At 41.0% G+C, this 1,054,044-nt stretch overlaps 30 protein-coding genes and 6 long non-coding RNA genes across 81 annotated transcripts; 18 read left to right on the top strand and 18 right to left on the bottom strand.

Annotated features, from left to right (window-relative positions):
• Window positions 1-9,567: 9,567 nt before the first annotated feature.
• Window positions 9,568-20,657, bottom strand: DMRTB1 (DMRT like family B with proline rich C-terminal 1). The gene is made up of 4 exons (XM_083846620.1): window positions 19,985-20,657; window positions 18,235-18,467; window positions 16,799-16,943; window positions 9,568-13,622 (listed from the first exon to the last, which is right to left on the bottom strand). Exons 1-4 carry the CDS (start codon window positions 20,472-20,474, stop codon window positions 13,516-13,518), a joined length of 975 nt encoding a protein of 324 aa, XP_083702746.1. The 5' UTR covers window positions 20,475-20,657; the 3' UTR covers window positions 9,568-13,515.
• A 3,472-nt stretch (window positions 20,658-24,129) lies between these two features.
• Window positions 24,130-31,546, bottom strand: LOC310903816. The gene is made up of 3 exons (XR_014587837.1): window positions 30,602-31,546; window positions 26,701-26,794; window positions 24,130-25,127 (listed from the first exon to the last, which is right to left on the bottom strand). It is a non-coding gene; the product is annotated as an uncharacterized lncRNA (long non-coding RNA).
• A 51,553-nt stretch (window positions 31,547-83,099) lies between these two features.
• On the top strand, window positions 83,100-256,158 carry LRP8 (LDL receptor related protein 8). Of its 2 annotated transcripts, XM_083846999.1 has the most exons (19): window positions 83,100-83,243; window positions 83,901-84,020; window positions 187,031-187,153; window positions 213,683-213,811; window positions 229,814-230,176; window positions 236,499-236,621; window positions 236,977-237,099; window positions 239,976-240,095; window positions 240,225-240,350; window positions 242,075-242,246; window positions 243,820-244,047; window positions 244,644-244,762; window positions 246,200-246,339; window positions 248,843-248,984; window positions 250,032-250,184; window positions 250,819-251,040; window positions 251,825-251,893; window positions 252,140-252,312; window positions 252,607-256,158. In XM_083846999.1, exons 1-19 carry the CDS (start codon window positions 83,174-83,176, stop codon window positions 252,643-252,645), a joined length of 2,754 nt encoding a protein of 917 aa, XP_083703125.1. In that variant the 5' UTR covers window positions 83,100-83,173; the 3' UTR covers window positions 252,646-256,158. The 2 variants fall into 2 exon arrangements, with proteins under 2 accessions (XP_083703125.1, XP_083703126.1); XM_083847000.1 differs by lacking the exon at window positions 236,977-237,099.
• On the top strand, window positions 84,027-149,344 carry LOC310903572. Its single transcript, XR_014587607.1, has 3 exons — window positions 84,027-131,542; window positions 131,782-133,975; window positions 140,677-149,344. It is a non-coding gene; the product is annotated as an uncharacterized lncRNA (long non-coding RNA).
• LOC310903573 lies at window positions 246,386-251,806 on the bottom strand. Its single transcript, XR_014587608.1, has 3 exons — window positions 251,252-251,806; window positions 248,864-249,061; window positions 246,386-248,524 (listed from the first exon to the last, which is right to left on the bottom strand). It is a non-coding gene; the product is annotated as an uncharacterized lncRNA (long non-coding RNA).
• A 1,668-nt stretch (window positions 256,159-257,826) lies between the features above and the next one.
• On the bottom strand, window positions 257,827-290,937 carry LOC310903209 (nardilysin-like). The gene is made up of 27 exons (XM_083845964.1): window positions 290,631-290,937; window positions 285,692-285,986; window positions 285,224-285,305; window positions 283,845-283,998; window positions 283,329-283,402; window positions 282,467-282,562; window positions 281,817-281,939; window positions 280,781-280,838; window positions 279,750-279,823; window positions 278,136-278,205; window positions 277,265-277,342; window positions 276,541-276,628; window positions 274,425-274,457; window positions 273,735-273,839; window positions 273,467-273,590; window positions 272,940-273,026; window positions 272,146-272,265; window positions 270,119-270,170; window positions 268,830-268,980; window positions 266,904-267,031; window positions 263,689-263,827; window positions 263,167-263,214; window positions 262,618-262,670; window positions 261,125-261,208; window positions 260,037-260,127; window positions 259,156-259,245; window positions 257,827-258,511 (listed from the first exon to the last, which is right to left on the bottom strand). The coding sequence occupies exons 1-27, from the start codon at window positions 290,792-290,794 to the stop codon at window positions 258,314-258,316; spliced, it is 2,859 nt and encodes a 952-aa protein (XP_083702090.1). The 5' UTR covers window positions 290,795-290,937; the 3' UTR covers window positions 257,827-258,313.
• Window positions 288,091-289,690, top strand: MAGOH (mago homolog, exon junction complex subunit). The gene is made up of 5 exons (XM_083847040.1): window positions 288,091-288,247; window positions 288,323-288,381; window positions 288,457-288,567; window positions 288,891-288,973; window positions 289,421-289,690. Exons 1-5 carry the CDS (start codon window positions 288,115-288,117, stop codon window positions 289,518-289,520), a joined length of 486 nt encoding a protein of 161 aa, XP_083703166.1. The 5' UTR covers window positions 288,091-288,114; the 3' UTR covers window positions 289,521-289,690.
• A 359-nt stretch (window positions 290,938-291,296) lies between the features above and the next one.
• On the top strand, window positions 291,297-299,986 carry CZIB (CXXC motif containing zinc binding protein). Its single transcript, XM_083847047.1, has 8 exons — window positions 291,297-291,556; window positions 291,653-291,736; window positions 292,367-292,423; window positions 293,192-293,273; window positions 294,950-294,981; window positions 295,504-295,581; window positions 298,860-298,925; window positions 299,743-299,986. Exons 1-8 carry the CDS (start codon window positions 291,551-291,553, stop codon window positions 299,818-299,820), a joined length of 483 nt encoding a protein of 160 aa, XP_083703173.1. The 5' UTR covers window positions 291,297-291,550; the 3' UTR covers window positions 299,821-299,986.
• A 1,181-nt stretch (window positions 299,987-301,167) lies between these two features.
• Window positions 301,168-369,678, bottom strand: CPT2 (carnitine palmitoyltransferase 2). Of its 4 annotated transcripts, none has more exons than XM_083847012.1 (7): window positions 369,479-369,678; window positions 335,771-335,905; window positions 310,567-311,147; window positions 308,600-308,680; window positions 308,379-308,485; window positions 303,067-304,371; window positions 301,168-302,172 (listed from the first exon to the last, which is right to left on the bottom strand). In XM_083847012.1, the coding sequence occupies exons 3-7, from the start codon at window positions 310,584-310,586 to the stop codon at window positions 301,841-301,843; spliced, it is 1,845 nt and encodes a 614-aa protein (XP_083703138.1). In that variant the 5' UTR covers window positions 310,587-311,147; window positions 335,771-335,905; window positions 369,479-369,678; the 3' UTR covers window positions 301,168-301,840. The 4 variants fall into 4 exon arrangements, with proteins under 4 accessions (XP_083703138.1, XP_083703139.1, XP_083703137.1 ...); XM_083847013.1 differs by having other exon boundaries at window positions 310,637-311,147; window positions 369,479-369,644; XM_083847011.1 differs by lacking the exons at window positions 335,771-335,905; window positions 369,479-369,678 and having other exon boundaries at window positions 310,487-310,578.
• Window positions 309,628-361,112, top strand: SLC1A7 (solute carrier family 1 member 7; the record flags this gene model as incomplete). Of its 4 annotated transcripts, XM_083847027.1 has the most annotated exons (12): window positions 309,628-309,745; window positions 311,056-311,120; window positions 312,174-312,253; window positions 326,745-326,960; window positions 339,221-339,263; window positions 339,872-340,091; window positions 342,937-343,036; window positions 344,042-344,275; window positions 350,895-351,089; window positions 354,196-354,330; window positions 357,992-358,091; window positions 359,795-361,112. In XM_083847027.1, the coding sequence occupies 10 exons, from the start codon at window positions 312,210-312,212 to the stop codon at window positions 360,029-360,031; spliced, it is 1,524 nt and encodes a 507-aa protein (XP_083703153.1). In that variant the 3' UTR covers window positions 360,032-361,112. The 4 variants fall into 4 exon arrangements, with proteins under 4 accessions (XP_083703153.1, XP_083703152.1, XP_083703151.1 ...); XM_083847026.1 differs by lacking the exon at window positions 309,628-309,745 and having other exon boundaries at window positions 310,980-311,120; window positions 359,837-361,112; XM_083847025.1 differs by lacking the exon at window positions 309,628-309,745 and having other exon boundaries at window positions 310,980-311,120; window positions 359,834-361,112.
• Window positions 369,679-372,024: 2,346 nt separating the features above from the next.
• Window positions 372,025-398,815, bottom strand: PODN (podocan). Of its 8 annotated transcripts, none has more exons than XM_083847017.1 (12): window positions 397,235-397,429; window positions 396,258-396,383; window positions 393,652-393,896; window positions 391,814-391,907; window positions 390,177-390,241; window positions 386,021-386,130; window positions 383,815-383,971; window positions 381,810-381,925; window positions 379,249-379,906; window positions 376,408-376,556; window positions 374,074-374,274; window positions 372,025-372,698 (listed from the first exon to the last, which is right to left on the bottom strand). In XM_083847017.1, the coding sequence occupies exons 2-11, from the start codon at window positions 396,292-396,294 to the stop codon at window positions 374,112-374,114; spliced, it is 1,794 nt and encodes a 597-aa protein (XP_083703143.1). In that variant the 5' UTR covers window positions 396,295-396,383; window positions 397,235-397,429; the 3' UTR covers window positions 372,025-372,698; window positions 374,074-374,111. The 8 variants fall into 8 exon arrangements, with proteins under 8 accessions (XP_083703143.1, XP_083703142.1, XP_083703141.1 ...); XM_083847016.1 differs by having other exon boundaries at window positions 396,258-396,450; window positions 397,235-397,428; XM_083847015.1 differs by having other exon boundaries at window positions 396,258-396,445; window positions 397,235-397,428.
• A 5,609-nt stretch (window positions 398,816-404,424) lies between these two features.
• Window positions 404,425-423,647, bottom strand: SCP2 (sterol carrier protein 2). The gene is made up of 16 exons (XM_083847028.1): window positions 423,513-423,647; window positions 422,113-422,167; window positions 421,474-421,545; window positions 420,251-420,382; window positions 419,728-419,792; window positions 418,584-418,710; window positions 417,663-417,726; window positions 417,337-417,423; window positions 416,865-417,015; window positions 415,987-416,134; window positions 413,153-413,260; window positions 410,803-410,956; window positions 408,140-408,233; window positions 407,420-407,549; window positions 405,929-406,008; window positions 404,425-405,323 (listed from the first exon to the last, which is right to left on the bottom strand). Exons 1-16 carry the CDS (start codon window positions 423,552-423,554, stop codon window positions 405,228-405,230), a joined length of 1,605 nt encoding a protein of 534 aa, XP_083703154.1. The 5' UTR covers window positions 423,555-423,647; the 3' UTR covers window positions 404,425-405,227.
• Window positions 423,648-423,738: 91 nt separating this feature from the next.
• Window positions 423,739-429,673, top strand: ECHDC2 (enoyl-CoA hydratase domain containing 2). The gene is made up of 10 exons (XM_083847031.1): window positions 423,739-423,870; window positions 424,684-424,751; window positions 425,358-425,445; window positions 425,986-426,072; window positions 426,640-426,732; window positions 427,270-427,326; window positions 427,716-427,903; window positions 428,332-428,382; window positions 428,670-428,717; window positions 429,378-429,673. The coding sequence occupies exons 1-10, from the start codon at window positions 423,750-423,752 to the stop codon at window positions 429,453-429,455; spliced, it is 879 nt and encodes a 292-aa protein (XP_083703157.1). The 5' UTR covers window positions 423,739-423,749; the 3' UTR covers window positions 429,456-429,673.
• Window positions 424,758-432,238, bottom strand: LOC310903570 (uncharacterized protein). The gene is made up of 4 exons (XM_083847049.1): window positions 431,408-432,238; window positions 430,821-430,922; window positions 428,010-428,146; window positions 424,758-425,231 (listed from the first exon to the last, which is right to left on the bottom strand). The coding sequence occupies exons 1-4, from the start codon at window positions 431,492-431,494 to the stop codon at window positions 425,177-425,179; spliced, it is 381 nt and encodes a 126-aa protein (XP_083703175.1). The 5' UTR covers window positions 431,495-432,238; the 3' UTR covers window positions 424,758-425,176.
• A 138-nt stretch (window positions 432,239-432,376) lies between these two features.
• On the bottom strand, window positions 432,377-454,181 carry LOC310903552 (protein zyg-11 homolog B). Its single transcript, XM_083847009.1, has 14 exons — window positions 454,042-454,181; window positions 448,478-448,643; window positions 445,252-446,006; window positions 442,880-443,020; window positions 441,379-441,555; window positions 439,776-439,840; window positions 438,980-439,079; window positions 438,842-438,892; window positions 438,058-438,219; window positions 437,902-437,949; window positions 437,096-437,293; window positions 436,954-437,006; window positions 436,196-436,293; window positions 432,377-434,058 (listed from the first exon to the last, which is right to left on the bottom strand). Exons 1-14 carry the CDS (start codon window positions 454,042-454,044, stop codon window positions 433,868-433,870), a joined length of 2,208 nt encoding a protein of 735 aa, XP_083703135.1. The 5' UTR covers window positions 454,045-454,181; the 3' UTR covers window positions 432,377-433,867.
• Window positions 454,182-456,402: 2,221 nt separating this feature from the next.
• On the top strand, window positions 456,403-458,250 carry COA7 (cytochrome c oxidase assembly factor 7). The gene is made up of 3 exons (XM_083847029.1): window positions 456,403-456,536; window positions 456,607-456,747; window positions 457,642-458,250. The coding sequence occupies exons 1-3, from the start codon at window positions 456,431-456,433 to the stop codon at window positions 458,088-458,090; spliced, it is 696 nt and encodes a 231-aa protein (XP_083703155.1). The 5' UTR covers window positions 456,403-456,430; the 3' UTR covers window positions 458,091-458,250.
• On the bottom strand, window positions 456,412-486,318 carry LOC310903575. The gene is made up of 6 exons (XR_014587611.1): window positions 485,629-486,318; window positions 475,237-484,134; window positions 473,103-473,213; window positions 462,006-462,133; window positions 461,287-461,432; window positions 456,412-460,545 (listed from the first exon to the last, which is right to left on the bottom strand). It is a non-coding gene; the product is annotated as an uncharacterized lncRNA (long non-coding RNA).
• LOC310903577 lies at window positions 481,055-490,521 on the top strand. Its single transcript, XR_014587613.1, has 2 exons — window positions 481,055-481,189; window positions 486,985-490,521. It is a non-coding gene; the product is annotated as an uncharacterized lncRNA (long non-coding RNA).
• On the bottom strand, window positions 489,882-507,136 carry SHISAL2A (shisa like 2A). 2 transcript variants are annotated; one of them, XM_083847044.1, is made up of 4 exons: window positions 506,773-507,136; window positions 498,340-498,479; window positions 495,488-495,561; window positions 489,882-491,273 (listed from the first exon to the last, which is right to left on the bottom strand). In XM_083847044.1, exons 1-4 carry the CDS (start codon window positions 506,952-506,954, stop codon window positions 491,118-491,120), a joined length of 552 nt encoding a protein of 183 aa, XP_083703170.1. In that variant the 5' UTR covers window positions 506,955-507,136; the 3' UTR covers window positions 489,882-491,117. The 2 variants fall into 2 exon arrangements, with proteins under 2 accessions (XP_083703170.1, XP_083703171.1); XM_083847045.1 differs by having other exon boundaries at window positions 491,136-491,273; window positions 495,488-495,565; window positions 506,773-507,131.
• Window positions 507,137-507,190: 54 nt separating this feature from the next.
• On the top strand, window positions 507,191-527,797 carry LOC310903571 (uncharacterized protein). 3 transcript variants are annotated; one of them, XM_083847051.1, is made up of 7 exons: window positions 507,191-507,411; window positions 507,866-508,284; window positions 518,130-518,279; window positions 525,916-525,996; window positions 526,401-526,702; window positions 526,910-526,989; window positions 527,661-527,797. In XM_083847051.1, exons 2-5 carry the CDS (start codon window positions 508,225-508,227, stop codon window positions 526,440-526,442), a joined length of 333 nt encoding a protein of 110 aa, XP_083703177.1. In that variant the 5' UTR covers window positions 507,191-507,411; window positions 507,866-508,224; the 3' UTR covers window positions 526,443-526,702; window positions 526,910-526,989; window positions 527,661-527,797. The 3 variants fall into 3 exon arrangements, with proteins under 3 accessions (XP_083703177.1, XP_083703178.1, XP_083703176.1); XM_083847052.1 differs by having other exon boundaries at window positions 527,368-527,710; XM_083847050.1 differs by lacking the exon at window positions 527,661-527,797 and having other exon boundaries at window positions 526,910-527,360.
• On the bottom strand, window positions 519,354-530,565 carry GPX7 (glutathione peroxidase 7). The gene is made up of 3 exons (XM_083847041.1): window positions 527,717-530,565; window positions 521,181-521,442; window positions 519,354-519,937 (listed from the first exon to the last, which is right to left on the bottom strand). Exons 1-3 carry the CDS (start codon window positions 527,921-527,923, stop codon window positions 519,774-519,776), a joined length of 633 nt encoding a protein of 210 aa, XP_083703167.1. The 5' UTR covers window positions 527,924-530,565; the 3' UTR covers window positions 519,354-519,773.
• Window positions 530,566-531,428: 863 nt separating this feature from the next.
• TUT4 (terminal uridylyl transferase 4) lies at window positions 531,429-577,640 on the top strand. Of its 4 annotated transcripts, none has more exons than XM_083846982.1 (30): window positions 531,429-531,575; window positions 539,894-540,569; window positions 542,330-542,493; window positions 546,011-546,127; window positions 548,361-548,538; window positions 551,739-551,827; window positions 552,836-552,887; window positions 553,662-553,731; window positions 554,843-554,969; window positions 556,034-556,153; window positions 556,507-556,728; window positions 556,880-557,054; window positions 559,033-559,772; window positions 560,210-560,360; window positions 560,785-560,871; window positions 562,288-562,391; window positions 562,762-562,819; window positions 562,914-563,017; window positions 563,636-563,725; window positions 564,932-565,045; window positions 566,158-566,235; window positions 566,601-566,778; window positions 567,061-567,108; window positions 567,203-567,285; window positions 567,741-567,856; window positions 568,201-568,361; window positions 569,301-569,398; window positions 571,860-572,385; window positions 574,977-575,150; window positions 576,189-577,640. In XM_083846982.1, exons 2-30 carry the CDS (start codon window positions 540,008-540,010, stop codon window positions 576,278-576,280), a joined length of 4,878 nt encoding a protein of 1,625 aa, XP_083703108.1. In that variant the 5' UTR covers window positions 531,429-531,575; window positions 539,894-540,007; the 3' UTR covers window positions 576,281-577,640. The 4 variants fall into 4 exon arrangements, with proteins under 4 accessions (XP_083703108.1, XP_083703109.1, XP_083703110.1 ...); XM_083846981.1 differs by lacking the exon at window positions 531,429-531,575 and adding an exon at window positions 531,674-538,163; XM_083846983.1 differs by lacking the exons at window positions 531,429-531,575; window positions 574,977-575,150 and adding an exon at window positions 531,672-538,163.
• Window positions 577,641-577,794: 154 nt separating this feature from the next.
• PRPF38A (pre-mRNA processing factor 38A) lies at window positions 577,795-583,303 on the bottom strand. The gene is made up of 10 exons (XM_083847030.1): window positions 583,034-583,303; window positions 582,779-582,938; window positions 582,147-582,268; window positions 581,590-581,675; window positions 581,308-581,418; window positions 580,786-580,898; window positions 580,246-580,272; window positions 580,071-580,168; window positions 578,375-578,423; window positions 577,795-578,129 (listed from the first exon to the last, which is right to left on the bottom strand). Exons 1-10 carry the CDS (start codon window positions 583,161-583,163, stop codon window positions 578,087-578,089), a joined length of 939 nt encoding a protein of 312 aa, XP_083703156.1. The 5' UTR covers window positions 583,164-583,303; the 3' UTR covers window positions 577,795-578,086.
• A 21-nt stretch (window positions 583,304-583,324) lies between these two features.
• Window positions 583,325-601,563, top strand: ORC1 (origin recognition complex subunit 1). Its single transcript, XM_083847004.1, has 17 exons — window positions 583,325-583,470; window positions 584,411-584,515; window positions 584,904-585,031; window positions 586,435-586,604; window positions 587,021-587,396; window positions 588,060-588,357; window positions 589,637-589,741; window positions 590,099-590,300; window positions 591,878-591,984; window positions 592,777-592,878; window positions 593,360-593,531; window positions 595,195-595,302; window positions 596,054-596,203; window positions 597,471-597,590; window positions 598,806-598,972; window positions 599,842-599,929; window positions 600,955-601,563. The coding sequence occupies exons 2-17, from the start codon at window positions 584,427-584,429 to the stop codon at window positions 601,147-601,149; spliced, it is 2,577 nt and encodes an 858-aa protein (XP_083703130.1). The 5' UTR covers window positions 583,325-583,470; window positions 584,411-584,426; the 3' UTR covers window positions 601,150-601,563.
• A 134-nt stretch (window positions 601,564-601,697) lies between these two features.
• CC2D1B (coiled-coil and C2 domain containing 1B) lies at window positions 601,698-632,721 on the top strand. 3 transcript variants are annotated; one of them, XM_083847001.1, is made up of 25 exons: window positions 601,698-602,148; window positions 602,650-602,754; window positions 605,634-605,775; window positions 609,277-609,389; window positions 609,651-609,770; window positions 610,885-611,022; window positions 613,013-613,286; window positions 613,795-613,919; window positions 614,081-614,156; window positions 615,262-615,372; window positions 615,665-615,798; window positions 616,417-616,489; window positions 618,687-618,799; window positions 619,601-619,793; window positions 622,114-622,286; window positions 622,938-623,063; window positions 623,546-623,604; window positions 623,859-623,975; window positions 624,259-624,332; window positions 625,019-625,077; window positions 626,136-626,187; window positions 627,356-627,455; window positions 630,791-630,881; window positions 631,432-631,563; window positions 632,553-632,721. In XM_083847001.1, the coding sequence occupies exons 2-24, from the start codon at window positions 602,689-602,691 to the stop codon at window positions 631,549-631,551; spliced, it is 2,649 nt and encodes an 882-aa protein (XP_083703127.1). In that variant the 5' UTR covers window positions 601,698-602,148; window positions 602,650-602,688; the 3' UTR covers window positions 631,552-631,563; window positions 632,553-632,721. The 3 variants fall into 3 exon arrangements, with proteins under 3 accessions (XP_083703127.1, XP_083703128.1, XP_083703129.1); XM_083847002.1 differs by lacking the exon at window positions 601,698-602,148 and adding an exon at window positions 602,189-602,395 and having other exon boundaries at window positions 615,668-615,798; XM_083847003.1 differs by lacking the exon at window positions 601,698-602,148 and adding an exon at window positions 602,190-602,395.
• Window positions 632,722-633,693: 972 nt separating this feature from the next.
• ZFYVE9 (zinc finger FYVE-type containing 9) lies at window positions 633,694-693,324 on the bottom strand. 3 transcript variants are annotated; one of them, XM_083846985.1, is made up of 19 exons: window positions 693,162-693,324; window positions 677,174-677,278; window positions 669,958-670,062; window positions 667,030-669,107; window positions 663,121-663,220; window positions 659,902-660,078; window positions 659,393-659,562; window positions 658,499-658,622; window positions 656,627-656,749; window positions 655,293-655,448; window positions 647,384-647,608; window positions 644,810-644,892; window positions 643,974-644,078; window positions 641,380-641,530; window positions 639,838-639,918; window positions 638,337-638,499; window positions 637,422-637,527; window positions 636,996-637,172; window positions 633,694-636,225 (listed from the first exon to the last, which is right to left on the bottom strand). In XM_083846985.1, the coding sequence occupies exons 3-19, from the start codon at window positions 670,025-670,027 to the stop codon at window positions 636,064-636,066; spliced, it is 4,251 nt and encodes a 1,416-aa protein (XP_083703111.1). In that variant the 5' UTR covers window positions 670,028-670,062; window positions 677,174-677,278; window positions 693,162-693,324; the 3' UTR covers window positions 633,694-636,063. The 3 variants fall into 3 exon arrangements, with proteins under 3 accessions (XP_083703111.1, XP_083703112.1, XP_083703113.1); XM_083846986.1 differs by lacking the exon at window positions 693,162-693,324 and adding an exon at window positions 692,435-693,101; XM_083846987.1 differs by lacking the exon at window positions 677,174-677,278.
• Window positions 693,325-712,563: 19,239 nt separating this feature from the next.
• BTF3L4 (basic transcription factor 3 like 4) lies at window positions 712,564-723,123 on the bottom strand. 3 transcript variants are annotated; one of them, XR_014587606.1, is made up of 7 exons: window positions 722,939-723,123; window positions 722,260-722,563; window positions 721,378-721,441; window positions 720,376-720,489; window positions 717,773-717,974; window positions 715,906-715,965; window positions 712,564-714,976 (listed from the first exon to the last, which is right to left on the bottom strand). XR_014587606.1 is itself a non-coding variant. In XM_083847042.1 (6 exons), the coding sequence occupies exons 2-6, from the start codon at window positions 721,429-721,431 to the stop codon at window positions 714,930-714,932; spliced, it is 477 nt and encodes a 158-aa protein (XP_083703168.1). In that variant the 5' UTR covers window positions 721,432-721,441; window positions 722,260-722,419; the 3' UTR covers window positions 712,564-714,929. The 3 variants fall into 3 exon arrangements, 2 of the variants coding, with proteins under 2 accessions (XP_083703168.1, XP_083703169.1); XM_083847042.1 differs by lacking the exon at window positions 722,939-723,123 and having other exon boundaries at window positions 722,260-722,419; XM_083847043.1 differs by lacking the exons at window positions 722,260-722,563; window positions 722,939-723,123 and adding an exon at window positions 722,012-722,034.
• A 66-nt stretch (window positions 723,124-723,189) lies between these two features.
• Window positions 723,190-735,724, top strand: TXNDC12 (thioredoxin domain containing 12). The gene is made up of 7 exons (XM_083847046.1): window positions 723,190-723,323; window positions 725,397-725,457; window positions 731,466-731,518; window positions 732,227-732,300; window positions 732,846-732,915; window positions 733,005-733,088; window positions 733,531-735,724. The coding sequence occupies exons 1-7, from the start codon at window positions 723,236-723,238 to the stop codon at window positions 733,608-733,610; spliced, it is 510 nt and encodes a 169-aa protein (XP_083703172.1). The 5' UTR covers window positions 723,190-723,235; the 3' UTR covers window positions 733,611-735,724.
• On the top strand, window positions 725,481-728,985 carry KTI12 (KTI12 chromatin associated homolog). 2 transcript variants are annotated; one of them, XM_083847038.1, is made up of 2 exons: window positions 725,481-727,191; window positions 727,261-728,985. In XM_083847038.1, exon 2 carries the CDS (start codon window positions 727,593-727,595, stop codon window positions 728,304-728,306), a length of 714 nt encoding a protein of 237 aa, XP_083703164.1. In that variant the 5' UTR covers window positions 725,481-727,191; window positions 727,261-727,592; the 3' UTR covers window positions 728,307-728,985. The 2 variants fall into 2 exon arrangements, with proteins under 2 accessions (XP_083703164.1, XP_083703165.1); XM_083847039.1 differs by having other exon boundaries at window positions 725,481-727,314; window positions 727,420-728,985.
• Window positions 735,725-741,116: 5,392 nt separating the features above from the next.
• On the top strand, window positions 741,117-798,019 carry RAB3B (RAB3B, member RAS oncogene family). 6 transcript variants are annotated; one of them, XM_083847033.1, is made up of 6 exons: window positions 741,117-741,567; window positions 746,453-746,532; window positions 752,411-752,638; window positions 785,609-785,727; window positions 793,907-794,031; window positions 795,835-798,019. In XM_083847033.1, exons 2-6 carry the CDS (start codon window positions 746,512-746,514, stop codon window positions 796,020-796,022), a joined length of 681 nt encoding a protein of 226 aa, XP_083703159.1. In that variant the 5' UTR covers window positions 741,117-741,567; window positions 746,453-746,511; the 3' UTR covers window positions 796,023-798,019. The 6 variants fall into 6 exon arrangements, with proteins under 6 accessions (XP_083703159.1, XP_083703161.1, XP_083703163.1 ...); XM_083847035.1 differs by lacking the exon at window positions 746,453-746,532 and having other exon boundaries at window positions 741,119-741,567; XM_083847037.1 differs by lacking the exons at window positions 741,117-741,567; window positions 746,453-746,532 and adding an exon at window positions 750,493-750,639.
• A 2,297-nt stretch (window positions 798,020-800,316) lies between these two features.
• Window positions 800,317-827,897, top strand: NRDC (nardilysin convertase). The gene is made up of 31 exons (XM_083846988.1): window positions 800,317-800,724; window positions 804,795-805,116; window positions 805,302-805,383; window positions 806,227-806,380; window positions 808,045-808,118; window positions 809,533-809,628; window positions 810,512-810,634; window positions 811,660-811,717; window positions 812,694-812,767; window positions 812,962-813,031; window positions 813,423-813,500; window positions 813,958-814,078; window positions 814,160-814,218; window positions 814,852-814,906; window positions 817,331-817,435; window positions 817,702-817,825; window positions 818,346-818,432; window positions 819,097-819,216; window positions 819,975-820,026; window positions 821,181-821,331; window positions 822,414-822,541; window positions 822,868-823,030; window positions 823,715-823,746; window positions 824,044-824,182; window positions 824,667-824,714; window positions 825,075-825,127; window positions 825,751-825,834; window positions 826,555-826,645; window positions 826,970-827,086; window positions 827,321-827,410; window positions 827,680-827,897. The coding sequence occupies exons 1-31, from the start codon at window positions 800,387-800,389 to the stop codon at window positions 827,875-827,877; spliced, it is 3,486 nt and encodes a 1,161-aa protein (XP_083703114.1). The 5' UTR covers window positions 800,317-800,386; the 3' UTR covers window positions 827,878-827,897.
• Window positions 827,898-828,648: 751 nt separating this feature from the next.
• On the bottom strand, window positions 828,649-891,148 carry OSBPL9 (oxysterol binding protein like 9). 4 transcript variants are annotated; one of them, XM_083847005.1, is made up of 24 exons: window positions 890,946-891,148; window positions 881,176-881,226; window positions 877,169-877,247; window positions 865,433-865,509; window positions 855,088-855,183; window positions 853,006-853,053; window positions 848,117-848,146; window positions 845,571-845,621; window positions 841,064-841,102; window positions 837,989-838,082; window positions 837,344-837,445; window positions 837,044-837,203; window positions 836,306-836,418; window positions 835,906-836,024; window positions 834,430-834,515; window positions 834,009-834,183; window positions 832,418-832,502; window positions 832,059-832,169; window positions 831,647-831,710; window positions 831,396-831,536; window positions 830,411-830,489; window positions 830,016-830,107; window positions 829,537-829,672; window positions 828,649-829,429 (listed from the first exon to the last, which is right to left on the bottom strand). In XM_083847005.1, exons 1-24 carry the CDS (start codon window positions 891,054-891,056, stop codon window positions 829,355-829,357), a joined length of 2,214 nt encoding a protein of 737 aa, XP_083703131.1. In that variant the 5' UTR covers window positions 891,057-891,148; the 3' UTR covers window positions 828,649-829,354. The 4 variants fall into 4 exon arrangements, with proteins under 4 accessions (XP_083703131.1, XP_083703134.1, XP_083703132.1 ...); XM_083847008.1 differs by lacking the exon at window positions 841,064-841,102 and having other exon boundaries at window positions 890,946-891,147; XM_083847006.1 differs by lacking the exons at window positions 865,433-865,509; window positions 877,169-877,247; window positions 881,176-881,226; window positions 890,946-891,148 and adding an exon at window positions 863,124-863,278.
• Window positions 891,149-894,570: 3,422 nt separating this feature from the next.
• Window positions 894,571-959,325, top strand: EPS15 (epidermal growth factor receptor pathway substrate 15). 10 transcript variants are annotated; one of them, XM_083846994.1, is made up of 27 exons: window positions 894,571-894,694; window positions 898,371-898,479; window positions 919,471-919,512; window positions 923,182-923,271; window positions 923,618-923,665; window positions 924,660-924,755; window positions 925,170-925,235; window positions 925,687-925,812; window positions 926,244-926,303; window positions 927,357-927,557; window positions 928,974-929,119; window positions 929,967-930,126; window positions 933,745-933,830; window positions 938,831-938,903; window positions 943,640-943,801; window positions 944,414-944,611; window positions 946,496-946,693; window positions 947,252-947,329; window positions 947,693-947,783; window positions 949,780-949,815; window positions 950,321-950,457; window positions 951,507-951,576; window positions 952,226-952,302; window positions 952,829-952,991; window positions 955,366-955,466; window positions 956,036-956,086; window positions 957,375-959,325. In XM_083846994.1, exons 2-27 carry the CDS (start codon window positions 898,426-898,428, stop codon window positions 957,519-957,521), a joined length of 2,757 nt encoding a protein of 918 aa, XP_083703120.1. In that variant the 5' UTR covers window positions 894,571-894,694; window positions 898,371-898,425; the 3' UTR covers window positions 957,522-959,325. The 10 variants fall into 10 exon arrangements, with proteins under 10 accessions (XP_083703120.1, XP_083703123.1, XP_083703115.1 ...); XM_083846997.1 differs by having other exon boundaries at window positions 894,573-894,694; window positions 956,050-956,086; XM_083846989.1 differs by having other exon boundaries at window positions 894,573-894,694; window positions 955,288-955,466.
• A 5,011-nt stretch (window positions 959,326-964,336) lies between these two features.
• TTC39A (tetratricopeptide repeat domain 39A) lies at window positions 964,337-1,010,545 on the top strand. 2 transcript variants are annotated; one of them, XM_083847022.1, is made up of 18 exons: window positions 964,337-964,556; window positions 975,078-975,182; window positions 981,374-981,505; window positions 982,174-982,250; window positions 982,744-982,811; window positions 985,765-985,829; window positions 988,239-988,338; window positions 989,087-989,152; window positions 995,470-995,578; window positions 996,237-996,304; window positions 996,435-996,494; window positions 997,268-997,429; window positions 999,136-999,227; window positions 1,000,272-1,000,392; window positions 1,002,697-1,002,808; window positions 1,004,728-1,004,842; window positions 1,005,531-1,005,647; window positions 1,008,641-1,010,545. In XM_083847022.1, the coding sequence occupies exons 1-18, from the start codon at window positions 964,531-964,533 to the stop codon at window positions 1,008,759-1,008,761; spliced, it is 1,716 nt and encodes a 571-aa protein (XP_083703148.1). In that variant the 5' UTR covers window positions 964,337-964,530; the 3' UTR covers window positions 1,008,762-1,010,545. The 2 variants fall into 2 exon arrangements, with proteins under 2 accessions (XP_083703148.1, XP_083703149.1); XM_083847023.1 differs by lacking the exon at window positions 964,337-964,556 and adding an exon at window positions 964,672-964,780.
• Window positions 1,010,546-1,015,781: 5,236 nt separating this feature from the next.
• On the bottom strand, window positions 1,015,782-1,050,292 carry RNF11 (ring finger protein 11). Its single transcript, XM_083847048.1, has 4 exons — window positions 1,049,836-1,050,292; window positions 1,020,774-1,020,943; window positions 1,019,992-1,020,211; window positions 1,015,782-1,018,684 (listed from the first exon to the last, which is right to left on the bottom strand). Exons 1-3 carry the CDS (start codon window positions 1,049,956-1,049,958, stop codon window positions 1,020,040-1,020,042), a joined length of 465 nt encoding a protein of 154 aa, XP_083703174.1. The 5' UTR covers window positions 1,049,959-1,050,292; the 3' UTR covers window positions 1,015,782-1,018,684; window positions 1,019,992-1,020,039.
• On the bottom strand, window positions 1,035,227-1,049,821 carry LOC310903576. Its single transcript, XR_014587612.1, has 2 exons — window positions 1,040,053-1,049,821; window positions 1,035,227-1,039,225 (listed from the first exon to the last, which is right to left on the bottom strand). It is a non-coding gene; the product is annotated as an uncharacterized lncRNA (long non-coding RNA).
• Window positions 1,050,293-1,054,044: the final 3,752 nt, after the last annotated feature.

Below are 1,054,044 nucleotides of genomic sequence, written 5' to 3'. Positions count from 1 at the left end.
TGCAAGGACAGGCAACAAAGTTTCAGAAGAGCACAAATTCCTATGGATCTTGCAAGGATCAAAAATTAGGACCTGCTTGGTCCCTTCCCCCGAGCAAATCCACATCCGGACATAAATGACTCACTAATCCTATTAGAAAACAGCGTCTTAGACCCATGATGCAGTCCAAGCTCCAACTGTATTCACAATAACGTAATTCAGGAGTGACACAGATTTACAACAGATAAACAGTGATGTAATGCTGGTGTGAGAGAATTACACCCTCATATGTATATATACACGAACAACCACATATATGTGCATATATACACAACAAAACCACGTCCATTTCTTAGAGAACATTGGAAACTCAAGTGGCATCTCAGTAGCAAAATAAAAGTACACACCTTGTTCTTTTCTGGAACATTAAAATGTTATTTCCTTTTAAACAAAAGAAATTCAGACTACGGTTGGCTTTATTTTCTCCACAGCTGATCAGAGTCACTGCACAGATTTTCAGAGGTCTTGGAAGCGCAGAGCTCTCGCTGGTGCCCCCACCGGGATCACTGCTCACAGGTTTGTGTTTGGACATTAATTTTAGAACCATTTCCAAGGATTTTTAACAGAGCACGAGGATGTGCCAAACAAGTGAAACTTATTACAGACCCAAGCTCCTAGAATGAAAGCTATTTGAAAGGGGGGAAAACAGCACTGCTTATAATTTACAATAAAGAGAAACAGCATTTTGGTTTCATTTTGGTTTCCGATATTTCAGGAACTGGAATTATTCATATATACCTGACCTCTGAATGATGCTGGTCTTGTTGAAGCAAATGACAACTCTGATATTTGCTAAATGATGTTTTCTGCGTGCTTATTTCCTCAGGTCTTTCTCATGCAATTATTTGACAGCTAACACTTTCTGGTAGTCCTGGGTCTGGCAACACTTTGCAGTGTGTGATGATAACCTGAGAGACACGGCCAGTACCCAGGCTGTGCTAAATGACACCCAGCACGTGTATCCAGACATCTCCCCAGACACAAGAGGACCCATGGAAGATTCCTGGGCTGTGCTGAAGGTTCATCTCAGTCCTATAGCCACCCCAAGCCATCACTGTTTTTTTTTTTTTTTTTTCCTTTTATCATAATCACTTGGGCTTCTGGGTAATTGGAACAATTAGGTTGATTAATTGCATGTTTGCAGTAAAAACAGAATACTGGGGAGGGTTATATTACAGGCTAAATATTTTCAGAAAACTCTATCAGCTGGTAGACATAACAAATGCGATCAGTCCAATGCAACATGAAGCTGCACACGTCGTGCAAACTGGTTTGCTCTGGAACTCAAATCTCCTTAAAAGAGGCCAAAGTGTTTAAAAAAATAAACTAAGTTGGAGTGCATAGGGGGAAAAGAAATATTGACATGTGAGGCCACTGTACTTCTAACATAAAGAAACATTGTTTTCCCTTTGGTCCTTTTATTGTCTAAATAGAAAGTGCAAAGCATGGGAGAAAGCACACAACAAGGCAAAGTGCACAAGTGAAGGTCATTAGCTTTTGCTTGGAAGTAATGAGTTACATTGAAAGGAAAATTAGAAAAGCACACAGTGGGATACCCACAATACTGACACATTCCTTAATGACAGCAAGAAGGCAAACTGACCTGCCTGCCACCGCAACACCAAGGATTTTGGAGAGGGATGTTAAACCCCAGAACAGAAGATATTCACCCTGAAAGTTTCATTCACTGAACCTTTGCTTATAGATCTGGGCTTCCGTCTTCTGCTCATCAGTACGCCGTTGAAATGCTGCAATACAGCTTCCACCAAAGCCTCTTTCTAGATTCTTTGCAACCACCCAGTCTCCAAAGATTCACTTTAACTAAACGGAGCTCCTGCCTCCCCTACAACCACGCCAGACATGGCTCATCTCTCACAATGTCATCATGGCCACCATCTTCCTGCCTGTCTTCTAAAGATGACGACTGCTGCCAGTGATGTGCGATAAGCTCAGGTGTGCTCTGCAGAAGGGGGACACGTCTCTGAGCAGGATGCGGCTCCACACTGAGGCAGGCAGACTGCTTTCAGTTCAGGAGCCACTGTTCTTGCTGTCACCACCACAGAGACATCTGCCCCACGCTCCACACAGATGTGCCCTGGGGCACTTCAGTCCGAAACGACTTTTAACACCCGTGACTATGTAGGATACTGCCAAACGTGCTCATCAGTTGTGAGACTTCCCTTCTGCCAAGCCTTTACTGGGCTATTCAGCGAGGTGCACTATAACATTTCTACATCAGTAAAAAGCCAGGTTCTTATATTGCCCGCTGTACCACATACCTGCTTCATTCCAAGGAGAAAGAAGTGAACAGTGAAAGGTTTTATGTTCCATTTGCATGATTGGAGACTTTGTGCTTTAACACAAGCGCGGGGTCACAGGGCAGGAACACCCTGTTTTCTTTCCAGTCAGCATGAAACTGACGTTTATTAGATGAGTGTTTTGTTCTATTTGTTTTAAGTCGATTACATTTTAACTCAGTTCAACAATGCTGGAAAACCTGACAGAATATTCCAAAGCCTTTAATCAATGTGAACTTATTAGAAATGTTTGACTTTTAAAACAAGAGTATATTGTAATATGTTATTTACACCAGCAGATCTGTCTTTTTGATTCCAGTCACTGCCACGTGCTTGCATCTCTACACCGGAGAAATCTGTGCTAAATATTTCTCTATTTGAGAAAAGTCTCCTCAAACATCAGTTTTTCCTGCGGCTTATTATTGAAGAAATTGCTTTTTATTTTTAACGGTGGAGTTTTTGTCAGACTCATTAAACAGGTAATGATTTTATAGTTTGAGAATAAGCAATATGAATGTGTAAAACGGGGGGGGGGGGGGGGGGGCAGAAGCATGCTGAGGCACACATCAGTGGTGTTTCTGTATATTACCTCCAGAAGGGACCTATTCTTTTATATGTGCTTACGGGTTTCATCACATTCCAATCAAACACAACCACAAAACAAAACAACTCGCTCTTCTGAAGGCAAACGCTTATGAATCCCAGCTAGGTTAAATGCCTTACCTAAACTTCTGAATGCATTTCCTGCATCCTCCCCTGGAGCCTCACCCATTGCACAAGGAGAGGTTTCTTCCTGTATTTCTCTTCTCAGCTGCATTAGCCCTGACCCACAAAGCAATTCAGTGCTGACACCACCTTCTCTGCAGCTAGGGACAGGAGGAGCTGCTGTAGCAGCTGAGGCCACCCAAAGTCACGCACTTCTGACAGCACTGACCAGCACCAAGGCTCCTAGAGTTGTGACACATCAGCACACGTCAGTGCTCGCTGGGAGGACCCCAGCCAGGCTGAAAGACTTGCTCTATCCTAATTGTCATCCAACCACATTTGTAACTGCTCAGTGTTACATCTGTCTTGTCTTTTGTTAGCTTTCTCATTGAAGCACAGTAATTAGCCTCGAATTTGCTTCCTTTAGCTACAGGTTGTTACTTCTAAACACAAACAGACTTGTTCCTGCTGAAGGAACAAATAAGGAATAAATGAAGGAATAAAAAGCATCTTTCTACAGGTTGGACCAAACTTTGCATTCAAATATCCAGTTTGCTATGGTGATACTAACTGCTATTAATCCATTTACATCTTGTAAAATACTCCTTAGCAAGGAATAGAAAGATAGCTAAAAATATTCTGCTTTTTCTGACTTTCATATGCTGTGAAATATACAGTAGCTCTGTTTAATGGGTGGTATTCTAAAACAATGAGTAAAACTGACTCCTTGATGTTGCTCAAACATAAAATGAGAAATAAACCTACAGGAGAAGACCTTGTCTTGCTAATCAGTACACCAAAAACAGCTTCTCCAATATGAGCATATGCTAACTCGAGCAGTACTTACTCATACAGGTAGTCTTACCTGAGGGTACCATACTTTGCTGAGAAAAGTAACTTCTGGTACTCCAGAAACTCACTTGAGTTGAGGTATCAGCCCAGCCTCTTCGCTTCAGTCACTGCTCAGGATGAACAAAAGCAGTCAGATCATCCCCTCTCAAAACAGCTCCATTACTCTACCTCCTGAACTTTTCAGTGCACTGAGGTTGTAGTTCCAAGCTTCTTTACTAACAGAGGTAGGAGTTCCAGTTAAAGTCTTGCTTTGATGGCAAGTGGTTGTTATGCTCAGACTGTATACAGAAACTGATAGTAACCAAAACACTGGAGGCAGCCTCAAAGCATGGTAACTTAGATTTAATCTGCTTCTTGGGTTGATGTAACACGGCGAGCTGCACTGTCATGATTCAATGGTTTCTCAAGTAAGACATAGCTGATGCACCAAAGTCAGACACTTCTGCACCGCATAACTTCTGCATGCATTTTCCCAGACTCAGTCTTGCTCCTATTGAGAAACTGTCCCTCAATATCATCGTACATGTGTGTTTTACATTTCTAATCAGGATTCTCCTTTGGAAGTTTCATTTCAGAATAACACTGCTGGAATATTTTACTAAACCTTATATGCTGTCATTTGCCAGAGAAAAAATGCCTATGGTTTTGCATTCTGGATCACTTGCTGCTTTTCTTCCACAGAACCAACATCTTGTAAGGTTCAGAGTCTGCATTCTGACCATAGTTCAATACATAATTTTCTGTACATTCTTCAGAGTTAGCATGGTTTTTGTTGCCTCTGGCTGAACGTCTCTCTGAAGAGAACTAAACTCAGTGGATTAAATACTAGCCCAAGTTAACTCCCTCCAACTACAGTCACTTTCTTTGCATGTTTCTGCTTTCTTTGTAAAATTTATTTCTCTAAATTGTGGTTCTCAATTTGATCAGACGCAAAAGCAGTAACATTTGAAGGGAGAAAAAGTCTTGTCTGGTATGGACAAAGTCCATATTCTAGAACGGTTGTGCTTGAATGTATCAGAAGAAAACAAACATTTAGAAAATCATGCTTGAAATACATTATGTTGAAAAACGAACTGTGACCAGTCCTAAATAAGTTTGTGCAGCTCCCAGCAGGTCCTCATTTTTCTTTGTAGGCTCCAAGCTAGAGTCATTTCCTTTATGTATCCTTATTGGAGTTCCTGCTTTATAACACATAGAATATGTATTCCAGCTCTTTATCTGCAAAGGCTCTTAATTTCTTCATTCTTCCACTCATGTTTGAAAACCGTGCCATTTATCTGGGTGGGAGGTTTATACCCTAGGAGAAAACAAAACAAAACAAAATCAAACAAAAAAAACCAACAACAACACTTTAGAATTCCTTAATTACAATCTACTGCTCTAGATCTCTAGCACAATAGATACCACACAAACCAGATCTGTACACATGCTGCAACTTCCACAGCTTTATATTATATAATTCTAGCAGATCTCAGGCAACATTTCAAGACCAAAAAAGGTCAGTAAAACCATTGATCTGATGAAACCAGGATAAGAAGAGAATTAGCTGCCTGACTTAACCTAGCAGGCCTGAGGTCAGGTACTGAGCAAAGCCTTCCTGATTCAGCTTCAACTACTATACCCCCCTGCTGCGTGAATCATCCATTAAGAGCTGGCATATTTAACATGTACTAGGAATCTACTTAAAAGCTATATGACTTAAGCACTGTAATAATTACTAATTACATTGACAAGCTTGAGCTTAGAGGGGGAAAGCTAGAAACAGAATAAAAGTATCTTTGACCAGTCTTTTCCCTACAGTAACACCAGGAAGTTTATTTCTTTATCTTGCTATATAAGCATATGCAACTCTAGTGCAGTGGGGTCCTCAACAACAATCTTAAATTGAAGGTCAAACTGTACCAAGCACCTCTGAATATGCTCTAGAGAAAAAAAAATACCATGGTCTGCCGTAATGAAACAAATGGGCAGTCCCTGCAGTGCATTCTCCTCTTTCTTGTAGTGCTCTTTCCTATAGTACTACCTCTTGCAGCAGGCAGATCAAGAATCACCTGCCCTGAAGGTACTGAGCTCTCCTGAGAGAGCTAAAAGAGCTCTTCCTGAGCTCTAATTTATTCTGTGATGCCAGGAGCAGTCATTATCCTCTGAACTATCCATTGCATGAGACTGACCACATTTCATTCAGAGTTCTTCAATACACCTACCTGAATTTCTTCTAAAGGAGCGTGCATACTTGTTTTAGACTTAAAATAATGGAAAATTCATGCCACCCTGTTGGTAATCTGTTGCATTGGCTTACTGTCTTCTAAGTTTCACTTTTGAACTTGGAAACTGGTAATATACAATCCAAATTAGTTTAGCTACTAAGAAGCACTGTGAAGATTTAAATTGGTCTGAGACAGGCTTCATTTGACCTTGAATATTAGACTGAGCAAATTTAACAGAAATATGCACAAGTCTCACAGAGCTAACATTCCGGCTAAATGTCCATTAGGGCTAAATTTAAGTCCAAGGAATCCAAAACCACTAACAACTGCATTGGCTTGCTTTAAACAATGAAGGTATTTTGGCTTAAGTCTTAAATGTTTTCTTTCCTTGTTTTTAAGCTACAGGGTTGTTTTTTCTTTTAGACTTTTCAAATGGTAAAAATATTCTGAAAGCAAGAACTTTTAAAATGGAAGTCAAACAAAGCTACCTCAAATACTGGCAAAATGCATGACAAGCTTGATTTTTACTTGTGAAAGCCGATGCCATATACGCCTTCCAAAACCTAGATATGGTAACTGACAAAGCTTGCAGGTGTGGGTTCAGCTGCTAGATGACAGTGCCCAACACAACTAACCTGCTAACATGCTTGAGGTCTCCTCCAGTGTCCCCTGGCACGGGCAGAGCTGGGTACTTGGTGTACCCCCAAGTCTCGCTCTTCAGGAGCGGTGGCAAATCACCACCAGGTCCCTGTTACCCTCTCAGCACAGGCAAACTTTTTTCTTGGGATTTTGTTGGAGGGCTAGCAGTTTGTTCTGCGCCAGTGAACAAACTGAGCTGCAGAAGGCAGGCCTCGCACTGAGCGTTGCCTCCTCTACGTGGGAGCAGCAGGCAAGGCCCACACATTGACAGTGCAAACCTGCAGCCCAGCCCAGAGTGCCCACAAAGGCATCATTCGTGCTCTTATCCCCCACCCCACACACACACAAGGCAACACACCGAGGAATCTCATGTCACACATGGCTACTGCAGGAGAACACCAAGAGAAGCAGGCCCTCAAACCTAGCTGAGGCACTCGATCTGCAGAAGTCAACAGGCAGACATCTCAGTGACACCCAGGCTGAGGCAGGGAGCCGGCCGAGCTCAGCACTGTGAGGCAGCCAGCCTCACAGAAGTGCCTCAGGGCACTCCGGCCTGCCTCATGGCAGCACCTCAGCCCACCTCAGCCCGCCGCCTCAGCCCAACCACCATCCCAACGTGCGTGTGTGAGGCGTGGCCACTCCTCTCATTAGTGCCCATTAACAAAGGGCTGAGCCCGCCTGCCCTGTGAGACCCCTCAGAGGTTCAAAGTGGGAATCCGCGGCCTTGCCAAGGAGACAGGGAGGATTTCCATCATCAACAGGGCCAGATAGGCTGGTACCAGCATGAGCAAACACTTAGGCTGAAATACTAACAGAGAACTTGCAGGTGGAACGCATCCCATGGAAAACAAAGGATCTTAACCAGGATGCCAAAAGCCCCATACCTCCTGTTGTCTAAAATTAAACAGATCTCAAAAAGCCTTTCAGCATAACTGTGCTTGGTGCACTCCATGGACTGAAGACTGGGGACAAGGGGACAATGAACTCTGGGACTGAAATCTGTCTCTGGCTTTCATGAAACCCTGCTTCTGGATAGTTTCCTGGTTTTCACCAGAAGTAAAATTTCCCTCTTCTTCATCTTTTGAAATGCATAGATTCATAGATTCATCTGCTGCTTATAAACATGTTACGAAAAACACTGTGGGTCACTAAGAGTTTGCGATCTGCCAGATACCTGCTCACGGCAAAATTCATGGGCTAATCCAGTCCAAACACCACCTAGTTTGTTTTTCCTTCTGTGTTTTTCATTTGTTTGTTTGTGTGTGTTTGTTTTTGCATGACAAGGTCATCATTTTGTTAGCATAGTCCTTTACATTCACAGCCTCTAAAATGTGCATTAGCTCAAGTGTACTGATGTGCTGCAGCAAAAGGCAGCTCCGTGAACTTCAGCTAATGAGGGCAATGAGCAAGGCTCGCTTGAATCCTGCTGCCTCAGGAAGGAGTGAGGGATCTCCCACTACACAAACGGAGCCATTGGACTTTTCTGGGTGCTGATGATGGATACCAGGTGGCTTTATCCTCTGTAGTCAGTCCCAAACCCACAGGAAACATGAGTCCAGGTTCTGATTCTCCATCTTCCACTACAACTTCTCCTTTAAGTCTTTTGTTTCCTTAGAAGAAAATTATTTTAATCTTCTCTATTTTGTTTAAGTTTCTCCCTTTGATTCATTTGTATGCCATCATTGCACTGGCCATGAAAAATACTGTGAAGTGTGTTGAGGAAAACAAAACACAGCTGCAGACACAGGAAAGTAAACCAACCAGGTCTGGCCTCTGCAGATCTCTATAATGCTAGGCAGCTCAAGGGATGGTATTACCAGTGTGCATGACATTGGAAAGACAGGCAGGAAGATGGCCAAAGTGCCTAGGGATATTTAGAGCAAATTTGTAATCCAAGGACTGAGGAACATTAGGAAGTACAGAACCATTTCACCACACGAGACAGTGGATGAGGAAAGGAATGTCAAAAAACAACTACTGCAGGTACGTGAGACTCTTGAATTATTTGAATATGAGTGAAAATTTACTGTAGAAAAGCATGAAGAACAGTCCATTTGCATCCTGATCAGAAGAACACTTTTCTTAATGGGAAGCAGAATCTGTCTTGAAAAAATAGGAAGGTTCTCCAAGGGAACTGTGCATGTGGCTGTTATTTAAAGCATGTTTTGTTAAAAAAAGTTTTGTATTGCCCTAGCTTATATGGCCTGCACACTTTTGAGTAGATTGTACCAAGACTATGTAGTTCTGGAAGTAATTAGTAAATGAGACCAGAAATGCCTCCACTAAAGAGAGTTTCATGAAATGAAAGTGGAAAGTGTGAGATCACAACTGGCCCACCATTAGAGCCCTCATTAGATCCATAGACTGCCCTATGAAAGTCAGTAGCAAGGTCGCCAGTGATGTTGCATTTATCATGTCCGAAGAGACAGTGGGAAGGGCCAACAGAAAGAAATCAGGAAGATGGTACCCACTGCAAGTGAAATTATTACCAAAATAAGCCTGTTTCTTGTTGTCATTGTTGTTGTTTTCCAGGAATGTTTTAGCCTAGGCTCTTCAAGCCTTACTGATGCCTGGTAAGAAAAACTTGTAAGGATACTCATGGAGGCAAAACGCATGAGTAGGTGAACTGGCACATCACTGCCTGGTCATCTGTGATGGATCTGGAACTCTTTCAATGGCCTTGGCTACAATAAAACAAGCAGTGACACTCATTTCAGGAATAGATTCCACAAAGTCTTTCTTTACATTTGGATTCCTATCCTACATTTTGGCAAGCTAAGTATAGACATAACTCTGTGACTAATGCTAATGTTGCAGTAGTAAAATATTGGGCAAAAAATAGGAAAACCAGACCCATTTACCCATAAGAATGATTTAATTAGTTTCCACTGTTCCGAAGTAGGTATGTTGCACATCATAAAGAATTTTTCTGTCATGAAAATTGTTTTTTTAAGGGGAGGGAGAATTTTGTTTGCAGCAAGCTGATTTTTATTGGTAGGCAATTAAAAATTTCTTTGGATTGCTGGTCAAAATTAATTACTCACTAATGTGGAAAAAACAGCTATAGTCTTACTGTGGATTAGAGGTTTCCAATTGGGTGCATCTAATTCCAAGAAGAAAAATAAATAAATAAAACACTAGTAAGACTGTCACAATCACTGTCACACAAAAACCTGCTTCAGTCCAGATGTGGAAGCCCACATCACAGAAATGTTAAGATACTGCAGTACGCTGTGGGGCAATGACAAATGTATCTTACATGTTTGCTGAATGGATGTTATTACGTGATCCTTCTAGAATCCCTTGGGTTTGTTTTCCTTTTTCCAAAGCTCCTACAGAAAATGCAAATCTACAGTAATCTGACATTTTGGACAACGTCACAGACACCTCCGTATAAAACTTGGAGCCTAAACTTGCATAACTAACTAACGTTGTCAACTCCATACTCTTGCAAGTAATTCCACTGAAAGTAATGAAATTAGTGGTGTGAGTAAACCTTAAAGACCTGGCTCCTTATTTTAGGTTTTCCCCTTCAGTGTAGAGTCAAAGCTTGTTGTTTTGTGATGACCCAGGGGCCTGCAGTGAGGATAGAGAGTTGTCCCAGGTGTCACATATTAGGAATGACATTTTTAGAAGTTCAGATTTAGCAAGGGAGTCAATCAGAAAATAGTGACATAAATCCTATGTACAGAATTCCTATTGCAGTGAGTAGCAGCTTGCATGCAAGAAGATTTCAACAATGGGTATCATAGCTAGTTTTCCTTTTTCTTCCCAGGTTTTATGAATTTGACCAAAGTCTATGTGGCTTCAGCCTTAATAAAAACCAATAAAATTCTGGGATGATTTAGGTTGGAAGGACCTCTGAGTGACTTGTCTAATCCAAATCATTCCATTTCAATCCAAAATGATTTCATTATCCCTAAGACATTTATTTAAATAAATGGAGTCAGAAGAGATCACAGAGTTTAATTATTGGAAACATTGGTTAGCACTAAGTTTGGAATGAAAATTATTTGCTTTGAAGTCCTTAAATGCACAGTATGACAATACCAGTTGTAAAGGCACATTTTTTTCTTGCTTAAAAAGGACAAGCTGAGCGTAAAATTAAGAATGAAAACTTGTCATATCTACATAAGATAATTCTACCTGTTAACGGAAAATTTATTCAATTTACGTAATTTACTTTTCCACACAGAGATAGGTGCAAAAGAACTTTGGGACAAATTTCTTAAAAGGTAAAAAACTGAAACTTTTGGTCAGACACCAAACCAAGCAACGGATATACTTTTTAAACTGTATTTGTCCCACTACTGATTCCCTAGGAAAGCCAATTGTAACTATCCACCTCTTTGCCTTAGACTGGGGTAGATGCCCATCATTTCATTACAGAAAGCAATCAGGCTGGTCAGGCATCATTTGCCCATGTCCCAGGTCACCTTCTTTTCCCTCACATGTATGGAAATAATAAGGTTTGGTATTGCATTATATATTTGCATATACTTTGGCACAGCTGTTATGATGTTGTAAAACTCAGTCATATCCCTCATCAACATTCTCCTCTCCAAAATAAGTCTCTAGTTCTTTTTAAGTTCCCCTGTAAGGCAACTGCTCCTTCTCCTTGTTCACTTTAGTTGCCTTTCTCAGGCTCTTTAAATTGCTACATTCCTCCTGAGATAAACACTGGTGTGCAGCAATGCAGTAAGAGAGATCCTACTGGAGTGTCATACCATGATTCAAAGCCAAAAAGTCAAAGTTTTGGTTCACTGACAGACAGTTCAAAATTGGAAGACAAGTTAAATAAGGAGTCTGGCCTGGCAATCTGGAGGTGGTGACTGGCACAGAATAGAGAGAAAACAGTACTGTATATGAAGTATTTCTGCAATGACTGTGCTTTACAGTCAGTGAAATCGGCTGGAATCCATCTTGCTTTGGAGATTTAAGGAGTGTAATACAACACTGAATATGGCTTTGGAAAAATATCTGGGAAGGAGGCTATTCAACTGTTCATCTTGTACATTACCATTTCCTTAAATCATTATATTGTATTTTAAAAAAATCAATCAACTCCATCCACAGAGGAACCTGCTTTGTGGGTGCTGATGGTATTTCTACTCATAGATTACTGTTTTTGAAAAGAGCTTTGCTCCATTCAAACACCTTAAAGAAGGATTCAGATTTTCCCTAGCACACAGAAGTTTTAAGAGGAGGTTTGGGACACTCCTGGGAGTGGAGATCCTGTTGTAAATCTAGCATATAACAAGTTGTACATCAGATTATTTGCTACAGATACATGTGTTTTTCAGTTTCTCATCTTGGCAGTCTTCAACTTGCCACTTTTACTTACTGTCCCCCCCAAACCGTGGCTGTGTGCTGGAAAACATTCATCTACTACATAAAAAAATAACTGTCAGTTTAGGATATTTTTTTTTACATCTTGCATCGAGCAAGGGATTAATAGTACAAGTAGCAGAAAAGAAGAATGTTTATTTTACTGCACTCACCTTTAGAGTAGCAGTCAAAAATTTGAGAAGAAAAATACTGAAGCCTAAATCTCACTCCAAACAGGTTTGTTACACCAGGCAACATCTGAAATTTAGCTAGAAAAAGTACGTGTAGATATGTAAGCCTCAAATCATCAAAACCAAACCAATGATTCAAAGTATCCTTTTTAATTACACAAAAGCCCCTCTCCCCCCCCAAATTCTTCAAACATTAACAACTGATTCACTTAATACAAAACCAGTTCCTTTAGGCAAAGCAGTAGAGGAATGCACCTTTCATTTTTATTTAAACAGTATTATTGAAAATTAGAATATGTATGGCTTTAACTAATTATTATTCTAAATGGTGTTTTGTCCCACTTTCCGAGGCAATCTCTTCACACCTTTAATATGCCACAGTGCACCTCCAGTCCACATGCATAAAGCCGTCTACATGAGTCCTTTAGAAACAAATGGCAGTTTGTCAGCCGCACTGAGTTACACAACAGTGAAATAAGGTATAAACTAGCAAAGGCACTCAGAGTCCTGAAGCCTGTGTGACAAGAGGCGATTCCAAATCAGACTGTCCCTATACTGAAGGGCAGGCACCTTAAAGGCAGTTCACCCAGAAAACAATGCAGAAGCACTGTATTTCAGCCTGTATCAGACCTTTCTGTAAATTCCTCCCATGCCCCTCTTGACAAGCGTACCAAGCACCTGTTGCTCCCTTAGCCTGCTAAATCCTGAGAATCTGGTTCTTAGACAGCCAGGTAAATCAGCAACCCGGACTGTCTTCCCATCTTCTCTCACTCAGTCTTCAGGCTCTACATAACTTAACTCTTCCATAATATTCAGAACTAGGTTTCCTTTACAGCAAATTGATATACAAACAACACATTTTTCATTACCGTCATGAACACGAGAAGGCTACAGAGTGTACACGGCTTGGAGATCTCACTCTAAAATCAAGGAGTCATCTAACCTCAGCAAAGGAACCAGAAATCAAAGTCATAATCCTTCCTGCTTCCACCTGCTTAGGGAGGATGGGATTTACCTTGGCTTTGGAAAACCTTTTTTATGAACAAACTTTACAGCAGAGGAATGAGAAGCTCCTAGGGAGCAGAGCTGTGAGGCTGGTAGCTCTAACATGATCATAAAGTGAGCAGGGGACTAATCCCCTTCTTTTAGCTGTTGTGGCTGCTCAGTAACTGAGTGCCAGTCTAGCCTCGTATCAACTAACACTCTCCTCAACAATGAAAATAATGCTGCCTGCCACTCAGCTTTTCTCCAAGCCATTTACTGTTTAGAATATACAGATTGATCTCCACTTGCTTCTTCTGGGGATGAAGATGGCTGGCTAGATTCACAAACCACCCCTGAATCCTGGCTGTCAGCTGCAGTAGCTGGGGAAAAAAAAAAAAAAAAAAAAAAGAGAGAGAGAGAGAAAGAAAAAGGTTGAACACGAACTAACAAACAAACGCCCAAATCCCTGTATTTCAATTTGCCTTAAACATATCTATCACACGTCCAGAGGTAAATTCCCAGTGCACTTTAAAAAATCTGGCTTGTTTTTCAGTGCAGTTAATTCAAAGGTGCTTCACATCAAGAGCTGCAGCTCTCCAAGCTGAGACATGGTACTTCAGACAGCACTCCATTGTTTCAGCTGTGCTTCAAGAAATGTAGCAAGAGTGCTTGCTTCAAGATGGCAAACACTGAAGCTTCACTGGAACAGAAGTTTGAGGCAGGCTCTTCTGCACACTTAACTGCAGCAAATCTATGCCATGTCTTTTGAACACTGCTATGAATTTTTAAAGGACTGGACTGACTGAGTAATTCTCTTCACATCTAACTAGGAACTTCTATTTTACAAATTACCTGCCGATTTGCTATTTTACAAATTACCTGCCTCATTTTCTCATGTGGCAACTTGGGTTTTTGTTTCTTTTTCTGTGGCTTACTCTTTTAGAAAGCCAACCACCTGCAATCAGACTTTATCCTGAAATCCCATACTGGCTGTTTACTGGACATACCTCGTGCTTATTTTGTCAAATCTCCATAACACTAAATACAGCTTGAAATTGTACAACAACATGGTCTATACCAAATCACCACTGTAAACCTAACTGACCTCAGTCATTCCATTCAGCTGCAGTGAACTATTGACTTAAATCTTTCTGGCAGCAGCTTCTAGCCTTGGAAAATCTTTTTTTAGATAGGAACTGCTTTTTTAAAAAATAAAAATAAAAATTGTCATCATCTCATATTCCCTTCAGAGACTGCAGATATTTCTTCTCTCCAAGTTATCCCCTGCTAGAATTTTCTAAATCCATTTTCTTGCAACTGTTTGGCCAGAGAAACCATTTCACTTCAATTCAGGTCTCTCTGGAGGAAGGATGTTCTCAAGTCCAATTGCAGATTTGAATCAGTCCCTTTCTTAGGAAAAGACATGATGTGACCCTAACACATCCCTATGTACCGAGTGTTACGGCTTTTCTCTTTTTTCAAGCATCTTGAAAACCAGAATCAAAGAATTATTAGTTTCACTGTAGCTTCCCTCTACATCTGTATCTTCTGCTGCAAGGCTATTTTGTATATGACCTCATACAGAATTATCCCCCTCACTGGGTCACAATTGCAAATTCCTACATATCCTGGAGCAAAACCACTATGTAGTGGAATTAATTTGTACCTCATCCCTGGCACTAAGAAAACTAGTTTGTTCTCTGAACAGCACAATCCATGATGCATTGTTTCCTATGGCTTTATGCCTGGGTTGTGATTTCCCTGGTGTGTAATAAGGGCTGAGGTCATTAGATGGCATTTTGCTCTCTAGGGGGGTGCTCTCATGACCTCTCTTCTCTACCCATTTGCCTGTTTTCACGATTGTTTGTCCAGTAAAGCTTCACTCTAATAATACAGGACTGTATTTCCTCTGTTTTCCTTATGCAATACCCCTAATTCTCTCCATGTCCCCTATGTTTGTCTGCTACTCCTAGTTCCTTCCCTTTTCCACGCACCCAGCAGAACAGCTGCAGTATCCCCCAGATTTCTTGTCCCCACTAAACAACAAAAACCATCAATCCTCACATACACTTTCTGCTTTGCCTGCCAGCCCTCAGCTTCCTGTCTTCCCCTCGAACTCAGCCCATGTTATTTCACCTCCAGCAGCCCAGTATCTCCTGCACTCTGCATTAAAGTCCCAATACCTTTATCAGTATCTTAAAACAGCTTCACGTTTCTGTGATGTCTGTATACCCCCCATGCATCCATATTCTTCATTTTCCTCTTGTCCACTTCTCCTTCTGATTTTTCCTTGGCTTTCCAGCCAGACGTGAAGCAGACTGCTCTGGAGATCCATGCCCACTGCTGGGCTGACTGGCAAGGACTTGGTTGTTGGCCAAGGTTCAAACACATCAGTTACGAATTCAGCACAAGCTGACTGCTAGCCAAACACCACATCATGGCTGCAGAGATGATTTTGTGGGAGGCATATGTTTCCCTTGCAGGTCGATATTGTGTAGGCCCATGATCACAGCAGATATGTTTGGCTGAAAATAACTGATCGGTTGAAGAGTTATGAGGGGACTAACATTAACAAAAATGAGACTTCGCGAGCCTTATTTTGTTGAGAAACCAAGTCAAAAAAACTCTCAACTTCTATTTTGTCCCACATAACCACCACCACCATCTTTTTAATTCAAATGATACAATTACAGTCCTCTATTTCTGATCCCTCTTATACAAGAGATTTAATTTTTCACTGGATGATGATTGTAATCTGTGTTCTAAACAGTCAGACTTACCATTTCTTATTTTCATATTCAGGAAGAGAAATAAAGTTACATTTATTTATCTGTATTTTCAAAAAGAATTTAACATGAAACTGGCTATTCACTCATCCCATACTAGTGGTTAATTCTCTGAGCAGCTCTACCCTCTTGTGGTCACAGCTAGCTGTAGCAAAATGAAAAACTTAGAAATATGCACAACACATGAAAGAGACACAAAAGAGAGGGACACACAAACTTATCTATGCCAGTAATTTAAAATCCTGTGAGATTCAATATAAACAATTTGAGATTTTGAAGAGTCAATCTTTCATCTATAGCAATTAAAATGTAGTATTTCCAGATAAGCAAGAAATTTCACATTGTTCATGCGAAGTGTTAGTCTGTATTTTTTTTAACATTTTGCTTAAATTGCAACAGAGCCAAACATGTATTTTTTTTAAATATGTCCTTCAGACTAACTATTTAGAAAAATATTTACATTTAGATCACATCAGAGATCGTATTCTGGAATGGCTCTGAGTCCTGCAGCATCCAATGTCTGAGTGAGATTGAGGTGCTTTTTGGCTGGAAAGACCAAGAATGTAAGGCTAAGTCAGTGCTGCCTAGAGCTGTACAAGCTGTCAGTCTATCCTGGGACTTCAGGATCTCAGTCATGACTCCATCATAGGGATCTGGGAAACCCTGAAAACTGAAATCTAGAATCAGGGTTTCTTGGGGGGGTCCACCTTGATTGTTAGGTATTGAAACTAGGTTATAACTGGATCTCCCAAGGCTCATCTAGTACTTACCGTGTGCTTCCTTGGTTGTTTCAGCCAACACGTTCAGCGAAAGGGGAGGTGGAATGTAATGAACCCCTGGCAGAAAACTTGGTGGGATGAACTGAGGCAGAGGAGCGTAGTATCCTTGATGCAAATCTCCACCTCCATCTGGAATCTGCAGAAACACATGGAGCAAAGGACCTTCATTTAGTGACTCTCTCTAGGACACATCTGCAGTATCAAGCAATTTCTGTTTGAATTTTTACCTGTGACAGTTCTAGAGTTTTGTCCATTTTGTGGCCATATGCTGCCATGTCTGTGCATACATTAGCACGTGCGAAGCCTGCGCATAGTGCAACATGCATGAACTGCGAGGTAGCAGCTTCTCAGACCATGTTTCAGCTGCAACTGACCTTATAAATCCTCGCTGTCCATTCTGGCATCTCATCAGAGCAGTGGGAGCAGTTCACCTTCACCTGCCACTTAATAAGTCTAAGAACCTTCATGCAACGGAGAGGCAATGTAGGAAAATGTTTCTTGCCATCACTTCCCTGATAGTTATGGATTCTTCTCTGAGCCCAGTGAAGTGAGTGGCTCTACCTTCACTGCAGGGCTGGTGTGCACCACAGCATGCCCAACAGACCTTGTCTTCTGTGGTTACAGGACTGCTCTGTTAGACTGCTCTGTTAGAGCATGCCAGAACTCATTCCCTGTACAAGAAGAGTCTTCCACCCTTCAGGAGCCATAGCATCAGAGAAATAGGAGCACTTCTCTGTTGGATCTGGCCATACATCCTGTGTCTCAGGGTACAGACAGAGATTGTATAAGACCTTTCTGTCTGTTTCAAAGCAGTTAAAAATTAAATTCAAAACCACATATAGTGGTGGTCTAGAAAAGAGATTTCCCAACCTGTGCGTATCTGGTCCACTGGGATAATTTATCTGCACTACAGACTGCTGTTAACCACCTTCTTTCTTAATAACCCCTAAAATGTGTCAGGGATTTACTATGTGAACAGAATAAATCTGTTAGTTTTGAGGCAGACCGCTTTGCCTTAACATGAACTGCTGAGCTGTACTCAATGCAGAGAGAATAGCACACGGCAGCTGCAAATCTAATAATGTGTCCAACCACGGTACAAAAATTGGACAACACCCATATAAATCAACATGACTGAAAGGAACTGCAAGTGCCTACACACACCATTACAAGTGACAGGCAAATTAGGATCTTGCTCCTTACCAAGTCTCTGTGATTTGAAGGTTGATTTGAATATAGAACAGACCAGGTTAGAATAGAACAGACCAGATTAGAACAGAACAGAACAGATTAGAATTGAACAGAACAGAACACAATAGAATAGAACAGAATAGTTTTACTTCAGCTGGAAGGGAACTTCAAAGATCTTTTAGTCCAACTACAGCAGTACTTCTAGAATTAATTAAAAAAAAAAAAACACTACTTACTGACACAGAAGCTGCATTCCCCGGCCCATAGTTGCTAGGAATGTGTCGGAAACCTTTCTGAAGTGATATCCCTGGAGGTGATGGCGCTCCCCTACAGCTTGGCTGATTGATGGCGAATCCCATTGGAAATGGGTGGTAAGGATACACCCCAGAACAGCCAGGGTACACTTTTGGAGGGTCTCTCTCCATGTATTCTGAGTTGACCATATATTCTGGAGGAAAAGCAGGGTGAGCTAGGAAACAATGAGAAAAGAACAAATAAAAGTATCACTGTAATTTTAAGGAGTTCAGAGATGTAACTGCAGGACCAAATTCCACTCTTAGCCAGGAAAATCTGGTTCTTTGGTTTCATGTTTAGCTCCTCATTAATTTATTTTATGATCTTTTAAGGAACAAAGGAAAAGTGCAACAGATAATGCAATGCTGCATAACGATCTGCATTATCTTCTGCCTTGTGCATTGTGAAGCTAGACCTTAGTAAAGCACTGTCTGCAGATGTCTTTCAGCACATCTGCAACAGCAAGAAAAAACAACTTACCTTAGCACTTTCAACTAGAGCAAAACTTAATAATATAGAGAAATAACAGGGTTCTAACTTCAGTGCTATCACTTGATAAGTTAACAGAGAACGTCCTATTTTTAGTGACCTTGACATACCCATGCAATTTCAAATGCAGGAATCAATTACTTCTTATGCTTTTTTACCTTGTGTCTGGGCTCTTATATGGCCCCTCTTAAGTCTTAAAAAACTATGTGGCTATTTGAATACAAATAGGCTTTTTCTTGTCTACACATCCTCCTGCTGTTAGACAAGCGGAAGAATTTGCATCAGGCTATGTCTACTTCTGGAGTACTGCAGTTATATTATCTGTTCCCAAGCCTTTTTGAAATTGGTCAACAGATTAAAAAAATAATTAAGGGAAGGACTGGTAGGCACTTATATAGCCAGCATCATATGCATCATTTTCTTAGGAAACCAAGCTTAAAAAAAAAAAAAAAAGAGCAGCTACTGACAGATTAGGTGGGAACTAGAGATGTCTGAAATGCCTCTTTCCTCCGGGCTTCTCAGACCAGCATTTTCTTTGCCTTGTAGACTGCCGTCAGAGGCCCAGACTAATGACTACTGCAGTCAGTAGGGATTTACATAAAATTACTATAGTAAATAGTAATAGTATGAAGTTACTGTAGTAAATAGTAATAAACAAGTTACATGAAAGACTCTTTTAAAAGAAGCAATTTAAGAGGTGACAGACCATACATTTTTTTCACGTGCAAAACCTATCCTCTGCTCTTAAAATCAAAATGTAGTTTTGCACCAAGTGACCTGACCTAAACTCAGTCTTTGCTGCATGAATTAAGGCCAAAAGGTCTCTTTCTTTTACAGTGCTATCATAAAACGCTTGCTCCAGGCAACTGCAGCAGTAACTTCCTCATTTACTTGCCATCCCATGTTTTTTAGCATTTTTGTTGCTGGAGGCTTGTGCCTGTGAATACAGTACTCTGAGAAACACGCACAAACACCTCTGCTGCAGTCCATCAGAGTTTGATTTCCCTCCCTAATTTCCCTCCCAGAGAAGAGCCGATTGCTTGAGCTTCAACCTTGCAACAAGCAGCAAGAGCTCCATGACCCACGCTGCAAGCCCCACGAAAGGAAAAAGAAACCTGGGGCTGCACATTCAACATGGGTACCTGCAATGAGGGAGGAAAGGAGGAGAGGCAGGAATGCCTTTTTGAGGAGCTGGAGCCTTACCGTAGTCCCAGAAGGGAGGGCCACCAGGAGGTGGTGGCAGCCCCCTGCGTGCCATGCCTTTGTCACTGCCACCGATGGGCTGGCCGTCCTTTGTCCCCTCATGGCTGCTCTGCTCTGGGGCAATGGCCGCTCCTGCAGCCACCCTGGGGCCTTCCCCCGGGGGAACAGGGCCCATGGCCGCCCTGCTCGGACAGTCGGGCACCTGCTGCCTCAGGGCCTTCTGGGCGGCCATGATCTTCTGGCGCTCGGTGATGAGGGAGCACTTGTCGCAGAGGCACAGCTTCCAGCGGCACTGCCCGGCGTGGCCCTTCACCGGCACCACGAAGCCGTGGTTACGGCAGCGGGAGCACTTCGGGGTCCGCACCGCCGCCTTCGCCACTATGGCCTCCCTGGCCTCCATTACCAGCTCCCCACACCACCAGCCCAGCACACACCAGCACAGCCCCACAGGGGCCTTATATATAGGGCATGGCCACCTCCACCCCAGCATGTAGCAACTGGGACAGGCGGGGCAGGAGAGCCCATTGCAGGGGTGGGGAATGCTCTGCTGTGTGGAGGCTGGGCATAAGGGCTGTCATGTCCTGCAGGCCTCCCCTCCCTGGGCCAGGCTCAGCTGTAGCTGCCCGCCTCCCCCTGCAGCCCCCCAGCAGGGCTGGAGGCAGACCTCAGCCATGGGGGTTGGAAAATGACACAGGGAGGGGGCTGCACCTGCAGGAGCACGGGGAAAAGTGGAGCACACTTTACTAAATTTCCCTGTGCTGGTGCACATGGAGATGGCGAGTTTGGGACTTGCAGGGGTGTGCATGGGAGAGAAATGCACCATCCCTTACACCCTTAAGTGACAGTTTTCCTTTTTGGCACTTTAATGTCCCCACTCAGTTTCGTACCTCTCATGCATTTGCTTTTAATGTGCACAGGATTTCAGTTCCATTTTGTTTCTAATTTGCAGTATACTTCTCATGATCAGGAGGAGAGTGACTGCTTCAGCAGAAAAAAAACTGTTTCGTCATTCTGTTTTTCAAAACAAGGTACTGAGATGAAGGCGGAAAGCACATGCCATTTGAAAGATCTGTCTCCTTTTCTCAGAATTCCTTCATTCCTGGAAACAAAGACAGGCTTACAATTAGAAAAAAAAAAAAAAAAAAGGGAATGCTCCAGTTCAAGTATTCGTAATAAAGCACTTGTTATTTGTTACTGCCGGTAGCTACAAAACTGTTGTTTACACAGTAGCCCATTTCTGGGCAAAACCTCTCCATTTTGCAATGTAAAATATGACATCACTAATTTTTCACACACATGCAAGAGCTAATTCTGTTTCAAAATCCTGATATCAATAATCTTTTCTGCATTAAAAAGAATAAAAATAAACCTCAGGTAGATATGAAAACATTTTTTTACCACTAAGTTTCAAGAGAACCATGTAGGGTCTATCTACTGCCCTGAAACAATTCTAATGTGCAACAGAGTATGTTTCACAGCAGCTTTGCAGAGGTCCTTCTGGTGGAGCAGGTCTTACTGCAAGACTTCAATGTCTTCACATCTGCAAGTCTTAAGTCTTGGGCTAGCAGCACCTTTAACACATCTGGTGACATTCTGGTTTGCTCTAGCAGTAAGCATCCAGCCACTGTGCTGTGCAAGCCCCCAAGGCTCCACCTAGATTCAGGCTCCTCACTTTGCAAAAGACCAACTAGGATTTTGCATCTGAGTCTCACAGACTTCCAGTAGGACTTAGGCTCTTGAGGATATGTTTTCAGGAGTGCAATACCAGCATACAAAGCCAGACTTGCTCTGGAAGCAATTCAAACCCAAATCCTCAACGCACACAAAATTCATTCCCTAGACCACCCAACTCAGCAGCAACCCCAGGCTGCAGATTTTGCAGACTGTGAGTTTCTTTGAAAGGTTTTCAGCCACAACTTTGCACCCCACGTTCAGGGGTGCTGTGCAGGAGCAGGACTGAGTCTGCCCAGGCACACAGCAGGTCATGGAGGAGAGACCACTGCAGCACTGTAGACACTGAGTGCTGGATTGCATGCACATCAGCAGCTCCTTTTGCAAGTGGGAGGCAGCAAAGTATGCCTGCAAATGTAGTCAGTGTCCTGTCCTCAGTTGCAGACCTTTTTTCTTGGAAGACTTCTAGAGCACTGGCTGGAAAGCCAGCTTCATGTGTATAGGCCTGTGTGCATTTTGGCTAAACGTCTTTGAAAATTTGACCTAAAGATGTTACTATTTGTTCCTAGTTCAGAAAAGTACTTGGTTAATAGGGCTACTTCTAAACACAGTCTTGGTGATGCTTGCCTGTGCCGGGGCTCTGATGTTTCCTTAATCATCTAGACACCGACTCTGTATTACATATAGACAGCTAATATGTTCCTAATCTTTTGCCCCCTATTTTTGCAGTATGTTCAGGATGTGCATATTTAGAATCAAAGAGCATAGATGACACATTAAAAAAAAAACAAACTATAATTACATTTTATTGTATATACACAATCCATGTTCATTTGGATACTAAAGCAGTGGAGGAGAAAGGTAGGCTACATACATTTTCCACAGTAGTTTTCTACTCTCAGTCACATAATACTAATATTCAAGACATTTACTCAAAAACGCTTAAATTCATCACTCTTCTGTCTAGAGAAAGGTCAACCAGCCATAGGCCTGGTAAAAGTTTCTCCATCAATAAACCATGTCTTTGAAAGTCGTGGAGATTTTTTTTGAGCAATTTTCACCTCAGCGTTCAGGATTTATTATACTTTCCATATACTTTGTTTCAAACAACTAGACATGCTTTTTATAGAAAAGTGAGCATCTTATTTTGCTAGTGAGGTATTTATTGCAGCAGACAGTTCAAAGAATTCTGCTACTTCAATCCTGTTATATGATTATATATACATTTGAGTTAGCTTATCACACAGCCATTAGCAAGACTACCACACAGAGAAGACAGAACAATTTCAAAATAAACTTTTGGAATGAGATGAAGAATTGCATAAGGACGCTGCTTCAAGTCTATTATAATTTTCTCTTTTATTTGTATTTGAAAGAAAATGAGGCATAATAAAGAGACTGTTTTCTCTATAACTTACTCAGTTTACTCTAGTATTTTATGTAACATATGGTGGGACTGTAACATAAACTGTATACAGAATTCTGTATTAAAATAGCATTTATAAGAACTATTATCTTGCCAAAATGAAAAGAAAGCAGCCCGCTGGTTTCATGTTATTGAAATCAATACCAATAATGTCTCTACTTCTTTCCAACTTCTGAATCATATAAAAGTACATGGTTTTGGTATGCAGGTTGCTTTGTAAGTGAAACAGTGGAAAAACAGCAATTCTACTAAAAGAGGGAACAAATCAAAAGACTACCTTTAAACTCAACAGCAGATTTTTTTTTTTTATATTTTTTTCTTCTCCAGCTAACATTTTATGCAGTAAATGCTTTCTGGCGAGGAAATTGTTCTGCTCAGATCTGACATTTCACAGAACAATAGCAACATAATCAAGAAATTTCCTCAGTCTGAGACCTCCATTAACAAATACTTGCAATCTTGCTTCAAAATAAATGCAATAATAAATAATAAATAATAATAAATAAATTTTCTTATGCATAACAATCAAGAATATCTTTTGAATTTCCAAGACATCACACATGAGGATAAAACCCTCTCTTCAAAAATTACCTTAGTGGTTTGGAAGTGTCCATTCTGTAAAGCAACCAAGTCAGCTTCAGATGCTCCCTTCCCCACCACACCCAGCACTCTTCTGTTACCTATTCTTAACAAATACCTTGCCTCCACCCATGGATTGGTAACTGATCTCCTGGCATCACTCACTTTTGGGTTTACAGGGAGAGCACTGTCACCCTTATAGCTTCCTGCACGGACTGATGAGTTCACAGGTTAATTTTCTGATCCATTACCGGGCATCTGAAGCTAGGTCTGGCCCACAGGGTGGCACACCAGGAGTGGTTATCTCCACTATTTGGCAATCATATATGTCTCTTGTAGTCATCCAAGTGTCTAGAAAACCAGACTTACCTTTACAGGTGAAACTCTGTGTTATGATCAGAGATAAACGGATGGAGTTCATACATACATTTAAAATCTTAAAAAAGTATTTTTAATATATAACAGGAAACATCAGTTCTTAAGTATTAACTATAGAGACTTTATTAGTATGACAAATGTTTGTTTATTGTAAGAAGATCTTTATTAAAGAGAAAAGCAATAATGATTATACTGAGAATTCTGTGACCTGGTTATTTTATGAGTACCAAAATGGCAGAATGGACCAGGAGAGAAATCAAACTTGAGTAGTCTGACTAGTCTGCAATACATAAGGATCACTGTATCTTTGAAGTCTGATTGTTTCCTTATATTACCCTAAGAATCTTATTATCCCTTCAGAAGAAATCTTTTATTTCTTTAGAAGGTCACCTTTGTAGACATTAATACAAAAGAGAAACTGGAAACCCAAAGAATTGTCCACTCTTTTGGTGCTCTGACAGCTGCAGGGATGCCTTAGTTACAACACCATTTTACTTCAGCAAGCTCCCAAATTTAGCAGGTTTTAGCCTGGATACCACTAGGTTTGTCAATCATTCTTCTGCCTGGAGAAATAAACACATTTTTAATCTAGAGTTCTGTTCTCCTTCCCCTCAGCTATTGTTCTTGTCATATTCTCTTAGACACGAATAACAAAATCACATTTGAATTCTCCCAAAGAGCAAAAAAGAAAAAAGAAAAAAAAAAAGATTTTATGCAGAAACAACCACTCTCATCACAGTAAGTGGGTGGCCTGTTCAGAGTCAACTTTGCTTAGCACCTATTTTGTACTGCAATTGTCATATTACCTTGTCAGCAAGCCTAAAGCAGTGCTAATGGATAGATAAGTCAGGAGACAGTTTAAAGACTACTACAGACATTGAGTGTGCTTGCTGTGGGCAGGATTCCATTTGTAATTGTCAGCGCTGGTATATATCCTACATCTTCTAGCTACATTTCTCCACCTCACATCTGAATTAGATTTCAGAATATCTGAAGTAGCTTAAACAATGCAAAATAAATAAAAACAGCTGCTTGCCATAATTTCTTCCTCATCAGCCTGGACTCTTCACAGATACTTCAATAAGACAACTGAAAATCAAATGACCAAATAGTAGTTACTTATCAACATAGCATGAAGACCATCATCAAAATGTTTATTTTATAGAGAGACCAGACAAGAAGAGTGATGATTAACTTCTGGCATGCATGCTAGAATTGTTTTCCGGTATTCATACCAATAGCGTATCATGTGCACTTTGGGTATAACTCTGGGGAATGATAGAATCCCAGTGAGATGATAAAGCCTTTTGCTGGCTCCTTAACCTCGTTTGTCACAGGCAAATGTGGTTTGTAATATGGAATTAAAAACAAACACTAGCAATGATGCATTTGCATTAGCTGATTCCAGCCAGGTACACTGAAGGACGCTGTTCAGAAGCATTCCTTCTCTTCTATGCTATTTGCATAAAATTCTCCTATAGACAATAACAACAAAATCTTTCCAATTTAGTTAAGCCTCCCAAATTGCATATATATGTAATAATAATTGAAGTATATTTTCACTGGAGAGGACACAAACTGAAAGAATGTCTGCCTGTCTCCAAATTGAGTAAGTAAGGCTCTCCTCCCTTGACAGACTTACTTTCCTGCTATGTTGTGAGAACTTGCATTTTTCTGTCTTTCCAACATGAAATGTGTTGATAAGCTACCTCAGCTGGCTCCTGAAGCTTCAAAGTCAACAAACACAGTGTGGAAAGTAAAAAAGTGGAAGTGAAAATAAAATGGATGCTTTGCAAAGGCACCTCCTTGATGCGGCAATAAAAAAAGGAGAGATTTATTCACAATGGACAGCAAATCACCTGCAGCAGCAGAGATTATGGACAAAGATGCAAAAATAGTGAACCAGCAGCTGCTGACCAGCAGCTCTGACAGATAAAATGATAGGAGGATGCTGGTGTGAAGCCATAATAAAGTAGTTTTACCATGGAAGCAAGAGGAAGAATAAAAAGGCATATTTTCTTGTCATTTCATCCTTTGTGATCATAAAATCAGACTGTCTTTCATCACAGTAAATGGAACAATTTGCAAGACAAGTTATTATGAAGCATAAAAATAACAGAATCAGACCAAAAGTTGTTACCAGCATTTTCTTAGCATCTAAAACAAAACTGATTTTAAGTCAGGAAAGTTTAGTTTGATCAACTCCAGAAAACAAATAGAAAAAGACAATGAATCATCTCACAGTTTCCCTGAAGCTGTGGGACTCAACTGTCACTAAAGGTTGCCTTTTGCTACAGGGTTGTGCTGTTGGAAAGCTTGACCTGCACAGCAGTGGCTCCTCCGGGCTGCCCCCAATCTAGTTTTTTCCTTAGCAGCGTGCTGTTTCTCTGGGTGACTGCTCTGCACTCAGACCCAGCTCCTCCAAAGCACCATGCACTGGGCAGCCATGGCAGCCATCAACACTCTCTGGATCTCAACTACTGCAGGAAGCAATGAAGGGGTAGTTATGCAGCAAATGTCCAGCAGCAGACCACACAGCCGTCACCCACCCAGAACAACAATGTAATGTAGCTGCTTGAAACCCTTCAGATTTAATTCATCTTCTCTCCTGTGATACACGTGAAATAAAAGGGAGTCAGCAGTGGTGGGAAGTCTTTGCTACCTGCTGGATGGTGGTAAGCGATGATCCCTGTTAATGATCCTTGGTCTTGGCTGAACAACTGCAGTTCTCAGTCCTTCTACATGTGCATCTTCACCTTTCAATCAACAACAACTTCAATATGTAATGGAACAAAAACAGTAACATGACTACATGCAATAAAAGTGAATTAATAAATTCACAGTAGATATTCCTGATAAAACCATGTATCACAGTTTACTAAAATTGCACATTTATAATATTTCTATTTTATTTAACATTCTTTGCCTCAGAACTTACACACAACCAAACAAGTAAGATATTTTTTGAGAATACTGTATTCATAAAGGCTAAGGTATTAATGATTGTTACTATTATTCGCAGCTGGCAGAAATGTTTGTAGAATATTCACTGGAAGACATCCAAAGGTTTCCTTTCTCTTTAATATAAAATCTGCACATAAAATAAACCTACAATTTGCATACTGTATTATAAATTATTAACCAGAGAGAAAAGAGTATGTATTATATGCACTAATTAGATACTGTATCTATCTCTTAAAAAAAGCACAGCTTTTTAAAAGAAGTTAAAAACAATGTCATTAGTTTTCTTCAATAAAGGAATATGGGAACATCAAAACTCAAGTAAAATATTTGTGTATATTCTTTATTCAGATGAATCGCAGTCACTGTATCTTAAAACTCTTCTCTCAAGAGTTATTTGTGAAGTGTTACAGATTTTTAAATTGTTAAAAAGCAAATAAAAACATCATTTTCTGTAGGAAATCTTAACTATAAGACTTCCCATCACTGTTAAAAATAGAGGTTATCATGAATATTTGTGTTGAGGTAGTAAATAAATTATGACAGGGTGATTACCCAGGGCCAGTAATTAGGCCCATCCTCCACAAATCATATATTTTAGACTCAATAGGCTACACTATCATGATAGTGAGCTAGTCAATAGTTTTGTGATTCAAAATGGTCAGCCAGTGAATAGTACAGACTGCTAGTGATTTGATAACTGGGGCCAGATGGCTATATTTTAAACAGCTGGACTATATTTATTATCTCAGTAAGATAAACTTTCCTGTTTTTCTAATGGTCCTTCTTTCCACCTGTCCCAGCACTCAAACATGGAGACTAAAATTGAATATTTGACATGAGATGTCAGGAATGCCTTATACAATGGTAATAACATCTTCATACACCTACTACCTACTAGTGATACCAAATCTAGTACATTTTAGGATTGTGCTTACCTTTTACACAGTTGTGTTCTCAGCAGCGGAAGCTGTGTTCAACTAATGTATCTCTTCCTTGTTTTACATGGTTTTCAGCTGCTGAACTCCTGATATTGGTTTCTCATACATACATTGTATGCTGTTAAATTTCATTCTATTTCAGTTATTCAGGTTGTCACAGTATCCATATCTATCCTAAATGAATTTTTAATCCTCTTTTATATTAGCAATATATCTCAGTGTTTGTTTTCAACAAAATTTCCTTAGCATACTCTTCTTGTGACACAGTCATTATTGAAAATATTAAACAAGATCTAATAGTGATCCTTTAGGATTTATAATAATATCCTCCCTCCAGACAGCAGTTCATCTTCTAGCACAACTAGGATTTTTTCCTGCAATAGCGTTTTCTTCACAACTTATCTTACAGAGGTCTAATAGATATCTACAGTGCTTTCTACTGACTACAAACAGTGGTATTAATCAACAGAAATATATTCATTTAACCTGTTTTGCTTTTTGCCAAAGTTAGGTTTCATTTTACGCCTTCTTACATTGTTGTTTTTCTTAAAAATACATTCTAGAGCCTTAAATATTGTTGAGGCCACTCTTACTTTTCTGGTTATCCTTTTTTCCCCTTTCCAAAATATAGGCAAGAGGCTTGCTTTTCAGTAGTGATATGCTACCAGTTGGCAGCTTTATTAAAAATCCTTGCTGCTGGACATGCAATTTCATGTGCCAGTTCTTTCAGAATCCAGGGACGGAGATTATCCCATCCCTCCAATTTCAGAGCTTTAAGCTCTCTGAGTTTTTCAAACTCAGATATGAAAATTTCCATTTCTATATCCTCATTCCATTTACATATTACGTTTCTCTTTTCTGGATAGTTTTATCTTTAATTGCAAAGTGCCTGGGAAAGCAATTCTTATTAGGTCTTATTTTCATAATAAAGGTCCTTTGATAAAACACAGTTCTATGTTAATTTGCCACAATAAATAAAAAAGACAGTTTGGGGGTTGGTAGGGGTTTCTACAGCCAATTCTATGTAAAAACTTTACAGTGAAAGGAGAGGAACAGTTATGCAACCATGCATGTAATAGTGCTATGACAATATTACCGCTATCAGACCATGCACTGTTTAGAATACAAATAACTCGCAAAATAGCTGGATTTGGGGACTGCAAATGGCAGAACTGAAAAGAAAACACTGCAATTAAATGATTTCAGGATCTTCAAGTCTTCTACAAGACTTTTTAATTCAGGAACCTCCACTGCATTCCTCTGATCTCCACAAGACAGAGTTAGGTTTGGGAATTACAAAACTTCACAGGTTGTAGGTTAGGATTGCGTGTAGCTTCTCCTGGTCTAAAGCGAAGTACTTCCCAGGGTAGGGTGAGTTCCTATGGGCTCTTTCAGATATGGTTAGAATTGGACTCTGAGAGTTTTCCAAGGTAAGGCCTAGGGCTATGAATTAGGACAGTATAATTTTTAGCAATTTGTCCTAACAAACTGACAATTGATAAACAGTCTGTTGCTTTTATAGTTGTTATATGATAACTAGCTTCTATCTTGTCCTACCTGTACTAGTCCTAGATACTTGAAAAGTATGTGTAGCCACTTGGCTGCTCCATTGCTTTGTGTTATCAGAGATCCTGATGTTAAAAAAAAAAAATACAAGCCTGGGACATCTTTTTTTTTTTTTCTTTTTTTCCAAATTGTGCCTGTATTTTCTGTGTGCAGATTATTGAGTAGCAATAATGGCAGGTACAAAAATTATGTACTGTATGCCTAATAACATGGAAATAAGGAAGAATTGCAAGACTCTATTGCCTGGCAGGAAGTTAGTCAAAGTAAGATCTAAATAAATAATATTAAAACTTTTTTTTTTCAGTTTGAACTCTGTGCACATATATGAAAAACAAATAAATGGTGTCTCCTTTCTAAACTCACTTACATTGTGAAAATGAGGTTCATAATGATGAAAGCAGGAAAAAAGAAAGAATGGAAGTTAGATTTACAGAATGGAGTGAAAATGAGACACTGTGCTCAAAGTTGTAGCCTGATTTTGATCAGTCCTACAGTAGATGGTTGATAGAAAAAAAAATAATTAGGTGGGATATTGAAAGAGGAAGGAATTTATATTTTTAATTTCTTTATACTCACTATAGCACTGTATTTTTAGTAAGAGATACAATAGGTCGTCCTAATTCACTGGCCTTTGGATCTCATCACATGGAACTCTGTAACAATGCAAACATTCTAGCAATTCATGAAACAATAGACTTTTTGCTCAGAAAGAACTTCCCTCTAAATCACACTCCTTGCTGTCAGAACAGAGCAACTGTCAATGCAATGCTAAATTACAGTCCTGGTGCTAACACTTACACATACAATTTAGGCAGTCTTAAACCTAGCAGAAGCAGGGATAAGCTTCTTCCAGTGAAGACTGGAAGTTTGAGCTGGTGGATATGCATCTCTTTCAATAAAGACTATTGGAATCAAAAACAATTAAAGCTAAAATCTGTCATTATTTGTGATGTATTTAGACTGACATAATGCAGAAGAAACTGCTCTGACTTTTCAGTACAGTGGGGAAAAAAAGGTCTGTGTAATTCAATGAAATTACTCTAAATTGATATCAGTGTAATCAACAGCAAAGAAAAAGTCATGAAAGAAACATACCAGTGTGTTTTTCCAGCAGGGCAGAATCTGGATCACAGATGTTCATGTTCAGGCAGATGGCATGCATACGTAATATGTGTATAGGACAGATATTCAGGCATATAGAGTGACTGTCCAAAGCATAACTGGACTTCCCAAAAGATTTAAAAGGGTTTCAGTATATACCCAGATGCTTTTTCAAAACTTCTGTGCCCCACAAAATCTTTTCAGGACTCGGAGTCACTTGACTGTAAGGACAAGGACCATCCTGAACCATGACATTTTCTGAAAGATAAGCCTCTTTTTATGCAAACATGGAACTGGGGCATAGATTAGAAGGAAATTTTAGACTAAACACTATAGAGGAAACCACAAGGGCATCTGGCTCCTCCTCAGATCCAGCCCCCAAGTTTCACTCCTCCTCAAATTCAGCCCCCTGTCACCTGGGGCACGCACAACCCCTGCTCTTCATGTTACTGCTTCATTGTTGGCATCCCTTTGTTCCCTGATGTTCTTCATTTTTGAACATTGGAAGCCTGGATTAAACAAACAAAACAAAAACAAAGTTATTTTCTTTTAAAGAAAACAGCACTGTATCAGCAGAAAGCCTTGCCTGCTGTCCCCATCTCCCTCATGGTGTTCCTTCTTTGCCCTGCGGCATGGCAGCCATTTTGCTGCGCAGAAGCCCAGACAATGAGGGAGCGCTCCCCCTGTTCCCATTGCCCTCAAGTGAGCCTCCCTGCTATCTGGGAGCTGTTGTGTGCCTTGGGACAGGGTGAGGGGGATTTTCATGGCCACTCTTGCAGTTGTGTGCAGGTTGGGGTTACTTAAAGATCCATGCATCCCGTCCTGCCCAGGGGCCTCCACAAGGCTTCTCTGCTCCCCGTCCTGCCCCTGCACCACAGCGAAGGGGCTGAGGCGGGAAAGAGAACATGGCTGCCTGAGGGGGAACACAGAGCCTGGTGCCGCAGCTTGGGTGAAAGAGTTGTAACAGCATCTCTGAAGAAAAAAATGCCCAGGAATAGAAGAAGAAAGAGGATAAAGGACACCAAAATATAGTATAGTTAAAATGGTCATTGCGTAATGGGGTGCTGTTAGTCACCCTCCTGTCTTGAGGTCTTCTGCCTCAGCCCAGTGCAGCTGGGTCAAGATAATAGCTCGGAGGGCCAAGCCGACACATCAAATAGCAGCTGCCATTGCTGGGGGAGCACTGAGGGAACGTGAGCCCATCCTTCAGAGGAATACTGCCCTAGGGGATGCACAACATGGCCATCCCTGAGGTGGCAAGAGAAGTACTCGCACCAGCCTGGCAGATGGTACGCGACAGCGGCACACAGGAGGCGCAGACGCAGCACTGGGAGGATCCAAGGCATCAGAGGAAGAAGCCGCTGAGGAAAAGGTTAGTTTTATTTAACTAAACAGGGTTGCTCTATGGCCCTTCTGGCACAGCAAGGGTCCCAGGTGCAGTTGAGAACTTGGTACTGTCATGGCACCTGCTATTCTTCTGGTATTTTGGGTTGTGGTGGCAGCTGGTGGCTCCCGTGGCTCCTTGAGACTGAAATTCAGAGGCAAAAATGAGGGTGAGAGTGGTGGCAGGCAGGTGCCGACACCCTGTGGGCCAAACCTCGGGAGTTATGTCTTTGTCCAGGGCCACCTTACCAGGTTTTGTGCCCCAGCTGGGGTCCTCCATGGTCTGAGATGCTGTGCTGCCACTTCCTCACTCTCATAACACATGACAAAATTTTATTAGTCATGGGTGATTCTAAATAAAGAATTCATGAAAAGTGTTTCTTTTTTTTTTTCTATATTTTTCAACAGAGTGCAGTTTCTAGAAATTCAAATTAAACTAGACAGTTCTGTCAAGAAAATGTAGCAAGCTTCTGCTAGATCTTATTCCTTCACACCAAGCATTTATGCTTTGTTTTTGCCATAGTGGCAGGTGGAAGTTTCATATGGACAAAAGTAGTCTTGGCAAGGACTGATTAGCAGGATATTAAGGACAAGGTAGGTGTTCCTTGTGCAAGGGCAAAACCAAAGTAAAACTCATAAGGCAAAAAAAAAAAAGGCTGCAGTGATGAATTTGTCAACACAGCTTTTAGTGTTTACAGTGCATCAGGCATATTAATAAAGAAAAATGTAAATGTGCAATACAGTTGGAGAGAATTTAGTTGAAAGTGCTGTTTCAGGAAATACAGCCAGGTCCAGAAGATAATTATGCATTTTGCATGCATTCTCTATGTACATAGCCCTGGTTTTCAGAGTACAGTGTGAGTGCCTGAGGGGCCCTTGATTTACTGGGTTCTTGTGATGGCTGAAAATCATCTAGTTAATGTCATTATTGATAGCAAAGGAAACGGATATTTAAATTGCTTTTCAGAGAGAATAAAACGCATAATTAAACATTTTTCAGACTTCTTTTTAATTATATGGGGTCTACTTTTTATCTTGAGCCCCTGAAATTCTTTGTCTTTGTCTGTGTAAACATACAATATGATTTTAATTAATAGCCAGTAAAGACCTCAGGACAGAAATAGTATCCTACAAAAAGATTTCTGTTGTGCTTTATTATATGAACAAATCTCCTAAGGAGACTTTTAGTGTCCTATTTTTTTCTTTTTGAATATTGAATTATTCCTCTGGGACAGAATCCAGTTTGGACAGAGGTTAGTGCATGTCTGGGTCATCCTGCTGGCACATACAACTGCACTTGCCTGTAGCATTCTTTCTCATTGTTGGTAAAATGGTGTATTTCTGATCCTTCACATCCCTTTTTCTCTCTGTTGTTAGCAGGCTGTGTGCAGCAGTAGCACAGCCAGAGAAATTCCGAAGATTTTCCTTCAGTGAATTCCTCATGAATCTCGGGGTCCAGCAGGGCTCCCCAGGCTATGGAGCAGGGTGTTGCTGCCATTTCCTCAGTTTGTACTGCAATGGTACATGTTCCTTTGTGGAGACAACTCAGGCTGTTTAGGATAGCAAAATATTAAGGCCTTTGGGCACTTTGCATCCCTATAGCATATAAAGCTACAGGGGTACAGGCAACTGAGTTGCAAACTGAAGCAGCTATCAGAACTTCTGTAGTCAGTGCTGGATGCTAGGATAGGGAAGTACAAGCCACATCTCATCCATTCTTCCACAAGAATAGGAAGTCGATAGGTTACATTTAGCCCCAAATCTCAGTATATGCTTACTGCTGTCTCTATGTAGTTAATTTTACAGAAAAAGTTTGTTCAGTCTGAAATGTTTATAGTGTCTGAAATCTCAGATGTATTCTATTTCCAAATGCCTTGTTATGACTTATACAGGTTTAATTTTCTTTGGTGTCTCTGTAAGTAATCCTGTGTAGTTTATTTGAAAAAACAATTCTTTTTAAAGAGAGCTGACATTAAACCTCTTTTGTGTGCTTTTCATACTGCATACCCAAGATGATGGCTTGAGTGACTTCTATTTTCTAAAACAGAGCACTGAATCTCTTTTTGTGGAAAAGATAGTGGGCCAAAGAACAATGGTTTTATTCTGCTAGCTCATTTGCTCCTACTGAAGTGAAGGTAGAACTTGAACTGTTTGAGTAAAATCTAAAGCAAAGATATTTGGCTTTCTGCAGAAGGAAGATCTATCTGTATTCATCTTCTAAAGATGCATGACAATACGTGACATACCTTATTTCAATTATAATGTGCTCAGTCTGTGCAGTGCTTTTCTCAAACTGGGAGGAGGAGGCAGGCTAACCCGGGAAAAGGTTGCTTTATCCCAGAAATGGGCAGAAAAAAAGATATTGCCTTGATGTCACCAGCAGTCCTCCGACTTGTTTATTTGGCCTTCCTTCCAGTGGGATTTGCCTTGATTTGAAACAGCTAAGACCTGTGTGAAGGCTGTAGGAGGTTATCAACGCTCCTTACAAGTTGTGCCACCTTTGAATCAGTAGATGGAGCTCCAAGATAAATCGTTCGAGCCCTGAAGCGGTGCAGTCAGTTGAACACACAGCTCTTCAGGGGAGACAGTAATTACAAGACTAAATGATATCCTTTAATAATCACTAGGGATTTCTACATCTTATTCTAAAAATCGTATCATGCATACATAGAGGCTTGACAGAGGAAAAAAAAAATATAAAAATCTGTGCCTTTCTGCCAGATCTCTCTGGTGTCTTTCAAAGACGTTAGAAGGGTCTGAATGATAGCCAAAGTCATATGTGTACTCTTGGCTTCCATGCCTTATGTGCAGTAGCCTATTACAGTCTAGTTTATAGAAAGCTGCTCATGATACTGCGCTTCAATTTTCATCTTGTTAAATTGATTGCACTACTCCCATAAAACATGAATTGTTGGCACTGACTTCCATGTATTTCTGCACTTGACCATTTTGGCCCTTGGTCTCCCAGCCATGGTCTATATTTGGTGCTGTAACCATTGTTCAAAAATCTGACCCTCTAGTTTTGTGGCACTTTCTATTATTCTTCAAATTGTCTTTGACCTCTACTGTTCACATATTTGCTAATTGTTCCCACAGTAGCTGAGTGCCTATTCAAAAATTGTTTTGAGTAAAAGAAAAGAACAATCAACATCATCAAAAAGAATTACCTCCTGAAATTGCAGTGCCCATAAAGCATGCTATTTTCCAACAATATTTTTACCGTGGCAGACAGCAGTAAAAGATAAGCTGTCAGAGCACAAGTATGAGTCAGAGCACAATGGTCTTAAAATTATTAATACATTATTGAGCACAATGGTCTTAAAATTATTAATAAAATGATTGAGGCTATGACAGGAATGACAATTTATTTTAGGCGAAGTTGAGCTTCAGAAATAATTGGCGGAGAGATACAAATTGGTTATAAAATAGCAGGAAGATTGCTATGCAGCTTCTTGCCAGGTAAGTGAAATTGGACACCTTTGTGGGAATGTTTAGGTGATAAGACTAGGCCCAGCTTTTTGGAGAGGAAAAGCAAGATAAGGAGTGACTCTTGTAAGAAACCTGGATTAGGTCTGAATTAATGTCTTCGTGTTCACAGCATGGGATGGAAAATACTGCAGGTTTTGTTTTGTATTCTTCTGTCTGATAACTTCATGTAGTACCAGTAAAGCCAGGACCACTATGTTAATATTCTGAGACTCTGTCTGCATCCTGGCAGTTAAATAAATCTGTATTTGCTTCTTCTGATGTATAAGAAATCCACAGAGGAGCATTAGCAGTATTATGTATTAATGTAAAATGAAATGAATAATGATATAAGCTAACAGGCTGGGCTCTGAACTTTGGCTGCAATGGGAAAGACTTCCTACTTGTTCTTCCCACGTGGGTAGAGGCATACTAACCTTCCAGTAGGTGACAGACAGATGCTGGGACCTTTAAGGTATTAAATCCTAGCAACATCAGCTGTTGGAGATGATGAGTTGGTGAGTCACACAGCTTGGGGACCTGGTTATATCTTTGTTTAAATTCTTTCTGGCAATTTTCCCGAGGCTGCACCTCTCACTGCATCCCCATTTATTTTCCTGTACCCCTGGAAGAACAAAATCTGGCTTTGCGGGAAGAACAGACGGAAATGGAAAATGATCAGACACAGATTTCTTATGAATGTTTCTTGCAAGGGACATGCATTAGAGTTTGAGGGCACTCCTGATGGCGAAATTTGTGATAACGTTTCTTCCCCTGGGACCTATGCTGAGCTGTAGAGGCCAGAGCCCCTCACTATGAAAATGAAGATCTGCAAGAAAATGCAGATCTGTAGCTTTCGAAGAGACTGCTGCAAAATGGCTCTGGTTAAGGGAACCAGCTCCCTCCCCTTCCACTGACCTGTGAGGATGCTGGAGAGTTTGTGCATATTAACGGCTGGCTGTAAGTTATGTCCTACAGAGTTTTGCAGAGGAAATTTTTTCTGAGGGTCTACAGAGTTGCCCTGCTGTGACCTCCTTACAATATTTATGAAAACTTTTGGCTAAGCTTGCGATGCCGTGTAAATCCCCAAGAGATCTGCATGCAGGATTTCCATTGATGCCCCTTGCAGTTAACTTTCACCAAAATCTTTGAGTACCCAAAATAAAGACCTCAAAAGGGAGTCCTTTAAAAAAAAAAAAGGAAAATAATTAGGTAGAAAAACGCTTTCTGTTGTTTGAGAATTCAGTTCCCTTTAACTGTCACCCTTGGTACTAAGAGCAGCAAGTTTAATCAGAGCTGTGGCTGATTTTTTTAGATATGCTTTGTAATGCAGTCCAGCTTTGCTACTAAAACCCACTCTTCCGTTATGCCTGGGAGGAGAGATGTCTCAATTGGGAATAATATGAAACATGTATGTTGGATTTCTTTTTTTAAAAAAGAGGTTAAAATAGCAATAGCAGCCTCGTCACAAAGCACTGACTGGGGAGCAGCTTGCAGGAGCTAATAGCCCTTGGCATTGCCTTCAGTGATCCAGTCTCACAGGTGGTTGTCAACTCCATGGAAATACTCTCAGTCTTGGTTGTTATTTTTAATTTTTAAGGTAAATATTTTTAGTTAGATGAGAGCTAAGAAGAACAGCTTTTCAGTTAAACTAATTGTCTGAAATATATTAATGGTGGAATGTCAATCTTTTCAAATCCTTTGGGATTTTTTGAAAGAAAGGAGAGGACGGACACATATCTGATAAAGTTTAAGTAAAGAAGCCATCGGATTTTGATAAGAAAGTGCTATGGAACGCAACCTGAATTCTTAGACCAGCACAAATGGAAATGAATTTGACCATGAACTCCATGATCAGAGCTAGTTTAGTCTCCACGTATCTACCGAACAGCACCTGCAAGGAAAAAAGTAGATTGTGAAATACTTTCTATGGAAAATATTTCATTACTTCAAGTTGGACCAAGTTTAATGAATTGGAGAAGTAAGCTGGGTGAGAGTGATATCAAGAAGTTTCACATGAAAAAGGGAAATACTGGATAAATCGTGAGTCTTTGACATTTCCCTTTACAGCTGGCATAAACCAGCAGAGTAGCAAGCACTCATTATAAGCAGTGCTCTAGGAGAAATTCTCCTGGAAAGATAATGAATGTTCATTTTTTACATTGCAACACCAGCCCCAAGGCCAAACCTGTCCAGAATTTTAAACAAGGAATACCAGGCTAAGGTGTTAAAACCAACTATACAGCACGTTTGGATATGGCTGTGGCTTCTCTTGCGTAGGTGCACTTTGCTCTCAGAGACTGAAGTTGCATGCTCACTTCCATGTGTTTATTAATGTAAGCACAAATTCTAGTATTGAGCCAAAATATAGTAGCATTAGGAGGGAAAGGATAAGGGGAGGGGAACTATGTGCCACTGATGAAAAAAAAAATACATTATGTACCATGTCCTTTCTTCTACATCCTATAAACAGGACCCATAGAGATTGAATGTTCTCTGGCCAAAAGGCAAGGAAGGCAAAGAGCTGTAGTACAAAACAACAAAACCATCACTCCCTCTTAATGCTTTGTCTTTCTGCAGCCTCTGTCCAGGAGCCCTGGAGCCCTCTGATCACTTCCCCATTTATCATCCTTCCAGACTGCAATCTCTCCCTGGAAAGGATTCAAAGGAATTAGGGAAGAGCAAAGAAATAAGGAAACGAATCTAGCAACAGAATTCCAGCTCCTCTGATGAATTACTTGCTAGCCTAAGCTTTAGCTGGAATTTCAAGGCAAATGTTAATGGTCTGATAAGGAGTCTTTTAAAAATAGAAATAGCATTGATAATACAGTGAATGATTCAGGAAATGATCCTCTTTACACTAAAACTTCAAAAATAGATAGGCTAGGTTCATTTTCTGGAGAAACCACCCATTTAAAATAATATGCCTGAAATCTCTCTGGCCACAGAGACATCTTATTTCAGAGAGAGTCATCCAAGACCTCAGCTAGTTCAAATCAGCATAGCTTGACTGATTGAATCCTGTAAAAACATAATTAGGCAGTGTGTCCTCCCCACTCCATTTTTTGGAGAGAAGTAAGGACAGGCCTAGTTCTTGGGGGCTACAAGGAGAGGAGCTGTCACAAGCAGAAGTCTACACTGGTGAAATAATCAAAAAGAAATAAATTTATCTGTGAAAGGATTCAATACAATTTGCAACAATAAAAATGCAATATAGCTGCTCATTTTCAGCAAAGTGTCACAAAAAAGCTGATCAAAAACTCCATCCCACTTTGCAGTACAAAAGATTAAGTAAAATGAAACCATTTTCAGTGGAAAACTGTAGAGAGAATAAAGCAAAAGACCTCAGCTCTCACTCTGCAGAGTAATTACTAAAAGATACCTAGTCAATAGCTTTGTTCTGTCAGAGTTCATGATAACGTACAAAGATAAAGCCAGACAGACTGGCTAGACGTCATTAATATAAACCCCATAATATAGAAACTACCTCTCCAGATTCACTCCAGATAGAAATCTGCTAATAACCATGATGCAGTTACATTCATAATAAGGAGAATTTCTTTCAAGCTGTATTCTGACTGGGCAGTATTTTGCTTTGTATGTCCCAAAGACCAATTGTGTGTGGCTATGCTATAGATAATGAATGTACCATACAAACAGGCTTAATTCAATCTTCAAGGGAAAACTAGCTCATGTTCTGCTTGTTTCGGTAAAAAGCCAAACTAGATGATTTATGGGACTTCTCTAAAATGGAGTTCTGCATGGAAGAGAGCAGGGCGATTATAAGCCTGGGTGGCAGCGTGACAGTGAGCGAGATCAGCCGTTGAAGAAATTGGTGCCTAATCTGATTTTGCAGCATGTCAGTCACAGTATGCTAATGCTGCGGTCTTCAGTGGGCCTCCACCAGAGATAGATTTGGCCCACTTAACTTAGCTAGAAGGTCTGGAAAGGGTAAAGTCCTAGCAGTAAATCCTGGAAATGGCTGGGAAGCATAAACTCATCCACTAACATAAGCCAGGACTTTGTAACTACCTTCTGTCGTCACAGCCACATGGATCTGCTCTAGGCAGCTTTGTTACCATGTCTGAACTCTGCTTTAAAATCTTCCCTTCCTGAGTTTAAATTAATTCCTACCCATCCTTGAGATGAAATACAGAGAAAAAGAGAAAATACAGAGGAAATACTAAAGCAAAAATATCCATATGGTTCAGAATCAATCTCTGCACCAGACTTCAAACAGTGAGCTACTGTTTTAATAAATACCATTTTGCAAGAAGATCAGTAAAAAGCTTTTACAAAAGTTCTCTCTTTCTCCTGGCATAAGCAGGCAAACCATTTCACTTTAGTCAGACAAGAATCATCGTATCAACGTCTTAACATTAGGGCTTAATTGTCATCAGACAACCTATCAGTCCACATTTCTCCCAGAAAATAACTAGGTTTATAAGTTTGGCCATAAAAGATTAAAAAGAGTGTGTGAGAGGGAAAAAAAAAAAAAAAAAAAAAAAAAAAAAAAAAACCACCTCTTTATTTATGTCTGTGAAGACCTTTTGTTGCCAGATACTTCAGAGCATCTTACTTTTCAGACTCTTTCCTGATGGCTTGAATCCTGATTGCTTGTCCTCAGGACATCAGTATGATATTAGTTCCACTGATCTTGTTGACTTTGCTTTCATGTGCAGTGGGTAACGCTGGGGAAAAGCAGACAAGATGGAGTCATTATGGATTCTGAAAGAAGTAAAAACAAACATCCACCACAGAGCACTGTGAAGAACATAGAAGACCCTGCAGCACAGCTCTGCCATAACAACCCACTCATCCCTGCAGGTTTTATCTTTCTGAGTGGAAAATTTGCATGGCAATACAGACAAGCCAGTGTGAAAGGTGCAGCCTAAGCCTCCAGGCACAAGCATATCAGTGCTTTCCAGCAAAAGAAAAGACAACTAGGAAATGTACGGTGCTGGACAGAAAATCTTGATGGATTCTAGCTCCCTGATCTACCCAGTCTTCAGGGAAATTGCACTCTAGGAAATCATCAGTCTCTGTCCCCATCTAGTCAGTCATTGGCCTGTATTGGAGTTTTATGAATCTGGTGTGTAGGATGGGCAATCCTTGTGGTGGTATTCAGATGCTGGAAACCGCAGTTAGGTAAATGGTCAGCTTTTTCAAGATGTCTATACGGACAAGATACTTAGTTTTGATGCAGATCAGGCAGGTCTTTCCTCCTAGGAAAAGTATGACACTGGATGCATATCTGTGTGTTCTGAAATGATTTTGAAAGTGTGATACTTGTGGGTTTTTTAGCTCAAGCTGCCAAGGTCCTTGTACTGAGCACTGAAGCTCCCAGGCTGGAGTAAGTAAAATCTGTTAATCAATGTTGATCAGTAAAGTGGCTATTAGGAAATACAAAGCAGACACACTCCCTCCTATTCCCATGCCCCTCTTATCAAATCCATGTAGAGCATGCCATGCTTATCTGCATGTCTTCTTATACCTAAGTGTAAAACATAAGGAGATACCTTCCCTCTGGATGTCTGGGATTTTGCTTACCTATTATGCCCTATAGGTTGTAGCAAATTTCATCTTTTTCAACTGTGAACTCAGCACTGCAGCCCATCTTCACTGAGGCATCCAGAGATTTCTTGGCCTGAGAAGGTTCCTGGCTGTGATCATTTTTAATCCACCGCAAATTAAGGCTGCTTTATATTGCAAAGGAAAATCTGTTTTCATCTCCAGCTTGCTTTTATATGTGAGATAGAGTGCAAGGGAGAGAACAGGATCTCTGGTGCTTAGGGAGGAGCATGCAGATGACCTTAATTTTGCAGATCCCCAAGGTATCGATAACATGAAGTCCAAAGATTTTGCAGCAAAACCATGGCATACAAGGTTTATGTAGCAGTGGAACCAAAGTTGAACAGTGCAACAGTTACTAGTTTTCCCTACAGAGTGCTAAAAAGCAAAGGCGCTGGCAGTGAAAAAACAGTATGGAATGTGAAAGAGGGAAAACACGCACGCATATCTCTGCGTGTTTCAGATGGTGGAACTGGAAGATCTTATTCACAGCACATGCTAGTCATTGCTATTTTGTGGCACTCCAAACTACATCAGGGCTTGCACTGAGGCATTTGCACATTGGTGGCTTTGCACTGAAGCGCAAAGATGCTGCTCTAAAAGCAGCATTTTCCCCAAAACCTATAATTGCAAAGGAGAGAGGTGCCAAGCTATGCTGGTACCTGGTTCTGCAAACACACACTGACATTCTTATGGCCCGTTCATGATTTTGTTGGCTAACTGCCGTGTGAAGAGATTGAGTGCCAGTTTGAAAGAACCAGAAGATGGAACCAAGTGCTTGGGCTTTGATACTTGTATTTGACAGCTGGATTCATATCCCATCACAAGATCTCTCTATTAAAAGATATTTTCAATAAGGAAAAAACAAACAAGCAAACAAAACAAAACAAAACAAAACCCAGAAAGACAAGGGCAGAACTTCCTATTGAGAAGAGAAAGGTGAAACAAAGACAACACAGTATTTTGCCTAGCTAACATACAGATGCAGTATAATTGGATTTGAGTTCAGAATGGTAACTCTACACGCAGAACTGAATGATCAGGTATTTTGGGGCTGATTTTTTCCAACCCTGGCTGTCAGAAAGACTGAAGCAGAAAGGCAGGTGTGTGGTCATCCTCACCACTGCGGGTACAGCAGCAATGAGGGGAAAACTGAATTTGCATTGCCTTGTATTTACTAACCCTCCCCAACCTGGCAGGGTTCCTCTGCTGAGTGTAACAGGAATATCTTTATTTCCTCTGAGAAATGATTTGAGGCTCCTGCAGAATTCAGAACAGCTGTGCAATGTGAAAAAGAGAAGGGACTGTACAAAATGCAAGGAAAAGGCAGAGTAAGTGAAAATAAAGCTGAGTGAGGTGATAGTGGGGAGCATAAGGAGATGCAAGCATGACCCTCACTAAGGCTGTGATCCAGAGCTTATTGATTTCTGCAGAACTTTCCCCTTGTATTCAAGGGGCTTTTAACCAGCTCCACGTTTGCATTTGGAATCAATAGAGCTTCTTTTTATTAGCTTCCCAGTATATAAACACTACTGGTACTAATAACCAGGAATGCAGGGCATAATAATGTTGTTGTTCCCTCACAGAGAAGTGCTCTGTGCCGCTGTGGAGAGCTGATCAGTCTGCTCAATGGAGATTGTGTGGGGTGTCAGCATAGCTGCACGTCAGGGAATGGAAGGACAGAGTGAGTTATTGAGATAGATGGGCAAAATTTGCTTGAAGAACTAACTTAACTACCCGATTCAAAACTGTTACATAGCAGATATGAAAGGCAAAGAAAATCTGGAAGCATACTGATAACCTGTTGAAATAAGGGCTTTTTGATGAGCAGCATGGATTCACCCCTTCCCCTGCCATATCCCACTTACCTGATCATTCTAGTTTCCTGTGAAAAATCCACAGAGAAGAAATCCAGAAATAGAGCAACTTTATGAAGACAGGACTCATCAACTAATGTGGAGAGGCTTTGTAACTGATTTAAGATCTTTAGCAAAAACAGTACCTGTTTTCCTGCCCCTGCCCAGGGCAGCTTCTGTAGAAGGAACTATCAAAGAAAAAAACGATGCTGGATTATTTTCAAATGGAGATGTACTTTTGTTAAAGGGGCCATATAATTCATAGGCAATGCCATTACTCAATTTTTGTAAGTCTCATAAAACTCAGAAATAGGGTTTTTTAGCAGGAGGTGTGAAAGTAGAGAGCTGCACTAGGGCAATTCACTGAAAAAATAAAGCACACAAAAATTACAGTGTTGTGTAGCAGCTCCTAAAGGGTCTTGCCCCTGTGGTTACAGTCAGCCAGGCGGGACTGTGTAACACCTGGAGCCTGACTTGCACATTTTGTGTTACCTTGCTGTACCACAGCTGCAGTCTCGGGGCAGAGCCATCTCAGGGCATGCGTGGTGCTGGCTGTGAGAAGAGGCACTGAGTGACAGGGGGCAGTTGCTGCAGAACCCCCCAGCATGGTTTTGCTAGCCAGTCACCCCCTAATGCGTCACCAGTCTTGAATATGGTTTTTGCCACCAAAACAATGTGATTTTCTTTATTAAGTTCTTTGTGTAGTGAGATACAGCTGTTATAAAGAGGGAGGGAAGAACTCCAAATTCATTGCAGCTGTGATACGTGATAAATCAGTCCATGAAGAGCAGAACTACAGGTGTGCAGTGCAAAGCTGTGTATGCTTACAGTGCATCTGAAATTACCTTATTAGGGACTAGATTTGGCCATGTTCTGCACAGCAGAGCCTGAAACAGCCCAATATCTGTTGTAATCATTCTTTAGATTAGGAGTAGGCACTAAATATTCTGATGTGAATTTTAACAAGCAGTATTCTGTGAAGGAAAGAGATCCTTCAGTGGTGGGGGTTCGGGGAAGAAAGACTTAACAGACAGTTCATAAGTCATGTGGCAATGGCACAGGCTTACAGCTCATAGTTTCTGGCTCAGTGCCTGTCTCTGCTGATTTTTGGTGTGAGCTTCAAAAAGCCACGACAGGAGTCCCTGAGAAACTCTTCTTTGACTCGCTGGAGCATTTCCTCCTGGAGATGCTCACGCTCACTCCTGTCTGCCTTGTCTGAGAAGACTGAATTCTCTGAGGTTGCAGCACTCGCTGCAGTGTATGCATGCTTCACTTCCCCCGGCAGGCCCTGATCTCAGCAGGGACCTGACCTGTCACTCCTAAGGAAAACTGTAACCACGGGCTTGGTGAGTGTATACGGGAATGGTCTGACCTTGTTTCATCCCAAGGCAGGGGTTATATTCGGTACTCTTCTTAAACATATGTGATACAAATCAGAGGCATGTGGTAATGTGAATTTACTTTACTTTGGGGAGAAGCCTTGATTTTTCTCTTCTCATGAGAAACATGTTTAACAAAATATAGACTCCTCAATCGTGCGTGTAACAAGCTGCTGCAAAAACTGCTAGGACTTCACTTTCCAGGAAAAAGAGAAGAGGCTGCTTTCCGTGAGACAGACTTGCATGCACAACAATTTGCAGTGACTGTCTCTTCTTCAGTTTGCAGCCCCTTTTCTCTGCTTTATCTCAGGTTTGGACTGACAGTACCACTGGAGTGCTATGGGGAAAGTTTTTCTATGTGCAGTCATTTTACCTGAAAATGACAGCACTTCACTTGCAAATGCGAGTACAACAGGAATACCTCATCAGTATGCACACAGTGGCTGATGTGCACAAATATGTATGAAATTTTGATTGTTGGTATTGAAATGGTGATCCTGAATATAAATGAGGAAACTTCCAAATTCATCAAATTTAAGTTAAATGGGAACCCAGTAAATACTGCATTTTTAAATTAGAGTTGTCTTCCATTTTAAAAAGGTAAACCTGATGTTAGTTGGTTCTTCACGCTAGCTAAAACCCTCTAGGGAATGTAAAAAAAAAATAAAATAATAAAATAACAGAGACATTTAAATTTGAAAAATAATTGCCTAGGCATAAGTAGCCTTTTATCATGCATGTGAAGCTTTTATGTCTTTAGATGTGGTTGAGATATGGCAGATAGGACATAAAAATGCCTACCTGTGCAATACCTTTCTATTATCTGCTCTGGGAATAAATTCTCAAATAAATAGATTATCCTAAATAAACGAGCAAAAAAGAACTAGACGGGGAGAGAATATGCTGCATCTGGTTCCAGCTACCACTCGTGAAGGATTTGCCATTTGCCTTTACAGCTTGCTTGCTATGGCAGCTCCCTGAAAAGCCTTTCTTGGACAGGCACTTGGCTACCCCAAGGCCCAGGATGTCAGTTCAACAGGGGACAGGGGCTCATCTTACTTTCCAGTCATCAGCACAATAGATTTGATAAGTCAGCGGCAGTTGATTAATGCCCACCAAATTAAGTATCTGATCGGCTGATCTGAAAGTTATATTTTGCAGTCGACTATACTGCAAAATTAAAACAGCTCACCTATAAAATGATATGAGTTAATAAAAGTCATCAAAATGGCAGTGAAGTCTATTTTTGTTAGCTAAAGGGGAAAATACTTCTGATATATGATAGAAATGTCCAGTTAAACCATTGGACATTTCATCTTCCCTCCCTGTATTAAAGAAGAGAGAATTCCTGTCATCAGAAATATAGAAAAATCAGCATCAAGTCTTCCTCAGTTCCCTTCGCACAGGACCTGAAATGCACCTTCCCTTTGCGTTGTCAGCTGCAGTCCTGTGAGATGTGTGGCTCATCACACAGCCCATGCAGGACCCCACATAGGGAAGATGACAGTAATGTTTTCTTGCTTTATCAGTCCTCAGTGTAGCAAACCCTTATTAATTAACCAAATGTCTCTATCAGATTTTTTTAATTCAACCAGTGAGCAACATTTGGATCAACATTACAATCTTTTGTAAACTATACTTTGCAGTTTTAAGACAAAGGTTTTCTACCATGAAAATACCAAGAATTATCTAGTAAGATCTCAGTGTTCCTCTCTATGCAGGAGCTGTTACTGCCTTCATTCCACATTGCACTTGAACAGCAAATCTGTTATGTGATACGACTTGCTGTGTGTTCAGTTGTGCTCTGTAGCTTCTGCGCATTTGCCTTGTACGAGAAACACACAGTATGTTCATACAGCACATGTTCAAATCATCACGATGTAAATATTTGATTAGGTATCTGCTCATCTTAAGCCACTCTGTTTAAACACATGAAATAGCTATGTTTTAATAGTGGAAAATGCAATGAGTAGTAAAAGAAATAACAGAAAAGCATGTCAAAATTTCAAAACCAGTCAGGAATAGCAGTTTAGAAGTCAGTATGTTACTGGTGGAGTATTTTGTCAGGCTCCAAAATAACATTGGTACAAGATGCACTTATGAAATAGAGCCACTATCTCTGTGGTGAAACTGGAAGTGTAGCTACTTAAAGTATTTGTAGCGTACCATTATATGAAGTGTATTAGGCGTGCGGTACAGCACTGTATCCTGCTGCTGTACATTTTGGATTGGGTATGAGCTGAGGTTCTCAAAAATGACCATCGCTTTCTGGTGTTCTCAGTTCTAGAAGCACAAAGGACATTGAGCACCTAGAGAAGCTCAGGTTGGGAACACAAACACTGATAAACCCAACACCTGCAGTTATCCTGACAGTCTCAGCTACAGCCTGTGGTTCTGCTGAAGACACTTCTCGGGGTCCACATGTACAGTGCATGTTATTGTTGTCCTTTACATGTGTTTGTTGTCTGACTTCCTGTAAACTCACTGAGGCCTGAGCATGTTGTTTGGTGTTCACAGATCAAGGTGTATGTGCGGCCACATGGCTGCACTGTGCCCTATGCAATGTTTATGTTGCATTCTGATATCTCCAACATGCCCCCATTTCAGCATTTAAATGTGAAACTACAGCAAGAGGAAGCTTCTTGGGATTTTGTTGCCTCAGAAACCCAGTCATAAAATTATAATCCATAAAACCAATCAATGAATGACTGACAACTGTCTGTCAACAATTTTGACACGACAAATAATCTTGAATCATATCGAGAAGAGGGAAATTAGTACTATTTTTACTATTATTATCTTCAACTGTCCTCCCAAATCTTCATCAGATTTCTGAATAGCTGTCAATGCCAATTATGCTGGCCACTGTCTTTTTGACCGGACATCATCTTCATTTTATTCCCATGGGCACCACAGCAAGTTACATGCTATGATCCTGACAAACATCCTGCCCTGGCTGCCAGCACAAACCTGGTACCTGAGTCTTCTCCTTGTTGCATCGGTGTACACAGAGCAACTCTTTGCGATATTTTAATTTGCCAATATTTTGTGACAGTGTAGTTGTTCTTACTATGCAGTTAAAAGAGAAATCAGGAGCCTTTCAAAAGGTGAAATATTTTGAGTGGATGAAAATCATACCTTTAAGAGACATGTACTTACAAATGCAAGTCCTGCTCATGCCCTGTTGAAAATTAGGAAGGACAGCAGACACATTGTGATAGCCATAGGAGGGACCTGGTATGTGTTTCTATGTGCTTTTCTTTCTGTAATAGTGATAATATTTATACAATCAGGAAGAATAGTTAAGAGGAGAAAGCTTGGGAAAAAAATAACACTTCAGTGGAAAGGTATTTCCACTTGCAGCAGACATAGTTAATGTTTTATTGATAACGTGATCTTGCTACCTGCTATACATAACCTTTGCTTCATTTCCTTCTCATGCTGCAAGAAGTCTATCATCCACATTTTTCTTTAAGCCTACATCTGTCTTACACAGTATTCTCAGTACATCGCACTGTAACAGCATCATCTCTCATATTAATAAGTTGACAGCTAAATGCCTGCTCTTCAAGCCCTCTCAGTGGGTAGAGGGCTGCCACAAAATTCTGGAGGTACATGAACATCTGAGACTCTTGAGCTAGGAAGGAAGAATTGCTGATAAGCTGCAAAAGCAATCAATTTGTTCTGTTCCCTTCGCCCCTTCCTTACCCAAGTGAAAGAACGAAGGTGCAGGCTGAACAGTAAGGGTGACAGAAATATTTGTGAACAAAGCAAAGTCACGCTTCTTTCCAAAGTTGCTAGGATGGATATCTAAATGCCAATGAAATAGTAGGTTCAGCACCTACAGTAAGTTGGCATCTATTCAATTAGCATAAACTTCACTTCTGTGCAAAGACCTATGCACTATTTCAGTATCCCTTGGCTTCACTACTGGCCCTTTTCATGGGAATAAATGTGTCCCTCAGTACACTTACTTCTCTTCTAATTTATAATTCACTGACTCACACTTCACTCGCCACACTCATCTTTTGTTTCCATCTGAGCATCAGAACTATTCCTTGCTCATACGACACTCATTAACTGACCTTTGTTTGCAACAACTGTAAAAAATACCTATTGTATTTTTGATGTGGGCATAGAGAGAAGCCTGACTTGCATGGAAAGGTGGGAATGGAGACCGAGATTTCTGTCACTGATGGGTAACTTTATGAAACCATTCAATAGACTTTGGTATTTGTGTGTATCCCTGTCACTCCAAATCAAAGCTCACAAAGGTGAATGTAGGCTCTCATTCTGGTTCTTCTTTAATTTGTGTATGTTATAAAATTAGCTGCTAATGTCATGTGCTTTAATACCATATCCTATATCTCACACATATTTTTGAGGATGTTAAAAGAAAAACCAACTTAGTGATGCATAAAATAGTAAGTAGAAACAGTTTGACAGAATAAAGCAATGTACAAACATGAAAGCTGCCCTGAGGAGGACCCTTAAACACATCATTGTAATAAATGCTTACAAATAGTTTTCCATGTCACTAAAGTCTATTGCTATAAAATACACCATCACTGAAAACTGGAAAGATGCCTTCTGGCAGAGTGGAATTGCTTAAGAGTATGGGGATAGATCACATCCAGCCAGCAAAAGACAACAAAGACATATTTGTGGCCGTTCTGGGTCACTACTGTTTCCCTGTCAGCCAGCACCTCCAAAACTTTCTTTTTTTCATTAGACCTGCATCCACAGTAAATTCTGGCTTTACTCATATACATAATTTTAATTCCATATTTGAGAAGTTGATCTGGTGGCTCTGTTTGTGTTCATTGTTGTAAGAGTACAGTTGCTGAGGTATGGTCTGATTGATGATCTTCTCTACAGTGCTTTCTTTGTAGAAATACATGTGAGTGTGTATCCGTGAGAAAGAGCAAGACAGCAGGTAGAGAAGGTGACCAGAATGGATTCCTTCAAAATACTTTTTACAGAAGTATAGCCCCTTTCCTCCAGAGTTTCCACCCAGCTTTACAAATAGGGGAATCATATTTTCCCCTTTGGAGACACAGAAAAATTGAGACACACACAGTTAATGCCCAAAGTTAGTCAGACGTTTCTGCATTTTTGTCGGCTTGTTTACCAACAAAAATCCCTCCCTCATCTAATCAATCTAACATTTCTACTTATGCAATAATTATTTTTGTGTGGTTTGAGCTGTATGTTGGCCTTAATATGTAATTCCTTTGGTGCAGTGACTGAGTCTTTTGCAAAAAAATCACCGAGGTGAACTGCCAAGTCAAGACTCAATATAATAATCACATCAGAGAAAGACTTTGAAAAAAAATAAATTAGCTGTCCTTGCTCCTAGATTTCTATTTGAATCTATACACTCTCATCCTTGGAAGTGCTAAGAATACTTAGTTATAAATTTTGCTTTCCTATTGCAGCAGTAACTTATCACAAACTGATATTTTAAAGCAGGTCAGTAAAACTTTGATCTTAAATTTTCAAGTGTAGCTATCTTTTGCCTGACACGCAGGAACTTAAAGAAGATATGATTTACAGACGGTGTGTGCTCAGCACTTTCTGAAAGCAAAGTCTCCCCCTTGTTTTTCAAGTTGGATGTTCAAAAAGAGAAGCATTTCAAAACATCCAACATGTTTTGGAAGTCAAAATAAATCTTTGCTACAGCATATTTAGTGTCACTGACTGATTTACTTTTTTTTTCTCTCCTTAGTTTCAGGCTTTAGGTACAAATATTACTAAGCCTTCCTTGTATCCCATGTTTGTGGAGCAGAATAGGTGGTGCTATAAAAAGAACTCTTGTACTTATGTTCATTATTTTCAAGATCCCAAAGCTATTTAAGTCTCTGTAAATAACCATTCATCAACATTAGAAGTTCTCCATGTAGCAAGTCTGCTCCATTACCCTAAAGCACCCAGCCTGAAGGAAGATGCCTGATCAAACTGTCATCTGCATCTTTCAGCCTTCACACCTGCTTGGAGTCAAGACAGTTTTCCATTCATAGACTATCCCCCCTCATCAGGCTGGCCAAAGCAATTCTTAATAGTAGTACTGAGTTGCAACAGCAGGTAATTCATACTTGTAAATAAAGGACCAGCTTCTACTGATGCAGATGCATGCAAAACAACACAGTTCTTACACTGAAACCTTTTCATTGCTAATACAGGCTCAAAGACCCAGTCTTACTTCCTGCTATAATATGCATTTACTCAGCTCTTTATCACCACAGAGCAAAAGTGGTTTTCACCTGTCACAGAACTACTGGAACTCATCTTCATGTGCCACTGGCATAAGGGTTTCTTTGAACATTTCATGGGAGAGCCATTTGCATGCAGTACCTTGTGGACATGCTCCAAATGCTGCTGCACCAGAGGCATACAAATGTAGGTAGAAGTCTTACAAAATAGGGCTTGCCATGTTAGTCCTCGAGAGGCTGCATATTGGAAAGAGAAAAATAAATGTCCCAAGACCATAGCCTTTCTTTTCTTATTGAAAGTGTGTCATTTGCCCTCCACTGGCAGTGTTAGCAACAACTTCACAGAGACCTTCACATGAAGATTCTCTGAAGAGACAAGTGGGAGCGTACAAGGACTTAAGGACTGATCTGGAGCAACTGCAACATTAGCAAATAAAACTTGTAAGACATTTTTCAGGAGATGCAGATATACATATTAGCATGTTTACAACCTAGCTTATGTCTAGTTAGTAATGAAATGACGATGTTGGGCAAAAAAGGGTCTTTGGAGACCCAGAAAGAACTTGCACGACCATATTACAGGACCCATACAAATGCAGAGATAAATGGACAGAAAGGCAGACAGCTGAAGGGCATACTGTACATTATCAGCATCTTGCTTTTCTGCTATCACATATCCCACAACTAGCAGAAATAACCAGCAGTGTGATTCATCATTTTGCTGAATTGTATATCCTATGCTTGCATCTTCTTTCATTAATGTGATAAGTAAAGCTTGGTGACTTCTGGATAGTTTATTTTCTATTCAATAAAATATGTTTGCTGTAGTCTCAAGGTATGTGCAAATAATAAACAACAATTAAAACAGAAGGACCTGACATATCAGTTCAAAATATGACTTCCCAGACAGCAGGGAAGACAAATGTTTGTATTTTTTATCACTTATCTAACTGGCGTAAAAATATTTTGAGTCTTTCTTTATCTCTTCCCTGTCTATCTGAGTGCAAATTCTCTATGGAAAGGCATTGGTGGTTCTGCTAAAGATGAGTCAATAGGAACTAAGTCTCTGCAACTGAAAAGGAGAGACTATTCCCTCTTCACCACTCACAGGAGCTGAGAAGAGAGTTTCTGAGTTAGGAATCTTGCACCATTTCCTGTGGAATATGCTTTGATTTGGGAAATCAGCCAAAGATTAAAGAAAAAACTCTTACCAGGAAGCGGTTTAAATTCGCCATACAGGGAGCCCCATCCCTCCGTCAAGCAGGGATACTCAAGCTGAAAATGTTGTTTAATAACATCATTAATTATTTCAGTGAGGGATTAGAGTACATGATGATTAAATTTGCAGATTAACACCAGGAGCGAAGGGTTGCAAGCACTTTGGAGGACAGGATTAGTATTCAAAGCAATGTTTACAGATTAGAGAAATGAACTGAAAAAACATGAAGACACTTTGGCAGAAACAAGTGCAGCACAGGTAGGAATGGTCAGCTGCAGCATCAGAAAATTAGAATAACTGGCTAGAGAGCGTTCTGTAGGAAAGAATCTGGAGCAAATGACCATGTTGTAATAAGAATCATTTTTGTTATATCTGTGTCCTGTCAGTCATGTTCTGGTATCACTGGACTTCTAAGGAAGTATTTCCTGACAGCAACATTTACCTCTTTTTGCCAGCCTACAATATAAACATATTTATGTCAGTTTTCTTGGCTAAATACAAATACTTTGCTGTTTATTGTTACCTAATAGGTCTTTAAAGTTGAAATTCAGTAAAAATGAGTGACTTATGGTGGAAATACTAAAGTTGGAAATAGATTTTTTATTTAACTGTCTGTAATAAAAGAGGTTTCCCATACTTACTCTCAAGTACCTTGCTCAGCAGGAACAGGAAAATTGTTGATGTTGTTAGTAAATAGCCTGTTAACATTTAATATTTATTTTCACTGTTTAATTTGTGTTATTGCTTAGATCATGCTGGAATCCACACCAGCTAGGGCATTCGTGTCTTTTTTCCTTGTCTTTTCCAGAAAAGGATGGACTAGGGAGCCTTTTAGACATAGAAGTGAGAGATGATCACAGTGTGCTTTGGACATTAGCATTTAATTCTCACCTTTAATAAAAGTAAAGCATTTACTTTCCTTGGTTTATGTCTCAAAACTAAGTACAGACTGCAGAAAAAATAGGAACACTGTTCCTCCAGCTCTCTTCTCTAGTAACTAAATAAAGGAAATAAATATTCCTGTATGGTAAGAAAGATTTTAAATAATGTCAGGTTATCAGAGAAGGACAGGAAGTAAATAGGCACTTTGGGCCTTTTTCATTTAACATGCCTGAGTGAGACTGTTACCTTGCAGATGAGAAATTTTAGGGTTAAAATGAAAGATTTTTTTCTTCAGGAGCTCACGCTGTTCTGAAGGCCTAGGCGGATGCTTGGCCAGACCGTCATAGTCATTTTGCCCTTGACCATTTTTATTAGCATGCACATATGGAAACATCTATGATTGTGCAGGTATGTCAAAAATTTTTAATGTTTTGTGTGATGTGTAATCCACTTAACTATTTTTCAAACATTAGCTGTTTCACCACCAAATCTCTGCATTTTTTGGCATTATCTGGCATTTAGAGTGTAAGCCCATGCAATATAAGAAGGGCTGCAGCTTGTGTCTGTCAGTGGCAATTGGTGATCCTCAGCCTCTTCTCCATTCACTCTTGTTGCAGGTAGTCTTACAACAATTGATTGCTTTTGCTTTATCTGATGGGCACTGGATTTACGTACAGGATATGTAGCTGATGTGTCTATATAGAAATAGACAGTGCCTTCAGTGATAAATTAGTCATTTATTCTCAAGGTTACTTAGTGGAGGCATAGCTAACACTTTTTGTTACGATGTTTTATTAAGAGCTGAGTCAAAGATTTAAGATTCAGACAGCTAAGGCTAACTAATACTTTGCAGGGCACCTCCAGTAATTACAGCAATTTTCTTAGAATAACATCCTCTTCTATGAAGTGCATCTGTAATTATTTATCTCATTAATTGGATAATCTGCTTTTATCAGCATGACCATGTGAAAATGTATTTCAACATACAGATACAATGCTAATGCCTTGTGTGTGTTTTTATTAATTTTTCAGGCTTTGAAGTATTAAAGTCTTAAGAATGTATCTGTGTAGTGAAGATACTAAAATAATTTTCTGCCACTATCCTAGGTCTAGTATACATATCATCATTACACAGGCATCTAACTTTGTATTCCTATAGTGACTTTGATATCTTTCATGCTACATTTACATGATGAATCTTTATTTTTCCTGATACTCCTTTTAGGGAAATTATTATTTTCTTACATTATGTTCTGGTTTGATCTTTCTCCTCCTTTTTAGGCTTTATTTGTGCTCATTAACTAACTCAATAATCTTCAAGAACAAAATGAATTTATATCTTGGCACTGGATCTTGCCTTCCTGGAGCTGAATCGGGTTTGGAAATTTTACATTAGCAATTGCTAGTTCTTCGATTCTTCCTTGAGAACATGCTCTGTGATATATTCACGGCTATAAGTGAGGCTGACTGGCCTATATTTCCCTGAATCCTCCTTTTTGTCTTTTTTATTGGTGGGGTTTGCCTTTTTCAAGTCATTGGGACCATAGGAGTTGTCTAGCTCTTCTCCCAGTGTTTCTGACACAAGAGGTCCTGGGAATTGGGTTGGCAGTGACTGGCTATTGCTGCCTCACACCAACCCAGGACCCTTGCTGGGATGATCTGGGATTACCCTAATTTTCTACAGTGAGACAAAGGAAGACTGCAAAAGAATCTGGTTCTTTATTTTAAATTATAAATGCATTGTGCCCCTCTGAATGTAACGAAGGGACTCATGAAACTCTCTTTTGCTGTGCTTTAGCTGAGGATCCAGCAAAGGTTTACACCCTGGGGGCAAACTATGCTTTATTCAACCAGCATAGTAAAAAGGAGATCAGTGTATATTTGTGGCTGCTGATAAGGATGTTAAAGCATGGAAGGAGATAGCAACACCAAGGGAAAAAAGATAGTAAAAGGCAGCTATATGCAAACTAATTTCTATTCAGACAAATACAATACTATGAGGGTAAGTTACTGAATGGAGCAGTAACATAGCAAAGTGGCTTGCTTGGCCACTTACAGAAAGTAAACTGAAAGGAACATGCCTGAACTATGGTGAACGATTTCAAGCAGCTGTGTTTCTCGTGTAAGATGCGTTAATATATTCCAAGGATTTTGCAGCTTTCTGTGTATGTGACGTAATTTGCTATGAATAGCAGTACAAGGGGAAGCCATAGCTACATAATACCAAACTGAGAAACTTCTGCTGAAATCACTGGAATCATTTTGCCTTAAGGTATGGAGAAAATGAGACTTCAGCATCAGTGTGTAATACCCTGTTCTGTTAGGAGGCCACTGTCCTTTATGTAAGGTTTTGTTTTTCAGAGGAGACAGACAAGACCAGAGACTATGGGAAAAGAAATTAAGAATGGGGAAGAGCTCTCTAAGCATGTGGTTATTTCTGGTTACCATATGGATCCCTGAATGTGCTCCTTACAGCCTCAGAAATCTGTGTGGAAGTGGTCAGAAACGTATTTAGCTGTGCTAACTTAAGCAGAGCAAATTCAACTATCATAATCAGTGATCGGTTCTTAATAATAATCAATAATAATACGGCTGTAGAAATAGGAATCATTACTCAGCTCAATGAACTATTAGTTGGACAGCTGTGAAGCAGCAGACTTACAAGGCGTTCGGCTTCATGCAATGTGCTGGTCTGATCTGTTAGACGTGTGAGCAGCCCTAAGGCCTCCTCATGTAATGTGCCCAATCCTCGAACCGCTCTGTGGCTCTGCGCCCAGCTCTGCCTTACAGAGCTGTGCAGGCAGGGCTAGGACAATGTGGTAGAGTTACAAACGTTGCAATTTTGGTTGGCATATTTAGGATAGCAAAATCTCAGGTGCGAATACATATTCCAAAACAAGAATGATTTTGTCAGCTCATTTCTTGTTTAGAGAGGTTGTGTGATTTCCCTTCCTCCATCTGGGATATCGGCTGGCAGGAGAGTGTGAGGGAGAAATAATTAAGGAATTGCACGCTATTCCGTTTTAGCAAGCAGCCTAACCAGGCCTGTGTGGGCTCAAAGGGTGCAACAGCCATTGCACTTCAAATTACTCAGAGAGATTGTTCCAGCAAATACCTGGGCTGCCTCACACAGACTTAGTGGTGCAGGAGTGGCTTCATGATTCTTGCAAAGCACTGCTAAAGGCATGCCAGGGATTTTCCTTCTAGCATTATTCCTGCTATCACACTGTATAAATTTGGTGCCTAAAGAGGGGCTTACCGTGTTGTTGCTAATGACTGAAGAAATACACAAAATGTTGTTCTGAAGTATTCTGAAGCAGTTAACCGCTGCTTTCTAATATGGCTAGGTTTGAATAGCTAAAATGTCCTTCACCAGGCTATCAGCCATCCAACAGCAAAGGAGTAGTATTTGCAAAGAGCTTTAGAGCTGTTCCTCATCTCCAAGAGCTGCTCCTTAGGAAAGCTCTGAATTTGTATCCTGGATGCTTGTCCACTTCGGCACTTTTTCATCCTTCCCTCTTTCCTCGTATCTTTACCTCACAAAACTAGTCCTACTGCAAATGAGTTCCTGTAAGGTGTATGCAAACCTGTCCCCAGTAACCCAGGAGGAGGGATTGGTACAGGAGACAAGGAAGCTGTGAGGGTGACTTGAATGGATGTGACATCTCTATTCTCCGCTTCTGCGTTATGGCTCTTATTTTCCTTGAGGAATGAGACAAATGGGGCTTGTTTCCAAGCTAGTGAGTATAAAGTTGAAGTAATTGCATCCGCAAATATGTGGTCATGGTTTATATGGTTGAAATAAATGACATTGTGTCTCAGTGTTCAGCGATGTAGAAAACACGGTTAGAGACAGACGCATCATTTTTTTCTTCTTTTTTCCTTTTTTTTTCTTCTTCTCCCTGATTAACCAACATGCTGCATCTTCCCTTCATCTGAACTCTACCTTGGGTGATGATGGGCAGCTGTGTGTTCATCGGGGTGGAATCTGCAGCAAAACACCTGTGACACAGACATTTGCAAGGGATTTTGATGGTGCCGCTCCAGTATTAAACATGGTCTGATTTGTTATTCACTTTGTGAAATCCTGAGTACACAGCACAAGGAGAGCATTTAAATTTATTGTGCTTTAGCAAACAAACAGCGTTTGTGAAAGATCCAAAACAAGTCTGCTGCTAGCCATGTTTTACATATAGGTCGGTATCTAAAACAGGATGGAGCTTTCTACCAGTTGGCTCCTGTAGAGCTTGCGTCAATGCTTTAGCAGTTAAGATTTATCCGCTTAGTATCTAATTCATAATTTGGCACAGCTCAGTTAAGTTAAATTTCAAAGAAAATTTACCTCAGTTTGGTTTGTTATTTTAAAGCAAAATTATTCTCATTTTCAACAGCCTTGTTACTATATTTGCTATTTGATTTGCGGCTGTGCTTTCAGAATAAAACCAACAATTCTCTCAAACTATATTCGGGTCGATCATCAAATTTAACTTGTATTCACGGGAAGGAGCCCTTAGACACTGGTGCAGTAAGATCAGCCTGCCACAGGACATGAGCTGCCTGCCACAGCAGCAGGCTGGGCAGGTCCCATCTTCTCTGTGCTCTGACACGTGGCCAGGGCATTCCTAGCGCAGTGGTTTTCAGCCCTGCTTGCTTGTTTGTACTGGTGCCGTGGGTACAAACACTGCTGCAATAGCAGCAGTGAAAATACTTTCCATCTTTTTCCTAGTCCAATTGCTAAAGACAGCTGCAGAGAGTGCAGCCCGGGAACCCTCAGCAGTTCTGCATAATTTTGCATTTAGTAATGATTAAAAATTTGCTTATTTACTGATTTCTAAGGAGTCAATTCCAGTTCAGCTGCAGAGAAGTTATTTTTCCAGCTGCATCAAAATGATTGTTTTCACATTTAGCATCATGATTAATAATTTCAGAAAGAACAAGAAAAAAGTATAGTTTTCATTGGCATATTTATAAATCTGTGAATCTGGAAACTTCCTGTAAATAATCTAGTTCAACCTTAATTTGTGTTGGTTTCTTTTTCTCCTTCGCTGCTTCACCTGAACACTGTAAAAAGGCTTCTAGATGAGTGCTGTGTGTTTAAGTAGCCAGTGCCCTAGTTTATTTCACTCATATGATGTAGCTCAAAGCAGACGTACCTTCAGTGCCAAACTGGAGTAATCCCACTATGATTAATGAAAGTACTCCAAAATGATACCAGTTTAAATGGGAATATGATACAAATCCAAAGCAAGCCAATTGAACTAAGCCCTTAAAGTAACCACCATAACTGGTGCTGCAGAGCTACGGCCACACAAAATCTGACCAGGTACAGGCAGGCAGCTGTAAGGTCTTCCCGGAGCCTTCTCTTCTCCAGGCTGATCATGTCCAGCCCCTCAGCTCTCTCCATAGGAGAGGTGCTACAGCCCTCTGAGCATCCTCATGGCCTCCTCCAGGCCTGCTTTAACAGGTCCGGGTCCTACTTGTGCTGGGGGTCCCATTTATTAATGGTGGCATTTTGGGGATAGCGTGTTACTTAACTTGTCCCGTACCAGGCAGCCATCATTCAAATAACTTCTTGCTTGGTTTTGTCTTAAAGTGTGCTCATCAGCAGGTGCACTAACATCATAAGGGGTTTTCTTTTGGCAGGCTGCAGGATAGGTCTTTCTTCTTGGGCGCCATCCCTTTATTTGAGCTGTCCTCCACTGCAGACAGAGTTACTCTGTTGGCAGAACCACTTCTGTAGATAGATAAAGGAGTTGTAGCTGATGATTTGTCTTCAAAATGCCCTGTTTCCTTTAGGAAGGGTTGTTATTAATAGATTTCTTTAGCAGATAATGAATCTTTTTATTGCCCGTTTCCAGTCTGTAAAAATCACTCATACTTCACCACAGCAATAGTCATCATTACCCTTTAAAGACCTTTTGTTTGCTCCTGTCATGTGCTGATTGTCATCAGCCCATTGATCTGAAGGAAGTGCACATTGTTTATCTCCATCACTGCTGCAAGCTGGTGATGAACACCGTCAGCCCCACAAATCTCGAGATGTATGAGTTTCTTTGGAAGAACAATGCCAGGGCAGGGAACAATAATGACAATTGAAAAAATAAAGGGCTGAGGAAAAGAAAGTTAAAATTTAAAAACTGGGTGTAAAATTGAATCTTCTGGATTTAAAAATCAGATTAAAATCTGACCGACTAAACTGCTGGTAGGTCCACTTTGAATTCTCTGAGGTCAGCGGGAGTTTTGCAGTCTTCCACAGGAGCAGGATCCCGTATGAGAAAGGGGGTACAGCTGTTACCAGGTAATTTCTCAGCAGGTCCAGGCAGAGCCCCTTGTGCTGGGTAAGCCCACTGACCAGGGTGAGCCTGCAGACCATGCAGCTGATCAGATACACATGGCAGCAGCTTGGTGGATTAGAGCCCAAGGGTGGGTCTAACCCACATCCACGTGCCTCATGTGAGCAAAACCAACATGACCCACTCTCTGGTGAGCCCTCCCCGTTCCCCCAGAGCTGTAACGAGGCTGATACGGATTTCATCCACGAAGGGAAGAGTGCTTTGGATACTTCTGTATGTTCAGTGTGTGTTTGGAGAGAAATTAAAAATGAATAAAAATGATGTTAGACTGCACAAATTGTTTCAGCGAGCCACTTTAAGAGCAACAGCCTTATTTTTATTGACAGCTCAAAGTGTTTAATGCTGATGCAGATGGCTCTGAATAGACCTTGGTACCGATGTGCTCTTCTGGGCTTGTTGCACTGAAGCTCCTTTTGACAAACTGAAGTGTCTTGTGGTTGCTACAGGAGAGCCACCTGGTCTTGCTTCTCAGAGGGTGAAGTACAATGCAGGAAAGAGTGGAAGAGCAGTGCAGAAATCCTTCACTGAGGTTGCTGTGAATATGCAGCGATCCCTCTCTGGCTGCAGAGAGGGGGGAAAAGCTTCTTTCACGTTTATTTTTAAGGACTGAATCATGTGAAAAACTTGCTAAAGCTGGAAATCTTAGGGTTCAGATAAGCTTTTCCAATATATTTCTTATCTCCAATGGCTGCTGATAATGACTGGCCTTTTCACCTGCGGAACTGCTCAAGAGCACATTAGAAAGTCAAGTGCCAAATAAAAGCGGGCAGCACATATTCATGAACGCGAGTGGTAGCTTATGTCCCAATTCCCAATGAGCAGTTTCATTTGATGTGACAGGAAGCATGCAAATTGGGATATAGGCATGAACAAAAAAAAAGTTTTTGTGCATATGATGTTAAAAAAGAAAGCATCAGTGTCTACATATATTAAAACTAATCTTCTTTTAAGGTAGTAATACTGTGAGGAACTGCTCTTCTTGCTTTCAGCATGTTAAAAACAGACTAAGTCCCAAACCACAAATTAGATACAACTGTCTGGTTAAGAACCCAATCTTAATTAAACACTGACCATTCTCTGCTCCTTGACCTGTTTTCACCTACTTCTAAAACCTTCACTGGTAAAACAAAAGAAAATAAAAACTAGACGCCAGGCAAATTCTGAAGGTTTTTTTTTCTTCCTAAAAGCTTATGTACATTTAAATGAGAAATGCCACTGTTGTCCTATTTGTAGTTTTCTTTCTCTAGGTTGTGTTCTCTGGGTTTGGAGGGGTGAAAGCTCTGCAAAACAGTTTTGCAAGCCTTGTCAGTGAGGAAATACCGAGGAACAGAAACGTGGGCAGGTCTGGTAGTTCCCCTTTCTTGATGCTTCTTTTGCTGCTCTATTTGCATGGCCTCTTCCCTTCTTCCTTGTGAGGCATATAATCATCTCAGTGTTGGGTGGCAAACGTAGCTCTTAGAGAATGAACTCACTGACTGGGAGAGAGGGATCTTTCTCTGTGCAGTAGCTCTTCTTTCTTCCTTTGGCACTGGTCAAAAGTGCTCGAGGGATCGTGGCGGTATGTTCAGTGCTCGGTGCATACGTAGGTCAGCTGCTGCATGCGGGGTCAGCGCTTCGGTGGCAGCTCTCCTTGCTGCTGGTGCTGTTAGCAGGGCTTTGCTGAGAGGCTCAGCCCTTTGTCCTGCTGTTTGGCTGTGATTTTAGTTTCCAACAAAATGGCCATTCTAACCAGTTTCCCTTTCTCAGTAGAATATCACTGAGACTTCAGATGACTTCTGGAGTAGGATTTGCAATGACAACTGTTTCTTGATCTTGGACCATCTATACAGTGATTCATTCCCTCAAATAAAGTCTGCCAGCTCTGGATTCAGACATACTCGGTTGTCTGTAGGTTGCTCTCTCTATCCAGCTGTTGATAGCCCAAAGTTGTGAGACTGAACTAAGTAACAATATTACTGGGGAAGGAAGAGGAAAAAAAGATGGCCTTCTAGTGGCAAGTGTAGTTTCAAGATGATACAGTGGAAAATTTGGCGTTTTGTCTGCAGAAAGTGTTTAAAAGTGGGGGGGAGGGGAGGGGGCAGGCTGGAAGCAGAAGTAAACTTCACATTTTGATAGCTTCTGTTCTGCAGATGGGTATCCTGCAAAAGACTAATCTTCTGATGTAATGCTGGAATATGTCCCAGATGGAGAGAATACAGTGAGCTGGCACCAGATGAGTTACACCTTGTTTCTGTAGGTGAATTGCTGGGCTGAAGGTGGAAGGGCTGGTGTGTGTGTGCTGCCAGACCAAGCCTGCTGCAGGCTGGGGACACCCAGATCCCCCCAGTGACTGCTAAAGCCAGAGGTGCAGCCAGGCAGGGTGTGCTGAATTCCACCTTTGTTAGATGTCTGCAGCAGATGATGTGATTTCCACCTCAAAAAGGCTGCAGTCATAGCACCCAGAAGAAATCAGGAAGAAAAAATGTTGGAAATATTTTTTCTCCTTCCTCAGTGTGTTTGATCTGTGCCCACTGTTTTCTCCTCATTCCTGGCAGAAGAAGTTCTTTACATTTGCTAAATGTTTTGTCATCTTTTTGCATCCCAGTTTTTTTTTTCTTTCCCTCTTCTTACAGCTTGAATAGTTCAATCAAAATTTTGGTAAGCACATTATTCTATAGCTGGTTTCATTTCTTCACTTAGCTTCTCGCTAGCAATAATGAAACCACAAGTACAAATTTTACAAGAAGTTTCGTGTAGTCTGGTGGCCTGTGGTCCGCCCTGGACTATGGTGCTTGCATGGTCTTTGTGTTTTTCTCCCCTGAGCTCGTTTACACTTTCAAATGGTTTCTTGCTGTCAGCTTCCTTATTCATCTCCTCTATTTCTCCTGGTCGCTTCTGCCAGCATTCTTGCCTGCCACCTATCGTAAGATCGGAGATGTCATCGCTTTTCCCTAAGCCATGTTTGTACTGAGCACACACATTTAAATATGGATGAGCCTGGATAGATTCCACTTTGTCTTTTGCCTGGCACTGTTATAAGCTTGTCATAAACACCTCCTAAAGGATTGCTACATTGAAATATTTAAGAAGCTGTTTAATCTCGTCACACTGATTAAAAATATTTAGTTCTTTAATGTGCCTCTCTTGCTTGCTTGTATTTGTTATATTTACTGGGGCAGTTTGTGAATTTGCTGAGAAAAAACTCACCAAATAATGATACTAATCTTAGCAACTTGCATGCTTTTGTCTTGAAAAGCTCATCTTTTGCCACTTTCTGCAAAGGAGGAGTTGGCAGGAAAGAAATATACAAAAGAATTCTAAATCTAAAATATTTATAAAATGTAAAAGAAATATAGTGGTGGAGGTGTTCCATAATTGCTTAGGCACAAAACAAAGCTATAACTGAAAAGCCTTTATATCATTTGATTACAGGGCTTCAACCTGAACTGCAGTACCAGTGGCAGTTATGCCACTTTTGTAGTTAGGGAAAACTTTTTACTGCCTTTCAATGTCTGGCAGAACCAACAGTTGTCTAAGAACTGTCAGATTATTTGTGACTTCTGTTCTGAATGTGGCAAGCTCCTGTTTTATGTGTCATTAGTTCAAAGCCAGTAAGGACGACCAGGTTCTGCCTGTTCTTTATCTTTTTTTCCCCTGGATAGCTTGCCATATCTAATAAATATTTTGTCACCCATCACTATATAGTTCCCCAATGCTGTCTTCTATATGAAATGTTTTAATCTATTTTGCTCTTTGTACCATGTGTTGTATAACTGGGTCTAGGCAGTAGACATTAGAAGCAGATGCCTCTGGTGGTAAAATGTGTGGCAACCATGTCCTGTTCCTTGCTGTGCTGCTCTGAAGCTCAAACCTCATGGTAAGACTCAAAACTCAGAAGCATGAAATAAAGATTAGTCTACAGAGACAGAAGTCTCCTATCATCACCAGCAAGTAGCAAGAGTCCATGTGACCTTGTTCATTGTTCTGTGAGTCAAATGAATTATGTGTGTATTGTTGGTGCTGAAGAAATAAATAATAGACAATAATAACAACTTTAAAGTACTGGCACGATACACGTTTCTTTAGAAAGCCATAGCTCTAGACTTGGAGAAGTCTTTGTGAGTTTGGAGGTAACCATTTAGAGCTATGGGGGCCTTGAAGTATTGGGCCAGGAGTGTCTCAAGGAAGAAGCTGCTCAGGAAGATTTTAAGATTCTGTCCTGTGGTTTTTTTTTTTGTTTTATTTTTGTTTTTGTTTCAGAGACTTATTTACTGCTGCATGTACTTCTCCTTTTGGTATAATATGACTGGGGGGACTGGGGAAGACACACAACATTCTCTTGAATTATGAGAAGAATAAAAAAACTGACATTGATCAAGGCTATTGAAAGGCACCTCTACAGTTTTTCCTACTTTGGGTAAAATTTGGCAGCTACCTGCTTATTCAGAATGACTCTGAAAATCTCTCCAAATGTCTTCCAAATGCCTTGTGAGATTAAGCTGGGTGCAGTTTCTGGAAAGTCTTGGCTGACATTACTTTTACCTAATTAATTTCTGATTCTTTGAATCAGTTACAGTTTTTACATGAATATTCCTCACCTACTTCACAGGTTTTAATTATAATGAGCTTATTTTATAATGAGCTTGTTTTATAATGAGCCCTGGTATTTTTTTTAGCACTTCCACATAACTGAAATTTTTGGAGCCAAATCTTCTCTTTCAGTTGAGAAGGGGAAGGGAAGAATGAATGGAAACAACTTAGAAGTATTTCTGCATTGCTGGGAATCCTTGGGATGATGCAAAGTGCCTCAGAGGTGTCTGTGTGCCAGCAGTCTCTGTGCTGCTGTCCTTGTGTGGGTGGTGGTGCACAGACCGGCTGTATGGACCTCTTAGAATAAGATCATTCATCTTTTTATTTAACTTCTCCAATTGGTGCACTCTCTTGTAGCCCTTTACAGGTGCTACCCCTTCTGAAGGTGAATTGTCCATTCACTATCACTTATGTGATTTTCCACGAGATGTTTGTGACTTAGCTAGAGCCTTAATCTGGATATTCCCCACCAAGCTCAGTGCTTTTCCTTTACCCTTGGGCATCTCGCAGCATGGGACGATGAGCCTGGCCAGCATTCAGGCTGATGCTGCCCCAGGGAATGCTTTCCTTAGGATGGCGCTGTGCAGATGGGTGCTGGTGCCCCCCACAGCAGGCCCTCTCAAGGTGTACCCCATGCGTCCAGCTGCCCAGCTCCCGGGTGCCACGAAGACACCAGCAAGTGCAGGCTGCCCTCCCTCCCTCCTGGTGCCAGGTGAGTCCTGTGCCGCAGAGCTCCCCGGGAGCTGCTCAGCGGGCAGGGGGCCAGGGGCAGCCTTCCCTGCCTGGCCCAGGGCTTTGCTGCTCTGGCAGCAGTGCTCTGGCCCCACTGCAGCAGCATTCAGCCCTGACCTGAGGGAAACACGGCGAGATGAACCTGAGTGTAGCCTGTGTGGTACTGCACGTGGTGTGGGCATCATCTAACCAGTCCTGGGCAACTCGGCAGTGATTTCATTTCCAGCTCCCTCCTCCCTCATTTGGACTGAAGGAGTTTGTGTATTTCAGTCTTCCTTGGGAGAAGAGTGTGTCAGAACTGAAATCTTGGAATATACTGCTTTGCAATCAATACAAATGTGCTTATCTGTGGCCTTGGGCTTGAAAAGCCCCCAGACTGCTGCAGTAACTATCTATTGACTCTCCTGTATTAGCTGACTAAAGTACTTTCCAAGAAAATGAGCAGAAGCATTTTGACCTCTAACTAAGGCTGTTACAGTGTGTCCTGTGAACTAGGCACCCTCACTCCCAGTGCTCAAAGACGAGGATGTTATCGCATGTAAAATCAGGGAGGTGCGTCCTTCACCCCGCTGATTCAGCCATCCTTCCTTGTGTCTCCAGCCCCTCCTCAGCCTGATGCAGGTCTGGTGTGTAGCTGGAGAACAGAATTGGAAACTGGTGCAAGTAACTGGGTTGTTATGATAGAAAAGCCGTTCCTTTTTTAGTTGGAAAAACGATCTTAGTTGAGGTGTAAGAAATGAAGGCCTCACTTGACTGAATAGCTTTTTGTCAGGGAAAACCACAATGGCAGTAGATTCCAGTCTGAGCTTTGGTCTCAAGGGGGCTAGAATGCCAAATTTTCTGTGAAGGGTGGCCACGGGGCCAGCTGCTTCAGATGGAGGAACAGAAACTGAAAGCCATCAGGAATTTTTTGTTTGTTTGTTTGCTTGTAGGGTCAGGTAACGGTTTCCTATGGTTGATAAGGCTTGAAGTCTATTTGAAGCTATTTATTTTTAGGAATCTGTGTAGCATGTAGTGACTTGTATTATTTTATCAGAAAAGCTATCCATTTCACAGTAGGGTTGAAATGTGGGTGCTATTATATGTACTGAAAGTTGATGACACTTTAAAACAATCTCCAGCTTTCAGAAGGTTTGGAGATCCATGGGATTGAACAGGGATTTAAACTTTTAATGAACATGGAAGGAAATGGCAGAGCCATTTAAACAGACTGGATAATAGCATAAAGGTGACTTGAGCAGGGTAAGGATGTCAGGCAGTGGCACTGGATGAAGGTGGCATTAAACCCTTTTGGTTCTTATACTGAAAAATATAATTGACCTCTTGGTTCCATGTGTTAGAAGCTGGGGCCCTGGTAGTACTGCTATATTTATTTTCTGGAACGAATATATAAATATATTATGAGCATAAAGAAGCCTTCTTTTGAAGCCCTTCTTTGCTCGGGGGAGAAGGCCATTTGTTAATGCTTAGGAAGGCAGATTTTACCATGTGTACTACATAAAAAGTTCCACTGCAATCAATTAGAGAATATATGTCATAAGTGACCATTCAGTATGAGTAAAGATGGCAAGTTTCTGGTCTTTTATAAAACACAGGGAGGAGAAAAGTCTGTCTTACTACTGCATATTTATAAGTCCTGCAGAAAATACAAGACAGATTGGTACAAACATGTTGCAGAAACTGAGGTGAGCAGGATTTCTTCTAAATAGCCAGCTAGGTGGGCTGCACCCTGCAAGATCGATCTGATGATGACTACAGAAATAAATTAATTAGCAGCATTTTCTGGGAGAGACCAATATTCTGCTGTATTAGCCCAAAGTACTGGGAACCAAAGAAGAAAGAAGCAGGTGAAAGGATGGAAAATAAAGGCCTCTAAAACAAAAGACAAAAGGAAAAAAAGCATTTTTGCCTCTAAACAGATTCCAAATGGGTGATTGACATAAAGGATCCTGGTATTGTCTCCCACCTTCTGTTAGGGCTGCTTTATGGCTTGAACTGAGGAAATCTTCATTTTCTAGACTGGTATAAAAGAAAAAGGCATCTTGAATTTCCTGGCCTGATGCCCTATTGAAACATCGATTCATATGCCATTTCAGAATGGGCCTGGCTCACAAGCGCTTCTGTTTGAATCCTGAAAAGCTTTCAAGGATATGCAGTGGCTGTTGCTTGGCAAACAGAGAGGAGCTGTCTGCTGAAACCCGTAGCTGGTGTACATCCGAAGAGCTGGACTGCCTGGAAATCATACCTGCTCTGCTTACATGTATGAAGAGATGAGCAGGCTCGTGCGGAAGGATGCGATACTAAGACAAAATTGGTGTAGTGCATGTGGTTCTGGTAGATATCAGCCAAAGATTGACAAAGGAATGTGTTTACTCTGCAGGTAACAGCAAAAGCCAAAAAGACCAGGCTGATTTGTTTCTGATTTAAATTTCATGATAATGACTGCTGTGATTATTGTACATCTGGGTGACTTCTAAACAAAAGAAAGCATAGCAGTAGTTTAAATTATTATATTTAAAGAAACAGTCATTCTTTTAAAGATATGCTAATAAAACCCAAGAATGCACATGCCCCACTAGGAAGAGAAACAAAGCAGAAAAGTAGATGAAAAAAATGTAGGAGTTCAGTCATGGTCTTGGAGACAAACATGAAAGAAGTTGTGTACTCACCAGAGTATATGTAGCCCTCATCCAACCTGTGGTGGTGGTGAGAAATTGAAACTGTGGTAGATGGTGGTGGGCACTGAGCAGTGCTGATGTGGGACAAACCCCTAAAGCCCCACGAAAGCCCAGGCAACCTCAGCCTTTGTGGTTCTTAAAGTAGGTTGGTAGAGGGGAGCGTGACGTCCGGCTGTGCACCACCGTGAGGATGCCAGTTGTGGCAGCGTAAGCAATGGGATGTGGAGATGTTGAAAGCTTTTCAGTTAAACATGTTAGCCTGAGAACAAACAGCTTTGCTCTGCTGGGTTTTTACACCCTGGCCGGGGTTCTGGCACTTGGGAGATACTTTATCACAGATGCAGTCATTCCTTTGTAGTCTGTCAGCTTTTCTGAGATGTCATTTATAAATTGAAATTGACCACAGCAGTTCTTTACATGATTGATAATGGTGCTGACTTCATCCACAACCACAGTTTTAAACTCTACGACTATATGTCCTGAGCAGTTTTTCCATAACACTTTTTAACAGAATAGCAAAAAATTATCTTGAAGTCTCCTTTGTGTTTTATTAGCATTATTAACATATTTTGTTTCCAGTTCAGTCCCATTAAAGTCATAACTTTGAGAACATTCACTGCTGAATATCTCATCATAAAGCTGTATATTTACAATCCCTGTTAAGAGCTTGCCAGTCATACAGTTAGATGATTTCCCTCCTTCAGAACACTCATTTTTCAGTTTATCAATAGCTCTGACAGTAGAAGTAATGGGTTCTCTATTCCAGACTGTTTGCTTCTACGTTACTGCTCCTTAATGTGTTGGACAGTAGTTTCATCTATCTCCTCCCTTCCTTTGCTTACAGCGTCGCTGTATGTGCATGTTTTATAGCCTCCTGTTCTGTACAAGTCTGGAAAAAACATGGGCCATAAAATCCACATTCTCTCCTCTTTAGGAAGACATGGAAGCAAAGTGTAGTAGTTTTTCATACAGAGGACAAAAAGAGATTTTAAATCTAAGTAGCTATGTGAGAAGAATGGATACTTTATTATTCCAGTAGGTAATTTGTGTGATATTCACATTGCTTTATCATCCCACTCCTTTATCACTTTTATTAATAATCATGTTTATTTTCTATTAAATTGTTCCTGGAACTTACATCCCTGGAGCCATAAATTGTACTGAAATATAGTGAGATTGTGTACATGTTTATGCAATTTGGCTAAAGCTAAATTGGATAACGATGGCTGAAAGTGATGCTCAGGATTTAATTCCACTCAATACTTCATGAAAAACATAAAATAATAGATTGTAATTAAATGGTGAAAGCACTGATTAATGCTTTGTGAAGCTGCATGTGTAGTCTGCCCCATTGCTGCTGTTTTCAGACAAAGGGCTATGACAGTCACTCGGTGCTTTATTGACTGGTGTGAAAAAAAACCTCTTGTTATACAGTGAGGCCACCTCCATGGTCATTTCACTGCTGACATGCTGATACAAACCCCTTAAGGGTCTAACAGAGATTAGTTCATCAGTAGAGTAATAACCTCATTAAGTGCCAAGGAAATCATAAAGCATTAATGATATCATGTATTTGGATTGGTGTCCTTATCATGTTGTTAAAACATTATTAATAATACTTATGCCTGTTTATATGAATTCTTATAAGCAATTTGAGATACTAAATGGCAGGCAGCTCAATAATACCCTATTTTATCAAGTGATGAAGACACAGGGACTCTCAACTTCTGCTCTCCTGTTACTGTGGGCCTCCTTCGCAGCAAGGGTGTAGCCACCCATGCCAGCGCAGTGACACTGAGACTGCCTTACCTCGTCGGTCTCTTTATACACGCACCAAGCCTTCCTATCTGTCCGAACCAATATAAAGAACTTCAGCTTTTTTGCTTTCCATGTAACCATTAAACACATCCGTAGCTGAACGTTATTGTCCTGTGACTCAGGTATAGCTAAATTGCACCGTAGGAAGGTGACACATCCAGGTTTTCACAGATGAGGTCATTCTCCATTTCCATAATTGTTTTGATTCCCGCTAAAGCACTGTGACAAGTGAGCTGAGTCTAATGCCAGGTATCAGGGCTGCAAGCGCGAGGGGCAGGTGTCCGCTTGCATCCACTCAGGAGCTGTTACAGCTGGTATTGCTGCCTAGGGCTTTAGGTAACATCTGATGCCAGCTGGCACCTAGGAAATGGTGATCAGTATCAGGTTTTTTGACAATTCAATAAAACAACATATTATTATATCAGCAGTGGCTCTTTTCACCATGTTTCTGGGTGGTGTCCCCTTAAAATCCACTGGTATATGTTGCTAATTCAGTGTAAGCTACTTGTGGAGATAATTTTACATGACATGTACAACTCTAATGCACCCCAAAGACATTTCCAACTCTCCCTCATAGTGTAACACCAAGAAATGTCAGAACCCTGTGCACTGGTGTGCTAAACTTTACCTGGACACCTGACACCCAACCAGGTTTTGTATTTTAAGGCACGCAAATTCATACAATACTCAGAAGTTTAAAGCTAGACACCCAGGTACCCAGAAGCTAGTTACACCATCAAGGATGCTTATTAGGACAGAATGCAAAGTCTACCTCATCTGCTTTGCTTTTTTCTTTTATTTATTATTATTTAAACAAAGTGGTTTAGTGTGTAAAGAGGACAGAACCAGACCCTCCTCAGTGGTCTCCAGTGCCACAAGACAAATGAGCAGGACCTGAGATGCAGGGGGTTCCATGTGAATGTAAGAACCTTTTCATGAGGAGGTGTTTGAACACTGGCCCAGGTTGCCCTGTTGGCTTTCAGAACCTGACAGGATACAGCCCAGGGCAGCCTGCTCTAGCTGACCTTACACCGAGCCGTGGGTTGGAGTAGATGATCTCCAGGTCCCTTCCCACCTCAGCTGTTCTGGGATTCCTCAGAGAACAAAAATTTGGTGCAGATGATATAATTTTGTGGAAACGAGGAAATATTAAATATAGCCATGGACAGAAGATAGACTATCCCAGAGGTACAGCAAAGAGAATTTACACAATTATTATCACATTGGATGTGTATTTGCACCTGGAGAGACATAGAACTTGCTGTCACCTCTGAGAGGAAGGCCAGGATGTGAGCTAATACTCAGCTCAGTGCTTAATTAACCAAGGAAAAAATATCAATAGAGGTGCATCTGAATGTCACAGATAATATGGAAATACAATTTCTAATTTAATGTAGTGAAGTCTCTAGACATGCCCATCCCATATAAATGAGATCTAGGCCGTTATTAAATAGAAAGGATGATAAAGCGAGGGAAGAAAGGCTAATCTGAGGCGGCTTGCTGCAGCTTTATCTGAGATGTGCCGATAGGTATCATCTGTGTTTCTGGACAACTATAATTTTAGTTTCATAAAAAAATGTTCCAAAGGAGTTAATCTGTCACTCAGACTTTTGTTACAAGTCAGCACTCCACTGTGGTTCAGACAAATGAACAACTTTCCCTCCGTTTGTTATCCCAAAGCCACTGGATTGATGACAGAGCTGCAGGGTAGGTGCGGCGAGGCTTGCCTGGCCAGCCCATGGACAGGGGCCCAGCCCCTGCTTGTGCCTGCACCAACTGCACCAGAACAACCTCTCGCTGCTCACTGCACATCTTGTGGTGCTCTGTTCAGAGAGTGGTGCTGGCACCACAAGGTCTGCTCATGGGGATTGACTTTGTGTTACAAAGCACTCCTCTTCTTTGATTTGATAAATCTCTGTAAGCATATGTTCCGTTCATGAACAGTACTGGGTAGTCGTGGAAACTGTAGATACTTTCCTTATCTGAAAAAGATAATATGGACAGTGATGATGGATATTCTTTCATGCACAGTGATCCAGAGACTTCCACAAGTAATGGTAATACCAAGTGGGAGGCAAAGAGTTTACAAGTTTGTGTTCTTTCCTAGTATCAGCGAGAACATCAAATCCCACTAATGCAGGGCTTTGTTCTCTGACATTACATAAATTAACAACTCCACTTACAAGTAAATCTGCTGGTGGTATTCATTAGAAGGAGAAAACCTGCAGACCAGGAATTCCCTGGAGTAGTGTTTGGCAGAAGTCCGTGTCGAGAAAAGCACCACGCCACATAGACTTTTTCCCCAAGCCTCGGCTGCTGACCACTGCTGGAAGCAGGACATGGTGCTGTGCAGATTCTTGCCTGGCCTGATGCAGAATTGATGTCCTCAAATCAGGTGCCTGCCGAAGATAACTTCTTGTTTCAAGTGATCTAAATTAATTTGAGCCAGTGATTTAATTTTTAAATGCTCCTTGTTCCACGAGTGTGACACATAGTTCTTTGGTTGCGTTGATGATGACACTACTCAGTCAGGACAAAGCGGTAAAAAGAGCAGCAAGTGGAAATACCCAGGGAAGGTGGAAGAAAAGTGGAAAAAATCGATATTTGTCAGCAAGAAAACACCAACACTGTAGAAAAAAAAGTCATTTTCAGATGCACTAGTAAGAAATACAATAACATAGAGATGCTTTTGTTCTCTTTTGTGAAAAGAAATGAAATATATAGATGGCTGGATCCTTTCAGTTAGGAGAACAAGGAAGCATCCTTCTGTAGCTCTTTCTTTCACAGCATGGAATTGATTTTAGCTAAATCTAAACCCAGAGAAAGTAATCCTTGTGTGAAAAATTCATTGGATCTAAGTGACTTCTTATTTCAACAAGCAGGTCAACATCTGTGCAACCAAATATTGTCCCAGGGAGGCATATACTGCAGGATCATGCTGGACAAGTACATTAGCTTCCTCGGAGTTTTGAATGAAGAGTCTGACTGTGCACTTCCACCAAATCCTGTAAGATTTTGTCGTGAGCTGAGTCAGGGCAAAATGACAAGCTCGTGGTGCACATCATAGGAGCATGAGCAGCAGTTTAAGGATGCCCAGAATTGGATGCTGCTTTTTGTGTGCTAAAGCCCCTTTCCTCTGACTGCCCCTGTCTGGAGATGTGACAAAGGCTCCTCCCAGCCACGCCGGGCTCTGTGCTGGTGGCCCGCTGGTCCCGTTTGCCTTCATTCTCCAGGCAGAGCACTGCAAGCAGGCTCTCTGGCACTCGTGTCCTTCTCTGAACACCCACTCCTCTGATCTTAAGCAACAACACCAACCAGCCTAACAGAGTGCCCTGCTGTGTGTTCCCTTCTTGTGCTTCTTGCTGGCTACTGGCCAGGAATATCTCATCACCAGGCACTAATGTTTCCAAGAATATGAGTGTGATTTCCTGGTGCTCCATGTCCCTTTATTGTGTGCTTGTATGCACAACAGCGTGTATCTGTGCGGTGCAGAAGGATGCATCCAGAATTCATTTTCTTTCTCATGTAATATTAAAGGTATTTCTAAAAGAGTAACTAGTGGAGTGATGACAATCCTCCAGGCTTTGAAGTCTAGGCTTTGCTCATGTGATTCGTTTAAGTAACTAGCTCGCAATATAGGGAAGTGGTATTGATGGGTTTGTTTTTTTTCACCCTGCCTCTTCTATTTTGAAATTTGCTATCTCCCAACATGTACCGTTTGGAGTAAGCTCAAAGCTGCTGTTGTGTTTCCCTACAGGAGCCCTCCAGTAATGTGCAGAGAGGAGCTCATTTGGCATTTCTGAGCCGTTCTTTCAGTTGCCCATGCACTGTTTTACAATGCAGGTGTTTGAGAAGATGGCAGTGGGAGTATAATATGAGCTTAGTTGGAATCTCTCCTTTCCAGAAGCCTAGGGCACTGCTCAAGATACATGCTTCTGGCTCATAAACTTAGACAATTGCAAATGCTTAACAGAGCAGATGCAAGTTGTCTATTCACTCAGCTGGACCTTTTCTGTAAGTTACTCAGCTCCTCAGGCAGTCTCCCACAATTCGGATTTATCTTTGTTTCCTCAGTCTCATCTCCTTTTTAACTGTGGAAGAAACAAAAAACTGCATAAAGTCATGATGTTCTCATTCCCAGATCCATGTTAAAAATAACAGCCTTAATTCTGCTATTTTACACACTTGAATTTTGTTAATCTGTAGTTATGGGATCGGACACTATCTTTTTTGCTTGGGACCTTTGCTTTAACATTAACAGAAACATTAACAGAATAAGGTGTGCTCTGGAGATAAATCAGTAGTCTGTAGTGAATGAGCACCACGGCCTTTCCTGTTGCAGAAACAGAAAAGTATATAGCCAGTGATGCAAGGATCCACAGAAGGAAAAATGACGTTTCTGTGATAGCATGCCATTGTGGCAAGTAAATAGCTGAGAAATAGATTTTATCTCCATTTGTGCCAGAGAACCCCTTTTTGATTCTGAGCATCCTCATTACATCAGACAAAGCTTTCCAAGGCTGTTTTCTAATTGTGAGTTTGTCTTTTCTGTGGTAAACAGCTAAGGTCCCAGGGTTGTAAACTGGGTAATTGTTGAGCAACCACAGTTCCAGCTGAAGCCTTTGGGATCATAATCCTGGGTATATGAAGCACTATATAATAGTCTGAAAACGCAGGTTTTAAGCAGCTTGTGTTAGATGCCCAGCTTCAGCTGGTATTTTGTACTCAGTTCATGTTCTCCAAAAATGGCAAAAACTATAACCTTAACATCTCAGAAAGTTTATAAAATGAATGCATTACTGTCTGAAGAATTCATACTGTTCTGATAAGCACCACAGAAAAGCCTATGAAGAAATGAATAATTCTGTTTTCAACGCAGAATCTGAATAGAGTGCAATAAATAATGCCTGGTGAGACCAAATAATGAAGGGAAAATAAACCATTGAAAGCTACACATTAGTTGAACATTGTTCATTCTGTGCACTGAATGAGGTAAGGATCTTATGAAAACGAGCATATGTGACAGTGTCATTTACAGTGATATTGTGGTGCCCGTGCACAAAGCACATGAATTACTGTTTCACAGGCAACCACACCATTTTATGTGCTTGATTAGCAGCCTTTATAATGTAAGCATAGCATAGTTTTTGTGCGCAATAAATAAGTTACATGGTTTTTAACTAATTTGGAGTCCCTACTTCAAGATCTGAAGCCTTTTCAGTTAAATGGTACCAGGGTTATTCTGTTCTTTCATGTGGGGGAATAATAGGAATAATATATTCTCCCTGCTTTAGTTCTTTGAAATATTTGAATTTTGTCTGAAACTAAGAACAAAAATGAAGAATCAGCCTAGTGCAGGTATCTCACATGATGAATTTTATTAACACTGTAAGTTGAAAACAGAATTTTATCATGCAAAGTACTCAGCAAGAACTAAGACATCCGTTGGTGGCTTTGACGTTTCCTGTCGTAGCACTGTTATTTAGGAACACGGCGGTGGTTCACACACCTCACACCAGTACTGGCTGGTCCTTGGAGCCACCAGTTGTGGTTATACATATGTCCTATACTGCTGTTTCTCACAGAAAGAAAAATATATCTGATTACCCATCTTTAAGGACAGAGCAGCAGTTTGGTCAACCTCCAGGTGGTGAGGATGAATTGCCTGGTTTTGTAAGTGGTTTTTGTAAGGAAATATTCGTTAACTCTGATAGGTTTTCAAGGAGACTATGCACCAAAGACAGCAGTGCAGTATCTGGATACCTGAGCTAGATGGAAGTGAATCACATGAGTTGTTTAGGTTGCTCACAAGGTTGTTGGGAGAATGGATTTGTATCAAGTTCACTGCTGCCTAGATAAATAGCATTGCTGATGATGCAGGAAGGTGTCAGAAGATGGTGGTCAGGTTGACTTCTCATATGGCAGAAGGCAGAGAATTTGGGACTTGCTGAAAGCCATAAGCTAAGCACAAGTGTTTCTTCCTTCTTATCTTGAGCTTGGGCCAGTATGACAAATGTGCAGCCCCAGGGTCATTAAGTAATAAGCTCCTCTGCTCACAGAAATAACTACAGAAAGGCTATTGTCTAAATTAATTTGTACTTTTCAGCCTTTTTAGAAGGTACTCTTCATTTTTTTACCACCAACAATTTTCCATTCTGCTTTGCAGGACTCAGGCACCAACTTCTTTCAAGATAAATTCTCTTAAGTACTGGTATCTCTTGCATCTGAATTCTTGTACACATGGGAACAAACAAAACAAACAAACAAACACAAAACCAAAACACACTGTGTTGCATTTAATTGCAGGAATGCTGTCTTGCCCTTTGAGCTCCCTCTGAAGGTGGATGAATACCCAGAGATGACTAAAACAAACGAGGGGGCTTTAACTGAACGCAAGAACAATGACAATTAAAAAATGTTATAAAGGTGCCAATCATGCTAGTTTCATTTTTGGTAAGTGATGAAGCTATGTTTCTGCATCTTTTATAAGGAGACTGACAAAAGAGCTTTAAAGCTCTTCAAAAGAGTTTAAGCTCCTCTAAACTTTTGCAGCAGGACTGTACTGCATTCCTTTGTTAATGGTGAAGATGGCTGAAGACTTTTGCTCAAGGTCAGATTTGTGCACTTCAGCTATTTTGGGGGGAAGCCGAGTTGTAACAGGAGACCTATCACCATCCACGCATCAGATACCATAGGCGGGTTGCATGGTAATAAGAGGGGTTGAGCTGATGAGGGAGGAATAGGGCTTTTGATAAGGCTGCAGTGCTTGTAGAGCCCTACCCACTGGCACACTCCCTGGCTGCAGGGCACTGCCACAGCCGACACCAGCTGCATCTCCCCTGCAGTGGACCACAGAGCAGTCTGACCATCTGCATCCTGCATATGGGGCCACAGATGGGGAGAGAGGTCACAGTGCGGAGCTGCTCAGGGATTTGCTACGAGGCTCCTTGTGGGGAGCGTGCAACAGGAGATAAGCACATTGCTCTCGGCTCCGTGGCTGAGATGTACAAGGCTCTTGGTTGTGTTTCGTGGCCTCTTCAGCCCTGTCTCATTTTTCTTGCTTCTCTAAAATGGGTCCTGCATAAATTTTCCTGGCCTGGCAAATTTTTGAGAGGCCAATAATGCTGTTAGACCCTAGATGAACATGAATAATAGCCTGTTTGCACAGCTGATAACTGAGCTGTAAAAATGAATCTGCTCCCAGATGAAACTTGACACGCAAAATTTAAGCTTGGGGAGCAATTCTTTGTACATATTATGAAAAAAATAAATGACTTGGACTGCTTAATTTTTATTCGTCCTTAAAATACAAAATCCTACAAGAGGGTCAGCAGAGAAAGCTTCTGTGTTTTGACATAGCACTTGAAATTAGCTTTAAGCATAAAATACAGCAAATGTTTAATCTGTAATAAAGTTGAATCTGCTCATTTTGGAGAATAACAATGGCCAAGGGTCGAAGCTTTGGGTTCTGCAGTTGCCAGATGGGATAATTTCCAAAAGGGAATTTGGATGGTAATCAGTGTCCGCTGGGATCCATGCCCACCGCTCCGAGTCCTCGTGCCACAAAGGAGAGATTAGGGGCAGAATGAGAATGTGCAGGGCTGGCACGAATCAAAGGGACTCCCTGTAAAACCTATTACATCTGTGCTCTGAAAAATGCATAGAGAAACTGACAGTCAGGAAAATGCAGTTTTGATTGTGCTTTGATGGCTGGGAAGCTAAAATTTTGTGGGTGGGTGGCTAAGTGTAACTCCATGTCCATGCCAGCTTTATTTGTCTGAGACAGTCAGAGTCAGGCCAGTTTTCATTGTCCTTTCAGGACTTTCAGAGCAGCAGGATAAATAAAGCAATGAAACGGGGAAATGAATTTATAGACTTTGGTTGTCAAATGATTAACAAAAGGCCCAAATCTTGGTGTTTTGTTCCATTGAATTTGTTTTGGCAAAGCAAAGATAATATTGCGAACCTGTACAAAGGGAGGTGCCTTTACTTCCCTCTGTGCCTTTGTGCTGGCCGGGTGACTTGCTGAATGCAAGTTTCTCTTTTGCACTAAAAGCAGGTGTTGCTCTCCACTGAATTGCGAGATACAGACACTATGCCATGGTTTAGGGACCCCCGGAGTTGGCTAGTATTAGTCCAGAACAGATGCCAAAGGTTTGGGTGGCAATGCCTGGGTGTCTTCAATGACTGCTTTCTAATGGTAAGAGAAACAAGGCACCTCACAAACTCAGCTTCAGGTGAGCTCCAAGGACTTGGCATGATCTCTGGGGAGCCCACTGCAGTCCCTGAGGCCCGTGCCCCCCAGCAGGTGAATGTGCCCGTGCTGTGGGGCTTAGCTCTCTAAACCAGCAGAAGAACGTGTGTGACTTCAACCTGATCTGGGCCTGTCCCGTTTTCCAGGGAGTGGGCCCAGCTGAGCAGGGCCATGAGGCTGCGAGCAGCCCTTCAGAGCACTGCTCTAGTGCTGTGTCAGCGTGGTGTTGCCCTTCTTCGAAGGACCGTGGGCCTCCTTCGCAAGTAGCAAGACCAGCCTGCGATGACCAGTGGACAAAAAATACGTGGTGATCCCACCTGGTGGCACAGGTGATAGTGAAATAGAGAAATGATTTAAAAAATAGCAACTCTGAGATTAGTGTAGGCAGGCTTGGAGAAGAACAGCTTTAAGCTTTCTAAAGAGAGGACGAAAGGGAGATAAGGGCACTGTAGCAGGAGCATCATGAGTAAGAACTCAGTGCTTCGGCTGAGGGCTGTGGGATGCACCTGTGGCAGTTCCACCTGCACGAGTCTGACCGGATCTGTGCAGACATGCAAATACACACTGTGCTTTGGCAGAGCTGTAGGAGAGCTCAGCGCTGAAGCACAAGAGCGGGAGCAAATCAAGGACCTGCTGAGTTAGCAGGAGGTTTGGGGGCGTTGGTTTAGACTACAAGTAACAATCTGTTTGTATCCTTTCAGGCCTGAACCATCTTGGTTAGAACTTAACATGTGGGGAACTGGGAGACACTTCTCTTCTTGAAGGAAGGATCGGGGGCAGGTATTTCGAGAAGTGTACTTGAAAAGCTAGGAAGAAAGGCTGTTTTGTGCTTCTGGAAACTATGTCTATAGGACATGTTCTGAAGTGCATCCATCACTTGATGCTTTATGTGATATGACAAAATGCCACAGGGGTTCATCCATCAGCTGCTGTTGCAGCAACACGATTTAACAGGCAGGAAATCTGAAAGGGCACGTTCTGAAACTTTGTTTAACAGAACCGTAGCTCTGGGAGCGCACATACATATGTCTATCACGTACAAACATTTTCAGCTTCAAAGAACCAAGTTTTTCCCAACTCAGAAATGTAAACCAGGCTACCTCTGTAATGTGTAATACAATTGTAATGTGGCTTTAATGTGTCTGTGACGAAGCTGTGCATAGAGACACCCAGAAATATGAATTTTATCATCAACTAAGCAAAACACCACGCAAAGTCAGGAGATACTCAAACATCAGACCCACCTTTGCAAGATGATTATTGGATTCTTCTCTCCTGGAAAAAAGATCTCCCAATTTTTCCCTCTCCTTCCCCTTCCTCCATTACATTTCGGGAAGATTTTAAAAACTAGCTTGATTTTATCCACTTTGAAAGACAAATTATTCCACACTGACCAAACTGAAATCTTTGGTCTATGCACAGTTCTCTTGTCAAGTAGGAATTGAAAGCAATGAGATGGCAATAGCTAATGGGATACCTTTGAAAAACATCATTAAAGACAAGCCAGTAAATCAAAAGAGAAAGGAAGAAAAACAACATTCAGAATGAGACCTTGAAATAGTTGCTCTTAATGATCTTTAACAAGGAAAAGAAATGTTGAGGTCATATTCCCTCTTAAAGAAAGCCAGCCTTGTCAAGCAGCTGTAAGAATTTCCAAATTCCACTTAGCATGAGGACAGAGATTCAGCACTATCTTGAGCGCAACATGGGTTTTAAAGTGTTCTGCTGCCATATGAAATCCATACAAATATAATGAGAAACATTCCATGCAGACGTCATCCTAAATTCCCATTTGGGTATTGTTTTCTCACTGATGTTGTAATTAATGCTAAAATAATTTGTGTGAGCTTTCAGGATGCTTAGAGCTTTCCAGAGGGCTGCTAGGAGCTGAGGGCATTTTGCACCTCATGGAACCAGCCCCTGTCCCCGCTTCTGCCATCCCCGCACAATGCAGCACTTCTTCGCAGAGCTGGGGCCTGAACAAATAAGGTGTGGAAGAAAAACGGAGTGAGCGCCTAGCTTACAGAATTTTTAAAAGGCAAGAAAAAATCCAGGCTTGACGCTGCTACTTGGTTTCCCTGTGTCTAAGCCCTTTGGGAGCCATACAGCAAACAGCAGGCTGTGGTACTAATCTGCTGCTTACAGCTTTGGTAGATGGTCACTGCAGAGTGACACGAGACACTGTCAACTTCAGTTTTGCTCCAATTCATGATTCCTTTGTTAGGAGTAGCAGGATAAATAGTTTGAAGTGAAACATCTTGAAAAAATCCCACTGTACTTGTTACTAACTGTGGCCTGAAGTCTGCATTTCTGTTAGCTTTCACGGTGATTAGTCACTGTACAGCAGCAAAGAGCAGATCAGTCTATAGGAGCGCTCCTCCAGCATGCAAAAGATCTTGCCAGACACCTAATCCTCACTTTTTTTCTTCTCAGTCCCTTCATTCTTATGCTCATTAAAATTAATGGGAAAGATCCCTATTGTGACTGTAGGTTTGGTTGCACTCAAAGATGTATTGTCTAGGGATGCTGCCATGGCAGGGCGTTCGGCCTTGGGATGGGAATGAAGGGCAGAAGCTTTCTGTGTTAACTCCTCTCTAGCTGAATAAAAACTTTCCCAATGGGCTGCGAACCATCTCTTAGCTTCCCCTTACTCCCCTGAAAGTAGCTCACTACACAGATGCGGGGACGAGAGCATGAAGTGGAAGAAGATGGATCTGAAGCCACACAGGAAAAGTCCTGTGAGTGATGGAGTGCTCTTCAGGAAGCCGGCTTCCCAGGGAGCTGCTCTTCTCAGCTACTTGGGAGCCTTACATGGGCACACTACTGCTGAATGGCACCGGTTAACGCTTCAGTTAAGAAAACCTGCTAAAGAAAACCTGGGGCAGGTAGGCGGCGGACCAGCTTGGGTTTGCAGTTAGGCAGACATACATAGCTTAAGTTCATGAGAGTGGTTCTAAGTCAGAATTGCTCTGAACACACTGAGAATGCATGAATCATATGCACAGCTGAGATACAGATTGATATCTGAGATACAGATTGATATCCTGACGTGTGTATACAGTTAGTGAACACATGATGCACAGTATTTTAGATTTAAATGGAAGCCCCGGTCAGTAAATGTTGCAGTCTCATACCTGGATAATAAGCACCTCTGAGATTTTGTTTGGCCAGCAGCGAGGCGGTGTTGTATCATACTGCTTCTTATGCCTGACTAAGGCATAGCTGAGTGACAGCTGTAGGACAGAGATCAGTTACGGCTATGGAAGTGAGAGATTCTGGCTTGTAGGAGACAGTTCTTGGATGATAAACTGATGGGGTTTGTAGTTTTACTTAAAGCTGATTGTGTGATGTCCTCCTTTTTCAGTAGACTGAACTAGCTAAAAATAAGGATGTCATTAGAAGACTTTGAGTATGCTAAGGGGGACTAAGCTGAACTTAGAACTTCAAAGAATGTGTATGCTTTTTCTACAAGGAAGGCAAAATTACTGGGTGTTTTTTACAGATAGTTTTGCTAATTAGTTTAAACGATTGTCTTCATTTTCAAGAGAGTGAAAGATCAGCTTTTCCCAATGTTAGTATAAAACTGGTCGTAAGTGTGTCAGTTTATGGCTGACCATCTTTCTTTTGTGCTTTACCTCGTAACACAGCAACACAAAGCAAAATGGAACAGAAAGAAAATCATTCCACAGCAGTCCTCTACAGAGCCCTGAGAAGGCCTAACTGTTAGAAAAAAACTTTAAAGAAGTTGTTCTTGTAGAGCTAAGTGGTTTTTTGCTGATGAGTTCTCTTACCATAGCACCTGCAAACAAAAGTACGTTTGCCCAAAAACAGCAAGGAAGATTGTGAAAAGTGATCGACATCTTAAGCACAGTAGGTAAAAACCAGGATCTGCGTAAGAGTCTCATGGACAAGTCCTGGTCAGAAGTGAGCCTGTATTTTCACTTGCTGGGTTGGTGACTTGTTTTGTTTTTTGCTTAGTAGAAGCAGCAGAAAATGAATTTTAGTTTTAAATGTAACCTGCAATACTACACATAGCTTGAAAATCCTAGCAGAGTTAGTTTATTATTTATCATTATTTAGTTACTATTAGAGAATTTTATTTATAAAGGTAACTAATATTGCAGGTACTGACTTAGATCATTTGGGAGTTTAAGGGATATGGCGGCTAGTACATTGGTTCAACCAACTTAATGAAAGGTTTGGGAGGGTGTGTACACACATACCTGTGTGAGTAAACAACTAAAGAACCCGATATACTGACACAAGCCAGCAGAGATCCAGCGTGCAGAATCCCAGTTGTTCATCGTGACCCTGAGGAGACTTCTCTCCTCTATTACGTGTAGCTGTCATGAGATACTTAGGGATCAAAGTGACAAACTGTTGAAAAATGTTAAGTATGAAAAAAAAGGGATGGGTTCTGCGTCAGAAAAAAAAAATCCAGCTTTAAAAATCAGTTTGACATAGATCAAAGAAATGGCATGGATGATGAAAGACACGGAGCTAATTGATGGAAAGTCCTTCTGGATGGATGGAGCTCTACTGCGATGTACCTCCTTGCACTGTCAGCACCAGGCTGATTTGTGTCAGCTTGTGGTGTTTAATGTTAGAGGTATGCGACCAGAAGTAGGAGCAGATTAGCAGCCTTTAAATACAGCAGGTTACTCGAGTGTTCCTTCACAGCCCCTCAGTATGAGCTGGGAGCCTGCTGCCCCCGCTTGTGCTTTGGGGCAGGAGCCATTGCTGGCTGGTCTGCATGAATGTTGAGGATGACTTTGAACATTTAGCTAGTAGACAGAGGTAAAACATACCACATTAATGCCTGGAAAACAGGAAGCTATTCCGGGCAAGCATTGCCATTGCTGGCTCCGCTCTTACAGGCTCATAGGCACCTGCTGCCAGCTGCAGCGTGGATCAGAAGGAGCTGGAGGGACCTTTGGTCTCACCTGCTGCAACCAGACTTGTGATGTGGGGACAGACAGACTTGTGTGTGTGTGTTAAATCTACAAATGAAGCCAGTCTCCAGCTAGCAAATGCAGTATATCTGACATATTTTGTGTACAAGGGTTACTAAATGCTGTGTATTTGCTGTTGGACACTTATTGTTTGGCCAAATACATCTGTGCTGTTGTTGCTTTACAGATTTCCCTACAGTCTGGCTAAGAGCAGCGGGAGCTCCCGTTCAGTTTGTGACTGCAGAGGTGTGCGCTTGGAAGTGATGGACCTTGGGAGGTAAATTACCAGTCTTAATTAATGATTTGAACATAATGGATACAACTAAATTTAATTTCTCTTACAAACCAAATGGTTTCCCTGGGCTAATTTTAGTCCCCCTTTAGTTTCTCTAGCTTCCTCCTTACCTCTGCAATTCCTTTGACACGCACACATCCAGCAGATGGTACTAGGCTACAAGCAGCCCTGCCGGGGAGGCCAGGAGCAGCTGCTGAATTGGCCGGCCAGGTGTCATCAGAGCGATGTATTCACGAGCCTGCTAACGTTGCTTTCTGTGAGTGGCAGGCAGGCCGAGTCAGCTTTTCTGAAATCAAATGAAATTCCAACATGGATTGGTACCAAATCCTTGCTGTGAGCAATGCTCTGCCCGCTTGCACCTGGTTGGTACTGGATAGCTCCACTGCTGTCCTGGAGCAACTTATAATTTAAAGTATTTCAGAAAACAGAAGAAGGAGGCCAGAAACTAGAGTAGCTTTACGAACCTGTATTTTGACACCCTTAAAGATGAGAAAACTCCCCTAACACATTACAAACGCTTCATTTGCTTTGGGCAGTTACCGTAATCCACCACACGAGCCCAGCCACCACCACCGTGCCTCCTTCCTCCCGCCCCACAACCGCTCCGACAACGTGCCGCAAATCCCCCGCCGGCTGCCCGCGGCGGGCTGGCCGCCCCGCTCAGCTCCCCGCTCTCCGCCCCGCAGCCGCGCGGTGCCAGCGCCGCCGGTGCCCTGCGGGCCGCCGTTATTGCGGGAGGGGTCGCTCAGGACTGCGGGGCCGCTGCGCTCCCCGCGCCCCCTGCGGGCGGTGGCGCGCGCAAACCAGGGCGCGCCGGCGCGGCAGCGCGCGGAGGGGGCGCGGCAAGGGGCGTGGCCTCCCCGGCGGCGGCGCGGGGCGGGGCGCAGAGCGGCGCGCCGGCTGCGCGGAACCCGCACACGGCGCGCTGCCACCGAGGGAGCGGGCAGCATGTGCCGGCCTGCGCTCGCCCGGCTGCTGCTGCTGCAGCTGCTGCTGCTGAAGCTGCACCTCGGCAAAGGTGGGGTCGGCGCGGCCCCCGGGGGAGCGCACGCCTCGGCTGGGCTCCCCCAGGGGATGGGGGAGAGGGTCGGGGGCAGCCCCGGGAGCGCCGCTCGTGGGGGTTGCGGAGGAGGGAGCGGGGGCCGTGCACGCGGGGAATGCAACGCGGCCGCTGGTGACAGGAGCTGCCACCTTTAATCCCTCTCTGAGGAGATTTGCGGCTCGGCAAAGCAGCGCTGCGACTGCAAAGCAGATTTGCCCCGTCCCCCCGCCCTCAACTTCATCGGGTCGGTTCCCTTTTCCGGGGAGCGGCGCCCGCTCCCCTCCTCCCCGGGTACCCGGCCGTTTCGCCCCGGTAACGGGCGCGTGGCGGTCCCAGCATCGGTGCGCTTTTTAATTTTTCTTTGTCTTTCGCGTTCGGGATTCAACCATTCCCCTGTCATCCCGTGCCTCTAAAACGACGCGGGGGAGCTCGGGAACGGCCCCTGCCATCCGCGCACAAAGCGGCTCCGCCGTGCTCCCGCTGCCCGCCCTAAGCCGCTCAGCCCTGGCGAGCCCGGTCCCGGCCTCGGCCCCCGCCGGCCCCGGGGGCCCTGCCCGGTGTCGGAGCGGCCCCGGGATGCTCCCGGCGGCGGAGCTCTCCCCGCTGACCCAGGCGCGGCCCCGTGTCTCGCAGGCGGCGTCAAGGAGTGCGAGGAGGACCAGTTCCAGTGCCGGAACGAGCGCTGCATCCCCGCCATCTGGAAGTGCGACGAGGACGACGACTGCTCGGATAACAGCGACGAGGCGGATTGCCGTGAGTGCCGGGGGGGCCCGGAAGGGCGCCGCTCCCAGCGCCTCTTTTTTATGAATGAATGAATGAAGTCGCGCCGGCCCCGGCTCCGGCGCTGATTGGCTGCCGGCAGCAGCAGATCCGTGACGCGGCCCCGCCGTGGCGCGCCCGGCTGGGCATCCCCCGCAGCGCCCCTCGCTGCCCGCCCCGGGGGGCTCGGCCCTCGCCGCCAGCAGCAGCCCTGCCTGGGGCATGGCACGGGAGCTGGGCAGGTGCCCGACCCCCTTGGGACCGCTACAGGTCCTCCCGGGAAAGTAGCTCGCTTTCCCACAAGGTGTGGGGCTGCTGCGTGGTTTGGGGTTTCATAGGTATTTGTGATCACGGTGAGGGGAAGGGGGTCAGCAGGCCGGCTGCTTGGCTCCTCGGCCACATAGCGCGGCCTGGTTCGTCAGTAATGTGAGGGAAGAGGGAGCAAGGAGATGTGTACTTCCTGTCCTGGGCAGGTGGCAGTCTTGCGTTCCCTTGTGGCGTGACCCTGGTGTGTGTGCGCGCAGCACCCAGCAAACTCTGGGTGCTTTGCAGGGCTGTGCCGTTATTACCTCTGTCTTATTTCGCTTAGTTAGAGCTTCTGACAGCCTAGGACAATGTGTGTCAACCCTGTAGTGTGAGAAGCATCTGTGAAAAGTTATGCACCCTGTAAGTCTTAAAACTCCAAATTAAAGATAATTCTCTGTAAGTTGCAAATATTACAGCAGACACCGCATATATCTCAAATTATCTTTGTAGGGTAATAGACATTGAACAACTGTCAGGTTGTAATTCACTGGACTCTTGAAAGTTTGTGGACCACAGGAACACATCAAGAAAAGTCACTGGTTATGTGTTCTCCAGTACGTGACTGTCCTGTTAGCAGCTTCACTGGTACACCTGTCTTGCAGTGAATTCTGAGTATGGAGAGTTTATGGAGAGCAGAAATTCCCAAGCTCTTGTTCATATGAAACTTGATGTTGTAACAGTAAGTCAGTAAGTTTAACATTTATATCTGATGCTTTTGTATTCAGAGGACTTGACAGGCTTTACACATGCATAAGTTTATGATATGGGCGGTTCAGCAGCGTTATTTAGTACAGATATAATAAACATGATTGATGTGGGGATTTTATTACCACATCTCAGACTTGGAATTTTTAAGATTGTAAGAGACACGGGGAGGCCACGGCTGACTGGGAACTAGCTTGGACTTGTGTGTAGTTGTACCTGAGAATATTTTCTCAGAAGTGTATGAGTTTCCAGAGAGAGAGTAACTGTGGAAGTGCCGGCAGTCTCGGAGCAGGCTGACCCTGGTATTCTTGGAGTCTTCTGGTTAAAAGCCACTCTGGGTACTGTTGTAGAGAGGCCTGGTGAGCTGCAGGTGGGCTGTGCTTTGGGAGCTGCTGTTTCAGATGTTGGGATGACGGCTGGGGGAGCATCTCGAGGAACTGATTCTGCACCCCGCGCTCCACGTTGAGTGCCACTTTAGGCTTGTGGCCTGAGCTTCTTGCCTAGCACGAGTCAGTCAGTTGGAACCCATACCTGTTTCTTCTCTTTTTCCTTGTGACCTTCTTTTGAAGCATCGTGTCAGAAGAAAGAATGTAAAACAGTCCTGTTGAACATCTGCTCTACGTGAGCTGGGCTGTGCTAGGATGGTTAGGTCAACGATTGCATCTGATTTGGGTTTGCTTCAGAGAGTGTTTACTGTTCTTTTGAGGGTGGTAAAAATCAAGTGGCTACATTGTGGTAGAATGCTGACTTTTTTGGTGTTAGGAAAGGGAATTTTGGGATGTGAAGACATCAGGAAGAGTTTTTTGCTTTAATCTGAATTTGGCCTTTATTAGTAGTGGTTGAGGAACATACTAGAGAAATTACTCATGGACTGTTCATTTAGTTTGTATATATACAGAGAGAGACTTTGTAGTTGCAATTGTTCAGACTGGTTAAAGAAGCATTTTTACATGCATTTTTCTCACATTGTTTCAGAAAGCTTCTTTCTTTTAAAAATGTATACCAGTTTTCAGCATATGTAATGTTTAGAGTTATACTCACTGGATGAAAGAGTATGTTCCACGTGGTTTTGTTGCTAGATGCCACCTCTGTCGTTGCTGTAATAAATAGCTATTCATTTAGAAACTACCTTATGAACATATGCTCAGGAATAAATTGTTCTGGAAAACTCAGCGTGCTGGAGTGGTGACAGAGCGAAATGAAAACGCAGGTAGCCTGCTGGTGCCAAGTACTGATGTGGTGTGTGATAACCCCTGTAATTACTTGCTGATGCTTTTTCTGAAGCTGATAACATTTGTTATCAATGTATCAACATATTTGTAGCCCACTGCTGTTTATATACATCCTCGCTTTCTGAAGAGACAGGATGGTCTTCATGCGCGTTAACAACCAGTTTGTGAAACATGCTTGTCCTTGTACATAGACAGTCTGTACACGCTGGAAGAGTTTGTAACTGAAAAGTTCTGGAAGGAGATGAATTGTTTTATTTTGTTTGTGGGCAAACGGGGTTGACAGCCTTGCAGCGCTGTGTGTGCTCCCTTCTGCAAGCCGTCCTCACGTAGGCTGCCGTTGTTGGTGTTTTGGTGGTGTTTTTTTTCTCCTCGAGAACTTTGTTGTTATAATATTGGCTTTTTTAAAGGAGACTTAGACTAGAAGGAGAATGTGTTGGCAGTCATCCCGTATCGTCTCCTGAGAATGCGCTTTCTGTTCAGTAGCTTTCTTTTGCCATGGTTGGTAGTTCTACCTGCCTAGTGTCTGTGCAGATGTGTGTGTGGCCAGCTCAGGAACTGACGCGTGATCAATAATCACTGTAGCACTTACACAGAGCAGGTTACTGCTTACTGCTTTGTGCGGTGTGGTAAGTTTATCTGAGGTTGCTCAACAGCCTTCTTATATATCATGGGGCTAATCCTTTCTTGGCGTGTAGCAGTTGACTTTCAAGGTTTTACGTGTGGGAAATGACTGATATAGTAGGAATCCAGTTTTGTTTTCTTCCTTAAAAAAAAAAAGTTAGATTTTTTTTTTCCTTGAATTTTAATTGCTGTTGCTGATGAAGGAAGAAGTTACAAGCTCTCCGGCCACATGGTTCACTTGTGAGAGCAGGCACTAGAAGCTAAGTGAATGTCAGAAGCAGGATTTGAAACGTCATCCCTTGGTCAGCCTGGTGGTGCACATTCCATTGCAGACTGGATTGTGTATCACTTTAAATGATCTTTACAATTTCAGCATGCTTCAAGAGGCATCTTTACAGTTGAAATTTTATGCCTTCTTTCTTTTGGAAGGAATCTTTTGGATTTCTTCATTTGAACAAGTATCAGGTGTGCATATGCTTCGTATTTCATACTGCATATTTCAGTGCTACCCTGTCAAATTAAGTCCTTTTAGTAATGCTGGTGATTTAAAACAAAGGGCCACTGTAACAAACAGATGACTCTTGCAGTATGGAAATAAATTGCTGGGAATTTAGAGAAGAGCAGGAAAATAAGGATTACAGAAAGTGCCATGCCTGTTAGGGAAGGGCAAAAGAAAGAGCCAAATAGATACAGGTAGCAAGTATGAATATAGCTGCTGCCTCACAAAAAGTAAAGGAAACAATTTCTGGTAGCAAAGAAAGCCGTCAGGAAGAAAGGAGACAGTGTTCATTTGTCTGGAAGTGTTAACGAGAAGGAAGAGATACTAATTTGTGTGTGTTGCAGAAATATATAAAGCTTTTCCTCTGTTTAAACGTTTCACTGTTGATAAGCCTTAGGTATGGCAAAGAATATAGCCGCAAAAAGCAAGCGGTAGCTTAACCAGTTTCCTAGAATGAAACGAGCTGTGAGGCCACATCAGCTTTGTAGTAATCTGCCTGCAGGGGGACACATCCAAATGCAGAATTACTTACTATATGTCTCTCAGAGCTCCATTTTCCTTCTTTGTGTTGGGATACTTTCTCTGTTGTTGCTTTCTGTTACTGCTGTTCGCAGGGATGTTTTATACTGGGCAGGACTGAGGCTGCTGAAGGTATGAGACAGTCCAAAGGGAGTCACTGATTTCAAGGCAGTTCTTACATGCCTGGAATTCAGGGCAAACACTCGGAGCATCAGCAAACTTCCCCCTACCTCAGCCCATGCCCTGCCTTGGGGCCCCACAGAATGTGACTGCAGAGCTGAGTCCTGCTTGCCTCGCTCTCCAGAGGAGGAAAGGCTCCTGCTCTCTGGCTGGCTTTGTGTGCAGGGAGTGTGCAGTTTGACTCCTGCTGCCTATGCGGAAGCCCAGGAGGCATCATGGTATTATTCTTCTTGCTTTTCAGCAAAAAATTTCATTAGAACTGGAATTTGGGAATAAAAATATATTAAAAGCCTATTTGAGAACTAAAATCTGGATCCCGTGAAGAGTTAAATATGTCCTGAGTGTAATGGTGTGCCGTGCTTGCAGGTGTTGGGATGGGACAAGGTAAGACAGCAGGTAGTCTCAATTGCCACAAACATTCTATGATTTTTTTGTTCTCCATTGTCTATTGCTCCAATTTTTCTTCGAGTTCAGCGTTGAGACGTTATTTTCTGTTCTGAGTAATTGCTGTATGTTACTCCAGAGATGTGTCTCTTTTATATTTATATATATATATATATCATACATTAGCATGTGGAGAATTTTAGGTTTCCTTGACATATGCACGATCATATGCTCTTGATTATGTAGGTGACAGATAACTGGGTTGGTGGCCAGCTTGCATGCTCATCCCAAAATGGGGAGCACTGGGAAGAGTGGTGCAGAGAGGCAGGACACGTTTGCTTGCGTGTCTGCCTGTGCCTTGACTGCCCTGGTTTGTACTGTGTTGGTGTGCGAGCTGGTGTTTGAACTAGTTTATTGATTTCTTGTGTAACATGGTGAGTCTTGTCACTCATTTATCTTCTTTTCTTCATTATATTCTCGTTGTCTGTTCTGAGAAACATAACTTGCTTATTTCTTTGTTTCTGTGTTCTTTCCTCTTCTGCATCGTTTATGTAGAAAATCAAGCATTAAGTCCAAGTGTGAAACAAGTGTGCCCTTCTGCTTTTCTTTACCCCCTGGCACATATGCTTGGGGAGTGTTATTAACTCTAGGTGCAGCGGCTTTCCAGGCCGTGGTGCTTCTCCATCACTCCTGCTCAAGGTCTGGGAAAGAAATGGAGATAGGACTGGAAGAGGGAACTCGGGTGCATGGGAACTGGGGACATTATGGTTACAGAGGGAAGAGAAATTGATTTTATGGACTGCTGCTGTGCTATGCCAAGAAAGCACATGAATAGCTCTAGCTACCATTACGGGAAGAAGCCGAGATCTGAACAGCTTTCCTGAGGTCAAGGAGAATGAGAAGATTGAAAATAATGATTAAGTTCAAGAAGGAAATGATGAAAGTGCAGTCAAAACTGACAGTGACTTGGTTTGTTTATCAAAGAGCTCAGAGCTCTCATTTCAGAGGATATAAAAATATTCTACATTTTGAACCAAGGTAGGCAAGCTTCACCCAGAGCATTTTAATGTATAAAAAGATGAAACAAAAGTCAATGTAGACCAGCTCTCTTTGTCTGCGGTATTACACACCCAGGATTAGCATGCGTCTGAGATGTGATTTCTTACTGATTGCTGTTGGAATGGAAGATACTTGGGATAATTTCATATTCATCAGAGGATGTTTAGAGATGAAGTGAATAAATGCCAATTATGAGGCTGGAGGAACCAAGTGGAACATGTTGGTGAACACGTTAATCTGATGCACCTGGACTCAGATTGCCCGGACTAGAGAGAATGAGGTTTCGTGACTCCATTGTCTCTGTAAAGAGACGTTAAATGCTTGAGGCTTGAAGTTTAAGGCTTGACAATGTCTGACAGCTATTGATCTGCTCATCTGTTTCTAATAGAGCAGATGCACAGCTTTTGTTGCAGCCAGCTTTTTTAATGGCACCAACTTTTTAAATTCACTGGCAAATTTACCATGTATTTGGTGTGCCACTGAGACTATGACATGCTCATGAAGATGTGTTCATGGTGGTCTTGATTTGGCATGAAGTCCTCCTCATCCTTGCACTGTTCACATCCAACATCGCTGATAGCCTTTTTTCTTCTCCCCAGGTTTTTCCTGCTAATTCCCAAAATGTTGCCAGCACACGTTACTGCCGAGTTCTGCTTTCCCGTGCCATCGCATGCCTTACAAATGCTGTAAGATGTCAGTTTTCCTTTCTGTGCTTTGCCCAGGAAAACAAATCAGTGAGCCGAGTTTGAGTGACGGGGATGAAGATTTGTGTTGCTGCTTGTTTTCCTGCGCGGTGGCATGTCCTTGGTAGAAAAGCAGGCTGCCTGTTCCAGCGCGCTCTGCTGTGAGTGCAGACAGCTGGTTCTAGCCAAAGGGAAGCCTCTGCTATTTTACGGCGCTTGTGCAGGAAATGTTAAAAATGTCGAGTGTAATTTTTCTAACTCCGTTTCCTGATAAAATTATTAGTATTTAGCTAGCCACGAGGGAAATAGAGGGGGTAAAAGGCCCTGTGAAATAATTAATGCAGATTTTCTGCTGTGTGAAGAATTCCATCTGAAATTCAAGAGATAACAAACTGATTAGATTTTAAAAGTTATAATAGTGCTGCGAGCTAGTTGAAAAATAAACCTAAGCCCATCCAAACTGAAATGTTATCAAGAACCAGGTTTCCAACCCAGAGAAGCTGGAAGACTTTAAAAGGGGGATTAGAGCTCCAGCTCTGATCTCTCTGTGTCGTGCCCTAATAATGCCCTGACGGCCCACAGTTCTGCATCTGGCAGGGACGTGACTTTTCCCCGGGAGCCGAGGCTGAGCTGGCAGCCCTGTGCCCGCCTCACGACGACGAGGTGAGTGGATGGTGTTGGGGCTGTCCTGCAGACGGGAGCTGGCGTTGGGGTGCCTCGTGGTCCTACAAGAAGCTGGCAGCAGAGCCAAGAGCGGCCGTGAGGTCTCCTCCCTACCAATCCAGTGCTAAACACGCTCAGCCGCGTTGCTCACTGCGGGGGTACCTGTTGAACTGGGGGAGTATTTCAATTTTCCTCCAGGCTTCCTGCCTTTTTCGGGCTAAGCTAAGGCCTGGCAGGCAGGTTACCTTTACAGGAAGTGCCGAGAGGGAGTGTTAAGAAGCAGGAGATAACGGGATTTATGGTTGCCTTACAGTAAGACAGGTAGCCTTTGGGCTGTAGCCATGGGAAGTGAACTTTGCTGCCAGATTTTTTTCTTAGAGAAGACGCTCTGTCTCTGATCTATCGGTAATATTTTTGCATTATTAATATCTATTAAATGCTTGAGAGCATGTGTGGCACTGCACCAGGACCAGAGCAGCCGGGGCTCAGTTTCCATGGCAGCAGGAGCACAGTCCTGTACTTGCAGAACCAGAAGGGCTCTTTTTGGCAACTGCTCTCTGTGCTCTGATTACTTTTTCTTTGCAAAGATAGATATCTAATTTAAAATCTAATTTATTAGTGCTGCAGAACCTTGTCTGTCCTGCGTGAGAATTTTGCCTACTGTAAGTTTCTTTATCTTTTCTGGTCTTCTAGCTTGGTTTCCGTAGCTTCTGTGGATGCGATTTCTTTTCCTTGCAAAACACTGAAGGGGGGAGGGAAGAGGGTGCATTTCAATCCACTGAAAAGATGGAAATCTGTTTATTTTCATTAAATTTGGATATGTTACTCTGTTTTAGACTCCTGTCCCTTTCCAAATAGCCTAGAGCACAGTTTTATCAATTTAAGAAAATAATGTTGAAGAGGCTGTTGTGTACAACTGACAGTAAACTCTAACTGTACTTCCCCACTCCCTTAGGTAACTGCTCCAATTCCAGGTTTTAAACTTGTTTTCTATTTTAACTGGCATTGTTTCATACTTTTTTAATGCTTCCTTCTTAGAGACATAATACATGTTACAGTGTACATTGAGGTGATATTTTACTTGATTTCAGAGGGTGAATGAAAAGTTTCTTTAAATCCCAAGTCTGCGTTCAGCGGTGCGTTACCCAGTACAGACTTTCTGTCTATCTTTGCTTTGCCATCTTTGTCCATGTGTAAAGTTAATGCAATTAATTTCTTTGGTGGCTTTTCAGGGTTTTTCTATTTTTGTTGATCTAGATGAATAAGATTTCCAGGTGTTTTGCATGGGTCTCCTACCATAGCAGCTGCTTGGTTTGCTGATGTAGCAGTGATTGTATACCAGTAAGGCTTGCTGGATTTGCTGGACCTGTTCTGTCCAGATCTGATGCTACTTGGCATGATCCAGGGAGTAGTTAAAGAGCATAAAAATCAGAATTAGCAGGAGCAGTGAATATGCTTGTGCTGAGAATAAGAGCAGGTGGCAGGTGATGTCTTTTTCAGATGTAAACTTGCAACTGTTCCCGTAGTCTCCTCCTGGATCACAATGGCAGCTACGCAGCTACTTGCAAAGAGAGAGTAATGCCCCAGTTTCTTTGATAACTAATGTCTGTGCTGACTGATATAGGCCAAGAATTATACCTCCTTTCTCTGTAACTGCGAGCTTCTATTCATACTAGCTAGTGGCGTTACGCTCATTACACATTTGTCATCTGATGGCTGGTTAGCAGCGTAGCTTTCTCTAAATCTTCATACAAGTGGACTAAGCATTATCTTATGGATGCGAAAAGTGGTGCTTAGAGAAGTTATCCTTTGCCCAAGGCTGTGGAGTGATTCAGCAACTCATTGTGAACACCAGTGACTCATGAAGAATGTTCCCAATTTCTTGTTTTCTGGTCCATTATCACATTGTTTTACACAGATAATCATGTTCCTTGGATTAAAGGACTGTTCAAGGGCTTTGCCTTTGCTTTTGTTGTATGCAGTTTGTCAAATATTCAGAAAAAACTCAGCGTTTAGATAACTAAAGATTTTACTGGTGGGTCAAATGCAAGAAGTGCTTCAGAGGGACTGCTACCTGTATTTCCTATCAAAGACACACAGCAAACATGAGCATTTGAGAATAAACATGGTACTTGTTTTGGTTTTAAAAGTAGACTTCTTTCTTCTCGTACATTCTAACGTATCCTAAAGAGTAACAGAGCACAGCCTGTATACAGGTGGTCATCAGTGCAGCCACTTCTTTAGCTGGCCAGAAGTCCTGGTTTTGAGACTGCTTATGGCAGGCTTTTTATTGCTCAAAAGGTTTTCTGTTTCACATGGGGACGCTGCCTCTCCTGGCCTCCTTTACCTCCGTACCCACACCTTGCTGCTACCTAAGCAGTAGCTATTGATGTAATTTATCACTGGTGCACGTTGCCTTAATGAGTTCTTTGTAACATATCCTTGGCTGGCAAGAACCAGGGTGAATAGGGAAGTTTAATTCACTATTAAGTATTTTATTGCTGCCTATCTTTTCTTTTTGCCTTTCATGTGTAAAACAATGATAGCATTTGCCTTGAATCGATCTTAAGTTTGCACAATGAAACTCATTTCTGCTAGCTTGGTAAGTAGGGCTGCACCCTTGCCTTCATGGCAGTGACAGCATTTACATCAGCTGGGTACTACTGGGTGGTCCCTTTGGGTTTATCCTACTCTTTAGGCGTGACTTTTACGGGAAGAGTTCTTTGGTGGATGATAACTAGTTTCAGAGGGAAGCTGTGGAGCAGTCTCTGCCAGGATCACATTGGTGTATTGAAATTGCATGCCCAACTTCAAGGAATTGCCCTTTGCTGGCTGATTTCAGTTCCCTTTTACATGAGAGCTCTTCAACGCAGAATTTTGTACAACTTTTAAAAAATAGTGTAATAAGTATATTTGCCCAAGGTCCCAGTGCATGTTGATTGCTGAAGTTAAATAAAGATTAAGGAACTGTGTTGTCAGGTGCTGAAAAGTCTCGCATCTGTCCAGTTCACTTACTGGAGGGACTGATGGTGGCATGGCACTTCAGAGAGTGTGAGTATGGAGCAGGGGAGAAATCCTGGGGCTTGTGGTAAAAATCCAGGTAATCTCTTCTAGGGAGTGTTGATAAACAACATAGTTTTCTTTTGTGGCTATAGATGAGCATGTGCCTGAACGCTGTGGAGCCTTTCCCAGGCTTGCAGTCAGCATCTCATTGCTCTGCTAGAGTCCTTTTCCTTCAAGTCCTTCTGCATGAGTTTAGCCATTAATTCTTGTGGCCCTGTTTCTCAGAGTGCATCCTCAGCAGCAACGCACAGAGCCTTTACTAACACCTTCTCTCGCTCAGGCAGTGAAGGAAACTGCAGAGCTTGGCTGAGAGCAGCAGGCATTTCTTCACATTTGATTATGCACAAAATTATGTGAACGCTGGCAGCCTGATTTTGTGCAAATAGTTGTAGAAAGGATTAATGGCTCCTGTGCAAATGCTGCTCACCCTGCCTGGATGCATTTAGCTTTTTTTTTTTATACGTTATTTTTAAACTTTGAGAACAAAAGTGAGGTTGAGGCAGTGCTGTTTAGGGTGACACTGCTGGAGACAGGAGTTGATGTGGAGCTTCACACGTTTACTGCTGACTCCAATTGAGTAGAGGGCAGCTGGACACCAAATCACCGGGCACGCTGTGAAATGATAACCTAGAGGATGTGTGTTCACAGAACAAGAGACATCACCTGTCACTGAGCCGTTCTGACCTTCCAGCTTTCAAGGTCAGGACTGAGATATTCAGCACCATGGGAAGTGTAGCATTCCTGCAGCAAGAGTCAGGTTTGTGCTGGGCTATCTGGAGCCCTCCGTTTATAGGGCTGGTGCCCTGGCAGCTTCACCTGTGCATGCTCAGCACACTGAAGAGTGTTTCAAGAAAACCTGAAACTGAAATATTTTTTTCAGAGGCAGTTTTTTTCCTTCCTTCTCTGTGCAAGCTGGATAGCTGTCAAAGGGATGTCCATAATAATAAGGTTTGGACAGTGATCTTTGTTATTCACAAAGGTTCATTTTCTATACCGTGTTGTGCTGGCTTCATTACCATATCACAGGGTTAATTTTAGGGTGTAAAAAAGATGCTTCTCTGGCAGTGAAAACCACAGAGTGGGGAGGAAGTCAGCTGAGTAGAGGACCTAATATGTGCCTTTTACTTCCTATCAGATTTTTTTTTCTTTATGTGGAGTGCGAGTTTGATTGTGGCATTAGAAGCATATTCAATGACTGGTTTAGGGCAGAATATGCTGTATCGTTTCTGAGTAGTGTTTTCTCCCTGCTATTTATTTTTGATGAAGTGTGGGATTAGGTTTCTTAAGGGAAAGAACAAGCCTGATGAGACCTAGAACAAGAAACTGAAATTCCCAAAAGCTTTTCTTTAAAAAAAAAAAAAAAACACGTCTGTTTTGTGACTGTGGTATACCTGAAAGCTTGTGTCATCTCTGCTTGAGCTGGCTGGGGGTGAATTTCCTATGGAAGAGGCTTTTTGGCGCATCAGCTTGACCTTTACCATAGGAAAAGGGCACGTGTAAATGTCATTTTTCTATGGTAACCAGCTAGGGACTATCTGTTAGCGTGTTGTTTTTTACTCTGCTTTTATAAGAGCAGAGATTTTTACAGCAGTTTGACCTATAAGGGTTTTGCAAGTTTCACTATCTGACATTGGATAAATTCCCATCGACAGAGGGAAAGGAGAAAAGATTCATACTTGTTACCTCTGAGAGAGGGGGAGAGAGAGAATTCTGTTTCTCATTGAGTAGGACTTGGAAGGTCCAGGATCCCATTTCATTCTGAAGTGTTAGCAACCAAAATATTCCAGCAGAATTACCTTGGGATTGGGGAAGATACTTGCTGTATGTTCTGCTCTAATTAATTGTGGCATTTGGCGGGGGTTTCTTACTTCTTTAGTCTACAGACGGTACCGTTCCCTGATGTTGAGACTTGAAGAAAGAAAACATTTTGTCAGCGGGGTGGCTCAGCCTGGTCTTGCCTCTGCAGAAGTCTGTGGAAATGCCGATCTGTGAGTTCACAGCGCTGGCTAACACCACGGCCCTGTAGCTTCATAGCACAGGCCTGACCTCCTCCCCGCCAGCGGAGCTCTGCGGGAGTTGGCATCTAGCTGGAAAATCTGCTGCTGTGGGCCCAGAGGGCTGAAAGGAGGCGGCTTCGTGTGGTTCTGCTGAGAGAAAAGCTCTGGTCGGCCTCGCTGAGCCCACGGGGCTGTACCCACACAGCTGTGCTGGCAGAGCCTCCTCCACCTCGTGTCCAGGCAGGGCTCACCTTGGGCACGTTTCATCTCCTGAGGTGAGCAGAATGAAGTAACCATGGGGGGAGAGCAGTGTTGTCAGGGGAGCATGCTGGATAAAATACCACATTTTTAACTGATGTTTCAAGTCCTCTGCTGTTTGGACACAGCTGTCCAAAAAAAAACCAAACCAACAAACCACAGACACAGCTGACAATGAGGAACCTTTCCAAGCTTAAAAGTCAATGTTTTCAGTCCGTTTTTTTTCACAAAAATGTTTTCTATGGTAGTTTTCACTAGGATATTGCCCTGTTTTATTTTAGCCTCCAGAAATACACAGCGTGTCATTGTGGGCCTACAGAAAGTCAAGGTCTGCTCCTGGTCAGTGATGTGCTTTCTGTAACTGTGCACATTGAGGTGGGTGTTACAGCAGTGCAGGCAGCAATGACGGTGTGCAGGAGAAGGAGCAGGCTTGCTGGGAAGATACTGTGTTTGAGGAGAGCTCCTTAATTGCAGGTAAGTGGTCAGTTCCCACCTGGCTACGTCCAGAGCAGACTCGAAGAGGGATGCAGCAACTTCTGGTCTTAACACTGCTTTGTCCCAAATGAGGATTAACTCCTCTCTAATTCTGCGTTGGAAAGGAAAGCACAGTTTTGTTCCATTCCTGATCTCATGCAGCTCCCAGCTATGCCATCGTGTGAGGACTTGCCATAGGCAAGCCACGATAGCGAGAGCTGATGTGCAGCCCCACAGCCACAAAGATGGAAACCATCCACACTTTACTGACTGGGCATTTGCTCTGTGTGGCATAGGGGTAGTGCGTGGACCTGAACTCTACACAGGGATACTAAAAGAGCAGGAAATATTTAAATTGTATTGTGAGCCCGTGGGTGGCAGTAAAGTACCCAACTGTAGCCTTCATTTGCCGGTGCATCTGGTGTTACCCTGCCCCAGACAGTGCACATAGCAGCAGTTACAGCTTCTCCAGGCTTGGCCCAGTTCACAGCCTTATCTGTGGCAGCAGGAATGGACCCGAAGGCAATGAGCAGCATTTCGGTCCCACAAAGCGGTGTGCAGGCTGTGCTTCTATCACCCCATCGGTTTGAGTACCCCAGGCAAAGCTCCTTGTGCTTCCTGCCAGTCTTGAATCCCGGCCTGACAATGGATGGGAAAACCCCAGTATTATTGCTTTAATCCACTTGCTTATGGAAACACTTGAAGTTCATGTTCTGTTTTATATGTTGCACAATATATTCAACTGACACACACACACACAGCCCCAAAAAAACCCAAGAAATCCAACCCTGAGCCATTTGGAGAGGCTGCTTCTCCTGCTAAGCTGCAGGCTATTAAATTGCACCACAGATCTCTTGGTGAGTTCAGAACAAGTTTATTGTCTCCGTGTGAGTATTTAGTGAGTCATTGTAAACTTCTGCAACATTGTCACATCAGTGTTGTAACTCCATCCTGCTTTTTCAGTTCCCATTCCCCTGCTAATATTAGAAGCATTTTCCTGTAGTATGAAAATACGAAAACACTTCCAGAATAGTAGAGTTTTAGTTTGGCCACAGCATGTGGCCAGGCAGGATTGCCAAATGTGAGCAAGCACTCTGTGTTTCTGTCCCTGACGTGCACTTGTGTATAAGTAAGTGTGTGAACTTGATGGAGATTTGTTTTGATGAGCTTTCGCCAGGTCTGACTTCTGCTCAAACAGCATTAAGTCTGAATAAGTGAACCAAATAAACTGCCTTTGTGTGTTCCAGCATTCTGTCTCTCCTCCACGTGAAGAGGAGGTAACAGCGGTTCAGCCCTGCCAAATCTATTATATTGCAAAGTTTTTCTAGGAAAGCGGCTAGATGGTAACATTGTACTGCTCTTGGAAGGATCCCTGTGTCAGGGGATGTTGCTCATGAAGGTGTCTTGCAGCTCTTCTGGGGACGGCGTTCAGGGGCCATGTTCTGGGGGAACACGCGGTGAGATCCAGGCCTGCTGAAGGGATGCAAAGCAGTTCTAGCTGTGGGATTTGGGGGCTTCGGAGAACTCTGTCAGCCGTTCTCCTCTGGAACAGTCTGCATCCCTGCGCAGAGTGCTTGTAGTGTAAACTTGCCTGGCACTGGAAGACAAGGAAGCCTGAAGAGAAATAAAATGTCAGCAGGGCTAAGAATGAGACCCATATGCACAGTTTAGTGAGCCAGCTGGAAACTCAGCCACATCTGAACTTTGTGGTTTTAATAAATGGAGTTTGTGATGCTGGTTGAGGAAACATGCCCAATGTGGAGAATCTATAAAGAGCAGAAGGAGGATGCGATAGAAAAGGCAGGCTGAAAGCTTGACAAAACGTGACCCTGTTTCAACAGGCTCTGTGGCAGGCTTTTCCCTCCTCTGCCAAAAAGGCTGTAAGCTTTTATCTTCAAATGTCATCGAGGGAAGTCCTCATCTGGAAATGAAGAGCTGTCTGTGCTCAGGCAGTGTGTTCCTTGGCCTCAGATCGCTGCCAGTAACTGCGACGGTGCGTTTCTCCATCACATAGACTCATCACATAGACCTCACCAGTTCTTTGGGGTTAGTAGCTCCCTGTCAGCATCAGATAGTGCCAGCTTGATCCCAGTTGTCAGTGCTGTAAAGGTGAGTGGCTTTCCCTATCTCACGACGGAGTTTGGGGTGACAAAACACACACCGAAACTTACCGAGCAGCAGATGTGCAACAGGAAAGCAGGAGACCTCTGCACTGATTTATTGTTGCTATTTCCTGGGGGACTGGCTTTGCATATAGAAAAGTACAGCTGTCAGCGCAGAGAACTGGAGGGATGTGACCAGATATCAGTAAGGTGTGTCTTCTGCTGCAAGAAGTAGCAATAGGAAAATAAAAATGCCCATGTTTCTATTCGGCTATTAGTGGGGCAGCTAGGCCCCAACAGTGATACTTCGGTTATTCAGTAGATGGCCTACTTTTTAAATGAAAGCCAGAAGTCTCATTATAGCCATGGAGAGATGCTGGGTTCTCAGCTCTTTTAAAATGTTATTCAGGCAAGGGCAGGGACTTGGTATAAAATGCCTTTTTATTTTATACTGGTCCCTTCCTAGGTTTGCACTGAGAAGCCTCCTCAGCTCTCGTTTCCCCAGTTTACACACTTGTGAGATGGGGAAATGGTTTGTCTTTATTTTTGTAAAATAATGCAGTCCGTGTATGGTCAAAAGAGTGGAATTAGGAGCTTGGTATTGCTATTTAGCTTAATGTGTGTGCTTGCAAACAAAATCAGCAAACTGGCATTTGGTCAAGAGAAGCAGCTTTCAAGTTTAGAGGGACGGGCTTTTGAATCCAGTAAGAATATTGAATGCAACCCAGATGGCATCCTGGAGGGAAGTTTTGTGGCATCAATTAGCTTGTAGGTGACCATGCTTCTAGCCAACTGTGAATAATTTGGCAGCTTGCCACTTGACTGTTAGCGCAAATTCAGAGCAATGAGATGAAAGAGAGATCCTCGGAGACAAAGAGAACGATGTCTTCACTTGAGGAAAGAGATTTGCGGATACCGTTTCTTAAATGATTTAAACTGTCTGCTCTTGTACAGCCACGTAGCTCAGCCTCATTTATATACACTCGTCTGCCCCATCTGTATAAATAAACCTGTTTAAAACTTTTCTTCTGTCAAATTTCACTTACTGTAATTTAATGTCAAGAAGGAATCTGAAAAGGGCCACCAGTAGCTGGACCAGTGCCCTTGTAGCTATTAGAAGGTGAACTTAATTTAATGTTTCCCTCTGGAAATATTCTTACCTGGATTTTAGGGCTTGAGTATTTCTACTGCAGGTTAAGACTAAATGAAGCTGTTACACTGTGGTCTCAAAAGGATCCGCAAAATCTCTGAAAAGCTAACTGTAGCGAAGTAGGTTGTGGTACTGTAGTTTCTTATCAGTCCACTGAGAACTGAGTCTAAAGAACGGTGAGAGCAAAGAGCCATTACGGGATAGCTGGGGGACTGTGACTTACCTGATGGGAGAACGAATTGGAATCGGTTCTTGTTGACTTGCAGAATGCACATCAGCTTACAGAAATGTTTCTGCAGGGCTTTTTATTATGTATTATTTTTAAAGCCTATTTTAAAGGGACTTAAAATCATCTCTGTGTCTCAGGTGCCAGCATTTCAGATGGCTTTTGCATCTGTACAATGAGGGATAATTAGGTTTGTAGAGCAGATGTTCTGGAAGCCTGCACTGCAGTATGCCTGGCTGTTTCTGGCTGCAAAGATTTACTCCTGGGTGCACTTGTTTCCTTTTTATGTAGGAGAACTGCAGATTCCTGAACAGTCTTTCTGTATCCAGTAAGGACATCAAGATCTCATACCAGATTTAATCAGTAAGTGCTTCACTAAGAGCTTTAGAAAGCAACAGTTTTGCTCCCAGGAATTTATTTCAGCTGCTTAATGCTGAATTTTTACTTTGCACTGAAACGTGTTGTGGCTTGTCAAAATGGGCAGAAGTGTTTGCAAAGAAATAATGATGGTGAAGACTTGCACTCCATTCTCCTGAGGATTAGCAATAAAAACAAACGAGAACAACAAAACAGGGAAAGTGGAATTACACCATTATCAGAATTGCATTCTGTTGTGCCACGCTGGCTGTTGGGGAAAGAAATGGATTTTGTAAATAGCCAGATAGGAACAAGGCCATGAATTGTGAATGTGGAAGTAAGCTAAGAGTGACCCAGGACTAGCCTGATAAAATACAGAATGTTCTTTGTGGAACTTTTTGGTCTGGAGATGTCATTTTGCTCAGCTTTATCACATCACACAAGGCTGCATGCTTCTCCCAGTGTCGCTGTTCTTAAAAGTGCAGCATTTTGCTTTTGAAAAGCATTAAATGGAAAAAGCTATTAAATTGAGTTTTTTTATCAAAAAGCTGTATCTGACTTTTTACTGAACAGATAAAATTATGTGCAGATGTGCTTTCCCTCTTTATTTTTTCTGGTATGCCTGTTTTTTTTTTCAGAGACGAGAGCTTAGGCAGGTGATCAGCCTTTCAAAAGCCACCAATTTGCTTCCACTTCAGAGGTGACAGGTCTCTTTCAAAAGTGGCTTTGCAATGTCATTCCTTCTGGCACTAGTCCAATACAGCACACTCATTTATTTTTACAACTTCAAAAAGATTTGCTGTGAGAAACAACAATAGCTTCAAGGAAGGAACTGGCGGCACAGCACTGGAAAAAATAAAAGCTTTCAAAACTTCACAGGAGTGCATATGTGGGAAGAAAAATGCTACACATTCAAAATGATTCAGTAGGAGACTTTCAGAGGTGTGTGCTTTGAACTGGGAATAAGGAAAGGACAGTAGTTCCTTGTTTCTATTTTACAGCTGCTGAGTTGGGCTCAGTTACCTTCCTATACCAAGCAAACTCATCTCCAGTTGTAAGTCAGTGGAAATTGCACGGACTTCCTTGGTGTAGTTCGTGCATTTCACGGTAACGACTGAAGAAGGAAACATGCACTCTCAGGCATTTTACAAGGAAAGCCAAAGCATAATGTTATTTTTAGATGTGATTTTTTCAGATGCCTGCTGAAAGAGCTTTCTCTCTCTCTGCTTTGCATAATAATGAACCAAGCAATCAGATCTTCATGTAAATAAAACTTGCAGCACGCTCAATCAATATTTTTTTTTGCTTGGCAGGTATAGAATAAAATCACAGAAAAGCTGGTTAGTTTTCACAATTAACGCTGATTTTGCAGCACTAGTCACCATTTTAAGAGTCACCTGAAATCTAAGTCCCTGCAAAATCCTGGTCAGAGATGTTTTTTTTTTTTCTTTCTCCAGAAGTTGCTTTGTCATGGCACTCTTCTGAGGACTTTAATTTTCATATCACTTTTGGCAGAGTCATGTCTGAGTTGCACATTTTTCTCTGAATGCTGCAGTAATTAGAAACACGTCCTAACAACATGCTGCCAAACTCAGCTGAGTGACTTTCCTCTCACACTCAGAAGGATGAATCCTTCTCGTGCCTGATGCACAGAAAGGTTCAATTCTTTCCTCTCAATTATTTTCATAGTTTATTCAGTGATCTATCAGAGAGAACGCAATCAATGCGGTAGAAGGTTGCTGTGCATATGCAATTTCTGTTGCGGGTGAAGTTCAAAATCTGTTTCAGTTTTCCCTTGCTTCTTTCCACAGAATCCATCCAAATTTTTCTAATATCTTCTCAGGGCTGTGCACAAGGGCTGCTGGATGAACTGTCCAAAACCGAGTGTGACAGTGCTTCCCCTGTGCTGCTGTCAGGAGGAGAGGGAATAGTGCACTGCTCCCTTCTGCTACCAACAGTGGGAAGACCTTGTGAGGGGCACTGTAATATTTTAGTATCTATTAGGACAGTCCATTTTCTTTTTAACTTGGAGGCAGAAAAGCCTCACAAAGTTCTAAGGCTCTTACAACTTGGAAACTTAGCTGCTTATCATCAGTACCGAGAGCTGAACTTTAAATCTAACGCAGCCAAAGGTGTCTGAGGCTAACACAGTCATTTTGGAGGTATTGGGCTGCTTTGAGAAACAAAATCATTAATCTTCAGAGTAGACAAGACCCTGATTTAACCCCTAGGCCCCCTACTATGTCTGTTGTGTTGATGTATCACTGGTCAGTATAAGAAGTCCAGTTTAATCCGTAGATAGAATTTGAATTTTGGCTTCCAGGTTTGGAAGCCAGAGCTGCTACTCTTGTGGGATCCATCTGCTTATTCAGGAGCTGTGAGGACAGTAATTTTTCCATTTCCATGTCGCAAACACTCATGTTCTTCCCTCTCTCCCCAAGGTTTCTGGCACAGTGCTGTGTCTTCTCCTAGTCATTGTGTTTAGGCTCACATCTTTTCCATACTCGTGGGACATTTTTAATTTATTTTTTTCAGTTTTACCATGGTAGATACTGCTCAGGGGTTTTGTTGTATGACAGATCTGAATTTAAAAAAAAAAAAAAAAGCTTTTTGTATTTTGTAGAAATGACAAAAGGAGGACTTGCCTCTTATATGCTGCTTTGGTGGTGAGCAACTTCGCAGGCTTACACACAAGCTAAGAATTCATTTCACGTGTCCCAGTGTGACCTGTGCTGGTAGGCCTGGTATAGACAGACCTGTGGTGCCTGTGCCATCTTCACCTTTACGTCTGCAGACGGAGGGGTGGTGACATCACTTCTACAGGCTTCGTTTAGCAGCACCAAAACTTGAGGAAAAGTGTAGTTTGTTTTCTATTCCTCTTAAAATCCTCCTGCAGAAAGAGTGCAAGGATGGTGGCAGAACTTAGAAAACCAACAGCTATTAGGTGTGACTGCTTTCCTCCCATAGAGGAATAATATTTTATGGTCAGTGCTTATGCTGACCTGAGACGAAGCAGGGCCTTGTGTGAAATGTTTCACAGGCAGTTACCAGACCAGAGCTATCCAGAAAACATTCCAAAACTGCCAAGATGCTCCCCAGCTTTCCAGTCCAAGTTGTATCACTCACAGCAAGCCTGCTTTTAGGATTTCTGATGGATTTCTCTTCCATTTGACTTTTGTATTTTGGAGTAAACCATACAAATCTTTGATCTGGTGCCTCATCTAATCACCTCCTGTACAGTATTTTTCTGAGATGAGTACCTGAACAGCATAAACAATCCGTGACACTAGTGCCACTAATTATGGCTAACGAGTGTTGTTTTTTTTTGAAGCATTCTCGTAAACAAACCCAAAGTCAGACTAGCAATATTTCAGGCTACTGCTTGTTTTTTATTGCTTTTTATATTTCTGCTAAGTTTAATTTGTAATGTTTCAAATTTGGCCATATACAATTGCCATTTTTGGGGGGGTCTCTGAGCTCCCTGGCCCTGTATGGAAATGTAAAAATCTTTCACAGATGAACACTGAGCAAATCTCTCCCATTTTACAAAACTTAAAAGGTATTTTCTGTTTGGGTTTCTGTGCTCATTCTCACGTGCTGCTGACTGACTGCCATCAAAGAGGAGGTATGTACAGGCTGAGATTTGCTTTCCATCAGTGAGGATGCTAATTCAGAGCTCTCTTTCACACAGGCTGCCACTCTTATAATCTTAATGAAGTTCCTATAACGATAATGATCTTTGAGACCTCTGCTTTGTTTTCAGACTTGATTGAAATTAATCAGCTAGTTTGATTAGTGGATGTTAGCAGGAGGTGGAACTGACAGAAAAACAGCATGATCACATTGGCCTTGTGTCTGTAAGATACAGCAGGCTACGAACAGTCCTTATTTCTGACTGGAGCTCCAGCTTTGTCTCTGCCAGTACCAGGGGTAAGTTACAGATCCGTAATGCAGACATCTAGTGGTTGAATTACATACTGCAAATAGAGGTGTTGGTAGCGTGTCGCTGGGGCTCCATACATCCATTTTTTCGCAGGAAAGATACTTCCAAAATGAGAGACCTATCAATGCTCACAGTTCTAGAATAACGAAAAATTGAACCTGTTTTGTAGGTGCAGTTGGTTGCGCTCTGCAGAGTGGGGAATCAATGCAGAAATCCCTGGGATAAGCAGGAAGCTGGTAGTTTACCAGTGGGAGCAGATTTATTGCTTACATTGCTGGTCTGTGTTATGGAGAAGTAGATGGATAAACTCAGGGCTTAAGGCTGCTGTAAAAATGCAGTTCAGAATCAGAGGAAGGCAATGAGGTTTTGGTTTGGGATATTAATTAGTTTACATGTTGATGCAGATATTCCTTATTTATTTTTCTGTAATCCACAGGCATTTTCTTCTGCATTTTATCTTCATAGTAGGTTTTTTAGTGTACATTTAGATGAAATTTGGGTTATCCCTGAAATGTGGTTGTCCACCTTGGCTCAAGGGACGCTCGTCAGGCTGCTGTGAGGAGATCCAGACTTGCTTTTGTTCATGCTGAGGTTGAGCAACTTTCTGGCCTTAGTCCCGGAGCGTTTGCCTTGAGGCTCAGACTCCGTGTCAGGGACACCCCTTCGGCAGCGGCGGCCTTGCCCAGGCTGTGAAATCTGTGCTGTTTCTCGCAGGTCTCAAGTTTGGCTTGTGGCTCGTTCAAGTTCACTTGCACTTCTATATTCCACTGTCAAGGTTCAATTTCTTTTCTTTTCTTTGATGCTGTTGATCTGGATTTCCTCATGGCAATCCGAATTCCTCAAGCTGTTTCTCCTCTCCATTGTGCAGATGAGGCACGGTGTGCTCTCCGTGGTGCTGCAGTTGGTGAGCGAGTGCTGGAGGCCTGCCTGGTCCTCGCTTTCATAGGAGAGACATGCCCAGTAACCTTCCCACTAGTGGAGCTTCTTCCAAAGGAAGTACAACAGGACAAGGACTAAGAATTCAAATTTTTGGTAAAGGAGATTTAGTTTTGATGTCGAATGGTGACAACAGTTCACAGTATGAACTGTTTAGGGGGAGTGTCTGTCACTGGTACTTTGTAGGAACAAACAAACTTGCATCAGGAGTGGCTCAGGTAGATTGATCCTGCCTTCGGGCAGGAGTTTGAAAGAGGGACACTTCAAGATCCCTTGAGCCCTACTTCATGTATTTCCCTTTGCTGGGAAGGAAGGTGTGTGTGGCTGCTTCCTGCTGCTTCTGCTTCATGCCCAAATTCAGAAGGGATGAACTGTTTTGCTCTTGGTTGAGCAATACTTTTTTTAAAAGAGCAGTCACAAAACTGACCATGGCTGTGGGAAGGGGATGTGCTAAAATAATGGGACTTATTCTTTGGAGACCACAGGTTATTCTGCAACAGCTGCCTGGGAAGCTTGCTTGCTTATGCTAAGTTCAACTCTTCTTCAGATGCTGCAAGTGCTGTTAGTGAGTGCAGTGTGCTCACTGAACAGAAAATCCAGCTGTATTTGAATCTGACACAGAGGCCCTGGTAATTCAGCTTGTAGGCCTTAATTTGGCTCTGCAAAAATGACCGGGTTAGTAGTGGTGTTTGCAGCTTGGGCCCACTGCTAGGCTCCATCTAGGGGGGGCTGTTAACTCCGTGCTGGGGTTTCCTGGTGTCTGTCGTGCTGAAATGTGCTCGCTGACAGAGACGGTGCTGGTGTCAGACGTCCACATGCAGGGTTGTCACAGTCTGGTTATTCTGCAAAGATTAGCTCTTTTATTGACATTGCTGAAGATTGACGTGCATTTCCTAAAGAAAATCTGGACACCCAGCCCTAAAAATAGCCAAAGACAACTGGCTGCTGAGTAGCTTGCAGCCAGTCTGTGGCCTTAGAGGAAACAAATCTGTTCATGAGCTTCTGGTGAGCCGATCCAATATGTGACTCTGTCCGGTCTTTTGCATGTTTTCCTAGCCCCGAGCTTTGATGCCTTCACTAAATCACCAGAAGTGCAACCTCTGAAATTCTCTCTACACATTCAGATAGGGCTTAAGAGGTCAGCTTGGCACTGAACCCTTCTGCTGGATGTGGCTGCTGCAGGTAAACCCCACAGCAGGATTTAGGATCTGCATCCTGTAGCCCATGGTTTGGCCTGAGCTGTGAAGCAGTTGACTCTCTGCTGGTCTGGTTCACAAAATCACGATGTGTCCGTGTAATCAATGAGAAAAACCAACAGGACTCCGAGTGTGCACACAAGTGGGCAGGATTGATGGAGGTATAACTCACTGTCCTGCGGCCCAGAGGAAGGTGCTAAGTAGCAGTGAGTACAGTGAGCCGTAGAGGTGTACATCGCTCGCAGTGTGTCTGATGGCTGCTGGAAGAAGTGGGACACAAACGGAATAGGAACGGTTGTGATGTGATGGCAGAGCCTTCAGGGAATCGAGGCGAGGTACCTGTGGGTTGCTGCTTTTCAGAAATTGGTCTGGCCTTGGCTGCAGCTGCGTTTTTATGTGACGTTGGACAAATTGCTTTACCTCTCTGAGCATCGTTGCTTAAAATGGAAGCGTCAATATTCTTGCCAGCCTTTGTGAGCCGACACTGGATTAATGGATAAAAATCTTGGTATAAAGCATAAGCATTACTTATTATGCACTTTATCTTGTTTACTTGCAAAGCAGCCAGGCCACCTTGAACTGTCACAGCTGCCAAAAGTGGCAGAGGGGACCTACCACATTTGCCTGAGTTGAGATTACCTATAAATTTGTATGTATTGGCTTAGAAAAGTATTTTAAACAGGGTTCATTTAGTGCTCAAAGTTTAATACGGTGCAGAAGACCACTTTTTCTGATGGTATTCTCAGCCGAAAGAACCCGTGGACATATGGGGCCGCTGGGGAGAGCAATGAGCGTGAGCTGGGGCAGCACATCCACGTACGTCCCTTGTACACTGCTGCTTGTGCTTGGCGGCTCTAAGCAACACCATGGTGCCATGCAGTCTATAAACACACGGCAAAGGCCTGGCTCTGAGGTTTTAATTCTCTGCTAGGTGCTGATAGGTGAGAAGCAGCACAAAGATAGTGTCTCATCTAGTAGGATACAGTAGGGCAGAACAAATTTCTTTGAGACTCGCTCCGTATCCTTGTCTGTGTGACCCTCTGCTGTCCTTCAAGCCTCGCGGGTGTACTGGTAGACCTGCAGAATCGCTGGAAAAACTTTGCAAGGCAAATGTGGAGTAGTTCGGAGGGCGGGGGGACCTGTTGAGATTGTCCCTCAAAAACTTGTTGAGGTTTGCTTGTGACCAAGGAGGAGAGAGCAGGGAGAGTCAGGGCAGGAAAAAATCAGTAGCTGGCGGTGTCGTCTTAGGCCAAGCACTGGGATTGCAAAGCCCCTGCACTGAGCTAGGAGGAAGATGTTGGGGTGTTCATTCTGATTCCGTAAGCCACAATGGCTGTCTGCTTTTGTTAGCAGGCTTCCCTGTTATCCCATAATCCCTTCAGACACTTGAATTTGTCCTGCTTTTCTGCCGAGGTGGTGGGGGGTGCTGGGAGGCTTCATGTTGCAGAGTCAGTTGTGGTCTTTGAATGCAACTTTTTACCCTAATGTGACAAAAAAGAGGCACAAAGCCAGAAATAGCGTGCTGTGCTGTTTATTGCTTGATTTATTTGTGGCCATGTCTGTCACACAGATGCCAGCATGTTTTATCTTCATTTACAGCGTGGCCCAAAATGTTTCACCTGGCCTGATATACAGTCGTGGGCCAGACAGGGGGTTTCCATGGGGAAATATTTCTTAGTGTGTAGCCTGTTGCTGTGATTTTTTTCATTTTTTTATTTTTTAACCCCAGCTTCCCCTTCTGACCTCAAGTTTGCTTGTGAAGCTGTGCATGTTTCCAGTGCGCAGTTTGGATAATTAAAAATAGCTGCTTGTGGTGCTTGGCTTCTGTGCAGTCTTTTATCAATAGTGCCTCTGAGAATACCTCGTGTTTGGATGAATGGTTTTAAATAGAGTGGTGAGAATTACAGGCAAAATAAATGAAACAGACTGCTTAACAAGCAAACTTTTTTACTCTCAAAGGCTTAAGAATTATTTGTCAACTGAAACCAAAACATGCCAATAGCTAATACTGAATATATCCTTGTCAGTCTTGTTTTCTAATTTTTTATTACTATTTATTTTTCCTTACTGGTGGAAAAGTTGTACTCACAGAAGTTACTCACCAGTGGGTCATTCTAGGGCTGGAGCAGGAGATGCAGGAGGTGCCTCAGGGACTCTGCAGCAGTGGCCCATCTTGGTTAGTCTGACTTATGAAGGATCCAGCATTGGGTGGGCTTAGAAGGATGGTGCCAGAAGGTAGTTAGAGAGCCAGCAGTGAAAGTTGCTTCCTAATCTCCTTCAGTGATTATCTAAGGCCCTGAAACTGAAGACATGGTATCCCATTAAAACTAGAATTCACATCAAAACAACTATGTATGTAGTTATGGTCAATACAATTACCTATTTTCTTTTCTCTGTTCCCTTCAGAAGCCTCCTCCTTCCTCTTACCCCAGCTCTCAGGGATATGTGGCCATGATTTCTACTAGAAACCCACATGATATTTAAAACCTTTCACTGGTTTATTTGTGACTCTTCAGCTTCCTAGTCTGTTGTGATTGATTTGTTGTGAGAGCTTGCAGAGTTCCTGATTTCCTTTTTTTTCTGTGCCATTTGCTTTAGTTAAATACTTTCCCATGCTTCTTCTTTTTCATCTGCTCTCTACATTAAGCAGTTCAGGCTTGCTGGAGGAAATGGGAAGACATGAATTGCTGTTGTCTCTGAAATACTTATCCTGAAAATGTAAATCATCAAAGACTGTATTCTGGTACATTTCATGAGCAATGCATTCCCTTAAATATAGGTATGTAGATGTAAAAGAAAAAAGATTTTGTCTCTTTACATGCAAGTTTTGGAACGTGTTATTACTTCTATGGTAATGCTCAGAAAAATCTCATGTGGGTCGCAGTATCTTACTTTTTAAAATAAATGAACGAATAAGTAAAAGCCAGGTGAGGTTCTTCTGAGTGTGCCATGCAGAATATTACGTGACTTTTTTTTAATGGGAATAGCCTCCTGGTAGAAGTGGAATAAACCTGTAAGTCAGTAGCATTGCATTGTAATCATGACTTGCAAATCTGCATGAGTAATCGTGTCCGGTGCAAAGCTTACTCACTTCCTAGGAAGCTTCTGTCCTGCAGAGCTCGAAATCAAAGGTGGTGGGTTTTGTTTAAGGATATACATGCATTCAAAAGTAAAGAACCTTGCTAGAAGTGTGTGGGGGCATGCTTTTGTGTGACAGGGGATTGAGTTATGTGTTATTGCAACATGGAAATGTCATCATTGACGGACTCAGGGATGAGTGAGCTGCAGGACTCATAACCCCATGAGTCCCGGGGTTACAGGTGGGTTGCATGACAGGTTTGATACTATCGCAAGTCATCTTGATCATCTTTTAATTTCACTTCTGATGCAGACTTAATTGATGTGTATTTGGGGGAGACTAGTAATGGATGTGGACTGATGAGTATTTGTGGAGTAGCTGCGAAAAGCTAGGAAAGCATGAAAGGAAAATAAATAATGAAGCCATAGTGTCTTGATGGCATTTTTGCTCCTTTTTTGTTCACACTCCTTAGTTTTGCAGTCACACTGCAGAGAAGTGAAATGAAAATTTAGTGGGTTTACAGCTGTGTATACACACACACACCGAGGATGTGGACTGGGCGATCTCCAAAAGCTTGTTTCCTACAGAAAAGTTCGTTGAAGTGTGTGTGTACTCGCTGGTGGTACAGCTGCCTTTTGGAGTGATCAGCTTCCTGTTACTGCTTACGTTAAAGAGCAGGGAGTAGAGTTTCAGGTTACCTCTGTGTTGACTCATTTTTGTATTAATTAACAGAGCCATCAGTCTGGGGTGTACATGGTTTTCAGTGTCAGCCTTTCTGGCTTCTCTTGTTGGTCTTGAATTTAACTGGGAGCTTCGTGTGTAATCGAGTCCTAAAACCCACTGTGCTGACATAGCGGCAGTGCCCAGCTCTTCTCCCAATCTGACCAGCAGTGTATAAAAAGCTAAATGAATATTAATGCATTCCTGTCGACTAGCAGCTTGGTTTACTTGTCTCTTTCATCTTCTGCAATGAAGTATGAGCTTTCTGGCTGGATCATTAATAAAACAGCTAGTGGGTGATTTATTTCACCCAAAGTACTAGTTGGCCATTGTGTCTCCGATGTCAGCAGTGAATGGCTTTTCCGCTGTTGTCATGGTCTCCCCTTTAGTAATCACAAGGATCCAGGAGAATGCAAAGGACTAATATCGATGGGAACTTGCTTACCACACGTCTTGCTCCTATTTGTTCTCATTGTGTAGTTTTCAACTGAACGCAAATCGTCCTTTCCTGGGAGACACCAAGACCTCCGAGGCCTCTCGGTAAGAATGCGGAGACCTTGTCACATCCCTTGTGGTGCAAGTCAGATTAGACTGCTGTAGAAAAGAATATATATTTTTTTCAAGACTGGTGAAGATGGACCGTGTGTGTCCTTCCAGGTCTGTCTTACTGACCACTTGTGTGTGGCTGATGTCATCATGGCTCCAAGTCTCAGCTTTGCTGGGCTGCCATGGGAAGAATTGCTGATTACCTGGCAGTCTTAGGAAAATACATTATTTAGAGTAACAGAATTGCTCTATAATCTCATTTAAGTGTTTAAAAACAAAACAATTTTGATTCAGTGAGCAGAAGAGCATCATCAGCTACTGTGAATATGAGATCTATTAAAAGAGATCTTCCTCTAGAGAGTCAGAAATGGGCTGAAGTTAAATGCTTTGCATTTGGACCCCAGTTTAGTTCAGTTAGCAGATCTAGTGTTAAAAGTGCTTCGTATTTACCAGGAGATAAATTGAACTTAGTTCAGTGTCCTAGGATGTCTGGATGCACTAACTGTGCTGACAGCACGTAAACTGTCCTGGCATATCTAGATGCAGCAACTTCTGAGGCTAGTCTGAAGTCTGTAATATATGTATAGCTTAGACAGATTTAATTAGAAAAATGAATTGGCATCTGTCCCCTGCTAATTTTGGTGTATAATAATTTTTACTACTTGTTTGTAATTATTAAAATAATAATAAGCTGCCCTGACTTTAGGGCATTCATTCCTTCTCCCATGGTTTTAGTGAAAACTGCACATACGTGTGCTGCTTCCTGCTGAACCAGCCAAAACAGACAAGCAAATTGTTGCTCATGGACACATCCCTGCAAGCAGATGATTATGGGTCTAAAGGGGCAAGCATACGCTCTCAAAGGCTTCTACGAAATGTGCATTTGTATGTTTGTAGATATTTTTTGTTTACTTGTTGGTTTTCCCCTCATTCTTTCTCCTCTCCTGATTTTTTTTTCAGGCATTTTTTTTTGGCATCTGCTGTCAAAAAGTTTGTCCCTTCATTAAGACTCCAAATTTAAAAGACACCAAAAAGCTGAAATAACCATTTTAGCTGATAGAAGCAATTACAGATTCTTCCAGACAGCAAAATGAAAACGTCAGTGAAGCTTGGACAATTGCTGCATAGATGTTAATCAAGAGGGACACAGGCAGATCCTGAATTATTAAAAATGAAATAATGTTTCTGAAGCTGTGATACGCCCTGATGAACTGTGCTCAGGGAACAGATTTTGGCCATCCGAAGTTCTCTTATCAGGTACGGTGGAGTAAGAACTGAGCATCCTCGTCTCGTTGCCTTTCATCAGCTGGAACATCTTTTCAGCTTTGAATTTCTGAGGCTGTTTTATTGCTTGTGCTGCCATTCCCCCTCCCACCCTCCTGCTTTGTTTGCTTGACAGGATGAAAAGGCAGAAAGTGAAGCAGGCAGCCACATTTCCATAAGCTTAGACAAACTATTTCTTTCTTTTTCTTTCTACCCCAGACAGAGTGCTTATAATTAGTCATTCCTGCTGTGGATGAAGCAGAGTTCTCAGAAGAAAGCTTTGGTGGTTTCTTACCAGCAAGAGTGAAAAATAAAACGAATGCAATTCATCGTTAATTTGGGGAATACTTGTTAGCCTCATAATCCAGGCAAATAATTTTCTTCAGCCGTGTTTGTCAGAAATGCTGTAGCAAAGCAGAGACCTTGTGGTACTTTTCCTTGTCATGCGGAGATCAGACAGTGCTGGCAGCGTTGGTGTCTTGAAGCTGAATGCAGAATTAAAAGCTTCTTAAAGAAGCCAGGCTATCAAAATGGCACCGAGAAAACTCGTTACACTGCTTAACGGTTGGCTGCGATAATCTGAGCTTCTCTATTTCTACATTTAATTAAAAATGGACCCACGTTGCAGAGTGTGGGTCTGGGCTGGGAGGATGTTTGTGGGGGTATTTTCAGGACTCCTGAAGCTGGCAGTATTGAGCTCCTGGCTTTGGCTGATGAGCATTTTTAGGGTTGAGATGGAGAAGAAAGAGAAGTGTTGAAATAAAACTCAAGCTATTTTACTCATTACTAGAGAAGCTTAGAGCATAAATGGTATTGCAGACCCCTCCTGGTAACAGTTGTAAAGCAACTGTTTGGTAGTAAGATGTGAAATGCATGATTTTTAGCCTTGTAGTCTAGGTGATCAAGACAAGTTATTTTTGTCACTGTTCTCAGTACGAGGTCATTTATCCTCTTTGTATAGAGGTAAGATGTGATATGGTCCTCTCTAACCCTGTAAGGCTTTTTCTCTTGTCCGTTTTTAGTAGAAAAGGAAAGGAAAATTACGGTGAAAAATAAGCGTATATACCCTGGCCGTGAAAGTTGCATTGCATTGGTGCAGCTGAAGGGATGAGTCCTCGGCCAGCTGAGTGTACAAAGCTGCTTGGGTGGAGCTCCAAACACAACTCTGATGTGCTGTGAATTCAGGACTTGTGTGTACATTGCAGAAAGAACTAGCGTGTTATAACTTAATCTATTAGAATTTGGGCCCTCACTGCATATTTTTGCCACACAGTAGATTTTAAGAACTGTTGATCCTAATAAATGTATATCCTAGTATATATAATATATACTATATATACAATTCATTGAATCTTTTTTTTTTTTTTTTTTTTAAGCAGGTTTGGTATTTCCTGTAGCAGTAAACATGAAATTGCATTTTAAGTTCTATTTAATTATTCTGGAAAATGAATTCCTTCTGGCAGCTTGTACCGCTGTAGAACTGAGAAATGTTTTAAGAATTTCTTGGTCAGAGATTCCAAAAATCGGCAGAATAACTACTGCTGTGCCCAATACTCCTTAGGTTTTACTGGGTTAACTGAAATTCTCTTTGTAAAGTCAGCTCACTCCACAACATATTTACCACTTAACTGAGTTTTAATTGACCCTTTTATTTTTATAATGATGGGGAATAATGCTCTGGTAAATGTATTTTCCAGTTGCTGATTTTCCTAATAGGAAAAACAGCCTTAGATTGTAAAAGACAGAGACTTGGTATCATGGAAATCAGCTGCCCTTCTTTTTTTAAAGATAACAGGGTCCTCTTTTAACCTCGGATGGCACTCTGACTTGCTTCCTGTCTTTTCTTCATTACATTGGCTCCTTGCCTTGAAGAAGAGATGGCTTTTTAATAAAGCCACTAAAATCCACCAACTCCGAATCTTTCAATCCAATTAGTATGGTAGATTAGTTCTTGACTCTCCCTCTCCAGCTCTAGCACTTGTGAATCAAGTGTTTGTTTTTCACTGCAAGGTTTTGCTAGATTGAAAAGATTTCTTTTTTTTTTTTTTCCCCTTTATGATTTAGCTTGCATTGTTATCACGGCTCTCAAATGTTAATGATAACAGTTTGACATAAAGCATCAGCTAGGCACCGACTGTTGTGCTTTGTAAGGTAAAGCTTGTTGTAAGGTTCTTGGAGACAAAGCAAGGTTCACATCCTGGAGCTGCGAACATGGCTGGGAAGGGAGTTATCTTGTCTGGTGCTGTAGCGCTGTCCGAAAGGGCAACCCCCTATGTCCCCCCCGGGAGTGGTAGTATGGGTACACCCCAAGCTTTGTATTGCACTCACCAGTTCGAAGACAAAGCGTGGAATGATAGATGTATAATTGTTGACCTTAATTACAATCTAAGAAGTACACTGTAAATTCTAAGGAAACTAATCTGGTCTGGAAAGGATAATGATTTTTTAATTCTAGAAATGCCACTTCTAAAATAGTTGTGCTTGGGCTGATGTAGGTGGCTGCTGAGCACAGGATACTGATTAGAAATTAACATGGGATTTTTTTTTATTTTTATTTTTTATTTTAAATTCCCAGCAAGTTGCTTTCAGTGTCCCCAGCACAGGGCGGGGAGGTTGGATTTGGCTGGATGGCATTTTTGTTTGTTATACTGATTCTCAGGTGGCACCAGAGCCAAGCAGATCCCTGGCGTATCTTTAGATGAGGGCTGCTCTCCTCCGTGCCATCTAGAAAAGTCTGTCTGCTGGCAGAAATGGCTACCTAACATCATCCTTGCCCATCTCTGGTGTACTCAGCCTTCTCCTTCCCTTTTCCGGCTGATGGCCTGTCCCCACAGCCATTGCCCTACACGTCAGCCCCAAAATTATTGAGCTGTACTTGAACATGACCAGTTTTGAGATGGAATACTCATTTTCTGTGGCTTCTATTTTAATCTCTAAACTTCGGCAGAGAACTGTTGCTATGAGAAATGCTTTACCTACCTAGAGATTTCTTCTAGTGCAGAAGACAGGTTGTGGTTAAGTGGACCAATTTTTTGCCTCCAAAAAAAGCCTTGCTTTTTGCTAGCCTCCAAATGGGAACTTGATTTCTCAGCCAGTTTCTGTTGCAATTTTTACTGAAAATTCTCAGACGTGGTTGGGGCTGGGTGTACTGTGAGTACATTAAACCAAATCCTGCATTTGTGCTCCGTTCCCTGCTACAGGAATTAAGCATCTGTTTTGATTGGAAAGTATCCCTCAGCTGTATACACACTTAGAACATAATGTGGGGGTTTGGACAAAAGAAATGCATGCAGACAAGCTCTGTTGTACATTCAGAAGCGTGCAAATATCTTTACTGCTTGTAATAAAAAGATGAATAAAATATGTGGAGGTTATGCTATATATCTTGGCGTGGGATGGCATTTGTACCAAGAGCAATATACTGAATTTGTAGCCTGCTGAGGATAAAGTTTTATAAACCTCTTTTGTTGTACAAGTTTAATAAGGATTAAATACTTAATGAAACAAGTAATTTGAATGCAGGCAAAACAGAGCTAGGATGGTTACCTGGTAGTGCTACATGTAGGTGGTATATTTTAGCCAAGGATTTTGAGACATTTTGTAGATATCTGTTATAAACTTCACCTCTACGCCCCTGTGAAGTAGAGAAGCTCTACGATGTGTCACGTATGGGCAGATAATTCCCGTCTGTGTCAGCTGTGCCTCTGGAGGTGGCATGTTACAATTAAAGCTGTCGGAGGGGACTTTGTTTTAGAGGAGTGGGCTGTTGGGTGCACTGAGGGCAGCCTGCAACCTCGCCATGTCTCCGAGGCCTTGCGCAAACAACAGCGCTCATCAGTTCTGCAGAACCACCAGAGACCCTGCCTTCTTCAAAGCGGAGTTTTTAAATCCTTCGTGGATTCTGCAGTGGATTATACCATTAAAAATGTAATGGGAATAGACGCTTCTAATCCTTCAAAACAGTAGTGTGTTCTTGAATCACTAGGCATAAATAATGTTTAAAACGTCTACAGCTATCTTTGGAAAAATTTTATAATGTTGATGCTTGGGTTGCAAATGTATCACAGTAGTTGGAGGAAATATTTTAAAATTAAGAATAAATTTCAAACAAAAAAATGTAATTAACAAAAGAAATCTTAATTTGAATATAACAATGCAATTTTTGAGGTAACTCAGTGATGCAAGACCATATGTGCAATTTAATTTCCAGTCTTTATACATATTTTTTGCACGCAGTATAAGCATAGTGTATGTTTAAGGTGTATAAAACTGTTTTTAAGCTCTATGCTGCTGTTTTGTTGGATGAACTGAAGCGTGCTTTCTTATTGCACACTTAAAGCAACTTGCCAAGGCAGGAGGCCTCCCCGAGTTTCCTTTGAGGCAGATTACAGTTCTGTACCATTTTTTACTCCATAGCTGAATCACAGCTGCATAAAAGCATGATTTTTGTAGCGATTTTTTTAATGCAACAAGGCACAATTCATTTCTGTATACACTTGATTAATCTAACTCACATGGAAAACCAAGCCCTTTCAGATTTTACAATGAAACATCATCTATGAACCGTCTCGCCTTGTAAGAGAAATATTCCAGCCATATCACCTTGACTTAAAATGTTTTATTGTATTTATACTGTAGATTAAGTTCCCATTTAAGCCTAATATACTGATCCTTTGTGTTCTGCTGCTTCGCTAAAATTAAAAGGTTGCTTCATATCTTTGAAAAATATTCATCTAAAACTCTGTCCATGCTCCCTTTATAAGGGAGAACACTGTATGTGGGCACATATATATGTATATGCACATATACATACACTAATCAGTCTGTTTTCAGAGTGCTATTATATTTTGAACACGTGCAATTCCTTATTTTGTTTCGCTTTAGCTTGTCTTCTTCAGGGAAGTCATCTTTACTGTGATTTTTCTCTATTTTGATGTTCCTAATGGCATTTATAAAGAGAAAGGCAACAGCAAGTTGATCACTGAATTATTTTCAAAGAGAAGAACAGTGAAAAGAAAGACAAGCAAATGAGCATTTGCACAATTAAATGTGTTTTTCAGATACTTCCAGCTTTTTAAGACCAGTTCAGCTCCATCAGAGCAGGGACTTTTGTTGCACACCATTGGTTATGTTATGCTACTTATTTAGTCTTGCTCAGCTGCTTAAAATATGATGAAGGAGTTGGTACATTAAGGCTCTCAACATTACCAGTGTGGAATTTTGAACAGTTGTCAACAGCAAAGAAAATATTGCACAACTTTCCCTGCTTCAAATAAGACCATAAAGGGGAGTGTGTTTTAAAATAACGGGAAGCACAGGCAAATATACGTTGGAGAGAAATCTGCTCTTTAGTTAGGATGTTACTACACTCTGTGGTAGAGAGACGATGGGTAGGTCTGCAAAATCTCTGAATAGGTATCTCGCTGCGTTCTTCTGTGTCACACTCAGATTTCTTTACCTCAGGACATAAACTGTCAATGTATGATGCAGGCAGAACGTACTCTCCTTTGAAAACATCTAGGGAAGAATAACTTATGTGGATGCATCACTGTGCAGTTACCATTATAATTTATGCCTCATTCTTGCTTCGTTTCAAGCTGCCTTCAGCTCCTCCTTTTGCTCCTCCCGTCTCCTTTGAGGCTTTGCTTTCAGCACGCAGTGATGGGGTGACCCAGATTCCCAGAGGTGTCTTGTGAATGCAGGGCTGATGCATTGCTTTCAAAGTCTTTTGTTGGCAACTCCTGTCCCTACTAGATGATCTTATTTTCTTTCCTGCTCATCGGTTTCTGACAGGTGCATCTACCAGTAGTGGTTTAATACAGTTTGCATTAACTAGCAGCATGTGTGCCTGGATATTTGTGTGAATACAAATGGCTGTAGCGGTTGGATGAGGGGATGGACAGGTGTGTTCAATAAAATAGATCAGTGGGGGGTGTGGGAGGTGGAGAGAGGGCAAAAAGCCTGCAGGCAGGGGAGATTTATGGTGGGGCCTGAGGAGCTATGAAGTCAGGTAAGATAGAGCTGGAAAAAAACAGTGGAAATGAGAGGAGGGGGTGGCTACTCCCTGGTTATGAGCAAGAGGAGCAGGGAGTGGGAACAGATGGCTCTAAATTGTAATCTGTGGTGCTCCGTGCCTTTCTGTGATCAAACTGTGATTGACTTCTTATTTGAAGGTGGAACTGAGGATTTTGCAGTCAATACATTGAAAATGGGGTCTCGAAGAGGCAAACATACAGTTCTGGTGGCTCCTGAAGAGGAGAAAGAGTTGGAGGGGGTGCACTTCTGTTGCAGGAGTACAAGATGTAGCTGGCAGGAATGGGGCAAGAGCGGTCATGAGCCTTTTCTGAGGGGCTGCTGTGTTGAAAAGACAAAAGTTCAGAAAACATGGCCTTGTCCCAATGCTTCTTGAGCACTGACACACTTGGGGTCAGGACTTCCCTGGGAAGCCTGTCCCAGTGCCCAACCACCCTCTTGGTCAAGAACCTTTTCCTAACACCCAGCCTGACCCTCCCCTGTCCCAGCTCCATGCCGTTCCCTCGGGTCCTGTCGCTGTCCCCAGAGAGCAGAGCTCAGCGCCTGCCCCTCCGCTCCCCCCGTGAGGGAGCTGCAGGCCGCCATGAGGCCTCCCCTCGGCCTGCTCTGCTCTGGGCTGAACAAACCAAGGGACCTCAGCTGCTCCTCATACATCTTGCCCTCCAGGCCTGTCACCGTTGTCGTTGCCCTCCTTTGGACATGATCTAATATCTTATACCCTCCTTCTATCATGGAGCCCAAAAACTGCACACAGTACTCAAGCTGAGGCCATGCCAGTGCTAGGTGTAGTTGCCTCGTCACCTGGGGCTGCAACCAGCTTGGACAGGGAACAAGCCGGTCATTTATAAATGAGTGCTTCAAAACACGCCAGTAATTACTGAATTTGGCTTCAGAGGAATATTTGCTTCCCTGCTGCTTGGCTCTACTCCTGTTTCTTTCTTCTTGCTTGACTTGTTGCCTTGTATGTTGTTAGTGAATCTGGCAGTGGCAATGAAGTGCATGTATCAGCGATAACTTCTTCATTAAGGTACTGGGTTTGGCTGGAACAGGGTTAATTTTTTTTCATAGTTGTCGGTATGGTGCAATGTTGCAGATCAGTGGTGGAAAATAGTGCTGATAACATGCTGCTGCTTTAGCTGTCGCACAGCTGTGCCTGCGAAGTCGGGGTCTCCTCACACTGCCCTGCCAGCACAAGAAGCTGGGAGGGGACACAGCCAGCGGGTAGCCTGGGGTAGGGGAAGAGAAAAGGGTGGAGGAAGACTACAGCCAGTTGGAGTTAACTAAGTAGTAGGGTCTAGTTTGTGAATACGCCACAGGTTAGACTGCTTGCAGAGCTTGCTTGGAGGGATTAAGAACTCGTCCAAGTGGTAGCTGCAAGACACCAGGATGGAGGGAACGGCAGCCTTCCCATCCCGTCCTTTCAGCAGGTGTGAAAATTGAAGGTGGTTATTTCCTTGAATGAGGCAGATTTGAAGAGGGCTGGCTTCAGGAGCCTGGGACCCAGTGCTCTCTCTGGCTGCGGTGTGCAAAAGGTCTCTGTCAGCCCCTTCGCAGGGTCGTGGTTGGTGTCTGGTTGGCTCCTTCTGTCCGCTGCTAGTGGGAGCGTCAGAGCCCGCCTAATGGAGCAAAGGGTCTGTGTCTGTGGGGCGTTTGCCATTGGCTTTGGATGTTACTTGAGAAGAAGCGGTATGTATTTATCTTCTTGGGGTTAAATTTTATTAAAAGGTGCCTGACTTTTTTTTTTCCCCTTCCATTTTTATCATATGTTCTCTGGCAGGATTGTGGTACCTACATTGTATATCCTGTATGCCTCTGACATGCATTGAATTCGCTTGAATTATTTGTGGCTTGTGTTCCTGAGACTGTAGCCAAGCACAGTGTTTTTGTTATCTGAGGAAAACAAGCCATGGGGTTTCATATACTGCTGGTTTAAATGCACTTGGCTAAAGAGGATGAAAGCCTCACTGCTTGGCAAGCAGCTGTGTGTTTGCAGCTGCCCAGAAACAGGGGTGCACAACTTGGGAACTCCTAGGCTGTGGAAGACAAGCTCATGCCTTCAGCCTGTGCTGGGATAAGTTGGCGTAACTCGACTGAAGTGTCTGTTGAGGATGGGCAGAGTTTTACAGTCTCTGCTGCTGTTTTCAGGATTGCTGATCTCTGCTAGGTATTTTTTATTCCCACCTGTCTTACGCTCTTGACCCTTCAGAAAGGGTAGGTATGTATCTGTCATAATCTGAGCTGTGATAAATACTGAAGGAATTTCACATCGTTGCTCACCAGCTCCTAACTCTTGAGTTAGCAGCAGCAGCTTTCTGGGCATCCCTAGGATGCAACCTGAGGTTTGACTGTTTTGGCTGAGCTTCGTTGCCTGGAATGTGATACTGGTGGGTTTGGAAAGTGTTGTAAAAGGACATGAAGTGCAGTTGGGTGGAAAGTGCAGAGGACACCTTGGCTTCATTTCATGGAGTCCATCACCTTTGTTTGCTGACAGATGGAGTGAATGGAAGCTGGCTGTGTCAGGAGACTGCTTGTTTTTGCAGCCAGAAGGAAATGTGATGAGACACACACCGCAGGACAGGAGCTGGGGAAATGTCAAAAGGTCTTTCATGTTGGAGAGGGGGGGACAGGTAGAGCCCTGTGGTGTTCGCAGCTCTAATTACGCATCTCAGGTTTGAGTACAAAATGATAGATCTTCTCTCGTGAAGCTCTTTGAGAATTAAAAAATTGCTTTTATGATGCTATGTTCTTCGTACAACTTCTGGCACTTGGAAACCAAACTGTCGTATGTCGGATGAAGAGCACACTGTGCCCGTTAGCAGCGGTGTGGGCTGTAACAGGTATTTATTTGAAAATCAGCCGTCTTTGAGGTCTGTAGGAGTAAATTCTTGAGTTTGAAAAAAACCCTTCAAAGTGTCAAACTAGCAGTTAAAAGACAAAGGGAACCTACTTGCTTTTATGTTCTTGGGACTGAGTCATTGTTCACTGTCAAATTGCAGCCCAATCTTAGGATTTACTGAAAGGAGTTTGTTCCAGGAAAATCCAGAGAAGATGGTAGCAGTGACGGTGTGGAATGCATGCTGATTTTGGATTGCCTGATGTAGCACGTCTCAAGCTGTGGCCTATGGAGAGCTCTCTGGTACTCAACTGTAACAGCAGAGAAGGAAAAACTGTTGTGGTGGCTGGACGGAAAAGCTGCAGAGCATTGCAAGTGTGCTGTGGGGAAAGCCAGCAGTATTTCCTCTGTTCCAGAAGCCTTCTGCTTTTCAACTCAACTTAAAGGTTTCCTGTGGTTTGTGGGAAGGGTGCTGAAGAACTTTCCCTCTTCCTCCGTTTGTGGCAGGCATTTGAAATCAGGAAGAAAGTCTGCAAACCAAGAAAGTCCAACTATAAAAACTTCTCAGGTTTTGTTGAGATAAAAGTTGTATTTTCCTTTCTTGTCAGGTTGTCCTATAAGACTAGGAGGATGTTTCTAAAATGCTGAACTGCATTACTGCCAAAGGAACAAAAACATACGTAAGCATGCCTGCCTGCTTGTGATTACTGCTTGCAATTATGTCTTTTCATATTCTGAGACTATGTTATTCAGTTGTGTGATGCATCTTGTTCTGCCTTATAAAAATCCTGTGTTCATTGCTGGAATCTTTTGGAAATGCAGGAGTGTAGAGCTAAGACTGCACAACTCTTGTGTACTCGACAATGCAACATGACTATAAATTAAAAAACAAACAAACATGCACAAAACCCCCAAATCTTTAGATAATGTAGAGCATAGTATTTATGGCAACACAAATGTTTCAAGATTATGCATGGAGCAGTGAGTAAAGAAGAGTTGCAAGAATTTGCAGATTGTGTCTTCCACCTTTGCATCAACAGCGCAGTCGTTTGATGCACTTACAGGAAGACTCATGGCTGGCAGAGAGCTGAAAAGAAGGACAATATAGGGGTGTACCTTGATATCCCTTGAAACTGGCATTTGAAAGCAGTTGCACAAAAGGGAACTGCATCTTTGGCAGGAACAACAAAATGGGCAAATTTCTCCACTGCCACTCAGAGCTGGAAGATGCTGATGGATTATGAGGAAGTGTGTGGTTAGAGGTGAGTAACACGAACAGCTGCTTTATTTTCTAGTTCAATTCAGTGTTACATGAATTAATGATAAACATCAAGCAACAGCTTCTTTGAGTGATGAGATCCACTGTGTTGAGAGGAAGTTGTAGTTGGCTTCTGGAGAACAGCTTGTCTTTCACTGGTGTTCTCTGCTTAGACAGTTCTTTCTGCTGGCATGTGAACTGCCTGAAGAAAGCAGAAGGATAAGAAGATGTGAACGACATTTTTTTCCTCCACCCTCCTGTGCAGGCTTGAGGTAGGGTAGAAGTTACAGCTGGGTAGAAGAGAATGCTGTTTCCCTACTACTGAGGCTTTGGAATATAGTGCTGAGCGGTGTAAAAATAAACTTGAACAAATATATGCTCTTCTGTCAAAAATCGCAAAGACATGCTCTAGATTTGATGAGCATTTGTCTAGGCATTGTAAATATATTCCTAAAAAACTGGGTTTGACAGACAGGGAAGGACAAGCGAGCTGTAGGATTTCAACATTTTTGAAGTCTCATTTTCATTTCTGGACTCTCAATCGTCTTTTGTGTGCATGTGTACGAATACCCATGCAGGCAGTGTTCCCATTATGAACTAGTTTCCAACTTGAGTGTTTCAGAATTCCAAAATTTTGCTGTTGGCATTTCAAATGATCTCAGGCTCACTGTGGCACAGGGGTACCCTAAGCAAATACTTCTGCTCAAGGTACCAGTACAGGTCAGTGACACTAGTATGCCTGGAGCGATATCTGCAACTGAGAGGCAAGATTTGGTGGGTAACGCAGAGTTTGCTCAGCGAAGGGGCAGGCTGTGTGTGTTCATGTGGTGGTTTTATGTTTGGCTGGTTGGTTAATTAAAAAAATACATCTATTGCAGTCTTTATTCCGGAATAAGTATTTTGGGAGAGCTATTTTGGTAAACTTCCAAGCGCAGATTACTTTGGAGCTTCTTATTTTCTTCCACCCCTAATTGTCTCGGGCTCCTGCCAGCAATTGCCCACCCCTGCATATGGAAGAGCGCTTGCGGGCAGGGGCGCGGGCAGATCTGGGCGGCGCTGCAACCTGCCCCCTGTGCCCCGCAGCCTCCCTGCGGCGCAGCCCTGCAGAAGGATGGGGACCCCACTGGGAAGCTCCACGGGGCACAGGCAGTGCTTTGGTATCCAATTCAGAGGATTAATCCCGCTTTCTGTTCCTTGGTCTCTGCAGCCAGTTGGCCTAGCGTTCATACTCAATTTGCCCACTTCTCCAGTGCACTTGTGTAAATCTGCTCAAGCGTTTAAGTCTGAAAGAGCAAACAAACGGGAATGAACAGACGGCTCTGCTGGCTCTGGAGGGGTCGCTCGCTTCTCTTCCCTTGTTCCCATGAATGTGGCTCCTTCCAGGAGACACAATGCCGTCTGTCAGCTCTCCTTTCCCAAATGAAGGCTTTGCTGGGAAGTGTGAAGTGCCGTCTGTACACCCAGCACCTCCGCTCCTTCAGAAGCATCCCTGGAAACTGGACACGTGCGCGGTCCCTTCCTTTCTGCTCGGCTCGCCTGTGGCTGTTGGGGTGCCCCGGTGCTGCGGGCAGTGGCTGTGTATGAACAGAGGGGTATACACCTGGGAAGGGACTACGTGCTCTATACAAAGTGGTACGTAGGGTTTTACCGAAGGATGATGCAGACCTTTGGCTGTGTTTTCAAATGCTGGGACCTGACCCACAGCCGATGGAGCTGTGCTTTGCTAAGTGCTGCAATGAGGGTTGGCCTGCTTTGCACACTGGCCGTAAAACAGAGCTATTAATCAAGCCAGGCTTCTATCATCTAATAGGTTTTCTCACACAAAGGTGCCGGTTTTGTTTTATTGTAGGTTATGGCTTGGTTTAATACATGCCTACGTTCTTTATTGCAGAAATCTGGCCACACTTGAGATTAAGGCATTTTTTCAGTTCCTTATTGCTTGTGTCATGTTGCAACCGTTTTCTTCATTTGGTGCTGGTCACTCAGCAAACCTCAATTGTTCTGGATGCTTTGGTGTCCCAGGTTATTATTGCAAGGGTTCTTCAAAATGCTCCTTCTCCTGCATCCTGCGATGGATTCTGCCTTATGCAGTACTGCACTTTCTGCGTTCTGGCACAGCACTTTGCAAATTACCCTGCTTGCTTTGCTGTCTGTATCCTCTTAACCCTCCTACTTCTTAGTCTTGTGCTAAATGCCCAGCTCCCAATTTGAGTAAATTAGAGAAAGCAAACTTTCTGACCAAATTCAGGTCAAAGTTTCAGGCTGGATTTCTCATGGGAAATTAAATTTTGCCTATTTTAAATTCCCATGCAAACACCTTAGACATGACATTGATTCCAGCCTCTAGGTCTTCTGTTGCAATGCCTGTCCTATTTTTAAAGGCTGCTGCAGTCCATCCTTGAGCACCTGGTGCTACAAAGGTTACAGGGCGTCGTGCAGAACTGGTCCTGACAGCATCTTCTCAATTGGAAGAGCCGTAAAGTCTGTAACTCCATCACTTAAATTCTGTGTTCTTGTTGTCAAACAAAGGAACGTCATGAGATGAAAAGGAAAAATATGTAGGACCTGCTACGTAACTTCACAGTAACTCATAATGAAGCCTGTTTAGCGCTATATAAAATACTTTAGCATTTGGTGACAGGTTCTCCCAAGAAAGAGAAGGTTCTTGTACTTCAGTGGCTGCAATGTGTTTTGGGGGCTCCCAGACAGCAGGTGTAAGAAAGGGAATCAGGCAGGCTCTCAGCACTTCTGTATATCAGGTCTGTTTCCTCTCTCCGTGCTCGTCCCATGAGTATCTGGTTTGGTGTGCCAACTTGCATCCGTGTCAAAATGTAGTTCTCCTAAACTGTCTGGTTCATTTAAAATCCAGAGCCTTGCTGGGAAGCCAGTTCTCCAATTTTATTTATTTATTTTTTTTTCAGTGAATCATCTTTCAAAAGCTGATGGACATGGCTTTTTTTTTTTAATCTGATGTACAATGTTTGCTTTTGCAGTGGAAAGTTAGTACAAAAGTGGCTCTCAAACTTCTCGTGTCCCCATTTTTGTTTCAAACTCTCCTACTACGGTTGTTTCATCTGACTTGTGATCCCACTTGGGATCCGTGCCCTGTTTTGAGAGCTACTTGCCTAGACGCTCGTAAGAGCGTATTGCTTTCTGCAGACCCCAGCAGGAGTTGCCACTGCTCGAATCCCAAAAGGCATTCTTCTGGGGATCCTTATTCTGTGGAATTATTTAGGAGCAGAAGACTGGGCCAGAATCACTCGTGGCCTATCTACATTAAAAGCAGGAACTTTGCTACGCTGCTGCTGATTCTTGTGTTATTACACAGTGTTTGGCTTTAGTTTAAAATGTCAACTATAATCAAACACACAGATGTTCCCTGTTGATTATACACAAGGATTCCTGCAAAAGGAGCTTATTTATAAATAATATTTGCAATTCCTGTTCAAGTCCTTTGTGAGCTTCAGTGAGAATATCGCTCCACTGATCCTTTCTGCCTTCCCTTCCACCGAGGTAAGATGTTTTCTCTGGTGTTAGTGCTGCCAGGCTCAGCCCTCCATCCAGTCGGCGTGCCCTGATGCTTTGCATTCATCCACGTTTCTCTCATGCTATTAAGCAGATGTTTAAAATGTCACAGAACTTGCCAGCTCGCCTGTTGCACAGTTCATTTATGATTATTTATTTGTCTCCTGGTGATCTTCTGCAAGACTGGAGAGGAGAGGAAGTGGATGAGTTGCTTAAGACCTAATGTCACCTCCCCGATGGAAGGTCACCGGCACAGCAAGCGAATTGAGAGAGCCTTCCTGGTGGGAGCTGCTGGATAACTCCACCAGCATGAAGGCATCTGCGGTTCTCTTGGTGAAGGGGAAGAGGCAGGCTGACCTTGAGGACAGGCTTCTCCTTTGAAGACCTCACAGTAGACAGGACACCCAGACAGAGGCATATGGTGTGGGACACTAGGGGACATTCTCGCAGAAGCTTTATTGGGCCAGGATAGGAGGGGAAAGAAGGTGGAAGAAGGACTTCAGGAACTACCCACGAGGTGTTGACTTGGAAATGCAAAAAGCATTCATAAGTCCTTGAAGGTAACCGGAGGGTGACTAGCATCGTGCCTCGATCCAGGCTCCTTTCCATCAGAGAAAGGCTTTTTCATTACCCTAATGTGACTCACTGCACCTCTCCCCTCCTCTTATTCATTTTTTCCCCATGCTGCTCTGAAATGGGAATGAAACGCTGTCCTCCAGTAGCAGGCCAGAACTCTCAGATCCTTTTTTAGTTTTTCAGGGGAAAAAGCAAGCTGCAGAGCTGATTCCTGAGAGTCCTTGGGAAAAAATAAAAAATAAAAAAATGGGCCTTGTAAAAACAAGTGATTTTACTTATTGCAATTGAGGAGTCAATTAACTGGCTAATTAAAGCAATTTCTCATTACATAATTGAATTCTGGTTCATCACCATTTCCACTCTGCAAGACTGCCCCAGAGAGCAGAGCTGTCTGAGCACTCTGTGCAACGAACAGAAGAAACAATCACTCTTCTAGCGGCATAAAGCTTCTCAGGAGTCTGGGAAAGGGAGCGATGGCTGGGTGGGACTTCCCTTGGTCGCTTGTGGAAATAAACAAGGGGATGACATCCAGCTGGTTTAATAAAAAAGCACTTTCCTCAGACTTGTTTCTAGTGCCAAACAGGAGCAAAAAGAGGAGGTGACGAATACTGGAGACCCAGCTGTTAGCACAGAAAACACGAGGTTTGGGATGCCCAAGGATGCGGGACTGGTTACACTCTGCAATATGTGAATGTCTCGGACTCCAAGCATTATGTGAGGTTTGGACATGCCAATGCTTGTCCAGTGCACTCTTAAATTGGCTGAGAGGAGAGGGAGCTTTTATGTTCTGGCAGCTTCCTCTGTACAGAAAGATAGAGTGAAGACGGAGTTATTTTTTAATGAAGGATGAATTAGGGAAGTGATAACGTGCTGAAATGTTTTATGGTATTTGCAGGTATATGAAAAAAAATGGATGAGAAGAGCTTGAAACAGTTTAAAATCTACAATATGGGGTTGCAGTGGGCATAAGTAAAACCAAGCGTGGTGTCAAGCCAGGCCATCGGAAGAAGACAACAGAGGGCCAGGTTAATGACATTTGTTGCTGTTGGGTCATGATTTGACAACAAGCGTGTATGGCAGGGAGGTTTTTGAAGTTAGGACATGACTGCTTCAAAGCCCAGAAGAAACTGCAGTTGGCAGCTGATGTGGACTTTGAAGACTGAATGAGACACGATTAAAAGAGCTGCATTTAAACCAGTCAGCATCCCTCACCAGCGTGGTACCTGGTGACTCTGAACGCCCCGATTGTGTTGTGCCTTGGAAGGAGGGCTGGCAGCAGAATCCTTCCTGGATTTTGGATCCTCACGGTGATGCGAGAAACTAATTAAAATAAGTGAATGTTGTGGATTTGATTAGCACATGGGTATTTTAAATGCCTCATTAGTGACCACAAATTGCTTGAGGGAAAATTAGCTTGTGATTTTTAACTAATGGTTTCAGACTAATGACCAGAGCTCCTACCTGTGTGTGACACCGTTTGGGTGCTCACTGGGCCCCAGGTTCTCATGTAAAAATGCATTGCCTCTGCTTCCCAGGGGCACTTTGGACACAGTCACTTGTGATTGCAAATCCCTCATACAATTGAAAATAACCTGATAGAAATAACAAGTCTTCTATAACTCAGTGGGAAATTTTCATGTTTTCATGTTTAGGACAGGAAAGATGCTTTGAGATGTTTTGAGAATGGCAATACTTAGTGGATAGGGCAGAGCGAGGCCAGGAAAGAAAAACAAAAAAAGGGGGACTGTGGGGGACATCTTTTGGTAATAGTCAACGTCCCTGGTTGTGGTGAAGGAGGGAAACAAGAAAGGGGTAACGATGACTTGACATGGTGGGGTATTTGGTTCCTGCACTTAGATTTTTGATCAAAGTGTGGAGTGGAAGAAAGGGAAGCACAGGAGGCAGATGATGGTATGAGAGCTGGGCGGAGGAATGGGAAGGCTGGGAGAAATAGAAACTGCCTGTATTAATGTGTGTCATGGGGAGGGAAGGAGTGGGTATGCTTCTGTGGAAAAAGCTACTCTACTAGTGGGAAGGCAAGTGGAAAAGTAGATTAGATTATTTATGAAATACATCATCAAGAAAAGGAACAGAAGTTGGGAAATAAAAGTATGCTGGTCTTGTATTTTAAAATATTCGGGCTGTAAAAAAAGCCCTAGGATCTGTTTCAGGGAGCTGCCTAGCACTGGTAGAAACAGATGTAGAAACAAATCTTTTGTGGGTTTAGTTTGGATGAATTTTGCTGTGAGTTGTGTGGTGTTGGGGTATGGTAGGAAGAGAAAGTGTGTGTTTTGCTTTGTTTTAGTATAAAGTATTTCACTCCAGACCACCACTGCTTGGTGTCACAGCTGGTGGAGCTCTCTTCATGCCCCTGAGCAGTGGCATCAGCCTCCATATGCTCCGGATGTCACAGGTGAAACGGGCATTCCTGCTTCCACGTGGGCTGACAGATGCTGGTTCTTACAGTGGCACAGTTTTTTCCTCTCCCGATCAAGTTATCGGCGTCATCACGAAGCTCTCTGCGTCTTTCAGCCTTTAGGGAAGAGGGGCCCAGTTTGGAACGGAAACCTGTGTGTGCTGGCAGCACAAGGTGAAACACCGTCGGGTTAAAGCCTGCTCACGTTCATCGTCCTGTGGGAAGCCTTCGAATTCCCAGGCCAGCACTTCTGACATATCTCAGGTACAGAATCATAAATAAACAATTGACATAGGCCAGGGAACTTCAAAGCTCTCAGTACAATCATAATAGGTTCTAGCTTGATAAATAAACCATGTTGATAGAGTCTAAAGGACTCTTAATCTTTTTTTCCTTCTATCTTAGATCAAAGCTTCCTCACTGAACTGCAGCCTGTCAACTCTCCCTACCCCTTCCCTCCCCATGCATCCCCTGCTCATCTCTCTGTATGAACATCGTTACCCCTGGGACTGGTTTCCTTGCAAGGTGCTCTGTATCTCCTAAATGAAATGGATCCTGATAGATGTTTGCATGTGAAATAGGTCTTAGAAGATGATTATTGATCACCTTCTTTTTTTTAATTGGCATACATAGTCTGGCTTACTAGGTAATGAGGATAACTTGTATTTTAGCTGTTGCAGTTACATCTTCGGGTAGCCTGTGTTGCAGCTTTGGACCCACACAGTGGTGTTTTATTCCCAGCAAGACTAGGACACAGGGAGGTGGTATTTGACAATGATGTTTGGGCAGCTTGAGAGGGTTGCTGATGCCTTCACCCAGACCATTTGTTGCACTTCACACCACTTGGTAGCTGCCTCACCCTCACCATTACCAAGCCTCTCTTTAAGATATCCTGCCCTGTGTTACTGGACTGAAAGCACCAGGGGTTCATCTGAATGTCTCATGAGTTGGTGACAAGTCCTGTGATAAAATTGCCGTGGTTCCACGCTCTGGTTTTTGTGTTGCCCTTTTCCTTTGTGTGTTGTCTGCAGCAGCAGCAAGCTGGCCACAGGGAGGTATGGAGGGGAGCAGGTGCCTACCGTGCTGCTCCGTGTATGCTCTGGGGCTCTTCAGAGACCACACATTGCATAGAAATATCGGGTCTAAGATACAGCCAACACCAAATTCAGCACTCGGTCTGAGAGGGCAAGGGGGTGAGGAGAGAGGAACGTTGCAGGGAGAGGCAGGCTCCTGGTGTCAGCATTTAAATGCTGATATGTCAGGAGCTGGGAAACTGCGTGATGGACAGTTTTGCTGTGACCTGAATCTTAAGGAGGTCTGAAACTTTTTTTTAGCAGGTTGATGTATTAATAACAAGCCTATTGTATATGGATGTGGGAGGGTGGCTGGTTTTTGCATGAAGAGGTCTTTCTGAAAGCCCTGTGTTAGGCAGGGGGTTGATGCACAAGCGTATACTGTACTGCCTCCTGTCCAGAGGAGGAAGCTGCCAGCATTAGCTGAGCTCAAACAATCCCCTTCTTCAAACTCCAGGCAGAAGCCACTGATGGTGTTAGCTTCTTAACAGCTGCATTTACAATGAATCTTGTCACTGAGGACAAATAAAATCTCTAGTGTTGGGCTCCCTTTGGTAATCCCATCTATGAGGAGCTTATCTTTTGTGGAGGCACTGAGACCTCCCTGGGTCTGCTGCAATAGACCCATGTAGAAATAGTGCAGAGCTTGTGCCTGGGTATTTGGCGCAAAGAATTCAATAAATATTTTAGTGTTTTGCACATCTTGTTGCCAAAAACTGAGTCTAAAACTGTCTTCCAGGGAAAGGGATCTTTATGCATGCTCATGTTTGATGCAAGCACTTGTTCTTGCTGTGTGTGGCATAAAAAGGCAAGCTTTAAAATCAATTCTCTCCTCCATTAGCATCCTCAAAGGATGTCTCTGGTCACATCAGAGGCAATCTGCTCTCTCCATCTCTTTTATTATTATTTGTTCTGTTTAAAACTTCATTGCCTATGAAATTGTCTGTCACCCTCTGCAGAGACCTGCCAGTGTCCTGTTGGTGTATCTGCCTGGGAAGAACAGAAGTTCCTTCTGTTGCACCCTGCCCGTCTCCCCCTGGGCTGAGGGAGAAGTGGGTTGTGTTTTTTATAAAACTTTTTTTTCTAATAAAAAGTAACGATTTAAACTACTGTGAAAGCCAGTAAGTGAAATATGGAACTGAGAGCAGAGTACTTCCAGCCAGCCGCTTCTGGACGGCAGGGGAGAACAGAGGAAGGAGGAATGGGGAAATTCAGTGCAAATAAAGGTGTGTTTGGTTAGGTTTCAGACAGGAACTTTAGAAACTTTGTTGGTCATGTAAGGACATGATACTCAGTAGCAAGGTCTTCATTCATGTATTTTACGTTGTTCTTCATGATGATGTGCTTTCCATCTGCACGGGAACTCTCTGGGTGATATTGCACTGCTTAGAAAGTAAGATAGTGTCACATTAATTCCGATCCTCCTGGGGTTTGTGTTTAACCAGTGAGCTGGACAATTTGGACCCCAGGCTGATAAACTGCTCCCATATCACAAGTTCCCTTAAAGCCTGCCCTCATCACTGAATACGTCTGAGAAGAAACTGGACAAAGTGGAAGGAGAATTGGCCAGGCTGGTACGGGAGTGCTGCTGCTGTGCTGATGGGCTGAGCACGCCACTGCTCACTCCAGCAAATCTCCGCAGTAAGTGTCTGGCTGTAAGCAGGGGCATAGCCCTAAACAAACACAGGGGAGCCTGCCGTGCTAAAAATTAAGTGCTCTGCTAGACTCCATCTGCAGGACTCGTTTCGGCTGTTTACCATTGAGTAAATCAAGCCTGTTCCCGTGGAAGTTAATGGGATCAATGGTGGTGTGAAAGCAGAATGAAACCTCGCATGCTTGAATCCTGCATGCTTAACACAGTCCATTTTTTCCTGTTTCAGGTCATCTACTCTTTCTCACATCTTGCTTTGCAAGTGCATTTCTTCAAATAAGTCACGGATCAAAACTATAAAATGTTATCTGTCAGTGTGGGTGCAATCTGCAATCCCTGTGCCGTTCAGGTAACCTTAGCAAATTGCCATTCACTTGGGAAATCGGGTACCTAGCCATCCTACTGATGTTACGGATTTGTTCTTGCTTTATTTCTCCAGATTATTACTTACATAATGAATGGGCTAATAGTTGCTGTATGGTTTCCTTATCGGTTTCTTTCTAGAAGCCACGTGTAGGCAGAAGCTCAAGAAGATAATACAGGATTAAATAATTGTAATACCGTGGCGTAGTGCAAAAACAGGGGCAGTTGCAGTGTTTGAAGGATGCTGTGCAATTAAACCAATCCAGGAGTGTTACAGGGTGGAGATGGATGGGTCCTCCCTAGCCCTTATTCTCTGCAGTTAAAATCTTCCCATGGCCCATTGGATAGGTTTGCAAGGACAGAGCTTTCCTGCTGCTGTAAGTTGCAGCTGGATTTATTCCAGTGTCACCGAGCTCTGAGCCTAGCTCACTGTGCTGGCATTTATTAATGCCTCATGATTGCGTATAGCTTAGTTTGGTATCCCCCATCAGTAAATTTGGCTAAAGTTTCACAAATTAGAAATGTTTTGACTTCATTAGCCCCTCTGGTCAGTACCAGCTCTTTAGATAAACACTGTGTATCTTTAAATAAGCATCCAAGGTCTGGGTTTGGTTTGTTGTTTTGTTTTTTCGGTATCCAGTGGAGCTGTTTGTGCCTCCGCTCGCTGTGACTCAGCGTGGGGTCTCGCTGCCTTCGCTCGGCAGCGCAGGTTTACTGCGCCCAGCTGGAAGGGGGTTGTCAATGGGAACAGAAAAGCATGGGGAGGTGCTGGAAAAATTCAGTTAACGTTTCACTGCAGTTAGGAAGGGGAAAATGAACATAAGTGTTAACATCATAATTCTCTAACATCCAGGATTAAACAAAAAAGAGGGAAAAGACAGGATGTGGTCCAGCAGGTTACAATTGTGGGTGCCTGTAATGGAAGTGATTTTCAAAGTTCCTGCTAAACACAGTAAGGGATACTTTTTTAAGCCAAAGCAACCCTTAAAGAGCTGTACTAAGTGTTTGTTTCCTTGTGGGCTGCAAGTTTCTGCTGTGAGAAAGGAGAAAGTTCATCCTCAACCCTCAGTGCAAATCTGCAAGAAAAAACACAGGTGTGGAGAGACAGGTGTGCCTTGTGCCTGCAAGAGCCTCCAGGACAGACTCTTGTCAGGGTGTGCCACGAAGTCCTGTGGTGGCTATCACACCAAAGGGGCTGCAGCGGCGCAGCCTCTGGGCTCATTATCTCTTGTGGACGATGCAGTGTGACAGCGAACGGCTGATGACATCTAACACTGTCCTTCCCGTTAAAAGGCAGCGTGGTGATTACAGCCATCCATTTCCTGGAGGCCTCCAAGCAGCAGGGATTAAGGAGAGCCAGACAGCGGTGCCGCATCTCCCGACCAGAGGCCGTGCTGCTGCGGGGCGTTGGGTTACCTCCCCGGCAGCCGGGCCTCAGCCCACAGGCTGTGTGGTGGCCAGAGCTTGCTGTCATCATGAGGTCTGAGGTTCCCTCAAAGAAACCAGATTGTTAATGTATACAGAGAGCAAGAGGGGTAACCTCAAAGGATTGAGTATGACTGAATGCGTGTGGTCAGCGGAGCTGTTTGTGCAGGCTGGGCACAACCTCGTGAGCTTCCTGCACGCAGGAGTGGGGAATTTGCTGGGCCTCAGATGCACATGTCATTCTGCAGTCCAGAATGCTGCTCTGATAGGTTTGTGGCTACTGTTTTATATTTGGAAATGCCTTTTTCTTGAGAACTGGAAGGGTTAACTCTAAGCATTAGTGTCCATTAGAGGTGTGAAGCCCAGCTGAAGGTCTGCAGGAATCTCTTGGGTTTTGTGCGGGGTTGTGGGGTGAGGCTCAATAAGATGCACCTGGGGGCAGGCAGAGCTTTGGTTGCAGACCTGCACGTGCTGTTGGAAGAGGCAGATAGATTATATCAAGTTAAATCTTGTTCCTTCCTCAGTGCAGCTTTTCCTTCACATGATTAGTCAGCTTTAGGACATATTGCCACGCTGCGAACGACACCATCTATGGCAATTACCAGAACTGGGCACTGCACTGTCACTGGAGGCAGGTAGGTGAAGCCTTGGTTAGCCACAGGCCTGAGCTGCAACTTCTGCCTTGCTACTAGGCAGCCTCTGTGGAGGCCCAGCTGATGTTCCTAGGGCTCTGGCTTTGTCAGGGGTTCTTTGTGAGACAGTTACGGACATCTCTTACGCTTGGAGCAATTCAGTCTTTGGTGATTTTAAAGGTACTTACTGAGTCCAGCGGAGATGTGTGTAAGCTCTCCATCCAGCCCTACCAGGGTGTCCAACGCTGACAGTTCCAAATCGTCAGCGTTTGCCTAACTGCTGCAGTCACCTGGTGCTGCCACGCTGTCAGTCAGGGGGTTGCTGACTCCTGAAACAAATGCTGTCCGTGTAATTAGTATGTGTAGCAGCAGAAGGTTTTAATTATATGGTTAAATACACAGGAATACGGGATTGTCATATGGGATCAGTCTATTGGCCCTTTGTGGCTGACATCCTGCCTCCAGCAGAAGCTAGTGCTGGATATATTAGTGCACAACACTTAATTTCTTTGTGCTGTCAGAGCAGCATGCGCATGCTGTTACAGAAAAATCTCCCTTCTTGCTTTGCTGAAGCCAGTTTGCAGTCTGAAGAATAATTCCTCCTCTGTGAACCCTTTCACTCTGCTGCAGTTCAGGTTAACCCACTGACTGTGTATTTGATGATGTTTGCTAGGCAAAGGATGTAAGACGAATGAGCTCTGTTATTTTTTCCCTGACTTTAACAGGAGACTTGGTCTCTGTAGAATTTCCTGAAGTTTGTTTGTGGTTTCACTGTGCCTTTCAGTGCTTCCCTGTACCTAGTGGAAATTCATTTCATAGGTGACCAAGTAGAGTGCTACCAGAGTATTTGTGTTCCTGTTACTCTTTCTTTTTGCCTTTTCTTGTGAATAATTCTTAAGAAAATCCATCTTGCAGATTTTGGTGATCATTTTAGGTTCAGTTTAGGTTAATAAGTTTTTTTTCCTTGTTTTTACTTCCCATTTAATTAGGCATTGACTGCTTGCAACTGGTTATACTGTTCTGATCTGGAGATGCCTAAAACAGTAAACACAAGCTGTGTTTTAGTTCACAATAGGTGCGGGAGGTCCTGTTCTGTCTCTAGCAGTGAGTATGAAAGGGATGAAGAGAGCAAAGCATTCTTCCTGGTGCCAAAACCCATGCAGGATGTGTGCAGCTCTTCATACTCCATAGTGTGGATGCTGTGTGGCGGGGAGAATTGTTGTTCATTTCCCACTGTGACTATCCTGCCCCCCTCTTGAGCAGGAGGTCATTGAGCAGGTGAATACCAGTCTGCGTAAGAAATTGTATCTGTGACTGTCTGTGAGCCTCAGACCAAAGCTCTGCAGCTTCAGCCTGACTCGTCAGGTGAGCCGAGGAGCCTTTGGTGTGGCTGTAGCTGTGGTCAGCAAACGAGTGTCTCTTCTGTGGTAGTTTCTGATAGCTCTTCAAGAGAAATCGGTGACACCTGCAAAAGCTGCGGTCTTAAGCTACAGCTTAAGCCTGTTCAACTGGCACAAGAGCTTTTTCTGAATAAAGCGTTCCCATAAAGCTGCCATGGCAGTTTTTGTTTCTCAAGTTATAGACCAATAACGTGTTTATCTCGAATTGGTATATCGAGCTGGGGGGGGAGTCATAAACCAGTGGCTGAAATGCATGTTATAAAAAGGGCCCTGAAGGCCTCAGGAAGCTGAGATGCTGGCGCCGCTTTGGATGCGTGCTCGCAGCTCGGCGCAGCGAGGTGCAGGACCTGCCTTCCTGCACCCTGCACGTCCCCGTCACTTGGTGAGCGCACGTTGCAGTGTGCCATAATTCACCTTAAGCGGGGGGCATTATCTTGTGTTTTCATCGTGAGTGCTGATAAAGGGTTTAGAGATCCCACTGGACTGAGGGATGAGCCTAGCAGGAATTTTCCCTGTTACTCACTACTCTTTTGACCCTAACTGGGTTGGAAGGAAGAGGGTGGAAAGAGGGGGCTCTAAAGGTTTTAGGTATGATTGGTTTAGATGTGGTTGTGGGGGTTTGTTTCCCCTAATTTGGGAGCTGTTGTTTAGGACTTGAGATAATAGATATTCTCAGTGTGTGAGATATGCTGGAGGCTAATTGATTCGTGGTCAAATTAAGCGTTGCATTTTCACAAGTGGAAAAAATGACCTTCAGAAGTTTGTCCTCCCAGGTCCACCCCTACGCTAACCCCACGCCTTGGTTCACAGCACCTTCCCCTGGGCTGCTGCAGTGAGAAATCACTGCCATGACTACGGGATTTGGGAGGGGGGGTGTTTGTTCTTTTTCTTTTTTCTTCTTCATAAAGAAGCAGCACTGCAGGAAAGGTAATAGTGTAATGTTGGGCTCTACCCTTAGCTCCATCAGTTTCTGTGAGAACTTTCAACAATGCTTGGTGAATTGTGCAAATGAAGCAATCATCCAGTACTGCAGACAACATCCTGACTTAATAGGTTAAGATAAGTAGGAAGGGGTAGTATTTAGGAGACATATCTCACATCCTGAGAATAAAGGAGTACAAACTCTTGCTATATTGATGCATTTCCTTCTTCAAGGTATAGAGACTTTTTTTTGAGGTGATGCATACTAAATAGATCCTGCTATTTAGTTATCTTGCTGGATATTTACAGAAACCCATGAATTACACAGCTGCGTGTATAAGTTTGAGGCTTTATATGCAGTCCACATACAGCTTTCCTGCATGCCCTCACAGGAAGGGAAGATGAGAATGAAAGCGTAATGAACATAGCTGGATGCTCAATTCTTATTCACAGCATTTTGTAGCTGTAATTCACAAAAGGTATAGAAACTACTTATCTTTCAATTTATTCTTTCTTTGCTCAGAGATTGGTTAACAAAGGCACATTCTCCTTCCCTTTTGTTTGGTTCGGAGACTCTATATCACAGCCATAGGTATTGTACTGGAGTAAAATGGATCTAGCAGAGGCGCTGGTTGTGATTAATTTGGTTCAAAACGTCCCCCTTTAAAACCCTGCTTTCAGTTGTCCCAGTTCAGCTCTCCAGACCCCAGAGTAGTCTGCATCTGCTTCAGAAGAGATTTTATTGATGAAGTGAAAGATAAGCTATTTATTAGAGACCTAAGGAAAACACCATCTCACCTGTGCATGTGTGTTTGGTCCTCACTGAAGAACTTGAGTCATTAATGACTTGAAATCAGGGATGGCTTTGCATTTGTGTTGAAGATGAGCTTTTAATATCCTCATTAAAATTTGGCTGGGCGTGAATCTTTGTGAATATCCCTGTAGAAGCATGCTTAGATTCCATCCTGGAATTGTAATATTCGATTTTTTATTTTTTTTCCCTCTCTCCAAATCCTGAGAATAATCTTTGAGGATTTCTGTTTAAAGGGCATTGAAGGCACAGTGAAGAATTGACAATAGGAGCTGTGTTTTGCAGCCTCTGATACTATTTTAATCTAGCTCTTTATCTGAACTTGAAATATCTTACATGTGATCTGAAGCTGGAGATAAAGCTCCCTGAGCTCTATCTCCGTAAAAGGGATTGTACTTTGCTAGAATAAAGAAAGTATGACAGATGATTTAGAGGAAAATAAAAATAAAAATCAAGACAGAATTTTTTTGACATTTACATTAGAACTGTACTGTAAAAGTGAACGTCTCTGGTCTGTGTTTCACCTGCTCGTGTTGGGAACAAGCAGGTAGCTCGTGCTTCTGGCCTGGTAATAGGATGAGTGCAAAGTCCAAAATCTTGTGGGTGGGTCCAAGTTGTAAAGAAATTTTAATAGTTCAGTGGAAGACTTTGCTTTTTTAATAATGGTTGATGTGATTTAAAACATCAAGTAGAGAACATATTGTGCATCGCTTTCATATAATTTTGACTGATGATGGCTTACAAAGGATATATCTAAATTAGGCTATTGTGTTCTCTTTTTTTTCTTTTTGATAAGCGGTGAGACAGCTCTTTGTAAGACTTTCTGCAGCACCTGCTAGAGGGTATCATTTACTGCTAACAAAAGTGATTGTTTGCTGTACCTCCTGTTGTAAGTACGGGGACTGCCGCACATCTTTGAGCAACGTAAGCGCAGTGCAGCAGATGTTGGCCATCTCTTCACAGGTAGTGCAAACCTAATTCTGGTATTAACACTTTCTTCTTGCAGTGTGATTACTCTGATTCCACAGTAATTTTTTATATCACTGTAGTTGACTACAAAATTAGGCCCCCTGTGTTTACTGATGAAATAATGATTCCCGAATACAGCTTTTTAGCTCTGCTGGTATTCCCACAGTTATCCAAACTCCAGTTGTTCGGGAACTTCTGTTGCGTTGGCATGTTCTTCTGTGCACCCCTGTTGCTGCTGTACTGAGGGACTGGACTGCACCAAAATGCATTTCACAGTTGCATCTCTTCCATGAGCTGCTGAACGTCTGTTACACGATGAGGATTTCTCATCTGCACTCACTCAGAGCTCCTCTGGCTGTGCACGATGCATGCTTAAATGTCAAATCTTACTGCCAGCAGCAGTTTGCTTGCTCTTATTTAGTTCTAATGGCAGTAACAGGTTAATTTGTGTATCTTATCTATGAGAGTTATTATTACTAATTTGTTCCATGCTATATTTAATTTTGGCATGGGATACTAGAAGTAACAAATCCAGCTAAGAGAAGTATTTCCACAGCTGTGGTAGTAGGATGGACCGGACCCTGACTACAGAGGTATTTCTGTAGCACTCCAACTGGCTAGAAATTGTGTGTTAGGAAGTAGTAGGGGAGACTTTTCCTTCATCAAACAGGGCCTGGGCACCGAACTGAATTTTGAAGGCGGATTGTGGTCGTACTCTGAGGCGTGCTTGGTCAGATGATTTGGATTTGGGTTTGGGAAAGCAGCTTAACGCAGACTCAAATCATGAGTCATGGATCGCGTGTCCGTGGCTACTGTGAGCCGCTGACGGTGCATGGTGCCTGCAGGACTCGGGTGAACTCGGGGAGGGAGAACACAGTTCGTGCAAGGGGAGGTGGGCAGCTCTGGCAGTGCAGGAACAGCCAAGAAGATGTTGACAGGAACCCAGAGAGCGAGTGCGGGTTGCCTAACCCAAGTTTAGGAGAAGGGGTTGAGGTTTTTGCACATCCCCGTCATGCAGGGTTGCAGAGGGCTAGAGAGCAGTAGGGAAGGTGGGGATGTGAGACAAAGTTGGATCGGTGTGACTTGCAGGAAGGCAGAGGGTGGAGGTTGAGGGGCTTCGTGAAAGAAGCAGGAAGAAAACATGAAAAGCATAATAATATTCTGAACATTGAATTCAATCTGAAACCAGCCTTCCAGACCTGGAGGCTCACTTTTTATGATCCCTTGGCTTTAGCCTGAATATAGTCAATCCTCCTTTCCTTGCAGAAAGCGCTGGGTTTTATATTGCATCACGGAAAGTTGATGACTGCTGCTGTGCCAAATACTTCGCAGCTCTTTGCGTTGGCGTAACAGCTTAATTCAGGGGTCACAGAAGTAAAAACAGTTTAGTGCCTCTGAGAGTAAGCAAGTAATTGAGGTGGTGATGTCCCCTAAGGCTAATCACATGGACTTGTCCCTGTCCCTTGCTGATGGTGAACCTGACGTGCAGCTGACCTCTTCTTTTTATTTTGGCACTGTATCTGCTGTATGTTATGTTTCCCTGCGCTAAAGTAATACCTGGTCTTTGGTTTGAGAGTTGCTTAGTGGCTGAGATGCAGATGAACCTAGTGACCAAAACCAGACCCTCGTGTGCCAGGGACTAGCCAAGTCATCTGGGTCCCTCTGAAACTCGTTTATCTTACCAGCATTACTTACTTACCCCTCTCCCGGTAAGTTTTAGCCCTGTTTCCTGGCTGAATGAGAGCCACTGTGGGGGAGGCATGCTCTGAGGTACTCACAGCACCCTCACAGCAGATGTTCACCAAACAGCTCCTCTGTGCCCTGGTTGTGCTCCCAGCTATCTCCTGTGCGCGCTGCAGAGCCCCCACACCATTTTGAGTATAACCCTTAATGAGCCACTCATTTGCCTTGTATTTTGGAGGAGCTCCTGTCGAGTTATGGCCCATCTGTGCTGTTCTGCAGACCTACTGCCTGCGGTCTCTTGCTCTGCACTCCCTTTTTTTGGGAGGTCAGGAAAGAAAGTGTGAATGGTTTTCTTGCTTGGCTCTTGAGACAGTATTATCTTATTGCCCTCTTTGTTGTACAGGGAATAAAGCAGGTGATTTTCACTTCGCTTTCCTGGCCTCTCCAAGCAGAAGACAGCTGGGCTTGCCTTTCCCTAGCAGCTGGGGTTTGAAACCTTTCACACTGTCTTAGTGACTTGATGATAACAAGTCCCAGGTAACACAGTGAAGGACACGAGCATCCCTCCTGAAAGCAGAGGCTCGTGTAGCTGAACTGCAGTTCCCGTTGCTACTGTAGATGCCGTCCAGATTTCTTGAAATCATGTCATGGGAGTGTTTATAAGGCAGAAATTGTCAGCTTGCTGTGAAGTTTCACTGGAAGTGTAGAAATAATAGAGTAAAAATGCATTATTAATACTGAGATTCCGGATACAAATGGAAACCACTTGACAGTTTTCAAGCGTGCTGTGAGTTTTAGGCAGAGAAAAAGAGCAGAAAACTGCCGGGGAGGGAGTGAGGGGGAGATGTGTAAATCAAGGAGACATCACAGGTTGTGGTGGTTACTGTGAAACAGAATTAAAGATGTGCTCTCTGCTTCAGGTGACAACGTGGAAGATTTGTGTTAATGCGTTACAGGCTCTTGTGCCACGGGCAGTGACCCCTTCCTGCCAAGAAGTGACAGCGAAATGCACCCAGGATGCTGACTGCCCTGAAAGGGATGCAGCAGACAAATGGGTGAGATGAGAGGGCAGCACCGCAAAGCATGTGCTAGGAGAGGAGGTGCAAGCCTACGAAAGACAATAGCAGGCCTCCGTAGGAAGAATGAATCTCGTCCGCCCTTTGATGATGCCCATGAAACATAAACAACTAGATGTTACCAATGTTGTGTGCAGAAAGGAGGGCGGTGGTTTTAACAGGAAACTGAAAGCAGTTGCTGTCCCACAGAACCAGCTGCAAATGCCTTCCACCCGTGCTGGTAAAGTCCTGCCTCAGAGATGCTTCCAGTTCTTTGTCGTGACAGCTCTTCTTTCAGTGTCTTTAAGACACTGCTAGAAGTGCAAAGATCCCAGTAAAAGCTTACTGCTGTGTTCCTGGTGTGCTCATGGCTCCTGTGAAATCCCTTTCATTCATTTCACGTGCTCTGCTCTCAGCTTTTGCTTTAACGTGGATGAAGGTTGAACGTTTTCTTCTTTCTTGCTATAAATTGCGACCTGGTGATACCCAGCACAGCTGGGAGACCAACCTCTTGGTTGGATGAGTTTCACAAGAACATTTGAGGTGGCACTAATGAATGCTGAGTAGTACCCCTAGAAACCAAGCTGGATTTCTTTCACTGGGGTGTCACTGGTGGCTTCACTGGAGCTTGTTCGTGATTTGCCCTGCAGCAAGTAAGAGCAGTCCTCAGCCTGAGAAAGCAAGCTGAGCGAAAGCCACAGCAAGAGAAAAGTGACCCTGAGAGAAAACTGCTAATTATATATTTTTACCCTGTTGCATTATAGATGGCATCATCCACATTAGCCACTATTCATGAGCGTTCCCCAGGGCCTGAATTGCTTCTGGACAAGGAGAAGAGTTTGGGGCTTTTATAGTGGCTGCTTAGTTAAGTTACAGAATGAAATATATGCCATGTAATGCTTTTGGACAAATTCAGTGGTTCTTAGCTGCTTTTGCCTGCCATTTGTCTTCTGTAGCCCTAAGTAACTTCTGTAGCAGACAACAATTACAAGACCAAAATAAAATCCTGGACAGAGGATGAGAGTGATCTGCCCAAAGAGGGCATGAGCGGAGCACAGCGTTTCCTTTGTGGAGGAGGAGGGAGGTTGGTCAGTGAATTCCCAAAGAAATTTGTTCAAGTCTTTTGCTTTAAATGTTGGCAGGTGGCTCAGTTGTCTGTGTGCACAACTGGGAGCCAGGATTAGTGTTGCGAAGTTGTTCTGCTCAGTGATCCTTTTAAAACATTATTGAGGCCCCAGCTCTTATTCTTTGGTACCTCTTACAAGGCGAGATTTATCCCAGATGAGAGCTGGTAACAGATCGAGCGAAGTCTGCTCGTGCTCCGAGGGTAGGAAGGGAGTGGGCAGAGGCAAGTGGGAAAAGAGGCGCTCTGAAGAAAGGCGAGAACAAGTTATTTTCCGTAACTCTTCTCAGATTAAATCAGCGCTGCATTTGAGAGCTGTAGAAGAGGTTAGTGCCTAGACATGAACATGGCTGGCAGCCTCAGACCAACTCAATGTACACCACAGCTTACCTTACTGTGAGAGGTGGTCTGTCTCCTGGGAAGGTGGTTAGGATTGGGTTTGTCATGAGGTGCATTCAGCTGCTTGGCTTTGTTTTCCTGGAAAAAACAAGACTTGCATGCGCTTCCTCCTGGCATATGGGCGTCTGGTTTCTTTAATTGTGCAATGATTTTACTGCCATTTGAATGAAGAATGGAGGTCTCAAAGCTGTAAGGAAGTAGGTCTCCTGCCTCTTCTTTTTTTTTTTTTTTTGTGGTGGTAAGGGTACAGATTCTGTGATGTCCCAGGGTGCTTGTCTTCAGGTCTCAAAACACTGAATTCATCTGTTGAACATCTGCACCAAATTCATTGGCAACTGAGCTCTGAGAAGTGCAGGAATCATGAAATTAATTCACTGTCACAACAAAGCAAAGTTATTGTTCCTGAGCACTGCTCCATGTCCCTGTGGTGAGCAATCAGTTTTACCCCAGTCAGATGTGAGCTCATTTTGCGGCGAGGAATGACAACGTTCTCCTTGGTCAGTCCTTCACCTCTGCTGCCACAAATCACAGACTGGGTGAGGAGAGCAGGTAGTAATGCACAGGATGGAGTGCTGGGCTTCCTTCTTTGGCATTGCCTATTCGCGACCTCCAAGACTTTGGAAAAGAAACACGTGCACGTAATACAAATTTTAAATTCAAACTGTAGCTGTGTGCCTTTATCTTTTAGGTGTTACACTTCCCTGCAAGAAGCCTGCAGAATTTGCACGTGTTAAATGCACACTGTCCTCGGCACTGTGATAGTGTCACAGGCTGGTCGTTTCTGGGGGTACCAATGCTGCTGTTTCTGTGTGTAAGGCAAGAAGCCTCACAGTGTGCCTTCATCTAACTTGTCATCAGTTCAACTGATTTTTCTAAGACTGCATTTTATACTGTGTTTTCAAACCTGGACAAAGCACAGATGCAGTTTAAGCTAATGCCTCATTTTTATTTATTTAAGTCCCATGCTGCCAACTTGACCCATTTTTTCCATTCTACCGACTGTTCAGATCTCGCAGATTAATTAGTCAAGGAAGGCACAGCTGATCCTGGAGCGAAATCCATACCCACACATTCTGCCTCTCTGTGCTCCAACCTCTTTTTTTTTTTTCCCTCCCTTTTCTGGGATGTAGGCTGCTGGTATTACACTGTGCTGTAATAGACCTGACTAGCCATTATCATCAGCAGTGGGTACCAGCTTAAAAACCCAGTCATCAAAGAACAAAAATGCTGGCAGCTAAATCGAGAAATCCAGCCAGGAGGAAAACGACCCAGAGCATCAGCCAGACGGCTGCTACTCCCTGCGCAGAAGAGGAGGACCATGCAAGACGAGTCAACTAAATGTTGTCTGACATTTAGAACAACTGTTCTGTAGTATTTGGGAATGTTAGAAAGCCCTGCCTAATGCAAATTGCTGTCAGTGCACCTCAAAATGACCACAAACAGGCTAAATTCCCCTGTCCTCTCACGTGTTTGTGTGCGTGTATACAGGCAGCTGATTGTTCCATGTTTTATGTGGGGGCCAAGTCTGTTTATCTGAGCCCTAGGAAGTCTTTAAGCTTGCTTGCTTAAGCCTTGGCAAATCCTGTTACACCTGAGAGTCATTGAACATGCCATTTGTGTTCACATCCCATTGAATTTCGTGTTTGTTTTTTTTTTTCTTCCCCTTTTTTTTGTTCTTTAAAAATGTTATTAACTAGAGCATTAAATGCTGGCCTCCAGCAGGGCTTCTCCATATGCTTACAACAAATGTTTTCTCTGTAGAAAGACGATGTACGTATGTATGTGAGAGAGCACGCGGATATAATGGGGCAGTTCCCAGCTCCAGTCTCCCTGGGAGGTGAAACCCAGGCACTTGGAAACACTTATCAGCTCAAGGAATTCAGATGGAAACAGATTGTAACATCTCCCGATGCACCTTTCACCCGTGGGGAGAGGAGCACTGCAAGCACGCAGCCGGATTTTTCTCCCTTGCGATGCGTGAAGATTGGCCTATCTCCTGGGGGAAGGCAGAGCGCTGCTGCGTGGGGCAGAAAGGTTTTATCAGGCAGGTTGGCCTTCAAAGCCAGTCAAATTGACTTGCCCCTCTCCACTCTTCAGCCAGTCCTGAAGTTCCGTGCTCAAATCGTGCTGCTCAGCAAGTCTCAGGTTGAAGACCGTCTGCCCTTAGCAGCCCTGCACATCTCTGCTTCTGGCCGGGGCAGCGTGGAGGGCTCTGAGGTTCCACTGCTAGCTCTGAGCTGCAGCGTTCCCAGCAAGCATCCCTCTCGTGTGGGAAGCAGGGTTAGAGTCAGTGAAAGCGGCTCTCCTAATGCTATTTCTATGATTATTAGTACCACCTGAGCTTTGCTCTGTGGTTCTCAAGTGTCAGTACTTTGTAGATTATAACTGTCCAGGTAAAGGCAGAGTTGACTGGAGCCGTCTTGAACTGAATGTAACAAATAGTAGTGATATCCCCATTTTGGCTTGTAAATAATTCATAAGCTGACCCTCATTTTATAGACACGTGGTCTTCACCACGATGTGCTATGAAGGTCTTATTTTTATCTAGCGTTTGTGCTCATCAGCTGCTTCACCTTCATAATTTGTTCTGCTGTGGCTGTCACCCAACAGTCTTGGCATTGTTTCTGCTTCCTGCTCAGCAATTGAAATTTAAATGGAGAGAAGCAAATAGAGTAACAAATAATATGCTTTGTTACACATTTTCATGAGGAATAATTGTTTGAACTAAAAGCTTTCAGGATTCATTAACCACTGGGCGTTTGTGGGAACGCTATCAGAGCACCCTTATGAATAATGGAAGGTGAGTGACTGTTGCACGCTGATCTCTGCCCCTTTAGACGCTGCGAGTGTTTGTGACCCTAATCATGTACAACGTAACATCTCCTGATTCAGCTCCTCACTATTGCAAGGAGGTGACTGGAAGGAAGATCATCTGATTCTTCCTCCTGCGGTGGTTTGTAAATAGATGTGAAACAGAAACAGTGCTTAAAATTAAATGTTGCACATACTATTTATTTATTTTAAATGGAAGAACTTTCCTCTGACTTTGCAGACTACCATAGCAAATGTTTTGTCTGACTTCAAGGTGGGGATGGGCAATAAAAGGTGCAGCCTGTGCTGTAGGCCATGTGTGAGAAATCTTTAGCTCAAACAATTTGTTTGGCAAAGCTGTAAATGATGGCAAATGCCATTCACAATCCGTACGCTACATCTGACAACGTTCGGGTTTTATCAACGTGCCTTCGGGAAAGCAACGCTAGTTAATACACTAACTATAAATTATGTAGGCCATCTCAAACAAGTTCAAGTAAAAATAACTCAATACTGTAAAATACCCACTTGTGTTCACAAGTTTTTACATATGTTGCAGAGAAACCGCCTTAATGTTCCAAACACATCGAAAGATGAGGCAAAATGTAACCCAAAGCTAGCGAAGTCTGCCTATATTTCTGTTTATCTGGGCGTTATTGATACTGTGTGTAGTTTTATTTCATCTTTCCTCAGCAATCCTTCTCGTTACCTTGTTAATAGTTTGCAAAGGCTGCCTGGCCTTAGATCTGAACCAGGCCACGCTGCTCCAGCCAAAATAGAGCTGGATTCTGCTCGGACCGGTGTCTGAGGAGGTTTTACAGCATATCTGGGGTGTTAACAATATCCTGGGGGGTTTCAAGCAGTGTGAAGCTGGCAGAGGGGCAGCAGAGCAGCTGAGGGGTGGGACAGAGATGACTCCTGCTCGTGCCCAACTCCAAGGCATGCTCCCCGTCTGCTTTGTAAGCGGGCAGAAGCTGTGTAAGAGCTGATAAAACCGGGACAACCTTTGGACACTCGTGCTCTTTCAGGATAATCCAGAAACTCTAACTAAGCTAATTGCATTATCTCTTAAGTTATTGTCAGATGTTACCAATTATTTTTCTTACGTTAACAGCAGCCTCTATTTGTCACCTCAGAACAGTCTCAGCCCCCTCTTCCCACAACTTGTCACTTCTGCTGTGTTGGTCCCATTGCGTTGGTGTGCAAGTACCTGAAGAGATTTGATTTCACCTGGGACACAATGCTCCTCGAGCCAGGGTCACTCGGGGGTGTTAGGGTTTGTGGCCTGCTGGGGGGGCTCTATGTCCTCGGTCCGGCCTTGTGTAACTCTGGCTCTGTAGCCTCTGCCTTTCAAAACAGTGTGTCAGTGCCACTCGGACTCTTTAATAGTTGATGGTCACTGTTCTGCACGATGCCTGTGGGGAAGCATTTTCATCTATTTATCTTCCAGCTCAGGTTTCTTGGCTGTTCTGACATGATAGACAGCGGATTCTGCTTGACAAGCCTAGCCAGGTCAGTGCTTCGCGTGATCAGGGCCTGTGCTAACCAGTTGGTCGGGCGCTTTTCCAGCGATCGTTTCCTGACTGCTTTGATAGCTACTTCGGTACGTCTCAGTATCTAATGGCTTACAAAGCACGTGAAATTTCATAACATCAGGGCTCATTTTCATAATACCAATTTGCAGTAGCTAGATAACTCTTAATTTTCTTTTTATTGCTCTAATAATTGTTCTAGAAGGTTAATAACTAGTCTGGCAGCACCAGCAGTGCATTAGCAAGTGTTTCTTGTCAAAGTGCCTGTCCTTCTGTCTGTCTGGGCCTGCTCTTGCCCTGTGAGCAGCCCATGGAGACAACACACGTGGAAGTCTTTCTTGCACATTTATTCTTATGGGTTTTGGTGCTCTCTTTGGTGAGAGCAGAGCTGTCACCTGTGTGATTGCATGGGATTTACTCTTTGTGTCACGGGTAGATAGTTCCCTTTCTCCCCCTTCCATCCCTTCGAAAGTCTGAATTTCATTTATCAGCTTAGTGTTGCGGAGTATACTGCCAGTCCTGTAGCAATGACTGCAGATTTATTTTCTCCTGGAAATGATGTTATACTTCTAGTCTGAACTTCGCTTCAACTTAAAGCCAATGGAGCATGGTAGTCTTGCCTGTTTTGCTCTTCACATCTTCACAAGCTGCAAAACCTGATCCTTCTTATTTCTGTAAGAAAATTATATCTGTATTTCTTGTAATCTGTTAAGGAAAGCAAGTTTATAAAAAGATCCCGTCAAATTAACCAACGTTGATTGTCTTAAAATGAAAGATGAGTGTGGTTCACTCTCTTAGATTAGTTAGAACTGATATCAGGTCGACAGATCAATAAGCACTAATTTATTGTTCAAATTCTGACATAACATTGGCTTTCTCTGAGTCTCCTGAATGATATGAGTATTCCAAGATTTAATGAAAATAAACAGTAATTCTTTTGTTGTCTCCTCTCAGCCAGTTCTCTTAAACTCTTGAGTATAGGTTGCTGCCCTAACCAGATTAAATTTAATAACTGCTCTTAAACATCCTTGTGACACTTGTTAAAATTGAAGTATTTTGTTGGCTTATGCTATGGAATTGAAACTGTTTTGGAGCACATCTACATTATTGCATGTTTTTAGCATGCTTTTAATTGTCGTTAGTCTTTAATTTTGCTGGAGAATTTCTTCTTGCATCATCTGGTTTTGAGTGTTGCTTTCAAGAGTTCCTGCCATGTATTTCCATGTATTTATCGCTATCAGCTTTTCTTTTTGCTGTTTCTCCCTTCTTTTTGAAATAAGTCTGTAGTTTTATTGACTAGGAAATGAACACGAACACCCGATAATGTTCTAGCCTTACATATGAGGCAAAGACTGGCTTGTTTTGGTTTGTAAGCAGCCTTTCAAGCAAACTGTGCTCTGTATTCTGAAGAAAGTTAATGCACGCGTTTGCTGTTAGCTGGCATAGAAGTAAGTGCTGCTTTATTATTAAAAACATGCTGAGGGTGGCGTGTATGTCCTATGGTTGCTAATAACCGTTTCATTATTAATTTTCCAGTGATGTGATTTAGTAACAGCCCTTTACCACAAAGATAATTTAGCTGATAAATTATACCTAATTTACGTGTGGTGTGCGCTTCCAAAATAGACAAAGTTGGAGCGTATTTTATAAAGAAAAGCCCATTAGAGAATAAAAGTTAGTTTAGTTCTTATGACTGGGGGGGGAATGCTTGTGAATATTCCATGCTTTTTCTTTATTTTCGTTGTCTGGTTTCGCACTGCTCCCCCCGCGTGTCACCTGGGCTCGCAGGGGTGTCGCTGACTCACTTCTTTGGGGGAGGTTTCTGAGCCGTGATTCTCGGTTATGGATTAAGAGATTTCGCTGCATAACTGCATCAGCATTGCTGAATACTTAGCAACAAGGAGAGCTCCTTCTCTCTTCAGTGTTTTTAATAAAACAGAAGTTTCTTGTTGCCATCTAATAGGTTTAAATACAATTAAGAAGAAATCCCTTCCATTTCAGTTAATCAGATTTTTGCTACCCGTGATAACGTAACCTTGCTAGTTCTGACATGTTCGGAGGGAGATGAAACCTGTGTGTTTAATTTTAAAAAGAAAGGCAGAAAAAATGTGCGGGAACTTCCCTGGTGGCTCATAAAAACAAGAGGGAGGAAAAAAGGCGCAATAAATTTACTTCCTTTTACAGCTCATCTTAAAGCAGAATGCGTAAGAAAAATACATGCAAATTCATACACAAACATGATTATATTTTCACTACAGTTTTTTTGCAAAATTTACTAGAGATATTTGTTTCTGATCTTATTTATTACTTTCAAGACCTATGGCAAGAATATTGTTTGACAAACACTATTTTTTTTTTTAACCACTTCCCTAAAGAGCACCCTGGTAACTCTCCAGGGATTTACCATACTGCTGACTGCAGGAAGAAATTTATTTGCAACCTAGGCAATAAGTTAAGAACAAATCCCAAGTGATTGTGGAAACTGCTGATGCTGAATTGCCTGGAAACAGCACGTTTGGAGCATTTGGGGATTTCGGCTGGTGGCATGTGGACACTGAGAGCCTGTTGGGTTTGGGAGCAGAGGGAGTCCGGTGCTCAAGAGGCTTCTGCAGCAAAAGCTGAAACTGTCTCTGCCTTGGGCGATCAATAGCTCAAGATTGGCAGGTCTCTTGTACTTGGCTGTAGTTTTGTAGCGAGGACTGTCTGACACTTCTGATTTTAAGACAAACTTTCCAGTGTTTTAACATTTACCAAACTGTGACCTTCTGGCCTGACCTTTTCTGTGTGTACTGTATGTGTTTTTCAAGTTTTTGTTTCTTTAATATGTACAGATTTTTAGTTAAAACAAGTTAGAGACTGTTGGGAGAGCACTATAAAATGTCACAAGTGAATTGGCAGCTTTGCATTCAGTGGAGAGATTGGATAGTGTTTGCTGAGGATCAAATACCAGGTATGGAATTAAAATGAAGGGAAATACTCAGTAACTCCCTGTTCTGTAAATGAGACACAGCTGTTAGGGAAAGAAAGTGGTCCAGGAATATTAAGTCCATATAATTCTGCAGATACACAGGGGAGCTCAATTAAGGTTGTTCAGGAAATCTCGCTTGACAGCTTGCGTTGACTGTGTGATTTTTATAAACTTGGTGTTCTTTGAGAACAGTAATTGTGTGTGTTCTGAAGCTATGTACAATGGATATCCTTGCTTCGGGGGAACCTGCGAGCAAGAGCCGTGCGATGCATTCAGCTCACGTTAGGACAGCTCTTGCAGGATGCCGATCTCGCTAACAGAGCAGCCAGAACAGCACTGGAGGGCAGCGTGGCCAAAATTCACACATTTGGGTGCGCGTGGCCCTCTGGCTTTTGGGAGAGGGCTCACTGCATGCTCCTCGATCCCGCCTGCTTCTTGCTGAGCCTCGTAGTCTCTGCATTGAACATTTTTAAGGCAGGACGATGTTCGTAGAAGCCTGTGGGTTGTGGGCAGTGGTGGGAGTGCAAAGCAGATGTAGATGCTGGGCTGTCTCTGAGACGGCTGCAGCCCTGTGGGTTGTTTGAAGGCTGCCCTGTCCTCCTTTTATAGGTTTTCTTAACCTGCCAGCTGGAAGGGTAGTGGGGGCGATAGCCTTCAACTTGTTAATGAGAGTTCTGCTACTATGGAATGACACCGAATGGCAAAAAAAGCATGGCACTGTGGCACCTCAAGTATTGTGCTGGGCTCTGTGGGACACAGCAGTAGGGAACTGTCCAGATTTCACTCTTGAACTCGCTTCATGAGGTTCTTTGCCACAAAATGGAAGTCAGTACTTGTATAGGTAGAAATACATTCATATATGTGTATTTTGAAAATGTAGGTGGTTACTTCCCTTAATATAATAGTTTTCTCCTTACATATTCCTACAGAGGAAAGTAATTTGCTTGTGATCCAGTTATGCACAATGTAATCTTTCAAATGGTTGCTTTCTTTATTCTTATTTTGGTTTGTTTTTAAAACTAGCATTTTGATCTGGATGCCAGTTGGCATTCGGCATGGGGGAACAGAATCATCAGCTTTGTCAATATTTTATCCTGATGTGTTTGTTCAATGTAAGTTGAAATAAATTGTCATTTTCTTTCCTCCACAAAACCAATTACAATTCTGTCATCTGTTTAGGATTAATATTACTACATTTATCCCCCTTTCCAGATAAGTATTCCATTTGGTACACAGGTATTCCAATTCAGGCTTATGTGTGTGCTGAGGTTTCATCAATTTCTATTAAATCACTGTAGCTAATTGTTATAAAAATTTGTGTACATCTCCTTAATTTGAGTTAAATGTGGCTTATATTGATCGAGCTTGAATAATTTCCTCCCTAGGCATAATTAAAATACTGCAAAATCAAGATTACAAGTGTCCAGTCAAGTGATTCCTCTCCTGTGTTTTATACTGAGATATTAATATGGGCTTTGTATAAACTTGTAAAACCCTTTAGACAGAAAAATGGTGAGAATTTTTGGTGACACTGAAGGTGGTAGGGATGGGGGAGATCAGGAACCTCCTCACACAAAGAGACTCGTACCTAGGTTTTAAATAGCAGCTACTTCTTGAATTCTGTGGGTACTTTGAGTGGAATGACTGTAGCGATGGTGGGAAGGGCAGGGTGACTGCGTACGTGCTCTTTTTCAAATTCAGCGTTTGGTTATGATTTGGGGGTAATAGGAAAGCAAATCTAAGCAAAGGCATTGAAACCAGACAAGGATTTCAAATGTCACCAGAGTCTGAGGATGCTGGGCTTTTCTTAATAACACAATGTACGTGCAAGTCGTGGGATTTGTCGCCTTCCAGAAATACCTCAGCTTGTCAGAGCTGCCACTAGTTGTTGTCCCCTTGTACCACCGTGGGCTGCACCATTTCTCCCCAAGACCTCTGAGATGCACGGAGCGCTAAGCAGGAATTTGTCCTATTATGCAGTATTGATTCATATAAACAGGGAACAGGAAAACGCTGAGAGACCCGAAGGCTTTCGCAAGGGCTCACTTCTGTCAGACTCCGTGGGGTTCTGGGACTTGCTCTGTTTTCCTTCTGGCTGAGTTTAACTCCTTGGCAGTTGCCTTTTTGTTGGGAGTTCACCACGTACGAGATGTGGCCCTCAGCCCCGAGTACTCTGCATTCACATAGAGTGTAGTTTTACAAGGTTGTGCTGTGAAGTGCCCAGTAATCAGTCTCGGTTACCAATGTTGAAGGTACTTGTTTTCTCCAGCTATAGCACATCAGCCATGGAGATCTTCCTTTTGCATTTAGCATGGTGAAACAAGAAGCAGGTAAAGTTTGCAAGAAAATAGCCAGATGTAGATTAGCCATCTGCTTCTAAAGCGATTAAAAAGTGATCTAAATACTGCTGTGAAAAGAGCAGCTTTCTCTAATCTGTACATGCATTGGAGAATACTTGTGTTTGGTTCAGGAAAGCACTCAGCGTGAACTCCAGCCTATCCAAACAGTCCGAGAGCTGGTGTTACACTGAACCGTTCATGTGGCAAATTAAAAAGGCTGGTGGACGGGTGATACGGTTCTGAGAACTCAATAAAACTTATTACATATGAGGCTCATCTTTCTATTCCAGTGACATACGTCTGGTTAATTTTGCAACAGCAGGAAGAGCTAAGGAAAAAAGAAATAGAATTTGAGTATTTTGAGGCTCTATTTTAGTGGAGCAAAAGAGCTAATTTCTGCTTCCATGTACGCAGGATTAAGTGGAAATCTCCCCTCCATCAGCCTCACAAAAAGATGTGGTCTTCCTGCTCGTAGTTGTACTTGTTATGCTAAAATGGTGATGGAGTCGTGAATATCTTAATGTAAAACCGTGAGAGGGCTGAATAAATGGGAGCGATGTGATTTGCATCATCAGGGGTATGAATTTATTGGTTTTACCTGGAAAAGAGCCTCCTTTCACTTCGGTGTAATAACAGTTGAGAACCGTACAGTGGGTCTTCCATGTGAGTTAGCTGATCCTATAAAAATTCTCAGAAGGTGGTTTAAAAACAGCAAGTGCTATCACGAATATTTTTTGCCTGTGAATTTTTTCAAAACTGGTTGGTGTTCACTCGTGATTCTCTGGGATGGGAAGCACTAGAAAGAACTTTGAAATCCCAGCGTGCAAAGTAAGGCAGGCACCTGGCTTTTAGGCACCTGGATAGAATTGTTTTGAACAATGACGTAAAGATAAGGAGAAGAAATGTAGTAAGTAACAGTGGCTCTTCAGGAGCGCTTGTCTGCCTCTCCTGCCAACCTGTCTTCCACGTGGTACCAGCTGAAAAGGTGATGTTCTTTCTCTTTTCAGGCTGTGTTTGGGAAATTTCTGGAATAGGAGCACTGACTCAAGTGCTGAAAACAGATTGGGGTGCCTACCTGCACAACCACAGCCAGAGCTGTAAGAAGCATGCATGAGGTTGGTAACATGAAACACCATCTCTCTTCCTATAGCGCTTTCACAAACGAATGTCAGATCGCTCCTTGAAGTCAAACTTGGAGCCTCTCTGGAGTGGAAGCCTGCAGAGGCCGGCTGCCAGCCTTACAGGAATTACAAGCGTCCTCCTGTTTCTGGGGGATAGTATCAGAGCTATCCCTGTTCTGTCTTTTAAAAAGTTCAGGGTGGAGGGGTAGATTGTTTTCTACTTGAAGGTCTTTTCCAACCTAAATGATCGCCAGAAGTCTTTTGGGATAGTCGTATTATTGTACATGGGAATTACACTATACTTATACATCCTAGAAAAAAAATCGATTTGTTGTCCTATTAATACAGGTTTATGCCCATGCTGAAGAATATGCTTTTGCACAAGTCATTTCAAAACAACTGTCAGTAACTGGTATGGGCCTTCAAATCAATAGGCACTGCAAACTCTAGGCAGAGTTCTCCTTATTTCCTTTACCACATGAGGCAGCAGTGCATGCACCCAGAGAAATTCTTTTTATACACAACTTGTGTTTCAGCATTTGTTCGATGCCAGCAGCACAACAGTATTTGTACTTGATCTTCCTTTTCTTCCCTCTGAGCCAAGGAGCTTCGAGATGTGGTTTGAGCTAATGATGACCATTTGATGATAACGACTGTGCAGCTCCGATAGCTCTCAATTATACATGCAAAATCATGAAGTGCAACGTAACAAGTATGTTTGGATGTCCCTTTAGTCTTGTTCTGTTCGTTTTATCCCCTCGTTTGCTTATATTGTCTTTGAAAGGATTTATTTCCTTCCTTTGACAAGTGGAGACGGCCTTCATTGCTGGATGCGATTCCTTCCATCGTGAGTTTTGCTCTTCAGCAGGATTTGCAGGTAGAGAATTGCCGTGCACGTGGCAGCAGCTGCTTTGCCACTGCCTTGACAGCCACACGTTTCTTTTCTGCTGGCTTGACTTTGAAGTGCCAAGTTCTGGTTTCTTGGAAAGTTGTGGGTGGTGTTGTTGTTGTTGGGTTTTTAGCATTATTTCTTGTAAGTTTATGAAGCTTTTCCATTCATATTCACTTTCTGTCACTGTCTTTGCATTAGCTGGTTGCAAGAGAGAGATTTGGGCTATTATAAATAATAGAGCAAGACAGATCTCTGCCTTGTCTGGTTCAGCAGAGCTCTTGGGAAGCAGCGTTTGTATGAATTCTCTTCGTTTGGCCGGTGACACGAGGAGGGGGCTGGCTGTGTATCGATAAGGGGCTGGCATTGTTGTGTTTGCGTCGGTTTTGTCTCGGTGTGTGTTTGTGTTGGGCAGAGAGTGGCGTGAGTATACCAGCTCTTACACAAGATCATTGTGGAAGCTGTTCATGTCTGTTAGCTGTGAACAGATGGCAGTGCATTATTTTTGGCACGGAGAAGGGAAAGGAGACCTCACATTGCATATGAATAGACATCTCTGGGGATTGTCATACCGAAATGAGGATGCAAAAGTAAAAGCAGAAGGAAACTCACCTGGGGTTTTGTGCCCTGCTTGGTAGGACTTCAGCCAGTCCCAGGTTTATCTGCTATTTCTGGAAGCTTTTCAAACTCGTGTCAGGTGCAAACGTTGTAGGGCTGAAAATCATTTGTTTTAGCCAGTGAAAAAGATGTTACTTGTAATTATGGGGATGGCATTAGGAATGGGTCGGTAGATGGGCCAGCAAACTGCTTGGGAGACATAAGGAGTAGCCTGGCTCTTCTAACATAACTTATGTCATTTGGGTTTTTAGAATTAGTGTGGTTGGGACTGGGTTGTGTTTTCTGTAATGTTAATGCAGAACAAAAAGACCATTTCTGCCAGAGGGGTTACAGCTCATTCATGGGGAAGCGTGAGGGGATGCTGCTGTGCTGATGTCGGTGTAATAACCGCTAGGAAGAGTTACACATTACAAACTTGGCTGTATTTGTTTGTTGTCGTTGTTTTTGGTTTTTTTTTCTTTGGTGTTGTAGAAAATAGCATTTTCCAGGAAGGATCTGACAGCAGTAATGTGGCTCCTTACTGCTACGAGCAGCTCCTGTGAAGCACAAGTGACAGTGTGAGGGGAAGGGAGATGGAGACAGCTCTGAAAATAGGCTGCAGCAAGGGACTAACTTGCACCTTTTCTCCAGTGTGAGAGGAGTGTGAACATGTTGGGGCAGGGATGCACAGAGAGGGCTGATGTGCCCAAGTGCTGGTCATTTCTCTTGCCATTTGTACCACTTCTTGGGTGGAGGTAGCTAACCAAAAGGGAAGGTGCATTTATTCACGGGCAGAGAAAAGGATCCTCCAGTGGCTGGGGCTGATGCTGCATAGAGAGGAAGGAATATGCCATGTGAGGTGCTGTTTGGGCAGGATAAACCAGAAAAAGATATCGGCCAAAAAATGAGGCACAAGACTGCAGGTGAACAGCACGATGTGGGGGAAGTTGCTGACTGACTGAGAAAAGAAGTTGCAGGGAGCTGGAAGTGAAGACGAGTTTGTTGTGGATGTCCAGGCTGTGGTGGAAGCCTGAACACCTGCAAGGAGAACCAGGCTGATGATTCTTCTTCCCCACAGGAGCCTTTGTGCTCCTTCCCCACCTCCCTGCTCCGTTTCCCACCCTATTCACGCGCTGGGCAGTGACCAGCAGAGCTCAGACTGCAGGAGGACCACAACACCACCTCCAGAACAAGCTGCGGAAAGAAAGCTCTCGGTGGGGAGCAAACCGAGGGGGTGAAGGAGCAGCCTCAGCTGAGACCGGGTCCTTGAGCATGCAGGATAAGTGCTCGGGGGCCCCTCTTAGGAGGTGAGTGCAGTCGGCAGACGGAGAAAGTCTGAGGAGTTGGGGAACTTTAAGAGAAAATGAATCGTGGATAGGATGTGTCCCTGTAGGTTCATGTGCTCCATAACTGGACTTTGAGCACAAGCTAGCGCTCCTCTGCCCTGTCTGCTGACGGCTCTGGAATCAAAGTATGAACTAGGACAGAAAACTGAGTATTGGAAACCTTTGTTTTCCTTCTGTTTAACAACTTGCATTTGGCTTCGAGTGCCAATCACTTAAGCTCCCCACAGCTTTCTCACAGACGGAGGAATTAAGGATTTGTGGGGAAGTGGAAAGCTCTTTGTATTCCCATGGAAAGCCCAGCCCAGGGCTGAGCGATCGCTGCCCTGCACAAAGCCTGGGAGATTGTGAGCTACGTGTGCTGCCTGGTTCCCCGTAGTGTCTTACTTGTCTGGCTCTGGGTTTGTTTAAATAAAACTTGACTTGCAGCATGAGAAAATTGTTTCTTGGATGCATTTTTAATGAGCTCCACTACAGTCGGTGGGACCCAGAGGTAGTTCAGAGTCTTCTGCTCGGTGCTGCTGATCCTGGTCAGAGATGGACAGCGCGTCCTGACTCCAAGTCCATTGGAAGTGCCAATTACATATTTTATTTTTAATTCCAAATGTTTCACGGTGGTAGGTTGGGCTGGTTTTGAATCGCTGCCATGTTGGGTTTGTGCTGTGCATTCCTTCGCAGAGCTGCTGTGGTAGCAAATGTTTTCAGGTCAGATCAGACTAATTAAACGCTAAGACGCGATTGTACGTGAGCGTCTGAGAAGGTCGGCTCGGAGGCTTGCCTTTCGCCTTCTCCTGAGAGAATAATTATGTTGTATCTTGCTCTTCGGGCAAAAGAGTGCTGCTCTGTTACCAAGCCGGGTCAAGTTAATCATGCTGCTCCGAGCAGCCGTGTAAACAAGGCTTGTGCTGTGTGTACAGAAGGCTTGGCTCTTGTTGTGAAGACCACTTAAATATAACAGCCCTCAGTACGTGCAGATGTCTGTATTAGATTTTGACACAAGTGTGCTATTGCCTTTTAATTCTTTTAGTGCATCATCGCAAGGCATCAGTATGCTAAGATGGCTTAAAAAAATGCTTTTATATTTTCATTACACTGTAATAAAAGCACCTATAAAACTACCTTCTGCTCTAAATGGTTTTTATAAATGATAAACTGTTCATTCTAAAAAATGAGGGGTTTGAGTCCAACTGCTAATGTGCAAGGTGGATTTACACTAACAGACTTCGTTCAGAAAACGTTCCAGTTTTCAAAGCAGGTATCACCTCCATGCAGATTTGGTTCACCTGTTTCAGGTCTGTGTTTGGCCTGGGTTTGAACTTTGTACAGTATTTGCCTGACGCTTTCTGTATTGAGTTAACTAAATGCATGCGGGCCTATGGCTGTCACTGGTACTGTGCAGGCAGACGTGTTTATAACTTGTTCCTTTTTCTATGCTAACTGAGAAAAATACTGGCTTTCAGTAGTGAGGGGAGGGGTAGATACTTTTAAGCCCAAATTCAGCTCAGTTGACCAGCTGGAAATATCAGTGGAGCCAAGGTGTACCGTAAGTCTCTCAGGCATAGGGGCAGAAGCTCTCTCCTTTTGTCTTTTCATTTTCCAGTTTCAGGCAAAGGAAGGGTCAAATTCTCACCTGGCATATATTGACACAGGCTCTGAAGTCAGTGAACCTTTCCAGTGATCCCTGATTCATGTGGTGTAACCCTGTGATAACTGCAGGCAAACACAGGTGGTAGTCATCACTTGTGGGGGCCCTGAGCTCGTGGAGTGGAATGATAGAGCTCTTCTTGATCTCTGGATCTTGAAGATTGACAGCAGTAACGACTGTGTCCGGACCCCCAGTGATAGTGGATTGCTGCGTGGCATCCAAAAGTTCCCCTGGATGTCCCTGTGGCTCTGCTCGCTCCGTGGGATTGGGCACTACTATCTTGGTTCTGTAGCAAAGAGACTTCAGGGTCTTTGTCGTGAGGACCTTGGAGTCTAAGAACACAAAGCAAATGAGGAAGTGAAGGACTAAGAAAGTAACAATGATGCAAATGTAAATTGATGTGATGGGAATTTACCTTCAGCAGATTAAACCCTCTTTTTATTTACATGAAAACAGAGAGCAGCAACTGAAAGCATTCTTCATGTCCGAACAGAGGAGGATGGCAGTGTCAGGGAGGGCACAGACGAGGCAATGACTTGCTTGGGGTGAGTTACAACATGACCCAGTACATTCAGTCTTTGAGAAAACTTTCCCAAAGAACTGGGATGCTGCAGACGGTCCATGGAGTGACACGGTTTCATCTGCAATCCAGAGGAAATCCTTTGGGAATTTCCTCTCCGAAACCAGATGAAGGAGTTTGTGTGCCTTGCCTGCCCGTACAGCAGCCACGCTGCGCCGCAGCCTGCGGGGCCATGAGTTTACCCTGGGGGAGACACTAATGGAAGAAGACTTGAAGGAATATTTGTGCTTGGGGTTTGCAGGAGACTTTAAGGTTGTATTGGTCAGGACTGACCAGCTGTATCGCAGAGGTGCCTTTGTAAAGGCAGGTGGAGAAACACAGGTCAGTGGCTGCCCTGGAGTAGGTGCAGTTCCTGCTCTGGTTGCTGGTCCCAGCTGCAGGTGTAAGGAGACGAGGTAACATTTGCAAAAGCCTCCACGGTCCATCACTTGGTATGTTTGTGCACTTCCTCTGAGCCCGGCCTGACAGTTCCAGCCCTTGTTTTAATGCTGTGCAGGCAGTCTTTGTGTTTCAAACTCGGGTTTAGGTTTTAACAACAGTTACTTCTGCAAGAACCAAAATCTATGTTCTTGCAGCAACTAAAATGTCAAGGCCCTTGGGAAATATGAAGCGTAATGTATGGTGGTCAGTACTAATTAAACTTCTAAATATTTCCTCTTGTGTCAGGATGGGGAAAATTGTTTGCTTTTGTTTAACTTGCTTTGTGATTTCCATGCTCTGATTATTCTTATTTTTCCTGGTTGCTTGATACATGCCAGAACCAGAACACTTGTTTCTCTATGTAGAAACCACAGCATTTCGGGGGGAGGTGCAGGATTTGTAACCAGAGCTGCTCTCTTAATTATTCTTGGGTTTTATTTTGACTGCTGTTGTCTGTGCTGATAATCGTCAGGTGCTCTGAATACTTGATGTGTAAGTAGGGAGCTTGTTTCTGTGTTGTTGGAGAGGGCTGCCTAACACAAACAGCAAAGCAATTCTTTGTAATCCAGCGTTAGCTTTGCAGTTGGTTTGCGCTAGTGGAACTGGCAGACTTATTTACAGCTTTGTATTGCTTCTTTTGGGGACTTTGGCAAAGACCGCGTCACTGGCACTCCGGGCACTCTGTCCTTCCTGTGCAGGAGGTTCATCTCCCTGAGAAAGAGCCCTCTTCCCATTCTTCCCTACAGCTGCTCCCAGCCCAACTTGCTCTTAAGCTCGTGGATCCTCTTTGAAAAGCCTGGTCACGTTGTTCAGAGCTGGCTGCAGGGAAGCGAGGCCATCCCGGGCAGCTGGCAGAGGTGGCCACCCCCCGTCCCCCTGCTTGGGAGGGCTGCTGCTTTTCCACACTGGGGATTCACGGGAGGGCCTGGGGAGCCTGCAGGTTTCCTCGTTGCTCCCCCTGCCGTGTTTGTTGCTCGCTTGGGAGGCTTGGAGGATTCAAGGACAGAAGTGTGTCATTGTGGTACTGCAAATCCATGTGTCAGCGCTGCGGGAGGACTCCTAGCGTGCGTACGCCTACGCTGCAACAAATGTGAAATAAAACGTTGGCTTAAATGTCAGGAAGGGAGCCTTAAGCACCCACGGTAAATCTTAGTACCTCAGGACTGCTGCTGTATCTGGTACATTTTGTTCCTGAGAGGTCCTGTAAAGGCCAAGAGGAAGATTTGGTGCAGCAACAGGGCAGGAGCTTCCCACGAGTCCTGGCTGCCATCGCCATAAAGGAGTCGAGTCATCCTCTTGCCCAAAATAGTTTTGAAACTGGGGAGTTGGGCCTCATGGAGTATGCTGGGTATCAGCAGTGAACACTGCTGGGATCCAGCACAAGCAGCAGCAGCAGCCCTGGTCTTCTTCGGTACTCTTTGAACTAGTCCTGAAAACTCTTCAGTGACTGCTAAATGAAACTTCTGGGCTCTGTGTGCGTGCCATTTATGAAAACAGATGGTGATTGAGTATAGAAATCCAAATACCCAAATGGTGTATGGGGGTCCTACAAGATCTTTTTAGGGAGAGGGATATATACGAGTGTGGAAGCTTAACTCTGCTCTTTCATGTACCTGGATAGCCGCTAGAAAATTGTTCTCTTCCAATTCAAAGATTTAGAAGCAATCAGTCTGTACTTGGGGAGTTTCAGTGAATCCAGATCTTCCTTCTTTGTGCCAGGGAAAAGGTGCAACGTTATTCCAAAGAAGATGGGTGCTGCAAGCAAATCATAGTCCCAGTGAAAGCCAGTCATTAAAATCCTTTTGCATCTCAGGAGCTCCTTTCTCGTGTCCATGCATTTGCACAGTGCTTCTCTTGTTATGCTGAAAGATGCAAGGAGGAAAACACCTCTGGTCTAGGGCAGTGCAGGCAGCACTGCCCTGGTTAGATGTTTTTGTCCTCATTCCTTTCCATCTCCCTGTTTTGTATGTGACCCTTTGACATTTACATATGGCGAGAGCCAGAGAAAAGATGGCGAAGGATTTAGCCTGAAGGAAAATAGACTCTGATAAGAAAATGCGACTTTGGGCCTGGGATATATGCATATAGCTGATGGGGGAGGCTGGTTGGCCCTGATTACTATTCACTGTGGATACGCAGGGCACAGAAGTGATGGTCCCTGTCTCAGGGCAGTGACAATGTGAAGGGCCCTTGAAAGACACATTTGAGATGGTAAAACGGCATAATTCATATCACAGTTTCCAGCTCTCATTTCCTAGAGAGTAAGATTTTTTCCTCCTGCTTTCCTCATGGGATGAGAAGACATCTCAGACATTGGATTTGTTCAGCCAAAGACTCAGGGTCTCCATACTTCTGGCTTCTAGCAGTTTTCCTTCGGATAATCTGGAAAGCATCCTTGTTCGTATTACACTGTCAAGGTCCTCCTGGGCTTCCTGAAGTCTTGGGAACCATTTTCTGGGCTCTGAGTCAGTAGCACAGTTCTCTAGCTTTTGATCCTTAGCACTTTCAAATTCCATGATTCAGACTAACATTTTCTGCAACAAAAACTCCATGACATTGCTAGGGTTCACTTAGGTGCAAAATGACACTGTAGATTAGAAAAAACAGTTAGGAAAAGGATTAAAACTGAAAAGGGTTGGCATGTTTGCATCAATTCTTCTTTAGTCTTGGTGCTACCCAAACAGAAATGTCTCCAGTGGCTGTGTCCCAGCAAAGAAAAAAATCAGTGTGTTCTTTTTGTGTTTTTTTTTCGTACAAGCACATGCAAGTACGTGCATGTACACGTGCGGTGAGGGTCATCGCTGTCCCAGAGCTGTGGTCCTGCTGGTGCGGGACAGGACGCAGGGACTGAATGACCCAGGCACATGGGGGTGCTGAGGGGGTGTAGCAGAGGAGGAGAGCTTGCTTAAAGCTGAGTTCTGTCCTAATCCCTGCACGATCAGAGTGATTTAAAGGAGTTCTTATACTGGTATTACGGAGGGCTTTAGAGATGATGCGAACACTGCTAGTTTTGAGCCTTTCCATGCACAGGCAGCAGCCTGGGAGAAGAAGCCCATGGTCATTATCCTTACTTCGAATCCCCAGCTCGATTGTTTCTTCTTATAACCTGTAATGCCTTTTCCATCTCACTAAGATCAGCTCTTCCTCCTTGCTTCCAGATTCAGCAGTGCGGCTGGTTTTGAAGCCTTTTTGCACTGCTGTGTTGTGCTAATGCACGGCTCTTCCTCCTCCGTAATATCCCTATTAGCTAACATCACCATCCATCAAAGTGGTGGTAAAAGGAGGCAGAATTGCGTTATGTTTCCATGTTTGGTGCAGAAACCTTGTTTAACTAATATAAATTTAGTCAATATATATATTTTTTTCTCTCTACACTGTCTACTACTAGCCAGCTTAATACCTTATACAAATAATCATTAAAGCAAAACCACTGGATGAACTCTTTGTATAAGCAAGGAATGGAAAGTATTCCAACCATTTAATGAATTAAATAGTTTAAAGAATAATTTCCAGAACCTTATAGCATATTAGGAAAGGCTTTGAAGTGAATAATAGATAGTGCTGCATATTTAAGAAAATATTTTTTCCTGGCATCAGGGCTGCATGCCTGATGGGATTTCTTTACGTGGGTATGAACACAGGGCTGCTCTAAGGGAGCACAGATAAATTGAGATTTGTAGAACTGCACATGCCACAGTGGAGTTGATCCATTTCATCTCCATAAATGTGCCTCTCATTTCATTTCTCACCTAAACCTTTCTCTTGAGTGGCATTCAGGGCTCCACTGGGTACCTGGTTCGTGTCCTAAAATACGTCTAGTTCTCAAAAGCAATTTTTGGTGCTGGGAGGCACTGTGGCATCTAGACTGAAGCTCCCTTATTTCCTTGTTCTTCGGTACTAAAGCTGAAGGGATTTTGCTTGGGATTGTCCTTTCTCAGCCAGCTCAGGAGCTGATACCTCCAATGAAACAGGAGACCCCCGACCCAGCAGGGAGAGGTGGCCAGGCAGGTTATGTGCCTCAGGGAGACAGGAGCTCAACGTAATGCTGTTGAAGGAGAATTAACACCCCGTGAGATGTGGGAGACACTCAGATTACTGGATATGAAGTGGGCTTCCGAGGTAAACCTGCCCTGGTGTGACTTGTCCAGCGGCTGACTTGTGGGCGATTCTGCAGATAAAGCTGGTAACAGCACGTAATGCATGCTGTTATTACCAGTGGGCTGGCAAAGTTACCATGCTGCTTTTGCATGACCTGTGCTGGTTGGTGATGGTATTGGAAGCTTTAGTGATGACTCTTTGAAAGCTTCTGCAGAAATAAACCTGAAGAAATAGTGCTTTGTCTTAAAACTCGTTCTTGAACTTGCACACGGTTAAAGGACTGGATCCTCAGCGGCAGTGAATGGGAACAGCTCTGATTCTTGTGAAGCTATGATGGTTTGCCCTGACTAGAGCTGTGACCTAAAATATTTAGGTAGGTTTAATGCAGTGTATTTGTCCAAAAATGACAACAGGTCTCTCTGCAGTGCCAAGAAAATTGTCCCACAAGCAGTGGAGCACACTCAGTACATCATGCCAGTTCGGTCAAGGCTGAATAGCAAACGACAAGCCCCAGAACTGGGTAAATGCCTCTGTAATTTGTCTTCTGACATTGTACTGCTTGCAGCTCTGCCAAGGAAATGGAAAAATGTAGAGAGAGCCCTGAGCAACCCGTCACAACACAATGAATCCTGCTTCCGAAGCTGTTGTAACTGGGATGCTGCTCTCCTCGCACATGCCAGCAGCCGCAACAAATTAAACAAAACAAAAGCAACCCCCCACTTCAAAAGACAGGGGAAAAAAAATCACATGATGTCATATTTTGTGCGAGTAGCATAAAGTTGGCAGTTTGTGCAGCAGGAATGGGTCAGCGTGTGAAAACAACAGGCAAGTCTAGATCCACATCACCTCCTTTCTCCAGTCCCCAGCTTTCATATGTCATCAGGAGCTTTGACCAGCAAGAAGTCAGAGCATACAAGCTCTTCCTTTTGGTCATGTGCTGCAATGTGTGCTTTCTGTATTACAGTAACATCTGAAGGCACAGCTTAGATGAAGTGGAACCTGCTGGAAGTGTAAGAACTGCTCACCTAGACAAAGCCTTTCTTGGTACCAATAGGTGAGGTTCTGACTCTGCTGGCAAGGTTCCCTACGTTACTGCCTTAAGCATGAAATGGGAGGAAGTCAAGCTTTTCTTAAAGCTTAGGAGCCTCAGAGTTCTGATGCAGTAGAATTGCCAGCTCTGATTTATGTCATGGATATGTAGGATTGCTCCAGGGATCCCGTAAACCTCCAGGGTGCCTTGGAGAGACAATGCAGCTTTCTGGTCCTGCCAGCATTGAATGTCTAGGATCTCTTCCTGTTGTGCCAGGTTTCCTTTTTTTTTTTCTTTCTTCTTTTTAGATGTTATTAAATACAATACTTTTTATATATATACAGTAGATTTTTCTCCAGATAAATACGTTCTTCAAACAGAACTAAATGGCAGAAATTTCCTGAGCAAAAATAAACCACATCTCTGTGTTGAAGCTGTGTTAGTCACAAAACATAGTCCTTTTCATCTTCAAAGCACTGTGCATACTTTAAATAGTGTTGTGTTGTTGTTTTTAACCCGGGTTGTGAAGTACGTATTCATGTTCCACATGAAAGATGGGAAACCAAGAAGAGAGGCTAAGTGATTCAGTTAAAGCTGGTGGGATGTGAGTCAGATAAGAGCATAGACTCTCTGGGCTGCCTGCCTGGACCTAGGCCACAAGATTTGTACTTGTTCACACTTCTGCCAGTCTGAGATCTAGATCTAACAAAACTTGCTGAAGTCAGTGAAGATTCACCAGAAATACATTTGTTCAGACTTACTCGTGTGCTGAGGTGCTCTACCATTGAGCAAAAGTTCTTCATTATTCAAAAGTAGGTAATAGACCACAGAAGCTTCCTGTGTGTTTCACCTACAACCTGAGATGGTCTGCATGTGCACCCTAACAGACTGAAATTCATTGTGTTTTATTTGTTGTAGCTATTTGGGTCATATTTTAAACTCAGATGCTCAGTGCCATGTTCAACATGGTAAAACTCCCAGTACGTAACCACAAGCGTGTACTATGTGCTCTGTGCAGGGGATAGGAGAGAAGTGAGTAGCTCCAAACTTGAGCTCATTTTCCTCAAAAAGGCTGGATGATTTTGGTGGTCTGATCTTTTCTGTGACGCGTTTATTTGCTTGATTTCATTCCTTTGGTACCAGATTCTTTGCTGTCTACAGTAAAGATATGGCTATGGCCGTGATGCTACGTTAATGATCAAAGTACTGATTTACAAATACAGATGAATGAACATGATGTGTTGCAAGTGTACAAGAATTCGTAATAGATACTAGTACTTAGAACATGAAAGTTGAAACAGGAGTTTATGGTGTCCTCATGGCTGTTAGGGTGGCTCCACATGCTGTGATGCTAAGGTCTATTTATTCCAAACAGAAGAACAAGCAGCATTATAAAGTAATGGTTTTATTTATTTCATGATTAATTTTTACAGATGTTACAAGGCAAATGGGAAGGAAATGTATCCCAGGTCTTACCTAATGTTATCTGAAATGAGAGACTTCAGTCCAAAATGCTATGCAGATGTCAGGATAAGAACAAAGCTATTTGAACCAAGAGAAAGACTTGCTGCTGCGTTGATTTGTATAAGTGACTTGTTTATATGCAGGTCACCAGAGGAGCACATTGGTGAAATAGGCAATAAATTAAGATGAAACGAAAGCAAGAGATGGGTTGAAAGGGTGAATGTGCCAGAGTAATTCAAGCAACACCCAGTCAAAAGGTCAGGTTACCGAGTGCTGGCTACTGCTCCCTTGGGGTTAGGGTAGGGGAAGTCATACCAGATGCTTCCCAATTCTTTGCTGCTGTCAGAAAGGTTTTCTTACTGAGGATCAGGATCCTTGTCTGCAATCTCAAATGAAAGAGAGATTTGGTCGAATATGCTAAATGGTCTGAAAACTGCTTCAGATATTGTTTTCATGAAGTGCTGCCCACAGCTGCAACTGGACCTGGCTGTCCTTGTCCTTCAGTGCCACACCAGTGTCTGCCCGTTGGTGGGAGCGAGGAAGTACTAAGCTCAGGTCTCCCTGGATTGCTCCAGGTTTCCAGTGAAATTGATTTCTTTGCTCAAATGCCTGCTGCCATTAGCAGTCGGGTGAGGCTTCTGGCAGCTCTTTTTAAAAGTAATTTTTAAAAATGAAATGTGTTGCTTGTGTGTGTTTGTATTGGTAAAAATCAAGCCACTTACTGCCTCCAGTGCTGCAGAAGGGTGGCGTGCTAGCGTGACTAGTGAGACCCCAATAAAGATTTTAATGGGGTGTCACAAAGACTGCGTAGTCCCACACACTCAGTACTGACTTATTTTGTGTGCTGCCATTTGAGTGAGGTTTGGAAAGTCAAAGAAGAGCATGCGTTTCTGTTTGTCAGAGAACGGCCTTGCTGAATTGCCTAGGAGGGTGTTGGAAGATATGGGAGCCTTGGGGGGCAGAGGTTTCTCTGCATGTCTTATATGCATCTTGGGGTCATAATTTTGCTCTTCTTGCCCACTCGACCTTAAAGGATAATTTTAGGTGGGAATACTGAAAAACACTGAATCAGTAAGCAGTAACAGATACCTGAGCATTATAAAGAGTGACCACCTGTGTGTTTGTAAGTAAATCACAGCTCTGTACCTGTGAGCAGCTGTGTGTTGCTGTTTGGATAAGACACCGCCTGAAAAGTTGGCACCGTTTTTTTGGTTAAACTCAACATCCGATTTGCCATGCCACCTTCTGTTGTTTTCGATTCAGTCTTTCAAACTAATCAGGGATGAACTAGTTAGTAATCTTCAAAGGAAGTCTCAAAAAAAAAAAAAAGTTATTGCTTCAGGAATTGCTGTTAAATGTTTGTTCTTCTCATCCTTTCCCCCAGGCAAAGAGGGTGTAGAGCTATGGCAGGTGTTGGGTCTTCAACACAGAGCTGGAGGAGGAAAGAGGACTGGCTGTTAATCTTACTCTGAGTTTCAGATGAGTGTAGTATTATTTCATCTCCATAGGCTGATCGGTGCTTTGGCCACTCAAACATGTTAGAAGCTGATGAATTTCCTGTGCAGGTGGATTGATTTCTTGTCTGTTCTTCACAATGCGTGTGGGAAGGTTTCTAGAGCATCCTAAAACTTTTGGATAAAGGGCTGTAGGTATTTAAATAACAGACTCCAGTGTTAGTTTTATAATACACATGAACTTAAAAACAGGTTATTTTAGAGCTAAATTAGAAATATTAAGGCATTGCCTTATTTAGCATCTCTCTCTTCTGTGCTTGACTTTGAATTGTTGTCCTTGACATGGAATACATAATAATTCCCCAGCTAGCATGCCCTTGCTGACCAGCCCTGTGGGACGGCCTGCAGCAAGCAGATGATTCCTAAAAGGCTTTAATAATATATGAATAGCATTAAAGTAAATGTAGTTAAAGTTTTGACCTTTTAAATCTGTAAAATTACAGACAGACACGTTCTAGAAGATGGGTTGCCAATCTAGAAGATTGGTGCCTGGGGGGTGGGTAGAAAGCGTTGTCGCTGTTTGAATGTGATGTTACGACACTCTTGATTTATTATCTTGTCATAATATAGGTTGCAAAGCGCTGCAGTGCAGGCATGACATCTCACCCTGCTTCTGTCCAGCACCGCGGAGCACCCAGCTGGGACACGTGCGGGCTGCCAAATGCATCTGGCTGTCAGCAGAGTGCTCAGCTCAGACACCTGGGGTGTAGCTACTCCCCAGGAGGTTTGTCCCTGCAGAGAGCAGTGTTTACACCAGCAGGTTATATATGAATCCTGTTACGGAAAAGTACAGAAGGAGGAACACAGAGGCTGGCTCCAATCCACCCTTCCAACCTCTGCATCTTGCAGGTGGCAACACATTGCTCCAGCAGAGCAGAGGCGGTGGGTTGGTGTGTGTGTGCTCACACAGCTGCTCCTTCTTCTGCTGGGATTTCTTCCTTGGGATCCCTGGGTTCTCAAAGGGGAGTGACCATGGGGGCAGTGCAGTGGTTAGAGGACAGTTTTTTATTTTTTATTGTTTATTTTTTTCAATTTCCTTGTTATAAAAATGTTATCGATGATTAAAAGATGATCACCAAAATGTAAGCTAATAATAAGCTCAGTAAGCTAAGCTGCAGACTAAAGCTTTACCCAGACAGCCTCTTTGCTGCATGAATAGAAAAGATTCTGCAGCGTGGCAAGTAGTACAGTAAAATCACACTGAATCACAGCAATGAAAACAACTAATAAAAACTGATATAAACATTCTGCTTTAAGAATGACTTCATATAAAGCAGAAAAAAAATCCATACTTTTCAAGGTGGTGGTTGGGAACGGAATGGAAATATCCCTGTAGGCTGCATGTTTTCCACAATTTTATGTTTACATAAATCAAATTTAAGTGGTCTCTTATTGATGGCTATGGAAAAAATATTTCGAATTGTAATTTTGTATGCATGTGTTTGCTCAGAATGTTTTATTAGTTTTTAGGTAATATTGAGTCTCTGAGGACAGGCCTGAAGCTGAAATAATTGCAGAGCAGATTTCTATTTCTCTGCTGTTTAAAAACTTGGTAACAGTTCTGATCTCACAGCAGAAAAGCTGGTCCAGAACAAAATGGACCGTGACTGCAATGGCAACAGAAGCTCTCTTTCCTCTTTTATTCTTGTTTTGTCACAGCTAAAACACAGAAGACCAGATTTTATTCTCAATTTGAGTTTAGGTAAGTTTAGATTAACCCATTGGTAAAGCTCTTCCGGGCCGTCTTTGGAAGCACAGTGTGACTTGGGGCAGCAGGAGGATACTGTCCTCTGACCTGGGTTTAGGTCAGCTAGGATTTCTTGAAAGGACGCAGTTTTGCCCAGTAGCCGTCGTCATTTCTTTTTGAAATATTGGTGGCTGGTCTCCACTGGGCGTGGGATGATCTGTGGAGAGGACAATGAGGGCTTAATTTAAATCTTGAGCCTGCATTTTGTTTGAGCTGGAGTCAAGGTAATACAACAGGGTAAAGGACTTGGTTTCTGTGATTTCACAGAGAACAGGTAGGAGCTTGAAGACTTTTAAGCGACTGCTTATAGATTCATCTCTCTCCAAAATAGCTTTGTACCTTTGTGCGCCCTGCACGTGGCAGTAGAGGAGTCGAATATAGTCTTCAGGGAACTGCCAGCAAACCACAGGTCCACTTTTAGCAGTCCTTAATTTGGATTTGGGCACTGTCATGTGTTGTAGCCTTAGACACGTGCCTTGTCCTCGTTAGCTCTGCAGCAGCCTTGCAGGGACCATGTGAGGCCCCTGTCCTGCATACGCAAGGGGCACAACTCTGCCCTGCCAGGGGTCCGATGTGGGTGGCAGGCCCAGAAGTTCTTACAGCCTGAGATTCCTTAAGCCTTCCAAGGCACTGAACACATTTTTACCACGTTTACCCCTTGGTAACAGCTATTCGCTGTTACCAAACCTTGGCTTACTTGCTTCCACGGGGGTATCAGTGTAAGGCAGCTCAATTACATAACCGAGGTTATCTGCAGACACAAATACTCTGAAAGTCCCTTCTGTGCTTTTCTATTCCCAGGGACAATCAGCTTATTCTCATGTTAACAGCTTACTATCAGTTCTGACCCATTTGAAATTCACCTGCCAATTGAATGGTATGACAGGACCTGGCTGACCCAGGAGCAAAGAGAAATGTTATCTTCGTAACGAGCTGCCACACACCTAGAGCCAAGAAGGGAAAAAAAAAAGACGAGAACGGGGCCAGCTCTGTGAGAAGCAGGACGTCCTTCACAAGGCAGGGGAAAGGAGCTGCCTTACTTAAAACATTGTAAGTGGCTTTGCTGTGCAAACTGTTGGCAGCTTCACATCCTTGAAATGCTTATTCTCGAGAGAGAAAGAAAGTTTGCAAGGTTGTGTGCATTCATGCGTGTACCCCTTCCCTTTCTGATAATTATTCTGCCAACCCGCTCCTCCCTTCCACCTCTCTCCAAGTGAAAAGCCCAAGGCAGAGCAGGGAGGATGGATCAGTCTGTTACCTGCTTCTGCTGGACGTACAAATGTCTCTGACCATCAAAACAGAAAATACCTGCTGGGCAGTGGCCACTGTGTCAAGGAAGAGGATAATTACACATACAGAAGGTTTGGAGGACCTTCTGCCTTCGGAATTTTCCCGCTGTACTTATTCCATATTTGATGTTGGTTTTTCACTTACTGACTTGCAGAGGGGATGTGAAACGTCCCGCATCCGTCACGCCTCCAGTCTGTGGTCCTGCGAGTGAAGAACTCGGCGTTGTAGGGTGAGAGGTGATCTGGCTGGACTCCTTCCACGTCCCTATATCGCGCACCGCTGAGCGTTTCATTACTGCACCGCTTTGGCTTCAGTGCCAACTGCCAGCACACACTTGGCTGCCCCAAATATGAGGAGTGCTCTCACAGCAGATTTTATGTTGTTCTTGTATTCAAGACGACGTTGAAACCATTATTTTTTATTTTGGCTTTAGTAGTTCGGTAACTCCATGAAGGACGCCAGCTAATTACTTGACAGCATGTTTTCTCCTCAGGGGCAGAGACTTCAGATTTTATGGTCTGAGGCTGTTGAACAAGTGAGAAAGTGAGCTCCCCAGCTCTCAGCTGCTCGTTGTGCTCACTGCAGCAGTAAAGCATTTCTGATTTCTGAATGCAGATCAATACTTGGAGCTATTTCTAGTTTCTTGTTTCTTTTCTCATATTCTAGGCGGCCAGGAGCTCTGGTGGAGTCTCACTTCACTCAGCTGGCCAGGAACTGCAGCAGAGCGTGGCAGGGCACTCAGCTGCATCTGCCTGGGAGCTTGAGTGGTTTTGAGCTTTCCGTTTAGACTCAGTACTGCTGTAATGTGTGGTGTCCTGTGAAACCAGGCATAAGTGAGATCAATGAAAGTGAGAGATGTGGCCAGACCATACTGCCTGGCAGTAACTTAAAACTTGGTTTGAAGTGCTCTCCATTTCAAGAGAGAGAAGGGGAAGTCAAGTTCTGAATCTGAAAGACCCAGTAAAGTTCTGATGTTTATAACCTCCGTGAGCTGCCAGATTGATTCAAAGACAAAACGATGGTGAGAGCTATTGGCAGGTTTTGAATATCCTGCTGATTGAGATATTCAGCCCCTTGAAAGCACCTGGCTGTGGTTAGGCTCATCCGCTCAGTGGGCAGCTTCTGACATTAATGAGCAGTTAGAAGTGATCTTTTGGGAGACTGCAGTTCTGCATCTCCAGGCTTTGTGTTATTTTTAAAGATAACGTCACCACCAAGGAATGGGTTGATTGCTCAGCAAATTTGTTCCAAAGCCTCCATTCCACTCGCCCAGCTCTGGAGATCACACGAGATAAGCCACGGACTGGAGGAGCTGCAGGATTCGCAGAGGAAGGCTGGTGTGTGTGGCACAGCGGGTTCAGCTCCTCGTCATCAGGACTGATGGCTGTCTGGGAATGCCCCTTACCTGCTCTCATGTTCCTTAAACTCCACGTGCTCCTGGGCTCATGGAGCCCAGCATGGCAGTTAGACCCCTTTCTGTTTTGTCTTGTCATTCGGATCCACCCTTACTGTCATGACGACCACCATGTGCTGGCATGACTGCTTCTCCTCACTCCTTGCGTGAGTGCCAAAAGCTCCAGAATTTGGGGAAATATTTGGGAAACTATTCTGCTGCTTTCGGTGTCCAATTGAAATCCAGTGACCCCGGTTTTATTTATTTATTTATTCGTTGTAAAATGATTTTCAGTCTCTGTCGTGTCTTTGACCTAGAACATGGAAGACTTTCTGATGAGCATGTGCCATGGTCTGCAGCTTTCTGCTTAGTGCACTTAGGTGTTTTCAGGCCAGCCAGCAAAATACACGGTATGCTCCACAAAACATTGGAATATTTTTCTGAACATTCGTATACCATTGAACATGCAGTTTTTGTGATGCACAGACATGAAGAGAGGTCTCTTGATTTTTGAGATAAATTCTTGTAGGAGTTAATCAATCGCTCCCAGCTGGGCAAGGAGAGGGCTAATCCAAGGGGGCCATACCCTGCTTCTTCCATGGAATCGATGTATCGAGTGATTGTAGCTGCTCAGAGTCCCCCCCAGATAAATTGTCACACTTTTACAGAGGCTCCTGCCTGGTCATACAGAGTCTCTGACAATAATTTAAGCTGGCAGGAGAATGAGAATTGTTAGCTAAAAGCTGCACTTTATTAATCTGGCAGAACGGACTTCACCTTACCAAAAGGAAAGGTGGAGCAGAGCCCTCAGACTCACAGTGCTTCCCTTTGGGTCTCTGCAGCCGAGCTGCTTGCTCTTGATACTTCAATCAGTAAATCCTCTTGTAGCCAAGAATCTGATAAAGTATCAGTATAAGAAGAGAAAAAAGGTGTGTGAACACTTAGCAACATCCAAGCAGCTACGTGAGCTGTAGACAGCAAGACTTCTGAGCGAGGTTTCCTTTGTGTGGGGGATCTGCAGAGCTGTGCCAGAGGGTCCGGACCTCCTGTCAGGCAGATTTCTAGAGTCTTGCTGGAACAATATGGAGCCTAAGAATAAAATTCGTTTTTTTTTTTTTCCATATGTGTAACATAAGTTAAATGGCTATTAAAGCTCTGGTAGCTGAGCAGTTTGTTTCACTTACCTCCTTTCTGTCTTTCTCATTCATCTTGCTCCACTGTTTGCTGTCAAGAAAGAGCCAGTTCTGCGTGCTCCCCCCGAAATGCAGGGCTTTGTTTTGGCACCTGGTAGGTGCCTGAAATTGAGGACACCACTGGTCCAGTTTTGAAAACCTGCTCCAGTGTTCTGGAACACTGCAAAGTGTTTGGGACTTTTCAGTGAAAAATGCTCTGCCAGGATTAAAATAATAATAATAATAATAATAATAACAAAAAGTTTTTTCCGCTGTAATGGAGAGTTCAGCTTTGACTGTGTTTTTTCCCCCGCTCATTCTCAGATTTTAATCTCTGAGCTTGTCACAGCTTTTAAACTTCTTAGTTACGTTGCCTAAATCCTTACAGTTATATTTGCTGAAGCTATTTACCGAATTTTACAGTCTGGTAACATAACTACTGTGTGCCTTGTTTATCAGCTTTTTTGCAGAACAGTTTTTGCATCCAGAGCATTTATTTAATATTCTGAGTTTTGAGCTTGCCTTTTGCCAGAGGCAAACATATAAATATATATATATATATATTATTTTTTTTCCCCAGAAATTAAATGATGGAGATGCATGGTTCCAACGTGGTTTATTCCTGGGCATCTCTCAGCCCCCAAAGCTGCCTGACTTTCTTGCACATAAAGCTTTGCCCCAACACTGGGACTTGTTTACAGTTGATATCCAGGACAAGAAGAAGTCAAAGGAAAAAGTGACGTTTCCTAGGGAATGAGAAGCCCTTGCCTGGCACTCGTGAATTACGAGGCTGAACTTTTTTATGTCTGTGTCTCCTCCTCCTTTTGCTCCGTTTTGTTGCCGCCTCCAGTAACATTTTTCCTGACTATAGCGCCATTGACTCCTGTGATAGTTTAATAGTTTCTGCTGTTTACACAGTTGCCACTTAAATGGTTGTGATTTAAATCTGCATGCAGGGCTGGTCAGCGCTGGAGTTTACCGTGGTACCCCGAAGGCAATTGGTATTCTGGTCGCTGGAGTCGTCTTGGTAACAGTTAGGTGACTGGAAACCATTTGCAGAGGGGAAGTTTCATTCTGATAGTGCTCCCCCATCCCAGTTCTGGTGGTGATGGGCTGGCCAGGGCTTGCTTGTTACGAGACCTTTTATCTCTGTCTCGTAGCTGTAGCCTTTACAGGGTCTTACCTGCGCTGCTACTTACAGCAGTTTGGAGGAACGTACGAAATGATTTCTCTGATTGTTCCTTAATTTCTGACATGCTGACCTTGGGGATAGTATTCCTCGTGCTGGAGGTGAAGTTCTCACCCCTGAATTTCCCTTCTTGCTTCTGATGCTGCTTTTAGTTCCTCGAGGGTCCTGGTTAGCTGGGGCTTCGGTCAGATCAGTCACGGCACTGCTGCAGTAGCCGCATGGTATTGCCAGTCTAAGTGATGTAGCAGACTTCAAGATAATTAAAAAATGACAGAAACTTCTGTGTTGCTGGGTTTATGGTGAATATTTCCTCTTCTGTTGTGCATTTCAGGTTGGAGTTAAATAATGCCAAAACACTATTGCAATACATTACAGCAAAAGAAGCTTTTAGAGCTAATCTGAGTCAGAGTGACTACAGCAAGCAGAGCAGATAAGCCTTTGCACACCAGCTGAGGGCACGGTGCAGGCGGGCTGGGTGTTGGGAATTACAGCCTAAAATCTGCAGAGCTGCTTCTGCATCATGCAAGTGTTCTCTGCTTTTTCCTTTCTTTCCTATTGTGAATGAACCACAGGAGAATATGCCCCAAATCCACTTTTGCATTGCTGGAAGAAAGCTGTTAGGCTTTGATAGTGGCTTGCTTTTGCAGAGGTTTTTCCTTTTAATGTCTCATTAAAGACACAGGTAAGTCAGTGCCCTCATAAAAATAAATAAAATTGTGAGAAACGCATGGAAAAAAGTAGTAGGAAGCATTGTGAGGATCGTGTGGGTGTCTTGGGCTTGTGGTACTTGATCTTTTGGCAGCGTTCATGTGGGACTCCTTAAGCAGTGAAAAGTTCCTGGTTCCACAGAACTTCATTTCCTTTATTCTCATAAAACACCTTCGGAAACCTGTCTTTGAACTGCAGACTTTGTTATGCTTGTCAGTCATACCTTCTAATGTATGTTTTAAAATGCTTTCTTCCCACAAAGTCAAGGGAATTGCTGATGAGTGTGACTGCTTAATAATGGAGTAGAAAAAGAAAAACTCCTCCTGAACGTGGAGAGGATCTGTCTGCAGCTGGTGCTGCCGTACGAGTGGCATGGGATTGCTCATTAAATAAGTTAAACCACGCTTCCTCTGGGTTTGCTTCTGGCTGTGGCTCACCTCGTTACTGATGTATAACCCCAAACCACTAATGATGGACTGCGCTGGACCGAAGGCAGGAGGCTCCATCCACATAGCCTGGTTACTCTTGGCTGGAAGGGGCTTTGCTTTTCTCCAGCGGGGGAAATCTCTTCATCAGCACCTCCTTGCACAAGGGGGAGGGCTGTTTGTGTGCAGAGGCAGTGGGCAAATTGGCTCCTCTTTGTCTTGGCCTTCCTGCCCCATCGCCTCGCGACTCCTCCATCTCCGGCGAGCGTCTCGCCGCTCCTTTGTGGCCTCCTGCTCATTTCCATGGCAGCCGAGTGCTGCACGGATGGACGGACGGACCATGGGGATGGGGGCGGCTGCGTGGGAGCAGGGGGGAGTGCGAGAGCAGGACGGGGCCTGTCGCCAGGACCAACTGCACGTAATCGCATAAATTCCAGCAAGCGCGTCCCCTGGTTTGGAGCCCCTGGAAGCTGTAAATAATGCGTTTTAATTAAGGGGTTGCCAGGAGCTCTGAAGAAAATGAGATTGGACTGAGGGCCGCAGAATTTGGCAGCTGTAGTGACTGGAGCGTACGTGTGGTTTGTCTGACTGCTGGTTGTTCTTTTTGTTTTAATCAAATGACTTAGCGGAAGGCTCCGGCCATCCTCACCTGGGTACCACTGACGTCCACGAGGCACAGGGCAAGGGAGCTGTGCGGCACCGGCCGGCAAGAACAGCAGAGCTGACTTGGTCTGAAAGCTGTTACCTCCAAGTCACACAAATCACAGGGTCTCCCGTATTGCATTTCTTTGTGTGGTCCTTGTGGTTTGAGTTTTAAACTTTCTGTGCATTCAGCACGATCAGCAGTGAACAAGAAGCCTTTCAGCCCTGTCCCGTGCTTGCCGAGCTGCAGGGCTGGTGGGTGAGAAGCGGAGGGAGGAGCAGCTGCTCCTTGCAGATGGGTAGAGCGGTTCGGAGCGATGTGAGCCGTCGCCGGGCTGTGGGAGTGCTTCGTGTGGCAGCTGGCATCTCACTGGCTGGCGAATCGAGCAAAAAGAGGGGAGGCTCAGTGTGAGGGCCACATGAAGTGTTTTTAATTCCTTTCCCCGTCAGCATCTCCCAGCAGGACCAGGATCAAAGCTGTCTCCTTGCCTTGGCTTCCCTCTGGGTGCACTGAGGTTAATGCTGTCTTGTGGGCGAGGAGGAGAGGAGGTGTCTGAGAGCTGGGAGCTACCCCAGTCGAGGTGAGAGCAAGGTGGGTGCCTCAGACGAAGGGTGACGATGGTCAGTGGTGTGGCCCGGGTCACCAGCAAGCTGCCTGCCGCTCCCCCATGACCTCAGTTTACAGCAGCCCCAGAGTAAAGGGAAATGTGCCCACGGAAAGTGTTGACATTGGTTCCACCATCTGCTTCTGCTGAATTAACTTTCCTGACTAATTGCATGTGTGATTCTCTACCACATGGTAGCTTTGTTCTTCCCATCAAAAGACAAAGCCTTCTTGTGTTTCCTGTGGACCTCTGAACCCTGCTTGCCATTGAAGGCCCTGTCAGTGTGACAGTAGCTGTTGATGTCTTCTTGCCTTGATGATTATTAGAGAGCCCAGAATAAGCGAGCTTGGTCATACTTGTTAACAGGTTAAAGGGCAGTGCTGCACGCATCATAATTTCCATGTTGTGCCCATTCATTTCCCATCCCCGGGGCACTCGTATTTAATATTGCGATGCACAAAAGCATTTGACAGCAGGCGATGATGGGTGAAGAGGTTTGTGCTTGAACGGGGGACCGGCGTGACCGATGGCCAGCTCCTGACCTGACCACTTCACTTCAAGCAATGTAAGAGCCCATCCGCTCGTGCTTCCTGGCAGAATATTAATAGACGTTTGTTTGGCACCGTTCCGCCGTAACAGACTTGGATCAGAGGATGAACCTGCTGTTCAGTCTGAAACGATGCTGGCTTTGGAGACGTTTGCAGAAATGCTTTTGTGTGTGATTCCCTACAATTCCTAGAGCTGTGATTCAGTGCTCTTAAAAGGTGAAATTCCTGGTGAATTAGTAATCCAGAGTCTCAGATGCGATTCGTTGTCTTTAGAGAGCAGGTAGCACAGAGCTGTAGAAAAGGTGTCTGCCCAGGGATGTGCCCAGGGAGCACCTGCGCACATCTGTGGCTCTGGGCTGTCTGAACATTAAGAGTTGGGGCCTACATTATTTTTTATCATCCTGGATGTCCTGATGTGTTGCTGTCCACTTAATTCAGGTTCCTATACCATTGCTATTGGTATGACACAAGTAACGTGTATTATGACACACATTTTTTAATGTCTTTTTTCATCTGTGACATACTGTTTATTACTTTTCATTTTCCATTTCTATATTTACTCTCTGAAGTGGTTAAAGAGTTCAAGACAACGAATGCATGTTCAGAAAGAGAAACTTTTTTTTTATTGTCTTAGGAATCTTTTTTTTACTCCTAGAACTGGCATGATTTTGCTTAGACACAAAACAAAAAGAGGAGAAAGCTGAAAATGCTGGATGAAGTCTTTAGAAAATTCCTTTCTCCTTTCACTGTTATCGACTATTTATTCTTCCAAGACTGTGCGCCGGGTATTTTAATTAGAGTATCGTAGCCTTCCTGAGAGGTAAGACATGGTGTGTGGGTTTTTCTAACTGTATAGAGTATTTGTTGTTTTTTTTTAATTGTGCAACTTATTGATTGAAGTAGGGAGAGAGGAAAAAGAGCAAACATTGATCCAATTTTAGGCAACTGGATCGTGTGCAGAAGTGTCATAAAACATGATCAGCTTCTAGTAAATAAACACAGCAGAAGCAAGCGAAGTACCTGCAACCCCAGCTGTTGGCGGCAGAGCAGCAGCCTCAGTTGTTGCTACAGGTGTAATTCCCACAGCAGCAGCATCTCCTGCACAGCTTTTCCCTGCCAGCCACCCACCCACCACAATTTGTGCACCAAGGCAGCAATGCTTTCTCCGTTACTCCAGACCTGTTGCTCTTCTCGTGCTCCCTCTCCTCATTTCTTGCAAGCAGAAGGGATCATTTTGCTTCTGAGATGATTGAGGCTTTGAGTGTGGGATTTAGGTCATTGATCTGACTGTTCAAGAGCCTTCACTTTATTTTTTCTTTTTTTTTCCTTTGGGTTGTTATGGTTTGTGAGTTTTGCATTGAATTCTGCAGTGTTTTCACTGTGTCATTAGATTTGGGTAATCTATATCACAGGTCAGATATCTGGGCTGCTAGCAATTAACACGTTTTGGGAATGTATAATGCTTGTTCATAGGAGTGTCATATGTGTGTGTTTTACGGCGCTTGCAAACACTGAGCGTGCAGGTGTAAATATCAGGTTACTGTTTTTCCACACAGTAACAGTATGCAGCCTGGACCCACGCCAAGTCCTGTAAAATAGGGCTTAAATGGTATGTATTTCTTCTGTTGTGTGTGTTTGTTTGTTTGTTTTAAGGAAATTTCTGAAATTTTGGGGACACCCAGTGCGTGATTGCACTGCTGTGCTTTCAGTGGCAGAGGTGCCTGCTGGAGTCACCGCTGCTCCTGGCATTGGGGCTTGCTGCTGCTGCGGCCCAAGCTCGCTGAGCAGCCAGGGCTGCAAAACGCACACAGAGCTGTGCAGGGGCAAACTCCAGCAGCAAAGTGGCAAACGTGCAGCCAGGGGTTGAAGATCTCCAGAAATGCCTTATGCTAACCTCTCTATGGAGAGTGATAGCCATTAATAATTTGGGGGTGTCAAGGGTTTTCAAGCACCAGGGGCCACGGGATCAACCTGGCAGAGTCCAACACTTGTGATCACTCCCAAAGCTTCAGAGTCTGGGGAGTTGCATGGGGTAGTTTTTTGGTTGTTTGGTTGTTTGTTTTTACTGTTTTCACCTTTCTGTCTAGGAACATTTTCACATCTCTGTGGCTGTCCTGTAAAACAGCAATATTTATTGGTGCCTCCTTGAGGCACATAACTGACTTAGGCTGAGGGTTATAAAACCTACATTAAGAACACACATCATAGAGTGTCATAAAAACATCTGCGCCCAATTTTGTGCAGAGATCAGTGAGGCCAATAATTATTCATGGACTTCGGTGGTTTTTCATCAGGGTGTAAAGCAGGGCCCCTAATGTTTAATTCCCAGAAATGGGCAGACAGAAAAATGTGAAATGTCTCGGGGAATTTGCAAATGGCCTTCGTTGTGAAATAACACACACAGGTGCCACCGAGGATCTTGTGTCTTGCAACAGTATTTTGCTGCTTGTTAAAAGCGGGCAAAACAAAAGCCAGAGCAGCAGACAAAGCTGGCACTTCTGACAGCCAGTCAGTCCGGATGAGCTTTAGTCAAAGAAATAGTTGGAAACAAAGTGGTAACTCGGAGCATACCAAATCCTTTGAAGAGGTCCTGACTGCAGCTGGGTGGAGTTCTGGAAACACCCTCGACTTCCGCTCAGAACCATGGTTGTTACTTTTCTCTGTAAAGAGGGAATTTTGTCTTGGGCTGGAGATACTCCGCTAGCAGACATAGCTGAAAGACGTGGGTCAGCTCCTTGGCTATGCTGCAGGATTCCTGCACGACTTTTGGCCTGTCATTTAATGGCTCAGTGTCCCTGTAACTGAGGATGTGCACGTCTTTTCCATGTCATGTTCTCTGCTCTCATAAGCAAGAGGAGCAAGCTTTCTGATAGTCCTTTGAGCAGTGCTACCTAACGTAATCTTTGTTGTAATAAAAACCAACATTTTCTGAAGCCTGACCGTGTCTGTACACTTGCCAGCATCCTTGTCACTCATGCTGCAGCATGAGGACGAGCGTCTGTGAGGTCCTGTTGGTGGGCATGGTGCCACACGAACGGCAGGTACAATACCTCACCTGCCAGCCGGCCACGTTGCGGTGAGGCTGCCTGATGGCATCCAGAGGTGACTGCAGCCTGGTGGGGCTGTCAGCCTGTTTCTGAGCAAGGCTGGGGTTGTATAGAAGATATTGGAAGGAAAATCTGACCCTCCCTCAACAGAAGCACGATTTTCCACTTTACAGGTAGAATGGGGGGAGAGATTGGTAGCTTGGTTTTGGTTTGCCTTTTTTCCTTTAAACCCCAGAGACTTGAACACTGAGGTAGTGTGGGCTTCTGAACAGTGAGAAAACTGTCACAAAACTTGTTTTTGTACAGTTTAAAAGACCACTGGAGCTTTGCATATGGATCATAAAAAATAAAATGAAAACTTAGAAAGCTAAAGGACAATCTCAGGTAGTGGATGTTCCTGTGAAACCAGGCAGCTCTCAGGTTCTTTCCCAGCCACAAAGCTCCCCCAGATGAAGCCCAAGCCCTGCAGAAGCCTTCAAACTCCCAAGGAGAACTTGCCTGGCATGCCCGAGCTGTATGCCATACAGATCTTGAATGCCCTCAAAGGAGCACACCGGTCTGTGGGTAATGTTGTGCTTGGAAATCACTTCTGGAATTACTAACAGAAAGTTTAATTGCCACTTTAACTACTAGTGAAACAGTTTGTAGGGATAAATACTGCATTTGTTAGACCAACGTGTGTATCTGGAAAGAAGCAGAGGAACTTCTGAGCTTACAGCCCCTTCTTGAAGTCTGAAATGCTGGCAGTGACCTGAGGAAAGGTTGGGGAAAAGATTTTCAGGGTTTTACAGTGATTACAGCAACAAGTCATGTAGTTGTTTGTTGATGTCACTTTACTGTCATACATAAGGACAAAATACAATCGTAGCATTCTGTGTTTTCCATAGCTTTTCACAGCTAGCAATTAGGTGCTGCCATTTTCCTCCCATTAAACTCGATGGTGAATGTAAAAATGTACTTAAAGAATTTGAAATCAGAGTGTACATGTTACCATTTAAAATGCACAAAGTTGGTACCTTTGATAGCAGTGAAAATCCCAGGTGACACCTATGTCTTTTTAATCTAATTAATCTGATTTGGTTGATCAGAGAGGCGAGCTTAGCCTCAGCAGCTGCATGTTTCTGACTTGGTTCCTGTAACGCGGGCGTCAAGGAGTCCCAAAGCCTCCGGCTGCACCCCTGGCGGTTGGTCACCGTTTGCTCTGGTTGGTTCGGGGATCGCAGGGAGAAGATGCTTTAAATGGGTTTCATGTGGGGTATCAAAGGGAATGTGGTCTGTGTCAGAGTGTCGGCTGTTTGAGGTGATCTGATTCATCTTGCTTTATAAACGTAACTGCCTGCTGAGATGGCAGCGTCAAAAAAAAGTGGCCAATTCAGAGATTGGTTAAATATTCCCTTTCATTACTTCAAGGTGTCCTTAGTTGTCTGAAAACCAGAAAGATCCAACAGTCTGCGAGGATATCCTGACATTTCAGCTCTTGGATCGTATCTCGTGCCATTTTGTGACAGTGAAGCAACGTGTTCTGGGATTTCCCGTGCTGAGGGGCTGGCAGCGAGGGCTGGCCGAGTGCTCCTGGGCCACTTGCAGCCCACCCCGCAGCCATGACAGGGGTGTTGCTGGTGGGGCTGGGCAGGGACGGGGCCGCTGTTTGCCCACCCGCTACCACCAGGAGATCATACCGAGGTGGATTGCCGTGCACACATTGTTATGGTCCTCCTGTGTGAACTCAATGCCACTTGAGTCTACAGCAGGACTTGAGAGTATTCAGGCCACAATGCTGTAAGATGTGGGTTAGGATTGTCAAATCTCCTTACGACAGTTAGACATCGTTTGGATATACAGCCTGGTGAGAGGTTTGGGGATCAATACCTCAGGATAATGATGATGATTATTTAGAAGGGCAGGGGCACTACAAAGTGCTCATTCTCCTGCTGATTTTTTTCTGGGTTTGGGGTACACATGAGGCTTGCAGTGAGCTCCACTTCACATGTTAAAAAATAAAAAATATTGTATCCCTGGAAATTCTTCTCTGGGAGTGTCATCTGCAATGCTGTGTGCCTGTGTTTGCGGTCAGGAGTGGACTGAATTATAAACCGAAGGCATCTGCTCACTGACAAGTGTCGGGTATCCCAGAGTGTCTCTCGAGCTGGATACCTTTTTCTTGGTAAGCAGAAAACTTAATTCAGACAAGCAAATGGTTCAACTGGGGTGAATTCCTCTCACTGATACTGAATTAATTGAGATCCTTACAAAGGGCAGTGAGCCCTAATAACAGTGCGTGCTGTTCTGGGCAGAGCCACCTCACGGCCTACCTCACGCTCAAGCTGCCGTTGGCACCTCCTGGGGCCAAGCGATGGCACGGAGCTGTGGTGAGCCCCTGAACTCGTGTCATGCTGCTTCTCTGCTCACATGGGGTCTTGTCAGCACCTCTGATAAGCCTCTGATCAAAGTTGCTATTGAAGTTTCCCAGCATGAATTGAAACCCTGTTTTATGAATTTAAATTTCTCTTTCTGGCCTACTATCAACTTCCCTTTCTCACAGGGCTGCACTATTTACTTCTGCAGAAGATTCGCTGCAAAATTTTCATTGGATGGCCTTTTATTCTATGTTTACAGCAGCTTGGGTGAAAACATTTTCCACAAAAAGGCTGAATACTGGCTGCAGAGGAGAAGAGTCCAGGTGACGGGCAGTCTGCTGTTGATTCAAAAGTAGAATAAGAGCAGGATCTGTGTAAAGGAACGAGGGCAGCAGAACAAGCAAAACCAAAGTTTTCAGTGGTCTTGGTGTCTGGGGGTTTTGAATGTTTTTAATCCCTAATCACCTTCTTCCCTCTGCAGTAGAGCTGCACTTGGTATGAGGTGCGGGAGCAGAACCACCCCGGCAGGCCGCTGCCAGCAGGACAGGCAGCGGCCATGTTCTGCCCTCATCTCCCCCTGCGGGGCTGTAATTTTGATTGTTCTCTGCTCAGCTTCCAGGTCTATGAAACTTGTAGGTGCAGACTTTTTCAATTTTCACTCCCCTTGCCTCTTTTCAGATGTGGTGGAAATTGGCCAGCGGTTAGTGAGGAGTAAGAGACAGTGCGCAGGGTCTCCTTGGGTTAACACCCGAGAACACTCTCATCAGCCAGGCTTCCTGTTTGAATGCACAGCCCAGAGTTTGAACGACCCTTCATCTAAAAATTAACTGTCCTTTTACAGGCAGGTTGTATGTGCTTTTACATCACTGCTGCTGTTCAACAGCTACACCTTTGCTCGCAGGGCTGTTGATGATGAGCGATGAAATACTTTCACTCTTCTCTTCAGCTGTGCTGGTTTGGGAAAATTAGGAGCAGCAAAACAAGCCAACAAGTGAACAAAAACTTCAGTAGTGTGGTGTATTGCTTAGTATTAGAGATGTGCAAAAGAGGAATAACCAGGGGGAATGAACTGGAACTGAAAGACTGAGGGACTGGTGTCTCATAAAGACTTAGTGTAAAGATGTTCCTATCCTATAAAGCCTCTAGAACCAATACAAGAAGTGAAGTGGATGATGGCTTTGGGAGAGAGGATTTCGGTTTTATTGGAAAGAAGATGAAAGTATCCTGGACCCGTTAAATTAGTGTTACCTGTTTGGCTTTAGAGTCAGGGATTTGACCTTTCATGTATTTTTGAAGTGAAGTCAGAAATCACATTTAATATCATCCAGACCCTGCTCCTTGCCAGTACAAGATTTGTTCTTTTCAGTCTATATTTATTTCCTCCAGTCATACAGTGATCACTTTTTCTTTTTTTGATGAATTCCTTCAGTAAATGTTCATATTCTAAACCAGCCTCCTCAATTTCTCTTTTTAATTTGCTCTAATCCTAAATCCTTACCTGCAGTTCAGGATAAGAAATGTGAGTAATGGAAAAGAAAAAGACATTTTTGCAAAATGAGGGACCGTGTTGGTCTGATGCAATTTTGTTTAAAATTCAGTGTGTTACGTTGTGTTTCTGTCATGGCTTCGTTTCCTCTCTTGTCTCTCTTCTTGGGAGAAGAGAAGCAGGAAAGAATTCCTTCAAAGCCAGCTTTCCTTTGGCAAGCTGCCCAAACCGGCACTCAGCCGCCTGGAGGCCGAGCCCTGTGGGCACCCAGGCACTGACTTCCACCCGGGAGCTCCTGCCGTATCTGTCCAGCTGCAGATGTGAGGAAGGAAAATCAGGTACCGAAGGCAAATCAAGCGAAAGTCAAAAGAAATGCAGTCTCTTTGGTGTCACTCCGTGTATCCGAGCAGGGGAGAAGATGAAAGGCTCTGTGTATGCTTCAGTAGCCTTCTCTTTTCTTGTTCCAGGTATCAGTTTGCCCCCCAAGGAGCAGAGGCGCGGGGAAGCTGTGACTAGTTACTCTTGTTTGTTTATGTTCATTTTGAAGAGATGTGAGCGGAGCTGTGTGCTGCTTACAGCAAAGGAAAGAGGTCTCGGGGGAACAATTAATTTTGCTTGGCTATTTCTGAGCCAGGTGAAACCATAAAATGAACCTGTGTCCTCCCCATTATCTAAAAGGGAGGTATTTATTTATTTTACATTTTAATGCACCGCTGACAATTTATGGTGTAAGCCTCAATGAATTTTTAATAGAGAATTGATAGAAGGAAGGTGTATAACATGGGAGATTAATAGAAAAGGTTATCGGATGTGAAAAAGAAAAGGAAGAAAATGACAGAGAGCTGATATTTTAATTAACTGCTCCCTGCCTGTGTTGTGATCCCAGAGACATGAGGACTGAGTGCCAGAAGGTGAATCTGGTTGAAAATAAAGTGATTCCAGTTCTGCATTAGAGGTGAGAAATGAGACAGGACTTCAGTATTATCATACTTTTAATAATCTGGGATGCTGTTTGCAACGCAAAGCAGAGTTTATTTTAATTAAGACAGTCTGGGGGGCCATGACCTGATGCATTGGAGAGTAGTAATGACAGTAACAAAATATATTGTTTAAAATATAAAAGCAGTAAAATAAGAAACGGTAGACATAAATATAATGATCGCAGAAAGGCTTGAGGGCTTCCCCCCACCCCTTAATCATGCTCTTTTGGGAGATCAGACAGTTTAGGTTCAAACAAAGGACCAAATGTGCTTTTATCCTGCTGATGGATCTGGCGCGGGCCTGTCCCACCTTCGGTGGGCATGTGGACAGGGCTGACCCCTCTCTCTGTGGTTGGGCCGCTGCAGATGGGGCTATACACAGCATTTTGCAAAGGGGAGCTGCACTCAGGGAGCACGTTCACACCCTCGGAAAGACGCCCTGGTACTGTCAGTAATGCGTTTCTCCCCCTTTTGTGAATCCTGGCAATCTATTAATTGCGCTGCCCAAGAGCAGCGTCAGGGGAACAAAGCAATCAGTGCCACCATCTGGCGCGAGCAGGTTGGCCGTGTTGAAGGGGATGCATGCCTGTTACGCTCCTTTCTGTTGCTGACCCTCGCTCACGCTTGCGTCCACATGTCCTGGAATAACAGGTCAGAGCGTTAGGCTGGTGGGGAAAGGGTGGTTTAGTCAGAGGTGGAAAACTAGTTGTGTCGCTGTCTGGTCCTCTTGGGAATGAGTCAGTGGAACAGAGATTTCTAATGAAAAGCAAGACTTGATGGTAATGAGAGACCTAGTATAAAACTAAATATGCTTTAAAATGAAGTTTCTTATATCTCTAGTGTTATGCTAGTCTCTGATTCCTGGGTAAAGACACTCTTGCTTCATTTGTAGGCGCCACAGCCTTCCCCTAACAGCAGCTGCTGGCACTTCACCCGGTCAGCTTCACGGCAGGCACGGGTGCGCTGACTTTTCTTATACATGCATATCCCCTCAGTATCTGCTCTGAGCTTCTGACCATTACGTGTGTCAGATTAATTGAATTAAACTCTCATTAAATACATCAGAAGTGACCCTTGATAGCCAATGGTACAAGTTCAGGTTTTCTATCTGGAGGTGTTCAGGAGGTCTGTTCCCTCTGATAACGGGTGTGCAATGTCTCAGGAAGATCAAACTGGTTTCTTACTATGACTGATCTCTTGTAAAACACTTGACCTCTACGTTTTTTTCTCAGTATTAGTTCACAATATCTGGTTCTGAAAGACTGAAGGGCAGATCGTCCATTTTATTCAGACTCTGGCTCATTTAGCAGCGGAAGGGGAGTAAATGTGTGTTCTCTTTATGAAGTGCATCCTGAGAGATTGTACAGCTGCTTCATGATGTTCTGCAGTGTTTTCCTGCTGGATGCTTGTTCAGGAAAGCTGCATGTTTTGTGTATTAGAAAATGAATGCTTGGCTTCAGCCGTGTAAACCTCTCCAGCACCTCACACAGCAATGCCCCTCGTTTCCTCCATAGGCACGTGACCTGTATTTAATGCAGCTCCCTCCCTGACAACAGCTGAAAAAATAAAATAAAATCAAAAAATCAAACCCTGGAGGGTTATTTGTAGTGTTTAATGCTTTGAAAATGTTTGCTGGAAGAAATACTGACGAAGCTATGATGCATACACATGACTTCTATAGAAATAGGTATCCAGCTCAAACCTCACCGTGAGGACAGTCAAGTGGTGGAGCAGATTGCCCAGGGAGGTTGTGCTACCTCCATCCTGGGAGGTTTTTAAGACCAGGGTGAGTGAAGCCCTGAGTAACCTGGTCTCACCTTAGGCTGGCCCTGTCTTGAGCAGGAGGTTGGACTAGATGACCTCCTGGGGTCCTTTACTACCTGTGATCCTATTAGGCTGTGAGCAGCTTTGCAGAGGGAAGAAACAAATCTTCTCCCTGCCACCACTTCCTATATAAATTGACAGGTCGATTGATGGGCTGTTTGGTCCAGTTCCTCATAGAAAAGCAATTAAAGTCACCATTGCAAAAGGCAGTGAGTGACTGGTGACCGCATGGGCACTGAGGCCAAGAACCAAACTGGCCAGATATCTGCAGGCTGCTTGCTTTCTGCTGCAGTGAAAAGATGTTCATGTGTCTTACGGGGCACGGTGCGCTGTGCCACCGGCACAGAGGAACAGACCTGTTAATTGCTTGAGCTCATGCCTTGCATCTTTTTAACACCCTAAATTAATGCAAGCAAAGCAAAGAGCATCGAGTGGTTGACATTTAATGAAATGGTTTTTTATTGTTTGAAGGAGTGCTTTATGATCATCTGCTATGGTGACAGATATACTGAAAAAAGCCATGAATAGGCTGCATAGATGAAAACATTGTTACTTAGATTGTAGTACTCCGAAGGCAAGACTTGTTTGTCTTAGCTGTCTGTAAATAATGTAGCACACTTTCAGTTCCATATAGGCAGCAGCATTTTGTAGTAAAAACCCTAGATATTTATCTTGATAAAAAGCATCCCTGGTTTTTGACTGCTTGGAAGAAGACAGAAAAGAGTTGGATCTGTTTTAAGTAAAGGATAGATAAGAGTTTTAGAGAGGATTAACACTCACCTTTGATACCTGTCTGACTCCATCATGGAGGGGCAATGATGAATGTGAAATGAATCCTTGATACAGGGAATTCGCTATTGTTCTTGGTGGGATTGGTTGCAACAAAGGTGTTCTACTCTGCTTATATTCACATCCTTTTTTTTTTTCTTGCAGCAAAGAAAACTTGTGCTGAGTCAGATTTCACTTGTGACAACGGCCACTGCATCCCAGCCAGGTGGAAATGTGACGGGGAAGAAGAATGTCCTGATGGGTCAGATGAGTCAGAAGCAGCATGCAGTGAGTAGCACAAAAAATGTGTTTCTCTGACACATTGTTTTACCAAAGCATAGAGTGTTATGAAATCGAAGGTATTATTCCTAACACTTGCAGGATGATGTTAAAACTTTTGCTTCTCTTATAACAGAAATAAAAGAGACAAAAGGTTTGGGTCATTCGAATTAGATGGCTTCTAAATGCTCAAATGTACCAGTTTTCCAGACAATGATACACGTAGAACTTTACAGTGTGTATTTCTTTTTGTAATAGAATTGAAAACATTTCTATCTCTATTACAGTTTGTCTGGTTGTAGGGCTCATGATCAGCAGTGGTGCGTGAAGATTCATGATGAATCTGCTCACTAAAGAGAACACTTCTAAGAGCTAAGAGCACCAAGGTGGATCAGAAGCTATTATTTAGTCCTATACCCACAAGGTGTACCATTCCTCCCTGGAGTATGCACTTAATAGTCCGTAAGGCTGCATATGAGTCATATAAGGTCAGAATCAAACACCATGAAATCTGTGCACCTGGGATCAGGCCTTTTGGAAACTCAGATTTGCAGCATTTTGCATGGTGGCATCTTGGGATTCATCACTGCAGACAGCACTTCTGTCTTTACAGAGAAACTTTGCAATCTTGGAGCTTTGTGGGTGGGTTTGTTGTTTTTTTGTTTGGTTGTTTTTTTGCCTTGGAGAACAAATGAAGAAAAAAGTAACAGATTAAAGATGAACAATGTAAAATAACTAAAGCTGAGGGTAAATATAACAGAAGTTTGGTGCAGGTAACACCTTTTTAAAATATCTTGGTTCAGTAAGTAAAAGGACATGCTTGATTTTTATGTAGATCATTTAATCTTGTTCTTCTCACTCTCTGAGGAGGCCCATCCACTCTCTGTTTTCTGGAACTGTGGAGGGTCGTCTGGTGCTGAGTTGAAGGGAATCCCAGGAATATTTTAATGAAAACGTTAGCTATTATGTAAACTTTTATTTGTGTGCTTGCTTACATCTGCAGATTTTTTCTTGGGCAGACCAGGAAATTTAAACAAGCCATTCTATTGAATTTCCAGTCATGTACTTCACAAATATATTCCCACGAGTCAGAAGCAGTGCTGGGGGAAGTGTTTTATTGGGCTTCACCAGAATGTGGCACATAGAGGGCTTCACAAATAACTATGCTTTTTTTTTTCTTGTGATCCTAGTACTAGTTCTCCCTAATTAAGAAAGATAAACGAGCTTCTCTTTTGCATAAAATGAATGGAATCATTTTTGCAGCCATATACAGGCTACAGAAAAAATTACCTCAGTAACTGCATTAACATATTTATGTACTGTAACTGGTGGTCTTTCACCCCGCATCATCCTTAGTCAAGAGCTGCCTTATTAATGCTGTTTCCACTACCTGATTGCGTGGAGAGGGGCTGCATAACTAAGCAGCTCCATTCCCTGTAGTCAATGTCTGTAAATCTCTTGTCAGAGGCCATAGCATGGATGGGGTGTGGACCATGCAGTGTTAAGTTCCCCGATGATTTTTCTTGATCATCTTTCATTCCTTTTTGTAGTCATTTCACCTTCCAATTTCCCCCCACTTATGTTCTTTCTCTGGGGAAATCATCTTTAAAACTTAAGTATTGTAAAGGGTACTTGACCTGAGCATTTGATTGGTACAGTATGGGACTGCCCTCCTGAGAGGAAAATCATTTGTTCAGTTTTGTGTGATTTTCTGCTTGAAACCTACTAAGAGACTGAAGTCTGCATTTCTGCAGTGGTTCTTCTCTTCAAATAGTATCAGGAGAATGATGGCCCTTGAAATGTCTTCCTGCTGCTAATGGGAGTAGGCCAGTGTCACCTTGATGCAGGGAGAAATCTGGTCCCATGTCGCAGAGTGCTGCAGCAGGTCGATCAAGAATTTGTTGTGAAAGTGACAGTACCTGAATGGGCCACTTCTTGATTTGGTTTGGTTGGTTTGGTGGTGGTTTGTTTTGTTTTTATATAAGAGTTTTCAAAGCAGGTCAAAGACTATGACATGTAATTATGACCTATAGCTATGGCATTTTTCTTCATAGAAGATAATGTCTGTCTACAAGTCAGGAAGGGTGTCTGGGCTTTTAGGTAAAATTGGCATGAGTGAGAGGTTTTCTCTGTTGAAACCAGAGCCTTCTGAAGCTCTGGCCCTCTCTGTTACCGATGAAGTAGTCACTTAGGACTTGGCTGTTGCATGTTTTTCCCATCTGGAACAAGATGGTCCTGACCCACAGTCCCAGTTTTCAACAACGGAAGATAAAGCTGACTCTTTTATCACTGAGCAGGGCCTCCAGCACACGTTGAACTGGTCTGATTTTACTCAGTAATGTTCTCCCATTGTGCCAGCCAGTTCTCTGCACTGTTAGAGTGCCCGGCTAAGGGTAGTTTGAATTATACTTTCCTTCTTCCTTTCATTTGTGTATAGCTGTCTTAAGCAGATTTGCCATGCTTTGTCTCAGCATAAGATATTTAATTTTTGTTATGAATTTGTGTGATGGATGCAAGATCTCTGTCTCAAAGTTCATAGGATACTTAGTACAAACCTACATCTGACTTGTGGCTGGCTCACAAGAGAAGCCAACGTTTCTTTCTGTACCAGTTAAAAGCTTGCTTTCTAATCTTAAAAGTATCTGCAACTGGAGTTTTGGAACTTCACTTGTTTTATAGGATTATTCAGATCTGAGGTTCACACTTAATCAGATGAAGATCAAGTACTTTTAATCTTATGGCTGTTGATAGCAATAGGCTTTAATTTGCATGGTAAGGACGTTCTTCCCAGATGTTTTATATCCTTGTCAGAGTACGTGTCATCTCAAAGGCTGATCCGATCTGCTCTGTAAGGAACCAGAATCAACCTGATAATGCATAAGCCCTGTGCTGGTTGTGAGGTTAATGCACATATGTTTGCAGATCTTCCTACTGCCACTGGTCAAGACAGCAGTGAGTGTAAACTTGGACTGTTAAGCAAAAACTGGAGCATTATGCTTTGCTTTTAACATGTACCTTCAAAGTAAAAGCCCTGGCTCTTTGTAAGTGTAAATGCCCTATCAGGGCAAGGAAGAAGCTGTAATGGCAGGCAGAAAATCTGGTGAGAGGCAGCATGTATACTGGGCAGTCTGAAAGACTTTATATAGATGGTCCTTCCCTCCAATCCTATCTTTTTTTTCCTCCCTGATGAAAGCAAGGCTGAACTTTCTCCCTCTGGTTGAGAAATGACTGTAGGCCCCTACGACGGTCTCATTTTCCTGTTCAGAAATGCAGCACAGCCCTTTGGAGGAGTCTGCGCTGTGGAGTTTCCCTAGGGAAGGGGCAGGTTGGGAAATGGAGATTTCTTTCCTCTGGCAAGATCAAACCGCTTTATAAAATCGATTGCTTTCGGACAGGCCACGTAATTGCCAGCATCTCTGCCAGTTTCCAGGTTTATTCCTCGATTAATGCAGCACTGGGACATTGTCCATAGCCCATTTGAGCTGGGGAGGTTAAGAGCATTGAAAATGCTGACTGATCAAAACAATGCAGTTCCTCTCAGCACCTAGCCACATCCTAAATGGCTTTTTATTTTCTGGATGCTTTTGTAGTGCCTTCTTTTTTAATACCCTTTGTGTGCTCTCTGTTTGTTACAGATACTTAGTTAAAGATAAAAGTTTGTGGTGTTTTGTATTTTTTTTTTTTTAGCTATACCACCTCTGCCCCCCAAGAAACAAACAAGCAAAACTACTTAGTTTGCTACTGGCTTTTTCTGTTTCCCAGATTGCTGTAGTTGCTTGGCTTTGTAGCTAGCAATATCCTCTCTGGGAATGTTACCCATGTCCAGGTTTTCAGGACAGCATGACCTGTCTCATGTCCGTAGAAAAAATGGCATCACAGCTTGCTTGGCTTCTGTTCAACCTATAATGTCCGGGGTCTTTTCTGCTATCCATACAATTTTATTTTATTATTTTTTTAACAGCATTTTCTTCAAGCCACTGAATGTGGCTGACAGCAGTAGCAATAAGGATATCCCATTGGATTTCTCAACTGATGGGATCTATAGGGCTTCTCCTTGTTGTGGCTTTTGGTGCAAGATGAAGATTGATCAATTTCTAGCATGGGTTGATTTTGGAGAAGGTGGTTATTTGGGCTTTTGGTTTGAAATGGGTTAATACAAAAAGAAAAAGCTGTTTACATTTCTTTATCTTTTCTGTGAGCTAGATCCTTACCCTAAACATGGTCTTACCATCCATAGGTTTGTCCAAGTGAATTATTCATGTAACAGCAAGTATCACCACTAAACCTCAGTGTTCTGCCATCTGTCAGTTTTCAGTGCTATTATCTGACTGCAGAATTTATTTTGTTTCATTTAATTTATATTAAGGCTTCAAAAAATAGTGTCCCTTTTCTGTGAGCTGATCTATTAATGTACATATTGTGGGCTGGATCTCTTTCTGAAGTCATCATTAGAACATAATGATGGGAGAAATTGGGAAAAAAATTGGATTATTATTTTGGTTTAGTTTGTTTTTGTATGGAGACAGAATGAGCCCCTAAATCAGGGGAAGCAAAACCATGAGAACTCAGCAATTAGTGCTATCCACAGAGGGCAGAAGGGACAAAATTCACAATTTAAGAGGTTGCATCGAATGAGGCTGGGGGAGGGAGGAGGAGGAGGAATTTAATATTAAAGAGAGGAAAGTTATTTTGGGAGACATAAGAAATGAAAAGAAATGGGTTGCTGGGTGAGATGTAGAACAAAGAAATGCCATTTAGCTGTGCAGTGCCACAGCTCCTGGTGGGGAACGGGAAGGGTTAGTACATTGGCATGTCACCTTCCAGCCAGGTCTTCCTTGACGAAGCCTTGTTAGATTCAGCGACTGCCTAACTTTCAGGAGGCCTCAGTTCAGGAAAGGTTGGCTGCATGTGTGTAAAGCAAATGAACCACTTTGGCCTTGCAGGATACGTACCAAGAAAACAGCCAGGGGAGATGCAGGCGTATCCTCTGTTTAACATAAGCCATTGCTGCTTCTCCCTGCCTACAGGAAGGAAAACCTACAGTAGGTGCAACACTGCCATCGTTGGAAGGTGTGCTGAAGTGATAATGGATTTCATCTCTGCTGTGCCAGCTTGTTAGTATGCAAGGAGCTCCCTGCAAAGCATTAAAAAGGATAGCGGAGTATCTGGAAGTAGTAGGAGTGGAGTTAGTGCCTCTCAGCCAGGCGCCTGGGACTCCCACGTACCTCCCCAGCAGCTGTTTTGAGATACACAAAACGTTTTGACCTCAGAGCAGGCTTGAACGCCTGAGGATCTTCTAATTGTTTGCTGCGAGGTTATGCAGCAGCGTACCTCTGCCAGCTGCGAGGAGATCTCTGGTGGGCTACGCATACTGTCCCGCTGGACAGCCTGCCAAGCTGGAGCCCCGGGTGTATTTTTTCATTAATCTCACTAGAAGCAACCCAGTGGGACTCAGTGACCACCCTAGAGCAGCAGTGCAGCCCCTGCTGTGCTGCACAGGCTTTGCTTATGCATAGGAAAGGATTCCTCGCTATTTCCCTATCCAGTTTTGTGAAGCTGAGGCAGGAGGAAGGGAAGTCATTCTTCTTCCCGAGCTAAGAGACCTCTATCGAAATGGATGTTATCCACCTAATACTGTTCCAACCCAGGTATTGAATCATTCTCCTTTCTTACAGGAAAAAAAAAATAGATTTGCCTCTGAAGTTGATTATTTAACTTAAAAAAAAAATCTCTAGAGAAAAACAAAAACAAATGCTAACAAACAGTAACAGCACTGAGGGGAACACAAATTAAAGGGAAAGAGCAAGTGAAAATCTGAGCTGGCAAACTCTTGCCTTAGGACATTGTATATATAATGAGATCGAGGAATGCAGGCAGCATAAACTCACCACTTCTTATTTCTTTATCAGATATGTGACATTCTCCTAGCTAGGAGCAGAAATTATTTTACAGAATGGTACAGGAGGATGTGATGAGGGAGAAAAAGAAAAGGGGAGACCTGAATTCAGATTGCATGTAATAAGGAATGGTTTAGTAGGTCAGGTTTAATAAGCAGCAGTCTTGGAAATAGATTTTTAATGGAAATGGAATATAAAATCAAACCGTGAATGTTGGTTTGAAATACAGTACCAGTTCGTGCAGCCCTTCTTGTTTTGAAGTACGTGTCACAAGTCATGCTGGGAGATGTATCCAAACTTGACAGTTTTATTTTTAATGGGTGTTTTCCAGGATCCTAAGCACTTTGTGTGCTGCTGCTGTGTATGCTGATCTCTTGTAATGGTGATCAGCATGTAGTGGTCCTCATTTTCTATTAAGTTGCATGAAAGCAAAATTCTGCATTTGCTATCGCAGACAATATTGCTCACCTCAAAATGCACACTCCTCTCTCCTAACTCCCCATTTACTCCAAAATTATGGCCATATTGTTCATCTTTGATCTAGATCTCCTGAATGTCTGGCTGAGTTCAGTTGCATTACCGTGCATTTCTGGAAAGTGACTTAATCAACTCTTCCATGCCCTTTGAGTATTTATTTATCTGAAGAAGGATGGATTGTCTCGCTCAGGCCATCACAAACACTGGGTCAATAACTTCAAACAGAGAAATGAAAAAATAATTAAAAAAAAAAACACACAAACAAACTAGGTCAAATCATCCAGGCGCAGCCAGATACCAAGTTTTAGGACCTGGGGCAGAAATAGGAAGGGTTTTTTTTTTTTTCCAACATGAAGAGCAGATCTTTGTACACATTGTGATATGATGGTGGGGAATTGCAAATGCAGTGGAATGCATAAATTAAAGATTATTCTGTTGGATGAACTTGGTACAGATCATTCAGGAGATTAAAGTAATGTTAATGTCAAGTGTACAGGTGTTCATTTTTACAGTACCCCAGCTACGCTAACTGGCTATTGCCAGCATAAAATAAAGCAGCTTAGATGGTCTGGTCTCTGTTCCCCTGCGATGTGGTGGGCCCATGGGAGCACTGCTGAACTACAGCAGCTGAGGACCACGTCCCAGGTTTCAGCCACCTCTGTAAAACAAATACAGCATAAGGTACAGGATATGGGAACACTTCTAGAGCTACAGGATCCTCCTGGTGATGAGGTAGTGTGGTTTTCCAGATGTCCAGGCTGAGGTTGTAGGGCTTATGATGAAAGCTTTGGTTTGCCAAAGTGGTCAAATTTATCAAAATAAATAATATCAGAATAAAATGAAAATTCCCCCTAGTCATCTTTTCATGAAGTCATAGAATAATTTAAGTTAGAAGGGACCTCTGGGGATCATCTAGTCCAGCCCCCTCTTCAAAATGTGTCCCTGTCCTCATGTTTGGCCACCTTTATTAATGAAAAAATCCTTAGATTTCACCAGAATTTGCTTTGTTGCAGCATGTGTCACTTTGCATGTCCAAGAAGAGTCTGATTTCATCTTCTGTAGTCCCTTCCTATTTCACAGTTGAAGGCAGCAATAAAATCTTCCTTTAGCTTCCTCTTCTGATGGCTGAACAAATGCAGTTCTCAGCCTCTGCTTGTGCTTAGTCTCTCGTTGTTTTGTTGGAAAATTGGAAGTAGCACAATTCTATAGCTAGGGTACAGTTTTTGCATTGTTCACTAGTCTCTGTGAAAGCTTTATCACATCCAACACATAATTTAAAAATATTTTACATCTTTTGTATGCTACTTAACTTTTGGGTCTACTTAGAAGGTTTCAGACTTAAACATTTTCTTCTGTGGTCGTGTTTAACAACACTCTAGATATGGACAAGACTTGTTAGAAGACCAGTAGTTCCCTGCAGATTGCGTCTTACAGTCTAGTGCAGATTTTTAAAAGTCCTTTTTATCCTAAGTGCATGTAACTCTTCAAATTTTCATAGAAGTACCTTCACTCCTGCTTTAATCATCTTATCTCAGCCAGTGTATACTTCCTTCACAAGTGCCTCTGGTTCCTTGATCATCGTAGCTGCTTTGAATGCTGCCTCCAAGTGGGTCCTTGTTGAGCAACCCTGAACTGACCTCAATATCCCAAAGAACACAAAACTGTAGGGACTAACACAAGAAATCTTTGACAAGGTGAGGAACCAAATCCAGCTTTTCCTGCATCCTGTTCCTTTTATTGAAGCATGAAATTATCCTTTTACATCAAAGGAAATTCAGCAAACCTGGCTGTTTATCCCCAGTAGTGGGATAACTATGTGTGGCTCTTGGGCAGTGAGTTATATCTTCTTTTTAATGATTACATGGCTTTGGTGGTCTTAGCATTTACTTACCTAGAGATGTAAATTAATTTACAGTAGGTAATGATTGTGCTGCAGTTCTACCAATGCTAAAAAGCTTGAAGTAATCTCGTCAAAAACAAAACATATTCTTCCTTTAAGGGGAGGTGGTTAGAGCTTATATCTCAGAAGTGACCTTTTCAGATGGTCTAGACCAATAGGATAAACGATAGAAAATACTTGTTAAGTCTTTTCTGATGTTTTTGTCGTCCTTTCCTTAAGCAATGTTACCTTGCAAGAAAGTCACTTTTTCATGTGGCATTGCAAGCTTTGGCATTTGCAGTGTTTATGTACTTCAGATTGACTCTGAGCTTTCGTTAGCTGACTGTTATGAAGATTTAAATGCTGGCATTTAAATATTTTTCCTGTTGGTCTAATGTGTTCTTGCAGTTCATAAACAGAAATGGTCATAAAAAGGTTTGATGCTGCCTTTTTATGGCTATAATTAATCTTGCATTTATTTCAATAGGAGAGAAGAGCAGGAAAATGAAAGGTGAGCATGTAAAGCCCTCTACGTGTAATTGTTTAACAGCCATAAATATTGAACTAGTAGAAACTGAAGAGATTTTCAGAAATACTCAGACAGGTTTTCATTGCCCAGTGCTTTCGTTTTTTCCATTCTCTTCCTGCTTGCTTTCTGAAATTCAGATTACCTGATTTTTACGTTTATATACATACATATATATATATATACATATTTTTATTTTTTTAAATAATGATTGGCTTACCAACTATGACTGAAGTGAGAAGAAAATCATTTCTGGGAATCAAAAGCAAGTCATAATTTGAGAACTGAAATATTTTGCTAACTGAATGAAGCAGTATTGTGCTGTAGGGGCACAGAAAGCAACCCTTCTCCATTTCTTAAGTGGGTGAATTATGGTGTGAGGAAAATATTTTAAGAAGTGAAAATGAAGTGACATTGTCTAACATTTTTCACATTTAAATGGCTTATGGTTTAATACTATAATGGATTTATTGTACATTGAAGCTGTGATTCCTAATTCCACCACTTTTACTTAATAGACAGTTTTCCTATCTTTGTTTATAGAGTTGTAGGATCATGTTTACATTCAGGACAAGCTCCCACTGAAATCATCTGCAGTTTTAATAAGGGTCTCGTGATACTCTATCCTGTTTCCTTGAGGATTAGGATCATGATTAAGACTTGTTTAATATGCAGCCTTTGCATGCGTTGGTAGATAATTTATGTAACTTGAACCTTGCACTGGAGATTTTCAGTTCTCTGAAATGTTTTCAGGGATATTGTGCTCGAGGTTGAGGCGTGGTCACTGCCAGCACTGCCTGCACGTGTGAGGGCCATGTGGCCTTCCCCCTGTGCGTTTGTAGAGTGCAGTGGGTGTCCGTAGCTGCTGAGAGCCTTCATCAGGGCTTTGCTGTAGCAAGAGCTTCTGGCTTCCTATCTAGGGACACTATTCACTGGCTGTTTGCAGAGTGATAGATTTCAGCTCACCCCTTCAGTCCTGGATTTTAACATACTGAACCATGTTAAGCACCCTTTGTATTAAAATACCAGAGGCCGTAGCTCAGTAACTTTGTTAGAGCACACATGCTTACGTGTTCTCATATGAATGCACTAATGCCAGTTATCACACCATTTTTCGGGCTTATACTGCTCACTAGTCATCTTACCATGCCATTTGAGTGCCTACAAGTTCTACAAGACTTTGGTTCTACAGATATGAATTCTCTGCTTTATGATACAGCTTGTAAATACTAGTCATTTTAGCATGAACATAAACCATGCTTCTCCCTTTTTTTGTAAGGTGAGAAGCATGTCTAGCGTGTTTGACAGTCAGCAATTTCTAGTCATTGTCTGGGCAATAAAACAAAATCATGTAAAACTATACACATGTATTTAGAAGTGCACGTACACATAAAGTAACGGTATGCCATTCAAGCATTTCAGCAGGTATTTTGGCACTGTATGGAATGTGAATGAGAAATGGTAATTACATTACTGAATCCTGCTAGAATTTATATGTTTCTGCTTCAGTTCCTGCATCTAGATATGTTGCAAGACTCAAACTTGGAGCTGAGTTGTGTGAACCAGCAGGACTATTTGTAATGAAGGGAGGGTATAGATGGTAAGGGAGCGCCTTTTTTTTTCTCAGCCACAGGTCTACACACCACTATTCTTGTGCAACAGCCTGAACAAATTCAATTAAAATGCCATCTAAGCTGTCTGTTCCATTCTCTGAAAAAGAAAATAGGTGGGGGTTTCTTTGTGTGTGTAGAAAAGATGAAATGTTCCCTCTGAGAAACACAATTATTTAAATAGCAGCGGGGCCTTAGCAGAATTTCTTTCTGTTTGCACATATAAAGGTATTTAAGAGCAAGGACATCTTAGACATCATTAAGTACACATTTGTCTACTGAACCCTTTTTCTGCCCTGAGTTCTTCATGTTTTATTGGTCCCTTTGAGCAGAGGAATTCATTTCATGATATCTTCACCACCTCAGAAAAGTTGTCACCTTAGTGTGGAAAAGCAATATCGTCATTTGGTATGAGATTGGTGATCTTGATGAAGCAATTGTCTCTGTGTGGCCGTGCAGATGATACCAGCACTGCTGCAGAATGATTTCCTTTCAGCTGCTGTGGATGCTGGAGATAGTGTAACGCAGTGTGACACCGTATGCCTTCACAGTGTGAATTTTTGGAAAGTCCTGGGTGCTGTCTGTATGCTCTGTCCTTTGACAGAGCAGAGAGGAGATGCTGTGATAGCAGACACCAGGTGAAATCCCAATGTTGCAGCATACTTAGGGAACCTTTTCATTTTGAAGTGAATAAGGTACGGATTTCAGGTAGCAGGAAAAAGCATTTTACAATGAATTCTGGCAGTTTCCTGAAGACCTGTACGTTTTTTTTCTTTCTACAGTTTTTATCACTCATCTTTGCAGGTTTAATTATGTTTGCTCATCTGGGGACCTTTTGTGGCTTTAGTTTCCCTGTTGATAAGAAGCACTTTTGCAGCCATAATCTCTTTTACGATGGATATGGTCTCAATGCTGCTTGGCTCCTTTATCCTTTGTATAATTTTGTCCCCCTAGTGTTCTGTGGGGCTTTTTTCTCCCTGTTTTGATTAGAATTGGAGTAATCTCTGTGAACCAGAGAAAGAAAATGAGCCTGGGCAGAGGGAAAATGAAAGAGCAGCTGCTGTGATACAGAGGCTCAGAGAGCCCCCCGGCTTTATGCTGGACTCTTAGCCACAGTTGAGAGACTTCTGCAGAGATGTGTTTTCACCGCTGTTTGTAACCAGCGGGCTCTCGGATCCCATCACGCAGTCTGGGAGCATTCCTTCCTCCTCACGCTCAGGGTACACAGTCACTTCATGGTTAGCCTGAGGAAGAAAGGGGAAGGACCCAGCGTGCCCGTGTGCACTCACACATGAGTTCCCAAGTCTCATTTGTGATATTGTGTTTCTAGAGAAGTGGCACAGCCTCTGCTGGGCCAGATAGTCTGTAATACTGGTCCGTATGTGGCTGCCCAGGGCTGGCACCGACTGCAGGGCACCCACGCTGCTGACCAAGGTGAGGTGTTTGAGGTGACTCGGTCAAGTAGCCCAACGTGGTAGATATATATATCTATATATACATATAACGCCAGCCGGGGATTCCTCCTGACGCCTCTGACCTCTTTGACCATGTGTATAATGATACTCCAGCTTCACAGAGCAGGAACTGAAAATCTGCTTATCAGTTACCTGTAAGTACAACTAACAGTGTTTCACTTTTACAAGTATTTGATTGCTGGCATGTTTAGAAATGGCATGGTAATCAGACTAAGTTGCTACAGCTGGAAAAGATTAGTAGGAAATCAAGATAAAATGCTATTGGTAAAATTTTCTAATCTTCCAGATTTATCAGAGTACACCAAGCTTTCATATAGTTTATGTAAAAAAAGACATAAAAAACCTTGTAATAATAGATTTAATTAAATTAATCTGTGAGGAAAAATTAACGTGGGCTTTGGAAGAAGCAATTCAGATCTCTCAACTAGTCAGATACAATGTTTTGTTTTTTTTTATTTTTACAAAGGAAAACATGTCTAAGTTTCTAGTAGGGCTTTTGATTATTTTAATCAATGGTTTCTTCCCAGCTTGCACAATATGTTCATTTATAAGAAACAGCACTGCTGTGGAAGATCACAATAGAACAATCTATGGGTGGGTTTTTTGCATAATTAAAGTTCCATTTTGTTTCCCTAATTACCTAACTGCTTATCTGATACAAAACTCACTGAAACAGTTCCTGATCCATTATACTGAAGCCAGGCAGCAAACTAAACTGCGTTAAAGGGATTAAAGAAATGTTTTCAACTTTAAAAGCACATTTTAAATCCTTTTTGCACTCAACTGCTCTATTCTGAGCCCTTTCTAAATTGTACTTCTATATGATAACCAGCAAGCACTTTACACACCGTGATTACGCTCAGTGATTATTGCAGCATCAAGATGTGCGTGAGGTGCTTCAGAAAGCAGCTCACACATGGGTCTGTTAATAGTGTTCACCATTTCCTTTATAATTAAGTAATTGCATTTGCTCCTGAGCTTTACTGAAGCCAGTGGGGTTCTGCACAGACCCGTGCAGCTGCTTTCTAGCACAGAGCTTACACCATGGGGAAGTTACTCCCGTGTGGGGTTTTTAGAGTGGATTTGTATTAGAGCAGACGCAAGTAAAGCAAGAAGACTAATGAAACAGAGGGAGAGCAGAAGGAGTAGAACAAAGATGATAGTAATAGGGTCAAAGGGTCCTTCATCTGAGGCCAGGAATAGCTTGATCATTACACTTACACATAGATTTATAATTCTCTTAACGAGATTATTGTAGATTTGGCAAAAGAAGCCTTCGAGGGTGATTTGAGGAAGAGGATGAGCAAGAAGTAGGACAAGATGCAAGGTGCAGGGGGCAGAGTGAGCCAGCAGCTGAGGTAGGAGGGTGAAAGGAAGGAAGAAACACAAGTATGGTGCCCGTGGCAGAGCACGGCTCTTCTGCTTTGCATGCTAAGGTACCAGTACAAAATGGGGATATTGGTACATGTTCCTCAAGGGGCTTGCATGACATTGCTGAGGAACGTTGCTGAGATGCAAGGGGGCTGCAGGTGAGTGATGTGAAGTGTCACCATCTACAGAGTGCTGTAATTTTGTCCAAACTGCTCACATTGGTGCCACCATATCTTACTGCATGGTTAGAGTAATAATGTATAATCTGCTGATTATACTGCTCTTTGATAGACACAGTTAATAGTAGGGCTATGAATTGTGGTTGGATTTTACCATTGGGATTAGAGGCTCTTAATTTAGGTACTCTTCTTGGTCTAATTTCTTGACAGATTTTTTATTAACTCAGTAAAATCTGACAACATAAGGACATTTTAAATTTTACATTGCTCTTTCACTATCCCTTACGTAATTTTTTTCATAATCCTTTAATGAACTTTTTTCTTAATTTACCATTTTCTACGAGGTAAAGGAAAGGAGTACAGCCTAGGCTTTCAGAAGTGCACAAAGAAGTATCTGTACAGGTTCTGGGCCAAGACTTCTGGAAAAGATTAGCAATTTTTAAATCCACCTTTTCTGAAAGCCTCAAGGTAGGCAGTTTCTTCTGAGCTGAATATCCTAAATTAATGGCTTCTGGAAAGCCATTTCTTTTGCAGATTCCTGTAGCGCTAGTGGGAAGGGAGGCATATGGCCCTGTCCATGCTTTAATATCATGTGTACATGCATCAGTAGTTTAGTAAGGGCAGTGAGGTGCACAGGCTCTGACAAGAATTGAGCTTCAGCAACTTCTTCAAATCCATCAGTGTGAGAGTTTAAAAAAAAAAAAGTTTTGAGTCTGTGTAGCCTTCAGGCACAGAGCATCCTTCCCATATGTGCTCTCAGATTTTGCATCTTGCTGTTCTAATCCATGCTGTGGGTGGACTTCATTGTCCTGGAATTTAAAGGTCACCGCTGCTACTTCCAGCTGCTGTTGGATTGTCAGGATGGATATTTGGGTTGTCTACAAGTTAGCCCATCATTGTGGAATAGCAGCGTGACGTTGTCCCAGTACTGGTTGCACTCCTTTTCTTCAGTGCATCGTGAACTATTCCTTGCTACTTTTCATGAGCCAGTAATCTCGGCTGTGACATTTTCAGGAGAAACGTTTGTGTGTCAGAATTATGAGGAAAAAGCAGAATTGTGATTGTTGTTCTTTCTCTTTACTTTCATTGCCAAATTTTGCTCGTATAAACAACACACCTTGTTTTATTTGAAATGCATATTTATCCTTTTAAAGGATACTTGCAATGAAAAATAGGAAAAGTAACTAATCTGAACAGTACTTACTGGTGGCTTCATATTGCTGGTGGCCTGAATTCTCGACACAGTTCTGAGTGCCAATATGCAAGATTTTGTTTTATGTAGTAGTGGCCACTGTGTTATGTTTATGTATACCAACTTTCATGCACACGTGTCTAAGTTCTGCCTTACAATTTCCTTCCACAGACCGGTGAGCAAGGAGTTTCCATGTGTGTAATTCTGTTTATGAGATGGGAGCCCGTTATATTTCCATAATCTGTTATAAAACATTTGTCATTTTTAAAAGCTGTCTTCAGGAGAAAGCATTTAGACTGCATTTAGTAACATAAATCAAAGTACTTTTCTCTTTACACATATTATAAGAAGCTGTGAGGAGTTGTTTGTGGTGATTTCTAAATACCAGGGAGATGACCACTATGAAAACATTTGAGGTAGCTTGAAGCTATAAAATAATGTTTAGAAAAGGCTAAAGTAAATCTAAAAAATAAAGATAAAAGGAAGCAATCCCTCTTATATGTAATAAATAGAGGAGCAATCTCTAAAATTGTGCACAACAAATATAAAAATAATCATAATGGGATTAAGGTTCCTGGGAGAAGTGTATTCAATGATTTTGGAAAATCAGGAAATTCACGACTGTGGGATAAGTTCTTTCTTTTTCATAGCCTAGCAACGTTTCTGCACATTCTTCCCTTTCACTTGGATTTTTTTATTTATCTCCTATGTTCCTGGCTTGGAAGAAGTGTTTTCTTCCAAAGAGTGTAAAACAGCTTCCAGTGGAAGCTGTTGTGTAACATATGTCCCAGAAGGAATGAATACATCCCTATCTGCTCATCAAATATTATGAGAAGTGGGGCTGATGTTTCTGGCTTCCAAGACACATTCTCTCTCCTACTGAGCCAAAGAGAAAGTGTTGATAGTTCAAACCCGCACATGTGCAGACTTTCTCCATACTGTAATTGCCCACTTTCCCAGAGATCCTTCGAGATCAAACGGACTGGATGGAGATGAAGGAGAGGTTTGAGAGAGGCAGAAAAAGGAGTATCAGTAGCACGCAGCTCTTTAGTGTGACAATGTGATGCACAATTACGGCAGCCGTGGGCGACACGCAAAGTACAGGTGCACAAATCTGTCTCTTAAAAATCACGTACTAGGCCTGGAGCTCTTGCACATGGCATGGTATATACGTGCTGCTGAGTAAAACCATGCTATGAACTGGGCCTATACACTACTGAGGCTGGGCAGAACAAGTCTGGTTGTTCTGTTAATTTAACATCCACAAGAGTACCTTGTATCCTCATTGTGAATATGCTTCCAAAATTTGCACGTGATTTTTTTTTTTATATATCCTGGTTCATTAACAATAAACACTGCTTCAAAACAGTGCTGGAATCACGGTGCTGGGATGACTTCTAGGCTGGTCTTATTCTTCTGCGTGGCCTCAGTGTTACCTTCACTGAAGTTACTGATGTCAAGAGACTGATGCAATCGGGTAATACGCTTGAATGTCAATTTGAGCACACTTCTCCAGGCACAGTCAGTCAGGATATTGGGGTTATTGCAAATAGTAAGAAATAGGTACTTGATTTTGCTGATTTCACATGGCTACTCTTGGGTTGTTGTTTTGTGTTTTTTTTCCCCAACAGGATGAAGAATTCTTTAGGTTTTGAGAAAGTTTTCATATTTCTGGTTACATTTTAGGAGCATGGAAGAGATTATTTCCTATACAGTTTGAAGGGTGTACAGATTCAGCTCAGCCTTCATTATTAACTCCAGCCTGGGATCATCAGAAGTGTGTGTTGTTCCAGGCTTAGGCTGTAATTGTGACACGGATCAAAATATCTGCCAGGCTGTCCTTTCCCTCTCGTAAAAGCAGATTAGCAGCCTGGCATCTGTTTTCTTCAGGGAAGGTGGCACAGATGCCTGCCCGTGCCGCAGGGAGCTCACTCACTGTGGTATAGCTGACCTTCCTGCACGGCGTAGGCTGATGAATGGAAGGTGCACACGTGCTTGCCTGTCATCCCGTGCCCCCGATCCTAGCAGGCAGGGGCAGAGGCTTCTTGCTCTTGTTGTTAACGTGATGCTGGGCTTTGGGGCTTCCAGCAAAGCTCTTAGTCTGTTAGATCCTCTCCCCATGAGTTCTGCTTGTCTCTTCTCCTGCAGTTGGCAGGTGGGAAACCTACATAAAGACAGCTCTGTCTCGTTGTTCGAGGAGGTTTTGGAAAGGTCAGGCACTGTTAGTGCAGTAAGCTGTTTAAAGTTCTGACATCAGACTCCCTCAAGTCTTAAGTGACTGGAAAGGAAATTATATCTGACCTGCATAGGAAATGAGGTGTGCTGTCAACTTGAAATGCATAAAAATTACTTATTTTAGACCAAATGCAATCTTACCTTCATACAGATGACAGAATCTTGTCTCAAAGATCTATTCTTCCACTTTTAAATAAGCTAGGTTAGAAAGAAAGTCTTCCTGCTGAAAAAGTTAAAAAGCCAAATAACCAACCCTTAAGACCCAGTATGCTATACTACATTTCTGTGAGCTTTTACCCCCCCCTTGGTATGTGGGTCAGATTGTTGCAAGTAAGGATAATTCAGTCTCACTGGATTAACAAAAAGTTTCATGAGCTAGATTTTGTTTGTTTAGCGTATAAACCTTGTTTCCATAGAAAAACAGCATAAGAAAAAAAATATCAAAAGTTGAAATTATTACCATCTAGGTACAAGGGGTATTCAGATAATAAAAGACATTGAATAAGGAAACCTGGAAGTATGCATGAAAAGTTTATGGTCAGCTATGTTAAGGATTATGAGGAATTCTTAACCATATAAAAAGCAAATCCGTTACCACCAGTGGTTCACTTGTCCAGAAATCTTTATCAATTGAAATCGTTAAATCAAAATAGATACCTGTCTTAACCAGATTATCTACCTGTCAATGTAGAAATGACAAACTTTTGCTGTGCATTTGGCTGGTTTTAATGGTCTCATAGCTTTTAAACGTGGGAATTTGTCTCAGCTGGTGCAAACAGACTTCAGCAAAGCTGCACAGTTTATGCATCAAGACATTTGGCCCAGATGCTGCAGGCTGCAGTAAGCTCTCCCACCGGCAGTTAGTCCGTCTGGGAATTCTCTGGGCATCCAGATCACTGGGAAGGATTTTTCAGGGCAAAATTAGCCTTGTTCATCTAAGGGAAAAGGGTTTGTTCATGGGTAGGGGAAAGCCACTCTCTTTCCTCCTCCCCAACCTCATCATTTGTAAATCACCAGAGGCAGTCAAAAGATGCTGTGACGGGACCCCGGGACCCTCAGTCAGCCAGAGCTTGTATGTGACGCTGCCTAGATCTGTCCTTGTATTTAACATCTTTTTTTTTTTTAAAAAAAAAAAAAAATCCAAAAAGGATGTAAGACAGAAGATCAGCTTTAGTTAACATAAAAATTGGTGTCAATAACAAAAGAGGAGAAAAAGTGTGTCAGAATAGACATTTTAAAAAGTATTAATAAACATGTTTTTTCTGCACACCGTGTCTATCCAGGACAGTTTCAGGCAAATGATTTCTGAGTAGCAGCTAACTCTGCATCCCTAAGAAGTTGGTTTTTTTTGTTTGTTTGTTTGTTTGTTTTTTGTTTTTTTTTTCAGCAGGCTGAGACCTGGCTCCTCACTCCTGTCCCTCCCCACAGCCTGCTGCAGCAGTGCTGCTCGCAGACCACACACTCTCTGCTAGTCCAGCCCTGTACTCTGAATATTTCTTTCTCTTAAGTGTGCATAATAACTCTGAAAGACAGGAGGCATCTCTATCTGCTTCCAAGGGATTCTGCCAAACCAGCTACTTTAAATATATAAATATATTTATATATAAAGATATGTATTAAGATATATATATATATATATATATCTTAAGGTTCATGAGGGAGAGATTATGGACAAGCAGGACCAATGCTGACTGTCATAGGCATCAAGAAACCTTTTTTCTGTTCTATGATCCTTGGCGATCTGTCTTTCCTAAAAAAAAAAAAAAAAATGGGAATGGAAACCAGGAAAAACCTCTGAAAGGAAACATTTCACATGGATGAAAGACGTAACTGGTGAGATTTTGCACAGTGTCAGCTTCTTGCCTGATAGGCAGATTGATGGCAGTGTTCTCATGGACTTAACTCCTGCTTGATGAAGAGCAATTAGCTAATATACAATGATACTTCTGTGCACCCTTAATCAGCACAAAATATCCCCAGAGATGGAAAGACACTGCTGTAGATAGAGGAAGGTGTTTTCTGCCACTGGCAGGTTTTGCAGGCAGACCTGCCTGAAGCAGGCGCACTGCCTGTCAGGATTGGGCCCACCAGGAAGGGGAAGCAGACAGGCACAGTAAAAGCAGGCTCCCCTGTCTGAGCAAACTCTGGCTCATTTTCTTCTGATCAAACGTTCTTGGTGAAAGGTGCAGCTTGGATTCTTTAAAGCTTCTCATTATAGGTTATATTTAGAAGTGGGAAGAATATATTATTAATTATAGGGATGCTCTAAAGCAGAGAAGCTGTTTAATCCATGCCCTTGATGAGCAGAAGACTTACTGTACTGAAGGAAGGTTACACAATTAACAGTATATTCGTTAGGAGTTCATCAGATATCAAACTATCCTTATCTTTACTACCCTAAATATCTGACATATATGCTAGTATATCTGACAATTTCTTCGTTATTGCTTAAATGATAAGAGCAAGAGACAGGAATTGCCACAGGAAGGTGTACGTAATACAGTTCACATATATATTATCTGCCAGATTACATAGATTGTTTTACATTTTAGTTTACAGACTATTCTCCTGCTGTCCCAATGTAAATCAGTGAGGTTTGCTGAGAAGAAATGAAAGCTTTTGCCACATCGGTCTTGCCTTATGTGTTGCTACATGGGTGCAAACAATGCATAGCCACTTACTGTGAGGATCATTAGAGCTTTTTTCATATTTTTTGTTCCCATTACACTCCTTTTATAAAGCTAGCTGGCCAATGGGTTCATCCCAGCATCGCTGTGCATGCTCACATTAATCTGTTCAGCACTTTCAAATCCACGGTCTGTGCTGTTCAGCATTTCTACAGCTAAAGTGATTTTTAGAAGTACTTTCAAAACATTTTAATATGATTTGTTCCTGTCTTCATTTTAAGATAAATATCTAGTACCAGATTTTTGTTAATGGTTTGATATAGTCTGATGGACTGTTATTTAAATTGTGCTTACAAGCCTGTTTTAGAGTTGAAGTTGAGCATTAGTAGGGTTCAGAAGTGAGGAAGGTAAGAGCTTAAGTGTGCCATAATGTGTGTGAAATAAGCCGCCTTCTGGAATCTGCTTCTGGCTTTGCTGTAATAGGACCGGAGCACTTCGGTATGTATGTTGTGGGGAATTCTAGAAATTAATATATGGGAAGAAAAATATATCAGTGGTTATCGGCAGCTTTTTAGCGTTCAGCTTCTCAGCCTTCTTAGCTCCTGCTGCTGTGCTCAATAACTTGTCTAAGAACTGGAGCAGTGACTGAGGTGGTGTTGCTGGTAGGTTTAAGTGCTAGTTTCTCTTTAACAGTTCAGGATCACAGTGCCCCAGAGTTGGAGGGAGGTTAGAAAACTCCTTATAATTTGTATCAGTAAAACAAAAACAGTCAAATACCATTTGATCCAATAAAAAGTAAATGCATCTCTTGTCTAAAATTATCTGTACAGAAACTGTTCCAAGATGCTTTCAGACTTCTGAGTTACAAAACGCACAGGGAAGTATGATTGATTTATTGGGTGCTGCAATCTGGAGGATTTTGTCACTGAATCTTTAGTGAAGAAGGTTGATGTTAATAAAGCTGCAAGATATTTAAACCTAAAGCCTACAAATAAAGACGTATTACTATGGATCGGGAGAATATAGGTATTGCCAGTGTTTCTGTAGAGAATATCTCTTCCTGCAGTCTCTTCTAAGTCACGAGGGATAGGCTTCATAAACCAAGGCTTCAGAGTTGGGTCTGGTGTGCCCATTGGATGCCCAGATAACGGGAATTAGGCTGTGCTGCTTACACCCACAGCTGACACTGCCAGCCTGCTACCTGAATAGATGACAAAAGACTTGCAGTAAGTCACACATTGCTGGAGGAAGGCTAAGGCAGTTGTTCCCCAGCTGCTCACCTTTGCTCCTCAAGGCCATCGTGGGCCCAGAGAGCTGTATTCAGCAGCTAAATGCATCGATTTGTCAACTGTGGGGCTGCGTGAGAAAGTTTGAAAGTTGTTCAAAAATCTGTTTGTCCACCAGGCTTTGGAATCTCTGATCTAGGGCAGTGAACAAGTTTTTCTTTCAAAAGTTGCATTTCTCAGGGTTAATTAGCTGACTTCCATTCAAGCCTAGCTTGTGCTGCCTTAACCTCCTGACTCTCATTTCTTCCTTGACACTCTTCTTTCTTCCCATAGCATGTCTGTGTTTGAACTTCACCGATTCCCAGCTATGTTGCTACCGGTCTGTGTGCTGGGTCAGCCATTACCTTTGAGTATTTTATTCTCCTACGGCTCTCCTGAATCAGAATCGCCTTGAAAGCATCATGCATCACTAATCATGGGGGAACACAGTGGATCACAATAAATTTTAAAGGCTGTCTACAGCCAGGCTCAAGTTTTCTAAGTAGGCACCCCTGGACAGGTTTAAAAACAAACCACAACTGTGCCAAGATAGCTCTGAACTTTGGTACAGAAACCCTTCATGAGCCATGCAGATGACTGAAGTCCCAGGACTTGAAGCTTGCTTATTTGTTACTATAATACCCGATGTCATTTGTCTTTTCAGCCCACTGTAGAAATATCTCACCTCATTAGGCTGTGCACAAATACAATTTTTTATAACCTATTAAAACTATTCTCAGGGCACTACCCCTGAGAATCACTTTCTTCCTTGAGGTTGTTTGCAGCATCTATGTGAAACATGCTTGTCCTGTAAAAGCCACCTCGCTTTTATTTTGGCAGTCAGTCTGTTCCAGCAATTAGAATTAATCCTGGGATTTTGAATTCCTGATTATTTCACTCTGATCTGAGAGATGATAATCGGAGCAAGGTACACGCTATCTATTCTAAACATGCTGAACCCTTTGTACACTAAGCCTATTTTATCCCTCCCATCTCTAAGGTAGAGCAGGAGTTGTGTGATTTTCGGAAGACTCCTAACCCATGCTATTGTAAGGGCTGTACTATGCAGTGCAATGGAGTTAAATCCATTTCTCTGGGAACTTCTGAACAGAAATCACTGTCAAACAAATTAGTCCACAGAATCTAACTTTTTATCAGGTGTATCAACTGTTAAGGCCATTTCCAATATGATTTCTTGACCTTTATAGTTACTTTTTCTTAGTAGCCTTTCCTAATTTGTCTTTTGAGTTGCTTATAGTAATTTATATTGTGCAGTCACAATGTGCTCTGTGCACCAGTGCCAAAGAAATTCCCGAGACGCATCCATCACAGATGTTGCTGCCCCCATGCAAGCCCTTCTCACTATAAACTGGGATCTTGTTTGATATGGTTTGGTTTGGGTTTGGCTTAACACAAGGAGGGGATAAGGGAGATTAACTAAATATAACACACATGTTTATATAACACTCTTTAGCAGAAAATCTGATGTCTTGTTGGGTTAAGTGAAGTAAACTAAGGAAACAGCAACCTGTTCTGAGCTAGAGGGAAGGTGTGGGCAAATGGAGTAGAAAGCACTTTTCCTAGCATCCCCATTGAGATGGAAGAAAAGGTGAGGGAAGGAAAATACAACTGCAGACTAAATGCACATACCTTCAGCTGCGATAGTAATTTAATTTACAAGATGGATTCTGAAATGTTTATTATGCATCCCAAAAACTTCAGTGGGGATGTATCAGATGCAAGTCAGTAATGAGTGTAGACTGGAATATACACTCATATATATGTATGTATGTGTATATATATATATTATACAATATATATGCAAATTTGTGACTGAGAATTTTTTTTTTGAACTGTAAATCTGCAGGAATTGGGAGCTCTGGGTATTGAATTTACCAAAACTCCCTTCCTCTCTTCTGAACAGTTGCTCGTTTAGGTGCTTGTCTTGGGTGAGAACATAGAACATACTAGTTCTGTACACAGGCAGTATGAACATAAATTTTGTTCTTGATATATCTCTGAGACATGACTGCCAGCTATGACAAAAGAAGATTTAAGGACAATATTCAAGGAGGGAAGTTCTTGTTTAAAATAAAACAAACCTTCTTTTAACAAACAACCACCAAACCATTCTTGAAGGTAATGGGGAGGTAGGAATTTTAAGGTCCATAGTAAGTGTAGCAGTGGAATTTGTGAAGGAACAATTCATTGGCATGTCCAAGGTGAATTAAACCACTTTAGTATAGTATTTTCCCTGTTGCAAAACGAAGTTTTAGCTTTTTTTTTTTTTTTTTTTTAATTTTTACTTCTGAAGAACCTTGGAAAATGAAGGAGGCAGTCTGGAGAGGATGGGAAGTTATTTCAGTAGAGGTAGAGTAACTGTTCAGACCTGTAAAACGATGTATTTCCACAAAGGGGGTTCTGTTCAGTCTGTTGATGAAAAGTCTTGTGGGTTTCCCACCAGTAGAAGCTGCTTAATTACATTTTGTGTATGCTCTTAGAGTACCTGTTTGGTGAGAACCTGACAAATGGTCTTCTGAAAGTAAATCAATTCTGTTTTCTTGGGCTTTCTTGAATATACATGATGTCCGGAGCCTGAAAAGCACAGCAGTGGCACAAGAGGAAGCAAACAGTGGGGCGCCAGTTAGGCTCTGTGGTTCTGTGAAAGACTTTGTAGCCTCATGTAAAGAAAAAGAAGAATGTGCCATTGGCGGTAGTGAGTAAATGGAACCTTCTTGTCTTCTTTGCTCTTGTCTCCTCATAAATAAACCCTTGTTGTCCATCCTTGGCATTTGCAGTTCATTGTGATAAATTGGTGTTGATGTGTCTGACATTTCAACCAAGTTGTTTAATGGTGCTTTTCTGAAAAGGCAGACCTTGCTATAACTCGAATTAGTCCAGTCAATATCCAGGGTAAGACCATTCACTCTCACGTACAACGCTAACCCTTTCCTTTCTGTGTGGGTGAAGAAAGGAGGAAGTAAATATTTTGGTCACGTAAGCCCAAAAGGTCTGCATTTGTGTAAGCGGCGTGCACAAACAGAAATATAAGTCTGGGTTGCAGCTGCTAAAAGCCTGTTACATAGCACAGGCAATGACATTGAGTCCACTTGCATTTCTGCAGTGTCTCTAGGTGAAAATAACAACATTGCTGAAATAATGCAGAAGGATTTTCCTCAGAATTTTGCTTCAAGTTTTATGTAAGATCCTCTATCTGTTATCTGCTAGTGCTTTCTCAACAGAGAGTTACTATGAGCATGAAGAAGGTGGTCCTACTTGTCATCAAAACACAATTCCTTTCCATGATTGTAGTCTGAAAAAGAAGAGCTAGAACAATTTTTTGTGGTGGAGACCAATAACGTGATTAACAAACGTTGTTGTGACTTTTTTGGTGTCCCATTTCTCCTGGTATGCTAATCAAATACAAACCTCACTCTCAAATGCACTACACAAATGCAGTGAAGTGAAGAGACAAACTTTCAAAGTGCAAAACCATGGCAATTCATTTGGAATGATAAATCTAGCAAAGAAAGTTACTTTTATCTCATGTTTTCCCCACAGCCAGTGGGGAAAACAGTGGCCTTGTGCCACTGTCACCTCCCAGGCCTCTTGTGCTGCCTCACAGACATGTAGCCTGTGGCCCTACCTCTCCCTTTCCCATCACTTGCTGTCCTCTCCTCAGAGTTCTCCTCAGTGGTCCCTCCTTCCTCCTCAGAGGTGCCTCGTTTCCCCTCAGCGGTGCCTCCTTTCTCCTCAGAGGTGCCACCGTCAGCAGTGAGGTGAGGCCTCTGGCACCTTCCCTCCCTGGCATCCGCTGGCCTGACCTGCTGGCGTGTTGTCTTTGATCATTATGTAGCTCTGTATGAAGGTCAAAAAGTTGTATTGACTTGGCTGTGTATTTTTATTTTTCCAAGTGGCATTCATCAGACTTGTAAGTGCCCATGGGAGTGCTGGATATCATCAGCAGAAGCGGTATGCTTGGGGTGGGAGCCCTCTGTGCTTGAGGGGCTGTGGGCCAAACAGACCATTTTTAGCTCCCCTTTTTCTTGTTTGAGGTGGCTGCTGGTTACCAACCAGTTGCCACAGAGTTTGTTTCTCCTTTTCTTTCCGTGAGTTACTTGGATGTGTTAAAGAAGGGAGGTGGGCCCCGGCATGCAGCTCTGGGGATGGTGTCCAGAACGGCCCTGTCTTGACAAGGCAAAGTCAGCTTCCTGAAGGGTGAGGGCAAGCCTCTGGTTTTACACCATTTTGTGCAATTCACAAGTGACCTGGTTTTCAGAGGTGCTGTCTGACTTCTCTGGAAGGATACAAGAGCTTGGCACCTCTGAGTGGCCTTGCAGTCATGCTTAGAGGGGACCAGGGCTGAGGGGAAAGCATGGGACGTGGTGGGACAGCTGTCCCTGCCAGTGGCAGCACACAGATCTCAGCTAGCAGAGGTGGCGATCCCAGTGCATTATTGCTGGAGAGCCCTTCTTGTGTCAGGTGATTTTTATTACTGGCCTGCTGGTAAAATAATAATTAAAAAGCCTAAGTAGGATTCCCTGACCCCACTCCCTGCCTGTAGATTATGGAATGTTCCTAAATGTTATTTAGGTCTGTAGTGAGCAAATTTCAACAAAAATGCTTTCTAGCCCCAGGGTTATAAAACTTCATTACATCTGCTATTAACTGTTTGTCTGTGGCAGGACCTAATTTTTCCTGATGTATTGGTTGCCCACAGGTTCTAGAAACTGCTTGTAAAAGTGCTTCAAGGTGCTGAGAAGATGGAGAAATCCTGGGATTAAATGACATTGCTTTCTAAGTGGCTGATTGATGCTTTGGGGCTGTAAGAGAGCCCTCTAAGGCCTTCTTCTGCAGGTGGAAATGGAGAGGTATAATTTTCATCCTCTCTTGAGCAGTACTTGGGAAGCAGACAGACTTTGCATAAATTTCTTTACCAGGGCAGAGTAAGGTGAAAGATTTTTTTAGTTATTTCAGAATTGAGGTTCCTCCCTTTTCAGAAGACCTGCAGCCATACGTAGCATTATCGTCATTAATACCAATGGAAATGCCATTTGAAAATGTGTAACTTTTTGAACAGATGAATTGGTCTGTTTAGTAGGCAAATCCTGTCCAACTGGGTGGTGGTTCCAGAATACTAAACAATTGTTGGAACAGTGGAACATTACACATTTGAGCAGCCTTGTCACAATAAATGTAGATATGTTGCTCTTTACACAAGTATGGAGAAAAAAAAAAAAAAGGAATTTTTGCAATGCAGAATAGTTTTGCAAGGAGACCTGATTCAAGAGGCAGCAGCACATTGTGGAGAGCAAAGCCACAGCATAAAGCTGAGCACTTCCAGGCCATGCACAGACTGAGATGGTAAGGAGAAAGTGGGAATGGGCAACCAGGCCACAAGAGCATGTAAAGAGCAGTGGGGCCTATGCATGGTTTATTGCAACACCAGGTCACTGAGATGGCCAGAAACAAGAGCCTGTCTGCAATGAAATGCTAAGTTCTGTTCCACTTCCCTCAATTCCTTTGAGTTTAAAGTTAAGGGGTTATGGGGTTCTTGAAATAACTAGTGTCTTTTTTTTTTTTTTTTTTTTTGCATATAAAAGTATTGTGGTCTCTCTTGGGGAACATGTACAGGAGATCTAAGCAGGCATACCTCAAAATCACAGTTGATTTGAGATTTCATTACCAGTTTTCTCAGGACTAAGCCATACAAAATCAAAATAACTTTTAAAAAGTGCAAACAATGTTAGCAACGTCTAGAAATATGTTAAACTTGTGTTTTTTTCTTTCTTTCTTTTATTCTAGCCAAACAAGTGTGCCCAGCTGAAAAAATTAGCTGTGGAGACTCAAGCAACAAATGTATCCCATCGTCCTGGAGATGTGATGGGCAGAAGGACTGTGAAAGTGGCATTGATGAGGCTGGTTGCACTCCTGGTGAGTTGGAGTAATACATTAATACATATGCAACATCTCCCCTTAGGACTATAAAAGTTCTAGAGTGACTATTACAAATTACATGTAAAAGGATGACTTTTCCTGCCAACAAAATTCATTCATTCTACATTTGCAATGCTAAGTAGTGGATTTTAGAAAAAGTGAGGAAAGACATTCTCCGGTTGGAGATGGCTGGAGAATGTGAAGAGAACTCTAGTGAGAATTAAGTATTCTTTTAATGCTGTAGTAGAATATAATCAGTTTAGAACATGATTATAAGGGCTTAATATCAGGTGATGTGGTAAAGACTTCAGTAACAATGTTCAAACCTTCTTCTCCAGTAGTTCAGCAGCTTACTGCCCCCTCCTTTCTCCTGCAGAATATAGCCCTGTGGGCTAGGTTAGCTTTTGCTGGGATATAATGGATAGGCCTGGACGTTTCTTTATAAATAGCTTGTTGATTTCACTGGACATAGAGAGAATGATATACTGTTTACTGTAACAGTTGTAAATTCAGTCCCTAAATGGCCATTGCCTTTTATTAGCCCTTTTTCTGCTGCATGAAAGAGCTCTTTAACAGTGTTTTCCTTCTGTGAAAACTCCTACACTGTGTAATCAAGTCATTTCTCAAACTGTCTTTTTGATAGACTAAACATATTTAGTTCTTTATGCTTCTTGTTGTCAAGTATTTTCTTTTGAATGAATGCTTGACTCATTTTTGTGGCTCTCTTTGATATCCCAAATGGTTTTCATGGTTTTCCAACTTTCTTTTTATACAGACCACTGGAACCTAGGGAATAGTCTTACCACTACTGTGCAGAAGTGAAATCACATTTCTATTATTGCTCTCATATAACTGTGTTATTAGAGTTCTATGTTGTTATTAAATTATTTGTTGCTATTAAGTGCAAATGGTCCCAGGCTACTAAGAATTTGTCTCTTGTTCTGTGTGATTGCCTTCAACCCTCTGTCAGTGTTACAGTCATTTCAGGTGATATCAGAAATGGTGTTTTTACTTGCAGATTACTGGTGAAAGGGCTTAATGAGTGCATGTAAACTCACACTGATGTTTCTTAATTTGAAAACTCAATTTTGGGGTCTGACACCTACCCAGTTCATAACCCACATTGTCTTTTCATTGAAGTTGTGTAACAAAGCTCGGTATGAAGGTTCAATGTGACTCACTAATTTGATGAAATACCGATTAGAGAGAAACTTTTCCAAAGCATCTCCATTCCATATTGCACTGACTCAGAGGTCCAAGGGTGATGGTAACAGGCTGCTGTGTGTGGGATGAGCTCTGGGCTTGCTCTAAGTTTGTGCAGCATAGTTTCAGTTGGGTTGGCTTGCAAGGAAAAGAAATAGGTTGCCTTACATTGCCTCCTGTTTCATGTGGAATTAAGTGCTTGTGCACAAACCATTCCTAATTTATTAATTATGATGATCTGGTAAGTTGGTAATGGGCCCTGGTCCTTTGTCCTTTAAGCTACTGATATTTTGGCAGTTTTCAAGTCTTTTTCAGCTTTCTGTATGAAACTCTTAGTGTTCTGTCTATGGCGTATGCTTTTTCTTTTTTTTTTCATTGAATTGGATTAAAGGCAAGTTCAGAAGAGAATAGTAAAAAAAAATTATTCTTTTCCCACTATGAGTTAGTGAAGTTAAAACAATTTTACACTGGTGGCTGCCTCCACTAATTTAATGCTGCTGCTCACATTAGTAGGAATTGTCTCATGGAGTTTTTTTATTTATAATAATACATTATTAGAAATTGCTTGCTTTGAATTTCTTTTTTTCAAGGCTCTGAGGTAGTCCCCAAAATGAATTTAGATGTGTTCTGAATGCCACATAATTTCAGCATGATGATGCTATTAATAGATTTAGAAATAGCTGAGTGTTTCCCTTCTGGATGTTTCAGCATCTCTAGCCTTGCTTATGTGCCATATTTTTAGTGCACATGTAGGTTCTTAAAATGGAAATTTAATCCAAGGACAAATTACCATCTTCTGATGGTTGTTGGGTAACTCATGTGAAATGAATTACTGATTATCGTTTAGCTCCTTGTGGTTGAGTGTCGTCCCCATGTAGGTGCCACCTCAGTGGGTGCAAATTGCTGGGGAGTCTAAACGTGGGATGGGCTCTTCTGTAGCCAGGGGGTGAGGCAGAAAGGCTCTGACAGGCAAACTTTGAGCTTCCTGGGTGGGTGAAAACATCAGAGGCCTTCAGTCCTGAGATCTGTCAACTCAGCACCTTTCAGAGGCATTAAATTAACTTTGAGAAGGAAACAGGAGATACTCTTGAATAGCTGGAGTGGGAGCATTTTTGATGAGGTTGCTTGTCAAATTAAGGTGTTTCCATCATGGATGAGAATAAATCCGTTAGCTGTTCAAACTCCTAGCACTTGTGGAGGATTGATAGCGATCCTCCCTTTTGTCCAAATCTGATAAAACCTCACTAAGCCTATCTACCGATACTCTCTGAACATTCCCATTTCTTCTCTGTTTAGAATCCTTTATCTGTTTTCTCTTATCTCAGTAGCAGACAAGATCCTGATTCAAAAAATTAAAAAAGAAAAAGAAAATGTCTGTTCCTAGGTTCAGACCTCTTTTTTTTTTCTTCTTTTCACCTCTGCATTCACTTTTTTGTTTTCATTTTAACGAAGCCTGTCAGCTGCAGCCCCTTGGCGCAGAGCACCATGTCATAGCTAAGGCTGCAGCTCTCATAGAGCTGACAAACTTGTCCACAGACAACACATTTTTCTGGATAAATGTTTCGAAGGCAGTTTATTTGTGCTCATGGTAATTTCTGTGCTGAGAGTTTGCACATGCAATCTCCTTTAAGCTTTGTATCGGCCACATCTTTGGTAGATTATCTTGCGTGAATGGAAAACAGACTGGTGTCCTACAGCCCTCTCTTTTTCTAGCGGTCACTGCTGAAGGTCAGCTGTTTTGACTGGCACCCTGTGTGATCTGAAGTGGATTTGTCACTGCAGAGCTTAGGATAACTTTGCTTCAGGAAAGGAAAGAACTTGCAGTCCTGTATGCTGTTCCTGCAGAGCCTCCATTAGACAACAGGTTCAGCTGCTTAGTTAGCAAGCTCTGGACTTACCTGGGCACAGGTATGTTGTTCACCCACAAATAAAAAAGGAAAAATTCCACCCTGTGGAAAAGCTTCCCCTGAGGAACCAGTGGAAGCTGTGTTATTTAACCTGCAGTGGATAAAGCATTGGTAATTAGGCATCCAGATTTGTGTCTGCACAGGTTGTAATTGCACCAGGGATTAACTGCGGGTACTAATCCTTGCATGTAGTTAGCTAAGTGCCTGTCGGCCTAAGTAACATACTTCCAGCAAGCTGAGCAGCAGGCTTTAAGTCCACTACTAACGTTCGGTGCACAAACAATTGCTGAAAATGCAAGTACCTACCTTTTTTAAAATCACTGAGTACATAAAAACAAAATAAACTTATTCTTGGGTTCTTTGGAGCAGAAGTAATCTGTGTCTTTACAATACTCAATGTGTTGTAGTCTTAAGTCTGGTTTGCTTCTCTAGTACAGATACCAGCAGTTCATAATGTAAGTACAGTCCTGAATTTGGTGGCCTGCAGGTACTGGCTTCCTCTTTCTGATTTCTGTGGTCAAGGCTGCCTGCTCCTGATGTACCTTAACTTTCTTCACAATAGATGGGAAAAGTTTAGGAACACGTTTACTGAGTCTAAAAAGAGAAATTGAATGTGAGAGACTGTAATTAAAGCATCACAGCTCAGGGTCAGTCTGGATTTCAATAACTACTGCAGAACTTGTTAAATCTCTGCTAAGAGAGACAATGACCACTGTTTTGTCAGCTGCTCAGGAATGCAGAGAGAATTTCAGCATGGCTTTAGAAAAGGAAGTACTACCATCCTGTCACAGCTGAAATGGGCATTTCATCCCTTTAATGGACATGTCTATTGTTCCTCCTGAGTGGGCTGTGTAGGATGGTAAAGAGAGAGACCAGTATACAGGCCCCGAGTCTTCTGATTGTGTTACTGGTTCTCTCCTGGACCAGTTTTTGCATCCAGTTAGAAATTGTGTCCTGCAGATAAGGAGCTGGAAGTGTATACAGTTTTCCCTTCTTTTGTAACACAGGCAGTGAAAGACTGTATTTGTTGGTATGTTGATAGGCTAATTTCCCATACCATGATTTATTCTGTTTAATTATAGCACAGAGATAAAGCACTACATGGGAACTTGTGCACATAAGAAAGGACATACTTAGACCAGTCTCTTAACATTGTGCCAGGGTGAGAGCCAGGAATTCTGCAAGAATCTCACAACAGGGACAACCCTGTTACTGAGAGTATCTTCTGCTGTAACTGAAAATAACTGTATTTGTGTTATATGAGACAGCAAGGTCTTCTCAAACATATTCTTGTGCATTTTTGCCTTTTTCCCTTTTCCATGTGTTTCCTCGTTCCCAAAAAGGCCTTTGTGCAGACATGCACAGCATTTATGAAATCCATAAATCTCTGCTTATGTGGCACTAAGTTGTTTGCACTTGGAGGATGTTCTTTTAACCTGAGCATGCTTCAGTGACTCACAGGTCTCACATCTTTAGATCTAATAACTGTGTACTTGTATCTCAAACCTATTTTTGCTGTGTACTTTGCAAGATCAGTTTGCTTTGCTCTCTGAACTTGCTGGTCCCTGCAGGTGATGCTGGTCCCAGCTCCTCTATAGCTTTATTAAATACACTTTTCAGTTACTAAGCTTTAAGCAAGTTAGGAATCTTTATGGATGTGGGTGCATGTATTCCTAATGCAGTGTTTGAATATGCTGCTTTTTCAGATATTTTAAGAAAAAGCACTAGAGCTGTGTTCACTGACAGCAGCAGAGACTGAGTTATGCCTTAATTTTCACATGCTAGCCCCCATTCCTATAATCTTTTTTATTTTTATTTTTTACTTCTTCCCCAGATTTCCTACTCATTTTAGTGATGAGCTTCATTTTTCACTTGTCTGATAGTCAGTAGGGAGACTTCTGTTGGCTCAAGTGAGTTTTGGACTGATATTCCAGCTTCCGATTGTCCGCTGTATATCTCAGAATTAATTCTGGATTTTCAGTCCCAAGAGACAATATGCCAGAAAAAAATTGAGCAAGCTGGGTAATATTTCTTAAATTAATGAGGGAAGCAACAGTAAGCACAATCTTGCCCAGCTGTAAGCCACATGTCCTTCCCATGGTAGCTCACAGCCTCCAAGTTTTCATGCTGTATATCATCTTTCAGCCCCTCAGGGCAGGAACTTTTCATTTAACTGCTTTCTGGCAAAGCTCCAGGCACATGTGTGATTCTCCGTAAAAAGCAGCAGTGCTTAGAAGCGCGTGGTCCTTTTCTTGGAGGATCCAAGTGCAGAAAAATTTCCGAGTCCACTCTTTGCAATAACCTGCACAATAGCGCTCACATCACCTGAGAGCTATTGGCAGAAAGCAGAACTTCAGGCAGACTAAAGCTGGCCTGATCCTTCCAGCAGATCCACCTGGTGATGAGCCAGCTGAATTGGGGAAGGCTGATTTAAATCCATCTTACTCTGCTCTGTGTTCCTGAATCTGTGCCCACAGGAATTAGAAAATGTGACCTTTCTGTTGACCAGGAAGTTGTCTCGTCGTGTAGCGGTAAGGAGCATCGTGTCATCTCATTATTTTCTTCTGGATGCAGTAAAGGTGCCTGTGTTTTGCATCTAAGAGTCACGCTTCCAGTGCCATCTATGGGCATTTGACCATACTAATCCTTTTCAGGCCAGCTCTACACAGATCCTAGAGAGAGAGTTTTACTTGGTGGTAATGTAGCACTAACTTTGTCTTCCTTTGCGGCATGATTAATACATGCTTTCATCAAAGGTAGGAAATGAGTTTGTTGCCTTCACTAACAGGTTAGGCACACAGCGGTGTAATGTTCCTCAGTCAGTTCAGAGGGAACTCAAACCCAAAGGATCAGATTTTGCCATATATTCTCCCTGAGAAACTCACCAGTTTTAATGGGGTTAAAGTTCATGCTGTTGCATTTGTGCTTAAAGAAGGAATATTTATCTAATACAATTATCCATGATTATTTCATCATGTGGTGAAAAGAAGCATGGCTAGCCTGAAATTCCTGGCATTTTTATAAAAGGTAACTTGAATACACTTGCCATGGTGGAGGAATCTACAATTATTTCCAAAAATGGAAAGAAAATTACTATAGATTTAACCAATGAAAGTCCTTCATAAGTAAGATAAGGTAGCACAGCAATGATATCTTCTGGGTTTTACATGATGTTTAATTACTGGACAGCTGGAGGGATTAATGCTTGTGCATTATGCCCTGGCTCTCAGAAATTAAACATGTACAGCTGCCACTTTATCAGTGCTTAAAGTATTAGAGCTCCTTCAAAAGCAGCAGTAATTGCAGAAAAATCCCCATTGTTACATTGGAAAAATCACAACCCATAATCATATTTGTTCTGAGTTCCTTTAAAATAAAACAGCAAGCAAAAAGAGCTTGGTAGTTACCTTTAATTGCATTCTTACAGGAAAAATGAAGGTAGTTTCATTTTTAATGCAATTGGTGCTTGTTGTAATTAAATGTAAAATCCTGTATCAAGGTTAAGGGTAAGATAGTTGTCATAAATGTCAGGAATTAAACCCGAAAGCTGTGGCCTGACCTGTGTCAGGGCTCTATCTGCAGAAGGATAGGGCAAAATGGCTTTGTTTTCCCTGATGCTGACTCTTTAGTTCAGGTGTAAGAAGGAAGAGACACACGCAGTGTTCTGCAAATGGAGTGTCCCAGTACTGAGTGGTGCCTCGCTCACCACAGCAGTCTTCGGTGGTTGCCTATGCACATTTGCACACTGCTGATCCCTCAGTTTCAGATAAATTGTCCGTATCGGTATGTTCTATGAATAATTTATCCTTTAACACATACTAGAAGGAAGCATAACACATAAGACAATTCAGAATGTACTACTTCTACAACGTTTTCCTGCAAAGGTACACTGAGAAAAAAGAGGAGATGCAAAGAGAACAAACTGCCAACACTCTCACACATGTGGGTACTCCTACGTACCCTAAATGATAGTTTTTTACAGAGTTGTGGAAGAGTGGTATGAAATACATGTTTTTATTAAGAATAAATAAATAAACGTAATGGTTAGCTAAAACCAAAGCTTAGTGCTACATGTGCACACACAAAAGCTTTATTCTGCTATTCTTTCTGGACTTTAGCTAGAGAAGTTGTCTCTGATCCTTCTTTCCCATGTCATAAGTCATACTGTCAAAGGAGCAAAATTTGTCCTGTAGTTGATGTTTATCTTCTGGGCAGATGTTTAGTTGATGCTCATCTTCTATCTATCTTTCAACAGTTAGAGCTCTTGGAGTTGAAATAGCCAAGAAATTGCATCTCTTATTGCCAGATATGATTGTGTTTCATGTCCCTAAAGTGCTTTCTTCGTAAGAATAGAGCTATAATTCTGAGCTTATTCATCCAAAAAGCAGGAATTTGTTTAGTTTTATTAAGGGAAATCTCCTGTAACTGTCAGTGCCAACGATTGTGTTATGATGGCAGCAGATACGTGGGTAGAAGTTCCATCCTTCAGTGGCCATGGGTACATATGCATTTCACTAATTAAGCAGTGCTTAACAGTTAAGCTTCCTGAGCATATGATTTTAAAACTGAATCAGAATCAGCTAGCTTGAACTCAGTACAATCCTACGCAGGAGAGGGTCATGTAGTGTTTGATGGGGAGGGGGGTTGTGAGTCATGTTAATGGATAAAACAGCATTTGAAAATCAGCTTCATAGCTGAAATACACCATTTCCAAACAGAGGGAGATAAAATGGTTGGATTCATTTTGCTTACATTTTGCAAAGGAATTTGTTTCTTTGATAAAATGTAACTGGGAGGTTTAACTCTCAGTAAAATACACTTAACTATACTTCTTTTTTTCCAGAAAGTTTAAAATAAATGCTCGTGCAGTACAATTGATTCACCATTGCAGCCCAAATTCAGCAAAGTACTGCCTCATTTCAAAGCAGTAGAAATGGAAGGGCAAATCCTAATGTCCCAGAAATCTCAATACTATTAAAGCAAGTGCAGTTAGCACGGCACTTACACTTTTAATTGCAGTGAGTGTCACTCAGTGCTTAAATTTTCCATATGAATAGAAAGTCTAAAGCATTTTTTCTAAACATGATTGCCATATTTTGGGGGGATTGTGGGTCTGTTATTTGGGTACACTACTTGCATCAAATCATAACTGTGCCCCTAGTATGACATAAGTAGAAATCATTAGATGGTTGTTCCTAAAGAGGCTGTCAGTCTCTCCCCTTCCCAAAACCACCTCAGTGGTCTTGTCTTTGTAGACGTGGTATATATGCTGTGTGCTTAAATTCGTAACCTTCAATCTGGCTACGCTGAATTCTGCTGCTTGTCTCGCTGTATCCTCTATGTTTCTTCTTTTAAGTACTCTTCCTTTCACATCAGGTGCCTTGCAAACTGTTTTATTTCAAAGGCATCGTTTTGATTGTTATTGCACCTACATTCAAACTCATTTTGGATCTCTGATCCTGGAGAAATGTGGGAGCCAGTTGGGTAAGCTGGGGATGTGAGATGTTACAGAAGGGTTTGTGACAGCTCCTTTGTTTGTGCTCCGCAAGAGTTAACAGTGCCATGTGGTAAATGCAGTGAATATTTAAGGCTAATAGGGAAGCAACTGCAATAAGAAGAAATATCTCCTCTTGCAGAGAATTCCCATTAAGCAAACTAAATCAGTGGAAGTGGAGATTTTATGGGGCTGTGACCTCATTGCTTGCAATGTGAGCACCGCTTTGTCCCTCATTACTCAGCTGAATTAAAACCCATGAGCCCTCACGGGTTGCCATCGCTGCCAGATCGTCAGGCTAAAGCCAGGCTTCTCTGTGCACCAGCTCTGCCTTACCTGTTTGGCCCACTGGTTCAGAAACATATCCTCCGGGTGGCCAATGTGGCTTTGCTCTGCTCTGTCCTTGACAGAGAGGCCTGTGCAATGATTCCATCAACTAGATGGCTTGTACCTAAGAATTGGGATTTTTTTCCCCTGCGAGTGCTTTTGAGATAGGCACAGTTATGATGACGTGAGAGTAGCTGTGCAAGCATAAGTAATGCGTGGAGCTTTGCAGTGTCATGTCACTTGCTGCTCCCTCGTTCCTTATCTGCATTCAGTAAAGCAAAGTATTGTGGATTGTAACACACTTCCAGGCTTCCCTTCCTAGGTGTGGCAGCGTAAAAGTCCTGTTTTTCCAACTGCTTCAACTGCTGCCATCTCTCTGATTGGGAATGTGTGGGTTAGGAGGTGGTGACAGGCCAGCAACATAGCTGTGTGCCTTTTAACTTTAAAGTATAGCTTTTAAGGTTCTGGTGCAATCCTTTTCCTGAGCTGGACGTAAGAAACCAGAAAGCAATGGAAAAAACAGACAGGTATGAGGGACACTGCATGTCTGTGCTAGCAGATGAGCACAGAGTGAAGTGCCCAATTGACAGAAGGTGAAATGTACGGAGTAAGCCAGTCCTGGGAAAGTATCTGTGATCTGAACTCGGCAGTGGCAAAATGAACCCCTGATCATGCAGAAAGATCTGTGCAGGCAACCCTCATAGCCACAGGGCGTCCTACAGAGGCATGCAGACACAGTAATGTGGGGTTTTTGTGTGTACTGTCACGGGATCAAGGCTGTGGCAGCAGTGCGCAGTTCTGCTTGCTGGGTACTACAGATATATCCCTCAGAAATACAGACTTTGTGTAATAATATCAGAGCAGCTGCTAGTTTCACGGATGTTATTAGATGTTTCTGAGGGATTTGTCAAATTGGTGTTAATTTGTAAAATTGCTTTTTTTAATAAATAAGTCATGTCTGAGGGAATAGAGGTGAGCGTGTCCCATACAGGTTCCAATTTGCAAAGTCAGAACAGAAACCCACTAAACACATCCCAGCATATCTTTTTTCCCGTTTAAATTTTGGCAAGTACAAAACATCTCCAATCTGATTCATCTGCTTATATCAGAATATAAAAGAGTAACGATAAGTCTTTATTCTCACAAGATCCTTGTGGGGTGTCTGTGGTTTGGGCAAAAAGCTGCCAACCTTAGGCATTCTGACCATCCTTTTTTTTCTGCCCTGCTCCCAAGCTGCTTTATTTTATGCCTCACTTGTTCTTACTTTGATATTATTTTCAATCATTTAGCCAGAATAAAAATGATAAACTTCATAACACTTTCCTAGTATGGAGTGAAGTTGAGGAGACTGCACATATGAGTTTAGCAGTCTTATTGCACACAAAATTAAAGACAGGAGAAATTCAGAGCGTACATATCCTTTGTACATAAGCTGATTCTCTCCATAAATTGTGGGGTCCTAATGAATTCTATTTTCAGAAAATTGAATCACTTGGAATGAATATATAATTGTCCAGAAATATATTCGAAAACAGTAAATACATTTTTGAACCAACCATTATTTATCAGCAGGGGCTTTGGCATCTGGTTGCTCCATTATAATTAACTAATACTATGCAAATACTGCTGCAGAGAGGGGGAAAATAACTCATTTGTGTTGGAGGGGAGCAGTGTGGCAAAGGCAGCAAGTGCATGCAAATATTAATTTGCAAGAGTGCGTGAAATGGCTCCTTAGCTCCATTAGTGATCTGAACAATATCAGGAATTACTATTCCTTCTGCAGTCTTCATCTATATGGGCTTTTCGGTATCAATCACCATAGCAACAACCACCGCTAGTAGTGAGACTGCAATTCAGCTGCATTATTCCCTCCATGGGAGGCCTGTCATTTTTTCAGAGCAATTCGCATCAAGGTCATCTTCATTTACCTCTGTCTCTTCTGCTGCCCTTCCTGGAGGGCAGCTTTCAACGGGAGACTTGTCCTTCTAGGCATGAATCTGCTCTTTAAAGACTGGTATTTAACCAAAGATCTGTATTAAATATTCAGATATGTGGTAAGCACACTGATTTTCTGCAGACAAAACAAAATATATAGAGACAATTAAGCCTGAAAATAAATACTGAGTCAATAAAACCCATGTGATGGCTGCACTGGTAACTGGCCTGGGAGCCCCAGCTTAATTCAGCCTGCCTGGACTCTGTGACCTCCTTATCTCCAGTCCCGCTCAGAGATTAATTTATGGGGGCTGTGGTGGCTGGATTTGCTCTCCACGCAGAATACCTGGGCAGATGGAGCTCAGGCATCCCACTCCTGCAGCCGTGAGGAGCTCAGATCCTAAACCTCGCAGCTCAGGGGTTTCAGAAGTCTCCTGGCCTCTCCTGCCAGTGTTCAAGCTGTGATAAATCAACAGTAGATCTCCGTTTCCCCAGTGCCAGTGTTAGTAGGTGCAAATCATCCTTTGCCTTCTTCAGAGAATCCCTGATCAGATTTAAGCAAACAAGAAATATAAGCCACGTGGTTTTTTTCAGTTGTCTTTGGGAGGGTGTCAGAAAACTGCAGCGTAATAATTCATCTCATTTTCTTCTCTTCAGTGTCAGTAATTGCTGTTATCCACTTCACCATAAATTTTACCAAATAATTATCTTTCTCTAAGCCATTCATATAATTTCAAGTGGAACTGAGTTTTTGGATGAAAAAGATTAATAAAATATCAGATTCTTACTGCAAATCCAAAAATCTTTAATTAAAGATTAGCAGGGGAAGCGATAATAGTCCACTGTACATCATTCCCAGCTCTTATTAATGATGGCTATAATGTTTATTTCACATTCTTATTTTTATACAGATTTGAAGATCCTTGCTTTGTACAAATGCCTGTTGTAGAAAAATTATGTACAAATATGTGGGTTGGTTTTTGGTGTTTTTTGTTGTTTTTTTTTTGAAATTATGGTTCTTAAAGAGTACCCTCTATTTTTAGAGCATTTTACTTTTCTTTATAAACACGTAAAAAGCATGTGGTAGAATTATCTTAACTTTTTGGTGAAGCACATGAGCCAAGGCTTTTGCTGCTACACCAGGCTATCCATTAAAGCCTCTGGTTAAATCCTGGCTCAGGGCAGAGGAAAACCAGCACTGTAACACTAACTCCACCACCACAATCTTTCTTTTCTTCCTTCCAAGGACTGCTTCTGCTGCACTCTTCTCAAGAGATGTGACAAGATTGCAGTGAGGCAAAAATTGTGGCGTTTGTGCTGTATGTATCAATCCTTAGTACAAGGCAGAAATTAAAGCAAAGTACCTCTGGTGTGTATTGTCTACAGGCCACTGCCTGTTAGATGTGATATTTTGCTTTCTAAAAGTGTGAAGAATCTTAACGGATTACAGTACCATACAAAACTGCTTTTGTAGTTATGCTCATATGCTGCTTTGAAACCAGTTGGTTAAACACTTCTTCTTGACAAACAGTTCTTCTTGACAATATTTCTACTGGGATCACTTCATATTTGCAGTAGTTTTTGCACCTGAGAGTATGTCATTTATTAATTTCTTTGGCACGAAGGAAAGCAAGCTAATATTTGTTTCCTTTGTTTCACACCAATAAGCTCACAATAGGACAGGTAGCAAAACCAGAGAATGCTAACAAATTGCTGGAGTCAAAAAAAAGATACCCTGGTGATAATTTAATTATTATTCAAGGCATTTCTGTTGAAATGCTCTGGAGGCAGTGAAATGCTGTAGCGATAGGACTGCGCAGGTACCCTGACAGATTTATGAAAGGAGATGCGAAGTAAACTGTCCCCAGGACTTTATTCCCCCATCCTCATCTCTCCAGCTGCCCATGTAAGATAATTTGTAGTCCTGCTTTTTATTAGGTTTGCCAAACCACACAGCAGAGGACCCAGGGAGCAGGAGCGCGTTGGCTCTTGCATGGGTGCAGCGGGATCGTAAGCAGCTTTTCTCCTCTGTTGCCTGTTTGTGCCAGAGCAAGTCCTCAAGTGGCTGGAAGCTGCAGACTGCTTTATCCATGCATGCCCCGTGGATTTTAGCTGTCAGAGAGGATAACAAAAGGGTGAGAGGAGCTGGGACAGTGTCTGCCTTCTGGGGGCCAGCAGGAGAGCCAGCTGCACACACAGACAGAGGTCTCTGCTCAAGGCACATGTGACCCCGAAGGAACTGTCCCATTTGAGCTGGCCTAAAGATGACCGTTCGGTCTGTAAGTGAAGAAAAGGGCATTTTCATTCCTTGAGTTGACCAGGAGGTGCCTGGAGCAGCCTTCTGTAGTGCTCCCCTCTGGCATCGCACCCTGAGGAGCCATCTCAGCAGCACCGTGTCTGCAGGTGGCCCTGGTGACAGCTCTGGGGCTGCCCGGGGGCCTCCCTGGCACGGCACGGTGACAGCAGCCAGCCCGTTCCAAGCAGGGCAGCTTCCCTGAGAAAGTCCTCACGAGAGGTTACAAAGGGTGAATTGCTTCTGTTTTCTTCTGACGGTGATTATCAGTAATTTTATACCTGGACTGGGATCTGTAGGTGCGGAGGAGGAGCTTTTGTGCAAACTTCCATTGTGTGTGTCCCACACGCGTTTATCCACCTCTAATTTGCCAATACAGCAAATTTCTAAACAGAAACGTGTACAGATGGAAGGAGGGGTGGAGGTGGGACCAAGAAAACACTGAAGGAAAAGAGATGGGCTCGTTACAGCTGGGGAGAAGGAAATTAATGCACTTCTGCAGCGTGCAAATCATAACCTTGCCCAAAAACGAGGGATCAAAGGACTATGGAAAATTTTGCTTGCTGGCATGTTTCTGAGATTGATCAAAATAATGCCAGAAAAACAATTTATTCTTCTCAGCCTTGATCTGTTACAGAAATTGGACGTAGACCTAGAAATATTCCTGTTCCTCAGTTCCTTTTCTGAATAGATTGGTAAGATGATAACTGTTACCTTAAATTTCCATTTGGCAGTTCCATATTATTCATCATCTGAAGAGATCATTAGGTCCCACAGCTGTGTGCTGATGGCTGGGATTAACAGAGCATTTTATTTCGAGTTATTGGGTAAGGATAGAAAAGTATGCTGAATGAAGAAAAAGAGCAGAACTTGTGTGCGGGCTGCAGCACTTTAATAGTCTCAATTCTGTCATGCAAAATGGTTTTTTAAACGCTTTTCCACCAGACTGCGATTGTATTTCAGGTCCTTATGAGAGGCATTCATCTCCTAATGTTAGCTGTCTGATCCCAGTTCCTCTCTGTTTGGAGAGGCGACAGGTTAGCCCCTCCAGGGGACAGTTCCCATCCCAAGGTGTGTGGCAGGAGTTGCTGGTGAGGGCATCTCTCCATCCCCAAAATACCCTCCTGAGTACAGAAGGAGCCTGGGCAAGCTGCCTGGTCAGTGTTTGGTGGCTAACACAGGCACTCCTTTGGTGGCCTCGCTCTGTGGTGTGTGATTAGTGCTGTGAGGCTGGGCACACAGCTGAGATTCTCTGTACCGTTTATCCCTGCTGGACGGAGCTTGGGCTGTAGCCAGTGCCTGGTGTCGCACCAAGGAAGGCAAACCTTTTCTTCCTCGAATTAGTCAGGTTGCTGCTCTGGCAGATGCAGGAACATCTGGAAAACCTGGGAGTAAACGGGACCGAGCGCAGGGCAGGAGGGGAGAAGTAGATATATTTCTTGTCTTGCTCTGGTGTCAAAATACAGGCTGCTTAATTTGACAGGTGAAGCCCAGCGAGTTCACAAGCTAGAACGTAAATAAATATCAGTGGACAACTCAGTAAATTAGTGAGTTAAGAGAACATACTCTTAATTGCTAGGTAAATAGTTCTGCTCCCAGGTATAAAGCAGGCTTATTTCGGTAGGGTACCGCTGGGTTCCCGTTGCTGGCTGTAAAGCTGGCATGTATCAGCTCCTTCACTGCGAGGCTGCTGCTGGGAGCTGTGCCGCCCCTTGCAGCTACCAGGACGTCTGAACTGGGGCTGTAGCAGGGGCTCTGCAGAAGTGACCGTAAATAGCTCTGCTGCTGAAAACAAAATGATTCCCAAATGCAATTAGAAAAAAATATTTAATTTATTTATATTGATTGTAGTTTATATAATGTGTAACTTTCCTGTAGATATCTGAAAGGGCAGAAGCAGAGATTTATTTATTTTTTTAACCAAAAGACTAAACTACATCTAATTGAAAGTACTTGAAGCAAATTTCTTCTAGGGTTTTGGTGCCCCCGGTTTCATTTGGTTGATGAAATAAAGTGAGGGCTAAGTGCACGTTATTGGAGTACCTGAAATTTTAATTTAAGCAGGTTTCTCTGGTTCAGCTGTCCATCAGGCTTGCAGACAAGAGTGCTCCACTCAGTGCTCAGCCTCATATCTGACAAACGTCTCATTTGTATGTTAATGCTGAGTTGTGATTTCCAGGGAAGGCATTCAGTGTGTTGTAAAGGGCCTCACTGGCAGATTGCAGCTAAATTGATGCTCGACTCACTAAATATTTACCCTACACATCCCACTTAATATGTCCAAAACCAGGCACACTGTGAAATCCTCAAACCTGATTCTGTGCTCGTGACAGCCAGGAAGCTGGTGGTGTCAGCGCCGAGCACAGCGCAGCGCTGTGGGTCCCCCCCGGCTCCTGCCAGCACACCTCCGACCCCCGTGGTGTGCCCCCTCTGTCCACCCTGGTCCCCATATAGTGGAGCTCACAGGGCTGCTCTTGCCTCAGCACCAGGGCACAGCTGCAGCTGGCCCCCCATTTTTCCTGCCTCTTCTTCTGCAGCGCTGCCCATGGCCCAGAAGGGTGGTGGGGAGGTTGAACTGGGGCTACAACTTGGGTCAGTGCGTTCCCTTTACTGCTGCAGGGCAGCACAAAGGCAGGGAGCACTCCAGGGCACAGCTGGAGCGATGTCCAGTGTGTTTTCACCTGCTGCTTGCCACGTAGTTTAGTTTAGGACAGCCGAGACAATGCGTTTGTGCCCTCTCCTTTCCCCTGTCTCAGACATTTGTAATGTGCTAAAGCCAGCACGGTGGCAAGGGGGAGGTTGGAGACCTTGCAGCTCACCTGCTTGTTTTTCTCCCCAAGCCTGTTCTCCCAATGAGTTCCAGTGCAGTAACAAGACGTGCATCTCCATCATCTTTGTGTGTGACGGGGACAACGACTGCGGGGACGGCAGCGATGAACGAAAATGCTCCCCTCTGACCTGCAACCCCAACGAGTTCCAGTGCAACAACAGCGTGTGCATCCCGGAGCTGTGGGTCTGCGACAACCAGCCGGACTGCGACGATCAGTCGGACGAATCCGTAGAAAAGTGTGGCCACGATGCCAAGGCCCTCAACACCTGCGCGGCTCACGAGTTCCAGTGTGGCAACGGCGAATGCATCCACCTCAACTGGAAGTGCGATGGGGACGAGGACTGCAAGGACAAGTCCGACGAGCAGGATTGCCGTGAGTGTGTGCAGGGGCTGAGGGCCCTCCTCGGGGGGAGAGGGCAGCCAGAAGGCGCCGTGGGCTGGGGTCTGAGGCAAGGCTTTGATGTGAGTTGTCTGAGCAGCAACTGTGTGTCTGACAAAGGAGCACTTGTGTCCCAAATGGCATGGCTGGGTCCCCATCTCAGCAGGGTCAGGTATACTCCAGACTCCTTTTTTGTTTTTTTTCCATGCAGAGAGGGGGTGCGGGAGCTGTTCAGTGGTTCCGTGCTTCAGAGGAGATCTGTTTTGCTAGAAAGGAAGGCAGTGGAAAATGGGAAAAAATTTCAAAGCCCCCAGACTGCACAATGGGGTCACAGCCTGGAGGTCAGAAGCCATAATGCCAAAGGGAATATATGATCAGCCGAAAAAAAAATAGTTAATTTCCTGCCTCTGAAGTTAGAGTGTACTGAACAAGGCACTCAAGAGCAGTACCTCTGAAGAATCCAGTTTGAAATGCACTTTGAGCTTGGCTTGTTACAGGCACAGAGCTAATAAATAATGGATTTATTTTCAGCTGGCTTTATGCATTTAACATGGTGTTGTTGGTGTGCGTGGTATTTTGAATGTTTCATCCATTTTTAGTCACTAAACTGTTCAAGCTGGTCACTTATCTGAGGAGGGAGACAAGAAAATAAGAGCAAAATGTTTTGCTAAAATATTCATAATCGCAAGATTGGAATAAAATAAAATATTTACATAGCTGTATCTATTTAGTAGCTCTGACATTGGGCCACCTCTGGGGAGGAAGGCAGCAACCAGCTGCAGAAAGCAGACATTTTTACAAAGGTGCATAAGAAAATGTTCCCTTTTTCCAGCACCATTTTTCTATAACCAGGCCAACGCTGAGTCTGGGCAGGTGACCTCAGAGCAGCCTGTGTGGGAGAGCTCTTCAAGGAGAGGAAGGATCAGACTCTTCTGGGCAGAGGTAGACAGATGTGAATTTGTTGGCTTCTTTAGCAATAGGAGGAGGCAGTAAGGTACAGTGTGTACACTGCTGTTTGCATGGTAGGAGAGCACCAGGGTGAGCTGTAGATAATCCTGGTGTGCCTCTAAAATTGCCAAGGACTCTTTTAAAAGGGAGGAGAGAGCAGAGCAGGAGAAGCCCAGCTTATTTTGTTAGGGAGCAACTTCACCTGCTGGGTACCAGGATATCGTCGCTGTCAGCCCCTTCCTATCCAAGTACGGATGGAGCAGGTAGGATGGCTTCTCTTCATCTCCAGGAGGAAGGTGACACGGGAGCTGACGTAGCTCCTGTCAGGAGGTACCCAGGCGGTGCTCCCAGTGCCCGAAGCGCTGTCAGCGCAGTCCTGGCAGACGGTGTTGCGGGGACAGTGGGTTCAGGAGGCACAGTTGGTTCCTGCATCCATTTCAGAGTGAAGTGACGGTAAGAAAGCCAGGCAGGAGCCTGTCAGGTGGAGGTGTGCGCTGTTATCTGGGACAACGTGTGCTGACTTGGCACATTCTGAGGCCTCCTGCAGAGTCCTGTCTTTGTGTCCCCTGTGAAGCAGGAGGCAGCGGCGAGGCCCTCGTTACAAACACAGGTAAGAGCTGGTGTACGGCACAGGGGGCTTCCAGCAAGAGAGCTGGTCTCTGCCCCCCAGGGTGCACTCCGTGCAGTGGTGGTGCCCTGGCAGGACGGCTGATGTCACACAGCTCAGGAGAGGGGAGGTGAGCTCCCTTCCATTTCCAAGTGGTGGAAGAGGGGAGCAGCTTCCAGATGGCACTTTCGATGGAATGTATCTAAAATGAGTTTTCAGGTCCTGTTGTTCAATTTGGAAGGAATTTTAATTCCCCAGCTTCTTTCCATGATCTGACAGACTCCAGCAAGTGCCAGCTGAGCTCAGATTGCCGAGGCCTAGGAGCACGGCTGTGACAGCAGCCCTCAGTTACAGAGCAGCTTCACCGAGCAGCACCTCCAGGTCCGCCAAGGGCAGCCTCTGTGGGGCAGGGGACACAGCTGGACGTGGCCGCAGCACGGCACAGTGCTGACAACCAGTGGAAGAAAGAGGAAATGTGGCTAGAGAGGGCAGAAGTGACTTGAGACCGTTATTTCCCTGACTAGGGTGCACTCAGTGCTTGAAGTTTTTGTAGAGTGTTTTTTTTTCCCAGTGAGTCTCAGTGCGGCACAAGATGCAGCTTATCTACCCAGGAGAAATGGGCATGGGAGCTGCTTATGCTGCCTTCAGCAGGAAGCCAGGAAACCCTGAGAGCCAAAGCCCTGTGTTTTAGTTACTGACGAGCTCCTCTGTACAGGGTTGACTGCTTTACACCTGTGCAAATTAGGAATCACCCCAGTGATTCCTAACTGAGAGGCATAACCCTGCTACTGCGTGCTCTGTGGGTAGGGGATCTCAGTTAGCAGCCAGGGGAGAGCCTGTGGCACTCAGTGCAGCTGTAGCCGATGGGTCAACCAGGTCAGAGTCCAAACTAACATTGCTTCCCCGTCCTATCCAAAGCTGTTGCTTAGGTGCACACGCCTGCAGTAAGGAAGTGGTATGTGAGTACTCTGGAAACACACAATCACTGTTCGCCTGTTGGAGTGAAGAGTGTAGGGACTGACCTTTATTATTTTTTTCCTCCCTTCCAGAAATTCTCTTTTAGATCCGTATTGCGTGGCACACAGGGAGTTGCAGCTGCCTGACACTGCTCCATCCCTGTACCAGCAGGAATGGCACAGATACCGCTGGGCTTCCCTCGGTTAAACCTGAGGGTACCAGCGCTGTGGTAGCCTCTTCTCTTGCGAAAGGGGATCATATGGTTTTTGCATTGTATAGAACAGAGGGATGGGAGCTTTAAAAAACATGTCATGAGGCCACCACCAGTTATTTGTTGTAATTATTTTGGGGTGATAAATGAGTGGAGCAGGAACGAAGGGTGACAGTTGGTGAACAGGTTTTGGCAGCAAAACCAGCAAATAAATAGGAGCGAAGGAGACATTTCAGGAAAGCTGTGTGAGAATGCTGAGTGGTTATTTTTTTCCCCAGTATGTATATTCAAAAAATACATATATGCATGTATAAAATGAACATTAGGTTTGATTTATTAGTTTCCAAATCTGGAATGGTTATATTTTAAAATATTCTCTGCAACTCAGGTTAGGGTATCCAGGAGGGAGAATAAATAATGCTTACAGCTGACAGCTAGAAAACAGACCCCTGAAGACCTGACCTCACACTTTCATGCCTCTGTCCCCCCATCTATAAAACAGGGTTGATGCATTTTGCAAATGCTGGGTTTCTCTTGAGCTTAAGTTAAATTTGGGGGGAAAAAAAGAGGGGGGGGTGGAAGACAGAAGAAACAGAGGCTCAGACTTGGAATCTGGAAAGTATCTGCTGAATTTGCGCAATACAGCTTTGTGCCCAGTACTTGCAAATGAAAAGTGTGTCTGAGTGTGCCTGTTAATTTAGCACGGCTTTGGTAAATTGTTTCCTATTTGATTTACAGAGTTGAGAAGATGACCATAAAACTGCTGTGATTCCATAATAAAATAAACCCCCCAAAATAGCAGAGCAGTTTTCTGAACATCTTGTGCGGATGAACAGCACAGCTCATATCTGTCTTTGGGATGTTGCCCATGGTGCTCAGCTGGGTTTGTGTCCCAGCTTCAGGATAACGATGTTCCTGGCCCTCTCACCTCAAACTTAAGTTCTCCGGGCCAGGAATAGACATAGCATTCTCCCTTCTTCTGTTGAAAAATGCACCAAAAGATAGAAGTGCTGTATATTCGTTTTAATATCTTTGTGATCAGTAAGAGCTGTCACTGTATCTGCTCTTTTTGGGTGTTGATTAAGAGGCTCAAGGGCCATTTCTCAAAGGTCTGAACTTCCACAGCCCTGCTGGAATGAGAAACGAGCCTTAAAGCCAAGCCTGTTTTCCAGTCTTCTGTCTCTTCTTGAAGCAAGAGCTTTGTGCAAAAATGTTAAAAAGTCCCACATCTGTGTTTTGCAGTCCCTTTAGCAACTGAGCTGGGACTGTGCAGTCATTTTTCTCTGTCTTGTGGTGTTAGTGCATTGTTATATTTGCAGTTCCTGCAAAGTTCTTAATTTGTTGTAGAATTAGAAACCTTTCTATTCTTAGCATCTAGCTATAACTGCTTTCTAGAAGAGCTTTGAGGACAATTAGTAGGATTTATAACAGCTGCCTTCCAAATCTGTAGCCACGTCTTGCAGGTGTACTTGATAAACTGGAGACCTGCTCCATGATCCAGGAAAGACAAGGCCCCCATTGGCTGTAATTACTTGTAGCATGTCTGTGGGGAGTTAAAACCTACAGTCAGAAATGGAGGACCATCCCGTCCTGTCTTCACATGTAGAAGTTGCTCCAGAAAGGGTGAAGTAAACTGGTTTTCATGTTGGAAGATGAAGAAAATAAGAAATTGTGGTAAGGGAATTTTAGGTAAGACAGTAGGAAAAGCTTTGCAACGGCCGAGGTTTAGTTTGGAAGAGGTTGGGATCGTGTATGGGGAAGGTGGTCTCTCAGGCAAGTGGTCGCACACTGCAGGAACGGTTCAAACAGCAGTGCCTCTGCCTCCCTGCAGGAGCACTCAGTGCCACTTCCAGGTCTGTGGTCTGTGCTTCTCCCAGACCACAGCTTCATTTCCTCCTCTCCTTCATTGTTCTCCATTTTGAGCAACAGCTCCCAAACGCTTGGAGCTGCTGTCCCAGATGTCCCACTGAGGTTTCCCATTTCTGCGTTTGGGTTTATTAGCTGAAATGTGGTGACACAGCTGGTCCCATAATTGTGCTTACTGCTTGGGATTTTTTTCTTGCTTTGCAGCTTTTTATGAATATAGTCCATATGGCTTTCCTCTCCAAGGAGCAGTGCTATTTCCTAACCTTTCTCCTGTGAATAGTGTGTATTTCTACGGCAGGAGTTCCCCCTTCCCCCACCAGCCCTGCAGTTGCTGCTCTTCCCGTCTCATGCCCTTCAATGCCTGTAGATGCACAAGAGCTCAGTCCCATGCAGCAGTTGTGAATCTGGATCCTGCACCCTATGGATGCTATCACCAACAATGCTGAGCCTTTGTGCATACCAATACTTGTGGTATTGATGCCAGCCCTCTGCATGTCCATGGCTCTTTGGGGTTAGCTGAAAGTAGTAGTTTTTGTATTAGAACCAGTTTGTCAAATTGTCGAGGGAAGTGTGCCACGTAGTGCTCGCCTCCCGTGTAGTACCCTCAGTGCTGACCTCCTCCAGCTAGTCAGAGGCAGTGATTTTCTGTCATATGGCACCAGGCTGCAATCAGCAAGATGGAAAGGCTAGAATCAAGAGCTCTCCGGGGTGTGCTGCCTTAATAGGATTTTAAGAAAACATCTGGAAGACAGTCTCCGTAGAAACAAGCCATGTAACACGTCCCAGGAACGAGGAGCCTGTTTTCACCAGTGAGCTACAGGCTACAGCCCTTCGCTGGCCAGCCACTGCCTGCACCCTTGTCACTGCAAGTCAGATCCCATCTAGGAAGGTTTAGTGTAACCTTGAGGAGGGAAACATAACTGCTTTTAGCATGATCAGTGCAGCAGCCTGATTTATTTTTTCCCCAACTTTGCTGTTCATCACATCTGTTTTGAGTCTGTAATAATCTAAATAGGGCAAGTGAGCTTCAGGCTTGAAGTCTGGCCTGACCCTGTGAAGATGTTTTTGGCCTGTAACCCCAAGAAACACCAAGCCACAGGGCAGCAGAGCTCTTCTGCCTTCCAGTGGTCTGTGGTTAGCTAATGGGCGTTCAGTAACCCAAGTGATTGTGTCTGTGTTGCTAGCTTCATCCCTGGTGTGATCACATTGGCTTTAGCAGAGACACTGTACGTGTATCTTGCCCCATGACCTTAGGCTGAACATGTTTCAAAACACAGCTTAAACACAGTTTTTTGGAAGGCAGAACTGAGGAGCAGTTGCCTTTGCATACCGAGTGCCGCTCTGCGCTCCTGTTTGAAATGCAGCCTGGCCTCTCGCAAGGGCTGAAGGCCCCAGAAAGGCTCCAGTGTTGAAAGTTTAGCTGCCCACTTGCTTTCTCGTGTCTCACCTGAGAAGCTTCACTGTCTGCACTGATTCTGTTTTGACTGTGTCTGCTCATGTGGGTTTTGGGGCTCTTCTTCACAAGGGTGTAGAATATGATCTGGGATGTCGGGGGGCACAGGAGGACAGTGGCTGAGGTAGCTGCTGCCTCTCCTGCTTAGTGGAAGCAGCTGCTGCTCTGTGCCATTTGCTGAAGGAGGGTGCAAACTCCACTAGTGTCAGGTGAAAAATGCCACACAAAAGCTCCCAGTCCTGCGTGGCTAACTCTTAAATGTGTTGTTTTAAAGCTCTGGTGACCTGCCAGCCGGATGAATTCCAGTGTGGGGATGGGACCTGCATCCACGGAGCAAAGCAGTGTGACAAGGTGCACGACTGTCCTGACAACAGTGACGAGGCAGGCTGCGTCCAAGGTACGTACAAACAGCGCTGCGCTCCTCGTGCTCGGTTGTGTAAGCCTGTGAGAGATCCGTGGCCGCTGCAAAGGGAGGAGGAGGCCTGTGTTGCTCCTCTGTGCCATGGCAGGCTGCTTCCTGCGGAGAGGTTTAAGCCGTTCTGGCAGCGGGGTCGCTTGGGAGAGATGGTTGTGCTGACCAGGCAGACTGCACGTCTTGAAAAGTTCCTTGCATCATACTCGAGCTTAATGTTCATTTGCTTAATCCCATCCCATTTCTGCTAATGACACCCTCTTGAAGCTCTGTGTCAGGCTTTTTGTTGTCATGAGCCTCATCTAACTTAGTTACTTTCCTCTCTTGCCCGACATGACAGAGTCAGCATGTGAAAGTCCCAGCAAGTTTCAGTGTAAGAGTGGAGAGTGCATTGACGGAGGCAAAGTGTGCGATTCACATAGAGACTGCAGGGACTGGTCTGACGAGCCTCTGAAAGAATGTGGTACAGTACTTGCCTTCTACGTGTTGCTCCTGTTGTAACTGCTTCCCCTCTCCTCCATCTGGTGCTCACAGCTTTGAGTGTAACCACATGTAGCTGCTAATTCTATTTCTCACTCTGCTTCTCTTTCCTTGCCTTTATTCTCTCTTCACCCTTCACATGAATATAATTAGTAGCCTAGTCTGATCATCTGCCAGTGTGAACTGTGCCCTTCTCAGTTCAGTTTTTATTCTTTGGAGGGATGTTTGAGCTGAGCACAGGACTTCCCAGACACTAGTGTCCTCCACAGCACGGACCAGTTTATTTAGCCTCACTGCTAACATTACCTGTGAATTCCTGTAACATGAGCAGAACATTATAAAGACTTAGCTTTGGTAACGTGCTCTGAAGGTGACAACACAGTGAGAGGCAGCAACCACTAAGATAAGACTTCAGCCATTTCTGGGTTTTGTGTGTTGTTGCTGCTTGCTGGAGAAATGGCAGCAGGTTTCTGTCTGCAGCATCCTGCCGGCTGTGGGCTACCGAGATCAGCCAAGCCATGAGAGCCTGGTCTGCTTCTGGGCAGGCAGGCAGCAGAACGGAAAGCCACAGGCCAGAGGGCTGAGCCTCTCTCACCCTTCTGCCTGGACATTGCAGGCATCAGCCCCAGCCTAGAGCATCACTAAAACACCCTTGTTTTTCCCTCATGCAGAAAGCCTCGGACAGGCTGCTGGGCTGTCCCTCGCCACGACATCATGGAGCACCAGTAGCATGGAGCTCAGTGCCTGCAGCTTAAATATCTCGCATTCACGGGGAGCTGTCGGTCTCTCCTCTGTGTCAGAAAAAAAGTGTGCACGAGCTCCCAGTAAGGATGCTCTTACCTTGTGCTTTCAGTACATCCTTGCTTTCTTCTGCACTAATCCACATCTCCCTGTCTTTCTGAGTGGGTGTTGCAACTTGTCTGTCTGCAGAGGTCTCACAACAGGGCCAGCAGCCCAGTTTGTCTCAGGAGACGGGGCAGCAGCACAGCTGGGCTTGGTGCTCAACCTTAACGGTGGTGCCATGGCTGACTGCAGTTAGTGTCACGTGAGCTAGGAAGCTGAGCAGAGAATAATCTCCAAAGGAAACACGTTTCTTTAAGATTGCAGAACGATGTGGATTGCTGTGAATGTAACACCCAACCCCAGGTAATCCACGCAGCAGCCCAGGAGATGCAGGGCATGCTCCTCATCTCAGTGTGTCTGTCTAGTTATGTGCGACACCCTGCAGTGCCCTCCAAGATCCCCCCCAAAAAGCACTGCAGAACACCATGTGTCTTATTTTAGGCAGGTGGTGAATATGTTGCCAATGTTTGAGTAATAGGGAGCAGCTGTCCAGCAGAAGGGCAGCAGGCTGACATCTTTGTCTGGTTCCTTCTCAGCTCCTGTTGAGAAGTACAGCAAGTGAACCAATGCTTGATTTAAAGACTAAATCCATTCCAAAAAGCACCTCTGAAACCAGGGGAATCATCTCATTGAGGGCTTGCTTGTTAGTTAGTTAGTTGAATTGTTTTTGTTGTATTTCGCAGAAAGCGGTTGTGCATGTTTATGATCCAATTTGCTAGAGGCCTTTGCAAGTACAGGAATAGGTGATACCCATTAATAAACATTGAGCAGTGATAACACATAACGTGACTCTGTGGACACCTTCTTGGAGCCTAGTGAACTTGCTCTGTTAATAATTTATTGATATCAGTGTGTGTGCATCTTTGATAGGAAGGTGAAGGCATCCCAGAGCTGAGCTGGGCTTCCTTTTGGCATATTTTCCAGGTCTTACTGACTTAATTGGCTTGTGGTTGTTTTCATTTTCTTCCAAGAGCACTGGTTTAATGGCTCAGCTGTGCTACTCACCTACAGTGTGCAAGAAAGCAAGAAGTAAAAGCTAAATTAAAAATTTGCCTTTAAATTGTGTTAAGGATTGAAGTAAATCAGTTTTGCTTGTTCCACTGAGCCCACTGTCCCTGAAATCCCACAGCTTCTGTTCAGCAGTCTCACTTAGGGAGAGCACTTTCTCTTCACCTTTCTCATAGGTTAATTACAACAAGAAATGTTATTTCTGATAGGAAATCAGCATTCTTGAACCTCATGCAGTTCTAGTTAAAAGGATATGTTTAGTCTGTTTTTCATTTCAGCTCTGGAAAACAGGATCAGAGAGGTGGCCTCGGATTAGAGGGGCCCGGGAGAGGAGGGGGCTGTTGCTTCATAAATTGCACACTTGGGCTGATGCAGGCTGCTAGCAAAGACTGTCATGTGGGAGGTACTTGTGGGAGGACTGTATCTCAGTGCTAATGGAGCATCTCTGACAGACTGAACTTCGGTGTTTTCTGGAATTGTCACACAGATCATTCCTTGGAGCTAGAGGGGAAAATAGTACAGTATTTCGAAATAGCTGGCCCCTGGGAGATGAGACTCCCCCAGCATGAATTATTAAAGCTCAAAGAGAGCTTTCAGAAAAGTCAACATTAACCAGTGCATGGGGAAGGAGGAGTCTCCTGGAGAGCACCCTTAGGTCCCTCGGAAGTTCCTCACGCCAGGTAGAATATGCTCAAAGCATTAGCTCTCTGATGGGATGAGATGCAGAGATGCAAACGCTGTATCCCCAGGGCTCCCTGTTCATTTTCCACCAGCTTTCAGTCCAAATGATCCTAACAGTGTTGGTTTGGAATAATAAAGAGCAAGGAAGAAATACAGTGATGGCTTCCTACCTGTGAAGTCACTCGTATGCTCTGTGTGGCCAGCTCCTGGCTACCAAACGGTGATAGCTATGGGAAAATTTCTGAGGACATTGACCACCCTTAACTTCATTCAGTCTTATGACTAAAATGCCTCCTTTATCATGGATAATCTGTATACCTCTTCCAGGTATTAATGAATGCTCTATGAACAACGGTGGTTGCTCACACATATGCAAAGACTTGAAGATTGGTTATGAATGTGAATGCCCGCCCGGATACAAGCTTCTGGATAAAAAAACGTGCGGAGGTAATTTACATGCAAACAGCAGTCCCTTGTGTTTCACCATACAGAGACGTGATTATATTCACTTCAGCATTGCTCCATCACAGATGGTTTGATTTCAAGTTATTGATGGGTTTCAAACACTCCTTTCAGACATAGATGAATGTGAGAATCCAGACGCTTGTAGCCAGATCTGCATTAATTACAAGGGGGACTACAAATGTGAGTGCTACGAGGGATATGAGATGGACACCCTGTCCAAGAACTGCAAAGCCGTAGGTAAGACAACCCCACAGGCACTTAAACTCTGATTGCTCAACATCACAACTCTGATAAGAAAACATGCTTGCAGGGCTGAGGCTGGAGGAACAGAGACAAAAGGAGACTAGCAAGCAAAGACATTCATTTCGAGCAGTGCAGAACTGCTGCAGCGATAGCAGATGCGTCTCTAGGCAAGAACTACTGATCATTCAGATCAGAATATTTTAACGGTGTGTAGAGCAAGATTACAGGCACTAGTTGGCTGTTTGAAGCTAAAACTAGAAAAGAAAGTCTCTTGGCAGGTTTTATTAAAAACAGTGCAGCAAAACATTTACTGGTAATAGTATTAAAAGGAAGATGACAACCCAATTAAAAGACGGTAGGTTAGCCACCTCTCCACCCTCCCAGCCTCATATGCAAATACCAACACGAACGCCAGCAGTTTACTTGAGCTCATTGCAGAAATGAATGTATTTGTCAGAGGGATAGAAAGTTGAATTGTGCGAGAACAGAGCGTTAGCCATGCTGAGGGTTCCATTAACGGAAATGGTGGGTCTCCTGGGGAAGGATGAATTACCTGTAATAGAAGATTGCCTGCCTAGTGTTATCCTGCATGTTCACGTAGCTTTTTTTCCCAGGTTCTATAAGATATGTACAGTGTCCTGCTGTCCTCAGAAAGTCTGTTAGTCTCACACCTGCAGTGGATTAGAACTTACCAAATCCTGAGACACTAGTCTACTTGTTGGTCAGAAAATGTCTTTGCACCTGAGAGTCTGTGCTCGGAGCCCTGCAATGCCATGTAGAGCTAGAACCTTGTCCTAACTCCTCCCCTCCAGTGCCATGTTCCTCAGTTCCTTTTTGCCTTTCCCAGTGGAAAGATGCTCTTCTCAAGGTTCTTTTATTGGCCGTTGTTGGAGACAGACTAGTCTAAAGGTCGTTCAGAGTCTCCCATCCTGTCCCTTCCTTAAACAGGCAGGTGTACAACCAGCAAACTGAAGCTTTAACTTTTTGATTTGCAGTCTATTTTAGTGGCACTTAGGAACACAGAGAATCACATGCTGTACTACTTGCAGATGGCAAGAATATGTACCTCTTTGTCTGAACCTACCCATGTAGGTGTCTGCCTCCTAGCATCAGAAATTGGCTCCCTGGAGCCCATTCTGAATAGCCAAGGAGGCTGAGGTGCTGCCTGCAAGTTCTGCATTTACATCATGGTCTAAAACGTCTTCCTGGCACTGAGTCCTGGCTTTGCTGGATTCAAAGTGGCTCTGTCATGCCTTGAGTCTGGCTGTCTCCCTTCCCTCCAGCCAGCCCAGAGGACTGTCTCTTCCTTGTGCTGCCCATGAATCACCAAAATCTGGCCCTTGTATTTATAATCTAAAATGTAGAATTGAAGGTAAAGACGTTCCCTAAAGTTTTGCTTGTGTCTTAGCAGAATGGGCAGAGTAAGAGCTGCTGTACATCTGGTGACCACAGAGGTGCTGTCGCCATCCATGTCTCCAAGAATCATTAGAAGGTTGGAAAAGACCTCCAAGATCACCTAGTCCAACTGTCCCCCTATGTGTTACGTGTTAACACAGAGTGTTAACTCTGTCTCTGGAAACCATTTACACTTGTTTCTGGCCTGCTGCAAAGCTTTCTCACAAAGCAGATCAGTGACTGGCGGGTGTTCACTTTGTTGTTGTATCAGGAATGAAAGAATCCAGCTGCTAAAATGACAAATGCACTTATTTCTGTGGTAGGCAAGAGTCCATACCTGATCTTCACCAACCGCCATGAGGTCCGTAAGATAGACCTGGTGAAAAGGGACTATTCTCGCATCATTCCCATGCTGAAAAACGTTGTGGCACTGGATGTGGAGGTGGCAACAAACAGAATATATTGGTGTGATTTGTTCTACCGAAAAATCTACAGGTAAGGGGCAAGAGGGAATGTGTGTTTCGGCACCTTTGTAAAGCTATGATTCAGTTTGGACCAAGTAAAGACGATCTGTAGAAAACAATGCAGGATCCAATGAACACAGTGAACCCAAGGGCTTTTATTCCCTTATTGGCTTACGTGTTGTGGCCCAGACTTTGCAAGCTTTTCAGGAATTGACAAAGAAATCAGGGGCTTGTGCAGTTACTTGGTTTGATAATGTAGGAAGGCTTTTCGTCAATAATAGATCCTGCTGCATTTGTGCAATTACACGGAGACTCCTGTTTACTGAATCACAATATTGCTAAGTGGTGCTGTGTGAGGCTGCTGCTGTGCTGTGTGCTTGCTGTATGTGAAACCTCAAAGGACTTAGCAGCTGAAAATGCAAAGGAGGCAAATGGTGGAAGTGAGGAAGTAGCAGCATGGACGCTGGTTGACCACTGTAGTCTCTGGTAGATTTAAATTTACAGCACTTGACCACAGACCATATTTCACATTCTGTAGTTTTTGTTCCCTTTCCTTTCTCAGCTGTTTTTATGCATCCATCACAGTGTTATGTACCAGGGCTTGTAAGTGTGCCTAATCAAAAACACACTTAATTTATGCACTGAAAATTCCCCATGTATATTCTGATTTGCATAGCTATTGCACCCTACTGGAACTCCTACAGCGATTTGTTTTGGATTTTAGCTAATGATCAGGAAAAAGGTTGATTGGTTTCAGAGCATGGGAGCCAAGCCAGGGTTTTTGCAGGCTGTGCTAGCTCCCATGCCACTGGCAGGGAAATTTGCCTAGGGTGTGCTGATTATTAACACTCCAGCAGTTAGGCAGGTACCCCGAGCAGCCCTGTGTAGCACTGAAAATGGGGAGATGGTTCGGAAGAAAGCAGGCTGCTTTCACTGTGTCTGACACTGCAGGCACCAGCAGGGTGGGTAAGGGCTTCATATCCATCCAGAGAATTTGAGACACTACTCCGTCTGCAGCTCTCTGACAGTGAATGCCCTGGGGCTAAGGGCTGAACAGCGTTCATACCCTAAATATGGCTGTACCAAGCCTGCTTCCTTTTCCAAACAGCAGAATTTTTCTCTTTCTCACTCCTGCTTGCATTAGCTTTGCTGTAAGTCCCATCTTTTCTGCAGAGCAAGCTGTGTAATCATCATTTCCAATGTCCGTGAATCCTGTAAAATTATACTATTGAAGTTAATGTGCCCTAAGTCAAACACACTCGTAACATATGTATATATATAACACACACGTTTATTTTTTAGTTTTGCTAACCTGTGCAGTTATAGCAGGAAGCAGGTAGCAAAATGGCAGTTCCCTGTCCTGCAAGTGTCTGCCATCCAGATACAGGGAGTTAAGAACAAATGTAGGAGAAAGCCGCAGAAGGATGCAGCATGCAGCCATAACGGTTTCTGTGTCCATCCTCGTGCCACGTGAGCACTTTCTCCCTGTGAGGTCGGAGTGGTGCTGCCCAGCACTCAGCTGTTTCTGAGGCCCGGCCCCATGCACATCTGCAGAGCCCTTCCTGTGCCGCGTGTCAGTCCAGTGACGAGTCTTGTCTTTGCAGTGCCTACATAGACAAAGCGAGCGACACAGCTGAGCAGGTGATTCTGATAGACAGCCAGCTGAACTCTCCTGAAGGGCTGGCAATAGACTGGGTTCATAAGAATATCTACTGGACGGATTCTGGAAACAAGACTATCTCGGTGGCCACCGCAGATGGAAGCAGGAGGAGGACGCTTTTTAACAGAGACCTCAGTGAGCCGAGAGCCATTGCTGTTGACCCCACAAGGAGGTAGGTGTGAAAACTACAAACATTTCCATTGCCAACAGGGAAATTCCTGTCATCTTTCTGCCTCTCTAACAAAACTCATAGGCACTACTCATTGCCATCAAGGCTTACGGATGCCCTTATCTTTAAAACATAATTAAATCCATTAATTTAAATGGAACTGCTGAGATGCTTCAAAGAGATGGTTCAGCTCAATCTTTGCAAGGCTGCTGCAGTTAAAGCTCTGAAAATAATACCAGGTCATGTGTCAGATGGGCCTGAGCTGGCTCGGGCACGCAGGTTATGTTGGGAAATAAATAGTCTGACTGGAGTACGGGCGACTTGGCTAAGTGGAGTCTACGGATCTAGCAGAAACACCAGGAGTTAGTTTGCATGGGATCAACAAGGTAAGAGTTTATGTTCAGGTGCAAGTTGTGTGGCAGAGTATCCAGTGGGACAGGAGCACGGTGGCTCTGCTAGGTGTGTATCAGAATGAGCTGAAGTGACTGAGGGACTTTGCAGTATCAAGCAGAGAACACTGCAACTCCTACTCAGATCAATCGCGCAAATTTCTTACGTTTGGGTCAAATTTACTGTTTTCTTGCATCTGTTTCTTTCAGGTTCATGTACTGGTCTGACTGGGGAGACAAAGCTAAGATTGAGAAAGCAGGCCTCAATGGCGTGGGGCGGCGAGTGCTGGTGGCTGACAACATCGAGTGGCCAAATGGCATCACGCTTGGTAAGTGCCCAGATTAGAGCTACACTATCCACTGTGGCTATTGTAAATTCATTTCTGTTAAGTAGGAAAAACAAAACTGTAAATTTGTAAAGGCACCTGCAGACAAAAATCCTGGAAATTCTCTGTCACTCAGTATTCTTCAACATGAGTGATTTTGGTTCAGTAGCAAGCATAGGTGGTAAGTGTTGCCGCAGTCCTCGTATCGTACCTCATAACGCGGCAGCCTTGAGTTGCTTTTAGGTGTGTTTTAAGACAAAGGGAAATTTTGGGAGTGGTTTCTCTGGTCTTGTCTCAGAGACAATGCCGAGGTAATTCATTGGACTGCTTAATGCATGGAACACCAGGAAAAGAGACCCAGCATACAGAACCTGTTCCCTGTCAGCGTGGCTGCCCAGCCTCTCAGGATGGGAGCAGTGAGACAGAGCCCGTCTCAGCCCATACCCTGCATCCTGCTGGCACACAGAGGGTCATTCTCACTGCTGCACCAAGCTGTGGAAGTGGAAAGGACATTTTCTTGCACTCTTGGGGCAGCAGGGGACAGCCTCATCTGGAGCTGCAGCCATATATGTTTAACACTGTACAGATATGAAGTTCTCTGCTTAATGTTTGAAAATTCTGGCCATAAAAAGGACATAGGATAAAATGTTACTACCATCACATATTGTTGAAGTGCTACTGCTGTGAATGAATAACGTTATCCTTTAATATCTAAGAAATTAATAGCTTGTTTAATTACAGAATTATGGTTTTTCTTTTTTGTTGTTGTTTGTTGGCACTCATCTACTAGCACTTAGTTTAGTGAATCTCATCCAAAATAACTGGATTTGTTCCAGGAAGAGAAATTAATTTCATAGCCTTCTAAGTAGCATCAGATCCTTCCCTCCTACTCTTACCTGCACCTTCCCCAAAATCTGTCTGGCTGTGGTAGGAATGTTCCCACCACCAGCATTCCCTCAGCCTGCAGCACAAGGACTTCTGAAACCCAAGACTTCATCACAGAGAATGTGTAAATCGCACGGCTCCCTCAGAGGGATGCTTCATTTGAATCTCAGACATCGTTCTCCAGCAAGAGGCCAAGAACTGAATAGCCCTAAGCGATGAAGCCTCTTGCTCCCTGAGAGGCACTGATGGGGCACCTCTGGGAAGCCCCAAGTGCTAGAAGCCCCGCTCCTCCCAGTAACAAAAGAACCTCATTGTAGAAAGCTGTTAGTCAGGCACACACACACACCAGAATGTTCCTCCTTTTTAATCTTACTTACAAGGTCTTATCCCAGCATATCTGGGCGCTGAATCAAAATCAGAACTAGTGTTAAAAAAAAAAAAAGGCCCAATAATAAAGAGATTAGTCATGCTGCCAGCAGGAAAAACATGCTGGGCAAGAGAAAAAGAGTTGCAGGAGCTGTGTGTAATTTTGTTTCATTGTGTTTTACTTCTCAGATTTGCTGAATCAGCGTCTCTACTGGGTAGACTCCAAACTGCATTCACTGTCCTGCATTGATTTCAATGGCAGCAACAGAAAAGTTCTCATCTCCTCCGTTGATGATCTGAGCCATCCTTTCGGCTTAGCAGTGTTTGAGGTAAGAGTCAAGAGCGGATACATAACAGACTGAGTCTGCAAGAGGTCTCAAAGCTCTTCTTGATTGAAAGCTTTGCCTTTTGCATAGCACAGAAAGCTCAGTGAGGGCGTTCGCTGCTATAGAAACCGATTAACCTGGTGTGGGTTCAGCAGGGAAAATTGTTTTCCAAAGCCCTTAATCAGGAGCAGTGCGTTGTCCCATGCTTTTACCTAATGGAGTACGAGTGAATCCGGGCAGGTGGTGCCCGGAGTAATGCCTCCCACGTAACTGGAAAATGGTAATGGCTTTCCCTTGATTTGAATTGAGCCAACTGTCCGTGCAAAGGCCAGAACTATTAGTGAGGGACAGGAGAAGGCACTTACTGTGATCAGCAGGTGGGCCGACCGTTCACTGAGTGCCATTGCAGCATGTCCTGTGTCTTTTGACAAGTGAGACTTTGAAAGGAGCTGCATGGGCTCAGAGCAGCCTCTCCGCCTGCTGCCAAGCACTCTGCTGTTCTCAGCATCTGTGTTTCACACCACGTCTGCATGCTTGTGTTGCGCTTTCCAGTGCTAACAGAATCCTCAGGGGAGGACGGCCTCTTAAATTTTGCTGCGTTGGCCTTGCAGGTTGATTGTTTCCATGTTCCCTCTGCCCATCTCAGTATCTGCAGAAGTATCCTCAGAAATGTGCTCACCTGTCTCAGGGGTCTGAAGGCTTCAGTTGGGAGTATCTGTGCCAGCAAGGCACTCGCCGGGCTCCCCCTGCAGTCACTGTGCAACAGTGCATTGCTGGGTTCGGGGATTTGGCATTAAAAAGGTGGTTTTGTTCACCTAGTTCAGGAAAAGTCAGATAATTCTCGTTCAAGCTGAACTGCTCCAGTTATGACACAAAAACCCTGCCACACATCAGAGAAATGTCCCTTGCCAAACAATTACAGCTCTGATCCTACAAAGACATACGCCTATTTTCACAAAGGCATTAGGCTTCCAGCCTCTGCTTTACTATATTGCACTGAAAACCCAATTACTCCTGTAGATTCAGTACTCTTGTACCATTCAGTGTCCCACTGCAGCCTTACTTGGCATTACAGAGAGTAATACTTAACAGCAGTGCAATATTTAAACGTTCAGATCCTCAGATTTCATGAGGGAAGAACTAGGACCTGAACCCACAGAAATCACTACATAAATAGGCTTCCCCACTTCTGCCAGTGGTTTACACACAGCTACCAAGTGGCAGGGCCCAGGGCTGCTTCCTTGCAGTTCCTACCTCATGCTTAAGATCTAAAGTGTATGTTCAAATCCCAGGAGTACTCCAGGGGTATGGAAGACATAACGCAAATCCCTGCTTTGCCTGGGTGGAAGCAGAGAGACAATGCAGCCTTTCTGCACCCTGGCAGAGGACTGCCAAGCACCACTGGCCTGGGGCATTGAAGTCTTCTCTCTTGTAGCTAAGCCACTTTGTGTGAATATTTAAATAATTACGGGAACAAAAGCTTGAACTTTGGCACCTAGCTCCAGGTAAGTTGTAGTAGGGAAAGGTGTCTGTTTGGGTCCCTGTTAAGGTGTCTGTCACAACCTCCTTTCCTTTTCTTTCCTGTCTTTTCATTTCACTGAACTAGGCAGGCTTTTGACACAGCAAAACCCTCTTCCTGAAACTCCTTTTTCCTCCTATGCAATGTGTGTGAGATCTAGGCATTTGGATTGGGGCACAGGTTTCCCCAGAAAGTTGCTGCTCTGTAGTTTTGTCCTGAATCAGCAGTGTTTGGAAGGACCTCTTGCATTGTTTAAGCTGTACGCCTTTTCTTATCTGAATGGCCAGTTACAATAACAGACAATCCTTTTGCTTTTGGTAATTTGCCCTTGTTCTCCAGCAATGTGTCTTTCCTTACTGAAATGCACGTGTTTTTTTAGCATGCAGCACAATATATAGATAAATTCTAACTGAGCAACTAATTACTGTTTGATAACTGCAATCCTGTATACCTCCTTGACCAGGTATTTTGCATCTTCAGTCACAGCGGGCCTTACCAAAGATACTAATACAAAAAAGAAATAGATACTTATCTTCCAGGTATGATCATAGGACGGGTTTCTTCACAGACACCCCTTTCACGCAGGTCTTATCTTTGTAAAGGAGAAAAAAAATCAGCACAGATAGCAGAAGTTTCTAGTGTAGCCCTTTGGTTCTGATTTTAGTCCACCTTGATTTAAAAAAAAAAAAAGGTTCAGAATCAGAATGGATGCAAATCTTGTGTGTGTAACCAAATTCCTGCTCCCTCATCTCAGTCTCATAGCTACTCAATTTACTGAGCACTCCTATAACCACTGTACAATTGCTGTGCTTTTAACCATTAGAGATAACAGTATTTGAAAGAAAAAAGCTGCAGGTAAAACTACCATGAATCAGAGGTGTCCCAAGGCAGGAGAGCAATGGATTGATTTTGTGATTACTGGAGTTTAATTGAGTATGAATTGGATTTGAGCAGGGTCAGGTCAGAATTTTTATGCATTTCCTGCAGGACAGAGTGTTCTGGACTGACCTGGAGAATGAAGCAATCTTCAGTGCAAACAGGCTGAATGGCTTGGACATCTCCGTTTTAGCAGAAAATCTCAATAATCCTCATGACATCGTGGTATTTCATGAATTAAAGCAGCCCAAAGGTAAGACATGTCCTCAGGGTCTCGTGGCCTTAAATCAGACTTATTTGAGCTAGTAAATGAAATGCTTCCTGATGGTTCTTGATGAGAGAAAAAGCACAGGTAACAATGTGAAATCAATGCCTGATGTTTGAAGTTCCTGTGTAATTATTTCCGCAGCAGCACTTATTGAAAAGCCTGCGATTTGTTAATAGCTGTTTAATTAGCATCTTTGGTAACAGAGTTACTCTTATCACTCTGATGCGTGCCATTCATTATCTGTTTGGGTTGTGCTGCAGTCTGGAAGTATTACAGCAAGGTGAGCATGAGGAGTGGCACTCACGGCCGGCTTCGCTAGCAGTAGCGGTGAGGCTGCAGTGGCACAGACTGCAGTGCAGTCTGGCAGCTGGGGAGAGCTGCCTTATTCCCTTGAGGTCCTCACAGCCAGCACTGAAGCTCTGGCCATTTTCACAGCACTCATTAAGTGAACTTTTTAGAATGAAGATTGTGTATATCAGGCAACACATGTTGTGTATGTGTCTTCAGAATCTTAAGCAACTGCTAGAACAAATTGCCTTAGAACAACAGGAAGCCAATTTCTGACACAGGATAACTGTGAAACTACATGAGAAAGTTCAATGAGAAAAAATGGCTTACTTCTGCCTGCTTTTAATTGTGAAAGGATGTACAGCTGGGCAAAGGCTGCTCTCCTAGTTCAGCAGCATCAGTCTGTGAATGTTCCAAATAATTACTAGTGGTAATCAATAAGCCATTCAAATGTCATCTCTACTGTATAGCATTTTGAACTATTGGCTTGTGAATGAGTACGTTTGAACAAGAAGGCAAACAGAGCCACATGAAGCCATTTAAACTTTTATTCACTAATCTCTCTTCATGGTTTTTATAGTAGTGTGTAAGATTTCACTCCAAACTGTAAAGATATTTAAGCAGACCAATTAATTGAGGTAGGGAGTGGAAGAGAGTCTTCTTAGAGGACCTCATGTTTCTTTGCCAAGAACAATAAATGAACAATTAGGAAAATAATTTCTCTTTTCTTCCATCTTTGAATAGCTCCCGATTCCTGTGAGCTCAGCCCCCAGCCAAATGGAGGCTGTGAATATTTGTGTCTTCCTGCACCTCAGATCTCTCCCCATTCTCCCAAGTACACGTGTGCCTGTCCTGACAATATGCGGCTGGGTCCAGACATGAAAAAATGCTACAAAGGTAAATACAATGACATTGCTGTTGTGCTGTCCTAGTAAAATCATACTTACAGTGAAAGTACACGTTCCTGATGGTGGAACACAACCATTAGCTTTTGTGTTCCACATAGTTTGACTTCTGAACACAGCACTGTGCTGTTCTTTATTGAAAACCTGCATTATTTTTTGAAAGCATAATCAGGAGAAAATAGAGTGGAAAGAGGAAAAAAAGTGATGATGCCTAGGACTAAAAGTGTGAATGGCCAATAAATCATAAAAATTCACCACATTAGTGCCCTATAGATACTGGATCTGGAAAGGCCACGTTCATTGCTGATGAGTCTGGTGATTACACTATAATTTTCCCTAACATGCAAATAGTTCCTGGTTCACTTCCCAAAAACAAGTTTTGTTTTTTCTTTTAACTTCTTAACTATCTTCTAGCCAAAGAACTTTATTGCTGTTAATAAATTAAGCTTGATTTCAGGTAGCTGCAGGTAAAGAACTATCAGTGCTCTACGTGGCAAACAGATTCAGAATTCTGTTTCTGTTCCTAACCAGTAAACATCACAGTATTCCCCAGATTTACATCACCATGTGTGATTTTCTTTGTGTATTTATTTTTACTAAATTTCATGTTTGTTTTTGCTTTTCAGATCTTCCGACTACTTCAGCTACTGTACTGGTTTCTACAACCACAGCATCGCGTACTGCCACTGCTTCCACCATGACCCCTGCTGGCAGTGCCAATACCACCACTGAAGTCATCCCCAAAGCTGTATCAGAAGCTACAGTTACCACCTCAAGTTTTCATCCAACCCCGTCCATCCTGATAGATTCTGAGATGACCACTGGAAACAGCAATTTATCGCAACACTGTAAGAAAATGAGATTCCTCTTTTCTTTTTCAATATATACAGTATCACAAAAACTAATGTACCATCAGAGACCTTACCTAGCAGCTGAGATGCAGACCCGTCCTGTTGTGTAGCAAGAGAATTAGATGTTCTTTATACAGACTCCTCTGTTACCATAGCTGATGTGATTCCAGTCGCTCAGGGATTTTAAGGGCAGGCTTTCAACCCATACCTGTAAAACTGACTCTGGAGATGAGGTCCTGCAAATTCATACTACTCCTTGCCCTGTTCCTGCCACTAGTTCAGCTTCGGTGTTGCTGGTAGTGCTGCACGCCTAAGTATGGATTCCATCTGGAAAACAAAAAATAAATCATCCCTATTTAACTAGGATGCCTATTTGGAGTAATAGTGATTCGGTACACTGTGTACTGCATGTAGGAAAGCAGAATCTGATTTCTAAAATTCATTCTCCTAAGTACTGTTTGTGCAAATATCCTTTCAAATGTATTAATTAACCAATCGGAGCTAAGTTCTTTAATTGTCTGTTTGAAGGTATTTAATGTGTTAATTAATAGGTTTTCATTCCTAAGAAGAAACAGCTCAGCCCAGCCCAGATTTGTGTGTACCTGCTTTTCTTTTAATCGTTCTCCCTGATTATTTTATTGCAAAATTTTTTGTAAACTCTTTGATAACAAAAACTTCCCAATAGGCAGAAAAACACAGTTACTAACATAAAACATTCTTCAGATATGATTTCAAAGCCAGTGAACAAGTGAAATGATCAGCAATACTTTTGTAATTGCAGATTCAAATAATGGTCAAGGCTTTGATTCAACTGTGACAGCAGCTGTTGTTGGAATTGTCATTCCTGTTGGTAAGCTGATTTGATTTTAATATTTCAGTATGGTCTCCTTCAAAGTTTGCGTAAATAGACTCCTCTGACTTTGAGGACTTGGGGGGTGTGAAGGAGTAGAGGAACTGCTGAAATGAGGCAAAGTGTTCCGGCCTTCAGACAGTTGTACGAGAACAGATACTTAGATGGGAGCATCCCAACAGATTCATGCTGTCCCCACAGAACTAGCTAACCTAGCTAACGGCAGTTTCTTTCCCCTTTCCTCAGTGGTTATTGGCTTGCTGTGCATGGGGGGATACCTCATCTGGAGAAACTGGAAACGGAAGAATACTAAAAGCATGAATTTTGATAATCCAGTATATAGGAAGACCACAGAAGAGGAAGATGAAGATGAAATCCACATTGGGCGGACTGCCCAAATTGGACATGTCTACCCAGCAGTAAGTACCTGGGGAACTTGCTGACAGTGATTAATTTTGTTGAGGGATTATATACAGAATTATCTCCAGCTGATTCCATTGTTGGTCATTTGACCTATAATGACAAAAAACAGAACTTTTTAATATTTCAATAATCACAGAATAAGCAGAAGCCTAGATTTATAGGCAGCATATGTAGCGTATGAGATTTTTAACAGGAAACCCAACTTAGAACCAAATTCTGATACTGTTGCTAATGCATCAAAATTCACAAGTCAAACCTTCCTCCTTAAGTGTGTTTTTCTTCCTTCACAGCGTGTAGCATTAAGCCTAGAAGATGACGGGTTGCCATGAGGATACAGTTGCTGCTCCAAACAGAACGCACTGAACAAATTTGCTTTGGATCACAAAACCTGCTTCTTCTTTTTAATCGTTATTTATGTTGCAGAAGGGTAACCACAAAGTTATAATGAACAGCAAACATCCAAAGGATGTGAGAGTTTTGTATGTATAATCTTTTATACACATTTTAACTTGTTGCACTACCCATTTGTGATAGTCAATAAGCAACTGCTGAGCTACTAACTCAATGTACATAACCAGCCAGGCTGAAGGTTCAGTAGCTATTGCTTTATTTTAAGACTATATTTATAGATATTTTGTAAATATATTGAATATGCTTTGTGGCTATCCATCAACATAAGTAAAACAAATTCTGTACAGGCAGTTTAGAAATATTTATTAACAAAACCTGGACTATAAGATCTGATCTGTAAATATAGTAGAGGGGTGAGAGTATTTATTTTTTTGTATGTTTGGCTTGCTGTGCATAGATTATCTGTGTATATCTATCTAGTGTAGATAGATATAGGCATATAAATATATACATATATATAAATATATACATATATTTTAAAACTACTATGTTTATGAAAATTAGGGATAATTGAATTTTTACAGGATGTTGGAAGTTTGCTTTGAAATCTAAAGACTAAGTAAGAAACAGCTGTACTGTAAGACAGCTGATAAATGAAGCACTCCCATAACAGAGCTCCTGTTTTCCAAGCTGGCTTGCAAGGGTTGCTTTTATATTTTCCAGTCTAGCCAGGTTCATCTGCAGTGCTTTTAACTTAAGAGCTGTTGCTTACAGCATTTCAGTCAGGAGGAATTCCTACAGAGCCCAGTTTTTTCATTTTGTATTGTTGCTTTTTACGGTTCAGTACAAATTTGGTTTAGCATATTTTTTATTTGTTTTTTAAATGTAAATCTAAATGCTTTTCCCCCCTGATCATCTTGCACCATTCAAATTAGCTTAGAATTAGTAGAATCAAAGATTAGCCATATACTTTCAGATACCTAAAATGAGCTCTCTTATCTGGCTCATCAGGAACAAAACACAATAACAGTTAATTTCTTGCCTCCTACTCTTACTGATTAAGAGTCCAAATTTAGAAGAGGCTGTGGGGTAGTGTCTTGACTCACCATATGTAGAACGTGAATGCTTACAAGCAGCCTGCACCATGGCAGATCTGATGTAACACAGAGCACTATGCAAGGAGGTCAAAAATTCACAACTTTGTCAGTAGCTGATTCCTGTAATTCAAAGGTATCTGAAAAAATAAAAAGAAATCATCACAGGAAGAAAAAGTCGTGAGCATTCTGCTACGTTAATAACTGCCTTTCATTCGCTACTGTTCCCAACTTTGTTTCTCTCTCCTGCCAGGCCTCAGTAGTACAATGCTGTGTTACCATCATCTCCCAAGACAAAGGAAGCTAAAATATGCACTGTTTCTCCCAAGATAATTACAATGAACAAAACACAATGAAGATCAAAATAGTTTACATAATCCTGCCTATTTCTGCAGCAGTAAGGGGTCAGGATACTTGTATTTACCCATTTATTGGTGCGGTTATTTCTTTTTTTTGGTCTCCTCCTGTTGAAGAATGTAATTTGTGCTTGCTTGTGATTCCAGGATACCGCTTTAAGGAGAAATACAGAGCAGCATCTCTCTTGCCATACACACTTCCCCTCCCTACACAATTGCTATTTTCTCAGTTCCCCTAGAACATTTAAAGTCTGCACACTGAGATGGAAGACCCTAGTAAGGCTTTGCATTCAGGTTCGAAATGCTTTCTATCAAAACCACTGCAGCTCTTTTGTCAGCAAGTGCTGTTCATCTACTTCAAAAGGTGGGTTCACGCTCAGGAAAAAAAATCATAGTATAATCTGAGCTCGACTATGCTTCTTGACTAAAAAATGGAACAAGGTGTCTAAAGACCTAGTATATGCATTACGATACATGCACTCAAAATGCTCACTTCATGGCCTGTGTAGACAATGTATAAACGATCAAGCATCCTTCTATTCAAATTTTATATTTAAAGGCAGTAACGAAAATGACTGAGAAATCCAGTTACTGTTTTAAGGTATGAAGCTCTGTTTCTGCAAATTCATGCACTGTGTGCATGACGAAAAAAGAGAAAAGGCTGTATGTGATAACACTGTAACTAACAGACATATGTAAATATATTTGAAAGTTCTACAGTTTTGATACTTTTTTAAGAACACATACACACAAACCTCTATAAAAGGCTGCAGGTTTGTGTTTTTTTTTTTTTCAAACCATTGTAAATGAACTCAGTGTGCAGTGTTGATTTCAACCTTTACAGATTTATAACTACTGAAAAGTCAAACACCAAATTTGTTTTTTAAGAAATTAATTATTTTAAATAACGGTTCAGATTGTTAGGATGATATTTAACATTGTAATCACTTCTGATCTCTGTCTTGTCAAGTTCTGTTAGAGTAAGTTCTTGCTTCGTGCCTTTTGTGTTTCAGTTTTGCTATGGACAAAAGGACCAGGGAGGGGCGGGGGAGGGATCTGCTCTGTGTAACATTTGCTGTACTTACATAAATAAGGATTACTGAAAACCAAATGAATACATTTGTAAAACAGTGCACTGTTTCTATAGAAAGATTAAATTTTTTTTTTATCTGGGCCTACTGAACTAATTCCATTATAGCACTTAAACTGCTGTCTCTTAGACCTGGTACTGTATTATAGTTTGGTCTGCATTTTCCTTAATTCTTAATTGCCCAACCTGGAAGCAGGACTTGGGAGCCATGTTGTATAACTTAGCTGTTCTTTTCAGTTTCACTCGCATCTTTAGTAGCTACAGCATCACAAGAAGAACACTGAAAGCAGTTCATGGATAAAATTAAATGAACAGACTGTTTTCTTCTGAATTATCTACCTCTGCCACTTAGATTTTGGCTACCTTCAAATCACATGAAAAATAGCATCTCATTTGTTATTTCCTTGAGCTAAACAATTATATCAATGATGTAATTAAAATAAGTCGGTAAACCTTGCAGTGCTACATTGGTCCTTACCCAGTTGAGAAGAACATTAAATTTTAACAGGAAGTCTTCTTTTTTCCTCCAAGGTCTTGTGATCCTATACTGTATTAGCAATATTTTGTTTCACTCTCTACACATAGTAACTATAATATAATTCATACTAATTCTGTGCCGAGTACTTTCCTTAAGAGGCTGTATCACTGCACTTAGAGATGTAAATCTCTTTAGTGTTCACATTATGTGTGCAGCCTGATTAGCTTTCGGCCTTCTGCTGGAGTACGTCCCCATCATTCCTTACACTGAGTTTGCATGCCATCAAAGGAAGCCTTCCACTTTGTGAAACACTTTTAAATGTCACAGCCTGTCCTTCAAGAAGGGAGCTAGAGCCATGGACTAGTGCAGGTTTTTTTCACTGTTCAGTACAGGCAGTTATAGAGTACAGCATACCTAGTGCTAATTTCAGTTGTCTCAACATTGGAGGGATAACATGCTGGCCAGCTCAAAACACTAATTAACAAATCACATGCTCACACTTACTTTGCCAGTCCCGGTACCTTCCATTCAAGCAGCTACAACAGGAGCACTTCATAGGCATGTGCAGTGACAGTGGATGCTCTGGAAACAGCACACTGGTTGATGAAGGTATCCACGGCGTCCCAAAGTGCCAGCTGCTTGACATTTGTTGTGGATTATCCTGATGACAGTAGCCAGGGCTTCCGCTTTGAAGCTGTGTGTTTCTACAACTTGCAGATGATCGTTTCCTGTGGTTTTCTCAGCTAGCAAGTCTAGTACATTTGAGGAGTCTTTTTTTTTCTGCCTGAACAATAGGACCTGATAACAAAAACAAAACAAAAAAGTCGTCTTTGCAGCAACATCTACGAGAAGAAATACAAGGCGGGGGGGGGGGGGGTGAGGGAGGTGGGGAGATATGTAACAAGCACACTGATGGCTAGTTAGGGTGTAATGCCAATTCTGCTTTGCAAGGAAAAGGGATTTCCCACCCCATTCCAAACCACACACACCAGAAGCACCAACAAGGGAAGTGCTGCAATATGCAGTTTAATAAAGATGGTATTAAAAGAGTTCGCCATGCAAGGATCAAACCTCACCATGAAACGGGTCACTTACCAGGAAACTTCTGAGCCAACTCACTGAGTAAATCCTATTTAGGGTTTTTATCTGCCAATCAAATAATTAATTAGTTCCAACTGTAGCAATTTATTTTTCATATTATATTTAACCCCCCACTGGGACACAGCTGAAAGCACATACATTCGTTTAATTTAGGACATTACAAATAAGGCATAATGGAAAATCTTATGACTGAATGTTCCAGAAAAAAAAAAAATCACAGAATCGATACAGTTTGCTACTAAGGCACAGAAATAAATAAGATCTAACCAAAGAGAACACTGCAATAATGCTTAGAAGATAAACTGTACTTGGAAAGTAATGTTTATGTATGACTTTTTATGACAGGAATTTGAAGTCAAATTTTAGACTTCCTGTAATAATGAAAATCTGACAAATGATTGGCAATTTGCATACAATTATTATTCACAATGTCTGATAGGCATCACATTTAAAAGCTCGGCCCCATGATTTGACCCTAAAGGCTTCAGTGGTAATAAAAGTAGAGAAGACATTTATAATAAAAACTTCTTTTTCAAACACATCAAAGGCTGGAAGCCTGCAAAGAGCAGGTGAGGTTAACAGAAGCTGTTGCTGTAGAGGAAATTCATGATGAACATGTATTTTTAATTTTGCATGCAACCTTGAGCTTCCCATCTCAAAAAAGGCCTAATGTAGCCAGAGAAGATACTGAGAAGGTCAACAAGGATAATCAAAAGAGCTTGTGCATTTTTCAAAGCCTCAACTTGGAAAAAAACAAAACTGAAAGGATATACAATCCCCAGATATACAATCGTTATTCCCTAACGCTTTCTCTGCACCATTAATTATTCCCCATTTCTCACAATACCAGAACTTGAAGGCATGCAGTAACATTTAATCAGATAGCAAGTTCAAAATACATGAAAGAAAATACTCCTCACAGAATGCAGAAACAAGTGGCACCCTCTGCAACACTACCCCTTGTGAGTAGGGCTGTCTGTGGCTGTGCTAAACAACATTTCAGCTGCACCTTCTGGATCATGAAGAATCCAAAATCAGAAGCTGAAAGCTGGGCACACAGCAAGCAAGGATACCCTATACACTGTGTTCTTGAAAGCTTTCCTAAGCATCCATTACTAGCTACTATCAGAGGTGAGAAAGGGTAGATGGAGTTTAGTCAGATCCAGTAAGACAGTCCTGATGATCAGAGAAATAACTTCTCCTATTTGCTTTTCTTTCCTTTTTGGTTACCTTATTTTTCTAAGGAATATATGGAAATTTGGTTAGAAAATAGAATAACTGAAGCTTATCAGAAACATTGTCCATATGAACAAAGCAGTTCATGGACCTCAGCTTTGATTCCATGGGGAGCCATAACAGACAACTGCATACCTTTCTTTCCTCTATTTTTTAATCTCTATAACATAGAAGAATAAACTTACCCAGATTCACTGACACTATATATTCCCTTATGTAACATAAATGATCTGCAATGATCCCAAATTAAAAATTACTTAACACTTTAGGGCACAGAAAAAGAGCTAAAATTTATTGTAAGATCTTATGATAAGGAAGAAGGTTAAGGGTTGATGTGAAATCTTTGATGTGCCTGATGAAAGCAGTATTTTTCATGTAGGAAGATGGGGGTAAGAATGTTAATTGAGGGTGCTCACCAAGCAGTGGTCCCTGTACATCTGAGACAGCTGCAAATTCTGAGTCCTGTTCTTGCTCACCATATCCAACAACCTGAAAAATTCAGAGACCAGACAGTTACCAGAAAGGCAACAAGAAATGGATGCTAAAAAATCCAAACTAAGCTTAGACCATACTTTATAAACCAGTTTAGCAAAACTGGAGTACAAATCAGTCAAATTTAAAATTCTGAATCTGTAGTCTAGGCTGCCTCCATCATCACCAAACAATGCTTTCAGGTAGTGTTTCAACCTCCCTGTCCTAACATGGGAGAAGTAGCCTCTGTCCACTCATGACAAAAGAAGCTTAACTACATGTCTAATGTTAAAATAGTTCAAGTTGATGAGATCAATCCCACTGCACAAAACTACAGGGATAAACGCTGGTACAGAATTTCACAACTTTCCTGCAACTTTCAGAGTTCTTCAGTTAAGGATTTAAGTAGCAGTGGGATTTCAGAGACTGATGTCCTCTGCAGATGACATTGTTAATTCCAGCATTTAACTGTTATATTTCAGAATTCTAAAACTTCATAACTGTTTTCACAGCAGAGCACTTTAAAAATGGGTAGTCAGAGCATCATAAAGAAGAAAAGAAAAGGTCTTGAAATTTAGTTAAGACAGTCAAATTGCATCTTTCCTAAAAAGAAATAATAAAGGAAAAGTGTCCAATATAGCACTGATTACAGGTGTACTTACATGTATACTGAGTGTTCTTCTATCTTTTCCCCTGAGAACTTGGAACCATTCAATGAGATCTTCTTTGGTAAGTGATTTTAATGCTTCAATCTAAAACCCACAAAAGAATATATAAGATACTGGTTTTTTAAGACATTGTTTTAAAAGCAAATGGGATCACTAACATTAAGGATCACTGCAAATATCTTTATAAGCCTTATGCTTTACAAGCTTCTGTACTCCAGCACCAAGTACAAGCCTCATAACTAAACGGTAAGGTCTGTTAACAGCATTCTCTGATAGAACTACTAGCCAGTGCTTAAGAAGAATTAACCTGGATTGCTACAAATTCTGTGAAATAAATCTGAATTATTACTACTATTCACCTGGAAACGCACTTCAAAAACCTAAGAAGCCCTGAACAGACCAGATTTAGATGTAAATTCTTTATACCATGCTGGCCATCATTTTGGTTTGCTTCAGCCATTTGTTGAAACAATATTACACTTCCTATTCAAAAATCGAAAAGGCTACTAATACATAACAATATGATGGAGTTAAATTAAAATCCTTACCTCACAGGTGAGCCTGTCAAAAAGATACTGCTGACTTACAATTTCCTTCCAATGTCTATCCATTTCTTCACCTAGAAAAGTATCTTCATATTCTTTAGTATTGATTAGAGAATGGGCTTGTAAAAATACACTTCTATTAATACTCATACATAAAGCCAAGAGCCCTGAAAAAGAACTGGAGTTCAGTCCCCCAAAGTCACAAAACAAAACTAGGGAACAGTATCACTTTTTCTTTCTTCCTTTCCAAGAGGGCTGCCTGGTTTGTTTGTCAATAAATCAAGAACAAAGAGCCTGTGGAGGTTTACTAGACTGCTTCTTTCTGATTACCTGAGCATGAAACGCATCTTCAGTTAAAAGTTTCATTTTTTCTTCAAAGTACAACAGAAATTCTTCTATTTTCTTGTCAACAAATTCAGAACTGAAGGAAGACAAAGGAAGGAACAAAGTTACAGACAATGCTGTTAACTTTCAGATTCAAATCTCTTCCATACCAAAACTGAGTGTTTCTGTGTTCTTTCAGTCAGGAGAGAGAAAACCTTCACAGTTTACCTCTCTCAGGCAACTTCTGACCACAAACCTTCATCTGTAGGCTGCTAGTAAGGCCACAGTACCACTTCTACACCTGTGCCTGGCTTTCTGTCCCTCTCATTTGCTGTGGTTCTTTCTGGAACATCCCTCTCCAGGAAACATCTAATATCCCTTGCTTAAAATGCATTATTCAGCACAGCCACTTTGACTGCACACTATTGGTGATCATGCCACTGTGAGCTGAGTAGGAGGTACTCTCTCTGAGAGCTGGGATGTTTAACTTCCACTCTTTCCTTAAGACAATTGTGTGAAACTGCAAAACTCACTTATGAAATAGTAGCAGTCTTCAAATCAAAACAGAAGTATCATCACCCAAAAAGATGCATACACAGTTGTTCAGGCACTAAAACTAACAGCGCTTAACAAACAAGTTTTTTTTAAAAAAATCAGTAAGTTAATAATTTCAAAACAGATGTTTTAGGTGGTTTTGTTTCTCACACAGGCCTGTTTACCATGAATAAGAGAATCTTAACAGAGCAAAAACAAACAATGCAATGAGAAAAAAATATCTTTTTACCAAAAAGGAATGAAAAAGACACTAACAGTCTGTGATATCAACATTACAATGAGTAAGCGCAGCAGAGATTGTAACCATGTAACATTATTTCCACTTCCAAAACTGACAGCTAAACATGCCTGTATCACTGTACCGTAAATATAAGCACTGTAAGAACAAGAAGTCTTAAATCTTAGTTGAATAATTTCATTGTGAGAGTTCTTGTAAAAAATGTCTTATTCAGATACGAGCAGATCTGAATCTCAAAGCTCTCAAAACCCGAAGATGCATACGCCAGAAATCCAACCACTGTAAAATCAGGAAGACTTACTTGTGCTTGGTTGCTTGTGTTGTTACACTAATGGAAAACCCAATAATCCCAGAATTATTTCTATAGGCCGGGTACACATGGTAGCTTAAATGAAAGAGATGTGGGGAGGGGAGACTTAATTACAGAAGCAAAAATCACTCAATATTCATAATTTTAACAACAAAGTAAGAATATTACCAGTGCTTAGACTTAACATTTCCCATAAGGATGCTAATACCAAATATTCCTAAAGGACTAACTTAAATACATATTCAAATACTAAGAGGCATAACCTTTTCTAAGTTCAGTCAATCTCCTACAGCTCTGCTTAACGTTTTATAAACAGGCTTAGATAATTACATTCTAAGAATTCCTGCAAATAAGATGCAAGATCACAAATGGTCCAAGTTGGGCTGTTATCAATCCAAATGAAACTATTTTTTAGGCATCTTTAATTAACAAATGCCATCACTGAAGCCCCGTCATGTTTCTTGCTGGTTAAAATGGACAACATGAGTGGGGCTAAGCTGCCAGTGCTCATAGATGAAATTTCTGACGGGATGTAATGTATGGACTAATTGAATAGCAAGTAGCTCTTTAAACTCCCAGGAACACCATAATTAAAAATCCTTTTTTAGGAATAGCATATTTTCTACTGACTCCACAAAGGATATTCATGTCTGCACCAAGAATACCCCTCTCACCACCACAGCCATTGACCTGTCTCCCAGCATCAATGAATAAAAAACGATCTGAAATATTCTTCCAGCAAAGAGTTGATGCTTCTTCAGTTGACTTTTGTTTATCAAGAAACAGGCCTTTTCTTTTTTTTTTTAAATGCCTTCAAATCAACCTTCTGATTTAGACACTAAGAATAATGAAAAGATTAACCTCTCCACGGAAGCTAACCTTGCTTGTGAACTTTACAGGGTTTACAGCCTGAGAAAAAGCACAAAATCTTTTTGACAGCACCTAGCATTTCCCATTCTTTTGGCTTAGCTACCACCATCAGCCCAGGACATAGCTACAAGTGAACACCAACATCTTAAGCATCACAGCTTATATGTGGACAATTGCTAGATGCAGAACATTTTGGTTTTTTTGTTCAGTTATTATCAGTTTACAGGAGGCTTCTTTGTGTAATTTCAATATATAGAGCACCAAAACAATTACAGTAGAGAAGGCAGGGTATTCACAACATGAACACTGGCATAGATCCAGAGTCTAAATATTACAGATACACACAGATTGCAATGCACCCCAAGCGTTTATGCAGTTACGTGCAATTAAAGAGAGGACATGGGCCCATCTGTAGACCTAGAAAAATTAACTAAGAAGCTGTGACAGAAACATCTATTGATAATGCTGTATTTGCTTGTAGTATATTACCCTGGACTTTCAACTACACTATTCCAGGAATTAGCTACAGTTTCCCATAGCAACAAGGTAATGGGACTGATTGTTCAGGAAGAAAACAGCTGAATGGGAACTATACCTTCTGACAGTGAGCTTACCCAAGTGTTTCTTTGGTTCGCAGGAAACTGAAACAAGGTTCCTCCATGTGCATCTGAAACACACCTTGAATTTATTCAAAACGTTCTCCTGTTCACAACATTAAACGTTTTACCACACCCACACTGTTTCAGACCCTGTGGACAGGCATGATCAAATCAACAAAGAATGGACTAAACCCACTACACCTCCCCCCAACTTCTCCTATCCTCACAGAGTTAGGAATAAATTAACACAGTTAAATCTATGTCCCCGCAACAGGGTAAGATGGGAAATTAACCTTCACAAGCACTGTCACTTTATAACAAATATATTTATTAATTCTTAAGTGAAATGGTGCATTGTTTGAAGTACCATACCAGAACAGTCCCAAGTACTTACACCATAGAAGTGCTAGTAGGCTACAACAATCATACACGTCACAGGAGTTAGCGCCTTATCGTAATGTTAACCATTACTTATCCATGTACTGAGCATTGCATCGTATGTAAATGCAGCCAGTACACAAACCAATAAGCCCTCACGATTTGTTAGAAAACATCAAAACTTACCACAAGCAAGTCTGTAAGAACACATTCTCTTAAACTCCTCGCCCCAGCCTAAAAACAAACAAATCCAGCCCAGATTGACTTCGGCATTAAATGCTCAGTAAGTTATCATACAAAGCAACAAGCCAACAATTTCTGTTTTTCTATTGTAAAAAGTAAGTAGTTTCAGTTGTTATCCGCTACATGGGTAGGAAGACTACATTAAAGGGTGGTGGTGGGACTTCAATTGCCAAGAAAGGTAAGAAAGGCGACACTAGCAAGACTGGATTGGATGGGATATGAAAAAGCAAAATACATACATTGAAAATAATCAGTCATGAAATAATATAGGCTGTAATTTCATCAAGGACTTTCACAGGTCTTGTGCAGAGGAACTGTGCTTACAAAATCACTATCATTCAGTTCTCTTTCCCTGCACAGCAATCACGCAGACTGGTTCTGCATTGATTGCTCTTTGAATTGTGCCCACACAGCAAATTACTACAAATAATACAAACAGCTACATGCAAAACTCTAATGCCCTACCTGGTAATACACTGTCACTTCAGAGTTGGCATCCCCTTTGTTGAAAGTTTTCACCTTGCAGAGCAGGTGTGTATTTGGCAGATCCACCACCCAGAACTGCACAGGGCAGGGGTGGGCCAGGGGAGTGAACTGGAGCTTTCTGAAGGGAGCACAAAGAGCAAAGTGTCAAACACCTGCTCACATCATAGCCAAAAACAATGAGCCAGGCTTCACAATCCAAATACTGCGGTGGTCAATTCACATCATTACCCTCCCCTTAAAACTCCTTCCTATTTAAATGAGCAGAAGAAAACCCATAAGCTTTCTAGAATGAAGTTATATACTTGAATGTCTTAAATCAATTTCAATTGTGCTTTCAGTTTTCTTCCCACCCTAGGTCACTCTTTCCCTCCAGGAAAGTGTAATTGAAGGGGAACTGTGCAGGAATTAGATAGTCACACAACAACATAACGCAGAAAACATTTTGCTTCCTAGGAAAGAAAATGTACAATTAGTTTAACTTCAGAGAGGAGAATTATTAGTCTTAATATACATGGCAAAATTCAGGAAGTTCTTGTTCCAGCACCCTTGACAACGATCTGTGAATCTTCAAGGCTCTTGAAGTTCTGCTCTCTTCTACTTTTCAGGGGAAAGAAAAAACAACAAAAAAATAAAATAAAAATACACTTCTCCAATATAATTTCTTGCTTTGGCATTTGTAGCCTTTCCTCAATAATAATGTGGCAGCAAAATGAGAACCCAGGGAAGATGTAGACAGTGTAATACAATTTGAGTAGAAAGGAGAACAGATACAAGCAATCTAGAGGAGGAACCTCTCTTGTATGCTCTGATGAAATACTTAGAAAGAAACTCCAGCTCCGGTTGAGGGAAAGGCAGCGAAAAATAGAACAGAAGACCACAAGGAGACAGGTGACTACATGGTAGGTATAAAGTGTACCCACCAGCACAAAACACAGCTTAACTCTGCGATAACTATGCCCTTAATCTTCAGCTTAACTTTCATGCAACACGCCACAAGAATAACTCAGAAATTACCAGAACCTCTACTTCCAATAATACTTCAACAAAAGTTTCCTCAAATCTGCTTCTTCATTGTTAAAACAGTAAGCTTATACGTCTAGTGAGAAGCAGAGGCAGCCTTGTACAAGTGGATCTGTGGCTAAACCTTGGCATGATCAGGTTTTTGAAAACTAAGACTTACGGCCTGTAGACAAAACTTCCACATGAATTATGATTGACAGACATTAAGCTGCACTGCTGAAGTCAATCTTGTCATTTGGCTGTATTACACCACAAATTTAGCAAGAAAATCAACAGCTACACATTTGAAATTCCACTCGAAATACAGTGGAATACTAGCTGTGCAAAGACTGAACAGCTTTTAACATTAACTGCAACACAGAAACATAGGTGAGAAATAGAACTATTACATGTCGTGTTTAGTCAATACAGGAGTAAAACAACAAGTGTCCTAGATTATATTGGCACTCTCAGACCACCTAGATCTGCCAAGACACTGGTGAAAAATAGGGCTGGCAAAATGGTTAGTAATAAGGAAGGAGTTATAGAAAGCACCCTAAAAAGTGTTTGCCTTCCTGAGTTACAGTGTCTTGGTAAGCCTCATTGCAATACAAACCAAATCAATAGGAAAATCAGTCAGTGTCACTACAGAAATGTTTGAAGTCAAAAAGCCAACGATTTAGAAAAATAACATTTTGCTGAGAAACTGCATTAGCAAAAATGATCCAACATAAGACAACCATAATATATCTTCCACTATACTGAATTTTTAGAAATGATATTTACCATTAGATTGCCATTTTGCTGAAGTTTATTTTTTAATACACAGTGGAATTTTCAGTAAACTGGCTAACTCAATAATGGTTTATACAATTATTTGATGCAGTTATCTCCCTCTTTCCTCAGGGACCTATGCACTGTTTGTGCTACCTATACAGCAGCCTACAAAAGGCTCAGTTTAATCCTAAATACTGGAGCAGAGCCTTTTAATCTACAGGTATACAGAAGTCTTTGAATTTCAGTTAGTCAATTCAAGCCAAACTCCTACAAAGACAACATAATTCGCAAATGACAAACTAATTTTACAAAAGTGTCAACAGCTATTAGTGATACGAAGGCTACAACATCCTTTAGCTTCAATTTAGTATCTGAACACTCTCCACCTTCATAACAAGAACAAGGCCAAAGAGGAGCAACCTCTAACCCCTCCTGCAGATCAGGAAACTACAGCCCTATCTCATTTTGATTAATATTTTCTCCTTTGAGAAAAAGCAGCACACAGTGCTAGCAGAATATTTACGTCATCAGATTTTCACAGAATATCAAACAAGATGTCAGATTATATTCATACAGTGCTAGCTACTGTCTTTTCTCTACAGATTATGCAATGTGGTTTCTATTGATCTATGGAAGAAAATTCTAGGTACCTTTTCTGCTTTTCAGCTACATAAAAGCTCTGACTCCAGTAAACTATCCTTTCCAAATCAAGCAGAAATTTTGCTGGCTGACACAAATCTTATGTAGTATCAGTTTTGTCTACTTATCCCTACCTGTGGGGCAGCAGACCTCAAGTATCTCCTCTTCTTTAACATTTTTTTCTTTTATAGAAACAAACAGAGGCTGTCTAACTGATAAGCAAAGTAAAAATAAAGTTTCCTTCTGGAGAGAATGAAAGAAGTACTGATAAAGATAGAGCATGAAATGTGAGTGACACCAATGGCAATTAGAAAGAAGCAAAAGGCAGCTGGGCTGAAACTCTGGGAGTGGAATGACCCCAGCTGACACTCATTCAGAAGATTTGGTAATCTAATGAGGAATTTTAACCTCAGAGTACATACACACAGGTGCTGTTGACAGAAAAAATGCAAGCAAATAAGAAAAAAAATATACAGGATAACTATTTTAATATGTGAATTCATGTCAGCTTTTGGCACCTGATCATTAGTCTTGGTACTTAGTATAAAGCAAAAATATTTGGCAGTTTGAAAACTGTGCTCACATTATAATTATTGTGCTGGCATTCACTATATTCAGCAAGAGTTTGCAAAGAACTGCATGGTAATTTCTGATAAAAAGACAGGCAACTCTTCAAGCAACTATATTACGCTACTATGACAACATAGGAAGAACAAAGATGATTGCCTTTTTTTTCCCTACCACTACCCTAAAATTAAGCCTTTCCCGCAGACACTCACTTGGCTAACACCTCCGATTTGATGAGCATAATGAAGTAAGTCTTTTTTAGTTCCTCTTTAATCATCTCAAAGACTGCTGGAGTAAAACTAAAGTCAGACAAATGGTCAATGATGAGCTGAAGCAGTAACTGTAAAGAAAATATTATTTCCTGAGCCATTCACACTATGAGAAAGACAACTTGGTTCTTTTCAAATCAATAAAATGCGAGACATAACAGAGCATTCAAAAATACAGTATTTAAACCTCCTATACTTTCTCCAGGCAACAAATTAATTATATGTATTTTCAAAAAGCAAAATCTTAAATAAATGTATCAATTATTTAAAAATAAATAATCCATTACCAGGACACATCACAGTCACTGCACATCAGTCAGGCAACAATTCTGCTAAAACCATACAAATCTTTTTAGCAAGAGTACTTACAACTGGATAGCTATCTCTTATTATAAAACACATTAATAAATTTAACTTAAAATAGCCAAGAAATTAAAATGGAATTTCTCTACTTGAAAATGGGGAGCCATAAAGAGAGAAACGACCTAGTCATACTGATGTGAAATATAGACAGTGAAATCTTCTCTTATAACATCCTGCAGAGTATACAAATATCTTGTTCACCTCTAGTCTTCCAATAAAACATTACAGAGGGATGAAAATTCATTCTGCTCCTTTAGTTCCTTTCAACCCTGTCTCATCGTCAAAATGTATCCAGGACTTCAGAGATGCCAGTAAACTATACCCAGTGCATGTAAAGACAAGAATCTCTTACATTAGGTTTTTCTCTTCCTATACTAAGATCTAAATTTTGTTCCCAAAGCTCCTAAAAAACTCCTTGTATCTGAATAATTAGTTGCAGTAGTCACTCTCACACAGTTTGACTTTTCTCTCAAGCAGCCAACCCTGAGATGACTGAAAAGCATCTGAAAACCAAATCTGATAATTTGGAAACTGAGAGTAAAACTGCAGTTAGTAACCAAAGTTCTATACAGGTCCATTAGTCCACAGACAACACATGGTTCTTGGTCTCTAGCTGAGATCATTCAGGGGCATGAGAATTTCACAGCCAGAGTTAGGTTCCCACACTATCAAAACCTTATCCATATTACAGACACATCTTTATTTTACTGATGTAACTAGAAGCAGTTGATCAGTGAACATATTTGCAACTGCTCCCTTCATAGTACCAGTTGGTGGAGATCCATCTGTGCCAATGACACTTCTTATAGACAGGGGAGGCTAGTCAACACGATTGTGCCTCTAGCGGTTACCATCTACTGAAAAATACAGAACTGAATAGCTATTAGGAAAGCACTTTTTAACAGCTGTATTGAAATTATTTGTCCCAGCTTGCTGTTGTGACTAATTATTCCTCCCCAGCTGCCTACCCCTTCCACCATCAAACATTATGCCCCACACACATATCTGCTGTTTGGCACTTGCCATGCTCCGAGTTCTTAGACCACTTGTGTTAGAGGAAGTCATGGGAGGCTTTCATATAATAAGCATAAGTTAAAATCAGATTTGTACTGAGAAGAGTTGCATTATACATTTCACATCGGATCTCAGCATTTTTAAGCTTGCATTTGATTTTCTTTCTTACTGCATGCAAAAAACCTTGACTTAGTTAAAACCCAATTGTTTTGTATTTAATCTTCTTTACTCCACACTCATTCTTTTTACAATTCACGTCATAAGGTATCCAACCTAAACCATAAGTCTTTACCTCACTAATCTTACAGCTTTTGAGGAGAAAAATGCACATGGTTCTTTACTACGTGCAAAACCTTTATCCCTCAGTAGACTTTAAAACTAGGTAGAACTATTAATTAATGAAAAAGTAAGCATTTCAGGCTTCTGACTAACAGAAAATAATGCTCAACATATGATTTGTTGAGCTCTATTAAGGATGACGTTAGGACTTACAGGTAGCTTATGACTGAATCCTTTCACTCTAATGATCAAACCATGCTCTCCAGCCACCAGTTTGTACTCCAGTTTAGCAATATCAGCTCCACATGCTGGTTCTGACAGATTCAGAGGCAGAATACTTACACAAATATCTAGAAGGACTACACTACATGAATGAAAAAGGAAGTTAGAGTGGGAATCAACATAGAAAAGAAAGAAACATTCAATCCAATAGTTCGAAGAACAAGTTGTTGTTCAAGGGTAAGAGCTTGAAGCACCTAGTTAGGTATTACACACAAAGATGTCTTCTAGGTTTTCTGGCATAAGACTCAGAAATGTTGTGTATCAGAGGAAGAGGAAAAAAACGTTATTAAAATCACAGTGTATGATAACTTGTAGCACTCTCTAGGATGTACAAGGATAACAACTACCTTGAACAAAGAATTAATTTTTAAGGACTATATTAACACTCAGTAAAATTTGTTTGCTATATACTAACAAGGCTAAAAAAATGTGTTAGAGGTAGCTGCAAAGACAGCATTTGGAAGATTCACAGCTATATCTGAAATGGAAGTGTCTGTGATGGAGTCAAAATAGGTATAAACACATTTTATCACTTTAAGGAATCTTTTATGATGGTTAAGCATTGTGAAATGCCCACCATATTAAAATCAAGCATTTCTGTTAAAATTTCAAAACCTACACTGTTGAGGCCTGGTGAAATAAAGGCTTCTGAAGATATTTGAAATAAATGATTCTCCCTTTCCTGAAGCTCTGTAGTGATCTTACAACAGAACTACTATCCATCTTGTTACAGCAGGCAGTCTTGATCAAAGGTTAGCAGGCATGCTGCACAAAGGGGGATACGATGTATTTATAGAGTTACAAGCAGAACTCAGTCATTTACACACTTTAGTGCTGTTCTGCATCAGTTTCTTTCACAGCTACACACTAGAGATCTCTCAGTTTGTTGAATGTGCTGCCCACAGTTGATGGCCCATTCCAGCAGTCTCTGATGAACTTTCTGTTCTAGCAGATTACTCTGATATAATTCTTATAACCGTAAGGGCTATAAGCTATTTTCATTCTGAGTCAGCTGCACTAACATCTAATATGCATTCCATTTTCCTGCAAAAACATTCCTTTCCCTACCTCTTCAAAATATAACTACTGAGCAACAGAGCAAATTAAATGAGAGGAATGGGATCTTTAATCTGTATCAAACATTTCAATTGCTACTACTTTATCAAAGATTTAATTTTCTGCCTGAGTCTGCTGGGCAGATGACAGAGAGATATTCTTACCTCTCTGCAGACCGTTGTACCTCTGGAGAAATTAGGTGGAAATGTACATAAGCTGAGAGGGGAAAAAAAAAAAGAGAGAGAAAGAAGGGAACAACTGCAGAAACAATGTCAGCTTCAATTCAAGAATGCAAATACTTCTGAATAGCTTTCTTCTAGACAGTTCCATTTTTTTCACCAACTTACATACTTTGAGCTACTTTTAAATTTAAAGAGAACTTGGAGTTGTAGTCACTTTGCATTAAGAACCAAAAAAGACACTCATATGGAGAAAACAGATTGTACTTATTCAGTTTTTAAATTGCTCAAGACTTTATCTGCTCTGATTTTCTTTATAGGCACTAATACCACAGAGGCACAGATATTTGACATAGAGAGTTACCCTTCTATGACAAAAGCAATAAAAAGGCCTCTGAAACAACAACAAAAAATACTCAGTATATACAGTATATAAAAAAGATACATCAAAAAGATTCTCAGTAAGAACTTAAGTATATCAGATATAGAATATCACTGCACTAATAGTGGTAATATAGTTTTATTTTTTTATTGTTTCAGTGACTCCAGAGAATATATTTTGAGTATACAGAGAAAATATAAATGTCTAGGGAGAAGGAAGGGTTGCAAGGTTCTGGGGTGGAGTTTCTTGGGAACTTTTTTGGTGTGTTTTTTTAAATTACTACCAGACTTGCAGTCCCCAGATTGGTTCCTTCCTTCCAGATGCTTTAACTCCTGAGAGGCGGACTTTTTTTTTTTTTTTTTTTAAGTTAGATCTGTATTAGAAAGCAGTACTTTTTTTTTTCCCTTTAAAAAAAAAGGGGGGGAGGGGGGAAATTGATTTATTAGAGGGGCTTTCAGTTTTTAAAGCAGCTTCATGTTGAGTCAGAGTTCAAAGAATCAACAAGAATGCCAGTACTTAGTCACAACGTTCTACTGACACTTGACTTTAAGACAGATCCTGCAATTCACTCCCATAAGGAAAGATAATAAAGTGGGAATTTCTTCAAGCTCTTGTACAGTGGAAAAAAAAAAACAAACACTGTGTTAATCTAAGTAGCACATCAGGCTAGCATAAGTTGAGACATTCAGGTTTCTATAACCCAAATAACACAACTGAGCAACAAAGCTCTGATCATAAACAGACACCTCTGATACACTAGACTGCATGACAAAGTACCCAGTTGGAATTGGGTTAGCTGGGGAAAGGTGAAGTTAGATGAAAACATGAAAAAAAAAACGTGAAAAAGAAAAACAAAACCAAAAAACAACACTTTAGCTTCAACAGAAATAATGCGGTTTTAATGGACCATGGAATAGCAGGTACCCACTAAGAAGATGACCTTTTCTCCAATACTGGAATAACGAAGTCATAAGAAAAAAAAATGGTAATAAACCAACTTCAACTTTACAAAATCAATTTATGTGAGAGTAAAAGAACAAAAGACATGACCTTTTCTTTACTATTAAATAAACCAATTCTATTGTACTGAAGTCTTCCTTTAGAACATAAGTTATTGCTTGACCTTTCCTATTCCACTGCAGGATACAAAGTGATTGGGCAAGCATTTAAGCTCTTTTCTTCTTCCTAAATCCAATATGCAGAGTTTTATGTAACCAGAGAGGACAAAATGTGCACACCTTTCCTAACCTCAGCATAGGAGCTTATGTAGTTACCAGCACAGGTCTGTACAACCTCCCTCAAAGTTGAGTCAAAGACCAGATAGGCTAGCAATCCACAGATGCAGGTGCTGGAAGATGAGTGGGTATTTGGGCTAGGGGCCCAGAGGGCAAAAGCAGTAAAGGCTGAGATATCACTGGCTATACAAATGAAACCACTGTAGTTCTGTATTAACATCTCTCTCCAAACTTGTCTTAGAAAAAGGTATTCCATATAACAAGCCATCTGCTTAACAATCTATTTAACAAAGGCAAAAAAATAAATAAATAATAATAATAATCAAAAGACTGTACAATGTTTATAGGAACCTGGAGAACACTTTGTTTTGCAAATTTGTTAATACGTTACTTACCTTCAGGTTTCCTGAATTTATTGTCCTTCCTGTACCACATGCATCCCTGTGGTGTATTCAGAACTTTCACTGGATAATCTACCCCGGGGAAATCAGGTGCCTTTAGGGAGAAGTCAGTGGCTAACACAGAAACACAACACACAGCTTGTTAACTTCAGATCCATGATCCAAGTATGCTATTTTCAAAACAGCCTTTTCCCCTCTCGTCTATGTCCTTATTAATTTATGTCCTTATATTAAATTAAGTTGTATACAACTCTTTGGACACAGAAATAGTTAATTAGGCCCCACAGCAATAATTTGACCAATATACCAATCTTCAAGCAAAGTGCAAAGAGACGTTTATTCAAAATAATGCTAGTATTCTTTCTGATTGTGCTATCTTTCTAAAACAGTGTGGCTGGCCAAAACCAATAAAGCAACCTCAGATTTTCTCTAACCAATTACAGATTATTATGAATGCATTAAGACTGTTTTATTTCACTTTGCCTTAAAAATACAGTAAAGAAGCAATTTCAGATAGAATAATAGAAAAGGAAAAAAAATACCTCTTTAAATAATAAAAGGCCTACACTGCCTTAAAAATACAGTAAAGAAACAATGACAGATAGAATTTGATTCAAAAACTGAAATTTGTAAAAACCTTGACCAAAATTTAACACAAATAAACATCTTCCTATAGCCATAGAAATACTGAAACCACACAGACCATTTTTCAGATATTACTTACTATCATGCAGAACAAGCTAGGGAATAAAACAATGACAGAATTCAATCAGGTACAGGTTTCTTACCTAGATATTCATTTTCTTCTGGATGGCGCAAGTCCGGATTTAACTCAAAGTCAAAGGCCCACACAGCAGCCCAGTATTGCTCAATGTCTGTGAAGCACATGAAGCCACTTTTAAAATTTGTTTTCAAACAAACTTCGAAAATCATATGCATTACCATTCTCAGTTACCAAAAAAATCTGCTATATGCACTGCTTGTGTTTTCATCTCTTTACTTATTTACTTAAGCAGAAAATTCTGTTCTCCCATATAGAAGATCCCTGGCCCCTAAGGTTAGGTAGGCTAATTTACCACAAAAAAATTTAGAAGGAAATTGCTACTGAACATCCACAAAAACACCCAGCCCCTTTACAACATTCATAGAGTCAGGTTAGCAATTAAAACTCATTTAGAGATCATAAAGGCTGACTAGTCAAATTTCTTTCTCACATATCTAGATGTGTGTTATTAGGCATTACTCTTTTACCTTTCTAATAGCTTTAATTTCCATTTGGAAAAAAAAAAAATCTAAATTCTTCAAAGGCTTGTACCTTCTACACTGTACTGCATCTCCAACCATCTCTCCTTTAGAGGGCACTTTCCCTCATTGTTGGTAGACAACAGACAAAGATTGGCTCTCTGAGGGCAGAACAGGTCAAGGGCTTCGGCAATTACCTATATCAATGATGAAGAAACTTAAACTTCAAATACACACACAAAAAAATACTTAGTAAAGATCCTTCAATTTCACTCAATACTCTCAATATACTAAATCTTTCTATCTCAAATATATATATTCAAAGCTGTGGGTCCACTCACTTCAGGTTTGTAGTCAAATAGGAGTTGATTTCCTGTCAGAAAGTCCTGCTTACAGAAAAGATGCATGTTTTCACAAATATTCTCAACATAATTAATTGGACCAACCTGGAAAATGAATAAATTTTTGTTTCATGTCATTAACAACTCAAACATCAATTTATTTTACATTTTTTGGTGCTATATAGAGCTTTTCTAACTTTGATTGCCCATTACATTAAGCAGCCACCCTTGCAACAAATCAAAGAAAAATTTGTAAGACAGGATCATTTTCTGCCCATGTAGTTAGGATCATATTCAAAACAAGTTTCTATCTGATGCTTTCATAACAATAATAGAAATAAAAAGATTACTTGATTATAGATATGTCCATAGGAAGATAAAAAGGATATGCTACTATGTGCCTTGGGAGGGCACGTCTCCCCCACTATATCTTCCCCACCTTCCCATGACCAAACTTCTAGTAGATCTCTGAAGAAGAAAGCACATGGGTGCCACAAAAAATACATTTTGTTTTTTCATACCTTCCAAATGTGTTATGAACACTTCCTCATGATTCTCCTTCTCCTGGTGCACATATAAATCCAAGAGCTTTCAGAATCTTTTTGCATGACTTTTAAAAGCACAAACACTTGTACCAGAACTGCCAAGATCCCAAGCCAGAATTTATTCCCACTACTGAAACACGCTTACTTTAAAAATGTGCTTTCCCCTCAAAGCAGCATGTCACAGCAACATCTGTGCTTGGGACCATTACAGAAAGTCGAGTTGTCCAACAAGGCTTCACAGGCAGATTTTTTATGATGCCAAGAAAGTTGGTATTTGCTCATATTTCAGAGCCCTACACATGAATTTCAATAAATAGAACAGCTATGAAGAGGTTAAGGAGAGCATAAACAATAATGCTGAGTGGGGAAAGACAGCTCAAGTAAGCCTTACTTGCTGACCAACCACACTAGTCAAAGACAACACACATGCACACACTACAACTACTATAAAAAGAGGTTGGATTCAAGCTGCACCCATGAATCCTATGGTTGATAAATAACAGTATCTGAAGAAGAAAAAATGTTGTTGTAATTTTCAGGTCCAACTGAAATCTTAATTCTGAGAGAAACTTAGAACCTTTATGAGCCTGATCAGCTCTGATTTTCAGCATGAAAATTGAAATAAATCACCTAATTCAACCTAAAATAAGCACATTAACTGCACGCTAGAAAGGTGTTCCATGTGTTAAAATACTTCTAGAAATTAATCATTGGTTCAGCAAAAAGTCAGTAAAAATTTGAAGTGTCAATTTTGCAAAAGATTTCCATTTCAAACTTTAATAATCCATATTGCAGGAACATATAAAATAATCAGCATTAGTACTCTGAGCAAGGAACCACACAGACACATGGTAAAGAGTGTGTGTCTCAGTAAAGAAACACAATAAATTTATAGAAAGCTTTACAGAGGAGATGACTTCTACTTGTGGAAAGAAACATGCACTGACACAAGAATGGAACGGACACAAGAATCTTAAAAGCTTAAAATTAGAAATGAAATGGGGAGGAACAAAACCCCACAAGAGTAAGATTCCTTTTGGAAAGTATCAGAGACTATTCAAGATGCATTATGAGGCATCTTTTAATAGAAAAGCTTTAAAAGTCATAAAGGCTATCATTTTTCTATCTTAAATGTGATGCTTTTCTGTTTAAGAAGTAATCTTTCTTCCAACATGTCTTTAAATGGAAAATTCTAATTCCATTTACTGTAAGAGAGCACACAGTGAAAGTCTAAAGTTACAGAATTAAAAAAAAATGTGTCTCAGAGTTGATATTCTTATACATAAGAGCTGAAAAAGAGCTAAGTACCTGATCCTGGAAAAAAAATTCATTGTCATTTATCTTCTGAATCTCTTTCCAGATTATGTAAGTGAAAAATTTTTATTCATTATACTGTTACATTTCTTTAGAGACAAATAAGAGGACAATTCTAGGCAAAAAAATGAGTATTTGAGTCAAAAAGTACCATATCTCTATTGAATACTTTCTTAAGGTAACACAAGGGAAAAATGCAGTATACTAGAAATATGCAGATAACTCCTTTCAGTCTGAAAGCTCAAAACACTGAAGATTTTTCAGACAGATCTAATTGTCCTATAGATTACTAGCTTCCTCCATTTTTTCAGAGAAGTAACAGTTAAATAGTTAAACAGAAAACATAATGGAAACAAGAACTTAAAACTTGTGATTCCAATTCAAAGTTATACCTACTGCCTGACTGGAAACATTTGAGATCACTCTCAGATTACAACATTTAGGGGAACCTTTACCAAACCCTTTGAAAATGAAATTTTCAGTTAGTAGTTTGGATTTCCAACTAAAGGAATTTTCGAAAATGCAGCTAAGCTAGCTGAAAAGATTACTGTCCTCAGACTATCCAAAGCCACTGGAGGTAGCTCTACAATCCTCTGTTGTGTTTCAAGCTACTTGCCCAAGATGCTCCTTTTCATTTTTTAACTAAATGAGTTACATTAGCAACACCTCTTTCTTTAAAGTTTTAAAGCTATTCTGTTCCCTGTTGGATGACCAAGCTGAGTTATCAGTTTTAAGTTTGGTCACAGTAGAAGCTAGTCTCTAGCAGAACATGGAAGATGAAAGAGCTGTAGGTGACAGAGGACATGGGGACAAGGGTGTTCCTTAGTACTTAAATAATACGCATCTAAGTGGAATGGATAGCCATATACAAGGTTAGAATCTTCAGTCATTTTTTTTTTTTTCTACTGCAATTATGATGATGCACTGGATTCAAGAGTTACCTTTTATCTGGGCCCACTTTCTGCAACATTTTCATATATTGGAATACAACACGTGCAACCTGAAGGTAGACAAACAAGTAGCTTCTTTGGAAATCTGCATGGCAAAATGGCAAGATATTGAAATTACAATGAAATTTACCTCATAGAAATGCTCATAACCTTCACTGGTCAAAGTAACAGAAATCTTAAAGATAGAATAAGTGGAGTTCTGCTCAAATCCTGTCTCAGCATTTCCTCCAGACAAGGCGACAGCCCAAAGCTTATTGAATAGTTAAATCCAGTCTTAATTACTCCAGTTAAAAACTTCCCTGAAGTATCACCTCATTGTTAAAGTTTATCTTGGTTCAGTGAAATCTGCTTTAAAATTTAATCCTAACTGATTAAGCCAAAGAGATGTTTCTCTCTACCATGTCAAATACTTTCAAATTAAAAATCTGCAATGCGGGCATCCTTCCAGACTACATTCAACATATCATAATATTAAATATATATTTTTAATTTAGAACAAGAGCAGCATATACTCATGAATATGTTAACAAAGTCAGAAAATCTTCCTGTTATAATTGTTGTTTTTAGAAGTAAAAACACATATGGTACCTTAATTGAGTGTTTTGCATCACTTAAATCACATAGTAATGGTAAAAATTAAAAGAAACTATGGACATTGCTTAAAATTTGGCAAATCATATTGTTTTCCCCACTGCACACTTTAAAAATACAAAATACATACTTTTTCCTAAGAAAAGAAAGAATGCTGTCTTTGCCTTTATGTCCTACCAGCCAGGAGATATAGCGCAGTGGCTTTACCCTAGAAAAATGATTAGGTAACAGTTACAATGCAAAAAGAAAAAAAACTCTTTGAAAATTTGAAAAGAATGAACATTTCACTTTTCTTTGATAGAGAACTTCTAGTGCCAGTCATCACTAATAGTTTCCAGACTCTAGATTTGGAGCTGTAGGAAAGATCTCACTTGCTGTCACAGTTTGGGTACATAACTAAGATTTCAGACATACAGTTCTGCTTTGTAGCTCCTGTTGGTTAGCTCTGTGTTAGTTTGGGTAAAAGTCCTTTGGATCACCCTGCTAAGGAGGGAACCCAGACCCCTAACTCCGGTTTTAATGGCCACTGGACGTGATTCAAACACATACGCTGCAGGTGTCAAATTGTGCCATACACCAAGCCCTTTATTTAGTTCCTAGTGCTTCTCAGTGGAAGTAATAATAAAATGAAGTAATAATAAATGGAATTGTCTCCAATATACTTCAGAAAAGTAGCATCTTTACTAGTATCTTTATTAAAGGTGACTAAAATCCACATAATCCTTGGTTCCAAAACAAAACCAACCAACCAACAACAACAAAAACCTTTTACCTTATTTTACCTTACTGAACACTATTTTAGATGCTATTCTCAAAGCACCAGAAGCATGAAATATATTACCTGAAATTATTCTGTTTTGTGGTATTACCATGAGATGAGTTCTTGATCATTTACTGGATTCCCAACACAAACTGTTTTATAAACAGCATGAAATCAATATATAATGTAAATTAACGATAATTACATAATTAATGTAATGACAGTCTAAACATCATTTTACCTGTAATTTCTCTCTTGTGGGGACAGTGCCCAAATAATATTCAACAGATGGATGTTACTGACCAGGACAACTGTAAAATACATTTATTCATCAAAAATAGAAATGTGTTATTATTTCCAATACTTTTAATCCCAAGAACCATCTGTTAGCAAGATAATTTGTTTGATGAAGAAAAAAATGCATATGCACTTGTGTATGTGGAAATATATAAAATATACACACTAATTCATTAAGCTGCCATCCACCGCTCTGTTAAACTGTCATCAATACGTATGGCTTATATGCTATCCCATGGCTTAATAGGATAGACTAATAGTCACAGTAATCCTGACTTTCTGCAAATAAAGTATAATTATCTGTGAGAGAGTCAAATCACTTTATTATGAGATCCATATGCAGAGAAATAACTCCCTCACTTCTGGAAGGGGATTAGTTTATTGCAGTCAATATCATCATTTTCATCTCAGTTTAGGTTTCCGTACTCCTATTTTCTTTTTTATCACTGAGAAATTGCCAGCAACGTGACACAGAACCAATCTGACAGCTCCTAGGGGCAGGTGAGCAGTTTTGCACAACAAAGCAGGCTCTTGCAAAAAGTGAACAAGAATCCTTTGCAATCAGGGAGAGTGGACTGAAGAGTAGCAGGACTGAGAATTGTATTATGTAGCTCTAAATAATAGTGCTCAAACCCCAAAATCTGAAGTTATATGCCCTTATGCAATATGGAAGGGGCAGTCTCTTGCCAAAAACTATAGCGATGGAGAAAATAAATAGTGGTATATGTTTAGATGAGGGAGGAAGAGCATTCGTGATCAAAGATGCACAAGAGAGCCTAAGACACTGCTAATTTGAGGCCTGCCTATCTATTGCTCCTAATAGCTATGAGACCCCTGAACAAAAGTGAAGGACGGGTATTGTGAAAGGGTGTGCTTACTGATAAAGCAATCTTTTTCTGGATACAGCAGAAAAGGTTGCCATGGCAACCCTGAATGAATTTAACTCATCGCCTGCAAATGAAGTCTCTCTGCAAGGGCTCTCTTGAAAGTTGAGCCTATGCCTGCTTCTTGCTAGGGAACCCTGAAAATTATACAAAGGTTTTACAAATAACGATTGCACAGGCAATGGGTAGTACTTCTGCATCCACCAGATCAAAGACTGCTTGAAGGTCCTATTATCTATGCATGAGAAAAGCAATGGATTTTTCTTGAAAGAAGTTTTCAAATGGCTGTAGACATTGGAAAATCTGATGCATGCGGGGAGCAAGGAAGGTCTGGCAGTTTTCTGTGAGAAGTCAGGAAATAACAGAGGTCTCTCTACCTGTTTGCTAATGAAGCCTTATGTTTGGATTTCCTAACCTAGTATACTAGTTTCCTTCTTACAGAATAACAGAAAAGGAAGGAACCATATACCAGAATCAAAGAAAAAAGAAATACAAGAACAATTAAAAGGTATGTAGACACACAGGTAAAGAAGTTTAAAAAGAAAATCCAAATTGGCTTCTTGTCAAAGCATGACAGAGAATGTGAGTGAGGTCCACTCAGTGCAGTATGAACATGTCTCTAAAGGTAAAATGTTAAAGTCTCTGTTAGGTATGCACTGTCCCAGGTCTCTCACCTCTATAAAGTCTGTGAAATTCTCGTGTGTCAAAATGGTCTGTCAGATGATCAAAACTTGGTTTCGGTAAACCACTTCAAAGAAAATTTAAAAAAAAAAATAGCACAATGTTTATTGTACACAAAGCAAGGCCACACGGAAGTAAGCAGTAGCTGCTTAGTCGCCCAGCTTCAAAGTATCATATTGAACTGTTTGAGAGAACTAAGATATCCTTTCAAGTGACATGGACCAGAACCTGGGCATTCCAATTAAAGATGTAATATTTTCAACACTCCTTTGACTATTTCAGATGTACAGCCTTCTTGTAGGCATAACCCTCCCCTACGGGAAGCTTGTGGGCTGAAGGTTAAATAAATACCTTTGCTCCCTGCCATCTGGGGGAACCTTCAAACAGTTTAGCAGATTTGTATAAACAAAATCAGCTTCCACAGAAATATGTGAATAGAATAAAGCCCTTAGCCAATTTCTAACTGAAGAGCTTGAAATGTGCATTGACATAAGATACCTCTTATGTCACACCAATATTTTGTGGGAACTACCTAGAGACAATTCACAAAGGCTAGCTTCAGTCAAGATGTGCCAGATTCTTTCTGTATCTCAGAAGAAACCACAGGAAACAAGCTTCCACGTGTTACAGTTAGACTTTATAAATAACTAAGATTTGGAAGTGAGAAAACCACACACATTTTTAAATAAGAGCAAATAATATTATGTGCAAGTTGAAGCAACAACTCCACCATGAAAAAAAAATAATTTAAGTAATATTTCATTTCTTAATTTGTGAAAATAAAATATAATGATGTGGATTCATTTGTGCCACATCACTGTTACTCTTCAAAGCTAGGAATTCTTCAAGCTTCCAGAGATGATGATGTCTTAATTTAGTCAGTGAAAATAGTTTCTTTGACAAGACGATCAATAAGAATCAAAACCTCTGTAGATGCAAGGAAAAGCAACTGCATACAATTTTGCATGCTTAGAACCTAGTTTCACAACTTACAGACATGAGAAATATCAAAAAAGAATCTTACTTATTTGGAATCTGTGAAAAAATTTCTGTCACCCAATTCTCCAAAGTGTTCAAAGTTTCTAGTGAGAAGAAAAAAAAAGCAGAAATACATCTTTTCAAAGGGCACGAGCATGTTTTCAGAAAAATAAAAGCAATTCATAAATCTTGCAAACTTAAAAATATGTTAAATTAGGGATCCAAAGTAGGGTTATTAGAGCTTTTGGCCACATACATTGACACAAGAAAGAACCAAATAGAAATATTCACAGCATGTTCATCTGATTTCTCCAGCTTCAACAAGTCCCATGGATACTTGTTCTCCACAGGTCAGTAATGAAAATCATGTAAATTTTGCTTCTCTTAGAATAAACCAAACCAAGCAAACAAACAAACAGTTACAAATCAGTATCAAGATTTGATATACATATTCTTATACTACAGCCCTTCTATATTTAAAGTAATAGTACTAAAAATGTGTGTATTTATACAGATACTGTCTTCAGAGACAGAACAATCACTTCTTGTATATGCTTTTAGCTGAAGAACTAGAACTACAATCCACATTTCTGTCTTTCACAAATAAAACCTTAAGTCAACACATTTAAATGTAGCATGACTTTTGATAATGAATGTGTCAAGATAACCCCAACAGTGTGTTAGCAATATGCTGTCTATTATAATGCCATCAAACAGGACATTTATTTTAAGAAGACAAAACACCTAATACCCACACAGAAAAAAAAAAATAGTAATAATTTATCTTGCCCAGAAAATGCTCTCATTATAAAATACGTTAAAATTGTTATACAGAACTCAGCCGGTTCCCAGCTCTCAGATACATTTAAATGCCAGTTCTCAGGATAACTTACATTCTGGTTTGATTTTCATTCCAACACAATAATTTAAACAACACTGCATTAAGCACTGGTATTCCCAAAAAGGTTTATAAAACAATTTAGCCAATTATGGTAGAGTCATTCTCTCATAAAAAGCTCTGGGCCTGAAGTCAAACCAGAAATTACTTAGGAAGAATATACAAAACTTATACCTGGTATTACCTTTCGATTGAACAACCAAGTTCATATAAGGAGCAGAATAATAGTTCTGCCAAAAATCCTTCAACCTTGTGTAAAAATCAATGTTACTTTTCTTAGGCTCATGTTTTAATGTCTCCGCATTACCTGTAAAAGATAAGAAAGCAATCAGTTAGCTATTTCTGTATTGGTAGGACTCTTCTGCTAACTTTTAGATATTTTGTAGAATGCAAATTCAGTAAAATAAATGGAAATCTAGGCAGCATAAAAAATGCAATTGTGAATGTTCAAGCCTGAAAAAGTAAAAAACATTTCACATTTATATAGCTACTACCAAGAGTCTGGATAAACCCATGAAACGCTGGTCAAGAAATCAGTATTTTTAACTACTTAATTTAATTATAAGGAACCCCTTGACATTCTAAGAGAACACTCTTTTCTTGAATGAATACACTTTGAATGAATACACTTTGGTTACTATCTATAGCCAGATAAGTGGGGAGAAGACTGGAGAAGAACTCAAAAATTTTACCAAAAATGTGCCATAATTAACAGAATGACAGGGAGTTTTATTGTGATGGAAAATATACAGGGAGCTTTGATTCAACAGCCCAAGCTACTAAGCCCAGCAGGGCAGGCATGCCTTTGTCCCAGTCCTTTTAAAAAGGACTTACCCAAGAAAAACTTTCTCATTGGATGCCCAGGTCTGGCAAGGCTTCCTAGAAGTACCTCCCATCTGTTTGCATCACAGGGCTTCGCTAGCTGGTACTCTGTTAAAGAATTTCAACAGTATTGTCATTGGTTTCAAGGCAATATTCCGATAAAAGGACAATGTAATTTTAACAAAGAAAAAAATGAGGTATATTCTGAAGTCAAATATATCTTCCAGTCAAACCTGGCCAGATTTAATATTTTCAGTATTCCTAACTGTAATGTACAATACAAGAAGAAAAGTGATTTAACATTTATTTTAAAACTGACACTCTTCAACCTCTCTTCGTATATTGTGAAACCTCAATAAAAAACATTTTACAATTCCTTTAGCGAACATCTTTAACCTATTGTTACTTCAGTTTGCCAAAATTCTGTCTTCTTTCATTAATGCCTTTTGAGGTGCTTCTGCGGAGTAAGTTTGCCTTACATCAAAACAAACAGTAATTCTGATTTTCTAACAGAATATACTATTGCTTTCAAGAAGACTGTCATCCCTGTCCATCCCTGGCCAATATTACTATCTACTCTTACTGCTCTACACTCACTACGTCTCACCATTCTTAATGACAGACTCTAAGTGTCCTTTACCACTAAAGTATGAATATGAGGAAGGCTCAAAGAAGTTCAGGGAAATCATAAAATTCCACTGACCCAAATGTTAAATACAAGTTACTTGTGCAGTGAAGTTCTAAATGTAAATGAGAATTTATAACATTGAATATGAAAGTATGCTGGTTAAATACTGTATTTTATATATAAATACTCAGGAACTTCAGGCTGAGAATCTCAAAAAAAGACAGATTACAGTTATATTACTCTTACCGTTGTCAATAGCTTCAACCTCACGGTTTATTGCATCCCTGATCATTAATGGATGAATGAAAAACTGAGCCCATCTAAAGCAGAAAGAAAAATGGTAATATTTTCATTTTGCCTGCTGGAAAGAGAAAAACATTATTACTTCCAACATACAAGAGATACTGGCAATGACACTGGCCTGAATAGAGGAAACCTTTACATCTGAAGACTTAATCACACGGTACTCATTGCTCCCCAGCAACCTAAGTAAACCCATATTTAAAAGGAACAGACCGCAAGAAGATTCTCAAAGTACCTCTCCACTAGGGAACTGAGAAATGTAATAAAGTAATATTGGCAATAATTAACCCCAAGAAGATGTTCAGAAGAATTAACCCCTAAAAAGATGTTCAGAAGTTCCGACTTAAATCTGACCAAAACATGGAAATAGAAACACCTAATTCAGTTTCTTTAAGCAAATACACACTGCCATAATGTATTTTAATCTAAGTAATGATTTATCTGATGTGATCACATTACCTATCAAGTGCTGCTTTAAAATATTGCTGCTGGATGTCAAAGTGGAAAACCGTTAGCTCACAATCAGTTGAAGCATTTCCACTGCCACCATGTTTCTTCAGGAACACATCAAACCCATTCTCATCTGGATACTTTAAACTCCCCAGAAATACCACTGAATGAAAGAAACAGGATTGGAAATTATGAGTAGTTCACAGCCCAGCTCTCCTTCGCTGTGTGCCTCACAGTTTGAACTTCAGTAAAAAGGGATTAAAACTCTTTAAAATCAAGTAAATTCATATTTAGATGGTAGAATTTGATTCCATTCATGGTGGTGAACAAAGTTACAACCTCTGGAAGACAATAATTATTTAAGAATACAAGAAACAAGATTTAAAATATTTTTTGTCTTACAAGCAGAACTGAAGCTTGTCTGTCTTGAGCTAATTTCCAGTATAACACTCAGGGAAAAAAAAACAACCGACCCAAGCAGATACACGTGCAAACATACAAATTAATATAATTCATCAAATCTAAAATTGAAGGAAGTCTAAGAAACAAAGAATTACTATCTCAGTCCATTCAGTGAAAAATCAAGAAATCATTTACAGATCAACAAGACAGGAAGAACTCATAGTCCTCTAAAATAAGCACAGAAAATCTGTGATAACATACTGCATCATTGCTCTGCAACCACCATTACCTGGATGAATGCCTAACTTCAAAAGATGGGCTGATGTCTTCACTTTTTTAATGACACCTGGCAGAACTCTGAAGATGTCATTCTTCTTATTATCTGTCAATAACTTCTGATTACAGATAAGAGGCTGAAATTTACTCTGAGCACTTAAGGGTGTGTGACTAGTACATGTTTCATACAAGGAAATTGTTAGAGATACTAGCAAGAAAGAAAGGTTTCAGAAGGACTTGATAGAGTAATTATTGTAGCCTTAATATGCATTTGATTTAAAAGGAAAAAAAAAAAAAGAAAGAAAACCACACACACAAAACCTGTGAATGAACAGGATTAATTTTAACAAAACTATTTAGAGTCTACAAAACCTTCACATGATATTTAAATATCATTACTCATCACAAATACAGAAGTGTGCACATTTCAGCTGAGTTGTATCTTACACATATGCTCATATTCTTTTTATTTTCATACATTAGAAAATTCAAGTTTATTTGACTATATAATCACTTTGTTATTCACATCAGGCCACTTTTTTTAAACACATCAAGCCACACCAGAATTAAAATTTGAGTTCAATTAAAAATTACACAAACAGCTTGATTTGTAAAAAATATTAAGATTACATCAAAACTGATACAAAAGTCAAAATCAGTGTGAAAGCTCAAAACTGAAAAGAAAGCCTAGCATGAAAAATGATACATACTGTCTTCAAGAAAGTGTGCTAGCCCAGGCAAATCTTCAGGGTCACAAAAACTGCCAACAGTAACACAAAGGGCAGCAGCAGACTGCGAAGAAAACACATTGTACATTGTTGCAACAACTTGTAAGGAAAATGTTTAATTTTATCTGGCAGGCAAATGATCAGACAAGGAAGTAACTGAAATTCAACCAGAAAAACAAACAAACAAACAAACAAACAAACAGGGGGAAGGAGGGCAGACAAAAACATTGTTAATTTATTGCCATGCTAGGGAAATCACTCAGCAAACAGTGAATCCAGGAACAAGAGCAATAAAGGCTCAAATCTGGGCAAGAAAGCTGGACACTGAACTACTAAAGAAAAACAGTACACTGACAAATAGGACTCCGGAATAGGTTATTGAGGTAGCTTTCCAAGCTGGGCAGTATTTGCAATTCCAAAACCATTAAAATCTGTAACATAAATATATACCATTTTCTCTGTACTTTCATCCTCGTCTTTCTTTCCTGTTGGTTCTGCCCATGCTTCTTCTACTGCTAACCCTTCTATTTCCATATCCAAGTCACTAGGACTCTCCTCAGGTTTAACTTTCTCGTCATCCTTGCTATCAGAATTTTCTCCGTCATCTTTGCTGTCTGTTCCTGAGTCATTGTCATTATCAGTTTCAATCTCAGACTCTGCACCACCCTCTTCTGAGAATTCTTCCTCCACATTGTTTATATCGGAAATAAGTAATGCATTCAAACCATTTTGTAGTTTGATATACCTGTGAAATCAATCACGTGGGCAATGTAAATTTTCCTTAAAACAACTAAATCATCAAAGAATAGCTGAGTTCTACTTTATCTGTAATTGCTCTAGACTACTGAATTATATCTTCTTTCTAGAACAATGTCACTGAAGATCTGCTAAGAATGAAGGATAACTTGAAAGGGGAAAAACTTTTTCGTCAAATTGTTGCTTTTTGTTGTTAATTACATAATTACATTTCCAAACAACAACATGTTACTGAAGGCAAAGAATCATATCAGGTGAGTAATTTAGATAAAAATTAGATAACAACAGATAAAAACAAATAGATTACTTCAATTTAATTATTTGGGCAGCATTGTGAAAAAATGTAGAATCTGTGATGGGCTCATGGCCCAAAGTAAAAAAAATAAAATAAAAATTCAGTCATTTGAAGATGACTCAGCTATTTAATTTGATTTGATTTTTGATTACTCGTTAAAGCTGCAGATATTTGTTCATTCCCTTCTGTCTACACCTGCAGGATAAAAGCAGTGTTAAGAATAATATAATTATTCCCCCTTGCCAAAGAACAGAAATTTAAAAATAATTAAATAAATCCATTTGGTATTTAAATTTCAGTGACAATGCTTTATTCTATACTGTAATTCCTCTTGGGCCACGTCAACCACCACAATATATATGCAATTTGCAATAGTAAACTAAGCAATACAGTTGAGATACATCACATTTTGAAGTCTTCTTTCAATGAAGGAACACAGCATTTATATTAAAGAGTCTTTCTCATGGGTATTTTGTCAGAAAACAAAATGACAAAGAAGTGCGACTTCCACATGTAACATGAAGCAACGTTTATGATTATCCTTAGTTCCTGAAGGAATTTCAGTCCAGAATCTCTGACCAGGCAGAAGGGATCCACAAAGATCACTGAGTACAGCTCCTAACATATCAAGTTCCATTCTGCCAATGTAAAGCAATCTGCAGCTTGAATGTTTAGATGATCCTTTAGATATTTCAGCCTCAAAAAATCCTTACTAAAAAGAAAAATTTGACACTGACTTCACACTGTACAGAAAGCACTGCAGGGAAAGGAAAACAAGCATTCTGTGTTTACCATGCTCTGTCTAAATGAGTGCATTTTACAATAACCCATTTTTTGGAATGTTTCTTTTGTTCTTAAACAGATGAAACCTGAACTGTTATGTGCACACAGTACATGTCATGTGCTGCATCCTACAGAAGAACAAACTGTAATACAAATTGAATGAGCACATGTATTAGACTTAAGAAAAAGTGCACTACATCATTTAGCTGGGTTGCACATATTTAGTTTTTAGTCTTTATTCACAAGTAGCTTTGTCCAGGCTATTATCATTGTCCCTCAATATCCTTCAATTCCCTTGGAAGAAAACAATACTAATAATAAATAAATAGAAACAGTCTAACCAAGACAGAGAAGACCTATTAACGCAGAGTGAACAGCACTAGGAGTCCATGATCACGTCAAGTGTGACCCTTGAATACTTTTACTTCTCAATCTCTTTTTTTTCCCTCTTACCTCAGTCTTGGTGAGCCTACAGTGAATTGTTCTTTATTTTGTGTGTGCCTAGCGACTAGCGTCTGTAGGTCCAAGCAAATAGCAGTTAAATGGGAAAACGAGGCACATTCTTTGCTCTGCTATGTTAGTCCAGCAAAGTCCTAAAACGCACCCCAACGTGGTACTTAACCCTCACAAAAGAGCACCTAGAGGTTACTACTTTACAGAAAACAACTGCACGGGCTGTTGCTGTGGTAAGTTCTGCACACAAACCGGTGTGTACCCTGGGGCTGAGCCCTGAGGTACCGCACTGCCCCGCCGGCGCTGAACAGGGACGGCGCCGAGCGACCGTTGGGGCGGCGGCGTGAGGGGGGCGCCCCTCACCTGTGCCGCTTCGTGTCGCTGGGTGCCTTGGTGATGGCGGGGTCGCCACGGTTGGGCTCGGCTTTAGGGGACCATGGCGGCAGCAGACCGGGGAGGAGGAGGAAGAGAGGGGGAGCCCTCAGGGCTGCAGGCGCCGACCCAGCCGCAGGGGGGCGCAGCGGCCGCTCCGCCGGGCGTCCGCGGCCAATGGCAGCGCGGGGCGGGGAAGGGGGACGCGGGCGCCATGACGCGCTCGGGCGGCGCCGGGGCCGCGCTGCGTGCCGGGAGCATGGCGAGCGACTTCTACCTGCGGTACTACGTGGGGCACAAGGGCAAGTTCGGCCACGAGTTCCTCGAGTTCGAGTTCCGGCCCGACGGTGAGCCGAGGGAGGGAAGGGGGAGAGACCCCCGGGGGCCGGGGCTGAGGTTAATGTGCGTCCTTCTCCCGACAGGGAAACTGCGCTACGCCAACAACAGTAACTACAAGAACGATGTGATGATCAGAAAGGAGGTGAGGGGAAGGGACCGGTGAGGGGGGTGGTGGGATGGGATACAACAGGGTTTTCACGCTGGGTGTCGCCTCCAGGCCTACGTCCACAAGAGCGTGATGGAGGAGCTGAAGAGGATAATTGATGACAGCGAAATCACTAAAGAAGATGATGCTTTGTGGCCTCCTCCCGACAGGGTGGGCCGGCAGGTCGGTGTCTGCTCTAGCTGCTGCTCCTGTTCTCATGTGTTATCTAACTGAGCTTTTCTGCCAGCGTTCTTTCTAGCAAAGAGGTGAATGAATGTTATTTTAAAACTTTTGTACCGTCTAAATCATAATCTCATTGTGAGAGTTAAGGATTCACAAACATAAGGCGTTCAGTACCCTTGTAATAAAAATGAAAAAGCCTTCGTCTTACTACTAAAATATTTCTTTAGCTAATAGCCTAATGTAGTAATTTGACATCAAAATATTTATTTCTGTAATTAATACCGCACCATACTAATTTGACATCATAATCTTTTACTTTGTAGGAGCTTGAAATAGTAATTGGTGATGAGCACATTTCCTTTACCACATCAAAAATTGGTTCACTCATCGATGTAAACCAATCTAAGTATGTATTCTGCTTTTTTTTCTGCCCTTTTTTAAAATGTAATTATCTGTGTTAGAACTTGCTAGTTACAGGTACTTATGTCACCCAGAACTAGTTTGTAGTTTGAAACAATATGAAGTACAAGTGCTCTGTGTTGCAGCATAATGAACTAAATGTCATTACTTGACATAACACTTTCAAATTCACTGAACAGCTAAGCTTACTATAAGAACGCCTGTTAGACATTCAGACTTCGAACTGTCATTGGCCTGTGTACGTTCTATGAAGACTTAAAACATTCTGCATTCCAGGTTTGTAAGTTTTATCAGCGCCAGGTGAAATGAGTCTGTTATGTCTAGGACTACCTCTGAAAAATATTGCTATGGGCTTTATATGTGTAAGTTCTAAAGGATGTTCTTTTAAAACTTGTCTTTTTTTTTTTTTTTCCCTTCTTGTTGTGCACTGCAGGGATCCAGAAGGCTTGCGAGTATTCTACTACCTGGTCCAGGACCTTAAGTGTCTAGTCTTCAGTCTTATTGGACTACATTTCAAGATTAAGCCAATTTAAATTAAACAAATTGAAGTTTGTATTACGGTGTCTGTACGGGGGGGGGAGGGGGAAGGGATGCTTTTTCAATTCCTTGCTTCTTCAGATCTGAAACTTTTATGTATGTTAGATTTTTTTTTTACAAACTGTAAGTGACTGTCGTAATAAAATGGTGAGATCTGTATTTTTAATTTAAGTTTCAGTGATAAACTGACTACCTAACACTTCTTTTATCCTGCTACATTCAGGATGTGTTATTTAATTTGTATCACAGAGCTGTATTTCATTTTTCTATCTATGCAACAGCAGACGATAAATTTGTTTTAATATCCAAATTTGGAAATCATGAGAGCCAGCTCACCTGTTCAAAAAAACTAAAGCAGATGATGACTGGTTATAGCAAAGACACAAACTGTAACAACCTCCTGCTGTGAGTGCCCGCCTGCCTTTAGAGCAAAAGTAAACAATAAACCATGCAAGGCCCATCCAGGCACCAAAACTCCATCTTCTTCTAACATCCAGCTTCTCTTAAAAATTTTAGACAAACTGAAGTTAAAAGTGTGGAATGTATTTAGTTAAGTTCTAGACTAAGTACGCCCTTTGTGCAGAACTGCTTGACAGAGGATCAAACATATGTCTCAACTTTAAAGTGGTAATTTTTGGAAAGCACTATAGGAAGCAGGTTGGATGGCTTTCATTATAAATACGATCTTGAACTGCATCTCTGGCAGTCTGACATCTGCTGGTACCCACCTTATGGGGAGTAAGGGGGAGCTGTCATGTTTATAACTTCCCAATTAAGCTGGAATGCAGAAGTTGCTGCAAGATTAGAACTTGGAAGCATGGTGAAACTTGTATAAAACTTCTAGCTGAAATAGGTGAGGCATGCTAACTTCGAGAGTGTTTCTTCCAAGAGATATTTCTAGTGTAACGGGCATCTTATCAAAACCAGTTAGGGATTTACTAGCACCTTTCCCTGTGACAGGGCAGCTCTAATTTAACTCTGGTCAAGCCTTTGCCCTGATAAGTGAATTAACAGACTTTTTCCAGCATAATATGTGGAACTTGAGAAAAGTAGTTCTAGTTTAGTAATAGTTGATATTCTTCAAGGACTACTTTTTGAAGCCTTACCTGAGGCATAAATTTGGTTCTGTGTCTGGTATTGCTATAAAGTATCTGGGTGCGTCCTCTATAGCTGAAATCCACGTTGCTTGATTTTTTTTTGTCTTAAAAAAGTAGGAACTTAACTTTGAAGCAAAATCCTGCATTCTGCTCAAAAAAGCTAAAGATGCCATTTCCTAAAAAAATAAAAAGTAGGGCGTGTATCTATGTTAATTATCAAAATTCATCTCACTCTTTCACTTCTCTACCAAGGATCTCTCACCTTTCCCTCAGCTGAGGCAGCTCCGGCTGCCCAAGTCCCTGCAGGGCCCTGAGGGTGCTCCCCACACCAGCTCTGCCGAACTGCGCCCTCTCTTACCTTAGCACCTCCTCCTGGTCTTCCTACGTCAGACTGTGCCCAAATGTCTTGGGAAGACCGAAACCACCTCACCCCATACCGTGCCCGCCCGGCCCCGCTGGCAGGGCCTCCTGGCGGCACCTCCCGCTTCCCCTCCTCTCACCACGGGCTCTGCTGGGGCACCTCCGCCTTTCTCGCCCTCCCCGCAGCCTGCCCCGCTCCTCTTCCCCTCAGCCGTCCCTCAGGGCCCGGCTGCCCGCTCCCCGGGCCCTGCCCGCCGCTCCTCCCGGCCGCAGCCTCCCGCCCGCGGGGCGGTGACGGGCCGCACCGGCCAGCGCCATCTTAGCTGAGGGCAGCTTCGGCTTCAGCCCGGCAGATAGCACCGGGAGGCGGCCGCCAGCTTGACTGAGGGCACTGAGGGGAGGGTGAAAAAAAAAAAAAAATCACTCCAAACACCCAAGAGCGGCTTTAAACCCGCAGCGGCTCCCGCGAGAGGCGGGACGGCGTGAGGGGGAGCTGTCGGCTGGCAGCGGGGTTTGCACGGCGGCAGGTCCCCTGAGCGGCGGGGGGCTGCCGGGCACCCTCCGGGGCCATGGGGGTAGGTAGGGGCCGCAGCGGGGCCGGGACAGGCCGGGTAGGGCCGTGCCGTGCCGTGCCGTGCTGACGGCCTCTGTCGCTGCCTCTCTCCTTGCAGAGGATCGGGCTGCAGCTCCGTGCCACGCTGGAGAACATCACCCGCCTGCGGGCCGAGGGCGAGGACTTCCGCTGGTACCTCAAGGTGCGGGGCGGCCTCGGGGTCTTCAGGGGCAGGGAAAAGCCCTTTTATCGCTAAATGCTGCGCAGCCAGCGAGCCTACCCAGCGGGGCGTCTGGCAGCGAGGGCCTCTGGCATTAAATGTCAGTCAGTTTCAGTGGGATCAGCATAAAAGGTGATTTATTTTTTTTTCCACACAGTGCAAGCAGGCTGCTACAAGAGCAACATATGCGATGGTGTAGGTGCATAGATATGCATTCATAATACACGCATAGCATTGCACACTAGTTTACAATAATGAAAAGCCTTAGTTTGAAGCGTTAGGGCCTCTATCGTTGAGGTGGTTGATAATCCTGATAACCACCACTGATAACTGCAGTAAATGGCAAGATGCGCTACTCCCACCTTTTATTCAGTGACTGTGCGTTGTACCACTGTTTGCACCCAGCGTGTGGAAGGACAGACCCGTGCTGTGGGCATACCTGCTAGGTTGACGCAGCCTGTGGGGCTGTGTGGTCGACAGCAGCTGACATCCACCTCAAGCTCCTCTCAGTCACCAAATGGGGGGCTGTGAATCTTGAGGGTTCACACCAGCTTCTTCAGCTTCCGACTCCCTACTTACTGGCAGCTTTACATTCTGGTTTTTGTTTTTCAGCTGAAATGTGGGAACTGTGGAGAAGTTTCTGAAAAATGGCAGTACCTGCGATTGATGGTATGTTTCCCTCTTACAACCTGCTTCAGAACAAAAATGAGGAAACAAACCCACCTCTCACGTGCAATGGACATTAGCATCAGATGTGACAATCCGCACTTTAGAAAAAATAGTAAATATTAGCTGTATGCATCCAGGAAATGCTGTCATGTTTCATATTCAAAAAATAATTGGAGATTTAATTGAAATATGCCATTAGAATGGTGACTGTTGGTGACAGTCTGCTTTGAAAAGCCTCCTTTCTGTAAAAATACCAATTGAAAACGCATTTTGAAGTGATATTAGAATAAGGTTGTGCCTGTAGGACACTTCTCTGATGCTGATGGAATGTTTATGGAAAAGTTTAGGTAATTCAAGGGGAGTTAAGCATGCCAAATGAGCATTTGGAAACTGAAAAAGCAGAATAAAATTTGTCAAGGATAGGGGAAGGTTTTGTTATTAGGAAGGATTTATCATCTTTGTTACACACTACTGAACGTTAAGAATGTATTTTGAGTTATTCAAACATGCCTATATATATGGACAGAACATAACTATCATTATTCAGGATTTTAAAGCTAGAACAGGATTATTCCTTGATAATCACAGCTTTCTGAATTACATCTCTCTTTAGTTTAAAAAAGCCTTCTCAATGCAATGTTTTTAAAATGTTGAGACCATTTTTGTAAAAACAAAACAAAAAACCCACCTATTTCAGCTTTGCCAAGGCTTCTAGTGGCTCAGCTAAAATACAATTAAAAATGGTGTCTCCATTGTCGTGGTTTGTAGGACAGCGCTCCCCTGAAAGGAGGCAGAGGAAGCGCCACTATGGTGCAGAAATGCAAGCTGTGCTCCAGGGAGAACTCCATTGGTATGTGCTTAAAAATTTAAGAAGCATCCACTTCATATTTTTTCTCGTAAGCTTATTTTTTAGTCCCAATTTTTGCGTGATAGGTGTGTTGTTTTTTTCCAAGTACACTGGCATTTGACCTCACAGCAGGCACACGCTTGCTATCATGCTCATGAAGGCGATAGCAAGGTCAGCTGGTCATCAACAGAAAAATGAAGTTGGGTCCACATGGTGGGACAGTGGGAACAATTTTGCAGCATATTGCTAGAAGTAACAATAGAAAGTTCTTTTCTGCTACTAACAGCAGTAATACAAGCTATTAAAATACTTGCTTCTCTAAATTTAATAGGCAAAATAATGTCCTTAATTGATAACATTAAATATTAGTGCTACTTTTGTTCTTCCTAAGTGACAGGAGCGAGATGAAACACTTCTCACTTTTTATGAGAGAAGGGGGCTGAAACATTTATGGAGTTAGTATCTGTCCAGCCTTGTAATGTCCTAAGCAGGAGTGGGTTGGGAGGTTAGAGGGATTATACCCCTAAGTAAACTGCATTTCCATTATCAGAGAGGTATTTCCTACCCAGTACGTGCTTCACATAGAAGTAAGCCTGTTTCCAGCCATTCAAGCTATACCCTTGAGTGCAAATGTATTTTACCTGTTACATAATAAGCTTTTTGCCTTTCAGTCTCACTGCATAATGGTCCTGTTTTTATGAGGGGCAATAATAAGAAAAGTATATAGACTTCACCTTCCCAAAGAAAAGAATCCCACTGGATTCTAAGTCTTAGCATCCTAGATAAATATTTTAAAATAAATATAAGGAATGATATTGAGACCTGCTGCTTGTCACAAGTATAAATTTCTATTATCACTGGTGAGCTTTTGTGAAATAGGTCCTGAAATCAAAGTCTCTTTTTAGATAGAAAACTGATACTGTTCGCAAATGGCTGGATTACTATTCCTTCTTCCTTTTGAGATTCTAGTTTGATTTAAAGAGATGCTAGCTACAGATGGTCGAGTAGCTTGGGCCCTCACATCTATTTTTTCCATTGCATTCTGTCCATTTCAGCCTTCTCTAATTTGTTTTTTCTCTCTATTGGGATTGAAGTGCAGCATTATAAAGATACATAAATACATATGATGGTAGCCTGAAAGGAAACATGTTAGAAAAATGTAGGATGGACTGACTACGCTACTAGTTAAAATTCCCACGAAATGCACAAAACAGTTTTGAGTTACTTGCAGGCTCTTTGCTACTCTGTGCCCTACATGCAATTTCTACAAAGGCAGCTTTGAGGGTAGAGCTGGAGATAACAGAGACAAAAAACTGTACAATAGTGACCTATGGTCTTGGTCTTGCAGTTGATGGGCTTTCAGACCTCCTGGGGAGCTTGGGTTTCTGCATGAACAAAACTTGTACCCTTAACGTCATTTTACAAAAGCATACATTGCAATTTCTTTTTCTTCGCATTGCTAGGGTAACAAAATGGTGTAAACTTCTCAGGAGAAGTAGGGAAAAAATGAATTCTACCTTTTAATGGATAACTCTAGGAACTGCTTGGTTACTTTGTTTCTATTACTTTTCATAAGGATTTTTTTAAGAAAGGAGAAGAAGCTGCTACTTGGTTTGTGCAGAACTCTGAAGACATTATGTCACTCACTGTTATACTTCTGGTATCTTTTTTTTTTATAGATATTTTAAGTCAGACGATCAAACCTTACAATGTAAGTTGTTTTCTCTTTTATATATTAAGTGAAAGATAAATAAGCATTAATGGTATTCTGAGTTTTTGCTGTATCATTACATTCCTCTTTTAAGAAAACGGAAGGTAGAGATGTTCACCTGATAGAAAATTGTCTCTTGTAGACTCCCGCACGCAGTTTAATGAAGGAGAAAAAACTGCAGTTAACAGTAGCTTGGTAATGATTTACCCCTTCCACTTTAGTGTCAAATACAGAATAATCTATGATGCATTTCATAAGCAAAACACAAAACTACCACTCAAATCACAGACAATTACATAATGTCCATATTTGTTTCCTTTTGAAGGCTTCCTTGTGGCAGATTAAGAAATTGTAGTTAATTGCGAACTATTAAACGAGCCCGAGGATTTTGCTGTCACTTGGAACATCAGAGCTGACAGTGCCGCAGTTTAAAAGCAGTTCATTACCAGACTAATACTTGTCACTGTCTTTCTCTGAAAACTTTTTAAACTGAAAACTAATGGTATTCTGACTCAACTACAGGCTGAAGACAGTGAGAAATTCAAGACAATAGTGGAGTTTGAATGCCGAGGTCTGGAACCAGTTGACTTTCAGCCACAGGTGAGTTCTTACTCATGATTTGTTTCTCAGTTTTAAGAGCACTTACAGCCTCTACAGTGATTAAAAAATACACTATTAGAAACACTGCTGCTCTTCCTGGAATGTCCTGGACCTCCCCAGTTTTCCTTCCTCTCCACAGTTCTTTTAGTTTATTCATCTCAAAAAAACAAACAAACAAAAAAAACCAGCTAACATGAACAACTCTGGAATTTTTTGTACTTGGGTTCCAGTAACTAAAAAAAATCTAAATCTAAAATGAAACTCCCCTTGGAGTGGTATTCCAATTACCTTACAGGTAACTCAGCACTGATCATCTGAACTGATCTGAAAGGTCTTCATTGCTCAGGGAGCATTGCAAAAGGGAGTCTTTCCAAACGGGAATCACAGGAGTGCACAGTCAGCTAGCCACTTTCAGGAGAGCTCCTCTTTGGTTATTGGTATGTTACAGAGAGTAAACAAAGTTCCAGTTATGAACAGTTTTCAGTATATGGCCTCTAAATTTTATTTGAGATTTGACATCACCAAACCTGTAGTTGAGCACTGAGTATTGGCATTTTTCTATTGGAAACTTTTTCATACCAAAACTGAAGATGGCAGTTAAAGGCTGTTGCAAAGCACACCTCAGGGTTTAGAGTTAAAGGAGTTCTTCATGGCCAAACCAGTCCTCAGTGATTCACTTGCTTGTGCATGGTCATGCTGTATGCAAGCTAACTCCCTGCTATATTTAACCTATTATTCCGGTCGGATTAGGTGTAAATAGACTGACAAATATAAACCTCTTTTATCCTTCCCTCAGACTGTGACACTATCCTAACAAACAGAACAAAAAAGATGATCGTACAAGGGATTAGGTATAAATGAAATCATCACTGCATTGTGCTGCAGGAGGAGGTCTTCATTTTTAATTTTTTGCTTGTTTGTTTCCCTTTGAGGAACAGAAAGGTTCTTAGCTTATCTATTTTTAAAAGCTTTGCAGCCAGACCTAGGAACTTGCACTTTGAGTAAAATCTGTGAAAAGTCTACAAGATGCAGGAGATGTTTACAGATCTGCGTTCTAACTGTCAATTTACTTTTATCTGCGGAACAAAGACTTCACAGCCGTAATAAAGCTTTTAAAATAATATTCTCAAAGTTTGGTCTGTGCACTCTGCTAGAGAGTACACTTAAATCCCTGAGCAAGTACTTCAGTGAATAAATAGACTCTGCAGTTCCTTACAGTTCTATAAACTGCTTTGTATTTCGCATGATCCAAGCCAGCCTGGCTTCTCTGCAGTCCTTGGACTGGCTCTTGACTAGCACTAAACAGGACTGGCCATAGCATTTATTTATATATATAAATATGTATATATTTATGAACATAATACAACCATATGTGAAGTCAATTTAGACTGCCTCAATACTTGCGTTTGTCTTATACAAGCTGGTAGTAGTTTTCCTAAAAAAAATCATTTGAGTCTAAAGAGAAAGTATCCTTTGATTCTCTGATTTGAAACCTCTTTTTCTATCTAGTTTGAACAACAAATTCAAACAAGGTACTTCTAATAATGGGCAAGAACATTTTTTTTCAGTTCCTTATCTTTCTTTTTAATGTGCTTACATAGATACATCTACTGTGAATTTGATATATAAGTATTGGTTTTACTTAAGGATAGTTTAGCTCCTTTCCTGTTCTTGTCCCTCAGTTGAATGCTTCAACTAAAAAACAGAAGTTTTATAAAATTTCTCTTAAGCCTTTTTCAGCTTCTTTGCTTTGTGCCAAAAATAATAGTTACATTGCTTTAAAAAAAAAAAAAGTGTGACAGTACCTTGTGTTTTAAAGTCAACAGCGATTTTTGCTTCTTCGGTGTTGATGCTTTAACTGTTGGTCCTTCGCCAGTCAGCAGAGGGCAGACGAGTCACTGCATTTCTCAGATCCCTTCAGCAGAGATTAAATGGGTCTGCCCTGACACCAAAGCTGTAAGAATGCAAGTCCCCCTGAGGGTGTCTGGTACAGGAGCCTGTAATTCCAGTCATATGGCTTCTTGTTGCTTGGAGTGCAGGTGGTTATCTTCAGGTAGAAAAAGCTGGGTTTCTTTTACTTTCCTAGTCTTTGTTCTGTACTGCAGCTCTGCATTTTTGTCCCCTGATGCTGATCTTCCTCCTAACCCATAGCAATTCCCTTGAGATGGGCTTCTGACAATTATATAAAGGATATATTCACACTGTACCTCGCAGATAGCTTTCCTGTTGTCACGTCTGCTACACTCCGTAGTCTGCTTAACTCCCAAATGCTTAACCTTCCACTCAAATCCCCAAACATTTTACAATGTTTTGGCTTACTTCACACGTTCCTACACAGTTAAATGTCTGGGGATTTCTTTATCAAAAATGCTCATGCAGATCCCTTGCAGAAAACCTTTGCTTTTTAGTCACTTCACATGAAAATTCTGCAATTAGAAATGGCAGTATACGAAACCTTCCTGTATGCTACCAAGGTGGTTGAGATATTTAAATTTACCTTTAAAACTAGTAGAATTTAATTTACAGCTTGATTACTGTAAGCTCTAATGTAACAGATGTTTTTACAGAAAATCAGAAAGAATATCTTCTGCATGTTATATACATCACTGATATGCTTGCTTACTTCCTCGTGCTAGTGCTATCCTTTCTTTCACCTCTTTAAAAACAGGAACAGTAGCAACAGTGATGAACTTTCCCCTTTAAAAGACTATTTGGGTATCCTGATCTGTTCAGTCAGCTGAACATCCTCCTTTCACTCAAGGCTTGCTAATCACTTTAGTACCTAAATGCACTACAGGCCACTTCCTTTTCTAGAGTGGCTTGGATTCTCATGATGTTTAAGCCAAAACTATTAACTTTTCCGTATGTTCTTTCTATTGTTTTCTTGCAGTGAGTTTATCACAAAGCTATTCCACACATAATGACTGTATAGATTCTGAACACAAATTAAAGCTGTTAGTAGTTGGATGCTGCTAGATGAATGTAGAAACTCAAGGTTAAGATTATTTATAACTCTTAAAAGTACCTTTTTGGTAGGAAAAATGGAAGAGCAGTCTTGTCTTATTTTACACTGTGGTTGCTTAGATCAAAATTGCTCACTTCACAGACAGGATCACCACCTTATACTGACCCTTGAAACAGCTTGGCTATTCTTCCTACCTAATCTAGAAGTAAAATAAAAATGTGCTGTGTTACTTTCTTTAAACATTTCAATGATCATACTTATTATTTTCTTGCTACAGCTTTTTCTTACAAACTTATTCCCAATGTGTTTGCAGGCAGGGTTTGCTGCTGAAGGTGCAGAGTCCGGTACACCTTTTAATGACATAAACTTGTTAGAAAAGGTATGTTGTCTTAGTTTCGTTAGTAAGTCTAATTATCTCGCTTCCTTTCTCTAGGACACTAGTCCAAAATATGTAACTTGCACATATTAGAGGCTAGTTTTGAGCTTTCATGTAGGTATGGGAAGGTTGTAACTGGAGAGAGAAGCTACAACAACTGTGAATAATCAGCATTACTAACAGCTTCATTTTAGAAGTACGTATTTTATATCTCAGGAGCTGACAAAGGTAGAAACGCAACTTATAAGTCATCAGAAATGTCAAAGAGCAAACACCTGCAATAGCTGGGGTGATTCAGAGTGGTGGACTGATTTTTCTACAATGTCTGTACTTTTTCCTCTGCACAGAGATCTTAAAAAGTAAGATAAAGACACTCTCCTTCAAAGCGCAGGATAATGACTCCAGCATTGCAAATCTTCCTTGACTGTGAGCAAGAATCTCAAGGTCAAATCTGTTCCCCTGTATCCTACTTGGCAGGGATCTGCTTGTCTGCTGAGCCACGTGACTAGGGTATTGTAAATGATAGATAATCCTTTCATCTGCCATGGTTGCTGTTTTGTCCGCTACAGGCTGTAGACTACATTAAAAAAAAAAGTTTAAAATAAAAACACTGATACTGAATTCCATTTAATTTCAGGGCAGTGCTCTTACTTCTCTCAGAAATTAGAAGGTAGCTAACATTTCTGTGGGAAGTACTGTGTAATCTCTAGGACCCACACTCTGAGTAAGGCTTAGTTTCAGTCTGAATTCCAGTCTGAGATTTAGACACTATTGCCATCTACCGTCTGTGACTAATACTCTGAAATCTTAATTCCTACAGGATTGGAATGACTATGATGAAAAAACAAAGGAATCTGTTGGAATCTATGAAGTTACCCATAAATTTGTGAAATGCTAACATCCATTCCCCTCATAAACCTTGGTATGCTTATTGATGAGGGAACTGTAACCATCAGAGACAGTTTCCTTGGCGTTACTTTTCACATGGCTGTACTTCAGAAATGTAAACTTCAGTAAGTTGTTCTTACTGTCCTCGGAACATCTAATAAAAGATTTTTCACAGAGCACTTTGAGATGGTCTTAGTACAGACTGAAAGTTGCGTATATGCTTAACTGAACTTGGCAATTTCCTTAATGTTTTTGTTTTTGGTAAAATGCATGGTTGAAATGGGCTGTAGCTTAACTAGCGCATCAACTATTTAGGCAACTCACTGCCTCAAAGTTTTAAATAGTATCACTGAGAAGTATCCACATTTGATTCTTTAACGTAAGCAAGTAAGTTATTTTCACCCACCATTCCTAGCATCAGGAAACGGATAAGAGTATTAGTAAAGGGATGGTGCTAAATGTTCAAGCAAAAACGTACATCTTTACTTGAACCAGCAGAAAGCTATTAAAGACAATGAAGTGAATTTACTGAGAATACTTAATGAGTTTGGCTACTACTGACGCTTATGCCTAGCTGTTACAACTTCTGAAAATCAAGTTACCTTTCTGTAGATAAACTTTACTCATTTCTAATTGCAGACAGACTTTCTACTTCTGGAAAGTGCTCTCACAATCTTGCTAATTGTTCTCATGTTCAAAAAAACACCAACTTTCTCTAAAGAACTTCATTCAAAGACTTTTGCTCTGATTATATTAGTTCCTTCACCCCCCAAAATGATCACTTTCCCTTCTTCATATAAATTGAAAGGATAATCATGGTAAGTCTGAGTCACGAGCACCATGAGGAACCCGTCTGCGCCAGTTTGATCTTGCATTCATGGTGTGACTACTTTAGAGTGATGTGTATGCTCAAGCTTTCCTGCAATCCTTCAGCATGTTTGGCTAAGCCTTAGTCTTTAGAACTTCTACAACAAACCCTGATGCATTAAAGATGCATCTCTAAGCACTAAAACTCTAGTATTTGGTACAATAAATGACATCAAGAATTGCAGCCGAAGGCAAGTACAAAAGTAAGGAGAAAAATAGAGAAAAATATTCTGGTAAGGTCACCACAGCAGGAGGAATATTGGAAAGAGGATTCCAATGATAAAGTTCAGTGACTTTTCTAAGGTGCAGGAGCACGTGTACACAGCAAAACAAAAGCAGCAGATTATTGGACAGACTTCATGTATGGAAGGTGAAAGACAACCCTGCAGCGTGCTTTGAAAAGTATTCTTTCTAACCTTTACAAGAAACATGAGATCCTGATAGAGAGACTATCCACACTGTATGATTTTGATACCAGTAATAAAATAACTTTGTGGTTATTAATATATAGTTTTATTGCATCACAATTGTCTTTTTGTCAGTAACAGCACAGTTGGCGACTGCAAGTTAGTTAAAGCCTCGCACTTCATTTTTTGTTTCTCAAAAAGCTGTTCTATTGGAAAGGCTTCAAACCGTTGAGGTACAATCAGTTCTGATGTTGATTCAAGTTTAAAGAGAAAAGTGTGACAAGTTAGTAAACAAGCTTACTGCAAGAGTGCAAATGTAACCACTCTTTCATATTTAAAACTATTGCATATATTATTTTAAAACCGAACAGTTTAAGGGTGGTTTCACAGTGCTGCTGTCTACCTGAACACTCATAGAACAAAGGTGTTAGAAGTCACAAATTTGGTAACAATGCTTTTTATTTTAAATGTATTTTAAGAACATGTGGATCTGTTTTAACAGACAGTTCTGCTACTTCATTTCAACATCATGAATGCTTGTATTTCCTGAAATATGCATTCAAGGTCTGCACTTGATTTCTTTAAAATAGATAAAAATTTCAAATTGAATCTACACAGTATTCAAGTTCAAGGAAACTAATTGAAGCCAATTGAGCTCATCAGTTTCAGCCGTGTTGAACACTGATTAGTAGGTACTGCCAATTAGACAAAGTCTGTATTCCCTACCACAACTGTAAAGTCTTCCATCCCTTTTGTCTAACTATCCAGCTTCTTGCCCTTTAAAACATTGAAGATATTTTCTAGTGACTTGTGTATGCACTGAAGGAATTCTTTACCATTCCTAGTTGGGTAAGACGAAACATTGCAACCTATCCAACCATCATGTACCTGATATCCTACTCCATAGCCATCAGGCACCACTGGGCCAAATCCTCCTAACTGCACAGCCGGGCTAACCAATGTGCTTGTAGAAATGATGTTGTAATTAAGTCGAGCATAGGCTTGGTCTTGATAGAAATCAGGCAATGCAATACCTTTGGATAAGGCTAAATAGCGCAACCCAAAGAGATGTCGGTCAAATCCCTGACCTGAAAATAAAATAACAAGTATTAGAGATATGACTAATTTTTGTGGGAAGCAAACTCACTTTTCAGATAACACTTTGCTTTTAAACCACAAAAGAAGTGGTCTGAAGAACTGAGGATTTTTGTATTAGCGGGAAACATTTTTCAGAACCTAGACATTTTTCTGCAGTTCTAGCGCACCTATGCTGAGGAATGATGGCTTGCTGTTTTACTGCTAGCCTCAACCAGGAATCATGATAGTAAATAAAGCAATGTTAACAGACAATTTTAATAATGCATCACATTCTTTAGCTTTTATCTGAACATTTCCTTTTTTTTTTTTCAAAAGAGAAAGGCTTTCCTAAAATTTATGGATCTAAAGAATATCTTGCATCAACAGGAGGCACATTTTAGACTCTGTGGGTAATGTTCAAGAAAGTCTTACTGACTTTACTGAAACAGTACAGCAAGTTATGCTTCTGGGAAGGTCGATTCAAAAGAAAGCATTTAGAAAAATACCAGGAGTAGCACAGCCAAAGAACCAGTTTGACTTGGAAGTCGTTAAAGCCTTTATACCCCTGCAGGGATTAGACAGCAACTCTTCAGTCATAAAGCCAAAGTTCTTAGTTGCCTTGGAGAGTATAGCACGCACTAAGTATTTATTAGTGCTTCAAACAGCCCAGCTGCTGTAAGGACAAAACTACAGTAGGAAAGAAATCTAGACATGTTAACAGTGAACTAGGAGCACAGAGGTATTTCCTCCTAATCAAGAAATGCATTTTAAACTGCAGCTTTCTGTTAAGTTTGCATTAACGTCAGACCTACATCAAACTTTAATTATTTACTTGTGAAGTAAAACTTTGATAGCAACTTCAACAAACATTTTATTGCAAAAAGAAGTGATATATTCCTACTCACCCATAGCAGCTTCTTTTGTCAAACGGCCATGGTATTTGGAGCACTCCACAATCAACTTCTGAAGCTCTTCTGTGCTATGTTTGGACAGTTCCTTGACAAAGGCCTCCGAACACTTCTTTGTATGAATAGAGGCAGGACGGATAGTTTCTGTGCGACCATGTTTGAAAGCCGCAGTACTACAAGATTCATACGTGGCAACAGTCTGATTGTACTGTCGAAGGAAAGCCATCTGGAAGGCAAGCTGAACCACAGCATCTGGGCTTACCTTCTTCTGCTTTAAAAGTTCCTTGCCCCCTTCATGGAACTGAATCATATTAATAGATAGTGCTTCTACACTGGCATCAAACTTCTGCTTTGCTTTGGTAATTCCTGCTTTTAAGGCATCATTCAGCTTAAAGTCAAGTTTCTGTACTGCTCTGGAAGAGTCTACGGAAGCAGGCTGCGACTGAGGGCTGACAGCTGGTACTTTGGTACTGTCTTTAAAGACTTCGTTCTGGAATCTGAGCACAGCCACACCATCACCCCAGGAATGTTCAAAATTAATTCCTGCAGTGCCGTCTTTAGCTATGATAAGATTAAAGGATTTGTCATACCAGCGGTTAGCACCATCTCCATGCAACATAGTATGGGACAAGTGCACAAAGTCTTTAATGGGAAAATCATCTAAACTTAGGCAAAACAAAGCAGAATCTACTTTTTGAAGAGCTTCCTCATTGCCGCTATCCAGTAGATTCTTTCTCAGCAATGCCCAAGTATCTCGGTTTTCACTGGTGAGGTAGCCAAGTGGGAAGTCCGGGGCTGGACTGTTGTCACTGAGGATGTATTTCAAGTGTGCTTGTATTTCTGAAGGTTTCACCATATTTCCATCTCTATCAATAACATCAAATACATAAAAATTCCCTTTTTTCATTACCAGTAAGTGTTTTGCCTTTTCATCTGTAAAAAGCTCATCTTTGTTGAGCTTAGGCAACCGTGTAGAATTGAAAAGCCTGAAGTACTGAGACATATCGAGGGGGTATGCATTGACCATGTAGGCACCAAACCAAGAAAGTGAGGAAGGCACAAATCGGATAATTTTCTTAAAGATCTCAGTGTCACTTTTTTCTGGATTGAGGTGAAAAACCTCAGGTTCAAGATAACCAGCCCTGAAGGTCTTCATAAAACGTACAGCAGAAACAGTCATGTTTGTAGCTCGTGTGAGTTGATCGTTATACTCAGATTTTGGATCAGGATTAAAAGACATAAATGCATTAAAATTCAAAACAACGGGGTCACGTGATTTTAGGTACATATCAAACCAGGGACCTGGAAACAGAGAGTTGAGAAACAGGTCAGAACATAAAAGCAGTGTACTGAATTAGACCAGAGGTTCATGTAATCAATATCCCGCCTCAAACGGTAATCATTAATACTTACTGAAGTGCAGATAAACTAGAAAAAAATGTGCAATAATTCCCTCAAGGACTCTCCCAATCTCCAATTACTAAGAGAGGTACTGCTGGCTAATTGTAAAAATACTGTATTTGGAGCAATCTATATGAAGATTCTCAACGTCACCAGGACTGAGGGAAAATTTCCATGTTTTCTGTATATCTCAGTGATAAATTGTACCTCCTGTGATATGCAATGCAGCTCCCTGGCACTGATTTTATTGAACACCTCACATTTAGACTAGAACACACCTTTAAGTACACTTAAACTATTAATTTCTTCAATTTTCTGTCACTGGGGGCATGCTTCTCTTTATAATCTTATCTTGAGGGTAGAGAAGCCTTGCAGAGAGATCTTGACAAATTAGTGAGATGTGCAACCACCAAAACTATCAAGTTTAACGAGCAAGTGCTGGATTCTGCACCTGGGAGGGGGCAACCCTGGATATACGTACAGGATGGGAGACAAGAGGCTGAGAAACAGCCCCACAGAAATGGATTCGGGGGTTTTGGTCAATGGCAAGCTGAGTATGAGCCAGCAGTGTGCCCTTGGCAGCCAAAGGGCCAGGCGAGTCTTAGAGTGCATCAGGCAGAGCACTGCCAGCTGGTCAAGGGAAGGGGCTGTACCACTCTGCTCTACACTGGTGCAGCCTCACCTCGAGTACTGTGTGCAGTTTTGGGCACCACAGTATAAAAAGGGCATAGAACTATTAGAGAGCATCCAAAGGAGGGTTAGAAAGATGGTGAGCCCAGAGCAGAGCAGTCTGAGGGGAGGCCTCACGGCGGCCTGCAGCTCCCTCACGAGGGGAGCGGAGGGGCAGGCGCTGAGCTCTGCTCTCTGGGGACAGTGACAGGACCCGAGGGAACGGCATGGAGCTGGGACAGGGGAGGGTCAGGTGGGCATTAGGAAAAGGTTCTTGACCAAGAGGGTGGTCATGGCACTGAGCCTGACAAAGTTCAAGAAGCATTTGGACACTGCTCTCAGACATAGGGTCTGGTTTTTGGGTGGTCCTGTGCGGAGTCAGAAGTTGGACTCGATGATCCTTGTGGGTCCCTTCCAACTCAGAATATTCTGTGATTCTGCAACTATTTCTGAGGCAGAGTTTCCCTCATTGTTTGTCCTCATTCCTACTGCTCTCTTCCTGGCAGCATTCCTCCACCCACATTTGCTGTCATGCATTTTCACCTCTTTCCTCCTTCTATCCACTAAAGCGATCAGCACTGAACAGAACTTTTGATACCGATGCATCACAACTGGGTTCCTAAGCTGGCAATATGATGAGGTTCAGCCTGGAAAAGAGGAGGCTGAGGGGAGACCTCATCGCAGCCTACAGCTTCCTCATGAGGGGGACTGGAGGGGAAGGCGCCGATCTATTCTCTTTAGCGACTAGTGATAGGACCCGAGGGAATGGTGTCAAGCAGCGGCAGGGAAGGTTTAGGCTAGACATCAGGAAGGGGTTCTTCACTGAGAGGGCTGTCACGCACTGGAACAGGCTCTCCAGGGAAGCAGTCACTGCACCAAGCCTGTCGGAGTTTAAGAAGCATTTGGACAGTGCACTTAGTCACATGGTCTGAATTTTTGGGTAGACCTGTGTGGTGCCAGGAGTTGGACTCGATGATCCTTATGGGTCCCTTCCAACTCAGGATATTCTAGGTTAGAAGGGACCTCAAGGTTATTATTCCAGACTGAGAACAGACTTCAGAAAGAAGAATAACATTTGACACCTACAGGTCTTTTACACAGTCTCATTTCATCACATGGCATGTCAGCATATCAAGAAGCATGAATGTGACACAAACATTTTGTCTGTGCTGTAATGAAGGAAGTCCATCATAGCTCTAAAATGCAGTCACACCTCCACATATGCTTATGAGTAAAACAAAAATCCAGGAGGCACAGCCATAGGCAGCGAAGGGTTGTTTTGTGTGTGTTTGGTTGTTTTCTTCTTCTTAAGTAGCATCTATTTCATCATTGTTAACAACTCTGAACTTGTTAAGTTTTGGTATTACAAGCTGTATGGAAGCAGACACCAGAAACAAGTGGAGACCAAGTTCATCTCAAGGCAGCTGATGAATGAAAGATTATTATTTCAAGCCTGGATCATTCCCAAGTAGGAATTTCTAGCTGAGTTCTAAGAAGGGCAACAGGTAACTCAAGTTCTGTCATAATTTTAATTCCAGTTCCTCACAGATGAGTGTAACTGGCATTCATTATGATTTTAAAAACACATTCCACATCATTATGTAGCCTTTTAACCCTGGACTCCAAGTCCATCCAGCACGGATGCAACTATACATATTTTCAGAAACCAATTTAAAGTAGAACAGGTCTTTTATGAGGCCTAAAAAGAATAATAACTAAACACAAAGGAAAACAAGCACCCTGTATTTCATTGACACAAAGCAGAAGCATGCTGGTTAGCCTTGACAAACACCATACAGTCAGCACCAGTTAAAACCTAGATACTGTACAAAGTGAATAGAAAGCATAAGCTAATAAACTGACCAGCAGCTTACGTGAAATAATCTGGTATTCTTTACAGAATTTGTGGTTGCTGTGCAACTTGTTAAGCTAACACCCTTATGGGCACTCTCAATAGACAGTGAGGGCAGAAATGTATTCACTGGAGGACATGCAAACTTCTACTTCCATAAATAACTGAGTATTTCCACCTTTGTTGCTATCCATCCAATACTTTCATAAGCAGACACTTGTATTTGGAAGCCAGTGGAAGCAACAATAAAGAATAACCTAAAAACTCCATGCACACTCTCCCTCTCTTAATTTGCTTTTCCTTATTCTCATCTTCCTTTTTCTGTATCTCTCCTTTTCTCCTTTTCTTTTGCTCTTTAAAAGAGTATTGTTTTGTAATTATTTTTTTTTTTGGGGGGGGGGAGGGTTGTTTCAAGTCCAGAGCACTGATTACTTCTGCCTTCCAAACCTTAGTCATATTTTCTGACCTCCCTCAAGGTTCAGTTTTATTTCTAAGTAACTTGGAATTATTTGAAAATGATTGCTTTAGTTTCCTTAAGGGAGCTACTAGTTAAGCTCCTCTATTAACCTAACATAATTAGATAGCAATGAAAAAAATAGAAAATAAAAACCATAAACTCAAATTTACACAAAGTAACTCATGAAAAACTAATCTTCGATATTTACCCACCTCTTTTATCAGCATAATGAGAGAATTTTCCCAAGAAACTATCGCTGCAGAATACTCCTACGAAGTTGCCCATCCTACGTTTTAAGAAGATCTACCCTTACGAAAGGATACCTAATTTTTTGTCATGATCTATTTCCCATCTATTTCCCCTTTTATGATGGCAGTGCAGAACGCAAAATGTTCCATTAGAAAAGACCAAACTAAAAATAATACTGTATGTCACAGAGAAATCTTGTTTTCAGCAATCTGATTTCAGAAAAATAATTTTACCTGCGTAATTAACTTGTAATAAAATATTATCTTTGTGGTTGACATCTTCCTTCCACAGTTTCTTTTTTTTTTTTGTAACTCCAATAGCACCACTGTTCTTTCCCATCCCTTTTGATTGTATTTTACTAGTGACTTTGGTATTTTCTACTCTAAAAAGGTATTTTCCCTTTTCTAAAAGAGAAAAATGTCCTGTGGAACTGTAATTCTTGTTAAGTACAATATCCCGCAGAATTCTGGTATATTTGAGTTACATGAAGGACCTTCTTCATTCCACCAGAGACTCAGAATTTGCTCAAACACTGTCACAGGTAGAATACACCAAATGTTATTCCAAGTTTATGGAACAGAGGGCTTAAGCTTCAGCCTGTTTTATTTGCAGCATTATGAGCTACGTATTATCAAGTACGATGATCTAAGGGCTCCTTCTATATTCAGTTGCTCAACATACCTGTGATGTAACTAGTATGCTTGTTCTGTTTGTCTTGAGCAACTAGTTGCTCATGCAGCTCTCTTCCAATCCCCTTTTCAAACTGATGAGCAAGTTCTTCAGTTTTCCTGCAGCAATCAATAAAAGATTTGAAATTCTGTCATAATTTATATTTTTGACATGAAACTGTGGCTTTGAAGCAACAAATGGTAACGCAGTATGTGTATCTTCTTTGTCCATACCTGAACTGGTCATCGTTTAAAAGAGGTTTCTGTGCATTCAGATATCTCTTAATTGTATCTTCTAGCTTGGGAACCGGCAGTCTGAAGGAAAGGGAACAAAAAGAGACACACACTTCATGTACACACAACAGTACCAACGAAGACTCAGTTTCTTACACTGTAGTCTTCTCTGTCTTCTTTCTTCCTTATCCTCCATACTATCTAAACAGTTTAAAAGTTTCTTAAGGAAGGAGAAGAAAGGGAATATATGGACATGTATCTTCACAGCTTAAGCTTCTTGTGAGAAGGAAAACAATGTAAAAAAAACAACTTGACTGTCCTGTTATAAAGTTATTGCAGTGAAGGGTCTTAGTACCTTGTAAGCAGCACGGGGTCACAAGGTGCAGCAAGGGGAAGCCGCTGTACAGGAGCATGGTGCAGCTCGGTGGCCACCTCCTGTACCGGATTACTGCTCGCTGGTGGGTGCTGAACATTTCCTTACAGATTTCCTACTCAGTACGTTTCTAAGCCTCCTCTAACTATAAAGTAACTCCATTATACATACAAGGGTTACTTTCCAATCTCAACTTTCGATAGTGGCTTTACAGTCATATCTGTGCTTTAAAGAACAAAATCATTCTTCTCCACGGAGTTTCAGGAAGAGAACACAGCACAACAAAGCCAGCCAGAGCAAGCCGCTTCCCTTCCCTTCCTTTCCCTTCCCTCCCGTGCCCTCTCCTCCCAGCAGACACCCCAGGGCTGAGGCCCTGCTGCACCCGACCTCTGCCCGCGTCCCCGCCGAGCCCGGCGGTACCTGGGCAGGCTCTTCTGGTAGTGCATGGTGGGCACGATGCTGCGGTGCAGGTACTCGGCAGCGCCCGCGCTGCTGTAGCCCCGCCGCAGCAGCACCAGCTGCCGCGCCGCCATGACGCCCGCCTCGCCCGCCCCGGCCCCGCTCTGCGGCCCGGCGGCGGCGGAGCCTCCACAGCTCCGGCCTCAACAGCTCCGGCTTCAACGGCTCCGCCCCTGCGGCTCCGCCCCGGCCGCGGAGCTCCCTGCCCGCTCGGGCCGAGCCCGCCCGCCGGCGGGAGAAAAATGGCGGCCGGGTCGCCTGAGGGAGCGAAGGGTTCTTGCCGCGTTTCGCCGCTGGGGAAGCGTGCTGTCACGGTAACAAAATTACCTGTTTTAGGAAATGCCTGCACTGAGCTTGCAGTATTAGTTCAGTGCTTTCTTACACATGCATTAATAAAAATTGATGGGATTCTCCTGACACATATGATCACGTAATACGATCACATATTATTTGATTCCCCTGACAGCATCACTCTTGTCGTACTGGTCCTACAGTATTCAGATCCTGCTTACAGACCATGGTTTGGTCTGCTCTCGTGAGTTTTTTACTCACACTTGAGCACGTAGCTACAAGTACTGCACTGCAATCTACAATAAAACAGTAAATAGCCACATTTGTTCTACTGTAATGGAATATTTTCCATAAAAATACTGAATAATCTTAGGATAACCCACACACTACAGTAGAGTTTCAGTAAGTGCAGCATGGTGAACAGTAACGGTAGTGTATTTTTATCAGATATTCATTAGCATAAAAATCAGTGTTGGGGCTGGATGCAGACACGGCAAAGGAAAGGAAAGCAATCCCTGTGGCTTAGTCTGGTAATCCTCTGAAAGTAAACTGGCCCTACTCTAAACAACATAGTGGTAGGAGAAAAAGTGAAATCATTTTGCTTCCAAGATAATAAATGCCAAATGCCAGAAGGTCTCTTTGCGTGTTTCAGTATACTGCAGTTTTCTGATCGATATGTGGCTCTTAGGCTACACATTCAGTCTTTTCTTGGTCTCGAAAACAAAATATCCAAGCCTGCTTTAGTTAATGAAGTTCAGTTTTACCTGGTTTGCCCTGTTGTGATAGTCCAGTTCAAAATGTTACCTGCTCTGTCCTGCACAGGAAAACGGTGCAGTAACATTACCTATATGCATTTGTATGCATGAATTACGTTGATCCCCAAATCCCAAACCGGGAAGACCAGGTTAACGTACTTAAACACCGCCTTCCTTCCAAGAGCATCAGTTTGTATTGAACCAGTCTTGTTTTAGAAATACTACTGCATTCTGTTCTAATTTTCCAGAGCCCCCTAATCTTCTTCCAGGCTCTTAATGATGTAGTCGATAATAGGATTATTGGTATTAATTTGGAACAATAATGCCAGCTGTTTGCTTGGTGGCGATTGGCAGAGGGGTGACCTTGCAGGTCAGCTAAGCAGAACTGGAAATGCTTTGATCTGATCTATACAGAGCTAGGTCTGTCCACTCCTACAGGAGGAGTGAGTGAATTCTCTCTCCGTGGGATGCTGATTCTTCTCCAAATTGCACGGAGGACAGCATGGCAGTGGCTTTTGATGCAATCCTCGCTCGGGTCAAGGATGTTTGTAAAAGAAATGGTTTGCTCATTCTCTCAGTGTTGTCAGTCACCGTGGGCTGTCTTCTCGGATTCTTCCTTAGGACGAGACGTCTCTCCCAGCAGGTACGTGTGGCACGGTTGAGTGTATCACTGCAGAGAAAATATTGTACTTAAGTAACAAAAGACATAGCATCTGTGGAACTTCAGGATGGACTTTTTGAGATAACAAGCATGTATGTGTATTTTTTAAATTTGTTTAATTTGTTTTATTTGTTAATCTACACACTGCTTCTTGGGTCTTTTCACACATTCTCAAACAATGTGTATTGCAAAGGGTTCTGGTCTTTAAAACACCTAGTAAATCTGACATAACTACATTGCAATGTTGTGAGTATAGAAAATAAGTTGAATGAATGTTAAAACAGTATGATATATTTGTTGGATTTTATATTACCTTGAAACGTGTATGTCTAAAGAAAACACTGGCAATAATTTTCACCATCAGATGTATGGAGGTACAAGTGTTTATATTATACCAATAGTATTTTATATTAATAAATTTAAGATCTCCTATCATTAACAGTCCACGTTATTTGAGTCACTTGGGGATTTCGCCTCATGGGTACTTAAACTAAGCTTTTTTTGCGGCTACTTGTTTCTTACTGCTGTATTGGTCTATCAGTGTACACAGGGCAACGTGCATTGCTGAATGCATTGTTTGAGCATCCAATATAAATCTCAATTAAAAATTATGGCCCTTAATAAACACAATAGTTAAAACAATTCTATGTTCTGCTACCACTATCTGCAGACTGAAGACTTTGTTTCCAAGCAGTAGCTTCATACACATCTAGCAAAACACAAAATGCAGAATGGAGATATTATTCAAGGCAGCCTATTAACAGTAGTCCCTAGGAGGTGGCCTATTTCGTTTTTGTCATCTTTGGCAAAGGAATGAAAAATCCTGTGTGTTTTGTTGAATTACAATACAATACGTAATTGAATGAATTTTAAAATGATCTCTTAAAGCCTAAAACCTTTGCTACCTTATATACTAGAGCTTGAGATTTTACCAGTGTTACCTGATTGTAACACTTGACGCACAGCTCTAGCAGGTCTCATGAAGGCAGATAGTTTTTATCTCAAAACAATAAGCATCTCTCCATGTATTTCTAGGAAATTAGTTATTTCCAGTTTCCTGGTGAGTTACTGATGAGGATGCTGAAAATGTTGATTCTCCCCCTGGTTGTATCAAGGTAAGTGAAGACAATGATTGTTCCAATAACTTTTAAAGTTTCATAAAAAAGAAATAGGATACCACTGCTTTGGTTTTGACTGAATAAATGTTGAAGTGCTGGAAGCATTACCTACTGCTGTAGATTCATATTGAAAGTGGAGCTATGAACTTCTTTTTTAATCAATAGGAACGTTTCCACAGTACCTCCTACAGGTTTTATTTGCTCAAAGACTATTTGTTTTTTTAATTGATGTTTTCTTCCTTCCACCTAATGGGAGGACTTTTTCCTTCAAGAGAACTAGAAGTTAAATGAATAAATACGCCACCATATCAAAAAGTCTGCCTTAAATCTAAATAATTGAAATAATACACCATGCAAGTAAGATGAAAAATCACTGAATCATACAATCACAGAATATTCTGAGTTGGAAGGGGCCCACAAGGATCATCGAGTCCAACTTCTGACTCCACACAGGACCACCCAAAAATCAAACCCTATGTCTGAGAGCAGTGTCTAAATGCTTCTTGAACTTTGTCAGGCTCAGTGCTGTGACCACTGTCCTGGAGAGTCAGTCCCAGTGCCCGACCACCCTCTTGGTCAAGAACCTTTTCCTAACACCCGCCTGACCCTCCCCTGTCCCAGCTCCATGCCGTTCCCTCGGGTCCTGTCACTGTCCCCAGAGAGCAGAGCTCAGCGCCTGCCCCTCCGCTCCCCTCATGAGGGAGCTCCAGGCCGCCATGAGGCCTCCCCTCGGCCTGCTCTGCTCTGGGCTGAACAAACCCAGCGACTTCAGTTGCAACTCACAGACCTTGTTCTCTAGGCCCTTCACCATCTTTCTAACCCTCCTTTGGATGCTCTCTAATAGTTTTATGTCTGTTTTATACTGTGGTGCCTAAACGTGCACCCAGTGCTCAAGGTGAGGCCGCACCAGCACAGACCAGAGAAGAGACCCTTCCCTTGACCAGCCAGCAGTGCTGTGCCTGATGCACCCCAGGGTGTGGTTGGTCCTTTTGGCTGCCAGTTAATAAAAGTACAGTTAATTTATAATCCTCTGTAGTTCTTTTGGAGATTTGCTGCAGTATGATAAATATTGAAAAAAAACACCTGTGTGTCCAGTGAATTACTAATGTATGCCTGGTTTCAGCTGGAAGTGAAAGTGATTTCCTAGTACATTAAAGGCAGAACCTTAAATAATGCCCCTTTATCAGTGGTGAATTAATGATCTAGATCTTGATGCTCACGTAGCTGTCTTTGCAGTGGGTTGGCCAAATTTAGGACAACAGTTAGTCTCCTGTAAATTTTTCTGTCTTACAACTGACTACAATAACAACCAAATACCAGTTTTATGGACAAAAGCCTTCTCAGCCCAGTGCTGACAGAAGAGATAAGGAGAGATGGAGAGTAGCAAAGCTAACTTTACCTTAACTGATCTGAGAAAAAAATATTGCAGTATTTGGTGCCTTTACTTGAAGCCTCAGCTTCTTTCTGGAACCCAATAGGTATGCCTAAAACTCATCTTTAATTTTAAGAGAAATATAATTTTCTAGACTTCAGGTCACGGAGAGTTACTGAAAATAAACACAATTGAGTGCTAATTTTATTTTTAAATCCCACCTTGGCATCTTACTTCCCATGTTTCTGTACAGAATGAAGCAGATTCATAGTGCTTGCAAGTCTGGCACTCCTAATATGACCATAGATTCATACTTGGTTCTTTCCCACACAGCTAGAAAACATCAAGACAAAATAAAAGATTTTTTGGAGAGGTAGAAGGAGAGTTTTCCAAGGAAAACATAATGTCACATGAGCAAGTGATCTACTAAGGACAGAAAAGGGTTGGAGTAAAGTCACGTACCTTCCCTAAAATATATAGTTCTTTAGATACCCTTGTGGTGTGTTTTTTTTGGGGTTTTTTTTTTGAGATTCTAGGAGGCGAAGCAGCACAATGGAAAAAACTGCTCTGACACAGCCTGTGATAGCTGTAAGTTATTTACAGATGTATAAGCAAGGAATCTCTGGGCCGTACTGTTAGAATTGATTAACTCCATTGTCTGAGGAAGGAAGAGAACTTAACGGGTTGTCAAAAGGATCTCGGTGCCGTATTACATCCTTTAGCCAGGAGATGGCTCTGTCTAGAAGAGTCAGGAACCACGAGTTGTTACCGGAGTGTTGGCAGTCACTCCAGTGCATTTAGGTCTTACATATACAGGAGGCTATCCAAGGCTTTTTCTAATAGTGTTGCCTACCCAGAAAATCTACACTTCCTTTCAGTGTAGTTAATGATAAACTCCTTTTCTTTTTTTTTTTTTACACCACATGTATCCTTCACTAGCAAGTAGTGCTTTCAGGGCAAACTGATTGTCCGAGACACCCATGCATCGCTTTGTTTTCTCAGGTTCTGAGAGCTTGAAATACTCAAATCTAATGTCAATGTCTTTGTGCTCTGCACCAAGCAAAAACCTGAGAGAGAAACAAAAGTCCAATTTTCCCATCAACATCTTCTCAAATTTGCTAATGATAATATAAACCCTCTGACCAAATATTCTCAGTGCCAACAGTGACAGACATGAGGGCTGGCTCAAGCGCAGGTCGGTGGCTCTGGCCGTCACTGTACAATAACTCAGGTGCTGTCAGCTCCCGTATGAGCATTTTTGTCCTTGTGCCCCTGGATCTTTGTCAGACATTGATAGTTTTACACTGATCGAAATCCAGTAGGCTGGAACTTTGATATATAATATGTATAACTGCCTTAACCCAAGTTTTTGGGGAAGGCTATTACTGAAACCTTATCTATTACAACTTTGTATCTTGCTGTGACTGAGGTTTTGAAGAAGATACACATTCTGAAAAATTTACAACTGCTGAAACTTTTATAATGCTTTCTTCTAGTAGGGAGAGAGCTTACAGTGTGGTATGCAACCCAGAAACAAAATTCAAGTCATCTTTTCTGTTCAAAACACACGTGCCAGCAACTCTGCAGGGGCAGTAGACACACTGGGCAATGTAGAGCTCAGTGCAGCCTGAATGCACTGGATTCACCAGGCTTCCTGCAACTTCAGAGATTAATTGCAGAACGCATATGCTGCAGGTCTGGAAGGCACATTGGAGGAGACACAGGGCTTGTAGCCCATAGTTCTTATTTCAAGATAACAGTAGAAAAGCACAGATCATTTCTTCCTGTATCCAGCCATTAGTTTTACAGACCTTACAGAAACTTAATTTTCTCATTATGAGCCTTCCAACCCTTCTGCATTGTTTGAGAGAAAAATGAATTAAAATGTTATTAGTAAGGGCTCACACGCACACCAAGTTGGACTGCATAAGCCTTGCTTCTTCAGAAAAGCACCTTAGTGCCAGAGTTACAGAGGTTTATGCCAGCTGAACCTATTCAGTTCTCTTTGTTTTGTAAGCCTACCTGTATACATAACAGTAAATTGCATCCTTTATTTCAGCACCCTTGTTTATATGATTAAGTTTTCATCTGGCAATATAGGTCCCAGTTTTCTAAGACTAGCAGTAAGCAGTGAGACAAGACTACTTATGGGAAAGAACTGTCCTGGCAGAATTTAATTGTTTGTCTGTGAATATTCATTTTAGAAAAAGCAGTTTGTTTTGTTTAAGCTCAGAATAATTATTACATTTTTAATTTATTTAATAATGACATTTTTCTGGATATTTATGAAATAATGTGTAGCAGAGGTTTGACTCTTTTCCAGTTGCAGAATCTGTCAAAGAAAGATCGTTCCCTTTATAGGCACATCTAAATAACTAATTTGATGAGGACTTTTAAAAAATTTAAAGCCCATTCCTCTAAGTATGTTGTGCCTGATACAAGCAATTATATGCTAATAAAAAATTACATTTATTTGAAGGTTCATTTGGGAATAGTAATAAATATTGATACTTTTGGGGGATTGTTGGCTGAATTAAATACGGTATGCTAAATATGGAACTGTCTGTCTTTAAGGGGATTCCTGTCTATAATGCCATCAGTTCTGGTAATCCCTTATCCTTCTGCTCAGATTCGTGAGCGGGTCATTCTTACTCATGCTGTTAAAGCCTGGTATTTAGTTAGGAAACTACTCCAGCATAGCACCCTTTTACCCATATTTTTTTTTCCAGTTCTCTGATTTGGGGAAAGCATTGGCCTTTTAACATCCCACTAATGAAAAATATTGCTCTTTCTGTTTTAATGGATTCTGTTCTTGTTGAGTTCTACTGTGCCATACCAAATTTTGTCTATTGGGACTTGTTAGTTATATTTGAAGATCTGACAACTGTAATAACTATGTAAGAGGATGTGGAGATACACTGGGTGCACGCAGATGTGAACTCGCTCAGCCTACGAGCCAAACTGGGCAGGCCTGCGCCAGCTGCATGCCGGAAGCCCATAGCCGCATTAGCATGGCTCTGCGCCCAAGCTCGTATGCGAAGGGCTGGTGTGGCTATATGGCTTCCGGACCAGTCTTGGCAGCTCAAAGTGAAGACAGAGGAGTCCATGTCTGTCTGCAGTTGTCTGCGCAGACATAGCCTAAATAACTTCAGAGCGATAGTATATTCTTTGAGAGTTTGGGGTTTAGTTAAAATATACTGTGAGACAGACCATTAGCTTGGGTAAATTGTTTCAGGCACTGTTTTGCTCACTGTTAGTGTAAACGAGACTGATAATACACCACAGACAGGAGATTATTTGTCTGTTTTACTACTAAAGCTTAACAGTTTGCTAGGGATGAAGAATTTGACCCAAACACTCAGAGGCTGCTACAGAACTTTGCAATCTGAAATGTCTACCATGAATGTAAATCTGTGGTAGATATGGGCAGTACCATACCTATTCTGAAGGGAGATACAAATCTCTAGAAGGACATGAAATGTCTTCTTTCTTATCATTAAATTTAAACCAAGTTGCCAGCCAAAATTCATTCACTTGATACTGGTTTTGCATGAACGACAGTATGTGCAGTGCTATTTCTTCTAATCCATTCCTGGTACTGAGAGAGGTTTTTTTTATATCATCTTGAAAAAACTCACGTAATTTAACTGAAGATTGAATGGGAAAGGATAGATAACAAAAGCTTCTCATCAGTTTTTGTTTGGCTCTTTTCTGCCACATATGAATTAAACTATCCCCTCTAGTCATTCTTTGCTAAATATCAGTCACTGTTCCTATGCTTATGCAGTTGCCAAAATGGGGCTTAATCAAGTGCAATCAAATTTAATTCTGTATTATCTAGTGAGGTGTTGAGGAGTGGCTGCAAAATGCTGCCCACAGTTCATGGAGGAGCCTCAGGAGTTCACTGAGGAGTGCTCAGAACAGTGTTTTGTCATGTCCCCAAAGCACACATATTTTCTGGTATAATTAAATTGCAATTGGAAACACAGGGCTTTTTATTCATATTATTCAACTCTGGAATTTTTCCTCTGTGTTACCTTGCCAATAGAAAAATATCAGCACTTAGGAACAGCTCTTCCCAACAGAGGAGGGTAAACATTCTGTTGGGTTAGTATGGGAAAATACGTGGGATGCCTGAATGGTAACATAAAGTGTGTATAGCGTCCCATTTCTGAATTACCTGTTATGTATCACTGTCATGGAAATAAAAACAGAAATACATTTCCCTCCAGTGAGAAGAAGCCCTCTCCTAGGGTATGGCATCTACTGTTTTATTGAGGTTGGTCTAGAGATGGGACTGTTAAGGAGATGACTCAAGAGGATAAATATATATACTTTTAGAGTGCAAAGCAGAACTACACTTGAATGAAAGTGAAAGGGGAGGAATACCTAAGGGTAAGAAGAACTGGGCAGACAGCAATCTCACTCAACACCATTAACTACTTTAAATTATCCATATCTCTATTATATTGCAGAACTGATCTCAGATTACCCCAACAGTTCTCCAAATGATGCTTGAAGATTGCCTGAGCTTTTAGAGGAAAAATCCATTCTACTCTCTTAGGAAACCTTCTTATGAATCTCCTCTCTGTGCCTCAGACATCTTCAGAGCTTTCACTGTTTTATAAAGTGTAACATTGTCAATGTTGTTCGCTGTGTTTAGAAATATAGACTCTAGTGGTCAGATCTAATAGTCTTGTGTTTTTTCTTACCTGTATAACCTAGAGTTACAAACTGTTTTTGGAGAAAAACAACATGCTACAGAGTTACGCATGTCATAATGACAAAATTGGACCAACTCAATACAAATTATTTAGGCATCATCAGTAGGGATCTAACGATGTGCAACAGACATCTATGGTCACAGACTGAATGAGTGCGGAAAGCACTGATGTGATTACAAATGGGATCTGAGTAGTTTGTGACTTTACATATTCTTTCTGTAGTCTTCTAATCACTCTAAAATACTTAGTGTCTTGCAAAAGAAAGAGAAATGGTATGTGAAGTTTAAGGGGCTGGCTGAATCCCTTCTGTTTCCTTACGATAAAAACATGTGTGAATTATAAACAGTTGAATAAATCTGACTTTTGTTTATACACCAAATTTGTCTTCCAAATCCTTTTGGTCTTTTCTTAATCTAAAAACACTTGAAAGAACTTACAGAACAGAAAATCAAGTATTATTAAGATTCTTGGCTCCTTCTGTGCTTTCCACAGATGTTAAGCTGCACATCCATATTTAATAGAAAATTTGTTTTCATTTGTTTTCATTTGCATCCTGACCTCTGCATTTAGGAAATGCTTTATCAGCACAGCTAAAGTCAACAGGTCAGCCTGAATTCTGCACATGCTATATTACAATGTCTCAGGTCTCTTTTATCAGTCAGTGATCAAAGGTTGCTGTTCAATCCTTCCAGCATTTATAGATGTGTCACAGTAGCCTTGTGTATTGGACTGCTGGAGAGGAAGCAGTGATGGAATAGCCATTGCACATTGATCTTCACTGTGAGCTAAACAAAATCCTGCCTTGTTTACATTAGTCCATAAAAACAGATTCCCTATAGCACACTAAGAAAATACAATGCGTGATGTAAGTTCTTGGCAGGCTTTTTGTTATATATGTTGGTTTATCATTAAAGATTACAAGTGCCACAGAATAAGGAAAAGGAAACCTCAACATTTTGGGTAAAAAATAAAACTCTTGCTATTTCATAAAGCATTATTCAACAGAGAAAAAAAAAAAAAACACAGCATCTCAGAAAGTTGCATGTTCTGATGTACTAGAAATGTAGAATTACTTGTTTCGGTTCCTTACAGCCTGGATGAAAAATTAAACACAAGCACTGCAAATAGTGTATTGCAGACAGGTAGATCTAGAATTTTTACTTGCTGTAGCTTGAAGACGAAGGGCCAGATTTTCCATCATGCTCGACACCTTTGAGATTCCACTGTCTTTATCAAAACAGTTGTATCCTGAGGCTCTCTGAAAAGTTAATTCACACTTTATGTGCTGTTTACAGCTGGTAATCTAACTGCACAGAAACTGCTGCAACAATTCTAGTTGTAAAACAGCTACCATTTTTTGTATTCACTTTTATGGTGCATAGACATTTTATTTTCATTGATGCCTAGATATCTAAACTTTAAAAATGCTGTTTCCTATTATTTGATTTTCAAATGAGATGAACCTTAGTAAGCCCCTGGCCCTTCAAGAGCATTCTAGACTACTCATCTTGTTTGAAAATCACACTGCAATACTACAACTTTTAATAATACATGCCATTAGATAGAGATCATTCATCTGAGTACAAGTGATCATGTTAGTTTCTTAGCTGCGCTTAGATCATCAGAAGTCTGCTAGTACACTGGCAGTCCCCAAAACTACTGGAATCTCAGTAAAGTTCACAGAGAGCCTAGGCAATGTTTTATTGCTTGTCTGGGCTCTATGTAAATGTACATGGAAAGAGTGGTCATCAGTACCAAATGGGCATCCTTCTACAAGTGCATGACACATACCTAATCCAGCTTAGTTCAGGGTATGAGCATGGTTTATTGTAGGATTTTATGTTCCCCTCTACTTAGACAAATGATGTCATGCCATGAGATGTCCTGGCATCACTTAGAAGTGGGTGGATGGGACTGGAAGTGTTGGGTGGCACCGGTTTCCAACCAAGATGCCACTTGATTGTCTGTGACATGTACACAGGTAGAGAGCAGCAGTGTGCTATCTAGCTGCGTTTGTGCAAGTCTGGGCAGGAGGTATTTCTTCCTGTGCAGTGTAACATGACATCCAGAGATGAAAAAAACATGTATATACTGTAAGTAAAGGTAGACCACACAGGGTGAAGCAGAGACAGAGATGGGCTACGGTGATCCCACTAGTACCACCGTCACTCAGGCGTGTGATGACAGCAGCAGCAATCTCCGTCACAGTCACAGCAGCGTCTAGCTCTGTAGGTATTCTGTCATGTTAGAAGAAAGCAAAAAAATATCCTGGAAAGAAAAAGTCGTGCCTATCCCTGCTGCTAAAATCATTTTGATTCCATTGGAAACTAAGAGCACAATCAAGCATCAAACTACAGAAAGAATCAGAGAAAGTTTCTCTTTTTTTCTCATTACTGTAAAGTTTCTTATTTTCATTGTTGCAACCTGTTCTTCCATAAATGGTACCTCCATGGAAGTGAAGCAGCCTGAGCACTGATGAGGAAGAGGCTGATGGTCCATCGCAGTACAGAGATAGCTTCAGGCTTATCATTTTCTCTGCAAACTGTTTGTATTTAAATAAGTGCCTTAATTTCTTTGTTTCCTTGTCTGTAACATGGAGATCCTGCCTTCCTATTTGATGGATTGTTATATTTGTGAAGCATTTCAAGATGATTAAATGGCTCGAGTTATGGAAATGGAGATTATTACCACGTTGAAACTTAAAGGCTCTGACCTTGACAAAAAGCTAAGAGACAGCCTGCCTGCGTGATCAGGCAGCATTAGTGAAGCCAGCACTTCACTTTCATGATGCTCAACTGTAATATAATCATCTCTAATGTAGCTGTTAGAGGAGCTTCCCAGCCTCACTGGGAGAACTTGCTCACGAAGGTCTTTTCTACAGCATGCAATTACAAAATGAGAATGCGAGGGAGGGTACGGGATGAATGAAAACAAACATGATTCTAGGACCAACTGTTGGTGGTTAATACTTGACCATTACTTCTTGACAGGATTAATGTCTTTCTAATCACACTAATCCTTTCTGATAACTTTATCCATAATCCATCTATTTCAAAGCAACAACCAGATGGCTTCTGGTGGTGAGGAAGACAAAATAAACAAGCAGAATGGAGCCTTAACAGCAGCTTCTTGTGCTTTCCATTTCTGGGGATCTAGGTTTGCTCTCGATGTAGGTCAAAACTTTGCTTTTTATCAGAAAGCAACAGAAAAAAAAAAAGTAGAGAATGGCAGAGAAGCTAGACAGTTCTATTTTTATTTGTAAATAAAATACTTCATAAATATTCTGATGCTTAACAGTAACAGCCAGAACAAGCCATAAGGGTGCTCATAAGGGTTTAATGACCTGTTTGCACGGGACTAATTAGATTTCCAGGATGTCAAAAGAATTCCCTTCCTCATTACTTGAAAATTGCTGTAATAATTTTTTTTTGGTGGTTGCAGAGGGGGGGTTAGGCAGGTTTTTATCAAAGCAGACGTAAGACATAGTATTTAATAGTTTAATTTGTTTGTATTATTACAATGTTTAATTTTTTATTTAGTCACATATAAAAATAATTCCTGGAGTTGTTGAGGTCTTTCTCTTTCTTTCCATTTTCCCCTTACGAACTTAATCTAGGTTTCTTTAATTCTTCCACTGATCCTGGCTTCCCTCTTCACATTTCTCCCTCAACAAGGACCCAATAAAGAAATAATTTATTGTAACCTTTCATAAATCGCATAGAGACTGTCCAAAAAAAAGTAAATAAATTTTAATCAAGCCATCCTAGACAAAGTAATTTAGCTGTTGTTTTTTTAGTAACTATAAACAATGAAACAATTGAAGTCTTAGTGAAATAATTAAGCATTAAATATCTGCCCCACTAAAATGCTGCAAGTAAATAAACTTTTTTGAATTGTTTTCCATTTCCAGCCATTGACCAAAATGCTATTTTATTTATTGGCTTCCTGACTCTCTTTCACCAATAAAAATGTGACTAGTTCAGAGAAGAGATAAGACAAATTTGGCTGCATGAAAAGAACTGCCAGGAAACAAATCAGAGTAGATTTAGAATTACCCAAGTCTAAGTAAAAAAATCTAGACATCTTTTAATTGTTATGAATAAAAATACAAACCTTAAATAAGCTTCTACTCCTTCAAATATTGTGGAGCATGAATTTTGCATTGTGCAGAGATCTTGAGGTCATCAAAACACAACTCTGAAGAGGCTTGAAAGCCATGGAAATATAAGGACCATAGGACAGATATTTACATATGTAGCAGATGCAACAGTTTTGGAGGCTATTCTTCCAAATTGTGTTTAGTCTCTGAGAATACACAATTTCATCCAAAAGCTGTTGGACAAACAAGATGGGAGACTAAAACAATGAAGCAGACTATTCTAGACAGCAAAAAGAAAAGCCACAGAAAGATAATTTTCACATGTAATTGGAACAACCTATGCAGGAGACAAAGAAGTCATGGGGCTACTCAGTTTATGATGATGTCTGCACTTATATCCAGCACCAGCTGTTTTCAAAGCAAGGTGCAAGAAACCTCTGTAATTGTAGTAATCAGGGATTTCACTTAAATCCTGCTCTGCAAGATTTAATATCTCATCTAAAACTCATTAATACATATTTTGGAAGCCTTATTCTCAACATTATATTTTTTCTATACAAACTAAGAAATGGTCCCTAAATAAGAACTTTTGTGTGTTTTTTTTTTTTTTCTTGCCAGACTCATTAAATGAGTGAGAAGTACTGTAATTATTCAGAAAAGCTGCAGATTGTTTTTTATTGTCTTAATCCTGTTTTGTCCATTTGGCAATCGTTAAAACATTTTATGGAAGCTATGCACAAAACATACTTGTGGAAGATACTTAGCTACATAGTAAGTCAGATGATTTTAACCTATGAATCAAATATCTTTCCAAGCCTAATCAGATGCTAAGGCTTGACAAGAATTAAAGGTATCCCGTTTTTCATTCCTTTGTGTTTCACGACAGTCTAGTACTGAATGGCATGGGAATATCTTTGCTCAGTCTTAGAAGAAGCTTGGAAGCTGCTGGGAAGGGTTTTATGTAGCCAAGCACGTCTGATAAAAATTATTTTTAAGGGAAAACCTGAATACAATACAGTGATCTTTAGTTAAACCATTTGGAAGCTATTCCTTCTGAATTCCCTATTCCCTAGGAAATGAGAAGAGTATTTTTTCTCATCTTTCTTCAGCTACACTATGTGAATGCTGGAACTCTAGGGATCAGCAGTGAGGAAATCCCGTGATGTAACTGTGCATTACTGACTTCATACAGTAGCTGTGATGCTCAGTATGTCTATTAATCTTGATGTCTTCTGTCCTATTCCTTCTGACATCAAATGTATCAAGCCAAATGAGAAGTAGTTAATGAGTGACTACAGTCCCTTACTAGTTACTGGCATTTCTTCCTAAAAATCAGTCTGAGCAATTGCTTAAAATGTTTGACATTACTCTGCAGATTCTGGAAAACTTCTTCCTCTTGTCCCTTCTTCAAACTGAGCTTTGTGGGCCATGAAGAACACAGGGCTTTATCTGAACCCAGACCTTTATTCATCCTTCATCACACCAGTTTCTCCTGTTGCGCCTCCATAGTTAATTACTTTTGAGGACTTTCTCATCACAGCATGAACTGAGCATGACTTTATCTGGTGACAGGATAATCTCATTACAGATGATGATCTTGTTAATGAATATCCCCAAGACAGAGCAATCTCATTATTAGCCCCCTCAGGATTTGCCACCTAAGAGCCAATGTATGTATGATTAGATTCTAGCAGCACAACATTCCCCCAGATCCCAACCACCCAACATCTGAGGCTGAGGTTGCACCCCCAAAAGCAGATGGCCCACTGGGCATGCTTAAGTAAGATTTTTGCCCCTAAGTTCTCCTGAACATACTTCTCAGGTGAACAAGAGAGAAGTTTGTTCTGTAGAACAAACACAACACAGTGGCATCAGGGACAAGAGAAACAGTGCGCCATTCCCACAATGATAATGGCTTCCAGGCAGTACCAGGAAGAAAGCTGTACTGTCTGTCTCCTCATTAGTGCCTTCTCCAAGTAAGCAGCCTGCATGGTGTCCTACCTACAAACTACAGATCTGCTTGGTCAAGGCTCAGCCCTTCGTACCACTGATGGCCATTTCCCTGTATAATACACCTATGATGAACACAGAAAATGATTACTATGAAAAACATCCACCTAGCTAGAAATCAACCTGATTATACTTTTTCTTTTTTTTCCTGGGGTGGTGGTATGGGGACCGAAGGTGGTGTGAAACCTCAGCCTGTGAGAACTGTGTGAGCAGTCCTAGAAACCTAAGTAACAACATAATGATTGTTTTACAGAAAAGTAATGCAGTATTTTGAGATACATGTAACATTTAACTCACTGTTTTAGAATATTGAGTCTCCCATATGGACGCATCCCAGGGAGATGCCAAGGAGCTAAGCATCATTGCTGCTACTGTTTTTTTTAATATGTAGTGCTGTGTTTGTAAACAATACTTTAAAGGCACACAGAAAGGTGGAATTTTTCTCAGAATGATAAAAGAGAGGGAAGAACAACGGTTAGAAGAGAGAGATATGGAGATACTCATTTTCTAAATGATCTGCATTACAATGCAATGAATGTTTCCCCTTGCTCCTGTAGTGTTAACAAAAAACATCCTAGATAAGAGATTGGCAGTGCAGAAAAGCAATGCATTTTCTTAATTAATCTAGAGGATAGCAGGAACCTGAGCACTAAATCCCACCCATTTGATTTCATTAAATCTACTATAAAGGTTAAGCTGCACTTTAGTATTGGCTCTAGACAACCTTACTGACCAGAGTGAGGTCAAGATCTTATTCAAGGAGGTGCAGCTTAGTACATGACTATTTATGTAGAAAAGCCCAATAATCGGTTCTGTTTTGATGATAAAGCCGGACCATCAGGTCACACCAAATAGCAAATGTGGTATTTTATTTCACCTGCAGTTTTCCTGACATGCATCCTTTGAAGAGATTACAGAGAATCATTCAAAGAAAAATCTCAGTGTAAAACCCCAGGCAACACTAAACTCAAATCTTAGCCTCAGACCACTTGGAAACAGCACCAGGATCTATGTCAGAGCAGCCTGGACCAAACTCAGGGGTCAAGAACTACCCTAATTTGCCTGTAAAAGAGGGCCAGTGTGAGTTAAACACTTGGTAGAGAGTTATATAGCTTAGCAGAGGTAAGCTTTATGAGGCCACTGACCATCCTCTGGCAGTGGAAAGGAGCCAAAGGGGAAAGATGATGGTGAAATCACCACAGCATTTTCTTTGCTCCCACTGCACAGCCACGCCTGCCCCTGAAGGAGTTTGTATGTCCAACTTGCCCCTTAGTATTTTTCATTTTGAAATCATGGTCCTCCTTCACACAGGAAGGAGTGAGGGGGCTGACCAGATTTCCTTCAGGGAACCCTTCTAACCTGAATTATTCTACAGTTATGTAGAATTATGTGTAGGGTTTCATACCTAAGTTTGCACGACTAATTATTTGCTATCAAACATGTAGGTTAGAATCACAGGATATCCTGAGTTGGATGGGACCCACAAGGATCATGGAATCCAACTCCTGGCTCCACACAGGCCCACCCCAAAACCAAACCATCTGTCTGAGAGCATTGTCCAAATGCTTCTTGAGCTCCAGCAGGCTCAGTGCCGTGACCACTGCCATGGGGAGCCTGTCCCAGTGCCCGACCACCCTCTTGGTCAAGAACCTTTTCCTAACACCCAGCCTGACCCTCCCCTGTCCCAGCTCCATGCCGTCCCCTCGGGTCCTGTCGCTGTCCCCAGAGAGCAGAGCTCAGCGCCTGCCCCTCCGCTCCCCTCGTGAGGGAGCTGCAGGCCGCCATGAGGCCTCCCCTCGGCCTGCTCTTCTCTGGGCTGAACAAACCAAGGGACTTCAGCTGCCCCTCATATATGTTGCCCTCTAGACACTTCATCATCTTTGTAGCCCTCCTTTGGACACTCTTTAACAGTTTTATGTCATTCTTATCTTATTGCACCCAAAACTGCACACAGTACTCAAGGTGAGGCTGCACCAGCACAGCACAGAGTAGAGCACGTCATGTGAAACTACCCGTTGAGCTTCAAGGAGCAGTCGACAGGATTCAGTCCCCATGTGGGCAGCCCAAGCTTGCAAGTTCCTCCAAGTAACCAGGATCCCACATGGCAAGCAGGAAATATTCTTTTAGACACGAGTGCTACAGCTTTTGCATTACCGCAAGCTTCAAAAAATATGCAGGCAATCAAACAAGAAGCAGGTAAACTGGAATAACTAGGAAATCGGGTTTTCTGTTGCATTAACATTATGCAAAAGATACCATATATCTTGTGTTTTCTTTCCACAGCTTAATGTCTGGGCTAGCAGCCCTGGATGCCAAGACTTCCAGCCGATTAGGTATCATAACCGTCACTTACTATCTATGGACAACATTTGTGGCTGTGATTGTGGGAATAATTATGGTCTCCATTATCCATCCTGGTGGAGCAGCACAGAAGGAGAGCACTGAAGAGGGTGGAAAGCCCATCATGAGCTCTGCAGATGCACTGCTAGACTTAATCCGGTAACTACATTCATTCTTTCCGTTTTCTGGAGGTAACATTTTGTACATAAACACATCAGGAATTGTGGCCTGAGGATAAGTTCTGAACCTAATGATGAACACTTTGTTTAAATTAAGAAAAAGTAAATTGCAGATGATTTTCAAGTTATCAGATGCTTATGCTGTCACTTCCTAGTAAAATTTAAATAAATGGACACCAAATGTAACAGAAATACTAACAACGCTGGTTTTTACACTCCCACAGAATCAAGTGCAGCCTGTGAAGCTCATCATGAAATCTATTATTAATATGAAGGCAGTATTAAGATATAATGTTAATTTAAATAAGGGCAGACAGTTGTAATATGAAAAACCTTAAATATACGGGCTGAAACCCACATTTTTCAGGAAATAATTCTTGAAAATACTGTTATAACTGCTCATAGCAGCTCTCAGATGAAGGATTTAATTAGAAAGACCACTGTTGTGACCTTTTTTTTCCTTATTTTTATCATATTACTTGTTCTGTTTTGTGGCGCTTTTTTTTGTTTGTTTTGCTTTGTTTGGCAGAAGAGAGGGTTCTTCTATTAGGCCAGCATTTGAAGCCTGAATAGGTATTTTGATGGCCTTGCCTGAATATCCCTCTTTGTATCCACATTTCAGGTGCTAGTGGGATGAGTTTCCTGACTGAACCCAGCATGTGCCTCAGATTTATTTTGCTCATGCAAAAAAATCAAGTTTTGCCTTTGAGTGATTCCTCAAGCCGGTGATCTCATAATATATTGGGCAAGGCTTTTAGACCCAGTGTGTGCCTGAACCACGAAGAATTCTCTTTGGAGTTTTACTTATTAAAATACAAAATGTTGGACAATCTTTCTTTCAAAAACCCAAGTTCCTGACCCAGACTGAGCATCAGCACACAAAGTACTTTCATTAGATTTACTGGGACCTCAAATCAGAAGGAAGTGGGATGAAAAGCCTACAAAGATCTTTTCTTTCTCATCCAAGTTGCACTTAGCCAGCCCATCTGAAAGCCGTATGTTTTTCTGTTGTATCAATGTATTACTGAGAAGGTGCCAAATTATATTAGTCATGGAGCAGTAGCTGAGAGCACTCTCTTTTGTAGCCTTCCACAAAACCACCACCTTCATCTGCAAGGGGAATATGCCCATGTAGTTGTATCTCCCTATCTCCCTGGTGAATTTGCTCTGATCTATGTGCAGTGGGATTCATGTGTATGCTTGTGACTAGTTAAATCACAATATTCTGCTTCTGCTGCATGAAGGACTATAATTCTCATAGGTGGAGGAAGGAACTGGAGTTTTAAATCTGAGAAAGATAGACATAAAAGGGAATTTAACAAAAATGTATATTTTTGATTATTATTTTCATAGTGTCAGTGTTTAGAAGCCTTTTCTTGGGTGTTCAGCTGTTTCCTAAGGCCTCATTCTTAAACATATAAATGCTTAGGGAGATAAATGGTGCAATGGTACACCCAAACTGGCCTTAAAGCTAGCTCTAGAAAGGGTCTTTCTAGCCATAGGTTCCCATCCCTTTGTAATAGCCTCATTGCTTTTTGAAAGCAAGAGTAAACCAGTTCATGGAGATGTCAGATGAAAAACAATGTGGGGTTGCAAAGTTTAAATTCAGTTCTATAATATTATACTTGCATCAAACAACTGAATTGCTGTATGACTAGAACCCAAGATCTTAATTATGATTTCACCCCCTCCTCTCTATCTGGCTGGTTCAGCTCCCTGTACGCCACAGATTCAGTGGCGAATGCTTTATTCTATTTGGGAATGCTTTATTCGGTTGAGTCTAATTGCAGGTAAAATACTATGTTGTGATCTAAGCATTTGCATCATCTATAATTTCTCTTCCTACAAACACTCACCTAAGCAAATTATAACAGTTTCCATGCCTATTTCGGGTATGCATGTTTCCACCCATGCATGTTAGTTTAGTCTTTGGTTTGGGCAAGTGTCAACAATGACAGGCCAATTAGCCACTCTTATTACTGAGGCTTGAACAGATAGACTAAAGCTCATTCTCCTGTTTCTGTGCTAGGAACCAGCTACAGCTGCATTCTCTTTCTACCCTGAGTGCACAGACTGATGGTTTTTATTCCTCCACTACAGAAATAACCACATTCACTAAATAAATAAATAAATAATAATACAACTGTGGGGAGTGGGCTTTCAGCCTAGATAAATACTATGGGTGAAATCCTGGCTCTGCTGAAGTCAGTTGCAAAACTCCTGGATATCTTTGTGGAAGTCTGGATTAAATGTAATGATGTATCTGCTGGTTTGAGCTAGAAAAGCTGATCCTTCAGCTCAATGATAAATCACTTCCATTCACAGCTGGAGACCATCTTTTTAGGCCCAGATTGGCTTATCTTCTCAATTCATTAATTTCCTCCCAATTTATCAATTGCACATGTGCACAGAAGTTCTCGCAAGAAACATCTGTTATTTTTCAAATAAAGAATGCTAAACATATAAGTGGAGAGATGATATACGTGACATAATTGTGGGGTTTATTTTAAAAGCATGAATCTTGGCATGGTGATACACCTATTCCCCCTCGCTTATTTCAGATTTGAAGCCATTTTGAAATGATGAAATGTATTATCATTTCATGTGATGTTGTATAGGACATTGCCAGGTTCGGAATTTTTGGCAGGGAGGAAGGATGTTGCTAGAAATTTAATTTCTGGAATTTTTGGGTGAGGATTCTGCTTCTAGAAGTGGTTTTAATAAATAAAACAAAGAACTGCTGCTGAGCCTCATCATCATTCTAAACATCCACAACATTAATCAATATTCATATTTCTGGAGTACGTGTGGGATATGGAGGAATAGCATAATGTACCATATACACAGTAGTATTTTGCAGGTGGTGCTTCCCCCATATATTTGCCTATTATGTAAAAGAAAACAATAACAAAAACTCGAGTGTATATGACACAATTAGGACACTGTACCACATGATTCTGAAATGACCCTAAACCTCACATCAACCAGGACATATGTTACCTGATTATCATACTGAATTTCCTGCCTTGAAACTTGTATCCACAAGTCAGCCATTTTTTGCTACTCTGAACAGAAGTATTTGAAAGGCTTCCTTTCTAAAGGAAACCTCCAGAGATGGAGGACAAGATCTGTGGATGTGAATCTGCCCCTACCAATTTTCTCCCGGATTCAGCCTGGACAGGAAGGCCACTGAATGCAGCATAATACACATGTTTTCAACACTCTACTTTCTAATGAAAATCTTTTGTGCTGTTTTGGCCTTAAGTGTCTGAATTTTGCTTTAATCTGATCCAACTTTAAATAAAATACATCTTTTGCTGTCTGTGGTTGACATCCATTTAACCAGCTAGTTCACTTTCACACTTGTGCAGGAATCTGCCCTTCCATAACTTGCCCCTCCTCTTTTGCATTGTGCAAGGATCTGGGCTGAGCACAAGTAATTCAGAAGGCAATTGTGAGTCTGAAGCTTTACAGAAGATGCTGTTCTAAAGATGCTTCTCTCTTTAGATGCCTCATTATTACTAGATTGAGACAGATCTACAAACCTGTCTTAATTATATTCAAAGTTTCTGGTATGGGCACTGCAAGGCTCATGAAATTGTATTTTCTTCCATATTTAAGACTATAAATCCTCAGGCTAAGGATCATCTTCTTGTACTCTTAAACGCATCAAAGCACCTCATGCCTTTTGAATTTTAATGCATTTATTCTCATGATGTGCAATACCTCTTTGAGGTAGGGATGATCCGTTTTCCTTTCTTACAGCTTGAGAACCGAGACATGAAAAAAAAAAAAAAGGTCACTGAGGGTCATTCAGAAAAATCTGTGGTGCCAGAGGAAATATTCACAGCTTGTATGAGACCTAGTAGGGGTCTTGTTCTAGGAATGTGGCTTTTGGGGCACCTCAATGGAAATAATAGCAATGGATCAACACAGATCTTTACCTTATTTTTTCTATGTGAATTATTGAAATTAACTGTACTTTTTCCCAAAAATAAGAGTGAATTTTTAGTGGTTTTTTTTGAGTTAAGAAATGAAGAAAGGCAAGATAACCATTTTTAAAAGTAATTCAGATCTCCAGTGTTTTGCCCAAAAGGACAAAAAAGGGCCACACTTGCAGGAATAACGTCCAATTTAAGAAATTCCAACTAAGGATTAATGTCGAACTTGGTTTGTTTAACTCGGAAACATATATTCACCTGACAAGCAGACTAGAAAATGCACATTTGTGAATCAAGATATATTACACAGGACCACGCTGTTTACATTAGCAGTTACTATTTCCACCACACTCCATTGCCATTCTCAAATACCTTTAATTTGTAAGGGTAAATTTTGTTGCAACTTAATTCATGCTACTTGCATTTGTCATCAATGGAAATAAAATTTGGCTGATGAGATAAAAATAAACAATCATACACTGTGAACATTCACATTAGGAAACAAATCCCAGCCAAACTGAAGGTTCACACTCCTGTTTTATATACAGCTGATCATGTGTGCAAATTGGCACCGAGAATATAGAGTTCACATATATTTTTAGTCTTTCTCAAGTCTAACCAGACAGAATGACCTTGTGAGCGAATTCAGCTTAAAAGCTCCAAATAAAACAACTCAGTGAATATTGACAGGATCAAATCATGCCTTATCCAAGCATGACACAAGAGTTTGTACACTCCGGAAGTTTACTGGAAGAATAAATCAGAGCAGTTTTTAACTCTGAATATTCAGGATTGCATCCAATGTAATAGACTTTGAAGCAGGTATCTGGAAACTAAGTTTGGCTGGCCAGCTTTAACCAAAAGAGGGCTTTTTGGTGGTGGTGGTATTTTTTGTTTTCTGTTTTACATATATATATAAATGTATATTATGTATATATATATATACACATACACACACACACCATTAATAGTTATAATAGGATATAAATATTGTAGAGGATTTATATTTTCATGGGAATTCTAAACAGTTTTAAATAATTTCCTTTCCCCCTTTTCAAGCTAAAGACTATTTTATTTTAAATACAAATTACATTTCTTCAAAACAGGGCAGGAAAAACCCAGTATCTGCTGTAGTTAGGAAAAAGTCCAGCTTGTGCAGAATGAGAAATTATGCTTAAAGAAGTTTACAGCTGAAGACTGAATTGTATATACAGGCAATAAGATATTAAAGAGTGCATTAAAAGACCCAGGGTTTAAACTATGAAAGAACTTTTTTTAATAACCTTGGCCTACATTCTTCTATCTTTTACCAAACGCCACTGTGTTACTTGGATAGAAATATTTATGTTTCCTATGGCAAACTAGCCTTTTTTATTAGTTTCAAACTGCCAGTTTTCTTCTATCTCACAAAACAAGCCTGGTGCCAGCACTGTTGAACACTGTAAGTGACCAGATGTTCTCTTCTGGTTAATTTTTAAGCACTTCAAGCTGCTCAGAATCCCGATCCTCAAGTATTTACAAAGGCCTCTGAAGCCCCTACATGTGTGGTTCCTATTTGGCATAAAAGGAAACCAACATGGAAAAAGAGATAATTCTGTTATGAAGATGATGACTGGGAGATGGAACACAAAGTGGACTTTTTTGCCCTCTGGTCACAGAGTGGGAGATACATGGGGGCCAGGAGTTAAAACTGCATTAGGAAATCTTCAGCCCTAAAGGGGAATAAATTGTTCATTCTCCTGAAAATTGGCCTGGACATGTTCTGATATGGATGAACACTTGTTATTAAATGATTTTGCTTTCCTGGAACAATAGTGCATATGTGTTGGGCCTGTCATGCTACTTTTGATATGATTCAACCTTTTCAAGATTCTTAAAAATGTGATGTACTTGTGTTTCTACCACAAAGAATGAGTTTCTTGGAAAGTTACAGCACTGTTAGAGCTGTGTCATGACCTTGTCTCTGAGAAGAAGCAGAGTAAGGAGGTTCACCCTCCAGATCCCTTCCTGGAACTGAAATGCCATGCAACAGTGTTACCTTCAGGACAGATAACAGGTCTATTTGTCAAAATGACTCTATAATATTAGTCCTGCCTTGATCTGCAAAAAGACAAGCAAGACACAATGGCTTAGTCCTTATTAGTGATTTTTGCATTCTGTTAGTATCTTTTATCACAATAATGAGGATTTAAATGCTTTTGATTTGCAGACGTGTACTTTGGTCCATTTAGCAGGGACTAGTGTGGTTGATATTAAGAACAGATTTCCTAGAGAGGTGGTTGATGCCCCATGCCTGTCAGTGTTCAAGAGGCATTTGGACAATGCCCTAAATAATATGCTTTAAGTTTTGGCTAGCCCTGAAGTGGTCAGGCAGTTGGACTCAATGATCTTTGTAGGTCCTCTCCAACCAAAATATTCTATTCTATTCTATTCTATTCTATTCTATTCTATTCTATTCTATTCTATTCTATTCTATTCTATTCTATTCTATTCTATTCTATTCTATTCTATTCTATTCTAATTCTAATTCTATTGTATTCCATTCCATTCCATTCCATTCCATTCCATTCCATTCCATTCCATTCCATTCCATTCCAATGAGATGAGGCACTGGAGATGATCACTGATGTGCAACATGCACATGGACCCTGAGATAGGTAATTTGTTCAGTCTTGCTGAATTGAATTTTACCCTTGATTTCAGGAGTGCAACTGACATCAGCAGGAAGCTATTTCAGATGTATTCCTATATGGCTGAGGGCATGATTCATGGCTTATGTGGTACAGTAACAGTTGTCAGGAGTCTACACAGTTGATGATGAAGTCATCCACAGGAGAGTAAATGCAAATGAATTTTTGAGGTTAAGGGAATGTCATTGAGAAGTAAGAGGCACCTGACATGAGACTCTAGTAAATAAGAACCATAGTGCTGTTCATTCTTCTGCAGAGCTGTAAGACCTGGAAACTTCATAGTTTTCATGTCAAACTATTCAGACTCCATTTTTACTGTCTCTGTACCCATGCTGTACTGAATACTGTCAAATATGCAGCCTTAAAACAATGTTCTTTCAAGCACAGCTATATTAGTTCTTACGTGAGAAATATAGGACAGAGAGCAGAATGTCCTAAACGGTTTTATGTCCAACGCAAATATAGGCCAGTAAAATATTACGAGGACAAGTACGTTGCAAAAAAAAAAAACAACAAAACAGGTGGCTTTAATTCCACAGCCCGGGAGACTGCAGCCAACGACTGCCTGGTGTGGCAGGGATTAAGTACTGATAACATCAAAGTCTGAGAGCAAAACCAGATTGCTGCTGCAGAGCAGAGTGCCCCAGAGGGAATGGGTGTTCTGAATCAAGGAAACAACATCTGCTATACCTGCAGCTGCTGGCCTAATTTCTTATTAAAAAGGTCTGTAAAAACTGAATGCCTTGAATCAACAGATGGTGTAGTCAGAACTCCAAATGAGTATTTCAGATATTCAGTAGTGTAATTGCAGCAAGAATTTTGCCTAGTATTTGTAATAGGAGTTATGCAGGAGCCATCAAACTATTCCGATAGCTGTACACTTGCGTTCTGTGGACAGTTCCGCTAAAAGCATGAGCAGTAGAACCGTGTAACAGTGATGACGACATTTGTCCCGCTCACTTCTCAGAGCCAGCAGCCTTCTGAAGAGAGACAGAGGGCGCCCACACACAGAGGGGCACAGGGGGCAGTGCCAAGGCATGGCCTGAGCTGCAAAAGGACTTCCTAAAACAATTCAGCTTCCTAAAGCAGCAGAAAACTAAGGGAGCAAAAATGAGTGAATAGTATTAATTGCTAGATTAATTGCTGGGAGACAATGGAGAAGGGAGAAAGACCTCTCGTTTTTGGCAGTGGCAAGGTACTACATAGTCCTATGTGTATTAAAAGGTGCACCCTTAGAGCATCTCCTTAGACCCGCTGCTGTCTGTACTCGCTACAAGTCTTCACGTTTTTCTTCAAATTCCATGGCTACCAAATTGCAGAGCATGTCTTGCCTTAGTCATACATACACATTTCTAACTCTTGATAGCTCCTTATGTCTGAATCCTCTTACCCCATAAAAGAATGAGGGAAGGGCTCCAAAATTTGCTAGTGGAATGAATCATCCTGTGCATCACAGCAGGATGTAGTCAAAGGAGGTGTTTAGTAGGTCACTTGTCTGCATATGCTGCTATCACAGCAAATGCAGGCCAGGCATGTCATCTGTGGCGCAACAGCTCATGGTCTGTAGAAAGTTCACTGACTTGATATTGAAATTTCATCTATGCTCACTCTTCTAACCTGTAGTGAACACTCCTGCTATCTCTGGCAGAATTCTTGAAGCAGAAGATGCTCTGGGAAATGCATCTTGTGTTCTTCCTCAGGGCAGACAGTATTTTGCTCTTAATTTTTTTATGTAACCAGAAACCATATGTCTGTTTCTGTTTTACAACTGCATCCTTGTCTTAGACCTAAATTTATCTACATTCCACACCAGCCTCACTCACTGTTATGTACCATGTTTAATTCCCTATTATTATGTGAAATTGTTTTTGCCAGGAATGTTGAATTGTGCCGCTGAGGTTAGAGACAATTGCTTGTACTACAGAAGTGAATCCCAGATCACTTTGTTTCACGCAGTGTTATTTTGTGTCCTATATCTTGTGAGCAATTTGAAAGCAATGGTGCAAATTTAGAAATATTGTATGTGCTTAGTTGTTTTAATTGAATAAACATAAGAGCATTTATAGGTGGTGACAGCAATGAGTACCTCTGCTTGAATTATTACTTTTTAAGTACTGACAGTGTCTTTAATTCAATATATGCCAGTGATAAACCAGTACCTGTTCCAAGTAGAGGGACGGCCTCACTTTATGATCCTGATACCAGATCCATGTGGGCAGATCTTCATCCTTGTGCAGAATCACAGTGAAGCTAGTAGGGATCTGCAGAGGCCAATTTGATTGCAGGTTGGATGCCTGGAAGACAGGCAGGCAAATATCAGCATGCAGCAAAATGTTCCCCTAAAGCCAGAATTCGTCAACTGTTTCTGAAGACACCTAACCGAACAAACAAACGCTCCCAGTCACCTCCCAGCTCTTTGTAGCAGTTTGATACTTTCTTCTCATCATTTGTTTTTGGTCCATTAGAGTTCTCTTCCACGAATTGCTCTCTTGAATGTTTTTAATTAACAAAACTAAATTTTGGCTAATACTGGATTTTTTCAATCCAAGTAAACCAGCTTAAAATAAAAAATAAGCCGAAGTTCTGGCAAACACATTCGGGTCAGCCTTCACTAGATAAATTGTGTAACTTTGGTAGGCTAGTCTCAAAGACCGGATCACAGTGCATAATATATTAAAAAATATTGGGAGAATTCCAGCATCCAGTATTAAGTGGGTAGTTGTAATTCCTGCGGGATAAAGAATGATAAAGAAACAAAATGCTTTAATCCTCCATGAATTTGTCTAACATTTAATCTAGCTACTAACCATATGATATTCCCTTTCTCGAGCAGTCTCAATTTGTTCTTAATTCTTCTAATTAAGACAATAAAACTGGGACAGAAAACAGAAATCATCAGCAATTAAAGTCATATTTCTTTGTAAAGCTTTGTCTCACACGTGACATTCACAGTCAGATCTAAGCAGGACTGCTCAGTGTGATCCTTTCTATGCTTTCAGCATAATTCACATTCTCACAGCAGGTTACAACACAATCATCACACTACCACTTTGTACTCCTACAGAACCTTTCTTCTGATCATCTCAAATCATAAAACAAATGTGATTTTATATTACTGAAGCCTTTAACGATGTCGAAGCAGAATCCCCTTACGAGGCATAATAAGGCAGTAATGAACTTTTCTCTTCCATGCTTCCCTCTCCTATAAACATCCTCTCTGTCTCTCCCAGGTCCAGCTCCATCCAGCTGTTCTTCCCTTAGTCCCCAGCCACAGCCAAGCTCCTGGGGCTCAGGCAGGAGGTTGTGTCTGCATCTGACAGGAAAGCGATGCACAGCTGGCTGCTGGCTGCCTTGATTTGGCTACAGATTTGACACTTGAACCAGGGAATGATCAGCTTTTATGGAAGCTTCGCAGAGATAACTCGGTCGACGGCAGCACAGCAGCACAGCACTGCTTACAATGGTGTAGGGAGCGTTGTTCATCGCTAACCGCATTGCTGCACAGTGAGTGGCTTAAACCAAGTCACTGCAATTAAATGACTGTGTACAGAGGGACTGCGTTCATTTAACTAAACCTTGCAAAGTAAGCCTTATGACAAGTTGCTTTCATGACTGCTGCCTTCTGATCTCAGGTCTCTATAGAGCACAGGCATCATCATGCCTGGGGCTCTTAAGCAGGACTGGTGAAATGGAAGAAGACATTGGCAGTGTACAACACAGCCAGGAGGTGCTGCGATCCCTCAGTGATGCCAGGTGGCCCATCAGGCTGCAAGGGATAGGTCTTCTCAGCTGTTTCCCCTTCACCGAGGAGAGAAAGGGCCAGGAGAGTTAAAACAAGAGTAACTGAAGTGCTGCGCATCAACTTCATAGCCTGCCTGTATAGCACTAAAGTTTGCCCTAGAGCAACAGCCTTACCAAAATGACGAATTATTTCTTTATGTGGTTTGTCTGCTCTCACATAGCAGGCCAACAAAACAACTCATTCTCAATCTTCTGCTTCAGTCATCAGACAGTACTGCTCCCCTACAACTCCTTCTGCTTGACCCTGCAAAGGGTAATTAATTATCTGTTTGTAGCAATTGCTCTGTCTGAGGATACTGAAAGATTCTCTCTCTTATACGTCATAATTTGAGATGCAACCATAATGTCACATTGTTATGACTTAAAAGAGCAATAAAATCATTCTTTCTAAGCCAGTGCTGCATAGGATGCTCTTGCCATGACTCCACTTGGCAGCACACAAATGCTGCTGCTGCAAGAGGACAGCAGATCTGCAAAATGTCTCAGGGCGGCATGCATTTACCCGTGTATGCATGCAGCAGTTCTCCTTGCAATGAGAACAGGCTTTTCACATATGCTTAAATGACGTCCTGTCTTGAGGCTTGAGTTGGAATTTCAATAAAAAGTCCTTTGGTTAGAGAATTCAGGATAATTCAGAAATTATTCTCTTTGCATAAGGTTCTGTATACGAAAGCACAGAATTGGGCCATAGGGTGTCACTGCCTTCTCCCTCTAGCTTCAGAAGCTTTGTGCTGAAAATAAGTCAGTTCTGTTAGGTCCTATTCGAGTGATCAGATAAATCTTGATTCCTAAACACTACCTGGAAATATATGACTTTTTAGCTTTTTTGCCCTACTGCACTATGATTCCTCTTTGAAGCCTGTAGAGGGTGTGCTCTCCATTTCAAATTAGGATCGAATGTCTTTCTACAAGGTAATAATCTAGCTCAAACACAAGTTACAAATTAGCTCCAGATACTATTGGGTGAAATGTCATGGTCTGAGATACACTGAAAGTCAGAAAAGGTAATAGCAAGAGTCCCTTTTGGAATTAAAAATCTATTAACCTCACTGCAAATCTCAGTGTATGTTCATTGTTTTCCATTGTAGCTCGGCTGTGAGCAAAGATGAAACTCTTTGCCTCACGTCAATCTCTTATTCTGAAGCCTCAGGACCATGTTAAAAGAGACTGTACAGCTGTAGTCCGAATTCTCTTAATCAGGGATCAGATCCTCTGTTTGAAAAGCAAACTGTTCTTGACCAAACCTCTGCAAAGTCTACATCACTTCTAACTGTGGTGATAAAAGTGTACCAGGACATACTGTAGTATGTAGTTCATGAGTCATCTCAAAGCAGTGATCAGAAGTCCCAAAGCAGATTACAGCACCCAGGGATCGCAGGAATACATCCCTAAACTCTGCCTCTGCCTTGAACAGCTCATTATCCAAATAAGCAAGACAAAATACAGAATAAAGAAATATTTGTCTCCACAGTTAGCAGACAGCGAAGGGAATGACAGCAATTACGTTGTCCCAGTTACGAGATGGAGACAGTGGCAGAGCCAGAAAGTGAAACTAGAGCTCCTGGGTCTCACTCCAGGTATTTCAAAGTGAGTTCCCAAACTTTCATTCTGAGGACCCGTCCCTCTGGTGTGCTTTGCTGAGTTAGTTACAACGGTGTGGCATGAGGGGGAGCGTGGCAGCCTTCCCCACCCATTCAGCCCTTGCTCTTTAGGAGGGTAAATAAGTAATGTATTGTGCTAGGCCTGAGACCCAGGGAACAGAAATTGCCTGCAGTCCCATAGAAATGATTTTATTTGTTCATTTCTAGGAACATGTTTCCAGCCAACCTTGTTGAGGCCACATTCAAGCAGGTAAGTGGTTACAGTTCTGTTACCAGTGAAGTGATGAGCCAACATCATAGAAGGATGTAGATGTATCTTTGTAAAGCAGAATCCAGATACAGACACTGTATTATGTCATATACTATTAGTACCTTGAGCATTTAGGAATTCATGAGTATCTTTCCATTATCCTTAGCAGCCTACAACTAGTAGGTCAAAGTTATTTGAATAGTCCAGAAAGGGAAAGAGAACCTCTTTACCTTTTTGCCTCCTCTTTTACCTCTTTGCCTCCCACCTGGAGCGAAGCTGTGGCATGGGTCAGGCAACGGCTGTGTTCTTTTGCCATTTGTTTATCAAAAGAAACCTTTAGGAGTTTACATTTTTGTTAGAGCATAGCACTCCAAGCTTTATTTTGAGATACCATGTAAACAGCAATTTTACAAGCCTCAAACTCTTTTGAGATTCAAAAAATTCAACTTTTCTTACAGATTTTAGCAGCATAGGGATAGGAGCTGTCTTTCTTTTCATGCTTGTCCCTCTAACATGCAACCTTATTTAACAAAGCACTTTGGAGGTCTCATTTAACTATTAGTTCCTGCTGGGATATTATAGTAAAAAAATACTTTGTTTTCTTTCAGTATCGCACCAAGAGCATTCCCATCATTAAATCTAACAAAGCATCATCTGAAAGCACAACTCGTCGCATTATAATATATGGAGTCCAGGATGAGAATGGATCCAACGTCCAGAATTTTGCCTTGGATATCACTCCCCCACCTGAAGTGATTTACAAATCAGAACCAGGCACTAGTGACGGCATGAATGTGCTAGGGATTGTGATATTCTCTGCAACAATGGGTAGGTTTCAGACATGTTTGGCTTGCAATAATCCAAGTATCCATTAAGAGAAAAAGACAGGGGTTGGTTGTTCTGTTTCTGGAATAAGAATAACCTGCTCCCAGACCAGGTCCTTCATTAAAGTTCCCCCCACCAAGCAGTAAATGATTTTTGCCCTGGAATCTGCCCTGTCTGCTGTTCTTATCCATTCTTAATTGCATTTTATCACATTATTAGCGTAGAACATAATCGTCACCTATGTTGAAGCACAATTCAGATTATAAGTCTCAGAGATAAGACGGGTAAGTGAGTTACAGACGAATAGTGTTTTATCAGTTTTAAACCCATGGATTCTCTCTTTGATTGGAACTTCTTAATTTTATTTTTTTTTCATCATGCAATACTTATAGCAATGTACCTTTCAGTAGTTTATCTCAGTGGACTCTAAGAGATTATATCTAGCTAATTTATTCAGTTTCATTTGCTGGAGGAACTCATTGGTCCCATGTTACTATGTGTGTTATATTACACTTGTGGATTTGGAAGAGGGAATTTAACCACTCCCTGAAATGTGGCTTAGTTAATGATGACAAAGGTAAGGTACTGATGATTATTACAAGAAAATGCTGATAAAATTTTCTTTATCTAAATTTCTTCTTGGAAGTTAATTTGGTCAGCAGAGGTAGTTCCATAAAACATCTTTGCCTACATTTATTGTATTACGGTTCATACCAGCAGAAGGGGTCAAAAATCAAGTCTGGAATTAGCAGATTTGTCTCTCTTTTTCAGTTTATCTAGCATGTGGTATTCCATATGCATCACTGCTGGAAATTGGCTGCCCCTCAGTTTGTAATATTTTATAGTTGATTCCCAAAGTACAATGTCACAGCAACCGATATTCCAGCCAAAAACTTTTGGATATGTATGAATTAATTACATGTGCTCATTAGGATCAAGGATGACTTTATACTTCTGAAAACCACTCATTGTCTTCCCAGAACTGAATGTATTACTGTTACCATGCCCCTCACTCCTGCTGGCCCAGGGATCAAGAGATGGAAGCTGAGAGACAGTTTCCTCTGGGCTGACACACAGAAAACGTTCTGCCGGTACTGCCACGTACACGACAGCCCTGGCTGCTGGGCCAGCTGCGACTACAGTAGCTGCACACAGACCTGAGACACTAAGTGCTCAAAACTTGTTGGACACTGGTGGCAATTTCAGATTGTCATTCCAAACAAAGGATGCAGCCAAGCATTTATCACTGCCTTCAGCTTTCTGCAGCTCTCCCCATCCAAAAAGGAAGCAATGGAACAGCAGACGTGGCTTGAATCTCTAGGAAAGAAGGGCATCCTTCTGAGGTTTTTATTTACAGCAAAAAAATGTACACAGGCCTTGGTGCTTGGTAACAGTTCTGCTCACTTCGTTTTATTTGCACAAAGGTCTTTTTACACCATTTTGGCATAGAAAAATGGCACTAGGGTGGGTATGAACTAGCTGATATTTAAGGTCCTTTCCAACACAAACCACTCTAGTATTCTGTGAGTTCTTATAATTTCTTTAAGACCCTTGAACAGCATCAGACTAGGATAAAGGGACTTCAGAACAACAGACTTGAGCCAACTGTCTTTTTCTTTTCCTGAAGCAGGAGCTGAACTTCTTAGTAACCTCAGTCCAGGAGTAAATCCTGTGCATGAATGACCGGACTTCTTTGCCAGGCATGCATTAAAATGGGGCACCTCTGGCAGGCAGAGTGTGAGGCAGAGAGGACCCAGGAAAAGCCCTGATGCTAGGCTGAGCTGTGACTAGCTATACTGCCTTGACTCACACAGCGTGCAGGAATTTCTGTTAGATGTTATGACAAGTGGATAGCAGTTGAAACATCTGATCTTTTTCTTGGAGGAGCACACATTATTTATTCACTGCAAGGAAAATGTTTGCACTGAAATGGAGGCTGGTACACCAGGGATGCACACCAGAGACTCCAGTCCTGCCCACTCCCCTGCCTGACCCCAGCAATAGCCACATGCTCAGATAGGACAGTGTTTTAAAGGACAATTTTCAGCTATTCCTGTAAAATAAAAGTGAAGATGTTTCTTTTTTTTTTTTGGCACTATACAGAATTAGTCATGTAAAACTGCCACTGACCAAGCAACAAGAGCTGAACTATATTTAACACCCTGCTAGCAAAGATAACCACTATGCTTAATAAGAGCGGTGTTTTCCAGTGCAAAAATCACAGCTCAGATTAATATTACCAGGTTTATAAGCCCTCTTGAATTCACTGCCATTGTGAAATCACTGGATAAGAGAGCCGAGAGCCTCCCTCCCTGCCCCTGGCGCGGATTGCCCTGGGAGCGTTACTGCCCGAGCCTGGGCTCGCAAGCACAGACGTGGGCTCCGAGGGGCAGAGCCCGGGCTGCCACGCAGGGCAAGCATACTGTGCATCCAGTGCAAGTGTCAGCACAGAGCCCGCTCATTGCCCCGATTCCTCATGAAACTCCCTTCAAAGGCATTTGGTGCCTCATTTGGTGCAGCTTGGTTTCAAAGTGCTTCCTCGAGCAATGAACTTGATCACTTAGAATCCTTTCAGGGAGTGACAGCAGAAGATTAACAGAGCAGTAAAATGATGGCTATTTATACACATTATTGGAAGCTAACACTGTCTAGAGAATATAGGGTTGGACGACACATCCCAGAGCTGTATTCTTTTCATTTCTGAGCATTGTCTATTCCTATGGCACGAAGATCTACATTCATCCAGCCACCCCCCATTTAGTTCACTTTGAGTTAGAGCAGGGAGTGAAAGCACTGGCGATTTGCATAAAGCACACGAGAATTTAAACCCAAATGCCTATGCTTGCAGGTATAATGTTGGGAAGAATGGGAAACAGTGGTGTTCCTTTGGTCAGCTTTTGTCAGTGTTTAAATGAATCTGTCATGAAGATAGTAGCAGTTGCTGTTTGGTAAGTAACAGTTTTTGTAAGAAAATATATATTTTTTTAAACAGTAAAGAAAATTTTGAGGGGATACACAGACATAGCATAAACTTATTTCCAGGGAAATAATGAGAGTGAACTATCCTTAGTTTTGTGGGGCCCCACCATCTGAAGGAAGATATATAGATGTACATCCTTTCCCTAGCTTGTTCTGTCATTCTCACAGAGGCACCCTGTGTATCACTCCCAAATAATGAAGCACAGCATAGCTGTGTGTGTGTGCTATACACGCTGGGCGATTATAATGCATCCAGCCCACACAAGGGAGTGTGATGAGCTCCTCGGGCTGGTACTCCCATACCTTACAGCACTGCTCCACTACAAATCCTAGCCTGGTTTCAGCTTGCTCAAGCTAATGAGCCCTCAGGAGAGGACTGGGCTCCTGCGCTGACCTGAGGGTACCGCAGTCAGTGCAGTTACTGCTAGCTTGGCTGTCTCTGAGTAAACACCACAGTTCAGAAACTAGGTAGTCCTCTGCCCTGAATCAAACTCCCATGCAGTCCAAGAGCATGTCTAATGCATATTGGTAATTCTCCGATGTCTTCCAAAGGCCGCATAAACATTTACTTAACAGCTTCCAACTAAAATCCCTGAACAATCACATCAGCACAAGCACATGAGCAGAGCTTGGGATTCATTCCCCTGCTGCCAAGGAAATGACCTGCTTTAAGCTACTCAGAGCCTGCTTCTGAACCAAAACATTTTAAATTCATTCCTGTTCAGCACCATAACCTCAGCGGTGCTGAGGGGTACCCCACACGAAGGGGTGTTCAGCCTGGCTCTTCGGGCACACTCCTTGAGTGTGAGACGGGGGCTTGACACTGGTCTGACAAAACAACCGAGCCCAACCATGCCACTTCTGGGCAGGCTGCTTCTGCTGCACTGCTAGTGGGGGTACAGGAGATTTCCATCACACACTGCTTGGTGGAACTCAATTACCTCCTAGTACTGACTGTCCTTCTTTTTGCTCAGGTACTTTCCCTTTGGAATTGTGTTCCTAATTGCGGGCAAAATCTTAGAAATGGATGACCCCTCAGCCATTGGGAAGAAGCTGGGTTTCTATGCCATTACCGTGGTGTGCGGCCTGGTTGTGCACGGGCTGTTCATCCTGCCAATGATGTACTTCTTTATCACCAAGAAGAATCCTATCGTCTTCATCAGAGGGATCCTTCAAGCCTTGCTCATTGCTCTGGCCACCTCCTCCAGGTATCACCCAGTTTCTGGATGTGTCTCTCAACATTTGGAAGTTATGAGTGGGAGCTATTGGAAGTAACGTTTGTTACATTGTTTTGCCTCAGTTTAAAAAATATTGGACAAAAATGTTTTTTCTTAGAGGACTAGAAAGGAACTAAGGGTATTTTTCCATAAAAACAACTACTGTGTTTCTACAAAGTTAATATATATTAAGGGACACACAGTTTGTCCAGACTATATTTTTGGCATTAGTTCAGTCATATGGAAACATTTTACACTTTCAACTCATCTTAGTCTTTGATTTTGGGTACATTAAGAAAAGACTGTGGTTGCAAGCTATTGTCCAGCACTGGGAAAATATTCCACTGTTCTACTCAAGGAACAATGTTTTTCACATCCTTTTTAGGGAGGGTGTGCAATGTGCTTTAACCATAGCTGAACAAAGGTACAGTGACATGGGAAACAGCTTATGGACTGGTTAAGAAACTGACCACCAACATGGATAGACTTGTGCTTAAGAAGTGCTTGAAAGGGCTGGAATTGATTTGTATGGAGTGCAGACAAGAATGACAACTAAAATCACATTTCCACGCTGCTGATATCATATAGACAGTGTCATTGCATCTGTGGCTGGAGGCTTGTTACTCTGAAATACTGAGAGCAGCTGTACCTGGCGATTTTTATGTAGTAATGAAAGCCCCAGTACAAGTGGAAAACGCCAGGTAAATAGATCTCTTTAGCACATCTTACATATTATTTCTACTCTCAGTTGTAAAGGAAGAGGGCTGAAGAAAGGAAAAGATACCTTTCTTTTATCTCAGCTTGATTTCCATTTTTGCTTTTGCATTTTTAAAGTTATCTTACAGAGAGGCTGGAAAACACAATTCCTACCCAATTTTGAAATGATGACAGCTAGCGACAAACACCTACCTTTGTCTACTTAATTTAGACTTCAAATTAGTCATTATTACAAAATCACTGATAAATTGTGAACATCTATTTGTAAAGAAATATATACTGAAAATACAAAAGGTTTTTATTAAACCAAAAATATTTATTCTTATTAACAATAATCATTGGGGAGTACTTCATCTAACTATACTTAAATGCTGATTTTGTCTTTCATCTTGCAATAATCTCTGTAATACGTTGAACTCTGATAACTGATACAGCTTTTATGGCAATAGGATTGTATCAGCTTCTTATCCCTTGTGCTTCTAATCTTAGTTTTCCTGGTCACTTCCCAAGCTCCTTGAGGAGGAATTCACGTAACCTCTCATCCTACAGCGGAGTAACCCACTTAGAAATAAAAATGCATTTGCAGTTGGTAGGATTAGAGAGGGAAAAGGCAAGTGTGACATATGGATAAAAAGTTCTGGGAAATGTTATTTAAATCAAAAGATTTAAATAACTTCTTTTTAATAGTCAAGTAAGGGCTATTATGTAATTGGAGCATATGGCTTTGCATAGTGCTGATAAATAATTACATGGGTTTTGCACAAACTCAAACTCTTCTGCAAATTATCTAAGTAAACACATACATGGAGAAGTAGTTGTATAAGTTCCCTGAACTCAGACTAGTTGATGTCATTCACTTTCACTATAATTTTCTGCCAAACATTTCTGTTACAAAACATTATCTTGCAATGCGGTAATTACAGTCAATGCTAAAAGAGCAATAATCTCTTTTTCACTGAAGGGACAATGCAAAAGAGAACACTAAAGTTGCACCAGACCTGTGCCAGACTTGGGAGGGAAAAGAACCTAAAACTTTTATCCCTGCTCCACTGACCTGATTAGGCTCATTATTCCCTTATGGTTCTAATGAGGTCCAACAAGGTAATTTGGGGCAGGAAGGACATATGCAGATGGCTCTTTCATGAATATACTTGCAGTGGTTAGAGAAGAAGTAAGCAGAGCAGAAGGAATATATGGGAATTAAAAGAAAGGAGAGGAGGGAGTGATTATTTCAGTATAGTTGGAAGGAACTGGCTTTCCACTATGTTTCGCTTAACAAGGTGTTTTCAAATTTAGTAGTTTCCTCCAAACTGACCTATAAAGAGCAACATACTGTGAGATACAAAGTTAAGAAAAAAAAATATGTGCTGGGTGGTGTTTTAAACTCTAATTAGGCTTAAATAATTAGGACAGGCTTTTTTATTAGAACATAAAAAGCTTGTACCTTGTGATGTCATCACATCCCCACAATCAAGTAAGATGTTAAGTTTACACTCGAAGATGTTAGTGTTGGAAAAGACTCGTCAGGTTCACGTTTGACACACTTGACTATCTGCTCTGCTCCTCTAAGAGTTCTGTTTCTGAAGAACCTTTCTGAATCCTTAAGTTTTTTCTCCATCCCTAGTTTGTTACTCTGCAAGCCGAGGTGCGAGTGCCTGCTCACAATGGGGAAGGCGCAGGGAATTCTCCTTTCCTGTACGCCTGCACTAGCTTCAACATCCCAGTGCAGACTGCCAGGAGAGAGCTCCTACCTCGGAGATATTGAGGACATTGAGACAGTGCTCTCTCCCTTTCCACCGTGCAAGGAAGAGTTGTGTATATGTAGGCCCTGAGCAGGTGTAGTCTGGGAACAGCTCTGGCACCAGCTGGCAGCTCGGCCTATCGGTGGACACCAGCAGGACTTGCTACCTGAAGAGATTTAGCACCTTTATCAGCAGAAGCTGATGTACCACCAAAGCTAAAGTGAGCCCTAGGAAACAGCTCTGAAATTCCAGGTTTGGGACTTGGACACCACTGACAAATTTAGCTTTTACCCTTGCTTACCAGTGGGTATATTTTGCAAATCCAACACAGGTCGAACGTGGTGGTTAATATTTTTCTTCTCAAATAGCAGTGTCTTGTCTAGAGATGGCTGAACTTTTCACCTTCGTTACACTGAAAGGAATGGATACTGCGCATAACTGAGCGTTTGCCAAAAGAACATGCACAAATAATTGCGGCTGGACAAGAGAGCTGCTTCTCCCGACAGTCAGCACATCTGCATTTGGTTAAATAACACTTGCCACAAGGGCATTATATAACACTCATAATGTGGGTATTGGATCTTAAGATCATCTAAGAGGAGAACAAAGAGCTGGTTTTAAGCATACTGATGGTTTCTTGCAGATGTTTCTGTGTCAGTTCATGTCTACGTTTAAAGATAGAAAGAAAGCCACAGATACAGTGTTCTGATGCTCATTCCAGCTAATCTGCACCTGTGGAAACCTTTATTTTCAAGCAAAAAGTTGCACTGCAAGGGGAAAAAACAGTACCACACACAAACCCCAAGAATGTGACACAAGGGAACCTGAAAGCAACTTAACAGTCATCTCATGGCAATGATTTTATTGAATTTGCACATTATTTAAACCCACTTCCCTTCAGTGAAAGGTTCTGCAATGCATTTTCAGGCTCTGTATCCAGAAATCCCAGTCTCACAGCAATGTTTTGGGCTCACACAGATGTCAATGGAGAGGTAGGGACAGAGAAGAAATCTCATATTCCTTTGGTGCATCTGTTTGGGACACAATGATCTCAGTTCATACTACTAGCACCAAGCATGGCACCACCAGGCCACCAGCCCCTGAGGCCAGAGCGCTGTGCACGGCTCCTGCTCACCGCATCCGAGAGGTGTGTGCAGCATGTGCTGGCATCGCCACCGCGCCCTGCTCTGCGGTGGTCAGGGGTAGCCATGGATTTTGGACTTGCACACCAACCCTGATCCTGTCACCTCTCACTGTACTGAAACAGCTGTATTTGGCCTGCAGACAGATTCCTCTTGTTTTTAGCTTTCCTCATTCCAATGTACAAGGGAATTTTATTTTTCTAGGTCACCTTTCCATACCATTAATGAATTAAAGCGGTGTCTTCTCTATGGCACATCCCATCAAAAAGAAGCAATTTTCATCTTCTCTGAAGACAAAGAATAAAACACGAGTTTTTCAAGGGTTTTGCTGCTTATGAAACACTAAGGTCTTGGCTATTGCACAGTGTAAATTAAAGGCAGATTTAGCAAAAGGGAGATGAGATCAGTTTGTTGATTTTTTGGAGCAAATATCAAAATGCATCTGAATGATAAGATAAACAGAGCAAGCTGAACAGCTGTTCTTCCACAGTGACTAGCTGTCTTTGTGGCTCACACTACTAAGAGCTTGGCCTGATCCAGCATTAGCTTATGTTCAGTCTCTCCAGCTGCAGCATTTTATCCCAAACAAAATTGAGATAAGACTCTAAAAATGTATTTTTAATTGTTAGAGTTAGCGCTTGGAGAAGATACCTCTCCTCTTAGTTGAAAGCTTTAGAAAAGTTTTTAGAGGACTTAGCAGATTAAGATCAGTGAAGCAGGTTCCCAGAAGGGAAATCAGGGATGTAAAGTAACGGTCTTACAAGAGAAAACTTCAAAAAGTCTGATTGTTTCAATCCAGGGGAAAAAAACTGATTTCTGATATTGCATGTTGTAATAGCTGGACTTATTTGTGCAAGAGCATATGCATAAAGCACATAGAAACAAATTTTGTGTAAACTGAAAATAATACATCTAGGTCAAAAATTAAGTTTCTCACCTGAGCAATGAGTTTGGGAGTGTCCTTCAGTAGGAGTAGTCAGGACAGATGCTCTGCCAGCTCTAAGATGTGGTGTCATAAACTTGAGTGAGACTGTATGGAATAGTTGTGTTAGGAAGACACTAGGATTTGTAACCTGGAAATGCACTTGCTTTAAATACCTTGCACAAATTTTTCATCATCATTGTACTTACATTCTGTCCATTTTTTTATGATAATAATTAATGAAACACAAAACCAACATCTGGTAATGTGCCCTAGAAATTTTACTTCTAAAAGCACACAAAATTAAAAGAATTACCCGTCTCTCTGTGAGATAATGCACAAGTTTGAAAGTTGAATTTTTGCAAAAACAGTCTCATACATTCAGCTTGTAGCAGTGGAAACAGATACGGAATTTGCTGGTTGTGCCATTGGTATTATGGGATGTTTTTCAGTCTTTTCCACATCCCCACCAAATCAGATGCCAGTCAGTTAAAATCTGCATGTTTCACAGCTCAAATCTCTGCCCTGAGAACTTGAAAGCATTTAGGTTTAAAATTCTGCTATGTCAAAGGGTGGAAAAGGACCTGGAAGATTAATTTTTCTCCTCTTTTTCCCACAAAGAAAATTAGACAGGCTTTTGTTACAGAAAAGGCAAATGGCCAAGGCAAGACTGTTTTTAAAAACAAGTCACCTACAATTGAAGCCACCGCAGGGAAGGGACACGGTGAATCCTAAGTTTACTAATTGCTTCCTGGCAATGCCGGCAGTTATAAGAACATCTACAAGTGTTACTGGGGTGGTCTGCTCCAGTTACAGCTCCACCAGGATTTTCTGTTCTCTATTACCTGGGAGCCCTCGTCTCACCCTTTTATTTTATGAATAGCTTATGGCAAACAAGACAGAGAATTTCAGTCATTCCCAAATGAATGTGTAAAAAATGACAAGCATGCCCGAGAGACAAGTGACATCTAGTGTGTAGCTGGGGGGTTATGCCTTGCTCCGTTTGGTTTTCAAAGTAAATATTCTTTAAATATTAGGACTGACAGAATGAAAAAGTTGAACATAACCCAGTTGCCAGAGGAAATCAGATTTTTCTTTACTTATTTACACATTTAGTGAATTACTTTTGCCCAGATTTGCGTGGTAGTGACTGTCTAGTAAATCGTTCACCAGCCAGACATTGTAAGGTTATAAAAACCAGAGATACTGTAATGAACACATCCTCTCACAGACTTCTCTTGTTCCTTTCGCACTTCTCTTGCAGGAAGCTACTTTTCCTTTCCAAACACTAACTGTGCCTTGCCTCAAAAAACAGCTTGCACAATACAAAATGACAGCTCCTACTCATGGAAGCTTTTTGCTAGTACATTCCTGAAACTTTGGGGTTATATCAGGGCTTTCAGAACCTCTCAGGACTTTGTAGCTGAAACGTAACAACGGAGAAAGAATTGTCAATCAAATGTGTTTGTTTTTTTCCCATTAAGAACAGATAATGTCCATTGTGAGATATCAGAGGTATGTTGCTGATGTGAGGCACACAACACAGTGACTGAACAATATGGACTGCCTAAACTACTGACAAGACACCTAAATTTCACTGCTGGAGGCATGTAGCTCACAAGACAACAGAAAATTAAAGACCTCAGTATCATGATACCAATATTTGTCCAATAATTAACTTATCTCCTTAAAGAGGTAACTCTGGAATAGTTTCAGAGATTGTTATTTTACATCTATTTCAATAGTCTCGGATACTTAACAATACATTACGTTCAATACCACAACAAGGAAAATATTTTGCCCCTTCCTTGCAATTTACAAAGCTTTAAAAAATGCCCCTTCATTCACATGATTGCAATCGAACCGCTCATGACATACTAATGAATGTGACACTGAATGGTAAAAGGCAGAATGCTACAAAAATAAAAGGCTGAAGAAATATAAATATGTTTGAGTACGTTGCTACTTAAAAATGCATGCGTCTTACTGAAAACAAGGAAATTTATGACCCGATAACATTTAATAATATTTCTGTTCTCTAGAAATAAAAGTAGTTTCAATGTGTGCTTCTCTCCGCTGTTTTGCAGTTCAGCCACGCTGCCTATCACGTTCAAGTGCTTGCTGGAGAACAACCACGTGGACAGGAGGATTGCCAGGTTTGTGCTGCCCGTGGGAGCCACCATCAACATGGACGGGACCGCGCTCTACGAAGCGGTGGCTGCAATCTTTATCGCACAAGTCAACAACTATGAGCTGGACTTTGGGCAGATCATTACTATCAGGTATAAACCTCAAATTCCACATGCCCAGAGTTGTTTGTCTTGTGTGATATTCTTATGATTCTCGTATCTTGCAATGTTCAGAACAAAACTCATCTTTGCGGTTATCAAAGGACCTATTTCTCATAGGATGGTAGTTTTTAAGTAATGCAAAGATCAAGGACTGTAAAAAGGGAAATTGTATTGATTCCATTAAATAGAAGCATGTGGACACCATTAAAAAAGGGTTTATGTTTGAAAATAACTAATTTTTATTTTTAGACACACCCTTGATCATTTACTAGAATTTGAACATTTTATGATTATTGTTGGCATTTAAAACATTATTTTAAATTTCAGAGTTGTTTTCAACTTTAACCCTAGTTTGTATCTTCACATGAGAGGAAATGTTAAAAGCTAAAAGTCCTACATCAGATAGAGGGAACAGTGGGTGTCAGGAAGCTCTGTCAGGCCTTGAAGGGAAGGAAGAAAGATGCTACTGTCAGGGCAGGTTTCCATCAATATGTCCTAGCTCTCAGGTATTTTTTGGATATCTTCTCTGCTTCTTGTTAAAGCAGAAACTGTCATAAATAACCACGCTCTCAGTGGTAGAGTGTGCTATAGCTGCATACTCTGTCCTTGAAAGGTCTGTAATGGATCCAAGAGAGCAGAAGATCCAGCTGAACAATTATTGCCAGAATAACTCCAGTGGCTGCCAAGGAATGCCTCAGGGACTGAGACCTGCAGGTTTCCAGCAGAGAACAAATGATTAGAAAAACATTCTTCATAGTCAGAGCCTTGTGCAACGTACTTGAGATCTGCTTACCTACCCACCCAGTGACCTCAGCACTGCCCCGTTTACTCTGCTGGGCCTTGCCCATCTTCTGCTGGACTTGAAGAGCTTCATGACAAGAGGAGAGTCCTGCAACTAAACCCAGATGACAGCTGGGCTTTGCCAATGGACTTTTGGCAAGATTTAGTAGACTAGAAGCAGAAGAAATAAAGTGTGCCCATATGAGCTCTTGCTTCATTCTCACTCTCTGAAAATTTTGGAAATTTTGTGATTTTGAATTTGGGGATGTTTTTAGAATGTGGTCCCAAAACACAGCTCAGACCATGGGCTGACATTACATGCACCTTGAAGCAGAGAATGGTGATTTGAAAAATTAAGGAGAAGGAGAGTGATGGTAGATGGAAAGAATGTAAGTTCTATCTTTCTCTTAGCAGAACCCTCTTTTATCTGTTTATTTTCACTGCCCATATTAAGTGCTAGTGCATAAGAACCAGAGAGAAGTAAAGACTGTAGAAGGAATATGCAAATTAAAATTAGAAAAATCCAAGAAAAGAAAATAAATAGAAAGACTGGTTTATGAAAGAGGGGAAAATAGGAATTCACAGTGGATCCAGTACCTAAACATCTGGATATCCGAAGGCCAATTCTAACTGTATTCTACGGGCCAAACCTGCCCTAGATCTTGATACCTTAGGAAGTGGAGAGTTGAAATTCAAGTATTCCTGAGTCCCAGAATATTTTTTTGCTGGAGGGGAAAAATGTTAGAAAAAATAATCAGCCTACTCGGTTCATAATTTGTAAAATCCAGGTTGACAGTTTATATCAATGTGATTATGCAAACCTAGATGTAGCAGAAGAAGAAAGTAAAGATCATAATATTCCCATCAAGTGAGACTATTACAGGAAGAAACATCTACATTGAGGTCAAAATGCAGTGGAGCAGCAGATGAGCTTGCCTGTACAATGTTAGTTAAACATTCCTATTTTTGCTCCTAATTAAGTCTTGAGACTTTCTAGCCTGAACTGACCTGGGAGGCAGAAGCAGTTCTAATGAGCTAGCCAGTTTAGAGCACTAACTGGAGAATCTTTTAATATTCATTATACTTAACTCTTATTCAGCTACTAAGCTTCTGTCCCTTCCTTCCTATCTATATTCTGCCTACTAAAATGCTCTTAGGATGTATACAAGCTAACTTTTTCAAAAATCAGTCTTAAATCTTTCTCTTCCCCCACCACACCCCCACACAAATGTATTTTTTTATTGCTGGAAAGGGCTCTAGTTATAAATACCTTTGCTGCTCTACTGGTACGCTGTACAGCTGTGAGCAAGATACTGGCTATCTCAGTGTCTCGGTTTCCATATGGGTGAATACTGTTACCCTCATTTTCCATCAAAGAAGGTTGATGAAACTTAACTGCCTGCCAAAAGCCCTGAAATTCTGGATCAATGAATGCTGTGGATTATCAGTGTATATGCTTTATGTCATCCTTTTACGACAGTCAACATTCATTTCTTGTCCTTATGCTGGATGGCCTAGCTCTTGGAATTGGCCAGAGAGGAGGAAGTAAATATATACAGTCACTTTTGCTTCTGGAAAAAGGAATGAAATCCCTCCCCTAAAAATAGCATTATGAAGAAAATGTTAAGCCTGCCAGGTCCACTCTTGCCCTGGTCTCCCATTCATTTCTGCTTGCCTGGCTGAAAAAATGGTGTGAAGGTCAAGTAAAAATACTTTCCAGAAACTGAAGAGGTACAGTCACATCTATGCTCGCTTCGTATTTAGATCCAAGTATGCAAAGCCACGTGCTGTGCAAGAGCTTCACCCCTGGCCCAGCCTCTCGCCCCTTAGCCAAACCTCTTTGGGATGGATTGACACAAAAGGCCCGAGCTGCAGCCAGCGCGGATTTGCCTGGCACAGGCAAACTCAGGATGACTCAGAGAAGTGTGCTGGGAGCTCTGCTGACAGGGGTGAAGCCACGAGCGGGGCGCTGGCAGGCACGGGGCACACAGCGCTGCCGAGGCTGCGCAGTGCCGTGACCCGCGAGGAGCTGGCATAGAGCAGCCCGCAGCCTGGCCCCCCTTCCTCCTCACTTGTGAGTTTACGAGATAAAACAGAACTTCCTCACCACAGCCAAGGCTGCAAAGGTGAGAACTTAGCACTGGGCAGGCCGTTTGGCCTATTCTCATTCTCCAAACTGGCTCCTGTCCACCAAACACTAGCACTGCTGTGCAGTGTAAGAAGGACTCTGGTTGAGGAAATCTGTAGAAACATGGCTTTGTTTCTTGCAGAGCAACCCATCACCAGTAAAACTTATTCCTTTCTCTCTTTGTTAAAGTATCACAGCAACAGCCGCCAGCATAGGAGCTGCTGGCATCCCGCAGGCCGGCCTGGTGACAATGGTCATTGTTCTGACCTCGGTCGGGCTCCCGACGGACGACATCACGTTGATCATTGCCGTTGACTGGGCGCTGTAAGTAAGGTTCAGCTTTCGAGGTGGCCAGGGTGGCAACACCGCTGAAAAGGGGCATGGTCTTCAGGGGTATATTAATATGAACATGCAAAAAAGGCATGGGGAGTAACTATTTTGCTTGAAACAATGCTAATGTGGTCTCAGGTGAAAGACTGCTGCAGTGAATATCAGACTTTAAAAAGACATAGACAGAGGTTTAAGGTCAGGCTAGACAAATGTCCGCCAGGTGCAGCTCTGGCACCTTGCCTTGGACAAGGACTAGAAGCTGGCATTCCTCAGAAATGTGGTTTGCCTGCACTCTGCTTCTCAGCCCCCTGGCGCTTCAAGGACATTACCTCCACGCAGCGACACTCACTGCAAAGAGGCCTGAGCCAGTGCTACAGCAAGCAGGTACGCCTGTAGTCCCGAGCACAGGCCTTGCAAGGCACTACGCTGGGACTGACAGCCTCCTTTTAATAGGGATCCTGAGGCAGTTATGCTCTCTCTGGTTTCAGTGCTGCCTTCAGCAGCAAATGTATCCCCTTCATGGAGTCTGTTTTGCAAGCACAGCCCCTCTGAAAAGAAGTTGCTTTGCAGGATCCCCAGTCACTGAGGATTTCACAGCAGAAGCAGAGGCTGAAACTTAACACTTGCAGGCTAACAGAGAGTCCTGTTACCCATGAGAAGAAATAGCTTAAAAATTCATAAGTACTGGTTTATTTGGACTCTTATCTTGTTATGTAAATGTCCATAAACCAACCAAACTATTTTGAATAGTCTAGGAAGATGAATTGTAAAATACTGGTCCCTAGCTCATTAGCATTTCAAATAATTACATAACTAGCATACATATCCACAAAGAAACAGTCCATTTTCTTGTTCTTTTTTAAATTTAATCTATATAAAATGTATCTCCATTGCCAATCTTAATGCAGTAGGGTTTAATTGCATCACGGTTCTGGATAAAAATTAAAAGCCGATTCCATTACGTTGCCAATTTGGTTCAGCTTTAAGTCTCTGAGATTTTCTACAAAGAACTGTGAGAAGGAATTCTTTACTTTCCTGTTCAGTGTAATAGAATATTAGTACTATTAATAGGAGTCATGAGAGTTGTGTTGTATGCATATTCTAAGAAGTATTTTATTTTACAAATACCAGGAATATTCTTATGTGAGTGATAGCTAACATCTGCTGTGAGCACCCAAACTTGGGAATGGCAGTGCAGATTTTAATAAAACAGCCTTTCTAATGTTAGTCACTGAAGCTCCATAGCTATGGAAGCACAACAAAAGTCAAAGTATTTTAAGCTGTATTACAAAAACCTTTTCCCTCTATATTGCTCAGTTTTCACCCAACTCTTGCAACATCAACATTTCATTGTTTTTCCAGTAAGTCTTCCAGCGTATATGGGAATTATGTTTCTTTTTGTTTAACAAAACATTTCAAAACAGCAGACAAAAACTCGTTCAGGCTGTAGTTCCAGACGGTATTAAAAAGCGAGCAAGAAACAGACTCAATTTTCTATCTTTTGCAGATGACCTTTCATGTAAAAAGTATATTTCAGTATTTCAGCACTTGGTTTCAAGAGCCTGCAGATGCAAAGTGTCAACATGGTTGACATGATGAATATTTTCAATATTAGTTTTGGAAGTACTGGAGTATGAAGAATGCTTAAAGAAGGCTGATTAGATGAGCTCACAAGACTGAAATACCCATTACAATGCATTGGAGGTCTTAACAACTCACTTAGGTAGCCAGAACATGTATGTGAACTTCATACCTTTAGCTAGTGCCTGGAGACAAAAGAAGAAAATTAAAATGTTTATCAGCTAATTTATTAAACATGAGGTAAATGTTCTGCATCTTTAATTACAGTAACCTATAAAGCTAAAATACCAGTGCAACACAGTGCAAGAAATGTCACTAGCAGCAGCTTGGCCTCTTAGTGGAGAAATGCCAGCGCTGTGCGGTGCGGTTCTACTCGTACGTTGTGCAGACACCTATGTGCACACAGGAACATGGAGCAGAACATGTCCAACAATGTGCCAGGCAACCCTTTTGCTTAAGAGTTTCAGTATGGTGCAGAAAAATTCTGCCTTCAGAACAGATCCAAATCAGAGCCCAAAACAGAGTGCGAACTCGTGAGCTCTGCTCATCCAGCTTCTCCTCCACCACAGCTATTTGCACAGTCCAAAACTAACAATCCAAAACAGCTTTCCAAGAACCAAAATCGGATGATCAACCAAGGAAAAAAAAAAAAAGCAATGTAACAGGAACACCTGTCCAATTTGTGCCGTTACAAGTATTATTCCCTGCCTAACACATTCTTGTGGGAATTTTCCTCAAGGCAAAACCCAAACACAGAACAACAGGTATCAGATAAATAGATTCAGCACACAAGTCTAGGACTGCGATCAACAAACATATTTAGGTACAGGCTGTGGAGTATTAGTGATGAAGTTACTTGCAATTGCATGTACAGTTTTGGTAATTGCCCAGGCAAATAACATTTCATGCAGGAACTGTTCCTGCTAATTAGGCAAGCAACTGCATAAACATTTGTATGCATTGATTACATGCTGAAAATATATATATATATAAAAAAAAGCAGAACACAGCTTCAGTTTTTTTCTATATTAAGATGCAGGATCAGAAATCTGGGCACTGTTGATATTGGACGGTCACTAACTTTAATAAGCCAAACATCTGGAGATTTCTGAGCCTCCGTGTTATAACCCACATTTATAAATTAAGTTACCAATATGACAGCTTTCAGATGTGTATGTTTTTCTTGGAAATTATGTGATATATTTCAGACTTAAAAGCTCTATCCTCTATTTGAAATCTCATCAGTTTTAACTAATAGATTCCAAGCAGCTTCAAGTGTAGCACTTGTCTATGGCAACCACTTTCTCTTGTGTTTTTACAGTCCATATTTTTATAGATTTATTTTTGAGATGGTGGTGGGTAGAAGACGTAAAATGGGGAAAAACTGATCACATAACTAAATGAAAAATAGTGAAACTGTATATATATGTGCAATATTGTCAAATATATGAAGTTGGATTGGAAAAAAAGGTAACTGAAAATGAAGGATCTTTAAGAGCCAGAGGTGTCATAGCCACCACAGCTTTTTCAGAAATGAACAGGACTTAAGTATGGTCAGCATCCCACCTAGTTTGTGAGTAGTTATTTAGCAATCTTCTTTTAATTGTGTTGTGCAACTTCTACCAATACACTGATCTTCTTGCTGAGAAGATTTCTTGAAATTGCAGGACTGAGCCCCTGATACCTAACAGAAGGTACTGGTTGTACTGGCTGCCCTTAACGTTTATGGAGCCCAGGCACAAGCCTCCAAATGAGGCCCTAACACTGGAGCTTAACATAAAAATACAGACACAGACGCAATCTTTATCCACTGTGTTAAACCTTTCTAGTGCTGAATCAGTGTGCACGCACAGGAAGGCAATAGCTGCCCTGGTTACCTCAGCTACAAATTAATGTGTGGCAGCACAGCGCACTAAGCTCCGAAAAGACTGGAAAACCCAGCCGAGCAGCTACGTAACTAAACTTCTGAACTTGTTAGCTCGTAAAAACAGCCAAACTGGCAGTCAGCTTTTATTACTGCAGTGCTAAAGCTGTAGGCATGCACCCAACTGACCATTACCATGTCGTTTGTCAGGGACAGGTTTAGAACGATGATCAACGTCCTGGGAGATGCCCTGGCTGCTGGGATCATGGCCCACATCTGCCGGAAGGAGTTCATCAAGGATGGCGATGAGGTAACAGCACCACAAGGCAGGGTGTGCCCACACAGATCCCGCAAACTCTCAGCTTCCCACATTTGTTTCATTGAGTTTACAAAAGGTGCTTCAGGCACAATCCCGGGTGTTTCAAGCCACTGCGTTAGCATAATCTGAAGCCACCATTTCAGTAATTTCCATTCTGGACTAACACAAACACATTGCTCCATTCTAGACTTCAACCTCAGGCAACTTCATGCCTCATACATTGAATACAAGCCCCTTCTTACAACTTTGTTCTCTATCTCTTAGTCCACACATCACTTGTGCCTCCCTTCCACTCCTATGCCCTTTTCCCTTTTTCTGTGGCATGCCTCATTCAGTCTTTCCTTACATCTGGAACACCTTCTCTACTATTCCTTCAAATCCTCGGCAGAGGAGATCTGTAATTCCCAAGCCCATCATGCTCGGAGGTGCTCCTCCCCAGCCACTGCAGCTACTGGCAGACCTTCCCCAGCTTCCTCCACAGGGACAGGACAGTTTACTCAGAAGGTCCTTCATAGGGACTGGCATCCACATGGCACATTTCATTTGTGTGTGTCACCTGTAGTATTCTACTCACCAGCAGAACTTAAAAACAACAGTACTAGTAGCAAACTTTTATTTCTGTTATTATTATTCCCATTTTACAGTCAGTCTTTCTGGTAAATCCCATTCTCGTGCCTTCCCTGAACATGCACTTAAAATTCCAGCTCTTTCAAGTTTTATAAAGAAAGACAGGTCTTATCCTCAGAGGTGCTTAGCACCTGCAGTAATTGCTGATGACAGGATGAGGCCTGAATACATTGGCTGCACACATAGTGTGTTACAGAAAAATACAACCTAATGGGAAGGTATCAGCAGCCACAAAGCCAGAAATGCAGTCTGGCTCCCCGCATAATGCAGGCCCAACGGTTCACTGCTGGATTTTGAACTGTCGGAACTCAAGAAGAGATGTTTCAAGAATATAAAATCCCTCCTAAGGGATTATTTAGTCATCTGTGATGAGATTTTTCTTTGCATCATGCTCTGTAATTGCATTAACATATACCATCAGTCTGCCGTAAGTTTTGGCTGCATAATTTGTGAGTTAGTAATGTATACACAAAGACGTATTTTGTCAGCTGCAAGCCCACCTCTTTTTTCTGCCAGTATTTATGTCTTATTTTCCCCACCAGAACTTCTGGTTTGATTTAAAGGACGCTTCAGTATTCAACTTATGAATCACTCAATAAAATCCTCTTTATTTCTTTAGAAATAGGACAAACTAAAAAGACAGGTGTTAGTTCATCAAGTTAGAAGAAAGGCAGGAGGCCACACCGAATGCCTTACTGGTCTGTGTAATTGCACTTAAGCACTGCCCAAAGCTCACCATACTGAGTCCATATCTTTTGAACCTGAAAGTCTAGACTTTATGTACACTACTTGTCACTGTATTGATGCAAACAGGTATCACCATGGGTATAAGTTAAATTAAAGTTGTGGTAGAATTTACATTTTTCCATACTTAGAGGCTGCCTCACTTTGTCCAGATGGTGCAAAGATGCTTTAGTATATATAAGAAACAGGTCTTGGAAGACTACGGGGGCCTAGATAATCCTGGTGAATGCAAAGCAGACTAGAGGATTTCAAAGTAAAAATTCCCTTCCTGTTGTATCCAGCAAACAGTGGCAGTATTCCAAATCTTACTGCTTTTCACATAGGTGCCATTGATCTGTGAAACTAAGCCTATTAACGTCCAGCAGATTGTGGCTTACCAGAGAAATGGCTGTGTGAAGACCATGAATGAATCCCGTGGACCAGAAACAGTGAAAGGGTTTCAGCACCACATACCTGTACAAGTGGAGCAAGAAGAAAGCCCAGTGGAGAATCACACTAAGAAATCCAACAGTAAAGACCACTGCACTATTGAAATAAATGAACTAGAAACAAATGTGTAACTGCTACACTCAGTGGTATCTCACACCCCAGTGACCTGATACCCAATCTCTACCTCACAGCTGGAAGAGGGACTCTGCCTTGAACAGAAAAAAAAAAGTGGGATTATCGCCACTCGGCTTGTACTGGAGCTAGGAGACCAGCTGTGAACGTCAGGAAAGGCACACAGCTTGCAAGAGACATGGGCTTCTTTAGGCGGAAGATCTTAATACTGAAAAATTAACTAATGGATGACTACTGTTTTATTCTGCACTCATTTGACTCCAACATAGTATCTGACACTCCTTTGGCTTCTTTTTTTAAGAGTTTCTTTTTTATTTGACCCTGTCTGATTTTTTAACCAAAGCCTTTTTGGTGACTCTCAGTAATTATGAGCACTGTATTTATATATATGTATATTTGCTGTGTGAAAATGTTTCACCGAAACTGCTAAAGATACTAGTTTTGTCTAATACTCATGAAATATAGAATACGTGCTTAGTTTTAGAACAGCAGTAAGAAGATCACACTGATTCCCTGAGCTCAAGATGTGGTGTATGTTACCAAACAACACCTCGAGCAGAGGTGAAGCAAAGTGTGTCATTTTGCAAGAGAGCATGTCAAGGTAATTCTGATGGGCAGCCTTCAGGGACAGGCACTCAGGTGTGATACGTAACACAAACAATCCTAGGTCACTGCAGAGCACAGTTTGCCTTCCAAGTGCCAGATTTATTAACCTTTTTTTAACCTATGTCTTTGGTAGAGTCAGTACCATGCACACACAGTGGCAGAGGCAGCGTGAGCCCCAATCCATGAGCACTGGTGCTAATGTGTCCTCCCCTGTAGTCTGTCGGCTCTTCTACTGTAAATATGTACACATTTGAAGCTCGAGCTCTTGAACCATGCACTTCATCCTGAGGGCAGATGGAACACCAACTGGAACCTGGTGATGTTGAGTAATATTGGGGTTCTGCGGGGAGTCTGCTGTGGAAACTGGATTGCTATTTTTCATAATTCAGTGGTTGAATTACGTTGAAGGTTTTGCCCTTTCCATAATCTACTGAATCTTTCAGTTCCAATAAAACCTGCTGAGTATGTTTCCAATGTTTGTGATAGAAAACATTTTTAATAAACCTGCCATTTCAAAAACAGGCTGTCTGTGCACTTCTACTATTAGTGACTTACTTCTGTGCCAAAAAGGATAGTGGAAGTGAGGAGACCTTTTCAAAAGTTGGGATTTGATCCAGGGATTGCGTACTAGCTCATGCCAATACAGTTGACATATTATATTTAGCTACTTGTGACATATCAGTTTCAGATAACATGTGCCTGGTATTCTAATATGCTGCTCCCGTCCATAGGAAAAAAAAAAAAAACAGTCAAAATGGACAACTTCTACACTTGCCAGAAGCAGAAGTGATTCATGCACATGATTAACAGTTTTCCTGCAATGTGTATATTCACCTCTTCTTTAAGGGTTCCTGTTCAGACCATTCTTTTATTATGCTGTCATTAGTTGCCTCAGAAGGCTGTAGCATAGGTAGCTTAAATTTCCAACGGCAAAGCCAGAATGAACAAATGCATTTTATTTGCCTGTAATTCCAGAAGTCCAGGTCCAAGTCCAAGTGATTCCGCTTCCATGCAATAGAGGTCTGACCTTATGACTAGCTTTTCTTTTCTCCATTTCGTAACGGTTTATGTCACAAGTCAGCAGTTTCTTATCACATAGGGGAAGATTTGTAGATATCTTAAATGCACTGATACAATTGTTGTTGTGCGGACACTTTGCAAGAGGTCTCATGTCTAATTCCACAAGTCATATAATGTACTTGCTCTACAGAGTGCCATTAAAATGTACGATTTTGGAGGGCTGAGGCTGCTCCGTGGCTCTTTGAAGGGGCAGGAGCCCTAGGCAATGAGCAGCATCTGATACTTTCATCACAGCAGCATGGGCAGCCCCCAGCTGTCTGTTCCTCCCTGTACTGCCTCCCCTCCTCTCCCAGCTGTACAGACCTAATTATTTATGAGGCCAAACAAATAATCAGATGAGTAGTTTTAATTCAAACCAGTTCACATATGTTTTTAGCACAGTCCTAACAAACATTTGTGTCAACACAAGTGAAGGGGTGACACGGGGACAAGAACAAGCATCCAGGGATGAAGCTGCATGAGCTCATGTGGAGAGGGCAGGATCTCTGCACACTGACTTTGCCAGCACAGAGAACATAATGTAAAGTTTCACCTTCACACAGTCATTTACAGCTATGTGAAGTGATAGTAAAATCCTGCCAGTCATCTAGCACTTTACAATCACTTTGAATAGACACAGATGATGAAGAAAGAGGTTGTGCAGATGCAAGAGTTAAAATAACTAGTTCTAACCTGGGAGGTTTTGGAGGAGTCTGCCCACGTACCATGCCAAGGTGCCTTGGTTTGCCAAGCAGAAAGCACTGCCATCCTTAGCACCTTCACACATTCTTCTCCAGCCACATACAGCTTTTGGCCAACTATAACGTGCAAACCCTTTTGCCTGCTTGCCTGAGCCAGCTATCCCAGTCTGACACTCTTCAGCTTAGCGATGTCTCAAGAGATGTAAGCCAACGCCGGTGCTAAGAAGCTATGCGACTTCTAAAAGGTGAACTTCGGATGGGATAAATCATCAAAGACCAGAAGGAGCTGGTTGTGCTACACAGTTCCTACACAACAATGAAAGCCGCAATTTTGCCCTTTACACTCTATTTAGCAAGTAGGGAATGGGAAGTCTCATGTGTTTGTAGAATTAACAGGCTATTTTAAAATCAACCTGCATTCAAACCCTATTCATAGACTGTCCAGTTTTGCTCTGCAAATTTGAAATGCATTATTTTTTTACATTATATTGTTTTATATACTTTTTAATTTGTGTTTTATACCAATATTTTTCTCCCATTCACCCTAAAAATTACACCATCTTAACTCACCATTATTTTAGTGAGACACTCCTCCTGTAGTTTGGAGCCATAGCTTGGTTTCTTGCATTTTGCTTTTACCTACTCCTTTTGGGGCAGGTTTATTTACGTTGATGCTGTCTAGTGCATTACACCAAAGCGGCAGCAGCAATGTGAACCAGCCAGGAGGAAAGCGGTGGGCCAGTTTCTCACCTGACCTTTATCACTTGTGGCAACAAATGCTGCTAACTAGAGGACTATGGCACTCTAGGGCTTTGTTCTGGTAAACATACGTGGTTCAGTGGAGTGTGCCCTTAACTGGAGCATCTGACTGCTACTATAGCCATTCTGTATTAGGAACATAAGACACCACTGTTAACTGTAGAGAGCCAAACGCTGAGGTTTTACTATAAGCTTTCCTCCATTTTAGCTTTTTTCTGCATCTCATGGTGCTTGTTGTCAAGCAGCTTGACACATGGTGCAGTTAGGCTAGCAGTAGGATCCATAACATATTTGCACGTATGGATCTGTTCACATTTTCCAGCTATAATCACGCTTCTGTACAACGAAAATAATGAAGCTGTTGACTGTTAAGTTGGAGTGCAAGCTTTGTGTTGGTAAATATGCTTCTCCTACTGTCAGAGCATTTAAGCAAGCATGTGACCCCTGCAGACTCAAAACGTTTATAGAAAAATCAATCACTAATTACAACAGTTTGCATGGAATACATTCAAGTATACGTGGGAAGAACATATTTCTTAACTGGCAACATTCAGTCATATTCTGAAGTTGCCTCCCCCTCCTGAGAGGAAAGGGAACTTAGCCATTTAGAGTATACTCACTACATCCTAGGGCAGTGTATTGGAAGGAGAGAAAACAATTCAGAAGGATGATGCGTTATATATAGCTCTAGAAGAAATAATTTGAGAAATTACCCAAATTAACACATACGTATCAGAGACACCAGTTTTATACTAGTTCATTTGCAACGGCATTGCTCCAGAGACACTACCAAGAAGAAAGAAGCTTCTGCAGACTGCTGTGGCATAAAACATCATTAAAGACATCGTAAAACAGGTCCTTGAGGATTTTGCTAATGCCAAGGAAGTTCTGAAGTGCTGAATTGCTGTAATGAATCCTTGTGCAAAAATTAGAATGGGGAGAAGGAGCCACAGCCAGGGCACTTCTGCATCCCACCAACTCCCAGGAGCTTCTGGCTGCCAACCCAAATATAGCTGCTTATGAAATTAATGCAGTTACTCATTCTCACCTAGTCTTAATTGCAGCTAAGTTTATTTGTGTCACCTGCATAGGTATCCCAACATACAAATAAGATGAGCTAAATAATAAGCTGAAACATTAAATCATATAGACCCTCCATGTTACACTAGCAATTCTAAAGTGCTTAGAAAACACAGTAGCTCTGTAACATCACCATTTGTTGAACTCTCTTTCAATACAACGAACATTAACATTGATTTTAGTCCCTCTTTAACAACAGCAGAAGTGATTTGTCATATTTTCAGAGCAGACAGAAAGCTAAGTCTTCAAGCCAGATGGATAGCCTTGAAAATGACCTCAGCCTTTCTTGTGCTTTCCATAAAAATGAGGTAACTACTAACAGAAGGTGGCTGCTCCGTGCAAGCAGAATGTGTAACCTATGTGGAGAACTCAGGCTGCCTTTGATCTTGCACAATGCTAAGCACTCCCGTGGCTGTGTCTCCACGGAGAGCCCAGGTGCACTTTGACATCAGGACAGCCACCTTTCAGTACAGCCACAGTGGTGAGGAGGAATTGCTGGTTTTCCCCTCCAGGCACTAAGCTGGCTGAGATCACAGCCTTCCAGCTGAGGACACAAAGCAATGTTTTTTCCAAGGGGATGCTTCTTGTACCTATCTTGCAGTGCAGGAGTGCATCTTTCCATAGTAATAATGGCTGGAAAATATCTGACTGCAGCACTCGAAAAAGAGGCCAGAGAACAGGCGAATTTAATGCATCCATTTGCTAAGGGCTGAGTTGCAAATGAAGTGCAGGTATCAGATTTCCCACTTTAGCCTATGATTTCATATACAACTAAAGAAGCAATAAAGAGGCAGCATATGCTCAAAATTACATCCCCTACTAACTACGTTGGAGCACACCAAATGACACTTCTGGAATTTATGAGAGAGTTTGTCCCACATAACCCCAAATGGAAGAGAGAAACAGACCAGGAAGGGTGGTCATTGCTGTAGTTCAGTTCGTTATTCACTACCTCAGACTCCTCATGTGATCCATGGTCAAATGACCACAAGAATGCAGGGTTTGCTTCCCATTTATAAACCAAGAAAAAGCAGGTTTTTTAATTCAACAGGGTGTTGCACAGCAAGGATAAATCAGCTGACAACTGAGGCAGTTGCATGACTCTTTAAAGGGGACTCATCTGATTACCCTGGATTAGCCACTTCTCTCTCTCTGGAAACACAGAATCACTACCCAGAACATTCACAGAAATTACCAGGCTCCTGTAGAAAGTGACAAAACCTCCGATTCCATCATTTATAAATCATCAACAGTTGCATCTCCATACCCTAGATGATGATGCATGGGAATGGATTTGGCACAGCTGACACTTTTAGCAGATTTGTGTCACAGGATATTTCAGATATTTTACAGGCTGTCAAAGTGAAAAGAGAGCAGTCTGTTACTGAGACTGGTATTTTAGGGAAGGAATAAAGAAGCCTTCAGGAAGACAAGATGGTGAGTATTGCTAGGTGAAGAGGAAGAGTGTTTAATCATTTCTTCCCCTGCAATAGCATCAGACCTCTTTTCTTTGCTGGCTCCAAGGTAAGAGGGTACCAACAGCTGGAGATATAGAGATGGACAAGCCACCCTTCTTCTCACAAAGCTTCTGCTTGTGAGAACTAAAGACACTAAAGACAAAGCAGACAGATTTACCAGTATCCACAAACAGCTGGGACACACTGATCACCCTGTCACAGCTAATTCTTTGCTACTTCTCACTCACTGAAAACTATTGGAACAGATTATACAGTTAATGGAACAACTCTTTTTCTTCTCATATGTGTGATAATATGAAAAGTTATTTGCATTCCCACAAAGACTTTTTGTGGTACGGCATTCTGTCCTTCCTTCCAAACTGGCATCAAGCATTCAGTCCAGCACAAGAACAAGCGAGTATTGTTGCTGAAGTTAAAAGTATTTTCAGTTAAAAGTCATTACAAAACCCTGGACTTCCCATGCCACTGGGAATTACAGATGTGCTCAGGATAGGTCTCAATTTTGCTTTTCAGGTTCCACCATAGGAGTTTTTCTTCTTTAAGTTCTGCATCTGTTTCTTTAAAAGCAGTCATCTTTCATCACAAAGAGGTATCTGCATTTCATTTAGAAATTAAACATATGTTGTACGCGTCTGCACACAACACTAGCTGAAAGCCAGAATTTGACACACCACATGAAACTTACTGTACTTAATTATTGTTTTTGAACTTTCCTGCTAAGGATATAATATCTCTAGTTGTTGTACTTTTTTCCCCCAAAGAAGGTTATTTTAATAAGATGGAAAAATAGGGGAAGCAAAACAAGAAGTGTTTTATGTTCACAGATATCTCACATTACATCTGCTACAAATACTGTATGGGCTAGATGGTAAAACCAAAAGAAAAACAAGACTGACCTTAAGACGTTTCATTATGATTTCATTGCTTCTAGTGGTTTTATTGGATTTTACCACTAGGCTATTAAAAACATGTGGAAATCATACAGAACTAAGTTAAACAGTGTATTTTCAACTCTAATCTTCCATCTTCTTTTCCATTTGAATACTTTAAATAGTTCTTTTATCTTTCATTAGTTTTCTGGAAAACAAACTCAATATGCTGAGACTTGGGCAGTCTATATTTTATTGATAGTTTACTCAGTAAACGTATGTTCTTTATTTAGAATAAATCATCCAATCTTCTCTCTCTCTCTCCTAATTGAAGAAAGCATTTCTCTGACATTAAATCCTTCCTAACCAAGTATCTGGGGAGAGGGGAGTCAGAATGGACAGGAGGGTATCAAGTCCAGCACTGTGGTTGAACTTAGCTGTAGCAGAAAATCCAGAAAGGAAGTCTCAAAGCTCTCCTTTGATAGAGAAACTTTCTACTGTGACTCCACATTCTCAAATGTTTTCTCACTGGTTCTGTACACAGGACTAAAGTATGGCTCTGTACGATACTTTTTGTGCAAGTAATCTGCAGCTCTCCAGAGGAAATTTCACAAAATCTATCACAGATTATCTGCATCCCAGATGTGTTCTTCCTCCCTTGCATATAAAGCAGGTGGGAACAACCTGGAGGACTCACTTTGGTTGTTCCTACTTGGTCTGGCATTGGCAAACTCACTTTGCTTGTTCCTATCTGCTTTAGAGAGAGGGTAGGAACAAACGAAGCAAGTCTTCCAATGCCAAATCGTTGCAGCTGTGGATGATGAGGGCACATCAGTGTGTAGCAACTCTGTGGTCTTCAGCATGCCAGTAAAGTGCTTTGGGTGTTATCCTGCTGCTGCATTTGAGTTAAACAGCCCCGACAGAGAGGTCCACCACAAAGAAGGGAAAAGATCTAGAGTTCTACATAAGTAATCAAAGTTCACTTTAATCCTGCAGAAAAGATATACCAAAAGTAAAATTTATTAAAGCTAATTACCTTGATGACTGTCAACAAACATACAATTATATCCTAAGTTAAAAAAAAGCATGAGACTCGCTCATTTCTCGTCTGCAATTAGAGCTGAGAATACTGTAAATCAATCTGAATTTTTATCAGAACCAACTTTCTTAACAATATGATGATCATATGCTAAAAACAGATTCTGGAACTACCATGGGGAAAACTTGAGATAGCCTGTACAACTGTGTATTAAAACAGCCTTAGCCTGATTCAAAACCATTTAAAGAAGGACTTTATTGATGGACTGTTTAATGTCCTTGGATACTACTGAAGAATTTTTATGGAAACACTGTATACTGCATTATTAGAACACATCTATCATCCACTGCCTCCACATACATCTCACAGCTGGCTGACTTTACAATAGCAGTATGAATCAGAGCTACAGGGCACACCAATATTTTCCTCACTAAAGGAAATGGAGTTCTTTAGGGAATTTACTCACTGTTTTTACATTAGCAACATAAGCAATTACAATTATCTCCATAGATAAACCCATTAGAGAAGGAAATGTCGTGAATAAATGAGGCTTAATTCATATTATATAAAATTCTAAATACGTTTATGTTTTTAGGATAACTATTCCCAAACCCAGTGAGAAAGATTTACCAATAACAGAGTAAAATCAATTAATAGGATATTGGACACAGAAGTTTTCCAAGAGACTGCATCCCATCAAAAATATTATTTGAAAAATAAGTCTTTATTCTTATTACTTTGTTGTAAGCAGAATTAGTGGGCTGGGTCAACACAGTGACAAACAGATCGTGAACTTAACTCTTGTTCACCATCAGGAACCACTGTCAAAAGACAACAATCGTGAAACTTAAGTCAGACACTGCCAGCTGGCTTAAGCCACCAAATGCACATAAAGAAGAGCAGATTATCTCTCTTCACAGAAGTGCAGACAAAGTATGCTCTTCTTTGTCTTTATCTAGCAAGGCTGACACCAGAAGCAATGGAGTGCGAAGGCAGTTTAATGAGCTACCCATAACATTTCTTTCTGCCACCTCCAAAGAAGTACAGTACAACCTATCTGACAGTGAAATACAACTTCCAGCCTGGCTCCATTCACTGCTATTCAGTCCATGCAGCCAGGGATAGCTGCAGGCAAACACTAAATTCAAGACAGCTCAGCTGCAGTTATGGCACAAAGGAAGAGTTGAGAAGCATGAGGAAGGGCAGCTGTTTGCAGACCCCTCCTGCCAACCCCCTATGCAAGGACCACTGAGGGGCAGGAGAAAAGGCAGCTGGGTCCCAGGGAGGACACTCACTGTTCTCACCCATTTTGTTAATTTAAGTCCATAGCCTCCCTCCTACACACACATAACTTCTGCTACTCCAGATCCTCATCCTTTTCAGGAAAAATTCCCTCTATCCCTCTTGCAAAGCAGCAGAAGAGCCGGTTTTGTACCACAGGCGCCTCACGAGCAGGGCTGCCAGCCCGACTCTTCAACACCTGCAGGAGTTGGAGGATTCTTTCCCCAACTGCCCTTTTAATGGACAATCCAGCAGTATTTATGGGAGAGAGCTAAGGAAAATAATCTCCAAGTCCCCAAAGCAGCTATTGTTTTCCACAGAAGATCCAGAAGACCTTCACCCCGCCATGGCTGGCTGACCTGGAGGCAGGAGGGTGCTTGGTGACCCTCAGGGGAAACGGCCCTGCAGCAATGCTGTGTCACTGCCAGCGACCAGCAGCTTATTATGGGCTGCCACCGCTCCTCTGAGGAGTGCCTCCCTGCCTCCATCCTGCCCCACCACATCCATATTCAAACGGGCAAAAGTTTCATCAAACATTTTCCCAAAATGGCCGCTGGTTCCCCTCACAACTCACCCCTCAGCGTTGCGCCACCTCCTTCACCACAGCGGAGCCACCGGGGGTGAGGCCTCTCCACTCCTCACAGCACACGGGATAGTGCCTGCTGCTGTTGGGGTCCTTTTTGTGTTTGGGGGCAGGAGCCCTTCGCTGCTGTGAATGTTGAGTGGAGGGGAATGAGCTCCCTGCATCCACTCGCAGCCCCGGCACCTCAGTGTGGGCCCTGTGGCCCCTCCCAACACCCAAGAAGGGAAAAAGGGGGAGACAAAACCTCTGGAGATGACACAATTATCCTTGGCATTTTTTTCCAAGAACCCCCCCCCTAGTAACAAGCCCTTAGGGTTACCCAGAGGGGAACAGTGCAGGGTAGGAGTGAGGGGAGGGCTGCAGAGGGGGGAGCAGGCCCTGGGCACCCCAGTCTTCAGAAGGGGACGGCCACAGAGGCGAGGAGGCTGAAGAAACGGGGACAAGGGGGAAAATGGCTGCAGTGCCCTGTCCGCTTTGCAGGCACGGCTGGGCTATGTGCCCACCATCTGAAATAAAAGCTCATTATCCAGGGGCTATTTTTGGCACACATTGAGTTCTTTATAGCTTATGTGCTGCATTTGCACTCTTCTTGCTGGGAAAATTCATATCCAGTCTCAGAAAAATAGCATTTTCCCCATTTTATGTAGTACCCTCTGTAATGAGGAAACATGGCCTTTGAAAGAAAAACAGCAAATAAACCCAGATCTCAGTTTACATACAGACCACACATGAATACCAAGCATGTCCAAATGCATACTTAGGAATAAAGTTGCCAACTGAATGTTTTATACTTCAACATTTCACTTTCTATAACATCTATGTCAGCATTAAATACTTGCTATTCCTCTCTTTCCTAAATCTAAGCAATTCACAGGAAGAAAGTCACATGAAAACAGTGGTTATGTTGTCCTTTTCTGGCCCAAATTTGCAGCCTAGGGAGATGCCAACTTCCCAGCTCTCCTCATTTTCAGTGAAGGCCATAAAAAAGTAAGACTCTGTTTCTGCATCCTGGTCTGCCATAGGTCTGGCTTGGACTTTGGGATTACAGGTTGAATCCACAGACAAGAAAAATATGTGGGCATAGTCCTGTGGACTTGACTCTTCCTCATCACCTCTCCTGGAGCCTCTTATCCCTGTGAAAGAATGAAACAAATACCAGCTTGGTTTGGCTTTACCAGGCTAGGGATGGGCGGGCTTTTTTGTTGGTGTTGCTGGGAAAAATTGTCCCCTCCAAAGGACAGTTCAGTGTGCAGGTATTAAAAAACAAACAAACAAACAAAAATGAAACAAAACAAGAAACTTGGAAAAAGGTTTCTTAACTGCATTAGTCTACAGTATAAGCCCCTTTGACTGTCAGGGGGTCTCTTTTGGCAGAAGTTGACTCTCGCTTAAAAACAGTATTAAACTTTCATCATCTTAAAATTTTGGACCTGATTCTAACAAAGTGCATAAAGGTGCTTAAAGGTGCTTTCACCACTTCATGCACCCCACCAGACTCTCAAGGAATTCGAAGGAGCTTGGGGGCACCGTACTTCTCACAGAATCACAGTGTAAGGCATTGAAGTTTAAAGATAAACAAACACTTCTACACAAAACTGTACAAATGTGCAAATTCTCAGCTTGTTCAGGAGTAAAATAAATAGGTCTATTTCACCAAAGACTAGCAAAACTGGTCACCGGGGTTTGTTACTAGAGATACCTCACTAATTTAAGATATATTCTGCAAATATTTCACATAGAAATCTGTCCCAGAAGTTAGTTGGAAGGTTATTTTATTGCTCAGCTGTATAGCTGATATTCAAAAATGGTTTTGGTTTGTTTTTTTGGTAATTGTTTAGGGCCAAGTTGTTTTTTTCAGGAAGCAATCTTTCCTTCTATGATTCCTGACCAACTTGGATCATCTAAATTAGAAAGTTTCAGCTCAAAATTACTGTTGTGCTACGAGAACCCAAAGGGAGTGTGGAACTAGATCTTCTCCAGCAGGAAAAACAGCTGGTAAAGAATCAGGCCAACTATGTTTCCAAGTAAATCCTGGAATACAGTATGCAAAACAACACGTGTTAAATCAGAAATCCTCAAAAGAAAAGACCATTTCCTCAAACAGATTAGCTACCTCAGATGAAGGACATTATAATCAAATAGGAACCTTGCCATCCAGGTACCACTGCAAATCTTCTTTTCCTTGGTTTCTTCATTTTCTGTAATTTGAACAGGAGCTGAGAGTACTCAACATCATAGAACGAGTGAGGCTTTAAGAGAGTATGACAGCAGGTACTGTCTCAAGACTTGAACTAAACAAAGAAATTTCTGTTGATGCTTAACAGTTTCTTCTTAAGACACCCCCACACTCACTTATCTCTTTTGCTTCATTAGTCTCACTTCTGGCTCTTAATGTAAATGATATACTATATATGAAAAATTCTACCACATATATCATACTGCATACCACTACTCAGTCTTCTGGACATATCTTCCAAGACATTCATACAACTGCCACGTGGACAAATAACAGCAAGACACAAACTATACCAAACCTCTGGAAGGTAGACATAGCTTTTTTTATATATATTCACAAGAGCAATTGTTTTATTTTAAAACCTTTCTAAAACAGGCATATACTGCAGGCTTTGGCAGTAGAGATAAAATATTTTGGGATCCAGCCTTAATTTGTTTTTCTCATCCAAATATACACATTGTTCTAACAGAGGAATAGTTTAATCCAGACATATTACTGCTGCTTGATGACCCAAATGCCTCATATACTGCTCCTCACATGAAACTACTGCAAATATTCATCTTGCCTGATCAACAACAGCTTCTTTGGGGTGGCAGAAAAGAAAAGAAGCATATACATGGTTCACTTAAAATGCAGTGACAAAAACAGCATTTGAAGGCATGTGTTCAAAACAGTCCCATATTGTTATTACAGATGGAAACAGTGAAGGAAGAAAAACAGAAGAAACAAAAGCCAGCTTTTGTGAGTTCCAGAGCAATCCCTTATGATCCTGGGTCTTGTATAAGATGATTTGGAAGCTTTGGAAAGGCATTCAGGGTCTCTCCCTGAATAAGGCACTGTAACACAGTCTTCCATAAGCCTGGTCCAGTGCCATAACAGTTTCTGCGTAATTCATTGCACGTTTTGCTAAGTGTTCTCTATATATCTATATAGATATATACACATAGACATATATGTAATTTTCCATATGCTTTCCTGCAAAATATCAGAAAAACAAAATAAGTTACATAACAGAATACAGAATAGGCTAAATTTAGTGCCTGCTGACAAGTTGCACATGCCCCAAACCAAACCAGCAATGTGCTGATAAAGAAGTTATATATACTCTAAGTTTTTAAACATAATTATTTCTTTTCCCACAAAGATTTGACACAGCCTAGCCTAGAGGTCTAATGTTTAACTTTCCAAGTAACTTCTGTCCTTTCCAACCTCCTTCATCTTTTCAGTGAATTAGCACTATTCCTAGCAATTCCTTGTGCTATTTCCCATGACAAAATGTGATCTGGGGCAAAACGAAACATTTCTTTCAAAGTCTTGGAGTTTAGCTCTCCAAAAGTAGAGGGCAGTATGTTGAACCTCATCATCCCTTTTGAATATAAAAGGCTTAAGATATGCATAAAGCAGATCCATATTCTTATGGAAAAAATACATACTTTTAAAATATAATTTTCCCTTCATCTTTTCCTCTGCATTTTAAAAGAAAAGAGGTTCAAGTGGCTGGTCAGATTGGTTATGGAATGCTGAGATTTTAGTATCACCAGTCTGGAGTCCAAGTCAGCAGCAATCATGACTTGTAACTGGCAAGAGGCTTTTCAGTGAGTCTTGGTGAAATGAGCAATGAACCCTTGTCAAGACTTACCGGTAGCAAAAGCATAGGTTGTTCTAAGATCTTAGGCATGGCTAACCTGGACCAAGAATTAATCCAGTCCTTCATAACATTTCCAAAAGTGACCTGAAGTGGATATTCTTTCCATAAGAAATATTCCAAGTACAGTATTATCTTCCAACCCACTTCCGTGGTCAGTGATTTAGAGATTGCCTGAGACAGAGGTTGCACCTTAATGCCATGTTTACAAGGTACTGCTGGGACTACCTCCCTTTAATTTATCTAATTTTTTTAAATCCACTTTCAGCTCACATGGTCTTCTGCATCAGTAAACTTTGGACTTTGTTCTTCGTTTTCCCTTTGAACTAGTTACTTAAAAATATCATGAAATACCTTTCTAAAAAAAAAAAAAAAAAACAACAGAACTGGTGAATAATGACCTCCATATTTATCTACTGTCTCTGCTGTGGCTTTAAGCCAGAGGCACTATGAAAAGTCCACTGCCTCTGATAAAGTAAAGGCATATACTGACTGTTTCAATTTAAAAAAAAAAAAAAAGTATTTTCAATCTTTTTTTAATTCTGCAATTCCTGGTCATGTTTTAGCAAAAGTCTTTGAATCTAGGGCTCAGACATCTACTTGTTATGTTTCAATCATACTTGTAATTGGAATTATTTACAGAGAGGAAATATTTACTGAGAGTGTAAGAACTGCACTCTGATTTAACTAAACTTCAGTTGTTACCTCCAACATGATGTTCTTGTGTGAGTTCACATTTTATCTCAGTTTTCTTCCTCTTCCTCATCTTCCATTTCCTCTTCTGAGTCATCCTTATTCTTTGAAGTGTTGCTGAATTCAGGGTTGCCTTCAATATCCAGTACTTGTAAGTACTTTAGGCTTTGGAAGAGACTCTCCTTCAGTGCTCCAACTGCAATCTTATTAAACCTTTAAACAAACAAACAAAAAGACCTTCCTGTTAAAATAAGCCCATTTTTATATCCAACACAGAAATGAAAGAAGACTACAAGAAAATCTTTCTGCAGAGTTACTCTGACTTTACTCTGACCCACAACAGCACTTCAGAGATGCCAGTCCTTGTAAAGAAAGCAGAACCGCTAAAAACGCTGGCATTGATTTCTCCTCATGTAGAACTGAATTTTGAAATGAGGAATATGGAAAGATGATTATCTTTCAAGTGTCTGAACAGTGTAGAAAGGTCCTGGCTGACAATAAAAAGTTGAAGCTCAAAATCAATGTTCCCCCCTCCAGACCCGTCACTTTTTGTTCCCCCCCCGACTGGCCACATTAGGTTGCAGAGTACTGACTCCTCTGGCCATAAAAAGACAGGGAAAGCAGGTACAGATTAGCAAGCAGGCAAACAAAGTGACTGAACAAAGCTTGCTGACAGCACTGCGTATCTTTGCAAAGGACCCTGCAGGAAAATACTGGGAAACGTTAAGTATCTCCCACTGATTTATAGTTCCCTGGTCACACTCTCAAAAAAACTCCTACTTTTCTCTACCCAGTCCCTGTTCCCTCCTCTGTAAAGGTATTCTGCAAGGAAAAAAAATTCATAATATTGAAATTCCTCCCCCACAAATTCTTTCTCTTGGCATTCTGCTTTCTCCTTCCCAGAGAGGAAAGGCATCTGCTCCATTGCCAACATTTCAAAGCGCAACTTGCTTTTCCACGAGATTCCATGTCATCCCTTGACAGTTTAATTCTTCTCCCACAATACATGAAATACTGGCACAAAGTATCCCTTTAAAAACATGGCAACATACAATAATTTTTCATGTTATTTTGGTTTCCAAGAATGTAAATAAACTAATATGAAGTTTCAGAACCCCTCACATTTCCTGCTTCGTTCCTTACTCTTGAATATGCTTAAAATTGTATTCTGTCTAATATTCCAGATGTATATTATTGTTTCACACTATTACATGGATTAATTGCCTCCCATTAAGAAATACAGCTTAATGTGGGTGGAGTTGCCTCCTAAATATGTCAGCAAAACTGTTTTGCAAATTTCTTTTCTCTCTTTATATAGAAATATAGAATGTGGTATGTGGTTTCTGGTTTGCATCCAAGCATTCACAAAAATCTCATAAATATGAGCAGCTGAATAGACAGACTGCTCTAATTTACACCAGACTTTTTAATTTTATTTGCTTGGTATGGAATCATTCATCCAAAAAGGTATGATTCAGAACTGTAAGGCAGTATTGTTGCATACAGACAAAACAAGGCCATATTTAATGTTGGCCAGCAGGCATTCTAGGCTTTTTGAACATGGGATCAGCTTAATCACGTATTCTGTAGGGTTTTGTATTTTACTTCTAAGCAATATTTTCAATAATGTTTTGTTACATTAAAATTGAATATATTACTATGCCAGATTCAGGCTTCACTTCTTGTGGTATAAATCCTTAGTAACTGCTTAAATCAGCTACTTCACTGTGACTTTACGTTATGTGTAACAAAGGTCAGTATCTGCCACCCGTAAAACGCAATTTAATAAACAAGGTCCTCATCCAAATGACAGAGTAAGAAAAAAGAAAAAAAAAAAAACAGAAAAGCTTTCTAAACTTAGTTACATAACTGCCACATTTGTGACAGTTGATTATGTTGTCATCTGTTTCTAACAGAACTATCAAAGAAATGTGCACGTCAAGATCAGTCATAGAAGCCCCATGACAGGTTGGGTTTTTTTTGTACAGTACCAAAATCCAGGGCTAACAGACAAAGGCAATGCTGAAGTCCTATAACTGGACTGTAAACTTGTAGTTCACAGCTAAATATTGGAATACGACGTAGTGTTGTTAAACATTAATTTCCCAGAATTTCTAAGGTGCCTAATCCATTCTAATAAGGCACGGACAATGTCTCTAAAGAGAAAAAGCATATTACGTGTATCCGTGTGTTTTCTGAACAGATGGACATAGCTTCATCACATTTCTACAAAACAAAGATGCTTATTTAGAAAGTTAAGATTTTAAATACTTTCTAAAAACTAAACAATTGTAAAGTGGATAAAGAAGAAAAACCGTGCATGTTGAAGTAGAAACTTGACCCTACCTGAGGTAAATTCCCTTTATTTTGGGTGTGGATTCAAAAGCATTCTCCGAAATGGTTGTGATCTTGTTGTTCTGAAGATACAAATATTCTAGAGATTCTGGCAGGCCTGGTGGGATAGAAAGCAGCTGGTTGCCAGCCATGTCTAGTGACTGCAAGGAAGAGACAACAAGGGGTTAAATAAATAATTGAATGTAAATATTAGCAGCACTTCACTGTTAAGTGAGCTTAACAACAAATGAGCTTTTAAAGGTTAGCTGTATAAACACGTACCCTCTCCTTTAAAATGTTATCTACTGCTTTTATGTGCATATATACATACATACATAAGGATATAATGCATGCATATGTGCATTTACTAAAAACTTAATATGGTAGCAGCACAGAAATAAGATGTTTAAGCAAAGCTTATCCAGGATTTGGGTTTGAAATTCATCTGGAAGCAAGCTTTGTTTTTCAGATGGTACTTTGGTGAGTCTGCTTCAGCACCTTTACCTCGTGAGGTCAGGAAAACAACAAATGCTGTGTGTAGAGTGGAAATTGTAAATTGTCAGCCATGCACAACGATTGAGTTTGATTTATTGGTGGAAAACTGAAGTGATATTGACTGTAGCATAAACTGATTTAATCTACTTCTAATTCTCATCAAGGTAAGCGCGGCTGTGACAATTCTGCTCTCTTGCATTACTATTTAACATCATGATTTCACATGCCATACCATGTTGTTTTGTTACGCAGCTGAACATTCCTTATGTCTGTCCCCACACTTTAGCCCATGACTATTACAGTGAATTAAACCAGACTGGGTTTCAGATATGCTTGAGAATATTCCTTGGAAGCTGTTATTGCAAGTGCTTCACTAGCTAAGGTTACATTAGATAAATTTGCACATAAAAACAGCTGAAAATATTCTCACATAGATCAATGGACAAAGACATTCAGGACTAAAGTCCGTGATACTTTCTTAGATGAGTTTAAGCAAGGAAATGGATCAAAATAAGTGTTTTGTTATCCCGGATCGTAGCATTTTCATAGCACCAAGCCAACATACTAGTTATGCGTTTTTCAGAGTTACAGTTCTGTGGATGATTGTCATGATTTCGGTGTTTTTATTCTCCACATAATCCCAGTCTGGCAAACAGTTATGCAAATGCCTAGCTTTGCAATTGCAAATAGATAGTCTTCAGTGATTTCCATGGAAACAGTGTGGACTGCACTGTATGCTAAGTACTTGCACAACCAGGATCTTATGTGATTGTTATCTGTCCAATCTCCTGTGCACTAACTCATTAACCAATTGCAGAGTTAAGCCCTTAATATTAAAAAATCAGATTCATATATACTATCATGGAAATAGCTAACAAGTAGTGAGACTGTTTAAGAAAAAGCCACAGCCAAAAATGACCATTAGTCTAACAGAATATTAAGTGTGTGCTACTACCTTAACCTTGTTTAAAATGAACAGCATTTACTGTGGGGTAGGTACAGTTGAAGGGCCCATGTTTGATTCAGCAATGCATTACTCTGGCTTGACAGTCACTACAGGGGAGTGACTGCAACATAAAAGTAACATGAAACTGCAATGAATCAGGCCTTTCAAGAAAGCCAAACTTGAAATTTTGTAGTTCCAACCAGTAGCTATAGCTGCCTAATGGGTCTCATGACCGATTTTTGTTTGAGGGATTAGAAAAAAGGCCGGTGACAATGGCTACATTTCATCAAGCTACTGCAGCAAAACATTACCAGTATCTGTAATTCTCATCACCAGCTTCCTTCCAAACTACATTCCATCTCAGATATATTTGCACACACATGCATGCACACACACATCACCGAGGCACCAAACAAATGCAAAATGTATCACTAAAATCACCAACCAAATCTATGGCTGATGCAAACCAACAGCACTACAGATACTGTTCCTGCACTGCTGATTTACATTACCTGAAAATCACGCTCATTTATTTCCAGAGACAACAGAAAGAGCAATGTTCACACAGATAAATGCCTGGAATGTCTGAAAACACAAGGGGGACCAGCAGGACATATACTCCACATTCTTTATCCCTGCTCTGCTGTCAGATGTACAAAGTTTGCTTGCACAGTGACCTAACCATGTGCACCCTAGATGGCTGCCATATGACATAGGTAATACCTCTTACTGCAGGACACAGGCTGCTGCCTAAAAAGAAATGCAGACAAATCCTTCAGCCAGTGTAACAATTTCGAAAGGTCATTTTGTACAGCACAAATCTGATTGTTTCTGCCTGCCTTATGGTTTGTGTTTAACTTTCTCCAACAATTAAGCAAATGACAAGACTGCTGATTGAATCCAGACCTCCTAACTGCTATCCAGGTGCCTTAGCCAGCTGAGCTGCTAAATCCTGCAGCTTGGCCTGTCTGACTATAAGCTGATGTGGGGGCTTTGAGAATTAAGAGTGTTTTTGTTTATGCATTCCTTCCTCTTGCTCTCTCTTCAGTGCTGATTTTAGATCTTTTGGGATACAAGCTATTTGAAACACAGTTTCAGTTTTAATGACAACATTTGTTAATGTTTAGCTGGAAATACAGGACACCATTAGGGTTCAGAAACAAAAATGTCTTCACATTTCCCAGAATTAGCAGTACATGGTGGACCACCACTTTGGTCAGCAGTGGGCGGTACTCACCTCTGGCACAACAGCACACCATTTTACTGCTAGAAACAGAGCATGCAGCACTTACAATGCAAGCCCAAAACACGAGCACCAAGCAAAGCTAGTACTGGTGCTACATAAATTGGCTTAGGCAGACAGATGAGGACATCAGCGTTACTAACATGATTAGAGAAGGTGATGTTTCTACCTGGAGACTGCTGAGTTCTCTCCACGCTCTTGAATAAATGGAATTGACTTTCAGTTTATTGTTGCTCAAATACAGTTCCCGCAGTTTTGTCATCCCAGACAAAGTCCCTTTGGGGATGATGCTTATCTCATTTTCCTTCAGTTTCAGAATCTGCAAGTTCTTTGGGAAGCCAAAAGGCACTGTGTTGAGATGATTTCCAGAAAGATCCAAGGACTTTAGTTGCCTCAATTTACGGAAGGCCTCCCGATGGATCTGGGGGCTTTTGAGCTTATTGTAGCTCAGGTTCAGCTCTTCAAGGAAGTAAGTGGTAGCGAAGTCATTCCTGTTAATCTCAGAGATCTGGTTATGAAGGATCATAAGTGTTTTCACTCGTCGGGGCAGACCACTGGGAATCCGTTCCAGCATGTTGTTGTACAGGTGGACAGTGTGCAGTTTCTTTAAGCCCTGGAAGGCTAGTGGGTGAATACCTCGGGCTTTTAATTTGTTATTGTGGAGCAGAAGGTACTCAAGGTTCTTAATTTGGGTCAAGACATCTCTGCCAATCACCTTAATTGCATTCTTCTCCAGGTGAAGGAGGACGATGTTTCGAGGTAAACCACTTGGGATTTGTGAGAGATTATTGCTGGACAAATCCAGATATTCAAGACTAGACAGTTTCCTTGGGAAAGCAGGAAAGAAAACACTCTCTGTTTAGATTCTGCAAGGTGAAATGATAATCAACTTCCCCTAGGATTGTACAATCTTTACAATCTTGCCCTGGCACAGCTCCTGTTACTGCCCTTTTTTGTCTCACAAAATGACTGATGCGGACAGCAAAACAGGGAGCTCCCACACTGCCATTAAGGACTAGGCACTGCCATTGCTCCCTGGCCACGCTAGCAAGAGAACGTGCTAGACTACACAAACACCCAAACCCTGCCACCTGGATGAGACGTGAGATGTTCTCTCATTTGCCAGTACAAATAGCAATGTGAACAATTTCAGTTCATCACAAAAAAGCTGCAATGGGATCACCATTAAAACATAATTTAGCTCTCAATTTCACAGAATCGTAGTCCAAGTAAGAGTATTTTTGTCTCTGAAATTGTATATTTAAACTGAAAAGCAAGCCTGCTTTTAAGATGATGAAATATTACTCTTATGGAAAGTAGAAATGCTAATTCAGTGTCCTAGACTAAGATACTGAACTTCTGACCCTCCAGCATTATGGAAGTGAGTCAGGGCTAGATCTGCTTTGTGTAAGCTACTGAATCTGGATTCCATGGACTCAGTTGAAGCTAAAATAAATCCTCAGACCAGCCACTTATACCAACTGGATGTGGATCAGTGGTATTATATGCCAGGACTGAGGAGCTCCTGCGAAGAGACTGATCTGCATGGCACTACATAACCCACTGCAGATGACTAGAAAGTTTTCAGGAAATACAAGAACTAATGCATTACAGACATTACTCACTGGTTACTACGCTGTTGTTCAGAGCTATCCAAGTATGTTCTGAATGAACAAATATACTTTCTGGGTAAAGCACTTCACTGCTGCAAGTTGTAATGCCTCCCCAGTTGGGTACATCTCCAATAGGATTATGCTGTGCTGTACAGTTAATATCACAAGAGCAGAGTAATATCCACCCCCTCTGCTGACTGTGACTGCTGCCTTAGCTGTAGCCACTGTACTCTGTTCATCAAAATCTTAACAGAAATGATATGTCCAACATTACCTGGAGGGTGACACAACAGAGCTAAAGTAAAATACTACAGGAGGTTTCTGGGAGTGGCATGTGGGAAAGGAAAGAAATTTTTCATTGCTGGAGATCAGAAAAGTTTACAGAACTCACACCAAGTTATAGGCAGGCCTGGATTTTCAGGTAAAACAAGGGCAGCACTCAGTGCAAGCAGAGACAAAGGTTAACATTTTGAAGCGCTAAGTCCCAGGCTAAATTTAGGACAGCCAAAGGCTTTTTCAGTTGCACCAGTTTCTAGAAAAGCTTTTGCAGCCATCTGGCTATTGAGCAGCACCACTGCATCCCCTCTTACTCCAGCAGTCTCTCTGCCCTGGGGTACAGCTGTGCCAGATGAATTCACAACTGTGTATCAGTGGCTGCTGCCTTCAGGTCACAGAAACAAAAATGTGGCTTAGCAAATATGAATGCCTGGCCTTAACTTCCAGTGAATTGCCCTGGAAACTGAGAATTTTTGAGTAGCCTCACTTCTGATTTGTTTGGAAGAACAGAGACCAGCCTGCACCATCATTCTGGGTTGCCTGTTCTCAGAGGGAAGTTACCTCGCATGACTGGGTATGTGGCCATCAAGAGCGGTGCGGTCTGATGTGCAGTGTTCTGTCTTTTGTATACAAGTACTCTGGAGTGTGAATTCACACCACTCACCACGACCTTTGCTTTTCAATGGCAGCATCTAAATCTACACCTTTTCATCTAGAGCTAGCAGAGAAATGCATAACGTTGTGCAGTTTTTAATAAACGTACTTTTAAGTAGATGGACTACTATACTAGGGGAGGCAGACAGACACAAACACAGGTGCAATCTACAGATGTGATTCTCACCAGAAAGTTTCGTTGTCCATTCCTTCATTAGTCAAGTAATTATTCTGTAAATACAGCTCCCGCAGGCCCGTAAGTTCACTGAAGGCTCCTTTGGGAATCTTCTCTAGCTTGTTGTTCTACAGTTACCAGAAGCACATAGCACGTTATTTAGCATGAAACAAAATAAGACATTCAGGTTCTGCTCAGCTAATACCAGGTAAATAAATTAAATACCAGGCAGGCACAAGATGTTTCAGGGCATGTTATAATTCTGCCTAAGAAATAAATACAAATAATAGCTTAAAATATTACAACTTCTTTTTATTGTTTTCCTATGGAATTTTTAGGTTGAGTTAGAATTTGGCACCCAGGGAGAACTTTATTTTGCATTCATAGTCCCTGCACCTATGTGAAAATCTACAATGTAATTTAGGCAACTAAAGCTTGGTTGGAAGCTGTGAACCAGACGTTCTTTTAGTATTCGACATTTGAAAAGGCACAGTTTCTGCAATGTAGATTCCAAAATAATTACTCCGTCCAAAATATTTATTGCCTTAGTGTGGCTTTGGAGTAGCCAGCAGGCAGATACGAACAAAATATGAAATTAAATTCCATTTAGGAATTCCATACAGGTACTGTAGGAATTATAAAAGGATATATAAAACTCTGAAACTGAATGTTAAACTTCCTATCGTTAAGGTATACACAATAATGTGATTGGCAGGCCACACGAAATACATGTCCCAACTAATATAAAGTGGATACCACCAGAGACTAATTCAGCTGGGTATCTCAATGAATAGCGAAAGAAAAAGAAAGACCTGTCACACCTATAGTACTTTTAATCAGTTTGGGCCCACTATTTGCCGTTTCCCATTTCTCACTGTCACATTTTTGTTTTTTCCCAATCAAAATATCAATTTAAATGTTACTATTGACAGGCAGTGCACTTGAAAACAAAATGCCTGTTTCTCTCTCCCACTTCTCTGCCCTTAACACAGTTGGTAATAGCGGGGAAGGATAAAAGTTCAAAGAGTCTTCAAAGTTGAGCCTTCTCTTGGGAGATAACAGTTACTTATAAATGCCAATAAAACCCAGGGGTTTAGTAACTCCACACTTTGCACAGAAATTCCAGAAATTTAAAGGATCAGACCCTTTGCCTTCTTCAAGCTACAGAAGCCCATTTTCTAGAAGACTTTAATGAGATTTAGCAGTGAAATCTTCAAGGGAAAAGAAAGCTGGGAGGCAACACAGAACTGCATAAGACCAGGGGCTGATAACAGACTTCAGTCTACACACGTCCAAGGAGCTGTCAACACGAGAAACAAACAGAACCAGGATTCCCCACCACTGCAGCTCTCCCATTGCTAACAAAGCTAAGAACTTTAGCACAGATATTATGAAGTGTTTTTATCAAAATCAGATGACATGGAATTAAAAATGCTGGAGAGTAGATAATACCACAACTTCTGCTCTTACGCTATTGCTGGAGAAGTTGTAGCAGTGAAGAATCACTGATCCAAACTTTCTCTGTGTTGACTGAATTGCCAGTTCAGTAGCAAACAAAAATCACTGATGATAGGGAACAGCAGTCTATGTGATAGGAATTAGCGAGCAAAGCCAACATCTAGGGGGTAAGCAGCTGTCAGGAAAAACACCATCATCAGTGGCAAACTCAACCAGGAAGCCAATTAGTGGATGGCCATGCAGAATGATCTACCTTCTTGTACTAGCAGGCATTAGTACGATTATACCCAACCAGGGTCCAACAGTGCTACGACATAGGCATTTGCCTTTCATTCTCCTGAAAACACTGAAAAGCAATTTTATCCCCTGTGAGCATTTTCGTGTTTTGCAAAAACATGCTATTACTTACAAAAAAGTAAGGAGATGGCTACGAGACTTACAACGGGCCTGGGAATGTGTTCAAGCGAACTGAAATCGCTTGGCTGTGCAGTTTGAATCCCATACAAACATAGTACTTTCGTCACAACTGTAAAGGAATACAGAAGCTTGGTGTCGTTACCTTTAAATGCAATTTGTATAAGGCTGGAGGGAGATTCTTTGGAACATATTTCAGGAAATTGCTGGACATTATGAGTATCTCCACATTATCAGAGCCATTGAACATGCTATCAGGTAACCCAGCATCTGAAAGTTTGTTGTTATGAAGATACACAGATCTGTCAGAAAGAGAAAAAAAGATGAAGTCAAACAGATACTTAGACCTATGTTTGTTTCTTTTACCAAAAGAAAGCTGTTTAAAAATTTTATTTTTGTCTATTCTTCTTTCCTTGAGATAATTAGAGTTGTTTTCAAAACATGCCCTTTAATTTAGCAAGGCATATATGCTTAGTCCAAATACTCTCCGAAATGTAGATATATTTAAATTCCAAACCTGGATGTGAATATGAATTTCACGAGTAGCTTCACCTTCTTAACAAGTAACAGAATGCAAATCTGGGATTGCAAAATGCTTTGAAATCTAAATTTCAGTTTTGTCATTTGGACCTAGCTTTGTACTTGGCTAAGAGGTACAAAACACATCAGCGTTGTGGCCTTACTCAAGAGGGTTAAAACGTGTATCTGTAAGAGTTTTGTTTTTTAATGACCCTTTAAAAGAGGGTTTCTTATTTTCCCTTTGCCCGTCTTGCTTTTAACCTTTAATATTCACCAAAGAGTTTCTCCAATCAGATTAAAAATAATTAAAAAAAACATTTAATCTTCCTTGCACAGGTTGTAATTCTCTTTAAAGCAACTGAAGTTGTTATGAAGTTATGACGTAACTATGAAGTTATGACTGGTTTAACTGCTAAATAAAATAATTTAACTTCTTTATAACAAAAGAAATTACAGGACTTTACTGATCGCTATTACCCCTTCATTCCCTGTGTGTACCCTGAGATGCAGCAGGCAGCTAAAATCATGGAGCCAGGTTAAAGCTGCAAAAAAGAGCACAGTGTAAAAGTGGGCTTGGACTCTCTACCAGTTCCAGAGAACTTGGCAACATCTTTCTGAAAGGAAGGAAAGGCTCAGAATGGAAACACAATAGTGTAATCACACACTCCAGGAGGTCCAGAGCCACATGAAAATAGAGCTCACCCTTCATGGTCAGCTGTACTTTTAACTTACAAATATTTGCCTTTCTGAAAATGCTGTTTTCCAAATAATCAGTGTGAGACCATGAACTGTGCTGGGAGCAAATAAACCAACTGAAACAACTGAAGTAGGATTTTATATCGGCAATTTCAGAAATCAATGAGTTATTACTCTGATTAAAATGAATGCTGTTGTGGGAGAGTTTGTAAAAATCACTTCAGAAGAAGTGCAAGTGTTTTAATATGAAATCAGAACGTGACAGCTTATGTAACTCAAATTAGGAAGAACACGTATAAATCTTGCTTCTTTTATGACGAGATATTGCCAGAAATCAATGCCTGATTCTGCCTTTTTAGCTACCAAGAGCCTCTGAGACTAAAGGCCTAATAAGTACAGAGTGGTTTCTGCTCTCAGTGAAATCAGAGGGAACTGAGAGTTCCTCAGTTCATCACATGACTGGGCTCTTGGAGCTCAACTGGGTCAGCTATTATTAAGTGCTTCCAAATTACTACCAAAGGAGCCTGAGATGTCTCTGCAGGATTTAGATACTGTAGTGTCCATATAAAGAGGTTACCCAAGAGGCCTTTGGAAAAGACTGTATCTCACAGGAGGTGTGTCTACACCCAGCTGAATTTGAGATGGACTAATGTGTTGCACTGGATCCAGCTGAGAAAATCACAACCTGAAACTAGCAGAGAGACCTCTGACACTAGAGGAAGGTAACTATGCTTAACTTCAACATGGTTGAGTCACACTCAACTGTATTGAGTACTGTACACTCAATGTGACTCTATTCTTTTTAATGGGTTATAAAAATCTGGCAATTTCTAACCATTAATCCCCATTTCGAGAAACTGAAGCTGTTCCTTTTAACTTGTAACTGAAGCATAACCAAAATGGAGACAAATTAATTTTTATCTATGCAAAAGTGTCTGGCAGCTAGTAAAAGCCCTTGGAAGGTATTTGTCTGAGAGGTTATTTGATCCTTCATGCTGAAATTAACAAGTAGCCAGCTTCTTTCAAAAAAGTATGAGCAGGCAATAAAATGGTTTAGCCAGATAGTGTCTCTAACTCACCAGCTACCTCCAAGCAGCAGCAGCACACTATTCTTGTTTCGCTTCCTGATCCCTTACCTCAAGTTTGGTTTCTGTCCAAATGTGAGTCCATATATCTTGGTGAGATAATTGGCTGCAAAATCTGCACTGATCAAGGTATTCGGGAGGAATTTTGGAGCCACTGTTAGCTGAAAAAGAAATATACGGGGCAATTCCAGTTAAATGCAACAAATGTTTTAACCAAGTATAAGGCCATCAACAAAACACTTGCAAATCTATTTTCTCTGAACAGGCAAAAGTAAATGAAACAGAATGCAGATTGTATGAACAAAAACAAATTGTCCTCACTCACTAATCTCTCCAGGAAGGAGACAGACTTTTGCTCCAAGATATGTGAATATTTGTTTTGGTTGGAAGAATCCTGCCTCTTTTTGGTGGAAGAAGTCAAAAAGTTGTTATTCTGAAAGCAAATGCATTGCTTATTATTGTTTATAATTCCTCAGTCTTCTGTGCCAAAAAAATCCAACCCACCTCACACTGGCCTACTGTTTACTCCCAAATGAAAGTATGTTGGTTGGGAGAGGAAGTGTCACTTCGCGTGTTTGTTCCAGTACTGCATCCATTTACAACGATCTCTTCAACAAAAGACCCAGGTTCCCAAAGGGCAGGGATGTTTCCGAGTTCAATGATGAAATATCAAATGGAACTTCAAAGCAAAGACCTATTGTATGGCGATACTTTGTTCTGATGAAGTGATGCATCAGAAACCAAATACAGAAGGGTTCGTGTCTCCAAAACTTTTTAGTCAAAGAGAAGTAGGATTTGGTCCTGCCTGCTCTTGGCCTACTATTATTTTCACCAGTGGTATAAAAAACCACTAGGAATGTCTGTATCTGAACAAAATCTGGTGGAGTGAAGACTAATGATTTTAAAAGCTCAGTTTTACAGAACATCCAGGTAGTACAATAGCTAGCTTCACACAGTGGCTGGTAATTGCAGTCATTCATCTAGCAACCAAGAATACAGGTTGCATTTTTCTAGGTTACAGGACAATTTTGTGGAAAACATGAACCCAGCAGACTTATGCATCAAGATTAATCCCTGGGAAACAAATTATCAACGTGATGCTGTGCTAGATATGATCCTTCAGTACATAAACAGAAGACTACTGAATTGCAGTAGGCATGTGCTACCACTGTGGTTACATATGTTAACTATAGTAGCAGTGAGACAACTGATAAAATATTTTCCGTACACTCTGAAGGAATCTTTTCTACGGAGACATTGATTTTTTTTGTCCTCTAAAGCTCTGAGATCAGGACTGAAAACTCTGGGCAATGGTAGAAATGTACCTTCTAGCTTGAAATTATTTGAATTTGTAAAGCTTCTTCCTCACAGCACTGTTATGTGAAAGAGCAATCGGTTGTTAATAATAGTGTAAGAACAGAAATATTTGGAAGATGAATAATGTATGAGACAACAGACACTTTAGTGAAGAACTACCCCAACACTTATACTATGTATTTACCTAAAGTAAAACCTCTGTGCTAGTTTGTCAAGTGTGCATTGATGTACTATAGCCATGAACTTGTAACTTAATGGACTCAAGATACAGCTGTATTTTTTTAAAAGGTAAAAGTACATTATATACTATTTCTTATCTTCACCTGTGCAATCCTTCAGCTGTCTTAAGTATTTAATGATCACAAACACAAGTGGAAAGATCTCTCAGTCCCTCCTATCTATATGTACAGATAGTACCTAAGCAGTGGAAATAAGAAGCATTTTGTGTATCACCACAGTTGCCACAGCACTGCCCTTGACTTTATTGGCAGTCTCTCACCTCCTGACCTGGGAGATATGATCTCATGGAAGTGCATAAGGACACTCATCTCCAACTAGGAAGGTCTGGCAGAACTAAGTCTCTACCACAACATAATACTGAGATAACAGACACAGGAAATAAACTTAATCACTTTCATACACAGTGGCACATTAAAGCTTTTCTCCTGAAACACAGTCTGTTGGGTCATAACTTTCATACAAAACAAAGCGAATGTCTAAGATATGTGAAATTAAAAACATCAGAACCACAGGAAAGAGAAAGAGAAGTTTCATCCAAAATGAGTTTTCACTTGCTTAGGACTTTGCTTTGGCATTTCAGCACTTAGTCATGAGGGTAATTGATCTCCACTGGTTGACTGCTTGAAGGATTACTGCTGGATTGTTGTAATTTAGCAAAATCAAAGGTGACTGAACAGTTTCATCTAGTGTATTGCCTAATAAGCAGCAATCTTCATTTCTGCAGCTGCAATTTTCTTGCAGCTTTACTTCCCATATGGCAGATAAGGTTTCTCCACTATTAACAAATAGTTAATCAATGAACTTGGAAGGATGATACAAAAGTTATTATCAGTTTGAAACAAATTTTCTTGCTTATCACAGGCTTTGGTATAAACAGAAGTACTGGATCCAGGTGAATCCCATATCACTTTGGGAATACTTGGGTATAAACCTCTGTCACCAAAATCACCATTTTACAATAAATAATAATGGCAGCTCAGGACATGGTCTATAGTTTGATGGGAGAGACTTCAGTTATTAACAAGGCTTACTGTAGCTACTATGTAATTAATATATATCATGAGTGTGATGAAAAATTCTAAAGGAAACTACAGCAACCATTCTTTACTTAAAGTACTTCTTACTCATAAGCCATTGCAGGATTTTAGTCTATTACAATATTTTGTTTCTCCAACCAGCTAAGCTCATTTAATGAAAGATAATACCTGGTGGGATCACAAGTGAAGATAAAGCATAAAAGATATTCCATAAAACAAGGAGCAAACTACCAGCAAATCCCTGCTCTCCTCCAGACACCACAGTTACTTGATCTGCATCATTTCCCACTGCAGAGTGGATGCAGTTTGAAGCCAATCTGGTTTGTCCTGGCTTGTGATTTATAAGGAAATGTGTTATTTTTGTGGGTCCACAACTTCTCACCATAACTAGTTCTGACATTCGCTGATGTTTGCATTTTCTTTTGGGATCCTTTTCTCTCTGCAGTAAAGCCAGAAAAACCAAACACTTTGTTTTGTCACACAGGGAAAACTGGAGTGCGAAGTTCTGGAATATTAGTCACAGTCTGGCTTGTTCCTTTTTATGGAGTTATTAACTGCCAAGATTGTTACATGGAAATGGTGCTTGAAAGAGAGAAAAGAACACAATGTTACTGTACTAAAGAATGGGTTCTATTTTCAATCACTCCACACAGAAATCCATGGAGTGATTCTGGAAATGTCTTGGCATGACTGAAACCTCAGTGTGGCCACATGTATATAAATGAAACATCAAAGGGTCACAGATTATAAGAGGATAATAAAAAATATATATACGGACACACATACAGATATGTAGAGAGAGAGAAAAGGAAGAAAGGGAAGGGTATTTGTAGACAAAAAAGCTCTGCCTGATTTTTAACTTATATTTTTTTCTGCGGCATCCCAGTTCTTTCTATAGCAAATATTTGTGGGGGATCACCAGAGAAAGAGAAAGCCATAATGGGAATCACCATTAAGGGTGGGTATGGTGGTATTATAAGGGTATGTGAGTAGGCATTTCATTTCCTTGCCTTGGCAGGAAGGGAAATGTGCTTCTGTCATGACAATCAACTTGGATCCCCCAGACGGGATCTTTTCCATTAAAAAAGAAATTCAACTCCTATCACTGCAGCAAAAAGAATAAATTCATTACCTGTTCAGCTTCACTGTGTGAGGGTATCCTCCCCCCAACAAACCTATTGAGAATGGGGGTCTGAGAAAACTGGATGGCATTTTGCAGATCTTGACAGCTCATACACAGGTATTAGGATGCGTTTATTCACCGGTATTTCAACCCAGCCTCATCCGATTGAGATATGCAGCATTTTACACCATTCCCCCAGAGCTTATTTGCATACAGGGGTAATTTATAGGTGCAGAGGCTCTCCATACCTCCCTACACACACACAAGGGAAAGCTTTCACCAACCATACAAAGAAATAAGCATTCAAAATATACCAGCATGTGTAGCCTCTAAGTTTTTGTCTTGACCTTAAATGAACCTTCATTAGAATATCACTTTTGGACAATTTTACATCCATAGGATATCTATTTTATAAAGAATTGAGAACTTGCTTGTTTAACTTTCAGAACCCAATTAGAAAAGAACTCTGAAAGCCTTGTGAGCCTCTTACCTTATTGTTTGCCAGGTATAGGTAATTCAAGTTCTCCAGATGCTCAAATGCTTCCTCTGGCAGCCCTTAGGAACAGGAACAGCTCTGATCAGTAACACTGGCATGCTATTGCCTCTCTGACTGAAAATACCAGAGGGTGTTTTTCTCTCTCTCAGAGAATATTTTAACAGAAGATTTAGATATCGTTCATTGGCACTGATACAATCTGATTCAGACCTATTGTTGCTTTTTTATAAAAACCAAACCAAATCAAGCCAACACAGACTGTTAAGAACAATGGCAGACTGTTAAAAATTATAAGCATGCATGGTTGTGGCCCACCCTGCTGACAGGGGTCACGTACAGAGCTGGTGTAGACTTGCTATACAGCTGATTATCAGTGCTTGCAGCAACCATGCTATCTGAGAAGTTTCTTTGGTAATTTTTTCATGAATCTGCAGATAACTTTTCTTGGCAGGACATAATCTGAGGTCATTTAATGATCAGATCAATCTGATCTATGACCATGAGGTTGCCAAAGTAACACCAGTAGCTGCATGTTGTAACTCTTCTCTTGTGCTGCTTCCCCACAATCCCATACAGCCATGCAGTAACCAGCTTAGAGCTAATCCAGCTCAGAGCTAATCGTCCTCCAATAATTTTTAATTTTCAGCTGAATCACTCCACATCCAGCTGATCACACAAGCACTACTGCAATCACAATGGAAAGGCTGCAAATAACACTTTGACCTGGCACTTAGAAAACTGAAAGTCAAAGGTGAAGCTATTTCCCATGTCAAATCTTATGTGAAACTTAGAGCTGCACTGAGGCTTGTGAAAGAAACATCACACCCAAAGGGTAGTAATATCAAGGTCTGAATCTATTAAGCAGACCTCCTTGTGTTATGTAAGAGTGATATGTTTTGGATCCCATGCATAATGTGCCCACATTCTCAATAAAGGCTATTTGCTGTCATTGCAACAAGGATAGTAAGAAAATTCAGAGCAACTGAACAAACAAGTTAAGAAAAATTGCATCCTTTGTATTGCATATCCTACTGTCTTATTATTTCCTCCAATTTCTTCTACTTTCTTCACTAACCAGTTGTCAAGTTTCTCTAATAAACACTAGACTTAGCAAACAAACCCTGCCTACATAAATGAAAATGCTTTTAGAAGGGGAGAAGTTGCCTTATTTGCAATATATGTTATATGTATTTATATTTAATTCAGCAAGGACTGAACTGGCCTAAACTGCATTGACTGACTGAACTAAACAAGTGAATTAAGAAACAAGGTCAGTCAGAAGGAAATCATTCGGCATGTAGACATTTCTGGTTCTCAAGTGCATTGCATTGATGTGCCTGAGGGACTGGAGGGAGTTTCCTGGATGAGAAGATCTCACGCCACAGTACATAGTGCTGCTGCCAGGTCTCCTCCACTGGTTCAGTAAGGCTGCATTCTTATACACTGAGTGTTATGTTTCAGATGATAAAGTGCCTCCACAATCTGTGCGATGGCTAAAGGAGTGATGCTTACAGCCAGCCACTGAGTCCGTCACTCCTCACGGCTTCCTAATCAGCTGCCACTGGGCCCACTGCACAAGCTGGTGTTGCTGAGGCTCTGTCTCTGTGCACTTCACGGCTCTTCCAGCTTACCTTTTGAAGTCAGCCTGTTGTTTTGCAAATTGAGAGTTTCTAGTCTGTGAAGACGAGCAAGCTCTTCTGGAAAGATTTCTTCTATCTGGTTATTCTAAGAAAACGGAGAGGATTAATCATCAGCAAAGTAATCCAAGAAGGATCCCAATAAAACCCAGACTATGAACTCCAGTAAAACTTGGAAATGAACCCACCATGTCAAATCACTGTCAACAGCCTTTTCTCCATAATGAGCCAAACTTGGATCTCAAAACCAAGACATCCAAACCCAGCAGCATTTGAAGGCCTGAAACAAGTTCTGTGTTCATCTCCATAAATATTCAGCTTATGGACTGGTAGCACACAGAGTGCAATCATGCCTGGCAAGGTTTATAATCCATCTGCCACAGCCAAACGTGTAGCTGCAGCAAAGCATTTGCTACAAGGTTGGCACTGTAGAGTTTCAGGTTTATTCTGTTATTTAAGTGTTGCTTTTAAAATGAAGAATTTTTGTCCCACTGCAAACTTGTCATGAGCAGGGAGAGTCAAATTGTGTTCAGTTTCACTGGTTTTATTGTCGGAAGCGACTGCCATCAGATTTTCATTAACAGGCTTACTAGCATTTAGGCCATTAATGAGTGATTCTAGCATTTTAGCATCTAAGGGACTAAAAAAGTCAAGGACCCACTGAGCTGGAAGCCAAGCTAATACACAGAAAGTGACAGCTGCTGCTTCAAAGTAGCTTCTCTGCTTTTGGCAGTAGAGGTGGGAGCCATGGCTAGCACATGCCTGGAACAGATCTGCTGAGGAAGGTGCCAGCTTACATTACGGTTTTTCTAACTACACAGCACTTGGATGGAAAGCTTTGAACAAAAACTGCATTTTAACCATTGATCAGAATTGGCAAACGGGAGCAGTAAACAACAAGCGATTGCTTAAGAGCCAAAGAAGCACTGTGGAGAAGTCTGGAACCATGACCACAGCTTGGAGGAACTGCCACGGCGCTGCCACACACCAGCCCTGCTCACGTCCTGAGGTGTCAGAGCAAAGGCAGGGAAGGACACCTGCCAAAATGCTGGTCATGGGGATCTAGGCACCTAACAGCAAAGCGTGTTGTGGACAGTCTAGGACAGGCTCCTACCTAAAGTTTGAATCTCATATTCCTTTCCCTTGTCTTGAAAAGACATGAAGTCTCCATAGCGCAACCAATGGCTGCGGTTGTGATATTACAGCTTCCTGGGTAAAACAACCCCAAAATCTCCTCACTGCATTCACCCTGGCAAGTGCAGCACCAGCTCTCACCCCGTGTTGACGCCATCCATCTCTCTGGTGCTGCTTCTAGGCCCGTGAGGGATGGTTTCAGCTGCACTTCAAGCACTCCTTGCTGCGTGCACATGCTGCAGGGAGGGGGCTTGAAGGAGACGGGACACTGGGAGCCACTGGTTGGCTCTGTGTTGGGACCAGCGTGCTGTGCTCACAATACTGTAATATGTTGAGCTGTCAGAGAATTTCTTATTAATGGAGCAGTTCAGTCCATACTTTTCAAAGACACCTCAGAATTGAAGGCCTTAGCCAGAAGAAAATATTACTTTGGACAAAAATTCTTCTCTTGGAGCTGGGAAGAGAATAAGGAGGGAAAAAATCTGATCTTTTTTCCTCCTTTGATGTGTGGAGAGAGAATTAGGGTGAAATGTCCCCCTTGATTCTGAGAGACCGCCCAAGCCTTTCCAAAGGGCTGTGTTGAGCACCAGGTCACTGCTCTCTGAGCTGTGTGGGGCCAGAGAGCGGGGATCCTGAGGGGGCAGCAGGGTGCTTTGGCCCCGGCCCAGGAGCCGGGCGCTGAGGAGCCGGGCCCGTACCTGCAGCGAGAGGTGGTTGGTGAGCTCGGGCAGCAGCAGCGGGAACTCCTTCAGGTCGATGCCGCCGCAGTCCACGACGCCCTCCTGGGTGCAGCCGCAGTCCCGGGGGCAGCCGGGGGCCGGGGCCGGGGGGCGGCGCCGCCGCTCGGGGGAGCCCTCGGGGAAGTCGGCGGCGGCGGCGGCGGCGCAGCCCAGAGCCAGGAGCCCCAGCGCCAGCAGCGCCCGGCCGCCGGCCGGCATCGCCCCTGGAAGCCGAGAGAGCTCGGGGTCAGCCCCATGAGGCCTTCCCCGGGGGGGGCCGGTCCCCCCGAGACCCCCCGTGGGTCCCCAGCTGCCGCCCCCCCCGCCCACGTTATTTATTGCGTTTTTTTTTTTATATTGAGAAACGCCAGATGATCCCGGAGGTTTATAGAGGAGGTTATGCAATGTTATTCGTGTGTAGCTGCTGGTCACGCCGGCCCAAGCAGCTCTGCACAGGGAAGCGAGAATCGATGTAAAGGGGGTGTGCTGGAAAACTGGCTCAGCCGCCAGGACGCCCCTCAGGGGCTGCTCGGGAGCACCGGCTAACAGGGTAACAAAACCTCCCCGCTACTGGAAACACAACGGGCTGCCTATGGGTTTTGGACGGCGCTGATCCGACCCTTAGAGGCCTGGCTAACGCTCAGCTTTTATCTTTCTGGCAGCAGGTTAGAATAATGCAAACAGAAGTTGGGTATCTACCAGATCATCATGGCCCTCATCCAGCCCCCCTCATCTTGTTTGTTGCCCTGCTCAGATTTCTACATAACAATTTGCAGTAACAGCCAGGGATGGCTTTTTTTTTTTTTTAATTTATTTATTTATTTTTCCCCCTTTCTACTATCCTTTGTATCCAACAGTGATGAGAAATTCTTATTTAGGCTGATCTTTTAAGGTCAACAAGCACGACGGATTCTTGACCTTGTGAAATAAATACTCCATCCACCCCTGCCGCTCCAGGTTCCCTTGCACGAGAAACAAGAACCTCCCAGAGCCCGGCTGGCACCTGTCAAGAGCGGCACAGCTCTGTTTGCATCCCTGGGATTTGCTGCTTTGCACCAGCTGAACTCGGGGGCTCTCGCAGACTTTGGGTGCTTAGGAAGCATTGGAGAGATCCTACTCTGGGTCACAGTCACGATAATCTTAAATGATTTCTTTAAACATTGACTTACACTTGAAGAAATGGGAGAAGGGTGGCACTAGAGGACAGAGCACTGGCCTGAGATATGGATGGGTTTGGTTTGGTCCTGGTCTTTGCTACCAACATGCTGGGTGATTTTAAGAATTTAACATTGTTTGCTTGATCCCTCTTCCCCCTGCTCCACTATTCCACAGCTTCCATATCTGTAAAAGCTGAATATAATGAAATTAATCTCCTTTATAAAGCATTCCAGAGATCAGATGGTGTTCCTTATATGGCAATATAGCTAGATATTAACAGTGAGATCAAAATTGGCCATATGAGTATGCCAACAAGGGATTAGTAAAATCCTTAGTATTTGGTGACCTAACCTCAGAAAATATTCCAGAAATCTTAGAGAAAATAATCTCAGAAAGTACAATAAATCAGATCTCTAACAAAGTTATTTTTTCCTATATATCAGCTTACTGTTACAGATATTTACAAACAAAACTGAAGAAAAAAATTAAATACAGGTCAAAGCAGCCCTGCTGTAACAATGCCAACATGATTTCGATAGCAGTTACATAATGACTGGCATTGGGCTCTATGTATTTGCAACATGCTGATTTTTCCATATCTATAGCAGAAATTATGTTAAAAAAATTAGCATGAAATACTGCATCTATTATTATGCACTAAAATTTCCCAGACAGTCTCACCCTATTGTCATCAACAGATAAGATTCTGCTACGATGCCTTTGAAGGGCATGCTGCTCTGGTGCCACAGGGAGACACTCCAGATACAGAAACATCTGCTTGCATCTGGAGAACAGGCAGTAAAACCAGACATGAGTTTGATTTTCTTTTAGTTCAAAGAAAGCCTGAAGTAACTCACTCCTTTTAAATTCATTCCCATGGGCCTGATCCAATGCATTATTAAGAAATCTTATTAAAGGGGTAGCTCGAAACCCACTAGAAAGAGCACTCTTCCCTCGCTGTCAGAGGGCTTTGGATCAGACTCTTCCACTCAGAGACTGAAGTTACACTGAAAGCAAGTTCAGGGTTCTCTGTGGTTGCATCTTTCTGAGTTCAGACAGAAGCACCACGGATTTCTGCACTTTGCTGCAGCACAGCCCCAGAGGCAGGGTGCTCCAAAAGGTACAGTCTCCAGAAGTAAACTGAAGTTTCAGGAGTTACTGTAGCTTTTCAACAATTCCAACTACCTCAAACAACAGCAGGCTCATGTTCAGAATATCTCATCTCTGCATCTGTTGTTCTCTACACGCATTTCTTACAGGACACATGCACACTTGAAAAAACATCCTCTCCTTCAATATCAACAGGTTAAGTAAATTTGTAGCTTACATTTGATACCTATTCTGAAAGCTATAGCTGAAAGGCAGGCTGCTGGATGATGTCTGACAATCCAGCATTTAAAAAAAAAATAAAATGCTGAGAAACTCACCTTTGCTGTCAGAGATCAGATGAATGGAGAAGAACATTTCTCTTGCCCCCACAGGCTCCCTCAGCTCATGCCATGTCAGTTACATGCGCTGAGCTCAGAGCAAGTCTCCCCTTTCCAAGCCAGATCCTTTCCAGATGTGAGCAGCAGAATTAGAGAGAGTAATAGGCAACCCTCTACCAACGAGTTTCCTGCACTTTCCAACGAAATCAGAGAGGAATTTTCCAAAGTCACCATATGGGAAAATGTGAGTAGGAAAGAGGAAGCAGCTATAGTCCGAATATAAAGACCTGGGCAAGAAGCAATCTCCCATTGCTTTTTGTCAACACAGTTTGCGAGATCTTTGAGAGGTGCCAAAAGCAAGCATGCTGGAATTGACAGACGCAGAGGCGGTGTGTGCTTTAGCATTTCATTGCAGGACACTGGAGCTGCACTATCTGATACTAGATCTTTCATTTCAGCTGCATTCAACACAAAATCTGAATTCCAGGTGGGAATGTCCTCCCATTCCCTGGGGGCCTGTTTCAGATTAGCCAGGAACAGAGAGATTTCCCCTTTAACTCCCCCCCCTTTTTTTTAACACATTAACTGATCTTCAGGGACCAGGGATAGATAGGCTGTGAAATGACAAATGACTTAGAGGCAAAGTCACAACATTTGACATTAACACCCCATCTACCCAATCTCTTCTATATTTTTTAAGCCCCATATTACAGCACTGAACACCAAAAAACTATCCCCCATCCCCTCAAACCTCTCCGGTCACATTTAGCCCAAAGTCTCACGTTTCCTATTTTTCCCCTCTTGGTAAAAAAGAGAGGAACATGCTGTTTATAACACAGTATGCTCTAAGTGCAGCAATACTTCCAAGAAAGCAACACAGCTGGTTATCACTGGCAGCAGAGTTAGGTTTTGCGTTGTATTTTTTTTAATATAAAGCCACCTGTTTTGTGAATGCCCTGCAGCATGCTGTACAGTACCTTCACAAAATCCGCAGAGGAGCTCTCCTCACCAAGAACACGACCTTCTTGCTGTATTCCTCCCCTTACCCCCCCAAAAAAAATCCCCACACCGATTCTTTCCTCTCGACTCCAGCTGAACTAAAGTCTAAAGCAATTAAGTTATTTCCTCCCTCTCTTCTTCCAGGCTCCTATCAACTGGAACTGATCCCTGTCTGTGCCACGTGTAAGTTTCAAAAGTTATTGTGGGAAGCGTGTTTCTACTGAAACAAAAATAAAAACAAAGCAAAGCTGGCTGCTTATTCTTACTGATTCAGAGATCCAGAATGTATTTGCCTGCTACCCTTTTTTTTTATTACAGCACCCTGAAGCCATACAGCAAAATTAACACCATGTTTTCAGGAAGGAGAAAAAAGTGTGTTTACTTTGGGAAACCACCTATCTTACTCCAGTCTGCAAACAGAGGAGAGTCGGGTGATTACCCAGCTCACTATTGATGCCAGAGCAGCCCAAGAGGGAGAAGTAGAGAACAGGATTCACTCTTCTCCAAAAGGGTATTTTTCTCTGTGTTTTTGTTGTGGAAGTATAGTACTTAGCTACCCCATTGCATCAGAGGTACTGCAGGACATTACAAAAAGAGGGGCATTTTGTCTCCTTCAGTGATGGCGAGACAGAGGCAAAGAGAAGTGTCATAGCCAGCTCAGGATTACCCAGCACCACAGAGCCGGTACAAGCAAACAAGATACCCCACGTGTGAAGGTTACACCCTTACTCTATGCTACAAATTACCTAAATAGGAAAACCAGAGCTGGATTCAAACCTACCCAGAGGTGTTCTTACCCACCACCAAGCCAAGGACTCTGCCCTAGCATGGTGTAAGGTCTCACGCAACCACTGTTTCTGTTACTACAGCATTCGGTTGCTTTCAGAGGAAAGACATCCCATTGCAGGACTCACAACTCAGGATTAGTTGCATGAAACACTCCCAGTCAAACCACCCTGGTTATCCTTGCTGTTCCCTGCTGACAAGCAACTGCGGTAGCTGCAGTCTTAACAAAGAGGCATTCAGGTTCAAAACCTGGAGCTGAAAATTCAGTTTAAATTTTGGTACAATCACTTCTTTAGATTACACAGATGGCACAAAAACAAGTCCTCAGACAAGCTGCTGGGGTACTTCGGTGAACAACTGGCAGCTATCACAGCTTCCTGCACCACAGCAGCTCACAGGGCCTTTGCAGTGGGCCAGGCACCCAGGGCACTGGGCAAGACCTACCTTCTGCCCTGGCTCCAGCAGAAAAAAAACACCAAACCAAACCAACCACACAAAAAAACAGTGGTGGTGAAAGACAGACTTTGCTAACCTGAACTCTTATTTTTCAGATAAGGTCTCTCTCATAGACCTCTGCATAAGGCCATGCCCAGGGCCAAGCTGCTGTACATGGTACATAATTATTACTGTCCAGAAGTAATAACTGAGAATTACGACTTACTGAAGTTACACCAAAGCTGCATCTGCCTCTTGGAACCACAGAGGATCAGGAAGCACAGAGGGAGCTCAAATCCATAAGACCTGCTCAGCTCTGACTCTGCAACTACTGTCACTGTCCTAAAGAGATTGCAGGCTAAATTTAGATGGGATATGCTAAACTCAAATAAAGCCCATCCCAGCCAAGCAACAATAAGAAAGAGAACAAAAGTTATAAACACATCTATTGAAGCATATTTGGGGAGATGCAAGAATGCTGGTTTGGCAGGCAGTTTTGCATCAGCTCACTTGTGATAAGCACAGAGTGAGGCATAAGGCATTCAGGAGGTTTTAGTTGCATCTTAAAATGTAATAAAACGTTCTTTATTTTCACCTTAACTTATCTGATTTGAAAAAAGACTGCAGAAACAACGACATTCCTCAAGGGTCCATTGCTATATGCTGATACTATGCTTTTATTTGAAAGGAGAGAACAAAGCCTATTAAAAATCTTTTAAGTAACTTGCTGTCATTCGGTTTAAAAATGAATAATCAAAACACTGAGAGTAAAAGGCTTTTTTGTCTCTAAGGCAGGAAGGGAAGTATTTTTCAAACCTAAGTATGCACAACAGAGCCTGGCCATGAGCCTATTGGCATCTGTGTGTTGATCCAAATGAATTTTAAGATGTCTGTTCTCCCAGAGGACGTGTACTGTTCAAAATAATAAATAAATAAATAAATAAACAAAATCCATGACTGCTTTTAATCTACCTGAAATATGGGACACAGACACAGCATATTTTATAGTTGCTTTATACTATACATTTTCCTTTTAGCTTGCTGCAGCATTATTAGGATTTTTCTGTTCCTCTATCTACAGTAAATAACTAACATTTCCCAGAGAACCCAGCCAGGGCCTTATAAAGCCATCTGCTTTTATCTTAGCAATGAATTCTTCTTACAGATACACGGTACAGAACAGCTCACACTGTCACTCCAGCAAATTATGCTGCTGTTTATTTAAGTAATAAAGGAATTTGTTCCAGTTGTGGGTTAGTCCCCCCCCCAGCCCCCAGCATTTGCTCTCCACATGTGGTTTGCTTCCTTAAGTGTTGATTTTTCATAGCTGTGAGACTTTTTCCTGTCTTTTATCCACCAAGCTAATTGCCTTCTTATTCCTTTCTGTTTAACGAGAGCTGACATTCAGCTCAGCGCTCTGTAAAACAGGAAGGGATGTAGTTCCTGTTCCAAGGAGGTAACAGTTTAAACTGACCTCAGATAAATTGGGCGTAAGGGGAACGGACAAATCCAGCCTTGTGATTATTTGAAATTTTTTTGTTGTCAGAGGGAAGATGTGGTCAAGCTCTTTTGCCCCGTCCTCCTGCATCCGAGAATGATCCATCTCCCAACGAGCAGCCCCTTAACCCAGCTGCCAGAAGCCATTCTCAGCTATTCACAGCCTCCTCGCTCAAGCAAACTGGTCTCTCTGCTGCTTGCCAAAGGGACCACAGGTCACCTCTTACTAGGGAGGACTTTCTTTATGCAAACAAAGTCACAAGGAGCCACCTGCCAGGTTCTCCATTCACCTTTTAAAAGCAACACAGGTATGAACACCTGTATTAGTTACTCTGTCACACACCCCCATGATAATGTAAGCCCCATCCAATAACGTACAGCTGCAGAAACTTTTCTTCCCCTTTAGACCACCTAATGAGCCCAGAGATATGCCCTCATTTATCTGCAGACAGCTCTCTTGCAAATCTCCCAGATCTGTAAGAAAATCCTATCTGTTAGTCTGAGCAACATGGGAACTGAGATTCCTTTAAGTAGCAGTTTTCTTAAGGAAAGGTGCCATTTCTGAACACCAACTATACTTACAATGACTAAAATTCATTATAACACAAGCAGCAAACATTTTAAAAAACAGATATGGTACAACATGCCTAAATTCATTTACTCCATTGTACCCATTTCTGACTAGACAAAGCAACAGTAGATGTTTAAAAATAAAATCTGTACTCCAAAAGCAAAACACTCACTCACATTCCTGCAAGCCAGATCTGCTGACTCAGGTGTCGCTCTGGTCTCTGGCTCCAACTCTGACAAACCCATTATGATTCTCTTGTAACAATGAAGCATGTGTTTTACTTTCTTTACTACGAAAATTGATATCCGAAAGAATTCCATGAATTTTACAAAAGAATGTAAAGATGACATATACCTGTCAACCTGACACCACCCCTGGTTATTTAATGATTAATACATCAATCACTCTTGGTTAATAAAAAAAAGAAACATACAGGTATACACCGGAGGGTATTCACCAAAGTCCTAACCCAAAGGGTATTCACCAGGGTCCATGAAGGGTTAACAACCCTCCTGAGCTTTAATGTCTAAAGCTGAATTTCCCCTTATGTGAGCTGGGAACCTGAGAGCACTGAATCCTCTGACTAGAGGGCTATTTTGTTTGTTTTCTTTACACCAGGCCTTTGCTGTTGACTTGTAACCTCTTTGGTACCTTTCTAATTCTGCCCTAAAGGAATCGAGTTAATGTAACAGAATTGCACTAGCACATACATTTTGCAATAAAGGTTGATCTGAAGTTACAGAGTATTTTAGCTGGAGAAGAGGTGCTTAAGCTGCTTGGTCAAGAGAGCATTACGGAGGTAGAAAAAACTTTCATAAAGAGATTTCTATATTGGTACAAACTTAGGTAATGCCTTATCTGAGTTAGCCAACAAATAAGTAAAGTAACAATTCAAAGAAATGTCAAAAGTTGCTCTGTATCACAGGGCTGTGCCTACTTCCTCATCATTACAAACAGGGCAAACAATTTCCATTCACTTGAAAAATTTTTATTCAAAGTAATCAGATTCTAAGACTGCAGAATATAAATAAGGGATATGAGATTTTTAGAAAAGAAACACACACAAAGAGAAGTAGAAAACACATTAGAGCATACTGAAAATAACCTCTCCTCTGAAGAAAGGCTGAGAGAGCTGGAGATGTTCAGCCTGGTAAAGGGAAGGCTTTGGGGTGACCTTATTGCAGCTTTTCCATACTTAAAGGGGGCTTATAAAAAAGATAGAGAGCAACTTCTTGCTCAGTCAGATAATGACAGGACAAGGGAGAACGGTTTTAAACTAAAAGAGGGGAGATTTAGGTTAGATGTTAGGAGGAAATGCTTGACTCAAGAGGACTGCACAGAGAGGTTGTGGATGCCCCGTCCCTGGAAGTGTGCAGGGCCAGGCTGGACGAGACCCTGGGCAACCTGATACAGTGGGTGGTGTCCCTGCCCATGGCAGGGGCTTGGAACTGGGTGATCTTTAAGGTCCCTTAAAACCCAAGCTGTTCTATGATTCTATGGAAAATAGAAGTTATAACAGTTAGACAAGTTATAGAAGTTATAAAAAGAAGGTGCTGAAAGTGAAGGAGTAATACAAGGTGTGTCTAAATGAGACATTAACTACTTAATCAGGTAAATATAGGCCTCCATCCCCTTGCTCTTTTAAGTATTACAGAAAGAGAAATACAGAATCTTACTCCCAAGCAGAGGAAGTAGGCTGTGCTCACCTCTGCATTAGTCCATCTAGCTAATATCGGTAAGTGAACTAAACATGTAACGCCAATTTATGCACCTTTTGTTATAACAACATTGTATCTGCAAGTGATCAAACCTGAAGATCCCGAGCCTGTACAAACCTACAGATTTCTCTGAAGGTTAGGATCTCGGACTTGCATGTTCTCTCTCTTGGTAGCAAATAAACTCCAAAGTTATTTCTGCACTGCCTCTCCCCTCCCCCTAAAAGAGCTATCACAACTTGCAGGTGAATTTGCTCTCATCCCATTACAAATGGAGCTAGACCACCAGGAACTCATAGAAATCCTTCTGTAAAATTGTTTGTCTGTACAGCGTCATAAACCACAGCATCAGGTAATTACTAGCTTTGATCAGCTCAAACAGATGACAGATGATTCGCCAAGAATCATAAACAATATGCAATATAAAATAAGAAACACTTAAAAGGCAACTTATTTTGAATAATATAATACTTTTTTTACCATGATATTCACTTCAGTGTTTTGCACGGAGAAGCAGTTTCTTGAACAGAATAGTTGAGATAGCTTTATTAATTAAACACAAGAGAAAGTCATGTCTGTGCTCAAAATTGTTGTAAAAGTTGGTTCGTAGCTTGTGTAACAGTGCAAGCTGAACAGATGTCAAAAGGAAGGCAAAGCTTGCTGATGAAAGGCTGTATATTCAACTCTGCGCAGAGGAACAAATTGTTTTCAGTATGGCAATAGCGCTGCAATCCCGTAATGCCTCTTCATTTTAGCCTACGAGCTAAATGGCTAAAATTTAGTAACAGTAGTGGTTGCTTTAACAAATGTTATGTTGTGGAGAGTTTGTCTGAGGCTTGACTCCTCCTGCCTACTACAATCCTTTAGGTAAGTCAATAAAGAAGTGTGCAACAGGAAACTTGATTCACATGACCTGACTTTAAAAAGTTTTCTGTGGAGAAAGGACACATCTGTCCTACTCAGTACCAAGCTAATGCCTTGGAAAAGGAGATGAGTAGTGAGGTGATACAAGCTGATTCATCCATATGTTAAAGACAAGGAACAAGTACAAGAGCTCCAGGCAAGTCTGTACACTGACAGAAAAAAAAAAAAAGTTGAAATTCAGGATAAATAAAGCAATGCACATGGAATGAAAAAAAAAAAGTCCTAGCTTCACAGTGCAGAAGTAAGCAATGAAGAAAATGAGACCTTAGTTATAAAGGAAGGATCTGTAAAAAAAGTCAGCTCAAAAACTAGTAGTGGTCAGAAAAGCAAATGAGAAGAATTAGGGAAGAAACATAAAAGGAGAAAAAGCATCACTGCTCTTGCATCTTGAAAGCTTTTTAACATGAGACAATTAGAATGTGATGTACGGAAAGGATACATGGGTGGCCAAAAGTTTACAAGGGGCTCTCCAGGAGGCACAGTTAAATAGACTTTTATCTTCTTTAAACTGTGAAGCCTGAAAGGGATAGGGCAAGGCTAAAAATCAGGAGTGTCATCAAGTTGTTCACTGTTTCTTCCGGGAAAACAACAACAAAACCCAACCACTTAAGAGTTGTAAAATAAAACCACAATGTGAAAGGTAAATAAATAAATAAATAAATAAATTTGACTTGGAATAACCTGTAGGCAAGCTACGGAAATTCTTGACACATGCTAAGAAGCTGTCAAGGACTTTAAGAGAGTGGATGAATCAGTGAAAGAGCTATCCACCAAGGACTTTAAGTACTGACGCACCACTTCTGGCTCAGATCTGTAAGCTGAAAAAAAATCAATGGCAGTGAGCAGTGTATTCTGGGTAGAGATGTTTAGGCCATCTTAATATTCTTTTCAAGGCGTCAACAGGCAGAAAATATAATGGGCTAGATGGATTTTGGTCTGATTCGGCATAGCCATTCTTACTGTTCAGCAATCTGACTGTTAAGCATCCACACCAGACAAGCAGAAAGACTGGCTTGAGTCATCTCATTTTTATTATGAGGGAAGTAAAAGTTCCTCAGTCCTGTCCCACGTATGTGAGGTGTACATAATGGACAGTTTACAGTTTAGGGAGTATCTATGGAGAGTAGCTGAGGAAGAAAAAAAAAAATAACTATGGGAGCCCTTAGCGATGATCCGCACCAAATACTCAATATATGAACATGACATCTGTTTATAAATCCAAGGAAGAGATACAAAGAAGAACAGGAAAAGTATATTTAATTTTCTATTAAACTTCCAACCAGAATACATTTTCCCAAAACAAAAGTTAAAGCTTTTACATTACTGATAAGAAATTCATAATGATCAACACCAGATTTTCCCAGGAGAAAACAGGTAAATATTGGTTACATTCCCTCTCTGCTCTCCTAGCAAACCATATCTTTACTCAGGGCTAAGTATAATCAAATGCTACGAATCTCAAAGCAACATTCTAGTTGCTACCTAATTTTGGGTAGTTTTGTTTTAATTCCAAACTCATAATAAGAAAAGTATCTTATAGCAAATTCATAAAGCCTATTCTAAAAAAACGTTGTTGGAGATCCCCGTTATAAGACCATTTTAATTTAAGCAGCAGCAAATTTGTTAGAATGTGAGTCTGAAAGCATTTGCATGACCTGCTATTAGTCTTTTAAAAATGCAACTTTAATTGATTTGTCAAACTATCTGTAACCTTCCTCACTCTCTTCCCAACTAACCTGAACAACAATAAGCAGCCTCATTCAACTCTAAGTTTTATAAAAAATTTTTTACAGATTAAAACAAAAATGTTGTTTCCATGATACCCACCATATACCATTTGCAAGAGTTAGTGCCTCAAGCTTAGCCTAAAAATCTTTGCCATATACAAACTGACGGAATTGATTAAGAGAATTAAGGTCTCTAACCAAAGAATTTAGGTGAGAGAGGTCCAATCAAGCCCAGCCTTTGCCATATTGTCTATGTCTAGTTTCATTCTAATCTGTTGTCAAGAGTATCAAGTACTGACTGTTTACTTTAGCAAGCTCAAAGTTTAGCTTTGCCTGGCTGAAGTTGTAGGTTCTGAAGTTTCATCGCCATGCCCATGTTCCCAGAAACCTTCAATTTACCTTGAAAGAAAGCCTAAAAAATAAATGAAAAAAAAATTCTATGAAATGCAATAGAACACGTTACCCCAAACATACCCCTCCCCAATGTTACAGGCTATTATACATGTGCGGGTCTTGGCCTGCAGTATTATAATTCTAACAGTTGTAGCAGACATCTCACCTTATTGTACAATTCTATCTTCTGACACTGAAAGGTCGAATAATAACCTCAGAAAGTTTATATTTGTGATACCTAAAGAGAATAAATTTGATAATGGCATTTTTCTTGCATTATCAGATAGCAGTCCAAAGAGAGGGCTGACATTCCTCCTTTCTGAAGTCACACTGCAAACACTAGCTTCCCCCTTTCTGTGCAAAGCAAGCACTATTATATCCGCTTCTGGATTACGCAAAGGATGTCTGAGACGATACTTGTTCAGAAGAGTAGAAACTGCTGAAGTCAGGCTTATCGAGAGAAGCAAAGACTGATTTATTCAGAGAGTCAAGAACTTTCCCGTTTTCATATCAGCCACGGCAGTTTTGGAAGAGTGGATTTATTTTTAAAAAATTAAACCTAAATATGCTCAAAAAAGCCCCCAAATATCAGTACTATTATCCCTTCATCTTTACTATACTTACTGTCTGAGGATTCATTTTGCCAGTCATCAGAGCTAATAGATCAGCGTCAGCCATTGTAATTGTACAATCTGCCTTCTTATCTGTAAGACAGAGTTGACAATGAAGATTCAAACTGAGAAACAGAACAGTAACACAAACTACAACTACCTGAACAATCTGTTGACACTACAGTTCAGCACTATGGTATATCAAGTACCTACAGGTAAGGGCCATTAAAAAGTATCAGGAAGAGGTCATCTACTAGCCAACAGACACCTGTGGCACCTTGCAGCACAGACCATCCCAACACTGAAGAAAGATGGACCTTTCTGAAAGGTGCTAAGCGCGTTTATTCATTACAAACAAAAAATAAAAATCTTGTAATCAGATAATGTTAATTACAAGTGTTCACAGTCATCTTAAGTTTTATCAAGCTTAAATTTTCTAGTATTAAGATCATCTCAGAATAAATGTGTTTTCCCCTGTGACACACAGTGACGATATTTATCACTGACATTTCATGCATTTCCTTCCCCGTCCTTCAGTGGGAATGTGCATTCTAGAAAATCGCATCTGAATTAATTCAAATCCAGAAGCTTCTGGCATCTTCTTACCAGAAATGAGCTTGAAAAGGTATTTTAGAAGCTCAGATGTAAGTATTAATACATGTAAAAATGGGCTAAAATCCGCACCCAGCTTTTCCCACAGTCACATTACTAAAGTCAAGTCTTTGATAAAATGTTGTATGAACAACAGAGAACAGTACTTTTCTTTCTATATCTTAATTAATGAATTCAAATCAAACCTCCTTTCACATTTTTAATTAAAAGCTTTATAAGCTTTATGATGAAGGTTCATGAATATGTAAGATTCTGAGGACAAACTGTTGTTTTTGTCTTTTTATTTACAGTTTATTAATAGGATGCAGGTATTAAACAAGACACTTTCACAGCAAGCGTTCAAATCGTCTGTTTCCAATACTTTTAATGGAAACCCACCAGCCCTTGGGTTTTATTTATGTCTGCCTTTTTTATGATGGAACTTGAAGTTTATGTCAGCTAGTGCAGTATTGAAATCCGTCATTTTATTGCTTAACTAGCTGCCGAAGAGAAGTAACTGGACTAGATAGACCAGCCTACCACCTACGAGAGTCTCCAACAAAGCACCTGAAAAAACAGGTAAAAATCACATTTCTGGCCCAAATTTTATGAGAAACAAAAAAAAAAACCTTTTGGTTTTGTATTCTAGTTCTTGCAGGAGTCACGTGACACATCTGTCTGGAGCCTCTAAGAAAACACACAACTAACCAAACAGAATTCACAGTAGAACAGATTTAAATCTTTATCTTAAAGGTCATAGATTAGAAGTATTGGAAATAAGAAAACTTTAAAATTAAGGTAGCTTTAACCCCAGTTTTGTTCAAGGTCACTACAGCTTTAGCAGAGTATGAATTGATAATCTTTACATTCATTTCATGTGTTTTCTGCAGTGATATAATAAAATAGCACTGACCTGAATTAACTGCCACAGAGCCTTTTCCATTTTTCACATCTACTACCCAAGTTGCTTCTTTTCCACCAGGACCATCTTTTATTTTGAAGGCAAAGACACCACCAATTTTCTTGACAAATTGCTCTCCTTCCTGTAATGACCACGTAATGTGCACATTATTCATTTTCTTCAGAGGAATTTAAAAATAGAAACAGAGAATACTTTAAAAAAATCTTTACTCTTTCTACTAACAAAAATATTTGTTTCCCTCTACTAGGCTTCATTTGAACATTTAAGAAAAAAAACACACGTATTATCTATCTCTATTAAAATCTGTCAAACAAACAAACAAGTGTCTTAACAGTCCTGTCTTGCTGTAGGTCTCACAAAATGCAATCTCTTCTTTTAATCACACTTACAAAGCAAGCAAGAGACACCAAACTTGTGTTAGTTAGCAAGCTCTTCAGATATGACCTAAACGTGCCTTCACTGAAATACTCTTATATAGTTAGGAGCTGTCTGAAAGAAATCCTTTATAATCATGGTACAGAAGATAAAGATTTTGGACAGTGAAGATTAAAGTTGTACTGTTTGTTTCAACATGAAGTACTAAGAAAGTGACTTATGCTACTGTATTTCCTTCAGGTTTTGCACATGTTCTGTCATAAATTAAAAGGTATTAAAGGTATTACAGGTAAAAGGTATTAAAAGGTATTACAGGTAAAAGTAGTAGACAAATACCTCTTCGAGCTTCTTTTCAATCTCTTTGAAGACCAAATGTGACTTAAATCCATCAACAGCTGCACTGAGAGGCACAGCTGCAACACGACCAGTGCTGAAATGCAAGAAAAAAAAAATTGTTTATGTATCTTTAATCATATTTTCAACACCTTCAAATTATTGTGAATAGGCCTAACACCACTGTGAACAGCCACACTGCAACAGTTCAAGCAATACAGAGAAACTACATCTTGTCCAAGTGAAGCTTACTTTCTGATGGGCTAGACAGTCTGCGTTACAATCACTTCAAATATCAGCCAACTCCATTGCCACGCTGTGTGTGAAGACAGAAACAGCATATGCACCATCTCAAGAACTATTTTCTTTTTTTTTTTTTTTTTTGACAACACGAAGTCCTTTAGGAAACGCATCCAGAAGTTTAGCCGTCATATTTCCTGAAGCGGTCCTCCTTTCTGACATCTTACTTAGTAACTACTTTTGGTCAAATTATTTCAAAGTCTTATTAAAAAAAAATAAAGTGACAGAATCACTTATAAAATGTTGCTAGCACTTATCTGTGTGGTACTAAGAGTGAAGTATCCCTGTAGGTGTTTGCTAGGTCAGCAATAGTACGCACTGTGTCATTTGAGGACAACGCACAGTTTTGCTAATAAACTAAGGTTGTAGTAACGGGATGTAAAACTGTAAGGTATCAACAAAAAAGCAGATTTGTTTTAAGACCTGATCCAAAATGAATCAAGTTCTGCTATCATTTACCATGATATAAATTCTTGGCAACTCCTACTAAAGCCACTAATTACAGGCTAGATCTCAATCTAATGATTAGGTCTGTGAGCACTGTTGTAGAAAAAAACTGTATGAAATATCTTCATAACCATAAAATGCCACCACCTTTCCCTTACTTACGCAATGCCCAACATTCAGTTACATAAGTGGGGTATGAACAGATCAGCTGCACTGTTTCATTCCAAAGTCTTTTGTACATTAGTGCAACTCCCTGTGCCAGGTATTTCCCGCATACAAAACCTTTGGGAGAACTGAAGATTTTTAAGCCTCATAATGTAAGAGACATTATTATTGCTAAGATTTCTCTGCACTGAAGAGTTAAGAAAATTCTCAATACTGATGAAGGCCAAGTCACCTGTAGTATGTAACACAATTTCTTCAAGAGAAACATCATCTATACAAGCAAAGCTTTTCCTGACTGACAGGAAGACGCTACTATTTTCAGTATCTCAAGGTTAATGGTGTACATATAGCAACAGATTCCCTGTTCTGTAGAGTTGTAAGTTTTTGTTTGTTTGTTTTAATGATAAAGCTCAACGCAATGGAAAACAGTGTATTAACTACAAATCTCCCTTCTGACTTAAAACTGTATACCAACACCCACTCACATTTTGTAAGCATGTTTGAAAAGACCCCATGAGCAGACCCAAGTTTTCCCCTATCACACACACTTCCTCACATGGCCTATCCTCTTACAGACCAAGGAACTGTCAGGATTAGAGCTTCTGACACTACACTACAAAAAACTACTTGATGCAGCCCCTCAAAGTTCAATTCCTGCTCTTGTTACCTACTCCACAGACTATACTGTCACATCCCAGAAACTATCCAGCTAAAACAGACATTAAAAACTTGAGTTGGGAGGGGAATATTTCTTTCTGGAAGCCCACCATGACACATTTTACCACTCACTGTTTTTTTTAGAAAATGTGTAAAATACTGGTATTAAGCTTTAAAACCCCAAACAAAATATCCACAAATAGTAGCTCCATTTTTCTAAACAATGTGCACAGTGAAAATGCAAAGGAAACTATGTTAAAAAAAGTCTCTCATGAAATGTTGATATATTTATAAAATTTTGTATTTTCTCTCAATTCCTGCCCATCTTAGCATACAATTAGAGCAGATTGTGAGAGAGCTTCATAGCAGTGTTCTCCCCTCCCTCTGAAGCAGGCTATAATTGCGAATAAAAATACTTTTGCCGGAAGTAGATGAGTAACATGCCTGAATTTTAACAGGTACTTAGAATACCCTGTGTAACACCTACAGGGAAGACCCAACTCGTCATGAAGTCAGACCAGTAACAATTTTAGCAGTGAAAGAATTGGATCACTCTATTCTGACAGATGCTGCACTTTTTTTTTTTTTTTTGACAAGGTCCTAGATTCAATTAATTCCTTCAAATCCTGTTTTGTTCTTAGAAGGGTGGTTTGGGGGTTATTTTTGCTTTTTATTTTTTCCTCCAAACATTAAATTTGTCCTTAATTTAAGGCAGAGGAAATCACGCAGGCCAGAAATGGGACATTTTGCTGTTTTTAGCCCATGAAGCTCACCCTGCGCATTGTCTGTCAGGCACTAACTCACAACCTCTGCCTACAGCTGCGGCGCTGCGGGTCCCTAACAGCTCCAGCTCTTCCTGTGAAGGAACAGCTTTCCTTCACAGCTCTTCCTTGCGGGGAGAGCAACGATAACCCTTAAACAAACCTGGGGTGGATACGCGAACGTTTGGAGACCCCGGGACAGAAAGGCGACGCTGCCTTACACCCCCACGGAGGCCTCGGTTCCGAGGCCAGCCCCGACCCCCGCAGCTCGGCAGGGTCTCGCTTGTCCCCCCCCCCTTCCCCGGGGCGGTGCAGGGGCCCGGGGCCGGGTCTCACCTGCGGGCCGGGGGGAAGCCCATGCCGTACAGCGTGACCACCGCCGCGCCGCCCAGGCCCAGGTTGTGCTGCAGCGCCACCTTCGCCCCCGGCACCTGCCTCCTGCCGGCCAGGCCGCGCAGCTGCCAGCAGAGTTCGGCGCACTGCGCCAGGCCTGAAAGATGGAGCACAGAGCGCGTCGCCGCCCCGCCGCCATCTTCCCCGCGGGGAGCGGCCCCTGAGGGGAGCGCTGCCCGCCTCGGTGCGGCTCCGGCGGTGCTGTGGAGAAAAGTGCTGTTTACACGCCCACACACACACGCACACACGAGCTATGCAGCTGGGTGGGCTCCAGTGTAACACTCAGGCTACGCACCTCTCACTCCTCTACCTGACCTCCATCCCTCACAGGAGTATCTTCTGGGCTGTCAGTGTGAGCTGTCTTAAAAATAATTATCAAGCACAACTCAGCACTGACTTTTGAATCTCCAAGAAATAAACGCGTGACAGCCATACCTATTTCAAGGCAGATACAACTGCTACCACATCCTTACAGCAACGCTCTAACATCTACCCCAAGTACCTCAGAAGCACACATTGAGCTCACCTCACCATCGTGGCATGCATCTCGGAGTAGAAATTTGAATTCATGTGCTAAATCTAACAAAAAAAAATGTGACAAGATCTTCTGAAAACCTTTTTTTTTCCTCCCACACTACAAATGCCTACTATTAAAAATGCCCATAACAAGTTAGCACTATACTACAACAGAAGAGAGTCCTAGAATACACAATTGTGATTAAAATTACTGCTGGGCCAAGCTCATTAATGTAAGGAAGTAACACTAACTGGTATGCTCTATGAACTTCCTTCCCTAATAAGATATTAAATGAATACATGCAGTATGATTTGAGAACGTGAAGTCTCTAGAGCTCAGCTAACTAGAAAGATTATTTTGGGAGGCTGAAAACAAACATGAATTCCTTTTCACTAGTCTTGATTTCAAGGTTACATTTACCTTTTGCTTCCCCCTACCATTCCATCAGCCATTTGTGCAATTCTCATCCAGTTCACATTTCTTCCTCCTTACCATCCACAGAACCCTGTCCCTTCCCATAGGCAACCACACAGTCCTCTGGGCAAGACAGGCAGAACCTGCATTTTATGCACTGAATTTTACACATTGCCAAGTTAAACGTTATGGAAGGGATGAGTAAGAAGTTTTATAATTCCAGTCATTTATGAGAGTTAGCAGGTTCCATACACGCACTCTTTGCTTCAAGGAGAGAACGTGTACCATGGGACATCCTGCCCTGGAGTGGTATGGAAAATTAAGATGACTTGTATGACCTCTGATTAGCATATAGCTATCCTCAAGACTGATTTACAGTGACATTAAGCTGACTGCCTGTAGACATGTAATTTTCTGCATTTTAATGGCTTTCCCCCTCAATCCATTGAAATAGAGAGAAGCACAAATACCAGTAATTGCCTCTACATTTATCACTGTAGAAATGACAAAAAATTAACACATACCTAGGAATGGAATTCTTATATCTAGTTACAGATTCCAGTTAAATGAGAACATGAGTATGTTCTTCTTCCAACATTTCCTAATACTCCCCCCCAAATTAACTAGGGATTATCTAGATATTACAGCTATTTAGGCCAAGGTTTGTTGTTTTTCAAGGTTTCTTCTCCAGCTTTCTGCCATCTAATCATTTGCAAGCAAAGAAGGTGAATTATCCTCACAAATCCAAACATGTTATTCAAGAGGCATTTCATGGAAGCATGCACAGATAGCTTAAAAAAGCACAGATAGCAAAAAAAAAAAAAAAAAGGAAAACTTATGTTGCTGGGAAACAGAGACTAACAGTGAACTTCTGTTGTAATAACATCAGATAAATATTTTGACATCCAAGACTTCACAGAAATAGCTTTATTACAGCTAACAATGGTACAAGCTATTCAAATGTGATAACTATCTCCAAAATCTGAATTTTAAAGGATGACTACATATGAAAATAGTTATTGAAACTACAATCATCAGAAGTTGTACCATTAAGCAATTATTTAGAGAAAAAAAAAAGCTGTTTTGTAGGTTGCTTTAATATCAACAGAAAAACAGCTCTATCAAATTACACAAGTACTAATGATCTAATTCACACTCCAAGTCTTTTGGTTTGAGCAACCCTGCATGGTCAACCTGCCCTAATGCTTGCATTAGTCACAAATGAGAATCAGCTCCAGAGCTCCTCCTAATCTCATCAAGTCCTCATTTCTTTCATACAAATACAAGTGGGAACCATCTGCCTGGTCAAGAACAGTATCTCATATCTTAATGGCATGACTAAATGAAGTATTTTTGCATTACCTGTAGCACCAAGTGGATGTCCCTTTGAAATCAAGCCACCACTAGGATTAACAACCCATTTTCCTCCGTAAGTATTGTCTCCTCTGTCAATCAGTTCACATGCTTTTCCTAGAGAACAGTATTTTTAAAAGAAAGAAACAGTATTTATAAAAGAAAAATGTTCATTATTTTATAAAAATTGTTTTTCAATTCTACTGGCACTAAGCAAAGATGCTGCAAATACTTTCTGTTAGTCAATAAGAAGTACAGATACCACAGATTTTACAAAGGGTAGACTGAAATTTGCCAAACATTAACGAGACTTGTTGACGCTGCTGGAGAAAGCATGCGGATTCCACAGTAATGTGGAAAAGAATTAAAATGGCTAGTATCTGATGGCTTTTTTTAATTAGCAGTTCAACTGTTTTACTGTTATACAGTAGTATGATAGAATCAACACAATGAAGCTATTCATTGCTTTATTAATGAAACTACAATGAACATCATGTTTTTTTGTAAAAGAAAGGCTAATTGTAATTTGCAACTGCTGTTAATATATTTTTGATTTATCTCCAATAGAGATTACTTGCAAGATTATCATCAACACTGGAGAGCTCATGCTTACAAAGATTCATCTGGGTACCATCGCACTTCACAAAACATTAAGTGCTACATTTTAATGTGCAAAATCACCCATATTTGGATTAAGCCACTTCCCGCCAACCAGCCCCTTGAATTCTCAGTTAGGCAAACGTGACACCTAATTGTTCATGGCCCTCAGAAATAAACTAAGCTAGACCATGGGTCTAGCAGTAATTTCTTGGGCAATATCCAACCCCATTAATACCAAAGGCAACTACATCATATGAAGATATAATGCAAATTTGAAGTGGTCAATGATCCTACTGGAATGCTGTCCTGGAAGCTCTACTCTAAGTACTTTTTTTTGGTTAAGGGGAAAAAAATAAAGTAGGGATACTTTTCAAATTAAATTAATTTTATAACAAGTTTGTATTTTGGTTTACTAACTTTAGTTCTTTGTTCTTTCTTCCTCTACCTCAGCTTAACATACCTTAACATATATAAGGGTAACATTGTGGGTGTCTGACATAGGTTGCCTGAGCAGGAAGAACAAGAAATGAGGCCTGCTACAGACTGACAGGAGCAACCTGATGTTTCTAGGCTCTGACCCTCTTGGGGGACCTCAGCTACCCTAGTATCTGCTGGAGGAACAACACAGCCAGGCAGAAGCAGGGACCGAAGTGACAACTTTGTCACACAAGTGTCCTGCTGGGCACAATGCTGAACATGACCCAACAACGTGCCCTTGCCACAATGAAAGCTAACTGTATCTTGGGCTGCATTAAAACATTAATATACCAAATAAAATAATCACGAAATAATCACTCATATGAGTAATACTTAGAATTACTTAGCATCCAGCCTATTAGTTCCCAATCCTTCAGCAGAAAGTTCTCCCCTTAACTAGTTCCTTGGTCTTTTATTCTTGTACCAGCTTCTTCAACCTACTTGATTAATGTCAAAGTCTAAAATAAAAAAAAAAAAAAAACAACACAACTGCTGCATTTCCTGTATTTACAACATACTTCTGCCCTTAAATGAGAATGTCAGGTTAGTCTTGCACATCTAAATCCACAATGTAATTTATACCATTCCATTAATCTCTAAGTCTAATTAGTCTGTCCTTCCAAGGTAAGTTTCACACACTTTGAGGTCAGACATACTGAAAGTTGGAGAGAATTGCACTATTAAATATTTACCAATTTACCATACACAATACTCATCAGTCAAATAGACAAGAACCATTAGAATTATACTGCATCTGTGATTAAAGGAATTAAGCTAAAATGCTTAAAGTATATTTAATAATGTCAATAATTCTCCATATTACTGAAGATACCATAAAAATTCAGCAAAGAAGGCAGTAAAGAGTAAGCATCCAAGGGCAAGCATTAGAAGACCTACAAACACATAAAAGAAACTTTCCTGAAGATCTATGAAGTTCTTTCATTGAGAATGCTCAGACTTAATGCAACACACCATCTAGTGACAGTATATGATATTTTCTTAAATTGCTTAAAAACAAATTGAAGAAAGACTGCATCAGATGATTATCTATGCAACACATGAATAATTTGGCATTTGAATAAATACTGAGGTAGCAGTGCAATGCATTATTTGAAATCAAACCAAAACCTCTTAAACTGAAAACTTCATTAGTTTGACTTATGTGCATAAAATTAATTTCCATTACACTAATTTAGACAGAAGAGCATTGTTACATAGTTCATTTTAGAACCTCTGCCAACAACTCTCTGTATTTTAAAAGACAAAGATGTTTCAAGATTTTTAAAAGACAAAGTCGGATAGCTTGTTTAGGCCCTCTATAGGTAATTCTTGTTTATTTTTAATCTTCCCCAAAAGGAAATACAAAGATGGGTGGAAATCTCAGGGTAAATAAGAACATATCCCTGAAAAAGGTTGTAGTTCTGAGAAAGATTAGAGTTCTTAATCTCCTTGTCCTGCTTGCTTAGAAGAGCCACTCCTGCACAAGCTAGCCATATGATTTTGTATAGCTGTCCAACACTTTAATCTGCCCTGTGTACTCCTCTAGAAGTCACATTAATTTGTTAAATGAACTCTACATTTATTGGTCTTCTTTATGTTACTACATTGCTAGCTTGCTTTTTCCTCTTAGGAAGTTAGCCGTAATATATTTAAATATATAAGATGTCTAGTGTACAACTCAAAGTTCTAATTATAGGAAGAGGCTAAAAAGATATTTTTAACCCTGTCCATTTTATTAAAACAACGATCTTCACTGATGCTATTACCTTCTGGACAGAGTCCAAGAGCTTCATAGGTAATGAGCTCATTAACTGAGAAACAGTCATGGAGTTCAATCACATCAACATCAGTAGGTTGTAGGCCTGCTTTTTCAAAACATTTTTCTGCAGCTTTTTTAGTCATATCATAACCAACCTGCAAGCAGAAGAAATCATAAGTTAAAATATCATTAAAGAAGTAATTGATTTCATTTCTATGCTTAATTTTTAATGTGCCTCTATTTATCCTGTAAGTGAAAATAACCTGTCACAGGTGGCATTCTAATGTGCTTTAATGGATCTTATATCATAGCCTTTAATTTCCATATAGTAGGAACTATATAGAAAGAAATAACACATTCTAAACGAGTTGGTGGCATGCAGAAACTTTTCTGGGGGCATTTCCTTTATTTTCTCAACCTTGCTTACTAGCCAAATTGCTCCTTTGCATGACTTTGTCTCAAGTGGGTATTCTAATGCTTTGACTTACATCCAATTATTTTGGTCAGTTTGCTGTGGGATTTAAATTTTGCAGTTCAAGCCATTCTGCTTAAATAATTGTGACTATACATGACATGTTATTTCAGCTCCAATACAGCACAGACATAAGTAAAATAGGTTCACATGAGACAAACTACATTTCCTTCTGTTCAAACTGTTAATAGGTAGCCTCTAAATACTTTTAAACTAGATTTTAAATACATATAGATTTCTTACTTTTATTCCATAACTGTACTGTTTGTCCACTCCACCTGTCCAAATGAGTCTTTTTACATTAATTATAACTTGTTTGCTTACTGACATGTAAATGTCTACAGGATCATTAGGACTCTCAGGTACTAAAAAGAAAATTCCAAACATCACAGAATACAGGATTTTATACCTACCATCTTCAAACAACTCTTCTCTTCAAATGTGCTTGGATAATCAGTAACCATCACCTGGGCTAGAATTTCCACAGCTTGAGACTGTAAATTATGCTCTTTCACAAACTCCTCATTAGCCAGAATTGCAGCTGCAGCACCATTTGTTGTTGGACTAATTGAAAGAAAAATAATGTCATCATTCTAAATTATTAATGTCAGTCTTCCATAGAAGTACATTTGAAAACAAAGAAAAAAAATATTTTGGCTGATCCCACTGAAACTATGGATTTCAGGAGTGTTTGCAGTAAACGTTCCATTTTTAATGCTACTTCAGTAATATTTATACAACAGTTGAACACTATGACGTCTAAAAAGTAGAAAATATTTAAAATGATCTGTAACTTTTGATTTAGAAGTAAACAAACTTATTTAAATAGGTGTGCATTTGTCAGAATATTAAGATTTATTTCACAATGCTAAGTCCTCTCCTTACCAACACTGTAAGACAGTCAAGTAATCAAAAATTTTGCGAGAATGCAGAACTTCATCTAACGAATACTCCTCTTGGAACTGGGAATATCTACAAAAAAAAAGATGCTATTTTTAGTTTCAGTATGACCCTTATTAATATATCATCAGGCAACTGTACAGCTGTTTTTACTAAATACAAGATATAGGATAAAGACTTTATTCTGAGTATAATTCCCATTCCATAATAAAGAATATACTCAGCTAGGTATTTCTAAAATAATATCCAATTTTACATGAATTTTGTAGCAGCAACATATGTTTAATATTGAGGTGGAGTACTTTACTCACGGGTTGTTGGTTGAATGACTATGATTCTTCCATGCAATTTTTGCAAAGTATTCTGGATTTGTCCCTGGAAGGAGAAAGCAAGCTGTGTTGAAATACCTGGTTTACACACACAGTGCTATCATAACTTTTTAAATATTGTATTAGTGTCATAAGAATTTGACCTTCACAAGCATTTTTACAAGAGACTCAGTGTATTGAAACTTTCTTTAAAGCTCAACAAGGTGTAAAAACTAGATAAAGACTACTAATACTGATTAAGTTTTAGCTAACAGAACATCCTACTTGGATATTTAACACTCACTAACCTAACATAGAGAAAATAAGCATGTTTTATTTGAGGTATTACTACATTGCTGGAACTTGAACACTCATTTTCATAGCAAAACAAAACAGCTGTGTTGAAATATTGAACTCCTAATTTTTTTCCATAAACTAGCCTAAACATACTTAACAGACTGGGCATGCTACCTGGGAGGCAATTCCCTTTTCTGGTAAGAGTGTAAGAAACGACAGTGGCAACGGCCTAATCCGATATATTTAATCAAAACACTCAAAAGTTTTTGTAACAAAATTCAGTCACAAGCCTACCTACCCATCCTAAGACAGAAGAACAGAATGCAGGAAGTTATGCAATCATACTGCACAGACCTTCCAGAAGCACAAGCAATACCATTAAGGTAACTAGCAGACACTCTATCACAGGCTTAATTTTATTTCCCAATCGTATTGTTTGCCTACCCCTGACCTACTTTTCTGCAGACAACCCTACATCCAGTACAACTATGCAGCTGTAGCGCTCATGTAAAAGAGAGAACACTGAATGCTCTTTTTTTTAATATGAAATTGTAGTGATGAAATTGCAATGAAATTTTAAATCAATTCATTAAAAGACGATAATGGAAAAATATATTTTGTCAATACCGTATTTCTCCATATGTTCTTTGCCAGCACTTGCAAACATCTGAGGTGCTACTGGAGCACTTGCTAAGCCATATTTATCTATCATGATTTCCAAATGTTTGTCCAGTGGATTAGTTCTGTCCGTACACTAAAACGAAGAAAAACAGTTAAAAAGCAAGTCATAATTTCCTCATGTTTACAACATCCCCACAAAAGTGCCATGGATTTCAAGCAAAATAGAGGTTTTTTGTTTTTTTTTTAATATTTTAACAATTCCACTGGACTATATGTTGCACTTCAGCAACATGTTTTGAAGCTTTCATGATATCCCAACTGTGAGAGTAAACAAGCAGAAAACGATTAGCATTGTCATCATGACACTGATTTGTGGCAAGGACCACCACTATCTGATTTCTATCACTGTTTTCAAAAGAGGACTTTGGGTATTTTTCACCTCAACTTAAAACTCTTATAGTTAATATACTCCCAAATTATAAAATTAATACTTCATTTTCAATCAAAGCTTAGATGAACTACTGTAAAGCATGTTAAGGTTAACTCTGACTCATTTGAATTAGCTGTTTAATTTAACATTTCTCACCCAAACGTCTGCATAGATTAACGGATTTCATAGTTCTGTACTTAAATGAGATATGGACTTGCCATAAGGCAAAACACAAGCCCCATACTTCTCCAATAAAAACAAGGAAGAGACAGAAAGAAAGGTTTACTGAAGCCCTAAGTTTTGGAGAAAGCATGTTAATTAGTCAACTGAGTAAGCATCAAGCCAAAAGTCTCGGATTCTTTCTTTAATTTGCTCTGTCATTTTGAGAAAGATGCATCAAATGCTCAACGCTTCAGTATTCTACCTGGTATTTTCATTATTTCCTATTAACCCCAACTTAAAAATACCTTTGTAAAGTACTAAAAGCCTGACAGACTACATAAAATTAGTTCTAAAACATACAAAATTTGCATATCTGAACTGTAATCACAGTCATAAAACTCATTACAAGTTTCTGTGATTCAAAAAAAAAAAAAAGGTTTCTTCTAATTATCTACAGGAACATGTTAAAGTGGCTGATACTTATAAGGATGTCACAGAGAATTAAGAGGTGTTTTCCGTCTACTAATGCAGTGAAATGTATAGTTTTCAGACACTTACACCTGCAGCAATGGATCCTTTTGCCATTTTCTCAAAGCCAAGTGCCAGAACACAATCTGCCAAACCTTAAAATGAAAAATTTTGGCTATTTGAAACACAACTCAGATGTAAATGACAATATGTACTATCAGTTATCTCGTTACAATAAATATCTATAAACATCTACCAGCTGTTCTTCCTCCCTTCTTAATTTTTAAAACCAAGTCAAGTTGGAGTGGGAATGGCATTGATACAAAAACATTGATACTGAAGATTAAGAGATCACTAGAGGGTTTGGGGTTATTTTTGAACAGTTCTCCACAGTTTGAGAGCAGTTACCTTAAATGATCAAGCACTTATGCCTCTGTCACAAGTACTAGAATAATCACGCCACATGTTACTGCACGTTTTGTTATAGAAGAATAAGGAATTAAGTGCAAGAAAGTATTAAAACCAACAAAGGAACTGCAGAAACAGAAGGAACAACTTGTATTTGTACAAGTAAAAAGTATGAACTACTGGGCCCTAGAGCAGAATAACTCACCTCCCTCTACCAGTTGTCTGGCCATGAACAAAGCGGTAGATCCAGTAGCACAGTTGTTGTGAACATTAATGATAGGAATGCCAGTTAAACCCAAAGCGTGGTAGATGGCCCGTTGTCCACAGGTTGAGTCACCTTTATACAGAGACATAACATAAAATGAGGTACATACTCAAGCTTCATTAGCTAAAAGAAATCCCACTACATGTATACAATACTACTGGTTAAACTGTAAACTTGAAATTTTGAACGGTCATCTTGAGCCTTTCTTAAGTATGCACAGTGCAAGAGCCTTAGAAACAAGATGGAAATCACCAGACCTTAAAAACAGAAGTTTGTCCTGCTTCTGCAGAAACTGGTTGTGAATCAACTGAAAGTAATGGGACTGGACAGAAGGGTCGCAGAGGCATGACTCGGAAGCTGCTGCAGGTGTCACAACTAATTAACCCTACTTCAGTTACCATAGTACAGCCATTAACAGAGAAACAGGAAGAAAATAAATGGAAAACTCTCTCCTGTATAGGTATGTGGACACCCCACTTTTGTCTACATCAGCTTTGAAGCATTAATTTGTAGCCATACTAATGTAATACTCTCAACAGGCTAACATGATACATTAACTCATGGTTATGTTTTTAATGTATCCCTGGGATTAAAACAGTTATGAATCTCACAGAGCAGAACTTAGCTATATCACTTAGAGTTAAGCCCCATCGTCTTCTATGCTCTCGGGCTGAAAGTACAATGATCCCCAAAATAACTCAAACTCAAGAGCACTGGATAAACAAACATACCCACTCTAGTGTACAGACTCAATGCTCAAATAAGAATTAAAACTATATTACAGTTTTCAAGTCTATTGCCATGAACAGTACATTAAGTAATTTTTCATCAGTTGAATAAATATACCACCAGACCTTGCGGATAGAGCTACTTGTATAAAACATATTTGCAAGACAGTTTTTTGGAATTCTTATGACCAGCAACTAGGACTGTAAATTCCACAAATAAACAGACATAGATCTATGCTTATTAAAAATAATGATAATTTAGAAAAAAAACACAACTTATGTTTCGGACAGTTCTACAAATTGACATGTGATTAAATATTATTATCTGAAAGTGATGGGATCCCCCATACTTCATCCACACAGATGTAGATAACATTTATCCATACGTCTGTAAGTCTTACAGAGGCCATGTCCCAACCAAAAGATGTTACTCACCATAAACATAACCCACACATGCCTGCTTCACTGCTGAATAGGGAATCCCAGCATCAGCTAAAGCCCTCTGGCCTAAAAAGTTTAGAAGTTGGGAAGTGAAGGAAAAAAAAAAAAGAGTTAAAAAAAAAAAGCAGCTACCAAAAACTAGGCTTGCTTGTTATGACTAGTATGCACAATTCATGCATCTACATAAAAAATAGAGGTTTAAAAATGCCTTACTGTATCATGTGAATGGTTAAAAAAGTCCTGCATCTTAACTCTCTTTAGGACAGTCTTGCAGTATTTTGAGTTCCAAGCAAGCTCCTTTACCAGAAAATGCTATCTAATCCATTCCGTATTTATCTGGTCCCAACGAAAATACGTTTCAGTAGTACAGACATATGAAATGATCTAAGCGTCCAATTCAATCCTAAGCTATCCTTTTAACTTTAGTACTGGAAGACAGTGATTTTAAGAGGTCAGTTACAGATTTTGTGAGTGTTCCTTCTTACCAGTTTTAGATTTGCTTTTTATATGTATCTACTTACTAAACAGTTGTTCCTTCATATGTATAATAATAAGATTAACTTTAAGATTTAAAATATGTGCCAGCAGTCAAACTAAATGTGTTGTGTTTTTTAAATTTTATTATTAAATTACCTGCCTCCTTAGCCAGGTCAGGGTAATCAAGGCTCTTCTCACTAGGCTTTGCAAACTGACAAGAAAAAAAAAAAAAAAACAGAACAAATCACAATGAAATTTAATACATCCTTTACTCATGTTGGTATGTTTAAAAGCTATATAGGTAACTCAGGAATAGGTTTGTGAACAGATTAAAAAAAATGCAAACAATTTAAGTGACCCAAAAGTGCATCCACAAAATCTGCACAATCCCCAGGTGTGACTACCAAGACCCTGCCGTGACTTAAAAAAATATATCATAGTCCAAGTTTATGGAAGCAGAAGACCATTTTTGCTCAGTCTTCGAGAAGATTCAGGCTTGTATGTCAATGGACAATAATGCTGGCCAAAGCCTGCGGATGGGACAGAGGACAACTGCCATCTTCACTGAAGCATTTCAACCCATGACTTTATCTTCTCAAAAGCGTTGATAAATACTTCCATTCTACTTTATTTTGCTCTACTCCTACTCACAATACTTATTCTTTACACTGAACTTAATTCCTCATAAGCCTCCCTTCCAAGCCTTACTCCACTTTGCTATGAATTCGAACATTGGACTTTGCCCCTCACGGCTGGAGTCCACCAACACATTTGTTTTCTTTTTTATGTCATTTACAAAAGTGTCACTGCTCAAAAAAATCATCTCTCTACTTACAGCTCTACTAATTATTTGATGTTCACTCATCATATAAAAATACGCTGTCTCCTTAACTCTTACCTCCCCAGCCTCTGCCAACACTTAGCCATACTTTCTGCTGTGCCGCCTTTCCTTAACTCAGGCAGAGAACCTTCATGCCGAAGGTCGTGAGAAATGTCAGTCAGTGACTCGTAAAGTCTGCACACGACCTGTTTTAATGATGTTACTGGAGCTAACGAAGAGGTAAAAAAGAGCACTGACAACCTCTCAATGCCCCTAACTGCTGTGACCCATTTCCAAAAACAAAGGGCACGGCCTGGGTGCCTGACAGCTGCATACGCAGCACCACTTTGTTCTGTGAGGTATGATCGTTTTAGCACATCACTCTAAGGTTTAACACTAGAGAAAGGCTACAATCCTAAAAGCCTTCATAATAAAACGCTTCAGATGTAATGTAATCTTATAAGTTTTACCCTCCTCTTCCACGCTACCATTCCTACCCGCACAGCAACAAAACACAGGTTTCAAGGCTGTCAATTTTGCTGACTACCGCGGAGCTAGGTTTTAGGAAAGCCCCTCAAGCAGCTGCTCGGCTTTGAAGGGCGCCAGGGGCACCCGCTCCGGGCTCCCCTCAGACACGCTCCGGGAGGGAGCCTGAGGCAGGGGGGAGCCGCCGCCGAGCCAGGCCCCGCGGTGCGGTGCCGGTGCTGGGGCCGGGACCGGTCGGGCAGCGCCGTACCTTGGTCATGCCAACGCCGACCACGAACACCCGGCGCTGCATCCTGGCGGCAGGACGGGCCCCGGCTTCCCTCACAGAGCCCCAGGTAGCGGCAGCAGCTGAACCGAGCGAAGAAGCGTGACACCGCCACCGCCCCCTTCCCACCCCTTCCTCCTGACGGCGCAGCGCCGAGGGCTCGTCCCCTCACTGCCCCGTCCCCGTCCCCGTCCCCGCCTCCGGCCGGGGCCGAGTGGCGCCATGTTACGGCTGGGGCCGGGGCGGGCTGGGGGGCGGCTGCTGCTGCGCTGGGCCCGCGGAGGGTCCCCCGCGGCCGCCCCGCGGCGGGGCGCGGAGGTGCTGGTCGGCGGGGAGGGCGGCGGTGAGTGCGGGGGGAAGAGGGGCTGGGCCGGGGGCCGCCGCCCGTCCGGCAGGGGGGTCCCCTCCGAGGTACCCCCATGCCCAGAGGGGTGGCCGTGGCCCGCGGAGCCGGCGGGCGGCAGCGCCCGTGGGTGAGGAAGGAGGCGGCCGCCTTCACAAAATGGTCGCAGCCCTGGAAACCCGCCCCGGAGCGCCCAGATCCCAGTTTACAGAGCACAGGTGCAGGGGGCAGAGGTAGATGTGGTCGAGTGCTGCCGCCTGGACCTGGCAACTTTGGGTAAAGTCCTGCCCTCTGAGGGGCTCGTTAGCCGTAAACGAAATGGGGCTGTAATTCCTAAGCAGTTCTGGAGCATGAACTGGGAGTTTGTGGTGCCCACATGCAAACAGCAATTAAAGGTGTTTTTTTTTTTTTTCACTAAGGAGAAAATTGAACACAGTAAGACTGTAAATTAAAACCCGAGATAAGTAGTACTTAAACCAGAAACCTAATTGTTTTTTTTTTTTCCATTCCTGCAGTGTTTCTAAGACATTCTTGGATGTCATGTTCATTTTTTAAACACCTGCTTATTTGTATTATCTGTAATGCTATCAAATCTTGTTGTCTTGCAACACTGGATTTCATAGGCAGTTTCTTGTCACTAATTTTCCTGGATTTTGCGGCACCTCCACTTTTAAAATAATGGATGGCATTAGAATATACTTACATGCGTTTTCAGGGAAGAGAAGATGCAGCATTTGCAGATATAGTTCCCAGTTGAATTACTGTGTCAGCATATTAAATGAAGTATAACTGAAATTGTCTCCTATTACTAAGGTATTGCTGAAATCCTAATGAACCGACCCCATGCGAGAAATTCATTGGGAAAAGTATTTGTAAATGAAGTGAGTATGGCCCTGGCCTGTAAATGTGTTTGGGATCATGATTGGTAACTAAATGTGATAAGAATAATTGTGGGAAATCGAAAACAAAGGCTTAATCTCTTGCTGAAAGTCAGCAGAGACTGCATTTGGAAGAGGCAGATTGTCGTATGTCCATATTGCAGTAGCTTCAGAAGGGGAGCAGACACATACTGCCATTATTTAAGGCAGCTAACTCAGATTCAAGTTAATATCATCACTTGAGTAATTAGAACAAAATCATACTCATTGTCAGACCATAGCAGAGCTTTGGCGCTCTGCTCAAGGTTGATACTTTCCAGCGAGAGTCTGGCTTGTTCCATGTCAGGCAGGAGGGTTTAAGGAACAGCAAGGGTTCATCTTGGACTGGCAGTGAAAAAGAGATGGGGAGACCTGTTTTTCTGAGGCTGTCATGGAAGGCTCCTGCTGGTTCCACATATGTGATTTCCAGGAAATTCCTGGCACCTGCAGAGGAATAAAAAGGGGGGAAAAATTAAAAAGGCATATAGATTAGGAGCTTGCTATAATTTTTGTATATACATCTATGTGCTTAAAGTTTTTCTTCTTTTGTTTGTACTCTTTCCCTCATAGCTTTTTAGCGCTCTGGAACAGCTCCGCTTTGATGAGAAAGTTCGTGTAGTGGTGTTCAAGAGCGAAGTGAAAGGCGTATTTTGTGCTGGTAGGTAACAGGTTCTGCAAACTACTATTAAAAAATTGATGGCTGCTAGGGTTGTGTGCAGATCGGATTGTGTAGAAAAGCAGCTGGAAATGAATGCTAAAAGAAAAACAGGTTAGCTTTTGAGTAGCAAATAACACATTCTCTCTTTTGCCTGTTCTCTCTGCTTCAGCAGTGAAGATGTGTGACAGTGAGCCACACAGGCTCTGTGGCTCACACCCTTTCCTCTCTGTGCTACCCTTTGTTTTCCATTTATAATCACCTTTAAGCCCAGGTACCTCAGGTATTGGCGTCCTTGTTTTCCAGTTTTATGGATTAGGATCAGACATCGGTGCTCCTCTGAAATCTGTTCACAGCGCATACCCTAGCCACTGCTCCAACGCAAATATCTACATTCCAGAGCTTCCTATGACCTTACTTAACCAGAATACTGCATTTCAAGACTTCTGAAGTGGTCTCTCCTGAGGGGTGGCAGGAGGGAGTACAGTTCAGACATTTCTTCCCTGTTTGTGGATTCTTACCTTTTTCTCTCATGCAATTTAGGTGCGGACTTAAAGGAACGTGCAAAGATGGATGATGCAGAAGTTGGACATTTTGTTAAAAGGCTGAGAAATCTAATGGATGAAATAGGTAAATGATTATCTCAATTGGAAAATTTGTCTCTGACTGGCTCCTCAGGTGGCTCCAGCTTAGACCTGATACAAAGAGCTGATTAGACCTAAATACCAACTATACTGCTGCCACTCCAAGGACAAGATTACATTTCAGTACTGACTTCTCTATGATGAAGAGCAGTGCACAAACATACGCATAAGTATCTGCTTTTAACAAAGCATTATATATAAAATTCTATGTAATCCTCGGGAAACAGTGCTAGACAAAATGAGTGACGTTGGTTGTCCCGCTTTTAATATATACTCAAAAGCACTCCTGATACTGTGCTGACCCAAAAACAAGGGACTTGGACCTCTGAATGTATTTGCTGAATGCCAGGTTTCTTATACCTGATACTTCCCACCCCTCACTTCTTGGGTCTCACTACGGAAATACCAAAGTCAAATCCGACTGATACCAGTCAGAACAGCAGGACAGTCAGAATGGAGAACTACTAAATGCTTTAGAATTTAGGCATTTAAAAAATTCCAGAAGTGAGTGCAACAGAATTCTGGGAACTATAATCTGTATTGTCTTCTCTAGCTGCCCTGCCTGTACCCACAATTGCTGCAATAGATGGCTACGCATTGGGCGGTGGACTAGAAATGGCGTTAGCTTGTGACCTTCGAGTAGCAGGTTTGTGTGTTGCTTAATGTAGGGTTCTTCTTGTAATCAGTGACTATATTTTAAAAAGAGCATATTCTTGTGATAGCTGACTTACTAGAAGCCAGTAGGCTAAGAGAGGAACTGACACAGTTCAGGAAATGAGTAGGCATTTGTCCAGATACTGTGATGCTTGGTTTCTATTGGGGAAGTAATTTCCTTGCATAAAAAATAAAGCCTATTTTTAGACAATATTACGATTCCTCCAGAAAACTGTTGATGGGATTCAATAGTCCTTATGTAGTATTGCATCAGTACTTTGGTTAGATCTAACACTTCCTCCTTAAATCAACTTGGAGCAAAAGCCTTGCTTCTTCTATTTCCATTCTTCTATCCATTATATTTCATCTACTGTGGGCCCCAGGTTCATTTTTCTATATAAAAATGCTTCATTAGGGGTAAGCAGCCATATTATACATCCCTCTTGAGACAGATGTTGATTAAGCAATTTCTAGCAACTTGGAAAAAAGTAACTAAACCCCATACTTTCTTTTTGTTGTTATTAAATAGCTTCATCAGCTAAAATGGGCCTTATTGAGACCACAAGAGGGCTTCTTCCAGGAGCAGGTACCTTCATTATATATTCAGTCTCTTTCTCAGCTGTACAGCAAATATTTTGCCATTAGAGCACTTGAAATGTGTTCTGTTTTGGTTTTGAGTTTAAATAACATCTTCTAGTGACCCAGGAAATCTCTGAATTCTGTTCCAAGTACTGTCTCTGACTTGCTGTCAACCTAGGAAAGTCCCTTTACTCTTTTTCCAATTTATCAAAATATTCACAAGGATGCTAAAGACTTTCAGATGCTTTGCAAATGTTGACGTGTTCAGCAAATAGTTAAAAGAAATACATAATCCCTTTATTTTTCAGACTTCCTTGTTACATAAAGAGACAAAATTCTGTTGCTTCTACGGGCATTTCTAGAAATGGAAAATGGTGTTTTTGCTCTTGTCATAAGGTGGAACCCAGCGTCTGCCCAGATGCGTTGGAGTAGGTCTTGCAAAGGAACTCATTTTCACGGGTAGACAAATTGATGGACAAGAAGCCTTCTCCATGGGATTAGTAAATCACGCAGTGCCCCAGAATGAGGAGGGAGATGCAGCTTACCAGAGAGCATTAACTTTGGCTAAAGAAATCCTTCCTCAGGTCAGTATGTTATTCGTATTGTCAATACAAAGAAGTAATTTCTGCTTCCCTTAAGAATGAACAAACAACTGAAATTCCATTTTGTGAAATATTAAAGTCTTGGTACCTGAAAAAGTCTAGTTCTGTCCTTTCTTGTGAATGCAGCTTCTGTAGGAACTTAGCATCCAGTTGCTTAACCCATAGGACAGCTTTACCTCCCAGACCCGCAGGACATTGACAGCTTGCAGTGTGTACATCTAATAACTGTAGATAATGACAAATTGGATTTTAGAAGTACTTAACTAACTTACTGTAAATTGCTATAGATAAAAAAAACTCAATTGGAGGTAGGGTAGTGCTACCACTATAACTACTGTTGTATTGTGAACCAATGTGGCTTCAATTATTTTAAAGTTTGTTGCTTTTTTTTGGTTTTGTTTTTAATAAAGGCTCCAATTGCTGTGAAAATGGGAAAACTGGCAATAAACAGAGGAATAGAGGTAATTTTTTTTTTAAATACTGAGGTAAAGGAAGCAGATAAGCAGCTCTTTGAAATTACTACAGTAAAAACATTTACAACAGATGAACTGTAATCCTTGTTTAAAAAAGGCATTTAGACCCTTTTCAGGGTTTTTTAAAGATTTGCTTTAAAGACAAAATTCATACAGGATTTTGTTCTACAGATTGTAGCACTCCAGTTCTAATACAGTAGTGAAGTTTCATGCCAGTCACTAAAAATGAATGTTTGTTTTGAAGGTGTATCTCTTTCCTTCCCTCTCGTCTGCAGGTTGATATTGCATCAGGGATGGCCATTGAAGGGATGTGTTATGCCCAGGTAGGTTACCTTCGGACTGTGTGCCCAAAAAGAGTAATTACTGCACATTTTCTAAAGACAGATATTCCCAGCATCCTATTGTATTTTCTCCTCTACAACAGAAGACAGCTAAACAGCTAAATCTGAAGCTCTGAGAACTCAAGTGCAGTTCCAGATGTCTGTATTATAGTGTTAACTGTTCATGCATAGCTGCCTCTCTCACACTGCCTGAGACCAAAGTCCATCCTTAAATAAATAACCTTCAGTGGGAAGTAACTGTATAATCCTGCAGTTTCAGCAGTACATTAATTACAGTGTGAGTTTTACTAACAGTTTTCATCTTAAAATTAGATTCCTCCCATAGTCGTTCTTTCTGACAGGTTTTGGGAGCAGGTACCTTTCTCAATTAACCATTTAACTGCTGTGCCTCAGGACTACTAAATGAATGGAAAACTTTTTCTATGTAATTCTCTTGATTTCTGATCTTGTCTTGGACATGTTGCTTGTGATTCTGCTACAACCTAGTCTCTTTATTTACCTAATAGCTTTTCTTTCAATGGTACATCTTGCAATCTGCAAAGGGTCTGAGACCACTACTGCCAAATTAATTTGTATTTTAAAATGACATTAAATTTGTCAAATACATGCCTTTTTTTTTGTTTGTTTTTTTAAAAAACACAGAATATTCCCACAAGAGACCGTCAGGAAGGGATGGCTGCCTTCAAGGAGAAACGACCACCTCGGTTTATTGGCAAATAATGCTTCCTAGCTTCTCCCTTCCTACCTCCCCAACACCCCTCCACCCCCTTTTTTTAATGATAAAGTACGCAAGTAGGCACAAAGAGGGACCTGCTCATTTCTTGGGATTATTTTTATGACTGCACTCTGTATACTTGGCTCCTTGCCCTGGACTGCATTTTTGAATACTCCACTGGATCATTTGCTCTTCTCAAATAAAGATTTAACTTTGTACATCTGATCTTCTTAAAGAACATACATCTTTCCTTTCCTTGTTCTGAAGGTGAAACAAGCTGGCACTAAGGCAGTACAGGGCCTCAGCTTGTTAACTGATTATTAATGTCAGGATAGACTGCCCCTACGAACCTCTGATTTATAGGTTGAATTCATGGCTCTAGCTTCGAACCTAATTCTCATGCATGCTGCTCAGTTCCCCTTTTGTGGCTGAGCTGATGACTGCAGAATAATGTGTGTGGGCTAGGGTGGGGAGCAGAGCTGCTGTTTTCGGAGGCAGCATATTCGCACAGCCTGATCAATGTAACTTTTGATGGATTCTTTTCAGCCAGCCAGCTCTGAGGAATGCTGAATTACAAACAGTAGTCTGGTGTTTACTGCAACTGAAGGGGTATAAAAACTATTTCTAAACTTTGTTCCTAACAGTACAGAGAGGCATTTAAAGTCTAAACATCTGAACCTAGCTTCCTTCTTAGAAAATAAGGGTTCAAGTTCTCCTTACAGAGGACTCACAAGCTGTGCTTTCCTCAGGACTAGCACCACTGGCCTTTACGATGAGACCCTGAAAGCAACCCAGTATTTCCTTAACAGTTTGTGAATGGCTATAACAACCATACATGTATTTATACCTGCAGCTATCCATTTAATTCGTCTTGTGGCAAGTTTAAGTCTCCATAGCACAAGGTATTTGAATCTAAACTAGTAGATCAGCAGGGGTTCTCACCATCAGCAGCTCTCTGGTTTTTCTCTTGTATTATATAAAAGCTGCAATTCACCTTCCTCAGTTAATGTTACATTACCTAGCAGCTGAAGTGAAAAATTGGAGAAGTTTATTTTAGGGAATTCCCAACCACTTCTGATTGCCCCTTTTCTGACCTAGGTTTTTATTATCTCTGCACATTTCCTTCCTTCCCTCAGTTCCATCATTCAGCATCTCTGTTGAAACATAAAATTAAGTCTGCTGTGGCAGCAAAAGCTCAAGAAAGCAAAAATTAATGCAGTAGCCATTCTAATTCACCTATCACTGTGGAAGTCTTATCTACAGGGCCTGATTTAAAGATAGAAGGTCCTGTTTCTCTGAGTTCAGAAAGAAAACCTCTTAATTCACAGAAGACTGAACAGAAAGAGACTATAAAGCAGCCATGGACTCACCGTGCAGATAAAAGCCTCATTTTCAAATTTTACTGCAGTTTTTTGGTGGTATTTTGTGTACAGGAAAGAAACTGGCCTCCGATGCCCACAAATATGCTGCACCTAAACGTCAACAGAATAATGTAAAACCTCCACACAGCAACGCTCTTCCAAGTAATCAGACAGAGCAAGCAGTATTACCTCAGAGCCATGGTGTTTAACTCCAGTCTGTCACGAGCAGTGCAAAACACTGCTATTACTCCACTCAGCTGAACCTGTTTGGTATCAATGCTTCAGAAAATGAAACATCAGCATGCAAGGCCTGAATGTGCACATACACATGGCTACCAGCTAGTCTATGCCAAACATCTCGGGCATGTCACCTTTCTCCCATCACTTTTTTCCCCTCTATTGCCCAACTGGACGTTGAAGCTTCCTTCTCCATGTTCTTAGAGGCTCTCCAGCACTCAGAGATGCCACAAAATTTAGCTCTACAGCTTCCAACTTTCCTGGACTGCAGCCTTCAAGCAAGAGTGAATTAATAGAGAAATAAGCTTTTAGCAAATACATTAAAAGTTATCAACATACACTTGCAAAATTCAGCTTACCGTATCAGAAACGGGCACCACTTTGTAACATGATGGTCTTGAATCAAACCACAACTTCACTAGTGCCAAAACCTTAATACTGTGCATGAAGTAGCCTTACCAGACTACACATGTACAAGTTTCCTACGTAAAGGTCTGCAAAGGTAAAGCAGAGTCATTATCTTCAGCCTTAACAAAAAGTTGACAAATGCCACTGGTGAAATACACGAGTTCAGAAGTTGCTTCCAGAATTACTCCACCTTAGCAGGAACTGCTGAAGCTGCCCAGCAATGCGAAGAGACCTTTCTGTAGGCGGCACACACAAGTAAATTGTTAGTTAAGTAGATTTACACCTTGTTGCCATTCATATTTTTCTGCTTAAAAGAGCTCTGCTCACTGTTTGCCTGAAGCATGTGGGAACAAAACAAGGGTATGGAAAATCATCTACAGTCTCTCTGGTTGCAGAATTTCATGAAGAAACATCTTCGCCATCTGGACCGGCACCAGCATCCCATTCATTTTGTGCAGCACATAGTAGCAGCGTTTTAGTTAAGATCCTTCACCAAGTTCTCCTGTTATTAGGAAAGAACAGTGTTGGAAAGAAGAGCTGTCATGTTTATTTTAAATTGTCATGGTACCAGCTGATTTATACGCATTCCATTAACACCACTGCTGACAGGCTGCCTGGGCCACTTCATACAATGGAATTGTCATGGCAGAAGCCCCATAGCAGACATCTCAGAAGGGTGGTGGATAAAAGCTTGCAGGCCATTTTTTCATGTTTTAAACCACCTTCACAATTCAAATTACAATCAATTTCATTTCTTTCTGAATCAAGAAAACACTATATAACCAGATACACATAGGAAAATTATACTAGCCAAATCATACCTTCATACAAACAGCAGTTACACAACATGACACTGGTAAAGGTACTGGATCAGTCCATTTTGAAATTGCTGAAAAACACAATAACTAGATTACTGAAGATTAGAGGTGATATTTTTATTTGAAGAATGAGAATTGGGGAGGGAGAGGAAGGGAAGGAGTTAAAAATAGTAAAATATGGTCATCCTGAAGAAGCCATCTCTCCTAGTAAGCTACCAAACGTAAGTTCTCTTTAAACTGCATCACCAATATATTTACAGAAGAGTCTAAGAATGTCAGTCAGTTGTCATGGAAATACGGACTGTAACCAGATAAACAGAAACAATGTTTGAAATAAAAGTGAATTTGAACCAACATGCAGTTTGCTTCCATCACTTGTATTTTATCAGGCATCCATATGCTGTGCAATACGTTTCATTCAACACATCATTTGAAACCCACAGGTAACCAAGAAAGAAGTGAGTTGTTACAATTAGCATCTTTATGTAAAATTTCACACTTCACAGAACAATGCAATTGACACAGGGTTTACATAGAACATTAGGCATTATTTTGCACTGTGATGACTTGGAAATATTATTCACTGCACAATACTGACAGAATATTTACAGAAAACAGAGCAATCATTAGTCTCTTATAAATAAGGTGACCAAATATCCTGGGCCTCCTAACTCAACATGCAATCCCCCTCGTGATGAGGACAGGTCAGTACTTTGCTCTTACGAGCCTTCTCTTTCCCTACCAGTCTTCCAAAAAGAAAAGAAAGATCCCACACACAACCAAAAGTAGTCAAACAACGGCAAAATCCCCTTCATGTTATCAAGTTTAAAATCTCAAGCTTAGCTCATTCTGTTAGAACTGTGGTTCCTATCAAATCTGTTTCTATTGCTTTATTTTAGTGAGTTTCCACTTTCCCTGATGCAGTGCTGATCTCAACCTTACTGAGAGCACAGAGGACTCAGGAGAGCTCAACTGCAAAAAGGCATCGTTCTAGCAGCAAGGAAAACAAAAGAACACAGCTTGCAGGCAAAAGGAAAAGGAAGCTGAAGTCCCCATTTGTGTTTAGAAGGATTATGAGACGATGGACATTTTGGTCGCCTTAGTTACAAGTCTCATTTGTAACTTGCATGCATGTACTTTTGTAATCTGTAGAAGTGTTGAATATCACAACCACACACAGCTCTATTCAAACACTGAACTGGTAACCAGTTTTATAAACAGCAATCATAGGGATGCAATAGCTTTCTGTCCCAGAAGTCACAAAACAAGATATTCCTAGGAGTCTTTTTTTTTAATTTTTTTTTTTCCTCCAGATGTGCATATTGATCTATTGATCTGTTCGAGTCCCATCTCTTTGTAGCCAGTAGTAACCCTACAGGTATGACCAGCTCAAGCAGTGACCCTTTACAAGTTGCATATGCGGTTGCCATTAAAGTTGACATTCACCAAAGGTTACCATACATGGTTCTGGGTACCACAATTATCGGCAAATCACTTTAATGGTGACCACTATATTACAAGTTACTCCAACTACACACACATCAGAAAGGATTATTACAGAGACAATACTTTACACTCTTATACCTGCAGCTTTCAGTTGGGTTTATTTTGTTGCTGTTTTCTACATGGAGGTGGTCTCCCGTGACGCATAATGTGTTTTTCCAAACTATCTAGGATGGCAATAGCAATCCTCTGGACGTGTGGATCAGTCTGGACGTTTTCCTTGATGTTGTATAAGTGCTGTAAGCCGCCTTCTTCAATTAACATGCTGCAGTACCTGGTAGCTGTAATAAGATAAAAAAGGTAATCCAAAAAAACGTATCTAGGGTGGGAGTAGCAGATATTGTAAACACTGATTCAAATCCACTTTCATCTCCTATGAGGCAGGCAGCATTTAAGACACTTCCTGAAGTCTTGTAGAGTAAATAAGAAACAGGCCCTTTGAAAACATTTTGCCAAATGCTACTTACATTGACTAGTATAGAAAATAGTTTAACTAGGATAAGTTGCTATGAGAGCCTTTTCAAGATAAAATTACACTTTTATTTCCATTTTTGTTACTGCTTTTAAGAAGTCTACATCAGTTGCAGTGTTATCACATGCAGAGATCAGCTATAAAAAGTCACAGCTGTAACGTAACACACAAGCTTCAGAAGCTGTCACAAAAAGGTCACAATGACTGTAATGGAGTCCACAGGGCATGACAGCAGATGTGCTTAACTACACCATTCACCTAAGTGATGCAACACCTGACCTGTTTAAATGCTGATAATAAACTTTTCACTGGGGATCACATTTGCTGTGGCGCTACTAACATTTTAGGTAAGTTAGCTCACTGAGGTGTGAAACAGCAAAAGGAGAAAAAAAAATTAATGCCATTAATTCCAGACCACTTTTCATTCCCACGTAAAAGAGGAGAGCAAAATAAAATGTATCTCCAATCCTGGATGAAATGTCATCGTGGTGCCAAGCTTAAGAATTTTCCCCATATAAATTTCATATTTCAGAATCAAATAATTTTTCCCTCAGCGTACATTATTACATTTGCTAACAAGCATTTAGTTTCTTTGCAACTTTCTCCAGAAGCTTCTGGCACCAATTGCCATCAGAACTAAACTTTAGGATATATATTCAGGATGTACATATATAAATATATCAGGGCTATACTTTTTTGATCTCAAATCGGGCATATGTCACCCAGTTATTCACAGCCTTTGCATTCTACAGTGCAGTTACTCACTGCCAGTACAAACCTCTGTGGCATGTTGAAAGCTCAGAGGTTAGGGCAGCACAAAATAAACGCTAAAAATAAATAGAACAAATAAGACTATACCGAGCTAACAGAGCTGAGGCACAAAGAGGGGAAGAAAGCTTGCTTTAATTTCATTAAGACAGGATTAAGGTGTCTTAATGAAAAACTGTTATTCAAAGTCTGATGACTAAAACAGCTTTGTCAGAACAGTCCTACTTCACCATAGGAAAAGTCCTTATGGGCCTCGGGACAGAGTACCCTAAGAACAACATCTCATTACAGTTCTGAGCTCTATAAAGAGCAGAAAAAACATATTTTATGTGCAGTTATATATCATGCCATGTTATCGCTTGGTCCTGAATAGATGCATTTTCACTGTAAAAACAGTGATTTATGGGACAGGGATAAACAAGCATAGAGATACTGCTGTCGGGAAGATTAAAACACTGGAACAGAAAATATTTTTAATACTGCAGAGGAAAGCTGCTTTATACATGGTAGAAGTTAATGAAAATATACATACTCATGTCATCTACATTTATATTTTTTTAAAAGTCATTAAAAAGTCAGGAAGGTTTGTCCAGCCTTACCCTTTAGGTATGCTCAGGGGACCAGGGGACTTATTTCCTTCCCCAATGCTTGTGCATTTCATCATGCACTACTACCAAAGCATTTTAAAAAGAAGATGCTGGTGTTCTCATTTTGCAGATGGGAAAAGCAGATTAAGAAATAGTCCTTCATGTAACAGCAAGTTATTGCAAAAAGGCGATTAGGGACTGGGATTACCTAAAACTTCTGTTCTCGTGGTAAGAGACAGCTACCTGCTGTAATCCTTGTTCTCGTTTAATTTGGAAGTAGTTTGTTGCCCATTACTAATATTGACATTTCTGCATAAAAATACCTGTGCAAGCTGCAAATGTAGTTAGTCTTCACATGTCTACATTCTGGAATTAATACTGTGCATTTAACAGTAAAATTCCATTAAATAAAATAGATTTATATAGCTTTTATAATTTTCTTTTCCTGCCCCATTTAGTAAAAGCCTCAGTGTAGTTTCTCCAAAGGATCAGGAATGAAAATAATAGGAATTCCTATTATTCCCACTTCATGCTAATGATTGATATGCTAGGAAATAACAATTTTAAGGGTAATTTTATCTTAATACATACGATTTTTGCTGCAGACGTGCTGCATGGCCCACACTGCCCATAACTGGACACCAGGTGTCATGAAACAGCCAAGTAGTGGAAAAAATGGATTAAAAGACCTATTTTTAAAAAAGAGAAAGAGAGAGAGCAGCATCTCAATCAGCATCTCACTTTGCTACCAGATATTACTTTTTCTTCACAGATCACATGTTGTCTACTCATTCACTGACAAATGTAACTGGGACAGACATTTGATAAACTGGAGTTTTAGATGTAAAAAGTGACTACCTTTTGATGTTTAAGACAATAACCAGCAAAAATATAGATAGCGGATACATGGTATGCTTTTACCATTGCATTTAGATGCCTCTTACACATTAAAAATAGGAGTAAACAGCGTAAATAATGATTAAATGGACAGTAATTATCTAGTTGTACTTTTTGGCCTCAAGTCCCTTTATCTAGGACAGACAGTGCTAACCCAGTGCATGCCAATATAATCTCAGTGGTTAATCTTTGTGTTTAAGACCTTTAGACGTGGATGCGAACATCTTTAATAGAAATGCAGGCAGAACAACATTACATTTATCTTTCACAGGAGTCCCTACCCTTCTTTGGTCAGAAAAGGAAAACCAGCATGCTGTGTATTTTGAGCTGATAGGCATTTTTCTGCTGGACAAAACCACATCTGGCTAGCAGCTCACTTTGCTTCAGAACAAGTTTTAAACTTAGTTCAATTCTACTGTATTTTCCAAACTCTAAATCAAGACAATAATTACCTGTAAGCCACCATCTCACACTCTGGAGTCGGCCAGTTCAAAATGGCAGAATGCTGCAAAATACAGAACAAAGAACTGTCAATGTTAAATACAAACATACAAAAATAGAAGAGCACGATAAACTGCACCGTCATTTCAGTACCAGCTGTTCGAGGAGAGAGGTCCTCTGGCTGCGACTTAATGTCCAGGCTTGCTCTCCTCGAGATATTAAATGAGCAATAATCCCTGCTGCAAAATAGCTGACTTCCACCTCCACGCTGTGCAATAATTTACTGATGTGGTCTATAAAGTCTTTCCACATTAATTCAGAATGGAGTTCTTTAACTTCTGCTATATTATTCTGGAGGGGAGGGAAACAGAGAGGGGAAGGAAAAAAAAAGAAAATATTATCAGGGAGATGAACATACGAATTTGAACTACATAGTGTATGTAAACACGTATAAACACCAGGATGAGATCTTCATATGTTCAGGTGACAGTCAGATACCAAAATGCTACTTCTGTTTTTAAAACTTTTCCAGTTTAATGCAGAAATTTGCCTTAGAATACAGAAGTTTTCTCCTAAGTAATTTTGGACCATTAACATGCAGATTACACTAACTTAAAGGCTACTTTTAACATTTCTCAAACACGGTCAATTTCAGTAAACTTCACCAGGTGCACAATTCTGAATTCCATTAATTTTCAATTAACTTTTGCATTTAGACATACATGAAGCCTCACTCACTGCCCCTTCATAAAAGCTTTTTGTTTAGTGTAATCATCAATTTCAATACAATCAGCTTTTGGAGAATTGACAAAACAGTCTGAAACAACGTCAATTGTGAATAATGAACACTCTCAAGATTAAATGAATGTAAAAACATTAGACAAATTTTCACATTAACATGGGGAAAAAAAAAGATCAAATTTTAACAATACAGATTTCAGACTTTTTGTTTATCTCACCAGAAGTCCAAGAACTTTCTGTTGGATGGATGATTCCGATGGAAAAGACTGTGGAAAAAAAGGAAGAAACTATATGTAACTGTTTATGCTTATTACTGAAACAATTTTAATTATAAACCTTGTCTGACAATCTGCAGGGAGAACTGTACTACTCACCTCTAAGACTCTCATGAAAAGTTCTAGTCCTTGATTTTCAATGAAGTGCCGACACGTTGTTGGAGATTCATCAGTGAGGTTCCAAAGTGCACTCAGTGTGAACTTGAGAGTAGTATCTACAAGATTCTGATTTGTTTTCTGCTTAACTATTTGTAAAAGTTGCTGGAAAAAACAAACAAACAAAATGAAATCCTAGTTATGATTGTATAATCAAAAAACATATTGGCTCCTCTGCTTGTTTCTGTGCAGACTTGGGTAATGCAAACTGCATTTATAAGCAGAATAAAGACCTAAACTATAAAGACACAAACTATACAAAATAAAATTGCTATTAAACCTTTTTTCCCCCCTTTTGAATATGATTGCATGCTTGAGTAATTCCTGTTTTCACCATAATTACATGTGTGATATGTATGTATGATTACTGATGGACACTGACAGCACTAACAATTTATTTCAAATATTCTTTTCAAGGATCTTTAGGCTTATAGAATGAATTTGAAGCCAAGAATTTATTGCTATTTTACTTCATATTAACTGTATCAAGTTTTCCCAGTTTGGCTTCTTTTCATCTATGCTATTATGTCTCATAACCATTGTGCCTGATATCATCTCTAGCAAATTCTCTAGCCTTTTCTGTTCCAAAGAACTTGCAGATGAATACAGGTTAATGTGTTCTTAGAATTCTATCTACTTATTTTTGTTTTATATCTTTAGGAATACTGTCAGCATGCATAGCTCAAGAGGATGGTATTTTTTACTGTCAAGAAAGTATTTGACTTACCCTAACAATGAAAAGCTCTGCACCAAGTTGGGCTGTTTGCTCTGTCGAAAGCTATAAATAAATAAAACCATCATCAACACTTTTTTTAAATATACTTTAGAAATACTATCTGATCATTTCAAAGTTTAAATTTTGTACCTTTGCAGCAAGAATGGAAATTATGGCTACAGCCATCCTTTGCATGTTTTGATCTTCATGATTACACAGCCACTGCATAACAAGTTTGGCTGCTTCAAATCTGAAAGTTAAACATAAGTTTTGTTTCCCCAAGTCTTGTAAGTCTTAACAAAAGAAAGATATACACAGAAGACACTTCAGATAGAAATGCATGCAAGACCAAAGAAACCAGAAGTGTGCCTTGTATCAAAAAGGTAGAAATACATCAGGAAATTACATGTATTGCATGAACCTCAGTCATCTTCAAGCTGTTTGCTTAGGATATCTTACTTCTAATTATACATCAAAGTGCACAGGAATTACTTCCAAAGAAGGAAGAAAAATTTGACACAATATTCTGAAACAGCAGACCAACATACTTTAAAGCCTTTGAGCAAAACATCCAAGTAGAAAAGTATCGGCAAAAAACAATCCCACAGTCCCCCAGAGAAATTCTGACTTCTGTTACACGATTAGTGGTAGACCTATGCAGGTGAAGCAAAAAATACCCGCATACCAGAGGTTTTTATTACAGACCTACAGTCAAAACTATTATGTATTACAGGCCCAAAATACCACAGGCCACACGAATTAACACATTAGAATGATTTAAACTGGGAAAACTGAGACCAGAAACAAACCCTGTGGTCATCAAGTCTCTAGAGCATCCATGACTTTCCAAAGACCAAGAAATCATAAACATACCTAAGTATTAAAAAAACAACAGAGAAAAATATCCTGCAATGCTACAGCTCATTTTAACTGACATAAAACTTGCCTGTTAAATGGCACATCCTGAAGGATTCTGTCACTGCACAGTGAAAGAAGACAATTCTTCTGCAGCTATAAGAAATGAAAAAGAATGATTACAGAGACACACATTTCAGAATACCTTCTTGCTATGAATCATTAAACATATTTCCACAAGCAAAATGATCATAACTAAAAAAAGAGTCAGTTTAACGGAAAAAAAGAACTTTAGGGTAAAATTATTCCTTCACCATGGGGCAAACACTCTCCTCACTGAGAAGATACCATAAAATTCTGTTTGGGCTTTGATTCTAATCTTTTGTCAAATAATAAGGAAGAAGTTTGATTTAAAGCTTTACAACCAACTTTTTACTCTTGATTAATATCTCATGTACAGGCTTGCTAAAGATGTCTCCTTCAAGTTAGGTCAGTAACAAATTAAAAGGCAGGCAAATATACCAATACAGACAGCAGACTGTATGACAACTTTGCACCTAAATAAATCTCTTTCCTCTTATATTTAAGTTTATGCACATACAAAATGAATTAAGCAGTTCTGAAAACACTACATTTTTCTTCAAACCTGTATCTCAAACAGAGAAGGAGGGCTAGCTGAATATTCAAGCCCCATTAAAGTTGAATGTGGAAGTAGGAATAAATAAATAAATAAAACACTACACACACACACACAAAAAAAAACAAAACACCACGATACTTTCAGACACTGACCAGAACATTTGGTAGGACATATATATAACTGTAGCTATAACTCTTGATATCTAAGGAAACCCTATGCAAGATACCAAATGAAGGCTCATTTACCTCCTATGATTTAACCTTAAAAATTGACGTTTTCAATACTGTGATTTTGGGCAAGTATCACTATGTCACTCAACACTGCCCAAACAGATGAGACTTTTCCTAGCGCTAGTAATATGGCATGCTATGTTATTGTTAACAGTAGCTGGATCAACGATAAAACTCTCAGACAACTCCAGCCACACTGCAGATCACTCAAAACCTTGCTTAGTAACTAGACACAATGGATTTCCACATTGACTCTTTGAAGGAAGTGTGATCCTTCAACACATCATCCGTTCTTTATTAAGCAAAAACCTTTAAATAATCTTAAGGAAATAATTTGTATCCACATATCCAAAGTTTGCCTGAAGAGATGTTTGTTTTTAAAATAGGACAGTATAACCACTGTGCATTTCTGCCTAATCCTGCCTGATAATGGTTTTGTTAGGGTAAAAATCATAGTTTTGCCAGATATCCAACATCACCTCTTGGTTTCCATTTTGCCACATGCAAGGAAACATTCACTCTTCTCAGCAAGATCGCCTCTAACGACGACCAACTCACCCAACAGTATTTTCTACTTTATTTGCAAGTTTAATTTCATGAAAGTCTTTTTGAGAAGCCACATTATGGTAACATTGATTCTATTAAGTACAGTCCTATAGGGCAGGAAGCACAAAAGGAAGTAATATTTACTTAAATCCTGCACAAATGGATCTATATGAGTACTTGCTTACAGCTGCTCTTGAGGTCATGAGATGTGGAGAAATCTCTCTTAAGATCCACAATACAGAGAAACCTACAGAAAATAAAGAAATTTCATCTTTTACCTGTTGATGATTTGGAAAATGTTCCATGGCCTTCAGAAGCAAGTGAGTGACATCAGCCAGAAGTCGCACAGGCATGCCCGCTGCTAAGTCTTGCTTGGTTAGGTTAAAGACACACGCACTTGCTGCTAACTGCACAGGCAAATTCAGGGGGTGATTTCTCATTCCAATAACCACAAGCTGAAATGCAAGAGTTTTACCCACATTACTTACATACACGTTTGTGCACATACCTCAAGAGCAATCCACTGTTGCTTCAGGCCACGACGATGACTAACTTCTGCCTCCTCTTTACTTAAATGAAAAAACTCATCTGGTATGATTTTAATTCTCAGAAAGAACATTTCCTTCTGCTCAATGACTGAAAGCTGACAACTTCTATTTCTCCAAGTCCTTTTGCACTGTCTGCAGCAGCCCCTCAGAGGAGATCATAGAATTGCAGAATCATCTAGGTTGGAAAAGACCTTCGAGATCACCAAGTCCAACCATCAACCTGACCTACCAAGTCCCATCACTAAACCACGTCCCTTAGTGCCACGTCCACACCTCTCTTAAATACCTCCAGGGATGGGGGTATTCCCACCACTTCTCTTGGCAGCCCATTCCAATGCTTAACCAACCTCTCTGTGAAGAAAGTCTTCCTCATATCCAGCCTAAACCTCCCCTGATGGAACTTGAGAGCATTTCCTCATGTTCTATCACTTGCCACCTGAAAAAAAAGAGACTGACACCCTCCTCACTGCATCCTCCCTTCAGGTAATTGTAGAAAATGATGAGGTCTCCCCACAGCCTCCTCTTCTCCAGACAATCCCAATTCCCTCAGCTACTTCTTCTAAGTCTTTGTCTTCTAGTCCATTCACAAGCTTTGTTGCTCTTTTCTGCACACACTCGAGCAACTCAACACCATTCTTGTAGTGAGGGGCCCAAAACTTAACACAATATTCAATGTTATTCTAGCAACATAAAGCCAATTCCTAGAATGGGTTTCTAAGGAAGTTTCAGGAATTGCCACTAGTTAGAGCCCAATGTATGACTCTAACAATTATTTGTTCATTTGTTCATGCTACCAAACTGGAAGATGGCAGTGGTGAGAAATATCCCTTCCCTATTATTGTTCTTTTGTACGTACCAGCAGAAGGCATGGTTGTACATGGGGAATAAAACCAGACAAACCTTTGATTTGACCCAAGATAGATATGTTCTAAAGACCTAATTCAGCACCTGAAGAAAACTTCAAATCATTCAAAACTACTAATGATGCTAATAAATTTAGACACTAAATTAGTGCAAATCAATTTTAGGTAACATAAAACACTATTAGGGCATCACCTCCATCATTAACTCATTGTTAATTTTTATCCATCATTAAAAATTTTAGCCTTAAAAATCACAACGGAAGTGTAAAAGTTTAAAAATAATTTTTAACAGGGTTTTGGGGATGGCCTCTTTACAATCAGTTCAGGAAACAATGCAAGACCTTCTCATCAAGACTATATTATTTTACCTTTAAAATTTCAGGCTTTGTTTTTTCCATCACATGTGTCAAGCTGAATAAATGAAAGAGTGCTTCTCTCACAAAGAAGGCCCGTTCACTGTAACGCTTCAGTGCTTCAGAAATCTGAGTCTCATTTGCTTCTCCTGACACCTACAAACAGAGGAATCATCTTTAGTTCAAGATATCATCATTTACTTTAAGAATTTTGTTCACAAAATTGCAAAGCCGCAGTTTCAAAAGTGCTGATGTTTCAGCCAAAGCCTTGAGTAAGCAAATGATTACATTATCTGCCCATATTAATCCAGAACTATGTGATCTTCAAACATTCTTTGTAAAGGATCCCCTTTATAAGACAGAATTAGGTTTCAGACACCACTATAAGCACATCCATATGAAACCACTAAGTAAAAGTAGCACTTTGTGACTAACAAAAACTGCTTATGAAACAGCAAATGCCTAAAAGTAGTATATGAAACTGAATGCTCTGTCAAATAAACTGACAAACATATTTTGGCTGATATCTTTCGCTCAGGGTTCTAGCTCTGCCAATAAAAAATATTTCCATTTTTTGTCTACATCAGGTTTCCTATAAGCTAGATCTGTAGCAATACCTTTCTAGCACTGTATTAAAGAACTAACTCATATGCACTGCAAAAGAAAACATTCTTTAAAAGTTTTAACATGGATTTAAAGTCTGCTAACACTAAACTAATTTAGGTGAATAGTGCATTAGAAGCTACTGACTGTTGACTAATATAAGCTTAAGTTTAGAATACTAAATCAGCAACTAGCTGAAAATTTTTCCACCTCTCAACCTACTGCATCTTCCATTTTACTGTATTTAACCTACTTTGTATCTGCATGTTGTGTAACCGTAGGCTTGTTCCTCAGTCCTACTACTTTTAGAATCATTGCTGCAAACACTGTTTTTTGGTTTTAATTCTCAGGGAAGCACACGGAACTTGTTCTACCTAATTTGTCACGTAAGGGAAAGCAAACGTTCACAGATGAAAGTGTCACTTTTCATGCATCTTGTATCATATGGAACCAAATTTTTCATAACTTGCTAGACCAGGAAGATATTACAGCCTTGAGAGAAGTGATACCATCTCGGACTTTGGTTTATGCTCTCTACCAACTAGAGCAGGGCAATCATATTTACTGACACGTTCTGCAGCCAGTTATATGCTACATGAAGAATTCCACTCAGCTTCATGGTTTCAACTACAATGTTTGTCTCGTGTTTAATCTCTCAAGAACTTTCTATAGCCAAATGATATAGGACTGCTGTAAAGATAACAATATTTTACTTTGACTGACTCCACAAGGGTTGTGTCCTGACTGTTCTTTAGTAGTATCGAGACTAAACAGACGAATAGTTCAGTACAGTCACTAATGAATTCCAGGTCACAAAGTAAAAAAGAAGAAAAAAAGACTGTACCTTTTCATAGCACAGTCATAGCATGTATTCTATACAGCTAATGCCTATTTCTAAGGATTATATTGAATTATTTAATACCAAATTTGAGGTTTCATTTCTTGATGCCATACACCGATCACGTCAAATGGGAACTTGCTTTCTCCAACAAATCTTTCAGCATTCATACACACTGCTGTCAGCTGTGACAACCAGGTACTCAGGAGACTTGGCCATTAACAATTGTCAAAAGTTCCAGGTAAAAATTATTATTAAAAAATTGTCATTGCTGTGTTATCTAATTTGCATATAACAAGGGCATTCTAACTTTTTTTAACTGAATTGCAAAACTCAACTTGCTTAGGAGACATATGGCCACATTATGCAAACTCTTCCTCGTTCCCTCTGCAGTTCCCTTTCGCGACCTCCATAAGACCTTTCAAGACCTTCAAAAGACCTTTCAAGGTAGGCAGAAATATTGTAATCAGGAAATAGAAGAGGTGATGGAACACAACAGCAGCTCAGTTATTAAGTTTTATTGTATCTGCTGTGTTAATCATGAACTGCTCAAAGTTTATGCAAATTGTAACTCTCCCTCTTACATATTGCTGCCTTATGCTAGACACTGGGCTGGAAACCCAAGAATATTATTCCAGTAAATGACTTGACTAGACCTAGTTCAGCTGTCTTAGATCTAGTAGGTTAAATCAGGACTCGATGCTCACTAAAATGGCACAGAAAATAGATGTTGTGTTTTTTTTTTTACAATAGTATTATTTAAATCTAGCAGTTTCTGTTCCAGAATTAAGTAGGAATTGGACATGAAGTCACTAATTACAACTCACAGTTAAAATACTAACTTACAGCCTCCTTCTGAAACACCTACATATATTTATTACAAATAATTAGTTCTATTTTTCCTGAACATTCTAATTTTTCAGCAAAATTAATTCTCCCACTTAACCTTTAGATTTCCTTCTCCTGTTAGGAATTCTGAGTAGCCGGCATCAGTAGCTAGCAGTCCTACAAACTGCATTGTTGGCCGTTGCTGGATAAATGCTTCTACTGCCTTATCTGTAACATGCTTCCTTCCAGAAATGTCCAGAGACACGAGGTTAGGCAAGATATCTTTCTGTTCCAGCAAACGAAGTGCTATGTCTGATGTGAACTGTTTGTCATCTGAAATATCAAGGTGATTCAGATATTTTAGTTCTCTTATAACATCCAGAATCTGCGTTGTGGTCATTTTCAAGCATTTCAGGTGGTGCATGGTCAAAGATTTCAGTCGGTCTTTGCAGGTGAGGAGTGCTGTTATGTCAGTAACAGAGGTGTTGGATATATCCAGACTTTCTAACCTAGGGAGTGATGCAACATCTGCCAAGTCCTCATTGTAGAACAGAACATTGGTAATACTTAATGCACGAAGCCCAGACAGTTGACTGAAGCACCTCTCGTATGGGTCTTCCAAAGAAAGAGTTAGTGAGTTCAGCACAAGGCATTGAAGGTTTTGTTGGATCCATTTATTGCTGCCAAGTCCGCTTATAATGTCCGTGATTGTTATATCTGCATTCACCCCAGTAGCATCAAGTTCTACTAGCTTGTGATGGCAGAACGCTTTCCGGAAAGCCACGGCAGAGATTTTGGCTTTGCGGATACAAGCTCGTTTCAAACGCATTTGGTTGCCTCGGAAGACGCCCACAGTTCCATCATTCAGAAGCCCTGTTGGAAAACAGCATTAGTGTTTGCTTCTAGCATCATACACCACTATTAAGAGCCCAAAGAGAAACAAGTAAGAAGTGTTAACAGAGATTAATTGCAAAATAGGATATTCTCGGATCACTATGCTGCTGAATTTTTTATTTGAGCTTCTGCTTTTGCGATTATGATCTCACTTTTGGATAATCTCAGGTCAAAGAATAGGACAGCTAAATTAAGACGTACTGGATACACAATGCACGTTTCGGTCAGAAGACAGAACACACAACAAAATAAAACGTAGCAATAATTTGAAAACATTCAGTCTACAGCCTGCATTTTCTGAATTTTCTCACTGGAACTGGTTAGAAACGTGCTAAAAACTAAATTTAAAATTTTCTTGAAGTTTTTCTTCCCTGGTCACAGTTCTGTTAACCTCAACATAGTGCCAGCAGTTAATGATCCACTTCCATCTTGCTTTAACTCAACTGAATACTATAGCATTCGACTGAATTTATAGGTAGGATCAATACACTATACTAAGCTGATTAAGTTATTTTATATGTCCTTCATGAAGAAGGTAGGAGTGTTGCTCAGAAACAAGCTAAATGTGAGAAAGAAACCTAGAAAGTGTTTCAAAGAGGAGAAACAGGAGGACAAGAGTGGGAAGGAGAGAAAGACAGCAGTGAAAAAAGGAAATACAATAGCCTCGTTTGAGATTATTATCTTCTGCTCTGTAGCAAGATGACTGCGTAAGTAGTCTTTTCCTGCAGCATACTGACAAAACACTAACTGAAAAATTTAGTTCCATGCACAGGATTATCTGAAATACATCAGAAACACCAAGATATCTTATTTTTGTCTCATCAATAGAGTGATTACTAATTTATAAAAAGCCCTGAGAGAAGGGTATGGGTACACAAGCATACACACAGAAGAAGTAGGAAGTACACGTCCTTCTAATTTTGCTCCAGAGGGTTATAAATGCCAATGTCCCCGGTTTGCATCTTCAGGCACAATGAAGATTGTAAAGACATTGAGAACACAATATATTTGAATAAAAGCATCATTGCCACTACAGTCTGTCTAGATTTAAGTCATGAGCTAGTAATTGCCTCTGTGATGAAGTTAAATTAATATTAAGATTTGCAGACCTTTCTAAAGAACATTTCAGACCAGGTAACATGTATCTTTTGTAGAGAAAGCGAACATATAATATGAGACAATTGGTACTCAGGAAAAAAAATAAAGTGCAATAAATAAATATAATTTGGTTCAAATATAACGAAATTACTTATCAAATATAACTAAATTACTTAGTAATTTTTGCTAATCTTTTTAATTACGGATCAAGTCAGGCTCTCCCACTGACCTACCTTTGCCACACACCATTTATCTAGAATCCACTTTTTTTTTTTCTTTTTTCTTTGACTTCCTGCACTCTGACACAGTGTTTGTGACGTTTCTGTGTCTGAAACTGCCCTCGTCACTGCTAGTACTGGTAATACATTTCTGTTCCTTGAATCCGATTTCTTGGGACTACTCTAAATAACTACTTATCAGAAAGTAATGCATGCTGAAGATGGAGAGGTTTGGGGAGTTGCATGTTTTGTTTTGTTGTTTTGTTTTTTTTTAGGACTATCTCTTCTGTTACACTCAGCTGGCAACAGCTGGAGGGAACTACAACACCAGTATCTGGACAAAGGCAGCCAGCCACATCTGCACCTACAGGATAGGGCTCTTGGTGTGTTTAAAGCAATTTTTCCAGTGTCACGTCTCATCTCTAAAGTCTGCAGAAATCGGTCTCCTGGCTCTTCTGTAGGATATTCTATACATTCACTGTCCTCATGCCAAGAAGCTTTTAATGACACATACTTAACATTTTCCTTTGTCATGCTTAAAAGTAAGCAAACAAGATGGCAGGTCTCTCTTCAAAAGCCTGACAAAACATACTAGGCCTGTAGTAACACATAAGAACACCACAAGGTGCTTTTCATACCTTTTATGCTAGTCTTGAAACTGACTGCCTTTTAGCAAAGAATTCCACTGCAAGAAAAGTACTAAAAGCAATGAAAAACTATTTTAATGAAAAATCAGAAGATTATTGCATAGTTTAATTGTATGGACACATAGTAAAGAAAACGTAATTCAGTTAATTGGTCTGCAGGAGATACTGAAATATGTGAGCACTGCTAGAAGTAGAATTAAATCTTTTAAAAAGTTATTGAAAGGTCTGTTAAAGAATGCTCACTTAAAAGAATATTTAATTAAAATCATAAACATGGGACAAAGAACTTTTGATTCAGAACTATCTATCCAGCAACATCCAGCTGAACCTGTGGCAAAACCAAAATAACAGAAATTCTCTATTCAGAGATTAAGGAACACATTTTAAATAGCTCCAACATCAGACTCTACTAGAAAACACACCCTAGCTGCAGTGCCACATTCCAGTAAAATATTTTCCACCGATGACCCACAAATAATTGTTTTACCATGAAATGCCATCGTCTGCAGCAATCGATCAGCCACTTCTTGAGGAAACATTCCTGGCTCCTGCAGGCACAGTGTTCCATCTTGCCTTTCTGTGCAGAACTTCTCTAGGTTAGCAGTAAGGAAATTCAAACAGATGTCAAGCAAAGAATAGGGAGAAGCTTCCTCCTGTCGTATGCAAAACACAATGAAACAAAGGCGATTTAGTCAAATCATTTTGCTGTCTATGTCTCCAACATTCCTCTACAACGTTATTTTTGGTTAAATCATTTTTTGTTAGTCTGACTCACATTTGAACGGGCAAATATTATACACGAGATGCTCTCCTTAGAACCGCAGTAAACTTGTGAGTTGGGTCACACAACACAAGACCTGCCAAACTGGGGGGCAGCCTCCTCCCACGGTCACCCCGAGAGCCACAGCCAGTCTGTCTGCTGTACGTAAATCCTGCATGCGTTCACTGGGCAATAAAAGTATTTTCCCAATTTCTGATGACAGAATTTGAATTTATGACATTTGCTGGTAATTAATCGATCAAGACAGACTGAAAGAACTATTGTTTTAATCAAAGATTACTTCTTGATATAATTGCTTTTAATCTTCCATTTAAATCTACCCACACTAGAAGTCTACCACAAACTTACATTAGGAATGTAGATAAATCTCATGTATGGTTAGGAGCAATTTCTGATACTGAAAAGTGCAGCTAAAGCTTCGGATCAAAAAAAAAAGAAAACTCAAAGATCCAAATTTTGTGCTGCAATGAAATAACAATTATTGCAGTATTCTTTCTGATAAAAGATACCATTTTCCACCCCTTTTTATGATAAGGACCTGGAAATTATCTATAGAGAACATTGGGCACAATGGGGACAAGGCAGAATATAAACTTCACATTTTCCTTCAGAGAGAGATTGCATATTGACACATGAAAATCTCAACTTTTTTTTTTGGTCGGTTGGTTTGGTTGTTTGGTTTTTTTTATTTATTTATTATTATTATTATTTTTTATTCAGCGCCTAATAATAGCTTACTGTTTTCAGTCTCCCAGATTAATCAACATAAAGAATGACTCGCAGCCCTGTGAATCATCCGCAGCGCTACACAAAAGAAGGCTGAGTGACTGGTACATACTCCCCCGGATAATTTTGAAAATAACAGCATCAACTCTTGCCACATCTCATCTGTAGGAAGAATTGTAGCTTGCCTTTTATACTGAAAGTTCTGGATAATTTCACCTTTCTTTGCTAGTTCATTTAACTTCTCTTCTGTTGCTTCACTTGCCTAATATTCTCATAGCAAAAGTAGAGAAATAGATAAAAGGTTATGTAGAAGAAATATAAAGAAAATGACAGAAATACATCTTCTAAAATAAGGTGCACCTATTTAGGGTAGGGCTGGAATGGAGCTTATCTTTAATGAATCGTGAACTGCCAACAAAGAGAGACTGCAGTTTAATAGCTCCTGAAGACTTAAGTACAGGTTTGGGAACTAAAAACTCCAAATTATTCAAATACAAGCTCTTTCTGCAGCTTTTGACATGCAACTTCCACCCCTTTGACTTGATTTCACTAAGTGCTTAAATTCTGCTCAACTTGATTGTTAAATATTATTGTTGAAGAAACAGGAGTTATTTTGTGATGTGACTTGCTCCCTTTACCAGAAAACAGCAATTTTGGCTGCCTCCCACCATAAACTGATATGAAGAGGAGGGACAGAATTTGGAGTTGTTAACATCTTTTGTTTCTTTACAACGTGCAATAATGCCTGAAATGCTTCTAGAGAGAAAAAAAATGGTTATTTTAAAATAATATATTTTTTTTAAGGAATAGAGAAAGTATTTTTTCTAAGCTGAAATTAATACACATGGCAAGGACTTATAAGACAGCTGCCGATTCAAACAAAAATCAGAATCCTTATTCAAAAGCATATGAAAATTATTCTCACTTAAGCAAAGACAGCCTCGTCTCTCATTAGCTCTTGTGCTTCTAATCTGATGCTTAAACATGACAAAAACCAGAATACAGGCTCTGTTCATTCCTTCTGGCACTGTTGCATAATTTCTGCCAGAAAAGCTAAAACACTTCCATATATCAGTGAGCAAACTCCGATGAGAATTTTTAGCCATGCAGATAGGCTGCTAGCATATGACTCAGAGAGCTATTTTTTCAGCCTATACCTCTAGCTAGCCAATCTAACCTGGAGATATTGTTTATTTTTTTTGTAATAAAATAATCACTTTAGAAGTTCATGCAGGACTCCCCTCTAGCTATAAAGGGCCAAAATCCACAAGCAGGGATCAGTCACACTTGGAACAGCAGAGTACCACTTCTATCGACCTCACTTATACCAGCTGCAGGAGACGTTTGTAACACTTCTTCAACATGTTGCAAAAGACTTACCAAACACACCTAGCAAAGGCTCTGGAGGTAACCTGGACAGTCAGGGGAAACATTTTTTACCTGCATCTAATAATATCCCTTGACAAGCACCATAAAAGTAATTTCCTAGGTTGTCTGCTACTGAAGTAGAATAGCTTGAATGCAACCTGCAAACCTTTCCGTGAGCAAGTGGCACTCCTTTTCTTAACTTCTTACTTTGAGAGAATATTGCCCAGTTAAGGAGCTCATAATAAAAGCCTGCAGTTGTATTTGAACACCTACAGGAGTACGATTTCAGTGTTTCCCTTCTTTACTTATGCTTTTGAATGTCAGCTTGAAAACAAAGCTGGCAGTTGTTTTTCAGTTCATTTCACTTTCTGGTTATTTCAATTTCAAATACTTCAATTGAATGCTGTAAATATGTGTCAACTACAGCTCAAGATTACTGTATTTCGTAAGGATCATTCAGAACCATTTCAGTAGAACTTTTACTGTCTAGATTTGACATTTTCAAGGCCATCTTAACCATCTGATGTTCCCACATACATAACGGTTTCTTTCATTCCATCAGACTAACTCGAGTGACCAGACTAAAGTCTCCAAAAGACAGGATTATGTGTTATATGACACAAGGCTGGGTGCCTTCATTCCTTTTACTAATATATGTTTTAGCTAATGTGACACATCTAAAGTCAACTAGCTTATGGAATAGTACCGGTAATGGAATAGTTGGGGATGGGATTTTTAATGCTTTTTTCTTTAAAATTTCTTTTAAAATCTTCCAAAAAAAAAAAAAAAGAAGATAACTTTGTAAGTGCTTAATAAAACCAAGGCAAACAAACAAACAAAGAGGCGGGGGGAAGGAGAGTAAAGCACATGGCCATTGGCATCTAGCAGTAATCCAATACACTAGCAGACTGAAATGCAATCCCACCCTTAATATGGCATTACCTAGTTCAGCTTATAGTGTACGTCACTAGTACAGTTGGAAAGGTTCTCACAAATAACACAATTCTTCATACTTTCTTTTAAAAACTCTTTGTATTGACATTAACTATTGCCAGACTATATCTACCTCTATATTTCAAAATGCAGTTACGAAGGAAAAGAAGAGCTTAAAGGGACATATTGAAGTACCTAGAATAAATTAGAGAATCTTAAGCCCAACTTTATGCCTAGATTAATTGAGTAGGAGTACCCAGACAAAATCCTGTTCTTTCAGAAGAGCATCATCATGCAACCACCTGCTTATACAACAGTAACAAAAAAGAGACAGATTTAACTGATGTTTCCCATCAGTAATTGCAATCTAACTTTGCAGGAAAACTAAATCCCACTGCTGTGTGGGCCTTTTTCACTATAGGCATTGTGATGATCCTACCAACTCCAGCCTGAAAGATCCAGTTCTTTCTAGCTTTGTGTCTCAGTCATTAAAAATCAAATCTTCCCCCCAGCCCCCCAGGTAGCTTTTGATCAGTTTCCCCTCAGTAAACCCGTATAAAGCCTTGGAAGACAGACTACAATTTCAGCTGCAGGAGAACTATTTCTAAGTCTCCAATTTTTGCACCCAATTACTGACTCAGTATGACAAGACTCCAGTGCAAGAGGTCACTGTATGCTCTGCCAGGCCCATCTGCTTTTCTTCCCTGAAAGCTCAAGGAAGGAGACGGGGGTACAGGATAAGGTGCTTTTTCAAATAGCGGCAATTATTTCTCTCAAGAAGTTAGCAGGACAATAAATGGTAGCAGAGCCTTGGTTTTTAGCCCTAAAGATTTACTTTCTTAAAATGAACATGCCTAAAATGACCAAGAAATACTAGCAGCTCAATAACATTCCTCAGAATTCTCCTGAGCACTAATAAGGGCGGTGAAAAATAAACAGATGGTTCAGTGATTTATGCTACGAAAAATGCTCGAGGATTATCCTACTTAAATTAACAGAATGAAACAAAATTAGGCAATTTATTAACCAGACTCACCGAATGATTATGCACAAAACTCAAATTTATTATTTTCATTAATTATTCTGGCACAAGTGGGATCATACTGATTAAAGTTGCTAGCGATACAAAGTTGGCAGAGGCCACAAGGCATCTAAAATTAAATAGTGTCACATTAAAGCTACATAATAAGACCATGTACTCGAAAACTAATATAAAGAACTTCCGATACGAGTTCATCAATTAGAAATGACTGGAGAGAACCTGAAGGGTTCGCTTAACCACAAGGAAACACAGGCAGCCAAAGAAGGTATCAGGAGAAGCATCAAGCAAAAATACGGAACTGTTATGCCATTTTCAAGGCACTAGCAGATCTCGTGGGGCCATTTATGTTAAGAGATATCTACACCACCTCAGTTTGAACCTAACAGCTACCAGAATATGCTGGGGGGGAAAAAGCATGTTGGGAGGAGGAGGCAAAACCAGCTTATTAGCCTCACAGATCAAAAGGTGAGAGAAGATATGAACGCTGCCTAGAAATGTGGCATAGGAAGGAACAAAGGTATGAAGGTGATGCACAATGCCGGCACGACAACAAAGGTGCATAGAGTCGCCATGAATCAGAGTTTTGCCACAGGTTTAAATGTCGGCACCCAGCTCCCAAAGAACCAAACTCGCAGTCCTCTGAAGACAACAACAGGCACGGGGGTACCTACTTTTAAAATAAAGATCAAAAGCTTACTTAGGCGACTAAGTTATGCTTTTATTAACTACGGTCTATTAGACAGCCCAGGAGGTTCCTGGTGGTGTTTCAAAAGCAAATATGCACACTCATCTCCCGAGCCGGCAGCAGCACCACGCACGGCCTGCCTGTAACAGAGGGGCTGCCTTCTCCCTCCGCCAGCTGCAGCAGAGCCGTACCGGGCCGAGCCGGGCCGGGCCGGGCCGGGCCGGGCCGTGCCCGAGCTCTGGGGCCGGCCGCGGGTGCCCCTGTCACGGCCGCTGCCGGCGGCGCCCCTCAGCGGCGGGGCGGGACGGGGGCTGCAGGCGCTCGCGCTCAGGGTCTCGCGCCCGCTCCGGCCAACGGCCGCGGCCGCCTGAGGGAGCCGGGCGGCCATACCGGCCCCTCGCCCGCTGCCCCAGCACCTCAGCACCCCGCCGCCGGCAGCCAGCACCCCGGGGCAACCCACCTGCCCCGCCGAGGGACGGCGGCCCCCTTCCCCTCCCCTCAGCGCCCCTCACTCACCATCGCGGCGCTGGGTGCCGGAGGCGAGCGCCCAGCCAGCCAGGTACCGCAGCTTGCGGCTGCCTCTTTTTTTTTTTTTTCTTCCCTTTCCACCCCCCTCCCGGTGCTTGCTCCCCCCCCGACCTGGAAGTGAATGCAGCGCCGGGCCCGCCTCCCTTAAAGCAGCCGCGGCGGGCAGAGGACAGCCAGCCCTGCTCTGCGAACGGCAGGGCCAGCGCCGGGGGCTGTAACTCGCCAAAAAGCGCTGGCCCGGCCTGCCTGACCCTCCCCTGGGCTCGTTTTGGGAGGACAAAGCAGGTCCGGAGCTCAGCCTCACCTCCATGCTTTTGCACAAAGATCAGCCTCTTGCAATTCAATGTTTCCTGCCCCAAATTGTGTCTGGGTAATATGAATAGCGAGCTGCTCCCGTACAATAGGTCTTGCTTTCTGCTTCGAAGTTGGAGAGGAGCTTTGCTATCAGCTTTTGTACAAAATAATGTCGGCTTTCAGATACAGTAACAGCGATGAAGACCTCTTTCCCAACAAATATTACTGTATTTACACTTGGTGAAGAGAACACAGTTATTTTTTGTTTCAGAATACACAGTGATACAATTGCTCTGTCCAGTTAAAATGGAATTACAAAAAGTTTACTGTTACATCTTTTAAGCAAAACAGCACACACATCAACATTAAGGAGAAATTACTAATATAATTTACATTTGTAATTAAAAGATGACAAAATATTTTGCAACCATCAAATAATTTTATCCGTTAAAGGACTACACAGCAAAGGTCAGTTTTAGGCACAATTCTTTAGTCTGGGATTTTGACAAATTCGCTCAATCACTTCAACCTGAGTATCACTGTATGTCTTTACCTTCTTTTTGTCATTCCATCTGAATTTATGATAGGAACTGTTTTTCTTTTCCTCTCTGGGCTCAGTGAAAACTTTGAAGTCACAGAACAGATTCCCCGCTCAGTGTAATTTCTTGGTCTGCCCCAGTGTACTGAGGAGCCACAGCAGCCTCACAGTGCCACTTTGCTCCTACATTGTGGAGGCCATACAGCTGACCCAACCTCTGCATTATAAACCGCAAAGACAAAATCCCTGCGAGAACAGACTCTTCAGGGATTTAAACCAGTTGAACTCAAGAGTTCCTACTGAGCTTGTGCAAACTGAATTTTTTCAAAGCCTGATTTTCAGAGAAACAGTACAAAAGCAGTTCATCTTCCAAGAGCATCTCCAGAACATAAGAGGACCTGACAAGTAGCAGTCAGCATGGACTAAAAACGTGTATTTTCTTACTTGCATTCTCACAGACGTGTCAGTGCTTTTGCTTGATGCACTTCAGAGACGAGATATAAGCTTCGTGTGGACCACGTGTAATAACCCCAACCCAAACACTGAAAAGCCTGACAAGTTTTAAGGAAATACTACAGGAATAATGTGAACAGAAGTTACAAGTGGAATTTTGATAGCACGCCCAGCAGGTGGTGCCAGCAGTCCGACCCACAATGGTTCTAGCAATTAGCTCTAGCAGTTAACAGACAATCCGCTTTCCTATGGGAGACTATACACAAGATTTAACTGAGTTTTATTTATCCCAAAAGCTTGACAAGCCTGTGTGATGCTACTGAAAACATTTGGGACAAAGCAACTGTTTGAAAATAATTTTAACTAAGCAATTTGTCATATACATTTCTAACGTGCTGCTATACTCTCAGAAAATTGTTTGTGCTGGAAACCGCTGGAACTGGATACTGTGCCGTATTTCGTACGAGTACCCTAGTATCACACTGTCTAGCACTGTAAATTCATCCATAACTAAAGAACTAGGTCATGTCATGTGTCGTGAACTGCTTACCAGTCTCTCTAAGTGCTTTCGACAACCCTGGCACTTTCTGCTCACACGTACTGGGATGCAGGATTCCCATCTCTTCAGAAGGCATCCGCAAGGTCAGTTTTTGTACCACAAGAAGGTTGCTGGTAAAGGTTGTTAGCAGCAACACGTCTGTCCTAAAACTGAGTTGAAAAATTATTCAGCTGTAAATCCCAGACAAAAGCATGCAGGCAGCAAGTTGTGGAGTTGGTAGTAAAGCCCTGGCTCCTTGGTTGTGCAGTGTATTAATGCATACACTAATATCTCGAGTTACAGATTTGATGACTGTGTGTAAAACCTCAGTAATACGTATCCTAATGGCCCAAACCTTGGCAAGTAAAATACTGCAGATGTATTATTATATTTTGGGATTCCGCAGAAGGCTCCCGTGCCAGGGCTGGATTCATACGGCTCAGCGGGCACCGGGGCTGGGAGGAGGAGGAGGAGGAGGAGGAGAACGAAAAGGAAGAGGAGGAGGAGAGGGAGGAAGAGGAGGCGCCCGAGGGCGGCCCCGTCAGCGCGGCGGCATGGCCGGCCTCATCAACTTCGAGGACGAGGAGGAGGTGAGGGAGTACCTGGCGAACCTGCACGTCGAGTACAGCTACCAGTGCTTCAAGGAGAAGGACCCGGAGGGTAAGCGGCTCCAGGGCGACCCCGGGCCGCGGGGCCCGGCGGCTGCCCGCTGACCGGCGGTGCCTTGCAGGCTGCCAGCGGCTCGCCGACTACCTGGACGCCGTGAGGAAGGACTTCCAGGCGGCGGCGCGGGTGCTGCGCGACAACTGCGAGGCTCACGGGCACGGCGAGAGCTGCTACAAGCTGGGGGCCTACCAGGCCATCGGCAAAGGTGGGCACAGCCGGGGGCCGGCTGCCGGTCTCGCCGCCTTCCCTTTTCCGGGCCCGGCCGGGTCCTCCCGTTTGTCCCCTCAGCGCCCTCAGGCGCCGCGGGCTCGGTGCGCCGGGGCTCTCCCGCCCTCGGAATCATGGCTTTATTCCCCCCCTTTTTTTTTTCCTTTAATCCCATACTGCCGAACACCTGCACGCCCTGCCCCTTTTATGGCCGTATCATAAAAGCTGGAAGGAGGAAAACCTTAAACTGCTTCCTAATAAATTTTAGGCTGCCACATATATTATTTCTTTACAATTATGCGTATAAGTGGTAAGTATATCCACCACTGAATGTTGCTGTTACCAAAATTTTGATTTATGCATGTCTGGCTGTTCTTTCTTACAGAAAGTAAGGCAGAAATAGACTTAAAGCTGGTAGCTCTGCTTACAGGCACGTAATTAGGCCCTGTATCCACCTGACATTGCGTTGTCATTGCATGCAGTTAAACTACTGGGTCGTCTTTTAAATAACGGTACCAGTGAGGAATATGATATTTGTACTGTAGTTTGAAACTAGTTAACAATCTCAGCACTTGTACAGGTATACTGGCAAAAGAATACTTTGCCTAGTGGAAGTTGTTTGGGAATCTTTATACGCGCTGGTGAAAAGAGTTTTGTCTGCATAAACTATTGTGATTACTGAGAATTGGATGAGGGTTTCCTAACTTGAAGACTAGCAAAGTGTTTGGAACTGAGAGAGCAATAGTGTTTCTGAAGTCCTAAATTTTGACTGTTGTATCTCAAGTGAGGGCTGCTGTCTTTCCCAGAGAGCACTGGGAAGCATGCTGCAAAGCAGAGAGCTCTCATCTGTTTCAAGTTGTCCTTACAGTAATCTTGGTTTCTTGGCTGACAGGTGGACTCGACCCCGATTTGAAAGCTGCCTACAACTCCTTTTTGAAGTCATGTGAGAAAGGTGGGAAGAAGTCAGTAAATGCCTGTCATAACGTTGGGCTGTTGGCCCACGATGGGAAGGTGAATGGTGATAAACCTGACCCAGTTGTTGCTAGAGACTATTACACAAAGGCCTGTGATGGCAATTTTGCTCCTAGCTGCTTCAACCTCAGTGTGATATATCTCCAAGGAGCGCCTGGGATCCCTAAGGACATGAACCGTGCTTTGAAGTACTCACTGAAAGGGTGTGAGCTGGGTCACATATGGGCCTGTGCCAATGCCAGCCGAATGTACAAACTGGGAGATGGCATTGAGAAGAATGATGCCAAGGCAGAGGATTTGAAAAACAGAGCAAAACAGTTGCATAAAGAACAGAAAGAAGCTTCAAGTTCTTTAACATTTGGGGAGTAAAACTGTCAGTTGCAGTTACCAAGAATGCAGTTTTAAATGGCAAGTTAATTTGTTATTTAAATCATATGAGCATATGGTTTTCACTCAATAAACGTCCTGTAAGTATTTGCATACGCAAATAAGATTATATTTTTCTGGATGCAATAAATGTGACCAACTCTGTGCCTTTCTGCTTTTTTAAATACATATGTTCTTAAGTGTATTGTTTAGATTCCTCTCTTCTTTAAGGAAGAAAAAATCTTCTGGCCTTTTTGAAGTTTGTCCTCATGGTTTCAAGCATGGTAGGCTCTCCCCCCATTTGCTGCTTCAGTACTGAGGCTTATGCTAGGACCAGCTCTAACACACTCACACAAACACACTGGTCTGCTCTAAGGCTGCTTTGTACCACAGGGCTGGCTTGAGAAACTTAAGGAGGTTTATTCTCTGAAGGTAACATTTGTGGTTGAGAGCTGGGAGTGCACAGCCAGTGACCCCTGGTGAAACGGGAGCTGTGCTTTGCCTCAACTTTCAGTCTTGCTGTTTCAACAAAAGCACGGTGAAGATAAAGTGCTTCTTAGAGTTACAGGAAAGTGAGGAATATGGTCTCTATTTTCTGTAGTCCGTATAGAATATAGGAATAGTCTCTATTCTGTAAGAATATATTGTGTATTTTGGATATAAAAATCCATGGTGACAGGTGGAAGTAAGCTTCAGTGCATTACAGCATCAGACAAAACAAAGAACAATCATGCAGAGTGAGATCTGAAAAGCTAGTCCATAACATCCACTTGTTTTCTCCAATGCAAACGTTTATAACCAACAACCGTAACTCTGTGCTCAGCTCAGGCTGAATCGACTGCTGCTGTGTAAAGGTTTATGCCCTTCAGAGGCTCTTGTGGATCTCACAGATTTTCTGAGCTATCTAACCACTGGCTAGACCAAGCACACATCTTGAGCTGCTTTCACATACTGCTTAAGTCTCACTACTTTCACTTTAAAAGCATGCTAATTTTGCAGGTTTTGGACACAGAAATACTATCCTTTGCTTTGTGAGAGGTTCATCCAGGCTTCCTGTTATCCTGGACAGTGCCTGTTGCTGTCTGCAGTGATTCCAGGTTTAGAGTCAATTCTGCCTTAGGTCTATAGAGTTTGAAGCTTTTCCTGGTTAGTTTAGAGCTAGAAACATTTTGGTCATGTCCAGATGATGGCAAGTCCAAAACAGAAATGAGTCTATATGGCAGTGTGTACATAAAGACATCTCTGCCTATAGCTCTTGTAAAGAAATGGACAGGAAAGAGAGAAGCAGGAGTGAAAGGAAATTAATTAACTTTGTTGGGCAGATGAGCTGAAGGGGCTGAGTTTAAAGAGAGCTGCTTCAGACTGTGGAAGAAAAAAGTAAAAGAGCTGGGAATTGACCTAGATATACTGAATTACAGGTAAGTATCCAAGGCAGAAGATTCCCTTTCAGATAAGACACGCACATGGGTTTTAAAAGCCTGAATGTTGTTTTCAGCATCTTGTGAACCAGTTAGTCAGTGTATATGTGACTTCCACGTGTGCCTGGCTGCTTTAGGATCGCTCTCCAGTCCACAGCGATAACCCCCCTGCTCAATTACACAATAATTGTTTTAGTTTTCAGCCAGCTTTTGAAACATTATGTTCTACTTTTTTTCTGATAGGTTCAGGAAACAAGGTGCCAACTGGTTAGATGCTGGACTCCAATTAAACGTGATCACATAGATTATGTATATACAAACCATAATTATACACCTTCTGACACAGCAGTCTAAATATGTAGGGCAGTATATGTAAATATATTAATGCAATCACCATCTGGTATGATTTTAGTGTGTATGCGTACATGTAAAGCTTGTGATACACATGTGTACGTTTTGCTGTAGAAGTACTGCTGATTTACAACGTGAATGCTCTATATGCTTACTGTTTGAATAAATCTACAGAGGCATAGTGGTAAAATTGGTACACTGGAACAACAGATGGCAGTATATGGCAAACATTCTTGCATACCTTAGGTGTAAGGCCTATGACTCTGTTTTCAGCAGCCTGCAAAAAAATCAGTGGTGACAAAAGTGAGATTAATTTTCCTGTTAAGGCAGTTACCATTTTATAGCATTTCACGAAAGCAGAGCTGTTTTAGAGGAACACTTGGGAAAGGTAAGTAAATGTTACCTGTGCAGTAAGAGCGTGGCAGTCTAGTAAAAAAATAGTTTGGAGTTGGGTGTACAAGAGTAAGCAATTACAGGTGGCTCCAGGCATTGGGGAATAGGATGGAATTTTAAGCCCTGATCTTTCTTTGGAGTTCATAATGCTCACTGCCTCCGAGCAGCTTGTTCAGATCCTCAGTCCAAAAGAACCTGCCACTCTGGTACAGGCTTTCTTCCAAGAGGACTAACGATTGGCAGTGATCCCCCTGGGAACTTCCAGACAGCACAGCGAGCAGGCACCTGGGAACGTCCTGAATAAAAGTGACACACATTGCAGATAATTAAAGCCACGTATAATGTGCATGTTGAAGGGATTTTTTTTTTCATAGCACTTGAAAACTCACAGGAACTTAGAGACTTTAAATATTATGAAATGAACTTCGTGTAAAAGGCATCAAATGTGTTAGCACATATAAGTTTATGAAGTATAATTCAATTTTGTACCGATAGTTAAAAAGCAAGCCCAAATTAAGGATTACTCTTCTGTTACACTAAAACATCATCAAAAACAGTTTGCTGCCTGCATGGGACACGGCTGTATCTTTTTTACACAGATGCTGATTATGCTTTAACAGACGCATTAGGTATGTAAGGACCGCTCCTATTAGACTCCAGAGTCTCATAGGACTCCAGAATGATGAAACATCAAAACTGATCAGCCTGCTGCATTTGGCACGTTATAAATTATATGTAGTTAATGAGGTTCCCAGCAATCTATTCTCAACGGTGTTCAGGAGACATAATCGAAATTTGTTATGAGGTGAAAATTGTACTGCAAATCTTGGTTTATAACCATCTTGCTCTGATATTACGAGGGTATTATCAAAAAGCCAGTATCTTCCTGCCTTTTCTTTTTTTTTTTTTTTCTTTTTGTAACAGCTTCCTGATGTTACAAAGGTTAAATTTTATGTCCTCTTGGGAAGAAAATTGTTCCACCAATGCCTCTGACGTCATAAAGAAAGTGTGATAGACACATGATTATAATAGCATACCTGGAAATATGGAAGACCTGTTGATCTCTGCAGGATCGGTGGATTATTTTCGAAGTGGATCAGTTTAAATCAGCTTCACAGCTCCTAAACCACTGTCTGTTTTCTCTTTCATTTGTTTGTATTGATGTAAGCATACAGCCAACTTCCTTTAAAAAAGCAGCAATATACTTGAAAAGGAATGGTGACTAACTCTAATTAAATACACTTATGAATACACGGCTTTAAATCATGAAAGCATTCACTGCAGGATGCGTCCTGCAGCTGTGAAAAGATCGCTAATGGAGCGCTGTTTCTGTACTGAGACGTGAAAAACACTGGCACCACATCATGTTGTGTCCTGTCATTTGGATTCATTCTGGACAAAAGAGGCTGCCAGGTGAAGAAGCTGCATGACCTCGTGGTAACAGAAAAAGACTTGTTCTGGTGGTTGTTTCTGCGTTATATTGTAATAAAAGCAGTTTTGCAGCTTGCTAACCTTTATTCAGCTGTGAGTAACAACTTCTTTCTGCAGCGTATGTGTGAAGGTAGCGTAGGGCCTTCTTAGAGCTGTGAACGCCCACCCAGACGGATGGTCTGGGAGACTTTGCATGTTAATCACCCCACCGAGAAAGCAAAAAAATACTGTATTCTTGATACAGTACGAACTTTTTGTGCAATGTGGAAAGAAATTCACTCTTGGCAATCTTTCATTATCATGAGAGGGAGAGAGAAGAACTCACCCAGGTAACTTCTCTCCTCCTTTGGTAGATGGAGGAGGAAGAATTCCTCCTTCCCTTGTGCTTTTCAGCATTGCATTCATTAGACCTCAGGCTGAGACAGTTTTGCTCAGGGTTGGGCTTTTTCAAGGCTGCAGAAAGAAGGCAGAGGGAGGAAAAGGGGTCAGGGCATAGCAAGAAACAGAACAGAAAATAAGCAAGATATCCAGTCATTTTACTACTGCAATAATTTGTGTTGAACTAACATCCAGGGATTCATTTCAAGTCCGGGTTAGGCCATTTGTACATGTCCATAATTACACCCCTGATCCAGAGACCCGCAGTCCGAGATTCAGGATTGTGCGAAGTCCCTGGTACATATCTCTGTCAAACATTAGTATCATGCTCTGATTTTCCAGACACTGTATCAACAGTATGGCCCAGAATCTGCATAAGACAGATTTCTGCAAGACTCTTAAGACTTTAATGATCTAATTCTGTGCCAATTTTTTCATATCTCATTTCTTATTCCATATCTGTAGCCTCCCAGTGCTTTCATTTTCAGTATCCACTCTTGAAGCAAACACAATAACCACTAATTATACTAAGTTAAGACTAAATCGTGTATTCCTAGTTTGTTGTTATTGCCTTCTACTCTAACACTAGTTACAATTACCAGCGGTATAAAAGTTCCAAATATGATATTTTATACTTCTTATATACAAACTTTGTTTTACAGCCTTCTTTGTAATTTGGTAATTGGTTTTGTAATATAGTCTTATTTGTAATCCATTTTTTCCCCTAGATCAACTAGTAAGAGATTTGTGTGATGTGAAATTACAAAATTAAGGCCACTTTAGTGTGCCAATTACAGATGGGGATTTGTGAACAGCATAATGGTAATGCACACATCCACTCAAATCATGAGTGTGGTGGGAGTTCTCTCTAAGATCTCATTCTGTCAATGCAAAACTGAAATACGGTGCTTTAAATATACCCTGGAGAGTTTTTCTTAGCAACTGAGAGGCTTCTAGTAAAACAGAAGAAATAAAAAAGATGAGCCCCCCCATGTTTATACAGCAGTTGTCACCCAAAGCATTCCAGTGCATTTCATGAATCACAAGAAACACAGAATTGCTTCTCAGCTCACAGAGCCATTACATACAAGGCTGGGATGGGAAAGCCATAGAAGAAAAATGTTAATTGTTTGGCCGTGATGTAATTTCCTAATTTGAAGATGAGGCTACCCCAACTTATGTAAAAACATCCTTATTCTGACAGCCCTCTTTTGACACTTGATGGCTTGCTCTGAACATTTCATTGTCTCAGGAAATGCACTGAAAAGGAGCAAGCTGATTTCCTTCCAGCTGTCCTGTGGCTGGAAGCACTCCATGTTCCTATAGAGCTTCCTGCCCAAGAAATGCTAATTGTTCTACGACAACCATTTTTGCAAACTCCCGAGAAGGAAATCTGTATTATGTCTATCGTATGTGAGAGAAGAACAAGCACTGAATGGTTATTGACTTACTTAAGGTCAGGCAGTATCAGAGACGGCCCAAACTGATAATTCTCCAAACAATGTTCAGCATGGCAAGGACCTGTCAATTCTTCACAAGCCAAGAAACACTAAGATAGGAAACTTGCCTTTGAGTGTTATTCTGATAATATTTGTGGAATATTATTCCAGAAAGATGCAATAACCACCTCAGCACAAGTGTTTGTTATTAATAACGGCTCAAAAGAGATAAGCTGTGACACTGCAAGCAGCCTTTTGTGGCTGTGTTATCTTCAGGGAAGTTGTCTGCCTTTTCTCTATGGCATTGTTTTGCTTATTTGTTCTGCAATTGGTACAAAGGAAATGTATAGTATCTTATTTTAAAGGTAAGCTGAGATATAGTGAAGTTAGTTGTAACAGGGACCTATAGCCAGAAGGTATTTCCTTATGTTTCCCTACACACACCTGTATGTGTCTCTAGAGATCTCTCCCTAAGAACGAAAAGCATTCAAGCCTTTCAAACGCAGGGTGATTTTGCCTTAAACATTGTGCAGATACAAGCTGCCACTTAAGGCTATACTTACCCTATAGCATATTTCTAGAAACAGTTTATGTATACTATTTTGCCATTATATTTTGCCATACTATTTTTGCCGTTCTTTGGGGAACATTTTCAAGCAAAGGTTTTGATCCGTGACTTGAATAAATAAATAATCTCCGCTTGATTTCAACGAATATTTTGCCTCAACATTTTATAATACTGAGCCCAGAATACTTGCTGTCATCCCACAAGCAGATACGTTGCAACACTGTGTGAGAACTTTGAGCCGATGTGGAAAAGTTTTACATTTTAGAAGCACCAGTGAAAATGTTGCCTTCTGGAGAGCCAAAGGTGAAGACTTTTATTAGAGCACAATGACAGCATCGCACACACGAGCTGGGAAAATGGCATATAGAGGTAAGTGAAGACACCTGGTGCTCAGGAGCTTACTGCTAGCACTGCTGAAGAGCAGAAAATTTCAGGTGCCTCACGCTTCGTTTAGTGCTCTTGAAAGGCATTAACATTGCCTGGGGACACAAAGGGACAGAAAAAGTAACATCTTTTGATGTTTAAGAATGAAAGAACAAAGGTTTTTTATTCAATTCTTGTTCACTAGGCTGAATCAGATACTGTGCGACTGGGAAACAGATGCAACCTTGAAATCTAATTGTACTGAACCTTAATACTAACAGCTCTGGAAACATTTCTTTCAGAGCGGTCCGTGTGCAATCTGGGATATAGGACATTTCTCCTCTGCTTTTGTCATGACACTGCAAATTGATCAGATGACTGTCTGGAGAGGAATTGATTAAATACTTTCTGTGCTTGGAGGCTTGAACTAATAAGTGACAAACAAATGCTGCTTCTTGTTGGAAATTGCCTTGTGCGATACTGCCTAGCCTATGAATGTGGTTAAAGCCAAGGGACTCTGCGCACTTTCTCCAGCACATCAAGCGTCATTTTCTCTCAGCTGGGACCTATGAGGTGTTTAAAAGGACTTGCTGGAGTGTAACTTGTCTTGGCCTAAACACTCCAAGAAGCTGGTTCATATTAGAGCTGTTGAAGAAAAACAGTATCAATATACTAAAAAGGCAGAAAAATATACTAAAGGCAGAAAAGAAGAGGGTCTCACAGCAAAAATGAACCAGAATAAATTGCATAGCCAAGGAATTATTTCTAGTTAGAACTTACATGTCCTTAAACAACATGCACTTGTCCTTAAACAACACGTGAATAATTCAAAATGAATTCTATTTTTTCTCATTGCTCAATACGTTAAAGAAAAAAGGACAAGTAATTAAATTTGGCTCTTGAAGCATCTCCTGATCCCAGGGAAGCATCAGATCAAACCGCTTTCTCCCCTAATGTCTCTAGAGTACAGCAAGAGCTACGGTAACCCTATGTGAAACAGAAATCTTTCTAGGACTATGTATAGATACTACACTGCCTTGTTTGGAGTAAAACAGGTGATAATTTCCAGAGCTTGCTCCAAGGTAGGTGTGTTTCTAAAGTAAATCGTCACAATCCAAAAATCTATTTTGCCAGATTAGCAAAGGAATCAGATCCAAGTCACAGCATATTCAGGTCTTTCCTGGAATATAAGCCCGTCAGATCAAACTTGTTCTCAAATACCTGCAGAGTTTCTGAACTCACTCACAACTTCAAGATCTCATCTGTTAATTCCTCTATAATCTGTAGGGGGTGAAATTCCCAATAGGAATATTCCCCGATAGCACCAGCATACTGCTGTTAATGTGCCACTACACTTACTGAACAAGGCCCTGCACAGAGTTCAGACCTCTGCCTGGCAGAGGTGAGGGCTGGGACAGAAACGTGGCTTTTCATCACGGACATCTTCACCTTCTGTCTGTAGCCATGGCTGAATCGGTGCATAGGTGCACAGACAAGTCAGATGTGAGAAAACAAGTAAGTTTTTTCATTTAGGCACAGCTGTGCATTTATTTGATGGGATTGCAGTAGCTGTTTGAAGCTCTCCCAAACCCATTAAAGGCTGAAGAGCGCCCCAGCACTTTAGCTTACAGGTGGCCTCAGAACGGATAAAAGAGTAGAGCTATCCATCTATATTAAAAAAAAAAAAAAAAAAGAAAAAAAAAGAAAAAAGGACACTAACCCCACAACAAAACCCAAACGTTCTCATGATCTGGCAAGCCTTTTGTGTGCTGCCCTCTCTCCATGCTGTTCAGCTGTATTTTTCTTATTTTCCTGTGGGAGGACTGTTCCCTTGGCTACCAGTGCTGGCCTCTAATAGTTGGCATTTGGGCACTCGAGCTAATAGGATGAAAATATTTCTCTTTCTTTCATTTCTGCAGGAACAGAGGGGCGCAACTGGAAATGTTTCTGGCAGGCAGCAGCTCCAGGGGATACAGCTTCATCGACTTGGCTTCTTTTGCCCTGCTGCCAGGTAGATCCATGCCTGCCTTCGTCCCCACACCTCATCCCTTCTGCATGCTGCTCCAGTAGGTCTCTCTCTTTGTGCTTGCCAGAGAAGAGCTGAGGTTTGGGTTTCTCTGCCCTTCTGCACATGAGACCACATGCTACCATCAGCTCCAATCAGATGTATTTCATTTTAGCCACATGCATCACCAGCAGCAGTACATCAGGAGGTATAACATGCACAACCATGCGAACAGGAGGGACGGGTCAGAGCAGACACAGCTAATGCCCAGGAGCTATAGTCAGTGTCTCTTAATCTTTGCTTTTTGTATTAAGGACATTGTTGCTTTTGCATTAGAGGAATGAGAATGGTCCTGTCTCCTCTTGAGACCTCAACACTCTGCATTCGTTTGCCATCAAGTGCTCCATGAACCTCCGTTTCATTAAAGCCTCTGCGTAGTAACCTTTGCACAATAACCTGCTCTCTGTAGTCCCTCCATAGTCTGATTCTGCTCTCATTTAAATTACTGTTACACTGAGGGAATCAATTACATCTTTTTCTCTAGTTAAGTGCCTGGAGCAAACTAATGTCCTTCCACAGTCATGAAATGCAACAAAGGGACACTAATTCAGAGGGCAAGGTGAGGCTTGCAGTCTCTATGGAAACTGGAGACCAGCCTAATGAAAGAGCAGACGAGGAAGCAAGAATACAGGTCCAGCAGATGAACAGAAAGCATTGGGTCTCAGACAAAAGTTGAGAAAACGAGGCAGTAAACATGGCAAGTTGGCAAAGAGTTGTACATTAGATAGCTGGGAACCTGGTAAGGACTTGGGGTTAATACACAATCACTAAACTCTGTGGCACAGCAAAACCAAATATTGACACCACTAACCTATGCTGGGAGAAAGGGAGAGTCACAACACACAAAGCCCATACTGCTTTTATATTTTTACCATGTTTTCCTGCTGTCACTATACCAGATGGAAATAGGTGCAAAGCTGATAATTTAGGGATGCGCCTGGTGCACATGCAAGCAAGGCTGCTGGCTTTGAAAGCCTGCAAGAAAGTCTCAGAGGACAGAGAAGGCATCTTGGGGCAGCCCTTATGAAGAGGTGATGCAGAGCACAAGAGACATTCGTAGGAGAACTGCATTCAGGGTTTAGCTGTTCTCCAGGAATTTGCACCATTCCTGCATAGTTCAAGAAAATAGACAGAAGCTGATTAGCAGGTTTGTTTGCTAAGCCTGCATGGTTTGCTAAGCTTTGCATTAGCTGCTGGGAAGATGTGAGGTCTGAAACCTCTCTTTTTCAGAGGCCAAAGGGATTAAACCATATTGTCTTGCTGTTCGAAAAGTGCTATAGTTTTCCTCCACTTTAGCATCTAGAAATCACAACCAAAGAACTGCCTCGAATCCAAAGCATGGAAGTGCTGGGGTTCTCGTGAGCCAAGTTTATCGAGTTAAGCAACCAGCCCAGACTGCAACAGCTCATATCCTCCTATTAAACAAAGTAAACTCTCCATTTTATTTCTACAAAGCCTCTCTCTGTTCTGAGGTTTTTCAAAGGCTGCTATTTCCCAGTGGTCCTTTGTGGTCAGCCCATGACCTGAGGCTCTGCACTTCCTGGTTTGTGCAAGAGGCAACGCTTTCAAGCATGTCATGGGCTTGTTCAAGGCACAGCAGTGCACACTTACACCAGACACTTCTCTTCAGCATATTGACCACTGCTGACCCATTTTCCATCATGAAAACATCATTGTATTTAGATGCACAAGTCATACGCATTCTTGCTGATGACACAAGGTAGTTTTGCATGAATATTCTCCAGGGGAAATCAAATCTTATTGCATTATGAGTGATATTAAAACAAATCACACTGGGACACTAATATGCATATTAATAAAGTGTGTGCTATATAGAAGCCTGGGTAAATTGAGCTAGAAGGCACCTTGAGGTTATGCAGTCTGTATCTTTGTCCCAAGCCAGAATTATCTGTATTTATCATAAATGACAGCTACCTGCCCTGTCTAACCTATACTAGAGGCTTCACAATCCCTGCAGGCAGTCTTTTCTTGTGTTCACTCGTCTTCCCAGCAGAAAACTCATGATTTCCTCAACCACCATGGAACAGCGAAGGAATGCAGCAAAAGGACAATATGCAACCAAGCAAGAATCGCCCTGTTCCAACTGCAGCACTCACTGTCAGGGCTCTGGCAGGAGTCTAAGGGAAGTCCCACTCAGTTCAAGCATTTATTTAGAGTTGATTACAGTGGGGTATTGTCTACAACCAGGTGAAAAACAGCAGTTCATTCAGCATGATGGGAAGGGCAGACAAGATATGATTCCTCAGCATCAGAGGAGATAACTAGCAAAGGGTCAGTGTAAAATTGTGGTTCATTGCAATGAAAGAGGGGTGGAATAAACGAGTAGCCACTTTTGCTAGCAGTGAAGATTGGCCCAGATTTATTCTTCACTGCATTAAAGTAACTGCTCTTCATTTTTATTGTTGGTGCTGTTGTTACAATAACATGCTAGAAATTAACTATTTTATTTACGTATTTGTAAGAAAAGAGATTTTCCTGCCATGTGATATGCTGCTGTTTTCATACCAATAAAAGATTTCATCAGCAATCCCAGCCAGCTGACAAAAATATGGGATTAGAGGAAAGGCAAACAGTGGAAACCTACTGCTCCCAATTTCTGTTGTAGGAAAGGTGCTATAAAGTGCAATGCATCTCGATTTTATTTCAAACACTTTTAAATAAGAACTGTATGCTCTCTAATGGCTGTGGTCCAGTTCCCTAGAAAAGAGAGGCTATGGCAGAGCATCCATTGCTGGCACCAACAGCCCTGCTCTGTCACCTCCCTGGGAAGCACAGCCAAGAGGCCAAAGCTGTTGCTCTGACTAAGCAGCCTGAGTTGTTTTTCCAGTCCTAATCTGGTAAATGTGCCTAAAAGGGTCTGTTTGATATGATGGAAGAGGAAAAATACATCGTCCTCTGCACAAATGGCTTAATCTATCGTTTTTCAGCCTAATAACCTCCCATTTCAGACAAAGGGAATCGGAGGAAACCCAGTGAGGACCATGTAATAACAGAACTGAAGCACTAAACACTACGATCACAGGAACTGGCAAATTCTAAAGAAAACACATTTATGAAAATAAATAATTTTGCAGACTCTTCAGTAGCTGTTATTCATGTGAAGAAAAACAGAAACTGCCTCTTCCTAAGCTCCCAGGCACTCAAAGCAAAGGCTAACCCTCCTGCTCCCAAGAGTTTTGGCCCACTTTCCACATTCACTTGGTTAGCTGTTATCTCTTGTGTCTACACCCCAGCCAAGCCCTCTCACACAGCTTTACCCGCACATTACTTCATCCCTCACATCTCAGAGTTTGCAGTTTAAAATCCCAAGCACTAGCTTGATAGTTCCAGCAAACACTAGGAAGGATTGTCAGACTCCGTGACTCCTAAACCCCTTGCCTTGGGCCTCCCTGGTGCAGCGGTGCTGCTATGGAGCATCTCCGACCGCCGGCTGCTCTCAAGCAAAAAACATTGCCTAATGAAAAGAGACCCTGCAGAGACACATTTTGTCATCGATTCAAGAAAGAAATCAACACATTTGTATATATTAAAGGGAGCAATCTCCATTAAAAAGCAGAGGGATGAGACAACTGTGTCCTTCGTACTTGCTACTATCCATGGTTTATAATGTTTTAGTCTCTGCTTTAAGCCTCTCTCTCCAAGCTGATGGGCTCATACAAGAGATCAGCCCCATCCATCTGCCCTTACCAGAAACCCCCAGGCAATGGCCAGACCCTGTTGGGGAGGCACCTTCTCCAAAAGTACCTCACAGAGTAGCAAGGAAGAGAAAGATTGATTTTTTCAAAATTTTTTTTTTCTCCACTGTGAATAGTTCAGAGTAAGCTGAAGATGCAGTGAGGGTCAGCTTGATCACACTGCCCCAGTACATGCTTGCATTTGTTGATTTAAGAAAAACAAGTTATATTGATGGGGTTCCTGGTTCCTCTGATTGCCAGAAGAATTGAATAACACCAGTTGAAATCAGACTAGCAATTGAAGTCCAGTGCTTTGTGCAGGTGTCTTTGTAAAAATAAATAAATAAATAATCAGAAGAAACAGTGTGAATCATTAGCAGCCTCTTTGTCTGGTGATTTCTTGTGGTTTGTTTTACTGAAATGAAACTTTATTGGGATATCTCTGCAAGTAATTTGTTTTCCTCATGGTGTGGTTACTAGAATTTGCACCTCAACTCCAAGTTATCCTGTGGTACTTTGGAAGAAAATCTTGGAAAATCTGTTAAACCAAGAGTAACTAACTACTGATGATGTACAATTTTCTTTGATCTCTCTTTAACTTTAGTTCCTACATGCCAATTAAATTTGTAACTCATAACTTTGACAGTACACACCAGATTCCTTCTTACACTGGTGTGCAGTCAGAGAACTGTGAGGAGGTGTCCTCAGCTCCTTCGGGCGTACAGGCGTGTTGGGCAAGGCCAAGCTTCTCCCGCTTGGCATGCACTGGGCAGTCCCCAGCAGCAGTGGCACAGGCTGCCCTCGGTGCCTGCTGAAAGTTCCCCAGGACCATGTGTGGTGTTGGTACAGGGACGCCCATGGCAAATAGCATGCCCAGGAAGGGGGACTTGTGCTTCTGAGCATACCTATAAAAATATTGCACCCAACTGAACATGCTCTATCTAAAATCAATTTTTTCTTACACTCTGCAAACTCAATGGAAGTCAAGTTAAGCCTATCTGTTTCAAAACCTGACTAATGTTGCTTCCACTCTTTCCATAACAAGAGTTCATCCCCCTCTCCCTTGAATAGGAACACATCAGCCCTGGAGTTTGATTAGCGGTAATCAGAAAACATCCGCTCTTGGAGGTAGGCGGTGGGAGGCTTTTCCATTAAAATGGATTTTAAGAACAACATGCTCCTCTGTCAGAAGGACAAATGCATCTTTTGAGGAATATGAGCTATAAAATCCATTTCAGTTTTTCTTCAAGGATAGTAATGCTATCAGAAAATAAGGTCTCTTAATTGTAGAAGGGATTCATTTCTGCTCTTTGGAACTAAATATATTCAATGTCACTAAAGAAATACTGGAGAGCTTTTTACAGGGAGAGTGGTAGTACTGCCAGTGACCACCAGAAGTCCAAAACCAGTCTCTCCATTCCTGTTAGCATGCCCAAAAAGCGTCAGTGAATTGGTAGCCTTGAATAAGCCTCAGGTAGACTGAATGGCCTTTGGTTTATGCTTTGCTGCCGGTACTGGTTCTTTTTAACATGCATGAACTGGGGAAATCTACCCTGAAGGCAAACCTGGACAGCAAACTAAAGGTGTGCTCATAACTGGGGCTGACTTAGGCACATCAGTGCCAGCCTGGCGGAATAATGCAGCCCTCTCAACCTGCTGATTCCCCTGGATGGTGAGCCAGTGTGCTTGGGGTACAGGAGCACATGGGGAAACATGCTGTCTGCCTGTGGGCACACCTGTAGGGAGCAATGGGGGGCTGGCAGCTCTGAAACACCCTTTCCATTTCCTGGCACATAGGAACCCCGATCAGGGCAGAACCCAAAATGTTGCATTGACACCAGGTGGGAAATGGGTGCAGCAGCACGGCAGGTGCAGTGAGGATAAACCTGTGCTGAATGTGTGAGAGCCCACTGGCCTCCCAGCTGGGAAACTGTGCTGGGACCCAGCTCAGCCCAGTTTGGGTTTAAAACACAGCTTCAGGGGCTGTGGTGTGGTGAGCCATACCTGGCACAGAAGCAACCCAAAGAATACTGAAACAGGACAGCGCATGGAGGAGCAGGATGATTATTTCTTCTCGTTATTAGCAGTGCCTAACCGAGATAACTGATTTTTATTCATTCTGCCTCCAAGTTTCTGCTATCTTTAATGCTTTTTGAAATACAAGCGTTAGAACTAAAATCCTCCCTGATAGCTTAGCTTTCTCACCTTCCAGTTAAATTCTAAGGATGTTCCTACTTCTCATTTGTCAAGTTCCTGCTAAAGCCAGGAGAAGGCAAGGTTTTGTATTCCTGTTACATCTAAATCTAAACTGTAAGCAGAATTATAAACAACTACAAACCTATTTCATATGCTATAAAAAGCTTAGAAAAGTACATCTGTGCACCTCTGTGTCCTTTTCATACTTTCACCTCTCTGCTTCTATTTCTCTAAATTGAAAGATAAAAACATTAATCTATTCCTTGGGGCTCTTGAGAGGATTCATCAGTTAATATTTATGCAGCAAACTGGAGTAAGTGCTGTTTCAGTGCTAAGCATCATTATTGTTCTCTTCCTCTTCAGCACATTATGTACATCCCAAGTAGATCAGATAAATACTGAAATTAAGTGTCCTCAATGTAAGGGAAGTGAGAAATGTAACAACTGATAGATAGCCACTAATTAAGTGTTTGCTGTGGGTGGTTTCTGTATCTAACAAAACAGCCCACTAAGTTTTGCAGAATTAAATATATTTTTTTACTCATTTGAGCAAGTACTGTCTGCGGCAAAGAAGCTCTGAGAATATCTCTAAATTAAACACGCTGTGTGTTTCCATATGATTTGTGGTTCGCAAACTACACATACAGTAAAACACACAAGAAATGAGATCTGCAAAGAATCACTGAGGAGGTTTCCGTATTTTAGAGTGAAAACCTACCTGCTGCTTCAGTTTGATTCTGGTTTAGGAAGTGGCCACTGTAGGAGGGGACAGCCATAGAGAGGCAGAGCAACAGCTGGTCTGGAGCTCAGTACTGGGAAACATCCCGCGCTGGAAGAGGAAAATCAGAAAGGAAAATTAAAATCAGAACAAAGACAAATACCAGAACACACAACCCAGCAGATGGCATCGTGCAGTGGGAGGAGAAGCAGGGGTGAGCAGTGGCACGCTCTGCTCAGTTGGGCAAGCTCTCTGCTTCCCCCGCCTGCGCCAGCACAAAGCCAAGGTTTGCAGGACCCACGGTGTGCTTTCGCCCCCCTCTCCTAACAAAAAGGAGAGGCCCAGGAGCCCTTCAGGCTGTGCCTTCCCAGTGCAGGGGCAGCCACCGTATTCCCTCTATCCCACCTTCATCTAAATGCTGACACCCTCCTTTCTTTTTTTTTTTTTTCCTCAGTCACCATCAAAAATAACCCTTCATTGCTCCAACATCCCATGTGATTGTTTACCTCTCCACCCTGTCCATCTTTGCAATTTCTAGAGGGACTAAGCACTATGTCCACAGCTTTTTTGATGGGATTTAGATTTAGTCCCAATATCATGAAAGTCTTCTCATTTGGTCCATCCCAAAGCATAGCTGGTGGTTGTGTTTCTACACCTCTCCAGAACATCTTGGGTTTGCTTTTGGGACAGCTTGCCATCACTTAGAAATTGATCATGGTGTAGCATGGGGTTATTTTCTAGCTGAGGCTGGCATGAATGGTGCAAGTACTTAAACTGAAATAGTGTAACAGAAAAAGGGTTTTCATACTGCATCACAGTCTGACAGAAAATCAAAAAATTGCAGGGCAGTAATCACAGCCACTGTCTGCTCAACTGAGCATCAGCACCCAGCTGGGTATGGCAGCGAGGGTGCAAAGGGAAACAGAATTTTGTGCAGATTTTTTTTTGCAATTGAAATCCTTTTAGGGTAATAAAACACACATGAGACTCGCTTCAGCCTATGAAACCTGATTTGCTTTTCTTTTCCAGAAACAGCTTCATAAGAGCATTCTTCTGGACACGGCCTTCAGATGAGGAGAGGGGACTTTTACTCCTGCTTACGCAGATAGAGAGTTGAAACACTCTTCCATGGAAACCCCATACCCATTTAAGAAAGGGTTTATTCAAGGGACTAAGTCCCACTAGCTGCTGGCCTGAATGGCTGAGTCCACTGTGTGAGCAGCTCCTCCCTGCACCTCTCTACATCCTCTACATCACAAGGGCCTTCCATCCCGCTCTTCCAACCTCCAGCTAAAGCTGCTTCTTTCCAGAGTGAATCTGCAGTGGGTGACTTGCAAAATGGCAATCCTGTCGGAATTTAGGGATTTGGCCTTTCAGTTGTGCAAACTGAGGTCCTGTTTTACTGAGTAAAAGCATTTTCATTATTACAGTAGTAAAACCTAAGACCTCTAGCACACACCTTGATCCTGTGGCCCTGGGTACTTACGCTTCCTGGCATTAGTCAGTTCCTGAAAGGTAACTTCCTCTGAGTCTCAGGGCCATCTTCCCTGTGGTTGTCCTCTCTGATGGAGCTGATTCCACCTTTCAGAGCCAGGCCTCTGGAGCATCCTCTGTCCCTACTGAGAAGAAATAATGGCAAGCTCTCTGCTGTATTAGTTCTGCTTTTTTTTTTTTTTTAATTATGACAATCGTTTCACCCATTCAACCCATTGCTTGCAGTTCAAATGCCTCCCCCTGCTACACCAGTTTAGACGTACAGCTATGTACCAGAAACATCTCCCTCCTGGTGCTGTGCAAATGTCTGATGGCTTTGTTGGAAAGCATTATGAGCAAGAAGAGGGTCAAATAGCAAAGGTAGCAGCAGCTTTCATGATGGGTAGTTCTGGATCTTTGCTTACCCTTATCAATACCAAGGGATATTTGTTTTATTTTTTCTGCTGATTTCAGTAATGTAAGGCTGACATAGTATGCTTGCCAAAGTGTGAGATGATCTGCATTACATATCTTCCATAAACGCTTGTGGGAACTTTGAGAGATGGACAAAATCTTAATGCACCTCTTTGCTTTTCAGTGTTTCCCTACCGTTAACAGTAAGCACATTGCAGTACTGCAATTTGGGATTCATCTTACCTACCTATAAATATCTGAAAGGCAGGCCTCTGCTCGAAGACAGCCATCTGGGTCCCTTCCAACAGCAAATGACAGGAACACATGTTGTTACAGGGTAAAATATCTATCCTGGGCCAAGATGAATTGCTGTGTGCTGAGTACTGTCTTCTTCCATTGGTTAGAGAAGTATGGATGAATAGCTAAACCTGTGTAATTAATTTTTAGATAGTTAAAATAAGGTGAGACAAATCTAGTCTTTGCTGCTGTATCTGTTTTGCTTTGCTTTCAAAAGATCTGCTTGGTTTTTACAAAACATGAGCAAGTTTCTTGCTTTCAGGACTAAGTTGTTAAGATTAAAAAATAAACTTCCTCCTCCACTGGCACATTGTTTTCTTCCCTAGCCATCTACTACTGTTTTTTTTTCCCCCCTCCTTCCTGCAACGTACCAGGCTGTGGGCACTCTGAGGTAGTGGCTGCATTGAAATGAACCTTTGCAAGGGTTTAAGATGGAAATTCTGAATTCAGTAATCATGATGTTTGAAATGAATAGTCAATCATGCACAGACACGCTGCTGGAAAGTTTACATTTGTCTATTCATTGCCCTTCCTCAATTACCAGCTTGAAAAAACATCTTCTGTTCTACCAGTCCACACTGCAGGGAGCCAATGTACAACTTGTGTTGGGCTGTTTTGCCCTTGACTGGCTTTTGCTTTTAATAAGAGAAGCGTATGCAAAATCCTATTCTTACCTAGTGCTCTATTTAGCAGTCCTTAACTAAAACTGCAAACAAGGAGGCCCTATCAACTGACAACATTACTATCAATTACACCATAAAGAAGAAGAAAAATAGACTTCTAAAAATAAGAGACTAATTGTAGCAGTAAATGTTACCTGCAATTAATTTGCAGGTCTCTCAGAGGAACCCAGAATGGAAAGCCATATGTTATAGTCGACACCTGATGCTGGAGAGACCTTGCCCTTTACACTTACTTGCTGTATTTTAACTATTTTGCTTGTACATCAGGATTTGGGCTGGGGAGAGTTTTTGTCTTGTTTTGCTAATTTAAACTTAAAATTAGCCTAGGTCATATTTTAAAAATCTTATTTTTCTTTTAACCTAGAGTATTGCAATCTTATTTTTCTTTTTAACCTAGAGTATTGCATGACCTCATCTTACTTTCTCACTTGTATTTTTATCTTTCTGGCTGAAGGGAGCTGGGGAGCACACAAGGAGGGGACAGGCACGTTTGCATGCCAGAGTTGTTCTCTGCTGGAGAGCAGTGACAATCAAAACTGCTCAAGTGTTTTACTGGCTACTTGGCAAACACTGATTTTAGAAGTACTCCAAGAGGAACTACAGGGAATGAAAAGAATACTGAGGCTGCAAGCTCCACCAGGCAAACAGGTGGAAATGATTGCAAAACTGGAATCAACAGGTCTCTGGACAACCACGGTTGAGTTGGAGACTGTCGGTGTAGCTCTTGTAGAGGGAAATCTCCTCTCAAGCCTCCTGTGCAAGCTCCTGGGAGACAAACCCTGGCAAAGCATTCAGCAGTCATCTTACCCGACGTTGTTACAAGTATGAAAAAATAGTCAAACATGCTTTAAAATCAGGGAGGAGCACAGCATGTAAGTGGTGCTAGAAACCAATGGGCTGTGGTGGAAGGGAAGGAGGACACACCGCCTGAGTGCTGTCACTGGTGCCTGCCTGATGGTGTAAGTAGGAAGGTGGTAAGAGGAGGGCTCCCAGAAGAGCCTGGGAGCAGGGCTGTGTAATGAAGTTACCACATGACATGATGAAACAATTAAAGGTCACTGAGATCATGCAAAAGAAACTGGAATACTAAACCTGCCTCTCAAGCCTCTTAATGAGTTCTTAACCATCCCAGTATCACTGATGCTCACATGAATAAAAGAATGCTTTTGTTTCATAACAATAAATGCCTTGTTAGCTAGCCCCCACTTCTGTTCCATGGTAATTTAAATTAATGACATTTATGTCTTTTCTTTAAAGAAATGGTTATTGCAGCTTTCTCATGGTGCCAAAAGAAAGAAGTCTATTGTTCTTCATGCTATTACAATTATTATTTTTTTTAAGTCTAAGTTGTTTTTTATTCACTGGAACAGGGAATATGAATAGCAAAAGAGAATTACATTTGCATTGCATAAAATAAAGGCAAAACCACTCTTGTGGAGTCTTTACATACACTCGGCAAACATTTTTTAAATTCCCATATTCCCAAAACATTCTCATACACATTGAGGTTCGGCAGCTTGTTCAAAGGAAAATTTGCTTTGTTATTATTTATACTGTTTGCCTACTGAAATGATAAGCTTTCTGCTCCTTCCAGGAAGATTCTGGGTAATCTGAAAGGATCAGAGTTGTATATATTTCCTGTGGTCGTAATTTTCTAGTCATTAAATATTACAAGCTTTCTTTCGCCTTTCCCCCGGAAGATAAGATTTTGGTTTTTGCCCAGCATTACAAATGGTCACATTTCTAAGAAACATTATAACAGCTCAGTCTTTATCTTTGTAGGGCTCTGTTTCAGCCCTATAGGAGGACTGCAAATGCTCTGTAACATAATCTGTCAGATACATTAAAATCCTGTGAATTAGAGCTAATTGTAAAAATCCAGGAATAAAGAGAAAGTAACCTACTGCCTGACCACTCCTGCAATAGTAGATACAGTATCTTACCCATCACTTGTGCTTCAAGTTGTTTATTTTGATCTGGTGATGGAAAGGTTATTGGAAATCACAGAAAACCTAGAGAATGTAGGTGCTGAGAGCCAGTGGCGTGGTGTACTCAGGGAGGTAGCCAGAGAGCAGTTGTCAGTGGTGTGCACGAGGCGAGGGCAGTACCTAGGCTTTATGGATGGAGGCCTTCTTTTGCAGTACTTGGGCTCATCAAAATGGGATTTTCTCAGCTTTTTCTCAGAGAGATTATCTGAATCGTTAATTGTCTGGGAAGAAAAAAAAATTGCTAGAATTTTGTTGAACAAATTGGATTTCGTGATCTACATACCTGTATTGCTAATTAATTCGCATTCCCAGCTCTCCTTCGCATTACCTATGAATTTACCTCACTCTAATAATTCAGTATCTTTTAAAATTTGACTTGAATGAAGCAATCTTTTTCCTAATCTAACTCCAATTGTTTCTAATTTGGGAGTCAGAAATGCCTGAGTACATCACTAATATCCCTCAACACTCTTCAGTTTTCACTTAGCCACTGGAGAATACTTTAGTGGTTGAGTGTCGGTTTTTAATTACATGACTGTGTTGGAAAAGCTGCTTTATTTCAGTCCTCTACCCTTCTGAGCCACATAAACAGAACCGGAAATCTGAACTGCTATTTGAAAAATGGCTATTGTAAGACAACGTGTGTACAATGGCAGTTTGCATACTTTTTTATCACTTGAAATCACATGGCGCCCAGATGTGCAGTATGCTGTTGTCCAAAATGCTAAAACATTAGAATCATATTCTGGAATTGCGCTGAGGGAGTTACAATGCACTTTCTCTGATAATTGGTATGTACAAGTAGGTTAGGTTTCATTTACAGAAAGCACCTAGCAAGATAAATGCTCACTCCAATTGCATCAAGTCACATTAAGCAAGATTTTTAATTACATCCAGGTATCTGGAGGTGCAGTACAGTGCCTAATTTGCAGGGGCTAGAGAAGAAACATGCTATGGTGTGTTCCATAAACCTCACTTCAGCTTTGTTAAGACTGGCCCATCTTGTTGCTCTTTTCCAGCTCCTTCCCTCAGCTTTCTCGCCAGCATTTCAGGCTGGCTGTAAGCCACACGGCCACAATAGCACAGTCCTGAAGCTGAGCAAATGGAGATATCAGCACAGAGGCAGGGCTTTGCTAACCTATTGTTTGGAGATGGTACTTTCCTAGGAAGAACAGAGTGAGGTCATGTCTGTTCATAAAAATGTGTAGGCAGACCTCTAGATATCAAGGTAAATTCAATTATTCCTGCAAATTGCTGGCACTTGGAGCAAAACAGAAATTAATAGCAAATCTGGCCTTAAAACTGTTTATCTGTTGTGCTATTCAGGACTCAGCAAATGTTCTCAGCCAGCAAACCCACTGGGAATCCACTTGTTCTGGCTATCAGGCCCAGGACCATAAATCACCGTAGTAGAAATAACTAGCAGTGAACATCAGCATGATTTAGCATTGTAGAGCTCTGCAGAGGCAATACAGTTGCTAGAGGGATTAAACCCATTTTATGGGCTTTGGGTTTGCACTGAGTCTTGGCAAACAGAAGCTGGGCCACCAAGTACACGCTGAGGACTTCAGCGAAATCTTTAGTGAATAAAGTTAGTGGGAGCTCCCTGTCACTTTCTGTTAACCTGCTGTACTGATACAAGCCTTCTGCTCCAGATTGTGCTTCTCTGGAGTCCCTGAAGAAGGCTTTGGAACCGGCAAGCTCGATGGGAAACTATGTCGATGCTCATCGATCCTCCAGCTACACCTTCAGAAAAAAGCATCCATGCTAGTAGTCCCCCTCAGTATTTTCCAGTGCTGGTCTCGCACTGGAAAGCGCAAACAGAGCAGAAAACACCATCCATCTTTCCTAGCACCAAACAAGGATGAGATGTTCCCCAATTTACTTATGTGAGCAGCACAGCACCTTAGTAATTAGTAGTACGGGGATTTCTCATTCTGCCAGGCCTAATGAACATTAGTAATGTTGAGGAATACTGCTGTGAATAGCCAAACATTGCTGTAGTTGTTTATCAAAGAGAATTTTCAATCTAGGTCAGACACGATGGGTTAAAAAAACAGTTTATCAAGCAGTATTGGGTAAAATAAAGGACCTGCTGTAAAAACAAAACACAGGAAAGCTACTATGCATGGTGTTAACTTAAAGAATTTCATCTTTAAATGTCATTTAATATCTTTGTGAGGCATTCTATTTTGGTACTCTCATGCCACAGAATTTGATCAGTTTGCATTAATAACAACCGTATGTTAATACTGCAAACAATTCTGTCCTGTATTTTTTTCTCCTAGATCTATATTCACATCGGTGTCTTCACAGAAGTCCTTAGACAGGAAAGTAACAGCAACATAGTGGATTAGCTCAAGTGAAACCAAGCTGGTCATGTTTTCATATGGATTAAAGCCTTTTCCCAGGTCCTGGTATTTTGCATTTTTGCCTACACTGAGCTACCAGTAACAAATAAAAAGCAGTCCTAAAACAGCCCTGTCAATATGATCAGACTGTTTACAAAAATCATGAGGTTTTTAAATAACTGTTTATGTCCTGGAGGTTTGGCAAGAGGGAAGACCCCAGCAGGCAGAATCTCAAGCCCTCCCCACCGAAGAACACAGCAATAGCTGTTCTTTTCTAGTTTCCAGCAAAACGTTTGTTATAAAGCTGGGAGTGAGGCCAGGTGTGGTCACAAACAAATTTGTGAAGGTGAAATACTTATTTGCTGAAAGTAATTGCTTCCTATTATGATTACCATAGCAATTAGTGTAATTCTCTAGAACACTGCGTAACATCTAATTTACTGGAGAAGAACAGCAAATAAATAACTCTGTCTGCTCCAGAAAACACATTAGTACCAAATCTGGTTTGCTACGTGGACAGCAGGGGAGCTGCACTGTCCTTAGCACTTCACTCTTGCTTTTAAATGCTTGGCTTAGCCAAAGTTGGAGTCAATTAGGTCGCTGTCCCTTAGCAACCACAGCTGGCTTCAGGAGCAAAGCACTTGGGAGCGGACGATGCCTGACTGCTAAACATCGCCACTACAGCACACCCAGGACCACTCTCTCCTGCTTACAAGCGGGGAGACTGGGGCGCAGAAACAGAATCAAATGCTCTTTTAAAAAAGTGTTCGCATCCAATTTTTCAAGCTACTACAGCAGCTTTATCTCCCTCTGATTTCCCACCATCCCCTCGCTCACACAGACTGCTTTCTGAAGAAGTGTTTGAGACAGTAAGGACAGAGGTAAGCACCTAAGTGTGTCTCAACGCGTCTAGTTGCTAACAGCACCAAAGCCAACTGCAGTTAAACACCTACGTACTGCAGATGTCCCCGTGGACCCCTCCTTCTGTGTACTCACATGCAGCACTTGGGTGCTTTTGAAAATGCATCCCTCTTTGCTTAATATTATTGGATCTCAGTCCTACCTGTGCTTCAGCTGTCTCGTACCTTCATCTAACACTATTGGAAAATATTACGCATGCTGGTCTGCCACCAACTGCAACGTGGGGCTGCCTTTTTACTAATCAGAGTTGGATTTTCTTCAAAAAGGTGCTTGCTTCAGCTGTGAAAGTTGTCCTGGAGTTTTGCCATCAAGCACAACACCACAGTATTCCAGGGATTAAATCCCATCTCACCCTGACTACTTCAACAATCAACTTTTTTTTTTTGTCTGTTAAAATTTCTTTAAGTTGAGTCTAGCCATATGGAGAGAACCCTGCAGATATCACAGTTCACCAGTGACTTATGTTGGAGTATTTTAAAGTAGGTACTTAGGATGTCCCTGCATAAATTAGGAAGTTTTGAATGAAAATATTACTGTAATTGTACATTTCCTGTAAGTTATGGAACTTTGGTACTTCAAAAGTGGTGGACACTTCAAACAGTGGTGATGAAAATATTCCTTTATGTAAAAGTACTTCGACTAACTCATTTTTCCCTCTCCTCAAGACATTCTAACTCATTGGATTTATAAAACCCCCACAATCCTCTGTCTACTCTTGTAGCATGCAGGAAGTACTGGAGAAGGGGGTGGGCCCACAGAGCCCAGAGCAGACATTCTGTCCTAGACCTTGATGCATACCCACAGCACAAATAATTAAATATGTGCTAAAGGTTATTTGAGAAAATAAAGTGTATAAGACAGAAAAGTGACGAATTTTGAAGGATCCTTAGTTAAGATTCAGGGCCTAATTCTGATACTGTTTAAAGCTGTTTAAACCAGGGGCTCTAAAAGAACCAAGGCCAACGTACACCGGTGCATAAGAGCGCAGCATCAGGCATCTTCTGCTTACAGCTGTCAGCTGACAAAAGCGCTCTTGAATCACAGATGCAGAGCAGAAGGCTCAGGGCCACACAGCACTGTCCAAGAGTGACAGAAGTGTGTTTTCCCCTAGGAGTTTAAACAGGTTTGAAAAACATTTGACACGTATTACAGGAACTCCCAGTGCAAGCTGAAGCCCAGTGCGGCTGGTCTCAGAGCAGTCTCAGACTGGTGAGGATAGTTTTGCTCTGATATTCTAGCACCCAGCTAAACTGTTCCAATCTGGAAGATCAAATAGATGCAGGTGAAAATACTGGTAGCCAACTATTTCTCATTTCTTTTTGCAGCTGGAAAATGCTGTAGAAAACAGAGGAAATTAATTTGGCTACCACATGTGACGCTTTCCCTGTAGCCCTTAGGTATTTTGTTCAGCCCCAACACACAGGAAAGAAAAATGTCTCAATGTATTCAGTGAGGATCCAATTCTCCACTTGTCACACTTGGCAGCAAATCACACATGGCAGCAAAGCTCTGACTGGCAGGAGACTGCCGCTGCTGCTGCCCAGGGAAGAGCAGTTCTCTCTTGCTACACCATCTCATCTAATCTATCGCTCTACTGACCTGCTTATTGATCATTCCCTGGAGGTCCAGCTTTACAAACAGCACCTGCCAGGGATGCAGGTATGCCACAGAAATGGAGTCAACAGGTATGAAGTAGAATCTGCAGCTACGGGACACTGGCAGCTAAAGAGCAATTGCCTCCCCTGGGCATCTCAAAGCAGTAAACAGAAGCAATCCACAGGAAAAGCCAGATTCCTTTCCTTACAATCGCAATATCACAAGTCTACATCTACCTGAATCCCTCGCTGCCTCATCTCTTAGCCTCTGATCAGTTATGTTCAAGGTTGCATATCAGCTGCGTACATTTTGGGTACGTTTCTCTTCCCTGCTGCCCAACCAAAGCTGTCATACCAAGTTGCCCCGTGCTGCTGTGGATCCTTCTCCATGCTAAAAAACTTGTGCACTTCTATTAGTCATGGACCTGAGCGTCTTCTTATGGAACAAAGGATTTTGAACTGAAGGAAATGGCACAGGATCAACGTAGACAGTGGAATAAGAAATGCTTAGAGTCCTGTCTAATAACGCTCGTAGGCTTTAGAATACGATGTTCAGAGCTCCTGGGAACTGCAGTCATAGCAGAGGCAGCGAGGTGAGAAGTGATCATTTCAATGTAAACAAGGAAAGTTCTATAAAACTGCTAACACAGAGCTAGCAACTACTTAGGGATTCAAGGCTTCTGTGTCTGAAGTTCTTGTGTTTTGAAAATGAAATTATAAGATCCAACAATATTCCTGGTATATTAGACACATATTAATTACGTTCTATAGAGAAATGAGATGACATTTAAATTGCTTCCAGTAATATAATTGCACAATGAAACTACTATATTTCCTTATGCTAAAATAAGAAATGATGATTATGGCAATGTTTTTGTTTTAATAAAATATATATATATATTAAATTTACACTCCTGATTAGCACAAAATAATGGACAAACATTGCAAACTCAATTTATGCTTAGCAATACTGTAACTGCTCCTCAACTGTCAGAGAAACATGTGCTCCCTGGTTTTTCCCTTCCAGTTCCCTTCTTAAGCACGTGCAGCATTCCTGCCTCCCTCAAAATTTGTTCTGTAAAAGGCTGCTATGTGCCTTTGATACTGTGGGATCCTATTCTTCCTAGTCATTAGACTTGAAAGTCTATCTGTTACCCAAATATTTGTTAAAATATTCACATCCCATATTGGTTTCAAGACTTACCTTGAATAAGCTCAGAAGAGCTTAGATTCTGAAAGTTACCTGGGATTAATACAGTGTTTTCCACTCAAACCCCACAGTCTTACATACTGATCTGAACATAGCATTCCTGAAAGGGAAGGATAAATTGGAAAAATGTAAATGTTAGGGGAGGCATGAGCCAGAAAAGAAAACACTAAGTACTTTCCCTGTATCATCTTATGCTGTGGGACTGGAAATCCACACAACCACTGTTCTATCTTGAAGAAGCAGGGAAAAATTTTTAAAAAGTGAAAAGACTAGAAATAACTTTTCCCCAAATCTTTCCCTCACATTTCTATTGCTGTGTTAGACACCAGAAAAAAAAGCATAGAAGTGGGTGAATATTTGGATTTTAATTTGCCATTAAAAATGAAGTCACAAGGGAGACTAACGCAAGCACTGCTGAGAATGATAGTGTGAGCTGTGGCAGTTGCACATAGATAACATGAAAGCAGCCTGCACTGAATACTTCTGTTACCGGGGTACATCCACATCCCCTCTGGAGCACTAAGCCCCATGTTCCCCAAGTGCAAAACCATTTTGTCTCTCGCCTGGTCCTTCTTTTCTTCTTTATGTGCTTTTCAAATAGTACAAGAAAACAGATGGACTACCACTGGCACTACGCCTCTCAGCTTTGTCCCAGCCTGAACCAAGGGACTTCTTGCAATTTATGATAAAGCTGGACCTGGGCCTCTACTGCCCAGTGTCCTTGACAGGACAGATCAATACAGCTTTACAGATTGTATCTCTGAGGTAAACAACCAGACAGACCAAGGACTAATGCCTTCAGCAGGCTTTCTGTTATCTCATGTCTGCTTTTGAAAGAGTCTTTTTCAACTCCATTCTTTCCCAATGTGCTTGGTTGTTGCTCCTCTATTTCCCTTTTCCTCTTCCTGTATGTTACTGTGTGGAATTAGCAGTGGACGCTGAACACCATTCAGATGCAGCTCAATGATTTGCCAGGGAATCCTCTCTACAGGTGTTTGAATACCCCAAGTGCAACTTTCAGATTTAATTCAGTCTCATTATATCACTGAAACAGAGTTCTGCACTTTTATTATTCTCTGTCCTGGGATACTTTATGCTTCCTTTTGCTATTCCAAAAAGATATGGATGCACATGCACAAAACATAACATTTTGTGACATTTTTATTTTTGGCTGGCTCATAATTAACAGTTACTGGGCGAGTTAAACTATTATTCCACTTCCCCTGACTAACACTTCAAAATGACTGCTCAGTGCAACAACTTTTTTTTTTTTTTAAAAAAGTATTGTAGTCTTCTGAGTAACTTGGAAAATTGCATTATTGAAATGCTACTGCTGCCACTGAGGACTCTTCAGCTCCTCATATAACTTACTGTTGCCAAGTTGATAAATATGAAACACCACCTGTTGATAACCTGCAAGGAACACTATTTTCCTCAAGTGGAGCAAGCTCTCCAGTTGAGATGCATTGGAGGGACCTTTACAACAACTGCCACCCATTAGCTTGCTAATCAGCAGCAAAGTGAAAAGTCAGACCCAAAATCTCCATCCCAAAATTCATTAGAACTTGAAGGAAGTCACTTGCATGTTACTCACCAGTAGGTCTGACGTACATTTGCTGTCAACATTATGATCCTTTTGTGTTTTGTTTTGTTTTTCTTTACAGAATAGATGATGTTTGTGAGAGGTATTTTCCATACTGACTTGAAGCTTTAAATTCATACGCAGAAGAATAGTAAGTGATAATGGTGGATCACAGGAATGAAAAGTGGAGTCAGAGGGGAAAAGGGTGTAACAATTAGAGATTTCCCCTGCCATCCCAGAACCCCAGCCCTATCCTCTTCTACCTCCCTTTCACCTCCCTGCACATACCCCATTTTTTCAAATTGCTGTCACAGTAATTAACTCACTTTCACTCAGTTTTCCCATTAGTGAGCTAGACTCCCTATCCCTCCCAAGTGATCTGATCACTCTATCTCCAAAAAACGTAGTTAACACACCTGAAAATGCTCCATGACTGTCATACACACTTTGCCAGTTCTTCTCTATAGGTCCTCGTTTGCTGTATGTGTTCCCGATTATCTGCCTTCTAAGGTCTGCCAAGGCAGCATGTGCATGTGAGTTGGCCAAACACTAGGTCACACCACTCAAGGGTTTATAGAGATGAAGTTTTCACATTTTCAGACTGAACTTTCAAATTTCTTACCTAGAAAGAAATCAACTGAGAAATGCAATTTGTGTATATTGTTTTTGTCTCTTACATGAAATGAATATCCTTCATGTGTTAGCTTAGGTGCATTTACCTCCACATTTCCTCATCATGAATGCAGTGTAGGTGCAGGCAAAGCTATACAGGAGGCAGCATACTACTTCTTACTGACTGCTCTTTAAAGCTCCATCCTGGAAAGGGCTGAGTGCTCTCAAGTCTCCATCTAGTCAAAGAGAAGCAAAGTCACTTTACACATTAGAGTCCAGCTCTTATCTTACAAACTCCATCTGCTATAAAATTACCGAGTGAAATCTGTCATTCTTCATCTGTTTAGCCAAAATGAGAAAATATTGCTAGGATATGACTGAAACTCAAGAGCTGTTAGAGAGGAGTTTGGATCTCATCCTGCCTGGTACTGAGTTCACAACCTAGCTCTTGTGGCATAAGAACTGGCTATTCCCAGCAGTTTTTACATTTATTCTCTCAGTTCTAGCAGAAAAACAGACATTTCCATTCCATCTGTCTCCCCACACACACATTTGTATTGTTGTCATAAACGCAGCCATGGTGTGCAGTCATCAGACTCTGAGACTTAGGACAGACAGGCCGGATTTTTCATGACACTGATACCAAACGAGTGTCACAGTGCCCCAGCATCCTGCAGTGCTACTACAGCTTTCAAATAAGAGGTCAGTAGAAACTCAGAGGATTGTACATTTCTTATTTTGCTCCTTTTTTCCTAGCCAATCCCACTGGAGGACTGGGGTCACTCATGGCAAACCCCAAAGCCTGTCACAGGCGACCTTGCACTTGCCGGGACCTTCTCCATCCTGCAGAGTTACTTTTTGGCATAAAGGACTCCCATTTCAAGCAAAACTCTCTCCTGGGACCAAACAACTGTGGAAGAGGCAGCAGATACCGCTCTGCTGGGAAGAGAGAGGCATGTGATGGGGAAGAGAAGGAAAATGCTGTTTTCCTCCAACCCTTCTCCCCCCAGAGTGGTGGTGCTATACAGGGCTCCTGTACAGCCCTGGAGAGAGAAGAGGTGAGAATGAAAACTAAAGCACAGCAAGACCAAGGCAGACCACATTGACAGCCCCAAAAGGAACATGTATCAACATACAGATGTGTCTATAGTATATAAATCTTTAAAATCACAGTCCTACCAGGATACTATAACAGGCTTTGCCACCAACTTGTGTACAGGCTCAGTATGTTTAGAGGTAAAGATCTGTAGGACTTACTACTTGTGTACTTTACCTAGCTGTTCATAAGATTTAACTAGATCTCCCAGCCTTTGCTTTCCCAGTTCCTGCTATCCCATTGAAATAGACAAAATAAAGAAGAGGAAATACACATAAATTACAAAATCTAGTAACTTGTTCTTTAAAAGAACCATATTACTCAGTTGACCTGTATCTGTACTCATTAGAGACAATAACCTTAATAATTGATTCCCCAACTGCGGTTCAAACAGTTACTATTACTTTTAAACGATGTTTTACATTAATACCAAATGTATTTCTTGGAGTTACATCATATCTCCCATTAGTTGTGGAGAGATTCTAAATTTCTTGCATTCCTCATAAATAAATCTACTTATGTTACTGGAAATATATCTGGCTTTTCATTCAGTATGAAGCACTCAGATCTGACCTCACATGACATTAAAGGTACTGCACCATATCTCTCAGCATCATTAAAATAAGGTTTTTATATTTGCTCAAGAACGTGAAGAAAAATGCTTCACATGCAATGCTGTCTTCACTATGGATTTTAGGATGTCTGGGTTTTATGTTTTAAGAATGGCAACACGCAAAATGAAAAAAATAACAAGTTCCTCTACCTGTTTTAAAACCCAAATACAAGAATTGTGACTCTTTCTTTCCCTCCCCTCATTCTTTGCACCTAAAATACTTTTTAGCAAAACCAGTAACAGACTGAAGGGTGCGCAGCTGATCTATGAAACTCAGAAGGGGTAAAAAATTTGGATTCTAAAACTTTGCTAATAAGTTACCCTGAGTCAATTTTCCCATCTATGCTCTTGTCTGTTCTCATTTCCCACAGGTAGTTACAGCATTGGCAATTTGAAGTATTGCATAAATAACTTGCTGGTATTCAGCATGTTGCTTTATTTCCTCTCCTATAATTGAGTTGTGTTGGTTTGACATTTTGATTCAGCATTGTAGAAAGAGCAGACTCAATTTACTGAAATTTCTGTGGTTGATGCATTTAGGGAAAAATAACGATTCCATTTTGCAGTGCATTCATTAAGGGGAAGGTACTTACCTTACGTTTGTTTGCAGAACCAGGTAGTCATCAGGAACAAGAGGAACACATCACTCTCCTTCCTGGGCTAAGCAACAACTTCGGGCAGGGTGGTCCTGACCTAAGGCCCGATTTCCATGTGTTGTTTTTTTTTTTTCTCCCTGTTTTCCCTGAATGGAGTCCAGTCCTATGGCTATTTGAAAATTATTTGCAGAGCCATTTTGGTACTCTCTTGGTCCTCACCTGAATATAGAAAGGGTTTCCATCTGTTACACACTGCCTGAAAGCAGAGGAAGAATGCAGAGGCAGAAATAATGGCAAAGGACCATGTAATTGTAAGGTGTTATCTGTGGAATCCAGATTATCATATGAAATATGAGAACTGACAACATATTGCTTGTCTGTTGTATAGTATTCTCATCCTATGTTTTCAACACAATATAATATTAACAACTCTTTAACCACCTATTTAATGCCTGTTAACATTTGAAGTCTACTTATATTTTCTACTTATGTTTTCCCTTACATTTTAAACTAAACAAAAAGCTATGAAAAGGACAAATACATCTTCCATGTATACCTACTACGTCAGCATTCCTCCAACCTTAGAGCTATAATCACTTCTGAATTTATTTGACAAAATATTAAATTCCTTACCCGCAACTGAGAGACAGAAGATTTCTTTAAGCTTCAGGCTTATAGATGAAAACTTAAAAGCTTCTCATTTCTATCCTAGGATGAAGCTGAATCTTTACGCTTTTCCTGCCTCATGTGCGCCATAACTTGAAGGACTGAGTCATCTCGGGAATCTTGAATATTTGCCATGTTAGGAAAACAATTAAAACTGACATTACTCTCATTCAATAAACCTGTGACTTTGTTTTTAGTCCCATAATTTAGAAACTGCAAAGGCCAAAGTTTTCATGAATTATACCTAAATAAGGTGATTAATTATGAAAGTTGTTACAAACTTGACTGATATTGTAGAACCATTATGTCTTTTCTACTTAGACCAATATTACAAGTGAGCAGTCAGTTTTTAATACTGAAATATCTAGAGAATGTCAGGGATGACAAGGGTAGACCACTTTGGAGTGAGCTATTCCTACCAGTGTGACTTCAAAGAAAGATGTAGCCAGTCCCAGAACTACCAGTAGCACCCAGTCTGCCTGGTCCCAAGGAGATCAATCAGAGGCTGGTGCCTGTGCTGCTCTGCTGATATTGGTTAAGTACACAGGGAGATGATGCAGAATTTCTATTCCCCACAGTCACTGAGGCCTATTGCATATTACATCATCCTCTCATTTTTATTTTGGCCTTATGATTAGCAAAATTCCTTCACTTTTAGGGGGAAAAAAGTGCTCACAGCAACTCTTGCAAGTTCTTTTTATTAGCATTGATATGTGTAATGGTAACAGAATAGCCTTGAGTTTACTTTACTACAGTCATTTAAACAACAAGCTTAAAATGCTCCTTGAAATGCTCCCAGGGCAAAAAGAATAGGGCTATGCCTAACAGGTACATTAAGCCTTATGTCTGTTAAGCACAGGGACACCTTTGTTGTGATTGCACATGTTTGAAAGCAGTTATGGGCAACATACTGAATCACCTAATGAAACCAGTGTGGGAGGTATTTTTTGTGGTATTTAGAAACCCTTAATTACAAACTAACTAGCTAATACATTTCCTAAGACAAGACCAGAAAAAAAAAATAGGCATTAGAAGTGAGAAAAACACTAGAAGTTTGGGTTTTTTTGGGCCTTCTGGTTTTACAATTTGTTACTTTGGTATCTTAAAACACTCAAAATGAATAAAAAGCTGAGTATCTGAGGGATGATCGTATGAGAAATCAAAGATTTAGAAATTGCCCTGGAAACAAAAAGATAAATATTTTGATCTGCAACACAAGATATCTTATTACTTCACAATTTAAGAATTACAAGACTGCTGGTTCACCAGTTCAAGTTTGTATGAAGTTTAAAAAACTTGAATCCTCTTTGTTCTAAAAAATCTTTTATTAGTGTTTTAAAATGAAAAATACATTTCTCATTTCTATGTGAATCTCAAGGCTGGAATCCTCAAAGGAAACCAGATGGCAAAATTAAAATAAACTGGCAAAAATTGTAATTTTTCCTTCTGCTCTTTGACTGGCACTTTTTGACTAACTTCATTTGGTAGGGAAATTTTCCCATCAAAATAATTTTAAGATCCACGATAACTTTCTGAGGAAAGAAAGTTGGGGAAAAATGATAAATTAAGAAAAATGCAACACAAGCAAATGCCTGATTTTATTGAGGTACTGCACTCACATATTTTTGTGCACCAAGCCAGCACATTTGGTTAAGTTGATCATATTAATGATGTGAGGACACCACATTAAAATGGCACACAGGAACAGCTTAAAACAAAGCTTGGTCAACATGGTGTACTAAATTATGCTCTGCCTAATAACTGTTATCACATTGGAATTGCAGAGGATAAGACAACATAACTTGCATGAAAATGACTAGCAGCCATAGCTGGCATGTGCAAATCAAAATATACTTCTCATTACAGTAGCCATACACAAATACATATCCCAGCACAGCTTCAGGTTGGTCTGTGGTTATCAGCTGTGGTTGTAGGAACCAGGAAACAACTCAGAGTTGGTTAGGTTCTTGTGGGTCACAGTCCACCCTTGTGGCAGAAGAAATCTCTTGAATCCAGTTGGTTCTGCCAACAACTTATTTTGGTGGGGACCTTGTGAAAAAATGCAGCTCTGTACCTGCAAAATAACAAGCACAGTTGAGAATCAGACTGCACAGGGGAAGATTTTCTTCTGCTACACAGCACAGCTAAGGAGATCCTACAAACAAATCCAGAACAAACCACACAGCTCAATGCATTTCACTGGGATTACTTATTCCAAGCATCTCACCACATTCCTAACCTTTACCATGTGAAATATTATACCTCTAAAGGGCATCACTACAGCTATGAACACTAAGTGCCTCCTCTAGGAACATAAGTGGATGGGTAGATCTGCTGTTGCTCCTCTGCTTTGTAATTGGGGATTTCATCCTGGATGTGATAAAAACTTAAAAACACAATGGTGCTAGAGCAAGAAAAAAAAGGCCTAACAGACAAGGCAGTCTTTCATCTAACATTTCTATGCAGTACCTCTTGGAAAATGCACTACTAATATTTACATTAAACTGCCTTTTTTTTTTTTAAGGTAGACAATGTGTATCTTTAAACCTGAAGGATAAAAAATATTCAAAGCTACATATACAGAATTTCTACACAACGAAATGATTCTACTGCTCATTAAAAAGGGATTGCTTCTGAAGTCTTCTGAAGTGAAGCACAACAGCTGTTGGCACAGCTGGGTTTAGAAGCAGATGTTTGTCTAGGTAGGCAAAAATAATAGGTATGCACTGAAGTCTGGCCAGAAAATCTCAGCTAATTCAGCTACTGACAGAAGTTCTGAGGTGTGAAATCTTGGTTTTCAAGGCAGATGGTTACTAGCAGCAAAGAGCATCCTAGCCAGGCAAGAACGTCAGTTCAATACTGGTTCACTGGGAAGAGTGCTGCTTATCTGAGTGATACTTTTCGTAGATCCTAGATTTTCTTTTGCTTCGGGCTCCATGGCTGATTACACATTCTGACTTAAATCAAAATGCACATGACAGATGTAGACTTAGATTTGTACCCTCCCCCTGGCATTGCCTTCTCTAAATACAGCATTTCCAATTAAATATCAGATCAGAAGGGACCTCAGACGTTCCTATTATGGCCATCACTTTCTCCAGACTAGCAAGCAGACCCACACATACTCTGACAGCACACAAGTCTGTTTCTACTCAGAGCAGATGGACAGACATTTCCTTCCCAGACCTGGATGCAGTCTAGCAAGAGCCAGGGTCTCCTGGTGTCACCTTAGAGATGCCTGGGGCTAAGACAGCCTCCCACATACATCAAGGCTGTGAAGATGCTTCACCTATTTCACCTTTGACAAGTGTGAGTCTAGCCTGTTCTTCAAGATCCCTTTTGAAGAAAAGTCCCATCTGCTGCTTCATTGCCTGGTCTAGTATTTCTGGTACCTTTATAGTTTGGAAGATTTTCTATTACTAAATCTGGATCTACTTCAATGTAGAATCCAGCTCATTACTTACCTTGCCTGCCACAGACAAAAAATAATCAGTCCTCTGCTTTACTTATCAGAACAGTCATCTTTTCTTTTCTAGACTTAAGCCAGCTTAAGCTTGATCTGCCTTTCTAAAACCTTTATCATTTTCTCATTTCTGTCTCTTCTCTGGTTTATTAACACCTAAAGAGCATTGCTGTATCACAGGTACTGCCAGCATTAACTGGAATAAATACCACCTTACATCCTGAATACAGCTCCCCTCCTTAGTATGTCAGACAAAAGATGGGCACAGATCATCAATACTGTTTATTACGAACTATAAATTCAAGATAATTTTTCCCCCCACATTACTTAACCAGTTATTCTCCCTCAGGTGAAAAAGAAAAATCAAATCTTAAAATAAGTACAGTACTTGGCTTTCATCTTTATTGCATTTCACCTTTTTGATTTCAGAGCTTTTCTTCAGGGCACCAAGATAATTCTGAAAGGCAGTTTTATCCCCCAAAGTCTTGCAGCCTCTCCCAGGGTGGCATCATCCATAAATTTTATACAAATGCTCTTTATTCCTGGAGCCAAGCTGTTAATATTCATCTGGAATAGTACTGAGACATCCTTCCCTCCAAAAATGTCTGCAAGTGAGCCACTGAAAATTTTGGGCTAATTTTTCCATATATACTTGTAGTCAGAGCCACTTGTTCCCACTTAACTGACAGACAAAATTACCTTGACAAAGTGATAAACTGGCTTATGATTTGTCTTCATGTCAGATATTTCTCATGTATAACTTAATCATTTGACCTGTTAGCACTACAGGCTTGAATTAACACCTCCAGTTCCTCCCCTTTCCCTTATTAAAGCAAAGACATGTTTGTCCCTTTGATGGAAAAGAACATGCAGACAAGTTTGATCTGTATGGTGAACTACCTACATAGCCATGGTGTAGGGGTCCTGTTACCAATTTAAAATCTTGAATTTGGCAGAAGAATGGATGTTAAATTTAACTGCCATGTGGCGCTTTCTCACAGTAGTTGAAGGTTTGCAGCTACTGGTGGATGCAGACTGCACAGTGAAGTGGCTCCTCATAATAAGTGAGGGCATGAAATCTGCAACAAGTGGACATCAAAAGCAGAAGACAAAAAAGCAAATAGGGACCTGGAATTTTCCAACAAAACTTCACCTGATTATCAGTTAAAGCTCAGAAAATATCCTTGCTTCCCTTTTAATTTTCACAGAAAGTTCCCAGCTGATGTATTCTAGATCTGGAAGCAAAAAAGGCTGAGCACATGTTTTTCCTTGTTTTAGCACAAAGAGGTCTCATGATAAAGCCAGCCTCATTTTGCCAACAAAGAAGAATTGGATAATTCATGCACAAAAAAAGCTGCTAAGGTTTTTGGTATTGATATAATGCATGCACTCAAACCATACAATGAAGTCCTTTGCAGCTGGCCTTTCAATTCTTGCCTGTTGCTCTGTTTCTGTAAGCAAGTGTTTAGCAGGCTACATTTCAGAGCACTTCCACATACATCAGTCTCTATAGCATGGAAGAAAGCAGGCAAACTGAGGCACAATGAAATGAGAGGCTCCTGGCCTTACAGAAAGCAAGGCTCCATCCATAGACCTGAACTGTGGTCTCATCTAAGTACTCAGTGCCTGCCTCAGACATTTTTGGATTTTCTTACTACGGAGGGCTGCAGGAGCCTTTTAAGTCCTCCTATGGCATTTTTCTCCCACTATGCATTTCCTTTGCCACAGCAGGAAAAGTGTGTAGAGGGGATTGAAGTTTCAAAATGAGTTTTGTTACCCTTAAAAAATAAGGTAACAAAAATAGCAGGACAAGCAATCTAAACCTACTTGTTCTGCTGGTAAGAGTGTTGAGAAGGATGCCTTTGCACTTATGATGGACAGGATGGCTTTTTTTAAGGGTACAGGAGAAAATACACAAAGCAGGAAACTGACACATTTACTTTCCTACTGATCCAAGAACAACTGCTGAGCAAACAGGACCAATTTATTTCTGGGACAGACAATACCAATCTATGGCATGGATTCCTCACATTCTGTGATGTTTAGCCATAAGCTTTCACCCCCCTGCAGAAAGGGAAATAATGTTTCGTGCCATCTGAAGTCTTCTGCATTATTCATTAATTCCTCTCAAGTCTGAAGTACAATTCTTCTGTATTGGAGTACATTTTAAATACTATTTTGCACGGTCTGTGCCATAGGCAGTTTGACCTTTAAACATGATTTCAGCATAAAAATCAAGTTAGCATATGAAGCCTCATTTTTTGCATGATAACCCTGTTCATTTCTCTATCAGACTTGACTCAGCACTCATAGGCAGCATCACCAAAAAACAGAATATGACTAAACTACCAGATACTTCACTGCTCTTACCCTTTGCCATACAGAAGCCTTTCTACCAGTTCATTACAGAAGAATTTCTTTTGAATAACTTACAATGGCTGCATCCTTAGTAAGGTCTAGTGCAGCTTGGACTGCACCAGGGAAAGGACAAAGACACCATCAGGGGAATGTAATGTTCTCTAGCCTACAACCATGAAGTACTCGTGTACAAGTAAATCAAAATTTCTGTTCACGACAACGCAGTCATCTCTTGCGTATCTTCACAAAGGAGTATGCGTGTATGTCATGCAGAGATGGTTATAAGGTCTGCAAGTGTGACTCAAGGTCCCCCAGCCTTTTGTTAGTGCTTTTCGCAAAGCTAAAAACCCAAATAAAGAACCATAGCACTTTGAAGAACACTTTTCCGATCTGCATCACTACGTACTGAACAGAGCAAAGGATATAAAGATACAATAGAGAATGGTGGAAAAGTGTTATTACCATACCTGTTTCCATACAGCACTGGTAGCATCCATCCAGTACTTGTATTTTTTAACATATAGAACTCCCTCTAGCCTCACTGTCTGAAAAACAAGAGCATTTAGTAAAACAAGTACGATTATTATTCTAATAGTTACAAGTAGTAATACATAGAAGTACCCATTGCACTAGAAAAAACATTGAAGACCATTGCTCAAAGCTAAACAGGCAAATTCTAGCTGATAAGCCTTTTGCAGAATCTGAAATTTTAATAAAATTTGCACATCTATCTTATTGTTATATTTACTAACAAACTTTAAATTACTTATGTAAAAATTCAACAATTCTACTTTCTATATTTAGCAAGTCTGAGCCACGCAATAACCAACTTTTTGACTACTGTATGAGGGAAGTAAGGCATACAATAATCAATCGTATGTTTAATGAAATACAAAACTCCATCTGAGATGATACATTTTGAGTGAAAATGCATATAAGTACTGCTTTCATAAATGAGCATGCACTGAATGCTGCAGGGGTACTGACACTGTACACCATCTGATGTGAGACAGCCTTCATCCAAAGGCAAGACTACTCTAGTTCAGAAAAAGCAGGGCTAAACTAAGTTCCCAGGTAGAACCCATCATCCTGAGGCCTAAAAGCTTCTGAAGCTCCTAAAAATTGCTTTCATTTTTATTGCCTATAGAAAGAGCAGAAGAGAGGCTGCTTTTATTGTTCCTTAGGCCTGAAAGCAGCTAACCAGCCAACTCATAAGAGACTCTGGTCTTGCATAACTTCCACGCAAAAGAAACCCAGGCATGATGAAGATAAGCACTCAGGCTTGTCAATGAAATCCTTCAGCTTTTTCAAAGATCTCTCAACCTTGGCAAAGCAATGGGCTTTCAATTTCTGGCAGTCTACCTCATCAACAGCTAAAGCTATCAGAACTTCAGTGTTAAATAATTGCCATTCAGAGCAGTCAAAGCAGCAATATAATAAAAGTGAAAACAGGACAAGGAAAAAGTCAAACCAGCACTTAAACGCAAAGCAATGCAGTCTGAATAAAGCTCAAAACAACATGGGAGATGGTTAGGAAAACACAGATCTCTCAACATCGTGAATCCTAATACCTGGAACTGAGAAAGAGAATACCTACGTGAACCCTGCAGTCTGGCACAGAAATACAAAGCATGAGAAACACTGCTGTCCTGGCAATAGAATAGACCAAGAGCTAATAACACAGCAGAAAAACCTGAGGGAAAAAGTTAAACAGCAAAACATTCAAAAGCATAATGCCAGTTTATAATTAAAATACAGCCATCTTGTAAGAGTTCACTGGGCATTTTGTTCATCCCACTCAAGCGTTTATTTAGGCTTCTCTAGGTAGCAGGCGCTATTTCCACTGTCTCTCTCCAGGACAGGTGTCAAGTTTTCAATTTGCAGATTAGTAGCAGTTTGCTGAATGTGTGACTTTTGCTTTGACAGCTTGCTCAGCTTAAGTAGCTCCAAAGGAGGCTTTGCATTTCCTGAAAGCCCTATAAACTGCATTCTCTGGAAAACAAAACAAGATGTAGGAAGTGTGGTATGAAGTAGGCTGAGTTAGACATTCATCTGGATGCTTAATACTGTCTCATAGGCTATAATTACAATAACTCATTGGTCATCTATTGCCATTCAGGTACGTTGAAGCACTTTAATAGCTAGTAAAAAAAAAAGGTTGAATTTGAGTTGATAAGGGAGAAAGCAAGAGACTTCTTTCCATGAATTATTTCCCTTTTTCATCTTGTTCTACTTATAAGGCCTAAGCAAATAAAATCCAACAAGAGAACAAACATTCACTTTATTTCCTAAAACTTTACTGGTTGAACTAACTAAAGCCAAATTTAAACATTTAGGAAGTCCACAACAAAAGCTGAAACTTATCACACCACTTCCTGCCATCAGAACTTGCAACCAGATTTCACATGTGTACGTTTCTCACTTATATGTGAAAATAAATCTTACGTAAGCCTAGCCATGCCTGCTTCTACTCCAGCTCTGTGATCAGACAACTGTACTCTTAGAGCAGAAGCTTCTCTTTCTGCCACTGATCTGATAACATGCATGTATGCTACTAAAGCAATGTCAACTTATGCCAATGCTTCCTCGGTTCTCTCAGATTTGTATTCAACTGAGAACATTAATTTCTAACTAATACCCAACAAGGTGACCTTTGTAGTCAGTGGATAATGTATTGTACTGGCTAACCTGCATAAATGATCTAATTCTTTTAATTAATTAAAAATAAGTGTTAATACAACTGACCATCAAGAATGTCATCTTTGGAAAGAATTGTGAAACCCAAAGCTTTTAGTCAGCATTAAAGTCTAAGCCACAAATACTGGCTGAAGTAGCCACAGGTTCTCCTGCACCAGTAGGTGACATGCATTGTTCCTGTAGGTGTCTGCTCATCCACTGTCTGGGCACAAATGTAAGGCATGAAAAAGAATTATTCCTCCCTGACAAGGAAATGCATTTAAAACTTTTGAGATTCTTATCCCTAGAATGAAATCACTACCATATGTTTGTGTACTTGGACAGGAAATCCAGAACAACTAACTCATTCAGCCTCTTGCTGATGATGGGATTTATTTGTTGCATCCTTAATAAGGATTGTGAAATTTTACATTCTTCCTGCTAATTAAATATATTAAGCTTGTGCTAAATATTTTCATTTGAGTTCATTACAGATTTCGTTTAGAATATAGCAAAATAAATTGACTACATCCTAAGGCCACCATCAGAAAGAAAATGTATGGTTGGATTCTCCACAGGTGTTTTTGATGGAACGTTATCTCCTCCAGAGGAAAAGCTTTATTCTGTCAATATCCAGCCTTACCTGCCATCTGTAAGTGTAAGCCTGTATCCAGCTTGCTGCGAGGCTTTGTGCTGATAAACAAGTAACAGAGAACACACACAGTGATGATAAAAGCAAACAGGACCACTGCTGCTATTGACAGGCCCACAAGCGCTCCAATGCTAAGAGAGAAAACAAAGAAATTAGGTGTAAAAACATGCTGGGATAGCCATCGAAGTAGTGGTCAGGATGATGCCCAGAGTTTACATGTACACAGGTGAGGGAATGGCTGCATATTTTTACCGTACATAGAAATTTAGAGCTCAATACTTAGTTTGCATATACTGCATTATTTCTTTGCCCTCAAAAGGGCTGATGACATTACACAGCAGTTGAACACCAGGCCCTTTGTGATTTTTCACGTAACCTATGCATAGTATCCCTCAGCTTGATTTCAATTAAGTTTATGAAAATCAGAAAGAACTTAATGCAGTAACTGATGCCAGCGAACCAAACTACTCCAAAGCAGTGCATATTCCCAGATAAACCAAATTCGGGAATACAGGCACTGTGCTTCCCAATTAAAAGTACAGTCTGAAGGATGCACAGCCTTCACACAACATTACTATCTGTGCAAAAGCTGAGAAAATTAACAATGGTCTTCCCAAATAGACAAAAAAAATCAAGGTATTTCAACAAGAGAATTAATGCAAGCTACTGAAAAAAATAGTCTTTTTTTTGCCTTTTTTTTTGCTTTAACTTTCCCCAATTTTTGCAATTCCTTAGCAGAATTTTGACCAATTTTGAGAGAGTTGCTAAATATCACATGCAAACACAAAGTGGAATTCCAGAGCTCCAGGCAGTTGATGCAAACTCCTTTCTTCTCAAACATGACTATTAAAGCTGCATTTTCAACCTGAAATACCACATTTATTGCAAGAAAAGCTTATCATAGGACTTTAAGCAAAGTACTTGTTTGTAACAGGCTTTTCTCCAAGGCTGACATGTCCATTAAAAAAACAGGATAAATGTGAAAGCCACATTATTCAGTTCTACTAGCAGCTCTGTAGATCGGGGTGGAGTACTGTGATCATTGTTGTGCCTCTTGGTTAATACAAAGTATCTTGAATTAAGGTGGGAGAATCACAAAATCATTTAGGTTGGAAAAGACCTTTAAGATCATCAAGTCCAACCATCCTCCCAGTACTACAAGTCCACTGCTAAACCATGTCCCTAAATGCCACATCCATACATCTCAAATACCTTCAAGGATGGCAACTTCACCACCTTCTTCTACGATCTTTGTAAAACTAACAATTAAGTAATTTACACATTAAGGCATCAAACAGGCAGAAAGAGAATATTCAGGAGGCCAAACACATGGCAGTATCTTCAGATTTTACCAGGATATTACATCCGCAGGAGAGAAGTTACTTTATACTGCTTCCATAGTCACTCAGTGAGAAAGTGTATGTACATACAGCAGTGTCTTTAGTAGTTTCCTTATTTCCAATCCTTCTTTTCAAGTCTTTTCCTAATAAAAAATTTTCATGCTGAAATAAAGGGCCAACTGCAATACAGCCCACCTGTCATTCACTATACTCTTGGGCTACTCAGTGCTTTCAGTGTACCTGTCTCTGGTTCTACAGACCAAGCCAAAGACTTAAGAAATTAAACAGTGGCACTTGGATCACAGTTTGAGGCTCAAGAATCCTTATATTACTACCCCAGCATATTTACAGTTTTAACATAGAAAAAGGATAGAGATTAACGTCTTCAGTTCTATGGTAAGAACTCTAGTGACAAAAAAACCCTAGAGTTTTACATGAACATATTAAGTATATTTTTTGGCTCAAACAGAGCATAGAGGCTGGCAACGTTCTGATTAATATGGCATTTGATGACATTCTTACAATCAGGGATCTCACATGGGTTCTGGCCTCATTTTTTCATTTGAAACATCTTGACTCCAAGGACAAAACAGAAGCAATGCACTACACTGGGCTGAGGCGAGCAGCCAAACCAAGAACGATCTCCAAAGCTGATTGATTCCATGCAAGAAAGTAACACATACCGGGAGGTTCTTCAGAAATAGGTATCTGTGCTTTTTCATTCTGTTAGTATTAGCCCTATTTTAAGATTTCTTTCAAATAACAGTCTGCAGTGCAGGACAAAAGAAGTTGCTTATCTCCTATCCAAATGTTAAGCAGAGTCAGCTGTTCTAAAGCTGGCTAAATCAGGTACATATTACTTTTTTTTCCTTCTATTCAGGCATCCATTACTTCAGTTGTAGCTCTCCTCCATGCAGAGACAGATGACAAAGTTAAGCGATACAGCTGAGCACTGTGCAACAACAATGCCTTAGCATTATTATTGTGCAAGATACCTTGTGAGCTATGAACAGCAAAGGTAAGAAAAAACAGTTCTGGGGAAAACTCTCCAATATTTCCTATTACAAATCAAAGATTTATAATAGGTTACACATCGCTAAAAATGCTTGTTATGCAGCAGCAATGTGAAGAGATCTTACCCAAAAAATGGAAATTGGCACCACAAAACCAAATACAGACATCCTAGATATCACTTCCTAAAGCAATCAGCAATTAAGAATCAGGTTGTACTTAGTTTTCAAACATAGTATGTCAATACCAGATTGTTCTCAATGTGCTGAAGCAATCAGACCTCTTAGAGTGTATTATTAATTTCTAAAAGGTTGATTTGGGGTTAAAGTTTGGGAGTGAGATTTTTATTTTTAATTTATTGAATTAATTCAGGGGAATTTAAAATGCCTTCTACATTTCTGAACACTGAAGCATCCTAAGACAGTGACTTTTTTTTTAATGGTTAAGATAGTTATCAAACAAAATACCAAAATAGCCATCATTTTAATGATCACCCTTCCCTGAAAATAAAGACAACCCTTCAGCAGGTCCCCTGCCTTCTCCAGCAATTACTCCACCTAGTAGTAATGTAAAGCTCTTGTTAAAAAGATTTTGCCATCTTCACTTTAAACAGTAGGTGTTTAAAGTCTACACAGCAATCCACATAACAGCCCACAGGTCTCAGGATGAGTCTTCAAGATCAGGCTTCTGGCAGCACAGATATTAAACAAGAAAACTTAAAAGTTGCTCTTGTCCACAGCTGCGGCCTCACTAGCATTAACAATTCCCCACCCACCCTCAGACCTAGCAAAAAAGCAGCTGTGAAGGCCTAGGGGTAATCCTGGTGCCATTTACACAACATGAGCAACTGTAAGTTTGACAGAAGATCCCCAGACCAAACAAAGCTCTCCCAGGTTTTTTCTACATACAGCAATGACACAGCCATACCACAAGCATCGCTGGTGCTGTTAACACTGAGCTCCATGTACACACATGTAGCGCTGCCACACCTGCACTGCCAGAGGCTTTATTGAGCAGAGAGGCTTCACCATCTGCAGGCTCCCCAGGGCTCCCTCTGTGCTGTCCGGAGAGCTCCTTTGTGGGTCAACATTTCTTGCGGTGGAGGCTCAGCAGACACCTGCAGCTATTTTTAGTCCTTAGAACTAGTCCGTCCACACCAACAACAGCTAGGAACAATTTAAATATTGGCTAAGCAGATGCAGTACGTCCACCGAAAGATTAAAAGGAAGCTCATGAGTCATCTGGATCTGAGTGAAACAAATGTTCCTAATACCATTGCTGCAGTGATGTACCATACGTAGTTCTTGAGAAGCAACTGATAAATATTAACAGAAGACTGGAAGAACGGGCAGACAGGAATAAAAGACTTGCTATTTTGGAAAGCCAAAACACTCTCACAAAGATCTGTACAGCTGAGCAAAGCCTGGCTAGAGCATTAGGTCACTGTGGTTCTACAGGTGTTAATGAAGTACCCTGAATGAGAGCTATATTTGGCCTGCCTCAGTTTTAATCAAATATTATATGAAGCTAACAGAAAAGACTTTGGAATGGATGCTGTAATTCTATTTGATACTGAAAGAAGCCATACCACTTGCAAAATAAACTTTGAGCAATGACAAAAAAGAATCTTAAGATTTTTAAACAAAAGGTATTGACCAAACACAACAGCATCACAGTTCAATCCAAGTGCTACCTACTCAGCACTTCCCCCTTCCACTCAGTTTGGAGGTAAAGATGTCCTAAGTGCGTGTACATAGCTCTGAAGGGTAACCTGTTCAGTGCTCTGCTCACTAGTGATTTCTAGCATCTGTTTTGTGTTTCAGAAGCTGCAAAACCTTCTGGCAAATTCTGCACACTGCTACCTTTTTGCTAGTGTTCCCTTCCCTGTTCCATGGGCTCCTGACTTGACACAGGAAAAGACATCCTTCGCTTTTCCTCACTGAGGTCAGCTTTTCCAGAAAGGTAGAAAGAGCACCTAAGACCACAAACCAAAAGAGATAAAACATTACTTGATCTTAACTACCAAGGAAAAAAAAAAAGAGGATAACCAAGAAACAACTAATATTACAGATAAAAAGTTTAAAAACTATGTAACTTGTAAGAGTTGCTCAAAGATATATATATATTTTTGTGATTGTCCAGCAGCTCCAAGGACAGCAGGTGTTAGGGAACACTTCAAAGATCAGTTCTTGCAAGAGTGGGAAGGGAAAAGAAGGTTCAGTTTTGCCAAGTGAAGCATATAGCTATAAACTTAGTACAGACAGTAGTGATTTGGCAAAAAAAATAATACCATAAGCCTGCAAGAAACAATCGCTTCAGGTTGCCTAGGCTGCTGGTTTCTTCAGGAATTACTTCTGTCAGAGCTGGCTGCCAAGTGGTTTGGCAATGTGTCTCCCACAGCAGGAAAAACACAACAGAAACGCACATTAACTGCCTGAAGCTGTTTCTGGTGTGTCAAACAGAAGTAATCCCTGAGATACCACCAACCACTTGGTGGTGCATTCAGCCACTGCTTTGAAATTAATGAGTGCAGCCAAGCAAAGGAAGATGCAGGATGAGGAATTTCAAGCTCTGGAGTAAAGAAAAGCTTGCAACAGTTTCCCTAGAGGATCTTTCAGCTCCTTTCCCTTTACCAGTAGTTTCACAATCTCCAGACTTATCTTGGCTGGGTTTGACAAACTCTTGAAGAATTTTAAGACTTAAGGGTTAAGTCTTAAAAGTGCACCCTCAAAAGCTGTAATAAGCACTTGAAGGATTATTTTAACTTATGGTTCTGATGTAGGCAACAGCCTGAAACAAAGACAAGCAAAGCATGGATCACCAAAATATTGAGAGCAATCAGAAAAGTGTTATTTTAAACATGTTTTCTTTAAATGCCTAATGGAGCTGTCATGTACAAATATATACTGCTTAAGGTGCTGCAATACTGTACAGCTTCCAGCGTGTTAGGAACTAAAAATTGTCCTTTGATTTGTTACTGGGAAAGCACTTCAGTAAACAGAATCTAACCATTCAGTTAATTTGCTTAGAGAAGTAAATTACATTTATTTGCCTTTTCTCTATGAGGAATAAAAACAATTATGGCAGAATTTAAGCACAACCAAAACCACACCAACTGCAGTTTCCTCAGACCCCATCAATAGCTTAGGGCCGCCATATTGAAAAAAGGAACAGCAACAACAAAAAAAAGGAACAAATCCTGAAGTTTCAAAGTTTTGGCCCAAATTTCTGACTCAGAGGCTTAGCAGTCACTTCTCAGACCCTAGAAGATCTTTGTAAGTGAAGTTCCTTCAGAGAGGTACTTCATTAGAGCCTCTCATAGGATTTTGCCCTTTGAAGTACTTTCTGAAAGACCTAGCTTTAACAGCCTTCATTACACCAATCCTGGTGCAAGAGCATAACAAATCTTCATTATACATTAGTTCTGCCCTCTTAAGAAGGCTTCCCATGACCAAAACAGACTATCCAAAAAATTATACCATATGAAGTTAAATAGCATGGTTATTCAATGAGAAAAATGTAAGAAGGACACTTGGGAACATCCTCTTACAGCAGGAAAGCTGAACAGTTCTGTCAGTCTGAGATGAAGATGCTTGGGAAACACATGTTCAATATCAGACAAACTAGGTTTTAAATAATTATACGTTCTCATTTAACTTGTCTAGTATTTGGTAAGTCTACAGTACTGGACAGCAAGAGCCCTGAAGGAATTCTCATGTGAAATTGCAGGACTGCTGGCCAAGGCACTCCACATAAGGCACTCTGTCAGAGGACTAGCAGACTGGAGATGCAACTCCAAGCTAACATAGGGCTCTAGGGGTGAAACCAAAAGCTAGACTAGCAAGCCTGACTTCCACTTGGGCAAGAAAAAGGTCCATAAAAAAAGAGTAAGACCACTAAGCCAAGAGATAAACACAGCACCCTAAGCACCCACTTACCCAGTGGCCTGGACACTCAGGACCAAGCCTATACAGCTGGTGGCCCTCAGGAGAGCTCTCTGAGCTCTGAGGGGTCTGCTTCTCTGTTTCTCCTTCCCTTGGGAGCTGCCATTAAGCTGAGGCTCTTACCCTGCACCAGGCCAATCCACGTTGATCCAGGCCCTCACTTGCAGATTTACCTCCTGATCTGACCTTGGGCTTGCCAGGTGGGGATAACCAGGCTGTGACTGACTGGTTACTGTCTCCAGACCTACCCCTGACTTGCTCACTTGATTTCTCAGCTTGCCCTTGGGCCTGTGTCATCACACTGGACTTGTCTGGCAGTCACAGGGATGTGTCTGGTCCTGGCTACTGCTCCGACCAGGCCTGTCCTGCTCACCTCACCTGGATACAAGGGACAGGTCCCTTGCTAGTGAGGTCACCTCCTCAGCCACCTTCTTACCACGCTGTGCCCTCAGGAAACTCCTGGTGCTGACTGCTTCCAGACACAAGCTTCTGTAAAACAGTCGGCATCACTGCAGGGGGAAAATACTGCCTCACTAACCTGTGGGAAGGAGTCTGTGAAGTGTCAATAGGCAGATGGATAAAGGAACCCTGCATACATTGCCAACGGCTTTTTGAAAAATCTAACTATAACCCACACACAGGAGGTGGGACTAAAAAGACTGAACTGACACAGGATTGGGGAAAGTATTCTGTTCCAGATCCAAAATGGCTTAAAAGAATAAGGAGCAAAGCACAGGGCTAGGTAGTCCCTTTCCAGTACAAAAAGTCAGTGCTGAGACTTTTTATTCAGTCTTCATCTATGACCTGGAAAAGAACAAAGTCTGAGTTTGATGACCCTAAGCTACTACAAGCGATCATATTCTATGAGGGCAGGGAGTGCTAGAAGGCTCACAGGAAACCAACTGAGCAGGCAAAAACAATGCAGACGAACTTCAATGTACATAACCTACTGAGAAAATATACACAACCAAGCCTAGATGATTAAGTCAGAACTGCCAGTTCTGAACGCAAGAAAAAATATTTTAGAGTCAGTGACAGTTCAATAAAATCAGTATCAACATGAAGCAACAGCCAAAGACATCAACAAAGCATCAGCCGTCAAAAGGAAGGATTTTGAGACCAAGACTGAAGGCAACATTTTGCCACTGTGTAAAACCTTGCCTTACCCACACATCTTGAGTATGCAGCTCCAGATTACACACCTCAAGAACAGCACTGTGAAAAGGCAACTAAAACCATCAATGGGACAGAGTAGCCCAAGGATAACCTAAAATGGAATAGGACTTTAAAGACTGAACCACTAGGACTGTTTAAGTTTGGAAAGATGAAAGCTGAGAGCTGATGCAAACGCTTATAAAGTTTTGAGCGTTGTGCATTAACTAAACATGCAGTTGTTGTTCACTAAATCTCACAATGCTAGAGGGCACTCCAGAAAATTACCAGGAAACAAAACTATAGAAGCTTTCCTTCTATAAAGCTAGTAGAGGGATCTATCCTCAAAGAGCAGGTAGTGACTGGTACTACTGGGACTGCAGAAGCAAGTCCAGAAAGGGTTTAGGTACACATGAGGATAACAAGACCATAAGGGAATACACAGCCAGCAGGGATGCTGGGCAGCCTGAGGGAAATCAGGCACAGACAGCACCAGGCTGGTGTGTGCTCCCCTACCAGCACCTCTGGAGATCCAGATGGACCCCAGAGAGCATAAGTATGGTTACCTGCCATTTTCCAAATAGAAACTTATTCAATGTTAGATCTTACTACACACACAGAAAAGTAGTTGAAGTCACTAGAACTTTATGCACAGACCAGCGTACAAGCTCTGGCCACAAGACCCAAGTTCCCCTCACACCAAAAGCATGGAGGGATGCTCCGTCCACAGGCACCGAGCATCTCCCAGTGCCTCACTGCAGGTACCACGAGCCATCTCCTCCAAAACCCACCGTGGCGCAAGCAGAAGCCCCTTTTGGAAGCAAATGCAGCCTGAAAGGCTACAAGTACCTCAGAAATAGACTCTCAGGCAAGTCCGGACCAACACGGGTCCCTCACCCTCCGGAGCAGCCACCCAGCCTCGCCGGCGGATCCCCCACCTCCATGCCGGGGCAGGGCGGGCGCCGCTGCTCCCCTACCTGAGCCACCACATGTAGCTGTGCTCGTAGGGGAAGAAGCTGTGGGGGTCATCGCAGCAATACTTGACGTCCTGGAAGCCGCAGCAATACACGGCGCGGGCGTCGCCGCCCGCCCGCGGGCAGCTGAACCCGCTCACCAGCACCTTGTCGGCGTTAAGGTAGCTGCTGCACTCGGCGCTCATCGTGCCGTGGCCGCCCGCGGGGCTGCCCGCTGTCTCAGCTCCGCCGGCACCCGGGCTGGAGGTGGGGCGGCGAGCGGGCGGAGCTCGGCCGGCCGAGGGGCTGCGGGGCCGTGAGGGGCGAGGAGCGGGGCAGGCGGCGGGAGGCAGCCGCCGGTCCCCTCAGCGCCCTCCCCGGGCGGCGCCGCAGGGAGAAGCGGCGGGAGCCCGGCGCCGCCCGCGCCCTGAAGTGAGGGGAAGAGGCGGGAGCCGCCCGCCCTGAGGGGGCTGCTCGCAACAAGTGCTCTTGTCGATGGGGTTTGGTTTTCCTTCAGCGGTCGGTCCGATGTCGAGAAGAGACTTCGAGGGTCCACCTCCGCCTGCAAGCCTCAAAGGGGTCTTGGTGAAGCCAAAGTGATGAGGTCGTTGAGAGGGATCACACCTTGGCAGCTGTGCTCAGAGCCCCTTGGTTTTATGAGGGGTAAAAAAAACCCACATTATACTTTGCTTCTACGAGACCTGTCTCCAGCTCATTTCTGAGGATACTTCCTCTCAGTATTTTAAACTTTAAAAAACAAACAAAAAGCAATGGGACCCAGGCACTCATAGCATTATCTGTTGGAAAGAATATATCTAAGCTCAAGATGGGACATGTGCATCTATCATGTACCTCTGGTTGCAATTTGGCTCACAGAAGGAAGAATAAGAAAAAGTCCTCTGGAGAGCAATGGGTGTATGCTGCACCCTGTAAAGACCCAGTACTTAGCACTACTGAGGGGGGTTTCTGGATTACAATAGAGGCTTTGCCACACGTGACCTTCTCAACAAAAAGTTCAGTTCTTAGAGAGGAAGGGAATTTGTATGATATTAAGAGAGCTTGAATTGTATTAACAAGACTGCAATAATTCAACTAACACTTTACATTTCTATTTCAGGTCTTACCTTGAGATGAACAAGTGGAAGTTTCCTGTCTTCTAGCTAACTAGAAGGAAGCAGCAAGAGCCAGGAGCTAGAGCAACTTCAGGAGGAGCAGTATCCTCATAAGCCAGGGCCCTGTCCCACACCGGGTCTGAGCAGGGCCTAGCTGGTAGCAGCTGCCATCAGTAGGCCTAGGCAAGGTGAGATACTGAGTCGAGTCCAGCGTTGACTCAGGAGACAAAACGTGAGGTATGTTACCAACAGCATAGGTCTAAAGTTCATCCAGGAGGACCAGCAGTATGCTAAACTAGCAGGAAACAGGACTGAGCACAGATATACCTCTAGTGTAGCTTAGGGAGGGTTAAGTTGCCTAGGCATGAACTTAAATGGGAATCCTGCACCAATGAGCAGAGAATGTGGCTGGAGGATGGCCCAGGTGAGGCTGGTCAGGGCTTGGTAATAGACACTTTGAGCCCTGACACTGATATCTTCCAGTCCTACATGCAGTTCCTCTACTTTAGGATGTTTTAATGTACTTGCTAAAAAATATAAATATTCTTTGGTTGTTTAGTTGGTTTTGTTTTGCAAAATCAACCCTGACTCTGCACCAATTGAAATGAATACAGAAATTCAGTTTGGTTATTGAATTACAGATTTGCCAGAAATGGCGTGCTTCTTACTTACCAATCTTTTATGATGTGACACTGGCTCAGTCATTTAACTTAACTTTGCATTATTTACCCTGCATGCAAAATAAGATTATTTTTAATTTTAGAGGTTCAATTATATATTGTAAAGCAATTTATCTTAAATAAACTGTACAAATTCTAAAGAATTTTAGTAAGTATGTAATTTCTGCATATAGGGGATGATTACAAGGATTATTCTGAAACTGAGATGCACAGTTGTAAGGAAGTTAGAAATTATGGACCTATTATTTCACACCTTTCAATTTAAGCAGGATAGCCATCAGATATAGCACCTGTAAAATGTGTAAATTGTTTGATCTTTTAAGCATCGATTCTATGTTAATAGAAAATGATATAGAAATAGAAATAGAAAATGATACATTCATAGGCTCATAATGAATTGTCACTTTCCATCACAGTTTGAATTTACCCTGACTGAAACTGAAGATTAAAGAAATAGAACTTAGGAAAACAGGGATGAAGCAGTGACTTCTAGATATCAGTGAACAAATAATACATTAAAAAATCTTCCCACAATTTTCATTGTAAACTTGAACCAAAGCTTATTTATTTCCTTTGTTTGGTTCAACTTCTTAGCCAATTTAGATTCAGTCCTTTTAAGAGGATTTTTTTAAAAATCAAATGCTGATTTGTTTTATAATTATATCAATATTTTTAAGTTATCCTTTTGACATATTTTTGTGTACCTTGATTCACAGTCCTTTCACTCAACCATCATAGAGAACATTCATTCTAGTTTATAATTCAAAGAAATTCAGATATTAATAGCAGCAGGAACCCTTTCCTCTTTAACTTTTCCACACAACTGTTTTTTTTATTTTGGGTGTAGGGGGAATCATCTGTTGTTAAAGTTCTGCAGCAAGAGAGAGGCTATTTATAGATGCCTATTTACAATTGCTTCTTATCTTGCCAAACTTGATTATTAGGACTAAAGTTTTCTGTCCTGAGTTACTGCCTCCTGTTGTGTTTTGTTTTTTTAAAATTTCATTCAGAGGTATGTTGTGAGGCTAGAAGACATGGGAGAGGGATCGAGACTGAATGAGAAGTCCAAAAAAGAGAAACAGGGATTCCAACGAAAGAGTTAACAGAAGGGAGATGGAAACAAAGAAATGGAAGAAAGTTCTGAAGGCTGAGGTAGGGGAGTGACAGCTTATGTGGTAAGACAGAAATTGAGTGAAAGAATATATTAGGGACAAAGATATGTAAGGTCTGATTTAGGTGGGGTAGGAAACTGAGAGTGTGATGAGAAGCTGAAGGATCAGGGGCTGGGATTTAGTAGTTAGTGAGAACAGGGCTAGGATGAAGAGATGGGAATAGGGGAGAGTGACCATTGGCAAATTGAAAGGACAAGGCAAAGAGGACCAAGTTTTGGAAGCATAGGAAGAAGTCTGAGCACACCAGAGGTCACTTATGTATGAAGCTTGGAAATGAACACAGGTTTCCTGCTTGTCTCCCTTCCTTTTCTGTCAGCAAAGGCATTAAATCCTGTGGTAAAATATGTACTTCATTTAGTTCTCTTCCACGCATATGATAACTAACAATGACTGTTATGTATTTCATTAATACACATGGGAAAGTTCTGTATGATAGTTTGAAATAAGCCAGCTGACTTGTTGTTGCCAATACGAAATTCCTCTCATATTTTATATTTGTTTTCAAACATAAGAAATTATATGTAGAAAGTTACATTCAAATAATACTAGGTTACTCGGAATTTAGAAATGCCAGACTTAAAATTGATGACATGATAGCACACTATTTTTTTTATCAGATTCTATTTCACTTGGCAATGCGGTTTTTAAGTATTTTATTTTTTTATTCTTTTCTAATGCATGGTTAAAAGTTTATCTGCTACATGTTTACTGCAACTACAGTGAATAATGAATTATTTGAGCCATGTCTTTGTTCAAATAGTTACGATGGCTTCACAGATATTAATTAAACTTTCCAGTGTCCTGTGAGATGAAGGAATGGGATATTTATCTATTTTGCAGATAGCAGAATATTTCATTACCTACCTGTCCCTCATACCTGACTCTGGAGGCAGAAATATCTATTGCAAGTCTCAATCATTTTTCTTCTGGTAGGAAAGCCGAGGAAGCATACTTATTATTCATAAAATGCGTGAGACCTTTGAGCAGAGAATTATAAAAAAGTTCAAAGTACTGCTTCCAATTACTACAACAGCATTTTATTAACGTGCAAAAATATTATTAACAGCCCTGGAGAGGGACCTTTTCTGTCTGTACTTGGCTGACATCTGGAATGCATGTTTCCTCTGCATTTAAAAATGCATTTTAAAAGTGTTCTGATTTTAAAAAAGTCAAGATACTGCAAAATTACGTAAGCAATCAGAATCATAATATAAGCGTCAGTTCAACCTCACTGTTGATGACAGTGCTCTAAGTTTGATGGGAAAGAAGTCAAATAGTGTATTCCTTCTTGGTTCATGTGTTACGTATAATTACAGGAAGATGGGAATTTGGACTTTTCACTTCTGATATTGTTATTGTGTTAGTCACAAGCAATGACATGCCTTTCTTAACATTTTTATTTTTTCTTGACAGTTCAGTTTTATTTCCTAGCTGCTAAAGCTCATTTTTATTCCTCTCTGGTGCTGAAGATGAGTTTGTTTTCCATCTTTGGAATACCACATGATTTGGGGATGATCTAAAGAAAATCAATTTGCATAGCCCTTCTACCTTTGTCTGAAACTAGAAAGCCATATTGAGTTTCAAATCCCTTTTAACTTTGGCAGTAGAGATAAAGAGCTGTTGTCCAACATCAATGGATACTTCAAAGGAAAAATAAAAAGTATATTCCTTTTTGGTTTTGTATGTCTTCAAGACACTTTACAGGTCTTTCAAATCAATTACATTTTCACAAAGTTGTTAACCACAGAATGGCTGAGGTTGGAAGGGACCTCTGGAAGTCCAACCTGCCAGCTCAAGCAGGCCTGCCCAGAGCAGGTTGACCAGGATCATGTCCAGGCAGCTTTGGAAGATCTCCACAACCTCTGTGTACAACCTGTGCATAGTAAAAAAAGTGTTTCCTGATGTTCAGATGGAACCTCCTGTGTTCTAGTTTGTGCCCATTGCCTCTTGTCCTGTCACTGGGTACCACTCAATATAATAATAATATGCAACTGAGGCATGTGATTATCTCTTGTTTACGTGTTCCTCCTGATTACAGCACCTCATTACTGCAGAGCTGTAATGGGTGGAAGTGGCTCTGAGTGATAGACTAGGCCTTTTGAAACTGTGCCACATGAGCTATTGGTCAGGTCTCCACCTCATCAGTCTTGGTTTGGTGAAATGCTCACTAGTTACATCTCAGATGAATGATTCATTTCATCTGATAGCCTTAGTCAGTAGTCAGATGTTCTCTTAGAAATTGGATGGAATACTAAGATCTGTTCTATCTGTTCGTCCTGTCTCTTAGATACTACTGTCCACCTAAAACGGTTGACAGAACAGCCTGAGCATGATTCAGCACTGTCTCAGTAAAAAATTGCCGTCTTAATTCAAGTAGCTGAAGAATGCTCTTTAAAATGTCAGCTGATTTTGTGTTGGTTTGTATGAAGAATGCTCACATGCCTTCCATATGGAATGTTTTTTTCTGTGGAAGAAAAACTTCAACACTTCCTTTTCATAGGAAATGTGAAGAGGACAAGTTTTGGAAAGTGCCATACTAAAAGGGTCAAAACCTGGAAAGTAATGTAGGGTGTATCTGTATAACTTTTTCATAGGAGTTATTAATCAGAGGAACTGTGTGGTCCTTTAGCAAGGAGTAAAGTATGGTTTAGTGTGTTCACTAATATGATATCAGACAGAGTGTCTCCTCCAGCCCAAACTAAGCCAGTATACCCCTAGTGAAGTCTATGACATGCATCGTTCTTCTATACCCAGAATTTGCACCAGGCATTTTGACAGGAATTGTTTCTGTGTTGCTACTGAAGTAGAATGTATCAGTGCAGCTCATTGTCACAGACATGACAAACATCTCAACAGACTTAGTCAAAGCAAAAGCAAGCTAAGTTATCAAATTTACAGTAGCATTGCTGTTTGTTTTGTGGAAGGAAATGTAACGACATCGTTTTCTGTTGCCTTCTTTTCGTCATTCTAAATGCTGCCAAATCAATCAACTTTTACATAAGACTTGCTGTTTTGCCTTTTTTTTTTTTGATTAACTAGAGGTGATGTATCTGTACAAACTTGGAATCAGACAATGTCAGTTCTGTTCTTTGCTTTTCCTTCGCTTGTTACATGCTTTTGGAAAATGGTGTCACCCACATGCTTAGTTGCTTCCTCTATAAGATCAATATCAAGCCCTTTTTCTTGCTGCTGTGAGGTTTCTACGAGTCTCAGCAACAGAATATACTCATTAACATCCCCGACTAAAAATGTTCAACTTTGTGATTCCTTATTATTACTACAGTTCCTGCATCAGTAGCAAACGTTCTTGTTTTAATCCTCCTACAAATATTCTTGTTTTGAACCATGTGACATTTGGTATGGAATAAACTTAGGATAAGACATACCATTTCTCAAAATAATTGAAAAAACTGCATTCCACAATTAAAAAGGACAATGGTTTGGTGTTATTTTCCTTTTCCTCTTCCTCTTCCTTTTCCTCTTCCTCTTCCTTTCCATCTTCCTTTCCCTCTTCCTTTCCCTCTTTTTTCCCCATAATCAGGGATGGATTTGAAGGTTAACAAAAAGATCTGCCAAGAAATTGCTTTTCTAATGGAATAAGTAAGAAGCCATCCTACTGGACTAAGTGTCAAGTCTTAATTGTTCACAGAAAATCAGTCCAAACAGTGTAAATTTTTGAAGGCTGCTTTGCAGCAGCCAAGGCAAGATGCATGGTTGGAGTTGAGCAATAACTACATAATCTGAATTGTAAAGAATGAGGGACCCTCAGGTGATGTCAGCATTGCATGGCTTGTCTTTAACTTTCTATCTGCACTTGCAGTGATACCTGTTCATTGCATACAACTTCACACCTGACACTTGGGAAAGCTTTGTCCCATATCAGCTGGCCATCTACTAATATTCTCTTAACCTCTTTTATATATATATATATATATATATATGTATATATGTAAATCTGTATTATGTTCTTTTTCTATTAAAGTTATTGAAAGTGTATTGTTACATGTTTATTGCATGCATTATTCATGTAACATTAAATTTTAAGTGAACTTTCTGATACATTTTGATTTTCTGGAACTGATTCTACAAACTCTTGGTTCCCAGTTTCTTAATCTCAGGCTTGCCAAATCCATCTATTGTGCATGCAATTAAAAGCTACGATTGGTGTCCTCTAATTCCCAGTATTCAATAAGACTAAGTGATTCATATGATTCAGACACTTGATCTTGCAATTTTGCTCAATGATTTATTCCTGTTCACTTCAGCATAGCTATTTGCTGAATAGATTGACAGCCTCTAAACTTAGCAAGGCCTTTTCAAAAGAAAATTTTGTTATTAGAAATGGTCAATTCTTTTCTAGCCAAGCTGTTCCCCAAGCTGAAACCTGTGGGAAAAAGACCTGTTTTGACAAAATTCACCATATCAATTTTAAAGTTTTATCTATATAAATATAAAAAATATATTTATATTATCTCTATATTTATCTCTATGTCTATATAAAAAAGATTGAAAATCTGAATATCAACTTTGAAACATATCGATTTTATCCAAACAATGTTTCAGCCTAACCAAATTGCTAGTTTGGGGGTTACTTCTGCTTGAAAACTTAAAATATTTATGTTCTGTACTAATTTGGAAAAGGAGACTTCAAATGTAAAATGCTTATGTGACACGAAGACCTCTCACTACCTAGAGGTTAGAGGTCCTTTGAGAGGACAGTAAAATATCAGTAATAAAATACTAGTATTTTCAATATAAAATTAGTAACAAATCGGAATGAGTGGTGTAACTCTAATTAAGGGTTAGAAAAACTGATCTGTAATTTAAACTGGGAATTCAACAAGCACTTTAATTACAAGAATAGTTTGATTATTGTGCCTATTTAGAAGACAGATGAACAATTTGTGGGTTATGGACATTATTCCTCTACAGCTTTTCTTCATTTATCATTGTTGGATTCACCTGCTTGCTAAATAAAAGTAAAATGGTTTATCATATAATTCAAACAAATGTACTTAATTGTGATGAAACAGCAATGCTTTTAGGGAGAGTGGAAAAAAAGATGTAGGACTATTTTATATAATACAATAATAGCTTTCACTTAAGGAAACTAAAACTGCATCTCCCTGAACATAGGATTTCTCTAATTTCTGTTTGTTGTGTTCCACAGAACTGAATTTATACAGCAGGTATTACAGAAGTTTGTTCTTCTAGAAACTGTACTTCAGTCTTTTCTATTGTTGTAGAATACTATTATTTCCTTTTACTATTGTGGTTTCATCAATTACTGCTTAGGAAAGAGCCTGACCCAGACACTGTTGATGCCATTATTTCTGAGTGGAGAGAAAAGAATTTGTAAGCAGCAGCATCTCAAAAACTTTCATGGTGTACTTACCTTTCAGATTACAACTCTGCTTACTTAACATACAATGATCTTTGACTGTTCTCATTTTCTGGAATTAGTTTAGGAGATCTTCTCGTTGAGCAGGTATCTTGCAATGCTCTGAGATAAACCAGCATGCCTTATCTCTTAGGTCTGTAGGTTGACAGCTTGGGTCAGGTTTTCTAGGCTAAGAGTGGAAAGTTGCTCAGGGCTCACTTCACTAGGCAGGTCCCCACCGTTGCCTATACCTATCTGCTGCAGAGCTTGCATAAGAGATGTAAAAGATGAAGAGTAGAGTTGAGTTTTGTTATTTCTGATCCTGCAGCGTAGGTAGTACTATGTTTGTGAGCTGGCTAGCTGGATGCATTGGCTATGTAGCATTAGATTACAGAGTCGCTGCCACTGAATGGCAAATTTTCAGGTATAACTCAGGTATTTCCTTCTGCTTTGTGTAAGTCTCTGCTGAGGAGCTTTAATATGGTTCAGAATTAGTTCTCAAATCTCTTTGCACTTTCAGTACCTCTTCCATCAAAGTGTTTGTAAACTGCTTTCTGTTTTGTCAGTGGTGTTTTTACTCTAGGATCTATTAATATGTCACAGAGAATACCTGATTTCTCTGCTTACTCAACTCTTTCTGTGGATGAGTCAGAGGTAAGCTTGTTAAGTTTCATTTGGCTCTATGAATAGCTGCACTATGCATTTACATGGGTATAGGACATGTTTGGTTGATCCAAGAGTTGAAGGTAGCATAAAATTTGTTTTGCTTATTCATACAGATATCCAGTCTTCTGAAAGTACTGACTATAGTCAGCTATTTATTGAACCAGATGCTGATGTGTTTAAAACAACGAACTGGGAACAATCCAGGAGACAGAAATTATGCTTGATTTGCTACTAATGTTTCAAACCAAAATCACAATAGAAGCTTGAGGGAAATGTCACTAGCATGTAACTAAAATACCAGAGGTGGATGTAAGAATAACTAGGCTGTGTGGTTTTGTTCTCTTTATAATGTCAAAAAGGAGGGGTTTAAAATCCTCTCTATTGCTCCATTCAGTTGTTTTATTTCAATGTAACATATTCCATTTCAGAACAGTTTTGGATATGTGCAGGTCTGATTTTCCATTCTTTATGAGACAAAATTGTGAAAGTTTGAAAGTGCCCTGACTGATTTTAAACTCAGGTAGGCTTTTAAATGCTTTGTATCTCCTCTGGCATGCCACAGGGGGCACATGACAGCACACATGTGTCTAGGTGTTTAGTTTAGCATTTAAATCAACATATCAAAGTTACACCTTCAAATTTGCAAACTGTAAGAGATCAAGTCTTAGGTGATCAAGATAATCACCCTCCATACATATATGTGCTCATCTGTTAAGGCACACTGATATTTTCTCTGCAAAGCAGATGAGCTGCAAAGCAGATAGTCTCATTCTATATATTCAGTGCTGTTTTACACTTTTCAAGACTTGCTATAGGGAAGATCTCTTGTCAGATTCAAACTGTGTTGGAACTCATGAGGCAAAAATGTTATTCCTGATCTCTGCATAACACAGTATGGTCTCCACAGACAAATATATGCCAGTGCAATTTCATTTGCATTTTTTCTGAGCCAGTAGTCATGAAGAACTTATAACACAACTAGATGTGAATTAAACTGCAACCAAGAATACGTACTTTTCCTCTCTAACTTCCATTAAAAGACCAAAGTGTTTGTTCTGCAAGCTATGATTCCAATGTGACAATGGATGGAATGTATGCCACGTTTCATTTAATCACAAAAATGTTTCTGATAACTTTAGAGAAAGTATCCATGTGCCTAAAATCATGTGCCTGTTCAAATTTCAAAGTTTGCATATGTAATAATTACCCACTTCCCTTTAAATTGCCAAACTGTTAAGAACAACACCAACTCCAATAGTCATCAGTATTAAGTTATTCATAGCACTCAGGCATCTGCTCAGACTTCAGACTGCAGAACTTCTTAGCTCATACTAAAATAATGACACCAACAACTGCAGCTTCATTGTTCTGTGACAGAGACCTTCTGAAAATCTTGACAGCAAGAATTCTTTTTATCTCAACTAAACCACGATATACAGGTCCCTTTGTCTTAACCCCAGGATACTTTAAGATGAACCTGGTTGTGCCCAATTGCAGTATTATTGACACGTGAAACCTTTTTTTGTGCTTCATAATGCCTTTAAAAGCAGCCCAGACAGTATTTGTCTCTGTAGTATGAACCCTTTCCAACTGATCATTGCCATTATATCTCTTTAGACTTTTAGTATTTGTCTAATAGAGAATACAAGACCATATCTATGTAAATCCAGAGCTCTGTTTGAAGTTGGCCACCCTAAAATGAAATGGAGAGGTCTTAAAATGTCTTGCACAGCATGGTCTGGGCTCATCAGGGCCAGAAATATACTTTCTATGGAGAATATTTTATGGCTTACAGCACCTGCTAAGAGCATGTTGGGACGTTGCATTAGCATCAATGGACAGAGAAAAGACGAACAGTCTACAGAGTCATAAAAGACCTCCTTTTCTAGTAGTTGGGTTCTCTGTCCCAGCACAGGATCAGTTGGGTCTGATCTTGCTTTCTTTGGGACTTTCGTTTGTAGTAACTGTCTTAGAACGATTCATATATGAACAGGCTAAATGACTGAATGGGCTGTAGTGTCCGCTTTCCTCTCCATCAGAGGAAAACACAGACATATTCACTACCACTGGCACTGATTTGCTGCACTCTTAAGTTACATTCCAAGTGAGAAATAGCTGACACAGCTTGGAACATACTCATTAGTTTCAATATGACCTGAACTTCCATTTCTTATTTGTCCTCGAGAGTCTTTGACTGTAAACTGTTTTAATTTCCTTCTCATTTCTCCCTTCTTACTTGATCTCTCCTTTTGCTTTTGTAGTTCTGTTACTTCATCCTTTTATTTTATCCTGCTGTGTGTGTGTGTTTTGTTGTTGTTTTGTTTTGTTTTCCTACAAATAATAATAAAATGTTGCTCTCGGTTTCTTTCAGGCAAAGCTTGCTTTGTACCATACAATCTCTGCTCCTCAGGGCCTTTCTTCAAACCCTAAAGCATCTCTAGCTCTTATTTCCTTGGGGTGGTCTACAGAACATGCCCAGGACCTCAGCAGAGAGCAGCTGCTCAAGTATGGGAACTATAAGGTACTCTAAAATTAGCTCTTTTATTTCCAATAATTCTTCAGTAATCTTTCCCCTTCTTTTCTGCAAGCCAGTGTGTGCCGTAATATTTGCCTTTGATTTCAGCTGGATCCTGTTTGGATGCTGAAGAGCTATAATGGCAGTGATGGGTTGGAATAAGTTCATACTGTGGTCAGAGCAATTAAGGCTTATTTATGCACTTGGGCCCTGACAACTATATGGACAAATATTGTTTGTGCTACTTTAAAAAGCATTACAAAGCACCAAAAAAGCTTTCACTTGTCAATAATACTGCCATTGGACAAGACTAGATTCTTCTTGGGGTTAAAAGCAGGGGACCTGCATACTCTGTTTTTACTGAGATAAAAAGAGTTCTTGCTGACAAGATTTTTAAAGAGCTTCTGTCAAAGAACAATGAAGCTGTAATTGTTAGTGTTATTATTTTAGTATGAGCTAAGAAGAGCTGCAGTCTGAAGTCTGAGCAGATGCCTGAGCATACATTTGAAAAGGGTACCATTAAATAATTATAACATTAACATAACGTTAAATAATGTAACATTATGCAACAATCAAACATTTGAAAAATTATTTCCACAGAAAAATGTTGATTCTTTAATGTTTATCTGCACATGCAGAAAAATCAGATGGGATCATAAATTGAAAAATAAACTTAACATCAATTGTAGGTAAGTCTTCTAAGCCAAAAAGCTATTAGAAAAAAGCAATAGCCATTTCTTACATGCTCTGATGCTATAGATGTTCAAATGGCTATTCAAATATAATCTAATAATATTTACTGGATGAAAAAAATGCAAAGATCTCCTTATAGCTTTTGGAGATTTTTTTTCAGAGAGTTTGTTTTCATGTTTCTTTCAATTAAGTTTTATAGATGTGTTTTTCGTATGCCCTTAACAACTGACTTTCCTGGCAGATGAAATTAAATGTGTTTGACTTTGGTAAACATACCAAACTTCAGAAAAACATAAACTTTGGAAAAACATATGTTTGCGTAAGTCTGCCTGGTTTGAAGGAATCTGATTTGGCCTTCTTCCTAGTACATGCCTTAAATCAATCGTGCACTTTTTACTCTTTATTTTTTCATTCAGTTCACAATCAAAATATGAAAACAGAATTGTAGATATTAGTGAGATCCCAGTCAGAAAATTCTTGCTATTATGAGCCTTTTTCCTCGAGATACATTAACTGACTTCCGGTAGTGTTATCAACGATCAATAATTTGAGTTGGGAAAGAAACAATTGCTGATGAGGTCTTCCTTCTTAGAAAGGTAAAATAGAATTCAGTTGGAGATAGATAATTTTAAATTACTTTTAAATTTAAATTACTTTTTGTTGTTTTCTACATTCTGAGGATGGTGAATATAGATTTCACTGGTCGTGTTTTCCCTTCCCTGTATTCCCACTTTTGGAATGTGAAAAGACAAAGTCCAGTCCTAATTTTCAATGAAGATGTAATTGGCATGCTGGGATTTTTGAAAGTCATAATTCATCTTTTTTCTTCAGGATGATTTTCCTTACAAGTTCTGTAACATAAGGTCTTATTTCTTCAACAGAGACAGTAGAGTCCCAGGCCTTTACAACTTTCCCATTGGGGCCTACTAGGTATTTCCAGAAGTTCCAGGTTGGTTCTTCTCCTGTAGAATCTACAGGGAAGAAGGACAAAAAAAAAAAGTTAGCCAATTCCTGACATTTTTTTGCTCCAGTCTGATGATTACCATCTCAGAGGAAGAAGGAATGTAAAATTAAGAGGGAGTTCAGAGTGAATATTAAGATGAATTTTCTGACATGGAGATTTGACTAGACAGTAGTCCCCTGGAGAATGATGGAAAACTAACAGGGAAACAAAAGGTATGCAAGTTTCACATGACGTGTCTGCAATGACAACCCCACTACAAAAAATAGAAATGAAGGGATGTGAAGGGGATTAAGGGAGTGTTGGCTAGCAGAAAGATCTACAATGGACACCTAGAGGGAGGAGTACTTTGGGTAGCCAAAAATAATACTAGCAACACTCCTCTAAATTGAGTGGAACATGGGAAAACACTGTGGTGCTGGCAAGAATAAGAAACAGCATGGTTCTTGCAGAGTATAGCTCATGTAATGCCATGTCATATTGGTCTTTACTATGTATCGTTCCTGGAAGATATTCCATTCACATTGGATAAAGGTTGTTATTTTAGTTTGGCATTTAAATGGCATTTAGAGCATTCATTCAGTGCCTGAAAAGTAGATCCTTGAGAATATTTTGTTTTACAGTGTATTTTAGCTGTCTGCTAAGAACCAGCAAAACCTCTTCAGGTCTCAGTGCTAGCTATAATGCAGATTACAACTGGAAGAACTGTACAGTAAGGCTCTTCCAATGTTTGGTAAGGAATGAGGAAGGGAGTATTCAAGGTCATCTCTTAGTGCTTGGTTTCCCTTTTTCATTGAAGAAGTAAATTATGCAGGCGCTTTTCTTCCACTTATCCTCAGCTCTTCACATGACTCTTACAAATCCAACCTGCAGCAGTTGTGTCAGAGGAGACACGCTTACTAGAGTACAAAGTGGAAAAATTAAGATGAGGGGTTGTATGCATACAGAAGAATGTTTCAAGACCTGTATTCCACGTAGAAGGTTATTAGACTAGCTTTACAAGGCGTTCGTTATTGTAGGATCTTTATCTCTTGAGATCTATTTAAAAGGCTAAACAAACCTGTCACAGTGGCATAGACAGAAATCTTGCCTTGTGCAGGAGGATGGACCAGGTGACTTTTGAGCTCTCCTGACAATTGTGAACTGCAATTCCATGAACACAGTTATAGGTACCCTTTTTTGATGAGATGGTTTCCTGTGTCAGAGGAATTCTGTGCTGGGGAAACAACCCTCCAGTGGCCCAGATTACTCACCAATTAAGTACTTGAAGGCAGGAATTGCACCAGCTCCACTGACTGCAATTTTGCTGAACATAGGAAAGGAGGCACCGTAAGTCTTTCGTGCAAAGCTCTCAATTTCTTTGTTAGTGTCTGGTTCTTGCTGCCCAAACTGATTGCATGGGAACGCCAGCACGTTGAAATGATAGGGGCCGAGGTCTTTCTGTAACTGTTGCAAGGCCTTGTAATGGCTATCTGTAAAACCACATTCACTTGCAACGTTGACAACTAAGGACACCTGAAGAACAAGAGAACAAGAAATGTGCTGCATGTGTCAGTTTTCCAACGGGTATGCTGGGATGCAGATTATTTTCAGAAAATAAGAACGTCTGCAGAACTGGGACTGAACACTCATATTTGAAACTACATTGAATTACCAATAGGTAGCCATGAAGATAATCAAGAAACTGTTATCTTAACTCCCAGTTTACAGAGAACTTGCATATCTCTATTCTGCCTTTTGGATAGTTTCTAAGCATATTTAAGAAATGACCATCTAACTGAGGTATTCTGAGCTGCGTGAAAAAAAATATGCAAATTAATGTTTGTTTGTTTGTTTGTTGATTGTCCATTTATCTGTTGTACAGCATCTGTTGTGCAGCATCTTTCCTCGTAAAGAATTTATTACTCATACAGAACTGGCTGATCCATTTATCATTGCCAGCGTAGATATCTTGACCTGGAAGTTAATAGCAGCAATTAGAGGATTTTAGGTTGGTCTATGCCATATGGACTGTAATATTTCACACTATGTCTAGAATAAGTCTACTCATTTGTGACGAAATGGCAACATATTTTACATTAAGGTTTACTGCCTCAATTACAGATTCTAAGTGGTGAAGAATGTACCCACTACCCTTTGAAAGAGTTATTCCTGTAGCTGACTGTCTTTGATGATGTGTGCATCATGTCAGTCAGACAATGCCATCAGGAACGTATCTGCCTGCACAGATCCATCAGAAAGGAAGATGCCAAACACAGACGAGCACTGTGTGGAAACAGACGCACATGTGAGGAGTACGTGGTAGAATAGAATGTGCCAAGAATTTGTTGGGGAAATTAAGTGATCTAACCCTGAGCTGATGCATTTTACACAGTTTCTCAAGGTCATGAAGAGCTTCCCATTGTTTTTGAGATATTTTATCCTTAAATAACTCCTAGAATTTGTTTTTAGACTTACAGGTTTTATTATCGTTATGTATTTTTAAAGTGTAAGTTACAACTCATTCTACATAAATAGAGCCCATGCTAAAGTTTTCTTGTGAGTGGATTCAAGCTGAATGTTGTAGACCACCTAGATACAATATGAATTTATTAATAAAAATAGCATTACACAGTTTATGGTGAGGTTTCTTTTACATATACCTACATGCTATTCTTTTTTCAAACTGTTCTGGAAGAGCAATAAGCCAGTATTTTTACGCACCCAGAAGATTAAAATCAGGCATAGTGCAGCAGAACCATTATGATTTGGGAACCAAATTTCTGCCTGGTTTACACTGAATCCAGTGGGTTTCTACAGATTATACATCAGCCCAGCAGTTGCTTCTTCATTCTTAAATTGCAGAAAAGAAGTTTGAATTCAATTTGGTGTCAGTGTGAGACAGCAGTGCTGGAGGGCCCAGTGCAGCAAGAGGAAAGCCCAAAGCTTGGACACGTTAATTGACCTGATCAAAGTTACACAACAAGTAGCTGCAGGGCAAGAAAAGAAGTAAAAAATTCCAACTCCAGTCCTCATACTCATGTCTGTGACTACTGGCTTTGCTCAATTTAAACTTTGGATTCTAATGTTACTATTGTTTCATGTTCCTATGCATCTGTATTTTATACAAAATATAGGAAATATCAATAGAGTGCATCAACATAAATTATATAATTAATATATGAAAAATAAATGACTGTATGTATATAGCACTTTTAAGGCCAAAACCCCCAGTGGCATATAAGCGCTCATAACCTGGGTACAGCAGGGATAATAGGGTGATATACCTGAGGGGGTAGGAAGCAGTAAAGAAAAAAGCTAAGGAGAAGCTACTGTTTATAATTTCTTATGTAAAACATTAGCACTTCGTGTATTTAGTGCATTTTATAGATATGTGGCTATATTTAAAATGCTTTCTGAGCGGCACTTAGGTTTTCCCTGGAAGACAGGTAATCTTACAAGGCAGAAGTTGATGTAATCTTCTTTGCACTGTAGTGTCAGGAGAATACAATCTAAGCAATCCCTGCAGACTCGCATATAAAGTATTATCTGGAGCCATCTAGCTAACCTCCAAAGCATCACATTCATTCAATTACATTTACAAGCTCTACTTGAAATTTTAAATACATGCTGTATAACTTGTTTTTTGTTTTTTTTTTGAAAAGAGGTAGTGATTTTATGACACGTTCCTGTTGCAGACTGTCAGCGTTTCACATAAAACCTAAGTACTGAATAGAATGATTGCTAAAAACTTTTTCCAAGTTATCTTTTAAGTGTTTCTGTCTGGTAGCACAAGCGATAAAATGTAGTGATTTGTATTTAATTTTAATTAACAACAGTTACTCTTCTTGTTCTCATTAAGAGACTGTACTTTGACTCCTTACCTTACAACTATTAATGATTGAAATTAAGCTTCTCCTCCTGACTGACTTCTTTCACACCTTAGGCTCAGAGAGTGCAAGACAAGCACACCACCTAGTGTGCAGCGCCAACAATTCACCCTAGACCTTTCAAAAACGATTTAATTTAAGCTGAATTCTGCATAAACAGTTGTCTTATTGTTTAACCCTTTCCTTTCCTCCTCTTTCCTTAGAAAACCCATCCATTCCAGTACTGAACTCATTTAGTTGCAAAACTCATTGCAAATGCAGTTCTTGGTTTACTTAACGTTTACACAGTGTATCACCTTGAGGAAATCCATAGAGATTTAAGAATCTGCTGTAAGCTTCAGGTAATCCTTTGTGGATCTTTTAGCAGAGAGAGTAGATACTCGGGTTTTTAGACCAGGAGATTCTTAACTGACCCCTTCTGGCTGACAGGAGGAGAAACTACGAGGGTCACATTACACCGACTCAGAATTGTTAACTTCATGGACAAAAATAGCAATACTTTGTACAGTAATTGTCTATATCCTGTATTTATACACATTCAGTAATACTACATTCCCTGCCTGCAGAGAGCTATGATGCAAAGTGCCTCCCATTACTTCCAACAGTAAAACAATACATTGTTAAAGTGCCTAATGCTTTACATTGTTATAGTACCTTTGCTTCACGATTCCCAAAGCACTGCTCTAGCATGCTTAATTATGCCTCAGTACATTGTACTCAGCTGTGGTAGGCACGCAGGTACTATTATATGCAGATGGGTATAAACAAAGCAGGGAACAGCTGACAACTGGGAGTTCTGGCTCCCAGATAAACCCTATTTTTGGAAAGACTGCTTCTTACTTATAGCACATCTGATAGAGGTCATAAAATAAAATAGGAGCTTTCTTGATTTAGGCAGGTGTTCTAGTAAGATGAATCTTATCTGCACCCTTTTAATTCTTTTCTAATGACTCATCACTACCCCTCACCTTTAAGGAAGGTGAGTCAACATCAGTCTGGTAGCCTGGATAAAGCATAGGAGGATGGCCTCGTCACGTAACAGAGTAAAACAGCCAGCTTTTTGATCTATTTCACTTGTGGTATTTTTTTATTTTATTTTACTAATTATAATAGTCCTCCCTTTCTCTGCTTTCAGGGAGATGTAGTATTATACCTATTTTGTAGCCTGTACACCAAACATTTAGAATTCTGGTGATGTAATTTCTTATGCCTTCATAAAAAGAGAGTTCTCCCTCAACTCTTTTGATAATTCTATTAAAGTGGAGGCCAGGTTATGTCTGTGCATATTTACTTCAGGGGGGAAAAAAAAAGTTGTGTTTTAAATTCTTTTATTCTTTCAGAATTGTAAGTAGTACATTTCTTATTTACTATATAAGCAGTGGTACTTGTAATTTGTATCAAAATGCACTTGACTGGAAATTGGATTAATATCAATCAGCCTCAATTTTCTTCTGGGTAAGAAAATATTACCTCTATGATCTGAATATGTGATAATTCGTATTAATAATGAGTTATTGAAGAAAGATCCCGCAAGTCATGAATTGCACTTACTGGTTCTACTCAGCATGGCTCTTGTGTTTTTTAGAATTAGCAGACTTTTTCTTTTCTACTCTGGAAATTTTCTGAGTTTTTCAAATCCCAGTCAGTTTCTTGACTACAAAATAAATAATTATTTAACTAAATTAGCTGAGTGACTGAGTTTAAGAAAATGTTTTCTGTACATCTGCTACAAAGCTTAAGGGTGTTAAATCTGGTTTAGCAATCAGCAGACTATTGTTCCAGGGGCTAACTAGTGACTCACTTTCTTTAAAACATCAGCACCACATACATAGTACTTATATATTACTTGCATTCTTTTAATTGCTTTAAAATAGTACAATAAGCCTACATTTTAGCATTACTTATCTAACCACAAATTTAAGCAAGTTTATTTTAAGAAATAAATGGGAGTTTTACTTAACCTTTGTTTACCTTAATAATGAGCTCTGACAGCATAATGACAGAAAGGGGGTGTTTTACTGTTATAAATTAGTTACAAATTCTGCACATGCATTCTCAAACAGCAGCTAGACTGAACATTGGTAAGCTCTCTGAATGCAAATCTTTTTGTTCCATACAGAAGCTGGTCATCCCTTGTTTGGAATCAACTATTCCATACAGCCAAGCAGAGATCAAGGAGGATGGTGTTACCTTTTACAAGGTATGGTTCTAGAGCTCTCCCTTATAAATCAGTCACCCATCAGGGACGGGCTGCTGTCATAGCACCAGTGGAGATGCAGATGCACACCTCTAATCTGGTCATGAGATACAAGAGCAGGCTCTGCAGCTTGTTAGGGAGGGGGCAAACACCCACAGATCTCTGTGGGGTGGTTGGAAGGAATTCCTCCAAGTTTCCCTCTTACTCCCCTCCATGTGGATTCTGGCCCTAAAGCTACAGGTGGTATTGGCTTATTCAGACAGTTTTGCAGATGACCTGCAGACAAAACACACCACACTGACAGGTATTATTGACAGAGCCTTTGGAAGGAACTCCTAAGAAAAAAAAAAAAGGCACGTATTTCTTCCTATTAAATAGATTTCTTTTTTTTTTTTTCCCCAATATAGGTATTTGGGTGTGCATTAGACCAATTCTGCCCTATCCACTAACTGAATTGCATGCAAATGCGAGAGGAGGAAGAGGACTTTGACCAGATAAGAGGCTCTCGTTTGGTTCAAATCCAGCAGTACTCCTCTCTGCTTAGCTCAGGAAAATGTACCTCTCCCGTGGGCCTTCCCATGTCTTCCTGCAAATGTTTGTGACCCATCGTTTTGGACCAGTAAGGTCAATGACCTCAGCGAGGTTACCTGAGGTACCTGAGAAGAGTGAAGAGGATGGTGAAAACACAAAGCTGAGGCTAAGGGTGAAAGTGAGTAGTGGAGCCTGCCTTTTGACTAGCAGCTAAGCACTTGGAGCACCTGGCTGTATCACTTAAGATGTGGCACTTGACCTCTAAGGGTAGAGGTTGTGGGCTTTGTGATGTTTTTAACTTCTGGAATTCATGAACCTGGCTACAAGAACTTTATAGTGTTACGTCCCCCTCCTTGGGCTAACCTTCCTTTTCTCTCTTCCACAGGGACTAAGCATCTTTGTTAGATTGTCAAACCACTGAAAAAAAAAATCAAATTACATTCAGGACAATTGTTTTTTAAACTGGTAAGCTCTGTCTAGAACTCCTTAATGTAATATATAAATTAAATTTAGAAGACATCATAAAATAATGCGTATCTTCTTGCCCTTCTTAATATTGTTCTGTCATTCTAAAATCAACAAGTGGAATAGGATGATGTTGCTACAGTTTTACTGTGCACCAATACTAAAAGATTTATTTTATCAATAAATCACTTTTTTTTACTAATGATGGTGAAATATGTTAAGTCCATTAACCACTGATTAAATCCCTTTTTAAATGCAGAACTTCAAAGAGAAATGGAATTCAGGGAAAAATAATCTACTAAAAGTCATGCAGTAGAAAGGCAGAAAAAAGCTCCAAAAGTAATCTTGTACAAAGGTGCAAACTTCCTGTGCTTCTAGTTTAATAGGTGCAATCCAGTGCAATTCATCTTGCTGCACGAAGGACAGGCACACAGGCATTCCCTGCCTGCCACGTATGCAGGGAGCAGCCTGCAGAAGGAAAAGACTTGACACAGAGGGGTTAGACTTGCAAACGTTTTATTTACAGTGCAAAGACCTACGGAGCGGTATCAAAGCAAGCTTGCAGGCAACGCTCCAGATCAGTTAAAGAAGAGTCGTAAATACAAATCTATCTGCATGCATGCACCGAGTTAATAATGAACAATCTCTTCTCCCGCACTTGGTTTCCGCAGACATGCAAGGACTGGCTGCTAGCGCCTGAGAGCTGCCCACCGCCGTGCGGACTTACCGAGCCCCTGTACTTCTCCAGAGAGACTAGTTTGCCCCTGATGTTTACAACTTTGAAAGTGTAAAAATCAGTCTCTTTTTGCTGCGTAGCGGAAAATGCTAAGAGCAGGAGTGCTGCAATTGCAAGGAGCATGGCTACAAGGATGAGAAAAACTTTGGGGAAGGAAGAGGAAGGCTTGTGCTCCACACTGCCCTCAGGATCTAGCATGCTGCACCGCGCTGCAGAGACACTTGCCACAATAGCAAAACCCTGCCGGAAAGAAGGGACTGCTGCAAACGGAGCTTTTGCAACAGTCTGGCTCTTGCAGAGGTGTAGCAGAAGCTGCGTTACATGCAAGACCTGAGGGGCATGTATTCATGGAGGATTTAAATAGGCTAAACCAGAATGTTTCATTGTGGTAGTGGTGTGTTAAGGGAGGCCATTTATGGGTACAACACCTACTTCCTTCTGCTTGAGAGTAGTAACGCTGTGTCAGTGGGATGCCAGACATAGAGATTGGTTTTAACTATGTCCTAGGGAAATAAGGGATAGTTTTGTGATTTTTTTGATGGACTTGCAAGTGCATTTCTTTAGTATCCTGACTATAGCATCTAGTAACTATGATATAACATCAAAGGATACCAGTGGCTTGGTTGCTAATGGTTACAGCTGCGAGTGCTCAGAGCAAGAGTCCCAGCATACAGTCAGCAAAAACTGAGAATTACAGACATGCCACGCACAATATCATGTGCAATGGAGCACTCTTTGTCAAGCCTTCACGAACTTCTCCTCTGCGAGCACTTGGTTTGTGACAAGTGACAGGGTGATCTAGGAGAAAGCACATTACCAAGGAGGTTTCAAGTGAGAAAGAAGCATTAAGCATTGGAAACTAAATTTGTTACCAAAGCTTTCAGTTCTCAGAGCCATGCCACTGCCTCAGGATCAGTGCACTAACACCCTTCTTGGGTTGTCTGCATGAAAAAACAGCCATTTCTATCATTTGCTACTATGCCTGCAGGAAGAAAAGGATTTGTATATACAAGGTAACAACAATAGAAAGCATTTGATGATCATGGATTTTTTTCTTGGACTAAGAAACTGGCCCTCCATGCCTATGACTGATACCTCTTGGCAAAGAAAAGCAAAATGCAGAGATTTACAGAAAACAATTAAGTAGCACATCCAAGGCATATTGGAAATCCATCTTTTGAAGAGCAAATTACATTTCTTAATCTTACTGTGTGATTTTATTTTATTATTTATTTTAACTGAAAGTTTTGGTAGATCTTTGACAGCTTGATTAAATTTGCTTAGGTGATTCATGCATAAGTGGCATTACTGAAAGTGCAGAAGCTACGTATAACTAGTTGAAAGATTTAACGACAGGTTTTAAACATTTCAGACTTAGCATGTTTTTATGTATTTCAGCTTAGGTAGACATTCAACGTCAAGAAATCATGCAATATTCTATGTGGATGAAAAATCTTCTACCATGCTGTCTATGGGGAAGATACCCAGTGCTAAGAAGCTGAAGTTCTCATCTCCACAGATAAGTGCCATCTTCCTGTATACTTTTCTGCCTGTAATATTGACCAAGAACCAAGTATGATTTCCTCACTTTACAAATAAATCATCTAAGAAGCTTTAGAGAGTTTCTTAACACACATCTGGAGATAGAGAATAGGGCTTTAATATACTATATACTTTTAAATAAATACAATTGAATTCTAAAAATAATCAAATTATTCCAACAATGAAAATAATGTAACTTGCTCATCTTTTTTTTTCTTTTTTTTTGGTCAGAAAATTAAAAATAAATCTACAATACACTTCTGCATTATTTTTAGGTATAATGATATAGTAGTTTTGGTATGGGGCTACAAATAAGGCATCACACTGCAACATGAGACAAGCGAGGTTTTGCTCTGGATAGGGACTCTATAAAATCTGCTTCCTACAGCTTCACGTTTATTGTCTCTGATTCCCAGACAAAACTCACTTGCTTTTAGAATTACGTTTTCCTCCTACAAACTCAGCCCAGAATCTGAATGCTTTTGATCACTGTCACTGAATTAGGAGTTCTTTAAATAATGGCCAGCTGGCAGTGGAATTCAGCTTCCTCTTTTACTGCCATGTTTCTATACTACTCCCTGCAATAAAACATTCAACATCAGCAAAGAAAGCAGAATTGTTTCTGAAAATACACAGCAACTATGTCAAAGACCATTGGTTTTGTAGTGGTTCGAGTTTTCAGAGCCAAACTGCACTAGCATTTTCAATTAAAGTCTATCCAACAGTTTGAACTAAATTGTTGAAAGAATCTGATATATTCTAATAAATTTCAGCTTGCAGGAAAAATGCCAATCAGGCTAACAAACTGGTGTCTGTTTGCTCAGTAGCATGTCTAAATATCGATCTAGGATGACAATATCCAGTAGCAAGTATAATTTAGTTACTTTTGCAATTTACTCTTTGGCCTACTAAACCTAATAAAAATATTTGTCAAATAGGACTGGATTGAAACCACCACCCAGCTAACCTCAGCTGCTCACCGAACAGCACTGAAGCACTTCAATTTTTGTCACTGCTGATTTTGACGGGATTAGGCCCATCTTTCTAAAGGCGAAAGCTCTGCGCAACTTCCCATTAGCAATACCCTGAGGTATCCATTCCTCGTTTTGTAAAACTTGAACTTAAAGTGAACCATGAGAAAGCAGATTAGCTCTAAGGATTGCACTGAACTGACAATACATTTCAAAGCTTTATTCCACCAGCATTTGTAGCATCCAGCATTACAGATTTTGCAACTTTTACCTACACAGACTCCCTGAGGTAGCCTTTCCAGCACTATTATTCATGTTATTTTGAGTAACTTCCTTTCAATCTCTTCAGTAGTTCAACAGTAATCTTTTATGCCCCTTGCTTTTCTGGACAGGCCTCCTTACCCAGGGCTAAGAAGTGCCAACAACATGACATTTCCCTGCCAAGAAGGGGTAGTGCTGTACTGCATCACTGAGAGATTTGCCTTACGTAAACACTTGCCAATTTCTTTAGGTCACCCCCCAGCACTGCCAAGAGCTGGGCAGGCCAGCTCTTCTCCCCCGAGACCTGCGGGAGTGCCAGCAGACACGCTGGCCAAGCCGCTGTCCCTAGCTGCAGCTGGGGCCAGCTTTGCAGCCAAGGTCAGGGAGCCAGGGAGCATTTCCCTCAGCGTGTCCCGTGTTGGGGAAAGGCCCCGGGAGGTTCGGGGTGTCCTGCAGCCTGTTTACCACAGGCTGCTTTGTGTGGAGCACACCAGCCCTCCTCCACCGACCGGCAGCGCGCAGAGCAGGCTAAGGGGCAAAAAAAACCCCGAGGCTCAGGCTGTGCTGGGGGACCCTCAAGGAGCCACCACAGCGGTGAACAAGCCCAAAGGCGCCTCTACAGGGCCTGGGGCCTTGCCTCCGTGAGGGGGGCCGGGCATTCCCTCACGGCTTGTGGAAAAAAAAACGGAAAAAAATTGAGGGGAAAAAATCGAGCAGCTGATTCCCTCAGCCCCCTGCTGCAGCACCGCGGCAGGCCGGCCGGGAAGGCGGGGGAAGGCGGCAAGCGGGGCTCTCCCCCAAACCGAGGGAGCCCCGGGGAAGGGCCGAGGGGCCGGGGGAGGCCGAACCCAGCCGTGCCAAGCCCAAGCGAACCGAGCCGGGCCAAAAAGAACCGAGCCTGGCCGAGGCGAGCCGCCCGCCCCCGGGGCTCTCCCTCCCGCCCTGCCCCACAATGCAGCGCGCGGCGCGGCTGACATGGCGGCCGGGCCGGACTGAGCCGCTGCCGTCGGGGCCTCCAGCAGCCGGAGCCGGGCATGGCGGGGGCGCAGCCCCGGCACCCTTAGGGCCGCAGCCAGGTACCGGGCCCCGGGGGGCCGGGAGGGGGCTCCCCCGACAGGGTGAGGGCGGCTGGGCGCTCTCTGCCCTCTCCCCTTTCCCCTCTCCCCCCGTGCGCGGCGGGGCGAGGCGGGCTCGGGGGGCACGGTGCCCGCGGAGCCCCCGGAGCCCCCGGCCTCAGCCCGCCCGGCCCCGGCCCCGCCGCCCGCCGAAGCCTCGCAGCCCTGCGGCCGGCCGCTGAAAGGTTGCGAGGGGGGGTCCCGGGCCATCCTCGCCCGCTGGGCCCCCGTCCAGCCCGGCCGTGGCCCCTCCTGCTCGCCCAGGGGAGAGGTTCGGGGTTCTGGGCGTCGCGGGGTGCCCGCAGCGCCGCCGGGGGCTGCCTCCCCCCGGGTGGCTGTGGCTCTTTTGTCGGCTCGTCTCGTGTGCGGGGAGAGCCGAACGAGGCTCCAGCTCCTGCAGGACGCTGCGATGTGCCAGTTGGCTCAATGTGTCACAGCCCCCGAGGCCTTCTTGCTGTTAAGGTTGTTTGTGGGAATAGCAAAGGGGATGAGCTGTGAGGGCGCAGAGGAACAATGTAATCAGGTTAAGGCTGAGGTATTAGGGAGGGACTGGTATGTCAAACAATAGTTTTATCTGCGTGCGGATCCATTAATTCTTTTTGGTTTTCACACCACCCCCACGTCACTTTGCTTCATGAATGCCTTGCCCTGCCTTTGAGGGTCACTGCATCTGCTTGAAAATAGAGGATACATGTTGGTTTTGTTTGACTTATGTTCCCAGCTCGGGGAGGTGCTTTTGGACAGTCTGACCCCGGATAGTTATGACATAATTATTTCCGAGACGAGAAAAGTAACCCAGACATGGAAATATGACTTAATTACAGTATCTGACAGAAGAAGCTATATTAGGAGTGAGAGGTCTCCTTTTCAACCATTAGTTATGTAGTGAGCTTTTGTCTACCTGACTTTAGTGATAATCGCTTCATAAAATCATTTTTAGGATGAAATTACAGTTTCCCAGAACATACGTGTTGGGATATGATCCTGGAGGATACATAGAGAGGGATCAGAAAGTTCTTTCTGTGTTCTGTCCTTGCACAGAAAACAGCTGGGACTTTGTCTCCTACCCACCTAGCGCAGGAACAGAAATTGCCAGGTGCCACGGGGCACCTGCACGGTACAGGGCATTTGCCTGCTTCTTCCTCTGAAGGGAATTACTGCTGCAGGGATAAAGGGGAGAAGGATTTCCCTGTGTCCTACTTGAAAGCAAGATATCCCTAGGGAGCTCCTCTTAAATTTCTTGTGGATCTGCTTGTCACGGTTTTGGTTTGTATATTCATATCGATAAGGCAGTTCAAAATTTTGCCCAGCTGAGAGTATATCCTGCTTTCTAATTGTGCTTGCTTTTACATTTTATGAAGTGTTTTTACTAAATCAACTTTAATTGTTGTCCTTATCTTGATGAGGTAACGTAATACTGGTATGGAGTATTTATTTTTTTCATGGAAGGACAGATCCTGCGTTTTGCTTATTGGATTAATTTGCAGCATGGAAGCCATCCAGGGGAAGTCAACGTTTCTGATGCTTTTGGCGCATTATCAAACAGCATACAATAATAATCACAAGTTGTTTAATTGCACATAAGTGATAGATCAGTAACTCTTTTAGCACAGAAGTACTGAAAACACATTGTCTAAGTTTAGTAACAATGCATATGAATCTCATTTTTACTTTTGAACAGCGCTGCATACACAGATGTATATGTACCCATACTATACCCTTGGTTCTGATGTTTTAGTAAATCTTTGGAAAAAAACAGTGCATCACATGTTACTAGATTACTTACTTAATTTTTATTTCTGCTGTTGTCTAAAAGAAACATTGCCAGCAAGAAGTAACTTTCAGACTTCAGTTTTTGGTGTCGGCAAAACTTGACTTGGGAGTCTGGAATCAGTTTAGTGTTACAAACGGTTGTGAATCAACCCATGTGCCAACTATATGAGTGTATTTTTGACAACTTTTCTAAAGTAACAGTTTCCAGCGTATTTCTTTCAGAAGTGAATGTGCTGGATCCTAGTAAAGCAGACCTAAGGATGCTGGTGGTAACGGATCCATTTGCTTTGGATGTGGTTTGTGAACTAGTTTGCAGCTGGTACGAGGTAGTGCAAAGGATGTCCTCCTAAAGGATTAGGGTTTGGGTGGAAGGATCACTGTTAATACAAGATCCAGATAAAGTTCTATGCCAAAAATACACACTGTTGTATTTTTATTGAGCACAAACAGCAAGTAGAAACAGAAGTTTAAGAAGAAGATGGATAGATAGAATTTAAATATGTAGCTGCTATTTAAGCCAGCTTCATGATCAGTTCAGGCCTCCAGAAGCTACTTTAGCCTCTGAAAGGCCTTACGCCTATGTAGTGCTGTATTGCTTTTTTTCCCTCTTTTTTCCTTTTTTTTTTTCCTCTCTAGCCTCCTACCCTGTACCCTGTACTGGTACAAATGTTGTTTGTTCTTAAAAGTTAGAGCTAACTTGGATCAGTTTCCTGATCTGGTTACAGCATGTACCTTGCAACACAGAGCAACATTTGAGGCAGGTGGTACCCCTTTTTTGGCTTCAGAGCTTAAGCCGATTGCGAAACGGTGGTGTTTTTCAAAAGTTTAAACAACTAGTACAGTAAAATTGGGGTCAGACCCAAAACTCTGAGGCATTAGGTATCTTTATATGAAATACACAGGGAAGGGAGGACACAGTAATGTAGTTACACAGCTGGTGGAACAGAGGGAGGGTGGCTTTCCTCCGTTTGGAGTGGGATTGGTCAGCACTAGTAGGTTCAGAAACTAGTCCTTGGCATTTGCTGCTTGGTGACACACCTCTTTCTTGCCTTCCCAGTCAGTCAGACCAGCTTGTAGGAAACACAACGGCTGTCGATGCAAATAGGAGCTAACCCGTATCGAGCACGTTCTGTATGGATTTCCTGTCTCGCATATCTGCTTGTTTAAGGGCTTAATTGTAGGATGGTTATTATACCTAGATACATTAATGCTAAGCTTTGCATAAAGCAAGGCCTTTCCTGTTACTTCGGTTACAAATGATACTTACCTAATTCAGATACAGCCTCGTTACAGTTTTATATCCAAAGTTGTTTATCTAACGAATCCTTCTTAGAAGTTTTTAATCCTCTGCACTCATGTTTAACATCAGAGCTTCCTACTTCATTATGTATCTTTGCTAGGGCCAGAGTGCTGGCTAGCTGTGTCCCTGTTTTTTTGTGTGTTTAATTTTACGTGCGTGGCGCTGGCTTCCTTCTCGATAGATTTTTTGAAGTATTATAGTTATTAGCTTAAATCCTATCGCTTCTAGAAACAGGAAGGTCTGAGACACGGTATAGCACTTACATGTTTGTTACTAAGAATACCTATGGGTTTACTGCTGGGGGAGCCTGAGGCGCTTTAGTGGCCAGTAATCTCTGATAGTTTTAGTTTTAAGTAGTTTGGAAAAACACCAGGGACTGATAACAGTTTGTACTAAGTTACGTGTAGCTTATCATAAAGCAAACATAAACATATTTTTTTTAAGCAATTGGCACAGGACAAGGGAGAAGCTTGAATTGAAGCTTGTGTAAGTTCTCAGATGCAGAAAGGGGCCTGAGGCTATAACCAGTCCCGAAAAGAGGCTCTCCCCTTCGCACTGGCAGATAGGGCTGTCTGCAGAAGGAGACATTACCTGTGCTGCAACATGAGCAGAGCGCACAAGACAGCCTTCCCTTTTGTTTCTGGCTGTGGCCTTTGTTTGTTGAATTTCATTTTAGTTTGGTTGGAGGTTCAGTCGGGCTGTATTGGAAATCTGCCTGGGGAGGCTGAGGTTTATCACCCCCCTTGCTGCTGGAAGGCAGGGAGGTTCGAGCTGAAGGGACGGTCTAATGGGACAGATTAAAGCAGGTCTCAGATAAAAAGACAGGTCCCTCTATCTCTAGGGAGTGAATACTTTACAGAAAGAGGGTGATAACAGTTGTGTTTATAGTACTTTCTCTCTTAATATTTAATCTAGTTGTCCCTGAGGAATCGAAACTTACGAGGCTGCTCAGTTTCCCTTTAGTTGCTCTTCTCCACTCTCGGAGATGTTTTTGGACATTTTAGTCAGTTGGGACCGAATTTTAGAACAGGCTTAAAATAATGTCCGAAGATTGCTGAGTTTCCGTATGTTTTCTGGGAAAAAAGATGTCTCAGTAGAGGAAGGATCTCTGCATTTCTTCTTAGGGAGAAGCAAAGGACCAGACAGCACAGACGTTCTTTGAGTTCCTTGCACATCTCCTCCACCTGCCCAAAGAACTGTGATGTGACAGAGGAGCACGAAAATGAGTGGGTAGGAAGGTGGGCATCTTTAGTTCGGCTTCTAAGAATGGCCCGGGTTGGAAGGGACCTTAAAGATCTTCTAACAAGGAAATGATTAAAACAGAAGTGCTTTGCGAAAGAGCTTCCTGTCACAACTCAGCATGCAAGAGCTCACAGTTTCGCTTGGTCTTCACCTTTGAAAAGGCAAAGTCTGACCCAAGATGTGGGGCTTTAAAAGGAATTAAATACAGTTGAACAACTTGGGATGAAGGAGTAACAGGGCAAATGGGTCGAAGTATCTTATTGAAAGTAGTTTTTGTGTTGGTTTTTTGTTCGTTGGTTTTGTTTTGTAAGCGTTACCGTGAATTTTTGCAATTCAAATGCAGAATTTTGTAATGGTAGTCTGAGAGAACAAGGAAACAAAAGAATCTGGCAGAAATGAAAGTGAAACAATCTCGCTCCTTCATTTTGTGAGCCTGAAATGAATTCTACGATAGAGAAATCTAAGCTGATTTTAAACATCCTAAAAATTGATCGTTGTAGGTGTGTATAGATTTAATCGTTTTCCAGAATTTGAGGTCGGATGATGTGTTGTCTGACCTCGAGCTGCTGTATTCCAGCCAGATGATTTTTCTTCAGATTGCCAAGAACTGAGCTAGATTTCAGAGGAGTAACTGGCACTGTGCATTCAGAGAAAAAAAAGGGAAACCGAATCCCCTGTAACACCAGGACATTGAGGAATACGCTGAAATGATTTCAGCAAGTGAATCCTTCCCCACATTGCAGATGAAAAACTCTGCTTTTGTTGCCAACCCGCCTGGGAGAAAATTCAGTTTTCATTCCAGGTCTGGCAATTGGTATGGGCCTGAGCTTGTGAGTAAGACATGCCATCCAGGTTTCTAAAAAGATGCCACCTCAGCAGTGATTCACTCCGCTCCAGCATTGTGTTTCCAACCGTGCTACTCCTTTTGGAGGCACTCCTTTCTCTCCTCCCGTTTCCCTCTCTTCTCTCTCCAATACCTGGCTGCCCGGTATCTGGCAGAGGAGGAAGCCTCCTTTTTAGGCTGTTTTGCTTTTAGTAGTGGTCTCTATTTTCTTTTTAGTGTTTAAGTTTTGTTAATAGGTTCATGTTGTAGTTCTTTGTGAGCTGGGTAATGAGGTTGATATTGAGTGTGTTAAAGCAGTTTAGATTATTTGTAATTTGCTAAATCATTTCGGTATTAATAAAAAAAAAAAATTAACCCTGAATACAACGTTATTGCACATGCATTTAAGATTCTGAATTTTAAGTGGAACTCTTATTTTTTTGTTACAATCTTGACTAAATTGCATAAGTGATCTTTATTTTAATTTCTTTGGTATAAAGAATAGCTCTGTGGTTTTTTTAACCTTAACTACTTGCATTTGATTACACTCACTCTCTCAATGTGTAACTGCATTATAGTATTCAATTTCTTAGCTGAGTTATAAAGGTAGTTTTAAATGTGACAGGAAAAATCTAAGGAAACTGCTAATAGAAAGTATGTCACGTTTGTGCATTTGATTAGAGCTTATATATTCTTTTTGAATGTGTAACTATATTCTTATTGAATGGATGAGATCAAATTGTTTGAGTTCAGAGTAGAATTTCTGTGGATTGTAAAAAAAAAGAAAAAGCCTTCTTTTATGATCCGAACTTAACGACTTGACAGTTAGAAGAAGCAGAGCTAAATGAAGCTCTCCTTTTGCTCCAATGCCACGTTTTTATGGTAACTTCAAGCTGGCCTTCCTGCCAGTTGTTGTTGTTCCAAGGCACTTGTGCTGCTTTGCTGTTCCCCCCTGCTGCTGCTGCTCCTCCCTGGTGCCAGCGTGAAGTCCAGCTGGACTGGGCTGCAGAAGTGCTCGAGGGAGCGCCCGAGGATTGGGAGTAAGGAGCTGGGGCTGGAAAAATGGCTTCTTGCTCCATCAGGGCTGGTGCCAACCTGCAGCTAACGCAAAAGTGTGGCCTGGGTGTGCTCTAGTCCAGGGTCGAATGGTGGTGTGGGTGTCAGAAATGAAAGTGGAACTGCCATCTGCTTTCCTTCGCCGTGCTCCCCACCCCGAAAATGAGCAGCTAAAGCGTAAGGAGGAGTTCAGAATTTGAAAAGTCTTCCCCTGCATTTTCTCTTGTTTCCATTACAAAAAAATCTTCGCAGGAGAGCAGCGGATTGTTGGCAGACAGCAGTGTGCTGCATGTAGCTGTGACATCTATAGGGGATGGAGCAACGCTTCCAACAGGTGGTCAGGCACACGAGTACGGTGAGCCTACCTGGGTCCTTCTCACTGCACCCAGGCTGGAATGACACCGGTGTGGGTGGGCGCACATTTCTGGTGCTGGGCTAATAGGAATTGCTGTGGGAAAGGCCAGCTGCAATCCAAAGGCAAATACTACTTAATCTTCTGGATTTTTGGTCTTTGATTTTTCGTCTAGAAGTGTGAGCTGGATGTAATAATCAGTGTTCGATAGAGAACAGTTGTAATATTAAATACGTGACTTTGTGACCTAAAATGGCAAGCTGTTGGAATGGATGTACTAGTATAGATTTTTTTTCCTTTTTCAAGATTTCTTATTAAATGCTCTGATGCTGTCATTAACTTCATAACAATTCTTGGTTTTGCTTTTGGTTTTGTTTTTAATTTTTCTGAAATATAGTGCATATTTTCGGTGATATCAACAGAGGCTTAAGCTATCCATTTTTAGTATGTGGTTTGCATCCTGAAGTATTTCCTGGCTTGTGTCTCTCCAAAGTGAGAGATAGTAGCTGCATTATATAGCCTGAAAAAAAAATTACTGTGCTTTATATTGATGATATTCAGAAAAATTAGATTTTTAGCAGACATTTTAATCTGATTCTTTTGTTATTTCCTTTTTTAAGTACGAAAGTACATTGTTTTACTCCTAATTGTTGTAATCCATGGATTTTTTTGTTATTCCTTTGCTAAATGATAAGCTACTTATTTGGATAGTTTCTCAAAAGCGTGATCCATGGAAATTTCTGGGTTTCAAACTGCTAAGTATGTAGGTGGACAGGAAGGAGAGAAACTCTGTTCCAGAATTCCAAATCTTGCTATAGTTGTACAAAATTGATTTTATTTTGTGTCTAATACATCATTCTCATTTTTTTATTGCTATCTGAAGGTTGTTTAAAAAGAAAAGAATCCAGGCTCTTGCTACAGATTCTTTTTCTTCATTTTCTACATAAGTGAGTGTAATTCCTTAAAAACAGGTTCCATTATTCATGCTTAGCTTCCCATTGGAACACCAGTCTTTGAGTTGTCTCCAAAATAAAACTCAGATGATATACCACTTAAAGGACAGAGGTTTAGATAAGTCGAGGTAAACTGCAGCTAAACAAAATATCTACTGCTTCTGTTTTTTTGACTAATGAAAATCTTACTTAATTGGTGGCAATTAACGTGTGAGAATTGTATGTGTTAAATGTTGTGCTTAAGTATCTGTGGAGGTAGGTGGTAGGTCAGATGTCAGATTTATTCCCAATAGTTTTATATCACTAAATATTTTTTCAGTTAACAAAATGGAGCTGGTATGCTGGAATGAATTAGCTTTCTTGAGCAGTGTGTTTTATTGTATTTTTTAGATGTGTTATTTTTTCAAATTTTCAGTGTAGTTGCAGATATGTTGTTTTTTTATATTTTTTTCCTAAAGCCAAAAATAGGAAGGAAAGAAAAAAGCAAGCTGTTGGCAGTTTAATCACAGTGTTTTTTACCACATTCTGCCATTTTTTTGTTTCTTCATATTGCCCCCTCTTTTAAACAGAAGTAAAGTTTATAAAATTTTCATGAGTTTTATTTTAATATGGAATGTGTTATGAATATTCACGTATGAATATTCCCCCCTGTAGGGGGGAACATGCTTCCTCTATAACCATTAGGAGTTTCACTTCTCTTTAGAGGCGCTTATTTTAATGTTTCCTATGTAGAGCTTTGGTATTTTCCCTTCAGTTTACAAATGTGTATCATTTCTTCAGCAGACAATCAGCCACGATCCTTGCCTGCACAGTGGATTTAAAATCAACTTTAAATTACTGAAGAATTGCACTTCAAGTGGTCTCAAGAGACTGGAGAAGCAGGTCTTCACTATAATGGAAGAGGCCAAGAGCTCAAAGAATGGAAATCATGACCCAAGGAAGTCTGTCCGTCTTGTCTGTGAGGAAGGCAAAGCAGTCAAAGTTACAAATAATCAAAATTATAAACATAATAGAAATGACAAATCTGTGAAGGATATTGGGAGAAGTTCTCCAAGTGGGAACAACAGCAAAAAAAGTAAACAAAATGATGTTTTTCCTGAAAAACAAGGAGAAAATAAATCATGCAAAGTTAATAGTTGTAATCCTGGAACTAAAGATACGGTATCAAACATTCAGGATCGAAGTCATGGAAAAGCAAAAAAAAATTCTAATATATCATCAGCAATGGAAAACCTGAAACAAACAAAAGCTCAACAAGTGGGAGAAAATTTTCCAGGCTGCCATGTTTCAGGGAATGGGGTCAGTACGGAAACCTTAACAGCTACTCAGAAAGGGAAACTGGTGTTGGAAAATCCACTGGGAGTTCATACGTTGGAGACTAGTGTTGATCAGACTGGTGATCCTGGTAAGACTGCTTCAGATCAAAGAAAACTGGAACAGAAGCCTGATGACTTCAGTGAGTATTATTCAGCACTGCTTTACTCGTTTTTGTTCTGGTAAAATTGTTAACAATCTGAAATGGGCTTTGAAATGTTTCTATTGGTATATTTTTTTCACATATAGTAAGTTGCTGACTGCATTTACAGAGAACATTATTAATATAAGCATATTACATAGGGCATAAGAGATTATGGTAATAGCTGTCCCTTTTTCTTCTGCCTAAGACCTAAATGTCTTAGCAAGAGACTTAGAATGCGTGGGTTTCAGGCACTTTTGGAAATATAATGTCTTGGGCTGGGGGAGAACCTTTGATAATATCACTGCCATTTATGGAAATGCCAGATATTCCTGCTTTTCAGAAAGAGCAGGAGAAAAAATCTGCAAGAAAATATTTTTTATAGGTATGAGAAAAATATTTACCTTTTTTCTGAGGTTGTTACATTCTTTTTATTACTAAAAATGCTTAAAAGATGGTTTGGCAGATGGCTGTTTAATTTAGGGAGCTGTGGAATGCTTCCCATCCATCAGTGGTTACCCTTATGAGTGTTCAATTTTTGTGTCTTTTTCAATTTCAAAATTAAATATCTGGATCAGGATTTGTCTCGTTTCAAGTTAGCTCCTCATAACAGACTTAGTCACGCTTCTTCAGAACACAGTATTTTCTAATAAAATACTGCTTTACAACTGCAGTGTCAGAGTGCAGAGCTTCTACTTGAAATATTTCCCACTACTGCAACAGCTACAGCAGTGGCTTGTGGGGCAATACAAGGGAAAATATTAAAGTGCATTTTTTTTTTTAGCTATGCTTATAAAAAAAACTTAACAGGAAAAACAAGTTGAAATGGCAGCGTCCTCTGATCAGCCAGCTCTTTGTAGACTGCCATCATGTGCTGTAGGGACCATCTGTCACTGACAAACCAGGACTTGAAAACTTGCTCACGTTTTTTATTCCTAGTTAGTCAGGGAGGTGGAGGGTGTAAAGATCTTGTATGTAAAAAAAATAAAAAATAAAAAAATAAAAGGGTGGAGAGGAAACCCTCTCACCTTTGGTGATGCAAACACTACTGGAAGAATTTAAGATGAAGATGTTTGTAGAGCTTAATGAGCTATGAACAACTCATAGGCATCTGGAGGAACTGGACTTTTGGAATTGACTGGTGTGTGTTTGTGAGTAGCAGCGTTCCAGAGCTCCATGGTTGCTAGCCCTTGGTGGCAAGGTGTCACGGCCTGTTCAGGTGCAACTCCAACAGTCTTCTGACCCGAGTGGTTGAAATATCTGGTAACTGGCGTTGTAAGGTCGTTTGGATGAGTGTCTTTAAAGTGATTTTCTGACTGTTTCCGTAGCAAAATGTATTGGGTGAAAAAAGAAAAAACGAGCTAGTATTTTTATGTCTGTTAAGTATAGCATTGGGATCTCGTGTTCTCTGTTCTGCATAACAAAAAATCTTTTTTGCCTAAACGAACTTCGTAGAGATTATGAAGTTAGGACTGAAATACAGAACAAATCTACCTTGTTTGTTTTTTTCTTCTCTTTTTGAGAGTGTGCTTAGTAGTACAATGGTCTTTGAAGTCTCTCCAAAATATTGGTTAACATACTGGAAAGTTTCTAATGTCTGAGGTGATTTTGGTCAGATGGTCAGACTTTGGACAAAAAACCAACCCTAGAATATAGTTCCAGTTTGTGTCTGGCTTCTTAATGAGATGCTCTTAACTGCTTTGGCTTCTGTACTCTACCCTTTACTTTCCTCTGAAGAAAATGACTGTTTCTTTCTCTAGGTAAAATAAAGAATTCTGAATCAACTAAAGAACATACCTTGGAAGCTGACTATTTAGAAAACACGGCTGTTATTGATGAATCTAATCTGACAGCTGAACAGCAACTGGGATTGAAACAAGCTGAAGAGCGTCTGGAAAGAGATTATATCTCCCGACTTGAAAAAGTAGGTTGAGTTATTTGTCAGCTAAAAAAGAAAATGGATGTCTTCTTTCACTGTCATCACCATATTTCAGGTTGGGTGGTATTTCCACTGTAGCCTGTTGCCTCTGTTTCTCTCTTCTTTATGGTGAATCTCTTTAGTGATACTAACCGTAGTAGTTGACTTGTCATTCACTGTGACAGAATATACAAACTGAAAATTTACTGTGCCTTTTTTTGGCACACGGCATGTTTATAGAACAGTATTTTTTAAAAATTGTGCAGATCTAAAGGTTTTCAGTTTTATACTTATCTAAGGTTTTCTAGGAAGTCCAGTTACCTGGAAACTCTGGTTATAGGATTGAAAGGAACTTCATTATATCTTCAGTATATCACCCTTTTACCAGTACAAATCACCTCTATTGAAGACAAAACCTTAAAAACGCTTTCTAAGCTGTTTTAGTAATCTCCAGTGAAGCAAATTTTGATGTCATTATAGGTGTAACTCAGAAGTTTTTTCTTGGTGTCTAACCTAAGTGTCTCTTGGAGCATTTTAATCCTTTGTATGCTGTCCTAAGATCTAACTTTCTTCAGCAATTTTCTATACATTTGAAGATCATTACTTTATACCTTCTTTTTGAAGATCATTACATTATATCTCCCTGAAGGCATGTCTTCTTAAGACTCCCTAGTTGTTCTTTGGTCATAGGAATTTTTTTAGTTGTTTCATTCCTGTTGCTTTTTTCTGGGCTTTCACCACCTGGTCCATGTAACTGTGGTATCCAAAAATGGACACGGCCTTTCAGCTGAAGTCTTACATATAAAGAAGAAAGCTGGTTTCATCTATCTGAAATACAACATTGCGTTTAGGATATGTGTGTTTTTTTTTTTTTTTTAGTAGCAATAGGATTTTGGCTTAGAATCGTTAAGGTTGGAAAAGACCTCCCAGATCATCTGGTCCAAAATCATCTGGTCTGGTTTGTAGCTTGACCAGCTCCCCACATCCTTTTCTTAAGAAATGTCCAACCAGGTGTTCCCTGCCCTGTATTTCTTGCAGTTGACAGTATCTAAGGAGGAGGAGCAATACTTTGCTTTGATACTATTTAATTGCAAGTTACTTATTCCATTTCTCTCATTTGTTGTGATCACTGAATTATTATTGTCTTACAAAGTCTGTAGTCTCTCCCAATCGTGTCTTTCTCATGTGTAGTCAACATACACTGTATTGCATTTCGTAGATCTTTAACAAAAATATGAAAGATTCTCACCCCAGAAGGACCCTGTTGAAAACTATTTGGCACACACGTTTAGACTGGTGGTGAACCACTCTAAGGATGTGTGCTCTGAGGACAGTTTTCTGAGCAGCTTCATTCTCACCTTATTGTTCTTTATTTAGATAGTATTTACAGTCTCCTTTTTAGAATGGTACTGTCAAGTGACAAAAACGTTGTAAAATTCAAGATGCAACATCTGCTGTTTCTTCGAGCTCTATGATTTTCTTTTAGAAAGGCAACCCTGAAATTGGTTTAGTACAGTTTGTTTATAGCACCTATGACCCACTTTTTTCCTATATGCTTATTAATAACTTATTTATTACAGTGTTTTTCCGGACACTCCTACTGACTGGCCTGTAATTCTTTGGTTCATCCTCTCTAGCATTTTAAAGATAGTCTCGAGGTTTTTCTTTTCTAGTGATCTGGAACCTTCCCATTAAAATCTAGCTGGCTCTGAGGTGGATTAGCACTGTGAATAGCCAAGCACAAACTTCACCAGACCTGGCTTCTTCTAAGGCATCTGATTTACTCAAATATTAGTATGTGGGTTTTTTATTGTTTGTTTCTCATTCTTTCATTGCTCTTATGCATAGCTAGATGATGAAAATTGTCTTTATTACAGAGGCAAAATAAAAAACATTGCATGATTCAACCTTTCTGGCAATAATATCTGTTGGCATAATACTACAGATCAGTGTAGGAAAGAAATATCCAATCATTTTTAATACTGTTTTTGCTGATAGTTTTAGAAGAGTGTTAAAGTATTTATTTTTGATCTGCTTCAGTCATCAGCTATTGAATACTTGAGCTAGCTAAATGTAACTGTAGGTTGTATTCCAAATAGGTGTTTAATTTCGTTTTATTAGGTAACAATCTCATAAAAAGTAAGGATGAAGAGACTTAGTAAGTGTCATGACAGTGTTACTGTAAATTGATCTGTAGTTGGAGACTCAGGCCTTCATTTTTTTTTTTTTCCCAAAAGCAAAAGATATATTCAGTATATGGAAAAACTTGCCCAAATTCAGCAGTGGTTTAGGTCTTCGGTGTAAGAAATAAGCGTTCTCTGCTCATTCATTGTTATGTCACTGTTTAAACAGCTGGTGTTTTTAGTATACTTCTCAGAATTAGTAAATATGGATATATTAGAATTAAGATGAAAATTCTAAGTAGGTGTTTTTTCCTCTCTCCTCATTATAACTGATAGCAATTATTAGAAAAACCCTAACAAGTCTGCAGGAAAACAAAGGCATTTCTTTGGGGCCCATTCAAGAGCAACACAAGGAAGAACTGTCCCTCTTGGTCTTTGATGTGAACATACCAAAAGGTTTCCTATAGCTGTGTTTTATTAGAGTAAGAAAACATAACTGCAGGATGAGACAGATTAAAGTAGAATTTTGAGAACAACACCCCATCTTTGCAGAGACTGTCCTTTCTGCCTTTTGATCTTGTAGTTCTCAGTGTTTTCCTGGTTGAAAAACTCCACATTGTGCCCTCTTCGACCCGAAGAATGTGATGATTTTTTTTTCCATTGTCTCTTAAGGCTTGTCTGCTCAGCTGCTTCTTGCAGACTCTCGGGTCTCTCGGGCTTCAGCTCCCCATTTGGGTACTCTGTCTCTCCCAGCCTGTCCATCCAAAATGCTGAGCATTACAAATTGTTACTCAAAATGGAATAATCTTATCTCTTGTCAGAGGATCCCACCTTATCCAGAGTATAGTCATCAGTAAGTCAGAAACTGGCTATCTTCCTCCCTGTTGGCCAGCTGAACCCTTTTAAATAGAAAAAAAAATGCAGTACTTGCACAGCACGCTCTGAATATGCTAGCCAAACAACAACACCATCTGTCATAACATGTATAGTAGATAATGTGATGAATACTTCCCATTTTCTTATCAGAGAAAGGCGGATAGATGCTGAGATTTAATAAATCCATAGTTATTAAAAGCTTGAGCTGACAAGGGAATGGCTTACTGGCCTCTAGTTCAGCCTTAAGAGGCATAAACTCTTCAGTCTTAATCTTGCATCACTAAAATCTACTGAGAAGTGTAATGTCCAACTCATCTCATTTCCTTTCTTCACACTCCCCACATGTCATATGGGTAAAAATCCATTTCCACCGTGTTTTCTGAAGATTAGTTAATGTTTGCAAAGCACCTTGACATTACAAATGTTACATAATTGTTAAATAGAATTTGTTATTCAAACAGTTGAGTTTTTCAGACACGATTGGCAGAAACATTTTCTTTTAATCTATGGCCATTTTTCCCCAGCGCTCCCCAGAATACACCAACTGTCAGTATCTATGCAAGCTCTGCTTAGTTCACATTGAAAATATCCAGGGAGCTCACAAGCATATTAAAGAAAAGCGTCATAAGAAAAATATAATGGTAAGTTAACAAATAAAAATTATGAATGATTTTTTCTGTTTTTTAAAGGTTTTTTTGTTATGTGGTATGTTCTCTTTGGTCATCTTCGTTTAGGTGAAAGTTTGTGTGTGCTGAGCAGAGATCCACGGATCTCTGTTGCTCCTTTTCTGTTTGAGAGGAAGGGCTTGATATCTGTCCAGACAGAGAGGAAAGAACATTTTTGGTCATTGCTTCTGAATTAGTGTCTCTGAGTAGTGGGCAGTTCATCACACTTAGTAACACAAGGCAAGGTAGCTTAGGTGAGAAACGTATTTAGTTCTTCCATTTCTTTCAAAAGTAATATCACTGGTAGCAAGACCTCCAGGGGCTGGAGTTGGGGTTGGGATTTTTTTGTGGTTTTGTGTGTGTGTGTGTTTTTCTGTTTTTTTTCTTTTTTGTCTGACTTGTTAGGTTTTATCCCTATCCTTTCTAGGATGGGTAAGCAGAGGGGATAGTATGTCTAGACGAAAGAAAGAGAGCTAAAGCAGAGAGGGATTCATTTCCTGAGATGTCACTCATCATCTCTCTGGGGTTACATATGGGTTTGATATGAAAATATCTGTACAGTTCTAAGGTTTTCAACAAAAAAAGACAATTGGTTTCCTTATTAGATACTCTGTTGTTACTGTTTGTGTTGTTTTAAGAAATGTTACATGCACAAAATGACGCACAGATTTTCATGCCAACCCATTTTTGTAAATGCTGATAGAGCTACAAATTCACAAATACATGGAGTCTTGTGTTTCAGGTGGCTTAAATAATGTTCCTACACCTGTTTCCCAAAGTTTAGTATATTATTCTTGTTTCCATGCATTTCTTACCAAACTTGTTTGTAATTAATGCTCTAATTCTCTTAAATGTGCAAGTCATCATCTGGAAAACTGAATGCTGTAAATCCTAAGAATCTTGTAAAGGAACACTTTTGTTTTTATGTTCAGTTACTAGTTGAAAGGGATTTTGGTTTTCTTGCTGGCTGCTAACTTGCACCAGGGAAAAAATAAACAACTAAATAATAATGGCAACAGACCATCCCCACATTTGATATGGAAACACTTTTCTACCGTGCTTTGCATCTGGGTATGGAAACAAAAATTGAGAAATGAGGTTTCTTTACCACTGAATGGAAATGCTAGAGAACAGGGAGTGGTTTCAGTTCTTAACACTTGTCTTCAGATAGTTGTATGTTGTACACCACATTGCAGTAGCAAGTGGTGTGTAACTGTCTAATGTTATATCATAAAATATACCTAATTAGAGCTCAAATTATTAGATGTAGGACTGTCAGATAAGCTTTGTAGCAATTGTCATTCCTCAATCAAGAAAAAACATAAAGCAGTGACATTAAAAACAAAAACATAAAAACGAAAAACCACTTGCTTTTAAAAATGTGCATATTCTTTCTTATGCTGAATTTGTTCAAGTGAGAAAAGAAGAGTTGATAGATGAAACCTAGTGCTAATCAAACATTTTCATACTGGACTGTTGTGTTGTCTTAGTGCATAAATATTTTCTGGTTATTATTTATTTCTGTTGTCAGTCAGATTTTGTTTAGTTGATGAATTTGTGAAACAAATGATTGTTTCACTTGTCCCTAAATGACTTGATGTATCTGACACATTTATTGCGTTGGATTAAAATTAATTTTAATTTGATGTACTAAAACCAGCACTTTCTAGCACTGGCTGTTTAGGCATCAGTGGGAGGAGATTCAACTACTTAAAAGTTTCTTGGAGCTAAGAATATATTTTTTGCCACTGATACCTTTCTTTCAGATACAATCCACTCATAAAATCTGTAATTCTAGAAAATCTTTTTCAACTCAGTTACTTTTATTATGTAGGAACAGTTACAGCTTTTTATTTCCTTGTATGATTTCTGTTTCAGAACTGTCAGAAAATGTGGTTCAGGAATGTAGCACACCAGATTTCTTCCCCAGTTGCCAGCTGTGAGACATGTTCTCTTTTAAACACTGAGCATCTACTGTCATTTGTGAGCTGCACTACTGCATGTGCCAGTTAGGCTGGGCGGAGTTCCTACCTTTGAAAATGTTTGGTCAGGACCCCATGTAGATAGAACACAAACAGCAAACGATGCATTGCTTACATATCATGCAGTACTATGAGATACATACATTGATACATAGCATGCAATACTATGACGTAACCTTTTCTCTTAAAATATCAGTTTTTACTTTTATCATCCAACAATTATTCAGGAAAAACAAGAAGAAAATGAGCTGCGTGCCCTCCCACCCCCTTCTTCTGCACAGTTGGCTGCTCTGAGTTTTACACTCATTGAGGCAGCAAATGAACAAGGCATATCAGATGATGACTTCAGAATTCGTCAAGAAATTGTAAACGAGATGGAGAAAATTATTCAACAGCCCTTACCAGGTATCCATAGTATCCTCCATTTTCTCTAGGTGAAAATTGTTCTTTTTGTTAATGGTGAATTAATACATTTGAGGTTAAAGTATCTTTATATCATATGATATTAATATATATAGGCATTTTAATACTGACTGGCAGTTGATTTAAAAAAAGCTAACAAATCTACAAAAGGAGGAAAATATGGTTGTCCTTATCTTTGCTTCTTTCTGGTGTGTGTTTATTGAAGCTATCGATCCTCTTTAACGTCATGATTTTTGATGAAGACTGGAAATTTCCAGAACACCAAATACTTCCTTCCAGGTCATGTTTAAAGCCTCAACCACTGAGGATCTTCCTCAGGCTCTAGTGCTACAAATCTTTCCACCTATATCTAACTTAGCAGTTAGGTATACTTGTCTGTGGCTTTTAATGTGACTTTTTTTTTCAAATGCACTTAATTATGCTAGCATGAATGATGCAGGGGGTTAGGAGGGAAAAAATGAGAAGACGCTTGAAGTCAGATGAAAAGAATATGTATCTTTTTTTCCTACCAGTCCCTAAGTTACTTGTGGTATCTTTCAGACTCTTTTCCCCACCTCACTCCCCCCCGCCCAAATCTGTGCTTTAAAAAAAATAAAAAATAGATCTCAGTGGTTTTGGTAAGCATACAGGACATTTTCAGTATTTAATTATGATCTGAAATATGTACAGGTACTAATCAGTAACTGTTCATTAAAACAAGTCATTCAGGTCAGCAAAGGTTATTGTTTAACAAGTATTTCTTCTTCTGTATATTTATAACTAGTGGGCAGTAAATGGAAGGAGGTGCACTGAGAGGTCAACCGGTGCTTCCAAAAGTCCCTTGAATTCTAGAGTTCTCTTAAAAAGGTCAAAATACTACATTTACTTAACTATATATAAATATCATACCTCATCTGCCCTTTTCTTGATCAAATGCTTTATGATAATAAAAATAATAATTTAAACAACCGTCTGGATAGGTATAATGTTTAGTCACATTTATGTCTTCAGTGGGTCAATAAAATTCCTAAAAATTGTCTGGATAAGTTAATTTTTTTCCCCTTCAGATGTGGAGTGTGTTACTTTACTAGAACACATTAAACATTCAAATTTAATTAATAGTACTGTTGTAAAATAAAGTAACCTAAATGTACATACAGGCAAAATAAACTGTGACACTTGCTTCTTTGCATTGATTTCCCATCATCTTCTATAGTGCAATTGATATGCCGGAAATTTGAGAGCTGATTTTTGGAGCTGCCATAATGTTGACATTATATGATCAATGGTTTGCTTTTCAGTGAATCTGAATGGAACAAAGTAATAATGGCATTGACAGGAAAAAAAAATCCAACTTTTCATTTAATCTGTATTAAAACTGGGTTGATTTTCTGCCTTTCTATTTATTTTAGAAATACCTTACTTTTTCCACTTTGCTTTGTAAAAATACTGGAGTGGGAAGGATATTTTTTTTTCTTTCTTTGCTGTAGGATGATCAGCCTTAGTTCTAGGAGCTCTATGTAATATATTTTTAAACATAAGAATGCTCAATAGAAGTAGGGTTTGTAGGGTAGGACTTGGCTAAATGTGTTTGCATTGTGGTATTGCCATATGTGGCGCCTAGTACAGATTTCTCTTCTGACACACTATTGAGTTTTCCTCTGATAGTATTTTAATGTAAGAGAAAGCAAAGGAAAAGATCAGTATTTTTGTAAATAATTGTGAAGATTACTGTACTGTTGTCATTCAGCTGGCTGAGTTGTTTGGAGTGATGAGTTGATGTGGAGCGGTGTGTCTGTAGCAGTGAGTGGCAACTTATTTCCCCTTTCAAAGCCTGTAGTGTTTTAGTGAATGTGTTTTCAGAAGTTGTAAATTAAGAAAAAAATAAATTCATGTATGGTGTAGTAAACATGGGGTGTTCTGACATGATTTTCTCATGGTTGAAGTCATGATAGAACTATGCAAAAATTCCTACTGCTATGAAAATCTGTAGGAAGCAGTTACAGGGGATTGCTTATTTATATAGTTACTGTATACAGATTCATTCTGAGAGAACTGGTTTCCACACAGTGAAAAACAGACAAATGTTTCTTTGAAGCTGTATATTTGTAAGGTTTATTTTCTCTTATGAATTATTTTATGGTGGTTCTCTTTCAAAGTATTTGATCAGAACACAAATAAAAACAATATGAAAAAATGCAAGAAAAAACCTCTTTGCTGTGAGGCTGGTTGAACGCTGGAACAAGTTGCTTAGAGAAGGTTGTGAAGTCTCCTTTTTTTGGAGATATTTAAAACCCAACTGGACACAGTCCTGGGCATCCTGCTCAGGATGACTGTGTGAGCAGGAGGCTGAACTAGAGGGCCTCTTTCGACCTCCGCCATTCTGTGGTGAGAATCCCTGTGAGGGGTTCTGAGACCCCTCCTCACTGCCCCGAATGATAAGTGATTTGGAAGGGGTTGAGAATTGTCTTAATTTTCAGCTGGCATAAATACGTCAGAGCCTTAATGTATATACATTACAGGGAAGTTTTAATCTATGTAAATTGATTCATGAAGTGGGATGAATTATTGTTTATGGAGTGGAATGACATTTTTCATCGTATCATTACTGAATAGTTACTTTCTAATTAGTTTAGACTAGGTCTGTTATATATCATTGCAGGTAAGGAACTGTATTAACTACAAAAATACTGTTAAATGGGTACTCTGGCTTGAATTATATCAAAGTTATGTTTTACATGCATGTTTCATAGTGAATTGTGCATAGAAACTTGCTAATGTCATTGGCAGAGTTTGTAGTTTGTATAAAAATATTTGACAAAAGTGTATGAGGCAGCAAAGAACTTTATAACTGGCTAACTGCTCCTGTAAAATCACATTATTAACAAAAAAAAAGTAAAATATTGCACTGAGATGGTGACACTTATTGTAAGTTTATAGTTAGTTTCATTAAAAACTAAATCTACAGGCTGCATTGCAAAATTATTTCAAAATAACTTGAAAAATTTTAGACATTTGGTAATACTATTTGAATTATTAGTTTTCCTGTGATGCTGTGCTATAGAAATGACTAGACTTCACAGGAATGAGAAAGTGGTTCAATATTTATTAATCTGGTAGTACCACTTGGAAGTTAGAGTATCGCCATTAAAAAATATTTTTTCCCTAGCTAATAATTATAAATGATTTTCTCTGTCTTCCAGACTGTTCACTGAGGATGTATGGCTCCTGTTTAACTCGATTCGCTTTTAAAACCAGCGATGTTAACATTGATATCAAATTCCCCCCTAAGGTGAGTAGATATCTTGTTTTAACTTAAACTTTTTTTTTAATTGAGTCCATCACCATTTATTTCTACTGCATTGCCTTAATCTTCTGTTGGGACCTACTGTTTTTAGAACAGCATGAAGTGTATAATCTTTGATTTGAGTCAGGTGTGCTATGAATCAAGTGATAAAGTGTTCCATTTTTTACTAGATAACTTTAACTCTGTGTTTTGCAAGTTCTTATGCTTGCCCTTTTAAAAATTTGTTGAAGAAGCATTGAGGCAATATGAAAATAGTTGCCTCCAGCTAAGTGTGCTTTTATGTGCTCAGGATTCAGACAGCAGAATCTCGTAGGTCTTTAGGTCCTGTCCCTTTCTTTTTTTCAAAGGTTCATCTGACAGTGACAACTTTCTTTTGATGTTTTAGACAATTAGAAGTGGATGCCATATCCCAGGTTACAGTTCACTGTGGTACAGAAATCCTGCAGAGCAATATAACTTGCGTTTAAATGTTGAAATTGTTGGTTCATGTTTAGTATGTGGTATTAGCATCACATTCATGTTATAGACACAACTGCTGAACTTGCTCTTGGCCAGTATGTGTTGTGGATCTGGATGCATATTTACACATAAAATTTTGCAATGATATGGCAGTTAGGAAATAAAATGAAGCCTTTTTCTAAGAAGTGTTTGTGGAGCGTATCGTGTCGCCTCACAGAAGCTTAGAAATGGTGCTAATTCTTAGTTTTCTTTGAACACTTTACAGTGTATCTTTGAAACACCACTTCAATAATTATAGTTGATTTCTGCGAGAAAAGAAAACTCATTTAAAATGTTAACTTTTAAAAAAACATTGGGAAAGAAAGTTCTGACATCAAATACTTCGTAGTTGCGCATTTCTAGTGGCATGTTTTGACGTTGTTACTATATGGCATATAAAACATTGTCAATAACTGTGCAACTGAAATAGTTTGAAATCAAGTGTCAAATAGGTTAGTCTGAATAAAGTAAACTGTTAAAATTTTGTCATTTTAGATGAGTCAACCAGATGTTCTGATACAGGTGCTTGAAATCTTGAAGAACAGTGGTGAGTCTTAGATGCATCTTGTTCCTATTTAATTAAAATTCCAATTGCTATTCACTTGTTTTTATGCTTAACTTTTTAGTAAACTTTATTAAAAAAATATTTTCAACCAAATTACCTGAATTGTTTTTATGAGTGGGATCTTTATGACCATCAGTGCTTGTGTAAGTGCAGCAGGAGGATGGCCTCCCAGGTAGTCCAGCCATTTTGGACTGTCAGAATTAGCAGTAATACTTTTTTACCTGGTATCTCAAACATTTTCACTTTATAAGAGAAATTCCAAGCAGTAAACTCGGCAGCCACTTTCCACTTGTATATAAACATCAGTGGGAACTATTACAAGACTTCTGGAACTTTGTTCTGTCAGGAGGTTATCTAGCCACTTGTCTTGAGCCAGGTGACACAAGTAACATTGCATTTTTGATTCTTTAGACAATGTATAATAGATCAGCTCCACAAGCAGTTCTCAAACTGTCCTGGTGGTTTATCAAGAGATTCTGCTTTGTGCCTTTTAAATCTTGGAAGGACAGAACAGGTTCTAAAAGAGATACCAGCTCAGTTTCCTGACAGGGATTTTTCTTCTTTTTTTTCCTACTGACTGTATGATATTTGAAAGGAGTAAAAGTAACCAGAAAATAATACTTAGTGGTTAGAAATGCAGCACTTAATTTGAATTTTCTGTAAATGTTTGGTATAAATGTAATGTTAAATTTTGAAGACACAATTGGGAGAACTATGAACAACTTCTATATCTAATGTTTTTTTCTCCTTGCTTAGCTGTCTACTCAGATGTGGAGTCAGATTTTCATGCCAAAGTTCCTGTTGTCTTTTGCAAAGATGTTAAAAGGTATGTGTCAATGAAAAGGATTTTAATGAGATTCCACTTTCTACTATGCTTGTTCATATCAGCTGCTTGTGTGCACTCTTGATGAGAAGCGTTAGCTAACGTTCACGTCAAAAGGGAATTGCTCATAACAAAAATAAAATCTAGAAAAAAAGCTTAGCTATGTTCATGTGTCACTAGACAAGATACATAGATCTCATTAGTTGTAGGAGTCTCAAAATACAATTTCTACTTGTAGTTAAGGGAAATGCAACTGAATGGGTCTCAGTTTATTTTAAATATTTAAATTCAATATTTAAACATTTAATATTAAAGTTTATTTAAATGTAATATTTTAAATTTAATATTTAAATTTAATATTTTAAATTCAATATTAATATTTAATATTTAAAGTTTCTGCCATTAGATAATCCAACTGTTTGAAAAGAATTTATAAGATTCACGTTGTCAGTAAAGACACGTCATATGTCAGTCTCGTAAATTCCTAAGCAGTAGCAACCTACAAAATGAAATGTTGTTGTTGAATGATGTTCACGTTGTTTTGACTGACCAGAAGCATATTCTGGGGAGTTAAACGCAACAAGAATGGGCGTATATTTTTCTGTGTTTGTAGATGATATGAGTACCTTTTAAGTACTAAGAGAATAGAAATAATTATTTTGAGAATCAAAACAAAAAGTGTTTAGACAAGCTATTCTGTGGACTTATCAACACTTATACAAAGCTGACCTGGTTTTCTATGTTTATTTAGTGCGTGGAAGATGTATGTGGAGTTTGTGAGTTGTGTAAGACTGCACAATTAAGTAATGGCAGAACTTAATCTCAGAGCAAATTCTTCTGTATTTTTAGCTGTACTGTAATGACATTTTTTATTTTTACACGTAATGGACTTCTGTAAGTTCCAGATTCAACTGATGAGTTAAGAGTAAAGAAAATTGCATTATATTCTGTAGCTTTTGTTTAAAAGATCGGGATCTTTCATAGGGACACACCTTAATGAATGTTTTTAGTATGGTGGAAATGATTCTTCCCACACACCCCCAAGGAAATATTTGGGTACTTGAGGAGATAACTGCTTTTTGTTTGTTTTTCTGTCTTGCATTTGTAATTACAGTGGTTTGACATGTAAAGTAAGTGCTAGAAATGATGTGGCTTGCCTTACAACTGACCTTCTGGCTGCACTTGGTAAACTGGAGCCTGTCCTCATCCCCTTGGTTTTGGCTTTCCGCTACTGGGCTAGAGTAAGTTTATAAACATTGAGGATATTTAAATATGTTTATTTCCTCTTTTTTAAGTACTGTGTACAGTGTAATGTATAATATACCACGAATGTATTTGCAGAAAAGAACTTTGTACCACTAGTTCACCTCTGTTACCTCAACAGGCCAGAATGAGACTGAAGATTTTGGTGTGAAGTTATATACGTTTCTGGAGCTCCCACTATTCTGTTGGCGAGCTAGTGTTTTGGTTTGTTAAAAATGGTTAATTTTCCTTAAAAACCAGCTCAGCAGAACAAACAGGTCTTACAAACTCACTGCTGTTGAGGTAGCAGTAACTGCCATGAAATGGAATACTGAAATTGCTGTCAGGCCATACTTAAAATGTCTTGACTTTATCAAAAAAAATGACTTTTTAAATGCTATTATTGTTGTATGATTTAGCAAGGTGTTTTTACAAAAATATCTGCTTTGATATTTAAAGAAACAGCAATAGAAACTACGAAGAAAAACTATTTGACATCTGATACGTACATTACATGTCTCGTGAGTTCCCATGGGGAAGATCAATATCAGATTACAACCAGATGCATAAAATCTCCATATATGAGATACCTACTGCACAATAGCAAGTACCTGGCAGTTGACTGGAATTCTAGATAGGAACATAAATGTGCCCTAAAATCACAAAATGGGAAGAAACTAAGGAAATTAATAGAAAATAAATTAGTGTAACTAAGACTGTATGAGTTATTCTAACTTGCGTTTTCTTTATACATGGCCTGACTGATCCGTGCTTTTAATTGTGGCTAATACCACAAGAAAATTGGTGTGTTGTATTATGATCTAGATCACAGATGAACAATTGATGACTGAGAATTGATTGTACTGCTTTACCATTTTCTCTCTGCATTTCTAAAACAAAATGAAATACATTATTAACTGAAGTTTTTGAGATAAAGGGTTTTCTGTTTGGCTTAAGAAATTATGTGAGATAAATACTAAAATGTTTGTGTGTGTTTATGATATATTTTAAATTGAAATGCTGCATGTTGTACCAGAAAAGTAATGGTTTTATTCTCTTATAGCTCTGCCACATTGACTGTCAAGCTGAAGGTGGAATTCCTTCATATTCCTTTGCCTTAATGGTGATATTTTTTCTTCAGCAAAGAAAACCACCTATTTTACCATCCTATTTGGGTAATTGGGTAAGTGTTTTGATAATACATTAACCCTACTTTTAACATTGAAATAATCTCAATAATTTCTGTAAGGTCGTAAAATACGCAGAACCAGTTTGCTTAAGAAATTTGTAAATAGAACATACTGGTATTTAATCCTCATACAGGTGATGCCTAAAGGCAGCTGCTATAGCCTGTGCAGTTGTACTAAGCTGTATTTTGGAGGAAGGGGAAATACTTTGTTTTTTAATTTACTTTTCTGTCATCAGTTATTCTTGATGGGGATAAATATTACAAATGTCACTGTTACTTTTGGTGAAAACTTTTGGTTGTATATGTTAGATACAGTCTTGTTTCAGAACTACTCTAATTGTTGTTAGATTGAAGGCTTTGATTCAAAGAAGCCAGATGACCACCAACTGAAAGGTATAGAAGAAGAGGAATTTGTACGGTGGGAGTACAAACCATCAACAAATGGTTCAGCAAAAAACTCAGTTGGAGCAGAAGGTAAAACTAAAGTTGAACAACAAAAAGGTGGTGGTAAGAAGGTAACCAGCTCAGAAGTGGACAGCCAAAATAATACAAAGGAGAAACACGGCAATGTAAGTCAATGGTTTTGTTTCGCTGAAATCATATTCTGTGTCCTAGTCCTATTTTTGATCTTTAAACATCAATACTGGATGGAACCAGGAAAAAAAAAAAAGAATTTGTATTTTTTTAGTGCAGCTGAGTGTTCTTATCTGTCTATTTCAGTCACTCTTAGCATTCAAAACCCCTCACCAAGTTTCACTGGGGCAACTGTGGTTAGAACTGTTGAAGTTTTACACACTGGAATTTGCTTTGGAAGAATATGTCATCAGCATACGGGTAGAAGAACTCTTAACCAGAGAGAACAAGAACTGGCCTAAAAGGCGAATAGCCATTGAAGGTAGGATAATACCTTTTTCTAGTTCTGTAGTCATCATGCATTACTATCTTTACATAACCTGTACTTAACAGGTCTGGCACAGCATATCTGGACAATAAATTAAATGATATTGGAGAGGAAAGTTTGTTTGTTTTCTTTTTTTTGGTATATTTTGTCAACTGTTTAGACTGTTTACAGACCAATTTTCTCTATAGCATTACTTTTTGCAATTCTAGTCCTTGAAAAACGTGTAAATTTTTCTCACTGTTTCTTGCCATTCTGTTCTTATCTCCATGTATTTAATTCTGTAAACCATTAATTCTGTAAACAGATATTTTTTTCCTGTTTGATAATTCCCATATTACGAATTTTTGGCATCTCTACATGCATTTCCAAAACCACAATGTATTTTAAGTGTTGCTAGCTATCAGTTTTTCTCTGATTCTGATGCAGGCTGAGCAGAGAGGTTAACTCTGATCAGGGTAAACTGTAGCAAACCACTAAAGTAACCCCTGCCTCTTTCCCTGTTGGTAGTATTTCCATGCTGTGAAACTGAATAGAGTGTCATAGACTATGCTTCATGGTCTGAATACCATGGTCTGAGAAATGCTTTTGTGGGGAGAAGACCATGTGAATTTGATGATAATACGTAACCTGAGTTATGTATGTTGGGGAGAGAAACACAAAGAGAGAGAAGTGTTTTGTCTATTACTTCTTTATAACTGGAAGACATCTTTATTTCTGTTCCTCAGCTCAGAAAAATATGTAAACGATACTTAACAGGGAAATCAGAGCAATGCATGACATTCTGAATTGGCCTTAAGAATACAAGAATTGGGGATGTGAGGAAGGCTAAGAAACCATTTAAGGTGATATTTTTATAAAAGCATGAGTAATTAATTTTGGACACAGTTGATACAGATATGTTGATGAATCGTGTTTTCTGTAACACATATGAGGTGAGAGAGGGGGTAAGGATAAATAGGTCAAGGAGAATTATACAGGTAAAGAACAAGTTACTAAAGGAATATTGAAGGACCAGTCAGTAAGGTTTTCTTTCTCCTTACTTTTCCTTCTCGTTTAGGTAATGAATTGTTGAGGCACATGTCAAGTAGAGGGTCTTGAAAGCAATCACATGGCTTTCTTTTCCCAATTCTTTTTTTCCTAATTCTTTTCTTCGGTCAGTTTTAGCTAGAAAGTTTTAAAACTAGATAGTATGTAGTCAGTGTGTAGGAAACTAAAACCTGTAAGATGAAAGGACAAATTCTTGAGAAAGAAAGAGGAAGCTATTTTTAAAGAAAGATTGCATTCTGCTTCTGTTGCCTGTGTTTTTTGTGTGTAGTAGTGTTGTTGTTTTGCTTGTCTTTTTTTTTTTTAATGTAAAATTTGTAACTGAAATTATGAAGTGAGTAACAGAATCTCAGTTTGATGCTGTCTTCCAAGGGAAACTTAGAGCAACTATGTAAGTGCTCTTTTTACTTGGAAAAAATGTTTGATCTAGAAATTGCTAGGAAGGACTAAGAATGAAACCTGGTGAGATTGGTTCACATCATACTTATAACCATAATATTACTCTTAGATAACTTAATTTTGTACTGGAAACACAAATCTTTCTTTAACGAAGAAAAAAGTGCAGGCAGACTTACAAAGGCAAAATACACGTACGTTTATTTTCATTTCTAGCTTAGAAGTTCACCATGATATAGTGGCATAATGTACCTGTGTTTTTTCTTTTAAAACTAACTCTATTTAGGGTAGCTTATGTTAGCTGGCCATTTGTGGCCACACATGTTGTTTTGTATGTGGAGGAAATCCAAGAAGCCTTATGGGCCCTACATTGTCTAAGTGTATCCAAATATGGTTCCAGATTATGTTATGAGAATCTTTCATTTTGAACTACTGTATCATAACTTAAGTGTTTCAGCTACTTTAGTCTGGATTAGCTATTTGAAATGCAGCGATTAAAGATTGCTAATGAAATTATTGTTTTTCTTCCTAGATCCTTTTGCACTAAAGAGGAACGTTGCACGAAGTCTAAATAGCCAGATGGTATTTGAGTACATCCTGGAGCGATTTAGGACAGCGTATAAATATTTTGCATGTCCACAAAGTAAAGATGGGATTAAGTCCAAGCCAGATACCAGAAAAAAAGAAAAAGGGAAAATTAATAAGAAATCCACAAGATCTGAAGAATCTGTTGCCAACTGTTGCCTTCCACAAGGGAAAAAAGTTGTAGATAAACAAAATACGGGAAGTGGATGTAACATACCGGAGAATGATCTTGAATGTAATGAAATGGTAGAATGTGTAGCCAAAAAATATACTTCCAAGAACAGAGACTCTTTGCTACTTTCAACATTGGACTCTAGTTATGATGAAGACAAAGAAGCAGCTTTATCCCTTATTTCTAACGAGTGCTGTGAATTAAAGCAAAAATCACTTAAAGAGAGGGATGATCTAGAAATTTCAGAAGTTTGTCTAACTGAAGGTGAGCTAAGCCACCATTGTAACTGCAGTGAACATCAGTCCTATGACACAAATTCTAGTAATGAATTTTCTGATGCTGAAAGTAGACAGAATTTGGTAACAGAGTCTTCTCAGAATCAGTGCACTGGCACACCAGCTACCTCGCACAACTGCAAAGCAATGGTGGAAGCTCACGATCTCAAAGATGAAGGCAGGCTCTCTACAGAAGAAATGCATTATGTGTTTGATAAGTTTATTTTGACTTCAGGAAAGGTAAGTGGTATATTTAAGCCGTGCTGGTATGAGTGGGCTGATGCTTTCAAATAACTAAAATTAAGGGTGGATGGGTAATGGGATTTTCTATCTATTGTTCCAGTCTGTTATGAATGGTAGCTCTGGTATTTTTAGAGTACCTGTTACTCTGGACTGAAAAACACTGAACATGTATGCCATTTATACTAAGCAGTCTGTTGCCCCCATATTATGCACAGCTTTTTTGATTTTTCACGTCTACTTTCATGTAGAATTTTCAGGTGCTCTTATGCACTGTGAGGGATAAATGCAGCCTGTTGATCTGTGCTCATGTTCTTTGTAGATGCTCTGTTGCTGTTCAGATGTTAAATATTCTTGGTTGTGTGACTTAAATACAAATGTTGGGTCTGTTGAACAATTTTAAAAATAAAATCATGTTTATGCACTTTTTTTGAAAGCCTCCAACTATAGTATGCAGCATCTGCAAACGGGATGGACATTCCAAAAATGACTGCCCAGAGGATTTTAAGAAAATTGATCTAAAACCACTACCACCGTTGACAGACAGGTTTCGAGAAATACTTGATATAGTGTGTAAGAGATGTTTTGGTAAGTTGAACTGTGATACGTGATCTGGAAAAAATAAAAGTTATGGGCTTAAACTGCTTATTCTAGTACATTCAATGGGAAGAAGTTCTGATAGGTAAATTATAAGAAGTTGCTGGTGTTCCCAGAAAATTAGTCTCTGGGCAGAACTAGATCTTGTGTTTGTGAATTTGTACGTCATCTTGGGGGAAAATCCCCTTTTGGGTGCAGTGTCTGAGTAATTGTCAAAAGATCAGACATCTGAAAGAAAATCCTAGCAGCTTTAATGACATCGTAAAAAGAAAGGAAAAAAATTTAATTGATATTCAAGGAGAGCAAATGTTTGTTTAAAAAAATGTGTCTAATCCGATTCTTTTAATTAGCTGAAAAGATTTTTGATGTAGCAGAATGTCACGTGTTGACTGTGTTTTAACTTGTTTTTATTTAGATGAATTATCTCCTCCTTTATCTGAGCAACAAAACAGAGAACAAATTCTGGCAAGCTTGGAAAGATTTATTCGAAAAGAGTATAATGGTATGTAAGTGTAGGTAGTGATTCTTGATATTGCTTTCTCCACTGAAGTTGTCCAGAGCGTGAAGTTTTAATTCATCTCCTTAATGCTCATTTTCCATGTTTAAAGCAGTGGCATCTGGTTTTAACTCTGCATGTAAGACTATCTTGTAGGCTTCTAAAGTGAACATCTACCCCGTGCTATTCCATGGGAGAGTCCCCAGAGTGTAGGAAAAACTGCAAGAGTGATCACGCAGATACAGGACTATTGCAGTCAGGACAAAAAAAAAAAAAAAAAAAAAAGACCAAATGGGTCCTGTCCTGCTGGGTTTCATGTTATTTGAGTTGTGGGCCAAGTACTTTAGTTGCCAAGTCACCGGTGTTTGAGTGTCTTGGAAATCTTAGTTCATATCTTTATGTCCCTTTTATAAAATAGGAAGAAGTATCATATGGCAGTGGTGGAATCAAGGCATGGAGATGAGAAGTGGCCTTTTTGGAGATGTTGTAAAATAATGCTAGAGGCAGGTACCAAACACACGTCTCCTGAATTCCAGTCCATTGCTTTACACAGAAGGCCATTCATTTTGCTGTTGCTGGCCAGTGATCAAGGAACTGTGAATTACACTTCTGCCTGCTGGCTGTGCTCTCTGCTTATTGGCAGCAGCTGACGATTGAGACCTGTTACAGAGCCTTGAAAGACTTTAAGATTTCAGATTCCATTAAAGGTTTAGGATTCCAGTTGAGCAGCAAAATGTATTTTAAGACGAAATTGCTTTCTCTTGGCTACATAACTTACCTTTCCTTTACAAGAATGGAAATGCATCACAGTATTTTGTTTCAAACAAAAATGTGTATTGTATATAAAACCATTTTGAAATACTGCTCTGTAAAGTATTATTATTCTTACATTGTTCAAGAAGATAAGAGCAATGTTATGGCTTAGAAACTTAATGAGGACAAACTTACATAGTTACGGGAAAAATATGCAGCATAGATCCAGTAATATTTTTGGTTCCATTTATATTTTAAGTGCCTTAAAATAGCCCTGCTTTGTCTGTGGGGTTAAGTTTTACTAGTGTCTGGGTTTGTACATTGGTTTGATTTATTTAAAAAAGGAAAGTGCATTTGCATATAAAAAAACCTTTTTGCCACACTTAAGGATTGCATTTAAATGGCTAGTGACACTGTAATGTACCTCATTCAAAAATGAGGTGTTTTTTCTTCCTGCCTCACTTCCTATAAATCAGTTAAAATAGTGTGCATCTTCCATTATCAAATATGAATCGTTAGAAGTGATGTTGTAAACTCGTCTAAAATTCAATTTTTTATGTGCACCCAGACATCTCAAGTAAGCAGTATTCTGTGATAAGCACTTACTGTTAAAGTGTAAAAGAACTCTATTTTACTTCAATTTTATTTTTTGTCTACTTTTTTGATCAGACAAAGCCAGACTTTGCTTGTTTGGCTCTTCAAAAAATGGATTTGGATTTCGGGACAGTGATCTAGATATCTGCATGACATTGGAAGGCCATGAAAATGCAGAGGTAAGAACTCTGAAGTTGGTGCGTTTTACTGTTTAAATTCAAGAACTCTATAAGGTTTTTCATTCAGTTAGTATTTCTGTACACAGAGCAGGTAGGATTTTGCTAGTAGCACACTGGCTTGTTGTACTCCACACTACTGAAGCAAGATAAGATACAGCTTAATTTACTTAGTGCCCTATAGATAGACACTCAGAGCCCTGTAAATGTCTACATAGAGAATATGAGTCACCAGTTTACATAAATGGCTTATAGATTATTTCTTTTTGTACATAAACTTTTCCTATACAAAATACGCGTTTGGTGGTAAGTGTGCTTGTCGGGACAGAATCCATGTTTAAACATCTGAAACTGTGATATTTATTTTTCGTAGAAATTGAACTGTAAGGAAATAATAGAAGGTTTGGCAAAAGTTCTCAAGAAGCATCCAGGTAGGTGTTTTAAAGTATTGTCTGTTTTATACTTAATTTTACTGTATACGTAGTTAATAGAAATGTTTTATGTACTAAAGTGTTGCCTCTCCAGGTTTGAGAAACATCTTGCCTATAACAACAGCCAAAGTGCCTATAGTAAAATTTGAACATAGACGGAGTGGCTTAGAAGGGGATATCAGTTTATACAATACACTGGTAAGCATCTGTTTGTTTGCCTTTGTGTTCAAGAAAGCTTTTTAATATGTTGCAACTCTTTCAAATAATCATCTGAGGGAATAATTTTGAGACTGGAATTACAATGCTTGTGTGTGTTCCTTTTTTTCTACATTATTTAAATAGTGGCCACACCCTAATCCCAAACAAATTAGCTGTATAACATGATGGCGTATCAGTATCATGATACAGCATTTTTGTGAATGCTTCTGAAAAGCTGTTAGTGTCAATGGCCTTTCTGCCATCATGAATAGTACATCTTATCCCAGCTTACACCTAGTACAATGAAACTGCACTATTTCTTATGTAACGGGCTCACATTCTCCTATGAAAATTGAATTAGTCGGATTTGATTCAGTTGTGAGTCATCTTATGGACTTAGTTTTTTTGGTAGTGTTTTTCCATGGTTATTGTTATTAATAATGTCCTGATTTCACCTTTCAGTTATGTTTGTGCAGGAAATGTTGCATGAATATTGTGGAATAGCTGTGTGTTTTTTATCCTCCAATTGTATTGTGCATTTCCTGTGCTTCAACTGCCGACTACACTATAATAAACCATAAATTACACTGAAAAACCTGTTTAATTTTTTTTTTTCAGGCACAGCATAACACAAGAATGCTGGCTACATATGCAGCTATTGATCCTAGAGTGCAGTATCTGGGCTATACAATGAAGGTTTTTGCAAAGGTAGTATAAAAAAGGTCATACTTATTTGTATGTATGTATTGTGTTTTCTGATACAGGCACTAAGTTTATCTTTTGCTTAATAGCAACTGTAAAGGAGAGAGCAGAATGCTGTTGATATGAAGACGCACACTTTCTTAAGCTGACTGTACTTAAGCTGATTATGTGTGTCAGAATCAAGTTCTAATCTCAGAATTCAGTTGTCCATTTCCATGAAAGACAGTAATGTTGCCAGCACGTATTCCAGTGTAAAAGCGAGTCTTGACATCTTCTGTTCTCTGTTGAATGATTTATGTCTTAGGAGAAAGCTGATGAAAACTCTGATTTTTTTTTTCAATTTTGAACCAGCTACAATGCAAGCCACCCTGCCCCAACATACAAAAACCCATCATCACCACCACAAAACCAAACAAAACCCAGAAAAAAATGTTAACCACAAGACATAGTGGCTGCTTGTGCATGGGCTTCCCAAGTGTCCATATCTAGGACCATCCCAAAGACTACTGCAGCTTCCTTCTGGCCTTGTTTTACTTCCTATAAAAGTCAGGGAGTAGGAGTGGGCTGATGGGTGTGTGTGTCTGTACTTGATGTTGATATGCCTAGGTCACACTTGGATTTAAGAGTTTGGAAATACAGTGGTTCTCACTGTTAGCGAAAACAACCAACCAACCAAAAAAACAACTACATTTTATTTTCTCATGATATAACAACGTGTCTTGGGGTTTTCATGGGGTTTTCACAGCATCACACAATGGCTGAGATTTGCCAATACATCATGGAAATACTTACAAATTACTTTTAAAAAAACAAAGGGAAAACGAAACAATAAGGAATTATAGAAACAGCTATAGTAACATGAATTTAGGAACAAAATAATTTTACAATATCAAAATCCGGATGTCAAATGTTGAGGCTTGTTGCATTTGGGCATTTTTGTTTTGTATTTTCATTTTTGGCACATTATAAACCCAAAATATTTTGTTTATTAGAAGGCTTTCTGTTCTTATGTTGGTCTAATTGGGTTCTAGGTTTGCCAGATGATGCTTGATTCAAAAGCCTTTTATTTTTCAGGTTTCATAAACCAATTTTTAGTTATGAGATGAATGTGTTCTTTATTACTGGTGGGGCTATGTTTGCTCACTGTCATAGTTATTACTTTTGAATAATATAATGTAAATTCAGTACTTCATTTAAAATGTATTTTTTCAGCGCTGTGACATTGGTGATGCGTCCCGTGGTAGTCTGTCTTCATATGCCTATATCCTTATGGTTTTGTACTTTCTACAACAGAGAAATCCACCAGTTATTCCAGTTCTTCAGGAGGTAAGTTTACAGAAAAATAGACTATGAAAATAAATGCACTGCTGCCTCAAGCCAGACGTGAGATGTGAGAAATCTGTGCGTTTAGGGTTAGAGGGATGAATGAAATAGAGGGCACTTCCTCATTAGCAGGCTTCTAACTCCCACTTGGTTTTAGTTGGTAAAGCTTAACAGGAGAGTCACAGCACAATCAGGAATCTGTTATATTTAAATTCTGCTGTTAAGTTTACTTTGGGATTTTGGCCTTATGGTGATATTTACACGCTGAGCAGGCTTGGACAAAAAATTGGCAGGTGAGGGAGGGAAGGGAATTGTAATGATGAGATTGTGCCAGATGCTCATGAGATGCAAGTCTATCAATTACTGTCAAACTTTTTTTTTTTTAAATGCTTAATTATTCAACTGTAAGAGAGAGTTCATTTTCTATTTTGATAAGGTAAGGGGAAAAAGGGGTAACAATAGCTTTGGTATAACTTTAGAGGTACTGGTTTTGTATGTGCCAGGAAACTTTATTTAAGAAAATAACATTTTGTACCTTCCTTGAGTAAGTGGGGGAATATGCTTAGTTAGCTATCTGCCTCTCCCTGGATATGCTGTAACTGTTGAGCACTTCTGAAAACTACCACTTTTGGACTTTTTACTTGTCTGCTTACAAGAAGAAAATGGGTTTAAACACAGCAGTTGAGATTCTGACTTTCCTGGCGCTACTTCAGTGGCGGTTGGGGGTTGTTATTTTATTGCTACCTCTGAGAGTACATGTAAATAATAGTGGAATTTCCCCTTGGCTTTGCTAAAGTCAATGTAATAGAAATCTCAAAGTCTACTTAGAGATTTTGTGGGCAAGAGGGATGTCGGAATCTTGGTTAGGTAATTTAGTCATGTTTTCTTAGTTGTAAGGAACAATTAAAAATAAAATATCCAAGGACTTTGAGAGAGAGAGATAGCAATAATACAAAAAGACTCCCAAGTGCTTTACCAATTGGAAATACTGCCCATATAACAAGTAATAGCTAAAATTAAAAGATTTGTATTTTTGTGCAGTTTCTTGATAACTGCAGGTCTTCTACGGTGACTTTGAATTAGAGTGGTAACTGTGTCCCTTTCTATTTTGGCAGATATTTGATGGAAAACAGATTCCACAGAGAATGGTGGATGGATGGAATGCCTTTTTCTTTGATGACATGGAAGAATTGGTAATATTCTAATTCCAGAAGAGTAACTAAACTTAAGGATTGTTTTTATGAGAAAGTGATATATTTTTAACAGTGCAATTCACAAAAGAGTAGTTAAAATTCTGTATTATTACAACTTCCCACATTAATTCTATTTTGCTGAAAGGAGGGTCTGCCTTTTATGTACATACAAAAATATATGTCATGATAAATAATAACATCAGCCCGATCCAGGACTGCTTTTAACTATAGTGACTTGTTAGTTGCACCTTACTGTGACCAAGGGCAAATGTCCATGGTAGACAAACTTACAATTAGAGAGGTGGTTTGAGAGAAGGAAAAATGCTTTTTTAATACCTGTATAAATTGTCTTCGATTGCATGTAGAAGAAGCGTCTGCCTTCTCTTGGGAAGAACACTGAATCACTTGGAGAACTCTGGCTAGGGTTGCTGCGGTTCTACACTGAAGAATTTGACTTCAAGGAATATGTGATCAGCATCCGGCAGAAGAAGCTGTTAACTACGTTTGAGAAACAGTGGACATCCAAATGTATTGCTATCGAAGGTAATTGCTGAATTTTGGCTCTATTAATGAAGGAGTGATGTATGCTGTTGTTTTGGGATCTGTTCTCATTGTTGCACAGGATCTTTATGTAAGCAAACTACCATCAATGTTTAAAAATAAAAAATAAAAAATTGCAAGTCCTACAGCTTACAAAGTGAGATTAGACTCTAAACTTTTAATTATACATCTTTAAAGTGCTGTTGATAAAAATTAGGTTAATGAAAGTTATGTTACATTACACTTTTTCCAACTCAGATTTGTTTCCCCCCCTTCTTTACACAGATCCTTTTGACTTGAATCATAATCTTGGTGCTGGAGTCTCTAGGAAAAGTAAGCTATTAATTTCTTCTAATCATTAACAACTACTGTTTTCTAAAGTGTTGTGCCTTTTCTGTTTCCTAATAATTTTATCTTTCTTCAATAGTGACCAATTTCATAATGAAGGCATTTATCAATGGGAGGAAATTATTTGGTACCCCGTTCTACCCAACTGTTGGAAGAGAAGCTGTAAGTTTTCATAGTTTTTAGTAGTTTTTTACCTTCCTCTGGCCACTAAAATGATGAGTCCAGAGCAAATCTCTTGTATGTATTTATCAATTTTATCAACATAATCTATGTAATTATGCATTGCCTCCATAAAATGTACAGCTTAGTATTGGACTTCTGTAGTATAAAATTCACAGGAGTAGTTGGGTGGCTGATGGGTATTCATGGCAGTTTAGCGAGAAGTAAGCTTATTTTGGTGTTTTGTTTTCTTTTCATTGTATGGCATTAAGTATTGCAGAGAACAGCAAAATCAGCTTTAAAACCCAGAAAGAGATTTTGTAGCTATTTATGTAGCTAAAAAAACAGACTCATAAGATGTGAACAAAGGAAGAGGCAAGCTTTCTATTATTCTTTCATTTCTCAGTCTTTTTAAGTGATTGGTTTATACATTGTATCTGTCTGATGCATTTTGATAGGAATACTTTTTTGACTCGAAAGTGCTGACAGATGGGGAATTGGCACCCAATGACAGATGTTGTCGTGTCTGTGGAAAAATTGGTCACTACATGAAAGACTGTCCAAAGAGGAGGAGGTAAGTAATACATAAAGCTAACATTTTAAAAGTTAAAATCTGAGATTGTGATCTGTTCTTCAGAAACTGCTGCCACAGCGCAGCCACACAGACTCTCTCTCAAATTGTATGTACAGCTCACAAAATGGTACTAATATTCAATAGTCCTGGAGCCATCACGTTGAAGAAGACCTTTGCCTCTTGTGTTGGTTCCTGATCACTAATACTTTTCTGGTATTTCTGAAGTACTTATATGTTGGTACAGCTGTTGGTTGTGTAACAGTTTCCTTTGCACAATCTAACAACTCAACGGACATTTTTCTTTGTGGTTTTTGTAATAGTGCTAATAAAAAATTATCATTCAGGTTGAAGAAAAAAGAGAATGAGAAAGATGATGAAAAAGAAGTGAAAGAAGAAGATAGAGAAACGAGAGAGAAGAGGTGTTTCATCTGTGGAGATGTGGGTCATGTTAGAAGAGATTGTCCTGAATTCAAACAAACCCGACAGAGAAATAGTAGTGTGCCAGGTAAGGAAAGTTTGTGTTCTTAGTATCATCTGCAAGTTCTGACATCCCTTCTTTCTAGGTTTCTATTCAGACCTGTTAATTAACTTTTGAACTGCAACTAATGCTTTCAGTCATTGCAAATACAGCTTTTAGATTAAGTGTTGCTTTTCTTCAAGAGAAGTAATACCTATTGAAGTATAGTCTTCGTATGGGTGGTAAAAACATACTCAGCAGTAAGTATAGCCTTCAGAGTCTTGCATTATTTGACTTCCACTCTCGCTGGGTGCACTTAGAAGTAGTAATCATAGTAATAATTGAATACATTTCCTTTTCTAAGTGTTTCTTAAATGTTAGCTAACCCTCTATCATCTGTGAGAGGTAAGGAAATGTATTTTCACAAAAAATCAGTGGTCTTAAGTATCACTTCTAAAAGCATGCAGATCCATTAAGAAACTAGATCCAGTTTTGAAATTACTTTTAGTATTTAGAGACAAATCTAACTGCAAACCCATTCCAGTTATGTCCTTCGGGGTCCATGGTACTCGAAAAAGTAGGGAAAGACATGATAAATGAAATGTGGAGAGAACCTTGCTGCTTTTCTGTATTCTGATATCCCCTTTTTTCCTCTTTCACCAAAAGTTTCTGCTGTTGCTAATGCCGTTTGAAATCCCGCTACTCACAGCAATAGCGTGGAAACCTGTGTAAAGGAGCACTCCCACCTGTTAGCAAAGTGAACCTTGTTCATGCTAGGATTTGTATTACACAGAATTAGATTTTGGCTTTAGCTGGTGTCAGCTGGTACCAGTAGATGGAAAGTTTTCCTCTTAAAGGCAGGAGACATTAAAGTGATTTACCTACACTGTGTCACATGAGACTTACAATGTCACTGACTCCCAGTTCAGCGTTCATACTGTAATCCATAACCTTGTGTTTTTTAAATTTTTTTTGTTCCTTGATTAGGCACCCAGTTGGTCCGAAGCATGGTAAATTCACAGCTAGTGGCTGTAAGCCAGCAGCAAGTGGAACGACCCTTGCGTACTAGACAGTCATCGGAATGTGTAAGTTCCAATTAGCTACGGTATTAAAGTAAGTAGCTTTAGCAAACCAGCAACCCTGGGCTGCACTAGGAATAGGTTTGCCCAGATTTTTTGAATGGACTCTGGACTTTATAATGACAACATTGCACTCTACATTGCCAGTTAATGAAACTTTGATTTGTAACGCAGTGTTTCTTTGAGGACCGTTCATGGTCTTTCAGTATGAAAACCGCATAGTCACATTTCATAGGAGAACTCAATTCTGAAAGGTCAACTTCACTGTTTGTCAAATTTAAGTTAGGGTGGCTTTTGAAGTCTTGTGCTTAGTTATTCTGGAATTACTAAGGGAAGTAAAGCACAGCTTATTGTTAACATGCTAGAGATCTAGGTTTGTGACTATCATGATTCTCTGTGGTTTAAAAAGAGAACTGTCTGAGGGGACTGCCGTGAACAGACCGGGAACATGGGTTAATCATTCCTCAGTTCAGATGTTATACAGGGAAAGAGTCTGCCAGCACAAACTAGAAGCGCAAACAGGACAATGGGGGAATATTTGGTAGTTTTCTCAGAATTTGTTCAAGTGTATATAGAACCAGATAAGATGTGTTTAACTTGCTCCAAAGTGTGATAGATAGCAGAGGGTATTTGAGTAAATACAGCTGTTAACATTTAATGTTATTGAAGTATAGAATACAGTGAAAACTTACTAATTTTAAGCTAGTAGCATGAGAAACTTGTGCCTGCTCATGAAGCTGGCAAGTAAGCAAATGTAGTAATTGGGGCTGCTGATTCCTAATGCTCTTTGTTCAGTTTACTACTTTAGGTGTAAAGTATTTCATAAGTGATGAGACATTTATTGGAGTGTTTGCTCCAGTAACAGACCTTATAACATCATTTTTACTATAATAATATACTGTTAAGGAGGGACTGATACAGTCCTAACCTAATTGAAGGAGTATCCCTGGAGCCTTCTATTTCTGCTTGGGAAATTGAAGCTGGACGTGTGGGTATGCACGTAGGCACATCAGATGCAGTAGGTCCAGTGTATGTGCACAGTGTTGTGTCATCTGGATGTCTTGTGTCTTGGACACTGTGCATGTGTTACATGGCTGTCATTTGGCTGGGATTTCTTGGAGAATGTGTGCTGAGGGTTGTTTGAGGATAGGAAGGGGGAATGTTAGTGGAGCAAGAGGGAATGAAAATAGAAAACAGGGCTGCAGAAGCAGACGTAGAGGCTGGAGCCTAACATTCCTCCTCTCCTGCTGCTGGCATGTCCTATGCATGCTTGTGATGATTTAATGGTTGCAAGAAGGCTCTTCCTTGTTTGATAGAAAGGTATAGGAGGTACTGCAACAGAAACAGGTGGAATAGCAGCAGGGAGCAGTCCCAGCTTCTGGGCTTCAGCTTTGCTTAGGCAAAGACACAGCATGCTGCTCAGTGTAATGCTGTGAACGGCTGGCGTGGGGAAGTCCTGTCTTACCTACTGGTTATTGGAGAAAAGTAACTGCCAATTTAAACAGGAGACCAGTCATGGGTAGTGACAAGCTGCTGAGACCTTTAACTTCAGATGTTTGACAGCAGCTGACTTGGAGCTTAGCTGTCTGTGTAGTCTGTGGAGGGAGGCAAGCACCTCTAGGGTAAGATGGAAATCTGAGAATCAGATAATCGTCTCTGACCTAGGCAGACATCTCACATTCGAATCTGTCTTTGGAGGTACCTTTCTCATGCCATCACCGTCTCATTTGAATGTTTAAAAACAAATTACATTAATACTGGTAATAAATTTCGGCAGATAAGCTGGGGTACTTTTTTCCCTGCCAGCTGAGTTCTTGAAGTGCTTCTCTGTTTAGTTGTAACACCAAACAGATGAGGTAGGCTTATGCCTGTTTCTGTTGCTGGTGAAAGGGAAAACTTTGTAAGAGCTCTGTAAATGCTGTGATACTGGCTGTTTCTGTTCCTTCAGCCATGATATGACATCAGGATATAGAGATTGAAACTGAGCGTTAGGAGCTTCAATTTCTTGTTTAACAGGTTATATAACAACTAAAGAAATACTTGAAACTTATTTTGGAATCACTTACAAAAGTATCTGTAGTAATAAGAACAACTCTGTTTATAAGTAAGTTACCTCTTTAATGAGATTCTGGGCTGTAAATAAACGGGGTAGGGAAGACACTGATGAAAAATCAGAAACAGATGTGTGAGGAGTCTAATGAAGAGCTTGTGGCTAATGTTTGCTTAAAATGATGATTTTGGTGGTGGGATGGGCCGTGTTGGCAGGCCAAATCATCTGCTGGGAAAAAATGTCAGCTGAACTGCTTTTATTTAAACCAGCAGGATGTTGGACTTAGTAGTTGGGGTGTTGCTGGGGAGTGCTCTGCCTTTTTTATAAATAGTCTAATAAGTTGTTTGCTTATTAAAGAAAAGCACCATTAAATAGCTAGTGAACTAATCAGAAATACATATTTTTTTCCCCCTCCAGTCTGATTCGCATCAATCATCTTATTCTCCACAACCTCAACAATTTACACAGAATTCCTCTCAGCCAGCCTCCATTAACCAGACTCAGCCACAACCAATATCCCAGTCTAAGCACGTTCCACAACCACAGCAGGGTGCACAGCCACCCCATCAGGTCCAGCTGCCTTTGTTTAACTTTCCCCAATCTCCCCCAGGTCAGTATTCCACCTTGCATAACCTGGGACTACTTCAGATGCACCATCACCACCAAATTCAGCTTCCTAACACTTCGTGGCCTATTCACGGGCCTGTTATTCACTCTGCACCGGGTAACCCTCCTCATTCTACAAATGTTCCATTTTCTATGAGATCTGGCAGCAGCACCACCACAAATAACCAGAGCAGTGTAAGCTTGAATGATCCCAGTATCATCTTTGCACAGCCTGCTGCCAGGCCCATGGGAATCCCCAGCACTTCTCATGAGGGACACTGGCACAATCCTGTGACTCCAAACTCACTGGTGAACAATGGCACTGTGGGGAATTCAGGTAATTCTTCTCTGTTGTATCAAACCTCTCACACTTTGTGTACAAATGTTAAGTGTTACAGAAACAGCTAACTCTTCCAATTTGTTTTACATTTAAAAAAAAAATGCTTAAGAAACTGAGTCAGTACCTTCATTGTCTTAAATTTCCTATAATTTTTATAGGAAAAAAAATTATGCAAGTTGAATCTTTGTAAAATTTTAGGCATGGTCCTATCTGCCATTAATGGCTGTGCAACACATGAGAAAACATGCATTCAACTAAGCGATGTTGGAATAATTGTTTTGAGTCTAAAGTACGTTTCTGTGAGCATGCTTACAAATGCAGTTTCCATTTATGTTGTTACATAGATTATTAGGTGAACGCTGAGATTGCAGCTGTGATGTTAACACTGGCAGAACTATGGTTGTGCAAGCTGAGTATTGTCCCCCTGTATTTAGTGCAGTATACGTGGTCTTATGCAGTCGTTTCTCTTATAGTTTATCCTGCCTCACTTCCTTAATCTAGATATTGTTTCCTGAGAATACGTCGTAAATGTTTCCACTGCAGCAGGTGGGCAACAGCCTTTTGCCTCATAAGAATAAAGCCAAACACACATGTATGTTTGAGGATCAGAAAAACAGTATATAGTAATTAAAGCCCACAGTTTTCTAAGCAACTTAAAATGTGGCAGCCCTTGAATTTGAACTGTTATCTTTTAAAGCATAATAATGGTCTTTTGATTTATTTTAACTCCTCCTATGTTTAAATATACATAAATATATGTATATATCCATCATATAACATGCTGATGCAGTTCATCAGAAGAGAGAAATTGGGGAAATCTCCTGCACAACCTTTCTCTGCACTAACAGAGTAATTGGCAGCAACAGTAGATTTTCAGCTGTGAGTCAACAGCACTGAATGAGATACACTACACCACTGAGTTTTTCACACGTTTGTTGAAGTGCGGGAGATGCATGTTTTTGTGTTTGAAGCTTTGTGGAGAGTGTATTTTAGAGGGTACAGGAACTGCTGCCAGTGCACTGAGCTTTCAGTGTGCTTTGTCCCTAACCATCCACCGCTTCTGATCTTAATCCCCTGTCCAGGCATCTCTCTCCTCCGTGTCCAGCCCAGCCCTGATTTTTTCTCAAGTACCTTCTTCCAAGCCAACTCTTCTTACTTGGGTAGCTGCCTTCTTGCACACTAGCTCTTTGAATCCTAATTTCTCCTCCATTCTCCTTCTTCCCTTAACTAGTCCCATTTTTTATCATGTAGTCCAGTCAGTCTCTGTCTTCAGTCTTTTTCCTTCTGCTCTGTTTCATTGTTTGCTTCCACTGCCGTCTTGCCTGCATAGGTTTTCCAGATTTCTTGTGCTGTCAGTCGCAGTACTTTTTTCCCCCTCACTCAGCTCCATCTATTTCCAGTCTTATTGCACTCCTTTTCGTAGTACTCAGTCCTGCTATTTTTCCTTCTTGTATTTTAATCAGCTTTGTTGCCTTTATGGCTTAGATGCCATTAAGGTGGAGACACTGGGTAGGCACACAGTAAAGATGAGCTGTCTGCCCTGTTTGAAGCCTGCTTTTTCATACTTGCTTGGGACAAGTTGGTAACGCTGAGTTCATGGAAAACTTTGCCTTGGTTCACATAACCTTGGGTTCACATAACCTTGAACTGGAAGGAGAAACTTTACTTTCTTTACAGTAGACGATCTGATCAGGAGTAGGATCATTAGAAGTTTCAGAGGGATGACCTTTTTATTTTTACTCCAAAGCCATTCTTTATGTTTTATTATATAAAAGTTACAATTTTGAAACCTGTAGCTAGCTTTTAGTTAATGAAAGTTGTCTGAAAGTTTTCTGATGAATCTGAAGGGGAACTGACGTACTTTTAGTTACTTAAATTTATTTTTTTAAATGTACGTTGGTCGTATTTCTAAATTAGCAGGCATTGCTGTGTCTTACAAAACTGGGAGCTATGAGCAAAAAGAGCAGAGTTAATAGTACAGCATTTGGCATAAGCTGTTGTGTGTCCTGCCTCCTTGGATGCTTGATTTCTCATGCTAAGTTCTGCAGTGAGATTTGTAAATGGAATAGCTTACAATTTGTGTACTCATCTTTCTCTCTAAAAATGAATTATAAGTTGGTCCAATGATCTATGTATTGAGTTTCTTAAGCACACAGGTATTAGTGGAATTCCAGTGTATAGCTTCTGAGAGTTATTTTTGCAGGATAATAGCTTTCATGTCACACGTCAGTGATAGTGAAGATTTGTGTGGGCTCAGATGTTAATAACGTTGTTCAGAACTTGTATTTTTTGTCATGAGAATGACAAAGTCTAATTTATTTTTGTGTGGAATTGTGAAATTGTAGGTCTTGATTCCACGTATTGATTCATCCTGTGTCTTCCCCTCCAATAAATTCCATTATAGTGAATAATGAATTAATTTAGGTGGTAATTTTTATTATGTATATTAAAAAAAAAAAATAGTAGCACGTCAGACTAATCACATTAAGTCCCCTGCAAACTGTTATTTGAGATGTAAATTGTATTTGTGACTTACTGTTTAATTATTTCAACTTGCAATGTGCTTTTCCCTTTCAATTGAAAAATAGATCAGGGTTTCCAAGGACAGTTTGGTAAAATGAACCCTCCTTCTGTCCCTTGGGACCATGGGACCCCTACCCATTTTCCTCTCCTCCGAGGAGCGTGGCCTTACAATATGCCTCAGAACTACATGCAGCAGGGAAATGCCAGCTATCCACCGAACAAACCTTTCTACCCTCAAGGTACTAGAACTAGTATATGAATCAACAGCTCATGCGACATGTCTCTTTACTGTCTCAAAGGCTTTAAAAGCCAAGGATCATGTTTCACTTGCCTAGGCTCCCTGGAACCATAGCGAATCCAAGAGTCAAATCAACACTTCGGCTTCCTGTATGGATGGATGCAAATTTTTGTGGGAGGGAAGGGGCTAAATCCTTCTAAATTCAGAGTCAGCTTGCATTCTGTTGCACTTCCAGCCTTTTTCCTCTTCCACTGCTGGTGTCTCACTGTAGAGCCACCTGTGCTTCGCTAGAGGTTAAGATGATTTGCCCATGAATGTTAAGAATTTGAAGAAAATTTTGTGCTGATTCATTTTATTTGACTTCTGTACGTTGCTTGTGGAATGCCTTACAGATGTGAAAGCTTACAACTTACAAGACCATAGAATAATTGAGGTTGGAAGGGGCCTCTGGAGGTTATCTGGTCCAACTGCAACCAGAGCAGTGCTACCTTCAAAGTTGCATCAGGTTCAGTTATTGAGGGAGCATTGAAGAACTGACTTTATCTCAACTCTTTCTAATGCTAGTGAGGTAAAGGTGTTCAGTGTCTTGCAGGATTGGGAAAGGCAGTAGGAAAACGACCTTCGGCTCCGCTAAGAGAGAAACCAGGCCGAAATTTTACTTGGAAGCTTGCAGTTGCTGTGTTGCTGGGTCACGTTGTATAAAATGAGATACTGGCACCAAAGCCTTTTCTCCAAATCTAGTCTGTTTGGGTGTAGCAAGGTTTCCAAATGAGACCACATTTAAACAATGTGAAATTATTTTTGTTAGCTAAGATTGAAGTAATGAAACAAAATGATGTATTGATGATTCTGAGGGAGCGTTGGAGATAGTATTAAAGTAATACTGCATTGTCCCATTAAATGGGTTAGCTATACAGATAGCACTTGTGTCAATCTTGTAAATTACTTATTTTCTAAGTACGATTAATGCATTTAAAGTAGCCAAGAACTGTTAAATGTGTTTAATTTGCTGAAGTAATTGTAATCCATTTTCTTTTAGCTGGTCCACTGATGCAGAGTAACCAGCGGTTCTCGCTTCTGTCTCAAGGACACCCACACTTGAATCTGAATTACATTCAACAGAAAAAGTGAAATTGAAGGGGGTTGTGGGTGGGTGGGGGGAGGGGAGGAAAAAAATTCAGGTTCTGATCTAAAATCTTAATGCAACATGTTTAGATACAAGATTATTTAAGACTGTTTTTAAACTGTATCATTTGTACATAGATACGAACTATAGTTTTTACTAGTATCACAAAACTAAGTGATACAAATTTCATCTATTTTATTACCCTATTTTTAAGGGGAATTGTGTTTTGTTTTATCTTGATAAACTGTAAAGAGAGAGAATTTTTAAAATTAAGTTCTTTATTTTCTATTAGCTGTATTCATACTTTGGTTGCTTCAGACTTTATATATATTGTTCTAAAAAAATAAAATTAGAAAGGGATTTCATGTGTTTAAAAATTTGTCACTTCTATTCTTTACAGAACTATGTAGTGCCAAAAAAACTTTTTAAAAGAAAAATAAAACTGCAAAAAAAAAGTTAAGACTTCTTCCTCTTCCCTCTTTTATATGTATACTTATATGTGACTGTAATTAGAATAACAAAAACAACTTATATTTAGGTATTAAAGCTAGTCATCTTTCCTCTCTCATTTAAAATGAGACATACAGTCAGTGCGTGTTTCTCCCTGTGCTGTCTTTCTTGTAGAATACTTGATCTGAGGGAAATGTACACCTTTTCTGTTAATACCCTTTCTAAACTAATATCAAGTTATCTTAAAAAAAAAAAATCAAGCTGTACAACGAGGTAACTCTAAAAAGGACCTTCCATAAATTAATTTGGCTTACTACTTTGTGTTGTCACTCATTGGGCAGTATGTGAAAATAGGTGGATAGTAAACATCCCAACTTGTATATGCAGCATACAGTGACAAAACTGCCTGCCCATGCTCCTGAAGCAAGATTATGAATAAAGGGGTCATACAAACTGGACTTAGCACAACTGTGTTCCTGCCATATGTCATTAAATGTACTAAGAACCGTAACTTGAGTAAGAACTTGAATATTTTTCATTTGAAAAACAGGGTTTTACTGAATGCTAACTTTGAGGGATGCTAGAGCTGAGCTATTGTGTCACTCTTCCAGAGGTAGGCCATAAATGCTCTGTGTTCAAAGGAGTAGTTTGCTGTCTTTAAATGTACTCATTAACGTAATGCTTTTCAGGCAAAAACTTTTTTTTCTCTACTTGAAGCTTTTGAACTGTCTGATACTGGTATCAGAAGAAGCATATTAGACTTAAGGACGATTCTTACAAAGGAACAAGGGACAGCTCTATGTTAAACCTAGTCTTTAAGTTAGCTTTGGCTTTTAGTAAACATAGTGGCTTCTCAATAGCATTGCTTCCTTGCCTGTAATAGAGGTTAAAAATATATTAGAGGTTATAAATATATTTTAGGCTGGTAGTTCTTCAGTGTTTGACTTAAGTTACCAGAGTTAGAATATGTTTAAGCAGCAATTGTTGGTCATAACATCACCTTGATTTGAAAATAAAGCCAGCTTCAATTAGAAATCTGGAAGTATTACAAAAGACACCAGAAGCCTCCTTTAAAGACAGCCCCCCTTTTATTATTGCTCTTCACTGACTTTTACAGGCCTTGAGAAAAACACTTTAAAAACAATTCTCAAATTCTATCACAAGAATAAGAAAGTAACTACCTAAAGAGGATCTTTAGCTTTCTTTTAGTTAAAAAACAAAGAAATAAAAACACTTATACAAGAAAAGATGGACTAAAGAAATGGGCTGCTAAAGCAGCCAGTACATATTCAGCTGTCCCATAAAGCAGATAGGACAGTATTAGACCACAATGCCAGGCCTCCAAACTACTGGAGTTAGTATTATTCATTCCCTCGACGACTCTTCTTGTGGCTTTTCTTAGATCTGAAACAGAAAACAGTTCAGGTATGTAAGACAGTGATTTTTACTGCATCATAAGATCAACGTGATATATAGTGGTTTAGTGTTTTCTATTGTCAAATACGCATAATAGCTTTACTGTAACACTGGGTGAGGTACCACACAAAATACTTTAACATTGTAAGAGCTTCAGTTCCTGAGATTCAATGACAAGTAAGACCACCTATGACTGTACGGTCATTCTTAAGAAATATACCAAGAAATACTACCTTTCAGGGGATTTGGAATGACTTCTGTGTCTGTGACTACGGTGGTGCCCTATAAGATAAAAAAAAAAAGGTAACTTTCACAGATTCACAGATTTCTCTAGGTTGGAAGAGACCTCAAGATCATCGAGTCCAACCTCCGACCTAACACTAAGTACTCCACTAAACCATATCCCTAAGCTCTACATCTAAACGTCTTTTAAAGACCTCCAGGGATGGTGACTCCACCACCTCCCTGGGCAGCCCGTTCCAATGCTTAATAACCCTTTCGGTAAAGAAGTACTTCCTAACATCCAACCTAAAACTCCCCTGTCGCAACTTTAGCCCATTCCCCCTCGTCCTGTCACTAGGCACGTGGGAGAATAGACCAACCCCCACCTCTCTACAGCCTCCTTTCAGGTAACTGTAGAGAGCGATGAGGTCGCCCCTGAGCCTCCTCTTCTCCAGGCTGAACAAGCCCAGCTCCCTCAGCCGCTCCTCGTAAGACTTGTTCTCCAGACCCCTCACCAGCTTGGTCGCCCTTCTCTGGACTCGCTCGAGCACGTCCATGTCCTTCCTGTAGCGAGGGGCCCAAAACTGAACACAGTACTCGAGGTGCGGCCTCACCAGAGCCGAGTACAGGGGCACAATCACTTCCCTCGACCTGCTGGCCACACTGCTTCTTATACAGGCCAGGATGCCGTTGGCCTTCTTGGCCACCTGAGCACACTGCTGGCTCATATTCAGCCGACTATCCACCAATACTCCCAGGTCCTTCTCGGCCAGGCAGCTTTCCAGCCACTCATCTCCCAGCCTGTAGCTCTGCTTGGGGTTGTTGCAGCCCAGGTGCAGGACCCGGCACTTGGCCTTGTTGAACTTCATGCAGTTGACCTCAGCCCATCGCTCCAGCCTATCCAGATCCTCCTGCAGAGCCTTCCTGCCCTCGAGCAGATCGACACACGCACTTAGCTTGGTGTCATCTGCAAACTTACTGAGGGTGCACTGGACGCCCTCATCCAGATCATCAATAAAGATATTAAAGAGGACCGGCCCCAGTACCAAGCCCTGGGGGACTCCACTAGTGACCGGCCTCCAACCAGATTTGACTCCATTCACCACAACTCTCTGGGCCCGGCCATCCAGCCAGTTTCTAACCCAGCGAAGCGTACGCCAGTCCAAGCCCCGAGCAGCCAGTTTCTCGAGGAGAATGTTGTGGGGAACGGTGTCAAAAGCCTTACTGAGGTCAAGGTAGACCACGTCCACAGCCTTTCCCTCATCCACCAAGCGCGTCACTTGGTCATAGAAGGAGATCAGGTTCGTCAAGCAGGACCTGCCTTTCATAAACCCATGCTGACTGGGCCTGATCGCCTGCTTGCCCTGCAAGTGCCGCGTGATGACCCTCAAGATAACTTACTTCCATAGACCCTGGAATTCTTTTGTTTATGCAATCTGCTTCTGGTGACAGTGTTGTAGATAATAGCAGAGCTCTAGGCTTAATTAGAGCAGTCAAATTAGCCTCCTGGCAAATACCTGAAAAATGCGCTCAAGGCAATTTTGTATGTATTGAAGTTCTGCAGCACTGCTTTCAGATAACTAACCACTTTATAAGCTAGATTAAACACCTAAACTAGCTTCTTGATACCATGACACAGATTTTTCTTGCAGTGGATATTCTACTGATAAAGATATGCCAGATTTTACGTGTAAACTATGGAAATACCTGGAGATTTAGATCTTGATCTGTGGCGCCTCTCCCTAGATCTGCTCCGGTGTCGTCTTGGGCTTTTGCTGCGATGCCTCTCCCGGCGTGGTGATGGACTGAGAGAAAAGAATCTTGTAAGATAGCCGTACTAAAGACACACACTCTGAGAATAAATAAGAGAATAAAAGACTACCTTCTTCTCTTTGGAGAGCGGCTTCGCCTGTAATGGGGAGAAAAAGAGGGTCATTAAAAAAAAAAAGAACCAGCAGTTTCATTTCCTGCATTGCGCAGCAACAGCGCCACAGCTTCCTTTGCACTTTCTCATGTTCCCAGTTAGTGTTTGTTTGGCCCGATGCATGAGAGGCAGTGCATGCTTCTGCTCTGGCCCATACAGTGAGCTGAAGAGTTAAATTGTGATTTTTTTTTTTTCGGCTTACTACCAGCAAGAGTAATTGGATTTTCTCTCCAACCTTTGGTTTACATGAAAACAAGCACTTGGTTCTCCTTAATATCTTCATTCTATTGTCAGATTTAGCTAACATTGGCCAGCAAGTTTAAGTTACTGAAGAACAAGGGAAGGGTACGGACAAATGTTGACTGCAGCTGTGCACTGCAACTCCTTACTTTAGGAAAGTGACTAAAGGAATTAGGTGTAGGAGATTCTGCTGAATTGTCACCTTTACTTCTGCAGCATTATAGGTAAAAGTAACGCTTAAAAAGAGCCATGTGTCACCTTCGTGGAGACCTGCTCCGGCTCCGCCTGTATCGCACGGCTGGAGATCTGCGAGGTTTATCAAGATCCCTGTAGCCTCTTCTGCGGTGGTCAGGAGAGGGTGCTCGCTCCAGCTGGAAACAGTGGGGAAAAATATTTCTGTAACTAGTTCCATTTTTTTAAATCAGTAAGGACTTCTGAACAATAAATAAATGAAGTACAGCAGAACTGACTATGACTGTCACCATAACTTTCATCGTCACCCTCTCTCCTGTGTACATAAAACAACTGACGTGAACACATTTAGGTAGCACAGAACAGATCTAGGTCTGTGAGTTTCAGCAGACAGGAAAGCTTTACAAAGCACTTTAGAGTCTAAAATATTCTCACTGGCAGCTTATATGAAAATCCATCAGGGGAGGATGTAAGAGCTGTAAACAGCTTTCTGAGGCTTCCCCTCAAATATTTCTCATAGGCCACAAAGACAGGGGTGATCCATCCGAGCACCGGTTTAAACAATCCCTCTGCAAATAGGTCACTAACCTTTTCGTCTTCCTCCTCTTCCTCCTCACTAGATTCTACATCATCCATGTCTTCTTCCAAAGCACTAACACGAGGCTCAAGTTGCTCAGCTTCTTCCAGAACATACCGTTTCTAGAAGAAATTACAACTTTATCTTACACAGCTCAAGAACAAACACCTAAGGAGGCAGCTCACATGCCCATCTTACATGCCCAAAGGGCCTGAATTGCAGCTTCCTGCAACAAGCCAGCAGCTGATACAACTACTAAATCTGATGCAGTTAGACCATCCACTTTTCCGAACCTGTAATCGAGGCAGAATGATATCGCACACACGTTCCTCATGGAGTAGTTCGTCAATAAATTCATCCACGTGCATCAACTCAAATTCTAGGGGGGAGAAAGAAGAATTTAAAAAACAAGATTAATGCTAGCTGATAAAGACAAGACACTTCAGACTTTATTGAGGGTGCTGTACACATAATTTTAAAGTCATGATAAGGGAAATCATTAGATCTGTCTTGCAGAAATGGGAAACAATGCATAGCTAGCTAGGACTAGCAGATTCTCAGTGCTCACATGAGTGGTGTCTCTGGTATTTGTGGAACTGAGTTTCAGTATACAACAGAAAACAAAAGCACTTGAGGAAAGCAAAATAAGCAAGGCAGTTCTTGTTTGTACACATCAGCAAGATCAGCAACAAACTAGCCAAAGAATGAACAAGTAAAAGCAAAACTTTAAAAATATGTTTTTCCCCATTTTAAGCTGTATTACCAAAGAGAATATTTATCATGTTACATTTTTCTATCAAGAGGCCATCTATGAGGCATCGAGAAATCAAAATAGTGTAAGGCTGCTTACCCCCATTTCTGTTCTGACTTTTTATTTTTCGATAATCATTGTAGAGCGGTTCAAGATACTTGTAGCAGTCAATAGCTGTGCCCGTCAGCCTCATGTACAACGCACCGAGCATTCGGACGTACCTAAAAGGCAAACCATTCTGCTTATTTGAATTGTTTGCATAGTTAGCAGTTTGGGTAAAAGGAATTTCTGAGAGAAATTTCTCAGAGATTTCTGAGGAAAACTGGTACACTATCATAAATTCCTCCTCCAAATACTCGAGTAGATACATGTACTTTGTGCGGGTTTATTATGCATGCAGGAGTCGCATTATCACTTCCAGTGATTAGGGAAACAGAAAGTAGCTGATTCTGGCTGCGTTAATGCACTTCATTCCATGTACTTCAGGCAGAGCTGCGTTATCACAGATAGAGCACACCATGAAGGCGAGCAATTTCAACAACCTAGATGACATGGAGAGCAAACTCTTCAAAAGCAAGAATAAGGCCCTGCACACGGAAGAAAAATTTTACCACATACAAGAGAAAGCTAAACCTTGTCTAGGGTTCCCCTGGCCGTTTTGGACATCCAGATTTCATTTATTACGACAAATTCAAAATAAAATACCACCACGAGAGCGTGCACAGACTTACTTGAAGTCCTCGTTTTTGATGAACTCCACGATGATATCCTTTTCGGGCTGGATCTGCAGCATCTTCAGCGTCAGGCACAGGAATGGCGTGGGCTTGATGTTCCCGCCGTAGACGCCCCCCACGTACTTCAGCTCCATGGCCTTGTCCACCACCAGCTCGGCTACAGGGGGGAAAACAGCCCGTCAGGGGGCGAGGGACGGCTCCTCAGAGCCCCCTCAGAGCCCCCTCAGAGCCCCCCGGCCCGCCCCGCCGTACCCGTGAGGCCGAAGCACTCCTCCTTCCAGTACTTGGACTCGTAGATGCGGGTGCGGATGATCTTCTCCACCAGGTACTGCGGGTTGGTGCCGTGGATGCTGTGCGCGTCCTTCACCGTCCGGTTCGCCATGGCCGCCCCACTCCGGCGGCGCCCCCCCGCTGCCCGCTTCCGTGACGGGCCGCAACCGATTCCGTTTCCGGATCCCTCTCCGCGGCCGCCGCCACCACCTTATTTTCGGGCAGGCGCCTCCCTTCCGGCGCTGCTGTGAGGGCGGCGGGTGCCAGGTACAAGTATGGCGGAGCTCCTCCTCCTTCTCCTCCTCCTCCTCCACCCGCCCCCTACGTCCCCGTGCGCGCTTTGGCGGGAAGTTTCGTCGCGGCGCCGCCCGGAGCTCGCGCTGCTGCCGCTGCGCGCGCGGGGGTCGCTGAGGGGAGCGGTGAGCGCGGCCCCGGGCCTGAGGGGAGCGGGCGGGGGGGGGGCTCTGTGGGGGCGATCCCTCACGGCCGTTATGGCCCCTTCCCGCAGCACGGAGCTGAGGGAGCCGGGGGTGGGGTGGGGGGGGCTCCCTGTGAGGGAACTGGGGGCCTCGCTGAGGTAGAAAGGCTCCCTCAGGGGGTAGGGCTCCTTGTGAGGCACCGGGGCTCGCTGAGGGAGCGCCCTTAGCCGTCGTCGGTTTGAGTTTTCCTGAGGCAAGCGGTCCGTTTCCGAAGGGAAATTTCTTATTTAGGAAAAAAAGCAAAAGCGAAACGTTCGTGGCCGTTTCACCCGCCCGGCCTCAGGGAGCCGGCTGAAAAGCAGCGTTAAAATGGCCCTTGGCGGGCTGGGGCCCTTGTGGTGATGGGCGCTGAGGGGCTGCAGCCGGGCTGGGGTTGAAAGTCTGGCAATTGAACGTCCCAGTGCTGCTGGGCGAGGGCTGTGCTGCTGGGAGCTGAAGCTGCCTTCAGAGAAGGAGATGGGGGAGATAGAGCTCGGGGAGATGGCAGTAAGGCTGCATCTTAGCCTCCAGTGTTTGGGAGAATTTTGATAGCAGGCAAAACAGAAGACATCAGTCCTGGTAACTTGCTCTGTAAACAAGTGAGCAAGCCGGTGTCAAGGGATTCACTTGTTTGTCAGATGTGTTAATCAAATGCTGGATGTGAAAAAACAGAGTTAAAGGACAATCCGCTACCAAAAACCTTCCTTTTTTCCTCTTTCCTTGAGGGAGTGGTGTCCGTAGATGTGAGCTATGGTAGGTTTCTGTGCATCAACTGATCTGTGTCAGATTCTTCGTATTCACTAAAAGAACTTATTGCATGTCTAGCAATCCGGCAATCCTGGGTCTTTCTCTGCTTTTATTTTTAAATAATAAGCAAAAACTGTTTGTTTATTTATTTTAGCTTTTCCTTGGGAATCATGAACACCCAGCAACAGAACAAAATTATTTACTCCTGGTATGGAAAGCCTACAAACTCAGACAGAAAACTGAGGACTTTGCAGTACAAGTAAATAACATTTATTTCTGGTTTCTCGGGGGAACTTGAACGGTGCAGGTTTCTTTAACTTTTTGACATCATTAAGTTTACCGTGGCAGGAGGAATATCACTAAGGAGTAGTGGTCTTGCCATACTGTGTCACAACACTTTACGGAAATAACAAAAAGTTGTCACAAAGCTCTTGATTTGTAAATTGTATAATGTTTAAACAAGCATTTAATTAAACTTGTGAATAAGTATTAACTATTTAAAATCTATGTGATTTTTAGTAGGGAAAATTAATTTTAGCCTTTGTAAGTGGGCCATAACTAGCTATAAGGCTGGCAGGTGATCAGCTTTAATGATATGTGAATTATAAAGGATGTGAAGTCCTGCTAATCTGCGTGTCACTTTCTAGGGGGATCATTATAAAATCAGAAAGAAGCAGAACAGAAAAATGTATACAGCTTGGCGACTTTGTTTTAATAGAAGGGGAGAATGCAGATCAGCCTTTTGTGGCACAGCTCCTGGATTTCTATGAAGATGGTAAGAAATAATTAAAAAAAAGTTACCTCCTAGCTGAGAAATCTTAAAGACGCTTGTATCACGGAAATGTAGGTAGCATTAAAAGCATTGCTGGCCAAAGTTATGAAGGAAACTAGGTTTTGGTAATCACTGCATCTATATGCACATACTCCACAAATGTTTGCGGCTAGTAGCTAATTTCAACTAAATTGGATAGTTAAACACAGGGTTGAAAGGCATTAAAAGGCAAAATCTTTCGCTTAGTTGTTTACTTTAAGAGAAATGGTCCTTGAGGAAGACAGTGTGAGCTTATGCTTTATTTAGAGATTGGAAAATTCAAACAGAGCAACAATGCTACAGCCCTGGTACTTGCATCTTATTAGACACCAGGGACATAAGGTACAAGGCTGAATAAATGGGGCTCATTACTTCTGTCCCCTGTAGAACTACTTATTTATAGATAGAGGGAGGTATGAACAAATGAACCATGGCAGGTAGGCAGCACAAAGTTTGTCTGAATGAGAAACTGTACATTAGCTATGTCTGATTTCTTTGAACAGCTTTTGTTGTTTGTTTTGGGCTGTGGTGGTAATTTGTAGTTTTTTAAATTCTTTACTCTTTTAAACATAAATAAACTGGAGTGATACATATGTACTAATGCACATTTATTGTAGCATAACTGAATATTCTTTTCATGAATTTCTGCATCTTTGACAAATTAAATATATGTAGCTGTGTTTTAATCAAAGATGAACTCCTTAACATGTAGAGAGGAGCATACTCAATTGTAATATGTTCAAAAGGTTTTTTTTAATCTATCCACATTGAATCTGTTCATAGTGTTTATTCAGACTTCTGTATATTTCACAGCAGGATTATCTGATTTTTTTTTTTAAGGCAGCAAACAAATGTTCCTGGTTTATTTCTAAAATAACACTGAAATAACAAATAATGTTCTGAAATTTCTCAGTTCTCCTTTTATGTCACTGCCTTCAGTTACTGGAGTCCAGCTAGAACACATGCATGCAAATAAGGAACCTTCTTAATTTGTGACAGTGAGCTGGTGGGTTCGTTGGTCTGCAGGTGTTCTGTGTTCCGAGACTCTGTGCAGGTATTACCTTAAGCCTTGAAAGCCTCAACTCAGACTTCAGAGACCTGAAGTCAGTTCCTAATTTTGGTATTGACTCTGTGCAAACTTGAGCCAATTTCTCTCCTATCTTGACCAACTGGAAAAAGACAGCTGTAATACCTTCCATCCTGTTTTTTCGGTCCTGTCTAAACTAAAAGTTCTTAGGGAAGAACACTGCCTTTCATTACGTGTATGTGAAGTGTCTTGTCCAATATTTCTGCAGAAGTCATTGAGGTAATAACTATTCGTGATGCAGCAAAATTGAGTGTTCACTGGCTTCTTTTCATTGTTATAGGCGCTCAGCAGAAACACGCAGTCGTGCAGTGGTTCTCTCATATTACAGAGATACCTCAGAATAAACGGAAACTGCTTAAAAGAGAGGTTTCTCCCCAAGAAGTATTTTTTGATCAGGTTTCTGGCTACGACAATGACATAGCTGTGGAGACGATTATTGAAAGTGTTCTGGTATGTACAGCTGCCCATCTATACCTACAGGGAAGAAAGAAACCACAACAATTTGGAAAGCATAACATAACAATGCAGCTACTTTACTCCTTCCCAAACGTGTGATGTGTATTTGTATGCTAATGCAGTTTTATAGGATAGTTCAAAACTGTTAATGTTCCTTCGTCCATCCCAAAATGACTTTGGTTGCTGGCAGCCAGCTCATTTAGAGGATTGCATGGAGCGAAATGATGTGATGGGAGGCCGGTAGTACAGGAAAGTTATGCTAGGCTAAGCATACCTAGACTGAAGGCGTTGCCTTCTGTAATGAAAGATAGCACGAGTTCCAATAATAAAATATGTAAATAGAAAATAGTTGAATGCTAAGTTAACAGGAAATGTTAAGGTGTGCGTGTTGGTATTTTCTCCTTTTGCAGGTCATACCACTACATCCAAAGGAGGAACTACCCATTACGTTAAACAAGGAAAAAATTTTCTACGTGAAACAGTCTTGGGATGGGAAGTGCTTTAAGGCTTTGTCCACTGACACGTTCTCTAAGCTGAAAGACGCTAACAAGAAGGGAGATGGCATCCCAAACTCTTTGAACTCTTTTGTTCCTTTGGACATCATTTCCTCCATGAAAAAAGAGACCAAGAAGGTTGCGCGGAGTGTCATGAAAACAAAAAATGTCGAGGTAGAAATAGAATCAAAACATTCTGCTTCCAAGTCCTCCCTGTCTAAGGAGAGATATTCGCAAAGAGTGGCTAATGGCACCAAAACTCCAACAGCAAGGAAGAAGCTACAGTTAAACAGTATGTATATGGCAATTTTCTGTCCATTTGGTTTTGAATGTAGCGTGTTTCGTGCCTCTTCATTTTTGGGTAGTCTAAGCAGTGGCAATACTGTATTTTTAGCTACTTTATTTAAGCTTTGGGGTTAGCCCATGTGTTTGGCGGCAGCAGCAGTTCTTTGTCTTATATGTCCATTATTTCAAGCAACTATAATGCTTACGTTCAATTGCTGTTGCAAATGTTTTATTTGTAACTCGTAAGTCTAAATTAAAGTGTTTGTTTTCTGAAATGCTACCAGTCAGACTAATTTGACATTGTAATGTCTCCCTTTTTTTTTTTATTTCCTTAATCTTCTGGCTAATGGTATGCTAGAAGGTAACTGGGCTGGCTGAGCAAGCACATTTGGCCTTTTGTAACACATTATATATTCAAACTGAAGCCTAAGTAAAGTTGTAAGTGATGGAGAGAGTTAGGAAATGGAAAAATAAGTCTGTAGTACTTTTTTGTCGTCTTTGGAGAGGGAATGCATGCCTTCCAGTGTGATTTTCTTTGTCCCTGAAGCTTAATGCCATCACTTATCATTTAAACGACAGCCACCAAGCCAGTCATACTATGTCTTCTGAAAGTTAATGAAGCCATCCATAGTACAGCCTGACAAAAGTTTATTTTGCTCTTGATTCCTAGGTCCCACAAAATTTCCTAAAAGCAAGCTCCTGGACTGTGATGTTTTGGAGCTTTTGGATGATGACTGTGATACTATAGTAATGTTAGAACCATCAGCTGCTAAACGAAAAGTGAAATTCACAGGAATTCTGGGCTCGCCGCCAAAAATACCTTGTGCTGATGATGACTCAAATTCAGTGGGTGATGCTGCAGAGCACCGGCAGAGGTTTAGTGATACAATACGATTATCCCCCTATAGTAACGTCCAAAAATCTAACGAAAAAGCCAAGAATCTTAATATTAAAGATGACACTATGTGGTAAGTGATAGCATTTTCATAATTATTTTTGTATGTAATATCTTTAAGAGAATTACTTAGAAATAGCACACTTAAGAAAGAGCTCTGGAGAGAAAAGCAGGCAAAGTGCCTTTGTGTCCCACACATTGTCTGCTAAGATCAGTGAGAGAGTGGGGGATAGCCTAAATAGCTACAAACGTGCTGTGGTGAAGTTAAAGCAAGTGTGTTACTTGGAAGTGAATGGATGATTGGGGAAGGTTGTAAGAAGAGCTGATGTTAGAACTGGGCACAAGCAGCTCCCAGTGAGAAGAACAGAGAGGATTGGGAATGGTAGGATGATGAAAGGGATATGAAAAAGAATTGAAGCATAATTGATCATTGAGGTTTGTATTCAGCAGCCTGGATAAAAGTCTGTTTCCCTGCAGTCCCTGTATGTATGTGGTACAAGCTCAGATGTGCCTTATCTGTGACAACTATTGAGATGTGCCAGACTGTAGGAAGAGCTGTGATTGCCTCATAAGAGTTCACATGATAATTACGTGTATACTTTCATACTACTTTTTAGAAAAGAAATCAAAGCGTAATTATTGTGCAAGTATATCTTCAATCTTTAAAAATGGAATTAAGCTGGGGCAGGGGGAGAATGGATCAAACATCCTTACATAAAACGACGCATGAAGCCATAAACCAGTGAGGTTCTTCTTTTCAAATAGTAAATTTATGGGTGCAACACTTGAGGGATTCGCCCCCTTCTCTGTCAATTATTATATATAGCATAAAAACTATCGCTACTTCACTTCTTAAGGTAAAGGCATTTCAGTGGCATTTGTAGGCAGTTCTCAGATTCTTTTTTTTTATGTCTACAAATAATTAAAGCATATGTTCAAAGCACACAACAAGATGAATTACTAATAGGAAAACCAATAGCAGTGAAATGTTTCAACAGTAAGGATCAAGTGCCTAAGCTGACAGTGAAGGAATCTCAAAACTCAAATAGATAAATTGACTCTGAAGGAGAACAGACATGGCAGCACTTATTCTTTAATAGGAAATCTTTCTAATGTAGACCATGAATGTAAATGTTTGTTTTTTCTGGGCAAAGATGTGTTGAAGCAAGTGCCAATGAGGGCAAACTATGCTGCCAGTGTCCACGCCATGTCCAGTCTATAACAACTGTAATGAGTTTGTTCTGGCTGTCACTCCAACACAACCGTGCCTGAAGTTTGAAAGGCCTTCTCTCCATCTTTACAAGGGTGATGCAAAGAGGAAATACAAGTAGCTTTGTGTTCTTTCTTTACAGCTTAACTGGCCTTCAGGAGCTGGGTAGTCTGAGCCCTGTAGTCACCCCTCGTTCTCGTAGAGCATGTGCACAGAAGACAAGTGCTCGCATTGCACAGCAAATCAGGTAAACTTTCGCTTCCATGATATCTTGTTCAGGTTGCTTTTGATAGCCTGAAGCCTTGAGAGTTTGTATAGCATAATATTGAAATGCAAATGATTACAGAAATAAGCTTAATTGCAGAGTGAAAACTGTCTTGTATTCAGAAATGTTAAGCTGACTCAGTGTTCATCAGAAAACTGACTTCCTTTAAACCACTCTATTAAGTAGCTATGGAAAAACTTAACAGCTCAAGTGGAGAGCATGTTGACTTGCTGATTATGGCAACTACAGGAAAAGCTGAAAATGTATCAAATGAAACTCTGTAGCGAGTAGAAGTGCATATAGTCTTTTAAAAACTCATGCCATTTCTGTTTCTTATAGCTTATTAAATATGATAGACTCAAGCCAGGAAGAGGATTTTCTGTCTAGCTCAGATGGATTGTACTCTTCAAGTAGCGAGGAAGAAGATAACGATGTGTTTTGTACACCGGAAAAGAAAACTAAAGCAGGCAGAATATTCAGCACCCCAAAATCTTCAAGGAAGCCTTCAGTTCACACTCCTGCCAAGACCCTGAAGAAAACTGTAAGGTTCCTTGTAGCTGTTGACATTTTAAAAGGTTGTTTTTATTATTTCTAAGGCAGTTGTTGGAATGCTCAATACCGTTGTACCAAAGTTAAGTATCTGAATCCCATAGTTTTGAATTGAAACAGTAGCTGATTCATAAGAGCTTCAGCACATTTATGAAAATGCAGTACTTGCATATCATGAATGTTGTGACAATGTTGATCAGAAAACGTCAGCCTAAGAGAAAATGTTGGATTAGGCTGGAGCTGACCAGTGATTGATGCCCTATTCTTAGCCCTTATTCTCAAAAAAAAAAAAAAAAAAAAAAATCAGAGAAAGGCAGGAAAGATGATGAGATGGATGGATTTGATTCTACATGGGTAACAATTGAGAGCAGTATGTGAATTGTGAGCTTAAAAGTGAGACAGTGTGGGAGGAGATAACAGTAAGTCTCTGAAGTCATGAGTGGCAGAAGAGTTGAGCAGAAACTGACTGTTTTCTCTACAGGCTCTCAAACCTAGTAGGAATTGTGATCAAAACAAGAGTAATTAATTATTCAGTGAGTAGTTAGACCTGTGCAGCTCTTGGGCAAGCGATATTGTTACTGTAAGAAATTTATCTGGGTTCAGTGAGAGACCGTGGAAGTACCCAAGAATGATCCATGGGGGTGGTTGCTAAAGAAACTACATCCATTGCATGAAATCCTATGAAGTCAAAATAGCTGAAGGCTGAAATATATTCTTGTCCTGTTCTTACTGTTCTCTAAGCATCCATTTATAGCCAACATTTTGACTCTTACTGTAAACTGCACACGGAGACACTTTAGTGCAGTTTCTGTGTAGTCTTTATTCAGCACAATCTCTACATACAGCAGTAAGCCATAAACCCAACTTCGTGCTGTCCCAATTCTTGGAGGCTTCCCAATGTGCTGATGCTGCCAACACAGGAGGGATGCTCTACAGGGTTCATGGCCACACCAAAGATAGCATGGCCAGCAATGTCTCGTAGTGTTACAGCCACTGGGGAGGGAAATCCCTGGGATGAGACTCCAGGTTTGATGGATCTTAGGCCTGACTTGTTAACGCTCTTCAGCACCTCAGTCAGGCACATACTGCCAATGGCTAATTTTTTCTCTGTTTATGAAATGTCTAACGCAGAAACCCTAGGATAACTAGAACCTGTAAGCACAATAAGGAAGAATATTTCAGATGTTGCATGGCTTTTTTCTTTGGACAATGAAATTCAGATTGATCAGTTCCTATTTGCTTGCTGTTTCTTAAAATCCAGACCACTTTGTAACGTGGGACTTCAGAAAAATATAAAGAACTTTACCTTGTAACTGGCTGAAGAATTTTAAAGTTGTCTGTGTCACCATTCCCCTCCCAGTTTCTTTTTTCACTCAAGGAAGAAAAAGACTGTGAGGCTTATGTGGAAATTCCCTTTTTAAGGACTGTTTCTCTTTTCATTTCCTACTTTGCCATCCCCAGGTAGTTGTTATGCATCAGTATTGTTTTGGAAACTTGTATGAATGATTGGGCTCCAGCAGAAATTCTTGTATCTAGCAAATCTGTTTGAGGTTCTAATTTTCTCTGCAGCCTTTACCAGGAACACCGAAGACACCCCGGAATGCAACTCCTGAAATTCCCAGACGCAGCCATGCAGCACAGAAACCAGCCAGTATGCTAGAAGAAGCCAGATTAAGGTAATGTTTGCTGAAGGGAAGAAATAATAGTTTTGTTTCAGGCATGCAGAGCTGTAGGCTGTGCTGAAATAAGGAAATGCCAACTTTTACTAGATTGAATAAATTTGGAAAAAATGCTTAGTGTTTTGATACCAGAAGAGCATTTATGAATTTCCAATACAATACTACGGTTACAAGTACGAGTAGTAGCTACAGTACTACTTTTACAATTTCAAATTATTGTAATCAGTCGATGTTAAGTCCTTCAGAATTAGGTATCTGTCTTTATTCTGTGTAACATTAGAAAAACAAGGATCCTCTCCTGTAGACTGTAAAGGTACAATATTTAGCTCCTCTCGATGAGTGGGGAAAAAACTTCTTCATATGTGCCTAAGTCCTCACATAGTGGAAAAAAATGTGTACAGGATTTCAAACTGAGTTTCAGCTTTTTCACCGCTTCCTATACGCTATTGTCCCTTTTTATCCCTAGTCTACCTTGAGTTATTTTTTTTGTGAATTACAACAGCTAGATCTTTATTGTGTATTTAACGGTGGTTGCTTACAAAGATGATCATTCAGCCTTCTTAATCTAAAAGCTTAAAAACTATAGAGAGACTAGACTATTTCTTCTTGGATACTTGACATTGGTATTCAGACTTAAAGTATGTAAGACAGATTTGAAAAGCTACATGCAACTGTAAAAGGGGGAGGAGGGTGGCTATTTGTTTTTCCCCAGTGGGCCCTTCAGGTAGAACTGTGAAAATGCAATTTTTGGACCTCTAATTTTAATTTTTTTTATTTATTTGTCAAAAGGCTGCATGTTTCTGCTATCCCCAAATCTCTGCCCTGTCGTGAAGAAGAATTCCAGGATATCTATAACTTTGTGGAAAGCAAACTTATTGATGGTACAGGAGGGTGAGTTTGTTGCTGAGGCTTTAACTTCTACCTGTGGCATAATAGCAGTCAATCTACACTGCTTTTATTTAAAAGTATATCCTTGTTTGACTGAAATAAAGTTCTTAGTTGAGGTTTTCCTACTTTTTTATTCTACTTAATTAGGTTGTGCATATAACTAATGTAGGCTCCGTTATTTTACAGATGCAAATTTAAGACAAATACCTAGTCAATTTTAAACATCTGGGAAAGTCTTTTTTTAAGAGATCAATTAACATTTATAAAGTATTTTAGACTGTTAGTTGCTTCAGTAATTATAAAAATTCTCATGATCTTCCAATGTGTGGCATGCCCTAGTTTGCAAATAAACTAACTGGTATACAGGGAATTGCCTGAAGTGACAGAGAGGGAATAATATTCAAGGGTGGTCTCAGAGCCCAGGAATTCCAGCTTCTTGTCACAATTTTGCTCAGACTGCTAAAAAGGTGTTCTTCTTCTGTAGGTGCATGTATATTTCTGGAGTGCCTGGAACAGGTAAAACTGCAACTGTTCACGAAGTGATTCGCTGTCTTCAGCAAGCTGCAGAAAATGATGATGTCCCAGCATTCGAGTTCATAGAGATCAATGGCATGAAGCTGACTGACCCTCACCAAGCTTATGTGCAGATACTAGAGGTAAGCAAAGCCTGTTCAGTGGCGCCCTGCTTTGAAACAAAGGAAATCCTATACTTTACCATCAGATCCTCGATGTGTTTCAGGATTCAAAACAATTAACAATCAATACTTCTGAAGTAGTCTCTCTGAGAGACTATATGCTTTTATCTGAGAGCAGGTTAAAAATGATTTGCTTAAGGCTGTGCCCAGCTTTGTGAACTGTCTCGCTTCCAGCTGCCTAAGGGCATTGGCTGGGAAATAGCCTGATTTATAACATTCACTCAGGTTTAAATAATAATAAATCTAAACTAGATTCTTTTTATATTTACCCTTCTATAGCTTTTTCTGTACACATATTTAGAAAGTTACTGAGTTGACAACTCTGAAAGTCAGTGTAAGAGTAATTACTTAAGACGGTCTTAACTGAAATCAGTCTGTCACAGCAATCCAGTGAAAGAAAAACCACCTCTGTCAACCATACTGTATTCCAAATGTTTATGACAAACCAGTCTGCAGTATCTCACCTGGGACTACGGCTAGTGCTTATCCAGGTGTGAGTTACCCTTCTGAGGAATGGATTAAGATGCCAATTAGAGAGTAACTGCAGCAAGACCTTTGGTAGGCTAGACTACCTTTAGGCCAGTGATCTGGAAATGAAATGTGTTTCTTGAAGCATCCAGTCCCTTTCCTTAGAAACTTGTGCCCCATTACTGCAGTTATGTCACTTTCTTAGGAAAGCTTATAACGAAGGGAAAAGCAACACAAAGGCCTGGACAGATGGAAGTGAGGAAGTTAAATGCCTGGGTACAGTAAGTGTGCCAATTCCACCAAAACAAACTGAACTCTGAGATACTGGATGACCAGTTCCAGAGCTGTAGAATCAGAATCCTCTGGAAACTGCTTGGTATAACTGATTCAGACTGGTCTTGATTGAATTGGAAACATGAAACAAGTATATATTATTGTTGTGCTTCAGGGTGTTTAATCATGAAATCTCCAGTCAGTACTTTAAAAGGGAAGCTGCTGTTCTGGAGAGCAAATAAACTCTTCATGTACAATCTCCATTTCATTTTATGGCTTGATTCTGAGATATGTTGAACAACTGATTCAGCATATGCAGTATAACTTTGACTTGTCATGCTTTAATTTCTGTGTGCCTTTGGAGCTGCAAGGGAAGAGGTAACATACAGTCAGCTTATCTGTTTTGACACGGTGCTTATTGCAGAAGCAGTTCTTGCTGAAGGTATTTTCCTAGCTTAGAGTTGACTAAATTATTTAGTTTAGGTCTTGCTGATGATACATTAATATTTTAATGTGCATCCAAGTTTGCTGAAGTCAGGCTGTTCTTGTCAACTGGCTTCGATTTTTGGCAGGTGTTTTCTGTTCAGAGAGAACTTTGACATATGTTAGGTGAATCTTTATATTTAACACAAATTGTAGGAAATTCTAATGGCCTTTCTTTTTTTGTTTTCTTTTGAGTTTGTTCTTTTTGTTTTTGGTAGAGCTAAGTGTCTTTTCACAACCACACTTAAAAATGTTAATAATTCCATGGGCAGTTGGGGGGTGACCAAACATATGGTTGTTCTTCAGTGTTAGAGAAAAGTTGTAATCAAGTAAAAGTTAATCACACCAAAACCATGGAAATCAGAAGTTTAACCTGCAGCATTGTTTAATCCTTGTCCAGCTACTGACAGGTCAGAAGGTGACAGCAACCCATGCTGCAACGCTGTTGGCAAAACTGTTCTGTACGCCTGGACCAAAGAGGAAGACCACAGTGCTCATAGTAGATGAGGTGAGACAAGGAATCCTTCATTCTCTTTCCTAAGGTATCATAAGAAAAAAAGGTTTTGGAGGATGGAAAAAGTGTATGTATTTAGAGTATATCATATATGGCCTAAAACGAGTAGACTTTGGAGAGAAGACAGTCTTATTTGGAAACTGAATGTAAATAGGCAGGCATCCTCATCCTATTGCCAAAGTTGTTCTCTCCTTGGTTTTCATGTTGTTGTTTTTTTGTTTTGTTTTGGTCTAAGTCATGGAATGAGTGGTTCTGTCAAGTCCTAAGTACCATAGAATTCAGCTCTTTAGAATCTGTTTTGTCAGGAAGCTGCTGCCTTCTCCAGTGAGAACATTCACAATGAAATATCCGATTTTGAAACTTTTAACGTGCTTTATTCAGTAACAAGCAAACGTGCATTTATTTTTTTCTGTAAGTTGATTCAGGTCCTTGCATGAAAGGTGTTTTAATCTTGTTAGTTGTAATATTAATATTACAGTAGTGTTTAAAAATTCTAGCTTAATACTGCGATGAATACTGTTCAAACATCTATTGGGACTGTGCTTTTCCAAGAGATCAGAGCCCTAATTCAGAAAATGCAGTCCTATTAATAGATGAATAAAGGAGACACAACAGACAGCTTGTTCAGTATCACATAAGAAGTGTTCTGTGGCAGAACTAGCTCTCTCACACCCCCATCAAGTATTGTAAATACAAGGCCATCCTTTTTCAGTCAAATTTTTTTTCTCTCTTTTTCTCTCCTCAGCTTGATCTTCTGTGGACCCGAAAACAGAATGTGATGTACAATTTATTTGACTGGCCAACTCAAAAGCACTCCAAGTTAATCATCTTGGCCATTGCTAACACCATGGACTTGCCAGAGAGAATAATGATGAACAGAGTAGCTAGCAGGCTGGTATGTCCTCTTAACAGTTTTGTTGCTATGCTAGAAAATAAGAACTGATTAAATACTGTATGTAGTCAAAAGTAATATGGGAGAAGGGTAGGGTGGGTTATACATAATTTTATATACAGAAGTTAATGCTTTTTTAATACCCCCTTCTCTCTAGTGGGCAGATGATGAACATATTAATCTTAGCAAAGTAAGTACAGGAGCCAGCTCACTAATCAGATGTTATGCTGTGTAAGAACACTCTGTTCTTGTAAGAATGAATTAAGAAAAAGAATGCAGCTGTCTTTTTAAACATATTAGTATTTGGATAATCAAATGCCATGCCTCATGGTGAAGCTGCTTACGCTAGAGTTCAGAGAAATTTCTTTCTGTTTTCCCTTCCTCTTTCCCTTTCCATTCCAGGCACTTAATTACTTGTCCATTTGCCATCATCAGATGGTAGATTTTCTTTGGATACCTGTGGACAGAAAATTGGATGCTTTACCACTCTACACGTTTTATATATTTTCCTAGGTCATTGTTTCAACACTGCTGTAAAAAGTGATTTGCAAAAACAGTGCTTTGTGCTTCCATCCTTCTGTGACTCAAAAACAGTTGCACAGTAACTGAATTGTTCTCCCACCCACTAAACCTGCAGACCAGCTGAAGATCTGAGAGTCTAGATAGACCTAAGAGAGGATTTCTGCATAAGGAATGCAAAATTTTAGAATGTACAAGTTTACCTCCTCTTACTGAAAGGCAGTGTACCATCTGTAACAGTCATTGATTGGTCTTCTCATCTGAAATGAGCTTGATTTATTAGCTTGAGCCAGAAGATGACTTTTAATTCTAGGCTGGTTGCTGACTAGCAGGGCTAATGTGAAGTCAATAGTTGCCCGTATACATATGTACAGATATGCTAAAGGAGAGATGGATATTTTTTTCATAGTTTCTACTGTTACTATATTTAAAAACCAAGTGTAAACAGTGTAATCAAAAGATTCTTGTGACTGGGTGGCTTTGATTTGTTTTGTAAGAGAAATTTGAATTCTAATAGCAAGCGGCACTTGCTCCTCAGGCCTACTGGGGAGGTGGTCTGACCACAGATCTTCACTCAGTCTGTTTTATTTATGGATGTGCACTTGTATTTCACAAATAGGAAGCAGAAGAAATGATTAAAGCTTATCAGAGCTAGGAGAAGAAGGATGTGAAAGAGAGAGTGGTCCCACCAGAGAAATTAAAGCTACTAACTATACAGGTTGTGCTCACTGTATTGTATTGTTTTCTGTAGGGCCTCACCAGAATGTCCTTTCAGCCTTACACCTATAAACAGTTACAGCAAATTATTTCATCTAGACTGAACAGTGTGAAGGCATTTGAAGAGGATGCAATTCAGCTAGTTTCCAGAAAGGTAAAGACAGTGCAAATGTGTTCTGTGTGTTGTGCTAGGTAAAGAGTATGGGGAGTCACTGAGGGAGAACTTTGTAACAGTAGTTGGGCTAAAAAAAGTAACATACAGGCATGCTAAAAAATACCTATATTGATTTTTTTTTTTTCTTTCTCAAGATGTTTAAGGCCTCAGTGTAATATGTTCTATTTTCAGTCTATGTGCTCTGTAGAAAAAATAATGCCTTAGGGATCAGTAGCTTCTCAAATGGGAGATGTATGCATTATCCCATGTCTTATGTTAGCATATGTTAAAATGCATTAAAATGATATGTTAGACTATCTACAAAACAGTATACTCAAACTCTTTCTGCAAAACATTGCTTTAGGATTAAAAACAGAATTCTCATAAATAGGTCAAAGTAAACAGCATTTGTTTTTGTTGTGAAGAAACCACTGTTTTTATGAATAATAGTGATGAATTTGCAGACTAACCTGCAGTGTTCTTCTAGTACAATTTTTCTTCAGAGAATCTACACAAACAATAACTCGTAATCAGATTTTTCTATAGGGTTTTTCATTCTTGGTTCCAGAAGGGTTTTAGGAATTCCATAAGTTATGAGTTTCTACTGGGGAAAACAGGCCAGCCCTATATCTAGTGAACATTCGTAACTTTATTAAAAATTGTAAGCCATAAGTGGGATTTTCAGAAGTATTTTGTTTCAGAAACTTTGGATACTCAATATTCTTCAGGCATTTCTAAGTGTAAATTCACTATCCCAGGTGTTTCTTTGAGACCTATTTTAAGAAGTCATGTACTCCTAAAAAATATTCCCTTATATATGGAAAAACTGAGTTGTTTCTCATCTTCTTTCTACATGAACATGGATTGTGGTCATCTCCAATTGTCTCAATTTTATAATGTTTCTGAAAACTTTTGGTGCTCAGTTAAACTGCTCATATTGAATTTCCTGATTACTATTATTTAAATCTTTGACTTCCATGGTTATAAAACCAAGTTGAGTCTCAAATTTGTGATTACTACATCAGGGCGGGGTAGGGAGGTTGCTTTTGTTTGGTTTTGATCAATAAGACTTTTTTCAAATCTGGGTTTATTTACATAGTCCACATTAGCAATACTCTCCGGTTTTGTTTGTTTGTTGTGGTCTGTTGATTCTTGCTAAACGTTTTTCTCAACTTGTAGAAAATATTGCTACAAACCTGTCATGTTTACTTTCAGGTAGCAGCATTGTCTGGCGATGCAAGGCGTTGCCTTGATATCTGCAGAAGGGCCACTGAGATCTGTGAGTTTGCTAGCCAAAAGAGTACCCCTGAAATAGTCAGGATGGCCCATGTAACAGAAGCCATAGATGAAATGTTTTCATCACCATATATAAATGCGATCAGGTAAAAACATTTCTTAGAGGCGTTTCTTTGCTATTTGTGTCATTTTCACTACTGATTTCCACAGAACCTTCAGTCTGCCCTTTTATCCCCTTTGGGTGGTGTATGTGATGCATCATGCTTTGTTAAAATATGATTTAAAAAACACAGCTCGCAGCACAGCTAGAAGAGAGATACAAAATAGGAATGAAATATGGGAAACCAAGACATAGAGATTGCTTGTTGAAAGTTGTACAGGATGCTTCAGTGTCTGAATCAGGGATTTTGAAATTTCCCAGATGTCCTTGCTTACTGTACATTGGGTCTGAAAAATGTGAATAGGTCATTAATAAATGTAAATTGACCATAACACACTGCGGAACAGGTATGATGTCTGGTGTGGATTCTGCCATTCTCAGCAGGGGGGTTGTAATTATTAAAGAATCTACAGACTTGTTCTGCCAGCACAGCACATATACAACATCGTGGCATTACGCAGTTCTTTAATTCATGAGGGTTTACCACATTAATAGTTGTCTCATGTTATTCCTAATACAAGTGCTTGTAAGAAACAAGGATCTGTACAATGATCAAACTTTGCATGGCATTTTAATTGAGCCATTAAGCTTTACATACTGTATGGAATGAAATGTCTCCTTCAGATAGTGAAAGAGGTAGAGTGAAACGCAGTGTTCTGTGGTGCCAGAGCTGCAAGATGTAATATTGGCTAGTGGACATAAATGGAATGTCTTGCATTTTTTCCCTCTCAAATAGAGAAACACCCTGTGTTTAAATATTGTTACCAGGCAATTTCCCTTCCAGACATCTTCCTAAGGATTCATAAGTTCTTAACTTGGCAGACTAACTTTTGTCCCTTTTGTTTGGATATTCAGGAATGCCTCATTGCACGAACAGATCTTTTTGAAAGCAATTTTAGCAGAGTTTCGCAGGGCAGGAGTTGAGGAGGCAACAGTTCAACAGGTATGTTAGTGTTTCATGTTGTTTTTTCGTTTTGTTTTTAAGGGAGGGGAATACTCAAAACTGTCAGGCAAATGCATAAATGTTAAAATATCTGGGATTTTTATTCCTAGAATTTGATGGAAGACATGTAGGAAGGTAAACTGGGACATGGTTGTCCAGGCCACTTGTAAAGCATAACTGATGTTCCCCTTGTTTTCAGTGAGACTAAATACTTGTCATTGGAACACCTGCTCTTATGTTAATAGTACCAGTGGTCTGGCTCATGAAATGTTTTAATCTTTATCTGAAAATAGTGTGCCTTTACCTAACATGTTTCATAAAGGAAGAAATAAATAGTAACCTGGCAATACCAGGTAACATAGTTCAGGGAGGAAACCTCAAAGTTAATTCCAATTTCTGCATCTCCCTCTTTCTCAGTGGAGGCAGATATATCACTAGTAGCTTCAAATTTTTTTTAGTAGGCCTGTAAAATATGCCAGCAGAGCCACGTACAGAGGCCATTTCATGTTTTACAGTATGGAAGCTAAATGTTAATACTTAAATAATAATAATAACGTAGAACTGTATATTTACATAAAATGTTAGCGGTATCTGGTTCTACAGGTTTGTAAGTAAGAACTACAATTAAGTTTTCTGTCCCTTCTTCCTGAACACGTGTGTCAGTTGATTGCATTGATGCAATCAATTCTTGAAACTTAAAGAATATTTTGTTAGACTGATCTTTTATCTTTTTTCCTTAGTTTTTCTCTAACACCAAAAGGGGTTTTGTTCTGCTCTTTCTAAATAGAAAAGCCAGTTCCTGTTAGAGGTTTTCTAGTCTGCATGATCAGTGACAGGTGCATTCTTCTGCCTTTAAAGGTGTGTCGTGCCTTTCTGAGCTGTTTGTGGGTCTTCGCAGTCTGTAAGACTATAGACTGAAACGAGTTTTTCATAGATGTGGAGGGAAACTTCCCTTTTTCACCTTGGCCTACTATATTGCAGCAGGAGTTAAGCATGAATTACATCTTCCTTTTTTTTTTTTATAGGTCTATCATCAGCACATATCATTGTGTAGAATGGAGGGCATGCAGAGCCCCACGGTGTCGGAAATCATGGCGATTTGTTCAAGGCTTGGTGCCTGCAGGCTCTTGCTGGTGGAGTCCAGTAATAAGTATCTCCACATGCGTGTGCGACTAAATATCAGCCAGGATGATGTCATGTATGCGCTCAAGGATGAATAAGGCAATAGAGATTTTATTTTTATATTTGTATAAATGTTTTAAATATCATCTATTTTAATTTTTTTAAGTGTTGATAACATGGAAATAGTGGAATGTATTTTTCTAAATATTTTTGCTTGATGTATCCAAGCACCTTTTGTACAATAAAGAACGTGCTTTGAAGCATTTTAAATATTTGAAATCAAACTAACTGTTTTAAGGAAATTTTTATGTGCTGGTAAGTGGTCCCCTTTCAGCTGAGGTTTACAAATTGAAATTGATTACTTGCATCACTACTAACGAGCTTAATCACTAAGGAGCTTTTTTTTTGTTGTTGAGACCAGCAGTGTCATTTGTGGCATTATGATGTATTTATTTCCCTCATTGAATGCTGTAGAGTATAAAACACATGATTAAAATGTGCCTAAAATTCTATTACACCTGTAATGAAAATGAACTTTCCATTTGCGATCAAGATTGGATATTTAAATTGGCTATCTAAAGGAAACTGCTTGGTACTAGGAAAGTAAAAATAAGAAAAATTGGTCATTCTAGCAATTGTTTTGTCTTTATTTGGATGGCAATCTTGCCTTGGTATTGAGGATTGCTTTAAGGAAGTAACCTCAGGTAATCCATGTCTGTTTAAAAGCTACCTCTATAATGGAGCTGTTTAGCAAACTGGGTATCTGTTGGAGATAGATAGGTTGAAAACTCCTGTGGAATGGGCTCCAAATGTTGTTCTTGTTTGATCTCAGTGAAGGAAAGGTAGAATGAGGCTGCAGCTGGCAGAAAGCTTCTTGAACTCCCTGTTGTAAGGTTACATATAAGGAAGCTGGGTATAATGCTTCCGATGGCTGGGGAGCTGAGATAGGGCATCCATTTATTTAGAGGACGGGAAACCTTGCCACAGCAGCTTCAGGAACCATTGAACACGGATGTGCTTGGCAGGAGAAGCAAAGCCAAGGGGCTCCTTTATGGCAACGCGTATCCTAACTGCTACAGCTCCTTATTAACGCGTTGGTTAGCACAGCCTTATCCCTCCCCCTTCTGCCACGTGCTGGGGCAGGTTGTACGAGAACTCCCACCGCCAGGGGTTCCCAGCAGCCCCAACGATCCCGGGGCTGTGCTTTGGGGTTTTGTCCCCTTCCTATCGCCCTGGGGACGGGGCCGGCAGCTCCGCCCCCGGAGCCCCGGCGCAGGCGCTGTGCTGTGGCGGAGCCGCGGCCGGGCGGTGCGGGGCTGGGCCGCGCTGCAGCGCCGGGCGGAGGTGAGCGGGGCCCGGCGGGGCCGGCCCGGCGCGGGTCGGGCCCTCGGCGGCGGCCATTTCACGGCGCTCAGCCTCCCGCCGCCTCCCGCGGGCTGAGCGGCCGGGGAGGGCCGGGCGGGAGCGGTGGGGAAGGCGGCGCTGCTGTGCCCGCGGCCGGGGGGCGTTGCGGGGTGCCCCCGGTGCTGGGGGCCGTGCCCGGTCCGCGCCGCCAGCCGGGTGCTGAGATACTGACGGTGGGCTCCTTGTGCTCTCAGTCCCTTAGAAACGCGGCCCTGCGAGACTCGGGAGCCAGCATGCTTGGCAGGAGGCACAAAAAAAGCCCCCAGGCGAAGGGGCAGGGCGCTGCAGTTGCAAAGCAGGTAAGGAAGGCGAAGGGGCAGGGAGGTGTGGTGGTACGGCAGGGAGGGGGCCGCCTGCTCTTCGGGGAGCTCCTACCGCTCCTGTCCTGCTAGGATCTCCCGTGCACTGATACTGTAGGGCTATGAAAACTTCTGAATTGTGTATTGATTGTTTTTCGGCTTCCTGCTTTAGCGCGTTCTTCAAGTAATGATCTGACATGCAGCAGCGGAGGCCTTGGAAGGAAGCCACAATGCTGTGACACTGTAATCTTTGCATGAGACTGCATGACTCATGTTTACAGTAGTTTCCTACTTCACCTACATTGAGATTTAATAACAAATTCAGTAACCATATTGAGGTATTTCTTACACATCTAAGAACACGGAAATAAGAATACTAGAATCTCTAGCAACAAATTCAGGGACATGTATGGGGTAACAATAAATCAAGTTATTTCTTATTTCTCTCTGTACAGTCATTCATGTAACAGATGAGCTTGTCTATGCCCCTGTCATGTAGCTGTAACGTAGTCTCAGGGAGCTTAGATGTGTCAGTATGTTGGTTTTTCATGCTCCTTACCTTTGGATGTACTTTTGGAAGTCTGGAGAAGGGAGGCATGATTTAGTTAATAGTTAGGAGGTGTAGGAAGTCAGGAAGCAGCGTCAAAAATGGAGATCTGACCAAGGCAAAATTCTAGATACAGGAATGGAAGAAAAAGAGAGCTCAGTTAAATGTATAGAGTAAGTTTGAACTGTAGTGGAAGTTCAGAAACCTTTGAAGGTGGAAAAGGGGCAAGTCTGTAGAGAAGAAATAGCTGATAGAAAAATAGGGAAATATGAGAAGAGATTGGAATGGGATAATAGCCTGGAAAAAATAGGTAAGATATTCCTTGTCGATGACTTCCCAGGAACCAGGTATCCTATACAAGAGGCAGAATGGTTCTGTTAGAGGTCTGTAACGTCAGCATTGCTTTGATACAAAAACTTGTAGTTCTCAGTTGGAATAGTAATATATAAGAAAATGTAAAAGGGAAAAACGTCTTTCACCCTCCCTAAAAAAGGAAACAAAAAAAAAAAAAGTAAAGGATCTAACTAATATTTTGCTAATTTCTAATGCTGTATGGTTAGCTATTTGTCCCTTCTTATTTATAGCTTGGAGGGTCGTTTTCTTGAATATGCTAATGGTTTGTTCACTTGCAAATGAATTTAATCTTTTTTTGAGCTGCATGTTAATACTAAACAAATGCTTGATATAACAGAAAAAAGAAGTAAAACCAAAACTTTGCAGTTCATACACTAACTTAGTTGGAAAAGTGCCTTGCTGAACCGATTGAGAAAGTCAGAGCCTGTTCTTTTCTTCATGATTACACTCGCTACACTTACTGCGTAGTAACAGACAGGTCACAGCAGCTCCTGGTTCATTTTGCACGTTGATGAAAGGTACGCGTGTGCGTTCTATAGAACTTGAATCTTCAGATCGCCTTTAATAAACCTTTCCTAATTAAATCTTGTCTAGCCCTTCTTTCCATTCTACACAAAGCTACAAATGTTAGTTTTCTTTTACAGAAGATGGAAGAAGGCAGGGGGTGGCCAGCTGATCCGCTCAGTGCCTTACAGAATGTCAAGGGCAGGATCATGGCTAGGCAACAAGTAGCTGCTGGTTTTGAACGTTCTTCCTGATTCTTGGAGTCAGTATTTCTCAGCTGTGTTTCGTCTTCTCTTTCGGGATTATACAAGGCTTCAAAGAGAGCAACAAAATATTTCAGGGCAGTAGCCACCGGCACCGCAGTTCTGACGGTTGTCATTACTGATTCACGCTAGTTGATAAACTGACAGCCAGCTTCAACTTCTGGCAGCACTTCAGATCCTCCAAGGCAGGGGGAGGCTGTTAACCCTTGCGATAATAACTGGTTTTTTATTCCTCTGCTTGAGAGGGGCTGAGCTGCTGCCTGCTTGGCCATGTGAAGACCAATAAGCCGAAAGAGGCTTGTGCTCTGAAAAAATCTGAGGAAATGTGATCCACCTACCTCACAGGATGAATGGGATTCAGTTAATTCATATTTATATATATATATAATGCTTAGTGTATTTTGCATAAAAAACACTTATTCCAGGTTTGGCTGGTTTCTCCATCAGTGATACAAAATTCATGTCAAAATGGCATTTAAGAAGAATATCTTTCAGATTGCGACCTCAGAGGTTTCTCGGATATTTGTATCCTTTGGCATATTTTGCCAAAATTGAGAGAGAACCGCCACTACTCTGTCAAATTCTGAACGCTGTTAATAATAATCTTCCCTGAGGTGCTGTCACTTAGCTGTAGTGATCTCTTCCAGCATAGTGTAGGCATTGCTGGGTTGGCCAGGTTTCTGTCTGCGTGCGCTTTCCTTGTGTTTATGATTTACACACAGAGGTAATGAGAAATAGAGAACAGTTCTGTATATGTAAATATAGCTTCTTCCAAGAGATAAGGGAGAAGTCTCTGTGGTGCACACGTCAGACCTGTATTATGTGAGCAATGATTAAATATTTTTTAGCTTAGCTGTTACCGGAACTACCCTTAGCTTCCTTGATGATATCTGCTTAATGAGGCTCAGTATAACAGACATTTTGTTTTACCTTGTTGTGTCAAACTGTTAGATAGGCTTTATTTTTAGAAATCATTGGTTATGTAGCATTCTAGAGGGAGTATTTGTTGCTTATGAAGATTTACATACCTCAGCTGAGTTACATATGACTTGTGTGCATTGCTCTGGTAATAGAAGTGGTGTGATAGTGGGCTCTAAAAAAGAAAGAGCAGCATCCAGAATGCATGGAAATGTTTAATCTATGCAGTGTGATGTTTTTGAGCGTCATCTCTGTTCTCACTGCTGTATTTTTTTTCTTTCCCTTGTCTCCAGCTGGGGCTGTTTGTAGATTTCAATCCTGAAGAGATGCTGCTGGGTGCAGAGGACGGTGAGGATGATGGGGACCTAGAAGCAGAGCTTGCTGCTATCACAGGAGCAAGGGTGAAAGAAGGGAAAGCAAAACCAAAAGGGAAAAGTAAGTTAAAGTTTCATGATTTCACTTATTAATGACCTGAATAATATATTGAAGATACTTATTTACAAATCACTGCTTTATCTAAAAAGTTTTTTCGTCACTGATAGAGGCAGTTTCCTTTACTTTGAAAGGCTGAAGTTGTTACTGCAAAAAAGGGGTGAGTTTTTTGTCTATGTTCGTGTGAACATAGGAGATAGACATGGCTAGCCGATTTAATAATGACTGAATAAGGATGTGCTTCGTAATTTAGCATGTGAAGTCATAAGTGGTAGAAGGTGCTAGATCAATTCAGAATGGAAATGATGTTCCTTGTGGAAGGTGGGTTGTTTGCTTGTTCTTCTGGTTTTGTTTAGAGTTATGTTACATTCTTCAGTTACCTGGATTCTGTAACCAAAACAGAACTTGCTTTTAAGAGAGACGTTCTGGAAGTGATGGAGTTCCTTGGACAACTCCGTAGCTTGCATTATGTGTGAGGGTAGAGTGTCTCTTGGAATGAATCATTATCATTCTTAATATTTTAAGAATCTGTTAATTATGTCTGATAGTGTTTGCTTACAGCTGTGCAGCGTTTTACAGGATTGCTGTGAGCTACTGTAAGTCGAGATTGCTGCAGAGTTGGGGCAGTTTACTAGTGAGCGAGCTCTACCTCTGAAGTAGTACACATATTTACAGAGCTGCCTGGTAGGCTGGTTCAGGAAGCTGATCTGTAAAAACAAACTTCTCTTGTGTTGGGTTTTCAGCTGAAACAGTTCCTCGATCTGTTCTACAGCCTGCCTGTGTAAATGCTGCAGTGGTTACAAGGAAGGGGGGTGGCAGCGATGGGAAAAGAAGACTGGGGCCTACCCTTGCTGCAGGTGCTAGAAAGAAGTGCTAGTGCAACTACAGCCTTATTTTTAGCTCTGTAGTCATTTACCTGTAATAGTTGAAGGGGCTTTCAGATGCAGAAAAAGCAGAGTGAGGAAATTAAAAATTATTTAGGAAAAGTGACTGTTTAAGCACCGCAATTGATGAGAGGGAGTGGGTATTTGAATCTAAAACTAAATTGTAAATCATTTCCACCATCTAGACTTCAAGATTGTAGTAAGTAAAACTACTAAGCCCAATTATGCTAATAAGCACAGTAGCAGAACTTCTGCCTTTGAACATAGGTTACTTGTGGTGAAACCCACACTGTAGTGTTTTGGCGACGAATCTGGGTGTCAGGAGCTTCTGAATTGTTGTCAACATCTCCAGTGCTGAATTCCTTTGGCCCTGATCATATCAGTGTGTTTTTTTGTCACTTTATTCATAAGAGGGAAATGGAGCTTCAGACAGGGAGGAAAAATCAGTGCTTACTATGCTTTCTAAAGGTGTGTGTACATAAATGTGTGTTTATATGTGCTCATAAAATCATACGCAACTATTCTGTTTTCCTGGTAGAACTAGGAGTATATAGACCAGACGTTTGTGGAAGATGAACAGCTGGGCAGCTGGCACTGGGGTGGGATCACAAGACCTGGTACAGCGTACTGATGGGGGCACGGTGTGTGGGGAGACAGGATGCAGGCCAGCACCTGGGAAGGAGGAGGGTACAGTAGGGCCAGGAGAAGAACAGACCCTGTCCAGAGGAGGGCAGAGAAAAGGGACACAGTGCAATGAATACTAGTGCTCAGTTCTTGGCTGAGCAAGAGGTGCAGTAACTGACTCCTGGATTTATATTCTAGAGCCATGATGGGGGAAAAAAGTGATCTCTTTCTGTAGCTTGAAGACGCAGAAGCTGTACTGCTACAACATCTCAAGTACAGAAATCTCTGCTGTCTGTAAATGATAAACGCCAGTTGGTGAGCTGCTCAGATATATGAAATGGTAGCTTCAGCTTGCTGTACCTTGTTAGTGCTGAACCAGCCATCCAGGGAGGCTTGGATGGCTTTTTTTTGCCTCTAGTGGGGCTTCAGGTACAGGATACTCTGACCCTCCAGGTACAGCCAGTTCCTTTGGATATGGCCTACAGCCTGGTTGCAGAGTTTTGCTAGGGGCCATGTATATGAGCAGCATGTTTGATAGAGGCACTGTAGCATTGATACGGTAACTTTGATCATTTGATAAGAAACAACATTATTTGGGTTAGTTTACAGCTGATTCAGCAAATGCGGGGGAGGGATGGGATCTGTTTTAGATCTGTTTAAATCAGCTGTAAAGCTCTGCCCTGAAGATCTAGATTTTATTCAGTGTTTGCTGAGACTATTGAAGTCAGGGTCATGTCTCCGCAGAGAGCTATCAGAGGCATTTATGTGGACAGTAGGGATTTGTGCGGAAAGAACTCCACCTTTGAGAAGGAATGGGAGAAGTGAATAGTTACAGCTAGGCACAGCATGAAGCGGAGACGAAAACTCAGCAAGGAGGAGTTCAGTGCCCTTTTTCGGGGCAAAGACAGAAGCATGAAGAGAAATAGCAGCACAAAGGAACTAATAAAGATTTGGAGAAAGGGAAACCTCGGGGAATGAGATAGCAATGAATAAAATGGGGAAGTGTAGTTAGAGAGGCAGAAGGAGCAGTACTTTTCCTGATTTGTGTAGCAGATCTCTGTACCAGTAGTCTGTTTCTGCTTTGGGGCTAAAGAGGGGAATCTCCCTCTAAGGACAAGTTTGATGCCTTGAGTTGGAGTATTTAATTTTATATGCCAAGTCTGATTTTGAAGCAGGGTTTGATGTTTGAAGTATCTGTCATCAGCTTAAAACTAGTTCAGGTGTTTATTCATACTGTGGACAAAGGCTGCTTCAGTAATTCCCTTTCATAGATAGAAACTTATAATCGGATTTACTTATGGAAGTGTTATATTTATGTGTTCTTTTGTGGCCACTGTTTTTTATCTTAACTGAGAAATACAGCTTTGACATAACATCCAAGAGTAGCCAGTATTATTTTCCAACTTTTCATTGGAAAATTGAAGTCTTCCATAATGACAAAGTCTCTGTTCTTAGTTATTTCTGTAAATAATATCATAGAGGTATTTATCTGTATCATAAATCTGCCTAGGAATTTGACTAGCAGATTAGATTAATTTTTCCCTGATCCAGTTGTTTCATCCAGGCCTACTTGTCTGTCTTCCTCGGTCTTAAACATCCTTACTGTGCAAACCTGCCACGGTATCTTTCTCCTCTGTGTCTATTTTCTGAGCACTGTTGTGTTCTACCATACATGCTAGTCTGTCATGGTACTCGTAACTTTTCAGTTCAGGCTCCTTGTATTAGTAAATAGATGTTATTTCCCCCAGATATGTAATCTCTGAGCTAGGTTATTAGATGCAGTCTTTTTCCTGCTGTCACTCTCAGAAACATTAGTATTGCTTTTCTCGTGGGTGTTCATTCCCCAGTCTGTCTGTCCATGAGTATATCCTCCCTGACGTCTGAGTCTTGTCACAGATACAGGGGAAGCAAGAGATGTCACTGCTGTCCTTCAGCCGGTAGTGACTCCTTTAGAATTTGTACCCGATGATTGCATAGCTGTGGTTTCTTTTTGCAGCTCCTCTGCCCATGGATCATATTGAAAAGCTGGCTGCAGACTGTATGAAGGATCTGAATGAAGATGAGGAGGAAACGGAGGATGAAGACTTGGAGAAAGATACAGACCTGTTGGTACGTGTAACTTTGTTAGTGAGAAGTTTTAGTGTCTTTATTATTGATTTTGTTTTGTGGTTACCAGTGGAAGCAGTTTCTTTAAAATAAAGAAAAAATGTCTGGGATATAAGGTGTTAAGACTCTCTGTTTGCGTTCAAGGTTCAACCAGAGGTTTTGGAACTTGAGAGTTGATTTTATTTTATATTTTGAGGACAAAGAAAATTTTGAGGAACTGTTGCCTTTTCTTGTTTTTTTTTTTTTTTTTTACGTTTACTTTAGGCAGAATTGCAAGAAGTTCTGGGGGAGGAGGGCGAAACAGGAAGCTGTGGGGATGAAACAACAGCAATGGAACAGTCCCCAGCTGAATCAGAAAATGAGGAACCTGAACTGCAACCACAGGTAGGAAAGAGCTTTATGTTTCTGACAGTCTTGCTGAATCACTGGTAGGATGCAGATTATTACAAGGGTAACAAGCAAAGATGCACAGAGATCTTCTTGTCCTCAAAGAAACTAAGAACTATGCTACTACAGTCTTCTCTGTGGAATCTAGCGCTGTACTGGTGTAGTTGAATGATTATTTTTTGGTTTGTTCCAAGGATGATTTTTAATGTAAGCATTGAATTGAGGAGGTAAACAGTTCAAATCAAGCATGCCTTGTGCCTCATTTTACATATGAGCATGCAGACAGCAGTGCAGACTTCTAGAGTTTGTATCTTCTTCCTCTTCGTATTAAGCAATTTGCTGAAACCATGAGAGACTTGTTACACCTCAGCGTCTTTAACCTCGTTTCACGGTAGCATTATCTTTCTCAGCTTAATTTGTCAGTTCTCATGCAGTCAAATCCTTTATTCAGTTACTGCCCTGTTTCTGTTGTGTGCTGCAGATTCCAGTGCTCCTGTGCACTGTGCCCATTAATAAGTGAGTCTGTCAGAGTTTCTGTAGAGATAATGGCAATAATTACATCAGTAGCCATCTGAGATGTCTCTGTAGCTGTGGGGTGTTTGTAAGTAGCTGCTCATAACTTTGCTCATACCTTTTGCTGCTTTTGTCACTGAACTGATCACAAGCTGTAGAAGGAGGAAAAAGAACTCCTAGAGTAAAATCAGGTAGGAGAACCCCTGAAGGGAGTGAACCAGCATGTTTAGAAAATGAGAAAAGAAAAAGTCAAGATTTGTGCCAAAATACTTCTTCACACTCTCTGTTATGTGGTGTTTGAGAGACTTTACTGTTCTCCCTCACCTACTCTCTAACCACATGTCTCCTATTACCCTGTGACTGAGTTTTCTAAATATCTCCACCCACTCTTCTCTATTACGCCTTTGAGAGAAAGCCCAGAGGTGGATCCAGGGACCGTTAGCGCAGTACAAGTACTCCTCTGTTTTAGAGAGGCTGTTTTGTCCTTCATTAGCGCGAGAGCGCGTAGAAGAGGAATGTTTGTTTTTCAGTGCTGTGCAAAAACTCATATCGTTTGATTAAATAAGTTTTCTTGATTTGTTTTGTTATTTTTTCTGAGACCACCTCACTTCCTGCTGTTACCAGCGAGCTGCAACAGACAATAGAGAAGAGAATTGCTAACTACAGGACGGCAATTTCAAACGCAAAGGAGTCGGGTGAGAGTGTCAAACTACGCCGATACGAAAGAGGCCTTAAGGTAAGTTGGATTCATAAGTTACATGAACGAGAGGGAGGCAAAATCCGTTCTCTGAGGTGTAGCTCAGTCTTTCCAGATGTGTGAAATTGCTCAGATGGAAGAGAAATTCTAATTTGCTGCCTTAAGCTACTTTAAAAATATTTCCCAGTAGTTACTACTGGTCTAATGTGTAAGTACACAGATAAAGTGTAACTTCAGAGGTCTTCTGTGCATCAGCTCTGTTGAATGTGGCAAGTGGTAGCTGGAGGCAGGGGATATGGTAAACGCTGCTGTTAAACCTGCCCATCTAGATGAGAATTTCCCCTGTGATGACTGTTCAGTGTTACCTCAAAGCGAAGTTTCAGGGCTTTCCTAGCACAAACACTTGCCAGTTCATCACTGATGCTTTGCTTCAGGTACTAACCTTCCACTCAGCTCTGTGAGATAAAGACAGCATACCTTTCCCTGGGTGTGTCGGCTGCGCCTGAAATTGAATCAAACAGGCTTTTTCCTAAGGACAATTACAAATTGCGGTGAGGAGCAGTTTCTTCAGCTTTGCATCTTTTCAGCCAGGTGGCGTGCTTGTAGTTAGTTTGTAGAGCCCAGTGATTACTGCCGTGCAGAGTGCCTCTATTTCCCTGTTTGTTTTCATCTGATCTCCTGCGTCACCTCAGACAGCAGCAGCCTCTGTCTGGTTAAGCAAAACTTCAGAGCCCAGCACTGTCCACAGAGGGAAGAGTGTAATGTTTGACCAGCTACCAAGGGGCTTAGTGTGCAAAGGGAACAACTGAGTGTGTCTACTTGCCTACCAGCTCTGAAAGGAATGTGCACAAAACCACCTGACCTTTCAGAGGGATAGCCAGACCAACTTCCTTCACCAAATACAGAAACCTAATGCTCTGTTTGCGACTTCCTTTGCTTTTTTTTTTTTTCCTCAAGGTGGGGACTTTACATGTACTTAAATGGTGTAGCTAAGGTTAGTAGACTAGATCTTACTTCACAGCTTTCAGTTCTTTAATTAGCTAGATGACATGCCAGCAAATGATGTACAGTTATTTCATGTACTTAGTTCTTGGAACTGTGAACTTTAATCTCAGAGAGTCTAATTCCATTTCCAGTCAGTTTGCCATCCCACACGTGGTGAACAGAGGGCTGCGTGTGGGTTGCTGGACTGGTCTGAACCCCAATCTCACATGCAGTCAGTCCAAAGTGTATCTATCACTGTTGTTTAATAGGTTAAACAAAGCCATGGCTAACTGGAAATAGCAGTGATTCTGGCACCGATGAGATTTTGTTGGTGGCTTTCTGTGCTTCCATTTCAGTTTCAGTGGAAAGTGAAGGAAGTAAAAACTTCTGCTTTGGCATAAAGAACATGGTGCTCTTTTGTCTGAACATCAGTTTTAAAAATAATTTTAAAACCCTTGTGAACACTGTGCAGGTAATACTCATTGTGGAGGAAGGATTTTAAAGAAAAGGAGCAGCAGTTAAGCCAAGTTACAGATGGTGAAAGATTCTTGCCATAGGTCACCAGCTGAAGTCCTGTGTCCTTTGCTCAGACTTAATGGCTTTTCTCATCCCCATGAAAGAAGTATGCAGAATCCTTCTTTTCCCTAAATCCACATTTGCAGTGACATTTCAGTGCAGTATATTTTATTTTGTTTTACAGACAAAATGCATTAACAGTTGGTATAAATGATTTCCTTGGTGACTGTCTGTGGCAAAGCTGACTGTGCACACATCAGCCATCTGATAGTTCTAGGTGCTGAGGTACTTCCAGTTACCTGGTTTGTGTAGCAAGTCTTTTGCATTGTTTGCTCTGATAATTGGGCACCTTTCACGAGTGCTGAAGTTGCCCTTACAGAAAAATAAGGAATGCTAAAGGGCAACAGTTTCTAGTGATGGGTGTAATAGATCCTACCATGAATAGGGGAATTAACGTGGTTTGATGATTTTATGCTAGCAATATGTTTGATGAAAATGCTAATTAACTTTGTTGTTCCATCTCTGCCAGACACTGGAAACCATGCTGGCTGCAGTGAAGAGAGGCAAAAAAATCAATGAGGAAGAAATGCCACCTCCTGTTGCAACAGGAAAGAGCTCTTCTCACATATCTCAAGCCACAGGAGCAGAGCAGGAGATTTCAGAAGATTCAGTCAGTGTCCCACCAGAGAGTAGAGATGCATCTGCTGCAGATGATGAGCAGAAGACCCCTCGTGAGGCAGAGCAGCATCTGGAGTTGGAGTCTGTACAGGGTCGTGCTGTTTCTAGTCCTACCGCGGAAACAGGTACCATGATCTGAGAGGATAGGCAGCTGCAACGTGAAATGTTCATGCTACATCTTTCTCCATTTTTAAAATTTCGTTGCAAGGCACTTCTTATGTTGGCACTTCCCTGCTGAATATTTCAGATAGGGCTGTCCATGGGATGCTGAATTTCTGGCAGTGCAATCACATACAGTTGTAAACCTCTGGTCTGCAGTGTATCAGTATGTTTCATCTAACATTTGTTGTGCCTCAGTTTCTCATTCAGTATTGTGACATGTAGGATTCAAAGCTTTAAAGAGTTTCTGAGATCCTAAGAGATTTTTTTTTTCATTTTTCATTTCTTATTTTTTTTTTTTTAATGGGAAAAGTGGGATTGTCAGATCTGGTAGGAATTCTGGAGACTGGAAGAAAAAGGATTTATGTAAGGTGGACGTGATTCAAAGCAATGCAGGACTGAATAGATGAACATAGCAAGAGAAGCACATCTTGCACGTTCTGTGTAAGTCTTGGTACTGTTTCCTTCTCACAGATCTCCAGAACAGCAACACACGAGCAATATTACTGATGAGGCAGAAGGAGTATAAAATAGCAGCTCTGAAAGCCAAACAGCAAGGGAACCTGGAGAAGGCAAAGGAATACATGAAGACAGGCAAGGTATGCACATGTGAAATCCTGGGTAAATCCTGTGTTAAACGTACCTGTGCTGTACTCACACACCATGCTTATGCATTCGTTGAGTGTCAGGTGTTCATTGCGACAGCTAGCGAGTCTTGGACATGCTAGAATACACCTTCTGGTTTGTTTTTCTGCATTAGAAATTTGATGTGGTCTTGGAAGCTTTGGACAGTGGGCAGCCAATAGACCTCCAGAATATGCCTCCATCTCCTCAGGGTAAGGCTCATTTTTTTAGAAGTCTCTCTGTGCTGTAATGTAAAATGACTCGTAATTGATTGCAAAACTATAATAATCGAACATTACTTAGGTCTGAGACTTGCTGAATATTCAAATTCTAATCAAGACCATCCAAGAAAAATGATGTGTCATTTTTTGTATTAAAGTTACTCTCTGTGAATCACAAAGTTCAAGTAAGTTTTGATGTCTAATTTTCCCATTTTTGTAATTTTTGAAAAAGCAGCCAATCTGTGAAGAGGCAGGGAAAGGGGGTAATGACAAATGCTCAAAGTTTGCTGTAGTATTTGATGATTTTATGTGTTTTAACTGAGGTTCATAAGGTTCTAGGTTAAAAAAACTGACAGATACACTCATTCTGGATATAGATGATTTCAGTGCATTAGTCTAAATATTAAGGGAAGGTAACAATATTGAAGATATCCTTGTAAGAGACTTCTTATTAAAATGGAGCCAGTATTATCAGCAACAACAGTTGCAAGTCAGTGTTCTAGACAGTTTACTGTGAGTAGTAATTATTTCAATAAATCATGAGTTTTATGACTCCTTAAGTTCTAAACTGATCACCAAGTGGTATTAGAGAGAAACTTCCCCCATGGCATATTCTGACATAAAAAGTGGAAGATGGTTGTAGTGGATATTTTTCCACTTTTCTAAAATAAATGCTATTGCACAGTGCCAGAAACTTGTTTTTCTGAATAGATGGTATTACTTGCTTCCCTTTTCAGCACATAGTTTGTTACTAGGATATTTTAGTCAACTTAGCAATCTGTTTCACACTTTCCATCTGCCAAGATAGCAAGTTTTGTTTTGGGAAAGAATTCTTAGAATACCTGAACTTGTTTTACTTTTTTTCTTCATAAGAAGTACTAAGCAAAATTAAATTAGTATTTGAGATTTTTCTACTGTAAAGCATTTGCTCCAAATAATGGAAACTTTAGACTTATCTTGCCACCCAAATATTGTTTTGAAGCCAAAAAGCTTTCTGGAAGAGGATGTGATCAAATTGATGGTTTTCTTACTAACATGGGTTGCCTTGCTGTTTATAGAACATGCTGTGAATCTTACCGCTTTCCTTGCTTTGCAGATCTTGAAAGCTTAGGAAATGTACAAAGTACATCCAAGCAAAAGGTACCGGCTGCAGTGAGAAGTTCCCAAGGTCTTACATCACCTGAAACTCGGAACCAAGAAGCTTCAGGTAGGACTTGATTTTTTGTAGGAAGACATAAAAATAGCAGGGGTGGAAGGCATTTTCAGGTCTGCTCTTGCCAGTCAACTACGGGAGGATTGAGTGTACCTAGCTATGTTCCTGAATATTGTTTGCTGATGATAGCACCTGTACTTTTTGTTCTGGACCAGTAATGCAAATAAAAATTAATAAGACCTTGCAATTATGTTTTTGTCTCTGCAGAAGGTAAGGAAAAGTCTGAAAAAGGCATCTCTTGTTTTGAAGTCTGAATCGTGCAGCTTTTCATTTTCTGTCTTATTTCAAGCTTCCCTGCAGCAACCAAAAACAATGCTGGAAGCATTGCAGCAAAGGCTTGAGAAGTACAAGTCAGCAGCAGCACAAGCTAAAGCGAGTGGGGATGATCGGAAAGCCAGAATGCACGAGAGGATAGCCAAGGTATAAAATGACATTGTAGAAAGCTGTTTGCATCCAGCAAAGCCATTTGAATTAATTATCTTGCTGAAGACTTTTTCCGGGATAAAATAATTTGTTTATTGTCCTTTTGTTTGGTAAGAACTCCACTGGGGAAGCTGTAAAACTTTCAGAGGAAGGAGAAACAGATACAGGTGTTCAGCTCTGCTGATACAAAACCAATTTGGAGACAAGGCACATACTGTAAATGATAAATAATAATGAGGAAAAGCTCTTCGGACTTTTATGTCAGAAGAACTTAAATGTGTTGTCCATTTCTGAGCTGCAGAAATTTCAGAGCTGAATTCCTATCCAAAGATTTCTGCTTTGTAATGTGTTGATGAAGAAACTTAAAGATCTAAAATGTTAGGAAAGTTTGGGTTTCAAAACACTATTTTTACCTTCCCCTACCATTTTGACTATGCCGAAAACAAGTGTAAATAGTCACTGAACAAGCATTGGCTTCAGAATTAGAGGGTAATGGTATGCACATACAACTTGATAGCAAAATACTGAGTATTCTGCAATATTTGTGCTGGTTAAATATGATGATTGACAGAATTAAACTCCACTTTATGTCTTACTGTGTGGCTTCTGTTACAGCAATACCAAGATGCTATAAGAGCCCATAAAGCGGGGAGAAAAGTGAATTTTTCCGAGCTACCTGTTCCTCCTGGTAAGTGTGAACATAAAATGTCCTGATCCCAGCTTCTGTATGTTTGTTGGGCTCTGGAGGAAGTGTGCAGGTACTGTCTCCTCATCCTGTGGAACAGCTCCTCCTTTTTCTCAGGTAGTGGGCTGGCCTTGCGGTTTGGTGGTGTTGAAGAATACATTTTAAAACTGTTTATCAAAATGCTCCTAAACTTTCACTCTGAATATTCCTGACTGCTTGTTTGAGAGTGGCAGAACCTGAAAGCAGTCCTGTTTGGAGAATTAAACAACTTAATCATGGGCAGGTGTTGAAAAAGGCACCTGTCCTCTGTGCCAGCCCTCCTAAAGGAAAGAGTAAATTTGGGATGTGTTGTCTCTTTAGTTAACTGGATGGAGATTTTTGAAACTGGAAAAAATCACCTGATGTTTTCCATTCTGTTTCTTCCCAGCAGCAGCCTCAGAACTCTATATTTAATCAAATAGCTCCTTACAACACCTGACAAGTCAGATCAATATTGCATTTCTCAAGGCTAGTAAAAGTAGTATCCAGAGATTAAACAAATCATGCCTGTGGTCACACTGAGACAGTGATAGAGGCAGAAACCAAACCTGCTTCATGAGACACTCTGCCTCCTGCTTATCTTCTTCACAACACGTACTGCTGTGTCTGTAAAGATTTGGGCAAGGTCATCTAGGGAATATTTCACCTCTGGCTTGCGTGATACTGTTTCTTCCCCTTTGAAGCATCATTACTTTTGCATTGTGCCTAATGAGTTCTTGTGATAAGAAGCACAAAGCACTGCAGAGTGGTGCCTAGATTTTCTAAGTTTTTAAAAAAATAAATCCTAGCAAAGAGACACAGAGCTTGTGGCTTTTTTTGTCACTGTCAAATGTGACAACAGGAAACACTGTAGTAGGAGTAAAGTAGTAGTAAAGTAGGCAGTGCTAGCTCTGTCGGGTCGTACTGGTTTGAACAGTCCCTGCTTTGAAGCTGTCCCTGGAAAGCAGTTTAGCAACTCTTGCTCTAGAACGTGATCTCTTTCGTAGTGAATAGCAGGTGCTGTAAGAGTGAGGTACTCCATGTTTAGCATTCCGAAAATACACATAACTCCTTAATTTCCTTACTCAGCTGTATGTTTTCCAGCCAGCATTTAGAGGCCATATGATTTACATTGAAGATGACAGTAAGGCAGTCACTGAAACCACAATGAGATTATAATGGACTGACTGCATTTCATTGCATCTGGATGATGATAAGTAGCAGCCTTGACCATCGTGGAGCCAGAAATGCTACTTACTAATGGATCAAGTGTCACACGGGGGCATCAGTATAAGATTCTGCTTGCCTGTGTACCTTAAGCTTGTTCTGTCCCCTTAGCAGCCATCTCCAGGCTCAGAAGCAGTTTAGTCATTGTTTCTTGTCATTTCTAATGAGACAGGCAACAAGAATCCTTGCTACATATTAACGAGATAAATCTTTTTAATTTAGAAAGCCAGTAGCATCTCTGTATCTCGTTATTTAAAGCTGACCCTGAACTGGCAGCAAGGAAATCAGAGTTTATCTTCCATCATCCAGCCTTCCTCCCATCCTTAAAAGGATAATAAAATAATTAAAAGGTTTCTTCTTCTTATACTTAACATTAAACCACTGTACTTCTGCCTTACTTTGCAACTTCTCCATTGCAGTAGATTTTCACCATATACTTCAAGGGCTAGTGATACAGTGCATTTTGTGGGCTTCAGTGTGTTGTTCCTTACTGTATGGGACAGCACTGATTTTTCTCATGGATCATGTGCCATCTAAGGTGAGGCAGTAGTGAGAGAGAAAAAGAGCCAGCAACTTCTTGTACAATCTGCTGTTCTCCTATGTAAAGGAGAGAGTAAATTCTGGGTCTGGAGGTACCTCTTACCAAATTCTTGAGGTTGTAAGGTTCCTTGGCTGCATGTCAGTTGCTGGACTTAGAAAACCATGCTCTGTTGTCATCATTTTAGCATCGTGCCTTTAAGCCTGGATATCAGTGGGAGGTCTGATCTTAAGCCCACCAGTCAGACTGTTTAGCAAGGGTTTGTGGCCTTGGCCTCAGTCTAGTTATACTGGCTTCTGCAATATATGAGATAGTGATATAGTGATACCTGGATGGAAATAGCCTTATAGAAAAACAAACAAAAAAAAAAGACACCATATGTCTTAAGTAACTCTTCTATATTCTTTTCCTTCTCAGGATTTCCCCCTCTTCCTGGTGTTGCAGCAACGGATGGCGGCAGCACAATAGCTGCTGTTCTGGAAAACGCCAGTCAGCTGGCAAGCATGGAAGAAAATGAAGAAGAAGAGGAGGTTAGTCTTTCTTTAGTACATTTAGTAGTTTAAATGTTGTCTCTTCTGGTATACAGAGATGAGTCCATAGGATTTCCAGTCAGGCAAATCCAGGCAATCTGAGATGAAATGTATTTCCCAGAATTCTGTACAGGATCTCAGACTCTGAGAGGGGAACAGTTTGTCTGCATTATGGTGTAGGAGAGAGAGATGAGATGGTTATTACAATCAGTACTTAGAAACAGAATCCAGGGGTCCAGAGTTTGGTTTGTTTCTCTTTCATATCTGTCTTATGTGTGGGTCTTATTTTCAAAATAAATACCTCAGATCCTGGCCATCTCTTTATGTTGCTCTAAAGTACATAAATATGTGCTTTCATCCTGCATCCCAGTAACTCCTGTGTTAGTGCTTCTCCAGGATGTTCAACACTTACTGCTTCTTTTCACGCAGCACCAGCTTTTAGTCTTTGGTTCGATTTCTTTCTCTAGCTGGATTTGGTAGCTAAACTGTGCTTGTGTAGCTTTTAACAGAGACAATTCCTGGATGATGTTTTTTCTGCATGCATCTGTTCTTTTTGAAATCACTGCCTTGTTGAACATTGCTTTTGTCCCTTCTGTAACAGAGGTTAGGTGCTGGCATAGATCAGCTACCTTCTGGCATGGCACTGCTAATAAACCCCAGAAGTTAAAATTAGCAGTCTGGAATGTTACACTGCACTCAAAAGTGATACCAGAAGTCTGATACAGTGATAACCATGCTTGAGATACTGTCTTCCTGATTAGATTCTATGGATTTAATACGAAATTACTTCTGTTATGCTAGAATGAACCTCTGACACAGGCCCCAGTTGCCAAGAAGCCTGCTCAGCTGCCTGGAAAGCCGACTCAAGTCGTTAAGCCAATTACAGTGCCATCTGCTGTAGCTGAGGAGGAAAGCTCTCCTGAGCGTGTGAAACAAGCTACATCGCCCTCCACCCTGGACAAGGCAGAGTCAGTGGATCATCTCCCTCCAGCTGGTAAGGTGAAGGGCTCACCATTCCCAGTGATCCCTGTGCAAGTCCTTTGCACTAGTTTTGTTTAATTCTTTGGTAAAGACTTCTTTTCATTATATTTTGGCCGGGAGCCTGTGAATGTGTGGTATAGATTTCCTCTGACAGGAGCCTCAATATATTTGCCTGCTGGATGGCAGACCCAGACCATCCATGCAGTTTTATTTCACAGCTGCAGCATGTGTAATTATAAGGTTGATTGGGTTTTTAATTGATTTTGATGTAACAAGTGTATTGATTCATAATATTCAACTCTGCTCATAGTTGAACTACGCTCTCGTTAGAGTGGACGGCTTGCTAGCGTGAATTATTCATTGATCTGATGCAGCTTCCTACATCAAACAGTGGCTGCTGCCTAGTGTTTCATCCAAGGATATCAAACTGGTGTATAGGCAGTAATTCATCGATCTGTAGCCCTTCTGTCACTAAGGTCACTAAGCAGTTGTCTGTACAAGATTAATTGTACAGATAATAAGGGACAACCGCCGCCTCACTGCGTGGTTTGGGCATGCAGCAGCAGCGTCCAGGCTCTCGCTGGTTCCGTTGTCATGCCACGATTGTAATCCCGTCCTTCTTCTGTCCTGCCCTGGGCAGTTCCCTCAGGACAAAGCAGAACTGCCTGGCTGGCCGAGGCAAGTTCTTGTGCATAGTGCAAAGGCATTTCACAGTGCCACCTGACAGCTTCTCTCTAGAAGATTCCGTGACTCATTTTATGAAGAACACTAAAACACAGAAGTTGTCTGTTTTGGCTTTGAAAACTTATGAATCCTCATGAAATTAGGTTTGTGCAATTTCAGCTGGCATTTCTCTTAAACGAATTGCCCTGGACTTACTTGGTGAAGGAAGTGGAAACACCTGGTCTCTGGTGTCACCTGGTAATTACTCAATAATCTCTCCTGGGCATTTCAAGTACCTTAAAATAAGACCAATAGGTGTAACAAGAACTTAGATTCCTAATGACTTCAACTTCACAACAATATGCTAGTACATGGCTATCATAAAGCTGTCTTTCACTAGTCAAACTCCATTCTGTGATCCAAACATGACCTTCTTCCCTCCCCCAAAATTAAGAAGTGCACCTTACATCTGACCATAAACTGCATAAACTGTGAAATCCTTTTTTTTTTTTTTTTTGGTCAGTGTGTGTGAGGTGTTAAGAGGTGTGGGAGTGGAGTGCAACATTTACACTTAGACCTATACCAGGAAAGTCCAGGAGCCAAGATCAGTAGGATTAATGGCTTTGTTCAGTCCATTCTTCACAGATTTTTTTTTGAAAATACCTGTGTTCTGCATCTCGGCCTCACAGAGCACAGTGTGTCCTGGCTGTTCTGTCTCAGTGAAAACTGGGCTAGCTACCTTGTCTAATTAGTTTGGTTTTGGCTGATTGGGCAAGTTGCTCACAACAGCAGGGCAGCAGACTCTTTTGCGAGGACAGGATAGGATAGTCATCTGACAGCAGTAAACAGTGCAAGAGTCATTAGTGTATTTATTTGCTGAGACAGGCACCTCTTGCAAGTGCTGTTTAGCTAGTGTAATCACTGCGCTTGTGTAGCGGAGTGCACTGGTGAATACAACACGAGTGTCTTTGGAAGTGCCTGTAATCAGCTCTTTCCTAAGTGAGGTACACAGGCAGAATGCACTGACCTGTTACATGGTAAAGCGATGGTTTCTGACTTGTGGGATTGTCCTTATTACTTTGGGAAGGAAAGAAAAGACCCAAGAATGAATAAGAAACTAAGATGACAAGGAGTTACAAATAAGCAGAGATGGATATGTCTGAATGTGCCTGCCCACATTGGCTTATCTGTTTTCTATGACAGATCAAGGGAGAGGACAGAAATGAGTATAGAAGAACCTTGTTTTCGGAGTTCATGTGCTCATGCAGGGTTCATATGCTATTCACTGTCTTTTACAAATTTAAATGTGAGGCTGAAAGTTTGAATTGAGCTTTTGCTATTTACTAGTCAGCAGTACTGTAGTCTGTGTCTCTCCCCTACAAATATGGGGCTGTAAGTTCTGTTCTGACACTTACATATAAGTATCTTTGTGAAGTGCCGTGAGATTTTTTTTTTTTTTTAACGTAGGATGCCGTGATACAAGGAAGTGTGTTTCTTTTCCTGATTGTTTCTTGGCCAGTGTCAATTTCAATGAAGTGCAGTAAGGAAACGTCCTTAGCTTATGTCTGTACTTTTACTGACCTCTCTCTGGCTATAAAATGAACATGATAAACCTGTTTCAGGGCCATGGCAGTGTCAGATGAGTGAGTTTATACAACTTTTTTTTTCAGCTAGGCAACAGTTGGAATTTCTGGAGAACAGAAAGAAGCAGTACATGAAGGCAGCCATCAAAGCAAAGAAGGAAAATAACCTTGAACAGGCTAAAATGTATCTCAGAACAGCTAAGAGCTTTGACCCAAAGATTGAGGAAGCAAAATGTGGCAAACCTGTTGATATTTCCAAGGTTAGTAGGACTGCTAGTATTCTGCTTTGTATCATTTTCTTGGACGTCCAAGTGCATACTTCAAACACTGAATGATTTTCATAGTGTTTCTTGACACAAACTTAAAATCAGTTAAAACTGCTCAAATAGCAAATGTGGATACTGAGCCCTGAAATTCTCCTATATCCTAGTCATGTTTGTTTTTCTTCTCCTCAAATGTGCCAGATTCTGAGAAAATTCAGTTTCCATGAACCATTTGCTCCCTGATGTACAGTGGCACACCTAAACCATGCAGCTTGGAAATATTTCCTGGGTTTAGGGTGTGAGCACACCTGGTTATGTACTAACTCCATTTTGGGATGAGGATCAGGTGTACGTGATCCAGTGATGCCCTAGTTCTTATTGGTGTGTGGGTAGGTGGGGAAACCACACTGCACTGTAATAGCTCTCGTGACCTGAATGATCAGGGAGCTAGGCCTGTGAGACATTTTGCAGGGTCTTACGACTTAAGTAATTGTCAGACAGTGGTGTAAGTAGTGGTTGGTTTGGAATTACCTTGAGAATAAAAACGGCCTGTCTCCCTTCACTGACCTTTCCATACATTCTGACTGCTTTTTCTCTACTTCATTATTTCTTACAAGGGCTCTGAAATGTGGTGTTCTTGTGTTGCAGCTGCCGTCACCCCCCACAGATGATGAGGGTGATTTTATCTTCATACACCATGAAGATCTCAGAGTGTCCCAGAAAGCAGAGGAAGTATACGCACAGCTCATAAAACTGCTGAAGGACCAACATGAGGTAACCGTTTTATCCATTTTAGAAATGCCTTTTTAAAACAAACAAAAAACTTTTCCATGGGTTTCATTAATATTCTTTTAAGATATTTCCGATTGTGTGTCCTAGAGCAAACAATTTTCAGAGTTGTATTCTCCACTAGTTGAAGTTAGAGGGTATGCTTGGGGGTTTGGGACTGTCAAATTATCACTGTTAGATGTGAGAGATCAGGTTTGAGAATAGTACCTAAATGAGTAAGACTAGCCCTTGGGTGAAACTCATCTCTAGAAATTAAGTGATTTAAAAAGTAGTAGGACAGAGCAGCTCAAATAAATTCTGTGCTCGGCTTTGGACTTAAAGTATGGTTTGGGGTGATTTGGGAAGACTCTGGATTTTGACTTTTCTTAAATTAGGTGGTCATCAGCCTCAAAACTTGCTGCCAATTATGAATTTGTGTGTAAAAATCATTATTAATTGCATCTGTATTTGTGTGTTTCTGTTGACAGAGATGTTTGCAGTATTCCAAGCAGTTCATGCATCTGGGAAATGTAGCTGAAACGACTCGGTAAGGCCTGCTGCCTGCTGTTAGTCTTCCCATAATGGGAGCATTTCACGCTTGAGTCCCCTGACGCCCCTAAAGATGATGGGGGTGCAGGTTGCTACAGTTCTCTTTCTGTGAAAGGTTTGGTAGCTGTGAGGCCTACAGCTCCAAGGTGCTCTCAGACCTCCCCTCTGAGGCTTACCCTGTGGGCTGTATCTGGCAGAATGCTCTGTGTGATGTTCCACTTTGTGTGTAGCTTTTCTATTGCTTTTACTTAGGTTTGAGAAAATGGCGCAAGGTTGTAAAAAGGACTTGGACATCCTACAGCTTGCGCAAGCACAAGGAATGGATCCTCCAAGCCATCACTTTGAGGAGAGAACCTTTAAAATGATACGGTATGTTCTGCTGCTTCAGCCACTTTTCCTTCCTCTGCCTATCTCACTTAATCTTGGTGTCTTTGGGCTCTATTCTTGGCATTTTCCACTGTTCCTTAGAGATGGTTTTTTATCTTGGTTTGTGCTCTTTCCTTGCTCTTCTGTAAGTTCTGAAGATCAACTGCGTAGGAATGTGCTATTGAAAAAGTCCTGACAAGTATCAATGGCATCCTGGTCTGGCAGCGGATCAGGTGGTGTTGGGATGCTGGGGTGAATGCACTTTTTTGTCTTTATTTTTTCACAGGATATTTTCTGAACTCAACAGCACAGAAATGCACCTTCTTATTGTCAGGGGGATAAACCTACCAGCTCCGCCAGGTATGAAAGTGCAAAGTGGTGGGGTCTTCTTCCCTCAGTATGTAGGGGAAGGTAGTGAGGAACGTGATCTTCTACCTTGAAGACCACTCGAGGATCAGACCTGTGTAGCTGGCACTCATTAAAACAAAATAACACGGTTTCAGGCTTAAACAACAAAAACACAAAACAAGCCCGACCTTTAAACAGTGTTAAAAACAAACGAACTAAACCAACAGAAGAATAAAGAGAATCTCTTCCTTCTGCACAGAGGGAAGAACTTTACGTTTGTCAAGGGTTCACTTACAGCTGGGTCATGGTTTAAATTTCATGTGCATCTTGTATTTTGTTCTGACAGCCTTCTGTAACGCTGCACCATCCTTCTATGCACTGACCCCTCAGCAGACAGGAGTTACTCTTGTCAGCATCACTGCTTCTAGTTCCTTCTTTTGAGGGGCTTGTAAACAGTCCATGCTAGATTAGATTGTCTAAGGACTAACAAAAGCATTAAGAAAGTGAATGTTTTCTTTTGGATGCCAGCTTTCTATGGATTTCAGATTGATGGATGGTTTTTATTTCAGTTGCTGTTAAGTAACAGGCCACAAGTCCTGTGGAAAATCAGGCACTTTTGAAAATCCTGCTCAAAATTACAGATGCAGTAAAAATATTTGTATTAGCTGTTTGGATTGGCTGATTCTTCTCTCGTTTAGGTGTGGCTCCAAAAGATTTAGATGCGTTTGTGAAGTTTGAATTTCATTACCCAAGCACGGTGAGTGTGTGTCCTGACTCTTCTGTTCCTCAGTCTGTGACCCTTGCCATTGTATTAGCTTGTGAGGGCTTCTAGGAGGGAGTGCAGGCTTTCTTTTGGAAAGGGAGAAAACACTTGTAGGCGTACTGCTTCAGTATATTTTAAAAACAGAACAAAACCAGAACCTTCTTTTTTCTTAACTTTTTTTTTCTGTAATACTTAACTCTGTGACAGTCCAAAGCCTAGGTTTTTACCTACTAATAATTTTTGCAGCAATTCCGCTAAGATAAGTTCAGTTACCTGTGGGAAATTGGTCGTGGCCAGATCATGTTTGTGTTTGAGTTACATAGGACTTCAGTGGAAGAGCACACCCCATTAGGATGGCTGAAAACAGAATTGGTCTGTATGAGTAATTTTCTGGGGAAATGAGTAATAATCAACAAAATTGATTTTAATCTGTTTTTCTTGTTATTAGAAAAAGAAAAAAGAAAAAAAAGCCAGATTTCTACACGACCTTTCTCCTTCATAGCTCAAGTCAGTTTTACAAAGTAGCTGCAATAATTAGGTCACATTGTCCTTGTGCAGTCTCCAGAGATTTAGTTTGTACTCTGCTTTAGGTTAAAAGTTAATTTATTTTGGTGACAGATTGATTGTCAGGCAAAATAATAGTAGGGCAATTCCCTGGATGATTTGTGATGAATTCCTTATTATTCCAACTAATGCAGAAGCAACAGAATTACTGTGTCATAGAATGTGCATAGTTTGTCGTGTGACTTAGCAGCAGTCAGTAACTTTATGGTGATTGGATTGAATTGAATGTGACCATGCAGCTTATCTGGGGCACTTGTATTTAATGTTTTGTCTTTTTCTTTATCTAGCATTATACTTGCAACCGCCATGAAATCCAAATATTTTAGTCTTCAGTGTACCATGAATCCTTTTTATCATTTAGACAATACCCCTCTGAACCTCAGGTCTCTTGTATAGGTATAAAAAAGAGCTGGTAATAAAAATAGTTACTACTCTGTGTATTGAAACAGTATCTGATGTTTTAATGTAACCTGTGTCTCTTTTAATAGGAGCAACCTCAAAAGAGCAAAACACCTGTAATTAACAATAACAATTGTCCAGGTTAGTACTTCTTCTGGGACAAAGGAAAAAACAACATACATTAGAAATTACTGGAGAGGACCAGGCAGTCTTACACTCTGAATCAGGCAGGAGGGCCTCCCACCACCTTTTTTCATGTTTGTTGTCAATGGGCATGTTAGAAGGTGAAGTCCAGCAGTGACAGCATTGCTTCACCCTCATCCCAGAACTGATGGTAGCCATTGTGTCATGAATTAGTGAAATGACCAAGTTACCACTCATGTTCCAGCTGTTGCTGCCAACCCTGTTGGGAGGTGGTCCAGATAAATACATTTTCCTTATTACATAAGTTAAGTTATTAATTTCAAAATGTCCAGGGATCAGAGCCTTTTCAGTCAGATTCTGTGTCCTGTAAGATTGCCAGTTCTGTCATGATTTCTGCTGATCTGCTGGTGTTTCCAAATCTGACAAAGCATCACTGTAGAAATAGGGTGGTTGTTTTTGTTAGGACGGTGTGCCTTGAGACTGAAATACTTTCTTGGTACCTTTTGAAAACTATCCCTTTGTATTTAGTAAATACCAGTATTAGACTTACCGTACACAATCATCTTGCACTTTGAGTTTGGTTTATTACTAAACTATTATTATTAAACTATTATTTTTTTCCATTCTTGCAGCAAGCAGCCATCTAGTATCAAAACAACTTTGAAATCAGTATGCAAATTGCTAGTTTTGAGTTTAACTCAAAAGATGTATATACAGTCTTAAGAGTGGAAAACTTGAAGCCCTGATGAGGTGCTGAGAGTGTTGTTACATGTCTTCCAATAACTTACCTGCACTTATTGAGAAGCCGCGTAGTTTCAGTGTCTTATCCCCCAGGCTGACGAGTGGATAAGCGTTCCTGGTAGCACGGCAGACGTGTTGAATGTTGTATGATGTTGTGAGACCTTCTGATAAAAGGGTAACCTGTTGCATAGTTCTTGCTATGCTCAGTAATGAAACTGATGTTAAAATAGCACTAGTTGTGTTGTTAGAACACCCCTTCCCAGTCACCTCAACCTCCCTGCGAAGGGGGTTCATACAGATGTGAAGTGTCTTTCTTAAATGAGCCAAACAGATAAACAGAGGTTTGAGTATGTGCACGTAATAGAACACTGAGTTTAATTTGACGTTCACAGCTTTCTTTCATTTGTCTGTATTTTGACTGTAGAATACAACCAGTTGTTCAAGCTAAACATCAACCGAAATCACAGAGGTTTCCGACGAGCAATTCGATCCAAAGGAATTAAATTTGAAGTATTTCATAAAGGGTAAGTTTTCAGTTTGCTCCTCCTCATTGCTTCTTTTGTAAGGGTTGGAAAGGGTTGTATCTGGAATTTACGAAGCAAAAGCGTATGATTTATCTTTAACTTGGCAATAAAAAGCTGTCTCGTTCTCGTGTCTGAGAACTCCTTTCAAAATACGCCTGATCTCTGTATCTTCCCCTAGGGGGAAAAAGCAGAAGTTAAGTAAGTTGGTTCATAAGTGGAAGATCAGTTGAGGATTAGTGCATTAAAAGAAATTGATGAGACTAAGAGGGTAATGATTCAGCATCAAGTTGTTTGATTCTTGTCTAATTTGTTTTTAATTATCTGAACTAGAAGATGTAAATGCTGTATGGAATAACTTTGTAGAATAATGAAGTTCAAGTGACAGCAAAATATTAACGGCAGTAAAGCAGATGACAGAGATGGCAGAACTAGTATCACTTTCTGAGGATCTTAAAGTATCTACTGAATGCTGCTAGCAAACTGTTAGGCTGTTCTGAGAGGGAGAGACTACTCTCATCTCAGATCAATAGGATGAGATAGATGTTAGCTGTTGGTAACACTGAGGGAAATCATCCTATGTCTAGGCTCGTTACTGATTTGTTCAAAATCTGTATGACCTCTACTCACTAATCCCACTGTTAGCTGTGATCCGTGACTTGGATGAGATGTTAGGTAACCTGTTTCTGTCTTGGCAGCTCTTTGTGCTGTTCGTTTCTGCTGTTGGGACATGCAGAAATGATCCATAGTTTCTCTGAGATGGTTTTAAAGTCTCTAAATTTATGAGGTAAAGTCCCACTTTTTTACTGCAGATCTTCATTTGTATCTCCATTGAAACTATCTAACTTTCTTCCTCCGTCAGTCCTGACTGCTCCTCTGCTCTGTTGTTTGGGATTTCAGTGCCAGAGATCCTGCCTGTTTTGCACAGATCTGTTATGTTTTAAACAAATGTAAACACTTTTTTCCCCTTATTTTCTGCATACCATTGCACACATGGGGCATATCCTAGGCTCTTACCATCTGGAACCGTGCGCGTTCTTAGGTTCTGAGCTCAGGCTTAAGTTCACCCATTGGGAAATATTCTCCAGTGATTCATGAAACTGTGTGCCAGCTCCAGATTGGCCTTTGAAGCCTTTCTGAAGATCAGCAAAAAAATCCGTGTGAGATTTCTCTTCTGGCTCCTGAGGTTTTTTGTTCTTAGAACAGGAATCTAACAAGGTAAATACACGCTTGGGAATATACAATAAATATACACTTCTGAATGGGAGTTGGGGGTGGCAGTTCCCCATGGCAAATAGCAACAGGGAAGGAAAAGAAGAAGAGACGCTCTGATCACCTCCCCTAGCCATCTTCTCAGGACAGAAAGGGGCTGCCAGTCCCCCTATAAACTGTGTTTATGCAAAACAGCTTACAGAAGTGCAGGGCATGCTTCCTGCCGTGGTATGTGACACCCGAGATACCAAACAGGCCCAGCTGCCACCCCTTCACAGCAGTATTCCTACTGTCTTCGTATGTTGTTTGCCTCTTGCTGTTGATTTGCCTGCTTACCTGCAGCCCTGGAACAGTGGAGAAAGGAGAGGATTACGTGATCCAGCCTCTTTTCAAAAGACTGTCAGCTCATGGTCTTTCTCCGGAATAATACAGAAATGCTCGTGGATGTTAGAGATTAAGGGTCTCTGGTAGCTCTTTGTCCATCTCTCATGAATTTTCTCTCGGTGAGCAAAGGGAACTTTTTTTCTGGTCATGTATATTAATCTTCAGTTTAGAAAACTTTCAAGTGAAAACCCAGCAATGCATTTTTTCCAAAGGAAAAGTCTCTCCTTAATCTTCTACTAAAATCTTCTGAAGATAAAAGGAGATTTCCCTGGAGTTGTTTCTGAAACCATAGCCTACAGCAAGATCCTTCTTCACTTCAGACTCCCTCGAACTGATCAGGGAGGAACCAGTAGTTACTGCTTCTTGGATTAGAAAATGGAAAAATGCTAAAAAATCAGCTAGAAGAATTGCTACCTCTCTTCTTAAGTGTTAAGCTTAACAAAGCGTCCAGCGTGCTGCAGTACAGTTATGTAATCCTTCATTTTAAGGTGTGTGTGAAGTAAAGTATCCTAGCATGTAAGCCAACCAGTTCTACACTTCTCTAAGTGATTTTGCGAGTCTACTGTACTATTAATGGAGAATACTGCCTTATTTGGAAGGCTTCCTGTCAACAAAATTAATAGGAGTCATATTTGGAGGCATCACATACAGCCCTTGATGTACTTACGGCATTGTTTTTCTCTGATAACGGCAATTTCTGCTGAGATGGACAAACTGACAAATAAGTAGTATGAGCAACTGAGCTGGAGCTGCCCGCTCTTTTTTCTCATTCTTCTGCTAGTAAAGAGACACGGGCAAACCAAAAAACAGCTTTGGTGTGACCTCCCCTGGTCATTCTCAGATGTCTTTGGATAGTAATTCTTACTTCCTCTCAAGTCTGGAATCGGTCAGGAAGCGAAGAAAGGAACTACTGGTGGTGCTGAAGTTTTCAAGAAGGTGGTGCATATTCTTTCAACAAATTAAAATATATATGTATATCAGTGATGTCCATCCTCAGGGCTCCGATGAATGAAGTGCATCAAAGATGGATGTCTTGCTGGTAAAACTGTTAAACAGAAGTGGCTGTAGCAGAGAAAAGTCCAAAGCTGGTTCTTTTCCTCACAAATAAAAACGTTCGGTGTTTAATTTCAGCAGAAGAGAAATTGTGAAATTACAGTTCTGTAGTGTTAGAACTACCAATGTGAAGGTGAATCAAAACAATTGCCAAAATGAAATGCTCTCACTTGTTGAAATTGAGTGTTTTGATTTATCAAAATTAAACAGAATGATTCATGTAACTTTTCCCTAATAAGCAGTTTGCCAAAACAAGCACATGCCTGTGAAATGTTTATTTTGATGAAATGCAACTTCCTTGGGAAACTCTTCAGCCTGTTGTACTGCCCTTTGTAGAAGACAGCTGTTTGTCCTGGCTGCTCAGCCATTCTTGCTCGTCTCCTTGTGCAGGGATGAAAGCCACTGCCACTCTGAGCACTAGTTTAGGGCTTGACTGTCTGTCCTGACTGTTCTCCTCTGTAATTTGGTTGTAAGAGAATAACTAGAAAATGAGTGCTTCAGTATCTTGCCCTTGTAGTCCAGTTAACTAAGGGTTTGCCCTTTTCACCCTGGTTGTATGGTTCTACTAGCGTGCCTTGACAACATCTTGGATGCGTTGATTGTACAACTAGTGATGGCATCTTACTTTTCTTTCTCCTAACGGTCTGAAAAACCTTGCCCTTCCACTAAGGAAGATTTCTTTGAAACAGGTCCTTTTTCAGAAGTGACAAGCAGGTGGGGACAGCACACTTGAAACTGGACAAGCTGGAATCAGAATGTGAAGTTAGAGAGATCATCGAGGTAGGTTTTCTGGGTGAGGTATTCTACTAGTAAGTAGTGTTTGAACATGAAGGGAGAATGATGGTTTTCTTTGTTAGGACCATAAATTCAGGTGATCCCCAGAAATGTTGTGTTAGATCAAAGGGTTGAACAAAGACTGCCAAGAGTGGGTAGAGAGCTGCCATAGGACCCAGTAGGAGATCACGGAGTGGAGCCTCAAGGCTGCACCACAGACTTGCTCAGGGCGCTGCAGTGCTTTGTGTCCTCTGGGCTGCCTGAGGAGTCCGTTTGTACTTGGGGGCAGGACATGCGGTGCTGGGCAGGCAGAGCTAACGCAGCCCCTGGTAAAGCTGCTTTGCACGGGTGGTGTGGAGGGCCTGCCCTGCTGAATTCTGCACTGTGAATCTGGGGAAGCACGTGGCTGCAACACCTCCCAGCCCTGCAGTCATCGGCAGGTGATCACTGTCATCTTCTGGTTACAGAGGAACAGTCAGTGGTTGCCTGAGGCACTGTAGTTTGACATCACTGTTTGTGTGTGTGCTAACTGCCCTTCTTTTTGTGGTTCTTTCAGATTTTTGATGGCAGAAAACCCACTGGAGGGAAACTGGAGGTAAAAGTGAGACTCAGGGAGCCCCTCAGTGGTCAGGATCTTCAAACAATTACAGAAAACTGGCTGGTCCTTGAACACTAGTTCGTACATGAGGTATGAATACAGCGTCTGAAGATGGTCTGGCCAGAACTTGACAGGGCTACAGATAAACTCAGTGTGAAATTATGTCTTTTGTTGACATTGACCTAATTACATGGCTTTAATACCATTCATCTTTATAGTTGTAGTGGTGAGCTGATACAATTTCAGAAATGAAGTTACAGAATCTTCATCTTATTGGTTTGTATATCAGAGGTGCTATTCAATCACTTGAAATGCAGGGAGCATCAACTTCATTAAGGATATTTAGAAAATAAGATTGACAAGCCCTTTGGAGGAAGGAAGGTGCTTTCTGTCCCTCCTTACTATTTACAAGGAACCTTTCATAGTTAGCAAGGAGCTTTCTTCCCCTACAAGAAGCTAGAGAAGGGCATTTGGTCCACGAGGTTCTGAATGCTTGGCTTCATCTGAGAGGGAAACTATTGGTAATCAACTTTATTCTGGATCCTTGAGGGAGAATCTAGAGCTGAATATAGGCTATCTAAAGAACTGTGCCTGGTGCCCACCATGCTTTGACCCAGTACAGAAGAAAAGCTGTGTGCTGCCAACGTGGCTGTGTTCAAAGGGTGAAAACGAGGTCGGCTTCCTCTTTCTGCCAGCCTGTGTTCCTTTCTCTAGCTCTGCTTTTTAGTTATCAAAAATACTTCTTAAAAAAAAAAAAAAGGATTTTAAAGGGATTTTCTGCATAAAATTGTTGAAAGATGAGTCCCAGAAATCCAGCTGTGGACTCTGATTCTGTCTGTTGTCATCCATGTCTTAAAATCACTTTTAATTATATAGCGACATAATTTAACTTCTCCAGGACTTAGAACACAAATTGGAGACACGTGGCAGAATTGCTGTTTAATGTGCTACTGTACTTACTGCTACGTTGTCTTTTGAGCAATTGATAACGCCCATCAGTATTTTACACGTATGACCTTGAATTGGGAACATCTGATAATACTGTGTCAAGTGATCGCGTTTTCTTTTTTCTTTCCCAGATCCACAAGAATGCTAAGAGGTGTGGGATGGACGTGCGTGTGGAGATGCTGCTAGCTGCAAGCACCAAAGACGTTAAACGAATGCACTACTGAACCTAATGTCTATTTTGGTAACAGCCATAGTGCTTATTAATAACTTAAGGCAAATGTAAGGCTCTGGAAATTTGCTGCTGCAGGGTGTTGTTCTTTGTCTACACAAAATAGACAGAATTGCCTTAATGTGGGACTACTAACGTAGCACCAGGATGAATGTTACATTAACTATGCATAGTGGTGTGTGAAAGGTTTAGCCCGGTAAAAAATTCCCCAAGACAGTGCAAAACCTTTTCAGTCGATTCACAGGTAAGACCTTCACTAATTACTTTTTTTTTTTAAATGTGTATGAGCACCCAACACGGTACAGCAGACAGTTTGCTACCACTTCCTTGTGTGCTTTCTTGTCAAGGCCTGTTGTTCCCACCACCCCCTGCCCAGTATCAGTGTCCTGAAATAGAGGAGTGAGAGCTCAGGCAGAAATCTAGCAGCAGTGTCCCTCCCCCTCCTATGTGCGTGCTGCTGCAACAAGAAGTTTAACTTCTCAGGATGCTGCCTTTCAGGAGAAAAGGATGCAACACGTCTTAGCAGCAGGTGTTTGCAGATCCGCGTTTTCATTCTGGCTACCAGTTGTCTGCCATGCTTGCTGCACTGCTTATTCTAGTGCAGCGTGGGTACTGTGCCTTCATCCTTTTTATTTTTCCTTTGTTGGTTTATTTAAAAAAGAAAAAAAGAGGTATGCTAGATTGCTGCTTCCCAGATGTTCATTGTATTATTTTTTTTTACAAAAATAGCCTTTTGCAGTTCTTCCAGGTGATGGGAAAATAGCCACTCATTATTGTGTAGAAAACTGGATTACAACCACCTTCAGGAATGCTTTTAATTAGCAGCATACAAAAAATGGTATATATATGTTTCTGTTTGTAAATCTCTGTGAGCTAACAGAAAGGACTGATCTCAGAGGAGAGGATGTGCCTGCACTGGGGAGTGGAGGTGCTGCTGCGCCAGCTGTTTAGGTAGGACGAGGCTGTAGGCAGAAAGGAGTCCAGACACGTAAGGCAGCGCTGCCTCTGTCTTCCTGAGCAGATGAAGACAATACAGTATTTAGTTTTTAATTTCAATAAATTTAATATACAAAACTACATGTTGAAAATAAAAATATAATATGCAGTTTTTTGCAGTGTTAACTAACTGAATTTTAAAAGTACAATTTTTTCTAAAACAAGTACTCATTTCTTAACAACATGGTAATTAAGGTCATTTAAAAGGCTATGGTTGAAGCAAACATGTCAGTCACCAGTTGATAGTGTTTTGCACAAACGTAATCCAAACTTAAATGACATTTGGGGCAAAGGAAGAAAAGATAGTTTTTTTCACCTCTTTTACTGCATCATTAAGCATAACAATGCAACTAAGGTAACTGAGAAGCTGCTGCTGTGGCAAAGCTGGAGTGCAGTCTCTAGAAGGAATATTTTTTTTTCTCCTTAGTTTATGGAACTCTCTTCCAGATACTGAATCTTGCCTACACCATGTAGTGCTGCGCTGTGTCCCAAAGTGTGCAGGTGCAGTGTGCAGAAGGGAGTTTGACTGTCACCTTAGTCCTGCTCCACTGCACGAATATGTAGGAAGGCTTTTATTGATTGGGTAATAGCTTAAGGTTTGTTGATCATGAACTGTTAAGCCACCTTTTCCCAAACACCAGAGGTAAGGTTTTACTTGGGTGTACGCGTAAAAGGGTGAGTGGTTCTAGTGTGCTACCTCTTGCTGGCCAGCTTTTGTTCCTGGAGTTGGACCCCAGTACCGTGGCCTTTCTTCTCCAAATGTTTGGTGGTGACAGCTGTAATTTGCTATAAATTTGTAAGACTTTGTTGTTTTTTTTTTTAAAGCAGTAGCCATTTATTCACCAATGCATTCTGTACATACTCTGTGCTGTCTTTATGTAAAATACATTGCTATGTGTACAGTTACCTCTTTGTTTGCCCAGCTAATGCTGTGTATGTGTCTAAAAAACAGCATCAGCCTCACAGTAGCCTTGCACTTCCTGTGATATTTGAAAGGACACCTGTATGGCTCACAGACAGCAGAAACCAAGTACGCCCTGCTGCATCCACCAGAGCCGACTGCAAGTAGGGCCAATGCAAGGTCAGAGATAACTGTGTTAACCCTAGATAGTCCCTTCCTTTCCAAATTAGTTTTCTGTATAGACAGCAGGGGAGATTGCTCACCTCCTTCTTGGGAGAGACTCAGCAACTGCTTTGCATGGCTCAACAAACCTGCTTTGAGTTTTTTTCCAGTAGTTAGCAGCATTCCATGGAGACAATTTAATTCACTAAGACTGTGGAACCATGCCTCCTCTGGCCAAGTCTCAAGTCCAGCTTCACGAGGTTGTGGCAGGCGTGAGCAGCTGCTTCCCTTACTAATGCCCTCGCAGGTGAGACCAAGAGCACTGGGCCAAGTGCAAGTTTTCAGAGCTGACCAGAAAGCCTTTTTCAGCAAAACATGCAAAAACAGCCACTCTATACTTGTATCACAGGTAAGCTATTACGTGGTGCTGCTAATATGAAGTGCAAGCTGTCTTGTAGTACATGACACTAGCATTACACTACAGCATACAGCAGGGAGGAGACTTAAAGCTGCCCTGGGTGTTACTTCTCTTTAAAAAGCAGGACCTACTGGGGAAAAGGAATGAATTAATAACTGCACTTTAGGGCTAATATTTTCTCTGCCTGTGACAGGTAATTGAACTTCATAGAGGTTTGTAAACAAAGTAGAGAATAGCAGAGCTGTTCTAGGCAATTATAGAAGTCTGCCAAGGTGGCAAGTTTTTTCATAGTAAATGTGGGGAGGAAAGGTAAACTAGCCTATTTCACACACAAAGCTGCAGTTTACATAATACCGCTTCCAGAGAGATGCCTGCCCTTCTCATTTGACTCATATACAAATGTCGTTATGGCTAAGTAATTTTTCCACATCTCTCAAGGGCTACCCTAAACAGATTTCAACCAATAATCTGGTCAAAATAATGTAAACGTTACTTTTTAATGTCTACAGAAAATCAAACACGGCATTATGATGAGGTCAGAATGGAGGTCTTGATTGTTGTTACTTACTTGTCCATCTACAACCAGTACAAGATTGGAGTTTCACTTTTTATTTATGCCCCAGTGATCTTTGCACCCGTTTGAGCATTTAGAGTACATGACTGTAAGTCTTTAAACATGAGCATTTTTCTAAACAATAACAGAAGTGTATTAGCTGCAAGGATAGCATAGCCATGTTGTAGTATAGAAGCTGCCCTGATCCTCTGGTTGTTGACAATGCATAGAAGATTTAGAATTATGGAACAACTGTCCCTCCCACCTCCCTCCCCCCAATCCCCTTAATAGTGTTACCAAAAGCTTAATTTTCCAGTTTTAAAGTGCAAATGATTCAGATACAACTGCTGCTGGAACAGGTCTGAACAGAAAATGAAGTCCTCTTATGAGATGTTTTCCAGAATATAAAAGATGAGCTCCATTATGACTGGCCCCTCGTTCAACTGACAGGCCCCTCCATGAATCACTGGAACTAAGGCACTGTCCAGGTCATTCATGTACTGAGAGGGCAGCGGCTGTCCGTTACTCCCAGCTTGATAACCAACCTGAAGAAACACAAAGCACGGGTGGGTTTCGCACAGACTAGGATACGAGGCTGAACGCGATGTAGCCACTGTTAAAGCAGCTTCTACACTTGGTTTTGGTCTGCTCTAGCTGCCCCAGGACTGCCTAGAGAAAAACAGCTTTTAAGCTTTCCCCCACTGCTTTACCAAAGCAGATCTTTCAGATCAGCAAGAACCACACTCTGCGCTATCAGATTCAGTCATGCAGTATTTAAAAGCAGGGTAATGCTGAGAACACTTCCACTCACAGGCAAGGCCAGCTGTCTTGCCAAGAGACCTCTTTCTGCTTGTATCAGGTGCTGTAGAGCACTCTTAGGGGACCTCCCATCTGTCTCTGCATCCCATGGAACATGATCTTCTAAGAAGGGCTGTCCTTGGGCACAACGTCTCATGCGCACCCAAAAATACATTTAATTCTGCTCCCATCTTTAACTTCTGGTGGTAAGGCGAGCTTAGAGGCTTCTCGCAGCATGTGGAAAGCCTCTGCCTCTGAGGGCTGGGCTGTGCACAGGTCTCTGACCATGAGCAGGTGCTGCTAGTGGCATGGGGGGGTGGGGTCAGGCCTTGCTGCTTATTCACGTGATGCAGTAGCTTTCCTATTTTAACTGACGTCCCAAAACACCCAAAAACAGCACTCCTAGATTAGCAGCTGATAGTGGTGGTACTTTAACCAACAGAATGGTTTCCCTCTTTTTGCGGGAAAAAACAAACAAAGCACCCCCCCCCCAGTTATTAAACTATTCAAGACTTACTTGATCTGAGTCAAGAGTAACACGCAGCCCAAGCTTAGTCATTCCGTCTTCTTTTAAGAGTTTAAGATGAGGACAGAGAGCTAAGCAGAAAGCTTTTGCCACGTTTTCAGTCAATCTGCTGTGATCAGCTGGGTCACTCAGACCATTATGTTGCTCATCATTTTCCAGGAAGAACACCTTAAGGAAAGAATTAAGACACAACATTTGAAATTTTCTAGAAAATAATGTTACTGAGATGCCATTTAAACTTTTTATGAAAGAAGACTTGAGGAGATTCTCAGGGAAAACAAGTAAAAGCCTCTGAAGACAAGCCACCTTAGGGAAAACAAACAAAACATCTTTCAAACAATAGCTATTTAAACAGTTGTGTTGCGGTCCCAAAATGCTAAGTGTCAGTTTACTTGCAGCTCAATTTGACTGACTTACCTCTGTCCACCGAATGACCTTTCCATTTGCCTTGTACTCCGAGCCGTGGAATATCTTCACGCTTGTTATAGACTCCATTGATTTGCCATCAATAGGGCTTACAACACTGCAGAGGGGAGGGAAAGTGGTAAGTTCCTACTTAACAGAAGATACAAGTTGAACAGAGAACGCTGCAAAGGAGAAGTATGTCACAGATCAAAAAGCAGTGCCTCTGGTACACCAAAGCCCAACAGGATTGCTGCAGGTTATTGTCATAACTGCAGCGCTCTGCAGTTTGAACTACTGCTGCACAGCAACTTGCCGCATCAGCTTAACAGGGCACAGACCAAAACTAGCCTCAGAAGAGAAGTCCCTGAACAAAGGTTTCTCTCAGGGTGCCAAAACCAGTGATCTCGAATACCCCTGCTAGTTGTGCCGATGATGCGAGCCCTGAATCTTCATAATGATGACTGATGACTCCTTAACGCCTGTACCCGTCACAACAGCACTTTACCACCATAAGCACTTAAGTTGCAATACAGGCTTTTCTCTTGGCTGAACTACCAAGGTAGTAGGAAACGTGCTGTTGGTGTTCAGCAGTTTTCCTTCCAGCACTACTTAATGCAAAGTAAGCACCAAGAGTGCAATGTGACCATAATACACAGGGTTCGGCACTGAGCGTTGGGGGCAGATTAGTGGTTTCCAGTAACTGGATATTAGCAATGGCAAAAGAATCCATACCATTGACAGCTTTTTAAATGGTTGCCCCAAAGCTTTACTGTCTCAGTTCTGTTCTCATTAATTGCACCTTGTCACTCAAAACAGAGCCATAAGCTTGTAATTCCTATTGATTTGAGGGCCCATGCACCTTATAAGAGCAATTAAAGTTTTAAACAAATACAGTCAAACATGTTGAGCAATTGCTTCTCTGCTTACCCCTTACTAAAGTTTTTATCATCTTCTACCCACTGAATGTGAACGTGTTCCTGAGGATCTTCAGCATCTACTTTGCCACAAGTGATGGTGAAGTCTTTCATCTCTCTCAAGGCCTGCCTCAAAGAGTCCATGTTCTCAGCAGTTATCTGGACCATCACTCCATCTAGAGAACCAAAAAATCCTCATAAGCCAAGATAAGCCACAATGAACAGACCCTATAAAAAAAAAAAATAAAGCATCCTTCCTCTTACGAGCAACAGAAAAGTTAAAAAAATCTCTTTTAACACTATGCAAGCCCATTTCTGAACTCAGATCCCTAAAACATGCAGCACTGATGGGCACTGACTAGGGAAAACAAGGATAAAACATGAAGACCATTTATCAGGTAAAGTCAGCTCTACAAACAGCCACATTTGTTTGCCCCAAAACTGCCACCTGCTCCAAGTAATGCTCAGAAACCACATGCGACTGCTTCCATTCAGATACCACCCCTGTTGGCACTGGAGGCAGCACTCCAGCACTGACAGTTTTTGTGAAGTCCATGCTTACCTGACAGTGGCAAAAGATACAGAATTTGGATTGGGTCAGCCTAAATTAGCAATAATTTAGGAATGATAGAGTTTCCCGATGTAGACTCCTTGTCTGAATCCACTTGTACCTCTATCTTGAACTAAACTGCCAATTCAGACACAGAGTGGTCTAATAACCCACAGACACTGACTTCTGTTCACAGTGTTGCTCTGCAGCCCTGACTGCTCGCCCATGAACTATACGCTCACCTAGCTACAAGCTCTCGAGTTGGTGCGGTTTTAAGGAGTTCCTGCTTGTCAGTGGAGCTGAGCTAACAACTGCATGTGTGGGCTCCTTGCATACCTCACTCACAAGCTGTAAGGAACGTGCTTAAAACCCTCCTGGCTTGCAGCATCGCAACTGTTGCAAGTTTAGACCACAAAGTTAGGTAGCTCGGCTAACAAGCAGTGGCAGCTTTCTGTCTGGTGTATGGTCATGATTTATTTCTGTCACGTGACACGTAACAAAGGTGAACAAGACCAAGAGGCACCAGAACAATAATCCTGACTTTCCTTGTTCTCATCGCATCACATAGTAACATATAAATGCACATTCATAACCTTACATAATGCAGAGCTATTAGGGAACACAGTAAGTTTAGTGGGGCTTCCTCTCCCGGTCTCTGGATTATACATTCCGTATTTCTCAGGCTCACAATTTCCTCATTCAGCCCAAACCAGTACACTGATACCACAGTCACAAGCCAGGTATTTCATATTTTACCCTTGTTTTCTTGTGCCCCTGTCCTAGTGCATCTGGGTAAGTTCCCCCTCATTAAAGGAAGCAGTTTTCTGGACTAAAAAGTAAGATAAAGCTGAAGCAGCAGCATGACTCAAATGCCCAAGGCGTAACAGCAGAGCCCTGATAACTACAGAGCTGAGCAGTGGTAGAGGGGAAGCAGCGGGCTTGCAGCAAGCAGCTCAGTTCTTACCTTCTACTATACTGGATTTGGCAAGGTAGCCTGAAGAGGATTTTAAAGCTCCACTGAACACAAAGAAGCTGGCACCAGTCACTGCAACAACAACAACAGGAGTGATTTAGTGAGGCTTTCATCAAAACAATGCCTCATACGAGAATCAGGCATCACAGCTCTATCATCCAGAGAGGCAATTAATCTAAATCAGAACAAATGCTGCTCAGAATTACACGACTATGACACGTTACACACTTGGATATGGAAAGGCAAATCATCCAGTTATTTTCTAAACTGGACAGTAGTTCTGTCAGCCTTAATAAATGTTCATGTTTTGTGACTCCCTCTCCCCACAAATGCCTCTCAGTTTCAGACTATTAATTTAGGATAACCAATTACATAATTCACCTCTAGAAGCTCTCACACAGCTGGCAAAGACTGTGCGTGAGCTGCCTATGGATCGCACTGTAACACCAACCCCCTGGAAAGACTACAGCTCAAAGCCGGCTGATTTAAAATAAGATTCTCTTAAATGATCACTGAGCATCATGAAATACGTGCTGGAAATCCCTCTGCTCATCCCATATGTAAAACAAGCAGAACGCAGGTAAGACTACCAGCCCTGAGGGATGCCCCATGCCAGAATACTGCCTGGATATGGGGGTGCTTGCCAAACAAAAGCCATTCTCTGTCTTGTTTGTTCTCATTTGGAGATAGCATAAATGTCAGAAATTTTCCCCCAAACCCCAGCATTGACATTCTCATAACACTGCTGCTGCATCATTTCAGCCTAGTGTAACAAGCATAAAGCCTGGAAATTAGATGGTCTAACTGAGGTGAACACAAGGAGTTTCTTGAAGATGCACTGTTAAAAAGCTGCTGCTGTTGGTTATTCCTATCCACCTTTTCCTCCCACTAAACCTCATCTTCCTCCTTTGACAGTATTATATAGGTAGAGCACAGGCATCCCCAGCCCCACCTCCAGGCTCCAACAATGCCAAAAGCTGCTCTCGCTATTCATGTCGAGGTGTTGCCTCAGCCAGTTACAGCACTGCGACCTCTGGAGCACCGCATGTCCTAAGCCGCATTGTGCAAGCAGCATTACCGTATTTACAAGGGAGCAAGCTGTTCGGGGCTTTATTTTATGTCTGCTGGATCTACGGAGCTGCCAGCACACCTCTCGGACAAATTCAGAACAGCACTGCTGATCAAGGAAGTGTGATGTGGACTGTACACAGGACACAAATGGCATAGCGTGCCCCTTGACACCTGAGATCATGGATTCTGCAAGGGGAATAAAGCACTGAGGCAGCAAAGAGCAGACAGAGCAACACAGTGCTATCCCTTGTGTTGCACATCTAACTCACAAAGCTGCCCATTTAGGAATGCCAGTAGTCACAATTATTTTATCTGAACCTCTAGCAGAAACAGTGAAATACAGACAAACCAACCCTGCCAGGTTCACAAAGCCACAAGCTGTAATGGCCTAAGAAGAATGGCAAGAGAGAAGTCATGCAGAGCACCGTGAGGGAACAGCCTCCTCGTGAACCCTGTCCTCACCCTTCCTCGGCTGATTATGGATGCTGATGGCCTGTGTCTGGTAATTCCCGTCATCGTTCTGAACACACACCAGATGCGAGTCTGCTTTCTCGTTGAAGCACGCTCCCCCTGCTAGAACATGCTCGTTGGATTTGTTCATGGCTTTCATCATCTGCAAACAAAAAGGTTTACCATTTTTACCATGTTTGTTGAGCAATACCATAAAGGGGTGACTCTTGGAACAGTTTAATCAGACAAAGAGTCTCAGGAGTGCTCATAGTCCTGTGCTGGACAGACTTAAGCACTTAGAACCATAAACTGCTTTTGAAAAGAGGGTTCAGGTCTTATATCATCTAGATGCTTTCAAGTGTCACCTTTCATGTAATTAAGATAACTGGTACGAAGGACAGCTGACCTACAGGTTGCAAAAGCTGCTTTCTCTAGCTATTGTAAAAAACACAACAGCTTCTTTCATTTTCTTCTCTCTTCATGTAGTCTTAGACTATGAGATTTTAGATCTTAAATGAAAACTGACGGAGTCACCTATCTCTGGAATTTGTTTCAAAACCAAAAATTATATACTTGCTTAAAGGAAAAAAAAAAGGCTAATTAAGTTACATCTCTCGCAGTGAAAACCCTGCAGAGAAGGAAAATGCTGACATCTCTGAACAGCGCTCAGACTCCTATCCTCTGCTTTCTGTAGCTGAGAGCACGCATGCTACACACAACACATTTATCTTCCTCAGTCTAACATAAAACCTTAATTACAGTGTCAGAAACATTAGTTGATGCTCACTATTGACAAATGTGCACAGGTGTAATGTTTGGGGAGGAAACTTAATTAAGATTTTGCATCAGACAGCAGCGTATTTCATTATCTAGTTTATCATGTCATGCTCCAGAAACAAGATTTTAGCTCGACAGCAGCCATCTTTATGGAGTCCAGCAGCTGCTTTTAGCATAACGAGAAAAAATTGGACATGGCAACTGTATTTAGTAACAAGGCAACTCATTAAAAAAGGACAGTCATCTTTCCTGAGGGACTAAATAGTTTCAGACAGGCAACTGAGCATCACTAGAAGTTGCAGAAAACTAAAATAATTTTGAAGAAAAACCTATGTATTTAATAGAAAAACTAGAGATTAATATTTAATCTGTTAATTGCAGTCTGAATTCTCCCCATTTAATGCATGCAATAGATTTAAAATGAGTTTTTCACTTTCAAGACAGTTTGAGTGACACTGTCCTAATTAAATATTGCTTTACTTGGGGGAAAAAGTAAAGGTCTGGTGGCTTAATCCAGCTTAATTCAAACTACACTCGGATGAAAAATCTCTAGCAATTCAACCTTTCAACTGGATTGCAGGCAATAGTGCTAAATAAATAACACTTTCTCCTTTTAAAAAGCTGAGTCCTCACTTCACATTGGAAAGAGAACCCAAGCACGATGGTTTTGCTATGCTGCATAACACAGGAATTTTCTTGGAGTCCAGCCTAGTGCAACATCTAATACAGGGCTGATGCTAACGCTCTTGTAAACATCAGGCACAACTAACACTTGCTGAACTGCAGCTTGTGTGCGGTTGTTCTACTCACCGCTCTGCAATAACTACAACATCATTGTGTTATCAGCATTATTTTCATCCTAAATCCAAAGCACAGCACCATACCAGCCACTAAGAAGAAAATTAACTCTATCCCAGCCGAAACCATGATGTGTGAACACATATCTAATGCATGCAAACTTTACTGACCTTCTCCATTTTCAGCATCAAGAATTAATACACCCTTTAGCAGAACCTTTATTTTCTTGCTTCATCAGTTTCCTCTTTTTAAATTTCCATAAAACCATTTTTAATATGAGTTTACTCAAATGCTTCTTGCAGGGAAATTTCCTGATGTGATAAAGCTGTATTCTGCTCTGATACTACAAGAGCTTTTAAAAATACCATTTTGCCCAGGAGCTTTGCTCTTGTTCCGACTTCTGATTGGTTTCAAAATACTACATTTACCCCCTCCTGTTCAGACAGACCACAAAATTAATCATCCTCTCCATTGCCTTCTGTCATTATTGTTCAAATATTCTGTCACTCAGCTTTCTCAACAGCACTAAATCCTGAAGAAACTGATTGATTTTCTCAGACTAGAAATCAAGTATAGCATTTAGATGCAGAGAGATTTTACATACAGCAATCTAACAAATATGAATAAATGCTGCAAGTATGCACACACAACATAGATGAGAAAAGTTAATGCACTTTTTCCTCCGAGTTTACCTCAAGTGTAAAATTTGTCAACTTGCTCAAATCAAAATGGTATTTGCAATCCTCTAATATTTTCTACTCTTTACAATTACACTTTATATGTAAACAATTAAAAAGCCTAAAGGAAAAAAGAAATCATCTCTCCTGCCTTATTAACACTAAACCGAATTGCATTTTTCCTGTGGAGCCACCATCACTTGCTCTCAAAAAAGTGTGTGCATCATCTGAGTGTTATCGTCTGAGTTTGAGGCAGTTTTCCCCAGTGGTAGTGAAGAGAATAAAATTTCTTTAGATCTCAGGTCCTCCAACCACAAAGAAACTGTAAATAAATATATTTCTTTTAAGCGTTACCTCATTGTATCTGTTGCTGGGAATTTTGATGCTGGTTTTTCTGACTTCCATGTCAACCACTAAACCTTGGACCACAGGCAGCGTGTACTGGTAATTTCTGAAGTCCTGGTAATTAAAACAAGTTTTTAAAAGTTAGGCATGATGATCGTAATTAACACTGTAGGTTTCATAACTTTCCTAATGGCCAACAGTTAGCTCATTAAAATAATTATCATCAGTGTCTTGAAAAGCAGGGAGGGAGGGAAACGTCCCAGCTTGTAACCTACAGAATCAAAGTACACAGATGAAAAACCATCATTGTGCCCGTTAGTCATTTCACTGATTTTCTTACATCAAAATTAACGTTCTCCAGCATTGAATACAAGGAAATTTGTTCTCTGTGTTCTGTTACATTACTGGACAGCATTATTAGTTTTTTTTCTAGCACTGAGATTAGGTCATGCATCCAAGAGAATTTTCTATATGGAAAATATTAGCGAAGTAGGAAGAGCTGATAAGTTCACTTCAGCTGAAGCTCTGTACAGCAGAGAGCTGTGACTAAACACTGTGATGACCTAGCACTTGTGAGGAAGGAAGCAGAGCAACTGTTGCACTTATTTCCAGATCCAAACATTCTCAGGTCGCCAGGTTTGGGGTGTTTAGGGAACCTTTTTACAATTCACCTGCTGTCAAAATCTAAAGTCCAATACCAGCAACAGCAGGCAATTCACCCAAATGCCCACTACCTCCTCTCATCACCTTTTAAGCATGCCAGCTACTACATGCAACAGGAGTCCAGTTCTCCCCACATGACCATGCACACCGATGGAACGTACAAACTGAGTCTCAGCACTTACTGCAAGAAGGTTCATAATCGTATGTCCAGTCTCTCCAAACAAAGGCTTACGAAATCTGACACTAAAAAGTGGGCATGGATAAACTAGGATAAAATAAAACAGAAAAAGTCAAATTCAACTTTGCATACCGAGATTCTGCAAAAAACAGACTCAAATACAAGCTCCTCACTTGAACGTGGCAAGCAGCAGCAAAAGATGAGATTGGAAAGAAGGCCAGAGTTTAAAAAGCTAAAGAGAAGAAGGGTGTAACATCATAACGCACCTCACACAGGTCATGGCTCCTTGCCCACCACACTAGAAGCGGTAAGAACAATTACATGGAAAGCTTCTAAGTGCCATGCTGCAAGACTGAACCTCATGATCTGGACCCTGATTGCAAAGATGGCCTTTCTGAATACCTTTTTCAAAATACTTCTTAGAAACATCTTCTCCCTTTTTTATGACCGTCATGCCACTCTCCACCATAGCATCCTAAGCCTTTAGTTTCCGTTGCTGACATATTACATTCAAGTAACCATATTGAGATGATTTCATGTTCTGTTTTCATAATTTCATATGAATGTGGCAAATTCTCTACAGGAGTATGTAAAACTGAATTAAAAGGACATTTACAGTATGTCAACAATGCAGAATACCTGCATTCCTTGGCTGACTTGACCATACCTGTAACACACCTCTGATGCAATTCCTCGTGTAGCGTATGGATATGGCTACATTACACTATGTTGCAGCAGAAGCCCTAACAGAGCTTGAAACATGACTCACACAGTAATATGTAACGCCAAGGTCTTCTAAACGTGTATTTGAAGGAAGGTTCCTAAACTATGCTCAGGCAACCACCCAGCCCGATTTTCCAAACTGCCATACATCTTCATAGTTCCCACTGCAGTCAGAAGGGGCTGCAAAAGCTCAGCAGTTGGAATTAAATCATCAGGATTTCCATATAGAAATGAACACCAGCTTCTGCACACTGATGCGGCATCTGGAAAGTATCACAGCTCCTACACAAGCACTGTGCAGCTGACCAGCTCAGGCACTGTGTCCTGATGCACCAAGAGGTGCTGAATTTCCTGTGTCTGCCACCCCGGCTGCGTACAGCAGCTCAGCTCCATCCCAGACACACTGCACACACAAGCCTTCGAGCTGTATGGTTGATCTGCAGATGCTCAGCAGCCATTTTCTGGCTATCTAGCAGCCCAGCGTGACTCCTGCAACTCATCTGCTGCACATCCAGCAGAATTGGACAGGTGGCAGAAATCTGACAAATTCCACCAGCAAAAAGGATGTACCCAAGGAAACCTGGGACACAAATGCAGCCCTTACCTGGAGGGGACTGAAGAAGTGATCTGCAGCACAGGACAAGTGAATATGCCCAAATCCAACCCTATAGAAGCTATAGAAGCAACTCAAACCCCAGCTTCCCATTAAACCCAGAGCAGGCACTTCTGCCTGTGAGTATCAGAACATTTATTTCTGTGCTCAAAAACAGATGTCACAGCCAAAAAACAGATGTCACAACCAAAATATGAGCATCTTTGTTTGTTTTTCTAAATGCTGATGGGAATAAATACACTACTTAAAAACCTCACAGATGCACACAAAAACGTACACACCTTTAACACTAATGTTTTTTTGGACAAGTTTAATCTACATTCCTCATCCTCAGAAAGGAAGACTTGAAGATTTCCTTTTTCCCTTCCAATAACATTTTATTTTATGAAAATTCCCAAACAGCTTTCCCTACACGTCACAAGTTACATTTAAAAATGAATGTAGGACATATTCTAAATTTTCCTTCGTTAAATTTATGGAAATATTGATAAGTGCATGTGAAAAAACATTAACAACGACACAGGAATTCAGATTTACAAGACGTGCCAATTAAAGCAGCAGATGAGCAGGACAGCAAATTTTTGGCCCATCATGGTGGACAGACTTCCAGTAATCTCTTTGCTCCAGTGATGGACAGTGTCTTTTGAAAAAGATTTTATCATAACTTAATGCTAATTCCATGCTAGCTGCTAAGATTTTAATTAGCTGAAACACTCTCTCCACCTTAATTTTTATTAGTTGCAACAGAATTTTCCTAACAAATTGCCACATCAGTTGCCCCCACATAAATATTGTTGTTCTCAGAACAACGAGCATGGTTTTACAAACCTAAAAGCAAACACACTTCCATTTCAGCATGGAAAGAACCTAACATCTCAAAGGCTCTCATTTGTCCTAACCACACCAACTAAATCAGACTTGTTCTCCACATTACCCTATTTCAGGTCACCAAGTGAAAGACAAGCAATTACTCCAAACTGGATTTGTCTCCATGAAAAGCTCACTCACTGATCAACTCTCACAGCTGTAAAAAAGCCGTAGGTCATATCAAGACCTCAGGACTGCTGTGCTATTAGCTGGATGCAATCTGGGTATGAAACACCAACAACAACAATTTTTACTTGCCCGTTTAAGCTCACGTGACTTTGGTAGGTAACAATTTAGGGCTGGGTGTGTGTGCTCTAAATCAGAACGCATTCTTCTGCAGAAATAATTGCAGCCAAAAGAATGCATGTTACTTACGTCTGTATTCAGCTCCAAGTCTCAACATCAGCCGAATGGGGAACACTTTAGCCCAGGGCGTCTCCCACTTCTGAATGAGGATGCCAAACAAGTAGGGTGGGGTTGGGAGCACCAGGTCCTGCAGGGACTGATACGTAGCTGCAACGTACAAGAACCCTCCGTGTTCTTTGCTTCCAAGAAAGCTCTGGCTGAAAAAGGAGTGTCCCAGGTTGCCCACAACATTACCTGTGAACAAAAATACTCATATTACATCACTAGATCGAGAGTTACATCAAAAATTTAAAGAGTTTTTCACGAGAAAAAGAATCATTAAACTCACTTTGCTTCCTGAAGCATTAATGCCTACCACTAACACAAGAAGCAATGATTTGCTGCAGACAGGAACTCGGGTCCCCTTTGGAAAAAACTGTGCCACCTGTTATGAAATAACTTGTAGACTAGAGCCACCAAAGCTATGGTATCGCTGCTTGATCCCCCTTTGGTGATAACAGATACTCACTGACTGTTACTGGTAGGAAGTCAGATTTGTAGGAACGTGCACAAACAGCTTATTTTCTGCACCTGCCTGGCTGAGCCATGCCTGCAAGCGTTACCAGGACAGTACATACAATCACAAACCCACCACCTCTCCTTTTTTCTCCTTCTTTCCAGCTGCACACACATATAAAGCAATACATTCCAAAATACGTACGATGCCTACTCATTTTCCACGGAAAACAGCAGTACCTTGACACACATGTTGTCTCGGAATGGAGCATACAATTTATTTTGTAACCAATATGTAGCTCAAGGGGTAAAGCAGACTGAGAACTGAGGTTGCCATGATCTGACAACTTCTTCATGGCTGGCAAAAATGATTCAGTGAATTAATTTCAGTTAAAAAATAACAGGTGGAGCATGGGGAATGAGCAGGGAGGGAGACATGTCTTGAGCATGTTTCAAGCAGTCAAGGAGGTGAAATGGAGGGGATGGTGCATCCCAGGGATAGCCAGGAAGAGGAAGGGTAGCTCAGGCCAGTACTGCTGCCTGCAGCCTCCCCCTGGCACTACAGAAGCTCACTGGAAGCCTGTGTTCAGCACCTCCCAGGCACTCAAGAGATTTCCACTGCAGAAGCTGCTGATGACTGAACCCAACTTTTAGACCCAGCTGTGATTGAAGGTGGTGCGCACCTGGTCAAATGATTAATGCCCACTGGTTGTCCTCTCATTTAGGCAAACCACTGGGGTGCCTGCTCAGTCATATTGAAGATATAGGTCATTTTAAGAACTACACAAAAGAGTATTTGCTTAATTAGTATACTTTATGTAAAACGCAACTGAGACAGACACAGGGGAGAAACACCACTAATTTTTACTCTAATTCTTATTCTTTGATGCCCTTAATTTCCAAAAATGTTTATGCTGGAATGGCTGAATAAATCTGAAAGTTGATTAGATTATTATAGCAGCCAGTGCAGCACTTAACATCAGAGCAAAGAACCACAGTGTAATTCCTTTTATCAAATGACAACGACAGCATGCAAATAATGAGCAGAACAGCCTGCAGACAGAGGGGCTGCTAAGTAGCAGTGTCTACTCTTTTTCCCCACCACCTCATAATGGGGCATTTGTATCTGAACTCAGAAAATACAAAGGAAGGGAAGGCAGAGAAGGAAGAAATGCTGTCCCCCTTCTTCAACATGCACATCATCTAGACACAGAAACTGGAGTCTTTCTCCCTCTTAGACACCAACATGCTAAGACAAACTGACACACAAACACTAGGTCTTAAGTAAAAACATGTCACAGAAATGCAACTATGACATCCTCAGTAACACAAAATGATCATTAAGTAAAGCCTTCTCAATTTTTATACTGCAAAACACCCTAAAAATCATATAAAGACATTTACAGATGCAGTAAAATAAATACAGTATGTGCAGTTTTGGCCAGCAAAGGAAAAATTAACCAATGAGTCCTTTCAAGACCGTCCCTTACACGAATGCCCTGTGAAAGTCCCAAGTCACAGCAACACTCCCAAAGCCAGTCCTGGCATGAGAGCAGTACAGCTATTCCTGGGCACCTTGCTGAAGCTGTCTTTGTTGTTGTTGTTGTTGTGCCCACAAGGTGCTGCACAAACAAAGCTCTTCAGTTCTCTGGTAAAGGGCAACAGGCTTCGGCTGCGCAGGCACCCCATGGCAGGCTCGGGCTCATTCATAGCTTGCTGCTATTCTGAGAAGTTGACTTTTTAGTTTTACAGATAGACACAAGCCAGAGCTGACACCATCAACCTGGGCCAGATTCCAGAACTCTTACAGTGGTTACAATTTCTGTGATGCTCAGCTGAGCATACCTGGTGTAAAATAGCCATTAGTTAACCTGAGAGATTAACGTGACTAACAGAGCTACATCAGACATTGTCAGCTGCTGAGAAGCACTGCTCCTGCCCCTGTGCAGACAGATTTCTGTCGGCCTGTGCTGTGACACTACAGCCTGCTCGGTGAATACATTGCTAATGCTAGTGAGTGCAACCCAATGCCTCAATTCGTGTTCATGAAAAAGATTTTCTTTGATCTAAAATAGCTGTTGGCACCTTTCTATCTCAACTCCACTCATTTGCTTTAGCAGTTCCCACCTACCCTCAATAATCTCCTCTTCATTTATATTTCCTTTTTTCCCTTCCCATCTGTTCTTAGCCAAACAGAAGCTACAGGCCTGAGAGTAAAATTAGTTGGTGAGGTTCTTGATTCCAACAACGCGATCATAATGTATGAAGTGCATGAAATGCTGAACTGAATTTAATGCCGGACCCTTTTCTGAACTATTTTTTGTGTGAAAGAGGCCAGGCAGAGGGAAGCTGTAGAGCTCCGTCCACTTGTGTGAGGCGAGGTGCTGCCCACTGGGATGACAAAGCAAGCAGACATTTCCACTTGTGACTGATGCCAAGTGCTGCAGCAGAAGGGGACGACTACTTATTTTTTCCGTTTCAGGAGATGGAACTTCAAGACTCACACGCTTGGGCTGCCTTAATGAGAAGCTTTTCAGCTAAGAGAACTATGAAAAATCCCCTCAGAGTGGAACCTACAACGAGCTGTTCAGCACCTTGCCCCCCCAAGCCACAGCAGAACAAGGTATTCCTACAGACACAAGCAGCTCGCAGTACGAGCTCTGATACGTTACCACTATTAAAAGGGCCAACTATGGGGGCGATGCAGTTGTGCTGCAAGTCATTATTTATAAGAACGTGCAACAGCCTGCTTTGCAGAGAGCATGGGAACAACCAAGGGAGTGTTCTCCCAAGCACCTCTCTCGTACCCTTTTCAACCAGCAAAGGCAAGTCAAAAAGCTGGGTTTCTCCCACAAAATATTTCTGACCTGTCCAGGGTTTGACAGTCTTTCCTGTCATGTCTTTGAAGGTGGTTCTAAGTCAAGGTCCCACTGGTAAGTTACTAAATACTCATATTTGTCAGTAAATTCCCATTCACTTTTATATTTATGTGGATACAAAGTACTTAAACGTGTCATAACGCCACCTTAAATAAACAGCAGCTATTAGCAACTTGACAAGGTCAAACCCAGCCCACTGCACCGTTACACATTAGACGCGCAGAACTGTATTTCAGAAGCCTGTAGAGAAAGTGTAGCTGTCAGAAGAACCATCAGAAGGAAGCCATCGTTCTCAGAACTATATAATTTCATTTACAAAATATCACAACTTCCTTTCTAAAGTAACTCAGAGTGAACAGAAGGGTGCCTTTCCTTATACTAAGTTCCAGCCCCTGACACCAGACAATTCGTATTATTTGGAAGTGCCATAAACGTGTATGATGCAGCTAAAGCAACTCTGCAGGAGGTCAGTATTTATTCTCTTTCTCAGTTATACTAGGTTACCCTTGACCTCAAATCTTAAGCACCTCTACAAAGTCCTTTAAAAAAAACAAACATGCTTGTAACCACTGATGTGACTATCTCCAGTAATGATCCATACTGCGTATTGAATTCTTCACTTAGGTGTCTTCCTCTGATGAACAATGCCATTTGCTTATCAGTTTGGCAATCCCTTCTGGGCTCAAATAAAATAGTTTATACCAGGAAAGGTGAAGAAAAAAATATTCCCGTGTTTGTTTACTGCCTTCAGTACGTGATGAAGCCATTTGGGTGTTTTTACCAGAAACGGATGAAGTTAAATTCCTGATCTATGCTCCATGCCATTCAGTTAATCTCGGGTCAAAAAGCTGGTACTAGCATCCAGTCTCAGGGAAAGTATATACATATTGCTTGGAAGAGAGGAAGCTGCATCTACCTGGCCTCATTCCACTGTCACCAGTAACAACCAAGACCTGCCAAGTACCGAACACCACGCCAACATCCTGAAAGTTCAGACATCCTAGACCTGCAGCAAGAAATGCAAGGATCAATCACCTGGGATCAATCTTGCCAGATGGATTTTCTTCAAGAGCAAATGAGCACATAGCCTTTGGAAAACCAGCACAAACCCAGTCCCTACCACACAAATGTCCACAAAGAGACACAGAGGAGACATGACTGTGGATGTAACTTAATCACACAACACATCTGTAGCAGATGCCATTATTCAGAAAAAAAAAAAAAAAAACAACACAAAACTCAACATTCAAACTTCTGACCATACTCAGCATCTTCGTATTGAAACACATCAGCAACTGATTTGAAATTCTCTTACTCATATTAGCAACAGACACGATGCTTCACTTACTATCATTGTGAGCAGCAGTTACCAGCATCCAAAGCTTCCTCAGACTAGACTGTGTCAGTCTTCCAAACAATCACTCTCCCCCCTTATATGTTTGATTTTGTATCCGTCTTTCCATATCACACTTGCAGGGGTGTGTTATTCACTCAGTTAACCTGTTCTCTGTTCAGAATATCTATGTGGACTTCTCCATAGCTCTCACCTGTTTTAGCTACCAGCTGACATAAAACCAGGCTGGGTAAGACATACCCAAAGCCGTGATTGGGGTAGAACACCCCCAGAACCATGGAGATCACAAAGCCATTTCAAGCTGCTGCCATACTTGTGCTTTCCCTACAAAAGTAACAGTAGCATTTATTGTATTCCACCAAAGCTGATGTACTAAAGCGTATCTGGCAGCTCTGTATTAACACATCCAACTGCTTCAAAATACCCATTCACAGGGACAGAAGTTCTCATTTTTCCATTCACTAGACCTCCTGCCAGGCTTATAGCCAACAGACAAGGATAATCATGGGATTACTACCACAACAGTACAACTACTACAACTACAACAGAAATCATTAGCTTTCAATTTCGAAACAAGAAAGGCAACACAGCAGGGAGCTCGATGATGGAGGTGCCAAAGGAAAAACAGAACAAGAGTAACAACAGCAGTTAATACTTGCCTTAATTAACAACTTTACAATTTATTATAGCTCACATACATACAATCTATAGTGAAAAATGCCATTTTTCTTTCAAACTCTCTCAGTTGTTTTACAATTAGGGAGTCTTAACATTACACTACAGCTTGAGGTTGAGCACTTCCCCTAAGAAGAAAACTAATGAAGATTCAGAGCGGTTTTGCACCCGACTGACATCTTATCCACACCGAAACTGGAGACGAATCTGAAGGGCAAACTGCAAACGTTCCTGCTGGCAGCTCGGAGGCCTGGGCTCTGCTACTGCTACCTGCACATGCCAGAACCATGGTCTGCAAACGGCTGAGTGCACAGAGGACAGGACTCGTTCTCCAGAAACAAGATAGACTTTGAGGAGAGCAGAAATATCTGGAGAGAGGCATGAGTGCACACAAGTTTGTGCTTCCAGGTTTGAATGCAGAATTCAAAATTGAGCAGGAAAAGCTAGTAACTAAGTGTGACTCGTGAAAAAAAGGAATCACTAGGGATATGGACTTTACTGAAATAAACAAGGGGAGGGAACGCTATATATTCTGGTTCTAAACAAAGCAGCAGCAAAACCAAACCTTTTCCAAAACAGAATCAGTATCACTGTATGCAAGTCTTGTTTCCATTCCGATAAAAAATAATATGTCTTTTTGTTTTATGACAGTTTTTAAATAAACACTTACTAGAGGAGATAAGTAAGAAACGTCAGAATTTATTTTAGTGTCCTCATTGCAAAATAAATTTAAACCAATAGATAATGAAAAATGAGACTGTGAGGCAGTTTCAAATAGTTCCTAATTTCTAGTGGGAATTCTCATTTGCACTAAATGTCTAAACTCTAAACTAACATCTAAACTTGAAGAGAGGTGCAATACCTCTGAAATGAACAAACTTGGAAACATGGATGTGTCTATAACACCACTCAAACTGCTAACAGCTTCCAAGGGATTACAGCCACCAAAGTGAAACCCTACAGCACCATATCCTGTCTCTCTGGCTGAATGACACTGCAATTGCCAGAGCTGCAAATGCGTTAATATATACTTCTCCCTCTCAAACACACATGACTTGGGGAAAAAAAAAAAAGAGGAGGAAAGGAGGATGTATATTGAGATTGTGCATTACAAAATGCTACAGGAATTTATTGACGTGCACTGATCTATGAAAGTTTCAGTGCTGTTTGGTATTACACACACCTTGAGTTGCTATAGAGTATCTATTTCTACTGCATGTCTGAAACACAAAACAGAGCAAACTCTATCAAAACAACATTATAGTGTGTAATCCTTAAGCAGTGAAGTTTGGCTTCTGATTAAAAATCATACAATAGCAAGCAGCTCTTTGCACAACTGCAATTGTAAGAGATCAAATTACTATCATGAGAGCACTAAAAAAAAAGAATTCCAAATACATTATGTAGAAGTTATAAATTATGTATTTCTGTAGTGTAATTATACAGAACACCATTGCAATATACACACCTAGCTGCATTTATATCTGTGTACACACGTGTTTGCATATATAAAAATATATATGCATACACACAAACAGAGCATTTTGTACCTATCTCCCTCTGAGTAACACCATAATTAGAAAATAAAGCATTGTAAATGAAGTGAGGTTTGGAAGGTTATTTGTTTTCCGTGTATTTGAAATCCATTATGACGTGATAATAGTACATTCCGAACCTGGCAACCTCTCTGGACAAAATGACCTTTGTTTTATCAAGATATTTTAGGAGACAAAGATCTTTTTCATTATTTCAGTTAAGAATTGGATTCAGTCACTGCAAAGGCATTTCAAATGACATGCAGAAGCCTTTAAAATGTTATTTTCAGTATATAACCCTAACTCAATGCAATTTAACCTCTGGGAGACTAGTTTTATTTTCTAATCAGTGGAACCAAACGCTTGTTTTTTTCTTAACTTGCAATAGTTTTTGAACTCTAAGGTCTAACAATGGTTAAAAGTGGAAGCCCATTTACTCCTCAAATATAAGATGTGCAAAAGGTTACATAATACAGTCTGGTGATTCAGATACTAAAATTCAAAATTCAGGGACAATTTCTGCAATACCTTACAATTCATTCCAGGCACACACACACACACATAAAAATCTGTACTACTTTACAATATAAATAGTATCTCCATAGCGTGGCAATAAACACACACTATAGGAATCAAACTTCTAAGCTACTTGGTTTGGGGGCATTTAACATTCTATCCACAGTGATGCTCAAAATATTCTTTCTTATCTTTGAAAAAAGCTACCCAGACTTAGCTATCTTCAGACAAATTATTAGAAGCAATGCAATTACTGGTTCCAGGAGCTCTTCTAAGTATCCTACTACGCTTACTGCTAAACAAAGTAGAGAAATATGTTAAGGTGTGTGTTATCTCTATTCAATTTCTTAGGCAAAGGCCTGGCAGAAATGCCAGGGCAGACAATAAGCAAAGGCTGCTGAACACAAAATTGTCACAGGGAGAGTCTTCCTTTTGAAATCACTTTTAATAGATAGCTTTCCTACCTGCTAAGGCATCCCGATAAAGTTGCACAAAATGGTTAAAGATATCCTTGGGCAAACATTTCTCATCAGGCAAACACTGCAAGAGAATGACTATCTCTGACTGCCCCACCGCGTGCATTCCTTTTGTAGTGAAACACCAGCACTTCCTGTTCACATCTGCAGAAAGGAAAATTGTATCAGAACAGAAAATAAGAATTTCACAAAATATGCCTAAATTTCACTACAGAAAGACAGTTCAATAATCAGTTTTACAGCATATTTGGTTCTTATATCTGACACATTAGGCTCTAAATCTGGCAAACAAGCACAACCAAGCCAAAAGCAGCTCAACAGTTCCTAGTTTGTGGCTAGGGAACAGCCAGAACATTATAGCTCCCAGTCAAATTTTGGGATTAACTCCACAGAGCAGACTTTTAACAGTTTCTGTATGCAAATTAAAGGGCAGGACTTAAATGGGAATTAAGGAACCTAAGAAAAGGCCAGGCTGTTGGCTGTGCATATCACAACCCTGATAGCCAAGCAAGTTTCAGAGTGACATCTCTTTCTAATGAGGCAGATCGCCCAATCACTGTGTTCTTCTTCACATGGATGTTAATGATGACGCACACTCTAGGCTTCAAAATTCATTCATTGAGGATGCTATGCTATTAGAATAAAGTCTTTCATCCAAATACATACATATAAATGTACTGCTATTTAACTAGATGCTGAAAGGTTTATAAACAACATCTTAGTTTATTGGATGAACTCTTCACAGAACCAAATTTTCCTACAAAACTGCCCTTTTGAATTTTTCAATTTTTTTTTTTTTTTTTTTTTTTTTACACAGCAGATATAACTGAGGCCATCTATATGCCTCCTCATTGTTCCTCCCTCCTTCAGCACATGGATACACACCTGCACACCTGCACAGTACAGAAAAGGATATGAGAGATGTGCAGTGGCACAGAACTTGCATATTACTATGGGATCTTATGTACTTTTCCCAGGATGGGATGACAGGGAAATGAGTTAAGCAACCAAAGGAAGAACAAGTGATGTAATTTTCTGCCCTACCAAGTTGGACATGAGATACCTGTCTCCAAAACTGATTGGTGGCTTTATCAGTCTAGTTTATATTTTCTAAAGAAAACTATCTGTATCAATGTCAAAGCACTGGAAATAAAAATATAATTTAACTTAATACGGCTAAGTGCAAAGTTTTCAGTCCATGCACACTTTCTTAGACTGCACTACCAAATAAAAATGCTGCTGTTCCTAGTAGTAATATACACAAAATTTCCCCTCATATCCCAAGCCTTATTTAAATAAAAAACAAACAAACAAAAACTTACAATTTACGATTTTTACCATAGACAGCAAATTAGCGTTTAAAACAAATACAAGAGGGTCAGGGCCACCATCCTCCAGTTGCTGCATGACAGAGATCTGAGAAGGCCTCTCTTCTACTGCATAGTCTATAAAAGAACAATTAAACACATAGTAAAGTCCTCAACTTAGTTATAGTACTCGATATTATAATAAGTTAACCCAGATACTGATGCTTTTTCCTTTTGGCATTTAAAAAAAGCCTTTAAGTATTGCTGATCTGATTGTTTCCTAAGCTGGTATTTCCGAACTTCAATAGCATTTATATGCATAACACCTGTACATCCTTTACAAAAGTACAGCTTGTTTTATAAATCAGATTTTTTTTTAGTATTAGCTGGAAGAGAAAATGGAAATCAAATTAAGAAATGTGTCATGGTGTCAACTGAAATCCCAAATGCCAAATAAGTTGGCAGTTGCTATTTATGTCACAGTAAAGCACAGGTCCACCAGTCCTGCACTACAAATACAACATATGGGCTACCCCAATGTCACAGAACTTAACATTTTCAGTGCATTAGCTAATGGGAAGATAACAAAGGGAGGATAACAAAATCCATATAAAAGTGTTTTTCACAGATCATAGAAGGTCTAAATGAGGTGTAAAATGGATTCCAGCATGAACATTTGAAGATGTCTGTAGTTCCCCTCTATGATTAGATCCATAAGACTACTAAATTAAAATTTGTCATCCATGTGATTATAATCTATTCTGCATTTAAGATTTAACAAAAAACAGTTACATAGATAAAAACAGGTTTTGATAAAATTATATTACCTTTCCAGTTAGAATTATCTAGAAAGAAAGCTAATTTTGCTTTCTAATGTTAAAAACTGTTTTTGGAATGTTTTTAAATAGAATATTGGAAGTAAAACACTGCAAAGAATAGAATCATAGAAAAATCAAGAAAATCCAGTATGTGACAGCACATGAAACAAAATCCACTTAAAATATGATTTACATGAGGTTACCTATATAAAAGCTGAAAAGTATAGTGTAGTTTCACTCCTCCTTTTTGTGGAGGAGAATGAATAATCAGGCACCCACATGAACAGCTAACACAGGATGGAACAGATTTGTTTTGAAATGAAATGCTGCTTGCATTTTGGTTTTGACAATATCCTACAGTAAAAGGTTACTTCCGGCTTAACATTAGAAATGCACTGTACCAGCAAAATATTTAAAAGGAATATATATATATATATATAAAAGATGAAAAAATAAATTAACCCCAGGAACATATTAAAGAACATCACAAATTAGACTGTGGAGAGCGATTGCCTGATGAACAAATATATACTTTTTTTTTTAACCTTTTGATAATTAGTTTTTCTTTTTCGGAATCCTCCACCACTTGGATACTCTGGAAGGGTGTATCACAATTACTACGAGCTTCACTGCAGACCAAGATGTGCAATAGCGCTGTTGCATTCAGTGCTCTGGGATGCCTCAGACAGAACAGATATTCCAAGAGAATTTCAGAGAAGGGAAGCATGAATATTCAGAAGGCTAATTAAAATGTATCTCTGTATGAAACATTCCCCACAGTCCGATTAGTGAAGAAATTAGCCCATATTTCTGGACTGAAGTTAATTTTCCTTTTGCTTTGTGTTTTACTTCTTACAGTAATTCCACTGCAACATCAGATTCTTCCTCGTTGCTAATAAGGATCAAGAGTGCAAATGAGTGTCATGACATTTAGCCACAAGTATTTGCTGTGAATTTCTTCAAATATTCAGCATATTGTCATTGTCTTATTTTTAAAATAAATATAGTAACTATTGGGTTAATTGCAACTGGTTAGCATAAAAGCTAGCTATCAACTTATCTCCCTTACCTCCTTTTACTCCAGTGGAGATGAGAATTGGAGGAAGACCATCTTCAGGAATTAGATTCATTGCACTGCCAACAGGACTGCCAACCTGAGTTATACTTCCCGAGAATACAGAAGCATTATCAGTCTACAAGAAGCAAACAATAACAAAAGACAACATTACAAATGCAATAATGATAAACATTTAAGAGCTGGCTGACTAGATTATTAAATGTAGGTGAAGGACTTCTGTGTCTGCCAGAGAACCAGAAGCATCAAGTAATATGGCTCTTTAAAAATAGATGATAATGATGATGACTCCTGTGTGCAAACTATTACCAAAATGCTTGCTTAGACAGAGACTGTATGTCCTTTCTCTAGCACCACACATTCTCCTTTCCTTACTGAATGTAAATGTACATCTTAACTTGGTGAAGCCTCAATGTCACTCACACAGGGTATGATGTATTTCATACCGTTAGATTGTACCTGCGTTTTCGTGCATAAATCATTTTATGAGAAGTCTCAGGCAAAGTATGTTTCTGTTTCATGCTATGACAATCTTCAGTTTGAAACTCCCTACCGACCATGACTCTGCTTTTTTAAAAACCTGAGTTACACAAATGTGCTTTATACACAAGGCTGTACAGCCAAAAACTTGGAATCCACCTAGCACACAGACTTCAAACATTGCTTAGCACTCTGTCTCATAATAGTTCATTTCAGTCCAAAATTATTTGGCTGTTTCAGCACTATGCAAATGTCAAAATAGGTGAGGACGCTTGCTGTACAACACACTAAGACAAGCCTCAACAGATTTCCCACATCAGTCCTCCTGAAATCACAGAAGCTAATATAATATTCATGACCAAAACAGGTATGGTATTTTGAGCAGTGAATAGCATAATGTCTCCTTACTTCTGCTGATAAAGTGTTGTTGGTCACGGGCTTTGTTGGATCATGTGATACTGCTAAAGTTCCTGTAGAAGTTGTCCCAGCTACTGTCAATTTTGCTGCATCAGCAACCTCTCCATTGGGTAATATCCCATCAGCAAACCAAACACGCCTTTGTTCTCTAGGTTGAGCCACTAGAGAGAAAAAAAAATAGTATTTAACATCTCACAGCAACATTGACTGGAAAATTTGAAAACAGAATAGAAAAACTGTAAATTAAAAATAATGAAATGTGGACTGGAAGGGACTTAGGACATCACCTAGTCCATTGCCTATGGCAGCAACATGTATAAACCGAGCACTCCTCTGCTGAGAATGGTTTACCTGTCCTTAAAAACCTGATGTCTCTGCTGAGGGCAGGAATGTCACAACTGGCATTAGTTAGAGTACTTGGAATGGATGAAGTGCAGATATTCTTATCAACTTCTTACTACAGCTAAATTGAAAGGAAAAAAAAATTGAAGTACTCTTACCTTCTGCTCCAGGGTGCTTTAAAACTCCCACAGGTACCATGACGGTGGGAGGTGGAGAGCTCAGGGCGCCTGAGGCCTGAGCCTGCTGCAAAGGAGGGATAGTAGAACAGTATTCAGCGGGATTGTTAGGGTTAGGACTCTGGCTTGAGGCACTCATCATGTTCTCCCAGGCTTGAGCTAAAGCAAACAAAGAACAAGGAACATGAACAGACAAAAGTACCTAAGAGTCCAAAACACCACATTAAGTTCTCAGCTACAGCAACTCTAAATTCTGACACCTTTCAAAGACCATCTCTCTTAATTTAAAAGCTGAGAGCATAATTAAACAACAAAACGCAAAGCAGGAAGAGCACTAAGCCTACGCAGTGAAACTATCAGTTCATACACAAATATTTTCTGAAAATGATAACAGTACACTTGACCTGAATGATGCTTAGTTCCTTGTGCCTCACTTTGCTTCCTCTTCATCAATGATTCAATTTAGAACTCAACTCAGATATATCTTTATCACATTGTATTCCATCATACATTACAGATGGACGATGGACAGACAGGCATTCCTTCTACAAATATTTTATAACCTACAGGACACTTGAACAGATTTATCTTTTGTATATAAGAAAAAGCACCTTGCATTTCTTTATATCCAAGGCAGATCACTACAGACCAACAACTTATGTTCCTAACTATATATAAAAAATGAAAGCTTATCCTATTAATTCTGAAGGAAGGACTTGAGCCTTAATTTAATTGCCCAAACTAGAACACACAAAATTCCTCTGTCAACAACATCCATCACAGGGAAACCTCTCCTGGAGCTAGTGAAACAGACTGCACATTACTACTCCTTTTTCATCTGTAAGGAAGGCTGGTAGCTATGCAAGGTACCAGCAAATTCAAATGTGTGCTTGTACCTTCAACCACATTAGTTAGTTACAAATAAATGCATTCTTCCAATCAGGCATAAACATCATGTCATCTGAATTCTCAGAGCAGCTAAAAAGCCTGAATAAAATCACATACATCTTTGGGTTCCTTTGGCTATGAAATGTCAGAAAGCCAACATGAAGATAACAAGACTGAAAAAAAAAAAAAAAGAAACAACCAGAACACAACAGAACATAAAACTTCCTGCTTCTTTCCATCAATATGCAAAATCAATAGAGTGAAATACCTATCAATGGAAAAGATATTGACATTTGAGAAGAAAGATTAATTACATTGAAGTATTTTTAACAGCAATTCCGTATTCATTTAGAGCGTAAGTCCCCCAAAAAAGGAAGTGTTAAATATGCAGAAAAAAAGTTACATTCCTAGGATCCCATTATTAGAAAATTGATAGCAGGGTAAAGGAATATTTTTAAAACCTTCTCTTGATCAAGCAAAGTGTCAACACAGCTTATCTACCAATTTAAAATACAGCAAAAGTGGCACTAGAAGCTTCTTAAATACGTAGCCTGTCCATGGAAAAGTGTCAGACAACACACAACCCTTCCTCAACATCCCACTAAAATACAAAGTGGGTACTGAGCAACCAAATGAAATAACTTTTAAAGTGCCATTCCTACCCCAACTCCCAACCCATGCAGAGATGCTTAACCTGCTGCACTGAGTGAAAAAAAATAAATATCTGTACTGAGAAAGAAACTGCAAGAATCTGGAGAGATCAGACAGAAGCAATCAGGCTACAGGGTACATAACCAGTAACCACAAAGCACTGCAGTAGGGATAGAAACACAGAGGTAGCCCAGAGGCAAGTACACCTCAGTATGCAGACAGCACTCTCCCTACAATAAACCAAGCAGTGGTGTCACTCTTTGCTACCATTAATGTGTATCCATCTTGGCAAAAGGACAGAAAGGCTTTTAAAAGGAAATCATTATAACATGATCAATTTTATTATGCCTTTTTACAAGAACACTTCTGGTTTCAACTGAAATATTTTCAGATTCCTCCCTTCCCCCAGTTGAAAACAAATCCTACTCATCACCAAAAGGAGCCAGTTTTCTTTTGCCAGGTGTGTACTTCCTTGTTCTTGTACACCTTGAAATATGCTATTTTCTCCAATTCAAAAATGTAGTATTTTAGCACCCTTTCAACACTGCCATTGTTGGGACTTGCTCTTAATTTCTAGATATTACAACCTGCAATTGCCTGTCACCCTACATAGTTGGCTTACAGTGAAGAATTGTTACTAGTTAAAAGTACCACTACACAAAGACTGATTAATCTGTTTGAAAAAGAAAAAAAATATTACTGTTGAATTAAATTAATGCAGCCTCACCTCAAGTACTGTGTACTGTTTTGGGTGCCATTAGATAAGAAGGACAGAAAACTATTACAGAGTGTCCAAAGGAGGGCTACAAAGATGGTAAAGGGTCTGGAGGGAAAGATGTGTAAGGAGTGGCTGAGGTGCCTTGGTTTGTTCAGCCCAGAGCAGAGCAGGCCGAGGGGAGGCCTCATGGCAGCCTGCAGCTCCCTCACGAGGGGAGCGGAGGGGCAGGCGCTGAGCTCTGTTCTCTGGGGACAGTGACAGGACCCAAGGGAACGGCATGGAGCTGGGACAGGGGAGGGTCAGGCTGGGTGCTAGGGAAAGGTTCTGCACCCAGAGAGTGGTGCTTGTCTGGGACAAGCTCCCAGAGAAGCAGTCATGACACCGAGCCTGCCAGAGTTCAAGAACTGTTTGGACAATGCTCTCAACAGATGATTTGGTTTTGGGGTGGTCCTTTGTGGAGCCAGGAGTTGGACTCCTTGACCCTTGTGGGTCCCTTCCAACTCAGGATATTCTGTGATTCTATGAATTGTGGGTAAATAGTACTTTCCCAATTTCTCTATTGTGTATAACCTGGAAGAAGGACAACTACAATACTCTTCTCTTCAGTACCCCATACAAGAGTCTCAACAGGTTATCTACTTAGACATCAAAGACAGAGAGTAGGCTCCTGAATTAATACAAATACCCAAAATCACAGTTTCAGGAAACCTGGTACAGCACTCACAACCATAGGTTTCCAAACTCATGGCAATCTTTTTGCCTTTTTTTAATCATATTTAGTTGAGGAATCTCAATGGGGATTCCAAGCTATCTCTCAAGGGCTGTTTTAGTGTACTTATCCATATAAGTAAAATATTGTGATTATAAAATAAAAATAAAAATCATCACTGCAACCCAACACAAAGCCAGTGAAGCTCTGCATTTCAGATTCTCTTTCCACTTACCATTCATTAGTACTGAATGGCAGATTACACACACTCTAGCTTCCTTTCGATCCATGTAAAGCAACTTGCACTTCAGGCTACAGCATGCTGCACAAAAAACCTGAAACCAAAGGGGAAAAAAGTTAAGCATCATTCAAAAATATGCAATGACCTGATGAATTCAGATAAGAGAATATCTATACAATTCTAGACAGGCAAAATAAGGAGACAAATTATCAATATTCTCCCATTAAACCCTCCAGGACTAATATCTACCCAAGGCTCCCTTCCTACTAATTCTGATGTAGTAGTAGTATGTGCACCACATAATGCATGTTGTCTTGATACTCTAAGGTGGTGTTTTTTAAAATATGTTTGACATAGATGACAATGGGTTAATGAAGTCCTACCACATTAAAATCCCTCACATAATTAACAATTTGGAAATTAATTCCAGTCTTAGAGCATACTTTCTGGAATCAAGTATGTTTAAATACACAAGTTTTCTCTATGTAATAGATTACTGTGGCACAGATGAATTCAAATAAATCATTTTTATTTGCAGCAGGGCAATTCATCTATATTAGCAACTCTAGTTATTTAATCTCTTCACACATATTCCTCAGTCAAGTGAGCATTAATATATCAAAATGCTTTAAGTGTTCAATAAAACAAGACAAGAATGGCATCAGTACTGCTGGAAACCTTGCTTCATTTATTTAAAAAAAATCCTCCTGTTTACTTGATTACAAACACTAAAGCATCACAACACTAGGGAGAAATCAGAAACTGCGTTTTATGCACACTGGCTGCTAAAGGGGGACCTAGTTCAAAATCCTGGAGGGACAACTAGATGCAGAGGTGCAGTTGCATTACTAGTGCTTCTCACCTGATCTGCCTCTAGCTGGGCAGGAAACAGCATTGAGGCTTCATTCAAACAAGCAAAATCATAGAACATAAGCACAACCTGTGTGCCAAAACAAATGCTTGAATACAAACATGTTCCTACAACAGCACTTGCAATCTCAAAAATCACATAGAACAGATAACACAGGGTGTCTTAATGAATTTTTGTTGTTGTTTTAAATACTTTGTTGTTTTTTTTTCAAAACAAACCAACGACAAGATTTTCTCAGGGTTGTTAGTCAGGTGACGTGAAGATACTGTTGAATACTCATTTCATGCACAATGATAATATCACATTTGGGAAATCTAGAAACAGCAAGAGCTGCACAACCAATGAGTCCAGATATCAAGACAGATTTTCAGATTTTACATTTAGTTGGATTTTATACGTATAGTTAACTATGTGTTATTACAATTTGGAATACTTCCTTAATTATTCCATCATCATTTCAACAGCAGTGCTTCTGTAATACAGATAACAAACTACAGAAGATTCTCATTTAAAAATACATATAAACCTAACTAAATTTTAATCAAGTTAAAGATCACACCACATTATGACCACCTTCCAGGCAACTTCACAATCTTTCAGTGGCAAACATTTTAAATAAACACATACAAAATAAGCTCTAACTTGCACTGTCAGAGCTGGAAATCAAATGTGTATAAAGAGCTCACCCTATCTCATTTTACTTAATTTTACTATTTCCAAATTATGTCAATGTAAACATTTCAGAAACAAAATAAAAGTGTGCATATACTAACATTTTTATGCCAAAAAAAGCAAGCCTTCCACATACATGAATTAAAAAAAAAGAAAGCAAATGTACTTTAAAAATTTGATTTCTGCATTTACACCTTAACCCACTTCACAAGATTTCTAGGCAATATTAACAACAATATCACAGCATAGTTTAGAGGCATTTTTTTCATTCCAGTTCTCTCGGAGAAACTTCCAGTTGAAAGTTCAGTATTGAACATGGAAAAATCAATGTCTTAATAATAAATGACTGACTACACCAATTAATAGCTAATCTAGGATGCTTTATCAAACAATACATTGTGCATTCAGCAAAGCTCCCGAGTGCAACAATCCCCAAGACCTAAATATTGAAAGAGCCACAATGACAGAAAATCAACACCCTGCCCTCCTAGGCCGCACCAGCTTTCTGCCAGCAGTAATCACAGAATGGTTGAGGTTGGAAGGACACTCTGGGTCCATCTGGTCCACCCACAGCAGGGGGCCCAGGCCCACGTCCCCGCAGCTTTTGGAATATCTCCAAGGAGGAGACTCCATGACCTATTTCGGCAGCCTGTGCCAGTGCTCCATCACCTGTACAACACAGAAGAGCTGCCTGATGGTCAGACAGAACCTCTTGGGTTCCAGTTTGTGCCCGTTGCCCCTTGTGCTGGCACTGGGCACCACTGAAGAGAGCCTCGCTCCGTCTTGTTGCACCCTCCCTTCAGGCATTCACAGACATTGCTAAGACCCCCCTGAGCCTTCTCTTCTTCAGGTTGGACAGTCCCAGCTCACAGGACAGGTGGTCCAGGCCCTTCACCATCTTGGTGGCCCTACACCGGACTCTTACCAGCATGTCCATGTCTGTCTTGTACTGGGGGCCCAGAACTGGACACACAGTATGCAAGGTACGGCCTCACCAGCGCCAAGTAAGGGGAAGATGCAGAAGAAGGACATAATCCACTAAAACTGACAACTCAGTCTTGTTATTAACAATCACCAAGTCATTTATCTCGGTATCTCATGCTACAAAAAGAAATGACACAGCAGTGTCAAAGTACGTTTTTACGTTACTAGGGTTTTCAGGTTGATTGGGGGTGTTAAAGCATTAGTTGTTAAGAGTTTAGGTGATTTTTTTTTAATATATATTTAAGTGGAAAATACAGATTCAGTTGTTAGTAAAAAGAAAACATACAAATGTTCTGTTTTTTCTATCAAGGATAATTGTTTCATCTGACAATAGAAAATACATAAATATATAAGGCAAAATTTAGAGATGTGTTCACACATTCTCCAGCCTCTTAATTCCAAATTTAAGTGTATTACTTCCTATCATTCCCCTGAGGTTCATATCTTCCATTAATTTTGCAATTATTATCCTGAAATTAAAAGCAGAGGCAGACTTCCCAAGTGCCACTCAACTATTTTTAAATGCTATTTTCATTCCCAAATGAAACAGATACATTCACCACTACTACATTTTGTCTTTTTCCTAATAAAGCTTAAAAGCTTAGATCTGTTATGCTAAAGCTTGCATTCAAAAATATTCAGTCCTATGACTTCCACCATTCCCCCAGAAACAAGTAATTACAAAACATGAAGATGTAGAACCAGTGCAGGTGTCACTGTGATGCAGCGATGAAATCCTCTTACACAACACAAACCAATATAGTAATTATGTTTTGGTTGTCTTAACTACAGAATTTCTTACCATGTGTCCATCCATCAGATCACAGAGAATTTACTATACATTCCCTCCCCCACCCCCCAGGATCAAAAGATATGTTCTTTACACATCACATCTTCTCATGAGACATACATGAAAAGATCGTAAAGAAGGCTTAAAAAAACAGGGTTGGACAGCCATCTAAATCACCAAGAATGCCGGCAATTCAGTAGCAAACCTCCAATTCCCATCAATATGTTTCTGTATCTTTAGTGGAATTATTGATGCAGTAATTTCTGCAAACTAGTTTCCTGCACTTAGTCATTTTACAGCAGTTGTACATGAATCCAATGCATGTTGATGATTGCAATCAACTAATACACTGCTCATACAGCATAATCATTCTCACAGCTATGAATAACAAATAGTTATTCTATATTAGAACCCTAAATAGATTAAAGCTTAGAAATTTCTTTTTTTCCTTCACGAATTAAACAGCTTTTTCAGGAAGAGATGTCACAGTTAACTACAGTCAGTGGCTTACGAAGTCCTATTTTGATTTCATGCTGCATGATAAACAACGATATGCTTTGAGCTTACTCACAGATTATGAACTCACCTTCCCACAAGCTCTGCAATGATGCCTTCTTTTCGTGAATGTAAATCTGGCCTCGCATTTCATGCAGTTTGGTGCTTGAGAATCTGGAACCCAAACTGGAGCCACCTCACCCAAAGTAGTAAAAGGCTTTCTGGCTGGAGCTCCAAACTGACCAGCTCTGAGATCATTATCTGGACTATCTGGGGCTACTGCAAGGCACGAACTACTAGAGACTCCAGATTCGTATTCTTCTAAATGTTCCCCGTTAGTATCAGTAACAGAGGCATTCAATGATGTTTCACCAGGAAACACATCTGCTGTCAAGGTATCCCCTAATTGCGTCTTACCAAACACATTTTTGTTTTTACTATTACCTCCACAGTTTGGGGGAACAAGATCATTTTGTAAGTGGTCCGATAATGGCTTTGGAATTTGCAATTTAAGATTTGTAGGTTGTTTGGGTCTTGCACCACCAAAAGGAACACTGATAGACTGCAGGTTAGTCACTGGTTTTGGTGAAGTTTGCCCTTGCATGGATGGCACCTGACTACAGAGGTTATGTAAATAATTTTTCTTTACATGGTCACCAGTGTTGTTTAAAATAAGACCACTCCCTTCTGTGGTCTCATTTCCCCTCTGTTCATAAACGTTAGCATAACATTCTGACTTGCTCTCCTCTATCTCCTTCTCCTCTGTGACCGAGTCTTCCTTGGAGGGTAAAGTCTTTGGAACATGAGCAACAACTGGGTTCTGTATTCCATAGGAATCACAACCATTAGACAGAGAGCTTGCTGCTGATGTATTCATCGTATCAGAGAGACTGGACCCTTCAAGTTCATCTACACCAGTCCCTTTTAAGTCTACGCCTGCCTCCATCTTCCCATCCCCACCGTCTTTACTATTACTACATGCCTCATCAGGCTGTTTTGTCTGCAAAAGTCTTTCATTCTCTCCCAGAGTTTGCTTATTATTCATCTCATTCAATCTAGTCAGTTCCCAATTAGTCATCTCCTGAGATTCAGGGCAACACTCTGCCATGCTGAGCGATTCAGTTGTGCTGAGATTTTTATCACATTCAATGACTTCGTTTTCAATGGCACCAACATCCTCAGAGGCAAAATGTTCTGCTACACGCTCCTTGTAGTTGCCGCTTCCAGCCACATTAGGTTGACAAGTTTCCACAAGCCCTGATAGCCTAGAATGTATTTGTTGGGTTGTTTCTTCTTCTAAGCTTCCATTACTTGAACCAGAAGAGTTTTTAGCTTCTAGATCCGTTCTCTGAGGAATGGCTTTACTAGTAAAACTTTCAACTGATACACAATTTTCTTGCATTTTAACAGTACCATCAACAGGTCTCTGTAAAAGAGTCACTGCATTAATCCCTGCAGCTGTAGCTTCTGAAAGCAGTGAATCTTTACTCATATTAAAATCATCCTTTAATCGAGAGGAGGGGCACGCAACAGTCAGGGTTTCAGAAGAAGCATTAATCAAATGACTTATAGAGTCATCTTCAGCACACAGCCGATTTACTTGCTTTTCTGTATCTGTATCTTTTTCCATGGATCCATTTACAGTAACACTAAACTGATCACTTTGTCGGTTTTCATTATCCAGTGTAAAGCTAATAGTATCCATTAGGGACTGACTGTTGTAATTTTTACAATCCATCAAATCGCCACTTTGTAGTGTTCTTCTGTCACAGTTATGCATGACTGCCACCACTAGCACATTTTTCTCTTCTGGCAAGCAAGCTATAGTTCCACATTTCTTTTCTCCTGTTTCCACAGCGTTACACTGATCATCCCGATTATTATTTCTTTTAATTAAATGATCATCTGCTGCTGCTTGATCATCAATCCACATGACTGGAGTCTCCAGGCTAATGCTAAAATCCTTTCCGTTAGCACAGTGATCCGCTCCTCCTGGTGGTGTAGTCACTGAGTGAGACAAGGAGAAAGACTTTATTCTCTGCTGACATTGATTAGGAGTTGTAGCTTCATTCACATTGGCCACGGACGGGTTATATGACAGACGACGAGAAGGCGGATCTAGAATCTGATTCCACTTTGCACCCAACAGTGTAGGTGAAACAGCAGCATCTGAAAAATTGTTTACATAATGAATAAGAGAGCTTACTGTCCTATTAACTCTACAGGTTCTATCAACTCTGTTGCATTAGAATGCCTCAAATATAAAACACATCTTGCAAAACTAAAACCCTTGATCAACCATTAATAGTCTAGTTGCGTAATGTTTCTGGAACACAAGAACTTTAGAGCTACCCAATTTGCACAATTTTAAAATTATCAATTAATATACCTTAGATAGCTAGAAATGCCTACAGAGGCTCCCATTCCTATTAAATGTTCAACCTCTTTGACAGCACAGAAGTAGCAGCTACACTAAGCAAAATCTTTAATGCTACATATATGATACCTTTCATTATATGATTTATGTGACATAACAAAATATTTCTCTGCTTGAGTCTCCCAAAACTTCAAAAGCTGCAAAATAAACATGTTTTGTTTCATTTGTTTAAAAGTAGTCATTAAAAAATATTGTCACTGAGAGCTCCACAAAGCCTTTCTTTAAAAAGAGAAGTCTTCTCTACGGAAGACTTTTTATGAAAAGAGTGAGAAACAGATTTTTAAACAAGTAAACAAAATGAATGGAAGCAGAAAAGAATACTACTAACAAACACTGAAGACACACTATATGAATTAATATATTATATATTATTATATATATATTATATTAACAGTGTGATTTTTTTCTTGGTTTTGTGGTGTGGGTTTTTTTTGTGTTTTTTGTTGTTGTTGTTTGTTTGTTTTACAAATTCTGAGCTGAATTTGCAATTCAAAACCAAAAATTGTATCATAGATCTTTCCCTTTTCAGTGCCATCCCCTATAGAACATCACGAACCTATGATTTTGTTCACAAGGACTTACCTTCGTTTTGCTCAAATTCATCTAAAACCTTATCGAGGTTATATGCCTCTGCTTGGAAGTAGTTCTCCATTTGTCAGGGAAAGACCACCAGATTCTTGTCTGAACCTATCAAACAGAACAAATCACAATCAGATATCTACACTTCAAGTCAGCAGTGTTCCACTACATATTACTCTGATTTAAGGGGAAAAGAAGTCACCTGTAAATCAAATTTTAAATATATTACATTCATAAAGCATACGTATTTTCAGTTAATAAAAATATTTGTGTGATCAAACTTGCTTAATTCAAACTAACAATCTCCCCAAACTTGCTTTGGATTTTAATATCATCTCCAAGTTTATAAAAGTATTTTTAAAATGTTAACATTTAAGCAAAATCCAGATTTCTTTTTAAGTTTGTAACATTTGCAAACATTTGTAAGAGTATGTTTTTAAAAATCCTGCCACACACAATGTAGATGTGTTGATGTGAATCAGGTGTCTGCAGCAACATTTGAGTAATGCAGGTTCATTCTTCCATGCTGTTAGAAGAATAGAAATTTATAACAGCTCTTATTGCTGTTAGTGGAAAAGAAAATATCCTTATCAGACAAATAAAAAATAACCAAACTGAGCTTGCAACTGTGTCAGTTCAAAGCAGAATGCATTCCACACTGCAGAACTTACAAAACACTGCACACATCTGTCCCTATGCCTCCCTTAGTGCATTTTCCAGTTAGTGACAGGTCTTTTCGAGAGGCCAAGATTAAGGTTGGTTGGATGTTGTTGTTTTTCCCCAAGATTTAGGAGAACAATATAAACAAGTAGCACATCAAATTGAATTCCGTGATTTAGAAATTCCATATTTAGAAACTTCTCTTCAGGGCAATGTAACAAAAATGAAAGCCATGTAGTTCTTTCTTATGCAATGTTAGCTTAGGATCTGTAAAATGCAACCTACATAGGAAAAGTGTAATTCTTCTCATATCTCAAGCTTTTATTTTCATTATATATCAACGCAATTTTCAGTATTATTTAGACCACTGAGATTTTCTTTCCACCACAATGAACATGGAGGAAGGGAAGAGGAGGAGTTTTTGTCAGTAGTTACCAAAGCACTGCTACGGTAACCAATGAGCGAAGCTAATATTAAACTATTAATATTAGCAAAGCTAATATTAAACTGTTGCACTGAAAACATCAAAGCCAGTCATATGCATTTGCCCTCATTGCCTCAGCTTCTTACAATCAAGGAAAACACTGACCCCCACCTGAGCATTTAAACAGAAGTCAAAGCCAGCAACAGCCTTTAAGACATTTTAAAAGTCAAATGATGATGCCAGTGCAACTCTCCTTGCACTATGGTTAATGTCTAACCATAAGGATCACCGTAACGGTAAGTGCAAAACTGCTCCAACATCAGTCAGAAAATAATGTCATCCAGAAAACTACAAAGTCAGCTATGTAACAATTTGAAGATCCAGCTTTTGATTTCAAGCTACCACTGAGTAGCTCATGTGGCTTTGAACAAGTAGCCTAAACTCTCTGTGCTTCTGTTCTTTTAATGTTTACTAGGCTTGCAGTACTCTGTTTCACTCCTCATTTCCCAGAGATGCTTCAAGATTCATGCTTGTAAAGTTGTTAAAGGAGTACACAGGTGTTACTTGAATTATGCTAGCTCTTAAAATGCCTGCCTTAATAATCCTTGTTTCCATGATAGGCAGGCACCAGAAATGTAGCAAAGAGCACAGAAGTAAGTACTCTCATCAAAAGATAATACTCACAGGCTAGAAAGGAAGACAACAGTGAAAAATGAAAAAGAAAAAATCTAAGCCTTTAAGTAACCTTCTACACTCCACATAATAAATACCATTTTTGTCCTAATAGTAGGAACATGGTCTTCTCGCTACTGGAGGCTTATAGCAACAAGACACCACGATTCATTTCTTGAAAACACTCACTGCTAGCGAAGACATTTTCACTGCAAAATGTGTGCCATAACCTATATACCATAAAGAGCGACCTCGATTTGATCTGTTCTCTGAACATCATCCAAAACAGCCTTATTCTCTTCAGAGCTGGCTTTCAATGTTGTGAAATACAGAAATGGAGGAGGAGAGGGTGAGAACCTTGTTTTACAGCAAGAAACAGTGTTAGACCTGACAGCTAGACTCCAGCTCAACTAAAAACCTGCTCCTTTACACTGGAGATACGGCACAAGAAACAAGTCAGGGGAACTCTCCAATTTAAAAGTAGAGATTACTTTAATGTTATCCTTATAGTATCTGGATTTGAGGGAAATATCAACCAAGATCTTCAATTACAACACTAAATACAGGTTTGTGTTATTGTGGCAACAGCTAGGATTAGGTTGTTAGTTCAAAAAACTCGTGCAATAAAATATCACTAAACGCTTAGTTCAAATTTTTTAGGTTGACCTCAAATTTGCCATGTGGTGTTTTTAATAGGACATCATGTTACAATGTAAATACATCACTATTTGATGTAACCAGATTAAATTACACTTTAAAGATATATGCAGACAGCCAGCTTTTGTAAAAAATAGTGTAATGGCAACCTAGAAATCGCAAGAAGTATCATCTAAAAAAAAAAAGACTATCTGCAAAGTAGTTCATAGATAAAAGAGTTATTACCTTACAAACTCCCAGATTTGCCCTCTTTTCTATAATTTAAGATTAACTCCTTTTGCAAGACAAGTATCTAGATGATTAGCCATATCACCTGTTGTACGCAGGTGCATGTATTATAACATAAGCATTGGAGAAGATCGGCACAACGATCAAAGGCCGTATTTCAAAAAAAGCTCAACCTTTTACATTCTCCAATATACTTGCTTTCCTGAAGAATGCAAAGCCAGGATCTGACCTCTAACTCTGACAGGGTGTACTCTTTGATCGCTTAGACACCTATTGTAAGGTCTTCCTGAGCTATCCAACCTGCCCACCAAGTCACAGTATTAAAAATCTGTCATAGCACTAAAACAATTACATTTACTACATAATTAAACCAAAGTAACATTAAAAAGCAGATATTTCTCCTTAGACATACAAATACTAAACTCATTTAAACTACAACCAAATTGCAAGAGTTTGGAGGTTCTCTTACACCTTTCCCTCTGACTCATTTCAATACCTTGATGGAAGCATCGTTACTAGCTCTGTGAATACCAAGTACTGAAAAGTTAATTAGAATCTGCCCCAAAGAATATTTCACTTGATTTTTTTCTTCCGTTCAGATTTCTAATCATCAACCTAATTTAATGCACCATAGTAAGACCCTTTTGTACTAAACACAGTATCATTTCACATCCACTTATAATGGACTTAATTTACATTATAATGATAATACTCCAGTCTAGCAAAGGCCCACTACTAAGGTTAATGATGCAAAGAATATTTGTCAGTGGAAGCAAAACTGAAAAGTATCACACAAAATTCTTTGTGTTCCACACAGTTAAACTGTGCCACTGTCTGAAACCACTGCCCTCTGATTTCCATGCACTTGCATTGTCAAAAAGGGCATCCACTCATTTACTTGGCCATAAACACAAACTGTAGTAGTGGTGACCCCAAAGAAACAGGCTACAAGCAGTGATATTTTTGTTTTGTTTATTTTAGGGAAGATAATGATTAGTGACAAGCAAGTTGATGGGGAGAGAATGCTATGCTGACTATACAGTTGGTCAAAACATGCTTTTAAGTAGCTTTGAACCACTACATTTTGACTTTGTGTAGCTTTTAGACACTTAGAAAAATTCATCCAAATTCATCCAAAATTCAGCCAAATTTGAAACCTGACTGAAAGCCTGATGAAATTTAGAACCAACTCAAATCCATGTACACTGGAGCAAGTAGAATCTAAGTCATATTTGCCCTAGCATTTCCTAAATCTAGTCCTATATTAGCTGGTTGTTGCTTGTCATACAAATCAACAAGATCATACCATTTATTGCGAGCTTCTGACTGTGCTCTTTGGTTACAAAGAGCAACGTCAGAAGCTTGCAATAAATGTTACTATTTTGATTTATTTTAGTCAAGGTTTGGCTTTTAAATTTTATATTGTGATTTTGTACCATTAAAAATACAAGTATTCAGACTTAGGAAACCATGTCTAACAACAAGGCATACTATAAACAAGACTTAGAATTTTATCCCCACTCCCTTACAATCCCAACGTAGTTAATACTTCGTAACAACTCTGTGAAATTATTATCTTATTAAAATATGTACTATCTAAGAATGAATCATCTAATATTTGTGAGTTTAACTTTGGTCCAGTAGGATAGAGGGATTTTTTCTATACTTTACTTTTAAGAATTCTAAATAAAGAGAACCACATGTAAACAAATACAGGTTGGATGAGGCCCTGGGCAACCTGACCTAGTGGGTGGCATCCCTGCCCGTGGCAGGGGGTTGGAACTGGGTGATTTTTAAGGCGCCTTCCAGCCCGAGCTGTTCTATGATTCTATGATATGTAACCATAGGAATTCTGAAGTTCAAATGCTAGTGCATAAGTATGCAATGAGCCAAAATCCAGACTGATGGATGCTCATAATCCAAACCGGAGAGAAGAGACTTTTTATATCGTTATTGTTATTTCACTTACTGATGTGCCAGGATATATAGAGAATCTTTTATTTTTAAGCTCACAGTCACTAAGCTGACAGCCACTCTAAATGAGATCTCCTTGTCTATGCAAGTAGGTATTTCTCAGAAAAGGCCAGCTGCAAATCCTCACGTCTAACATTTAAAATTATTATTTTTATATAAAAGAACATTTCCCCCCACACACACACTTTTCCTGAGTTTCTGTCCAAGAGTTAAAAAAAAAACAAAAACATTGCCAAACCCACAGAAGTCCTTACTGCCCTCTTACTGACAGAAAAGGAGGACAAGGACTTATGTTCCTAAGATACCTGCAATGCTTCTTGACCAATGCATTTTCAGCAACTCAAATATTTGCCAGTTTAAGAGGTAATACTTCAAGTCTGCACAGCCAAGCAACTCAAGATCAAAAGAGATAACACAAAATGCTCTAACACAGCACACTACAATAATCTGGTAGCTATTGTCTCCATGGTTTAGAATTTATTTTAAATATTTTTACTATCTAACATAAATAAAACCAAACTTATTCCTTTACAGATCTTTGGAAACTTTAATTGTAACTAACTGGTACTACTATAAAAGTTTGGACCAGGTTTGGCATTATTCTAGTCCCAAACTTTCTCCTAGTATAAAGGCTGAAATTACATTTTTAAAGGATCGTTTATAGTATATGAAATATTATTGCTCAACTATCCCAGGCCATGGCATGGAGAGGAGCTGAGGAGCAAACACACAACTCAAACTCTGGAAAGGTGAATATGAAGACATGAGCAAATTGGGAAGAAAGTTCAATGGTGATTTTAGCCACATGCTGCCAAAAATGAGACACTTCCTAAATTGGTATATATGAACAATATGAAGAAGAGGATATTGTGCCAGTGCAAGCAAAAGAAGACATAAATCACCAATCCTGTGAAAACCACAAGATGAGGTTTCAAAAACACAGTTCAAAGTCCTCCATGGATCTGGCAGAAAAGACAAATTATAGGCAAAAAATGCTAAGTAGCAGAATATTTTAATTTTGTATCCCAAAAAAGCAAATATAATGGCTACCACCCATTGCACAGTAAGGCCAGAACCCTAGATCAATTTTCACCCATTGCAGAGTCATCTCCTGTCTTTCACAGCAAAAAGCCAATGGGAATATGCCATCTGTCAGTCAGATTATCTTTAAGCTCCTGTTGGATCACAGATAATGCATAATCCAGAAAGTCTGTTTTACTTATCAATTTCTTCATACAACAGCATAAGGCTTATCTTCTTAATCTGTAAAACTTAAGCACTTACATTTTATCAAGCTTATATGCTCTACCCTCCCTTAACGTCTAAATATAAAGGTGCACATACCAGAATGTTTGTCAGAAATACATCCAGAACTACTATCCTTGCCATCTGAGCATCTAGACATAAAACAAACTTTAACTGATTCCTGGGGAGGGAGGGAGACAGAAGGAAGGGACACAAAAATCTTCCTTAATATTACTTGGTATTCTGAACAGGTTTAACCTTGGAGGCTGCCTCTCAAGACAGCTCAGATGTCCTGCATGCCTGCTTCTTCTTGGGAAAGGATGCGTACAAATAAATAGGCCTTGTGTTATATCTGCAAAGTGGCAAGACTCATATTTGCTTTGGTCTCTACAATGAGGAATTAGATTACTCATGATCTGCTCTGGACCTCCCACATTACCCCCAAGAATTTTTCACCACTGGAACTGACAGACTTTCAATTTTCTTAAATCTAAGAACACACAACCAGCACATGATCACACTAACGCTCTATAATAAAAAATGCGCCACAAAGTAATAATGTAACTATCAGCCTCATAGAAAAGGCCTAGAAATCAGGGAGTATATAAAGAAGCAGGATAAGAATTCAGGACTTCCTATCATGCTGCCTTGTCTGCATACTATTCTGCTTCAATATAAAACTCTAAATATACATGTTTCAGTAAACTCTTACTAAACAAACTACTGAAATAGTTTATAATAGCACTCAACAAAAATATATAAGACTCCTAATATGAAAGTCACAAGGGGCATGACCAGACTGAAAACAAACATTGCTCATTCATCCTGAGTTTCTGAGTCCAGAAAATGTCATCTTCTCATAGTGTAGCAACACAGAACTGCGTATCAACTGGGCAAACTAATTTGTTAGATCTAATGCTCCTGAGGACTTTCTTCAACCCCAGGAAACAATGTCCACATATTTTTGCAGCTCCCTTTAATGACGTTTATATTATTTGCCCCTGGGAGTAGAAAGTCAAGGACCTCTATTGTAATGAACAGCTTGCTGAGAGAGTTCAGCAATAGCTGTATTTTTAACTGATGAGATCTGCCTACAGCACAGACTGAGGAAGAAAGACTTTGCCCACTTCCCACCCCCAAAGAAAACAAGACACATCTCTGCTCTAAAACAAGGCAATTACTCTCAGTAAAGAACAAGATCCCAAAATGCTAAAAATACTCCATCATCTTGTACACGAGATAATGTACATGTATATGGGTGTGCATAGAACTATACATCCATAGGCATACATAAGAACACATGCATTTCACGTAAACACCGCTGAATCAGTACATTCTAAAGCAGAACTTGCCTCTTACCTTTTTCTCCTATACATATGTTAAGAAACGAATGACCCTGTGCCTACTCATGATGACTGCAGCACAACCAGCCAGTTCTGCTGAATCAGTGTGTTCTACTTGATCCTAAAAAGAAAATATAAACATGCATTTTATAACTGGTAATTCTGCCACAAACCAGGTTTTTTCAATGCATGACTGCTGCTAACACAGGCACATTTGGTAAATGCTGCAAGCCTTTAAATGATCTACATTATATTTGCAGCTTTTAATTCAGGGATCTATGCACTGTGTCACTATTGCACTCCAATATTCTGATGAAAAAGGCTGCTAATAAAAAGCACATTGCTACCTATTGACAATTATTCTTCATTTAATTGTAAACCCAGAGTGAGACAACAATTCCAACTGCCCTTGTATCCCCAGTGACCTTGACTGTAGCGCTTAATTTATAAAACTAGTCTCTGAAGTTAATTATACTACACTACAATAGGCCTTCCAAAAATAAAAAGCTAGTAGCTTTGATACTCTAGAAAAAATCATGGCCCTCTGAATTCTGTAAACTGCATTTATCAACTTCCCACTGATTCTGTTATAACTAAACAACTGTTTTTGTCTTCAAATTATTCCTCCTACAATCCTAGACTCCCTTCACTTCCAAAACACTTACTATCTTAAAAAACACCATGGCATCAACCTTTCATAGCAGGGATGACCAAGGCAGACAAGAGTCTTCAGAAGAAAGTACTTTGTTCTCCTAACTAGAGCATTTCTCTAGGTTTGGTGCTCATTTTCCTAATAGTCAATACAGCTCAAGAATCCAACACAACCATGAACAAAGAAAAAAAAAAGCTATTTATGACAAACAACCAAACAAGAACAAGGACTGACTGAGATAAGTTTGTGTTTTAAGCTTTGCTGGTGCTGGTATTCGACCTGTTAGGTAGTTGAAACATTTACTAGTGCTCTGATATAGCAGCAGCATGTTAGAAAAAATAAATAAATCTTAAAACTCCAACAAAATAAACAGAGCTGAAAAAAATCAGTTTTCCATGCATGAAAGCAGTATTCAGTGTTATACTACAACTTTTCCAGAGTTGTTTATTATTCTTTTCAGAAATAAGCTACAGTAATAATTCCAGGAAATTAATGAACTGAACAGCAGCATTCTTAGTAGTACTGTTTCCCAACTCAGAAAAAAATCACACAGCTTTACAAGCCAACAGAACCGTACCTGCATGCGAAGTAAATTTCTGATGCCATGTATATTTCAACTTCTATAAGCTAAGATGAATTTTTGATATTTGGGAAATAGTATCAATTATTGTATTACAAGGTTCTTCAGATGGATTTAATACGCATGCAAAAATGAAGGTCTGGGAACATGTAATTCCACTGAAAGGCTTCAGAATTATCATTTTTTTTAAAGGGATGTGAAGTACATATGGCAGGGCTACTTATATCATCACCATACCATGTTCCCTCCTGGCCTGTAGATGGAGGAAAATGATTCTGTTTCCATGACCCCTTTAAAAAGATGGATCAATTAATGACAATTCTGTTTGTGATTTATGATGAGGCCTGTCAACTGGGTCAGGAACATCAAACATATTTCCAGCTAAGCAGTCAGTCATACATTAACCACAAACTTCCATCCTTACCAACCAGGAATGGATCAGACCCAGCAACCCACAACTGAACCGTGCTGTGCTGTTAGCAGTGCCCTAAGCCAACAAGCCGACGAGGCAGGCGGTCCTCAGGGCAACGGTACAGCTTTGCTATTCCTCGCTTTTATTCCGATCCACCTTCCTTGTTCCATTCTTCCCATATAACTTTGTTACCCGTAACACAGATGAACACTTTCTATCAACTGTTACCAGTTTCTGAAGAAAGCTTTGAAGTATTACCTGGAGGTCCTAGAGCTTTGTTTACAGTTCAACATTTACTCTCAGCAGCCGTTTCTCCTCACAAAGATCAACGCATAAAATCAAAGCATGCTTACAGATATGAATGTTCCATATTTATACACAAAGCATTTTTTTTTAAATAAATTGTAACATTTGGGTTCCATGAAAAAATTAACCGTAAGCTGACAACAAAGTCAAGTTCTCTTTCCAATAAGAAGTTAACATAAGAGATATATATTAAAACGGAACCAAGGACAAAAAGAATAACTACAAAGGAGAGCCAAGAATACTCACAACAGTGCAAAACCTAGTGATTATCAGGCTTTTCATACGCACTGCTAGAAAAGGATTCCATCACACTTTAAAAAAAGAAAATAAAACACAAATTTCCACCTAAAAACTGTGTTCCTATTGAACATAAGATTCTAAAAGAAGGAGGCCCAGTGTCTCTGCTGTTCCAGTTTGCTTACTTTGAGCATTTCTCAGTTTCTTATCTCTCGTGCTGATGGTTGGCTGAACTCTGTCTCCTGCCCTACAGTGATATCACTCAGGTGCTGCTTTGGTTATAACCCTACATGTATGATTTCCCTCAGGAGCTCCAGGAGGGTGTCTGCCAATTACTGCAAAAGCAAAACAGAAATTGAAGAGAAATTTGACAAGCAGAGACGTGCCTAGAATAAAAAGAGGATGAAGAATAGAAGAAAAGAGCTCTAAAAATATAAGATTAGAAATATCTTCCACAAAAAAGAATGTAAAAAATGTTTACAATACCAAATGGAAGGAATCTGAACTAACACAAATTGGAATAGCTTACAATAAATGGAAAGAGACTGAAAAAGCAGCAATTTCAATACTATGTAAAAAAATACAAAGCTCCAAGCATGAAGAGATGCTAAAAAATGCTTCCATCTACTGGCAAGGATCCAACTCTTAACTACACTACAGCTCCTCTATAATGTGCTACCAGTGAGAAGATGTCTGAGTAGGCAGGAATACATCTGCAGCCATTTTAAGGCACTTTATTGTTGCAAGATTAGTCAAATAAGGCATTATCTTAAATGCAAACCCAGATTTCAACGCTGGAATCTGAACTTCCTACTTGTCTACACTCTGGAATGATGAGATGGGAGATTCAGGACACAACGTACAGCGGGCATATTCAGGTCCCAAACGCTGCGAGAATAAAAACCACAACAAGAAACAAATACCATAGCAGGGGCTTACATTAACAGGAAAGTGGTAATGTTAAACAAGAGTGAAAACAGGTAGCAGGGACACATCAATTACAGAGTATGAATTATTTTAACCATCTGATCAGTTAATCTGAAAACTAAGTCCTCACTCATGGAAAAGGTGCGGTTTCTTCCTCACTCAAGCGCTAAAATGTTTGGAATAATGGCAAGGTACCTTGCGCCCAACAGTTTGGCACTTCATAACAGTTCCTTCTCTCAAATGAAGCAGCAACTTTTAGTCAAGTTTCACATGAATATGTGTTTGTATTACTTGTTAAGAATTAATGTAAGTAGAAAGACAAATTATTACCTAGGAAAGCTCCTCCCTCAAAGCAGCCCTCAGACCAGTCTCAGGACACGCTGTCACAACAGCGCCCGTATGGACAGTGCATGTCCACGCTAAATGAATGAAAGCAAGCTTCATTCTCCAGTGCAGTTATCTTTCTGAACTTCATCAACTCTCAAACATCTATTCATTCTGCACAGAGACAGTATAGGGCTGTTCTCTCGTGGGTGCCAAACACAAGAAGGGCAGGCGTTATGAATTGTTTGTGAGCCAGCATTAGCACTATCTGGTTCACACGCAGGAAAATGCCTGCAATGGCGAGGGCTTCAGATTGGGCCACAAATTAAACATTTCAACATGAATTGTTCTCTTAATAAATGAAACCAGCAGCCATGAAATGTGACCAAAAAAAAAAAAAACTTATTTATTAATGGAGACTCAGAAAATAGCAACAGGATTTTTCAAAAATACCTTGTCTAAGAAACACTTCAGGATTGAAAAATTCCATCAAAGCTTGTCTTACATCCATTTAATAAGAAATACTAAAAACAGCAGCAAGAGGTGAGATATAACAAATATAAACAAGACAGTCTCTGCTTACCCTTTTCCTGCACCAAAAAACCATGATGACCAAGTATCGCTTGTTTTATTTACCATAATTCCCTGACGTTCCTCCTATTCAATGCAAATTAACCCAAGAGTAGATTAGGGCATGGCAGGCTATTTTGGTGGAACACAACACTTTGTACCAGCTTTCTACCCACAAATGCTGACAAAAGATAAACTATTTCAGTGTTGCATTGGTTTGTCTTTTTTTTTCCAATCAATTCCACAAATAGAGATGGATGACGCCTAAAGCAGAACACAGTTTCTCTAATTATTTCACTAATGTTTGCATTTTTTCCCTTTACTTTTCCCTGTGCCATTTTAAAGCTATTATTTTCACTTTTGTCTCCAGCCAAGTTTCCGTAAGGAGACATTCACGCATGCCAGAGCAGCAGTAAGGCAGTCAAAAGAGCAGCAACTTCAAAGAAGCCTTGCAGAAAGTATCACAGTCAAAAGTAACAGGGAGACAAGAAAAATTGCAGCAACCTTCCCAACCTTTGTCCTTCAGTAAATAAGAGAAAGCAACCCAACGGAGAAGGACACCTGCTTTATAAGACCTTACAGTAGAATATAAAGTCAATTTCCTATTTTTTTTTACTATTTCAAGAAGAAAGAAATTGATTTATTTTCTTGACACAAAAACCAGTCTTGCCAAAAAGCCCATACTTTCTCAGCACACTACAGAGGCCGGGCCGTCAGCACCTGGAGACAAGAACCACATGTCCTCCTTATATAACTACTTTTGACTGGCTCGAAAAGTATCCACAACTGGCTCCCTTAAAGAACAAATAGCTAGGTTTACACCGCAGCGCTGCCTTCAATGCATTTTTTTCCAGAGGAGCGGTTAGGTAAAAGAGAAAATCCTTTCCCGAACTTACATGCTCATACAGCTTAATTCAAAATGTAGTGTCTTATATACCTATGTTGTCCACGCTGCTTTACACAACTCTAAGTTTAAAATATTGTAAACCACAAAGAATCCACTCACAATGTATTAAACATTAATTAATATGAAGTCATGTTTCTTCATTTGTTTATGGATTCCACGTAATGTTTTCAATTCTACAATGTGCTTTTTAAAAACACTTGAAGACTGTCATGGACATGTAGCTTTTATTCAAAGATTTGAGATGTTTCTGTATTTGAGAAACAACGCTTCGACTATTAGAAGTTAAAGCTTAAAAGATTTGAAGAGTAAAATTATTTAAAGTTACATGCTATGCATCTCAGAGCAGATTAATCCTGTGTTGTAACAGATTATAAGTTTCTCCTTCTTTCTAATGTAGGGTAGAAGCAAGAACAAATCCCAGACACACAGATTTTTTTTTCAGATATTTCTTAGGTTTGGGCAATATGGGAAAAACTGACTAAGGTTGCCTAGAATCACTAATTAAACGCCAAGGAACTGTCCTTTTTATAAAACCTCAGGGGACCCATACTTGCAGGTGCCGTTAGCAAGATCTGTATCTGATAATAAAAGCCAGAATTGCCACACAACCAGAATGGGACAGATAAAAAGGACAGCGGGCAGAGGGAAACCGCTTTGCTACCATTTCCTAGCCCATCAATTCTGAGTTGTGCCCACTGGGGAGAGAAGCTGCTAGAAGCAACACAATTTATGCACTCAGCTGCTCTTTAGAGAAAGGGCAGTCTGTACAGAAAAGCAGCCTGAAAGTCTACTGGCACTTTTTACTGAACATCAGTCAATCTGCTACTAAAGCTACCTTTATCAACACGGCTGGATATATCCTCTTTCCAATGCTGCTGTAGTCATCTTTATTCATTTGATAGCTATGTAACGACAGCTTTCTATAATCTTTCCCATATACTCTTTTAATAGGAAATAGCATTGTTAGAGGCAGCAAGCAGTTATTATTTCCCAAATCCTGTGTTTTGCAGAGCTGGATCACCATGTGTCTGAAAATAGATTCAGAGATCTATGAATGTTTCTCTCACACTCCCTTCAACCCGAAATTATCTCAAAAGAAGTAACTTTTAATTCCTACTAGCAATTTATTTCTCCAATTGTACTGACCTATTTATGTCACGCTGAGATTAACCTGCTATATATGCATATATACAGACACACACAGACAAACACTAACACATTGTGAACTATTCCTGTCTTGTGAGATGTCGAAAAGTTCATTCCCACATGTTTACGATCAGGACCTACCTACCCTGCTGATGCTCACCGTGCATTACGTCTCAAGTCATTTGTAACGAGTAACTCACTCCATACACCTCGGCACAACCATGGCAACAGTGTGTACTGAAACTGGCTGCACTGCTATTTCTGAGCATGATTCTCATTTACGCTGAGGTCCATTAACATCCTTTTAACAGTGCTGAAGGGACTAGATGCTAACCAACAGAACTGGTGAGTGTCTTGCATTCATATTCACGTTAAAGCTTTTTTTCCTTGCTCCAGTGGTGCAATATACCAACCAGGACATTTGCTCAAAATGTACATTAGACTCAGAAAAGTTTTAGTTATAAAACTAAGTGCCCATAATTCTGTAACATTGTAGTCAAAGGAAATAAAGGCTTAACAGATACAAAACAGAATTTCAGAAAGCATTCATTATTAATGAGTCAAAACATTCTTTCCAGAAATCTTTTGGAGCTCTAATGTCTCCAAATCCTCCAAAAACTCAGATGCAACATTATTCAGACAACCCAGAAAAAAGGTACCTTGGCCACTTCCTCTGCCCACTGGTAAGGCTGTTCATTCTGCACATGCCACTCTTTTCTCTCTCTCCCTTTCAGACTATACTACTATATTCTTGTGTTCCATTCTCTTTGTCTGTTCATCTTGTTTTCCCCCCTCAAACACATTCCTTCCTCACTCACTTCTTCCTGCAACCATTTTCTTTTTCTTTCCCCCTTACCCATGCTCCCTTCCTTCTCTGACATACGAAATGAGAAACCCCACGTTTCAACCTCACTGTTCAGATCCACTGGTATAAAGCAGTTGTTAATGCCCTTATTAACCATGCAGGCTCATTCCTCACTGCTAGGAATGGTTGGAACAAACCCAGTATCAGTGGTGACATAAATGAAAGTCTTTAGAAAAAATATCTATCAAAAATGTAGAAAAAACATGGCCAAAATAACAGTCAAAACATAAGATATCATTGTACCTGTCATCCTGCCTTCTACCTATCCTTGTCATCATTTATTGATGTCATGGCACCTTCAGGAATCCAGTTAAAGCCCTCAGCCATCTGCAGTGTGGAATACAACTTGGACGTATACAACACCAGGTGTCCAACACCCAGGATCAGCACAGCCACCTGCTTCCCTCAGGGATCCATGTTTGAAAGCCCAGGTTCAGAAAAGTTTCATTAAATACAGGAGTGCCACTTTTTGCATTTTCTCCAAGTAGATGGTACAACCGCATCTACGAGCCAGCTGTACAGAAATGAAGCTTAATGGTAAAAGAAAAGGAATACAACTACGAAGTGCATTACAAGAGAAGAATGAGGGAGCAAAGACACTAAATATACACATATCTATTGCCCACCAATGTCAAGAAACAAGTTTTAATCCTCATCATAACAACACCCAGGTTCATTCTGCAGGAGTATACAAAAATAAAAATAAAAAATCTATGCACAAACATCCATGATAGGTTAAAACGTATTTTACAGGTGACATTAACTAAAACTAGGGTAAATACAATATAAAGGATATTATGGCAGTAGTCTAATACAATTTCTTGAAAGTGCAAAAGTATGTAGGTAGACTGACGCTACAGTAATGACATTAAGTTACATTAATAAAAGAATTGAAGAAGAACAGCACAATACATGAAGTATACGGAGTTTTTATTCAATCTTCGTCATTTAGAGAAAAATACAGTAAGAAATCCTTACAATCAATGCAATTTGATGTTCCAGTTAAGTGGCTATTTCAACATATATGCTATTTAAAGCAATCTGATAATAGTTTAACCTACCAAGTGTGCTTTATGCAAACTTTTAAACTCACCAAATAAAAGATCAAAACCATACTCATTATGAACTCACCAAGATCCCACTCACAAAGCAACCTCAGAACACGATGACCTGTAACGTGCTCTGCAGGGCTATCCAACCGGCCAGCCCCCAGAGAGGAGCTATGCACTGAAGCACTGACCTCAGGAGAGCTCCAGGTGAGTTAGCTGTGTCTTTTGTTACAAAACACAAGTCTCAGAAGCAGCCAGCAGCATGCATTTCCATTGTAGAGCAGAAAAACATGCAATTTCAAAAAGACTGCTAAACATATTCCCAAGAAATTAATAGGCAAAGAGGGAACTTGCCATTTATGCAATCTCAGTTCATATTAAATGTTCATTTATCTGCATTACAGTGCAGATAAGGAATAAAAAATTACATTGACCTGACTGGTTCACTGGGTATAATTAAAGTGGAATATTTTAAACACGTAATTTCTGTGTCCTCTCCACCCTGTTAAGAAACCTCAATATTCCCAGTCTCAGTAACACAAATTAGAAGAGGACTTATGTACTGGGCAAGTGCTCTGTACTACTGCTTATCAACTACTGTATTTTTTATTTCATTTCCTATGGAAATGAAGATTATGGAAGCACATTGTTCACTTATAATTTTTTATACTGGTCTTTTCCCCCCAAAAAAATCGTTCATGAAAATTAGTATCTGCACTGTAAAAACAAATGTAAATGGCTCTTCTCTGAGGGAAAGGCAAGCAGAACTCAGCTGCTCTATGTATTTTTGGCAGCAACCTGCTGGGCAATCAATACCCACACAGCTCTGGAAAAAACAGAATTAAGGTGTTATGTGAGAATGCTGGGGTTACTGCAGAGGAGAAGGAAGGGAAGAGATACTACGGGGCAAAAAGGATTTCAATCTACAGAATAACAAGCTTCTTTCATTCCAATGATGGTAGAACAATATGCTTACAAATAAAGCACCTCAAAGAACTCGGGTACATCTAACATCAGATTCAGTTTATGCTACAGAACTCATTCAACCTACCTTCTAATTGAAAATTAAGCACAGTTCTTTCCACATCCAGACCTTGAAAGAATTTCCCTGTTACTTACAAAATCTCACATAAATTCTGAAGAATTACAGATCGAAAAGAACTGGCCATCAGAAATGAATGTGGTTTTACAATCGCACTGCTTCAGCTAGGGTGATGGGAGTTCCTTTATCAGTCTGCAGGACTGGACCAGCACGCTGCAATGACTCCACCCAAGAACCATTAAGCACTTTTGAGCATCAACTTCATCAAGCCCAGCTCTCTGTCCTCAGTCTTGCATGACATCAGGCATGGTACTCCCTGGATCTGTGATGTCCTAAAAAGACAAGTCAACATTGCCCCTTTCCAACAACTAGTGGAGCTGACACAAATGGAGATGTAAGATCCAAGTTCTTCAAGCCCACTTGCCTTTCTTGCTCTACAACACAAGAAGAAAAAACATATATGCTACCTCTTTAGTCACTGCACTTCCCAGTCTGGTGTGAAAACAAATTTGATTTTGTTTAAATTGTTATGCAAAGCTCCCAACCATAGCACTTGAAGAGGGAACACATTTTTTCTTCTGCTTTGTAGCAGGGGCAGGGATTACCCAAGTCACCCCCAGACGGATCAGCAGAGCGCACCTCTCGGAGGTGCCGGATGCGCGGCACGCCCAGGATCAGAATGAGGTGTGGGCACCGTACAGACCGGAGGAATCCAGATCACCGGAACCCGAGCCCCACAGCTTACTGCTGATGGCACCACTCCTAAACCTTCCTCTTCAAATCCTACTATCCAAAAAGTAAAAGCTTGAGAACAACAACAACAACATGAAGATGTTGAAGAAGAAAAGGAAAGAAATGAGAGAACAGTGTCGTTGACCAGGTTAAAAGAAACATAAGAAATAACAGTACAGAAGATAATAACTAAGAAACAAAAAAATCCCAGATCTGGAACCATCTGCAATTTTTGTTCTATAACATCTCCCAGACTTTCAATAATCTGACTGGCCAACACATTAAGCAATACATCTTATGCATATTCACCTGATTTGCCAATTCTTCTTGAATTTATCATCACTTTCTATTTACTGTAAATTCATAGTTACAAATGGCTTGGCCTTCATTTTAGCGATCCTAAATCAACCATCTAGATCACTTGTTGAGTGCAAACAGGCAAAGTCAACATGTATACTGAGTTCAAAGCAGAGTTTTGACACTACAAAACTGAATCTGGAAATAGAAAAGCTCCTCTAATAGTCAGTGTCATTCACAGATAGAGAAGCTATTATGGGATTTAGAAAGCTCTTTGATCTGCTCCTTGCACTGAACATCACCAACTCCTTTTAAGTTCACTGTACTATTTTCTAGAGAAATGTATCAGCGTATGTTCCTCCATTGATAATCTCCTGTGAATTTTCTAACTTATTTCACCCTACCACCTCCCCAGATAAAATTTTAAACTTAGAGTGAAATATGAATGGTGTACTCGGAGCTCATGTATAAAGATCGAGGTCTATTATTTATAAAAGAGTTTCAGTATATCATAGAAGTAAACAAAAACTTTCACATCACAGTAATTTTTAAAATTGCAAGTATCCTGAAGTAAGTATCACTAGGGCGACTACGGCACTTCAGTAATTGAAAGAACACACATGAATCTCTGACATAGATGTGGCCTAACTTCAAATCATCACCTGGTAGGAAATGACCCCGGATTCTTTGTATGCTGGGAAGGTGGAAGGACAAGTTCCTCCCAGCTACCACTTCACTAACAAAAAAATGACACCTCACTTATGATAAATACTAAATAATTTGCCTTTTTAGGCAGGCCCCCAAATGCTCTCTGGCAAAACTGAAGTACAAGAAATCATTAAGTGAGACTCATAATGAAAGATTACCAGTAAAAATAGTCATAATTTGGTAGACTGAATTTATTTTCTAACTCTTAACAGGGCAAAGGATTTTCTCAACACACGCAAAGGCTCAAAACATTGCCAGCATCTCTTATCATGCCTAATTCCTCTGTCACTAATCATCAATTGCTGGGAAGCAGTCCTAAAATAGTTACCAAAGTGAAACCTACAACACAGAAGTATTTTCATCACAGATAATAGAAGAAAAAACAGCTACAGCTTTTTTTCTACATTAGGCTTTAGTTCTTTTTTCTAGCTACTGCGACCAGCAGTTCAGCTCCAACCCCGCTAACTAACAGGAAGGCGCTAGTGAAGACACATTACTGCTTTGTTTTATATACAAAGCCATGCCCTAAAACAAGGTTCAGCACCACTATCAAAAATATCAGTTGATGCCTCAAGCCTTCATTAGAAAGCTTTCCATCTCTGTTACTATGCTGGAACTGAACCAGTAGCAGAAATCTAACAAAACAATTGTAAGAAAACTTAACTGGTGATGTTATTTCCACTTGTCAAGTCCTACTCCACTTCATTAGGCAATCAATCTCATCAAAAATACTCACCAAGCTTCCTATGGATATTAAAAGGCATGGGGGGGGGGGTAGTATAGAAAATAGAAATAAAAATATAAAGTGGTAACATGTAATACAATTCTTGACAGAAAAACAAAGCTGATGTTAGCATTGCATACCAGAACGCTTCTGGAACCTCAACATACTCCCGTAAATAACTGATACCATCACGACCCCCCCAGACTCATATGGCAGATTCGTAGCTTCATTTCCCATCAAAGTATCAGGGATATAAGGAATATTAACATATAGTAAACAAGATATTTATATATTCTATATACAACATAGAAGCAGCATATAGAGAGTACAGCCATTAGCATTATCTGAAAATGATTCTATATGCAGGTTAGTAATTACTGCTCAAGAACCGAGAGAAGTACAAAATAAATTAAAAAAAAATAAAGTGCAAGTAGAAACCCAGCCTGAAGTCCATGTTCTCATTTGCCGAATGTACAGTAGACACTGGGGATAGAATATGTGAAAAAAAATAATATATGGACACCAAAACTTCAAAAATAAGATAGTCAGACTGACATATTTATTATCAATCATATTATTATTATATCAATCATATCATATTATTATTTTGCACAGAATTTTACACAGAAGCAAAACAATGTTAAAGGTTCTTTAAGCTCTCCTCATGGATCTTTATAACAGAATTAAACTAAGGCAAAACGACCATTGCCATAGTTTATACTTACACTGAAAGAATCACAGAAGCTATTCAGAGAGCACTCTAGCTCCCCACTTTCTAAAATGCAGAAAATCTACAGATTGTGACTCCACACTTGTTTCACATGGTTTATCACTTTTTTCTTTTCTTTTTTTTCTTTTTTTTTTTTTTTTAATCTAACAGAACTATGCCTGTGTAAAATTCATTTGACTGGACTTCTTTAAGTTAAACCCCATTTGAGCAGATCTAGAGAAAGAATTCTGAAGGAACAATCTGCCCAGTGTTGTCACCCATAAGCTCCTGGCCACATACTATTTGCCTTTAACCTGTGTTTATAGATTAATAATTACTCTAGTAAAGATCTTTAAAATAGTTTAAATGACCGTTTACAGATTGTCTCTACCATTCATCTTCAGTCTATTTCATGCTGACAGACTAGTAGGATGGCTGTTATTTCTGAAAAATAAGTATTAATATCACACGTTTCTACTTATCTTTTCTAGCAACACAACAGCAAAACATCACTGGAAATATTCAGTGAAAGAGTACATATAAACTTTACCCTAAAAGTATTCTTCCTATTCCACCTATCTGCTATGGCAGTCTAAAGAGCAACATTCCTCCTAAATACCCCAAACCTAGCACGTGTGTGATGCAAAAGAGAGAAAACATCATAAAGCGCATTCAGGAAACAAAGACAAAAGCCCTGAGTGCACATTCCATTAATCCTAGGTCACAAGATCTTCAGTGTTTCAAAATTTTCTCTAGAAACTAACATTTAAAGGAATGACAGAGTTTAATACCCGAGGACACTCACACTCATTCCTCCTCAGCTCCTCACCAGCTGGGAACTACACTCTTTAAGATGTAACAGGGTGCATTACAATCTATAAATGTGAAAGGTTTACGAGGAATCTCAACAGCCAAATTAAAAAAAAAAAAGTTAGACTTTGGTTTGTTAACCAGACAACTAAATAGTAAGAAGGAAAATACTTTATTTGTCTGTAAAAATAGAATAATTCTATCTATCAAATAATCATATATATAGTGATACTGGTTGTTTACCTTTATCTCAGAATAATTTTTAACACGTATTCTTTGGATAACAATATAGCATGTTTTGCTCCAGTTGCTAGCCAAATATATTTATATGAATGTGTATCCTGAATTCTAATTTGAGTAGACACTTCAGTAGAAACTACTCTGTAAATGAAGGATTCTTTGTATATCTTTTCAAACTTCCCATCTATTGACATTAATTGACATAATCTTCCCAATGCTGCAAGACGTAACCAACACTTAGAGCCAACACAGAAGTTTTATTTTTAACCTTACTTCTAGAGCAGTTTCTACGACCTAGACCTCATACTTTAACTTAGTTTCATCCGTTTATCCTTGATTATACATTTCTTACCAATACAAAAAGCATTGTAACTGTTTAGTGTCATTGTACTGAAACATTTCTCAACGCATAACAAAAACAACAGGAGGGAAAACTGAGCATGTCAGTTCATATTTCTGATCATTCCAAAGTTCAAATCTCACAAGGAATGACAAACAGAGCACTAAAACAGGCTGTCTTAATTTCTTTAGACAATTTAATCTCGAACACATTAAAAAAAAACACACAGTAATTTTTCACATAAAAATTTCAAAGTAGTCTATAAATATACAGGTATCTTCCAACAGTGTTCTGGATCAGATCCCTGATTCATCAGCACACATACTAACTGCAATGCAATTTTTATCCCTCATCTTATTTTCTGTCAAGAAACTGACACGTATTTGAAAGATTCTCACCTTAATGCATCAAAAAGATTATTCTGATCAACAAAATATGAATACACAATTTATTCCAAGAGACATTTCTTTCTGGCCAACTTTAATTCAACAGCAAAGCTTTTGCAAAATAATTTCAAGTAATTTTTTCACAAAGAACCTGTAAACCAGAAAACTATCAACCTCTTTTATGCTAAAGTTCGCACAGGACAGGCCACAACAGACATTAAAAGCTTATCATTCCTTGGCCACAAGTTTTAATACTGCTTTTTTGTTTAGTTTCTACCTTTGTTCCCTGAGACAGTCACAGCCAGACGTTATGCCAACCTAAAAAAGCCACTCTATTTCACGTCAGCCTTAGCCCCAGGCCTCAGATCCCAAAACATGTGTTTGAAAGTATTTAATCCCCAGCCTAATAATTGTCTCAAAGCTACTCCAAATATCAGGACTCAGTACTGCCGCTTTGGGGTGTTTTTTCTTCCCTTTTCACACACCAAAGAAGGCACCGTAAAGCAACAGGCCACTGCAGAATCCACCGTAATGTGTCTGAAGATGTAGCTTGTTAGATTTAGATCAGAGCTTGAATAAGAGGGAGACTTGCCTGATTTTAGGCCCTTTTTCAGCTTCCATTTCAAATTTTCCAAACCTCTGAAGAGACTTTTATTTTTGTCTCTCTGGTTCTTGTAGTTCTGTATGGCATGCCATAAGTTAAAAACCAAACAAACAAATAAAAAAACAACAACACACCATTGGTTTCATACGGTAACAAAGGATTTCGATGTTGTTTCAACCACTGAAGGTATATCTAAAATCTGGGTTCATTCCATGCAATTGAAAATGATTTGTTAATAAAAGTTAATTATGTTTTAAAACATCACCTAGGCAATAAAATTCTACCCAAAAAAAATAAAAGCTTTTATTTGAGTGTCTTTCTTATTTTATTTGTTTATGTAGGGCCCCTTCCAGTTTTGGATTTGGCCTGAAACAAAATATTGAGGGCAGTGTCATTCTGCAATTCTAATCTAATACAACCATGCTTAATACAAAGACTGCCAGATCTTGAGATTCCTTATTCAGTCAACTTCTAATATCTGAATTGAATGAAAGTATGCGTAAAAAAAAAAATAAATAAAAAGCTTTGTCATAAAATAATCAGGAATATCTATAAATAAACAAGATAGTGAACGCTAAAGCAGAAAGTCTCCCAATTCCCATCTGCTACTTGTTTCTCAGCCTGGTTAAGAGATGAAAACAGCCCTTCAGCCACCCTCCATCATGTGCACCTATCTAACCGTAACGTTTATGAGCAAGTAACTAACCCACCTCTGCAAAAAGCCTGACACGCCAAAAGTGCCGGTTAATCCCCGGGTGAGATCTGACCACAGTGGCACTCATTAGAGATGTTACAAAACGCATGCCGCCGCTCGCCCCATCCCCCTCCGGCACTACCACCATTGCGGGAGTGACTTGTTACACATCGCGATGAGCGAGTAACATTCAGCGCCCGGGGCCGGAGCAGAGATCAGGCCATAAAAAGGGCACCAGATGCAAGCAGGGCTCCTCCCCTCCCCGGGCTGCGAGCCCAGGCTGCCCGCTGGCTCCCTCCGGGGCAAGCCGAGCCGAGCCTTGCCCCGGCGGCACACGGGGGGTCCCGGGGAGGCTCCGGCTGCGAGCCGCGATGAGCAGGGCGAAGGCTCTTCGCCCTTCTGCAGGAGCCTCGGAGCTAAGGGGTCGCCCAGCGCAGGCACCCGGCGAGCAGCACCCAAGGACGGCGGGGAACAGCGGGGAGGGGGCTCGCAGGACCGGCCGGGGAGGGCTGAGAGGCGATCGCCCCTCTCCCCTCGGCGGCGTGCGGGGGCCAAGGGCGGCGGAGGGGAGGAGGCACCCGCAGCCCCCCAGCCCCAGGCCGGGGCGGCGGCAGCTCGGGCCGAGGCGGCGGAGCCCTCCCCGCCCGCGGGGCCTCGCTCCGGGCGGCAGGGGCCTGGGGAGAGGGGTCCCCCGGCCTCCCGGGCCTGGGGGCGGACGCCTCGGCTCGGCTGGGCTCACTCACCTCGGCAGGCGGCAGGCACCGCCGGGTCTGCATGGCGAGGAGGATCCCCCGGGGCCGCGCTCCGCCGCCGCCGCTGCTCAGCTCCCGGGCGGGCCCCGCAGAGCCCCCTGCGAGCGCTGGAGAGAGGCCGGCGCCCGCCCTCCCCGCCCGCCAGCCGGCCTCGCTCGCTGGCTCCGCGGCCAAGGCCGCCGCAGCTCCCGGCAGCCAGCGCCCCCTGGCCGGCCCCAGAGGCAGCGCACGGCACTGCGGCACCGCCGGGGAGGCAGCGCCGAGCCTGCCGCACCCCCGCCCCGCCGCCTGCCGCGGGAGGGGGTGACCCGGCACCGCCGGAGCCTGCCCGCCCCTCAGCCCCGGCCAAGCTCCGGGGGGGACCCGGGGGCACACCGCAAGGCAGCCGGAGAGGGCGAGGCGGGGGGGACCGCGGTCCCCCGGGCGCTTCGCGGCGAGGCGCCCCGCAGCCAGCCGCACCTAGGGGCTGGTTGGGAGCCGTCCGTGTTTTATCTGTTTTTTATTTTCGTATTTCGAAAAATAATTTCTCCCCCCCCCACAGCCAGGGCCGCCGTGTCCTGCGCGGGCACGGCCATCCGCAGCCGGCTGGAGAAAGGCACAGCCACGGAGCCACCTGCTCAAAGACACGCAAAGCAGGATTCCAGAGGGAGAAAAAAATAAAATAAACCGTACTCATTCCTCACAGAAACTGACTCAAAAGTGCAAGCTGACAGGGATATATATGCAAAACCATTACTCAGAGCCTCGCCGATTCTTTCATTAAACGGAGGGAGCAAGGAACCACCTCTCCTCCCCTTACCCTGGCTGCAGGCGCCCAGCAGCCCGTCTGTGAAGGAAAAACATCCCCGTGTGCGTGTGCGACCCGCTGCGGGGCTCGCGGGGCGAGGGGCGGACGGGTCTCGGCCAGCCCCGGGCTCCCGCGGCCGGCTGTGCCGCCTACAGCCGCCCCCTGCCGGGCGGAGGGCTCCGGGGGCTGAGGCACGGCTGCCGCCCCCCGGGCGCCTCGCCCCGCCGCCTCACGAACGCCTCAGCCGCGTGCCGCCTCGCCGGGCGCGCGCTAACGGCTAACGGTCAGTGGCTAACGGTTAACGGCTCACGGCACGCGCCCCGCCGGGCTCTGAAGGGGAACCGCCTGTGAGGGCCGCCTCAGGGCGCCATGTCACCCCCGGCAACGGGGAACAGCGGGTGTTGTGTTCTGTGTTCTCTTCGTTCACCAACAGCACATTTTCAGGTCTTTGCGCTTGCTGGCTGCCAGTTTCCAGGAGTTAGGCTTCTCCACTAGCTTCCTATGTACAGCGCTGAATAAGGTGTAATGAGCCCTGGTGGTAACATTATTTCTTATTTCTCTAGGAGCATCAGTTCATCCCGCCAGAAATGAGAAGGAAGCACTTAATGTTTATTCATTGATTCTGGTAGAACTTTGTGCTTTTCAAGCAGAAAATATAAGATACTCCCAATCAACTGAATCATCAATCCATGGGAGAACAGCTGATGAGATAAAAAATACTAATCAATCATATCTGGTAGTAGCATATTAATGGAGATGGAATTTATTTTCTCCCGTAAAGCATTCCTGGTTAACCCCATCATGCTGTCTCCTTAGTGGTGTCATGCTTGTAAAGCACGGAGGAGGAGCTCTCATCCAGTCCAGTGCACAATCACTATCCTCAAAACAAGTCTCACGAAACAGCTCCGACTGCTAAACATGCAATCTGCCTGACAAACAACAAGGAAATAAATTAAAGGATGATCAATATAGCACTTCATACCCTCTAGGCAAATGCATGCAAGCGCATAGGTTTTCCATCTACATATGTCTCAGAGTCCTATCACTACCAGAATTTTGATCTGCTTTAATCCCTCTACATGCAACTGTCACTGGAATTCAGCGAACACTGAGTGTTTTTACCTGAAGATCATAATTGGCTGTTCTGCAAGAAATCAATCTCATGAAAGCACGGAAAAAAAGAGTTAGAAGTGATGGGAAAAATCTCTACGAGTTAAGGTGATGAGGCATGGTCTCATGCTCTGTCCCCTCTCAGTATGTATGTGCATCTTGGATGCCACATGACTTGTTCCCAATGAAGATGATGTATCTGGAGAAGCAGGAACTCAGCAAAACTCAAGTTGCAGCTCCAGGCAGTTGTGATGCCAGATGCCTGAGATGGAAACAGGGAGACTGTCCTTCCTGTCTTCCAATTGTGCTCCCTCTGCTCGTGTTCAAACAAAGTATTTGGGTATGAATAGTAAAAAAAACTACGTGCAAACCAAATCAATAATCTTGGTCCCAAGTCCCAGCAAGCCTGTAAGACACGGATCATTTACTTTGCACATTCAGTGAGACTGATAGGTACAAACTCTGAAAAAAATATTTTCAGCTCTTTGTAGTACATCAGCCTCATGTCAGTGAGCATCTACAGTGTTGTGACAAGAAAAACGTGCTAAATAGTACCCCAGATGATAGCATGGACATTTTGTATTGATCCACCGCTTCTTTTCTAAGTCTTTTACCATCTTTGCCCAGCTCTTTATGAGAAGATAACAAGAAAGAGTCATAAAGGACAGTGTATGGATGTGGGGACTCCAGCCTGCATAAAGGTAGGGAACTGGAAAGTAGGCGACAAGACCAAAGTTAGAAAGGTGAGGGGAAGCTGTGGGATGCCGTCCCTGAAGTGAGCGGCTGAGAGCTACAGGGTCAATACAAAGACGGATGTTTGTAGCAACAAATGTACATTGAGAGCTAGGAGTTACAGGCAACTGATACAGGATTCAAAATAATGCAAGAATAATCTATGAACAACAGTTATGGAGAAACAAAAATGTTTAAAGTACTTGACAAAACCTGCAGAAACTTGGGGGAAAAAGAAGCCTTCCAATGGTTTGAGTCTGTTACTAGATGGAAAAAGTAGAAATGCTAACAATAACACAGGAAGGCAGAAGAGCTCAATAAATATTTCTGGTCTGTATTTGGGGAAGAGCCAGATGATACACAAATATCGTATGATGATGATGAAATACATTCCATTACAACAGGCACTGAGGGGGATGTTAAACAGAAGCTAATAAGGCTGTGCATCAGCAGGTATAGATAGCTTTCATCCAAAAGTTTTAAAAGCACTGGCAGGGAGTATCTTTAGACCATTAATGTTGATTTTCAATAAATCTTGGAACGCTGTTCAAGTTCCAGAGCACTGGATGAAATATTGTACCGATATTTTAAAGGGTAAACAAGGTGACAAGGGTAATTTCGACTTGCCAGCCTGACAAGAATTCTGGGTAACATAATGGGTCATTAGCTACATTACTTGATTAAAAAAGAATTAAAGGATGGAAACAAAATAAATGCAAATTAATGTGGAAAATAAGTCTTGCCAAAATAAATTGATTTTTTTAATGGCATTACAAGTTTGGTGGATCAAGGTAAGTAGGTCTGTAAAATACTTGTTTTGGTAACTTGCAACATTTTAATTAAGAAACCAGAATGGCAGAGACTCATCACAGCATGTATTAAACTGTTCAAACTCTGGCTAACTGGCAGTTACGAAGTGGGGAAATAAGAAGTCATCATCAAAGAATGCGTTTCTGTGTCATACAGTGATTAGTTCTGTACTATACTGTATGGATAGTAATGGCTTTAAGGAAAGAATAAAATCATCACTTACAAAGTTTGCAAGTGATGTAAACAATGAGGATTAACAAATAACAAGTCACAACAGAAAGTATCTGAGACAGCTTGATAACAAGTAATATGCATTTCTATACAGCCAGATGTAACAACATGCACCAAAGAATAGAGACCATGATTATAGGATGGGGGAATTTGTGCTGTAACAAGTTAATGCTCAAAAACCTAGAGTGTCATCACATATAATCAGAAGCAAATGAGCAGGTGGTGCAGTGCTGTGGGCCAACAGGCTAATACAACCCTTGGCTTTATAAATAGGAGAATATAGAATAATGTCTTTATTTTTTCTGGCACTAGTCCAACTACTCCCAAAATCTGAGAGCCAAATCCCTTAATTCTTTAACCGAAGCTGAAAATTAAATGGTTCGGAGAAGACCAGTAAGAATGATTTAGATGAAAACTGAAAACATTCAATCTACCTCCATGTGTAAAAAGAAGGTGAAGGGGTGACTCAATCACAGGTTTGAAGTACTTCCAAAATTCAGTGACTATGCTAAAGGCAGACTTATTCAGCTTCCCAGTAAGGTCTTTTACCAGTGAAGGCAATTAATTACGGAAATGCTTTAGAGAGGAACAAGTTAAATTTCCCAGCGCTGGGACTGTCAAAATGAAAACAAGGTGCTTTTAAAAACTATTTTTAACACATACAGGAGTTTGGTCCTGTAAGTCTGCTACCCATGAGACACAATGAGTTGATCACAGCTGTGGATTCTGGTTGCTTGTCTATGCAGAAGTTGATTTCCTTGGGGCACTAAGAAGCAGCAACCTGTCATCCCCTTCAGCATCATCTGACACAGATCATGTGTCCCTGAGCACATGATGGGAGCAGCCATGTGGATGCTAATGTTTACATGGGTAGAAGGGATGAGCGTGCTTGTTCACAGAAGGCAAATCCTTTGAAGTGTATTGCATAAAAATGTAACAGTTCTCACTCGAGAAGCCTGAGACATGCATTGCTGGAAGCTGGGAACTCCTCAGAATTGTCACTATATGATTATCCTGCTACTCAGTTCTTTATCTGGCATCTGCCTCTGGCTGCTCTCACAAGCAGGATACTGATCTTTCTCATGCCAAGCTGTCTCTCTGGTCTATGGGAAAGCTGACTCGCCCCTGATCTCTGAATGGAGCATGAGTTTTGGTGGGAGCAGAGAGTAGATGCATGATGATAAGTTGGCATAGGTGCAGGAGAGGACAAGAGCCAAGGGAGAGAAGAACTGGACCACTTGCTACTAGAAAGTCAAAGACAGACTTGGGGAGGGGAGTATAGATGAGGCTCAGAACCCTTCCAGGATTTGACACGGATTCAGGAGGCTCCTGGGCTGAACTTGTATCATCAAACGATCAGGAAACCTCACAGCAAAATGTTGATTACTTTCCCAGTGTAGTTCCTGATCCACATACTCAGCCTCTGACTGATACACGTGGTAAGTGGGGAAGGCCTGTGCTGTGAACCTAAGGGTCCAAACTTCTTGGATGACTGATGGTTTTATTCAGTTTTGTGGAATAACAGATTTTTTCTTCCCCATGCAGTTGCTGGTAACTGCTTGCATATCACTCTCTGACAGAAACAATACTGTAAACATTCATTACGACGACCACTGCTAACGGCGTGTTTAATGATCTCTTATCTAGTTTCTACTGTAAAAACCATCTCCTGATTACACCCATCCAAAGACACCAAGAGACCTTCAGTGAAGATTACAATGTAATGATTTTGCCCTCTAGTGGCTGAATGACATAGCCCAGCTCCTTTGGAGTCTGTCTTAATACACCTTTATTACATCACCAGCCTTGAATCTTTAATTTTCTAAATTTTATGCAGGGTTCACCCATTACACTCAAGTACTACCTGCACCAGAACAATCTAAATCAATAAAAATGCTTGGCTAAACATCCTCAGAAGGCTATATTAAGGTTAACTCAGTACTTAGTGAGTCATGCAGTAATGCCACTAATACCCAGGCACTTAATTAACCTGTGATGCATTTTCCACCAGATGTGATTTAATCTCTAGAAAAGAAAAAGACCTGCTATATCACCATCTCAGTGTGTGGGTCAATTTAGAGTCATTCTATCCTTATTCTGTCTGGTTTAAATTTTAAAAATATCATGAATTCTTAGGAGAAATAAAGATGACATTTTAATCCTTTCCAAAAGTACGCTCTCATAGGTTATACATTTAAAAGGGAACATAACTGGTTTACTAGTTATGCTGGCTACATCTTGAAACATTCATCAATTTTCTCTCCATATTTCTGACACTGGCCCTGAGGCTTTAAAAGATCTGTCTCTGTATCTGTGTTAAACTTCTGTGAGAGCTTAAGCAAGGGTTTTGGACTTTAATTACATCTTGATTTTTTTTTCTTTTCTCCCCCTCTGGCACCCATTTTAGTTTATTAGCCTAAGCTTCATAAGGAAACAACACATTTAATTAAATTGTTTGTCTTTCTCTTTTGCTCTCTCTGCATATCTTTAGGATCTCTTGGCCAATTTCTGCCTCAGCTGAAAAAGTGGTAAGTCTCAAAGGAAATTAAGTTCATACAAGTTTTGTGGCAATCCACAGGCAGGCATAGAGAGGGTGAGCCGAAGCAAGTTGAGCTGTTACATATTCAGTGTGGCAGCAGCCAGCTTGTTAACAGTCAGCGTGTGCTCCGGCTGCTCAGACAGCACACACACCCCACCACATTACTTACTCCCAGCGTATGCTGGCGTGGCCTCGGAGTGTCACAGTGAATTTGGAGGAAGCTGAGGTCGTTGTGGTAGAGAGGATCATCATGGACGTGGCAGGGCTAGTGTTAGTGCAAAGAAGAGATGAGAGTGAAGACACAAATCCCTGTGCAAACAGGATTTATTTTTCCAGTATTCACAACAACAGCTTCTTGAGGGTTATTATTTGGACTCTGTAATTGAGATTGAGATGTGATACTTGGATTATCTGAAAGCCTCTGCTAAGCAAGAAGTCAAATTAAAGGATTTAGTAGACCCTTTTAATGAGGAAACAATAAATATTTGGATCATTTCATTCTCATTGTTTATTTTGCTATTCATCTGTATTTGGAAGCCCTGGAAAAGCTTAAGAAGCTTTCTGATTACATTCCTGGTCTGGCCAGTAGCTGGAAATGCCTTTAATGAATACCCACGGGGTTTGGGTATTCATGAACATGTTCCAAATGAACATGTTTGTGCTCAGTAACAAAAAAAAGCCAGGATTTTGAATCGGGAGAAAAAGGTTCTTGTTCAACTTTGTAGCCGACTTGCTGAGTGACACTTAACCCATCTGATCCTCTTCCCTTGTGTGTACAGTAGAACTAGTTGTATGCACAGCATGAGTAAGTCATGTATGAGGCCACATCAAGGTCTGTAAAACCGCTTTGAGAGTCTCCTATGAGAAGTGTTATGATGATGATTACATGAAAAAATTTCATTTGGAAGATACGATGTCATCGCCTAAATACGTGCTTTCTGGTTCACCGAAACAAAGGACTCTCGAGATTCAAAAATGGACAGAGTTCGAAAGATTAACTTCATCTTCCTAAAACGCTGAGAAACATGCATTTCCCATTTGAAGATCTGAAAACACTTTACTTAGAGTTGAAACCTGTTCGTTCCCTCAGACAACCTGTTCTGTATAACTCAAAAAATACATTTAAGATTTTGGACTAGAATCATAAACTCCTGATTTTACTTCATATCCCATCTATCTCAACTACAGCATTATTTAATTTCCGCAATTATATAAAGTCTTCCATCTTTCAAAGGAATAATGTTGGAGCTGTGCCAGAGGATGGTGGAAAGTAGGAGAATTGAGACTCTCATTATTTGGACAGAGGTTATAATCCATGCCCAGTTGGTCTAAAAATTGCCTTAATCGTGGGATATTGATGGAGGATGAACCAGTGTATCTCACAGCTTCTAGAAGGAATTTTCTGAGTTGTTGATAGACTACTCTAAAAAGCCATATACACTTTTCCATACATGCAACAAGCATACCATGCTTCATGGCCAACATGAAGCACAGCGGTGAAGAGCAGGTGATTTTTTAACGTAGAATCTCCAAAACTGTACCAGCTTACAAGCTCCTAAAGTAGGTCTACATGAAAACAGTCTCAGGCATTTGTGTGGGCTTCAGTGAATGTAGTCTGGGCTCGACGCACTCACTCAGAGACGCAAGGCTTACCCAATATGCTAGCTGAGGACAAACTACATCAGACGCTTCAGAAAGGAATTCCACCAGCAGAACAGTAGCACAGAGGATGTTTTGTGGAAGATCTTTGAATGATTGTTTTTGTGAACAGAAACCCGGTCCCCCAAATATCAACACTTTAGATGCAAGGAAAATTCTAAGGACAACGCAGTTTTAGAAAAAAAAAACAGTTTGAAATTGACTCAATTTTAATTACATACAGCTACAGAATAAAAATATTTCAAAGTGAAAAATCCAAAACTGAAAAAATAACCCATTATTAAGAATGTTGACTTGACATCTTTTGACATTAATCTTTCCTTTTGTTTCTTCCAACATAGCTATATACTCTGACCAAAAAAGTCATCTTTTTCTTACAAGTTTGATATACAAATTAAGTCAATTCATTGTTGTACTTATCAAATATGAATGGACACGTTTTATTCAGAAAAAGATCTAATCCTTTTCAAATCTTGTTTTTACCTGTGTGATAGCTTGTAGCAGTGAGTACCATGCACTAATTGTGGTATTTTGAAAGTATTTTCTTTCATCAACTCTACATGCTCTATCGGGCAATTTAAGTTAATGCCCATAGTTCTCATATGGGAGCAATCAATTTTAATTTTTCGACATAATCCTCTTTTCTGTTTATTTCCAAAATGTTCCTCCTGATAACTCTCTGTTTCTGCAAAAATCTCTTCAAATCACAAGTTTTCCTGCATCTTTATATAACATTTATAACATTTTCAGCTTCTAGATCCTCAGCTGTATCCTTATTGACAAGCTAAAGGCTATGGCCAGAGCTAAGCATGCAGCTACATATTTTGATCAGTTTTGTTTGATTTTTTTGCTTGAAGGATGCAAGTTATCAAAAGTATAAACCTTGATATAGAAATTTTTTTTCTTTCAAAGTTTATGAACAGGATTTAATCTAATAGGTACTTATGAATTTATCCTTTAGGTCTTTCTGGATTCAAATGAAGAGCTGGGTTTTCTTTAGAAAGGAAAAGAACAGAAGCTTACTTGAGAGGAAGTGGTAGATGCAGTTGGCTCATTGTTATCTTAAGCATTTCCCTTCTTTGTTGTACTAGAGATAAATTAATAGCTGCTATGCATGGACACGCATGACTCTCAAGTTCTGGCTCATGATTTCTTGTTATTACATATTTGAAGGCATGACTTGAAGACAAACTCCAGCAAAAGGGATTTAATTTTTGAAGGAATCTGGCAGACGCTTTTGCAACATTGTCTTGGATAATTTGCTGTTGGCATGTTTATATTTTCCACCATACTTCTCCTTATTGCCAGATTCATGACAGATGGTGCAGTGGGCATCAGAACCACCATCCTTTATGCATTTTTAAAGCAAAGTCTTTTAAAGAAGAAAAGCTTGCACAACTGTGCTGCAGATGCAGGTACATCTTCTTCTCCCCTTGAACAATTTAGGAATATGTCGCTCAATTTCAGCCGTGCTTGAAAGAGGCAACTGGTGACTGCTGTAGGAGAAAGTCACAAACGACTGCCCCTGCTGAGGGCACAGCAGAGAAAAGGCAGCTACTACACATTCCTTTAGCAGCAGGGGGCTTGTTAGTCAGCAGCGTGTAGGTCTAGACTCCTTCAGAAGGTTAATTCTCCCCTTTCAGAACTGCCATGGGAATATGGTGCCCATAACTCAGGGGAAAGGCACGATGGAAGGCAGGTAGTGAAGGTGATAGTTAAAAAACATGGACTTCTCCTGTCCCATCATTAGTTCTTTGAGCAGCGAAACTGTTCACACGCACAAAAATTTGTATAAGTACACCCTAAAGTATTCAAGGCATTAATGAAAATCCAAAGCATCTTGTTCATTTCAATTGCTTCTCCACCCACATTCTTCATTGAATTAAAGGATATCCTACACGCGCTTTTGTTTCACTTATTCCCTAAAGATCATTTCATCACACACCAAGCAACGATCTTCAGCGTACTCAGAGTAACTTCGCAGTCAGAGCGTTCAGCATTATGATGTTCCTGGCACAAGGGATGTTATTAAAGGATTTAAGAGACGAATAGACTGCAGATTTCCCCAGGGCAAGACATCAGAAAATGGACATCAAAAGAACCTGGCTCAAAATGCAGCGGGCATTACCAGCTTGTGGCAAATCCCACTCATCTCTGTACAGTAATGCTGTCAGGCTGCGTTAGGGATGTGTCTATCCCGGAATACCCCTGTAGAAGTGTTTGCTTACCCAGTGAAAGCGCTCCTATTCAATACCAGCCCCTCTAGTTCAAGCCAGCATAATCTTCATTAATCAAAAATACACTGGGCCAAATCCAGCTACAATCATAGTCAAATCTGCAATATCCCAGAGCAAACATGACACAGGCTGTACAGCCATCAAAATTACCTTTGTTTTCTCCAGTCATAAACCCAGTCGGACTGCACAAAGAACCATGCAGATCTCCGAACATGTGAGTATTTCTTACAGGAAGTGTAGTTTGTCACACATTGCACGTCATCTTCACAGACCCCAACAGGATGACAGGCCCGTGACAGGATTTTTTTTAAACTTCTATTTCCTCTTTCACCAAGATCTCATTGGGATTGATTTTCTTACAGCTATTTTGAACCATGAACAACAATTCTTGAGTAGGCACTGAGGAAGGAGAAGCACACATGATGTCACCACCTGAATTATTATGCTAGGACATAAAAATAGTTCGAAAAGTAGCATGACCAAAATTACCATATCGTTTAATTACAGCCTACTTTCATGACAGGCCGTCAGATAATTAACAGTGTCAAAATGCTGAATTGCCTCCAGCTTCTACATGCTTTGCAAATGACATGGAAGTCAACTTTTTAAATAGCAACAGCTTAACTGAAAATGTAAAACCCATAGTGAAATACTTTGAAAGATGAAGCAGTCAGCTGAACTGACATGAAATTCCCTGCACCATAAATTCACTAGGGAAGACAGTTAAAATCCACTTAATTTTCTTTCTGAAGATCACATTCACGTGAGGATATTTTTGTGTTAAGAACTATTTTTCTGAAATTGATATCTTTTTAAGAGTTCTAAAAAAAGGAGCCATAAGTGACTGTTCTGTCCAGCTATGCACATGGCCTGGTTCCAGCACTGGCACCTTCCCTCCAGCCTGCCACAATACAGGCAAGCATAAAGCAGAGAAAGGCTGAAAAAGGTGGGGTTTTGTTGATGTTTAGTTTTTCTTTTTTTCAGAAATAACTCACCTTCCCTGATTGCCAAGTAACACATACGATACTAGAGAAAACTCTCTGTAGAGAGAGAGGGGAGGATATTTGAATAAACTTGGGAAGTGATACACAATTATGTTACCCATTTATTATTAGAAATTAACATAGAATAAAACAGTGGTCCCCGATCATTTTGTGGAAAAGGGCCTCTGGCCACAGGTGACAACTGGCCTTCCTGGCCTCCGCTTACCCTCCGCAAACTCTCAGCCAGTGCCAGGAGTACCTGTGAGAGGTGAGAGCAGAGCCCAAGCATGCAGACTCCAGAAGCACGGAGTACAAAGAGCACCCCTCCTTGTCCCTTGGACAAAAACAGGGATGGGGAAGGCAGTAACAGAAATTCTCTTCCCTTGAAGCACACCTCAGCTGGCATAATCCCCCCACGCAGCAATGTCAGTTCGGCATCACCTTAGGCATTTAGTTCTTTTGCAGATCCCCTTTTCTTTTCCCTCCATCATTATCACTGCAGCACGCAGGCCTACCTCCCTGTTTCATATTGCCTTTTGAACTCCTTGAAAGCTGCTTTCCTCCCCATGCCACTGCTCCCCACATCTCTATACAGCAATCTCATAATTGGCACCAAATTCCTTATTCTCTTTATTGGACAGAGTTAAAATAAACGTTTTTTTATAAAAATGATAAAATAAGCTTTGCATAAATTGTAGCAAAGCAAAACAATAGTGCTAACTGCACTGGATAGACAACTCATGCCTGAACTAGCCATCAAAAGATAAGAACAGTGCCCAAATACAGAATCAAGCTCTCCTTTGAAGGGTAAGAAAGAGAAAAAACGTCTTGAAACTGAAGCGAAAACAGTACAGCCTCTCTCCTTCATTCTTACTTTTGTAAGAAGATAATTCCTTTGTTGAAGAGCCAGAAAGAAAAGTTTTGACTTGTTTCCCCAAAGGAAAGCGAGTGCTTAACATTGAGAAAACTGATGAGCAAACATCCCCTCCCATAGCTTGCAAAAAGCTGAGCACCTTAGTAATAATGGAGAGAATCCTATCTCTTGGATGAATAAAGGAAGCAAGCTAACACTAAGCCAGAATTTTATGTCATATGGTAACAAGGGAACATTCACGTCAGGTAGAGTGCTTGAATAATAAAGGATAAGGCTACTAGAAAGCAATCTGAAAATACAGGAGAAACTGCGGTGGGTGGATTCATAGCTTCATGGTTGTGGCACTGTCCAGGTGATCAACAAATTGACAGGTAGAAAAGATGACTAGATTGAACTTCAAGATAACTCAGGTGTGGGACCAAGGGGAGCTCCTTCGGCTTGTAATTTATGCAATAGGCAAAGGGCTTCAAATACTAGAAAGCAATGAGTGAGCTTCTTAAGCTGAGTTCAAAGTGGTCTCTATAACTAAAGTCTTTGATCAAGAAATTTGTTTGGTAAAAATGCCATTTAGCATGGCAGGCTGTGAAAATTAAAGCTGACCAGCAAACAAGAATGATTCATCTGGCCAGGATGAAAAACACCTCAAAGCAATTTTCACAAAATGGGGATTGTTCAACAACTCTAGCTCTGTTCCAAAGGGAGTATGTGTTAGATGGATCCTGCTAGCTGTGTCCTCTTGTGCTAGGACACTATTGCTCTTTTTCCCCGCAAGGAAGCCCTGAGCCCTGCACTGACATTTTAAATTACTGAAAACTAGTTGTTATTAGCTTGACTATACCTTAAATTATAGGCTCTCCAGGGAAAGAACCATCTTTTACTCTGTATTTTTACAGAAAGCAGTGTAAGAAGGAATTAGCATCCAGTAAGGCATATTACACAATATGATGATGCAATGTTAAGAGCGCATTGCATTCTCCCCTGACCAGGTGTTTAACCAGACAATCCCGGAGATACAAGCATTAGACCAATAACAACTGGAATGGAATTGGCTTCCACTAATGGTGGAAGATATCCCACAAACTGCAGCTGCACCAGCTCAGTAAGTGCTTTGGATACCAGCCTGTGCTATTCCCCCTTATTCATGGAAACATACCTACAATTCCCACTTGCCAGGAGTGATGTTGAACTCTATGGACTGAGGGAGTCAGGAAGCCAGGAAACATTGCCATATAGACACAATATCACAGAAAAACTGATTGAGTAAAAGCAACAACGTCACTGCTGCCACTGTACAGACCTCCATGCTGAATACAAGTCACTAGTTATTCCAGGCAAGTTGCGTTGCAACCTTTTTCCCATTAGTTCATTTCTTTCACTAGTAAATATGAAAACAAAAGCCAGACACATGCTAGTCTTGACCATGTCATTTATTAGGTCAGCAGTGATGGCAAACAGGGAATCGTTCAGTCTTATCACAGACAAAGCCCACCACTAAATCACATTGAAGCGTACACGTGGAGAGAACATTTATAGTGACACATGCTCCTTGCACTTCTCTAATGAGCTTCGTGGCCCTGCTTGAACCATCCTGTTCTCCTCCTAGCAATGTTCTGACTTCACAACAGTGTGTGGCAACTCCCTGCTCTAGCTAAAGGACATTGCTTCACTAGGTGTAATTAGGCCTATACAAAACAGGCTTATTTATGCCTTGCTAAATCACATGATTGGGATTGTGTGAAATGCAGTGAGTCAGAGCACTTTGGAAGCCCTGCCCAGCTATTTCCTCATCTCAATGAGAATACAGTCTGTAAACTGTTCGGGCTTATAACTAAAAAGTCAGTCAGATGAATATCTGAAATTTGCTAAAAAGGCTGGTACTTTATTTCAAACTGCCAGAACCCTTGCAAAATAATTTTGCCTGTATTTGCTGCTTACATTATGGCTTTTTACAATAATTGGTAAGTACACACTAGGTTTTTTTAGCTAGAAGTTTGGTAGTACCAATAAAAGTATTTGGTCCTTGGATAGAAGTTTACCCTAATGTAAGAAAGGTCCTGTGAGATCTATTGCATAAGAGTCATCTGGATAAGCAACTGTAGTACAATTCTATTTTGACCATAAATGACTGACAAAAAAAATGTCCAAGGATATAGAATGTTTGTCACAATGTTTTTCAATAGAATAATGCATAGTAAACTAATAGTAAATACATCAGGAAGCTGCTTGAGGGGGAGAGGAGCAGGAAAAAAAGTACTCTTTGTAATCTGTCATTTATTTTAGCTTTTACCAAATTAGGGAGACGTTCTGAGCATAAAAATCACAAATATTTTTGCTGTAACAGGATTACTTAACTACAGTAGTAACAACTGTTAAAGCTTGGCTACCTGCACAATAAAAACAATGCGTTAATACTTCCAACAGCTATTTTCTGTGTGACTGTTTAGAAGGTTAAGACTAATTAAAGATAATTATTTCATCACCTCTCTCATCTTGGCTTATCTAAGCTAACACAGAAGGGCAAAAATTTAATCAAGGCACATATCATACAAAAATCTAACACGAATTAATGCTCAGAGAAACTAATACCAAAAAGGATGTCTCATCATGTTTATTCGAGGCAAGTGAAGTCTTGTTCTGAATGGCTACTTGTTCGTCTGCTCTTTCCTATCAAATACTGGTCATCCCAAGAAATTAAAAGCCAAGAAGGCCCCAGCAGTCTGAAAGTTTTAACACGTCCTGTGATGTCAGGCAGACCAAATTCAGCAGCTGCTTCTCAGGAAGTACTCACAGCAACCAGAGAGAAAGACGACAAAGCAGTTACAAAGGAAGATGCACTTGGTATATACATTCTTGATGACAGGACTGTGAGCCGTTGAGAAAACGGTGTAAGACATTGAAGCCTTATGGCAGTTTACTGCAAATTCGGACTATTTTGCAGATTAAAACCAGAAAGAGAGAATGCACGGGAAAGTTTCTGCCAGTTAAGATGTCAATGACATACCTCTGCTTGTTGCCACAGAGCAAGCAATCCTGCTCACAGAATTCACGAGTTCTCAGTGACCAAGCCTGCACTATAAAAAAAATCTTCTATAATTTAAGAAAATCATCAGGAGAGAACACGTACCACTAGAAACAATAGCTAGATTATCCCTTCAAATTCGACTTGTAGCCTTTAAAAGAAAAGAACGGATGGAATATTTTTTAATGGAAAATCCATTTCAAGGTTTTCAGGAGAACCAAGCTGGAAAATCACCATGTAATGGGATAAACTACTACAATTTCAAAGTTGGAAATGGCCAACGTGATTTCTCGGTGCACACTGCCAATGAAAGCAATTCTGCAACTCAAAGGGCGGGAGAGATAAAGGTTATAATATTGCTGTGTTCAAATGTTAATAATTTACAGCACAGAAACCATGGGGCAGGGAGGAAAGTGACGTAGAAAACACTAGAATATGTAATACATTCCCTATTTTTCAGAAAACTGCTATTTCTTTTGTGTCAAAACAGAAGTCTCAGCAAAGTACTCAAATGTCCAGCAGCAGATTGTGAGAAATCCTGGTCTTCCAGTCAAGCTAAGGAAATCAGGCTGTGGGAGACTTAAGGACTAATAACAAGGGTTACTTCCCTTGTAAGAATTATTTTAATCCCTATTTGCTTTCTTTCAGAAACATGCAAAAATGCAAGCCATTACTAATTACAACTGTCACTCAGTCTCCAGAAACAGAACAAATGCTTTAAAATGACCAGAGAAGGAACTTTAGTTGCATCATTATTCCCTTGCGACTGTGAAAATGCTGTGAGCAAGTTACAGCTATTTTCGATTAAAGACCATGTGTTAGAAACCCATTTGAAACAAGATCTCATCAGAGACGGCAATTTTTTCTGAAAGTTCACATTGAAAGCTATTTACTGTCTGAGGTTTTCAATGAACAGGAACCTGCAGCATGAATTGAAACTTCAACAGCTTGCTCCAGAAAAATCACTTTTCACTTTTTACAAAGTCATGCAAAATGGGCACGAGGGGAAGGCCGCATTTGGGTGCTGTGGCTGCAGAGCAGGGGGATGGCTGGGTCAGAGGGTGGCTGCGGTAATGGCACGCTGAAGCCACGTGCTGCATTCAGCTTGCCAGCCCACGTTGCAGGCACTGCCTACACATTACCAGTTTGCCAGCACTAACCTCCTGTTTCACAATTAAAAGTTTAAAAATAAGCTGCAAGCTATAGAATCTGACCAGCTCTGTTGCCCAAGGCATCAATATGGTAAATCCTTCCTTTCTTCCCAAACTCACTATGACCCTGGCCGCAGCACTGCAAGCTTCCCCATACTGCCTCACCAAGAGAAGCCTCAGAAGCAGAGCAAGCAGCAGCAGCAGCATGGAAAAAGGCTAGCTCAGTGTGCAAGGCCCATTTATGTGATGGCCATCTCTGCCAAGCCTTCACAAAAGGACTCAATGCAGATGTTCTCCTTTTAAAGGAAGGTTACCATTTATTTCAGAGAGTCAAAGCTGGCCATCTATCAAATGGCAAGGCAAAGACGACCAAAGCAGACCCTGTACAGACAGCTTCTTCTGCAGGCAGCTGCTCCCCGCAGGAGACCGCAGGCTCAAACACTGCCACCCAGGTGCGGGATGGAGTTTCACAAGCTGGCTAAACCAACCTAAGCAAGCTGTCAGGGCGAGGAATGACCAAGCTTTTGGCACGTGCTACCATGCACGTACTACCATGCACAACTGTGTGGTCAGCTTTAACAATCAGCTGAGCTAAAAAAACTATTGGAAACTTACAAAAAAGTCATTTACAACCAGCCAAGCTGATCTAGATGACCTCTCAGATCACCTACTGCTGCTGGTGCTTGAGAAAGTAAAGTGAGGCGAGGGCTGCCTCTCTTGCTGGTTTGGAAGCTTGGTACAGGCCTTTCATGAAACTAGTCCTGGCGTGCAAAGGTGCTGACAATCTGTTGGGATTTTAAGCCTTCACTTACCTATGTCTGGCAATAATTTGCATCGCTTGGAAATTTCCAACTTCATATGGCCTCAAAGTCAGATCTGATTTTCTGAAAATGTAGTTTGTGCAACATTTCCCAGTGTCTGGAGAAAGCTGGTCACATGGCACTGGCTCTTCTTCTTAACTGTCTGTTAAGTTGCATCAGATCATCTAGAAATACATCAAATACTTTCTAATATTACTTTCTGACAATAAGGAGTTACTATAGCTGCTGCAAGCATGTTGCAAGAAAGGGTGAGAGGTCACCTAATTCCTATTCAGCTAGACATACACTGGAAAGCCTTGGAATATGATTTTTTCTTTAAACTTTTGCCTTTGTTGATACCTTATCAAAAATACTGAACAACTTCTAAAGCCTCAAATGAGCAGGTAATCTCCTTTTACTCCAAGGATGCAACAAATTTAGCACAGTTATTAAATCCATCCACAATGGGGAATTCAAAGAAGCACTAATATCTGAGAACCTGATAGATACCAGCTTGCAAAGAGAAAATTGTGCCTGAGCAAGCTGTGGTTCTGTTGTTTAGTGAGAGGGCATTTAATAGGACTGACAACCCCCCAAACAGTATGTTTACCATGTAGAAGTAGCTTTTTGTAACATCTGTATAGACATAGCTCTTCTCTGAAGAGCCATCTCCATTTTATATTAATTTACATACTACATTCTTGTATGAGGAAGAGCGGTGCTCCCAAAATGAAGGCAAACCAAGGCACTGTAATATGTGTAAGTTTGTTTCTTCTTGCCAAACATACAGTGCCAAAGTCCAAAATAAAAGCCCAGTTCCCAATAACCCTATTCTAGACATGAACCCAAGCTTCCACCCAAACATACCAGCAAGACCGACTTTAGAGTTAGTCTCTTCACTTGCTCTGCTTGGCTAACTGAATTCTTGTCTGGCACTGCAGCCCCCACGTTTCTGAATAAATCCATGAAGTTCTTCAGTGTCTGCAAACTGGTCTTTGAAAAGGGGGAAAAATAAAAAAATTACTTGATGGGAACGCAAATAGTTGAATGTGAATAACCATTCCCTGTACTTCTGCAATCACTTCCATAAAGCTGCTATGGCTGTTGTGATGTGCTTCTGTTTCCGCATCACTTCATTTGCTCAATTACAAAACATGGATCATTTAATCAGTGTAATCCTGATCTCCAGAATGATCTGGCCACTTTGCTGAACAAAACGCTACTGTCTTCAAATAATACAATGATGCTAATCTTAAGGGCCAGTGGAAGAATTCTATAACCCAAGTTCACTTACAGTGCATGGTTTGTTAAGCCCCTGCATGTGTCCCTTCCATCTGGAGCAGCACAGGCTGACTGCAGGGAAAAACAGGAGAATTCCTCACTGGGAGGCTCTTTAGTAGAGACATGAATTCAACACTCACATAAAGCACAGATTTACCATGCTGTTTTATAACTGCCTTGGTTCTTTCCTGTAAAAAGCAATGCGCTGGTCAATCAATACACTGCTCAGTAAACAAATCACTATTAAAACCGTCAGTGCCCAATTGGTACATATTGAATCCAAAACATTATTTGTGAAGATGGTGGCAGAAGGGATTTCATGAACAACTCCTAGTTCCCGTGGAAAGTTGACAAATAGTAGGGAATTAACATATTTCAGTAGCAGTTCTGATTTCACCCTTACCAATTCTATGCATTCTTCAATTAATCCTAGACAACTTAGTCCACGAAATTTTCAGAAGTTGAAGAAAAATGTACTTGAACCCTATTTCTCCAGTCTGCTGTATATCAAATGTTCTGTTATCAACTTCTTCCACCCTACCACTGCTTTTCTGCAAACTCATTCTGTCACCAAGCACTGCACGAGGAATCCCAGCACTCAGTACCAAGTTTCCAGCACCACTGACTGAGTTGTTCTACTGCCATCTGTCATTCACGCACATCTTTTCATAGAGCAAATGCACAAGTGTTCTACAGACTTGCTCTTCTGCCTGAGGCCAGTCAGTCCCAGGTTTCCTCTTCGTAAACTAGGGAAATACACAGACCTAGTGGCAGTCATAGTAGAATACCAGTGTTTGCAGTCTTAAAAGTTTGCCAAGTTCTCGATTCTTTCAGTCTTCTGTAATTCAGCTTTCTCACATACAGTCCAAGAAGTTTCAACCTAGACTCTGCTTTCCAATACTATTTCCAAATTATTACCAAGATCTTTAGTATGTCAGTAACTTTATCAATATCTTTAATGTCAACAGCATTAAAGTAGTGAGCAAGTTCACTACAGAAGCCAAGCAAAGAACATTTTAATGCACCACCTGTCCACCTTATTGTGGGGAATTTTTACTGTAGCAACACTCCCCCATCACTACACTTCATAACTCTGCATTTCCATCAGCATGTACAAACACTGAGTTTACCATGAAAAAATATGAAGAAAAATAGTTTTTCCCACAAGAGCCTCGATGGGTTAATTTTAATTAAAATCAGTTTAATGATTGATAAGCTCTAGTATTTCCAGCAGCAAATCATAAGTGGTTGACTGTTTTCAGATACAGTGAAAAACTGAAGATAACGTAACTACATAAGCTAGCATATTTAGTTAGTTTACTGCTTGTCAAACATATGAAAGAATGACAGTTTAACATGTAAATTCTCATGACGACCAAGAGCAAAAATTAAACAAATATTTTGTAAGGATCAGGAAATTCACCTATACAGAAGTTTACCAAATCCAATGCTTTCTCTTAATCTCTCACAAAGTTACTTTCAACATACTTCCTACATCAGAAACCAACAAGCATGAATTTTCAGTATCTGATTAGTATTTGAGAGAGGGGGGGACATCCCATACCACAAACTCAGTACAGTTGCTACTCTGAAGTGCTCTTCACTCGTGCCCCTTAAGCAAATGGCAGAACACCGCAAATACCTGTTTCCTAGTATCCTTCATTTGCTCTTTGAGCTTGCAAAGGAAGCAAAAGGCAATTCAGTGTGCCTGCGCATACGTTAATGAAGAAATCTCTTCCTTATAAACCGAAGAATCTGCAGCCGATTCAAGGTTAGCCACACAACAGACCAATGTTCCATTCAACACTGCAGAGAAAATAGGAGAATGGATATATGGGAGTGTGAAATCCTAAAGCTCTAACAGGATCTTCCCTAAACCTGCATGTATCTTTGTCAGGAGCTGTCAGCAAGGAGGCCCTGCTGTTCAGAACAGCAGCTGCATCCACCAGTTGTTCCTCAGCTACTGCCGGTGGGAGGATGAGACAACATACAAGAGGGGACGTTTCCTCTTCTGTACTGCTATTTTATTTTGTAGCAAGATCCATGTAGTATATAAAATAACAAAGAAACGAACAAAGACCTATAAAATAAATTGAGGAGTTCAGATGACAAACCACTACAGCTCTGCTTTCATGGTTTTATGTCGTCGTCACCAGGACTCATGTATTGTTTACCTTGTACTTTTACAGTTTTCTAGCCTATGAACCTACATAAAAAGCTGATATGTTCCAATTAAGCCATAGTTAACTGACAGATGTAGAAGGAAAAAAATGGCTTTCTTAAGCCACAGCTGCCCTCGACACAGGTTACAATGATGTCTAACTACACTAATGCACATTACATTACAAGAACCTTGAAAGAGCCTCTGAGAAAACAGGTTCACATTAATCATCTTAAAGGAAGGTCATAAATACTGCACTGTACCAATGGTACCTCCCAATGTTCTCTTTATGCCCGAGGAACATGTGTCTTTTTAGTAAGGTACTACGTAGATGACAGCAAACCCAGAGGTAGGTTATAGGCAAAGGTAAAATACAGGCAAAAAAAATCCCTTTAGAGCTAGTCATTGCACAAACTGCCCAGCAGGAGGCAAGGCAAGATGTCAACAACTCTTTCCTCCCACCTTAAACGTTGCTCACATGGTGCATTTAATTTCTAGTGACAATGGATCATCAGCTGCTAGTAAATGCAGTCATGCCAAGAGAACAGCTTGAAGTTATTCAAGCAAAAATCTGTTACTGTGCAAAACTGGTTCACTGGACTATTACCAACTAGACCTCCGAGTTTCATAAGTGACCTGATGGTAGAAAACTAAGGGATCTGTTTTCCTTTTGACGTGATATACTCTACACAATCAACAGGAGAACATACAGCTAAGTGTGTGGAAGGAGTCAAAGTTGAGAAAGGAAAAAAAAAATCACACTTTTCTGGGACTGAGTTTTCTTTTTTTAAAAAGTTTCTGTACCAAACAAGCTGATAAAATAGCTCGTCCAAGGTATCATCTGGGATCAACATAAGGCTGATAACAAATACCGTGTACATTTCAACATAGATGAAAGACATCTGAAAGTACAATAGTTAGAGCAAATTAAACCCCAATTTTAATGGTGTAAAGCCTTCAGGTCACAAAATGCGGACAGAACTTATCTTCACTGCCTTCTGTGCACTATTCTGTGATAATCAAAAGTAACAATGTTGAAGATTCGTTTTATTTCTACTTCCAAAATAAAAGGGGGAAAGGTTAAATAAGTGTTCTCCAATTTGTTCTCCACTATATGTACACCCACACACATACACACACGCACATGCACACACCCCTCAAACTGCACTGACATTTCATTTTGACCAAAAGAGTAGATCTTGGGAGTAAGTGCAAAATGCAAAATCAACTGACAGAAAATGCTGAACAAACAGCATCATAAAAATACAAAATATTTATATTACTGAACTATTAACAGATGATGTTCTCTGTTTCTTTAAAACTTTGGAACCACATAGCTGATTTCTTAAATCTAGTCCATGCCAGCTTCCAGAACTATTAATGATTTAGTTAGCTTCATTCTTTGATGCTTCATCAAAATTTTCTACGAGATCTGAAAGAGATGAAGATATTTAATACAGTAATGCCCAGTAACGACGCCTTCAGACATTTAGTGAAAAATGCATGTATTATATGAAATGTTAAGTGGTTCTCAACTATACTCATGCACGCTTTTTAAGGGAGGATTTCAAACTGCTCTAGAAAATAGAGTTTGTATATATTCAAAGAACTAGACATACAGGAACACTCAGAAAGAGCTTAAGTTCTAACATCGAGTAACATCTGATTTTCAGAGGTGCTCTACTATATGCAGTTGAGTCTTGAACAACGGCCACTCTTTAACAACTGTCTGAAGCTATGCACCTATTAACTTCTATACTCCAGCAAACAAAATTTTGAAGAGACCTGTACATTTTTAGGTAAGGTCAGAAAAATTAAGTGCCAGAGCAAAAGAAATCAAACATCTGGGTCACCAACTCATTGTTTTAGCTAACACACCATACTGATGATGCATACAAGAGAACGTGGTGATTTATAGTGTTATCAATTGACAGATTAACAACTTAGAATTAACGTTTCTCGAGAAGCCAATAAACACTGACAGAAGCTTGATTTCTTCTACTGCAGAAATAAGAGTCCCCACCCCAAACCCTGATTTAAAAAGACACCCTGACCACTATGCCAATCACATCATTTTACAGATATTCCATTTTGCAGCCCTAAAGCCCTAGTTGGGTATTTAGACCACCTGTTCAACCTCCCTGAAGGTATTTTAAGTTGTTTCTACCTAAGAATTAACCAATTTGTGCAAGGCAAACTACTTTCAAAAGCTGGAATCCAGAGTCATCACTACTGCAATGCTGCCCAGTATATGAAGCCTGCCTTAGCAAATGAGTAGAATAATCACATCAAGAACTAAGTACTCAAGTGCGTGAATTGAGTATTTGTACATCAAACAGACGTGTATGTTCATGTGCCTACCTGGGACATCATCATCTTCTTCATCAATATCTTCAGATTTTGGTGCTTTGCTGTCCAACACTGTAAAAAGAAAACTGGTGCTGAGTTCTCATTGTACAGAGTTACTACAACCACACAACAACAAAAATACATAACATACAGGTGAAAATAGAAGGCATTCCCTCATTCCGAGAAACAAACATAATGACTGGGTATCAACAGTAATCAGCATGATTAAAAGGTCCACTTGTGAACATTCTTGTATTAAAGTACTAACACTGACATTTTCAAACGCCTAGGCATATTAATGCAGAGCTAACAAGAGATCAAACAATACAGAAAAACCCCAGTGTGACTAAATCTAACTGAAGCCATGTGTTTTAATGTAACAATAACATGCCACCAGTCCAAGGCCAACATATCACATTATTTGATTTCCTAGAGGCCACAACTGTAAGAAAAAGTATTTCCACATCAAGGGTCCTGTATGAAACCTATTCTTCCGTAAGTCATGATGAAACTTGGGACCATGTTACACGTAATCTGGAGAAATCCAAGAACGTAAAATAAAAAGAATTTCTTCACATTGGTCCACTTAATCCAAAACTAGCTTTCTGTGCTACCTAAGGAAACACATTAAGAATTTATTGGTACTGAGGTTGTAATAAAGAAGTATTATTATGATTACCCATCTTTCTACCTATTAATACTAGTAAAATAAGAAGGAAGAATTACTTTCAATTAAACTCTGAATATGAGATATAGATGAGATTGAAATTACTGATTTAGAAGAAATAGATTAGTTTGTTGAAAATATTAAACCAAATAATGTACTTTCTAACTCCCAAGAGGGACAAGTGCAACACATTCAGTTACAGTCCTTTTAATGGCCATTTCAGTTACCATTCAAGACAAAAAAAAGTCGAAAAACTGTTTTTCATATTTATAATGTCCAACTTCACTGGGGCTTGATATTAAGAATTAATTTTGGCAACACACATGAAACATGAACTCTAATATGGACTTAAAATGAGAAGCATACCTATTCCACAGTCAAAGAAAGCTTTTACAAACACTTACCAAAATCAGACTGATTACTTGCATGCTTTAAAATACTCTTGTATTCCAATTTCATGAAATATACTATTTAAGAATAAACTCCCATTTATTCTTAAAATACAAACTTGCTTAGAGAGAATAGCTGAGACCACTACAAATCACATTACAGTGGTCCCTCAAGAAGAAGATATTCTAACCAGGATTATCTCCAGGCTCCGGTACTTAGCATCAAAATTACAATACAGTATATATAAAAACAAATGTCATATTTTTTGTGTGTATGTATATATATATATAAAACAAACCATCTTCTGTGGTTTTAAAATGAGTAGAAAAGGAATCACACTGGAAGATTTGATTTTGAATTTAGAGTGTTGTTTTTCTTCCAAATGGAATTCCAAAATAGAAGATAAAGAACAAGTTTTCTTCCTCTGTATCCACAGTAAAAACATTTTGTGGAAGAAAGAAAACGGACCTGGTACCCCGACAAAGAGAACCTGTTGAGATTTTCTGTATGAAAACTTAAATTACTTCTGTTTTGCTAAGTATTTTGTCACATGCAGTTGTGTGCCTGGAATTACAACATGCCTGACTTACCAGACTTTAATGTTAATTTTAAATGAGGGCCAGCATATACACAATCTTGAAACATCAACAAAAATTTGATTATCACCCCATCACATACTGTATGTCCACAACAGTGGCCAATAAATAAAACCAAATAGGTTTTTGATTGCTTTTATGTCATGTGTTGTTACTAAATTTGGGTTGAAGTTTCAACACTGCATGTATTCTCTAAATCATCAATGAAAAATTCAAAAACACCTACCTTGTCTTGGGAATTGTTCAGCTAACTTCCTGAGACTTGTTAAGCTGTCAGCACCAAGCTGGCTTAAGATGCCTGGAAGCATTTCTGTGATCGGTTTAGCCTCTGCGTGACCAGTAATTGCAAAAGTGTTGGCAGAGAGGGATGCCTGAACCTTGGGGTTGTTGAAGTGAATAACTGTTCCGTCATCTTTTATCATGTTCACCTGTTTAAACATATAAATAACATTTACCAAAGTGTTGCAGCATCTTGCTGAACAAGCACAATAAATTAATTCAAAACTAGATTTAAATCTTAAAATATAAAGAAAATACAAAACTAGTACTCCTAGAGAATATAACCACAGGTAAAGTACCTAGAATTAACTTCACCTGAATTGGAAGTAAAATGAGTTAGTTGTCTAGAAAGGGCTCACACATAGTGTATGAAAAGTCTGAATTTAACTGCTATGATTGTCTTACATATTTATCTGTATAGTAAGCAATAAATATACAAAGCCTTGTGTGTTATCATACAGTCCACATATTTTTGTGGAAGGCAAAAAAATATATACAGGCTATTAGCCTTTAAGGCATAAACCAGTTATTATTAGGACTGTCTAGGGAGAAGTACCTCCAACTCTGCGCTAACTCTTTAAAAACTGAAGCCCTAACAAAAAAGCTTTGCCTTATCAGTTTAAGACACTGCCATTCACAGCTATCTGTGTCAGCTACCACCAGGAATATGTTATTGTTTCTGCAGCAGAATTGGCAAAGGCACAAGATTCACAATCTGGCCTCTTTGCTGAAACTGCCCAATGCAAAGACTTCCACCTCACATCTCTTACAGTGTTCTAGATTTATAAATTAGCTGCACTGGAACAGGTTTCTGTGCCCTCCTAGAAGAGTCATCACAGAATTACTGAAACCAAGCACAATGTACAATGATTCTGCTCCCCTTGCCTGGTGCTCTGAATTACCAAGAATTAAGTTTTACAACCACTTTCAGTTCTTACAGCAGCCTGTTTTGGCTCCTACAGATGAAGTTTATTCTGTTTTTTTGTTTGTTTGTTTTTTTTTTTCATTTTTTTAAGTTTTGAAGAAGGGAAAGTTAAAAGCTTTTTTCTTCCTGGGCATGGCTGAGCTATGGTTATGCAGAAAATTTTATCTGAAGAAAAAAAAGGAAGAGTTTTACTCATCCAAAGGAACAGCTGTAATGAAACTCATGAGTTTTATGATGCTGTTTTTAGTAGAAGTTACAGGGAGAAAAATTGGGGGACTAAAGAACAAGTCTAAAACATAGATTTAATGTACTCAACTTTGAAGATTAATAGCTGTTTTAAACAGAAAAAAATAAACAGAAAAAACAGGAGTCACCTTCCTGCAAGACTGAGGGAAAACGATAAAAGCTGTAAGGAGTCATCTTATTTAAAATCTTCTTCCAACCAAAACAAATCACAAAAAAAACAGTCTGCCTTCTCAACACTACTAACTTCCCCAAACTCTATTTGCATAGGTCAGTTTGGGTCTTCCTGAACAGTAATACTGTAATTATATACCTAGCTATCAAGGTAGAAGGATTTTGGATAATCTTCCTTCACATCAACGCATTTTAAGTCTTAATAACCGTGTCTGAATAAAGATCTTATATTCTGTGTAAAAAGAAAGAACAAGGACTGTTTGTATTTGTATAGCACAGCATATAAACATCGTAATTCAGTCAGCCAAATTAAAGTGTTTCTGCAGCAGAGGTATGAAAGCTTACAGGCAAACCAGGCTTCCATACTGAATCTGTATTTGCCTTTGGAGGAGAGATATGCATTAAGTGACCTCTGGAGAAGTCTCGCAACCCTGCTTAAATTAATTAATCACAGATTAAATATTATGCTTCTTTAACCATGTACTACAGTAACATGGAGCTCACAGTGAAGTAACACCTCCTCCCCCACGTATGAGCATCACACTCTCTACAGCACTATGGAAGTCGTTTCTATTCCAGCAAATACTTTATATGGAAAAATTTATACACACAGAAAATACTTAGGGAATACCTGAAGCCTTTGTGTTCCTGCTTTATATAACAGAGAGGCTGTTTCTGTAGAGTTTTGCTAGTGTTGTAAGAAATATCAGTCTCCAGTAACTTCCACAAACAAATCTAGTTTATGTTCATGCAATAAAAGAACCTTCTTTTGATAATGCAGACTTGCAAGTTGTTACTCCAAGCATTTTGATTCTCTACTTTATGTTCTGCATCACATAACTCTTTCTTTAGATGTCCCTGTGCAGTAAGATGTACTTAACACTTATATTAAAATAAGGCAATTGATTGCATTAAGTTAAGAATCAAGGGAAGTTTTGTTTTGCAATTAATGCAAAAGACATACATTACAAGCAGCTTACTGGCTTCTGTGATGACAGTCTGGCCAGAAACTCTTCCCTTTTCTCTATAGATATGTACACATCAATGTAAATGAGACCAAAAAAATTAAAGTAACTTCACCTATCAGTAATCACACCTGAGTCTGAGGGGAAAACTCATTAAGAAAGAAAATTAAAAACACAAAACCAACACCAAAACAACATAATGATTTTTATTTCACACAAGAAACATTTATTTTCTCACTATACCTCTTCAATGCCAGCAATGTTATTTACTGCCAGTTTTTTGAGGGAGCTCTGAAGTTTTTTGTCATCAGCTGTTGCCGTTCTGTGCACCACCTTCTTCTTTCTGCGAGCTGTTCCCTGGAAGAGAATCAAGAGAACAGTCAGCAACACAAACTCTCACAACACTTGAAATTTAAGTCCTCTCACAGTCCAAGCAACATCTCTTCAAGCTACGAAAAAGCTCTAGTGAAAAATGTTTCTTGTCTTTCTTCCCTTCACCTACAGTTTTTGCTGTCAGTCTCAATTTTGAGATTTTTCCTAAGCGTGAGAGACAAGACGACACTGAAAAACAGTAGTATTTTCTCTTCCCACAAGTTGGATTATAAAAATACCATTTATTATTAAGCAACATAAAAGAATGTTTTCTGAGAACTTTAGTTTGTCCAGGATGCAACACAAATACAGTTATTTTAAAACACTTTTGTAACTACTCAGTTTACGTTTTTAAACTGTTCCAGATACCAATGCTGGAATTCCTACTTTGAAAACTTCTGTACAATCCCTCCAACACCACGATCTATGGTTAGGAAACAAACGCCCATATTGAACAACCTATATTGCTTTTTTGTCACATTAGCTATCTGCTAGCTCAGAGAAAACAAAGAGCTCAATTACAAGCCCTAGAGTTGATACAAACAAAGCAACTTTCCAACAGAGAGAAGACAAAACTGGAAAAACCAACAGGTAAGCTTAGCTTGAGCTTTCACAGGTCACAACAAGTAACAAGGTTTAAAAAGAGGATACACCCTGGAAACTACTCATCCAGCAGCTGTGAGCTAAAAGAAAACTGCATTTCAGGTAAGCAGTACTATGATCCAAATCACGTTACAGGCCTTAAAAATACAATTTTGTTAAAGCATATATTTTCCCCCTCCTGGACTACGTTTTGAAAAAGGAAATTTAAAAGAGATTTCTCTTTTAACATGTAAGTTACAGAAAATAGTGCATCGCTGGTGCTTTTCTTACCTTTCCTCCTATTCGGACCTGAGCTTGAAGCTTGGCCAGTTTTTCTTGATTCATAGTGCTGCGTCTAAAGAATGAAATAGAAATACAAATTAGCTGCTAAAACATTAAGGAAAAACCTCAACAGAGCAGGGCAAACAAACAAAAAAGCTTTAAAGCCGCACCATCTAAATAGCACAAAGCAGTGCAGCAGCAGCTTGTTTAGCTGAAGCGCGTATCACAATGAAGCACGCCAACACATTTCACGTTACATCAGTTCGAGATATTAGCTGCAAATTTCCAAGTGCAGCAGTTTGTTATTTGGCTGAACTACTCAGACAAAGATCAGCACGTAGAGCACAACTGCTTCAAGGATCGCACCTTTGTGCTTAACAGAGCCCAGGGAGCGAGACTCATCGCCGAGCTGCCTCGCGTACTATTTCCATATAATGAACCCCCGCTACTTGCAGCTGATGCCCGAGCTGCCCACCCAGGGAAGTCCGCGCACTGCCACAGCGATCCCTGGCAGCTCCTCTCCCAATTCAATAGCTGGGAACTTTGTCAAGTGGGCTCCCCCGCGGGCCAAGCGTGACCTTTAAAGGCTAAGAGCTAAAACACCCGGAGCGGGTGCAAAACCCCCTCAGGGCGAGGTGCCCACCTCGCGGGCCTGCCCCAAGGAGCCCTCAGCGCTCCGCTGACCGCGGGGACGCCCCTGGGGCGGCTGCAGCGTGCCAGGGACAGGCAGAGCCCGCAGCACCGCGTCCCGGCCTCGCTTCCCCTTCCCCTCCCCGAGGCCGGGCGGAAGGGAAGGGGCCGGGAAGAGGCCGGGAAGAGGCCCAGGCGCCGCCCGCCCGATGCCTGCCGAGGGCGGCGGAGCGGGGCCGGCGGGCGCGGGGCGGTTCTCACCTGAGCCCGGCGGCCCCTCGGCGGCCCGACACGCGGTGCGCACAAGATGGCGGCCGAGGAAGGAAAGAGGGGCGCGCAGAGAAAGGAAGCTTCGCGCCACGTGACGGCGCGAGCCCGCCCCGCCCCCGCCCGGCGATTGGCGACGGCTCCGCGTGGTATTTGCATGGCGAAGGTGGGGGGGGAGGTGCGCCCTGAAAGCGGGGCCTGCTGGGAGTTGTAGTCTGCTGCGGAGGGGGCGCGGCGGGTCGTGCGGGACGGCCGTCCCCTGGCACAGCGCCGCAGCGTGACCCTGCCGTGACTTTTGCTTTTGAGGGAAAAAAACCAAAAACGTACAACCGCTTGCGAGGCGGGAGCGTTTGCGGAGTTCCTGCCCGCAAAATAAACGAGCGTTGTGTGCTGCCAGCCGGCCCTGCAGCCCGCCCGGCCACGGACCGGCGCCCCGGGGCGCCCCAGCCCGCTATACCCGGCCCGGCTCACGGCGGCTCTGCGCGTCCCCTCCCTCTTACTGAAGCCCCCTTCCAACAAAAACAAACGTTTATGGCCACTTCTACCCTCCCAACCGCCCGGTTGAGAGCTGCAGAACCACCAGGTTTATTTGTCAGGAGGAAAGAAAGTCGACACCCCCCACCTCCCAAGGCCTGCTCCCGCCGAGGCAGCTCGGCTCCGATCAGGGGCCCACCAGGGGTGTTGGGCCCCGGCCTGCCCGACGGGACCCTGCCCCGGGGCCCCGGCTGCCTGCCCGCAAGGCACCGGGCTGAGCCGACCCGAGGAGCAGCCCCCACCCCGCCGCCTCCCCCAGCGCTTTCCAGCCGAGAGGGGCCGGCAGCACCGCCCACATCCGTCTCTCATCACTTCCTGGCTTTGAAAAAAAAAAAAAAGAAAAAGAAAAAGGAAAAAAAAAAAAGAAAAAGATCACCGGAGCCGGTCCTACCGCGTCTCGGAGATTCAGGGTCCGCCCGGGGGTGCCGGCGCCGCCATGAAGGCTCAGCCCGCGGCTGTCTCCATCTTCTGCCTGTGCCTGCTGCTGGCGGCCTCCGCAGCCGCCTCCGAAGGGCTCGGAAAGGGTCAGGCAAACGTTTCCTTCGTGCTTTCCTCTCACCTGCCGGCATTGCCGGGGAGCCGGGCGCGGGGGTCTCGGCGGCGAGGCTGGAAGGGGACCGGGGGGGGGGGACCGGGCTGGGTACCCCAACCCACCGGCACTGCCTCCACAGCTCCCTGCAGCTGAGGGAGGTGCTGCCCTTCGGTACAAGGCGGCCTTTGAGCGGTCTTTGCCGTTGCAGCTTTTTTCTCCAGTTACACCCAAGCCTCCGGGAGCTGCCCCGCTCTCAGGCAGCGCAGCCCCTCGGCGTCCCCGCTCCGGCCGCTGAGGTGCGCGGCGGCCCCGCCGCTGGCTCTTGGCAGGCGATGAATGGCACTTCCCCGGCTTCCCTGCTGCCTGGCCGCTCCTCGCCTTCCCTCCCCGTGTAATTAATTGCCGTGGTTAACGGCTGGCTCAGGCACGGCTCGCCAGGGACCCGAGCTTCACCCTGGGCGGGCTGCCCCGCGGGTGAATCTCCCAGGGCTGTGGTAACGCGCCTGGATCGTGGTCAGCAGGGCCTTGTGGTGCGAGCCCCCATTATTTCCGTATCGGGATTGGCAAACTTTCATTCTGCGGTTAATCGACTCTCATTCAAAATAAACAGGCTGTAATGTTTTGCGTAATGCTTTAAAAAACAGACTGAAGCTCATCACAAACTGATTTTTAGTTTTAAAGAAGGCGCTTTCTTGCTTAGAACAATAGAAGATTTCCCGTGTTTGAACACGTTGGCCTTTGCGATACCTAATGTGTCAATATTCTGAGTAAACATGACTTCTGCTAACCCAACAGCTTTTAGCTCCGCTGCCTTCAGCAAGTACGAACACAGCCTCTTGTCTGCAGCTGACTGCCACGGATACGTATACACGGACGTGGAGGGGGCATCTCCGCCTTACTATTAGCACAACTAAATATTTGATGTGTTGCATCATACATGGTCATGGCAGTTCGTATCGGGAGATAAGCTAAGGTGATAAAAATACTGTGCCAGCAGTTCAAACTTCCTGGATGCTGAAGTAAGGAGGCACTGCTGGTCCTGCACTCAGCTTTCTTCAGCTGCCTTGCTGCAGGTGTCTACTGGAGGCAATGTCCACTTGCCGTTTTGACAGCAATGGGCAGCCTGTGGCTCCTGGTCCCCCTGTAGCTCCCAAAATCTGCCCCCTCAGTGAGGTTACAGTCTGTCCCAGGCATTGGGGGTTGCTGAGTGAGCCTCAGCGATGGGAAGGGGCATGCCACGGCTGATGTTTGCTCTTTGAGCACAGCCCCGCGTTACTGGAGCGATGAGACCTCTGGGGAGGTCTTCAAAGGGGTTTCCCCTCTGAACAGTTCCCAAATCTCCTTCATCTCAGCTCTCCGTGTGGCTTTGAGCCACATGATGGTAGTGGTGTGTTGGCTACAGGGTGAAAAAAATGGCAGTCCCTGCTTTACCGTTGTTGACATGGGCTTGTTTGGTTTATCTCAACAGACAAGACGCAACAAGTCTTGTTATCTGCTTGTTGGGTAGAATATTTCCTGCGTTGTTCAGTCACTGTAACATTCAGTAATCTGCGTAACGGGGTTCCTTCTTACTCTTTGGTGACAATTATCATCAGTGGTAGTATTTAACGTAGTAGCTTTAGAGCAATTAATAATCATTTATTGGCCTAGGTATTTTTAAGGCCTAGTTATTTTGTGCTAGTTCACATTCAGTGGGATTTAGGAAGCCAGATGGTGACATGTTTAATTTGTCAGTAATCAGTTAATAAATGTTCACAGATCGAGGAAGAATGGGGAATAATCAGAAGGCACTTCAATTTTAATCTCTGCTCGGGGAATTTTGGTGTCCTTTGCATATGTGTAAATATTCATGACTCTGTGGTTTGTTTTTGTTAATTAATTTCAGTGGGATTCCTTGTAAGACCATGTAGGTTGTAAGTATTCACAGAAGTCTTCCCAGGACTGAGATTATAATTTCCTGTAAAAAAAGATTATATAATGAGTTGAAAATGTTCAAAGGGTTGGACTGTTTTTCTCTGATGATATGTTAAACTATGCAGCATTTATAAACCTTTCTCTCTGGCAGGTTTTGGAGATCATATTCATTGGAGAACACTAGAAGATGGGAAGAAAGAGGCAGCGGCCAGGTATGTTACCTAGTTTTAAATACAGAAAAGTGGCTTTAAAAATTTGTCAAGATTCTGTATCAATCCTAAATTTAACCACAGAAAATACTAATTATTAACAAATATAAAGATGGTTTAGGAGACTATTCAGATGTGGAATTAAATTATTGAAGTTCTATCATGTCTTTGAAAAGAAAATATTTTTGAGCATTTGTCACAGTAAAGATATGGATCCCAAACCCACAAACACATGCGTTAGTGGTACTCAGTCCTCTTGAACTCAGCAGTGCTGATAGTTTCCATCACAGTGGATGTACCTATGTAGATTTGAGATCTCGACATAAGACAACTTGTTTTGTTACTGTCTGCAAAAAGAAGTTTTAAACTATAGTAAACTTATAAGCTGTTTAAGTAGAACCTTCTCTAGGTTAAGTTCTATAACAACACTGTCTCTATGAAAAGATTTTAAAAATGACATTTTGACATATTTTTCTCAGAATCTCTTCTTGTTAAAAGGTGAGGAAGAAATTTGTATGCTTATAAATTCTACTTACATTTTTAAATTTATAACCTAGATCTTACAATGTTGACATTAGTGGAAGTTCCTTATGCTTTCCAGGTTTGTAGTTTAATTGAATTTTGCTCTCAAACTGATCTACCTGTTGATTTCCACTCACTGTGCAAGGTCTAGTCATATTAACACAGATGGTACTGTTCAGAAGTCTAGCAAACATTTATAACTGGATATTTTAGCATTCATTTGATATACATGTACAAAAAAATAGACAATTTCAGTATTTGCAGGAACAATTGTAGTGTTACCTTGCAACAAAGCAGAGGAAGTTTTTAAATGGCACAGATAAAGGAGGGAGTGCTTAGGCAGGATGAGCATTTGTTCTCACAATCCCCCCTGGGCAGCAATGGATGTGATGCACACTTGTTTTTCCTTGCTAGAAACACAGACCTGCTCACTTGATGCAGGTCAGCAGTCTGACCTTAGGGCTGACGATTAAAATTACATGAAATTATCTGTTATGTAGCAAGATGTATTGGGGACAATAGTACAGGAAGTTTCAAGACTAAATCTGGTTCTGTAAATAGCACTCCTTGGATGTCTTGGAGGTCCTGGAAACGGCGTCTACATACGCTACAGGTCATTGTGGAGATGGAGGAATTTTGTGCAGTTCTCCTATGAAGAAAGGCTGAGAGAGCTGGAGCTGTTCAATCTAAAGAAGAGAAGGCTCAGGGGTGACCTTATTGCAGCTTTTCAATACCTAAAGGGGGCTTATAAAAAGATGGAGAGCGGCTTTTTCCTCAGTCATATAATGACAGGACAAGGGAGAATGGTTTTAAACTAAAAGAGCAGAGATTTGGATTAGATGTTAGGGAGAAATTCTTCACTCAGAGGGCTGCCCAGAGAGGTTATGGATGCCCCATCCTTGGAGATGTTCAAGGCCAGGTTGGACAAGGCCCTGGGCAACCTGACCTGGTGGTTGGTGTCCCTTCCCATGGCAAGGGCTTGGAACTGGGTGATCCGTAAGGTCCCTTCCACCTATAACCATTCTATGATTCTGTGTATTTCTGAAAGCATCTCATTCTCGAAGCTAACTCCAGCGCAATTGTACTTTTAAACAAAACAGTTCGCAAACTGGCAGCACCGCACCAGGGGCTGTGTGGTGATTTCGGTGTCACACAGTGCCAGGGGCTGTGTGGTGATTTCAGTGTCACTGTGCCGGGGGCTGTGTGGTGATTTCGGTGTCACCATGCCAGGGGCTGTGTGGTGATTTCGGTGTCACTGTGCCGGGGGCTGTGTGGTGATTTCAGTGTCACTGTGCCAGGGGCTGTGTGGTGATTTCGGGTGTCACAGTGCCGGGGGCTGTGTGGCAATTTCGGGTGTCACTGTGCCAGGGGCTGTGTGGTGATTTTGGTGTCACTGAGCTGGGGGCTGCGTGGTGATTTAGGGTGTCACAGTGCCGGGAGCAGCCTGCTGGCTCCCCACGCCGCCCCTCTGTGAGGGGACCCGCACAGTGCCCTCTGTGGCGGCGCCCCGTGGCCGCTCGCAGGCCGTGCCGCCATGGCGACGGGCCGGAGCCCAGCGGAAGCAGTCGCGGCCCCGTCCGGGTCAGGATGGCGGCGCGGCGGGCGCTGAGGGGAGGATGCCGCTGGTGGTGCTGTGCGGGCCGCCGGGCAGCGGCAAGAGCCGGCGGGCGGCGGAGCTGCGGGAGGCGCTGGACGGCCCGGAGCGGCGGGCGCACGTCGTGACCGAGGCGGAGGGCGGCCGGGCGGCGCTGCGGGCCGAGGTGGAGCGGCGGCTGAGCCGGCGGGACGTGGTGATCGTGGACGCGGGCAACGAGCTGCGGAGCGGCCGCTACGAGCTGTACTGCGCGGCGCGGCAGGCGGGCACGGCGCTCTGCCTCCTGCACTGCGCCGCCGGCCCCCCCGAGCCGCCCTTCGAGGCCCCGGACCCCCGCAACCGCTGGGACCGGCCTCTCTTCACCGTGCGGGGCGAGGAGCCGCTGCCCCTGGCCGAGATCCGAGCCGCCCTCTTCGACAGCACCCCGCCGCCGCCGCACCGGGCCACCCGCAGCCAGCCGCTGCAGTCGTGCGAGTTCCTGCACCGCCTCGACCGAGCCACGCAGGACGTGGTGGCCGCCGTGATGGCCGCCCAGAGGAGCGGGGTGCTGCCCGGGGAGGCGGTCCGCGTCCCCGGGGTGGTGGAAGGGCTGGTGCTCACCCGGCCCGTCGGCATGGCCGAGCTGAGCCGGCTGCGCAGGCAGTTCATCAGCTACACCAAGATGCAGCCCAGCGATGAAAACCTGCCCCAGCTGGCCAGCATGTTCCTGCAGTACCTGAGCCGCAGCATCCAGTGAAGACGAGGCCCCGGGCCAAAGCGCTGCCAGCAGCAAGAGCGTGCCTCCCAGCCGCGGACCCGAGGAGCTCGTGGCCTGCCTGTCGCATATCATGACACATGACAGCAGCAGGATGCCGTGGCCCTGCAGCAGCTGCTGACGTTTTACTGCTAAGAAGATCCCTAGGGAGGCTCTCGTGCCACCCTCCCCACCGCATTCTCCCCACGTGTGTTTTTCCAAGAGGAGGCCTTGTTGCATCCCCAAGCAAGTGAAGTCTCCTGTGGAGACCTACACCCCGATAATCATGTCGTATCTAAATGTCAGAGCCTGAAGATAGAGACCATAAGGAAAACTTGTCCACTGTGCAGTGGCTTTGTGTATGTTGTGAATAAGAAGATTGCTTTTCCAAGGCTGTCTCCAGATATGTCAAACTGCAGAAGGGACTTCAATTCCCAGACTGGAACAGGCTGTATTTTTCGGATATAACTTCAGAAAAATCCTATTGAACCTAAGAGATAGATTTGCGAACTCAGCACAACAGAAGGGTGCTGGCTTAGCCAACTTAAACCTCTCTATTTCAGGTTTAACAATAAAATGTGCCTTAAATGGAGTAGATTTAATTTACCCGTGGGACTATTTTATTGAAATAACGTGCTATGGCATTTCTGTGCAAGGTCATCATTAAATGCTTTTAAAATCACTAATTGTTTCAGAATGAGTGCTCTTGTGCTCTTCGAAGAAGGATGAACTAAAATGGCTGTTTCTGCTCTGGGTGAAACTCTCCCTAAGTCTGTACTGGCTGTGACTGGGTAACTCATTTTTGTGCTTAGTTTCAACAATTTCAGTATTTACTACTCATATGGCTTAGATATACTTTTCACTTTCTGGTGGATGCTTCATTCCTCATTTAAATAAATGTCGTTGGGTTCTGATTTTAATTGTATTTATAGTGCTACCTGGGAGGAAATTGTAAAGTGGGGCAAGAAGGGTTACTTCATTGATTTGCATGGCATTGGCTATTTATCTGGCATACCAGTTGCTAAATGGACTTAGGCATTTCAGAACTGAGAAATGACTACAGAAATGTTTTGATGTAAATAAAATTAATTTCCCTGTCAAAGAGAATAAAGGTGAGGAAACACGTGCAGTATCTCTAAAACTTCTGTGAGTTCTCTCTGGCTAAGAGTTTGTATTCCAAGACTCTGAGCAATTGCATTTAAAATCTGCATTGAAAATCTCTCAAAAAAAAAGTATGACGCAGTACCAAAGATCAGGTGTTTCTGGTAACTCTTCTGACGTGAAGATCCTTGATGATAAGGACAATGCATATTTTCCAGACTTAAATCAGCCTCATCTTAAGGAAGGAGCAAAATCAGGTTGGACTGTATAAAAGCTGAAGAAAGTATATTTTTGTCATCAGGCAGAAGGCACAGATGTAATATGAGCTTTACCAGGGAAATGTGTATTCTTGCTCCTCATTGCAAACAAAGTCCTATGTAAAGAAGATGACAGCAGTCATTTAGTTATAAATGCCAGGCTTCTGTTTGAACTACTCCAAATGTTCCTTCCTTCCTTCCTTTCCACCCTTTACTGGTCCTGAAAGCTATAACTTAAAGCTGATAGGGATTTCTTTTCATACCAATCTGCAGCTGAAGAAAAACTTGTCTTTCAGTTCTTCTAGTCATTATTTGCCATTGTTCACAGTGGTGTTTGCTTGGCATTACCTGAAAGAAGTATCTATGTAATATGTTCTCTGTTTACCTTTCTAGATGCCTTCTTTTCCTTTGCCTAATTTTAGGTTGTTCTTACTATTTTGAAAGCTATATCACTATTACTAGCTTCCCTTGGATACTCTTCCATAGCTAAAGGGAATAAATGGGAAGAGAAAAGGGATGAGATTCCCAATTCCTTGTTCTTAGTCTTCTGTAGTTTATTGTGCTAGTCTGCTTTCACTAGCTGAGCTGTTTGAAAAGTGTTTGTAAGGACTTCCACATGCAAACAGTGTTGAGGTAGATGTTGTACTACCTAAATGTGTTCAATAGCAATAAAAATCACCTGTAAGTACGTCACTTTTTTTGTTAGAAACATAAACTTCATGTAAAATAGTCAAGATATGTTACTGAGAGCAGTGAAGTGAGGGATTAATTGAGTCACCAGCATTTACAACAGGAAATATGTGAAATTCTTCGTGTTTAAGGCCTCTTTGTCTAATCACATAATGCAGCCTGAATACATTACAAAGGAGCTTAGAGAATTCAAACTTGTTAAGCTTGAATTCGTCAGAAGGCGAAATGCTAAGGGGATTTTTTAGAACAAGGTTAAATGAGACATATCTCAGGCAGTGGAATCAACCTCCAGGTAGTGTAGGTAGTGAAGGTCAAGTGAAGTCTTTGGCAAGAGAGATGGAGAATAATATTCACATGATGTACTTGATATGCTGAACTTAGTACGCTGGGTTGTCCTGTAAGAAGCATTTCTCTATATTCATTCTGCAGTGAACTTAGGCTCTTCACTTCGGTCCTTCTACCTTGTACTTTATTTAGGCTGCAGTTCCACACAGCTCCCTTCCTTCTTGGTCCTGGCACTTCTCACACTTGTTTCAGCATACCAGCATGTGGGAAACTAGCCTGGAAGCTGACAGGTTTTCCAGGTTACTGTGTTTGATTATTGCTCAGTGATCCCAGATCTTAATCATGGGAGGCTACAAAAGAAGTGTCTGAAACACACAGACCGTGATGAGGAGAGGGATGGATGGATGACGGTCACCCATTGCATTGGCTTAAGTGGCTGTGCAAATCCCTTCTGAGATCTCTTACGTAGCTGCTGTGACTAACCCTTGCCTTTTTTTAAAAAAAACACATGACCAATTATGCTTCTATGCATGTCTGAACTAATGACAGCAAACCTTCCAAAAAGGAAGTCTCCTACTCCACAAGAGTCATTGGTTGGCATTTCTAATAAATTATTTGGGCGTGTGTTTAAGATTGGAATACTTCTTGCAAGACAGCAAAACCTACAAACGCAGATGAATCCCTCTGCATCGCCATATTTTCTGTTACATATAGCCTTTGTAGAAGGCTTGACTGTTAAAATGTACAATAGAATTTAGAAATAATAAAGTAATAGCTGAGAGGCTTGGCTGTAAGCTTTATTTGACATTTTTTTTCTTTTTTTTTAAAGTGGTTTGCCTCTTATGGTTATCATCCACAAGTCTTGGTGTGGAGCTTGCAAAGGTGAGTGTATTTAACACTAAAGCTTGATGGAATTTCTCATGAACTTTTGTATGCAAATTGAGTAACATGAGAAACATGAACTTTGCATTCAAAATGCAGTTAGCTGTACTTGTATTTCATTTGGAGCGGTGCAATATCACACCGCATTACCTGTTAGCGCTGCCAAAAGCCAGTCATGCCTGAATGCCAGCAAAGTAACATGAAATGCTGCACGTCTGTAGTGGCTGCAATTTTTCCTGCACTTGGCTATAAAAATGGGAGGGAAGGAATGATCTCTGAGAATTAAGAGATTGCCCTTATATTGCCCTTACTTTCGGCTGGTGGTTTTAGAAGGTGAGGCTTTTTCTCTCTCAGCATCAGAAAGGAACAAGCTAGTCATAATGACTAGGCTGAGGCTGAACTAGCTGAGTAAGAAATGGTTTAAAGCAAGCTTTTTGCTTCTGTTCCGTTGGTTCCAAAATGAGTGCATAAGTCTGTTGGCCAGGCTTCATCATGTGGCAGCTCAGCAGGGATCGCTTTAGTTACTGCCTCTTCTGAGCCTGGCTTGAACAGCTTGATACATACATTCCATTTACCTACTGCTCATTGAAAATCACTAGCTCTCTAGAGGCAGGAATGGAGTAGAGACTTTGATGTTGATCTGAAAACCTGAAATATTTTCTGTATTTACACATCTCTCTCTCTGTCTCTCCCTCCCTCCTTAATTAGCTTTGAAGCCAAAGTTTGCTGAATCTAAGGAGATCTCTGAACTTGCCCATAATTTTGTTATGGTCAACCTCGAGGTACGCTACCCTCTGATTGTATCCATGTTACTGCTTAGTAATTAAGTATTTGGAATCCTCATTAATTGGTTGCATCTGTTTTTTGTCTTCGTCCTAACCCTTGCACTCCTGAGTAGGTATGCAGGATGATTGATGCAGCTAATTGTTTTTATTTTTTTTTCAGTATAGTTTTATTAACTGTGTTTATAAACCTGACTCTGTGCTTGTCTCTTTAACAATTTCTACCATCTATCAGGCTGTTGCCACTGTAAAGGAATTCGTATTCATTCTTTCCTGATGTATAAAACATTTCTAAACCTAAGCAATGTTTAATGCAAATTGACAGGAAAAAAAAAGATTACTTTCACAAATTATACTTGTTTAGGTGGAAATAACCTTATTTTCTTTGAAAGTGGAAGATACTGCAGTACCTATTGTCTGTTCAAGTTGTAAATTGCTCAGGGTAAATGGAATCTGAAGGCAATAGCTTGCTTCTTTAAAACGAGTACTGTGTTTTGTTAGATAGCTTGCTAATACATTCCCTCTTTTCTGTCTTGCTTCGATAGGATGATGAAGAGCCAAAGGATGAAGCCTTTAGTCCTGATGGAGGTTACATTCCTAGAATCCTTTTCATGGGTAGGACATTCACAGCTTTTGTATCCACTCAGAGGATCATGTTCTTACTGTTGCCACCTAAATTTCCTCTTTGATCTCTTGTTTCATAGACCCCAGCGGAAAAGTTCACCCAGAAATCATAAATGAGAAAGGAAACCCCAGCTACAAGTATTTCTATACCAATGCTGATCAAGGTATGTGAAAAATAATTTGAAGTGTTTTTTTAGTAATGTGAAGCTCTGGGTGTCCCCTGAGTGAAGGACAACACCTTCACTTTTTTGTGGAGAAAAATGCTACATCACAGCATAACTAGGAGCTGTTACACAGAGTGACTCTCTGTGCTTTGAGGAACCATGTTCAGAATCATGATTCACCTTAATACCTACCGTAATGTCTCTAGGACCTAAGCTGCCTCCATTTGTCACATGGAAAATCATCCAATTCATAAATAGTTGGGAGAAGAGCACAGGCCTGATTTTTGTTTTGTTTTTGTTTTGTTTTCCCTTGGGTTGTTTTGTAGATTTACATTCTGTGTACACATATAACTCTGTGTTGATTTAAAATACATTCATTACCATTATCTTGGTGTTTTTGTCTTTAGATTAATAGTTGATCTCTCTCTGTCTGATCTTGCAGTTGTCCAAGGGATGAAGGAGGCCCAAGAGAAGCTCACAGGTGATGCTTTCAAACAAAAACACCTGGGAGATGAACTATAATGAATACACTGAATGACGCTTTCCCATCACTTCAAAACTCTAAAAGGCAATGATTAAACTGACCAAGAATGTAGATGCACTGGAGGGACATAATTCTCCTGTCAACAATGTTAGGTTAAACCCTGTTTGGAGTTCACACACATGCATCACTTTCAGTGTTATCTCCTCCTCTGCCTGGCTGTGTGTACTGTAATGATTTTTTGCAACCAGATAATGTGCAAACACATCAATTCATGTGTTTGAGCAACCACTAATATTGGTGTTAAAAGGGAGGTGTGTAGGGCAGAACATTCATTTGAAGACAAACAGTGTGATTGGAATAACTAGAAGTAGCCGACATTTTGACGCTTAATCAGGGTTGGATCCCTCTTTTCTCACTGGTATTATTGTGTGATCCCATTGTTTTACTGGGGATTCATATGAGTGGGACATGTTCCTGGGCCAGGTGTTTTCTAGACATCCCAAACCATAAATTTTGCCACTAAGCCAAGTAGAGTAAATTTCATCAATGTCCAAGTAGCATGTAAAATTATTAGCTCTGCAAACGTATTTTTATGTAAGACTCTGTGATTCATCCTTATTTGCCTTTGGGCAGAAACTGAACTTACTCACCTTTTGATTGTCTTACTGAGTGAAGGTGGGTTATGTTGAAGCATTACAGGGAATCCCCTTTTATTCTTTGAATGTTTTTGGCTAATGCCTTGCCATCACATTGTACTGTATTTTTGTACCAGGGTGAAAAATTAAACCTTTTTAAACATAAGCATGCAGACAGTGTTTTTTGATGAAGGGCATAGTTTTCCATTCTTAAAGACTGGGGAATATATTTGTGTTTATGTTGCAGTGGTTATTAGTGTTGAATGTCACAGCTGAAGAAGGTTTCTCCTTTATATAATTAAAATACAACAGTTGCTTTTCATGTAATTGTAATTCAGCCATTCTTACACTTGAGGTTGAGGTCGAGGTTATACCTAGTGTTTATCTACTGGAACTGAGAAGAAAAATAGAGAGGAAAAATCCCCTCTCTCTACCTGCTGGTAAGGGTGCATCATTGGTTCATGTTCAACTTGTTCTCCACCTGGACCCCTACATCCCTCCTGCAGAGCTGCTTTCCAGCCTGTTGGCCCCTGGCCTGTACTGATACATGGGTTCTTCCTCCCAGGGGAAGAACTTTGCATTTCCACGTTGAGCTTCCTGATAGTCCTCTCTGCCTCTTTTTCCAGCCTGTTGAGGTCTTTCTGAATGGCAGTACAAGTGTCTGGTTATCAGCTGCTCTCCCAGTTTCATATCATCTGCCAGATCCCAAGCGTGCGATCCATCTGTCCGTGCAGGTTGCTAATGGAGATGTTGAAGTGTCCACCCCTTGGTCACTCCACTAGCGACCAAACCCTTTGAGCCCAGCAGTTCTATCAGTTTCAGTCCACCTCACTGTCCATTTACGTAGCCTGTGCTTCAGTTTGTCTGTAAGAATGCTATGGGAGACAGTCAAAAGCCCTTCTAAAGTCTTAAAAAAAAAAAAAAGGAAAGTCTTAGTCTTAGACTTAGTAAAGCCAGTATAAACAACACCCACTGCTCTCCCCTCATCCACTGAAATAGTCATCTAAAGGAAAAAATCCTGTCCAAGAGGCACTTGCCATAACTTCCAATAACAAACACAGAGAGATAATTTTCTACAGATAATTTTTTTAAAAGCTACCTGAGGATGTTAGTTGGGGAAAATTGTTGGATACAATAAAAGCAACTTGCCTACTGAGTCCATTTTTACTGTTAGTGGTGGTATGAATTTTACTTTCCAGACCATTCTGCCTTAAAGGGATTTTAGACAGTAATACTCAATTGAGCACTAAAAGACAAGGACTCAGTGGAGATAATGGGATTATTGCACATTGCAATTACCCTGTTCAGCTACTAAAAGTTATTATACAAGTTTTATACTCTGCTCCTCTTGCAAATTGTCTAATAAATTGTCAAATTGAACTCAGCAACTGTTCTCAAGTTGTATCAGCCTTCAAAGTAAATAATTCTATGTAAGTCCTGAAAAATGATTTGTGTTCTGCAAAATTGTATTTTTTTCCCAGATGTATCAGTTGACCTAATAAAAAACAGGTCCTGTCTGATGCTCCGTACTTCATTTATAGCCTTAGATTAACACAACTGTAGAAACTCGTTGCTATGTGTTTTTCTGCTTGCCACCAGGGGGAGGACTCTGCTTGCTCATCTGGGATATGATTCAACAAATAATAATTATGAAAACCAATCTCTGATGCAGAATAGCAGGGTACAACTCTGTGATTTTCCAGGCATGCTTTCTCAGCAGCTCTGCCCTTGTCTTAACTCTGCAGTGAAGTTACAGCCTGTGACATGCACATCATTTGTCCCAAAGCCTTGCTTTACAAAATGCTCTGATGTCAGAAGCAAACATTGCCTCAAAGTGATTTTTAGAAAGCTGTCCATCTACGGAGATCTCCCTTTGGTAACAGTTGTGGGAAGTGTACTTCATCATTTACCTTTAAGACCATTCTTACTCAAAATTAATCTCCATCACCACTACTCTGATGCATCCCCATTTTCTCTGGCTACCTGCTAGTTTTATACCTGGAAATTTTAGCCACTAATTCCTAATGCAGATTCTTTACACCCTTCTGCTTTTTGATCTAGATCAGGTGAAAAATACCGGTTGGCATTTTCTGCCATGCAGAGGGATACATCTTGAACCTTTCTCCCAAGAGCTGCTGTATGTATATTGTGTAACTTTATGCATGCAAGCAACTCCATGGGGTTTTGGGGAGCTTCTTACAGGTCACTGTTGTTGTAGTTGAGTCTAAAGTTAATTATACACTGCAGCAACTCAACAGCGCACAGTAACCAAGGCCTCAGATTAGTTTGCCCCCATCAGCTTCATTTTGTTTTCATATCTATTTGCATATGACTTGCAGTAAACCTCCATCCTTACGTAACTTCTTTAGATACATCACAGAAATCCCCTTGGATTCTCAGCTTCTCCATTTATGGGGATAACAAAACCCAAAGACACTTCAAAATTCTTAGTATAGACACAGGGAAGTGCCAGGCCAAATCAATCTCGTGTAAACAAACATGCTGTCAGCTCCCTTCTTCCCAGAAACAACCCACAGAGGAAAAATGCAAAGTTAATTAAAGAGTGACTAGATTGCAGCTAGCCATCTGGCTGCTTAGGAACAGAGGTTGCTCTGTGCACCTGGGGCTGAGCAGGCTTTAAGGAAGTGTCAGCTAGAGGCTCGGGAAACCTTTCCTTCACCACGCTTCACAGCAGGGAACAAAAGTGCAACAGGGAGGAACGCCAGCACTGCCAGAGCAACCCGTCCGTCACTCTGGCATGCTGAGAGTTTAGGAGGTACTAGTCAAATGCACTTTCATCCCCATGTCTGTTTGTCTGCCATCATATCTAACTTGTATCAAACTGCTAATGAGCTTCATTCGTTGTCCTCACATACAGCTTATGCAACGAAACAGCTCTGCAGTGAGGTACTAGTAAGCCTGTGTGGATGCAAGCCATGTATCCGTGGAGGTGATGGAACTTTTCACTGCCGATTCATGTGCATTTCAAGGAAAGGGTAAGGTTGATCTAAAAGGTTGCATCCCTCTTCCAGAGAGCTGTGTAAGTTGTCTTGGGGGCTAGCTAGCAGGTGAGTTTGCTGTCTGAAGGGAACCAAGAAGCAACTATGAAGGTCTGTTAACTGGTGAAAGTCACTTTCTCTCAAAACTATCTGGCATATTATTAACACATTCCACCTTTCTTTCTCCAAGAAACAGGTGCCAATTTGTTAAGCAGTTTAGTCAGATAAACTCAGTTTGCTTTTCCTTTCAAAGTTTGTCTAGCGTAAGGAGTGGCTGCGCACAATTCCCAGGCCTGCCATTGTCTGGGGAACACCACTCCTAGGAGAGGTGGCGATTCACTCCTGCGCCGCCAGCCCGCTGCCACCACGTCAGCGTGCTGAGGAGGAGGCATCTCAGCTGCCAGCCAGTTCCTGGGGCTTGTCACCTGTCGCAGGCAGAGGGGACAGGGTGCGAGGCTTCTGCGATCTCCTCCAGGTTTTGCCAAATATGGCGTAATTTTGTAATGGCTAAATTTGAGCTAGATTCCTTTAATTAGGGGAGAGAGAGAGAGAGAGAGAGAGAGAGAGAGACCAAGCTTCTCCATTCATAACTACCCTGGAAGCAGAAACTGGCTGACCTGTGCTTTAAGTGTTCCAGGTTGTGACTCAGAGCAGCAGGAAACGTGACACGCCACTGGTGCTGGCACTCGTCCCGGGGACAGGCGCAGAGCAGCCCATCAAGCAAGGTGCAGGGAGCACGCAGGGTACGTCCTGGGCATGGGATCACCGAGGGGTGGCTGCTGTCAAAACAATTGAGCATTTCTGAGCTGCTCCCGTGTTCTCCTTCCTCCAACCAACACAGGTGACTCCTCCCACATCTCTGCGATGATGTGGGGATGATGGGGAGACAACTTGTTAGAGTTTCCCCCTTCTCCAAAGGGCATGATGCCATTGCTGCCACCCCAGGGAACGGGATGAAGGCCTGTGGGAGCTGGGCTTCAGGGCAACACAGGCTGGACTGTGTCTGGCGAAGGCTGTAGGTAACCAGTTGCTGGTTAGAAATTGTTTACTGGTATGTACTCATTTTTGAGCCATTTAGCACAAGCACTGTATGGGGGAGGTAGAAGTGCTGCAGAAATATTAATTGGTGAGAACTGCAGATGTTCTCCCTGCTTTCTGAGCATGTTTCAGGACACAACATAACATGCTGTGCATAAGAGAAACTCTGTTGGCAGCACAGTCAAATTTGGATGTCACTTTATTGTGCAGTTTCTGGTATGATCCGTTTGCAAACAACATTTTTAAGAACTTTGGTGCACTAGCTCTGATGAAGAGAATGAAATTCACACACCTCTTGGAGAGACAGCATGGGGCATACATGCTGCTTTTTCCTCACTGAAGTGAGGAAGTGCCTGGATGTGTGCTACCTATTCAAACAAAGATGATTTGGTTTTCTTCTTGCAATTGGCATGTTTTCATTGAGCTTCCCCAGACGACAGCTGGTAATGAGCTGAAGCCATTGCTCCATGTGCAAACAGTGCTTCGATGAGATACTGTTCTTCCTATGTGACCAGAGCTTATCATGAGTTTAGAGAATGAGCCTTTTCGACACAGGGTCATTAGTATTATTACTGCTTACAGCATCACCCATAGCAGGGCATCATCCTTGATTTAGGTGCTTTGGTGCTGCTCTTGTTGTAGTCATAGATAAAATACTGTTTTGAGAAAAGAAGGAACTGAAGAGATTAAAATTGTTTCTCTAGGTCAGTTGCATTTTGTGTGGATGCAGTAACTTGAATTAGAAACGTTGGGAGAGTAGTGGAGTATGCATATCATGCTTGATAAATATGTTTGCTCAACTGCTGTGAGAGTTAGTGAGATCCACATGCCAGAAAACAAGATGAAGTGTAACATCTGCTCTTCCCTTCCAACTCCGTGTGCTTGTGGGAGTTCTCTTCCATTCCCTGTCTTCATTTGGCCACCAATAAATCTAAGATAATACAGAACTCCCTCACTGGAAGCCATGTAAGCAACTGATGACCACATAATATCAAATCCTAGAAGGAAAGTGCACTAGAAGAGCAAACAATTTTCTCTTCTTAAATTATAGAAACAGGGCAAAACTAAATGATAGACGGACCCCAAAACAGCCTTGCAAAAGAATCACTACAAATTCCTCTGTCCCCTAATTACCTAAGTGCATCCCTCTTTTCAGTGAGTCCTGACTGAGAGAGGGCTTTTATAATCCTCCAGTGCAGCTGGACATAAACACTGGCATTTCAGAGAGAGCGTGAAGTCTGGAAGTGCCTTTGGAAGCAGGCTGCACAGTGCCTCTGTGCTTGTTGTGGCTGCTATCCTTGGTTGGTAAATTAGGTGATCACTAACCAGATGCCCAGGTAAGCCTAAACCATCATGTGTCCCACCCCTCAAAGGTGGAGATATCTGCCCATGACCACTTGTCTTCCATGCTGGTGCTTTACAGGGCTGTTGGCTTGCAATGCTTTCTAGATTGAGCATCAGTCAGCAGAAGGAGGGAAAAGCATTAGCACCATCACTGCAGACATCGTGCTGGGTAGTGTGGAACTTGGCTTTTGGAAAAGGCGGAAAACATTTCCCAGAGCAATGAGAGGATTGCAAAGAGCTAAAAAGACTTCTGCAGGTGTCAAGCCTGACAGAATGTCTTTGAAATAACTATTCTAATGAGTCTTGGGTTTTGTTATAGTATTGATTATGTCAAGTTGCCTACACAAAGCTGATGTCTCACTTAAGGCTTAAATCAGGGCTGGTTAGATTCTTGATGACTGTGTCCTGGCTTATATAACAATATTTTTAGTTGTGGTGTCGATGGCAAGTAAACATTGCCATTCTAGGTGAGGGTAGGAAATAATTTAGATGCTGGGTAGAATTGTCCGCTGAACCACCTGGCAAATAGCTCTGACTTGAATAAAATCAAGAAGCCACGTGGCATCTCTGATCTGCAGTGGGAAGAGGTTTTCCTGAGGCTTCCCTGCAGCACTCCTGTGTAGCTCCTAAAATGCAAGCCTTGGATGTTTTCTAGTTATGTGGCACTGCAGTGCTCTCTGGCTTTCCACCTTCCCACCAAACTGTTAACTGGTCAGCTACCCTGGGGAAATCGTAGCAGTAAAAGTAATTTACAGACTCCTTTCAAGTGGTTGAGCTGTTATAAAGCTAAAGTTTATCCAAGGGCTGGCTGACCTACAAGCCAGTCCAAAGACGGTCAGTTCAGATCACTACACGTGCAAGAAGCTTTTTGCAAGCAGACAAAGTGTGGGCAGTATCCGAGCCAAAGTGCCGCACACCAAACCAAACACTCCACCACGATGAGATGGGGCAGGAAGGGAACAGTGCTCAGAGCGATGTGCCAAGGGCACAGAAGCATCTCTGGTCTGGTTTAGAGCCCTGAGATCAGAGCTGGTCCCTGGAGGCTGCAATTTTGCAGTTCTTGAATCTTTAGGTGGCTCCTGCGCTGATCTCCCCTGAAAAGGAGCCGCTCTCGTGAACCAAGAACCTGCTCTTTGTGCTTGGCCGCCTGCTTAAAGCCAGGCAGTGGAGAAACGCGCTGCCGTCTTGGCTGGCTGTTTAGGAAGTGCCTCATTAGTCATGCCAGAGGGGTGTTTAAAACACTCATTATTAATTTTTGTTCGCATTCTCTCGGGGATCATCTCTGAGAGCTGGTTTGGTTTGCCAGCCAGAGAAAGGTCACAATGGAAATCAAGCCTCTGATGTTGAACTTGGGGTCTGTCTGAAGGATTTTAAAGACAAGAGGGTCTTCATTAAGCACTTTGTCAGACCTCTTTCAGGCAAGCAATTCAAAGAGCTCACAGCTACCACCTCATTTTTTTCCTCCTCAATAGCAGTGCAGTAGTTTGTGCCATCACTAGGCTTCAGAGTCAACACTCCTACTGAAGAGAAACGTCCTCTTGCAGCCCTTGCAAGACCAGGAACGGCAAGTTACGGTCCCACCGGCACAAAGCTCTCCGCATCCCGAGCTGCGGGGGCTGCTGAAGGGATTCGGGGGCTGCTGAGGGGATTCGGGGGCTGCTGAGGGGATTCGCACCCCACGAGGAGCTGAGCGGCGCCCCGAGCCCTGACGGGACCCTCGGGGGTGCTCAGTCCCGCCGCTGCACCGAGCTTCTCCCTCAGCCCGGTGCCGGGACTCCCCCCCGCGAGGGCGGCTCCGCTCCCTCCCGGGCGTTGCCGGTGCCCCCCCCGGCACAGCTCCGCCTTCGGGGCCGCCCCAGGTGCCGGCGGGGGGGCGGCTCCCGCCACGCTTGCAACGGCCGCGGGACCGGCGCACGGCTCGGCTCGGCTCTGCCCTTCCTCCTCCTCCTCCTCCTCCTCCTCCTCCGCCGCCGCCCCAGGTAAGAGCAGCGGCTCGGCGGCCGGGCTCCCTCCGCCGGTAACGGGCGCTTCCGAGCCGTCGGGGCGGGCGCCGGGGCGCCGTCCCCTCAGGCGCCGTCCCCTCAGGCGCCGTCCCCTCAGGCGCCGTCCCCTCAGGCGCCGTCCCCTCAGGCTTCGTGTGCGGGGCGGGAGGGCGGGAAGGCGCCTGGCCTCGCCTCGCCTCGCCTGGCTTCCCCTCGGGTTCCTCCCTCGTCCTCGCCCCCCCTCAGCGTCCCGGGTTCCCTGTTCGGACGGGCTGAGGGCTCGGTGCCCGCGGGGTGTTAAGGGCAGACCCCCCCCCCCCCCCGAGGAGCCGCGAGGAGAACCCAAATGCAGCCACAGCTCTAAAATAAATATTTATTAAAGGTGATATACCGTTGCGTTATCTTTTAAATAACCTAGGCGGGGGGGGGGAGTGGGGGGGGCTGGAGGCTGTGGCCTCCCCGGCTGTTTTCCAGCTGGTGCGTAATCCTTGTCGATTCCTGTCATTCTGCACGGATGTTTTCCGCTGGGCGAACGGCAGCGCTTAAAAACTGCCCGGCAGTGAGACGGACGGGGTTTTGTTCCTGCTGGTGCTGCCATGGGAAGGCCAGAGGCCGGCTGCCTCCCGAGGGTCTGGCTGCGCCTTGGTGGCCCGCAGAGCGCCCGCGTGTCACTCGCCCGCCGCACAGGTGGAGGACGCTTGGTGTGTCCACAGCGCCCAGCAGCAGCAGGCAGCGAGCCCGCTGTACGAAGCCGAGTAGCTCCACCATCCCAATTTCACTCACTAAAAGCACCAACTCTCCGTTTCCTCCACTTCACGTGGTGCCAAATACACGGTGTTGTTGCCACCTGTCCCGAGACCATGTGTTTTTTCTCAGTGTGCCAGCAGCAAGGCAGGGACGTGCGATGCCCATGGTGGCATTGTGCTGTGGGATCACAGCGGCATCGCCAACACCAGCACCATCATTCCTGTCTCTGTGCCTCCCGAGGTTCCGTCCCCGTGCTGTCCTTCCCTTCTTCACGGCACGTTTGTGCAGTGAACCAGGTTGAGCTGACCTCCATTAAGACTAACCTGACCCAAAAGAGAAAAAAAAGTTAATTTGAATGTGAATTTTCCCTTGGCCCAAGACTGTGACTGCAGAACTTTAATTCATGTTTCTCTGCACGCTTTCTTGGTGGCAAACCCGGTTCAAACCTCTCCAGCCTTGTTCCTTGTCACTCCTTATCCAGTGCTGCACCCACACTTGTGCTGATAACTCTTTGTGGGGCTTCATACTAGCCTGGGTTAGCCCTGGGTTAAAATAGCCCTCTTTTTCTATTTTTTCTTCCTCCTTCCCCTCCACCCTAAGTTAAAGTTGTCAGTGGAACATAGTCTTGACCCCCGTGTTTGTATCTCGATGCGGATCATGGGAGTTCTGTCAGGCTGTAAATTGAATCTGTATACCGCTATATATGAGCGTGTAACTAAAAAGCTTTTCTTTCCTGTTATTTGTGCTCGCTGTCCTGCAGACAGTTATATATGCACTTACTGAGACCTTGGTGTGATCGCTGCCTTCAAGACTGTTTTATCAGGGCAATTTGTATTGCAAGTCAGAAGAGAGTTCCATAAGCCAATCTCTAAATCAGACTTCCTTTGCAATTTTGACAAAACTGCCGCCCTTTCTGCAGATCTGACATGTTATCAAGTAACAAGTTGAGAAGACTTAATGTTTTGAGGTTTTAATAGCAGTATTTCTTGCTGAGCCTTAGGTGTAGCAAAGCAGTGCATTCGTTAACACGCTAGCCATCACTGACCTGTAGTAGTTGTGAGCTGAGCTGCGTGTTTTGTGGTGTTCTTCCTACTTCCATTTTGCCGGGGTCTGATGCAGCCCCCGATCAAAAAGGGGAGATGAGGGAGCTTCTTGGCAGCAGTACGTATTGCAGGGCCGTGCACCGCACTGGCTGGTCCTCGTGTGAGGGGACGCGTGTCCCCTGAGCCTCCCCAGTGAGGCCGGGGGTGCTGCCTGGGGGCGTTTGCAGGAGGCACGTCCCAATGGCTAAAATCGAGCGTGTCCCGAGCTGGCCTTTCAGCTGTACTTCATGTACACGCTGGTTGAAGTTCTGCGGTACTTAGTGAGCTCCTGTAATGCGTGCTGAGCTCCCTGCAACGCAGTCGTATTTGGTCTTTGACATAAGCAATAAGACGTACGTTCGGTTAGCTAGTTAAAACCTGGGAATTGTCGGGGCACTTGTAATCTGCGTTAGCAGCTGGCTTACCTCACAGCATGGACAGCGTAGCACAGAGAAAGGAAGTAACGTGTCCCTCATGGATTTTCTGCTTTGAGGCTGGGGGCAGAAGGCAGCCAAACAAACTTCACCTGCACCGCGGCGCCGTTCTGAGCTAGCCCTGTCTCCACGCAGTCCTGCGGCACGAGTGTTACTACAGGACGAAGCCAGCCTCCTGTCACCCGGTTCGGTTCTGATTTTTATGTACAGGTGGAAGGTTTTGGACCTGGTGACGCAGGAAAATCTGCAAAAGTCTCTTGCCTGCTTGTGGGATGGGTGTCAGAGTCAGCGTACGGCCGGCCGGTGGCTCCAAGCAGTGTGAATTCCCTCGTGTGGCTGAACTGGCGTTGTTTTCCAGCAGAGTGGGAGGGCATGGTGGCGGCTTCGCTGTGTCCCGGCACAGCACTTCGCTCCTCACCGGTCCTCCAGCTGGGGAAGGACCAGCGGCGAGCTGAACCCCTCTTGGAGCAGAGTTGTGACGGATCCGCTGTGTGTGCGCTGCTCTGAGCGTTCTTATTCCACCGCGCTGCTTCAGTGTAGGCAGTATACATTTGCTAGTTTATTCTTGGAGAAACCGAGGTAGAACTGCAAAGCTGGAGAGTCAAATGAGGATTGAAGTCTGTTACCTCAGCCATGGCTGGAGTGTTTGTAGCAGGAAGGCTTTAATGACAGCGTGTCTTGTAGCAGCGATCAGCCCTCTCAGCTCGTGCTGGGGACAGCCTTGGCTAGCACTTCTGTAGCTCCAGAAAATGCCTGGCTCCTCTGGTTTCCAGGCTTGCTGGAATATTAAGGGAATTGGGGAAATCCTCCCTGCATCTGCTCTCTAGGGCAGAAAGAGGATGTAAGTCTCTCACACCCTTTCAGGAAGAGCTGAGCCAGGCTCAGCTAGCAGTTCCCCTGCAGAAGGGGAGATCCCTGGGCTGTTAAGTGGTGTGCTCTGTGCCTTCTGAGCAGCGTGTTTGCCAACAGGCAGGAACCCGTGTGATGTTAAAAGAGCCACAAAGAAAACACTCGTAGCAGAGAGTAAACAATGTGGAAACTCTTATTACTTTACTTTATTTTTTCCATTGTAGAAATAGAGTAATAAATTTCTTCTTCCTGAGAGTTTTTCCATGGCTCTGAAATGGACATTAAGGATGTTGAACATTATGCAGGAAACGGGAGAGGCATGGTTCCAGACACCCAGAGAGATGTTTGACTCCAGGAAGTCTTTCTGACAACAGTCCCAGCCTGCTGCCTGACAAATTGTGATAGTAAAGTTAAGAGAGTTGATGGGAAAGGGAGGATAGACACAGATTCTGGACTTTTATTCCACACCCAGCAAATTCTCAGCACTTTTTGAAGCTTGTGTTCCCAAATCTGAATGAGTAATGATAAACTGGCCATGTTGTTTAGAGCTTTCTCTTCTTCAGTTGTCATGCGTATATTGAACTCATTCACAGCATGTGGTTTCCAGACTAAGTCCACTACAAAAATCTGATTGTGAAGACTTCATTAATAAATCAATTTTAGCTTTTGCTGTCAAGATGAGGGGCTGACATTTCTAAAGCAACAAAATAGTGGCTTTTCTTTCTGTTTCCACTGTTGACTTATTTTTGTTCTAGATCTAGCAGTTAAGTTATTTGGATGAAGCTTCAAAACCAAGTTCCCTGAAACCGTGGACAGTGTTGAAGTGAGAGCCAGAGGTGGTCACAGAAATACCTGCTGCAGAGGCCAGGGCTGTGAGAACACAGGGAACCGTAATCAAGAAAAATGTGGAGTAGTCTGGGCAAGAGCAAGGTGCCATTTTGCGTGCCAAGTGAGGTGATTGTCAATTGTGTGGATCGTGAGAAAGGATTTGTTCTTGTCTGATCCAAATTGTTACCTAGAATTGGTGGCTGCAGCTTATCTACATTAGGTCTGAGTTTGTCTGGGTGTTTCAGCAGCCTCCACAAGGCAGTATAAAATAAGTCATGATAACAAGTGGGGGTTTGCACTTGTCTGCTGGAGAGGAAACGCACCAGAGGTGAAGTTGGCCTTTAGATTATATTAAACATGAAAATGAGGACTGAATTCTGTTATGTGTTTTTTTTTTTCTTCTAAATGTGGAAAACCTATTGTTTTAAGGCAGTTATTTTTATATAGATGTGCTGTAAGTGGGGTTGCAGACATTTACACGTCCTGTTGTAATTGGCATTTGCTGTGCGGTAGACTTTGACCCAGGCTTCGTGCGAAACAGAAATACATGGAGATGTATTTCAGCTCCTCCGTGGTTCTGTTCCCTTTGCTGCCTTTCTGTGATGAGGGTGTAACAATTCCTATCTGAGGGTTTGCATCCCCTTCTAGAACATCTCTGGAAATTAAAATTTAGATTAATCTAGATAATCTCCCTTTAATAAATTCTAAACTGATGGCTTCGGGTATCTACTATTCTCTTGGTATCTATTACTAACTCGAGTACTGTCTCTTTTTTATCTTTGTACACTACAGGGCTTTCCCCGCTACCTTCTGAAGGAAATTCAGACCTTTACCCAGCTCTGTGTCCCCAGTCTAACCTATCCACCCATTACTGTCTTCTGTAATATTCTCGTTACCCATCTTTGTCTTAAATATTGTAATCCTTTTGCTTCTACATCACAGGTTCAACAGTGTGACCACTCTTGATTCATATAAGTCACAGCAAAGCCTCCATCTGTCTCATGGATTATAGATCTAAATTGGTAACTATCGCTTGCTTGCCATACTTACTAGCAGTTATGTTAATTGCTCATAATGTGTTTTCTGCTTCTGATAAATCTCTCTTGTAGTACTAGTATTTGTATAAGACTTGCTAAGGTCACGGCCTTATTTCCTTTATGAGCTTTAGTCTCAGGACAGTGTACATTGGCTTTAAAAAAAAACAAAATACACAAACAAACCACCAACAGAAAGTCATTAGTAGATAGAGATCTGATTCAGAACTTACTTTAATTCCTGAAAAAGAAAAAAAGGTTTTGGTTTTCTTTTCAGATGACAGAGCACATAAAGGAGTGTTTTTTATCATAGAGAATTGACACTAGATGTGTGGCTTGTCAACTAGAATATTTTTAATACAGACACGCTGTAATACTTTTGGGGAAAAAACACAAGGTATTAATTCTTTTGAAAAGAAGTTATGCTGCATGTGAATAACGTCTCTTGTGGATTACTACAAAACTCTACATACTAGGGATAAAAGAATCTTTTGCTTTCTTTTTTTTTTTTTCCCTATTACGTAACTGACCGAACGGTTTCCATAACCAGTTGCAATGTTCTCACAGCTGTCTCCAGTGCTCCTGTCTGTGCTTCTCTGAGAGCCTTGGCAGACTGGGGATCTGTCTGACTTTAGCTCTACATGTTGACTTTAGCTCCATGTACTTTTTTTCTACCTTTATTTAGCCTCATTATTTCTGCTTTTAAGGGAGTGTATCTAGTAATCTTTTTTTCCTTCCACATTTGTCAGTGGCTGTGGATGGCCAGGAGTCATACAGGTACAGCTGTTTGTGACTGTGCCCCTTCTCTTCTTCCATGCTGCCACCACTTACCCCTTTCAAATGACAGTCACCTTCTTTGCCTCTTCTCTGTTGGCTTATATTGAGTACTGGAGCTCAGGAACAATAAGATGGATGTAAGAGAGAAGAGGTTATGACTGTAAAATAGGGAATGGTTCCTACCAGTTGTAGCTCCGTTAGGCAGTAAAATACTATATCAGGAGAAGCAGCAGAGGCTCAGTTGCTGAGCACAGGAAGCTGGGCTGGAAGCAGCATGGAGTAGCATGTTCTCATAAGGTCTTTGACTCTTAAACAGTGGCAGTTTTGTCCCTATCATCCCTATTTTATGTGTAATAAAAGAAATGTATGTGTGCTAGCAAATGATGATGAAACATTAAACATTCACGTTTAAATTGCCACTGGTATATAACAAAACATTTGTGGTAAATTTCAGTTTTGGCCTTAAAAATAAAGCAGTGACAAATATTAAGGGATGTTGTTACTGTAAGAAACGCACAGAATGCGTGATACACAGCATACAGAGGCTGATAACGTTGAAAACGCAGATACTTCTTTCCGTGTACTTTTGAGTTCCATCGATGTGACCGTGTTTCGCTGATAACTGAGGTGCCTGGCAGCAGGCAAGCAGACCCTTTTCCAAAGGCAATTCAGACTTCTGCCTTGCAACGTTGTGAGAGATGGTGGGACATGGAAACAGCCGTGGCTGTGAACAGGCACGTGCAGTTGCTAATACAGAGATGTCTATTCTTCCAAAATAGTGATGAAATTTATTGGTTTTTGTCTGTAAGGTAGAGAAGGGCCAGCCCCAGCCCTCCATTAGTTCGTAGCCAAAATAATAAGGACTGGAAACACTTGAAGTCCACTTTTTTTTTTTCTTCCTTTTTTTTTTTTTCTGGAAATAAATCTGTGGCAAGATATACCGGGTGATTTCTAGGCTACACCATCAACTTTACCCAGTCTGTGTACTGCTTTTCACTGCAGCTATCTATAGGCTGTAAATATTGCAGAGCTGGGGCAGTAGCGACCACTTCTACTGCTTTGTAAGAGCAGTAACATTTTGATGGTTCATGTTGTACTACAAAACAGGTTGTTTACCACAACATTAGTCACAAATTAAAGAGCCCAGCTCTGTGAGGCCACCTATATGGCGTATGTCAGTGATTACTGAAGCTGGGGGAGGCTGGTTTCCCATGGAGGTGTCTTAGGGTGAGAGGCTCCTTTTTTTAAATTGCATTAGAGCAAAGTAGGGAATAAAGGCAGGAGAGACACCTTGACTGAGGAAGGTATTCTTTGGTGGCTAATAAGCTCTGATTAAGATTTTGTTGCTTCATAGCATTTGTTGCATCCTCCTCCTGCGTGAATTCTCTGGCTAACAAAAGACGAGCTCACGCTGCAGGCTTTTTCCTCAACAGGGAAATAATAAGGTACTTAGAGCTACGTAACTGCCTATTCTCACAAAACTTCCACAAAACGGATGTGTTTAAGGCCTTGTTCCCATCGCTAAAGCCCCCGGGAACACAGGTTGTGGATATTCATGTGCTGTTACCTACTAAGAAGCAGGCCACCCAAAGAAGAGTGTGCGGGGTCTCACCAAAGGATTCTCAGCGACAATCTCATGGGCAGGTTTTTCTTCTGGTGCGTAAGGAGCTTTCTGTAATATAGCCCAGTCTTCTGTTATCAGTGTTTTGTTGAGGATTACTCCACGGCAGTTAAATTGGAGCCAGCACAAGCCCCTCTTGAGCTCTGTGCTCCAGTTGTGGTTGACTTGGTCTCTTGTAAGAAACCCTGGTTTGCTTGGCGTGTCCTAAGCAAAGAGTGGAGGTAGTTGTGTACGGGGTCTGTGTTGCTAACTAGACAGCCTTTCCCCAGGGGGAAAGCACAATTTATATCTGCAGCAGCCGCACCAGGACGTCTGTGTGGAGGACGAGGTGTGTGGTGCTGTGCGGTGATTCTCTGCCGAGCTCGACAGGAGGTGTCCGATGGGAGTTGTCCAACACTTGCGAGCCGTCGCTTTTCCCCTGCTGCCGAGGCTGAAGCTCTACCGAGGGCCTGCAGGAGAGGCGATTTTGGGACCTTTCTCTCAGTAGCATAGCAACTGCCATCGCTTCCCACCGCTCCGTCCCCCCGCTTGGCTCCCTCGCTTGTGCTGGAGCAGGAGCTGAACCCACTTCAAAAACAGGCCTGTGAAACAGGAGAAGTTGTAGGAGGAATTATTTTTATCTGGGATCTGTCTGTTCACCAAACCAGCTCCGCGCACAGCCCTTAGTGCTGGCGTAACAAGGGAGAGCTTGGGGTAGGGGTGGGACACCGAGTGGGTGAGGGAAGGGACTCAGAGACTTGTCCTGAGGAATCGCACGAGTTCAGGGCAGCGCCGTGAAGGCTTTCAGCCCAAATGCTCGTCGAGTACAGCTTCAGTAACGACCTGCAATCAGTAATTAGTACTGCAGCCCTTCCAGTTTCACTTTAGTGACCAGAGGAGGGGAAGGGAAATGTCAAACTCGAGCGAGGAGATGGAATTTTCTTTGAGATGTTTGTGCGCCAGCCGCCGCTGCCTTAACGATGCAGAGAAGCGACCCGCAGCATCCTCAGCGCGAGTGTTGTGCTTCTATGACAACAGCGCCGGGCGCTGTGCAAGCAGCGTTTGATCTTATTTTCTGCATTGTGCTCCTAACAAAGCTGCTCCAGCTGGTCACACTCTGTAATTGCTTTTTTAACTGGGGCTGGAGAGTGGCATTTGTAGCCAGGTACGCTTTTGATTATAGCAATCTAGGGGGTTAATGGAAGCAGCAGCGTTTCGTTTGAAAGATCAGCTTGGAGTTTGCGGCTGGATTCCACAAAGGTAGCGATAGGAAGGAGATATCGATTCGTATATGATTAGTGGAAAATGCCTTTCTTAAATGTCTACCTCTAAATCTTAAAATGACCAGGCTCCCAGTGATGAGGGCATCTCACTTTTTCAAGTCTCTGCGAGTGGAATGGAGAAGTAGAGTTGGGTTTTTCCCCCTGTTACCAAGTGCACGTGTTCTCAGTGGCATTTGTGGGCTTACATATGTGTACGAGGCACATAAATTACAACTTCTCCCTGTCTTCCAGCTCAGTGATGGTACAAACCAACTAATCATCTAATTCCTAATTTCCTAATTTTTGCAGCTGAGATTCCTAAGATTTGAACCGAGGCAGTGAATGCAGGGGCCTGAGCGTGCGCATGGAAGTTAGTTGGATGTTGAGTTCTTCCTTGTAGAAATTCCTGTTAAGAACCGCAAGAGAGGAATAGAAGAGCACTTTTCTGATGTACTGGTGAGAGGAAAATTTGTACTTGGGCTTTTTTGGAGTGCTTGCAAAGGACTGTAGCCTTGCTGAATAGCAGCTGAAGTTAAGAACTGCGTATCAGAGTGGTATTGTATCCTACAGAGAATTGCTTGTGGGAAGATTTGACTGCATTCAGCGCAGCTGTTGAATATTGAGCTACTGCTGAAGCTCTTCAGAGCTGTCCTCATTAATGCAATCTGTGAAAGGTCCGCTGTGCTGGCCCCTTCCTGGGTGAGAAAGTTGCACGTGTTTGATCGGAGATAAACCAAGAACAGCTCTGTTTGAACTTAAATAGAACATGCACAACAATTTGTTTCCTCTCTGTTGGGAGCTTAATTTAAATTGGGATGCCAGTTTAACTTTGGGCAGCATTTTGGTTTATAGCTGTTTATATACAGTGAATTTTGAACTTCTTTTCAGCAGGTGGGTTAAGTCCTGTGTGTGGGTGAGACTTGATAAGAAGGAAACTATTTGGGCACATGGTGAGAGTAGAAGTTGGTAGGAGTTTTGTTCCCAAAGATGCCTGTGACTATGAATGGGGGGGAAAATTGACTTATTTCTTTGGATGTTGGTGAATAAGAGACTCCAGTGTCCATACAGACTTCGCTTTCTGGCACTGCACACAAGTAGTGCGCGTCCTGGCTTGGTGGACAAGCCGCTGCTTATCAGACCTGCATTGCCATCGCCCCAGTTTGCACAGCCCCCTGACTGGCTATAAGGACCTTCAGCTGTTTGATGCAGGAGGAATTTTGAAACAGCATTAGAGATGAAAATCATGGCAAATGGAAAGGCAGGGGCTTGCCTTCTCAGGCTGCGTGTCAGAGCTCTGAACGTTGCAGCAACCTGGGGTTGCTTGGTGAGTCCTAGCTGTGGTGATGTTTGATTCACAAGGGTTGCTTTTTTGGTCAATTGGTTGCTTTTTTTTTTTTGGTTTCTGAATCTAGTTCGGGATCACTAGAGGAGGAATCTCTGAGTCTGCATCTTTCCTCTGCACTCACTCACATCCCCAACTCTCTATCCCCCAGAAATCAAAAGGGATCAGCCAGCCATTAGGGATGCTGCCTGCAGCCCTGCTGAGCCTCACATTTTATGCATGTGCTGTTTATTTTAATTGCAGTCTTGAGAGTAGATAAGTGTTGCATGGTTTCAGAGTTGTCAGCTGAAACTCCTTTTGTCAACTGATGTTTCTTCTCTCATAGCTAAGTGTTTTATTTTTTATTTTTTTATCTGTCAACACAGAGGACAGAACTTTCAAAGGATAAAATGGTGGTGGTGCGTGAGCTAGAAATGCAGATTTTCCCTAGTAGTCATAAAAAGAATTATTTAGGTTTACGTGCCTCCGTGGCTGCTTAATGAATCGCATAGCTGGATGCTTTGTCAAAGATTGTAGTTTTTGTTGCAGCACTACAGGTTATCGGAGCAACAGAAATGGCACCCTGCCACTGGGGTAAAGAATGCTGGTTCCCCAGTAATATCTGAACAAGCTGCAATAGCCATCTGTTACTCTTTTAAATACAAAGCAGTGCAACAGGTGGATTTCTTGGGGTAGGAAATCTTAGCAATGTAAGTCGGTAACAGAAATTTAAAGTCAGGCTTTACAAGAAGACTGCAAGGTGTGTTGCTCTTTCTTCAGTAGATACAATGCGTATGTTATTAGAAAGAAGAGAGAGAAGCTAAACATACGGTACGCAGTTAAGGAAGACAAGTGCTCGAACTGCTCCTAAATCTGTTCTTTTTCAATGTTTGTCATTTTTCTTAGATGGCTTCAGTAACAGATGCCAGATACAGGCAGAAAGATACTTCGGATCAAAATTTTGATTACATGTTCAAACTCCTGATCATTGGCAACAGCAGCGTGGGGAAAACATCCTTCCTCTTCAGATACGCCGATGACACTTTTACACCAGCCTTCGTTAGCACAGTAGGAATTGACTTCAAAGTGAAAACAGTTTATAGGAATGACAAACGAGTGAAACTGCAGATTTGGGTAAGTGCCAGCATTTTCAAAAATGGTTTATAATAAACCCGGCAAAGATACAACAGTAAGAAACAGCGTGCTTGGAGATGGATTTTTTTTTTTGTATGAATACTGATTTTTGTTTATATGTTTTGTGTGGCTGTGCCTTTTCCATCCCTGCAGTAAGTTCTCTTTATATTGCTGTTTCACTTGACTGATGGGACTCTTGATTTGGTCTGCTCTTCAATCTCAGGGGTCAGTGTATTATTAAACTGAAACAAAACCCGAAGCAGATCTGGAGCCTTTTGATAGCACCTCTTGAGTGAGCACTAGTAGGTGAGAAAATTCAGTGAGCACTGAATGAGTGATCTCTAGACGTAGCTTGTGCTGTCAGCTGACGTCCTCCAAATGAGATACTTGTCCCTTCCTGCAACTCATGTGCCTGCAGAGATGTGCTTCAAACCATCTTGACAGAAGTGACTTCTTGGTAAATTAAATGGGAAAAGAATTTGTGCAGGTAAACTGGAGGGTTCCTCTGCTCAAGCACCCCATCATGGGTCCTTGTCCGACTCTAAATGACAGCCTTTTAGCCCAGTTTAAAAAACAAAAATTCCTGAGCTGCAGAGTGGAGGGCCAAGGCCAAGCAATTGTGTCAATAGCTCGTGATGCTTCTTTTTACGGAAAGAAGGGGTGTTCTTTTATTCTACATACTGGCAAATGACTTAAATTGCGTTTTTACCATAGTGTTTATCCTGATGGTGCTTAACCCTCTGCGCCTTAACGAATTACGAGATGTGTTTAAAAAGCATAAGTTGTGTTTTAAAGTACCAAAGGGCTCCAGCTGCAATACCAGTTAACAAGATTCTTCCCTTCTGTTTTGCATAAAAAGAAAAGATCTCAAATAAGAGATCACGCTGTCATTCTCTTAATTGTTATTCTCATAACAGTCTCCAGGAGGTAGCTCACTAACGTGAAACAGCTGTCTGTTTAGAGGCTTCTCCCACAAGTTAAGCTTAAAGTTCAGAATTGAAGTTTAGTTGAAACTGTGTAGCATTTCTACCAAAACCCTGTCCCAGCTAAGAGCTTAGTGTTCTAACTGATTTATATACACTTGATTTATAATTAATCTCTGGTTATTGCAACTAATTTTAATATTATAGTAATCACATTTTTATTGTGACTGTTTTTTGAATCCAGAGTGAGAATCTAAAATGAGGAACTCTATTATTGTTTACTGCAATGGTATGATTCACTTTATTTCTGTGTTGCTGTGTTTTTGTTGCAGCAATTATATAATAAGATATCCCCTCTGTGTTGCTAAATTCTGACATTGAAACTAATGCAGATAACCTGGCATGGGACTGCTTGATTTCATTTAGGGGTTGTGTAATGAGAATATTTGGAGTTCGGGCCCACTAAGTAATTAAAGAAGACTTCCATCCTGCGTTCGATTTTCTTGGTCTCAGAACACAAAATTCTCTAATAAATTGTGTAAAAGCAAGAAGAAAGCACTGTGAATGATTTATATATATATATATATATATTTCAAAGATACTAGGATTAAAATGAATTAAGCAGGAATTTTAAATAAATGTTTGAAGATTTCAGGAAAAAAGGCTTTAATAACCTTAAACTTCTTAAGAAAAGAGATGCCAGGTGGATTCCTCAGTGTGTGCTAACTGTAGGAGCTGTAATACTGGAGTTAATCAACAATATTGTTGATTTAAAATTTCCTTTCAATAAAAGGTTTATGTAAGTGCTTGACAGTTTCCAGAGTGACTTGTGCTCTTTCCTTCTTTATTTCTGTGTTCCTTGCATGGATCCCTGATGTGAGTCATGATTTAAGGACCTTAACCGTCAACTTTGTGTGTTCTGCTTTAAAAAAAGCACAGTGTTTGAGCTTGCTTACTTCCTGCCTGTCCTAAGGCTAATATCCGTAACATCCGTGTATTCTTCAGGTTACATGCAGTAGTGAGGGCCAGCAGTATCCCAGAACTGCGTTTCTATGTGTAGGAAGGAGGAGACTTCTTACCAATCTGTCTTCTGATTCCTTTATAAAATGATTTACAGCTGCTGTTGAGTTTCCGTGAGCATGGGACCCTGCAATTCCATTTAGCGCTCTGCTTTTACTTGCAACTTCCCAGTTATGTTGACTTTTTTAAAACTTACGACCTGCTAAGCTTGATGTTAAGTCTTGACTGAATCAGGCGTAATCCGGAACTAAGGGAGGGAGAAGTTGCAGGTGTTTAAATTAGCCACTTCAAATTTCTGTATAAAACCCAGAGAGGAGCACTTATAAAAAACCTCGTATGCTCCCTGCTCCGTGGAGCTGCCTCTTTTTCCATCCATGGGTGCTTGCAGAGCTCTGCCAAGTGCATGCAGCTGGAGCAGGCTGGAGGTGCTTGAGCTGTGCACATACAACCTTGGTTTTATGTCACATAAATCTCAAGGGAGAGGAAGTAACCATGTCTGGCGTGCTGTGATCGAGAAAGATCAGCGATCATTGGGGCTTTCTACGTTGACTGACTTTTGCCTTTTTGTGTTGGTCAGAAGAGCAGAATATTTGGGCAAAGTGCCCAGCTACACAGAGCTCCTGGGATTTCTTAATGGTAGGAGAACCTCAAACCACTTCAAGTGCCAAGCTGTCGGGTGTCAAGATCAAAGAAGGGTGCTGCTCTGTTTAATTTTCATGTAATCAGCAGGCCTTTGGCTTTGTTGACATTAATACCTCAGTCACCCAAATTAGTATTTTAATCAGGTTTCTATCAGTTGCGCTAGTGACTGAGCAGTCCAGGAAATCATCTGCTCAGTTGAAGAGACTTGAAAGGAAGCTCTCTTTCTCTTGGGTTGGGCGGTGGGAGGGATGGGACCAATCAAAGATATTTGTGGTGGTTTTAAGGTAGGATGGTAGCTCTGCTGCTGCAGAACGAAACAGTAAAGTGGTCCTGAGAGGGATTATACAAAATAATGTTTTGTGCTTTCATTTTCTTTAAAAAGAACTCTGAGGTCAGTGGGTTATGTTTTAATTCCAACTTTTTTCTGTCTTGTTTTGGAATGGTGATTTTACGTAAATTGGATAAATGACCTTTACTGAGAAAGTTCACATTGTAGTCGGATGAGGTTTGGTAATTATCCCTTCTAATTTAAAACATTTTAATGTAAATATATTAATATTATGCAGATATTCTGATATCTGCATAAATAGAATTCTTGGATTAGAATTTTTTTATAGCACTGTCATCTGTAATAATACTTCCATATAAAACATCTCCCTCATGGTATATTTATATGGGGCTGCTTCATTTCCTCTCTCTGTATGCGGGGTATACGTGCAGGTACTTTCTTGACCAACAGTTTTGTTTTCTCAGAGTTACTACCTAGTGATCAAAAAGGAAAGCTATAATATTATCAGCTAAGTATGGTTTTTATTATAAATAAATCTCAAAGGTAGCATTATTATATTCCTAGCAAATGCGTTTGGTTATTACTAAATGCAGTGTTCAGGTTGCCTAGCAGCTAGGCAAGGCCACTCTGGCCAGATCGAAGCAGGGTGAATGAATAAAAGTGATTTTGGTTTCAGCTGAGAACAATGAAAGATCTCTTTTTTTTTTTCTGTGCATTTCTGTGTCTATTGGTGGTAAGTAATCGTAACAGCAGAACTCTAGAGCAGCGTAGTGCTGTAGCGTGCTCTGAGGTTAAATGCTGAGGGACAAAGTCTGTCCTTCTTGTTGGCCCAGTATAGATTAATCCCGTGAGCTCTTTAAATCATTTAAATTTAAATTTACTGATGGAAAATCAGCAGCAGTGTTGAGCCCAGAATACTGTACACCACAATGCTTTGGTTACCACACAATACACGGTTTGTACGAGGAATTTCTTCAGTCTTCATTATACTTTTACACCCTACATGTCTCGTTTTTGTTGCACTGCTATAAATATATATGTGGTTAATAACAAACATCACTAAGTACAGGCTTTGGTGGATGATACTGCAATTCAAACTACTACTTGTCCCCTTTTTAAGTCAGTGAGAGGTTAAATTTAACTTAAGATTAAAAGGCAAAAAGGATGTGATATTCAGATGGAGACAGCATATTTAGACTCCAGTACGATTTCCTTTTAAGATGCTGCTTAACAGATTTAAACTACTAGGGTGAGTACAGCTTTTTTCTTTCCCATTAACAAAAATGTTTTTGTCGCTTAACTGCTGAAATCCGTAGGGGTCTGAGATGAGCTCTGGTGGATGTTGGAAACACGCGTGCTACAGCTTCTGGGCACAGCTGGGAAGAGGGTACAAAGCATCATCATTCTGTTTTTGTGGGAAGGATTTTTACCAACAGAAACACGACAACTGCTAATTATGCTGAGTGGCAGTTAGCATTACAACTCAAAAAAGTGTAAGCCAAAATAAAACCCAAGCTGTGTAGCCATCTCCAAGGCAAATATGCAGTGTTTTAAAAAGCTTTTTGTGTCAGTTTTCACCCGGAAGACAGGATGTTACTGAGCAGAGCGCCTCGCGGGGAAGGGATTCAAAGAAGTAACACTGGTAACTATATTCATTTTTTTTCATTTAACGGAGGTAAATTTAGAACGCCATCATACTTGATTGTAAACTTTTAACGTTAATTGCACACTTAACCAGAAGCTAATTATGCATTTCAGATGAGAGAATCATCTATTCCCCTGGCATCCTATTCCCATCCTGTTTTTGTTAAGTTCCTTATAAGCACTGACTTCAAACTTGCTTGCACAAAACCTGTTTCTAAAAAAAGAGCTAGGAGTTCTGTAACTCAGAGTACAGATGCAGTAGTGATGGATGTCTCTGAAGACCTAATGGGTCTGATTTGGCTCAGTAGGTTCACAGCTGGTGTGAGATCCTCTGCTTTGCTCTTTAGACAGAGAACTAAAATGGCCAAAGTTGTGACGGTGAACAGACAAGATGATCCTTGTAAGGAGCACATCTCATTTGCAGCCCTGAGGATTTAATGGGCCCCAGGAGTGAAAATCATCAGGGCTGTGGGCATAAAGCACCACTTCTCGTGTTAAATCACAGTGCATAACATCTGACCAGAGGAGGGATACAGAACTGTCCATAATTCAAGCCAAGGTCTTGCTTATATCTCAAGTGGTAATGCTCCTGCTCTGGGAACAACTTGGTGCTCGTGCCACTCTGAATGTTCTTTGGGATGAGACTGCGAAGACTGAAAAAAGGGAGAGAGATAAAACCCTACAAATAAGAATAACCTGGATGGTTAGGTATTCCACTCACTTAAAAATATATTTCTACTTATTTTATTGGGGGGGTTGAATTTATTTAACAGCCTAAGCTTGCCCTAAGCAGGGCATTCCTGTGTTTGCAGTTAAACAGTTGGCACAGAAGGTTTATTTCTGTTTATAGTTAATCACCTCAATCCCATTGTTATCTCATTATAACTCTGCATTACAGTGAAGGCCAAATTCAACTTCACCCTAAGCTCTGATATCACTGGATTTATTCCAGTTTACGGTACTGGATTTAATCTCGTTGCAAGGTGTAATATCTTTGTGCTACATCTTCGCAGAATTACCAGGAGCATGGAGCGTTTGCCTGTGTTTGGTGCAGTTCAGGAAAATGGAATGAGTTACAACGTTGCATTCAGCGGTACTGTGTCCTATCCAGCTGCTGATGGTTCCAAGGTTTAGCCCTTTCCTAAAGAAAACTAGCCAATGTTAACTAGTTGCACAGCAGGGGAAAAGCTTTTCTTGGGAAATTTCACGGGAAAATCTTCCGTTGATGTAGTAGGCAGTTAAGTGTTGGAAGGACGGAGGCGTTGCTGGCCTCCCGACCTTTTGCGTGTCTTGCTTTTTACAGCAGAAACCAGAACAGATACTTTGGTGCTTTCCGGTCGGATTGACTGTCATTTTACTTAGGGACTTAGAGTCATGTGCCTCCAAATGTTTTCCTGTCGTCCCTGTCTGGTCAGAATCACTGTTGCTATGATTTTATTTCATAGTTTTTATCTTCTACATTATGCCTACATTCTATATTTAGATACGCTTGGTTATGCTGTGATCAGTTACAAGATAGTACAGCGTGTGAAATTTATGGCTGCTCATAGTATTGGTGTCAAGTGAGCACATACTTGACCTGTGGCATGTATTTTTGGTCAAGTGAGAAAATGGAATTATTGAGCTTCGTCACATTTCTAACTTCCATGCGTTGTGTTGTGTGCAGTACAGCGTCGTGTTCATGCAACATCTATGGGTAGGCTGAAGGGCTGAATTTAGAGACAAAAACCAGTGAACCCAGGACCACAGCAACTGGTTTGGGGATGCGAGAGGTTGTACCCTGACGTACAATTCGAGTACCTTGAAGTTTAACAGTGAGAATTATTTTTTTTTCACTTATTTTCTGTTGTCTAGCTATTTGAGATCTTTCCGCCTCATTAAATGGCATGAAGTAAGATTCCAGATGTTGACCACTGTTTTTCTGTACTTCTGTATTCATAAAACAAGGGCTACTTTCAGTCATGGGGAGGGAGGGTTGTACACGTACCCCTTGTACATCAAGCATCCTTTCCTTTGTTGGAAAGGGGAATGAGTGATGATCCTTCTGGTGCAAGGGAAATGGTGACGTTATTCCCTCTCCACTACATAAAATCATCCGTTGCTGTTTTTCTTTTAACAAACAGGTCCCCAGCACGACTCTTACCTGGTTATTGCAGTTCAGTTGTGCCGCAGCTGCAGTGTAACCGCAGCGTGCGCCGAGGTCCACCAGCCTGCTGGGTGTAGGGGTAACTCCGTAACGTCGTGGGGTGTAAGACTCCAGCGACTGGACTTTGGGCGTCACTTAAAGATGGATCGGGGAGGTGTTCTCTCAGCCAGACTCTGCCGGCTAGCTGCTCTGTATCAGTGCTGGAGGGCAAAGCCATAGAGGGAGAGCAGCGTGTGCAGATGCAGGCATGCACATGTGATGCTGCCTCTCTGCTTTTCCTGTAGGCGGAGTGCTAAAATAAAAGAGACTGTACAGAGGATTTGTGCAGAGGATGCTTACCAGGCAGCTTGTTCACCCTAATGCTGCTTTTTGCTTTTGCATGGCTTGTTCAGAGACCCAGCTGCTGCCTCCTGCCAGTTGGTCCATAGAGTGGCAATAACGCTGAGGCTTTTCTGAAGTTGCTGGGTGCCCGAGTGCCATGGTAACAGCATCGGGCTCCGCAGAGTGCCCGCAGTGCACGGAGCCCTGTCCAGCTCCGAAAAGAAGCGCTTCAGGTGGTGAACTGCAGCGGGCTGATGTGAGGAGCTTTGTGAGGCTGTGGAAAGTCCTGTACCCGCTTGTTTTGGTGGTGTTTTAAGAGGGAGGAAAGAGAAATAACTCCCATCAAATTGATTTTTATTTTTTTTATTTCCAAAACTCTTCTGCATTATTGGATTATTGTAATTACCACCAAAGGCTAACTGGCATCCTTGCTGTACATTTTAGCCTCGTGCTGCACGTGTTTCTGTAAGGCTGTGCCACTTCTCCTGTAGTTTCACTTGGCTCTGTTACTCACCCTGGCTTTTTCCTGGCAAAATCAGATAGCACCTTTGGAAACACTTTTAGGTTAACTGGAAGGAGAGATCTGGCAGAGTACAGCTGTAACAGAATTGGAAAGAATTGAGTTGTGCATAAGAGTGTAGAAGAAGAACTGGGGAAAAGAAAAAGTTGATTTATGCGTTTTCTTTTTAGAGAAGAGGTATTTTGATATAAGATAGCATGCTGGTGCATCATCTGGTTGCGTGGAGGAACAGTGCTGGAAACTTAGAGCCAGGCAGGACTGGCAGAGGATTGCATTTTAAGTCTCTCCCATGTTAGAGGGGAGTGATGGACGTCATGCTTCTTTCTACCTTTACCCAATCCCTGCTAGCTTGTGAAATTGGCAGGATTACTTTCATTTTGCCCTGCAAAATGCCCCTCCAGTGCAGCACAACGTGGCAGGGCTTGTTCCAGTTGGTAACGGGATGAATGCTAAGTGCTGGTTTCGGCCCTGCTATGTCTCTGGCTTATTTCCATGTTATTTTTAAGATGCCCAAGGCTGAAGGCTTGTGTCACACGTCGCTGGGAATGTGTTATTTCAGAAATCGCTGCTTGCAAGAACTGTGGGAATTTGTTTATGATTGTCAGGGAGCGAGTTCTGGCTGTGTGCAGCCATCAGACAGAGAAACTTAAGTACAATTTAAGGTTCAGAAACTGAAATGCCATCAAGTGTTTGGATTTACAGCCTTCTTTTTCCTGCACACAGTCCCAAAGACACCGAGCTAACAGTTAACAGAAAAACAGGAAGAAAACTAAGGAAGGTTTTTAGATGTGATTCTAATCTCTTACACTGATGTAAACTTGAAAGGTCTGCAGGACAGACTTGGGTCGTCTGTAGGGTTTAATGCTGAAGTAACCCAGCCTGGCGCCTTCAGCTGGGCAGCGATGCAGTAAAACAGAGGGGAGATGCTTTGTCTGAAACCCAGGAAGATTATGTTTGGTACAGCAGGGGGCTTGCAGCAAGCCTAATTTAGCTTATGCCCAGCTTCACACGGACACAGCTGTGCCACCTCCATCTTCTGGAGGCAGCGCGGGCTCTGGGAAGAGAGAGCTCGTGTACACAACCCCACTGCGCAGTCCTGCTGTGCCCTGACGCTGGAAGGTGAATGGGGTGAAAACTGGCACAAAACGGGAGTGGAACCAAAGCAGGACTATCTGCTATTTTTTTTTAAATTTGTATTAGGATTTCTAATTATTAGAAGTAACAAATGGAGGGGAAAAAAAAAACACCATCAGAAAGCCAACACCTTTGTGATAAATTAAATTTCTCCTGTTAATTGCAGTGGAAAACACCAGAGAAGCAGTGCCCATAAGTGCTGCCTTGCAAGGAGCAAGGAGTGGCCCAGAGCAGAAAATTCAGGAGGGCTGGGCTGTGCAGGGGTGAAACTGCACATCAACATTTCAGCGACAGCACAAAACCCCTGTGGATTCCGGCCTTCCTACGAGGTGGTGGTTGTCTGGGCTGAGCGCTTCCTGGGATGAGGAACCAGGCATTTGGCAGAGCTCTTCAGCCTGTTTTTGTACACCCTTCCTGACCAAAGCTGCTTCCTGGGTTGCTTAACTAACTGTGAAATGTGGTGTAAAGCACAGAAGGGACTTGATTGGGTTGGCTGATAATAGGAACTCGGTGCCCTAGATGAACGGTATTTCTATACCGAACTTCCCAACTGTTGTGCTATAATTATGTGACAGCTAAAAATCTACGCCTGTTTGATGCTCCTAACCCTTAGCTAAAATGCGTCTCTTTTTTACAGGAATACCCATCATCTTGAAAATAGCATGCAGGGAAAGTCACTACTGCAAAGATATTAAATGAGGTAAATTTGTGAGGACTGCTTAGTCTTCCCTGAGGCTTCAGGATTTGGAAGTGTAAAATTAATCTTTTATTCCCCCCACCACACTTGTGCTGGTTAATGATTTATTTAGGGGAAAAAGGAAGAATCTGCATAAAGATCTGCCCCTGTAATGTACTTGCTGCTGTTCTGAAGTACATATACAGCATTCTCCCTACTCCACAGTAGCACATTCAAAGCTGTGGCCATCATTCTGAGGCCTTGGAGATTGATAAAATTATTTCAGATCTTCTACCAGAAGTCTGATCTAAATGTGCATAGGATCTATGTCATTATTCTACCAAGAGACCGCGTGAAATCTAAAGGGAACGAATCCAATAAAAACTGTCCAAGCTGTCGTGGGTGGCAAAACTAATTTGAATAATTTTTCACCTAAGTGCAGAAATAGTCTTGGTCTCCCAGACATTTGCTGTTGTGATGGGTAATTTCCCCCGAAGCAGTGGTACTGGCAGAACCCAGCTCTAACTTAGCCCCAACAGCACCTGCACCACTGCACTGTTGGCTCCAAGTCGCTCGGCAGCACGGGGGCTGTAGGAACCCTCTGTGTGACTGGGACATGGGGAGGCACAGGTGCTCCAGTGTCATGTCAAAACCTGAAGCTGCTGAGTGATGGCGAGGTAGGCACCTTTCATACCATTTACAAAGTTCAGGTGCTTAACCAGAACAGGTGACTATTTTCCTCTAACTTCATACAAGACGTTTATTCGCTCTGGTGCTGAAAGTATCAAACCCGTGCATCTCTTTTACTCCTACCAAGATCTTCAAAGTTCCTGGAATGGCAGCACTTCCTCCTGGCTGAGAACATGCCCTCCAAATGTACAATATTATGTTATCCTGTAACGGCGAGAGAGTCGGTGCAGTCGGCTTGCTGATTAAAAGAAGCAGTGTGTGGTTTAGTTTTCTTTTTTTCTTTAAAAGAACATCTCTTTATTACCTAAGGGAAAAGAGGTAGTATTTGATTTGTTGGTTATAATGTCAGAATCCATGCGATGTGGCGTTCTTGGTATTTTTTTTTAAACCGTAGTCTGCATGTCCGAGAAGCATTGCAGCATTGATTTCTTTTTTAATATTTTTTCGTGGAGGAAATTGAGAATAAATCCAGGCTATCATATTTGCTAACTGTTCTGGGACTGTTACTGGGAAATATGAGAAGCAGGGGATTTTCACTTCTAATTTATCTACTTATTTTATGGATAGAAGAAATTTGATATAGATTTAATTGCCTTCATACCACAGGTGAGTCATGTGTGTTCCACTGAAATCTGTCTGCTCAATAAAGCATTTGTTCAAAATAGTCCCTCAAAGGGAGATGCTGAGTGACTTTTTCAGTCATGACTCACTGGATCTCCATTTTTTAAATGAAAAGATTCCCAAGACATGTAATTTTTAAGATCTTATTTATTAAATTCTTGATTAATAACAATAAGAAGGTTAATTTTATTGTGTGTCAAGACTTGAGGGATTTGTATAACTGGCGTTCTCCTTTCCGGAAAGGAGGGGTAGTTCAGTTTTCACCAGCGGTGAACTTGCACAGATGTAGCTTTGGAACTAGGGACCACCATGGGAGAGAACAGGAGTATTACAGTAGATTGTGTCCCTGTGAGGAGAATGCATCTCCCCATCAGCATGGTCTTCCCTTCGTCCCGAGGATGTCGAGTGCCTGGCTATCTGCAGAGGAAAGGGCAGGGGGCTGCAAGAGTGAAACGTGTTGGAGACATCATCGGTGATTATCTCCTACCTCTTATTCCTTAGAAATCTCAAGTTTTGCGCTTCTGCACAGCACAGATTGCACTTTGAATTCATACTTGCAATTTGGAGCTGTTTCCAGCAGTGACTTCTGACTGCCGAGTTGCTTTCTCCCGGGGCCAGATGCACGCTCTCTACTGAGAGGCTTGATTCTCCGGTTCTTTGATGGTACCGAAGTATCGCTCAGCTACTGCAGGGTGCTGCACAAATCGTCCACGTTTAACGTTGCTTTTATGACTGACCTCTTCATTCACTGAGTAATGAATGGAAAAGAAAATTGTTTTTCTTTGTTTTATTGAGTAATGAAAGGGAAAATTGCACTTCTTTATCTTACAGCGCAGCCCTTGCTAAAAATAGCACCTGACTATATTTTCTCTGGCTCTCTCTTTACTATTATTTTACTATATTAAATGCAATCTTTTTTCCCTTTGGATTTCTTCCCATTTTTGTGCCCCGAAGCTTTAAGCACCAAGTTTCGTGAGTCATAAATCTTCTGAGACATCAAATTAAGTAGATACTGGAGAATGAGTTCTCAAAAGGTTGTGAATGCTGCTGACGTCAATCTCAGATTGGAATAAGAAAGAAGATATAGTTGACAGATCTTAGGAGCGAGACTGTAAGGGCACTTATGCTAATTCTGTTGTTGGAACAGAAATTGTGTTTTTATAAATGAAGGCAATAGTCCCAACTGAAGCTGTAACAGGCATTCATCGTAGTAACGAGATGATCTTGAGCTTTCATACTTTACACTGAAATTTGCCTTCAGCAGATTTAAACAAAATTGTTTCGAAGTGACTAAAATGAATGTCAGCATGCTTTCTACTTTATCAACTTGCAATACAATTCAGTTTTCCAGCTCTAATTTTGCAGGATTCCTCGCAGGAATCCTCTGTTAAAGCAGCATTGCAAAGTACGTTGTTGTACGAACAGAAACTTGGAACCTGTTGGAGATTTTCCTTGACTGCATATGGGAGAGAACTGAATTTTGAAAATGAGGAGTCATGAATATCAATGTGTCTTGAGAATTATTTTGATAACATGAAACGTTTAACTTCTTGAAAGCAATTAGCAATACTGTTCTTGGAGTTAAATGTCTGTAGGTTCTGTGTTTGTATTGGGTTGACAATGCTGTTGAAACTTTCTATAGATGTAGTGAGAAGAATGCAAAAGGTGAGAAAAGGAAAAAGAAACCGTGAGGAAGTCATTTGTTACTAGTTATCAGTGCATAACTCATTTATGTGGTGCCTGTTTTGGCATTAATGAATATGGCAGTTCAGAGTGACAAATAACTTGCAGACATGTTGAATACTTTATCCTAACTCTATTCAGACAGTTCACTGGAAGTGTGTGTTTAATTGTTCATTAATAGTGCTGCAGTGATCATGCTGAGTCTAGAGATGTGCTCTGACTAAAGGTATACTTCCACTGGGGCAATAGGAGTTGGAAGATGTTCAGCCTCTTGCAAAATTTAACTGTTTCGGAGAGCATCTTACAGCAGCAGATACAGTAGTGTCAAGTTCAGAGAGACCAAAGTGAATTGAAGTGAACCCAGAGGTATCGAAGGAGCAAGGTAACGTGATTGCTGGTTAACTAGATTGGGGCAGCAACGTGAGTGCCTCCACCAGGTCATTTGTAGTGCTGTGTTCACGTGCCTTTCTGATGCTGGGAGAAGACCTTTTGACAGACTGTTATGGGAAGCCACTTTTACAGATTGGTGGCATTACATGTACCTGTGCGTGAAAAATTGCAGTCAAGGCCATTATGAAAATAAACAAGAAACCTAACTTCAAATTTAGGGATTAAATACAGGCTAGATTTACCTGCAGGTGGCCACTAGGAGCTCAGCAGGAAAGTAATCAATAGGGGCTGACTAGCTACGCGGTGCAAAATGTACGTGTGCTTTGAAGGTGAGAAGAGCGCAAGGGAAGGGGCTCTGGCTCCTGAAGCCTGTGCACAGCGTCTTCTGAGCAGAAATACAGATAAGCAGCAGCCCTGGGAGCTGGAGCTGCTGCCAGGGCAGGTGTGGGGGCGACAGGTGAGCCTCTTCCATGAATTGGGGTGTTCCCTGTCTCCAGCCGAAGGCTCCGGCTGGGAGGGGACCAATCCCCATCAATTTACAGTCCTCCTTCTGCCAAAACTCCTTGGTTGCCATAGAAAGGGAGAGGTGGGTTGTGATGGTAGATAATTTGACTGAAAATGATCAGCAAGTGGTATATGAGAACTTGCCTGATGTACCTGATTATAGAGGGTTTCCAAGACTTCTGACCATGAATGGTCAGGGAGCGTCTTGTAGTCACAGTATGCAATCTTAGCAAGGCAGGGACCTGTGAAGGGTCTGGTCCTTTACATTACACATGCAGGCAAAAGGAAGAGGAGAAGTTCCAGCATTTCAGTTCCACGCGAAAAGGAGGTTCACCACCAGCTGGTTTATTAAGGATTGGCTGCCAAGGTAGGAAAATGCTTCTCCTGTTGGTAAGGTTTTACATAATTGTACTTCACTGCCATTTTGTGTCTGTTCCTGAAACATATGGTCCAGGTGCTGAAGCACTCCAGCTGCTGCTCTGAGATGGCACAGCAATTTCTCCAGCCCTTGGTGATTGAGCACAGAGGCAGAGAAGAAGGCTTTCTCCTTCCTGAAGCTGCTTGTTTGTGGTTAACCAGCATAAAAATGCATCTGTGCTGAATTGGTCCTTATCAGGATTCCTGAACAACTCTCCTGCCTCAGGCAGTGACACTCGATTATGTTTCTCATTCCTAAGCTTCTTAGAGGTTTAGCATTTATGAATCTCTTCTAATACTGTTTGCTTGACACATTTAGTAAGGCATATGACAGTGATCAGCTGAGAAAAAAACAAGTCATCTAACCGAGTGCAAATTGAGGCTTCTAGTAAGGAGAGTGGAGAGGCAAGCAAAGGTTTTCTGCCACTTGAAATCAAGTTAGGACAGGGATGTTAATATAACTGAAATGGATTTAATGCAAAAATGGGCTGTGTCCTCTTTCCACTCAACTTCAAGCAGTCTATGGCAGCTGGTTTTGTCAGCAATTGTGGTAGTGAGGCTGAGGACTGTAGGGACTGTGGAGAGGCCTGTCAGCTGGCTCAGCTTTCCACGTCCCACGAGGGTGCTGTCGGCGTGCAATCCTGCACCTGATACTGATTCCGCAGCTAAACAGTGGGGTTAAAAACCAACCGTGGATCTGCGAGGGACTGCCTGCCCAGCTTCTTCCAGGAAGGCAAGGGAGATGGCTGTAGGGCCGATGTGGGTGGCTGTTCCTGGCCCTCTGCGCTGGTCCCCCTGTGGGGATTCACCCCCAGCAGTGGCTGGGGCAGGGGCTGCTCACCACCTCTTCGCTGTGGCTTCCTGGTGGAGGCTCCTAGCCAACAGAAATGATATTAAAAGTAGTTGGTATTGTAGGCAGGTGCCTTCCAGCTCGGCATACCTTGAAAATTTGACAGCAGCCAGATGTCTAACTAGGTAGAGTAAGTGATGACTCTAAATACCGTGATGTAAATCTTGCAGACACTGTTGAGGCTCCAGGTACGCCCTGTGAATTGCAATTTCTGGGGGGAGGTGTTTGATCGGAGTAAACTCTGGTCTTTAACCCTTGATTGGGCCCAGAGGAGACAGCACGTGCTCCCATGGGTCGCTGCTGACCAATTCCAGCAGGTCAGGTGATGGACCTCCTGGAGCTCCTGGCTGGCTGAAAGCAGGTATACGAGGGGTTTTTTATGGCAATTGACCCGACGTTGCTGTTGGAAGCTTCTGCAACAGCACAGTTGTGTTTGGTGTACGTTTCAGCCGGCATACGGTACACATTTTAACTGAACACATGGAGAATTAATTTGATTTAAGTTGATTGATGTTGATTACTGACATGAGGATATGCTAATGAGAAACAATCAATTTCTAGAAGACTGTTTAAGTTCCAAGCCCGGTTGACGCATAGCGTTTGTATGATAGGCATGAAAAGTACAGTAAAAAGCCTTGGGCTATTTTGCAACGTTCTCAGTGGGTCCTCCTTGATGAACACGTATCGCCCTAATTGCAGCTTGACAGCACGTCCTTGTCACTACAAATAAAAACATGGTGCTGGTGCTTATTTTCACTACATTTTTTTATAAAAGGAAAAAAAAACTATGAAAGTTTCATGAAAGAGAAGTAGGCACACTGAGCGTTTGTGTTTCTAATGCAAAGTCAAAGAACTCAGCACCCTCTTCTACCCCTTCATTTCTTCCCTGCCACCTTCTTTGCTCACAGTAGCATGCAAGCAAATTCTGTCCCAGGCAGCTTTCTTCTTAAAGATTTGAAGCTCATTCCAGTGTTTTCCAAGCCTTCAGCAGTTCATAGGCTTTTTGGGCAAGTTATGTGCTGGGAGCAAAGCCCATTTTATTTATTTTTTACTTATTTATTTTATTTCAGGTTCCTGTGGCTAGCAGCATCTTTGTGAGCTGCAGCGTGTGCTTCATGCCACCTGCAAGTCCCCTCCCTGCCACGCTCGGAGTGCCTGCAAGTTGCCGTTCTCCCTCTGCTTCAGCAGAGCAGCTGTTTCAGGGCTAACCTGGCTGGCTTTGCACTCATACAGAGCGTGGGGGCTCACGGCTTCCCACCCCAACACAGAGGTGTGAGAAAACCCCGGGCTGCTGGATGCTAACAGCCTTCAGCTGCCGCGCTCTGTGTTTGAAAAAAAAATGCTGGTTTTCAGCGAAACTCATTGCTACGGGCCAGGAGGTTGTGTTGTAGAGGCACCCTGCTCGGAGGAATCTTTGAAATCGTAACTCGAGTTTTTAATTAAGCCAGTTCCTTTTAGATGTTTTTTTGTACACGCTGCTTAGGGAGAAGGAACGTAATAACATAGTGGAGAGTTGTAGGAGAAAGCAGATTGTTGGGTTCAGCACTCTGTGTTCTCAGCATCTCAAACCTGGGGCTAAAAACTCTTTTTCTTGTGAGCATTCGCTTTGTAGGTAGGAAGCCTTCCTGGTGTATTGCATGGGTGTAAATAAGTATGAGGATGATACGTTATTCTTTATAAGTAACTAAAAGTGATGGTTCCTTCCTTGATGTAGCTGTTCTTCCTGTGCATCAACTTATCTAGGCCGTGATCCTGCAAATGCTTAATAAACATCCTCTGCTTGAAGTATCTGAGTTAGAACAACAGGCTCCACTGTTCTTACCTGTGTGGATATGGTATCAAGTTAAAAAAGCTTTCCAAATGGCAGGTAAATGAAATTGTCATGGCAAATCAGCTGTTCTTATAGGGGACTCAGCTAATGTCTAATGCTTTCCACCTAGGTAAAAATACCCACTTTATTAAGGAGGTAAAAACCTTATTTATATAAGGACATTAAGTAATAATCCATCATATAGTCACTGATGGCAACTGATGCAGGTGACATGCAAATGATCGCTACAGACGTAGCTGCTGCAGGAGCAGAAGAAAGAGTGGAATGTTTTACAGCTGGCTCTGCTGCAAGTTTTGGCTACAGCACTAGTAATCATACTGCCTGTGCTACCAAGGTAATGCAAATTAACAGTCATGGACCACAGTGCAAAGGACATCTTATTACGTATGCATGATTTTCTGTCTTGTATAAAAGCTCCTCTACAAGATACGTAATTTAAATGCTTATATATCTGTGCAGCTATCATTTTTGTTTCCCTCTTTTATGCCTACTGCTTGTCTGCCCAAGGGGCAAGACTGTTGGGATCAAGTAGATACCTAGATAAAAGCAAGCAATTATAAACTTGGTTAGATAGGTATAAGATAAAGGATTATATATTGTCCTCTACTTGTATATCTCAGCTTCTGGTTCTTTGATTTTTCATGTTTCAGCACTGGATTAAAAAGGCATGGTTATAAGTAGATGAGTCTCCTGTATTGAGCCTGATCTGGAAGAGGGGAGCTCTGCAGGTTCAAGCAATGTGTTTGTGCTGGAAACTGTGCTTGTCCCTGGTGGGGAAGCTGGTGAGTGCCCACAGACCACAGAGCTGCGATTGCTTCCTCCCAGGGAGGCTCCGAGGCGAGTGTAGTATGTGCTGGCAGCATGGCTGGTAGCAGTGCCAGTGAGGTTGATTTGGGCACTGCCCTGAACCAGAATAACGAATTTCTGCTGTTTTGAATGGTAGAAAGTCCGGTCTTTTAGGTGGGGGTGGATTCTGGCAATGATCAGGAAAACAACGTGAAAACTCTGGAGGTGAAACTTGTGGAGTTCTCTCACCGCCAGGCAATGTGATGTGCAGAGGGGAAAAGACTGCACTGCTGCAAAGGAGAAGGGCACGCTGATGTGTGAGGTCACCCTGTAGCTCAGCCGGGCGTTCTCCTTGGGCAGAGGATGAAGCAAGCTGACTTCTTTCTCTCTATGTTTTGCAGGATTTATTCAAGTGACATGAGCACAGTTACTAAGACAGGAAGAGGCTTGATGATATTTAATTTGCTCCTGTCAAGCAGCAGGGTGGCATCTCCTTCTGCATGTGGCAGATGACAGCCTTGCTATGACCATGAGGCAGTTCTTAGATGATATTTGGGGAGTAAATCTTGGCAGTTAACCCCTGTATTCATTCAGGTGGGTGAGCAGATAGTAATGGCAAATGAAGTATGCTCATAATGTGAACCTATGAAATCTAATGTTCCTCTGTGGCAAAACCAATCTGTATTTCCATATAAATGAGTAGCTACCCCCAGGCCTTTTGTTGTTGTTTGTTTTGCTTTGTTCTTTTAATGTATCAATTCCTCACTCATTGAAGAATTTCCATTTTACTTTAGGAAGTACACAAAGTAGTCCTGGCTGTGCTTTAGTCACGTCTAGGTATGTCACACACACCCCAAATTCAAGTCTTTTCTGCACTGCAAGGTCTCTGGGAGTAGAAGCGGGGCTGGGGCCCTGGAAGTGGCCAGAAGGCTAGAGGTAATCAGTGAAGGCAGGAAGCCGATTGTACAGCTGGAAGGAAAACACTTGCTGGTAACAGGTCAGTGAAGAGAGGCAGGTTCTCACAAAGACTCAGTAGGAGTCCTGAAAGGCCTTGGCAATGTTCGCTTGTCTCCCTTGCTTAAATACCATATGACATGCTTTCTTCTCTCATTTTCTGAGCTGTCTCTCTAGCGCTGTCCATCTAAAATGACAGGAGCATGCTTCCTAATTGGCAGTTTTTTGTTGCTGTCGAGCAAGTGAATAAGCAGTAGATCTGCTGCTAATCTGAGCTGAGATCAGACATCCAGACATCCATTCTCCAGCAGCACACCTGAGAGCAAAATCTGGTTCAGATGCTTTGTCTGAAGTTACCTTGGAAAACTGCATCCAGGTACCACAGAAATGATTTCATTTTCAAATGGTGGGAAGTATAATGAATTATGAATAACAAGCTGGTGACTTCTGTGGGCAAAGAAACTGGAAAAAAAAAAAATATCCTGTGCTGGTTATTGCAGTTTCCCACAGAAAAGGATGAATGAGTTTGCAGTGCAGAAAGTACAGCTCCATGTTGCCTTTAATGTATTCACTTTGTGTTGAAAACATGAAGCTGGAAGGAACAATGGTACCATGGTAACTTGTGTTCTTTCTAACCTTTCTTACAAAATTGTAAAACTGTTTACCATGGCAATATCAAGTTAATATAGCACATTGTTTTTGAATTTCTTGTTTTTCCTTTTATTATAATGGTGTGTTTGAAAACTCTCTGATGCTCAGCTACACTGCCATTGAAGCTTTCTGATACCTTCAGTAAAACAAAGGTGCTAATTGTGAGCATTATGACTGTGCCTGGTTGATTTTTTTCTTCACTTGTTCATTTTCTTTGTTTTAACAATCCTGTTAACACCTGAGAAGTCTGACCTAAGCAGTCTAATTGAGACACAATGTGAAGCCTGTAATCAAGTTTCTGTTTTCTTTAAATAATTTCATTAATTGTATCTCCATAATTTGCTCCTGAAATCTGAGAATGATGTCTGAAAAAATGTTTTTTCAATAACCACGTAGGTGTAGAGGTAGTGACGGTGTGGTTTTAATTCTTGTGCAGACCGTGCACTAATCTACGTTATCATATGATGAAATTGTCAGCGTGCAGATTATGTCAGATTGACAAAATGGAAAAGCTCCAGGGGAATGCTGCTACACACTTACAGGCATGTGTCAGGGGACATCAAATCCTTGTTTGAGTCTCTTGGATGTAAACGGAACATGAACAAAACGCATCTCTGACTTTCAGTGTCATGCCTTACCAAATTTCTTCATAATCTGAGTTTGGCCAAACCCCCAAAAGCAACAGAAGAAACTCCAGACAAAGATTTTAAAAAACGACAAGACAAAAGGCAGATTAGCAGTAGTTACTCCATCTTCCTGAGTATGACCAGGCTAATGCCATTTGATCGTCCTTAGTTTCTAATGTTTCTTAGGAGTTGCAGAAATATTCAGCTGGGCAGAGAGACTCTGAAGCCTCGGTCCTGCCTCATTTGTGGCACAGCTGGTGTTTGTAGTATGATCCCTTCCACTTTCTTTCCTGGGTGCAGAGGTGAACCTCTCTGTCTGTCAAATGCACCTTTACTTGCTGGCTTCCTTCTTCGCACGCAGAAATGTGGCCTCTTCCATTTTCAAAGTGGCAGAGCAGTGAACGCATCACTGAAGCAAGCGTGGATGGAGGTTGCTCCTGCAGGTCTCGTCATTCAGCTGTTCTGAAAGATAGGGCATATGTGGAGGTTGGTTATGTTTACATCGGATTCCAACTAGTCTGTTCGTTAATTAAAATGAAGTAAACATGTGCCAGAATGTTGTCTGAGCTTATCTAAGAAATTTTATATAACTCTTGCTGTCTGTTGATGCAACTGTCCTAATGAATGCAGGGCTGATTTGATACGACTTTGTTAGTGAGGTGGAAGGCTGCTTTGAGATTAGAACTGAGGTGTATGTTCTTTGTCATCTAATATTTATCGTCTGACTGTTTGACTCCAGGAAGAGTACATACTGTGGATGAAAATTTGCAGCATATTTATTAATGCCCCACTTGTGGAAGATAACTAGAATCCGGGAAATTTTCAGTCACTCAGCATCAGGAAGGCTGGCCCAAAGTGCTGCTTACCTGTGCCAAAATCTCTTTGTTCAAGGATCAGATCTTAGGATTCCCTCCTTCAGCTGCAGGTGCTGGCTGAAAATGGGCTCTGATGGTACCACAGGTCTGCCAAAAAGGCCTGGTTAAGGGCACTGCTGAGATTTGCCGGAGCTCTTGGTGTGTATGTCAGGATGCGCTTGCTGTCTCTCTCTTTGCAAGTGCATTTGCAGACAGTGCTGATTGGACAGGAACGCAGTCTTCTACTTTCCCTTCGGGCTTCATCTGAAGAGCAAGCAAAAGGAAACAGCTAAGCAAAGAGATCTAGATGTTATTTTGTCTTCTGTCATTTTTAAACAGACTTGCAAGATGATGAGAAAACCTTTGGTAAGGGAAATGACCTTTAGTACGCTGGATGGAGAAAGATGATCTGGGTGCTGTGAGGAGAGAAGCTCTCCTTTTCCTTTCTGTTCTTTGCATTAATTTTATGAATACGTCAAACAGGGATACGTTTTGTTCTCTGAACTCTTTGGCAATAGTGTTCAGGTACAAGTGTCCCAGTGAAATGGAAACTAATTATTGGTTTCCTGCAAGACCAGATCCTGTCACTGTCCAAATCTTGGTATAAAGCATCAGGGGAAGATCCAGACAGCCAACGCTAAAGCTTCCACTGCTGCTCTACAGCCTCCAAAACTGAGTCGAGTTTTAATTCTTTGACATCAAAATAAGGCAAAAAAGTGCAGTTCATTTAACTGTAGTTTCATCATGTTTTGAAGCAGTTATACTGTTGACTGTACTGTTAAAATGTCTTTAGATCATTGGCAGATCTAATTCTGCTCACTTACAGGTTATGCTTTGCCCCAAAGTTTGCTTCTGCACCTTTGCAGTCAAGAGGAGTGATTGTGGACTGGAGCGGGACAAGAACTCGCCCTAAGGGTCTGCTATTCTTCTGTCATAGTAAATAACTTGGATTCCTCAAAAGATCAGCTTGATGGACCTTCTCCAGACAAATTGCACAGCTACACATGAAGGCAGAGGAGCTCTTACTGCTTAGAGATTAGTTCTTGCTAAGGAAGTTGGCTTCATTTGATAAATATTTCAGTGTTTTTTTTACCCCAGCGTAACAGGACAAAGTCATTGTCATGCTGGGAGGTGTTTCTGAAAGTGTGATGGTAATGGAGTGTAGAATTGCCCTATGCTGAACCGAGCCGGTGGTCCAGAGAACCTGCTATCAATTTTCTCCTGGCGGACAGTCTGGGTGATTTAGGAAGCAGCATAATGCTTATGCATGAACTTGTGCTTGCATTGTGCCTGGTACTATGATTGCTTCAATTACAGATCTGTTGATAGACCTTTGCTTGTTTGGGATGATGCTGTGCAGTTTCCTTATTTTGGGAAGCAATATGAATGTAAAATTGGTAGAATTTAATGAAGAATGATGCCTCAGTATTTCGGATCTATAAAACATCACATAAACTTTGTCTTCTGTACAAATATGATCTCGTGTAGTCCCTGCTGCACGTAGGGTCTTTACTTGCTTTAAGTAAGGCAAATTGGAGTTGTCATTAACAACTCTTTTTACAGCCTTCTTTGGTTGGGCTGTCAGGTGTTTTGAGAAACAGATTACATGGCCAATACTGTATCTGCTTTTCCTATTATCTGTAAACTTTGTCTCATGGGAGAGGTCAAGACCTCTGCCTATACAGGGTTAAGGTCACTGAGGTCACTGGGTGCAGGCAGCACCTGACAATTTGGGGTTTATTGCATATCAAAGTTCAGTTACCAAGTACATCTCCCCAAATCTGTGCTGAACCGAGCCGTGCTGGTAAGTGCAGAGAGTAGGCTCTGAGTGGATCTGCCCCTGATAAAAGTAATTCTGTTGCCCTCACTTGAAGCTAGCTCAAATCCTTTAAAAACGTGTAAACAATGCTGCTATAGCAAACCAAAATTCTCCCCGGTAGCTAACATTTTTCCTGCTAGGATGACAGTTCTTTGACCTTTACCACTTGTGTACATGTACACATATTAGCCTAGCAGCAAATTGGGTTTGAAATGGTCTGTAGCTTTTATGCCTTGCATTGCTTAATAATCATTAGAAATGTGAGTTCTCCACCAGTATTTTTCTTGTCGATATTTGTTTGTTATTCATTGGCTTCAACTGCATTCACATTGGTGCGAGCATCCATTAGTGCTCGTTTTCCAGCTGTTTATACTCAAATGCAATGTAAGGTGGGCCGAGCAGCATCTGTAAATGCTGATCAGGACTGAGATCTTGATCATCTGAAGTGCTGATATGATATTCTTACAAGTGTCAGTTGTAGGTCTGCTGCAGAGCATGCTGTGATTGTCCCAGCTGTAGTGTGCTTGCTAAATCTGTTTGAAATGTACTTTGGCTTCTTGGGGTCTTTTTCAATAAGCCAGCTCTTCAAAATTTTAATTTTATTTTTTTCATTTAGATGGGGCTTTCTTTCCTCTCCTTGCTGGATTCCTTAGCAAAACCATTTGTCCTCAAAAAGGGGTCTAGAGGAATGGATTTTGTTTTGGCTTGCTCCTAAAATGGGCTTAGGTGCAGTATCCTTAGAAGAAATGCAGTGTGATTCCTGCTAAGAGGTGCTGCTAAAACTGTTTTCTAAACAGTTAACGAAGAAAGCAACTGGAACATTTCAAGTAGGTAATTGCTGTAGGGAAAAGCTGAATGTAGCCCCTTATGATCTTAGAGCAGGGAGGGGAAGTTCTTGATAGGCTGGGACTGGCTGGGCAAGGATTGGAACTGGCTTAGAATTTTAGTTGGATAAATTAGAGTTATTATATAAATTAGTCATGTGTCTTTTTTTTTGTGATGCCAACAAAACATTTTCTTGATTTAGGAAATCTGTTGTGGCTTTCTTCTGTCTTTCTAGAAAGGTAGATACAAAGATGTGCTTTTCATTAGTAAAATTGGAGCCATTCAGGCATTTAGGGTGTTCTCTGGCCAAAGGCTAGGCAGCAGCACCTGGCCTGGAGAGAGCGGGGAGGTGTTGTGGGGATACCCACAGGAGCACCAAGAGGTGATGAAGTGATTAGTAAGTACACAGTAAAATTATCACACGATAAAGAACCTCACACAGATATCAAGAAGTATTTGCTCATGACCTTCTTTCCAAATGGAAAGGGGAAGACAGCATCAAACACAAAGGTGGATGAACTTAAAATAGCCTGCAAAAAAGACAGCAGACTGAGAAGCCCGTAGGCACTGTAAGCATGTGGCAGCCCCAGAGGGACCTCACAGCTGCTCACTGAACTGCTTCAGGAGTGCAGCAGAGCCATCTGCAGCTGCTGCACAATGAAATCTGCAGTTCAACATCTGGACTTTGTGGTTAGAATAGAAAATATTATGGTAAATGGTAGCAGATTGTCTTGTGCTGTTACTGAGCATCATCGTGCATGTGCTGTTGTGGTTAACAAAGTACTTGTAAGCATCGTAAAATGGAGGCTTAGAATTCAACTACTCCCAAACAGCTGTCCTTTAGATGAACATTTTCCTTTCTACTCTCAGCAGAGATCTGAATTTACATGCAAAGTTTCAAATTCCATTTGATTGGTTTTCTTGAAATGTTTGTGAATTTAAGCAAAACCCCTTTCATTTCACCAAAGAGAACTGTATCAGATTTATTTTTTGCATTGTTTTTCAAAGTATGTGCACATCTCTATCAAATGTAAACTTATGAGCTAGTGGGATCTATGTCATTGCTAAATTCCAACATTTGGAAAATGTACTTCAAGATCCCACTGAAGTGAGATGCAGGCTTTTGTTCCTTTTTATTTACCTTCTGATTTATGTGCTTCAGATTGCTTTTGGGTTTTGCTGTCTTGAAGCTTTTACTCTACTTTCTTGAGTGCCAAAACCTTAAATGTTTTTATAATTTTGTTTAATGCTGACCTGAATTCAGCAGTGGGGCTTCAGAAAGATCATAGAAACGTGGACAAAATCCTAAGTTTGGTAGTACTGCTGCATTCCTGATAGAAATGCCTCAGAGAACAGCATTCAGAGAACTAGAAGTGATTCCCCCAGTGTTGGGGTGAGCAGCTGCCGTCCCTGGGCACGTTACACAACAGCACATTGCCAAAGAAATGAGTGACGTGGGGGGCAGTTTACCTCTGGTCCTGTCCTGTCAAAGACCCTGTACCAGGGAAAACAGGGGGAGAGCTCTTGTCCCCTTCAGTAGGCTCCTGGTTCTGGTGTTTTCACAGCAGCTTTATCCTGTTGTGGCAGGGTTCTGGACAGACGTCCCACCTTCAACTGCAAACCGTTCAAATTATTTCTCAGCACAATTTAAAGTGAAACTCCCATCCCTGCAAAAAGTTTGAGCTACGACTAATCTGCTCTTTTTTTTTTTTTTTCTAATTTGGAAGATAATAAATTGGAAATTGCCTGATCAATTCTTAATTTCCACCAACTCTTGAAAAACGACATAAGGGTTTCAAAGAATATTTTGTGTGGTTCTTAACGTAAATAGTCATTGGCTATTTTCTTTTTGTCTTGCTGCTGTCCTTTAATTTAGCGTATGCTTTGTTGCCCTCAGTCATCATTTGATTTGATCTTCTAATCTCACAAATATCATAAAGCCTTAACCAAAATTGCAGAGTCGTAGCATGGCTGAGGTGGGAAGGGACCTCTGGAGGTTGTCTGGTCCAACCACCTGCTCGAGCAGGGCCACGTACAGCAGGTTGCCCAAAATTTCTGAGCACTTTGTCTTAGAATTGACACCCTTGAAATAATATGTATGGGAGAGGGGAGGGTTGTGAAGTATAAGGCCCAGGTTTAGCCCTAATGCACTACTAGATATTCTGAAATCTCTTGTAGATAGGAACATTTCCTTGGAGTGATGCTTGCAGCAGAATACTAAACTAAGTTACCTTACCATCAGGGGTACAAACAGGTCTCCAGGCATGCAGCCATTAAGTTACATGAACACCTTTGCACATAAATATTTGCTTTGGAAATGAGTGAACCGAAGGCCTTGCCTGGGGCCATGCAGCAAGGGATGCAGGCAGCAGTGGCGAGGGCTGGGTACCACCGTGATGTGAGCCAGGGAGCTGCTGCCCGGCCTCGCGCAGACCCGAGCAGTCCCTGTCGCTGCCTCTCCTGCTGGTTACCATGACATTTGATCACCTAGAAATAGGCTCCAGGAAGTCTGGGTCTCGTTCTGCTGCTCTCCTGGCTGGGATTTGCTCTGTTCTGCTTGCGTGGGTTTGAGGGGGAGGGAGGCTGATAGCAGGATAACGCTAATTCCCTTCACCTGCTCTTGTTACTTTCCAGATCAAAGAACCAGATTACTGAATTTAGCCAGATTTGTATCACAGATCATTTAACTTCCTCCTCACAAATTTTGCATTTGTTCTTTTGGCAGTTGATTTATAACGTATAACGCATTGCGATTTTCCTTTCTGTTGTTTATCTCCGTGGTTTAGCAGACAGCCGTCATGACCCACACAGTGGGAGCTGGACCAGCCCACGTCTATCCAGTGCACTGAAGTACCAGCTAGGGTGTCCAGGCACGCTTGTTCGCAGTAACGTAGTGCTGCTTCTGGGGTACTCTGCCTGTGATTGATTTATCTGCTTCTCAGCATTTCTAGCTGTAATTCATGCCCTTATAGCGGCTAACATTGCTCAGACATCTCAGCGTTGTACAGCTGTTCTTACAGTGGTTGAACGAGAGAATTAGTATACGTGGAACAACGAAAAAGGTCATGCAGAACTGGCAAACTGTTTTTATATAAAATTGCATTCAGTGCCGAAAATGCTTCTTATTCTAGACTCTTAATACTTAAATATTTTTCATCACATCAGTGATGGTTTTATCACTTGCCCTCAGTGGATGGTCTTTCAAGAGATGTGGTGCATTTGAATTTTGTTTGCTGTTACCTTGAATTGTTTAGTTGCAGTTAGAAAAGTGGAAGTTGGGAATAGGTACGTGGTGTAGGTGCTACATATTTTTATTCCCGGCACTTATTTATTTTTCTGTCAAGGTAACTGGAAGAATCAAAAAAATACCAGAATGATCTTCATATTAATCCTCTGCTCATGAAAAATAAAACTCTTCAGTTTTATAAGAGTTAAGAAATGGATGCAATGAACTTAATCTCTAGCTGTACCTTTTCATGTAATTCCTCTTTTTTTTTTCCAGCCACAATCTTTTAAATCTTCTAACAGAGAAACTCAACCTATAAAAAGATTAGAAGAGCAGATAGTGTTCATAAGTAAACAGCCCAATTTCAGTCCTCCTTTCTACTTAACAAATCAGGAATGGCAGCTGCAGCTAATCTTTACTAGAATCTCAAGGCACCCAGGAAAATGGAAATATTTTTTTTGACATATTATTAGGTCATGAGCAGGAGTGTTAATCACAGTACCTTGGTCTGAGTCCAGTTTGGAAGTTACATTCTGTTGAGCAAATTCACCCTGCTGCATTTTCAGTGATTTACATTTTTGTCCTAAATGGCGTGGAGCTGATGAGCAAGTTCAAGCAGTTGGGGCTTCCCAAACCCCCAGAATGCTGTAAGGGTTGGTGAAGTCAACCTGTGCTAACTTTTTCTCCGTGTCCATCAGCTGAGTTCGCAGAAGTGCTTTAAAGAGAAAAGCAGTCAGTAGGTGCAGTGCCTCACCTGGAGGGATGCCCAGCCACCAAGTTTGTACCCTACAGAGCACGACTTCAGAAGTGGAAGGGGTCAAGACTGATGTCCCTGAGGACTGACTAGATGATGGTGAGCTGTTGTAGGCTGTGCTTGTATTGAAAGTCTCTGATTTTCATGAACCCTCGGTCTCCGTGATGGAAGCAGTTGTGCGGGAACACCAGAGAAAACAGGGTGGCAGCAGCTGCTGTACAGCCTAAGCACAATAGGATGGGAGAGTGAAGTGTTTGCAGCTGATGGTACTGAAATTATCCAAGGCTTCTTGTTTTACTACTTCCAGTTAAAGTGAAGATAGGGCAGTGTTTAAAAAACATTTTGCAGGGTTAGAACCTTTTATATAAAATACAAGGTTTTTGTGTGTCTGTTGCTTTTTCTCTGGCAAAAATGTTTTGCTGCACATTGCTAATATTGCTCATAAGGAACTGGCTTTCAAGGTATCTAAATGTGTCTGAGTAGGTTCCAGTGACTCTTGGGCATTGGGAGCACTCAATAACAAGAGAGGAAAAAAACATGCTCAATATGATCCGTTGAACTGGAGCATTTTAATCAGAGCTGAGCTCTAAAGGAACCAGGTGTTATTTTGCTCCTGGCAGCAATTGAAACTTCACAGACTTTTCATGACATCACATCTTTTCCATGTCTTAACCAGTGACTCATCTTGCTTGTCTGTTTGTTCCTATTTCTAGCTGCCAGCAGGAACAGTAAGCTCAACATTAGCATTTCCTCATTAATGTCACATACTAGTCTGCCACAGGTCACTCTCTTCACTCACCTGTGTGGTTCTTGGTAGCATTTTTCCCTCCTACTCCAAGTGACTTCTGTTTAGCAGATTCTTGGTGGCTTTCAGTCAAAAGTCCACTTTTGCAGAGGAAATACGTGCATGTTCATGTAGTTTGCAGGAGGTCTGATGGCAGAGCACGGCACTGAGCATTAGGTAAACACTCATCTGAGGAAGTCGCAGCCCCAGAGCATACAGGCTGACACGTGCCTGCTGAGATGCAAGAGGTCGGACTGGAGCATACTGGCCAGCTCGCAGCAGGCATCAATAATATCGAACAAACCAGCTAGAACTGCTGGAGGTCACAAGAAATTTAACGCTTCACATTGCAGCAGTCCAGAAAGGTGAGGAAATGCTGGTTGATTCCCTAGATTTGAGCAGCTAACTAGGTCCAGTGAGGAAGAAAGGACAGGGCAGCAGCAGAGAAGGCTGCACCCACAGCCCGAGGGATCTGTCTGGAGCTGGGAAGAGAGCAGCAGAGGTTACAGACACCGAGCAGCGCTGTCTTTTCACAGCAGTGATGCTGGCATGGAACTGAGGAGGCTTCACATGAGCACAGATGTTTCCTCATCCATGCAGAAGGGAAAGTAAACAGGTCTTGGACATAAATGGGTCAAGCAGGAGCCCCAGATTGCCCTGAAGCAGGACAAACAGCCCTCTGCCTGCAAGATGTGCCTTTTTCTTGCTTACTTGGGTTACCTGTCTTGTAGAGAAAAAGAGGCGAGGTACCCAGTCTTGCTGAGAGCTGAGCTCTGGTGGCAGAGAGACAGATATGTCCTGACGTTTTGATGTCAAACAACTTGCTGCCCCTATAAACACTGTGTCATGAAGTCCATTACCCTGTCTCCAAGGCTGACCAGACTTGGAACAAGGTGCAAAAAGGTTTACCTAAAAGCTATAGCAATAGCCTTTGGCAGTTGTGGCTGGTGCTGGTGATTGGGGTAGATGCAGCCTCTGCTCTGAGTCTCTTAGCAGCCTACGCAAGGAAGGTGTTAAGTACATAGCAGCAGCGGATTGCCGTACGTGCAGTTTGCAGTTGTTGCCATCCAGCTGGACAACAGGTAACATCTGTTCTTAGGTATTCTTATTCTTGAAAAACAACAACAACAAATCCTTCAAAGAATTGCAAGGCTTATTTATTATAAAGACTGTCACGTACACTGCTGAAAAAGTCACGGTGCTGAGGGGATTAAGTCTGGTACAGATGAGAAGTTTCAGTGACGTTTTATATTGTACAAAGGACTTGTGACCGGAAAATCTTCATTGGAAGAGCAATGGTAGGGACTCTGACTTTTCAGACCAGCAGCAAAGATCATTTATTGGGCTTTAAAAATTCAAGTGTGTTTCCTCTGCGAGTACCTCGCCGTTTCTGTTGAGACAGCCGAGTAAACAACAAATAGATGGTTGTGCTCATATGAATGTTTAGGTGATGGACCTTGTGAGTAGAGGGCATCTGCACACGATGCAGATGCATTTAGATCTTTTTTCCTGTGATAAACACTGAATTTTGATTGCTCATTAATGCAAAACCTTCCATTTTTTTGATTCAAGCTCCCAACTAATGGTCTTGCGGGGTTTGTTTAATTGTTTATATCAAGGACAGGCACATATGTAAGCTACAAAAGAACAGACTTGTTAGCACATTAGTGTAAATATACCTCACAGAGGCCCTTCTGTGCTTCGCTATAACTAAGCTATCTGATTCCTCATCAGGGAGAGCCAGGCAGGCTTCTGGATGCTGAAGGCTCGGGCTCTTCTTCCTAGGCATTTGGCTAGACTGTTAATTAGAGCTGCAGCGGGTTTCTGCTCATCCCCGCCTGTGCCTTGTCTGCTTGCTTCTCTGGTCTTCTAATGAGTTTGTGTTTTACCTGGAAATCTTGCAAACAACTTGAGGGGTGGAAAAAAAAAAAAAGCAATCTGCGTCAGTTATTCCTCTCCTTCATTAGATAAATGTCTTGTACGCAAAACTGAAGCGCCTAATTACCTGCAGCTCGTGGTATTTTAAACTGATGTAAGGGCAGTTACTGTACGAGCTGAAGAAATAGAGCTCAGATTCTGCAGTTTATTTTCCTTCATTTCTGTTGAAAAATCTGTGTGTGTGTTTGGGGGGGGCAGTTCACACAAAGATAGCGTGAAACAGGGTAAGAGACAGGAAAATTAAGTCATTTTCGCGCTGTCTAAGAATCTAACATAACCTGAGGAAAAAATTCACGTTAGGGTGATACTAAAAGATTCAAAGGGCTTTGGAGAAATGTGACTAAAAACCTTTATGGGGAGAAAAGTTGCTCTGTTCCTGTGCAGTAAGCCAGAGCTGGGAACCCACCAGTGAGTCACGCAGAGGAGAATGGCACCTCTGCCTCGGGCCGCCCTACTGCTAGGGCAAGGTCGTGAAGAAACTTCATGTACCGTGAAATATAGGATGCTTGTTTTTGGCCTCCCTCTTCCCAGATAACCTGAGAAGGCAGGCACCAAAGTATACATTAATGAACGTGCAAGTTGCCTTCCTTACGAGGGCAGTGCATTGCCCACCCAGAGCAGGCTGTCACTAAGCAAATGCCTGCAGGCCCCGGGGGCTCTGTGCCCCCTGCTGCCATGTCCCCACCTCTCACTGAGGGCACCGGGGTTCACAGGGGGATACAAAATCCAACAATCTAGAATTACCAAACTTCACAGTCTTCAGGCAGCCTCACAGCCTCCCTGTAACGCAGATAAGTCTGTGGGCTGAGTGCAGTTCCTCAGTGAAGGCAGGCACGGAGTTTGTGCCAGCGCCTCTTCTGGAGGCCTCCGTGAGGGTCCCTCATCCGTTCAGGCTTCCCAGGACCTCCTCAGAGCTGACTCCTTGCTCCAAGCCGTAGTTGAATTGTTTCTTCCCAAATTATTCTGTGTGTAGCTGGACAATGCTGCTTGTGGTTTCCTACTGCCTGATCTGTCTCCTGCCCTAAACCAAAAAGGGACTATTTAAACAGAAAATAGGAGGTGAGAATTGGTAGGTAGAACCAGTAAACAGTAACACTGTGAGCATGTGAATGAAAGAAGCCTGACTACCTGTGGATTTTATTTTTTTTCATCGTTTGTAGTATCTGAGAAGTTATTTATACTGATTTAGATCTTTCTCCTAAAGAGAGGTGTTTTGTCCTAATGAGGCATGAAGAAAACCTCTCCTGTGGATCCTTTTGTGTCTGAGAAAGATAAGCGCTGCACTTGAGCTTAGTGTGTGCTTAATGTCTCTCTTCTCCATTCCAACTATTTTTATACCATTTGTAAGAGCATACCTCCAAGATTGACTTTTGATCAGATTTGACTTGAGATGCATTCGTAATTTCCAGAGTTAGAGTAAGCATACACACATGCGTATGTGGAGACCAGTGATACTATAAGCCTCATGTCCTCAGGAAATCAGGCTAAAATAAAGCAACTATCATGTCTCTCCTTACTAACAGAGTGGAAAATATTGCTCAGAGACCCTTCCCACCTGAAGGAGTACAGGCAGGAGCCAGACGGCCCGGCTGGTTTAGCTGCTCAGCAGCTAAGTAAGGGTGCAGTGTCAGTGAGCAGGAGAGCTCTGTGATGGATTTATCAACGGCAGGAGAAGAAATGATCGCTCAGGCTGCAAGGTGGTGTCCACCTCACTCTGGTGCTTCTTGTCAGGAGGGAATCTGAGCAATATTTCTTAGCCATAGTGCCTCACCGTGGTCAGCCAGTGGGCTACCCTGCCTTGAAATAAGTGCACAAGTCCCAGTGAAAAATCTCTTCATCTTTCTGGAGGTGTGGTGGAGACACAGCGAGATTCATGCTGCATAATCTCTGCCCTGGGAGATTCACTTTGTGTTAGAGCTGTGGATAGTCTCATGGCAGTGCAATAGGCTGAGCCTTTTAAGCAAGCTGCAGGGAGCTTATTTACAAGCGCCTTCCTCCTGCAGAGAGCCTCTGTGATGTGCTGGTGCCGAACAACAGGTGATCATTGATGTTTTCCCTTTTCATATACTTGCTTGAGTGTGTTCTGGAAGGGCCAACACTGTCTCTTGCATAAAAATAAATAAATAAAACTGCATTCATGGGACCTATGGACTAGGATTTTCAAAGCTGGATTTCCTACCCATTGCACCTCATGTATTTTCCCTGGATTGTGGACTGTTTGATCAGAAACATACCCTATGCTTCTGGAAGAGTGCTCTGTATGGATTTATTTTTCTCTTCCAGGTAGCTATGTGAATAAGTCCTTTTTCGATCTTTTTCTCTAGAGAAAGAACATTTTTGTTAACCACATTTTAATTTAATGGCAGTGAATGCTTTCTGAAGTGGGGGTTTTGGAGGACTTCAGGACTCATCTCAGATCTGATGACCTGTAAGAGTAACCAGCAGTCAACACCGTGTACTGAGCCCTCTGAAGATAAGGCCCTACGCCTCCCTGCAGCTATTTCATGGAGTTGCTCTTTGCCAAAAGGTGGATGAAATGTTTTGTTCAAATGGTAGATACCTCCTACATGCTATTTGAAGCATGTAACTTCTGTCCCTGGTTCAGTAGGCAGGTCCAGAGGGAGCAGATTGGCTAGAGGACTACTGATCTGATGTAGAAATATTCCCCAGTTTGAGCAGACCACTGGAAATACGAGGAATAAATGTTGTCATCCAGCAGATGGTAGTAGGCATATTTTCCAGCTGGTGTGAGTATTTTGAAATTCCTCTTTTGTATGTGCCAGAGCCAGAGCTTCACCTTTGTGCTGTCAGGCTGAACATAGTAATGAAAACTGCAGGTAAAGTTATTCTTCAGTGCTCCACAGGTGAAAAGAATTAAGCTGCAGAAGAGGATAAATAAGTCTTGAATTAGCATATGCACCTCAGCTACTGTGATCAGGACAGTCCATATCAAATTCACTTTGTATAACAATTTTCACTTCATCCAGCCTTTAATTGTTGTTTCTAACCTCAGGTAAGAACCTAATCACCCACATTATCCATCTCAATCATGTATTTCTGACCGTGACACTAAATTGCAACACAAATGTCTTTTGCCAGGTACACTGCTGGACTGTTATCCACTGCCTCTGCTTTGAAGTGCCATCTTTCAGTGAACTCCGCTAACATTTGGTTATTGCATTGAGGCTGAGGCAGAGAAGAGCAATTAAGGGGTTGACATCTTTGTTTTTTTAAAGAATACATGTGTCAAAACACATTTAAGAGATCATCACTGATGCAAAAGCCCAATTAATGCTAAGATTTAAGTAGAGCTTGTTTCAGTGAGAACAAATGATAACTTTTAAATATATAATAATAAAAAGTGATTGCCTTATTTTACATGTAGGACCTAACTACAAGTCCTGTTTCTGAGAATCTGAGTCTTAAAGCCTAAATATTCGTCTCTGTTCCAGGATACAGCTGGACAAGAAAGATACAGGACCATCACTACAGCCTACTACCGAGGAGCTATGGGCTTCATCCTCATGTATGATATCACCAGTGAAGACTCTTTCAATGCAGTGCAGGACTGGTATGAAATAAGTTATCAGTGTTGTTAGGTTTGTTTGTTTGTTTTGTGTAATTCTCTCTTCATAATTGTTTGTTGAGAACATCTGACATCCCACCCTTCACATTGCTTTACAACACCATATTCTTTCTTCACCTGCAGCTAGCCTGTGAAGTAGATTTTCAGCTATTATAAGCTCTTCTGGCTCCACTGAATTCAGTATAGAAGCAGAAACACCAGAAAATGATTTCTGGACTTTTTGGTTACAACAAACCAGAGTGAGAAAAGAAAGCACTAAATCAGTCACTTGAAAAATTTTATAGCAGTATCAAAGCTGCATCGGTACCCAGGCGTGAATTCCCCACTTTCTGTTGTACACTTCCCCTTCCTCACCTGGAGGCTCCCCTCCACCTGTCTTCCTTGGGAAGAAATGCTCTGTCTTACCCCATGCTGCAATTTGATTTTGGAGCTGTGGCCCAGACCTTCTTCCTTCTGGACAAGTACATACACAGAGCAGGAAGAATAGTGGTCTTCCCAGAAGAGACAGGGCAGTGCTTGCAGCCCCCATGGTGGTAGCTGTTGGGAGGTGTTCTCTCACCAGTGCGATGCTCAGGGTGAAAACACCGGAGCTGCTGCTGCAAGGTAGCAGCTATAGGCACAGCACAGATAAGTGGGAGGCTGGACCCTGTTGCTGGAACTCTGGTTTTGACATGGCATCCTCTCAGAGGGATGCTGATCATAGGAAATGGGAGTTCCTTCATACAGGCCCACAGCTGGAGTCTGTTCAGAGCTGGGTGGTAGGGTGTGGGCGTCCCTGCTATAAAGAACTGTGAAAGGAAACCAGATTATGTCTCTGACTTTTCTGTAATGGCACCGAGCACTCTCTGACATTGGGACATCAATACTCGTTATGACTGTCGCGTTGACAAGGGAGACTTGGAGACTTCAAGTATCTTGCAGTCATTGCTGCTTGTTACCTGTTGCTTTATACTGCAGATAGGCATGGCCAGCATGCAAAGAAAGGCAGTGCAGAGGGTAATGGAATCTCCTAAGTCTGACAGATTGATTTGCAGTGATCTCAGTGACCTCCCTGGAGAACGTGATGGTAGCAAGTGGGTGACTTAAAATTTCCTTAGCTGGCACTGGTTGTTAGCACCCAGCTCAGTCTGGCTTTTTGTCACGCTCCTTTTCTGCATCTCTTAAACTAGGTTGTAACTCAAAAGCCAAAACAACATAGTTTGTTTCTAATAATTTGGCCTTCTTCCGAGGTTGCCCACTACTTGTTCTCACTGTCCACTCAAGCAGCTGCTCTTGATCATCACATCTAAAGATGCCGTCTCCACTTTCACCTTATCTCCAGTATCACGACACCATGTTGCAGAAGGTGGACTTCAGCACCTTCCCTGACTTGTCTTCCAGCAGCTAATGAGAGAGGAATAGATTTTTTCCTTGCTAGAAACATAAACCCAAAGTTTTGCCAAAACCAGGTTCCTCCACATAACACACATTTCACCAAACTCAGATGGAGCTTTCTATGCAGGTATCTGCATGTGGATTTTTTCCGTAAGAGTGCAGGCACGTGAGCTAGGGCAGTATCCTTCACTAAGCTCTAAATATATTCAGCTTGATTTCATGATGAAATGAGGTACATATGACCACACAGCCCATCTACCTGTCTGTCTGCAAGTTGGTTCCCCACTAATGAGTTTTACTAGTTTAACCAAATCTAGAAACCAAATTTCCAGGTTTTAAATATAGCTTCACACATGTTCAGTGAAAATATTTTTGACTGGGGAGAAGAAAGATTCTGAAAGAAGCACTCTTGAAGAGAGGAGAGTGAGGAAACTTCAGTTGCTCTGTTTTGTGGTTGGCTGTCACCAGCTAACCAGTCACCAGGCTGCAAACACACAGGGTTTCATTGCTATCAAATCAAGTAACTTGAAGGACTTGGGAATGGGGTTGTTCTTGGAGATTTTTTGGAAGGAGGTGTCTGTCTTGATTATGTAGGTTTCCTCGAGGAGTTATACAAATGCAGGTTATTAATACGCTTTCTGTGTCGCAGAAAAGTTCCTTTCAGGTGTTTTTTTTTCCCTGAATTTTATATAATTTGTAAGTAGTACTCTTAAAAGCAGCTGACTTTGCACATCCTTGGAAATAACTGCACAATGAAGAGGCAAGAGACAGACAGTACAGGGTCATTGGCTTTTACTCATGTCTAAAAATCAGCCAACTTATAGGGAATTTTGCTTTGGAATTTTGTTTATCAAATCCAAGTCTAAGCCATTTTTATCTTGTGTCACTGTAACTTTCAAATTGTTTTTCTTCTACGCGCTTTTCCATGTTTCTGAAGCATGTCTAGGTATTGAGGGTTAAGATGTTGTTCCATCAGATCTTTGAGATGGGCAGAGCTCATACAAATGTCAGTCTTTTTATACAATATTTCAGTTAAATCGTCTTTTGGGCAAAAAAAATAAAAATAAAATACCAAATCTCAATCTTTGAGCTACTATTTTAAAGTTTGCACAGGTGAAGTTTTGTACTGAAATGGTCTAACATCTGTTCCATCGAAGAATGTACCAAGGTCAGCTTTGCGTACTTGACTCTCTTCCAACCCCAGAGTGTCTTTGCTAAGAGGAACTTGTCAACCAAAGCACAGAGGTGGACCATCGCTGCTGAATTTCACTTGGCTTGTCAGGAATCTTTCCAACTCTTAGCTTTAAGATTTTGAGGCCAAGTGGTGGTGGGGGCAGATAAAAATGTAGTAGCCCATGTAGCCCATTTCCTTTCTTTGAAGCTTGTACACAGGAGTGGAAATAATACCTGCAGCAAGCCAGCATAGCTGTGCCAGCAGAGTCCTCTAGTGGCCATGCAGCCACGAGACTTCTTTTTCCCACTCTGCAAAGCTGTTTTCAAAACTTCTGAAGGGATGAGTAATGCAATCCAAAGCTTTTGTCTTTTGCTGGTGCTGCTGTATCAGTCCCTGGCACATTGATAGCAAATATGCAGGATTTTTTTTTTCCACTGGGTGATATTGTTATTGTTTCAAAACAAAAACTATTGCACTGGATCTAGTCTTCAGTCGGGAACTGTACGCTCCCTGGAAAATGCAGGTATCTACTACGGGAGTGGAACAAGCTCCTGGAGCCTAGTCCCTCGTCAGGTCAGGTGTGAGGAGGTAGCAGTGCGCCTAATGATGAAAACAGCCCTAGCAGTCCTGCTGTGCTTCTCTTTGGTGAGAGGATGGAGCAGCAATTGGGAAGCTGCGGCGGCCGTGAAATCAGTAGCATGCCCCTGCCTTGTCTCCTGTATCCCACCTGGATGTGTTGCCTTCCTGCTGTCCCAGCAGGAGGGTGGGCCTCTGTAACAGGGATGGAGCATCAACCTGGAATTACATTAGCAATAATCGTGGCAAAAGCGAATAGCCAAATTCATCCCAGGTATTTTTACATCCTGAAAATTTCCCGAAAAAAGATTACAGCAATTAATCCTACACATATTTTCTCGCTTTTAAATGTCCTGATATTCTGGCTGGTTAGTGATGCATTTTTTGGTGTTTAGCTACAGTAAATAAAGAATTCAGTTAAGCTGAACATTTTGTGATAGATGCAATATGATGTGGCAAATTGACTGACATTTCTAGATACTGAGAATAAATCAGCGGTATTCAGTTAACGTGAATTAAATCCAGTAAGAGGAACCTGTTAATCTTCTGAGTTATTTCTAAAATAGCATGTGAGGATGGAATTTTAGTGTTCCTCTGGCACAAAAAAAATGAATAAGCTACTGATGGGACCTGCGTAGTGAGCTACAGAATGAAGCCTGCTGAATGTCCTTAAAAAATGAAAATGTCTTTCTGTAAATTTAAAAAATAAACTACAAATTAACAACTGATAACTATTTTCAAATTAGGTGATGTGCTTTCATCTAATTCAAAACATTTGTTTCTGTGAAATTGATGAATACATTTGGAAATGACGAAGAAGGATTTAAGCTTTTATAAGTAGGAAGGGCTTCGATTTCAAGAATCTTTATGTTCAAATATTTTCAATACAAAATATATAGAAAAGGATAATTTTAACTGAGGTGCCCACATTCATGCACGTTTAATGGACTGTGTGACAGATACGTAAAAAGAAGTTGGAATTAATATATTAAAATTGTATTTACATGGAAATTGGGTAGAAAGTAGAAATGGAATTTTAAAAGAAGTGCATATTCTCTGATAGACAGAACAGATATTTTAATAGGACTTCTGTGAACTTCTCTTGGGTTTTCTTTCTGTAGTCTTACACTGATTTAACCAAGTGCATTTTCAAACTATCTAGGGGCAAGTTAGCATGTAGGCACAGTTTTATGATATTTTACTGTAATACACATTTATTACAAATAAATAAAAAGGAAATTAATTAACATTTTTGAAACTTCTGCATGTGAGTAAGTCATCTGGCATGTGATCGTTGAACTGGGTTCATTAAGCAAATGCAGTCAAGCTTAGGAGGGTAGCTCAAGAAAATGAGGAGCAAATAAATAGAAATGATGCCTCTTCCACTAACGGTTAGCTGCTGTCCACATCCTAGTCCGTTCTCATTGGCAGGTAAGAATTTCCCACCTGAACATAATTCCTGGGTCCTAAAACTTTACTCGTTCACAGAACCTCGTAATGCCTCAAGTTGTACACAGTAGTCATTTATGTGTTTTACAGTAGGACATTCTCCAGTCTAAAGCTTGTTCCTTCTTGCTGGTGCCCTGCCTACTGCCGTTCAGTGGGTCAGGTTTTTTAAGCTGCTGTGTAAGCAGGCTGTCAACATGAGTCTCAGCCCATCTCACTGCTTTCTCTTGTACCATCTCTTCTTGCAGAGTTCCCTGCAGAAAACAAGCCAAAAGCATGAACAAACAGCTGAACCAGAGACCTAGCGCTCCAAGTAAGCTCTCGCCCATGGCAAACTTGTTTAGCTCCCAGGGGTGTGCAGAGATCTCAAAATCCATCATTACACTGAAGTTAGGGGGAGGTAGGCTTGTTCAAAGTCAGCTCTCAACCAGAGAGCTGGTTTCCCTTGTAGTCCTCTCCAGTGTCTTAGAGCTCATATTCTCCCTCTAGCTGGGAAATTCCCATAGTAGTAGTTTGCTAGCCTGATTTTTCTCCAAGCTTTTTCATAAAGCTCTAACATCCCCTCTAAAACTTACCCCATGTACGTATGGTGCGCTTTACCTCCTGTCTCTGGCTCCTTGGCAGTGACTGTTTTAACAGCCTCCTGCCCTGTCCACAAATGAAATAGTCTGCCGTAGGATTTCTTCCTTGGGTGGTCTTTTTACTACACCCATCTTATGAGTGGACATCCTAAAGAGGATTCTGGTTTGCTTTGTGTCACTCCAGAAATACTTCATCTGAACAAAATAAAGGTACTCTATGCCTTAAATAAGGAGGATCATACTTGTATGTTAGGTGTTTAATAAGCTCTTGATGTACTACACGAACACGAAGTCTTCAGTTCATTCTCATGAATCAGATGTCTTCCCTGTAGGGTGAGTGAAAGGGTTAAAATGAGCTTTTATGGCTTACAGCTCAGTTTCTAGAATTGTTAGACAGTTATTATTTGATGTTGCCTTGATAGTTTTGTGTAGATAAATCAGTGTATTATACATCATTTGAAACCATACAGAAAGTAGAATATATTCAGAATTTGCTACTGTGAAGTAAATAGAAAACATTGTGGGAACGGCTTTGGATAATCTAGACAATATCATAGGAGGGAAGGGAAAAATTGGTTAAATTTAACTTAGATTTAAGCAACAGGTGGGTTCACAAGCCACTAGCTTTATTTATCCTTAAGGCTGATCTCCAAATTGGGTTTTTGATATATCCATGTAACTGTGAACCTGAGGCTATTTTTCTTCTAAGCATGAATTGTAAAAAACATGCTTTATCATTAATTTGGGGAATTCAGCACAAATAAGGCATAGCATTATTATTGTCACATATTTGTTCCAGTGTATATACAGGACTGCCATGATATTTGTTGAAGCATCTCAATTGCACAAGCCTTTTCTTTTGTTGTTTTATTTTCCTACAGCTCCTAGAAATTTGTTCACTTTTTGGATAAGGATCAGGATTTTTTAGACATTCTTCTTTGAAAGTAAAGCTTTTTTAATTATTATTATTCACAATAACTGTAAACAGCAGCATTATGAGAGAGGATTTTCACTAACTTGTACAAAACAAGAAGAATGAGATTCAGTGGGAAATTCTTCATGTTTTTCTCCTCTTTTTCACGTTCCAAGTAATTCCATTTAGATATCTAAGGTTTGGCAGCATGTCTTCATGTGACCCACCTGAAAGGCTGAATCCAAACCGGAGAGAGGAATGGGAGTCAGAAGAGCCTGGCTGTAGGTGCTTTAAATTGAACATAGAGAGACTTACATTCTCTCTATTGTTTACAGAGTGAGAGTGGGAAGATTTCATCTTCCTGGGCTTTTGGCTGATTTCTGAAGTCATTTCCTTCTGTGATGAGCCTTGAGAAACCCCAGAATACCATATAAGCTCATCACATAGCTCTCACAGGACTTATCTACATGGGGACGGACAGTAAGAAGAATTTAAGTTTCACGAAGTCCTTGTTTATTTTTGCAAGGTACAGTTTGAGCCTGGGCTTGTGCGGTGTGCTTGGTCTAGGTTTGTGTTTTCTAGTGCAAACGGAATAGGCTGCTGCTTAAAGGCAAGTTGTACGGTGATGTGACCCCTTTTCCACAGATATCTGTGGAGCAATGTGACCGTCTGCTTCCATGGCAAAGGCAAGTAAGCGACTCAAAACTAATTAAAAGTTATCATTAGTAGATCAGAGCTGGAGGCTGCCGCTAATTGAAAAGCGAAGGAATCAAGTGCCTTTATTGTTTGGGGAGTTCAAGCAAACTAAACAGAAGTTAAAGTCCGAGGGGTTTCCTGGCTGCCTGGGAAATGGTAGATTTGCCCGAAACCACAATGGCCCTGTACAGAGAGGGGTGCTGAGCAGGGACAGGGAATGGGAAGGTGAGTAGAGCCTGGAGCAGTGTTTGGAGAAGGGGTGGAAGAAGAAGGTGTTTATCTCTTCTGGCAGAACAGCCTAATTACCTTTGGGAAGGAGGGAGACTTAAAAGATAGAGCTGACTTGGTGAAGATAAAATAGGTTGGGCCAGCCTGAAAAACGGATGAAAACATCCTACTGTGTTAATACTGTTTCACTGCTGGCTCTGTGGCACCGTGTGTGTATATAACTCCTCTATTCGTCAAAGAAAAACTATAAAGAGGCTAAGTGTAAGGTCAGACCCCTGAGGTCTGCAGCCAGCTCCGCTCCTTTTTCAGCACACTGAGCCCCAGAGAGCTTCAGAGGCTGTAAGTTCATCTCAGTGCTCCTGCTTCAACTCCCATGTACTTGATCCCTTTGTCATTGATGTTGGCATTTGTCAGATACGTGCCGTCTGTCACTGCAGCTGCTATTTCCTGCCTTAGGTGTCACTTAATCCAGCTGGGTTCAAATATTAGCTCACAAAGCCTTACCGTGAGCCTGCATCTTCCCAATTTGATAAATTTCTGTTTCTCTTTAGCATTTGTTGCCATGTTTCTATGCACCTTTCTGTCTCCATGATAGTTTCCTGTTCAAGCAAAGAGGACTTGATGCTTTCATCTACGTTTGACTCTCAAAATACAATTTCTTAAGGTGTTACCAAAACTCTGCAGAAAATCAGATATTTTTTCTTGTTATGAATTGTTTTCATGTTTTGCAAGGAGTTGTAGAACTAGTATAAAGTGTGTATCTATTTTGTGGCTTTCTCTACAGAGCCAGTATCCTCAAAGGGTGTGATTGGTTGTAGTTCTTCTGACAGATTGCAGCTGAAGTAGAATGAGCTTTAGAAGAATGCTTTTTTTCCTCCCCCTGGACTTCAAAAATTATTCCATTAATTTTTTGTCTGAATCTCAAGATCTGCAAAGCACTTACAAATTCATAAGGAACTTTATTGTCACACAAAGTTAAGGAATAATAAAAGAGAATGGTGCTGTAGATTACATTGGATGAATCCTTGCTTTGTGTGTAAGCTTAGTCATTTGTCTTCTCATTTACAGTCTTTGAATACGGATATTTTATTTAATGGTATTTATTTTCATACTTGAAATATGATTGTCTTTTGGCACGGCTGATGGAAGGAAACAATCTTTCTTGTCCTGCTGTAGGGCCACACAAATCAAGACTTACTCCTGGGACAATGCACAAGTGATTCTTGTTGGAAACAAATGCGACATGGAGGATGAAAGGATTGTTCCTTTGGAGAAGGGGAAGCATCTGGCTGATCAGCTAGGTACGTGCCATAGCTCTTCTATTTATTTTTTCTTCTCCACTTCTTTATACTGTGTTCCTTTTGATTAGTACAATAAAAAAAATCCTTCCATCAGTAACACTTTAATAGTGACATTACAATTAAGGTGATTAATATATTGTAGCTCAAAGATGATTAATATATTCTAGCTCAGTATTTTACTTGTTTAGTGTTGAACAATACCTTCTTGTAGGGTGGCTGTATCTCTAATGCTAATATGTAAGGGTATGAGGAAGATGAAGTTTATCTGAAAAGAGCAGCTTTTATTAGCTCAGCTGAAAGAAAAAAGGACAGGAAAATATACCTGGTTTTAACAGGCAGCATTTCTGTATATTAGATGTGATAACTGTGTTCAACATTATCTGAAACTACTTTGTGTATCGGGTAGGAGGAATCTCTTTAATTGACTATTGATTGCTTAAACTGTTAGCTTTCATCATAATGACTCACATAAAGGTTATCCTTTAGCGTTTTTCTCTAAACTTGTGTAGTGGCATTAACGCCGCTGAAATCATTTTCCAATCAGATTAAGAAATTTATTGGCCTGAATGTGAATTAAATCAAAACAGCTTCAGCCACAGCAACAGCTAAAACAGTGTTGGACTGATAAATATCATCGTTCTGTTGTCTCATTTCTTTTGCCTTTTCCGTACATCCTTAATCATCCTCAGAGATGGCAAGTGGGGCAGGCAGAACCCTTGTCTGTTACTTGAGAGCTCTCCCTGCTTATTAGTAACGAGGCAAACATTTCCACTATCACTTCACCTGTTACCCCATGATTTTTAAAAAGTGGTAGAAGGGAGTGGATCTCACGCAAGATGACTCAGTTTACCAGCAGTGGTAATCAGCTAAGACGACTTTTCTTTCCCTTCATTTGTGATAGAATCAAGGAAACTGATGCAATGGAGAATGCCCCCAAAATATAAATGTCTCTTACACCAAAATAAACTGTGTGGTACTTGTGCTCTTGCTGTTGGCAGTATAATAGCCTGGTAAACAGAAGCAATAGCCATTGTAAGTTATGGTTGGTCTTTGAGACCCTTGTGGTTAGAAAGACAAAGCGTGTGGCCTGAAACAGGTAATGCTTTGAAGTTCAGCGTGCTGCTCCTGGCTGAGGCCAGGATGCTGGTTTTGCATAGCGCTGGGTGTCAGCAGGAATGGCTGCCTCTGTGCCATCCCTACCTCGGTATGACTCCAGCCTTGTTGTAGTTCTTTTAATCAGAAGGAGTCAGCATTTGGGAGTCTGTGCTCATTGCTGTGGTTAGGAGCTGTCTGCTGGCTGCTGATATTACGCTACTGGAGACGCACAACATTAATTTTAATCCAGCAGTGCTGAACAGCCCTTGTCAGAACGGGTGTCAGGATGTGTGCTGTACGGGCACTGAGTACACTGAAGAGCTTTGCACTTAAACCGACAAAGAAGAGGACAAAACAGGACCAAAGCACCATTTAGTTGCAGGTCCTCATGCAGCTACAGCCCACTTCTCTGATGGGAATGGGAGAATTTGACTCCCTTGTCCTGGCTTTATTCAGATCCATGTTGTCTGCAGAAGTGTTTACCAGGGCTCTGGTAAGGATCTATTTACACCTTTGACCTTTATAGATGCTTGATGATTTTTAGAAGTATTTCTGCTCAGTATTCTGAGACTGTGAGAGTCAACGGAGCCGAAGAATTGTCTAATGTCTTGTTTTCCTAAGGTGAATTCCAAAGAAAATGGTTAGTATTCTAAAAATCATCTCCCTAACATCAGTGTCTTGATTTTTTTTTGCATTTTTTCCTCACAGGTTTTGACTATTTTGAAGCTAGTGCCAAAGAAAACATCAATGTAAGGCAGGTGTTTGAGCGTCTCGTGGATATAATCTGTGAAAAGATGTCGGAGAGTATAGAATCAGACTCTTCCAGGGGCACTTCTGGAAGGAATGTGCGGCTCACAGACAACCCACCCCCTTCGCAGCAGAACTGCTCGTGTTAGTGACCTTTCTTGCTGAGAAATGTCCTTCTCCTTTCCTGACTAAATTTTCTCTTTTCATTTGTGATGGTGCATTATCATGTAATCCAAAGACAGAAGTCTCTGTTGTAGGAAACTGGTATGTTTGTTTAATGTGCTGGAGTGTTTAATATTATGTATTTCCTCATCCGATAATTTAAAAAAAAAAAAAAGAATAAATATCGTAAGTGCACCTAGTGTTAATGTGTGAGTTACGCTGAAGAAAAAGAATTGTATAATGTTGCAAATGTTATTTCCACAGAGAATGTTGCATTTTTAATGATAAAGTCTACTATAGCAGAAAGAGTTTTGTCAAGAACAGCAGGAAACCTAAAAGGAGGGAAAAGGCCTAAAAGAAAATGGGGACAAAACCATCTTCTCTTATAAGGCAAGAAATCACTGTTTTTATTTTTATATTTTTATTGTTTACATTATTGAAAACAACAACAAGCTATCCCCAGATATTTTTGGAGTCATGGTTGGTCTCCTCTAGACATGGACCTCAGTTTTCTGTATGATGGAGCAGAAATCCGTGTATTTCCATCTGACAGTTCAAGGTCCTTCAGAGTGCCAAGAGCGTGAGGGTTGTCACAGTTTGTGCCAAGCCTCTAAATGGAGGAATATGATATGGAGGAATTGAAGCTGACAAGCAGGGAAGGAAAAGTCCTTGCAGCCATATCTTCCCTGCCCTGTGCTCTTGGCTGGTGTTGGGTGAAGGACCGAGAGCCCTTCTGGGGGCTGCTCTGTCCTGCAGCCTTCTCCTCAGTCTCAGGTAACCGCTTGCGAGGCGCTGCTGGTGTCACTGGTTAGCACCTTGCTGTGCACAAGCATTTGAGCCCCAAGAGCTGACTCTCCTGCAGCTTTTTCCCTGTTACCTGTCTACTCTGAGCGGCTGCTCGATGGCAGATATTTTGCAGGATGAAGGAAGGAGGATGTGGCTGCTGCATGCTTGGTTGGAGGCACATTCTGACAAGTAAGACTTAGAACAGCACTATCTCAGAAAAATATCAGGAGAAAAAATCTTGTTGCCAATATTATTAGATTTTTTTTTTTGCATTTTGTTGATTTCTGTTTTCAATTTGTGCTAGATGGGTGCATGTGTGAGCATAGGTTTTCAGGTTTCAGATTCAACCACAAGGTACAATTAAAAAAAAAAAAGTGTGTGTGTGTAGGGAGGGAAAGATGTGATTAATAAAACTTAAACTACAAAAGAAAAATGTTAAAGATCTCAGTTATGCTACAGATATTTTGTTCCATGATTCTCTGAAGGGACACACACTTTTTAATATTCAACACCTAAAATATTCACATACTTCCAACATCTCTAAAATTATAATCTTCTATGTGTGTGTGTAGAACTCTGTATATGTGTACTACCCACATCCAGAGCTTGCATTTCTCTGAAATATATGGAGGAACTGCTTTTGCAAACCTGTGAAATTGTGTAGAGTGTATGCCTTTGTTCATGATCACAGTCATTTGCCCATCCTAGCTCCAAACAGTGGCTGCGTATTGCATTTTTGAGTGTAAATTAGGTGGATATAGAAAGATTTGCTGTCTTAAGGGTGAAAATTATGAAAAGTTTTTATTAGGTCTATGGACTCCTCTGACCAAGGAGAATTTCTGTTAGAAACTGGAGTCCAGTATCTGCCCACTGCACTGTGATTTGCTGGATCATTGCACTAGTGAATGCTTTTGTAATTTTGTTCTGTCATGTCTCAAAGCATAATAGTTCTAAGAAAAAAAGCACGGTATTCTGGAGAAAAATATAACTACATTGATGTAGTTTGAGCTCATTGTGCTCAAGCCTTGATCCCTTTGCAACAGAGTTTGTTTGTATTTGTTTGTTTGCTTTCAGAAATCTCTACTGTGACATTTTGGGTGTGTATGATCTAGTACTGAAAATGCGATTTGTGCAGTGCAAGGACTCTGATTATTGTACCTAAACTCCTGAAACTGCAAAATAAAGAGAAATGTCATCACCAGGTGTGGTCAGAGAGCTTGTATGTGCTGCATTACTAATATCAGCCAACCTTACGCGTATATAAAGAATGTGTCTTCTAATGCTCTTAAAGTAGGTCAAGCTATATAAGACCATTTTTGACAGCCTGATGATCCTTGAGCCCAGTAGCCAAGAATCACTACACAGACTTAGAACAGTGAAGACAAGGGTTATTTGGCCAATAAATGTGCGGTGCAGTGTTTTAGTTACAGCAGAAGCAGGATTTAGTGTAACTTCTGTAGTAAGAAAAAGAAATAAAAACTTCCACAGCAGAGTGATGATTTTGAGCTGTGAAGGTATAAGAGAGCACATCAGGGAAAATAATGAATTTTTCAGTTCAGCAACTTGATGGTAAAAGAAAATGGATTCAGCAGAAATTGAATTTCAATTCTTGCTTTTCTACCCAATAAATAATTGTTTCATCATGTTCCAGTCAAATTAGATGTCTTTTTCTAAGAAGAATACAGCTATGTTCCAGGCCCTGTGAGCTAGGAGTTGTTAGACTAGGCAGAATTGTTTTTTACAGCACAACCCAGCAAGTAACTACATGTTGGAATTGTCCAAAGAAGTGGCGAAGAAAATGGTTATGAATTCTGCCCTTCCCTGTATGGCATACACGGAGAAACCTTGCATTTGATGCAGAAATACTGCAGAGCTTATTTCAGATCCAAAATCAAATAATCGCAGGCAAGCTTGACATAAAATATATTCATAGAGAGATGGATCTCCTCATCTTACATTTACATTAAAAGCCATGAATGGAGAAAAAACCTTTTGTCTTAAGTGGCATCCATCTGACTTCAGTGTTATCAGAGTCGATAATAATTGCTGTTTGTGTCGGCTTATAAAAGGTAATGGCAGAATGTGAGATGATTTGTCAAGGTGAGGGAAATAACGGACTTACTTCCACAGAAGACAAACCCGAAACGTTCGCTGCATTCTTATATTTGACTGCCTTCCATTTGACCAGCAGTGCCCTAGTTTTGATAAAAACAGTATGGTTACAAGATTTAAGGAAGGAAGGACTGACGGACTGCTCTCTACAAGCTTCTCTATTGCTTATATGCACTCAGAGCGCATTTCTGTCAGAAAAGCTGAGAAAAGGAGGCTGCAGGTGAGACGTGGTCTTGGCTTCCACCTAGTGGAGAAACAAGGCACTGAGCACGGGGGGAGCAGCCCCTGGGTCTGCGTGCCCTCACCTCTGCGAGCCTCCCACCCTGGAAATCGCTGTCTGCATTCCTTTTGCAGGCAACATAGACACAGAAAACAGCGAACAGCGCTGGCGTTACAGGAGATTGAAGTGCGGAATGGTGCAAAGGGGCTGCTTAAACGGAAGAGCAGGCGTGAAGGAGTCCCCGCAGCAGCACAAGGAAAAGGCTGCGGGAGATGCGTGCCGTTGGAGGCGGCGGCTCGGGGAGATGCCGGAGCAGAGGAGAAGCGTTCCTGCTGGGGCTGGGCCTCGGCACACAGGCGCCGGCAGCTTCGCAGGGGGGAAAGTTTGTGTACCGAGGGGAAAGTGCTTGGGACTACGGAACTGGAGGGACTGGGCCACAGCACCCACAGGCACTGAGTGCCGCAGCTCTGTCTTTTCTGTTAGATGTTCTGTTTTATTTAGGAAAAAAAAATAAAAAATAAACAGGCGCGGAGATCCGAAAGGTAACCGGCGGCGAGAGGTCCGCAGCGCCTGTGAGGAGCGGGGGAGGCGGGGCGAGGGGGAGGAGCCTCGCCTCAGGCAGGCGCTGTGCCCCTCCCGCGCTGAGGGGGCCTCGCACCTCACGGCCCTTGGGGCAGCTCGCGCGAGCTGATTGGTTCTGCCGGGTGAGCGGCATGCGCTTGGGCCAATAGGTGAAGGGAATGAGAGAAGGGCTGGCTGGTCGTGTCGGGAGGGAGCGACATCTGCTTGGGCCAAGGGGTGGAGGAAGCGAGGCGGCCGGCCTCCGCAAGGGGCGGTTGGACTCATCCAACAGCCGAGCGGGGGGGGGGGGGGGAGCAGCGGACAGGGAAGGCGGCCACGATGCCGGACCGCGATGCCGGAGGGCGGGGCTCTGGGTCCGCTTCTGCCTCCCTCCCTCCCTCCCTCCCCTCACCCCCCTGCTCTCCTCCCTCCGCCTGATCTCCGAAAGTCGCCTCTCCCCCTCCTCCCCCTCCCCGATGGTTCCCCCCACCCTCACCAATCACCGCCCGCTCCGGCCACGCGCAGCCCACGGGGGCCTCCCCGTTTCCCCCACGTGACACCGCGGCGGGCGCTGACAGGGCGCGGGGCCCTGCCCCCGCCCAACCACCACCGCCACTTCCCGGCGGGGCGGGAGGCGCCCGGCTGGCAGCGGGGCCCGGCGGCCGGCCGCGCATGCGCAGATTCGCGGCAGCCTTCGTGAGGAGGGGCCGGGCGGCGGCGGCGGCCGGGAGCGGGACCGCGACTGCGACCGGGGCCGGGCCGGGGGCGGAGCGGGGGCGGCGGCTGCCGCCGGTTCTCGTCAGGGCCCGGCCGCTGTGGGCGGCCATGCCCGGGAGGAACAAGGCGGCGGGCGGCGGCGGCTGCCCCGAGGTGCCGGGAGGGCAGCAGGCCGCCGAGGCGGGCCGCGACGCCGTAGGCCGCTCGCCTCACGGGGACGAGGAGGAGGAGCGGGGCGCCAACCTCGGCGACCCCGACATCGTCAAGTCGCCCAGCGACCCCAAGCAGTACCGGTGAGCGCCGGGACGGGGCTGGGGGGGGCTGGAGGCCGGCCCTGCCGCGGGTGGGGGCCCGGTGCGGTTCCCGTACCCCCCCCCTTCCGGGCTGCTCGGCCCCGGGAGCGCCGATCCCCAGCGGGAGGCGGTTGTCGGGGGTGTCCCGAGGCAGCGCCGAGCTGAAACCAGGCTAAAACCGGCAGCAGCAAAACTCTTCCCATATAGAGGGGTTCCAAGGCTTAAATACGGCTGTGAGCAGAGACCTTACGCTGCCATTTTGGTGGTGTTTTCGCTTGGTGCTCCCAACAAACCCCCCAGGAGCACGGAGGAATGTCCTGTCCCCCTGCAGCTGGGCCTGGGCGAGAGGCTGCTGAGCGCTGCGGGTGGGGTAAGGCAGCCCTTCTCCGAGGGATGCTGTAGGCGGGTTACCCAGCCCCTGCGATATGTGCTCTTTTAGCTCTACCCTTCATAACGCCTCCGCCGGCTGCACAGATCAGACTCTGCCTAAACCCCAGCCTGGAGCTGAATTGTGGACTCGCAGTGACACGGGCTGAAGTTCCCTGCTGGCTGCACGGGGGCTGTGCCCATTGGCTCGGGGAACAAACTTCCTCCTTCCCTTCTTGTCCTACTTCCCTGCTTCTTCCTCCCCATTTCTGTCTGCCTCCCCTGCTGGCGTTCTCGCTCACGCTGCTTTGCAGAAGGTGGCTTCCTGCACTTTGTAGCTACAGGGACCATCAGCTTAGGAAACTTGTGCCTTTGCTACCTGGAATGACAGTGTGATGAAGCTTGGGAAGTCCACTGGAAACTGGCAATCTGCTCTGAGGCTCAGGAACCTCCTCCACACGCAGGGAATTGCAGAGCGCATTTGCATGCAGCATAGAGTAGACAAATGCCGACGTCTCTCAGAAATCCTGCTCTCTGTACTTAACAGACGTTTTTCCAGCTGGAAGCCAGGAGTCACGTCTTTTCAGATTGATTTCTGTGTATGGGGAGTGAGCCTTGCACAGAACAGACACAAATGTATCCCTTAGGAAGACAGCGTTGCTAAAAGTTAAGTATGCCTTTGTTAGCTATGTTCCAAACCCTCTAAGCAAATTTAAAGACGAGATTTAGTGATGCATATACAGTTTTTCTCCTCTGTTCTTGCATTGGTGTTGACGTATACTGCAGGCCGTTCACAGTTGATTTAATTTCTTTCTCATGGATCTTAAAACCACTTCTCACCGAGTTATCATCTCAAACACGCCATTCATAAAAGCAGAGGAGTTCTGACAGCCTGCAAAATGTATTCTCAAAAGTGAGTTTGCTGGGACCAAAATGATCATAACCGAAGTTGCATCTGTTCATGGAACATAGTCTCTCAGAGCTAAGAGTGGGTAGTTATCTTAACTGGATTTTTTTCCCCAAATTTGTTGTATTTAAGTTCATCCTTATATGGGATTTCATGAGTTTGTATTACTTGTTTTCTGTAATTTGAAGAATTAAGACATTTCTCTAAGTGTTTACTATGCATTATTACATATTTCAATATTTGCGTAACGGCTGAACAATTGCCACTGATGTAAGAAAATACCTTAGTGTGAGAACACCAAGCTGTTGGAGCTTACCCAGGATGTATCTTTAAGAATTTGACTTTTATGTTTCATGGATTATTTGTATCAGTGTCTGTACAGCTCTTCTAAAAAGCAATGGGACTACGCTTGCTTCTCTTGCTACATGATTGCATTTTTCTTACTGTATTTTGCATACTAATTGATACTTCTGTATTGATTACACTTGTTCTTTTCCATTGGACTGAAACACGGAAAAAGAAAAGAACACCGATGTCAGTTGGTGTCTCTGCTCAGAACAACCTCAGCTGTTCCAGGTGCTCCTTAAGTGAAATCAGAGAGCCTTTGACAGCAGCGTGGTTAAAGTGTTATTGTGCTTTCGGTGCTAGCATGTAACACTGACAAGCCTGGAGATGAGTAATGTCAAATTAGTATCGCCTGCTGCCTTAGTTTAATGGCTGCATGGGGAAAGGAGAAATGAGAGCTACTGGTACACCTGGCTGCGCAGCTTTATGGCAACTCTTCTGGAGGAATAGCGCTGTACTGCTTGTTCTCTGCCTTCAGTGACTGTACCGACCCCAGGGAAGTGAGTGCGCTTTGTGGGATGTGGAAGCTGAAGACAGCTGCGCGTGGAGGTGCGGAAGGTGCTGGGCCTGCTGGAGGACGTGCTGTAGCAGTGCTGACTTGCACCGTCTGGGGCTCTTGCTGGGAGTTCTCCGGAGCCTGAAGCACCCGAGGACGCAGTGCATCTGGTTTGTAGGACCCCTGCCGCGTGCTCAGGAGCGCTGCAGCTGCATAATGTGACATGGGGTACAAACACGTCGCTATTCAGACGTTCCAAATGTGTGGATGATTGACTTTGTACCCAGACATTTTAGCAGGGATCTCGTGCTGTCTTTGCCTCCTGAAGTTAGTCACAGCATCTCTGCACGTTAACACCGCAGTGGGTTAAAGCAACAAGAATGCAACTGCGCTTTCACCTGTTTGGATCAAATTCATCCTGTTCAGGGTACTGCACTATGCAGGACAGGCATGTTAATGATTTTGAAACCCTGGGCCAGAGCAGGTGTTGTCACTTCCACAGCTGAGGAGCAGTCATAATTTCTGAACTTAACCCAACTATTAAATGTTTAGTCTTCAGCTTTTTTCATAGACTTGATAGTCTAAGAAGTGTGATGTGTAATCACGATGCCCTCTTTACAGCTTTCATCCATATACTTCCTTGTTAAATTCAGCTGGAGGAGAAGTGCCCTGTGCAACGTGTTTTCAAGCAGGTCTGTGGGTTGCAGAGCTGTAGCAAGTGTCTTGCAGCTCTTATAAAGAATGAAACTTTCACTGACCTCAGATTTTGAATTGAAATATTGATAATAGCACATGCTCTTACTGGTACAAACTTTGAAATCACATAATGATAGCCATGCATGAAACGGTACTGGAGAGCTTATGGGAACAGTGGATTTGGAAATCAAACAGCACACATTTCATTTTTCACTTGGGTATTTACCCTGTAGCTTGATCCACAAATCTGCTTTGAAATTTCTGCTTCTGAGATAAAAAACAGTGGCCGTGCGGCAACGGTCTCATCTGGCATAAACTTACTCTGCTGGTCAGATTTCTCTGGGAAGGTGGGATGAGCCCGTGGGTTAGTTTTACACCACCAGGGTTTGTAATGGATCAGATACAACCAGTGTTAGGTTGGATCAGGTATTTTCTTGATCCAGATTCCTTTGTTTCTGCAGCGCAGCAGCTCTCAAAGGTGGTGCTCCGCCTCATGTGACAAAGTGTGGTTGTGTCTGTTCCTGATCTGGCATGAACTTTCACTGCTGAGAGCTCTGGTCAGGCAAAGCATCAGCACTGTCCTCAGCCTGAGAAGCTGTGGAATGGTGCTGGATAGGGATTTATACATACACATGTATATACATAATGTATGTAGGGCCGTCCACATGTGGATGTAAACACACAGACCTGTGTAAGGTCACTATTGATGGCAACACACCCAAGCCACTGTGACTTATTAAGGCTGGGGAGGAGGCTTGTCCTTTCTAACATGTGCCTGCCAAACCTGCAGGTCCCATTTGATGGAAAGCATTCATAAAATCAAATAAAATTGAGTCTCTGGGGCCTGCTTAGAGGGAAAACCAAAGATTTTAATTCTGTCACGTAATATATGTTCACAAGAGCCTGCCAAACATAATAGGGTGCTGAAGTTTGGGTTTACCTATTCTGAGTACATTAAGCTTTCTCTAACCAGGTGCCATTAGCTCAGATATCTCACCGAGAGAAATAAAAGCCCAAATCAATGTCCTTAACCTTATGGGCAGAAGGGCTTCTGCTGCTGTCTTGAATTGCTTGCTTCTTTCAGCTGTTAAATATCAGAAGAGTATTTTTGCTTTTCCACTCTGAGTCTGCTCACCTTCTTAGCTGCCCGTATTTCATTGGGAAGTCTCAGCTGAAGATGGGAAATGCGGAAATTTCTGTGCTTCTGAGAATTTGGATTTGGGAAGTGATTGTATTCATTGCAAACAATTCTTCTTTCAGGTATATCAAACTGCAGAATGGCCTATGTGCACTTTTGATTTCGGATTTGAATTACTTGGAGGGTGCCCCATCCGCATTGTCTTCGGAAGAGGAAGAAGAGGATGGTGATGAATCTGAAGAGGAAAGCGATGAAGATGATGACGACTCTGGAGCCGAGATCGAAGATGGTAGAGAAGGGTTTGATGATGAGGACTGTGATGAGGGGGATGAGGGTGAGGACGATGATGGAGATAATGAGGATTTCAATGATCCCGATGACAGTGAATTAGAAGAGCTAGCTGAAAAGGAAGAGACAAGAAAGAGAGGCTGTACAGAAAAGCAGGTATGTATTTAAAACTACAGAGTGAAAAAATATTATATACAGAGCTTTCTTGTGCTCTGAAACCTTGTGATTAGACATTCAGAGTCATTCTTTGTGTTATACCTATCCTGATTGATTTACATGTCTGTCATTTTCCTAAAGTATTTCTTGAAGCAGCTTTTACTGAGACTGTTGTATTTTCTCAGTCTGCAGCAGCCCTTTGCGTCGCTGTTGGCAGCTTCTCTGATCCCGAAGATCTGCCTGGCTTAGCACACTTCCTGGAACATAGTACGTATCTGCCTCTGTTTCATCTTCTCCAGCTGCAGTGCAAAATTAGGGATATCTAGCTCTGGATGTCTATGGCATTTTTAATGCCAATTCTAATTTCAGCTACCTAAAATTTATTTTTATTAGTTAAATAAATCTGTGTTTTTATAAAAAATACTGATCTGGTAAGGAACTCTTAATGTGGGAGAAGGAGTCTCATTCCCTTTGGCAGGCTGTGCATTAGTGTACGCTTTTCTGTTAACTATTAAATGTGGGGACAAATGTTGTGAAGTTTCTGACCAGACATATCTATAAATGCTACTCGTGACCTACTGAGGCCAGTCATACCTAGAAAGACACAGTCTATTTGGGCCTTCTGCCAAAGGCAGGTTACTCTAATTATTGGTCAAATTATATTGTCGATTGCTACAGGAGTGCACCTTCAGTTCTTGCATGTTTTATCTAATTTTGATGTGATTCTGAAATGTGTTCAAAAAAAAAAGTATGTTTTAACCTGGGTCGTTGCAGATGAGCAGTAGAAATGGCACTGAAGTACAGAGGATGTCACTTGTGTTTCTTGCCAGGGGGATAGTTTGTCTAATCATGCCCTCAGGCTGTTGGCATCGCTGGTTCCAAACCTGAACCTGGCATCTGCTGTGGTGTTTTACCTCACGTTCAAAAATGATGTGAGAAGTTAGAATTCGGTTTAGCCTTGGATTTGGGCCCTGTCGAGGTCAGTCCCGGCAGGGGCGACGTGTTAACGCCTGCTTGGAGCTGCTGTGTCAGCTGGGTGGGGGGCTCCCTGCTGCAGTGAGGAGTAACAAATTCATGTCATCATGGTAATTTGGCTGATTTTTGTTTCAGTGGTATTTATGGGCAGTTTGAAGTACCCAGATGAGAACGGGTTTGACGCGTTCCTGAAGAAGCACGGGGGCAGCGACAATGCCTCGACTGACTGCGAGCGGACGGTCTTCCAGTTCGACGTGCAGAGGAAGTACTTCAAGGAAGCGCTGGATAGGTAACTGCCCGCCGGTGGTGGTGGTGGAGGTGTGTGCGTGTCCCTGGTGGTCAGTTCTTCATTTTGGGGCTGGCTGCTGCTGCACTTCCACAGGGACTTGTACTACAAAGAGGGTATCAAACGTAGGGAAATGAGATTTCCCCACGGCTATCTGACAGATGTAGCTGTGTAGCTGCTGTGTGGTTACTTAGGATCTGTGTGCAAGTCTTACTGCGAGCTCTTTGTCTTGCCACTCTTAAACTGGTGGCTTTGTTGAAGTGAGAAATGTTATGCAGTGTGACAACTGGAGGGGAGGTGCCTCCAGAATCCTGGTGATTCATCCTCTGAGTATCTGTCCTGATAGAGTTAGGGGTTGGCTTTTGATTATTTTGGCTTTTGATTATTTTGTTTCCAAGTCTAATCTATCAAGACGGGTGGGAGGGTAGCGTTGAGCATTGAGGTACAGTGTGCACCTCAAAAGGGTACATTTAACCCAGTCCTGGTTATTCAGCGAAATGCGTATCTTTTGGGGTGAAGTACTTACCTTGCTCTTTTGTGCTGTGAGGTACGTTAGGACAACGCTGCTCCACCTGTCTGAGTAGTTTCCTTCCATGAGAAGAAATTACTCATTCATGAGGGCATGTCAGCTGAGTAGTCCTGATGCTGTGAAATATCTCAGGAGGAAAGTAATGATGAAGACAAGATCTAGTATTTGCACATTTTACCAAGTATTGCCTTAATTTTACTTTATTAGGCTAAATTCAGTTTTCATTTGCAGATTAGTCCAGGTTTTAGATGTTTGAAAGTGAGAAAGCATCAAAAAATATAATTACAATTGGTCACAACAGCTCACTTAGTGGAGGGGAAGCAGACATTAGGAGTTCTGTAGGCTGTGGGATAACATACAAAGAAAATAAATGGTTGTTGCTGGTGATTTCTGCTCGTTTGGTCAACTTTGGAATTAAAGAAAGACATTACATTTCAATGGACTTTAGTTTAATGGGTTCTGTAGTCGTAGAACTCTGTCAGTAATGTATTCCTGTTAACGTTTTGCTTCAACAAGTTTCACGAAGCGTGGAAAAAATACAAATAAAATAGAAATAATAGATTGTCTAGCAGCCTTCTGCTGTCTCCATTCACTGCAGACCTGTCCCTTGCCATTGATCTGCTCTCTATGGGTACAGGAGCAGAGATGTATCTGGAGGTGTCTGGAATTTTATAGTAAATGAAATTGTAATGGATACAAAAACTTATGTTTCTGGTCATAAATCAACATTCCTTTTTGCCTAGAGTTAGGAAGAACTTCCTTGTGGTTATGTTGTTTGTAATGAACAGCTGAGGATTTTTCCGCATTTTTCCTCTGAAGCATCTGATACTGGCCACTGTTAACCAGACTAGATGGATCACTTGTCTTATCTGGTGTGATTCTTCTTGGGATGTAAATGCCCTCTTCCTGCATGGCAGCCTTGCCCTTTGCTTTTTGATACTATCACTAAACTGGCTTTTACCTCTCCTTAAGACAGTACACTCCAGAATTACATCATTTGTAGTAAGACAAGCAACTTTATAAACTAAAAATAGTAGGTGTTGAGTTTAGTTGTTGTGTTGTGTTTGTTTGTTTGTTTGTTTGTTTTGCTTTATCTTAAGAGACACTGAGGAAAAGCACATATTTTTCTCTTTCATAGGTGGGCACAATTCTTTATTCACCCGCTGATGATCAGGGATGCAATAGACCGAGAAGTTGAGGCTGTAGACAGTGGTAAGAGTTTCTTTTTCTGTGTGTTTAGTACATCTTAATAAAAAATAAGACCTATTTAGTAGCATTGCTTATTGCTTCCTACTTGGGATTACCTTTCTGAACACTTCAGTCAAGTTCATCTAACTCAACAGAGAAATTAAACTCTTAGATTTCTTCTTAACTTTCATGGGTATCAGTGGCTGTTAGAGGAGAAAGACTGAGCATGGTGCCATTACCGATAGAGCTTACTATCTTATTTCTTGTACTGAAAATTAATAATTTTAGGTCATTTGGCAGTAACTGGTAGGACAATTGCATAAGCATGTGTGTAGTCTGTAATGAACAACATTCCTGTAGCTCCAGCACAGCCCCAGTGCTCCCTCCAATACTGTTTGTTATTGTTAATACAATAAGTCTGTGTGATTGTACTTGTCTCGTTATCCTAATGCCTGTAATAACTACAAATTTGCTTCACAGAAGGAAATTGGCACAGAAGTGAGTGGAGTGCTCACTTGATTTTTTTAATACATAATGAATACTTCCAGACTGCCTATAAAAGCTCACTGCTTTAGAATAAAAACCTGTTCCTGGCAGATACACTGACTGGTTCAAATATGGTTTTGAAGTGTTTTCTTTTTTCTCTGATAAGAAAAACTGGGCAACTCGATCTTTGAATTTAACTAAGTGTCAGTATAAACACAAGGACCTGTCTTGTGATTTAAGGTGTAGTTTCTTCAGCAGCGTAAACTGATTTATGCCTTCACTTGCACTACCTTCATCCTGCAGTTTTACTCCTTGGCTTGTACTGACACTGTAGCAGTGAGCTGTCGGGTAACTGTGTCATCTTGATGAACTGGCTGCAGAACAACCCGACCAAGAGAGTTTACAGCTTCTACCAGAAGAACATGCAGTTGGAGAGGGCAAATTTTTAATTTTCAACAGAAAATCCCTTATTTGGATTAGTTTAAACTGCAAAACTTCATTTCTGGAAACTATCTTGCTCAGTTTTCAATTTCTCATTTCATTATTATGCTAGAAGTTATTCCTTGTGTTATACAGGAGAAACAGATCTGTAATTGATCTCTGGCTTTTTCTGCAGGGCCTGACTGTAGAATATTGATGGCCTTATGTTCCCATTAAATTTAACAGATTGAGAACATTCAGACAGGACAGGCTGGGGCTTTGTATGCTTTTCCTGTTTATCCCTTTCTTTACTTCTCAGCAATGAACTACATTTTTTTCTCTTCTCTTTTCTTGGCTTATTTTCATTACTGCTAGCAAGTCTTGTTTCTTATCCTATTTCACTATTTCATCATCCATTAAAACAAAAAATATTCCAGGCTGCATCTGTGTTTTTTGTTTTTGATTTTGTTTGTTTTCCCCATGGGAACATGACCTCAAATTTTGATTCATGCCACTGCAAAATCTTTAACAGAGTATCAGTTAGCAAGACCCTCCGATGCAAACAGAAAGGAGATGCTGTTTGGGAGTCTTGCCAGGCCTGGACATCCTATGAAGAAATTTTTTTGGGGTAAGTTCTGAATTAAAGTTATAAAGTATTCAAACTTTTAACCACTTAAAAGATGCACTAACACGAGCTGTCTTATCACAGCGAGCATTACCCGTTCTCAGAAGTATGAGAGCAATTACTCATTTCACAGCAAAGCCGTTGGGAATAAAAGCAGCTGCCTGCTTCTTAAGATACTTTTCATTCTGGTACTTTTTGCTGATGTTGGAGCTGGGTTGCTGTAGGCATAGAGTCATGTAACTTTCTGTTAATGTAAAGGCAGTGTTCTCTGAGTCATCTCTGTCTTGTTTAAGCTTGTTTTTGCTATTACAAATCCATGGATAAATAACATATTCCCGGATTTTATTCTAATGGGGCTTTTCAAAGTAAATAATTCACTGTCAAGGTTGCAGGAGTAGACCTTCGGTTATGTGAGTGAAGGGAAGTTTGTCCTTCCTGCATAGGACAATAGCGTCCCTCTGAGAACTCCCTCACTTTCATGATGCTGGTGAGCATATAAATTATAGTGTGATGGGTAATAAAGATGGCCAGCTTTGACATGTAGATCATTTTTATAAAGTTGTGTAGTGACATGTACTAAAAGCCATATTTTCTCTTCTTTTTCCCCACCCCTAATCTGCAAGTTCCTTTGGCAAGCTGGTAGCAGACAACGAGCTATATAGTACACAGTATGTGTGATCTGATAGTATAGGAGGACTTTGTCCTCTCTTGTCCTAGAAATACTAACTGTCCTAGAAACTGGAAAAAAATAAATTTTGGTTAATATTCCTTTAACTCCAGATTTCTAAGTACTTTTAACATGCTTGCCATGACTAGACTCAGCGACCAGGAGAGAAGAAATTCTTGGTATGTCTGGTCTTGACTAACCACCTTTTAACTTTTACAGGTAATGCAGATACGCTCAAACACGAGCCTAAAATGAATAATATTGATACCTACACCAGGCTGAGGGACTTCTGGCAGCGCCATTACTCTGCTCACTATATGACTTTAGTTGTCCAATCTAAAGGTAATGTCTGATGTTCCTTATAAACAGGCTCATTGCTGCTCTTGGGGTAGTGCAACTAGGGAACTAGTTCAGCTTTAGCCCAAGCCATGCTAGTGAATTATCCTGTCCTGCAGGAGGTATTTAGATGTGGATTTTAGCCAGGTTTCCAAATGAAACGAGACTCAAGCAATTGTGCTCTCTTATTATCATCCCGCCACTTTCGAGAAATTTTTAACTAAAACTGATGAATAGATTCCATATTAACTCAGAAGGTAAAGCCTCAGTTATATTTAAAAGAGAAACTTGTAGGATTGTAAAGTCAAACCACTTAAATGACTTAATGCTGCTGCTTTCCTTGCTGTCAACAGTGAACCTCCACAGAATGTGATGGGGAGACTGAGGCTGAGTGTCCCAGTTGTCTTGTTCTGAACGGGGCTCATTCAAGAGAGATTTTGAAATAACAGAGTGGGAAGAAACTCTAGGAAGTTTTTTTCCTTATAGACTGAAAAATTCTGTGCAAATAGAATTGTGTTTAATTTCAGCAGAGAACTTCAGACCTATGGGCCTTTTCTGCTGAGACAAAAGGAAAGAAATTGCTTACAAGTTAAGTGGGTAGTATAGAGTTGTGTTGAAAATAAAGTTGTGTACATTCAAGTTAGGTTTGTGCTTAGGGGTTTGTTGAGAGCCTAAAACTTATTGCAGTTCCCATCAGTGAAAACTGCTTTATATGTACCGGACATAGAATGATTGGATGAGTCTAGCAAGTACTGGTGATTTTTCAGATCCCTAAGTCAGTAATTCTTGTTCACAGTCATACCAGGTACTACCAGAATTTAAATCCTAGTGGTATCAGCCTCAGTTTTTGGAATAGTATACAAAACCAGACACAGTGAATATTAAGAAATGACTCAAACCAGTTTAAAGCTTATAATTTACAACTTTGCAATTTTAACATGTACTGATTTGCAGTCTCTTTAAAATAACTGGTGAGATAAGATAAAGAATTTGTCTTCAGGAAATTAAATTTATTTTTTTTTCCTCAATAGAAACACTGGATACATTGGAAAAGTGGGTGACAGAAATCTTCTCTGAGATCCCAAATAAGTAAGATTTTTTTGATGCATAAAAGTATTAAAAATTATAAAATTATCTGTGCTTAAAATGGCAGGGCTTTTTATTTTTTTAAATCTCTTACTGGATACGTTAAAGAAATTAACATTTGTTTATCCTTATCCATAAAAAATAATGGCTAATTCTGAAACTTAAAGACTGCTGTTTCATTGTTTCAGGAAGATTTTGTTTATGCATAGCAATCATTTAACCCGCAAGCTGTGTGGTGCTAACTTGCAGCAGTGTTTGTTTAATTTGTGCTGATACCTTGATTTTATGATAAATCATTTAAAAGTAGATTATCATTTCATATTTCTTATCTTTCCTTTGTGTCAAAAATAATTAGAAACAAAATAAATTAGGATGGTATCTTGAATTGAAATGTCATCATTAAGGTGGCAACTGATCAGGACGTGATTTTTTTTTTTTTAAATATTTCACCACCATGTGCTATATAAAAAGAGGTTTCTGCAGAAGCTTAACTTGGAAATAACTTTATTCTCCCTTTCATTTTCCCTTGTTGCTTGATGTTTATTTTTGTAGTGCATAGAAAATGCTCCTGTAAACGTCTAATGCTATACGGAGACACATTTGTCTTTCTTGCCCGTGTCCTTCTCTTGTTCCTTCTTTGGCACAAGACAATCCATCTCGAGTTTCTTACTGTGTTTGGCTTTCCCTTTCCCTGTTGGGAAAGCAAGCTTTTTCTTGTTACTGCCTTGGAGGGAAGGAGAGGGAGGAGTTGACAGGGTGTCTAAATCTTGGGTAATTGCTCTGTTGTGTGGGCAGAGTGCAAGTGAATGACAGGGTTCCTTCCAGTTTGGCTTGGGTGGATCCTGCATTGCACCCTTTGTTAAGGGCCATTTTCTGCTCGTCTGCTGTACCGCCTCTGTGCTGACGTCTGGTGATTATCTCATCTCGATATAGCCTTGAGTCTTTGCCATTAACACCACACTTTAATTTTGCTTTCAAGTGGTTTGCCCAAACCCAGCTTTGGCCATCTGACTCAGCCTTTTGACACACCAGAGTTTCACAAGCTTTACAGAGGTAAGTAAAATAGATCTGTTTAAATATTTTGAATACATACGTTCATATTTCCTCTGTGTTCTGAAAGGATCTGTGTGTTTCATAGAATAATTGTGTGGTTCTGAATAACTTCTAACCATTCTTTCTGCCTGATTTAAAATTTCTTTCCTATTTCTAATCATGTATTTATATTCAGTAAATTTATTTCTGTTTAGTTGTTCCAATCAGGAAAGTTCATTCATTGAGTATCACCTGGGCACTTCCACCACAAGAACAGTATTACAGGTAACGTGATGTTGTATTTTCCTTCTACCATGTTATCTTGTGAATAATTTTATTGGATTTCACAAGAAACCAAAGAATCGCATTTATTTGTGTTACAGATTACTTTGGTTCTGCTAGGAGAACATTTTTTAAATGAACTAAACTGATGCAAATGCAGTTCTTTTTATAAATTGAGTGGAATGGGTGCACAACTGATTTAACGTCATTCCTCTCTGACTCATATCAGTCATCATGTTCTGAACTCCCACGTCCGTAGCTTGTTATCCTAATGCTACCTGAAAATGTAATAATTGTCGTAAAGAAACTGTTTTATAGTTGTTTGTACAGTGATTTGAATTCTTCATTTAAAAAGTATTACCTCTTGGCATTTAATTTTTAATTTTTCTTTTAGAGTGAAGCCACTTCATTATATTTCCTGGTTGGTGGGACATGAAGGCAAAGGAAGTGTTCTCTCCTTTCTCAGGAAAAAGTATGTATTTTTAAGCGTAGTAATTAAATGCGTTGGAATGATTAAAATAAAGGCAAACTATTTCTCACAGATACTTTTTTTTAATATATAAAGGCAGGTCAAGTCTGCCTTTTTATATGAGCATTTTGTAGTGATATTCTTTAAATTGATGATAGTCCCAAGTGAGAAATAAGTGGTTTTTGTTTTGTGGTCTTTGGATCAGTAGCATCTGTGACTGATTTTTAAGAGATGTCCCAAAGGTAATTTAGCTTTTTCTTAAATTAAATTAAATTACATTAAAAAAAATGTTTTTTTCTTAAATTCTGTATCCTGAGGTTCACATCTTTATGCTGAAAAACTTTGTGTGACCTGGTAACAGATTGAAAGCCACTGAAGTAAAGCTGTGATATGCTAATCGTAACTAAGCTTAGATAAAGCTAAAATGAGTAATTAATAAGTGTCTTTAATTCTTCCACAGATTTTGGGCTCTTGCATTATATGGAGGAAATGGTGAGACAGGATTTGAACAGAACTCTACCTACTCCATCTTCAGCATTTCCGTAACTTTGACTGATGAAGGTTACAAGCACTTCTATGAGGTATGTTTTTGTAACTGTAACTTGATTTGACGCTGTTTTCCTAATGTCTGGAAGGAATAATCTGTTCCTTTCTGTCTGCAGGTGGCTCATGTTGTGTTTCAGTATGTGAAGATGCTGCAGCAAAGAGGGCCAGATAAAAGGCAAGTGTTTGCCACTACATCAGCTATTGGCAAGACCATTCCTCTCCATTAGCGTTTTATTTGTAGCTTACATGTTTTGGTAGGTTACTAGAGTATAACTGGTTGGTCAGTAGTAAAGCTTGTCAGTACAAAAGTTAGTCAGTAGAAAAGCTGTGCGGGAAGCGTTACCAGTATTTAAGTTTAAAAATGAATTTATTAAATGTTCATGGTTTTTTTCTTTGTGTTTTTAGTTTGATTTATTGTGATCAATTCCTAATTTTAATAAACTGAACTAGTTGTAGTTGTAGGGTGTGGTTTTGCATTGATTTAAATAAATTTTGTTGTAAATCTGTGGAAGTCCGTGGTGCTCTGGTAATAAATAGCCTTTATATTAATTTGGTATCAGTATTTGACTCCTTGTAGTTAAGTCTCTCCCTGTTTGGAAGATAGCAGAACTTACTGCTAGTTGTGAAATGTCCTTTTGGAGGTAAAGGAAGTATGTGTAAGATTGCTTCTAAGTCTAGTGCCAGAATGAATCACTGTAGAGAAACTCATCCTTGATTCCTTTCCTAGATGACTGCTTTTTTCAGTTTCTCAATAAATCTTGTGGAGTAGTGGAAGAAATCCACTTATTCTCTCCTCCCTCATTTACAGAATATGGGAAGAAATCCAGAAGATTGAAGCTAATGAGTTTCACTATCAGGAACAGGTATTCATCCACTGTTTTCTGTTGGCATATAGGTAAAGCATAAACAGGATATTTTTTTATTAAAATTTTGAACTATGTTTTCAAAGTTCTGTATGACTAGAAACAGATTATGCACTTAAAATAATGAGGTTGTTTTTCTGAAAGAATTGTCCTCAACAAATTGGGTTTTGGTTTTTATGGTCATCTATGTAGGCTCTCTTCGATTTTCAGTCATTAGACGCTTGCGTGTGAGGTTCTGTGCCCATTAATAGAGCTCTGCAAACTGTCTGGTGCTTTTCAGTATTTTTTCTATAATTTCAGTGGCTATTGAGCTGTTTTTGCACTGCTGATTTCTAGGAACAGAAAAGCAGTGTTGTGTGAAAGGTGTGGCTAGTGACCTGGCCTCACAAGGGCTAGGATGCTAGTGACCCCCTTGTCTGCTCTTACAACATTACACAGATGAATTCGGTTTTGTGACAAGTCTTACTTGGCCTATTAAAATAGTAGTTAGCAAAAATCTTAGGCGTTTTTATTAAAGATACAAAAAGAAAAAGAAGGGAGTACAATTTCTACCAAGGTAACTTCATTTTTTTCAATGGCGCTAAAACTTTTGGGAAGACAAATCCATATATTCTGTATACGGCTTGAAAACATCACTGAGTTTTCTTGGTTTCTTTAAAGTACACAGATGCAGGAAGGACAAAAAAAAATAATAGGAAATATTGGAAGGAAATATCAGAAGAGTTTTTTTCTTTCTAGATACTCCAAGTCCTTTCAGACACTTTTAAGATCTGCCAGTCTGCACTGAGCATCAGGATGTTAGAAACGTCATTTTTAGCAAATCCTTCCATCTGTAGCTCTGCCTTCAAAATAGCATATGGAGGATATTGAGTGTCTTGAGTGGCCTTTGAGTAACAGAGGAAAGTGGTATTTGCAAGTGATACAGACAGCAGGGACCGCTGCCAACAACCCTAAGTAATACATAACAGAGCAGTGGATTTTTTTGCTAGGAACAAGTTTCCACCGATTGCCAAGTGCATTTTTTAAATGCGGTGTTTTGTTTTTCATTGGAACGCAGCTTTTATGAATTTGTTAACAAAGTGCAACTATTAAAAAATTAGAACTGACTGTCTTCTCCTAGCAAAAAGTTTCCCCAGCAAAGTAGAGAAGAAATAAAAATCTCTAAAGGATGGCCGTTTAGTATAATGGAAATAATAGGTATATCTGTTGCCCTGTGTACAGTTTTATGATTCAGTCTTTAATCATTGCAAACAGGTGTTGTCCAATCTGAAGTTTGACATTTTTCATCAAAATGAAGCTATTTAATTCTGAAAGGTTCATACTAGTGTTCTTTTTTATAGACCAAGCCAGAATTTTATGTTCCTCAAAACTGTTGCTGCTTTAATAGGATTTATACTTCCCCGTATCAAGCCAGGTAGGGGCAGAAAATACCCCATGTTCACACGGGGGAAATACCCACTGTGTAGAGTCCTGCCTTTCTGGCCAGTTGATGGTGTTGTTTTTTAATTGATCATTAAGTGGTTACTGGCCGCTCAGGAACTTAACTCAGAAAGCGAGGGACAGAGGTATGTATGTGATTTAGTGACAGGGTTGTTCAGGGCTCTTCCCTGGGACAGATGAATGACTTAGGCATGGCACCCTGCTCTTCTGGGTGATGGAAAAAGCTGGTACTTGGCCTACAGCGCGATGGTTACAGAGGCATGTCTTTGGGGGAAGCAGTTATGTGCCCCCAAGGCAGACTTAATGTTTTCTGAGATATCAGTGTCTTAAGAAATTCTTGGTCCTGTTTTTCTGTACATTTATAAGACACAGATGTGTCAAGCTTGCCTCTTTTCAGGGGGAGCTGTGGTCTGTGTCTGGACCCAGAATCTTTATGGTGCGATGCTGGCTGGTTCAAAACGAAAATGCACGCAGTAAGAAGTCTCCACTAGGCAGTCTTACACAGTTACACAGTACTTCATGGCCAAATCAGACATCTCTTCCTTCTCATACTGCATGTCATGCCAGACAACTTAGGGAAGGAGCAGAGTCAGATATACCATACAGCAGCAGGTCCTCAGCTTGCTCTTTCCAGGTTCCAGATCACTTTAAAACTTGAATTGTGGAACTCTGCTTGTGTTCCGCAGAGGCAAGGGGCACGTTCTACTGGGACTTTACCTAGTAGGTTTAATGACTGTAAACACATGCTCAAGGCTGTTTCTTCCATAAAGCCGTCTCTGATATTTCAAGATTCTCAGAGCAGTCCTGAGCCTTAGATGTGGTTATGAAATCTATTCAGTTTAATAATCAAAACTAAATGCCATACCAAACTCAGCGCGTAACTCCTGCTCGATGTGCCTGACCGCTCAAGCTCTGCTTAAAGCAGAAATTTGGTATTTTAGTTTTCTGATTATGTGAAAAATAGCTTTGTTTGTTTGTTTTTAGACAGATCCAGTTGACTATGTGGAAAGCCTTTGTGAGAACATGCAGTTGTTTCAGAAGGAGGATTTTCTGACAGGAGACCAGCTTCTGTTTGAATACAAGCCTGAGGTAAATGTTCTTTGAACTCTGATTACATGTTTTGATGTAGGGAAAATACAGGCATACTGTATAATATAGGTACATATAAGCATGCAATTAGGCATATTAGAGGCACAGGTTTTGTACTAATTGAATCACTTTTTATATTCAGAAAGCACATCTTTTTTTCTAAGCTTATGTCGTCTTGTTCTTCATATGTTCAGATTAAGAAGTCTCAGCTGGGTCAGGCAGAGCCACAGTTGCATTTGAACTGAAGTGCTGTCTTGCACTTGCAGGTCATTGCTGATGCCCTTAACCAGCTCAGTCCTCAGAGAGCCAACCTCGTTTTGCTGTCTGCTGCCAATGAGGGCCAGTGTCATCTAAAGGAGAAGTGGTTTGGAACACAGTACAGCGTGGAAGGTAAAACAGCGACAGAAACATAAAGAATGTCTGATGTATGCATTAGAGCTATTAAAAGGGTGACAACACAAAATACAACCACATGGAAGCAGGGAAATGAGTCGTCAGTGCTAAACTGACTTCATTATTAGTCAAGTACTCTGTCCTCCTGTAATTGTTCTTTGTTTAGTGTCAGTTGATTCCCGCTCCCTGGTTTACAGTTGTTTTGGGTGGCAGGGATCCCAGTGAACCCTTTACTTGGCTGCAATTCAAGTCCTGAACAGGGAAATGAACACAAACAATGAAGGACAGGGTGGCTTGGCAGCTGGGTTACTAAGGCAGGCAGGCCTGATTTAATTTTGAATAGGACTGCTTCAGTCCTGCTCCAAGGGAGCTGTTAGGAACAGATTTAGAAAAAGTCGTGATGAACCAGGTGACATGAAGAAACTCTTATCATACTGCAAATGTTCTTGGGTTTGTCTAGGAAATAGGAAAGCATTAGCCTTCCTGCTGAACTAAATGCATTTCATATTTTTAACAGATATTGACAAGTACTGGAGTGATCTATGGGCCAGTGACTTTGAATTAAATCAGGATTTACACCTTCCAGAAGAAAACAAATACATAGGTAAGGCACCTGAGCACGAATGAAATCTTCCCCTAGTAATTTGTGTGAGTTTGATGTGGTTTAGAAACAATCTTTATTTCCATCTGAACATCAACCTGATTTTGAAAATTAAAATATATGGGAGCTCTGTTCACTTGAATTTCATTTAATGCTCTCTTATTTATAAATTTGGGAGCTGACTTTTTCTAATATGTAAAGTTGCAGACCATACAGCTCTAACAGATCTCACACAATCTGTGGACTGTGAGAGTTAACACAGAACTGTGGACGCATAAGTAGAGGAATTTGATTTGCTTAATCCTGCTGGTTTTGAAAGTATTTAAATAGCACCTGGCTTTGTTGCCAAAAACAAATAAAATACAAACCCGTAATTTACAGCCTATATAGAACATTACCATTTCTGCCTAGCTTCTAAGCCAGTATTCTGGTGTGAAACTGAAAAATGTTTTTCATTTGGTGTTCATTTGGTCATTCATTTTCAGTGGTGTGAAACTCTAAATGTTCTTTGGGCCCGGGGAAACATATGCCGTCATGTATAATGTAACAAACTGGGAGGGGAAGAATGTATTCTGCTGATAATTTTGCAGGCTTTTATTCATGTAGCCTGGCTGTGTCTGTGAAGCCCTCTAACTTCTGGTTTTGGTTTGTTTTTTCTTTTTGTTAGCCACTGACTTCGCTTTGAAAGTTGCTGACTGCCCTGAGACAGAATATCCAGTCAAAACACTAAGCACACAACAAGGCTGTCTCTGGTACAGGAAAGATGATAAATTCAAAATCCCTAAAGGTAAATAAAAGCCTTATGGCTTCCCTAAGAATAGGAAGTCCCTGTTTTTACCAGCTGGAATTTATTTAAAGGAAAATAACTCACAAGAGTCTTCGCCATTTATACTGAAGTGTTTACTGCCAGCTCTTCCGTGGTCCTTTTGATATATTTATTAGCTACAATAAAAGAGAAGCAGGTAAACTACCTTGCAATAAAGAAACCCTGCTGATTACTCAGGTTAAAAGGTGGAATCACTGAAAAATACTGGTTTCTTCTGCTGTCTGACTATGGACAGAATTTAGCATACAGAATATGTTACTGAGACTGGGGCTTGAGAGGAACTTGAACATCGCAGAAAAAAGCTGTAGTCTCTTCTACAGAACGAGAAAGCTACAGCCTGCCTTTGAGACAAATGTGGAAAATATTTTGGTATTTTCAAGCGGAATGTCATTATTTTTAGAGTCTGTTAAACATATGTTTTGTGGAATTTTCTTAGAGTTGTTTTGATTTTTATTGGTCACACCATGTGAGCTAGTATTCTACCAAGTGTAGCTTTGTGTTTGCTAATATTTGGTATTTTTAAGGAAAGCTTTTGGAGTGGAAAAGAGAAGGCATTTGATGATGACTTAATAAAAGAAAAATATGTTCTTACAGCTCAATGACCATTTTCATTAGACTTGAATTGTGACCAAAGAATAACCTGATGGAAATATATTTGACTTTGGAAAGCTGTCCATTGTTACACAATTACTCATGTAAGTCTCTTTTTCCCCCACCAGGTTATGTTCGTTTCCATCTGATCTCGCCGTTGATACAGCAGTCTGCAGAGAAGTAAGGCTTACATTATTTGTGCATAGCTTGCAGTATAACTATAGGCCCATACCTAGTGAAAAAGCACGAAGAGAGACTAATTTTAAACTGGAATAGAAAATTCCAGTTCCTTTTCTCACATTCTTGCATTTTCCTTGTAGTTTTTTTCTGAATTTTGGCAAGAGTGGTTTTGCAGCAGGCCGTTGGTTACTGTAGCAGACAGGTGTGTGTGAGTTCATGGTGTGTTATTCCCCAGTGCAACTGGAAAAATTAATGTAACAGCAGCAGGGTGCATGCCAGAAGGAAGTGCTTAAAAAAGGAATTGGTCCTGAAAACTGCACAATCACGTCTAAACCAGTGACCTGGGAGCGTGTAGGAGCAGGTGAAGGGACTCATGGCAGCATTTAGAACCCTTTGTTCCACAGACCTCAAGGTTATAGCTCTGAATGTGCTACACTTTTGCTGAGCTTAGGCTAGCTATTTTATTGCTATTTGTAACACATTTCATGGCAGTTTTATCCTAAGGCTGTTGAGACCTGCAGGAGGAATGTTTCAAGAATGTCTTTATAAATCTGTTTTCGTCAGGGCTTTATTAGTTTGAACTTTGAATTGAAATCCAGGCAATAACAAAAACCTGGAAGCAGAGGACAGGACAGCAATTTCCACATTGCAGTCCAATTCACTGTAGCTTATTTATTTATTTATACCTTGATAGACAGTGATCTCATTGCTCAAGTCCTTAGCATAGCAGAAGCTTTTTCAGAAAAAAACAGAGACTGGCTATCCTCCATTCCTTTACACAAAGTGTAAAAATCTATATTTTTTTCTGTTATTATTCAATGTTTCAAGCACTGGCACATTACAATGTGTGTTCCTACCTTGAAGAAATCTAAAATCGTGTGAAGCTGTAATTTTATTCATTGCAAAGAATAGTTGAATGTCAAAATAATTTTAAGTAGTGTCATGTGCATTCTGGATGAAGGGAAATTTGCATTTTGTATTTCCAGATTTGTTGAAAATTGGTTTTGAAATCTCCTTTTACTTAGGTATTCATTTCTGTTAGAGAATTTCTTGTGTGTACAACCAAACTTGTTGGCCTTGTTTTTTTCCCTCCTTTTATTATTTCCTTTTTTCTTTTTTTTTTTTTTTAACCCTCTACTCTTTTCTCCCCACAGCATAGTATTGTTTGATACGTTTGTAAACATCCTTTCCCACAATCTTGGTGAACCAGCTTATGAAGCAGACGTCGCCCAGTTGGAATACAAGCTGGTAGCCGGAGAGCATGGCTTAGTCATTCGAGTGAAAGGATTCAACCATAAACTACCTGTAAGTACCGATGATCTTCTAAATACTCAGGCATGCTTCTGTTCAGTGTGTGTGCTTTTACTCCTAGCAGCTGGAGCTTGGCTGGCTGGACCTTAGAACGTTTAGATGGGCCATCTCAAATGGGAAATTTGTTTCCCTGTTCAAATACAGGAAATGGCAGCAAATGCTTTTTCATGGCTTGCATATGTTTTATTCACTTACAGAAGCTCAAATTACTGACTTTTGCCTGGCTTAAGAGAAATCTTTCTTTAAGTAATATCTGTATCTCCATTTAGACTATAATAGCTTTTCTGTTAAAAAGAGATGTGAGTTTCCCATGTCCTTTTAGAGTTAGAGCCTCTCTGTCAACAAACTAAGGCTATTTGCATGCTATCTGGAGAAATGTGTCTGAAAATAGCTTTGTTTACAATTTAATTTTGGAGATACAGCTTCTGAGCTCATTTGGGATGCTGTTTTTCTTTGTTGGGTTGCTAAGATTTTACAAGGATTGGGGGATCCCTGATCCCATTCTCTGAACGCTGGCCATGTAACACGTGATAAGCACAAATGGAGAGGACGTACAGTTCAAAGAGCAGAGAACCACCGAGCTTCCTTAGGCTTCCATTGCAAGGGCTTGAGTGGAGCTTTAACAAAACTGTCCGTCATCTCTCAGACCTGTTAATGTGAGATATAAAAGAAAAACACAGAGATGTACATAGCATGCTCCAAATATCCTTTTTAATCACAAATGTCGCTCTGTTCTGATTTCATTGTGCTAGCCAGCAGTAGAAAGAAAAACTGGAACATCAAATCAGTAGTGTTGGAGTCAAAGGCTAGGTTTGTTTCAGTAGAATGTGGAAGCTCCTCTTGGTTTGGAATACTGAGCTTACTTCATTCACTGACTAAAAATGCCATCCTTTGGAAACTGACTGTAATTTGGTATACAATTATTTAGTGAAAAGCATCTAGCAGAACTGAGGAATGTGTTTTAGTAACAGTGTATTTCATGTTGATCAGTGCTTTTTTTTTATAATTATACAGAAATAAGTTTAAATTGGTCTTATTTTTAAGAAAAAATGACTTTAAACTGTTTTCTTTTACAGCTTCTATTTCAGCTCATCATTGATTACTTGTCCGACTTCAGCTTTACTCCAGCAGTTTTTGAAATGATAACAGAGCAGTTGAAGAAAACATACTTCAACATCCTCATCAAACCCGAGACTCTAGCCAAGTGAGTGCTGGGGGAGGGCAAGAGGTGGCTGCACAGTCACTGTTCACAGTAAGTGTGGGGCTTGAGTGGAAGAGCTCGGAAATCACTGCTCTGAGCTCCTGGAGGCTTGTTCCAGGGTTAGCTCTCAGTCTGGACACCCAGGTGGCTGCCGTTCTGGTGCTACCTGCAGCCAACAGCAGGTGCTGAGGCAGGGCAGGGTGTGCCCATGGCAGTGCACGTGGGTGCCATCTCCCTGTCTCCAGTACGTTCCTGGGTCAGAAAGCGGATCTCTTGCATTAAGCAGCTGTTGACGGCTTGTGGTTTTGTTTTCTTTTCTTGCATTGCAGGGATGTGCGTCTGCTGATCCTAGAACACAGCAGGTGGTCCATGATAGACAAGTACCAAACGCTGATGAACGGCCTTTCCATTGAGTCCCTCTCCTCCTTTGTCAAGGCTTTCAAATCACAGCTCTTTGTAGAGGGTCTCGTACAAGGAAACTTCACGAGCAGAGTAAGTACAGCTTCAGCAGCTGATCCACACTGGAACTTGTTCTGAAAATGGGCTTAAACACAGCTGCAACAGCTCCTAATGCTCACCAGCAAGCTGAATGCCTCTTCTGTACTGACAACCCAGAGGCTTGCAGGTGCAGGGCAGCTTCATCTCCAAAAACTCAGGAATGCTCATGCAGATGCCCCACTGAGGGGTCTTCATAGATGCCCATTTATTTATTTTTTTTTCAGGAATTTGAGTTAAGGGGAAAATGTGATAGAAATATGCCCTGTAGCCTTTTCCCCCATTGCCACCATTCTTTATAGTTTGATGTAGTATTGATATTGATAGATATTGTTATTGATTTATTTGATACTGAGAAATGTCCATGGTGGAGCTAATTTCCATGTGTGAGCTAAGCTCCTTTCACATTATGGTGTGTGCATCCCTGTAGCTCCTGGTCAGTTTTACTGTTTCTCCTCTTTGATCCTTCCCGGATCTCCAGCTCTGGTGCCAGAGAGGGGCCCTCCTGTGTGCGCCCTTTGCTGTTGCATTGGCTGTTGCTGTTCCTCTGGCTTCTGCATTCTCCTTGCAGAGAAGTTAGGAAAAAAGAAGACTGACTAAAGACTCTTTTCTACTTTCTTTGTGGCTGTGAATTGGGGCTAATAATTCTCTTCTGAGTAAAAATTATATTTTCTCTCCTAGGAAGCAAAGGATTTTCTGAATTACGTTGTTCAGTGAGTATCTGACTCCTGCACCGTGCATGTGGTAACTATAACTGAAGTCAGGATTCTTTTCTGGAGAACGGGGTTGGGGTGGGAGCAGTGCAGACGTTCCCTTCTCCCTCTCAGGGTACAGCACTGCTGGCAGTTCACGAGGTGACCGTTGCTCACGGCATTTTAAGCAGGACGTTGTTCTGGTTTGGGGAAGGGGAAAGCAATGTCAGTCTGAGTGTGTAGATGTCCGGGTGTTGGGCTGGTTTTGGCTAAGACGTGAGCAGGTGTTTGACACTTTGCTCTTTGTGCTCCCTTCAGAAAGCTCCAGTTCGCTCCCCTGGCCCACCCCTGCCCTGTGCAGTTCCGGGTGGTGGATCTGCCAAATACACACCTGCTCTGCAAGGTGAAAACTCTCAACAAAGGGGATGCCAACTCTGAAGTGACAGTGTATTACCAGGTACGCGTCAGCTCTGTGTGTACTCACCTGTCCCTCTGGTAGCTGCTGGTGCTGTAGTGTTACGTAGGTCTCAGCCAAGAGCAGTTTCTTGGCAAGGATGTTACAGAGCGCACCAAAACCCCATATGAACACCTAACACACAACCCTTGGCCCTCCTGGCTAAGCCCAGGTGTGCTCTCACCGCACGTGGCACTTCCTGAAGGCAGCACCTTCTGCTCCTGGCCTTGTGCTTGTAGCCAGGCGTTGTGCTGCAGTTACGTCCTGGTGTCCTGACACTGAGCTCATGGTCCTCGGGTGAAACCCCTCCCCTCGGTCCTGCAGGCAACACTGAGCCCCCTCAGAGACCAAGCATTTTTCGGCTGTCCCTGCTGTGAATTGTGTTTAACGCTGTAGTGCAGCTGATGTACGTCACACTTGTCACCTTGAGCTGGACTGTAGCTTTTAACTCCATGACATCATCCTAAATTCTTCCTTTTCTTTGTAGTCAGGTGCCAGGAGCCTTAGGGAATACACCCTTATGGAGCTGCTCGTGGTAAGTTAGCCGTCATGGCTCATAACCCGTGACATTTCCTTACCTGCAAACAGTGCTTAGAGCTAAGATAAGGCCTTGGGGCTAAATGGTACGAAGGGTTCAGTGTGTACTCACTGCTCATTCTCATTAAACCTCTGAGCGTTTGGGAGGGGATACCCAAACGGCTGCTGGGGAGGGCAGCATGGAGCAGTTTTCTTTACTGACCCAGAAGACTGAGACCCTTCTTCATTCAGTGGGTGTAGCTGGAAAGGCAGCAGTGTGGTTTTTTCCTGTGTTGTGATTTGTGTTTCTGGGTTGAGTCTGAGGGGTAGCAGCAGAGGAGCATCACCCCTGCCGTGACACATCTGTGCTTTGTTTCAGATGCACATGGAGGAGCCCTGCTTCGACTTCCTGAGAACCAAGCAGACCCTTGGGTGAGTTCAGCTCTATGCTTTTGATGTTCCCCAGTGTTCTTACTCTGGAAACCCCTTCCTTGCAGTGGTTAATTCCTGGCTTGTTGCAACGGGAGCAGAAATGTAACCCACTAAAACCACAGGCACCCATTGACACAAATTGCAGCTGAGTTGTTCTGGAGTCCCTTAAGAATTGGCGTCTGCCACTGGTGTGTTAACCTGGCATTACTCAGCACGAAGTTGTTCCTTCCCTTCCTAAACCAGCTCGCTGTTCCCCAGGGCTGCTGCCATAGCAGCTCTGCAGTGGCAGGCCTCCCTCAGAGGCACCCGTCCACCCCATGAAACTGGAACAGGGGAACAGGTCTTTCATGGCTACAGGTTTGTCGTTTTGTTTGGTAATTCCTGCAAATGAGTTCAAAAACAGTTACTCTGCCAAGCTTGAAAGGATTTCCCAAAAATGAGAAAACAGAGAAATGTATTGATGCAGGAAATAATGGGAATAAAACTTGAGAATTTGTATGAGATCTTTTTTGGTAAAGCACCAACACTGTTTAAACTTGTAGCATGTCCTGCAGGTGAAAATTTAATTGTTTTTGTGGAATTACTTTATTGTGTTGTTTTCTGTTTTTTTTTTTTTTTTAAAGCTATCACGTGTACCCCACCTGCAGGAATACTTCTGGGATCCTTGGCTTCTCAGTCACGGTAGCAACCCAGGCAACTAAATACAAGTAAGTGTGTAACGGTGTTTGCTGTAGACTGAGTGAGAAAGGCTTCACTGCAGGACACGTACGGCAAGTGGCTTTAGGAAGTGGTGCTGAAGGAGGTCAGCAGCCCTTGTGTGAATTCAGGAGCTGAATATCTGGGCCTCGTTTGGTCTTGTGAGGTATCAAACTAAGTGCAACCATGTCTACACGTATTTTATGGTGTATTTATACAGCAGCCAGCTGAGAGATTTCATTTAACTGTCTATTTGTTGTACTGGAGCCAATGACAGCTGACTTCAGTTGGCTTTTGCTTAAACTTTTTTTGAGTGCACCCACTCTCATTCAGAGTTCGTTGCATTAACGTTCAGCTGCTTCAGGCCACCAACTTCTGCTCTATTCATGTGCAAGGCTGAGGGCTGCAACTGGGGGCCCGACAGCACACTGCAGCGTGTGCTGCTGCTGGGCATGCCACAGTCCCTGCACCATGCAGCTCTTCCTCTTGTGGCTTGGTTATAGCAAGTCCCTGGGTTTGAACAGGACTTAGTACAGATAAAAATCAGAGCACTATTTTTATTCCTCAGTACGGCGGAAAACAGAAACATTGGTGTTTATAGATGTGTGAGCTTGCTTTGCCCTGCTGCAAACATTCCCTTGGTTGAGGGCTCTTCTGCTACCTTATCCCTCAGTATTTTTGTTGTGTTTTTTCTCTGCCTGAGCTGATTTAATTTTTTAACTCTCATTTAGTTCTGAATTGGTTGACAAGAAGATAGAGGAGTTCCTTTCTTGCTTTGAGGAGAAAATCAAGCATTTAACCGAAGAAGCTTTTAGCACCCAGGTAAAAGTCGATCGTGAAACGTTTTTCCTTTAACTGCTAACTGACACCTAAACTGAAGGCTTTGGTTACACCAAGCCAATATATTTCTGAGGTCCCAAACAAAGGACTGACCTTTAAGTCCTGGCTCTTGCTCCATGCGGTGCTCATGCTCTGAATAGTTGTCCCTGGAAATTTCCAGAGAAGTTTGAGAGCAATGAACTGTCTTGTGACTGTCATTTGGGTTTTCCTTTAACTTCAGTGAAAGGTGGCTGATAGATAGATAGTCAATTCAGGTTGTTGAAACCATTAAAACTTTCTCCCCCCCCCCCCCCCCCCCCAACATAGGTTACAGCTTTGATAAAGCTTAAAGAATGTGAAGATTCCCACCTTGGAGAAGAAGTCGACAGGAACTGGAACGAAGTTGTGACCCAGCAGTATCTCTTTGACAGGCTCGCCCGTGAGGTGGGGAGTTGCTCATTGCTGTCAAGTACTGCCAAACTGAACGCTTGCATGTAGCTTTTTGCAGCAGTGTTAAATACAAAGCACACGTAGCTGGTTTTATGCTATTAGAAACACACTGAAGTAGAAACATGCTATTTTTAAAAGGTCTAATGGAATAACTGTTGTAGAGAAACCATTTTTATGTTCAAAATGACTTGAATCGTCACGGTGCTATTTAAAACCTCTGGGTTTCAGATTGAAGCTCTGAAGTCTGTTACAAAATCAGACCTGGTCACTTGGTTTCAAGCTCACAGAAGCAACAAGAAGAAAGTGCTCAGCGTACATGTGAGTATTTCTTGTTAGCTCCGTGATGCCAACTTATGACATGCCAGGCTTTGATAACCTCAGAGAGATCCTAGTAAGGGTGTACTGTAGGAAAAGTCACATTGTCTAACTTTTTCTCTGGTGGTTAGCCACACTAGTGGCTTTGTATTTCCTGTCATTTAGATTGCACTGAAGTATCTGCATTTAATTTTCAGGGCAGATGAACACTGATCGATACCCATATTACAAAATCTTAGAGCCAAATTGTTTTATGGTAACTTTTTTTCCAGGTGGTTGGCTTTGGAAAGCACGAAGGGGATGCAGAGGTTACAGCTGTCTCAGAAGTACAGAATTCTTCATCTGGTGAAATACCTCATCTTACTTTCTTGCCCCCATCCTCCCTGATGACTAACATTACTTCCATCAAGGACATCAAAGCTTACACATCAACTCTCAACGTTCTCCCTTACCATAAAATCTTAAAATAAAAATGACATCTTGCCCTGCAGTAACGTGTAATACAGGTGCTTTCTGCAACAACCAGTACAAACCTATTTATTTCTATTAAATCAGGGCTGTAGCGTTAGCTGGGACAAAGCAGCTTCCCTCCAGCAGTTCTCAGCCAACCTTCCATTAATCCCCCACGGTCACTCCGAATAGGCAGCGCCCTGAATTCCAGCTGGCGAGAAGGGCGAGCGCCCCCTGCCACCACACAGATGCCGCGGTCTCCTCTCCAGTTGGCTGAAGGTGGGCGCTGCCTTTGTGTTCACACTGTCCTGGGCATCGTTCCTCCAGAGCTGTAGCAGTTGTTTAAGAGCAGTAAGTGCATCTTCCCACAGAGTATGCTGTAGGTCTCCTGCAGGAATTAGAGTGGGGCGGGGGGGGGGGGGCAGGGATGACACTCCAATGCTTTAACCTCATGCTGCTTTTTTTTTTTTTAGTTTTTCTGTATGTAAACAAAACTGAGATTAAATCAAATAAAAACCAGATTTAACTGTGGAAGGAAAAATAGTTTGATTGCTACAAACAGCTACTTACTCAAACATAACTTCAAGCTAAATCAGAGAAAGGCAAAAATTCCCCACGTGCTAGGTAGTTAGTAGCAATGCAAGGCCAGTGTAGTTTCCAGAAACACTCCTGGGGGTGCTGCAAATTCTGCTCCTTTTGCTAGCTTGTTATTTCCTTCACGAAGTAAGTCTAGCAACTTCCAGAGGAAAATTAATATTAATGCTTTTCACATAAAACGATCATCACTCAGCTGCACAGTCTTGCTGTAAAGGTTTATTATGAAATAAATAAAAAGTCCATAAGAGAAGTTTGAAAAATCTATTTTATGAAGCTTTAAGATGCACTGAGTAGAATTATCTATGGTTACATTTTAATCTCAAAATAACAAAGTTATTTTGGGCAAGACACTGAAATGCCAAAAGATTTGATTATCATACAGGTGGAAGATAACATTTATGTAGCATTTTCTAACAAACTTTCCCATCAAAGGAATCCTCCTATTTACACATTGCAAACATTAGCTAGATTTAAACGATGTCTTGCATTTTTTTTCTGTGTTGTTTATATTTTTTAAATATGTAGGACCCAGGAATATTATGCAACTGATACCAAATGTCATGGCCTTCACAGTGGTTATTTGAAGTGTACAGCTCACAGCCCAGATTCTCCATGCTTCAGAAGCATTCGTAAAAGGGCTCCAACAGCCTGCCTTTGAGGCCCAAATACACTACCAGTCTAGCAGAGTCCCATATAAGTTACTGCACAGCCAAGACGTTTCCTGTTTTGTGTAACTGTTTATCTGCATCAGTAAGTCCGGTATCCCTGAGATAGGAACCACTGCAATGGGAGGGGACAGGTTCTCCAGGAGTTACGTACGTGACAACGGATGACTATCTTGGTATCAGATGTAAACTTCGCTAAGCCAAGGCTTGAATAGGTTCGGTTTTTATAACCCACTTAATGTTTACTGGCAGCAAGTCGTTTCAATAGCGGCTCATCATAAACCCAGCATTCTCCGTCTTCATGGAATAACTAGAGGGAAGAGAATAATTAAATGTAAGCTTTTTATGCCTGAGGTTGAAAGGGACAGTAAAATGCTACAGGCTCGAAAACATTTACACTGTTTGAATAAAGCTCACCCGTGTTTCCCACGAGGTCTCATTCTCCTTCCTGGCTCTGGCTTCAGCTCTCTGTCTTTCTTCAAGTGCGTGCTTTGCGGCTGTCGCTGCATCAATGTCTCTTATTTTCAAGTTGTAGGTTACGTCTTTCCATAAGCTTAAAAAGTTAAATGGAATGGCAAGGAGACTGCTTTAGAGATGTGAAGTGCTACGAGGCTGTAAAAACATACTACTGGCTATTAGTTGTTACTATTTATTTGAATTAAGGTAGGCCTCACTTATCCCAAGGACAGATAAAAACAACAAATATTAAACCACAACTGCACGGTATAGTGCCAGAAATGGGAGGGCTGTAGTGAAGCTCTCTGGACCCCCTAGGTAAATTTGGTCCAAGTGAGGATGTGACCAAAAGCTACAGGTCAGTCAGACTGTGTGCTGCTAGCCTACAAAAACCCAAAGGTTTTTCAGCAGTTTAATTGAAGTTTAATTGAAGTTCTTACCAGCGAGACTCAAAGTCCTCTTGGTCCTCCAGTTTTCTTACCTTCTTCTTAATTGTAGGCATTTTCTTGGTATCTATAAAAACAGCATTCTCCTAGTGAGAGTTAAAGAAATAAAAATCAGTTCTTTAGCTAGACTGAAAAGTTATATACCCTCTACTCTAATACACCGGTTGTCAGAAAATACATTTCAAACATTAATCTCTTGATTTTTTTATAGCAAGAACAGAATCTAATTATCTTAAAAATAAAATAAATTCAGGACTTTTATTTTTAATTCAGTATTCCTGATATCTTTTGGGCAGCTTCACAGGAGTTCCCAACTACTAATGTTTATTTTTGGTTTAGTTTTAAGCACAATCTTCCACTTTTGATGAAGAAAAAAAAAGCTGCTTTACCCCTGTTGAGTATTTTGCATACATGACACCATTCCATTCTCCTTCAACTGAGCAGAAGGGTTTCTTGTCATTAGGAGAACTAAATAAAAAGAACACACAGACATTTCTCAGTTGTATTACAGTAACTGAGAGACCCCAAAGGATCAAAACTTTATCCTGGTTGCTGTACAGTCTGATCTAAAGGCCTTAAAAATGTCAGTTGCCAATACAGAAAATGTGAAAGCTTAGCAAGTGAGAGGTTTTCCATAAATTAGTTCAACTAGATAAACATTAAAAGGAAGTGCTCTTCCAACATGAGCCAGGTCTTGCTTTAGGGCTGTATATGCATTTAGAGTTCAGGAAACGAGTAACAGGCTCTCAAAAACAGATTGAGTGATAAATCTAAGTTTAAAAAGGTTTCAAGAACTCAAAGCTTGTTCCCCAGACTACTAGGAAACACACGCAGTAGTTCAAGAATGAGGTGTGTCAATGCTGAAGTGTCAAGAAGTGATTTAAAACCAAGTTTTGAATCTCTTTCTGTCAGTGCTGCTTACTGACATTATAGCAGATCTCTAAATAACATGAGATTCTCCACTGAATTCTCTGCTCTGGTCACAGGCATAGGGTTCTAAGGAAAATTCACCAAAACAAATATAAATCAGTACATAAAAGTCTGCAGCGAGAACTTTAATGACATGCAGTCATGACAGCAGTATTAAAAGACTTGCTTCAGTATTTTAGTAGGAGAGGTAATGATTAATACATTTTGGATAATTCAGGAATGAAAACTTAAATTTTTTTGGTAAGCAGCTAAGAATGTTTCAGAGCCTGGCAAGCCAGGATGCAGATTTAGGCAGCTTTCCTCTCACGAATCCTGGCCGTAAAATGGCCTTCCAGGACAAGTAATCGTAAGCCAAATTACGAGGATAGCTGTTTCACATTGTTGACTTTAAAAGTACCGTCAGCATTTAAGTAGAGAAAATTGAGACTGACTGAAGTTACTTACAAAATTTCTGCAGTAATTCTGTGCTTCTTCCCTCCATAAAATGGTTTTGTGTGGAAGACGATGGAAGCATTGTAGCCTGTCTTTGAGCAACTAATACTGCATTCTCCACCAAGTTCTATCCATGGCACAGTGAGAATAGACCTGTAATTACAAACACATGTATACATGTATATATAGCCTTTTAAGAGATTAATATTAAACATGATCTATTACAAGGCATTAAAAAAATGAAAATACCGGAGTTTACTTGCCTTCCATAGCCATTAGGAAAGGTCAAAATGTAGTGTTCATCATAATCTAGGCAGGTGACACACCCTATCAAAAAAAAAAAATAGTTTTAAAAGACATCCAGAAAAAACTCTATGAAGCTTTTCATAATGAAAAGCTTTCACGAAGGTGAAGAGCTTTATTTCTCATGGAGGCTGAGAATGCCTAGCCTCTAGAGAAGGCAGGGAGAATTGTGCTCTTCACAGGAAAAACTAGGCCCTAAGCGGTTTCAGCACACAAAGTCTGCAGAAGGAATCTCCAGTTCCTAGATACGTACACCCTAAATTCATAATTTCAAACATCTGTGTTTCATAGGATGACTTAAAATAATTTCTATAAAAATTCTAGTTGCAGCATGTAAATTTCTATTCTACTGTTAAATTTACACACACATACCTTGCCCTATGTTATGAACGCCAATAGACATTCCTAAGAATTTTGACTTGGTCCATATGTGAGCATTGAATTGTATCCTCTTGTTAAAACACTCTGCGTAAAATGCTGAAACTGAAGATAAAGATATTAAAAACAGCAGCACAAGACAACAATACTGTTGTTTCCTAATTCCTGTATCAGGAAATATCTCTGATATTTATGTGGCAACAGAATTTTCAATTCATTTCTCTATGACAAAAGTTTATAAAGAAAACTTTCAGCTTTTAAATCCAGAGAGAAAATTTAAATCCAAAATTTAAACCAAAAACTTTTGCTCCTACCCAGTGCCATCTCTTTTAGCAAAGTTATTGTCAACTTACTTGGAGGATGATGAGAGACTTGCTCTGCCACAAACGTTACACTGCTTTTACTGACCCAAGGAACTGGTCCTTCTGAAACTTGCTCCTGTGTGATAGTAGAGAGGATTTTCATCATTGAAAGTGGTACTAGAAAGTAACTGGATGCTTCCAAGTTTAAAGTAGGCTTCTAAAAACATACACCAATTGTTCTTTGTGTATTTGTTGGTTTGCTAATGTAATGTGGAATAACTCCTTCCTGAAACTATGATGCTTTCTAAACGTACAGTTTCTACTCTCTTGTTTTTAACTATAAATGTATCTGGGTAGATGTCCATGATACTGAAACAACAGTTAAACCCGAAAAACCATGTATAAACCCAGTTACGAAGTAATATTTATATTTACTTATTAAATTTCTTCGTAAGTGATAACAAATGGGTGGCAGAAATTGTTTTCATTTCTACTTCTGAGAAAGTCTGACGTGCATATTAGTAAGATCATACATCACATACAACCATTCATTTCCTGTGGCAAATCAGAAAAAGTGTAATTTATCATTAGAAGCAGTGGAAGGACAAATACAACACTGTCTTTATGCGAGCAAAGAAGATTTCAAACATTCACCTTAGAAACGAGAAAGATTTGGGCAAACAAACTGGGGAGTGGTGGAGGAAAAGGGAGAGAGATTAAGTAGATAAAATATTACGCCTCAATCATGTTCAAACCTACTACGCATGGGCTACGGGAAGTATCCTAGAACAGCATTTCCCATATCTTTTTGCAGTTTCCCAGGTTTAGAAGACTAAATGAAGTGTTTTAAAAAATAATAATAAAATTAAAATATAAAAAAGACAGCCCTTTGTATATATGAAGTGCCACAACTTCTCTCTAAAATCAGTGGGGGCACTGTGTTGACCATAGCTTACGCACAGGTCTCTGATTAATCCCTGAACCTCAAAGCTTGGGCTTTGAGTAGTAACAGGAAAGCACAGCTCGTACACTGGTCAGGTTATTTCAGATTACAACAGTGGCACTGCTATTTGTCCTTCACTGAACCAGACATACTCCAACGAAGTAAAATACAAAAGGAGGAGTAATGGGCAGACAGATGTACAAGTAAAGTATTATCCAAGCTCAGAATCCAAATCTGAGAAGACTTCATGCCCTTCGAAGTCTACAAAAAGATTTTAAGACAATAATTAAATATACTGGAAAAAATGTGTTGCTCTCCAGGTTTTAAGTGACAGAAAGAAACCCCATTGTTAAAAATAAATGGGATTAGAGAACTGATACAAATCAGAATTTAGGAAAGAAGAGAATTAATACTCAGTGCTATGAAACAGTTCAGGAAAAAAAAAGGAGGATGTTTTCAACAAGTCAAATAGTTCTTAAAAAAAACTAATGGCTCAAATTTTTGTTATACATGGTATTTTAAACCTCTGTCCAAAGAAAAGGGGGAAAAGGAGGGATGAAACTATCATTTAAGAAATTGCCACAGGTTGTAAATTTTGCTACTGAAACACAACATATGCCATTGCAGTCAGTAAACCAATAAAGCTTTGGGAATCACTCGTGTTCTAAGCACCAAAAAACATACCACTAGAAAACTAACCATATCATCTTCACCTTCAGTGCCTGGTAATACCCAATGACATCGGAAGATCTCGCCCAAAATGGGATTGTAAGGCTTTTTAGCAACCGACCCTTTTCTTCCCGCATGAAAAGCTGAGAGGTACCATTTAACCACTTGAACCATTCGTTCCTTTGGATCCTTCTGGTCACTAATGCTACACGGGACAAAAGACAGGAAAGAAGAACAGGCAACATGTAATACAAGTGGATACCCTAAATGTGGGAAGCTTTTTGGATCACAGAATCACAGCTACAGGTTTGACTAAGACTACTTGGACCGTTTTCCAAGTTTAGATCAAAACTTGCGCATTATTCTTCAAAACTATTAACTTATTTTTTAAAGTCCATGAGGGCCACTAACAATAAAAGAACCAGTTAATGCTACTTTAAACATAGAATACCTGACAAATAAGTCCGGATGTGCAAAAAAGTCAGCATACATTTCCAACAGTGATCTTCTTTCCAGGATAAACGTTGGAAGAACCACCTGCGTAAAGAAAAAGGGCTCTTACAGATCACGGTATTTTAACATCCTGCACAAAAGCATTCTACACCCTAATTTTAACTGGATTTACAAACCACCCAAGGCGTCCTGTACCTGTAAGGTGATTGTGTTCTCAAACCTACTGAACAGTTCTCACATAAAGCAGGTCAGTTGGCATCTTCTAAAAAACCAAAGATTTAAACTGAGCTGCCTTTTGTCTTACAGATGTTCAAGTCCTACTCAGGGCATATCCAACCACATGGCTGAGCTTATCAAAAGCTGTTCTTAATTACAGTAACACTGATCATTTAATTTCACCTATATGAACACTTAATTTGCAGTTAATAGGCAAAATCTCATTCCATGTAGTCATATCATCTTAAGTGCTTCTATCAAGAGGAAGGTTAATCTGTCCCCTACCACTTTTCTTCCACAACAGCATTTGTAGGATACATTCTTGTGGATCATCCTCTTGTCTGCTTCAGGATGGTATAAACCACTGTGGGAAGCAGCGTGGATTGCTCTTCTTGATTTCAAAGTAACGCTGACAAGAAGCACACTCATGATGCTTCTTGGCAGCTCGGGTAACTTTTCAACTATTCCAGGAGTTCCCAAAACAGACATATTTTGCAGCAATTCTTATTCAGAACTACCTGAAGTTCAGAAGCCTTTGGTAGTTTATCTGTGAGCTGCTGGCTACTTCCCCAGAAATATGTATCTTCTTGTTGTCTATTGTAAGTTCCAGACTGGACAGTTAAAGTCATCTACTTAAGGAAAATGATGGTAGAATTTATTACTTCTGTTATTTTTCTATCTGGAATTAGTTGTTTAAATTTAACCAAGCTGACTAGAAAGATCAACACTTTGAATGGTGTTCATGCAGCGTTAAGACAGATGCCAACATGAATCACGTTCAGGAAATATCCAGCTCATTATTTGCCAGTCCTATGTGTAGTGTTTTAAAATATATATAAAAAAATACAAATATATGTGTGTGTGTGTGTGTATATATATATATATATATTTACAGTGGGATATTGAAGATTCATTCTTTTTGAACCTGATCTTTGGAGTGCCTGCAATTTTGGGGTAAGAGGGACGCTGTATGCAGTAGTAAAGTTTTACGTGTCCTTCAACTTCCTAAAACAAACGTCTACTTTCCATAGCAAACTACCTTCCCAATCAGATTTTAGCAGTTGAACGTATTTATTCAGCACTCTTTTTTCCTCTCCTAGTAAGAATTCCAGTTAAAAAACAATTACCATGCTAGAGAGATTAAAGCTTAACTAGCCGTAAGAACCACCGTAAAGTTAGGTTATCACTTTAATATTAAAGTGATTCATACGGACCTCAGTTTACCACCTCCCTCCCCACGAACAGCTGGCAAGCTTACCTTTGTTAGATCCATTCCTAATCTAACTTGTGACAAGAGATGCATGATAACACTCTTATGTTCTTCCACTGATTCTCCTTCCCCATCATCATCTCTATCATCAGGAGGATCAAAGAGATCTAGAAAGACAGAAATGTTTTTTTTCTCTAAACCTTCAAAGACTGTCTACATTTAACTAGCATATAAATATTTTTAGCTGTCAGAAAGGCCTTATTCATAAAACTAAGATTTTCAAATTTCACAATTCAACAATCTTTCCTTAGTTAAAACAACGACAACCAGTAGATAAACCATTTTCCACAAGTATCTTGTCACATACTTACGATCATATTAATGACACAGTTTACAGATAGATGAACAATTGAGAGCTCCTTACTGAAAGTTCATGCAATCCACTTACCAGCGTCGTTTGTCCCATTCGACATGGAAGAATTGAGGGACTCTGTGGTATCCGGACGTTTCAAACTACTTCCTGTGCTGCTGCGAGTCAGGACTGCAGCAGAACCTGAAGAACTGAAGAAGAGTAATAAGGACTCGAGATTCACAATGAACAAATTCAAACCGAATTATTATAAGTTGATACACATAGGCTTCAATTTCCTAAGGAGGTTACTGACAGGCCTTATTATATGTGCTGCACACTAATTCAATAAAACTCTAGCATCTCTTAAAATTATTTTTCTGATTAATAAAAAAGAAGAATAAATAGAGACTTTGGGGAAAGGCAGCAACTTAAAGGTTTTGTTTGTCTTGTTTTTCTAATTAATGCAACAAGTAATTAGTTATTTATGAAACAAATAGATATGAAATACTTGGTAGTCTCAGACTAATTCTCTGAGCTGGTGGCTTCCCTAGTTCAGTGTGTGTTAAAAGCTTTGTCAACATACACGTCTGATGGAATGGAAAGGAACAGGGGAGGAAACTGCATCCCTGACAGACAGCTGTGCTTGTGGATAAGGTATTTTTATTCTGTTGCATAAAGAGTAGATTGACTTTTTTAAGCCAATCTATCTTGTTTGCTTATTTAGCTTAAGTAATGACTACAAGTAGACAAGCCATGAACTTGGAGATTTTAAAAAAAACAACCAACCAACCAACCAAACTATTCAGCATACACTGCGTTCTTTCAGCTACTTACTCTATACATCTCTTTGGGGAAGAACTGCTCTGATAGAATTCATCAGCATCATAGAATTCATCCTCACTGCTTGAGTAAGAAAAATCCGGAACTGTGTTCGGAGAAAGATTGACATGGCTTGGAGAAGTGAGGCTGCTGCTCGGTGCTGATTGCCCACTTCCTGTAGAGTATTAAACATTACGGGTTTAAACAATCAATCAAACAAACAAAAAACTGTCAAAGTTGAGGAAGGAAAAGCATATACAGAAAGCATAGTTTCAGTTTCTTGTACACCAGTCAGACATTCAGACAGAACTGTACCTGTACTATTTGGTGTTGGAGTCTGATTTCCAAGTGATGCTACTACAGGTCCCACTGGCAAAGACGAGGGTCGCTGCTCTGACTTGCATAACTGAGCGGGTTCTAGGGCATAGTTTGATATGTTAAACCCAAAAGTCACACTGAAATATGAGAATTATACTTTTGTTGGGAAAGAGATTCCACATTATTTCAACTGGCCTTCAAAAAAGAAATCCTTGCCTACAAAAGCCGCTCAGAAAAAACATGCTTCCATCGTTGTCAGCTAACACTTTTTTTTCTTTGTGAAGCAAAGATGGCATTTTAAAAATTGACGTTAGTTAGCTAGAATGCACTTCTATTTTCCCAAAATTGTAGTTTCATTTATTCTAAGAAAGTATATTAGAAACATAGGCAGATAACTTAGAACAAGTAAAACAGATCACCTTATCCACAGAACTAGTGGCACTAACTCCCTTCCCTTCCTTTGCACCACTGTGGTGAGCATCTACCACCACGTGCAGTGGGCACCCCTACATGTGACACAGAGCGTGACACAGAAGCTTCTCACAGAAGCTCTCCACCTGTTTGCAGCCCCTCCATCTAGAGCACAGTTGCATCCCGCTTGTTCGTTAACGTTTCTACCGAGCTTGTCTCTGTAGAGCATACCTGGAGGTATAACAGTCTGGGAAGGCATTGCGCTGATCACCGGCTGCTCCAAAGGACTGGGCTGATAGACTGCGTCAACGGGGTTTATAGTGCTCTGAGATAAAAGAAACAAAAGCACATTTTTTTCCTCAAAAAAAAACAAACAACAAGCAAGCATAGATAATAAGAACACTGTGAGCACAAGAAAGCAAATTCTTGCTTGCTCAAATGCAAGACAGCAAATTCCTGAGAGAGAAAGCGAAACACAAATCGACAGCTGAGGACATGAGAAATACGTTCAGAATTGTAATAGTTTGATTCTTTGCACAAATTTTTATATACTAAACTGAATTTGCTACAAATTTTACTAGTTTTATAAAGAATTCTTATTTCAAGTTCTAGCTTCTGGTATTCCTTTCAACGTCCATTAATAAATACTGCATGCAAAGAGCAGAAAGATAAGACATAAATCATCTGGCAAAAATCAGGATAGGTAATCAGTAGTTTAAAGACATTTTGTTCAGGAATTAATTTGTCCAGACCATAATAAATCAACCCATGAATTAAATCAGGAATCATCAGCACATTTACAGCCAGGAAGCGCCACTTTGTTGCCAAAATTCATTTGAATGCAAGTTGACAGTTTTCAGAGCATCTCCAGTAAAGGACATTTCGATCTACTCGTGAACATGGGCACTTTGAAAGCAAAGCACCAACTCGACTCGTTATTCACTGACTTCAGGATGAGTTCTTGGCTTTTATACAGCAAAGACCTCTCAGAAATCTGAACTGCAACGCCTTTTAATCCAAACTGGCAAGATTTTGCCTTGCTTCACTGACTTTTTGTTATCATCTAAGCATTGTTTCTTTCTGTTCCAAGTAGGTTTACTTGCAACAACCAGAATTTGGATATTGTTCTGGGCTATTAATTGGATAAGAGGCATTTAATCCTTTTCCATTTATCCTGCAATTAAAAAGCATTGATCTACATCAGAACTGTGAAGATCTTTGCCTGCTTGCTAGGTCTTGCTACCATGCTTCAATTTAAAGATATCAAGCCCAGCAAGTAATACAATAATGAGTTCTACTTTAAACCCCCCAAAAAATGGCTAAAAAAAAAAAGCTAGATGAGCTTTGCCTTTAAATTTAATCTGTGTGCTTATTTATATCCTCTTAGATTATTAAAACATTTAGAAGTTTCCAACTGCTCTTCCCTCCCTTCAGACTATGAATTTTCACGTGCATGCAGACTGAGGGAAATGGAGTCCTTTTAACCTCTTCCTCCCATCTTCCTACAACAGGCAGACTGCGTTCTTGCCTCTTCTCCTGGATAACCACTATTCGGAACTTTATTCCATGTTAAAAACCAGTGAAGCTGTGAAGATTTTTTTTAATAGCACAGAATTTCTCTCATATTAAAAACAAAATTATTGTTCCCTGGTTATCTTAAAAAACCTCCAGTTACAAAAAGAGGCATAAAAATTGCTTTCCAAGTTTCTGTTGCTGTCACTTTTTGGTGTGCAAATAAATAACCCAGTACATTTACTGTTACTCCACGGCATCCCAACATAAAACCAACCTCCCTAAGCCATTACTCCAACTGGTTGTGCAATTACGCATGCAACACAGGCAGGTTCCTGTCCCACAAACTTCACAGTTCAAAATTATGATCCTGTTTTGAGAGCTGAGAGACTTAAGAACTGAGACAGTCCTACGATACACAGGACACTACTGCTATCTCCATCTCCCCTAGGTTTTCAGGGAAACTAATAACATGTATGATATAGAACACTGGTGTGATAAAAAATAAAATAAAAAAATTGAAGTAACTTAATCTTTGACTTTGTATGTAGGATTGTAACCTTATTCTTAAATAATTCTCCACTCCACAACACGAACTGGAGTTTCTCCTTAGATATTTTGGGACGTGCCTCCATGGTTTTGAAACAAATTAAGGCAGATATAAAAGTACAATACTCTGATTTTAACAACAATTTAAAAACAACCACGTAGAAAGAACAAGACTGTGATTCCACCATGGCATCAAACATTCCTGCCTCAGTTTAAAATGAAATCCTGACCTTCGTACCCAAGCTGATGTTGATCTCAATAGCATCAAAATTTCAGCCTTCACGACCACTGCTACATCAGTCAATACATTTTTTCGGCATAAGCCAGCCCACCGACAATTAGAGTGGTGGCTAATCAAATTCAGACTATGTTACGTTGTAGTATCTGTATGAAATTTCCAAGTTGCAGATCTTCCATCCACATCTTCCCTACCACAGGGAACTGCTGTAGCCAGACCTGTGTGATCTCTCGTCTTCGGGGCATGCAACAGAACCTGCTCTGTTACATGAACACCTGAATTATGTGACACAGGGTAGTTGTATATTTTACAAGCATCTTATCTGCATCTTTACGCCAAAGTTCACATCAGAAAACCATACCAGTACGCTGTATATAATGGAGAGACAAATAAAGCTTGGGAATTACTGTCAGCTGTAATGAAAACAAACCATAATTTTCAGTTATGTTTTACTGAACCGATCTGCTATTAAAAGCATCTGAAATGTACTCAAGTGACAAATAGAGAACAAAGAAAAAGAAGTCACATGTGACTGAAACCGAAGAGAAGTTACACTGAGAATGCAGAAGTTGGATTAAGGAAGAGACATTGCTTAACAGACAGAATACAGCTGGGCCAAACGAGCAGCAGCACTGCAGAGAAGACAAACTACTTGAAGCACATAGATAGCTCATCTATTTCATACATAAAGATACTCAGATGGAACACTGGACTATTTATATCCCAGTAATTTCCCTTTCCTCTGTTTATATGGCAGATTTTTATCTAGGTGTTCAGTCATAATACTGCCATTTAAGACACTCAGCATAAAACTGGTCATTACATTTTCTAATGGCAAGGGCGTTAGCCAACCTCAGCAGCTAATGACTCAACAGTAATTTTAACGAGACACTTGAAGCAGTATATTAGAGAAAGGAAGAAGTATGTTGTAAAATGAGTGGAAATTCAGGTCTCTGTTCACATGTTCTGCAGAAATAAAGGGAGATAAAGATTAGATTTAAACTTACTATAAGTCCATCTGCGTGCTTCTCCTCATTATTTTGGTCCTTAAGGAAAAAATGTTAAGAATATCAACATATCAATCTTGCATGACTTATCAGTTCTGTGCTATGTGAGTGCTCTAACAGCAAGCTTCTCCCAGGAATGTTTACATTTTCAGCCATTAAATGTTAGTGTTCCTCACCATGTGATACAGTAACTAAACTAAACTAAGAAATAGCTCTATACATTATCACTGCACCTCTGTAGATTAGTGTTTTCTCAGGATCTGTTCAAACAAGCTCAAATAACTTTAAAAATATCCCTTCTACACTGCTGAATACAGTCACATTTTACAGTGTACGTCATTCCCAAACAGCTAAGAGTCCCCTGAAACATGGTCTATAGCACCAGTGAGTCCCTGAATACACGACATTCTTGGTTTCTGAACAACAATTGGCATAGAGAATAAGTTTTTAGAAGCATTTTTTGCTTTCAAAAGGCAAAAATGCCTTTATAAATAAAACGTTTTGAACTTTTGCTCTCATATCTATTAGATTTTTAAACCTTTTTGTATTATCTACAGTCTAGCATGTGTTTTTGTTTGTTTGTTTTTGCCTAGAAGCATATGCAAAAGAGCAGGCAATGCATGAAATAAACTGTCATCAGGGGAAATCACGCTAGCAACAGGCAAATTAATACCAAACTACAGCTAGCACAGGCTTAACACTGTACCGGTGACAGTATTACATTTTAAATTTACTAAACACCAGGCCAAATCTCTTCACTTCTTCTGTAAAGTTCCTATTAGCCAGTCTATCAGTTCAGTTTTCCTTTCTGTAAACCTTATTTCCCCAGACTTCCAGTTGTTAAAGTTATGAAGAGGATCAAGAAATATTTTTTTTAAAAAGCTGTAAATTAACAGAGTTAGCACATACTCATGTTTCAACCCTTAAGTTATACACTTGGCAAAAGGCTGCTTAAATCTCATATCTGCTAGTTGGCATTTCTTAAGCAAGGCTGCCCATGATAAAAAAACAAAACAAATGCTAAGGGCAATGAATTCCATCAGGCTGTCAGCTTACAAACCAAGAAGGAAAACCACCAGGATAGTCCAAATATATTGACTTTTTTCCCCCCCAACACACCAACTTTGCATGTTATGCTATCACCTCTAAGACCTGAGAAACGAGGACAAAGCAGCCTCATTCGCACCACCGCTGGCTGTCCTATCTCAGCCAGTGGCGTGTCCATGAGGTACTGAGGGGAGGAATGCCACAGAGGTGGGCAGGTAAAAGCAACCAGAGATGACAGAGTAAACAAGGGAAGGCAAAGATGTAAAGTTAAATATCTGAACTGTAAGAGCTACTTCATAAAACATGTAATTCTTCCTTCTGTTGTAAGACTGCAGGGTGCCAAGGCGCTGAGGGACCATGACGTACACGTACAGGCGGGTAGCAGCGAGCCGGGCACCTGGAGCTGTCACACACCACACACGGGGCTCACACACACCGACCACCGTGCCCACCCCTCCTGCTCCGTGTGGCTGGGTTGGTTTTTGGGACATGAGAATGTTGTAATACATGCACATGTGGTATTTGCTTCATTATTTTCAAAATGCGCCTTGGGTCACCTCAAACACAAGTGGCGTGATTACACCCTTCATTTACCAGCGAGTTTAATGAAGATTTAACTGCCCGAAACCTAACACAGACCGTTTTCATCTGTGAAACAGCTCAGCTCAACACACAATAAGAAAACCTGTATGCCTCAACACACCAGAAGAGTATATTCCATATCAAAATAATCCAAATAATATATCACAGAACGGTTGAGGTTGGAAGGGACCTCTGGAGATCTTCTGGTCCAAACCCCTGCCCAGCAGGGTCACCCAGTGCACGTTACACAGGATCACATCCAAGCAGCTTTTGAATATCTCCAAAGAAGATGACTATGCTCTGGCTATATGTTAGAACATATGGCTATATGTTGGAAACAGAGAGAAGTTCTGAAGTGTACAGAAATGTGATAATTTTCAGGGCATGCAAAAAAAAAAAAAAAGAGGTAATGACATCTGTCTCCTAATGAGAAATGCACTGTAGAAGTAAAAAGGCAGGGGTGTGTCTGCATGTGTTAATAATATAATTTAATTTCAGTAGTGTAAGTCAGCAACGATACTTGCCTAACAGATTTGGGGAAAAAGACTTCCAGAATCTTAAAAGGTTAGATACTGGAGAACAGAAGGCTATCAGTGAGGCACAATATTTTTTTTACATACATAAAACTTCATAGACATGCAACTAACAGAACTGTTAGAGAAAGAAAAAGAAAAAAAAAGCATTGTATTTTTAATTACCTAATGCAGTACGAAATCAGGTACCAACACAGGTAGGGAAGGGGGAAGGGGATGGGACAGAAATGCCATGTAGTCAATAAGTACATTTGCCTAAGAGAGAGACAGGAAGAAGATGAAGAGATGAAGCAGAAGAGGTTATTAAAATAGCAGGAAGATTCATAGAGGGTAGTTATTCACTATATGTGAATCAACTTTTCCAATTAGCTTTGCATAAACCACTCATTTAAAGCACCTTATCTTCACTAGCTCCTCAAGATCTTTAGATATGATTATTCCTTAGCAAAAAATCAAAATTTATTAACCAGTGTAAATGGACAGGTTTGTATTAATTTCTAGGACAGAAGGAAGAACTTCAAAGTCTGATTCAGTGTTACAGAAATTGAGAGTTCTGGCGTTTTCCCGAGACCCAGATTCCACCTATGTTTTGCTTATATGGCAGCTGGATCAGCAAAGCACTGAGCCTGATCAAAAATGACTACAATTGCCACTACAAGCTCCATTTTGTCCATTCTCAGCAAACTACCTAACCAACTTCAAAATGATATGCTTAGAATCAGTGCAAGAAAAGCAAGCATATTGGTTCTTAACCCCCTAAACTTACCCGTAACACATAGCAGAAGTGGGATTTGATATTCAATGGTAAAAAAAAGCTAACTCAGCCACTACTACCAGCTTTGATCGAGAATCTGAAATGGAGATTGTAACTTCGCTCTTTCAGTTCTGCTACTAATTGCATAAAACTTTCTGGAAATAACAACTATCAAATGCATTTATGTAGAAGTAGCAAAAAATGAGCACATCATTTGTTGCGCACGGTTTGTCCGACAGCTACTTTAACACTGCAAGTCCCATATATCCATGTAAGAAAACCAGCAAACTACCATCCAATCCATCTCTAACTGACTCCTCCAAACCCCCAAAGAATGACACATCATCTACCAGTTTCATTATGCTAAAGCACCTCTAAATATACTCAGTACTACGTAACAGCAAACTATTAGGTGCTGTCAAGGTTCCTCTTGCTGTTACTACTGTTAAAGATTCAGATGGCATCACCATACCTTACACATAGACTGTTCTAGCTCAAGAGTGATGTGGCACAAAACTATTTCCATGTACGTTACTACTTGTAAAGGTATTTTTGGCTTTGTATAAACTTATTAACATACTTTTCCGTCAAAATTTAACCCTCTTTTTAAGCTACTGATTTGAAACCTGAATTCCACAAAAATATGCAACAATACCTAATGACTTCTACCTCCAAAGGAACCTGATCCCGCAAGGTTCCAAATACTTCAATTTTCACTAGCCTCAAAATTTTGTAAAATATACATGGTATCTACAATGACGATAAACAACAGTATTATATTTGAAAGTTATGAAAAGATCAATCTAGAACGCAAAAATAAAGAGCCTATACTTATTCCTGAATAAATCAGAATGTGTTCTAATAGTGTTAAATTCTCAAAAAGCATAATTTTTTGCAGAACACCGCCCTCCTTCACTCCTGACACATAAATCAGCATCTTTTAGTTAACATATCCTAAATACAGTACATAAAATTCTATAAGAGCAGACCTTGACCAAAAAAATTAAAAAAAAGGGAATCGAAATCTTCCAAATCTCACTAGATTTACAAAGTAACAAAATATTACAGTGAAAAGCCTAAGTACATTACCATATTGCATTCTCAAACCATACAACTTATTTCAAGAAGTTCCAACATGGTGAAGAACTTCAGTCCTATTAAAAACCTTGACAGACCAGTTTAGATTAATAACATCACCGTTTTCCCTTTTCCTATTTATGCTAGTCACATCCTTAAATGAAACAGAAAGAATAGTTAGTTCCATTAAGTTTATATTCTGCTAACCTTACATTTGTTGAAGTTCTGACTTAGTCTGAAAAGTCTGCAAAAGAAAGTCTCTCTCTAACGAAAAAAAGGGTTTGTCATCACCACAACTGTCAATAGGAATACTGACAACTGTCTTCTGTGGAACTCAGGATTTTGGAAGCTTCATTAAAGCAGTAGCAGAAATCAACGTATACCATTTTTTGGACATATATCCTGGATCACATAGAGTGCACTCTTAGATTTCAAATGTCAGAGGGAAAAAAAAAGTTCTCACACAGATTAATGCCATATAATAAAAATTCAAAATGATTTAAAGCATACTTACTTTAGCGATCTGTAGCAACACAATGCAGTGTTTTATTGATTCTACCATGCTCTAAGAAAACAAGAGAAAACAGAAAAATGTATATCAGCATGTTACAATGTTTTGTTTACAAGTATTTTAATTAGTTACATAAAATATTAACGGAAGTATTTGGTGAACAGTAAACAGACACTCACTTCCACAGAATCCCTGCTCTCCCTCCTTCCACCCCCCACTGAAGTTTCCGAAAGCCACATAAAACACAGGATGCCAGAGTAAAATAGAAGTCAGCTTCAAACTTTCAAAGAGATGCAAGAAAGCAAATCCTAAGCAAGTGGTGGATCTAACACATTTATGTTACACATTACTAATTCCTTTAGTTTTAATTAGAGATACCCCTCATTTACATACTTGACGAGTTCTCTCTAAGCTTTAGATAAGGGGGAAAGGGAAGAAGAAAAAGTAAGGAAGATAATTAGGATTAAGATAATGGGAACCCTGCACAAGATTAGACAGTGTAAGTTGTGATACTTTACAGAGAACAACAGAGTCACAGGAGAACAGCAGAGTCGCTGAGAAAGAGCTGAACATGTTGCGCAGAAGGGACAGTAAGCATGAAGAAGGAACACTGGAAAACATTAGCATCAGCATATAGAGAGATCTGGGATGACAAAATGGGGAAACAGAAAATAAAGAAATGAGCAAGAAGGTTTGCCTTCCTGAGAAAGAGAGTTGGCTGATGTGTTTCTGCAACATGTTTCCTGAAAACCAAGAGCTCTACACTGAATTAGCTTGGGCCATGCTGGTTGCATTTTGTCCATGCTGGGCACAACTGACAGGACAGAGCCACAGCCGTTACCTGTCCCAACATCCTGGGTAAAGCAGCAAAGGTCTGGCTCACAGTTAATCAGCACTAATAAGCTCTGCTAAATTCCAGCAGACTCCCAGAGAGCTGTCTGAGCCCGTAGAGCACTTCAGGGCAAGTACAAAAAAAGACCTGGATTTTTTTTTTTATTTTATTTTTTTACTGTGGGGATGATCAAACACTGGAACAGGCTGCCCAGAGTGACTGCAGTCTGTCCTTGGAGTTATTCAAAACCCACCTGGATGAAGTCCTGAGCAACCTGCTCTAGCTGACCCTGCTCTGAGCATGGGGTTAGACTACAGGTCTTCAGTTGTTTCCAACCTGGGCTATTCTATGATTTTATGATTCAAAGATGCTAGACATAAGTCTGCATACGGCACCGCAACCAGGCTGCCACTTTGATGTTACACTGCTGGACCTAATATCAATTCCTAGAAACCAGAGCATGCATCAGAATGGGGCTCTACGAGAGATAGCCTTGGTCTGATCCAAGAGCTGCCAAAAGAAATCAAAAATCCAGTGGGGCCCATGCTGACTCTATACTGTGCTCCTTGAAATCCACATTGTCGAGAGATTTTTCCATTGCCCTGGGTAATCCATTCAGTACTACTTCAAGGTGAGAAAGGACGGAAGATGAGGACAGCAGTGGAAGATGACAGATAAGTGCTGTGAAAGAGTTTGGAAGCATTCAAGAAAGAAACAGATCCTGTAAAAGACTGAACATAAGAGATAATGCGAGAAAGATTTTAAAAAATCTAGAATAATATAACGATAACAAACTTTAATGGGAGAGGAGGATACTGACTTATCAGAACTCAAAGAAAATTAATTCAAGGCAAAGTGGTCGTTTTCCACAACAGTTACAGAAACAGGACATCCCTATCACTTACCAGATGTGAAGAAATACTGGGAAAGGATTGGAAGAGGCCTGGAGCAGACAAGTAGCTTTCAACTGCATAAACCAAGCTGATGAGAAGGCCACCAGACATCAAACTTAGTTAGCAGCAAGAACAAAAGGAAAATCGGAGGCAGGAAGACCAGACCCCGTTCCAATAACATAGATATAGAAGAACATCTCAACACTCATTCCAAAGTGAATGTCCAAAAAAATGAGCTGAAGGGATGGAACAAACCAGACAGAATGATAGAGAGGAACCATCTTTGAGCAAAGCATCCATTCTCCTCCTTGTAGGCAACGACATCAAATAAAAAGTTTTAAAAGAAAGATCAGAAGGGGAAGCAAGTTTTCAATGTTAGTAGAGTTAAGAAGAGATCCCAATCATGTGCCTCTTTTAAAGAGTGTATCTGTGATAAGAAGTGCCTTCTTATCAGAAGTATCTGCTGGAAAAAATGTGGATTTATCAAAAGGTAATCATAACCTCTTTTTTTCACTTCAAGAAAAATCAGCTCTTTCAGTTTCAAATTTCTATGGAACTAAGATGTAAAGTTGAAATCTGACCAAAAGACAGACTGCTCACCAACATTTCCTGCCTGGAATTAGTGAAATTAAGGGTTCTTTTACTTCAGCTCTGACTACAAAGTTTGAAAATTCCTCATCCTTCAAGAAAGCAAAATAAACGCCAACTTTCTCTTGTACAGTTAAAAAAAAACACTTTTCTGTAACAAACTTTAGAATCTTCCATAAGAAAACAAGATGACTTTTCAGAATCTATGTAGTAGTTAAAAAAATTAAGCAACTTACACTGGTGGTTTCTTTGAGGTTTTCAATTTTCTGTAAAAGAAAAATCCAAACAGTGTGGTTAAAGAAAGAATTTCCAGCATCTAGTTTGACCTAAATACTGTACAAATACTATATTTTATTATTAAATTAGGAGAAAAAAACAAGAAACATGATAAAGGCTATTTCTATATGTAGACACAATTTTCATTTTGTAATTGAAGAGACAGATCAAGCTGACAATTAAAGCTTGAAGACAACAAAGTTAGGAGTTTCTGAGCAGTGACGTTACACATTTACCCACTGAGGTTCACACTTTGCCTTTGCATAACATTAAGAGTAACAAAAATTAAATTCAGTAGGAAGATTCCTTCTAACTACACTACTCTAACGCAGTGTACTGAAAGCAGCACACTCCAACGGCCAATATTACTTGACATTAGCGTGATTCGAGTGTGATAAGCATTGTTGAGCAGTTTAAAAAAATATCACAGAAAAATAACAGTGCACGCCTATTGATCTTTCTAAACCTACAGGTCATGCACCTGGAAACCTGCCTGCTTAACCTTATCTGGAACCACTGGTTCATAAATATTTCCTGTGTGGAATTGCACTTTGGGCATGCAAAAGGCATCTGCATGCCTTTTTACACAAAGGCATGACTTATCTAAGAAACATATGCATCCTGTTGATGTCTGTGTCTATCTGCTGAAGGCAAAATTATTAAATTGGACTCAGCATTTATCCTGTACTAATTCAATTATAGGACCCCTTTGTTTTGATTAATATGAATGTCTCATGTGACTTGAATCAGAGTCTTTATGATTCTCTAGTAATCAAAGTATGTAAAGGAGCTTTTTCTCCCCACACAGCATTGCAAGTCAAATTCTACACCATGAGAGCAGCACGCATCTTATTTATTCTTGTAGATTCATAGCCTCTGTTTACGTGGATAAAAATGCAGTAATGGCTTCCCAGTCGATGCCTGGGGAAAAAATCACTTATACTCTGTTCTGTACACTATTCATAAGGATGCTGTAGATTTCCTTCAACCTCTAGTCTATGATTAATTGGCAAGAGGTGGCCAAATAGCCACCTTTTCCTTTTCCACAGGAAGACTGGACCATAGTGATCTAAGAAACTGCATCAAGCAGAAAAACATGCCAACAGCTATGAATTTTTATTATTTTTTTTCATGTCTCTACCATCTCCCAATCCAAACTTCATGAATGTGTACTGAAAAAAAGCATTTGCAATATAATGACAGCAATTCAGTGAAGTTTTGAGCCTTAGAGTGCCAAAATAGAATGGGTGATGTACCCAAACACGCAGCTCTTGTCAGCTGAAAGACTAAACTCCTGAAATGAATCATTCCGCCTCAAGGTTTTCTAGCCAACTGTAGGCAGACATCAGTTTTGATTATTCTTTACCTGTTTTTTCTAATAAGTCCTAACAATATTTAGGCACCAGGTAACTTAGTACCTCGTTCCCTTCACTGATAATTGTTAAAGTCTGAAAGCAATGACAGGCCATGCAACATAATTTGGTCACAGTGTTTTCCCCCAGTCCATCTGTAATCTTCCCAACAACAGACTAATGAAGACATTGCTATTTTTACACACAGGTACAGACACAGTAACTTCTCTGAGGTCACACAGAAGATCTGTGGTGGGATAAAACTCAGGTCATCTGCTTACCAAGGCCCACACACAAATTATGTGATCATAATTTTTTTCCACTACAGAAACGAAGTTTTTGTGAGGAGGCCAACCCAAATAGTAGCATTATGCATTAATCCAATTTCTTTTTCCACATTTGTGCCCAAGAGCTAGGCTGCAAGAACACAGCACGTAGAATCAGAGCGTTGTCTTCTTGGTATGTGCACAAAATTATGAGAACAATGCAGGGAAGGCAGACAAACTCAGTGCCTATGAAGACCCTTCTAAAGGGCCCCAGCCCTGTTCTTTAGGGCTAAGCAAGCAGTGATAAGGAAGTCTCTGTATTTCCACAAGCAAAGTGTTATTTCTAGGCTGGTGAACCAAGCAGCCATAAAATGAAGTTCATGAACTCTCTTCCCCTGTAAGATCTCACACAAACACGCTATAAACATGACACTAGGGGAAGAAAAATAAACTACAAAACCACTCAAATTCAGCATGCTTACAAAAGCAGTTGGTTTGGAGGAGACACCTGGGGAACGCTCGTACCTCTTCTCAGTGACTGTACAGAACCACACTGCTGTGTATGCACGCTGCCACTATCCTGCAAAGTCTGTCCTTAGGCTCTCGTTTGTTTAAACTTGCATTCAACATAGATCATTTAGAAAATACTAAACTGGAAGTAAAATCATAAACAGGTAAAAGAAGACATATGTTGAAGATACAAAACATTGGACAAAAATAAAACCAGAGAAAACCATTTGCTACTACAGGGTAGCTCAACTTTCTTTTTAACATCCCTGCTCTTTGAATACCAATTAAGACAAAACATAAATAAGACAGTTTCCCTAGATTTGGGTAATAAATATGCACCTTCTCAAATTAAATATCAATTTCCTGCAGAAATGTGTTATTTTCTATATCTGTGTCCCTTGCAAAAATGAACCTCGGATAAGGAAAACAATTTTCTTCCAAATCAATTTACATTTGCAGAATGTAGCCACAAGCTGTATGTAATCAAATTGCAGGCTGCTACTGAAACTGCTCCATCTACTTACTGCTATTTGCACCTACCTCCTTGACATCTCATTTTTTATGAAGCCACTGGTGGTCCAACAGAAAGCTAATTTTATTTCTTTGATCAAGATTTTTGCCTAATTCAATAACTATGTGGCTACAGAGAGTTGGATCAGCCTGTCTGACAAAAAGAAGCAGCCGACTCATGGGCAGAATTGGGGAAGTCCAACCTAAATCTCCATGCTCAGCCTTGGATTTACTTCACAAAACCTACTCAGTATGAGCCAAAGAGCTTGATCGGGCTACGCTTCTCCCACAATTTTCTCAAAGTCTTCACAATTCATCAAGTCTACATCTTCTTCCAAGTCCAACAGATTACCATGTCTGAGAAAGAAAATATCCAAGAGAACCTGATGCATCTCAAACACCCATACCCTATCCTGGTATCATTACCTTCAAAAGAAAATATGTCTCATGTTCTGTCCAGTGCTCTCGCAAAAACAAGAGCTCAGGTTTTCAATGCCCAACCATAACAGCCGCAGCAAACAGCACACCGCCATTTGGGAAACGCACACCACACAACTAATACCCAAATCTTGTTTCCTCAGATGAAAAGATTATGGGTTGGATGGCAGTATCCTGCAGGTTAGACCAGCCCTCAGCCTGACAGCTGAACCGTGTTTACATAAACAAACAGAAAAACTGCTAAATATGGTAGCAAAAAGCCTCTTAGCTGCCTCAGTCCAGGAAGAGACATGATCACAGAAGTGCTCTGCCAGGTCTCTTTCATTTTTAACAGAGAATAAGTGGAATCTATAGTAATAGCAACACTGAAAGACTTAAAACGCAGGGAAGCTGACCTCTTCTAAATTAGCCTCTTCCCTTCTTTACAAAGTCAACCTGTCTGTTCCACAGACACCTTGCAGAGACGAAGAAAGAAATCAGCACTACACACAGAAAGTCTCTATGGATTAGCAGCACTGTCACAGGGAAAAAACAAAACAAAACAAAAAAAACCTGCCTGATCTGCAAAGTAGCATCTGGAGAGAGGTCAAAATTGAAGGAGAATTCTTCCCAGTAAGGAGGACGTAAGTAAAATACAGAACCTTTAGATCTTGCTCTTTTGATCAGTTGTCTAGAGATTAAACACACACAGAGAACGCCTGTACTTCAAAGTTGTTCTTCAAGGCTGTGCATACAACAGAAATCCAGAAAGACCTCTGGTTGTAAAGTCCCTCAGATGCCACGATAATGCATCAAACAAGATGTGTAACACATGAAAGGTCACAGCCGTTCTAAAGAAGTAAACAAGTTCCAGAAAGGACCAAGCTTTTAAAAAATTAAACCAAACAACAAGAGAAAAATCAGCTTGTTTTCCACAAGCAAAATTGGGGAGGAACAACTAGGATAAAATACTGCTACTTTATGATACTAAAATTACTGCATTTACTGAAAAATCAACAAACAAACCTCTCCAGCAATAAATCCTTCAAAAAGAAATCCTTCCTCCACACCACGCAGGTCAATGTACAAAAACTAGCATGCAACTTTATGCCAAACCCACACTACCAAAGGTATGTGCTAACCTTTAAGCACAATAATTGAATTCTGATGTACAAACTTGATTTTGAAATGGGAGGGGATACAAAAAAATAAATGCACACACACACAGACCAGTTAAGTGAATTAAAACCTTACTAAAAAGGTTATGCTCTCCAGGCAGCAAATTAAATTTTTGGGCATCCTCACCTAAGGTAAATGAAATTTGGTATTTTCAGACTTCCAACATGTAGCATGCTAGTCACAGAAACAGACAGGATGCAGACGTGAAATACGTGATTCTTGGTGCTTATTTTATTTCCTCCTAGAACAGGTTTGCTATTCCTACAAACACATTCAACAGTAATCCTTGTAAAAGGTTAAAAAAAAGTTTTAAAAGATGCCAGAAATTTAAGTTTAAATGTTTTACAGTTGGATAACAAAGGAGTAATTGTTTCCTACAGATTGAATTTTTTTTTTTTTAATGTTATAAGCAAGACATCCAGTATTACTAAAAAATTCAGTTTGCCACCTACTCACAACACGGGTTATAATGTAATGTTATTCAAATTGCTTTTAGTGATTTGGACAACTTGAGGAATCTGAAAATAGACAGGACTATTTAAATATCTAGTCTACTGATGAAAAGAAACACGAGAGCAAGCAAAATAAGCAATATTTAAGACAAAATGTACTTGCTTTTCTCTGTTCGTCATCTTTGCAGTTCTGTAGCCTTTCATCAAAGACCTGAAAACAAGAGATACTTGTGAAAATACTGTTTTATTGCCATATACTATTATCCAGAATCACTGAAATTTCAAAACAAAATGCATTTAATAAAGTTATATGATCTTGGTTTTATGACTCAAAGCAGTTTTTGCTTAATATTTCATACAGCATTTATAATGTAACAAGCTTATAACTCATTTCTTACATCATCGCATCCTGCATGAGACAAAGTCCCAGCTCCTGAGGCTAGTCCCACACAGCGCAAGCTGTCACGGTTCTACCACGGTTTCAGCAAAAAGGTAAGGTTAAGTGACAAAGGTGACACTCACCAGGACACGTTGAACTGCCTTTCTTTTATTTCTGCAAAGATCTTTGTGACTTACAAAGTGCTTACCAAAACAGCCTCAATCCTTATCAACATTTTCAGGAACCTTCTTACTCAGGTACATGATTCAAATCATTTCAGATTTGTAAGCCCTTCTTTAGAAAACGACTCCACAGCATTGGCTTTATTTATTTTATTAAAAGTGGAATATTACAAGCAGCTAAATAAAGTGAAGCAAATCCTTAGTGGAAAGCTTGCATATGTATTTAATACAGACTGAGCTGAAACAGCTTAAAATTGCTTTTGAGAGCGTGCTAAGGTGCACATACAAATAACCATTAACCATTAAGCTGTTCAAGGAAAAGATATTCTTAGGGTAATGCTCAGAAATTCATCATACCCACCCTTGCTCAAAAAAGAGGCTGCACTTTTGAGTGGTAAACTGGAGTTCTTCTCTCAATTGCCTGCCTACGACTTAGTTGCTTCTTAGCTCCCCTTTCTCTTGAGGGCTCATTTCTACTTCTTTTCTCTCTCTGTGGTCTCTGAATATCCTCAAATCTGCTTTTCTTATGTTATTAATTAAATTCCTATACTCCCTCCCCCCACCTGGCCTGAAATAAAATTTAACGGCATTAGATTTAAATACCTTCCTTCAGTGAGGCATGTTTCTGTCATATACTCCTGCTAGATGGCCTTGGAAAAGGAGTTAAAGCTAATTCCCAAATCAAGTCTTTGCAGTTCAGCTCTGAATTTTGCTTGCACCTCTTTGCCCACCTCCATTTCTGTTGTGCTCTTCCCCCCTCCACCCTCCCCTGCAACTGAATTTTTGCTGAATATACCACATACAGTACTTGTCCATTGCATCAGGGGAAAAAAATCCAAACCAGCAGAACTGAAGCAATCCTACGAGCAGTTTTAACCTGCTTAGTCATGGGAAAAACTGTCCTAACCAGCAGCAAAAACTTTGTTTTTCTCAGCAAGGTGAGTTCTGTGAGATATGACCTTATCATCCCTCACCTCCTCACCTACTCTTAAAACACACGTACGAAGTAGAAAAGGACAGTGTTCGTACAAAACTTCTACAGAATGTTTTTACTCAAGGACAAAGAACAGTTTTTCTACCACTGCTGCAACAAAGTCTGAAACTGTCTGCAACTGTGGTTGCATATTGCTCGACAAAACTTTCCTCAATATAAACTCCAAAATGCTACGAGCAAGACAATGATTTGTTTAAAAATTAAACTTAAGTAATCTGACATTTCCACGCAGTTACATATACAAAAGAATGTTTCAGCCATTATAAGTCATTCCATAAAATCACTTTTATTCTGATTTTCTAACTCTATTTTAATAATCCCAAGACCCATTCTAAGAAAAACAGAGAATGCCATTTTCAGCTCATTCAGCTTTTAGCCTATTAGACCTATTAATTTTCTTATTTTAGTAAAAATCTTTATTTCAGAAGTAGTTAATGCTTCATGTAATATCCTAAGATAACAAGAAAGAGAAAATTCTAACATCAGACTTCACATATTGTAAAGGTACGTTTCCTCCAGCTCGCATTCAGCTCAGCCAGATGAGCCCTCTGCCTCCCATGTTTACCAGAATATGTGCAAAGCATAAAACATGACTTTCTCCCCCTGTTGAGCTTTCTTTCAGGCACACCTTGAAATCCACACTGACAACCACACTCACAATATAGCAAATGCACCAGTTAGTTAACTTACCTTCAATTGGTCTATCAAGATCTGTAAGTAAGCATCTGCCTCCGTAAGTTTCTTATCAAAATCATGAACAGTAGGAACAAATGCTGAATCGACACCCTAGAGAGAAAAACAAACAAATAAAAAAATCAAATATATAATTAGAGGGTTTTTTTTGGGGAAAAAAAAAGATAACAGCAATATGGTTTTGACTGCCAAGTGGCTGATAAAATGTTGCCTTGCCTGCAATGTATAAACACAGGCACACAGCTGAGCAGATCTGTCTTCTATTTGCAGCTAAATCAGTAACAGCAAATTGCTGCACATTTTCAGTGCGGGTATAGTCACCACACAGCAGAGCATTTTATGTCTTATAATTGGAGAAAAAAATCTCCTCAAATTAGACTAATTAAAGTTTCTTTGGAAAATATAAAGGAGAATTCAGTTTTCTGAAGACTGCCTTGTGTTTCCATATTCAGAGATTTCAGTTAAGGATGGACAAAACCATACCCAAGTGCAGGACTGGACTTCTCACACCTCAAACAGAAGCTTTGCCAATTACAATACAGTTCATCTCAGAGCATCTCGGTGAAGGACTGTACAAAATAAACCTGTTCTTAAATACAGGATAGCCTTTAAACTGCAAAAATTTGAGCTGGTTACTCCTGGCTGCCCTCTTTCCTTTACAGCTGCAGTGATTTGCGTCCTCTGCACTAGGTTTGATTTATTACATTTCATTGCAAAAATACCAACAAGGGCAAAATATCATTGCCATAAGAATGATTACCTTTCTGTTTTTTTACTTGCAAATTTACTTTTCTTTATAATGTAACATTCAAAGCACACTTCTGCATATAACATGTTTCCCACATTTAAGCTGATAAACGGAGTAAAGACCTGAACAAACTCCCACCAGGCTACCACATCTCTAGTTACAGGAAAGAAAGCGAGAGGATTCTTGAAATTGATTATTTCTGACTTCACACACCCTTGCTATGTAAACATATTTAACATTTATTTATATAATATTTTAAATGCAAATCAAACTTCTGAACAAGTATTAAGGCACTCCTGGCCTGAAAAATGCAAGTTCAACATAGGGGGTAGAGGGAAAGATAAAGGATGAAGTATTTAGGCTTTCTTGCTAGCCTCAATACTCTCACATGTTTTCACACTTATCTAAAATATGATGTTTTTCACTTCAAACTCTTAAGAAACCATCAGCTGTGCAGTTTTGACTGCTGAGAATCCCCTAAAGTCTGAATGTGTGAAGATCAAAGTGTGGGGGAAAAAACATTTCTATGGGGGAAGACGGGCAATTTATAGCTGTAAAATTCCACATTACCATAAAATTTGATTTGACATTATCTGCTTCATCAGTGCAGACAGTTTATTTTTATTTTTGTATGATAATGGGCCATTATTGAAAGCTTTATTGACAGCTCTTTAGAAGAGGGAACAGTTGCATGCAATGGAGGAATGACTTGCTCTTACTCGAGTTTGTCAAGATGCATGCATATTATCGTGTACACCCTGAAACATAAAACCATATACTGACTTTAGAGGGTATTTGTTCATTGCCATACCTTAAGCTGTGCTACAGACTAACACCCAGACCTTGACAACAGTTCTGCATGAACATACCAGTAAGTCTGTAAATGAGCATTAAAACCAAAAACCTTCACCCTGCACTAGACAGCCCATTCTGGACAAATTTTAAAATATTTTTTGAAATGTGAACGAGGAAAGAAGAAAATAAAGCAATCATTTTGACTACTCCAAGAAAAAAAAGACATAAAAACACCCAGTGTATCGAGTTAACAAAAAGCACTAATGGACAGGAGGAAGAGTCCTCCCAGCCAGGAAACTTTGGACACTCCCCCTAACTTGTCAAGTTTAAAATTCACAGAAACTAGAGCTAAAACTGTATGAAACTGGTATTCCATTTCCTTGTTGAAATAAGAATTGCCTGTACAGCTTGCAGCCTGCACCATTATTTCCGCAAATGGTCCGGCATTCTCAGTTAAAAAAATCCTGGAGGTAAAAACTGCATGAACTACACAGAAAGTTTCTGCTGAAGGTACTGAATGTAGCAACATAGCTTATGGTGCAATCTGTATGTATGCTGCATCAAAATGATTATTTTTATTTCGGTTGTCAGTCTTAGACTATTATCATGCGACAATCCAGTATTCAAGTGGTGATAAAGATAATATGATAAAATTTTAAAGATAAAAATGCCATTCTTTAATTTCCATCAAACACTTAAGGAAAACCTGATTAAAACACAAAGTGTTACAACTGAACTGACATCTACATCAAATACAGGGCGAAAACCGTGTCCTAAAAAGTTCCAGCCAACATAAAGAGACAGCCATAAAACTAAGCGTAGTGTCAAGCTGACAGCACAGAAGTGAAATATGAAAATTTTGAAAAAAGTTATGGATATTTAAAACTGTAGCATTTCACTAATTTGCCCTTGATCTGTATAAAGATGACTGAGATGAAATTTGCTAACCTACTGAGCAAATTTACTGTCTGTGTTATAGGAGATTAGGGTAATAATTTCAATTCCTCACATGACTTAAAATTAGAAACCAAAAGACAGCTGGAAAGTTAAAAAAAAAAAAAAAGATTAGCAATAGCACAGAAGAATATGCTGTATAAATAACAAACAAAATTAATCAGTATTTCAAACCCAGCAGTAATTTAGAAGCAGCAGGTACACAGAGAGTAGATTTCAATGGTTTCCTATTTCTTTGCTAAATGTTCACCCAAAGACACAGTAGAGGAAAAAAGGGGGCCCCTTCTCTCACCTACCCTCTCTTTCTTGCCTGCCACATAGGAAATGAGGCTTCAAGAGAACTGGGTGAGTAGTGTCACCAGAATGGCTTTTAACAGCTTGTTAAAGATCTAACTTGGGACACTGCATATCTGAACCAGCAATCTAATTTTTATGAGAAACCTGCATTATATGCTGCTCACCTATCCATAAACTGACAGAAGGGCTGCCTGCAGGGATCGCAGAGCCTCCGCCTCAGAGGGCAGAGTTCAAAACCCAGCTGGATGTGACCCTGGACAAGCTGATCCTGCACGAGAAGGGGCTTGGACCAAGTGACTTCCAGTGGTCTCATCCAGCTGAAGTTACGCTGTGAGTAAGTAGCTTCAAATTACAAAAGGAAAAAAAAAGGAACCCAAGGTGTGTCACGTCTTCAGAAATACAAATTCCTAATGGAAGTACTAATCCAAAGTAATTTAACCTGTGTTTTTTTCCCATTGAATAACTATACCTGTCACTAAGTACACTTTATTTCTCTCAAATAACGACTACTCTGTGTTAACATAAGCATTAATTAACAGTTGTATTACCAGATGAAGTACCTGCAGAAGCAGGAAAGGTATAAACTTCTGGTCTGCCTGCCACCTCCCATAACAACACATTTGGCATCTCACTCCTCCCCATGAAGAATCCCATATATGCTAAGCAGTATGCAGAAAACAAAAAACCAGTAAAATAGCACTCCTTCCCCTTATTTACCCATCCCTCATCCATTTTCTGAGATTTCCCCTTCAGGAGATACCAGAAGTTTAAAGACTAGGCCACAGAGGGCTCGTGCCAATGCTAACCCTTGAAGGTATCAAGGAGAAAGCGGGGCCCAGTGGCATGCCGACTGACCCCATTATTGGTCTGCAGCGGGACCTGCTGACACCCAGTAACACACGGCTATCCTAGCAATGGGTTTGCACACTGGTCAGGGATTAAGTAAAGAAATCTCACACTAGGAGTCCTGCAGAGGAATTCCCTTCAGAGACATCCCCTTTTGGGAGGGGGTAAACTGGAGGGCAATAGCAAAATATAAAACAATTAAAAGATACACAGTTATGAGCCTGATTTTCTTTACAGAACTGCTAGCGCTGAGGGATTTTATATGTTGTGCCTGTGTCCTACAAATTAGAAGTCATGCACACCACTAACGCATTTGTATTCAAAATTTGTCCATGCCAAGAAGTAATTCCAGCCTAATCTAAACTAGTTCTTTCAAATAAGATGGGATGAAAAAATGTCATCGCCCTTTGAAGAAGCACAACAAAAAAATTCTAGTGTATTTCTTAAATAAGAACATTGCAATAAGGATCTCTGTGGAAAATGAACTGCAGTGAAGGCAGGGAAACAAGGAAAAAAGACAGAGGCAACAGCAAAGACTTGACAGGCATTGTCCTTCTGGAATAGCTTTACTGGGGGAAGGAAAGAGAAAGCTGTCCAGAGCACGCTTTCTTATCTTTGTGAAGATATCTTTGCTATATTCTTCATCTAATTAGGATTCCAAGTCCAACAAACAAGTTTGTGAAAGTCAGCTTAGAGAAGCAAGTGTTCTCAGCTCACTCTCAACATCCCACCAGAGATGATTGCCCTGCCTACAGCATGGCTGACTTTGCAGAGGACACTGACTGCAACAACCACCAACACAGAACGGAAGACAGGACAAGGTAGCTAGTAAGCCACTCAACAACAGTACCGTCTTGTATTTTAGTTGTGACCACAACAACCACATTTTTTCCCCTGCTAGATTTTTAAGCTCTATTAAAAGCTCACAATATACCCATCTTGAGTTCAAAAACAAACTTGTAAGAGCTCTGGAAGGCCTATGAGCCTTCTAAAGAGTCAGAATATCGCGCTTTAAAAAAAAATAAATCTGCTTTGCAAAACAGAAAACGGTTAGCAAAGACTTTATGAGGCTATAGATACTACCCTATCTTATGGGTCAATAGAAAGAGTTCAAAAAACAGAAGTATTTACATACAGATACAAAGCTGTCTTTAAAGCAGAAGTTGCAAGTCTAAAATACTTGTAGCAAACACTACAAATACTACATATATCCTAGAATCCCAGTAACGTACCTACTTCATTTTCTGGATGTAGAAAATTCAAATGCACTACTGTGCTTATTCAGTATCATAACTTTTTTTAGCAAAATTTGATAAAGGGCAGCATATGTCAGTTAACTCTATGCTCACCCACCACGGCTTTAAACGTCTATATGTAATATATTCCTAATCTAAAAAGCACTGCTCTGAGTTTTCTGCAAGTATTCTTGACTCATACTAGAAACACTGTTTGAAAGCCAACGAGTAACAACATCATTTTCTTAGGAGAAATTCGTAAGAAAGTTTTATTCTATCTTTTATTCGTGTTTGCAGCTTTAAGAAGCTCACCACCCAAAACAGTGGTTAACGGGAGGCCAAGGGAACTGCTAGCAGCACCATTCCGCCAGCACTTTGCACCAGAAGCACGTCGGTTCCCCTCCTGTTTACTCCCCCCTTTACTCTGCTCTGTGGAGTCAGCACAAAGGTTTGCCCTGCCACGGAGTCAACTCAGTATGGAAACTAACCCGGGTTAAAACTACACTAGGAAAGGGAGGGCGGCAGGAAAAGCAGTTTTAATTTGGGCCTGTTCTGACTCCAGTTCCCATTTCAGCCATTCCTGCTGCGCTGCCTCTTTCCCTCAGCTAGGACACGGCAGGACTGCTTCCAGCAGCAGCACCAGTGACTGCTGGTACAGCCATGGTCTAACTCTTAACATTTAAGCCACTGTATCACCCTTCACAGCAACCATCCCAGATCCACTTCTAAGAATATGCTTTTCTTACCTTACTATTTGCTACCTACGAGGTAAATTTCTTGTTCAAATTATGGAGATGTCAAGCTACAGAGTTTTTTTTTTTTTTTTTAAAGAAATGGCACACTTCTTTACTGGCAGTCATTTCAGGTCCTTTGTCTCTACAGTGAGTTCACTGGCAAATCAGGAAGAGCCCTCAACAGCCTGTGGCAGTACCTCAAGGATTTTCTTAAGTTTGGGTAGGAAAGCCTTTGCAGCCTGCAAATATTTCAACACTCTCTAATGTGGATTATTTCTGTCATTATCTAGTCAAAAAGCACAGAAGACATCTTATTTGTAGAATATGCAAGTTTCAGCTCTGTATTTTGATTTATTTCCTCATTTTTCAAATCAAGTTGGAGTTGTCTTTCATGCAGCTCTCAATAGCCTCTTCAGCTGCCACTTTCAGACACTTACCAAGATGCTCTAGCAGCACTGGAATGACAACCGGGAAAAGTACATCTCAGGACACAGGTTCTAAGGCAAAAATGAGCATGAAAGTTTGAGCTAACAGAAGAAGACAAAAAGAAAGGGAAAAAAAAATGAAAGAAAGAAAGAAAGAAAGAAAAGGCTCACCCCTCCATCTCAGGGTCGGCATGACTCCTATGAACAGGATCCTAACGCTACCAAAGCACCACTAGAACACATGGAGACAATCAGCCTTTTAGAATGCTTAAATGTATTCAATTTTTTTCCTGAATTCCCTGAAGGCATTAAAAGGGAATAGTTCCTGGTGGTTTCTAAGTAGATAGTTTCTGGTGTTTCTTTAAGTAGACCCATATTTTAACAGTGGTTCTGCACTCTTCAGATCAAAAAAAGAGCTACGTTACTGTCATCCCAAGAGACACGAGTTATCTTTGAGCGGTTTTCACACGTGAGAACTCTGGAGCCAAAATGTGCATGTAGCACTGGGGTGTGACTTGAAAGACAGAAGAGGAAAGCTGCACTTTTATACTAAAGAAGACCAGAAGTACTCCCTACTTGAATGGGAGGGATCACTGGTTGACATAAATTCTGATGAGGAACAAACGAAAATTTGAGATAAGTTATCACCCACCTCCGCCCAGGCGAACAAGAAACCCAAGCCACAATACGTCTTACACCACGCACACCCTGCCCCTTATTCCTTGTGAGTGGAGGGCAATTGATGCGCTGCCACCGCAAAGCCACCGACCTGGCGGTACCGCACCTGTAGTCTTGGGACAGGTACAGGGCAAAACGCTGCGGGGTTCAGAACGGTGCTTCCAGCACTGTCACACCTTCTGCTGCTCAAGGACGATAGACAAAGCTAGTACTAGAACTGAGCATATCTAACTTTCAGTATAAGAACATGGAAAAACACAGCAAGCAGAACCACAGAATTCAATTTCAAAATTCAGAAAAAATAGATTACAAGTATAACTGAAATGTTTCCTTCCCATTTTTGTTTCACTTGAATACAGTATTACTAACTGTCAGCCCTCTGGATGGCTGGGATCACTTTACTCATTTCTACATACTTATGGCTCACTTCTTCCACAGCTCCTTGACCACAGTTAATTCTCAAAAGCTTTTATTTTTATTGAAGTGTTTCATAAACACTTCCATTCTAGAGACTGACAACACAGTAGGGCATTTAGGCAAAAATAAAGTTAGCAGGGCTAAATCGGAACAGAGAGCACCTGGCACCACTTCACCTCTCCACCTTGCGTTAATTCCTTGCCCGTTGCTGATCTGGCTCGCCCAGCACACAGGTCTCAGCACACTTCCCCACACCTAACCAACGTCTGCTTGAGGCTATGAAGAAAACAGCCTAAGTTTCTGAACTCGAACACCCCAGGACCAGGATAAGGACGTTTTGGTCTGCATGAAAAATCTGAAGTTGCATAAAAACATGAACAAAGCCTCAAAAAACATGCATCATTCCATACAAAAAAAAAAAAAAAAGGACATAGATCTATTTGCGTGGTTCTGCATGACAGATATCCACGTTTCTGTTTGCAACACTTAAGAAAATACCCTTACAGAAATCATTTCTGTGACAGCCCTCAAAGCCCCGTAAGCCAATAATCCTCCCAAAGAACTCTTTTTGACTTTATCTTGCGAAGAGAAAGCAGGAGACCAGCCAGAAGCGGCGTTTTGTTCAAGTGCTCACAGAAACAAGCACACTTGGACCCAACCGGCTCCGGCGCGCCGCTGAAAGCATCCCCAAAACCTCGGCGGCGAGCCCGAGTCCCGGCAGCAGAACCCCGCGGCCCCCCGGAGCCGGGAGCACGGCTCCGGGCCGAGCCCCGCTCCCCGGGGCTGCCCCCAGGGCAGGGCGGCGGGGAGGAGGCAGCGCCCGGCTCCCTGTCAGGAGGCTCCGAGCCCCCCGCGGGGAGGGGACGCGCCGCAGGGCGGGCACCCGGCGCCCCCCGCTACTCACCCCGGCCATTCCTCCCCTGCGCCGAGCCGAGCCGAGCCGAGCGGGGCTGGCGGAGCGCCCGGCCCGGCAGCGCCGCCTCCGGCGAGGCGGGGAAGGGGCCCCCGGGGCCGCGGCCGCCCGATGCCCGCATGACGGCCGGAGCGGCCGCCGGTTGGCTGCGGGGCGCGGAATGGCGGCCGCCGGCCTGAGGGGAGGCGCGGCGCGGGCAGGGCAGGGCGGGTTCGGCCCGCTCGCCCCTCGCTGAGGCGTGCGGCTGCCGCAGTGCGGGGGGCTGGATAACGCCCCAGGCGTGTCCCCGCCGGCATTCCCGGCCCCAAAATGTCAGCGCTGCCGAGGGGAAACGCCTCAGGGGTGGCCCCTGGGTGCTGCGGGGCCCTGCAGGCGGCCATCCTGAGCGCAGCACGGGCTCGGCAATGCTCGCCCCTCTGCACGTCCCAATGCCCGAGGCACCAGCGCCCTGCACGGGGCCAAGGAATGAAACCTCTCTAAGTCGCAACAGGCTTTGCAAGGAGGTATAAAGTATAGCCTCCTTTCATTCTTAAATCAGTACGCACTCCGCACCTTCTGTTAATGAGGATGGCAAGCCCTAAAAATCCCCGAACTAGGGTGTAAGTGAACTCTATTCCTGCTACTCTACAAACAAGTGCCTCAGAAACAAAAAGTTTGCACGACTGGCACATTGAAGGTTCTTGAAAAGGGATGGTGAACACAATACAGTGGTCCACAAGGTGTTACTCTTAATGCTGAATATACTTTAGAGAGATGAGGGTATTTTTTAATAGTCACTTACAGATTTTCAGTTATTCCCTCAAATATTGCTAGGTAAATAACCTGTTTTGATTTGTTTTATTAATCTAAATAAGCCTTGCTCGTTTGAAGAATTCCTTGAACAGGAAAAGGCTACGTAATAGGAAACAGTTCCATTATTAGCTGCAATCATGAAACAGTGTCTGCCAATAAAGCTACAACAATTTCTAGAGAGGGTGAAAATCCACATTTTGACAAAACTCATAGTATGCTTTGTTGTTTCATTTCTGCAGTCTGTATCTCCAAGCCATTTTAAGTTTTCTGGATGGAAAAAACTGCAAAGACTCCTTTTCTCCACAAGCAGTGGATAGGGAAAGAGGCATCCCCTGGAAGGCAGCTCAGACCTTCTAAGTCAACGTGTTGTCTTCTATATAGAGAGGTGTTCTTCGGTTTGTGGCCAGCTACTATGTCCAGACAGAGAGATTACTTCTAAAATATTTGTGATGTAACTAAGGACACAAAGCCGATTGCCAACTTGCATTTTTTATCCAGGGATCTGCTATCCACAAGAAAATCTGCAGTGGTCTTTACTAAGTCAAAAAACGTTGAAAACTACTGTTTAGCAGAAAATCACAGTAAATTGACTGAGAAAACACAAATACCTATGGTTGGATAGGATAACTTCAGGCTTGCTCTCATTCTTTAGACTGGGTAAATCACATGTAAATCAGTCTTTATAAGCTTCCTCTCTTTCTGTGATATTAAGGATTTGAATATATGTTTATACATTGTCAACCTTTAAGACACTTAATTCTCTTGCTGTACTCCTGAAACATACCAAACATTTATTCAGTACAAGTAATGAATAGTTCTTTCATATTTCTACACTGTCAACAGACATCTTTGTGGTACAAACCAAGTATGAGAAAATTCCTTCCTGAAGCCTGGGTTTCTGTCCAGGGCAAAAAAAAAAATAAGGATTGTTGAGTCTTATGGACATGCCCATGTCTAGAACAGCACCAGGAACAAATCTTAGATAATTAATCCCAAGAATCATCCTCACTCCAACCATCCATTTTCAAAACCAGAAAACTACCAATAGCCAGTTTACACCATGGTTTGAAACATTAAGTACTATTTTTCTCATCCATAAAGAGGTCCAATGCTGCTGTCTCATTTTAATTTCAAAATTTAGATGGTGTACACACATAGAAGAGGCTTCCAGATGTCTCATTATGCTTGACCACAAAAGGACTAACACTCAGTTTAACAAAGAAAAAACAATTAAGTGTGTAACTATCAGTCTGGAACGAATTAAAATATGAGCTAATAAAGAGAAGTTTCATACTGACTTTTCATGATAGTAGGACAAGGAAATAGTAACAGAAAGACTAGAACCTAATCTCAGGTACCTATGCTGATTTCTTACTACATCTAATTGTATAGGCCATGGAACAACCAGATGTTATAGAACGTATGTTTGCTATCAGCAGTCATACCCATTGTATTTTGTTGTTCTGAAAAATAAAGTAAAGAAAGTTAAGAGTGAAAGTGAAACTTACCTGCAGCTGAAGGGTATGACGGAGAATGGTGTCCTCTAAAGCATGAATCCACTTCTCTCTCTCATCAGCATCTCGAGCTGAAAAAGTATTCAAAAGATGCTGTTAAGTCACATGCAGTCTTATATACTAAAAGCTGTAAGCAAACAGATCTGATGTCCTCACTAAATATGGAAATAAAACCGTATTATTTACCTTAAGTCATCGATGACATAATTCCACAGTTTTCTTAATATCCTGTTTATTTTTCTGTGGTTACAGCTCTATAGCGTTACTGTGTTGATCTACATTACTGGAGAGATGTTTGAAGTAATCATGCAGGCAAAAACCTTTTATGCTCTGGGAGAAACTTTCTTTCTCCATACCATCAATACTCTCAGCTCCTGCTCAAATTAAGAAATTAATATTCCTTTCCTTGTGCATTTAAGCTTGCTTAAAATTTTTTTTTTTGTTTGTTTGTTTGTTTTCCCAATTGATGCCACTTTTTCTAGTATTTAATGGTAATAAAATTTAGACAGCAATTTAGATGCAGTAGTTTTCAGGTATGTAGATGCTTGACACTGCATCTCAGTGCACTTTAGTGGGACTTTGTATGCATAACACCCTCTTAAGCATGTTTTTTGTCAGTGTTTTAGTTCCTTTTACAAATATCTTTCTAAGGTTTGTCAATCAAAAAGAAAAAAAAATCAGAAAGATACGCTTATAAAGAATGACAGCACCACACAGGCAGAGAGAATAAAAGTACTGTGTTACTGTATCACTAACATTAGGAGTGTGTTTCTTCAGTTTCATAGTTACAAAGGAGGAAGCACTGTTTGTTAAATAAAGAAAAATATTGTAAACAGAGCTAGGTGTATGCTTTTCGGCTCAATAGATATGTAATATAATTTAAATATAAATATAAGAGTATCAGTAACATAAGAATAGCTCTGCATTATTGCTATTTCAGTGAGTATTTGTCCCTTGTCCATCATTAGGGACATACATGGGAAGAGTTTGCATAGATGTTTCCTCAATTAATTAAATCATTTTTAAATTTTCCTAGTTAGGAGAAGCTGTTCAATCTGTAATAAATTACCCTTTAATTCTACGTCAGTGTGGACATACACTTCAAATTATTCTTTGCCCTTCATTGTTCGAAGTTACTTATATATATATATACATATATATGTATATGCACACACACATACAGACATGGCACCTTTACTTCACTAGTCTGAAAAGAGCTCCTTGCTGTGCTGGAAGTGTTTAAAAAACCAGAGGAGCAGACAAAGTCAGCAGACTCCAGGTGCATTAAAAGAATCCAAAGGCATTAAGGAGACTGTAGATAAATTGTCCATATGCAGGATTAGAATAGTTACTGACAATTGTTTCTAGTTCCTCATTCAAGTGGAAAGTATTTAAAAGAAACAGGAAGCCTGCTAAAAGCAAGGAAAAGTTAAGTGGGCTAGCACCTATTATAAACTTGAGAACTAAGATTCCTATCTGGCTTATTTGTTATGAAGCTCAGAAAAAAATATCCCTAACTTTTTATACTGAAATGTACTCTCCAGCCTCCAAATGCCTTGTTTTCAGTGTCCCCATTCTCATCCTTATGTTTCCATTGCTTTTATTCTGCAGCTCAAACCCACCCAATACTCAGAACCACCACAGATCTTCCGAACATCTAAAATAAACCTTAAGTAAAATACTTATTCCTTTTTCCTACATCCAAACCTGCAAAGGGTATTTCATTGGCTATTGGAATGGACGGGGAAAGGAAAATCAGAAATCCACAGAAGAATCCATCCCCTATGCCCTCTGGCCTTTGGGAGGGGGTAGCCATAGGGTTTCTAAAACTCTCTCAAAAAAACAAAAACATACCAAACTTAAAATCAAGATAAATATACTTCTTTGTGTATTTTAGTATATAGCCACCAATAATGTCAATTAATAAAAGCATCAGGAAAGAATTGACAATTTATGTGTAGTGAGAAATATGTACAAATGTCTTTTTAACATAGACACTTGCTCCAAGTCGAACTGATATTGTCGCCTCACAAAGCAGTGAGGCAAAATTTTCACTACGTGCAGGGTAAAGATAAAAGCCTACTTTAAAATCTAGCTTTTTTTTTTTTTTTAATTGTATTTTTCCTGACTCAACAAATCAATCCCTATTCATTGTTCTTTCAAAATAGCAAAGCGTGACCGTTTGCCACAGGTGTTCTGGTAATGATACCATTAACCAACACAAATAAAAAACCTACACACAAGGGAACTTGACTACACAAAGTGCTCTCACATGTGCAAAGGAAGTTTGAAGGAAGAAGTTCGGGTAATTAAATGTTGCATGGAACACCACGTAAATAACTTTCCTGCAGAAACTGCAGCAAACACCACAGAGCTGGACTTTACTGTTTGGAGTACTCTCAAAAGCTCAGCAGTAACTTCTAACTTACAGGGATTCACCCTGCTAGTTTCTCTGTGTTTCAACTGAAAAGTGGACGTAGCCACCAAGGAGTGGTTTGTAATGCAGTGGAAATGGACAGGATGGACAGAAGGCTTTGAATTCTTAACAGCTGACTGCCAAACGTATTTTTCAATATGCAAAGTATGATTTTTCTTTTCACTTACATACACACAAACATCCTGTCCTTTTTTACATAGGATAGCTTGCACTTTAATTTCAGAATCAGGTACATTTTCCTCTGACGTTGATTTTGAATCCTCATTAGCTTCTTTAGTTCTGCTTAGCAAGAGCTGACCCCTCTGCCTAGTCACATCAATCAAGTTTATGCTTCTTACACCAGTCACCGTTGGGCTGTGAACACACAGAGCTCCCTGCGTCATTCACGTGTCCGTACTCCAAGTGTTCGTAACTTTTCAAATGTGTGCTCAAAGTGGCAGTGGTTAACGTAGTTCAGTTCATATAAGGTTGCTTGGGTTTGTTTTCCTTGTTTATTGTGTTCTTTACTTAATTATCTCCCAGTCCCAAAGAACATCCTATTAGGGAACTGTGGTACAAGTCATTGGGCCAGGCTAGTACGTAACTCATGCGATACACAAATCCTGCGTTCAAGCTTTTCTGCCTGTGCTTATTTAAACTAAAAAAGGAACAATTAAGTTGCAGACCAGTGAATTAATCTTTGTGTTGCAGCAGACTTCCTATGACCTTCCAGACTGCCAGCAAAAGGAGGTCGCTGTGTTAGTTAAATACTAATCTCAATGTACAGAGGCCCGTTAATAAAGGTTATCACATTAAGCCTTGTATAATATAGTGATGCACTAACAGAAGTGAAAGGCTAGAGCAACAAGGAAGACCTAGAAACCAACTAATCAGTACAGTTCAAAAACAAAAGTGACTTTCCCATGCTCATATATAAGCTAAACTTTAGGAGCCTCTATTCCTTAATATCTTTTTTTTTTTTTTTAAATAAAACTTGTCTTTGCCAGGGTTCAGCAGAAGGAAAAAAAACAAGCTATATTTTTTTCTCATATAATAGAAATGGCAAACCTATGGCATAGCATGGTCAATCTATAGGTAAAACACATGAATCTCATCAACCTTGCTACTAAGACAAAGCCGTGGCCACTATAAATCCAGTAATGCTGCCATGAGGAGACTGCTTACGGCACATGAATGCAGCATTGTAACCTTTTAAGCATCCTCTGTTCAGAAACAGTTTTAACTTTCAGACCATCTATCACCCCCAGCAGGTCCTTCTGGCTTTCCTCCATACACTCTTTTAAGAAAACCACGGAGAAAAACAGTAGGATGCAGTTTTTAGTAAAGCAAGCTGCAAGAGAAGTTATATTAAATCTCATCAAAATGGCTGCTGGGAGATTAGGTGCAAGTAAAAGCTCCCTAATGGTAAAAGCAATTTAGAACTGAACGGCTGCCAAAAGATCACTGATGAAAAAAAATCAATGGGAACATTCAAAAAAGAGATTAGCCAACATACTCAGAAACAATTTATGGGAAAAATCTGCGCACAATGGTCAGAGATCATTATCCACCTATCTGTAGGGAAAGCTACATAGCCAATGCAGCTCTGGTTAACTTTGGGCAAAAAAAATGCTCCAGTTATCCTTCCAGCTAAAAACGTCTGTGGTGCACACTGCCTCGTATTCACTCTGCATCAGCAAGTGCTGGAGGCTTTCTTCAGCAGGTAGGGGACAAGAACGCCTTGCTCAGTAGTCCTGTGATTGGTCCCAGGGGCCCCAAAATCAGTCCAACCTTCTCCGTGATTTGCTCAGGCTTCATTTTAAAGGCAGTACCACCCCCCTACACCCTCTGGAATTGTTATGGGAAAGCTACTCCAGAATTTCTTTCTGCCAGTATGTTTGGAATAAGGCAATTACCGTCAGGACCACAGAATTTCACTAATACCTGTGCTTTTATAAGAGTGGAAGAACAACGTCTGCTCCCTCCTAACAAACAACTCCAACAAAAAGGAGGGTAGGGCGCAAGGGACAAACCCCAGGTACGTTTTCCTAAGCTGATTCTAGCTGGACTAACGGTTACAAAAGCCAAACAAGAACCACAGACATCTATGTGAGAATTATCTGGCATTTAAAAACCACAAAGGTGTTACTTCAGCTGCTTAAAGGTGTTTCAAATGCTTTAACACTAATGAGAAAAAGCAATTAAATATAAGAGCCCACTACACTGCATGAATATTCACTGTGCTCTTAGTCCGGGGGGTTAATGCAATAATTACCTTGCCACCCAAAATTGAAATTGCACTGGGGTGCCAACTGCCCACAGAAATACAAGTGTGTCTGCAGTTTAGAGAACAAAAACAGTCCCTGTGCTTTTCTCTATTTCAAATGCCAGAATCATCACCTCAGTTTTTCTTGACTTGCCAGTGAACATTTGCACGGAAATCCGCACAGAGCTGTATGTTCACTGCTGGGTGTAAGAGGGAGGAATCACTGATTGCTGAAACACTGCAAATTTACCATGATTATGCCAGTTAAGCTACTGCTACATTTTCCTAGAAGAACTAGTATTTATGGAAGAGATTACAATTTGTTCCCATACGCTTTGCATCTACAGAATATCCTTTGAAAGCTACCGGAATAATTTCCTGTGACATCTCAGGCATGCCAGAGACAACCACTGGGTACTTAAAACAATCCCAGTCCTATTTATGGCCAGTAAGAAAAGCACGCTTAACCAGTATGCAACTGCATCGCAGTGAGATTAAATATAACAATATTTGTACAGAATGTATTTTTGTGATGTCTGCTTGAGCTTATTCCTAAGACATTTTAACATCAATTTTATATATATATGTATAATATATATACACATATACTCTTTCATGGATGAAGTACCAAGAAAGAAAAGCAATTATTTCAGGGAGAAAATTATAGAATAGAGAAAGTACTAAAGACAAGAATTACGGTTTCTACTGAGGGATTTCTATCACTCAGAAAAAGGATGTATTACGAGCCCCCAAACAGGCTCTCACTTCTGAATTTCCTGAACTGCCCAGTCAGATATGACAGGGATTTTAAAAGGTTCTATTTTACAAGGACAACGAGGCAGATGAAATGTCACTACAGGAAATGCTCTCAGCCTCTACTGATTTCCCAAATACAGAGTAATTTTGTACTTTAGAGTTCCTATACTATTTCCTTTGTTGTGAAGAGATTCTATGCGTTTATATAATGCATGCCAAATGTTAAAGTACAGCATGAAGCATTATTTTTTCCAGCCTAAGCTTGATAGCATCTAAAGATTAGATATAAACAAGTTTGACAACTCTCCACAATACAGCATTTACTGCTAGCATTTCTAGGTCATGCACAGCAGTGCTTGGAACACGGAATATACAAAACACCACCTCAGGATTAGCATGCTGGTGCTTGCTTCTTTTTTTTCCCCCCCCCATGTGTGTGTCTACATGGGCATCAGGATGAAAGAAAAGTCTCGAGAATTAGTTAAAAAAAATCACTAGATTACTTATAAATACACCATACTGTCTCAAAGTGCAATGTGTGGTTTATTTTCATTCACTGTGACCTACTTACAGGCAGAACTCAGTAAAAAAAAAAGTCTATTACACCCACAGAGTCAATAGTCAATTATGCAGTCTTTATTCAGACAAACTTCCACTGATTTTTATGCAAAATTCCTGTATTTCCTCACCCTAGTTCAGAAGTAATGTGGTATCTTTACACACGAATGTGTAATTTGCCAGACGACAGAGGTGAAATTCTGACTGTACTGAGATCCATGGGACTTTTGCCACCAATCTCAATGGAGAGATTTTATCAGTGGTGCCCAGTAAGGTGGAAAAGTCACACTTTATAGACAAAGCCAAAGGGCTGTTCTGTGGTAAAACAGGTTTTTAAAGCTATTGAAGGTCATTTAAACCATGGCAAAACATGAGATGAAGCAGGGTTCCATACAAACCTACCAAAACACCGTCATTTCATTGCTTACACACTCCCTTCTACCATGCAGTTCCCACACCTGCGAGTAGACTGAACAGAGTCTCAGTACCTTAGGCCTTCCGTATAATTTTGGGGTTGTCACAGCTGTTCTTTCCCCTTCTACTAATCTTCCTCCTGATGCCATTCTCACCCACACATACAAACCAACCCTGGCTTTGGTCCGCAGGTGTTTCTCTCAGCTCTTCTCCCTCCGCCTACCGAAGGCTCCAGGGCAGCCACAAGAAACAGACGCCTCACCTTGTCCAAAGAAAAAGCACCAAATGGCGTCCTGTGTACAATGCATCAGTAACATTTATCTGAGATCTTGAGAAATCAGCTCAACTGCTGTTTCACTGCTACCACAAAACACCTGCCACTTGAACCTTCACGTTTCTAAAAACTGCCTGCCCCCGACCTAGTTCATACCATCGGTGAAAATGAAGCGGGCACAGATACTTGAAAAATGACAGCTATCAGGGTTCTTCTTTTTTTTTTTTTTTTGCATTATTTTGCTGCGGGTCACTGGAAAATAGTTTCAACAGTAGACAATTGTAACAGATGATGCTGCGGGTGCAAGAAGGAACTGCAAGAAACAGTAAAAGCACAACCACGCATCATTCCCTGCACTCTCGTCACAAGTTCTGACTACTCAAAATGGCAGTACAAGAATTTAGTAGTAAAAAGCAGGTAGACTGAATAGAGAGGATGACAGAAAAAAAAAATCATACTGCAGAAGATAAACGTAGTTTTAGTTCTCAGAGGAATTTTTGCGGTTTTGTCAAAGAGGAGAGGACCATTTCTGCCCCGGCACTTTGTGCAGCACAGACCCCGTCAGAAGATATACTGGGTTATGAGAAGGGAGGACAGATAACACAGCTCTGCCCTAAGTGTATGAAGAGACAAGGCTGGAAGTTTTGCTCTTACATAGTTGCTCATCTTCCTCTCCGATATATTAGCATTGCTGAGCATAGCATAAAGAAGAATTCACTATTTCAGCATCACTAGAGCCCCAAAATCCCTGAAAAATGTTAGGTTGGGACAAACAATACAGTCATAGTAGTTATAAAAATCTTTGAGGTAACCAGCACAGACCAAGATTTTACACCAAAATCTCTTTTCAGGCATTTTTCCATAGCATATGAAATTTAAAAAGCTCTTAAGACTTTTGGGGAAAAGGCTGCAATTCATGAATTTATTTGGTGGACAAGAGTAAAGTTCCAAATACTGACCATTTCCCCAAGTAGTAGTAAAACACAGATCTAAAGGATTACACTTTGTTACTTAATACAAACACAATCTCAAATTATGATACTGTGCAGCAATTAAGGCCTTCGTGGGCCTTATAATCCTTAAAAAAAGCTGTATCCCAAATTAACAAAAAATCCCTGCTTTTATAGCACTAAGACAACCTCTCGCTGTGCATATTTTCCTCTTTTCTCAGTTGGGATGGTAGGCACTCATAAAATAAGCTAGAAACTGGGGCAGGATGGGGAAGAAGGAGAAGTCTACCTTTGCCAGCTGACAGCACTCCCGTAATAAGAAAATAAGCTGCACTGCAACATTCGTGCTTCCTCTCTCAGATACTTTTGTGGCAGGAATAGAAGAAAGACAAAAGCTAAAGCAAAATCATCTCAGATCAATGCACTGGACCACCTCCAATCTTTCAATCCTTTATTACACAAAGCAGTGGAGACAAGACTGACTTGCCTTCCAAGGAACTGTGCTGTGAGAAAAAAAGAGCTGATTTTTCAGGTGGGAGTTTAAAAATCTGAATTTTTCTTTCTGCAAGCAATGTATGCATAGTGAAGTACTTCCCTACAAACAAAAGCCTTTATTGTTTCAGGTTAGACAGCAATTCAAATATCAACAACTCCCTTGCCAAATTATCCTGAACATCATGTTCCCACCCTTGAATTCAAGTCATGAGCATCCTAGCGAGCAGGAAGAGCAGCTAAGTGATATGAAGGACAGAAGAACTTGCTTTCCACATGGGAAGAGCTTATAACTGTGACAGTATGAATATGTTAAAAGGAAAAACAAATCAAAAAAACAGTATTTGAAGGATATGGAACTTTTAGAACAGGGACCTGCATTACAGCAGAAAAAACTATATTACCGAGAAGGAGCTTCCTGACAGGAAGGTGCATTAGACATCATCCCAAATGTCTTCAGCAACTTGTATGGATTTTCACGTCTAATCTGAACAAACCCATGAGGGAATGCTTTGAGATCTACTTCATTCGGAAGTCTTTGAATAAAGACATGACACTGGATATGCAGTATGACCACACAATCAGGAGATTAAATACATTACTTTTACATATATTTTAATATTTCTGGAGATATTCTGCCCCTCGCTGCCCCCCTCCAGAGTGAGCAGGTATCAATATTGCACTAACAACAAAATAAAGGAAACAAATCTGCTGGGCTGCCTGGCAGAGCCCAAATTAAGCTGATGGTAAAACCAAAATATGTTGCATGTTTTATTGCTCATTTTTATTCAATTCACTTCCTTTCTTTATACTCAGATGTTAAATATACAGATACCATTTGATTTATGTGCAGGGCATCATTCAATACCTGTATTTTCTTCTTTAAAGAACTTCTCAACTTTTACTAAGGCACAATATAGACACACCACGATGAAGCATTGTTGCAAACAGAATTGAGGGAGGTTGTCACAAGCAGCAACATAATATAAACTATGCGCTGGGAAGACTGAATTTCCCAAGATTCAGTGAGAGGCAAATCTTAGTGGGAGATGCTGGAGGTTTAGTGCTTCAGAAATTCACTTAGGCGTATATGGAAATAACATCCCTGTGACAAATTATTCAGGCATCTTTAAATGACTTACTTGCCCTTCATCTCACTATTTAAATCTCTGGAGTGTTAGACAGATGTGCAAGTTCAAGCAACTGATATTAAAAACAATTAACCCCCTATGAAGCTTTTCTTACATTTTCTTCAAATTCTATCGCCGCTTGTCAGCAAAATTTCACTAAGGACAAAGAAGATTCAAGTCTTTGCCAATCCATACTTAAAAGTCTGAGTATGCAAAAACATTTTTCCTCTGGAGCCTGAAAGAGAAATTGTTCCACTGCAGATGGGACCCTAACTCACAGACAGGTCAGCAGATCTTGGTGTTTCTAAAGTTCTGTCATTTTCCCAACTAGGCTCCAGGTTGTCTGGACCCCTGTCTGTCTTTGAAAATGAAAGACAGTGATGAGAAGGAAGATACTATATATTTTTTTTTAAAGTTGCTGTTTCTGAAGCACTCCTCTTGTACAAGTCTTCTTTTATAAAGGGTGAATATATTTATAGCTACGACTATCTCACGGAACAAAAGTTATATCTGAATCACGTATAGAAAAATGTTAGAAATTGTTAGGAATACCGTACATATTCTGGGAATCTATTCTATACACCCTATGTAGTCTCAGATTACATACAGCAGTATTTACATATATATCCATTCCCTATTTATGACTGATAGTCACCTATAGTTCACATAAATTAAAGCCTGTATAGTACTGAGTGAACTTAATGTAATGAACAAACACTGCATGAGGCATACAGCCCACATTTACAGTGACCCTAAGAACTACAATATAGTTCCCTAGGACTGTTTCATACTGAAATATCCCAGCACTAATATTTTACCTATCATTTTACATTTTCTCTTTACAGATATATGTATTAATACTGTGCTTGCATCATTATAATTTCCTGGGTATCAGGAATGTCATCCTCATAACATACTAACAGGAAAAGCATAATACATAAAATACTGTACAAGATCTTAGTTCTATATTAAAGGAGCATACATGAATCCTGACCCAATACAAAATGCACACAAATTGAGATTATAAAGCATAAGAGGTTGTGTGACAAAACTGGTGTTCAAAAATTAGCAATATAATTTAGAGCAGAACACTACGCATACCAAATACTATCTATCTTCTTTTAAGGCATCTGGCTAACAAAAAGAGAACATAGCACATAAGAGATATGTTACAAAAGGTATATCCCAGTAACTACAGATGAGATTTCTAGATTTACCTGTTTCAAGTTCCCAAATATTCAGCAGTATTTAGCTTCATTGTACTGAAAGACTGCCAGAGTACTGCATTCCATTACTGCATTAGCAATTAGCTTGCATTTTATCTGTTACCCTTTGGAATAGTAGATTTAAGTATTACTGTCAGCTCAGCATTACGAAGGTATGTTTACAAGGCTTAATGCAGTGAAAAGCCAGAGTACAGCAGCAGCATTTAGGCAGAACTGTAGCACAAGGAATACAGATGCTAGTGACAACATGGTGTACAATTAGTATTTATCGTTAGAAATATTCACACAAACACACCAGCATTAACAATAACTCCCATTTCCAAATCACTGATTTAAAAAATATGTACAATACAAAATAGACTACAGAATCATTCCAGTTGATAAAAATTAATAAGACTGCTCACATGCAAATGCGCCTCTTGGATATTTACAGATTCCAGCTCTATTCAATTATTTAGCTACTACATTTTAGAGGAAAAGCAAAAAGACTAACAAATGTTACTTAAAAATTATTTTAACAACTTCCCTAGGATTTTAACATTAGGGAAGGAGAAATTCTCTACACAATAGTATCACAGTATTTTATCCTACTGCTGCAAATAAAACAATTTAAGGAGTACATAATAATGATAATAGTACCTTACCCTTTCTACCGGTGAACCATAGCATGCAATGACGAAACATAGCAGTGGCAGATGGCATTGGTGTTAGTAAATGTGAATAAAACGATAATACCAGAGAAATGGTGACTGGCAGACAAGACACAGAAATGTAGATGAAATGAATGCAAGCTGGTAAATCTTGAAGCAAAGCTCCACCTTTAAGCCAAATGTTGCCTCTAGTCTCCTCATAATTGAGCATTAAGTTCTATTTGGATACAAATTGCAACCTTCAGACCAGTCTTGATTCTCTTCATACAGAAATGCATAATTGTATCTTGATAACGAAGATCAGAAATGTTTTGTAAGCGGAACCCATAATCAGAAGCCAATTACTTTTTCCCCTTGAGTCATTTATTCTTTACATTTTAAATCTCCAAATCCTGCCAGAACTACAGTCTCTTTCTAGCACATATGTATCCACTGCAGATGCAAATCCCTGCCTAACCTGCAGCACCCCTGGATCCAGAATGTTCTCAGTGTGCTCATTCATGCTGTTCTGTTGCCAAACATTTAAAATCATCCATCAAATACAAGTGGAATCTATTATAAGAAAAAAAAAAAAAAACAATCTCTTCTTTCAGCTCACCCTGAAAATGGAAGGTTTTCTGATCAACAGTTATTGTGAAGGTGCTGTCGTCCTCATCGTCTATACCAATCACAGCTCCCTGTGAAACAAAGAACAAAATCCTGATAAGGCAAGCAGTGACATCAGCAGCATACACTCTATCACTACACCACCGGAATTTAAAAAGCATTGACAAATTAGAAGCACACTGAATACAGTAAAAAGCAGGAAGATCCTCTGTTTAATTACAGGATGTAAGTCAGTTCTTTAATAGAATAAATTTTTTAGTTGCAGAAAAAAAAAACAAAACAATAATTATTTGGAAAACTTTATTATTTTCTGGATGGTAATATGAATCTTTTACCTTTGTAATGGAGATGGCTTTATGCTACAGCATCATTATAGTAAATAGTGTTCTACTATTCTCTACTACATTTCAACTTATATTTTAAAGAAAAGTGGGGAGCAATAATTTATAAGTACTTTCCGTGTCTAAAAATACCAATTCATTGATATGCGACAAAAAGAAACTCTTGACCTAATTTTATCTGCCTCTCTATAAAAACAATCATTCCAGCAAAATGAATTCAGCCCACCATGTCATGTCACTAGCACACTGCCTGATCTCATTTCCAGCCCCTAAGTAAATATCAACAGTAAGCCAAGAGGATGCATCAAAGGCGGCTAGCTTTGTCTTCCAATTGGTGATGAATTTTTAGGAGGAAATGCAAAGACTACATAGAGTTAAAGGCCATCTGTGCTCAACTATTTACAAATCTATCCACATCTTCTGCCACTCCTTCCCCTTCCCCCCAGTACATAACAAACAGCACAGTTTCACCCAGGGGAGGAAAACATTGGAAAAAAAAAAAAAAACACAACCTTTCCAGGCCTCTACCGCCTCTCAGTAAAATTATGACATTTAACCCCAAATACTTCAAAAATCCCCAAAGGATTTACTCAGTTTCTCTTTTCCTTTCCCAGGAGACACAGCATCAGGCTCTGTTTCATCCTTCCCCCCTCCCACAAAGCAGAAAGACACCACTGGAAGGCACGTGCTTGAAGGGTAAATCCCGCTCTTAAGTGCAAGTAAACAGCCAGCGACGGGCCTGCGCGCCGGCCCCAGCAAGTGCTGGCCCCATTTAGCCAAGCGGGGCCCAGCAGCAGCTGTGTAGGGGTAGGTATGTACAAGGCCTGCCCAAACAGAGGAATTGGTTTGGTACAGACCCAGGGGCAGGGAGATGTGAATCAATCGCACACGTCCTTCCCAGCCCCTGTCAGAGGTTTCTGGCTCATTTGCGGCTGGGCCCGTCGCAGGCACCTCAAGGCCGCGGGAGGAGCAGGTCCTCTATGGGAGCAGCACCAAGCACATGCCGTAGGATACACGGCAGGAAGGGATAGCTCCAAACTGCTTCTTCCCCTCTGATGCCTTACGTGTACCACGTAACTGCTCCAAAAGCATACTTTCAGGCTTTTACAGGCTTTTCAATGACAGCTCTGTGATTTCTATACAAGAGGCGCCCAAGAAGTACACCTGTCCATGGCCATTCTGAGTATTTTTAGTACCAGGACATTACAACAACCAGATGACCAGCCATTACGTTCTGGTAATCACGCAGTCTACCAGTTACATGACATTTCTGGCCAAATTCATTTTGCTAGAATGTTGCTTTTTTTTCCTCAGTAGACCTCAGACAAAAAATGTCTGGCGTTCACTTAGCAGGAAGTCAGAAGATCACCACAAATCGTACCAAATCATGGTCTGGTTCCTTTACACCTGCTGTGTCAAAAAACTGTAAGTCACACACCAAGAACGTGGTATTCTTTCCCAGATAATGTAGGCAAAACTAATGCAAGGCTAAGAAGGCCAGACTGGGACAGCTGAGTCCTGCCTCCATCCCAAGTGGTGGAAGGAAACTGAGGAGCAAGAAGCGCGCACCGCTCTCTGATGCCTCAGCACAACGCCGCACAAAGTGCATAAGCTCTGATTGCAGCACTAACGCTAAGAGTGAGCATAAGCAGAGAGGATGCTTCTTTTGTTATACAGAGAATACGTATTGTCAAGTGAAAGAAAAACTAGCACATGAAACTTGAAGTGTTTATTACAGAAAGCTTAGGCAGAACCTAAGCGTAGTACAAATGATAGATTCCTCTACAAGCACACCTTCCTAAATACACCTTGACAGTAAACAAAAGAGAGAATTTGAAGATGAAACTTCATGGCCTACGAAACATGAGTATAAAACACAAAAAGGCAAGGAACGAGCTTTTAAAAATCCATTCAAGAAAAAGGAAGGTATTTTAGGCAAATTGCTTAAATTACATGCTTGTTTATGTTCACACCTAGAGTTACAAATCAACAATTGCTCTCAACAGAAAACCTCTGATAAAATTTCAGATTGCAGAAGCCCATCTGTTCAGCTATTGGTATCATTGTCATCTGTCAGAAGAGCTGTTTTACAAAAGCAGAAAGACAACGACCCCTTCCTCCTTCACAAAATAAACCCCCACACACATTCAGATAGAGGAGTCAGCAAACCTCAGCAAAACACCTAAGAGTAATCTGCTGTGGGAGAGTGGCAGATGGGGAAAGAGAAAGGGATTGTTTAATCTTAAATGCATATAAAAATGAATAATGCAATGTTGAACAGATTGTTCACTTGTAATATTTCCTAAACTGACAGGCTGAGGCCAACCTCCACGTTTACAAGCTCACAACACAATTAAATCAGGCATGCTTTTTCAGACTACATTTTTCTACACAATGCAAAAAACACCCACGAATCTTTGGGAACGTAATGTTGTAGACAGTGGTTTGAGTTTACATTACCCTTTAAGAAGTTATGTATTATGATACCAGTACCCTAAAAAGGCTAAAGTGTAGTAAAGTCATCTGGAATCCAGATGAATGGGGATTCTCTGTATGAATCTCAAAAGTTTGTTGAGACCCCTTTGTTAGGCCCCCAGAAAGACCAGAAAGTGGTTAACAACTGAACAAAGAAATAACTGGAAGAAAGAGGGGCAGAGTTCTCCTGCAATACTCATCAGATTGTGACAATCAGATTGTGTGACAGATCCCCTTCTCTGCAATTTCTTACTTCAAGACTCAAAATGCTCTCATTCATGCCCATTACCCTCCTAACTCATTCCCCCTATTTACATCAGCATCTCACAAGACCACTGCATATTGGAGCCAGAGACTCTATGAGAAATGGGAAAAAACACAGCAAAAGGACTTGTGCAATAAAATTTTTTGGTAAGTGCATGATCACAAAGTAGAAACTGAGCATGTGCAAAGCCATTACAGAATTCCTGGCTCTCTGCAGTACCGTCACTTCAAGCTACAAGAGCAGCATTCGCAGCTGAACGTCCCAAGCCAGGACGGGTAACACTCAGCTTTCCCATGCTGTGTCTTCCTGCTTCTGTTTCCCCAGCGTGTAACCTCCCTCAGCTGATATTTCAAAACCCTTCTTCCTTCCCTTTCCACTCCTCTTTTGTTTTGCTTCTGTAAAGACCACGTGCTGTGTGACATTACTACACAGCACTACAGTACCCTGAACAAAGCACAGGCAAGCAGCAGGATTAGAGTGTCCAAACTAGCAGAACGGAGGGCTCAGGAACAGAATAAAAGCAAACCAGGACAGAAGGAATGCAGTTTTGCAACAACTTCTGTAGATACAGAACGTATCTATATACATACATATCCAAACACACAAAGAAATGAGAACTGCGAACAGCACCTTTTCTGCAGCATTTTACTGCCAACCCATCGTACTCTGTCCTATGATGCTTTTTCAGACAGTGTTTAAAATGCATAATGTTTTTATATAATATATAAAATAACAGAATGCAATTAGCCCAGCATGTCATTTGACCTCTAATGTTTTCCATCTTTAAATACTTTCACTATTTCAGTATTTCGCAGAGTCAGGAATAGCACCTAAACCTCAACAGTCTCCTTGCAGTTCTCTCCAGTAGGCCATATTATCCGCAATAAGTCAGTAAGTACCAAAGAAAATAATACTTACCCTGAGTCTAACACATCCTCGGCGTGACCCTCTCATCATCTTGTCTTTTGACTGAAAAAGCAAAAAAACACATCGCTGGATTAACAAATACAGTAAGAAGTGCAAGGAGAAAGTTATTCAAGGCAATTAAGAATAAAGCACGTTGGTATAATGTTTTATTGACTGATAGAACAATCTCTGTTTCAAACTAGGTTAGTTCTGACACGAAAGAGAGGACAACAGCATGGTGTGACAAAGTAATCCTTCCAAAAAATAAGAATACGATATCATGCTGCAAAAAAATTTCAGAGGTATGTTGGAGAACTACTTAGAAGATGCAGTCTGCACCTTTACAGAAAGAAGATATGAAGAAAGACACTGATTAAGGAATATTAAAAATTGGCAGAGTACTGATTTACATCTTCCTCCTGTCTCTCCTACTCTCAAGAAAGAGCCCATATAACAAAATGTTTCTGTCAGAAAGTTCCCCATAGTCATTCCCCTTTATACACACATAAATGTCATGTTCAGACAAGTTTCTATTTCCTGTTTTTATTCCAAGAGTTAGAAAAGTCATGTCTACAGCCATTCAAGTGATAAGATTGCAGACCAGAAACCAGGATTCCTCTGTCCAGAACCAGTGCCTAAACCTGTAGCCTAGCCCACCTCGCAGCTAAATTACTCAATATCTTCTTTAGTAGCTCTGTTTGAAACACCGACTAGCTAATTCTAAACATCCCACTCACTGCTAGCTCAAAACTGTGATCTTAATCTTTCAGCTATTCCCAGCACTGGCTAGGGTAGATTTTGTCAGCACCTGTCTGCCAATGCCGCGTTACTGGGCACTACTGGCAAGCCCAAGTAGCACACACACAAACCTGTTGAGATAAATAAAAAGGAAAGAAAACATCCGGAGGAATCCTAAATATTTTGTTTTCTGATAGATGCAAAACATCTTCTGGTTTTCAATTACCTCCCCCTCATTATTATTTTTAATGATAACTTTTATGCCATCGTAGCCTTAGCTACAAAGTCCTTAGTCTAATACAACCCCTTCTCTGTCACCACCCAGATACAAACTACATTTGTTCAGGTCATGAAAACATAGGTAACGCCGTGGTGGCACGAACAGGTTCTCTACCTGTCACCTCTGAAACATCCTCTTCTCTCCAACAGGATCTTAATACTTCCATGTGCACAATATATTGCTGTGATTATGTCCAGCCCTATTTTCACTGGAGCCATTAGACAGTGAAATCTTATTAATAACAGTGGGAAAATACAGGCGGCAGAACTATCAGCATTAACAGCAATAAGTTATTCTTCATCTGCCACACATTTGAGAGATAGAGCTCCATCAGAGCTACAGACGATAGTTACTTCTCCCACAGAAAGCTTGAGGCACTCATGGCAAGGCCCGTTCACTAGAGGTAATTTAAAAACACGGCAGCCAGAGCTTCAAATGAAGCGAAATTTTGCTTCAAATGAAGTGAACTTTTTGCTGCTCACTCCCTCAATTCAGTCTCTGATTTACCAAAGAATCTTCTGAATGTTAGAAACCATCAGTATCACTCTCCTTGTTTTGATTTGGGTTAGCTGATCAAAATGCAATGGGTGTAAGGACTAGCAGGGCCTCCGTAAGGTATTCTACAGACGTATGAGTTCTTTTTAGATTTCCTGCATGTAAACTTCTGTAGGGAAGATTTATTTTTTATTTTTTTAAAGCACAAGACCAGAGGAGTATCTACAAACAAAGCTACTCCAATAATTTTCTGTCAGAGCTTGTATATACTTGGGACGCACCTCACTAGAGTACACCTACACACAGATTTTTTCTATTCCTTGCCATGAGTGAGCTCCTAAAATGGGAGAAGGCTACTGAGAGCTTACTGCTCCCTCTGGTGGTTTCCATCAGAAATACTGGCATGATCTCAGCAGGAAAAAAAAAAAAAAAAAAACAGTACCCGGGCTGCAGCTGCAACTCCTGAGGAGAAGGAAAGAGGTAAAGGAGCCTGCAGAGCGCAGGCTGGGCACCAAGCCTCTGGGCTTGTCCACAAAAGATCCTATAATAGCCTTTCTTTTCCTCATACATCACATTTTAATGGAGTAGAAATTGAGTTTAAACTTTTTAATGCTTAATGTTCTTAGTCTGAAAAAAGATTTACAGGATAAATCACGGGTTCAGCGTGTGGTCCTATATAATTTCCTCATCTTTGGACAGACCTTTAATTGGTTAACACAATTACAATGAAATGGCAAATCTAATTCCTTCTACCTGAGTGGCACGAGGACCTGCCATTCTAGTATCCGAACGAAAGCACGCAGCTGTCCTCACAAATCGAGCTGCATCCTCGCAGCAGAACTGAGCCAATCTTTCCAGTACTGGAAAACATGGCTCATTTGACATTTTAGATTTGCCCCCACCCACAAGTAAGTTTTTATAAAACGTAAAATTTGGACAGCTTGCCCTTAATGCTTTAAGTTTTTACCCTTTGGTTGAAGGGGAAAAGATCAGGCATGGATATAGTATGTCTTATACTTGGTCAAATATTCTTGAATAATTAAGGGGGATTACAATAATCCCGTAACTGTTTTGAGGAATGGTTCCATTTCAGGGAACAAAATCTCAGACAGCTGAAAGACATGTGGGAATAGCTACTAAAAAGTCACATTCTCCTTTCTTTTTATATATGAAGTCTCAACATGCAGCTATCTTTCTTCAGTGATCAGTTTTAAAACTAGGCAAAATGACATTTTCAATAAAATTCCCATACACACTGTACTGATTTCGGTGAAAACAGACTTGAATAGGTTACAAGCAGGGAGCAACAAGAGATAAATCTCACCTGAGGCTCAAATAAAAATTCATAAAAATGAACAAAGATATACAGTATTACTGCAGGAGAAATGTACGTATCTGCCAAAAAATCTGGCCCTTATTGGTTTCTTTTTTACGTCCACACAATGAAGTTTGATCAAGTACAGAACTGATCTAATGTATGCCATTTCAGGTAACATACAACTTCTTAGAGAAATGAAAATAATGTCTGGGTTTATTTTAAAAACAAACAAACCCCAAACCAAATGAAAATCCCAACTTCCGCCCTTCTTTTTTTGGAGTTATTTCCTTTGAGTTTCTGAGCTGCCTGGGAAGTCTGACATTTCAGCATAAAACCCAGCTGCTGTCTGCCTCCAACACCTCTCGGGCCCAAGTTCTGCTGTGCAGAGGCACACAGGACTCGCAGCGGTACCTTCTTCACTCACACGGCGCTGCCAAGGGAATCTCTAACGTAAGCACACTGATGAGCAAAACCATTTGTGTCATTTAATTCCCTTTAGGGAGGAGGAACATGGAACAAGCTCTATTTATAAACACCGAGTTTTGCAGTTTAACTACATCTGCAGGACAACTTTCCGTAACAGCTATTGTTCTCACCAAATGCAAAGGCAACCCTTGTTTTTCAAGCCGAAATAAAACCTGACGAATTAAAAACCTAACATGCTGTTCCTGTAGCTCCCCGCTCTCAGGAGGGCCTCCTCAAGCACAGGGACAGCAGTAACACCCAGCAGCACCAACATCTGGAGCTGTCAGTGCTTCCAGAAGAGCTGCAGCTTCTTTGACCCCTCCAACCATTCTGGGTCAGGCATGATCTACAGGGAACAACGGCAACACCCCGAAATTGCTTGAGATCTCAATTCCTCTTAAAATAAATTAAATTCGCACTGATATTAAAACCAAACACAGGCAGCTGCTGTACCTAAAGCTTTGACTTTTGTGAATGCAGTCATACAGCAGGAACCAAAACCTCAGCTACCACCAAACAGCAAGTAGAAGCAAACACTTCCAAGAAGCATCCTACTTCTTAGGTGTTTAGAGTCTCAGTTACATTAAATCAACGCGTTTCTCGTCTGGTAGTGCATATGCAAATTTACACTGAAACAAAGGCTGCAACAACTAACTTCCAAGAAATTACACACAAATTTCGATTTGTTTTTTGAAAGGAAAGTGTAGGCAGGCATCTAAAGATAACAACGGACACCAGAGGAAAAGTTGCCTTGTATCCGCTGGAGAAGTTTCCTCCCAGAACAAAAGTGCTCATCAGGCTCAGTGAGCTTAACTGCCCTGTTCTCAACCTGCACCAAGGAAGCTTTTAAATCCTTAGAAACCTTACATTAAACTGTAACCTGCAGAAAAAAAAATAAATATATATATAGTCCAAACTGCTAGTGGCTTTATTTTGCACACTACAGTAACAAAGAAAATAACAAAACCTCCAATAGATGAGATTTTGCAGGTAAGCGAACAGATTTAGTACTGAACTGGTTTAATATTTTAGATCTGCACAAGCAAAACCTTTGGATCCATACTTAGCAGCTGACCTGCTCTGTGTTGACTCACCAAACCATACCCTCTTCATCTAGATCCTCCTCAAGCCCCGACTACACCGGTCAGATCAGTGGGGCAGGCAACACGGCTGGCATTGCAGGGACAGCCGACACGCAGGGCAGAGTAACAAGTGCAAAATGAACCCATCAAATGTTTTCAAACAAATCTGAGCAGGCACGGCATGTTTCTACCAGAAAAGAAATGCCACGGATGTGCAATGCACAGTGGCGAGCAACTATTGTGAGACTTAAAACCAGACGTATTGCGTAAATACTGCAGAGAGCAGTATTAATTCAGCAGTATTAATTCAGCATTACTGAAAGCAAGTCAGGCAACATCACATAAAAATCACCTGTGTTTGTTTCCAGGAAATAAGTACTGCTCAAGTATGTGAGTAAATTTACTCCCCAGGAGGAAAATCTAGCACTAGTGTCAAACATTAAACCCTAGCTATCAAATTCTAAGGAAAAAAAAAAAAAACAGATTTTGGAAAGATCACATTTCTAAAGATACTAAAAGCTGTAACAGGTCTTAAGTTCCATACATAATTAAGGTAACAGATGTATCATCTGCAATTTGTTGGATTTATTTCCCAACTTTAATAAAAAATTCTACTGCAGGAGGACAGGAAGGGGTACCACGCTGGCTAGCAGAATCCTGCACCTATGGCCAGCAGATGGAGAAATACCTGCTTCTCCTTCTCCCACACCCCTACCCTAAAGGGAGATGCTTAGGGACACAGGAAAAGAAGGATAAATCAGTTCTGGCTGTTCAAAGGCTTACTGAAAATATATCTTTTTCTTTTTTTTTTTTTTCTGGGAATTTTATATGTTACTGTCATAAGGGTATGTACCTTGACTGGTACAAGCAGATTGTTATTAATTAAATTATAAACCTGTAATAATTTATTAACTGCATGGAAACCTTTGAAACAAATAGTTGAAACTAGGTACAAAATTCAATCTAGTGTTGAGTAACAGCCACCTTAATATTTTTAACTTGTAAATTCAGAACCATTTTCTTTACCATATGTAGTTTGCAGACAGTTTTGTCTGGTTTTATTCGACTCACTGAGCTGCTTGCAGTGCATGGGACAGATCAAGCTCTTGCAGAAAGAAGTGTCACATCAGCTCAGAACGGAAAGCAGAGGCCAAAAGCAATGTTTGTACAAAAGCAGAGGTTTTTTCCTGTTTTCTTCAGGTTTTTGCACACAGCTGTTGATTGAGAAACTATATTTGCGAAAAGCCAGAAAATGTATTCAACTGAAAGTCTCTAACAGAGGGGCACTGAGCCATGACTCCAGCTTCAGAGGCATCATTTGAAATCAAGTTAACGAGGTTTGTTCTCGGTTCACCACCAAAGGTTCATGAAACCAGAACAAAATCTGAGCCCCCCTCCTCAGTACGTGGATCGTACACTCCACGAGCACTTCTTCTAGGCAGCACCACCAGCATTCAAGCTGCCAACTAGCAGAAATCTTTCAAAAGCACGAGGGGGGAAATATCCTTACAACACCACAACCGCTTCCTCCTACAACTGGTTTTGCACAGATTTTGCTCCTGAAAGCGACTAACCAGTCAGTGTATGTTTTCAGAAGTATTTTGATGAAACAGTTAACAGAAACAACAACAGCATATCAAAGCCATTAATCTATCCTTCAGGAATTTATTGGTACAAGAACCATAAAATGATTGGAGGCTAACCAAATTCTGTTTCAAGAACACACTCTGGAGTTGTCACATACATCTTTTTTCTCTTTCAACCCTCATTCACTACACCAGGCAGCCGTTAAATCTGCAACGGTTTGAACAGTTCTCCTTTCAATACTGTCATACGTCAAATATCTACAAAGTTTTAAAATATTTTAAGGAACTGACCTTCCTATCTACTGACCCTGGCCTTAGCATTACTTGCACAACTATGCCAGTTCAGCTATTTGTTATACAAGTAAAATATTTATTTAAAGAATGCAGTTAAAACAATAATTTTAATCAGATTTTCAACCTTGAGGGATTCTCTGGATTATTTCTACAGGATTCCCAAGGGTAATCAAGACTACAGCTGATGTGTATTTAAGACAGCACTGCTGCCAGAAAACACAAACAAAAAGCAAATTGCGTTCACTTCCCTCTCCCTCCCCAGACATTTCTTTGTCTTCATGCTATCTGCCAGTACAATGGCAATGCACGTTTTTATACTGACAGGCAGAAAACAAACTATAGAATGGATTCAATTGAAAAAACAAATCAGCAGAAAGTTATTTTTCAGCTGGAACCCAGCTTAGGGAACGACTTTACAACTCTTGTGACAAGGCAGAAATGATCTATTTGGAGGCTTTTCTTTTAAATATCATCGGTGCCTCCAGCTACAGCCTGAAAAAAGGCAGTGCATCAGGAGACTTGCATCTGCTATACCTCCAAAAGAAATATTGGTGGATTCACAAATCAAAGAATATTGAGGGAATAAGAAGTTCTTTGTCAAACCAATCCAAAATGGGATAGTCATTTATTTCATATCTTGCCCTTTTGAAAATAAAAACAAACAAAACAAAACCAAACAAAAACAAACAAAATACCAACCACTTACTGATACTAGACAATCGTTTATTTGAGCAAAACCATGCAAAGTCAATCAATATTTGGATCACAAGTCCAGGTCATATTCTCTGGAACACACCACTCATAAACAAATGCAATTATAAGTAAATTTGAGCAATTTTTCTCTTTCAGAAGAGGACTGTACAAACACAAACTACAGAAGAAGAAAATGGAAAAAGCAAACAATTTGGCATTGTAAAAAAATGTAACTGCAATTGAATTAATTTGTTTCTGATGTATGTATTCAAAACATATTTAGGTTAACATCCACTCATTTTACCAAAAAGAAAGACATACTAATTTAGGTGCAATACGATTGTGCACTAACTCTGAATGTTCACGGCGCATCAAGGGTACTTTTCTGCAGTCTGTTTTATGCTACTATGAAAGAAGATTAAATACAACCGTGCAGGGACATACCTATGAGCAGATCTACTTTTCTGGGTCTCTCTCTAAGGAAAAGTTCAGCTGCCTCAGAAGTTGTTACCTTGCAGCCTTCCCCAGCTCCACTGCCAAATGTTAAGCGGCTCTTGGACCTACTGGAGAAAGTTCCCGCATGTACAACTTTTTGGATTGCAATGGGCTAAGGAGTCTGCAAGAGGTGATGAGAAGGTAAAAGCAGATCAGTTAACCGTAATCTCTCCTATCAGCAAAGCTGTTTCCAGGTTGCATGTTTACGAGCCAGGTAGAAACAATCTCGGCGCACCCCACCCCTGCATTGCGCTCATCAGGAAGGGCCAGTTTCAGGCTCAAAACCATTCAGCTGCACGTACACAAGCAGACTAAAGACAACAACACGGCTTCCGACTGAAACTGGCTCAGAAGGAACAGAGTAATCGATCTTATGTACCCTATAAAGCCTTTATTTCAAAATACATGTGTACGTACACAGAATCATAGAGGAAATCAGGTCATTCCCCCACACACATAAGGCTCCCAAACCTGCTACCATTCCAGATTGATGCTGCTTACTTACCACTGTCTTAAAAACTAACGTTCCTGAGTTATTATTCTAAAACTGAAGGTGTAGCTGAAAGAGAGAGTACCCCACTACCTTCCCAGTGCTCACGTCAGTACTGGTGAGGAACGTGGTCACCTGGGACCTGATGCGAGTTCCCCCTCCAGCCCTACCCTGCAGACCACACAGCCCCGAGAGCAGAAGACGCCTGTCTGCAGCAGGACCCCTTCTTTTGGCAGCGAGTCTTTCACTACCTTGAGTTCAACACGACACACACCCTCAGGTACAGGAATGCATTCAGGTATCCAGAGAATGGTGTAACAAGTACTTTACAGACGTGCGTAGAAAAGGTCGATAACGCATTCTGAAGTAAATGCTAACTGCACGGCTTTCTTGGTGGTAAAGGCACAAAGCAGCAAACATGGTTTGATTTCTTGATCCCAAGCTGAACTTTTAGGACAGGTGGTTAAAAAAAAGAAATCTTTAATCTGTGAACTGGAAGTTATTGAAATAACAGAGAACATAGTAAGTTATACAGGATAAAAGGGTAATGCATATGTAGGGATACCTAATCATAGGAAGTAAGGAAATTTAGGAACTGGTATTTACTGAACTGGTAAAGACCAGAATGAAAGTGACTGCAGTATCCAGAATTATGACGTGCCCATTCACTAGTCATCAGCGAGTGTTTCTATTTCTGCAGCTGAGCACAAAATGACTTTGCACCTTGGACCGTTACTTAGACTACCCTCACTAATTCAGCTCGATCAAACAGCTGACATCTGAACCGCCATTAAAGAGCAACTATAAAGGCACTTTTATTTCTCCATCGTATTCCAGATACAGAAAAGATTTTGAATTGACATGAATCAAAACTGCTGTACAGTTTATAGCTAGTTCATGCTGAGGGGTACAAACTCCCAGAGCTGGAGACCCAAGCTCTTTCTGAGCAGTGCTGGAAACTCAGATTTAGGAAGCAGAAGTTTCCCATGCGGTGCTCATGTACCTGTGCGCCTACACAAACAGGGAAGTGCAGGACAGGCCCCCCGAGCTGTTATTTGCCATAAACCTCTTCCAATTTCTGACAGGCTGAGCGTGCACGTGTTTTATGCGGACTGCTAACCCGCTATGCAGACCGAGTGCCAGCACTCGCTCCACGCTGCCAAAACTTAGCTGTGCACGCAGGGGCCCAACCAGCCTCCTCATTTAAGGGCATATCCTCAAAAAAACCAAGCTGCACTGTCAAAATACTTGTAGAAATTTTTATTCCAGCCGCAGGCTAGCAGCCAGCGGCCACCAGGGAGAAGCCACACAACGCCTCTCGCCACTCCCAGCGCCTCGCTTCAAAACTTCGCGTCCAGAAGCCGGGAGCCCCCGGCGGGGACAGGGAGGGGCGGGGGGGCGACCCGCGGCTGAGGTAACGAGCCCGGGGCGGGGGCAGGACCGGGGCGAGGGCTGCACCGGGGCGGGGGCAGGACCGGGAGCGGGCACTGAGGCGGCCGGGACACCTCGGCGCGGCTCGGGACCCCGCAGAGGCAGCGGGGCGAGGCCCCTCGGGGGGACAGGAGGAGCCGCCACCGCCCCCCGGGGCCGCCGCCGCCGCCCGGGGCCGCTCCGCCACCGGCCCCCCCCGTCCCGCCCCGGGGCCGCCCCCGCCGCCCCCACCGATCAATCTCCCCGCACGGCCCCGCCATTGGCCGCTCCCGCCGCCTCCTCCTTCCCCATTGGCCGAGCCGGGCGCTCGCCCCGCCCCGCGTCCCCTCCCCGCTCCCCCCCACCCCCCTCCACCCTGCTCCTCCAGCGGGCTCCCCGGGCTCGCCGAGCCGCCGTGCCCGCCGCTGCCCCTCACCGTGTAGTAGGAGAGGAGCCCGGCGTTGTAGTCCAGCACGAACCAGCGGTACTGCCAGCCCTTCATCACGTTGGTCCATTTGCTCAGCGGGCCCTCCATGATAGACGCCATCTTAGGCACCGAACCGCGCGCGCCCCGCCCGTGCGGTGAGGGGAGCAGGGCACAGGCACGGCGGCGGCCGGCAGGGGAGGGGCGGGGCACGCAGCGAGGGGGCGGGGACAAGACCACACCGGCCCCACCCGCAGGGCGGGGCTAACGGCTGCCGGGGAGGCGGGGCGCTGTGAGGAGGCGGGGCGCTGTGAGGAGGCGGCCCCGTGGGGGGGGTCGGGGGTCTCCTCACGGCTGTGGGGAGGCGGGACGGAGGGTAGGGGACGACTCTCTCTACTTCGGTCGCTGAGGAGGGCGTTTAACTATCAGATAAAATACATGGCGCTGCTGCGTGTTTATTGTGGTGGTGTGTTTGTGCCCCTCTGCCTGAGCAAAGCTCCCCTGTGCCCCTCAGGGCTCTCCAGTCAACGCCAAGCTTCAGGTCGTCCCCTGAAGGGGCTCCGTGTCCAGGGCGTATAAAAACATTCAGGGCTTGAGGTGAAAATCGCAGTCTCGTTTGGCACTAGAGTAACCTTTTATGGGCAAGGCTCATTTAAATGGGACACAGCTTTCCTGCGGGCCGCTCCAAGAATGTGGAATGAATTCCCCAGGAGCTATGGACGATCGTAAATCTCTTGCTAAATGCAAGGCATGTTCTTTGGCATGGGTCTGCTCGAACATAAATGCGTAACTTCACTTGTACTTCAGCACAAAAACTGCCAGGGCGCATTAGAGGTACTCGTGTTCCTCCTTAAGGATAGACAGTATAGCAGCAGAAGTGGTGTTTGTTGTATGAACTTCTTTTACATATATATATATATTTTTAAGCAAATATAAAACCTTTTTTTCTCTGTTAATGATTTTAATATGAAGAGCCCTTTATAGTAGGGCTGAAGTGGATATAGTGACTTACAATACTGGACCTGTGTACTAAATTCAGATAATTTTAACAGAAAAATCACCACAGCTTCCCCCCTTGTGAAAAAGCGTCAGTCCAAGGCAGAGTATCTATGTTTGATTGTAGAAAATAAGAAATACTTCAGTATTTCTAGTTCATCCTCCCACTAGCATCACATTACCTAGCAGTTTCCAAGTGGAGTTTATAGCATTGACTTTGCAATGCCCCTTGGAGTCACCTGGTGGTGTGTTTACGCATAGTGGTGCCGGTTTAATCTAGCTAATGTACAATTCAATCTTGAAGCCCGGTTTGTTCATTTTGATAACTGTCCTTTTTCAAGCTGCATATGACCTCAGTGGTCTGTTTTTTTCTTTAGTTTCACTGACTAAACAAAGCACGGCTGCCTAGAGATTATACCCAGGCAAGCAAAACAAAAAACATCAGATGGTGCCAGAACATTACTAGTACTACCATGTAAAGCTTTAGTTGGACTGGAGCTTTATTATCTCAGATCACAACTTTCACTGCACCGTACCACAAGTGTTGAAACTATGCAAAGAGCTTGTGCAAAAAACTCTTGGCTTAACTGTGAAAGGGCTGTCTGTAGGCAGAATGCTCTCAATGAGAAATTTTCAGCAGAAGAGCTTTCTATTCACCTTGGTTTGCCAGAGGCTGAAACTGCTAAACTTCAGCATGCGCTGGAAATCTTACTTGTTCTTTGTTCTCTCTGACTTTTTTTGAGAGGAAGTGTGCCAAAGACTTGCCTTTACTTGAAAAAAAAAAAAGCGCATGTACTTTAGCTAGCTCTGCTTGACTAACAAAAGCCCTGCGGTAGATGGACAAGTTGTGTTAGCAGGTGTTAAAGGGAATTCATCTCGAGATTTCTTTTGAAAGATGGTGTGAATATTCTCTTTAGATGATTTTGCAGAGATAGGCGAATCATTGTTTTTAGTAATAAAAAAAAAGAAAGAAATACATATGAAATTATAGCCTATCGTTAGCATTCAGGATACAATATCATATAGTTTTCTGAACTTTCTTGAAGTGCCAGGATGATGTGTCCCTGTATATCAAATTATTCCCCTACATATTGAGCATAAGGGTGTTGTTGAAGGGATTAGACTTAGTTTGCTCCTTCTGATCAAGACTCTAGATGTGCATTCAGTTTTGAGAGATCAGTGTAAGCATTCCAGATAATTGTAAGCAATTAATAAAATGAAATCAGCCACAACTGTGATACAACTTGCCTTTATATACTCAGTATATTACATCGTAATTACCAATAATTTTGAATAAAAAAAGACTTGAAATATAAGTTAGTAAGTCACTTCCTTAACAGAAGAATTTAGTTTGCCCTAAAATGTTCCGTCTGTATTCAATTTGGAACAGTTACAAAGAGCTGTTATTTTTTGTAATTATAGACAGTTTTATCGTGATGTTCTCCATACTTTGCTAAACTTGAATTAGAGCAGTATGTCACTGTCTTTAACATTAAGTAGGGTGCTTACTGTCATCTGAGAGGATTACATATTACAGAGATCAACAGAGCCGGGCAGAAAGCAGCAGCTGTTACCTGGGGCTGCCCTTGTTCCACACACTGCTCCATCAGCTGCAAATCTTGTCCAGCCTCATTCTCTTGCCACACAGAGGCAAGTCATTTCGCTGTGGTGTCCCAGCCACAAGGCTCTACAATGCCCATTAAGTGGCCTCCGGAGTACTCAGACCGTCCCAGCAGGAATGTAGGGGGAAACCTCAGATATGCCCGATCCTTACTGTGTTTTCCGGGACTTCTCAACTTCCACCCTACTTTTTTCATTTGCTCTATTTTCTTTTCCTGTGTCCAAGCTTGTCCAATAAACTGCATCTGTTTGTTTTTTGTTTTTGTTTTTTTGGTCATTGCAGTTTAGTTGCGTATGGTTTCTAGCCAAGAGGAAGACACTGCTGATTTAGGATAAATACCAGTGGACCAGAGTAGAGGGACTGAGAAGCGGGAGTATACCAAAGGAAAGTCTGATGCTTTGAGGGCGAAAATGCTTTTCTATTGTAAATTTGCCTGAAATTACAGCTGAGCTAACTTTCAAGAACCTCAGTGCTGGCTGAAATTGTGTGGCTTGTGGGTTTCCTTAAGGGTGTCTGGGAGTGTGACTGGCAGTAGTGAAAGCAGCTCTAGCTTCTCCCAACAGCTGCAATTGCTTGGGGTTCTGCAGAACATAAGGAAGCCATTTGAGGGGAGAACAAATGACATTTTGTTTCCTTTTCCTTTACCACTTCAGGAATAGGCTGTTAGTTTCATTTTGTGTTTCTTACCCTATCAGGTCATGGTGTCAACTACTGATAACAGTCATTGTGATTAAGAAATTATGTTTTAGCCTGGTGGTGGATGACTCTTTTTCTGCTTGTTGGTAGCAGATAATGTCTTTTATTTGTACCATCAGGGAAAAAAAAAATCTTCATTTGATTTATTTGTTACAAATACTCTAGTAAGTTATGAGTAAGAAGAAGATGAAGCCTTCTGCATCATCTTCAGTCTCCTGCTACTGTCCTGTAAAGATATTTTCTGGTCCCTCTGTGCATATACCAGCTACACTAAGAACAGAAACAATGGCAGAGCCTGAACATTTTTTCTTATATTTCCTCAGAATTATGTTTGGTTCAGAAGACTAAGAAGAGTAATATAAATAGGAGAGAATCACCTTTACCTGACAAACAGTCATTCTTAAAAGAGGATAATTAAAGGAAATTAAGTGTGCCAATAAGGGCCATCGTAAGTAGATTTTCTTAATTGATTTATTATGCTGTTACTGTTTTTAATACAAGTACTTATTAAAAAATCATCATTTAAAGTGTCAAGAAAATAGTAGCTGGTTCTTTGTCTTTCTAAGGCAAACATAATTATATCTTGGGCCTTTCTTGCCAATATCTATTTCTGTATGGTCCCAGCAAATAAAAGCCATTAGCAGTAAATTTTCCCAATCCTGTCCATTTTCTTCTAGTTTTTCTCTCATCCAAACGAATAAACTCCTCTATGTCAGAGTTGAGGACAGGTTGCTGAGGGCTAAGCAGACCTTTCTGACTCTTCTAAGTGACTACATGTTAGCATACAGCAGAAGAAATTAAATTACCATGGGTTGAATGGAATTAAAGTTCTCGGGCCTGAGAATCCCAGTTCTGTTTCTACTTACAGCTTATAGCTGTGTTGGGTTTGAGTTTTCTCAAGAGAAGGACTTCTCTTTCAGAACATAATAAAGATCAGCCTCACTACTGTCCAGATGCTCTTCCCTTTGTGGCACATTTGGTGCTGCACTGGAGAGTTTTACGATATTGGAGCCGTTTCCTGAAAACACATGGAATGGGTTCAGCCAAAATATGGTACCATTTAAGAAAGGGCGGAAGATTATCTCCTGTATTTAAAGCAGTGATAGAGATGTTTCTGAAACAAAGATTTATTTTATTGTTAGTTTTTTAGTTGTCTCTAGTGGTGCTGTGTGTCTGGGGGTCAATCCAGCAAAAAGGCAGCTAGCTCACCTGTCTGGCCCCTACAGGACTAGGAAAAGTTCGTCAGCTGTTGCAGTATGTGTTAGAAACGGGTTGTGATGATACTCACTGAAGCAATTTGAGTGACTCACTTAATGACCAAATCCTATTATAAGGCCTGTAGAGGAACACATTTTAAGAGCATTAGAAATTCAAGCAGCTTTATAACAATAACATAACTTTAATTTTGTTCTGATCTCATAGAAGAGTAAATTCAGATTACAGTTGACAGTTTTGCAGGACAGTTTGACATAATGTTATCTGGGAGTTGCAAGAGATGTAAACTGACATTTTAGGACTCAACATTTCTTCAAGAAGTACATTTCTGAACTTGCTGAGGGGCTTTGCTATTTAGGAACATGGGTATCACGCTTGAGATCTTTCATTGTTCAGAGATGGAGGCATTAGCAGTAATACAAATATAATACAGAAAGCACTTTCTAACAATCTGTAACTTAAATACACTACAAATCTAGTCCAAAAGATTTAGAAGATTTGCATTGCCTTTATACTGAAGAAATATGAGCTATAAAATCTGGAAATCAATCTAGCAATTAGAAAAATGCTGGAATTAATTTTGCAGGGTGAATGATTCACTGTCATACTAGTATTATTTTATTATAAAACTTACAACAAATCATAATTTAGTCTTGAGAACAACAGGCCCAATATCTTTGCTGAGTACGAGAGTTTAGAGTTCACAGCATGCTGAATCACATTTTATACTCCTAATGCATTGCTTAGATGGGTAATGTCTCAGCATTTGATTTAAGCATCTTATCATCTTGTGGGCAGAATTTATTTAAAATTTAATGCAGAAGTCCATGCTATTTTCTCAACCGCAAATAAGTGATTTCTACTTTAGTCTCCACAGAGACTTTGAGAAGATATAGAGGAATGCTGCTCAACTGGAATATTTACTTCCCTGCAGCCTCTGTATGCAGCCCACTGATACAAAAAAAGCAAATAAGCATAATCTCTTTTCCCCAAGCTTTTCCACCATCACCTCTTTTCATAGTGTTTGGCCTATTAATATGTTTCAAATAAGGTTACTTGCTCCTTGTAGTCAATTTTGCAAATGTGCAATAGATGCATTGTCTGCTCACAAAGTTTAGGCTATTTACAGAAGAGTTTGGTGCATAGCAAATTTAGCAATGGAAAAGGTAAGAACTGATGTATTGCCCCTAATTATAAGCATTATATGCTATGATTATTTTCAGGAAGGAGTGTTTCTTTTTTCATTATAATTATATTTATCATATTATATATTCATTATATATATTTCATTTTTTATTAGTAATGGATACTGCAATATCAACGTTTTTAAAACTAGTATATATACATATACAAGTAGGTTCCAAAATTTATGCATATTATGAGGCTGTTATGAGCAGTATCCATGGTGTCTGGTACAAAGTCTTACTAAAATCTAGAGGAAAAACATCTTTTTTTTTTCTTCTCTATCTCTTTTTATTATTATTATGTATTTTATTTTATTTTTTTGTCAATGTAAATAGCAGAAATAATGTAGTAGACAAGCGTAAATCTGACTAGGGTAATTTTTAGAGTACTAGGTAGGAAATCTAAGGAGATGAAAAGGAAGATAAAAGAAAAGTCAGGGAGACCTAGGGCTGAGCAATCAATCATAAAACACAAGTATGTAGAAGGAGCACTACCCCATGAGTGCTTCTATTATTCATTTTATTCCATAGCTGGCAGTATTAAAGAGGTATCTGCTGAAACCGGGCTTCAGTTGTGTCAACTTAGAATCAATTCCTGGCTCCTTCTGCATTTCAGATCTGGAATTTAAGGCCAAATGGTTTTTCCTTATATCTAGAATCACTCCCAGTGATTTGTACATAGGAGGGGCCCTGTGTAGATCTAATCCCTCATCTAATGCTGTCCTGATTTCGGAATGTCGAAAAGATCTTTCTCTAGAGTTACTGTTTCTTGTACAAGGACTGGGAAACAAAGGTAACAAGGCTTATCCTACCAGAAAATTGGAGAAGTTTTTTTTCTTATCTCAGAATGAAAATAATCCCTCTTGGTGCCTGCTTAAGGGATTTGCTTCGTCCTTGTTCTGATGAAAGCAAAAATGCAGAAACAATTTGTTCATCTTACTCAATTTTCTCCGTTCTGTCAGAAATGGAGAAACGAGCAAAAAATTGATTTCGTATGAAAAAAAAAAAAAAGTAGCAACCAGAATTTGCAGAGTAAACTCAAATTGCTCCCCAAAAATCATGGTCAGCACCTGGACCTCAATTTTAGAGGTGAGATGGATGTTTTGCTATTTTGCAGCTGTCAGGAGACTACTTCAGCAGTGTGTGAACTAGCATACAAACATGCAGAAGGCAGCAGCATCTGATCCCCAAATGAAGTGAGACCTAGGCTCACAGCAGCATCTTCTGCAGCTTCACAAACTTTGTATCAGCAGGAAGAAAACCCAGGTTCAAAGATCAGGGGAAAGCCCTAGCCCGCCCTGTCTAGGTTTCCACCCCAGTATTATGATAACTAGACTAAAACAGCCACTCACACCAATTAAACAACTCCAGGTCAGGTAATTTCTGATCTGCAAGTCACTGAAGATTTGGAAAGTACATTGGGGCAGTCTCACTCCATGGTTATCTACTCCTACCATTTTCCATAACTGTCGCTACTGCTGGAGATGGGATACTGGTGATTTGGACATTTGTTCTGAGCTACTATTTCTGTTGTTAAATAATATTCTTATTTTCACAGTTAGTTAAGGGACTCTATGGATAACTTTCCAAGGAGGGTTCTTTTTTTGTTTGTTTGTCTTGTCCAGTAAAAGAGTGGAATTTCTGTGGGGATGTTTAATGATACTATAGCCTAATTTTACATTTTAATTGTAGAACCTTATTTTGTGAATTTTCTAACGTTTCCAGTTTCAAAGACATTCACTGAAGCTGAAGTTACTCAGAACCGCTGAAATAAACCCAGATGCTGTGGACCGAAACAAGAGGAATCTTACTCAGCTGGTGGGCAGCAGCACAGGTAGGGGAGATGTGGCGGCTCTGTTAATCAGTTGGAAAGCCAGGAACTGGATGAAAATCCAGGCCTAGTTTCATTTATTTGCTTCCAAGTTTCAAAAGTTCAGTTTGTTCTAATCGTACTTCTCCATGCCCTAATAAACTATCTGATCTGTATAGTAATTGCTGCATAACTTCTAAGCCAATGCTAGAATAACTTTAATATTATAATCTGTAAATGCTACTGAAGTTAACCAAAATCTCTGGATGATTGTCAGAAAATGGGGAGGTACAGCATTTGCTTTCTGTTGCCCAAGGGAGGTAATTTTTGAAAATATAGTTGTGAGGAATATACTAACAAGCAAGTCTAACTATAAAGCAGTTTGAAGCATACAGAGAGTCGATAATTTCCATAGCAGAAGTTGAAGTTGGTGAAGTTTAGTACTTAAAAGTTTCTTACAGTTGTGTATTAACTTGAGGTATAAACAATGAATAGTGTGTTTTAATTTACTGGCCAGGCTTGCAGTATAGTTTGTAGTTTAGCAGCATTAAGTCTTTTGAAATAAGATATGAAAAAATGAGAGCATGACTTCAGTCGGGTGTTTCCAGCTCAGGCCGAACAGGCCAAAAGTTGTTCGTACTTGTGCTTTCCATTGGTGTTGATGTGGTTACGTGTACATAATGAAGAACAAAATTTATCCCACTGACTTAAAGATTAAAGCATGTAAATAGCCAAAGTTAAGCTCTGGTATTCATATTGCATAAGAAAAGAGGAGGATCTAAGCTTTTTGTTAGTATTACACTTTCTGGTTTATGCTGACTAGTTCTAATTACACTGTTCCTAGTTGGCAGCTAGAGAAAAGATGCAGTTCTGAATACAGCAAAATCAGTAGCAACTGAACTGTTTGTTTTATCAATGTTACAGATTTTAGTTTACATATCTGACAATTTTAGACAAAACAAAATCCAACCCACAGTTTCCTTTATCCAAGTCTCATTTACATATTGATAACATTAGCCTGTTCTGTGTGTAAAATGTCATGTCTACTTGGCTTTACACTTCTGGATGGGAATTTAATCTGTTAAATATCAAGAGTGATGTCTCATACATTTAATTACTGCAGTCTTTGCTTTAAATTTACTCATTGCACTGAATTTCTAAAACAAGAGGAGGACGGTGTTATTTTTCTTGCAGGTAGTGGACCAGTCTTACCCTGAGTATATCTCTTGGCTGTAGAATTAACTCAATTTACAATTCCTTTGCATTTTTTTTAATCTTGAATCCCATTATGCCCACAAATCCTTAATTCTAGCATTATAGTACTTTGAAGATTTCTGAGGATAGTGCGATGTTGGCTGTTACAGTGCTTGTGTGAAGCATAGGTAGTACTCCACTGAGCAGCTGATCTAAGTAGCGTTTGGCTGACTCGAGTGATGGCTGTCATTTCTCTTCCCGGTAGCAATATGCACATAGTCTGTACAGTGAATGCTCAGACTAATTGCTTTTCAGAAATGATTGATTTTTGTCATGCACAGGAAACTCTGCCGTATGCAATATGCCACTTTCTGTGGCTTTTGACTGTACTGTGCCAGGGTTCATGATGTTAAGAAATTCAGACAACTAGATAGAGTTTGGGGCAATGGACAGATTAATAGACAGATATGTATGTAGATAGATGTGTGTGTCCTCAGAAAGAAATTCCAGATGGAAAAAATTGGCATATCCGGGCAAATCAAGACATATGGTAGCTTTAAATCAAGTTCACTTTACAGTGGAGTTATTGCCTAAGACATAATAATGCCTGCAGGAACAGTGCTTCCATCCACTAAGGCAAGCTGGGAACCAAGTGTTTGGCAGGGGGTCCTGTGCAAGTATTACAAGCTGGGGAGAACTTCCTGGTAACTCTTTCTGTATTAGACTGTTTAAATGGGAAATCATTAGACTTCATATTGCAGGCACTTTAACTTTTTTGTTTGTGCTTAAGGCCTGCCAACCAAAGCATAAGTTTAAAGAGAATTTTGGTTTCTGAACTTTCAGTATTCATTTACATTATATTTTCAAGCTTTCCTTGGCAACCTTGAAGGTCAGAAAGGTCCTATGTTTTGCTGGTTTTTTTTTGTTGTTGCTGTTGTGTTTGTTTTCCTAATTAAAGCTCAAATAACCCATGCAAGCTCTTAACTCCAGGGACTGGAGCTTTATTAGAAAATAAACAAAAAAGTCAACAAAAAACAAAAAAATGGAAAATACAAAATCTTGGTAGCTGGTAAAGCTGAATTTGTTTTCTAGAGCATGCCAAATCTGAGCAAAATAAGTAGAAAGGTAGAAAATGAGCAAAGAGCATCTTCCAAGCAGATAGGCCTTATTTATCTAAAAGTGGGACAAGGAAAACTTTTATCCCACTTAACTATTACTTTTGGATGGCATTTGAGCAAGCCTTGTGTGTTTGGCAGCTCATCTGTTGAACCACCTGTTTCAAATTATGCCTCCTCAGAGGGCACTTTGCATCCAGGGACACAGTTCCCCAGAACACAAGAAATTTGAATTGGATTTGCAGTCTAGCTCTCTGTAAACATGGATATGCAATCATACATCCAAATAAATTCTGTTCATTTTGGACAGATGGAAGCATTCATATAGCTGGAGAAACCTGAGAAAGGATGTAAGTGGAGAGCCTTAGGCCATTTTCACTGTTTTGTGTCCCTCGTACAGTGCTCAGGCAGTGCAAAATAAGCGAAAATCTCGTACAGTGCTCAGGCAGTGCAGAATAAGAGAAAATCACCCAATGTCCCCAGGTAGGAAATTTCTCTTGTAGATCGGAAAGTTCTTAATGGACTAGGAGCTGATATAGTAACCAGTTTTACAGCCCATTTAAACAGTGTCTTAAAGAAATTAGAGGGTAGAGAAAGTGGAATTTGGATCCCTCCATTGATGAATTATCTCCAACCCCAGCACAGTGCGAGGGATGAACTGGGTAGTGAATCAGAAAGCTATAACCAACTCTCTGAGAGCCTTTGTTGTGCCAGTATATCTTGGCTAGGAAAGAGGATTTGGTCCATAAACTTTAGTGGTACATTAGGTAAATTTTGTATTATTTATGGCATGCTAGTGGCACTTAACTTTTTCATATGCTATCTGCTTTGAACATTCTTTTTGTCCTAACATACTGCTTGTTCAACCCTTCCGTATTCCTTCCTTTCCCCAGAACGCTGACTCAATTCATTTTACTCTTTCAGCCAGCTTGCAGTTTTAGGCATTTCCTTGTCCAGTTTCCAGTGGAACACCGTGCTTCCCCCTCAGCAGCACTGGGCAGCTCTGTTGTGGCTGCACAGTAACCTAGACCATAATCTCTTCACGGAATATGCTGAAACTATGGATTTGAGTAGCAGATGTGTACAAGAGAAAGAAATTTTGCTCATATAATGTAGTGATGGAAGAAATGGTAAATCTAGAACCAGCTAGGAGGGTTAAATGTCATTTGAGGGATAAATGTCATTTTGTCTAGGTTCTCTTTCTAGACTATTATATTTCCACAGATTGATTGCATTATCAGCAAAGTTTGAGTATTCTGGTGATGAGGATCAGACTTAAGTAATATAGTTTATGATAATTCATGAAAAGAGCCTTGACCAAATGGTGAATCCATTAAATTGTTTGGGCAGATCTTATTCAATGTGATGTACATGAAGAGTCTCATTATGACATCAGATAGAGTGAAGTACTTGAAAATATTTCCGCTAAAATTAGCACACATTGTTCATTTAATCAAATAAGTGCATGTGTGCAACTTATATATCTACAATTTTAGGAATTTTACTTTTTGTAATGTATTATATTTGATCATCTGATAAAAATAGGTCCTTACATTACATTGCTTATCCAAGTATTAAGTATTATTTTTTATTATTTTGTATTATTTGTTTATTTTTTATTATTTGTATTATTTTTTATTATTTGTATTATTTTTTAAATTAGCAGTCCCAAAAAAGTTACAGGAATTGATGAATGTTATTTCAGCAATGTTACAAAATTGAGAGACCTGAGAGAAAAAAAAAAAAAAAGTTTAATTAAAAATGTGCCTTTTTGGATCTTGTTAGTAGAATAAATGCTTTTCTCATATGAACGATTTGTTAAGTTGCTTCAGAGCTACATGGGTAGGAGACAAAACTACTGATAAGTAAAAAAGTCAGATATGTAATAATGGTAAAGGGGAAAGAGAAAGACAGAGATTCTTTGCTGTTCTTAGAACCTGCCAAGGGTGTGTTTTGGACAAGAGAAATCTTTTAGACTAACGCAATCTGGCTGGCTTTCATATGTGCCACTTGTTATATAGGCCAAGCCCCCTGTCCTGCCTTGAACACATTTCTTGAAGTAGAAGTTGGATTAAAAAATAACTCTGTTACCTGACTGGAAATGTACCTGTCGAGTGACTTAGAAACCCAAGCGGGCAGTCCAAGCTTTGGTGCTTTTGTCACAAACTTTTATCATTTAGACTTAGATATCTTGTGTACCTGAGAATCACAACTACAAAAATAAGGAGACTTGAAAAGCAAAAATAAACACCAGGCACTTATATTTATAAATGCAGCAATATAGGTTTTCTTGACCTTGATCTGTATCAGGTACTTGTATGGTTCTTATTTTTGAGCTGATATTTATGTCACCTGGCTAATAGATCTGTTCTGTAGTCCTGCTCAGGAGACCCCCAGCTAATTTCTAGCCTTGGACTTATTCCCTGCTTAGAAGAATTGAAAATAAATTAAGTAACTCATATATTCATTTTAAGTAGCCCTACTGATGCTTTTTTTCTCCTGCTTTTCTGTATATATGTAATTTACCATCATCTAGAGCTATCACAAGGAAACGATACAGAAGCTCATTCAATCATTTTTTTACAAATATTTCTGTAAGTAAATTCACTAGGGTAAACTTGATTTGAACAGGAACTAATTATCTCTCTCCAGTAAACAGGAAGAGACTGACATTCAAAAGTGTTTCAGCCTTGGATGTAATTTGAATGCCTTTTGAATCATGGGGATTCTTTTAGCAAGGCACATCCTCTGTTTCTGCAGAACTTTCATAGTTATCTGATCTTATCTAGCTTACATGGCTTCTTCCTCTGTTTTATACTGAAAACCTCATTACTTTCCTCTTTTGGGCCTCAGTGGTCTTTGTGTCATTTTCATATCTGTTTGTTCTGTGAGCATTTTGGTTTTCCTTTTAAGAAGGACAAATTTGTCATGTTTACAGAAATTAAACTGACACAGGAATCTGAAAATCTGACTGGTTTTATACTTGTAACATCATCAGTACCTTTGAGAAATCTGATACAGATTTGTATGTATAAATATACTGATACACTCTTCAGTTGCTTCTTAGCTTATGTGCTTCTCATTTCAATTAATATTACCAGCAGGAATTAACTCAGATCATCTTTCATGTTCTGGAATGTATTTTTAAGGCCAGAATATATTTAAATATAATATTATTTGTAAACCTAGCAAGTTTCATCAAAAAGCTGTCATGAAATCACTGAGATCCATGATGTAATTTTCTCCGTCACAGTGATTACTACACTCGAACTATTTTCCTTGGCTGCTTTAAATGCTGCTAAAACTCAGGCAAAGACTTTTTTTTTTTTTTTTAATTAATGGTCTCCAGACCTTTGTAGTTACAGCTGTTACATGAAACGGGTGAAGCTGCTGCAATGTCTTTTACTTCTCACTATGAATGATAGAAAAGAAATGTAAGGTCACGCAGAGGCACGCAAGTCCTTGTCAGCTGATGGAGTTCAAGTTCCACTCGTGTTCTTTTGCACCTGATCAGTCATGTGCACACCTTAAACAGTTCCATTAAGGCTGAATCATTGTTGCATTAGTTTTGCAACTTGATCTCAAAACAAAACGAGACAGAAAACAAATGAGTCAGTAAAGAAATAAGTTGGTCATCTCTGAGGATATTTCATGTTTCAATTGCATGTGTATGCAACCAAAGAAGAATATATATTAAATGTTGAACTTTGCACTTCACTTTGCAGCAATGAGATAATATTCAGGCTTTGATATTTAACAGAGCTACTCATTGTATGTGTTTAAAACATTTTTCATAAAGGAACCTATTTTAGGTCTCATCAGTCATATTACAGTACTAAGGTTCACAATGCCAAACTGATTTAGAAGAATTAAGAAGGAAAGGTGGTGTGAACACAGGTATTTTAATTACATGTCAGTAGTTCAGGAGTCTAGAAAACAAAGGGAGATTTTAAGGCAACATTCCTCACTCTTACATGCTGACACCAGTGGGATTACTTGTTTTGCACTTAAAGGAACATTTTGCCTGCCAGCGTTGTGCAATAGTTGGCCAAGGAACAGAACAGATTCCTCTCCCTGCTACAGAGCATTAAATCAAAAATAATCCCACAAGGTGGTGGTTTCTGGTTTATGGATGTACAGCAGGACTGGTTCTGAGCAGGGGGAGAGCAGCAGAAAGAAATTCCCATTGAATCACACCAAATTCCTTCTGTCTGCAGAAGGGTCTGCACTCTGCCATCTGATAGCCTTCAAGAAGTGCAATCTGCAGTCTCCCTTACAGCATATATGCCTGGTACTGTTGGAGGCAAGTAATGCTTTCCTCTCGCTTCTCCCTGTATTGTCAATAATTTGTGATCTTCTCCATAGCAACAAAGACATTGAAACACACTTTTAAATTAGCACACTTTTAAATGTAGATTGATCATGGTTAGCTAAAATAGTGAAATCAGCCCTGTCCTTGTCTACTGAGGGCAAAGTCATTAACACCTTGTCAAATATCATTGATTTCCCATAATCAAGGGTTCTGACCCATCTACTCAACATCCCTTTGACAGTCACAGTACCACAATCCAGCTGACATCTCTGCTCTGTCACCAGTGGTCTTGTCACTGTAGTTCATGTACATGAAAGATTATTGCTGAAACCAAGGAGAATATGATTTAAATTTAGGAAAGGTTTTAAATTCTAGTGTGAAATTTAACACGTGAGTATTGTGTTGTCCTGAACAGGGATGAATTTAAACATGCATTTAAGTGTTTTGTTATGTTAGGGCTTGAATCATTGCTCAGCTTGAAGAGTGGCTTGCAGGTATGGGCTTAGTGATTTGGGAAAGTTAACTTTTTTTTGGCTTATGACCCATATTATTGCATCAATACTAATTTATTTCCATAATTTCCAAACCATTTTGGTATTCTTTGGGTGGTAATTAAGAACAGGAGAAAATGAAAGAAATTTGAGAAGAAGCTAAGAATGTATAAGAAGAGAAAAAGAAACAGGAGGACAAAAAAAAGGAGAGGCTCAAGATTTACAGTAATGCCCTAAAAAGAGCAGGATGCCATAAATAGTCATGAGTTTGTCTTAGATAAAGACAAACCAATCTGTGGCAGGAAGACAGTTTTAAGGGTCAGTAACACGCTCTTTTACCTAATTACTTCATGTACCTTATAATTCTGAAATGAAATAATTATCTTTCTGATGTGCAGAGTGAATTAGTTTTATGTTAGGAGAATGCTGGGAATTCAGTGTGTAGATTTTAAGCAGATACTTCATATTTATTTAAACATAATAGACTTGTAATTGTTTTAGAAAGGCAACTCATGCATTCCCTGGACTTACAGTATAGACAATATGCCTCGGGAAAAAGAGAACAAAAGAAACTGTTGGCACAAGCCTTTCTGCTTGTTACTTTGTAAACATATTAGTTTTCAATCCTCATTTTTGTTGAATATACAATACACATTACAATATTGATGTGTTTAATTTATAATGAAGACTGTTGCTGTTTCATCAGTGGTATTGCTTTTTCTATTTTTGTCTGAGCATATATTAAGCTGTACAAGGAGTGGCTACCTCTCCAACTGCTATACTAGCTGGGCATCATGTCAAATTAATGCTTGTTGAAGATTTTTCTGGTGTTCAAATATGATCTTGAATGAAAAACTAAATCTTGTGTGAAAAATGTCATTCTGCTCTGTGTCATCCGTCTAGTTTACAAGATAACAAATTAACCTCTTTTATATATCCACATTTTGTTTAATTTTCTGGGAGCATGAGGTATAGCCCCACATGATTGACTCACACAAATTAGAGAAAATATGCCTCCAGTCTTAATGAAAAGATAAATTGTGTATATTTTTAATGGTGTAGATGAGTCTGTAGTGTTGCTGCATTTTAAGTTTGCCGATTTTCCCATCAAATATAATTGTTTTGAAGAGATTCACTCAGGCCTTATTTGGGTTTTTATCAACTGTAACATTCCTGTCTCTTAATAAAAATTCTAGTTCAAAAATATTTTTTTTTTTGGGGGGGGGGGGATACTGAATATTTGCAATACAAATTACATCATTTTCCAAAAACAAAGAGGTAAAAACAATCATTCCATCCTGTACTCTATTCCTATGTGACATAAAACTACCAGTTCAGAAAACACTCTCCGGATGAGTAAATTTGCAAAGATATAAATTTGCAAAGATACCTTAACATCGTAGTCTGTGCTTCTTTAATACTGCTATGGTTTTGTATAAATTTGATCATCCCCCAACCCCTTTTAAAACATTTTCAAAGCAGCTATGAGTTTGAAAGCCTGCAAACTGCCACGAGGAATCAAGAGCACAGCACAAGAGGAATTAGCAGATTAGTCATTTGTATGCAGTTTTCATAATGATTGCTGTACCTTTGCTAGTAACTAGGCATCTCCCTAGAAGATACACTGAAGGACTCATGAGCTTTATACAAAAAATTAACAGATACCTGTGGAAAATCTTATAAAGAAGGACAAACCAGCTATTTTAATGGTTCCCTGTAGGCTTAAAACATACCAGCCTATCGGAAATCCTACGTCCAGGAAACTTGTAGCTGCATATAATGTAAAGAGCACATAAAGCTGGGGCGTATTACTAGAGACACGCCTGTAGCTGGGATTTCCTAAAGCAACTTGTGTCACTAGTCCTGGAAAGTACTTGAGATTTCTGATAAAAGATACCTTCAGTCCGAAAGGTCACTGAAGTTCTGTGCTGATCTTCCTCATTTCTCAGGAGGGAACTCTTGATACCAGAAGTGTGGTTAACTGCTGGTGTGTGTCACGAGTCCAGCTGTGGCGTGGCTTTCTGAAACCTGGTCAACCTAAGGCAGTTTTTGCTTACCTATAAGTAGTTCTCTTTCATTTCCACTCTTTGATATGAGGATTGTAATACTCTTTTTGCCAGGATGCTGTGTGTTTGTTCATATGGTTCCTTTTGCCCTGTGAAAATCCAAATGGTTTAAACCTTCCGCTAGTTAGATCCTTCATTTGGTATTTGCAATACTGGAGCTAATCTGCTTTGCACTGAAATTCCAGAAAGCTGGCTAAGTCATTTCATGTTTGGGTATGCAGGAGGCAGGAGTGAGTCACTCCTCTAGTCAGCCTCCTGAGCGTTCATGGGCTGTAATAATACTTTTCCTGGAACAAGCAGAACAGGTCACACTGAATACCTATGTGTTGTTTTGAAAGAAAAAAAAATAAAAAGTGCTTCCTGTGTACTGAGCCATAAAATAAACAAAGCTATGATAAAGGAAGATAAAGGAAGGCATGGCCACTTAAGATGTTATTTCCAGGAGACCAGTGGATCTGATTAAAATGTTATTAGCCTTACTAAAAGTATTTGGTGACTGTAAGAGGTGCATAAAACACAGAGGTCATTAGTGTCTGATTCTCACTTGTGTAAAAGCCTTTTTAAACTGTCTAGCTCGGGTTTCAAATTCAAGTCAACTGTTCTAGAACAAGTCACTTTATATACATACACTGTGTCTTACAAAAAGGGATTTGCACTGAAGCAGTTATGCTGTTGCTATTGTAGCTATGTTGGTGCAAGGCCCATCCTCCACAAACCATTTGCCTGGTTTTGATTTATTAGTAGTCACTTGTTTGTCCCATGTAGATTTAACCTTGGGCATTTTGCTTTTAAAGAAACAATAAAGAACACTGAGATCTGGTATCCATTTGCCAAAATGTCAATACCTACAATACCCATACAAAATCCTGTTATACTTACAAATAACAGCATGCTAATACTGTTTGTCGTGTTATTTTGATATCAAGTGTCCTATACTAGGGGATCTTATGGCAAGTAGATCAACATTTAGCAGTTATTACATTTATTACAGAGCAGATTACACATAAACAGATTTCCTGCAGCAGAATTCTTATTGAAGGTGACAATGTATAAAATGAAACAGTTAATTTTAGTTTTTACATTGTTCATTGGCCTTTTGACTTTCTGACGTTCTTTACAAGCTTTCCCCAAAACCCAGCACAATCTCACCACCCCCTTCCACACTACACAATTCTCAGAGTAGGAGATACTGCAAAAGGCTGTAAGATTCATGGGGTCAGCAAAGGGAGAAACAGGAAAACAGGGTTTCCATGTTTAGAAACTCTCCCAGCCCCAGATTTCCACCCTAGCCAAGCCCTAGTGAGCTGCTCTTGGTTCAGCCAAAGAAGTAGTCGGAGTGTGTTGTTTTGCAAACCTGCAAAAGGTTTGGGATAGATTTTAATAATTGTTCTCTCTATAGAAAATAATCAGTAACAAGTTACTACTACTTTCACAGTATGAAGTCCGTTTTTATGAGCCTGTATCAGGACATGAAATTTTTATTACAGCATAGAAACAGATAGCTGTTTCCTCCTGAGAGCTGTCATTCCAGGTTCACAAATATCTGCCATACAGCGGTGGATTGGCATCAAGCTGCCAAGTGCTGTTGCAATTGTTACAGAGATGTCTGAGGCCATGAGCGAGCTGCTTTAACTCAGGTACTTGGAGGCCTCCAGGACAGTATTTGCCTGCAGGAGGCACACAACATTCAACACCAGCAAAGACCTACGTGACCGCACCAATCTGGTGTTGACTGAATGGAACTCATTATTATTTTAATTTGCAGAGGCCACAGTGATTACCTTGAGCAATTCTCGCACTCTGACTCTGGACAGAACAGCCATGAGTGATCACTGTGTGTTTTGAAAGGCTGTCCACCCCTCAGAAGAACCAAACGTGCCATACGCATGGCCAGGGCGCGAAGGGCCATAGGCACGTCCCCAGCACTGCCCGCTAGCTCCTATCCTCACTGGGGGAGCAGCGAGGGCAGCCCGTATTGCTGATGCTGCCCAGGAGAGCTCAGCAGCGGCATGAAAACCCTCGCTGGATCAGCAGGCTGCCGTGCTTGCCTAACATAGAGGTTTCTGGAAGGTCAGGCCCTCACAGACGTACCTGCTGGACAGCATGTTGTGCCCAGAGGGGACCTGTGACTTTTAATTGTGCTCTGGGTGAGGCTGCTCTGCGTGAAGGGCTGTGCAGGGAGAGCTGAGTGCCCGTGCAAGTCCCCGGTGTTCCTTCCCAACCCACCCTGCACCCTCATTTCGACAGCAGCAGCGGGTCTAGGCCTGCACCAGCTGGGAGACTCCTGATGCAGGACCCAGTAAAGAGCCGGGGACCAGCAGCAGGGACACATCTGCCGAGTCAGGCAGCCTGCCCACAGAGTCCTACTGGCAACAGCCTCCAACGTTAAGCCTGTAACCCCAGAGCCAGCTCCCGTTACCCTGTTTTACACTTTCCTTCCATTTGCAGTGACAAGATGTCAGCCTCAGCATGACTGGCCCCCTCCTGAGGGGCTGCCAGTCCGCTGCTGAGTTGTAGCCGCTCTCAGGTGGGGAGAGGAGACCAAGATGAGGAAAACAACACAAAGAGCAAAGGGCATCCACAAGAGGTTGTGGCAATTAACAGGAACCCAGGCCCTCTGGTTCTCTTCTGTGGGCCCCTCAAAAATGCTGACAGGCTCCAATGCTGCTGTCCCCTGGAGACACAGCTGTGGTTTGTAATCTCCTGATTTAATTTCCAGATAATATTATTGTGGGATAGTATTCCTGTTTTAATCAAAGAAGAAAAAAAATCAACCTAGACAGGTAATAGCCTCTGCTGTTTTCTAGGGTTTTTATTTAGGAGGAAATGAGTGTGAGGTGGAGTAGAGGTGTGACCGTCAGTGTGAATGGTGTGAATATTTTTATTTTTATACTATTTGCTTTCTGTATTCTTCTCTTTTGTATCTTTTTTTCTTGCAGAAATGATGACTGAGAAAGAGGTCAGTAACATAGAGCTTCTAGAAAACCTTTGTTAGAGAATAGGTGGGTGAGATCCCACATGTATCATGACAGATGTGAATAGCAGCTAACAATGACTGCTGGCTGAGGAATGACGGGATGCAGAGGTGGGGCGTGAACATCAGCATAAGCATGAAACTGAGCTGAAGATTAAAAAAAACAGCACTGGTAGGAGAGAATGAAGAAAGGAGGAAGAAAACAACGCACGCTGTGAAACCTTTCCAGTCAGCGTGACTCCTGATAATTTATTGGTCTGAATGTGTAATGCAAGGTTAGATTCATGCCTGGTCCACCTTTGGCTAAAGCACAGAAACTGGGATTGTTTCCCTCCACCCTTGGTGGCTGATGTACAAGGTGGTAGGGCAAAGCGGTGAGGGAAGCAGCCGAAATAGCCAGCGTGTGGGAGCGAGCAGGTACAGGAGGGGCAGCTCCCGCTCGCTGCTGCCTGGCTGTTCTGTGCCAGGGGCAGAAGGGCCACAGGCAGTGATAACCGGTGACATAAATGTTGCTTTCAGCCAGTTTGCATGCAGGTGTTTCTTGAAGGTTCGATCGTGGTGCTGTTGGCTCTCCACTCCCGCCTGCTCCTCTTTGTCTTGCTGTGATGTTTCCTCACCATTTTTTTCTCCCGTGAGGATTTTTCGCCCCCCTGCTTGTGCTTTCTCCCCCATAGGAGAAAGCACGGAGAGCCTCAGGGAGCGACGGGTTCCTTGGCCGGCATTTCCCTTCCTGCAGGACCAGAGGCAGGAGGCCGGGGCTGACCCTGGCCATGTGGAGCCATGAGAGGACGCGTTGGCTCAGCTCATCCTGCCGGCCTCACGCGGCTTCCTCTGGGCCCCGTTCCCAATTCTGTCACAACCAAAGCCCCACAGCCATATAGTTTGGGAGCTCCCCACCTGGCTGATGACTAAACCAGGGGGATGTAACACTTCGGCATGCGCGAAGCACCCGCAAGACCCCACACGGGAAAGGCAGGCAGCCTCCGATCCGTACCAAACCCCCACCCGGCTCCGCCTTTTCACTGCAGCTTCCTCCCGCGCGCTCCGGCTCCAGCCAGCCGCTTCCACCGCCCGGTTTTCCTCTCGGGGCGGGCTCCGGCTCCGACGACTCCGGGCGGGCGGGCGCGGATCCGGCGCCGGGTTTTGACCGGGGCCCGGCCGGGGAAGTTGCCGAAGTTGGGCAGCGGGCGGCGGGCGGCGGCGGCGGCGCGTCCTTCCTGCGGCCCGGCCGGTGCATGATGGAAGCAGCATGGCCGCCCACCTCTCCCTCACGCAGGTACCGCCCGCCTCCCTCCGCCCCGGGCCGGAGGGTGAAGGCCAGGGGCAGGGCCCCGGGGGAGCGGGGAGCGGAGCGGCTCGCTGCTGCCCCGGCCGCCCCTCAGCCTGCCCCGCCGCCTAACGGGCGCCTAACGGCCGCCGGCGCTGTCAGGTGGCGGCTGGGGGGGGGTGTGGGGGAGGTTGGGACCCCCCGTGTGAGGGAGGGAAGGCAGGGGGAGATCCCCCGGGATCGCCGCGATCCCCGCCCGGCCGCAGGTGCCTCTGCCCCGGGGACAGCCCGCAGAGCTCGGGGCCGCGGCTGGCAGCGCCCTCGGTCTTTTGTCTCGGGGAAAGGCAGCGGGCGCCGGGCTCAGATAAAACAAAACAACAGAAAAAAAAAACCAAAACCTGCCCCGCGCGTGTGGGAGGCGGGTGGTGAAGTGGGTGTGGGGGGCGCCGTGGCTGTGCCCGAGGAGCTTTTGGGCAGGAGCTGGGGTTAGGGGGTGCTGGGGTTGCTCTGGGTGCAGAAGAGCTGCGAGGATGTTGCTCAAAGGCCTGTTGCAGCGGTGTCTTAGCTCCAGAGATACCGCCTTGGAAGTCATTTTACTTCTTTTTTTGTTAGCTGTGTGATGTGGGGGTACCCTTTTCACCCACTGGCTTTACAGGTGCCTGATGATGAAGGACTTTGCAGGTCCTTACGATGAAGGACCTTGCATGGTCTTAAAGCTTGGACAATTTTGGCATCTTTAGTGTCCAGGTGATCTCTTTGCCTAAACCTCTTTGTTGCTTGAATTTTTTTCCTTGATGGCAGTAGAATTCCTCCATACGTGTGCTCGTACACTGTTGAGGCTGCTTCGTGTTCCCTAGAGATTTGGTAGGTAACGAACTGTACTTCTGGTACTGTTTTGTTTCATGTAGCAGGAACATGAGAAGTTTTCATTCCTACCTGACATGAGCCTGAGGCAGGCCTGTCAGTGCACATGCTCCTTGCTTGGAATGCTTCAATCTGATCGTCAGTTGTCACACGTATGTAAAAGCTGGTAAAGAAGTGTGACTCACTTACGCATGCATGAGGAAACCAAAAAGTTCGGAGCCAGACTACTCAGTTGGCAGTTATTCTGTTCTGTAGTTGACTTGTGAGGAAATCCTCAACCATTTTAAGGAAAGAAAGGGTGGTTCATTAAAAACATGAACTCCAAATACGTGGAGAAAACATGTCTTTAAAGGTCTAAAGAAATAAAAGGAATATACTTGTGAAGGTAATAGTACCCTCTGTGAAAGCATGCTTTGATAGTCAAAAATGTTAGGTTAGCATTTTCTGTGTCTCTTTCAACAGTCTTCAAGCAAAAGAAAAATGTTTAAAGCATGCCTTTGTTGAAGGACAAAGTTTTCCTAGACCAGTGATTTAATTCTATGGGCTATTCTGTGGGCATGGGCTCTTCTGGCCCTTTTATGGGGAGAGGGGAGGAGTGCCTGCTACAGTATGTTCTGCAGGCATACAGGCTGTGTAATCCTTTCATTGTAGAGTTTACGTACTTTTTTTTTTGGTCACATGGAACAGGGACTAAATAGAAATGTGATAACGTTGACAGGAGCAGAAAAACTGCCAGTGTCCTTAAAACCGCTGTGACTACAACTTGCACCAGTGGTTAAATTGAGGAAGCTATTTCTGTTGTTGTTGACCATTTGTGTGGGGAGTTCTTTTTTGGGGAGTGGGGACAGGAGGAGCGTGCTTTGAATAAAAATAATCTTAGAAAGTCAAGCAAGCCTAAAGATCATTTCTTCAACGTAGGCTCTAATTTCAGGCATTTTAGAGTTATGGAAAGTCCGAAGTGTTCTGAATCCATTCTGATGTAGTGTGAGGAAGTGAAAGTGAGTACCGGGGTGGGAGGGGATGGTTGCTGGCTGCAGTTAGATCAATTACTAACACGAGCGAGACAAACTGTGCAGGCTGGTGCTTTCTGCTGTAAACATGCAGAGAATAAGAGGCAGTTCTGCTTGACCTGCAGTCGAGCTCACAGTTGTCTCAGATTTTCTTTTTCCCCTTCTTATGTGGTTGTGACCGATTTAACACAATGAGGAAGTTGGGTGTTTCCAAAATCGGACTGGGGTATTTTCAGATGGCTTTGCAGCTGCGATATCTGCGAGGGCTGAGCATTGTTTATTTGAATATTAAAGCTTCATTTAAGTAACGTGGAACTTTCTGTTGGTTGATAAGTAAAAATATTTTGGGCCTGTGTAGCTGTAGTGAAATTTATTACACCAAGTGTGCTTGAAGAGCGTTGCAAAATGAATATACTTAATCTGAAGTGTCCTGTTCTCCTAATTTTGAACCCCTTAAGCAATATCTTGTTGCCACTTGCATTTGCTCGGTAAGTGTCATGGTCTGAGCATAACTGAATTAAGTGTGGAACTTCTAAGAAAACTTGTACCAAGTGAATGTTTTGTTGTGGTTGCCTTCAGCTTGAAAACAGCATCGGTAAGAAGGAACTGTTCATATCTAGCAGTCTGTTGTTGGAAAACTCTAATTAAGCTATAGCCAATGAGAAGAATTTTATTTTTGATCTTCCAAATATGGCTGCTTAGCTGGTTTAATTAATTTACAGAGGAAGGAAATGAAGACAGAAGATGCAGAAAATACATGTTAAGAGTGTGGGCGATGTTTGGAGGCTCGTGCAATGTGGACATTCAAAAACTTCCTGTCGCCACTGAAAATTAAGGTGGTAGTTCAGTAAGAGAAACTGCTCATGTGTGTTTGAAGGTTCGGGGAAATTAAGATGGGAGCGTCCAGAAGTATTCAGGGAGAATAGTAAGATACCTTCTTGTTTTCCTGATATTATGAAATACATCTTTTGTGAAAAAGTGGTTGTCATCTTAAAAAGTAGCTTTGAGCTGCTTTAATAAACGAGACGGTCATGTAACAAGATTGTACCCCATGTCTCAGTTCAGACTTCAATATCTTGTCACAGGTCCAGAGCGCTGTGTTTTGTTGACTAAGGGATTCGCTGAATTACAGCTGACGCTAAGGTGGACACCTGTCTGATGCATACATTGCCAGTTACTGGAGTATATAGGATGTAAACACAGTATGAATGAGTCTTGTAGTAACAGGTATGTTGTAATGCAGAGCCAAAAAGCAAAGCTCAGCAGTTACTTAATTCTTTTTCACCTGAGGTTTGTGGCAATCTTCAGACTTCTGTTAGGGATCAACACAATGGTAAAATCAGGATTTTAGTTTATTATTATTTTACAGGAGTGAGAAATGTGTCCTTCTGCATTGTCCTCTGTAAAAGATAAAGAAACCTGACTGTGTGTGTGCACGTGTATGTGTGTGTGTGTTTAAGCTTGTGCACGACCAGTCAGCCTCCCCTGTAAAGCAGGTAGAACTAAATTTTTGATTGGTATTGCACCAGCCATGTTAGACAGTAGCTGAAAGGCAGTGGAGCTGCTTTTTCACATTTTACAGACTTTGTTCAGTACTGATTATAAGATGGTAGAGGCTTCCTGTAGTGATTTGAAAATGGAATTGAACCATATTTAATTACGCAGTGACAGCCATCTGCGCAAAGAGAAGGTGGCAGAGCCTCTGCGCATGCTTCAGCTGTTCAAGGGGAATGAAGGTTCTGACTCTGAAGTGCATGGCAATATATGTGCATATAAATGTGCTATAAATACTTTCTTATCTTGTGTTATTGCTGTAGGGGAAAACTTTAATCTCAAGGAAGCTTTCGCTCAAGAGCTCTGTTTAATGTCCTCAACATAAATGTAAGGGAAACAGTGTGATTGCACCAACAAATAGACCTCTTAAAGTACAAGCAAATAAATCTGGAGAGGGATGTCTGCTCTTGTTTAACAGTTTTGGGATATCTAACACTGTGTCATCAAATGATTGTAGAGGAGCAGCATGGATTTTTTTTCACCTAGGTGGGACAAAATTTCAGAAGACTGGATGGAAACAAGTGAATGTGCAGGATGTGCACCAATACTTGTCATTTTGGTCCTGTGTTGTACAGCCTGGAACAGTGACTCTGTAGCTCCCTCTGTGTCTGTGAGACTAATAGTGCTAATGTCAGTGTAGTAATAAAAAGACAGTACTTGGAGGAAGTTTTATAGTGTGTGTGTGGGGGGAAATAATACACAAAGGCTGGATTCAGATCCTTCTTTCAAGGGACGCATTGTGTGTGTGTGTATGTCCTATAACCAAGCGCATCAACTCCAAGCTGATGTTGAGTTGTTCTTGGTCATGGAACAGAAAGTGGTAGAAAGCTTTGCTGTGAGGCACTTCAAATAAGAGAGAAAAACAGTAGGAAAACGTTTTGTTGTCCTTTGGAAAGGGCATCATAATAAAAACCAGCTTGCCTTAAACTTACCTGCTGTTTGGCCTTGTGCTCTTTTTTTTTTTTTCCTTACTTGTTTAGCTCTTGCTTGTATTCCTGCCAGTGCCGTGCCCAGGCTACACGCTGCTGTAGAAGGGATTCCAGGCAGAATGATCCCTGGATGTTACATTTGTCTTTTGGGGTTAATTTCATGCCATTCTCAGACTTGGAGGGAGCTGCATTTAGTGGTGGAAGAGTGCTGAGAGGAACTACTTGGAACTACTTGTACTTTATCCTTCCTTCCTTTTTTTTTTTCGGAAGTGGAGAGCTAGGCTCTGTGCTGCGTTTCAGAGGAACAGTTCTTTGCCACCCTGAGTCTGCCCGGGACCCAGGAAAGAGCAAGAGGACAGCTACGTGCAGGACACTTACTGCCAGATGGTGTCATTTGGCCTGGAAGCTGTTTTTCTCTGTAGACAGCCTCCCACCCTGGGCTCTTTAACTTTTTCTGCGCAAAGGAAGGCTGTGGATGGCGGGGTGGCCAGCCTGGCAGTAGTGTTGTGTTACACCTAAATGTGAGCGTGCCGGGGGTGAGAACCTGGGGGCACTGACACCTTGACTGGCACCACAAGATGAAAAGGCAGGTGTCCCTGAAGGTGGCTTCTGTTTCCTGGGTTAGCATTCTGCAGTTGGTTTTGTCACAAAGGCTGTAATTACTAGAGCAGGCATGACTCTTGTGAAGTGATTAACTTCTGAAGGGAATCGTAATAACGTAATTCTATTTTTGTGTGCAGTGGAATCTGACCTTTTCTCCCTTCTTCCTTTCTGCATTGAAAACAAGTTGAATTTACTCTCTGCAATTGCACATTATAAATCCCAAAAAAAGAACGCTGACAAGAAAATTTTACAACAGCGCTTTAGAGGGTGTAGAACAGTGTTTTTCTTCTTCTCTCAGAAGATCAAGAATATCCCAGACATTTATATCTTTTATTTTATACTTCACGGGAAAAACAAGTCTGTTACTAGTAAAAAATAGTCTGGGAATTTTTTTGTTACTATTATTCTATTTGTCGTCACAGGAAATTCCAGTTATTGCAGCGATACTGATGGTCAAATGGGTATTGGAAACATTAATGAAATAAACAAGAATTACTGGCCTGCGCTCCAAGCGCTGAATGAAGAGATTGTTTTGCACTTAGTGTTTTCATGGCAGGACTCGATATTTCCAGGAGTGACAGTGATAGGTCTGGCTGTAAGAATGAAACATTTGGCTGAACAAAGGGGGATATTGGGCAAGAGGGATGATGGATTGATGCTTCGAGAGTGCGCGCTGGCCAACGTTGTTCCAGTTATTTTGCTTGTAGCTCTAATTCGATTCTGTGTCTGTGCTGTTACATTACAATGAATTAATGAATTTTGGAAATATTTGAATGTTCGGGAGAGTTGCTCCTCTAGACTGCCACTGAAATTGTAGCCGAGTCAGTAAGCAGAGCATTTGTAGTTAAGAAAATGTAAGTATGCTTTGGGGCACGTTGAAAAGTGACAGAAAGTGGCGTTGGGTTGGCGCTGCGGTGGTCAGGTCTGGCAAAGCGTGAATGTATTTCGTCAGGCTGGTTTGAGGGATATGCAAATGCCCGCCTAGGTAGTGGCTGAAATAATAAACCTTTGGGTACTGACGGAGGTTTCCCAGCACGTGGAATTTTGTTACCACCACGACCCCAAAGAAGTAAACAAAAACCCCGAAAAGTAGAGACTGAGCAATGCTGTGAGGCTCTTAGAAACTGAGTGCCTCAGGGGCAGTGTTCTTGGTGAATATTTGGGTTTAAAGATCTGAAAGCAGGTGCTCCTGTTACCTCTGGCTGTTCTCTGTCATCTGCCTTGTGGGGTGCTCTGTTAATACAGCATGCTTTCTGTACTTGAACGGGATCATGCTAAAACCCCAATTTCTAAATAGTTTCTAAAACCAAACTTTCCCAGTAAACATTCTTCAATAATCGGCATGTGTGGAAGTCTGGCAACTTTATTAGCTGTTGCTGTAGGAAAATATGTGTTTTTTTTTTAAATAGTCACTATTTACATGTGCTGTAGTGAAGTCTTTTCTCTAACTCTGTGATTGATGACAGCCTAGCATACTGTTGGTTTCTGTCTTTCAATGCAAATTTCTAAACTTTAAATCAGGAAAAAACTACCTTGTTTGGATTTAGTTCGTGTGAAGGTCTGTGCGTGCGACCCAGAAATTTAAGATCACATTCATCTTAAGGGGGAGGAAAATTCTAGTTTCTGGATCATATTCAAAATTAGTTTTTTATGACATGGAACTCACTTTAACTTCTGTTGTGCTTACGTTTTCCAACTGGGGTTGCAAAGGCACCCCATTGCAATGATTCTAGGATTATCCTCCGCATAAATGCACCCAGTCACGCACACAATCTTTGCTTCATGCAACGTGCGCTTCATGAAAACAGCATCTAATTTTGTGCCTCTTCTAACTTCAGGGAAAGTGAGGGAACCCTATCAGTACATTTTTGGGGAATCTCTTGACCAAAGGTCCTCGGTACAGGAACAGATACTAGTTTACTAGCTTCTGTGTGATTTCAGGCTTGTTTTTTTGTTTGGCTGAATAGAGTTTCTAAGAATGGTTCGATTTAAGAAAAAAAAAAAAAGCCTTTTCCAATGATGGCGTTTTATCCTTGCTCACCTAAGTTTAGGTGAGCACTAAGTGTCTGGTAGATGACAGTGGAATTAAGGCAGAAGTGATGTCTGGCAATGATTCAAGTTGAAAAAAACTAACTTAAAATATTACTTTTTCTTGCATCATTGCTTTGGATTTAGTTGTCCATCCACAAACTAATTTGGATGTCTGCGAGTTTTGCAGACTAGTTGTGTATGGCACTAAATTCTAAGGAACGAGGCAGTAGATAATGAAATAAAACTGTCTGGCTTTGTATTCGTAAGTGAGCACTTCCTAGACTGTGTCACTTCAGGTTTCTTCTCGTTTGTCTGTATTTGATCTTGCTCAGGAATTGTTGTCTCATACTGCCCAGCCTGCTGACCCCCCTGATAGAGTAATCTGATAGCGGTTAGTATCGCTGCCTTCAAAAAAGAAGTCGTCTAAAAGTTACTGTATAAAGAGCTGTCGTAGTCCTAATTGTTTTGCCGAATAAATAGAATTATATAAATGCTTAATGTTTCTCTGAAGACCAGAAAAAGTGTTTTCTAGCTTTAGCTATATAGGCAGAAGACAGTTGAAATATGGATTTTGTTTAATTCTATCTTTTTTTCTTCTTGTATAGCTGTCAAGTGCAAATCCTGTGTATGAGAAATTCTACCGACAGGTATGTATATTCTTGTTGAGAAAATAAAATTTATTTTGTATAAAATAATATTATTTTGCTCTAGACTTCAGCGTGGCTAGCAATGTGTAGATGACTGAATTTCAAGGCAAACACTTCTACTTTACAATATATTTTTGTAGTAACTAACACTTGGGTCTGAGCTATATCAGAATAAATTTAGTTATAAGATGACTTATTTAATTTTTTAGCAAACTGTCGTATGTGTAACATACATTACTTTACAATTATACCAGACAGTTAGCTGTTGGAATGGAGTATACCCTTGCTAAATACTGTGGGGATATGGTTTTTTTCTTTTCCTTTTTACAAATGAGGCTGGTTTTCTTGTGTTTGTGGTCCAAGGTTCTTACCAGCTGCTGTAAGGAGTGAAATTTGGTTGGAAGGCCACTGAACGCTGAAAGAATATGTGTAGTTCTTGCAGCTCCCCTCAACAGATAAATCTTTTGACTTTGGAATTTTATACATAACTTATCTTTTATAGTTAGATCCAGCAACAGTAAGGTGTATTAATTTCTATAAATACAGCTTTTTTTCCGAAAAAAAGCTGTTTAAACTACTGTATTATATCAATATTTTGTATTTTGCATATCTGATTATGTAATGACAGATATATGATAACATTTAAAGAAACATCTAAATGAATTGTATAAAAAAAAATGCCTATATATACATATATACAAAGACTTGTTGAATAACTGTTGAACCTCTGAAGCAACCTAATAGGATGTTTTTCTCCTGTTGTGCAACTGTTAATGTTCCTGTTGGTTTGTTGTAAGACAGGATATCGTGTATACGATGACATTTTTATTTAGGAACTTCTTTTGGTTTTGGTTATCAACGTTAGAATGCAAGCTGCCCTGCTAGGGAAGAGAGAAGATCATGATTTCTATCAACACTCTCTTTTTGGTTTGTGCTCAGAGGATTAATCCCTTTCTCAAGTGCATAAAATAGTGTATCAGCCTGTGACGTCTCAAAAGTTTGAGCTCGCTCTTCTACTTTAAGAAGGCTTTTTCTCCACTGAAGGGGAGTAGCAGTTTGCTGAGCAGTAAGAGAGAGTTTGCCTTGATCAAAGTTAGGATGGCTCCTGAAGGTGGAAGGAGATAGTATCACCCTCACAAAATTGTCTTTCAATCTGATGAACAAGTCTGCTGTGCATCTGTCCCTAGGAATTAGATTTGAAGTCCTTAAGAGAATCCCTTATTGTGGTGAATGTTACAAGGTCACAAGGCAAGGAACTCACCTTTCTCCATGTTAGGTTTCCTAGCCCAATACTACTGACTCTTGTCACTGACTTGCATAATCTTTGTCAGGTACTTGTCCGTCTCTTCCTCTCAATTGCAATTGTTTAACCATTGAAGTGTGAAACCAAAAGGTGGGTACAGAAAGTGAATTTCCGCACAAGTGTGATCCTGGTTCTGAAGTCCCTTAACATCTTGCATTCATTGGCTTACGCAGCCTAGTGAAATCGGAGCACTGTTTGTTGTCTGGCAGTGTACAGTCACGGGGATTCCTTGAACCTGATGTTACTGTGAGTTATATTGTGCCAGTGGATTTGTTTTCCACAGGATTAGTCTTCTGACTTGCTCGGCCAAATGCTTTTTCTGCAAGCGTTTTTCCTAAAGAGTAGCTTTGGAATGTACTATGTCTAAATGCTTTCAGTTGCACTAGATAACTTTTTCCTTCTCCCTCTTTTATAAGGATATGTCAGCTTTTCAGAGTAGCTATGTGAGAAAGACATTTCCCTTTGTCTTCCAGTGCTAGTAGAGCATGTCTTGCTTCTTTCATACCAGAAACACTTAAGAGCATTCCATACAAATTGAGAATAAATTCATCACCTGAAATAGCTCTGATGCTTAGTACTCTGCCAGTTCTATCACAGAGTTAGTCATTCATTTTACATAATGTGTATTGTGAAATGGCAATTAAATCCCGCGCTTTGTACTTAGAATGCAGTTGAAACCTTAACCTGTCAATAGGGATGTTTCTCTTTGAATAAGTTTTTGTTTTTTCTTTTTTTGCTTGACCATACTTAGACTGACTCTCAAAGCAGCATGAGGTTAAAGGATACATTTAAATATGTATGATAAATTAGCAGGCGGTTACTTGTGCTGCATTGTAACAGGTAAGCAGTATGCCTGAGCTGCTGATGAATTCTTGATGAATCTGAATTGAAATACTTCTCACTGTTACCTTGTGACCTAAAGAGGTCACGTACATTTTAAAGTTTTAATCATTTCTGGCCCTATAAAAGACAACTTGCAGCAAGGTAGTTGTTGTCTGATACAGTTATGAAAAAAAAACCTGCTTTTTGCACACTGGGGTGGGAGGAGAGCTGTGTCAAGCTGATGATAAATACCAGCAATCTGCTCAGTGCAATGGTCAAACGTAAGCCAATTTTCTGCATTGTTTTAATGCTTCGTAAGTACCTCCATCCCAGCATACAAGAGTCAAATAGTTTGTAAAGAAATTGAAATCAGACCTTTTTTTAAAAACAAACCAAAAAAAAAAGAAAAAAACCCACCATCTTCATTTTCATTTTAGGGAATTATTTGCACAGAAAAGAAACTGTATCCGTATCAGATTAAGTAAGAAGCTTGCTTAAATCCCTCAAAATCTCCTTCCTCTGGGTTGGAAGTGAGGAAATTAAAAATAAACACAGCTGATATTGTATTGCTCTGACTTTCTTGAAAGCTAAGAAAAATCCTAGGTTAAAGGCTTTCTGAGTGGATGCTAAGAGTACTTGGCTTATGTAAAAGATGGGCTCCTCTAACTGAAAAGGGGACTTGTTGCAGTGACTTGGCAACTCCTTGCCTATATTATGAACAGCTCTCCCACACAAACTGAAATAGATGATTGGAAAATAATTAACAACCTCTCCTAATCAGTCATATTAGCTGTAAAAGTGAAAACATCTTTTGTTTTCAACCTATTAAATAATATTTTCAGGATTGCTTTTGGAGTTTTTTGATGTATTTTAGAAGCAGAAGCAGGGAAGACAATCTTCAATCTTCATCCACTTCAGCATACTTTGCAAATAATAAATTCTCTGCAAGTCTTTTGCTTTCTAGTTCTAAACACATCTTTGGGAGGTGTTTGCTTTGAGCACCTCATGTCTGCTGCGTGTGTGAACTTTGAAGGTTGGTTTTATGTTTGAAACATAATATTGAATATAGGCTTTGTTTAAAGAAAGCTGTGGGACTGTAGGTGATGGCTTTGCATCACCACCAAGTGTTCTGCTGTATGTACCCGGTCTTGCTGTTCTGTGTGAAGCATCGTTCACGCTAGTCATTCGCAGGCTAATCCAAAGACAGCCATGATGACTCAGTGGTCAGCAAGCATTCAGAAACCAATGGGCTTCACAAGGGGATACCGGCAAATCTAATGCTAGTATTAAGTTACTAGCATGTCCTTCAGTTTTCCATGCACGTTGATTTATTGGTACAATTTCAATTTTGGTTCTGTTTCTTCCTCTTTAGGAAGTGTAGAGAACATTCTCTCTTGCCTCTTTTCTGTCCTTTGAAGTGTTTATCATGTCTCAAATTCTACATAGTTTCAGTTCTTCGTGGGTAGAAAGACTGATTTTGAAGATTATATATATTTTTAATCTACAAAGCTGTTTTGTGACGTGAATTTTTTTTCTGCTCCCAGGTTGATTCTGCCAATACTGGAAGAGTGTTAGCTTCTGATGCAGCTGTTTTCTTGAAGAAGTCCGGATTGACAGATTTGGTACTTGGAAAGGTATTTAACAATTGTTTAACTCTATTGTCTCTTGCTTTAGTTAGTATCCTCTATAAATTAAAATACTTAGAATAGTAGTACAGGATACATGAATTTCCCTAATGCATTTTCAGTTGTGCTATCTAACGCTTTCACATTTCAGCAGCTATGCTTATTCTAACATGTACGTTGTTTGTGATGGAAATAAAAGCAATATGTAAATCTGTCACCATAAGTAACTACTATCATGAAAGTTAAGAACTAAACTTTCATCCAAGAATTATATCATTGTTAAATTGAGTGAGAACTTGCCAGATTCCTTTCAGTGTTGTGAAACACCTTTGTGAATATTGTTTTTATGTTTTAGATTTGGGACTTAGCTGATACTGATGGCAAAGGAATCCTGAACAAACAGGTATGGTTGTATGATGAATGAAGTTACTCTAACCATTAGCAAATCTTGAAAAAGGTAAACATTAACATTTCTGTTTCAGGAAAGCAGTTTTTATAGTGGGATTCTTTTCTGGTATGTACTTGCCATTTCATTGTAAGCTACAATAAATTAAGCAGCCTTCAGCTACTTCATTCGTTTCTCTTGAAGTCATAAAATGAGCTGCTATGTAGCTGTGCAGTACCACTGAGGAGTAATTTAAGGTCTAATGGTCTGTATTAAGGTAACTTTTCCTCTGAATCTTCGGGGGAAATGTAATGCAGAAATTAAAATTCTAGTAAAATCTTTAAAATTCCTCTTTATCTAATTTTGGTGGGTTTCACATCAGTTCATTCTGTTTGGAGTTGTTCTTTCAAAGCTGCAGCTATGAGCAGTATGTCAGTCAGACTTCCATATCAGTGGTGCATGTGGTGTGATCTGCTGAAAAGCTCTGATATGATGTTGCTGTTTGATGGTTTGAAGCAGTTACTTAAATAATGGCCTGCAGAGAGCTAGCTGCTTCATTCCATGGTAGGAAAAGATGATTGTAGTATATATTAAACAAATCTTTCATCAGCCTTCTACTTCAGTTCACCTTTCTTGTACGCTGTATGTTTCTTTCCTCCTCCTCTGTCAACTGTCACCTTTGGGATTAGCTCAGTTCCTTCAAGATAAACAGCTGTAATTGCTACTTCAAATTTCACTGCTCTGTCATAGAAGAACTTAGTGTGGAGAGCTGATTACACTAGCCAGGAAGCTACTAAATGCTTGGAGCTAGTAATTACAAGCTTTACTTCACTGGAAGAATTAAGCAGTTTTTGACTGCTGCTCACTGTCATTTTGTGACACATACCACTCCTCCTCCCCCCTGGCCATTTGTGGCCCTTGTATACGTAATAATACTAGAAAAACTCTTAACTCTTCATAAATTGGAGTATTTTCATGTAACAAAATTTTCACAATTTTTTTTTTCCTGTAGGAGTTCTTTGTGGCTTTACGACTTGTAGCATGCGCACAGAATGGATTGGATGTTTCCCTGAGTAGTCTTAATTTGCCCGTTCCTCCACCAAGATTTGTAAGACTGATTTATTTATTTTAATTGAACATACCAACTCATTAATAAGAACTTCTTTGAAGATAACAATTAGGGTTTGGTATAAATACCAAATATTTTTGGAAGTGATGTTGTAGGGGAGGGGAAAACAGGACAATGCAGAATTAGAATAAGGTGCTACATATTCTGGTCAGGGACTTAAATATAAAATTTTGTAAAATTAGAATATATATAGTATTTGTTCTATTGGTGTTGTCCTTAATGGAAGAAACACTTTAAATTTCTTATTCTAAATTTTGGTATCCTTCACATAAGATATGGATGACTAAAAGGCAGTACAGACTTTGAGAAGCAGTCACTTCTCAAATAGGGGAGTTACTTTGAAAGGTCAGAACCAGTTCTCTTCTGATGTTTTATTTCCTGTTTTTTCATTAGACTGATACTAGTAGTCCTTTGCTACTCAGTGGAACAGCATCAAGTGATGTACCATGGGCTGTTAAGGTAAACACAATATTGGGCTGTGATCTAGAACTATGATGTCATTTGCAAGGAAACAAAAATCTTGAAAAAAATATGATACTGATAACTAGAGTTCACTAAGTATGACAAATTGCTATTTCTGTCAAATCTGTAATTGGCCTAGTAGACCTAACTTGATTGGATGAGGGGGAGGGAATGGCACTTGGGAAACCCTGGGAAAAAATTCATTTATTTGGAATAGTTACCTGAAGCCATGAAAATAAATGAAAGACTAAATCTCAGTGGGTTTTGTGTGAGCCTATGAGTCAAAAGAAAATATGGAAAAAAAATCTGTACATCACGAACTTCAGTGTGTGTTTTTTCACTGTAACAAAAAAACAAAAAAAAAAGCTTAATACTTTTGAAATAACGAGTGCTTCTTAAACTGTGAGTGGTTGTTTCCATAATTAGTATTTTTGTTCTGCTCCTCCAGCTGGAAGACAAGGCCAAGTACGATGCTATTTTTGACAGCCTAAACCCCATTAACGGACTATTGTCAGGGGATAAGGTGAAACCTGTACTCCTTAACTCAAAACTGCCAGTGGATATCTTAGGACGAGTAAGAATCTTTTTAATTAATCAATAATTTGAACATGATAACTGTGAAACACTCAGCATTGTCTGTTTCTCAGAGTGTTTGTAGTAATGCGCCTAACTTGTAACTACTGTCTTACAGAGTGAGAAAATGCAAAAATAATCTTTGATATTCTGATAGAGATCGCATCTTACTGTTAATGTACCAGTTTTGTGTATGCTTTAACACTTTGTTTAGGACAGGGTGTCATTGGTGCACTCTGTTTCCATCTTCAGATTCTCTTCCTTTGCATGGTTTATATGAATGTATATTGCTTACTGAGAACTAATGCTTTTAGGTTAATAGAACTTTGGATATACTCGGGGGAAGCTCTCACATTTGTTTTTAGTGAGGTTGTAAATAGGCAAACGCTACAGTTCAGGTAAAAATCCCTGTATTCTGCTTTTGATTGGTAGGTGTGGGAATTGAGTGATATTGACCGAGATGGAATGTTGGATCGTGATGAGTTTGCAGTGGTAAGTATGTCTCGGGATTTTGGAAGTCTAATGACGAGTTTAAAGTGGATGAGTTGTATGTTAACTTTTGCCTGTATGGTTTCATTTATTGCCTTTATTTAGGACCTTAATCAAGTCATAGTATTAAATTAATGTTTCTCTCGTTACTCAACACTAACTTCTCTCTGGGCTAAATGAACCATTAAAAACTTATACTTGTGATATGCGGTCCCACAAAGGACTGAGCCGTTTTCAACTGAATAATAAGTTTTAACTTAACCTTCAGTGTTCGTGGTACTTGATGCCTCAAGATACATTTGAGGATGTTTTTAAAAAAAAAAATGTGTAGAAATTCTTTCAAGGTTCACAGCAAATTTAGAGTTTTAACACTATTAATGCCAGGACTGATGAAATAATGTAAGAAGCAGTAAATAAAGTTCGCTTCTTCCAGGAGATGGCAAGTGAGAAGTGGTCAATATCTTCTGAAACCAGTTCCTTTTAAAGCCTAGTAGTTAACTATTACTGTACTTGATTTTCTTGTACTTACGCTATAATTCTGCAGACTTTTAGCTTTGAGATCGGAGAATCAATATGATGTTCTAGGGAAGTGCTGGAGATTCACTTGACAGTCTGTAAAATACGGTATTTAAAATCTCTTTAAGATGCAGTTCTGTGTTGAACGGTAGTCACAAAATTATTAAAACATACAACCACAACAGAAGAGTAGTCATTAAGCAAAGTGACTCTTGGAAAAGCAATTAATACTTTAAAATTAAGAGCTTAAAGTATTTGATCAAATACAATTCTACCAGTGGTGGTTATAAGCTGGGTAATACCTGGGAGAATCATTTTACTGTTCTAAAAGATACTGAACTTCATTTGCTAAGCAGTGAGACTCAAAAATAAGTAGTAATAAAAAACGCAGGTCGGAAGGCAATAAGCTGCAACTCAGTTCAAGGGGCTTGTAAAGGAGGAACATAACAGAAAACATAATGGAAAAGATGCTACAAATGTATTTCTTAACTAGTGTCCCCCCCCTTCCCCAGTATTCACACGGTTTGTTTTTGTGTTCAGGCGATGTTTTTGGTGTACTGTGCGTTGGAGAAAGAACCAGTGCCAATGTCCTTGCCTGCAGCTTTGGTGCCACTATCCAAGAGAAAACCTATTAGTGTTCCAGGAGCAATGCCATTAATTCCATCTTCAACGTCAACCAAAGATTCACATCAGTCCTTGCCACCTGTAGGCATTTTAGCTGCCAAAACACCATTATCACAGGTATAATTCTGAAGTGAATTGGGGTTAAAAGATTTGTTCTTAATGCTGTGCTTTGAGGTCTGCCTGTATGAAGTGTCTTGATATACGTTTTTAATTTCCTTCTCCTTGTCCTGTTGATTTGTTGATAAAGTTGAGAAGGCCGATGGGAAAACCAGGTTAAGAGAAAAGCTAGCACAAAATTTATCTTGTTCTACTGCTTTTAGATGTCTTCAAATATAAATGATTGGATAAAAGAATATTATTTAGTAAAGATTTTGAAGATATTTAAAAAGTAAATTATTTCAAAACATAAAGCTCAACCCAAAGGTCAGAATACTAAGCAAACAGTTTTAAAACATAGTCCAGGTACACGTAGGCAGAACATACGTGTTCTGGCTGAAGACTGATTTGAATATGGACACTTTTTAAAACAAATGTGTCTTTACAAGTGGATTATAATTTACTGGTTATATTCAGAAGATGAAATTATTGAGAAGGGAATCTGAGGTAAGAACTGTAGTACTTTAATGCATAAGATGCTGTCTGGATATTTAGACACCTGTATTTGAGCGATCAATAAAAAAAATTAGCACTTTAATTCTGGAGGTTCCAAGGTTTTCATCTGTCAGGTTGCTTGACTGACTTAAGCCTGTGTACAATATGTATTACAAAGGAGTGCCATTCTGGATCAGTGTCTTGGTGTATGTTTTTTGTACAGTACCATTTGGGATTCATATATTAAGTGTGTTTATACACTGAAATTAATTAGCATCCACGAGCATGCACGTAAGCAGAAGATGTAGTCATTTTCACTCAAAAAAAAAACAAAAAACAAACAAAAAAAAAAACAAAAAAAACCCCACACAACAAAACCAAGCACCCTATCTTTATATAATAAATAGTATGGTATTTGGAAAAATTGCTTAAGTAAGATTTGTGGCTCTAGTTCCCATCTTTACCTTGTTGAGAGCTTCAGACCTACAATTTAGAATGTCCCAACTGTTAACTCCATGCTTGACCAGTTCTTCAGTCCCTCCAGCTAAAGCTCTCCAGCTGTAAAGAGGAATAAAATTGATGGAGCCAGACAGTAAGCAGGGCTGTGATACAGTGGTGAGGGCACAACTCAGTGCTATGAGCAGATCTGGGCCTCAAGGAATACAATAATGCGTAGGCAAAGAGGTGGAGCAGTATCAACCAGCCATGGTGTTTCACTGATATAAATACTGCTTTCGGAGTTGCATGTGGATTTCTGTACAGGACTATTTGGGGCAGTAAAACTGGTTCATAAACTAGGCACCTATATCACTTTTAAAATCTGTGCTGTAGTCCTTGAATTATGTAACTTTGAAAGCAAATAACTATCTGAGAGAGCTGTCTTTATCTTAGCATTTTTAAATTTTTTTTTCCCCTCTTCTACCCCCCCTCCCCTCCCCTCAGTGGGTTGTATCGCCTGCAGACAAAATTAAGTACGATGAGATCTTTGTGAAAACTGACAAGGACATGGATGGATTTGTGTCAGGTGTGGAAGCCAGAGAACTATTCTTGAAGACAGGACTGCCTTCTGCTCTCCTTGCACATATCTGGTAGGGATTATTTTTCCTTGACAGCTGTTTAGGCGACGGCATGGTTCTTGCTCTTTCCTAGCACTTTTCGTGAAAAGTGAAAGCTGTTATTTTTGTATATGATAGCGTGGCCTCTTTATTAAGTGGTAACTTACGTGCTTCTAGTAATGGACAGAAATGGTGGGTGAGGAACAGGTTTATGCTATGAGTTATTTCCTAGCTGGAGGAGGTAAAGAGCCTGAACAGATGGTTACAAACAAATACTACGCTTTAGCTGAATACCTGATTTAAGGAGGCATAATGTTGCTGTGTATCTGAATGGTGATACTAGGCATCTGAGGATTATCTGTGTAAAATTCTTAGCATGTAATATTTATGGCCCATCTAATTCTGTGACTCGTTTGTCTTTCATTACAGTCAGTAATGACACCCGCTGTGTGGTGGTGTGTTTTCCTAAATTTTTCCCCACTATAAGCTATTGCATGGCACTCTGGTAGGAAAAATGTCATTTGTTTCAAGGTATGATTAGCATAACAATTTAGGAAAGTCAGAGAAATGAGATCAACTTGTGTTGGCTGTGAGAAGTGCTTCAGCTCAGCAGTAACTTCAGTTACAAATATTCAGGTGTTGTGACTCAGGCCTGATTCTGCTTTTTACGAGATGCAAAATTGCTCTAACAGAGCTGTGGAAATTGCACAACCACTTTCTCTTTTCATTCTATGTTTGCGTAATGTTTTCTATTTATTTCCGTGCCTTACTTATGTATTGCACTTTTTTAGGAGAGGAGATATACGCTAGCAATTTTTACATTTCTAAATAACAGCAAGTACGGGAAACAGTGATTTATTTCATGTGCATCTCTGTACAGGGCTCTCTGTGACACAAAGGACTGCGGGAAGCTTTCAAAGGAACAGTTTGCTTTGGCTTTCTATTTAATCAATCAGAAATTAACAAAGGGCATTGATCCACCTCAGGCTCTGACTCCAGAGATGATTCCACCTTCAGACAGAAGTGTCAGTTTACAGAAGGTAAGGATGGCTTTGGCACACTTGGTATAAATTTCAAACAAAAAAGGTTAATTTCAAAAACTACACAGGAAACAGCTCAAGTACTGGCAAACCTTAAGTATATCATAATATCAGGAAGAAAACAAGTCTTGATTGCAAAGAAGTGACAAAACACTGCTCCATTCATGTTTCGAAATGAAGCTGTCATTTATTACACCTGCCAACCAAGCGGAGAGATCTTATGTTGAGAAAGCATTATTTTCTATTTTGAAAGAATAATCCTTTTCCTGTCTAAAGAAATCTTAGTTCGCATCTGAAGTAACATGCACAAGTTTAATGTTTTTGTCGTAATGTGTTCTCAATTACCTCTTTTGCGTTTCTCTTTTTCAAAAAGTCTCAAAACAATGTGAACTGAATAAAGTTTAAATATTTAAACTTTTAAAAGTAAATGATCCACCATTTTATTCTTCACAGATAGTTTAAATGTCTTCATAGCCTGTTGATTGCCATCTATCTTAATCCAACAGTAGACTATACCTCAGCAGTTCAAGTTATATTTATCTGAATGGCAGAGGTTATTGCAAATTCTTACTTGTTTTACACATCATAAAGTCTTATGTTCGTTACCTTTTCTTGGTTGTGCAAAACATTGACCTAATTCTACAACTCTCTTGAACAGAATGAAAAATTTGCGCCTGAAAAAATTTAGAAACTCAAAATTTGGCACTACTTTTGAGTTTCTGTAACTGGTATCTTATTTCTTTTTACATTCTGTTTTTAAAAAGTAATTGCTTTATTTGCAACTCTACTAATCTTTTTTGTATGTTTGCTTTCCTTTCTATGTCTCTTTTCTAGTTTGGACTGTTTTTTCCATTCTGCACCACTCTGCTTTTCATCCTTATTATTCTGTCAGTTTGTTAACTCTGCTTTCTCAAGGTTAGAGAATCTTTGCTTTTCTAATATTTACTGTCTGTTGGTTTAATAATGAGCATCCTTCTAAGACTCTTAAATAATCACTGAAATAGCACAGCACTTTTCTGAAGTGTCACAACATGTTGCTGTCTCAGATTATTGCTGGTTTTCCAGTTTTCTTCATCTGGAAGAATCCCAAGGTGTTTTGCAAATCTGAACTGCCATATTGTACTTAATTCACTCCTGTGCAGAAAATGATTTGTGGGGTGGACCTCTGTGGCTGTTACGTGTTGGCAATGTGTGCTGCTTAAACTTAAGAGAAAACACTTTGTATTACTCTGTTGAAATTGCTGGGGAAGTGATGATGGAGTAGTAGCCCAATGTGACAGTTGACAGTTTCCATTAGGACCGATACCCATGTTTTTGCTGATTATGTTTCAGAAAATGTAGTGGTCAGAACACATTGGATGAGATCAGCATTGTTTACTGCTACTCTGTGTACATTGTCTTCACAGAACTCTTAGACGTCAGTTGAATTTTGCAGGGGTTTTGCGTTGCTAACATAAAAAAATAAGAGTAAGAATATTATGAAAGAAGGTAAGAGGTGTCTTTTAGCTTTGTAAATCCTTAGCAAGAATTCATTTTACTAGATTGAGCTGGAGGTTTAGCTCATTTTGAGATTTTTCCAAAGAGATGTTGCCTTCTTGGTTGATATGAAAGAACTTTTTTTGCAAGATTGTTGTTCAAGAACTGAACCAAAAGATAAGAGCAGTGTGCAGAAATAGGCTTTTTGCTTGTTTCCTTGAAGTGCTGTGGCTTAAATAGTAAAAACACTTAGGCTTTCTCTTCTGACTCGCCCATATAAGAGTAGTAGCAGAAATATCAGTAACTATGATGGTAATCCATTATATTTTTGAAGTATGGAAAGTTAACTTGCTATCCTTCTTGGTAGATATTCAACAGTATACATGCACATGAATTCTGTTCTCTGATGTTTGGTTTATTTACAGAATTTCATTACCCCAATAATGTAACTTTTATTTCAGTTCTGAAGCTTGAATGCAAATCCCATAAATGGGAAACAGAGCAGCAGTCTAGTATTTGTTGCTGTTTCTTTACCTAAAACTGTTTGTAGTCACAAAACATGAACTGGCATTACTAGCCATAAAACATAACTTTATGTGCAATTTCCTTTTCTGGAATTTTGACAGGAATTGACTTTTATTGCTATTTTGAGTTAAAAACTGAAGTGTTGCTTGCATGTATGTTGCAGTGTGGTAAATGGCAGCAAATAATTCCAATTCCTGTCTTTTTTTCACTTGTAAAATTAAAGCTAAAAATGGCTTTTGTGGACTGCCTCTCTCCCTGAAGTTCTTATGAAGAATTGAAAATGAGATTGTACTACATTTAGCTGAAGTTTGATGCTAGAATTATCGCGCAAGATTTCTTCAATTGACTAGAGAGAAAAGCCCAGAAAGAATTTGTACTTGTAGCTGATACCACCAAGTTTTCCTTCCTTATTCTTAGGAGAAAGAAAAACTTCCTCATTAGAACACCATGAGCAAATCAGCAAAACTCCTCTAATTTCTTCAGGATAGAATTGAACTTCATAGCTTTTTTGCCATTTTGAGAAGCTGTACACTAACCAGCTTAAGAATAGCTGTATTTTTTCTTAACTCTCAACTCATGCCATTTGCTCTAGTAAAATATGCATGAATAATCTCTAGTTCTGCTGAATAATATTCTCTGCCACTATGTGCTCAGATTTACTGGTTAGGTCTTTTGTTGACTAAAGCTTTACTTTTTTCCCCAGTATAGGCTTGAATAAATATATAGTTAATAGCATCTTGATTTATCTTCAGAGAAATTTCAGAATTTAAAGACTTTTATTTGTGTTTTCTTTTTCTTTCTTTTTGCGGTATCACCTGCCTCTTAACTGTATGTATATGCCTTTCCTCTGAACTTTGTGTTTGTCCCAGATAACTTTATTCAAAGCTTCAAGGAATGAATGTATTATAGAACACAGTTACAGTGACTATGGCTTCCTAAATATGTTCATGTTGTAGCAAGGCAGACTAGAACAATTACAGTATTTGCTAATTTGTGTCTTCAGAACTTGTTCTCTAGTCTTTTATATATACTTTTTTGAAATGGAAATAATTTGTATCATAGTAGTTGTCTTATTATAAAGATATTAAGGAAATAAGAACTCACGGGCTATGACTTTGTATTATTGATGTTTCAGTCAGTACTCTGGAGATTTGTGTTAACCTACGTAGATACGACTTAAAAGTATTGCAAATGAAGTGTCTATGCTCTGCAACAGGAGGATCACCAGGGTGAAGAAATATGTATATTAGTAGTAAACAAACCCGAACTGTTTTAAATGAATGGTAGTAAGCCACTGTTCTAAAATGAAATGTATTTTACAGTTAAGACCTTTTTGTATGATTAAATGTCCTTTTGTGGAAGACATGCTTTCAAGAGTTTACAGGAGACAAACTGTTTGAATTACTAGATGCGTTTGATGTATGGTGTTTTCTGTTAATTTAGCAATTTTTCTGTTAATTTAGACTTTTTAAACATTTTTTTGAAGATTAAAGATTTGCAAATTAATACTACGAACAGTTGCTACTTCTTGTGATAGTGCAAGCTATCTTTTAAAGTGCAGATAGCTGTCAAACTGCATAAACTATAAACTAACAGTATGTTTTCTTTATCTTTCAGGGTACTCAAGGACTCAATTCTGTAGCAGATTTTTCTGCAATTAAAGAACTTGATACTTTAAACAACGAAATAGTAGACCTGCAGAGGTAGGTAAAGGAGGGATAGTTATAGTTGCCTCAGATTTAGTTGTTATACTTACTGTTTTTTTTGTTTGTATTTGTTCTTGTTAAGCCAATTAAATACAGAAGAGAAAAAACGGAAGGTGATGTAGTCTGTTTTGCTAAAATCAGTGGTAAGCAGGTCTGTAAAATTATTCTAATATTGTTTAACACCTCAATTCTTTGTTAACTCAGATGGATGCATTTATTAACAGCAAGACTGTGAAAGATCTGTCCATCATGCATTCTGGGCGTTTCAGGAAGCTGCATATCCTAGCATCCTGAGATCAAAATACTCTTTTGCTCATCTTTATTAGCAGATGAGCATACGGCAGATCTGTAGGGCATGGGAGCCATGATACAAATCGGCATTAGCTGTCTTGATTTATAGAGGGAATCTTAAGGGCTTTTTCCTAATGGAGGCAGGGAAGTGAGACAGGAAGGCTCAAGAAGGATACAGATACAGAGTGGCAAGATGAGAGTTTGCATGTGGACCTCAGCTAGGATTTCGATGGTGATAAAGATGGAAATCCTTCCCTTCTGTATGGTGAAAGGAATGGTTGCACTGAGAAAAATTGTTTTAATTAGAGGTCTGCAGATCTTTGGTTTCTAAAAATTATTTCTAATGTAATTAGGATAATGATTTCAAGTGACTAAGAAAATCAAGTTCATATATGCTGTATAGTCTTTGTCATATTCTCAAGACAGCAGATATTTTTCTTCAGTGATTTTTTGGTACTATTGTAAATTTACTGTAAATTCCTTCTGTCAAGAACAGTCAGTTAAGGCGCTTTGTCATGATGAAATCTGAGTGTCTTATTCATGTCACTTGTAGGAATGAATTAATTGTGCGATGTGTCAAAGCACAATCTGTTTCTAAATAGATAAATGTTTTTTTGCTTCAACTGCTTTTTACTCCCACTGCCTCCTTGCTTGTCCCTGCTCTGGCTTCCTCTGTTCTTCCTCGGGTAGTATTAATACTAATTTTGGACTCATACATTTATTAACCTAAAATTTGATTTACAACTATATATATTTGCTGGCAGTATCTTAGAGAGAGAATTTTCACTAGTGTCAATTTTTAAATTAAGTTGTTTTTACCATGTGTGTTTGCAGCCTAACATGCAAGCCAATGCATTTCTGAGAGACAGTAATAGAACTTGTCTATTTTTGAAGTGCGCATTTAAAACAAACAAAAAAAAACAACCAGAGGATTTTCTTCAAAAGAATGACAATGTTTTGAAAATTTAGTTTTTTGAGAGACTGAACAACAAAATATAGAAGTGATGTGTTTGTGGCTCATCAGTGTGTGTGGGAAAATTTCTGGTGGCCAATAGCTTTTTAATCTAATGCAATAAAAACATAATATGTGGAAGACTGAGGTTTAGGATTAGATGAGGAAAAAATGCAGAATACTTATTAGTGAGGGTAAATCCCCTCTGGTACAGGGAATGACTTGTTTAGGGAAGTTGTGGAATCTGCATCGTTTTGAACCTGTCAGCAGTTCTGTTTTCTTCGGAATGCCTCTAAGTTCCGTTTCAGTTGCACTATATTTTTGGAAGGCTATTTGTGAAGCTTTTTTGATCAGCATTGTGGGAGGCCAGACCAGATGTTCTTAATATTCTTTTTTGAACCATAGATCCTTTTTCTTCCCTCAGCAAAGCCTGCTTTGTTTTTGTGCTTTAAAGTTAGCTACAGCCCACAAACGAGTGGGATTCTTTCAAGCTTTACCAGTACCACATTGCTCTAAAAGTGTGAATAGTTGAACCTAACTTGGTGTGCCTCACCAGAGGTGCCATCCTCTGCACATTTTGGACAGCAGCAATTACATTGTCTTGAATACAAATCAGGTTAGAAGGACTGTATAGCTGGTAAGCTGGCCCCTCATAAGTGTGGAAATGGCAAAATGTCCCCAGAAAAACGGGGCAACCTCTCCCTTCCATATGTTCACATCAAGTCTTTGTTTTAAAGTTCAGAGATCTACAGCTTCATAGCAAATCAGTGGTAAGAATTTTAGGGTAGGCTAGATACTTTCTGCTGACCTCTGGTTTGGAAGTAAGTGAATTGTTATGGCTGAAAAGCTTGGGGAAAACAAAGGAGAGGAGAAACAAACACTGTGTTTTTTCTAGCATTCCTAAAATGAAATACTACTACTCTAGGAATTCCCAAAATTATGGGTATACGTGAAAATAAGAAATGTAGGGCAACTGAGTGTAGATAATACTATCAACTCTATGAGCAGTCATCTATCACTTTTTATGAAAAAGAACTGATCTTTTTTCTGCATTTTTAACTAATATGGGTTCTAATCAGTAGCCTCCAAGAAGCCTGGCCAGGGTGGTTTCTTATGTAGCTTAAAAATGCCTCTACTGACAAGGACCTCCTCAGTTGTCAGCTATCACAAATGTTTCCAATAGGCTGGCTCCCATTCATAAATACTCCTCCATTCACAAATTGTTATAAAGCTTCTGGATTTACTGACATTATTTGTTTTGTAAATCATGGAGTATGTGCATTAGAGAAACCATGTATTTTTTTTTGTTTGTTTTTTGTTTTTTTTTTAAATAATTGCTTTTAATTTATTTGATAAAAGGGCCTCCTGACCTGGCTGCAATTAAGATATGTAGGGAAATTGTATTGCTTTCGTAAATTGACTTTAAGTTGGTTACAAATGTTATTGTCAAGACCACAGGTATTTTTGTTTGTTTTCAAGTGCTGCGGTATGGGACTTTAAGATCCAGGAAATCTTACATGTCCAATAAATCAATTTTGTTACTTGCTTTTGGTTCTTTCAGTTGCTGGGCGTTCCTACAGGCATATAGTAGATAATTTGGAAAAGAAACAGAGGCATTCAGAAGAATTAGTAAATTAAGTAGGTCTGTGGTATTATTTTTGAAACAAAGACACATTACTCCAAGTGGGAGTGGGGAGGGTAGACACTCTTTTTTTAGACTATATACGCTCAATTTGTTTTGCTTTGCCTGAGGCTACTGCCTAAGCTTTTCTTATGCTGACTGACAATAGTTCTTCCACTTGATTTTTTTTTCTGATTCATTGTTTGTGTTATGATTTGACCAGTGTAAGCTGGCTGTGAGTGGGTGTCATGGTCTGTTGCTTGCTTAGGGTCATCCAGATAGCAAGATGTAGGTACCTGAATTCCCTTGAAATAGAAGGGAAGTGAGCTTTATTTCTGGCAGTCTCCTCAGACAGATGAGTGACAGTGTATATTAAGGCATGCTCACCTGCTGGCATTTATTTCCTGCTCAGTTTTCATACCCAGACTGGAAAAACAACCAAACAACTATTTGTTGTTTGTTTTTACCTAATCAATTATTCCATCTTTTATCTTCAATTAGCAATAATCTGCCTGAATGCCTGCTGTGCTTGATAAGCGTCTGAGGGCTCGATGGCATTTTTCAACTTGACTTGTGTTTAGATCTGTGGAAGTGCTCTGAGATTGAGCCCTTTTGTTTATGGAAAGTTACAGAAGGCAAAAATCAACAGAACTTTTTTCAACTCTGCGATGCTTCAAATATCTAAGTAAAACTACGCAATAAATACTGGTTTGTTTAGCTAGAGAGATGTGCTATAGCTTTGATGGAAATGGTAGATATGTGTAGTATTTACATGATGCTTTCATTCTGATGAATTGGAGTGAGAAGTTATGTGAAACTTGAAGGTTCACGCTTAACAAAATAACTAGCCTTGTTCTTCAACGTCTCTCTTTCTGCAACTTGCATTTTCTCATCCATGTAAGCCTTCCCTCTAGGCACAGTCATCAAATTAATCAGATACTGAGACAAACAGTAGTAGAACATAATATACAATAATAATCTTTTCAGAGCAAATGCTTATTTAAGATCTGTGACACCTGTTTTTTTCATCTTCCATTGCGTATGGTTTAGCAGCAAACAACTATGGCTTAGCCTGAGTGAAGACAACTTTCTCAGAGCAGATACCCCCTTTACTTGGTGGACAAAAATATTTTATCCCTTATTGGAGGAGAGTAAACGATAAAATTAACTGTTTTGGATTGTTTACCAATCTGCTGCTATTAACAGATGAAGTTACCTTAATTTTAATATGCATTAGTAATATCATTTGATAGCTTTTCCATGTGGTAATTCATTTAGAGATGTTAGGTCTGTCATCGGTGCTCAAATTCTAACTTCAATATATGTCAGAATTTAATAACAATCTATAAAAGTGAGTATCTGTATAGAAAAGCTATTGTTAAATCTGTAAAGCCTAATGCTTTATTCTCTTAATTCTCTTAAACTTTTTTTTTAAACAAGCACTTCTGAGTTGTGTGGCTTTTTCCTTTATAAAGCTATTGTTCTCTGACTGCCAAGAATTTATTGATGATAATTCCCCTGTCATCACCGGTCACTTTTAAGCTTGCATAAATGTCTGTAGGGACAGACCTGATATGACACAGCAAATAACTGTACGGAGTCTCCTAAGCATACATGGATTACGGCAAGCTAACTCTTCTTCTTCTGACTGAGTTTACCAACAGATACATCTAAAATTTGATAGTCAAGGTTAATAATCCACCAGGTTGGCCTCCTGGAAATGTTTTCTAGCTGCTGTTAGTATAGGAATTACTGTGTTTGCAGGGGTTAACAGATGGAATCTGATGCAATCCCTCCCACTTTTCCCAGCAGTTTTCATTAGACAAGTGCTCCATAGCAACAGTGAGATCACTGAAGACAGTATTTCATTGATTTCTCCCTCCCGCCCCCTTCCGTTTTTGAGCCATTCTTATCACTAAAGTGCAGTTGGCTGAAAAGACATCTTTTTTTATGCAAAACGCTTATGTGGGCTTCTGTCTTGTAAATAATTTGGAAAGCAGAAATCCCTTGCATCTTTTGTGTTTAATGTTTCACTATGTATTTAAAGAGAGATACAGGTTTAGGAGGCTGGATAACTGTACCTGCTGTAGCTGATGTTCTTAAGTATTCTTGCATTGTTTGCTGGTCTTCTAGGGAAAAGAATAATGTAGAGCAAGACCTGAAGGAGAAAGAAGATACCATCAAACAGAGGACAAGTGAGGTCCAGGTAAGTAAGGCACAGAATTATTGCTCAGATATCTGTTAATGGCAATGGAATTACTGAATCTTTAGATCACATCACTTATTGAGTGGTGGCTAAGAAAATAAATGTACTTTGAAGTGTATTTGATATATGAATGATATCAATGTGGATTGGTGGGGGTCTGTATGTTTCTATAAATGTGTATGCTTCTAGGATATATAGGCTACGTGGAGTTTTAAATGAAAAATATTTCAAAATAATACATATTTTAAAGCAGGACTATCTAATGTCTAATTAAAACTGAAGAACACGTTGTAGTACTGCAAATTAGTAAACTTAAGTAGCTGAATTAAAAGGACTTGTATAAGGGGCTGCTACTTAAGAGTCATAATAATTACCAGCTCGAGAGGAATGTTGCCACAAGTTAATTTTGCCTAACATAATTGAATTCTAAAAAAATGTATTTGATTTTTATTCAAAAGGATTATATTGAACTTTTCATAATTGAATAGAAAATTTGATTTTCACAAGTGTTTTATGAATTAAAAATTATATAGTCAACATCAGTGTATAGGGTGCTAACAGTGTAAGCCCTGAATTAAATGCTGCAAAGCATATTTCAATTAATCATGAGATGCAAAAGCAGCTGGAGTAGCTGCATTAAGAAAAAAACTTCAGTGTTATATCTGATCATTTACATTTATTTGTGCGTTTGTTTGAGGAATCTTTATTAGTTCAAATACTCGTTATTTGATTAAGACTAAATAATGCAAATTTTTGCATTTTACTTTGCCTTGGGGGTTGGGAGGTCAGGGAAGAAAGCCAATGTGTTACAACCATTGTGACTTCTGTGCTTGGGTATTTAATATCCTTAAAGCCTGGGTGATAATTAATAGTCTGACCTCTCAGAAGATAATCAGATGCTGGCCTGTTTGTCACAATGGCATCCAGATTCAGCAGCTGCTGGAACGCATGCAGAAGTTGACCCTGTCTGTGATTCTGTCTGTGCATGCGCTCGTCATTCCTCTCCTCACCATGCAGATTACCTTTTCACAATGTTAAAAATTCTTATGGGCATTTCTGTTTGAGCACACAGGGTGATTTTGTTAGTTTGTTGTAGAACGTTTGCCTTCATGTGAAGGTTGAGCTCTGTGGTGCCTTTGTACAAAGCTAAATTAAATCCCCACTTTTAATGTTAGAAGGCCTAAAGTGTAACAATATTAGTGTGATCTGCTTGTTTATTGTGTAGTGTTTGACAGTCAGCAACATCACAGAATGAATGAAATCATTGTATCCAGAGCAGTCCTGTTGGAAGCAACTGTCTTAAGTCTTTAACCTCTTAGTGATCACATAAGCTATTTATATCTGGTTAAATGTAGAGCTAGAGTTCTGTCAGTCTGCAGAGGAGGAACGATCTATTACTGGCTTGTCAGAAAAATGGGAAACCATCAGGATCAAATGGGATGTGGCTGCAGCATTTATTCGAGCTGGTGGCCCCCTACCTCTGGTCTCCTCCTTGTTCCTGAATGCTGGAGAACCTGCATATTTCATGAAACTTTCTAGAACTTCACAGAATAGTGGTGACAGACTAAGAATATCTTTACATCATGTTCTTCTGTTTTTATTCTAATGGTGATGTTTCTCAGATGGTGTTCACAAACACAGTGTTCCACAGTGTTCCAATCTGCCACCTTTGATAAAGCTAATTTAGTGGCATCACACTCTAGGTTTCATGATACCAGGGTTGTGTCCACATACATAAATTATAAGCTCACGAATAGCCAAGGTTTGTGACGGATTGAACAGATTTGTATGGGAGGAAGGAAAGGTTAACTGTTTTTCTCTATTAAGTAGTTTAGACACTATGTAAATAGAGGCTAAGAGGCAAAAACGGAAAAAGAGTTGGAGGGAAATTAATTTTATTTTATTAAAATATCAGTTGTCTCTTAGCAAGGATTAATGGATGTGTTTTTTATAAGAAGCTATGGGCAGAGTAGCAAAGATCGTGAGAAACTGAGGCATTTCCCTCATTTATTCTGTGGTGTAGTTTATAACAAATAACATTTCAAATAACATTTGAAAGCATCCCCTTGCAATCTGATCACCAAGCTGCTCTTCTAGACCCAGGTATTGGTTGGAGCACTGGGCACTGCCTCAAGCCATGGGCTTTTGGCCGCCTTCACAAGACTCAGATCCTCTGTCGAGCACTTCACATGTGTATGGTTTACCAGTCTACCTGCAAGGACTCTGAAATAAGTGGTGATTCTCCTGGCCTTCGCAACAATGTTTGTGTTCCTTAGAATTTTATTGACATGAAGTCAAAAGGTTTGTTTCCCATTTTAAATGGAACACTGAAACTTTGTAAAGAGATTTTTAGAACAAATGCATGCAACTCCTGAACAAAGGTTAGTTAATACAAGTTCACATCTATGGAGGAAAGAAAATGTATCTGCATGTGCAATGCTGTTTCTACACGAAAAAAGGTAAAAGTATTTTGGGACTTCCAAGCAGTCTGGAATGTTTCTGGCCTTTTCTTTTAGCCTTTTGATTTCTTTGTTGGCCTGAGTTTTCATAAACAGATTTTTTTTTTTTCTCTGAGTATCCCCCCCCAGCGTTGGATTTTCCTTATTCTTGTTAAGTACAAGACTGGCAAGCTATTAAATCTGTTGTCTGCCTGTGGAAATACAGATCTCTACTCATTTCCTTGTCCGCCACTACAATGGAGAGTTACAAGGATCATAAACCTAACACAAGGATTACCAATAAAAATACCAGTTTGTACTCAAAAATGTGTTATACTAACGGGTAATACCCAGATCTTCATGAAGTAAACTGGGCTTCAATTAAACTTCAAAAAACACCTTCAATAGGAGAAACATCAAGCACTGAATGAGGTCCTACATTAAAACATTTGTTAAATTAAAACGGTGTGTGCAAAATTCAGTGCTTGGGTTGGGGCCTAGTTTACTTCGTGAAGATGTTTGAGAATCACACCAGTTCTGTGTGTCGTGTCCACTCCGCCTTTACTTTTGGAGTGGCCATGTTATTGTGGTTTTGTTTATTATTTGTTTTTTTATTTTTTTTTCTCCCACTTCTGGGAGGTAACAGCCTTAGTCAGGCCTTTTCAGAGCTGCTCCTCTCCTGCTATGGCTAGGACAGATACTGGGATTCAAGAAGCAGTAGCAAGGTTGGAGGTGATCTATATTTAGCTTGTGTGTATGTGAGTGTTTGCTTCCTTTAGAGGAAAAGAGACTGAAATCTCTTTAAGGTGTTACCTCCACCTCCAGATCCACCCCCTCTCGCCCTGGTTGCTTATGTTGTGTGTCAGCTGCTATTTGCTTTTCAAAGTGATGTGAAAAACAAATGCATCAGAACAGTTTGCCAATTATCCAAGTTGCTAGCTGCTGTCAGAGCCTTTTGTGCGTGTTGGTATGTCTTCCATAAATCAGAAATAACTAGTAAGTCATCTACTCTGACTGCTGTACATCAGTTGTGTAGCTATTAATCCTTTTACTTAACTTGAGACATTGATTTTTGAACTTTTTTTTGTAAATGCATCTATGAAGCTTCTTTAGGTAGTCTTCCAGTTGTCTTGAGGTTCCCCACTTGTCTAGCATCTGACTGCCTTTCTGTTCCTCTCAGTTTTTTGGTTTTTTTTTTTGTCCTGATTATCTGGAGGTGTTAACACATGTGGATTAACTGTCTCATCCACAGAATAAAAATAAATAAATAAAAATCACCTGAAAATGACAACGGGATCTGAGCTTAGAACAGCACACACATGCATGATCTAATCAGAAATTCATGTCAGCTTGTTTTCTTAGTGTCATTGATTTTCCTTCATCTCTGTTCTTTCTTTAGTGTTGTATACAATTCTTCTTTCAATTACCATATTTTCTTGGAAAGGCTGCAATCTTTTCATCTAATACTTTTGTATTAATCTTTTTTTGATCTCCCTGTATTACCTCTTCCTCTTGACTTTGACAGTTCTTTCTTCTTTCAAAATTCTTGTCTTGATTTTTCTTTTCAATGTTATCTCTGCAGTTTAACCATTAAATAACCAAGTCTAAACATTGCTGTTGTTCAAAAGTGAACTAATTATCGTATGATGCTACTTAATGTATTTGAAATGCAAGATACATAACTACAGCTGTTTCTTAAATTAAAAGATATCATATTTTCACATGTGGAATGTTCATTTCTTACAAGTACTGTTACCTGAAAACAAAATTTTGGTTGATTTGTGCAAAAAATAGGAATTTGGGAAGATACTGAAGGAAGTGCATTTCAGTTAATAAGGCACTGGTTTTCTTCTTTACCATGCTAATAAAGCGAGTTTGTATTTTGGAATGGGTATTTCAAAGGGGAGAGGAGCAGAATAAAGGATTTCTGTTGTTAAGGAACTTGTTAAAATATATTCCTAAGATACCAGAGAGAGATAACATAGGCTAAACAAATACAACTTACAGATTTGAAATAGAACCCTCCCTCCCTGGGAGTAAAACACTTAATCTCTGTGTGGAGGTGTGGTCTTCAATATTGCAGTGAGATTATTTTTACAAAGAAAAAAAAAGCAAATAACGTGGTTATTTTTGTCTTAGAATTAAAACGAGAATATTTGCTTGCCTGAATACTAGTCTTTGAAAGATAACTTATTGATACTCTGAAATCTGACCAATCATTACCTCAATTTACACTTTAGAATTTAGTGGTAAGAAGGAGTGGGGAACAAATACAGAGCAAATCTTTTTTTATTACAGGATCTACAAGACGAAGTAAAGCGGGAGAGCAATAATCTGCAGAAGCTGCAAGCTCAGAAGCAGGAAGCCCAGGAAATCCTTAATGATCTTGATGAGCAGAAGGCCAAGTTGGAAGAGCAACTTAATGATATCAGGCAGAAGTGTGCAGAGGAGGCCCATTTGGTAAGGTCTAGTGGCCAAGGCCCTTGACAGAGAAAATGCCTCTTTTTGAAGAACGTAGCCATGCAGTGTGTTGCAGCTGTTGGGGAAGGAGAAAAAAATTTAAAGAATAATCAGCACGAGTTTCAGGATTTTGTGAACAATAGAGAATAGGAGATACATCTCTGATTTCAGCAATGTTTGTGATATTTGGTGGCACACCGATGCTACATGTATCTCACTAAAATAAGGCTGTGTGCAAACAAATGCTGCAAATTTATAATGCAATATAAGTGAAATTAGAAGGAGGAATTAATGGGACTGATTTCTTGAGAGTTTGAAAAAAAAAAAGTGGATTTTTTCTAATATAAATCTTTAGTATTTCCTTGCTGTCTAAAATGTTATCTTCAATATTAGAAATACTGGTGTTGGGTAGGAGAACAGCTTGAATAGTACGATCTCATTGAGACCAATGGTGAGTTAACCTCTTGTTCAGGTATGATCTATAATATCTGCAATAGAGGTTTCATACCTTTTCTGGTCATAAATAATATTTGCTGGACATGTTTGGAGGTGTGTGGGTGTTTTTTTTTGTTTTGTTTTAATTTGGCTTTGAAATACTTGTTTATGCATTAGATTGCCATGCTGAAGGCTGAAATAACGAGCCAGGAGTCAAAGATTTCAGCGTATGAAGATGAACTGACCAAAGCTCAAGAGGAGCTGAGTCGTCTGCAGCAAGAAACTGCAGAGCTTGAGCATTGCATAGAGTCTGGCAAAGCACAGCTGGGACCTCTTCAGCAACATCTGCAGGATTCACAACAGGAAATCAATTCAGTAAGGCAGTGTGAAAAGATGAGGGGGAAAAAAAAAAACAAAGGAACAAAACCCAAAATGTTTCAGCTGACAACCTTTAGTGTTTTTTCATAAGGGGAAGGCACTTGTTTTTTTTTTTTCTTCACTGTTTGCTCATGTCTTTCCATTGCTTGCACAGGCTACGTCTGTATGGTAGTTAGGATTCTTAGAGGCTGACTCAAGTTGCTCAAGGTATTTAATGATATTTCTCCAAGTTTTGATAATAAAAGGGGAATTTATTATACTTCATGAATAATTTCTCTTAATGTAATGAATAACAAATGGCTAGTGCCTCTTTAGATTCCCTACTAGATGTATAGGGAATTTAAGTTTTTGTCTTTAGCCATGGCCTGGGGCATGGTCTTGCTATTCTTTAATTGATGCGATGCTGGTATAACATTATTAATGACATAGTGTATTTTTGAAGGAGGAAAGTAAAGTGAACGTAAGAAAAAATTGTATTGAGACTAGATACTGAGAAACAGAGAGGTTGCTGTACTGATTTTGAGCACAGAGCTGCGCTTTGTATGTGCGATCAATAATTTATTACTTCAGTGATGTTTAGCTTGAGCACCCTTTCGTTACCATTCTTCTCTCACATGCCCGCAGTCTGCTAATGTGAGCCAGAGCCATGTCATTATCAAGTTGAAAACAAAGCCTTTCTATTAACTTTGAACCCTAGATATGGCTGACTTCTGGATCAGTTCCTTCACGTGCTTCATGTCTAACTTCTTAAGTCTTTTTTTTTTTTTAAGACTTCCACTGCTAGGACACTTTCTTCTGTTGAAGGGGCTTATGACATACAGAAAACCAAGTATAAAAATTATGAATGACTTTTAGAAACTGAGGAGTAAAAAATGGATGTTGTTTTATCAGAGGTAGAAAGAAGGTAGTGCTATTTCAATATTATTAACTAATAATCATAGCAAGAGATGATTGTGATTAATGGATATGATGCGATTATGTAAGTGACTGGTTATGCCTGACTGTACTAAAAACCTGTATTTGTTGTAGGCTTGTTTTATATAAATACTCCTAAGTTCATTGCTCTTAGCTCAGAAAAAATGAACAAGAGGTCCTCTGATGCTTTAGGCAAGGGTATCTAATGGTTGATCTGAGATCAGTGTATTTGAAAGACGCCTTGGTGTTGTCATTGCTGCCACCTGATTTGTGATGTGCAAAGCAAGGAAAACACTATTAGGTGATTGACCTAGTAGAAATCAGTGGGATTTAGATACCTACATATCTGAACTGTGTTCATCCTTCTGCGTAATCTGCCACATTCAGTAATTTCTGCAGAACTTGCAGATTGTTTGTAGATGTTTACTGTGAGGTACTGCATTATGCACGTTGTAGAAATAATGACATGGATGTAGCTGTCTGCTTAGGAAGATATATTATGGATTCTGTAGACGTCAAAAGTCATGTGAGAGAAGATAATGAATTTGTAATTTTCTTTGGAAGATGAGAATTCTTTTTAAGCAGCCTTTTTAATTTATGGAGTTTAAGGCAATTTCAAATGAGTAATTTAAAAGGAAAAAAAAAAAAGCTTTGCAACTCTTCTTGTGAGTTTGAGTGGGAAAAAAGGGAACAAGTCTTGATGTTTCCAGTGATTGCCAGCAATATGGTCTGCTTCCTCGGCAGAAGGTTCTCAGGTCTCTTTCAACCGTGTTATATATCTTCTAGATCTGATTTGTACTGCTTTCTCAAATATCACCCTTTGAAATAACATGATTTTATTATACTTGCTTAAGGAAAGTAAGAATTTTAGATACGTCCTTCCATTTTATATTTAAGAAGGTATGGTTATATTCTAGCTTTTGTGGGCTGCTGTACAGATACATGTACATTTATTTCTGTTTACAGGTGCAAACAAAACTTCTTGAGCTAAAAGAATTGGAAAATAACCAATTTAGCTGGCACTCTCAGACACATAACGTACTTGTTAATGGAACTGCGGATCATTCTAGTCTTAGCAACAGCAGCAGTGAAACTGCGAACCTTAATGAGAATGCTGAAAGGGAGAGTATAGCAGAAGAAGAACAAATAAACAATGCATCTCCAGTGAGTAAAGTGTTTTGCCTGCTTGATCGTAATGCAATGCAGCTGTGAAGTTAAAATAAATGTAAATATATATTAAGATTGATTATGTTTTGTTTTTAAACACTTGTACAAGTGAACTTTCAGGATGTTATTCTGAGGGAGTATTTCAGGGATCTGAAAGTTGATAAGCAGAAAAAGAGGCAATGTTAGCTTGGCTGGAAAGTAGCAACAAAAATTTTTGTGCATTTGTTTCCAAAGCAAAATGTCTTAAATTGAAGAAGAGAATTAATGTTAAAGAAGAGCAGCTGTTTTCCAGTGGCGCAACAGAAATGGAATGAGGAATAGGACAGAATATCTAAAGATCTCTTGCTTTCTAAATGTCCGTCTTTGTCTCAGTAGTTTTCTGATTTTTTTTAATAACTTTCACAGGGTTTATGGAACACTTCAGTATGTTCTGTTATAGCTATGAACCTACTGAGGTATCTTTTAACATATTCTTACAGCTATGTGATACTTAAAATAGTACATGTAGTGTAGTCTTCCATTTATTTATACTGAATTGCTTTTATCCTTACATAGGCAAGGAATAGTCCTGAAACAACAGCTGCTGTTGTGGAAGAAGAGAAAGAGATCCCAGCTGCAACTATTACCAAAAAAGTGAGTTTGTTCAAATCTGAGGGAGGAAAAAATGAATGTAAAAAAAAAACCACCAACAACAAAACAAACAACAAAACATAACCTAGTTAAATTGTTTGAGGTTTGCATCATGTCACTTACGTGATGGCTATGCAACAGCAGAGAAATAAAAAATGTCACTTGTTACTGTTTTTATTTAGAGTATGATGTCATGAAAGCATTCATCTTACATAGCAGGTTGATTTTTACTGAGGAATACTTTGAATCTCTGTTGATTAATTCTATAGAATTCAAACTCTCAGCTTTAAGAAACTAATAAATGGTAACAGAAGACAAGATAAGTGTCTTGAACTTCATACCTCTCTCTTCTTTCATGTTCTTCAGGAGGATCCATTTGATGCTGAGTCTCATCCATTGCCTGATCTAGTTTCTGAAGCCAGCTTAGAGTTCTTCCAGTCTGACCCTTTTGTTGGCAGTAAGTAAACTTCTTTCCAAGTGCAGATTTGCAGAAATGGGTTTTCTGTGAACACGTCTCGTCCAAATTCATCCTGCACTTTCTCGTTAATTGTGAAAATTGTAACTTTCCCTCACTGGTCTTCCTGAGGGCCTTTTTTTTTTTTCCTTTCCTGGGGGTTGCATTTTGGTATTAAAGGTGTGGGTGTACTTGTGATACGTGTGATGTCACTGATCTAGTTTGCAGTGCAGAGCCACAAACAGATCAACTGAGGGTTCAGCGAGCTGTAGTGTGGGGGGCGTGTGGGTGGCTGAGAGTGAATGGCTGTGGCCTACTTACGGTAAGTTTGGCACTCAAAAAAAGGTAATGTGGAACTGCACCATCTGTTCATCTTATGGAAGTGCCATGCTTTATTTTAAGAAGTTGCCACTTATGGATGCTGTTGCTCCGATTTTTTTCATGTTGGAAAGAGTGATCTGTCTGTGATCTATGGAGACACTTGGAGTATGGGAGAAGGGGAGCTAATTTGGATTAGCAGTTGAAGCAGATGCTTTCAGCTACGTTAATATGATTTGACAGGCTTTTGGAGTCAACATGGTCTAACCAATTTAGTTCAGATTGCTTTGGAAGGAGAATAAGCTAAATTTATTTCATATCGCTTGGCTTCTAAAAGAATATCAGTGCAGATTTTAATACATTTAAATGAGTAAATTAAACTAATTTAAAACAGCTTCAATGTTGCCTTGTAGATATAATTTCTTTTTTTGTTTATACTGAAGTGGTCTTACTTACAGGATATGACAACCTTTCTTTCAGAGGAGAAGGTATGTCTGCTGGTAGTCAACCTTTTGGACTTTGTGTGATCAGTATTAGTTTAGTATCAGTTAGTATCAGTTTAGGGGTAGTTACCTGCAGCTAAGAGACCGTACATACATGAAATGAGGGAGTAAATTGATGCAATTGGAACCGTGCATCTAGTACAGAAAGGAACGCTTAAGAGCGGCCATCCATGGTGCTGTGAGAATTACCAAAACTAAGACTAAGCTGCTGTCAGTGGTTAGCTTGGATTACTGTGGCGGTAAATACTGCACAATGTGGATAACTCATAATAGCCAACAAAGAGGCATCTTTGAGAGACGGCTGCTTTTGTGTGCTTCATGTTGGTAATAAGCTACGTGATGAATATTTGCTTTGTCTATTACCAGCTCCTGTAGCTCCTCTGAAAACAATGAAATTATTCTTCTGAGTGTGAGAAATGGATAGAATGGATTGAGAGCAGCCCTGAGGAGAAGGACTTGGGGTTGTTGGTTGATGAGAAGCTCAACATGAGCAGAGTGCGCTTGCAGCCCAGAAAGCCAACCATATTCTGGGCTGCATAAAAGGGAGATGATTCTCCCCCTCACTCCCCTCTCGCACCTATATCCAGCTCCCCAACACAAGAAGAACACTGACCTATTGGAGTGAGCCCAGATCATCATCCAAGGATGATCAGAGGGCTGGAGCACCTCTCCTATATGAGGACAGGCTGCGGGAATTGGGGTTGTTCAGCCCAGAGAAGACAAGGCTCCAGGGAGACCTCATCGTGGCCTCTCAGTACCTAACGGGGACCTATTAGACAGCTAGAGAGGGACTTTTTACAAGGGCATGTAGTGATAAGACAAGGGATAATGGCTTTAAACTGCAAGAGTGTAGATTTAGATTAGATGTTAGGAAGAAATTCTTTCCCGTGAGGGTGGTGAGGCCCTGGAACAGGCTGCCTGGAGCAGCTGTGGATACCCTATCCCTGGAGGTGTTCAAGGCCAGGTTGGATGGGACTTTGAGCAACCTGGTCTGGTGGAAGGTGTCCCTACTCATGGCAGGGGGCTTGGAATTAGATGATCTTTAAGGTCCCTTCCAACCCAAACCATTCTGTGATTGTGAAATTTTAGCTCTAGAAGTGATGTTGTATCCAGAAGACTGTGACTCAGGACATGCTTTCTGATTAAAAAGCTACAAGTCACTTTTTTTCTTTAAACAGGTGATCCCTTCAAAGATGATCCCTTTGGGAAAATTGGTAAGCAACTTTGTAACTTCTAATATGTCTTGGGTTTTTTTTTTTTTGTTAAGGATTCCTAGTAGAACAGTATGTGGGGAAAAGTGTTACCACTTTTAGGCTGAAAAAGGCCATGGGTAGTCTCTATTGAGACTGGCTGTATAGGCAATGTGCCTTGGGGAGTGATAAACTGTGCTTGGGGAGGAAGGTAGGAGAGTGGTAAAAAACATTATATTTTGTAAAATTCTTTTTAAGGGAGTTTGGTTAAAGAAACTATATACTTAAGTGATTCTGGAGCTGAACCATTGGTACGGTCCAGTTTTCATCATGTGCGGAAGATGTTGGCTTGTCTAATTTTTGAACCACAGAATGCAAATTATTCACAAATAAATTTGATGCTTCAGAAATCCTTAGACTTAAATGTGTCACCTTCTTGCAGTGTGAAAGCAGCAATATAATGTTTCATTTTTAAAACACCAAGCTAAATAAAGCTAGCAGAAATGGTAACGAGATGTTTACTTTTTAGATCCCTTTGGTGGTGATCCCTTCAAAGGCTCAGATCCTTTTGCAGCTGACTGTTTTTTCAAACAATCCTCCACTGATCCTTTTGTGACTGCAGGCACTGATCCATTTACCACTGCTGGCAACAGTAATAATACCACAGTAAGTTTTGATAGCATACCTTTTACTTCTGTATATAATTTGGACAAAATCAACTATTTTGCGTGTTTGGACGTGCCTTCAAATGCTGATATTCAGAAGTGATGTAGGCTAAAGGTACCTCTCACCCCATGGCTCTGTCTTGTCTCTTTTTTTGTCCTGCTTTCTAGAAATAGGAACAGATAAAAATAAATAAAGAAAAAAAGTAAATGTTTCAGTGTGGAGCTTCATTTCTACACAAATTAGAACCTTTTGAGAATAGTGACCTAAGCTCCACTGCTAGCTGGTGAAACTTAATAAACATTGAAGGAAACCCAAGATTAATCTGACCAGGTTATATTGAGACATTTGACTACTTTGCTTCCAAAGCTTATAGGATCAGTAAGTATGTTATATCTTATTTAAAATCTGATGTGGTATAGGATTTTCCCCTCTGAGAAGTCAGCTTGTGCTTGATGTATGTTGCTTTGGGTTTTGTGGTCTTTTTCTTAATAAGACTCACTGAAACCTTGCCATAATGTGGAGATTATTACTGAATTGTGTGCTCTTTCAGAGGTATCTAGGTGTGACTTCTAGCTGTTCACAAGGTCATGTTACACACTACAGGCTACCCCTCCAACCTAAAAAAAAAAAAAAATCTACAACCTTCAATACTTACTCTGCACACTATTGTTTCCCAAGTCACGATATTCTAATATAACTAATTCTTGGTCATACTACAATCTGACAATGAGAAGTATAGAGGAGCAAAAAAAAAAAAAAAGTGGTCAGAGCTGTAGTGTGGGATTCACAGTCTGTAGCAGTCGGTTCTTGAGAGAATTGTATTTCTGAAGTTGCATTCATCCTAAATGCTTTACTGCACCTTTGTGTTACTGACATCCTGTAGTAATACCTTTATGAAGAAAACGGTATATTTCACTTTTTTTTGACTAACTTTTTTTGATGCTGGATTAACGTTTTAACTGAAATAAATTTTGATTGTATTCTTAGTATGAGGACTTCTTTAAGCTGAAAACCACATTTCCTTCTAAAGTTAGTTTTTTTTATTTTAGACGGAGACATTGAAGAAAAATGATCCTTTTGCTCCTGGTGGAACAACTGTTACTACATCAAATGATCTAGGTAAAAGTAGACTATACACATCAAACTTACTTTACTTGCTTATGCTTATTTTTGTTTCTAGTCTCTCTTCCCAAGTTTTACTGAGAAATACTTAAATCCAAGAGACAAATCCATGTACTTCTGTATTGTAAACATATTTAATTTTAGGAAGAAAAACACACTTCTCTGGAGACACAGAAGTGAGTATTGGTAAAGATGGTGTATTTCTTGCTTTACAATAGAACAGCACTTTTTACTTGTTTTGTGGCACATAAGAATGAATTGTACTGTTGAATTACAGATTGAGATCATACAAGGTTTAAAAAATTTATTCCACAAATGGGCTTACAGTTGGAAGTGAGCTCTTGTTTGTGGTCATATTCATGTGTGTACACAGCCACAGATGCACACACAAAATACGTGTCTGTGTATATAGATATATCTCGGCTAAACCTGTTCAGGAAAATTACTATTCTTAGTCAGTTGTTAATATTTAGTTCTTGTAAAAACTTCTTAAATAGTAAGTGTCCACCTCATTAAATATTTCACTTGACTTAGTCTATACTGCAAGATAAGTAACAGCTGCTTTTTTTGTTGTGGGATCTTTCGATGTTCTTTTCAATGTTTAATTTATAATCCCGTTCTGTTTGCTTGATTTGTGTGTATTTAGCTACAGACCCCTTTGCCTCTCTGTTTGGAAACGAATCCTTTGGAAGCGGTTTTGCTGACTTCAGCACACTGTCAAAGGTAATGTGGAACAACTGTCACTCAGAAAATGCATAGAACTCTACGGTGACAAGACAAAACATACTCTCTCTTCTGATGCTTTTATTGTTACAGTTTTGCCACTAGTAATAATTTATAATGGCTAACTTCCTTGAAAAAGAGTTTTTAACAGTAAAATATCTTGCAGTGTCACTGTGAAGAATGCAAAGTTTTGTGTTTTGTGTTTTCTCTGTATTTGAAGTGATTTTTTTTCTTGAAAATCTGCTGAATGTAACAGCAAAAATGTTACTCTTGCACCTATAACTGTACTCAACTTCTTATTGCTGTACACACTAACCATTCCTGATTTTTCTGTAATTTTCATCAGTGTGGGGTTTTAGTATCTCCTGGAATAGTTGGATTATGTTTTTAAAACAAACAAAAGTATTTTTGTATTAGTCCAAACTTTCACTTCTAAATAAATATTGTAGTATTGGAAAAAAAAAAAAAGGAAAGGATTAGTAGAATTGCACTGAAAGTGTCTATGTTACTGTTTTCTTTGTTGAAGGCCAGCACCGAGGATCCTTTTAGCTCTTCCACATCAGGTTCCGGCAACAATGTGGTCATAACTAAAAACTTATTTGAAGAACCACCATCCAAAAATGAGGATGTTCCTCCTGCATTGCCCCCTAAAACAGGAACTCCCACGAGGCCCTGTCCACCACCACCTGGTAAGAGCTGAAACTGAGATGCTGTTAACAATTAGATTCTTCATACACAATTACAAGTACAATTGCGAGGGGATGGTGAAATACACTGAACTAAGAATGAATGAGGAAGGTATAGAACAAGTCTGTTCCTGATCTGTTGTTGTTTTCCTCAGAGTTAGATTTTGTGTGGCATTTAGGATCAGACCTTTAGTTTTTTGGTGGTTGTTTTGATTTTTGAAGGGGGGATGAGAAAAAGGATTTAGAAAATGGGAGAATATAGAGTTGTTACGCATATCTGCAAGAAGACAGAGTGGCTACAGATTAAATGGTTGCTAATGTGACAGACCGAATAGTGCACTAAATTATGTTTCAAGTGAGAATTCATTGTATTTTACCCATTGCAAAACCTCTGGTTTTAATTCTGTCTTTAAAGAAATATTAAAACTATTTAGTGCTTACATGGCTGGAGTAAAATGAATTAACTAGGGATAACATGACTGCCTCAGATGTTCAGATTAAATGTTTTCCAGATGGCCTTGCGAGGTCCGTAGTAGTGAATCTAGCCAATGTAATAGTAATAAACCCAGGCTGTTTTCTGTTCAGTGATAACTGAATCCTCTGGTCTGATCCATGACACAAACCATTCTTTTCCAGAAAACACCATGATTGTCAAAGATAACACCTTCTTCTTATGGTTACAACAAGTTATGGTTATAACAAGGTTAAAACACACTACGTACTTTCAATAGGAAATTGGAAAATACATCAGTGTTCTTTTTTAACTTTACATCCTTTGTTTCATTCTCTTTAAAAAATCTACTGCATCATATTTTTTTTCACTATTACATTATATGGTTGAATCTTAAGGTATTCGGAAAAATTAAATATGTATTCATCTTTTTCCCTCAAAAGTAGGGAGCACAGTAATTGTAGGAGTATTTAATAATAAGTTTAAAAACAGGTCTTAATTTCTAATGTTGCCATTAGGAGATCTGGCTCGTGCCTTGTAAATAATCAGTTGAATTGTAAATAATGTTAGAACAGTTGACTAGTCGTTATAATTTGGATGTTTTATAGTGTTTTGTTTTATGGAGGCCCCTCAAAAGGGGGTGTGGAGACTTCTGACTTCACTCTTTGGGAAGTGCCTACAAAGTGGCGTAGAGATGTGCTTTTAGAATGCAAGCACCAAGTGGCAGAGCAACAGCACCATTATTGATAGATGACTAGAAAAATAGCCTGTTTTGGTTTGCACATACTAAAAATGATACTGTGGGTACCTTGATAACCATTCCCAATAACTTTCTTTACGTAAGTCATAAATTGAGATAGTAAAGTGTATTTGTTTTTCGTAAATCTCTTGGTCTAATACAAAACAAGAAAATGCTTTTAGAGGAACTGCCTGTCCTTTTAATTCTACATGATACTGGGAAGTGTGCAGAAGGGTTATTTGCTTGTCTCTGAAATCTACCGGCTTTCCAGATACTGATAAGTGCTCCCATTTCATGATTTTTTGGGTGGGTTTGGAGGTAGGATTAACATTTGTAAGAATATGAAGTATACTTTCGCTACAGAAATATTTTTTCTGGATGTTCAAAAATTCAAAAAAACTGCAATGAAACCTTTTCTGTAAGTAGTAACATCTGGAAAGAATGGTGGGAAGAAATTTAGCTCAACTGGTCTTGGAAGGATTTGGGTTAATGACCTGAAAGGTGTTGTAAGTTGACTGGGGTTAAGATGAAAAAAGAAAAAGGGGGGGCTCATGTCTGGTTCTGTTCTATCTGCAGCTACTTAGGCAAGGATTAACAAAATAGCTTGTGATTGCTGTATGGCTTCATTTTCTTAGTTTAAAAACTACAGAAATTCTAGGTGTTAGCATAGTGAGAACACGTATTTGCTGTTTTGAAGACATACAAATATACTTCTGTCCTGAATCAAATTGTGTTATTTTGATCCAAACAAATAATAAAAAGAAGCTGGAATTAACATGGACAGTTTATAAACAGAAGAATAATAACTGTGCTAAGAGAATAGGGCTTCAAGACTTAAAAATTCACTTCCCCAAATACTGTTACATCAGTACATAATTGTGCTTTTGAATCATTAACATATATGTGTTCCGTTTTGATCAGATAATGCTTTAACAAACTGTGGACCGTACCCTCATTTTTTAAACTGGCAACCCTTCCTCTGAATTCATTACAACTCCACTAATTTTCCAGAAGAGGTTGCATTCCAAGTAGCTTTGGATTTTTTTAACTATTTTTGGCATGTTATTACCTGCTATCTTAAATTCATTTCAAATTCATTTTAATCTAAGGGAAAAGACCTATCAATCAAATAGACTCTTCAGATTCCTTTAAACCGAGCGATCCATTTCAGCCTTTCCCCACCCCAGACATTCCCAAAGAACAAGAAGCAGATCTATTCTGTGATCCATTTGCTCCCACCAGCGTCAGTAAAGAGGCTGACCCCAACAATTTTGCAAACTTCAGTACTGTGAGTAAACAATTTTTACATTTGTTTCAGTATACTGACAGCTTTGAATTGTTCACACTGAAGTCTTCAGTCTAATTAAAAAGATTGAAACATATCCCACATACAAAGGGGATATCGCTTCCAGTTAAAACTGTATTTATTTTTACTTTATAACTGAGGCTGTCCTAAAGTAAAACACTGCAGAATGATGTAGTTAATGTTTAAGTTGTATTGCCTTTGTGAGTTTATGAGGCTTTTCTCATGAAGGCCTCGTAACCTTTAGAAGATAGGACATTTTAAATACATGTTCTCAGAATTACTAGTTTTATCAATGCATGTAGCAGATATAAAATATAAATATATATAAAGCACACTGTTATTTATCTTGTTAAAGATACAACCAAAGGTGTGACTTCAATTTTGTCACTGAACTGTTTAGTCATAATATTGAAATATGACTGAAATATTGATAAACAGCCTCATAGTGGTGTATGTTAATGAGATCTAACTGGGCGAGTTTTGAATGGCTGCTGAATTCCAGACCTTATGTATGATGCAGTGAAAAGTAGTAAGTGTCTCTTTATAACCAGAATCCATTTCATAGAAGTCGTGGTGTCCAAGCAGTAGAAGCAAATCTAAAGGTTTGTGCATGCCTTTATTTATTTATTTATTTAGAGTTTTTGCAAATAGGAGTTTTGGAAGGCATTATTTCACTTTCAAGCTTGATATCTGTTAAATGCAATTTGCATTCACAGTAATGGAATTGCTTTTATTATTTTCAGGCATAATAAACTATTTGCTTAATTGAAGTAAACTGAGGATTGACAGGCTCTCAAAATTGTCTTGCACTGGTTGATGTGTCTTATAGCATGACAATTTCTGACATATTATTGATCACTTTAACTAGCTAAAGGGATTGAGAAGCTAGTTCAGAGGAGAGAATGTGAAATGTGGAGGGGAAAGACAAATGTTCATTATTTTCATAGAGGAAAAAGCATTCTTTTCCATCTGCAATTACCGAAAACACTAAGTAACCTATGGAGAAAACTCGAGCTTTTCTATGTTTATTCCTTAAAGAAGCAGTGCAAAAGCAGAAACTAACTGTAGTATATAGTGATAACCTTTTAGGACTTAACACTGGGACATTCATGAAGACGCCGGCTTCACCTACCTCTTAGCTTTCCTGCATGCTGAATAGAAACAAACTTTAGCATAATCTTTTGTGTTTTATGATAATACCCTAACTGTTTCTGACTTACAATCATTGTACCACAGCGATTCAATTCACATACTGTTCTCGTCTAAGTATGTAGAATGAATCTGATTTTTCTTTTCCTTGCGTCACACTCACCTTTCTCTGTGTTATTGCTAGGCTTCTAACTGTACAGTTACCTTAATATTCTGCTGCTTCTTGGCAGAAGTGTTTTTCAGCTGCACAAATAAAGAGTCGTTCTACAGCTAACTTTTACAGTCACTGTCATCTGGAATAATCATCCCTAATGAAAGTAGGATTCATCAGGATGTTCCATAGTGCTGGGATATGGGTTTATTTTGCAATATGTTCTCCTAATTTATTCAAATTTTTTTCTTGTATAGGCTGGCTTTTATCCAAATCGGTTTGCATTTAAATTATAGCACTTGTTTCTCCAGTAACTGTTTAGAAACTTAATACTGAATTTTGAAACGCAGTGTATTTCGTTTTAAAAAAATAAAATAATAAAATAATACAGCAATAGGATATCTTCAGTGCATTTCTTGATGGTTAAACCTTGAGCTAAGCTAATAGTAATAGCATGCTGAGAATAAAACACAAATAATTTGAGGACTAGAGTGTGTCCAGTATTTTGAAAAACTGTAACTGTCACTTAAACCAAGAACAGGATTTGTTATTGTATTATTAATCTGGTTATTTTGTCTTTTAAAATGCAGTATTCTACTGAGGAAGACATGATTGAATGGGCTAAGAGGGAAAGTGAGAGAGAAGAGAAAGAAAGATTGGCAAGACTAAAACAGCAAGAGCAAGAAGACTTGGAACTGGCTATTGCACTCAGTAAATCTGAAATATCAGAAGCATGAAGCTTAGAATAAGATTTGTCTTATGTCAACTGTTTTTGTCCCTATTCCTGAATACCTAACCTATTTAAATGTTAATCAGAAGATACGTATATACAGGAAAATAAGGAAGGTTTTAAACTTCTGAAAGTGGTGTGAATGTTTCTGCTAAATTCAATCCTTTTGTTTGTTTGTTTTTGTTTGAATAACTTGATTTTAGCATTCAATTCCGCTCAAGTTTTCAGGAGAACAAGGAACTTTTCCCAGTTGTAAGCAAATCAGTTTTAAATGCAGCAAATGAGATTGTAGTTTGACTGTAATCTGTCAGCAGTTGGTAATTGAGCATAAAGTGAACATAGCAATTATTTTGCCATGGCTGGCTGTCTCCCGTCAAGCAGTTAGCCATTTGAAACCTTTTATCCTTCTTCTAAAGATATTAGTAATGCCAGAGTTGTGGAGTGCTTCATTTTATATGTATGCATATAGATTTTTCTCTTCATTGAAGATTCTATGTTTGGACTTGCAATAACAATCTTCATAGAGTCTAAGTTTAAAAAAAAAAACACGTGTGTGTCTTACTGAAACCTTTAATGCTTTTCTTGCATGGCCATAGGTTTTAAGACCAGTTATTTTGTTTTATAAAGAAATTAACGGAAGATTCATGTGCATTTGCTGTTGGCCAAGATGACTGTCAAATTACAAGAACCCACAGCTATTTGAGCCAGTTTTGCCTGTGAAATACGCAGCTGAACTGGCAAGGTGATAAATTGAAATGGGATTGAGAATAGAAAGAAAACATGTAGTCTGATTTTTTTTTTTAAACCACATTTTTTTTTCCTGTATGTATAATTTATTGAATGCCAACTGATAGTTGCACCTTAAACTGAATTTCTTTGTGGTCACTGAGTAGGATTGATAGAATGTTAATGGAAATAACTTAATGAAAATAACTTATTGTTCACTTTGGAAACAACTCCATTCTGGAGAATCAATTTCATTAAAATTCCAAAAAGAATAATCTTTTGCCCTATCTTAGACAAATGGATGACAACAGCATAAGCATCAAGAGATTTTTTTTTTTTTGCACTTTTAACTTGTGGTATTTCTGTTGAGAAAATGGAGAAGTTTCAACGCACAGCACTGAGTAGGAGGGGAGAACTCAGCCATGCTTCAGTATATTTAAGCTCTTCCTATTACCTATCAATGCTGCTGTTGAAAGAGTTTGGTAGTTTTCAATTTTTCAGGAAAATGAGTAACCAGACTGAGATGTTTTTTCTTTTGCACTGGGAAATGAGCATTTAACCACCTGCTCAAAAAGGTAACTTAAAATTTTGCAAGGATTAAATCGTTATAACTTATCTATACATCTTTGTAATGAGTGTACACTAATCTTGCAAATCATATGCTTAACTGGATTACATAGTTTCTTATCTTTTGTTAAAAATGTATACTCAGTGGACCAACACAATATTATTATGTATATATTATATATATATATTCCTGCTTTCCTTTATGGAATTTAAAGTTTTGAGTCATTTGATGTTACATTTCATGTTACTGACTCTGACTATAGTACTTTTACTCAGACTACCAACAAACCACTGCTGTGAGCTAAATGGCATTACTTATGAAGTTTTATCTGTTTTTTTTAAAGAAACTTGTTCAGGTGGGATTAGCCTCTATTTATAGACTTTTGTTTAAAAATTCTAACAATAGCCTGTAATTATGAAGAAATAAAATTTAAGTACATAAGTGTGAAATGTTGGCCTGTTTTTTCAAAAGGGTGCTGTGAGCTGTAAAATAAAATGTAAATGTAATGTGAACGATACAAGGTGTTCTGTTTGTAGTCTGATGGGAGGTGGTTAATTTTCAGAGAATCAAATTGCTTGAATCTGGTGGTTAGCTGAAGTGCACATTAATCCCATCTGTCACTTGCTTCGTTAGGAGTTGAGGCAGCTTCGAAGAAAAATTCAGGCTACTTTTGCCCAAGGATTTTTGCCTGCACAAAGCTTGCAGTGCCCAAATGTTTACGTGTCTAGGATTCATTTGTGATGATATGTATGCATCTCCTACTGGCTGCTGGCAACATAAAGCAGATTCGTATGGTTTGGCAGATCTTTAGTTTGACCCAGCGTGTATCCTTTTCAATATGTCTGTCAGCATAATGCCTCCTTCATGTCAAGGTCTGGACATAGACTGCTTGGTCAGAGGTTCTGGAGTTCCAGCAACTGTTTTACATCTGTCTTTGATTCTTTGATTTATTTATTTTTTTTTGCTACAGCAATGATAGATTTAAATATTACTCATCTAAGTGGACCCAAATCTTTTTTTCTTGTTGTCTTTTAATGGTGTATCAGTTGGATTAGGTGATATAATACCTTCATTAATTTAATCAGGTTAATACATATTCTTGAGGCCATTTGACACCCTCTGCAGAATGTCCTTTTTTTTCCAAGTCCCTGTCCATTTGATTCTATCATGAAACTGAAAACAATTGCTATTCATCTTGAATAACTTGATATCCTCACCATCTTTGTCTAATTTACTGTATTATGAGGTTATGTCACGTAAAAGTTCATTGAATTCACAGCAGACCGTTGCACTCTTTATGTAAGAGATTATCTAACGTCTAGCAGACAAATTGGCCATTTCCAATGCAAGGTAACTTTTAATTAGAAATTGTATCAGTGGCATGTGCTGGTGATTAATGTTAAAGATCTGTTATATCACTGCCAAGTATTGACATGGAATAAAGTGGTGATAAAAGTGCTAAATAAAGGACCTGACATACTGAGTTGACTTGAGTTGTCTAGAAAGCTGTATGCTTCAGCACCGAGGACTTTAAGCCAGGAAATCTGTTGTGACAAAGAATGCTAACCCTTCTGCTTAATACTTAAAATGTGTTGTTAGATCTCAGTATTGGGCATAACGTTTTTTTTGGTTTGTGGACTTCCATGCCATCCTTTGCCACCTGACACTCCAGCTGTATGTCACTTCTTTGCATAAATAACATCAGCTTGCAGAACGATGTTGCCTACTGTTGTTTCCCCACTAGATTCTCAACAGTTTCATTTAGCTACTGAAATTTAAAATTCAGTTTCAGAATTTGAATTTTTAGCAAAACTACAACTTCAGTATTGGAATGCTTTAGTCAAGCTTTAGCCTGAATCTTCAAATGCATGGCATGGGCTACCTCATGTTTTGCTATACCGATAGAGTGGTATTTTTAGATGATTAGATGATGATATAGAGGGAACAGGGCTAATATACAAAAGGATAAAATGAGAAAAGTAACTTATGTGTTCAAAACATTGGCAATTCAAGACATGTCTTTTTGGAATTCCATAACATGTCAATAAATACTCTTGAATTCCATTGTTAGGGTAATGGCTGGCATTCCAATGTATCCATTCATTACTGTAAAATGGGAGAGGATTTACCTTGTGCAATTGTAAAAACACAGGAAAAAGTCAAAGCAAATTGTCAACAGTTAGTACACAAAGTAGACAGTAATCTTCCGCAAGTCTGAAATAGACTTCTTTGGTAAGTAGAGTGGAACTTTACCTATATGGGTGTTACTGACCTGTTGAACTCTGTGCTGGATAACTTGCATGTTGTCTTCCTTGTTGGCAGCATGATGTAAGTGTTAAAATTAAAAGGGCAGTGAGGGGAGGGCAAAACAAATCTTTTGAAGCAGAGGCTGAGGGCGCAATTTCCAGCTGGGCAGATACAGGTTTTCCAAGCTGTAACACCTAATGTTTGTGCAAACAAAGTCTTCACATCTTTCTGCCCTGGGGATATGTCTGGCATTTGATCTAGTCTAACTCTTAAGCTATCAAGAGAGGTAGAGAGCTCCTGTTTCCAGGGAGCTTTGCAGTTAGAGGACAGCCGCTGTCTGCATTCACTGCCCTGTACGAATGGAAACTCAAGCAGGGAGAGAGGACAGCACAATGTAAGGAATTATATGTGCAGAAAAATCAGGGAGACAGACGAAGAAAAAAAAACCACTACTTTTGTGTTTATATATTAATAGTTAAGCATGAGAATTGCTAATTCTGAATTTTTGTGAGAAGCCTCACAAAGAATTTTGGCTTGTATCTGTTATATCCCAGAAAGATGGGAACTTCCCATCTTCCCTGTTACTCATTCCTGTCAGGAATTTGTCAAGCGATAGGCCATCAATAACAGCTGCATTGCCATTTCTTGCTCAGAACAGAAATCCTCTTGTGCAAAAATGAGACACATTGAACTGGCAGGACCTGACATGGAAAATGAAAAGCATTAGTTTTTAAAGAAGGTGATCAAGGAGCTGATAGGGAAAATGCTGCATTGTTTGGATGTGTATTTAAGAGGTCAGGATGTTGTTTCTACTTATCTCACTGAATTATTGAACGGTTTTGGACAAACCACTTTTTAATTTTAATCTCCTTCCTGTTTTCTAATTGACAAAGGGTCTGATAGTGTATTATGTAACTGCTGGAATTAAGAAAGACATTCTTGTGCAGAGCAGAAACAATATAAACCTATTTTATTTCTGCGTATTCTACAGTTAAGAGAGATGGCATTTATTTTCTCTGTTAGTATATCAGCCAGTTGCACTCCAGGACTATACAAACAAGTGGAATTAGATTAAGAATTCGGCAGAAATGCTTCTCTGAGCAAGATATTCTTGCTTGAGGATTTAGGTCGCTGATAATTCATGTTGAAATTCTTACCTTCACTTCAGAGGTCTGTCCCAGCTGCCATTGGCCAGCCAGAGATCCTTGTAAGGCCATTTACATACTGTCAGCTTTCTCACTTTTGTATCTGACAGTGCCCAAGTCAATAAAGGAATTAATTCTGATCCACTTATTCAGACTGATTTTCCTGTGTGGACAGACTCAGTATTTATTCCTTTGAGACTGTAGCGTAAAACTTCTTATATGCAACTTTGTCATTAAAAATGTACTACTTAAAGCCAAGAGGTCTTTAGGGTCACTTTCCACAGACTGCAGTCACACTTGAGATGTGACCACACCTGGTTTACGTAACTCATAAACTAATTTTGAAAAGTTCAAAGGATCTTTAGGTAAAATCCATCTTGTAAGTGTTAAGAAAAACTACCCGAAGCTCTATCAACACCTCCTTGTTCTTAAATGCTCTTCTGAACGATAGATTCACGTCTCTGAGTTCTAAACTGTTCTGAGAAATTTGCAGTATGAAATCCCATTTTTAGGCCCACATTTAGTATTTATTTACTGAAAAAATAACTTGTTAGAGGCCTGAAAATTGTATGTAAAATATGTGCTGAATATTAGAGTTGGAGATGAAAAATCTGTATTTTTCTTTAATACGCTCTTCATTTTTGTGAAAATATATTCGTGTCAGATAATAAAAGCATAACTGGTCTGTTCGTGAACATACAACAATACACTCAGGAAAATAACTCATTTGAACTGCAGTTAATTTATTGATGCAACCTTGTTTTACTGTTTTAGCTTTTTTAACTTTGTCCCTACAACAATGAATTCCTAAAAGTTGGGGGAAAAATGTAATTACATGCTGGGGTGACTATTGATTAAAAAAAAAAAGTTTTTAGTTAAACGCAACTAGCTATTGAAAATGGGCTGTATCTACACAGTGCACAACTGCTAGGGAATTGTCATCTATAGGAAAGCTGTGAGCTGCAATGTACTATTTTCACAATTCCAAAAACTTTGTGTGTTACAAGTATCCTATGCTGAAAAATGTGTTTTATGCATCTGTGCCAAATAGCTGTGAAGGTGTTTACCACCACTCCTTATAACATCCCTCATTTGTTTAAAGTGATTGATTTAGCTAAGTCTATTTTTTTCCCTCCTGTCTTCAGACTAAAGAATCATGTTCAAATTGATCAAATGCATTCTCTTCAATTTTCTTCTCTCAAAAATCTGTACCCTGTGCAATGGAGCTTGAGGCAGGGGTGCCACCTACCTCGTGTTTCACACATCATGAACCACATTGTCAGTGTTCAGCTAACAAACTCTTTTTCCTTTTAACCTTATACACCCCCTGTTCTTATTAATGTGCCCATTGTTTCACTATGTCAACCACGTCCTTTCTGTTTGTCCTGCCACTCCCTCTTCTGCGTGCACCTTTCCCTTCTTTCCCCTGTTCATTTCCTTCCACAGACTGTTACCCCTGTGATTGCTGATTATACTATATGCAATTAATGGTAACAGTTGTGTCAGTATTCCATACTGGGCTGTAGTTTGTTGTCTTTTTTTTTTTTCTTTTCACTTTGTTCTTGAAATTACTCTTAACTTGTTCATTAACTGATAAATTTGAGCTGTATGCACTGCTGGGTGTTACTCATTTTGTACAACCTGCTCACCTTGTGTTGGGGGCAGGAGGGCTACACCTTTACGAGAGCTCCCAGGGGTGCACGCTAACACGGTGTTGGTTGATTCAAAACTCTGGGAAATACGGATTATATTTTGCTCCCGTTTCTTCACAACAGGAATTAATGACTCCACTTCCACCATGGAATCAATAATGCAAGAACAAACTTAAAACCACTCTTTTAATTAGCCAAGAGTGTATTAAGTAATAGTGCATGATTTCTTAGCAGTTTGTGCTTGGAAATGCTTCATAACTTAGAGCTGAATTGAAAAGCTGGTAACGTGCCCTTGGGGGGAAGGGGCCGGTGCCACGTTCGCTCACCTGCCCACCTTCCCCCTTCCCAGCACTCAGAGCTCCCCCTGCCCCGCATTCACTCCTGCACCCTCCCGAGACCTCCCTCGGCTCCCCCAGCCCCTCAGCGGGAGGACGGCGCCTCCCCGGGGCGGGCGCTGCCTCAGCCGCTCACCTGCGGGGGCGGCCCCGCGACGGGGCCCGGCCCGGCCCGGCCCTGCCCGAACATGCGCCGAGCCTCCCGCCCGCCGCCGCTCCACACCATGCCAGCTGCCTGCGGCGGCCGCCCGCGCCGGGGAGCAGCAGCACCAGCAGCGGCCGCCCTCGGCTCCGGCCTCCCTCTCTTACCATAGCGGCTGCAGCCGGGGCCGCCGCCGCCTCCATGGAGCCCCGCGCGGCGGGCGGCAGGTGCGGGGCTGAGGCGGGCGCGGGAGCCGCCTTCACCGCGGCGCTGAGGGGGCCGGGGGGCGGCCGGGGGCGGCGCTGCGGGCTCGGGACGGCCCCGTGCCGGCTTAGGGGGGGGGATAAGGGGCGGCCGGGACGGGCTGTGGCATGGTTGGGGAATGAAGTTCTCCCTGCTGCTGCCCCCCTTCGAAGGGGACCACCGAAGGGGCAGAAGGCGGCTTGCTCTTGTAGGTACTTTTTTTTTTTTTTTTTTCTGCGTAGGAGGTCTAAGCAAATTACATACCTGCGCTTGCAGTCCTGCAGTAGCTGCATGCAAATTTAACTTTGTCTTCGCCGTCTTACTCAAGAGCGGGGCGATTTCGGCCTCTGAAGTCTGTGGGAGAGCCCGGAGGACCGAGTCACCCCGAGCCACCACAGAGCCCCCTGCCACCAACCTGCAGGAGCCAGCCGCAGGTGGATCCCTTCCCTCGGCCCTTCCACGTGTGCACTCCCGCTGCCCCTAAAACACATAAACTTCCATTGTGTGCCTTTGAGGGAGTTGTTCCTACACGGGCTGAATCAGTGTGCAAATAACGTTCTTCCTTGATGGTGACGACACGTTGAATTTTACAGGCAGGTGCATTAAGGCCTGTTCATGGCTTCCCTGTTTGACATGACTTCTGAAGCGATCTGCTTTATGGTCTGCGTGGGGTAAAACTTGAAGGGCTGCGGTTCTTGGAGAGCCTTTCTCTGCTCAGAAGGGCAGTAGAGGGTCCATTTGTGGCTCTTGGAGAAGTGTCGAAGAGGTCTTGTGCTCTGTCTCTTCCTGGGTGCTTTCCTCGTGTTTTAATGTTGCAAACAGCATCGGTCTGAGACTTTAATTGGTCTGCAGAAACCGTGGCAGAAAACATTTCCTGCATTTTAGATTATATAAGCTATACAGTTGCGCTCGTTTTTTGTTGGCGTCCGTATTAACGTTAGTCAGAATTACTGCTGAGAGTGGCAGTAGCTGGTCTGCTGGCCCTTAGAGCAGCAAACTCCTGTAGGATTAAAAGCCACAGGCCGTCTTGGACCTGCTGTTGACCCAAAATTGTACGTGTATGTATAAAAAGCTTTCTACAGCATTGGTGTCACGTTCTATCTCAACAACTCTTTAAAGGACCAATATTTATTTATTTTTTATTCTCTGTGAGGAAAGCTAGGTCATACATATGGTTGCAGCGATGATATTAAATGACATTGTTGAAAGACTGCTGTGCTTCCAGATCTTGTGCTTGTACTGATAATAGCAGGAGCAGACCGAGAGATTGCGACCCTGTCTTCATGGCACTTCAGGATGTTTTGAACGTGCAGAAGGATGTTTGCAAAAGTGCTCAGAAGCAGCAGCAGCTTGTTGAGTGGTGTTGGTTTGGGCAGGTTGTCCCAAAAGTCAGTCTGTGCTGGTGAAGCTGTGGAGAACTTGGTGCTGGGTCCTCATCTCCTTTCTGTAGCTCCATCTACTGGAATCAGCTGTCGTGTTCCAGCCTGGAATTGCACTGGGATGTCGAGTACTTCAGATGTTTCAGTTACTGTACTACAAAGTGCTGAAAACAAGTTGTATTACGTTTCAGGCATTTGCTAATTATTGGAAAAACATATTGCTATTTTCATATTATACTTCCCATTTTACTCAAAACTGCTCCTTTAAAACCACTCTGAAGATCCTAGAAAATACTTTTGTAGGGCTGAGCTTGTGGTTTCTTAGGTTTTGGACATGTTTTGGGAACAGAGTGAAATTATTAGGTCATGTTTGGAGGACGTGATGGTCTAGTGGACTGCTTGGAACTTAAAACAAAATGCCTTTTTTTTTTTTTTTGAGGTGATGGAAAATGACCTCCCATTTGGCAAATTTTCAGCTTTTGTCTTCACTTTGATAATAAGCAAAATTTCGGTTGTCTTTTGTGGACAAGAAATAGTGAAAAGATAATCTGAATATCAGGGTGGCCATTCAGATATACCTGGCTTAATGGCTTAAATCTTGAATTTAAATCAGAACACGCTACAGACCTTGCACATGCTTTTTACTTTCTTTCTCTTTGGCTCTGAATAAAATTGTTTTCCTGAATTGGTGAAATCTTCTCACTACATCTGTGTCAATTTTTTTTTATTATTTTGACCAGTGTCTGTTTCCTGTCAGAAATGGAAAAAATGCCAGAAAGTTCCCAGACTGCTCTGATTCCGAGTCCCAAGTCATCCCTGCTTTTTATTTTTTCAATCCTCGTGTAACTTTCTCAGTTGTTTCTGCACTCTGTGAAATGGGGAGAATAATAACTGTCTGCCTCTTGAGGCAGTTGTGCCTAAGAATAATGTTCAAAATGGCTTTAGAAGCACTGAGTGCCAAGAAAACTTGCTACTAGTGCTTTTTTTTTCTGTTCTTGGGTATTGATTCAATTCTCAGGTTCAAGAGAATTATAAAAGGGTTGTATTGAAGTACTGTGCTTGAATTTTTATTTAATTGGAGAGAATGTGGCATTGTTATTGGCCAAGGTACCATGAAGTATGCTTTGCAGATAACTTCTCAAACACAAAGTCAGTTTATTGGAAGCTTTCAGGGAAATATGCCCTGAAATTTCATGTAAAGCAATGATGAAAGGCTAAGCAAAAATCCCCTATTTGTCCGAATTTTTTTTTGTGTCATTCCTATACATAATTTTGATGAGAGCATAAAGCAGTTCAGCAATGGAATTGGAACAAAAACATGGTTTCTTTTTTTAAGTTGCAATAAAACATGACTGGGTAGTTCATTTTGAAAAAGATTTGCATATTTTTAACACAAAACAAACAAAACATTGCAGCTCAGAATAAATACTGCCGGAAGAATGCGTTTTGGGCCAAAATGTGTATTTTATCCCTTCCATATATTTCATCTCATTGAAGTCTGAAAGAGCTGGAGCGTAAGCCAACATGAAAAAGTACAAACCAGACTTTGCAAAATGCTAAAATAGGATGTATGGGTAACTATTTTGGGACCCACCAATCACTCTTTATTCAGTTGGTTATTGTTAGGCAGTGGAGAATTCAACCAAAAGTGAATATTCTCCAATATCGCTCCCTCACTTCCTGCTGGATCTTATGTCAGTAACATCACAGACCTGTAACCAGTAACATCTAGCCTGATCTTGCACTGCAAAAACCGAAATTAATGGATATTTCCTGGCTTCTTATGATGTACGTGGCAGATGTGAACTTGCATTTTACAAAAGCTTTTTCGTGTGTGTGTGTGCGGTGTGTACCTGGATGTGTTCAACACTATTGCAAGACAGGGGTCTAGTGCAGCTCTTGTTGAATTCTCATCAGTTTTGATATGAACAGGATTGGGCCTTTAAAAATTCAGAATAAGTACATCAGAGGTGTAGGGTGACCACAGCCAGTAAAACTGAGACATTAGAGGATTTGGGGAAATAAGTAAATGGGTATTATAAGGTTGTCGAAATACCTTAAAACACTTGGAAAAAAAAAAGCCATAATGTGAATTGCATTTGTGCTTCAAAGTGTCAACAATTGTAGAGTATTTGAATTGATAAAAAGGAGCTGGTAAAAGTTGTTAAGCATTAACACAGACTGATTTACAGGTGAAAATTTACTCTTAGTTGCAGTAAATTCCTGTAATGCTGCATGTATTTGTTTTCTTTTAATGTTGACCCTGTGTGAGCCGATTTTTCTTTGTGCATTCCAACTGGTTAGTGCAGCTTTAGGAGGCTGGGTTGATGATCTTAATTTTTTCTCGTTGTGTTTGGTGCAGGCAGTTCGACTAACTGGGACTCATCTCCCCCAGCGCTGCCTTTAGCCCTCCGTAAGCAGCTGTGGCAGTAAAACACTCCTGCTCACGGAAGGGGAGCCGCAAAAGTGACACCAATCCTTTTCATTTGTCTGAACAAATCTATCTAAATGAATTTACTGCATTGTTTGCCTGTTCAAATACAGGATGAGAACTGTCAACGTAATGCAACCTAGATCCTGCTCGGTGCAAGTTAAACAGTGGTGGGACCGAGGGCACAACAGAAGTCTGCCGATCTGCTGGACTTTGTTCCTCTCCCGGGACTGCTTTGCCACATCCCATTGTTCCGTGAGCTTTTTCTGAAACGTGGGAGCCAAAAGCACGAGTGTATTTTTAACAGAAGGCTTCCAATGTTGCTGAGGCACCAGCAGCCTGGCGCTTTCAGAGCTGAGTTAGCCTCGGAAAAGAACTGTGTCATGGTCCGTGCGCAGCTTGGAGTACTGACTAAGGTCTCTCGAATTGCAGAATTGCATTGTGTTTGTGTTTCCATACAAAATATTTGGAGAACATGAGTATTCAAACCTTTCCAATCGCTGTGCTGTTGGTAGAAGCAGTGACATTTCTGCAGCACCCAGGAGTGTTAGTCACAGGCCAGAAATGTGTTCAGGAGCACAAAGATGAACGCTGAGGTATTTCTCGCTTGGCACACAGATCAGGAAGGGGTATGGTAGAATTAATTTTCTTGCATAAACTTATTTGCTTTCAAATTATGAAAAAGTTTGTGCATTGTCTGAAAACTGAATGCTAACAAATTATTAACCAGACCTGCATACTGGTTCTTCTTTTCATGGTAATGGAGCAGATTGTTTCTGGTCTCGTGTGGTTTTGGAGCTGTTTGCAAAACAGAAAAAGGATTCTTCCTGAGTGATGTGCTTTTTGTTTTCTTTGCATGGAGAGGCTTTTTCAGTCTCGGGATCAAAACATTTGTCACACAGTGCTGCTTGAAGAAGTCATCCATTTAGAAAAGACGAGGCAAACGCGGACAGGCAAGAGAAAGTGACCCCAAGTGTCCTCTGTTACCTCCTAGCTTCTTTATGGTTATCCAGCACGCCAGCAATGGGAAGTGGTGTCGTGGCAGTAATCCTACAGTCAGCGGTGGTGTTTCTGAAGACGTGCAGTGGAAGGGTACCCGGCGTGTCAGTAAGCCAAGCTGTGTTCTTGTGTTGGAGGTGTCTTAAATCAGATCCGAGCACATACATCACAGTTGCTTGAACAAACTTGTGAGCTGAATCTGTAGCCCTTCAGATGAACGGCGACGTGCTCCTTGCCTTCGGCGCAGCAAGGCCGTGTGCCGAGCAGTCCCTGCTGGCTGCAGAAATACTTTGGTGGAAGAGCAGCACCAGAAGGCAGCTGTGCTGCACCGGCAGAGTTACCGCAGCAGTCAAGGCAGAACCCAGGCTGGTGTTTGCTGGAGTCGCCCTGCTGATGTTTCCGGCTGAGATTAAGGCGGTGCTCAGTTACTGAGCACAATTGTGCTAATGCTGCGCAAGCCCTGCGACAGAAGGTCCCCAGTATGATTACAGAGGTTTTGCTCTGACGTTCCTTTGGAACTGGAAGATAATCTTTCCCTCGTATGCTTTTGTCTGATCTTGCCTCTCACTTGTTTTTTGTGTTAGTGACTTCATTTGTTTGTGAAAAGAGGGGGCGCTTCCACTGCTCCCTGGGTCAGAGTCTCCTGGTCGTGGGGAGAAGAGGTGGCTACCGAGTCACCGGCACTTGGTCCTCTCTGGGGTGGTTTCCATCAAGGACCAGGCAGTTCAGTTGTGCTCTACTCTATTTCTTATTCTCCTCCTCCAAATTAAGGCATCCATGCACATAACCTAAACTGACGTGCACAGATAATGTAGATTTGGCAGAGAAATGTGCCTGTGTTTTTGGGTATGATTGATTTAACTTGCTTTCGGCGTTTCGCAATATTGAAGGAGCTCTTGAATTATTATCAAAAGCATTATTATAAAGGTTTGTAGGCACAAACCTCAGACTTAACTTTTTTTTTTTTAATTCCAAAGGTCGGATAAATACTGAGTTCAGATCGGTCAGTAGTTCAGCGTTTTGTAGAACACGAGTTTCAAGATTCTTTTTATTAAAGAAATCCATAAAGCCAACGACAAGTCATATCAGCATATGTGCTGAAAACCTACGGTAAGAAATGAGTGAACATCACACACAGTAAAATAAAACCTGTGCGGAAACACCATAACCCCCATCCTCCAAATAATCTCCCCCTCTCTTGTTTTGTCTATGCAAAACATCCTGGTTCTTGTACTTTGGAGAACGCTTTACTTTTCATTAAGATTCAGGGATTTAATTTTGCTTAGTTTGCTTATATATTTCATTCAGTGTTGCTGTTAGTGTCAGAAGGATTTGATGTTTAAGCAAAAAGAGCGTTGCCTAAGATGTCCTGAGTAATTGTGCTTCTGAGTAGAGGCGGTGGGGATGCAGTGCAGTGGGACCAGGTCTTACATTAAGCCACGGGATATACTGGAATTGTGATTCGTGAAGCACCCCAGCTGTGGTCCCTAGGGCAGAGAACGATGATTTCACAAATAGTCAGGCCACAATGAGAACCATATGATTGTCCTTACAAGACCTGCAGCCAAAAAATCAGGAAATGGAAAGAAGCTTTTAAAACCAAGGAGAAAAGAGCCTAAACGTGGAGATGTTCCTGATCTTAATTTCTTCGGTTTGTTTCCTTTAGTTTAAAGAAAACATGGATATGTGTGGCGGAAGAGTTGCACGCTGAAGGTCTGTAATTGTTACCAGACAAGTGATGCTCAGAGGAAAACCAGCCAGCTCAAGTCCTGAAGAGCTTGGCAGGGACAGGCAGAGCCCTCACCATACAAAGCTCTAAAGGATAATTTTGGCCATACAACATCAGCTAGATAGTGGATCAACAGCTAGTGAAAATGATGAACAGTCCTCGTAGAGTAGCTCAGGATCATGGCGTAGAAGCACCTTGGTTAATTGTGAGTGGTAATTAGTAGTTATTCCCAAGTGGGGAAAAAAGCAGCGATGTCTTTTATCTCCGGCTGTAGCCCAGGTATGTGCTGCTGTTACAGACTTGTAAGGAGCCATTAAAGGGGCAGCCTGTGGCTCTATTAGGATAATTTTTATACCAAATGCAGCACAGGCTTTTCCTGTACAGGATGTCATAAAACAGCAAGAGATTTAATCAGGTGTGTTAATGTCTCAGAGTACCTTCCTGAAACTATCATCTGCTTGTTTATCGTTTTTTGGGTCTTCCTTCAGCAGCTGACATCTTCAGTATTGCTGCGTGTAATCTAACAAATAGGACCGTGTACAGGAGGGAGGACATATAATTTTTAACATTAGATTATATGCTCTTGGAGAAACTAACTTAGATAAATTAGATCATAACTGAACAACTTGTCCAGTCCAGCTGTCTTGGTGAGCGAGCTCGGCGCTGCTGCCGATTGCAGCTGCTGCCCTTGGGTCCAGGACCAGCGCTGCCGATGTGCCAGCAAAGCAGTTGGGGAGCATACACTGCTTTATTTTGGACAAAATCAGCCAGATGAGCTCACTCCACCGATTCAATTGTTTATGCCAACCCATTTTGCATGACTCTAAAGAGAGAATTTTACAAAGACTGTGTAAAAAAATGTATTGCATTAAAAGCAGCGTGGGCAGCAGGGTGAGGGAGGGGATTGTGCCCCTCTGCTGTGCTCTTGTGAGACCCCACGTGGAGCCTGCGTTCAGCTCTGGGCCCCCAGCACCAGAAGGACATGGACGTATTAGAGCAAGTCCAGAGGAGGCCGTAAGGGTGATCGAGGGGCTGGAGCACCTCTGCTATGAACACAGGCTGAGGGAGCAGGCTCTCGGGAGATGTCACAGTGGCCTGCCAGTACCTAAAGGGGGCTGCAGGAAAGCTGGGGAGGGACTCTGTCAGGGGGTGTAGTGTTAGGACAAGGAGGAATGGCTTTAAACTAAGAAAGGGTAGGTTTAGATTAGCTACAAGGAGGAAATTCTTTACTCAGAGGGTGGTGAGGCCCTGGCACAGGCTGCCCAGAGAAGCCGTGGATGCCCCATCCCTTGGAGGTGTTCAAGGCCAGGCTGGATGGGGCTTTGGGCAACCTGGGCTGCTGGGAGGCATCCCTGCCCATGGCCAGGGGTTGGAACTAGGTGATCTTTAAGGTCCCTTCCAACCCAAACCACTCTGTGATTCCATGAAAACCTCCGTGCCTCCCAAAGCTCTGGGAGCCCCCAGCAGCCCGCAGTTTGGCTGTGGACTCAAGCCCATTTTGTGGAGACTCCTTGCCGGGAAGAAGCACTTTCTTGTCTCTCTCACCTGTCTGCTCCTTGCGTTCGCAGCAATCCATGCCTCAGTTCTCCTGCGTTTCGCCCGGCCTCATTTGACTCTCCCTCCTGGCTCACAGGCTTCCGGCATGGTCCTCTGCTGCGTGCAGTAATTGTCATTGATTTGGATCCCTGATTACAGGGATGCTCGACTTCTGCCTCGCTCGCGTTGAGTGACAGACAGCCGCTGCAGCCGCTCGTTTCAGACAGCTCTGCAGACCACAGCTAAGGCTGGCAGCTACCAGCACCTTCCAGAGCAGCGGTGCCCGGCGGTGCCTGCCCCTCGCGTGGGGCAGGGTGGCTTCCGCGCGGGGAGCAGCGAGATGCTCGGCGCCCTGCCCTGCCCTGCGTGCGCGGAGCAGCGCCCGGTGCCTGCCGCTGCTGGGTGCTGCTGCCCGGCTGCCCCGCGGGCGCAGTGCGGGTGAGGATGTCAGAGCACACCGGAGGGCTGATGGAAAGGTAGGTGGCCGGGCTCCCGGCTTCCCCTCTGGGGTAGGGGTGGTTCTGGTCTTACAGTGGAAAGCAGGAGAGGATCCGCAGCCCGCTCGCTGAAGCATGACTAATCACTTTGCTAAAAGGCTCGGCGTTTTCGAGTTGGAAGTCTGTCTTTTTTTCCCTCTTTACAGCTATAAGCGATCAGTTGTAGCACTGATGGGAGGTGTGTGCCCTAGTCCAGGTCGGGAGCCCTTTACCTGGGAGCTACATCAAATGTCTGCTTTCCCTGGAGCACCGGGGAGGTGCACAACTTGGGTTTTGATGCTGCTGGGGGTGGCACTGTGCTAATAATTCTTATACTGCAAAGATGCCAAGTAATCAGTGCATCTTGTTTGTGCTTTGAGCTTCCACAGCGTGTTGTGGTTTTTTGGTTTTTGTTTTAATCATCTTTCTGTTTTAAAAGGAGTACCGTGAAAAGGTTTGTTTGTATTGAGTGGGGTTTGATTTGTAATTCCCTGCTGGAGGCAAACACATCAAAACAAAAACAGATAAAAATATTGCTAGTCTAAATATTTTAAAGCAGAAGAAATTACATGTTATGCACTTCTAAATACGCTGTTTGTTTCAGGGCCACAGGTTTAAAAAGGCATGCAAAAACTGCAATACACGCAAGCAATAATTGGCAAAGTTTTAGTTATTACGGTAAGCGAGGCTCAGAATAGCTTCCAGAAGATGGGCAGACGTGATATTGCATTTTGCGCGAGGCGGATGCCAAGACTTGGTTAATCAATGTTTGCAAAGCACTTGGGGAGTCTCCTGGGTGCAGGTCGATTTGCAGCATATCTCAAGTGTGAAGACAGCAGCCACTGTGAACGGCGTCGTGTGATGTTCCGCTCAAATTTATAATCCTGATTTTCCTGTGTATAATTTTGCCCTTTCTTCTTTGCAGTCGTTATTCATAAAGTCAAAACTGAAACGCAGCTGAAGCGGTTATTACTGATGCTATCTGTTTGTTCTGTGCTCCCCTATCTTTTTTTCCTTAAGAGGATACCAGGATTTTGCTTTCTGGTGTTCCTTTCAGCAGGCTGTCTGTTTTGCCATTTTTCAATAAAGTAACGTAGTTTTCAGGTCACAAGACAGTTCCAATCAGAGCTGGTGGAGTCAGAAACCCAATGAGGATTTTTTTTTTTTTAATTTTGTTGGGGTAATTTTGTGTACAGACTTGGGTATGACATATTAATGCAATATAGCTCTTTGATCATTAGATGCAGATGTTTCAGCTGTCCTGACACTGACCAGGTTACTTTAACTTTGTTAGTGCAAGGTCTAATTTGTTTTTTTCTGTGGTTTTTTGTCCAGCAGTTCTGATGGTGAGGAAGTTGGGCCAATTTTTTTCAGCTGGCCTGTCTTATCCCATTGCCAGTAACCCAAAGATCAGCTGAGAACCCCCGTGAAAGGTCAGGCTGACATCTGAATGCTGTGAAGGAGAAAAGTACGGTCAGACTAAGCCACAAAGATAATCTTCCGAATTCTTAGATGCAGCAGCAGTTTTTTGTTTGAGTGCAGCATCACTTTGTAAGGACAGTGACGTTCCCGGGAGCATGCACAATGTGAAATTTTAGCCAACCTGTGAGTCTGTAGCAGTCTATGGGGCAGGAACCAAGCTGAACGTGAGCTGAACTAAAGCAGCTGTTCCAGCAGCAGGCAATATAATAATTTGATGCAGTTTGGAAACATCTCATCCTTAAGAAAGCGTCAGTCAAAGTAACTAACCTCTCGTCTCTGTGAGCCTTACACCCAGTCAAAGCGTGTGTTGTCACCCAGTGCTTCTGTGTTCATGCGAAATGAGCTCATAAAATTGCAAGAATTAGGAAGGCAATGGGAAGGCTAGCACTGAGGATGGGAAGTTGAGATATAGAAGTAATGCGCTGGTAGAAGGAGAACAGATGTGCTGAGTTTATTCTCTCTTCTTCTGGCAGGTCACCAACATCAGACCTCAACACGGCATTGCATGAGTGCATGGCAGCTCTGGATTTATTTCTTAGCAACAAGTTCTCAGATGCTTTGGCTTCATTACAAGCAAAGTAAGTTGGTTACTTATACCAGTTTTCCTTTTTTTATTTTTCTTTGCTTCACCATCTCACAAGAATTGCCTAGACGGCTAGTTCTCTATCAATAATTGATAAGGCTGTATGGTTTTGGTTCAGAAAGGGGATGGTAAATAATATATTAAGTTTTTGGCAAGACAGAATAAATGCTTTACACGTGGTTGAGTAAGTAACGTGATTGATCAAAGGTAACTACAAAAAGTACTGAATTGCTGTCTAGAGAAGTAACCATTTAGCTGTAGCACAGTATGTGAGATTCTAAACTCCGGAAAGAATTAAGTCTGACTTCTGTCAACCCCCCCGTTCCCATATTTTCTCACATACAGCCAGAGTTTGTAGTTTTGTGCCTAAATCAGCAACTGACAGTGTGTCAACAGGCTTGGGATATGTTACTGTAGGTCTGAATTTAACTTTGTAGGTTTACTTTGTGACCGGATTATTTATTTATCTTCAAATACCTAACTGCTTGCAGGAACTTTCTCACAGCTTATTTTACAGTTCAGTGTTGTGGTCGTGCATTCTGCTTCCTAATTACATGTTGCCCAGCTGCAAGCAGTGAGGTCAAAAAATAACTTCTAAAAATTGTCTCGTCAGTTTCTGTGATTTTTTTTCATACCCTGGCCTGAAGTTACCTGTGCTGTTGGATTCTTGAAGTCTGTGGTTAATTTGCATTTTTTTCCCTCAGTTTGCACCATGTATTTTTGAGCTAGCAGGACATTGTGTGTTCTTCCAGGTCACTGGATTATCAAACAAGTAAAATTCACAGGTGATGCAGGTCCTCTCTTTTGCCAGTTCGGTTTGTCTTTTCCTTTATCCTTGACTGCATGACTTCAGAAGTGTTTGGGGGTTACCAGTGATCTAATGGGTCATGTAATAGAGCTCTGGGTGCTCACATGCAGAAGTTCAGAGAAAGCACATGCAAACGCTTTTCAGTAAGCATTATGACCCTTTACATTTGCTACAGACCAGGACGAGGCCTCAGATGTCCTCAGCAGGAGCAGCAGGTCGGTCAGGTTGCATCAGCTTCCTTTCCACCCAATTACCTTTGACTCGCCTCACTCGTGTTATACACGAGTGTAGCTGTCAGTGTTCTGCATCTCCTTCTCTTCCCAAGTCCTCCCCAAGTTGTGACTGCTCTGGCAGGAGCGTGTGTTAGAAATGCATCAGGGATAAATCTGCCTTGCTTTGCTGGGCTGTCGGCCTCAGTCTTTGGTACCGGAATCTGTAGCTTACCCATTTCAGTACACAGTGCGAAAGACATCCATAATAAATGGTAGGCTCAGGCATATTACTAACACTGGTTTTATTCACAGCAGTGTTGTTTTGTGTTTACGTATCATCAGAAGATATCATTGAAATGGCAAGAATAATTGTTGTCGTTCTGATGGTAAAGCCCCTGTGCCCATCTGGAAATGCTTACTCAGTGCTTAGCACAGAATAGGGAGATACTCTTGGAGATCCCAAAACACTGCAAAAGCTAGTGTCTCTGTGGTGTTCTTTTACCCCATAAATCCATTTTTCTTGTATTGCATATGGTTTCCATTCAGCTTTTGTCAGGCCCTGCAGAATACATTTCATGAGCTGCCATTCTGTTTTTGTACCTGAGCGTGTTGCATATTGCAAAACCATTTTGAAACAGGTTTTTCATGTTAGCCTGTTACGAGGAGGCCTTATTCCTGTTGTCCTTTGGCAGCCGGGAAATACAGGCTTATGATCTTTGCAAGCGTAATGCAGAAACAGGATGCTAAATTTCCCCACAGATGATATCCATTATGAACACACTCCATCTCTTCAGGGAATGACAAGAGCTGTGGAGTGGGCACATGTGGTAATACTGAGTATTTTCTTTGGGAGTCATCAGTTCCTCAGTGCTGCCTTTTAGCATGCTGAGATTTGAAATTGGTTTTCACAGTCCATAAACATACTATCTTTGTTTAAAGAAATACTTTTCAGTTTTTACACGCTTGTAAAGAATATCTTATCCTAAATTTTGCAGCTTTGCCACTTATGTTGTAGGACATACTCTGCTCTGTATTACATTACTGCAGATTCACTAAATTACTCACATTTGGCTTCCACAATAAATGTATTTCCAACTGATTTGTACCATGTGTAGCTGAGAACAGATTTTGGCAATGGATGAGAATTAAAATCGGAAGATCTCTCTTAGCAGCTTAAAAAGAAATATCTAAGGATATTGTCTAGACTTGTGTTGAGATAAAGCTCCTTTTTCCTGTTTAAAAAAAACATATGGTCCATAAAGATGAGGACTTGTTTCATAAAAATTTTAATCTGGTGTTTTTGCTTCATGTTACATAACATTTTGTTTCCTCAGCTACCTTGTAAGTTTTAGAGTTAGTTTTCTTTCTTATCATTAAAACTCTCGTTGCTTGACAGTGGGCTCCAGTTCTCTTGTGGTTTGTGCAGTAGGTTTAATTAGTTTAATCTCTTACATGGAATATTCATATTCAGACTAAGAACACCAAGAAATTCCTTAAATTTAGTTCCCAAACAAAATGTTTATTTTTAATATACACCCTGGTAACTGTGACAGTGAGTAACGCTAAAACTGACTTGTCACTGGGGTGGGGACAAATCTCATGTTCCTCCTCAACCCCAAGATACAGCAAATCAATTAAAAGCTGACTAGGTTTTCATTCTCTTGTAATTGCAAGCAGATAATTAGCACTGAAAGAGTTGATTACAGTGAGATTTTCCCCTTCCCTTCTGTGAAACAAATGTTTAATATTTTAACAATCATCCTGAAGGAAAGCATGACATAATCACCTGATGGTTCGCTGATGTCAGATCGCTTGGGAGAATAGTAAATAATAAAGATAAATTCATGACGCAGAGCAATCTGGATCATTGGGTAAGCTGCAACACATCTGTCTTGCTGCTTGCAATATTATAAATACGAGAATGATTCATTCTGGGCAGTTGACTTTATCCTGGAAATAGTCTCCCCAAAGCCCCTGGAGATGCCGGTAGAAAGTTAATTCCAGAGTGACTGCGTCTGAAAGGTAAGTTCAGTCCTTTGATGTATGAATATGTCAGGTGGGTACGAAGACATTCTGGTACTGCTTTGCTGGCTACTTGTACAACTGCTCTTGGCATAGCGGAGTTCTGTAATACTTACTTACCATCACTGGAATTTTTTTAATCCAAATTACAATATTCAATGTTATTTTTTGTATTCTGAGTTTTTAAAAGTTTTTAAAGGTTATTAAGGTTTGAATGGGGACCTTTTAATGTCTGCCTTCATTGTGTGGTGAAATGTTCTTGTTCTGTCGAGCAAAAGCAAATATGATGCTGTTCAGTGAGGTGTCGGGGCGTTCCTTGAGAACTAGCCAAGAAGGTGTGTGACTGTCGTACTGAGCAGTACAAGAGTAAGGGGGAAGCACATGGAGGTAGCTTGAAGCTCTAGAAAGTGTTTGGATAAAGATGATGTCCTCCAACAACGTCTTGAGGAAAAAAAAGGCTGTTATATTTCATTCTGAATCCATCCATATAAAATGCAGGTCTTAAAATGAAACATAACTGGCAGTTTCAGTTATTCATTTAGTATAAATAGCATAGATAACTGCTACATTTGTTTACAAATGGTTGCATTGCTGTCTATCTCCCAGCTGCAGAAAAAAATACTAAGTTTTGATGCTGATAAATACCAATTGCCTAATGAGAAACATTAACCTACTTTAATCTCCTGTAAAATACTATAAGCAAGATAGATGAAACCATTGATTAGAGAAGGAGTGATTTTGCATCAGAAGCAAATTGTTGGAGAGAAAAATCCCTCTTCACCATTGTCTATTTGAAAGTGTAAATTTTCCTTTCAGTACAGTGGATTTAATGTTTATCTGCTTTGATTTTGAAAGCAAATTTCTAAAGTTTTGGAAGAGGTCTATTTTAGTGCCTTTGTTGTGCTTTGAATATGAAACTTGGAAAGGGTTTTATTTTAATAAAGGTGAGATGAATTGTGTTTCTTTGCGCCCACTGAGGTTGATGACTAATCAAGTGAACAGGAACACTTCATCAGGTTGGCATATTATAATATGTTTTTTTTTTCTGCTTTGCATTGTCAGTCTACTGAAAGAATCTTGATCCAGGAGGCCAAGACAGAGCTGTCATGACTCCGCTGGATTTTAAGCTAATTTCTCCATTATTAGTTTGTTCTTTTTTTCACATTGGAAACGAGATGGCTGTCAGTATAGTCCAGGGGCTCACAGTACTTACAGCAGTAGGTGATTTCCCCACACGGCTTTTCTGCTACATTGGTTTAGAGGTTGGTTAGAGCAGCTTGTTACCTGTGGACATGGTGGGCAACGAGGAATTAAGGACAGTCACAAAACACTGACTGCTCTGTGGCTTAAAGATGTGCACTGCACATTTCTTCAGTACAGCCCGCTTGCTCTGTGCCATGTGTGTTGGAAAAAATAACCCTTCGGCATCGTTATGGAGGGTGGCGAGGGAAGCACCAGGTGTCTGTGTAATGCTGTCAGTGCTGGTACCAGGTATTATTTTAATCCCTAGATCTCAAAACATACATATAACGAGGCAAGTCAGGATCATATAATCACTGGGATTTCTCTTTGGTGATTTTATTGCGTAATGTCATTGAGTGGGGGTTACTTTAGATATAGAAAAGGTTATTTTTTTTGTCTCTGGAAAATATTAACCAAACATCAGGGACTCCTGAGGACACTTTAGGGTGTTTCACTCCACCCGGCAATAGAATCAGTGCAGGGATTCAGACCAGCACCGTGAGTTACCAGATCACTGTTGGGGACACTGTCCAGATCAATGCAGGGTTGTCTAAGGCTACCATAACATTATCTTTCAGTACAATCCAGGTATCAAAACCTGGGGAGGCAAATGTCTTCCTGGGAGAGGAAGTGGGAGAGCTGAGGTGTCTTCAGAGTTTCGCTTTTCGCCTTAAAATAAGATCACACAATCACAGAGTGGCCAAGGTGGGAAGGGACCTCTGGAGGTCTTCTTGTCCATCTGCCTGCTCAAGCAGGCTATCAGCCCAGATTACTGTTAGCTCTCGTGGCCTCAAGGGAATGTTGCTGGCACATCACTTTCTGCTTGGAAAAAAAAAGACAACAAAGTCGCTCAGTTTGAAAAACAAACACCTGAAGTGCACGTATGGAGAACAGGCGTACTGTTCGATTGCAGGTATTTGTGTATATTCCCTGCAATAGGGAACTATCTGATCCATTCTAAAAGTGTAAACAATGGAAATAACAAATGTAGCTCTTTAGCAGTGTTTGTCTAAGTCATGGAGTTTGTCATGGGTGAATTAGCAAGGCCCACAGAGAGTTCCTGTGGCAGGAATTCATCTGAGCTTTCTCTTCAGCCTGTTTCCCAAGTCTTCTTTATTGGACCTCTAGGCCTGAAGATATTTTGATTCATTTGCAGGTGGTTATAACATATGTGGCTACTGCATAAATGCTGTAAATGCATGCAATATGTAAAGCCTTCCCACCAGAGGAAAGGTGCTGGCAATGGCTGCAGTTGGAATTCACTTGTCTTCCTTGCATTCTTGTAGAAGTTTTTACGCTTTCTGTAAAAGAAGCATCATCTGACGTCCCGCAGGAACGCATGGGGCGGAAGGTTAGCAGAAGAGGAGAGGAGGAAAAAGCTATAATGTTTGGTTTAGACTGGAATGCTTCTGGTAGAAAGATGTGTTTGAAAAAAGATGCTATTTTGGCCAGGGTTATAGTATTGTGTTACATATCTCCTTGAGTCTGTCCTGAGTAACTGTCCTAAAATAGAAGAACGATGTCTGGATTTGTGTCACGTGCTGTAGAGTTCATTTAGGTAATCTATTAAAAAAAAAAAAAAAGTGATTTGATTTCCCTGAATGGTTAGCCATGCAGGTAATTCCTGTACTTCAGGTATGTTAAATACCTATCTTTAGCTCAGAACTAGAACATTTTAGCACAGTTTTTGAAACTGGAGATGCAGTCATGTTTTCCTGCACGAATCTGAATCTGTTAGCATTTCTTGATTATAGTGACTGTTTGTGTGTCCTTTGTGTTTGATTTCTAGTTCATTTGGACCTAGTTTTCCCATCAGACTGATTTCTTTCTGGAGTTGGATTTTTTTTTAAAGTAATTATAAAACCAAAACAGCTGTTCTTTGAATCTTGTGTTTTCTTGCAGAACTAAAGACAGTATGTATCATGCACTGACTTATGCCACCATACTGGAAATGCAAGCTATGATGACATTTGATCCTCAGGACATAATGAATGCAGGAAACACAATGAAAGAAGCTCAAGCCACCTGTCAAAAGTAAGTGTGGGGCAATTCAGTCAGTAAATAGTCCATTCATGGAAAAGTCTTGAAAGACATGCAGTTAGAAAAAGAGATGTAATTTCATAGGAATTATAGGAAAACAGAGGTTGGCAGGGACATCCAGAGGTCATCTAGTCCAGCCTCCTGCTCAAAGGAGGGTCAATAATGAGGTTAGGCTACATCACTTCAGGTTTTCAGCGTTCTTGTCCTGAAAACTTTCGTTTACTGCAGTATCTGATTTTTCTTGTCAATTAGTTTTTTCGTCCTATCTGTTGCCCTGGTTCTGCAGTGTCTGGAGGCTATTTACCATTTACAGATGCAGCACAGTTCTTCCCTTTGGTGATGGTTGTGCTGTAGCCATCTGTCTTTTAGCCAGCAGTGCTCCCACTGTTGTACACACATGCACACACACAGTGAATCAAAAAGCCTCCTTATCCCCTTCCACCATCAAAATGGATTTCTATGCACAAAGGATAAAAGACAGATCTCAGGAGGGTAATGTTGACAAAGTTCTACATGGAATATGCTCAGGTTTGCATATGTAGTGAGATGACAGAGGGTTGGCGAATACTAGAGGTATGTTGGTGACTATATGGATGGCCAGCTGAAAGATAGGGTTCTCATCTTGCTTCATGTTCAGAATGACCAAACTGACTTTTCTGCAGATTTAGGAAGAAATCTACAGTAGCTGATTCCATCAACAACCTTGTGCATAGACAAAGCCTTGAACACTTCACTGAAGGTAACATTATCTCTAATTTTCCTCTTTTTTTCTGGAAGTGGAATTGTATATAATTGTTCACACAATATGTTCTTAACAGTTTGCTGACTCATTGACAAAATTTCTGGTTTGTCCTTTACAACATCACTAGATCAGTGTTTTAGTAATTGATGTGTCACCATGTCCAAAATCTCTGACTGTTTTATATTGGTTGCTGATTCAGTATTTCCAAAAATTGCTGTGTAAGGAAATACCTAGAAAGAAGTGGGGAAATGCCTAGAAAGTTTCTAGATCCAAGAATTCCTGGAAGTCATCATTCCTGCAAAATTTCACTAACTGTGTATCATTATTGTTTGGAGTTCCTTTGATAGTCTAGAACTGAAACACTGCAGCCAGTTTGGAAAAAGTTTTTCTCAGTTTGAGATTTGTGAGTTTATTCCTTTATTAATGGTCTAAGTATTTTTAAATTATTTTTCATCTGATTTTTGTTTTCTCCTGCTCCACGTGACACTAGAGGAAATCCATGCAGAAATTTGCTATGCTGAATGTTTACTTCAGAGAGCAGCACTCACATTCCTCCAGGTATGTTTTTTTTTGCATGGCTCATTACAAAATAATATACGCTGTACAGATTTCCTTTGTTAAAATTAATAGAAGTCTGTGGTTTCACCTAATGATCTATGACTCTTTCATCTGGATTAAATCTGGATTTTATCTGAATTATTTGCTGGTGAGATAGTGACATGTTTGATTATGCCCAATAATTATCTGAAAAGGCTTATCTCATTACAAATTGGACTGAGTCCCTTATGATGCCCTTCTCCATTCCCCTTTGGATGTGTGAAATGTTGCTGCACTAAACACTGATTTTCAAATACTGTGTGTTGGGATATCAGATCTTAAAAAAAAAAAAAAAAGAAAAGAAAAGAAAAAGAGAGAGAGTAGTCACTGAAGCTAGGCTAGGCTGGAATGCAAGGGAGATTTTGTTTCAGTCAGATTGGTGTTTGCTTTCCCAAGACTTCTTTCTCACTTGTTTGTTTTTGAACGCTATTATGGTCTGCACAGCTATGAAGCTCCACACATGTTTTTTGCTGAATAGTGCTGCCTGTCTTTAAAAGAATGGGAACTCTCCCTCTGCTTCGAATTTTATCTGTCTAGACTAATGAAGCTTGATTTGTTTGAGAAATCAGCATTAGCAACACTTATTCCAGCTATCATTAACAATGTAAGCTGCAAGCTGGAGCCTGGGTAACTGATTTTTCTTTCTGATCTGCCTCGACTTGCTCGGTAACATCAGGCCTCTTCATCTGTGCAGAGGGGATAATAGAAGTCAGTCACATTTACAAAGAGCTTCTGCTTCTTAGGTCAGAGATGCTGATAGAGAATGAAATACAGGCGGTGGTTTTATAATGACTGGGAGTTGCCAGATGGGCTCTGATTTGTGTTGCTTGTGGTTTAGTTTATGAAACCTATCACCTTTTTCAGCTATCTGCCTTGCCCCTCTGCTAGAAACTATTGCTTCATGGCAAAGCCAGTAATAAAAATAGCTTCTTCTGAAGGTTTTCAGGGTGCTGATAACGGTGTCTTTATGGTAAGATGCTTGAATTTGAAATGGCTGAGGTGTATCTACCTATTTTCATATTCCTACTTTTTGGGATGAGTGGCCGGTAGCACTGGGGACAGTTCAGGTGATATCTGAAGCTATGGCAGCAATGTTTTCCAGAACTTCTGCATTATGCCTGTAAGAAAAATGTGTTTAATACAGTGCCTCTTGGTTTTAAGCACTGTTTTCACAGTTTTCTATTTTAAAAAATGTTTATAAATACATAAGAAATTTAAGAGTAAGAAAATAATTTATTGTCTTCTTCTGCATGAAAAATAACTGGTTTTTGCTTCCTCTTTTTCTCTGTGTTTAATTTTTCATGAACCCATGAACTGGTTTTAAAAATTAAACAAAGGCTCTTGTCTCCAACAGCTACTGCAGTCAGTTAATTTTGATACTTAATGTAAATGACCAAACCAGATTGAAAAAACATAGAAATTAGCATCAGGATTTTGAGGGGGAGGCTGAACTATTCTTGTATTGGTTACCTCTGTTGCTGGTATCTTGAATATTGATTTAAATATTTTGCTTTAAACATTTTGAAATCATCTTCTTTCATCTTCCATTTTCTGTTCAAAGGAAAATGTACTTTTTTTTCTATTCAGAGGAAAATACAACTGAACCTTTACATATGGATAGGTATGCCCAGCCCCTCCCCAGTTGCTAACACAATTTGTTCTACAGAACAAAGAAAAACAGGGTCACATCCTTCTGTGATTATTTTGTCTGCATGTTACTGGGATTCAAGGCTCTGGGGATATATCAGGAATTACACGTTCTCTTATGGGGTTTTCTGTCCTCATTTATCACCCTTGACAACTCTGCTTAAGGATGGCTGTCAAAGACCTGTCAGTGGTGATGTTGCAGTCTGCAGAAGTAAGCCCCTGCCCTTCAGTTCAGGCCATTAGGCTTCCTACACTGATTCATAATTAATTTTTTTCCAGACTTTACAGTTTTCTGTAACTTTGATTGGGTTATCTTCCCGACTGTCAGAAAGATGGAAAGCTCTTTGGGGCAGGTTCTGTCTCTTTGTTTACATATTGATGAGCAGAATTGGGCCCCATTTTCTTGATAATAACAGCAAACAACCAAACTTTCATCTAATCTATGCTGTTTTCACCTAATCTATGCTATTTTCTCCACAATGGGTTATACAGCCTCTCAAAATACCATCACAGAAAAATCATTTGCTAAAACGCATGTAGCCTTCCTATTCCAAAGTAATAGCAGATACCAAAACAAACCAGAATGACAGATTAGATGTGATGAATGAAGCAAGAAACTACCACCAGAAACTTATGGGACTAAAGAGTTTTCTCTTTGGGATGCAGCTGTTAACTAAAGGTCCCCCAGATACACTTTTTTGTAAGTTCTCAGTTCATTATAACTAGTAAAGCAACACGCTGCCACACTAGTATGGGTCTCGGAGGCACTTAATTCAGACCAGAAAGAGCATATCCTGCATAACTTTACTTACCCTGCTTCCTTTTTAGGATGTGAAACTATATTCTGTAGACTCCTGAGGACAGGCAGTTATTTGTATCTGGTGCTGAGCCAGGAAACGTTCAGATCTTAACCATGCTGAAGGACAAATGAAAGAAAGCTATTTTTTGAAACAGCCACAAGTGCATGTACCGTAGATGCTATTCATTAGTTTAGTTCCCTGTGTCCATTAGGGAGATTCAAACGGTCCAGAGGTCACAGGAGCTATACAAATCACAGAATGCATCAAAGTAAAGTCTGTAGATAATATGAACAGAGTAAAACTATTTTAATATAGAAAGGAAGTCATAAATGCATGTATTGTTTCTTAGAGAATTATACTGTCACTGTAATGATGGTTATGTTCATGGCATGTGTTCATCTCCAGAACACAGAAGCTGTTTATAATGCTTATAAATTCATATTGCTAACATTTTTCCTTTCCAACAGGATGAGAATATGGTTAGCTTCATAAAAGGAGGCATCAAAGTCAGGAACAGTTACCAAACATACAGGTATGTCAGAGTGATGACAAGATTATGTGTACTCTTTCCATAAAAAGTGCTGCTGGTCAAATTCTCCAATTCACAAATTACTTTCTGATATATTTATTGCAGCCTTTATTATGGGCCTCACATCTAGAGCCTTTCTCAGCCCACACAAATTTCTTCTTTGCAAAACAAAAGGCATTGATGTTATGGTTGATTTGGATTTTAAATTTACATCAGGTAGACAGGGAATAGAAGAAGTGGTAGCGGACCCTTCCCTTGTTAACTGCCAAAGTTTGCCTACTTGAGATATGATCAGGCATGAAACAGGTCATCAGGCTTATGAATTGGCATTTCTTTGTAGTTCCTACTGCAGCTTTTTGGAACATTCAAATCCAGTAGCTGAAGCACAAGTAATTCCATAATAAAGGCATGAAACTAAAAATCAAGAGAATATAAAATGAAGAGCTTGCAATGGAAAATATAAATGGCTTCAAAGAAAGATTTAAGCAAATGTACAGGAAATAGATTTATCAGGGCTAATTAGCACGATAGAACAGATGCAGTCTCTCCACATCATGAAGTCCCCGAACAGACAATTCATAGAGGATGTTTTTCCACGCATATGCCACTGTCTGTGTGAAATATTGGGTTAGCTGGACCTTTAATCTGGTTAAGTATGGCAGCTATTCTACTCTAAAGAGAAGGTGCATGCTATTAAAAATGATAAGCAGGGTTGCTTATCTAAACTCACAATATGTCCATTACTTAGCGTCTAGAAGCCAAAAACATCTGCCTAAGCATATTTCTTTTTGGGAGGTAATGGAGAGAGATTTTCAACATGTGCAAAGTGTTTTGAAGTGCAGTAGTAAATTCTGCAAAGGTAAATTAAAATGTACACCATGGGAAGCATACTCTATTGTGCCTCAATAAATTAAGAACAGCTCTGGTATATGTAAAAACAAAGTGTAATAAATCTAGTAGGACTCAGGTGGTCTCCCTCAAAAGAATGCTAATAACAACTTCAATATTACTAAGACATACTTTAACAAAGGGGAAGTTTGTATGTGAGATTGGCAATTATGATTTTTGTACTGTACCTTTGATGTGGCAAGAAATAATTGTTTGCAGCCCTGGTGAGAGTGTGGTGCAGAAGGTTACAGCAAAAATGTGGAAATGAGCCTTTGTTTGCTTTGATTGATTAATATTTATCACAATAATTTCTGATATAAAAAAGTGATCTTTGCTTTCCCTGCTGTCAACAGAACAGGTTGGTAATCCACAACAACAGCAACCCTGACAAAGACAGTAGGGGTAAATATTGCAAAGATATGAAACTCTCAAGGAGGAAAGGTTACCATAAAAAAAGGTGGAGTGAAATAATATAGTAATTTAGAATGAAACATTTGCTTGCTGTCAGTGCATAAAAAGAGAGAAAACTTTCATGGTAGAGACTAATGAATAATTTTAAAAGGTGAAAATTAAATTTGCATCATATTTTGTTTTATTTTAGGACTTTAAATTTGGGCTCAGAAAAGCCACAAAAAGTCACGTATATCAGACACAAAACAGTATCCATTCCAGGTTCCACAGAAGTGTACTGAAGGGGAGAAAGATGACAGTGTCCATATTTGTGTGGGTTGAAGGTGACTAAATGCAGGTCCACTGTAAAGGCTGCAATTACAGTGAAGTGTCTTAGATCTATTAGCAACAACCACCAGATAAAAACGTGACAGCCTGCATACAAATATGTGGCTGCCATTGAAAGAGTGTTGTTTTTTTTCCCTAGTCATAAGCAAATTGAACTAAAACAATAATGTGAAAAATACATAGCTGTGGAAAGCTTGGGGAAAAAGCAGCTTCAAATCCAGTTGGCTTACATAGGTAAATAAAGGGACACTACCAAGTTGAGATCTACAAAGATTAGAAATACAAATAATTTCCAATATACCTGCTCACTTTTTAAAATTTCTTACAATCGTCTTTTCCTATATATAACACAATGTTCTTTTGGTTGAACATACACAAAATGGAATACATAATCCAGAAATTAGTGAAATGCAAATCAAATTAATTAAAAAATTGCTAAGTCCTCTCTCCTGCACTGCCCCATCGTCTCTTTTTGTAACAGTAAATCCCAACAGCCATTCGTGAAACATTTTCAGGCAGAAATGTGGTTGCAAGTTGACTATGTCTGTTTGACAGGAATTCATCTCCAGGACTCCATATTTTTGAGTTGATAGTAATGTGACAGAAATGATTTGTTGATAAATCCAACAAAATGTTGTAGGTGTTGTTCACCTGGGTGTTATGACAAATTCACCTTTTTTGAACTACTGTATAGGTCAAGGTAATTGGATTACTTTCTTACTGATTTGTAATTAGTGTTAATCATTTTCTTTACTGACAATATGACACAATCTTGTGCTTTTTCAGAGAGCTGGACAGTCTCATACAGTCTCCACATTATGTCAAAGGAGAGAACCATCTTCATTTTGAGGGAGGTGTAAAGCTTGGGGTTGGAGCATTTAATTTGGTATGTACCAGCAGTTCTTCTCTTGAGCTCAAGGTCTGCAAACTCCTGAAAATGTTCTTAACTACCTGAGAAGTTCCATGGACATCGGTGTTACTAGTCATGGGGTTAAAATTAGGTGTGTGCGCTGATACTTGCAGGATCCCAGTCTCTGGTCTAACAGCAGCAGATAGTTATACACTATAGAAATAAAGAGACTGCTACCCATAACGTGCCAATACTGCTGTGTGTGTGCAGGCCCACGTGCACGTCCTGATGGAGAAATTATAAATTGAGCAATTTTTTCGTCTGACACAGGCTAAGGACATGTTCTCTGATGATATAGCAGAGTGCCTGCGCCCAGCTGCCAGTGGTGGTGACCTAGGTTAGCCCAGTGGCCAGTGCTTGGGAGGCACACGGGAGCAGGTTGTAGCTTCATGAGAAGGGACCCAGTGGGACAGGCTGGAAGAAGCCTCGCTCAGGAGCAGCAAATGCCTGTGCTTGTTGACTTCCATTTAGTATTTTATTGGCACTGAGGGAGCAACCAAGGACAGGGAGTTGGCTGTTGGCAGGACAGCTGGTGGGGCAGGATGCGTGAGTGAAGCCTGGGATGCTGTTCCGGACACCATTTGCTGCCGTTGCTTGTGTTCTGGTCAGAAAAACAAGGGGTCAGATGTGGTGACATGGCACAGGATGTCCTCTGTAGCAAACCACAGGGTGGCTGATGGTATGAAAGTCTGTAACTGCGTAACTGTTGTATTTCTTTCTGTAGACATTGTCCATGTTTCCTGCACGGATTCTGAGATTGCTGGAGTTTGTTGGATTTTCTGGAAACAAGGTAAAGGTGAAATAAATATTGTTGGTACATTTCCTTCAGGCTGAGAGAGAGAGAAAGAGAGAAAGGAGTTTCTTCCTCCTCTCATTAACTGTAACTCTCTGAAACACACTGATTAGTATCACAGCATGTACATTGCTGACACTGTTTTCATGCAGTCCAGTATTCCTTTATATTTTTGTCTGAACTATTACACTTTAAAGGTTGTGATATCATTTTTCAATGATAATACACTTTTGAAACATGATACAAGACAATGGCTAATACAGTGGTGTTGACAAAGTCAGGTTTTGTTTTGCTTTTAATTATTTTTAGTTACTGGTCTTTTGATATATGCTTCTGCTTAGAAGGTCATAGCCAAGATCGTATTCTTAGCCTTTTATAAATTATCTTACTTAATAGTTGCGGTTATTAGAGTATCTGAATGACCCTGAGAGGTTCCTGCATGACATCCAGTTGGAAAAAAAAGACTTTTAGTTTCATTTGATTTATTTTTCTCCATGTCTTTAATGATTTCTGTGGCACCTAAATTTTCTTTGCCTAAAGAGTAAGTGCTTTTTTTGCCCAAAGAGTTACAAGTCTGACCTACGTTGTTTGTGCATGCAGTTTAGGGCCAGTTGTTTAGCAATGAAGCAGCAGTAAGCTTACACAAACCTGACTTACTCTGTAGGGCAGAGGCACAGAAAGTGCCCAGAAAGTACTCTCTCTGTGTTAGTATTTTGTGGTTATGTTGTTTCAAAATAGGATAACAAACTGATGGGAATTAATTAGTTTTATGTTTCTTTTTTTGTTTTTATCTTGGCCTTGATACCTTGTACCTGTCCTTATTTCCCATTCCACCACCAGAGTATGAGATTCAATCAAAAATTGGGTTCTTGGATTAAAAAAAAATTAAGGTTCACTTAACCTGAACTACTAGTTATGTTTATTTCATAAATTCTGGGTAAGGTAAATGTTTGATGTCCCACAAACACAGCAAAAGTATAAACAAGTTAAAACTCAACTTTTTTTTGTAATGTTTTCTATTTTCAAAACAAGTTTCAAGGAGAAAAATGTTTCTTTAATCAGAGCTGTACTCGTAAGTGACATGTGGGTGAATGTCATTGCCATTTTATTAGTTTATTGGAGGGATGTTAGATCTGAAAATAAAATGTCATGTTTAAAAGCAAGGATCTATTGGCAGAGCATGGATTAGAACTTGGAAATGTCTGGGAGCTTGACCAGGAGCTGTTTCACAGGCAGTAGAGGCAAAAATCAAATAGTTCCACCAGTCAGTTATGAAAACAAAATGCATCTAAAGCAAAATACTCTCCTAGAAAATGTAAGGGCAATTCGCGTACCAGCAGAATTTTGAGAATACTGTATTGAACACTCATTCTATTACTGCAGATGAAAATTTTCCCTCTAATTGAATTTCTGTTCTTTTCCATGGGCCCTGGGGTTTGTTGTATGGCTATGAGTGGGCTGCTATTTGTGTTGATGAGTCAGCTCCTGTTCCAGTTTTTCAATAACTGACTGAAGCATGACCTAGATTAGCATAAATTTAAGCAAAAACATGGTATCTGCACACCATAAAAAAGGTGCATTTTAAGCATTTTGATCAAAGTTCATTGATGGTCATTTATTTTAACATCCCAGAAAAGTCTTTCTGCATTTGACAGTTTGAAACTAGATGCCGAAGGTGAAAAGCAAGATTGCAATTGCATTCATAATCCCTTCCAGTGGTGGTTTTCCAAAGCTTGCAAGAGGAATCTGTCCTCTGTCAAGAGGCTTGAAGGTGAAAGAAACAGTAACAAAAGAAGAGAGAAAGTGTGTGTGTCATATGCTGCACCCCATCCAGAGGAAAAGGAATTTTGAGTACATCAGTGTTTGACCATGCAGTCTTTTCATTTAAATGCTCATGGTGAGCATCAGGCTGTGCAGAAGCCAAGAGAGCCTTGAGCTGCTTATGGTTTGCCCGAAAGAGTTATATTTCACTCGAAGACAGTTTGCTTTTGGAGTGGATCATGCGTGTATTAGAAGTGGATATACAATTGTATTAAGATATCTTCCACAAAACTAATCTGCCTTGAAGCTGGCAGACTTGCCCCTAGCAACTCTCCTCTCAGACATGTCATGTCTGCTAGTTATTGAAGACGTGCCCAAAGCTGCGTTACTTCCTCAGCCATTCATGGGCACTGGGGACAGCATGATCAACTTAACAGCAGTCTGGCATCCCAGAATAGTAGGTAGGATAAGATCAAGAAAGTATAAAAGTAGCCTGAGGCCACCCTCGTTCCCTTCTGCTCCGAGAACTGCCAGTTGTGCCACGCTCACTGTCTGAGCTCCTTTCTCCTGGTATCATTGGTCAAACTAAGGGTTTATTTGTGTTTCATGGCATAGACCCTGCATCTGAATATTGAAATTCAAGGCACAGGAATGCAGTTTCACCTGATTTCATAAGAAATTCTTGGTGGGTTGAGGTATATATCATGTGTTGGCTAGGCCACTGTTCTGTAACAGGGGAGGCAGGCCTTACCCACTCTGGGCAGCAGGTGCAGAATGTGTCCCATCCGGACATTTTGTGCTAAATGGTGACTAACTGCTGGGGTGAGATCACAAGACTCCTCAGGCTGACATGTACTGTCATTCTTACTTTACAGAATGCTACAGATACTGTGTTGCTAAGCTGTAGAAAAGTTTGACACCAGTCCACCATAAGTTAAGTGCAGCTTGTCAGAGGCTCAGCTGGCAGCATGACTTCAGGGGAAGGCAGAAGAATTTTCGGATAGAACCAATTTCTTTCAAATTATACTTTCTGAAGCAGGAGGATGCTTTTTCCCAAAGCAGCTGAGCTGAGGAATATTTTTGATGTCTCCATTTGTAATAAATTGAATTTCATTTTCCCAGGAAGCATCTTTTTGATTTGCATTTTGGTCTCCTGCAAATTTTAAACTGAAGTTACTTAATGCATTCAAGTGCCCAGGCTACCAGTTTAATTAGTTCTTCATAAAAGCTATCATTCATCCTACTTGCTACACCTGCAGTAATGTGATCAAGTCATGGGACATGAACAGTGACCTTGTTTTGCTTCCTTTGTAAAGATCTGTAATTAAACAAGAATGATTTAAAATATAATTGAAGAGCTTTCACTTCAGGAAGTGAGATGGATTTTAGTCAGCCACAGCTGAAATAGATAGGAACCAGCCTATATGCTGTCTCATGATGGTTTTGAGCATTGTCCTTGTTTGTGCCACATTCACTGTGGGAATCCCCCACTGCTTGTGTGGGACACCTGAATGAGAGAATATTGGATGTCTTGGATCAATGGGATACTGCTTTTCCTTGTCATGTAGCGACAGTATAGGGAATTAAAAGAGTATGGAATGTTCTGAGCAACTTGCATAGAAGGGTAAGGGATACTGCATTGGATCATGACATTTGTCTGTAAGAAAAATGTGTTGCTTTCTCCTCTGTGTTGTACCTTACGCCCTTCATGGTAACCTGCATCTTGTGTTACTGTTGTTTAAGTATTTTAGAGAAATTATTAATACTTGCTGCCTTGACATCTGTTTTACATTGTAGCAATAGACTTTGTTTGGAAGAACATCCTGGTGGTTTGGCATTGCTCCTGTCACCAGTGGCATAGGTGTGGGAGGTATTTACAGGTGTTAAAAGGTGCGTCCTAACAATTAGGTGTAATGTACTCGATTATACTGACTGGCTCCAGTGAGTATAATTTGTTCAGAGTAACTCCTTAGGCTTAAATAGTAGCAGCCTGTGATTTGGTGCTGAGATCCTGAGGATCATGTGGGTGTAATAGCATTGCCCAGCTCGTGACACCTCACCTACCTGATTAGGTTTGCTGGCTAATTTCTGTAGGCTCCCTGTGGAATAAGAGTAGGTGCTTAAAAAGGTGATTCAGCGTGTCTGACTCGGGCTTCTGTGCTGAATCATTCCTTCCAGTACATCTATCTCTACCAGCCCCAAAGGGTGCCTGGGGAGTCTGGCTGGCTGGACATGGTAGCTAAAATGTGCTTCTCAGGAACACCCTTCGTCATCCCGCTTTGGAGATCTTGCCATAACAAAAGCAGTTTGCAAGAGTGTTTTTGGAGAAGCAGCTTTGTTTCAGCCTTCTCTACAAGCAAGTATTGCAATAGTAGTAATAACCACTTCTAGATTTCTTTTTTTTTAACTGTGTTTACTGATTATATTGTTATTTTAGTATAGAAAGTTTGGGGTATTCCAGTAGCAGAGTGAAATGTAAGCAGTCTTTAATTACCTGTGTGGGACAAAATAGGGCTATAGACATGACAGTGAACTAACTTGCTCAGTGAGCTTCCCATACCTGCGTAACCACTCAGTTTAAGAATTTAGGCTGATGTATGCCAGATTTTCAGCTATCTTTTCTAAAGCATGGGCAATTTCTTAATAGATTTTCTTCACAGTTAAAACTTTCCCAGATGCTGTCCCAGATGGGGTGGATATGGGCTTCCTTCCTTGTTCATACAGACGATAATATTGGTTTTGGCTATCTTAAAATACATTTTTTGGACTAAAATACATGAGTGAGATCAACTTGACAAGTAAATTGTTTTATATAATTAATATAGTTTGTTTCTCTGTCATTCTTAGTGCTATTCACAAATATGAGCAGCAGCCATTTTACATGTATTTTTATATTATATGAAAGATATCTAACACTGTAAGGCCTTTTACTGATTCTGTAAAGACTCAGTAAAATATCCGTCCTGAAGATTTTTCACTTTAAAAAATCTACTTTGGAAGTCTACTTTGGATTTTTCTTTTTCTGCCAAATTCATTCCACAAAATGTTTTGTCTTCTACCTTGCAGTACATCAGTGTTCCTTTTTAAAAAAATCCAAATATTTGTGGTTTTCATCTGAGCAGGTGGAAGAAGCTGAGTGTATCATATTTTGTTAGTTATTTGTATCAATCAAACTTCTGCTTTCAGCGGAAAATGAAGTTGGCTTTATTTCAAGAGTGCTTGCTTTCCATAAAGTCATTGATTTTCTGTAATGATTTTCCTATCTTTTAAATTTCTTCTGAAGTGATGTACAAGTCAGTATTTTCATTATTTTATCCAGGTTAGATGTCATACTAATTCTCTTGCAGGTGTGTTAATGGTACCCATTACTTTCCTCATACCAGTAATAAATAAATAAAGATTTATTAAAACTCAAAATAACTGTATTTACATTTTAAAAAATAACCACACTAGTTAAGTGAAAACATAAATTTATGATCAAAATAAGAATATGGTTACAGGCTTCAGGGTTTGTCCAGTAAATGGTAAAGGTCATGTAGTGTAACACCTTTCCACGGGCAAGGACACACAAAAGATGAAAATCTGTGTTGAGATCATGCGCTGAGTATTCCCTGTGACACCTTCTGCAGTGGCTCCAGAGACATCCCTCAGGGTCCCTATTTATAGTGTAGCTGGTTTGAATGGATGTCTTTATAGTTGTATACATCATGTTCCAGTAATTTTCCATTGCAGTCATAGTGCAACTTTTAAACAGAATTTTCCCCAGCATAAAGCGAACGTCTTACTGTGTGTGTTTCATAGGAAGCAAATCTCATGGTTAATATGTTTGTATATTTATATTCTTGCCATTGATACCAGGGAACCAGTCCTAGAAAGGGATTGGTAAATACTGTTGTCTCAGGAGCTTGAATCCTTAGTGCTCCCTTTGAATATGAATACAGCACGATACTTGATCGCTGTAGTTCTTTCCAAAGAGAACAGGAACGTTCTTCTTTCCATGATATTTTTCCCACCTCTGGTAGAGGGCCAGCACCATTGCAAGGCTTCTTTTGTTGACATACTTACAGGCATCCTTTTGCACTGTTATCCTTTGCCCTGCTAGTTGTAGATATTGTTTTCTTGATGTCTTTAACTTGCTCCTGCAGTGAATAACAACAAACACGGACACACTGCACAAAGACGATCAATATTACTTGCCAGGCATTTTAAAACTGTGCTTTTTTCATTATTGAAATGTTGTTTAGCAGCACTTGGGTGATGGTGATAAGTTGTTTCACATTCTCTTACCTTAACCGAGTAATAAATCACAAATTGCTGCTCTGTCACAGGATATTTTCCAGAGATTAAGCAGTTACTCCATAAAAAACTGTTAGTATAATCTCTCTGATTGCTATATAAGTAATTTACATCAGTGTATTTTGGGAATTTGAGAGTGAGCAATCTATAGATGACATTGCAAAAGGTAAATATATATATATATATATATATATATATATATAAAATAACTTTGGTTCTTTTCTAATACTTTGTCCTCCTCACCTTTGTTTGCACAGGAGCATGGTCTGCTGCAGCTTCAAGAAGGAGCGTCATCATACAGCTTTAGGTCGGTGCTGTGTACCATGCTGTTGCTTTGCTATCATACTTTCATGACCTTTGTGTTAGGTAAGATTGTTTATAATAACTCTTGGATTTGATTAGTTCTTGTGGGAGACAAAGGGGAAAAAGATGATTTCAACACCTATTTGTTGGCGAAATATTTGTTCACACTCAGATGAAATATACATCATTTTGGGGTGATTTTACAGTAGTGATCATAACCAGAGAGTATCTTAATCTTCAAGATGGAGGTTTGTGTAATGCATAACAAAGGAGAAAATGGGGGTAGCAAAAGAAGTCATGAGAATTAAATCTTTCTTCTCTGATCAGGTGTATTAACTGGGAAGCTGAAATTGTGGCTATAAGTGAGATGAGTTCCTGAATACTTTGTTTGTGTTTGTATATCATCGGTCTTTTTTGAGAGTTGATAGCTTCTCACTGAAAGAATACACTTCCGAGTTATCTACTGTTAGACCTTTTTCAAAGTGTGTTTGTCTACTCATAAATGAGTTTTCAAGTCACTGAGCACAATATTGTTTGAATCTTCCCGCTTGCTGGCTTAGTGAAACTGCATTTATACCTAACTTAACAGACAGAGGAACTTCTGTATCAGCCAGATGAGGATGGCTAATCAGTACCTTGCCCTCCTGTTTTTTGTGTTTTTGTGTGTGTGTGTGTGTTTTTTTCTTACTGTTTTTATTACTTGCATTATTATGCATTTTAGGGACAGGAAAAGGAAATGTTGAGGAGGCAGAAAGGCTACTTAAACCTTACTTGGCTCGCTATCCAAAGGTAAAATGAATCATAATTCAGATTGGTATGATTGTTTAATGTTTCCCTGCCAAATAACAAAGATCTAGAATGTATGGTCAGCTTGAAAACTGTTAAAGAATACTTGTATTTTTATTATTATTTATTACAGGGAGCCATATTCCTGTTTTTTGCAGGCAGGATAGAAACACTGAAGGGTAATATTGATGCGGTAAGTAATCCACTTGCTCTTGGAAAAAATAAGCCTCAAAAGCTTCAGAAAAACTCCTACAGGAACAATGTTTCCATTTTGGTTAATGTTTCCTGTTTCTTTGGCCTGTATGTAATTTATAGCTCATGAATACAAGTAGGAATTTTGAAAACTATTTTGACCAGCTTGTTTCACCAGCTCATATCATTACCCTTGATTTCTGGTGATAACCTAATCCACCACTATTAATGACACAGTTTTGTCATTGTCTTTCCTATCCCAAAGTGCGTTGTACCTTTAGAAACATCCCATGGTAATCATTTGCCTTAAGTCTGAACGGAGAGTCATACAAGACTTGCAAGAATTAGGGTGTTGCAGAATGCACGTCAAAAATATTCTGAGACACAGTATCAGCTGATGTGCAGTGCTGTAGCTCCCTTGAAGTCTTTGGAGTTATGACAAATGTCAGCTGAGTATCTGTCCTCTGACTTTAGTTTCCCAGTTTCCCTAGGGACATCCATTCATTTCGCGTGTACTTAGGACTGAATATAAAACTTCCAAGAATGGGGAGCTCTATTGCAAGGGTAAACTTGCTAACCCCAGGATGCCTGTGGAGCCAAGGATCTCTTATGTGAAGCCAGCAGACATGATCTTGGGGGGAATACTAGGCTGTTTTTAATTTGGAAACTGCAGGAGCTATGGAAGCAGATCATGAAGACCAAATGTCTATTACAGCTCTGGTGTACATGCATTTACATGTGATTAAGGCAGTGTTTGGAAATCTCTATGTTCAGGCAGTTAATAGGTATGAAGAATGCTGCGAGGCTCAGCAGTACTGGAAGCAGTTTCATCATATGTGTTACTGGGAGCTCATGTGGTGCTTCACCTACAAGCGCCAGTGGAAGATGGCGTTCTTTTATGCAGATCTGCTAAGCAAAGAAAACACTTGGTCAAAGGTAAGTTAAGCAGAACAAGAAGGAAACATTTAGTGACAGGTGTAAGGCCCTGTATTATCTATTAACTTTTAATCAAGTCGAGTTGACTTTTTGTACCTTTGAGCTGGGTGAAAATTGTAAAACAAATCCTGGTCTGCTGTGGCTTTTTCAAAACAATGTGAGTTGTGAACATTCAAATCTGAACAGACTGTGGGCAAATGGAAACCTTTTGGGCCACATTTGCAGATGAAAAACAGCCTGTTAAAGATGTTCTGCTGTGGATTAACAGGTTGTTTTGTCAACGCATTGCAGTTAGTGGCAAGTTGTCATTTCTTTCTTAACATTATAAGCTCTTTTGGTGATGAGTGAGATTAGCCGTGATGGTGCCTCTAGGATAATAAATGCAACTAGAAGAAGCACCTTGCCCTGTGCATCTGAAAATGAGAAGTTTTCAAGTCCAGAACCTTGGTAAATTTCCTCTCTCCTTCCACCTGAATCATAGGGAAATCTGTCAGAAGGTTTTTAAGTCTTGTGGGTGGGTGGGTGGGGTTAACTGGTGTTCACCGGTTTGTTTCTCCTCAGTGTGATGACACTGTGTGTATATTGAAGCATATCTCTGTTTTTCTACTACACATGTTGGTAGAGTTGCACATGTTGGCCGAGTGCAACCAAAACTGACATAAGGTCCAAACAACCAGATGAGAGCAGCTCTCACAGTGCTTCCAGTTGGATAAAATCTGGAGCAGGGATTCATGCCCCTGGGTATTCCAGCAACGCTCTCAGCCAGATGCATTGGTCTGAATAGCTCCCACAGGACTTCTGTTTAGTGGTGGACCACTACCTGACTAGAAGCTTTAATATCCTGAAATGCTGTAGGATTAATATTAATGTATGTTCTTTTAAACTGTGCGAAGAGTTCTTTAGTTTATTGCACGGGCCTTAAGGCAGCAAAGATGCTTCTTATCAATAGGTAACCTATAGTAAGTACAACATGATAGGAGCAAAGTATTAACTACATGAACTAAGTAAATAATGGTCACATAAATGGACTGTTATATTCTGCTACAAATAGATACTCAAAGCTTAAAATATTTTTCCTGAAAACTCCTGAAACTTATGGTTAATGTAGACTCCTTAAAGCAGTCTTCGAGACTGCTCAAGAACTCACAACTGTCATTCTCTGCTGTTCCAAATATTGAAATGTCCTCTGCTGCTTTGCTTTCCTTGGTTGCTGAATATATAATTGCTCACAAGTCCCTATGAAATCAGTACATTTCATAATCTGAAATAATGAAACCTTTTAAAAAACTGTTGTGCTTTTTCTAGAACTTAATATTTGAGATATGCTACCAAGTTGTGGCTGGACACACAAACCATATGGTTTGTTTATTTTTTTTTCTCCAAGCATAACCTTTTCATAAGGTTTCTAGTGTGTATTCATGAGAGAAATACAAAAATTTATTTCATACGAGCATGATATGTAGTTGTACACTTGTTCTTGGAATGTGAACATGAGCTGATAAAGAAAACAAAGGCATACAAGATTTTTTAAAAATTACCTTACTTTTGAAAATATTTATCTCCTGATTAAAATTTCTTAAGATTATTTCTATTTGTGAGCAAAAGCAGCAAGTTCTTCCTCTTTGTTGCTGTTTTATTCTTTAAATCAATAATGGTGATGCTGTAAATTCATTTTTCTGTACAGATATTCTTGATTGCATTTGCAGGCTACCTATATTTATATGAAAGCTGCTTATCTCAGTATGTTTGGACCTGATGACTGCAGTCCTTTTGGAGACAACGAAGTTGAATTATTTAGGTAAAATTTGCTAACTCTGTTACAACAGTTTCATATCAAGTCACAGTATATATGGAAAAGAGGCAAAATTACTCATTGTGCAGTTTGGAAGATAAGCACAAATAGCATTGGAATTGGTAAGAAATTGAAGAATGAAACATTACCCTTAGACTAAAGAAGACCCTGAATTCAGACAGCAGATTTCTACTGGCCTGGAAATACTTTAGAGACAGGTATTAGTTCTGTCAGCCATACAGTAGCTACTATAGTTGCATGTACCATTCACATTCTTTTTCAGTTGTTTCTTTTAATCAAAATGGCATGTAAGATCTGAAAGCCTTAATGGATTATGCTACAAGATAGATGCCTGTAACAGCTAATGGAGACAAAATCAGTACAATTTGATTTTTGGGCTTTGAGACTGAGACCAATATTAAATAGTTACATGTGCAAGAAAATATTTGCATTATTGACCCAGTAATTTAATATATTTCTAATGATTAAGCTTAAAAAAGCCTAAATTCTGCTGTACCAAACAAAATTAATTACTTTGTTTTTCTGAGAATGTGTCTATAAAATTTCAGTATCACTTTTTAATGTGCTTAAAATATATTGATACTTCTCAGGCATTCCATATCTTAGATAATTATTAAAAGCAGATTTCATTGGATTTGGGGTCCATTGTAAAGGGAATCAGTTTGGTCTTTGGGAGAATGGGAGGAACACTGACCAAAGCCAAGCTTGCCTCTTTCTCAGTCTGTGAAGATGGGCCATTTATAAGTTAGGTGCCTCACCTAATTTATTCTTTTGGGTGGGGAAGAGTCCTTCTTTCTGCTGCTTGATTAAAGTGGAAGCTTAAAAGAGATATGTATGTCCTGCATAAAGACAGCTTTTGTGAATATGTATTGCTCTGCTTCCCTAGAGACAGCAATAGCTGGTGTGTAGCAGCTTTTTAATGTTCTCTCCACTTAGATTTTTTTTTTAAAGTTTGAATATTGTTTTCCCAGAGGTTCATACAGGAAAAATTCCTTACTTTTTTTTTAAAAAAAAAAAAAAAACTTTCAGGATTGTTCCCAGCTTGAAACTGAAAATCGCAGGGAAATCACTGCCTACAGAAAAGTTTGCCATTCGGAAAGCTCGACGATATCTTTCTTCAAACCCCGTTCCTTTACCTGTTCCACCTTTGGTAAGTTAGAAATATTCTGCCCCCCTGCCCCTCACCCATTACATTTTTTTTTAATTTATTGAAATAAAACCAAGATAATTAGAATACTATCTTTCCATGTTTCTAAGGTAAAACCTCTGCAAGAGACTGGAATGTTCCCAAAACAAAGCCAAATGAATGCAAGGAATGCTGTAAAACTGGGGCATGCAGCAGCCACAGGGAACTAAGCCAGTTGTTTGTGACACATAAATGTGTTGCATGTGTAACTCATTATTCTAGCTATGGACTAGCATGCTCCCATCAGCTTTCTTTTAATTACCTTTTGAGGAACTTTGCCCTTGGTCTCTTCTGTCATGTGTCAATTACTAAGACTATTATAAGAAGACATTAAGGTACAAGAGAGCGGAAAAAATCAAGAAACCAATGCTAGAACTGGGGGCTCTGTGTAAGCAATTCCTTAATGTGCCCCTGAATGTTTGCAGTGTGGTGCTCTCCAAAGCACCTCAGGGGTGGTAGGATGAAACACAGACAAGTTTCTTTAGCCATTCCAGAGAGCTATTGCATACAGTTAATTTTTTTTTTTTTTGCCTGTAGTGCTGGCTAGTTCCCCATGGCCAGGTAAGATCAACTGCGTAAGGCACCCATTGCCTAGCACATGGTGCACTTACAAAAATCTGTCTGGAAAGACCAAGTAAAAGAACATAAAAGATTTTGACTCCACAGGTTTGCCAAGTTCAGTGGCATTAACATTCACAGTGCCTTGAGCTGTTTTATTTGAGAAACAGATGGATAATTAGTAAATACTCTTTAAGAAAATGCCTGAGCAAGGAGATCCTCTTGGAGACACCAGTGAGTAGTCATTTCTCAGCCTACCAGCTGGTTATGTGACACACTGCTGCTTGAACAAACATAGTCTCCTGCAGATAAGGTACAGCACAGCATGGGTATTCACTAGTGGCCGCTTTCAACCAAGTCATGAGTCTGAAATGAGAGGAAATGATGAGATTACTTTGATTTGCCTTTCAGGTTTCAGAGATTGTAGAGAATAAATAAATATACACACCTGGAGTTTGGTTGGGCTATTCTAATGGAGTTTTAACAAAATGGGTTTCTGTGCTAAAGGCTTTCCCTGGGGTGGTGGGGACACTGCAGTCTTTGTTTCTGCTGCAGTTGCATTTCTGAGGCAGCAGATGCCGCAGCTGAACAGTTGAAAGCACTCAGGATGTGGAATGGGTGCAGAATCCCATTTTAAGATTTTTCTTTTCAATGTGAAGGGACTTGCTGAGAGGAGAGGAGTCCTAAATATTTAGCCTAGAATAAATATAGTTCGAGTATTTCTGAATCTAAACCACGGTAATAAATCTACGCTAGATACAGTAAGTTCAACACCAGTTTTCAGTGTTGTAACATGGAAAGCAACGCTGAAACAACAGTGACCAGACTTAACATCATTTCATCTATTGTAGCCTGACATCTTGTACAGTAGCTCCAGAAGTCAGTTATTCTGTACAGAAACTTTAAAGAAAAGCTCTAAATTATCATATTCAGCTTAGGTCATAAAAATAAAATAAAATAAACTTGTCATGAGGACCACTGGGAAATACTACAGAAACTTATATAATTAGCTTTGTGATTGCTCTTGGCAGTTGCCACTTCAATACATTTGGTCTGGTGATGTACTCTAAGGGAGAACCCTAATAACAACCAGGAATTAAAACAATAGTTTTTAGTTAAAGTTACCCTAAGAACAGTTGAATTATGAAAGAAGTTACTGTTTGTGGGAATGTCAAACAAACCTGAAGAATTTAAGGGGTTTATGGTTCAGCTCTAGAATTCTGTTGGTTTGTTTGAAGCTTGACTTAAAGGTTGGGGGTTTTGGTTTTGTTTGGTTTCTTGAGATTTCTTACTTTTCTCTGGAAGCAATACATTATAACTACTTACTATTATCACCGCCTTGGCTAGGCTAGAACTGAAAAGCAAGAGGAGACCTTAATAAAAGGATAGATAGTCATGTGCTGTTAAAGTTATGTTTGTCTGTTTTGTTAGTACTTGCCTTCATCTATAAGTGCGATTGTGCTGGCATTCTCTTCAAGCATCTTCCTTGGCATCAAGTGCAGTAAATGGCTCTTCAGTTGTTTTCCAGGACTAATTTGCTCTGAAAAGCAATGTAACTAGCTTCCATTTGCAATGAAAATGTGTTTTGATGAACTGAGTTTTTAGCTAAGAAATCTGTAACTTTTTCATCATACAGAGATAACAAGTATTTGATAGCTGTGTTTATCCAGTACTGTAATTAACAATGCTGTCTTCTCTCCCTGACCTTAGGAAATGATGTATATCTGGAATGGCTATGCTGTAATTGGACAATGTCCCAACTTAACAGAAGGCATGTTAGAGACTTTAATTGAAGCAGAAGAAGCATTGGCAAGAAGTCCAGGTAATCAGTGATATGGTTTAAGCAGGTATTTTACGGCGCAATAGCTAAAGATATTATCTGTGAATAAAGAGAGACACTTGTTAGTAAAGTTAATCTGATCATAGGAGGAAGGTAGATTATGAAACCATAAACTGTTTGCGCAGATAGGACTAATTTTCCTCGTTTATCATAGCAATAACTTACAATAGTAGCAAGCTATTTTCCGCCCACAGATGTGTATTAGGAATAGTTTATGACATGTATTAAGGACTGTTTATTTTGGTAGATCAAAATCAGCATATGAATTGACTTGATTACTTAGATCATGAAGCTTTGTTATCCTTAGATACCGTATTTCAGTTTTGAAGGATAAATAGGAATGGACGAGTGTCAGTCTTCTGTTCTAAAAGTGCTGTCAACTTATGACATGACCTTGGAGTGATATTTGGAGTGTCCTTGGAGTGGACTTGAATGATATTTGTGTGTTGAAAACTGAGATATCAGGGATTGGCTTCCTTTGCACTATAAAGGAGCATAAGAAAGGGGATAATATTGACCTGGAACAGGCTCTGCTACCACATCTTTTGTCAGTCTGTTAATTAGCCATCCATGAGAAAGTTGAATTGCCATTTATTTCTCGGCAACCTTCCCCAACTCTTACAGAAGTGCAGCCAGTCTGCAATCACAAAGTCTCCCCTTACTAAATAGTTGATCTTATTACATACCACCTTCCTGCAAAAGTATCGATCCCATCTTGACAAAGGAATGTGGTTACGTCACTGCACTGCAGTCTTTTCTAGGACCTTGGTCTTCCTGTGCACATTGTTACACAAGTATTCTTCTAGAGTTGAAAGAGTTGCTTGAAAAAATGGCTAAAGCTGTCTCCTTTTTAATTATTTGAGAACAAACAAAAATATTTTCACTGAAGGTGACATCTTGCTAGAAGTCATTTGTCTGTTTCACCTTTTGTCACACATTTTGCTACTTTATTTTGGATAAATGAATTATTTTGCTATTCCTTTTTTTCTTAGTTGGTAAATAGTGAGTAAGGCTGACGTTTTGCAGGGATTTGTGGAAGCTGATTCATGTTTGTAGTACACTCTAAGGACACATAATTGAAAAGTGCGATATATTTTAAACGCACCAACAATACCACGTGACAGAGTTACACCAATAAGATGTAAATCTGTTAACGGAAATAACATCTCGAAATGCAAATCTGGTATGCACAGTTGTGTCTAGGGTAGGTTCATAAATGTTTTGGATTTTTTTATACAGTTGGGGGCAGTTTGTAGGCTGTATTATAAGTAGAGGAGATGTGTGCATATGAACATGTTCATGGAACAGATGTCCAGGAGAGATAACTGATCTGCTTTTTGTTTTTCTTATGCAATAACTCTTCTGAGGCCCTGAGACATCTGACCGGGCACATACTTAGTGTGTCACCTTTTGCCCTCTTTCCTGTTCCTTCTAAGTTAGTGTGCTGTATAGTCTTTGGGCATCTTCCCTCAGTTTTGCTTTGGTGATATATTGTATATAGATGTTTCTTTTGGATTTAGCAATACAAGTGACTGCAATTGGATCAAGACCTCCAAAGGGGAACAACTGTTCCATGTAGAATGCGTCAGCATTTTATCAGCTGGGGTGGCAGAGGAAGAACTAGATAAAAGACTACAGTAGTAGACATAAGGTGAAATTCAATAGCTCAGGATGTGGTATCACACATTTTGCAGAAATTCCTATTAGTATTTCGTGATACAAGTTTGTCTGTGATAGCAGGAAACTGCACTGAATGAACTTAATGGATCATTCAGTTCCTTCTGTCCTGTGTTCCAGTAAAGAGATTTTACTTACACCTACCTGTGCAAGTTTCCCCGCAGGGAGGAAAGTCTCCAGTGCTCTAAAGTTTTCTAAAATGTGCCATTTGCTTCATCTTGCAGCTACGGAATTGCTAGCAGATGACCAGTGCGTGATAAAACTGTTAAAGGGTTTATGCCTCAAGCATTTGGGCAAGATTGCAGAGGCAGAAGGCCATTTTAATTACATCTACTTAAAGTAAGTTGTCATACCTGCTGTGCAGGAGAACTCTTGAATCTCTCAGTAACTGTCAAGTAACTGCAACCTGAATGTGAATAGAAAGGGGAGGACTACAGTATCTCTAGTATTTATTTCACTTGTTTCGATATCACAATTTTGATTGCCAGTATTGTTAGCTATGTAAGGAGGAAGAACTGCAATTCTGTACTTTTTACTAAGATATTTTTTTCCTCTTTGGAGGCTATACATGCATAAAATTTTTGAGATACTGCTGCTTTTTCTCCCTCTTTTCCTCTCACCAGTCATGAAGAAGCCATGCTCAAAGAACCAAATGCAGTCTGCAGAGACAGATGGCAGCACAATTGTACTTGGAACTTCTATACATCGTGCAGTGAATGGGATCTCTTTTTCTCAGTTCACACAGACAGAGCTCATATTATTGTCACCTTTTCTAATAATTCCCTTATAATAAAGGGAATATTTTTTAAATCCCAAGATATAACATATTGTATAGGATAGTTATGTAAAGTACGCTTTTAATAACCCAGAAGGTAGCTTTGGGTAGAGAACACAACAAGTGTTGTAATGAAGATAGATTGCTCTTTCTGATCTTAGCTGATCTCCTATTTATTTGTGTTTGGAGCTCTTAAATGAAGGAAATAATATATCATTTCAAGATATTGAGGCTATTTCTTTTCCAATGCAGTGAGAAGAAGATAAAATATGACCATTATCTAATTCCAAATGCCTTGTTGGAGCTGGCCTTACTGTATCTGGACCAGGATAGAAGAGAAGAAGCAATAAAACTACTGGAAAGAGCAAAGTAAGCAATTCAAAAGTCTTTGCTGATGGGTCAGTATGTTATTTTACTGATGGGTAGGAAGCAGACACATTAATACTACAGAAACTCATTGTTTCCTTTGTTCAGCAGAAGCAGACATGCCCTAGTTTTGGCTGGGGCCTTTTCAGGTAGTAGACACTATCTGATCGTTCAGTCTGTGAGTTACCAATCCATTCTGATAAGAGCAAAAATAATTTTAAAGATCTTAATATGAATGTCAAGGGCTTCCATAAGGAATAATCCATGTGTAACTAAATGTAATTATCTTTGTAGTCTATTTATTTATCCATAGAAGATGTATTAAATGAAATCAAAGCTCTGTGTTAGGGCTGAAATAATATTACTCAGACTGATGGCTAGCAGTGCTGTTTTTTTTTTCCTTGATGAAATACATTGAAGATGATGTTTCAGTTTTCATTTATCTTTGTGTTCTTTCGTCTGCATCTGAAAGACAGCTGAAACACCTGCCATTGCTATTTTTGTTGTGATTGATGTTTCTATCCAAGTAGGTTTATCAGGAATAGTTGGACTGGATCATGTATGTTCTTTATTATACAATCAACAAAATAGAATTTTGACTCTGTCCCAGTCTTTGCTTCTCTGCTGAGCCAAGATTTCTATTGGGGGGAAGAAAAAGAAAAGGAAAAAAAAAAGGCAGTCCAAGCCAAACAACCCTCATCTCCCTCAGGCATCCTTCCGCAGGGCAGTTCACCTCTCTGCCTGGATGCTGAATGAGGCCAGATGTTGCACGTTTCCAAGTGCACAGAATCACACCAGCCGCTGCTGCAGGTGTGTTGCTACAAAACTGATCTCTGGCCCCAACTTTCAAAGAAGTCGCAGAGAGCTCTTCTCTTGAGCTTTTGTCCAAGTCAGTCCAACATGTAAGAGTGGTGAATCAGTCTGCTGAAGATGATGCCAAAAGCCTGTCAACACAAAAATTAAAATATTGCAGCTCTTAATCTCCTGTGCTCATGAGCCTGATTCTCTGTGGGCTCATGGAAGTTATTAGGAATAGCAAAAATTGCATTAGCAAAACGCAATGGAAATTGTTTCAGTCAATTTCACATTCCTCAAAGCACGCCTTGCCTCAAATCCTCAGTTTCTTTGCTCAAATCTTAAAAAGAAGCCTAGAAATTACTGCTTCAGAGCTTCTCACTCTGTCTGGTACTGTCAGTCCCTGCTCAGCCTTCCCACCTCTCACCTGGCAGCTTGTGTAGCTCAGGTCCCCTCAAGGGAAGATGTTGGCTTAAAGAAGGGCACAGCAGATAGCAGCTCTTAAAAATCTCGTTACCCAGTGTTTGAAAGGCTAATACTCGGGCTTGTTATGCTCGAAACACTCATGGAAACATGGAGAAAAAAAAAGGGTGTCTGTCTTATTTCAGTCGATCACTAAAAACTTCAACCTTTAAGTTACCACCTGTAGCATTATATACCACTTGATCAGAATGCACAGGTTTTATAAGCGTTCAGCTAAAAATGCTGAGTGTCTTTTCAGCCACTAGGGGGAGAACGCATTGTCTGTGGTGGATTTCAGGATTGCAAAATTATGCTTGCTGTTGGCAGGAGTGGAGATGAGTGCTCTGCTTGTGCGTGATGCTTGATTTACTTGACCTAAATCCACGTACTGCTGCTGGCTTGAATGTTTCAACTCTAGGAGAAAGAGTGGAATGAGATAATAAACAGTTTTGGCTTGATCTTGCATGGAAATATTTCTATTTTTATTACCATAAGCAATAAGCAAGAATATCATCCTGCTGATGAGAAATACAAGAGGCATTTTTTAATGTCTGCATGACAAAATCTACTTAGTTTTCAGCAAAATCTCCAAAGCGTTTCAGATCAGCATGCAGCACAACCCATTCACTTCCACGTTTCAATCAGCCTCTTGAGTGCTGCATACGTAAAATTATAAGCTGGTGTAGGATGGGTGAGGAGTCCTTTGTTTTCGCAGAGACTGCCACTGCCACAGTGGCAGATGCTTGCCTCCATGATTGATTTGAATTATGAATTCTGAGCTGAAATGCTTTTAAAATATACAGACTGCTTAATACTTGATGAAACATTTCTGTAAAGGTGACAGTATCTGCTAAAAGAATATTAGATGGTCTAATCCTCATTGGTGTCTAGATTCTGTTTCCATTCTTCAGGAGTTGAAATGGTAGTTCCTGGTAAGGTCTGCATTTTCCCTGTGGTCCTGGGAACAGCAGATACCACCTCTGTTGCTTTGGAAGTCTTGGAAGTCTCAGTTTTTTTTTCTCCTGGATGTTATTTCTATTATGTTTCTTAAATTGTTTTACTATGATTTGGCAAGTAGCTTGTAGACAACTACAGGTATCCAGAATAAACTGTATCACTGAAACATACATCTTCTTTTTACCATTGTACCAAATGTAGGCAATTTAAAACTTCATCTTTGAATTACGAATTTATTCAGCTTTTTAATAATCTAGAAATGCAATGTTCATTGTACATTGCCTAGCAGTTATCAGTGGTTGTTGGTCTCATTCCTGTCATTACCATACCTAGCAAAGGTTTGTATCGCTGCTGCAAAATGTTTAAATCCTTGCTGTTAGCACATGTTCCTCATCTTAGTAAAATGAGGAAAAAAATCATGAAAATAGGTGTTCAAATTCATCAGTCATACTTTGGGACCTAATTTCTGAATGTAAACTAAGTGGATGTTATGGATATTTAATATGGACTCAATATTTTGATTGAGTGGAACAGATTCAATTTCTTATTAAGCTATATTTTTCTGGTAATTGCCAGACAGTAGAACTACAAATAAAGAACAAAGAGCTACATTGTTTGGCCAGAAACACATGCCTTGTATTTTACAGTAGGCAACAAAGGAGCTTGTGAAGAAAAGGCTTTTTGCTGTCTACAGTTGTTTTACTTCGAACAATAATATAAAGATAACTTGAAAATATTTAAATATATATATATTCATCAGAGTGGATCTGCTTTTGTTTTAGACATAACTACAAGAATTACTCCATGGAAACGAGAACACATTTCAGAATTCAAGCTGCCCTGCATCAAGCCAAATCCTCCCCAGAAAATGGAATGCACTCTGGAGCCTCAGCAGTGTCGTAACTTTTTCTTCTTTGATGTGCTGTTTGTTGCAAACTTTGGTGCAGACAATTACTGACACTTTAGAATTATTTTTCCTTCTCTTTCAAGTCACTGAGAAACCAAATCATTTAAAATTTTAAAGGTGATGCATAAAACATTAATCCAATGTGATAACATGGCAAAAAAAAACCCTCAAACCAACTATAACCCATAAAAATATTGTTTTTTCAGCGGTGGCTTTTTGAATACTTACATCTGTGTAGTTCTCTTTTCAATCATGTGCCTTTTCTTTCTTGTATTCACAACATCTGCTAAGCAAGATAGAACGTAAAGTGGAACAAGTGGAAAAAAAAGCAACACTAAACTTTTCATGGTTCACAGATTTAATCAGAGTGAGCTTTAAACATTCATTTGAATTCATACTGCTAGCAGTTGAGAAGGAAGCTTCTCTTTTTCCAAGTCTCTACTTGAAATGATGTGAGAAAATCTCAGTGCACAAGAAACACAGCAGGGAGGAGCTCTCAATCCTGGGCATTTTCAATTGTGCATAGAATGTCTCTTTACTAGCTTTTAGTAGTTGCTTTTTTGCTGCTGTAAGAAACTTGCTGGTGAAGAAAATGTTCTCCCTTATGCAAGTATCTTGACATTTTCTTTAATCTTGTCTTCATGTCAAGTCTGCTGCTTGTAGTGCCTGAATGATTTACCAAGGATTTTAGAGAGGGGGGGAAAAAAAGGTGGTAGCAGTATAAAACTGCATCTCTTCTTTGACAAGTTTAAAAATGGGAGGACCTTAGGAAACAGCTCTGCCGTCAGAACAAATATGATTTGAAGTTTATATCGTATTCAAAGCACAAGTCCTTGAAGGTCACTTAAGAAACAGCAATATTCCACTGGCTGCACAGCCATACAGAGTTACTGTGACAGTCAATTTCTTCTTAAAATGATTGTTCTTAGAGATGTCCTACTTGAGATGTCCATGTTTAAAGAGACCATATGGCAATGTTTCCTGCGTTGAGAAGCTTGGGTTGGAGCAGAAGCAGGCTCTCTTGGCAGGGTGCTCTGCCATTTACAAAGGAGATCTTTTTTCTTTTTGCTCTTTATTATGTTTTTTGAGAACCTGTGAGGAAGTAGGGCATTGAGAATAGAGCGACAGGCTAGCTCTTCTTTCCATTGCTGTCTGCCATATAATTGCTGCTTTTCTGCAAAACTGGTGAAGTCACACGTAAAACAAATTTGCACTGTACTTACTGTTCTCCAGGCTAGCTCTTTGCTTGTACACCTGTGTTTTTTGAGGGCACAGTTCTACCTCCCTTTTGAAGGAGATTCTTCTCCATGAGCTGTTCTGGTATGTGGCAACGGGAGGTCTTCTGACAGCCCTTTTTCTCCAATGGAGATGCTTGTCAGGAAGATTCATATATAAGTACCTCACAGTGAATATGCCTTCTGAAGTGATTGTTCCCAGCAGAAGAGAAAATTGACAGTTTGTAGCTCTGCTTTTACCTCCTCTAAAGAAATGACATTGTTTTATAATGCAAATTAATATGCAAGGAGACAGAACCACCAGTTCCTCAACAGTGAGAACTTGCATTGTATTAAAAATAGACACCCTTTATAAAAGTCTTCCCAAGTTAAAATTATAGGTGAAGAATGCATTTTTTAAAGTGAGTTTCTCAGATAAATTCTCGATTCAGATACAATTCAGTACGAACAGTTATGCTATTTACATATTGCACATCAAAACTTAAGTGTAAAAACTCGGTCATTCTTTGTATAGAATAAAAAAGATTCTTGTTCTATTTCATGCATATAACGCCTCTTCTTCCAGTTGTGTCCTTTTCAAACATTTTGGCAGTCTTAGCATCTTTTGAGCAAGCAATGCCATGAAAATTAGCATAATTTGTACTTTGCAGAAAGTGAACAATCCTTGTGACTGTAGATTCATCTCAAGGCCACGGAAATGCTCTTTGAAACTTCACCCACAACCGAGTTGTGCCTGTGCTCTTAGATGCGTTGCACAAAGGCCATATTGTGCAACATGCAGTCAACTTCCCTGGTTCTTTGCAGCGATGAAAATCCAGAGATTTTCATAGTCACCTTTGGTCGAACATAAACACCCATCGTATCGTACACATAATCTCCAGCTTCAGTTGGGGACCTTGTAGTTGGTCATTACCAAGTAGTCTGTGCTGTCACTCTGACTTTTTCGCTCCCAACCAGGAGGAAACATCACCTTCCTCATGCAGCAAGGTCTTACGGATTGTACTATTCTGAACTCACTAAAGGAGAATAAAACCTTGCTTGCTAAAGGATGCATGGAGGATCTGGTATGTTACCGCTGTATGTCAGACTTGATTTTTAGATACATTTTGAATTGCCTGCTTTTACCCTTTGTTCGTGAGTATACTTCATTTTGTTTCTTTTCTGTGGCTAGTGATCAGAAACTCAGTGGTCTCAGTGTGGGCTGCAGCTAATACATCGATATCTGGAACATCTGTAATGGGATTGTCTTTCAGGCTAGAGAACCTTTCCATTGCTTCTACTGAAGCTGTTGCATTCCTCCTGAAGGAGCCCTCCAGAATGGCAAATTGCTTTAAGTACAATGAATTAGGGAAAGCACAATTGGTGTGAGAAGTTCTCAAGCAGCTTTAGAATTCAGTGTATTCACCTACAAGAAAATAGTGGACACCTAATGGAATCACAGATCAAGGATCTTCACCATGGCCTAAGATTTAGGAAACATTAGGTACTGCTTCAGACGGATATAGTCAACGCCTCATTTGCGGAAGAAGCAGTTCCTTCTGCTTTCAAATACTGCATAGCCTGACTGATGTTCAAGAAACCCTCTCTATGTAATAAGCTTTAGCCAACAAGTGCTGGTATCAGCTCTCAATTCTCAGCAAAGCCAGAGAAGTTAACCAAACGGAAACTACTAACTCGCGTAGCAGAAAGTAGTGTTCTGCACTTAGTAGGACTTTTATCATAAAACTTACATACTGTGTTTTTTTTATATATATATTTTATTTAGTAGCACTGATAAGTGGTTTCCTGTCAGTAGCCAAGGAGAAATTCATATTTGGTCTCCTGGATGTCTGCAGAAATTGCCGTGGTTCGCCTTGTGCTATCAGTGTCTTCTGAACGTGGTAGTGGCAAGGGAGGGAAAAGCAGTAAAATGAAGATAACCGTCATCATTAGATTTGATATGTGGAGTCACGCATATGTGCTCTCTCATTGAACCGAAGGGAGGATATGGGTTAAAAAGCTAGCAGCAAGCAGCTTATACTGAGGTCTAACAAAGTCTAACTGTACATGAACAGCTCCTAAAATAACATGAGATGAGATAACCTGTTGGATAAAGAACAGTGGGGTGAAGCTGAACCTGGTTATAGGTTTTCTTGATGATAGAGAAGTGTTTGATGAATTCACAAACGTGATACAACTACTGCTATTTAGAAATCCTCATTTATGGTTGCTCAGCTAAAGCACAGGAGCACACTTTATTACTGATACGCAGTCCTATTATGACCTACAATTAATGCGTTCTGTCACGGGTGGTTAGTTTAAAGCCTGCCCCATTCTAGCGCTGCCCTCATTTACACTGCAGTGATAGAGCGTTCAAAACTTTGCTTTGGAAATTTTGCCTTTTATAAAATATAGCAGCATAGAACAGGATCATATCAAACATTTCCCCCCATTTCACACTGGTTTTGGCATTAAATTCTATATTAAGTTCAGTGCCTTAGTACTCTAGTTGATCTGTGGCCTGGGTCCAAGATAGCTAAAAGATCCTGGGGCGATAGATTTGACAGCTTGCATATCTCGGGCCCAACAGCAGCAACTGCAGTAAAATAATGGTTCTGTTTGTGAAACAAGGCTTTCCTAGAGGTCAGCCCAGAATGCAAAAGGCACTCCCAAGAGCTTAAATACAGCGCCCTCAGCCTCCTGTTCCACCTGCAAGATGTGTTTCTTTGCCTTCTCTAGCATAAAAACACAGTTGCAATGTGCATGTATATGAAATGACCAAAACAATGCGTTCCAGTTCCCCCTCTGGGAGGAAGAGAAGAAGATAAAGAGGTGAGTCATGCTGTTTACTGCCGTACAGGAAAACGGTTAATGGTTGGAAACGTCACTGATGAACAAGATCGGAAAACCTGAACAGACTAGAAATGAACTTGCTTCTTTTCTCATTATGTTCTGCAAATACCCTTTTGTGATAGATAACATGCAGAGTGTGTATTGGCAAGTATTATAATGGAATGATTTATCATTATAAAATATTTTTAAAAGATACTCTCCAGGTTTGCTTCAGGTGCTTTAAAAAAAAAAAGACAAATACTTTATTTTAAGTCCAATCCTTGTCTCAAAGATTTATGAACAGCAAGAGAACTAATAAATATCTGCATTGCACTGTGGTAAAATTCTGCATGGTGTTTGCTCCAAATTCAACATTTTTGTAGGACCAGGCTTTGTTCTATTGTTTTCTGTGTTTTGTTGTTTTTTTTTTTTTTAAATCTCTGGACCTACTTTCTTTCATTGCTGGCTGAACACAAGCAAAATGTTTATTTAGAATTATGTATGGTGTTGAATTCCACTTGCTTTCACTCTCCTTGACTACATTACAGAAAGAATACAAACCAAAGCAGTCACAAACCACCCAGCACACTGGCTTCTAAAATTCAAAAAAAAAGAAAAGAGGGAAAAAAATCATTTATCTCATGTTAGTCAAGTACTGTAACAACATTTTCAGGTCTGTGGCTGAAAAGTAACATCTCTTTTTTTTATATCTTTTACGTAAGACAGTTTCTTACCAATTCATCCAAATAGTAATCAGACTCAAAAAGGGGCCATAATATTCAGCTATTTTAGAGGAAACAGCTGTTCAAATGTTGTGTTCACATTCTGTACTTGTGCGACAGCCAGTAATAGTTAAAGATTATGACTTCCCTCTAAATAAGTCGTCTAGGCTCTGTCTTTCTGACTTTCGTTAAAATAAGTGAGGTGACTACAAAAATGCTGATTTGGATATCATAGCTACTGACTTCTTTCAATACCTATCAGAAATGGTACTTAAACTTCTGTGCAGGCTTGCTGCTGGAATACAGGTGGTAGGGGGCTCCTGGATTAAGGCACGTTAACGAAAACGTAGTTGTGGCTGTTTGGAGTCCGTTGTTCCACTTGTCTGTGCCTGCCAGTGGTTGCGTGCCAACGTTTCGTGGACTCTGCTTTCTGCAGAGGGCCAGTGCAAGAAGCCAGTAAATGCAGTCTCTGATCCCAGTAATATGGTATGAAGGTTGTTTGCATTAGTGAGGGAGAGTGTGGAGGGGGCGCAGAGAGCAGAGCCCCAACATGTACGTGTGCTTCAGAGCATGAGTTTGTTATTTGATCAAGCGCTTGCTAACAAAAAGTCCAGTTTTAGTGGTGTGGGCCTGAGATGGATGATCACAGACCACAGGTCTCCTTGTGGCATCAAGGTTGCGTTCATCCTGGAAGCCAACAGGGAAATAACCCAGGCTGTCCATCTGCCTTCATATGAGTTTCGCTTTTGTGAACCTTTTCTGATGGAAGAACTCACTGATCTCATGTTATCCCCACCCAAAATGTTCAGAAATGGACAGGGCAGTTAGCAGAAGTGAAGGAGAAAGACAGGTGCAACTGTTAGGTCTAGTAAGGACTTGGATTTGGATTTTTTAAACAGCAAGCAAATGAAAAACCAGGCAGAGTGAGTTCTGTGGGATTCAGACTAGTAGTCTCTGATTTGACTTTTCTCACTCACTTCTCAGTTCTTTCATAGAAGAAATGTGCAGAATCTCCTGTTATTTTGCTCTTTCTCCCAGGTCATTTCAAGCAAGATGAGCAGTGCGTGCGTCCTGGACACAAGTAGGTCCGTCAGGACTTCAGGTCCTCTGCTGAGGCAGGTAACTTGGATCTGAGCCTTTTATCTGTCGAGAAAGAGAAGATAAGTAGAAGCTGCAGTTTCCTGGATGTTTTTCACCTCTCACTGTTCCTCTTACCCAGCCACACGTAGGGTGTGTGGAGGTAAGGAACGACTTAGCGCACCAGGGCTGTATTTAATGCTTGTCCGCAGTACTGGAGCCACAGGAGCCGTGCTTGGTTTTGATGGTGCCGTAGGCGCGGTTCCAGGATGAGCTGGTGTTCTGTGTGTGAATGCGGTGCTTTTCCTGCCCGTTTGGCAAGGGTGGTGCTGTGACATGTCTAAAGAGTGCCTCTGCTGGTGCCGTGCAAAAATGGAAAATAGGACCAGAATCTCCAACGTCCGGCAAAAGTCAGTAGGTGAAGCAGTGATTGTAGAAGATGCAACATATGGGTTGTGTTCAGTGTCATCTTCCATCAGGTACCCAGTACTGCTCTCATCACTCCCGAGGTTACAAAGCCTCCGTTTGGCAGCTGCAAACTCTTTTTAGAAGCAACCAGCAAGGCCAGCTGCAGTTTTGGTATTTGATCTGGCCTCCATTTTTAAGGCTTCCAGTTACCTGGGAAGCCTTGGGTAAGGTTTCTGTTCCATGATGCCGGGCTCATCGCTGATGCAAATAATACTTGGTTTTTCTAAGGAGCAGCAGGAAGCCCACCCGTAATGCCTTCGCTATTACTGAAAGTTTGTGATCTGTGACATACATACATAATATATTCTTAAAAATGTGTATGCATGCTCACACACACCAAAATTCTTGATTAGACAGGCAGCCACCACTGAGGGGTCTGTGCAGAGGGGTAGGAAAAATGCTACAAAGGTGAGAGTCTGTCTGTCTGCAGTGAAGACCCTGGCAAATGTGTGGCTAGTGAGCAAGAGCAGGGCCTGGGTCCAGAACGAAATACATGGTGTAGGCAGGCAGAGAGCACTTAGTATGTGCGGTGGATTGGGCAGAAACCGTTGTGTGCCAAGTTGTTGTTGGAATGCTTTCATTTAAAATAAAGACAAACACTCTCTTAGGTTTGGTGCTGCGAAGAATAGGTTTTTGAAGTTATTTCTACTTTTTCTACATTTTTTTTTTTTTTTTTAGCTGAGGAGAGAGAAAGTTTGGGGGCTTTTTGGTTGGTTGTAGCATGGTTGGTCCCCTGTTGCTGAGTGACTTACATTCCTTTCTGCTGCTAGAAACGCAGGCAGGCATTTTCACTAGTATTTTTTTGATTATATAGATGACTTTCTGCAGCTTTTACTTAGCTGTGTATGTACAGAGTGGATATTGTAATGAACCAGGTGGCAGCATGCAAATATAGTTACTCCTTCTGCTTAAATCAAAAGGATGCTTTTGTGGGTTATGTTTGGACCATTCCTTTTATCAAAAGGCTTTACATTTCATACCAAGAATTCCAAAGCCTTGAACTCTTATCCCAGAACATATTTAAATGCAAGATAATCTGCAAAGGATGGTTAGCATAAATTATATTCTTCAAAGTGAAATTCTATATAATAGAAAACTTAAAGCTTTGAAGCTTATTTTTATTCTGGGTATTAAGGAGTGTTCTTCTGGACAGATTTTGTTCATGTTTTTTATAGGTTATCAACTAGTGTGTATGTTTTTAGTACAAAATTGGTGTTTGTAATAAACTGTATTTCCAGTTGACTAGCATCCACTTTGTAAGTCCCTTTTAATCCAGGATTTAACTGATCAGAGGTCTTGTGTATGTTTGGTTTCAGCCGTCTCGTTTTTTTATTTAAATGCCAGTCCGACACAGAAGTACTTTCATCTTTACCACGATTGCACAAGGACAGGAAATGTCGAAGTCTTGAAACTGTGGCAACTTAAGTTCAGGTATTTCATAATGCTTTAGCCTGGAAGCACACACTTCTACCACCACAAAGAGAGGCCTGTCAGCTTTCCAAACACATAATTGCTTTCAGCCCTGTGAAGCTGCAAGGTAGTAGGAACTTTGAAAACTTTATGTGGTTAGCGCTTTTCCACAACTCCACCTCTTCACCAAGAAATTCTCTGCACCTTTTTTTGTTTCGGTACAAACTTTGTTTGTCTCTCTGATTTACATAATGAACTGGCAGAAGGTACTCAGTATTATCATCTTTAGACATAAAATGATTTAAATGATAATTCCAGTAGCATGCAAGAACTTTTAAGCATAAGGGGCTTTATGAAATTGAGTACCTTTTGCTTCAGATTTGTGGGGATTTTGTTTTCTTCTGTTGTATGAGACAAAATCCATTTCCTACTGTAAGCTGCAAATATGGCCTGATGATTTCCCTGCTGTGTATGCACCTCAGATGGTGGCCATGCCCTTTATCACCACCTGCTCTATCTCTGGCACTTCTGTGGCAGCTCATGGTTGTTGAATGGGACTGCAGGTCACTGTGAGGCTGCGGTGTCTGGCAACGATGACAGGTGCACAGGATTTCCAAGTCCATGTCTCCTGCACTGTTGCCTGAGATGGCAGAGGCTTGACCTTGGTGATGCATGCAGGTATTCCTGGGGCTGCGCCAAGGTTGTTCTGCCAGTTACTGTTCTAAAGTATGGCCACTTTTCCCTGCAGTGCACACCTCCAGTAGGGTGCTTTAAAGCAACATTTTTCTAGTTCACCTGATGCAACTACAGTCTTGATTACTTGCACACAGGCTAGAAGAGTGGTTTTTTTTCTTGACATTGTTTTAACTCTGGGCCTGTCCACCTTGAAACATGCAGCACTGTCAGAGGAATGGCTGCAGGCAAACAGGGCCAGAAGAGCAAGAGTCAGCCCTTGCCACACGCAGGGCTGCAGCAGACTCTGCATAGGAAGCAGCAGTGCTGCAAACGAACTGTCTAATATGGTTGAAGTTCAAGTAATTTATTGGACACCTCTGAGACAGGAGGCAAATATTAATTCCACCATCTGTAAGATGAGGATAAGACAGATCTGGTTTCATAACTGTAGCTAAAATTCAATTTACATGTTATTTTTGCATTGAATTCAGATAAATTAGTTTGAATTAGAAATCATCCAGAACAGCATTGCACCTAAAAACTTGAAAAAAAATCATTTGATTTATTTGTTATATTTACACGTTTGGTTTTAAGCTAAAATTTGATTTATTTTTTTTTTTGGAATGTTCTTCTGTAATCAACTCTAGTTTTAGCCCTTCACACCTTTTCGTTATTTAACAAGCATTTTAATAAAAGTAATTTTTTCCCTTAGCCCAGTAAGTATATCAGTGTTAAAAGTTCAACTATACAAAGTGCCTAAAAAAGCATTCAGGTCAGTAACCAGTCAATATTTCTTTCAAATCTTCCTTAATCAAGTCTAGTAATAAATAAAGACTAATACCCATGTGACAATGATGCTTTTTAAAATTGTTCATTTGCCAGTTTTAACAAGATAAAAGAAACTAATACTTAATGTGGACATTGTTTTACGTTTAAAAAAAAAGAAAGGAAATTAAAACCCCCAAACAAAAACAAACACCCCAAAACAGACAAAGGACACAAAAGAACACACATGGAATGATGAAAAGGAACAATTATTTCGCACTGAAAAATATTGCACAACTTCAGGTCTGTCTGCCCAGATTTTGCTCCATGTAATTAGGTATGTATGAATTAAGCACAAAATTTTGTCCAGCTAGATCTATAGCAATTTGAGTGAATCTAGAACTGTAGATTGCTTTGACTTGCTTCTGACTGCAACTTGGAATTCTTCTCTACGTGAGCAGGTTGCCATCAGCTACAGCGTTGATAAATAAATCAATGTGTGAATGCTATATTTTGCTGACCAACCCTTCAAAAGTTATCGGTGAGGCGCACAATTCTTCTATGTGGCAAATACACGAAGTCATCAAAGTACTTGGGTCTTTAAACACAACTTGTTATATCAAGTCCTCAAACCATGTATGAAAAACAATCAAGAACGTTCCCTGATTTGCTGTGGTTAACTTGAGACTGCATCTCACTTTGCAAGACCAAGACTTCTCAGTGTTATCAGCGTTGCGTTTGAAGGTATAAACGTCACTGCAGGGTACATTAAGAAAAAAAACAAACATGCTAAGTGAATAAAAGGCCTTTACAGCTACAATCTTTGCTAGCCCATCTCTTAACAAGCACGTACTTTTTGCTGCAGAAATAAGCTAATGGTGTCATTCTGGCTATAGCAGTACTATTTTCCCCTTCAATTGCTACTACGACAGTCTATGTTTATATAAACTTTGCGTTATATGCAGAGCAAGTTTTTTCTCATATCTGATTCTTATCTGCTTGGTGGACTGATGTGTCAGCCAGCAGGGCTTAACAGATACATTTAATACAGGAGACTGAGATACAGTATGTTTATTCTTAACTTCTGATAACCTAAGAACTACAAGAACAAGAGATGCAGTATCCATTTCCTGTGATTAAAAACAACCATTTTTAGGGAGAAAAAAGTAGAGTAAGTGATCACTGCTAATGCTACATTAGTTCCAAATATCTTTTTCCAATTACGGTAGCTTAACTATTTATTGTTCATCTGTCCCACTTTTAACTTGATCAAGGTAAAAAGTAGACATGCAAGTGTAAGGACTGTTGTTTCATCAAAACCGAAGCAAGTTATAAAAACCATAATACCATAATTTAATTTGTAGGACCAGTTTCGTATCTTCATATCCAGCATCACTTGCAGAAAAGGGATAATGCATCTCAGTTTGCTTACAAGCTAGGAGATCACTTTGAAGTCTGCATATTCCTAACTGCAAACAAAATATAGCACTTTTAACAGGTTATAAATAAACTGGTTTTCAAGCACAGAGCCAGCCCAACAATAACAATACACTATTAAGAAGACCTAAGGCAATGAATTCCATCTCCAATGGAAAGAAAAAAAAAAAAAAGAAAAGAAGAACTGTGCAAACAAGCTTAAAACTATTTCTTTGTGCCAGTGTTATAAAATGTAGATTTTAATAAAGCCTTGACCCAAATGCCAGGACTTGTGAAAAGAATCAAAAAAAAAAGTTACTTTATTTAGGAAAAAAAATACTCTTATCTTACTGCTAATAAAATCAGATACACGCAGTTTAAACATTTACAGTTGCTGTAACACTTTACAATTCCTATATATGGGTGTAAGAACAAACATTAAAAGACAATGGTGGGTCAAGGCTTTACATTAAAAATAACAACCTACTTTTTCTATAGTCTCTAAAATACTATTTTTTTTCCAATATTTGCAGCCATTCAGGAATATTTTTTTTTTTTTTTACGTATTTATTAGGAAATGTATATTTTGTGCATGATCTTAATTCCTAATTCCTGGCTCTTTGGGCTGAATGACAAAAGGATCAAACCCATTAAAGTGGATGGCCTCCTTGAAGGTTCAGTGGAGAAACCCTGGCTCAGTTAGTCTCATAGGATGAAAGCAGTGCTGCATCCACTGGCTCCATGCAGGATGGACAGGTAAAGGATCTCATCAACCAGTCATCTATACAGTCCAGGTGGTAAATGTGCATGCACGGCAGAAATCGGATAGGGTCCCCATAAACAAAGTCCATCATACAAATGACACATCTGGGGAAACAAAAATTGTTAACACATTTAAGATGCTGTTACCATACCACACCGGGAATGAAAAGCAACGTAATGTCTACTGGATGTAGTGTTTCACTGTGTGAAACAAGCTTTAACTACTTCTAGATACAGCGAGGATTTCTTAGCTACATCAGTGCTGGCTCCACCAAGCACTGCGTTTCTTGGTGTTCTGTTTGCACAGCGTGCCCACGACTGCAGTGTTAACAGAAGGCAGGAAGCCTGTAGGCATGGAGGGGACAGCTCAGCAGACTGCATAAAATTAGTAATGGGAAAAGGGAGTCACAAAGGTGAGGAAAGAAGCAGTGTGGAACTACTTCCCGGTGAAGAGAGGATAAAGGGGGTGGTGAAAAAGACAAATTGTATGGACGAGAGAAAGTAGATTTCATTTGTAGCAGGAAAGCAAAGAAGGATGAAGCAAAGGGGCTTCTGCATGGCCCTTTTTTCAGAAAGCTGTGTCAAATTACACCCGGATCAGGTTTCCTGTGGCAATATCATAAACCAATGCAACACCTAAATTATTTGTTAGTTTTCTGTAACTTACTCTCTGATCTTCTTCTCGGAGCCATCTCTCCCAGGATCATAGACTCCTTTAGGTAGATGCTGAATAAGGCCTATCCTCTGCGCTATTCTGATTTGTTCTTCTTCTGTCAGCTGTGTTGCTAGCCGAGTCTGGCTAGGGGTCGGATGATAAACAGGAACAGGGACTTGCTCCTAAAATTAAAATAGTTCAATTTAAAAAAAAAAAAAAAAAAAGGTTTTCCTAGTATTTTCTAGCACACAGACAACGTATTTAACTTTCCTTCTCAGTCCTACAAGTGTTTCTGTGATCTCCCACTCCTACTTTGTAATTTTGGGGCTATAATTATAGACATAATGGGATGAAGGATTGAGGCCAGCGTCTTGGGCAAGCAGCTGTTTGTGGTTGTTCTCTGCAGAAGCTTTCTGTCTCCGTGAGTCATTCACAGATGAAATATGTGCACGAACTCCACCTGAGAGCAGGCACATAAATCTTACAGGCACCTGGTGAACTGGCAGATACTGAATCAAACAACGTAACGGCTTTAAGTTGCAAGTGGAAGAAGCCCCGGTATTTGTACCAAGAAGTGGTTTTGCTGTTTCATTTAGGAAGAATTATTTGCAAAGAAGAGGACAGGCGAGTCCGAGAGTTTCAGAAGGAATGTTTTATTCTGTAATTACAAAAAATAACGTGAGCTATTCCGGGCCACCCAAACTCCAATCCAGAACTGCAGACTTGAATTTGTGCGTGTTTAAAAAAATCTTACCTGGACAATAAAAATAATTGCTTAAGTAAATAACTGACATTCTACATTTTTTCTTACATATTTATATGATTTTACAAGTTCTCCCAAGCTGGACTCAGCTGATGTATGTTCAGAACACTCATTTCCCAAACAGAAACTATGCAGTATTCTGCATTCCTTCCTCTGCCATGGTCTCAGAAGCTTCTTTGATCATTAAGGAGCTTTACAGCAGATGCTTTCACATTTATATTAACACCATACCTCGCCTTTCAAGCATTTTTTGAAACTAAATACCAGTTTTGAACAGGAGATACTCCTAGGATAATACTGACCAGTAACCATAAGCCTACTGTTAAGAGAGAATTTCTTGCCATAAGTCTATTTTAATGGTGCTTCTTAAACAGCAGAAAAAAATCAACTTATAGACGGAGGAGCTGGACAGGCTGTCCCCTCGTGCTGCCCCTGCGCCTGGCTGCTGCCGAAGGTGTGACATGGGACATGTGGACAGCACCCAGCTGGATTCTCCAGCACACAGCCGGCTTAGAGGGATGCCAGCACGGACCTGCTGGCATCACCACCTGCATGTAGCAGCAGAAGCACGACCGCCCTTCCTGCTCCTGCTCCCTCGGGTTCAGGCGAGAAGCCCACCTGGCCAAGCCCAGCTCGGAGGGTAACGTGCCTGCTCCTGAGCTAAGGCGACTCTTCTGCTGCTGCAAAGCGTGGTGAGCAGGAGCGTGGCTGGGGGCAAGGCTCCGGGACAGCTGGAGGAGGCACGGAGCTGCTTGCTGGCCAGAGCCTGTGGTGCCTGGCAGTAGAAGCCCTCACTTACAAGAAACGCTCACCAGAAATACGAGTTTCCCTGGCAATGCTTTTAACACCGTGCCTACTGCTTGCAGTTCACCTGTGGGGTAGAATTCACAGTCCTCTCCTAATTAAACTACACCAGGGTTTCCCCCCGTAATCTCCTCGCAGGACGCAGAGGGCTTCCGAGAAGGTTTGAAGAGTGCTAATACAGCCACGCTTCTAAAGAGAAAATGCCAGTGGTTCACCAAGTTTGATTAATTTCCTGACTGCTCTAGACTGCATTTCACAGAATCACAGATTTCTTTCAGAGCAGCTGCCTTTTAATGGTTTAAATTATCTAAAGTATTCTCTAATCGCTGCTTGGATAGAGAAAATCACCAGCTGAAGCTAAGAATGACCTGTCAGATACAACAGTATCCACAAAATGGCTCTGCAGCCTGTGATGCCAAGAAAATAAAGCAGTTTTTCCCCCTCCCAAACGCTGGACACCCTCTGCACTGAAGACAACAGCCTGAGGCAGAGCCCTGTCCTGGTCTTACACTGCAAGATGCCACAAGCTATCAATAACTTTTTATTTTCAAGGCTCTGCTATACCTCCATGGAAGCACAATACGTAAATCAATGGTAAGGGACATTACTGCTGGCTCCTTCATTTGTCACGGAGAAAGATGTATGTTAACGCCTCACACTCAGAGACAGAGGCACCCCCCTTCCTGTCTGCAGGACAAGAAGAGCAGAAGAAACACCATGCGCTGCCCAGGGGGGTGCTGGCCGGGGCAGACGAGGGGAAGTTATGGGTACGTAATGCATCTCCCCTTGGTACGACCATGGCTGCAAGTGCTTACACAGAAACTTAAAGGCGGCAAAAACAGGAGGAAGAAAAAAGATCAGGAAGCTCCAAACATCTAAAAGTAGCAGTAACACTGACCTGCTGGTGAATGGCTCCATCAGAACAGCGAACTGGTCAGCTCAGCGTGACACATACAGCACAAGGAAATTACAGTAAATGAGAATCTGTCGCAAGTTAAAAGCTATCACATCTTGGACAACTCTGAAATGAGCAGTCAGGCCTAACAGCCAGCTGGTGGCTGCTTCAGGTAAGTTTTGGATAGCGAATGAGCATAAAAGACAGAAAACGAGCATGACTTTAAGCACAGAAAGGCCAATCAAGGAAGAAAAGCCTCTCCCCTGTTCGGGTCGGTTACAGGCGCTCGCTGCCGCTGACCACCGCAGGCCCCCTTACCTGGGGCCCCCTTGGGCACGACTTCAGGGCCCCTCTCCCCGGGTGACTTCTGCCCACAGAGAGGAGCAGAGCACGGGGCTGCCTGGCAGTGCACAGGCCCCTGCTCCCTCCACATACCAAATCCACAAACGCCCTCCCCAGCTCCAGTGCTGCAGGCAGCGCTCGTCCCTTGGGCCTCCTGGCTGAGGCTGCCTTGGCGCAGAGCCGCTGCCCACACCACGTCTGATACCCACGTCTGACAGACCCAGTGAAGGCAGGAATTTATGGTCGTCAGCTGTGAGCTCCTGCAAGTTCACACACCAGACAAGAATCTCTTGTCAGATGGGTGAGGCTGGGTGAAAACGGTGCTGCCTTTCAGCACGAAGCCTTCCTACTTGGGGATGTGAAAACACGGGAGGCGGAGGGCTGCCAAGCTGTTGTGAAAATGCATAAATCGTGTTGCTGTAAATAAAAACGAGTGACCGCTCAACACCCGTGATCCCGTGCGCTTCCTTAACGTGCTGTCCGATGGCACTCTCATCTCTCCTCCAGTCGCTACGAAAAGCCTGCCCAACCTGGCCAGCAGCGCTGGACAAAACCCACCATGAAGACGGAAGAACAGGGCCCCGGCCCCGCACGCTGCGGAGGGAATGCCAGCAACGGCCGCTTCACACCCGGCCTCTCCCCGCGACAGACACAAAGACGAGGCGTGCCTATACCTGCGTTATTCTGAAAACGCTTCAGACTGTTTATTCACAGCAATATTCGCCCTCGGCAAATCTCCTGCGGTTTTTATCAGCCCAGGTCAACGCGAGGTCCCGCGCAACCCAGCGGGGATGTTCAGGGGTAACGAGCTGAGGATTTAAGGCTTCGCTCAAATTACATTTGTGGCTACAGGCCCTCTGACATGTATATACACAAAAAAGATCGTATTACCCACGTAATTATTATTATAGTCCAAAGACGAGCATGGATTTATTGCTCTTCTGTCTCACTTTTCCCTTATCTCCTGTGGAAAATGTTTTTGCAGACAAAATTACGAAACACTGGCCTTTCTAGCCAAAGTCTGTGTTATTTATCATTGGATAAAGACGTCAGGCGTTTCGAACAGAGATGAAATTTCATGCTAACTATTCTTCCATGAGGAAAAAAAGAAAAAAAAGAAATGATAAAAAAGGCCAAAAAAAAAAATCTACACGTTAGTGTCAGCCAAAGAAGTAAAAATCACTCCCTGGCACTCAGTTTGCCTTTATCAATTACTACATACATCGTTCATAATTATGAAACACCTCAGATGGCCACAGTCCCAGGGGTGCGCCCGCCGCTTCTGCCTTGCTCAAAGGGAGGTGCTGTCAGCACACCTTCCCCTGGCTTTCTGTGCATACAAAACCTAACTCCTGATCATCCCTTGTCTTTATTTGGCCCTCAAATAACAGCATGAATTCAGACTCAAGGACTACAGTGGGGTTTGCATCTCCACTCCACCCTGGCTCCTTCTCCCCCAGGGGCAGGGGGAGCCGTACAGGGCATCTGGAGGTCTGTATTTTTCACTTCTCAGGAAAATAAACGCTTTCACACTTCGCTTGAAAGGCCCAGACACTGTTCCTGCGTGTGGATTCCCAAGCATGCTTTGGGTTCTTGCCTAGAAAAGGAGGTTTCATTCAGCACCATTTTTTGTTTGAGGTTCTCTCATCAATGCAACTTATCCTGGTTATTTATGCTGCTGTAAATCAGCTTCTATTTTGTTTTACAGCATTCTCATCTTGCTCTTGCCAGTGTAATGAATTTGTAATACTCTGAAAGCAGGTCAGTGGTTGATCAGAAACTCTTAATCCCTGGATAAAGATTATTTTAAGATCCCTCTACGCCACATATCAGCAGTATGCTATCAGGGCTTTTGTTTGTTTGTTGTTTGTAATAATTGCACCAACATGCACGAATTATCCTTTCAGGAAGGGCAAAGGTGAGACAAATAATTGCTAACATTTCATAGCACCAGAAGTTAAAGCCTCACTGCCATCCCTGAGATCCTGCCCACAGCCCCCCGTTTTCCACGACTGACCAGTTTGCTTCGTTTCCATCTCTAAATTTTCTTCCTCATCTATTCCAATGCTCTCGATGTGTGTCACCCTGGAATGCTTATTTGCACTTTTACACCAGCACGTCTGTTCGACAAAGGAGACAAACTTCCTCCTACCTATGCTTTTCTGAAGTCTTTTTTACACTTTCCAAATACCGGTAGATGCAGCACTTATGCTCCTTGTGGCTGCTGCTAATTAATTAATACAAGTCTAGCAGTTCAAATTGAATTTCCCCAATCGCTCCCACAGCTCGTTTTTGAAATCCCTTCACTGTGCAAACGTCTGTCTTGAATCGTGGTGTCTGAAGGCAGCTGCTTCGCGTACGGCTGCGTCAGGGCCACCACATCTTCACTGCTCACAGCCTCGGCCACCGATGGTGACGCGGAGCAGAGACAGCCGCAGCGTGCGGCAGCTCTGTGCCCGCACGCACCTTCCAGCCTCGTCGCCTCCCAGGTGTCCTGCCCTGAAGGTGAGATGCAGGAAGCCTGAACAACCCAATCTAGACATAAACAACTGCAGTTTACAGAGGTAAAGGCAGGAAGTGAGAAAAAAAAAAATCTTGCTTTTTCTGTCGCTTGCAAAATCCCCACTGAATTTTATGAAATGTTCTCCTCTCACTACTTTATTACTCATAAGAAACTAACTGGGATAATGGTCCGGAGGCCTTTTCTGGAAATGCCATTCTGATCTGGGTGAAAAGACTCAAACTCCATCTGTATGTTAATACGCAGTCTGAAATAATATCCTCCCCCAAGACATATTACTGTAAAACCACTCGCCGCTATAATGTGCATTATACTGCAACTACAGCTTACTTTAATAATCCTTAGAATATTACGAGCAGGCTGCCAACTATAAAAGCCTTTTTCTGCCATACAGAAGAGAACAGTTCATTTATAAAGCTAAATACCAGCTGCTATAAAACATCATGTAATGAAATCGTTACCCAATCTCTTATATTCCTGCTTCCAGGTAGCCAGTCAGTATAAATAACTGCGATAGCTGAACACTTACGCTAAGAAGTCCTTTTTGAAGCAGAATTCCCTCGTCACACCTCTGCCATTCGGAAGAGACAGCTGGGACAGACAAGCAGACCCGACATGTGCACCCTGGAGCCGCCCTGGCTCCAGCTGGAACCTGAGCGTGGGTTTGCCCAGCAGACCCGCTGCACTTAACAGTAACACAGCCAGAAAAGAGATCAGACACGACATTAACACCGTATTAAGCAAAACCGTAATTGATCCTTTACCAAATTTGCAAAGGAGCCAGAGAGTGGTTCCCTTTGTTCATGGGAGAAGCATGAAGGTCCACGCAGCTCCCCCCTGCCAATGGCACCTCTCAAACCAGATTCTTCGCCTGGTCTCCTAAATACACATTTGCTTTTGAAATAGTTACAATTCCTTGCATTTCTCAGGATTCCTGAATTCCTTCCTAAAGAGATTAACTACACAATTTAAATTTAAAAGTAAATTTGATTCATCTGGAACTTTAAGGCCAATAAAACCATACTTCATTTTAAAGATTAAGGTATTATTCCACTATCACTGCTTGCTAGAGAAAGTTTACTTTAACTGTTTGTGACCATTTTAAACAAAACCACCTTACTTTTATTTTCCTTTGTTCAATATTTTCCTTGGTAAAAGCTGAGAGCACTGAAGGACAAAAGAAAGCCACAACATAAAACGTTTCACATCTCAGTTTTTCGTTTATAGTTTTGTAAGTATCACAATTATCACTGAAATATTAACTTAAACCAGAGAACTGTCATGCAGAGAGAAATGTGCACTTGCACCTTACTGGCCCATAGCAAGTAGGAGAGCTACGCATGAAAAAACAGCAAAACCCCTGGCACCTGGGATGTGCTCAGACTTGTGCACGCTTCCCACCAGGGTGCTCCTAAGGAAGATAAATGAGTTAAATTCTGAACTGGGTGTTGTACACAGGGGCGGTTGTCACTGTAGCAGACTAAGAAAGCAGTCTGCAGCAGAGGAAGGGAACAGACTCCCTGTGTTGTTTCTCCGGCTAGGAAGCAACACCTGCTTTAAGCCATTTCCCTTCAGAGTTCTTGGTGTAGGCCCTGGCGGTTCTGCAGCAATGGAGCAGCCTTACTTAAACTACTACTGCTAAAACTGTAAAATAGTCCTTCGCATTTTTCCACAATTAACCTGCTGAAATCTCTGGGAAGTGCACCTGAAGAGTTACAGCAGGCAAGCACCAGGAGTGGGTCCTGGCTGCTGACTCTTCCAGCCCGTCCTACCTTGCAGGTGGGAATCGCCTGCTGCTCTGTAACGTCACCTCGCCTGGAATCTGATTGTCATCAATGCAAACCTAAATACAAGAGATTAGCAAGAAGGGGTGGTAGGGGAAAAGCAGTAATTAAAAAGCAGTAATTAATCCCTGGAAGCACAATCTCCTGACACAACCAGACAATTTTTACATTTCCAGGCTGTGCAGCAGGTTTCTCTGGCTCCAGGGCCGTATCCTTGGGCGCGTTTCCACTGAACAAGTCTGCTCATCAGCTCCACGTCAGCTTCAGCTGTCCTTGCTCCCTCCTCCACTGACCCAACCAAACTTCAGGGTGTGAATTTCTGCAGGATAACACACACCAGCACATCCTTACTAGTCCCAGGCCCTCAAATTGCCCAAGAGAACTGACTCCATCTCCAGAAAGGTCTCCCGACAGCTCTGCTCGTGGCATCAGGCCACAGCTTCTGAGATAAAGTCCTCTCGCTACAGCTCCTAGCGTGTTTATTTTAATAGGTTATTTTTATGTGGGGAAGGAAAAGACCCACAAACAATTTACAAAACTTCACGCATTTCTGTCAAGCTGTTGCAATGAGCGAAGCTGGGGAAGAACAGTTGCCCCCAGACGTTAAATTAGGGGCACTCACAGACAGAACAGCCTCCTTGCGCGCCCCAGGGATGACCAAGCAAAGCAGACAGCTGGGTAAGGAGAACAGGGAGCAGACAGGGCCAGCAGTCATTCCTGCAGCTGGTGGTAAGAGAAAAGCACATGCATGCGAGTCATCCTAGCCCATAAGCAAACCACAACATCTGCATTATTGGCACATGTTCTCTCCTCCTTGCACCAAGTGGTTATCTCTGCAGAAACCCCTTCTTAGGTCTGGCAAGCGGAGACAGTTATTATAGCACCCCGGCTGCACTATACACAACACTTATGGTTCGAGCAAGACGGTTGCTGGAGAAATGAAGGGCAGGTTTAACAACAACAAAAACAACTGAAGTTTGGGGAAGCAGAAAAAACAGAGGAGCTTGGTCCTAGACAGCGGTGGGGAAAACAACTAAATCTCAGTGAGACCGTCTCCTCTGCTTGAAGGGTCCAGAGTCAAGCTGCTGTGTCCTGCTGACTGCTGGGGAACTGCCGTGACGCGTCCCAGACACCGTGTCCCACACACACCTACCCGAACCACTCAGGGCTGTGACTCACTCGGGGTGCAGCAGACGAAAAAGCCCAAGCTCACGCGCTCCTGAGACGTGAGCCTGGCCCAAACCTACCGTCCTGTACCGCCGAGGCACTGCTCCGGTCAGACTCCGCCAAGTCCTTCCGTGGGGGCTTGAGCCTGGAGCACCCCGGAGAGGACAAGCATGTGGGTGGCTTCACGTGGGCAACATGAACGCACTGGGAATATTCACCAGAGCACGCTGTGCTGGGAGCTTCCTACCCAGCCCACGGACTGGGCACAGCCAGGCTAACCACAGGCAGCCTCTGCTCACTTCCCAGTGCTGTTTCAGTTTGGGGATTTGTGACCCAAACTGATCCAAAATGGTGCTGCCTCTGAAATAGCAGTCCCGCCACTTCCCCTGCACTGTCTCCCGTCGTTGGCTGTATGGACACTGACCCAACTGACTTCCCCTCACAAAGCACAAACCAGTATCATTGACTGCGTGATCACTGAAGCACCTGAAAAAGCTGGAAACCAGCAGCCCAGAGGAAAATGCACAAGTGCCCCTTTTAGGGACGCAGGCCAATTGTGAAATATTGACTCCAAACACTTAAGAATAACAAGAGCACTAAAACTGTCTAAAATGTATCTTCTGGCAAGAATTGGTTAGGTCAGTTTGAAGGCAATTCTAAGAAGAAAACTGATATTTTGAGTACTTGAGGAACAAGGTAGCAAAATTACAGAAATCAGCCCTAATTAGCTGAGAGGAATGGCTGGGGAAAAAGACAGAAATAGAGAGTAAACATGAAAACGCACAGAAGCGAAACACAGGAGCAATCCATCAGGGGAGGACTGCTGAAGTATAAATATATACAGGCTGCGCTTCTATGTATAAATAAAGATGTGTGTATACATATATATATATAATGTGTGTGTGTGTGTGTAGTACAATAGCCTGTCAGAACTAATAAAAACATAGTAACATATAACAGAAAAATATGAGTAAGATTGATACGCAGAACTAGGAACGTATTTTAAAGAAGTATACGGTGTGCAGGATATCAAAGGATCAGTGCCATCACGTGAAGAAGGATCTCATCTCTGGGATCAGCATTATCTCCCCATGACACAGCAAGCATCTTCCTAGGGCAAAGAGGGCCACCCAGAAGACAATTTAATGGCCTTGTCTAAAACAAGTTTCAACATATATCCAAAACATAGCATCAAATGCAAGTCCTCACACACCAGGCTCCTACAACAGGCCTGACAGACACAACAGCCGGAGCCGGGATAAGAAGATCACCCTGCGTACAGCCGTCCCGAGGGTGCCAGTTCAGCTGAAGATAAGAAGTTACACAGATGACGAAAACAAACAGATCAACAGCAGCTATCTCCGATCATCTGCCTCCTGATGTATTATCCTACGCAATGACACTAAATACTTCCCTGTAGCTACCCAGTTACAAGCAAACATCGAAAAGGAGGTCTGAAAGGGGACGCAGTAGATCTTTTTATAGATAAACAGTCTGTTCCCCACCTCCCCAGTACAAAACAGGCAACGCAGGAGAGTGCTTTTGGCAAACCCTGACCAAGACCTTCCCCTTACCCAGGGAGCAGGCAAGAGCAGGGCACTCAAGCTGCCCTAACCCAGTAAAGTGGGGAGCAAAGGTTTCCCCAGACAAGATAAGCAAAACCAAGCCTGTTGGAGACTTTTCCCTCGGGCCTTGCAGGGAGCAGGAGTCCAGGACAGCAGGACTCTGTCACTCGGTGCAGAAAGGGTACAAACCCAACCGTCCTGCTAAGGTTAAATGACTTCACAGAGAGCAGTGATAAAAATCCTCGTCCTAACACAGGAGAGCTTCAAGAGATGGACGGGGCTGGTGATGGGCTGGGTAGCCACAAAGCAAGAAAAACTGCAGCAGAGAGAATGCCGGCATGTGGCACCTGCTCTGAGACCTCGTCAGCCAGCAAAGCAGCCCGTGTCAGAAGGGTTTATTTCAAAACTTGGGAATCTGTGTTACACTTCACTTGATCATAACTTTGTACTCGATTTGAAATATTTTAATTATGTTTTTAACAAAGCCATCTTCAATTATGAGTGCTTGCTCAAGCAGGAAGCTGCCACACCTTGGCAGTTCCATGGTACACTCAGATCCACAGCCCTTTTTATTCTCTCTTAATTGCATCTGAATTTCTAACACAAAGTGCACGTCCCTAAGATCAATGTGCATGACTTGAAATCTCAGCCGATGCAATGCAGCAGGGACCCAGACCGTACAGAGGATCCAGCAGTTTTCTGAGGCCAATAAAAGGACACAGTCACTGCTGGGTTTTGCAACAGCTTAGCCATAGGGGTTGTTCAGTATGTTTCTGCATTAGCTTGTTAGAAAGCCACAGATACGTGAGGCAGATGTAATATAGCTGCTGTACACCAGGGCACCTAAATGCAGTACAAATCTCCCTGAACAGCCGTCCCTGTGGTGCGCCAGCGTGGAGATGATGTCCGCAGCACCCCGACCGGTTCCCTCCCTTCTGCCTGATGCCAGCAGCAAGATTCCTGTGACTTCTTCTGCACTTGACTTCTGGTGTGCCCTGCAAGCTGTCATGTGAATGGGGTTTGGATCAGGTAATGCTGCCAGCACCGCCGGCCGCTGGGCTGCACACAAAGGATTTCTTCACTGGCGATGCCCATGCGCAGCCCGGGTAACACGCTGTGAGGATGCAGTCACCTCTCCCAGGCACGCATCCACTTCCATGGCCCACTTCTGTGAGAATTAACACACACAAAAAAGGTGATTCGGCTATTTGTTTGGTGTCATTTGATAATAACAGTAATTATTTCAGCTCTGAGGTAATGAGCAGCAGGAGTAAATAGCCAGAGGCATTGCTTCAGGCTATCAGCTCATCTCTGCTGGTCAGTTATTAATGTTGAAGGAACGTCTCAGGCATTAACTATTATTGCTAAATCTGTTTTTGGTTGTTGGTTTTTTGCTTTGTTTTAAAGCAGGGCTCTATCTAAAAGCAAGGAATGACTGGATGAAAACTAAGGCATACTAAAGCATTATGAAGTTCCCCTTCCCAGTGCAGTATTAGCAGTGAACACAAGGGCAATGTTTCTATTTTTTTCCGGCTCAGTCTTGTCCTCACAAGCAGTGACTCTGCATTTTTAGCTCGCAGGGCACAAATCCAAGAGTGATCTCATTCAACTGTCAAATCACTTCTAACAGAAAAAAGGTCTGTGCCAAGAACAGGTAGAAAAATCATAAATAGCTCTCTCAGGACTTGGTTATACAAGAGAAATATTTCCAGAATGTATTTTCCCTACTTATTTTAGAGTTTTCAATGCATAGAGACAGTTCAATGAACACCTGCTCTCTCCGTAGTCTGTCACCAGAAAACAAACGTCCATTTTACAGTTACCTATGAGGCACACATTCGGTCACTGGAGTAGTCAGGATGAGCTGCAGACGTTCAGCTTCACAGCTGAATAAGCTACGATGGCCATCAGTAACTGCATAAGCAGCCTCCTCTCTAATGAATGTTTCTAGTCTGTTATTTCTTTAACCACTTTTCTTCGGATCTTGCCTGTGCTTGTTTTACACCAAGACCAATTGCGCTCATTTCAGCGCAGGCCCTTTCACAGTAGGTGCTTTTGGGTGAGAACTGAGGGAGGTCCAAAGCAGCGTGGAGCTGCACCTGGGGTCCGGACCAGGTTCCTGAGGGGCTGGCCCGGCCACACCGCCGATGTGCTGGGAGCCGCGGTGTCTCGTGTTGTCAGCCCTGAGCAGCCAGTCTGCCCCCCTACTTCCACATGCTTTCACAGAACGTGGCAAGAGCTTTAGTGACATTAAGACCAGCTATCTGAAGAAGACTTGAGGCCACACCGCTACCACAGCCACGCAGCCTTGATGGGGCCAAGCCCACCAAGCGCTCTCCTCACCACCACAGGAGCAGGGACGTACAGCTCCATGCAGGCAGCTCCTGCACTCCGAACACCACCAAAATACCTGCATTTGACCCGTCACTGTGCTTGCTCACACAAATGCACAACTGGAAGCTGCCAAACGCCGCCCACAACAAGCCACAGCCCGAGGCAGCCAAACAAGCGCCAGGCCTGGGGACTCTGGTGGCAGCGAAGCACATGCTGAAGTGCCCTCCTGGGCCAGCGCCTGCTGCCACAGTGGCTTGGAAGAATACAAAAGGCATTTAAGTGGAGTGCCGTGAATACAGAGAGGTCATTTTTCTGAATATGGACTGCCTGGTGGGAAGACAAAGGCCTGCTTTACCCTGAAATACCCACATCCGAACAGCTGCAAGACTTGAGGACGCCCACCACAGCCTGAGCTCCCCCCCACACAGTCAGAGGCTCTCCATGTTAGGTGGAATGCATCAGAAATCCCGAACAGCCGACACGGTGCTAAATACGTCACTTCAGGTTGGGTTTGAGAATGAAATCCCACTGAAATAAGGCAGCTACCTGTGCCAACTTAAAAGCGTTCATTTTCCAAGAACATTATGGGTGACTTTCAAATCCTCTGCTTTGGACACATGCATACGAGACCACCCCAGCTGTGCACTGACACACAGCTCACACAGGTGAGGTACTCGCTGCTCACAGACAGAAGTGAACGCCGTACAACATTACACTACCCACACTGTTTCGGGTATTATGAAGATGTAAAGAAACACTTTCACTTACTTTATTCTCTTAATGTTTCGTGTGGAATAACCATGCCCTGCTACAACCCACACAACCACTAAAAGAGACTTCACCAGTTTACACAAACCCCAGTCACGATAAAATACCAAAATGGGGTAACACCGATGGAAAGCTCTGAGACAGTAAGTCTGGAGGTACTCAGTTTGTTACTGTGTCAAACAAAAAACAACAACAAAAAAACCAGCTATCAAGAAAACCCTGGGAGTTTTTTAGGTTTAATTTATGACATTTAGTTTAGAATACACTTTGTTACTTGGGGTAACTACAGAGTTAACTGTAGTAGGTAGAGAGGCTTAAAGAGAAGAAAAAGGTGGAAAACTTGTTGGGATTCTAGCTGCATGAGCACAAGTACGGTTACTCAGTTACTACAGAAATATTTTAGTTATCTTTCTAGATTATTATTACTTATAACTCCTTTGCTAGGCTGCAGCCTGTCAGCAATGCTTTCATGAAGCATTTCCAACCACAAATCCCTATTCAACATTACCACGGAACTTGGGAGACCATGACTTACTTTAATTTCAAGTTATTCCAAAAAACCCCAACAAAGCAGAAATTTTACCAGAGGCTTGTGTCTGAACACCGCTCTGTCCCGCTGGGGCTGGGTGTACCGAATCCTGACACTGAGAAGGGAGAAGTCTGTGGCTGCATTTTTCTTCTTGAGCATTTAAATGCAGCAACAAAAACATACGTACCAAATACAGTAGCGACTTTGCTCTCCCCTGAAGCTCCCTGGATGGTTTCCAGAAGGACACCTATCCTAAATGCGTCACTTTGAGAGGACAGTTGCACCACAAAGTAATCTAGGTGGACGTGCTTCCGCAGGGTCATTAGATTTCCCAAGTAATCTCTGAGCCAACAGGCGAGGTAATAAAGCTGAGCATTTAGACTGCTTTTATCTGCGCTACCGCCTCTCCTATAGGCAAATCTCCACTCTAGCAAAGAGAGTAACAGAAATTGCTGCAGCTAACAGATTTTTGTTCTCTCAGTTGCTTTGCGTCAGGCAGCAGAAGCAGAAACAAAGCAGGGAGATGGGCAGCTCCAGGCACTTCCCTGGGGGCAGAAAGGGCTGGACACTGCTCTGTCCACAAGCCTGATGGTCTTCAAGGGAAATCCGCTGAAAGCCCTATGCAGCAATTTCAGACTGCCATACCTGGTTAAAGAAACTTTCATTGCTCAGCTGAAGCTTTGTATAGAAATTAAGTCTTGAAATACCATACAGGCCTGGTCCTGACTTTGTCTGTATCGGTTCACCCGATGCTGCATTCCTGGTGAGGTCTAGCACAATGTAAACTGGTTTACTCAAGTGAGAGAGGGTAACGGCTAGGAGCACACCCAGAGGTGCTTGTCCCTTAGACCTCTGAGCTGCTCATTCTACAGATTTAAAGTAAATATTTTTATTACTTCCATTATCAAAATTCACTGCAAGATGTTGAGCAGTCAGTCAATGACCCTTCCACCACTTCAAACATACCTTGCTTTAACCTTTTTTTTTAAAAAAAAAAAAAAAAGGTGTCAGTGACTATGGATGAGATGGATTTTGTTTTTCAGGTAAACCAAGTTTCTTGAATATTATATCCACTGACAAACACAATAAAAATAGAAGCATTAGCCTAGAAAAACCAAGGCAGAAAGGGATATAGGACTGAGCTCTAAATAAACTAGGAGAGTAAACATCAGAAAAAGAAAAACAACTAAAGATCTGTTTGGTACAAAAATAACACGTTCAAGCTGGCCATAAATATCTAGAAATGCAAAATAGCTTCTTGAGCCTTAGTTCTTGGCTGATCAAGAGGCTCCCTGCAGGAGTAGTAAGGGCAGAGCTTGATCAGCTTATTGCAAAAATTATATGTTGTCTGCATAAAAGAACTTCACTGAGAATATGTCTGACTACCCACCCATCCCCTTATTCAGACACCAGCCCAACAGCTACTCATACGCTCCTCAATATGCAAATTCTAATACCATAATGCACAGAGCTGCTATCCAAATTAATGCAATCTATGATGCAGTGTAATAACTAGCAACAATACTCATCATATCTAACTCAACCCAATTTAAATAAAATAGAGAAGGTAGTGCTCATTAAAACTGAGCATTGCTTTGCTGAAGTTAGTATAAATGCTTGCAGATGCTCTCATAAGTGACTCCACCTAGAAGTTTAAGACACTAAGAACAGAAAAGCTTTAAGAAAATAAATTTTTGGATAAAATCATTTTGCATTACTAGGTCTGCAATCAGGACAACTGCCGAGAAAAAGCCTTTGATTTTGTGATCTAGCTATAGACAGGGTCCTCCATTGTATGCTGAATTAGCCTCTTTTACAGCAATTGCTCCATTCGGTTCACCAGGAAGTTTCAACTCTTCTGTTCACCGAGCCCAGCTGTAGAGGCCTGCATGGCTTGTGCAGCTTTGGATACATTCAGGTTCAGCACTGCACATGGCAGGAGCCTGAAAGCATACCCAAGTCCTTCCTCCTCCCCAGGGAGAGCAGAATGCTAGCAGCAGACCTGGCCTGACCTCTGCTGGGGTTCTGCTGGCCCGCTGCTGGAAACCACCTGCAGCAGAAGCACGGAGGTTTGGGGGCAAACCCTGCTTCCTGCAGCGCACTTGACAGGTCGAGGCAGGAGAGAAACGAGCTGGAGAAACCTGCTGACAGTGCACTAGCTGGAAGTCCTACCCCATATGGAAATCTCCAGCCTTACAAACCCACTTGTGCTGCTTGAGTAGCACCAGGCAGCTGCACCACAGCTGAGAACTGGTGGCAAGCAAGATGTAAGGCCACCAGTGAACAAGTACCCATGGGGTTATCACACGACGCTGATACGCAGGCACTGTATTGCTGGAATGTGGTAAACACTCTGCAGCTAGAATCAAAAAAATAAATAGCTATCCTACTTCAGTTGGGTGCATTACTCAAGTCTTTCTAAGCAAGAGAAGGCGATAGCCATTGGTCAAATTTAAACTGCTATATTCTGTCCAGCTGAAATGCGTTACTGTGTTCACACTGAAACATGGCCAGCGTATTTAGTGACATAAACCAAGGGAATTTCAGCGGCAGCAAGTGGTCTCACTCAAAAGAGAGCTCCTACAGCACTGTGCAGCCCATAACAGCAGCTGCCTGCTCCCCGGCCACCGGCAGGGGAGGGCGCCCCTCATGGCCCCAGCCCGTGGTGGCCCATGGGCTGTTGCTGTGTGTCTCTAAGCCAAGAAGTAGCCTGACCTGACATAGCTCATGAGATCCAAAAAAGCCGTGAAGTTGCTCTTTACCGCCTGTGTCCAGCATTGCTAGCTCTCAGTGCAGAAGACTGAAGAGAAAGACACCGAGCAAGGAGGTGCGATCCGTGTGAGAGGACGGCAGAGCTGCAAACTTTGCAAGAGTTGCTAACACTGCGTGAGCAGACGTGAGAAAAAGCAGCAAGATTTGCTTCTCAAATTTACTTCTTGAAACAGGGTTTTGTCCCTCATCTTGCTTTAAGTATGACTGGCTTCAATAGGAAACCACCAGTCTCCTGAGGCACACCGAGCTAGAGTAAGGAGTCACAACACGTAAAAGAGGACTGCTAAATTGAGACGGCTAGCTTAGCTTCTGCTGTTGTATAATCATATAATTTCTTAATTCGAAACGTTTTAGACAACAGGGAGGTTGTTTCATTAAAAGCCACATACCCTGGCAGTCCTCACATACATATGCACAAAGGTAATCAAACTCTTAACAGTACTGACAGGGCTTGCCAAGTTATATTCAGGCTTTGGAAACAATCCACGCAGCAATAACTGGAAGGCTTGTGTGAGGAAAGAGGCACAGCAGCACCCCACAATGCAAATGAATGATGTTACTGTAATCATTCGCGTCCCAAGGGAGATCACAGTCTGCTGCACAACATGAACAGGCTGTGAAAGTCTTCACCAATTCCTGTACTTACCAAATATACTCATGAACTGTTAGCTAATGTTAGCGAAGTTTCTTTAAAAAAAAAAAAAAGAGAGAAGTGAGGAAATGCACCTAAGCTTCTTTAACAGCAGTTGTGGCAGACAGCTTTAGATTCTTTCATTCTGTTCTTTTTGTTTGTTTGCTTTTAAACAGGAAGACCACAATTAAGAACAGCATTAAGGTTTTGTCTACATTGGAGATTTGTCCCAAAGCAGCATAATCCCTGCAGCTTTAATCACTGCCCCTCTGAAGTCAGCAATGGCAAACTTGCACCGCATTTTATGCGCAGACCGTTCCCAGATGCACTCACTGTCCAAACTACTATCAGGCTTTCGTTCGGTGCATGCTCTGGTATGCGGTTCCAAGTATATTCTATGGAGAAGCAAAAAATCCTGTACCATTTTGTGGAAATAGCACATGGCTAATAGCCATCATCTCTAGACCTTCCCAGATATGCCACAAAGTAAAACCAAACATATAGACTGCATGAAGTGCAGATAAATCTGACCTCTACCAGGAAGTCGGTTTGGCCCACTAAGCTGACAGAGGAAAATAAGAGAGAACCCATCTGAGATGCTTTAACGGTGTGAGCTGACACACCGAGTGATCAGATACATACCAAAGCTACCACAAAGGGACCGGGGAGCACACGGCTGTAAGAGGAAAGCAGGAGGGAAAAGCGAAACAATCCTCTCTGGCAGCAGCAAGGAGTTAGACCTGACTTCCTCGCGTCAGAAACACAGAAGCACACCGTGTGGATGGATCCCAAGGCACACCGTGTTTTAGCCTGTATTTCAACCCATGGTACACTGAACACAGAGAGAGCTCCCGAGTCTTTTCCTTGGCCTCAGCTGCATTTGCTCCCCAGTACAGTCTGTCAGAGCCATTATTTTTAAGTGGTGGAACGGAATTCTGTATTAAATCAAGTTAAGTGAACACAGATTCTCATTCCCCCACATGCCTGAGGTACACACACACTACCATAGGGGCATATATGGTTTTAATTGGCGTTGGTCCCTGGTGTAGCCGAGGCCCCGGGACAGGAATATTGGGTTTCATCACACAGCAGCACTTTCTTCAGAGACAAGGAAAGTACCCCTCTCTCCTAGAAATACTGTACAAGCCCAAACAGCTCAAGTTACTGACACACTAAATCAGATAAATTCCCCTCTATTTAAGAAAATGTCTTACCCTGACAAAGGGATGGATGAATTTCCCTCCATCTGCAGTACTCTGGCTGCTTGACTAGATGGAAACATTTGTCTGATCCCTCAACACCAACAACCTGTTTGGAAGCATCTGTTACATGGCTGTTACTACCACTTTCCCAGTTTTTGCTTCTCGATATGAAAACACCACCGCAGCAACTCAAGTGCTTAGGGAAATTTCCAAGAAGAAAGACAGTCTGTGCCATCTGACTAGGGAGGCACTGACCCCACGATACCACAGTCTGAGTCTGAGTCCACTGCAGAAATTCTTGCCAGCGCAAACGCTTGATCCAACTCGCTCTTTAATGAAGAGGTAATTGGTCATTATTCATCTGCAAGACACTGAGCAGACATAAAGCTGAAAGAAACAGACATTAACTTCTTGATATTGCAGCTGGGAGTTTGAAAGTCCTACCTTGACTACAGTGGAATCTAGATAATGGTGTGTACATAAAATATATTTAATAGACACCAAAAAAAATGAAGGATAATACACCCTTCTTTCCAAGCTCAGCATAAAACTATAGCTCTTTTATCCTTGGTTTACCAGCTCAGAGTAGATGACAGCTTTAGCCACATGAAGAGACCTCAGGAGAAACTATATATAGGGTGAAACAAACTTTCTCCAGGAAGCTCTAAATCTAGGTCATCTTGCTTCTTCTGAGAGGTAAGAAAAACAGGTTACTCACTGAACAAGAGGAAAGATTACAGTTTATAGAGGAAAACAAAAATTACTTGAAGCGTGAAGCTTTTTTTTTGTGCAAGTGGACACTATTTTTTTCTTTCCTAAAAGATTGTTCAGGAGGATTCTGTAAAATAAAACTACTCGTACATTTAACATGGTGTCTCTGCACAGCTCACTCCACCTCCTGCAACTCAAGAAAGCCACTATATTTACAAAAGGAATGGGCATTCTTCAGTAAATTTATTTTCTAGCTTAGCCACACAGTAAAACAAACACAACCTAACTTCTTAAAAATTCCAGAGTTTGTCTAAATTCAGACATAGTGGAAAAAAAAATCTCTTTTGGCACCTCACTTTTGGTTCTTGTAGATGAGTGGCTGGAAGGATTCTGCAAAAAGCAGAGCTGCACCTGAGTTACCGGACGCATCCCTTCCAGCAGGTTACTTATCACAGCACTACGTCCAGTTGAAGGCAGGGTGGCAGAGCAATGGGGCAACTCACCTGGGGCTGGGCCTGAGGCCATCCCTCCCGATCCAGCTGGCGGAGGACACGTGGCCACCACAGCCACCGGAGCTTCGACCACGCTGCCTCCCCAGGTGCCGCTGGCGAAGGTTTGCTTTGTGCTGTTACCAGAGCGGGCTGACACATTTTCTTGGCCCAGGACCGACCTTAGAGCAACGCTACCTATGCAGCGCTTTCTCCTTTTTTCTGATATGCGGATCTCTGAAGAAATTTGCAGCAGAGGTGTGTGGACCTGTGTTCTCAACTTGATGACTACAGATGGGATTTTATGACTTAGCTGTTTTGAGCACTGTAAACACAGCTCATAGACCCTCAGAGATCCAGGGTCTCAGAGGTGAAAAATCATTAACCTAGAAAAGAACTAATACTTAAATTAAGTATTTTTGCTTGAGATTTACAAATCATAATGTTTCCTTCCAAGAAGGTCAATACACTTCCAAGAATGCCACCCTTCACAAGACAATCCACAACTGCCTCAAGGTCCCCAAATGAAGATGTAACATTACAGAACTTGGTGAAGCAGACACTAAAAGCGATGACTTAGTCATATCTCATAACCTAAACTGAAGATAGACGGATGCAACTGCAATACAAACTGTAATACCTAAACAGAAAACAACCAAGAGAAACCCCCAAACATCAGAAACTGGTGAAGCAATTAAGCAAGTACTATTCGCATGCAAAAAATAAAGTCTACAAGTGTTAAGATATTAATTTTGTCTCACCTAAATCTGAATTTCCAGCATTTGTTTGCCAGTCTGAGCCTTTTATATAGTTTCCACTGAATTCAGCAGTTAACTGCCTTCTGTTAAGCAATAGTACAGACCAAACCAGTTTCACAGTTGGCTATGTCTGTAGTCAAGCAATTCTTACACCTGTTTGTTCAAAACCCAAGAGCAATCACTTCCCTCTCTGATCTTCAAATAAAATGCATTTATTCAGACAAAATAAATATTGGTCTTAATCTACAGTGCAAAGTCAAACTGTCTGAATTACAATTCCAAAAACTGTGTTAATAAAATGCTGTGATTAACGTTCAGCGCGCAGAACAAGCTCTGTATCTGGGTTTAATTACAATGCCGAATAAAAGTCAGACACAGAGGCATCGTCCCCAAGTAGTCATGCGTTATACTGTCCTGTAGATATTGAAATGACGGAATCCGATGCACTTTGATCTCTTCGGTCTAAGTCTCCTGCAGCTCTAAAAGAGAAAGGGCAAGAGTGTCCAGCCTCGTCTGATTCCGCGACGTTCACACACTGAGTCATAAGGGATTTGTAATCCTACCAAGGTGCACCTTAGAGGAACAAATAAAGGCAGATAAATATTGTTCCAATTCCTTCTGGCTAGAGCTTGCACAGAGTCATCAGGAGAGCCATACAAAGTGATAGCGGTGAGGACCGCAGAGAACCTTACAGCACCTACAGAACTACTGTCCAAGTATGTGTATTTTATATGCAGGTATTTCTGGTTTAAAATTATTTGGCCATCTCTTTTTAAATCACTTTTGCCATGAGAAAACTTAGTCTTCATAAAACTGACAGTATCTGGCAAAGTTTTGGTGCTTTCAGTCACGGCTGCAGGAGAGGTGATTCCCACCCTTTGTGTGAAACAGCGCCGAACGGGTTTTTACTTACACTGGATATTCATGAAACTAGATTTTTATTAGTCATAAAAAAGGCATTTCCTTGATGCTTCTAGGACTTCTCTTAGCAGTCCAAACTCTAATGGCACATGGGCTAAGCTCTGGAAAACTCAGCACTGTCAGCCAGCTGAGATTCATCTTTGAGGATGAGGTTGTCTCTGCAGATATTTGCCCTTTGAGTTCAGTGAACTGAGCACAGGGACTGCTTCTGAACTGCGCCTCCAGAAACACAAACTGCTCTGGGTGGGGAAAAAGCAGAAGGGAGGACACGGAGGCCTCTTCAGTGTCCAAAAAACACCATCACGGGAAACAGGTTTCATTACTGCAGAGATAATAGTCTGCACATGCATCGCTGCATGCTGGGGCTAAGGGAGGAACTTAATTTCATGAGTCACAGTTTCTCCCATTCCTCCCACTGTTTCAGTCCTCCCTCAGGCACTTCAGGTCCTGAACTAAACCTGTGGCTGAAGACAGGCAGGAGGAGAGGCTCAGAAATCAGACTAGCCTTTGGTACGGTTTCATGCATACGTGCACGTGTGCGAAGCAGGGAGCGTGCGCGAGCTTTCTGATGGCTCAGCAGAAACGTCCAGTGCAATAAACCAGCTGGTTGTGATTTGGCTGACGCAACTGTGGTTGAAAGGAAGGCTCTTTTATCTTCTCCTCCAGTTGCTGCACGCATCTGTTGTTTGTCCATGTCACTGCTCGTGGATTGTGGCCCAGCAGCTTTTCTGCCACCGGCATTGTAACTTTCTTCTTCGTTGTCGAGAAACAAGAGCGGCCGACAGAGATTCCTACGGAGGACTGGTAAATAAAACAACCGTTCCTTGTAACTCCTTGGTCTCTTGGAAATTGTTTCATTAGCTCATAGGAAAGTCATGGCCGCTTTGCTTTAGCCCATTCCGCAGACCATTATCTCTTCAAAACACGAAACTAGTTTATTTTCCGTGGTTCTGAAACCAAACTCCAGCTGTATGGCCAGCAACGTCTGCAGATCCCATCAGTGAACTGGCAGCACACACGGGAAACGTAACAGCTTCCTAAACACAAGGTGGTCCTGGATTTGGGGGAGGGCGGTATTGTTTGTTTTGATTGGCGTGCCTCAAAGAATGCTGAATCTCCACGGATAATGAAGATTCATTATCCTGATTAGGCAAGATTTTTTATTACCATCTCCACAGCCTGCTCATTCCTACTAATCAAGCATCTGGAACATGAGCTGCCAAATAAAAACTAAATTATCGGATTCCAGAACAGATTTTAGGAGACATCTATTGTCTTAAACAGATCTTCTGATAAAGCTCCCTCTCTACAGCAGCAGATTTGTTGTAAATTCCTGCAGAGGTTCATTTTGTAACAGAGGAATATTATTTTATTAAAATCAAATTATCACAGAACACTTTACAAACGTGAATTAAATTACTATGCATGTCTGCACTAAAGATAAGCTTTATTACTCCTCATTTTACAGATGAGGAAACTAAAGCACAGACCAGTTAAGTGATTTCCCAGAAGTTACAAACTAAACAGCAGGCTGAACCAAGAAAGACCATGGCTTATGCTAGGGCTGCTCAAGTGATTTTATTAATGTTGAAATCCATGGTTTCACCCAGCAGGAAGCTACGCGTGGACTCAGGTTTTGCCCACCAAGAAGCTCTATGTCAATTCCCCTCTGCCAGGCCAGGTGGCTGCTGCATTTTCCTGTCGATGGCAGCTGCCCCCCAAGGCTGGCAGAACGATCGAAAGGACGGCATCTTCAAAAACACATCCCACCTTCAGGAAGCACGACGTACCTCTCACTTCTGAGACTTTCACGCTGCCAGGGCAAATTTTTCTTGCAGTCTAAAAGCAGACTGGAGCTTGCTTTGTCTTCTAGCGTCAAAGAACGGTGACTCGCCAGCTTTTTTCCCCTGAAGAGGTTTTACTCTAACTCAGCCATGACATCCCTAAAAACCTGCTCATTTTGTAATTCCCTGGTCTCTTAGGAACTGTTTCATTAGCTCATAGAAAAGTCACGGTTGATTTGCTTTAGTCTATTCCGCAGCCCATTAACTCCTCAAAACATAAATACGTTTCTCCGTGTGTCCATGGGGAGGCAACAGTAAGGACAGGCACTGCGACTGGCAGATACCAGTTCGTCACTGGCAAGCAGTGTTATTTTTAGTTTCTTGGCCTTACATTCTGCAACCAGTTTGCCTAGAAACGTTAACAGGGTCTCTAACAGTGCTCGTTAAGCCAAGCCTCTTTCCTTCATCGAAGTGACGAGCAGTGACACAGCAGACAGGGACAGACCTTGCCTAAGAGCTTGGTCCAACTTAGACGTTCCCTGGGGAAACACGTGCAACACAGCGACCAGCATCCTGTCAAATGGGCTTATAAACATCTCATCTTCTTTTCTAAATTCCTCTTGCAAAACCTCCTGGCCAAAACGGTTAGGGACAGATCCTTGCTGACTGCTGACTCAACTACAGTAGCCTAGAAATTGACTCAAATATTCATAATTAGGAAGTGTTAACACAGAGAAATCAAACGTCAGCATACACATCCCATTTCTTCAAGCCATGCCCAACGTGTATTTATAACTGACCGGAGTCTGACATCTATTTTAAGCTGCAGAGAACTCCAATATTCAGCCAATGCTCATTAAAATATCCACTAAAAACAGTTTTTAAATGGTATTTTCACTATTATTACACCAAAAAAGTTATCTAGCTTTGCAATACCAGCTGGTATACTTGATCTGAAGATCTGCCTTTCTGCCCCTCTCCTCCCCTTACCCCCACCCCTCGACAGCAGCACTCAGCCAGCCTGGCTGCCTACCTGAAACCACCGTGCATTAAGACTGGAAAGACAGGTGCACAATTTTTTGTTTTAAATAAATACTACCCAGAAAGGAGTTTATACTCGGCACCCACAGAAAACTTTCTATCTATCCTGATTACTAGCAACAAAGTTATCTACACAACTTGCTAAGTTCTTCAGACATGCACAGCATATTGCTCAATAGCGAAATAATCTTGAATGCTATTATGAGCCACGAAGTTCATAATATATTTCATTACTACGCATATCTCATTTATATTTCATACATATATTTCATGAACAAACTGAATATCCCTATACAGATATTTAAAACAAAACATATTGCTACTGCTTTGCACATCCACACGATTTACCAGAACAGCCCCGTAAGACACTGAGGGCTCGCAGATTTTCCAAATGCAGCTGTCCAAATTGTATCACAACAGTCTACCAGGACTGACTTCACCATCAGTGCTTGGTCTTTCACAGTTAGAGATATTAATATAGCACTTGCTCATTTTTGAAAACAAGTTATATAAGGCAGCCTAAGCAATCATATTCTTGAAAAGGAAGTAAACAAAACAACACGGCCTTACTCTACCATTTCTCCTCCATGCAGCACATCCTAAGCTTCACCTGCTCCATCGCTCTTCTCGTTGCAGCTGATGGCCACCTACACCCACGGTGTCAGAAGGCACACATGAACAGACAGACACCCCTGCAAAGTTTCCACCAGAATGAGGAGTTGGGGGCCGGAGCAGTATTTCACCGACTAAATTGTAATTCATACATACATCTTTAGCAAGATGTGGAGGACAAGCAGAGAAAAGGAGAAGACTGCATATGCAATATTTAATACGCACATTTGTCTTACATGAAATTACTGGTTGGTTGGGTTTTGGTTTTTCCTTCATGGCTAGTGCTCAGTATGCAGAGTATTTCCATCACATCTTTCCTCCTTTTATGCTGTTCCGATATACACCAACAGTTCCAGTGCAATGTAGTACTTAAGCTATGATGAGAGAGTCATAAAAGCTTTGTTCTTTTGAGCAAAGTACACCCAATACACGCATCCACGGCGGCAAGTTCCAGACAGAAATGCAGCAGACTATACTGAGAAAAGTTTCGGACTGGGCACTTTCCCAGGGTCTCAAAGAAGCAATGCTGCAGGGCCACATCTCCTGCACTGCACCAGGCACTGGGAGGGGGGCACAGGGCCCCTTGGGCACAGACCTCTGGGCCGCAGGACAGAGGGACCAGGACAAGTGCACGGCGCCTGCAAGTGATGCTCATTTCACAGAGCAGGCCCACGGAGGATATTGCAGCAACCTCAATTTAGAGGAAGCCATGAGACAGCCTGAATTGTGCTTTCAAAACCTGCTGTCGCCAACAGCTTTTGGAAGATTATGGGCACACAGCGTTGGCTTAAGCTCATGTTTCTGATCTCTCGTCTCATTTTGTGCCTACAACCTAATCAAGTGACTATCCAGGTCAAAAGGTTTTAAATGAATGCCTCAAATAAAAAAAATAAAAACCCACTGGAACATTTTATCTGGGCCTCTAAGACAACACAGGGTAGTACTGAGCACCAGAGCTAACTTTGGATCTCCTCAGATAAAGGGGTAAAACATTTTATCAGCCCATCTTCCATATCAACGTTTCAAACATGCTTTTATGAGTTCAGTATCAATACCAAAACTTACACTTATTTCTCATGCTTTTAGCTTATTAATTTAGCAAGTGTTACTTTTTTTTTTTAAAAAAGATTGCAGTGTATGTTGTCGACAGTAGTACCTTTCAGAAACTCAGGTAGAAAAGATGTATTCGGCACTTCACTGAACACATTCCAAAGCTCAATAAACTCTGAAATTGTTTTCTGCAGCTAAGGAACTATTTAAGAACAGAAATACGAGACAGGGATTAAGAGAAGTTGCACATCTGTTCTGCAAAATAAAATCGTTGGGAAGAACTGCTAGAAGTAAAGAGAAACTAGAAAAAAACAGTGAACTCCTCTGGAAAAAACAGCAGAAGGCATATTGCCAACAGATGGCGAAGAAGTCAAACAGAAAAGAAAAACAAACTTGAAAGCACACGCAATTTTGAGGACTTGAGAAGAAACAAAACCAAAGCTAACTTGTTCCTAATCAGATTCACTGGTTAGAAATGGAGTTGCATGTGCTCAGCGCTTAGAAAAACAGTTGTAATTCCAGGATTCTAAAATGGAGGCATCCAAAACCAGCATCTGTCTATGAAAATGCTGGTCAACTCTTAAAATAATTTCCTTTTCCCCTCAATGCATACACACACACTCTTTTGTGTGCTTTAATTATTTCCCATGTTAGCCCTTAAGCCTGATGCTCTGGAAAACGGCTGATGTTTTCATGGACCTCTTTCTCATAATGTGGATGGCTGTTTAAAAAGATATTTTCCCTCTGAAGCCTTCTGCCTGTAGCTTACAGTGCACTGACAGCAGACAGGTATATGCAGAGCCTCTGAATGGAAGGCATATTCCTCATTATTCCGTGCGCCTACACCGCCAATCCATTTTTCAATCTAACTTTTGGAAGCAGAAATTTTATTTCTGAGTGATTTGATATCACGCAATCATAAAATAAATTTGACATGCAATAATGAAGTGACTATTGGAAGCGCGTTTTGCTGTTAGAAGTTAACACCTGAAAAAATTACGGCTTAACTAGATTCCCATATGGATGCCCTCAGCACAAGTGTGCCAGGCAGTTTAACATGTTTTAAGTGTCAGAATAATACAGACTAATACAGACTTTAGTTAAAAGAGATATACAAGTCCTTCTCTGCTGTATCTTCACCTCTTCATCGGCAAGCGTCCTTCTCTTTGCTTGCATACCTTGCAAGAGCTGTTCAGGAAGTTGGCACATCACTGCTGCAAACCCAAAGGAAGCAAACCAAAATATGTCTATTTCACGACTAAAGCTCCAGCAATTAGGTTTTAATCTTCCAGTTTCTTGCGCACTCCCCAATTGCCACAAACAAGTTTTGAAACTCATTTTACCCTCTTCCTCGCCTTCCCTCCTCAGGTCTGAATGTTCTCACATACACATTAACTCTGGTTAAAACATCGTGGATGAAGTATTTATCACACATAAGGACAGAACTCCTACATTCCCATTTGTAACGCTGAATCCAAGCTACCATTTGGAAGTTAAAATGAGATCATAAGCTACTGCTGCCACAACAGCAATAATGGAGCACAAGGAATCCCCCAAGTTCAGCATTTGGCTTGTGCATTAGGCCTAATACACTTCAAAATTATCAATCCCCTTGACCTCAAAGTGCATGAAATACTGCACAACGCTGTAAGTAATGTCTTTTTTAAAGTCACAAATCACCATGGTTTAAGGCCTGCGGAACAAGAACCTTTGAATTTTGACGAGGAGACACAAAACACCACGTTACAGTGAGGGTTTAGCAATTGGTCGACTTGTGTATGGGGTTTTTGGACAGCAGTGCCATTCAGGACAGCCAAACACCTGTGTGCACATCACCTAACGCTAGACTGCTCTATTCAAATGCGGGAAGTTTGGGTATGAATGCACTTACACAATAATAGAGGTCTGAAAGTTCACTGATTTTACTGTCTACCGTTTTCTCAGTCAACCATCCACACTTACGTACAAATTTTTTGTTTAAAAAACAACATCAAAAAACATGACACCAGCAACTGAGTAAGATGTCTGCTTATCTGTCACTGAAGGCGACGTGAGAAGGCCTGCAAAATGGGATTTCTCAACTCTCTTAAGAGCTAACAGCTTTTTTTCCTTTGAAAGACTTTTCCAAGTCTTCCCAGAAATCGCAGACGTAAACGCAACAAAAATCAACATATCAAGTTGGCTGCCCATGCTATAACAAAAACACGATGCATTCCTAAACAGAATGGACAATTAGGTTTAGCTTAGAACAACATGACCTTTAAAAATATTAATCTGCTGTCAAACACTTTACTGGTCAGACAGTTCAGAATTCGGAGAAAAATAACCCACCTCGGGAAATTCTTTCTAAACGTTAAGCTTTTGCACTCGCGCAAAGCAAACAGCTACGCAGTGCCAAGCAATGCCAGCGCTGTTCCCCTGCATCATCGATGACTGCTACGTATGTGGCTCCTCTTGAGCACTTAAGGGACTTCCTATCAGAGCTGTAATTCTTGAACTTGTAAAGCATTCGCAGATTACACGTCTACCCAGTTAAATACTTCCTGCAATTTTGTTAATTATACGTCAAGGTCTGCAACTACTGAATGACTCCCACCCTTGACAATAAAGAGCTCTCAAGCCATCCTCCAGAATTTGTCTCAGTCATTTTTTTTTTAGATTTCACTGATCTATCCTATTCCATCCTTCCAGATAGGAAGACACTTTTAAAACTCAAATAAAATGTGCAGCTATACTGTTGACATTCTTCCTTGTATTGTTTTCTTTTTTTTAGTGCTGTGCAGCCTTTAGAGGGCCTGTTTAAAGCCTTATACGTTTCTATATATGGGGACAGAGATGACCAGGAGTGGACGAGTGCAACCCCAAGTCCAGCTGCCTTCTTTGGGGGGCCATCGCATTGAACAGAGGTCAAAAACAGGCTTTTGGTTACTACTGGCACTGGGATTCTGCATCGCTACCCCCTTCTGCGAGGCACATGATACAGAAAACACCCAGCGTCTTTTCCCTCCCCGGTTACTCATCACGATGTACATTAACATATTCTTTCTAGACAGAAAAACCAATGGGAAAACGATCCCTTCCAGGTCCCCCCGGCAGCCGAAGGGAATAGGATCTGGTGGATTACAGAAGTTACTCGCTATGGATCGGTCCCTGCTAAAAATAAGCGCGCAGCGCAGGCTGGAGTAAATAGACCCAGACAAAGAGCAGTTTTTGTGCAAGTGCGTGTGGCCTCCCGTTTGCGAGTACCGAGAAAAGAGCAGCACCAGACAGTGATGTCACCGGGCGAGGACAACAAAGGAAGCGGCACTGCCCGAAATTCGGGGTCCTCCTCTCTGTAGCCAAAACCCGGAGCCTCCCCCCTGCCCCCGGCGGGCCCTCGCCTCCCCCTCCGGGCCCGGCCCCGTCCCCTCTGCGGTTAGGGCCGGGATCTCGCCGCCCCCCCGCCGCGAGGCCGGATCGCCGAGGCCGGGCCGAACAAAGCAGCGGCCCCCGGGGGGGCGGCGTCAGGGACCGGGAGCGCCTCAGCTCGCTGCCCGGCGCTGAGACGAAGGCACGGGGGCAGCCGGCCCCGCGGGGGAGCCCAGCCCGGCCCCCCCCCACCCCGCCCGCCGCTCCCCGCTCCCCCCCCGTACCTGATATGGCGGCGGCGGCTCCTGATCCGGCTCAGCCCCGTCCCCGTAGCTGGCCCTGTCCGACTGCGACTCGTGGAGCAGCGAGATGTCATCCGACGTGGGGGACTTGAGGCAGTTCCCCATCTTCCCCCCCGGCCCCGGGGAGCGGGGCTTCCCCTCCGCCTTCTCCGCCGGACCCCGCCGCCGGCGGCTGGGCGCCCTCAGCCTCCCCGCCGCAGCGCGCAGCCCGCAGCCGCCCCGCCGGGGAGGCTCATGCCAGCCCCGGCCCTAAGCGGCTTAGCGGCAGCCCGGCCGCCCTCCCTCCTTCCCCCGCACGCTCCGCAGCCGCCCCGACCCCCGGCAGGGCAAGGCAGGGCACGGCAGGGCTCGGCTCCCAGCCCCGGGGGGCCCCGGGAGCTGGGGGGGCAGCGGGGGCTCAGCTGGGGTCCGCCCGCCGCCCACCCCGCGGCAGCCCGGCGCTGTTGTGCTTCCTGGTCACCAGCTTTCTGCGCACTGGGCTTTGTCGCACGGCCCGCCCCGGCTCCTCCTCTCACTCCGCCCCGCCGGGCCACGGTCGCTGACACAAGGCCCGGTTCCGTCCCCGAGCCCGGGGGGAGCCCGGCCCGGCCCCAGCGGGCTGAGGCGAGGCCAGGCGGGGGGCTCCGGCCCGGCCGCTGCCTGCAGGGCTGGGGCTCCCGCCCTCCCCAAAATGGTGGGTGCCGCCGTGCTCCACCTCCCGGGGCTGTGTGTATGTGTGTGTTTGCTTTCCGGGCGGCTGGGGAGGAAAGGCCGCCCCGGCACCGTGAGGGGACAGCGGGGTGGCCCCGCCGGGACCTCCGTCCCCCCCCGGCGCTTCTCCGGTGAAAGGCTGGAGGCTCCAGGTCCCTTCCCGGCCCCGGGTTGTTCCTCAGGAGAGATCCCCCAAAGATGGTTTCCTTTGTGCGAGCGCCTGGAGTTGCTGGGAAGGGCACGATTTAGAGCCTGCAACTCAGGAGTGTGGAGAGAAAAGAAACATGCATTCTCCCTTCCGTGTTTCTGTGGTGGTGGTTTTTTGTGTTTCATCACCTTTTATGTGATGAGCAAGGATTAAGATAAACCACATATTTAGCTCCTTTACTAAGAAAAAACCAAAAACTTTTGGATATAAGTACAGGTACCTGCAGATTCCAAGAGAGTAAATGCCCCCTCATGCTAACATGGACCAATGTAGAGGGGAAACACAACTTTTTTTCATTTACAGGACAACCTTTAAATGCTTCCAGCTTTGTCAGTCTTGATGAGCAGCCATCTTAGGTCAAAGTATCTATAAACCAGTTGACCACAATGAAGTATTTGGCTCTACAACATTTACTTAAACATTCAAGAGGTCCTGTGGTGGTTGAAGAACTTGGAGCAGTGTTTCTGCTGATTATCCATGTGAGTTCCTCCTTGAAGATTTCCCTTCGTTACCGTTCAGGAGTTTTGTTTAGCTGTTTACCACTGGATAACCTAAACACCTTCAGTGTAAAAGCTACAGCAATTGAGAAGTTATTACTGATGTTTATGGGGTTCAAAATGGTTTTAGACCTTTCTAAGAGACTAGAAATGTTGCAGGAGACATAAGCATTGCTCGTGATAGAAAGGCTTTGCAATGGGCTGATGTAACTAATAATGACTGCTGTCATGATGCGGTCATTTGGGTGTTTATCGTAAGAGTGAGTTCACTTGGTTTAATAGGAGAATTAGGAAGGCAAGCAGTAGTTAGAGAGGAGCCGTTGCCTAACCCAAGAATGGTTTCAAGGTGAAAGCAATGTCAGAGCTGCCACTGCCAGAAACTTGTAAAGGATTTCCAGCCCTATTACAGGGATCTTCAGTTGTGCAGGGGCAACATCAGCAACAAGATGACCGGCCACTAGGAAGGTGTCCGTTCACTGCCACTTCACATCTTACTCTCTCTGTGGAGCTTCAGCCCCTGTAGTCGCTGTGGCTGCATCCCCAGTGTGCCTTGCATTCCTGATCCTGCACAATGGAGAGGTCTCGTGGGAGCACAGGGTGCCTCCCTTTGGGCTGGCATGCCAAGGTTTAGCTTTCTGTGGAAACCAGCATGCAAATGTGGATCCCTGGTCTCACCCTGATATGTAGCCAGGACACAGCTGGGATATACTGTGGGGTCCCACAGAGTAGACGTTGCCTGTATTTCCCGTGAGCCAGATCTCCAAAAGAACTATCACTAACTGCTACGCCCAGTTAAAAGTTGCACCTAAGTAGGTACAGGATACTCTAAATTTGGGCTCCATTTAAAGGTGGACACTTGTCAAATGCCAGAAGAGGTCTGTTTTTCATGACAGACTCACAGAGACCGAAGAGGAAGCAGAAGTTCACGTTTGGCCTTGCAACGCTCTGCACCTGTGAGAGCTTTGAACAACGAAGAACAATTACCAGCCACTGCTGAGTTCTTTGAAGCGGAGATGGTTTAAGCCACTTGTTTTTCTGGGCCATTTACTCCTGTTATGTCAGGTAGGTGGTTAATGATGGCTTTGCACCACCAGGTCACAAGTTGCAAAGTGGTCCAGGAGACGAAGAATGGAAAAACTTTTGTTCACAAATGCAGAAGTGTTGTCATTCCATATACATATGCCTGCTGTGGTGTGACTGTGAGGCTACTAGTTTTTCTACCACATTTTCTTGCAGTATGGGGACAAGAAAGCAGTCAAATTGCTTTTCAAGGTAGAGGATGATTGTCCTGCTCAGTGACCATTTGACGGGAGCCTGTCTTTAGGGAACCCATGACCTGTTTTCACTGTTTCTTGGTATTAAGTTACAAAAAAAAAAAAAAAGGCAGATCTGGCAGGCTTCCCTCTGCGTGCTTTCTGTAGATAACTATTTTTAAGTACACAGGCTGCTTAGAAGGATCTGGTTTTGTGGGAATAGACGCAGAAGTGACCCTTATTCATACAGAATGGTAGAGGTGACTATAGATCAAATAGACTATACACCCAAACAAAACATTTATGAGCTGTTCATGCTGTTCGTGTTCCATGCAGAATTGGAAGCTCACAAGTAGGTTTTATATGGTCTATGTTTTCTGAGAAGATTTACAAATACACTGGCCCTCTTCCTGCAGAACTGTAGGGCAACTAAACCGATGGCTGCAGTTCTGTTTTTTACTTCCTCCCATAGTTTGGGGAACAAGTAACTATCAGACTGGATATTGTAGTCTTAAAATGATCTCACAGATACAAGGGAGAGCCATATAGTATTTTAGGGCAGCATAGATATTGCTGGTAGAAAAGATGGATGCAAATATGAAAATTTATATCAGACTGATACTTATACAGAACTGGTAACCTATGTCCGTGAACTTTTTCTTACCTGTAAACTTTTAAACTACTGGCTCTAATCAGTTGTCGAGGTGGGAGTCCAGAAGTCTTAATCTTGCCAGCATACACGATTAGTATTCTGATAAATTTTAACATGGCAATGTCATACACAGGTCTGTTCTGACCACTTCGGTCATTATTTGGCAGCTACAGTCTTGTAAGTGAAATGTATTTTTAAAAGGAAAATGGAAATTGATGCAAAATGTTTTTAAAGGATTCAAACAATTAAATGTTTGTTTTATTTTGGAGGGTTTTGGTATTATGGGAGATGAGTTGCATGTCACTGTATTCTTAAGACTGGTATGAGCTCACCAGAGATCATGAGCTATTTTATCAAAAAATCTCTAAAATTCTTTTGGAGTTAAAAATCTAAAAAACACTGAAGACCTTATGAGTCTTTCTTCTTAAGAGTTTTTCTGCAAAACTGACATCATAATTTGCCTAATTTAGAGGCGAAAAACCCTCTTGTGACTTCATTTTACATGATCCTTTGTTATGTTATTGTTGGACAACATATGTTTAATGCGTCATGCTCAACAAAAGTTTTTGAAAGACCTTTTGTGTCCTCAGCAAGGAATACATTCTTTGATTACTTTTCTTCCATCAGCCTTATCTTCCCAGCATTTATCATTTCTTATTATGTCTTATCTTTCTTCTGGATAAGAATCATATACAGAAGCCTAGTTAAGTTAAGTTCTGAGTAAAATCTTTCCATGCCATGGTACCTGAAGTTTTACAGATAGCATTGTTTGCTCAGGTAATGTTGGTGAACAGACAAGTTATTTTAGAACCTTTTCCTGGAAAAAAAAAAAAAGGCTTTGTATACCTTTGGAGAACAGAAATAAATGACATTCTGGATTATACATGTGAA

This window comes from Anser anser (genome assembly GCF_964211835.1).
Source record: "Anser anser genome assembly, chromosome: 8".
NCBI classification, from domain to species: Eukaryota; Metazoa; Chordata; class Aves; order Anseriformes; family Anatidae; genus Anser; species Anser anser.
Note: the sequence above shows the minus strand (reverse complement) of the source record. Positions and strands in the feature narration are given on the sequence as shown.

Coding starts and splice junctions, on each gene's coding strand:
- DMRTB1 (XM_083846620.1), bottom strand. CDS start 20,474: ATGCTGGGGTGGAGGTGGCCATGCCCTATATATAAGGCCCCTGTGGGG. Junction 18,468..19,984: donor CCCTCCCTTCTGGGACTACG/GTAAGGCTCCAG, acceptor ATTGTTTCCTAG/CTCACCCTGCTTTTCCTCCA. Junction 13,623..16,798: donor AACAACCAAGGAAGCACACG/GTAAGTACTAGA, acceptor TTTTTTCCCCAG/CTACTGCAGCTGACAGCCAG.
- LRP8 (XM_083846999.1), top strand. CDS start 83,174: ATGTGCCGGCCTGCGCTCGCCCGGCTGCTGCTGCTGCAGCTGCTGCTG. Junction 213,812..229,813: donor TGAGGCTGGTTGCACTCCTG/GTGAGTTGGAGT, acceptor TTTCTCCCCAAG/CCTGTTCTCCCAATGAGTTC. Junction 237,100..239,975: donor CGAGCCTCTGAAAGAATGTG/GTACAGTACTTG, acceptor TACCTCTTCCAG/GTATTAATGAATGCTCTATG.
- MAGOH (XM_083847040.1), top strand. CDS start 288,115: ATGACGCGCTCGGGCGGCGCCGGGGCCGCGCTGCGTGCCGGGAGCATG. Junction 288,248..288,322: donor GTTCGAGTTCCGGCCCGACG/GTGAGCCGAGGG, acceptor TTCTCCCGACAG/GGAAACTGCGCTACGCCAAC. Junction 288,382..288,456: donor ATGTGATGATCAGAAAGGAG/GTGAGGGGAAGG, acceptor TGTCGCCTCCAG/GCCTACGTCCACAAGAGCGT.
- LOC310903209 (XM_083845964.1), bottom strand. CDS start 290,794: ATGGCATCTTTAGCTTTTTTGAGCAGAATGCAGGATTTTGCTTCAAAG. Junction 260,128..261,124: donor ACACAAGCAACCAAGCACAA/GTAAGTCTTCCT, acceptor GTCTTCCTTCAG/TTCTGAATTTGTTGACAAGA. Junction 258,512..259,155: donor GAAGAACACTCAGTATACAT/GTAAGTACACCT, acceptor TGAATTTTTCAG/GTTGTTGGATATGGTGAGCA.
- CZIB (XM_083847047.1), top strand. Junction 291,737..292,366: donor ACTTCCGCTGGTACCTCAAG/GTGCGGGGCGGC, acceptor TTTGTTTTTCAG/CTGAAATGTGGGAACTGTGG. Junction 293,274..294,949: donor CTCCAGGGAGAACTCCATTG/GTATGTGCTTAA, acceptor TTTTTTTTATAG/ATATTTTAAGTCAGACGATC.
- CPT2 (XM_083847010.1), bottom strand. CDS start 309,505: ATGGCGGCGCGGCAGCTGGTGCTGCTGCGGCGGGGCTACAGCAGCGCG. Junction 308,486..308,599: donor TTAAACGATGACCAGTTCAG/GTATGGACAAAG, acceptor TGATTGCTGCAG/GAAAACTGAAGAACTTGCTC. Junction 302,173..303,066: donor GACAAAAGAAGCTGCTATGG/GTGAGTAGGAAT, acceptor TTTTATTTTCAG/GTCAGGGATTTGACCGACAT.
- PODN (XM_083847017.1), bottom strand. CDS start 396,294: ATGTTCTTCTCCATTCATCTGATCTCTGACAGCAAAG. Junction 383,972..386,020: donor GGACAGAAACCAAACTTGAG/GTAAGGGATCAG, acceptor TCTTTCTGACAG/ATCTGTGTATCTTCATAACA. Junction 381,926..383,814: donor TATACAAATTGCATTTAAAG/GTAACGACACCA, acceptor TGGTAACTGTAG/AACAACAAGCTAGAGAAGAT.
- SCP2 (XM_083847028.1), bottom strand. CDS start 423,554: ATGCAGCGCCGGGTGTTCGTGGTCGGCGTTGGCATGACCAAG. Junction 420,383..421,473: donor ATGTGTGGGTTATGTTTATG/GTGAGTAACATC, acceptor CTCTGTATAAAG/GTGACTCAACCTGTGGACAA. Junction 408,234..410,802: donor GGCTTCCCCCCGGCCCGCAG/GTGAGACCCGGC, acceptor CTTGCATTTCAG/CACTGGTCGTGTTGCAGCTG.
- ECHDC2 (XM_083847031.1), top strand. CDS start 423,750: ATGTTACGGCTGGGGCCGGGGCGGGCTGGGGGGCGGCTGCTGCTGCGC. Junction 427,327..427,715: donor AGGGCTTCTTCCAGGAGCAG/GTACCTTCATTA, acceptor TCTTGTCATAAG/GTGGAACCCAGCGTCTGCCC. Junction 428,718..429,377: donor AAGGGATGTGTTATGCCCAG/GTAGGTTACCTT, acceptor TAAAAAACACAG/AATATTCCCACAAGAGACCG.
- LOC310903570 (XM_083847049.1), bottom strand. CDS start 431,494: ATGCACAGTATTAAGGTTTTGGCACTAGTGAAGTTGTGGTTTGATTCA. Junction 430,923..431,407: donor TGGTGCCCGTTTCTGATACG/GTAAGCTGAATT, acceptor GTTGACGTTTAG/GTGCAGCATATTTGTGGGCA. Junction 425,232..428,009: donor ACAGAACTAGACTTTTTCAG/GTACCAAGACTT, acceptor ATTCCTCTGCAG/GTGCCAGGAATTTCCTGGAA.
- LOC310903552 (XM_083847009.1), bottom strand. Junction 438,220..438,841: donor CAGAGCTTTTCATTGTTAGG/GTAAGTCAAATA, acceptor TGTTTTTTCCAG/CAACTTTTACAAATAGTTAA. Junction 437,294..437,901: donor AGAAAGTTCTTGGACTTCTG/GTGAGATAAACA, acceptor CCTCCCCTCCAG/AATAATATAGCAGAAGTTAA.
- COA7 (XM_083847029.1), top strand. CDS start 456,431: ATGGCCGGCCTCATCAACTTCGAGGACGAGGAGGAGGTGAGGGAGTAC. Junction 456,537..456,606: donor CAAGGAGAAGGACCCGGAGG/GTAAGCGGCTCC, acceptor GGTGCCTTGCAG/GCTGCCAGCGGCTCGCCGAC. Junction 456,748..457,641: donor CTACCAGGCCATCGGCAAAG/GTGGGCACAGCC, acceptor CTTGGCTGACAG/GTGGACTCGACCCCGATTTG.
- SHISAL2A (XM_083847044.1), bottom strand. CDS start 506,954: ATGAGCGCCGAGTGCAGCAGCTACCTTAACGCCGACAAGGTGCTGGTG. Junction 495,562..498,339: donor CTTACACTTACAGATGGCAG/GTAAGGCTGGAT, acceptor TTTTTCAGACAG/TGAGGCTAGAGGGAGTTCTA. Junction 491,274..495,487: donor CCAGTGCTGTATGGAAACAG/GTATGGTAATAA, acceptor GTTATTTTGCAG/GTACAGAGCTGCATTTTTTC.
- LOC310903571 (XM_083847051.1), top strand. CDS start 508,225: ATGAACTTAAATGGGAATCCTGCACCAATGAGCAGAGAATGTGGCTGG. Junction 508,285..518,129: donor GTGGCTGGAGGATGGCCCAG/GTGAGGCTGGTC, acceptor GGTTTCTTTCAG/GCAAAGCTTGCTTTGTACCA. Junction 518,280..525,915: donor TCAAGTATGGGAACTATAAG/GTACTCTAAAAT, acceptor TGTTCCATACAG/AAGCTGGTCATCCCTTGTTT.
- GPX7 (XM_083847041.1), bottom strand. CDS start 527,923: ATGCTAGATCCTGAGGGCAGTGTGGAGCACAAGCCTTCCTCTTCCTTC. Junction 521,443..527,716: donor TGGAGAAGTACAGGGGCTCG/GTAAGTCCGCAC, acceptor CTTGTTCTTCAG/GTGTCCTTAGTTGTCAACGT. Junction 519,938..521,180: donor TGCCTTCAAGTACTTAATTG/GTGAGTAATCTG, acceptor TCTTCCCTGTAG/ATTCTACAGGAGAAGAACCA.
- TUT4 (XM_083846981.1), top strand. CDS start 538,122: ATGGAGCAACGCTTCCAACAGGTGGTCAGGCACACGAGTACG. Junction 538,164..539,893: donor TGGTCAGGCACACGAGTACG/GTGAGCCTACCT, acceptor TCATTTCTTCAG/CAGACAATCAGCCACGATCC. Junction 567,109..567,202: donor TGCTGGAGTCTCTAGGAAAA/GTAAGCTATTAA, acceptor TTTCTTCAATAG/TGACCAATTTCATAATGAAG.
- PRPF38A (XM_083847030.1), bottom strand. CDS start 583,163: ATGGCGAACCGGACGGTGAAGGACGCGCACAGCATCCACGGCACCAAC. Junction 580,169..580,245: donor CGCTCTCCAAAGAGAAGAAG/GTAGTCTTTTAT, acceptor CTTTTCTCTCAG/TCCATCACCACGCCGGGAGA. Junction 578,130..578,374: donor CATTCCAAATCCCCTGAAAG/GTAGTATTTCTT, acceptor TTTCTGTTTCAG/ATCTAAGAAAAGCCACAAGA.
- ORC1 (XM_083847004.1), top strand. CDS start 584,427: ATGAACACCCAGCAACAGAACAAAATTATTTACTCCTGGTATGGAAAG. Junction 590,301..591,877: donor CCAAGACCCTGAAGAAAACT/GTAAGGTTCCTT, acceptor TTTTCTCTGCAG/CCTTTACCAGGAACACCGAA. Junction 592,879..593,359: donor CTTATTGATGGTACAGGAGG/GTGAGTTTGTTG, acceptor CTTCTTCTGTAG/GTGCATGTATATTTCTGGAG.
- CC2D1B (XM_083847001.1), top strand. CDS start 602,689: ATGCTTGGCAGGAGGCACAAAAAAAGCCCCCAGGCGAAGGGGCAGGGC. Junction 619,794..622,113: donor GGATCATCTCCCTCCAGCTG/GTAAGGTGAAGG, acceptor TTTTTTTTTCAG/CTAGGCAACAGTTGGAATTT. Junction 624,333..625,018: donor AAACCTACCAGCTCCGCCAG/GTATGAAAGTGC, acceptor TCTCTCGTTTAG/GTGTGGCTCCAAAAGATTTA.
- ZFYVE9 (XM_083846985.1), bottom strand. CDS start 670,027: ATGGAGAACTACTTCCAAGCAGAGGCATATAACCTCGATAAGGTTTTA. Junction 655,449..656,626: donor TATGGTAAAAATCGTAAATT/GTAAGTTTTTGT, acceptor TCCTTTCTGCAG/ATGTGAACAGGAAGTGCTGG. Junction 639,919..641,379: donor CCATAATCAGCCGAGGAAGG/GTGAGGACAGGG, acceptor TTGTTGTTGCAG/TGACTGGTGCCAGCTTCTTT.
- BTF3L4 (XM_083847042.1), bottom strand. CDS start 721,431: ATGAATCAAGAAAAACTGGCCAAGCTTCAAGCTCAGGTCCGAATAGGA. Junction 720,490..721,377: donor AGGTCCGAATAGGAGGAAAG/GTAAGAAAAGCA, acceptor ATTCTCTTCCAG/GGAACAGCTCGCAGAAAGAA. Junction 717,975..720,375: donor ACATTGCTGGCATTGAAGAG/GTATAGTGAGAA, acceptor ATGTTTAAACAG/GTGAACATGATAAAAGATGA.
- TXNDC12 (XM_083847046.1), top strand. CDS start 723,236: ATGAAGGCTCAGCCCGCGGCTGTCTCCATCTTCTGCCTGTGCCTGCTG. Junction 723,324..725,396: donor CTCCGAAGGGCTCGGAAAGG/GTCAGGCAAACG, acceptor TCTCTCTGGCAG/GTTTTGGAGATCATATTCAT. Junction 732,301..732,845: donor TTGTTATGGTCAACCTCGAG/GTACGCTACCCT, acceptor TTGCTTCGATAG/GATGATGAAGAGCCAAAGGA.
- KTI12 (XM_083847038.1), top strand. CDS start 727,593: ATGCCGCTGGTGGTGCTGTGCGGGCCGCCGGGCAGCGGCAAGAGCCGG.
- RAB3B (XM_083847032.1), top strand. CDS start 751,418: ATGAAAATCATGGCAAATGGAAAGGCAGGGGCTTGCCTTCTCAGGCTG. Junction 751,508..752,410: donor CAGCAACCTGGGGTTGCTTG/GTGAGTCCTAGC, acceptor CATTTTTCTTAG/ATGGCTTCAGTAACAGATGC. Junction 794,032..795,834: donor GCATCTGGCTGATCAGCTAG/GTACGTGCCATA, acceptor TTTTCCTCACAG/GTTTTGACTATTTTGAAGCT.
- NRDC (XM_083846988.1), top strand. CDS start 800,387: ATGCGCAGATTCGCGGCAGCCTTCGTGAGGAGGGGCCGGGCGGCGGCG. Junction 805,384..806,226: donor AGCACACTTCCTGGAACATA/GTACGTATCTGC, acceptor TTTTTGTTTCAG/TGGTATTTATGGGCAGTTTG. Junction 824,183..824,666: donor AAGTGACAGTGTATTACCAG/GTACGCGTCAGC, acceptor TTTTCTTTGTAG/TCAGGTGCCAGGAGCCTTAG.
- OSBPL9 (XM_083847005.1), bottom strand. CDS start 891,056: ATGGCGTCTATCATGGAGGGCCCGCTGAGCAAATGGACCAACGTGATG. Junction 836,419..837,043: donor TCCCCAAAGAGATGTATAGA/GTAAGTAGCTGA, acceptor ACTCTTCTTCAG/TTCTTCAGGTTCTGCTGCAG. Junction 832,503..834,008: donor CTGAAGGTGAAGATGATATG/GTTAGTTTTCTA, acceptor ACTATCACACAG/GAGCAAGTTTCAGAAGGACC.
- EPS15 (XM_083846989.1), top strand. CDS start 898,426: ATGCTGTGGACCGAAACAAGAGGAATCTTACTCAGCTGGTGGGCAGCA. Junction 924,756..925,169: donor CCGTTCCTCCACCAAGATTT/GTAAGACTGATT, acceptor TTTTTTCATTAG/ACTGATACTAGTAGTCCTTT. Junction 955,467..956,035: donor ATTTTGCAAACTTCAGTACT/GTGAGTAAACAA, acceptor CTTTATAACCAG/AATCCATTTCATAGAAGTCG.
- TTC39A (XM_083847022.1), top strand. CDS start 964,531: ATGGAGCCCCGCGCGGCGGGCGGCAG. Junction 985,830..988,238: donor AACAGTTACCAAACATACAG/GTATGTCAGAGT, acceptor GTGCTTTTTCAG/AGAGCTGGACAGTCTCATAC. Junction 1,004,843..1,005,530: donor TTTAATTACATCTACTTAAA/GTAAGTTGTCAT, acceptor TTTCCAATGCAG/TGAGAAGAAGATAAAATATG.
- RNF11 (XM_083847048.1), bottom strand. CDS start 1,049,958: ATGGGGAACTGCCTCAAGTCCCCCACGTCGGATGACATCTCGCTGCTC. Junction 1,020,944..1,049,835: donor AGCCGCCGCCGCCATATCAG/GTACGGGGGGGG, acceptor TTTTAATTTTAG/GAGCAAGTCCCTGTTCCTGT. Junction 1,020,212..1,020,773: donor TCCGAGAAGAAGATCAGAGA/GTAAGTTACAGA, acceptor TTGTTTCCCCAG/ATGTGTCATTTGTATGATGG.